Source organism: Rousettus aegyptiacus, unplaced genomic scaffold (genome assembly GCF_014176215.1).
Source record: "Rousettus aegyptiacus isolate mRouAeg1 unplaced genomic scaffold, mRouAeg1.p scaffold_m13_p_8, whole genome shotgun sequence".
Classification (NCBI taxonomy): domain Eukaryota; kingdom Metazoa; phylum Chordata; class Mammalia; order Chiroptera; family Pteropodidae; genus Rousettus; species Rousettus aegyptiacus.
Window position 1 is genome coordinate 58,201,731 of NW_023416311.1, and position 1,153,433 is coordinate 59,355,163.

A 1,153,433-nucleotide genomic window follows, 5' to 3' on the forward strand; every position below is an offset into this window, starting at 1 on the left:
GCCCACAATGAAGAGAAGTCAGGTTTAGCCTCCCAGCAGCCCGTGCCCTCTTCCCGAAGCTGTACACCTACTGTACCCGAGAGCGAGCGAAGGAGGGAGCGAGCCCAGTGCGGGAGGGGCGCGCAAGGAGGGAGGGCGGGCAGCAGCAGCGGCGACGTGCGCATGCGCACTGGGGTTGTTTTTCACAAAGCTTTTAAAGTGAGCTGGCAGCTCCAGCCGCCCGTCTTTGTAAGGAGACCACTGAGAGTAGCTGGAGAGGGAAGCAGCAGCCTCTCTGCTGCCCTGACTTTTTAAGAAATCTCAATGAACTATTTGTAAAGAATCACTGATCTTGCCTGCAAGTTTTTGCACGGCAAAGACACGATCAGTGTTAAGTAAAGGTCACATTTTATATGTGATCTTGACTTTTTTGTCTTACATTATTTTTTTATAGATTTGTTATAAACATGGTGCTGGGAAAGGTGAAGAGTTTGACAATAAGCTTTGACTGTCTTAATGACAGCAATGTCCCTGTGTATTCTAGTGGGGATACAGTCTCAGGAAGGGTGAATTTAGAAGTTACTGGGGAAATCAGAGTAAAATCTCTTAAAATTCATGCAAGAGGACATGCGAAAGTACGCTGGACCGAATCTAGAAATGCCGGCTCCAATACTGCCTATACACAGAATTACACTGAAGAAGTAGAATATTTCAACCATAAAGACATCTTAATTGGACACGAAAGAGGTAAGTTTTTATATTACTCAGAAATCATTAAACCTGTTTTCTTTGGGACAATACCTTTTCAGCTTTTCCGAATTAATGTGATTCTACTAGCATAACGCATAGCAGTTCGATAAAGATTAGCAAAGTTGGAAGATTTGGATTCTCCTTGACAGTCATCGTGTGTTAAGTCGTAATGCATGCAGGCATCTGCAAAGTATCTGCAAACTGCACTTATTCAACTACCTCTGTACCCGGCTTGGTCTGTGCCATACGCACTTGGAATCCATATGCACCTTGTAAATTCTGGTTAAATCCAACTCAGTAATTTTACTGTGTTTTCAACTCAATTGCTAATGAAATCCAGTGAGATATTTCTTCGTTATACTCTTGCAGCCTTAGATCTTAAAAACTAAGCTTCAGTGAAGAAACAGGATAACATTTTTAAGTGGGTTAATAGGTGTATTTCGTTTTTAATATTGACATGCAAAAGACTTTAAAGAATCGATCATTGTTCTTTGATAAAGGGTTTCTGTGGCTTATTTTGACATATGGTATCATCGCCCCACGTGTTTTCCCTATTCTTTCCAGTTCCTTTAGAAATTTCTATCAAGCATTCTCTATTTTAAAGGACAGTATCTATCATTATGATAGGTTTCGAAACAATTTTAGAAGCCCTTTAGATTCAGTAATTGCCCCCCACCCCCCCAAGCATCATGCCTAACTTTGGAACGTGCATTCAATGAAACCCATGCCAGTCAAATGGAATTGAAAAGTATTCGGCACACTGGATTTGATTTTTGTTTAGAAAAGGGAGATAAAAGGTTCTCAAAGGGAAAACGGTCCTGAGATTTCCAATCGATTGTTTAAATTGTTACATTGTGTTAATATAGGAGACTGTAAGCTTGTTTTTCTAAGTTTCCACCCTTTGTTAGAAGCGGTTCAATCCTGTTTCGGACCAGTTCTGGGGGGTGGTGAGGAGGGGCGCTTATTCAGCTCAGCAGATTGGTTACACGCGTCAGGTGGTGGCGATGACTTAATTCCTAGCCCAAGAAGAATATAATGTTAAAACTGGTTATGTAATTTTGTACTTCTCCTTTTAAATGCAGTATTTAGTTCAAATGTTTACTAATTTTCAAAGTCTAGGGCACATTTTTACCCCTTCATTTTTATTATTAAAAAACACGTCTGAGGAAATGCTAATTGAACTAAGGCAAGTGTAGAAATTAAGGATGCTTTCAGTTACAGCATTAAAGCACTATTTTTTAAAATATTAAGATGAAATCAATTCTTTAGTTAGGTTTTTCAATTACACGTGAGTAATTTGCATCTTAAAATAATTTCTAGTTAATCTAAGCAGTAACGCTGATAAATGTAAATATCTAATGACAGTCTTGGTATATGTTGAAAAGCAGACACATGAGTTTGTGTTTGAACCTTTCTGGAAATTGCAGCTTTTTTTAAATGGGTGAGAAGAAACAAAGGTTTTGAAGGAGTCGAGGTTTGCAGTGGGGTAAAGAATAACGATATACAAGGACAAACACAATTAGTTTGCTCCATGATTTCATTGTAAAGAAAACTACGGCCCTCGACCCCTGCAAAGCGTAGACAAGGTCTTAAGCTGGAATAGTTTCAATGACTTAAAACTGGAACCTCTCAAACTAGCCTGGTACTGAGACCCCGCCCCGGGTGGCCGGCGATAGGCGGAGCCGGGTTTGTTAGCCTGTTGCTAAGGCGATGCCAGGCTCTGATTGGATTGGGCGCAGGCGGGTGGGGAGAGTGGGTCGCGCAGGCTGGGGCGAGGCTTGGAACCGGCGTGCGCCGGTAAAGGTCCCTGCAGAGCTGTCGCCGCCGCCCCTACTTGCGGCCTTCCCCGGGCTTCTGGAGGTGGCCAGACCCTATGTCACGTCACGTTCTGTCGCCTCTCCACCTCTCCCTGTTCCGTGCCCCAGAAAGAAACAACTTTAGGTATCAGCAGAGTAGGTGGGGAGACGGTCGTGCTGGCCTTACAGGTGCCGAAAGACGCTAGGCGCAACTTTAGCTGATAATCCTATTCAAAGGGAACTTGGGTGGGCAGGGTTTGCAGGACCCCATTTTCCTACTTTGAGGGTGGGAGGTGTCAGGCGGCTTCTGTGAACGCTTGTTTTCCTCTTAGCTGAAACAAAGCTTATTTCCTGACCTATACAGTCTCCAGACCGGCTACCTTAGTTTGACTTAAAGGGGAGAGATAGGAAAGGCTGGCCAGGAGGGGAAGAAAAAGTGACAGTAACATCGAAAGCTGGGGAGGAACCTCAGCGAGTATTCCCTGCCCCTCCACCCCCACCTCGTTTCCCGAGGCCTTTCTCCCCTCCCCCATTCCTCCACCGCCCTAGTTTCCCTCACCGCAACTGTAAAGGTGTCAGGGTGGCCAGAGCCAGATCGAACCGGTCACCGGTTGGGGCGTGTAAAGCGGAAGCGCCGCGGCATGGCGGCCCCGCCCCCCGTCCAGCAGGGTAGGCTGCGCGGGCGCGAGCGCCGGCGACGTATGCCGTATGTATAGCGGCGGCGCGCGGGCGGGCCGGCTAGGATCTGCTCGCACCGGTTTAGGCCGGTCCTCTCCTGCTCCGGTCTAGTTCTTGATTGACAGCCCGGCACTTGTTTACCACGGCGCGGCCGCCACCGCTCGCTTCAATAGGACTGCTGAGCTGGCACAAAAAAGGAGCGAGATGGGAAGAAAGGGAGAAGAAAGCAAACTTTGGGCGCTTTCGAGGGCAGCAAATTTAAATGGCCACCACCTCACCAGACAGTTTTTGGTGCTGAAATTCGTTCAGAGGATTTGCAAAGGGAAAAAGGAAAATAGTGCTGAGATAAAAGCGAATCATTGTGGGGTTTTAATAAAAGTATCCATATCAGGCTTTTCTTTTTTCCTTTGATGAAAGGGAAACATCACATTTTTGAGTCTCTTCAGTACTTGGTGAAGGGAAGTTAAATGGTAATAGTTCCTTCTGCTTTCATGGTTAATGATAAAGGTTTCTACGCTAAGAAAGCTGCATATGTGACATTTATGTAATCAGACGTTTAAAAAATCATTTAAAAATCTAGAATCCCTTCCCATGTTTTTGTTATGTATTTTGAAAATACTTAAAATTAATCTATTTGACCGAAAGAAATTGCTTCTAAAATGAAAGGTCATCCCTTTCTTCAAGCAATTATGAACAACCTGGTTAGGCTGCATTTTTCAAGGGTATGGGACAGTGTTTTTGCCTGGTAAGCAGGTACCTTTTTAAATCTGAGGCTTTCCTATATATGCAAATTTTTATCTGTTGCTAGGACAGACTCAGTATTGCCATCTTTTTAGATTCAATAAAGAATTGATATTTTTAGCCATGAAACTGACGTTAAAATCATTCTTCCTTTTTTTTAACTCCCAACATCTATTTGAAAGTTTTCTAATGGTTTTTAATTGTAACATTCACATCTTCTGTATGAACACTGACATTTTTAAAGGTTAACATGAACAGTTTTCATATGTAGTCTTAATACAATAAATTTAAGTAAATCATTGGAGGCAAAAATATAACACCCAAGTATAGGATTTGAAATCTGAATCTGTAGTTGAGCATATTACTGTATTAGATACAGATGCCTTACTGTTCTAGGCCATTTTCCATTAAAAACCACCTATGAGGTATAAGTATTAATTATTTCCATATTACAGATAGGCAATTGAAGACTAGGAATTTTTATTTTACCCAGAAGAAATGAAGAAGTTGGAATTAGAACTCAGATCTCTCTGACTCCAAAGCTTGTGACCTTAATTATTATATGAGCATCTTTAAACTTATGCTACCATAAAGAGTGTGTAAAGGTTTAAAAACAAGTTTGTTGTCTGTTTGTTTTAGATGACGATAATTCTGAGGAAGGTTTCAACACTATTCATTCAGGAAGGCATGAATATGCATTCAGCTTCGAGCTTCCACAAACGTAAGTATTATAAATAACAGGAGGCATTTTTCATAGACATCCATTCTTTAAAATTAAAATTATTCTAAGTTTAAATATTTTTAGTTTAAAAAGAACATTTTCATTACTAGAGAAAAACAATATGCTAAAAAAAGAAGCTATTTTTTAGTGTGACAAAATTAGAGAAAGCAAAGCCTAATTCTTGGTACTCTGTCTCAAGATTTATGAGTTTTAGAAACTTGAATAGTATTTCATTTAATGCATTAAGCACTGTATACTGGTTTATCATCAGTTAGCCTTAACAGAAAAGTTACAACATACTAAGTCTTCATTTTCATAGTTTATAAAAATTCAGTGTTCTTTTTTTGCTAATGTTAACCAACACCAGTAAACTAAGCAAGTAAACATAATTAGAAATATCATAACTTTAAAAGAGATGTTTTTATGATATGAGTTCAGTAGCTTCTGTGCTAACAGCTATGGAGAAGGTCACCACACAAGAGATAATATGACTTAGACTTAAAAGGAAACATCCATCAGAGATAGCTTAATACAAGGCTCGGAATATACATGAAAGGCAGAAGAAGTCATATATTCTTAATGTAAAAAGATTGTTAGAAGAGATTCTAAAGATTTTTTTTTTAATAGTGCCTTTACAAGATGTTAAGACATGCAAAGGGGCACTTGTACTCATTCTAGAGGATAAACTTTATTAGATAGGAATTTATCAAGTGGTAAATGTACATAATTACATATTTTTGTTAGTTCTAGTACTTGAGTAGTTATGTGTGGCTAGAGTTTATGTAAGTGGCATTTTTCAGAGTATTATATTTACCATATTATTTAGGAACATCATTTTGAATATAATGCCCTGATCTACTTTCTGAGAGAAATATTTTAAGTCTGAATACAATAAGGCTAATACTGGGCATGAATATTTTCAAAGGATGGAAGTAATTTAATATATTTATTTAAAATTCTATCTGTAAACCAAAGTTGTTTTAAATAGACTAGAATAGACTAGCATAAATATGCATTTTAGTTCTGTGCTATACATGTTAATGTAAGAATCTAAAATGCAAAAAAAAAACAAAAAAAAATTGTAAAAACAGCACTACTTCTCATACTACGCTAGCACTCCACCTTGTCAATAACTGAACATTGAGCATATTTCTGATGAAATTATGAAAAAGAGACTAAGCTCACTAAAATAAAACCTTCAATAAGTAATAAAATCTGAGAAAGTTGAAAAACAGTCCTGAGTCTATTGATTCCGGTTAACAGAAATGTTTCCTCTCCTTTTAAGCCTATAGAGTAAAGTGAGAAAACATGGCCAAAAAGAGTTAGAGTATGAGTAAATTGGGAAATGCAAAAGCAGTTTTTTAGTGTCGGTGGACTTTATGAAATGTGAAATTTTTGAAATGGTAGTGACGATTCTAGGCCTTTTCTAGGTCTTCTTAATTAGTTGCTATAAAAAGATAATAATTCCTAGCAAATGAATAGTGGAGACTGTAGGGAATTTGGCCTGAGTGTTTAACCACTGTCTAGAATTTTTCAGTAGAAATATTGTTAAATCATTCTTAACTTTTTAAAATTAAATTCTTGACCTTTTCAAGAATTATTCATTTCCAAATTTTCATAATTTTGCCACCAGCATTAAAAGTAGCTTCTTTGTTTAAAGGGATTATATTATGGCTTTTTTAAGCAAAATTTTTATGATATTTAACTGTTGTCTATTATTTGGAAACAGGTTTTTTTCCCCCAGTGACTTATCCCTTTGGAAATTTTTTTAATGACATGTTTGATACTTCATTGATACATAAACAGTGCAATATATTAATACTTCTATGCTGACCTATTGTGTAATTATTAGGAAGAGGTATAAGATTAATATATTGACCTTTATATTCTGCACAGACCACTTGCTACCTCATTCGAAGGCCGACATGGCAGTGTGCGCTATTGGGTGAAAGCCGAATTGCACAGGCCTTGGCTTCTACCAGTAAAATTAAAGAAGGAATTTACAGTCTTTGAGCATATAGATATCAACACTCCTTCATTACTGGTAAGAATTGACTGAATTCTTAAATCTTTGTTTTTGGCATATTAATACTAAAGAATAATCACCTAAACTATAATTTTTAAATAGTGGTTTTGTTTTTAAATTCCACAAATTTTTTTAAAAACTGTGAGGGGCACACAAAATAACAAATATGCTAATATTCTCTGAAATTGTAATAACTTAAGTAAATTTTAAAAGTAAGACTATTATGTGGTGTCTTACTCAAAAGCTAACAGCAGTTAACAAAAATATCTGTTCCTTGGATAATTTTAGTGTAAGAGGAACAGTAGTAGTAATTATTATTATAAGACAACATCACTTACCTTGAAGATATCATAATCTAAAATTTGTACTGTTTTGCATTATTCCAATATAGGGATAATTGTCAACTGATGGGGAGATTGCCACTTTCATGAAAAAACTTAATTGCCTTTTAAAAGAAATCGTTTTTAATTGTAGTTTTTCATGAGATTTAAATGACTTCAAAAACTTTAATTGGTTTAAATAATTGATGACATCTTTAGGCAAATAAGATTTTTTTAAATGAGCAGTTTTCCTTTCTTTACATATTGATTTTTGCGCTCAAAAATGTTAACATTTGGGATTATAACCATGTTGCTTTCCAACCTGCTTTTTTACTTAAGGTAGTTTAAAGGAACATGTAAAGGCTTTTTGGTTGATTGGTTTTTAATTACTGTATATATAAATATTGTGGGCTAAAACTATGTTTATGGAATATGTTATTAACCTCTGTATCCTTTTTTCTTTAATTGAATGGAAACTAATATAAAACCAAAAATAATATAATTCGAAGCCACTGGTTATTAAAAAAAAAAAAAAAACATGTATATTTGGCTACCCCCCCCAAAAAAAAAAAAAAAAAAACTACTGCTTTTAATTTTAAATTTTCCAAGAACTTAGGGTTGTATTTTAAAACATTTTATTACTGTCTCAACTTATACGTTGATCTTTTTCTCTGAATTTATTTCTTACAGTCACCCCAAGCAGGCACAAAAGAAAAGACTCTCTGTTGCTGGTTCTGTACCTCAGGCCCAATATCCTTAAGTGCCAAAATTGAGAGGAAGGGCTATACCCCAGGTACGTATAAAGTGGATCCCCACCAAAAACAATCTTTCTTCACTTAGCTTTTCTGTTTAAATTTACAGTATTTCGCCAAAATGCAAACATAAAACAGCATTCTTTGGTAAAATAGCATAAATTGTACTTACCCAGTTTGCTTTCATAAATTAGAATATAGGTAGTCTCCTTTTTAAATAGCTACTGTAAATGAATAGTTCTCTTTTATAACTCTTAAGTTGCTTGCCACTCTTAAGGACAGCTTTTCATCCATGTAATCCATTGGACTTTCAGAATTTAGCCTAAGAATCTACATTGGTTTGGAGGCATTTGCTTGTTTTGTTTTGTTTTGTTCTAACAGTGAACTTCCCCCCCCCCCCAGGTGAATCAATTCAGATATTTGCTGAGATTGAGAACTGCTCTTCCCGAATGGTAGTGCCAAAGGCAGCCATTTACCAAACACAGGCCTTCTATGCCAAAGGGAAAATGAAGGAAGTTAAACAGCTTGTGGCTAACTTGCGAGGGGAATCATTATCATCTGGAAAGACAGAGACATGGAATGGCAAATTGCTGAAAATTCCACCTGTTTCTCCATCAATCCTTGACTGCAGTATAATCCGTGTGGAATATTCACTAATGGTATGTATAAATTTAAGGGTGTTTTCTTTTTAAGTCTTAAAGTCATCAAGATATTTTGTTTTATAGGGTTTGATTTTTATATTTCATATATGATATATACTTTAGTTTGAATTATAATCACTAATTTTACCTTATTTGTGAATGTGCTGTACTGTAATATACATAATGGTGAAACTTTTCTTATATATCATATGTGTGTGTGTAAAAAATGAAGTAATTGAGGACCTCAAATAACATTAAAATTGAGTCATTTTTAAAAAGGAAATAGTACCTGGCATTCTAAACCTAATATCTCCTTTTACTGTTTTTAGGTATATGTGGATATTCCTGGAGCTGTGGATTTATTTCTTAATTTGCCTCTTGTCATCGGTACCATTCCTCTACATCCATTTGGTAGCAGAACCTCAAGCGTAAGCAGTCAATGTAGCATGAATATGAACTGGCTTGGTTTATCCCTACCTGAAAGACCTGAAGGTAATTTGATAATGTATATCTAAGTTTAGTCTCTTATTATTATTTTTAAGAACATAATTTGCTTCTGATATTTTATGATTAAATAAACTTGGCCATACGTGAAAAGAGTAGATGCGCCCCTAATGTTAAATCTAAAATGTATATCCCCCTAGGTTTGAGTACAAAACAAATTATTTTGCCTTGATATTTCTTTTTAATACCTATTATTCTGTGTATTTTGACATGCATAAGAACATGTTGTTCGAATTGCGTGTATCTTTTTCCTTCAGCACCACCCAGCTATGCAGAAGTGGTAACTGAAGAACAAAGGCGGAACAATCTTGTACCCGCAAGTGCTTGTGATGACTTTGAAAGAGCTCTTCAAGGACCACTGTTTGCATATATCCAGGAATTTCGGTTCTTGCCTCCACCTCTTTATTCAGAGGTAAGCAGCAACTCCTCAAGTATGAAATGGGCTGGCCCTCTTAGAAAGCAGCAGTTAAGACTTTTTGAAAATATAGTTAGGTTTTGAATATGATGATAATAATAGAAAAACAAGTAATTTAAAACCTCAGATTAAAGGTTAGATTAGGGATGTCAGTATTTACTAAGTTTGACCCAGAAATAGAACTGGTAACTTGTATTATTGTATTATTAAAATTATCTACTGAAAGAAAGATAATCTCACTTCATGCCAGTTAAAGGAATAATTTATATTTTAAAGCATCAATAGAACTGGCATCCTGTGCAAGCATTGATTAAATAGCTGAAACTTTTATTTATCGTACTTTTCCAATTTAATTTTTTGCATATTTTTATATTCTCAGCCATACGAGAAAATAACATTTGCAATAACATCTTAAACAACATTCCTACACTGTTAGATTATTTTTATTTCATATTGATGATAACTAAATTCTTACGTGAACAAAACACGGTCTTAGGAAAAGCTTACAGTCTAATGAGAAAAACAAACTTAGAAGCAAAATATTACAGAACAGTGTGAAAGGAATGCACAGTTCATTTGAGGAGCAGCTTATTGGGCTTTGAGAATCATGAGGGGGACTTCCTGAGAGAGGTAATTGTTCAACAGAATCTGGAAAAACAACTACTCCTCAAAAGGTAGGATAGTTCAGGCAGGAAGAACAACATATGCAAAGGCAAGTCGTTGGAGAATCCAGCAATTTCAATTTCAGGATACTTCAAAATATACGTATACATCATGTTTTGAGGGGGGCTCTAAAGTTGGCCTTGATACCAATATAACACCAAATAATTTTGTAAATCACTATCTTTTTCCTTTTTGGATGCTATAGTTTAGACAACGGTTTTACAATGAAATATTACTCCCAAATAAGACATAAAAGGGATTATTTCACTTTTCAGCCAATTGCTCTTCCCAAATAGCACCACCACCATGACTGGAATAATCAATTTTCTTTTGGATGTAGCTTATACGAGATCTACTTCTATAGTATATTCAGAATCTGTTTTTGCAAATTCTTGATTAGACATTTTTCTATCTAACTGTTCCTATTCATTAAATTTTCCATTAGATGCTAAAAATGTTCTCCTACTTGGTACAGATTTTCTTAATACATTTTTACTTAGACATTTCTGTCTTCCTTGTTATGTCAATCATTTTTGATTGGATCGAGGCTTCTTGACTGTCCAATGGGCATTTTAAAAGAATGGCAATCTAAATATCCACTTTTAAGCAATTTTTCATAAAATTCTACCTCCTAAAATGAACTAAAGATATGTAATTAAAAGAGTTAAAAACTTTTAAAACCCTAAATTGGTTCAGGTTGTGATTTAACATTTAGCCACATGGAGGGAAAATCTAGATTCTATTAAAGCTATTTTAAATTTTTACTTTTTTTAATTTTAGTCATTAAAAGAAAGAAAAGTTATTTAGTACCCATTAGTTATTTACCTCACAAAACCCCAAGAACATTGTTTACACAACTGCATTCTTCCTAAAGTCTACAGAAGAGATTTTTATGAAAGGATGACAGGGATACTTTACAAAAGATTATTGTTATAAAATGTTTTTATTGTATATTTGAGTCTTAAGTACTACTGAGTACCAAGTAATACGTCATTCTCTGATAAAATTTAATCATTAGCTTTTGTGAAAGAGAACTATTCCAGCATACCATTATAAACTTATAATTCTTTTTGTTAACGTAGTATATCACGCACTTTATAGATAATACTAATACTCTTTCCTCCCCTTACGAGCTGTGTATGATTAGTTTTCTCAGTATGCAGAATCTTAGTCATTAGCCGCATTTTTTACTAGACCTAATCAAATAACTCTGTAGTTTTTTTTTCTCTTTTCTTTCTAGATTGATCCAAATCCTGATCAGTCAGCAGATGATAGACCAACCTGCCCCTCTCGTTGAAGGAACACTTGGTTGAATCAAGATGTGGATTCCGAACTGTATCTCTTCCCAGCTGAGGACAGAGAAGTATCTTGGAGACGCGTTTTCAGAAGAAGTGAAATCGCTTTTGCCCAGAATAATGGCGAATACGTGAAACAACCAGTGATCGTGCTTTAGAAGCCTACAGCAACATGCTAGGACTGCTCCAACATGCTTGAAGATCTAGGCTTTTCTTCTTTAAAACTGGCACATACCAAGAGCAGTCTTACGGTCATACGTGTCAAGACACCACATTGTAAAGAGGGATGATTTCCTTCTTTTGATTTGAAAATTTGCACATGCTCAATGCTTACATTGTGCGGTTCAATGTCACTACAGCTTTTTTTTTTTCCATTTATGCCAGACTCTTGATACTCTTTTCAAACTTGTTTGTGGTCAGCACAGGAACAAAAGAAAGCTTTGAAAAAAACTTTAACATGAAAAAAACGCACTGACTTTTTTTTTTTTTAATTTAATATAGCCTGGACTTTACCTGCGTATGCACATGCTCAGAATTGTCCTATTAGGCTGACCATGTATCACCTCTTCAGCTTGGATCCTATTGTGGATTTATTTACAAACATCAAATGCCTTCAAGCCAATCCTTCTTGCTGTGTGTTTTGCAGCCTACTGTAGTAGATAAGCAACAGATATGTGGAAAAAAGAGATAAGAGGAGGAAGCTAATAAGAGACTTTGTCAAGATTGTATACCTTCTTGGTTTCTTTTAAGAATTTGTTGCCTTTCTACTATTACAGCAAAGCAGCATTTTGTTACTGACTGCCTAAAATCACTTAATCTCAGGTGAACACATCACTTGCCAAACTGTTGGAATGCTATTTGTGTTTCGTTGCACTGTTATTTTTTTGTTTGGTTGGTTGGCTTTTTGGAGAGGGAAACTTGGAAAAGGGACATACACAAAAGTGATAACCCACCCACATTCCCTTTTTATCATTACATATAAGAAGAAACTAGAAGAGTTGAGAATGGAGTAAAGAAAGGCAGTATGGCAAGCACCAGCAAAGAGTTTAAGGGCTGTTGCTCTTAAAAATTAGTTATTTTTATTATTTTAAAATTGTGGAAGTTTTCCAGTCACTAGAGAGGAAGAGAAAGTACATTTATTTTTATACAGAGTTACTTAATTACCTCCAGAACACATATGTTGGAAATCATTTTTGCTGATGTAGAGTGTTTTAATGAGCAGGAATATATATATACACATTTATGTTCAGGTTATGATTAGAGAACTCAATTTATACATTTCCTAACCTGCTTGAGCTTGACAGAGCTTGAAAACCCAAGTTTATTCTAAAAATGTATAATTTCAAAATTATGAATACTAGAATGTGTGCTGGAATAATAAATGTTTTATATTTTTGTGGGGTTTTTTTAATGAAGGTATTTTTTCCATTATCTAAACATTTTGCTAAATGTGAGAAATCACTTTGAATATATATAGATAAGATAGAAAGTGATCACATCAGTAAATTATAGTTTATAGTAAGGATAATTTGCAGTTGGCTCATAAATATACCAGCATTCATGATGACACTTAAAATGACATTTTCCAAGGTACCAAGAACACTGGTTGTCTTATTTTAGAAGGAATTCAGCTCTGATATTTTTGATAAAAATCAGCATCTCTGATGTAACATACATGTGAACATCTATCCTGCCATTTAACCCCACAGTTAATAAAGTGATTGAAAATAATAGTAACTCTGGCTTGGTGCTTGACCTGGTTAAATACTGTCTTAAAGCTTCATACAAAACAAATAGGCTTTTCCATAAGTGGCCTTTAAGAAAACATGGAGGATAATTCATGTTTGAAAATTGCTGACAGGGTGAAGAAAGCCCAGTGTAAAAATGAATCGCGTTTTAGGTGATTCAGTTAAAGGGTTTGGGCTCCCGTAGCAAACAAATACTAGATAATAAGGAAATGGGGGTGAAATATTTTTTTATTGTTAAATCATTTTGTGAATGTCCCCCTCAAAAAAAGCTAATGGAATATTTGGCATAAAGGGCATTTGGTGGTTTTATTTTTGTTCTGTTTCGTTTTTTTTTGGGGGGGGGGGGGTTGTCTGAAAATCCCTTTTCTTTTCTCTTACATCCAACTAGGGAACAATTGTTGATACGCATAGCATTGGTATCCTTATCATCATATACTCATAAATACCACATGAAGCAAGAATGACCAATATTGTGGTAATTGGCACTGGGTCACAAAATGATAAAATTTTAACTATATAAAACTTTATCAAATAAAGTTTTATTGTCCCCATTAAAGTATTTCTTTATTATCTTATTTAGAGGCATTACTTTGCTCTTTTCTAAATATTGGTCAATTTCTGACTTAAGATGTGAGGTTCACTATTCCAGTATTCAAGATAGACTCCTGATTTTTCAATTAGGAAAAGTAAAAATCTAAAATGTTAGCAAAACAAAGTGCAATATTAAATGTTTGCTTTACAGTTATACTCTATGGCTGTTTGTAATTTCTCTTTTTTTCCCTTTTTTATTTGGTGCTGAATATGTCCTTGTAGGCTATGTTTTAAGAAAACAGTATGTGGGAAATGATTTGATTTTTCCTATTGCTCTTGTGGAAAATAAAGTGTTTTGTTTTTTTTTTCTTTTTTATAAAATCGTTTGGAGATTTACTTGAACCTTGATCATGTTAGTAACTCATACGTGCAAACACTATTAAGGCTACAATTTAACTCTTTTAAGCCACTCTAGATAAGAATTATTTCTAAACTAAAGAAAATTACCAAAGGCTTAAAGAAAATTTTAATAATATTGTTTTACTTAGTTATGAATACTTTCATAAAACTTATTTTAAGTTAGAGATAAATACTTCAGTCATATATGAACCAAACTTAACCAGATAGTTTCACTTAAATATCAATTCCCTCTGAGATATGTCTAAGCTTCTAGTATTTCAAGAGCACATAAATTTAAAAGCTATCTCAATTATACTACTACAATTAGAAAACAATTTTTCTAACTTTATATTAAAGAATCTGAATTTTATAGTGATTTGTAATGAAAGTACTGTAGTCACATTTAAAATTTATCTTATTTCAGCACACATACATCTACATGCATAAGCTATCAAGTTGCATATATGTGCCTTACTGTATGATTCTCCCATATTTTCAAATGTACATACACATGAAAAATGTGTTATAAGGACATTTGGAAAAGTATGTTTATAATCAGTGTCATAGAAGTACACTCATTCTTGTTAACTAAAAGCTGGCCATCTATACAGCATCCTAATACGATATGGAATGGAAAGAGGAATTACAACATCACAAGGGGAGATCTAAGTTCTGGGTTGTGTGACTTCAGAAGTCTTAAGGAAGATGTGTGAATTTTGATTTCATCTACAGAATGCAAAAGTAGCTATCCAAAGTCAACACAAGATAACGAGGTTATGACATCGTTAGGTGAAGAAATGATGCTCTAAGTCAAGCACTATAACATTGAAATTAACCACAATTCTTCTAACACAGATTTAAGTACATTCCTTAAATTTAGAGTGACAGTTATCTGGCCAAGCTTGGCATATTTATTAAGAATTTTGATTGTAACCAAGAAGGAGAAACAGACTAGCTTAAATAAAAACTATTAACTAGTAATTCAGGGATAAACTGTATTAAGCACATTTAGATCCAGAAATCCAAATAATGCTCAGGACACATGCTTTTCTCTCTGTTTACTTATAATATTTCATATTTGCCTTATTTCATGTTAGATGGGCCAGGAAAGATGACCCTTTTATGGCTCACAGAAGAAATGCCAACTGGATCTCCAAATCACTTGTTCGGGTCATTCTGATTGGACAATACTTGGGTCATGTTCCGTGCCACATAGAATGGGGTTCCCAACAGAAAGTTCTATTTCCAGAAAAAGGGGAAAAAAAGATGTCACTACATTCTTGCTATTCTGAGTGTTGTCCAAATCAGCACTAATAACGTCACCTGGGAGCGCATTAGAAAAGCAGAGTATCAAGATCTATCCCAGAGTATCAACCCAAATTACTTGTTTACATGATCCACAGGTGATTTGTACATAAAGTTTGAGAAGCTCTGCAGCATACCAAAGAAAAGTAAGATGAAAACACTGAATAGACAAATTCGTTTTCATGAATCCCAAGCTATAACTGAGTTGAGGATTTGGGACACTTAATAAATAAAAATAATCATGCCATTTTTAATTCCGAAGTATATTTATGGCTCGATATGTTTGAGCTAGAACTTTATAACTACTGAGATGGTACCAATTATATACCCTTGGAATTTGAGTTTCTATCAACAATCAGCATTTCTCAAAACTTCCATGACCAAATAAGGAAATATCTTGTCTTTATTTCAAAATCAATACAGAGGGGAGATTAATTTTTCAATTCATGAGATAAATTTTACTGATACAGCAGATCCTCAAATAACATCATTTAATAATATAATTTCATTAAAATGTTGATGAGAAAAAAATCGATTCCTGGCCTGTGCCACTGTCTATGTGGAGTTTCACGATCATACCATGTCTCTGGATTTTCTCCAGGTCCTAAGGTTTCCTCCCACAACTTAAAGATGTACACATGAGGTGAACTGGCATGTGTACACTGTTCTAGTCTCTGTGTGTGTGTGCATGCACGTGTATATCTTGCGATGGAAAGGCTTCCTGTCCAGGATTGAGTCCTGCCTTTTACCCTGAACTGCTGATAATAGGCTCCAGCCACCTGCCACCCTGAACTGGAATAAATGGGTTGGAATAATTATCTTACTTGTTTTTTATTCGTCTTTCTTAAATGTATGTATAGCTCACATTTATTTCAATATGTAATATTATAATTACTTGGAATCTTTATTTAGAAGTTTGGTGATGTTTTTGTGGCTAGAAATATACCATGGGAACTTAACTCTTGTTTATATCAATTAGCTTATGGTAAAATTGGCTTTATTATATGTCATTTCACCAAAAGTCAGTATCTAAGAACTTATCAATGACATTAAGTGAAGACTTACTGTTACTGTATAAGAAAATTTATTTTGACTTTTGAAAAATGTAGTCTGCCAACTTAAAAAAAAAATTAAAAAAAATAACCAACAGATTTGGCAAATACATGAATATGAAAAGGTCGCTTCAAATCCAAAACAACTAGGAGTTTAAAAATCCAAAACACACCCAATCGAAAATAGAAACAGCATCACTGTGTTTGACTATTGAACAGCACGAGTTAAGCATATAAGGAAAAAATATTGCCTTCAAACTAGTTTCACAGATACCAACTTAGACAAACAATGTTAAGATGATATTTAGAGCCAGAAAACTATAATGTTGCATTATAATAGTTTCTAGCGTTTATGTGTTAAAAGTATATAACTTAATGTGATTCAAGAAAAGGAATGTTTTTAACTTTTATATTAAGAACTTCTGATACATCATAGATAATTCTATTGGAAATGGACTTCTGCTTCTTCTAAATTCAAGATTTACAAACGCGCTCAACTGCATTTTTCAATCCAGTACCTGTGGCACTGGTAGGTCTTAGGGAACATTAACAAAACTAAAATAGGGAGTTAGAACATCAATTGGTATAATTTAGAGTTCTATTTACTAGTTGCACAAAACAGTGTTCCCAGTAAACAGAAGGATGTGAAGATTAAAATATACTTGCCTAATTTTTAACTTTCTAAGATGATAACTTGCTGACTCATGGAACTAACAAGTGATATGACAATGAATGAAAGTCAAAGTATTATGCTGTTGTTATTTTTGATGATATGAATTTTTGAAAAAAGGAAAAGCTATATGATCCTTATTGAATATAGCAATTTGTATTTATTAGGTTATTTTTGTCAAATGAATTCATAGCTGAAATAAAGATAGAAATTTAAAAAAAAAAAACGTTAGAATAAGCAGCCAGTTTTTGCTTTGTTTACTTTTTCTCTTTTAAGGAAATCAACATTTTCATCTTCTGGTGGAAGGCACACTTTTATAATCTAGATCTTGACAAGTCTGAATATCAAAGAGCGGTATTCAAGATGTTAAGAAAAATAGGAAAATCACAGAAAACTAAGATACACATACATCATACAAACAAATAGTATGCTGGCAACCTATAAAAGCATACCCAGAACCAAAACAGCAAAGTCACACACACACTTCCCTCCAAATTATTAGTTCCAAAATTACAAAAGCAGAGGTGAAAATAGTTTCTCCCCTTTACTATTCTTCCTCCAATTTGGAGACCCAACTCTAGGAAACCTTTCTGAGGAAACAGCCATAGGAGTTCATGCTTTGTGGGAAGCAGTGGACAAATGCCTCCATCTGATGAGCTTGAGCAAACTGATGAAGAAAAGCCCAATAAATGCCTTCATTCCATTGTCCCCTGTATTAGTTTCCAATGACTGCTTAAACCACATACCACAAACCAGGAGACTTTAAACAACCAAAATTTATTCTCTCCCAGTTCTGGAGGCTAGAAGTCCAAGATCATGAAGGGCCATGCTCTTTCTAAAGCCTGAAAAGGAAGATCTTTCTTTGCCTCTTGCTTCTGGTAGTGGCTGGCAATCTTTTGGCATTTCTTGGCTTGTAAATGCATCACTGGAATCTCTGCCTTTTTTATCTAATGGTCATCTTCTCCTGGTATAGTTCTGCCTCTTTACATGGCATTCTCTCTGAACCTCTCCTCTTCTTATATAAGAACACAGTTATATTAAGGGCCCATCCTACTCCAGTATGATCTTATATTAAATAGTTACATCCGCAATGACCCTTTTCTAAATAAGGTCACACTCTGAGATATCGAAATTAGAGCTTCAACATATCTTTTGTAAACCTAGAACATCCTGCTTCCCTCTAAAAAAGAATACATGATAACAATATATTGCCTATAAGGAAGAGCTATTTACTTTGAGTAAACACAGTTAGTTATTTCTCACATTTGTAGAGCAGTTTTCAACCTGAACTGTAAAATATAAATCAAAGGAACCCCCCATTTTTTTCCTGATGAAATACCAAGATCACACTCGTCTGGCAGATATGAAACCCAAGTTCTCGTCCACAAACACTAATTGGCTGAATGAACTTGAACAAGTCATTTGAGTTTTCTGGGACCCTAGTTCCTGTTTCCTCATCTAAGAAACAAAAGTCTTTCCGGGCTCTCCAGCATTATCTTTCTATTTAGGGTTCCTGATATACTAGAGTAAAAATACTATAGTTTTCTGTTCATTCTCTGGTCTTCAAGATTTTATGTTATTGTAAATTTTATAATTTCCTAATATTTAAACTAATACTGTACCTTAAAACTTACACAATTAAATTTCACTTTAGGGAATAGTTTGTAGTACTATGTAGGCCACTACTTTATTTCAAAACACTAAAAGCTCACCATGTTTTTTTTAAAAGCTAGCCACAGCAACATTCAGTAACCACAATGTTTTAGAAAGTACACTGTCTGGAATCAAGAAGACTAGATTTCAGTCTTCCTCTAGCTAGCTGATCACAATACACACATCAGTAAACTATGGACCTCAGTTTCTTCATTCTTCATCATTAAAAGTGAAACTTTCCTATGACTTCTGCAATTTCTTTTAGCCAAATAGTTTACCTCTTATTCAATGGGGATAAAATTCAAGTGAGACCTACATTTAGAATGCCACTTAATCAAACTATGCAATTTGGGATTGGTTTGATTTTTTTAGTGATAATTTTATTTCTTACAGTAACTAGAATCTTCCTAATTCTAGTATGAAGTTATGTATTTTTACCTAGCATTGAGCAATTTTAACATGTACTCATAATGCTAAGACATAGATTTTAAAATTTTTAGGGCATGACTAGTAAATAAAGAATATTTGGTTTTATAAAATTTGACAGCAAATGTTAATGCTCAGGAAGAGCAGTTGAGTCTTCGTTGGTATAAAAGTCAGGAGAAAGTAAAACTTCTGGAGAAGATTTGACTAGTACTCAGGAGCACTGCAAAGTCACCTGCCTGCTTATTTATGGTAAAGACACTGATAAGTTGAAACGTTCTTTTGAGGGAAAATTGAATATCTCTCTGTTCACCTTATTGTTTATTTTAAAGATAATATTCAATTTAGTTTTAACACTAGATCCTTTCAAGAAGAAAAAGTGAACCTGGGATATTTCCATTTGGAACAATGCTACTATGATACCACGTAGAAAAACCTGGAGAAAAATGTAGTGTAAAGTTTCGGCTACAATCCTTCCTTATTACACAGTGAAATTTCCTTCCAAAATAACCTTGGCTCAGCCTTAATGGAATACAACATAATAGAGTTTTGTTACCTCAAGGTATTATGTACACTATTCTATGCCTCTTTGACAGTTAGCTTTCTTGATTCAATAAAGAAAATTGCTCCAATTTAAGGAAAATCTATTAACTCGTTTACTTCTTTAAGGTACTATTTTTCAGTACACTGAAGTACTAGCTTACAAATAACATCATAGAAATTGAAACACTCTGACAAGTAGAACTTGGAGTATATATTCCTAAATTAGGGGAAAGATTATGTCTGTCTGCCTTAATCTTCTTTTTCCTAAACCCATGCAGAATGATTTGTGAAGAGGAGAAATGGCACACATATATTTTTCTTTGGCCTTATATAAATACCATCCTATGATGCTCCTACAACAGAAGAGGTATTGTGCAAGGTCTCTTTATGTACATTATCTTATTCATCCCACAGCTTCTTTCAAAGATAATTAATACGTCTACTTTTTTTAGTTGGGAAACTTTTTAGGAAAGCTTGAGCAACTGTCTTAAATCACACACCTGTCAAATTAAAGACTGGTAATTCATATCCAAAAGTGTCTGGATTTAAAGCCCTGGCATTTTAGTATAACTCTATGTATAATATTAATTAACCCCTTGTCTAAACCAAGGCTTTGTCTTCAGAAAGCCCCCAGCATAAAATTCATTCATCTACACTAGGCCTCCACAAAAATTAGACACTGGAGTGGTAGATTTTGCTAGTGGGAGAGAAGAGGTTGGAGGGTGTAATATACTAGATGTGATTGGGAGGAACCCTCAGCTCCTAAGGGAGAAGCAGAAAATCTAAAGCCAGACCACTGCATAGTCTTCCCAGAAGCAACTTAGGCCCAACTATCCGCCATAGCTCCTGGGAGAGAAGTCAGTGAGAACAGAATTACTGAGAGAGGACCTGAATCCAAGGAAAAAACTAGTTTGCAGTGCAGTGCCATGCTCTCCCAGGCTCCTTGCCCACTGGGAATGTCTCAGTGACAGTCAGATGATTCCTCTGCAAATTGAGCTTATTAACTCCTTCATGTGATGGGAGAATCATTTTAACTAATAATCTCTTCCACATATGAGTAATAAATAATGTTCAAAATACTCAACTAAATGGAAGTAAGAAAGCCACTTGACTTCAAAACATCTCTGTTGTACACTAGTAGGCATTTTGGATTTTAAACTTAACATTCATTCATTCAATTATCAAGCCAATCAACAAATGTTCATTCTCCATATCACTAAGTGCTGTGTATAGCCTGAGAAAATCAGAACTAAATCCATTACATTTCCGATTGTCTTATACCATTATGCCATTTGCTATTGCTAGATCCTTCAGGGTGATACCGGCTATCAGCTCATTTCTTGCCATACATTTCTCTATATATTTTCTCGAAGAGATTATTTATTTCCTGAGCTTCAAATATCAATCTAATGATAATCAAATATCCATTATCTCCAATTCTACCTTTTCTCTTCTTGTTGCCCTAATTCTCAGTGACATTACTGACATTTTACTTAGCAAATTCTCCAGTTTCTAAAAACTAATATTTCTAAAATGAACTCCTCATCCTTCCCCTTGTACCTAACCCTACCCGCATACCTTCCCTCCTTCTGAAATTTCTGATCTCTGTTAAAAGAACCACCCTCCTCTGTTTATTTACTCCATGCCTCAGTTTCAAAGTCCCTTCCACACCGGTCAGTCATGAAGCTTTCTCAGTCTTCTTCATAAGAACTCTGTGGTACCTGGCCTTTTCCCTCAGTTCCCATTGCTACCCTCCTAGTCTAGGTTTTTACTCTGTCACACATTTTACTTCCTTTTGCCATTCCAAAATCCCAGCTTAAGCATCAATTCCTCCATAAAGTTTTCTGGACCACTCCAACCCTCATTGATACCTGACACTCTGTAGTTTGTTTCTTCAGCATTTATTCTACTGTGTAGCATTTGTTCTAGTTTATGATCTACTGGGCTTGCTTCCCTTTAATGAGTATTTCATCCCACCCCACCCTGCTCTCAATTATCAGTGCCTGGTCTGGCTTGAGTACAGGAGAGATGCTCAAAAAATACTTGGGCAATGATTAACATTTGGGCACTGCTGTTTACTGAATGTGCCCCTCCTCCAATTCATATGTTGAAGTCTTAATGGCCAATGTAATTATCTGAAGATGGGATCTTCATAAGGGAATTAAGAGTAAACAGATCATAAGGGTGGAGCCCTATATGATAGGGCTATGGCCTTACAATGCCTTATAAGAAGAAGATGATCTCTCTCTCTCTCTTTCTCTCCTTCTCTCCTTCTCTCTCTCTCTGTTTGCCACATAAGGACATAACAAAAAGGCAGCCATCTCTAAGTCAAGAAGAGAGCTCTAACCCAAACCCAACCATACTGACACTCTGATCTTGAACTTCCCAGCCTCCAGAACTGTGAGAAAATAAATTTCGGTTGTTTAAGCCACACAATCATATTTTGATATGGCAGCCTGGGCTGACAGGTACTGAGAAAAGTTGGTGTTACCAGTACTGCTTTCTTTATCATTTTATGATTAAGTTATCTTTGTGAAGAAAAGTTATCTTTGTGAAGAAGGGCTACTATGTAAAGTATTTTTTTATAAGTGAATAGCAACTGAAAGGATGATCATAATTAATGAAGGTTCTTCCTGGCTGTATACATTCTAAAAAAGGTGTCTCAGTCCAGTTTCTACACCTCCTTTATGGTAATCGTTTTCCCTACTCCTAGCTTTTAGCAATGACATATGGATGAGCTAATAAAGAAAGAGCAAACCCTGGTTAGCTTAGTCTTGTTACCTTGGTCACAATGAAGCATTCAAGAATGGGTCCATGACCTAATGCTGACCAAAGGGATATAAGAAGAATTTTGTGAGGATCTCTGTGAAACATCCTTGTTCTCTCCAAAAAGTTGTCAGGACAGATATTCTCTCCTACACAGGAAGTTGTATGTGGAACTACTTCAGCTGTTTTATTTACTGTATAGGAAGCCAAGCTAAAAATAAAGCAGACACAGAAAGACGAACAGAGCTTAGAGACTGTAAGAAGTAGAGCCGAAGCTTTGAGGTGATTATACCTGAAGCCTGAACCCCTCCTGCACTTTCTGGCTCTGTGAGTTCTAAGTACTCAGCCCATTACAATGAGGAAATTATTATTCACAGGAGAAAATTCAGACCTCACTTTTTATGTGTCAGTCCAACCCAATTCATACCCCAAATGCTCTGTAAGGACATTTGCACCTACTCTCCAGTACTGTATCTCTGTGAGTGCTGGTCAATACCACAGCCTGAGGCACTTCACTCTGAATACACTAAACTGACATTACATTAATTTGTCCTCTCAGAACAAAAAACAGTTCTGATACTTACTGTGTGCCATGCATCGTCCTATAGATATACAGCAATCCTCGCAAAAATCACATGAGGCATTTATATTATTATTAAAATTACTGTCATTTCACAAACTCACAACAACCACATTTTGTTTACCAAATCAATATTTGATTCTAAGAAACACACATTTATTTCACATTTTAACATCTTTGAAATTGGATAGTATCACGTGATCTTTGCTGGCCAGGCAGGAATTATGACACAGTTGCCATTGACTGAACATATACAAAAGTCTAGTTATTTCTGGTGGCAAAATTAGAGAACTTTAACCCCATGTCATTTTTAGGACTACCTGAATTGCAGTTGTTATTTAAAACCTTCTGTTGATACCTTTTAGTGGGATGAAAAAAGCCACAGCATCAAAACTTGTAAATAGGTGTCAGAAGCTTGGGGCAAAAATATATAATGACAATAGTAAAGCGGTCTTTCTGAAAATGCTGCATCGACATCCACAGGCATTAATAAATCTGATTTGAAAGTAAATCTGAAAAGCTGGACTCCAAAGAAATTTTAGGAATACCTTAATTAATTATGTGGCTTCCATTTTTTTCTTTTAACTAGAAATAATAAATAATTCTAAGTAATAAAAAGGATTGTATCATAATTGGTCACCATTTTTTTCTTTCTTAATAATACCTAAAATAATGCTGCATCTTCAAGTCAAAGACACGTATGTCCCATCAGAGCCTATCAGCCCCTAGAGAAAGTCCCATGCTTTTGCTAGATCAATGTACAAAACACAATGTAAAATGTTCTGATGATCTCTAGATTATATTTCGGTGTTCAACTTCAGTGATCAATTATATAAACGAGTGACCAAAATCTCCCAAACTTACAAAATCTGGAAGTGCCTAAAAAGAATTCTAGCTTGATCCCACAGTGTCTGTAAACTCAGATTCTTATAAGCCCCTGATGGAAAGTAAGTAAACATTTCTTTGAAAGGGAAAAATGTCCTGGAAGAGAAGTTGGAAATGATATAGGAGCTCCTGGTGTGGGTGATGGTGCTGAAGTGCTCTGGGTTTAAGAAAGAGGTTTATACTTCGTATAAACCACAAAGATTGTACTTTGTAGTCTACTTTCAGAATGCAATGCTTTAAATTAAAAACAATAAATCTTCCTAAACTCTAGTTATCTGCCAATAAAAAGTAGGAAACTGAATCACAAACCATTCAGTTGAACATGTCTGTGGAAGGGAAAGAACAAAATCCAAGAGAATTTTTCCTTCTATAAATCCTTTGAGAGCAGTCTGCCAAAAGGACAGTTCATGGTTGTTGAAACTTGGGGAGTTGGGAACAGGGACAAAGGAAAGTCTTATGTACTATAAAAATACTAACAGATCCGCTCTCAATCAGACTAATGATATGAACATCCTTATACTAATTTAATTTTTCCTTCTTTAAAGCAAGTTATAAACAATTTAAAAAACTACTTTAGGGCTAGATTCCCCCCCCCCATCGCTCCCCTCTCCCCCCCCCCACACACAACATGTAATCTCAATAGGTAGTCAGATTTAGAGATTTTTGATAGTAATTTATTAAACACAGTTTTTTTTGCCAGTCCTAAATTATAAAGTGTTAAGTGGAATCTCTAATGAATTATTTTTCATGCGAATCTAAACTATCCAGGCCCTACGTTCAAGAAGAGGAAAAAATAATCATCTGCCAAAATTTTTCTAAGTTACTGTCTGTCTGTGTTTGCAATGTGCCTGCTTCCTCTAAAGGAAATGTCATGTAAATAATCAGGAGCATATCTCGGTCATTCTGGGAGATTGTGTCAGAGTTAAAAGAAGAAAAACTTTAGAAATGTCTTCTTGAAAGTTTAGGCAAAAAAGGTTTTCTGGTGTATTTTTTTTTTCCTATAGTGATAGAAGGCTTGTATAAAATTTAGTTGGAAATGATGAAACATGAAATATAATAGTGGACAAAACCTCTTTTCCATATCTGTTTTCCTTTTTCCTTATTATCTATACAAACTGAAATTTTATCATAGCAAGTTTCCAAAAGTATTTCATTTTGTCTTGATTTTCATCTCAATTATTTTCAGGAAAGCTAGGCTGGAAATTCTTAACATTTTTCAGATAATTTCAAACAAATGAATATCCATGTCCATATAGACCAGTGGTTCTCAACAGGGGCGATTTTGTGTCTCCCTTACCTTTGCCAAACCCCAGGGGATATTTGCCAATGTCTGAACACATTTTTGGTTGTCATATTTGGTGAGAGGAGGAGGTTGCTACTGGCATCTAAAGAGTAGAAGTGGGAGAAGCTGCTAAACATTTTACAATGCACAGTACAGCTCCCATTAACAAAGAATCGCCCCATCCAAAATGGTCATAGTACCAAGTTTGAGAAACCTTGATATAGTCACATCTTTGTTTCTCTTCATTTTAATTATACAATGTGCCACAAGGCCCTTAGGACATAATTTAGTTCACACAGAGAGAAAACGGTTTAACACAGACCCTTTCTGCCAAGTGCACTGTCAGTTCCCTAGATTATTCACCATAAATCCTTGTTTCTCCAATAGCCTCCACACTTGCCTCCCTGTTTCTACTTCTGCCCCTCTATTCTATTCTCTCCTGAAGCAGCCAGAGTAGCTTCAGCGATGGCTGGTTTCCCTTGCTGCAGAGTGCATTCAGATCAATATCCTATGAGACTCTGCAGGATTTACCTCCTTTCTCTCTTCCTCCTCAAGACACACTTGCCTTTCAGTTACTCACATCACCATGATTTCTTGCACCTCAGGTCCTTCACTTTTGCTGCTTACCCTTCTTCATCCCTTCTTATCTTTCGGATCTAATCTCACTTCCAGAAAGCCTTCTTTAATCCATTTTCACTACATGAAGTAGATCTGCTCTAAACACTCATAGCCCCCTGTACTTTTCTCTTAAAACTCTTTAGAATATATATTATACACTTGTTTAACTTTTTTAAAAAATAATACCTATCTATGCAATTGACCACAAGTTTGTGAGCACAGAGTCACCACCCTAATTTGCTCACTGTTGTCTCTCCAAGGCCTAGCACAGTGCCTGATAAAATAGCTCAATTAATATTATTAAATGGATCAATCCCAGGTGTTGCCTTCTAGGATAGTTAACACAATTGATGGGGCCTGAAATAAATGTCTCTGATGTTTATCAAAATACCTTAATGGATCTCCTTGTTATGGAAGGGGAAACACTGAAAGGCATAGTTTAGATGGGAAAAATTTAGTTCAAGTATTAAACTGCTTTACATAATAAAATAAAATTAGAAAGTTTGAAGATGGGAGGTAACTTAGGAGAGGGAGAAACCTAGGGTCTTAAAAACGTAACTGAAAGTAATACATTCAGGAGACATAGAAAATCTCTATGACAGAGGCTAACCACTAGATTTTAGGAGAGTGATGGTAATGATTTTGAGGTTGTTTCCCATACAGTGCAGCTCTGTAAATCTTTATTGTTAATACAAATTCCAGTATAACCTTTGCAAACTTGACCTTGTGTTAGTGGTGTTTTTTTAAGATGAGAGTAATCCAGGCTGTGTCCAATGTTAGGAACAGGATGGAAAAAAGATATCAGAGAAGGGTGAAGACTGAGATCTCAAAAGATAAAATCAAACTGGAGGAAGATGAAGAGAAATGTAACTCCCTCAAAGATTACTAAAGATATTGAGATAGATGCTATTTCCCACAAAGGGCTTGAGTCAACCTTATGTCAATATTAGGGGTCTAGTTATTCCCAAGCAGGCGACACATGGGCACTGGCATCTGGGTTACATAACAATGTGAATGGCTAAAGGAAAGGTTAAGCTAGATGATATCTAAGGTCTCTTTTTCAAATATTTCCCCTCTTTATTCTTTCTAACATAATTAAAGACTGAGGCATAAATCTGATAACTGTTTTTAATTTTAATATTTGAATGTGTGGACATTTCCTCTGGCATGAACAAGCATTATTTCTTTTGTTCTTTTAACACTCGTCTGACAAATTGGCAAATGGAAATCACACTTACTCTTTATTCTAAAGTTCCCAGAAAGGTTTGCAACTTCCTAATAAAAAGTTACCAAGTGACTCATTGTGGAAAGAAATGAGAAAAACCAACTCTGACAAGTTATGGGAAAAAGAATAGCAACTTTCTCACATGTAGTGTTTAAAGGATTCTCTTAGTTAACATATATGTGCTATGTTCTGTTTTTACTGCTTTCGCATGTCAATTCACTAAATCTTATCAACTCCATGAGATAGGTACTATCAATACGTGCATTTCACAGACGAATTTGAGGCACAGAGAGTTTAAATAACTTGCTCAAGGTTGCACAGTTTGTAAGTGGTGAGTCAAGATTAGAACCTAAACGATCAGCCTCTACAGACTATACATTTAACCAATATGCCTTCATACTTAGATTTGAGTAAGTTCACATTGATCAGTAGGCTTTTGAATATTATGCAGAGATAGGTAAAACATAGGATGATCTCTCATTTAATGTCAGCTCTGTCCTTCATTTTCTCAATCCAGAGATACATCCTTATATTCTCTCTCTCTGACATCCCATGTCAAGTTTGTCAGTAAACTTCTACAGGTCTGCCTTCAAAATATATACCAAGACTTCAACCACCTCTCACCAGCTTCACTGCTACCATCCTGATCTAAGTCACTGTCTCCTCCCCACTGGATTACTGCACTAATCTCTCAAACATTTTCTCTGCCTTCACTGTTGCCCTTTAATAAGCTATTCTCTCTCTTTTCTAATTAAATGTATTGGCGTGATGTTGGTTAATAAAATCATATAGGTTTCACAGGCATGATTCACTAATACATCATATATATATATTGTATTGTGTTCAGCACCCGAAGTTAAATTTCCTTCCACCACCATCTATTTGACTCTCTTTACCCTTATCTAGCCCTGCTTCTCTCTGGTAATCACTAACTTGTTCTGTGTCCATGACTCTTCGTTTGTTTGTCATGTTTGTTTGTTACTTTCAGTTTTATATCCTACATATAAGTGAAATCATATGGTTCTCAACTTTTTCTGTCTGACTTATTTTGCTTAGCATGATAATCTCAAGATCTATCCATGTCACAAGTGACAGTATTTCACCTTTTCTTATAGCTAATATTCCATTGTATATATGCCCCATCTTCTTTATCCTATCATCTATCGAAGGACACTGTTTCCATGTCTTGGCCACCATGAAAAATGCTGCTACGAACATTGGGAAACTATAAGACATTACTAAAAGAAATTGAAGGATACAAAGAAATGGAAAGATATTCTGTTTTCATGGATTAAAAGAATTGACATAGTTAAGATGACCTTATTACCCACGTAATATACTAATTTAATGCAATTCCCATCAAAATCCCAATGACATTTTTTAAAAGAACTAGAACAACAACAAAAAAATTCATCAGATTTGTATGGAATCACAAAGGACTCCAAACAGCCAAAGCAATTCTGAAAAAAAAGAACAAGGCTGGGGATATCACTCTGACTTCAAATTATACTACAAAGCAATGATAATCAAATCAGCATGGTATTGACAGAAAAAAAGAAACACAGACCAATGGAACAGAAATAAACCCACATATATATGGACAAATAATTTTTGACAAAGGAGCCAAAAATATACAATGGAGAAAAAAATATAGCTACCATGTGTTGACAGCTCATGCTGTGCCAAGTACGTTCATTAACTCACTTAATTCTTATAACTACCAAATTTATAGCTGAAGAAAATGAGATTTAGTGAGATAAATTTTCTCAAGATCACAGCACTCGAAATATTAAAGCAGGATTCAAGAATTCAAGATTTATTTTAAGACAACTTAAACATTCTTCCAAGATATGCAAAGGATTTGTTTGGCTTTTTTCTTTTTTTTCACATTTAAAACCTTAATTCAAACATTATTAGATTGAAGTTAATAGAAGACATTTTTCTGACATTATGTCATATCAGTGGGAAAACCAAAACACAAAGATATTAAATTACTAACCAGGCTCACAAATGCAATTTGTAAAAACAGGAGTTTCAACATCTAGTGGCATAGCCCAGGTATAATGACAATCCTACTCTGTGGATACAAACAGAATAGCACTTCTACTAAAGTAAGTGGCATGCCACTTAATTTGAATTTGCTAAACTATTCATAATATCTTATTAAATTAGACTAGTAATGCTTTTCTGAGGATATTTGAAGGATCATTGTAATCATAGTAGAATATAAGCTTCACAATTTAGCACTTCTATATCAAAATACTAGATAACATAATAGAATATTATGTCCCAGCAAGTTGTTGGGACATTGAAGGAACAGGGCAAAGGCCAGTGGGTGGCTGGGACATAGTGAATGAAAAACAGAGTGGTAGGACACGAGGAGCTAGAAGAAATAGCGAATTGTGAGCCAAGCCAAGGGGTATAGATTTTACTCTAAGTAGAATGAGCTGCTTTTATGAGATTTTGAGAGAGGAAGTCAGATTATCTAATTTAAATTTTTATAATATTTCTTTGGCTGCTTTGTGCAGAATAGATAATAGGGAGGCAAGAAAAAAGGTGGGAAGACAGTCAAGGGGTTCTGCACTAGTCCAGGTAAGAGAGGATGGTAACTAGGACTGGTGGAGATTAACGAAGAGAATAAAAGGGAGATCTTTAATGTAGAATAGGCACGACTTAGTGGTAGTCTGGAAGTAAGGACATGGAAAATAGAAAAATCCTTCACTCATAAGCAATGCTGGCCACTTGTTTTTCTTCCTGTCCTTATTTTCATCCCTAAATTTGAGGATGCCAGAATATATGCTATACTATTTTTTTTACTGCAACAGTTTTATGACCTGTGTGAAATAAAGTAGATGAGACATAGTGAAGGTAGTAGCAAACAATTTTAAGTTTGAAAATGAAATAGATGTACTAATCCTGGCCAAGACAATTGTTATATTTAAGAAATAGAGACTATTTTTGAGTTTATGCAATGTATCTTATAATTCAGGGTATACAACAGCAGAATGTGAATTTGTATTAAAAGTTTTCTAGAAGTTATTTTATAACCACCTGATGTGTCCAAATACTAGAATAGCAATTGGATTTTGTAAACTTCTGTATTAATTGTCAATGCCAATCATATGGTACGTTTGCAATTTCATAACTCACTGCAATCATTGGTGGCTTTGTAATTACACTGCAAGAACAATGTCCCTAACCCTATTTTTAGAAATGGTAACTACAGTCTTCTATCCTTCTACATTCTGTATAGAAATATAGAGGTCAATTTACATAACACTTTTTTTAGTGTTCACAGCTTTTAATGAATGAAAATGTAGGTAAAAATGAAATTTAAGCATGGCTCTTCAGATATATTGAGGTTGGCATTTGTGTTAAATTCTAGGCAAGGTTGCATCACAACAGAATGGGCTATTTGTTGTATCAACTACCAATATACGAGACTAGATTGAAGTAGAGCTATGGAAATATCTGTTTATTTTGTTGTGTAGCATGATCAACTGTTTAAAATGCAACAGAAGGTGAGTCACATCTTTCAAGAGGCTGAGCACCAGTGTGAAGCAGCTCGTGGGGTGTCATCACAAAACAAAGTTCACTACAAAAGGTGGCTTGAAAGATTTTATCTATTTTTCCATATTATAAGCAAGGATTCCTCCAGCTTTAGATCTATCTAAAAATACTTTTGTGAAGCAAATTATACATAACAGTCTTATCAGATGTGGAAACCAGTCCAGGAAGAGAGAAAGGGTCCCAGACTGATCTAGAGATCTGCTAACCTGTTTTTTTCATTTGCTTGTGGCAGCCTGGCTGGTTCTTGGAGTGAGTGGGAATTGTTCTGTTTGTGGCACAAGTTATTGTCCTAGTTGCCTGGTTTGTACTGGTGAAACTAGACTTGTTTCAATAACACTGCCTATAGGACAAACTTTTTTTTTTTTTTTAATTTAATATATTGAGGATCTAAGGGGATTTTCCTAGATGAAAGACACAGTGGAAAGATAGAATGACAATACTGAAGAGGGAAGGAAAATTAGGGAAAGGGGACATTCCAAGTTTTGAGGGATTTTTTTATTTTGTTTTGTTTTGGTTTGATCTGGTTTGGTTCTTTTGAGAAATGACTATAACTTTTTGAGATTTGGGATGTGTCTGTCTATAAGGTAAGAAGGAGTTACTGTAAATGCATACATCTATTTATCCTCTTTTTGCTGAGAAAATTACCATGAAACATGCCACTGTTGCTCTCTTATTTTGCACCAAGTAAATGTTTAAATATTTTAAGATAAACATGTTTCAGCTGACTGCTGGGTGAGATTCATTACCGCCAGGAGGAACTCAGTGGAACTGTTCAAGGAGATCTGGTTAATATCCCCTTGATTTATGCTTGCGGTAGAAATTACACTAATATTTACACGAAGGGCATGGTTTGGGGGCAATGGCAAGGCCCGACTGAAGTGGGAATTTGCACAGTCAATGCCCACTAATGAAAATAGCTACAGTTCAGTGCCCTTTCCAAAAGCATAATTAGGCCCTTCAAATGACATGTTATTTTCACATTTTTACTCTTCAGCTGCAAACTTTCTCTTAACAACCACTGTGGGCATTGAAACAATTATTTTGCAAAAATAATTAAGCAAGATAATTCTAGGCTGCTGGATAACTTCTAAAAAATGTGTTTTGGTTTTTCTTTTATAAGCTTTACCAATCATGATTTTTTCGATGGTTATATTCTTAAAAACAAAAGCAAAAACAATGATCTATGAGTTATCTTTATAGTGTCTGAGCAACATTGTAGAACTGCACTTCTTGGCACTCTAAACAATTGAATGAATTTCACATGGGTGGAAAAGGATCTTCAGACCAAAGTTATACTGAAAATATAGTTCTGCTAAAGTCTTCGCAGGTTTCCTCATCAAGTGATTAGTGAGCCAGTGGGAAATCTCTGACACTGGTTTGCCAGGTTTTTATTTTTGCTTCATTCTTGCTTTCCAAGTTCAATGGTTCTCTAATTTGTTCAGAAAGCAGAATATTCTGGAAGTGAAGGAGCTCTTTGTGTCATACAATAAAATATAGATATATTTATTCTAATTCAAAAAATCTAATTTAATATAAGACTTATCTATGTATGTATCTATTATCTAGATATAGATTTATATATAGATATATGAATATTTACACATTAATTTACTTTTCAAGAGTATTCAATGTTGGCATTGTGATCTTATATGTATAAATAAAACAAGGCTGCTTCCTGGGTTCCATGTAGGGCTCTTCCTGTTAGTATTTGTTTACTACTTGTTCACCTGCTCTTGTACCTAGCAGATAAGATGTGATCTGATGTTTTAAGAAAAATTCATGAGAAAAACTCTACAATTTTAAAGATTCCATCCACTTATTTGAGATTTTTCAGAGTTGTGAAAATTCTATTCCTTGATAATTTTTTTAGCATTGAAGACATTAGTCTCACTCAGAGTACAACAGTAATAGATTTGAGCATAGCTTGAAAATGGTTTTTCTAAGTTGAGAACACATTATAATACCTAATTGCTGCTCAGAAGATAGATGGTATTATTATAGACCAAGTTTAACTGAAGGGCAGCTATAAACAGCTTCTTCTTTTTTTTTTTTTGAGCTCTAACTATGTACCAGACACTGAGTTAAGCCCTTGACATGTATTAAAATTTTTAAACTTCAAAACTCTAAGAAGCCATTCATTCATTTATTAATACATAAATACAAAGTGCCAGGCATTATTCTAAGTCCTGGGGGCAGATCATGCTCTGCTACCATATATCATTTCATCTGAGGTACAATTAAATTTCTGTTTCACCCATAACAAGCTCTGTGACCTTGGACAAATTACATAGTCTCTCTGTGCCTTAGCTTCTTAATCTGTGAGAGCAGGTGATAACAGTTCCTACCTTAGACAGTTGATATAAAGTGATGCAATATGATATTAATGAGTTAATAGTTGTAAAGCTCATAGAAAAGGTGCCTGGCAAACAGTAAGCATTATGAAAGTGCATGTTCATTGTCATGATCTCTGATCAACATAAAGTGCTTTTTCCGTGTCAGCCAGTTTTCTCAATATGCGATACATTCATGTGATAATATATGATGGAAGAAAATAAAACTGGGTAAGGGAAAGAGAGGAGGACTAGAAACAGATGTGGGATGTTCATTTTATATAGATGGATGGACAAAGCCTCATGTATAATGACATTTGTAGACAAAAAAGGGTGCCGTAACAAATCATAAATTTCTAACTTGGCAGGTCATCATGGGTAGTAATGCCCCAGGAATACAACTTCTTTAGTGAAAGGCTTATCTTTGCCTTATGCCAGCCCTGTCCATTGTTTCTGTGCATCTAGGTTACAACGCCTTTGAAATGCCACTTTTCAGAGCCCTCCTTCTAAAGCTTGAGAGCACACGCTCTCCTGTAATTCCATCCCCTCCTTCCCTTCTCTTACCTCCATGTAATCTTCCTTAAGTTTACTCCTTAATTTGAAATGCATAAAAGAAACTGCAAAACTGTGATTCTCTGGAGCATTTGAAATCTTTCTCCCTGAAAATTATCATTTTGGCTCAAATAAACTCTTATAAAAGTTTTCTACAGGTTTGGCCGTTTCTTACATTGACACATTTGAAGAGGTACCTGACAAAATTAAGAGAACAGGTCATGTGCCCAACTAGGAGAGGAGTGGTTCAGGTAAAAGGAACAATAAGTACCAAGGAAAGAGAAGTATGTGTGATGTGTTCAAAGAACAGTCAGGAAGCCAACACTCCGTAGAAACAGAGTATGGTCAGAGACGAAGACAGAAGGAGCAGGGATTATATCAGGAAGTGCCTTGTAGGCTATAATGAAGCTTTCTGTTTAGTCAGAACTGTACTCTGAATAAAGCAGAAGGCCTCAGAAGAGATCCCCAATAAATTATGCCCCTTTCCCCAACCCAGGTTTTAAATGATCGATGAAATAAAATGAGAAATTTTTATCTGATTTTCTTTTTATCCTCCTCTCAAATGTATCTTAAGCAGCAGAAATGTATTTGGCAAATAATAGACTCCCAAAAAATAGTTGATGAGTGAATGAAGGAAGAAATTCTGTTTTAAAGTGAAGATGGAAGCTAACACAAAAGCTGTTACTGACAGAGGGGCAGCTGTTAGGTACTGTTAGGTACTGGTTGGAGTCAGCATTTAATTTGAAGGTAAAACCAACAAGACTTGCTAATGTGTTGGGCATGTGGATGGGTACTAAGAGAAAAAAGCATCAGAGAAGACTCCTCATATTACAGATTTGTGAAACAAAAGGATGCTATTTAGAGGCCTTACAGAGAGGTAATTGACTATGATTTTTTTAGAGGTGGAAGGAAAGCCTTCGGGAATCTGTAAGGTTGTTTTAGCAAGGTTTTTCCTATTGGTAATGTTCAGCTCAAAACTTTAATTCCTAGAACTTGTCCTGTGGCCTTCCATGGTTTTTCCAATCACCTCTAGACTGTTTCAATTCAAGGTATTGAATTTTACCCCACTTTAATTAAAAAACAAATTTGGATATATGCCATTTCAGGAGAAAGAGGAAAAGGGAATATTTTAAAACAAATTACCAAGGTCTGTCGTAATTACAAAACACTTAGTAAGTAGTAGCCTGTTTCTGAGTACTGAATCCTCTACTAGACCTACTGGCCATACAAACGTCTGACTACTACTGTCTACATATGCTGAGTGAGTAAGCAGAGTATATTCAATAATACCCTAATGACATATAAGTGTGTACACATTTATATATGTATGTGTGATAAACAAACAAACAAACAAAAAAACACTGTAAAGAATTGCTAAGAGTGTAGGTTAACTTTCTCTTTTCTCTATATACTTCTCCACACTCAAAGTTTTCTGAAATAATCAGGTATTAGTTTTAGAAACAATTTCTATTTTGATATTATACCCTTAAACTGGGCTTACCTAACCATCTACCTAAAATAGTGATAACCCCAACCCACTTTTACACTAATGCATACATATAGTGCTTTACTCTTCTTTGCTACACATATCACAGCTTGAAATTATATTATTCATTAATTGTTCAATTTCATCAATAAGATTTAAGCTGAGACAGGGTCCTTGCCTAGCTTGTTCACTCTTCTAGTGCCTAGAATAGTGCCTGGCACTTAGCAGGAGGCTCAATAAATGTTTTTTTTATTCAATACTATTCAATTCTCTCTCTCCCTCTCTCTCCCTCTCTCTCTCTCTCTCTCTCTCTCTCTCTCTCTCTCTCTCTCTCTCTCTCTCTCTATATATATATATATATATATATATTTGACTGCAGTAATTGTGGTCATTCTAAAAAATCTATACCACTTGTAGGAGTATGAATTGATGCGAATTTTCTATGGAAAAAAATTTATCATTTCTTTTTAAAAAAAGAAAAATTATGACCTGTATTTCAGAAAACCTACTTATAGGAGCAAAATAGGAGATTCAGACATATTTATTTACAAAAGTGTCTATGTAATATTTATATAATAGCAAAAAAATAAGGAGGCTTGGTTAAATATATTTAAAAGCCATAAAATAATAAGTTATCATAGCAATTAAATTGCTGTAATCATGTTATCTTTTATTACATTTTAAAAGTAGGTAACAAAGTAGCTTGCTCAGCATGTAGACAAATTAAAAAAAAGTGTTTCTCTAAAAAGTAACCTGGAAGGGTGATCTGATCATAAATTCTCACCTGGGCAGGTCATGGTGGGGACTCACGCCACAGGCATGTAACTTCTTTAGTAAAAGGTCTATCTTTGCCTTAAGTTAGCCCTGTCCATTGTTTCTGAACATCTAGGTTAACACATCTTTGAAATGCCTTCTTCAGACCCCTCCTTCTAATACACGACCACCTTCAGAAAAGCACACCATTTTAACTATTCTGTAATCTAATCCCCTTCTTGCTCCACCCTTCTCACCTAATCTTCCTTACATGCCCTCCTTAATTTCAAATGAATAAAAGAAACAGCAAAACTGTTACACTCTGGAGCACTTGAGATCTTGCTCCCTGGCATATGTCATCAGCTTAACTCAAATAAACTTTTATAAAAATTCTCTACAGATTTGGATATTCCTTATGTTGACAAGCATAATTCTTTTTATGTGGAAAAAATTGGGGAACTCCAGAACATTAATCATGGTTATTTCTGGATTGAGAGATTATAGCTGTTTCACTTTCTGCTGTGTGCTTATCTAAACATTATAAAATTACAATAAACTCATGAAACAAGGTGTCTTTTTATTTCATTTTATTTCTAAAAAGTGCTAAAAATCATAAGTAATCCAAAATGGGTTCACTAAGGACTCTCAACTATAGTAAGTCTCAAAGCAGAAAAAGTAAAATTTGCAAGTGAATTACAATCACATAAAGATCTGAATATATTCTCTCTTTAATTTGTTACCCAACCTTTATCTCAAGTGGAACAACATTTCTCTCTTGGCTCCAAAAGGGATCTGTAGAATTACTACTATCTGCCAACATAAATTATTATTACAAATAATAATTATGTTAACAATGAAAACCCTGGAAGGTAAATACAAAAGCTACAATTTATGATAATTTTTGAGTGGACTCTGCAGAGGTTGGAGGTACATGGAGAAGTCCTTTTTCAAATTTAAATCAAGTAAATGGTGGTAAGCACCACTACTGAGGTACAGGATCCACTGACCTAAACTCTAAGTAAACATAAAATGTCTGAACAATGTCCTTGCTCACCAGTGACTGTACAGTGGTCCTCACTTATCCAAGGAGGATATAGTCCAAGACCCCCAATGGAAACTGTGGATAGCACTGGACACTATACATACATATCTATGATAAAATTTAACTTATAAGTTAGTCACAGTAAGAGATTAACAATAATAAAGCAGAACAGTTATAACAACTGTAATAAAAGTTATATGAATGTGGTCTCTCCCTCATAATGTCTTACTGTACTGTTGTAGCCGCCAGCCCCCAAAAGACATACGGACCACTGGAACTCAGTGAGTTATAGGAAACACTCTTTATTCAGCCAGCTGGGTCCACCAGGGGTACGCAGACCCCAAATTAAGCAGCCCTGAAATGTAAAGGTACAGGGTTTTTAAGCCCCAAATCCCATTCTTCATTCTGTCTAAACACAAAGATCTATCTTTCTTCTATTCACTACCTGTCAACTCACGGGTCAGGTGGGTAAGTGGGGGTACAGAAGCAGAAAGCTTATTGTTAGAATGTTATGTTCCTATGGGTGACAGCCTATGTTCCCATGGACATAGCCATGTTCCCATGGGCATAACCAAGCAGTAATTTTCCTGCGAGTAATAAATTTCTAACAGTCATTTTTCAGCCATTACAGTACTATACTTGCCCTTCTTCTTGTGATGTGTGAGACGATACGATGTCTACATGAGGAGATAAAGTGAACTGAATAATTTAGGCGTCGTGACATAGCTATAGACTATTATTGACCTTCTGATGAATGAGGGTTACTTAAACTCAAACACTGTGATACACAACAGAGATCTGATAACCTAAGTGACTAACTGGAGGCTATATTATACAGTGTGAAGACTCTAGACAATGGGATGATTTCTGTTCCAGGCTGGACAGAGCTGGAGAGCATAAGATTTCATCATGCTACTCAGATGCTATGAAATTTAAAATTTAGGAATTGTTTATTTCTGGAATTATCCATTTAATATTTTTACACTAAGACTGACTTCAGGTAACTGAAACCACAGAAAGCAAAATCATGGATAAGGAAAGACTACTGTACTGATGCAGTTTAGAAAATTCTCATCAGGAAAGCTGTTTGGAGTGAGTGGGAAAGATAGCATTAGAGGTGGTAAGTGGTTTTATGGGTGGTATGGGTTACTCCCTTAATCTGAAAAACTGTGATCTCAAAGTTAAATCAGACATGCAGGCATTTAAACACGTAGAGTGCTTTAAAATAAAAGTTTGAAATTATATTTAGTTATTTTTAGGTATAGCACCTTGTAGCTAGTTCAATTCACAAATTTAATTGATGGGTTCCTGCAGCTATACTTCTTGATCCTTGTTTCTAAGTGATTCTTGGATCCCTTCTTTAAAGCTGACCAGCATTTGTCAAACAAAAAATCCAGAGAACGCTGCTCTTTGATGATCAATATGAAAGTGTTGTGCTGCTAAATTTTAATAATGGTAACTTCTGCAATTCTCAGGAAATAACAGCTAGATAGTATTTCCTCTCAGGCCTCTTTCTTAAAGCTTTGTCCTGCTGCTGTTTATCTCTCAGGGACAAAAACAAAGGAACAAACAGTAGCAAGCCAACTATAAGGGAAAACGACAAACAAAACAAAGTTAGAGTCTATCATGCTGGGAAAATAGATATAGATCAGTTTCTGCAGAACTTCATTTGCAAGGATGTGGAATTTTGACTTTATCCTTTTCTTTATCAGGAGTCCTTGACAGGAAGATTGAACAGAAATTTAAAAGTAGCCTCTAAATTTCAGAAATGAAACCCATTGATAAGAGGCCATTTGAAAGTAGAACTCCATGCTTTGGGCATGAGATCATGCCTGTCAAACAATTTCTGTCAGTCCCCAAATTTGTAATGGGTGATTTGGCACCCAGGCTGTTGGGGTGGCAAGGAAGGAGTTATCAATATGTCATATCAGAGACTGCCACAGACACCCAGGTCAATGTGGTTTGTCACTTAAAGGAGAAAGCCCAAGAGAATCCCATCCGCCAGCTGCTGAGTCATCTTACTCTTTGCAGATATTTAAACAGAAGTCTCCAGCAGACACACAATCAGCACTGCACTCCGAAAACACCCAGACCTCCAGAAATCATGTGTCTAGCTTGGATGGCTCACACAAATACAATTCTCAAAACAGTTTCCAACTTCTTTTCCCCCATATTATCACACTAGAATTTTGACTTCTGCCTACTTACCTCAAAATGAGCCTATCCAGCCAGTCCTCCTATGAGACATTGGCTGCAGAGACCACCCAGAGACAGTTTCACGTTTTCTCATGGTCTGACTTGACTTTTTGTATTTCTTTCATATCAACGAACATTGGTTGAATACCTACTATGCGTTAGGCACTGAGCTACATGTAAGGGTTGGTTACAAGATTAATAAGATTAAATCTTTGCCTTTAGCAGTTCACAGTCTAAGGGAAGAGGCAGATAACCAGGCAATGACAGTATATGAAGTGATGGCTTTAAGACAGGACAGTACAAGATAATGTTCTGGACATTAATTTTGGGGGGAGGGAGTACTACTACCCTTCTCTAAAAGCCATCATCTTCTGTAAATGGCCATCTTGGAGGGATTGAAGGGATGTGGGAAGCATCAAAGGGATATAGAGGGTGGATATTTTAGAAGTGCTTTTCAAATATAACAGTGTATTAGCATTTCTACCTGTCTGCCAGCTGTCACCCTGTTTGACCTAGGCCCTCATGCCTGCTCTGTCTGGCTATGAGTGCTACTGATGGCTCTTTTCCCTGCCCATCCTCCAGGCACTCTCTTCGGCATGTCAGATGAGGACTTCCTTCACATTTGGCTGTCATCTATCAGCCACAACTGTCCTGTCCAGAAGAGCTGGCTTTGGCTTTAAAGCCTGCTCTTGGCTGGGCTTCTCTACCACTTCATTAAGGATACCATTTGGTATCACGTGTACTGAAGGTGCTGTTGATGAAAGTGCCAAAGGAGCTGGATGTGACTGACGTAGTTGGGAAGGACATTACTTAGTGTGCCCATGGAGTTATTGTGTCCAGTTGCTGTTCTTTTCTCCCAGTGGAAAGGTATTACAAATAAAGAGAAAGGGCACTAGCTGATTTTGAACACCAAATATGAGCTAGGAGTTGTCCTAAGCACTTTATAAAAGCTATATTTAGTTCTCATAGTAATATTGGTTTTTTTGTTAGAATCCCATTTTATAGACTGAGGAAATTATGGCTCAGAGAGGTTAGGACACTTAACCAAGGACACACAGCTCTGCAATATTTTTGTTGAGCTAGAATCTAAACACAGGTCTATGTGACTTTGAATCTTGTACTTTTAAACTATAGGAATAAATCACAGAAGGAGCTGTGGAATATTAACTTGGCAATAAGATCTTTTTTTTCAGAGTTCACCTTTATAATAAATATGTTACAAAAGAGGTTTAGTCAAAAAGACCAAAGCTCTTGTCATCATCAGACTTCTAAGATTCTTCTTTCTTTGCTTCCACTTTCTTCTCTTTAGGTGGGGCAACAGTGGTGGAGGAGGTAGGACCTCCTTCCGGTGAAGCACCAGCTTCTGGGGTGGGTCCAGCAGCCCCTACATTGCGGATGAGGCTCCTGATTTCCGATTCTGGCCTGATTATTAGTCTTCAAGAGTGATATACATACAGGACATACAGCATGAATTTCTGAATCTTTGTTCTGAAACATGAAACCAATCAGTACAAATTGGAGTAAAAGGAAGCAGCAAGCAGAATCCAATTAATTAGATGAAAATATGGATAAATATATTTATATTCCCAGAACTTTTAATATTGAAGAATAAAAGACACACTAGGAAAAGGCTAAGGGGAAAATATGTCTGTTTTTATGACTTGTTGATATCTATGAGGTTTTTCCTTAAGCCTCAGAACAGTTCACAGCATTGCCAGCAGCATTCAGTACATTCAGAACAGAATCATTTCACCCACAGATGAACTAAGGCCATGCTTGGGCCAGCACTTAGTATAGCCTTCCAGCAGACGTGCCCGGTCAGTGAGTGAAGAGGCTAGCAGGGCCATTTAAAGCAACACAATTTATGTAAGTGTGATCTAATTGCTTCCACTGGAAATGGGTCAGACTTGAGTCAAGAGAATCAGGAGCCTTAATGATCACAGTGAAATCAGACTATTGTTTTTCTTTAGTGAATATTGCCCTCTGATGAAACAATGATGCTCAGATTCATGTATTTGCTGTGTTTCCCGCCCCCCTTTCTTTACTCATTATAGGCGATTTGCTATGTTTCTTTTCTGTTTGGTTAAACATGTTAAACCAAATAGGACATATTATATGACAGACTGTAATAAATTTGCTACTGGGAATAGGGAAAAAGTAGGGATAAAGAAATAGGGGTTTTTTTGCCTCTCACAGCCATGATTCAGTTGTGACTCAAAAGGAAGTATGCCACCTACTGAATCATGGAAACCACTTCCTGTAGCTGTTTGGTTTATTCTAAAGGGGCATTAGGCCAAGTACTGCCCTGCCCTGACCATGACTGGCTTTTCAGAGCCAAGGCGTTCACAGCTTGAGGTGGTTTGGCTGTGGACTCTGAGAACATTACATATTAAATTACAAGTGTTTCGTTTCCTAGCAAGGAGTCTTTAGCAACATGAAAACGAACATGTGTTATTTGCAGACCCAGTGTATAATTACTCAATCTGAATATCCTTCCTTTTTCATAAGGTATGTATTCTGGATGATCACTCTCAAGATCTGAATATATATCGGTTTGGTTTTTCTGGAGGCCAGCTTGGGCAGTCTGCAGGGAAGCATTAACCAGATGGGGCTTCGAGAGTACCCTTTCATCAGCGAAGAGACACTAGCCTTGTTTCATTAATTCAATCTATTTTGGAGCACATGCTTATTAACCATGCACTGTGCTGGGTAGGTGTAAAGGATACAGTTGTGAACAGGACCGTGTAGCTCCTGACCTCGTGGAACTTATATTCTACACTCTATGGAAATTACACTCTTCCCTCTAGAGACAGGAGCTGTGTTTTGTACACTACTGAAAGAACCATCAACTAAAACAACACTATTGTTTCCTTTCTATGCACAAAACATTTCTGACGCCAGATGTGTGGGTTTTTCTCAGCAAACACTGACTGCATAGTCTACAATTTAACTCAATTCTGACACTAACTGCCAGGAGTTAGCACAGACCCCTCAGGTTAAGCAGCAATCCCACAAGATTGCCTCCCACATCAGATGCCAATCATGACCCAAGTTGTCACCTATACTTCTGACCAATTGGCTATAAATTGAGCTTTCCCATGATCCCCTCCAAGGGTTTGATAATTTGCCAGAATAGCTCACAGAACTCAGAAAACACTTTACCTACATTTACAGTTCATTATAAAGGATATGACTCAAGAAGAGCTGGATGGAAGAGATGCACAGGGTAAAGTTTGGAGTGAGGGGGAAGGGAGTTTCCATGCCCTTTCTGGTGTACTCTCCCAGCACTGCAGCATGTTCACTGACCTGGAAGCTCTCTCAACTCCACAGTTGAGGGGTTTTATGGAGACTCCATTATGATTAAGTTCATCTCCAGCTCCTCACCTCCCCATGGGTCAAGGGGTGGAGCCGAAAGTTCCAACCCTCTAATCACATTGTTGGACCCTCTGACAACCAGCCTCCATCCTCCAAGGGTCACCTCATTAGTATAAACTCAGGTATGGTTGAAAGGGGTTTATTATGAGTAACAAAAGAAACTACTGCCACTCCTATCACTTGAGAAATTCCAAGGGTTTTAGGAGCTCTGCCAGGAACCAGGTGGGAAGACCAAAATATATATATTTTATTATATCACAATCATACATTCCTAGCATCTAGCATTTGGCCTTGCACAAAGGAGGGCCTCAATACTTAGTTGAATACATACAGGAAGGAAGGAAGGAAGGAAGGAAGGAAGGAAGGAAGGAAGGAAGGAAGGAAGGAAGGAAGGGTGCAGGGACTGGGGAGGGAGGGAGGGTAGTTGGGTGTGTTAGGAGGTGAGAGCGCGGATGCGGAAGCACTCTCCGCTCCTCCCGCTCACTCCCTCCGCCCCCCCCCACCCGCACGCCCCCCATCCCGCCCCACACCTCCCTCCCCCCCGCCCTCCCTCCCAGCCCTCCCTCCCTCCCGCCCTACCCCTCCTCCTGGGGAGAACCGCGAGGTGAGCCTTGCTTTGCTCGCGTGTGGCGGGAGAGGCCGAGAAGAGACAGAAAGGAAGAAATAAGGGAGGGGTGAAATAACCTTACAATCATTTTTTGTTGTACTTGCAAGTGAAGATGAAAGCATCAGTTATTTGTTTTACTGTGTAATGAGAATTTCAAATAGACTAGAAGTTTCTGCTCTTAAGTGGATCCAGAGAGTTTACAGTGCCTCAGGACATATGAGGACTCTTAACCAGGCAAGTTCTGGAACCAAGTAGGCCCATTATGTGATCAGGTCAACACTGTTACATCCTGAGAAGCCCCTATGAGAGTGAAATGTTCTTTGTTCTCATTCTGTAATGGGTCAGAATCCCTAATGATAGAGAATCTATTATTCCTCAGATGATTCATGCTGAACAGATGTGTCAAAGAATGGCTGCAAATTTGTGTAACATTGAGCAACTAATTTACCCACCTCACAGAAGTGCTGTGAGAATTCAGTGAAATGTCTACAGTGGTGCTTGGCACATAGTTGGCTCCTTGTAAATAGAAGCCATCACTACTACGACTTCTCTTATTATCATTACCCATACTAATTCTACTACTGTTATTTAGTTCGCACCTGATAAGGCTAGCAGTTTTTCCAAGGTATGACCAACCTTATGTTTAATGATAGAATTCTATGGATCAATGTGTCTCAGTCTTTCTAAACCCATGCTCTTCTTTTGACAATCATAAAAATCTTAAATTTACCTTCAGTTGAAAATTGCTGCCAAGAAGATATTATCTAGGTTATTTACAGTGTTTAAGTTATGAGGGCAATATTTTTCCCAAACACAAAATTATAATGTTAAATGCTTTTTGTATATAATTATAGGTAACCCAAATATAAAGATAAACTGAGACATTAAATTTTTTTAAGTGTTTATTGAGCAAAAATCTATTCTAATCAGGTCACTCCTAATCTAAAGTAGTTAGGAATGTATCACCTACAGGAGCTAGGGGCAACAAAGCAAGGAAATTACTTGAGTGGCTATAGCATAAGTAGTTGCATTTCTTTTTTTTGGAAAAGCCTAATTAGCTGTGTGTGGTTGGTTGTCCTTAGATTTTGATTTCTTTGAGGCATTTTCAGGCTTAGGTTTTGGTCTGCTTACTAGGCTGCTAAAATATTAAAATCACTTCAGTCTGCTGGCCTCTGGGTTTAATGACTTTAACACTAGGTCATTTTGCCCCTGTCCTATAGCTATTCTCTACACATTTAACATAAAAGAAGAAGAAGGAAAAAAGAAGATAAAGAGGGAAAAGAAGTAGAAAGAGTAACCAAGGGCAAAAAATATCCCACCCAAAATATTGCATAGATGGAGGTTTTATTGAATTTTTCTTAAGTATTGCTGAGGCATTGATGATGCACTTCACACCACAAAGATAACTATACCTTGTTTAAACCTGGACCAATTTCCATCACAATTGCCAGTTCTATAGAAATCCTCAAATCTCCTTTCACATGGATTCTTCCTTAGATGACACTTTTCTCCCTGTTTCCTTTACATTATCTGAGTCAGCTCCTCTGTTTTCACAAAGATAAATTTAACGCCTTTTAGCTTTCCTGGTTCTCCTCACCTATCATATCACTGGGTGTATGAAAGGATAGAAAGTTAGACCCTAACTGAAGTTTTCAAAATCTAGGTTTTATAACAGCTGTTTAGCCAACAATTATGACAGTAATTACGGCAAACAAATAAATTAGTTCACAAAAGAGTCTCAGAAACCCAACAATATTTTAAACCCTCATCTCCATATAGTTTTGTTACCATTTTTGTTTTGTTAACTGATGTGTCCCCAGTGCCTATAGGAGTATCTGGCACAAATATTTATAGAATAAATAAATTAGAATTAGTTTGAGAATTAACACTTCAAGTAAAGCAATATATTGCATAGTTATATTTTCTACTCTTTTTCCTTAAGTAGTCTATGTGAGAAAAAGAGTCATACATCTCTAAGAAAGGATACAATTTTCTGTCATAATTTTTTATTATGTCAGTTTAGGTCAAAAGTCACAGAAAATTGTATTGAACTCTTGACCAATCTATCTATTTTTTCCATTGGAATATTGGCCCAACTAATAAAAAACATCAAGGAAAAATTATTTTTTGGCAGAAAAATATTTTTCCTAAATTCTTGTGTTTTGTTTTGATTTTCCTTAGTGACTGGAGGTCAGTTTCAATCCACTGAAGCAGATTCCAAATTCTCAATCTGGTTTTCTTGAGTACTGACTGAGTGCCAGAAATGAGGCAATGATACAACATCACTACCAAGACAGACACAGACACACACACACACACACACACACACACACACACACACACACACACACACCAGATCTAGAGCATATTCTGGTAATTTGCAAGCCTCTGTCCCCCTAAAATTAATTCTTAAAAATTGTACTTTTTAGTTTCACATGGATCTACTTCCTCTTGCTCTAGCCAATTCTCATGAATTTTTTGTCTAATACACTGGTCAGTATATTCCAAACCCTAAGAGATATAACAGAATCATCTATTGACTAAAGATAATAAGTGTTGTCTATCTATCCCTTATCCGTTTTTGCTTCCTTTTAAAACTTGAATTTTTAAAATGCTTGGGAATAGATCAATGACTATAAATGTAATTATTGAAGAAACTATAATTTCACTTTAGCCTAGCAAAAAAGGAACAAAATATTTGTTGGCAGCCCCCAAAGAATCACATGTTTAATGTAGTGAACAGGCAGTGCTCTAAAGGAAAGGGTGACATGCTGGATAGCCAAAAGAACAGATGTCCACTAGAAGTAATCTGAGCCCCAGGTTTGGATGAGACCCATCATTGCTATGAGACTAGAGACAATTCACTTAATCTCAGACTTAAGTTTCTTTAGTTGTCGCTAGCAGTATCAATACTTGTCTGCTGATTTTCCGAATCTCTTTAAAAGGTAACTATATCTGTTGTTCTATGATTCTATAAATCTCAGAATAATCTTTTCTTATTATAGCCAAGTTCTCTATCATTGACAGAGATATGCACCTGGTTATTTTGGCTTCTCTAATCCTGCTGGGGAGAACACCTCCAAGGGAGCTTTTGATCAGGAGCTGACAATAACATTTAAGGTCACTTGTGCTCTTGGTAGAGGAGAATAATAATTTGAAATCAAACCACCAATAATATATTTTTTTATTTGGACCTAGTAATTTCTTTGATGATGAAATTTAGCTTATATTTAAGTCCTTATTACATGTCAAGCCCTTTTTATGCATTATCTCATTTAACTCTTACAGTAATCCTTTGTAATAGGGTATCAAGGTGTTTACAATTAAATTATAGAAAAAACTAAAGCCTCCAACTAACTAAAACAATAAGGGCATTTGTTGGTTCACATAACTGGTAGTCTAGAGAAAGGGCAGCTTCAAGGCTGGTTGATGAATTAGTGGCTCCATATCATAATCAGGTCCCCAAGTTCTTATCTCTGCCCAGACATCCAGTATTGGATTCCTTCTAACACCAGTTTCCCTCTGTGGGATGGCCATCAGCAGGAAACCTACTGATGAGGGAGTGCCCCCACAAACAACCAATGAAAGTGACAAAAATTGCATTCTCCTTATGGTCAGCCTTACTTTATTTAGTTGTCTGCTTATTTCTGAAACAGTAGCTAGTTGGGGTAGAAGTGAGGAGAGGAGGAATACTATTGTATAATGAACTCACCTTCCTGAATCCAAAGGATTAGGACTATCTTGATTGATTTAGATGAATTAGAATTTACCCTTGGAGCTGGACAATTCCCTGAACCATATTGCTTATTGTACAATGAAAGAGGAATAGATCAAATTGGGGGAAGCCAACTACAGTGTGCACTACAGGGAAAAACTACTAATTACCAATTTACAGATGAAACGATTGAGGCATAGATGGAAGAAATTAAGTAATTTACTCAAGAGCATAAGCAAATCTGGGCAGTCTACCTGCATTCTAACAATTCAGTTATTTCCTATATGCATTTTTTATCAAGCTTACAGTACATAAGATGAATTCCAAAATAAGGAGAGAGTAAGTAGGAAAAGACCATAGCACTAGAGTTAAAATGAGATTCCAACTTTGCCTCTCCTACTTGTTAATTATGTGACTTGTTAATTATGTGACTTCTTTGAAAATACGAATATTTAGTGGAACAATAGCAAATAATCAAATAGAAATGATGAAGAAGAGTGGCATCAGTTGGGAATTTGTTTGACATGCAAATTCTCCATCCCACTCCAAATCCATTTAATCAGAAACTCTGGGGATGGGGCCAGCAATATGTATTTTAACGAGCCCTCCAGATGATTCTGATGCTTGAGAAGCACTAATCTAACACTTTGCCTAAGCTTTTATTTGCTGTTATTTTTCTAAAGACAATAAGCACACTGACTTCTATCTCCAGGAGTTCACAATCTAGGGAGAAAGACAAAGTTCTGTATTAAGGTCTTTAATATAGCATCATACTCATTGATAAGTGCTCTAATACAGGTTCAATGCAATTTGAAAGCGTGTAAGGGGTTCAATTTATTTATAACAAAGTGAATCGCAGAGGTTTTATAGATTAGGTAAGAAATTTCCTATTTTCATAGGAAAATAGCTATGAACTGTAAAGCAGTCTAGATCATTAAAATTCCAATGGTTACTGTAAAGTTGTATCTAGGAATAAAATATACCAATACAAACTAATAGAGACCTCATATGTTATGGGAATGGAATCTCATCGAAAGTTAAGAGATAAGGATTTTAGTATTGGTGTTACTCTTACCAGCTGGCTCTCAATGTCCTATTTCATTTAAAAAAAAAAAAAAAAAAAAGGAGAAGGAGGAGGAGGAGAAGAAGGCGGAGAAGGAGAAGAAAGTTGTTGGTTTGGATCCCTGGTTTTTAAGCAGGGGTAAATAAAGTGAGGCCAGGACATGTTTCAATTTAAGGACTGCACAGGAATGTGAGCACACCCTGGTTAAGAAGCACTGGACTAAGTGGTCTCTAATCTGTGACTGTAAATTACAGGACAATCAAATGTAAAGTCAACACATTAAGGAAGCATGTAAGTAGTATCAAATATCTATAAGCCAATCTCTGGGTTTTGTTTTTGTTTTTGTTTTATTTTGTTTTTGCTTAACATCTCTGAAAGTGATCCAATACCTGAACACCCAATTAATCAAAGGGAAACATCTGTAGTATGTAGTAACTAAAATATCACCTTCTCTGTATAGATCACAAAGTCCTTGGCAATCACTTCCATACCAGACTAGTGAGTATTGTTGTTTTCATTTTCCAGATGGATAACCAGAGGATAAAGGCCTTGTTCAGTGTCACACATTTCAGTCACCGAGTAATACACAATAGATGTCAGTCTTCTCACCCTTTCAACAATAGCTTTCAAGCTCTTGTAATCAACAAGAACTTTTGGAAAGGTTACACTCAATGAAAAGGCATCTATATGGATGACATCCGCAAATAGGAAAATTAACTTGAAGTTGCGTGTCTAAACTTGCTCTCAGAAGTAGAGACAGAAGAAGAGTAAAATTTTAGCAAAAAGGGTCTGAAAGAACAGAAATTAAATATAGCTGATTGTCAAGGGCTGTTTTTACATAGTAAAACAAGGGCAAAATTATTTTCCTCAAGTAGTAATTCTTATCTCTTGAATAATTGAATCATTCATTCATTTAATAAATGCTTATTGGTTGACTTTTACATTCTAAGGTAAAAGTACTTATCTCTATACTGGAAACGTAATAATGACCAAAGCAGATAATGATAATAACAATAGCTAATATAGCAAGTACTATTGAGACATAAATATATTAAAATTGTCGAAAAAAGAGTCAAAACTCAGTGTGAACAAGAGAATTCTTTGGGGCTTCATTCATTGACTAACACAGCTAATCACTTTGAAATTCTCCAGCCTCGGGTCTATCAGAAGGAGTTATTTTTGGGTCTTCCTTTCGTTGGTGATATATCCACTAATGAGAATCAACTTATGCTCACTGTTCAGAAAGGCGACCAAAACTGAGAGCACTGTGACTTTTTTACTGTGATTTTTAAATTACTAGAACTAGCTTGTCTAACTTTACTATTGTTTCCTACTCGACTCAAATACTGGAAGGAATATGTAAAATAAAACAAATGCCATCTTAATGTCTTTTTAACACAAAACAACAGTGTTCTTTCAACTCTGCTTAAGACGAAATAAAATGCAAGCATATTTGAGATTAAATTTCAATGGTAAATTCATTCCATATATAATTTTTAAGAGTAAATCCTCTGGAGGCTTTAAAAAAAAACTCTGCATCTTTTTAAATGTCAGTTTACTCACACTGGTGATGCTCTCAGATGTTAGGAAATGTTTTGAGACATAAAGTGGGAGAAGAGTGCGTGTGGAGAGGTGGGGGCGGGGGACGAGAGTGATGCAATATTTCTGAGTGTCATGTGATTTCACAATTTGTTTTTCAATCTGTTTGGACTTCTAAAAAGGAAGACTCTCATATGGCAACAAGCTCATGAACTGAAGCTTAAAATACTAGAAACAAACCCAGAGAGTTTCAAATATATGCTACATACGTATTCATATTCTCTGTGGGACGCTGGCTGGTATTAATGCTCCATCTCCTGAGAAATGTGCATTTTGCTCTGACAGATTTACTAGCTTGCTTCATCTGAACACAGGAACCACAAACAATGCCTAATAAGAAAATTTGCTGTCTTCTCCAAGGTCAAAGTGGGAACAAGTAGAGGGAATTCAGTTTTCCTTACTAGACAGTGTTCATCAGTCTTTTAGTCAATGTACTTGCGAAGGATGCAAATTTATCAGAGTTATTACAAAGATGCAGCACAATTTTGGAGCTAGAATAAAAACTGATGAAATTGGAAAGATGTAAAAATATCACTCTTAATCTCTTATTATCCCAGATTTACATTTCAAACTCTATGTTCTCATTGTTAAGAAAAAGTCGATATCCTTGAAAACAAGAAAAAAGATTCTTTCTTTCCTGTTCCACTAGTCTGAGCACTTATGAGAATTTCTGCTGGTAGTTACCTGTTAACCTACTCATGCTTTCCAAGGATCTGTGTGTTTTTCCAGCCTCTCTTGAGCATTTCTGGTACAGTATAGATGGCTCAGTAAAAATAGGTAAGTGAGGAGGAAATGGCATTAAGAATAGCAGCAATAAAACATAATTGTCTGGAAATGACAGCCTTAGAGGCAGGTTGGTCAAATAAAATGCACACTTGGTTCTGAGTCAGGAGATGGTTAGAATTTCTCTCTACTGAGCATTTATTAGGTAAACTTTAGCTAGTTAACATTTCTTGATTTTTAAATAAGACTAAAAGAAAACAAAGACATGAAGTATTTTTAAAAGTAAATTTTCCAGTTAAATGTAACTGGCATGAATAGATTATATGGAAATAAAACACAAATTAAGTGTTTTGTTGCTAGATTCGGAAGCAAGGCTTTGAGATGATCTTCATTATAATTGTAGAGTGCTTCACTGTGTATTCCTTTAATAGTCTTAGATTTTTCTCATCTTTACTATGTCACACTGTATTAATGGGTACCACAAACATGTTTATTTACTTCAAGTCATAGTCAACTTTTCCACATAGATAAAAAATTATTCTCCCATGTCACTGTGGCCCTATCACAGCATTTTAAGTCCTGTGTATTTAACATTTATGTGCAGAAAAAGAACATCACCACACTAGAATTGTGATGATATGAGGAACCACTCCAGTAGCAACTTATTATATGAAATTATAAGCTTGTCAGAGCAGATATGGTACTAAAAATAAAATCCCACCTCGCCTAAAATTCTTCTAGTCTCTTAGGCCATGGTTTTTAAAATAAATTTGCATGTAACTTTTCCACATCTTGATAGTGTCAAAGTATGAATACACTTTGCAAAATGTACAACTCATTACCAGGTAGTAACTAAAGCAGAGGAAGAAATCTTACTGGACCAGTGATTTGTCAACGAGGACTGGATCACAGAAGGTTGGTTTCTAGTATATCCTCTTGGTCCAGAAAGTAGGAGGTGGTGGTCCAGTGAGCCAGAAATTGCCTGGCAGCATAGACATCCTGGCTGTTGCTCAAGGTAGGTTGCATTTTTTGGCTTTTGCTCCTGAACCAAAAGTTCAAGTGTGAAAACCAGGACTGAAGCCTCTTCTCAGCTAGAGCCAGGATACCCCCAGTTCAGCCAGAAGTTAGTTTGAGGGTGGAGAGGCCCAGCATTCCAGGAGTGGCACATGTCAGCAAGTGGTATGCCAGGGCTGTGTCCCAACAGCAGAGCTGGGCTTGCCACACATCCTTCACTTCATTAATATACTGGATTTCTGGGCAACTGGGCAGAGGTGCTATTGAGAAAGAATCAAGGTGTTCACGTGTGTGCTCAGCTTTTGGGAGGTACTTGTTGGTGAAGAGTCAGGCTGTGGTCTGTAGATTTCAGAACTCCTTCTGTACAGTGTACCTGAAATCTCCTCACATAGTCCTTTGTTTCTTCTTTCTCCTTTTGCTAATTTTGCATAACCAAATGCTTCTACAATAGTAATCCCAGAGCTGACTCTGCATCAGAAGGAAGTAAATACTTCCCACCTTACCCTTCTTACATGACCTGCCCCTTATAAATGCTGGCATTTGATGTTGTCTTTCATAAAAATAATTTTTAAAAATTACAATGTAGACTATACTTTATAGGGGAAAAAAATCAGAATAGCACAGAGTTGTATAAATTGAAGGCAGAAGTTTACTTCCCCATCTGTCTGCATCCCCACTCTCTGCAGGTAATTACTGGTAACATTTTAGTGTGCTTTTATGGACCTTTTTCTAAACACATGCAAATATGTATGTAGGTATTTCTATGAGTTTGTGCTTTTTTGTTTTTTTTATTACAAAAATGCACTTGTGACGATCTCTTTATCTGCCTAAATGTGTATGTAGATGGCAATGGAGTGGGTGAAGAAGAAATGTGCTTTCCTCCTATCCCTCTCAGGCTTGCCCTATGCGCTGGCTCTCTGTAATCTCATAACGGAGGAGAAGTTTCTGGTGTGGTCTCCAGGACCCGGGCCATGTAGCAGAGGTGCGGCCACTGACACAAAGAACATCTGGTTTTCAAATACAAGTCATGCGGCCAGGACTCAGGCACTTGCGTTTCAGAGTTTAGCACAGTCTAGCATCAGATCAATTTTAACCAGCTCGTAGGGAACATGTGAATGAATTTGTGATACATGATCCAGCTGAAATGTCAATGATTTGAATGTAATGAAATTGGAATGAAACTTTCCAGTGGCCAAAATTTTATGGTTCACCTTCGCACTGCTTTTAGCACAAAAGGCGATTATGATGTATGTGCAAAATTGTATCCTGATTTGTTGTTCACACACACAAAAATATATAGCACTTTTCGCAAACCTTAATTGCTTTTCTGCTAAGGAAAGTGTAACTGCAAGTCATAATAGTACCCTCTTACATGTTAGTTCCATTTCAGTAACAGGTAATATATCCTGAATATTGTTGAAAAGTGACTAAAAGACAAATATTTATAGGGAAAGTTGAGATTAAGATGCTGCTATTGTAGAACAGAATTATAAAGAATTACTGTACATAGAATACACATATCTCTGTACAGAAATATTGTGAGTTACTATTTTGAGATCATGTCTGAGGTTTTTTCTCTTGTTTGCCTACATTAACCAGAAAAGTAGGGGAAAATATTGCCTCAAAGATAGAGGATACAGACTAAGGAAGGAAACTGAAGTACTGAGTAGCTTTTCTGAAGGCTAAGGCCAATATAGAATCATCTTGAAAGCCAACACTTATAAGAAGGAAAAGGGGTGTTTTGAATTTCATAACACTAAGAGTCTGAAGGAGCCAGAGCACTAGAAAGTTGCTATCATAAAACATAGAGTGAGTAAAATTCCACCACTAAGATAGGAGATAAAAATTTCCCCAGCTTGAAGAAGGGACAGATTCAAAGAGAGACCTTCTTAGTGCCTTTCAGAGACACGTTACATCCAGTAAGGCAACAGAGCACAATGGATGAGAGGGGATCTGGGTGTGGGCAGAACTGAAAGGAGCCTCATCCCACCCAGGGCAGAAGAGTACCCACTGATCCCACAGTTATCAAGAGCAGCACGAGGATGGCTGAGAGTAGCTGGGGAAGGACACAGAATGCTTGGGCATGACATCTACATTGTATGGATTGTGAGCATCAGCCACAGAAGCCAGAGGGGCTGAGCACATTGGGTTCTATTTCAACTAAGGCCAGCAGGGATAAAGGATGATGGAAGACTGAGGGCTCCATGCCCACCTGATTTCAGGATAATATATATGCCTCATTTTCCTTCTCCCTTCACCATCTCATCCCCAGAAGAGGGAATGGGAAAAGACAGAAAAAAAGGTAATCCTGTGTTAAGTGAAAATTACACAAAATAAAATAAGTTTTAAATTAGCAAAATGCAGTTTTCCTTGGGTAGTGGAGATAAGGCTCTTGAGCTGGGCTAAGATCAGCGATAGAGAAACAAAGCGACATGCTAGTGTGGGGAAGAACAAATTTTTCTCTATTCTGGTTGGTCCAATAATCAGATTGACATGAAATGGCTTAACAAGAGAAAATAACCAAATTTAACTGTATACATATGTATGAGAACTTCATATTCATGAGAGAGTCAGAAACCTCACATATATGAGAGTTCAGAGACAAAAAAGTTAAAATGAAGGGTATATGGCATTCTGAGCAAGGGTTGAGGTAAGATGCCTTAGGGCTTCAGAGGGAAGGAAGACCGTTTGCAAATCATAAGAAAAGCAGATGCTCAGTTAGAAGTTTGCCCTGTCATATATACAGAGATCATAAAAAGTTATTTTTTGATAGTAACTCTTATTTTAGGCAAGGCCCCAAATTTCAGTTCCATAAGAAAGAAGTAAAAGTTTCCTTGGGCCCAGAGTCTCAATGCCTTCAGCTCAAAATAATTCACACATCAGAGTAGCACATCTTGGGGAGGCCTGTTCTGAACCCCTTCACTAGCCTACCGAAGTCTGTGTCTAAAAATTTCATACCCTCTACAAATGCACACGTACCTACATGCATGACTAAAGAAATATTTATATCTGTGTCTTTTTTCATAATTATCATAGACCTTGTAGGCAGACAGACTTGGATTTGAATCTTGTCTCATCCACTTAACAGCTGAATGACTTTGGGCAAACTTCTTGATCCAAGATCCTGTTTCTGCAGACTGGGAATAATAGTGACTTGTAAACTTGTGAGGATTAAATGAGATACAGAGGTTACCCTGCAACCTGGCATATGGCAAGCCCTTAATAACTGTTATTTACCATGATCATAACAATAATTATCATTCTGCATTTGCTCATTTTGTGAGTCTGAACTTTTGATTGGCAAGATTTGATTATCTGGTGTATACATAGCATGGCACATCCAGCTACCAATATTGTAAATGTTTAGACGCTAAAAGGGCATTTCTGCATAGGTCTTTAATCACAGTATTTAAGGTGCACATCCTTTAACATGTTTATTTATTAGTTTAATTTTGAGAGTTCAGTCTCAGGGAAGGAGATGTACCTCTGCGCTTAGGGAAATCTGAGATAGAATTCCTTTTGAGCCAAGATAGAAATCTAAATTTTAAATGAGCAAAGTCTGTTCCTCAGCTGCACCCCATCTCACGTAGGTGGAATGGTGGTGGGAGGTGAGTGTCCCAAAAGTTCGTCTCGGCCAAGCTCATCGCAGGCACAGAGCCCCTGATCCTCACCATAGGACATGATGCTGAGCCTGTGCATGATGGCATCCTGAAGTCTCTTTTAGGAGATTTATTCAATCATGTAGTCCTTTTATCAAGGCATTGCCCTTATATGATAACTGAGGATTTATTATATTTCAACATTTGTGCTATGGCAGCAATATCTCCAGGGCCTCCTTCTGATCTGAGAGATTTCATGAGACAAAGCATTCAAGATACTTCACCATAACTCCACCCTAAGCTTTCTCTACCTCTTATTCTAGGGTGTGTGGGCAATCCTAGTTCCACCCCCTAAAGCTATCGAAGTGCAAAAACTGCTGAAATCCCCTTTTCCAGTAATAAAACAACACAGCCACAAGGGCTAATAGTCCTTGTTGTACTTGGCAGAAAGGTATAATAAAGTCTGCTTGTTCTCTTGGTGGTCTCAGATAAAAGCGTCTAATTTCTGGGCTCAGTTAATTTATTTTTAAAAGGGGAATAATGATAATGAGTTTGCCTCAAAGGGTATTATGTAATGCTAAACAGTATATAGTTGAAGGACAAAGAACTATGCAAATACTATGATTAACCAGTACTGGTTTTCTTCATATGATAAATCATTTGTTTATTGTTTTCTATAGTCATTCCCCATAGTAATATAAAGTGTGGATGACAGTATTTTTCCTGTGGGCCTCTAGATTATTCAAGATAGACACATAATTCATTTGGATCTCTGAGTGTCTCCTAGATCTTTAAAAAAAACCTTTTCCATTAGTTATGAAGTTCTCATCTTCAAAGTGAGCAATTTAGAGGCAAAGAGTGAGCTAGATGAAAGACAAATGCAGTGGCTGGATGTCAGCTGAATTAGGCCTGCCCTCACGCAAAGATCTATTACTTTATCTGATTATACTGTTGAAAAGTTGTATGTAGATCAACATTTGGGAATTACTTTAGTAAGCAGAACTGCGTTTTCTTACAATTATTGATAAGGTAAATGCTCCTTGGCATATACATGTTATTAGAGAACCCAGAAGTTCCTGTATTCTTCAGAATTCATCTAGAAATGGTGGTGAGTCATTCTCCAGTCACACTTATAAAAACATATGTTGTGTACATTTGTGGAATAAACACATACAAAGTTGCAAACGATCGTTTTTTAACTCTAAAGGCAATTCTCTGACATTTGAAGCCATGGGAAAGAGTCCTTTTCCACTATTACTCAAGTTTCCTCAGGGTCTGTGGAACTGCTAAGATTTGAAACAAGCCCTGGTTTACTGGGACGACTGCCAACTTTGTACTTCAGTCTGGCTGTGGAAAATCCCAGAGTAGATCTAGGAACATCTTGGTTTGGGACAAGAGATTAGATCATCACCATCATCCTTCTAGTGTAGATCCTGTCTCACGATATTGTTTCTTTATCACAGAGGCCCTCATCACCTTAATGTGGCCCTCCCTGGTTTTTCAGGGCACCCATTTCATGGGGCTTATTCAAGGGACAGACCTCATTCAAGGATAGTCACGTTAGACCCTAGAATTCCTCTCTTGACTCTGTTTTCTAAAGCGGATTACACTGCAGGTGGGGTCCATAGCTTTTCTCTTCTGTATTTCATGGACTAGACCCTTAGAAATTCTCTTTCCCTGAGGAAAAGTGAGTTTTGGGAATGATTCAGATCAAAACTTGAACTCAAGGAAAGGAGCCATGTTTATTCTTCATTGGACATAGAGACCACGTGAGCTGCTGTTACTCCTTGTCGATCTGATTAAGAGGGAATATATTTTACATTTTCCTCCTTTTCTCAATAAACGCCTACAAAAGTAGGTTCATATATTATAGTGACTGCCACCCCTCACATCCTGATATGTTCCCATAATTATGTTACTGGAATCAACGAGGCACTTGGAAAACTTCTGGAAAACTCCTAAACTAGAAGATAAATTCATTTATTTATTCACAAATACAATAAACCATAGTCATTGTTAAATAGGCTAAAACAACCCAATTCTGAATACTTTGATAAAATAAGACACCTGAAGCACATTATAAGGGGAAGAGTTGATATTAGAGTTGAGGCCTTTTTCTACCAATTCCAAGACTGGAAGTTCTGGGTAAAATATCTAACTTTTCTCTTCTCTGTGAAAATTAAGAGTATAGAAATGAGACAGAATAGCATTATGATTAAGATCTCAGGCTTTGCAGTTGGATAAGCCTGTATTCTAATCCAATTTGTTTTCTGCTGCTTATTATTAGTTGAGTACCCTTGGGCAAGTTACTTTCTATTTCTTAGTTTCCTTATCTGTGAAGATAGGAATAATACCACCTCACCTCACAAAGTTGTTTTTACAAGAATTAAATAAAAGGATGCCCTCGTTCAGTATCTCACTCAAAACAATATTAAATAAACTTTTAAAAAAAAATCTTTAAAGAACTTTTGGTATTGATGACAAAGTATAAACCCCTTCATTTGTAAAATTAGAAATGGAGACCCAGAAGTTAAGAATCTTGTCCAAATTCACTGAACATACACATTTGTACATTCAATATGTGTTGATGTCTAGTCTCAAAACTGTTATGAGTTCTATGATCTGGAGAGAGTACTCTCTCTTTGTGACCTCATCTCCTATTTACCAAATATATGGACTATTAAACCAGGTAATCATTATGTTTCTGTTCATGTAAAAATGCCAGTGATTGCATTGCTATTTATTGAGCCCTTCTATGTTCAGAGCATGGTGCTAGATATTAGGTGTTACAGTAGGCCTATGAGAATCTGTCTCTGACTCAAGAGGGTTTACAGTTTAGGTGGAGAAACACTTATATAGACATTTATGAGACATACAAACCATAGGTATAGCCACATAATATAGCCAAACTTCAAATGTCAAATGGATTAGACACAGGCAGTGAATGTATATTACAAGGTCCTATAGAGAATGAGATCCATTTAGTTTATGTGTCAGTGATTGCTTCATAAAGAAAATAGGACTTTGCCTGTACATTAAGATTGAACTGGATTTGAATACAGAGAGAGGGGAGAGCCTTGCAACAGCTTCTGTGAAAGTACAGTGGAAGAGATAACACCATTAAGTGTGGGCATTCACTTAAGCATGTGCTTAATCATTTCTATATTGAACTTAGTCCTCTCGGCATAAACTTCTATTTTTACAAGTAACGGTGGGTGTCTTCTCATGTGTGTGTGTGTATGTGTATACATATGTGTATCAAAACTCTTGACTTTAAATATAGGTCAGGGAAACAACACCAAGACCTTATGACTCCCCAAATGCTCAATACCCAGAAAAGCAGAGGTTGTCTTTGAATATTTGTTTTCCCTACCATGACACAGCGTCTATGATCAGGGCCCTGTCTTGTTTGTTGTTCAGTCTCCAGGATCTAATACTGAAAACTACAGAAATTATTGAGTGGATTTATGAAAGAAAATAAATAGAAAATCATTATAGCAAATAATTCTCATAAAATAAAATAGTTTTAGTGACCATGTTCACCTTTTGATTCTGTAAATCTGAGACTATAATCATTTACAAAACATTTGCTTTCTTTTGGGGTAATTCTCAAAGAAATATTTATTTAATTATGAGATCCATTTAGTTTATGTGTCAGTGATTAGTTTATGTGTCAGAATGACCTCTTACGAGGGGACTCAGAGCTGCCTGGAGAGATTGGTCTATATAAGCATGTCATTAGCTTTATACCTGAAAAGAACCAAATTTCTATCTCTACAAAATGTGAATTACTGTATGTTAGGAGAGTTGATTTATAATTTAAAGAGCAAATGTTATATTCTCTGCCTGGTGACTGTTACACTACTCTGTTAAGTGGCAATCTCGGAAAACAGAAGAAAAGGACTCCGGCCTGGCAATTTTGTATCACTTTACCAGTTTTCTGGCCAACTGATGTGTGTAGGCATTCTTTTGATTTAGATTTCCCTTGTCTCTTTCAGCTCTCTGCTCATAAAGAACATTAAACACACTCAAGTGTTTTACATCTTAACCAAGAAAGTTGCCCAAGGTCACTGGACCAACATGTTCGTGATGTATATTTCCAAATCTTTTATTAGTTCTATGGTCTGGACAAAATACTACTTCTTTGTGACTTAATCAATAGTTTAATCAAGTTCAATAATAATGGCAACAGGATACAAACTTTCATTGACTGAGAGATATTTTTAATGTGCTTGGTATTGTGTTAAGTATAGGCATCATCACTTTTAATCCTGTGTATGAACCCATGAAATAGTGATTATAATCTCCATTTCACACAGGAAGAAACTGAAGCTTAGTGAAGCTAAGTAGCCCCAGTTTACATTGTTGTAAAGTAAACTTATATTTCAAATTGAAGTTTGTCTAACTCAATACGTGTCAAGGCAGTATCGATAAGATAAGCTAGCTAATAACAATCAGAATCAGGCCGTCTTTAAAACATCAAATGATGTATATACCTAGTTAAAATTTAAAATATTATACATGAAAATAATTTGACATGTCTTGTTTTCAAGGCTACTACATAAGCATATCTCTGGTTACAAACGGTTCTAGTATATTCGATTCCATTTCTGGTATATACTACTCATGTTGTTTTTCTGGGCTCTCACAACTTCTCACATTTTCATGTTTCCTTATTTTGTTTCAGTTTGGTGGTTTTCCCTCCTTCAAAAAATTGGGTAGTCATGCTGCTGTGTAACCTTTGTGAGTCAGTTCAACCTCTAATTACTTCAGTCTCCTTCTCTGCAAGAAACGCTGTCAAGATACAAGAACCACTCTAATGTTTTGCATCATCTCACATGCACACAGCGATAGGGAGGGATATAATTCTCCCAAAGCAGCAGAAGAACTGGCAGCAGGTGGTACAACTTTTAAAGACCCAGTCTGACTCTATCTTGAAAATCAGCCTCAAACTGGCCCTAAATAATAATTACCCTACCTGTACCAGTACTATTTCACTAGCTACAGTTAATGACATAACACTTGCTATCTGCTTTCAGCATAGGTGTAATCATTGTTAATATGTTATAAGACCAACAGAATATCATTTGTACCTCAGGACAACCAGATATTAATTAAGGTATAGGACACAGAAAGACATGGCTCCCTTGTTCTTTCATAACCCCACATCAAATTATTATCAAATGTGTCTTCAGCCTTTAATTTAGTTATTAGGAAAGGTAATTGAACAAAATAGCAAAGTTTTTTTTTTTTTAAAACTAACAAAAGGCAAGTTAGAACAGTTAATACGTCTTTTCCCCCAGTTACCCAGCATTCAAAGCTGGGAACATTATAATAGTTTTAGATCTCAAGGAAAGCAGTGTGATGATTTGATATATAATTTTCAACACATGTTTTATTAATTAATTCTTCCTGTGCTTCATTTAAAATATTGGAAACTATAAAAAGATCAACTTGTCACTGCCCTGCCAGGAAAAAGGGAGGAAAAAAAGAAATGAAAAACACCAAAAAACCCACAGCCACTGGAATCTCAGTTTTGAGGAAACACATGGGATTGAAGCATCCGCCGAAACTCTGCAACCAACTGTCACGTGTGACTCTTCCCCTCCGTGCCGAATCCTGGATGTCACCAGACTGGGGCCAGGAGGCTGTGCGTGCAGGCCAGTGTGTGACTGCAGGGTCCCTGCTGGGAGTGGAAGAGATGCCGCCCCGGAGCTCGAGCTCGGCCGATTTAGTGGCTGCGGGTTGGGGCCGCGGTTGCTTTGGTAAGCACGTGGCGCCCAGCTTGACTCAGCGCTGACTCACCATGCCGTGGCTGGTGGATTTCCCGGTCAGCAGCTCCGTGCCGCCTTCCTCGCAGACGCCTGCACCCGAATCCTTTCCTGTACGGCAGACTGGTCCCGCCTTTTAAACAGCAGAGCAGATTTTACAGCTTTTAAAACCCTACCAAGCAGGGAACTGATTGGCTTTGTTTTCTTTGACTTTAAGAGCTAAACAGTCCACTAATCAAATTCTTTCATCAAAAGCTTGCTGGAACAAATCCCTAACATCTGCTTCCACAATGACTTATAGATGACCTCCATTTAGATTTTGCTTCTGTTGTACCAAGCTTGCATCTTATTTTTGTCCCACATTTTGTAAGGTTATCTTTTCAATATGTTTGGCACAAACTCACTATCGCGGTGACGCAAATCAGGTTGGAACTTGGCATTATGAGTGGGCCTTGAGTGACTGACTTACTGTAAAAACCAGGGAACACTTCATAACGTCCTATCTGCCATCTCAGTTGCTGATAGATCCCATGCTCATTTTCATTGTCACTAAACTACAAAAGGTCCTGGAGTAGATTTAGATTGTTAAAATCTAGATTATTATTTTTTTAACATTTAAAAATTTTTTCTTTTATTATTAGTTTCAACTGTACAGTACATTGGTTAGACATTTATATAATTATGAAACAATCCCCCTGATTACTCTCTCTTTCCTCTGGTTCCACACATAGCCTTTATATTACTGCTGACTGCATAAATTCAGATTCTTGAGCTGTCATGCTCATTATCTCCAGGGTTCAACAAGAGAGTAACAGTAAGGCAGTATTTCTATAACTGTAGCAATGGACCACCTGCTTGAAGAGTGCTGGGGATAGTTGACAAATATGTACTCCAAACTACAGACTCAGAACATACTGGTCTGCAGACTGGAAATTGATCTTATTAAGCTGCCCATCAGGGATTCCTGTGCACACTTACTTTGAAAACTTCTAGCCAGAGGATAAGAGTATGAGACATTCTGTGAAGATTCTAGGAGAATTCTTACAGTTGAAAACACGTTGTCCTCCCCCTACCCCCTGCTTTTTTTTTTTTTTTTTTTTTGCTTGGCCAACAAGTTTATTATTGTCTTTATGTGAAAAATCTTCATAGAAAATTGTGGCTTGGTTTATTAGCTCCCAGCAGCCTGTGCCTGAGCTCTAAGCAAGCTTGCCTTCTTCTGAGCTATCAGATCTTTCTTCTGGACAAGAGACATTTTGGGACATTTCTACCTTTTCTTTTTAACTTCTTTCTTAGGCTTCTTCTCATAGACTGGATTCTCTTGTATAGCCACACAAGCTTTCTTATATATCTCCTCCATATCTAGAGTTATGTTGTTCTTAATGTATTGAGAGAATTGTTTTATCGAACTGTCTTCATCTTTTTCCATTAGATAACGTATAATCTGCAATGTTCTGATCCATGATGTGCTTCCAATGTACTTCTGCATTGAGTCCGTTCCTTTCTGAATCACAACCAGGGAATCACTTGGTACTTTGAGAAATAGACAAGCTCTGTCCACAGCTCCCTTCAGGGCTCCCAAAACTTTATTTCCAGTAGTACTGACAACCCCTGCATCCAAATAGCAAGTGAAGGCAGCAGGTTGACCATCAATGTTTTCCACATTGTATTCATCTCTGGTCATCTCCACTTGGTCTTCATAGATCTTGTCCATGCCAAACCTATTGAGAAGACTGCAGGCCAGGAGCAGGCCAGTACAATATGCTACAGCAAAATTTGTAAGGCCAATTTTCACATCATACTTTGGGAGTTCATGAGCATAAGCTGCATGAACTATATATTTCTTTCTATAGGGGTATGAGCAATCTAAAAATTGGTATCTCTATTGGTTACGTGAACTGTCATCCTGTATTTGGGTATGTTGTACTTAATTTTAACCTGGATTACTAAGATTTTCTTGGCATAGTAATCAGCTTTACCCTCCTGTTGTCCCCTAAATTTCCCTTGGTATCTTGAAGTACGCCTTATTCTTGACAACTTTAACAAACCTGCAGAACAGAGACCCACATCAGAGGCTCACCAAAGACCTGCAGGCCCAGCACAGCTCTGCGGAGGGGGACAGCGGTTAAAATATTGTCTTCTAAAATTGATTTTGAAGTTCTGATACTAGGCAATCATATTTCTAAAATTGGTTTATATATAATATTGTATTTGCTTAAACTGGATATTAATACAGATTTTTTCTTTTTAATTTTAAATTTGGGTATAAAATAAAATGAAGTACCTGTAAACTTTTTTACTTCAGGCTAGTATTTCTCAAATCTGATTTTGTATCAGAATTACTCACAGACCCTTAAAACACTCCTGGGCCAGATCCCAGACCTAAAGAAATACTATTTCTGATGGTGAAGCCCTAAAATAAGCAGTGAAAAGCTCTGAAAGTAATCTGGACCTTTGCAAACAGCCACTATTCCCAAGTACAATAGAAACTTCATTAACCTCAGAGTAGTTGGCCTATATTGTCCTCTTATGGTGCTCACATGTCTGTCAGTCTTCATTGTCTCCTTTTGAAACCATTTACAAAATAAAATTAAAAGTGACCACATAAAATATTGACTCCCTATTATTTCGATACATGCATTCACATCTTTTGAAAGCAAGTTCGATATCATTGTATTCTAAATCTTTTTTTCGGGAGAGGAAAGTGGGAGTGATTGGAGAATAATATGGGATTGTATTTTGAAATTTTCCTTATTCTTTTCCTCTCAGATATTATATTTGTTTATTCATTTTCTTTTCATGTCAATGGATAATTTTTTCTACTTCACGTTTTGTCAAAAAGCCTAGATCTGACATACACTCGACAGAGAGATTTCCTTGCTGACCCCCTTATTAGCGTTGCTTCTCCAAGTGTGGTCTTTTGGATCACCTGGGAACTTCTAAAACAATGCAGAGTCTTAGGCCCAATCCAGAACTATTGAATCAGAATCAACACTTTGGCAAGATCATCAAGAGATTTGTGTATATATTAAAATTTGTAAAATGCTGTTTTATAATAATGGTAAGAGTTACGATGTGGCGCTGGTAGAGGAAAAGAGAAGAAACAAGAGATGGGGATTCATTAGTTTCCTGTGACTACCATAGCAAAATACAAACTGGGTGGCTTAAAACAGTGAGAATGTATTCTTCCATAGTTCTGGACGCTAAAAGTCCAAAATCAAGCTGTCAGAAGGGCCATGCTTCCTGACACTCTGAGTAAAATCCTTTGTCTCTTTCTAGCTTCTAGTGGTGGTCATGGACCTTGGCATTCCTTGGCTTACAGCTGAATCATTGCAATCCTTTGCCTTTAGCATCACATGACATTCTCCCTGTATGTCTCTGTCCTTACATCTCTAATTGGAAGGCCAGTCATATTGGATAATGAACCCTGATAAGTCAATTACATTGACAAAGAGTATATTTCTAAACAAGGTCACACTCACAGGGACCAGGGGTTAGGACTTCAATATATATATTTTGGTAGACACAATTCAACCCTTAATAGAAAGATTTGGGAATTTTATTTTCAGTAAGTGAGCATGCATTATGTGAAAAATAACATTAAAAATCAGCATTATTTTAAAATAATGACATTTTATAAAATAATTATATATCATTCTCTCCCATTATCTGTTATTTCATACTTTTATCTTGTATTCTCACAGCAAGATAATGAACTCTTCAAGGGCAACTTTCTCTGCAACACTTATAACACAATGCTCAGTCAACAGTAAGAACCCAGTAGTTATTAATTATAACAACCAAGCAATGAAATATTACTGGACAAATATGGAAAATCTCTTATGGGACAGAATAAGACAAAATTCTACCACAAAGATCAGTTTGACTACAAAAATTAATCCCTAAAATAAAGAAAAAAGTTACAACTAAAACTATAAACTGACACTCACAACCAAACTGAAAATATATCAAGGCCAGAGCAAGACAGGCAAGGGAATCCTTATAACCAAAGGGAAGAATAAGAAGAGGTAGGACCAGAAAGGCAGCTCTAAGATATTAAAGTCTTTTTAAAAGCTGTTGACAGTTTGCAGCGGGCATCTGTTCTTGTTTGCTCAGCTTTTATTCTCCCTCTTTCCTTTGAGAAAGATCTTAAACTCTCCACAGTTTCTGTATAGAATGCCAACCATTTTCTGTATGAGAAGTGTTTCCCTCCCCTCTGATTCCCAGGAGTAAAACACATGACTCTCTGTCCTGAGTGTTTAAATGCGTGTGAGTTTCAAAATTATAGGAAGTAGTTGAAGCTGAGTCATTTCAGTGGTAGTGCTCAAAGACACCACCCAGGTGTTTTTGTTTGTTTGTTTTACCATCATAAATAACAGAGTAAATCTAGTTGCTGTCTTCCCATGTCCCAGTTGTTTAACTCTTCTTTTTGTTCTAAGAGCTACCCAGCATCTTTCACAATATTATTTTATTTTTAAATTTGAGGTTTACTTTTAACTTGTTTTTGATTGTTATTTTTTATTTTATTATAATTTATTATTAATTATTTTTTATGGGGCCAAGAGTTAGCCCCAGTTGGTTTCTACTGCTTATAACCAAAGGAACCCAACCAATTACAACTAAAATATTGATGTGGAGAACACACATTGCCTACAGCCACCTCACTAAGACAACTTGAAATAGCAATCTGCATTCATGATACATAAAATACATACTTTTGAAATATAACAAAGGTCTTTTCAGTTTGTTTCAATTATGTTTGCAGTATTAAGGAGATTAAAGAAAAGTACTCTAAAATTTCTAACTTGAGCTATATACCAGGGGGCTAACTGGCAAATAAAATCAGAGTCCCTGTTATGCCAGGCTAAATGTGATCTTTTCTCTGTAAGCAAAGAACAATAGCACGAAGCTGTCATATTGGCCAGCACTAAATGTTGTATCCTTTGAGGTCTACTGATAAAATTTGATTTGATGAAGGTACACCAGCTTCTCACAATCCTTACTCTTTACATTCACCAATCTCCTTCCCTTTACATGCTTCTGCCAATGGTTGCATGGTGGATATGGTTTCATTTGGCTGGAGCAGGGAGCATAAGGGAAGAGAAAGCCCCCACTACACCCCCTGCCCCCCCAAAAACAGCTGTTTTACAATTATAGTGAATCATGGATATCATGGTGAACATCTCAAACTTAAACATAATTTTTTATTTTTTTTAATCAAAATTAAGAAGTGGCATTTATACAGTACATATTATGTGCCTGGAAATTTATTAGCCATTGTTTCCTATTTATGACAGGTGAGAATTTAGCTCACTTATGCCACCAATGCATTAAGTAAAATATTAATATTTTAATCAATAACAGGCAGTATGAGTATAATAGCCCTCCCTTACCTGAAGTTTTGTTTTCTGGAGGGTCAGTTACCCACTGTCAATCATGGTCCAAAAGTATTAAATGAAATATTCCAGAAATAAACAATTCGTAGGTTTTAAATTGCACACTGTTCTGAGTAGCATGATAAAATCTTGCTTGGAATGTAATCGTCCCTTTGTCCAGCGTATCTATGCTGTATATGCCACACACCCCTTAGTCACTTAGTAGCCATCTCAGTTATCGGATGGACTGTGTGGTATCACAGTGCTTGTGTTCAAGTAACCCTTATAGCAGCCGAACACTATATCACAATGCCTATGTCATTCACCTCACTTCATCTCATCTTATAGGCGTTGTAGCATCTTACATCATCACAAGGTGAGTACAGTATAATAAGATATTTGAGAGAGAGCAAAACCACATTCATATAACTTTTATTACAGTATATTGTTATAATTGTTTTATTTCATTACTAATCATTGTTACTCTCTTACTGTGTCTAATTCATAAATTAAAATTTACTGTAGGTATGTATGTATAGGAAACAAGAAAGTATATATAGGGTTCAGTATTATCTGCAGTTTCAGGCATCCACCCACAGGGGGTCTTGAAACCTATCCACAATGGATAAGGTAGAACTTTTGTATCTACTTTGTTAGAAGTGGGTATATGCTGCTCATCTTTCTCTTCACCTTTCTTTTCTCTTTGTGTCTGTTAAATCTCATTTGTAGTTTCTTTTTATCTTCTTGAGATTGATAACATTCACATATCTAACTATTCTGAAGTTTGTCTAAAGGTTTGACATTTTCAAGGTGGATAACTAGTATTTATATACACAAGCTAAACAATATATCCATTTTTAACAATTTATGAAGGTAGCTTAAAAACATTCATGGAGCATTCCAAACTGAATGTAAGTAATTCACTGGTGAAAAATTCCTGCTTTCCTTTCATTTGAGTGTCTTAATTTCTCAAATGTAAAAGAGAAAATTTCAAATATATAATACCTCTTTACTTAACTATAACTAAACACAAATTAAAAAAAAAAAAAAACCACAATAGTATCTACAATGCTTCATAAGGCTTATATCCTTTCTAAAATATTGCTGTTCACACAGTTCAATTTCTATTAATAGAACAGGCAGATGATTCATTTTATAATTTTAGAATGTAATGAGGAATTTTAGATCTGCAATGCCTGTGACAATCATTAATAGTTTTTTTTTTTTACATTAAAACGTGTTTTTCAGGGGGATGGTTGCATGAAAATGTTGATTTTTAAAAATTCAGGTATAATTTATATACAGTGATTTTTAGCCTTCTTACTGCACAGTTTTGTGAGTTTTGACAAATCCATACAGTCATATAACCAGCACCACAATAAAAATACAGAACAAGTTCATCACTCTTCAAAGTCCCCTCATACTCATTTAAAGTCAAATCCTCCCCTACCCTCCACCCCTGACTGATCTGTCTTCTCTATGTATAGTTTTACCTCTTCCTGAATGCCATATAAATGCTACCAGGGAGCATGTAGCTTTTGAATTTGGCACTTAAGATTCATTCAACCATTTTATCAATAACATTATCAGTAACATTATCTTGTAGAAGAGGATGGTTTCAGGACTATGAAATTATGTATTTATCAAGAAACGAAGAATTTCCAGTTAAGATGGAGTATTTAAACTCTGTGCTTGCATCCTATCATGACGACATCAAAATTACAACTAAACTACAGAACAACTGTCATTGAGACTCTTCTGAAGTCTAGCTGAACATATGTCCTACGGTTAAGGACATATAGAAGAAGACATTTCAAGACTGGTAGGAAGGTGGAGAAATGCGACGGGCTGGTCCCACACTTGCGTGTGACAGTTAAACATCGGGAGGGACAACTTAGTCATGAAGTTTCCCCGAGGAACAAGGGCTCCTAGACGCATGCCAAGCTCCCAGCCCAGGGTTCCAGTGCTGAGAAAAGAAGGCCCTACAACTTCTGGTTATGAAAAGCACTGAATATTATGAAAAGTAGCTGAAGGAGACAGAATGCAGCTGAAATTCCTCCTATAGGGCCTGTGCATGAACCACCTGGCTGCCTCCATGAACAACACATCCAAAGGGCAGACTGGGCAGGCACCAAAGTCCCATTAAAGTGAATGCTGTTTTGTATGTTCTGGCCCTGTACAATAGCTCTTCTACTGTAGTGACAGCCAGTCCTCATGACCAATCACCCTGAGGGTTAATCCCTCACAGTGAGTGCAAACAGCAGCCAAGCTCAATACGATAGGAAGGCGCACCACATACAACCTATTCAAGGTACACACCAGGGAAACTGCTCCACTGGACCTCACAAGACACCTGCTACATAAGGCCACTCTACTAAGACAGGGAGACAGAGCAGCTCTACCTAATACATAGAAACAAACATAGAGAGGCAGCCATAATGGGGAGACAAAGATACATGTCCCAAATGAAAGAACAGAACAAAACTCCAGAAAAATAATTAAACAAAATGGAGACAAGCAATCTACCAGATGCAGAGTTTAAAACACTGGTTATAAAGATGCTCAATGATCTCAGTGAGAACTTCGACAAAGAGATAGAAAACATAAAAAAGGACCAGTCATAAATTTAAAAAAAATTAAAAGAAAGAAAAATATAAGGTAAACTCCCTTTATGCTTTGAATTCTTTAGTTACTTTAGATTTATTTGACTATATATTAGTTATAACTATTTCAAATAATTTATTTTTCATGTAACTGATAAAGAGTAGAGTTTTAATTATGGATGTATATTTAAAGTGTGTGTTGTAATTAGAAAGGTTTTCTGTACCTAGAATAAGATTGTTATGCTGATAACACCAGTGCTTAGACTTCTGAAGGTAAGTGCTGTATAAAGACCTGTTCAACCTAGACCTCTGAAATGGCTGACTTCCCACTGAAGTTCTGTTAATCTTTTATTCCATAGAGGCAACAGGTGGGTTAGAAAACAGCCAGTAGAAAGACAATTCTTGTCCTTCAGGATTGGTGCCAATGGAAAAAAGTGACCTGAAACACAGATCTCAGGCATGACATGTTGAAAATCTAATGCCACAGCTGTTGTCTCTTACAACTGTCACTCATCATGTTTTAATTTCACAGTTTTGATTTAATCTTTCTAAATACAGCACTGGATAAATGCAGAACAAGATAACAAGAGTCCCAGCAAAGGAGCCAGCTTAGTATTAGCACCACCCCCCTTTCATTACCTCCTCAGCCCTTTCAGTTTTATTTTTGTGGTGATTGCATCTCCAGGACACTACTTTATGTTCACAAAGCCAGAGCTTCTGTAATAACTCATAAGCTTAACAGGAATCATAGAGTTTTGATTTCATTATGACTTCTTTACCTTTCTTATCATGCCAACCAGGATGCTTTGCCATTTTAAGTTGTAACATGCAATGGAGATGAGTTAAAAAAAAAAAAAAACATAGGATTTTTCAATGGTATACTCTGAGACATCCTATTTTCTAAGATCTATAATTAAAAATACTGTTTTCAGCTATGGATTACATTCATTTTCTTAGGAAGCCATCTTTAAAAAAAAATAAACCCTATCTTGAGTAATAACCCACATACAATAAAGTGCACAGTCTTGAAAAATGTATATAGCCAAGTAAACTACCACTGCAAAATACAGAGCACACCTCCCACCTGCCAAAAGCCTCCCTAACACCCTTTTCAGTCAACCCTCCCTCCACCCCCAACCTCAGTCAACTGATCTACTTTCTATCATGACAGATTCATTTTGCTTTTTCCAGAATTTCTTGTAAATAGTATGTATTTTCTTGGGTCTGTTTTTTTTTTTTTTTAAATCTAGCATAAACTTCTTGAGGTTCATCAATGTTGTTATGTGCATGTATTATAAAACATTTTCCCCCTGAGTAGTATTCCATTTTATGGATGTACCAAAATATGTTTATCCATTTGCCTGTCAAACATTTGGTATGTATCTATTTTGAACTATTTTGAATGAAGCTCCAATGGATATTTGTGTATAAGTCTTTGTATAGTATTCATTTCTCCTGGGCAAATATCTAAGAAATGATTCGGTTGTATAATTAAGTTGATGTTTAAGCTTTTAGAAAACTACAAGCTGTTTTTCAGAGTAATTGTATCATTTAACATTTCCAGTAGTAATATATAAGGATTCAAGTAGTGCCATTTCTCAACATTTGACATTGTCAGCTTTTAAAAATAATTTTAGCCATTCTAATAGGTTTGTAGAGGTATAGCACTGTGATTTTAATTTGCAGTTTTCTGAAAACATCAAACAATTCTTTATGAGCTTATTTGCCCTTTGGATAGTTTCTTTTGTAAAATGATTGTTCAAATCTCTTGCCAATGTTGTTCTGGATTTTTATCTTCTTACTAAGTTGTAAAATTCTTTACATATTTGGAATACCACTCCTTTGTCAGATAAATGTATCCCAAATATTTTTTTGCACCTTTTGGCTTGCCATTTCATTTTTTTTAAGTGTCTGTCAAAAAATATATATTTTTTAATTTTGAGAAAATTCAATATATCAGTTTCATTCTTTTATAATTTATGTGTTTTATTCCGTAAAAAGTCTTTGCCTATCCCTAGGTTGCAATAAATATTTATGCTTTTTCTAGAAATTTTATGATTTAGCTCATATATTTAGGTTTCTGCTCAATATATATATGTGTGTTGCAGGTAGGGGATGACAGGAATGGTTTAGAAATTCACTAAGAACATTTGCAAACACATTTAGACAAAGAAGGTTCAAGAACTGTAGTTTTTACTTCTTTAATGCTGAGCATATAGTATGACAATTATATTTCTCCTAAAATAAAAATAAAAAAGTGGAATTTATCTGTACCAAGGCAATTGGGTTGTATGGATTTTTTATTCCATTGTAAATATTTTGCATTATGCTCAGAGTGAGCACCAATAATTAGGCCATAATGGTAACTCGTCAGTCTTAAACAAAATAGTCGTGTATATGGAAAGATTAATGACAACTAGATTGTTCAGTAATTTTGGGTGCCTTGTTTACCAAGCTAAGATGGCGACCAAGACTCTTATTGTTCATTTGATATGATGTAAGCATATTTTATTAAATATTAAACATTTAAGACTAGTTTAAAATTTTATAAAGAAAGTTATTAATCTAATTTTGAGGAGAATTAAAGAATCATTTTTAAGACTGTAATTTTAACTTTCTTTATAGTACCTAACAATGTGTACATACAATTCGATGCTTAATCTTGTTTTTTTTTAAATTGGTTATGACTCATTATATCCATGAGCACACACATTTTAGTATTAAAATTGATCTCACTGATTATCCCTTGAAACTATTCAGGAGGTGGTGTTTCTGTTTTATAGAAAATCGTATAAATATTTAAATGTGGTATAACAGGCTAAAAATCACATGAGTAGTAGAATGAGTACCAGAACATAATCCATTCATTTTGTATTTACAGATTAGTAAACCCTAAACATCTCTGTTTCTGGGCTGTCCTTTTGTCAAGATGCTTGCTGTGTTTGCTGATGAAGAGACTCCAGAAGTACATTTTAAACTAGGAGAAGTTGAGAATGGGATAAATTGGTGATTTATCAAAAAGTGGGAAGGATCACCTTTTCCAAATAAAATCCAGCCTTCAAAAACAAACATAGTTGGGATTTACATAATTCTGGAACACCAGAATAGGCAGAATCAATAAAGTGATAAGTAGAAAAAAAAGTAGTTTTTTAGTGACTTTTATGACTTTTTTGGCTGATTGCACATCATGTTCATTTTGCTTAAAAAAACTTTGGAAAACTTACTATCCAGCAGAAATGTGAATTATAGATCTTAATGTAGTAATGTAATTAACATTACCAAGGTTGTAAATTTCAATAAAAATCCACATAAAATTGGAAAAGATTAAGCCCGTTTGTAAACTCCTGTCAATTTTCAACCAACAATGGCACTGATCATCTAGTTTACATTCATCAGAGGTCTAGGGTGATGATGATATATGAGAGATAAATAAAATGATCTTTGCCCTTAAAGGATTTGTAATTTAGTTCTTAGTGACAATTTTGTTTTGAATTGGTAGAGAAAAGCCTTGTGTTTCTTGATATTCCTTTTGAGAGATCCAAATTTTGTCAGACTCACAACTTTTTTGGATGATAAGATGGAGTAAATAAATAACCCTGAAAATGTTTACTGCTAACAGGGTCCTTATTTTATCGAGTGAACAAAGATTTGATATACCTATTTGAAATAACTCATTGTGGAAGAAGCCAACATAGTCCAAACTGCGTAGGTTTTTCTAGATGAAAAAGAGTTAATCATTTTTCCAAAGCCAAAGTTTTGATAAAAATTATCTAAAGACTATTATAAATCTATTATATTTCTTATATGTAATCCTGATTTATAATCATTATGTTATATATCAATCACACTTCATTCAATTCAGAAATCATGTATTGTGCAAGTTCAAGGTAAAAATCACTGTGTCAGATCCAGAAACACATAAACATAAATACTAACTTATATTTGATATCTAGATGTTTACCATCTAGCAGTGATAATGCCATAAATTCTATAAAGTTAAATTTATTGTGTTAAGATGTACCTAAAAGTTGCACTTTTGAATAAGTAATTGTCAAAGCAAATATGCTAATATTATTTTAATTTTTATCATTAGAAATAGAATAGGGACTAAAAGAAAAACAGCTTTTAGAACTTGCTCATTGTTTATATATCATAAAAACATATGTAAAACAATCTCCTATTGAATTTAAAATATGAAGAAAATTCTGTATAGAATAATTCAGTTTTGAGAACTAGAAAACGGGAAGAGAGTTTTTTCTGAGACAATTTAAGGAATGTATAAATTACAATAAAAGTTAACAATAGCTGAATTAAAATTTTGAGACCCAAATAGGAGTTTCCATGTTTTGCCTGAGTCTGTTCAATTTAAATCATTTAAAAAGATATCTGTGTATAAATATCTCACATAAACACCTATATCTTTATAGATGCTTGCTGTAATAATTAACGAAAAATGAAGATTAGACTTCTAGGTAAAGACAAAAGGTCAAACATGTGTACTTGTGTTTGCTTCCTTCTGATAATTTTATCAAAGTGATAAGGTTGTTTAAAAAGAAGAGCAAACCCTTAAAGACAAAGAGGATGGAAGAGAAGTCAACACAAGAAAATTTTAGCAAACATAGATGTGGTAACTATCTATTAAAACTTTAGAAGGCACATAGCCATTGCAGTGCTTTGAGCTCCATAGAGACAGTGCTGGGATAGTGTGAGCCGAAGAGGCACTGGGCAACTCTGAGGAAAAATAATGAAAGATGGGCAAAGGGGATCCTAAAAAGCCGTGAGGCAAAATGTCATCATATGTATTCTTTGTGAAACCTCACTAGGAGGAGCAAAAGAAGAAGCAACCACATGCTTCGGTCAACTCCTCAGAGTTTTCTAAGAAGTGCTCAGAGAAGTAGAAGACCAGGTCTGCTAAAGAGAAAGGAAAATTTGAAGCCATGGCAAAGGTGGACGAGGCCCACTATGAAAGAGAAATGAAAACTTATACTCCTCCTAAAGGGGAAGCAAAGAGAATCCCAATGCACCCAAGGGGTCTCCTTCGTTCTTTCTCTTGTTTTGTTCTCAGCATCGCCCAAAAATCAAAGGAGAGCATCCTGGCCTGTCCATTGGTGATGTTGCAAAGAAGCTGGAACAGATGTGAAATAACACTGCTGCAGGTGACAAGCAGCTTTGTGAAAAAGAAGGCTGCTTCTAAGCTGAAAGAAAAACATGAAAAGGATATTGCTGCATAACGAGCTAAAGGAAAGCCTGATGTGGCAAAAAGAAAAAAAAGAAAGAAAGATAAGGAGTTGTTGAAGTCAAGAAACACAAGAAAACGAAAGAGGAGGAGGAAGATGAGGAAGATGATGATGGGTAAGTCAGTTCTAGCACAGTTACTCCCCTATACACAACTCGCTCTTTTCACAGAAAAAAATCGAGGCTGTGTAAGATTTGTTTTTAAACTGTACAGCAGGGGTCCCCGATCCCCAGGCCAGGACAAGTACCAGTTGGTGGCCTGTTAGGAACCAGGTCACACAGCAAAAGGTGAGTGGCAGGCAAGTGAAGCTTCATTCGTATTTGCAGCTGCTCCCCAGCGCTAGCTTCACCGCCTCAGCTTCACCCCAGATCATCAGGCATTAGATTCTTATAGGAGAACGGATCTGTGGTGCCAAAAAGATTGAGGATCGCTGCTGCAGAGTGTCTTTTTTTGTAGTTAACACAGTACCAAGTGTGTCTTTAGTTAGCCTTGTCCTGGTACAGTATGGGGGTTGTAAAATGGCATGGAAACTTAAAACAGGTTCTTGTTGGTGCACATCACAAATTAGTTACATATAGGGATGGTAGTTTTTCATCTTTGGTTGTCTCTGATGCAACTTATATGAAATAACTGTTGTTCTGTTAATAGAATACCACTCTGTAATTGCAAAAAAAAAAAAAAAAAGTGCAGTTGTTTTGTTGACATTCTGAATGCTTCTATGTAAATGCAAATTTTTTTTATTAGGACAAAACTTTAGAAGGCAATTTTGCAGAAAGTCAAGAAACAAATCAATTTACATTTCAGAATTCCTAAAGGCTCGAATCATTGGCTTTTGAATTAGGTACTTTTGAACTATGGTAGATGTGAGGTTATAAACAGGAGAATAAGTTGAAAGTGTTTATAAGGTGTTGGAAACCTCACCATAGAACTCTTCCTCTACTCTGTATAACGGATCAATTGTGCATCTCCAACTAGGGCAGAGTATTGAATGCTTATTCTAGAGAAGATCTTTGGAAAGAACACTAGGCAAAACCAAAGCTAGAGCTACTATGTTAAAAACAATGGAATTAAGTGAATTTTAACAAACAGAATTCTGAGAATAGCCATCCTGTCTTCTCACACTTAGTTCCTAGAATGCTCACTTCTGGCCTGTACTTCCAAGGCCCAGCAATGAAAAAGTCACCTCCGGGGAATCTAATCAGCCAAACAGACCTACAGATCCTGACATCAGGGTTCCTTCAATCAAATGGTCACCCAAATTACCCACCAAGAGCAAGCCCTTCTCAACATATGGCACCCAGAAGTGCTTAGAGCTTCTCATCAGCTTTCTAGTCCCACCACCACTTAGAAAACCAAAGGCTGTTCAATGTCTGCAGAGAGCCTCTGATGTGAAAGACAGAGATGGAAATAAGACATGGAAATAAAAAGCAACATTAAAGAGATGGATGTAGGTGAGGGAAGAAAACGGAAATGCTATCTTTCATATCCCAGATAGACATGAGAGAATACTGTAGCCATAAAATTAGAACAGGGTGATTATCTATCTATCTATCTATCTATCTATCTATCTATCTATCTATCTATCTATCTACCTACCTACCTACCTACCTACCTACCTACCTATCTACCTACCTACCTATCTATCATCTATCATCTATCAATCATCTATCATTTATCTATCATCATCTATCCATCCATCTCTAAAGAAAAAAAACATGCTCCTAAAAATTCAAATTTTGAGAGCAAAAATATTTTTAAAAATTAAAGTATGGAAAGATAGATAAGTTGAGGAAATCTCTCTGAAAGCAGAGCAAAAAGACAATGAGAGAATATAATAGCAAGAGAGAAAAAATTTAGAAATCAGAGGACTAAAGGACTAGTCCAAGAAGTCCAATATCTGAATAACAAGAATTTTAGAAAGTGAAATAAGATAAAATAGAAGAAAATAATCAAATAAGTAAACCAACTGCCTGTGGAACTGAAAGATATAAATCTCCCCATTAACAGGAACTACCAAGTTCCCAGTACAAAGATTTCTAAATCTTTCCATGTGTTTTGTTTTGTTTTGTTTTGTTTTTTGTTTTGTTTTTGTTTTGTTTTTGTTTTTGTTTTTGTTTGGTGGGGGTAGTAATTTCTTCTGGATAAAATGCTTATATTACTGTTTGATTTTGCAGCTTTAGGCATTACCTATTAACTTCCTACTCTAGTGGTTGTGAATTTAGTCGTTTTTTCATTACCATCTTCATTTCCATCTCTCTTCTCATCTTCACATCCACCTCATATAAGTATATTGTAACATTCAATATTTACATTATTATGCCTGTGTAAAAGCTATTCATGAGCATGAGCCATGTGGCATTTTATAATTTCTTTCTTTCCTGCATAACCTTTTGTTTCCTTAGAGCAAATCCTTGTCTTGTTTCTTCATTTGTGAAATTGAAAAGTTCATGATCTGACCTATTTCAGGTAGATTCAAACACTGTCATCAAGAGGGATCTCTCCTCTTTGATCTACTCTGCTTTCTTCCGAGTTACCTTCATTTCTAGGCAGGCCTTCCCAGCAAGCAGGCTCTAGGCAGCTCCAAACTTACACTAGCTGTTTAGAAACCTTAACAGATAAAGGGAGCCCTTTTCTCAACAGCTCCAGAAAGAGAACTAATGTCTTGCCTAAAGGATGTGCTACTCTTTTTTGCTCTCCTGAGTCACCACTTTAGCAGGAAGTGGTGTCAGTTTTATCTCAGTCTCGTGGATTGAGAATGAGAGAAGTCTGGGCAAACAAAATAGGCTTAGAAAATTTTAATGTATTTTACATTCGCATCTATAACTATAGAAAACTTGAAACTCAAAAAAATTCTAGAACTGTACAGGCTAGAAAGGACAAGAATTAATTTAGTCCATTCCTCTGATTTAATCTTGATCATAATCACGTTACTCTAGATCGAACATGAGAATTTGCTAATATTGAGCTATATAAATAATGCAAGCCTTTGGTTAAGGAAGCATGATATAATTCTGGTTTTCAAGTTTAAAATCATCAGGGGATAACAACATTATTATTTTAAAGCTAATTTGGTGATTTTGTACTGATATTCAAAGGGCAGAAATTAATATATAAATCAAAATTAAGATAATATGTATTTACGGCATCTTTTAATATTACAAACATGTTTTTATGCAGTTCAGTTGGTCTTTCAAATGTTGGACTTAATATTACTTTTGATGTGTTTTGTGACCTACACAACCTGTTAAATGAGGTAATCATTGACTGTACAAAATTTAATATTTAGGCTCCTCTACCGCTTGTGAGTCTTTAGTTAAACAATTTTTGTTTGATAGAAATAACTACAATTTTGGTTTCCAAGGGAGCAAGTCCATCTTAATATTTTTCCTTTTTTCTGTAATGTATATTTCTTTTTTCAGCAAACCAAAAGTCCTTAGCTACACTTAAAATACCTTGTACTATAAGAAGGATCAAACATGTTGATTTTAAAAAAATGCTAATATAATTTCAAGACTAGTTTCAAGAATGGACAGTTCTGCAGAGATCCTCTTAGTACTGCCATATGCAGATTTTTAATATTATCATGTTTATATTTGTTTTAGAATTCTTTTGTTATCTCTCTGCAGTGTGACTACATTTATATGTAAACTTACAAGTAAAACTGCTCATTTTACATTTATTTATCAGTATTAGAGGACTATAGATTATGACACTACAACTCTGTCATTTGCAAATAGCGATAATAATAGCTAACATTAATCCTCACAAAACCTCTATAAGTTAGACAGTATTATTATTCTCAGTATACTGATGAGGAAGATGAAAAAAAAACAGATGGAAACTTACCCAGGGAATTACTAAGCTAGTCTGAACCCAAAGTCTATACAAGGTAATAAATTGTAACAGCATTGGGTGGTTTGTGACAGCCTGCCTGTTTCTGGTGTAGAATACCTGAAGAAGAAAGACACCAACAAGCATTTTGAATGGTATATGTAATAAGCCATGAGGTCTATAATTTGACAAAATGTCGCCGTTATGGTTGTTTGTAAGTGGAATGGACTACTCACTGTGTCCATCTGCTTAGGACTATATTTATAAAAATGATCAATTGGTAAGTATCACAGCCTACCATGAAAAAAGTCTTTCTACAATTATGGAGAGAGTATTCTTTTAGTGTGCTGTCATTCATTTTCTCTCTTTTGCCACACCACCTCCCCTTCCGATCTTTATTCTTTTAAAAATTTTAAAAATATTTATCATAAAATATATAAGTATACAAATAGTATGGAGAATAATGTAACATATTTGTACCTATCATTTAACTCCATCAAGTTCTAACACATTGCTATACTTGTTAATTTTTTTTATGACTTGTTTAAATTATGTGATAGATTAGACAGTTTAAATAGGATATAGAGCATACCTGTATGGCTTAAAGAGCAACAAAATGAATACTCATGTGCTCTCTGGCAAACCTATAATAAAGCAATCCTTTATCTTAGGAGTCTTCTGTGTTTCTCTCTTCCATGTTGGTAATTTGACTGAGTATAGAATTCTAGGTTGGAAATAATTTTACCTCAAAATTTTAAAGGCACCAGTCCATTGTTTTCCAACTTTCAGTGTTGCCATTCAGAAACCTGATGCCATTCTGATTCTTTATCCTTTGTGTGTAACCTGCTTTTCACCCTTCATGAAAGCTCTTTGCCCTGCAGTGTTTTGAGACTTTACAACAATTATCTTAGTATGGGTTTATTTTTATCATGTGCTAAGCACTTGGTGAGCACTTACGACCTGGATATTCATGAACTTCTGCCCTATGAAACATTATTACATTATTGTTTTGATGATTGTCTACTTTTATTTGAACTTTGGATATGATGGACTGGCGTCTTCACTTCCTTTTATTTTCTCCCTTATTTTTCATCTCTTTGCCTCTTTGCCTCTTTGCTTTAGTTTCTGAAACATTTTCTTAATTCTATATTTAAGCCCTCCTGGTTTCTTTCATGTTTATAATTTTCAACAGCTCCTGTGCGATAATAGAAAAAGAAATTAGAGAGATATATAGGTCTCTGCCCCTTGTTCCTTGCATGGAACTCTTGAAATCCTTGTAATTTCCTAAGTGATAATAGCACTAGGAGCATCTCTTGTTCTAATATTTGGTCACTGACTGTGTTCCTGAAACAGGGCTCCTAAAACCTTTGTAAATTCCTAAGTGATAAGAGCACTAGGAACATTGTTTGTTCTAGCGGGCTCCTGGATGGGGGCTGGTCACTAGAAAAATCAAGCCATGGTTAGAAGCTTAGAATTTTCAGGGCGTCCCCTACTTCTCTAGAGAGGGGAAAGAGGCTGGAAATGGAGTGAATAATCAATCATACCTACATGAAGAAGCCTCCGTAAAAATCCCAACAGTGTGCTGTTCAGAGAGCTTCCAGGTTGGTGATCACATCCACATCTGGAAGAAAATGTACCTCAACTCCACAGGGACAGAAGCTCCTGAACTCAGGACCCTCCCAGACCTTATCCCATATATCTCTTCATATGGCTGTTCATCTGTATCATTTATTAAATCCTTTAATAAACTGGTAAATGTAAATAAGTGTTTCCTTGAGTTTTGTAAATTGCTCTAGAAAATTAATGGAACATGAGGAGGAAGGTCATGGGAACCTGCGATCTGTAGGCAAATTGGACAGAAGTTGTGTGTAAACTAAGGACCTATTGAGATTGGCATCTAAAGTAGGGTGGAAACAGTCCTATGATTCTGAGAACTTGACCTGTGAGATATGATATTATCTCCAGGTAGATAGTGTCAAAATTGAGTTAAATTTCAGAATACCCAGCTTGTGTCATGGAGAATTGCTTGATGTGGGTAAAAACCTCCACATATTTGGTAACTAGAAGCCTCAGAAGTGTTCTGTGTGGGTAGCAAAGGAAAAAAACACAGGAGGGAAAATCGAGTGGTTTTTCTTATACATCTTCTTCTTCCAATTTGTTCTTTTAATAAAGTATCTTATTCATTTATAGCTGTACTGTTTATTTTATTGATATATAAATGACTTCTAAAAATATTTTTTCTCTTTGTGTGATCTGCTTTCTTGAATATGCTTTTTTCTATTTCTTTGTTTTAGTTTCTTTTTCTTGTCATCTTCAGTATCTCATGGTGATTCTTGGCTACTGGTTTGCATTTAAGAATGAGGCACTAAGAAGTTGCTTGGAGTTCTATATCCATTTGTGGGGCTTACTAACCACAGCTTATCTCAAGGTATTTTGGCTGAACCATTTCATTGGGGAACCCCTGACATCTGTGCCTATGTGTATTTTTATTAGAAAGAGTTCCCAAGAGAGAGTCTTCCTTTCTTCTTTCCTTGTCTATAAATTCTGACTGCTAATGTTTGAGGCTGGTGGAGGAATTGTGGTATCTCAGTAGCCAGTATACAAACATTTTATTTAACACTCTGTTTTCAATGTGGTGGCCACTTCAACTGTGCCCTGAGCCTTCTAGTCCAGAAGTACTCTGCTCCAGAATAGAGAGCCCAGAAATAAACTCATGCTTATAGAGTCAATTAATCTCTGACAAAGGAGGCAAGACTGTACAATGCAGGTAAAGACAGTGTCTTCAATAAATGGTGTTGGGAAAGCTGGAAAGATACATGAAAAAAATGCAGCTACACCATTTATTTTAGAGAGCATATCAAAAAAAAAAAAAAAAAACCTCTCAAAATGTAAATGTAAATGTAAGATGTAAAACCATAAAACTCCTAGAAGAAAGGATAGGTAGTAAATGCTTTAACATTGTTGTTAGCAATATTTTTTTTGGATATGTCTCCTCAGGCAAGAGAAACAAAAGAAAATATAAACAAATGGGACTAAATCAAACTAAAGTGAAGAGTGAAGGAAACCATCAACAAAATGAAAAGACAATCTACTGAATGAGCAAATATATTTACCAACAATATATCTGATAAGGGTTTAATATTAAAAATACATAAGAAACTCATACAACACCAGAAAAAATTCAATTAAAAAATAGGCAGAAGACTTGAATAGATATTGTTCCAAAGAGGACATACAGGTGGGCCAATAGACATATGAAAAGTTGCTCAGTATCACTAATCATCAAGCAAATGCAAATTAAAACCACAATGAGGTATCACCTCACACCAGACAGAATGGCTATCATAAAGAAATCAACAAACAAGTGTTGGTGAAGATGTGGAGAAAAGGGAACACTTGTGTACTATTGGTGGGTTTATAAATTGATGCAGCCACTGTGGAAGATAGTATGGAGGTTTCTCGAAAAATTAAAAATAGAACTACCATATGATCCAACAATTTCTTTCCTGGGTATTTATCCAAAAAAATTCAAAAGACTAATTGAATAGATATATGCACCCCTATGCTTATTGTAACAGTACTTACATTAGCCAAAATACAGTAGCTTCCTAAATGTCCATCAATAGACATATAGATAAAGAAGTAGTACATATATTCAATGGAATGTTATTCAGCTGTAAAAAAGAATAAAATCTTACCATTTGCAAGAACATGGTTGGACCCAGAGAGTATTATGCCAGGTGAAATAAGGCAGGCAGAGAAAGACAAAAAACATAAAATTTTACTTACATGTGGGATCTAAAAAACAAAACAGATGAACAAACAAAACAGAAACAAACTTGTAGATACAGAGAACAAACTGATGGTAACCAGGTGGGAGGGGGGTCAGGGAATGGGTGAAAAGGTGAAGGGATTAAGAGGTACAAATTGCCAATTATAAAAATAGTCATGGGGATGTAAAGTACAGCATAGGTAATATAGTCAGCAATATTGTAATAACTATGTATGGTGCCAGGTGTGTTCTAGGTTTATCAGGGGATCATTTTATAAAGTATGTACATGTCTAGTCATCATGTTGTATACTTGAAATTAAAATAATATACGTCAACTGTAATTTTCCAATTTTAAAACAATTTTGATTTTAGGAAATTTAACTTAAAAAAAAGCAACTGCAGCACTGTATTTTATTCTCTCAGTGCTCTGCTAGAGTAGAAAAATGGGAATTTCCAGGCTACATGGAGTTGCAAGTTTCTGGATATCTATTTCTTAAACATTGAGTCCATCTTCCTTTTTTAGGCCCAACTTTACTTTCGCTTCCAAAATTATCTGATACTACTACTGTTTATGGGTTTTGAGGTATGCATTGGATTGCTTTTATAACTCTCTACTGTCTAAATTCTATTCAGATTTCCTGTTCTTTTCATTCTTGTGAACAACAATTTTTAAATATATTAATCATGCTTATTTCATATATTCTATAGGCTATAATTTCAGTATCTACTGCCTTTGCAGGTTTGATTCTGTTGTTTCTCCTGCTCATAGTGACTAGAAATAGAATTTTTTGAGTAAAAATAGTTTGTTTCATTGCATGCTTAGAGAGTTTTTATTTTGTACTCCTGTTCCTGGGAAATTTATCTGTGAAAACTCTTTTAAGAGCTGGATTTAAAACATCTACATTTTTTTTTTTTCCTATCAATGCTACCTAGGAACATTGCTACCTATGACCACTTTAATGTAAGTTTTTTGGTTGGACATTTTAAGCCATACAGGGAGGATAAATTTTAACCCTAAACTAAGGTCGAGGGCAAGCTTGAAGTTCAATATTATCAAGGAAGACTTCCCACCCTAGTCCAGAGTTAAGGCCAAGGGAAATTTCATTACTATTTCCTTTTTTCTTAGCTGTCCAACAGAGAACAAATTTGTTGTTGTTGTTGGGAGAGGGTCTCAAATTAAGAATTTCTATATACTAAATGGGTCCTCCAGTTTGACTTTTATTACTTTTATTAAGCCATTAAATCAGAAGCTAGTTAAAGGATCACAGTCTGCTAGGTTTCACCCCTGGAATGAACCAACTCCTTATTCTGCATCATAACCCTGTTCCATAGTCCACATTACTATGAATCGGATCACTTGCGTTATAAGGGAAGATGATCTCTAAACTTAACAGTCTTTATCTCAAAAGAGATATAAAAGACATCTAAAAATATACACAGATATACAAAGAAGTTACATTTAAATTTGAATATATGAGTATTTATTAAGCATAAAGGAGAGGAATTATATCTAACTGGGGGAACGGGAAACCTATGACGTGAGGTGAACATACACAGGCAACTGTGGCAGTATACCCAGCCTCGTTGTCCTCATTCACCCCTCAGCTGCGTGCTGACAAAACATTCACTCCCTCTGCTTGGCAGCTGGAACATTTTTAGCAGCGTTGGAGTCCAGATGTACACATTTAGCCCTTGAATACTACTCCTGATTGACAGTCCCTAAAATGGAAATTTCTGGAAATTTGGTCAAATATGAATATAATGTCTATCAGAAAGAATTAAAAAGAAAAGCATATTGGTTCTTTTTCCAGCCAATGTTACTCAACCGCATTCCTCTGCAATACAGCCTTGAAAGTTCATGGGGCTAAGCATGGATTTTTCCACTGAATGAGAAATCTGAACTCTAATGTTAATCTCTTTTTCAATAACATCAAATGGTAGGGAGCAGCATCACCATCTTTGAAGACACAGTGGTAAAGTTAACTACTACAGGGAAATGACTATCTGCAGAGGAGCTGAACTTAGAGAAAAAGAGGGCATCTATTTTTTTGTTTTTCTTCTTTTTGCTTGATACAATTTAACAGAGTAGCATAAGTTTGTAGCTGCAGATCTCTTAACCACTATATTTGACAGTTGCCCCACAAAGTCACCCAATCTTTCTTTCTATTCTCTTTCCCCTGCAGGCTTTTTCTCACACATACCCCCATTCCACTTCTTCTGTGTGTATTTCGATAAGTTGAGTCTATGATTTCTATGAAAATGCAAAAGGACAAGTGCAAGTAAGGCACATGGAGGACAAGGTAAAAATTCTACTAGACATCACACAAGAGAAAATATAATGTAAGAAGGGGGAACCATCAAAACATCAACATTTAAGGAGAAGATAAAATGAGAAAAGCATTCAAAGGAAATTTCATATTGTACCCTTAAAATCCGGGGAAAAGGCTATAGTAATAGAATCTGAAATATATGTTATTTTCCTCTAAATGGTTATTAAATGCTTTGAATTTTTAGTTTTAAAAAAATCTGCATTTCAGTTCTAGTCACACATCACAATCTTTCTTTCTACATGTATAAAATGAAGATAATAATTCTAGAATTACCAGAATAAACATCTTCAAAATGAAAAGTATTATTATTATTAAGCTCAGTCTTCTTTGAGATAAGACTAACAAAAGTTTTAAACTAGTGACTGATGGGAAAATTTGGCTAGTCTGTGATAAAATCATGTTTTAAAAATTTGGGGTGGCAAGCCAATTAAATTAAATTTTTTTTTCCAATTCTCAGATAATTTTATGGGCGCCGTGTAGATGGAAATAATTAAATAAGTTAATGCCTATCTAAAAATGCAATGGAAAATTTATAAAAAATATGTTTTGGTATATCTCCAATTCATAGTTCAAATAATTAATAGTTGAAATAAAAATATCTCATATATTTCTAGTAAGTGTGAAAATAATCTTTTCTGAATAGTTTCCTCATCTCCAGCTCAGCACATGCAATATCCTGTGTGTGTGTGTATGGCTTGTATCTGCGTGCCAGTATCAGTGGTACTGATTCAGAGGCCACTTTCTACTTTCTTCCACACACATACAGGGAGGGACAGCAGTTGGAAGGTCTTGCATATCTGTGCAATGACAAAAAATTGTTTGTGTGAGTTCATGTGTAATTTACAAGCACGAAATCGAACTTAATGTATTGTGCAATATTTTGGAAGTTTAAAATGTTGCTATTTCTAAACTTAGTTTGCCGGGATTGTCAAAACATGTTACTGGGAATTTTGCATAAAATTTTCAAAATAGCTCATTTTGAAAGGAAAACACTTTTCTCCTTCAACAATAAAAATTACCCAACATCATTATAATTAAACATTGTTATGTTTATAATACTTGTCATGTTAATCGTGTGCTGGCTTGCTAATAATGAACTGGCAAGTATTTCTGTATAGGGATGCCAAGAACAAAATTTCATAAGGCCTTTACCGCTGGAAAAATAATAGCTGTTATCAGTTAAGAACATATTTGGGGGGCACCTGAATATCAGGAATTTGTAAAAGTCTTTGGTTCTTTGTTCTGAAGTGTAAACTTATCATTAATAATCTTTATTATCGATACTAAAAAGTGATTGAAACTTGGCAGTTGTCTTGTTTGTAGTCTAGATTCCAGATGCAAATATCTTATGTTCAACTTCAATTACAACCCCAAAAGTTGCCTGAACCAGTTAAAAAAGTTTTCACAGGTCAAATTCTGTGTGCCTTCCAGTGGGATGCGAAGAAGCATGTCATGTCAATGTTGTGTTAGAGCTCACACAAACTGACTCATGAAAACCAACTAGGAGCGTATCTTTCCGGTTCCACTTTCAGTGACATCATATCGATCCTTTGAAATCAGCCATGGCAGGAGTAGTTATACCACAGAAATGCATAAACACTGTAAATTAGATATTCTTACGCTAGAGAACCAGCTGATAGACATTTTCCAGGAAACCACTACTTAGGGGAAGAAGAAAAAACAGAAACATGGATGTGGTTTTTGTTGTAGGAAGGCCATAGAATTTAGAAATAGAGTTCGAAGTGACCAGATTTAATATTGGAAAATATTTAAAATATTATATATTTGAAGACTATCTTCATCTTTTGTGAGGTCAATTAGTTTTAGAAAATTTGGAAGCAGCCCGCTATGAATTTTAAGTTACAGGAAGTCCCGAGGAACCTAGTATGTTTATAAAAGGGATAGGCAATGTGATCAAATGAATATCTAATTAAGTACCTGTGTTCCAGTCTACTCCAGGTTATCCTAACTTGAAACAAAACAGTCTTTCCTAGAATGTTCAGCAAAACCCGACGTGAAAGGCAAAAAACCTTCAAATGTAAGGTGTATTTTGTTGTACTCTGGGAAGTAAAATGCATGCAAATAGGCAGGGACCAGTTTATTACATACTCCTCTTTGTAGAGCCAACAAAAGCTAGTTTTCACTTCTAAGTAATGAAAACAAAGTTTCAAGATGTTAAAACTTGACCCCAGTTGAGTTCCACTGTGGAACTTTACATAGAAAAATTCATTTTTATTGTTACTGTAGCTCATCTTCAATATGTGATTTAATTGATTATATACAAAATATAGAAACAGTTATTTTCAATGTAATATAAACTTGTAGGGCATCCTTACATATAAATATTTACAAGTAATAAACAGGTGTATATCAAATACGTGAAGCCACCATGATATTGAGATAAGTGGGCCTATTCTTGTAATTACAATTTATTATCAACCAATATTCTGTCTTCCCTTCCTTGGATTATTTTTTCTCTATGTACTTATCACCATATGTCACACTACATATTTTCCTGATTGTTCTTATATTGCCTATTTCCATCTACTAGTATGTGCAGACTATTGTAGGCAAGGGGCTATTCTGTTTATTCATTATTTTATCTCCACTGCTATGTCTTTTCACTGGCTAATACATGATAGATAATGAATATTTGCTAAATAAATGAATTAATTAACACCAAGATTGGTGGAGAAATTTCAATGATTGACATTTTCAAAATTCTACTCTACTTGAGACTTCACAATAACCATTAAAATCAGTAACAGAGAAGATACACAAACAACCTGGCATAAAAAAGGTTACTCATTTGTACCTAGTTTACTAAGCATTGTAGTAAGTAAGCATTTTTCAGATATATTTCGGATATGTCTCAACTCAGTACAAAGAAGTAAGATAATATCTTGCTAGCATTTTAGCTAATAAGAAATAACTTTCCAGAGTCAGAGGAGGTTACCATTCACTAACCTGATATTAAGAAATAAGCTCAGTCATTCTTTAAATAGGACATAGGACACTTTTCAACAATTAAATGCAGTAGGATGGGTTTCTTTCCTTATTTTAAAGATCCAAAGAAACTCACTAGGAGTTTCTTTAAAAATATTTAAAGGTCATCTCAGAAAAATTTGTTTCCATATAGATATGATTTCATTTTCAACAACCTTTAATATTTAGTTATGCTTATAGTTCTTATATTATAAAGGAAATATAAGAAATCATTTTAGATCTGTAGAAACAGGTTAAGAGAAAATTGTGACTAATTAGAAGATATGGATTAGATAGTGGAAAGAGAGTTAGTTTAGATGAATTTAGATGCTCTAGGTTTATAATATATGGTAATAAAATCCATAAGAGCTCTAAGGTCATGCCACCCTGAACAACCCTGATCTGTCTGATCTTGGAAGATAAGCAGCATCAGGCCTGGTTAGTGCTTGGATGGGAGACTACCTAGGAAGACCAGGTGCTATAGGCATAAAAAAATAAAAAATAAAGGATTGTAAGCTAGTACAATCCTTGCAATCTGGGAGGTCAGCCTAGGGTTGCCTCACCTAAAAAAATTAATAAATAAAAAATAAAATTAAATTAAATCCACTAGAGAATAGTTTATGTTTTTCATTTGGATTTGATTATATAAAGCTAGTAGTAAATAAAGCTATGGTTCTCTCTTTCTTATATATTTTAAAATTACGTGTGTATGTGTTGGGTTGAAATCACTTAATTATTACCAAAAAGCCTCCATCTGTTAGTCTGATAGTGAGTTCCTTGGAGGGCAGTGGTTTTGTCATCCATAACATTGAACATAAATCAGAAACCATAATCAGTTCTCAATAGATATTTATGGAATGAACATAGCATAACTGGTTTTATAACAAAGTGTCTTTGTAGCTAGGCATATAGCTTTGATTTGAGAGCTAGACCAGTTTGGTCTCTAAAACCTATTTTCCTCACTTATCTCCCTTTATTCTTTGTTTGCTCTAGGAGAGAAATGTAGAATCTAAAGCCAACAAAGGGAATAGAGATGTACAAAATAGTATTTTTAATACAAAAGTCCATGAGATCTTTAAGAAGAGTCCAAGTATGATTTGATTGAAAAGTTTTCTGTGGGCAAAGCATTTTCCCAAGGTCAGGAGAGTTCAAAGAACACAACAAACTTTGAGGAACATGCCAACGAATTTTGTAAAAGTTGTTTTTGTGTGTGTGCGCAAAGACACGGGGCTTAGCCAGTCATTCTGGTCTCCAGATGGTCACAGGATGCAGCCAGTAATGACCATGGAACATCCTGAAACAGATGATTAGTTTAATCTAGTAACACAGTCTTATTTGTTTGCTTGTAAGAGAGAATTTGTCAAAAATGTTGACTCTGTTCTCTATCATTTCTACTACCACCCAGGCTAAGTGACCATTGTTTTTCAGATGGATTATTGTAATGACTTCCGAAGTAGTTGCCTCTTTAACAATCTTGCTTCTCTAAAATTTATTCAGACTGTAGCTGTAGAGATCATTTTAAAATCTAATTTGGGTTTTGTCACTTCCAGCCTTAGAAAAATTCTGGGATTCCCATTGTAATTAGAATAGAATGCAAAAATTTTTACTGTAGCCTAAAACACCTTGTTTGGTTGGGACCCTCCCCCCCCCTTTTTGAATGTTTTTTATGCTATTGTCCCCTGGTTCCCAGTATTCCAGACACACTGAGCTCTTGTGATTCCTTAAAAGCCCCAAACTCCTTCTTATCTTAGGGCCTTCTTATGTGATCTTTCCTCTCTCTGGAACATTATTCTTCACAATTCAGTGTTACACATACTATTCTAGATATCTCTTTAAGGGTGTTAGGAGACAACAGTCAATGGTACTTTTATCTGACCAGGCTGGTAATTGTTCATGACAAAGGCAATTCTCAAACTTGAAAATGAGTCAGCATTCCTAGGCAGACGAAACTGTCATCTCAGCAGAAGAACCAAAAGTGTAATCTCAGTGGAGGGAACAGAATAGATAAAAATACAGAAGACAAAAATCCATTTGGCATAGAAATAGCAGTATCATTTGTTAAAATAATAAGACTAAGAATGAAGTTTTGAGAGAAAGATGCTCTCTGCTTGAACATATTGAATTTGATTTATCTGGGACAGCAAGATAGAGGATGATAGAGAATAGGCACCTGGGTACATGGAGAGGAAAGAATATAGGATGGGTAGATAAAAGGCAGGGAAGGACATAGATCTAGGAGTTATCAGTACACACAATTTCCTAGGAAAATACTGTAGAGTAATAATACCTACATTTAAATAGCAGGTACCAGTAAAGAGACAAAGGAGTAGTCAGAGAAATTGTATCTGGAAACAAGGAAGACAAGAGTTTCAAGACGGAAGTGGTCCACAGCAGAAACACAGTAGATAATTCAATTAAGGTGAGAACTGAAAGGACCATAGGATTTGGAAAAGTCTTTGATGAGTTTCGCCAGGGCAACGTGAACAACTGAGATATAAAGAACGTAGCTAGAGATTGAGAAGAAATCGGGATGTAAAGAATTGTAGCCAGAGATTGAAGATGACGCTTTTGTGGAGCTTGGCTGTGAAAAAAGGGAGAGGGATAGAGGAATAGGGCGGCCAGTTGTGAAATGGGTGTGGAGTTAAGAAAGAGCGTTTTGCTTATATTTCTTTTATAGTAGTGAGACTAAATATGATTTACATACAAGGGAAGGAGGGTGATACTGAAATATGTTTTTTTGATGAAACAATTTATTAAACAAAATATTGCAAGAGACTGTAGGGGACCCCCCTTTTGAATCAAGAATTAACTTTTAACCTACTCAGAAGGAGCAAACTCTTGAGATGGGAGGAAAAGAGAAATGAGTCATGGGCTGGTTATACATTTGTTCACTGCAATTCTCCTCTGTGAGGTAGGAGATGTGGCCATGGCTGTGAAAAACAACTACTTGATCTTATTAACTTTACTGACATATCTGACGGTGCAAGACCATAGTGGTTTTATATGTCAAGGGTTCATGGTTATGAGGACTGACCTACATATGAAATAAAATATTCAGAGCTGTGACATTTTTACAGATGTTTGCACATGGCCTGGTCTAGTCTCTCCCAGACCAGAAATAGGGATGCAAGGCCAGAGGAGGAAGTTTGAAGGTCAAGGATGTAAAAGTAGCAGGGACATCAAATGAGATCCCCTCTAAGTCTACACATCGCACTGTCGGGTGATTGATTCTTCTTTAATGTAGGCCTTGACACTGTTTTCTTTTCGTCCTTAAGAGCATATTTAGGAATCACCACAATTCTAGGCATCATCTGATAATGCTTTACTGTACCTCATATTTGAGCTTTTAAACATTTTCAAATCACCATTTAATTTTGAGAGGAATGAGAACTTTTGGAGGAGGGATGGTATACAGAATTTTCTATTGTAAAAATAAACAGCCATGCTGCCCTTAAAGTTCTCACTAGTAAATAATTATTATAACATTTTAAAAAATACATTTATTCAATGTATTTACTATATGTTTGATAGGTACTTTCAGTTTAAATCAACAGATTATAGCTATGAACATACATGTGAACATATATGTGAACATATTATTATCTCCTACTTTTAGGGTACTAAAACTTCTTTCAGTGAAGCATGATTTTTTAATCTTAGTTTTTGTTATTTTGTATTTTTCTTCTCCTTGCCTCTAAATTCTTGCCTTTGCCTGTGTTATCCTGCTGAGTTAGCAGCATTCTGGACACAGAGCAAGCATTGGTAAATACTTGCTGATTGACTGACCCAAATCCCATAGCAGGATGCTCCAGTCACAGGGTCAAATCAGGAAAATGACATTACCAATTTAAACTCGTTTTCCTGGTTGCTTCAAGCCACCCATTCTTAGCTAAGCAGTGTGTGTGAGCAAACTGCCCTGCAGCAGAGCTCACAGTGGCTGTGCTTTCAGTCTTAGGAGTGTAGGAAGAAGTATTTACTAAAGTATAGAAATCTCTAGCTGGAGTTTTCTTTTGTCTCCAGCTGCTAATCTTAATTGCACTGTCAGTTTAAACGCATTAGAAGTACACACTTTTTCTCTTCCTTCTGCTCATCCCGCCCCCACCTCCTCCTTCTTTACTATAGATAGCTTCATTATCAGAAACAAAAATTCTTGGGATGAGGCCAATGAGTGAAAAGCTATAACATAGAATGAAAAATTGTTCAAGGCAACTATATTTGAACACCTATATTTTTATAGTTCATTAAAAGTAATTTTTAGGTGTTTCTATCATAAAAAGTAAGCTGAGGGTTTTCCCTTTCTGTATATTCTGGCAAAACCATACTATGTTTTCTCTGTAGTGTTGTATTTTTAGCCATTTGGTTTAAAATGTTTTTAATTTTTCTTAGAATATTTTTAAAAATATTCTTTTCGATATGTAGTTTTAAAAACTTTGTTTCACATACAGATTTGTTTTGAACCAGGAACAGCTTTTAAAAAACAATGTCCCATAGGCTAGAATTTTCACAAGAATGTTTCTAGACTACAATGGTATATAAGATAGACTAAATTCTTACCCTCATGGGGTTTATCGTCCAATGGGGGAAGATATTTTGGAAAAACAAGTAAAATGATAAACATATAATTTTATATGGGGATAAATATCACATAGAACGAAGCAGAAAAGAGGATGGAATAATGAGGCATGAGTGGCAGTGAGAGTTGCTATTTTAGACAAGATGATCAAAGAAAACCTTTGGGAAGAGAGGATTTTACAGAGAGATCAAAACGAAGTGAGGGACTGAGACGTGAGAGGACTGGATAAGCCGACTCAAGCAGAGGAAAAGCAAGTGTACAGCCTTTGAGATGAGAATGAACTGGGCACAGTGTACTTAAAGAACATTAAGAAGTCCAGTGTGCCTGGTGTTAAGTGGATGTAGAAAAGGTTGATTTTTTTAAAGATAATGTTGAACCCTTTTGGTAATAGTGAAAATCATGGATTTTATTTTACATATGAAAGTGGGAAGCTGTATTAGCTTGGTTGCCATAATAAAATACTACAGACTTTGTGGCTTAAACAACAGAAAATTTCTCACAATACTGGAGGTTAAGGCTCATTTCACCTACTGTTCGTGAGTGGTGTCCAGTGGGGTCCAATTTCATTATTCTGAATGTGATTACCTGGTTTTGGCAACAGCATTTATTGAAGAGATTATCTCTTCCTCATTGAGTATTCTTGGCTCCCTTGTCAAATATCAGTTGACTATATATGTGAGGTTTTATTTTTGGGCTCTTGATTCTATTGCATTGGTCTGTGTGTCTATTTTTATGTCAGTACCATACTGTTTGATTACTATAGCTTTGTAATGTTGTTTGAAATTAGTAAGTGTGATGCCTCCAGCTTTTTCAGTTCCTTGTCAGGATTGCTTTGGCTATTCAGGGCCTTTTGTAGTCCTATGCAAATTTTAGTTTTATTTCTTCCATTTACATAAAATATACCATTGGAATTTTGATAGGGATGGCACTAAATCTATAGATGGCTTTGCATAATATGATTTTAACAATACTAATTCTTCCAATTCATAAACACAGGATATCTTTTTCATTTGTTTGTATTTTCTTCAATTTCTTTCATCAAAGTCTGATGATTTTCAGTGTATAGATCTTTCACCTTCTTTGTTAAACTTATTCCTGATTATTTTATTGTTTTTGATGCCATTGTAAATTATTTTCTTTATTCCTTTTTCAGACATTTTGTTGTTAGCAGTATCTCTTCTTATAAAGATACCAGTCACCTAAGATCAGAGTCCCATACTTATGACTTAAGTTGTGTTTTGGCCATCTAAAAATTAAGATGCCTATTTGATAGTTATTTGGTGATTTGGAATAAGCAGTTAGATGAATATTCAGTTTGTGGTATATTGATTCACAACTAACTTTCATAAAAGCATTTATTTTAGGAGAGTTACTTATTACTTAGTTTTTACTTGAAATTATTAGGAGGACCGAAGAACCAGAATTTAGCCTAAGTAATTAAGAAAATCTCCCATGAACACTCCAAATCAGAACTGGCTCTGAGAAAAAAACTGCTAAATACATTTCAGAATGATATTACCGCCCGCTGTTCTTGAATTACCAATATTTCAGTTTCTATACTGTCAGAAGACCAGCAGCCTCCTGGTGACCTGTTGATTATATTGGACACTTAACTTTAACATTAATGACAGAATAGATTGTCAAGTGAGAAAGAAAATATATCAATACAATCAGTGTCCAAGTCAAAGCTCGTTGATGATCAATGGTGTTGTAAGGGAGCTTGATGCTCTAGGTGGTGCTGGGCGTTTAAGCTTCTCTAGTGAAATGGCTGTTATTTCTGTCTTCCCAGCATCCTATTCCTCCTTCTTTTAGTAATAGCATCTCAGTGTTTTTTGTTGAAATGTCTCTCCTCCACTTCTATGGTGTTTGAGGTTTGACAGAGCTGAAGTCATCTCGGGTTACAGCCCTGGGAATGTGATGCTGATATAGACATACAATGTCTTCCATCTTTTTGGCCAAGAATGGCAAATGGGTCATACTGAGGAAATCTGAGTCAGTCCTAAGACATTAGAAAACGTTGGGGGAAAAGTGGTTTATTTTATTTATTTATTTATTTACTTATTTATTTACAGGATTACCAAAAGAATAAGATGTCGTTCCAGAACTTTTGGCAGCCATCTTGCTAGTAATAGAGGAGGGATGGCCCGAGAATGGAATCAACACAGAAGAAAGCACAGTCAAGCAATAGAGAGAGGAAGACTGAGTCCTGGTGCATTTTTTTTTTAGCCCCCGTATCCAGCAATCTGTGAAGCCAGACTAACACTGGATTTTTAAATTCTATATACCAATGCTTCTCCCCTTTTAAATTTAAGCCAGGCAAGTGAGTTTCTATTTTTTGAAACAGATCCTGAATGATACAGGTCCTTTCCAATAAAACAAAACTTGATTATACAATCATGTAGTCTATAAATCTAGCTTGGCATATTTCTAGTAACTTCTAGTAAATTTCTAGCATTTCCAGTAATACTTTGTTGGTATTTAGATGCAGTTATTGTTATAAATTATAAAATTTCGTTTCCTTAAGAAATGGTATTTCATAATGACATAGACAGGTCTTTCTCTTGTTTCATTTGAATTAATGAGGTTTTATTGCATAATATGCACTTTATCTCAACCTGGCGATCCTCAATCAGGAGCTCCTAAAAGTAGCAATGAAGGCAATATGTGTTATTTTTAATATTTTTAAATTGATGACTATTATGATTTACCTGAGCTAAAGTTACACAGACTTAATAAATGCATTTTGCTTAATATTAAAATATTTTAAAATATTAAGTCCATGACTAACTTAGAAAAATAGATTTTTTAAAAAGCAATTGTTTGAAAGGTATTTTTTAAAGAAATTCAAAACAGTGGCAAATATTGAGGACTTAATAGATGCTATATTAATTGAAATTTTTAATTTCTAACAACTCTGACCAGAGCTAAGCAGAAAATAAGTTGATTAAAAGGATATTGAGTAGTTTACAGATACGTTGGGAGAGTTAGCCCAATATCAGGCTAAGAACAAAAGAAAAAACTCTTAACTAAGCCTTGGCCTTGTTTTTCATGAGGAAATAATTGTTGTCATTGCAACAGTCACACACACACACACACACACACACACACACACACAGGTTCCCATTCTTGGTTTCTTGCATCACTAACTTCTTGGTCAAAGTTGAGCTCTGAACTGAAGCCTCATGAGAGTGCTCTGTCTTCAAGGGAAGCTCCTGAGTATCTAGCATTCTCTATTTCTGTAGCAGTAGACTCTCTTTGCCCCACACCAACGCTCCCACTCCTAAGTGGAGAATTCCCCAAATATAGAAAGGGGCTTGGTTGCTATATAGCCAAAATGAATCACAAATGTCCACTATCGGCCAAACCTTTGGCAGCTCAACATCAACTTACAAGTTTCTCCCCACACTTAAAGTTCCATAAAAAAATGCTCCCACTTAACCTAAAGTAACTGTTCTTCCTCATATAAAGGGAACGAGCTGACGTCTCATTCAAATTGAATTGCAGGCTTTCTGGAAGATGTCCAATTCTCTTGGAGTTGTGCCACGATCTTATCTCAATATTCTGTAAACTATGTACTAATATGTAAGTTAACCAGCACTGAAATACACTATATAAATTATAGGAGAAATGGAGGAAAAGTGTAGGAAAATCTGATAAAATATATAAACATAAGCATGAAAAAAAATATGAGTAGATACTACAGTCCTTTTTACTGCACGTCATCATTGGTGCTGTATTAGTGGTGTTGACTTGCCTCCTCTACTGAAAATTTCATGTTTATTTAGCCAAGGGTTTGCCTATATCTTTAACCCTGAGAAAGCTGACCTTTGGCCATCTTTTCCTGTCTTGGGTTTTGTTATGGTAGTTGTGGGGAGAATGCAGATTGAGTGAGCTATATGTCGGGTGGCTAAATAACTTGTGACCCAAACTGAAATATTTTTGAGAGTGACAGAGGGTGCTATTAATAATTATGCTGGAAGAACAGGTGAAAACGAGGACCATCCTAAGAAAAACAGATATATTGTTACCCTAGACAAATGTGTACCTGTTTTGTGGTTCATTGTTTTCCATTGGAAAGCTGTGGGCAAGAATTCTGATAATGGAAGTTGGGAGTAGGAGCTTTGTTGCATTTGCTGTGTTGTTAAGTATGTGCTTTAAATAATAAACAAACTTCAGGATTCAGATTTAATTCAAGCCAAATACACATCTGTAATCTAAACATCTACGAATTATACATTAGCTAATCATTTGGGAGCATCAGGGTTAGACTATAACATTAATCAGGTCTCAAATAGGCTACAAAAAGTACAAGTTGTTTTGAGATACTTCAACCTCTCTCTAATCCCAATGCTAATCATGAACGCAATGCAAATGTTTTTGTTTTCTTCTTGACTTGGGTTACATTCCATTGTGGGATGATGTAAGAGTTTTAACCAAGCAGTAGAATAGTAATGAGCAATTTGGAAGATTTAGTTCTAAAACCGTGTGTTTGGTCTCACACAACTAGCACTTGGAATTTAAGAACGTGGAACTATTTGATTTGCAAGGTTAATTGTACACCTGTTTATTTTTGGCATATTTTCTAAGCAGTTAAACTGGAAAAGCAAAGAGTGGGTTATAGTCCAGTTGTCCAAAAAAAAAAAAAAAAAAAAAAAAAAGCCCTTGAGTCTTCTAGTATTTTTCCTACCACACTGAAATATATAAGTTTGGCCACCGAAGTGCCTTGCTCCACAGACAACTGAGAACTCTTGACTTTTGCTTATAGCTCATAGTTTCCAGTTGCACATTAGAATTACCTGGAAGGGTTTTTTTTTAAAAACCTAATGCACAGGCCACACCTCAGATCAATTAAATTACTATCTCTGGTGCTAGAACCCAAGTATCAGTATTTTTAAAGTACTACAGATAATTTCAGTGTGCAGGCAAATTCAAGACCCACTACTACAGAGTCAGCTCCATTTCCACCTCTGGAATCATTTAAGGGCTGATTTGAAGAGTTCTAGCCTAGTTCTCCGAGGAGTCTGGAGGTATCAAAATCAAGTTGTAAAGCCAGCGTGACCTACTAGTTTCAGTAACTAATCTGCTAGCATTGCAGGCTGAAGTAAGAAAAAAGAAGGATAATTAGCTTTGGACTTCAGTAGGCTTTACTTTTAAACCTGGACCTGGTACTTAAATTAGCTGTATAGTCTTTCGTTACTTATTCTCACTGTGTCTGAGCTTCCTTATCTGTAAAATAGACCAATAACACCAGTTGCTGAGTTGCTACTGTTGCTTGCCTTGTTAATAAAGCCAAACCTGCCCCATTACCCTAGGTTTGGAAACTTCCATTCCTAGATACATCTAGAGTCCTGTCTTGATAACCTTGTATTTCAGGACTTGGCCTCTGCCACGTTCGTGTAGATGTCTCTCCTTGACTTCAGTCTGTTACCTGCTGACAGATTGTCCTGATCTTATTTTCCTATGCACTATATATCTGTGTGCTGCCCTCCTAGATTTGTTTCATGGTTCCTGCCACCTGATCATTGGCACATTCCAGAACTTCTTTGTGGATATCACTGAAACCTATTGCCTCTAAGTTCACATACTGGGCACCAAGTTCCATCGGCTTGACTAGAAATCCTCTTAGTATTTCAAATTGAGCTATCGCCCCAAATTCTGCCCCAACCCTAGAGAATGTATTGGGTTTACTCATAAATCAGTATTTGCAGAACATTCACTGATATTCAAGTACTCTGGCTCTGCACTCAGACAATTAATAGTAGGGGAAGATGAACAATGAAAAGTACAATAAGTACAGCGACGGAAACAGTTCTAGGCCTTGCTCATTCCCATGTCTTCTTTTCTCATCAGAGCTTAATGCTTTTAGATTCATTTACGTCACAAAATAAAATCCCCGTTTAAAATATATTTTAATTTTTTTGGTGGGAGCGCGGTGGAGTGGCAAGGTAAATGGTTACTGGCTATATTAAGTTTTCCTTTACATGATTAGAAAGGTTTGGATTACTAATTCTGTTTTGATAATTTTTCAAATTTAATTTTGTACTCCTTGGCATTGTACAAGCATGCCCTCAATCTTATTTTGGGTTCAACTTTGTGAATCTAAAGTCAACTCCATGCTTTTCCTTAGGAACCATTTTGTATGACATGTGGATAAAGTAAGCCTCTAGCTCTCTAAAAACTAATTTCTCTCTATCTGTCAATATCTATAAAGACCTTACAGGTGTGTGAACAAAAAGTCTCAAAAAGAATTTTGTGACCTTTCCAAGAGTCAATATTATGGAGCAATGTGAGGATGTTAACCAAGCTGCCTTTTACTATCTTTCCTTGACGCTGCATATTCATCCTGACTCCCCTCTGTGTCTTTCTAATTATCTTTGTGCTTTCTGTGCCTGCCAGCTCCTTTATCAGAGGAATGAAAAGGACTTCACCAGGGGCAACTGAGAAGTTATATATGGCTCATAGGGGTGATAATGATGATATTGTTATTATTTTAGCATTTTACAGAATTCAGAAGTAATTAGCTGCTCCTGGCCACTCTATTCATGACCAGTTAACCTCGAAGTTGTCCAATTTGCTTTGTGGTGATCAGGGCTGGCTTAGCAAAAATTATAGAGGAGGAAAAGGTTAGGTTTAATAAATTTGTCTTCACTATTATGTATCTAGTCTCCTTGTGCTGGTTTCCTAGGGTGCCCTCTGCTGGGCTCCAACTAGGTCTTCTGATTCTGGGCAATAGCCCATGAAACCTATGCTTCTCCTCTCATTAAAAATTTACCATGTCACATGTCATCGGAATTCTATTATTTGTTTTCCAAGTTGAGAATCCAGGTCAACTACTCCATATAAATGAGTTAATGTATTTTATTGTGGAAATGGAAAAAAAGAAAAAAGAATGCCTTTCCTAGATCACTTAAGTATGTATTTCTACAGTGATTTTATGGAGATAACAGTTCTACTTAGTGTCTAATCTCTTGGTGACTAATGGTAAGAATGGAGTCCAGGCATATGCGGAAGGCAATGTTCTGAGAAGTCAAAGGAAAAAAATATTTTCCAAAAGGCAGGACCTTCTGGCTCCCGCCAAATTAAGCTGTGTGGGTGGCTATCTACTCTACTCCCATGGAGGTAATTTTCACTCTGCCAGCAGGTAAAGAATGAACAACACTGTTTAAGGTTTTGTTTTGTTTTGTTTTTGTTTTTTCCCATAAAGAATGCCTTGAGCTCTTTGGATTGTACTATCAAAATCCTAAAAACAAGTAAGTATGTGGCATTGTTTGTCAGATTCGTTTGTCCATAAAAATGTACGTAGGGTATACATGCATTGGCATGACCTCTGCTGCCCTATGTACTTTCTTGTCTCCTGAAATCAGTTGGGCAATCCCTGTCTGTAAGCTCATTTCCTAAGAACTGGTTAGAGCCAGTCTTCCTAAGAGGAACCTATTATAAAACCGGCTCCGGAGGATATTTACTTTGTTGAAGATCTACTGAAAGATATACTTACTTGAAAATGAAATTGTTTGCTTTTGCCTCCCACCTGATACTTTAAACTCAGAGGTTCTTGGGGCTCAGCTAGAGTTAGAGAGGGGAGATGACATTAATAGGTAGAATTTTCTTCTTTGTCATACCATTTACTTTGTGCATCCCCAATTACTATGGGTCTATAAGGAACCCAGGAGATCTACACTGGTTTGATCACATTTCTGCCTTTCTACATCCATCCCGGCAACTCTGTATTTTGAGTTTATTTTCTGTCCAACTCCAGTGCTATCTAGATACTGCTAATATCCCTATTTCATTACAGCTCTGCATTAAATCTTATCATCAAATGCCATTGTTACCCTGGGACGGTCACCCAAGAACTTTCTGGATGGGCCTGATCTGTATTTTTTTGTAAGCTTTCTTGTTTTTTAAGTTAGTGTTTTCATAATAGTTGAATGCATGTATTTTAAGATCAGCTAAATTCATAATATATCATCAAGTTAATAATGTGCCCAAGATTGAGAACTGGAGAACATAGCTCAAATTTTTTGAGGGCTCATCTTTTTTCTTAAAATTTAAGTAAATTTTGTGTCCTTCTCTTTAACATATCCATGTTTGATGGAAGAAAAAAATAACATTTGAAGTTGCTTTCCAGTTATTAAATTTTCAGTTAAATAAATATTCTAATAAGAAACAGCACTTTTATCTTATGGGCCTTAATCTAAAATTGTGTATCTCCAGGAATACATGTATCCAAATTTGAGAAGCACAAGCTCAGAAAAACAGTGAGAGAGGATCTAGTCAGAGAAAAAGAATGTGTATTAATGGTCAATTGGTAGGTGAGGAGGATTAGCCTGAGTTTCTTCCTGGATGACTGTCACAGGAAATGGCATTTGATGATAAGATTCAACGCATAGTGGCAATGAGACAGGAATATTAGCAGTATCTAGATAGCGCTGGAGTTGGAGAGAAAATAAACTCAAAATACAGAGTTGTCAAGATGGATATGGAGAAGGCAGAAATGTGATCAAACCAATGCAGATCTCCTGGTTTCCTGATGGACCCATAGTAATTGTGGATGCATGAAATAAATGACATGACAAATAAAGGGAAAATTCTGCATATTAATTTTTGTATGACAACATCTTCTCTTTCCTTTCTGAAAATTTAAATTGAATATCTTTTTAATCTTTAAATTTTTATATATTTTTTATCACTAGTGTTTTATATTTGTATCTGGAATACATTTATTCCAAAAGTTAATTCGTCTATAGGTTATTTGAAACTCAGAGCATGAAAGAATTGTACTAGCAGTGAATTTGTTACGCTAGTTCCAAAAAAATGTGTTTAGCACATAAGCTACTTGGAATAGGTAAGGGACACAGGCCTGAATATCTGCATTTTTTTATAAACACACTTTGACGCAAGTGATCTGAATGATAGATACTGTGAAAAATACTATCATAAAAGGTTGCAGACTTGTGAGAAGGACAGGAGATTGAGAACACTGGCTGGGAGTTCAGGACAGAGTTACAAGGGGGTTAGAAATATATTAAGTTGACTGTCCAACCCACAACTCCCCTTTCTGCTACCTGGTACCTCTCCACACATTCAACAAGGGTAGTTACGTTGGCAATTAGGATAAAATTGATGAAATTATGGGTGGACACCTGACCTAAGCTAAGCCAACTAGATATTCTAACTTGAGAGTCTGCAACTGAGGACACACGAACCAGTTAATATTAACCAGGACACATTAACCCTTGCTAATTATTTGAAATGAAGAGACTTCCAGGGGCTACAAAGAGCTAGGCTTGTCAAGGGACTGCACAGAGGGCCAGGACACATAAGAAAAGAATAAGGAACACGGAGAGAAGAGATGAGAAACCACATGTTGGGGGTCAAGAGATAAAGCAGGAGAGAGAGGGAAAAATAGTGAGGGGAAAAAAAAAAAAAACTCAGAAAACCAGAGGGAGAAGATTTTCTTTGGAGCCTGTCAATTTGCTGCTGTTCATGTCAGTTCCAACTGTGGTCTGTTTTCTATAACATATTTTTTGTGTCTTTCCAAAAAACTTCCCTTTTTCACTTAAGCTAATTTGAATGTGTGCTTGAGTGAGAGGAAAACCAAGAGTTTCAGAGACAAAAAGACATGAGACGTATCTTATTTTCTCTGCTGCCTCCTCCTTTCCTTTTTCTTCATTCTCTCTTCTCTCTTTCCTCTTTCTCCAACACTTTGATACCTTTGATACTCTTACTTTTCCATCTGTAACATGTTTCTCTCCTCCCTTCCAAAGAGGATGAGGACCTCCTTTCCTTTTCCCACTTCTGTGCTTGCCAAGTCTTGACAATTCTGCCCTAGAGATAAATGGCCAGCATGGAGAGGGTAGGAGCAAAGGGACAATCGCAAGACCTCATGGGCATGGAGAACAGCATGACTATTACACGACAATATAATATGTTGGTTATATTTATTTAAAACATCCTATTTGTTAAGCACACTGAATTTTAAGCAGCAGTTCAGGCACACTTGATAGTTTATATGTAACAAATAAAAGCACTTATTACTCCCTTTGAAGTTTAACCTGATGCAATGTTCCCTGGTTCAATCAGCTTCAGTTGCACTAAATGCCCTTGAAAAATTAGATGATCATCATTAAACTGAGAGAGACAGAAGAGGAATAAAGGCCTAGATATGTTATTAACTTGAAATATAATAGGTCATACATTAAGAGTTATGACTATATCACTAAAATCTTCACTACGCTGCAAGGACTGCGCTAAAAATGTTTCAATTTAGTCTTGGGCTATTTTTATGAGGCTGTGGGCTTACTCATTGCAAACTCACCTGATCAAGACAGACAACATATCTGCCTTAAAAGGACCTTTGGCTGGTTTCCCTCCGGCTTTTGTATGACAACCAGAAAAAATGTAGCTTCAAATAAACTAACAGAAAAGACAACTTTGATTCTCCCTCAGTTCTGCTGCTGATTGGTTAGTGGGAAGAGTTTGAATAAGTCACAATTTCTCTGGGTCTAAATTTTCTCACTTTTATAAAATGCGAAACTCTTCAAACAAAGCCACAATATGTACTTTTGTGTATAAAAGTAGACTGCCCCAGGTTGGGCTGGGCTGGACTTGGGCTGACATCTCTTGCCTTCCCTGCCCCACCATTCAACCCAACCCCACCCACCTGCCTCCACTCCTCCAGACTTCCATGAACTCTCAGGGTTTTGCTGAGCACACCTGGAAATCCCCAGACTACATAATCTCCACAATTGCATCAAGCTCATTAAATCTATCATTCTGTGAGATCTTCAATGAAAACTTCAAAGAAAATATGTCAGTTGTCTCCATTTAGTGTTTGTCAAGGCTCTCTGATAACTATATGACTAAAAGGATTAGATGATGTAACTAATCAAATTTGTATTGAAGCTGCCAATTTAATAGCTAGATATCACTTTGCATATGTGTTTGTTGAAAGGAGAAGGTCTCTCATATATTTGCATTTACATGGAATAAGAAGGTACTCATAAGAAACAGTTGAAGCTGACTTTCCAGTCAAAGCAAAGCATTCTAACTTCATTTACAAATATGCCTCTTCTAAGAACTCTGTAGCAGTTGTTAGGAAGGTAAATTCTTTATATTACTGTTGTGGCAAGTGGGGCCTGTGCACTCGGTGCCAGGGCCGCCTTCCATCACATCATTCTCTTCAGCCAATAAGGTCTTTTGGAGTCTGATTCTGCTCTTTAACAGAGAGGGTCTAACCTGGACGAAGAGATTCTTTTAAAGCTTTACCTCAAAGCAAGGACAGATTGGGAAGTTAACACATCTGAGCTTCACCTATAGTACTGCAATAGGTCAAACTGTGCTCCTCAAAAATCTATGTGCTGAAGTCCTAACTCTCAGGACCTCAGAATGTGGCCATATTTGGAAATAGCGTCATTGGATGTAGATGCAATTATTTAAGATGAGGTCATACTGGAGTAGGGTGGGCCCTGCTCCAGTATGATGGGTGTCCTTATAAAGAGGGGAAATCTGGACACAGACAGACATACAGGGAAAATGCCATGTTAAGGTAAAGGCAGAGATCAGGGTGATGCAGCAGAAGACAAGGAATGTCAAAGGTTGCCAGCAAACCACCAGAGCTAGAGAAGAAGCATGGCACAGATTCTCCCTCACAGTTCTCTGAAGGAACCAACCCTGCCAACGTCTTGATCCCAGACCTTCAAAACTGTGAGACAATATCTTTCTTTTGTTTAAGCTACTCTGTGATATACTGCTACAGCAGTGCCAGCAAATTCATATAGCTACCATCACTGTTTATTTTCTAGAGGGGTGGTTCTTAAATGTCAGTCATTTGAGTAACATTTTCATGATTTTTGCTATGGTAGCACATGCTGCCTGTATTATTATTTTATATTTTTCTTAAAAAGATATGTTTTAGCTAATTGGATATATAAAAAGAAAAAAATTTAGGAGAACTCATGATCACAGTGTTCTAAAAAATTAGAAGTACTGGGTTAAAATATAATAAATATCCTTTAAGATGAATGACTGATTTCATAGGACAATAAGAGAATTTTCCAGGGTTCAGAAACAACTTGCAAATCCATCCACTGTTGTTTTTCTGCCCTGCATGCTCCTGTCGAGCCACCACTAAATTTTTACTCTGGACCGATGCAAAAGGTCTCATCTCCCTCAACATCTCTTGCCTCTTCCAAACCATTCTAGTTGCAGCTGGAGTGGGCTAACTTTTAAATTACAAACAAAATCAATTATTTTTCTGCTAATATCCCTTCTATGACCTGTCATTGCTATTAGGATAAATTTAGACCAGCATTTTATCACAGCTCCCGCCTACCTCCTTAGTGTAGCCAGATTCCAGCTATACTGTTTTTCTCTGGGTCTCTAAGCAAAGAGATTCCTCTGCCTGAAATGTATCCCACTCTGCTCCCTCATGCCCAGCTTTCTCTTAGTTAATTGCAACTCGTCCTTCAGAGAGCTGCTCGATAACACTCACTTAGAGTCTCTTCCTAATCCCCTCCAAACCAAACCCTTGATTATGTATAGATCGGTTTTCTGTACTTCTTTCTAGCGTTTGTTACAATTCCAATTAGAGATGAATTCAGTTGTTTCATATGTTTCTCCTGCTAAAATTTAAACTCAACAAAGAGAGGGACTGTGTCTATCTTGTTCTCTGTAACATTCCCTGTACCAAGCATGATATCCTCTAAGGTAATTAAAAATATGTTGAATGAATGATTTATGTGTACATGAAGCTAGAATTGATATTAATTTCTTTCCACCTCACCCTTGATATCCCACTCATTACTCTATTATAAGGTAACAATCTCTTTAAACAGAGTAAAACATCTTAAGAGTAATTTTAGCCTGTTATGAATTTTCTTTTAGCTTATCTTATAATGCATATATAAAAATGTTTTCCATATTCTCTGACAAACTTTTATCACTCTTCTGCAATTTGAAAGAAATATCAGGAGCAAGATACTTCATATTTCTAATTGTTGGAAGGAACCTATTATTTTTAGCTCTTATTTAAAATTATTATAAATGAATATCAGTTGAAATATATAAGTAAATTTAATTATTTAGGTTTTTCCCTGGTCAGTGGTTGTGAATGATATAGCTTTACTTTATACCTGAAACAGGTGTGTGATTGTAATTGAACTAATTTAATTTTTGCATTAAAAGCAAATTGTATGTGTGTATGTGTGTGTGTGATCAGCTGTCCAATTTAGTTTATCCTAATTTACTAAAAATTTCTCTTTGCTATAGTCCTCTTATTTTATCAATTCAGACATAAGATTTGAGATATTTAAAATTGGAGACAATGAAAAAAACAATTGTATAGAAACAAGGAATTTCTGAATGTGTCAAGTTAGCTTTGGAATGAAATAAGCCTTTCTCATGTTCAACAATTCTAATTAATGCAAAAGATATTCTTTAGCACACACATAACCCATTTTCTCAATGTAATTCTTTGTCTTTGTGAAAATGAGAATCAAGTAACCACTGTAATGTAAAGAATACTATGTAATGTTCTTGAGTTGTTTGCAAGTTCAGCATTCATAGGGACTATTTGTTTCATGCTAAATTATTTGCCCACGAATTAGCATTGGCAACCAGATGAGTGCAGAATTTTTAAATGCGTATGTTAGTAATCTTAATGCATAAGACAACAAGGGGCCAGGCTGAGTACTAAAATCTTTATATCAATTATTTCATCTTACTCTCTTAAACCAACTGTTTGCAGTGCAGTGGGTCATTTTATTATACCTTCATTAACCTCATTTTCTGAAACTTAGAGAGATTAAGTAACTTTCCCAAAGCCATACATTTAGTATATGTCAGGGTCAGGATGCAAACTCAAATTTATCTGATTCCAAAGCTACATTTTTAGTCAATATGCTCTAGTGCTCATATATAAAATCTCTGTATTGCCTAGTACTCAGATACATAGGATTTATAATCATGATACTTTTAGATGAATTCGATTTTATATGTGTTAGGGTTACATTGCTGTGCCAGAAGTGGGAGAAGAAACCTAGGTTTCCTGATTCCCCTCTTAATGTTTTCCCCTTATACTATAATACTTCCAATCATAGAGCTTATTGACATACATTTTACTTGTAACATAAGCTAAAGCAATGTTACTGGGCTCTGTGTTTATAGAGAGTACATATACTAGAAATTTCAAAAAAATAATTTGAGTTAAAGTTTGACATCTTTCTCTTATATGTTTTATTGTTATTAAAATGGTTAACATGAGGCTTATTTTTAAAAGTGACCCTGATCATAATCTTGGAAAAAGACATCTGGGACTAAGATCTCAACCTCAGAACTTTAGATCAACCAAGTAATTAAGCACTTACTTTAAGCTCACAATCTCTTTTGCTCTCTTTTTGTTTCTCTACATCTCTCATACCAGATGGAGAACTGCCGGAGAGAAGAGAATCACACAGAAATTCTACCGTAGTTCATTATGCCTAACTTTTCTGCTCTTTATTGCACATGGTAGAAGTAAGTAGAAAAAAGAATCATTATGTAGCTTCAAGTGAATCAGATTTTATGTTTTAACCTGAAATGTGAACTTTTATTTTCTACAATTAAAAAAAAAAAGATGAATATTCCCCTGCCTGGCATTTCCAAAGATACATAGATAAGGCGCTATTTGAGATATACATATCAGGACCTCTTTAGTAAATCTCATATTACCTACACATTTTAAAAAATTACCAGAGGTACTGTTTTTATTAGAAATTCTTTTTATACCAAAACAAATGAACACCCTTCAACAACCAACAAACAAAGCTAGTATGGTAGAATGTGTAAGTATAATATTCGAAGTATTTTTATTAGACTTTGATAACTTTTAAAAGCATGATAAATATTTTTCTCAGGCTATTTTATTTCCTGAAGAACAATCCAGAACTTTTAATTGTTCCAGAGACCTAATTTCCAATTCCTTAGTAATCTTTTCTGGTTCTTCTCTTAATTTCTCTAGGTTTTTCGTGGGTTTCTATTTTATAGGTCATTGTACTAGTCTGCTCAGTGCTGAGAATTGTGAAATCTATTACCTTTCATTCACTCGTTCATTCAACAACTCTGGGTCAGGCATATGATAGCATTGGTAATAGATTAAAAAAAAAAAAATTCCTAGCTCTAGCAGAGATTGAATGATTGTTCAGCAAGCCATTTGCTTTTCCTCCAAGGAGTACAGCTTGACTACTTTGCCCAGCCCTCTGATTAGGTGTGGCCATGTGTCTGAGCTCAACGGCTTGTGGGCACAAGTCGTGTGTGACATTAGCAGGCCTGACCCATAACACTTCCTTCCACTTTTCAAGGTAAACATATATTGAAACTGGCTGAGTCACGAGGTAGAACTTGAGACCCTAACTTGTGTTTATAGTAGAGCCCTCTGATAGTTAGGGGCATCTGTTTCGGACTTCCGATGAGCAAAAATTAAACCTCTACTGCATTAAGATACTTAGATGTAGGAGTTTAACTCCTACAGTTGCTAGCAGTGCCTGAGTTAATGCACTGCTCTTGAAATAAAATAGGAAAATAGATTTTACCACCATACAGTACAGTGCTTTTGTTAGTGGTAAAACATGCTCTGATCCAAATACAGAGGATGGCCTGGGGAGTTAGAGATAGAGGAGGTAACATCTGAACTGAATTCTGAAGGGTAGGCAAATGTCAGGAAAGCTAAGCAGTAAAAGAGTGGTCAAGGCAGAATTGTACATACAGGGCCCTCAGTCAAGAAAGAGCAATTTTAAAGGATTAAAAAAAGTTTAGGAAGGGGTAAATACCAACTTACCCAATGCTGAGACTTGAGTCAAGAGAGTTAAAGAGGAGCTAGATAATGAAGCCTCAAGGAATGGATATCTGATAGGTAAAGAATGAGTGAGAAGAGGGCATTCTGGGCAAAACGAAACATCAAAACAACACAAAACCAGAATGCTTGGAGTCCGGAGTTAAAGAGCATAGTGATTTCTGAAAATTGAAGACAAATTAGCTAAGTTGAAATGAGAGGTAAGAGTAAAAAATAAGATGCGAAGGAAGATGAGACTGGTGTGGAAGGTAAGACCCTTGTTCTCTCTACCTTGATTCTGAAGACAATAAAGCACTACTGAGTTTTAAGCAGGGATGGGATGGAACATATTTTCACTTTAGAAATACTCCTCTGAAGAGGAAGTCATGTGGAAGACAGATTATTAGGGTTTATGTAGTCTCTTAACAAAGTAGATTTTTTTTTCTTTACCAAAATGTTATCGTGATGAGTTTTGCCATTGAATTCCACTTTATTATGTGATAAGAGATAATTTCAATGCTTATGGATTATTATCTGGATATACTGAATTAGGAAAGATTGGAAGCAGGGGGACAAATTAGGAGGCTGTCATTGTTGCCCAGAAGATTGATGGTGAGAGGCTGAGCTAGTATGGAGTCAGGGGAAAGAAGGGAATACTTCAGAAAACAAATTAAATAATTTAAAGAGGGGCATTAGGTAGGAGCAAATACCAGAGATGTCTTAAGTTCTTTATCTTGGATAAATAGGAAGATGGTAATGCTATTCACCCAACAAGGGCCCAAGCCAAATGAAGAAGGAAAATGGGTGTGGGGTGGGGGGTGAAGAAAAGTTTGTTTTTTGGAATTCTGATTCTGAGGTTGTTAGGTAGCTAGTCAGACATGAGTGACAGGGGAAACAATGGAATAGGGGCCCAGCCTAGAGACTACTCAACTCCCGAATGATAGTAGAATTCTGGGTATGCACATGCTCACTGGGCAGAGTTATATAGCAGCCAGGTGTCAATCAAAATGACCTGACTTGCCAATTATCTAGGAATGCCTTTGGAACCAATCAGTCATTCCCATTTCTGGGTCATTTTGTTGCCTTTTTGTGGCCCTTTTTGTGTTGGTTATTGTGGTTGCTGTTAACAGCATTCTGTTACAGCTCTTCACTGAGACCATGTGCCTCCTTGGGGGCATGCTTTATCTTTCTAAAATATACTTTTAATAAATCTTTTCTAAATCTCACTGATCTGTGATTTTTCACTGTGTCCATGAGGAAGAACCAAGGAACAATGCTATCATTTTAAAAAATACAGATTTAGACTTGCAAAGATCAGGAAACGGCGAGCATAAATTGTGGAGGGACATCAGTGTATAGAGGTCATAGTAGAAGGCTGAATGAAAGCAAGAGAAATTGTCCAGGGTGAATAGAAAAAAAGGGAGTCAAGTATACAACCTTAGGGGTCACTTTCATTTCAGCACCCCACTAAGTGAAAGGAAGGAGACTAAACATGTAGAAGGAAAATAACTCTGAAACAAGGCTCAGTGTCCAAAACAGAACAGCCATAACAAGCAATCAATCTAAACCAAACTTTATTATTATTTTTTTAATTAATTAATTTTTTTATGGTGACATTGGTTAACAAAATCCAATAAGTTTTAGCTGTACATTTTAACAGTAAGACATATATATTTACACTGTGTGCTCACCTCCTATAATTAGACTTCTTTCTGTCACCACATATTTGACCCCCTTTCCCTATCTACCTCCGCTCTCCTCCCTCCCTTAAACCAAACTTTAAACACTGCAACACTGAAGACCAAACAAGGCTTTATATTTGCTAATACAGAAATCCTTGGAAACATTTTAAGGAAAAGATTAGTAGAATGGAGAAATGGAAAGCCAGATGATGTGAATGAGAAGACATCAAATAGATGTGGAAGCATCAAATGTCACTATTCTTTCTAGAAATTTTGCAGACTGGCTGGAGATTGAAAGAAATGTAGGAGATGGGAATGATTATCTTAGGAAGAAGAAACATCTGAAAATGTTTATAAGATTGGGGATGGTTGTAATGAAGGAGAAAACACTGAAGATGAAAAAGCCTGGGGATAAGAGAAAAACTCCTAAATGAGCCATGAAGTACATATTAGGCCTCTTTTTCCATTGCTCAGAATCACTTTGGCAGCTTCCAGTACTTTGGCTCTGAAATACAACAATTTCTAACCAATAGCTCTACAGAGAAAGTTCCTTCTGCCCTAACCATCCTGTGATCTTTAGAACCCATAGGACCACTAGACTAAAATTGAAAGCAGAGAAACACACACCAGAAAGAAAGGTGTAGGCTTAAAATATGCATTAACAATTTGAAGTTAAATGAGCATAATGTGGAGAAATTAATGTTTTGAAGGCCAAATATCAGTGTTTTTTTTTTTCCTGTTTTAATTCCAATTCCAAAGGATTTGTATTTGAGGTATCAATAAGTGTGTTTGTTTGTTGTTGTTGTTTTGTGAAGAATATAAGCAATTTCTCATGGGAAGGATACTTTTTCAACTATCTGTTGCTTCATTCTTATTTTTCAAATGATTCTTCAAGAATCTTGTTATTATAATTCATAATTTTTAAAAATATTTGTTTTTTAATACTACTAACTTTCTGTATCATTTCAGTCAAGTCAATAAAAAACCTTTTTCTATTTTGTCTCCACTTTTCTATGTTTAAAATAGGTTGCCTGCTACTTACCTGTTTTGCTAAAGCACTTAATAAGATGGTTTAATTTTAGTTTTGAATTCTTCATAGAAAAAGAGGTGACAAAGGGATCTAGAGTCAGAGAATTCAAGTTTGAGTCCAAACTCTATCCTACACTAAATGTAAACAGAATTCTATTTGTATCATAAGAATAATAAACTTCCTTACTGAACTATTGTGAGACAATATCTATGAAAAAAGGTGTATAAAAATATGTTAATTTACACTTCTACAGCTCTAAAAAAAAAGTAATGTGACAATACCCTCAATAGACATGCAATAGCCTCCTTTCTACAGATAATCTACATTTTATTAGAAAAATGACAAAAATCAACCAGCAAAGTTGAGTTTCAAAAAAGTTCTTTTGAAGTTCTCCATGGAGAATTGCCAATATCTGAGCACAGATAAGCAAATTATGATTTGGACAAATAGCCTCCATCCTTCGGAGTGAAATATTTACACTAGTGATGTTTTAAAGCATAAATATAAAAATTGGAAACAATGATCCAAAGAAACCATCTTTGTGACTTGGCTTTTTATACTTTTATATATTTTTTACATAAAAATATGTAACTTTTGGATTGCCTATATTCCTTATTTTTGCCTGTATAAACTCAACAGCTGACTCTATTATACCTGCGGCCCTAGAGTTGATTTAAACTTTGATCTTTAAACAATGTATATATATTTAGTCTCATCTATTTGTTTTCTACTTATTATCTATTTTTTCTTTTACTGCCTAGACTGTGTGTTTTTATTTTCTCAGAGGGCAAGCAACATCCATATCATAAGCAGTTTGATACGTATTATAGGGCCTTACTAAATATCTTTTGATCAAATTCATTTATTGTTAGAAATGTTCACATGACTCAGCTAAATAATGATTCTGATTATTATAAATTTTGACAGTGCATAGGACATCTCTACAGGTTTAAATGTTTAGGGACAATTCATTCTTGGACTAAAATGAGCTCTTACTGATACTCCCAATATTAGGCTTTACTATACTTACTGTATGATGTACTTTTTAAAAAACAATACAAAACAACAACAACGAAAACCTCATAGATTTTTACATATTCCAAAGCTTGCTCAATTTTCCCAGGAAAAGAACTGTTGGATTTTTATTGGAGCCATAATTAGTGTACTTCATTCATCTTTTCCAATCCATAATGCACATTATAGTCATGTTCACCTTCCTGACTTGGTATACTTGCTATCTCTTCCAAAGGGGTCTTTCACACCATGTCTGTGTTTAATTCACCATTAATATTTTGCTATTTTTGAGTGGCCCTTGTTATGTGTTGTGTGCTGTTTAAATGTTATCTTTGAGAAGCTGTGATATGAAGTAAGGATATTTTTCTTTTTGAAGTAAGGATTTTTGATTGGAGGGTAAGTTCTTGATTTTTAAAAGAACTGTAAGCCCTTCTAAGGTCTAAAGGGCATAAATGAAGACAGTGGGCTCTATTTATCAGCTTTGAAAGTGCTAGCATCCAAACATGACTGAATCCTAACAGGAATGGTTTCTTAGAATCACTTAGCTATTTACTGTTTATGGGTTTTGTTGTTGTTGTTGTTGTTATACTTGGCCTATGCCTTTGACCACGCTTGAAGATTCTTCAGGTAGGTCCCGCCCACACTGGTCTTCCCCTATTTTGAATTTCTTTATAAGAAATTTTTTTTATAAGAACCACTATTATTTAACGGTTTTCCCTGTTAACTATTTTATTCTTGTCTGTTACATGTTCTCCTTGAATGTAGCTTATACTTTTTGGTGTTTCCCACAATTTTCAGCTTGCTGCCTTGTACATATACTCACTAATACATAATACATTTAACTGTAAGCATTTAACTGAGTTTTCCTGCCAAAGCCTTAAGATTACTACTACTTGAGTGTGTTAAGATTACGACTACTTGATTAGACTGGCCAAACTACAAGGTACAGTACCTGAATACAAAATTTAGAGAGGCAGTCAGAAGACAGTCTATATTAGTCAGGATTACCAATGCTAGTAGGTATACAGGCAGACTCCTAAAATCTCAGTGGTTTAACACAACAAAGAAAAAATATATTTCTCCCTAACTTTCTGATCCGATATAGTTCTGGTGACTCCTTTTATCATATAGTCACAATTGTATCAGTGCCTCCAAGGGGCACTATGGTCTCTGATCCTCTATGCCTAACCTTGAGAAAAACTTTAGCAACCTTCCCATTTTAGCTCCTTTAAGATTGAGCAACATTTGGAGATGTCATTGGTCATTCTCCATCTCAGTGAATTCCCTGAGCAAAAGGTTAGGGAGACAACAGAGACACAGTGGAGTGGAGGTACAGTCATGGTTTCACAACTCATATCTGGGGCTCTCCATTTTAGAGATCCTTCAGGTTTTGTGGAGATCGTGCCAAGAGAGCAAAGGCTGGAGTAGCACTGTAGATTTGGGGCTATTCGTTGGCTTCTCAATTACTCCAGACCTAGGATCAGGTGGCCAATGAATCTGGGCTGCATGTGGGATCTCACTCTTGAGGTCAAGGGGGCCACTTTGCCTCAGCCCTGGGAAATGGATTAGAAATTGGTTATGATTTCACTTAATATGGCAGGGGAAGATGCTTTCCTTCAGTGATCTGGATTGAGAAATGAGACTGGACAGGTTCAAACATCCAATAAAAGATGAGATGTTTTTCAGGCTTCTGCACTCATAAGGAAAAATAGATACTGAATGCACTGCTGTGAAACAGGTATCCTAGGAATTGTCTAGAATAGTAACATATCTATGCCTCACTGTAGCTTCATTGCAGCCTGTTCCCCAAAGTACCATCACAAAATTAGACAGGATAAGTCAGCACACATGTAATTTTGCTTTATTAAGAAATTTAAATAATTTAACGTTAACTTATTTGATTTTCAGTTTGATTTAGACCCCTTCTGTTACATAGTCCAGCATAGGGATAGGCAGCTGGCACATGTCTATGCAATCGCTCTCCAGGCAGCAATTATCATCAGAATACTACCTTCCACTCACAGCAGGCATCTCTGAGGAGCTCCAGCACCAGAATTCTGTTTGGCGGTAGAAATACAGTCTCTTAATGCTCTCAGTGCATTGAGAAACAATTGAAACATAACCATAATGATGGGTAACCATTTTATGACATGGCTATTGCATTATCTCTATTGTAATGGCATATCATTGTCTACCATCATCAATAGACTTTTATGGTTTGGAGTGATCTAATAAATAGCCGCAGATGGAATTTTGAGACTCCTTGGAGAACTGACTAATCATACAACCTGTGGAACTGCTCTCTTTACATTTATGATTTGGCCTTTTTCAGAGGCAGAAAATGTGTATGACAGGGAGACTGACAGAAGGAAAACTAGCTGCCAGAGCTTAGAAGCTGTTCTTTTGTCTGTCCCTTTCAGAAGCTGAATCTTATTCAAAACCGTAGTCATTTCACTTTCCTATGCCAAGCAAACTCACTACTTCTGCTCACATTGAAAAGTAGAACTCTGTGCAGTGCCCAGATTAGCTAACTCAGCAAGGGGATATTTCTGGCCTCTATCTCCCACCACAGATCATTTTTTTGCTTTCTGACTATATCAGTCTGCTCAGCCTGCCATGACAAACACCATAGAGTCATTGGCTTAAACAACAGAAATTTATTTTCTCACATTTTTGGAGGCTGGTAGTCTGAGATCAGAGTTCCAGCGCAATCAGGTTGATGGTGAGGACTCTCTATTCCTGCCTTACAGATGGTTGCCATGGCTGTGTCCATGGTAGAAAGAGAGGGGGAGGGGATGGGAGGAGACAGAGAGAGACAGAGAGAGACAGAGAGAGACAGAGAGAGACAGAGAGAGACAGAGAGAGACAGAGAGAGCTCTCTCTGGTGTCTACTCTTATGTCTTTAATTTCTAAATCTCAATTCTTATAAGGGCCCTACCCTTCTGACCTCATCTAAACCTAATTACCTCCCAAAAGGCCATCTCCAAATACCATCACAATGGAGATTAGGGCTTTGACATATACATTTTGGGTAAGACACAACTCAGCTCATTGCACTGACATACTAATAGCAGTACTCTAGTAGTTTCTTGGTGTATCTCGTGTTCCTCAGTAGACCCTACAATCTATTCCCAACAGAGACAGATTTTTGAAAAATGTAAATCATATAACATCATTCCTCTACTCAAAATCCTCCAATCACTTCGCATCACACTTAGAAAAAGTATTTTATGAACTACAATATCCCATATTACTCAGACCCCTCTTCCTTCTTCCAGTACCTTCTCTATCCACTTAGCTCTTGCCATACCATGACTCTGCTGCTCCTCAGTGACATCATGCTCAAGTCTCCTTCAGGAACTTTGCAATGGCTATCTCCTTGTCTGGAGCACACTTTTCCAGATTTTTGTTTGACTTGTTTTCTGTCTTCATTTTCACCTTGATTGTCACCTTCTTGAGGCGCTCCTCTTTCTCCAGTTCTAACTGTCTATTCTGATTAATATAATACTGAATCTTCAAAGGACTTCATATATGAAAGTTCATTTTTTTCCTCTTTATATTCTCAGTGACTAGAAGAGTGTCTGATATACAGTAGGTAGTAATTAGTGTTTATCAATGACTCCTACATTTATATTATCATCCTCGTTCTCTCTTCTGATTTTTAGGCTTCTATCTATCACCAACTGCTTATTTGATGTTCTCAGTTGACTATTTCATAGACATCTCAAATTAAAGTTTTCAAAATTGATTAATCCATCCCATGAAACTTGTATCTCCTCCCGTGTCCCCTTCATATAGTGGTATGAGCAAACTCTGGGAGTTACCTTTAATTTTTCCTTTTTTCCTCACCTCTTTCCATCTAGTCAACAAGTCCTATTGTTCTATCTCTGAAACACATCATAACTCTGTTCTCTTTGCTTCATTTCTACCACAGTCACCCTTATCCAAAACACCATGTATCTCTAGCCTGGAGCACAGCATCTTCTAACAGGTTTTCCCACTTTTATTCTGGGCACATATCTCCCATCTATTTTCTAAGCAGTAGTCAGAGTGATGTTGAGTATTTTAATAGTAATAGTGAATGTATATTGAGTTCTACTATGTGCTAATCTGTTGACACTTGAAGATGAACAAATCAAACATGAGTTTTGATCCCCTTGGAGATTAAAAATTCAGATCTGTTCATGTAACTACCCAATATAAAATCTTTAAAAATTAATTCTCATGGCCCTTAGAATAAAAGTTGACATCCTCACTTGGCCACCAGGCCCTGTGTGGTCTGGTGCTGACGATCTGCTCTCAGCTCATGTGGCTCTGCTCCCACTTTTCTGATCCTGGTAGCAATGACCTCACAGTCCTTTGAAACCACTACCTGCTTTATCTCTTCAGAGTTTTCATACAAGACCTTTCTTGTCTGGGAATGTATTTCCTCTATTCTTGTCTAAGTAATCCCTGCTTCTTTTAGGCCTTGACTAAAATCTCACTCCTCAAAGATGCCTCCCTTGAAATACCTAAGTAAAACCAAGTCCCTCCAATACATCCTCTTCAGAGCAATTACATTTGGCTTTATCATGGTTGGTAATTACAGATTTATCTGTAACTGCCCAAGAGCTGCCTCTGCCATTAGATTGTAAGCTACATGAGTTCAGAAATCGTGGTTTCTTTTTTTAACTGCCATATCTTCAAGGGCTGAGCTGAGTATCAAGTACACATTGGGCATTCAATAAACAGTTATTATCGTAGCAAAAATCAGTGGAACACCCCTCAAAGTACTAATTCTGGTCCCTCGAATATTCTAAATTGAAATTCACCAACAGGTTACTGCGAAATGTACGATATGGCAAGTAACTGAGAAAAGGGAGGGAGTGTTTTAACCATGGCTTTCATCAAAACTATTTCGTTTTCTGTTTAAGAACAAAAGCTTTCTGTAAATAGTATACAAGAATTATGTTTTCTGGTAAGGAACTTACTTCTATTTAATAATCACTTGTTTTTCAATTGTGCCTTTTAAACCTAATTCTTATGATAAACTGCCAATTTATCAATGGAAGTGTTGAGATTTCACTATCCAAGTGAAGTGCTGCTACACAAAGAAGTGTTAAGACACATGTGTTCTGTTCAGTGATTCAGTTATTTTTAGCCAGAACTACTTTGCTATATTTAACGATGATTTGACATAGATTTAAAAACATTTTTAAATTACAGTTGACATACAATATTATATTAATTTCAGGTGTATAATATAGTGATTAGATATTTATAATTTATGAAGTGAATACCCTAATAAGTTCAGTATCCATCTGATACCATACATAGTTATTACAGTATTATTGACTATATTTCTTCTGCTGTAGTTTATATCACTATGATTATTTTTATAACTGGCAATTCGTACTTCTTAATTCCTTTCACCTTTTTCACCTTTTTTACTGATCCCTAACTCCCCTCCCATCTGGGGACCATAAATTTGTTCTCTGTATTATGAGATTGCTTCTGCTTTGTTTTTTATTTGATTTTGATTTTGTTTTTTTAAATTCTACCTATAAGTGAAATCATATGGTATTTGTCTTTCTCTGTCTGACTTATTTTACTAAGCATAATACCCTTGAGGTTCATCCATGTCGTCTCATTGACATAGATTTTTAAAGCCCAAAATACTACTTTGTTTTAACAACAACTATTATTATTATTATTAACAAACACAAAAAGCTGCACTTCTAAATTCTAGTGTTTTTAATCAAAATACAAAGGATAAAGTAGCCAATCATAATAGAAGACTGGGACCAAACCTGAGGCAATTAGTTATAACTGATCAAGTTGAGGGTCAAAACCAAGAAGACATCCCAACCTAGCTCAAATGCTACAGAGGGTCCATGGGCTAAGAGTGATTTTGTATACTTAAAGGGTTGAAGAGCAATCAGTAGAAAATATTCCATGATGTGTAAATATTGTATGAAATTCATATTTTAGATCATGTCTACTTATGTACATATTGTCTATTTTCACGCTATAACAGCAGAGGTAAGTAGTTGCAACTGCTATTTTCAAACATATTACTAATCCTTAGTAATATATTTTACATTGAGAACTGTATATCCACAGATACATAGCTGAAAAGTTTCACAAAACAATATTTATACTATTATTGTGTGTTCTGCATTGTTATGCTCAATTCTACTTCATTTAAACAATATTTGTAATGTTATTTCTGATTGTGACCCATTAATGATTGCTACCCATAGTTTGAAAAATATTTCATTTGGGTTTGTTTTTTCAGTCCTGGTTGCATAATAAAGCAATCACCTAGGAAGTTCTTGATAAAATACTAGGCCCCACTCTAAACCAGTCAAATCCAAATTACTGGGCACTTAGGTATAGATGTTAAAAATATAGCAAACAGCCTCTCAGGTTGATCTTACTGAGGAGCCTGGGTTGAGAGCAGATCCCTGTGCTACTCAAGGCCAGGTCTTCTGACCAGTGGCATCGACATTGGGAGTTTGTTAGAAATGCAGAAATCTCAGGACTGATCAAGACCTACTGACTCTGATTATCTTATTAACAAGATCTCCAGGCAATTTGCATGCACATTAAAGTGTGAGAAGCACTCGTCTAAACCAAGAAAAGTTTTGATTAAGCACTGCAGCATTAGGTTACACTCTCCTCTGTCAAGGAAAGGAAAATGAACATATTTGCCTATGGTTAGTATTGCAAAAGCAAAATGTAAAATGGCAAATAAAATATATCTAGAGTGGAAAGCTTTTTCATGTGTGGGAGTTTCTACCTGTAGGAGGCCATCCAGCTCCAAAAAAGAGGAGTCTGAGCTGGATTCCAAGAACATAACTGGAATGAATTTGTTGTGCCAAACCTAACCAGACATTTAAGCTGGGTCCAAGCGCACTCTAGTCCTGTACTCCCTCGTTCCTCCTTCTGCTGCTGCTGCTGCTGCTGCAGTGGGACCCACTACACAGCTTTCCCTAATCTCAATCTTTGCACCTGGGCCAGAAGCAGATTGACTTCTAGGAATCAAAGTATAGGCTCTGCTACTATTTGATCAGAAGCATCCGGGCTTTAGAAACCAAAGCTTGCTGGTGCATTTCACCCCAGTGAGATCAAAGGCAGTTTGAGTTTTCTCTGGGTTGCTGAATCTGAGGCTTCTCAGGGACACAGTGAGTCACAGAGGAGCCACGGAGGGGCGAGGTCTCCAGCAACCTACACAAACTCCTTGGCAACTGGAACCTTGGACGGAAAGTTTTCCCTCTGTAATTTCCTCAGGCCTCTTCCACAGTTTAAACTATTTGTGTTCTCACATCATTTCCAAATGCTGGTTTTACCCTCTACTGACCTGAGCAATTCTATTTGGTGCTTTTGTTAACTTTTTAAGTGCTGGTAAGAGACCACAACATTTAGATTTTTGATTTTTGTTTCATTTTTGTTAGGGGGAAAGGTTGTGAGTAGAGGCATTGGCTTTAGAAGTAGACATTGATAGAAATTTAATCAAACAACACTAGCTCTAGACATGAAAATAAGAAGACATCTCATCTTTTCTTTACAGCTCTCTTCAAAAACAAATAAACAATAAGAAAACAAACATTAAAAAAACAAACTACATCTTAATTTTCTGAGAGAAGTTTTCACAACTTCTGTAACTAGATGTCATTGCTCTCATTCCCACTGGTGAATCCGCTTCACCTGGGAACTTCGTAGAAATACACATTCTTGGGCTTCACCCCAGACCTACTGAATCAAACTCTGGGGCTGGGGTCCAGCCCTCCAGGTTATTCTGAAACATGCTCAAATTTGAGGAGTTCTGTTCTGGGAAATAACCAAATTCACACCAGCTCTAATTTATACTGATCTCAAAGACATATTGACCTGTTTCAAAAACCAGCTAGTTACTTAACCCGCACTATCTTTGAAAAACAGTCGAATTTAAGAAAGAGGATTCTTATTCTGAGCATAAATAAAAATTGACTTTTTGGGGCACCACAACACTTTTCCAGTAAGAGTTTAAAAAATTGTATAAACATGACCAAGCCTTGTTAAGCCTCACTTACCTAGTAGGTCGGTCCTCTCTTGTTGAAGATGATGTACTCCAACAAGCATGAATCTGTCAGAAGGAAGAGAACACATTGTTCTCATTTTACAGTTGAATTATATCTTTGTCAATAAAATAAATTCATGTCTATCTGGAAAGAATTAAAATGCCTCCAAATAAGGCAAGTTTACCTGTGAAGATTCGATGAGCAAAAAGAAACTGCTATTCTCATAACTGGTGCTTTAAAAAGACTGAAAGATAAGCTAACAAGCATACAAATACAAAGACACATGCAGGGGTTCTAGAAGTTCCTTACAGCACCCTTACCTCATGCAGCCATGTCAATGACACAGAAAGGAAAGCTAGTATTTGGATGCTAATACAGGGGAGACAAGTAGGTAAATCAAGACCTCATAATTCAACCTGGAGGATCCAGGTGCAACACATCCTCTCTATTCCTTACAGGTGCTGTCTTATTCCCCCCAGTTGACCATTGGTCTAAACTCAGAATTTTCCAATTTTAAAACTCCAGTTTTTTTTTCCCCCTTCACAACCTTGTATTGGTCATTTATTTCTACTTCACATAGGTCCAAAGAATCTGAGAAAGCTTAAAAAATGTGTACAGCAGGAGAAAAAATACACAACACCTTATTAAATAAAATTAAAATTAAAAGTATAGCCAAATGAACCCTCTTAAAAATCCAGAGTTTTCAAACTATTTTTCAAACTATTTCAAACTAATTTTTTCCCATGAGTGTATTCCCAAGAAAATTTTATTCCCAATAAAATTATGCATCTGCCTGTCTATTTATCTTCTACCTATCTACATATCTATATAAAAATTAGACAGGCAAAAGATCCATGGGGTCTGGGTTGGATTATAATTTAGTTTATGTCATCTGATAACCAACAGTAAATTGCTGATATATTCAGGTATTTAAAGTTCTTCTAAAAGGTGAATCCATAGCTCTGCAAAAAAATTAGAGAATTTTCAGGAAAACTAACACTATATATCCCAAAAGTTTGAAATTGTTCAAAATAAAAGTAAATGTCTTTGAATAAATGTTGAAAGAGTGGGAAGGGCTACAGGTATTTTTAAATAATCTCCTGGAGGGTTCACAGAAATTTAAATATGTGGAAAAACCTGAATCTCAGTTTCACAGAAGTAAAATATATGATGAGGTTCAAAACCGATTAGCTGAGAATTAGAATGTAGGATTATTTTTCAAGTGGAACAAATTTACTTCACAATAAAGAAAGTGAACAATATCCTTGCCACACTTCGATGTAAAATATAAGGAACAAAGAAAAACTGTTTCAAATACTCACTTATGAGTTGGACACATGTCCTGTTTTGCCCTGGCAAGTCCATGTTTATATCTATTACCCCAGTATGATTGTTAGTAATGTCCCCTTTCGCTCTTAAAGGTGTCTTGGCTTAAATAATAGTTTATGTTTATCCTACATGTGTAAAATTAGATGAACAACATCTTGTATATAAATCGCTTATATATTAAGATGCTCATTTGTCTGATTTGCAAAAGCAGAGCTCTAACTGAAACTCTGCTTCAGTTGGAAACAAACCAATTTACCTTTCTAAATAGGTGTTACTTCTAGGTGTGAAGGTGTTCCAACTTTGTTTTGTAGATAATAACAATTCTATGTGGATTTTGGAATTGCAGTGTCTGGTAGGAATCATCATTCTGTTCTTTGTATTTAATCACCTCTAAAAGACCTCTGGGAAGGGCTGGGATGGCTAGTAGGAGCACAGGGCTGCTAGGAATGTGGGTCCAAACAAAAGTCCCCTTGAGGTAGGGATGAAGGGGACTGTATTGATTTCATACAAATTCCTTTCACAAATTCTAGAGATCAATATATTCGGAAGTCATGAGCCAACTGTGAAGACTGATTAAACCCTTAGGTTAATTCTTCTGATCCAACTTCCAATATTCCCTATAAAAAATAAGTCTTTCCAAGTCCTTGTAATTTTAAGATCTTTATCATTCACAAGCTGTCTAGAAAAGCAGTAGAGACTTCTGAGAGGTTATATATATATAGAGAGAGGTCTTACAGGCAGCCAATAGAGCCCAATGCTTCAGAGGGATACTGCTGACTTGCACGTAATAGAGGAAACTACCCATGGCTCTTGAGACAGATGTCTCCATTGAGGCTCTGATTTATGCCACCAGTGCTTTCTGTGTTTCATAAAATTGCATCAGAAAACTATTAAAATGAAAAAGATAGATTTTTTTTTTTTTACCAAGTTCTCAAGCTAATTTAGGGGAATACCATCCTCACTTTTATCTCAAACTTCACAAGCACTCTAATGAATAAGATGATGGAAGTGATTATATGAGATAACATATGAGAATATTTTTGTAAAGAGATGATACAAATAGAAGGTATTATTATGGTTAAAATTTCACATGTCTGAATCCTCCAGATTCTTGGGGTGCTTGACCGCAGAGTAGTAGTGTTGAAAGCTGAATTGCAACTAGACAAGTAAAGGTGATGTTTACTATCCTCCTCTCCGGTAAGTGGGTGGGAAGTGAAGCAGGTGTTGCAATGCTAATGTGTTCACTTCTCCCTTCTTCTCAAACTAGTTTTGGCAGTCAGTTGAGCTAGTCAACTTCTAAAGGCTGTAAGGGGGGAGAGTTTGGGTTAGGAGTAAAACTTTGTCTTGTTGACCTGGCTTTTTTCTTTTTTTACATAGTAATTTCACATTGTACTTGTCTTATGTGAGTTCAACATTTATGCTTCTTAGACTCTGAACTTCTTGTTCTTAAAGCCCAAAGTGGCAAATGAAAAGGGGGAAAATAAGAAAAAAAAAAAGAAAAATGAAAGTAGTACAAAAAGAAAGCTAGAAAAAAAGCAAGAGGATAGAAAGAAAAAAGTTGAGGTAGAAATTACTATAGGATAAATATCTTAATTGCCCTGGGTTCAGTTTCCATTTCTATAACACAAGGATAATCAAGTAAACAGTTTTTAGGAGTACTCTATAAGAAAAAGTACATAAAGGACATGAAGCAATGCCTGGAATGATACTGGTGATCAAGAATTATTATTATGCTATTATAATAAGAAACTTGGAGTATAAGGAATAATTTTAAAAAGTCACATTTGCATCAATCTTTGACCAAAGAGAGTTTTTTTTTTTTGAAAAACAAACCAAAATCCCTACCCTTGCTGAAATGTGTGGTAGAGGTGATCCGATCCTTTCCTTTTAGTCCCATCCTTGGTGCCCATGACCCAAATATGCAGTGAACATGCACAGATTTGCTTCCTATGCACCCCAATTGTGAATCTATGATGTGTGTGTGTGTGTGTGTGTGTGTGGCCCTAGGTCTTTTATCAACCTTGGTTTACTTTTCAATAAAAATGACAAGATTCAAATAACTTAGGGTCTTTTGCAATGGAAATAGTCAGAAAGTGGCCAGAGATGCCTCCTGGTTTATGGCTGATCTCACTGAACAGTCACGCCCTGCGTCCTAAGGGTTGTTCAGTGCCAAGCCTGAACAGCTGCCACCTGGGTTCTGAATTCAGCTGTTCTGATTTTGGATGGTCTAAGAGGCAACAGAAAAAGATAGATTATAAAAGGCCTTAAGAAATCCTTTTCAATTAGAGGTGTGGTGTTTTCAAAATTACCCTGTTTTCTGAGTGAGCTCAGCTCCACCCAAAGGAGAAAGAGATCTGTAACCAGCCAAAGAGAAATGACTTTGTTAAAGTTCTGCATATAAAAATACAGAAGAAGGAAGCTGGGGAAGGAAGCCAATGCTTCTATCTTTACCCTTGGGTAGTGTTTATATGAAGCGGGCAATATCCAGTTATAAGCTCAGTCAGCAAACTCCTAGAACGTACCTAAGGTATACCAGGTCATCCTTTATGATGAATCTCTGAGGGGTCTTCTCTCATCTGTTGAATTCTTGTTCCTACCCCAGCTGAGAGAAAATGTGTGGCTCATTTAGTTATAATCTTAGTCACAATTAGCAACAGAAGTAAATACAAATGTTATCTATTTGGCATTCTCTGCTAAGCAGAAAAAAGAGTTAGCATCTGGGCATATAATTTTGATATACCCAAATATCCAAAAAGACCTAATGGGCCAGGAGATGAAGAAATACTCATTATCTTTTCCTGAACTGTCTCCTGGACCTCCTTAGGTACTAGATAAACTGATAATTGTATAGGTATTTCATGAGTTGCTGTAATGCCAGAAGACGATTATGGAAGAGAATAAATCATGAAAAGTTGGAGCTGAAAAAAATATTTAAAATTATCTCATTCAGTAGTTCTTGTTGATAGGTGGATATTAGAATCATCTGAGGAGTTATACAAAATACTAATACCAAGCTCTACTCTATAAGAGATTCTAATTTGATTGTTGGTAGTTGAAGGAAAGGATAAATATGTGATTAATTAATCAATGCAAAAATGCATTAATAAGTGATAAATGTGTAAATTAAACACTTCTTGAAAGTTGGAATCAAAAAGCAAATATTTTGAGGTATGATCTTAATTTGTTCCTCCTTTTTTTGGTGTCCTGAGCATCTGATTTCCAATGTGGGGTTGGGGTTTCCCATATCACCAGCATTCTCTGTGGATATCTACTGAGTGTCCTACCTTTCAACTTAATTCTGATACTTCACCTGGAGATAGCATCAGATTCAGCAGATTAAAGGTTCAGTCCCACAAGAATGCCCCCTCTCCCATCCCTCTTCAGACAACAGTTGCAATTTCAGGTTGTTACCAATGCTTCTGACCTACCAGCTATAAAGCTTATGTTTCTATGACCTCCTCCTTCCTTGAGTTCATTTGCTAGAGCAGCTCAGAGAACTCAGAAAAATATTTTACTGACTGGATCACAGGTTTATTATATAAGGATATAACTCAGGAAGAGCTAAATTGGAGAGATGCATAGGGTAAGGTATGAGGAAAGGGAGTGTAGTTTCCATGCCTTCTCCACTCCCCTCAAATCTCCCCTTGTTGACCAACCGGAAGCTCTCTGAACCTAGTCCTTTCATGTTTTTATACAGGCTTCGTTACATAGCATGATTGATTAAATCATTGGCTATTGGCAACTGATTCAACTCTCAGGCCTTCTCCCCTCCCTGGAAGTCTACGGATAGAACTGAAAGTTCCAAACCTCTAATCACATGGTTGGTTCTCCTGGCAACTGGCTTCCATCCTTAAGGGGGGTCAAAAAGTCACTCATTAATATAAGAAACACCTTTGTTGCTCTCATCACTTAGGAAATTTCCAGGGTTTTAAGAACTGTGCCAGAAAAGGGATGAAGACCAAATATATATTTTTAATTATAAAACACAATATCATACTCTTATACCCTACTTTGTGGATTATACATTGCAATTAATCAAACAAATAAATATTAAGTAGTAGCTCAAAGGTAAGCTCTGAAGATACCATTAAAAAATTAATGGTGGTTTTAAAAATATGTGCATCGATTCTTTGATATTCCTGGGGTAGAGTCTAATTTCCCTTCCTTTGAATGTGGGTTGGATTTAGTAAGTTGTTTCTAACCAATAGAATAAAGTTGAAGTTGTGTGTGACTTTCGAGACTAAGTCATAAAAAGGCATTATGGTGCTCTCTCTCTCTCTTATCATTTGCTCTAGGGAAAAATGCTGACATACCATGAGAATACTCAGGCAGCCCTGGTAAGCCCATCTTGTGATAAACTGAGGCCTACCAACAGCCACCTGAGCAAGCCATCTCGGAGGTGGATCCTCTAGGTCTGGTCAAGCCATCAGATGACTTCTCATAAGGTTGCAGCCCTGGCTGACAGCCTGACAGCAACCTCATGAAATCCCTTGCACCAGAAGATCCTAGTGCAACCATTCCCAGATTCCTGACCCTCAGAAATTGTATGAGAGAATAAATGAGTGTTGTTTCAAGGTGCTAATCTTTTGTGTAATTTGTTATGCAACAATAGATAACCACTACAGTGCTACATGATCTCCGGCCTCCACAAATTTGCAATGCAGTTGGAGAAGTAGGTTATAGCATATGCACGCGTGCGCGCGCACACACACACACACACACACACACAAACACACAACGTAATAAACTATGAAAGGCTCTAAATGTTCTATCATATGAAGAGGACTGCTGTGTAGAACTCCAGAGGCTGATATCCACATTATGGCCTTTGTGATTGGGTGCCCTGAAGCTAGCAGTTCAGAGAGTGTGTGGCAGAACAGAATAGTGAATTAGATGATGTAGGTAATGATAGATAGATGACAGATAGATAGATGATAGATGATAGATATAATATGATATGGTAGAGGGATAGGGAGTGAGAGATTAATAGATGGATAGATGAGCTACGTCCTTGGGAAATTTCCTCATAGTTGAGAGATGTCTGAAGAAACCAGTGATGGATCTAGAACATTAACTTGGATCTTTAAGTAGCTTATTGAGACCGAATGTAACATGCTACTAAAGTAAACACTTACTCAGTCCAATTCATAAAAATTCTAGTTAGGGTAATTGATCAATCATTATGCAAAGTTCCTTTTCCAGAATTTAATGCTAAGATTGTTCTTGTTATTGTATTGCTTTATATTGTGTTTTTCTTGAACTATACCAGTGATAGGTCATTACTCTTCGTTTTTATGAACTGATCCAGCCCCGGTCAAAGTTGTTTGCAATGGATGTTAAAAACCTGATTCGAACTCAAAAAACCTGATATCCATATGCAGGAATTAAAAACTGGGATTTGGCCGAGGTCCTCTCTCAAATGAAGAATATATTATCAGCCACATTTTCTTTCATATCAGCCTGGGAAGCATAGAAATTTAATCTGGAGACAGAGCAGGTAGGAGGGTGAGGAGGACAGAAAGAGAGAGACAAGAAGAGATAACTCTAGTATGACCTGTAATTTTATAACAGTAAATTTCCCCTTATCCCCGAAGCTGATTACAGGTGGATCTTTTCTGCAACCAAAAGAATCCAAGTATCACACTATTCATAACTTTACAGGTTAGACTGTTAACATTAAAAATAATTGGAAAGTTGTCTGTTGCATGTTATAATAAGGTTCCAATGGCAAAGCATCTATTCTTTTGCACTTGAAATAATTTTCTTTTTCCTAAATTGAGTAACTTCTCAGAGAAATAGTACAAAAGAATTTATAAACATCTGTCTAGCTCATGTTATTGATTTGCGTAAAATTTTATTTTATTATTCACACAAGATTTTTTTCTTATCCTGTGGAAAAAAATAGTCTATGATTTCCTGTAAGTAAAAGAGCCAAGGAAAATATTTTATTCTTATTTAAGTTGTTTCTTCACTTTTAATTATAACACCTACTATTACCCCATCCAGCCAAGAAAAATCCGATTTCATGTAAGGCTTTAGAATAATTTTGATTTAAAAAGTTTCAACAGACAGTCATACTGCCATTAGTCATTGAAGATATTTAAAGAAATTATTAAGATAAACCTAAAAAAAGTTTTCAAAAATACAAAATGCCCTATAAAAAATGTATTATTATTATAATTAAGTCAAATAGAAACATTATTATTTTACTGTATATGATTGATTGGATGGATATAAGCAATGACTAAGAGATCCAGCAATATCTCCCTCTATTGCTCTAGCAATGTTTGAATGAGGTCTTTTCATCATGGGTTTTTTGTTTGTTGTTTCTGGAGAAGGAAAATATCTGGTTTAGTAGTGATGTCTAGTATAAGAGATTGCTTTTCAGAATATTTCAGCTCATCTTTGGGTCATTGACCTCAAGTCTGAGAACTGCAAGATGTTTCCTCATGCAGTTTGTTCTTTAGAGTAGTTCTCTGTCATAACTCCAGTTTCTATCCTTAGGCTATCTGCTCTGGGGCCGAGAATTTGTCTTTTCATCTCAGAGAATTTTGAAGGACTGTAAACATGTATCAGAGTACCAAAAATTATTGTGTTAGTCTTTTATGAAACACGTAAGTTCTTACTTCAGCTTCTATTTTCTCTAGAATTTTTATTGTTGCCATGTTTTTACATATTCGCAATCAAAACTGTTTTCTTATCTTCCTCACTTACTAATGGCTTCATCATTTCCTAGAAAACCTATTTTTGAAACTTCAGCAATTACCGGTGACTCTCCTTCTTGCCTTTGTTGCTCACATTTAGATTTTCTGCACATGAAAAAATTTTTAAATCAGTCTCCTACTTTTCATTCCTATTTGCTATGAGTTTAATCTTTCTTTTCTGCTTGTTCAAACATTCCATTAACCTGCTAACCAGTTCTCCACAGCTTTTGACTATGTACCATTGCCACATTAAATTATTTTTTTCATTTATTATTTATTTTTTTTATTAAATTTATCAGGGTGACAATGGTCAATAAAGTTATGTAGGTTAAGTGTACAATTCAATAACATGTTATATATACATTGCATTGTGTGTTCACCACCCAAATTTAAATCTCCTTTCATCACCATATATTTGACCCCCTTTACCCTTCTCTACCTCCCCACCCTCCTCCCCCATCTCTGGTAAGCACTAAATTCCTGTTTGTGTCCATGAGTCTCTTTGTCTTGTTTGTTTGTTGCTTTCAGTTTCATATCCCACATATGAGCGAAGTCATATGGTTTTCAACTTTTTGTCTGATTTATCTTGCTTAGCATGATAATCTCAAGATCCATCCATGTTGTCACAAGTGACAGCATTTCATCTTTTCTTATGGCTGAGTAATATTCCATTGTATATCTGTACCACATCTTTATCCAATCATCTATTGAAGGGCACTGTAGTTGTTTCCATGTCTTTACTGTTACCATTTTTATTGTTTCTTATACTTAGTATAAATGGTTTCTTATGATAGCTGGTGATGATTGTATTGGCTTATTTCTCCCTTATTTTTTATTCCTTACAAACATTATAGGATCAATACAATCGAGGCAAATATATTATCTTTGAAAGCATTTGATTCCTACTGGAATGTGAGGTAAAGGAAGTTGGCAGGAAGTAATTTACTGAAATTGTGGGAAGAATAGCTCTGGGTGAGTTAAAATGATAGTGCCAGAGAGGTAAGACAGAGAAGACTATAGGGTGGCCAGGATGGTAAGAGTATGTGCATAAAAATATGCCCTAGATATGGGCTGGTCATCTGAAATGATGTGATTGTGGAGAGAACTAAGGGTCTTTAATGTGGTTGAGGCTGTCGATGTTCAACTACATCCTCTCCTCCATGACACACAACTCAACACATTTCCCAGCATCTCTTGCATCTAGACAGAGCTAAGTGACTGAGTCCTGACCAAGGAATTTCTAGTTCTGATCACAACATATTCCATGAAAGCTTCTACTCTTTCTTTCCCAGGCCATCCTGCTAAAAATAAAAGATTCTGAGGGTCTAAAAGATGATGTTACCACAGAATAGAAGGAGATGGGTCTCCTAAGTCATTGCTTAAAGAAAAAGTATATTGGACTTTGCATTATAAGAAGTAAACTTGAATTATGTTAAGCCACTAAAAATTGATGTTTGTTTATTATAATGCTAGTATTTATTATTCTAATATCCTTGGTTTTGATGTCTTCAATATTGTCACAGTAAGAGAATACAGAAAGTAATAAAGAAGCAGGAAAATATTATTCAGAGAAGATATTCTGGCAGGGTGGGGGTGGGGAGGAACAGAAGAAAACAGATGGCATTGGGTACGGAGAGCCTCCTGAGATAGACAACATTTTTTGGATGTACTGATCTAATTTTAGAACTAAGCAGGATACCTCTAAATGGACCTCGATTTGTATAAAAGTAGACCGAAATATTTTCGATAGCTATAACTAATGAATATGTTTTATACAAATGTAAATGAAGCACAATAAATTAAGTGTATTTGAAAATAGAAAATAGAAAAAACCAGAGATCAAACATCAAGTTCCTAAATATCTGAAAAAAGATTTTTTAAAAAAATACTTAAGTATGGTACACGTATTTCAAAATACCATGGGGAGAAACAGGAGAGGCCAGAAGCCCTGTGCTTGCTGAGTGGAGGGTGCTGTGAGGTTGGGCAGTGTATGTGGAGAATGTTTGGATTGCATGCAGTTAAATATGAAGCATGCTGGGCCTGGGAGTCCAGACAAAGTGGCGAGAGAAGACTGGTTTTTCTCTTTGCTTTTTAGTACTTAAAAATTAAAGGATCAGTTTCTATGCAACAGAAGAAACATTTAGTGATTAGATTTGGAAGTTATCTGAAATCACCAACTACCTTAAGGGGAAAAATTTAAAGCTAAAATTTCCTTTGAAATACAGCACAGGTTTTTTTTTTTTCTTTCTGAAATATGAAATCCAAAATTCTGAAATACTCCAAATTTTCACTCTTCAGTGAATGAGTCATTTATGACTATCAAATCATGTCATTGTCTTTAAAATATACTAACATTGTGGCATCCATTGATTGGGACAAAAGTGTTCCTTTGTTCCTTCTATAAACTACCAGTGACAGATCTTTCCTGTGGCTTGGGACTTTTTTTCCTTTTCCCCCTTCTTTTCTGTGTCAAGATTAGAGATTTCTTCAGGCTGAGAGGGAAATCTAAGAGTTTACAAATAGAGATTCCTCAGGCTCTAACACCCACAGCTACAGTGGTCTTGAGGCTCAGATAAGTCACTGCAAGTCAATCACTATGTTCACCTAATATCTATGAAACAAATTATAAAAATGGGTCATTTCCACCAAGAACAGGATGCCAAAACTCTTCAGGCTCTAAAAATCTCACAAGCCAGGTGTGGGAGTGGGTGGAGGAGAGACAAATAGGTAGAGCACAGAGGATTTCTGTGGGATTTTACAATGATGGATTATGTTATTATATATTTGTCCAAACTTATAGAATTACAATACCGAGTGAACCCTAATGTAAACATTTGGTGATTTTAATATGTCAATGTAGGTGTATCAGTCATAAGTAATGCCTCACTCTGGTAAGCTATGGTAATATACAGAGAAGGCTATGCATGTCTGAGGGCAGGGAGTATATGGGAAATCCCTGTACCTCCTCTCAATTTTGTTGTCAATTTAATTAAAAGTGCTCCAAAAATTTATCTGAAAAAATTTTTATTAGTTATGATTGTTTCATTGGAAGTTGACTGAACATAAAAAAAGGGTGTCTTAAACACCATCTGTTTTAAATTCAGGGCTCAAATAATTTCCAACAAACTATAAATTTTTTTCTGATTTCAAAGATAACACATGTTCTTTGTGAGAAGCTTGAAAACACAGAAAAGCCAAAGAAGAAATGATAAATCTCTGAACACTATTATCTTGTCATATACACGTATTATATATTTGTGTGTGAAGGTATGTGTAAATATATATGTATATTATCAACATAATATATAAATATATGTTATATATTTATACACATGTAATATATATACATATTTTTGTATTTATATTATAAATTTATGTGTAAATATGTAGAATTTTATTATACATATTTTTGTTAGCTATAAACTTTGGTTGAATTATAAGTTATCTTATTTGTTCATTAATATTTTTAAGATACTCTAAAAATATTCTCTTTCAAGTGACTTCAGAAGAGCTTTTTTCCCCACATTTACTTCATTCTCCAAAGAATTCGTACCACAGAAGAGCATGTATACTTTGTAAACTTCTAATGTTACCACTGTTATATTTTTCCTTAAAATGAATGATATTTTCTTCTTTGAAATGAAGCTTTAAAGTTATTAGGGAGAACTGTAAACTATAACCCATCAACATCATCAAAAGAGGCTTATTAAATCTTTTATTACTTGTACTTCTTTGCATGCCATGAGTCTATGTACTGCCATTGCAGGTCACTGTAGAAGCTGTATTTTAAAAAGTCTACCTACTTGGTAACAAATTTAATAGTTTGGGCCATTGTCTGTGATTCTTTTACAGTCCTTGAAGGGTCAGTTATTGCCTAAGGAGAATCAATGGTCTCTGTTTTTCCTATAATGAAAATGATAAATGATAAACTATTTTAATGATTTCTTTTCATTGGAAATCTTGGCACTCTAAAAATCTAGTTATAAATAAGGCTCACATAAGTCACTCGTAAGTACGTGATGACATGCTGAGCTTAATTTTTACTTTGCCTTGAAGCAGACAGAGTGTGAGCAGTTCCTTTCTCTGCTTCACGTTACACAGTTTAGTTCTACACAAAAAGCAACTATTTATTGTTCATTCCAAAAGCCATACAGGCAGGGCCTTGGGCTCTACAGATTAGACCACACTACAACCAGTATCAAGCTGAAGAAATGCATGAAATTTATTATATTTCCAATTGGCATTTTTTTATTCTGAAGGTCTAAGTATTCAGCAACCATGCTTAGAAGAAGGCGTGGATGCTAAGAGAAGTACAAATCACTAAAGCTAAAAAGCTTGTCATCTTTAAAGACTCTCTAATTCGTGGTCACGATCTAAATCTTGTGAAGAATGGTTGTTCTCCGAGAATAACAAAGCTGGTCAAATAGTTTAAATGCTGGAAAATGAAGGAAACTTGTAATTACAAATGGGCACATTTGTACTCCAGAGAGAACAAAAAATAAAATCTACTGAACTTTTTCTATAGACTTCCATGGTTGGATGAGATGGGAGCATATAATCTCAAGTATAGTACTGAGAAACAAAGGTATATGTTTCGTTAGTAGAAAATTTAAGCTACTCTCTTTATAACAATGAAGCAGCATCTAAAATTTTTTACATGGAATCATGGCATGCTAAACCTCATGAAGTTTTAAAAAAATGTTGGGTGTTTGCAAAGGAAGCTTTCCAGGGTAATCATTCAGTGATAATGCTGTTTCTTAGTAAGATCGCCTGTAAGTAAAATAGGCAGACATTAATGTAGAGTGGTACTGTTTTCCAATCTCTTAGTAGTTTGTATTCCAAATTTGATAGGTATTTTAAAGTGCTTATTTCTTTTACTCCTTGACTTAAATATGTGTATTGAAAAAGAAACCCAATTTATCTCATCTTTAAGGCATGTTCAAGTCCCACTTGATTTCTCCTAACTGTATCTACTTGTGACCCTTCAAAAACAATTTCTCCCTCTGAATAAAACTTATTCCTTTTATTATTTATTCTTAATATTAAGCCTTTATGAACATCTAGTATATGTCTTATACATTTTTCTTGAGTTGCAGAGGCCAGAATTGGTCATATTTATTTGTATAAGTTCCTCTGTTTCATACCTAGGAAAGTAATTGCCTTTTTAGGAGTTCCTAGTTATCATGCGGCAGAGTCTACTAGTCTAAATTTCAAAGGAAACTGAGCACTGTGTAGAAGAAATATATTTTTGATGAATAACTAGTCTTGTTAACTTCTTAACCCCTAACCAGAACTTTAGATTACTTATGGTTTTTAGGTTTTGTATTTATGAGAATGAGAGAGGAAGGTAACAAAATCCTCCTGAGCTGCAGGGAGGGGAAAAAGGTTCATGCCATCCTGCCTCTTGCCTCAGTCTTATATCAATAATTCACCCACATGTAGAAAGAACTTTCTACCACCTTAGCCACAAATACCAATTGCATTGAGAACACTTATAGTTGAGTGTCTTTCTACCTCATCCATGTTCAAAATACATTTACTTTGCTAGTAAAAATCCTAGAAGGCAGAAAATGTCAACAGCTCTCTGCTTCTTTTATGGCAGAAATAGAGCTGGTATTTTAAAAATGATTTTCTAGAAGTTCAGTATTGAATATATAACCTATATTTTAACACTTGATGAGGGAGAACATAGGTGGGAATTGTGTGAAGAAAATAATAATCTGGTATTTCCAGATACAAAGTGGAAGAGATGTATATAAAAACTACTTCTGTGAGGTGTGAAGAACATGATGATCATTTTGATTCTTTTCTAAAGTTCTGATGAGGATCAGCACCCAGAAGTGGGGCTTGCCCTGCTCTTGAATGTCTTCCAGCACCTGATGCCCAAAGGAGGTGTCGGTAAGGGGGCAGGGTTGAGGTGGGGAGGGGAGAAATTCTGCTGTGCTACCCATCTCCAAACTCTACCTGTTCTCTGAGGAGAGAGGACCTTACTCTCCATGAATAATTTAGTGTGACTGAATACTCTAACAGCACCTCTACTCCAGGGGCTATTCCAATCTCGGTGTCAAAGAAGTGTGTATTTGTCATTTCACGGTTAATTCATTATGCCTGTGCTAAATAAATTTGAAATAACAGTCTGCATTGTAACACTTGAACCTCGATAACGTGTAATTTCTATTCTTAGCGAACCAAAGGAATGAGACTAATTTTACTCTGAAAGTAAGAAATAAGTATCTAGTTTACGGCCATGTACTCTGAAAGTAAGAAATAAATATCTAGTTTACGGCCATCTTGTTTATGAGCCCAATCCCATCTGATCTCAGAAGCTAAGCAGGGTTGGGGCTGGTTAGTACTTGAATAGGAGACCACCTAGGAAGATCAGGTACTGTAGAAGTAAAAAATAAAAAAAATGAGGGATTGTAAGCTGACAAGGTCCTTGCAATCTGTAAGGTCAACCAAGGGTTGCCTTACCTAAAAAATAAAAAAAAAATAAAAAATAAAAAATAAATAAAAATCTATAAGATTCATTGTTAGTGTCCAAGTTTCATAAGAACACACCATCATCTTCATAACTGAGCATCATCTATTTCATGCTATTAGGAACTAATTATTGACGAGAGTCAAGACCTTCCTATATCTATCCACACTGTGAATTCTCAAGACAACTCAAAGGATTATGAGTCAAAAGTCATTGCTTCTTGCCAATCTCTAAGATAAGGACTAAACTGTGGAAAGTAAACTTTCTTCCTAGCAAAGGACAAAAATATAATTTGCTAACAAGGTTGATCACTAGTCTTCACTTGCAAATGCTGGTGTGTATGAAGAAGGAAGTTCCAAGAATTCAAAAAATGTTTTTCAATCTTTCCTGGAACCCCTAATAATAACCTTTCACAGAACCCCTAATACCGTCTTTCTATTGAACCCACACTAGACTGTAAGCTTGTGAAGAGTGGGAACTACATTTTGTTTTGGCATCCTAAGTACCTAGAACAATACTTGGAATAAAATGCCCAATAAATTATTTGTTGAACCGAAAAAAAAAAATTCTTTATCCTGAAACCTATCCACTAGACCACCAGATTGCTAAAAAAAAAAAAAATCTTTATCCTACTAGCTAAATTAGTGCATAATTTTTCTTGATCTTTCATAGATTTAGTTACAGACATCTTAGAAATGATTGAATAAATCAGATGCTATGTCATCTCCATGTTACCAAACAGCTTTCATTTTCAAAGCTATAATTTGTTTAATTATGTCTGTAAGCCATTCTCTTCCTAGTTATTCAAAGAGTCTTGAAAACCACTGAAGACCTCTGAAAAGCTTGTCTTCATTTTGGCAGCAGTCTATACAACAAGTTTCAAAGTAGGATAGTATGCTAAGGATTACTGACCAAGGAGGGAGAACAAACACACAGAGTAAACAGACGACAAAAGAAGATATTTACTCCATATATTTCATTGTTATCCACAACCTGTTAGAGACAAGGGCTTTGTTTTGAAAATTACATATGCATGAGAATTTTGTAAGCAAAGGGTTATAATCGACAATCTCTCATACTTATTCGGATAAAAAGCTTTTCATAGGCTTCAGGAGCAAGAAGTTCCTTCTCCATGCAAACCCAGAACTTATAGTGAAGAATAGTGATCAAGCAGTCCTGTCAGTAAACTAATTTTTTAAAATTTTATTGTGGTAAGAAAACTTAACATGAGATCTACCCTGCTAACAAAATTTTAAGTTTACAATACAGTATCGTTGACTATAGGTACAATGTTGCACAACATATCCCTGGGACTTAGTTATCTTGCTTAAATAAAACTTTATGCTCATTGATTAGTAACTCCTCATTTCTCCCTTTCATCAGTCCCAGGTAACCATCATTCCACTCTCTGTATAAATATGACTATTCTAGATACCTCATATAAGTGGAATCATGTAGTATTTGTCTTTCTGTCACTGGCTTATTTCACTTATCAATAGAATAAAAAGGTGACCTATGGAATGAAATGGGAGAAAGTAATTGCAAACATCTATCTGATAAGAAGTTAATCTCTAAAATATATGGAACTCCAACAACTCAATAGCAAAAAACCCTAATAACCTGATTAAAAAATAGGCTAAGGACTTGAATAGACACTTCTCCAAACAAGATATACAACAGGTATATAAAAAATGCTCATTGTCTGTGGTCACCAGAAAATGCAAATCAAAATTAGGAGATATCATCTCAAACCTGTCAGGATGGCTATTATCAAAACCCAAAAGATAGTTAAGTGTTGGTGAGGATGTGGAGAAACTGGGAACCCTTGTACACTTCGGCTGGAATGTAAAACTGCAACAAAAGACATTACGGAGGTTCTTCAAAAAGATAAAAATAAAAAATATGATCCAACATTCTCACTTATTGGTATTTATCCAAAACAATTGAAATCAGGAGCTAAAAGAGGTATCAGCACTTCCATGTTCTTTGCAGCATTATTCACAATAGCCAAGACAGGGAAACAATCTAAATGCCCATCAACAGATAAATGGCTAAAGAAAATGTGGTATATACATATAATGGAATGCTATTCGGCTTTTAAAAAAATAAGGAAATTATGCAATATGACCACATGAATGAGTCTTGAGGATAAAGATGATATTTAAAAAGATATTTAATGCCCCTGATGGTTCTTGAGCATCCTTCTAATTTGTTTTATGGTTCTCTACTACTCTTCTTTCAAGTCTTTTAGTAAATGATTATACTTTCCTCCCGTAATATGGCAAAGGTCTTAAAAATGATTTTGATTGATGTACAGAGTAAACATGTATACTGAGACAAGATGATGATCAGTTTCATACCTTTCATTAATCAGCTTTTCAAAATATCTTTTAATCATTCATTGTAAACTGTAATAGAAATTATTATCATGATGTTTTATCTCTCTCTCTCTCTTATACACACACCCCCTAACCTTTGAAATGTAATCATAATCCAAACCCAAAATAAGTGATGCTCACATGATTTGCATTCTTTCTTTCCTTCATCAGTGTTACAAAACAAATGCTACCAGTACATGCCTAATTTTTAAAAAAAATAAAGTTGGTGATTTTACTCATAAACCCTTAAAAGATTATCATAGGCAAAAAATACAGTTTATCCTGCTTAAATTTGAATGGTTTTACTTATTAGGAAAGTGATTACTTATATTTTCTCACAGGATTAAAATGCTATTTTATGTACTGAAAGTGCTAACAATTTCCTCGAGCTGAGTTATTCGTAGGAACTTCAGCTCTTGAAGCACAATTAAAACTGTGAGACTCAGCTGCTGAGTCCCTGTCAGGGACTGGGCTGGAAACTAAACCGAGTTTCCTGTAGTTCTCCCAGGGTCATGGAACAGTATTAGATAACTGCATCCCATTGTTATATATGATGGAAAACAGAGTTATTCTTCATTTGCTGCTTCTCCTGAAGCCATGTAATTTACTTAAAAGATGTTTATTAATCATACATTAAACATTAGTGAATATCTGAGTTGTTTCTGATATGTTCCTTGTTAAACTTATACTTTATTGATTTAAACCAGTCAGTCAAAAAGACTAGTTTAGACTAGCCTTAGTCACTTTGTCTATTCTTTAAATGCTAGTTATGGACAATGTGGCCCTTCTGTGTGCATCCTGCTAGAGAAGCACTAGGGAGACTGAGTTCATGCCATTAACAATTAAAGGGACATAGGACACATGGAAATGCCCTTGGTGCCTTCTCTGTTCTCACCCAGGTCAGGCTACTTAGAGGAGATCCACTCTGGCATCTAGCTGCTTGGAAAAGGTCAGCACCATTTACTTATCTGATTGAGATCTACCCTCAAAGAGATCTACCTATTCAGAGGCCTTCAGGCTAAACTCAAGGAGAATCTTAAGTGCAGAAAAAAAAAAGTGAAATTGTTCCATAGATGTGTTCCTAAATAGCATTTTCTTTTTCCATTAATAACCTCCATTACATGTTCAAACTTCTCTGATCAGATTTAGGAGACATGGAAAATATTGATTAAACCAGCAAACACCTCAAGAGATTGAAAGCCAACTCAAAGCTGAATTTCCCAGGTGAAATTTTTTCTGCGTTTTGCTTGCTCAGATTTTCATTTGCCTGGTGTCTGATCTTATTAGTAGGAATTCCATGAGCTCCACTGCTAACTCATGGCCCATTCGCATTCCCGCTGCACTTGCATCCAAATTTGGAAAATCCTTTTTTAACATCCTATAAAATAAAAGTTGAAAAAACTAAAACAAAAAGAAATTAAAAATCACAAAAATACAGAAGTAGAGGCATTGCCCGAAGAAATGTTAGGTATCTATTGATGGAGAAAAGAAAATGTTATAGAGATGGGGAATACAGAGTTTCTGTTTGGGGTGATGAAATGTTTTGGAAAAAGAGGCAATGGTTGCACAACATTGTGAACGTAATTTATGCCACTGACTTTAAAAATCACATTTAAAAATAATTAAAATAGCAAATTTTGTGTTACATATATTTTACCACAGTTCAAGAACCCAATACTGTAATACACCAAACATTTTTGAATTACACGCTTTAAATGGGTGGTCGTATGGGGTGTGATTTATATCTTAATAAAACTCTAAAAATATAATGGAGAAAAAGAGAAGCAAATCTCCTGAAAGAGAAAGATCATAGATGAAGTGTTATAGCCCTAGACTTCGAGTTTTCATTTTTAAGCATTTGATTTGATTTGCTTTTCCTCCAAAGTACTGTGCTTCCCTGGCAGATGTCCCATTTTAATCTATATTGGGAGGAAACAGGATGGCAAAATATTGCTATTGTTGGAATATGAAGCTTATTTGGTTTAGCGCTGTGCCTTTTAGATATCTTGTTTTTTTTCCTTCTAATATTTAAAAAAATCATGCTGAACAGTGGCAGGAGGTCCTTTTGATTTCTTACCTAGATGGCCTTTTGAAAACCCAGTAGCCTGAAATAAGAAAGGTGCTCTGGACTGGTCATGTTTTTGGCGAGATTTTTCCAAATTTTGCCAACATGTAGAAATGAAAATAGCTATTGAAAATTGCCTTTGTTAGAGAATTAGACACCTAGTTATCTGCAAAAAAATGTTACAGTGACTATGACTCATGAATTCCACACGATGAAATCTCACATTTCTGTAATCACTATCTAAGCCCTAAATTCATTAAAACCTACTAACAGTTTTAGAATGCTTACCAATTTCTAAATTTTCATCTTAAATTTTATTAGAACTAACTTTATCAGTTGCTCCTATCCTCACATGAAACAGACTATGGTATAATGCTGTAGGTGGAAAGAGACAACTACCTTGTCACTTAAGGTAAATTTGATCTTATTATCACCATTTGTAAAGCTCCTAAAAGACTGTAATGCTACCAATGATACAGGCTTTATTTTTTATGCTGTTTGATTCTGTGCAGCTTTTCTTTTCTACCTACAATGACAAGCCACTGATCAAAACTCAGTATAAGACAGAGAAGATGGGAGTAAGGAAGGACCAACAGGAAGATGAGAGAGCCATTTTATAATTTATCAGGATGAATAATGCTACCTCAGGTTTTATAAAAAATAACGTCATGCTTAACAGCAACAATAAAGCACTTAGATGTTTTCATTACGGCTTCATTAAGGGAAATAATTAATGGATCAAAAATTTTCTCTTAGATAAATTTTAATTTTTTCTTGAGATGATAGTGCTTTTCTCAAAAATACTTAATAATTCCCAAATAAAAGGTCAAGAAGGCGTCCTTAGGACAAACTTGTTCTGTTCCTAATGATTCTTCTGGAACCTTAGTCAATGAAATCATCATGAACACAATAGTGTTTGTTCTGGGACAGACTTTCTGATTTCTCATTCCAAGACAAAGACAGACTGAAAAATCCAAACCAAGAAGTATTTCTCCCAAACAAACTGTACTGTTTGAATGATCTTCTTCTTAGCTGTGCTAAAATGTTTGCTGGAGTTATTTTTAACTGGGAACAGAACATTCATTTTGGAAAATGTTCAGTTCTCTAATTTTATAATGAGCAGAAATACATACTTTCGATGAAAGACTATGCAAGTTGCAGTACTCCCGTCAACAGGCAATAAATATCCTGGCTTTTAGGAACGAAAGTCTTCCAGATGCTGTGAAGTCTTGAATCTGGATCACCTGTATCAGTATTGGAAGAAACAGGTTTTTTGATGTCATCAAGACAAGGAGTTTCTTTCTTTGCTCATGCACAACATTTCCTCATAAATCAAGAGTCCAAGTGATGCTAGATGGATTCTATTGTTTTTATTATTATTACTTCTATTAAACAATGTTAGCCATGTAGAGTGATTAAAAAACAACTAATATCCTTAGAATATGTACATCCTATTAACTAATATAAACTGATCCAGTCTTTTAATATAGCAGTGAATTTTCAGGGTACACAAAGGCAAGTAGTTTATATTCCAACACAACAATCATTATTTGGGGGTTAATCATCCAGTACAATTCTCAGATTCCTTTTATATGGCTGCATGTACTTATAAAGTTTTAGCACAAAGCCAATACAAATGTAAAAGTATCTTCATTCTAATGGTTACTGAGGCGCTAGAGATGAGTATCAGCGATGGGTATCCTCCTGAGCTCTACGATCTGGGAGTCAGTCAGGATGCCTCCCTCCTGGCTGCCTTGACCAGACTCATTATCACTGACACTGAGACCAGCACCTATAAGAAAAGAAGAATAAACACAAAAACATGCAACTATTAGTGCGGTGAATTAAGGGTCAAGTTATAGTAAGTCAACACATGTTTATTTCTATTATATTAGTAAAAAAATATTTAGAATAAATATCATTACTACCTTAGAATTATAAAACTATAATTTCCATTTAGTAGTTTTTATAAGTAAAAATTAATTTGTAAAGACACAAGTTTGGTTTCTCAATCTTTTTTTTTCTGTTTCCACATGGCTGACAGGTATAACTTACTCTTAAGAATAGCATTTCTCAATTTGGGGCTTATTAAAATTAAAAAATTCAGGCGGATTATTCAGATTTTCAGCGTTGGGGTGGGTAGGATTTGCTGTTAGAAAACACATAACCTCCAACCGCACTCAGTGTGGGCAGTAATCCAAGAAGAAAGACATGCACTGGCAACACCTGGTGTCACATCAGCGCCTGGAAGACTCTGACTCTGAATGACTCAGATCTGATCCCAAGATAAAAATAATTATGCAACACAGTGCCAGAACAGATCCACACAAGAATCCCAAAAAGCTAGCTGTTAATTACAGACAGCACCCAGAATCTCTGTTTTGAGGAAGCTCTACTATTTCAATAATTCAAAAAATTTAACACTATGCTAGACTAATGCCTTATTATTTTCTTCTCTAATGTGTATAGGAACACAAACTCTCATGCACTTGCATGCACTTGCTTTGCCTCTCCCTCCCTCCCACTCCCCCGTCTCTCTCTCTCTCTCTCTCTCTTACACACACACACACACACACACACACACACACACACACACACACAATATGGAGATGTGGTCACAGGGCATTTTGCTAGTTTGAATTTGCTGGGTACTAGACTAAACAAGAAGGAAAGTGAAAAACCAGTTGCTGGGGAACTAAGACTTTCCTTTCTGTCTGAGATATAGGAAAGGCTATTTGCAGAGTTGGTAATTATGAGAAGACTGTGAATTAGCTTTGTCTTAATCTATTTGGGATGGAAACAGGAGCCCATTAATAATCTTTTAGTCAAACCTTCCCTCTTCTGGGTCTCTGTCTTTCCCACCCTCTCTCTGTTAAAGGCTGCTGTTGAAACCCCACTTCCTCCCTTTGCTTCTGTAACACTGTACAGAATCAGCGGATCAGAGGGTGGCTCGTCCCACTCTCTGATCCACTCTTCGAAGGCAGTTTTCTCTAGCATCTCCTTCTGTTGTCTGATCACTGGAGGCCTTGCCTTCGGCGCTGTTTCAAGGCCTACAAGAGCCACCTGACCTGCTGCCTGCTCTCTAGCCTAATGTCTCACTAGAGTTGCTGATCACTCCTTTTCACACCATGTCATTACGCTGGCACTGCCTGGGATTCTCTTTTTATTCTCTAACTCCTTAATCTGTTTGCCTCCACTCTTCCTATAACTATCAGTCCAGCTATCACCTCTGCTGCCCATGAAAACATGATGATTTTTCTAAAATTTCTGACTTCCCTACTGGATTATATCTTTTGTATATTTATATTGCTAACCTCATAAGACAGTGCCCAGCACACTGTGGATGTTCAGTAAATGTTTGTCATATGTATAAACAAACTACGCTCTGTATCCTGGCTCTTGAAAATGCCTCTTGCATCGTTATTGATCTGTTCCTCTGATCTATTCTGCATTCCACTGCTCCTTCCTGTTCAAGAACAAACATTAGTCCCTATGGCCAACTGCATCAAGTCTGGAACCCTCTGCATTGGCTTTTAAGACACTCTCTAATCTGGCCCTACCCTACCAAATAGACATATTTCAACCTTTGCCCATAGGAGAGCTTTCTCAAAGTGATCAGGTATCTTGACTGGCCTGATCAAGGCCATGTCCAGGGAGTTGGAGGATGAAATATTTGAAAAGTCCTACTTTATACCAGAAAAAAAAAATTATTAATCACATCTCTTTTACTCTCTCAAATTGCCCTGGTTTAGATGATAAGTTATATGGTATTTCTAAATACAATGTATATGTAAGTCATTGAGTAAAATGTGTTAACATACACCCATGAACTCTTTCCTCACATTAAAAACTAGAATATTGCCAATGCAATGTATTTTTAAAAATTTAGTTAGTTGTTATAATTTAAAAATTACTACATTTAACATAAAAAAAATTGGATGTTTGGTTTCTTTTACCCTAACCCTAACCCTAAGATAAGGCAACAATGGGTTTGCATTTCTGGATCTCACACACACACACACACACACACACACACAAGCAAAAGTATGCATCAGATACTACCCTCTGGTTTGCCACTGATTTTATCTAGCCTTCTTGAATCATTTACGGTATTTGTCTGGCTCCTGAAAGTCACATTTAAGTCTGCCGCTATGTCTTAGAAGAACAAAGGGCCCATGCTTCTCTGCCAGGAAAGCAGGGGAACTGTTCCACTTTGGAAGAACTCAGTGGATTAGTAAGACATTGGCCACTCCATAAGGAGAAGGTGACTGAGCGGGCCCTGAGGCCTGTAGCATCTTGATCTGGGTGAGCAGGAGCTAAAGGCTAAGTAACAGTACTGCCCAATATGTGATTAACTATGGAGAAACAAAGGAGACCCCACGACTAGTATCGGGGAAGATAAAGCTTAATGAATGAATCAGTACCAACTCTCTCTGATTTCAGTGTTGGCCCACTCTAAATCTGACTAGGAAATATAAACATTTTGCTGACCATGGGGACAAAGCACACAAGAAGGAAGTTTTGTATTGAAAGCCTGCTGAGCAGACTGCGAGAGAAAGAGCAAACTGGGCTGGGAGGTTAACATGGGGAGCAGGTTCACAAGTGAATGGGTATCACCACCTTGTTTAGCAGCCTAGACTCTTGGGAGATGTCAGCAAGTTCTAGATATGACCTCCCCCACTTAAGTTACTACATCTACATGACCCACCTCATCCTCCTTTTCAACTTTTTTCCAGTTGAAATAAATGCATAATCCCCACATCCCAAACCCCAGTGAGACTCAGAAAGGACACTTTTATACACAAATACAACATGGCCGGATTGGGAGCCCAGGTCTCTTGTCCCTTTGTAATTCATTACATGATCTAAGAGAGTATTTTGCATAAGTATTCTAAGTTTCTGATAGGTATTTTTGTGCTTAAGTTTTAAGTAAAAAATCTGAGAAAAATGCAGTAACCGTAATAATAGTCACTCTCCTCTTTGGTAGATGGAACAGGCAATGTCAAAGGAACTTCAGGTAATAATTTACATTCATCTAGCATCTCTCTTTTCTTAAACATTTCAACACGTTTTAGTTAGAAAAGGGGGAGTTATTAGTCTCATTTTATGGATGCAGGTACTGAGTGGGGATCAGGGGTGTTTGTTGAGTTGCCCACGTCACACAGAAGGGAAATCACAAAATGAAGATATGCACTGGCCTTTGACCCCCCAAACAGGATGTTTTCTTCTACACCATACTGCCTCTGTGGTAGAAGCTCTAATTGTGTCACCTCCTTGTCCTTCAGGTTTCAGTGTTTAATCCTATCTATAGGGTAAGTTTCAAGCCCCTTGGCATATATTCAAGCTTCTATCCCATCCTTCCTCACTCAATAATCATGGTTCTGTGAATACTCAGGTGTTACAGAATACATTATGAACATTTAAAATTGTTATTAAGCATTACAATAAATTGAACCCTCTGTATTTGTGGGTCTGTTTTTGATTATTGTTTTTTGTTCCTTAGATTCCACATATAAGTGAAATAATATGATATTTATCTTTTTCTGACTTATTTCACTTAGCATAATAACCTCTAGATCCATCTATTTTATTGTAAATGATAGGATTTCATTTTTTTTATGGCTGAATAATATCCCATTGATTATACCAAAATATTTTAATATATTTGCCTTTTTGTTATTTTGCAATATGCAAAAAATGCTCATTAGCATATTGGCCTCAAAAACATTGCCTTGATCATTCTGGAATTCAATTGTAACTGTTAAACAGGAACTTTGAGTCTGCTGACACATTTGTAAAGAAGTGATGATATTTTCCAATTCAGAAACTGGCTCCCTAGGTTTTCCCTTGATCTTAGTGTAATTAGAAAGAGAATATTTTAGCTAAAGAGTGTCAGGTCTCCTGCTAGCCCCCTGGGAAAATGACATTCTGACATTAAATTCCCTTTACTGTAGTCAAGTAAAAGTATTCTTCCTACTGAGTTACTATAAGTATTTTAGTATGTATTTGAATATATAAAACAATTTTCTTATTGAAGATGAGGAGTTCAGAGAGTGATTAAAAGGGCACTGGAAATGGTATCGATGGCTATTTAAAGGTTGAGTCAGTCCCCCATCCTAAAATTTGTGCATCCATCTACCCATCCATCCATCTATCCATCTTATACATATTCACAGTTATTGAGATGTATACTAGTCTTGGGAAACATAAGCCTTGGCCGAGGGCTAGCTCTGATTCTTGTGTTGACATGTCCATCTGGCCAACTTTTCCTGCTTCTATATGGAATTTGTGCTTAGGTGGATTGTGCATCCAACATTTGTGACTGATCTGCTTAATTGTGCTTATTAACTTCTGTCTCAGCTGTTATATACTCTCTGACACATATTTTAGAGCAAGACTTAGAGAAAAGGAGTACATAGGACAAAACTGATGCAGGTGGTGTAATTCGAAGAGGACAAACAAATCTCTTCTCACCTTGTCCTAACCCAGTGCCTAAAGTCCCACAATTAAGATTTTTTTCCACTTTAAAGGTGCTTTAATAATGAAAAATTTTAACAATTTTCTATTGAAATATATAAAAAAACAAATTCTTTTACCTTTTACGTGTGTTTATAGGGTGCTTTAATAATGAATTATTCTAAAGCTAAGAAAAGTGTTAAAAAGAAGGGCTACTGAATGCCAAAGATCCATTTTCTTTTAAATTTCAAGTGTTCTCTAAGGCCAGTTATAGATCTAAGAAGTGGTGGGAGGCTTGCCAGATAGCCTGGAACACAAGGAGAAATCTGTGGCTGGCTGTTATATATACTCTCAAGGGGAAAATTCTCAGGTGCACTGTAGCAATTATTGAGAGAAAAAAAATCTTTTTGATCTAGAATTTTTGAGGTAGAAAGGAAAATAGGAGTTTGCTAGCCCAGTTATTACAGATGAGAAGGTTTGGTTAAGTGACTTAGCTAAAGTCAGTGGTAAATCTGGGAGCTGGCTGCCCACCTCATAATCTAACGCTACACAATGCTTCAGGTCAGTGTCTCTGGAGTCTTATATAAAGTGTCTGATGCAGGAACTTCAAATTAGGATTCAAACTGATGTGTGGTACATGAAGCCTTTCAAAAGGATATATGGTGATGTGGGAAGGATAGCTTTAAGGAAATAGAGTATATTCCAAGAGCTTAATTTCCATATGTACTATTTTGCTGAGATTTATTTTTTAACTTTTGATAATTATTTATCAAAACATTTAATAGTTTGTCATCAATGACTATTTATTTAACTGTGGACTAATAATAATTGTAGTGATAATACAAAATAAATTTTTACACTACAGTCTTATGGTCTCAAAAATATTTATGTTTCAATTGATATACACATTTTGTTGGAGAAAAGTACGAGTGGATGAAGATTTAATGAATTTTAAACATAAAATATATTACATTAGGATAAAGTTCTGTAGTGGGAATGACACAGAAATACAAGTTCAAGAAGAAAAGAGAGTGATGTAAATTTTCTAACTGTAAAAGAAAAGACTGCTCATATACTTTTAAAATGAAATGAATAACAGTGGTATCAAATTGCTATAGAATTTAGACTCCTTTGAATTAGTTTAAAATAATATGTAAAATGTTTACTTTAAAACACTAAAATTTTTAAGATAGCAAGATTACATTATGTGAAACTATTTAAACTTAGGATGAAAATCTTTAGATATTTACCGAAATATATGCAAAGGGTTATATAGCTTTTCAAAGTTGTTTAGGGGTTCAAATGAAAAAGACAGATCCACTTGACTTGGAATGGCCCATAATTAAGTCGGACCTAAGAAAGAGCAAGATTTGCAAATTCAGATGTCACAGAGGACAGGGAAGCCAGCATTAACCAGTAACGCAGGTCTGGTGAGCACTGGACAAAGTGGACAGCTGATATTCTGTCCAAAGAGGCAGGCTCCAATCAGTGTTGTGCTAGATTTTAAGCACTCCATTGCTAGATTTTTTTTTGAAAAAGAAATTCTGGATTTTCACAGGATATCTCTAAATATTTGGTTCAAAAAAAAAAAAAAAACCCTAAAATGTTGTGAGGGTCAAACAAAACACCCTGTTGGGCTAAAACTGGCCTGTGTGTCAATTGTAAATTCTGCTGTAGATAGGATGGCATGAGGACTGCTCCTTTGATTTGACCATATGCTAATGATGGAAAGTGTCTAGGGAGTGGTTCTTGATTATTTTAGTATCTTTTCTAAAAATGGAGGGAACCAATGTTAGAGACTATTATTTTAGTCTTAAGTATTTATTTCCTAATGGATTTAGGAAACTCTAAGAATACTAAATTTAATCTATAAGTAAGAATGCCATTCCATACATTCCTGAACTACATGCATTTAGTACTTGTTACACACACACACACACACGCACAAACACACACACACACCCCACCCACATCTCATTTATGCGGCAAGAATTCATTTTGTTTTCTGTGTCATAACCAACAACAGACCACTTTGTAGTGCTGGGGAAATAATTTTCCCAGAGAATTATTTGTAATCTGAATGCCCCTGTTTTAGTCCTAATGCTAATGAACATTTTATGCAGTTGTACATTCCCTCCTTTGTGAAGGCTCTTCTTTCTTTAGTTCTCTTTCTCACCATGCTATAGTTTACTCCTTGAGACCCTCTTCTATTTACTTTTTAAATGTAGATATTATCTAGAATATTCTTGCTTCCTTTCCTTTCTCGTTTTCTCTTCTTCCCTTACCCCTCCCTTTTTTCTTGCTCATCTCTTTCTTTCCACTCCCCCAGATCAAATTTATCTGGTTCAAATATAATCTCTGCATTGATGCATTTATTTATTTATTTACTTACTTATTTCTCCTCTTTGATCCCTCACTTCTACCCTTGACCTACGGATGTTGCCATTTTCCCTTTAAGAACTGGATCTTTGAAGGTGGGGAGTCTCCTCCCACATGCTCATGGCATGTACCTGGGGCCTGGCACCCCTGGCGCACTCAGGGGCCTGGTACACCCAGTGCCTGGTCCGTGGCGCCACCTGGGGCGCAACCTAGGACCTTCTTCGTGTAAAGCAGATGTACTAATCAACTACATTATGGAGACACTCCTCGCACTGATGCATTTAAATCAATATCTGTAACTCTGATCCCTTACCCAAGATCCTTCAAACCTGAATATCTAAGAGCTGCCAGACCTAACGATCAATATGTCCAAATCTGAACTCACGTTTCCCCCTGCAAATGAATAAACAAACAAATGCTCTATACATCTCCTGAGTCACTTGGTGAGAAGTATGAGCCCTTGCCAACTGTCCTCTTCACTGTTCCTTCTGTGTTCATCTCTTTTTATTTCCATTTCCCAAATCTGAGGGCTGAACCTTGTTCCCTTAGACAACTGTAATAACCTCTCGGCCTTTCTGATTTTGCCTCTAAATTTATTCTTCATACTTTTGTAAGTTATTTTGCCTCAAAAAACCAGTAGGAACATGCCATTCCTCTCCTCCGAAACTTCCAAGGCAGTGTCACTAGGTTCTATAAAAATCCTACTCCTTAGTGTGGAAACTGCATAGCATTTAATATTAAGCAAAATGTCAGTAAGTATTCTACTTCCCCAAATGAATCTATCACTAACTGTGTTCTGGAAACACCAAGTTAAACTGAGTAAAGTGGGTTGCTTTAAGCCAGGCATTTTTTGAGGGGCTAAAAAATTAACGTGAATTGCGAATCTTTGCCTAAGATCCTTGAAACCTAAATATTTAAGAGCCACAAGGCCTACTGATTAATATGTCCAAATCTGAACATAGTTTCCCAAATATACTGAGTCAGGGGATCCTCCTATTTACTCTTCCTTATGTCAGGGTTGTGTGAATGCCTATTTTTCCAAGCAAAATCTAAGTTTTTGATTAATTAATTAATTAATTCTCCAACAATGTCTACAAAAGGTTTACCAAAGGACAGGCACTATTCTCAATATAGGAATACACACACACACACACACACACACACACACACACAAACACACAGTAAAATGTACTTTTGAACAATTATTTCAACAGGTTCATTGGACCATAGACATATCTTTTTGCTTGACTGTACATCTAGAAATGAAAAGTTCACTGAAATTTTCATAACAGTAACAGTTCAACATTATTCTGAGGAAAAAAAGTAAAAGGAAAAACTACGTATTTGATTGGAAAACAACTATCCATTGGGGTTGAACTTATAGGAAGAGTCAATGAAATACAATATGTGATGGCATTTTGAAAACTGTAGTACACGAGGCCTCTTATGTTGCCTTTGAAATGTCTGCTTTAAAGATACTCCATAAGAAGGTCTCTTTGGCAGATCAGAGGCAAAACTCTCTTAACGAAATCCCTACCAGGTTGACTTACAACATTGAACATTTCTAAGTAGTATCCTGATATTCTAGAAAGATTCCAGGACAGATTTATTTACATTTTGTTAAGAATATGCTTTTTCTTTTTTTCTTAAAAGCAAATTATAAATTATTTTTAGTTTGTGTTACATTTGGTGCCAAGAACAAAATATCCTAGAGTTGGGCTGGGATTAGAAATAGGTCATGAGAATCAGGATGTACTAAGGGTGACTGATTATACTTCTGCACTTTCATGCGAAGATATAAACTGTAGCACAGCAAGAGTGCCTACTTCTAATGTAGTTTGTGGGTTCATACATACCAGTTTTTAATGCAAATATCAAGTCATCAAACTCCTGCGACTCTTCATCAGCTATTAGTGACCCCTGGCCATATCCTCCGGAGGAAGGGAATGTGGCGCCATTTTGTGGACTTGGCTTTAAGTCAGGAGTGGTCTGACTGGCTTGTTGGAAGGATCCTCTCTCCCAGTCAGGTGGCACCTTTTTGGATTGGGGTGGGGAGAAAAGGAAACCATAAAATGAATATATATATATTTACTCTGGAACCTACAGAAAAAAATCATATCTGCATTTCATTACACAGAACAAGTGAAAAGGATTTGTTTAGAATTAAGACTCTTAATTGTACTTTTGTTCCTTAAAAAAGTATGTTTCTCCCTGAGACAATCTAATGTGGTGATTCTAAATGATTTCTCTATTAAAATTAGTTGTAGATTTCTAAACTGTCATGTGTGAGAAAAAATTATTTTTAACCCAATCAATATATATTTTGAAGAATATGTGCAAAGAAAACTGTTAAAAAATATAAGCACTGGGGAAGAACCCTCTTAATCTTTAATCTAAGATACAACATAGAATTTTAAATATAGTAGCTACATAGGAAGACACAATGAATTGAAAAAAAAAAAAAAGATTCTCTGATAGCTCTAAACTCCTTTTTAAAAAACTAAATGATAAAAAAGATAGGCCTATCCTGAAATAATTCAATATATTTACTTCCCTCTTGGTTACTGGTTAAACATCCCCTTAATCTCTTCTTTCCTAAAGCTTTCCTTTCTCTGAATGGCTTTCTAGAATGTCTCTGACAGTCACTCACTGACTGCTGGATCAAGGCCAATTCCAAGCCTCTGAGGAATGCAGAGCACACTTCAGGGTATGCCACTGTGCAACACCCAAAATGAACATTCAAGTAGTGGCCCGAGCCCAGGAACTGAACTATCACAGCTGCTGCCTCTCAGTATAAGGTTTTCTGAGCCACTGAAGGGATGCCTCAGCTGAGAAGAGTGGCCTAACTATAGAAATAAATTTGTGAGAAGACAAACCTTAAAAAATTTTACTAAGAATTTGAACATCTAGACCAGCACTGTTCAACAGAACTTTCTGTGATGATACAAATGTTTGACATCTGCATTCGCCATTATGGTAGCTTCCAAACACATGCGGCTTTTGAGCACTTGAACGTGTCCAGGGTGATTGATGAATGTAATTTATAAGGTTATTTAATTTTAGTTAGTTTAAATTTAAATTGACACATATTGCTAATGGCTATTGCACTGAATAGTTTAGGTTTAGGCAAATACTGGACTGTGTAACCGATGAAAACACACAAAAGCAATGTTTTTAAAGATTCACTCCTGAATTGCGGATCCTAAAAATATCTATTTCAATTGTTTTCAACTTTGATGTAAAAATAACTCAGTTTTAAGATCTTTTGGGATAGGGAAATAGTATCAGATCTCTTAATATTTACGGGTACTAAAGTCATATTCCAACTTTTAAATATTGCACTTAATTTTGATCATTACCTTAATTTTAACCTATGAATAAAATTACTTTTTACATTAATATGGAAGAGAAAAAATATCACTAGGCAGGTAGATTATCTGCCTGCCTGCCTGCCTGCCTGCTTACCTATCTATAAACTGCTTCCTTTTCAGACTGATGCGCTTTGATTTCCTGACATTTTTTCAGGATGCAAAGACAAGTACTGTTCCCCTTGGCTCTTTAATACAGAGAGGACAGAATGAGCTTAGTAAGGAATGGCAGACAAGCACATCTTAGGCATTGCAGAAATTGTCAGGGACCTGCATACTATCTCTTTCTGGACAAATGTCTTCAGGTATATTTTAAAATCTGGGCAACGGTCCTAGTGCTATGGTGGCGTTACTGACAGGTTGGTGGTAATATGATTTAGACACAGGAAACCAATATGATGTGGAAAGAATGCATGGGAGCTAAGGGAGGTAGATTTCACAGAGGACATCCTGGATAGATTTTCTAGTAGTGCTGCTGAAGCACCCTTCCAAGCTTTTGATATAAAATATTTTCTGGTATTTAAACTAAAAAGAGTTTTGGCCTATTTTCTTTTCACTGAGTGTTTGTTGGGATTGAAGTAGTAAGTCGAGATGCGTGAAGGAAGAGAGCTGTGTCAGTATTTTTAGGAAGAACAGTATTTTAAAAAAACATTTCTGAAGCAGATTCAGTCACTGGCATGTCAAATTCGGAAGATTTGAAGAAAGAGATGACTGATTTCCTAGTACAAACTGCTGGTTAGTATAGGTCATAGAGTGGGGAAGAAAATGAATTCAATAATAGGCTTGATACCACAGTAGGCAAATCAAATACGATAGATCAAAGGATGTCAGCAGGAAAAAGATTTAAAAGTCACATAGCACCCTCTAACTTGTACTCTTTATGAGACAGATGGAAAGGCCTTCTATGGGAGAGAGACAGAGAGAGCGAAAGGGCAAGGACAAGGGCAAGGGCAAGGGCAAGGCAGGCACCTCCTCCATAGCACCGATAAGGTTCTGGGTGGACTTGCTGATTTCCCCTCCAGCAGGAGGCATTCCACTCCCAGGGGTGAAGAAAGCTGTACTGGGTCCTGGGTGTCCATTCACTTCCACCGTGTAACTGGCCTTCATGGGACAACACGTCTGGTTGTGTAGAATGAAGTAAACCACAAAAACATAAAGTCCCTGTCAAAGAAAAAGAACAGTAGCATGTAAAGGAAGTCTGCTACCATAGCTGAAGAATAAACACAGTTCTAAGCAGAGTGATTTTCTACAAGTGTTCTCCAAATTCTACCCAAAGTTGTAAATTAGAGAACATGTTAGAAGACTAGCAAGAGGGAACTGTAAATTTCTGAATGTCATGAAAAAGTTATTCTATGTCATTTGGGAAAACTGCCCTCTTGCTAAGAAATCATTTTTTCTTGGTTAACTGAAATGGAGCCCTACTAATACACAGACACACAGACACACACACACACACACACACACACAGACACACAGACACACACACACACACACACACACACACACACACACACACCAGAATTGCAGAAGTATATCCAATTAGCTGTGTACATTTTGTTTTAGAAAGTAACTCTTTTGCCTCCAGAAATTACTATCTTTTCCCAGATTTCACTTATTCTCATTTTCTTCCTAGCAAAATGACTGAAGTGAGGAACTAAAGCTCCAACCACCTCGCAGGCTTCTGGAAGGGCAGCACTAATGAATTTTTCTGAGTTTATTTATCTATTTCACCCACTATCTCATTCAGAAATACAATCACTAGGTAGGGATGCAGAGGAATTCTGTGGATTGCTTAATATTCAGCATGCCTTGCCTCTCAGTAAATGTTACATAAGAACAATAAAGTGATCTTGTGCATTCTTAAAGATATGCTGGCCCTTTAAATTCTTTTGCAATCTAGTCAAATTCTTGACAATTGCTCAGCTTACATCACAGATAGCAACTCAAATTTTGTATTTCTGTTCCCAACAGGGCCCACACTGCTTTCCTTCATGATTTCTACAAGGGACCTTCTGTACATGTCTAATGGTGCTTCTATAAAGCTTGTTAATTTTGACCTTTAAACTCAGACAATAAAACATGTTAAATTGTGCCTCTTGTGTCTTAATCCTGGTGTTTAAATTTGGTAAGCAAATAAGAATCTCCTGAGTTACTAAAATTCTTAAATTAATTCACAAAAATGAAAGCAATCCACTCAACTTATTAAAGAAAAGGAATTAATGTCAAGATTTTTCATAAAATGCAAATAAGTATCTTCATACTGTGGAGTTTGCATTCTCCCATAGTTCCCAACATTTCTGGGAGTATAGAAGCAATAAAGTAAATAATATACTTAGCTTGAAATTTATGTCTGCTGGTATAAACAAGAAAAAAATCTATTAGGAAATACACAAGGCATAAGAATTACAACCAACTTTTAATATAAAATGAAATCAGAGGACAGTCTGCAAGGTAGGTCGCTAGTATTTGGTTTCTGTTGCCTTTTCTGGAATACTGTTACAAATAAGGCCTTTCTCCCCTTTCTGTTAGAATAACCCCCTCCCAAATTGGCATCTAGTCCACAAAATTAACACATGTTTTAAAATCAGTGGTTTATCTGCTAAAAATATTTTAAATGTAATTACTTTAATCATGATAAAAAATTAGTAACAGAAACATTTATTTCCTTTTGAATTAGGACTGTTTTGTTTTTCTGGAATTATGTTCACGTGCAAATCACATGAACATTAGCTGAAACAAATCTTCCTGGAAACACACATACACATCCAAAATTTTTCTTGTACAAGTAATTTTTCACATGAGTATGACCTAATTACGTTGGCCACAGCGATAGACAAAACAGGAAAAAAATTAAACTGTCAGCTTTAAAAACTGTGAGAATGTCACTGATTTATTTCAGGATTTCTCTAAGTGTTACGAAGTGATAGGGTAAAAGCTAGATCAGGAAACAAAAAACATGCTTTAAAATCCATCTCTAAGGACTCATTTGTTAAAACAGCACATTCTTGTTTGTTTTTATATCTAGCCTTTTGTGCTTCAGGAAAGGAACTGGCTGCTGAAAATAACTTGCCTGTGAACACTGCACGTATTTTTTTTTTTTCTTAAAAGACTATTTACATATACAGTAAATACTTTGAATCTTTTAGATGTGCCCTAGGAAATATAAACACTGTTAAAATGGAAAGAAAAGAATGTTTAAATGCAGATAGTATGACATTTGCCTGTGTTCAGCCCAGACGGGGCAAATTTAGAAAAGGAACCTTCATTATCCGAAGTACTCAGCTGTGGAGGTTTCTGACCTCAGAGTAAAAACAAGTCCCTGTTCCAAACACTGTGTTTAATCTCAGGCTCTCTTTTGTATGAGGGTCTGTAAAAGAATTTTAAGAGAGAATCTAGAATCTCAGTTATTCAGTCCAATATGCTGACTACCCACTATGTGCACTGCCAGGCACTGAGATGCAAAAATATTTGGCTTCTTCTCTCAGGTTGCTCACAAAGACAATAATATCCTACAAAATAGTAGGTTAACTTTAAAGCAGGGCATACATCATCCGTCTGTTCTTCCTATTCTTTACCTAGTAAAGGCTTACAGAGAAGGGGCTTCTTTCTGAGCACTGCTGTTTTGATTATTTAGTTGGATCTCCTAATACAATGATAAAAAAAATGCTTTCTAAAGTCTCAAGTTACACTGGATCTGGATTGACCATACTCGCTATGGCTAACTCTATATTTCTTTTAATTCAGGAATTTAAACTCATTAAAAAAACATTCAGTGAGATACGATTGAGACCATAATGGTCTAAAGGAGTTAATAAATATTTTTAACTTCATACAGGAGCAAAATAAGTACAGGAGATTTTGGCTGATTATCTCAATACTTTCCATCAGTTCCATATGAAGTGAGAAAGAATCGACATTGGCATTTGACAATTTTAACCAAGGAGTGGTGGCAGATGAGAAACTGATTAAGCCCTGTCTCTGAAGGAAGTGAAGTTGTTGGGCTTTATACTGATTTGGAGAACTCATCTGAGAGTGTCCCCTGTGAGGGCTAAAAAACAGCCCTCAACTAGGAGCAGTAAAACTTTGCAGGACCTGTAAAAAGATCTCAGAAGAGGGTAAAACTCAGGTATTCAAACCATCATTGCACACGAGCTGTTTAAGTCAGCAATCCTCTTTGTCCCTGCCTCTCCTACCCCACAATTCCTTCAAGTTACAGGAAAGTGGCTCAAGTATCAAATGCATTAAATAAACCCATTTAACAGCTGCATAGGCACATTTCTTTAACGTTATTTGTCTCCAAATAAAGTGAATCATTAATTAGATCATGATTTATTTCTCCTGTACTCTGTTATCTTTCACTCACAGCCAGTTTTCTAGTGTGACAGACTTCACATTTGTCCTTCACCAACAAGCATTCACACACCATACAGCAAGAACTCACAGCAACCCTGAACTAAATGTGTTGAACAATCTGACATATTGACTCCATATGGCCTCTGTTTCTAGTATTTATTTCAGATTCTCACAGTTTTGACCAATGATATATGATAAAAATATGCAGGTAACAGTGCCTAGCCTACCATTAAAACCCAAAGAATTGAATCCGTCTAGATATTAAATTTAATGTGGTGCCAGAACTTAATACATGAATAAAAGAAGAATAAAAAGCTGGAGACCTACAGACAATGAGGGATCGGTTTTACAAACGCCAATATATTTCACTCCATGCAAAGACAACTGATGAATAACAGTACTATCAGGAGCTGAAACTGATTGTAAGTGAGACATATCATGACTCAGAATTTGAAAATAAAGGAAGATATTTTGCTAATATAAATCCAGTAATTCAAGATGAAAATGACAGATGAAGGGAATTAAAGAAGCTAATAGGTTAAGAAAAATACTTATGGATTGGTAATTGCTATCTTTGAAATAGAAGTTATGATTGTAACTAAAGATGAATAAAAAGATATAATATTAATATAAAAAAATTTCCTAAAAAATACAAGAAGAACTGAATCTAGAGATTAAAAGTGTAATACCATGGACCAGGGAAATTTTGGTATAGGTTCCTTAATTTCCAAATCTCTTAATAAAGGTAAATTTTAGGATGATTTCAGACTTCTATACCTCAACTCTTAGTGTTAAAAAATAATAGAGCAATATCTCTTAAGTTCTGAGAAAAAAGTGGTCTAAGAATATTGTACTCAGGCAACACAGCATTTGAAACTATCAAACATCAAAAAAAAAAATGCTGGGAATTCGGCACCCACAAATATTCTTGGGGGGGAACTCTCAAACTATAAGATAATAAAATATAACCAATAAAAACATGAAGTGCCCGTAGAGAGCAAAAAACATAATTCAGTAATGTAGATAGCAAAGACATCATGTAAAAGACCTATATGCGTTTAGATATAGAACCAATACTGAAAAAAATTATGAGAATTATATTTACACACTCAAGTGTAAATGTTAAGTATCTAGACAATGTAAAAGCATAATAACTAAAAATAAATGCCTAAAGTTGGGAACAGTGGAGATGGGAAAAGATCTGAGTATTGATGAATTATCATCTTTTTTAGTATCAAGTAACTGATACTACGAAACTGAAATACTTAGGTGATAAAAACCAGTGATTCCATTACTTTATGTATAATTTCTTTTCTTAATTTAAGAGAAACTTTTGCCTCTCCTGTGGTAATTAGGATATTTTTTGTGGTGTAGAAGTATTTTTTTGAAATTTGATAATTATTTCTCTTCTACTTTAGTTTTTCTTGTGGCATATTCAAGGAGACTGAAATTAAATATTGCATATTACAGCAACTATAACATGGTTATATTTAAAAACTTATTTATATTTAGGCAACCAATAATATTTAGTATGCCTAGAAAGATGTCTGGAATGAGGTTCACATAATATTATTTTTACTTTAAAAACAGTTAATAGCCTTTAAGGAGACCTAATGACATGGAAATGTGTAAAGTAGGAATAATTTTTTAAATGATCTTTTACATTTAATGAATTATTGGCTCTTCCTCATGTTTTTCATTCCTTTCTGTAGAATTGGACTTCTCGCATATCATTTCCCCTTTCCTTCAGCCTGCAGAACTTTTTGGTGTTTCCTGTAGTTCAGATTTGTTAGAAATACATTTGCTCAGTTTTTATCTGCATGAAAATGCCTTTATTCCACCTTCATTTTAGAAAAAATATTTTTTAAATCATTCTTTTATTTTTCATTATAGTTGGCACATAATATGTTTCAGGTGTACAACAGAGTGATTTTACATTGATATAACTTATGAAATGATAACCCCAATAAATCTAGTACCCGTAGGACACAGTACATAGTTATTACAATATTATTGACTATATTCCTAATGCTATACTTTACATTTCCATGACTATTTTGTAACTACTAATTTGTACTTCTTAACCCCATCCCCTTTTCTACTATGCCCTGCCCCAACCACCCTATCTGGCAATCTTCAAAATGTTCTCTGTATCTGTCAGTTTGTTTCTGTTCTGTTTATTTTCTTCCCTATATTCTACATATAAGTGAAATAATATGGCATTTGTCTTTCTCTGTCTGACTTACTCCACTCAGCACAATACCCTCTAGGTCTATCCATGTTGTTCATTTTTTTTTTTTTTGGCTGAGTAATATTCTATTATGTGTATGTATGTATATGTATGTGTGTATGTATACACACATACATATACATACATACATACACATAATAGAATACGATATACATATATCACGTTTTCTTTACCTATTGATCCACTGTTGGACACCCGGGTTAACTCCATATCTCAGGGGCTATTGTAAATAAGGCTTCAATGAACATATAAATTTACATGTCCCTTCAAAGCAGAGTTTTGAGTTTCTTCTAATAAATCCAGAAATGAGATTACTGGGTTCATCTTTGGCTCCTGTTCTAGTCATTGTTCTAAAGTCTATTTTGTCTGGTATAAGTATTGCTACCCCAGGTTTATTTATTTATTTTTCGTTTCCATTTTCATGAAATATCTTTTTCCATTTGTTTACCTTCGGTCTGTGTGTGTCTTTCAATCTGAAGTGAGTCTCTTGAAGGCAGTACAGGTAAGGATTTTGTTTTCTTATTCATTCAGCCACCCTATCTTTTGATTGGAAGATTTAATCCACTTACATTTAAAGTAATTGTTGATAAATATGTAGTTATTTTTATTATTCATATTTTTAACCCTTTTTCTTTCTTCTTCTTTTTCTTTCCTCCTCCTCCTCCTCCTCCTCCTCCTCCTCCTCCTCCTCCTCCTCCTCCTCCTCCTCCTCCTCGAAGTCCCTCTAACATTTCCTGTAATACTGGTTTGGTGGTGGTGAACTCCTTCAGCGTCTTTTAGTCTGGGAAGCTCTTTATCTGTTCTCTGATTCTAAATGATAGCTTTGCTGGATAGAATAATCTTGGTTGCAGATCCTTGCTTTTCATCACTTTGACTATTTCGTGCCAACCCCTTCTGGCCTGCAAAGTTTCTGTTAAGAAATCACCTGATGGGAGCTCCCTTATAGGTAACTAATTGCTTTTAGAGAAATATTTTCAGTGGATATAGAATCCTAGGTTAACAGGTTCTGTCCTTTGTTTGTTAGGGGACTTTATAGATATCATTCCATTGTCTTGGTTTCCAGAGTTTCTGATGAGAATAGTGTTAATTTTTATCATTATTTTCTTGTATACAATGTTCCCTTTACTTCCCCAAGCATCCCTCATGATTCCCTATTTAGAATTTTCAAGATTCTGACTATGACATGCCTAGGTATATTTTTCTTTTCTTTTCTTGGGGTTCTCTAAGCTTTTTGGATCTGTGGTTTGTGCAATTTAATTTAGAAAATTCCTAGTCATCATTGTTTCCATTATGGTCACCTAATGTTGATGAGGATTACTTATGAATGAAGTGTGAAATGATTTTAAGTTTTTAATCTTTGTACTTTTATTGTTTTAATTCTTTATAATAAATATTTATCCCTTCCTTCCCCTCAAAATTAGTGATTTGACAAAACAAAAAACTCTAAGCAAACTTGTCAGTATATTAGTAATGATCAATTCTATATAATGGGAATATGGATACATGGGCCATTTATTATTGTTTTTCTTTATTTTTAAAACTTAGGAACAAAGATTATCAAATAATAGGCATGCTTTTTTTTTGACATAAAGAAAATGTGCAATTTCAAAATCTCCAAATATATATTAATTCTGTTATGAAAAATAGTTAAGGAATAGGCAGTGGAATCATACAAGTGGCCTAATCAACACCACCTATCTTTTAGATAGTCTGAGAAAGTGCACAAAACAATGCAGCATAAGGGAGTTAGAGGAATGAAATCTTCACTAAAATTTGGCTATCTGTAGCTTACAAATTACAAATTTGGGATTAAAAAAAGAATATCTTACATTAAATTGTAACCTCCCGGAAAGCAAGAAACTATGTCCAGTTCACTGTTGTATTTTTAGTTTATAGCACGGTCCCTGGCACACAGGAGGCGCTTAAGAAATAATTGTTAAATGAGAGATTACGGTTTTTAAATTTCATCAGTGGGATGGTGTGGGGACGGACTTGGGTCTGAGGCATATGTTGGTTCAAGTCCTGTGATTTTCTCACTATAGTTAGGTAACTCAGTAGTTCAATAAAATTTTGTTTCAGCTTAGTATTTCTGTTTCACATGTTACATGTGCCAATACTCTCTCATGGGAGAATGAAGTGTTCACACCCGGCTGAGTCTCCGCTCTTCTGGGTCGGTATAACCTCTGGTGGGGGATGTATATAGCACGGAATACCCAGGTGATTTCTGGCTGTGTCTGGCTTCTCTGCTGGGGCTAGGTTTATATATTCCTGCTGGTCCTTCTTGTGGCTTCTTCTCTTTACGGGCTTCACAGCTTTCTGCTTTTGCTCTCCACTTGGAAGACATCCCTGCAAAGTCTCCATGACCTCTGTTTCTGGCTTTGCACTGCTCTTAGGTTGCTGACCTACTGCTATTTTGCTTCATCAGTGACTGTGCAGCAACGATAAAAGATTTCATACCAATGACAGAATTGAAAAGACAAATATAATATTTCTGCATTTGTAGACTTTTTTCAGGCATGAGAAAAGTAGAAATTTCACCTTTCATAACAATGAAATCTTGTTAAACTGTTCTTATTTTTCATACTTTAAGTTGCTTTTGTTAATGTTCTTTTTTATAAGAATCACAATCTAACATGCGCATTAAATATACAGAGAAAGGAAACGAGTGAGTTCATCTTGACAGCCATTGGTTAGTCAGCATAACCGAAATCCTTAGAAATCTGAGGAAACAATTATTACTCAAATTCTTTTAAAATTATTTGGACGGGATAGGTAATTCCCTAGTGTTCACCATAGGTTATATCAAATTCTTCTAAAATTTCTTACTAATCTAAGGGACACTATCTATTTAGAGCTAGTAGAATCAATAATAGTTCAGTTGCTTTAGTCTACTGGCTTCAGAATTGTCTATGACTAAAATATGTGGGTAATAGGCCTTCAGTTTCAAGGTCTGGGCTTAGACAAAATGTTTATCTTAACTCTGTAATCCCTAGAAACAACAATTCTATAGGTTTTTATCATAAATATCCAGAGTATAGACAAGATATTTTTCCTCTTATATAATCAGGGTTTCTTTCTGCAATTTAAGAACATATTTCCCTGCATGTCACTTACAGACACGAGAAACGTTTGTTCAGTCTTTATGACAAATGCTCATGAACCAAAAGACAATTATTAGGTCACTCCTCAGCAATCTCATCTCCAGATGATATGATCCCTCTTCCCTCAGCCTCTCCTCTTGAACATTGTTCTACAGAGCTTCATCTCTGAGAGTCTCAATGTTCTTCATGCTTCCAAATTTCAAAGCGTGGGGAATGAATTAGTCATGATACTACTTATGAGAAGCCAGGCTGTTCCTGACAAGATCGAAGGAATGAAAAATTAAGCTTTTTTATTTTTTCTTAAGTTACAAGAACACAAATTCCTGACCCCACCAAATGCCTGAGAGTTCCTAGATTAGAGACTTTTCAGAAGTACAAATCAAGTTGGGTATTAGGATTGAGGGATAGAGAAGGCTGGAGGTGGTCACAATAGTACTGAGATGAACTAAAAAATGTAGAAGAGGCTTGAAATCTGAGAATAATTTTTTTAAGGTTTTAATAAAAAGTGAGAAATGAACAGAGTTGGAAAAAGCTTTGAATATAAAAAATATTTTATATAAATAATGTAGATATCAACTGTACCATGCTTATTTAAATCTTGTTAAAAGTATTTTTTAAAAATAATATTTTGAAAGCATTTTTTATTTATTCTGAGAAATCTGTCACAGGCAACTAAAAATAGCCAAAGTCTATACAATGAAATAATATTAATAACTACAATACCAATAAGAAAATAAAATGAGTTGTTTTCATGTCCTCTGGTGTGGTTCTTCTATGCAGAAGACTGTGCAAAAGTTCACTTTTAGTTTTGTCTAATAGTAAAAACACGTGCAGGGTGTCCAGCAAACTGTGGTCATGGGTCAAGTAAGCCCACTGCCGATCTGCATATGTATATCAAGCCACCATGATGTGTACTCTAAATACCTTATACTTTTATTTGTCAATTATACCTCATAGAACCGAACAAAAACAAACACACATAACAATAAAAAGGACAAACTACTGATACATACAACAGCATGAATGAATGCCAAAAATTGGTATTCTGAGTTAAAAAAGCCAGAGACACAAAAGAATACTTACTGCACAATTCCATTGATACAAAATTCTAGAAAATACAAATTAATATAGTGATAAAAGGCAGATCAGTGGTTTCCTGGCTCTAGGAGCAGAGGGAGGTATGTTCTATGTGGGGAGCAAATCTTTGGGGGCTGATAGAAACGTTCTATATTTTGATTGTGGTGGTGGTGGTTTCACTGGTGTGTAACCGCCTGTGTTTCTGAAAGCTTAAGGACAAACTAGGGTTTGAATTTGTTGTTTTAATAAATTGAACACTAATCTTTAAGCCATGGGTCAGCACACTTCTTTTGAAAAGAGTTACACAGTAAATATTTTAGATTTAGCAGGACATATGGTCTCTTGTCGAAACCATGCTGAAATTTGAATTTCATACAATTTTCACATCACAAAATATATTTTCCTGTTTATAATTTATCAATGTAAAAACCATTCTTAACTCTATAAGCACTTTTAAATATAGTTTTTGTTAGTATCCTTTATATTGCCTTTTTGAAAACAAGTCTTTAAAAATTTAGCATTCAGTATCTATTAACCACTCTATTCATTAAGCTTAATTTTTTGGACAGTAATAGGTGACCAAAGAATAGTGTTGATGATGAAAAGGAAAAACTGGATGACCCAATAAAAATAAGAAAGGAGAAGGAATCACTTTGCTGTGGAAATTAAATTTCATACATGTTGAAGTGAAAACACATAAGATTATTTTAAGTATTAGACTGCGGTCATGAGAGAAGGCAAGGTTAGAGACCTAAATGTGGAAATAGCTGTGCAGTGGTAAAAACTGAAGCCATTGGGTGTATGCTTTTATTTTTCAGGGGAGACACTATGTAGAGAAAATAGCTGAATGCTCAAGATTAAACACAGCTGGAGGATATACAGGAAGAGGAACCAGTGAAGTAAACAGAAATGACCCACTGGTCAAGCAGGTCAGCTAAGAGGACAGCCGCAACTCACTGTCTCAGGAAGGCCAAAACAAAATTCTGTTCCAGAGGAATGAAGTGGTCCACATCATCAAACACAGACATCGCGAAGAAGGAAAAAAAGGCATTTATTCATTTCAGAGTAACTGATGTCTTACGGAAAAACACAGTTATGATAGAGAGAGTGGTGAGAATAGATTGACATAGGTAAGATACATAGTTCTGTCAAGAAAAAGGTACCCTTTGGTTAGGGAATAATCTGACTCATGATATGAGATCAGTAAGTTTGATAACTACATGTTAACATTTGATGGGAGTATTTTCTTCCTTTCTCCCCACCTACTTCATTCATCACTATTCTTTTTTTCCTAATTAAATTTATTGAGGTGACATTGGTCAATAACATTATATAAGTTTCAAGTGTATAATTTTATAATACATCATCTGCATATTACATTGTATTTTCACCACTCAAGGTTTTTATTCTTATTTTGAGCAAAGACTGAGTTCAATTTCTTTAGATTACAAACTAAATGAGTCCCATGTGAAGTTACTGAATGAACATTGCACACGTCACATTTTCTACAATGCTAGGTTAACATGGGTGTGCCTTCCTGCCAATTTTACATCTTCACTGACACCAAGGTCCCTTCTGGAGATGTCCATTTTTTATATTCCTGACTTATTCCTGTCCCACAAATTGCTGAAGGCAGTCAGCCAGCCAGATACATAACCACTGATCTTCTAAATCTTTTATATTGCTTTTAAAAGGAAAAAAAAAAACAGTAAAGTTTTAAGAAATGGCTCATTTTATCATAATGTAGTTAATTAAATATCAAAAACGATCTAAATGGTCTTGTTTTAGAAACATTCTCAGATGAGTCAATTTTAAAATAATGACATAGTCTCTACAGTGTTTATAGAAATGTAGAACTCAACTTTCTGTGCTTTGCTGTACTGGAACACACAGGTATAAATCATGCACGGGAGAGATTGGAAGAAGTTTCTCATGATGGGTACAACTGGCAAATTCTGGAACGTCTCAGCAGCAGGCAAAAACTTCTTGAGGTATCACATTTCTGGGAATCTTTGCATTTATAGATTTGAAATAACATAGCATCTACACAGAAATCAATAATAATTTCAGATATTAACAAAAGAATATATAGTCAAATATTATTTGTTATTATTTTTAAGTACTTTTTCTGATGATTAACAAGCTACTTAGCAGGAACAAATCACTTAATATCTTTTTTGTTGTAATTTCCTAATCTGTGAAACAAGGACACTAGATTTCTCGAGGGATGCTCTGTGGAACAACTGAGTAACAAAATTCTAAAAAAAAATGTATAGATAATTTAATGTTAAAAATCAAAAATTTAAAGCAGTCCAAGTTCATACTTAATATTTACTACAGAAGAGGAAAAGAAAGAAAAAACAAACACAGAGAAGCCCCCTCCCCCCCAAAAAAAAAGAAAGAAAAGAAAAAACCAAATCTTAAAATTTATCCCAAATCTTTACACTCAAAAATAACCACTTTATCTTGGATATAAACTTTCTTAAAACTACAATTCTAGACAGGGTTTATTTTTCTCAACCTGTTAATTATATAAGGACATGTTTTCATATGTAAGCATTTTTTTTTTTTTTGAATAAGAACAGGAATTTGGATTTATAGTTGGCCAATAGTTGGATAACCTTGGGTCCTGGTTTACCTGGGACAGTCCTAGTTTGCTTGGGATTTTGGTGGTAGACTGTTGTCTCAGCATTTTTATTAACATCACCCCCTTTCCCTTAAGTATCAATGACAATGACTTATGTGGCAATTTAGGAGAGATAGATAGAGCTCTGCATGGACCTAGCATTGTGGAAGCTATTCTATTTGATATAGTGGAATTATCAAGTGTATCCCAATAAAAACACAAGTCTAAATCAGCCCTCTTTAGATGAGGATAGTCTGCAATTTAAAGTCTTTCCTATCTTTGATTCATTCATTGCATTAATACATAATAGCTGAGTTTCCACCTAGTATTGCACTATAGGTTGCATGCAGGCAGCAAACAGATAGGTTCAGTCCTTTTTCCAGAGTATTTCGTGTCCAGTTATATGGTTCAATACTTAAAGCTCTACCAGGAGTCCCTTTGCTCCCTGAACCTAAGGGTCACTGCTGGAGGGGAACTCAGGAAAGTAGAAGGCGGGTCCACAAGGTGGCCTTACCTAAATTTGGTAATGTTCTGAATATTTTCTCTTTCTTTAACAAAATAATTCTGTGTATTATTATTTTAAAAGTTTTTGAGTGTTTACTATATGGAAAGTTCTGTGATTCATAAAATAATGTAAAAGATGTAGTACCTGCTTCACAGACTTATACTAGAGTTAAAAATATGAGCATACAAGTAAAATTAAGTCCTGTGACCTAGAATACACGCTATGATGTAGTTCCAAACTCTCAAACTTGTTTTGCAAAAGAAAATTCAACTTTGCAACTGTAGGTAAGTTTCATATGTATTACCTCTATTGTGATGAAAATCAAAGGGAAAACAAGATTTAGTTTTACGTATTTATTCTGCAGGCAATTTTTCAAAGCTCAATTTACATATATATTATACTGGTAGGAAAAGATAAAGTTTTTAGTACTGTCTTTTTTAATTACCATGACCTCAAGTTAATCAATTATTTTCTTTTTTTAAAAAAGAATATTCTTTTTCTTAGATCAAAATAAATATAAAAATCAGTAAATGGGTATTATAAAGTTTTATATCTGGAGTCCAAGGATATTATTCATTATCTTCTACTATTTAAGAAAGTGTTCAATTTTCGTGATTGATAACATAACAAAAAATCTAAATAAGTGTTTTAGTCTAGCCCTAAACTTAAGTTTCTTTATGGTTTATAAGAATACTCATAAAAAAAATGGAATTTAAAGTCAAATATATTGAGATTGAATCTCTAATAAGTACTAGTATAACAAGTAAATTTTATCCTAATTAGTATAATAAGTAGCTCTACCACTTGTTAAATACTGTTATGTTGGGCTATACTTTGTTTATATGAACCTCAGTTTTTTCATCTGTACAATAGGAATATCAATATCAGTTACCTCAATGGATTACTTTGAGACTGACTCAAATAAAATCATCGTAAGATATATAGTTGTAAGCTGTAAATTTGCTTTAAAAATATAAGGTGATACTGTTTTCATTGATAAAAAGATTTGCACAAAGTTAGTCTCATCCTTAACTGGGCTGATTTCTTTCTTTATACAGCGAGGTTATGTTTTGAGAAATAATGTAACATTATAAGGCCAAGAAGGATCTTCATGGTTGAATATTTTACCTGGTTCAAAACAACTTCTTTTCCAGAACTGTTAGAGAATAAAAACCGAGGTGCTGTTTTGCCTTAAGTGTGATTATAAATATAATTCTTGCTATCTTTCTTAAGGCACGGGCATCAGTTTCCTCATTGATAGGGCTTATTCTTTATTGAATCATGTCACAAAACATGGAGGGAGAGGGGAAGTGTTGATACTTCAGTGGTTTCCAATAACTTCTGAGTAGAGAATACAATTTCATAAGTTGGCTGATAAAAGCCTCTGCAGTTTGGTCCTTGTCTGTCCCCAGTCTCTGCCTCAGAGTCCATACTCCAGGCATACTGAACCACCAGGCACACTTGCAGTTCCTCCAAATGTGCTGGGCTTTCTCTCAGGTTTGCCTTGTGAACTTGCTGTTCCCTCTGCTCCCTGAACTCCCCTAGCCTGGCTGGTCCTAATGATTAGGTAAGGATTGTCCTCCTCCACGATGTTGAGATGCTTCTTTGGCTATCTCACCACCCCATACTGTGTTATGTACCCCAACACTCTGCACCCCACATCCTAAGCATCCCCTTTTACGACAATCATGATGTTCTATCCTAACTGCCAGTTTTCTAGTTGGTCTCCTATATCAAACCACAGCCTGTAAATTTAAAACAAAACAATGGTATTTCTTCACTGCCATAAGCCCAATACGGTGCCATGCAAATGGCAAGTTCTTAATAAATATTTGTGGAGTGGATGAGTGACATAAAGTCCACAAAAATCTGTTTTGCCTGGGCCTTAGAAAATAAGGGCAATAAAAACCAGAATCCTTCTATGAACAGCCTTAATGACTTACTCTTTGACTAAGAAATGGGTCCAGTTGTACCATCTGTGTCATTTCCTTAATATATGTTCACAGAAATTCTGGAGGGTTTAAATTGAGGTGCTCTCTAGCAGCTGCTCCCATGACTCAGATCCCAAGTAAATGAAGGTATGAGGGTATGTAACCACAAACTTTTATAGGCTGCTAAGTTGGAACAAAACCACCTATCGTGGGAGGGGATCAAAGTCATGTTATGGGAAAGGCAATAAAAGCTGAACTCTGTGTGTGTGTGTGTGTGTGTGTAAAGCCTTTGGAAGTATAAGCATGACACATTTTACTATTTTATTGGTTTAAAAATAATCTTAATTTAAGTATATTAGACACTAGTTACATCTAAGAAGAAAACTTGCTAAAATGAAAGAACTAAGCCCCAAACCCCAAATTTTGGTTTCCCTTATCTAGTTTTGCAAATCTTTCATGAAAATAGTAGTTTGTACTTTAAGTTTTACCACCCTTATAAAAGAATTAATATTTTACAAAATTATTCTAATCTATATTGTAACTTATAGAATAAAAGTGTGGGATTTATAAGATAAAAAAAATCCCATATTCTCTGAAAAAACAATCTTGAGAATGTAAGGAAACATTCTAGATTTGTGTGAAGAAAATTTTGCACAGTCAATAAAAACTACCTGGTAATATTTATTTACATGTTATTGATGAAAAATAGTGAATATTTTTATTCTATCACACAATAAAAGATGATTGTGATCCTTTGTATGATTTGTCAATGACAAAAAAGTCTGGACACTGGAAGAGCAGGTCATTCTTTTAAGACATGTTACACAGGATAATATTCTCTGTGCTTGCCCATCTTTTCCCCAAGGAATCACGGACACTTATCTCTATAGTTTACACACTGTTTCCTTTTCCTTACATATTTTACACATATGTGTGAAATTAATAGACTTGAGATACTAGTAATTGAGTCTTTTTCATTTTATTAAATCTTTAATATAGGAAGCTGAAGTCAGTGGTATACTGTGCATTTTTTAAGGGTAGCTATACTTTAGAAGAGGCGCTGATCGTCTTGGAGTTACAAGTCGAGTTACTGCCTAATTGACAGTAGGTACACATCTTTAATAAGCTATGTGATGGGGTTAACGTCTGTATAAACATCTGTTAAAATAAATGCTCTTAAAAACATGCTCATTTATTGTAGTAGCAAATCAAACAAAGTTAGTGGGATTCCCAGAAGTATAAGATTCAAGATCCAGCAGACAAAAGAAGAAAGGTAATTTCTATCTCGTGGCACATCTCTGTGTGCACTTCTCATGCACTGTATTAGGTGCTTTGTAAAAATTGTTATTCAAATCCTCCAATGATCCTATGAAGTAGGGGTTATCATCCTGCCTCCTAAGAGCCTTCCTTCAAAGAGGTTCAGTAATTTCCTTGAGTAGAGTTATCCTGAGCAGGCCCGGAAACCTGGGTGTGAAGTGGCTGGTAGCGCAGGTGTTTGGGTTTCCCTCATATCAGAGGAGTGAAGTGGTTCAGGGTAGTGGCAAAATCCAGACCGGACCAGGTGGCATTAGTAGAGCTGGAGGGCACCGGCAGCTGTGTAGGCTGGATCACTGACACACACCAAAGTCAAGAGAATGGCCCAGGATATCTGGGATGACCTCGTCTCTCTCCTCCTTCCCACCCAATCCAATCCATCATCGAGTCCAGTCAATTTCACCTCTAAAATGTCTCTTAAACCTTGAACTTCTCTCCAAATCCACTGTTAATATGCTAGTCAGAGTCTCACATCTTCACCAAGAGATTCCTGTCTTGGTATCTCTGTATCAACTTACTCCTACTCTCTTCCTCTCTTCTCCTCACTAATTCTCCATGACAGAAAATGTCACTTCACTGCTTATAACTCTTTAATGCCACTACTTTTAAGATAAAGGCCCCTATCCTAACATGTCTTATAAGCCTCTGCACAAACTGGAGTCTATTACTTTTTCAAGCTCATTGTCGCCAACCTGCCTACACTTACTGTATCTAGTTACACTAGTCTAATTTCAAGTCTCTCACTTCAAGGCCTTTGCGTATCAATTTTTTAAATCATTTCACTAATGTATATTACACAGGTAGGATGGCCAGACATGGTTCTCAGTGCTGTTCCCTCAAATACTGCTCTGACTAGAGAAACACATAATCCCCCTTGGGCCTGGCACCATTTAGCCTTCTGATCTCACTTCCTCAAGTGAGAGGACTTTCTTCTGTTTATGCTTTCATAGTACCCCGTACTACCCTCTCACAGAATTTATTACAATTTTAAACAATATGCGATTACTTTATTAATATTTGCCTCCCACAGTAGGAGTAGCCTCTTTGATTTTCCACATTCTGTTTGGGACCATTATTGCTTAGTTCTCAAATGTACCCTCAGAACCTGATGTGACAACTGACTTAACAAATATCTTTGAATGAATACATGATGAGAGAAGCTCTCTGTTGAAATCTTTTCAGCAATAATCTAGAATATGGCTTGTAAATGTATTACTAATGAAGATAATAGCAAAACTCAAATTTATCAGAAACTCCTAAGGGACTTCTAATTAAAGACACCGTGCTCTACAATGTAAATAGTTAAAATAAATTTAACAATTTGTTCTTTAAAGATAAACCATTTAGGAAACCAATGACAAGTGATCATTTAGGTTGCCAGTGTGAGTTAAGACTGTCAGAGATTCTTAGTGACTAAGCAATGACCCAGATGCTTTATTTCTTGATGTTCTCTTTCATTTTTAAATTTAGAAATTTACCAGTCCCCTCCACACAAAGGCATAGATGCTTTATCAGATGAATTCGGCTTAATGGAAACATGCTTTTCCAGCACATATTTTTTTCCTATTTAATTTTATAGTCACTAATAATTTGGACAATCTCTAGGTCCACCTGCTGACTATTCATCCCACTTCAAAATCAAGGAGGTGTCAGGCATTGTGAAAAATACACAGATCTATACTCAGGACACCTGGATTTTAGTCTCAGCTGTCACTAAATAGTGCTGAAAGTCGAGGGTCCACAGAATCAAGGTGTGATGTAGAGTGGATTATATAAGTCTTTCTAGAATTAAAATTTCAATTTTTTTTTTTTTTTAGTTGCAAATATTTTGTTTCCTCTTGGGGCTTGTCACAAAGGTTAAATCTAGGAATTTACTTTCTGTTGATAACTGGTCCATTTCCCCAGCCACACACAAATCTCACTGTAAATTAATACATCATGAATATTTAAGTAGTGAATCAGCTTTCTGGAGTTTTTGTCAAATTTGAGACTTTGAACCTGCAAAGTTAAGAATCAAACTTTGATCTATGGTGTCTCCAAAGATAAAGGCAGCTTCTAAAATATACTTGCGAAAAAATAAATGATACCACATTATATACATCATTAAAATATTTCTGAATCCAATCACGGCAAATGATTACAGAACTCAAAGGAAGGAGAGAATTCTACCTTCTTTCTAAAATGTTTTCAAATTTAGCCTGGCCTCATGGCCTGTGTCACTGAGAACTGTAGTGGAGGAAAACTAAGAAATAGATCTTTAATAGTCATTTTTACTGTTCTTGCTATGTACATTACACTTACATATGTTAGAGAAGAAAGAACGTCTCTAATAAATGTCAACCATATTTGTTTACAACTAAAGGAAAAGGATTTCAGATTCAGTTCTAACCTATAAATGCAACAACAAAACATTCTCTCTCTACATATCTGTCTAAATAATTTTGATCTTAAAACACCCACAACACTCTGCATCAATTTCTTAGTCCAGAAAATTACATATTTTAAACCCAGGCTTTTCCTATTTTAGGTTGATTACTATTTTTCCTCATCTCATACTAGAGCTTTTGGTTTTAATTACAGAAGTCTTGTTTTGTTTTTCCAACATTAAATCCTCCCCCTCACTGTCTTTATAATAATCCTCTAGGAACTTAAAGGGAAAATTTATTTTCCAGTGAATTCTGTCCTTTCAGATTTGCCTAAGACCAATGGTGATAATTCAAGTGCTAAGTTTAGTGTGGTTATTAACAGTTTACTGCAAAAAGAGAATGGGCTTTCATGTCTTTACAACTTTTTTGCCTGTGTTTGCGGGGGGTGGTGGAGAGTCATTTAAATTTACAATACACCAATGTAAGTTAATGTGTTGAAAAGGTATAATGAATCTTTCATTATTCTTAGCATTCACTCAAGTATTTATTCATTTATGGATGTGTTCATTCGTTCAACATTTACTGAGCACAGGCATTGTTAGGGTTTGAAACAAAGAGATACAACATAAATGCGTGTCTTCAAGTGACTATGAAAGTCAGGTCAGTGAGAGAAAAACAAAAGTAATGATATTATAGCATATAAATGTTGTGATAAAGGGAAAAAAAAATCACATTGCAGGAGCTCAGAGAAAATAAACTGTAAAGGGGCTGGGACCAAACAGAGAGAATCCCTTGTAAGATTTGCTTTTAAGAGAGTTTAAAAAAATATAGATAGGAAGCCAGACGGCAGGTAAGAGGAAGGAGGAAAGGCAGTAGAAGGTTCTTAAGAAGACGAGACAACACTTCCATACAAAGGTAACCAGTGGAGACCAGTGAAGCTTCTGCTATCAGACTGAATACAATCATGAAGCGCTTTATTTGCAGTAGAAAGGGATCACAGATGTTTACTTAAACAGGTCATATGATTCCTAACAAGTACATTACAAATCCAAAATGAATCCTGTTGACTGTTCAAAATTATGATACTAAGAAGTGTGATTAGATTTTAAGCTACACTGTAGGGTGTTGCTTTGAGGGGGCATTAGGAACTCTGAAGACCAGGAAAGCCAGTATACTTCTAGTGAGTTCAAGAATCACAGTGACTTTATTGAAGAAAGGGTTAACAAAGTTGTTTAGGTGGCAGATCTACAGTATGACAGTCTGTTGGTTTTGAAAGTAATCCAAATTTGTATTATGAAAACAAAAGACTTAAAATGGTTCAGGCCAAGTAATGGTGTCACCTATGAAGTTAACTCCTTAACTTCTTACCCAGGCTTTAAGTTGTCAGTAAGATCTTGATTTTGCTTTGTCTACGATGTGACTACCTAGACTATTTGTCCAGCTGAAGAGATATTTTTCCAAGACATAAACCCTTTAGTAGTTTCTTTTGTAATAACTCAAATCTCTAATAAGATTATTATTACTTAACCAACAAAATGCTCTGTAGGATGCCTACAGAGTCAATTCAAGACATAATAACAAATAGCCCTGACCAGTAATGGGCTTCCCTACTGGTAATGACTAGCTCATCTCTTACCTGAGGGAGTTTATAAAAGGAGTCAAACCACAGCACTTACAGGAAGGCACAAAGGTATTCTTTTTCCAAGTTATTGGGAAGTCCAATGAGGTGAACCCACTTATTTTCGGGTTACTGTAATTCTGGAAACAAGCGACTACAACCAACAAGATGGACACTTGGCTGTTCTGCAAGGTTGGATGGCTACCTGAAGATGTTAGAAAATTACAAACTTTATAATATGCGTATGCTGTTTGTTGCCTCTGTAGGAGGCAGAACCACTCAAACACCAGGCATTTCTCCGGTTGCTTCCACACACCCTCCGAAAGAAGTGGTCCATAAATGACAGAGCCAAGTCACAGAACAAATCCCGTTTCCAGTTTAATGCTACAAACATAGATTAAGTCATATCTTGGAATTCTTCCACCGAGAAAACTTACAAGAAGCAAAGCAACTTTTCAAAGCATAGCAAAATAAACATTTGCTCCATGACTTACTGAATTTGGCATTGAATGGAAAATATGCACTTCCAGTAAACTTAGTGACTTAACGGAGGCACTGACTTCACCTTCCTGGTTGTGTAAGGCCACCAGACTGCTCTAGGAGGCTGACGTCTCCTCAGCTCCTAACCCCACTACTAAGTCTATTATTCACGGCAAAGCATGTAACCTTTAGCTATGTAGCTCTTAAGTGAGTCAATGCTACTGGCTATCATGATAGCTCTTAGAGCAAATGTTCAATAATCAAAAATGTTTTAATATAAATACTATTTTGGTAGTATGTTCTGGAAAACTATAAAGCATGTAAATAATTTGAATATATCGGTTTGGGATGAGGTGTTCAAACACGTGCATCATTTTAAGAGAGTTCTCTAAATTGAGAAGATTTGTAGGAGGGGAGTGGAGGCACTGGAAATTTCAAGTAAAGGATTTAATTCAACAAGAATTTACTGGGGACCTCGTGCCAGCCCTGTAATTAAGTTTTCCCGGCAGGACAAAAGAAGTGGGAGAGTGGGTCTTCAGGGAACTGGTTGGGGAACAGCCCCAGGCAATGTAGATGTGCCAACTCAGTGTAAATATGAAATACGGTGTGGGGGCTGGCATCAGAAGAGATTACAGTAAAACCATTGCGGCACAAAAGGTTTTAAGGAAGTGGTACACTTAAACTGGATCCTTAGGAAAAGTAAGATTTGCAAAAAATTTAAAAGGGGAAGAGAATTACACATGAACATAATGGCATGGAAATGGGAATGAAATAAAACCCCTCTATATCAGATATAACCATAATCACTGTATTTGTTCATTCCAGCCAATATGCCCTAGCATTAATGCTTCCCACGCTTCGTTGATCTGGTTACCTTGAAAAACTCCAGGACAAAATGTATTTGCTGAAAATAAATTTGGAGAATTATTTAAGGTCATGCAACTCCTTTCCTCCTTCTCCTCTTTTTTAAAATAGTAAAACTACCCTTTATTGAGCATTTACATATATGCCAAGCACTGGGCTAAGCACTTCATGTGTGTTATTTCCTTTATGAGACTTAGGAATGGCACTGTACCTGGAATTCAAACTCAGGCCTGTCTGATACCAAGTCCTTAACTCTGCCTTGTAATTTACCAAGACTGGTGTTGCCTGGGCTCTCTCTGGGTGATAGAGATTTCCAAAGCATTCTCACGGATCAGGGTATTCATGCTAACTCTGTGATGTTGTGCTCCAGATTACAGTTTTCACTGTATCTTTGAACGGCACTCCTGATCCTTTCAGAGAAGTATATAAAGTCCTCACTTAATGTCATCAATAGGTTCTGTGACTTTAAGCAAAACAACATATGATAAAATCAGTTTTACCATAGGCTAATACACAAGAGTTGACTTGCTAGGCATCTCATCTATGTTATACCAAAACGAGGTTGAACAAAATGAAGTCATTTGAGGACCTGCTACATGCCTACTTTTTGGGCACATGGTACGATATTACATGACCCATTTAAAGTGAATGATATGCACTTTTAAAGATCAGTGTTTATATATCATGTCAGCAGCCCATAGTTTAAAAGACTGTCTTGACAAGTCTAGGGAGCGTTAATGGTGGTGCTTTTCTACGCCCATAAATTCAGGGGAGGCGTGTCTTGAGAGCTGAGAACACCTGCAGCAGGAGGTAGAGTGAAAAGCAGCGTGTATCTTCCCCTCTGTCCACTCTGCTGGTTTTATTTTAGATAGTCTTGTTGATTCTTGACTGAGACTGGCCACTCTGAGGTCTGTACTGCCCAGGAGCCAAGCTGCTGAAATGCCCCAGCTCTCTGGTCTCTTCTCTGTTTCTCACAAACATAGACAATATAGCACTAGAGACTTTTAAACCCCACATTTGAAGTGACAATTTTAATATTAAATAATTAAAATATATCTTTAGAAATGGATTATAAAAACTGATACAAATTCCGATATGAAAGCATATGGACAAGTTAGAGTTACATATTTTTATGTAATTTCTCTAAACCCATCAATCTAAACTTTTTCTTTCTGACCCTGTAACAAAAATGCCAAAGTATGCCATGAACAGCTTTTTGAGGAAAACTCCATTTTACCATAAAGTTTGTTTTTGTCCCATCTGCCAACTTTTCTATTCATCATTGTGTTAACTTCAGGTGTCTGCACTAGAAGGCTAAAGTTTTTTCCACAGCCATGTTAAAGTCACCATTTGTACTCTTTAATCTCCAGATCAAAGAATTTTTGTCTTAGTTTTGTTCACATTAAGCTTATGTTAAGCAAGTATATTTTACTTGCTTTTGATGCAATAATGCCAGAATGGCCAATTAACTGTCAGAGGAAAACAGAACAAACATTTTTTAAAAATTAAATTTTTGTGCTTTTGGATAGATGAACTCAAAATATACCAGAAAATAAATGTAATAGAAAACTTTAGGATAAAGGCCAAAAAACAGACCAAAAGAGCTAGTCTAAGACACATTGACTTTGTGATACTAATGATGTAATAGAACTCACTAAAGCCTACTCAGAAATAATGCAAACAAAAAATTCTATTCAGGAAAAAAAATTAAAAACAAATGCATGAATCAGACAAGGAAGTAAAAGCAACTGAAGGTGGACTCAGACCTTCCCGATGCCCTCTGGATGTAGTCATCACTTACCCTCTCAACAAGCTTCTCAGATTACCTATTTAAAATTGCAACTCACCTGCCTGCTCCTCACTCTCCTGAACTTGACATTTATCACCTTCAAATACACTACATAATTTCCTGATTCTGTTTATTTGCATTACCTGCCTATCCTCCACCCACTACCCCCAACTAGAATGTAAGTTTTTCAAGAGCAGGCACTTTTGGCTGTTTTGTTAACTGATTTATCCAAAGCACATAAAAACAGCTCTTAGAACACAGTTAATGTTTAGTTAGTTAATTAAAATTAAGCATCTTCTAGTGCTAACTACAGTTCTCATAACCCAAGAACAAAGAAGTAATGACAAGTCAATTCAACGAAAGAGATTTCTAAAACAGGAGTGGCAACACTGAGAATAATAGTAATGACATAAAAATACTGAATACTTATTGAGTGCTTACTATGCATCGCCACTCTTAAATGCTTTAGATATATTGTCTTATTTGATCCTCATAATGCTGTGAGACAAGTATTCATTATCATCTTCACTTTACAGATGAGGAAACCAAGGCATAATGATGTTAAGTAACTCATTTAAGATCACAGAACTATCAAGTGGCAGAGCCAGGATTTGAACCTGGGAAGTGTGACAAGAGAGCTTGTGTTTGCTATTCTAGAAGGTGAATGACTGAAGTAAATGGGTTTTACCATATTCACTTTCTCTCTGGAGAAATGGGAGGAGGTCTGGAAGTCCTTTTTTGAAAGGCTAATATTCTGGGCAAGAGGCACTCCTGAAGCCAGCACGGTGAGATCTTCGGTGGGGTTAACTGACAGGGAGCCATGCTCAGTGAAAGAACACAAATTAAGGGGAAGTGGGCAGGGGACAGGAAAAGAAAAAGATTTGCGAAGCTGGGTGGAAACTACTAAAGGGAAACTTTTGCATATTCTGTTTTTAAAATGTCGCTCGTGTGTGTTCTGTCAGTGACAGTAATAATCATTTCCTGACCTGCATTTTGCCAGACTACTCTTGACCTTTGCAATAAAAGATGCAATTCAGTAGAAATTTATGGCTTTGTACTGTTAAATAATGCTATTTTATTATTTTCACTTTTCTTTTCTCCGAAGGGAGGTCTGAGGGAGTAGTGCACCATGAGACATCAAACAGTGCTAATAAAAACAATGGTTATTTGGAAATAACCTAGGACAAATAGTGCTTTCTCTTTTTGTAGCTGTTGCGTGCACGCATGCTCAGTCATTTATCATCAGTTATGAAAAAGAGATGACTTTTCTGCTTGAGGAGCAAGTCCTTGGTTACCATTTGGTAATTGCCATTATAAAATGTATTCATTAAATAAAAGAATTTTATTTCCACAACCATATTCTATTCACAAATATCAAAGGGCAGAAATCATAAGGGAAAAATTATGACGCCCCATCCATGTAACATGAAAATACATATCCCACATATATGTATACACAGAGTAATCATAAATAACGTTTGTGGTCAAACTGTTTTCTCCTTGTTGTTTTTCACTGAAAGGTCCAGAAAGAGGAGAAAGATTAACACTGAGTCATTAACTGTATTGCAATAATCTCTCTTATTTCAGAGCCACCAAAAAATTGTGAGATTTAATTTTACGGGTAAATAAAACATTTCTAAAGTTCAATAAAAAGTGAATGGTTCAAGTTTTTTTTTTTTTTTCCTCTTTAAGTTATACTGACCTTTATGGAAGCAAAAAAAATGACATTTGACATTTTGTGGAAAATAAAGAAACATAATTTAGCAATATTTAACCAATTGCCACACGCTACAGCTTTAGAGTTGCTCAACTCTTTCCAGACACAAATGTCTCACAAGCATGTTTTGTATTCTTCTTAAAATCACAAGTAAATAAACAAAAATTTAATTAGATGAGTCTGCATCACATATTTGGCTGATATCATACTCTCCTCCCTGGAGGAAAAAAAAAATCAATTTAAGAAAAGGAAGGAAGGAAGGAAGGAAGGAAGGAAGGAAGGAAGGAAGGAAGGAAGGAAGGAAGGAAAGGAGAAAAAGGGAAAGGGAGAAATGAAGAAAGGAAAAAAAAGAAGAAAGGAAGAAAGGAAGCAGGAAACACAAGACACAGATGACACTGGGCATGCGGGATTTGCTTTTCTCTCAAATGTTGTGCTGCATTTCTGAACTGGAGATCAAAAAAGCCAAAAGTGCAGGTTCCAACTCAGTTATCTGGACTTCTGGTCCATCTCTCACACCACAAAAAAGAAACACACTCAGGAGTTCTGGGGCTGACAGCTCTTTTGACCTGCTCCATGTTTTTATCTGCTGACATGGCCTACTCCTAGACTTGGAACGAAAATATTCTGTGGTCTTTATCTCAGCCACTGGGCCATGGACACTGCTTCTATTTTTGGGTGAAGATTTCTAAGAGCCTGGTGGATAGATTGGCACATTCAATGAAAAAGTTAGGAGGGAGCACTAAGCATTTCCCATGGTCTGGTTATTCAGCATCTCTGCTTTGATTTTGATGACTGGTTCTTACTTACAGTTGAGGAATAGGTACTGTTCCCCTACACCCCCTGCTCTATGCCTTCTTTATCTCTTCTGTCTCCTGTAGCATCTCATTCTCTTCTGTACAGACATACTGCAGGTTGCCAAGCACAGCTGAGGAGATTCTGGACTGACCGATGTCCAGCATATGCCTTTCAAGGATAACGGGATTTGTGCCTGCTCTGGGGCTACAGACGGAAGCAAGGTTGTGCCTGGTGTTTTGTAATTATCTCAAAGAAGCCCAGAATGGTCAGCCTCTTCCTCTTCCCCTCTCAGGTCAGACATGGACTGGAGGTCACTTAAGGGGATGGGTCATTCTGAGGTCACTCTGGAAGTTGGGGTTGGTTCCAGATGATGTTCAGAAAGGGATCTAAGAATTCTTAAAACAATTCTGATTTTTCAAAATGTTTGGTATAAGAAATTTTCCAGACAAAGCTAGAAAAGTTTATTTTCCCTGATTCACATAGATGACAAGAGAAGCCTATAGTTCATAATGAAACTTTCAGTGAGTGCCTACTAGGTAAGCCAGAAGTCCAAAACTGGCAGCTTGAATGCTGCCTGCCAAAAGGCTTTGATTGGCCTTCACAGTATTTAAAGGTTGCCTTTAAATAGTTGCCAACATTAACAAATTAGAAGCTTTCACATAAAAATGCAGTTTCTGGCTTCTCTAGAAAAATCAGAAGATCTGGCTAACACTGGATCTGCTTCCTGTCTAGCAAACACCTAACTGAAGCCAAGGAGCTGCTGCCCCTTTAGACAAGGCCCACTGGCTCTTGATCACACGTTCCAGCCAGGTTGGCTTGCAGCCTCTGCGGACAGAGGAGTGTGCAACTTCTGGTATAAGCATCCTGAGTACCTATATGAGAACCTGGTATAGGTACTAGGTTCTTGTCAGTAGCTGTCTGGCAGGGTTTGGCTCAAGGTATTCTCTCACCTTTTCCATCCCCTTTCTACTTGCCTCTGAGCTGCCCTGAGACTGCGGAGGCTCTTACTAGTAAGAACATTTTCTTTTGCCAAAGGGTCAGAAGGCCAAGAAAAGCCAAAACACCACCGTTCCCTTAAGTCCTTGTGTCTGTGAATCCTATTGCTGCTTTGGTTGGAAAAGACTTAATACTGAGGAAGATATATAGCTCATGTAATTGAGCCAACTATTTGCCCAAAAAAAAAAAAAAAAAAAGGATATAAAGCCACGTCAAGGGGGAGAGCTCTAAAGGCCAAAGGAAAAGTGAATATGTGTGGCTTTACTTTATTTCTTAATGCAGGGCACAGCTGAGCTGCAAAGTTGATCAATATAAAGTATAATGTCTGAAGTCAAGATAACAAGAGCGCTACAACATTTTCTCTGCTTCGACCTGAAACTATGGAGATTATATTAGACTCTAGATTCAGGACAGTTGCCAGGTCTCTATAAAATAGGAGCGGCTAGCTTTTGCTGACATGCAGCTTGAAAATCACTGTAGGGCTAGGTGATAAGTTGGTAACACAGAGGCAAAAGACAATTAGGGGTGATTTTCAAAGTGCTCCAGGGCCTGCAGCTGTAAGACGCCTGTTGCCTGCACAGCAGTAGTGTAGCTACATTTCTCCCTTTCACACAGCTCTCAAAACATAAGCAATCAACTCTTGGCTGACTTCAGGAATCCAGCTGTCTCTGATTCCTCACGACACCTGCCATTATTAACCACTACTAGGAATGTGCACTGGCTTTCTGAAATGGCACATATCTGGATATTTTATTATTTCTTTTCTCTCTTTCTGAACTGGGAAATTCACCAAATCTCCTAAAATTAAAAAAAAAAAAAAAAAAAAAAAGCCCTGCTGAACACTGGTGGATTTTTGTTTTTTTGGTTTTTTGCTTTTTCAACGTAGAGATGGGGCCTTGTGTGTGGAAGGCTTGCTCTCTCAGAGGATAAGCCATACATAGTTATCTTTAGGATTACTGACAGAGACCAGAATATGTGAAAATGATCAAGACACATTTAAAAAATATGAGAATAGCAGGATGCAATAGGAAGCATATTGAAAGGGAAAGAAATGATAAGAAATTTCAGCTGATGAAACAGAGATGGAGATAGGAAGAAAAAAGACACCTGTCAGAAGTTTTAGATGGATGCAGTGGGAAGGTCAGAGGGCGCCTCATTGGTACCACCCTCTATGCCTTAAGGATCAGACAGGCTCTTGCAATGCAGTGTCTATTTGTACAGTGTCCTGAATGGCAGGTGCTCCCAGAATTCAACTCAGGAAGTTTTCAGCACTGTAGGACAGGCTAGGATTGTGAGAGACATAGAAGATTTATAAATCATGGCCCCTGATCTCAAGAAGATCACACTCTAGATTATAATTTTCTTTCATGCATTTATGTGTAATTTATTTATGGCCAGTTTCTTTCATGCTTCTCTGAGCTCACTCTCTCAGAGTCATTGACAGTGGGAGGAGCAAGAGCATCTGTGATTATGGTTCTGTGTTTCTGCAAAATAAACTCCCTGGTGGCTGTCTTTGAACTTGTTTCTACAGATGGAATGCAAGAAGTCAGAATTAAATATTTGTAGTGGTTAAGGTATTTACAAAAAATTATTTTTAAAGAAGTTAAAAAAAAAAAAAAGATCTTTAAACTGCTCATGTCACCATACCCTCCTCCTCCGACCCCAGGGCCTTTCAATGCTATTTCATTTTATTATCTTACATTAACTTCATTCCAGCTAGACAGGAGAAAAGGATGGCAAAGACACAGGCTGGAGGATGGAAGAGAGCATGGTTATCTGAGGAGACTTTCCTCAGCTCCAAACTCATCCAAATTTGGTATCCTTTGCAGCTCAGCTCTAGGACTGCATCTTTTATGAAGCCATCTTTGGCTTTTTTACACCTCTCTACTCTAATTTTTATTATTAAAACTTCTCTAATTTTTATTATTATTGCGAAGAATAATTACAAATGATATTAGATAACAACCACTGCTACCACAATAAGAGTAACTAATATTTTCTGAGGATTGTTTCAGCTCTATATACTTAGCTATGCTTCACCTAAATTATATAATTTGTATTACTCGATCCTCTCAATAATCCTAAGGTAGGTACTATTATCATCCCTATTTTTTCAGAGACAGAAAAACTGAGACTGAGAGATATTAAGTAAATTTCCCAATGATACCTAGTAAGTGATAGAGAATTCTTGTCGGTGTTATCAACTTAGTATTTAATTATGAAGTAATAATTACGTCTCTTTAGTTGCTATTTATTGCTAAGTTATCCAAATATTTTAAATGTACTGTTTTGGTGTGGGGTTTTAGTAAAAAGCAAAATTTGGGCTTCAAGTACAAAATGTACTCTTGTTAACCTTGTGACTCACATTTTAAGATTCTGGGAGACTTATGAGATATCTGAGATTGAGCAAGGAGAAGATGAGAGAGTACCTTCGAATGAAGGAAGAAAACAGTGACGTCCCAGAAGACCACCGAGATGTCATCTGAGGCCAGCAGTTGTTTGCTGGAAATCCAGACCAAGCCTCCAAGAGTTTGCTTACATTACTCTCTCAGGTCTCAGTTTTCCAACAAAGCAATACCGGAAAACACGTATACTTGAAAAATTACAAAAGAATGTATGGCAAAAGCAATGTCTCCAAATTTTTTTTGGTTCCTCACACAGAGCATTACTCATTTTTATAAAGTTCTGCAATAGAATCATACAGTTCAAGAGTTAGGCAAGATATTGTCTGACTCCACTTATTTTATAGATGAAGAAATTTCAGCCTCATGACTTGTTCAAAGTCATATAGTTAGCAGTGATATGTCTGTGTTTCTCATTCTTAATTCAAAGCTTTGTTCATGGGTCACCATAACCCTTAAGTCCAACTCATTTCACAGGTCAGTCCATACATGTCTATTTATACTTGGGCTATAGAGTAATAAACTTGCAATTGATTTATTTTTTAAAATGGGGTTCTTCAAAAACTATTTTGGCCCCAAATAAAAATAGGAAAAGTAGAAATTTTAAAAAGAAAAATGAATGACTTAAAAAGTCAACCTGTCCAGCCCTGGTTCCTTCATCCATAAGATGAAGTAGTTGATTTAAGATCACTAAGTCAGTGAAAATCCGATAGAATGATAAAAATACTTTTGGTGCCCAAGAATTACCCGAGTTGTTTAGGGAAAGGGGCAAAATGACAATATATGTCATGGGAGACAATAATACAGAGAAGCAGAAAACAAACAAGGAGGTTAGTGAGGGGCTGGTGATTGCTATAAATGGAAGAAGGGAATGATAAGTGTGGGGACCAATAAAGAGAAGAGCAGGATCTCTCACAATTCTGGTGTAGAAAATGAGAGGGAGAATTCTTCAGAAGAAGAGGAAGGTGTAGAAGAAAGCATGGGGCTGGAATGAAGCCTACAGATGTGAGGGGTAGTGGTGGCAATCAGGGAAGATTCTTGGAAAATTCACAATGGCCAGAAAGAGGAGCATGTAAGTATAGCATGAGGAACTCTTGCCTCAGGTCAGTAAGGTGAGGCAGGAGCCTGGAACAGTGCTGTGAGCATCAAGATCAGGGGTGAATATGATTTGCTAATTCACACTAATTAATGAACCCATTTGGTGATTCAAACAGAGTCAGATTTCAACCAGATTTTATACTTGGCTTCTATTCACTTATGCATTAAAAATGCGCATTCCATGCTTGAGAGAGAGAAGAGCACACGATGAAATTAAGTATCAAGGACTGTTGAAATGTGGCTTTGTTTTGGTAGAGATGACCTTTCTGTTTCTCTGACTCTACTTTTCCTAATAAAATATTTGATTTATATGATGTAGGGGCATAAAAAAAACAAACATTGTGAACTCTATCCAAAGACTAAAGAACTAAATTATAGTGTACTAAGAGAAACCTTCCAGTTGCAAAACACTGTGGCTTTTATCATTTATACGTAAATAACAACACACTGAAGCATAGAAAAAGAGGACAACATAAGAATTTCACAAGCATATCTTATTAAAAACTATAAAATTGTGGGTGATAAATACATCAAGTCCAAAAAACCAGAAATGAGAGGGGGTTGTGGTACAGAACCTATATTTAGTCAACTATTATATTTAACAGAAAATTGTCAATCTTCATTTACTTGTAGCATATTATTTAATTTTACTGAAGACAGTACACACATAAAGTCCTATTGGTACTGATGAAAGATATTCAAACACTTTATTTTAGGCCCGTATGTATTTGAAATAAACTGGATTTTCTTGGATCTTTCCTTAAAATATTGAGACTGGTTAAAAAAGTAACCAAATGTGCAAATGGACAATATTGAGCAGATATTAAAAAAATCTGCATTTTTTTTTTCTGTAATGACTACTTAAATGGCTTCTTATGAAGAAGAAAGCAAACCTTTAAAATACAATAAATGGGATTTTATGGATAAAAGAAGCAAAGGCTATGACAGAATGATTTCTCAAAAGTATCTCATATGACTATAATATGATACTGAAAAGCCTCTACAAAGATGACTACTTTTCTTAAATTTGTTTCAAGCACATATTTTGTAAAAGACCCTGAGAAATGTAAATGAATCAGTAATAATATGAAAATTATTATGAATAAACTTATCACTAATAGTGTATTATTATAATAAAATAACAAAGCAGATTCCTCAGACTCAGAAACACTTGACTAAATTTTCATATTTGGGATGAACAGTGAAAGGGGAGACATTCCTGTATAACCTCCCTTTTATTTTTATAGCGATTCTTCATAACTTAAAAGCACATCATCACAGTCATTCAATAACATTTACAGCTGTCATAAAATTCACTTTTTAAGAGTATACCCCTCCAACTTTTGTAATAGTTGTGGTTACTCTATAAACTGTTATTTTGCCAGACTTTTAAGGTGAAAAGCATTCAGGGGCGGCGGTTAAGAGCATGGGCTTTAGTGAGTGGAGGGAGAGATGAGCAGAGAGAGGTATGTAATACAGCCAGAGACACGCCATCAATGGTGCACTTTTAAAAAAGCTTTTCCAGCCTTTGGGGGCAGGAGTCACATTTTTCAATTTCTATTTCAGCTTTCTCAGGGCTTGCAAATGTCCTACACAAACAACAGGAGTTTGACTTGCTAACTTGACCTGATGCTCAAGGTCACTTGTACTAGGACTGGTTAAATTAGAGAACTAGGGAAATAAAGGACTGAAGATAACTTGTGGGGAGCATGTTTATGGTGGACTCCTCTCTCTAATCTGAAGCCTGCTGTATGATATGGCTACCCATCACCTCCCCCAATAAAGGTCTTCGACTAAGCCAAAAAGAGGCTGTTCTTTGGGGGAATGCGACTTTACATTATGGACATCAATATCGAAATAGATGAACATTTGTTGAATTGCATTAATTTTGATAAGTGAAACACAAAACAATAAGTCCTATGCTAATTATATTTATTTATTAGTGTCAGTTCACTTTGTTTTATGCATTTTAATTTAGTAAAAATTTTAATTCAATGAAGCATTTGTTGAATAGCTACTAAAAGCACAGCCTTCTGCTAAGGTGCTGTAGAATAAGTAAAAACAGGTTCTATGATCTTCCAGCATTGCATAGCTTAGCAGGGGAATTGACATTAGTTTATTAATCCCAGCTCACGAGTTACTGGGTGCGTGACTTTGCCTAAGTCACTTAACTTCTCTAGATGTAAAATGGCAAGACTAATAGTTCCTATCTTGCATGGTTGTGTAAGGTTTAAATGAAGTTACTATAATTCCACATAATAAGCATTTAATAAATATTAATTATTATTGTAATTTTTATTATAATATATATTGAGCAGAGAGGCATGAGGATGTGTGATCTAACGTATACATGCATGAAAACATACTAGACAGATTAATGTTTTTGAAGGAATGAACATAAGATTTCCAGTGTTAGGATACTGGCTTAAACAATGAGGTAAAAGGCATATAATCTACCGTATCACCACTTTATAATTAGAGTTTCCAAGATTAACAAAGAATCTGAAGCGTTGTCCCCAAATGTTCCAAAATGTTAGTTATGAGACAAGGAACAAAATAAAACTAATAGATTTTATGTCTACTAAACACTTATATAGTATCTATCCACTGAAATCTTGTAGCCAAATTGGATTATTGATATGGTAGTTAGGTGAATGTGGCCTGTGATATCATTGGGGTTTGGAATAAATTGAATAATTAGCAAGTAGAGAAACACTGCTAATTGATTTTAGTGATGTGCTATGAAGATCTGAAACTCAAGGGTGTGTGAAAATAATCTTAAATTGAATGTATACGCAATTGTGGTGTCACATTAGAGACAAGAGAAAGGCAGTTAATGTTACTATATATCTATTGTGTGCTAGACATTTAAAAATATTTTTTGGTTGATTTCCACAGATGCCTTATAAAGTACACAGTATCTCTGTTTTAAAGAAATTAAACAACTTGCTTAAGATCACAAAGCTAAAAATTAGCAGGATGGTATCTGTATTTCCAAATATTTTTAACTTGCTATGTCACACTATTTCTCAAGCTAGAGAGAATATTATTTTAAACATTTGCAGGAGAAAACAGTGATATGGACTTGATTTATTTTGAAGAACAAACACAGAACTTCCTGGATCCATCTATCTAAGAAGTTTTTCTTTTTTTAAAGTTCACTTTATATTTGATTTCATGCCATTAAAATTTTTTTCAGTAGGATTTAGTTGGTATGTTTTATCTACGTTCTGAGAAGGCAGACCTGTTTCCTAGAGCAGCAAGCTTTTGGAACATATATCTTTAGTTATTCTTTTGTTCTGTTTTTCCTATTGGTTTATTTCGGTTTTGTGAAATAGGTATAAGGTTATACTGTATTCACAGTATCATTTCTGAATCTCAATCTTTAATTGATGAGGTTATAAATTATAAGATCTTTCTCTCTCTCTCTCCACCCCCTTCCCTCCTTCCCTTCTTTCCTCCCTCCCTCTTTCTCTCTCTCTCTTTGGTGATATATGACATAGAGTGCACCTCATCAGTTAACCTTAAGAAGTTGCATGCATAGGCTTTGCCATCAGTGTTCCCAGAAGCAACAGCACAGTGAATATTTCAGACATGGTATCCACTAGATATTTGATGAATTGCAGTGGCTCTAAATATCTTTATTAACATGTATTCTGCTTATATTAAAAATTTATTAAATGTTTGTTGAAATAATTTATTGAGACTTTTGCTCCTGGCTTTGATGAAGTCCATCCATACAAGATTAATCCTCACTTGTACAATTCTACAAGCTGGAGAAAATACTTTCAGGTACATAAAAACAGTAACAAAACAACATAAAAAAAACGGTAACAAAATAGCAGATGAAACGCATTGAAACAGTACTCGTGGGGCCAAGATCCTGTAAAGAAACAAAACCCATTGAGCCAAGAACCCTATATGTACTATTTTTTTTTTTCTTTAGGGAATATTCCAATTCAAAATGAGACTGAACGAAAAGTTGCAACCTGGGCCTTGCAGCAATCTGCCAAGGTTGGGGAGACAGAAAAAAATAGAGTTTGTAAATCAAAATTAATTTTAGACCATAATAAAGAATAAAAAGTATTTATTTGAATAGAAAGAGCTGCAACTCGGGAGACACAGATTTCAGGTGGCGACCTAAACTGTGCTCCACTGAGACAAAGGGGAGGCCATTTATTATAGAAAGATTTCCCACTCAAATTTCCAATTTTATGTAAATGAGGTTTCCAAATTGTACAGTCCAAATCATGCAATTCTTACTGGTCAGTACAGGTAGATGCAAATGAGGATACAATTTGTAGTTCTGACTGGATGGGGTAGGTCTCAGACTGTTGGTAGAAAGGTGAAACCAGGGTTTCCCTGAGGTGGTCGACTCAGAAGGTGTGAATAAGTGGGAAATAGTGCACCAAGAATTCAGTCTGAGGTTCTGCCCAATATACAGAGTATGTGAGGAGCCCCTGTGTCTGCAGTAACTGCTAGACTCTTATTATTTATAAAATTTGGCCCTTGGTTGACCATCGGGAGTCCATCTTGGCAGATAATTTCCTTCTTAAGGTTCATACCAAGTGAATCTTTCTTCTAGGAATTCACAGGTTCTAATCCCCTAAGGCAACCAGGACTTGAGATCAAGATTCCAAAGAAAAAGGGAACTGTACAAGCATTTGCCACTTTTGAAGCTGCATATTCAAGGAATGAAAAGCTAAGAAACTAAGCAGAAAGTAGCTGCTCAGGGTCTAAAAAGCTAAGGAAAGTATTCAGTAGTCTCATAGTGCTGGGCAATGAAAAAATGGAGTCCAGAGACTGCCAAGGATGAGAAGTCTAGATAACATGATAGGCTTTCAATGGAGTCACCTGAACAAATTTTTAGTTTACCCAAAGGGAGGAGGCAAACCATAAATAGAATAACCATCGCAAAGTCCAAAACCCAGTTTCTACTGAACCAAGGTGATCAGCCCATATCCTATTTAATTTCCAAAAGAAAATTAAATCCCTAAAGGGAGAAATTTAAACTTATTTTTACCTAAGGGTTGTATACTGACTGCTAGCTATGGGAATTTACCCTGCAAAAGCTTTTGTTAGGCACACACACAGTTTGCTTTTTTTTTTTTTTTTTTCATTTACATGCTTCTAGGAGGCGCCCGTACTCTCCAGTTCTATAGGTCCCACCTATCCCTTAGTCTCACGAGAAGCTTTTTTTCATCCACATAAATTACTTCCTTAAACCTAAATGCATTTTCTACACATTTAAAAGTAGATGAGTGACCTCTATGGATCTATGTTGTAAACTAAGCTCTCTGATGGTAGGCATAAGGGAGCTATAGCATCTGCATGCCGGAAATGCCTATGAGTGGATGAGATCATCTGTGGAGAGGACCAGTGGCTTAGGGGGTTTAAAAGACTAAGCTTACAAATCTCTTTGGCTTCTACATTTGTCTTTATAGAGCTCCTGAGATAAATGTTTCTTTTTGTCCATTTATTCATTTACAGTATTTTGTATTTGTAAAACATTATATAGTTTACAAATTATATTTTTATACATATATTTTTACATGATCTTTCCGACAAAGCTTAGGGCAAGAATTGGACCTCTGTTAGGAAAGTAGATAACTAAAGCTCAGAGATGTCAAGTCACTTGGTTGACTAGAGGTTGCACGACACTTAATTGCACGCTCATTTACTGTTTCTGACAGTTCGACACTAAAGAATGCTGCCATAAAATATGCATGTAAAAGTATTTACAAAAAGTTTTCTCTCCACTCCAATATTTGAGTAATGCAAGAGATAAGAATAAGATTTTAGACCCTGGAAAAAATTATAAAATAACACTAAGGCAAAGAATCTAACTGACCAGGTGAAAACAGGCCCCAAATCTTGTTTCCTTTGTTCTCCCAAAACTGTTTTAACAAAAGGAAGTATGCCTCTTGCTTACCCTAACCCTTGCAGGCTCTTTCAAGAATCAGAATATGCTAGATCTTTTCACAGGTTAAGGCCCACAGAGTCCAGGAAGGCATACTGCATGATTAAAATGCAAAAATATATGGTCACGGAGGGCACAGAATAAAACCTCTGAAATGGAAAAGACCATGGGGTAAAACACTAAAACAGGAGTAGGGCACAAGACATGGAGGCGCCTGTTTTGCAAGGATGAAGCCAGATGTCAAAAGATAGTCCATATAATCTCTTCACTACTAAAACCATATTTGTGGAAAATAGTCACTGGCAGATCAGATCTTGACATTTTATTATTTAGAGAACCTGGCATAAACAAAAGTAAAAATCCTGTAGTTTGTCTGAAGTGTCCTGCCTGGCCAATCAACAGGCTAATGAGAGGTCAACATGAGATGCTGTCATTCATGGTTAAATGGAGTTAAGAAGTTTGTTTCAGGAAAACACAAATTTATTTCACCAGTCCAGGTGCTACTGAACATTAGACAGAGTGGCATGACCCAATCAAGACAATTTAAATATTCTTCCTTTGCCTTAGCTTCTGTATATTTATTGTAAAGTTACAGAAATGATCTGGGATGTTTTGAGAAGCACACAAGATATTCATTAGTCTCTGAATCTTACTCTACAAAAAAATAGTGATTTTTTTCCACTAAACTTGACATGGCTCTGGGACAAATCAATGATAGAGTCCCAATTTCCCCTGGCTTCTACATGTTTATTCCAGGGTTTTCTAGAAGATTGCTTTTCCACTCTTCATGAATAGTTCATGTGCTAGTCTTCAATAGAAACAAAATGACACTTCTTATTACTGTTGGCTGTTGGAAAGCAATTGCAAAGGGAGTGCTATGAAACAATTAGTCCTCTGTAACTGATTATTTAACAATATGCATTTCCTAAGAGCTATTTATCCTCAAATGGAGGTAGCTAAGACTAAATATGAACTGTATCTGTGCAGACACCTGCACTGAACATCTATGGATGCTAACTGAAAATTCTCACAGAAGATAATTAAAGAAGGGTTGTAAATTTTCTTCTCTATTCCATTTGCAATGAAATCTGTATGTTTTTATGAGCATAGAAACATGGTCCATTTCTTATGATACCTCAAGGACTATTTTCATTTGGGAAAATCTCTGTGTAAAAGATTGCTTTATCTTTAAAGCTGAAATTCAACCTATAACAACAAAGATAAATGGAAAGCAAGGACCAAATAGAGGGGAAAAAGAAGAGTGGGAAAGGAAGGAAGGAAGGAAGGAAGGAAGGAAGGAAGGAAGGAAGGAAGGAAGGAAGGAAGGAAGGGGGAGGGAGAGAGGAAGGGAGGAGGAGGAGGAGGAGGAGGAGGAGGAGGAGGAGGGGGTGGGGAGAGAGAGAGAGAGAGAGAGAGAGAAGAGGTAGAATAATCACGAAAAATTATTTTTTTCTGTATAAGAAAAATGCTTTATGTGTTCAAGGCACTCTAGCGGCGACCAAAGAACAACAACTAAAAAGTAAAGGAAACTGTTCCCAACTTGAAATCACTTATTTCCAAGGCCTTTAGCCATCTAAGACATGGGGTTAGGAATGAAAATGATTTCAACCGATTGATATTAAATTTTAATATAGGCTATATATTTTTAGCTACAGATTCCATGTTATAACTCCCTTCTCTGGGATAGCAAATGGTTCAAAAACCACCAGGGCACATCTCGAGACCAGATGCTTGTACAAAGGAACACATTTAAGTCAGTTATAGAGAGAGAGTCAAGCAAGACTCAAGAATGTGATCTCATAAGTCACATACTGAGAAGTGTCACATCCCAATACTGTGTAAGTTCTGCTCTCTTTCCAGCTTTTGCATTCCAAGAAGAATATATATCAGCTTTTGGAAAGGTTCTTCTATGTACATGAATCTTTCTCCAAAAACTTATTTTTCAATATCTAAAAGAAGCTCATGCCTGATGCTGCTGGTTCCCCTTGTATTTTATATAAGAGTCTTTCTTTACATGTAAGAGGAGTGTTAGTCAGTAAAAAATTTGACATAGTAAATGTAAGAAAGCCCTAGAAGAAAATCCAACCTGAAATAAATGTTGCATATCAGTCTGACTCTGACCGGTTTGGGTTTAAAGTGGAAAAATACTTTATAACATAATAAAGCTAGGAGTGATATGCAAAATGTTCATTGAGTGGGCTATAGGCACTGACCAATCAGAATGGCTAGCACTGGAATGGAGGTTCCCTGTCTGGCCAAGCATTAGCCTTTTAGTTCCTGGAAGTCTGAGGATGCTTCTAGACTATATGGGACACATGCAGGGTTTAAACAGTAGCTATTTCAATATTTTAACAACTGATAAGTTGTTTTGTTTGTTTTTTGTTTTTTAATGCTTACAGCACCTAGTCTTCTTAGATGGTCTCCCATTCAAGTACTAACCAGGCTCGACCCTGCTTAGCTTCTGAAATCAGATGAGAGAGGGCACATTCAGGGTGACATGGCCGTAGACAACTGATGGGGTTTTACCGGCTGAATATCAGGCCTGGGGATAACTCCCATTAACTGTTACACAAATTTGGAGATATGGACTAAACAGTTTAACAGTTTAAGAAAGTTGTGATCTATAAGCATTAGCATAAATCTACTTGGAAATGACAAACAACTCTTTTTTTTTTTTAAAGTAAAGGTTTGGATTAATAGTTCAGGGAATTAAGAAAAACATTAAATGTACTCCTTCATGATTTTTTTTTGTGGACCATATAGACATTTAGTTATACGATGGATCCCAAGGATATTCATAATAAACTGATGTTACACTGAAAAAATTTCCAAGTGATCTGACGATAGCTGATCTTGACCTTGTCCAAACTTGTATCAATGAACAAGAAAATTGAGAGATTATATATAGTAGACCTCTGTTATTCTGGATTGCCTAGTACTGTTGATCCCTTTTATTGGTAAAGTATTCTTTCCTCTGGTGGGAATTCCATTCCATGTGGGCTTTTCGAGACAAATCATCTCCTTCCACCAATGGAGCCTGCTCATGACCTAGGCCTGGCCAGAATACCTGTCACTGTGATTGCTTTCTGGATAGGCGGTGATCCAGGACAAGGGTGATTTAAGTTCTTCGTAGAGTTTTCCTGTTGGGGAATAAGATCTCTCTCTGCTGGGGCAAGAAAGCTGATAGGAGGTGAGCCTTGCACTGGTGGTGGCTGCAATGCTCAAGAAAATTATTAAGTAATAACATTAATAGCAAACATATTTAAAATTATGATTTGTTTACCTCACTTTTGCATTTGTGTCCATCCTGCTTTATAAAGTACTTAATATACTTTTTCTTAAATGCTCAAATGTATTACAAGTTTGGTAGCTTAACCTGAGTCTTCAAAAAGTGATCAAGAACTTCCTGATAGTATTTCAAGTGATCAAGATTACCTTTTAAAAATTGTATCAAGTAATAAATGTAAAAATTCAGACTATTATAGAAATATACCTTTCCTCCATCAGTCATAGAGCACCTGTGACAACAATAATCCAGATAAAAAAATAAGGTAGTAATCCTCTCTGAGCAAAATGTTGTAGCCAAGCCTAAGATACGTAATATACTTTGTGGTCGGAGGTATTGATAAAAGCCAGTAAAAAAAAATACAAAGGCCAGTAAAACAAACAAGAAAACTGTTAGGTCTTCATGGTACATCCTTTGAAGAACTTATTACTATATAGCCGTATTCCACAGAAATGCCCCAGTTGAAGAGATGAGGTAGTCTTGTTTTAAATGAACCCAATAAACCCTAGAGGAATGATATTTTCCAAGTGTTTCTAAATAGACATTCTTTTAAGGACTGATTCACTGAGCAATGGTACCAGAAACGTGCCAGTGTGCCAGATCCCAGGCAAGAAATATACAAATAGTCATTGCTTGAATAGGGCCACCAGGATAGAATTGAGCTTATTAAACAAAAGTTTGAAATACTTCTAGTTTTTACTTATACTTAGCTTGTATTAAGTTCCTCAAAGAAACTGTAACAATTTCTTTTATATCTCCCAACAAAATATATTTAATGCTCAACAGTTCTCTTTTATTAACTTCTATAAGACCTCAACAGACTTTTTCCTGTGTATATGGTTTGATAGGTTACATTTTAATTTTAAGGTTTAAATTTATTTGATTACTGCTGACTGGTTCAGTTACAGATTTCCGGTTTCCAACCTCCATTGAATCCCACCGATGTCTCTCTAAGCAGTCCACTTCTTAACCATCTTCCATCACTTACATTCACTTTCTGCTTAGAAATTATTCTATATCTTTTACTATTTGTATCTCAAGCTTTCAACTCATTCGTCTCAACAGAGCGCTCGCTTGCTGACTTTCAGAGAAAAAACAGGGCATTAGATGTAAATTCCAACTTTCCACACTTTCAGCTCCAAAATAGTTGTTTCATGTTCACTCATGCTTCCTTTTTTCCCTAACCCTAGAGAAAGAAACATCTCTGCTCCTCCCTCAGGTAAGTCCTCTATAACTTCTGTTCTTCCTGCTCTATCCATGATCTTGCCATGGCAATGAGTCTTTTCTCCAGTCGTCAGTTTCTCCTTCTTTGTTGGTTCTTTTCACAACAAGCAAAAGAAAACAAAAAAAAAAATCTCCTTTCAACCAACCAACCAGCCTTCCTTCCTAAGCTATTATTTTCTCTCTCTTTGGATTCTCCATTAGACTTCTTGTGTATGAGGTACTGTATAATTGCTTTACATGCTTTATGCCATTTAATTAAATCACACTATAATCCTAAATAGTATGTTATTCCCTTTTCACAGACAAAGAAAGTCAAATTGAGTAAGTATCCATGACTCAGCTGAAGTCAACCAGATAGTAGGCTCATGGAGTTAGGATCATGCTCTACTATACCAGTGGGTCTCCAACCGTGGTCCCTAGACCAGCTGTGTCAGCATCATCTAGGAACTTGTTAGATATGCAGATTTTCAGATCCCACCCAATTTACTATATCAGAAACTGGGTGTGGGGCCTAACACTGTTTCAACAAGCCCTTCATGTGATTCCGATGCACACTACAGTTGGGGAACCACACTGCTTCTCAGTTCTCAGCCTATGTATCTTCTCTGCTACGCTTGATAGAATTAAGTACTGTTTTTTTTTTGTCGTTGTTGTTGTTGTTGTTGTTGTTTCCCTACCAGCAACTCCAAACTGCCTTACCCAGGTTCTCTTTCATTTACTGGTCTTTCCCTTCCTATACCTTGTTACTAAAACATTGGTAGCTTTGTCCCCTAAATTTCATCAACTCTCCAACCTCACTGCATATTCCCTAGGATCCTGCTTTTGACATGATCTCCATGTTGACTAAAGGTGTCAGTGTGTGCCCAGCCGTTCACATGAGGCAGGCATTTTTAAGTGATGTTGCTCTCTCACAATTTATATGCCTATATTTAATTAGCTAACCAAATTTCATTAATATTTATCTCAAACCTGTTAGCTACTCTCTATTCCCAGGTGCACTGCCAGAATATTACAGACCAGACTATGACAATAGCTTACCTGCCTGGACCTGCTCCTCTTTTTAACACCCTCCTAAACATTTCCAGTTATCCTTCTAAAAAACTCTCAACTTCAATGGCTTCCCATTGCTTAGCAGCTGAAGTTTATCATCCTATTGTGGAAATACGGCACCAAAGTCTACTCACCCTCTGTCTCATCTCTCACCACTACCTTTTACTGCAAAACCTTTCTTGCTCTCCTCCACCCCTTTGCTTAATCTGGGCAAGATTCATCACTTGCTCTTTTTGTAGCCCAGGCTAATACTGCTTTCCCTGCCTGGAATACCCACCTCTAACCATGCACTCATTACTTTATTTAATAAACATTAGAGGTGTCACAAACTCATGGGCAGGCAGAACGAGGTCACACATCTCATCTAAAGGGGACCATGTCTACTCAGGACTTGAAAATTGCTGCCAAGCTAGTACTGCTCTTAAAGAAGTGTCAGACATTCAGTGTTTCTTAATGTTAAAAGTTTACAGGAAATATTAAAAAATCTAAAACTGGTCTGTGTATCATTGTGGTTCTACCAAATAAAATACATCCGCAAGCCATCAATGTGGACCTTGGTGTTAGCTAAACTAGGCCCTAGGGCTTCAAAGGTGAGTTGGACAGGGCTTCTGATTTGAGTGGCTTACCTTCAGGGATCAGCTCAAATGCTAGAACATGCAGGAGTAAACAGGCTATTTACTCCGTCTCATAACACCTTGTTTACACAGTGCCTGCCTTAGTTTATGCTTATAGCTACTTATTTATTCCCTTGAATCACCAGATCCTAGAGGAGCAGGGCTGGTATGTTCATTCTGATATGGCAGCATTAGCACACTGTGCTAGCAGTAGATGCTTAATTACAACCATATCTATAGAGAGATATCTACATTATCGACTTGTAGCAATTTGATTCCAAACTTTAAAATTACTTTGTATTTTTCCCTTCCTAAATTGGTATAATGCTTTGATTAGGTACCCTGCTGTAAGATATGCTCTCACTAAAAATTTTGTCTCCTAAACACAAACCTAAATATGCTTTGAGTCATATTTTGCTTGCATGATTTAATCCTAGTATGTTTTCTATGCATGTTTCTTGCAAGATGGTGATCAAAATAAAAACTGTTGAGAAATATCTTTGATAAATTCAAGAAATTATTTTAGTATAGAATAGAACTTTTCACTTTGGAAAATAAGGAAAATGAATTCATTTGTTTCATTGTTAATTTCAGGATGCAACTTTTTTTCCATTTAACAAAAACACTAAAAAAGTCATCTTAAATTTTTGCTATAGTTATTTAATTTCTAGTTATGCTATGAAGCATGCTCAGAAAACTAATTTAAGCTAGGCACTTCCAGACTTAGAGGATGTCAATCATTTTTTAGTGAACCAAAACACTCATTTCACTAAGCACTAGACTTAAGAGGGGACTGCCGGAACATTGCTATTTATTTCACTCCTCAGTTGAGCTAATTTCTAGACACAGCCATAATCCAAATATGAGCACAGGTCCTCCATGGCTGCCACCTGCAAAGTTTATAAACATCAATCCTGCTTAACAAAAAATTGTTTTGGCTATTACTTAGAAGTTCTCAAAATAAAGGAGGGTAAATATTTTATGTCTCTCTATCTGTATAATCAGCAAGTTAGAAGCCCAGCCATATTTCAGGTGTTAAAGATTTAATCTCTGTCATTTTATTTTACAACTCTGCGTGATGTTATTATGCACACAAATTCGCCTATGTGTGGACACTTGATTCCTTTACATTGAAATTCCATGCCATGTGTTTATTCATGAGCGTACATGTGTGCTGTCAGTAAACAAACAGTAAGGCTTACCTGCAGACTGTTAAAAATCACAAAGAGGACTAACATCCAGAAGTGTCTGTAAGCCATGTGTAGGCCTCCCCAAAGCCATGTCACAGAAATCAGGGCAAAGAGATATAAAACCAGTGGAATTTCTAGAAATCACAAAAGAAAAAAAAGAAAAAATGAGCTTCAGAATACTGCATAGTCACAAATATAAAATATACACACAAAAATTATTTTTGGCTTCTACCTTATGATAGTCTCTATGCCTAAGTACCTATTTTGAAAAAACCACCTTGGAAATCCCATTCTTAGGCCAGAGAAGAACAGGCACATTGCTGAGTCCACATTCTGTTTTTGCTGGTAGGCAGGGGGATGGGGAAGAATGAGAACTGTTCCTCTCCTACACTACCACCTGCTGGACTGTTCTGGAAGTGCCACGAACAACTGCGGAGATGCAATCACTTTTGAAGCACAGGTAAATCTTAAAAGACTGCTCCAGTAGAAAATTCCAGGTAGGTATCAGTGTGCTCCCCAAATTAGTGTAGCCCAATTCAACATTTTAATGTGGAAGCGATATAAAAATCTGTTTGTATGTGATGTAAAAGCGTGTATTCATCTCTCTTTTTCTGACTGAGAAGACCCCAAACTTTATAGCTAGGGTTAAGAGCAGAGATGAAGTGATAGATTCACTACTGTCAACACTAAGTTTATTCTACCCATCATTTTTTCATGTAATTTGTTTCAACAGTTTTCAGAACAGATTTCTTTAGGGCCAAGGGACTTTATTACCCTTCGTACCTGTTTTTGATATTGGGGTTTTAGAATAATAACCTTAAATATGGGGATTTTAATATTTGGATGACAAATTATATAAGATTTGGAAAGTGAGTCAGATTTTAACAACTGCAAATAAACACATTTTCAAGCTGTCAACAGACCTGAAAGTCCATATGTACCCACCAATATCAATTAACACCTAAACTCTCCATGTACTGGGGAGATTTGAACAATTAAATACAACTGTAGCAATTTAAAAATTTTATTTTGAAACAATCTCAAATTTATAGAAGAGTTGCAAGTACAGTATGACAACAAAGTTTTTTTTCCCTGAACCATTTCAAAATTGCTGACTTGATTCATCATCACCTTCTGTAATTCTTTAAAGTGTATTTTCTACAAAGACATTAACACTAAGATGTTACTACCATCCTCAGATCCCATTCAATATCTGTCAATTATTCAAGCTTCCTTTGTAGCAGAAGGATCTGGCTGACATGTTTCTGTAGTCTCCTTTAATCCCAAACAGTTCTCCTGTGTGTCCTTGGCTTCGATGACCCTGACACTTTCAAATTACCAGTCAGTTTTGCATGTAGAGTGTCCTTAAATTTGCATTTGTCTCATATTTTCTTATGATTCAGATTATAAACTTTGGCAGAAATCACAGAAGTGATGCTGGGTTCGTTTTACAGCATTCTATTGGGTGGCACAGGAACTCAATTTGTCCCATTACTTAGGATGCTCATTTGGGTCACTTGATTAAAGTAGGGGCTGAGTAGATTCTCCATTGTAAAATTAGTCTATTTTTCTTTGTAATTAATAAATATCTGTGTTGTGTCACTTTTGTGAATGGAAATGGGGCTATGTAATAAACCTGGCAAACTTGGGGGGAAACACACGGCAGGCCATGGCAGGGAGTCATGTCCCAGACCTACAGTTTCCTTAGCAAAGGTCAATCTTTACCTTAAGGGTGCTCTGTCCATGTTCTTATGCACCGAAGATAACATGCTCCTGAAATGTCAGTTATTTCTTCTCTAGGCCTCTCAAAGGCACAACCAACAGGCACGAGAGCACAAGACCACCAGAGCATGGGACCGCAGAGCCCCTATTATCTTGTCTATATACCATCTCTGTGTGCTGTAAATGCTAGATGTTAACAAATCTGTACCCACAAATGAAGTATGTGTTTTCCTATTGTGTTTTTTTATCCAATCCTAGAGATTTCCCCACTTTGCTTTACATACCTCCTTAATCTACTACCAATGAATTTCGTGTACCTTCCTTACGTTTTTTCCTTTGATTCTAAATGCATAAAAGGAGTGCAAAACTGCCATTTGCAGAAGCATTTTCTCAGGCCCTTAAGGTTTTGTCAAAATTTGACTCAAATAAATTCTTATAAAACCTTTCTATAGGCTGGACATTCTTTCACGGATACTTTGAGACTAGGTAAATATCCTTTCCCTTATTAAAAGTTTCACTTATTTATTTAATCACAGACTCACTGATTCTAAATTTATTAAATGGGTTATGACTCACTACTACCATTTACTTTGATGCTCAAATTGTTCAAAGTCTGTTTAGTGAGAGAGAGCCCCTTGAAGATGGTGCCTTTTGTTATATCCTCATCATTCTGTGAGCACTTCCTTGGTTTTGGCGCCAAAGGATGTTTTAAGCTCATCTTGTACTTTCCCTCCAGCCCCAGTCCTAGTTTCTTCCAGGGAGAATGGCATTTAGAAACTGAGATCTGGGACTACTTGTGCTCACTGCTATTGCAGTACTGCTGCTCCTAAGCCCCCTTCCATTGACAAAGCTCAAGAACATGGGAGGAAGCACAGCGGGCCGTGACAGAGGTTTATAGATGAATACTTCCTTTCTCATTAATACCTTAGCATAGGACAGGAAAGAATATATTAAAATTTAATTTTGAAATAAAAATTCAAGGTTTCATGAAATCATATAATTTGATAAGGGGTCAGAGACTCATTTTTACTTTTGACAAGATGCCTTAGTATTTAGAAAGCTGCCTAAGCTATGCTCAAGTGTGGGAACTGTATTCTTTGCTCTCACTGTGTAAGTACGCAAATCTACTTATGGCTCTGTGCAGAGTACAAAAGGATGTGCATATTTTGCATGAACAACTAGGCACCAAATTTTCAAAACTTGGCCTGCATGCTCCTCTAAGTGTCTAGAGCCAAACAAGTACTGTGTGCTGACAAGGCTTAGCAGAGAAGCCAAGAAAGCACAACCAGGGCCGACTAGAAACACCCATGGCCCATGTTTTTCTGGAACTCTGTAGAGAAGTGTGGCACTTTGGCACCCCAGATCGGAAACTCTGCAAAGAAGAAAGCCGGTCAGAAATAGCTCAGTATACTGGACAACAGATCCCAGCCTGGTTTTCTACTTCAGCAATGATTAAGATGCAATTTCAGATAGAAGAAGCATACCCAGAGGCACAGCTGGATTTTGTGGGCCTGAAGTTTATAAAACTTGGGGAGGTTTCTTTGAAAAATAAAAACCAAAAAAGCATAATTAGGTATAAGATCTTGAAATGGGCCCATGCAAGTAAGAGGTCCTGAAACTTCAGCTTCATCAGGTTTATGGTTAATCTACCCGAGGCAGCTCCTTTCAGCCTCTTTGGGGCCTAAAGTGACAATAACCAAAAGGGGGAGGGGTGTTGGGAGTGAATGGTAATGATGAAAGTGGGAAGGGACATGTTGTTTAACAGCTACTGTGAGTTACATTTGGCAACTTGGAAATGAATGCTCCATTTAATATAAATCATTTTAGTTTCCTATTTCCTAAACTGACATTTCACATATAGTGAACTACTAGTAACTTTTCTGTTGTCTAAATAAGTCAAGCAGGCATTTATAACTGATAATGTTAGAAGCTTATGTTTAAGGGTGAATTAGTTAACAGAAAACAAAATCATTTCAATGTTCTCAATAAAAGAAAGCCCCCAAAAACACATTATTTGGCCCAAGGAATACAGGTTTCTATAAAAAAGACTATGCTATCCAGAACAAATAAAGAACTCCTACAATTTGACAACAAAAACCAAACAATCCAATTAAAAAATGGGCAAAGAATCTGAATAGACATTTCTCCAAAGAAGACATACAAATGACCAATAAGCACATCAACATCTTTAGTCATTAGGGAAATGCAAGTCAAAACCACGATGAGATTTCACTTTACACCCACTATGGTAACTACTGTTAAAAAACTAGAGAAAATTACAAATGTTGGCAAAGATGTGGAGAAATTAGAATGCTTGTGTATTGCCTGTGGGGATGTAAAATGGTACAGTGGAAAACAGTTTGGTGATACTAGAAATTTAAACATAAAATTACCATGTAATCTGGCAATTCCACTTCTAGATGTATACTCAAAACAACAGGAAGCAGGGATTCAAATGGAGACTTGTACACACTCCAATGTTCGTGGCAACATTACTCATAGTTGCCAAAAGGTGAAAACAATCTAATGTCCATCACGGGATGTGGGATATTTATGGAACAGTGGAAATTAGCCTCAAAAAGGAATGAAATTCTGACACATGTTGAACGTGGATGAATCCTTAAGACACATTAAGTAAAATAAACCAGACACGAAAGGACAAACTTTGTATGATTCCACTTATATGAGATGCTTCGAGTAGTCAAATTAATAGAGACAGTAGAACAGAGGTCAGCAGGAGTTGTGAGGAGGAAGGAATAAAGAGTTATTGTTTAATGGGTAAAGAGTGCATGCTTGGGATGATAAAAAAAAAGTTCTGAAAATGAATAGAGGTGATGGTTGCACAACATTATAACTGTATTAAATGCCAGTAAATTGTACACTTAAAAATAAAATGGTAAATTGTATGTTATATATGTTTTACTACAATTAAGAAAAAAAGACTATGCTGAGAAAGGCAGGCTTGTGTCAAGATGAAGTTGTACTACAGGGAAAAAGAAAATCAAATCCTCAAAATACTTAATTTAGCAAAGAATCACTAAAGTGAAATTACTTAAATTAGCAAGGAGTTACCAATGTGAAAAACAAAGTAGACTGAAAAGGTTTTAGTGAATTACTTGTGGAAAGGTAAAGAAAAAACAGTATGTGAACGTGTCATTTAATACTACTATCATTAAGAAAATTTACTTGTGGGAATTAGGAAATTCCACTGAGAATACATAAAATATACTTTTTTAGTAGAAAATATGATTTCAAGATCTTAATTGTCATTTTTTAAGAAAGTATGGTGCTATGTTATTTCTCTTCTTTGTAATTGCAGACTCTGCGGGTATTGCTATGTGCCAGCAACAACAATAATAGCTTTGTTATGGAAATCACACCTCATTTACATGAGGCTGAAATTTATTCTGTGTTTACAATCTTTTAAAGCACTTGTTTTAATTTTACCTCACTGACCTTATGATTCTAACAATTTCAATGTGCTACTAAAACAAACTCATCAACATAAAACAAGGAACGCTACTGAGAAATAACGTGAATTAAAGATATTTATGGGTCTATTTCCAATAATAGGTGTGCATTATTTTAAATTAGAAAAAGGGTAATTGAAAAAAGACCTTGTTTCTAAAATATGGCTCTTTTTCTGAAATTAATAGATACTTGGAGGCAAAGAAGTTTCAGTGATTTGACCTATTTCTTGGTGAGAAAATATTGTATTCTTGAGCTTTCTTAAAAATGGTTAACACTAATCCCACAATGCAGAGTTACCCACCAATGTTCTCAGCAAAAAAACCCTCTAAAGTCACAGAGGACTACAAGGGGGCACATATTTTACAGAAGTGCTAAATCAGCATTAGGATACCGTGGATGGAACAGATAACAAATGTATGGAAGGGATCTGCAAATTGTAAAGAATACTCCATGCATGGGTAGCTTTCATCCCTAATCTTTGGTTACTAGTCCTATGTTTGGGTCCCATTTTAAAATTACTTTTTGGTTCAGTAGTTCAAGCATATCCCCCAAAAGAGCTCTCAAAAACCCATTTGGATAAAAGAACCCACTATAAGTCCTGTGGCTCCTGTCTCTAGATACAGTTGCAAATGTTTGCTGTAGGGGGCTAGACTTTGTAGATCTTAGCTCTCTGTTAATGTGCCAGATTCTTCACTTGATTTAGGCATTCTTACTAAATTCATAATCTCTAGAGTCACCTTCTTTCAATGAGCACTTTAGGGCCAACTGTTTCTAAATATTCATCTCCATCTCTCCTGAGCTCCAGACCTCCAGGCCTGGAGATCCCTAAAAGCATCTCAAACTCGGTTAATCCAAAGCTGAATTTAGTATCTTTCTTCTCAAGCTTTCTCTCCTTTCTGAGTACTAGCACCATCATCCACATAGGTCTGCCTCATGGTTGATTTTTTGTCATACACTGCACCAAATGAGGTGGGGCTGGGGGCGGGGGCGGGAACCACGTACATAAAGCAGTCAGCACAGCCTGGAACAAAGCAGATGCTCTCACTAAGGCCTACCTGCTATCATCCTAATCCTCATCATTTTGGTCAAGCTAGGGAAATTGCTCATGGCTTTGGATAGCTGTCTCTTGCATAGTCGAAGTGCTAAAATATCACATAACAAAGAAACATGTTTGGCTTTTTTTGCACCTAAATTTCTTTGGCTACAGAACCCTTCTGTTTACCTGATGTAATCTGAAGATCTCACTTGGTGTAGGGTTGCTTTCAGTGTACAGACTCTAAGTTCCATCACATTCAAAGTGTCACTGAAAACCGCCCGACAAACCTATTTTAAATGGACTTCTTAGTGTCTTCTATTCCTCTCCTCCTTTTCATATTTTCTATTCTATTCTATTCTATTCTATTCTATTCTATTCTATTCTATTCTAGTCTAGTCTATTCATTTATTCTTCTAGTCTATTCTCTTTTCTATCCCATTATATTGTGGTCTATAATTTGTAAACCTCTTCTCCAGAAGGTAGTTTAAATAGGATATTGTAGGCTAACTTAATTGTATCTACACTGTAAAGTAGGTACAGTAAACATACCCATAGTAGAGACCTAAATCTACTTTCTTAAATGGATTTACCCTGACCCTTAACTGATATATGAAGGAGGTAAGCCTAATTTGGAAGGATCTGTACAGCTGAGATATTGGCTCTGGAGGCAGAGAAGAGTCAATACTGGCCTAGAGTATATTTTATAAGGCACAAGAGGAAGAACGAGCAAATTCTCAGAGGAGACTCAAAGTCTGCTGAGAACCTAAATAGCAATACTTTGTCAACAGCTGACTTAAGGCTTTCCTGGATGCTAAAGGACAGTCCAGTGTCAGGCCTACTTTGAGTGTGATTTATTGGGATTGAAAAAAACGGTACAAGGCTAGAATTATGGTCTTGCCTTGCAAAAGCTATATATAATTTTCAATTTGCAGGCTATAATTTTGAATCTAAAGAGAATAATCAAGTTAGATGAGACATACCCACATGGATCTTGCACGAACTGTTATTAGAGTAATTCCATTTGAACCATGTACTTCAAAGTTGCCAGATGCTATCCTACTGGGGGGAGGGGGTCACATAGGTCTGTGATTGTTAAGGAAAAGGTTAAAAGGTCCATTTTCTTTTTGTGAGGAAAAAGTTTCCTGGAACTATGGGAAGGAAAATTATCATTTGTGTTCACAGTCAACATAGTAATTTTCTACACATTTCATAAATGTTTTATAAAATGACATTATGACAAAAGTTTTTAGAAGATCAGAGTTCTAAAACAAACATGAAGTCAACCAACTGAAGGCTGGCTTAACCTAGTTTTCTAACTATATTACCAGTTACTCAGCCATTAAAGAGTTGAAAACACTCATCTCCAGGCGTGCTCAGGCACCTAACAGCAGCTCCTAATACACTTAGTTTTTATTATACAATGAAAATGTACAATTCATCTTTCAACCTGCCTACATTTATATTTTGAATCTTACTATATGGCCTCATAATTTTTGGAAATTAGGTTAGTATGTATTTTACCATGAATAGCCAGGTATGTTTCACATATAGTTTCGCAGGACATCACAGTACACTCATGAAGGTTTAATAGGCTCAACAGTGAAGTCTTGAGTCAATTCTGACACAAGCCCCAGAAAAATTAACACTAAAGATAACTCTATGTGTACAAGGAAATATTTTTATAGTGTGTTAAATATGTCAGTTCTCAGAACTGCTTTCTGGTAGACCCTCAATCCTCAATCTGGATAAATGCCAGCTGACCTGAATGCTTACTTCCTTTCTTGTCTGGTTCTCTAGCTTTCACATTGCAAAACTGTAACACCAATTTAAAATTTTATTTTATTTTGTTTTTGTTTTCTTTGCCATGTCACTATTCTAAAAAAATCTACTTGAGTTAAATTGTTTGGTTCCTCTATCAATGTGATTAATTGCATTTCTTCTCCCAACAGCTATCAGATTATCAGGACATTGTCTGGTCTTAAAAAATAATACTATGTATATATTTTCCAAAAGCTTTGGGTATATTATTTACTCAATGTAATTAAAGAACTATATTTATAAATTTAGAAAATTAATATCAAACCTACCTGTAGAGCTGTTTTTAGGCATATACAACAATAGCAGACCACAAAGTGGTCTCTGTGCTAAGAAAGAAAGGCAAACCCCAGACTGAATACTATGTGAATGATCTAAGGAGAAAAAGGCTGTCCAAAAAAAACCCAGTAACATCCACATGGACAATATTTGTATATTAGTGAGTAAAGTAATTTGATTAAAGTGACTTATACCCAATGATACACCTTTAAAATTTCATTTCTGTATTTTTCACTTCAAATGTAGACCTTAATATTTGTGAGATTTTAATTTCAACTTTTTTTCTTCTCTTTCATGTGGGGTTAAAATTGTTTATGGTTAGACTTTCACAGGTGTCCAATAATAGCGAAAGTAAGGTAGATACTGCAGCTGATTTTGGCCCCAGGTTCAAAACTCTTTTCCTACCCTTCCTTTCTTCCTTTCCTTCCTTTCTTCTTTCCTTCTTAGTGAGAATATTGGAATTTTATTTAACTCTAGGTACTATGGATTTGGCACTAATAGGTAAGACTAATAAATGAGCAGCCATACAGATTTTTGGTCACTGTGCTTTCCAAGCCGTAAATGAAGCTACTTTTTACTATTCGATTCCATCTTTAATAGACTCTGTTGATTTCCTTCTATATTTTTAACTATGTGAAGTTGACTCTGTTACAAAGTTTATGAAACACATTTGTAAAAAAAAAAAAAAAGAAAGAAAAAGAAAAAAAAGAAAAAGAAAAACAAAGAAAATTTCTTTTTTATGGTGGCAAAGCCATAGATTATCATAACCATAACAGTTATCATAACCATAGATTAAATATTTATTCACAAATACTCTGGCATTGTGTGTGTGTGGTGGTGGTGGGTATGATGGAGAAAAGGAAATCACCACACTTCTTGGAAACTGTATAATTAAATAAGTGTAAGGATCAAATATTGTTCATTTCAATTACTTGTCAGTTTACAACCACACCGATTTACACTGTCTTTACAATACTGTACAAACAGAAATTTAAATTGCTCTTCAACACTTTTAGTCTTTCCTATGACTCAATTCCTACTTTTTCTTGAAGCTAATACATATTAATTATAAATCACATAATTTGCTTTCCTGAAGGTTATTTATACTAAATTTTATAATTTGCTTCTGTCAAATTCAATGAAAAGAAAAAGGTCTATTTTGAATATGGGCCTTCAGCCACTTACATCTTTTTTTTTTAAAGCATGCATTGGGGTTGCCTGAGTGGGATTCAGTTATCAAAAAGGCAGAACAGTAGAGTGGTTATGAGCATGGACTTGAGCCAGATTACTTGAGGGCCATTTATTAGCTGTGTGACCTTGGTGAGTTACTTAACTGCTCTGAGACCCAATTTCCTCATCTATGCAATGAGAATAACATTAGCACCACCCAAAAATAAGGTTTTACAGATTGAGAGGATTCAGTGGTTGAAGTGCAGAATACTCAGGACAGTTTTATATAAACTTTGGCTATGGTTTGATATTCTAGAACATATTTCATCAGCAAGCATAAAAATGTATTAGCTGAAAATATGATAGGTAAAAGAATTGCACATGGATTTTCTTTCAAATATACATGTATACATACATATATGCATATATACATAATATATGTAAATACATACATACATGCATTATAATAAAAGGTAGATCAATATTAGAAGAGAGCTATCAAGTTTTATAAAAATTCAGGGAAAACAATAGTTAGTTCCTATCAATGATATCAGAGAGGCCTTTGTGAAAAAGAAGGAATTTCATCTGGGCCTTAAATTAACTTCATATGGGCCTTGAATATCTGAACATGTAAATTTTGAATTTAAGGTAGTGGGGACAGCATAAAGAGAGGCAAAAAGGCAAATGCATAAATCAGTGTAAATGATTCCTTTTGACTGAAGTTAAAGGTTCACGAAGGTAAATAGTGAGATGAATATTTGTAGCACTAGGTCATGAAGGGATCTTGAGGGACAGGGCAAGCAAAATCATTCTAAAGGAAATGGAGAGCCATTTCTGAGAATAGGTATGGCCTAATCGAAACAGAGCTTAATCTCACAGAATAGTGAACAGATTGGTGAAGAGAATGCTAGAGCCAGGGATACCAGTTAGGTAACTACTGCAGTGATCAAAGAGAAAGGTAACGAAGGTTTGAGGCAAGGGAATGGCAGAGGACTGGTTCCCACGACAGGAAGAAGGGAATGGACCAAAAAAAAAAAAAAAAATACTACAGAGGTAGAACCTACAGTAGTACCTCTAAATCAAAAACAATGAGAAACTTGAAAACTACACAGATATTGGGACTTCATCACTGGAGATTCTAAATCAGTGTCTGTAGAGGGACTCATCAAATTGTAATTTCTGAAGGTGTGATTTTGATGTTCAGTGAGTTCTAACAACTATTGAAGTCTATGACTGTGTAGTAAGAGAAATTACACTGGCTTCCAGGTTAGGAAAATAAGAAAAGGGTTAAGAGGAAGAAGAGAAGAAAGTCGAAGAAGAGTAACAGAAATTGAAGCAAGTGGGACAGGCAGAAGGGCAAGGTCGATAACAATTTTTGTACTTTTGCAGGATAAGGTCTCATTTTCAGGAAGAGGATAAAGAAGTTGAGGGGAGAAGTTGGGCTCTAGATGATAGATTTGAAAATTACCACTATGATTTGAAAAAGGCATATACGCAACCCCTGAAAAACACATATATCCAGAGTTATGAGTCATAAGAATAATGAGATATGGCCTGGATTGAGAAGAAAAATTAAAAGAAGAGAGTATCATGAAAACCAAGTGAAACAAACTATTTGAGGAAGGGTACTGATTGAGTTTAAGTATAAGGACATGAGGGAAGAGGTCACGAGATTTGGTGTCCAAAGTTATAGGTAATGAATGAAAGTGAATAAACAAGGTACTCTTAAGGTTTAGCAATGAACAAAAGGTGATGGGTGTCAGTAGCTCATATGGCCTACTATTCAAGAAGTTTGCTGGTATAGGAGAGAGGCGGTGAGAAGGCAGATGCAGTATGGCTAAGTTCTTTAAGGCAGTAAAGTGGTACATGTTTTTAGATGGAGGGGAAAGACACAGAGGAGACAAGAGATATTTAAGATATACAGAAATTGTGGAAAATTGAATGAAATAAGTTCCAAGAGAAGGAAAAATTGATGAAGGGCATAACTGTGAGGGTTGGCTCTGTTGAGAATGAGTTATTCACCTCCTTATGTAAAATGAGAGAAAAAGTGGTAAAGAATGGAGGCAACAAAGAGAAATGATCATATACAAATAAGGAAAGTCAAGTGAGGTAACATCATGTTGTTTCATAATTGTATGGAATGAGAATAAAAGGTATTACACACAAGACTTAAAGGCAGTGGAATCTGTTTCAAAGATTATTTAATCAATTACAGATAATCCAAAGGATTTCTGAGAACCAGAGATGGCCCAGTTTAAGGTTACTTAGAATAAATAGGCTGGCAAAAAGAAAGTACGTGGCATAGGTAGGACTGATGATTGGCAAAATTACTTAAGGAGAAAGCTAAATTGGTGAGGAAATCAAGGGAGCTAGTGAAAACATCCTTAGAACATCCAATCACAGGGTGGAGGGAAGGGAGGTCACAATGAGAATAAAGAACAAGTAGGAGTAAGGAGCAGAGAGAGGATGACAGGAAGAGGTTGTGCTCAGAAAGAGATGTGCAGAGAGGGAAAAGGTGACCCACGGAAGGGAGGGTATCATGAAATGATGATTACAGTAACATGAATAAGAAAAGAGTGGTGCAAGCAAAAGGTGCAGATTTAAAAAGGGAAAAAATTATTAATCAGGGACATAGTGACCTTGAAGTACAGGAAAGAACAAAAATATTTTTGACATCTTATTAGTTGGAAGGAGTGGCCTTTTGCAACTGGTTATAAGGAAAATGATCTTTTATGATGAGACAGGCCATTTCAGTTACGATAAGGCAAAGGAAAGAGTACTTTTGTGAAAAGATCTTCACCTTCGACATGGTGTACTTTTCTTCAGAAAGGAAACGACATAAAAATGTCATTTCCTTTCACTCAACTTTCTGAGTTTTATAATATGTAAAATATTAAATATGGCATTACGATCATAGTATACCAAGTACACATTTTTAAAGAAATTTATGATACAACTGCAAATTTCCCAGGTTACCTGTCCCCACTTCTTATTTTCCTAGTCCTAGCAACCCTATTTTCCTTTCTTTTTGGATCTTCTCTTTAACTTTGTACCAGTTGATTAATTAAAATGTGATCAACTATTATTTTATAGCTACTTTTTTTTAAAAAAAGAACTGCGTAGGCACTGAAACATAAATTGAAAAGTATCTAGAAATACGAATGGCAATAATTAACACGTGGAAAAAGTTGCAAATCAAGAGTGGAATTTATACCCAAGAACTTGGGATTTGGCTGATTTGAGAGAGCTGTGGTATATTTACAGGATCACTATTTTGACAGCAACAACAGTGGCTCACAGATGATATCAAAGGGGAAATATAGTGTATTCAACATCACAAATATTGTAAGACAGCCTTAAAAAGCTGAGTTTTCCACTTTCTAATCATGTTTTATACACATTCTTCAGAAACTGTTTGAATACAAATATTTAGAGAGACACATTAAAATCAGAAATTGTATTTTCATCAGCCAAGAGTTAAATGGAAGACTTCAGATATCCATTAAAAAAAAGAATGTGCTCTTAGTTCAAAGGAATAAACATGAATGACTTTTGTGTAGCTTTCAAAGGAGTAGAAAGTAATGCTTTATCAGTAATTTTTCTAGGATAAATAAAGAGTTGGAGAAGGGGAAAGTCTTTTAAGAGTGGAGTATATGTCAGGAAAATTAAAACTTTTTATTAATTTGAAGAAAAACTGCCAAGGAAATATATGGGAAAGTCACTTTGCCTATGTACAAAAATTATAAACAACTGGGAAATTTTCATTGATTCTCTGGGTCAAACTGAGGTGAGGCAATGGCATGCATACATTAATAAGAGATGCCAACTGCACTGAAGGTCAAAGAGTTTGCAGCGTACCTGGGCAACAATGCTACTATGATGCTCTCAGTTACTCGCTTTAAATGTACACCATACTGACCATATCTTCTAACACCCAACGGAAGCTTATTCATGGTGGGTATCAAGATGGAAATTACTTTCAATCCCATTTCCTCTCCTCCCTGATCATAAAGTGTTGATTAACTCAGCAAGTAAGAGTGAATTCAGTTGTTATTTAGGTCACCAGAAATCATGTCACTTTTGGGCAACAGCATTAGATTTGTATGGCTGAAGAAAGAAAGAGGATACTTGGAGATGGGGATTTTGGAAACTGATTATGTCACAAGGGTGGAGCCCTCATGATGGAATGAGTACCTTTATAAGGCATGAGAGAACTAACACTCCCCATCCCCTGCCCTTTCTCTCTACCATGTGAGGGCACAGCAAGAAAATAGCCATCTACAAGCCAGGAAGAGGGCCCTCACTGGAAACTGAATTGGCTGGCAACCAGATTGTGGGAATTCTCTGCCTCCAGAACTGTGAGGAATAAATTTCAGTTTAAGACACCCACTTTATAGTATTTTGTTGTGGCAGCTCAAGCTGGTCAATACAGCAGGCATGATTATGAATAAAGAAAGAGGGAGACATATCTGAGAGACATTTAAGGAGTATAAAGGACAAAAGGAGTTTTATATCTGACTGTATTCTGAACTAATTACATATTAAAGAGTTATGCTAATAGAAATTCCAACACATACTGAGTACTTATATGTTCCAGAGAGTATACTAAAGATTTTACATGAATTAATATTTAATCTTTCAAACAACTCTATAAAGTATATTTTATGCCTGCACTACAAATGGGAATAATGAGAAAAACTAGGGATGTTTCAGTAGCATAATGAGAGGGGGCGGTCTTTCTTGAAAATCAGATGATGAAGGAATAATGTGCCAGCCCAGACCGCTTCAAATTCCTTCTGAGAAAAGGGGTCTAATAACTACTTTTATGGAATTAGAGTTCTCTAGGTTTAACATTTACACGTTACTTTTCTTGAAGAAAGTTTTGATAACAAAACAGCACTGGTGCCAGCAATGATGGCAGCTCTGGAGAGCTCGAAAGTCACCTGTGGTTCTAATCCCTACTACAAACTTGGCTACTTTTCTATGCTGCTGATTTCTTCGATTTTCTTATCCTAGCAAAGGAATAATAATTCCTGCTTCATAGGATTCTTATAAAAACAGAGACAGTACATACAAAATGGTTAGCACAGGGTCAGGCATATGGCAAGTTTTAATTGGCAGTGGTGCTGATGACAATCATAGCTACCAGGGCCCAGTTATATACACAGCTGCTACTATGTGCATTCTAGCCCTTTATTCTTTCTTCCAACCCTACCATATGCACGTTCTATGCCCTAGAAAACAAACATAAGTTGAATTTAACAGTTTAGTACTGAAACAGACTAAGCAGAGAACTATCCTTGCTCTCATCAGAGACTAGGTGAAAGCTAGTTCACGGGGATAAAGATATTCAGGAAACTTGAGTTCTAAAATGACCCAACTCTGCCACAAATCATCAGTCCATTTTCTTCTTTGGTTACATGTGTAAATCAGGAATTAAAACAAATTTAAACTTTCTCTCAACTCTATGATTTTATTTTTATAGAAAGTACTTTTAATAAATATATTTTTATAATACTTTTTATCTGGATGTTCTATACTTTAGGAAACTAACTCCTGATGTTAGTTTTTAATATGCATTATCAGATCCCAAATGTTTTTGAAAACAACAATGAAGAAAACAAACACTGAATGACTGACTACACATCATCTTTCACGCTCAAAGATTTCTGATTTGAATTTCTGAAGATTGAGATCATAGGTATGAATCTAAGCAGAGGATAAGCATCCATAATGTTTCTTTAAATATTTTGAATTTCTCTCACCATTGTTGTCGAAATGTGGGAAGACTGAACGGTGTTCACCAAGATTTTTCAAGCTCAAGTGGAAGAGATTGTTCATTGTCTAATGAGACACTCTGGGTTTTTCCTTAGATCTCTAGGCATTGTTTTTTTGTTGTTTAATTAAAAAAATTTTTTTTTTCAGCAGTGGAACTAATAGTCGACTGCAAACAAGCAGCTTACTGCCAAGGACTTATAAAACCTGTTATATTGGTCATTCTGGATCCAATTCAAGTGCATACGATTACTAGGTAAGATTACTTTTACTTTGCTTTAGCGGAAGCCTCAATTTTGCTTTAGGAAAAAAAATCATGTCGTGTTTTTCCATCTTTACTTACAAACCACACATGTTTCTGCAAACAATTATATTTAAAATGACAATGACATACTTATAATTTTGATGTGAGAATAATAAGAATACTAGAACCAGAGTGTTTCAGCTATTGATTGCTACATAGTAAACAACCACAAACACTTAGTGGCTTAAAATAATTTATTATTTCTCACAATCCTATAATCTGGGCTGGGCAGATTTTCTGCTCTGTGTGGTATCTACTTAGGCTAGAATCTATAAGCCTTCTTCACTCACATGTCTGGGATCAGAACTGGAGTGCCTGAAACAACTGAAAGATGGCCAACCATGTCACCCCCCGGCCACGCCACATGACTAGCTTGGGTTTCAAACATCATGGTGGTCTCGGGGTAACTGGCTTCCAAGAGAAAAGAAGCTGAAACTTCTAGTTCTCTTAAAGGCTATCCTCATTATAGAACAGCATCACTTCTATCTTATTATATTGGTCTAAGTAAGTCCAAAGCCAGTCCAGATTTAAAGGGAGAGGAAACAGACTCCACCATGTTATATGAGAAGTAGCACACACACAATCACAACATGAGGGAAGTAACTGATGGTGGAGAATACAACACAGAATCTATGTCATTTGCCAGGAGCTCTTCTCTTTCCTCTTTTTCCTTTGGATTTCATTGAGCTTCTTTGAACTCCATTTGAAATATTTTAAATGTCAGGAGAAACAAAGTCACTCAACTTTAGGATGTAAGACATGATACTTTGTAATATTCATTATAACAAGTTCTCAGTGACTTTCATAATAGCAGTGGAATCTTGATTCATATTACTTTTATTTCCACTGTGGAGAGATAGGACCTCAGAATAATGGAAGCACTCATTCTCAAATATGTTCCCAAGCAGAGAAGTAGCCATTAAGTAAATTCTAAATACCTCAGATTCGTGTTGAACATGGCCAGTTGAATCAAGCCTCCTTTACATTTTTATCTATCATACTGAAACATACGTGTGGGGTTTTTATAAGCAAGGGATTTGTAACCACCTATATCCACTTTTTATTCAAATTAATTTTCCTTCCTTGACCCATGAATTATTCCTCACACAAAAATTGGCTGATGAATCAGAAAGGAGCCAGTAAATTCTAATGAGCCTCCAAGGAGTGACAAGCTTATCATTGCCAGAGATCAAAACCAAACCCTAAAATTACAGGCTTTGTTTAAAATGCTGTTTGAGACATTGAAATTTAGTTCAGGAAACCTATCTTTATCTTGACTCATCTTCAATGCACATTCGTTCACCGCACTGAAAGAGGAGGAGGCCAGTGATTCTTATTAAGAAAAACTGACCTTCAAAAAGTTGGTTGATAGTAGTCAGGCAGCAAAAAAGGCACAGAGGCCAAGCTGTCATGGCTACCCCAGGCCAAGCTCAGAAAGGGAAGGGACTGACAGTGACCATCATTGGAAAACTACAGCACAGAGTGTATTTAATTTATTAGCAGCTTTTTTTCTGTTCATCCATTTTTTTTTGTTTTGTTTTTGTTTTTCTTTTTTTTTCAGATTTCACCGAGTTTATTTAAACTTTGAAATTAAGGGATTTCAGGAGCAAAAAGTCACTCAAAATATAGAGTCATAAAGGGATTGATGATTAGCAGTCATAACCAATACGCAAGTGTGATTTAAGATTGCTCCTATTGTCAGCTACAATAGTGATTAGTTTAGAGAACAGCCCTGCAGATATATGAAAGATTCCAGGCCTAATGAAAAATTGATGCAAACTCTTCAGTTATTCAAACAGGTGATGCTGGTGTTAACTAATCACATCCGTTTACCAAATCTAAAACTCTAAGGTAAATATATAATCATACCATTCATTCTAGTTACTAAAAACAAACAGCTTGGTTCTAAGGAAACTACAGACTAAACTTTCCTTCTCATAATGCATCATACTCATAAACAAACAAAAACCCTTGACAATGACCAACAACACTCAAAATTTAGCATAATTTAAAAAACTAGGAAATTGTGCTTTTGTAAGAAAAGGGTTTATTTTCTACTCTTGATTTATTACTTAAGAATTCATTTCTTATAATATATCTAAAAATGCTAATCTAATTTAAAAATGCAAGGCAAAATACAAGTAGGCTACAAAGCATCTCAGGTGCCTTAGAAAGAATGGTTGCTTTTGCATGCTTGGAACTGCAGAGAACTAGGCTGGGTCAGCTTGAGACAAACTAGAACTGCCCTCCTTCTCAGTTATTAAAAGTACGTAGGGTGTAAAAGGTGCTGGTTTCTTATAAGAAAGTGAAGAGACTGGGTACCAGTCTGTGTGGTGCCTTTGCGAAAGGTTTTCAGAGAACTTCGTTATGTCTGCTTGCACCATGGAATCTGAACTCCTAAGCAGACTGTGTGCCACTTTTAATAACAATGTAGAATATTAGAAGCAAAGAAAAGCTGTTCACTATCCAAGTTTTCAAGAATACAGACATGTAAACTTTCGAAATGTACTTTAGATTTTGCTAATATACTAGAGTTTTCAGCATTCTTCCACTGCCTCCCATGTTTTTCACAATGCAGACACCTATTTTATGTATAGTTATGTTCAATGTTTTTAATTCTAGAAAATTCTCAACCATCATCTCTTCGAATCTTGCTTTTTCTCCATTTCCTATATTCTTTTTTCCCTGACAATCTGTTCTCATGTCTCTTAGTTCTGTTTTCCTATTTTTCCTTTTTTTTTTTTTTTGGTTTCCTTGGTGAATTCCTCAATCCTAGCTTTACATTCTAATTCATTAACTCCCTTTTCTATGTGTCTCATCTAGAGTTTATCTTAAGGATTAAGATATTTAAATTTTTAATTAGTATATTTTTCATTGACAAGATTTCATTTTCAATTTGTCTTTTTACATTTTATTTGTTTACATCTGTTTTTGTTTTTTATGTTTAAATTATTTTAGTGGCTATGTCTTCTTTTATACCAAGGGTTGGTCATCAAACTTTTTCTATAAAAGGTCAGATATTAACTATGCTAGGTTTTGCAGGCTATGTGGTCTCATACTTATTTCTGTATTATAAAAGCAGACGTAGAATACGTACACACAAATGCATGTGGCTGGGTTCCAAAAAAACCTTTACTCGCAAAAACAATCACTAAAGGAACCAGTTTGGCAGTTACTCCAAATGCTAAACATATAGCTACCACATGACCCAGTAATTCCACCACTAGGTAAAAATTCAAGAGAAAGAAAAACATATGTTTTATTAATTAATTAATTAATGTTACTACAAAAACTTGTATCTGAATGTCCATAGTAGCATTCTTCATAATAGCCAAAAGGTGAAAACAATCCAAATGTCTATCAACTGATGAATGGATAAGAAAAAGTAGTGTACCTGTACAGTGAGATATTATTTGACAATAACATCACCCCAGTTAATATGATTTAAAAAAAAAAGAAATTATGCACTAATACAGGCTATACTATGGGATGAACACTGAAAACATACTAAGTGAAAAAGTCAGACACCAAAGACTATATATGCTATGATCTCATTATATGAAATGTCCAGAATAGACAAATCTATAGCAAAAAGTTGGTTAGTGGCTACCTAGAGATCAGAGAAGTAAAGAATGGGGAATGACTGCTAATGGGTATGGGGTTCTTTTTGGGATGATGAAAATGTTCTAAAATTAGATTATGGTGATAGTTACATAATTATATAAATATGAAAGGCCACCGAACTATACTATTTAAACAGGTTAACTTCATAGCATGTAAATTATATCTCAATAAAGTTATTAAAAAAATAAATAGATGAAATGGAGAAACAGGTGAGTGGTTAGTTGGGACATAGTTTGATAATTTCTGCTTTATATTTTTGAGTATCTTAACATACTTGTTCAAAGTTATTTATAATTTATTCTATTTTTAAATTTTTCTCTAGATTAAATTCATCTTTTTGATTATTGACTTTAAGGGCTGTCTTTGTTAGTTTTCTCTCCAATGTTTGGAATTTTTATATTGCAGCTAATCTTGAATAGAACACATCTGTTTCTTTGCTTGTTCTCTGTCTCTCTTTTTGTCTGTCTCTGTCTCTGGCTACCTTTTCTTGTCTAATGGTTTTGTGGTTACCTCCACTTATCTGTGCTGTCTAATAAGGACTAGTGTGACGTTTTGGGCCTCCTGACCCCACGGCAACAACAGATATAGTCTGAAAAGTCTGGAGAGCTTGGCTCAGATACGTAATAAGATGCATTGCCTGCTTTCTCCTTGGGCTCCCAGATTTCTATAATCTAAAGCCCAAGCTACTGTGGTAGCACTTTTACAGACTCCTTTAATGCTGATGCTATTGCTCCAGTCTACTTGTCTTGGGTAGGACCTGTTAGTTCCCAGTTTACCACAGTAATAGTTGAGAGACTCCTGCACCCACCATCTTGTAACCAAGAAAACATCAGGCTCATGACTTTGGCTCAGCTTACCACTTTGTGTTCCTGCTCTAGTTATTGCTGATACACAGAGATGTTCATCTTTCAAATTTTTTCTTGTTATAGATTGTCTTTAACTGCTATGCATATGGAGCAGGGTAGTGGGCAAAATATGAATTTACAGTGCCAACTTGACTAGATATTTTTTAGGTCAATGCAATGGAATTTTTGCAGAAAGATTCAAAGAGAGTATCAAATACTATTTGGTAGATTACACAATATTCTTTTTCCCCCAGAATTTCTAATTTCAAGGTAAGTGGAGGTAAGTTATAGTAGGTTTCAAATAAAATATGAAAGATTGGTCAGAAGTCAAAGTGAACACATAGTATTAGAAATCATAGAAGTCATGGAAAAATTCAATCTTAATAATAATAACCTACAAAAGGATACCTAACACACAGATCAATAACTCCTTTAATTTCTACTTTTGATGATATAACAGATTTATCTTCTTTTAATGCTATAGTTAGCTTAAGTATTCATTTCAATAAGATTTTGTAGTACATTGATGATTACTAATTTGTTTATTTATCCAACAAATATTAATAATGTTCTTGCCTGCCCACTGAGCACTCCATATGACCCCGGTGATAGGGAGATGAATAATAAATGGTGCTTGCCCTCAAGGAATTCATTATTTATTAAAGAAATCAGCCACATACACCAAAAAAAGTCATCATTCCATTCCACGATAAGTGCTCTAATGGCTGTGAGGAAAAAGTGCTTTAAAGGCACAGATGAGGAAATGAGCATTGGTGTGGTTCTGTAAAGAGGCAATTCCAAAGGCTTCGTAGAAGAGGAAGCATACAGACAGTTTCCAGCATTTCTATAAAAGAATTAGTAGTAATGTGTTGGAAGTGGGATCTAGGGAAACTATTTTTATCTAGCACACAATTTTTACTTAGATTATGGGTTTATATTGAACAGCTTTGGGGAGCTAATGGAGATTATGGGATGGTGATAAACCCTTTCTACCTCTCTCTTATCTACATTTTCCCACATCACTTACTAGTAAACACATGGGTTTTATCAATTCATGGGGGGAGTTCAAAGTAGAGTGTTCTTTACATGAATAAAGATGACTGTACCATGCAAATTTAGGAAAGAATAAATACATTGGCACAGGATACAGGATAAATAGTAACTAGCTTGGGCCCAGTGGTGGACTATGGAGACCCTTACATCATGGACTAAAAAGCCTGAATGACTGTAATGCTGGAGAGTGAGGTGATGCATTTTATATTTTTTAAATAAAGACACCTGAGAAAATGAAATGGAGAAGAAAAAGACTCTAACTAGTGATCAATGAGGAAAATATTATAAGTCCAGGTATGAGGTAATAACTATTAGATTGATTTGTCATGGGAATAGGAGAATTAGAAATACCATAAATATTATTTGAAAAGCTACAATAGAGCATAATTTCTATTAATCTTTCAATGCAAGAGAGATTTCCCTAGATGACATACAAGAGTGTGGGGACATTGAGAATTTTGTTTAATGTCTAAGGGTTATGTTTTTCAGATAATCAAAGTATTGTTTATCTACTTTATCCATGTTGGATCATATCTGAAATGTATAGGAGTGATTTAGGCATGAAAAGAATTAATTCATTATGCTACGTTCTTATGGTACCACTACCAAAAACATGCAAACATTGACACTTCTATATTATATAGAAAGCAAAATATATCTTGTCATTTGGGGAGAGAAGCTAACAACTCTTTCCTTAAGGATATCAATTATAATAAAATGAATTACAAGTTAAATAAAAGCACAGCTTATGGAAAAATTCTATGTCCCATGGAAAAGTATAATTTACACATTAATTTTTTTAATTGACGAATTGAAGATTAATCAAGCTTAAACAATATTTCCACCTACACAATGATTGCACTCTAAATGAAAGAGAATACAGAAAAGGTATCTAGATATAGCTATCTTATAAATGACCCCACGAAAAAATATAAAACATTCCCTTCTCTTTACACCACGGGGAAAATCTTTTTACATCTTCCCTGATCCAGCTCAGGAGCCAGAAAGCTTTTCTTATAACATTAGAGTGACTCCTTTAATTATCTTGTAAGTGACAATATCAACTGAGCCCCTAAGAATGTATTAGACACTATTCTAGGGACTTTCTACATGGATAAATAGTAACTTGCTTAAACTTTGAGAAGCAATTAATTGTGAAGAATTCCTCTCATTCATTTCATTTGGCTTTAGATTTGTCAAAGCTTAGGAAAAAAAGAGACTCCTCTACTTCACTGGCCGAAGAGGGATCTCACACGCCTTGCTCGTAAGATTCTCCCTGATACCTCAGTCACTCACACCATATCAGAGTGAATTTTCTATTTGTAGGTGTGTGGTTATTATTCCTAGTTAAGAAAATTCCCAAGAGACTCTAATCTAACCACAAAAAAAGAATCAGATCGTAAAAACCTGTGCTAAGTATGATTCAAAGGGAAAAAATGAGTTGCAGTGAAAGCCAATTTAAGCTGGAAAGACTTGCACGCTTAAATAACCAGACATGTGTAGCCACTTATGAAGCTGTCTGATCGCATATGTTTTTAAACATCTGTCAGCACAATCAGAACTCCACATGCAAAATACAGCACCCCCGAGCATTACAGAGGTTTGTTTGTGATGAATTCTTAGATTCTGAAAGAGATGAATATATTTCACAGGTTGAATACTGGTTATTACTGCTTTAGTTGAAGGAAGCTTTGGGAAGCAGCTCTTAAAGACTATGGTGCATTTACTTGGACATTACTATCTTGTGGACAAAACTGGAACCAGCAATAAAACCTGGGGAGCCCTAAAGAAGGAGAGATGTCAAGAAGTAACAAGAAGCAGGAACAATTGGAAAGCTATAGCTTCACTTATGGCTCAGGGTTAAAAGCTGAGTCTAACTTCACTCTTTTTTTTTTTCTTTCATACAAAATATTCAGTGACATTTTCCCATAATTAAAAAGCTCCCATCGCCAAAGTATAAATACAGTTTCTTCCTAACCTGAAGCATTTGTTCTTCCTCTGAAGATGTCATCATATGCTTTCCACTGTGGCTTCACCTGGTAGGCATGGATGAATACCACAAATACCACCACAAGGCACATTAAAGGAACAAGAGCTGCAGTGAACAGAGCTGCGTAGATGTTTGGGATGAAACACCTGAAAGAGAGAAGAGGTAACTCAGACAACTTTGATAGGAACATTTGTAAAACCCAGAGTGTATTACATCATTACTTTATGTTAGCCCTTTGTATCTAAATGTTGGCAAAAGCAAATTTTTGGTTTTCCAAATTGAAACTTCGAATAGAGGCTACATGATTAAATCTAACCCACTGCTTTACAAAGTAGGATCTATGGATCATGCATATGTTGAGATGCTCAGAAAAGTTCAAAGAAGGTTCTGACCAAAGAAATTCAAGAAATGTGACACTTGCTTTTTAGATCTATATTCCTGGCCTAGTGAAAATTAGGGACGGCATGAGAGAAGGTACTGTTTAAGGACAAATTTGAGTATTCCTAGGACTTAATTCTGTCATTTCCATGATCTTATTTTTTGAGTGAATGAGTTTCGCCATTCCTAATATGTACATTTTCTCTGAAGCCATTAATTCTCTTGCAAATGATGACATGACTTTCCATTTAGAAGCTATGCTGCTCAACTGCATCTATTATTACTAGACTTTATTTAGAACAATGAGGTCCAAGGTAAACTTACACTACTGACTTATTTGGTAACAGTGAAATTCTATAAGAAGAAAAGATTTTAGAGATATAACTGGAAATTTTTACTTGTGGGTCATACAATCCTTTTGTTCATTACATAAAATCTTTCACAAAAGAATCTCAAAATGGAGTACTAAATAAGTTCTCAATATCTAAAACTGTGCTTTTGAGGTATTCTTATAAAGGACACACTTCCTATAACTGTAACCCTAGAATATAACATAGCAAAAAATAATGAATTCTGAAAAAAACACAAGGAAAAATATATAACCTGTTTAAGAGAAAACTTCAAAATCCAAAATATAGGTAATAAGGGAAATAGACATTCTTGCAACTTGGGAAAACAGTGCCTTGATTTTATGTTTAAAAAGAGACACATTATTAAAGACCTTACATAGGTATCATCTCTAGTTAACATGATCTGCTAAATGTATTCCTCTTGTAAACAAGACACATTTCGAGATAATTCAACCCATATTCTGCATCTGCAAAGAGATGTCAGAATGATGAATTTCCTGGCTTTTAGAATTTAATTTGGACAGCACACAGTCTGAATTCTTCCCTGTACACTTATGTTAAGATCCATGTCTTCCAGGTAAAAGGCATATGATTAAACAGGCAAACATTAATGGCCCTGATTTTGAATATATTTTTACACTAAAAATGGTGGTCATGTTGGCTGCTCATGTTGGCTACGTTTCTATGTACATTGGCTTTAAAAGATTTGTTTCATCAGAATTATGAATTTACTGCCATGGACTAGCCTAACAGTGCTTAGACAAATATGAATACTTATGAAGACACTCACACATGTTTTCACTGCTCGAGGTTTTCATTTTCCTTGAAAAATGTCATCACGATTCAATTGCAGTATGTAAAATGGGGATAATTACTGACTCTATTGCGTCCCGCTCTAGGAGTGATACAGACACAGAGTGCTAGGGTATAAGTGTGATACTCCAACATCTACACTTGCCAGTGACCGACCATGTTTGGTTTTCACTTCTCTGTTTGAAGTGCCTTCATAAAAAATTTGCTTTGTTTTAGAGGACAACCTTTGAAAGCAGAACACCAACTAATGGCGCACCATCCTGGTTAAAAAATAAAATAGGCAAAATGGACCTCCAGGAGGTTATAACTAGGCATGTTTGTACTGGCTCTCAGGAAGAGAAGGAAATTCCCTAAGTGCCACAGTTCTTAAAAATCTTTGCAACTCTCTCTGCTTGTATGATTTGGCCATCATGGCCCATTGTTTCTTTAGAGCCCCACAATTCAGTGTCCCCCATAAGTCCTGGACCGCTGAGAGCATCTTAAGTTGTCTGTCTGCACAGTCAACATGGGGCCACGTCATTAACAAGGAGGGTTTTGGCCCCTCAGCATGGCTGTTCCTGTTGGCAGTACCACTGCCTTCCTCCCTACCTCAGGCACTGCAGTACTACAGGGTCCTCTCCTTGCCCACTCCTGTCTAGCTGTGACTCCATCCCAGTTTCCCACCAGTGACAACTACCTGCGTTGTGTACTACGTCTCCTAGGGATTAAGGCATCACACAACTACCCTTAATAGAAAAAAATCCCCTCAACCAGTCTAACTGAAGCAGAGGTATAGTACATCCAGGTAGTTTGAGGATTAGATCACATGAAAGTCATGTGGGAATTAGGAAACTATGAATATCATGTTAGGAAAAGTTTCTGAAATAAAGCTGGGAACAAATTCTTGGAAAAACTTAATGTAATGTAAAAAATGAACAGTCTGAATGCTAGGCACATACGAGGGCTGTGGAAGCTGTTGATTATTGCGCTGCAGCTATTGCTTTAAGGACGGATCTGACAGTAACCAGAAAAATGAGACAAAGAATATGTGAATTTGCTTTCTTAAAAAGGGTGAAGAAAGTGTGTTCCTTATAATTTCCAGCTCATCCAGCTTTAAACTACTACTCTGGTGACCCTTCTCTCTTTTGGTGATGAACACTCTTGGGGTTCTTTAATCACATGACTAACTTTTGCTGTTCCCTTTTAAAGTTTCATGGTAAATTTTCTTTCCTTTTATATCCCATAGACAATCATAATTTATTTCAAAATCTTGTCAGGACTTCATCCTTTTCTCTATTCTTAGCGGGATGAAACAAGTAGATACTGTTTTGTTACCTTCAGCTTTTCCCTCTTCCAAGGACAGCTTGGAGCACTTACAATTCCTGATGTTACTTTCTGATTTGGTAAGATTATTACTTCTCCTAAGTAGCACTTTATACTTATTGAAGTGTTTTCACTTGAATTACTTAACTTGATTTAAAAAATGTATGTTGGTGGCATGGGGTATTTGTTTCTTTATTCCTGTATGAAATGAGTAAGAAGGAGCTCAGAGGCAAAGGAGTCTAGGAGAGACATAAGCTCTACTTATAACTTCAGAAAATATGGGAGGGACGCTGGGAACTCCCTGTACATGAGACTGTTATTTGAGTCCATTTAAATAATATTTTAAATAACAAGCTAACCCTGGCAAACTGGAGAACTTGAAGAAACACAGGCAGCTGACAACTGGGTTACATCTGGGCTACATAGGGAATAAAAAAGGATCTAGGTAACGAAAGGTCTTTCTTTATAACTGAATTCCAAGGTCTTCTTTAGAACTAAATTCTTCTCTTCAATAACACAATGATAATAGTTATGATTAACAGACTCATGTGTCCACTTCCGCAGGTAGGTCTCCTTAAGATTTCTTTAACGATGGCATCTACATCAAAAGCTACATTTGGTGCTTCAACCAACTTTTTCTTCCCCACATGGAAAAAGAAACAAACTTATAAATATGCAAGCGTGAAAAAAAAAATCACAGTTTGGGTTTAACCAGCTGCAAGGTAGGAAAATATATTTTTCTTTTTGTCATTCTATTGTGGTATATACAGCAGTTTTCATAGCAAGGGCAATTAACTAAATTCTAAAATCATTTTAAGTTTAAACTTTAAACAAAAATAAAGTTAAGATTAAATTGCAGATAAGCTGCACAAAGTGAAATTGGGCATTAGGATAATAGATGGACTGAGAGAGGAAGGAGAGGAACAAGCTATTTTCCTAGACTGAATTAGCTGGATAATGGAGACTATTTTAAATATTACTACTACTATACGTACAACCACCACCACGACAAATGATACTCTCATGGATCATTTACTATGTGGTAGACATGAAATTCAATCCTTACATGCATTATCATGCATAAGCATCACAACAATCTCATTAGTCTCACTGTACGCATGGAAAAATGACACCTATATTACATAAGGTGAAACTGCTAGTCGCATAAATAGGCTCATTTGCCTTCACTGTTACATCAGAAATTCTTAAATAATTTCCAAAATTCTAGGAAAGAAATATTAGAGTTAGTGGTAAACGTGCCAGTGTTCTCCCTGAGGACAGGGACTATAATTTTTTTTTATATACTTCTCCTAGTGCTATGCATAATCAGACCCTTAACAAATGCTTATTGATTCAACTGACTTTTATCATTTTTTAATCAGGCTTTGAAAACCACTTAAAAAAAAAAAGATAGGCACAGAAAATCCTGTATATCAGCTGTGCTCCGTTCTATCAAAATCCAAGCAACATTTGAATATCTGTTGCATACCAGGTATTGTAGTGAACATGGAAGGGTATATAAAGACATCTACAACATGGTTCCTCCTATCAAGCAGATTACATTTACGATAAATGCACAGCATGTCAGAATCTAGTCAATAACACTCAAAGTGTTATTCCTCCACCAGTACCATCAGTACTACCTGAGAGCCTGTGAAAAATACAGAAACTCGTAGTGCACACAAGAGCTTCTGAAACCAAATTTTAAGAAGATCCCCAGTTGTTTCATGTGCACATTGTAAGTTTGAGAAATACTATTTTACCACACTTGCAGGATATGATGTAGCTGAATGTAACTTAAAAATTAACTAATCTTTACATCTCTTTAGCAGTGAAGCTAAGACACCATGTACCTCCCAAGAAGAATCAGATCCAGAGATTTCATAGTACATGGTGGTCATGGCAGCCTGAAGAACCAAAGAGAAAGAAAAGTAGCAGGGAGCAAAAGAGATAAAGAAGCAGAACTCTGTCATATTTAGAAGCCTGGGACTAGCCACTTGAACATTCTGATCACAGAAAATGAGAGAGCTAGCAAGTACAGTTGGAGGCACTAATGCTGATCTAAATTCAGGGCAAACAGCCATATTGGAGTAAATACACAATGAATATACACAAGAGATGGACAGAGAGAATGGGGAGAGAAGGGGAGGGTTGGGAGGAGCATTTAGATGCTCACAACAACAAAAAGTGAGAGACTCTGTGGTCCCTGAAAGATGGAGTGTGGCCTTGGTTTTTGGCATTCTAATTCTGGTCCTCTGAGGTCCAACTATATCTCATTTTCATCTTTTGAATGTGCATGAGAATGCCTGTGGGGTACACATATTCCATAACCCATCCCCTTTATTTGAAGTAGCTTTAGTGGGTTTTTACATGCAACTATAGTGGCCATAGTTTAAACAGCACTAGTGAATGAGTGAGAAAGAGGACGTGAACACACAACTGTTCTTTAAGAGAATGTTGATTTTGAAGATGTAAGAATATCACTGCCATGTCTACCAGTTTCAGAGCTCATTCTATACCATGGCTAGCATTGATATCTAACTCTATGTATTGACAACTGCCTCAGAAAAAGGAAAAAAAATATGAGTCTCACCTTTTAGTACTTAAACTATATCTACATGCTTACATTACTTGAAAAGACTGAGCATAAAAAAGTATGAAAATTTTAGAGCAATACTGTTTTACCTACTCAAAAAGAACAGATATTTTAATCATTAAATATTGAACTGTCTAAAATGTTAAAGCAGTCAGATATACTATATACATGAAAAATACATTGTGTTGTATATAATTGGCTCCTGGTGAATGAGACGTAGCCTACATCTCTGGCTCGTTAAAAAGGTAAAACATATTTACACATAATTCCAAAGATGAATACGGATTTATAGTATTAACAGGTTAGATAGAGTTGATGAAAATCAGTCTGAAAATCATGATACCCCACATGACTTTTTTTTTTCTTTTTCCGGGAAACTCAAGTGTGAGCAATATGCTCCTTGAACAACTTGATGGCACTATTAAAATCAGTCTACCAACTTTGCTCCAGGTAGGTTCCAGTGAATCGAACCTCTTCAGAGTTTAATCATACCAAGGTCAAGCTGACTTGTTATTTTTTTTTTATACACTAATGCTCATGTTCTCATAAAACAAAATTGTTTAGTACTGGAAAATGTCATTGTCCTAGAGTACTCAGAGGTGTCCTGCTCTTACCTTCTGCTCACCAAAGCTCTGAATGAATGGCTACAAGTTTTTTTCCTGAAGAATCATACCCCTTCCTGTATCTGAAGATAGTAAAATGATAGGATTTTATAATTTTATTAAAAAAATAGACTTTCAGAGGTGGGCACAAGAGTGGGTATAAAATTAACATCCAAAAAAAATTTCTTGTTGTGCACCCTCTCCACCCTGCATCTGACTTCATGATTTCACCATGGATAACTATCCTCAGAGTATCAGCAGGAAAGAAGCTTCAGGTCAGGCTAACCCCTGGATGTAGTACTTTCTGATCTTGGATTAATGTTGGAGATGTAATTTGTGTGTGTGTGTGTGTGTGTGTGTGTGTGTGTGTGTGTGTGATGTCAATCTGAGTTTATTTCAATAAACTCAAAGCATTTAGAAATAGCTTAGAAGAAATTGGGGGCCATGTGTCCTGTTAACATGTTATTTCCTTTTCCTAATGAAGACTCTGTAGGCTTTGAAGTGCTCTCTCTCCTCAATTACTCTTACGATATATTTGTGCTTCATGTATAGCCCATGAAAAAATGTGTGAAAGGTAGAAGTGTTGGTCTATGCTGACTTGAGTGTCACTGTGGGCCACTCTATCAAGAATGTAGATGTTTTAAGTAGCAAAAAGTCCTGACAGCAATGGTGATGATTTCTGGAAGGAGCAAAAATCCCTTCGCAGGATACCTATCTTATAATTATCAACTACTTATTACTTAACAGTAGCCATATTACATTGTCCTGGAGATTAGACACACAGATTCCTCTGGCTTTATGTGAAAGTTGCAAATGCTCCAAGAAAATACTCTAGAGTATTCTCTGCAAGAGTGAATGCTCAGTCATACCCACATCTTGTATCACCTACAGTTGCATTAATATTTACAGGATACTGTAATGACTGACATTCCTAAATGGCTTGAAATCATTAAGACGTTGTTAACTGAAGTCAGTCATACTGTTTAAAATACACTAAATACTTCCTTGTCCTGTCAGTAAAATTTTAAACTTAAAATCCTATAAAGAATAGGGTTAACTTTTTACTACTGAGAAAACAAGGATAATGTGAGTAGATGAGGTTATATGTCAATCATTTTAAGGTCATTATCTCAAATTGTAGATAACATAGTTATGTCTCAACAACGATAGTCAACTTTGTTGCTAAATCCATCTTAATCCTGATATATTGAATTATTTATTGAACAAATATTTCAAGATGTTAGTCTTCCCTGAGTAATGAGTTAGCACATCAAAGATGTGTTTTCAGATATCTAAACACGCTTTATATGTTCATACAAGGTATTTGCTAGGGTTGGTCTATGACACTATTATTGATTAGTATTTATTGAGTATTTTTATATGCCCTGCAATGTTGTAGTTATAGCTGGAAACTTAAGAAATGTAAAAGGCATAACTTCTTCCCTGAAGGATCTTAGAGCAAGAAAAATACAATGTAGCAATCTGAAAATATTATAAAATCCTATTACACTGTCAATACCTGAGGAGTATCTAATAAAAGTTTAAAAGGTTAAGTTATATTGGGCAAAATACCTGGGGAAAATGAGATGGAGGTCATGGATTATTTCAGGAAAGGAAAGTAAAACCAAGAAAAGGATTTGGAGACCAAAATTTTCTCCTCTTGATGGGGGAATCCCCAGTTTTGATAGGGAAATGACACAATTCATTTTCCTTGAAGTTTTGAAATCTTAAGGATTGGAACATGTTGTAGAAACATTTTAAAAGTCCCAAGTTGGCCACCCCGAAATTAGAGACCAGGTCAACAGATATAAAGTGATCTCCTTTATGATTCATGTATAGAAGGTTCCCCAAAGCAAAGGATGCTGCCGTTGAGTCTTTGTGTGGCAGAAGGGGAGGGTGGCTAGAAGAAGCCTCCTGCTGGATTACAGTGATACTGCCTACAGAAAAAGAAGTGTACTGCTAGGAGTCAAGGCTCTGGAACCAGGTTATTTGGGTCAACCACAGGTACGCTTCCTGTTGATTCTGAGACTTGGGCCAGTATTGAACTTGTCCACAGCTCAGTTTCCTAAAAATAAAATGGAAAGAACAATAGCAACTAATCTGCCTTCTCAGAGTGCAGTGAGAACAGAATGAGTCAGTACATGTAAGGCTCCTGGGTCAGAGCCTGGCATGCAGTAGGTACTCAATAAAAGATAGCTATGATTATTATTATCACCTATTACTAAGCCCTAAATCCTCTTATGCATATACAAGACGTGACCTGTGTTAAAAAAAAAAAAAAAAAGAAAGAAAAAAGAGAAAAAGTGCTGAACAGTACGAATTCAATGAAAGAAAAATCTGTCAACTGAGTTAGGCAGGGAAGACTTCGTGAAAGGGGTGGGGTTGGATACCAGCTTTGTCTCCCTTGAATTCCTTATCGATCGGCAGATGTTTAATGTGATTCAACCATGCAAATAAGATGATCTACCTGTGTGCACAGTGGCTCTGCATGAGGGGAAGGAGGAAAACTTTCCCTTTGCTGTTTTTCCGCATGACTCATGTGTGTTTCTGCAAAACCAATTGTTGAAACTTGGTTCTAATTTGAAAAGTGAAGGTAATTAAGAGCCATTCAAAAAGAGGCAGGTAATATTCAAGGAAGTCCAAGATAACACGATGGCACCAACAAAGGCTGACAAGCTGATTGCGCTCAGAAGTGACAGGAGTGGCCGACTGCGCTGTTGGTCCAGTGGCTTCTTTAGAGATCTGAACTGATTTCTTATCCGCTATACTCCTGTTCCCCTCCTTCTCTTTCTACCTCCAAAGCAATCAAGGAGAGGGGTAATGGAGGGAAAAGGCCAATTAGCTGATGGTTTTCTAGAAGATACAGTTTCTATTCTCTCAGAAGCTGCATTCTGGATGGGATGACAGCTAGAGGATCCCCACTGCTGACTGTTGGAAAGGAAGGCATTGTGAATGTCCCCATCAACCCGAGGTGCCTGTAAGAAAAATAACTGTACTTCTGTCTTTCATTAATCATTTTGTTTCTTCATAGAATCTTAGAACTAGAAGGGACAGTAGCAGTCATCCCAACCTGCCTCTAGCTTTATGGGTGAAGAATCCAAAACACAAGGGTTTGCTTATAACCTGCCTATCTGAACTCCTAGGTCAGTCCACTTGATGAGACTCTGAAGCAAAAGTTGGGCTCGATAAAAAAATAACCTGGAATAGTTTCAGGGGCTGTATACTGCTAATAATCTAAAAATCTCCATTTTAGGAAGTGTCCCCAGAGTTTTATTTTACTTTGTATATGAACCCCCTGGGGCTAGGGCACTACTGAATAAATCATAGAATGAAACACTAAACATGCATATTTCTGAATGTAATACTTGACGTCAATCACCCAGGAAGCTTAGACAGTAATTATTCCTCCATGAAACAGTATTTAATGAGGTCACATATTAAAAATTTTTTAAAATATAAAAATTTAAACAAAAGAATTAATTTCATTCACTTAGAGTTATAACAAAGATATCAGGAAAAGGCAATGAATCCAAAATGGCAATCTATCATTTATAAGTCCCCCTCCCACTGAGGCCCTTTCCCCTCTCTGAAAAAATTTGGCTTCAGTTGAATCAATAGTTTATCATAAGGAATTTATTTTTGACAACAGGATGTTCCTGTTATTTTCAGGTCCTGTTGTTTCAACAACAGGACTCCAGGGGACTGAAATGAAATAGGAACGGCAGGGTAATATAACTTCTGAGGAAAATCATAAATGTGTGAGAAAAATCCAAATAGTAAGACTATCTTCTTCAAGAACTTTCTAAATTTCTTCTCATTAAAAAAAAAAGAAAGAAAGAAAGAAAGAAAGAAAGAAAGAAAGAAAGAAAGAAAGAAAGAAAGAAAAGAAAAGAAAAGATGCCATGATCTAATATGCAGTAAAGATTTCTGGCTGAGGTTCTTATTTGTAGCCAAACTTCTTAATTGTAAAGCTGGGCTAATGTCTTTAAAAAACTTCCCTTTAATATGGTACACTAGTTTCTTCTCTTTTTCCTTTCCTCTCTTCGAATACAAGTTTAGTGTGCCATAAAATAGAAATAATTTTTAAAACATGCTGAAAATTCGAGAGTGCGTTTGTGATATTCATGCCATCAGGGAAGGTATTATATACTTTTAAATAATAAAACCTTACCAAATGTCAGTACTGTTCTTCATACCCCACTTGGAGGCCTACTGCTCAGGTGTGTAGCAGGGAGTCGGGAGAAATCATCTTAAATTAAATGCTTGCTTGACGAGTCTGCAGCCTGCCATCACTGAGTACAGAGACTAATTTAACTGGTTTTCATTATGAGTGGAAATGCATCAGAACCCACTACTGCCTGGGACATTCTGAACTGAAGACAGAAAGAATATGATGATTTCACAAAACAGGGAGTGAGAAAGCGAAGTGCTCACGGATGTGGCCTCCCAATCAGATAGGCCTGGCTTTGAACCTTGGCAGTGCTGTTTAACAGCCATGTGACTATGGATGAGTGAAGTTAACTCTCTGAAACTCAGTATCCTCACCTGTAAAATATGAATAAAATATTTTTTTCATGAATGTGTTGTGAGAATTAAATGAGGTTAATTTGATTAAAGTGCTTAGCAATGTCCTAAACACGTGGTAAGATCTCAAAAAGGATAACCATTATCATTCATTTAACATTTGAATTGGTTTAATTACATTTCTGAGACACTGTAATGCTTACTCAGGTATAGAAATTCTATGTGCCATTTAACTGTATTCATAGTCCACTTAATAGGATACACAAATATTTTGTTAATGTCACTGATGTTTTTCAACAGAAAGCTTATCCGTGAAGTTGTCATCGCCTCTAACCAAGTGTCTAACACCATTTCTCAGAAAAGCAAGCACTTCATTGAACATCCACAATAGTGCCTTAAACATGTAGGCTCTGGGTCAATGTTCAGTCTTTTGAAAGAAAGAAAGATACAATCTTTTAAATATATATGTTTAAATCTCCATTTGGTTTTGCCAAGATGACACAAAATTGTCTACGCTAAATCTTAGATTTAAAATCACAGAACTGTGAAGTGTGATTAAATCTTTAAGTGGGGATGCAGATTACTTAACTACTCAGGAATGTATTTCTCAAAGGTTGTGGTTTTGGATGGTAAGAAAGCACACACCATCTTGGTGGCCTCTTCTATTATGACTAAGCTGTCGTTTTTCACAGCTATGTCACTGTACTTGGAATTCTGAAGACATTTTCCTTGGCAGTTGAGGCAACTTAGTTAAAGGTTCCTATCACGTTACTTTATTATCTGGGTGGCAGTAAATAGCATCCTCATGATGGTTTTTTTCCCTACTTTCCTCTTCAGCAAAAAGAAATGCTCCTTAATTTCTATAAAATCCTACACTTTAACTGATGTTCTGACAAGGTTTTTAAGTAGCTTGTAAAGATATACTCTACATAAGATAAAATAAATTAAAAATAAACTAAGATCGAACTTGGAGCATGGTACCAAAATACAGTTTGCTAAAAATGAGCTATACGTTCATCTCAGTTACACATACACATACACACAGACACAGTGATTGAAAAGGGGGCTATGTAATAAACCTGGCAAGCTCAAGGGGGCCACATGCCAGGTCTAACAAGCTCAGTGACCAAAAGTAACCAGATAGGATGGTCTGATCATAAATTCCTAACTGAACAGGCCATGGCAGGTAGTCACATCACAGGCCTATAGCTTCCTTAGCAAAGGTTAATCTTTACCTTAAGTGAGCTCTGTCCATTGTCCTTATGAGTCTAGGACAACATACCTTTGAAATGTCAGAGTAATTTTCTTTTCTAGACCCCTTGAAGGCACAACCACAGGCATGAGAACACATGACCAGCAGAACACAAGACCACAGAACCCTCATTGTTATCTTGTTGCCCGCATACCATCTCTATGTGCTGTAAATGTTAGAAGTTAACTATTCTGTACCCACCAATGCAAAAGAAGTATGTGTTTCTCTGTTTTGCTTATTGTCCAATTCTAGAATTTCCCACTTTGCCTTCTTCCACCTCCTTAATCTACCACCATTGGATTTCATATTCCTTCCTTATGTTTTCTACTTTGATTCTAAATGCATAAAAACAAATGCAAAACTGCCAGTCTCAGGAGTATTCGTCTCAATCTGTTGAGATTTTGCTTCCAGGCATGTCCTCAAATTTGGGCTCAAATAAATTCTTATAAAACTTTTCTATAGGCTGCACATTCTTTCGTCAACACACACACACACACACACACACACACACACACACACACCACTTTCACAGTAGTTTTGGAGAAGCCCAATTCTTTCCAATATAAGAGCAGCATAGTTACTGTGTCATATAATAGACTATGTCCTTAATCTTATATTCATGGGATATTCAGTACTGACTTTCAGATGACCTCTGTTCATTCATTTAACATCCATTTATTAAGCAACAATGTGTATGCTACTTGCTATGCTCTGGACATATGTGATGAATAAGACATGCCTCCTGACCTGGAGAACATCAGAGCCTAGTGTGGAGCAGAGGCTCCTGCCAAATCTTAATGTAATGTGCTAAGTGTGATAGCACTACCAGCTGGAGCATGGTGGGAACTCAAAGGAAGGCGTGAGTTACTGCGTACAAGATGGGGTTGGATAGTGAATCATTTTTGCCAATAAATGAGATGAGCATTGAAAAGGACACTTGGTATTTAAGTAACCTGATAGAAAAATGATTTGGACCATCTTGGAGAGCCACACTACCTTTCTCAGACAATGACCGAAAAAAGCAAGGCTCAGAAATACTCAGGTTTGTTTCCTGTTGGTTCAGGAATCATCTGTGTTCTTAAAAGGGGAAGCACGGCTTGAGATTTTCAGGAAGATAACATAATTATGATTAATCTTTGTTCTTCCTCTGGGGCTATAAAACTTTCAAGGGCAAGGATTTGTGTATATGCTCTGATTTGGCGGGGTAGGATGAGAATTAACAGCCACATTGGATTACAATACAGGCTTGATTAATCCAATAATACGTGGCCTGTGTATTTTACTAATTTTAGAGAAAAGGCCCAGATAAAAAGAAGTACACATCATTTCACAATCCCCCCCAATACCGTCTGTGAGAAGGATAATCATGGAAGAAAGCTCAGGATAGCTGCCATATAAGAATTTAAAAAGAACTGCGGACAATCCAGAAATCACAGCTGCATCAGGAAGGAAGCAGTTATTGAACCAATGCTCTCTTCACTGGATCCTTCGACCCAATGAAAATGACAAGATATGACCTATAAGATCAAAACTGAGGGGAGCGGGCTTGGGAAGCGGAACAGAGGAAAAATAATTCACCACTCCTCAAAAAATTCCACTTTCCTTTATTTGCCTGAAGCTAATGAAAACTTAATAAATGAAGAAAGCACTAATATTGGATAAAAGCAGCAAACCAAAGAACACTGAACAGCAATATTTCTAGAGGAAATAGAGGCCTTTGATACTGTTTTTCCCTTATCTTTACAATGTAAATGTGTCCTTTATTAATTTATAAAATTCTTCCCAAACTATAACTGGACTCTGACACAGATATCTTTAACAAGATACAAAACATTGAAAATGCTAAGTTTAAGAGCTAGACTCTCCTGATAGCCCAACAGCAGCACAGCCATTACTATGTGAAAATCTTGCAAAGAATATGGCAGAGCATCTCCTGTATTTCAGTGCTATAAACAAAAATAGAGCGTAAAACACTACAATCATTAAATGCTACTATGGAATTTTGGGCAGTTAGATTCTAAGACGCATCTTTTTCAGAAGAAAGGTTCAAGAAACTATAAAGGCTATCAGGCTATCACACACACTAAAATCAGGCATCTTATTCTTTGTAATTACTTTCTTTAATCCTCATAAAAACTCACTGCAGAGACCCTGATGTCAACATCTGCATTTGCTTAAAGTTCCAAGGGGAGCACTATCTCTGGCCTTCCTTGAAATTAATTTTTTTAAAAGCAAAGCTAAGCCAAAAATTTCATTCTATAGTTTAGGTGTAATCATTATCAAATAAACGGTGCCACGATACTGGTCAAATAAAGTCACTAGTAGTTTTAAGTCTATGTTTAGGTAAAATGTTTAGGATATTCTTCCGTCTTTTATATGAAAGTTTTTATAAGCCAAATGTAAGGCCAATTGCTAGTGAAATCATAATGAGGTTCTCATTATTGTTAAAAATTCACTCATTAAAAACTATGATGCTAAATATAATTTTTAGAAGTCAAATACATTTAAAATGTACATTTAATCAGTATCTCTCAGTTTATGGGTTAAAGTTCATGTATTTAAAAGTCAGGTTTGACATTTCTGGGTGCCATATGAGAGCTTTTTGGGTTCTGAGATTCCATGTCTCATGATAGGTGGTGTGTTAGGTACTTTTGCATGCAATTATTAGTTTAATCCTCATAACAAATCCATAGGCAAGCATTATTATTGCCATTCTTTCACTTAATGAATATTTATAGAGCATCCATTAAATTCCAGAGACTATTCAAGGCTCCAGTGTTAGAGTAGTAAACAACCACCCCAAGTCTTTGCCCTCCTGCAGCTTACATTCTACTGGACACTGTTTTTTTCTTTTTTTTAAATTCTTTTTAATCTAACCTGGTCCTGAGCTAAGTTATTAGAAAGAAATTAAAAAAAATAAAACTTAGTCTTAAACTATATCTGGAATCTGACATTGAACTTGATAGACTTAAAATATGAAAAAAAAATACACCCACATATACACACACACACTACATCTGACTGTAATAATGCCATGACAGGAGATAAAACAGGATAAGATCACAATAAAATGCTGGGAATTGCTAATTTTTTTGTGAAAGGGTCAGAGAGGTCCCCTACAAGAAGCAAAACTGAGACACGAGACTTTCTGTGACCAAATGAGTAAATTAGACCACACATAACTCTTTCAGAACAATAAAAAAATACTAACATCCCAGTGTTATTATTAACATGCTGTTCCCCCAAAATTAAGGCTGGTCTTGAAATGGCAGGATACCACCCAATGGAATACCTCATTCAACTGGGAGAAAAAAATCTTATTACTTTATTTCTAAAACATAATGTTCCTCACTGTCCCTTAAATGCCTAAATAAGTATGATTAATTATTTTTCTAATTAATTCTCTTTCGGCAGAATCTAGATGAGTACATATGGTATTCTCTCTGGCGGGTTAGCACATGACTCATGTCAGCCAAAGAGCTGTACTGGGTATCTGATAAGTTAGTAGATTTTTATGAGGTATTTCTAGACTTCATATACTGTATTCTTTTTTTCACATCCAGTTTATTTCTTTTCCCTGAGGCGGCAGGGCTGGCAGCATTGTCTAAGAGAGACCCTAGGCGGAGAGAGTTGTTTGTGAGCTAGGACAAGAAATAGTTGGGCCTCTTGCCATGAGGCTGGGAGGCCAAGTGTGGCTGTGGAAACTTACAGCCTGCGGCCACTGAGTACCTCCCACCGCTGCCCCCTACCCGCGCCCAGGCCTGGCGGATAAGGGAGAGTTGACTGTCTGAACCCTTGCTGCCTCCTTTTTGTCGTTTGGATGTTCTCATAGATCTCACTTACACCAAAGGGAAAAAATCTTCATTAAAGTCCATATTTCTTCTAAAAAAAAAAAAAAAAGCATTCTCTTTTCAAAAATAAATAAAGACACCAGTGATTCAAACTTTAAATTTGCTTGATTTTTTCCCCTATCTCATTAGAATCCATTTCATTGGATTATCATCAATTCTTCACTACAAGTCTGAATTAAAATATGGGGCAACTAGTATCCACATGTGGCCATTTTGTGTAGTATGCATGCATTCACTTGTTTATTTATTCCAAATGGGCTGCCTCATTTAAAGTGGATCATCATAAGAAAATATAAAAATAAGACTTTAAAAAGTACTTGAATAATTTGCTGTACTCCTAAATGTGAAAAGTCCACTCAGCCTAGATTTCATAATTTCTCCAAAAGAAAGAAGGAAGCATCCTAGATCATCAAATGTTACATTTAAATAGAGAGTAGGCCTGACAGATCAATTATCAAACACACAAATTTTGATAGGCACACTCAGAAAACACTGAGTGTACGGAAATACATTGGTTGGGAAAAAATTAAAAGTCCTAAGCACTCCACTTCCAATAAAACTCTAACTTCTACCTCCACTGTCATTGCAAGGGATATATCATCATCTCAAAACATCATCTTGATATAGAAATTAATTACATATATCCATTATTACTAATTTTCAACATACAATAAATCAGTAAAGTTTCCTTTATTTAGGTTGCCATCTCAATTATTTTATAAATATTAAAAAAAAAAAAACTTCGAAGTTCTTTTAAAGATGTTTATCATTTCCTCCAAGGCAATTGGCCCACTACATTCTTCAGTGTTTCACTACCAATCACTTCAAGAGTGTAGGAAAGGAGATTGCAGTATTATTATATACTTTAGAATAGATAATAAGTGAAGAATACTTTAATTATTATTTGCTAGTAAGGTTTATGGGGATAAACCAGGGTTCTGTTATGTTAACTCTACGGTAAGTGAAAAAGGTTTAATAGTTTACCTAGAAATTATTTTTAACTCTTGAAACCATAATTATTCTTTAAAATATATTTTGCAAACATAAATAGTTAGTGATTAATTCAGATGAGTGGTCTTAATCTAGTATTAACTATTTTTTTTTAGTGGAAAAGCAAAATGTGCACCAATAAGGCTGGATTTTTTAAATAAGGTGGTTATAATCCAGTAACCATCATCTACCTGTAAGTGGTTTACTGGAACAGCAGGAAAGTAACTGAAGTAAAATAAATTTCTGTTAGTGTTGGTTTAATATCGAAGATGCAAATAAGTTGTGAAATTTTTGTCATTTTCATTATTTTAAGTGTTTTTAAAAGTATATATATCATGTTGTTAAAATGGAGATTTTTATGAAACCATAAGGTATTAGACATCAAAGTAAGTTGATAGAGAACACTGTAGAACTTGTGAAACTATGTGGCTAAGAACAGGCTCTTATCTTTTGAAATCATTATATGTCAAGGGTATTAAATAGGGAAAAAGGGAAAAGAAATAGTTTTAAAAAGGGAAGATTGCTTTTTATTTATTTATTTATTTGTTTGTTTGTTTGATTTTTTTTTTTTTGAGATAGAGAGAGATAGAGAATGCATAAAAGAGCTATAGTTGTGCGGTATAGAGCTAGATGTGTGCCCCTTGGAGTTGGGAGTTGTGAGGAAGGATGAAGAATTCTGGTGCTGACTCCCATTTAAAAAATTTAAAAGGTGAGAGACAGGCTGGCTTGCTACTGCACTGTCAGGCTAGAAGAATTAGTGGTTGGGTTTGGCTGGGTAAACCAGAACTTCAAAAGCTTGCTGGGTCAAAGTGTGCACTGATCTTTTTGGTGCATTATGCATGAGAGAACTGGAATGAGATGATTCTAGCTCTTGTCCAAAGAACCTCTTAGAAGAACCAAGGGGCCTCAGTAGAGAGGAGCTCAAGGTACTGTAGAGTTCTTGGATAATGGGTGAATAATAAGCAAAGGTCCAGAGGAGAGCAGCCAACTTATGCAGTACCAATTAAATAAATATGCCAGTACTGTCCAGCATCTCTTCCCTTTTCTCCCTCACCGTGTTCTAACCCTAAAGAACCAGAAACAAAGGTTAGCTAATAGAGGTGAAAGAGGATGGCAGGAGGAAGGTTACGGAAAGGTGGGGAGAAGCTAACTACTCTCTCTTCCCTGTCTTTAAGCTTCATGCCTTAGCCCATCCTTGCTGTTGGAAGGGCAGTAGTTCTAACTGAATAAAATTAGCAACTCTGGCAATTCCAGGGGACTCGGATTTATATATAATTGACTCAACGCCATCTTTGTGCTTTAAAGTAGCCATAGAACATTTTTTTTAATCCAATGGCAAAATATTATTGCTTTATGATTAGATTTCATTAATCCTAACATATTGTTACATGTAATGGGAAAAAAAAGGTATTGACAGCTGTGGCTGCTGGTCAAAATAAATTGCCTTATTTATCAGATCAGTGTACATCAGAGACTCCATCATTTGGTTATATGTAAGGCTCTTAGTAAGGGACTAAATTGTTTTGCGTGATATTATCATAGAACCTATTCTTGCAGAGTACTTCGTGGTTTACAAAGCACTTTCACACACCATATCTCCCTTTCAGATAGTCAGGACAGATATCATCATCCTTCTTACAATGACAAAGAATTTTATCTGGCTAAAAATGTGCCAACAGTTATTGGGTGTAGAAACTAGAACTCAGAGTCAGATCTTTGAGGTCCCAGATCAGTGCTATTTTTACTATACTATAATGACCATATTTTGATTGATGAGGTCTAAAACGAGTCTTCTCATATTGAATAGTTGCTTACATTTGATTTCATGACTTCTTGGTTGTACTCTTATAAGAGCGTTTCTCTTTACAAGATTTACCTTAAATAGATTTCTTTTATTTCTCACCAAAAGATCCAATCAAATATGAGTAGAAACATACTGTATTTTTTAGAAAATTAAATACTTAACTCACTAAAGTGTATACTTAGTATTCATTGGAAAACTTGAATAGAGAGGTGTAGGGAGCCAGTTAGGAAAATGTGATATTTACATTTATAAGGTATCAATAAATTAGTAAAATCTGTTCTGACCATTGGGCGATCCTTGGTTCAAACCATCTGCTCTGGTCTTTCAGCCAGGTCAATTTGCCCATTTTTATTTTTGCTCAGGCTATGTTTCATGCATGGATGTCCTTCCTTCCTACACTACCTAGTAAAATGTTTTACATCCTTTAATGTCTGGCTAAAGCACCTCTCCTCAAGTCCTTCTCTGATCATGTCTACTCACAACGGTTTTTCCTTCATCTGAATTTTTGTATCGTTAATGATTTACTGGTATCTTATTTTTTTTGTGTCTTACTACTCCAAATAAACTATAAGCTTTTAAAAAACAGAGCTTCAGTTTACATATTGGCAAATGATGAAGGTTTAAGAAACAAGAAATATTTGTTCTTTTATCTCTATGTATGCCAGTCGGTACTTAAATGAGATTTCAAAAGGCAAAGTCAATTTATTTTCATTTGAAAATACTGAAATAACAAAATCAAAGCAAGTATAATTCTGGTGTGGTTTAGGAGACCTTCAATTTTTCTGACATCTCCATTGTTTTTTAATCTAACCTGCTTAAAAAGCCTTTGGCAATTTTACCCTGAGGTATATTCCAAAACAAAGCAAAAGCTTTAACAATTCTTTGTTGAATTATTCAAAATTGAAAATGAGAAATTACTTTCAACAGTAATACTAAAAGTAAAATGCATACTAAGTGATTACTACTCTAAAAACTCTTTACCACTGATAGAAAGCATTGCCATCCTTGTGTGTGAAAAGTCTTAAATCTTTAAACTTGTACTGTTTTCTTTCCTTGTTTAAAGTGTATGTTTAACGTCACATATTTAAAAACAAAATTAACTTTGAGAAGTCAAACTAAAGGTCAGGGTTATGTTCTACATCACTATAGAAACTCTTAAGTGTTGGGTATAAGCATAGTGTTCTTCAATTCATCGCGAACATAACCCGAAACTAGGATTTAGTTCACTTTGGAGTAATTGTAATTACTTTGTGCTCTAGGGAGTTCTGATATAAAAATTCATGTATCTCTACAAGTGCATTTTAATGAAAATATACTTTTATAAATATTTCTTCATATATTCAGTCTCCAAAGATTTGTTGAGCACCTGCACCTACTATGTGGGTACTGGACACTGCTCTAGACTTGAGGCTTACAGTGCTACACAAAAGACCTTACTGAGATGACATGATGACATATTTTTAAAGAAACAGAAAGATAAAATAATTATAAAATATAATACTGGGTGGCAATCAGGGTTATAAGAATATAAAGTGAGTGAATAGGGATAGAGAGTGAAAAAGATAGTCAGAAAAGACCTCTCTGAGGAGTGACATTAGAAGTGAGGAAACATGTTAAGCACATATCTGAAAGAACATTCCAGATAGAAGGTACAGCAAGTGAAAGGCTTTGAGATAGGAACAGCTGTAAAAATATCTAACACATAAGTGTTATTTACTTATTAAGCATATTTCTCAGTAGCAGAAGAGTAGAATGAGTAAAATAACTCATTTAATCTTCACAGCAATCTTTAAAAGACATGGAGAGGTTGAACCAACTCATTCAAGGTTAACTCTAGGAAAAGGCAGAACCAGAGTTGGTCTGGCTCCAAAGTCCCCTTCTTTAACCACTGTTCCACACCACCTCTCTAAACAAGGGGGCTGCTACAGCTGGGCACTGAGTGATGTCTCCTTACAAAAGTTGTAGCAAGAACTTCTAGGGCTTCAAGGAGTATCATCACCAGGAGATAAGGATATTAACTTTGATTAAAAAAATAATAATAAGATTTATCCTCATGAGCCAATATAGTACTGAACAGAACTACGTCTGGAATTGAGATTCCTCTGGAAGAACAATAAACACAGATTAATTTGTGTCCAGGGTATGGACAACTTTAAAATAGCCAAAAACACACCATAGGTTTATTTCTTTGGTCGCATCTGAAATAATGAAGCAGAGATGGAACTTTGTTGCTTCTCCTAAGTGTTACATCTGGTTCTCCAGAAGGTGAACAGAAAATTACAGATACACACTGAACTGTGGATAAAACCACCATACAAGGCTTAGACTGTGGCTGAGCACACATTAATAAAAATGCTTGGGGTTACTACTGACTCAAACTATAACTTGTTTGTTCTCTTGGGAAGGAAAAAAAAAGCCAGTAATCAAGTTTTAAGGATCTCAATAAAGAATTAGAGCAAAAACAGTGAACCCTTTCAGCACTCAGAATCACATGTAAAACCATCATGGAAGCTGCTTTCTAGGGTGCCTCCCATTTATGCATCTACAAGTACAAGTTTGTGAAAGCCCTGACATTCATAACTTTAGAACGCATAAAAGAAACAGGACAGAGATTGTTTGCTAATGTGTAGGGCATTATTTTTTAAAGATCGTTTTATTTTCTAATACTGAAATTTTATTCAGATTAAATGATCCTGATTTAATATTTAAAGATAGCTCTCTTCAAATGATTGGCTAAAAACCAAAATGTATCAGGCTTAAGCAATGGAACATTTGTTTCGACATTCAAGACAGTAGACATGTCTTGCAATGCTGATGGATAACTCTGGCCCAACTGTGAATGAAATAAACTGGTTTACTTCGTGGCCTTAAAAAGTGTTATTTTTTTTATATACCAACTGTACTGATACTTATTAATTCATTGTCATTAATGGTGACTCTCAAATATATGACTTCCAGATTCTTTTATTATTTAAAATAAAAGAGGTTGTCTGTAGCAAAGCACAAACCTTTCATACTACATTAACAACTCAACTGATTTCAGAGATGTTTAGGCAGAGACTGGTGAGATCAACTCTGAACTGAAAGAGCATATCTTCCTGCGCCAAGGATGTATGGATTCCAGTGTTAAGATCACAGGTAAATTGGTAAAACTAAGAGCCTCAAGCTTAAAACCTCTGTGAAGCAGTTAAATAACTTCCAAATTTCTTCATCCTTAAAACTATTTCCTAATGGAGAGCTAATTTTAATCACATCACCTAAGTTCTCAAATGTAAAGTGTTCCTTATACGTAAAAGGAAAACAAATACAGTAACCATATGTTTATCTGCATGTATTGAATTTGTTTTCAGAGCATCATTAAAAAATTACAAATCAATGAAGTTTTGTGATTATATTCGGGTAGAAATATCAATCAATTGAAATTAATAAAGATATGGCCTCTAAAAACTCCTCTGATTTCAGGAAATTTTCCTGTTTCAAGCAGGTTCTAGACCTGGTTGTACCACAAAGAAGTTATTTCACATTGAACAAGTCGTGTAGGTAGGCCTCACCCCCATTATCACTTAAATAATGAGGCAACTTGAGCAGGAGGGGGTAGGTAAAAGATGGGCCTTCAGTTTCTTTGCTGAACCCAAATTCTATTGCTTAATTCCATTTTGACCTGGATTCGACATTGAGTCTATTCATAAAGGTGCTATTACCATGTGATTTTAGTATCATTTAGGATATTAATAAACATCTTTCATAATCACTACAAAAATGAACTCTTAATTCATAATGATAATAAGTGGAGACAATGAACCAGATGAGACCAAACTGCAGATAATTGGAAATTATATTAGTATCACACTGTCATTAATCTTTTACTTGGATTAGTAGTATATCTAGCTTCTATTCACTGAAAACACAGCGGCTGGAAAGCTGGAAAGTTTAGGAGTCTGCTATGCATCATGAAAACACCAGCACAAATATATTGATCCACAGAACAAATTCCACTCACAGAAGATTAAGAATTGAGTGTATATACAAATTAGCACTAGCACACATGTATTCAGCAAACATTTTAGAGTCTAATATACTCCAGTCTCTATGACACAAATTTGCATAGCATGTGAGTCCTGCCTCTGTGAAGTCTATATTCATCTAACTGGTCATTCGGACTCTGAGCAGCATAGGGTCCCCACCAGTCATACATATGAGAAGAAATTCTATTTTAAAAGGTTCCACCGAAGGCTCCCATTTCATTCCAATACTTATTTACTCACAGTTAACAATTTCCCTATATCTCATCCAACTATTTTATGATTCTACTCAGACTTCTTTTATTTTATTTTATAATGAGTATAGATGCAAAAAAAAAAAAAATAGCCAGTTTTTCCTAAATTAGAATTGTATGTATGTATGTATGTACGTATGTATGTATTGTTTCTCTTTTACTATGATAATAATTTTATATCTCTTATCCTCCAAAAATGCTTGAGGTTACTACTGACTCAAACTATAACTATAGCCCCAAGTATTTTTATGCTTTATTTTGCATACACAAAGCACTGCATACATATTTATTGATTTTTAAATTTTATTTTCTACACATTACTCATCTTCATAGAATTCCACTGAATCCTTTCCAATTGGCCAGTCACTGATTCATCCTCTGGCCATCCCAAATGGTTCTGAGATGGGTAACAACTCAGAATCTTCCCTGTGTTCATGGTGGGAAAACAACACACTGTTCCACTGGGAAACCAGAAGGACCGTGTAGGCTATGAGCTGCGAGGGGCTTCCTGTCCTACCTCATGGAGAATGCCTGCCCAATTATGAAAGTCACAAAAGAATCCAGAGGTGAGTTATGGAGTTAGACAGAATCCTGACGACATTTTTGTATTCAGAGCTGCCTGAATCCTACTCTGCTCTGAAGGTTTATATATATATACACACACATATATGTATATATATATGTGTGTGTACACACACACACACACACACACATATGAGCCATATGATTTCTTATGTTAGTTTGAGTTGGATTTTTGTGAATCATATTTTAACACGCCAAAAAGATGCTTTTAGTTGTTCCTTAATTCTAAATAACTTACAAATGGCAAACATCAGGTTCAATACATATTTGATATTGTTGTAATTACTATATATATTATTTGGAATGTCTGTGGGCACTAAGGCAACATGAGGAAAGAACATAAACCCCAGGATTAACACATTGGGAAATTAGGGAATGCTAATGATGGTATTATATCATAATTTAAATCTTATAGTTTGGAAGGTATCATATGGGTAGGAAAATGTGAGGTGAAATTTTTTACCTACTGATAGCATAAGGGGATTCTTTCTTCAATGAATTCAAGCAAAAAATAGCAATCTGTTGAGGTTAGGAGGTATGTGTGACATCTCAATTCCCTCATCTTTCATCTGCACCAAAGTTATTTCTTAGAGCTCTGGAGAGAATCAGATTCCTCATGTGTATATGTCTAAAATGCTCGCTGTCACTGAAATAGAAGTGAATTTATGAGAGAAATTCCCAAGAGGCTAATTAATTCCTTCTAGGCATTCTGCCTGTGCAGTTGCCAATGCCAGAAATCTGAGAATCATCCATGACTTTTCCTCCCTATAAATCAAATCAATCACCCAGGCTGGACAACTATGCTTTATAAATATTTTTTTGGATCCATTCATTTCTCTTCATCTACACTGCCACTGTCTATAGAGCAGATCACTATCACCTCTTGCCTGGCTTATGGCAATAAGCTTTCAACTCCGTTATCTACATTTACCTAGTCCTCTACAACCTGGTTCTTATAAGACAGCATGTAGGGGAGACGCTTTTTAAAAATGCAAATAAGGGGACCATTTTTCAATTTTATTATTAAAAGTATTTTTATTTTCAAATTATAGTTGACATTATCATACTAGTTTTAGGTGTACAGTATAGTGATTAGACATTTATATATCACATGAAGTGATTCTCTGGTAAGTCTTGTACCCCCCCCCCCCCGACACCATACACAGTTATAATAGTATTGACTGTATTCTCTATGCTGTACTTGACATTCCTGTGACTATTTTGTAAATGTTAATTTGTATCTATTAATTCCTTCACCTTTTTCACCCATCCCCTCAACATCCCTCCCATCTGGCAACCATCATTTTGTACTCTGTATCTATGAGTCTATTTTTATTTTGTTAGTTTGTTGTTGTTATTGTTTTTAGAGTCCACATACAAGTGGAATCATGGTATTTCTCTTTCTCTGTCTGACTTACTTCATTAGCATAATACTCTCTAGGTCCATCCATGTTGCTGCAGATGGCAAGATTTCAGTCACTTTTCTGGATGAGTAATGTTCCACTGTAAATATGTACCACTTCTTTAACCAGGCCTCTAATGATGGCCACTTAGGTTGCTTCCATATCTTGGTTAGTGTAAATAATGCTGCAATGAACACAAAGATGTACATGTCCTTTCAAATTAGTGTTCTGCGTTTCTTCAGATAAATACCCAGAAATTACGGGGTCCTTCTTTGTCTCTTATTATAGCCTTTGTTTTCAAGTCTATTTTATCTGGTATAAGTATTGCTACCCCAGGTTTTTTTTCTTTTCCATTTCCATGAAATGTCTTTTCCAGCCCTTTACTTTCAGTCTCTGTGTGTCTTTCAATCTGATATGTCTCTTGTAGGCAGAATATTTAAGGGTTATGTTTGCTTATCCATTCAGCTACCCCATCCATGTCTTTTGACTGGAGCATTTAATTCATTTACATTTAAAATGATTGTTGATATATGCACATATTTCCATTATATTATTCATATTTTTTGACCCTTTCTTTTTCTTCCTTTTCTTCTTAAGGAAGTCTCTTTAACATTTCTTGTAAATACTGGTTTGGTGGTGATGAAGTTCTTTATTTTTGGGAAGTTCTTTATTTTTCTTTCTATTCTAAATGATAACATTGCTGGGTAAAGTCATCTAGGTTGTAGGTCCTTGCTTTTCACCACTGAATATTTCATGCCAATCTCTTCTGACTTGCAAAGTTTCTGCTGAGAAATCAGCTGTCTTTTGGGAGCTCCCTTGTAGGTAACTAACTGCTTTTAAGATTTTTTCTTTGTCTTTAACCTCTGATGTTTAAACTGTGATGTTTTGGTGTGGATTTCTTTGGGTTCATCTTATTTTGGACTCTTTGTACTTCTAAACTTCTATGTCTATTTCCTTTGCCAAGATAGGAAAGTTTTCTGTCATTTCTTTAAATAGGTTTCAAATCCCTTGCTTTCTCTTTTCTCTTTCTAGTACCCTTGTGATGTAAATGTTGTTATTCTTAATGTTGTCACAGAAATCCCTTAATCTTTCCTATTTTTTTTCTTCTGTCTGCTGTTCTGTTTTCTTTTCTGCTACCCTGTCTTCCGAATCACTGATTTCATCCTTTGTTTCACCTAACCTGATGTTGACTCCATCTAATTTATTCTTCATTTTGGTTGTGGTAGTCTTTATTTCTGATTGGTTCTTTTTATGGTTTCTGTGTCCTTTTTTATATTTACTATTTCTCTGTTGAAGTTTTAACTGAGTTCATCCACTCCTCCCCTAAGTTCATTGAGCGTCCTTATAATCAGTGTTTTGAACTCTGCATCTGATAGATTGCTTGCCTCCACTTTGTTTATCTCTTTTTCTGCAGTTTTGTCTTATTCTTATTTGGAACATGTTTCTTTATCTCCTCATTTTGGTTGCTTCCCTGTGTTTGTTTCTGCATATTAGGTAGATCTGTTAAGTCTCCTGGTCTTGGCAGGGTGGCCTTATGTAGTAGGTGTCCTATAGGGCTCAGAGGCACAGTCTGCCTGGTCACCTGAGCGAAGTGATCCAGGAGTGTCCCTCGTATGGGTTGTGTGTGCTCTTCTGTTGTAGTTTAGTCATGATTGCTGTTGGAACATTAGTAGGTGGAAGTGACTTGCAGGTTGACTGGTTGTGGGAACTGGCCATAATTACAGCAGATGAGCTATTGTGTGGAGGCTGATCCAATGGAGTGGAATTCACTGAAGTGGGGCTCTGGTGCTTGCTGAGTCCGCTTGTCGGATGTATCACTTGTGGAGCTTATTGGGTGGTGCTCTGGTGTTATCTGAAGCTGGTCACTGGGTGTGTTAATTCTGGGAGGGGCTCCTGTACAGGCCTAGATCAGCTGCTGCCTGTGCCTAGACCTGGGCCACCTGGTAGGAGCTACAGTGATCTGTAGTTGGTAGATGCCTGCGTGGGGCTTGGGGAAGCCTGGGAGAGGCTATGCTGCTAACTGAAGCTGGCAGTCACTAGTGCCAGGCTAGAGGCCACTTAGCAAGAGGTACGGGGCATGCCAAGACAGACTGCTGCTTGTTTGGGGTTTGTAGGCCTTTCAGAGATTTTAGGGAAGTCTGCGTCACCAGCCAAGTCCAGGTGCCTATGAGTATCAGCTGCTGAAAGAGGTCTGAGCATGAGTTGGGTGAGGCAGGTTCTCGACATAACACTAGGGTGGGGCAAGTTTGTTAGATTCTCCATCAGATTTGGTGCCTGCCTGCGCTTGCAGGTTGAACTGGAGAAGGGCTTAGCGAGGGCTTAGCCCCTCCAGCCCTCACCCTGAAGCCAAATAGTTCAGTCCTTCCCTGTAAGTTCCTGGTACTTTTTGAGCTGCTGCTCAGCTCTGGAGTGCAGAGTGAGTGAATCTGACAGAGTGAATTTGTGTGTGGGCCTTTTAAGAAGATACCAGGCCCTCATCTCACCCAGATGGAATCGCTGAAGATTTTCACAGCCAGATGTGGGAATACCGCTTCCTGGCACTGATGGTCTGGGCAGGGGAGCCCAGTGTGGGGCTGGAACTCCTCATTCCTTAGTGGGGACCTCCATGGCCAAGAAATCCCTCCTGATTTTTAACCACATGTGGGTGTGGGACCAGCCTGTTTCACATCTCCACCCCCTCCTACCAGTCTTGAAGTGACTGCTTTTTTATATCCTTAGTTATGAGTTCTGTTCGGCTAGTCCTGAGGTGGTTCTCAAGGGTGGTTGTTCTATAATTTAGCTGTAAATTTTGATGTGGTCATGGAAGGAGGTGAGCACAGCATTTATTTATTCTGCCATCTTGACTGGGAAAAAAACACACTCTCCCTTAACCTTTTAGTGACTATGCATTGAAATCAGGATCAAGTCCAAAATCCAATCTGGTCCCTGCTTTTCTTACTCTAATCTAGTAATGCTGGCCTTCTTATTCCTTCAAAAATGAAGGTTTTCTTCATCCAGTAGAATTATCCTTCTACATAGAACATTATATTTCCTACTCTAACCTGATAATTCCTACTACACTGTTAGGCCTTGTTTTCAAATGTTACTTTCTCAAGGACACCTTCTTCAACATCATGAACTAAGTCAAGTTCTTCCAATACATACTTTCTTAAATCCATTTGATTTCCTCTGGTGCAATTTATCTAAATTATAATTAATCATTTTAAGGCTTATCTGTTTAAAGTCTGTAAGCTTCCTGAAGGCAATTCCTATATTTATCTTATTTCTTTTTTATTCTTCCTATTAAAAAGGAGATTACTTATCTATCTTTCCATATAAATAACATTATCCTCCCTCCTCCAACTAACATATGACAATATCCTTTTCTCCTGACTTGGTGAAACACATGTTGTGAGATAGCTCTCCATGGGTCTCTCTGTGTCTGCATGGTTTGCAAGCAAGGCACTGACAACTTTTGTTCTGGATTATCTTTTCAAGAATGTGTGGATGGCTTCCTTCTGGAGCAGAGAATAGATTTTTTTTTTTTTTTTTTTTTCTTTTTACTGTTTAATGTAATAAAGACGTGTCCTACAATCCTACAATTTTTACAGAGACAGGAAAAAAAAATAGCCAGAGTCATCTTGAGGATGAAAAATGAAGATGGAGGCATCATGCACCCTGATTTCAAACTATATTAGCAAAGGTATAGTAATCAAGACAGTATGGTATTTGTATAAAAACAGACATATAAACCAATGAAACAGAATAGAGAACCCAGAGATAAACCCACACATATACAGTCAATTAACTTATAATAAAGGAGTCAAGTATATACAATGGAGAAAGGATAGTCTCTTCAATAAGTTGGGAAATTATAGACAACCACAAGCAAAAGAATGAAACTGGACCACTACCTTACACCAAACAAAAAAATTAACTAAAAATGGATTAAAGACTTGAATGTAAGACCTGAAACCATAAAACTCCTAGAAAAAAACATAGGCAGTAAGCTCCCTGACTTAGGTCTTGGTGGCGATTTATATGTATTTAATACCAAGAGCAAAAGCAACAAAAGCAAAAATTGACAGGTAGGACAACATTAAACTGAAAAGCTCTGCACAGCAAATGAAAGCATTAGCAGAATGAAAAATACAGCCTACTGAATAAGAGAAAATATTTGCAAATCGTATATGTGATGAGGAATTACTACCCAAAATATATAAAACTCACAAAACTCAAGAACAAAAATAAACAAACAATCCAATTGAAAAATGGGCAGAGGATCTGAATAGACATTTTTCCAAAAAGGACATATAGATAGCCAACTTGTACATGAAAAGGTACTCAACATCACTAATCTGGAAGGAAACACCAATTAAAACCACAATAAGATAACACCTCACAGACGTTAGAATGGCTATTATCATAAAGGCAAAAAATAGCAAGTGTTGGCAAGGATGTGGAGAAAAGAGAATCATTGTGCACTGTTGGTGGGGGCATAAACTGGTGCAGCCACAATGGAAAACAGTATGCAGTTTCCTCAAAAAATAACAAATAGAACTACCATATAATCCAGTGTTTCCACTTCTGGGTATTTATCTGAAGAAAATGAAAATATTAACTTAAATAGATATATGCACCCCCATGTTCACTGCACAATTATTCACAATAGCTAACATATGGAAACAACCTAAGTGTCAATCATGGATGCATAAAGAAAATGTGATATGTATATACAATGGAGTATTATTCATCTATAAAAAAATGAAATGTTGCCACTTGCAACAACATGGATAGACCTTGAGAGAATTATGCTAAGTGAAATAAGTCAGACAGAGAAAGACAAATACCATATGCTCTCACTTATATGGAGACTTAAAAAAAAAATACCACCACCACCAACACAAAAAACCAAGCTCATAGATGCAGAGAACAGATTAATAGGCATGGGTAAAATGGGTAAAGGTAGTCAAAAGGTACAAACTTTTAGTTTCAAAATAAATAAGTCATGGGGATGTAACATATAACATAGTGATTCTAGTTAATACTTTATTGTGTATTTGAAAGTTGCTAAAGCAGTAAATCTGTGAAGTTCTTATAAGAAAAAAAATTCTATAGCTATGTTTGGTGATGAATGTTAACTAGACTTATGTGGTGATTATTTCATAATATATACAAATATTGAGAAATTATTGTACACCTGAAACTAACATAATATTGTACATCAATTATATCATAAAATAATAGTAATAATAATAATAATAACAATAATAATAAAAAGACGTTTCTTCCAGTGCAAAGATCACACAGGTTAGCTTGAAGCTCATTTGAAAAGCTCCAGGTTTCCTAAGCTTGAGGATCCTCAGCTGTGATGCAAATCCACTATGTGCACAGTATCCACTTAGGCTGCTTTGCATCGTTCTCATGGGTCTTGAGGGGCAAGGGAACTGATGCGAACATGAACTGTGCTGCTTGCTGTGTCCTGAGTATTAAAGCTACTTTGTCTCCGACCCAGAATTCTCCCATCTGCTACTATCCATGAAACTGTGGCAGGCTAATTTGTTAACTAGCAAGTAGGGTAAAATTTCAGATCCATTAGAGTTCCTGCCAAAAAGATGGTCAACTATGTTTTGTAAACCTTAACATTAAAAATATATATATATATAAATTTTTTATATATATATATATATATTTTTTTTGTATCTGATTTCCTACCAGAAATTCTTAAACCATGAATTCTTTACCCGAGGTACAAGGATGGGTTTTATGGGCATTGTGAATCCAATATGCAATGCTTATTTTAGCACAGTTCTTAAAATGTGTAAATAGCTTTTATAAGATTTTCTAAGGGGCCAGACAAAAATAATAAGAACAATTTAAGGGTGTATGACTTCCCTCTTTATAAAATTCTATATTTTGTGTATATTAGAAAAAGTTGAAAGATAGTGATTTCTCCGTTAAGTATATTTTAAATGTCAGCTCTCTGTGATACTAGTTCTCAAATCCTAGTCTGTCAGCTTCCTTCTTTAACTCATATTTTGTTTTCCAGTCTTTGACATAATGTGTGTGGTGTGAGTATGTGAATCTTAGCTAATATGTATATGTGGTACTTACTAGTGCCAGGCATTTTTCTAAGAGCTTTACATGTATTAACTCATTTATTACTTACAACATCCATGTGAGGTAGGCACTTGTTATTATTATTATTAATGGATGAGGTATTATTATATAATGGATGAGGTTACAGATAAGGTAACTAAAGAGCAGAGAGGTTAAACAACTTGTCCAAGGTCACAAAGCTAGTAAGTGATGGAGAAAGATTTGAAACTTGGCAGGTAGGTATATGAATTTATCTATGATCTTGATGTCTAAGATATACTGGCTTTTCAATTTGATTAAAAATGTAAAATCTTTTGGGATTCTTTTTTGCTATTACATATTGACCTCAGTGTGCTACTTATTTAATCTAACTGAATAGGACTAGTTAATACTATAAATACAAAATAAAAATAACTTATCAATTACATTCTCAAAATTTAATTAGTTAACAAAACCAGAGTTAGTCAAAGCATTTCCTAAAGTTGTGGTCAAGTGAAAAGTTGTAAAATGGCTCCCAAACATATGTTGGGAAAGAAAAAAATTATTTTATTTCAAAATCTGATAACCAGAATTCTTTTTAAGGATACGATTTGTTTAGCAAAATTTCACAATAGGCCACTGGGAGCTAAATGCATGGGCCACAAGAGAAAGAAAAGGTGAGAACAGGGGAAAGTTGATTTGTTCTTTAAAAGAAAGTGAGAAAAAAAATGGTTCCTTTCCAGGGGTAGCTTGAGATGGTGGCAGTGAGAGCCAAAGACATAAAAGAATGTGGAAGACAAAACATATTGTAGGCTGGGGTGACAGAAGAGGAAAAGGCTGGAAGAGGAAATAGAGCCCCTCAGAAAGTCTGCATGGTACAGATGACAGGGAAAGTGTAAAAAAAAAAGATGTCAAGCAAAATGCTTACAAAACTATTTTGTCTGCTCTTTACCTTGCTTTGTGCTTGTAGAATTTGGCAGGACACAAAAAAGCAAAAGGAGTCTAAGTTTCATGTCTGTGTTGATAAGAGACAGAGAGAAGAAAATATGTGACAGAAGCTAGATGCAGAGTTGGGAGAAGGAATAGGAGGAAAGTAGGAATCCAAGGTACAAGTTTCTATGGAAATTCTGGTGAGGACACTGATGGGGAATCATGCCAACCTCTCAAATCCATTATGTGGAAGGCTAACCCTGGGGAGACAGAGTACTTGACAAATAAAAGTTCTAGAGGGCATCTTTTCCTAAAGCAAAACAGAGTAATTGATTTTAATAGCCTACTAAGACACATCAGCCTTTTTGAATCTCTCTTCAAATGTTCAGGAAATCTTGTTCTAGTGTCGTCGTCTATTGAGGCAGATTCTCCCACAAGGTTTGCATATTTCAGATTTTAACTGGCTTAAAGTTTGTAATCCAGATTGTCTTGTACCAAAATGTAAAGTGTTTGTATTCAGATTGACCTTGACTGGATTTCAGAAAAATGCTTGGGTAACCTGCTGGCTTACCCTGTCTTGGTATTCTGGCTACACTTTGGAAGATTTACAGAATAAAAAATAATCATCAAAAGTTAAATAAAAATTTAGGAGCACTCAACCAAAGTTAAATAAAAATGTAAAATAAAAGCCAAAGAATTTAAAAATTTTTCATATTTGTATGTGAAATCAAGTTATTATAAAACTGGACTTGTTTAAGAATTTCTACACACTAAATTTATTATAATTAATAGATCAAAACAGGTAAGAAAAGGTGGTTAATTACTCAACTGAAGAAAGTGGAAAGAAGACAGTAATAAAGATATGTCAACATTGGTGAAATCGAAACAAATAAACAAAAATGGCAGCAAGAGGATTTCAAATTCACCTCTGCATTCCCACTGCTACCACCTTAGGCCAAATAACCATTGTCTCTTGCTTCTATTACTGCAATAGGCTTCTAACTTTTTCACCCTGCTTCTATTTATATTTGAAACTGTAAATCAGATCATCCCATTCCTCCCACAGGCCTTCTCAGTGCAAACCCAGAGTTATTACACTTACTTCCCTTTTCCTTTCTCTCACATACTCTATTTGGACCACACTGGCATCTTCGCAATCCTCAGCAATACCAGGCATGTTTGTGCCTTAGGACTTTGCATAGGCCGTTCCCTCTGCCAAGAATATTCCTTCCTAAATACCCACATGGCTAACTTCCTTGCCTCCTTTAAATCTTTGCTCAAACCTCATCTTCTCAATTACACCTCTCCTGCCCACCTTCTTTGAAATTGCAACCCATATGTCCCCTTCACACCCTACTGCACTTGTGGATCCAGCTCACACTGCTTCATTTTTTTCGTAGCATTTCTTTTCTTATAATATCTCATATAATTAATTACATTTTTTTTTGTCTCTAGCTCATAAGTTCCACAAGAACAGGAATCGAAGATCTATTTATTTTTCACTATTTTGTTTTGTATTGTCATTCCACTGAAATAACTTAGAACAGAGTGTGGCATGCAGTAGTTACTCAATGAAATTTGTTCATTCCATAAATAAAATGTATTTGTTTAAAAAGATAACTGCTTTGAAAAGACACTAACAATCATTGGCGTTATTGTTCATTAAATAGAAAGAAAGCACAAAAACATTCAGAATAAAAACAGGGATATAACTTTAGATATAACAAAATAATATAAAGCATTTTATGCCAACAAATCCAAATACTTAGATGAAATAAACAATTTTCTAGGAAAAAAAATCAAAAGTGATTTGTTAAAAATAGGAAACATGAATAGATAAAAAACTATTAAAGAAATTTGAGTTAAAACTCACCTCATATCTTTTAGGTCAACAAGGGTTACAGGCAAGTATTCAACGAACCTTTATAGAGTAGATAACTCCCTCTTAATACGAACTGTATCATAAAACAGAAAGTTATCCCCCTAATTTTTTGATGCTACCATAACTTAGATACTAAAGGACCAGAAATATATGAGAATCATTTTAAACCAATGTTGCCTATGAATATACATGGAAAAAATCTAAATTAAATATTGGCATCTGAATTCAAGAGTGGACCAAAACGAAGTAAGGTTTATCTGAAGATTTCAAAGGGGGCTTAACACAAGGAAATCTATCAACATAATGTCATCATTACCAGATTACGGGAGAAATATATAGCTTAAAAGAGTATAGTGTTGGTATAGGAATACAGAAATGGAAGAGAAGAGCCTATCCACATGTGAATGGGAACTTTAATATAACAAATAAATGGGGGAAGAATAAATTACCCAATAAATGTTACTGAGACAATTAGCTATCATTTTTTAAAAAATAGATCCCTACTTCCTTTATATCACTCACAAAAATATATTCCACATGCAAAAATATCTAAATGTGAAAAGTAAAACTTCAAATATCTTATAAGATAATATAAGAGATTATGCTATTGGGAAAGATTATTTTTTAAGCAAGGTGTAAAAACACAAGTGTTAAAGGAAAATAATGGTTAACATGGCATCAAACTGAATATTTTATTTGACATGCACAAAAAGACAAAGGACAGACTAGAAATGATATTTGCAAAGTATTTCATTGATAAATGATTATTCTCATGAAAAAAGTTATGTAAAATCCCTACATATCAGTAAGAAAAAGATACTCTATTAGAAAAATGGGCAATTATTTGAAAGGACAAGGTACCAAGCAAGTGCTGGTGAAGCTGTGGAAATATGCTTCTACATGGCTGGTAGGTATGAATTGTTGCAACTATTTTCAAGAGCAATTTGTCAACATCTACTAAAGTTTAAGATGTGCCTATATCAACTCCAGCAATTTCATTTCTAGTTATATGTTCCAGAGGAAATTTGTACACATGCATATGCAAATGTGCTCACTGAACCATTGTTTATAACAACAAAAAATTTGGGAAAATCTACATGTCTATCCACGGATAGCTAATAGGTGGAGAAATAATTATATTCATACCTTGGCATAGAGAAAAATAGTTTAAATGAGTGGACTAAAGGTATGTGTTGAAATAACCACTAAAATATTGATTAAACACACAAATTACAAAAGGATAGTTACATCTATGTAAATTAATACTCTGTATAGTTTATTAAGAGTATAAAATCATGAGAAGATACACACTAACTTTTATAATATGAAGGAGTAGAAAGGGGAGTTTGAACTATGTGCCTATGGTGTATTTCTTTAAAAAACAAAAACAATAAAAAAAATCTAATGTTTTCACTTGGACTTTGGCTTAGTCATGTTTGGTGATGCAGTAAATCTGGAACAAGTTGTGTTTAAATAAGCTGGTCCTTGATTGTAAAGATGTCTTAACACTGGGGTAGAGCAAGGCATCACCGACGATTAGGACAGATCTGGTGTGGCAGATAGTATGGTCATGGATAAATGAGTGTTACTGGGTGATAAATCTTAGGGGTAAGACATGGTTTGGGTGAGACAAAGTGTAAAATGAAAGGACACCAAAACCGACTTTAAAGATATCAAAGTCAGTTTAAAGTCTTTTGGAAATAGAGCCACAAGTAAATAAGCAAGGAATGGTGAACAGCTTATCTCGATAAATATAATCTTCTTACACAAACCAGGACTGTAATACAGGCCGACCTTGGTTCCGTTTGAAACTCTAGGTTCTGTGAGGTCATGTCCTCTATCTAGGGTTCTGTAGATGGCTGGGGAAGAGGAAAGGGAGGAACAGCGGAATTGTTCATAGCCTTGTGGACTTTGATAGGAAGCTTTCCCTACACCACAATCCAGATAGTCTCAAAATGGATTCAGAAGCAGAAATAAAGTATAACTCTACTGTTTACTCATAAGTCTCTTTGTATGTCTTTTTATGAGAAATGAGAGAAAAGTTGAAATTCAACCATTCACTGGGGTAGAGAATTAAAAACAAAACAAAACAAAAAACAGGACCTGAGTAGCAAGTGGGTCTCTTGTGTTTTCTAGCATACAAAGCCTGTTATTTAAGAAATCTTGATTTAGAAAACAAATTCCATTAACAACAAGAGAAAGCCTGCTAGTCTGGTAAAGCTTAAAAACCAGCAGGTTCTTTAAAAAGTTCATTGTAAGATTAAGTATTTACACCACCAACAATATTGTCAATAGATTAGACTTACTATTATACAAGACAGGAAAAAGCAATGTTCCTGGTTTATCTTTGGCTGCTGTTTACTTTTAGCTCTGCTGTGGGAAAGGGAACTCAAACAATGCTAAGCTTTTCCTTAAAGAGATCTTGATTAGACAGTCTGGACCAATGTATGAAGCCTAGTATATACTAAAGCAGGAGGGCAATATTAAAATCTTTGTCACCCACCTCCCCTCCCTGCCCCACAAGAAACAGTATCAAATAACTCCATTTGTCCTCAGGACAAAGAGCTTCTCACTTCAGTGACCTCGCTCTTTCTACCGAGTACCTACTCCATCTAGCCCAGACACCTCCTCAGAACCCTATTCCTCATGCTGTTCCCACATATTTCCATATCCTGGACTGGCCTTGTCTTGCTCCCAAATAAGGAAAAGCACCCACTGAATCCCAACTTCTCAGCATTACAAATTAACAGAATCACCAACGTAGGTGCTGTAAATTAAAAGAATGTCAGAGGTTTAATCAAGTTTGTAACCTAGGTTCTATGATGAGGTTTAGGGGCCCAAGAACTTCATTAAATTTATGTCCACACATTTCTTGAGAAGGAGTTCTAATCTTTTATTAGCTTATCATAGAGGTTAGTAACCATTATTTAGTCCATTGATTGTTTTAAGGATTGGAAAATGAAGAATAGGATTTTTTTTTTTTTTTCCTTTCAGTTAGACAGCTCATTAATGACAGTAAGAGGACTAGTGGCTAGTCCTGCGGACTTTTGGTCCTATCCTCATCACATTGTAAGAGCTGAGGTTAACTTGTCTTTATGAAAATATTCATTCTTATTGATAACTGGCATTTTACTTCGGTGTTCTCCTCTCATCTGCCAGGTCTTTTTGGCATGCCTCTAAAATCCATTCAGCACAGATGGCCGTGTCGCCTATGAGTTCAGGAATGTTCATGTTCAATGTGCTATTAAACTTCCCTAACAGCTTGCTTCAACATCAAACACGTTCCCTCCATTAACTGAAAACCAAGGCGGCACCAATCCAAAGTCATCCCTCGTTAACAGTGTATACTTTTTTCCTTCTACTACTCAGTATCAAACACAGAGGTTTAAACTTGAAATTTTCCTTTTTATAGGAGTTGTGTTGGAATATAGGGAATTGTACCGAGAGAGAGGAGAAAAAAACTATTTAATAATCAAATAATTAAATGGCAGGATTTTAAAATAGTACTTTGGTTAATATTTGGTTAATAATTACTTGACAAAGTGGTCAAATAATCTGTCACTGCTTCACTTTTTCAAAGGTATTGTTCTATGCCCCGCTCCAATGAAATATTTTGCATTTCATTTGCTGAAATTACACCTATTCTGCTTTTAATCATTTGCAAACATTTAATCTTAGATTATTTGTAAGGCACAGAAGTGTCCTAAAGGTTAAGAGAATTGCAGGCTGGTGGCTTAAAGCATTGACCTTAGAACAGATGAACATCCTAGATAAGCTACTTACTAGCTGTGTGACTTGTACAAGTTTTATATAATTGCTTGGTGCCTTGGTTTTCTCACTTCTAAAATGGAGATGATAATAATCATAGGTACAGCATAGCAGCACTTTGTAGTAAGCACTCGAGTACTATTATTATTATTTGATAGCGTTTTCTTGGTTATTAACTCACCAATATAACATGCCAAATCCTTCAAATTTGTCACTCCTGCCTTGTTGAGAACTGAGGTGCTTTTATATGTTGAAGCTAATCTGCTGAGCTTTTCTTATTTTTAACAGTATATCCAACCAGAGTCCCTGGACCAATCACAGTGGAATAACAAAACTAAAAATTTGTTTCAATTCCCTGTTTGGGCTATCAGTGGAGGTAACTCGAATAAATGCAATGGACCAACCTGGAAACAAAAATTTGTGATTTGCATGGTCTCATTTCATTGCTGCTGAATGGTGACAGTCCTAGTTCACAGATGGCAGTCCACTGAGATCAGTTGCAACAAGCCATCTTATCTGAGAGCTTGTTTTTCCTCAATGTTTCTCACAACAACAAAAAAAGAGCCTGCATATTCAAAAGTAATTACATATCTATTGTTCCAACTATTTGTCTATACAGATCATTCATTTTTATACTAAATCCCAAGGTATTTTAGGTCTTTATGCATCCATTTTTGATAATTTATATTAAAATGCTTAACGATCCTCCCTAGGGAACACTATTGTTTTTTGCAATAGGCTAGCGCTGACTTTGTCCCTAATTGTATGCTTTTCATGAAAATTAGTTGAGGTCTACATGGGGAGAGGAGGTGGGGAACTGTGACCAGGAGAAGAAAAACAGAAAAGCAAGGGACTGCTAGCGAGAAGAGAGGGGGAATTATGCCAGATAGGAGTGACACTACTATTTAATGTGTAGTAGTAGTAAGGTCCTTCTACTTTGATGGTTCAGAAATGTTCTCAAGGTTGCCTGGGTTGGTCAGAGAAGCTTGCTATAGCCAATCAATTTTCCTAGTCTATGAAGAGTTCAAAAAGCTGCAGTTTATAGTCCAGAAGTAGCAATGGAAACTTTAAAGCCTTTTATCTTGGCACAATTCCCAGAGAAGTAGATGTGGGGACCCACTGGCTATGAACACCATCCCGTGCAATTTGACACTTTTCATTTGGGAGAATTTTGTTGCCAAGGCTCTTGCATAAGTTACTGAAATCTTAGTGGATGCAAATTGTCTCATCTGTCACTTATCCTGGCAAGAGTTTTAAAGGGCATGCTCTCTACTGAAAGGAAAGATTTAACCTTTTTTGCCCATTATGCAATAAGTGGCATTCTAAACCCTATGGAAAAGCTCCTGCTGTAGTTTGTATCCAGGAGAACTAACTGATATTGTTTAAAACCGAAAAGGAAAAGTGTGAGTGGAACCTAGTTCCCCTCATTATGAAATATGCATTTTCCAGGGATTAGCAATTTAATATTTTTTAACCATTCTGTATGGCTCTTCAGTTTTGTTTTGTTTTTAATGTGTGTGTAACTTATCACTGCTTTTAGTTAAATCCCAGGAGAGAAACAAATCAGTGCTGATTGATTGAGAAGATGGTATAAAATAAAAGTTTAATATTTTCAAATCCTATATGTTGGCAGAGTCAGAAGAGTAGTAGTTAATAGAGTATTATCTTAGGATTCATTAATCTACTAAAATAATTCAGGGAATATAGAAATTACCTCCTTTACTAAAACAGGTTATTATTAACATGAACTTCCTCTCTTCCTCTGGATTGAAAATGCCCAAACCTTCAATTTTGTTGCATTTTTCTGTGTCTCAAAATCAGTATACACTAGACAAGACTAGTAACATAATGAAGGAAATGTTTAAGACCACAAAGAGAATAAACAGCTGAGATAAAGAGATGCTACAGGACTGAGTGTCTACAGAGGAGGAATTCAACCCTGACTGCACATTAGAATCAGCGAGGGAGTTTTGGGAACACACCAAGCCTGGGCCCTAGGCCCTAGCTGTACAAATTGGTTTAGGATTGGGCCTGTGCCATCAGTACTAGTTGCAAAAAGCTTTCCAAGTGATTCTAATGTGTAGGCAAAGCTGAGAACCACTGCTCTAGAAGATGAAAAATGTGAAGGGATAACCTTTAAGTTGTGGAGTTCTGTTATGGGTAGTTACTAGTTACTATATATTATTACATTTTGGTTCTAAAACTAAACAAAAATATTTAAAAAGCATTTTAGCAACATTCCCTGGCTTTCATTCTATCCCTGTCAGGATAAACACTTGTATTTTTGAAAAGGGAAATATTGTACTATCAGCCTTGCTCATTGCTCTAGGAGAAGCAGCTCTGCTAGGACTCTGAGTCTCCTGTCCACTAAACCACCCTAGAGCTTGGGGGTGGCCTAAGTTCCTTTGGGGATTATGAGATAGAACCACGGGTGGAGATACGATTTATATTTCTAAACCAGATACCAGAACGCATTTTCAAATATCTTTCACCCATTATTCTGCCAATCCAACTTGAAAGGTTCAGGAAAACTAAGCCTAATTCAAAAACCAAACAAAAGATAGAGAAAGGAAACACACCTTTTGAAAATATAACAATTGTATATCTCTGGTATCAGTTCCAGGGTTTCCATTCCATTCCCACTGCCTCTCTGCCTAAGGTCTCTATCACTGCTTTAAGGCTATCACTCTTTTCTCCTGGGCTCTGATGTCCCACCCCTAATTCAGCCTGTGAACAGAGGCAGGTTAATCATCTTGTTCACAGTATGCAGCATTTGTATTAAATTCATAGTTTAGTCACACATTACATTGGTTTTTATCACAAGAACAATTTTAACATTTGAACACTGGCTTTATTAATTGTAAAACTGTAACATATAAATTTGCTTAAAAAGATGAGTTTGTTTAAGCATCATCCTCCTTTAAAACCATTAGGTCTTAAATTTATCTGCAGGATCTTCAGTGTAGAAAAACAAATTATTTCTACTTTAACTCACACAAAAAGAAAGTAAGACTTTATACAACAGGTAGCTTAAACATAGAAATCTCCATAGGGTCCCAAATTTCCTTTCAAAGGTCCTAGTATCTCACACCTAAACTTAGTTATTTTTAGCTCCCTGTTTCCTTTAAATGTAACATCTTAAAATAGTAACACAAAGACCTGCAGGCTAAAACTATAACTTGTAAACCTGTTGAAACTAATTCAGCCCTCACATTAAGGGAAACAAAATTACCGTATTCATCTCTCAAAAAAATTTTCCCAAGTAATCGAGCTTATCTCTGACCCAGTTCCAGTAGCTGGTAAGTAGAGGTGGGGTTCCACACACCCACACAGTGGAAACCCTTGATGGATTTATTACCCTATAAGTGGATGTTAGCCATTTGAAGAAAACATAGCCCAAGCCAAACTCTTAGCTGTTTGTAGTTATCCTTGATTACAGGGGTTATACAAACAAAAACCTAAATTCATTCAGGACTTAGAAAATTGCTTAGACGGGTTCTTTTCCACACATTTTAAAGTTCGGGAGGTATTCTATAATGAGTTTCTGAATCAAATCTTTCAGTTGATTTTTTTCTCTCCATTTTTATGGCAGAAACAAACAAACAAAAATATTCTGAGGAGCCACAGAAAATTTTTGTAGCTCAACTACCCAGTTCTCTCTGATAGTAAATTTAGTTGTTCTTGGCCCCTGGGTTCCATGGACACTCTACAGCAGTTGGATGTAGCTAAGTGAAGTCTAGCTAAATTTAGCAGCGCTATTATGTTTTCTTGTTTATAAATTCTACTTATAAAGATCTGTTATCATAGAGCCTAGATTGTATTGGTATGTACTGTGAATAGCAATGACTATGATTGAGTCAGGCAAATATGGCTAGAAGAAAGATAATGATTATGCTATTTTAACTACAGTGTGCACTGGTTAATGACTAGGATATCTTCTGAGAAATGTGTTGTTAGGCAATTTCATTGTGTGAATGTCACAGAGTGCACTCACACAGGCCTAGATGGTATAGCCTACTACACACATAGGCTATATGGTATAGCCTGTTGTTTTTAGGCTACTGATCTGTACAGTGTGTTACTGTACTGAATACTGTAGGTGACTGTGACAAAATGCTAAGTATTTGTCTATCTAAACAGAGAATAGGTACAGTAAAAATATGGTATAAAAGATGAAAAATGGTACATGAGATATGGTACTTACTATGAACGAAGCTTGCAGCACTGGAATTTACTCTCGGTGTCAATGAGTGCGGGTTAAGAAAATGTGAAGGCCTGGGACATTACTGTACACTACTGTAGACTTTATAAACACTGTACACTTAGGCTACACCAAATTTCTAAAACAACCCTAGATTAAATTGAGCACAGGAGAAAATGATGAAATCAAGAGATGCGGTAAATAAACATTAGATGTATGAGGCTGCTGCTGGCGTAACACAACATGCTGTTTTACAGCAAACTTTTTTTTTTAATGAGTAGTAGTACACTTTAAAATAATGATATAGTACAATAAATACATAAACCAGTAATATAATCACTTATTATCATTATCAAATATTATGTATTATATATAATTGTATGTGCTATACTTTTATACGACTGTCAATGCAGTAGTATCTGTTTACAATCAAAACAGAGGATCTGTTTACGACGGCATCACCACAAACATGTGAATTATGTGTTGCGTTATGACGTTAAGACAGCTATGATGTCACTAAACGAGAGGAAGTTTTGGCACCATTGTAATCTTATGGGACCAGCACCATTTTATTACACAGTCCATTGACCAAAATGTCGGTATGTGGCCCATAACTATAGTTTAAAATGGAATTGTTCTAAGGGTGGTGATTACTGTATCAACTATTCCACTGTTTCTTCCCCTTTCAGCTTCAAAATGTCTTGAATTGCATGCTATTCCAACTGCTTGAATGATTTTAAACTCCTTGTCACTATATTCATATCCCAATTGCGAATTTTGATGACTGAATACTATTCTAATATTGGGGCTAACTCTTCCGTAAAAGTACCATGTCTTTGCTCACATGAAACATCTGGATCTGAATTCCAACTGTTTCAGCTGTCTCAGTAATATATTTTTTGCCTTCTACTTAGACACTATCCTTCTTTTAAAATAAAATTCAGAACTGCCAAAAAGCCAAGACAAGGATCACCACAGATCTGTGCCATATAAGATGCAAAGATTTTGGGGTGCAACCACATTATATCTACCTGCTGTTATCCTTTGAGGAGAGCCAGTGTGATTTATGCTTACCTTTATTTTGCACTTCTTTGGTAAAGAGTCACATGAAATCTGATGAGATGAAACAAGACTATTTCATACAGGAAATATGGAAAATAAGTAGACTCTAACTTGGCTCTCTGTGTGGGCTTAATTAGGTCTCTGATTCTTTCATGGGCATAGAAATTATTAGTCTCAGCTTTGATTTCCCTACCTAATATAAATAAAGCCGAGTTCATTAAACCATTTGATCCGTTTCCAGTTGCTCAAATTGGATTTCATGTATTTAACTTTGCAAATACAACATTGTGAAGAAATTGAGAGAAATATAACATCACCAAGGGAAAGACAAGATGCCTGGGTTAGAATTCAAGTCATATTTTACTTACTGATGAGTGAAAATAACAACCGTATGCTATTTTTCATTATAGCCTTTCAAAATTATCAGTAGTTACAGTTGTATCAACATTCTTAAAATATAAAGAAATGAGGTTAGATAAAATATTTTTCTTTTGCAATTTGCAGACCCAATAATAAATTAACTGACTTAAGATAATTGCTCTTAGAAATCCAATGGCAATGACATTCAGTGGATTTAGTGTCCTTTAAAATGTGTCCTACTAGTTCATTGCTCTTCCTGGTGTCTCAATTTCCGTCAAGCCTCTCCTTTCCAACTGAAATGCCTGGACATTTATCAGCCTTGTAGCCTTCCTGATGGACGTGCACAGTGGCAATGGGTCTTTTCACACATGCTTAGCTCTGTCTCACAGTCTGCAAATACCAGAATGGATTCCAGGCAATGGCGTGATGGAAAGAACACAGACTCGGTCCAGAGTCAAAGCCCTGACTCTGTCATTTCCTTGTTATATAACTTGGCACAAGCCACTAAAGGTCCTCAAGCCCTAGTCTTTATCTGAAAAGTTAGAAAATGATATCTCATCTATCATGAAAATCAAGTGGGATAATGTACACAAAAGTAGTTTCTAAAAGGGAAAGTCATATACAAAAAGAAGCTGTCAGGAAAATTTTGTTTTGTTTTGTTTTGTTTTGTGTGTGATCAGCTGATTAGGTAATGCAGGCCAGTGGATATGTGAGTACTTAGTCAGTCTCAAAGCTTAGAAGGCTGAGAATGGAATTGGACATATGTTGGTGTCCTAGTCTCACTATTTGGGATCAAGGCCAGCTTAGAAAAGCACACACTTGTTGTAGCCTGACAAGCACAATTACTGGGACCTGCCCAGAAATAACATAAACTAGCAAACAAAACACAGCTAATAGCATCATATGCGATCTACGGGGAAGAAATCATAGCCATCTTGCCAATACTGTAAGCCATAAGAGAAATTATAATTAGAAATATTATCATATTTTCTTTAAATTTTTCTTAAACATAACTTACTTTTGTAAGCGAATTCTAGATAGGTCCAATCGTTTAATGAGAATTTAAAGTTCTAGCTTTTCAAATGGTAATCATAGGAGGAGAAAGCACTGGAGACCTGGGGCTGGGAGAGGAGCAGAGAGTAGGAAATAGCTAGATGAATGAATAAGGAAATTCTCTGAGAGAGAAGAATTAGATTTCTCTCCATATACATTTCAGTAGCTATGTGAATCTGCAGAGTTAAAATGTGAAAAACTAAAAATATTTATTTTTAAGGCCATGTGTTTGTATGACGGCATTTTATTTGGATGACACCTACCATTGGGAATCCTAAGAATTTTAATAGTGAAAGATAATAGTAAAGCAGTTTCCTAATCATTAGACTCCTATGAAAAAAGTGAGGATCTAGTTATACCACATACATTTTTTTTTCTCAGACAAAGAGGAATAACCTAAGTAAATTAATGGCATATTGATGCTCAAGCTACTACATCTATTACTGTTATCCAAGGGTACAAAAAACAATCTTAATGTTGACCTCACTTTGCACTAAAATGTTACATACTGTTTAAAGAGTTCAAGGCAAGAAGATTAAAAGTATTCTAGCTAAGAATGGCCACCTATACCAGATCATAGAAGACAACAATCAGAAGAGTGGATGTCAAAAAGCCTACTGCTACTTCTCTACCTTTTCTAATCCCTAGGGTTGCATTCATGTAGATTTCTATATACTACTGAGTAATTATGAAATGTCAATGTAATAGACATAGGTGCTAGTTTCCTGCTCGGCATTTATTACTTCTTCTTCCTGTGGTACTTCAGAATTTCCTTTAAGATCCCTGTGATTTAGCTGTAGCTGACATCGCTTTTCCTTTTCCTAAGGATGGACCTATGGCCTGGACAACCAGTGTTACTGGCTCCCCTACTCACAGGGATAAGGCTCAGGGATGGGCACTGACGCCATGAGACTTCTAGTTAGGATTTTTTGTTGGAACTCCTGAGAAGAGAAAATGTGTTTCATCTGGATTGGTAGGCTGAAGGGATGAGAGTGAAGCCAGCCACCCTGAGGGAATCATCTTGGCGTGATGAAATGACTGTAGGACTGATTGCCATGACATGGGCTCAACCCCTAGATGGAGAAAGTGAGAACACTGTGACTTCTTGAACCCCTGAATTTAGCAATCTCTGAAGCCAGTCATTCACAGACAATTAATTTACATTATCTTTAAGGCTTATGCTATGCCAGTGTGCACTGGATTTCTGTCATTTGCATTAGTACGAATTCTGAGTAACAATTTTGCTTTACAAAATGTGGGGGTTTTATTGAATTGATAAGAATATACAACTATTTTGTAAAATGATTTAAAACCAACTTAATTTATTTGTATGAATGTACACTTGCGCTTCTCCTTTAACTAATTTGCAGCAAATATAATGTTCAAGATTTAGCATGTCTGCTACTTTACAGAAGGGCAAAAGTTGCCTTTCACACCTAAGAACCCAAAGCAAACACTATTTGATGCCAAGATATTGAGTAACATAAATCTCAGCTTTTCTTTCAACACCTCTCCTGAAGAGGCTCTGCCAAAAGCTTGGTCCTGCTACACAGCTATGTAAATCTCTCATATCCACTTTACTGGTGGCATCTCCTACGGAATCTCTGTCCAAGTCCTGGGACAGCAGAAGGAACTGTTCTAGAAACTCAGCTGGGTACCAGAGCTGTCTGAAGCTTTTATTAACTAAGTATTTAAGGTCAGGGAGAGCTAGCAGATATGAAACTGCATTCCAGGAAGCCCACCTGGGACTTCTTGCAGGGACATCTGGCTCTCAAAACAGACAAGGTCAGAAGAAGACGACTCTCAGAGACTTGCCGAAAAGATTTTCCTTTCCCTTTCAGGACTAGGTTCTTTATTAGGTCGATGTTGCTTTCTTTTTCTAAGCAAATCTAGAAAGCCCAGTATGTACTTGGGAAAAACCGGGTAGGACAGATTATGAACACTCTCAGTAAAATAATTTACTTGTCTTTCAGGATATCATGTGTATCCTTTTTTTGTAAACATTCAATAATTATAGTTTTATTTCTATTAATGATTTAGTTATATTGACTGATAGAGATTCTTTTCCTTGTAGGTTCACAGCTTTCAAACTTCAATTTGTATTAGAATCTTCTGAGGACTTGTTCAAAGTGTGACCCCGCCAGGGCCTACCCCAAGCTTAAAGAACCAGAATCTTTGTAGGCAGAGCCTAATAATCAAAATTTTCAGGTGATGAAAATCGCCTGAAAACCATACACTGAGAAATGGTATCCTGAGGTAAATTCATATCAAAGGGCATATATATATTTGTATTTTGTAAATCTAATTAACAGTAATCCACATCACTGGTGTCATGCCTACAACTTTATGCCTTTATCATAAAAATTTATCAAGAGCCACAGAGTTAAAAAGGGCATGTAATATTGCTCTGATAGTTGTTTTGTCTGCAATCACCCCAGCATTCATGACATAAGAGGATACAGTTCTTCTGACTTACTGCTGAAGAGGAAACACAACATGAATAAACGGCCTCAGCTCTCTTTCAGGTGGCAAAGCAAGACATTCCATAGACCCCCATGGATGAAATGGATACTTTATAACATGAAAAGTTAAAATTTGGGGGGGGGGGGGTATGTGCTTATTTTCTATTCTAATTTTAACACAGATACAGGAAAGTACCTAATGTATTACACTTTACACTAGAATACATTCTACCAATTGTGATCTAAATGTATTTTACATGGCTTGGTAGCTGGTCAATCAATACTGTAAGAACATGTCTTAATGAAAAAAATACATATGTGTTGAAATGGAAACTTTAGCAACAGCACATACAACAGGCTCTTCATGAGTCACACATATTCATTTTGAAAGCTATACTTATAATAAGTAATGTATGAAATATGTATCAATTCTGAGGACTGTGAGGTACCACTAAATGTGATGAGATAATAGTTTCATAAATGGTTCTCCTGCTGGAACTCCTCAAGCTATATCCTGAACAATTCTCAGTTTTCCAACCATATGTTAGTCTTAACTAACGTCAAAGTCCTCTTCTCTTTTCTTCTCTCTTTAACTTTCCCCTTTTTCTATGTTCCTTCTCTCTTTTTATTATTGTCAGGGACTACTTATTAATGTCAAGGACTAATTTTATTACTGTACCTCCAACATCTATTAGGGTGTTTGGCCTATAAACACTTAATAAACACTGATGGTCTTGGAAGACGGAATGGTTTTTATGGAATATTGGCCAAAAGTCTCAAGGGTTTCTCTTTTTTAATCAATAATCTGCTTAAGGAAAGTGAGATAGAAAAAGAGGCCAAGAAAGAGACTTGGGTCACGAGTCTGGATTCATGTATGAATTTGTGTGTGTGCATGTGGAGCTTGCGGGGGCTGGGAGCTGAGGTGGTTAAGAGCGAGAACCCTCCAGGGTCTGGGGTCTGGTATTTATGAACAACTTTCCACCACACAGTGCCTAGACCAGAGAGATGATCGATACATCTTTGTTAAAGGAATAAAATTTTATACATACATACATATATATATATATATATATATATACATATATATATATATATATATATATATATATAGTAAAAGCCAGGTATGGCCCAAATCAGCCTATTAAATGCTGTTTAACAATTACAGATGAATTATTTATATTTGAGCCATTTCAATTATAAACTTCTATGAATATACTTTACCCCCAACCCTGTCTTAGGCAGGAAGCAATTGCTTCTTGTTTTCCATTTTCCCCTCGGCATCAGCACACTACCTGACACACAATCAGTGAATAAAATAATGAGAGAAAAAGTGGCATAAATGATACAAGAAAATATGTGGTACGTGCCATAAGAGTGTTTAAATAAATAGTTATTCACAAGAGAGAGAGCCTTCCTATGATAAAAATGAAGCGAGACTTCTAGGAGGTCATAGAATTTAACCCCAAAGTATATATAAGATTTTAAAAGACACAGAAGTAGGAAAGAAAGACTGAAGGCGATTTACTAAAACAAAAAGTATGAGCAAAGTTGTAGAGGAAGGAAGGAGAAAGTTGTTTGAAGGGGAATAATAACAAGTATACCACCTACACTGGAACAAATGGAATGTCTAACAGTTCTAGACCAGCTGAAAAGGTATCCAGGGACACTGAAAGTTAGGCTAAGTGAAATCAAATTTTATTTAGGAATAAGTAGGAAACTGGCCATCAGGAGAATGGTAGCAGGGAAAGGTAGAACAACCTGGCCCCAATGTAAAGAAAAATTGAAGGCAGCCAGTGAGTCTTGAAAATTATTTATGTTTCAATATTTCAGGTCATGGATTTAAGTGGAAGTAGTGGGAATGGAAAGAAAAGGCCAAATGTGAGATATACTGCGAAGGAAAAATCAAAAAGAGGGGGAATTTCATTAGATGTGAAGAGTAAAAGGGGAAGAATGGAGTCAAGGTGAGCTCAAATATCTGGGATAATTCTCAGAATTGAAGGAGATTATGTCTCATTTCTCCAAGAGGAAAGTGTTTTAGTTTAAAATGGACAAATCAGCTAATTGCTACCACTATCGATGTAATGCAATTCAAGCTAATAAAGTAGCTTTATTAGGTACAAAACCAAGTATGTTAGCACCAATTTTTTCCCTTGCCATACCAAATCTAAACAGAAAACACCTTTGTGAAGAAAAAGCATAAGCCATATCATAAACAGATAAATTGATAATAAGATGGTAGTGAGTGGAATAGAGAAATTTAAAATTAGTAATTTTCTAGTTTTATAGATGATGAATGTTGTATATATACACAATACACTAATATGTTAAGACAAATAAAAGGGCTATAAAAATAAATATTCTGAACATAACAGTGTTCTAAATCTGGAGTCCCTACCTCCTGGGCCTCAGACTGGTACTGGTTTGTGGCCTGTGAGGAACAGGGCCCCATAGCAGGAGGTGAGCAGAGTCAAGCAAATGAAGCTTCATCTGTATTTGCAGCTGCTCCCCAGCACTAGCATCACCACTTTAGATTATCAGGTATTAGATTCTCATAAGAGCACCAGTCTCTGGTCCCAAAAAAGGTTTGGGACCATTGTTCTAAATGAATGAGGAAATAGGTGAAGAGAAATCTGCTACAATCTATGTAGTATTTTGTTTTGCTTTGTTTTTTGGCCACATATTAAGGGTGATGATAACTAAATGAGGAACCTGGAAGAAATGGACCCAGATCAAGAGAAGCTGAAACTAAGAAATCAGAAAAGAACTAGAAATGACATGTTAATTAGAAAATTGTTCAAATTAAATTTCTCTTTTTCAGCAAATGAAATAAGTGGTAACAATTGAGTGAAGATGCCAACATAAATATAACAGTTATGTATCTGCCAAGTTTTCCTGTCTATAAAGTTTGAAGGTGCCACATTTTGGGGGCTTAAACATTTTTATTATGAAAGTAGTAAAGCAAGTTTATGATAAACATAATCAGAAGAATCCAAAGCAGAGAGTAAAGGCCTCCTGAAACCCCTTCTCCATCTAATTCCCTACAGAAAACTACCATTAGTGGTTTGCTGCATATAGTTACAGATTTGTTCTATTATATTAACATTTGTAATATAATTTGAATTCAATAAAACATGTTTCCATCTCTTTCTAAGAAATCATTCATTCATCAAATAGGAGTAACTGTGTACTATGTTGAGAATCCAAAGTCATATAATGTCGGGATTTTATTTTCAAGGAATTTACAATCTGGTGGGAAAGAGAAAGAAGTAAACCATTTATCACAATACAGAACTTAGTACTATGAAAATCATTACTTTGTGTAATGCTTATTTAATATTTTTAAAGTTTCAGAAAATTTTCAGAAGTTAAGATTTAATATATTTCAGTTGAATAAAAGTTGTTTTCTAGAATGCAAATCCAGATTGACCTATAGAGAAGATTTATAGACGGTTCCTAATGCAAGTAGTACAAGAGCTAGTCAGGCATCTTCAGATAAGTCAGGCATAGTTTCTTTATATTAGAGAGTAAATAACACTTAAAGAGTTCATTTTCCAGTGGTTTTAATATCTGACAGTATCTTTACCCTAAAATCTTTTTTACTTTTGGCCCATGAAAAATCCATTTGGACAAAGTGAACACTAATTTTCCTATTTCCAAATATTTTGGGACTCAGAAAGAAATATAACTATGTCTCTACAGGGCAAACAAGAATCAATGGAAAGTGCCTCAAAGATCATCTGATTTCTGAGAACAAGACTAATGTTTTAATCAGGCTTTGTGTTCAGTGAAGCATTTCCCCTTCATTTAGGAGATGGACAAAAGTGTGCTCATATTTACGTGGTTCTTTTGATCTGCCCTAGGAACTGCTGTATGAAACCACTGCTTCTCAGAAATGCTGAATGAGATCACTCACTATTCATTACTTAGGAAGACTGTGTGTCATGTTGTGTTTAGCTCATATATCTCCCCATTCATTTTGTTTCCTTATTAACATCTTCTTCCTAACCCAGTCAGTTTTCAGTAACTCACATTAAGAACTATTTGATTGTGATCTACCACAAATTTTTATAAGTAAGATGCTATGTCAGTATTACTAGGGAGACCCTGATCTCATCAACATTTCTGTTTCTTAATGGAATTCAGAAATTAAAGCAATTTGCAGTGTTTTAGATACATGAAATATGCATTTATAATTCATATAACTACCCTTAATTTATTGAAAGATATTTAAATGTATGACCTTAATTTTCTGATGTTTTTAGTCTCTCTTTCTCTTGACTTTAAATATCTACAGGGCTGTGGTACAGTGTTTTGAAATCCACCCAATTTAGAGTCATAGGTACTTTAGCACAACTTAGTAAACACATATAACTTTATTTTAGTTCATGACATGACTAATTTGCCTCTCTTTTGCTATTACGAAATAGAAAAAGAAAACTTAAATTACATTTTTACGTTATAATTATACTAAAAATTATAGCTTTAGCAAAAGAAAATTTCCAACTATTTATTATTTGGCTCTGTCACAGATAGATATTTATTATATGATAAGGCAAAGAGAGGTGTGAACATTTAAAATAAAAGATAAAATCTGTTAGGAAATCTCCCAGGAACACTTTACTCATGTCAAGAGAAATCAGCAGTAAATAATTCTTGGGACATGCTAGAACTGTATGATTTGCTTTGTCTCATGTTAGTTCTTTCCAACAGGACCAGTAAGTACTATCTGAGGATTTGTGGCCTGATCGCAAGGCTGGACTAGTAAAACCCTGGCTGGAGGAAATTCCGACAGTTTTGTATACCACACCTATTCTCTTCATTATTTCCCTGATGAAAGATCATTTTGCAGAGATTCTGAGAGTGGAAGGTCACAGTTGTTTCCTTTCACTTATCTAGATAAAGGAAAAGGTCACACTGAGAGGACACTTAGGAAATGATCTATGTCTTTGCAATACTCTGTGATTTGCCCCTAGGAAATATACATTTTGAGGATTTTATATGAATTGAAAAGCTAGCAAGTCACATACAAATACAATAGTTTATCTGAGGGAATTATCAGTTACTTGAGGGCAGTATTAGTCTCCTTACTCCATTACCAAAACCAATTTTTTCTAGAATCCTCTAAATACAATTGCTATGATTTGTTGACATTTACTTCTAAGGAGCCAAAAACAGAACTGTGGTTAGTCTGGCTTGTACAAGCTTATAACAACAGATTGTTAAATTTTCAAGAATTTTGTGAATCAGCTGTTATATGCAGCCATTATTAAAAATGGAATTATATAGAGTTATAACTATTTTAAAAGCAAAGGCAATAAATACTCAAAACACTTTCTAATTATTTTACCACATTTTATTATTACCTGTGCATATATTGCAACTGCGTGGTAGAAAGGCCATATAACGATGTGCTATTATGCATCTCTTCCCACCTCTGTGTTCAGCGATGTCACATTGGTAGTTTGAAACTAGCCATAGGGGGAGCTTTGCAACGTGGAAATTTACTAATGCTACAAATCAGTTGTCCCTTGTCCCAGTGAGCCAAATGTTAAACATTTACAACACAACACTGGCAGGGCAGTTTCCAGGAGTACAAAAAAGAATAAGACCTTGCCTTCATAGAAATTACGACTTATTTGATAGGTTAGTAAATACTTAACTATGACATCTTATAAATGATATATAATGGGGGTTAAAGGTGTTACAGGAAAAGAAAGAGATGCATTTAATTTCGCTTGAGGTTGTTCTGAGAGGGTTTCATAAAATAAACAACATTTGACTCGACCTTTTAAATTGAGTAAAGATTTATTTGGCAGAAAAGGAGGGAAATGCTCTTCCAAAAAAAGGACAAAGGGTAAAGCATGAAATACCTTGGCAAGTTCTGGAAAAGGCTAATAATTAATATGTCTAGAGCAGTTTCTCAGACTTTCCCACTCAGAGCCATTCATGGCAAAGAATGAATGGTTAATTCTGGTGATCTGAAGTTGCAGCTTGAAAAGGTTTACTGCTAAGAGGAATTTCTTTATCTATTTCACCTGAAAAGTTCATCATAATTTTCCATTATCCTTCTTATGCACTGTCGTGTGGGATAGGGTTCTTGTATATATTCTGCTCTGAGGCTATAAGATCCTCCAATAACCTGCCAGGATGGGGAGGACAATGGGCAAAGATGCAGTAGCAGGATGGAGCACGGCCAAGGGGACAGGAAAGGAAGTAGATAGATTGAGGGAGGAAAAACCTTTTGGAATGATACTAAGCACTGAAACATATACTGTAGGGGTATGTTTTCTACCATTCCCTAGACTCCAAATATATTCATGATCGGGTATGAGTATAGTGTGGTCTTTCATCTAGTGTATGCACCATGAAACCAGTGAAGTTTAAGCGTTAGGGCCATTCATTTGCATAGTCCCTTTTCAAGGTGCTGGAGTGGGCCCAGCAATATGTTCACCTAGTTATGAGCTTTTATAAAATTTGCAAACCTAAGATATTTTAATTGCAATTAGTTAAGGCTGCTGTCTTCTCTCCCCTTCTGTTGCACTGCCTCTTGCATAAGGTGTACTGGAATGACTGGTATTCTGGATGTGGCTTAGGGGAATTTCAGATGGGCATCAATTTTGCTGGAGTGGATATATTCATGAGGCTTAGAGTCACTTCTATTTATCATGAAGTTATTGTTCACCATCATCTACTGTACCACCTCCCTTGGCATCTGTGACAAGGAAATGCAGGGTCAGAAGTTATATAGAAAAATGAAACTGTCCAGTTGAGTCCTGCTACAGAAGAACATGGAGGAAAAACAAAGATTTAGAATGCACGGAGCCAAAGCTGGTCTGTGGAAAATGTTTCTAACTATCATTAGATCCCTATTTCTGTTCTGTCAGAAATAAGTCCAATGTATAAAATTATAAATGCTCTATGTATTTATTTATTTTTACTAAGACTTTATTTTTTTAGAAGAGTTTTAGGTACACAGCGAAATTGAGAAGGTACAGAGATCTTCCTTATACACCCTGCCCTACACATGCATAGCTTCCCCCACCAGAGTGGCACATGTGTTATAACTGACGAACCTGCACTGACACATCATAATCACCCCAAGTCCGTAGTGTACATTACAGTTTATTTTTGGCGTTATACATTCCATGGATTTGATGACATGGGTCTGTCATCATAGTATCATTCATGGTATTTTCACTGCCCTAAAAATCATCTGTGCTCTAATTCTTCATCCCTCCTTCCTCTTCCAATCCATCATCTTTTTACTATCTCGATAGTTTGCCTGGAACCTGGATCTGCTCCTGTAATGCCCTGAGCATGTATTCCCATTAAAATGTTATAGGATATAATATGGGTCTAGTATAAAAATATTTTGACTTATTTACCAGGTAAACTACTTTTTTAACCTTATTTAAATAAAATTAAACTTTAGAAAGATGAGTTATATCTATCTTAAGGTTTTAAAACTCTGGGCCACTCTCTAAGTACCCCATTTTGGAACGTTTAAATCCAGGGCTTAGCATGCATGAGTGGCTAAAAAGGGCAGGAAAAATATAGGTTGGGGCCAATGCATTAAGGGCACTGCCTGTTGTGAATAGGAGTTTGGGTTTTTCCCAAAAAAGTTGTTGAAAGGTTTTAAGCAGATCTTATTTTAGAATGAATAACCAAATAGGGAGTAAATAACCAAATAGGGAGTAAATAATGTAATAACCGACTTTGGAGCTGTTGCCATAGACTTGGTTCAAGATCATGAGGACCTGAATTAGGCCTATGAAATAGAAAAAGACAGGGGGAAACAGGTTTTAAATGTTATCAAAAGGATCGATAGCCCTGTGAATTACAGGATGTGGAAAGTGGGTCAGATCTCTCCCTGCCAAAGATGACTCCAAATTTTCTAGCTTGAGCCATAGAGGAATAGTGCTGATGATAATAAAATTGGAGAATGCAGAAGAAGTAGATTTTTCACAGCATCGATAGTAACAGGTAACAAATTAGAACTGTTCCCTTAAAAAAGTTTTGACACACTTTTAAAAATGCATTTTAAAAAGTGTTAAATTTCTTTTGATATGACTATTTTGGGCTATTTTTGTTTCCTTTAGAAGTCAATTTTTGAATTATCAGTTATATCCTAGGCGACATTTTAGCAACAACTGGAATCCTAAAGCAAATCGGTCAACTATAACTTTTATTTATTGTCTATAGAGAAAAACTCTGAAGTTTAAAATGAATTTTGAAAAAAATATATCAAGTATGTATCTTTAGTGTAGGATTGTATGTCGTAAGTTATATTTAAGAGAAAAAAAAATAAAAGCATATATCATTGTTTCAGGCTTGTAAAAGAGAAATAAATTGGAAACCACTGAGGGGAGGGGAACTTTAGAGGTCATTTAATTAACTTTTCTAATCAATGCTTGACTCTCCCAGTCTCCCATTTTTATGTCAGTTCTTCACAGGTTTGAAGAAAGCCGTGTGTCTCTTTTACAGACAAGGCCCTGCTTCTTACCATGACCCTCGCGATGTCATCTGACATCCTCCTTGCCATCATGGCCATTCTCCTCCAGATATGCCACTGTTTTCCAGCATTTCTTTTTATCCTTAGATTTCAAAAAGCTATTAAAACAATACTCTTTGGATATATTTATTTTAAAAAAGCATAAAACAACTCAACAATATCTTGTCCCTATTTCACCATTTTGTCTTTAAGAAAATCAAAGGAAAATATGTCACCAATTATAATGTCTATAGCATCCTGATTATATTAGTATACCCCTTACAATGGAAATTGGTCTAATAGTATGTGTTATCATTTGGTTTATCACCACTTTCTTTTTCTAAGGGCTCCTAAGAAATCAGTATAAAAGATATTTTAGGAATTTTTTTCAGGACTTGAAAGAGTGAGAATCCAAATTATTAAACAGGACAGTTTCCTAATTTTCCATTTGTTTTCTATTACCAAAGCATCCTGCATTCCATGTTCCTCAATGTCAATGCATCGGATTCTTTCATATTTGAATATTGCCCTTAATGCAGGGAAAGAAATGTGCAGTTATTCAGAACACCTAAATGCTCTCAAGATCAGCTCACTTTTTAAAGATTTTAAGTCTTTTTCTGGTAGTCTTCTGACAGCCATGTAAAGATTCATTCTATTTGAGAGAAAAATGAAATCAAAATAGAAATTAATCAGATTTTCTTCCTCTAACGTAAATGTCTTCCGTAATAGAAGTATTCTCCACTGTTTAGTGTTTTTTAAATATGAACATAAACTTAAACGGCCCCTCTCTTCCTCCAGTTGTTATTTTATCATTTTTAGCAACTCTCACTTCATGTTAGGTTTCAGCCTCCTTTTTTATTCTATTAGTCATTCTTTCCTATTAATGATATGTTCCTGCTTTCTTTCATTATGATTGTCCTTGTGTCTGAGCCCACCAGAGAGAATACCTACACTCATATTGATTTTGATGACTATCTTCCCTTTATATTCCTTTTTAAAAACATTTTCAACCAATCCATTTGAATTTTTTAAAAAATATACTTTTCTCTAGTACCGTCTTTCCTTTCAGAGTCTCTGGTCATGAAATATTACTCAATTTTTATCTAAGTATTTCAAAATTGATCTACCTAAATTTTAGTGTACACACATATCAGGATTCCCTGTTTATCAAGGCTCCATTTGATGAAGGTTGTTTTCTGTTGGATCTCATCATTTCTGTTTCTAGAACTGAACAGAATTATGTCAAGCATAATTTTGCCTCTTGCTTCTACCTTCTGAGAAAGTGTCGGATATTCAAATAAAATATCATCAGTTACTTTTTTAAAGCAGAATAAAATTCTAGTGTTTACGCGCGTGACAGAGCAGCTATGAATCTGTGGATAAATAAGTAAGGCACACTTTTTAGCCAAAAGGGCCAGGACCTCTATCAACTAGACAGCTGGGCAGCTCACGGGATTTCTTTGTTGAGAGGTCTTTTGCTTCTGCCAGCAGGCCATCCCTCCCATTGGTACTAATTAGTTTATCCATTGTTTCCAAGCCTGCAGTTCACCAAGTCCATAGAAGCACCGAGAGTAAAGTGGACTGTGTTAGGGCACGGTACACTGGGAGGTATAGTTCCTAGGAAAGATATACACAGGGAGAGATGGGAAAAATTCTTGTAGCAGTGTCTATTGGGGGCTGACATTTTTCATGTATCCCATTAATTTAAAGCATCAGAAAAGCAAACTATATACTTAGACAAAAATGCCACTTCCATCCCACAGACCTGCACTAGATGTATGCTATTACTCATCGGGGCTATTACTATATAGACCTTAAATCAAGTTTCATAATTGAAAAGGAAATTCTGGCTGAGAACAAAGAGAGCAAAGCCCCAAATCGCAACTTCATATATTGGACAACACAAGGTTTCATGGAAATCTCATTCTAAAAGGAGTAAATAATTAAAAAAACTAAAAAAACATATCAAAAGAAGACCCAAGAGGAAAAAAAAAAAAACCCATGGGATACATGAGGAGAAAACTGAAACCCCTCAAAGCCAAAGCAAAAGACGATGATTTTGAAAACTATTACAGAGGCTGGAAAAAAATGTAGAAAACTTTAGAAGCCTAAAATAGGATCCAAGAAGACAAAGCCTAAGAACAAGAAGTAAAATAAGGACCAGACAAAAGGTGTCTGAGGGAGCTAACAAAAGCTCAAAAGGAATGGGAAAAAATGCAATAACAATGGCAATCTGCGCTGGAAGCAATGATGAGCAGATCAGCAATGAAGAAACCATGACTGAATGACAGGGACGATAAACTGGAGAAGCTGTGACAGGGTGTATGAAAAGAAGACAAAGACTTGAAAAATTATTTTAAAAGTGTGATTATTATAATTATAAAATACAAAGTACTATAGTGACAAGTACTCAAAATACTTTGGTATCTCTGATTCTAGAACAATGGGAAAATAGCGAATAAAACAGATAAGACTGGAAACCTCAACTGAGCAGAACACGCCATGTCTGTGGGCACATCGCAGACCAGACAAATTTAAAGAAAAAAAAGTTATAACTGTATACATTCGGCCTAAACTTTTACATTATAGAAATAAAATTTTAAAGATTTATAAGCATCCAGGTAAAGGACAAATTTACCTAAATAAAAAAAATATCAGGCTAACCTCTGTAACACAAACTTTCAGATAATAATAATACAGTTCCTGAGTTCTGGTATAAAAAAAATTAAGCACAAATAATAAATTATTTAATAGCACAAGAAATCAAATAAATACAGCTTTCAATGGAATTAGCAAAATGTAGGAAGTGTTTGATAGAAATAAACACAGAGAAAATAAATTAGGAAAAATATAATGCATATGTAAGAAGATCTAAAAACTAGTATTGGTATTTGGGAAATAAAGAACCTTTCCAAATGGATAGGAATAAAGAAGCATTTAAAGATGTGGCTAAAGAAAAATTTTCTGAAATTAAGAAAAAAATAAATCTTCATCCTAAAAGAACACAATTTTCTAAGCATACAAATAATATACAAGAAAAAATATAGGAAAAAATGGGTAGATTTACTGTCATTTAAAAATGTAAATGATAAGTTGTGACAAATATTTCAACAGATACTAAAAGAGGTAATATATTTAATAGAAACAAAGCTCTCACAAATCATAAACAAAAACAGAAAAACCAATGAAGACTGAACAATTTATGAGAGAAGTAAAAAGAGCCAATAAACATATAAAAGTGTATTCAAACTTTCTGATCTCATAAAAGAGCAATAAAAATAACAATTTATCACTGCATGTGATAGTTATTTTATGTGTTAATTTGAGTGGGCCATGGGGTACACAAATATTTACATTATTCTCGGCGTTTCTGTGAGCATTTTTCAGATGAGATTAACAATTTACATTGGTAGACTGAGTAAAGCATATTGCTTTCCTCAATGTTGGTGAGCCTCATCCAATCAATAGAAGGCTTAAATAGAGTAAAAATGTTGACTCTTTCCCAAACAAGAGAGAATTCTTCCTGCTGGTCTTTGAACTGAAACATTGGCTTTTTTCCTGCCTTCAGATTTGAACTGAAACACTGGCTCTTATTTGGTCTCAGGCCTGCTAGCCTTTGGACTGAAACTTCACCATTAAATCTCTTGGTTCTCAGGCCTTCAGACTCAAATTGGAAGTATATTTTCAGTTCACCTGAGTCTCCAGCTTTCTCACTTTCCCTGCAGATCTTGAGAATCTATGGCCTTCATAATTTCATAAGCCACTTCCTTATAATAAATTTATGTCTGTCTGTCTATCTATCTATCTATCTATCTATCTATCTCCTACCTATCTATCTATGTATCTATGTATCTATCTATCTGTCTATTACCTACCTACCCATCTGTCTGTCCGTCCGTCCGTCTGTCCATCCATCCATCCATCCATCCATCCTTCCATCCATCCACATCCTATTGGTTCTGTTTCTCTGGAGAACCCTGACTATTGCACTGTATTTACCTATCAACATCATAAAGCTAATAAAACTCACCATCAAGACTGGCTTTGGCATTGCAAGACTGGTACTCTCAAGAAATATTGTTAAGAATGTAAATTTTCAATCTTTTTGGAAGATATTTTGGCAATGTCAATATTTCTAAAAATGTCATATCTTTAATTCAGTAATTTCATTTTAAGGAATCTGTGATGTGGAAATATGACAAGCTCATTAACTGCAGACTTTATAAATATTTAAAAAAGGGAGGGAGAACCTAAATGTCTAATGCTAGGGAATGGTAAACATGTTATAAAAAATTCTGTCATGAGACAGATATTGTGACTCCATTAAAAATTGCTGAGGTATAGTTAATGGCTTGAGAAATTCTAAATATATAACATTATATGAAATAAGGAAGAGATAAAATTGTGTGATTCCAATTTTGTATGATAAAAAAATATATGGATCTAGACATAAACAGAAACACATCAATTAGAAGTACTTATATTTGACTGATGGGGATATATCAGATTTTTATTTTTAATATTATATTTAATATGCTTTCCATAGCATCTAAAACACTGATTTCCTAACATAAAAGAACGTTACCTTAAGAAAAAGAAATAGCATGCAGATCCCCTGCTCCTGAAAATCTACAAAGTAGAAAATACAACCACAAAATCAACTGTCAGAAAATTCTTCTAGACTAGGAATGGTTTTCTTAAGTTGTACTAAGTACTCTGTTAGACAAACTATTTATATTTGTAGGCATGTCCTTTTTCATTAAAGATGTCTTCAACAGAACTTCTTCTATGAATAACTTATTTGTTTCCTGAACTAATATAGACTTGACTGTTTGTGGTTGTACGAGTTTTTTTTTCAGTATTCCAAATGAAAGTTTTTGAGAGATTGCAGAATATCTTATTATATAGAACATCTGAAAAAAATGCTGACCAACTTTTTCATTTTATTCCTAAACTGTTTCAAGAAAATAAGTGAGATGAAGTGCAAATTCATAAACATCTCTGTCATTGCAACTCTACCGCCTGCAGTTTTACAATGACCTTTTCCCTAATGCTTTATTCAGTGATATTTCAAATGCCTAACTCCTTATTACTTGGCATGAAAATTAATCATTAGTCTTCCTGATTCTGCCTCTAGTTAATAAATTAGGATGGAACACAGATTGAGGTTCTTGTGGCAATACATTTTCAGCATTTTGACTCTGAGTAAATCACTTCAAATGTTCTCAACATGTTAACTGCTATTATCATACTTGGAAAATTTAATTAGCACACAAAATACTTAAAGTAATTCTCTGAAATAATCTAATGTCACAAGAAGGCTTATCTCATACATTAAAATGTAATTTTTTTCTTGGATAGGATAAAGATATGTTAATAGAGAAGTAAAAATTCAAGATAGACAAAAACTAACAGCCTTAATATAGCCCACCTCACTTTCAAAAAAAAGGGGAATGAACAAACAATCAGAAAAATTAATGCAGGAAAATGAATAAGCAATTCACAAAAGAAAGAAAAATACTAAATAAACTTATGCAAAGATATTAAAACTCATAGGGCTGCATAAGGATAAATAAGACCATATACTTAGTATAACGTCTGACACATAATAAATGAAGCTATTGCATCATAACTAATAATTAAAGAAATGAAAATTAAAGTAACTACATATATGTGTGTATATCTGTCTATCTACCTATCTATCCATCTATATCTATATAGCTCACATTGGCAAACACTGAAAAACACTTATGATGCCCAGAGATGGTAAGAATGTAGGCAGCAACTCTGTCATAATTTGTGATTTGAGTATAATTAGGTGCATTCATTTTGGAAAGCACTTTGGTAGTATATTTTAAAGTAAAAAATTACATATGTATCCTTTGAATGAGTCATTTCACTGCTCAAAATTCATCCAAGGAAAATATTAACACAAGCATAAAAAGATACCTATATAGGGATATTCATTACCACAACGTTATAAAGAAAAACTGGAAACAGTCCAGAAGTACATCGAAAGAGTGCCGATTAAATAAATATAATAGTTCATTATAGTACTAAATGTAGTTGATATATATTGATAGAGAAAACTGTCCAATAAACAAGGAGTAAATGGCAAAATGGTACATATGGTATCTCATTTTTGTTGTATGTGTGAGTCTATGTGTGTGTGAGTATATGTGTACACATGTATTAGAATATACATAGAAAAAAGATAAGAAAAAACATATGTTAAATATCTTTGGGATAAGGTTACAGGTTAGGTTTTATATTACTATAATACATATAAAGACTTAGAAAAAGCTATTGCTGGTACTAACAGAGTTATTCTAAATATACCTATGTAACACTAATCTCTGGGAATAATGTTAAAATAAATGTTTCTGGAGACGGAAGGATATAGGCCCTACTCTTTCAACATAAATAAAGTTAAAGTTCTATTTTTTACAACTCATGGCCTTACCAACAATGACTCCCTGGAACTAAATGAATAATTAATCTTTTACTTCATAATATATTCAAAATTAATTTAATTTTTTAATTTTAAACTTTTAAAATGCCTGTTATGGACCGAATGTTTGTGTTCCCGCCCCCATCCACGAAGTTCTGTTGAAACCCTAACCCCCATTGTGATGTATTTGGAGGTGGGGACTGTGGTAGGTAATCGTTGTTATATTAGGTCATGAGATTTAGGCTTTGTGATGGGATTTATTCCCATATAAAAATAGGAGGAGACTCAGGCTCTCTCTTTATCTGTGTACATACCAAAAGAAGGCCATCCGAGGGCTTCTCTCTTAAGTGATGTTTGTGCGAGAGGCTCCTGTTTAGATATGGCTGCTGGGCTCTGCTTTTAAATTCAAACCCAGTTAGCTACCAGGAGTCCTTCTTCGTAGGTATCTTCTTTCTCTGGGTCCAAAATGTTTATTGTTTAAGTCATCCAGTCTATGGCATTCTGTTATATCAGCTCATATTAAATAAGACAGTATCCAGGAGAAAAGACAGCAAGCTTTAGAGGTATTTTCCCCTTACTTATAAGAAAAACAAAACGAAACGAATTCCTAACTTAGGTTGATAAAAGCTTTTGATTTTCAGAAATATTAAAGTGTTTGCAATCCTAATGTCAAAGACACAAAAGAAAAGGATAGAAATAATTTAAATGATAGTTTCATATCGCAAAATGGTAGGCTACCTTTCAGTAATTTACAGGGTCAATAATATTTAGCCAGGCTTGTCTGATAGGTTATGTGTAATTACCACTTCATATGAGACACACATTCACAGACCCATACATGAGGCTCTCACAATTGACTCCTCCTCTTGCCAGGTACTGCACATGCATTTTCTTCAGATGCATCATCTCACTCAATCCACATCACAATCCTTATACCTGTTCCACAGATGGCTCTCAGAAGGTAACTGAGATGGCTGCTCAGAGTCACAGAGCTAGAACATGTCAGCAGTATCTGCCCCTGATCATTCTACTGTACTCCGATCAAAGAAAATTTCTAGACATATTTAGTACAATAAGTTTGCAAAAGTACGCTTTTTTTTAAGGTCCCTACACTTCAGTACCTGGGTGTTCTAGATATGAGCGCATTTACTTAAGAGTTGGATGCTTGTACACTAGAAATGAGTCCGAGTTACATCTGGCCATTGGTGTTTATTTACATGTGTCAACTGGCTAGAACAACTAAATAAGTATTATTTTTACTAAATGATGCTACTTGCTAATGCTCTCTTTTACACAGAAGGATACTTCAGGAGCTTGAATGAGTGGTAAATAATATATAATTTAATTCAAATATCAGACATGGTGGGATTGGTTCCTCTGACATCTTAAATAGTGTTCAATGAATTCTTTGTGGAGATAGATGAGGAAGGTAATATATCTATGAATTTCTTCAGTAATTATGACAGGTAAAATGACTGTAGGGATTCTTTAACTTAGATTGTTTAATTGATATTAGGAAATTCTCATCTTTGACTTCTATTGCTAACTTTTGTTACTTAAATGTTTTGAGACTATGTTTTAAGTATTACACTATCAAGAGGACACAGCTACAAAATACAAAAACTCTTGTAATTATTATTCAAATTAAACCGAATACTGATAAATGTATGCTAGAGAGGTTATTATGTGTCTTTCCTTCATTATCCACAGCTACCAGCAGCTAACAAGAAACTTTGTCATGCTGTTTTGACGTCAGCCATACCAGGTCACTATGGTGAGATCACTTGTGGAGAAAAGAATTTCATGTTTGTGGGCATATCATAAAGACATGATAAAGATCTGCATTCCTTGATGCAAATTAATTTGACAATCTTCACGAAATGACTAATTCCTAGGCAAATATAGGCCACCAAAATTGTTCCCATTTGATTTAGAAACCTTAAACAGATCAATTTCTTTAGAAGATTTTTATAATCTACAAAAAGGAAGAAAAAATTTTAAAGTCCTTCTTTAAAGCAAGTAAAATGCTACTACCTAAATCAAATAAAGACAATACAAAGAAAAATATAGATAAACATCACTCATGAATAGTGATACAGTAATACGAAATGAAAGATAAAAAAAAAGAGAATTCAACTCAATATTAAGAAATTAATACAATGACCGAGAAATATTTCTTCCAGGAATGCTAGGTATATTCTAATGATATCATACATCATATTAATGTATTGAGATACATTAATAAAATCTTTTGATTGCCTCCAAAGAAGCTGAAAAGGCTTTGACAAAATTCAACAACCATTTACAATAAATAAATAGGAATTAAGTGATACTTTTTAAATTTGAAATTATATATATATTATTTCTAATGCCAAAATCTTATTTAATGGGGAAGATACAAATAGGTAAATATCTTATTTAATGAAGAAACACCAGAGGTATACCCACTAAGATCAGGAAAAAGACAAGGATTCCCACTATCTACTCAGACACCATTCAACATCGTACCACAGGTATTAGCCAATGAAACTACACAAGAGAAATCAAGTAATGGCATAATGGCTTAAAAAAATAGAAAAAGTAAAGTTATCTCTGTTTGAAGTTGATATAACTGTATCTGTATCACTGGAAATATCCAGAAAATCAATGATAAAGTCAAACAGCAAAGTAATTCAGTAAATTAAATTAAATTATTTTGTGTAAACAGAATAGTCAAAAAAATCATTTACAATAACAAAAAAGACTAAACATGTAGAGATAAATTTAACAAGAAATATTCAAAGTCTATGCTAACAAAGTTGTAAAACCCTTCAAAAGACACAAAACTAGACTTGAACAAATGAAAACGTAACCTTTGTTCTTGTATAGAATGACTCAGCGTTTACAAAGATAGCAGTTTTCTCTAAGTTAATGCAATGCAATCCCAATAAAACTACTAAGAAACAATTTATGAAGTTAGACAATTTAGACATAAGTTTACATTAAAAAGTCAACATTCAAAAAAAAAAAAAACCACCAGGAAAACGATGAAAAGGAAAAAAATACTGGGAGTATGGAGAACCAGATTTACCACGGCATTAAAACATACTAAAAAGCCTCGATAATTAAAACTGTGAGACTAACACAGACAAAAAGATGTGTGGAATACAATAGAAAGTCTAGATATAGACCCAAGTATGTATGGAAATGCAGTATATGATAAAGGTGGCATCTAAAAGCACGGGTGTAAACATGGGCTGTTAAATAAATAATAATGGGTCAACTAGGTAGACATTTTTTAAAAGATACAATATCCACATATACAAAAAAGAACGAGATACAAATATATTAGAAATTTAAACATAAAAAAATAATTACACCATAGAAGTACCAGATGAAAGTACAGGAGAATTCCTCTTTAATTTTAGTTTCAGGAAAGGCTTTCTAATAATGAGCAAAAATGCACAGACAATAAAAGAAAAAAATGATAAATTGGACTAATTTAAGAAAGTTGCATGGCATGAAATAACATAAATGAAATATGATAAGAATATTTTCCACATAAGTAAAACGTGATAAACATATTTTCCACAATTACCACAGATAAAGGATGATATTTATAATATATAAAAATAACTCTAGAAATGAAGGACAGGAATAACAGATGAAAATGGCAGAATGAGGACCTCTGAAAATCCTCTGCTTAATAAAGATAATGAGAAAGCTAACAAAAATTTTCAGAATCGACTTTCTCAGCACTCTGGAAATAAACCAGAGACTTGCAGCAACCCAGGAAACATATATTTTAAAACACAAACAAAAACCTTCAAAAGCTGAATCTTGGTAAGAATAGCAAGCTTTACAGCAGTTTAACTTGCTCGAGTTGCATACTCAGCTCTAGTTTCATGTGTATTTCATGAAAAATAACAGCTCATATTCCTGGGAGAGTCTGGCAGCCACTAGGAAAGGGGGCTGTGTGGCAAGCAAAACGCAGCTGTAGTTCTTTCATTTCCAAAGAAAGCCCAACTTGCAAGGCTCTCTGTATTTGACCTGTCTCAGAGTCCAGCCAGTGCAAAATTTGTTCTTTGGGTAGGAGATGAGAAATAGGAGGTACGAGGAGGGTTTTTTTTTTTTTTTTTTTTTTTTTTTTTTTTTTAATTATAAACATTAAGGCAAGTAATTTAACTCCATGGCTATCTGAGCCAGTGTATAACAACAGGGGCAAACAGACAAGCCAAAAAAAACTTAAAAGAAAAGCTGGAGCATGAAATGGCCACAGAGACTTTAAAAGTCTCCAATATACTCCTGAGAATTTAGAAAGCCACATGGATAGCCAGAGTTGTGTTCATGCTCAAAAAGAGCTGGCAAGGCCCCAGGCTCTCTCACCCCTGGTTGGCCTTGAGGGTATACATGAGCAGGAAATGAAGTGCCATCTCCAAGGCAAGTTGTCAGCTGTCTGGTGGAATGCTGAAGTCATGTTTCAACATGCAAACATGGAAGGATTTCTTGGTTCCAGGTATTTAAGGAAATATCTCTCAATCATTAGCTGACCACTCACTAAGTTAATAGAACAATGACTTCAGTGGCCACATATGATAAATAATACAGATCTTCAGAATTAGTTCATGAAAGTCAATAAACAAACAACTACTATAATAAACAGAAACAACAACAAATCCTGAGGAGGAGAGAGAATATATGATTTTCAGATTTTCCATGTTACATTACTTAGAAAATCCAGTTTTTGACAAAAATTACAAGAAATGCAAATAAACAAGAAAGTATGGTTTGTATACTAGGAAAAAAGCAATAAAAAAAAAAAAAACCTATGCCTGAAGAAAACCAGATCTTAAACTTATTTGACAAAAACTTTAAATCAGCTATTTATAATGTTAAAATTAATTTTTAAAAAGTATAAAAAACTAAATGACTATATAAGAATGATGTCTCATGAAATAGAGAACACCAATAAAAAGAGAGAAATTACAGAAAAAAGAACCAAATAGAAATTCTAGAGTTAAAAAGTATGATAGCTAAAATAGAAGTTGTACCAGAAGAGCTCGACAGTAGTTTGAGCAGGTAGAAAAAAGCATAAGTAAATAAAATAAGTCAGTCAAGATGATCAGGTCTGAGTTAAAAAAAAAAAAAAAATGAGCAGAACCTTAGAGCTCTGTGGGGCACCAACGAACGTATCAACACACACATGAAGGAAGAGATAGCCCAGGAGAGAAGAGAAAGAGACAGAAAGAATATGTGAAGAAATAATGCTGAAAACTTTCCAAATTTGATGAAAAACATTGAACTACACATCTCACAAGCTCAATAAATTATAAGTAGGATAAAACAGAGAGAACCATACTCAGACAGACCACAATTAAACTCTTAAAAAACAAGGACAATGACAGAATTTTGAAAATAGCCAATTAAATTATATGACCCAACAAGTCCACTTGTAGGTATATACCTAAGAGAACTGAAAACATGTACATACGAAACATGTACTTTAATATTCTGTGATATTCTTGGAAAATATGCATAATATCCATCTAATCATGATAAGACATTAAATAAATCCAAGTTTGGAGACGTTCTATAGAATAACTGACCAGTACTCATCAAAAGTAAAAAACAAGATAATGCAATTGTCAGATGTGAGGAGACTAAAGGGAAACAACTAATGAATGTGATGTGGAATCCTGAACTGGATTTTGGAACAGAAAAGAAATTTGGGATAAAAGTGGTGGGGAAAAAAAGGTCTTTTATTTAGTTAATAGTATTTTATCATAGTTAATTTCCTGGTTTTGATCATTGTACTATTATTGTGTATGTACGCTGGCTAAAGGGTATATATGAACTCTGACAATTGTTGCAACTTTTCTCTTTAAAATTCTTTCAAAAATAAAAGGTAAAAAAAAAAAGAAGACTGATATAGATAAATAGAACGAGTTTAAATAAGAGCTACTAAGATGCAAAAGCATGTTATATGAGGACGTACGTGAACAAATCAGAAGTGTTTAGCTTGGAACAAAAACTGTGACAATCTGAAAGATTATCGAGTTAAAAATATAAGGTTATCTTTTGTTTCTTGCTTGTTTTTGGTATAAATACAGCAATTAGATAATGAGCCAGTGTCTTAAAGATTTCTACTTTATGGAAAAAGTCCTGGGAGGAAACGCATTCTTTCTCACAGAGGAGTTCAAATATAAAGTGAATAAACATTTGTCAGCAAAGGTGTAGGGATTAAAATCAAGGATTGTACAGGAGCTGAATTTAATGCTTTATAAAGTTCTCTTTTTGTCTAGGTTCTACCTTAAGTGTGAAGAGAAGGATCCAGGAATAAGAGAAGCCATTGGAGACATAAAATAAATCAAAGCATCAGCTGGATTTATTCTGGGAAAGAGAAAGCAGTAGACAGAAAAGCTGAGGTTGTTGCTAGAAAAGAGAAAGCTAACAAAAGATTAGAAAATGAGGTGAATATTAGTATAATGAGTTGTATAATCAGTCGCCATAAAAGGTAGAAAAAACTGAGTATGTTCAGAATAAAAAGTTCAATAAGCTAACAAGTCTTTAAACAGGGGTTTGAATCATGATATACTTTTGAAGACATGCCTAGAACTTTATTAAGCCAAGCAAGATATTTTCCAGCTTTTTGTTGCTATGATTCTAAAACCTTTTGGGGAAGCACACCTTCAATATCTCTATTTTGGAGCTCTGAATGAATGGAAAATGCTAGTCTAAAGTTGGTATTTGTAAGTGTCTATATGTGCATATATACACATCGTATGTATGTATGTATGTATGTATGTATGTATGTATGTATCTATCTATCTATCTATCTATCTATCTATCATCTATCATGAGTGTGTGTACCCACGTACAATAACACACTCCTCACCTGAGCAAATCCATGAAGAGGTCCTGAATACTTTCTTCTTCCATAGATTTACAGTAATTTTCTCCAATCCTCAGACAACAGGTAAATAGCCTCCTTATATTAATAAACATTTTTTTCATGATTCTCTTTGTAAGTAATTTAACAAAAATATCATATAATATCATCTTTCATACAGTTCTATTACTTCTAGTTAGTTCTAATTTACAAGCATAGATTTGTCCTTTATATTAACAACATTTCTCCTAATATAGCTAGCAAAATTAGATTGTTTACAGAGAATTGAGTAATTTATAAAATGACTAATTCAGCTCAGGAGCGGGATAATCAGAAGGTCATAATTAAGATTTGTTAAGAATATATAAAATAAAACATAATGCTGAAATATTAAGAAATTGAAAAAGTAAGACTGTAATCAAAAATTAAGTTATGTATTTTTTCATTGTGAGCAAAGAAAATCTTAGCTTAAATAAAACTCACTTAGGTCTTTGCACATAATAGTTACTGAATAAGTATTTCCTGATTTTTAAGTTTAAATTCATATAAATTAGCAAGAAAGAGAAAAAGAGCAAGTATTTTGGAAGTACAAAACAACCTATCATCATTATTATGTAATTTTTACTGTTATTGACATTTATTAATGTATCAAGGTATTGTAGCTCAAAGGTAGAATATTGAGATAAGTAATGTCTTCACTAGCCTCCCTTCTGGATGGCAGGACTCTGAAATTCATTCTAAATCACTCTATCCCTTCACGGTTACATAACGGTGACCTCGGATTAATGGCATATTATCTATTTAGGGACAATTCTCAGGGCCAAATTACCTTTGCTTCCTTCCTTGTTCTTGATTCAGTCTTATAGTCTCTTTCCTTTGCATTTTGGATGATAAGGCTAGGGATTTTCCTTCAGCTTGTTTCTTTTACCTAAAGCAGCCAAGAGGCCAATTCAAGAAAAATAGGTGACTACTTCCAAAGACACTTAATAGAGACTACCTCTGGGTACTCTCAATAGCATTATTTCTAGTAAAAAAAAAAAAAAAAAAAAAAAGGTAAATTGTGACATAAGAGGAAGAGTAAAGGGGTAGAGTTCTTATATGTGATTGAAGTTAAGTTGGCAGCATAAAATAGACTGTTATATCTAGATGATGTTTTATATAAGCCTCATGGTAATCACAAGGCAAAACCTGCAGGAGATATACCAAAAATAAAGAGAAGGAGAGCAAAGCATACCACTAAGGAAAACCTCCAATTCACAAAGACAGCAAGAGAAGAAGAAAGGACCCTGGGAACTACAAAACAGCCAGGAAACAATTGGTAAGATGACATTAGTATAAATACTCTGAATTAAAATTGACTCAATTCTCCAATCAAAAGGCACAGACTGGCTAAATGGATAAAACAACAATAACAACAACAACAACAAAAACAAGACCCAACTATACTCTGCTTCCAAGAGAGCCACTATGAGTAGCTTCAAGGAAACACACGGGCAAAAAATATATTCCACTGAGTGCAAGACAAAATTGAGGAGGGGTAGCTATACTTATATTAGATAAAATAGACTTTAACGCAAAAGGTAATGAGATAGAGAAGGCCATTACATAATGATAAAAGATCAATTCATCAAGAAGATATAATACAACGTAACATGTACATGTAGAACCTAAACAACGAAAATGAAAACAAACTTATAAATACAGAGAATATTTTGAGGTTTCTAGTTTGGAGAGGGTTGAGGAGGTCGGTAAAAAAGGCCAAAGGGTTTAAGAAGTACAAATGGATACTTACAAAACAGTCATGGAGATATAAAGTATAGGATAAAGGATATAGTCAATAATATTGTAATAAATATATAAGGAGGCAGAGGAATACACAATTTATTGAGGGGGAATCACTTTGTGAATTACATCGATCTCTAATCACTGTGCTGTATAATTTAAACTAATGTATTATTATATACTGATTATAATTGAAAAAAAATCTCATCGAATTGTACACTGTAAATATGAGCAACTAATTGTCTATTACATTTCAATAATAATAATAAAAAAAAACACCAAAAAAATCACACAATAAAAAAGAGAACAATAATAAATATTGATGCATCCACACTGGAGCGCTCAAATATATTAAACAAATAATAATGTGAAAGCTCAAACAGGAAAAGATACAATAATAGTCTGGGACTTCAACTAAATCATCCAGTTGAAAATCAATAAGGAAATTCTGGACTTGAACTATACTTTAGACCAAATGGACCTAACAGACATATAGAGAGCAAATCACCCAACAGCTGCAGAATGCACATTGTTTTCAAGTACATGCAGAACACTTTCCAGGATAGGTCACAAAACAAGTCTTAACAAATTTAAGAAGACTGAAACCATATCAAGTTGCAATAACAGGAAGAAAACTAGAAAATTCAAATATTATTCACAATAGCCAAGACATGGAAACAACCTAAGTGTCTGTTTATGAATGAATGAATAAAGGTACACTAGAATATATTCAGCCATGAAAAAGAAGGAGAGCCTGCCATTTGCAACAACATAGACAAAGGGCATTAAGCTGAGTGAAATAAGTGAGACAAGAGAATGACAAATACAGTCATATATTGCTTAACAAAGGGAATATGTTCTGAGAAATGTGTCGTTAGGCTATCCCATCATTGTACAAACATCATAGAATGAATGCATTTACACAGACCTAAATAGTGTAGTCTACTACACACTTAGGCTATATGATATAGCATATCACTCCTATGCTGCAAATCTGTACAGCATGTTTGTACTGAATACTGCAGGCAGTTGTAGAACATGGTAAGGATTTGTATATCTAAACATAGAAAAGTTACAGTAAAAATATGATATAAAATATAAAAAATTATGCCTTTTACTGGGCACTTACTGTGGGCTTGTAGGACTGGAAGTTGCTCTGGGTGAGTCAATGAGAGAGTGGTGAGTGACTGTGAAGACCTAGGACATTACTGTACACTACTGTATACTTTTATAAACACTGTCTCACAAGCTCTACCCCTGCTTCCTTCTGACAGTGTCAGAAATAGAACAGTGAAGTTGTCAATGCTGCTCCATAAACAGGGATGTGGGCTGGATTATTTGGAAATATTGAGGAAAAACAGGCTGGGTAAGGCACAGATCACCAAAATCATGACTGTCAGGAGGGAATGAAAGGTGGACTATAGGAATGAGAAATTAAGATGCAGGGATTATCATGGTAATTTGGTTCTGGCTATTGCATGTTGGAGCGGTGGTCAGATTAAGGAACTTTTGCAATATTCATACACAAAAAAGAGGATGTTTAACAGAGAGAAGGTTTGAGGACTCAATATTTTGACTTAGCAAATTTGTTTTTGGCTCCACTGACCCTAACAGGCACAAAGAGCTCTCTCTGGCACTGAATTGATAGAAGAAATAAAACTTAGATTTATGCTTTACATCAATACGATCTGAAGATATTTCCTAAGTAGAGGGACAGTCTCCACACTACCACAGAAAGCTTCTATTAAAGTGGCAGTGGCACCTAATACTTGTTAAGACAGCTCCTGTGAACCTGTATCCTGTACAGGATCTTAGGTCCACAATAAAGAATTTATAGCAATGCACTCTGAAGACTGTCGTTCTAGATTTGGGAGGGCTGTTGTACTCTCTGAATACGTAGTACTGGGAGGAGAGGCTCCACTGTGCTGAAAGAGGTCAGTGGCTGACTGATTGGGATGTAATCTGTGCACTCAAAGTTGAAGTGCTGTGAGTGAGAAGGAATCTACTGCCAAGCCCCACAAATATTGTTCTTGCCAAAGGAAAAAAAGTTCCTCTTTAACCACATTTACTTTCATTTCTTATAGGAAATTCAGTTCTATTATAATCTTCTGTATCTGTGGTTCGTCATTCACCAAAACATCATTATACACTGCATGACTATACTGTATGATCTCACTTACATGAGGAATCTAAAAAGTCGAACTCATAGAAACAAAGGTTAGAATGGTGGCTGGCAGGGGCTGGGAGTGGGGGAAATACTGGCCAAAGAGTACAAATATTGAGTTATAATATGAATAAATTTTGGGAATTCAATGTACAACATGGAGACTTTAGTTAGCAATAGTTGCTAAGAGAGTAAATCTTAAATATTCTTACCATACACACAAAAACAGTTATAGGAGATGGTGGACATGTTAGCTAACCCCATTGTGGTAATTCCTGATACATGTATCAAATAATCACAGTGTACACTTTAAACTTACACAATGATATATGTTAATTATATCTCGATAAGCTGGGGAAAATTTTTTTAAATAAATAAAATAAATGTATAGCGCTTTGCACAAATGAAGAAAAAAGATAAAACCCAGACAGCAAAAATTATAAAATTTTAAAAGATGAGCATAGAAATTGTAGAAATTGAAGCAAATTTTAAAAACAAATGTGCAACAGAGAATATCAAGAAGTCTAAGTTTAATTTGGGAAGGAACAGTAATATCGATAAACCTCCAGCGGGATTAATCAAGAGAGAAAAATAGTGAAAGACAGAAATTATTACTATCAAGAATGAAAAAAAAATGAATCTTTACAAATCTTAAAAACATTAAAAATTTGAATAGAGGAAATGGAAACATTCATAGAAAAAAACAGTTTATCGAATAGGCTCAGAGAGAACTAGATATAGAAAATATGAATAATTTTATATGTTTTAAATAATGTGCATCTGTAATTAAAAGTCTTCTTGTAAAGAAAACCTGCAGCCTACCTGGCTTTACATATGAAGTCTTTCATAATATCAAGAAAGAACACCAATATTGCAAACTTTCAGTTAATTAAATAAGAGATCACTTCCTAAGTGTTTTTATGAAATTAATATAATCTCAGTTGCCAAATTTTACAAAAATGTTTAAAAAATAACATCTTGTATATATTAATGCATTTAAGATCTATTTAGAGAAAATTCTTCATTACAAAGAAACTCTTTAGTATTATGAAGTAACTAACTGAACAACAGATGAGCTGTTACTTCACAGCCACAAATCCTATCATTACCTCTAGAGAAAAGGCATGTTTTTAAATGACATAGGCATCGAATATTTTACATAAGTACTTTATATAAGTAAGGTAGTAATTTATATTCCTACATTGAGATTAAAGTGATACAGAAAAATATAGAATTCTTGAAAAACTGTAAGAAATTCACATAGGGACGACTTAGGAATAATATTCTATGTTTATGAAGGAGAAAAATGATCTATAATGCTTAAAATGTTAGTCACTTTTGATCTAATAATCCTATAATATTAAAAACAGATAGAGGTTAATGTATTTTACATTCCACTTACTACAACTGAGCTGGTCATAAAGAACTTTTTGCAAAAAGTCTCGGAAGGCAAATAACTTAAGAGTCAGTTGATTTAGACATTCTTGCATAATAGTTTATTTCTCTTTAAAAATCCTTTTATAAATATTGAGAGTTTCTTCAAATTAACCCCACGTTCATCAGGTCCCATTTATCAAGCCTGGGTGGATACACATGCAATGCTAAAATTGCCGCCAAGTCAGTACTGTCTTTCCAAGGAGCTCATGAAAGGAATGGCCTGGGGGCCACCAGGGCTTGCTTATGGTTACTTCGTATTTGACAAAGAATGATGCAGAATTTTCTGAAATTAATACTGGCAATCCAAGGTTTAAATTAATGCCAGGGGTAGTAAAAGGTCATAATTTTTAATAGACATGATCATTCCTTTCTGGACAATAAAGGCTTTTAAAATTTTATGTGGACAAAATAGGTTACAATACTATAAAGCAATCAGTATGAGATAAACTCACCAAATCTCAATAAAAACACAAAATTACTATATATGGTATCTCAGTGGGTCTATGTATATTATAAAGTTTCCTTTGGTTGAATGTGGTGTCTGATATATGTCTGTGATTGCCCATGTGTGAAATATACCTGCATACATTAATAACAAGTCCTTATTAAGTATATAACGGACAATCATATAGATCAGAGGCAATTGTAACATTAAAATGACTTCTGCTTAGATAGTGTTGTTTACTTTCAAAGATTTTTCACATCTATTAAGTAATTTTTATCTCCACAATAAACTGTGAGATAATTAATGTTGTCCTTATAAGATTGTGAATAGGCTATTTTCTCTTATTTAGAAATGTTACTTTTTCTTCTAATCCTTAACCAGGGAAGCTGATTAACCTTTATTATTACAAATATTTTTTCTTTTATTTTTTCCGGCATGTGAAGTTAATAAAAGAGGCTGAGTGGTCCTCAAAGCTGTAAGATCCCAGACTTAGGATAAAGGCATGCATACATGTACACATGTGCATGTAAAGATGTGTTAGATTTTAAGACTACTAGTGTACTTTAATATGAATATATAAGAAAGGCCCAGTTGACTTTGTCTTCTTCTCATGTACTTTTGCAGACACTCTCAATTTCCTCTAATATAGTCTTTTGGTATTAGGGATCTTATGAATAATGGTGCTTACCACCCCTATTCCCACTCCCGGAAAAAAAAATCATATCTCTTATATGATGTGCCACACTCTAAATTTTTCACTTATTGTTTATCAAAATTTTCAAAGTTCCCTGATTTCTCTAGATATTTTTAGCTGTCTCAATCTGATAAACTAAATTATGCTAAAGTACAAATTACTGCAAACTGTTCGATATGGCAACTCACCTGAGAAACCAAAATCTCTCAAAGGAAATGGAGAGACTGTAGTGTCCTATTTAAAGGGATAGAGGAAGTAGAACTTCAAACAGTGTGGAAGTAAAGCAAAGATCTTCCCTGCACTCTTTCAATCATACTCTTAGTCAACTGCTTCCACCATTAGTCATAAAGTTGTCTGAGTACGTGAAGGCTAAGTGTTGTGCCTAGATGTACTTACAGGTCACCGTGGATGAGTCCATAGATCTGTGGCATGCTCTGATGATAGATTCCTCTCAAAATCACTATGAGTAGAATCACCACAAAAGCTGGAAGTCCCCAACTCAGAAGGAAAAATAGCAGATATCGCCTCTCTGTATGTTCATCATTCATCACCAGTACATACCAGAAATTCACAGACTAAGAAAGGAAACAGAACATAAAATGAGCATGCTCTGGTCTAATGACCCAGGACACAAACTCACCTGGTTTAGGCATAATTATCAGTCAGGAAAAGGCTAGGATCTACTTACTAATAATAGTTTTGAATTGATTTTTTTTAGTTAGTTCATACATTTATACTTTCATATACCCAAGACATTTAGGATGTCTCAAAAGTCTGAAAACACTGGGAAAAATCATTAATTTATTGTATTTTTTATTTTCTTAATTCGCTTTGATTTGATCTGTTATAATGTGTGATTGTTCTGTAAATGTGTCTCTGAAGAAACATACAATATTCAAACCTACTTCCCAGGTGAACAATTTCATGATGATAATGAAGTAAATAGCTCTATATTTCCAGAGTTTTAGATAATTTTTGTCTATTGAGGGCTTATCATATGGCAGAGCCAGGCACTGTTCTAGGCCTCTGAGCAGGAGATACAGACAAGTAAACAGAAAATAACTGTACAGTAAGAAAAGTACTGTGATGGGTAGGTTTTGCAGCTGCTTTTTCCTTCTCAGTTTATCACCTCTTCTTTTTGCTCAAGTACTTGACAAATATATGAGTATTCACTAAATTTAGGGGACCAGTCTAGATACTGGAGATACAGCAGTGAAAGAGATGGGGGGAGGTATTTACTTTCTCAAATCTTAGTTTCCAAAAAAGTGGAAAAAATAATTAAATGGAATATTTATTTTATATGTTATTTCTTATCTTATTAAGGTAAAAATATAAAAGGAGCAAGTGTATAGAGAGTGGAGGGGGTGAGGGGACACATTAGATAGAATAAGGAAGCTGAGGCCTGGAAACATTATTGACCCCAAATCCCATACCAACCTTATATCTAAGCCAAATCCAGAATGTTTATACTCTGCTTTCTAGTGTTCTCTTTCCATAAGGAGCACTTATGTTCAATTATAATTTAGTATAAGAACAACACTGAATGTAATATCATACATACTTCACACAATAGTATTATTCACTGGATAAATCCCCCTTCTCAATTTCACATGGTGTAAAGAGTATGAGTACAGATGAATTACACACACAGACACACACACACACACACACACACACACACACACACACGGAATAGTCTTGGAAAGTACCAACAATCTCAGAGCCTCAATTTCTTCCTGTGTACAATGAGAATATTTAAAGATTAAATGAGATATTATATATAAAGTGCTGAGCACCAAAAAAGTGATACCACTTCCCTTAAATCTTTATTAAGATGACAGATAATATAAAAGACAAGATAAATAGTTTAAGAGCAAAAGTAAGCAGTAATACAACGAAAACTCAACGTGAAAATAAGCGCAGCTGCTGTGTGTGGAAAAGCTTTCACGTGATTTTTGCTGAGATTTCCAAGTAAGATTCCACCTGGACCAAATTAGCCTTGAGGAATTAGTATTGATTTGGCTAAACGAGGAAAGGATAAATATGTTTGGTTACTTGGAGATTTTGTTTCTGAATTTTATTTCCTGGCAGCACTCCTTGTATTTATGTATAAATACTTACATCTGTAATTATGAAGCATGTTATGAGTTGTAGCTTACATAACTTTGTTCTAACTTATTTTTTTTAGAATTTTTAAAAATTAGTTTCAAGTATACAGTACATTGATTAGACATCTACATAGTTTGGAAAATGGTCCCCTCCAATTGCTCCCTCCCTCCCCCGACCCTCCGCCTCACCAACGTATTCATTCTAATTGCTTTCCCTATGCCGTGTTCCTCATCCCCACATCTATCCATCAGCTACTAATTTGTACTTCTTTAAACCTTCACCCCATTCTCCCAGACTCCCAAACTCCCTTTCCCTCTGCCCATCACTAAACTGTCCACTATATTTGTGAGTCTGTTTTTGATTAGTTTGTTCTTTTTATTTCTTAGATTCTGCATATAAGTGAAATCATATAGTGTTTATTTTTCTCTGCCTGACTTAAATACCTTCTAGGTCCATCCAAGCGATATGTTTTCCCATACCCTTTCTTTTAGTCTGTCTTTTAACCTGAAGTGAGTCTCTTATAGGCAACATGTAGGGGTCTTGTTTTCCTTTCCATTCATCCACTCTTTTAGTTGGAGCACTTAATTCTTTTCCATTTAAAGTACTTATTGCTAGGAATGTAGTTGTTACCATTTTTATTCTTGCTTTTGATACATGCTTTTTCTTCTTAAAGAAGTCCCTCCAACATTTCCTGTAATACTGGCTTGGTGGTGATAAATTCCTTCAGCTTATTTTTGTCTGGGAAGCTCTTTATCTGTCCTTCAACTTTAAATGATAGCTTTGCTGGGTAAATTATTCTTGGTTGAAGATCCTGGGTCTTCATCCTGTTGAATATTTTTTCGCCAAGCCCTTCTGTCCTACATAGTATCTTTTGAGAAATCAGCTGCCAGTCTTATGGGTTTTCCCTTATAAGTAACTATCTGTTTTTCTCTTGCTGCTTTTAATATTCTTTCTTTTAATTTAACCTTTGGAATTTTAATAATGATGTGTCTTGGAGTGGGCCTCTTTGGATCTTTGATTTTTGGAATTCTCTGAGATTCTTGGGGGTTTATGTCCATTTCCTTCACCAGGTTGGGGAAGTTTTCCATCATTATTTCTTCAGCCGTTCAACACCTTGATCTTCTTCAGTTATGCTGATTAGAGGGATATTTGGACCCTTAATAGTGTCCCATATGCTCCTTAAATTATTTTTATAGTCTTGGCATTTTATCTCTTGCTATTCTGATTGAGTGTTCTTGGCTTTCCTATCCTTTAGATAGGGCATTTGACCCTTTCTTTTTTTTTTTTTTTTAATTCATCCTGTTTCTTCTTTTGTTTATCTATTAATATGTTTCTCATCTCTGATAATGTGTTCTTCATTTCGGACTGGTTCCCTTTTATAACTTCCATTTCCATTTTTATGTTTTTATCTCTCTGTTGAAGTTTTCACTGAATTTAACCAAAAGTTCATTGAGCATCTTTATAAGCAGTGTTTTGAACTCTGCATCTGTTAGATTACTTGACTCCATTATTTCTGGATCTCTGTTCTCTTCTCTCATATGGTTTCTGTTTCTTTGTCTTCCCATTTTGGCTGTTTTTCCATCTGTTTCTATGTACTAAGCAAAGCTCCTAAGTCTCCCAGTCTCATTAGCATGGATTTGTGAAGTAGGTGTTCAGCGGCACAGTCCTGAGAAGGGCTCAGCTCCAGTCCAAATTTAGCTCAAGCCTCTGTCCCTCCATAGCCACCTGTTAAAATTCAGCAAGCAATCCACATATGCTGAGCTTATAGTTGCCTCAAAAGGCCATGCCAGAAACCGAGGCCAACCGCCTCCAGAGTGAGTCTAGGCGCTGCTCAGGAGCACTGACTCGCTGAGGATACACCTGGATGTGACTTGGGTGGGGTCACAAGTTAGGGTAGGTTGGGTTTCAGGGAATCCTCTGGGTAGAGCAACCTCCATTATCCAGTGTGATGACATCAAGGCTATGGTGACACTGTGTCCACGAGCTGGGAGTGGGGAGGGCTCAACAAGGAACAATGGATACCACTGACACTTCTGTACAGAATGAGTCTCACCTCGGCCCTCACTCTGACAATGTCTCCCTGTAAGGCCCTCGTGCCCCTATGCGCAGCTGAATTGGCACTGGTGCTCAGAGCTAGCAAGTCTGTCACTGCAAAAATTCACTCGTGGGCACAGCTCCTTTAAGAAGCTTCTGCTGCTGCCACAGCCTCAGTCTCAGCTGCTGGAGACCAGGCAGGCCCGTGTCCTACATTCTGCCGTTGCAGAGTGTTTTCTTGGATTTCTCTCTAGTTGTATGGCTTGTTCATCAAGATCCCAGGCAAATTTTCCTTGCTGCTGCTCCCTGTTTCTGTCACAATTTTGATTTGGTTGCCAGAGAGATGAACAGAGCCTCTATTGTCTACGCCATTTTGGTTCCAATCTGTCCTAACTTCTTTTTAAAACTTATTAGATCCAGTGGTGCTCCCTCCCCTTTCTATAAATACCATAGGGACATAAACACAAATAAGTGGGGTTGTGTCAAGTGTCTGATGCCGAGGTAACCCATACTGCCTATTAGAGAGTGAAAATTCACGCAGAGTAAGGATGATTCGCCCATCTCCAAAATAAAAGTACTAATTATTTATTTTAAATAGATGTTTGTGTATATCCATATAATACGATAATTCGGTGGTGGAAGAATCAGGAAGGTACAGATTGGTAAATGACTTCAAAGTTGATTCATCATGATCAAGATCGAGACGCCTCCAAAATGCCTGCTCTTATAAAGATGGGTATTAGTTTCACCAGTTAGAATCACTGAACCTTTCAGCAGTTGTCTGACCTTTACACAGGCTCAGATAAGAGTGAGACAAGTGTAATTGTTTGTTAGGTTTATACATGCAGTGTTTCTGCTCCAAAGAGCTCAGGGCACAGTGTTGCCGAATTCTTGAATACTCAGTCAAGCAAAATAAGCTCAAAAAGTCATAAGCTTTTGTCAACTAAAAAAAAAAAAAAAAAAAAATCTATTTTTTTATCAAATGAATCCAATCATTGAGATATAAAGACAGTATTCCCCTTCTCTCTCTCTTTTTTTTTTCCTATAAAATAGAGGTACTATGTAACAAAACATTTAATTATTCTGGAAAATACTATGTGGCTCAATCATAAGATTTGTTTTGACTAACTCACTTTGAGTTTTAATAAAATTTAAAAATATTTTAATATACTATGGTAGGTACTTTTTGGGATATGCCTATGTCATGAACTCTGCTTTAAACCCTGTGTCCCCACGTTTTTCTCCTCCCTCCCCACCAACTTATGACCCTGCTCCTCCATCCACAGATGCTTTGATCCAGGGGAGAAGCCTGACCCCAGGCTGGACCAATCATCTATCACTAGATCCCTTAAAATTTGGTGATAGTCTAAGCTGGTCAACAGAGAAAAGAGAACATAGGAACTTCAGTGGTGGGGGCAGCCAAAATGCAGTGAAGCGAGACAGTGTGTTTACAGACAAGAACAGACAAAGCCTTCTATTCATGCTCACAGTCCCTTGTGAGGTCCAATTGTATTTATAGTTCTTGGCTAAGTTCAATGAGTTATCTTATATGTTTATTATTCCTTTTATGATTTGAATGTTTACTTAAATTAATTCAACTTAGTTCTTCATTGGTCAAAAAAAAAAAACTTAACTGAGATATACATATATTGCTATTTTAAAGTAGTTGAATTAAAACTTCCAGTTACTGCCATTCTGTAAACAAAAAGACAGTGGAGCATTTGACTATATTCTTTTACCTGTAATTATGGCTCCAACCTTTCAAATGTTAGGTAAGAGACCATTATGTTTGCATAATAAACAGATACACAGCATGTGTGATTTGTGAGCTTTAGTGTCTGTGTGTTTATCTAATTTTGGAACAGAATTATCAATGAGTTAAAGGGTGTCACTCTCACCAAACATGCTTCACATGGATTGATCATGGCTTACCATTCAATGCCTGTTTTTACATTTCTTCTTCCAAAGGCTAAATGTGAACTGACAATCTCAGTATCTAGGTTTTTATTTACATTCCTATCTCTAAGCTTTAAAAATATTGTTAGAATCATATTATGGACCACCTCAAAACATCACTTATAGTCAAAATGTTATCCCCAACTTTAGCCAATTATATTAATCCAACTTGACTATAATTCATACAATAGAGAATACAAGGTTTTCTAGCATTAATGTGATGTAGGCTCTGAGGTAAGTTCGAAAAGATTTTAAAATATTTTCACCATTAGAAACCATCAGATTAGCCAACTGGAAAGGGGTAACTGAAGAAAATGTTTTGCAATGTGTTTAAAAATCAGAGATGTTACCACAGAGACACAGCTTTAATGCCAACCCTAAAAACTGGTATATTTGAATTACTACCCTCTTATTTTTGTCATTATAATGAAGGATGATGTACTTGAATTTGTACTTATTACAATTACCACCATTTCAAGATTACCTGAGTGACAGTAACTTTAGAGACTTAAAAATCCATTTTAATAAAATTAAAGAAAACTAATGATATTTTAAAGATTTTCCTGTCAATACACTCTATATAAATACAGGAAGCAAGGATTTCAAAAGGCATACACATTCAAAAGGTGAATGTATTTTTTTCAATTTTTAAAAATTTGAAAAGACATTGTGATTAGTGACTTGAGTTTTTGATATAGTTCTTCATTGATAAGCTGTATGGTTTTGGCCAATATCATTTGTATTGTGTGAATTTCTATTTTCTCCTCTGGTAAAAGGAGAGGTTAAATTATAAGCTATTAACAATTTCTTGATTCCCACTTTATGACTGTCCTATTACAGAAATTATGATTCATCACATAAAAAACTAATGGCATGGGATACACAGACTATGAATTTTAGCAGTAATAACAGACTTCACAGATTATGTGATTTTACCCTCTTATTCAGAAAAGAGAAAACTGAGGCAGTGAGGAAAAAAAGTATAGTTTTTTCGTATTCTGATTATTTATAGAACTGGGAGTGGAACATGAGTTCAAAGCACCTTGTAAGGATTTAAGATTTCATAGAAATTCATAAAACATTGGCAATATTAATATTTGCTTATATTTGGTCTTCACTTCTCCCTACTCACTTTACACACTGGTGGAGATGCATTTCCCTGGTACAAGTGTGGACATAACCCTTTCTCTCTCCCTTCTACTTTTTGCTAACAAAAATAAAAATGTATAAAAGTTTATAAAAATATAAATGGCTGAAACATAATTGTCAGATATGGTAAGTTAATATTTGTATACCTTATTGTACCCAGTAAAATGCTTTGCATATAATCTTTACTGAAAAATAGCAAATAAATGAAGATTTTTACAATTTAAGTTTTTCTTAAATTTAACAACAATTTCATAATTTGGTTTAGTTATTGAGTTTATTCATTTATTTACTACCTTGCCAGAAAGAATTTTAAGAAGCTTGATACTTTTAATTGATTTGATTAAACTAATGAAAAGGGTAAAAGTTAACTGGTGGAAACTTTAAAATGTTAAATTCAATAGCTTGAGAGGAAGAATGGAACTAATATTTACTAACTGGATAATAAATGCAGACCTTATATTAAGCTATATTCCATTAATTAGGATAATATTTCTCCTAAATTTTATTATGATTTTCATCTTTTACACAGGAATAAGTTGAGAATGGGAGAAGTATATTTCTCAGAATTAGTAAGTAAGGCTGTCAGAATTTAAACTGATTGTGATTAATGTAATTCAACCAACTAAAACACCCCCAGATATAATTTAGGTCAAATATAGATATGAATAAACTAAAAGATTGTGTGTCAGTAAGCACATTCACTTACATTCCTATATAGAAATGTCCATTTATTTTTATAGTAACATTTTTCAATGAATACTATTACTATTTTCCAAGTGACCACATAGGAAAATCTGTTTCATTACCATTGGTCATAATTATGCTTTTAGATACTCCATAAACACAAATTCATTAGTTTACTCACGTAATATGTATTAGTATAATGCATCTAGGTATATTTGTTAAATATATGGGAGAAATGTCTTTTCTTATTATTTTTAAGTTAAAAACAGGCTGCTTGAATCCCATAAATTTTCATGGTATGTGAGATAAGATTGGTATCTAGTCTGCCATTTAATATCTGGTTATTAATTGTGTCACTAGAAACCTTGGACTGATTTAGTGCATCAAGTTTAGTCAGAGGTCATGGATGCTATTAATTCTGTCATTAGCATACATTCTTAGTCATTCATTTCAGAGGGAAGTCCAACAAACATTACCACATGTACTTGCTCCAGCTATCCTCTCTCTTTCTTAACAGTTTCTGCAAGAAATAAATTGCAAGGCTTTTCGAGGATTGGAGAATCCAGTGTTTCCTGGCTATGTCATTTTTATCTTGGTAATTACCAATCTGTTGTCTTTAATACCTTTGATGTCCCCCCAAATTAAATCACTAATGAAAGAAAACATGGCTAATTGTATCATTTCCCTTTCTGTTGCTATGCTTGGGCACTAAGTATCCTTTCTGCCAAGGTATAAATTACATGTATGTTTACTTCTTCATAGCCTTATTATATGGAGCTATTAAGGCACAAGATGTAAACGCTCAAGTACAATTGTAAAATGACTTCTAACTTTATTTTACCACTTAGAAAGTAAATTCTTCAAGTAAGCTTTAGTTTCAAAATAAAATATTATACTTCCAAGTAGGCTGTGTCTCTAGGGATGAGATGAATAGACTGCAAGAACAATTCAAGGTTTGGATAGTTTTCTTAATTGTAGCAGATTGCTACATGATTTAACTTGGTGACAGGAAATGATCATAAAACTCAGCCAAGTGAATACAGAGACAAAATTGTTTTCTATTTACTTATATACTAATATCCCAAATAATTTACTTGTGATTTATTTCTTTCATGGATTAACTCATGGTCTGGCAATCTATCTGGTAGCATATATTACATAGTTGTTAATAGTAGAGACATAAATTCTAGGAATTTATTCTATGGATAGTCCATACGTAAACAAATATTCTGAGTGCAAGAATGTTCAAGGAAACAGTTTATAACAGCAAAATAGCTGGATATAATGAGCATTTCATTAATAAGAGACTAGAAAAATAAATCATGGAAAAACCACATTATAAAATATGAAAAAAGTATCTGTATGTGGCAAATTTATATATACACACTAAAATATATATACACTATATATAAATATATGTACACTATATATAAATATATATACTATATGTACATAGAAGAACATACAAATATGTTCTTGTTTAGTATTTATAAATATTTATATGTTTGTGGAATATTTCTAGAGGTATACACAAGAAATCATTAACAGTGTCTACCGTTGAGAGTAGGGTTTAGAGTAGAGGGTAGAGAATGTATGAAACAGGGAAAAATGTGAACTTTTCTTTTATGATTCTCTGTAATGTTTATGTTTTGTTCTATTAGTATATGCTATTTCTAAAATCAAAACAGAAAAAGGAAATGAAAATAAAACAGTAACAACTAGGAAAATAGAGTAAAAATATTACGAGAGCTTAAATTCTTGCAGTCAATCTTTCTTAAAGTAGACATAAACTTGCTGTTGTAAGGAAGTGGGAAATTATTTCACTAATTTCACAGAGTGATCCTACATGAAGAACAAACAAAGGGAGAACTCAATTTCCACGGCCAAAAAAGGAAGATGCGTGTTGTTTGCTTTAAAAAAAAAAAAAAAAAAAAAAAAGCAAAATTGCTACTATATTCCCATCATGCACAATATGACTTCCCTGTCAAAGAAAGGGGAAGTGTAAAGAAACAGAGTCAAGGCCACCAGTTATGGAGCCTGCTATGAGCCATGCATGTACTTATTTAGTAAAGAGGTTAAAGGTTATCCAGCTTGTTAAGGCTTTGCAGTTAGTTAGTGCTTGCTTCACCATAAGTCTTTCTACTACATCAGGCTAATTCCCTTTCATAAAAATAAGTGGAAACTATAATTGAAAAGGAGAGCATTCAAAATATTTATTTCTAAATTTATGAACTATTAGCCACATATATTTGTTTAGTCACTACTATGGGTAAATATATAGAGCCTGTACAGGCACCATTTCACGCTCTTTCCATGTATTAATTCATTTTACCTTTTGACAATTTTCAAAGAGAGGTACTGTTTTTACAAATCTTGATTATTCAGATAAGAAAATCTAGGCTAACAAAAGTTATATAAATTGTTTACCAATAAAATTTTTTTAGTTACTCTAAAATAATCAAATTTTACTGTAATATATTAAAATTATATGATATAAAAGCAAAATAACTTTTCAAGATAGTTATTTAAGTGCATTTATCCTAAGATTGAATATCTAAGGCAGTTGAAAACATACAATTCTGACATGTCTAGCCCAATGATTAAAAGTTAATGATTAACTTTTTGTATCATAAGCTATAACATACATACCTATATCAAATTCTCTCCTATACCGCTAAAAATATGAAGAACTATTACAATGTTAATATTCTTTAAATTTTTCAATCCTATTGACTAACATGACTGGATTAACAGCAGTCTAATATTTTACATAGCATTTAAAAAATGGATTCTAGTTTTAAAAATATATCTTAGCAGACTATTTTATAAATGGGAAAACACAGGTTGGTAAAGTGACAACTTCTGACCACAAAGTATCTCATTAGAAATAATCTACCTAGAATCGGAAGTTATTGAATTTTCCCCTTGTGGTCACACCACAAACCATGAAAAATATGTGGTGTACCGTCTGAAATACATTAAACTTCACTGGTACTTTAAATAGTTTTCCTAAACCATTAGCCATACAGAATCCAATTAGTTTACCAAACGTGCATAAGCCACAATCAAATTTACTTAAGACCTGATGAAGAGATATAGAATACACAAATCTCTATTGAGTTGGGTGAAATCTCATGCTATCCTAACTCTTCCCCAAATGAAGAAATGCATCTAAACATGTTGAAGAATCAGTCATTTCCCCTTGTTTGAATATATGTCAGTGACTGGATGCTCTTTAGTTTCAGAAACAGCCTCTTCAACTTTGACAGTTTTATTGACCACAAAAGTTCTTAATGTGAATCAAATTTGCTTCCCTAATTTTAGACTCATTTGCTCTGGTTCTTCCAAATGGAGTTATATAGTTCACTCTTTCTTGTAGTAGCTCTTCTAGTATTTGTAGACAGCCATCATATCTCCCTAAGTTCTTCTCAGGTTAGTTATTTCCAGCTGCCTCAAAGTTTCTTACAGGGCTGTTTTCTGACTTCCCATTGGCTAACTAACGTTCCTGTTGAAACATGATTCATGAAAGTGGTCAGGGGTCCCAACATTCTATGAACAACATAGATTACAATGTGACCACAGCTCCCCAGCTGCCTCCATGCTGTCATCAATATAACCCAGGTTTGTGTTGTTTTTGTATGTAAGGGTAGTTGCTATGTTTTAAGCAATCTGGTCACACATTTGATTGCTGAGATGGTGTTAAATTAAAATTTCAAGTGGTTTACATTAACCTCCATCAGATTATGCCTCTTCCACTCTAGTTTTCAACTTTTCATTATAGTTTCTCTAGATTAGTTCTACCTGTACTCTTAATGCAGGCAGCCTGCTGTTTTAACGATTTTTTTTTTTTCAGCTCTGTATCATCTGCATACCTGATAAAACAGTTTCCTGTGTTTTCATCCAAGTCACTCATCAAAAACTGAATAGGTCAGGGACATGGACAAAGACCTTCAGAGGACCTCAGTCCAGGCAGATAAATAACAACATACCCTGGGCTTGCATAGAAAAGTTCAGCTTTAACTCCTACAGAATTTTGCAATTAGAGAACCTAGCAAAGGCTATTTTAATTTTAGCAGATATTTAAGTTTTATGTGACATGGTTTAGATTTATTTTTACTTTTTAATTATTTGGGGAGATTTAGAGAATACCATAAACATCCATAATTGGAGCTGCTCAAAAAGCTATAAAGCAGTTCTGTGGGGTAGGAATTATTATCCCTATATGCAGATTTGAAAACAAAAGTTGGAGAGAGTCAATAACTTCATTAAGGTTACAAAGATAGAATTCGAACCGAGAAGCAGGGCTCCAGTTGTTCCGACTAGCTCTATTACCTAAATAGTTTGGTGGCCCACATCACAAGCCTCACCTCCTATCATTCCCTTATTTCCAACCACACTAGATTTCTTTTCATTCCCTCAAATTCACTATGCTCTCAAATGTTATACAGCTTAGGTGTTTCTTACATTGATCTCCTAGAAAGCAGTAATGAAATTACGTCCATTTCAGTATAAAGAATATCTGATAAGAAGGCCACTCCACCCAGATTCATTGGAAAGTTAAAGAGGATGTGGGGGATGAGGTACCAACCTGAATGAGCATCCAGCTAAACTGGCAAAGATACAGGTAATGTGTGACAGCAGCCATGGCCGAACAGCTCTCATCTGTGAGTTGGGGACTTGCATATGCAGATGCCAGAAACAGAATCTATAAGAAACAAATACTTTTATTTTTAAATGCTAAAATCAATCAAGATTATTAATAAAATAAACTGTTTTCTTTTCAGAATCTATGATTCAGTGACTCAAAGGGACAATAACTTGATCTGTTGCCCAAAGTGAGATGACGAAGAGTCTTCTAAAAATGGCAACACAAGAATTTTTAATATTTCTAAGAAACAATGAATTATGTGAAATTATGCTACATGCTGCTTTGGGCTATGAAGAAGAAATTCTCAAAGTAAACTTTGTTCTTATCATTGTTGGACAAAAATCCCATGAAATACATGTATTTTTGCTAAATAGAAAAGAGAAAATAGAGTGGAAATACCATTCCTTGTTTAAGTCAAAGCTAATGGGAGAGAAAAGAAGCAAAAGCTCTGACTTTACCCTCATGTACATCTTCTCGTTGAGAACTAATTTAGGTAATAAAATAGACAAATTAAATTTCAAATTTCCAATCCTATGATTATTCTAATACTTATGTTTTTATTTCAACTGCCCTCAAGCCTTTGTTCACAAGTAACCTTCACAATGAAGCTTCTCTCTCCTGACCAAATTATTTAATATTATACCATCTTTCCTTCTCTTCTTCCCACCCACACAATTCCCCCTACCACTATTTTTCTTTCTTTTTTTAAATAGAACTTATCGCCTTCTAACGTGTGTCATAATTTGCTATTTATGTTGCACAAATGAGTTCCCCCTCCAAAGTAAAGTCAACGATTTTGCTTTCCAGGACATATCACAAATAGCTTTTGAATGATTAGAGCTTATTTTAAAAACATTCTTAGGTTTTCAAAGATTTTAGCTTCTAACTTCTAAGTTGTAAATTTTAGGTCATAAATTTAACCTTCCAAAATTCCACAAATATTCATTGAACACTTTCAGCAAAACACTAACCTTGAACACTAAGCACCACTACCATGCCTTAAAAGAACTTAGAAGTGCAGAACCGTGAGATTCAGCCCCAAAAAAGACAGGGAGTAGGGGGAGAAATAATTTTTACATTAGTTCTTTGTTTTTACAAAGTGGGATCTATTTCTACAAAGTCTACAATAAATTTGAATCTCTCTATTTCAGCTTCTATAATATATATTGTGGTTGAAGTTATACTTGGTAGTTTTGTTCTAATCAACCTGAAAGTTTGATATGTAAAATAACTGTGTAATCCAATTGAATATCCCTAGTTTTAAGCATTCTTAAATATGAAACTATTTATAAACAGTATGCTAATTTAAATTATCATTGTTTTCAATATTTTTTCTTTGAATCAAATTAGTACAAGTTATTTTTTTAACTGCATTTACTTTCAGAATATAATGTTAACACCCCAAGTTACATTTTTAAAGCATGATTTCTTTATATTTTATTAGGTTTTAATGCCTTTTTCTGTATTATAAAAAGATGTTACAATTTTTTTAATATGTCTGTAAACTATGAATATTCTTCCAGAATGTTCTCTGAATTATGAGAAATCCTTCTGTCTATATGAAAGGTTAGTTAGCAAGAGAAGGCTGAGTGGTCACAACACACATTACTGCAAAATGGATGAACTAAAAATACCTAGAGAATAAGCTATTACATGTAACCAGCTCAAGCTAAAATTACATTAAATTGAATGAAAGTAGTAATTAAATGATTAAAATAAAATAAAATGAAGTATCTTAGCACATTTAGCTCACATATCAGGCATACGACCTAAGAAAAGATGAAGTTTTACCATTGTTCTTTTACTCAAACACATAGAGATGACCAGAGAAAAGATAATTTTCACAACAAGTTTTCTGGATGCACTAAGTTGAACTAATCCACAGTCCACCATAGGTTCATAATGCCAATAAAATATAATGCCAATAGCAAATATAATACCATTCTTAATTCTATATTTATATACATCTCAACTAAAGAGAAAAGAGTTTCTGATATATTTTGTTAATAGCTTAGAAAATTCTTTGCTTCTTCTGGTTGATTAGAGCTCTACTATAACAGCCAAGAGAGAAAACGTAGAAGAAATTTTTTTTTTTTTTTTTGGCACTTTAAATACATAGCATGTGTATCTGCTTGGTTGGGCTAAACAGTAACTAATAAAAAAGCCTCAATTCTCAGTACTCCTTATATATGGCACTCCTCTCACTTCACTATGGACTTCTCATTCTTCTATCTATGAAATGCCTCCTCTCTACTCTTCATCTTATCTAAAACCTTCATTTTTAATGGGATCAGTTCAAATTCCACCTGCCTACTCTGATCATGACAGACTCCTAGACTTCTATTTTTTCAAGTGGCAGAGCACTTGTTAGTGACGATTTATAATGTGCCAAATGTTGTCCTTTCTAGTAGAAGAGTGCCTGAGGTGAAGACACAAGATGCAATACAATATGACAGATAAGAAATAAATTACCAGGGGAATGCAGAGTCAAACTTGATTAGTTCTGCTTGTGAGAGTCAAAGAAATATTCAAGGAGGAAACAGAATTGTTTTGGCTTGGCCTATAAGTCCCATCTGTTCCACCTTTTCTTCTGAAGCTTATTTTCCACAAGACCCTTCCTACTCCAAAAGTTCTACTCTCACTACATCCCTAAAACATGTTCCGTCATCTCTCAGCTCTTTGCCTTTGTTCTCCTTCATCCTTCTAGCTAGAATTTCTGTTTCTTGTCTTCCTCTGTTAAAACCATGCCCATTTTTCAAGGCATGGTTGAAATGTCAACTCTATCAAAATTATATGGCTATTTCTTTCAACCATAACCAAACTTTCCCTCCTGTGATTTTTTTGTTAACCCCCTGTGAATTTTTAAAACTTAAGGATTAGTTTTCTTATAAACCCCAAATTTCCCAATCATTAGAAAAAATAAGCCTTAATCTCTTCGAGAACTCCAAAAAGGTGACAATTTGATCTTATCATCTATTGTAATGGTTTCAAACATATCTTTAAACAAACAAACAAAAAAACATAGCAAGTATTTGCTATCCCATACAGACCCTACAATGGATTTAAGCATTGTGTTTTCTAAAACAGCATTACTGAAGTATGACTGATAATAAATGACACAGAGTGTACGATCTAATAAGCTTTGACACACATATACACTTGTGAAACCATCATCACAAACACACATATGCACCTGTGAAACCACCATCACAACCAAAATAATTAACATATACACATCATCTCAAGGTTTCTTCACGACCTTCATGGCACCTCCCTACACCACTGCTTCTCACATTTCCCAAGCAATCTGTTTTCTATCATTACACATAAGTTTGCATTTACTAGAATTTTATGTAATTGGAATCATATGTACTCTTTTTTACCTAGTGTATTTCACTAAGCATGATTATTTTCAGAGTCATCTAAAATAATACATCGATAATGCATTCTCTTTGTTGTTGAGTAGTATTCCCATTATGTATCCTTTCACCTGTTGATAGATATTTGGGTTGTTTTCAGTTTTTTACTTTTACAAATAAAGCTGTCATGGATGGACAAGTCTTTGTATGGACATATGCTTTTATTTATCTTAAGTAAATATCTAAGAAAGGAATAGCTGGATCCTATGCTAAGTGTATATTTCTTTTAAAAATTGATATATTATTTTCCAAAGTGGTTATAACATTTTATAGTCTCACTAGCAATGTCTGAGTGTCCAGTTGCTGCTCCACATTCTTACTAAAACTTGGTACAGTGAGTTAGTTTTTATGACATTAGCCTTTCTAATAGGTACACAGTACTTCATTGTGGTTACAATTTGCATTTTGCTAATCAGTAATGATGATCATTTTTTCATGTGCTTATCTGCAATCTATCTCTCTTCTTTGAAGAACTGCCTATTTAACTCTTTTGCCCACTCTTAAAACTTGGTTGTTTTTGTACTATTGAGTTTTATGAGTTCTTTCTATATTCATGATATAAGTCTTTCATCAGATATTTGATTTGCAAATACTTTCTCCCAGTCTGTGGTTTGTCTTCTAATTCTCTTAACAGTGTCTTTCAAAGAAGCAGTTTTTAACATTGATGAGACCCACCCAATTATAGACTGGATCATATTTTTCTGACCTTTTATAGATCATACTTTTTGTGTCTTATCTACAAAAACTTTGCCTAGCACCATTCACAAAGGTTTTCTCATGTTTTTTTTTTTTTTTTTCTAGAAGCTTTATAGTTTTGGGCTTTAAAATTAGGTCTTTGATTGACTTTGAATTACTTTGAGTATGATGCAGAAAATGGTCTAAAGCTTTTTGTTTGTTTTACATGTGGATATCCAACTTTTTGAGTATCTTTTTTTTTTTTTTTTTTTTTGGAAAGACTACTTTTCTCTATTGTATTACCTACAACTACATATAATTGCCTAGATACGTGGGGGTTTATTTCTGGCACTCTAATCAGTTTCATTGATCAATTTGTCTATGTTTACATCAAAACCACATTATCTTAATTATTGTAGCTGTAATTCTTAAAAATAGGTACTATTAGACTACAATTTGTTCTTTTTCAAAGTTGTTTTGGTTATTTCAAGTCATTTGCATTCCCTTATGAATTTTAGAACCAGACAGACTTCTACACTCAAAAAAAAAAAAAAAAAGTCCGCTCGGGTTTACTGGGATTGTGTTGAATCCTCGTCTAAGGAGAATTGACTTATTAACAATATTGACTCATATGTCATGAACAGAGTTTATCTTTCCATTTATTTAGTGTTTTTCTCATTTCTCTCAGGTATGTTTTATAATTGTTCACATATAGGTCCTTCATATATTTTAAAGAATATTTATCCCTAAATATTTTATATTTTCAGTGTTATTATAATTGATATTTCATTAAATTTTAATTTCTGATTGTTCATTACTAGTATATAGAAATAGAACTGATTTTTCTATATTGCTCTTGTATCCTGAAAACTTACAGAACATATCTACCAGTTTGAGTAGCTCTTCTGTAGAAAATGTTATGTTTTCTACATGAAGGATTACATCATCTCTGAATAAAGGAAATTTTAATTACTTTCTAATCAAGATGACAAATTTCTTTTACTTGCCTTACTGTGCTTGTTGAGATAGAAAAATACTGTGCATATACATACAATATTGGGAAAAAGTGGTAAAAATGAACACCCTTGTTTTGTTTCTGATCCTAAGGAAAAAATTTTTTTCTCCCTTAAGTATTTTTATGGACTAAACTGTCTATCCTCAAAATTCATATGTTGAAGCCCTTAACTCCAGTACTTCAGATGTAACTGTATTTGAACATGATATCATTAGAGGATAATTAAGTTAAAGTGAGGTCTTTAGGGTAGATCCTAATCTAATATGACTAGTGTCCTTATAAGAAGAAGAAATTTTGAATACAAATATGCACACATACAAAGACCATGTGAAGACAAAGGGAGAGGACAGACATCAACCCTGGCAACACTTTACTCTCAGACTTCTAGCCTCCACAACTGGCAGAAAATAAATTTCTGTTATGTAAGCCAACCAGTCGGGTATTTTGTTATGGTAGCCATACCAAATTAATACTAGTTATATGTTCTTTATTGCTCCCCTCTGTTTCTGCTCTGTAGAGAATTTTTATCAGGAATGGATATTGAATTTTGGCAAATGCTATTTTCTTATAAATATTATAAAAATGATTCAGTTTTTGATAAATTTCACTGATTGATATTTGAATATCAAACCAACTCTGAATTACTGGGAATAATGATCACTTTGCTGTGATATGTCATCCTTTTAATTTGCTAAACTTATATTAAGAATGCCTTCATCAATATTCATGAGGAACACTTGTTAGAGTTTTCTTTCTTGTAATGTCTTTGTCTCATTTTGTTATCTGGATAATGCTGGTTTCAGTGAATGAGATGGGAAGTTTTTCCTTTTTCAATTTTCTGGAAGAATTTGTATAAAATAGTTACTTTTTTTTTCTTAAATATTTGGTAAAATTCATCAGTAAAACCGTATAAAGAGTACAATTTTTTAGTGACAAGATTTTTAAATATAATTTCTTCAGTAGATATAGAGCTATTCAGGTAATCTATTTCCTACTAAATGAGTTTTGGTAATTTGTATCTTTTAAAGAATTTTCCCATTTCACAGAAATTAGCAACTGATTGGTAAAAAGTTATGTATAATATTTCCTTGTTATCTTTTTAAGACCTTTAGAATCTGTGGTGATGCCACATCTCTCTTTCTTCATATTGGTAATTTAAATCTACTCTCTTTTTCACTTGATCATTCTGACTAAATAATTTAGTTAATAATTTTATTAATCTCTAAAAGAACTGGTTCTTGGTTTCACTGATTTTCTTTATTGTTTTGCTGCTTTCTATTTCAATGATTTGTTCTGCTTCCTTATTTATTTCTTCTATGTATTCTGAGTTTAAAAAATTGTTTTTCTTTTTATGTGGTCATATTTTTGAAACTATTTCTTTTTCTAATATAAACATTTAGTTATATAAATTTCCTCCCAAAACTGCTTTAGCAGGATCACGTGAATTTCAATATATTGTTTTCATTTTCATTCTATTCAAAATACTTTGACATTTTTCTAATTTCTTTTTTGACCTAAAGATTACTTCTATGTATAGTAATTAGTTTCCAAATATTTGATGATATTCTAACTATCTTTCTGTTGTTGATTTCTAACTTTACTGTGGTCAGAGGGCATGTTCTACATAACCTTAATTATTTTGAATTTACTAGCCTATGTTCCATGTGCACTTGATAAATATGTGTATTCTACTGTTGGCTGGAGTATCCCATAAATCTCAATTAGGTCAAGTTGGATGATAATGTTTAAAAACTATTCTATGTTATTACTGATTTTCTGTTCTTTTTCTTTCTATCAATTATTGAAAGAGAAGTCTTTAAATTCTCAACTATCACTGTGTATCTATCAATTTTTCCTTTTGTATGATATATTTGGAAGCTCTGTTATTAAGTGCATGAATATTAATATTATTATATCCTCTCAATAAAATGACCCTATAATCTTTGTGGAAAGACTTCCTTTCTCTCTGGTATTATTTTCTCTGAAATATACTTTAATGCTAATATAGTTAATCCAACTTTTTTCCATCTTTTTACTTTCAACCTATATCTTTATATTTGAAATGTGTTTCTCGTAGTCAGCACATTGTTGTGTCTTCCTCTTTTGTTCTATTTGGAAATCTTTTAAATGGTACATTTAAGACCTTTGCATTTAATTTGATTTTGTGTGTTGAAATTTAACTCTACCATTTTGCTATTTGATTTTTATTTGCGACATATGTGAAAATTAGCTGGTGATAATTTCCTTCAGCTTTTGTATATTTGAAACTATCTTTATCTAACCTTTATTTGAAAGATATTTTGGTTGACAGGTTTTTTTCCTCCTTCAGTACTTAAACATATTGCTCCAATGTCTCCTCACTTAGATTATTTCTGAGAATAAATCTGCTATAATTCTTATGTTTCTTCCTCATATGATTTTTTTTTTGTTTTGTTTTAATTTTTGTTGCTTTTAACGCTTTATCACTGGTTTTGAGCAATTGTATTATGATGTACCTTGGTGTAGTTTTTTTCATGTTTCTTCCGTTTGGGGTTTATTAGGGGTTCATGGAGCTTCTTGAATCCTATAGGTTCAGTTTCAAAATTTGAAAAATTTTAAATCATTATTTTTCCAAATGTTCTTTTCAAACCATATTCTCTTTTACCTCTCTTTCCCCTCTCACTTCTCCTTTAACATTTTCCCCACAGCTCACTGGTATTTGTTGATTTATTTTGATCCTCTCCTTTTATTTTCATTTAAATAATCCATATTGATGTTTTCCAATTTTCTTATTTTTTCTTCTATTATTTTTAATCTGCTATTAATCCTATCCAAAGTATTTTTCATCTCATGCATTGCAGTTTTCATTTCTAAAGGTTTGATTTAATTCATTTTAATATCTTCAATGTTTCTACTTAACTTTTTGAACATATGGAAGTCAGCTATAATAATAAATGTATTACTGTCCTAGTTTGTCAATGCTAACATCTGTAGAAGTTCAGAAGTAGTTGATTTTATTGATTTAATTTTATATTTGTCATATTTTCTTGCTTTCTGTCATGTCTTCTAATTTTTTTTTATTAAATATCAGACATTGTAATTTTACTTTTTTGGGAGTTGGATATTTGTATCCCAATTAATATTTTTGAGTGTTGTCCTAAATGTGCTTGGAAGCAGTTTGATCTTTTCAATTCTTGCTGTTAAAATTTGTTAGGCAGAACTATAATGCCGAGGCCATTATTCCCCAGGGCTGAGGCATAACCCTTCTATGTGCTCTACCTACTCAAGTGCTTGTGAATCTTGACGTTTTTCAGTCTAACGTGAGAACAAACACAATTCTTGGCCTTCTGAAAGCACCTGGCATTGTTTCTTTTTATCCTTTCAGGCAACACTTTCTCTGGTCTTGGGTACCTTCTTCCCCCACACACGGGCTGATCAGTTCTCAGCTGAATACTAAGAATCCTCTGCATTACTCCAGAGTTTTTCTCTATGCAGTTTCTTTCACAGTCTTGCAAACTCTACCCAGCCCAGTCTCCCTAGACTCTCACCTTATTTCCTCAATTCTGTTACTCTGGTGAACTCCACCTGGGTTCTTCCTCCTTGTGCCACCACCTGATAAGGCAGTATCCCAAGACACTGGTAAGCTCACTTTATTTGTTTCCTATACCACAGGGATCCTTATTCTTAACTGCCTAATGCCCAGTCTTTTGAAAATTGTTTCATACTTTTTCTCATTTTTTATTTGTTTCAGATTTGAGGGTAAATCCAGTCCTGGTTATATCATCTTGGCTTGAAGCAGAACCTAGTAGGTATCTAATATTTTTTAGATCTTGTTATTATAAGTGTAATTTGTCTTTAATTAAAATATTTACCTTTACTATGGTGCTCTGTCTTGAGCTTAAGTAAAAAGCATTTGAACCTTAATTATCTATATACTTTATTTTGTGAATGTTTATAGCTCACATTTTCTAATCCACTTAGTTTCCTTGACCACAAAAAGTTTTATACTCTCATCTTTCAAAGTTAGCTAATGAGAAAGCTATTTTAAATATTAGTTTCAATGATAAAAGCAAGATACTTTAGGTTATTTTAAATATGCTGAGCTTCAAATTATCTCTGCTACTTATAAATCATTTATGTCTGTAAAAATCTCTCTTAGTAGAAAATTGTGAATAACTTTAATCTGATGCTAAAGACAAAGACACCTTTGCATGCTGCTGACGCACTGGCCACTGTGGAATTGCCAATGATCATGGTATTCACAAGTGTAATGACATTTTAATGACACTAATGTATTCTATAGTGACAGAGTCCCTTTTACTTAACCTTTATCAGCATTATCTGTGCAACTTTTAAAATCATTTGAAGAAACATTTTAAACTATCTGAAGACCTTTAATAAAGCATTAAACACAAAACATCAGTAGAACTTAATGATAATCTTTAATTCGTTGTGCAAAAAAGTAGAAGCCAGAAGTGAAAAAGTAACTCTAAGGCAAGGCTATCAATTTTTTCCTGCTTAACTATGCTCACTAGAGATTGCTTGGAGTGTATTCCTATAAATAAAACACTTGAAATAATACTAAACTTAACTTCTTTTATCCTTTCTTTATTACCCTGTGATCACATAGTATGTTTACTACTTTCTTTTTCTGGACTAGCATCTTTTTCATTGGTATTTCTACATTATCCCTTAAGAGAATGTTTAAGTGTCAGGTATACTCTGTCAATACAAATGTTAGTTTTCACTATTATTAAAAACATCTTAGTTAACATTATAACTATTTTCACTGATTTCACACAGCTATTCCTTTTTTTCCCACACTGGCTAGAAGACTTTAAACATCCTTGGATAGCCCTCCTATGGTCTTCAAGTCAAGGAATGTAAAATTGTTATGTTCACTTCTCCCTCCCTTCCTTTCCTTTATTCCATCTCAAACAAATCCCAACTCTTTACATTTTATGTTTACTTCAGCTGTTACATAATGTATGAAATTGAAGACTCCTAAATGCTAAACTAAATATGCCTCTGAAGGTCTTAGGTGGGTCAGAAAGGTGTTTTATGGAATGCAATAGTTTTTGGCAACTACTGAATGTCAGAAACCAGTCTGCGCAGGTTTTTTCATTATTACTTTTTTATAGTTGCCATAGTGAAAATCAGTACAAAAATTAACCAACATATTTACAGTTATCAAATGGCACATACTGTATCTTTAGTGTATCCTTGTCCCTGCTGTTGCTGGGCAAGGATCTACTCATGCTGTGTGTTACAGTCGGGACATTAAGCAATCACTTTCTCATCACGTCTAACAATTAAAATGTACAAACACAAAGCATTAAGTAAATCAGTAGCTATTACTCAGAGTCAGACACAAATGGAGATTGGGAGCACCCATTTAGTTCATATATGCACACAATCAGATTAAGTTATTTGTTTTAGCACATCACTTAAAAAAGGCCAGTCAATGAAATGTCAGTTATCATTAAAACAAAACAAAACAAAACAAAAACAATAAAAACCCCCACATGTCTATACACATCTCAATTTTTGTTACAGCTCATCTTTGGTAAACTAGACTGTTGAGATATTTTCCACTCACAGATAAGAGACATTTTAAAATGGCATTCTGTAAAAGACGATAATAGAATTTACCCCCCTAAAAATCTCTTAGCCCCTATTTTAGAATTTTTTGAGGTATTTTCCTGAGTTATATCTTTTTTTCTTTAAAAAGTATTTTTCTCTCTGAAAAATTTATTTATGAGTCATTTATTAATATTAAGACTAGTCTTTTTTATCTGGTACATAGCCAAATAAGTGTTAACTTATTTTTATCAGTAATAATAATGATATTAATAATCACCATTTAATGAATGGTTATTATATGTCAGGTATTGTGCTAAATGTCCTACAAGACACTACTTCATCTTATCCCTGTATAACCCATAACACTTAGAGATCACTGCTTTTATTTTACAGAGTAGGAGGAGGCTTAATAAAACTTTAAGTCAAAAAAAAAAGCTTTGAAAGAAAACCCTATCTTTTTATATAATATGTGGATAGCTGATATATCTCATTATTAAAAATCAACTTCGGCTTAGCACTTAGTTGCCGCAATATTTTTTTAAATACCAAAAATATTTTTAATTACTAATGATAATTATTTGATTGGTCTATTTGCATAGTTAAAATTAAAAGCATAGTTGAAACTTTATTTACAGTTAGAAAAACTAAACACATTTCTCTAAGCCTTTAAAAAAAAAGCTTTTATCTTTTATCTAGATTTTTAACAAATAAAAAAGGTAATATATTTCCTATAAGCATTATCATACTTTTTCTCTCATTTTATTCTTTGCACCATTTCCCCCATTTAGAATTATGCAAAGAAAATTATGTTATAACAATTGTTAAATGGAAAGGCACACATTATTTCCATGGTTAGTTTCAATTTATATTTTTCTTCAAATTATATCAAATAGCTAAATTTTTATAAACAACTTTTTTAACTTTTCACTTGAATTGTTATTCTTTAAGATCTGAGCAGGTTACATTGACTTTATCTATAATTTCAGAGGTTATTACAGAGGTAGCAAAACAGATGCATGGGCAAAGTTGAGAACAGCAGCAACACATCTGGAAGGTGACATGATTGAATAAATTCTGGTGCAGGATATGTAATATTTAGGAAAGACATGTAATATTTAGAAAAGACAGCTCAAATAAATGAAGTATGCTCTACATACAGAGCACATGGCCTTCCGGAAGAAACTGAGAACCCATGATCCAGGGTGGAGGTACTATAGCAGTTTATATAATCTAATAAGGCCACCTACAAACATTAAAGGACCTGATCACTTGCCTATAATGAACTTAAGAAGCTTAGTATAATATGAACCAGCTGAGTTCTTTTACCATACATTGTAAATCTATGATGGAAATAAAAACTAAGATTAGACACTTGATTCAAAATAAAAGAGCACGTGGGTGTGCCTAGATTTCCTCAGTGCACCACTCATACAAGGAGGCTGTGCTCTGGACCCTGCAAGCAAAGCTCATTCATTGCATGATGGAATGAAAGAAAAGGCCAGAACTGTAGAATTTACACTAGCATATTTTACCACTTTATAAGATCTTTGGAAGAAACCGAAGCCACAAATGCAGATTTCATCTCAGTGTTGTCATAAGAATCTGCCAAAGACATTTAATATTTGAAATTAAAGAGCTCTGAGAGGCTCAACTTTTCAAGTCTTCCAGTCAATTCATGAAAAAACAAAAATAATATGGTATAGTGATTAAGATCACGAGCTCTGAGTGAGAATGTTAATTTAAGTCTTGGCTCTATACCTTATTAGTTGTACGAACTATGGAAAATCACCTCTCTGCACCTCTCTTTCATCATGTGTCTAATAAAGGTAAATATAGTATCTACCTCATAGGGTTGCTGTGAAGATTAAAAGTATTAATAAGTGTACATTTTTTTATGTCAATGTCTGTCATAAAGTAAGCATGGGCAATTTGTTCAAATAGGTACAATTTACATGAAATTGCACAAGTCGATGAACAGCTGGCAACTGAAGACTACATTTATTTTCAACTGATAAATAACTTGGAAGCCAATAAAATAATAATTTAAAGAAATAGAGGATTCTATGGTATAAATAAAGTCAGCTTCCTATGTTTCTCAGATTTTGACCAGTTTGAACTGTGTTTTAACTGTTGAAGTGAAACCATCAGGATGTTTATGAATTGTCAAGAGTCTTCATCATCTGAGTAGGTCAATGAAAACAAAACCCAAACCACAAACTGATTGTGTCAAAAATAAACTAGGTCCTCCAAGAAGATCCAGTATTCCTGGAATTATAGAAGTGAGCATATGAGTCCTAAAATAGTTCTAAAATATTGAGTGTTGTGGATATGATGGGCAATGTTTTGACTCAAATAAATGGGGAGGGAAGTAATCAACATTTATTGAGTTCTAAAGGTGTGGTAGGCATTCTGTGGTTTTCTGTAGACAGGTTATTTCAAGTTTCATAAGTCCTAGAAGATTATTATCCCTGTATGATAGCTAAGAAAACAGAAACTCAAAAGGTCTTACAGGAAACCAATTACAGAGCTTAGACTGGGCTTATCTGACCCCTAATTTGATTCTCGTTTTGCTATTACCTGATGTTTTTATGCTGTTTCATGAAAACTGCTGCAATTCAGGCAAGGGCTGCCATTAGTTCTTTGAATGTGGAGACAGAATCGAGATTTACTACATGATTTTCAAGAATATTTCTGTTAATACCTGTGTTCCCACGTACGTGGTCAAAGCTGGCAATTCTCACAAGTGGTTCCCCAACTGTTCTTTCCATGGATAAATTTTATTAAACTGCTTTTAAATATATTTTATGTTAATACTAAAAATTATATTCTTGAACTGATAAAATAGGTGACAACAATTATCAACAGAAAATCCAAGTGTTTCTCTTTAAAAATTTTTTAATGAAAAATTCCTACTATAGACAGTTTAGCAGCATATAGGAAATAAAAGAGGGCTATGCACAAGAAAACAGAGCAAATCAACACAAACACGTTAAGATTTACATAAAAGTTCACTTCTGTATATAATAGTAGAAATTTGAGGAAATGGTTTGGTACTTTCCTCTTATTGGCTAAGATCTAGTGAGAATAAATATTTTTTAACATTTATTATTTAAAGATATATTTTATTATTTAATAATTTATCACTTGTTATAAATAAATATTAATTTAAATAAGTATGTATTGAATGTATTGTGTGCAGGATATAAACTCATTTGGAAATGTTTACAAACCTGTGATTTAAAAATTAAATTCAAATGGAAGATATATTTATCTGATTGCCCACACTATTAAAAGTTATTTTTAAAAAAATATTAACTATGTATCAATTACAGGCCTGGCTTCTAATAAAACAGAAACTGCATTAAGTAAAATGCTAATTTTTATGAGTAAACAGTGAGAAAAGTAAAATTTTAGTTACCATGTGTACTTGAGATAAGTACTGATCAAAAGGTACTAAATTTAAAACAAACAAGATTTCAAGGACATGTTTAAAATCATATTGTCTGTTTGCAAAGACCCATGGTAATGAAAAAAATTTTACTCATTCTTTCCTCAATAAAGCAAGAAGAATGGGCATCTTCAAAACTTTGTGTCACCTAAAAAATAATTCTGCCTTGTCTCTCATTCAGTGTTGGAAAACAAGCAATCTCATTACCTCTCTAGAACCCAATTCAACTAGTTCTTACCTAAGAGGCAGAGAATACCTAGCACTGAGGTGGACTCTAGGAAAAACATTAAGGAGCAAAAGAAATGTTTCCTACTAGGGAACATGGACAACCTAGATGCGAAGATGAGCATGCTGTATCAAAGCTAGGTCACCCACCAGCTTCCCTCTCTCCTACTCTTTTTATGTTTTAACCACAAACTATAAAAAGTGATTATTGTTCATTCTGCAAAGTGAATGAAGATATAAAAGAAGATTGAAGCTTATTTCTGTTGATGGCAGTAAAATGAAATATTCAGTATTAATTGTTTTATCAATTAGCCATAGCATTCCTAGGAAGAAAGATATAGATAACAGAGGAATATTTATGATCATGTAAATTAATCAGAGATAAATACTCAGACATAACTACTCCCTCCCTACAAGGCTCCACACTGAAATTTTGGCACTCCCAGTACCCCAGTGTTCTATATCCCAGTAGTGGCTTCACCATTTTTCTAGTTACTCAAGCCCTTTAATCTTTTTTTTCCATCTTGAGTAATTAGTTCCCAAATTCTATCAGCTATAGTTTTTAAATGCCTCTTAAATATGTCAGTCCCTCTCCCCTTCCACTATTAGCCCTCATCTGTACTATTGTGCCTCAGTATGGTATAATTACCTTAATACACGGCAACATATACTATAAATGATACATATACAAAGATATATACTCTAATATATCTTAAAACCCAGAATAATTTTGATCCAAGAGATCAACACAGTTTACAATATGCATGATTAATAACAGCCAAGATACGGAAGAAACCTAAATGCTCATCAACAGATAGTTAGATGAAGAAGTTATGGTTCATATAGATAATGGAATATCACTCAGGCATTAAAAAAAATGAAATCCTACCATTTGCAACAACATGGATGGACATAGAGATTATTAATGCTGAGTGAAATAAGTCAGAAAGAGAAAGATAAATACCATATGATTTCATTTATATGTGGAATCGGAGGAACAAAAAGAACAAACTAATCAAAAACAGACTCATAAACATAGAGGGCAATATGGGAGAGTTGGGGGCCTGGAAGAATGAGGTGAAGAGCTAATGATGTACAAATTAGTAATTGATAGATAGTCATGGGGATGGGAAGGACGACATAGGGAATGCAGTTAACATTAATGTAATGGTTAGGTGCAGAGCCAGAGAGAAAGAGCAATTAGGGGAATCGTTTTATAAACTATATAATTGTCTTACCAATGTACTTTATACTTGAAACTAATAAAATAAAGTTTAAAAAAATTCATGAAACTTTTTAATATATTCATTACTACATTTTTCATTGAAATGACTTCCACACTTGAATGAATATATTGTCCGTTCTCCTACATTCAGAAACATTCAATTGTTAAGGTGCTGATAGGAACTGTGGACCAAGCATTGTACAAAGCTCATGTTTAACAATGTATTACTCTGGAAAGGGTTAACCAAACACAAGTAAAAGCATCTCTCCTTTATCAAAGAAACTCCGTATCAGAGCACTGTGTATTGTACTGAGCCACTGTCCGTCAATGGAACACATCCATTTTAAAATCAAGGACTGGGTTGAATGAAAGCTAATGTCCCTTACTTACCATACCACTCTATAATACCAAGATTTTTCTGCTTTTTTCTGACTTTTCACTCAAAAGCATCTCAGAATGTGTGGGTCAGGCTCTGAACTAAATTCAGCCTATTATGCAGACAGCCCCTAGATTTTCCCTAAACAGGGAAAACCATGTCCTCTCTCTTTTCTTCACCTGTGTTCAGACCAAATCCCTCTCCCGGTAACCAGTTCTGGGTTTATTTATTACCTCCCATTATTATCCCCAATATTTACACTCGATGATCCTTTTTACTAATTTCCCATTCATTTTAAATTTCATTAAAAAGAATACACGTACATGGTTTTTAAGATCAAGCTGTTCTGTAAGGTCTGCTGTGTAGCTGTCATCCTGGGATTTTCCTTTACCATCCCCTTAAGGATTTCGTCTGAGTCTCTCTCATGCTGTCCCTGCCCACGCGTTTCCTGGATTCTACATTTCCCTCCATTTCCCTCCCCCTTCTTTTAGTGAAGCACATCTCTATCAGTGATGTGAGACAGAGTTCATAGAAGTCATCTTCTTAGTCTTGTAGGACTGAAAACTTTTACCTTTTTTGGTCAATTGAATGGTAGTTTAGCTGGGAAAATAATTATGGGATAGAAATAATTTATAGTGAGAAGTCTGAGGTTATTAATTTTTTGTCCTTTGGTATTACTGTTAAGAAGTCGGACACCATTCTGACTCCTGACATGTGAGACTTCTTTAGGGAGAGAGTTCTCTGGAAACTCTTAGGCCCTTGTTTTGTTGATAGTATTCTAAAATGTTACGATGATGACGTGTCTTGTTTTGTTTGCTAAGCATTTGAAGGGCTTTTATGAGTCATATCCTTCAATTCTGGAAATTTTTACTGTATTATTTCTTTGTTAATTTCCTCCCCTCTATTTTTTCTTACTTTCCATATGTTAGACCTCCTTGCCTGATTCATTCTTTATTTAACAAATATATTCTCTTTATTTACTATCTTCTTGTTCCACTTACCATACTAAGGTTCCTGAAAGAAAAATATTCATTTAAAATTTTTAAAATTAAAGTCTATCTAGTAGGGTTCATAAATTTTCAATTACCATTAGACAAAATTTTACATCTGTATATCCCCGTAAAACCACCAAGAAGATTAAGATATAGAACATTTCTAACGCCATATAAGGTTTACTTTTGATGCTCTCCAGTAAATACCCTGCAGCCTAAAGTAACCACCACATATACTTATATCACCGTGAGTAGTTTTGCCTATTCTTAACATCACGTAAATGGAACCATACAGTATGTAGTATTTCATGTTTCTTTTATTTCTCTCACTAAATGTCTGTGACATAGTCCCATGTTCTTGTATGTAATATTTCACTGTTTTTCAAATTTATCGTAAACACTTAAGAATGAAATTGATAGGCTATAGGACAGGCATGTGTTTATAAGTTTAGAAGAAATTCCCACTAGCAAAACTTGGTACTTTTTGTTTGTATTTTTCCCTTAATTTTAGTCATTCTGGTTAGTGAACAGTTGTATATCATTCTGCTTCATATTCGTTTTTTAATGTTTAACCTAGGTTCTACGGTCACCAAGGGTCAACTGCTAAGACTACTTTCCAGTCATCATCCAACTTGATCTCTTTGAATTTTGTTATTGGACATGTCTTCCTCCTTCCCACTGACTTGCTCCTACCTCTTTTTCTTATATAATATAAAGATTTCAGTCTTTGGAACCAAAGTCTCCTGGATTCAAGTTCTAATATCATCAGTGACTAGCAGAGTAATGTCGGGGAAGTTACTTAACTTTCTCAGGATCTATATCTTTAAAATCAAGTTAATTATATTTACTTTGTGAGGTAGTTGTCTAGAATAAGTTATAATACATTTAGTATATCTCTAACTTTTCTACTCAAGTACCTTTATGGGAGAAGAATATGAGTGTCTGACTCCTTTGGAGAAATTTGGGACTATACCCTTGACAAATACTTTTTTTGTGTATGTCATTCTTAACCTATGTGAATTTTACGTGTTGCTTAAAATCGCTATGCTTATTTAAACTGCATATTAATTTTATTATGCTACAAAATAATATTGATGACTGACAACATAGGAAGATAGGACATGTGGGTTCTCATTCACCCTGGAACACTGTCCTCCTTGCCTAGGGGATAAATGTACTTTTGACAAGAACAGACATAAACTTGTAGGCAGACTAGCTATACTCATGACCTTTTCCACATTGTTGTAGAACCTGCCTTCTCTTTCTCCTACCTCTATTAAATATTGGGGTTCTGGGCCTCCTTCCACGTGTGTGTGTGTGTGTGTGTGTGTGTTTAATATATCCTCATTTTATCCACCAACGCTCTGATGCTTTCTAAATCTGTATTTCAGTTCCAACTTCTGACTATCAACATTCTTAATAATCCACTCAATAAATATAAGCATACAGATACTACAAAATGATTATGTCCATGTCTCAATTTATTATCTTCTCTCCTAGCAAAACTCTACTTCTCCATTTCTGCTAATACAGTGACTCATAATATAATCCAAAATCCTTATCATGGTCTTTAATACCCTGTATTATCTGCCCTATCTATTCTGCAAACTCACTGTCTATACTACTCAGCCCATTACTCTTTTAAGTTCCTTGAACAAACCAAGCTCTTTCGTGTTTTAGGTTCTTTCCACATATTATTCCCTTTTTCTGGAACATTCTTCTTGAAGTTAGCTCTTATTCCCCTTAAATGTCTCAGTTCAAATATCATCTCAGAGAGACCATCCTTGACCACACTCATAATATTTATTTTTATTATATTACTCTACTAATTTCCTTCTTGGCCTTTTCTATAATCTGAAATTATCATACTTGCTTATGGTAATCTTAGCACCTAATACAGTGTCTGAATCCAGTAGGTGCTCATTAAATATCTGTAGAGTGAAGGCATTTAAGTATCATCACTACTTCCCTTTTCATCTAGTACCCTTCCTCGGAGGGTGTTAATTTTAGCCTTTTGGCCCCAAGCCTACTATCTGCTACATAGGGTGAGCTACAGGTACCCCTTTTCCCTCCCAGTGAAATCTCTCATGAATGTAATATATCTACAAGTCAGTTAATTATGAGAAGTCTATCATAAATGCATCTGTGTTTCTCAAGTCTATGTGACTAAGCATTCCTCACAGACACAGGGCTCCTGCTAGCTCCGAAGCCCAGCCTTGAACCAAACTCTACCTGGTTGGAAAGGTGAGAAATAAGTGGGCGTGGCTGACAGCTGGCTCTAGTCCTACCAGCTTTCTACTCATTGGGGACTCAGTTTTCTCTTCCTACTGGATGATTAGTTTAGAATACTAAAGGAAAAAAAATGGAAGAAAAATCTGTTTTTAGAATAAGAAGAAATTCAGTCCATTGGCCAGGAAGTGCCTAGTATTTTTTTGTATGTTATTTTCAGCATTTAAACAGGTCCTGGATTAAAATATATATACTGAATTCACTGAAGGCATCTGATTTTCAATCAACATCAAAACCATGACTATTTCCAGCAATATTGAACAAGATTTTATACTAAGCAATAGCAACAGCCTGAAAATATTAATAGTTACTCACCATATTTAATCAGTCACCTTTCCTTTTCAATTATAAGTACTTAGAAATTTTGAAATTGTACTTTAAAAATAAATGTTCTTAAATTTAATGTAGACAAATTTGTGTTTTAATCAAAAGGACTGCTCATTTTCCTAGTTTTAGAAGTAAACAGATTTTTTTTTCCTGATAGCATTTAAGGTCCCAAAGAGTATATTTTAGCAACATTATAGTATTAAGGTCAAAACTGATGACACATTTCCCAAAATTTTCCAGTTAAAAATTATCTTCAATGAGAAATAATTGTCTCATTATCTTCTTAAATTAAAAAAAAATGAGTTCTATTACACTCCTATGAAATAAAATTGTTTGTTTGAAGTAAAAAAGTATTTTGGGACATCAAACACTTGGAAAGTAAAAGTGAAAAACTTCATGAAGTACATTTAAATTTTGAGTCTGATTTTCATAATCTCTAGTGTATTTCCTATAAAACCCAAAATGAATCATGTTTACTACACTTAAAATACAATCAGCATATTGATTGGGTTGTCTCTTTTATAATTCTCTCTTCAATATCAGGCAAACTGATTATTATTTCAGTGTCACATATTTTTTTCTTTTATTTAATTATTTTTCTTTCAAGTAGAACCTAAATGAAAAATACAGTATATTCATGATTTAAAAAAAAAAAAATCTTTTGTATCCAAATGCCAGCTGCATTGATTTACAGATTAGCTTGTGGTCACCAAGCATCTAGAGAAAAGACAGAATTATGCATTATTGGAACTGAAATACCTTAAAGATCAACAACTCCAATTCTATCATTTCGCCAATGAAGAAACTCAGTCCAAAGGAAAAAGATTATTTAATTCACTAAATAAATATTTTTGATTAGCCTATATGTATCAAAAATTACCCACTATGTATATAGAAATAAATTAAAAAGATTTGAAGTTTGCCCTTATAGAATTTTCATGTCAGGAAGATTAACAAATGAATATATAACTTCGAAGATGGTCAGTACAATGAAGGGGAGAATTCAACAAGGGTTTGTACTGGTTTGAATAACGTCACCCTAGAATTCACATCCACCAGGAATCTCAGAAGTTGCTTCTATTTGGAAATCGGGTTTTTGCAAATATCATTAGTTTAGATAAGGTCATATAAGAATAGAGTGGGCCCTAAATCGAATGACTGGTAACCTTATAAGAAAGACATGTGAAGAGACATAGACATATACCAAGGCAGAGGCCACGTGACGATGGAGGAGGCAGAGATTGGAGTAATGCATCTGCAAGTAAAGGAATGCCAAGGATTGCTGGCAACCACCAAAAACTATGAAGAGGCAAAGAAGGAGTCTTCTTAGAGCTTTTAGACAGAATGTGACCTTGCTGACACCTTAGATTCAGACATCTAGCCTCTGGAACTGTGACAGAATACATTTTACATTTTTAAGCTGACTACTTTGTGGCAACCCTGGGAAATAAGTACAGGCTCAACATTAAATGGGAAGGCATGGGAGGACTCTGAAAAAGTGACATTTTAACTGTCATCTTAAGGACAAGGAAATGACAAATAAATGTGAGAAGAGAGGTTTTATAGACCAAAGAAATAGTCACAGCATGTGCAACCATCACAGGATGGAAAAGCATTTGTCAGATTCAATAAGCTGTGTGATTTGTCTAAGGTCATAAGGCCAGGAAGTAGCAGAATTAGTACTTGGTTACAAGTCTTCTTATTCAAAGACCAGGGGTTAAAGCTTTCATAATACATCCCAGATTTTAGAAGATCCTCGAAGTTAGCAACTGACTAATCAACCAACCAATCCACCAACCCCACACTGTTCAATTTTCTTGTCAGTTAAAAGTGAAGCATGGCTAGAAGCAGGCAGTGTAGATATTGCTGACAAAGGAGATTTTTATGAGAGACAAGGGAAGGCGAGTGTTGAAGAACTATTCAATGATCTTCCCTCATTGCCAAAATATCCTAAAGAAATGTGTGAGGACCATTTTAACCAATCTCCAAGTCTTGGTGATTATTTATAGCTCCTCCTTAGAAAAGGAGCCAAAAAGGCTTCCTGGAGGCTGTAGCTCTTTACCATTCAAAATCACTTATAGGCAACCATTGTGACAACCTTCCTAAAATATTCATCATATCTCTGGCCTGATGAAAAAGCTGCAAGCCTCTTTTTTTCCTACACAAGTTGTACTGTACTAGCATAAGATGAAATCAGCCTCTAGATAAGTTTTGTTTGATCTGCATAGTTTTAAAACTCCAGACATTTGACACAACAGTTCAGATACTCAATTTTTCTTGAAAGTAAGAAGCCCTTGACATAGAGAATGATTAGACTTGGATAGTGGCATCCACTTAAAAAGGATACACGCTTACCAGTTATCATCACTCCTGCCAGTCCCTAGAGCCTCACTTAAATAGCTTGTCAAGTCTCTTGTAGGCATTTGGTTTGTGAGCTAACTTCATGGTCTTCAATCTGACCCCATTTTATCTATACACTGAAACTTCTCACCAGTATCAAACTCAAAATCTACCGTTAACTCTGAGAAACTCCTCGACCTTCTTTAAATATTTCATATCCATTTCTCCTTCTCCTCTCTCTCTCTTTTGACTAAAAATTCTACCCCTCTTCCAGGGAACAACTCACTCCAGTTATGGTCCTTTCTCCAAATGTAGACTGGTCCATTATTTCTCTAGAACTAATTCTTTATTGTATCTGCTACTTAGAGTTTTCTTAATTACAGCTTGGCATTGTGTTAATGTTCAAGTATATAGGTTTGGCCAAAGATTATAGGATCATCATGAACTCCTTTCTTATTATCTTAGCAATCAGTGCCCACAACATACTTGATTAGCATTCATAAAGTGGTTGGGAGTAAATGGTGTCAGTGAGTCATCACCAAAGAAAGGTTGGTTAGTTAACAATTCTCATTATTCACTTTTGGAGTATATTAACTAGGCTTTTTGCTTCACCCTCTAATATTTAGACAATTCCTTACTTGATGGGTATCTATCAAGAGTGGGGAAAATAAAGAAGGGTATGGTTTCCCTATGAATTGCTTTGATATAAGGTTTTGCGAGAAGACTGCAGTCAAGAACTAAAATAAGATTATTCGATTACCTAGGCTTTCTGTGATCACAATTACCATAGAAAATTTAAAATCAATTGTAACATTTAGCTTTGACTTCCAAAATCATTATACTATCTATTAGTTAATCCTAGATGGATTCTACTAAATGAAATGTCTCATATGCAATGTTAAGTTAGCTTTGGGTTTTATTTCCCATGGACCTGAATTTAGGTTATTCCAGTTTTGCATGAGAGTCTCCCCTGGAGTTGAATCTTTAAATTCCTGAGGATATCTGTATGGCTGAGAATTTGGGTTAAACAGTTCTCCCAGTGCTGTATCCAAGCCTGTATTTTCAGTGAGGAACCAGGTTGGCAGTGACTCTTAGAGTGGAAACCATCTAGCAGGTTTTAAATGGTTTTGGAATGCTGCCTGATAGTAGTAAAACCCAAAATTAATGAGACAGAACCCACTGAGAATGAGGAGTTTGAAACATACCAGAAGCCTCATATCCACCCTCTTGCCCAGTCAATTTAACTCATTCCTGAAGGTCACTCTCATTTTTTAAAATGGCTATTTGTGTTAAAAATTTTCACAAGGCTGATCATTTAATATCAATCAATTACACTTCCTTAAGAAAATTTTCTGTGACTTTAGTACTCACTGAGGGTTATAAGTGATTTCCTGTCTCTGTTGATTTGGAGCAAATGAATGTCTCCCTATTGTACATTTTACAACATTGTAAGTAGACATCATTTTGATGTAAAGTTTTATTTGCCTTTGATGCTGCTATTTGCTTACAATATGTAATAGAAGTACTTTTACTTGGCACAGTCTTATTAAGAATTCTCCAGAAGCAGGTTTTGTTTACATTTTGGTCTTATTTTTATTTTAGGAAATGTTCAAAACTAAGGATGCTATTTTACCAGTATATTCTACTCTAAAGGGGAGAGGGAAAATAGCAAATCCCGGGGTGGGGGGAGGGAAGTGTGGCGATGCAGAAAGCTCTGCTGTAGCACGAACAGCTATTTCTGTGTTTCTTTCACCGACAATTAAGAAGTATGTAAGGACATTACGCCCTTGACCATGCATTCAAAGGAAAGTCTCTCAATGGCCTTTACAGTGAACCTCTGAAAAGAGGCACTGGCTGAAGGTAATTCCCCTTCTGAGTGCTCCTTCTCTCTGCTGGTCACACTTCTTCTCTCCCTGTCTTTACTAGCTAGTGCCGGTTCAAACTGGCTGGCTCTAGTCTTTGCAGCATCTTTTCTCTCTTTTTCCAGGCTTTTGTTTGAGTTAGAACAGAGCATAGCTTTTTGCTTCCGTGCAGCTTGTGCAATTAACCCACAAACTGAAAAACATTATGGCTTATTATTCACTAACCAATCAATGACCTAATTATCTGAAAAGACAATATTAATCTAAAGCAAATATGACTGCATGTTTAGTATTTATTATCATATGTATCTGTATTTAATCTATTCTACTGATTCTGGCAATTTAATAGCTTTTATCCCTTGGCTGATCATAAGTCTCTTTTAATATAATTCTTATGTTAGCTATTTATGAAATCCTGCAGAAATATCTGTATAAAGAATTTGAAAAGAATCCAAGGAAAGTTCATCCAAATATCGTAACTTTTTCTGTTTTTCCACTGGACAGACAGGAAGAGTAAACAGAATAGTCCTGACTCATTCAACAAAGAGAAAACTGAAAAATGTCACTGATATGGTCACATTATGTTAAGCAATGCACTGGTTTTAAAAGCAGTTATTTTAAGCACTGAATATTTCCCTTCTGTAACAATACCTGTGGGAAGGAACACTATTCTAAAGCAATTTTTGTTTTCGGAATAAATATATGTCATTACCAAAGTTCAAAGGAAATAAAAGCAACCTAAAGCACAGAAATTTTATATTCTGATGAAATAAAAATTAACATTACTTAGTCACACCAAACAGCTGCCACCCCATATTAACTGGTTTCCCTTCTATTTAAGGACTAAAACACCAAAGTTTTGGCCTCAGGCTTCTGCATTTCTAGACCTGCACATGACAGTGCATGAAGTGCGTGTGTGTGTGCGTGAGTGCATGCATGTGTGTGTTCTAGGGGGAAGAAGAAAAACAGAGAAAAGATGAAAGCAATGTGATAGGGTGGGGGACTTTCAGTCAAGGCTTTAGAACCTGCTCGGATGCTAACATATAGTTGACAAATCTAATGGGATCTACCAAACTAAACCAGCCAAGAGAACTGAACTTGCCGAATAGCAGGCGTCACTCACAGAAAAGTGAACAATTAGCATGTACGTGTGTTTCATTTGGCAATTACAGTGTTTTTAACAATGTGAATACGAATGCCCTTAGGCAGGGTACAGTCTCCTTGAGTCCTCACTGTCACCACTTCCCAATGTCTTACACTTGTCTTCATTTATATGTGTATGGCATGACTGTCCCCTGAAGTGCTTAGAGTCTGTGACCCCACTTCAGACGCTGAGTTTTATAACCTGACGTCTCCACTGGCCACATCCTAAAGCTTGCCTCTAACCTCTTGACATGTTTCCCTCTCTAATTTTGGAATTTTTTCTCAAAAGCAAATTCACTGTGGCCTGGGCATGGCAGTGTATATAAAACACCAGCCTGTCCATCCTCAGTGTATATATGCTTACAATGAAGTAGAGTCTTGTACTGAAACTCAGCCACCTCACCTGTGTACTGTCTCTTTGCCAGTAATGGATAAACTTGGAATAAGAAGTAATATCATCAAAATCATAGATGACTCATATTCAGAGTAAATGTCAACCACACTTTGCCTTTTGAATTATCTTGGGATTCTTAGAGAAAACCAGAAAACAACCCAAATAATGTATTTTCCCTCTGTGGAACAGTCTGAACATTGAGTATGCTCCTATGGCCACAAAATAAAAGTAACTCATTTTGGATATGACAGAATCGGATTTATACCCAAGTCCTTAAAAGACTGGTGGGGGAGACTGGTAGATTCCCTGCCTCTTTACATTCCTTTCCTGAAACAACTGCAGATCCTCTGCTCTTCTGTTAGTCTGCAATAAATGCTAGGAGGTATTTACAGGACCGGCTCCAGAGGAGAAAAACAAAGTCCGCAATGTCATTTTGAGGCTCTAAGGAAAATAAGAAAAACGAGCTGTATGTGAGGGAAATGTTATTCCTGAACCACATGAAGAGGTGAGGTCGGGTGAAAACGGCAGCATCTTCCACCTGCTTGGGGATAAGACAATGGCATCTGAGCTAAGGGATAAGACACACGTGTCCAACCTCTCATAAGCGCTCCAAGAAAAAATTATTGCCCGCTCCTCATGAAGCCACGTAGAAACGGTGTAATTAATTTATGGGGCTTTTGTAAGGATCACATGAGATTAGAATGAGAAAGTACTTAAAAACCTGGAAATCACTACCCAAATGTTAGATTTCATAATGATTGTAAAACCAAGTGAAAGGAAATGCTGTTCTTCTACTTATAGAGCACAGTATTTAACCTTCCATTGAAAAGTTTTTTTTTAATCAATTCTAAATATTATTACCAGAACATGAGAGATTTTTTCTCTAAATTATTATTTTCCCTCATATACTTTTATAGTACTTTAAATCCTTGTGGTTTAGAATATTCCATTCACAATACAATAACATTAAAGTACAATATCTCTACAAGGCAGGAAGAAGTTCAAATTGGGTAGAAAGTAAGCAGTGAGCCTAGAAAGGAATCCACATTTCCTGACTTTCAGTTCGGTGGTCCTTCTGTTAGGCCCTGATATTTGAATAATGAACTCGAATTAACCTAATTGTCATTGCTCCAAAATTCATTGATCAGCAGAAAAGCAGAATAAAATGAATGTCAATGAAAATTAATAACTAAAACTGCTTTTAAGTGTCATTTCTCACACAGCTACCTAATTAATGAGAGAAACGCGAACTCATGTCTTGAACCTCATTAAAAACAAGCGTCTTCTTTCACTACTATGTTTTAAAACATAATTCCAATGCTTACACTGATAGTATGTTTTTCTTTCATTGCCTTGGTTTAATTTTATTTTCCAAGCTGGAGGATTTGAATATAGTTTTCTAAAGCTAGAACATTTGATTTATAGATATATTATCAATCTTCTCCTGGATTAATTTTAAGTCCATAACCATAGCATTAAAATAATGCACAGTCTTGAACAGGGGTAGGTTCATGATAGAAAGATACACAACATGTAAAGACAGAGGTAGTATGTCTTATGTGAGTGTCCTGGGCATGTGGCAAGGAGGATAAAAGTGAGTTCCTCTGGATATAGTTCCTGTGTTGAAAGGTAATAAAAGAGAATTTTAAAATCGCCAACTGTACTTCTCCTACCAACACTGTACATAATAACCAATCCCAGAATTGTTAGTTTCTTCTGTGTTTAGTGATTAAAACCCTGCCTGATCAAAGCTATCACTGGAATGTAGGCTCCATGAAGGTAGAAATTTTTATATGATTTGCCTGCTGTCATATACTCATATGTTGTACACAGAACAGTGCCTGGTATATAATAGACTTGCAATAAAATATTTGTTGAGTGAAGGGGAGTGGGGAATTAAGCAGAGGCCATGGCTGAGGGATCAGCATCATATTATTCAGAGTAGATCACCAGAGGCTTTAATAGAAAGTGTCCAGTGAGGAAGCCTTTAATAAACTAATATTTCTTTTGACGCTGAACCAGCTTCACTGTTATTCTTTCTCTTCAAAAAGCATACTCTTCAGCACTTACAGTAGCGTACTGCATCTAGAAATATATTACAAGTCAAAGCTAAACAGTTCTAACTAAGACTGAGATGATCTAAATAGGAATAGCTTCAAGTTCATCAAAGTGGATTTTTCAGAGCAATAAGTACCACAACTGGAATGACAGTCAGCAAATAAAAAGTTGCTTTGATCCTAATTTACATTAAAAATTAGTGAATGACAAATTCAGTAAAATTATTATTTTTTTTTTATTTTTCCCTCCTGCTCAAACAGGTTATTTGGGAATTCTAGTTTAAGATGCACAATGGCTTCACACAGGAACGTCCACTCTAAATACAGACCAATGATGGAATAAAAAAAAAAAAAAAAAAAAAAAGCAAAGAAAGTGTGGGAGGATTAAAAGTTACATCTAGGGTCAAATGTAGTCAAATATGTTTATGAATCAGAAATAGAACAAAAATCAAGACACTGGGCAGGTACTTAAACAATGACCGTATTGGGCTATGAGTCTGAAAGTATACCGAGATACCAGAAATTTTGTCTCCTGTATGGTAAAGAGAAATCAAAACATTTCTCAGCAATGGGAGACTGCAGGTGGCAAGTGTTGATGCCTCCCCATCTCAACTTCCTACAAAATGATTGATACAGTTTCTGCCAACGACTGATTGCCTGTGTTAGGATCTGGTGGAATTGTCGGTCTCGTCACGAGAAAAACAAATAAAGCCTCCTAAGCAGGAACTGAGCTAAGTCACCATTTGGCTCCAAGACTAGATTGACCATATCCCCAACAGTACTGTGTTATTATAAGTCTGAGTTCCAAAATGGGGGTGCTAAGTTCTGGGTGGAAGTTACTGCAATATTATTAGATAAGGAGAGGTATATGGAAGAAGGAGAAGAGAGGGAAGGGAGAAAACAAAACGAAAAAACCGCCATTCAAAATGAATCAGCCAACTATTATTTCAAGACACAAGAATAAATCTAATGCAAATAAAAGGCAATCATCTTATAAAATCAACAATTTGAACAGAAACATACTCCCAATGAAACTACTTTTATGAAACAAACTGACAAAGATCTGAAAAGACTATGTTAATGGCTAGAGATTAATGAAGACAAAATTATCAATAAAAGGAACAAGTCTATAAAATATACATCATTAGAAATGAAATAAGAATAGGTAAATATGAAAAAATACAAACTTTTAAATTTAAAAACATAGTTATTGAAATTAAAAGATGCAATAAAAGGGATAAATTTAGACTGGGACCATAGAGTAAATTAATGAAAGAGTAGTAAATAATGAGGAACTCATCCACAATGTAGTACAGAAAGACAAGGCTAAAAATGATGAACGTATTTAACCCAATATCATTAATTTCTAATCACAACAATAAAAAAGTAGTAAAAAACAAAACATATTTATAAATTTTTAAAAATGTACTCCTAAATTAATACAATAAATTAAAATGGAAATCACTAAATGTTTAGAACTATATGACAAAATTCTAAATTTATTGGAAAGCAGCTAGTTAAAGGTAAATTTATAGACTTAATTGTACTTATAAAACTAAAAATAAAAGAGGAGTTTAATTTAAAAGATAAGTAAAGATAAAAACAAACAAATTAGGTAGAGGGGAAATAATAAAGAAAGGATAAAATATTTACTACACAAAGAGATAGTAAACAAAACCACAGGCTTTTTCTTTAAAAATGTCAATAAAATGAGTAACCCCTGAGAAAGGTTGACCAAAAAAAGAGGCATAAATAAACAACGCTGGGTACAAAAAGACTTTTATAGGTACAATTGATGTAATTTTAAGAACCACAAAGATAAACCAAAAAAATTCACAGTAACAAATATAAAAATTTTAGATGGGTAGATTTTTATACAGATAGAGTGTGTGTGTGTGTGTGTGTGTGTGTGTGTGTGTGTGTGTGAGAGAGAGAGAGAGAGAGAGAGAGAGAGAGAGAGAGAGAGAGAGAACACAACTGACTGACACTAGAAATAGAGAGAAAATTTAATAATTCGGTAATAATTAACTAAATTAGATTCCTAATCCAAAATATCTTGGCCCAGAAAAAAAATCAGAAAAGTTGGAAGAACACTGCAGAACAAGACCACTGTCTTTCTCCACCACTTAGAGCAATCATTCACAAAATCTAGAGTACATAAGAATCATCTCAGAAATTTATTACAAAGGCAGACTATCCGATTTCATCAAGGGAGATTCTAATTCAAAATTCTGAAAGAACTGCATTTTAACAAGCATACCAGTTAACCATGATAGAGATGGTCCTCAAACCCCATTCTGAGAAACACTGCTTCAAGATATAAGACCTTTGGACATTTAAATAATAGTTTAATTCTGTGACACCAATTTAGAATAACTAAATGGCAAAAACAAAAGAACTATTATAAAAGCACATGCCCATGTTTTCCAGATTTTTTTTCTATTGAACATGTAGAGCATCAATTTCCATAAGTTTCAGGAGCATATCCAAATTTCCTCTCTAAAGCAGAGAGCGTAACTTGCCCAAATAGGTTTCAGCTACTCCCCTTAGCCCACAACTATCCTCAGGACCCACAGGATACAGAAATTGGGACTGAGTATCATAGGGACATGTAAAGCCCCAGAACTACTCACCCAGAGGATCAGTGAGTAAAACTATTTACTCTGAGGGAGAAGTGAAGACCATAGACCCCAATTCTGGAGCAGCTGAATGGCAGACATCTCACAGACACCAGCTATCATGGAATTGCCATTGGTTGACCACAGAAGACTGGACAGAGGATACCCTTGCCTCCCTCCCCCAGGTAACTTACGATTACAAGAGTCCTCGAGAACCTAAATACAGTCAAAGGAAAAGGCCACAGGAGTCCAGAATTGACAGATTAAGGTTCTACCACCCAAAAGAATGGGCCTCAATTCAGCATTGGTCAAATAGAATTATATTCCTCACATGTCTGTGAGTGGACAGAGATTCACACCCTCTACAAGTAAGGGGACATTCCAAACTGAAGGAATCTACATAAATCATAAAAAGATTGGAGGGCATTGTATTTACAGAAAATAACAAGAAGTCTGGCATTGCTTAAATTGTGGGTAAATGAAGCTGAAAACTGAAGGATTTCAAGTACTGAATTCAAAAGTTCTGACTTTCAGTTAAAGGTACAGGGGACCATCACAGGTTTGCAAATTGGGGGAAGGGTGTGCAGGCAAAGTAACATATAAAGAACTGTACTGAGAAAAACAATGCTGAAAATGTATTTGACAGAGAAGATGGGAGACAGGGAGAAAAGACTCTCACAATAATCAAAGATATGATTTTGACTGGATGAAAGTACATAGGTGTGTGTGTGTGTGTAACTCTTAAGATGAATCAGCCCCACAAAGACTTGGCCAAGTGGACGAAGAATGTTCTGTCATTTAATCCTCAAAACAAGTTGATACACAGCTCTTATCTCCACATTAACATGAAGAAACAGCCTCAACAAAGTTAAGGAACTTCCTCAAGCTCATGCAGAACCATCACTTCTTGCTTAAACAACCGCAAAACTAGTTAAACTAGTCTTTCTACTTTCATCCCAGCCCCATGGAATCTAGATTCATCTCAGAAATTAGTGACCCTCTGAAAAGTTAACTCAGATCAGCCACTCTTCTGCACAAATCCTGCCTATGACTCCCCATCTCGTCTGGAGGAGAATCCTACTAGGCTGTCTCGCATCTCTCTGACTTCCTCTGCTACCACTCTTTCCACATTCCAGACCCAGGCTCTCTCACTGTTTCCAGGTTAAACCTCAGGACTGTGCTTGCTTTTCTTTTCATCTGGAATGTTTTCCCCAGTTATATGCATTTCTTTCTTTTTGCCTTTAGATCTCTGCTCAAATGCTACCTTCTCAGAGACCTTCCTTGGCCTCCCTATATAAAATAGCTCGGCTTCTACCACTCTCAATGCTTTTACAGCTTTCTCATTGCGCTCAATCCCAACCTACTGTGTACACCCTTGCCACGACCCTCTCCAATATAAACACTATAAATAAAGGGATGTGGTCTGTAAATTCACTGCTCTAAACAAAGTTGAGGGAACAGGGTCTAGCACATAATATGCATTCAAAAAATGAATAAATTGATGGAGCCGGCTCTCTAACTCTGCTGTAACAAATTTGAAAAATAATGCTTTTTAGGTATACTAACCGATTTCATTTTGAAGTACATTTTAAATATTCAGTTAATCTATGATAACAGAAATTTGAAACTACCTAAAAATTTGATAGCTATATTAATTACTAGCTTTAAAACACAGAATGTGATTATTTCTGACATCACTAATAACTCTAGTTTAATTTTATATATACCATTAATACAAGATGCCTGCTTATCAGTATGTGATCAGCAATGATGATACTGCTTTTCACGTACCACTAAGGAAATGCTCTCTACAGTCTGGTCATTTTCAGTTTTATGTATGTATTTACATAGGGGTGTGTGTGTGTGTGTACCACACACTGATCCTACAGCCTCTAATGACTTTTTGAATCTGAAAGCTCTAACACAAACCATTGCTTATATTTTTGTAATGTTTTTTAATTCTATTGTGACTTAATATGCTCAATAGTTAATAACCGAGATATACTTAGGGATCTATATATTTTTATGTAGGAGAAAAGATTTTAGAGAATCATAATTTTAGAGATATTAGCAGAATTTTCAGTGAACATTGATATCAAATAGATTGTTTTTCTAACAAGTTAAGTATCTCCATAAAACAGTCCCTCGAAAAACTAGGTACCAAACAAAAAAACATTTGAAAATGTTTTCTTTTTCATTTTTTAACAACAAAAAAGCCCATCTCAACTAGAAAATAGAGACTTAGTGCAAAAACCCTTAGCTTAGAAACAAAAACAGAAAGGAATAAATATCCACAGGGTTTGCTGGGGAAGTCTTCTGGGCACTTTGAGAAAGAGAATTTGGAACGAGTGCCTCCTAGTGGGTAGATTTGATCAATGTAGAAGTGACGAGATGGAAAAGTACCTGCTACATGAAAATGAAACCAGATATTTGGGAAATCATCCACTGAAAAAAAAATTCACAGCCTTGCAAACTCATTTCCTAGCAAGTCACCATTTCCTTGAATTCTCTCACCTGCTAAAATGATTATATACAGATTTATCTACGAGGAAAATAATCTAAACTGTCTAGCAATGCTTGAGAAATCCTTTCTAGCAAGTGGAAAATTTATAACAATTTATGTGGGGAAGAAAAATAAAACAAAGTAAGTAAAGCTTGAGTTCTTCATTATTCTCCTTGATATTCCAACTTTATACCTCTACCTCTATGGATCACTTATTTTACAACCACAAAATATTCAATTAATTTTTAAGATTTCAGGTACCCAGATCCAGATTATCGACAAATGCCCAATGATTTTTTTTTTGAGTGAGTGAGTATTAAGCAAGAATTTTCAAGCACACGCCTGTCCAGCAATGGTTATTTCATATCTGTCCATCAGCTAGGAAACATACCTAATTGTGGACTAATCAAAAAGTAGGAATGGACAATTATCAAAATATTTCTCTTAAGATACTGCATTGTCAATTTCATTGCATGTTTGTTGAACTATGCACTACTACATTCCATACTTTAATCATTTATATAAAATTTAGCACAAAAGCATTGATAACAGTAAAAAGTGTTTCTTTTTTTTTACAATTTGTGATCCTGAGAGATTTACTAATTTCTAAATAAAATCGTCTTACTCCTAGGAAAGCAAACATTTTTGCCTATTGAAATGTATGAATTTGAGCAGCAATACAAGTACTGAACTAAGAAATTTGGTTCATAGAAACTCTGTTAACTGAGTTAGATAATATTCTTAGATAAACCACTAAGGGATAATCAGATAAAGGGATAATCAATTCCTTTCATTTTACCACTCTACTTTAAATCTTCATCATTCCCCCATCAATGGTAAAACTGCAAGCTTCTTTGATACCTGGCCATTGATGACTAGCTCTTGCTTACTAGCCCAGTCTCATCTCCCACTTCTGCCCAATTTTGTTCTGCATGCCAGACATCTTACACTGCTGTTCGATTCTCTTTCTCCATCACACATCCTGTCAAAGCTACCTGCTTTTACAAAGGCTACTTGCTCAACCTGGACACATTCCAATATATATATCCTCTCCCTGTCCTCCTTCACATTGCCTATTAAAAGTCAACTCAATCCTTCAGTATTCAGCACAGATGTCATCTATTCCAGGTCATGTTGGAATGAATGAAGTGGCCTCTTCTCTGAGATTTCATGGCACATGCTCATAAGTCTTATCTTAGCACTGTCATCCTATACTAAAATGATCTGTTTAGGTTTCTCCTTCTCAAAGTCAGGCACTGTTCATCCCTAGCACCCCAGCTGCATGTATCACCTAGAGTGAACACTCACAGCAAGTGTGTTTTGAGCTGAATAGTCTACACTATATAGGTTCTCACACTGGAGGAGATATATCTTTAAAACCCAGGTGAAATTATTATTAGACTTAAAACCATACTATTTCCTTATTTGCATTAAATGGAATCATTTATAAAAGTGCAAGGCCAAGTTGATTAGGGCAATAAAAAATTATCATGTAATAAACAAAAGAGAATTATAGTTCTCACTCAGAAATTTAGACTCATATAAATCTAGAAATAATTCTCTGATATTTAACTAAAATTAAAAGTTTGCCTGTCACCAACATTTTGCCACTATTTAATTGGGTAAAAACAACTTAAACACACAGAACAATACTTCTGCATTTACATGAATTCATATATTAAATACTGAGTCATAAAAATTTATGTCAAAACCATCAGAACAATGAAAAGGCATTACTATTTGGTCATCATGAATTTAGAAGATTGTGTAGGAATGTTCCTGGACAATTAAACCATAATAAAAACATTATTTAGAAGCTGGCACTCTCACTCACTCTACCTGTTTTTTATTCATAGTTTGCCAAAAGAACTTATTACATGCCTCTAGCAACATATTCATTTTGTTGGACCAACACCGAAAGTCAATACTGGCATCATTGTTTTTAATGAGAAAATAGTACATCTGACCATATGGTTTGGGAAGCTGTTGAATCAAGAATAACACCATGATCTGTCCTTAAAATAGCACTGTTAACAAACTGGTTTTTTTTTTTTTTTTTTTTTTGCCAAAGATTTTTTTGGCAAACCATATTTAAAAAAAAAAAAAGGAAACAACAAAAGTCATCTAAACAGGTCAGTGCATTCAATTGGAAAGCCAATGCATGGCTGAATTTAATGCATATTTAAATACAGATTGGCCACCTTAAATTCATCTGTAATAAAGTAGAATACAGATGAATAAATACTAAAATATCAAATCCTCTTTTAAAATGATTTCTTAGTATTTTTGTAGTCCAGTCATCAACCTACTTTTCTTAACATTGTGCAGAAAAACATACACACACACACACACACAAATTAGCCAACGACTTAAAGATTCTCAATGCGGTACAGTCCATATTGGACCAATTGATGACAAAAAGCTATTTAGAGAAGAGTTACCGAATCAAAAATAGCAAAATATAAAGACCAATACTGACATTACCTTTCAACTTCCAACTTGAGCTATATATCTAGCATATATTTAAATTTTAGATTACACTTTCTTTTACATACTTTTTTTAAAAATGCCCTTTAAATGTAATTTATGGGAAATTTGAAATCTGTGATGAATTTTTATAGTACATTTAAAAATTAGAGGCAATTTCTGTCATTAAAAAGACAAATTAACTTTTATATACATTATATCTTACTCTAACATTTATAAAAATATACATTTAGCTAATGGTCCCTTTATAGGCAAAACAACAAAATATGAACAACAACTGCAATTTATTCTATCCACTTTATATGACAGAAAAGAGGACAAATGCTCAACAGTTTAAAAGGTCATGGTCTAGAAGGGGCAAAAATGTTTCTATTTCTTATGGAGATAATTTTGTTGGTTTATTGCTGAAAACTCTCAAATTCCAAACATTTTTTTTATAAGACGATATATCTTCAGAGAAGACAAGATAAATTCGAATCCAGTTACTCGGTATAAATTTACTGAGAGCCGCTATGTAGTAGATCCTCTGTAGCAGGCTTTAAGGACTCCACACAGAACAAGATGCAGTTCTTGCATATGGAATTTAAGGTCTACAAGAGACAATGCATCAAGAACCATATACATGTATACTATTTCTAAAGCCTGAGCACCAGCAGTATCAGATCACATGGAAGATGGTTATAAATGCTGAAGCTGATTGGATAGGTCAGAGGGCTCAATATTCTGTATTTCTAACAAGTTTCCAACTGATACCAGTGCTGCTGGTCTGCAGATGACATTCTGAGTAGTGAAGATTTAAATACTTGGAAACACATGTAAAGCAGCAATGAACTCTGCTTCAAAGGAAGATTATTGAGGAAAGCCACCATATTTTAGAGAGTGACGATTGTACAGTATAAAGGGAGAAAGAGCTCTAGTCACAGGAAACTTAAAAAATAAACACATATGGGTAGAAAATCACATAACATGGTTAAGTGATAGTGACAGTGAGCTTACAAAAGTGTAGTATAGAATATGGAGAAAGAGTGTTAAGAGACAAGGTCAAAGAAGTAACCAGAGGCCAGATTGTGATTGTTCTATACACTGTGGAGCTTACCCCATAAGTACTATAGAGACCTAAGAGGGATACTGGACTTTATTTTCACTGAATATATTTGACATATAACATTGTGTAAATTTAAACTGTACGATGTGTTAATTGGATACATTTATATAATGATTCTCTCCTACTGGCTAGAATGGTGATCCTGGAAGTCATATGTTGAAGATGGAAGAGCTGTTGTAGTCTGAGTCTCTTATGGGCTGAATAGCATAGAGTTGCCCATTGACCTGGGCACCTACCTCAGACTTGTATGAAAACAAACAAACAAAAAACAAATAATGCAAAACTTCACTGGCTTAAGGCTTACTTATTATGGATATTTATTTTTATGTGTCCTGTTCCTAAAGCTTGGTTTTTACTTTCACCCCCTACAGGACTTTGTGATTTAAGTAGCTGTAAGGAGTAAAGAACATTAGGGTTTCAGAATGACTAACTTTAATACCACAGATCACAGAGTTGATGGTGCATCCTTATTCAAATTAAAGAACAACAGAAAAACTGCAGGTCTAGGAAAAAGATAAGAACTCACTTTTTGAGGGATACAGTGCCACAGCACTTGAAGACACCCTGTTGCAGATATACACCAGGCTTTTAGACAAATAGGCTTAGATCTCAGAAGAATACGAGAGCATAGTAGAAGCTAAGTAAGGTATGGAATGCATCAGGAAGTAAGTAGCGAAAGTAATGTTGAGAGAAAAATAGAAAAGTGTCACGGGATGTTAAAAAAGAGAAAGAAAAGAAGATGAATCTCATAAAACAATGACAAGTGAAATATACGAAAGCAGGTGGTAAGGCACAAACGCATTATATTCTTTATATAAAGGTTGAACACATATAAAAATATAACATGATATACTGACTAGGAGTACAGTTAAAGTATAAAAGTATGAAAAATAAACAGTAAAAGTATAAAAAATGATCAATATTATTTTCATTAATAGTTACACTTTTTTTGGGGCAGGGAGGCAATCACAATCAGGGAGGAACACACAGAGAACTTGAACTCGATGTTTTATTTATTAAACTGGGAAGGGGAACATAAGTGCTCACAGTTTTAAGAGTTTACATGCTTCATAATAAAATTTTTAAACTAATTAAATTGCTAAAAAAGAGCTTCACAAAGTAGAACGTGGGAAACAATATCAAAGGAAGATGAGAATGAGAAGACAACAATTGGACTTGGCAGGGAGCAGTGTGTTAATGACATTTATAAGAACAACTTTTATAAGTACAGGAGAATTTGGGTTAGATCTTTTTTTTAATTACAGGAGTAAAATTCCATGTTTACATTTTAAACACTAACAACACTATCTCTGCTGAGTTATTCACTTTATAGAAAAGTGTATAATTGTTTTGTAAGGAGAAAAAATGAATTCTGTTTTCTGCAATAATTAGAGGAAAAGATACTAATGAGATTACTACTTCTCCAGTTCATCTAATAAAACATAAATTTCTTGATTAGCTTAGCTAATTATAGAAATAAACTATAAAATGTTAAGCATTCCTCATTAGCATATTGAAAATGTCTTATACCTGATAAAATTATATAACTACTAGGTAGGGGGTAGTTGTATTTAGAATAATGGAAAGTAAAAACAGACTATGAAGGGGGAAGAAAGATCTTTTTTATTCAAGAACCCAATAAACTATTTTCAAAAGAGTACTGCAAAATAATCTTCTTTCAAAATATGTTTTCTATTTATTTTAGTAGTGTTGAAATTTCAAGCTATTGTCTACATTTCCTTTAATGGAACTAAATTCAAAGCTTAAGCAAACCTCACCTGAATCACAGATTGCTATTATGGCTGGGCAAGACTTCCTATTTCACGTATTGTTTGGTAATACAGAGACAGTGCTGAGAAGGATATACAAGATGAAACAGGAACAAGGGTGCAGACTTGAGTAAGAAGAAAATAATTAAACCAGATGAGTTTTTTGGTCCTTTTTGATTGTTTGGTTCTAAATATGGGTGAAAGAAAGAATGCTATTGATATCTGGAAAATATTTAAAAACTAGAAATAGGGGTTTAGATTTGACATCTGGGGTAGTGAGTAGTTTACAATGCTTCATGTATAGCCAGAAAAACAAGAGATGATCTTTATCAGGAAAAACAAAAAAAGCTTTTAGAGAAACTTAACCCAAACTCTATGCCTGAAACATGAGCTTTCTGCCAGCTTTAAAAGATACATATAAAATTTTGTGGTCCTTGAAGGTTGGTTCCTCAAAGTCTTATGCTGCTACAGCCAAAATGCCCAAGCAAAGACCTAAGCACTAGAATGCGCCTAGAAAGAAAAAGTTCTTATGCTGTACAAAAAGTCAATGTATAAATCACCTGGAATTAATCAGCTGCCTGACAAAGTCAGTCTTGAAGACTCAAAAGAAGGCTGACAGGAGATGGGATCGACGTCTATACAATCATAAATATGAATAGAATAAGCACAAACAGAAACCGAGAACTAGAGGGCATCATAAAATCGTAAGGATCCACTTTAAAAGAAATACATTTACTTATTTTTTAATCAAAGGAGGTAAACTTTTAAAGAAGCTTATGTTATGGTACAAAAAAGTGGTTATGGAAAAAAGCATATCTATAGAAATCAATGAATAAATAATAAATACAATAAATACAACCTGTTTCCTAAGGCTGACAAAATGAGTTGGGATGAGTACTTTATACAAAATGTGTATCCTGAAATCCCTATCAGAAAAAGATACACTAGATAGGGCAGTCTAGTGGTGACCGAGGGGCAGATTATTTAGGTTCCTGGATGATGAATATTGAATTCCTAAATTGAGGGAAGATATAATTAAAGAACCCTTTGAGAAGATCCTAATGGCTGGTATAAATATATTCCATCAATTAAAAAGTGAAGGGAGAGAAGCTTTGGCTGTAGTAATATTAGAAGTGGAAATGTAAAAGAATCATTTAAATAATCATTGTGGTGAAAAGTTAAAGGATTTTCAAAAATTAGAGGATTTCCAAAGTCCATATGCCCAACTCTTCAAAAGGTCGAAACTCAAAATGTCAGAGTCTGGAGTTAAGAAAAGGTTTGTTGATCAAGAAGTTACCAACTGAGAGGAGACCTAATCCTCAAATCCGTCTTAGAAAGTACAGAGCTCAGGCTCCTTTCAGGTCATGGGAAAGAGGAATGGGAGGGGCAAGAGGTGATTGACAAGAGACATCTGGGCACCAGCAGGGGTCTGAAGAAGACCCCCAGGGCTTAGTCCTGTTGACACTAGTTGATGTGGGTCTGGACACAAGGTTCCTGCAAATCTTTGATAAATCATACTTCCCTATCTCCTTGGGAAGATCACTTTGTAGTAAGGTGCTATTTTTGAAAAACTGAAGCCAAAAGCAGAATTCCTTTAATGATTAGCATGTCTATATGCAAGAAGCTGTTAACCTAAAGGCCATGGAAGCAAAGCAAGCTTGAATAAGATGGAGTCAGAGAGGCCCAGGATTTTACTGTTACACATGTGCCAGACACTGTATCAAATATTTATATACGGATATTTTGTTTAATCTCTGTAACAACCCTGAAAACTTGTTATTGTTATATATATTTAAAGACCAAAACCCAAGGCACACAGAAATTAAGTAATTTAGCTGTCTACAGCTACAAAAATAATAAGCAGTGGGCTAGATTTCAGACTCAGATATAGCCACATTCTAAATCTACAGCCTTTCCACTAATCTTCGTACCTCTCTCTCATTCTGAGCTTGGTCACTCATGGAAATACATGAGAGATAAAATCACTTTTCAGCCTGAAGATTAAAACCTAGTGATGTGGATGTTAATAAAAGAGAACTGGGCTCTGGAAAAAAGATGTTTAGATCACTTCTGTTTGGATCTGGGCCTTCCTTCAGTCTTAGGAGATATGGCCTGTCATAAAACCACTGCGGGCTTCCTGGAAGTCAAGGAAGACTTTTGGAGAACAATTAGACACAGAACTGGTCCAAAACTCTGAAACTACTTTCTATAAAAATAGGCACCTTTTCAGGCCATGAGATTGGGCTGTTTCACCACTCAAACCACAGCCTTAGAAAGTCTACTTAGATGTTCAAATGAAGGTCTGGAAAGATAGACTATGGACCTGACCTGACTCAGTCAAATTCCAGGCTCTGTTCTGACTGGCTGTATAATCTTGAATTAGGTGTTTATTCCCTCCATGATCAGTTTTCACATATGAAAAATGGAATAGTGAAATGCATCTCCCTAAGAGCTATGTATGATAAAGATTAAAAACAAAAAACAAAAAACAAAAAAAACAAAACAAAAAACAAGGCAGAGAAAGTATTCAGCATAGTGAGTACTTTTCAAATGCTTCATTTATAGAAATGATAATGATGATGATAAAAATGAGAGAGAAGGAGGAGGAGAAAGATGAAGAGTCCAATTCAAAAGTTCAGAGGTATTCTCTGAACATCTGCATTTCTAGGTGTTTGTTAGCCAACAGCCTACTTTCTGCTTGGAAGCCTGCTTTCTATAGTCAAGGGGTAATAAGAAACATAAGATGAGACTCCCTAGCTGGATTATTCTTTTAAGGAAAGAAATCTGTTGTCTCAATTACAGAAATAATCAGGTTTCAAACTTAATTCTGAAGTAGTTTGTCAGATTCAGAGCTTGATATAAATCTTAAGCAACAAAGCAGGTTGCGCCTGTTCAATTTGTTTTCGATCCACCACAGTCTTGTTATTTTGAGTATTCCAACAGCTAACACATGGTTGGCATAAGTCATGGTAGTTAATTTTTATCCATTCTTGGTTGCTACAGGTAATTTACATTTTAAAAATTTTGCTGGTAATGACTTAGTCACTTTTAAATGAGAATAATCTATTTGTACCTATCTGATTATAGACAGCACTATTCATATCTCCCTACTTTCAGGGAATTGCCTATGGCTCTGTTTATAAATATAACTATTTACAGTATTTTCCCCCTTTTTCTCTTTTTTGAAGTCTTGAAAATAAGATTAAAAATGTGTTTAGTAGGATTCTGGAAAATATGGCAAAGTGAGAGACATCCTCAGATCTTTCCCCTTGAAACGACAATAAGCTGAACATATAAAACTGAACAAAAAACACCCAAACTGCACACCAGCAAGTCCGAGCATGGGATCTACACATAAGAACTACCACAGGTCAGAACCCTGGGTGTCAGGCGGTGGACTGGGAGAAACAAAGCTGCCTCTCACAGCCCCTGGAGCTACTTGCAGGAGGAGGGGGAGGGATGAAGGTGCGACGAGAATATCTAAACTATTAAGTGAAAGGAACTACCAGCCTGGAATACTGTATCCAGCTAACCTCTTCAGATGGGAAAGAGAAATTAAGACCTTTCCAGACATATAAAAATTGAGGGAATTCTCCACTACAAGGCACTACAGGAAATACTGAAAGGAGTCAGCTCACCTAAAACAAAATAACAAAAACAACAAAAAATACATAATTAGGAGTAAAGTGACTATCAGGCAAATAGAAGCAGAAGAGTTCAATCCTTACTAAGAATAGAGCATTAAAAGCTTAAATAACAAGAAGAGAATAGCTATAGCAAGATAGTAGTGAATGTTCAGCGTACATAGGGACAAACTGAAATAACAATGATTGAAAAGGGGAGGATTCAAAGATCTAAATTCGCAAAGGGGAATGGAGATAAAGCACATGCAAAAGAAACTGGATGACTGTGTGTGTGTGTGTGTGTGTGTGTGTGTGTGTGTATAACTATCCTTTACATATTCGTAATGGTAACTACACACAGAAGATTCAGAAATAAAGTATATCACATAAAACAAGAAGAACCAGAGGCAAAAACCATGAAAGCAAACCAAAATAAAGAAAACAGAAACACAAAGACAAGGAAGCAATGAAAACATCGAGGTACCAGAAAGCAAAACATAAAATGTCTATAAGAAGAACTCGTATTTCAATAATCACCCTAAATGTATATGGACTGAACTCACCAATAAAAAGGCACAGAGCTGGAGAATGGATCAAAAAACAAAACCCAACCACGTGCTGCCTCCAGGAGACACATCTCAGCTCCAAAGACAAATATAGACTCAAAGTGAAAGGGTATAAAATGATATTTCAAACAAATGGTATTCAAAGAAAAGCAGGAGTAGCAGTACTAATATCAGATGATATAGACTTCCAAAATAAAAAAGGTAAAGAAAGATACTGAGGACTTCATAATGATAAAGGGAATCATGCACCAAGAAGATATAACACATATTAATATCTATGCTCCTAATCAGGGAGCCCTGAAATAGGTAAAGCAATTACCAACAGAACTAAAGGAAGAAACAGATCAAAACACTACCTCAGTAGGGGACCTAAATACCCCACTGTCAGATATGGACAGATCATCCGAACAGAAAATCAATAAGGAAATAACATCCTTAAATGACACATTAGACCAGCTGAACATAATTGACATTTACAGAGCCTTCCATCCTCAAACAGCTCCTTATACATTCTTCTCTAGTGTACATGGAACATTCTCAAGAATCAACCACTTACAGGGACACAGATATAGCCTCAATAAATATAAGAGGGTTGAAATCATACCTCCATATTCTCTGACCATAATGCTTTGAAACTAGAGATCAACTGCAAAAAGAAATCAGGAAGAAGCACAAATACATGGAGATTAAACACCATGCTACTGAAGAATAACTGGGTCAGGTAAGAAATAAAAAGAGATCAAGAGATACATGGAAACGAATTATAATGATACTACAACATATCAAAACCTCTGAGACATGGCAAAAGTGGCCATAAGAGGAAAGCTCATATCATTACAGGCCTATCTCCAAAAACAAGAATGAGCCCTAATAAACAACCTAATGCTTCATCTCAAAAACTAGAAAAGGAAGAATAAATGAGGCCTAAAGTCAGCAGAAAGAAAGAAATCATCAAAATTAGAGCAGAAATAAAAAAAATTGAAAACAAAAACACGATGGAAAAAAATAAATACAACAAAGAGCTGGTTCTTTGAGAAAGTTAATAAAAACTGAAAAACTCCTATCTAGGCTCACCAAAGAAAAAAGAGAAAGTAAACAAATAAACAAAATCAGGGATAAAAGGGGAAATTGCGACTGATACCGCAGAAATACAAGGGATCATACAAGAATACTATGAAAAAGTATATAATACCAAATTTAATAACCTAGAAGAAATGGACCAGTACATAGAAAAATACAACCTTCCTATACTGACTCAAGAAGATCTGCAAAATCTAAATAGACCAATCAGCAGTATGGAAATTGAAGCAATCATCAAAAACCTACCAAAAAGTATAAGTCCAGGACCAGATGGCTTCGCCAGTAAATTCTACCAACATTCAAAGAAGAATTAATACCTATTCTTCTCAAACTCTTCCAAAAAAAAACAGAAGAGAAGGCAATATTTCCCAACTCATTTTATGAGGCCAATATTACCCTGATACCAAAACTTGGTAAAGATAACACACACACACAAAAACTACAAACCAATATCTCTCATGAACACAGATGCAGAAATCCTAAATAAGATATTAGCAAACTGAATACAACAACATATGAAAAAGATTATACACTATGATCAAGTGGGTTTCATCCCAGGGGCACAGGGATGGTTCAACATAGGCAATTCAATTAATGTGATACGCCATATAAACAAATTAAAAAATAATCATATGGTCATGTCAATATGCAGAAAAATCCTTCCACAAGATATAGCATCCATTTGTGATCAAAACCCTTAACACAATTGATACAGAAGGAAAGTACGTTAACATAATAAAGGCCACATATGACAAACCCTCAGCCAACATTATACTTAATGGTGAAAAACTAAATGTCTTCCCTCTAAGATCAGGAACAAGGCAAGGCTGTCCACTATCGCCACTGTTATTCAATATAACATTGGAGGTCCTAGCAAGTGCAATCAGGCAAGAAAAAGAAATAAAAGGCATCCAAATAGGAAACAAAGAACTTAAACTTGTCACTATTTGCAGATGACATGATTCTCTACATAGAAAACCCTAAAAACTCCACAAGAACACTCCTAGAAACAATAAGCAACTACAGTAAAGTCTCTGGATACAAAATCAACATTCAAAAATCCATAGCGTTCCTATACTCCAATAATGAAGAGTTAGAAAAAGAAGTGGAAAAAATAATACCTTTTGAAATTGCAACAAAAAGAATAAAATATCTAGGAATAAATCTAACGAAACATGTGAAGGACCTATATAATGAAAACTATTAGACTCTGTTAAAAGAAATCAAAGAAGATACAAAGAAATGGGAAGATATTCCGTGTTCTTGGATAGGAAGAACCAACACAGTTAAAATGACTTTATCATCTAAACCATTATATAGATTTAATGCAATCTTCGTCAAAATCCTATCAGCATTTTTAAATAAAAAATAGAACAAAAAATCATCAGATTTGTTTGGAAGCACAAAAGACTCCGAATTGCCAAAGCTATCCTGAGAAAAAAAAATGAGGCCAGGGCATCACTCTGCCTGACTTCAAATTATATTATAAAGCAACAGTAATCAAAACAGTATGGTACTGGCAGCAAAACAGACACATGGACCAGTGGAACAAAATCTAGAGTCCAGAAGTAAACCCATACTTATATGGGCAAATAATTTTTGACAAAGAAGCCAAAAAAATACAGTGGAGAAAGGAAAGCCCTTTAATAAATGGGGTTGGAGAAACTGGAAAACCACCTGCAAAAGAATGAAACTAGACTGTCATCTATCACCACACACCAAAATTAACTTGAAATGGATTAAGAACCTGAATATAAGACCTGAAACAATAAAATGCATAGAGGAAAACATAGGAACTAAACTTGAGGACCTTGGACTTAAAGAGGATTTTATGAATTTGACCTCAAAGGTAAGGGAAGTAAAAGCTAAAATAAATGAATGGGACGACATCAAACCAAAAAGCTCTGCTTATCAAAAGAAACTGTCAACAAGGTAAAGAGACAACCATCTGAATGTGAAAATATATTTGCAAGTGATGCCTTGATAAGGGCCTAATATCTAAAATATACAAAGAACTCATACAACTCAGTAACAACAACAAAAAAACAAACGATCCAATCAAAAAGTGGGCAGAGAACCTGAACAGACACTTCTCCCTAGATGACATACAAATGGCCAACAAATATATGAAAAGATGCTCAACAACGCTAACTATTAGGGAAATGCAAATCAAGACCACAATGAGATACCATCTCACACCTGTTAGAATAGCTATAATCAACAGGACAAGTAATAACAAATGTTGGAGAGGATGTGGAGAAATAGGAACCCTCCTCATACACTGCTGGTGGGACTGCAAATTGGTACAGTCACTATGGAAAACAGTATGAAGGTTCGTCAAAAAACTAAGAATTGACCTACCATGTGATCCAGCAATCTATCTACTGGGTATTTACCCCAAAGACTTGAAAACCCATATCTGAAAGGATATTTGCACACGGTTGTCCATAGCAGGATTTTTCGCAGTGGCCAGGACATGGAAGCAACCAAAGTGCCCTACGATAGATGATTAGCTAAAGCAGCTGTGGTACATATATACAATGGAATATTAGTCATAATAAGGGATGAAAGACTGCCATTTGTGACAACATGGATGGACCTTGAGATAATCATACTAAGCGAAATAAGCCAGACAGAAAAAGTTGAAAGTCACATGATATCACTTATATGTGGGATATAAACCTAAAAGCAACAAATGAACAGGACAAACAAACAAAGACTCAGGGACATGGACAATAGACTAGTGGTCACCAGAGGGTAGGGGATGGGGGAGGATGGGAGAGGTAGATGGGGTAAAGGGAGTCTAATATAGTGGGTTAGGAGTAGGGTGAAGTGGGTAAAGGGATCAAATATTTGGCAGCTGAAGGGGACTGAACTTTGGGTGGTAATCACACAATATAATATGTAGATGTTGAATTATAATGTACATTTGAAAATTATATAATTGTATTAACCAATGTTACCCTATAAAACTTAATTTAAAAATGTGTTTAGTAAATGATAATTCCCAATTCTAGGGAAGTTGTGGTGAACAGGCACTTGCTGCTGATAGGATTGTGATTGCCAAGTCTGTTAAGAAAGCAATGTGGCAACTATAAACAGTAGGGTTTGTTCATTCTCTTTGATTTGCTCTGGAAATGATCACAAACAAAATGATACTGCACCACTGTTTTCTACCCTCTTACAAAGGAAACATTCGCCATTATAAGAATGATTTAATAAGGTATGACACACAAATATATGAACATTCTAATGAAAAATTTGAAGACTATAAAGGAGCACTGAAAATATTTGCTATAAAATTAAGTAAAGCAGAATATTTAAATAGAATATAAAATAACACGTGCATGTGGTTGAAACTATATAAAACACTGGTTCTTCATTCGGTGCACACACGATACCATCCACAGAGCTTCCTAAAAGTTTAAATGTCTAGGCTCTGCCACGAAAAAGTCTTTACCAATTGATTTATTATTGATGGTGGGATTGCTGAAAATTTACATTCCTTTACATTTTAATGTAATGATGTTATCAATTTCAAAATACCTGCATATTTTAAGCATTATTAAATCAAAGTTATTAAGATGTCACTTCAAATGAAAAATCGTCAATTTAAGTCTGTTTAAAACAAAAAACATCATTGCCTTATTAAATAAATAAAATTCTTACTTTCAATTAATTCCCTAAAATGGGTTTCTAAAAGCAATCCCAATATAATAAAGTGGCTACACTGAATACTCAGTGAGAAGCTAAAGGCATCTTGCATCCAAATATACCCTCCACATCTCTCCAACTCTCCATGCCCTAGTGTTAGTCTATGCCCAAAGAAAACCTCCTGGAAACATTACAGAGGTCACGATTCCCTGCCCCTATCCATTTAAACTATAGCCTATCACTCCACATATAAGAGAATCAAAAACATTCAAAGGCTTGAGAGTATGAACAAATGATGCTGTCAAGTATGGCCAGAAGCCCTATCATTAGAGTCTAAATGTTTACACAAATGAATTATGAAATGCTGAACTATTAATTATGTGCATATTTATGAATAAAATCAGCCAATCTGTTCTTTTGAAGTTACATTTTTTACATTTTAATGTAATGATGTTATCAATTTCAAAATACCTGCATATTTTAAGCATTATTAAATCAAAGTTATTAAGTTATTCTATTTAAGTATTTTGTAAGTTTGTCTGTCTAAGGATGACTCATGCCCACACGGTACACTGTAGAAGGGCAAAACTTGTGATCAGGAGGCTGGCTCCTCCTCCCCTGAGCACCCCAGTGGGGTCGGGGAGGGGCCTCCCAACCACAGGCCAGCCAACAATCCCCCATGGGCAGTGCATTGATAACAGTGGTTAATTTTAGAATGCCATGTGTATTTTTTACTTTGTTCCCAGCCCCTTTTCTACCAATCTCACTGCCAATGTTCATTTTACAGCGCTTTTACATTCCTAAAAGAGTTTTGCTTTCAGACACAATAGAAAAACAAACCAACAAGGTCATGGACCTCATCATGCTCAGTTCATGTGGCTCTTCCTCAGATTTCTGACCAAAGGCCACAGAGATTAATAAGTAATACTAAATAAAGTCAGGGAAATTAAACAACCACTGAATTCTTAAGTCAAACTCCATAGTCATGCAATACAACAAATTTCAAAATAATTATCTATAACATCAATGTTCTTTTAAACTAGAATATTAATTTTAATTTTTAATTTGTTTTAAAATGACAAATACCCTATAACAAAAAACTAAAATTAATTATCTGAAACTTCTTCTGCATATACTATCTTTCGTCAATTACTTTAAGAATGCTGCTTTGATAAGTTAGTGTTTTCTAGCTAATAATTCCCACAAATTAATAATAATGAATATGAAAAAGAAAGTTTAACTACAAGCAAGAAATGAACAGAACAAACAGAGACTCAGGGACATGGACAATGGACTAATGGTTACCAAAGGGGAGGGACGTGAAGGGAGGGGGAAAAAGAAATGTTAAAAAAATAAAATAAAATGTTAAAAAAAAGAAAAAATCTTTAAAATTCATATTGTGATGAAAAAACACTATGCATGATATTCACTTGCATAGATTTCTGATGCTGAGGCAGGACAAAAGTATCATGTATCTATGAACAACTAACTCTAAATTAATTTTCAAATAAAATGAACACATGAATCTTGAAATTGCCTTTTGGTTCACTTGGTTTTCCCAGGAGAGATTCACCTGGAAGTCATTTCAGAATGAGGTTTGTAAGAAAGGAAGCTCGCCCTTTGTGATTCCATTTAGAAATGACTCTACAATGGGAAGAGATGCGTGAATTGTGATAAATGGGGCTTATAAGGCACACAGTTGGGGAAAAATCTGAATGGAGGATACTTAGGATTCATCAAATCAAAACTTCCTGGAACTGAGAAAAAAATAAAACTTGAAGATAATTCCATATGTATATCAATCACTAAATCCAAAACTGTTTTTATGCTACCACATTTAGAAGTAAAACTTCTATTTGAACTAATTGGTTAGATAACGTCTACCAAATCATAAAAATAAGAATTCTAATAAAATGGTAAATATTGAGAGAACAGGATAATTGCAGTAAAATGGCTACAAATTTAGGCTTACGCTTTGGGCTAGGAATGAGATTCATGAACGTGCTGATTCTGTGACTACTAGTGTAACTGCTGCTACTGTGAGAGACGGGTGACACCCTGTTCTAAATGCGGATCCAGATCAATGCAGAGCAGTGCTTCTACCCTGCCCTCAGTACTTGATTACTGAGAAGGCACTGGTCATCCATTTCTGTAGTCTAGAACACACCTAATTTACCTGGGGTCCAAATTACCCAGGTAAAAACACAAACTCTTGCTTAAGTGTGGCATATTATTTTTATAGTGAGTCTTTTAGTGATCAGAAATACATGTATATGTAATAAACACAGAATGGAGTTAAGAGAGCTGATAGCACACAGAGGTTCTGGCATTGGCTCTGAAGCAGAACCATCTGCCAAGTGGTTTAATAGATGTTTGACCTCAGGAAAGTTAAATTGTACCTTGATGTTTTCATCTGTAAAATGTCAATAAGTACCTACTTATAGGGTAATGGTGAGGATTACATAAATGTAAAAAATGTGTATATGTAAAGTGCTTTGAACAGTGCCTAATTAATAACCATTATTATGCATTTCCAGCAATACATTTGTGAATATTCCAATTCTTTTCATCAAATGTAGGAATGGTCCTCCTTCAATTTTAGAGTTTGCGTCTGAACAATTTTTCTCATTCAGTTCAACCTAGAAAAGTTTTTTAATACCTACTATGTTTGTCTAGTCTTGTTTTACATACAGTATAAACCTAGAGCATTGAGACCAAAAATGTTTCACATTGAAACATCAAAGTCCCAAATTTCTACTATACATAAATAAGTGTGGACAATACAGGTGTGAGAACTGGACTTAATTAACTTTGAGCAAAAGATGATTCCAGCAGAGGGTCAACAGAAATGCTTGGCATTGTCATTTAAAATCATGAAAGCCACTAGGGTTTCAAGTGGACACAGGTCTTATCGCATATCAGGCACCTTATGGGGCATTTGCATGTCTTTTTACATTTTATGCTCATCACAACCGTGAGATTGGCTTATTAATTCATTGGCCACAGCACAGCACCTAAGAATTGGTGGAGCCAAGATTTGAATCCAGGTAGTTGCTCTGCAGACTCAGCACTCTGATCAATATGAGGCTGCTTCACAGGAGACTCTACAACTGTTCACTTATGTTTAGCGTGTTCCGGACATGAGCTACTGGAAGACACTTTTTGTGGGGCTTGGGACAGTTCCCATTTTAATTAACTTCCTGGGAGGGCAAGGGGGGAAAAGTTTATGATATGCTTTTGATTCCAAAAAGTTTATACTCTTTTGGAGACAAAAAAAAAAGCTACGAAGGGAGAGGCCAAAGTAAATACATAAATGAAGGGGGTTATATTAAATATTACATATTTAACATTTCATATTTCCTTTTATTTTATTTTATTTTTTAGGTGAGGCAACCCTTGGTTGACCCCACAGATTGCAAGGATCTTGTCAGCTTATAATCCCGTATTTTATTTTATTTTATTTTATTTTATTTTACTTTTTACTTTACTTTACTATTTTATTATTTTATTTTATTATTTATTTATTTATTTATTTATTTTTATTTTATTATTTTATTTTATTTTTTTCTATAGCACGCGGCCTTCCTAGGTGGTCTCCCATCCAAATAATAACCAGGCCCAACCCTGCTTAGTTTCCGACTAACATTTAATATTTCTTATTGAAATTCAGCTGCAATGATATTAAAATCACTAATGTAACAAACATGAAGTTTCATGGTCACCTTTTGTGTAATTCACTTTATATGTTTTATATTAACAAAAATTACCATCAGCTAAAATAAACTTTATTCTCCTTGTAGGTAAATCAGTATATAAAACAAAAATGTAGACCAATTTTTTAGTTTCTATGGTATTCAGGGAATGAATCCAAATCACATCTTTTTATATGGATTTTGAATAAACAAAGGTAACTGATCATGAACTTAGCACACGAGGCCTGGATGGGAATGTTTGGGTCAAGACAAACTGGTGCTTCCTAATGTTTGCAGAATACAAAAGAGATCAAATGCTAAACGCCTAGTTGTCTGTCTGAAGGGTCATATGTTGTCAATACATGAAAGAACTAACCTGCTAAAAACAGAATTCTTATTATGCTGCCTAAGCCCCTTTTCCTGAAGAACTGCACTTAAAAATAGAGTCAACTTGATTTTACTGTCATAATTACTTTTCTTGACAAACCCATCAAATGTGTTTAAGATGTTATCTATTAAAACTCCTTTACTAGGTTTATTTGTAAAACAGACAGGAAACATATTAATTGGAACTCTATTTTTTAACATTAAATAAGATATGTCCACTACTTAAGTTAACACAAGGACCATCTTAGACTAGGTTATTCTTCTTTCTCTTGTGAGTTGCAGAGTTCAAATATCTGACCAAAATCGTAATAGGAACAGACAGGAACACTGACAAAAAAACTCGTCGTCACCCTGGTCAAAAAAAAAAAAAAAAAAAGAATTCTCATAAAAAATTAGATGTTTAGTAGTCAGTTTATTGCTATTAAAGATAAAAATAAAATCGTGAAAGTATATATATACACATACATCTTTAAAAAGATTTTTGCAAGAACCTGTGGATTGAAGCTACTATTCATGATTCAATCACATGTTGGAGCAGATACTTATCCTCCTAATACAAGTCTTCCTTAACTATATTTAAAGTAAAAAATCAATGGTGTGTGTGTGTGTGCATGTGTGTGTATGTGTATATATGTATATGTATATATGTAAAATATATAAAAGTATATATAAGAATATGAAAGTATATACACATACACAAACACTACATCCTCTTCTTAAAAAATAATTAATTCACATAAACCTATGCTGAGTATTCATGAAAATGGTGCATAATTTAATAGAACTAAATTCTTTCCTAAAAAATTCTTTCGGGTTATAATGTCAAATGAGAGCCTAATGATTCAAAAACCAGCATTCCCTATTTACCCTCTTCAGAATAAACTTCAGGAAAGCCTAAATTCATCTTGTCATTCCCAGATTAAAGTCACAGCCCCCAACCTGGGAGTGCCTGTGGTCTCCAAACATTTTTTTTTTAAATTTTAATTTATTATTATTATTATTTTTAATGGTGACATTGGTTAATGAAATCCAGTTTCAGCTGTACATTTTAACAGTAAGGCATATATATTTACATTGTGTGTTCATCCAAACATTTTCAATCATGACCACAGAGTAACCCTAATTGCTAAAAAATTTGTGATCATGTACTCAAAATGTGATTATTATTATGTACAAATATATAATCTATTCTTAAAATTAAATACATATGTCACTAAACATGGACAAAAGTTGAAATTTTTAAAATGGAGTATAGAAGTAAAATAAACTCTCTTTTAAAATGATAATACTATACTCAGTGCTTATTATTTCAAAGTAGAATATACATTTAGGGTATACATGTGTGTATATGTGTGTGTATCTGCCTTTCTAATAATCTTTTGGAAATTATCAATTTTTGTTTATACGATTTCTGTTGTATCTGACTAGAATGCCATTGACTTTTCCTCTACCCATAGTTATGCAAGAGTTTGTATTAGGGATATAACTATCAGGCTTTGACATGTGATTGTACCATCAGTAGTAGCATCAATCTGCAGGTTCTCAGCAAGAATCTTTTTAAGACACTTGCTGGATCATTTTGTGACTCCTATGTAGGTTAAAGCTAGAAACACAAACTATAAATCTAGGCACACATGAACTGCGATACCTCAAATATGCCGAAAGTAAATAAACAAGTTGGGTCCCCAGAGTTGATCTTTCCATGTTGTGGCATTTAAACTCCTTCCTGAAATCTGTTACAACTGCTATGTGACCAGCCGGCATACAGAGTAAGCTGGGTCAATCTATAATTTAAATATTTGTATTTTTCATTTATTTTGTATTTTAAATAATTCTATTTCTTTAACAAAATTTTTTAAGGATAAAAACAGATTGAACTAAAAATTATTGTGATTTACTTCCACACTCCCAATGGATCATCCTGTGTATTTCTGAGGTGCAAACTTCTCACTTTGAAGACCACTGGCACAGAGAATGAAATATAAACTTCAACCTGTCTTGAAAATTCCTTCACAGTCCAGCTTCGTCCTATTTTTTTTCCAGTATTTCCACTTTTTATTTTCAGTATTCCTATAAATGAATCTTTCATGGCAAGCAAGCTAGTGGTTATGACAAAATAGGAAGCTGGGCAGCAAACTGAGACTATTCTATTCCCTGGTTGAAAATGTAGCTTATTCAGGTCAGCAACTAGATAGATAGTAAGCCAGCAGCTAGACAGACAGTAAGTCAACTACACTAACAAGCCACAGGCCTGAGTGAGAACAGCAAGTCAGTAACCTCGGCCAGACAGAAATTGGAACATATAGGTCATAGGAGCTCAGACACCAAAGGTAAAAAAGAAATCAGGCAGATGAGAACCCCAAGGCACAATGGCAAGGCTTCAGGAAAGGTCACAAGGTCAAGGAGTCAGGAATCAGGAGATCACTTTAACTAGCACAGGGGTTGGCGAAAGCACAAGGAAACAGATGTGAGGCCCAAGCAACAAAGCAATTTGATACTGAAGCAATTTTCTGTTATGGCAAGGAAGTTTCTTACACATTTCCTACCGGATCCTTTCCCAGAACTTGGCTAGTGTGACCCTGTGCACAGCACTGAGCAAAGGTGAGTGTCTTGAGAAAACGTGCGGTAAGGAGGAGGGATCAAGGAAATATTCTCCAGAGTCTGTACCTCTGCTAGGATGCTCCCAATATCCTGGAATATTCTCTCCTCTCTGTTTCACCCTTTAAATCACACTCAAATCCTAAATCCTCTTCTTAACAATCTCATCCCACCACTCTAAATTCGTAGAGCAAGTATTTTATCCTCAGAGTATTTTAACACAACTGTGTCCAGCCCTTACCTTTTTTTTCTTGTTTCATGTGTCGGCTTCCCCAAAGGAATTCTAAACACCTGGAGAGCTATGAATTCATGTTATACTTTGATTTTTAGTAGTCAGTACTTTCTTTTGTTTCTGAGAGTTCCGTGAATGCTGTATAGTACCATTCTTTACCCAGATAAATGTATAGAAGGGCATGCACACAATATTTAATACAGAATTATATGAGATCAGGTAGTTTATATGAGATAATTATAATAAAATTATACCACTGAATTCAAAGTAAAGGAGAAAGGAAAAAAAGTTTTCTGTATCAAAATACAAAATGTATAGATTTCTTCACTTTTGTAAAATATGAAGAATCAGAATAGAAAATATTGGACATTAGTCTTTAAAGTATTGATTAGTCTCTATCCACAGATGGGTTGCCATAACAATCTTTTATTAATTTATTGACAAATTCCATCAATACCTACAATATCCCTATTGGGGTGGCAAATGCTGGGATAGTAGCTAGATAAAGAGAGGGATGCAGAGATGAATAAAGCATCATCTCAGCTTTAGAAAAACCCAGAGAATGTAAAATATTCCAGGGCCACCTAATCAAGCCCAGAAAGGCTGCCTACTCATTTGATATCGGGCATGAAGAATAGTAGTAATTCACCAAAGAAAAGGGGGAAATTGCAGGTGGTAGCAGAATCCATAGGGGTAAAGATATGAGACCACTGGACTATGGGTATGGGACAGGAGGGAGGTGTGAGGAAGAGAAAGGATTGAAGGTGAGACTGAATCATGGCTTGTTGTTGAAGCATGTGCTATGTTAAGAAGTTTACTTCTTGGAGGCACTGATGAGCCACCCATGAACAACGTCAAAGCAGTAAATTAGTATGTTTTATTTAGATTGGTAGATAAAAATTATATTTATTAATTTAAGTGATTATTTGTAGACTGTTACTAAGATAATATGTGAATCCGGTCAAAGTGATACATAACATTCTTTTGGTTCCCAAGTTTTTTAAGGCCAGCTGATTTCCAAACTATCTTTGAGAATAATTCAAAACACAGACACCATGAGGTTGAAGGAGAAATGTCTACAGTGGCACCATTTAATGTATTAGTAATGACACGTGTAATGACTAATTTGCTGATTAATTTAACTTAGATGATTTTTTAGTTATATTTTCTAGCTAGTTATATTTTCTAGCTAGTTATATTTTCTAGCTGTATGTGAATTTGAAAAAAGTAAGTCCTAGCTGGAAATCATGGACCACAGCAGAAGTCACTGGCTGAGAGGTTTGGCAGGTTCACATGTGTATCTCTACAGTATTTGAGAATACCAATTACTATTTTATTATTCAGTTATTCATGTCCCAATGGATCACTAACCTATCAATTCTGCCTTTTTTTATATTAAAAAAAAAAAAAGAAAACCAAAAAAGAAAACAAATCCTAATCACTTTGCCTCTCAGTTTAGGGCGCATTTTAAGTTCTCTGTAAAGTACATCTGACAAAGAACAAGGATTTCATCTATAGTTCATAGAATGTTCCAAACAAAACATCACTATTCCAAAATAATAATGTAAGTTACTCAAGTAAAAAAAAAATGCTATTATTTAAACTTGTAGAGAGCTAGTATAATTGTCCCATTAAAAAAAAACATTGCTCAATTTAAAAAAATTTTGTTATATATTATAATACATAAGGAATTTATCTCCATCTGAAATCATGCACAATATTATAATTTAATGGAAATATTTTGGAGTAATGACTTTGAAATGAATACAGGAAGAATGTTATTAAAAAGAACAAAGATTAGGAAATATACTGTAGCACATAATCCTGCAGTGGGGAAGGGAACACTCTCTTATGATCTAATAGGATTTTTCCATTCTTAACTTGGTTAATCTTAGACACAAAGCAAATAAATCATTCTTGGTTTCTAAAAGTCCATGGTGATACTCAAAGGAAATTAATTCCCCTTGCTAAACATGGTTCATAAAAACATATTATAGTCAACTCGATGAAAATTCTGGATTTGTTATTAAAAGAGGATTTTTTTTTTTCATAAAATAAGGGATTTTTCCATCCCTTTCCAAACGGCACCTAACACAATAGTGGCTTTCCAGTCTTGGGATATATGTTGTGCATGTGGTAGAATGGCAAAAGTATATGATGCTGGCACAATGGAGCTCTTGGTAAACTCAGTATGGTAAAGAGGCCACCCCCTGAAAGGCAGAAGACAGAGTGCTGCCCTCTGAAAACCCAGGTATATCATCACTTTAAAATGTGTGTGTGGTGGGGGGGGGAGCCTGATTATTGGTAAAAGTACAAATAACATTCTTATCAAACACAGCCACTATGTTGGAATCAAAATGTTATCATCATTTAAAAAATATTTATTTAGAACTAAATTGTCACAGCATAAGGCAGGAATTGCCCTCTGGGTGTTAAAAATCAAAGATAGGATTCACGTATAGTAAAATATGGAATTAAACTGGCAGAGCAAATACATAGATGAGAAATGAGATATTAGTATTTCAGTATTTCCCAGATAAAAAGTAGGGCACTGTCACCAGGAAGCAACATATGGAGTTTGGGTTGAGGACAGAATGACTATAGAAACTCTTCTTCCCAGCTGAATAAACTATGTGGAAATGCTTTGGCCTTTGGTCAATCAGTAGAGTCTGGTGAAAGAACAAGGGTTTCAAAATCTGTTATAAAGTTCACAGAACAGGTATAATCTGTAAGCTTCCAGAGGTGGGTGGTGACTGGAGTGATGAGAAGCAATTGAATAAAGGAGTACATGGTTCAAAGCTGATTTCTCAAAGGAAGGAGGAACTCGGATAACTAGTGTGTTGAAGGAAAAGATTCAATAAAGACTGAATGACTCAAACAAGGGGTCCTCCTGGATTCCTCTCTTTGTCTTACATACAACATCCAATCTAGCAGCAAATCGCATGGACTTTACCTTCAAAACACAGCGCAGAGATGAAACCTGTTCTTCCCATTACTAGGCCCCTCGTTCAAGCCATTACTATCGTTCACCTGGACTCCTTTCAACTGTTCTCTTTGTTTTCACTGTTCCCCATCATCCACTATTCACCACGGTCTCTCTCCACCCAGCAGGCAAAACTTTATAATGACTTCTCATCACACTCAGTATAAAACACACACTGTTTATCACGAGTGACCGGACCTTACTTTATTTGACCCCTACTCCTCCTTCTAAACTCATCCCCCTCCATTTTCTGCCTTGCTTTTTCCAGTCTACCTGTCCTGGACATCCTGTTGGTTCACAACGCAAAATCCCAGTTAACTGCTATTTTATGCACTGCTATTTTATGCACTAAAATTTGGCCATGTATAGACACTGTTTAACCATGTGTCCTTCCTTAGCTGGGGGGATTTGGTGCTGAACTGAATTATAGAAATTCATATTTGGAATAAAACAGAGATTTACTTGATATCAGAACAAACAAAGCGGTGCGATTTAGGCATTTTCAAATTCATCTTTAAGCTAACAGTAAGTATTTGCTGCTCTATAGAAAGACACATGTAAATGGCCAATGCTCCTTCTGAAACATGAGATATGTTCACCAACACTGCCTGCATGACAACAAGAAATGAATGGTAAGAAAAGAGAAACAGGGAGAGAGATGTGTTATAGGTGAGAAATACTGCCAAACATACCATGTGGAGCGGGGAAGACTAGAGGAGAAAGGGCTCTTGTTTGAATCCCGAAGTATGAGCAACAAAGACCCCAGAGCCATCAGGTATCCTATCGACACAGATGATTGTCACATACACTTAACCAACAGGCCCAATGGTTCTGGCTGAGTAAGAAAGACAGATTCTTAGCATCTCTGCATCCTTTTCCAACATGTATATCACAGAATGCACTTTCCTATAAAAATCATGCTATGTCATGGTGAAGATTCCTGAATCGACCACAGAATCCTACCTAATGCACTATATTGCTAGGATAATGAGTATTTTTGGTAAGGAAGAAACTGATATCAACTGAATGCCAGTTAAATACCAAAGTGTTGAGCTTTATATTTCATAACACTAAAAAATCAAATTTATAACCTCTACATATATTTATTTATATATCACAGCCATACTATGGATTAAATTATCTTTTGGGAGCAAGCAAAGGAATCGAAATACTCATTTAAAAATTATTTGCATCCAAAACACCTGTGTATGGTTGAATTGCTAGAAAAAATGCACAACAATTCTAAATCAGAGGTTAATGATTGTGTAAATAGTCTAAGCAAAAGTCAAATGGGTTCATGCTCATTCCCAAGGGGAGGACTCTTGGGTGCAAAGGTTTGGAGGCAGTGGAGGTGGGGCTGTTGATATCATATCACATGAGAAGGGCAGCTGAATTTCCCAACTTTGATCCGGATGAATATTTCACTGTATTCACTTCTTACTTCCATTGGCCCAAAGCTGGCCAGGATCTGAAGAAAAATACACTCCTCTGACCACGTAAGGTCAGGACTAGGATGAATCTAACCACCTGTTCCATGGTTATGAACCCTCACAAATCAACCTGTTAACAAAGATTTAGAGATGTGCCTTTGTCCTATTTAAACCACTATGAAATCAACTGATAACTATGTTTTCTACTTGGGCCTCGTAGGAGAGACAATCCTGACTAGGAATCACTGGGGTCCCTGATTTGGAGAAAGTGTAATGTGTAACACCCCAGGCACAGGGTGACTGAACTTTGCAAATCTGAGATTATTACATCTCTTGAGGAAAAAGGGAGCAACAGCATTGAGAAGAGGAGGAAGTCTCACTGAGGAAGAAATTAACCCTGCACATTGTAAATAAGATTCTGCAAGATAAAAAATAAATGGTGCTGAATGGGGGGTGAAGGGGAACTTGAAAGCAAATTTGCCAAAAAATTAACAGTAATTTATTCTGGGTGGTGTTAATATAAAAGACTATCATTTTATTCTTTGTATTTTGTTTTTGTATGTTTTAATTCTTTTTTTAAAAAGTGCTGCTGAGCGGAAATCTATGCCTTTATCTCCTTGGTTCCAACCATGCTTCTCCTTTTAAGACAAGGATAACAAACTCAGGTGCCTTTGCACCAGCACACTGCTGCAAAGAAATGCAGGTAGCAATGTTGTCAAATTTCAAATTTTTTCAACATTGGCAATCTGAATTTTTGTTGAAATTTCCTGATTTTTAACCTTGGCAAGTAACTAAATTTATATATACAAAACAAAACAAACAAAACAAGTGATTTTCCAGAGTGATTTTGCCCATAAAGCATAAGGCACATATTTGTTTGTTTTGTGTACACCCATATTCCTATTAAAGTCTGAGAAGCACAGCTCTAGGTCAAAGAAAAGATTAATAGTCTGTATACAGAAGTCTGAACATCCAAACAATGCTTTTACGAGAACTATTAAGGTCCTATATAAATGGAGACATTCCTATCTAATGGTAGACATTTCTAAAGTACTATTTTCTGCTGGTAAAATTTATTCCATCCTATTTATCATTAAGTCTCTATTACATGTTAACATATTTAAATAAGGTTAGTGGAGTGACATTTAAAATAGGAGCTGGGTGGTATAATGTTACTAAAATAGTAAATGAAAGATGTATGTCTTCCTTATATTGTATACCCAACATAAAATTCGTGGTGAGAAAAAGTGCAAGGACTAGGTGATTAAAGAAATGCAACCAGAGGGATCAATCAGAACAAGTCCCTACTAAGAATCCTCTTTCCTAAAGAACCGGTGGCAAGGGGCACTACCGCAGGTGGACAGACGACAGGTTGATGAGGCCCATTACGTGGCAGGAGAATGTTAGCTGGCCAAAACTCCATCAGGCTAAGATGGAAGAAGCTCACTACTGACACCAGGTGAGGTAGAAGAGATGGGGGAAGGAGAGAGGAGGAGTGGGGAGAAAGAGTGAAAGTCTGGAAGGGACGGCAGGTTGGCGTTCCAGGCCCAGAGAAACCTGAATGTATTTCTCTCCCCAGACTCCTTTTTTTTTTTTTTTCTGATTGCTAACTGCAATAAAACTTATTGCTAATTGATAAAAACTTATTTTCTATTTGACTTAGTCCTGATATGATATTAAAGTGGTAACCACCTTTCGGGGGCACAAAAAGGGGAAAATCTTGCTAGTAATGATATAGAGTGATGTTTTGCTAGGCACTGTGCTAAGCTTTGCAGTACTTAATGGACTCCTCATATAATAAATTTAATTCTAGAAACTGTATGTATTATATATATGTATATATTTATATCCATACTTTACTATTCCAGACACTTAACAATACATTATTCAAATTTTATAGCTGATGAAACAGACACGGAATTAACAAGTGGCAAATAAAGGTATAAAATCCAGATCCTGAATTCCATATCAATATTGACAATGAATCACGTTTGTATCCTGCCTTTCCTTCCATAAGTTAAAAGTCCAAGAAATACAAGAGATAAACTTCTTAGACTTTGAAATATCTAAAAGAAATATTAGCTCTACTGCATTTAAATTAATTTATACCAGTTTTTTTTTTTTTTTAGGTAAACAGTCCAAAAGTCTACATTTTCAATTGCAGTAAAACCAACTTAGCTTAACCATTTAATAGTCAACCGCCTCTGAAGCTGGGGTTAAAGGATTCACATGCCTCCCTATAAGCACCCTTAAGCCTAGACAGATCAGAGCATATCTCATTCTAATGAATGTCACAGATCTGTAGACAAAACAACTTTCAGTTCAACTGTGTGTACAAAATTAATAAATGCATGCAGTTTTCAATTAAAGTCAAGTTGTGGATATCACACTTCCTTTCAATATGCTACTTCTGACTGCTTGCTTACAAAAATGTCCTGTACAACTTTGACTGTAAGCACCTGTTATAGTATACCTCCCAAATTGGAGACATCAGCAAATGAAGTAATTTCAACTCTAAATAGCCAAAATAATGATATTCTCTTCAATTAGAACCTCTATCCTGAAGTTTACTCTGCTGAAAAAGAGGCATATATATATAGTCTATATTCTTACTACACTGAGAAAAAGAGGGGAAAAAAATGTTAATGTTTAAAGACATGCTATCCCAAGGCCCTGTCTACCTCTGGGCCACATTTTCTAAGAGTTCCCACCTTGTTCAGTAAGCTCTGGCTACACTGCCCCTTCTGCTGTCCAGGCACGCCACGCCTGCTCAGAACTCCGGCCGGGCCTTTGCACTTGTTTTCCTTGCCTAGAGTGTTCTGGCCCCTGCTCGCTGCATTTTCTCTCAGTTCACAGGTCAACTCCAGAGTGATACTTTCTCTGACCCCACATCCCTCCTTGAAATCCCTGATTTTCATAGTAACAGTTACCATCTAAAGTGCATTTATTTATACCTTTATGCAGTATTCAAATGCTAAGGTATTTACGCCCTGAGAGTAGATACCCTGCCCTTTCTCATGTACCACAGTGAACACGGTTGTCTGGACCTTATTAGAAACATAACATTGATTAATATGATAAATAATTAAAACTGATCTAATAAAAGCATTTTAAGGACCAAATTTAGGAAATAAACATTGTTCCTTAATATTGACATTCCTCATTTAATCAAAATTTTCCTTGAAAAAAATCAAGGTAAAGAATCAATTACTTCCACATTCATTCTTAGGAACAGATACGCCTGTACTCTGCCATGTGCTGTGCTCATGCTTAGGTTAATCTATGCAAGTTACACTCAAGGAGCCTGCTGGAGTCTGTGGAGCCCACATGCCTTGCAGAGTCAGTGACTTGCTGTGCTCTTAACAAAGTCATTAAATACAAGTGAAATAAAGAATTATCTTGAGAATAAAAAAGTCAAAACTTAGTCTGCTCAGTTTTGTCATCTAGCTGACAGATATAGGTTTCCCCATCCTTACCTTACAACAGGTGAGTCTTCAACTCACTAAGCAAAGGCAAGCTATTGTACCTACTCATTTTATATACTGCTTTGTTTTGGGATACAGTTAAAATTACATCAAATTGTGCAACTATTCTGATGTTTTATACAGTGATCGGTAAGAGCAGATGATGGGGAGGTGGGAAAGGGTATGAAAAGAATAATGTAATTGAATCTGGGACATTGAAGAAGGTCTGAGAATGATGAAAACCTTTGCCAAAACTTACGCCTTGGAACTTGCTGCTGCTTCCTTGGGAACAGCATGTGCTATAGGGTGGGGCAAATGATTTTACTTCCAGATTCTCTGATGCTGTGCTCAATTTAGTTTTCATTGTTTGCCTTTGAGGCTTATTTTGAGTCACATACTCTATTACTGTTAATATGTGAGAACATCTATTACTATTTTGATTCTTTATTAGAGTTTAACTATAAGCTATTAATTTAGCTTTCGACGATCTTTTAAAAGTATGTTGAATTTCTAGGTGCGATTTGTTTTTACACTCAAATCCTCCTTTTTATACCAACTTTCAAAGCAACATTAAGGATTTTTTAAAGGTATCTATGCCTAGAATATTGGAACTCCATTGGAAAGCGTGAACAATACAATAACAATCTTCAAAATAAACTTTCTTCTACAATAGGGCTTGGGAAAAATAAACATTGAATTAGCTATTCTTTCTTAAGTTAAATGTTTATTATTAATCCTGAATAAAACTATAAATAATGTATTAAAATTCTTTTATAATATGTTAAAGGTTTAACCAATACAGATGGTTCTTTTTTGTTCTGAAAGTCTCATAAGTACTTAAATATAGACTAAAAGGAAAACAGAGATGAAATCTACCAGATTTAACAAAAAATTCTTAAAATCTAGAGGACATTTAAAGGAAATACAGCATTTTTTTTTCAACTGTTGGTAGTAAAGTGTTAAATAAACATGTGCTTTTAAAATTATTATTCAATAAGCTGTATAACTGTCATGTAATCAGACCTTAAATTATAGACATACGGATACTGCTAAAGTAGATTTTATGGGCTGATTACATAAGTGTTAAAAATTGTTAAATAGTTTGATATTAAAAAGTCCAAACTGTAGGAGCCAGCCTTCAAGTTGTTCCCAATGAGACTCACCTCCTGCTACACTTTTGTGTAGTCATGAACCAGAGTTGTTCTGTGTGATCAGTAGAATATGGGAGAAGAGACAGTATGTGACTTCTAAGACAATTCAGCTTTCATCTTAGTCATGCTCAGTTTCACTCTTGTAACATTCACTTTGCAGGAAGCCCAATACTATGTTGAACAATTCTATAAAAAGGCCAAAGCATGAGGATCTGATGCCTTCTGACAGTAGTGCCAGTGAGAAAATAGGGCCTTTGGCCAATGATCACATGAATAACCATCTTGGAAACAATTTCTAGTTCAAGTCAAGTACCCAGATAACTATAGCCCTCTCTGGTAGTGGGACTACATCCTCATGAGACAGCCTGGGCCAAAACCACCCAGCTAAGCTACTTCCGGGTTCCTGACATTCAGAAATTAAAGTTTGTTGTTTATGCTGGTAAGTTTTGGTCTAGTTTGTTATGCAGCAATAGATAACTAATACACACATCCTCTCGCAACCCTCTTACCCCATCTTGGACAGAAGCCAAAGTCAATCAGATGAATTTTGATTAAAGATTATGGTTAGAAATAACCTATGTTTTGGACATTTCTCAAAGACTGAAAAAGTATATAAGAATGATTTAACATTTAGTATATAACTCTTTTATATTCGGAGTTTAAATTTACCTGTACAATAATGATCAATGTAGTTGGTAAGCAAAAAATATATGTAAAAGTCTAGATAATGCAAACTTATCTTTTGTGACAAAAAACAGTGGCTGACTAAATATGAGGGAGTGGGGCTGAAGGGTTACGAAGACGTCAGAGGAAATTGGGGGGCACGTAATGGGTATGCTCACTATCTTGACTATGCTGATGGTTTTTACATGTGTGTATTGTGTCAAAAACGTATCAAATTGTACACTTTTAATGTGTATACTTTGCTTTCAATTATACATCAATAAAGCAGTTCTTAAATATCTGATTATTACATCCACATTGACCTAATTTTCAAATTGCGAAGATTTTCAAGTTGTCAAGTCTGAAATATATTAGACTTTCCTATATTGGGATCTTGGAATTTAAGAGATCAGTATTTTCATTACATATTTTGCTATCCTTATATCACTAAAACAGTTTCATAAGCTATTATAACCTGTGTTGGAAAATCTGAATCAGAGTCCTAATACAATCAAAGAGAAAAATCTCAAAATAATAAAAATTCATATACAAAAAATATTGAGAAACATGAAGGAAAGGTGATTTCATATTCACATGCAATTTTGTAGTATTGAGAAAAGTAGGTACTTTAAAGCAAAGCAACTGGACAAATCTAATTTTTTATTTTAATAATAATTTTTTTTAATCCACAAATGATTACATGGTACTCTCCCCTGAAACCCAGAGTTCTAGTTAATTTTTTCAGGAAAATTCACCTTTTAGCCTTTAAATCCTAGCAGATAAAATTTAAGTTACATTTTTCATTCTGAACTCATAACTTTTCAACACAGACAGACAGGAAAACTACCTAGATGATATAATCACATATAACTTGCCCATGTTAAAATAAAAGCTTCCAAATTAATTGTTACAAATATGTTACTGCTTACCCCTATTAAATATTAGCTATACACATAGATAAGCAATGAGAGCAGATGGCAATAACATTTTACATATTTTATATATAACCCATTTTAATAGTATTCAAAATAGGCATATTCTAAAATTAAGAAGAAAGGTACTTTTATACTATGTCCAAGTATGTTTTTTACTGATATTATAAATTTTGGTTACACATTCAGTAAAACTTTTAAAACGCACTACTCTATAGGCTATTTTATTATATTATCACATCATAAACATCCTCTATTATCAGGAAGCTGAAGAATTTTCTCTTTTTCTTGTTCCTATTACTTCCAAATATATTTTTAACATTTTAAAAAATGAATTGAATCTTATTATTTTAATTTGGTTATTTATACTTTTAAAATGAAGAATGTAAATAATTGGTTTTCTTATAGTAACATGTAACATAATAATTTTCTTAATCAATGATACTTAGAATATTACTAACACTTATGTATCAGTTATCTATAAGTAGGTGCTTTTATGTAAAGGCTATTTTAAGATAGTATCTTTCAGTTTATGTACATGACAGGCCATGACTACCATTGGACACATATCTGTCGCTAACTACCTACTCTGGTGATACTAAGAAAAACAATGCCAAAAAAAAAAAAGTGAAAAAGGTACAAAAGTATGTCCAATCAAAAAGTCATGTGAATCCCAAATATGTTTATCTGTCTTGATAATAAAACCTAAATTATTTTTTTAATTATGAAGCACCAAAGTTATGAAAATAACAAATAATATAAAATATAACCAGCTACTCATCATCCAGATATAACAAATAAACATTTTCCAAGTTTCCTTCAAATTTTTTTGTTTAAAGAAATGCAATGATACAGATAAAACTAAGCACTATTCTCCTAATCCAGTTCTAATAGATAAAAAGTGATTTTGCTCATATTTTAATTTCATATGCTTGTATCCAGTATATTTTGTTTTGAGCACAGAATATTAATGGCGATTCCCAGAAAGGCCAATTACAAAAGATTTTCAACTTCACTCTTTATCGGGAAATGCAAATTAAGATAAAAGAAAGCTACTTTGCCACCCATGAGATTGAAAAAAAATTTAAAAGTCTAATAACACAAAATGTCGGTGAACATCAGGGTAAACAGGAACTTCCATACAACAGCTTGAAGTGTAAGTTGTATAATGTCTTCAGAGAATAATTTAACTTTTTTTTTTTTTTTTAGTAAAACTAAAGCTATTGCTATGCTTTGGCCCTGAAATTACCCTTTTAAGTTTTTATGCATGGGAAAACGTCACATATAGACCTCAGGAGGCATGTAAAAGAAATGTGTTATTAAACATAATAGCTAACACTTGTGTAGTGCCTGTAATATGCCAGGTTCTAAGACCTTCCTATGTTTTTAGTCTATCATCCTCATAACCTACTTAGCCTACCTAATAAACACATACTACATTTTACAGAAGAGTAAACTGAGGCATAGAGGTTTATGACTTGCCAAAGTCACATTATTAGTAGTGGTGGAACCACAAACCCAAGCAATCCAGTTCCGGAGTCCATTACCACGCGGTATGGGGTCACTGAAGCACTGTACAGAAGAGGAAAAGGGCAGAAGTCATCCAGGAGTTCACCAAGAGAGAAAGAAATAAGCACTCAACAGTATATTCACACAAAGCAGAAGAGCACAGCTAGTAAGAGGCAGAAGCCAGACCTGTACATAGCAACTTGTATACATTTCAAAAAACCTGACATGGAGTGAAAAAAAGATTCAAAATGATTTGTACTAAATGATACCTAAATTTACCTTTATGATTTATTTCAAAGAGCTAAAATAACTAAAGCAATCTTAGTTTATAATAAAAATATAAATCAGGAGCAAAGAAAAAAAAAAGAGAGATCCATTCTCTCCATCGAGGTTAGAGACTGATAAGACCTAGAATAATGTATCAGTTCTGGGAACTGCAAAGACACCAATTAGACTAGACTTTGAAGCGAGCAGCTGGAGTAGAGAGGATTTTGTAGATGTTTGTTGAGCTTGCATACAAAATCTCTCAAATAAGGAAATAGATATGCTTATGTTCAAGAAAAGAAAATGTTCTGTTCTCCATCATCCCTCTCTTTCTCCACAGGCTTATCATGTGGTTCAAACTTATAATATTTATCTTTTTGACATAATAATTATGTTCATCCCAAACATTAACAAACAGTATAACAACTATATTTAACTTTATATACTAGAAATGATGTTCTCAAATACATAGAAGTGTTTTAAATACGAAATTGCATACAAAAAATATTCACAGAAAACTATACAATGGTAAAACAAAAACAAAAACAAAAAAAAACAGCAATTTTTGTATGACCAAAATGGTGAACAAATGATGAAAAAAATGAAATGTAATATTTTTCACATTGTATTATGGATAGATCTACTAAGGAATTACTCTCCTACTGATTAGAATGTCAACAAAAACGTATTCTTTTTAAGAATATATACTTAAGGAGAGATTCCAGTACTGAAAACAATTATCTGTATAAGTTATAAAACTGAGCTCTTCATCCTCACTCCCCAAACGAGCCTTCCCTGTGTAGTAAACAAGGGAGGCCTACAGAGACCACACAATGTTGGTATCAGTTCACCTAGATAATCAGTTTCCACAGAGCAGAACTACTCTTTATGGAAAAGCAGTTAATATAAAAAAGAATCTGTTGAGGAAGAAAAAAAAAAAACAATATAATAAAGACAAATCTTTAAAAGATTAGGAAGTTAAAGTGAACACTGACACACATGGCTAAAATGCTGGTTTTCATAGAAACTTAATGGACAAAATAAGTGGGGGTATATTAAATGTTAATTACTCTTAATCTTAGCTGTTGAAAAAAATGCTTAAGGTTTGGGCGTGGCAACTCCTTTTGAAAAACTTGTTGGCACTCCAGTGTGTAGACCTTGCTTTCCAACATTGGACACACCTTGTTCAAAAGACAAATGACTCATAAGAGGCCACAATCCGAGATGTGATATTCAGCATTTAACTTGCTAATGATACCCCAGATGTAACTACAGCTTCTACTATGAGAAAAATAGATGATGGATTAAAACTATGGCTTCTCTATTTCACTAAAATCGGTTGTGCAAGAACAGTAAAAATACAGTTTAAAGAGTGTCAGATAAGGTAATGAGGAGAAAAGCCACAGGGGATTGTGAAAGTATGCCAACATCAATAAATGTTACTCAATATTTATACCACTTAACAAAAATAAGCATAGAAGGTGAAAATGTCTAGATAAGAAAAGAGAAAACAAAGGCAACCATGTAAGAATTGACTAAGCAAATCTGTACTACAATGATTAAAAACACCAAGTGACTAATAAATTCATGCTTCAATGGTCAATTAATCTATGACAAACAAGGCAAGAACATACAATGGGGTAAAGAGTCTTCCAATAAATGGTGCTGGGAAAACTGGACATATACATTAAAAATATGAAACGACCATTTTCTTACATCAGATACAAAAATAAACTCAAAACAGATTAAAGACTTAAATGTAAGATCTGAAACTATATAACTTCTAGAAAAATAACATAGGCAGCAAACTCTTTGACATTGGTCTTAGCAATATTGTTTTGAACATGTCTCCTTGGGAAAAGGCATTAAAAGCAAAAATAAACAAATGGGATTACATTAAACTAAAAAGATTTTACAAAGCAAAGGAAACCATCAACAAAACAAAAAGGAATCTTACTGCATGGAAGAAGATATTTGCAAATGATATAGTCAATAATGGATTAATATTTAAACTGTATAATGAACTCATACAACTCAACATAAAAAAAAAAAAAAAACAATCCAATTAAAAAGTGGGCAGAGGACCTGAAGAGACATTTCTCCAAAGAAGACATACAGATGGCCAAAAGACACATGAAAAGACACTCAATATCGCCAATCATCCGGAAAATGCAAATCAAAATCACAATGAGTTATCACAATTGCCAGAATGGGTATTATCAAAAAACAGCAAATAAATGTTGGTGAGGATGTGGAGAAAAGGGGACACTTGTGCGCCAGTGGGTGGGATTGTAAATTAGTACAGCCACAATGGAAAAAGGTATGGAGATTCTTCAAAAAATTATAAATAGAATTCTTATATGGTTGGTTCAGCAATTCCACTTCTGAGTATTTTTCTGAAGAAAATGAAAACAACTTGAAAAGACACATGGACCCTTATGTTCGATGAATCAATGTTTACAATAGCCAAGATATAGAAGCAACCTAGGCGTCCATCAATAGACGAATAGGTAAAAAAGATGCAGCACATACATACAATAGAATTTCACTCAGCCATTAAAAAAATAAAATAAAATTTTGCCCTTTTAGATGACATGGATGAACCTAGTGGGTATTAATGCTAAATGAAATAAATCAGGCGAAGAAAGACATACACCACATAATTTCCCCTACATGTGGAATTTAAAAACAAAATGAACAAACAAAACAAAACAGAAACAAACTCATAGTTACAGACACTAATTGATGGTTATGGGGGGAAGGATGAAGAAGTACAAACTTCCAGTTATAAAATAAGTCATGGAAATGAAATGTACAGCATAGAAAATAAAGTCAGCAACATAATAATTATGTATGGTGAGAGTTACTGGACTTATTACTGTAACCACTTTGTAAGGTATATAAATGTTGAATCACTATGTTGTACACCTGAAACTAATATAATAATGTATATTAATCATAATTAAAAATAAATTTCAAAACTCCAAGTTGTGAAACATGATAGCCAGCATCAAACACCTTATTTATTACCATTGAGAAAGAGGCCAATTGGAGTCATTTCTTCCTCCAAAGTCCAAATGCATATTTACGCATGTTTTAATATATCATTCCAATTGTTGTCAAGAATTTTTTAAAACACTTTCACCCGCGACAAGAAGTTGGTATTACTATTTGATTTGTTTATTCTTTCAATACAATATAATGAATTCTATGATGTCATGTTCTAATGAAGAAAATGTAAGAAACACTAATGTTTTGTTCTTATGAACTCACAGTGCAGGAATGGGGCAGAAATATACATAAATATTTATGTTTAACAATGAAATTATCATATTGTTATATGGGATTTATTGTTTTTTCCCTTGAAGTTCCTTCTTTCTTCTAGAGGACAAAAAATGATTTTAATACTATCCAATTCCACTAGTCAAAATAAAACTGATCTCTTCGAACTTTGGTAATAAAATGATCTAATCATGTATATATAATTGTAACAGAACCCCGGAGAGAAGACAATAATCAAAACAAGGCACAAAAATTAAATTAATCGAATTAAAGACTACTTTTTAGTTGTTTTTACCTTTATTACTTCCCTCAAGTCAGAGCTGGTAGGCAAGTGGGCAACACTTTGTCTAAGTTCATTTTTCCTTTCTTCGATAATACTTGGCAAGTTGTGGCTACATATTTATTCATTTTTATTTCCCTCTTGAGACTATATACTCCATAAGGGCAAGAACCATGGCCGTTTTCATCATTACTATGTACTCGTTAGGCAGACAGTAGCTGGCCAATGATAAGTTCTCAATGCGTATTTATTAAATGAATTAATTTAGGTTTAGAGTTTATCTTGAATGTATGGCCAAGAAATGCTAGATGGGGAATAGAATTTGGGTGAGATTTTAAGAAATAACTTATTTCATATTGAAAGTGGATTCCTATAAATTAAAACCAAACATGAATTTGCAATAATTTAACTCTATTCTATCTTTCATCTATTATGTTTTTATATGGTTTATACATAAATATTTAACAACATTAACTAGAGAACACTTTCCTTTACTTGTTTAGTTCACAGTAAGATTCTTATACCACAATATTTTTAAATTCAGCAAGCCATCATTTAAAAAGACTGCCAAGAGATTATAAACTGCTTCGGAAAGCTGATTTCATGTTATGTGATAGCTGAAAAAAATCCTGACAACAAATATATCTATGAGCCTGCCTTGCAAAAAATCTACACAGACCCAAAGATTTTCTTTACCAAAAATAAAGCTGAAGCAGTCCTTAAATGAAGGGTTGCAAGTCACAAACCCAGGTACAAGGCAATTTAAAAAACAAAGTGGGGTGGGGAGGTCCATGACAAATACTCAAACTCAAGTTTTGGAAAACACTGTGAGACCACACGTACCACAACTGCGGGCCAACCTCAACCCCCAGGACCTCAGAGCCTCTGCACTAAATTTCCTCTGCCACTGTAGAACAGAAATTAGAGTAAGACTACATTGCTATGATTGCCAAGAAAACAAAACGAAATATCAAGTAGGGTTTTCAACTGTCCTGTATTTCTCAGAAATGAAAGGTTTAGCGGGATGCAGAACTTTCAGTGCTAAGACTAGGACAATGCTGGGCAAATAGGGACAGCTGTTCACCCTAAATCAAGACAGTTATTGCTCTGTGCTCTGGAGCTGGGGGAACAAAACATAAAAACAATGTGAGGAACAGTTGTCACAAAAAGTTGTAACTGGTAACTTTGTTTGAAAAAGTTGTCAGGCAGCATATAAGGAAGAAGACAGGGTCATCACCAAGATATTTCCCAAACAGCACGTAGAGTGATAAGCCAATCAAATATCATTGGCATTTGGTATATGTTACTGACATTATTTTTTCTATAATGCACACAAAAACAACACTGTTGAAAGGTATTAGCAGCTCTTGAAAAAAGCACGATGTGATAAAAACAAATGAAATCAGAGGCATTTTAATAATCCAGCAGTATTGAAACTAACACTTTTAGATATCACAGTTGGGAGGAAGGGTGCTACTGGCATTTAGTGGGTAGGGGCCAGGAATGATGCTCATCATCCCGTAATGCACAGGACAGTTCCTCATGACAAGTTTTACGGCCCCAAATGTCAACAGTGCTGAGGATAAAAAATCTACTTCGGGGCCCTAAGAATTTTACAAAAATCACTTGGTCAATGCTAGTGAGGTTAAAGTGATAAAATTTACTTTAACTCTGTGAGTGTGATTCTTAGATTCATGAAGGGAGACAAAGAGGGGAGTAATGTGGAATAAAGAATGCTAAGGATAATGCATGAAATAAGGTCTACATACAAGGAGGAGAAAAGGACTCTTATCTTTCACACCATAACATTTACACTCACTACAACCCCCGCCCCTCAAATCAACACCCACAGACACCTGTAACTCTTTCCACTGAAGAATGTGGAGTTCTAGTTACTGCAACTCACTTCTCCATGTCGCAGCTCCATGAGTGGAAGTTTGAAGTGCATATGGATGCATCTTACAGTCACCAAATACACAATAAGAATGATGGCCTTGAAGTGGGGAGTTGGGGAGAGGGGTGTGAGGAGGTGAAATGCTGAGGAAGTGAAAATCGGAGAAATGGCAGTTAGAAGGAGGTAGAATCTACACTTATGCCAATAAATTTGAGGGTGGGGGGAAGGAAGCTGGCATTGCATCAGTACTGCTTCCAGTTAAATCTAGAAGCTGTGAAAAGATACTATATATATATATATATATATATATATATATATAATCACAAGAATGAGCAGTTCATAAGAGGATCATTATTCAAAATGAAAATGTTCAAGGTACTAACTAGGGGACTGAAGACCAGCATTTTCTGCACACCTCAATACTGGATTGAAATAATATGAAAATAATATGAAAAAAGGTAAAAAACTGACAGCTACATAAGAATCGATAGACGTTTGTTGTCTTTCTGGCACAGAATCGTCTTCAAAGCCTGAAACAGCTATTCTAGAAGACAGAAGCAAGACATGGCCTTGAGGTTCCCACAGATGAGCATGTTCTATTTAGTATAATGTCTCTATTACTAAAGATCTGTTAAGGTTCACCTTAAAATATTTTAAGAATCGTGAGTTTTCACAATTATGTCTTTGGACAAATAAAATCAATTTGGATAATTGAGGCTAACAGTAGTTTTAGAGACATACCCACTAAGATTATATTCAGAGCCTGAACTTTCTTATTGAACTGCTGTTTTCATGGAAATATTACTACCAAAAAGCACTGTAGTTACTAATAGCATAATACAGAATTTAACTGAAGATTGTTAATTCAATATGACTTTAAATATATGGATACACTTTGATTCATGCAAAAGTCACTTATTTAATAATGATGCTCTTATTGATTATAAAAATATATTTTGGTTATTGCCACTCATCTTCCATGAACTTAATTGATATATGCCTAAGTTCCTTTAGAAAAAGAAAAAAAAATTATTTTATAGGTGTGAAATGCAAATACAACGAGCAATTTATCATGTCTAAGCAGGTAAGTAGTGAGTACATCCAAGCACCTGTCTGGGCACAGGTGGTGTTTACCTACCAAAAACAATAGCTTTCTTGAAAATTTTAAATAGGAAATATCATAGAGATGAGTTTTTAAAGTCTATCATGAAAAAAAAAATACATAGGTATATGTGTAGTGAAAAAAAGTATTTCGACATGCGCCAGATGTAGGTTATTTTTACAGTTTCATCAGTTACTAAGCAGGAGACAGAGGTCCGTTTGTCTCCACTTCTGAGGATTAAATAGGTAAACTACTTGATTTTCAACAGACTACTCAGTAATGTTATTTCCTTCCCTTCCCTCCAAAGTGAGTGAGAAAGACATATTAAAAAGCACTGAAGAACTTTGTAAAACTGCCTTCAGAAATGAGGAAAACCTTTCTTTTATAATAATTATTTTAAATTAAAATATCAAAATATCAAATTCAATGTCAAAATCTAGAAATAGCTTTCTGTTTGGAGGTGAACATATTAATGGAAAAAGTAATTCTTTACACTTATGAGAAAATCTTTCATTTTCTCCCACATGTGAATTTTCCAAGTTCTTCCTTTGGCATAATCCTCAGTAAAAGAAGTTAGTTTATATTCAAAAGTTAAAGATGAAATTTCCCCATATTTTATTCTTGGTGTCTGTTTGTTTCAACCTCTAATCATTTTCCATATATGTTTTCCACAATTTACATTAATCCTGCAAGAACAGCTAGGAAATATTACAAATCCTGAGCATCCCTCATACACAGTCCCAAATTCTCATCCTTTACTGTAACCCCTAGGCCAAAGTTTGCCTTTCCCGAGTTATCCAATAACATGAATTTTATGGAAAAATACAAGATTAAAAAAAAAAAAACCTTTCTAAGACTTTTAATGAAGGTTTGTGATCAGACAAGTCTATTAAATGGTAGCACATTTAATGAATACTTAAATAACTTTATTAACAGCCCAATAATTAGATCCCTTTGTCACACGCACAGATAACAAAGTAACAGGGTCATAATTTCCGGCAACACTGGTTACAGGTGTTCTGGTCATAACGTTTTTTTTATTCTTTCCCCTTAATTTGATTAAGCCAGAAATAATGAGCAAATGTGACCTCTTCCTCAAATGCATGACTTAATTTCTTTTCAAAAATTGAACAGGTGGAATCCAGGAGCTTATTGGCAATGTACTGAGTTAGGATCCAAGAAATACAAAGTATTCCATCAATTATCAACTAAGGATGAGATGCACGACAAAGCTCCTCACATTAGTATTCACCTTCAGAGTGTGATTTTGTTAAAAAGCAGCCCAAAACACTGGACAGCTATGAAGAAAAGGATACATCGATGAGCAGAGAAACTTTTAAGAGGGAAAGACGTAGATGCCAGAACTCTAAATCAGCCAGACAGAACCATGAGGTCTGAAGGGCAGTCATTGATCAGAAAAGGTCACTGATACAATCTGCCCACTTTACAATGCAAGTTTATTTATAAGGGTAGGAGACTAATAAGGAATGGGGAATTTAAGATTATTATCACATCTTAACACATTAACAATATTTTCCAGAAAACTGACATATTGTTGCTGTTATAAATTACCAAATCGTGTGAATTAGTAATTTCATAATGTTGAGAGAAGCTAAGCTGAGAGACGGCTCTAGGATAGACCTTCCAATTATATCACTTCTCCGATAAAAACCTTCTAATGTCTAAAAAGTAAAGCCTCAACTTCTAAGTCAAGCTTTCAAGGTCTCCCATAACCTAATCAGAAGCTGCCTTACCAAGATTTTCCCAGAATACCATCATTGATGCATGTCAATCACAATGTCTTTCTCTGGGGTTTTAAAAAATGTGTCCTGTATTTTCCTAAACCCAAGGTATCACTGATATTGTTTCCTTTGCTCAAAATGACTGAAAGGCACCCTCTAACTCTGGTTGTTCAAATTTCACATATCTGGCTAAAGCCTTCAGTAATTTCCAGGAAAAGGAAAAAGTATTGCTATGTATAACACAAGTTCATGTACGTGTGATATCCATGTGCATATACATGTTTGTGGGTAGTTTAATGGATAAAAGAAAATCAAAGACACATGGACTCAGACCTGAGTCCTGTTTCACAGTTATGGTTTCTTGGGCAGATTTAATTATATTCTGTGAGACTCAGTTTACTCAGGTAAAAAATGAAGACAACAATGCATCCTGACAGCAATACTGTAAGAATAAAAGTACTATCCTTAAAGTCTCTGGATTATAACAAGGCCTCAAAAAGAATGTCATTAACAATATCATTATTTTTCTAAAAATTATATAAATAAAATGAAAAAAACAAAATGGCTTCTGAAATGAATTATTTTAATTGAATTAAAAATTTAAATATGTGCCACTTACAATTTGGAAAAATGAAGGGATACAATCAAATTAAAGCAGCACAATAAGAAAGAAAATTAAAATTTTAAGAAACAAGTATAAACTTGTGAAGGAGGCTGGGAAAGGCCATTCTTTGTTTCCTCCTTTGATGAGGGGAATCAATGATTCCATAGTCAAAATAACTATCACACATTTTAAAAGTAAAAAAAAAAAAGTTTAAAAACCTAAGTAAACAAAATACTTTAAGTGTTTTACTCCCATAGTCATTCCTAATTTGCTTCTCGGAAAGAAAACTGCTTGTTCTTTTTAAATCTCCATTCAAATTTATACTCATTTTGTTTACTGGCACTCTCGTTTTCAAAGATGTGCACGAGAATCGTTTTTCAAATGTATGTGCTAAGTGGGTTTACTTGTGAGTATAAGGGAATAGCTTTCCTGAGAATCACAATAACAATTTCTGGAAAGATGGTGGAAGGGAGAAATCTTGGGTTTCACGCTTGTGTAGGAAACCATGAGTGTGAAGCTGAGTTCCTCATCCTACTTTTGCTGGCTCCTTTCCCTTCCTCCTGCTTAGACTGGGAGAACAGGAACCAAAAGCCCTGTTTCAAATATGTCTTAATCTGTGACCTTATTTCTACACCTTCCCACGTCACTTGAGAGCTGCAGTAGGCTTGTACTAGGGAAAGAATTACACGCAGCTGGTCAAAGGTTTCTTATCCCATTTGTTCCCATCTGTTCACAGATGAAGATTTAACAAACAAATGTGGTTAGAGTCCTTACCCTCAAGTAAATTAAAATCTGTAAGTGGGAAAAAGCGTAAATGTGCAACAACAAAGAATGTGTGACAACTACACCACATTTATGTAGCTGATTTCATACTCCCCTTGTTTTCTCCTGTTTCATATCTGAAACAAAGATCCTCAGCACTCCTTAGAATTATAACCTTCTTGATGGCGTGATTGTGACTACTTTGGGGTTTGTTAGTCAGTTTGACTATTTGTTGAATCTAACAAAGAATTTATAAATGATTGTAAAGAAAAGAGGTATTTATTAAAAGTGTCCCTGACTTTTCATACTATCCCCCACAGAAGTGGTAATAAGGTACCGAACCTTCGGAATGAGGTCCTAATGAACACTTAGGCATAGATGCTAAGTAACTCTTGAAAATCACAATCTGTTTTAAATTTAAACGAAAACAGCATTCCAGTGGAGTTCTAAACCACTTGCGTTAGCCCTCTAATTCCACGATAAACCAAAGCGGTAAACAATCTTTCCTTCAAGTTGCTTCCTCTCACAAGGCAACACTGACGCAGACATCAGCTGTAAGAGAGGCCTCCAAGGATTAGGTGGTGTGCATTACACGTAATTTGGAAACTCCAAAAAGAGTAAACTCCAATCTCAGGGACCGATTGTGCAGCTGAATTGCTTCCTCTTTGTAATTTTCTCACAAAACTGTTTGAATTCAGTTTCCCTTCTCCCTAACAGCAGCCACTTCTGACGGAAGTCTGTTCTTTTCAGACTTGCTTTCTATTTAGGAAAAACTGCTTATATTGTTGTTCTCAAGCCTATTAATAACTTAGAAAAGAGTTACACATGCTGGATTTTAAACAACACACATACTTTCCTGTGGTATTTTTGCTATTATTTCTCTATGCTCTGAATCTATCTTATTTCAAGAATATGAATTCAACAGTAAATTCACAAAGGGTAATATTGTAGAAAACATACAGGATATATTTCCTACAGTTATACAGTTTGTTATTATAATTTCATTTTTTTTCTGAATTTTGTCCCTAAGGCTTACATAATGGGCATATAAAAATGGAGTGTTGTACTAATATTTTTATAAAAGTTTAAATATTGCAATATATAAAGCTATACTGATGTATGTTTTTATGGGTCTTTAACATATAATTTCAGTGGAATGTATCTGAAGTAACATTGAATAATACAGTTCCTACCTGATTAGCTTTATCCTATTTTTTCATTTGAACAACAAAAAGTTCACTGGAATTATCTGGAGGAATTATTCTTTACAATATGAAATAGATTTATCTTAATGCAAAATGAATGCCTCAGTTTCTAAGAGGTATTATCATCTCATGCATCAATAAGACCAAAAAAAAAAAAAAAATCTGATACTCTACTGACATCTTACAGAATAGAAACTTCTGACTTTTTATGAGCAGTAGTATAGAATTAGATACATTGGCTTTTTGAGATTAGATTATTTAACACATTTCTAAGAAAAAATTCTCATGAGACATAAAAATGTATCTTTGGCATCCAAATTCTTATCCTAGAAAAACCTACAAGAAATTCTGATTTCCTGTTACTTCCTTAAACATCAGTCTGCTCAGGTCTGGTGACTATGCTCTCTCTCTTCCAGGTCTGTGGCCGAAGTAATTCTTTCCTCATCATCAACCCTTAACCAGCTGAACCAACCCCGAAGCCTTGCAAAATAAATAGACTATAGTCCAATGCAGAGCAAGCTTTTTTCATCACTAATTCTGCCAGACACAGCCCATTCCTCTGCCTTTACTAATGTCTGTGTTTTAATTATATGTAGATTCTAGCTGGTAAAGACTTCCTTTCTTTCAAGACAGCTTAAACATCCTCATCTATATAAAGATTTTCCTGACCCCACCCCTCACCCTAGATATAATTAATATCTCCTTTATTTTGTTCCCACTGTGCTATTATATGCCTATAATGCTCTATTGCATTCATTTATTTACATGTTTATCTCCTTCCTAGTAAACGCTACATTACTAGAGGATTTAAACAGTGTCTATTTATCTTTTTCCACAGTTCCTAGCAAAAAGCCTGACATATTACATATGACAGTAAACATCTGCAGAATGGGAACAAGAAGGAGATAAATTTAAATTGGGCTTCCGCAAAAATTTTTGGAAAAGTCCTTTTTTTTTTTTTGTTACCTGGAGAATTAAACAGATTTTTCTGCTGTTCTGATTAAGACTGAAAACAGGAGGTAGAAAACAGACTCGCTTGTCCTCATCTCACTTTTCTATATTCACACACGAGTCTTCAATAATTAACTCTGACAAACATTTTTAAAAGAGCAATCTCTAATCCACAGAGTTGAAGGTTGTTCAACTGTGTATTGTTTATGTAATATAAGCTCATTTTTTATGGGGTCTCATAAGTACCGACTGAGTTAACAGTAACGATGACCATGACCTGAATTAAAACAGTGGCAATCTAGCTACTCTCACTTCCTGGGGTTAATTAATCTCTTATACTTCTTTGGCCTTTGTACCTCTGTGGAGTGAAGAAACTGTGTAAGCAATACCTACACACCTCTATTTATATAGTTTAACATGCTTATATCACCCATCTAAAACAAATATTTATTGAATACTTCTCTAGGTAGATTCGAAGAAGCAAAAAAACTTAACCAACACTCTCACTTTTTATCTAAAGATTTTCAAGTTACAAAAATATACTCCTTAAATGTGAATATCTTAATTAAAAAAAAAAAACGGAGGGGGAATAGGGTTTTGTGATTGTTGTATTCCGTTAACTCACTTGTTTTCAAAACAGCAGGCATCGTAATGAGTGCTTTTAGCTATTCAGAGGTTAAAAGGTGTGGTAATGGATATAACAAACCCAGAAACTAACAATGCTTTAATCATAAGTATAAACATGACCTACATAGGACAGAATTGTTCATTATATGTAGATATATTGCAATACGTTGGGGTATTTCATCACTGCCCTAATGCTAACATACTATCAATATGACAACCTTGTTACTTAAATCCTTATTTTAATGGCCATATTAATTACTTAGGCACTATAGACATTTAATAGTTAACTATTAGAATTAGCTGTTAAAATTAGTCATCTATCTTAAGTGTCTACTCTCAGTCTTAGCACAAAATGTTATTCCTATGGAATACAGAAAGGCCTAACTTAAGAAAACTCTTTTTGTATACTCCAAAGATTATTCTCTCATCTCTACCCTTGCTTCTCAATAAAAACTTAATAAAGCTGCTTTAAGAGGCAAATCTCGATCCCCAGACTACACATATAAGCTTCAGAAACCTTCACACTTGCTATCCAATTCACTTGTAAAGCACTGACCCAAGCTCAGGGAGCTGGTTGCGAGAAGTAAGCCTCTCCCCTCCTCTTCCATCTCACCTCTTCCCACCCAACCACCATCCTTGAGCTCTTGTCTGTTTCTGTGGCCCTTTGGAGAAGGACAGCCAGGTAACAGAGGCTGAGGGAACAGCAAAGGTTCTTTTGAAATTCTCAATCAGAAGTCAGAATGGGTTTTAACATGAAGGAAAATTACACAGTACAATTAGGACCCAAATAACCAGATTAGGCAAAAAATGGGCTTTTATGGCCGGCTTGAATTCTTAACTTCTCTTTGTAACTATTTTTCTGGAAAAACAAATTCTGAACCGAACATATTTAAATTATAAAACAAGATTTATAATTTGTTTATAAGTTGCAGACCACTATAACATTACAATTTTTAATATGAATAATATATTTTTTAATTCTGATTTTTCTTTAAGGAGTTGAGGATAGAGGAAGAATAGAATAGCGTGTTTTCATGAGAAAATGATGACAGGTTAGTTTTAAATTGCTGAAGAATGTTCTTTAGGAGCCTACAATTTCCTTTCACCTCCTTGTTTTTCTCATTATTTTAACCAGTCTATATTAAAAATCTAGTATGTGCCAAAAAGCTTTAATGGATGCTGGAAAACATAGCAATAAACAAGATTCCTGATCTTACGGAGTTTACATTCTAAGAGATGAGAAGTAAAGACTGAGGAAAGGGAAAAAATAATATACGAACAAGAGAATTCAGACATCAATTATGTTATGAAGTAAACATAACAGTGATGTGATATTATAGGATGGAGGTGCTATTCATAGTGGCCATTCTGAGGTGAGAAAGTGAGCTGAGTGTGAATGAAGGATGGATGGATGAATACATGAATGAGCAAAACATTGTGCAAAACTTCCCAGGCTTAGGGATTAACTAGAACTCAGGACCCAGGACAAGAAGGAGGTGGGTTGGTTTAAGGAACTGAAAAGTGTCCACTGTGGCTGGTGCTGGGTGAATGGGTGGAGAGGGCAGGCAGTGAGATGAGAGAAGGCAGGGATGATCCTCCAGGTTTGTTGGATGGAGCTTGGAAGTTCCTCTTTTATCTACAACAGGAAGTCACTGAAGGGTTTTAGGTGGAAGAATGACTTGATTTAGTCTGTAAAAGGTCTGTTCTGACTACTGAGATGAAAACAGATTCTAAAGAAAGAGGCCAGAGTAAAACCATGCAGACTTGTTTGGAGGCTAGTATAGAAGGCAGCTGGATGGCTTAAACAAGCGTAAGAACAGTAAAGATTGAGAGAATGGGACCCAACTGGGATATATTCCAGAAGAAGAGAGATAAAATGCATTTAATTCCCCAAAATGGTTAACTCTATCCATATTTTTAAAAAGAAATCTATACTAAAGAGTTTTAAAATATGCAAAAACTGAGAGTATGAACTCAGAGGCTGATCAATTTTGCTTTGATTTCTGTATTCCAGAAGAGGTGAAGGCATTAATTGAGATAGGGTGGGGCTTAGAGAGGAGATCTAGGGTTGCTATGGAATTTCAGTTTCCGCATCAAATCCCATAAGCTGATTTGCACATGCCGTCTTCTGCAGATAAAATCTGACCACAAAATACAATTGGTTGTTGATATGTGACATGTAAATATTTCAATTGGGCAATAACATTCACCCCTATAAGCAAAACAGAGTGCCTGAAACCATGTTCCTCCCCATCCCTGGCAGAACACAGAGTATATGTTCCTGGAAGCTGACATCCAGATGAGGCTCTGCCAGAAAGGTGGTTCTAGACTGCACACAACTAACAAGCTATAAGAGAGGCTGCTCTAACTGTGTTATTTTGGCCCTCATATGCCTGTGGATTAGTATCTGAGTCTCTTTGCTCAGGAACTTAAAGCTCAGCTAGGCAGATAGGCAACTAAATATTTTGTTGGTAGAGCAAGCATCTGAAACTCAAGGACACAACTTCTTAGGACTTACATACTGAAATGTAAAAACCAATTCTGTAAGGGCCATTCATTACAAAGATTCACAAAAGGAAGCATGATGTCAGAGAGCTGAAAAGAAGTTGGCAGAGAGGCCTGATAACATGATTAGTACAGTAGTAAAATTTAACTATACCTCAATAAAGCTAGAAAAAATAAAGTTGATTGTGGGGATTGGTACAAAACTCTGTGTATATCCTAAAAGACACTGAATTATACACTTTATATGCATGAAAAGTATGTTGTGTGAATTACATCTCAACCAAGTTGTTTAAAAAAATGTCTGCAAGAGACCATGCTGTTTGCTCCATGAAGGCGGAAGAACAGAAACTCAGGCTTGGTTCTCCAGAAAGTTTTAGGAGAGCATTTGTCTCAGAACAGAACCCAAAGGGCCCCTGCGATGCATGTGGCAGCAAGAATGACCCTTGCCTCCTCCTTTGTCTCATTTCCCAGGCCTGTGCTTAGAGATTTTTGAACATGATCTATTACTTGCTTAATAAACTTGCAAGGCAGGATTTCTTATTATTTTTCCAATGATTTTTCCGATGCGGCTTAGGGATATTAGCACATTTGTCCTTCTAATTCCAAAACTGGGACTCTTTCCCCTTACAGTCCACATTTGTTATGTAAAGTTCTTTAGAACTATCATTAAACATGCAAAAAACAATGTTTCTCAGATGCTGATTTTCCCTAGTTAGAAACATCAAAAGAAGTCTTTAAAAAGTCAAGGATAGTTTATGTTTCTGAGGCTGTAATAAAAGATTCCAAACTGGTATTTTCTGGTAAAGTCTGGATTTGCCTCACAAATTTTCCTAGTAACAAAGCCATGTTGCAAACATGATAATGTCACTGCAGCCTCATTCAGAATATTACTCACTCTTTCTGTTGCTTTGCTACTTCAGCACTTGGGAAAGTTTGAATTTCCCAGTAGTGTGACCATGATACTATTTTTGTATCTTCAGAGTCCACTTATTTTCAGCTTAGTAAGAACAGTCTATGGTTGAGCTAAATTTTGAATGCCTGGTTAAAAAAAAAAAATAATAAGGAGCTAGATTTTATTACTAAAAGATTTTAAGAATAAAACATTTGCTATGTAAAGAATATGTATACTTGAGAAAGCAAAAATAAAATACATTATTTCTTCTGAAATTTAATATTCACATTTCACTCCATTTTGAATACCATTATTGCCTTTATTCCTCAAAGCACATACTTGTAAATAGCATAATGCTGATATTCTTAGTTGCAAAGGGGATAAAATTATTTGATAAGCACTAGTTATGAATTTATTTCATGATTGATTACAAGTTCATATGAAATTCAAAAATAACAATAATGTCAAAAATGTAAAGTCATCAGAGAAACTCAGATTCACGAAATGGGGGGAAAAGCTCAAACTAGAGCTCTAATTTTCTATATGCAACATGATCAAGTTAGACGCACTAGCAGAGTGTCACTTGCCTCAGGCACAAAAATTTTCAAAGCAATCAAAAAATATAAATAAATAAATGGACCAAGGAGAAATTCACCAATTCCTATTCATCAAACATCTGTAGAAGGTTCTCTTTCGAGAACAGAAAAATACCAATGGATGGTGGTGTGGTGAGAGATGAGGAGACCTGACCTTCTGGGCAGTGGTAGCTGGTAGCTCCAGGGTCCAGCTTCCCTTCAGCAAGCTTTTTTGACCAGCAGCCCCAGAGTTCTGCCCTCTCCCCACACTCCCTCTTCCCCCTTCTCAGGGGTGGCATGAAACAGCCCTTCCATTTCCTCCCTACCCATTTATTCCTTAACCTTTGACGTCTAAGTTTCATCATCTCTCTCCAAGGTTTCCAGAGTCCCTGTTCTTGCCAAATAGGACGACGAATCTCTTCACTGACGCTAAATCCTTCCATTTGAAAGCCTTGGTCTCAGAAACTTTAACCATGTTTTAATTATTTGCTTCTAATGATTCTTCTCATTCCACACAGCACAGTGTTTTAAACACAGGTTTTGGAGCCAGCCAGACTTGGGTTTGAATCCTTCTTCTGGCTGCCACATTCTTTCTGTGAAGGTTAGTGCAGGTAACTGGACTTAGTCCCATTTTTTTTTTCCGTCTGTAAAATAGGAATGGTAATGGTATCTACCTCATGTAGTTGTTAAAAGGAGTAAATAAGGCAATACACATAAATCACTTAGTTTAGTGACACAAAGCAAGACCCTAATGATCTCAGCTTTGAGTATTCTATAATCACAGGTTCTCTAGACAACCTGTCTCAAAGAACCTTTTTTACAGTGTCAAGACCTTTACGATTGTGTAGCTGACATCTAAATCACGAGTCGAAATGTGCTATAGAAACTTTAAACCCCTGAAGACCAAAATTCATGTCTCCCTCTCCATCTATTTAAATTTCGGCCTTTTCTATTTAAGTCAAATGAAACCACAGGTTTCAAAGTCACCTTAAAATTGTCCACCTCCTTTGGTGACAGAGGAAATCTCATTAGTTCCTGATTTATGTACCACTATGGCACTGCAGTTAAAGACAAGAATCAGGACCTGGTTGCTCGCCTTTAAAACCAGTTCTGTCACTTACCACTATGTGACCTAGGGCAAGTACACTCTTTGCGCTTTGATTTCCTCACCTGTAAAATAGAAATAATAGTAACACCTACCTCATATAATGCTTAGTAACTATTAATGGTTGTTAAATAAAATGTTATTTGTAATGTGGTCTTTTAAAGAGAGAAGTGCAACTGCAAAACTTTCATAAAATAAAACAAGGTGTTTTTATCAGGTGCTTACTCCTTCATTTGAATTCCCATTGCCACTCCCACTGTCCAAGGTCACAACTCACCATAACCAGGTAATAAAAGCTGCCCACCTGCCTCTCTAAACTGATCTTGCTAATTTCAGCCTCTCATCTACTTTAACCCATTTTTCGTTTAATCCCTCATTGCCAGATTAATCCTTAAAAACACTCCTTTCATGTCATGCCTTTTTGGGCTCACGCCATCGCCATCGGTGACGCCCCAAGGTTCTCAGACAATATGCAACAGCCTCACCTGCAGTTGGCTGATCTATTTCTCGATGCGCATGTGCGGGCCTTACCTAAGTGGAACTCCCCAGGTCCACTATGCTCGCCTTGCTTTTATTCTTGCTCTTGACCCTGTCCAGAATGTGCCACATTCTAAGTTTTCAAATCTTACACACCCTCCGACAACCAGTTCAGAGTAGTTTCTTGGAGCCTTTACAAGCTAGAGCCCCCATCCGCGGCCTCACAGCGCTATGCCGTGTGCTGCAGAAACAGAGAGCTTCTGGTAACAGAACAGTTGATTCTTACCCCCACAGTTTAGACTGTAATTTACACACTTCATCCATGCAGATCTCAAAATTGTGCATATGGTAGATGAGGTGGGAAGTAGCTGAGTTCATAGATGAGTGCTGGCCCTCACCTGGGGTAAATAGGGTTCCCTTAGTGTTTTTTGTTGTTGTTGTTGTTTTAATTTCACTACTGGATGACTAAAGGGGGCATTCATAGTGATGGATGTGGAGCTATTTGGCCACATTGATGAGCATACCCAAATTAAGAGTCGAACAATTTAATAAGTTCAACTTAAATGTATATTCATATGTGTGCAGAATGCTCTTTATTCATGTTTATTCACCAAATTAATCTGTACATAAAAAAAGGTACAATTAAATACCTCAGAATTTTGTATGTGAAAAATAAATAAAAGCCTTACATACTTAATACCATTAAAGTGGGGGCACTCACAACTCTGTATAAGAAAGAAAAAATTAGGGGTTTGGGGCCTAGTTATACTCTTTCTAGTGGTCTATGTCCAAAACAACACAGAAGTTCTGCAGAGTGTGAAATGCTGTAAGACCAAAATAAAAGCCTGGAGTCTATTCTGGGTTGTACATTAATTCACTTGTCTAAGGCTCTTTCCTTTTCTTATTAACCCAGAGTCAGGGGTGGGGGGACAGGGGGCCAGAAGGAAGCCATCTCAAAGGCAGTGACACTTTAAACGAAAGTAAAAATTTAATCGATGTAATTTCTTAAGTCTTTGTAGTAAGGAAAACAGATTGACAGTGTGGGTTTAGTAATAACAACAGCAGGCAGTGACAGCAGAGATGTGCTTGCGTCACAATGCAGTGAACCCGCTCTCTGAACAAGCAGTGTGGGGAAACCCACCCCAGATGTACTGATTCTGTATCTGAATCTCAACAAGAGGCCTACATCAAAGTTTAGGAAACACTTTCCTAATCTACTTACATCTGCACTAACACATAATCATAAAAGTTCTACTGAATAAATGACCCTTTGTGCTGTTCAATCTCCTAATCCTCAAAGCAAGATCCAATTTTGAGCCCTGTACTTAAACTCTTAATTGCTTTTAAAGTAACAAAAGCAGAAATAATAAAGGATACTCTGGTTAAAAAGTGATTAACAAAAACTTCCAACTAATGACAAGTTCTGATTAATTAACATTTTACAATTTTGGTCTTACTCTGCTTCAATCCATGAGAACACGCTTATTAGATACATTTTTCTGACCCTTCACACACCCTGACTGTCTTGAGTTGGCAGTCTCAACAAAAAAGTGCAAGCTGCAGGGAGAGAAACCAGGCCTCGCAGCAGCCAGGAGGAGCCAGTATTTGGGAGGTCACACGTGCTTTCTGGCTTCAATCACATGCTGTCAATGATTCTCAAAGTCTCCAAGATGCCAGACAGTCACAGCTAGAATGATATAATCTGCATTTTAAAGCAGAGGTTATTGGCAGGAGTATCTGAGCAGAATCCCACCTGGGAAACAAGACGACATTGCAAAATGAAATCCCAAAATACTGCAGAATATGGAAACTGGACAATATACCAACAGCCCAAATTTTGCTAAATTCTAGAAAACAGCTCTCTGAATTTTAAGGCAATTCCCTGTCCTTTCTTGAAGAGAAAGTCTGTGTAGATAAAACTCCTGCACATCCCGTGGCTACTAAAACTGTATGTTTAATTATTAGAGATTCTCAGATCTTCTCAGTGTCATCTGAATTTGGATAATTTATAGACTGACTGTTAAATTTAATCATTTTACATATACTTTTTTCCTATTCAAATTTACTTTTCAGTTTCAGAAAATGTGCTTAAGTCACACAAAGAACAGTGAAAACAAAACAAAACAAATATTTCCCTCTGGTTTAGTTTATTAATCAAAGTAAATACGGTTCTACCTTAGCATGTTTTCTATGAGGAAACTTGTTCTTTTTTTAGAGTTGGAGAATTGCTTTTCCTGACAGAACCCCTAGAACTGAGAACCCTGAACTGCAAACTTGTCCTTTGTCCTAGTTGTTTACCAGTCTTATCAGGCACACATGGATTGGCAATGTGATTCTAAGATAAAAATTCCAAAGATATAATTAGATATTTTTCCGAGAAACATCACCCAATGCCATAAAATTTTGTTTGCTGTTTTTCACTTCATATTTGAAGTGAATGGCCTCACAATTTCTTGCTTTTTAAGCATTTTCTTTCAGATAAATGAAAAACGTTAACAGCGCTAAAGGACTATATACTTCTAAAATAAATAATACTGAAAATATATATTTAATATCAAACTTCTGTGACACTTCAATAAATCCACTATTCTATAAAAACACATTACTTACAGATTGTAATAGCATAAATGTAATGAGAATAATTTTATGCACCTGAATTTAACTATAAATGATGATCATAGATCTATCCCAAGCCAGTGACGTACAGGTTTCTTATTGTGCCTTACCAATTCATTAGTTCAATTTTAAACAAAGGGGATAAAAAGAGAAAGGTAGGAACTCTCAGATGTGTAGTCTCTGCAGAAGAATATTTTCTAGCCCAGTGAAAGTACTGTGAAAACATCTTAAATTTTCTACTAAGTTCATCTTTGCTAGAGCCTGAAACCAGTTTTGCAAAAAGAAAATCTTCTACTGCCACCTGCTGGTAGTTTATGATCAGTGATTCTCAAAGATGCTGGAATAACCAGAGTAAAGTGGAATTTTTGACTTTTAAAGCAGGAATAATTTTTGGATTCTTATTTACCTTCCTCCACTTGTAGAGATATGTATAATAAGTTTTGTGATAAATTACAACATATATAACATATACACATCTCTAGAAACAGAGAAATAGAGCCAGAGGAACATATTTTCCCGACTTCTGACTGCCTCTGCCTTGCTACTGTTTCAAAAGGAAGTCAGAACTATTCCATTTTCATTCTTCCCTTTCCCACAAAAGCCATTCAATTTAGTCCTAGGTCAGCAATAAAGGTTTGAACCGAATGGTCTTGGCAGATCTGCCTGCAGAGTATTCACAACTCAAACACCCTAAGGTCAGCTAGAGAAGTTTCACTCTCTTGGCCGAAGAACCACAAACCAAACCTGTATTTTTGAAGACGTCTCCAGAGGAAACTTAAAATCTAAGGATGTCAACATAACATCGATAAATGATCCCAAATGAGAGATTCGCAACTGGAACTGGAATACCCCTTTTGGCAAGATTCTATAACTGGAGATATAAACACAATTTTAAAATTCAGAAAGGGTGGGCCCAAGTTCCAGTAGTCAGCTTCATTTCGTTTTTGGTGAGTCTAAGAATTCTAAAAGATTTTAAGCGAGGTGATTATTCTCTTTAATTTGGAGGGTATTTTAAAAATCAAAGTAGATAGGTAAACCGTTTTGAGGAAATAGTAGTTTCTAGCAACAATAATACATCAATTCCCCCTGCCAAAAATAAACCATGGGGATTATTTTCACTTCACTGCATGTTGCAAGTCATACATACATTAGAGGACTTTTTATGCTACTTGCTTCATCTATTTTAAAAATATACTTAAAAACCTGGGTTTGACTAACCATTTTCTCTAAAATTAAAGTACAATGTGAATCAGAAGGCAACGCCCCAACATATAAATCCTGAGTCTTTCTTTAACATCCCTAGACATGAGCAAATTTGTCTGCTAGGACACTGAAGAGTTGTCTGTAATTCTATGGTTCTATAATTAAGACTTGTACAAATTCAGCTGCCAAAAAATCACCAGAGTGGGTGGTGAAAACAGCCAAGTAAACTCTAATTATGGAAGGCGGGTTTTCTAAGATCTTACATACAAGAAGCAAAGGCAAGATCAGACAGCTAAGATAGTTACCACGGCAATATAAATAGCCTTGTCAAATTCAATGTAAACCCTCCCCCCTTCCTCCACCACCGCCTTTGGTAATAGCTGTTATCTCTCACAGTTCATAGGTACTTTTAAAAAGCAATCTGGAATCCTCTGCTTGGAATCCAGCACTTAATTATTCCCAAAAAATACAGTTATGAAATTTATACATGTCATTTTCACTCCTAGCACAAGATAAGGCAATGGAAGTCCAATGCTCCAAACAATTTTCCATTTTATCTTTCGGCTCCTCTACTAGCATTATTTTTCAAAGTTCTGTTTGGAGTTTAATAAAATGCCACTTCCATTCTAAAAGGCAATGTGCAAATCATAAGTGTGTATAGCACAATAAATTTACCTTAATTGAACACATGCATGTAACCAACACCCAATCACTCCGAAAGTGCCCCCTCCACCCAGAAAAGAGGTAATTTTATTTTATACAGTAATATTATACAGTTCTCGCAATAAGAACATTGTATAGTATATTCTTCCTGTCTGGATCTATAATTACAGCCTTAAAGTAGAAGTGATTATGTATTTTCCCTTTTGTTTTTACAAACATTTATGCCCATTATTCCTCTTATCAACAAACTGTGTGAACTTCATTCTAGTACAAGATCAGATATCACCTCCTCTAGGAAGACTTTCTTGACCTTCGTGGAAAAATGAATTAAGTTCTCATCTATATTCACAGCGCAGTTTGCAAATAGTCAGTCTTTACACTTATCACAGTGAATTACAGTTATTCGTATGGACATCTACTACTGTTCTTGACTGTGAGGACCTCATGGACAGAAAAGGCATTTAATCCTTTCATCTGCAGTCTGTGCTTTAAACTGCACGCTTTAAGCTGCATGCCAATGAATGACTCAATGTTTTTCACACTATTTCTTCTGCCATTGACACTGGAACAATTTTTCAAAGAAGAATGTTCTACCAAACTGTATTCTAACAGTAAATGAAGCAAAATATATTATCTAGATGTTTTATCCTAATGCCCTCCATATGAGAATATTTTATTTAAAAAATTAAATAAAATGTGCTAATTTAAATACATATACACATTAATATTATATTTAGCATCCATAAGTTGACTATATAATGCTTTGTGATAAGCAGCAGCTATTTTCTTGTAAGCAATGATATTAAAGTATTTCTCTGTAGAAAGTTCACCAAAATATACTTTTTAGGCCTGATAACTCTCATTTCCTTTTACCACTCTCCTTTCCCCATCTTCCTCCATACAAAACTAAACAAGTCTATTTCAACTCATTCAAATTTAAATATTACTTACACATTCAGTTCAAGGATCATAGAAGAAACATGAACATTTCATGAAAGTCAGAAATCCCAGGGCTCTCCTACCTGTGTACCTAAGCTGGCTGCCATCATGTGAGTCAGAAGTTTAGCTGCAAACATGGAATACCTGGCACAGAAGATATGGGAAAGAACAGCCAGGCAGAGACCTGTAAGAACACAAAAGTCCTCATGTGGTTTTACCATCCATGAACAAACAGCAGCATCGTGAAAACCTTTGATACAGTTAAGCACATAAGGCCTGCAGCCTGCCTATGCTGCATAGCACGGTATCACTGGGAATGATTACACTGCAATTTTAATTTACTCCATTTTGCATGACATATAAAATCTTTACACTTATCACTCAAGCCCAAAGGGTAACTGCAATTTTCAAATAAATACATATTCATTTCTCTACTTAAAAAGTCACAAATTAAGCATATTACTACTGCCATTAATTTCATTAATAATTTCATTCAGTGTTCTATGTTTCCATTAGACTAGTTTTACTGTTTAAGAAAAGAACCATATTCCAATCTATTTTTTTAAGACAAGGCGGCTTGGCTAAACAGATATATTTAGGGAGATGAATAGGATTTTTCAGGCATAAAATTGTGAATGGTACTACCAAAACTCAGGTTCAGTAATTACTCCCTTTTACCAACTAAGAATAGTTCTGTAATTACAACAGGGGTGGTATGAATTTTAAAAGCAACCTTATGCTACTGGGTGCTAAAACCAGGAACAAAATATGTTCTTTCCCACCGAGATAACTTTTAACTTAAACATTTACATTTCTAAGTGGGGTGAGGAAAATTCTTCTTATTTCCTTTAAATCTAATTGAATTTATCTATTTATACTACATCAAGGTGATGATTAAACCTCAGCCCACATGGAGTCTACTTTTTTGCACAGAAATGTCTCTCATAACTCCTTTCAGGAAAAGCATTCAATATATTTAGGTTTTAACAGAGGGGGGAAAAAGCATCTATATAGGAAGTAAAACTCTGTATTAGTTAAGGCTTTTGACCTAGAAATTTGGCAAGATATCTGGAGTAATCATTTTTAGGAAGGCTGCCACGGGATGTTCTGGGTCAGGTGTGCAGATCCTGGGGCTGCCTCCAAAATCCACCCACACAGGTACACAGGGTGTCCAGAAACTAGAGTCATGCCTGATTTTGCACCTTTACTTAGGTGATTTACAAAATTGAAGCTGATGCTCTGAACCCACTCATGTAACACTGAATTTCCTATGATGATCAAAGCTAGCTTACCCTCAAGGTTTAAGTGATGTGTGTGTGTGTGTGTGTGTGTGTGTGTGTGTGTGTGTGTGTGTAATACACTGACTTAAAAGCAGGGCCTTGCAAGTTTTTTTCTTCATTATAGGCTACATTGTCACAAGTATCTGCTCTGCTGTAAGTTTATTATGGTGGAAGGTAACAACGTCAGGCCAGGGGATTTAGTGCTGGACAGACGAGAAATTATGAGTCAACTGTTTCAGTCACAGCCTTTTCCTTTAACTTGGTAATATTCCAACATACTCCCATTTCATATATAAATTTTTAGTACAGTTAAACTTGACCAGCTCAGGAATATTTAATTACATATATTAAGCATCAGTTAAAATGCTAGTGTGACACCTGGTGGCAGTCCAGGATTCAAAGGAAAGTGGTCTAGAGTCTATAGCCTATAATAGCCATTTAAAATTTAAATTCTATTTTAAATTTCTGTTTATCATCCCTATTGGTTTATATATTGAATAGGTTTAAAGAAATAAATACTTCAGTTATCAAGTTTCTAAAGCCTGGTACTTAAAGAAGTAAATTTAAAGAAATGAATACTTGAGTTTCCAAGTTTTTAAAGCACTACATGCTAAGTATTTATCTTTTATTTTCTTTCTCTGATATTGAATAGCTGTATTTAGCATACATGATTTAAATTTAAAAGTCAGGTTTTTAAATTGTAACAATGTTTTGGTTTAAATTTCCTTAATATAAATATGCAAACACAGGGTATGAAATATTATTATTATAAATAAATTTTTAAAAAAGGAAGAATTCTATGTATTACCTAAAGGTGCACTCTAAACAGTTTTTTAAAAATTGATTTTATGGCCACTTGAATCATTTTCCTATTTTTTTCTAAAAAAGAGCAAATAGATTGGAATATGATTCATTTCTTAAAGTTCACTAACACAAATGATTTTTCTATATGATTTGAAAGTGAAAGGGAAGATAAATTACCATTAACAAAATGATAGCCATCAATAATCTTTAATTTAGACATGAAAAACTTTAAAGAACAGATTATTTTGTTATTATCAAACTAGACCAAAGAGCCTCTTATCTATATTTGTAATATTTGAATGTCGGCATGTGTATAAACATATGTAATGTTTGCATATGAATATGCATATCCAATAAACATCTCTATTATTTAGCATCCCTTAAGAATGGAATCTACTTTCCAAATTACTTAAGTTTATCCCTCCATGAGCCAAATATTAAACTTTTCTGATGAAAATGTCTTCAAAATATTCATAAATTTTATGTCTGTCTATATCTGTCTTCTCTACGAATAAATCTAAACAAAACCAAATGATCACTGCTTTATTAAATCATTGTTAACTTGTTAGCTTAGTTGTTTTCTATTTCCCCACCTAATGCTGGCTGTAACTGTCACTTTTTCTACTTTCTGTTTCTCATCCCTATTGATTCCCCTGTTCCTGCAACTCTTCCCTCAGCATGATGTCTCCTGGTTACTGCTACTAAAAGTTATCCAGGTTGAACAAAAGTCAGTATGAAATCCCTGAGAGTACACAGGTTCTGTGCAGTAGGGGAAGGGATTTATTCCAGAATGATGAAGTTGCCAGACCTGCTTCTAGATGATCAGTGTGTGAAACCTGTGAGGTTCAACAAAGTAACCACTTGAAATTTACATTCTATTTTAAATTTAAACTAAATTAACTTTAAACAGAATTAAAAACTCAGTTTTTCACTCATCCCAGCCACATTTCACAGGCTCAATAACCAGATGTGGCTGGTGGCACCATACTGGACAGCACAGAACACTACCATCACCATAGAAAAATCACTGAGAGTCAGACAAGAAAGCAAGAGAGATTGTTATAGTTTAGAAGAATTTTTATTAAAAATGGCTAAAATGAGATGGTTTAGGACTTGAAGGTGTGAACTTAACTTATATAGCCACAGTGTATGTTTATATTGGAGGATGTCAGATCGACACTGTGTATTCATTTATTTATTAATTTAATAGCTATTGAAAATCTACTCTCTATCAGGGCTGTGTTGGACAATGGAGACACAATACTCAAAAAGCTAATTATTTGCTGCTCTCCCACTGCTCATCTCTATATTTCTATCTGTATCTCCTCCCAGACAGAGGCTGGTTTATGGAAGGTCACAGGACAAAATTCTGGACAGAGAACTATGCAGGAAAATATTCTGGAAGATTTTCAGGAAAGTTTTCACTGTTCTTAAAACAGGAAGCAAATAAGTGCTTAGAGCTGCTGCAGCCAGCTCAAGGTGACATAGGGGCAAGGCTAAGAAAACAAATTCTTTGAGGAGAGCAAAACAGAAAAATGAGAAGAGGCTGGGCTCCTGATGATGCCATTGAGGTGCTGAATTAATCGGCCCCGGCACTAAATCTGCTTATTTAAGATATTTGAGTTGTCATACATTACTCATAGCCCACTTCATCCTATATTATATACCTATATGTACAAGAGAAATCCAACATTTTTTATGCCATATCAGAATTAAAACTAAGCTCTCTGACTTATCACCTACAGTTATCCTTCAAACTGCTTTTTCTTAAGGTTCTTAAACATTCTTTTCCTATTCTTGTGAATAACTCCCCCTGTGACAGTCACAATGAGGCTGTTCTGATATACCCTCCCCATAATTATAATGACTATCTTAGGGCAGTGATTACAGTGAATGTGAACTTGATATTTTTGAAGATTCTGACACAAAATTTTAGAAAATATTTCTTATTTTAAAAAAATTATTTGAAAAGAGTGGCATCTGATAAACTTATAAAGTTTTTCTGAAAAAAAACAATCAAAATCTCAGCTTGTAAAATATAAAAGGTGCAACTGAAATGTTCTTGCAGCTTAATAAACCTTGAACAAAATAATAAGTACGCTTCGAAGGACTTTGAATTGTATTTATTTACTTGCCCTGTAAGTCTTATTATTTAGCAATTTATAGACAATTGGTTCCTATTACTTACTGTAAATTTGACATTGTGTTGGCATTTATATTTATCCCTTAGTAATCTGTGAAGCAAATAAACCATCAGCCATTTAAAAAGAAAAGCATTTGACTACTGTGTTAAAGTACTTCTCCACCATAAGAAAACAAAATTAAAAAAAAAAAAAAAGAAACAAATGTGAGGTTATGTCCATCCCTAATCTCAGCTTAAAAACATTCCAAACATAGGAGACACCTACAAGAGCATCAAACATAACCTAGTTCATGTATTGATAGTAAACTGAAATGGGTTATGGAATGTTCCAGGGCTTGTTAAGATCACAAGGCCATCTGTGAACTGTATTCAGAGCCAAAATCAGGATGATTCCAATCCAACAGTCTATCTTTGACAGTACAACATCAATAGAGTTATGAGACTCGGAGTAAACTTCTTTGACATTATCCTCCAAATAGTAACAGGTACTTCGAACTATGCTTAGGTTCCTTAATAATTATATTATAAAAAACTGTTGCATTATCATCTAAAGTTATTCTAAGTTGTACTTCTCCCAAATCACCTTTGACGTGAGTTCCATAACGTTACACTAATGTGCACGGTTGTGTTTCACTTTTCTTTCTATCTTTTTAGCTTCCTGGGATACCCTTAGTTTAGTTTCTTAGAATTTGATAAGCTGGTTTATAATTTTAAAAGTCAAAGTACATGCCCTGATCTTTCTTTCACCTTTTCAAGCAGGGGATTACTAAAGTTTGTGGCCTGTAAGCCCATTTCACATACTGATTATTTTAGCTGTTCTGCTCTAGTACAGTAACCAGAACTGTGAACTAGAATTGGAATAGACATTATGATGTATCCTGAGGTAAATAAAAGGGCTTAATTTCTGCCTAATTGTATGTTATCACTTTTCATGAAAAGAGCTAGTCAGATTATTTACAAATTCAGAGGGCTATTCAGTGTAGCCTGACCTATATTATAGAATATGTATGTAAGATTCATAAAATTATCTTCTCTAGTTCCTGAGAGCCCATCGGAGATGGACATTCATCCGCACTGAAACAAGTCCAGACTTTATGTCTCTTCTTCTAAAGAACAGGCAATGTATGTTCTAATAAGTCATGAGCAGAGGGAAAAAAAAAAAAAAAACCAACAGAGTTGACCCCTTGAACAGCACATATTTGAACTGCATGGGTCCACTTACATGCAGACTTTTTCAACTGACGATTTGAAAAAACTCGCAGAAGAACTGCAGAGCCTAAACAGACAACACAAGCTTATGGTATTGATAAATACAGTACAGTACTGTAAGTGTATTTTCTCTTCCCCATGATTTTCTTAATAACATTATCTTTTCTCCAGCTTACTTTACTGTAAGAATATGGTATATAATACTTACAAGATACATTGTTTACATTATTAGTCAAAGCTTCCTGTCAACGGCAGGCTATTTTAGTTAAGTTTTTAGACAGTCAAAAGTTATACATAGATTTCTAAGTGTGTGTGGTGGGGTCAATGCCGTTAATCCCCACATTGTTTTGGGTCAAATATAATTTCAAATATGACTCAAAGTAAAATGTTACAAAAGTAGACATTGATATTTAGGTGTTGATTCTAGAATACATGAACAAATCTATGTAGCCTTTGCTAGAGTGAGTTGCAAAAGTATATATTTATTAACAATTCTTTTAAGAAATACTGTACAGTCCTGCTAGTCTTCTATAAAATCAAGATAACAGTCTGTCTTCAGTTTTTAAAACTCTCTGTTTTGATGTTCACTATTTAGAACAAGTGATATATTTTTGTGGATCACAGCAGCACTTGGATTTATGTCTCCATGGAAATATATAAAACAACATCTAGATTTATTTCAGCTTTTTCCTTCTTGTCTTAATTTCACCAGTCTATGAAATTTCTGTAAATATATTAACATTAAAGTCATATTTGATGTCTTCTGGTTTTGGAACTAGAAGAATTTATTAAGCAAGAAATGTCATCCTTATGAAAAATGTTATTAAGAATAAGAAATTATTAAGCCTTCCAACCATATTATCAATACAGCAAATGAAAATAATTCTATAGTTACTCAAACTGAAATTGTAGGTAAAGAGTTTGACAGACATTAATACAATTCGAATTTCTATTCCTGCCAGAAATGAAGCCTAGATGTGGAAAAAGAAGACTATTTTTTAACACAGTGTTTGGGCACATTTAGAGCTCCTAGGTTGTAGAATACAAGTAAACCAAAGAGGTATTTTTTGTGATTTTTCTTTTAATAAAAATAAAACTGCTTTGTATATCTTATTTCACACAATCCTGACAATCTACTTCAGAAGCTGCCCCCTAAAAGACTATGAACTTTGCATATCCTTTCCTATTATCCAGCTTCTATCCCATACTGCGTTTTATATCCCTTATGAGTTAGAACCGTGTCATGTTCTTTCCTATACCCTCAGTATAAAGTCGGCCCACCATAAATATCTGCTGAATAAATTAAGGAAAGCTTATTTTCTCCTAGTGCGGATGAATTATAGCATATTTGCACCTTGCATGTATAAAATGACTATGGGAAAACAGACTTTCATTCTCATAAATATTTAAAATTATTGACTCAAAAATATTGCAACTGACCTGAGATACATATAAATCCAGAAGAGAAAAAAGCTTCATTGTATGCAGACAAGTTGTCGGTCTGGGCGTAGACAGCATACACGGACATGTATGAACAGGCACATTCCACGTAGTCTGAAGTGTCCTCAACCACTTTGCAAAACTGACTGTCAGACAACCAGCTAGGGCAAAAACATAATTGTCACTACTCCTTTTTCATCGATACTTAAGGTGTTGAGATGGCTTTAAAAAAAAATAGCTTACTGAACTCAAGAATACTTAAGCAGACCACAATTTCAAGAAGAAACATGTTGTCCAAGAAATGATACAACAGATCCCACAAGGCACCTTAAGAGTCAGCCTAAGTACTTTCCAAACCTGCAAAAGCACACCGAAGAGGCTGCTCCTCTCAACAGAGAAGTACCGGTCACCACCTAATCTGAAGTAAACAAAGCCAACGTTTTCAACCAAAGGCACTCTTCTCTATCTCTGAAATATTCCAAAAGAATGGCACAGCCAAGATCACGTGTAGTAGTCACCCTTCCCCATTTTTCATAATTCCTTGTATTTTGAGCCATGTAAATCAATACTTATATGCTTTTCTAAAATTCCTCCCTCAGTTTTTCTGGATTTTGGAGCCAGGTATAGTATATAAATGTTTCCCTAGGTTCTTTCAAGTATTCCATTCTATGAGGTCTAACTAATTTAAGACAAAAACGTTGTCATGATTATAGCAAATACAGCGCCACACGTCAAGCCTTCTGAGCATTCCTCAGTGACTACTTGTTGAGTCTCTTCCCTTTTAGTGTCTCTTGATTCCTTTACTTCTCTAAGAACATACAACTTCTTAACCCCAACTGCAGGTTCAAGCTTGAAACATTTATTATTAATTATATATTGAGGATTACAGAGAGTATCTATGTATTAGGTTTAAGATCTGTCATTAGGCATTAGGAATTTCAACTGATAATTATTTTTTCCAAAGAAAGAAAGAGACTAACCAGAATTTTGGTAATTGGAAGTTGGCTGGTTACCCAACTAAGCTGTTAAACCTATTTAGAATTTTAGTTTACATGACTGAAAGTCATAAAATCTGGCGACTGACCTGGACCCTAGACCCTCTGGGACAGCACTTCCTGGCTCTACAGCATTGTCTAAGCTTTGAGTGATAGAACTGCTCAGTAACTTGAGGCCTTAGGCCAAGGAGATTCCGAGAAAGAATCACTCTCATCCTCCCGTTTCTGTGCGTGGCTTTAATCTCCAAATATACTCCAAACCATATGTGGACTGGAATTATAAATCCCTGCTAATTCCTCTAAACATAGAGCATCAGCTCCAGAACCACCAGCCCAAACGGAAGAGGTAAAAAGAATTTCCTTTCCTGCTCATAAATTAACCAATAACCATGGGAAGGTTATCCAATTTGAGCAGAATTCATGCTAAGTCTCATGAAAGTACTAATAATCAAGAAGTAAATATCATGTTAAACATGTATTTAAAATTGTTTGGCTACATTTGCCACCCGCACAAAGCTAGACCACTTCCTATGCTGCTTTGTCTTATTTACTGCAGGGGTTATTCTCCAGTCTAAAGTCCACTGATGTTCAGTAGAAAAAATCAGGCTCAATGGTACTGGAACAGGGAAGGACCAAATTCTTATTTTAAACAATTATTAGTAAGTACCTTGCAGCAGCTTGATTCCAAAGGAGACACAGAGATGTCTTGGGAACAACTCTAGGCTCAGCAGCATAAATCCTGTAGAAAACCTCATTGCTGCCAGTCAGGGGTTGTGAACTATGACCTTTCACACTCAAAGATAATGCCTGAAACAAAAAAGAAAAAACGGAAAACAGAAAATTTAATAATGTTTTCAAATTAATGTCATGACTGAATCTCCCATTCTGACCTTCATTTTTCTAGTCACTTTAGTTACTATTTACTGCCACTATTAATAGGTAGCTTCCTTATGAATGCCAGGCACCTCTTTGGTTTTCCTTTGCAAACATTCTACCTCCACTTCAGTTACTGAGCAGTCTTTAGCTGCCAACACTTACTTGACTATAATTGTCAGACTTCATCACAAGGCAGATACATAATTTAACATATTAGTGAAAGCTATATTTTTTCACTTTCCTTACTTTTACATATAATTTACACAATAAAAATGAAGGAAATATTTTCAACTGTTTTTGAGGTAAAACTTTCTGCAAATAGTTCATAAAGATGGGACGTTTCATAATTAGCTCACCACGTGTAGCACTTCCCACAACTCTGTTCAAGCAAATGCATTCTGAGGAGTGTGGCTGCTACAGAAAAATCAGATTCCAACCATAAATCTTTATAATAATAGATTACCTTATTTTTCAGGGCAGGAAGATTGTTTTCATTTATAAACCATTGCTGGCTGCTATACTCTATAAACTGGACTAATTCACATGTACTCTTCCCAGATATTATTTCTGCATCTGGGACGTCCAATAGCCTCTCTGGAACTCGAATATAATCTCCTTCCTTTCCTTCAAACCTGTGCCCATTGATTTGGTGAGGATACCAGTGAAGAGCCAGAATAGACAAATATGGGCAACTGTCAAGGATGGTTTTGCTTCTACAACAGAAAAGCAGAAGATATGTTAAAATGGCATGCATTTTATACATTTTTGTGTTTGTTCTATAAATCCACTTATATTTGTTCAAATACATTATACTGGGGCTCTGTTCTTTGTGGATAACCATGACACTTCCAACCCAGAAGCAGAACAGAGAATGTGCTTTTTAGTTATTTTATGGTTGTCACGATTTTTTGTAGACCTTTCTGCATCCTCTTGGCTGACCCTCCTTATAACTTAAAACATGGGTTTTTGAAAGCTGTTTCACGGATATCAGATAAAATATATGGCTATAAAATGGACTTTTCTGTGTTAGTCATCTCAGCATTGGTGGACTAGGATGAAGAAAAGGCACACCACTAAAGTGAAACTCTCTGCTTTATCTAAGAATATCATTAACCTTATATATCTGGAGCCATATTTTCATCAAGAGTTTACCTCACCCCTTTCTAAGCCATCAGAACATTGCTAACTTAACCATGTGACTAGTTGGAGAAATAGCCCTGAACAGTGATCTTTATCTATTCAACAATTCTGTTTAGAACACCCACTAGGCCTAAGATTCTGTGTTCGGTGAAATTGCTTCCATACCTTAGTGTGTTATAAAATCAATTGGAAGCTTGTTTAAAAATATAGATTTCTAGATCACACCCCAGACTCACTAAATCAGAATTCCTGCCTAGGGAGGGTGCTGCAGGATCTAGGAATTTGTGTTTTTTAACCAGTCCTCCAGAAAATCTGAAACATCTTGTTGTAGAACCATCATGTGTGCAAACAATGAAGAAATACAAAGATAAAGAAGATCTGAAACTTGCCTGAAAAAATTTAGAAACTATTAAGATAAAAATTATGCATTACATGTTAAAAAGTTATATAGGCCACAACAGATGTAGAGTATGTATTATTATACCATGGATCTAAATTACATCTTGTCAAGAACCCTAACCAGAAAAATGGAGCTAAAAATTTTCCATGGAAGATTTGAGAAACAAAGGAAAGGGTAAGGCATAATTTTTTCCTCTAGCTATATGTCCTTTCCAAAAAATAAAGATAAAAAGTCTGCCCTCTCAGTTTTAACTACCACATTTGAATCAATGCCTTCAAATAACTATCTTTAATCCAGCCATTCCTCCAGAGCTCTAGACCCTTTGTCCAAGACTCCTTCTGCAGCACCTAAATCTGTACAGCCCACATACACCTCCAAAACAGCCTAAAATTCATCTCTTAGTCTCCCCATCCAGCTTCCCACATTTTCACTGGTGACTCTCAGCTAAAAGCCACCACTGCAGAAACCCCCAGCCATGTACAGTGTAGCTGAGGCCAATGACCCTCAGCCATATGGCTGCAGATAGCATCCTGTCCCATCCCATGGGACTCTGCTGAGACTTAGCCCAGTCAGTGCCACTGTGGACACCACTACCTTTGCATACATGCACAGAGACTGTACTCAACCTTGACACAACTATGACAAATTCCTGGCCCCTCTCACTTGCTGATGACTACACTCTCCCTGACTCTTTAACCTCCTATGTCCATGACCTTCCACTACACTTTGATCAATCTCACAATCTGGTTTACACACAGGCAGAACTGAGGAGGGGAAAATCCAGTGGGGCGAACCCACATGATCATGTATATTGGCACCACCTCAAGTCCACAGTGATCAACCTCAGTCGACCCTTATTGCCACTTGACATTGTTTTTACTTGGCTCCCAAGTGATTATTCTGGACTCTATCATTCTCAATACCCCTACATGATTCCTAAACATTTTGCTCTCATTAGATGCCCTTGAATACTGCTCAGGACAAAGCATAGATAATGTGTATCAGAATGCTCAACATCTTCAGTTTTCTGAGTCAAATACTAGTCTTGACCTGATCTCTCTTTTATTTTCTATGCTCAGTATGTCACCTATATGTTAGTTCTATAACCTAATTATTTTCAAGGTACCATACTTCCCTCACTCAATTTTAGCCCCTCTTTCTTTATGCAGTCTCCCTGTTCCTCAATTTACCTAAGTCTTCAACATTGTCCTCAAATAATAGATCTACAATCCTAAGGCTGATTTTCTTCTCTTCTCTCCTTTCTCTTCTCTCCTCTCCCCTCCCCTTCCCTTCCCTCCCCTCCTCTCCCCTCCGTTCCCCTTCCCTTCTCTCTCTCTCTCTCTCTCTCTCTCTCTCTCTCTGTCTTTCTCTGTCTCTCACGCACACACACACACTGGCCTCCGTGCTAACTGACCTGCAGTAAAGAAGTGATCCATTTCAGAGGGTTCTGAAGACATTAGAGATATTTATAAATAGTACTGAGGAGCTGAACTGCTAATCATTAAGAAAACCTCAATCCCCAGGACTCACTCATCAGGGTTAAAAAAAAAAGAATACAGGGTAAAGGGATGCTGGTTTTGTACCTGAACCTCAAGTTACACAATGGCGCGGACCTGGGATGAAAGTCTGAAAAGTTTGTTACAAATCTATCATTTGCATCTCTTCTGACCACATGGCATGGCAGCCAGCAGGGGCTGTAGAGTCAAAGAGGCCTGGGATTGAGGCTAGGCATCACCATGCACTAACCAAGTGACCACTGGCAGGCTGTATAAGGTTCCCAGCCTCAGCTCCTACATCTGTAAACAGGAATAATAAAAGCCCTAACCATACCCTTGAACACTTACTTTCAATGACCTTTTGTAGGGGTAAAATAATATATGTACAACTTTTTAGTAAGGACTAGTTCAAACCATAAAAAGTTTTTAATATGATATACTATTTTTACCTAGAAAAAAAAAGATAATTTCACATTGCTCATTCTAATACAATATCAAGACTAGTTAATATCAGTTATTATTATTATTTTATTCTTTGATTTCTCTTGTAATCCTTTTATATACAGATTGACTATCTCTTTGAACATCATGTGTCCAGTTATCTAAGAACTTAAGTTAAAGTTTTAATATCCAACCCATATTTTAATTAACCTGTCAGTTAATGAAAGGCCCTATAAAGAGATGATTTAAATTATTATACAAAATTATTTAAATGTAGTCTTCAAAATATCTCTGAATTTCAATGTGACTTAATACCAATAAGAACATTCATTAGAAAATATACTTTACAGAGATTAAAAACACTTTTAATCAGAATGTCCCATTAAATAATAGTCATGGCTTTTTAAATAAAATATATTACTCAGAGAACTGGGGGCAAACCTTGATTTCCAAACATGTTCTACTATCAGTCATTTTTTATGTTAAATCAAATGGAAATAAATATTTTTAGACCTTTGTACTAAACTGATCCAACGTACCTTATGAATGCAATTTAGAACACCATGACTTCTAAATAATATTAATATAGCTACCAAATTAATTATTTAGTTAATAATGAACATGAGCCACATTCCATTTTTTTTCTTCCTTCTTGCTTACTTTCTGCCATGAAACTCCGGCCATGAAACAACAGTCTGAAGTTCAACAACATTCTGAGAGGCGACTCCAAATGGATGAAACCGAACCAGAACTCGGGGAAGCACAACTAACAGCACATCGAAATGCGTCTAAAGGTTGGAATCATTTTCCTTTTTTTATTCTATTCAGAATGTATCTTCTACTCATTATATAAATAAGAGTAAGCAATAAGACTTTGTTTAAATAAAGAACTTTAGAAACAAGAGGGATATATTGTGGACAGTATAAATTTGTTTCCTTAATGTATTTGCTATGTTTTCTTTAAATAATTAACTTCATTTGCCCATTAGGTATAGTGTACTGATTGCATAATCATTACTTACATTGCATTTTATTTTATCAACTGTAGAGTAATATATATATAAGCTATAGCTAGTATATTAAAAAATACTTACTTTTCACCAGGAGAGCCACAGGTAACATCGGTCAGCAGAGAAAAGGCAAAATTCTCAGTCACTTCAGTAAAGTGACTAAATCCCCTAGTGTCCTTACGCTTTGGGTTAATAAGAGAACAAAGAATCTCATAGAAAAGATTTCGGCTTTCGATACTGAATGCTTGATTTTTCCCTTCAACAGTTATCTGGAAAAAAAATCCAAATATGAAAATTCATCTTTGAAAATAAACTGCTTAAATGATAAATATGGTATAATACAGCATGTTTCTTATTATTACCATTAACAAAATAAGAATGAATCTATAAATTAATATTTCAAATACATCCATTTGTACTTTAAAATGCATAATAATTTATAAAAAAGGCATAATCACCAAAATATGTTCTATTTAATAACTAGATAAGCTGTATAGATAAAGCCCAAAATTGTTGCATGACTCACTTATTTTTAACTATAATAATTAACATCATGACACAAAACTAATCTTACTTTTACATCTACCCTCAAGGCTTCTTATTCTGACCAACAACTTAGAAAATAAATACAAGAATATTTGTGCTTAATAGAAGCAAGATTATTCTTGATTACCTGTGTTTCAATAAACAGAAGTCACCACAATAAGTCACTAAATTTCTAAAACAGCAAATGAGAAAATCCTTTACCAAATGTGAGTAGTCAAGAGCTCCTGGCACTCTTGCCTTTACCCGTAAGTATCAGCCTTCCTACCTTAAAGAATTGGGTTTATCTGTTGTTTGAGGAACAAGAAAAGTAAGAGAAAAAATAGCTTTCGTGACTTATTTTTTTTTCCTTTCCAGAATGATGGAGACCATATCTTTATTGTCTGACAGGCACTGTTGTGAAGCCACTTCCTTGTTATTCACGCTACTCCTATATACCTGAGAAGTCCCTATTAATTCTTCAAAATCCAAATTAGCCATCACTTTCTCTGTGAATTCTATACTATGCCCTCTTGCCTTATCTTATACATAATTGCTCTCTTTTTAACTTGCGCATACCTTTATTAATGAATTTATGGCAATGCTGAATGATTTGTTTGTTACTCCTATTAGTTGAGCACATTGAGGAAGTGGCTCATGTTCCCCATATTTTTTTAAGTATATCATCCATATTAGTGCTAAGATGATACTGAACTGACGATCTAAGTTTATAAGAATAGCCATCTCAAAGACAGCTGGTAAGGAAGAATGGAGACTAATCCACAAGGAAAAGATGATAAAGGGTACGGAATAAAAATTTAACAGAGGAAAAATTATAATGGAGACAATGAATCACCCTATTGGAAACCGAAACAAACTGAACATGTTAAATGGAAAAGAACCTTAAAGAAATGCTCCCAAGACTGAGAGAAAATATATCGGACAAATAGGACAAATTCATAAGATACAACAAGCACACAAAAAGAGCTGGTAGAAAAAAAAAAATCCTTGTTAAGGTAAAGAAATAATCCTGTTTGAAAATGCAGAGCTTACATTATACCAAAGAAAATTAGGAAAAGAAACAACACCAGATGTATCTGGGTGATTTTTAAATATTATTCAAAGAGTTTTAAAAATCCTACTGGAAACCAGACGGGGGGGGGAGGGGGGCAGGGGGGTTGGAATTACTAACAGAGAAAGGAACATTTGTTTGACATCAGACTTTTTTGCAAATGAAATGCCTGAAGCCCCAAGAGCAACATATGGAGTTTAAGGATTAAAGGCTGTGACCCAAGAATTCTAGAGCCACTCAACCTTTCATTTACATCTAAGGGCAAAAGAAAGTTTATTTTAGTAGAACATACACACATACACAAAAAGTCCCAGAGAGTCATTTATTAACAGGTCTGTATGAGTTCTGTTCTCAGAGTGTTATGTTAACTTCTATAATTCTCACAATGATCTCATGAGGGAGGTACTAGTGTTATTTTGTTTTGTTTTGTTTCCAGATAAGGAAACTGAGGCAGAAAGAGAATATCTCACTTGTCTAAGAGCACAGAGATGGTGAAAGGCCCACGAGGCCCTCGTGACAGCCACCCTGCTGTGACAAAACATCTCCCTACTTGCGTGCCCTAAAAAAACAACACTGATTGACTCGGCTTGCAAAAAAGTCAGTCAAAATTATTGCAAGCACGAAATACAAAACTGGGCAGTAAACTATAGAGCTAAGTCTGCAGCACTGTTAGTGTGATTATAAAATAAATCAAATGTAAGAAATAATTCTTAAAATATAAGATACATAAACATAAAAAAGTATATGGTAACAAGAAATATTCTGGCTCTACAAGGGCATTTTACATAAACAATAAAAAGAACCTCTAAAATTATCGAAATTGGTTTAGAGAAAAGAAGAAAACCTGAATCAACCATGGAAAAAATTTTAAAACTGTCAGAAGAGAAAACAAAAAAAGGAGACCTTTGTAGGGAGAGGAGAGTCTATCGAATTTTCACAGAACGTATTATTTCTGTGCTCTTTCAAGTGTTCCAGAACACAAAATTAGAGGCAACGCCTCCTGACTCATGGTTTACCAAGCTTCAATAACCTGGAAACCAAAACATTAAAAATTTAAAAATGTGCACATCATATCCAGCAGTCTTAAAAGACTGATATTATTAAGCAACCGACAGCATTTTAAATAATTTTCTTTACACCGTACCTAGGAAAATCAAGATAGAATATATTATGTCATAGCAAAAATTTGCCCAATAGCTGAATTTTATCCAAAAACTCTTTACAGTGAGTCATTTAAGGTTCTTGCTCTTTTTTAGCACAATATTTGTTTCTTTTGAACATAAATAAGTAATCACTTCTAGTGAGTATAATACCAATATGTAAGATTTACTGAGCTCTTTAAATATATATATATACACACATGCATATACACACATACAGTGTAGAGCAGATTCTGTTTCAAAGAAGTAAGACAAAAATTAAAATTTAAAACACTTTCACTTAAAATACAAGACCTTATAGAATAAAGTTCTACCCAGTACTGCAAAGTTCTATTCCTGAGTTTGAGGATTTTTTGGCTTAGAGCATATATTAAGCACATTTAAACATATGAATGGTTGCTAGATAAAGTATAAGTGACCCTATTTGAATTTCAGATAAGCAACCAATAATTGTTTGATATAAGAATGCCTCAATTAGTGCATGCAAATAAAAATATCAATTTTTAAATTTGCAATATACTAAAAAAATGTATTCACTGTTTATCTAAATTTCAAAGTTAACTGGGCAGCCTGTATTTTATTTGCTAAAATTGCAACCCTACCATGTGTGACTACCTACATTTTCAGTGCATATTTTATTGCTGTCTCATTCTCATCATGAAACATATTTAAAACATAAATTTGTTTTGTATTTTATACATATGCCAGGCCTTCTACATGGCTATTATTTTTTCCAATTTTTGTTATTATAGGTAATGCTGAAACAAACATTCTTGTTATATATGTGTTTGCAAACATTCACCACACATATTAGTTGTCTTATTTTTCTTACTCCCCCCAACCAAGTTTAATTGAGATATAATTGACATATAACCAAGTTGTCTTTTGCCTTAGCTTGTGGTATATCCAAAGAGATGTTCTGTTTAAACTTTACGTGGTCAAGTTTATCAATCATTTCTTTTATGACTTCTGAGTTTTGTTTTATGCTTTCAAAAGATCTTTCCCACTTCAAACTTATATATTAAAAATGATTTGTCCATGTGTTTTGCTTTCGTAATTTGTCTCACAGTTAAATCTCTGATCTGTCTGGTATTTATTTGGGAGTACGTTTAGGATAGAGATCCGGCTCTATTTTTCTTTCGAATAGTTAAATCAGCTGTCTCAACATCACTTACAGAATAATAATTTTTGACCCATTTATTTGAAATGTCAACCAGTATAAGAGATTCCACATACGCTTGCGTTTACTTCTGCACTTTCTCTTCTATTCCGGTGATGTGAATGTCTATGCCTGCACCAGTGCCACCATTTTCATCTGTAACTTCATAATGTATTTTCACATATGGTGGGGTGAGGTCCCTCTCATTTTTCTTCTTTTTCAGAAAATTTCCACCCATTCTCACATGTATATTCTCCCAGGTGAACTACAGTATCATTTTGTTTAGGTTAAAAAAAAATTAAAAATAAATTACTGATTTTGATAGGGATTATACTGCATTTATAGGTTAATTTAAAGAAAACTGTTATCTCCATGGTATTGAGTCTTCCTATCACCACATAAGGTACAGATTTCTGTTTCTTCAAGTATTTTGTGTTACTCAGTAAAATTTTTCAGTTTTCTTTATATAATACACATATTCTCTATATAATACATATATGTAGGTAAATGTATCTACATATATTTTATATAACTTCTGAATAAATCAGTTATTCAAATCACCAGATTTCAGTACTGACATATATATAAATAGTATTTCAAAAGACAATATATCATAACGTTAAAAAAATTTAGTAACAATAACAAGAGCAAAAGCTGCTTCATTCAGTTGGAATACAATAAGTATCTGAATAATGTTTTCTAGTTGATTTTATATTTTATAACACTTAAAGCATATTTTACTGCTCTAAAAATTCCCAATTACTTAGTTCATATTAATTATTTTAACATATGACAAAAAAATTTGTACTGTTTGCTAACGGTTACTTTAAAAAAATTAATTATTTTTTCTAAAAGAGCTTCTTTCATAATTTTGTTTCATTATTCACAACAGAATTGATAAAAAAGTCAAGATGTACTATTTGATAACTCCAGTTAAATAAGTGTTGATTCTCAACCAATAATACGCAGCTCTCTTACATAACTGAGAAAAAAAAAAAAGTAGCGGAATGTCCTTGTATCTTCTCTAAATCATATAAAATGAAGTTCTGTTTTTTTAAAATGTAGTTAACTGTACATCCTTTACCTCTCCTTGGCCAAAAACAACATGTTATGGTCCTATGCTCTTTCATCATTAAAAAATTTAAGTAACTATTTCCTGGAGTAAATTCTTATCTTTAGAACTTTGTGTGAAATAGCAGTCACTTCTCTCTACTGCCAAGCTATTTGGCAAGGCCCCCTCTTCTCACCAGTGTGTTTTATAGTTTACTTTTCTACCCTTTGGGCATTGTATTTTAAGAGATACCATAAGAAGTAAAATAGGGATAATAATCTAAAACTCCACTTTGAACATGTGAAGTATTTAAAGGTCACTATGTAAGAAATACAGTATTTAGAAATTTAACTTTTTACTTATAAATATGTTAATAAGAAATACCTTGATAAGAAAGACCCCAAAAACATTCCACAAGAGTCTTTTCTGTTAGTAATAATTCTTTTTGTTTATCTTCTTTCATTTACATTCTTATGGTCTAACATCACCATTTAATACCATCATTTGCAGAAATGTAAATAATAAGTAGGTTTAAAATAAAACCTGGTTGATCTAAGTCCACACTAATTTGAATGCCTGAAGTTGTTGGTCATTACTGAGTTCTCCTTTTCTGTGCAAGTTTTCAGTGCCCAGGAGGAGCAAAGAACAAGCAGAGGGCAAACAGCTCCTGTTCTGTGGCATTTAAACTGGAAGAACCATATAGTTTGCCATTTTTTACGGACTCAAAAAACTGAGATGCAGTTTCAAAAGCTATTCATCCAGTTTCTGAAGACTCAGACAGAGCCTGTAGCTTCTGACATGTAGAACCTCTTTTTGGACACTGGGCGGTCCTTCCTGCTGCAGTAGATTACTCATCACTCTCTGAGTTTAGGACTGAGGTTTCCAAGTAGGCATAAGTCACATACAAGCAAAAGTATTGTGTCAGATATGACGAATTCCACTCTTATGTTCAGAAATTTAATTCTACTTTAATTCCATGATAACTGACATTAAAACTATGTGTTGTTGTTTTTTAAACATATGAAACCTTACTAAACCAACTGCTGACACTTGCAAGGCCTTCTTACCTTGTCTATTAAATGCATCACGACACTGAGCAGTTCATCTGTGCTCTCCAAGACCACCTTCATGCTAAGGCTGTGGAGCACTCTACTGAGAACGTCACCATCCAAGGGCTGCTGCAGCTGATCCGCAAGTGCCCAAATGGCCTGCGAATCCACATCAGAGACAAGAGTGATGTTAGCAGTTCCATACGTTTTGTCAATTCTGGCACCACCTTTTGGGCCAAAAAGCACAATCTGGAAGCGTTTAGGAAATGCATTTAAAGACCCTGTTTCTGGGGTAAGGATGACATCCAATACGGTGTTTCTCTGGCCAGGTTCAAAGACCAACGTGCCTTCGGTTCTCACAAAATCCTTCCCAGAAATAGCTGGAGATATGACAGTACGACCAATTGTTTCAGTACTTCTCAACTCCTAAAAATTAAACAACACCACTTCAGTTAAACTATAATACCTCCGACCTTATCCTAAATAAATCCTTATTCCTTTAACAAATTCTATTTCTCTTAAACTAATCCGCCATATTGACATTACTACTAAAATGTGGGGTTTTACACTTTTTCTAATCTCCTAAAATAAATTAGAGAGATAAATAAACATCACAACAATGAGGTTAGGAAAGATAGATGCCTTAAAATAGATTAAGAAAGAGAATTAGGGAAAAAAAGATTACTATTGTCTCACAGAATGTCTTCAATTGTGAACACACTAAAAACTGTGCTTTAAATAATACATGTTGCAAAATATAAGTACGGAGAAAAAGAGAGAATATTTACATTTTCATTCTCACTTAGAAATTCTGGGAAGATGGAGTTTAGGAGAGTAAAGAGAAGGCAGAGGGGAGAAAGAAGAAAGCAAAAGAAATTGGTCTCTTGTTGCTCACACTTAGATATGAAAATACCCCAAGGAATAATGATGTTGGGCATATATACCTCAGAATTTCTGCAAAGGGTGGTTATTAACCTCTTTTTGTAAAGTGAAGCATAAGAACTTAGTCAAGGAAGTACCAAAGTAATGTGCATTTAGTTATTACTGAGTCACCGAGTATTAAACTCCTAGCACGTGACCAGGTGGCATACTGTGGATACAGATGTGAACAATAGAATCCCTGCACTCACTGAACTTATTCTAGCAGAGGATATAGATAATACAAAGGTTATAGTATTAACAATATATGTTTATATAAATATGGATTCTATAAAGAAAAATAAGACTAGGTAAGGGAATGTAGGGTGATGGTAAGATACTACTTTAGATAAGGTTGCTCAGGGAAGCTCTTAATGTGATATTTGAGCAGATACCTCAGTGATGTAAAGAAACGGGTCACATAGGGACGTGGAGGAAAATAGTCTAGGCAGAGGGAACAGCAATTACAAAGGCCCTGAGGTGGAAACCATCTCAAAATGTTAGAGGAAGAGCCAGACAACCAATGTGATGAGAAGAAAGACAAAAGTACAAGAGGCCAGCATCAGAGGTGGGCTGGGGTCAGATCATGTATGTCCATTACACAAAGTTTGACAGGAAGACACTGGAGGATTCCATCAGGAGAGGGACACATTTTATTCATATTTTCATGAGTATTCGGGCTCTTGTGCATAATTTGGCTGTAGCAGGGGATGACCATGGAGGCAAAGAGGAGAGATAAGAGGTTTCTGCATTAGTTTATATTAAAAAAAATGGTAGCTTAAAATAGGATTGTATGAGTATGAAGAGGAAGAAGTGCTCAGATTAAGAGTCTGTTAGTTCAATGTTGAGTGGAGAGGAAGAAAACTGAGGATAACTCCTAGCTGTTTCCCTGGATGAATGGTGGAAAACTGGAGGAAATATTCTTAAAGAGTCATTACACATCTTAAGCCTTAGATGCCTTTTAGACATTCAAATGAAGACGTCAAGTAGGAGCAATCAGACACATAAATCTGTATGAGGGTAGTGAAGAGACTGCTGAAAAAAATTCAGTTCTCATTTTACAGATGATATTTAAAGAAAACGATAGATCTGGATAGTTTAGTCTAGAGAGTGAGTCTAGGTGAACCATTTTACTTACTGGTCAGGAAGACCAACATAGGCAACAGGAAGGAGCTGCCAGTGAGGTAAGGGCTAAGAGTGGGAAAGTGTGATGTTTCAGAAGCCTGAAGAAGAACATGCTTCCAGAAGGAGGAAGTGACCCATTGTGTTAAAAAGGGAAGAATCAATGAAGATAGAGTTTTTAAGAACACCTGCATCACAATGGTAGGAAAAAAGCCTCACTGAAGGTAACAACAAAATAGTCTATTGATTTCAGAATAGGTAAATTAAACTATCTATTGGAATATATTGTCACAGTGAAATTGAAAGAACTACACACATCAACATGGGTATTTTTCAGAAACATGTTGAGAGAAAGAAGCACACCATAAAACAATACACTTGGCAGATCTCATCTGCATAATTTCCAAAACAGGTAAACTTAAACAGCACATGATAGGTGATAAAACTATTAATAAAAAGGGAATAATGTAACATGAGATTCAGGGTAGAGGTTATCTGCAAAAGGAGAGGTTATTCTACAAGGAAAAAGCAGGATGGCATCAGAGAAGGGTTCATGGTGGCTAGTTCTATGATCCTGTCAAAGCTGAATTTCTTAAGCTAAGGGGTGGTGACTTTATTATTACAAATTGTGTATATATACATTCTATCCACTGTACGATTTACTTCCAGTACGATTTATTTCACAAATCGGACATTTAAAAAAGATGAAGCAATCAAAATGTTTTTGTATTTATAAAATACATATAAAAACAAGTCGCACTATGCAATTTAAAAGCAACAGAAATCATTATAGAAACAGCCTTTGAATAGAATAGGCAATGTGAGAATAAAGGGGAAAGGCATGTTCTTTCTTGAGCTTGTGTGCTTTGGGCTATAAATGAAATAATTTGAAATTGGTTTTCAAATTTGGCTTAGCCATAGGCCTATTTAATTTAATGATAACTGGAATGAGTGATATTTTCATCCTCTCAAATCTTTATATCCTTAACTTTATATTACAAACATGTAGATATGAGAGAACTCATGCTAAGACTATAGTATTTACAAACTGGGAATGCTGACCTACCACAGTGTATGTACACCGCAGCTGATGTTTTAACTACATTATGAAAATCTATTTAAAGTAAAATGAAGACAGATATCACTACAGCTTGATCCCCAATTATTTTCTTATTTTTGCCAGCTACTGGAAAATAGAATTATATGTCTTTGTCTTCTGGTAGCTGCCTAGCATCCGGAGAGAAAAAAATGCAGAGATAATGAAGCAATAAGAAAATAAAATAATAGTGGAGAAGTAAAATGTTTATTTCTAATTTTTAAAATTAAACTTTTTATTTTGAGATAACTGTAGATTCATATGCAGTTATGAATATGAATAATAAAGAGTGATCTCTTGCATCTTTTACCCAATAGCCCTTGTTGGTAACTATAATAGGTCACAAACAGGACACCGACTTTGATATAGTTGAGACACAGAACGTTTCCATCACCACGGGGATCCTTCACGCTGATTTTTATAGTGTTATAAAAATGCTATATGAGTTATAGATGCTAGTGACAGCATGTGTTTTTGAAAAGCATCATTTATGAAGAATCTAGAAAGAATATTAATAACTATGATTGAGATATTGGCATTCAGAGTCTTATACTGGAGACTTGAATTCCCTTCTCCTCTGAATGTATGAACTAGCTTAAAATGTGCCTCAAACCTCTTTATCATCTGTTCTTCATACCCAGTCCCCTACTCCACAAAGTAGTGAGCCTATGATGCTATATATTTCATGGGAGAAGAAGAATAAAGCACATTTTTTTTCTCATTTCTTTTCCTATCTTAAATGCTTGAAAGAAAAAATACTAAAATCTTCCCACTATGAATAATTCTCTTCGTGTTCATATCACTTCAGAGCTATGTATAATGGAGTTTATTTCCATTCTCAAAGACAAGCTTTTCTGCCGGGGAAGCTTCCAGGACAGCCTACAACCCAGAGCTCTAGTCCTCACCTCCCATCCCTGACTCACGTAGCTGCACGTGTTGTACGTTATACATGGTACATTCTATGCGTTTGAGTCACCTGACAGCGACACAACTAAGCATATACTAAACAGCACTTTATAAAAACAAACAAACACCTTTAAAACTCTGAGGCTTAAAGAGTCACCAGGTTTTGAATTTTGAAAAAGAATAAATGGTGACACTGTCCAGAAAGGAAGTTTTCAAATTGTGGGTTTCTTGGAGTTACATGTGTAAAGAATTAAAGACGAGAGCTAAGGTAGGCAAGTTCCAACTTGTGCTTCAAACAGAGTAGATAACCTTTTTGCTTTAATATAGTAGAGTTTTGCTGTGAAAACAACATTTAAAAAACAATGCTAGATAGATGTACAGTGTTGTTTGGACCAACCCCAGGATCTGGTCACATAGTATCACATAAAATTGCTTTTGTGAATCCCTAGATATCCACCTGCTCCCTCCCTCTCTTTATACTGATGTCAGCTAACAGGATGGATGTGAAAAGGTAGGTAAGGCCACATGAATTCATGCATTTAAAAAAAGATAAAGACCAATTAGTATTTGAAGTTCTGGAGAAGGTTTCCAACTAGTCCAGATATAAGCAGTAACGAAGCCTTATTTTTTATTCTTATTTAGTTTTATAGTGAAGAAATTCTAGCTTTCTAGAGATCTTATAGAAAGATTCACATAAGATAGTCTCCATTATACAATCAATCAGGTTTTCCAAAAGAAAAAACAATACAAAAGACAACCAATAAAACATGATCTAAGTGAAAAATTGAACTATTTCAAGGATAAAGCTTAATGTTATAAACAATGTGAATTATGATGGCATCATAAGAAAATAATGTATTGATTATTCTCCATTTCATTACAAATGCTAAAAGAAGAAAACCTTAATGTGTGTTAATATATATCCCATTGTTACCTGGGTACTGAAGTTAACAGACATCATCAGTCCTGTCCCAGAATCTCTGGACACCTGCAAACTGATTAAAGTGGCCTTTTTATGAGCCACTGGCAGCCGAGAACCCACAGAAAAATACACAAAGCTTTGGGGTTCATCACTCTGTAAGAATTTAATCTGTGCAAATCTGGCACTATTGTTTATTGCTGCTCCAGCAGTTACTTCATATAGTTCCACAAAAAAATGCATTTCAACTTGAGGTATCTAATGATGAAAGAAACAAAAAGAGGATGATTACTAATATATTTCTATTTTAAGATAATTCTTATGTTAAGAATTAGCATTATTCACATACATAATTACAGAAATAAATATATAGAGAGAGATACATTCTGTATAATTACAGAATTAAATTCTTAATTTTTTTTTTTTGGTCTTTCTTTAAGAAACATTGTTACTCTCTCTGGGTGAGCTTCTTAACAGAAAATCAATGCCAGGAGACAATCTTCAATAAGTGTGTATTTCAGTAAATAAAAGTATAAATAAAATATATTCATGCAATGAAATGTTATTTAGTAGTTAAGAGGAATGAACTATTTCTATACTTTCCAACGTGAATGGGTCTGAACACATGATATCGAATGAAAAAAATCAAGTTGCATAATAATATGCATAGCATGATAAAATGATGTGAAGTTAAAAATTACATAAAGCTTACTACATATCATTAATGAATACATATCTATTTAAATATTTAAAAACAAAAAAATGCTTGGGTGGAGGGGCTGGTTGGGTTGGGCAGGGCATGGAGTTTGAGACATTCACTGTAGATAGAGGAAAAAAAGAGAACTTCAGCTTTGTCCATAAAATTTTATTTTATTTCAAAAAGGTTTTACATAAATATAACCAAATATTGATAATAGTCAATTCAGTAATTTTATGTATTTTTCAAAATTCCCCAAAATTCAGTATCAAGAGGTATAAATTTAGTCTGCTGGTTATAGTTTGCTCATGTTTCACTTTGATTCTTTCTCTATAATCTCAAATAATTTATTTTCTAAAGCCTGAGTTCAATTTTATAACATACTGTCAATCACCTATTTATACTTATTCACTCTTACACAATAATCTAAACATCTTAGCAGCATTGCTAGCTTCCTGACATAATTCAAAGCTAAAATGATGCATTTTCATCTGTATTTGCCATTGTATAATCTGACATAATGCATCATTTTTATTCATCAGCAAGGGCCTCACTCATCATTTGTTTTGTGATCATTTTAATGAGACTTATTATACCATGAAACAATACCACAAATTCTAGTATTATCCAAGAATAAGTTGTATGTTAGTCACACACAGTAAATGAACTTCTACCGTCTAAAGAAATATGTTTAGCTTCCCTATAGCACATATCATTCTTTACAATTTTTGATCAATTGTCGGTAAGTATTTAAATATGGTAAAAACTGTACTCTTCCCAATTTTGAAAAACTAAATTTGAGAAATACAAGAAACTAAAACATTAGGAAAGTATGAATAATTATTTTTAAGAATTCTTATTCCCTAATGTCCAAGAGAGCTTTAATTCACAATAGTTTCATTTAACTAAGGTTTTCAGCATATTAAATTATTTTATATTTCAGAATATTATATTATAGCACAGATTTTTCTCTTTATTTTCTGGTAAAATATTTCTTCTCATTGTGACAATGATTAGAACATTGCTTATAATCACTTAGTCAAAAGAATATGTTATAATCTAAGTACGAAACTGTCTAAAACTGAACCATGTAAAGATGGGTGCCAAACATAATTAGACAAGAGACAGAAGGAATCTTGCAGTTTTACAAAGAAATACTCTATTCAAACAATGCCAGAAGTACATTGAGAAACCAAAACTCACAGATTATATCTGAATCTCTCTAGACTTAAATATGACTGGAGACCTCACAAAAACTTATTTCATTGTAACTGCCAGCAAGTTGCCTTCCCAGTTAGAGCGGAAGCATTTCAGGATGATCTTTTGGCCTAATAGTATAAAATGGTTTTTCCTGGGCTCATACTTGCCCAGAAGCAGACTAGGTAATAATGAAACAATATCTTACTTACTTAAATTTTTTTTAAAATATTTGCAACAAACGTTTAAATATCTGTTTAGTAACCAGATTTGTGGGTTAAGGGTATGCTTCCTAAATTAACTTTTACCTTCAAACATTTTGCTATTATAGAATCATTAGATAAAGCATTAGAGAAAGAAGGAATTCAAAAGATGAGTTCTAATCTTGGACTAGGGAAAGTTACTTAAATTCTTTATAACAAAAATAAAGTATTAAATAACTGTAGAGATGATAATTAGAGATATGATAGAGTAAAAAAACTTTGAGTTGAGGGTCAGGAGATTGGATTGAGTTTACAAGAAACCATCATTAATCGCTAGTATAATTCTATGAATGAATGTGCTGTGTTGGCTGTGACTGGTTATAACTCCTCTACCACTAGTACTGATGTACCTTCTTCTCAATCACTAAATGCCATGGACCTCATTCCCACCCATTGTGAATAATAGTTATAACAACACTTTCTTATGAAGGGCCAAGTCCTTGCCAAGAACCCCGCAGAGGACATCTCCATGATCTCATTTAATCTAAGCCCTATTATCAAACCCATCAAACCAGAAGGGCTCAGGAGGGCTAAGTAACTTGTCTAATGCCACCCAGCTCATTAGTGGAAGAGCTAAGATATGAACCTAGGTCTTCTATCATCAGAGCCCAAATTCCTAACCACCACATTACCTCCCAGAATATGTTCAGTATCCTTGAAGTCCTTCTTTGATAAAAAAATAAAGAGATAGTTCTTAGATCAAAAGTTAAGGGATAGTTAGTTGTGCTGCTCTGCTGGGACCTCCAAATAATTTCTCAAAGCCCACTACAGAAGAATTTGTCTGCAGAACCAGTTTTATTTATATGTCTAGGTATCAGTTTATCAGACATAAAAAGAAGAATCTGAACTGGACGAGTAATACGTTTCCTTCTAGTCATAAAATTTAATTTGATAAAATAAATGTTAGAAACTTTTTTAAAAATATATTTTTTCCACTCTTCTAATAATATAATCTTCCTTCTTCCTTCTTTTAAAAAACTTTCTCTTACTGAAACTGGAACGTCTTTACTCTTGCCTATACCTTGCCAAAGAAGACAATGAGAGCGAAATGCCTTGAATATTAGCCGCAGGAGAAAAATAAACTCTATGATTTGAACATTACATTAGAAAAAGAAATAAGAGGTGAGGCCAAATTCTTTCTCTTGCCTAACTGAAACTACTTGGATATGGGCTCAGTAGCATTTCATGAGTTAGGAAGAAGGATATACACAGCTTTCATCCTATTTATTGCCTCTCCCATTTTCTTACCCTTTAATTATAGTATCTTTCGTGTGTAAGAATCCCCTTAGTATTCTCCTGCAAGGAGGGCAAGCTCAGAGGAGTAGTCTCTTCTTCTTACACTCTAATTTTCCTATTTTCCTTCCTCTCAGCTTCTCTAAGACCACCCCAATTTGGCTCTTCTCCTTTCTAACCTCTCTCCTGCAATAGAGACTCCTTCAAGCAGTATTAAAGCACAATTCTCTATTTTTTAGAATGTTTTCCTATATCTGGCTGCTGTCACCAATAAGGTATTTCCATTCTGTGAAAATTGTTTTCATCTCTAAATACATGCAAGCCTCACTTTAAAAGAACCAAGTCGGCCAAAGACTGATAAACACATTTAGCCAAACAGTAGTGAAGGATTAAAATGATTTTTAACTCAAAGACTTTTCTTACAATTCTGAGGTGAACACCTATTGTATGATAGATGTCTTAAGTCTAGTGAGAACTGTCCAAGATGCTAATTCACCAAAATTCTTATTGGAGATAAAATGTACAATAGAATTTTCAGTAACTCATGTATGCCATACATATTTATGAAGTGATGGGAGAAATGCAAAGATTAATAAAAACCATGTTCTAATTTCTAAGCAGCTGAGACTCCAACAGTCAAGATGAAATAAGTATGTTTTGACCCTGCATGTAAATGATAACTTCCATAAGAAAGGCACAGATGAAGTGTTTGTGAATTTAGAGAATTAAGAATTCTAATTGGAGATATCATGGGAGGAATCATGGAGGAAGTCTTGAGGACTATTCGGATTAGTCTTCAGGAAAGAGTTAGGAAAGTAGGGCTCTGGGGGTTGCCGAAGGCATAAAACTATTTAGACAAATGCACAGAAGGGGATTTAGATGTTTTCAAGTAGAATAACATTATCAAATGTTTTAAATACTGAATTTTAGGTTCCTCCTTTTTAATGAGATAGTAAGAATGAGAAGCTGATGAAACTCACAGTAATATGCAATAATATGATATGTAAAATTTTTAAAAAATTAGTGGGAATTCAATATTTTAAAAACTTATTTCTTAGCTCTATCACTGCCAATGTAGCCACAAGCAGCAGAACCCTTGCCAACCAACAGCTCTCATGAATATCTCTAGTATAGAGATTTAGACCGCTCTAAAACTCTTTCTGATGAAAGAAATCAAGTCCTTGGACAGTAGCTGATTGGATGGTTTAAGATTAGGAGAACTCAAGATGAGTCTGGGAATATGCTAATATACTTCTAGAGATTTCTAAAGCAAAATAGAAAGATAAAAAAAAAAAAAGCAACTTAATAGGACTTTCAGTGAAGTAACATGACTTTTGGAGCAGCAAAAAGAAAATAATTTAGTAAGTAATTAAAATTAGTTAAATTTGAGTCTTTTAAAAAAATCTGTGTATGAGCAGACTCACACGGTTCAAACTTATGTTGTTCAAGGATCAACTGTATTTTCGATCCGCGATTGAGAATCCACGTATGTGGATGGCCAACTTAATTTATAAATAGGTTTTCAACTTTGAGGGTTATTGGCAACCCTAACTCCTGCACTTTTCAGGGTCAACTGTTAATTGCATTTGTGCATGCTTCTCTGCTATTTTGTTTGGCATGTACAAAGAAACCATGACACTTCTGAATATTCATAATATTATGTCTAGTTTTTATATTAATTAATTGAGTTTAATAAATTAAGTAGTGGACAAAGAGAAAATACTGAGTGCTCCTTAGGTTTTACAGTATCACAGAACAGCCTTAAAAAAAAAAACAAAAAAAAAACACGTGATTACTAAATGTTATCATTAACTAATACCATCCAAATAATTCAGATTCCCTTGGAAAGAGGGGAGAATGTCTGTCTCCTGGGTGCTATGTACAACATGAACCAATAGGAATTCATCCAAAGGCTCACCAAGCATGACCTCTGTGCCTCTTCAATACATCAAAATTGAACTTTCTAACTACCTATGAAGAGAGAATGAGAGAACTTTCATTCTATGATGAAATCTATGGATATCGTATAATGTGATCGAATCTACAGATATAAGAAAAGCAAAATACTAAACATTCAGAGTAATCAGAGACACTAATCTGACTAAAAATGACTCAAGGGATCATTCATTCACACGAATAGGTCAGCCCAGAAGAATCTTAGAAATGACAAAAAATAAAAATGGTGTAAACTGATGAGCATTTTTTTTAATTGAGATATAATCTACATATAACATGTATTAGTTTTAGGTTTATAATAATGAGCTTATTTATAAAAATTCTCTTATGTAATAAATTTTAAGTCTGAAGTCCGCTGCCCAGCAAAGAGATAAAGACTTATGGCTAGGCAAAACACAAAGGATCTCCACATAACTGACCTGTAAATTGCAATAAAGTGGCTTTAAAATTACTTATTCTAAAGAAATACAACTGAAAGTTGACAACATGTGCCTTTTCATTTCTTACCTTCCCTGGTTTTAGCTCAGTGGTGATAAAGCACTTTGTTTGACCTGCGGTACAGGTGGTAGTCCCTGACACAGAGAGAAGTGTATCTATCAGGTTCACACCATCCTTCTGGAGCACGGCGGCTGTTTTGTTAAATGTGACTCGCCAGGAGACCATCACATCTTCAAAGGCCCTAGGAACAAAGTAAAACTTATGCAAATGCAGTAAGAGAGTACATTAGCCCCGTGTCTGACGCAGAATGTGTTATCACTGTGCCTAAGTGTACCTCTTCATCTAAAGCATAACATTTAGTTTACATGGCATTCTTTGACCATACTCTATTCAATACTGAAAAAGTATTTATTGAAATACTACATATCAGGAATGTGAAAACAAATAATATTTTTCTGCCTACTATGCCCATTATGTACCAAAAATATGAAAATAAAAACTATAGAGAACCCCCATCTTCAAACAAACATTCTTTATTTTCTTTTTCAATTAAATGTATTGCGATGCCATTGGTTAATAAAATTACACAGGTTTCAAGTATACAAATCTATAATGTATCATCTGTGTACTGCATTGCATGTTCACCACCCAAAGTTACTCATTTGTCTTCTAACAAGAATTCTTCTCAAGGAAGAACACAATTGCTAAAAATGGTTGCTATAAAAATAAAGAGCAAGAGATTAATCTACATTTTACAGACACTACTTAGGCCCAAAATGGAAAAAGCAATATACATACACATACATTTTTGCATACCAAGTGTATGTACGTGAAGAGCATTCAGAAGATGTGTACAACGCTAAGTTGCAAGCAAATGTTAGTACTCCAAGTCTTCCTAACAAGACATGGTTGCGTATGGGAATGATTGAAGAAAAGAGTAAATATAACAAAGTGATGACTAACATCTGCATGGTGCTTTATGAACTACAAAATGATCAAAGTAGCCCTAAATCATGCTCATACACCAAGTGTGTTAAATTACAGATTAAGAACTAGAACAGCATATGAGGATGAGACATTCAGAGCTGTGGCAGCCATTTGGAGACCATGAGGAGAGAGATCACTAACACACGGAAGAGGCAAAATGGAAAAGATAAGAACCCAGCCCAGGTGTTTAATGACACTGGTGAGCCACTGAAACAACTCTGGAACTGCCAACTTTTAAGCTTTGTATTACGTAGATTAATTAAATGTCTTTGTTGTTCAAGTAAAAAAAAAAAAAAAAGAAGAAGTAGAACATCTGAAAACTGACAAAGCAAATTCCATACTATGTGCTTTTATCAATATTTCATCATGCCTTGACCATTTAATCAATTCAAATTAGATACTGTATAGACACACAGGCTGTTACATCTTCCACATATATAAAAAACATACCTGTTTGGCTGCCTTGTGACAATCAGTTGCAGTCTATTCCTATCAGCTCCTTCACCCAGCTCAAGTCCACTCTGAGACTCCTCACTAAATCCTATGATGCCATTTTGAAGATCACTTCCTGAAAAGAAAATTGGACAATTATAATACATCTCAATCTTTAAAAAATTTCTAACGCTTCACTAATCTTTCCAGTTCAGATGGTATAAAAGTGAGAAATTCACAGGTGAGTTGGGGGGAGCTATAATTTTTAAAGATCTTTCCTAAAAATAGACTAGAATTAAAATGGTAATATCAAGATAGCTAACACTTTGAAAACAGAAGACCAGAAGAAAAAGAACATCAAATCCTATGCCCACAGTGACATACATATTTATGTCTCTCTGATGAGACCCTACATTTGACAGTTCCAGACTTTTTATGTCTGTTCACAGTTGAAAGTCAATATATCGTCATAGAATGTAAGTCTTACCAGAGAGCAGCAATTGTTTTATTTACTGCCATATTCTTAGTATCAAAAAGAGTGGCCAGCATATTGTAAGTGTTCAATAAAAAATTATTAAATAAATGAACTCCATAGAACTGATTTACCATCCAATAAGAGAGTTGACCCAAAGACCATATATGATATGCATTCAGTTATTTGCCCCAGAGAAAAACAGATTAAGGAACTCTTGAGTATCTCTGAGTAAAAGAAAATGCTCCGAGCAACAATTGAGATTGTAGGCACCATCATACCACAAAATTGTGTTTAGACTTGAAAATACCTCAGGCCTACACTGTACTGAAATAGCCTACTGTTTTATCATAGTGTCATCTGAAACTCGAAATACAGTATAAAACTATAAAAGAGCTGAGTAGGCAAGAATCATGAGATGGCCTTGTCAAGGCTCTAATATTGTAAGGTATTGACAAGCCAAGCTAATCCACTTAAATACAGTATAAATTTCAGAGGAAAATTACAAATTATCACCAAAAGATTTTATAAAATACATAAGTAACTCTTTAAAAAACCTGCATTTTTAAGCTATCATAATATATATACTCAACAGTACAAAAACTATATAAACTGTATTGGTTCAAAAGCAGAACAACAGAAAATAGTTTTGATCTATTCCCCAACAGATACAAAGAATTTCCTGACAAAGAGGTCTTAGACTTTGGGGTGGATGATTTAAAGTGGTTGGAAAATTCAGAATAAGGTCTTAAAACAGGATAGGCAATCATGTATTTGGATGACTAAACTATTTTCCAGAAGAAGAATACAAACTTAACTAAGTTTAAGATTTTTTCTATATTGTAAAAGTATAGATTTATAGATTGTTTAATTGGTTCCAAGCTAAGTGACATTTATAGTCCATTAAATTTTAGCCTGGCACCTCAGAACAATATGTGTTCAATATGTTATGAGTCCATGACATAGGAAAACAATGTTTTAATGAATTACGATGTGTGATTCAAGAAATTCACCCTCTTAAATTTTAGAATGATCTTACTGCAAATTTGGTACCACAAAAGTACGTTTTTATCTCCATCATTCCAAAGACACACCTGTAATAATGATCATGGCAAAAGCTGCGAATCCAGTGTCATCCTTTCCCTTCACAATCTGTGCTCCCCCTTCAGGGTCTGTGAGAAACACATAAAAGAATTCCTGCCCCTCGGGCTCATCATCATCCAAAATTTGAACCAATATTTTCCGTTCTCTTTCTCCATCTATAAACAAAAGGAGAAGAGTTTGTTCTTCAAAGTCTTCTTCTTCAATTGCCCATGTTAGGTTGGAGATTCCATAGATATCATGAAAGGGCAATGCATTTGGTTCCTTCTGAGTGGATCTTTCACCGAAGGTTTTAACTATGACACTGACGTTGCCAGTAGACCCACCAGTTCTTCGGATAAGAACTTCTGCGGCATTAAATGTACCATTCACCATCTCCTCTTCAACATAAACAATGGGTGGACCAAGACTAAATGTTCCATGAATGGAAACATCTGCATTTACAGTGGCCACATCAGGCTTCTCAGACATGGCAGGTGTACCAAGAAGGGCAACTTGTTCCTCAGGAACGGCAGATATACCAGTTGCCTCAGTAACAGTGGCAACCACTTCAGTCGTTTGTGGAATGGCTGTTATTTTGGCTGTGCCAAGGTGTGTGGTGGAGGAGTCAATTTCTACAGGAATGAGAGCTGTGTCAACTGCTATAGCTACAGTTGTCTTGGGGAAATAAACATCCATTCCTGCCAGGTCATCATTATCCAATATTGTGATTACTGCCACACTAAAGTCTAGATTAAGGCGTGGTCTCCAATTAGCTTTTGTAAATGTTTGTAATTCTTTAATTTCTACTGAAGTGAGATTAATGTAAAAAAATTCTTCTATTTCAGGAAGCTGATCATTAATAATTATTATTTCAAAATTAACCTCAGCTTGGAATTTTTTAAAAAGCAGTTCCCCGTTCTGAACAGGCTCAAAATCTTCCAGTGGATTTGCACTTCCTGCAGTTGTCTGATAGGAAACTTTAATAAGATTGCCATGGAACCCAAAGAGTCTTTGTACATGTAATCTGATCATCTGTGTATCCTCTGACACTATGATGTTTCTTGAACTAGGAGAAAATTGAAAGATTCCCATTGGTTCAATTTCAGCAACAGTGAAACCTGATCTGGAAAAAAAAAAATAAATCATAAAAGAAATAATGAAATATAGGAATACCAACCACTGTAGAGATTGATCTTTCACAAATTGATATGCCCTTTCAAATTCCATAAAATCTTACTTACTTATTGATGAATATATCAGAGCGCAAGAAATGTAAGAACAGGAGTTAACATTGTGGGCGATAGGACCTAACAGGTTTTAGCCAAGTGAAGAGTTCACAGGTTTCTGCTGTTTCTCCAGTCATCCCAGAGCAGTTATCTGAAGGGTCTGAAACATCAGGCTATCTTTTATGATCAGTACACAGGGAACCAAAATCTCTTAGGATGCTCTGGCTGTCAGCCATGTTTCTTACCTACCAAATAGAAACACTTGCCCCTGCTAGATGCAAAATTCTTGCTTCTTCCAACAGGCCTGTAATGGGACTATTCTCTCACACAAATGTTGCTAAAATTTTACACGTGAATTGGAAGAAATGTCCATGACTGAGTGGTTAAACCTTAGCTTTATCTTATTTTGTTGTGCGTTAATAGTTATGTCAGAAGTAACACTGGTAGCACATCAGCGTAATCCAGATCACAAACATATTTTCTTTGGCTAACAGTTTTTTTTTTTTAATCGAAATTTGAATGTCTCTAGGAAGGACACCCCAGAGCCCATTCCTCTCTATTATCGAGCACTGATAGCTCGATACATAGCACAGTGGTTGAGAGCTAAGACGAGGCCAGAGAGCCTGGATTTAAATCATGACCCCAACACTTAGTAGCTGTGTGACACTAGGTCCATTACATCATCTGTCTGTGACTCACTTTCTTCATCTATAAAATGGGACTAATAATAGTATCTACGTCATATGGTAGAAGAGTAAAAAAGTAAACATATCTCTCTTAAAGCGATGGCTGACCAAATGTAAGCACTATAAAACTGTTAGCTATTATTGGTGTTGTTAAAGGCATTTGAATTTGTTATCTTGAAATATATTTGGTGGCCACTTTTTAAATATTTTTCATCTGCTTCTTAGAAAACAGCCCCCTTTAAAAACAGGTGACTTTACCACATGGTTCTTTTCGGAGACGGTACCCTAGGCCAGCGTTCTCACATCGGAGGTCATGACAAGCTCTCTCCAAGGCAAGCAGTGGGTGGTGACTCGGAAAGCCAGCCACCCTCCATGCCACGGGGTCTGGGCATGCAGGCAACACGTTACTCTATACCAAAAATGTTTTTGCATCTGCTTCAAGGAAAGTGATCCTTGTCTTTTTCTGTTTCAACTAATAAATTCCAGATTACTCTTCAGAGACTTTCTTGGTTGAGAATTGAACTGGTCTTACCGAAGCTGAGCCCCACCAGGGGCACTGCTCTGCACTCCCGAGAGGTGAACAACAAAGGCCTCTGGCCGACCAGGGCTAGGAAATGTCCACAGGGACACTCTTTTACTTTGTTCTCCATGGGAGAATGACAGGCTCCCTGAAAACAAACATGAAAAGAGAATTAGGGTGTCAGTTCCGAGTTCTTAAACTGGGATTCAACTTTTAAAAAGGTAGTGAAAGTAAAACATTTAAAAAGTGAGAGAGGGGGATAAATGAACTTATAGGGAGATTCCTAGATCATACGAACCCTGTCTTCAACTCGTCTGCACAACCCATCGTGGTAGAGATCAAACCATCTAACATTTGCACCTCACTGACCCTCATAGAGCTAATGGTATATCATTAGAAATAGATGAAGTAACAGTTGTTCTACTGTAAGAAATAGTCAGGTAAACATGTTATGGACGCAAAGATGTGCCTTTTTTCTTATTATTGTATGGTCCAAATTGTTTTTAGAACTACTTTTAACAAATCCTAATGTATAAATGGCACAGTCTGCTTAATGACCATTATTTCCCAGGAGGGGTATGAAGTTTTTAATTTGACGGAATAAACTTTGTCTCATTCTCATCCAGTAGCTTTTGCAACTCTGATCACTCTAACATGAGAGAACTATATTAGAAAACAAATGGTTCACTGTCCAGAGTTAGAATGATCCAAGAAAATTTGTGGCCGATTATATACCTCCATGTTCTACAGGGCAGATCTTAGAAAAACTATGATTTACCGAGTTTTGGGGTCATGTTGCCAACAACAGTGAATTCAGGGATTTCTAACCCAGGAGCATATCCAGCCACCCAGGCAACCACGAGAGCGCCGTACGTGCCTCTTCTAGAAATCACGACTTGGCTTGTTCCAGCAGTGATATCCGTGAGTGAAAAAGCAGTAGATTCAAATCCAACCTGGGGGGAAAACATGCTGAGAATATTTTATTTTGCTCTAAAGGTTCCTGTTTTCTGAAAAGTGGGTTAAAAGTCAACTTTCTCTTTGTATACACAATATATATTTCCCTGTGTTAATTCAATTAAATTCAAATACGACCTCTGAGCCTTGAAAATTTATTCTATTTTATAATTCTTATTATAGTTTATAGCTTTATAATTTTTTATCAAAATGAAATCCTTCAAATTAATAATATTCAAAAAAGACAAACATTTTTATAGCTAAAAGAGAGCAAAAGATTAAAATGGCATTTTAGTATGATTTGTTCATGGGTCTTTATAGAATCTGATCTGTTTAGAATTTAAATTTGACTTTTAAGACATAATAACAAATTCTTTGCTTATAAAGTAAGCACCATGAACTAAATTATCTATTAAGGTTTTTTTAGAGCATTGATTCAGTTATACACACACACACATACATACATAGATGAAAAAGGTGAAAAAGATGATTATTTTAATATTCTAAAAAAATCATCTTTTTCATCCACATTAAGTAAGATCTTGTTTTAAGGGCAACCTTCCCTGGCTCCTCTGGGATTTATAGATGAATTAAGTTCTAGTCAATGAGTAAGAATAAAACCAAATTATTGGCTTCACTTTGACAACTCAGTTTACTTCTTTTGGTCCTAATATCTATAAGTGTGAGATACTATATGATTACCAGTTCTATATTGAAACTCATTCTCTCCATTTTAAATTGAAATGGACAGTAGCAGGGAAGTATAAGAGGGGTGCCACACAATAGCTTCTGTAGCTACAGGGAAAAAAAGGGGGAGGAACCCTTCAATTTGACACCAGCCTAGATTCCACATTACAGTAAGGCTTCTGCTTAGCAACTGTCAAAAACTTTGGTATATCTCAGGACATGCTTGTACAGGGCTAGAGGCTGTTAGAAAGCATCCTAGTCACAAAGTCTGTCTCTCTCTCCCCCTCTCTTCCTTTCTCCCCATGCCTTTCACACACACACACACACACACACACACACACACACACACACACACAGCATATTAATAAATCCCGGTTAGACATACAGAGGATACACTGAGGACAGGAGTATGCCATGACTGGCCCTGATCTTTGAAGTGATACAATGATACGATGTTATGTCAATGTGCATGGACTAGAAGGAAATATTTTATTATGGCAAATAAATGATTCAGGTTGAAAAGAATCATTTTTATAACTACTTGTGAACAAAAAGAGGACAACAAAACTTCAAAGCATTATTAAATTCTACACCCTATTTCCTCTTGGACAGAAGAGGTGCAGAAAGAAACCTATTACTCCCAGTTATTTTTAATGCTAATGGAGTCTGCTTTAAGGGACAAAGCAAATTCATTCCCTGTGGAGAAGCAGTTCATAAGGAATAACTGAGGAGCATCCCCTTAATGGCCAGAGACCCTGTTACATACACAGGCCGCCTGCCAGATCTGCCTGTGTTCCTGCCCCTTCACTGCACAGATTCCATTTCCACATCTTGGATCAGGCCTGCCTCGGACGAGCTGAAGGAGCTCCCCGCTGGAGGAGGAGGACGCCATGATACCTTGTCATGGTGTCAAAAATACACACATTGCCATAGCCAGGGACGACAGCCCTATCTTGTTCCTACATCAACAGAATCACCCTGTGCAGGAATTAAGGCCCTCGAGTTGTTCTTTATTCTCATGTGACTTTATGAAGTGATGAAGAAGTCATCTTTCCTATAGTTTAGAAGATTCAAATGCTTAAGTGCAACTGTGTCGCAGGATCTCACCACTCACGTTTATCTATAACAGCACAAACTTGCCACAGGATGAAAAGCCCCCAAATTAAAGATGAACATCCACAATAAGTAAATGAAAAAGTCTGAAATATTAACTGATGTTTCATGCTAATTTTAATTATTTAGCATACAATATCTCCATATTAAATATTCAATAGCAAGAAAAAAATCTGGAAATATTGACTCTGAGAGACATTTTAAAAATTCTATATCTTACATTCAAATTCTACAAGATACAAACTTTCTAAATTCTATAAAGGAAATATATTTTTCTACCTAATGTCAAAAATTGACAAATTATTTTCATGTAATGTATCCATAATTTCTATTTTGATATTCATAGGATTACTTAGGTTTCAGAAAATAGTGAATCTTAAGAATTTCTAAGAATCTTAGTCCACCCTGTAAAAGCTTCCCTCTAGTGGTTACCAGAGAGCACTACGCCCAGGGCAAATTACCTGAGAATTGGCAGCTTTCTCAGGGACAGGAAGGACAGCAGATTTTGCTTCCTGAAGAATTTTTGGCATGCCATAGAAATGTCCACCGACAACCATCACAGTCACCAGGTGCAAAGTCAAATTAGAGCCCAGTGATAGGAAGACCTATAAACAAACATAATCAATGATTTTTTTTAGTAAAAATTTTTAGAAAAATAATGACAGTTGTCACTGCCCCGGGTTCCTTTGTATCAGTTTCATCGATCTATGCCCTCTCTCTTATGTTACGAAACAAATCGATAGTATGAAGACTGTGGGGGTGAAGAGCGACAGTTACAGAATATAAAAACACAAATTTTCAATTTCTTCATGTGTAAAATGGCCTCAAGAATGATGAGAATCACCTTAGTAGTATTAGTGGTAGAAGTATGAGCCCAGGAATGAAGAGTCAGCTCCTAAAACCAGCAAAACCATCTTCCTCTTCATTGAGTAGTAACTAATAATTCTAATGATACTTACTCAAAATGGATAATGTCTTAGGTTATTTGATTATTGGAATATTTGACAAAAAATTATGACATCATGTATTAAGTCACCCATTTTAAAAGTTTTAGAACCTAACAAAGTAGGAGAAATCCCTGATTTAAAATATGGTGTTAATCCAAAAGTTTTTTTTCCTACAATATTTTCCCATGAAAGCATTATTATTGTTAATGGATAAGCCTTCAAGTTATCCTATAACCAGGAATATTACTAAAAATTCTGTATGTCTTTATTGAATGCAAAAATAACCATTTCTGTGGAGTCTGTTTTTTTAAATAGAATGTACTTTTAAATATAATGTGATGTATAAATACACATCACATGCCCCAAATGTGCAAAATATGTACTATAGGGGTTTCGGATGTTGTGCAACATGAGGCTAACATATGTCTCATTCATTTATCAGTCTTCATTTGTTTCAGAATGGCATTCGCTGAACATGAATCACAGGCCCAGTACTAAGGAAACAGAAATAAATCAGTGTCCTTATTTCAAACATGTGTCTCCCACCTCTCCTCTAAGAGTGCACCCCTTGCTCCCCCATGCTGTTCACCGGCTTGGCAGCTAAGGATTTTTCATACTTATTTCCTAAAGAATGAAGGGCTGGGCACCCTGTCATTTGTGTCTTCCCACCCAGCTTCTCTGTTCATTCATCACACACAGATCCCCAGGGTGCAGTAACTAAACATTCAAGTTGAACAGGAGTAACAGTGGGGTTCAGGAAAAGCTGTTTTGCCTGCAGAAGAAAATCGGGTGGATTAATTTGAAAAGGTGCTTGAAGGTGTTGAGGAGTGGCCGTGTTCTCCAAGATGCCCTTCCACTTCCCTGCTCCAGGACAGCATTTTCAATACTGTCCTACAAACTTCCCATTATTCTTGATGCCATTTGGGCACAGATAGAATTTACAGCCCCTGTGCACCCCTCAAACACCACTTATCCATATGGTTTTATAACTGGCTGTTAAAGGGTCTTCTCCTGCATTGGACAGGGGGTAATGTGACACCAGGGAGTGTGTGCCTTTGTCATCTTTGTATCTGCTGTGCTGCTTGCAATGACAGGCACATAGTAAGTGCTCAATAAATGTTTGAATCGATGACTCAACCATAAATATAAAATTTTTCTTGCATTCTAACTTATTTTAAACTTAGACTTGTTTCTTTAGTGTGCCAGGGATTTAGTACACACCTCTATAAGAAGTTGTTAACCGGGCAAAGTAACATTGACACTCTTAGCTTCTGATGTTAAACCAATGTCAAGAGTCTTCTAGTTTTCAGAGACTAATAGAAACTTCTCTGTGGCTGACCTGTCCAAAGTCCTAACTTTTACCATAAGGGTGGAGCAGGAGAACTGTTATGTAACTCTTGTAACTAACGTCCCTCAGACCTCAAATTGCAATGCATTAAGTCCACAGGAAGTTTTCATGTATGCATAACTTAGTAAACTTTTGTTTACTCTTTACTGAAAATAGATAGAAATCACAAAAATAATTGAAATAGGTTCAAAGAGGGTATTAAAAATTCATAGATGATAATTCAAAAAGGTATGAGAAAGCTAAGTATTTTTATAAGCCATGCCATTAAGCTTTCACAATGAAGTGAAAGAGGACTACATCCTCCAAAATGTTCCGAGTAGCTCTCACTGTAACGGGCAATCTCAAAGTTAGATCAATGATTTTAGTCCACGTCATTCATATCACATAATTTGGTTTTCTTATTCATGGTCTGAGAATAAATTTTGTACTGTCCACATTGCTTAGTAAAATAATAGAATAACTGAATCTTCAATGTGGCATGTTTATTGCCCTTCCACTTCCCTGCTCCAGGACAGCATTTTCAATACTGTCCTACAAACTTCCCATTATTCTTGATGCCATTTGGGCACAGATAGAATTTACAGCCCCCGTGCACCCCTCAAACACCACTTATCCATATGGTTTTATAACCATATGGTTATATAATACAAAGCTATTCCTAGAAAAGTTAAAGGAAATGTCCCCTCAAATTCATTAGCAGAATCTGTGTTGAGAGGGTGATATTACATATGCATGGGAAAATGTTTCAAGTCACATAATTTAAGTACACTGTATTTAAAAAAGAACACTCTTCTAATTTGTAAATGAGACTTAAAATGATTTCTGGTTCAGTTAATCCACCTCTTATTTCCTCAGCTTTGCACCCTTTATCGCAGTCTTGAGAATTGTGGGATAAAGAAAATAGAGGTTAGAAATGGACACGACAGGAGTAACTACGGAACCTATGTCTCACTAAGAAGCCTCATTTTTTCCTTTTAAGCCTCATTTTTTCATTTTAAGACTATCAATTACTGTGTGCCTAAACTTAGTGGAATACAAATAAGACACTGCTTAATTTTCCTCCTGTTAACTGCTTTGTAGGGATTCTTTCCATTACTCATTGACGGTGTTCTGGGCAGATTTCGAAGCTTTCTGTTCCTTTCAGGAAAGTAAAGGCCAGACCAACATCAATCAAAACTTCCATCTCACATTCAGTTAAAGCTCCCCTCTTTATCCCAATTCTTGCTGGATTCATGGCTCAAGGTCTACAGTGGGAAAGTGGTCATGGTACAATGCTTCAATATTTCTTCAGTACCCCCTTAGACCTTTCCACAAATCTTCTGGCACCTTCAGGTTTGGGACAAGGGAGGGTTGCTTTGAGACAGAATGACAAAAATCTTTCCTCATTGCTGTAGTCCTTTCTTGGCTAATCCTGGCTGACCACTATCCCACCATGAAGGCAGGCACCCCAATGCTCAACCTTTCATGCAATTGCTGTGGGTATTCCTCAAAGACTTCAGAATTCCACTCTTCACCATTCCTCCACAGAGATGATGACCTTTTGGACCCTCTCCCAGCTTCACAATCCACCTTGCAGATATTTTTCAAGATGACTTTAATCTGGTTTCCCTGTGGGGTAGCCCTGCTCAACCATGAGATAATTAATCCCCAGTGTCATGCATTCCATGTGTGAGATAAATTAACTTCTCTTCTATGCATCTAGACTGATACTAGTTATGTACCATCCTTGGGAGGAGTAACACGGAGTCACTCAAATCACTTTGTGATTCAGACTGAGAAAGCTTGCTGGGGCATCTACTTGACCCACAGGAAATCCAGGCATCCTTATTACCTGCACCCCAAATTTTGCCAGAGTCATCGGCTATCCTCTCTTCATTACCATCACAGAAAAACAGAGCCAACTTCCTATGTTCCAGATTTGCAAGGAGAGAAGCAGGTACCAGTCTCTGTGTTTGTGTAGCCCTTCCAAACTCCATGTCAGTCTCTCTCATTACACTGCCCTTTATAAGGGCATAAGGAAGCCTACAAACTTCTTCCTTTCAACAAGCATCTTGTGTGTATGTTTGTTCACGAATCTATGTGTGTGCACATGTGTTTGTGTCAGGGTATGTATGTATAGTACTTACAACTATTTCAGAAACTTTGTAAGTACTAAATAAATGCCCGATACTATCTAGACAAAAATATTTTATCTCTAAGTTGGAATACAGTTATTCAATTATAATCTGCATACAAATATTTGATGCTATGTATTATCCAATAATTACTATGCATTTCCAAGGCATTTTTCATGGTGACATTTAAACAATGAATAAGATTTAAATTGATCATGAGGTAGGTAAGGGCTCTCCTGAAGGAGTTTGATTGGAATGATCAGAAAACTAAAGAAATTGACAAACCTGACTCTTTACTGGCACAGTGTCCACTTTATATCTGGCACCATCTTTGACCACCAGCTGCCTCTCTGCATTTTCAATAACAATCGGCTGCTCCTTAGGATCAGATGATATTTGATATCCAACAGCCACGTCTCCGAATGTGCCAGCAAGCCGGGTTACATTAATCTGGATGAATCTACTAAGGTTCTTCCCAATAAGTACTGACTGACGATCAGCATACAGAGCAAACACTCCATGCGGGTCATCATTTGCAGAAACAGAGAACTGTGTGATGCATTTCTCCAGATCCAGTTCTGCTCCTCCCTCTATAGAAACAAGCTGGATCACAAAATCTTCCTCTACCTCAGGTATATCATCTGGTAGCAAATGAACATCAAAGCTCACTTCACTTTCTCCATCAGCAATGGTGAAAAATCCTTTTGTAGAGAGAAAGTCTCCACTCATGTCAAACTCACTACTTATTTCCCAGTAAACCTTAAATAAAAAGAAAAAAACCAACAACATTATATTATTCAACAATTTAAACCAAAATCCTTTAAATTACTTTTCCTCCATAATATACAAAAAATAAATTTAATTGAGACTCATTATTCAAAGCCAAACTCTCCAAGCAGTTAGTTAGTTGAGAAAGTATGGGGAGTAACATCAGTATCATGAAAGTATATCATTAATTCTTTCAGGCTGCCATCTGCAATTTTGCAGGACAAGATTATAAAAACCTCATTTTGCCTACTTCTAAAATAATAACAATTTGAAGAGATAAAGAAGAGCAAGCTAATATTAAAATGCCAGGACCACAAATTTCAATAATGAACCACAGACAATATTTAAAGGTAAAAAGTGAATAATCTGATGCTTCACATCAAAATTTGTTTCTGTTTTTTCAACCAAAATAAAATACCTATAAGATTTCAAGAATTAAGTTATTTCCCAAAATTTTTTGGCCTCTAAACCATAAAGCTTCAACTGAACAAGTACCAGTTACAGAAAGAGAGGTAACTTTATAGAAAAATTTCACAAAATGTTTTTCTACAAAACGAGTAACCATGACCCATTAAACAAATATCCTGATTATTTATAAGGGCATGTTCTCTCTTAGAAATCAGTTGCTAAATGAAAAAATGACACTGAGAAATAAAGCCCTAAAGAATCTATTAAGTAATTTACAAAAATCATTGAGAGATTTAAGTAGGAAAACCTCCATGTTATAGCAAACAAGAAAATACAAAATAGTTAAGTCATGCTCTTCATAATTAACTGTGATTAAGATCTTCTAAATCTATTTGTAATACAATTTAGAGATTGCTAGAGGTTGATGCTGACTGGAGAGCCCAAAGATACTTAAATGAACCTTCTCAGCTTCCCTGAAAACTCATGTCACTTCAGTTTATGAAAAATTTTAACCAGAACAAGGCAGTTTTTCTGTTTCTCTCAACCATGTTTGTTGGGCAAACTGTTGCTCAAAAATCAAATGAAAAATGGTACCGTAATCTTTCCAAAAGTGCCCTTGATTCTTTTGACAAAGAAAGTAATAACCAGGGGCTCTTCCAGAGCTAATGGCTCCAAATAAGTCTTCACAGATAAAGATTCTGGAGCAAACTGTATCACTCCGTTGGGATCACCAAACTTCTGTATCTAAAAATAGAAAGAATGCAAAGTGGATGACAGATATCACTGTAGATGAAAATATAATATCCAACATGTCAATACATAGATAGCTGAAGAAGTGAAGGAAACATAGAAATAATACTTGAATATAATCTACCTAGCTACCTGATTGTTATCTAAAACAAGTAGGTTTTAATCTCCAAGAATAATGGGGTAAGTGTCCAAAAAACTACAATTTGCAGAATTTCAAAGGCATAGTACTTTGATGCCTGAATTTATCTTTGTTTGCCTTATGCTTGTTTTATTTAACTGGTTAACTTTAGCTAACTTCTTTCAACTGGTTATAATACCACATGGAGAAAGGTCGAGAGGTCAAAAGGCCAAAAGGCCAAAAAGTCTTAGGATGCTTAGTTCTATGTGTTAAGTTGGCTGGAATATGGTGCCCAATTTTTTGGTCAAACTCTCATCTCAGTGTTGCTGTGAAGGTATTTTGTAGATGTGATTCATATTTATAATCAGTTGACTTTAAGTAGATTATTCTGGTTAATGTGTGTGGGCCTCACCCAATCAGTTGAAGGTCTTAGAAGCAAAATCTGAGGTTTCCAGAAGGCATTCTGCCTCAAGACTGAAACTTAGAAATCTTTATTGTTTCCAGCCTGCTGGCCTGCCCCACAAAAGTCAAACTCAAGACTTAACTCTTTCTTGGATTTCCTGCGTTTTCGACTGCTCTATGGACTTTGGACTTCTTTGTCCCCACAAGCCATCAAAACCCACCCACTCCACCCTTACTCTTTTTCTCTGGAGAAATCTGACTGATACTGACCCCAGATAAGAGTATTTCCCAAACTTAAAAGAAGATACTCAGTTCTCTGCATTATTTTCAGTAGTCCTGGTCCACGTACTTTCTCCCCCCAATAGTCTGGGTGGTTCATACCAAATATATTAAATTCAGATCTAATTCAACACATTGTGCTAAGTAAGAAACTACCATTCTTCCTTCAAACAATCTGACTTGTAACTAGTTAATTCTTTTTATGTATGTTGATGGCAAAGACATCCAGTGTTTAGGATTATATAACAAATACCTCCTCCCTGTAAGTGCCAAATATTTCCAAAACACCAAATTTCCATATAGAGTGTAAAAAAAGTTATTTCTCACTATATAAAGCCTTTAAAAAAAATAATACCCATAATCAGACTATGTAAGAAACTAGTATAACAACCATAGGAATTATTGACTTTATTGGTTTTGTAACTTTCAATTCATCGTAAGCCTGTAGAGTTTCAATAAATGTAAATTCATTTTCTCATAACTCTATTAAATTCAAAAATTTGTGGAAAATAAAGTCAAACTTACTGTTAATGTAACATCTTTAGCTCTGGAGTCCAATTTTGCTTCTCCTTTCACAAGTTTAAGTTTAATAGTGAAAGTCTCTTCAACTTCAAGTTCTTCATGAGGATAGATTTTCAGAATTATGGTTCTCACTCCACCTTCTCCTTCTCCAAAGTAGAAAGACCCGCTCACTGGGTCTGCAATGTCTTTGTTCTGTGCTGGTAATGCTTCCTGAGAATTAGGTCCTAATATCTCCCAGTCCACCTATAGGGTGTTTGTTTTTCCAACAGAGATGATCAGTTTTAAACTAAGAAGTACTTTGTAGGATGTGGAGTGTTAGAAAAAAACATATACATATATATGAAAATTACTCCAGAATATCTCCAACAAATTCCTATGTATCAGCTTCATGTTTTTTTAAAACTGTGATATTTGCAAATATAAACTGCATACCTACAGAATATCAGTCTTCATAAATATAAATGTCTAACAAGAAAAGAAAATTCTGAATTTCTGGCCATTTTTAATCATCATAGGATAGCAAAAATATAAAAGTACATATTTAAACACATACATATTGGAAAAATAGAAATATTTTCTAAATAAATGAGTATAACACTGTCTTCTTATGTGCACAGTTTCTGCAGCCAAAACCTATTTGAATAAGACAATAAAACCATGTGAAAAGTCTACTGTGTGTGCAATCTCTTCTAAATATACTTAAATAAATTCCTAGTGTAAAATGATCTAAGAAACAAAAAGAACAAGCTAATCAAAAACAGACACAAATATAGTGAACAATTTCATGATGGACAGAGGGGAGGGGGGTTGGGAGGCTGCTAAAATGGAGTGAAGTGTTAAAGAAGCACAAATTAGTAGTTGATGGCGGGGCTCAGGGATGAGGAGCATGGCAGAGGGAATGTAGGTAGCATTACTATGATGGTTAAGTGGTGGGTCAGGCGAGGGATGGAGCAACTGAGAGGATCATTTTATGAACTATATACATGTCTAACCAATGTACTGTATACTTGAAATTAATGTAAATAAATAAATGTTTAAAGAAATGAACAGAAATTTTTGTAAATTATTATTAAAAACAAATTTTTATAATGAATGTATTTTTAAAATTGTACCCTTTTCATGTCCATGAAGAATGACAGCTGGGCACTTCTCTTTGCTTCTTTTATCTTTCATCGGCATTGGACATAACTGATCACCTCCTTTTTCTTAAAATGCTGCATCCTGTCTCTCTTGGCTTATGTAATACTTACATGATACATACCTTTCTAGTCTTCCTCTTCCTTTACTTTTCAATCTTCTTTGCTGGCTCTCCTTCTTCAGACTCCTAAATGCTGGGAGCCTGGGGCTCAGGTCTGTTATCCTTCACATATCTTTCTACTCTGCTTAGGCCACACAGTTTCAAATGCCTCCATATGTGTCCACATCTTCTGGGTCTGTAGCCCTGAACTCTATAACCCATGCTTGCACATCCGTCTGCCTACCTGGTCCCTTCGATGGAATGTCTAGTAGCTATCTCAAATTAACATGGCCAAAAGAGAACTTTTGATCCCACACACTCCTAACCCCTGCATCAAGCTCCTGCATAACAAACAGCACTGTAATTTAACCAGTTGCTAAAACATTATCCTCAATTCCTTTCTTTTCCCTAGCTTCCAAGAGTTCTATGAGCTTTTCTTCCAAAACATAGTGTCTATTCATTTACCATCTCCATCTCCACGCTTGTCTGAGCTCCTAGCTTTGTCCTGGACAAGAGCGGGCAAGAGCCTCCTAACTAATAGCCCTTCCTGCTTCTAATCTGGCTTATTGACAGTCCATTTTCCTCACAGCTGTCATAAATGAGCTGCTTAAAATAACCACCCAGTGATACAGACATTAGTCCCCTGCTTAAAATTTTCTAACAGCATTCTACCTGCACTTAGCATTAAATCATTAACCTCTTTAAGACAGTCCCTGTGGTCAAATGCCTACTAACCCCACTAATCTATCCTGTGCTGTTATCCCAGCACCTCCAGGCCCCCCATCACATGGACCTCTCTGGACCTCAAACAAGCCAGGCTTGTAGATCTGCACTGGCTATTCCCTCTGCCCAAATGTTTTTGTCCTTAACAATGACATGACCACTTATTTCAAATCATCCAGCTTTCTGCTTGAATATCACACTTTAATCATCCTAACTAGAGTAGCCAGCAGGTCATTCGCAATTGTCTCTCAATTTTGCATTCCTGCAGAGCACTTAGTGTTATCAAATAATTTTATTTTTATTTATTTGTCTATTGTTCTGAAAACCCTACTAGAACACAGATGAGTTCCGTCTTATTCACCTGTGTGTTCTCAGTACCCATAACATGAAAAGCATTTAACAAATACTTGCTGAATTAATGCATTTTATCAGAATCTATCATTTAATTTCTCAAGTGTTCCCTGAGGACAGCTGTATGCCTCATATTTTCATGTACCTCACAGGGCTTGGAAGCTATTTTATACCTACTAAGTAATTAAGAAACATTATTGCTTGCAAACAAATAAATGAACATATTTGATGAATAAGAAAATCTAATTTGGGAATTCAACTATCAGAAATTATTTTTAAAACTATGAAAACAGTAACTCTACCTGAATCTCTCCCAAGAGTCCTCCAGTCCGCTCCAGTACCAAGGATAAAATCAGTATGGAATTCGGATTAGGAAGAGAAATTTCGCTTTGATTGAGAAATCTCACAACACCAAAAGGAGAGTCATTCTTGGTAATTGTTATTCTGCTCACTAGGTGGCGCCCAAGCACCGCTCCACCAGTAGCTCCAACAAGCAGAATTTCAATAGTCTCCGCAAATTCACTGCATAGCAAGAAGCAATTCTGTTAGTCTAAACATATTAAAATGCTTCTAAAATCCAAATAACTACTCATTTTCCAAATTGGTCATACATATTCAAGGCACAATAGTCACACACCAAGTGAGAAGAAGAGGTTGCTCAGCTAGAAGCATGATTGATCAACTTCAATATTATATAATCTGGCTGTTATTAGACCCTATTTGTAACTGCTTAATGCATTAAAAAATTACACAATGATTCCACATTGATTCGATTTTTAAAATCTAACCGGAACAAAAATTATTTCCTCTATCTGAAAAAAGTGACATATACTATCGCAATGGTCTCCCAATCCTTTTTTCCCTACCCTAGCACCCCTAAAAGTCCTCACTTGTTTCTCAATGAGCATATGTATAATCTAAAATTCTATTATCAGTGCAAAACATAGGTAAAGATTAGAACGCAATATTCATACTCTATGTATGCCTATATTACAGATTATGCTTTACAAGGTTTCAGTTACACGTGGTCGAACACAGTCCAAAAATATTATATGGGAAATTTCAGAAATAAACAATTAATAAGTTTTAAATTGCATGCTGTTCTGAGCAGCATGATGAAATCTCCCACTGACCTGCTCCATCCCACCGGAGACATGAATCATCCCTTTGTCTAGCATATGTATACACTACACACCTGCTAGGCATATAGTAGCTATCTTGGTTATCAGATCAATTGTCCCAGTATCACAGTGCTTCTGTTTAAGTAATTTTATAGTAGCTTAACACTATGTCACAATGCCTATGTCATTTACCTCACTTCATCTCATCATGTAGGCATGGTATTGTCTCACATCATCGCAAGAAGGATGAATAGAGGGCAATAAGATATTTTGAGAGAGAGATTGCATTCACATACTCATATTACAATATATTATTAAAATTGTTCTATTTTATCATTAGTTATTGTTGATAACTATTACTGTGTCTAATTTATAAATTAAACTTTATCATAAGTATGTATGTTGTAGGGAAAAGCATAGTATATTATCGAGTTTGGTGCCATCTGCAGTTTTAGGCATCCACTGGAGGTCTGTATCCCCCATGGATAAGGGGGAACTACTATATTTCTGATATCATTAAATAGTATTACCTTTCATTGTCATCAATGATGGAGACATTTATAAAACTTAAGTTCTGCCCATGCTGAAACATGACTGAACTATCATGCAATATATAATCGACACTGCTGGGAGCTGCAGAGGAGTTCTGAGAGATGAAATCAGCTGTCACATGACCGTACGTTCCATGCAACCTCAGCACTGGAATCAGGATCATCCCGACATCTTCATCCACTGTAGCAGGAATTTGTAATTAACTGGTATGACAGATGAAGCAGCCAACTTTTATAAAATTCAGTCAAATTAAATGTGGCAATTAAATATAATGGTACAATGCACGCATTCAATTTGTCCATCGTTTATTTATCACTTTAAAAAATGATTAGTGAAATTTTTGTGACTTATTTTTTTAAAAAGAGTATAGTTTATCACAAGTTGAAAGTTACAGTGAACAGTAAAAGTTACAATTTAAATAACCTATTTAATCATTAGCATAGGCATTCTTCCTCTATGTGCCCCATACAAATAAATGACCCTTCATTAGAAAGTGGATATTCCTTTATTTTTCTAATTAAAAAAAGAAAATTAAGAATTAGATAAGATAAAAATATATTCATAAAAATGCTTAAAATACAAACATTTCAATAATCCAAAGGTTAAACATAATTTTTCTAAGTTGCTTCATTCCTAACCATTCAGCTTTGGCATATATAAGCAAAATTCAAGATTGTCCAAAAGTAATTCAAAATATATTTTTAAAATAAATGTATAAATATACAAATGCATATATAAATACATATAAAGGTATATACATATGTATGTATATACACACACATGCACACATATCGGAGAAAATTTACGTATGGGAATTCAAACTGAAAATGTCATGTCCAGGTACACTGTAATTCAGAAAGTGGTGGTAAATTTACAAATAAGGTTACTGAACCTACCTTCGAAGGCAGTATACCTTGGGTCAAATTCAATGATGCCCTCTGCGTTATCGTTTTTCATTATTGTGATTCGGACAATGGAGATGTTTCCTATTTCAGGAGGCTGATCTACTTGAAGTCCATTTTCTTGGATGGTAAAATCATACCCTCTTGAAAGTCATAAAAAATAAAATAAAATGAGTACATAACTGCCTAGCATGAAGTGAAGGGTCCTCTTAGCTCCTATAACATAGTCCTATGAAGCATTTTAATACTTTTAAAAATCCCCAACACTAAAATATTTTTTCTTTTCCTGAAATGATGTTTGAAACAGAAATCTGTGCTGCTCGCAATTATCACTGCCTGCATGAAACCAAAACTAATATAAAGCTATTAAATTTAGGCAATGGAAAGATAATAAAACTATAAAGAAATTGGAAAGAAGTTGTAAAATGAACCTCTGGGGCCAGGAATGCACTGCTGATCACATACTACAGTAATGGACCAAAATAAGAACGTACATTAAACTGCAGTGCATTCAGAGACGGAAACCAGTAGGGCTCAACATTTACAGCGTTAGGCTGAAAGAGTTACTTTACAGAAATAATGAGTGGCATGCCACTAAAGAAATTTCAAACTAAACCTTCAAGATTTGAAAAAATAATTTAATGTCTGTGGAAACCAATTACAATCAATTCTTTAATATAAATGATAGTTTACCTATCTGATCACGTTTTTTTTTTAATTGTTATTATTCCCATCAAAGAAAGTTCTGACTTCCATAGTTTTATATCATTTTAATTCCTGAAGCTAAAAAATGACACTAAACCACTATACTCAATTCCTAACTTCTGGCATGTTTTACCCTACCTAGTTTTGAAAGGCTGAAAGCTAGTTAATATGATTACATGTAAGGCAAAATTAGAAAACTGGGAATTAAAATACTAAATGACAAGAGTAACTGCTAGCAGTAGTCCGAGATACACTATAGGTAAACTGATCGTCATCATTTAATAACAAAGCAGTAAATTTTCCAGCAACTAGGTAAAATAGATTTATAATACCTTCCTTCGTGGAACAAAGGAAGTCTAGAAATTCATCTGGAAGGAAAAACTTATTTCCTTAGAATTAACCTTAAGTATGAGCTGCTTTTTTTACAAAGATGGCACAGAGGGCAAATGCTACCAGTCCTACTTTGTCAATAACACAGATACCAAATTTCATCTATTTAATTAAAATAGTCAGTGCCAGCTCAAATTTTAACACATTTGTTATAAGTACAAATTCATCCTCATCACCAGAAACAATCATTTTGGGGGAAATTTAAGATTCGAAGTATATGCAAGCCCACAATATTTTTTTCCCAGGAGGAATGATATATACTCTGCCTAAGTCATTCCAGGAAATATTATAGTTTAAAAGAGCTTTAAAAGCATGACATTTACATAACAAATGCAAAAACATTTTCATGCACAAGAAAAATCTCTTTAGAACTTATATAAATGCAAATGTTTTTCTAGTTGAAGGTTTTGTAGAAGCTGTCAGTGCAGAGGTTCTCCTGGGCTGCTCAATATGTAGGCACTCGATAAAGGTGCTTCCCAACCTTGTCAATCAAGTCACTTTCACTAAATCAGAGAATGAGAGGGCCTCCATATATATGGTCAATTCTAGATCTTCAGTGAAAACATGGGGCACATTAATGACTGAGATCCTCTGATTCAATTTTTTTTACCCATTTTAAAACAGCTATTATGCAAACATTAACCTCATTCACCCAGAGAGAAGATAATACAGTCTTCAGAGATTCCAAAAAGAAATCTCTCACTCCAGCCTATTCACAGGTATAATGATGGAGACAGGGTGGAAGCAAATTCCCCAAAGCCAGCTGACCTCGGACCTAGAGAACAATTACCCTATTTCCTTACCAGATTACTCCACACCCATAGCAAGTTCAATTCTCAGGGCTGTCCAGAGTGATTTCTCACAACAAAAACACAGCTTTCAACTTTCAAGGAAAAAAATTATATTTTAGGATAACGCAGACTTACTAGTTTTTGTCATAATTTCCTACCTTGTTCAAATGTCACATAAAATTATGAACAAGTAAGGAAAGAACTATTTTACAGATCAGTATTAATCCCTACACAACCTAGCATTTACTCTTTCTCTCTTTCTGTTTTGTTTTCTTTTCCTATTTTTCTTTTCTACTTTACCTTCCAAGGAGTTCCACTTTAGCAATCACTACAGAGAATTCCTCTGGGCCTTCGGGAAGGCCATCATCAAGTATTTCAATCTGCACGCTTTTCACCATCTCCTGCGATTCGAAGAGGAGCTCCCCTGGTGCAGGGATGAAGTCCCAACCCGCCTCCGCTGTCCCACTCACTGTCTCATACCAGAGTCTCACGCGGCCGAAAGATCCACCCGATCGGACGACTGTGATGTTCACCTAGGTGAGAAGAGGTGTTTTGTTTTTTGTTTTTTGTTTTTTGTTTAACTTGGATGATTAATCTACTGGACAGTACTTCATTTGGCCTCTAATTCTATTTACCAGGATTATGTTTAAATTATATATAAATTTATAAAAGTATTTAAATTGCATGTTAAAATGTTAGAAGCTAATTAATCGGTTTGTGAAAACTTTGGAATAGGAACAAGGAAACACATTTTAAAGATCACTCACAATATTAAAAAAAAAAAAAAAAACACCACAAAAAAAAAGCTTCAGAGTTGAAGTATTTCACACTCTACCCTTTGTGCTTCTTCTGCCACTTGAAGTTGCTCATGTGAAAAGGCGAATTGGCCATAAGGAAAGTCACTGGCCACCACTGTGATATTGGCAGTGCTGCTGGATTCACTCAGTAGCCCCTCCTCACTGATTCCAGTGAGCTGAAACTCACAGAAACGCTTTTCCTCAGGAATGTCATCATCCAAAGCCTACGGAAAGACAAAGAGAGTCATTAGCAGGCAGAATCTATAATATTTAAAGAAAAAAACCTATCACATAAGCAACAACAAACCCTGGATATTAACCACCTCCTACCACCCCACGTGCCACACGCACCCCCAAAAGGGTGTAACAGAAACCAGTAATATTAATACCTGTATCACTACAATTGCCTCAGACTGTCCATCTCGCATTGTCAGTTTTCCCGATGTTTCGGCAAATTCCCCTGTGGATGCAGGGGATATTCTCCAGTACACTGTGACCTCCCCCCACATCGCTGGGCCACGAACAAGGCTATAACAATACACACATGTATATTTAATATGCTTTTTACTAAAGAAACTTTCCCCAGATATTTCCCATGTATTTCAACAATAAACAATTTTCATGTATTTCAGAAGCATTACACATTTAAATAATCTGATCTAGCATCTAGAAACTATAAACCAAAAGAAAGTCTTCTAATTCCAACATAATAACAACACTCAAAGTACTGAACTCATGTAAATCTGCTGGAGGATAATACTGGCAAAAGCTGAACACTAAAATTGGAAGGTTTAAAGGAATTTAAAAAAAATTATAGACTTGCGCTTAATACACAAGGTACTGGATGTGAATAGCCTAACAAAGCTCTCCAAAGAATAGGAAACACTTCACACATGCAATGCTAATGGGAAAACTAACAAAAAAGTAAAATTTTAACTCAAATGCAGCTACTTCATTAATAATACTTGATGTTCCAGTCCTCATGAGAAAATCTGTAATAAAGTTGCCTACGATCATCCTATAGTTATACAATAGGCCCTAATTTTAGGACACTTAGGATCATAACATGCTTGCTCCGGGTGACTTTCTAAGGAATAACTTTATAGCTAAGACATATAAGCTTACAGAGATGAAGTAACTCTCTTATTTCAGATGGTTAGGGCTGAAACATAGATGTCCTTGGCATGGGTTGTTCAAATCACCCAAGAAACAGACATCTCCTCATGATCTAACTTTAAGATAGGTCAGGATACGTCTTCAACTTTTACCAGAAATGTGTTCTACTCTTCACAGGCTGTTACCAACATATCAAATAACAATGCTTAAAGAACACGTATGTATTAAGAATGGTGTATTTAAGGCATAAAAACACTAATTATTTATATAAAACCCTAACCTAGGCAAAGAAAAATTATGAAGTCCTTACCTGATGACAGCAGTGCCATTATATTTTGCTGAGGGTTCCCCAATGAGGACATGCCTAGAGGATGGCGCTATCCCAACTTCCTGTGAAGCTCCCTTACCTCCCCGAATGATTATTGATGCGCTACCTAATATGAAGATAATACATATACAGCTTATGTAGCAAATGCATGTATTCACTTAATATATGTCTGGCAATGTTCTAAGTGCTTTACATATACTAATCTTATGAGTTAATCCTCATGGCTATCATACAAGTTAGGTACCAAAATTATCCTCATTTTACTGATAAAGACCTTTAAGCATACTGAGGCATTCAAGACACTGAGACAAATAATTTGTCCAAGATCAAATTTTAGTGAAAGGGGCAGGAGAAAGTAGGTAATAAATCAGTATCACTCCCATGATAAGCACGTGCTCTTCTCCCATTGGCATTAATACACTTCTACAGTAACCATTTTGCAGCTCACTATCATTGGCTATCTGGCTATGTCTATTAGTTATGTGGCAAAAGCAAGAATTCTTTAGGGTACTTTTTACTTTTAATTTTCTGACTTATTTGCTTATAAGCATTTCTAAGAATATGTCAAAATTCCTACTAAAATGGAAATAAAAACCATATCGAGTAATTTAATAGTCATATTATAATTTGGCAGTAGCTTCAAAATTGTTTCCAGAAGCACACATTAGAATTTTGTGAAATAAAGGATTGGATTATTGTACTCTCACTTTCTGTGACAATGGATTAATGAAACCAAGAGTGGTTTGCCACGTGCAAATATGTCACAGTTAGAAGTATATAATGAACTTTTTCATATTAATAAATGATTTACCATGATCCACTGGTATATACTTGTTCTTGTATCTACTTATCCTATATGACATTAACCCTCACATTTATTTTGACATGATGCAGACAACTGAGCTAACTTCTGGCTTACGGAAGAATAATGTGCAATGACATGATTCTCTCACAGGCTTGTTGGAAAGCACTCCAAGATTATCTATCCTAGGTATATACAGTGATACTCTACACTTTTGAGAATTTCTTTGACCACAGAATTCTGCTTTTCTGGCCACAGACCCTAGTATAGATAGGATGGCACTGTTGATGGCAAAAAAGGACATGCAGTAGTAACTAAGTTTTCATATTAAAATTGTTGTGCCATTTTTTATGGTTATTATTGTTTGTACCACAATGAAATCATCTAGAACCATAATCCTTTCTCTCCATTTCTAAGAAACAAATTTTCATATGGACCATAGGCAAATGAAAATTATGTCTGTTTCTGAAATGTCAAAATATCTAAGTAATTACTTTCTGATGAAAATAGGTATAGATAGGCTGGAATAGGCATAATAATATGCTTTATAAAAATAACATTTTATTACAAAAGTAATATGAAATCATTGCAAATATGTGTAAAAAATATAGGGATTCAAAAACCACTATCAACATTGCAAGTAAATAATTCCAAACATATTTATGACATGCACATGACAAAAATGGGATTACATGAACATGTAGTTATTAAGCCTGCTTTATTAACATAATAATTATCCATGTAATTGTGTTCTGAATTTTTAATGTAATTAAGGCTTTTTCTGCCATATCCTTTTGAATAGTATTTTGTTATATTTAACTAGTCCCCTTCCTAGATCTTTTAGCAAGCTTACAGATTTTATTTGACAAACATTGCTAAAATAAACACTATTATTTTTTTTTAAGTCACGCAGTTAAGTTGTACAAAATCTTTGTTTGATGTATGGCCTTGCTAAGATCAGGCATTGTGATTTCAGTTTTAAAAATTCTTTAGCTGTGATACAGGTGGAAAAAGAAAACTTTAGGTTTTTGCAAACATTTTAGGAATCATAAAACCATTTTTCTGAGAATCTACTTTTTATTTTTAAAAATGTGAATCTCTCTTACCTTTTACTGGAGATATTTCGACCTCATCTATTGATATCAGCTGAATGGTGAAACGCCTGTCCTTCTCCAACAAAGCATCCTGAAGTGTGTGCAATACAATGCTCTTCTGAGATTCAGTCTACATTGAACAAAAGTGAACAAAAGGAATAATACATTTTCCAGATTGACCAAAGGCAAATTTTGTCTGTTTTTATTAGTAGGACGATGTTTATGTCCATAAGCATTTTTTAAAGTGTATCCTTTCTGTCCCCAAGAATTTCAAGTTGCTTCTAAAGAGAATTACTATAAAAAATTAGCTCTGACTATAAATCCTATTCAGGTTCTTATTAACAGGAAAAAGGGGAGAAAAATAACACAGTCTCTGAATTTACCGAAATTTTCAATCATTAATACCTACTCTCTTAAAGAGAGCGAAATAGTCGCAGCATGATGTAAAAGTCAAGGTCATAGCTTTACTACTTATGAAGGTTAAGGTTATCTTCCTATTACCCATTCTGACTCTGCCCTCCACTCATTCCTACTTCCTTCCAATTCCTTCCACAGGTTTTGATCTCCAGAATGCTCACTATGATTCCTTCCCTCTCTTATCTTACACTTGACTCACTAATTTCCTGGAATATCTATTAAGTTTTCATTATTGGCTGGAAGAGAAAGAATAGAAGAAAGCAAATATAGAGAGGACAACTAGATTAATATTTCAAAGCCATAATCATGACAGATATAATTTTTATCTTTACCCTTTCTTCTGTATGCTGATAAAACAACTCCAATTTGTCCTATGCATCACTGATTAATTTTCTACAGTTTAAATTCTTCTGTTTATTCCTTTTCACATACATCTTAGTTCTGCAACTGCATTTTTTCTTTGAGATTTTTAATATTAAAAAAACATTATTTTAATTGGTTCACCCAAGCTGTTTTCTCTTTCATAGCTCCTGATTCCTATTTTACAATATCTGTACTTTTAAAAGAATTTTGTAAGAGCTTCTAAGAAAATGTATACTCCTGTCTCAGACCTTATTAAATGTATTCATGGAAAATCTATAATTCATGAGATGCAATGAATCACTGCTATCCATTTTACTTTCTGCATATTTTGAATTAGAGACTCTGATTGTGTGTCTGAGCTACAAAACATTAGGATGGAGACGTTGTATGTCAGAGCTGGATGTACCGGAACAGTGAGGCTGGTATGCAGTTGTACATGAAGTGTACCAGGTTGCTGACCAGAAAACTAGATGGAGAAAATCAATTTCAGACTGACCTAAAACCCATCAGTCCCGCACACAACTCTGAGAGAGGATGGCCTTATTTACTGGGGGAAAATATCAGACTATGAACCATTTTGGTCTGGATGTCCTGCTCAAAACAAGAAAACCTTTCTAATTTTCTGAAAAGTAGGTCTAGCACTTAGAATCTGGTAATTGGGAAATTACTGCTCATTATTATTGAGGAAAATCTTTACGGAAATTTGAAAGTAATTTCTAAATTCCTCTCAGGCCAGATGAGAAGTTTTCAGATCATGGCTAGATATGAAACCTAGGTATTTCATGAGTCACCATCTATCAGAATCTGAGAAATGAGTGGATGAAATCTCTGCAACATCTAGCTTGACATCATTAATGCCATTAGAGCGACCAATACCTCAAGAATGGTGGCAGAATGTCTAAGTGACAAATGGATGGCCAGAGGGCACTGCTGATTAATTCTTTAATCACTTATCAGAAAACTGAAAGAAAAAAAAAAGATTTGTTTCTGTGTTGTTTGGTGTTGAAAGCTCTTTTCTCTTGGTGTGTGTGTGTGTGTGTGTGTGTGTGTGTGTGAGAGAGAGAGAGAGAGAGAGAGAGAGCGATTTCCCCCTCCCCCCTTCCACAGTGTATATAATTTCAAAAAAAGTCCAGACAGTGAATACTATCATAGGCATTCATAAGTAAGGCTATGGAAAAGAAAAGAAAATCAAACAAAGAGAAAAGCTCTCAGAGTCCTGATGATGATGATAGATACCTCATCAAAATGAAGTGTCCCACTCAGAGGACTGAGATCACCTTTAGCCGTCTCATCTATGGTCCACTGAAGCTGGACTGCTCCTTTTCCTTCTGGGGACCGGACAACTGTCAATGTCACATATGAATCAGGGTCATCTGACAAAAGGGATTCATCAACCATGATCTGAAAGAAAGAAAATCCAGTAAAGTTAAAAAAAAAAAGGAGCAGGAAAAACAAACAGAATCTTATTTTCATTTGCGATTTTTGAATTTAGAATTCATCCACGGCTTGTTATACTCATGTGTCAGAAAAAAATGTTTTACCAAACCGCATTTCCTTTTTGTCCAAGACAGTCAGCTACTTGGCATTTCCTAGTCACTCCTGCAATTAGGTAAAGCACGTGACTGAATTCTGGCCAAAAGAATACAGGCAGAAGTGATTTATGCTAACAGTATAGCCATCAACTTCCCACACAATCTTCTACACTCCTTCTTCCTCCATTTGCAGGTGACTAGAAGGGACTCCCAGGACCCAGAGGAGGAAAGAGCCACACAATGGAACAACTCTGGTACCCAAGATGCCACGTGGAAAATAGGTGTCCGTAAGACCCAAACTAGGAACACTAATATAGGATTCTTGCATGAAGAAGAAATAAACTCTATGTTAAGAAAGTGAGATTTGGGGGTTCTTTTTATGACAGTCAGGCACCCCACAGACCTAAACTGCCCTCTGAATTATCTGCAGTGTGCCAACTTTAATAAGTCCAAATTTAAAAGAGAATTTATTACTAATGTGACAAAGAGAAAAAAATTCAGTATGTGAATGTACCTATACTATTTATCTTCTACATAATATTCATATTAAGAGAACTGTTTCAACTGAATTACATATATTGACTCTGTGAAGCAAAGTCCAAATTGAGCATTTACCATCTACCTGCTATATAAATACAAAATATAACACAATGTTTTCATTTTCAAGACAGACACCAACAAACATATAAGTTAATCTTGTTTTGGTTCTTCCAGGAGATTCTATGTTGGTGTCAAGAGTAGGGATCTGGAGTCAACTGATATTTATTGAGTTTCTATTATATGTCAATTCTTACACATTCTTTATCTTATTTAAGCCTCACAGAAATCTAAGGGCCAGATATATATTCATACATTCAGAGAAGAGGAGCCTGGAATCTAGTTCAGATGTTTTAACTCCACACCCAGTGCTATTTATACCACTCCTCAGAAGCCGTAAATATTAAATAAGAAACAAAGTGAGAAGGAAAAAAATCCATTATAAACCAACTGCATACATAAGTCCTTTTTGTTTCCATAGCTAAGAACAGTTTAGGTTTCACAAGTAGCTTTCCATGAGCCTCTGCTATTCCTAGTGCTTTGGTATACTTAGCACATTGCCCTTGTGAGCGGCTTCTTAATTTTGACAGATTTATAGTAACAACCTCCTCTCAAAGCTGAACCTAATCTGTTTCATCAAATAATGCTAGCAGAATGTTCACTGTGTGCACAATATTTTATATCTTAGATATATATTAAAAGATAAACTCCATGTTATCAAGAGCTGTTGGCAGTAAGAAAGGATATAAGTAGCCACAGAAAGCTGATAACAAGCTGATAACTACTAGTACTAGCTACAATAAAAATATCAATTGACACCTATTAAGTATAAGGCCCAGTTATAAGGACTTCATGTATATCAACTCATTTACTCCTCACGACAAAGGTTATGAGGGATAACACAGCAGAGTTTGGGTGACCTAATTCCTACTCTTAGACTGTAAGACAAATTGGAAGTTTGAGGCTATTACAATAAGATATGAGTTCTCAGACCAAGGGAGCACTAAAGTTTATGCACTAAAAGTAGTTGAGATAAAATGAATAAACAAAAATTATTTATGAACAGTAGTATCCTCTTCCTTTCCCCTAACACTGCCCAGTGCCTAAGTCCAACAGCATGACAAACTAAAATGAAAAACATTATAAGGTTTCATCAATATGAAGTTTTACTACTAAACCCTGAACCTTTTATTTAACCTCAGAAGAAAATTTAAATTACATATGCATATGTATTAAAATATTTCCTTGCATATATGCACAAAAAGAAAGCTTCAACGGAAATACAAATGTTAATGATGTCTACCTCAGGGCAGTAATATTATAAATACTTTGACTCTCTTCTTTATACATTTTTGTGTTTCCCAGACTTTTTACATTGCCTAGGAAACAGTCACAGCCACTCTCTTGTGAATTTACCACTCCTTACACTCACTCTGGACGAAAAAGAATCATTAGGCTCCAGCAGAAGCTTTTTCTATCCCTCCTATGGTTTCTACTTTCTTACGAAGTTAAAATTTAAGTGATAAAATCATTAGGCAATTATTAGGGTATATTTAAATTCTGGAGCATCTGGGAAACCCAGCTGTGACAGGCAAGTTGTAGGCCTAGCCTTGCATACATAGAAGGGCAAAGGCATTCAATTGACATTTAGAGCAATTTGTTATTATTTAGAATGATCTATGGTGAGTTATTGACTACCTATAAGTGAATAAATAAAGGGAATAGTGACATATGGAGCCAAAAAACTGTATCAGAATTATCTAAATATTTTTATGATTATTTCATCTTAGATTTTCCTTTGAAATGTAAAGTCATAATTACGACATCATATAATAATAATTATGATATAGTTTATAGTACTTTATTTTATATTTGAAATGTAGAGGTAATTTAGCACTGGTCACGAAACCTGGCTACACAGATGGCTGATTCAGCTTTTTTTCTCTTTCAGTGGTTGAACCAATAACTACTGGGCTCCCTCTTCCAGGTTCTGAAAGCGGACGGCCAATGAGAAGTAAGAGGGAAGAAAGAAAAAATACAGAGAAACACATGAGCCGGGTGACTGTGGTGTTTTGCTCAATATAAGTCAAGACAGCGTACCAGAAACGAAGGTAATATAAACTCTTCCGTAGCTAAATCCTGGGATGTGACACCAGGTCTATGACAGAATCTTGCCTTATGACCAGGAAACTGGTCTGGCAGCTGGGAAGGCAGAGAACAGATGTATGGACAAAAAGTACATCTTAGTCTATTATACCCAATAAATAAGAATCTGTTCCCCTTTGTAACTGCCTGATGTAAGATCACTATCAAACTACATAGGTTGGAGGACTGTCCCCTAATTCAACAGCAAACTCAAGACTCTTGATAAACGAATCACAAGTGAAGCATAAGAAAGTTATTTTTAAAAATAAAAGACACCTTTTTGCTAAAAATTACATAAAAAATTAGCTTAGGAGAAGGCACCACATCATCACCCTGAAAATATTTAACTTACAGTCTTTTCTTCAAATCCGAATACTCCAAATGGAGAATCATTTTGTGGAATAACAACAGCTACCACAACATCATCACCGAGTCTGCCACCTCCAGTCACCCCAATTAAGGAAATATTAAATGTCTCCATGAGTTCAAATTCAGTATCATCAATTATGGTGATTTTTATCATTGCAGTAACCTACAAAAGAAGAGATAAGAAGGAAAAGAGGGAGAAAGAGAAAGAATAAAGGAGGGAGACAGGATATAATGTAATATTTGATCACATATAGTTTATATTTTTAGTTGAAACTTAGAAACTCAGTACAGAAGAAAAATAAAGAATTTTTTCCCCATTATGTTCATAATACCATTTTAAAGTCACATATATTTATAGTAATTCAAAGTCAGAAATTCGCAGTCTATTATTTTGAAGACAAAGGAAATTATAAATGTAATAAAATATAGTGTTATTCATCGATCCAAAAACCAATGAAGCCTTATTCTTGAATGAAAATTTTTAAAACCTCATGTAGGCTCCAATAACTGTTGTAAAAACAAATTTTATTATACTTAGTATCATTATTATATGAAATAAAAATTATCATTGTCTTCTACAATTAAAATAAATCCCTTTTGGGTTTCAAATTGTTTTTGTAATGCAGGAGAAAAGAAAGGCAGGAAGAAAACCCAAATTTGTTGTTCTTAAACGTTGATCAGAATTTTGTTCATTTGTCTGAGTCTATTTTAAAAGTTTTTATAATTTGTAAGTAAAACTTGCTCTCGCTGGTAATTTCACATTTGGTGATAAAAATACCCCAGCTATATCCCCATATTTAAAGTCTTTTTCTGTATCCCAATGGGAAATTTTAATACTTTGACACAGACATTTACGAGAAAATGAAGTTTTTCTACTTAAATCTACCTAAAACCTTTAATTTAATAACAGAGAAAAGTGAGAAATCTGGAATGTTACACTTGGAGAGGCAGAAACCTGAACAAAATCAAATGCTAAAATGGAAGCTTATAAAAACGTCTGCACCTCAAGTTCCAGGGTAAAGAGCAAATGTGTGATCAGACTGAGGATGAAGCAGAGTAGTGAGGAGTCAAGTATTGGGTGAAACATCAGTGGCAAAGCATCTTGCCAAATAATCTCATCACCTCTGAGAATATGTATGCTTTCCTTACTTCCAAAAGTCACTAGTGGGGGAAATACAGATTATATTTCAATATGAACTAAATAAAATGAAAAAATAAAATAAATAAATAAAATAAAATGTCTGCACCTCAAATCTTAACTGTAGAATACAGAACATCTTCCCCATAAAATGGTAAATATAGTAATATTATTTATCTTAAGGATGCTGCTAATTAAAAGAACTTCAGCCCCATGCATGGAATAAAGTGTTGATAATATAACTAAAGTTCAGAGGCTACTTCAATGAGAAATCAATTTGTTTCTGCATTTACTGTAAAAATATGCATTTGCCTTCCTTTTAGAAGAAAATTTTTTTAAGTTCTAAAGTTGTTAAAAACTCGTGATTTCAAATATTAACAATAATAAGCCTTTATGTATAGGAAAATTTAGATTTGCATGCCTTTTTTTTATCTCTAATTACTGCCCCCCTAGGGACAATTCATAAATTAATGAACAGGATGCAAATCATTCTAGGCAAAATCAGACTTCATGTAGATTGATACTATTATTCTAAGTTACTAACATTTTCATAGCTGTTCACAGGCTTTTCCCACTTACTGACTTAAATATTTATCACATCACATTCTTACATATCACAAAATGCCCTTTTGTTTGCCAAGCTTATAATTCTTGTAATTGTTAAGACTGATTGGCCCAAATTTAGAATATAGTCTTTTAATTTTTTCAAGTTTTAACTATTTTGTTACTTTCCTATCATTTTAGTCTTTCAATTGTAAAAGAGGTTTGGGATATTAAATAATAAATGTGCATACTTTTAGTGCAAATCCTAAATAAATATGTTTGCAAACATTAAAAAATAAAAGAACCAAAAATTCATATGAATAATCTAGTTCATCAGTTTTTTTTATGTGCTCTCAGGTACCTCTAAGCCAGTTATTATCCTTTAATAACCCCTATTTAAAATAGAATCAGGTGGGGAAATTTGGAGAACATTGATATTCCTTCTTCTTCATAAGTCCACTAAATAATTATACATTAAATAGCAATATTTCTTTTTAGCTTAACAGAGAAATTTAGTAAAATCCATTTAGCAATCACTGTTGCATAATCATTTGGTGGATGCCTATAAAAAGTATGAAGTACGAACAAAAATGCTAATATGTTAACAACCGGCATACTTGTCTATCTGCAAATTCAAGAATTCCATGAGACGGCTCAAAGTCTTCCAGGCCAGCGCTGGCCAGTGTTGCTTCCCAGTAAACATTTACTGTCCCAAAGCTTCCAGCCAGCCGGATGACAGGAACTTGAAGGACATTCAGGGGTGGAGGCACCTCATAGGCAGTAATGACACCCTCAGCATCCTATAAGTAAACAACATAAGTTAAAATGCAAGACAAAAGTAATTCCTATAAGTCATCACTTTCTAAATTTATTATTTCTACTTATCAGTCTTATAACTTCCCCCTTCAAAGTAGAAATCTATACACAGATATAAATGTACATAATAGATCTTCAGAACACTTACATTTAATGTAAGACTAAACGAACTTAATCCTTTGGTCTAGCTCAAAGAGAATTAAGATTTAGTCTATAAGACAAATTTTAAGACAGATATTTATAAATATCTGTCTTTATAAGCAATATCACTTTTTGATGAAAATATACTACCTGGCTAAATCAATAGGCACAAGCTTCTGTATTACTATAAATGTATAAAAGCTCATCTCACTCTGATAACATGAAACTTAAAAATTCCTCTGGAGTCGTCATTTTCTTCAATCATTATCTCAACTATTTCCATCCCAGGCCTCCGCACACTTGGCCGTCCTGCAGAGAAGTCGGAATTCACCAGGTATACCTCCGTGATGTTGACAATAAATCCTTCCTCCAACTCAGGAGCATCATCCTGGGGGTGGGGTGGCAGGGAGGGGAGAGAAATGGTGTTTTAATTTTTTTTTTTAAATATATTGAATTTGCATTTGAAATCTGATATTTTTCAGTAAGAAGCAAATGATTCTCCACAGGAATGGACAGCTCTATCACACATACAAAAAAATTCCTTTCTCTATTTTAATATACTCCCACTGACAACTTCAGAATCTTCAAGGATATTCAAGCTTAATGGTGATGTTTCAATGGAAGCCTCACACTCATTAACAAGTAAATAATTTTAAAAATTCTATCCCACATTTGACCATATCCTGTTGAGTATGTTTTATATATATATAACCCCCACCAAAAAAAAAAAAAAAAAAAAAAGTAGGAGAAACTGGTAAATGCAACATGTTTTACAAGTGAAAGCTCTAGACTCGTAAATCTAGACATAATCTAATATTTTAACTTTTAAAATATTGTTACCTTATTTTAGAATAACTAGTAAAAAATTTCAAGATTTTTTTTAAAAGTGAAAAGGAAACTTTCGCTCTGCCCCATGCTTCATATGTGTCTCCAAGAAGGTCTTCTCCAGAAGCCACTATTATCTAATACCACTATAAGTAACACTAGTACTATTATATAATATACTTATTTAACAATATAAAATATAAATAATATAGTTATTATTTATAATATAACATAAATATAATATTTAATTTTATAATATCATTGATAACATTAACCACTTTCGGTTTCTTATGCATCATTACAGATATTATGAGAAAGAGACAGGGAGTGCTAAAATCTCAGACCTAAACCACCTGAAGACTAATCTTGATTAAAGTAATCGTATCATTAAATGAAAATAGTGCCCTACCAAACCAACAATAAAAATAACCGGATTGATTTGGGCATTTTATTCATTCATTTATTCATTAAAACTATCCGACTAATAAAATTATAGATCCACTCAGACATATAATCATATTCATTGAAGCCTAGACTCACTGGTAAAATGGCAACTTTGACAATAGTTTCTTTGATGTTTTCTTTCATTATTATTATTGTTTCTTGCAGCACATAATCTTCATTTTCAGTAGCCTGATTATTGACGTGCAATAAGAAATTGGGTTTAGCTACCACGTGAATGGCAATGTCTCCAAGTCGTCCTTTATCTCGAACAACTGGTAACTGAAGAATGGTGATGTTATCTGTAAGACAGACATACCTTGAGTAAATAAGCTTTTCTATTTTCTGTCAATGCTGTTCCAAGCACTTGGAGTGAAATGTTCTACACTATCTCTTTTAGACAGTGAAGAAAAGAGAGGTAAAACAAAGACAATGTAAACCACCCAAGGAGTATCTTGTGCTTTGTATCCCTCATCCTCAAAGTTGTACTGAGAATCACCACACACTGCCAGTGTTATACCACTGGTTCTCTAAAGCACTATCTTACATTGTACACGTCATGTACTTCAACAGAAATTGTTAAAAATCTTAGGCAAGTGCGTATGTGCAGGTTTAGTAACTATCATTAGAAGAACAATTTTGTTCTTATAGTGAGATGTCTATCGTACAGCTCAAAGTATTTCACAGCACCTATTTTTTATTTCATTTCTTAGATTTTTTAAAATTCAATCTGCCATCTATGAAGAAAAAAATACTTGTCAATCTTCCTCACTGTCTGTTAGTTTCAGTGACCAAATACTGTGTCTTTGTTTACAGAACACATAGCACAATTTTTGGTACTTATTTACTAGGTGCTTCAAAAATATGTTAAATCAATAAACAGATCGTTTTAAGTCTACTGCTTGTGTGCCCATATATACAGAAATATAAAGACCCAGGTCCATAACTACATGTCATTTTTTTCCATCAACTATTTAAATGAAAGGTCCTTGACAGATGTTCATGTTCCTACCTGAATATTTTAGAACCTATACATAGTATATTTTAAAAAGATATGTTTTAAAAATGTATGTTTAACCTTTTATTCAAATAAGTCAAATGACCATTATCTACAAAAATCCGTTTATCCTACAGTCGATAACAATAGTTATTTAGGCAAAGATTTCAGCATTACGCTCAAAGGAAACAGGGACTGATCATACTTCAGAGGAAAAATATTATTCTAATTACTGCTTTAGGTTTAACAATTAACACCAGGAGTACCGTATGCATTTCTCTGTGTTGTTTCCTCTAACTATAGAAAATCTACAAAGAGAAAATTGAGTAAGGAAAGAGAACAGATAAAGGATGAAAAAGAGAAAGTTAAAAAAAAAAATAATCCCCTCTACTGCAATGATTTACTAAAATAATAATATTTCTATCATGATAGCAATGTCTCAAAAAGTATAAGTATTTTCTATACCATATTACTGAATGCTTAATGATCACAAAATTCAATAAATATAAAAAAGTTAAAAAATTATGTCAAACTGAAAAATATCATGAGAAATTACATCCTTAGTACATATTAAACTATCCAATAAAACTTACTAGAATCTGAAAAATATTTAAGAAGCTTTACCTTTAGGCTCTGCTACTCTAATGAAGAGAGACTCAGCATGCCAGCCCACCAAGCCATAGGGTGAATCATTAGGCAGAGTGGTTATCACAGACTTGTTTCTTTTCTGATCAATAATAGCACCCTTTGATGGGTCTTCAATCCCATCTGTAGTAATATGGATGAGTGTTACAATCACAGTCTCTGATAACTCTGGTACATCATCAGCAAGAACAGTCAGAGTGATTGTAGACAGTGCCTGGCCTTCAGAAAACAAAATCTAAAATTTTAAAGAAAGAAATTTTTTTTTTAATTATCGCTGTGCAGTAATAATATTGGAAGGTTAGATTTTATTTTAATATTGGCTGCAACTTAAATAACAAGATATTTAAACAACATAATATTTACAAATCAATCAAGTACCTTTCATGTTAAATGTGGAAGAGTGTTAAGAAAAAAAAGTAAACTATTACTAAAACTGAAGATAATAAACCATATAGCCAAACTGACATATCCTGAAGTCTACATTCTATTGAAATATAAAGTACATAGACTCTCTCTGGGAATCTAAGTCCTAGATACCATATATAAAAATCTATAAACATTAAGAAGGTGTCACATAGTTGAAACATTTTTCTCTACAAAGTTTTGCTAGGATTGCTATTTCCCTTGGCTAAACTCTGAATAGATATGTCATTTAACAATGAATCAGTCAAAATGGAGGTAGAGAAAGATAGCCAGCGATACAAACTGGAGCATCTCTCTTCACCTTTAGTGTCTCCATTGTCTGAGGAGTCAAATCGAATTTGCTAAAAGGCATCTGAAGTTCTTTCTGATAGGGCTTCTGTCTGTTTTTTGAATGTCATTTACAATTGTTCCCCATCTTTGGCTTTATTCCCCAGCAATATGGCTACAAGCTATTTATAATTATTCAAATCAGCATTACAGGTTTATTTTGCTAACATTCATCTCTTCACCTTGAGAAGGCACTTGAGAATACAAACTTAAGGCCCTCATTAAAATCAAGAGCCAGAAAATCACTGCCCATTGGCCAAATCCATTGAAACACAGCAAAGTTCATTCAATTACATACTGTCTATTGCTACTACTGTGCTACAAAGGCAAAGCTGAGAAAGAGAGCGTATATTCTACAATGTCTAAAATATTTACTATCTGGACTTTTACAGAGTTTACTGACCTCTATATAAAATAATTAACTCTTCTGAAATACAGTCTACACTTAAGATACCATTATGCATTGAAATTAAAATAATTTTAATCATATTTATATGATAATTATTAATTGGGGAACTGCATTATAATTCAGAACATATAAAACCTGAGAGAGACAACTTATAGTTTTTGTAGTTTGTATAAATATTCAATGCAATAAAATGGGCCATGTAATTCTTAAGACATTGAAGGTCCAATCATCTTTCAAATGATACAGAAACCTGGAAATGATGGACCATAACATATACTTTTTTGACCCATTCTGATTTTTTTTCTGGAACTTGTGCCCCAATTTCACGCTATTCTCCAATAGTAGATAATGTGATCGCTGACTCAAATATTTTCTTGGAGCTGATGCACCCGTCCCCAGCTGCGGGAAATAACAGCTTCTCTGTTTCTCACTGGGAACTGCCCTCAGCTGCAGCAACTGTTTCACCCAAGGTTGTGCCCCATCCAGACGGTGACCGAAGGTCGAGGATGGCTAAAGCAGGGGTGTAACATCTCATTCCCTTGCCTCAAATGGAAACAACTCCCAAAAACCAGCTCAGTGCCATAACTCCCTCACAGGCTGAAGCTCAGGTGCAACTGTCTGCAGGTCGACTTCTCCCCCTGCAAGTTCTCATCTTCCTCACTTCCTTACAGGTCTACCTTCCCTATAAACTTAAACCTTCCAATTTAGAGTCTATTGAATTTAACCTGTATCACTCGACAACGCTGGTCTACGTTTTTATAAATCTGGAATTTTACGCAAATTTGTTCCCTATTTACTGCTTCTATGTTACTCAAATCTCGAAATCATGTTTCCATCCCCAGTTTGACTGGTTTTATCTTTCTGAAAATGTAATAAATCCACAATTTGGCCAAATGATACTGAACCTCAAAAGGGACTACTTTTTTACAGATAATTTTGGTTTAACAGAAAAAAAGAATAATCATAATGATAAACTAACCTTAAACTGTATCCCTCTCTACAGTGATTACTAGGTACCCAGTGTTGACATGGGCAAACTCAAACACTTCATCCATAAGGCAGGAATTGGTGCCATGAATCCTATAAGTTTGTAAGTAACGTACCACTCCTGAGGTAGGAAATATATCACTAACGCTTCCATCAGCCTCCCATGCTACAGTTATACGACCATATGTTCCTTTTAAGCGCTCAACACTCAAGGTTACTAGGCCATCTTGCTCCATTTCTTCCACTTGCTTATATAATGAATTCTGAAAAATACACAGGAAGTCGCAAGTGATTATTTGAAATGACCTTAGCAGACTTTTTTTATTTCATACTATACACTTACGAACTTCACGGTACTAAGTAGCATGCTATATTAAGTGAAAAACAATTCTTAAAAATAGTAATATAGGATGAACATGATTTTAGTTTAAACATGCATGCTTGAATAAGTGAAAGTCTAAAGTAAATGAAAACGTAAAATTTTAGAGGATTATTTTTAGTTTTTGTCTTCTTGGTTCTATAGTTCTCAAGTTTTCCTCAATGAACATGTATTATTTTTGTACTCAGAAAGCATATACTCTTCTGCAAGTACTACGTATAGCATGTAAAGTTTGTAGAACAGAAAGAACAGAGTCAAGAGAAGAGGGTGACCTGTATAACTTCTGTATGTAACCTCTGGAAATCTTTCTAGGTTTTTTGTTTTCTTCTTGTAAAAATAAGTGTTCAATCTACATCGTCTCAAAGTCCCACCCAAATATAATGATGGCGTGAGAATTAGGGATCTGTTTCTGATGATTTACAAATGTCTCATCCTTAAGTTTGTATCTGTAATGCTTCTACAGGCTGTCCTGGTTCTATCGACGGTGTTTCATCCTTAGTTCATGGTCTCTATGACTATTTTTCCTGCCAGAAAAATCTGTTTCCCATGTATTAGAATTCCTCATTCTCTTCCTCTTCCCATCTATACTTCCTAGTCTTTCCCTTTGTTCCAAACTGATTTCTACCTCTGTGTGACTATAACATTCCTCGTCTGACACTTGCAACAAACATCTCTTGCGAGGCATTTAATGAACTTTTCCTCAAAATTAATACTCCAAAGAATCTCTTCTTATAATATTCCTGGTTTCCCCACAGGCAATCAAGCAAAAATGTGGAGTATAAAGATTTTTAAAAACCTTTCCAAGAAGATTTTTCTTGTCTTTTGCTTTATTTTTTTCTTTTTACTGGTAATCTGCAAAGAGACACCCCCATTAATTTCTTAAAATTTATATTTAGAATGCTAATTTGAATATTCCATACTATAGCAATATTTTACACAGCATTTTAACACACTGTTACAGATGTTACATAGTAATAAAATCATACTCAAGGCAATCAACACTCCTGCAGAAAATGCCTTGATTTTAAAATATGCATATAATTTGTTCACAAAAGACAATGCCTGTTAAAAGAGAAGCCTCTTTCTGGCTCCATGCCCTCTATTAACGAGGGTTAGTAAAATGAAGATTTAATACAGCTCAAAAATATTCAAGAAACTCTCATTATCTACTAGGTAGGTCTCATCTTGAAACGAGGCCATCCAGCACGAAAGGCCTGTATTGAGGAATCCTACTGAACATATTGAAGGAACGCAGAACACTGTCTATTGATAAGATTTAAACCATAGTGAATTTATATCTCTAGGGCAGTTGTGGAGCGAGCTTCATAAAGTAAAATCAATCATGCTTAGATAGTTGAGGAACAGAATGTACTCTCAAGGTGACCAGCAGGGGCTGTGGTCCTTGCCACAGGAACTCCGGCTAGGCCCCATAAACTGGTATGAGATCTTAAGAAAGCATGTGAGTGTTGATGTCTCCCCAGGATAATGATAGGTGTACTGTGTACCAAGCACTTTTCTGGTCAGTGATAAAGCTCTGAACAAAGCAGTAGCCCAGCACTCACACTCTTCAAATTGAGTAAAAAAGAAACTGACTTAGACAAATCAGGCCATCATGAGGAAGACTAAGGCAGAATGAAAAAGTACTGAATAATGATGGGAGTTGCAATTTTCACTCAGGGTAGGCCTTTCTGGTAAGGTGGCATTTCAGCAGAGCTCTGAAGAAAGTGAGGAAACGAGTCTTATATAAAAGCTGTCTTCCTTATCTCTAAGCCCCACGTGGCTCCCACAGCTCATGCCTTAGAGCTACACTGTCCTACAAAGTGGTCACTGGCCACACGTGGCTACTGAGCACTTGAAATGTGACTAGCCTATAAGTGTACAATGTACACCGAATTTCAAGATAAAGTATAAAAAAAAGGATGTAAAATATATCATCAACTTAACATTGATTACACATTGAAAATATAGTATTTCAAATATATTGGGTTAGATAAAATATAAAATTAAAACTAATTTCACCTATTTCTTTTTACTTTTTTTTTTTATATGGCTACTAGAATACTTAAAATTACATATCTGGGTCACATTGTATTTCTATTGGGTAGAGGTAGCTAAGAGGAGGCCAGGGTGGGTGACAGGGTGTCCTACAACCCTTGCAAACAACTGACTCAGAACATTAGTATGTCAAAAATTCCTCATCTTACCCCCTAAACCTGCTCTTTCTACAGTGGTCCAAATCTTGGTAAAAGGCAAACTCCTACTTCCTGTAGCTCTATCGTTTGTTGATGGATTACTACAACAGTCTCCTAACTGGTGTATTTCTGTCCTTGTCCACTTACAATTTAGTCTCAATTCTAAGGCCAGAGTGTCCTTTTAAAATGTAAGTCAGCTCCTGTTGCTCTTCTACCCATGTCCCTCAGAGGCCAAATTCCTTATGACACTAAGGGGCCTGTGCGGGAGACAGGTAACATAGCAGGCCTTATTGCTATCCTTCAAAAGTCCTGCTCACAAGATTGGCCCTTGGCTGATGTCTGGGAACTTGAATTTCGGGAGGGAACTTGAATTTTCAAACTAACAACTGGCTCTTTGTCCCTGAATTCTTTGTACACATAATGTGGTTTATACTGAACACTTGTTTTTTTCCTAGGAGTCTGGAATTTTGGCCAGGTAGAGGGGGCCTAAGTGATCAGTCTCCAATTAAAACTGTAGTGAGTCTCTAATGAACTTTCCTGGTTGGCAACACTTCCCATGTGTTACCACAACTCAGCTCCATGCCAGGAGAATTAAGGGTGTCCTGCGTGCCTCCGCGGGGAGAGAACTCTTGGAAACCAGCATCTGGTTTCCTCTGGACTTCATCCCATGGGGCTTTCCCCTTACCTGATTTTGTTTAGTATTCTTTCACTGTAATAAATCATAGCCATGAAAATGACTAAATGCTGAGTCCTGTGAGTCTGCCCAGCAAGTCACAGCATCTGCGAGTGCTGGAGGGGACCCCACGCGAGGCCTGGCCCTTCATCTCTGGCTTCATCACTACTAGCATAGTGACTTCAGCCACAGCGGCCTCCTTGCTGTTCCAGATGGGCAAGGCCTCATTTCAGGGCCTCTGACCTTGCTGCTAGTTGCCCCTGCCTGGAATGCTCTTTCTCCAGCTATGTGTATAACTCACTTCCTCATTTCCTCCAAGCCTCTGTCCTTATGTCACTTCCTCAGAGCAGCCTTCTCTGATACTCTAATTTTCCACCACCCCCCCCGCCCCACCCGCATATAACTTCCACTCCCTCCCTCACACTTTTTATCTGCCTTCTCTGCCTAATGTTTCTCCATGGTGCTTATTACTATCAAATATGATTACAAATGATGGTCACTCTGGAGGAGAAGAGGAAGGAGAAGGCCAAGATCCATTACCGGAAGAAAAAGCAACTCATGAGGCTACAGAAACAGGCTGAAAAGACCGTGGAGAAGAAAACTGACAGATACACAGAGATCCTCAAGACCCATGGACTCCTGGTCTGAGCCCAATAAAACTGACACTTAATTTCTCATGAAAAAAAATATATATATATGGTTACAGATATTTCTTATGTCTTTGTGTCTTTTCCCCTTTGCCCCTTCTCTCTACAATTTAAGGACCAGGAAGATAGAGATTTTTATTGTTTCATTTTCTGATGTAACTCCAGCACCTGAAACAATATCTGGTACACAATAGTTGTTCGTTAAATATCTACTACATAAATGAATCAATGAATGAATGAGCATATTAGAATTTCTAAAGGTTTTTGAGAAGTTTATTTCTTGAACTGAGAGACACATAAAACATCTCATTCTCCGTAGCTGGACCCAAACAAGAAAGTAGTAGCCCTAACAATAGCATCAGCTTTCAAACAACCAGATGAAGAATCAGATCAGTTTTGTGTTGGCAAAGTAGAGATATGAAAAGAATCTGAGCCATGGTGACACAGTGTTCAACCGCCTTCTCTATGAACATGTTCTTGAGCCAGAGTGAGTTAGGTTTTCCTTCTTTGCAGAACATTTTGGTAAAAGACACATAATGGCTGCAGCTATGACTCTAGTTCAGGATCTACCTTGCAAACAGGTCTAAATGATGCAATATGAATGGGTGTTCTTTTGCTGTTTGGTAAAGGAATATGAAGCCTGGGCATAGAAGTTCAACCTGGGAATATCTTCATAATTCCCTTTCCTTAGGAGAAAGCATCTCCATGTGCACAGTGCATGTACAGTTACAACCTTCCTGTCCCTTCTCTCTCTCCCTCTCTCCCCGCCCCCACACAGAAATAACAAAGAAATAAGAAGACAGTAATGTATTTATAGATGATGTATGGCAAGATACAATGTACAGTGCAATCTGCTTAATCATTGCCCTCTAGAAACAGGGCCAATCGCAGATTCAAACTCCTGGGCCAAGACCAATTGGTAACATTTAAAATTCAATCTTATAAAAAGAATCAGTATGCAAATAAAGCTTAGGATATGTTGACCCAAAGGGTCCAGGGTATATAAGACTATAAATTGTAAGATATCAGTAGAATTCACCTTAGAATGCAAAGTAGGGGGTTAAGCAGGCAAAGGGAAGGAAGAGAGAGAGGCTTAAGATATTCAAAGTGTGACTCACTGAGTGCTGATAACAACTCGTATGTAAATATAGTAAATAAATCATTTTGACTTCTAAGTGTGAGATCTTTGGTATCATTACCTGAGCAAATCCAACAACTCCATAGGCATCATCATTAGACAGAATCGTTATTTTTACATAACCATTAATACCAATCTCTGCTCCTCCTTTGGGATTTTTAAGCTGAACTCTGAAGGATTCTTCCTCCTCTGGAACTGTATCATCAAGGATATTCACTGCAATTACAGCTTCTCTGTCACCAGGTTCAAATATCAGTTCACCTGAACTAGCATAAGAAGTACGTATAAAATAAGTCAACTACAACAAATTAAAGACATATACATATTAAATAGCTTATTCATAAAACTCTTATAACATTGATTGATATTAAAGTTTAAAAAAATCACATTTCATAAATAAAATTTTAATATAAAATGTTCATATAATACTGATTAACTTGGTAGTATAAATATTAGAAATATGGATAATAACTAAGTTTCCGGCTTATTAAAAAAAAAAAGCTCTTATGTTTTGCACATTTTTCAGTCACTAAATAAAGGCTTAAAAATTAGGTGGCATGTAAAATTATAGTGAGCACAAAGACAGCATAAAATGCTGAACCTACCTAGGAATAAAGTCAGACTGGCTTGAGACGTAGGCCAGCTCATATATGTGTGAGTGGGTAGCTCCGACCAGAGCAATTAAATTCTTGCTTGAATTAAGGGACTTTACAGTAACAGAAGCTGCATCGTAAGCAGAAGGTGCTTCCATAATAAAAGAGAACTGATTCAGCTCTGAATTCCAGCAGTAAAGAGCAGACACAGCTTGGCCAATAAGAAGTATGTGGACTGTAGGAAGGAAAGAAAAGGCAACTAGAGTGAAATATAAATTGTCACCTCACGTGCTTCCTATATTGGTACCACTGCAAAATCTCTCCAACTCTCAAAGTTCCATTTTGATTTCTGAAATGACTATGATTCAATTTCTGAAATAATGGAATGTAAATAATAATTTTTAAATGCTGTGAAACAATCACACTTGCTTGACAATATACCCATAATCCATTTAAAAAAGAAATCACTAGATGGTAAAACCAAATGGATTTTGGACTCTTTTGAATTCATCTTGATATTTATTTATTGAATAAGATGGTAGGATATTTCTGAAAGTGAAAAACACCCATTAATGCCATCACTATATATTTCATTTTTTTATTTTCTATTCCAGTCACCCTCCTTATGAGTTCATAATTGACTTAACTATAAACAGTCTAAATACAAAAAAAGTAATTAAAAAGCTTAATACACTATCGATAGTAGACCAATGTATACTATATATAGTTTTTTATGTTTCTATATATCATTAAAATTTATAATTTTAATACATAGATAACCTGTAGAGTTGATTTTAAAATATACTTAATAATTTTCCTACATTGGATGTTTATTATTGTTTTTCATTTATTTTTTCAATATTAATTAGAGACAGAGTTCTTCATTTTAATTATTTTCATTTAATAAATTCTTCAAGGTGATTAATTAGGCTGAAGGATATGAAAAAATTTATGATGTTGGAATATATTCTGCCAATCCTTTCTGAAATGTCATTAGGAAACAATGCTCTTAATAGTTCAAAGCAGTCTACGGTCATGCTACCCTAAACAAGTCCAATCTCCTCTGATCTGAGAAGCTAAGCAGGGTTGGGCATGGTTAGTACTTAGATGGGAGACCACCTACGAAGACCACGTGCTGTAGTCATAAAAAAATAAAAAAAATAAGGATTGTAAATTGACAAGATCCTTGCAATCTGCGAGGTCAACCAAGGGTTGCCTCGCCTAAAAAAATATAGTTCAAAGCACTGGCGCATATTTATATCTACATAAGCTCAGAGGGGAAGGCGCTTACTACGTTATGTATATCACTAAACAATCTTCAAGGTTAAAGACCTGGGTAGAAAAGTGAGAAACCATGGAGAAACACACACAAATTCCAGTACTTAGAGAAACACTCTAGAACATAAAGATATTAAATAAGACTGATTGAGTATTAAAAATAGCACAGAGAACCAGAAACCATGAGTCTCTTCTAAAATTTTAGTCCACAGGTTAAAATAGAAAATCCCATATCCTTACTTTTAAGTATCAAGGATTACTGATTAAGTTTATTTATGGTAATTAATTTAACTGCTATTGCAGTTTAGTAAATGTTGGATAAAAGATAAAGGTCAAAAAAAGTGTTGTTACTAACAAATCTGGATTTTCAAAATAATCATATATTTTTCATAAAGCTTTGTAAAACCGGACATTCAGTCAAGAACAAACTCCTCAGACAGATCTCTACAGCTCTCAAGTTTAACTGATTCTAGAGTCTCAAGCAAAATCATAAAGTGCAGCGGTCTGAAGAGATTATGTATCTTCAGCCTCAGAGATACACCCTATTCATATCCTTGCAATCTGATTAGTATGACAAGGCAGCAAGTAGATAATTATACATTCAGAGTAAGAAATGTAAGAGGCTCAAATCTGCATAGATGTATGCAGAAAGCTTTTTCTTTCCTCCCAGAAAATAGATATTTGTACTATTCAAGATCATGACATTAGGCCAGAAAATGTGTAAGAAGGAAAAAACCAAAAAAACAAAACAACAAAAAAACACACCTAAATCTCTACTCTGGGAACTAGTACTAATTATAAAATTCTCTTCCATTTATCAAAACCTTAAAAAAAAAAAAAAGGAACCCCAAAAGAAGGCAACTAGATGAAATTATTTAAGGTATAAGTGTAAATAAAATGAAGTTCCAGGACTAAGCACCAGAACAAGCATTCCTAATGTTTAGGAACCTGGGAATATAAAAGAGAATCAATACGAGGCAGAGCGGCCAGGGAGGACTATGTGGGAAGCAGTGGCCTCAGAAGAGAGCTGAGTTCCAGAGCAAGAATATAAAGGGAACATTCTGAGAAAAGTTTGAAGTACAGTATATCTTTTCCACAGGGCGTTATGGAAAGGTTCGGGGAATTGGAGGAGTCAGCGTAGAGCATCTGGTCTGGACATTAGGGTTCCTATGATCTAGAGCATGAGTAGACCACGTGGAGACAAAAGTCCCTTCATCCCCAGGGAGACTGAGCTTCTTATGCTGACTGAACAGGGATGAAGAGAGTAATGAGCTTAATCCAATGATTTCCAAAGGTGATAATTTCCAAAGGTAACAGTTTTGGTGAAGCTGAAAGTATTGGGGGCCTAGGGATGAACGGTAGGTGTCTTTCCAGCAGCATACAGAGCTCTGAGGATTAAATGAGGTAATAAAGTGAAGGACCAGAACAGGACCGAGGGCATAATAAACATCCAGTAAGTATTAGCTATAAATTTCCATATTTCCTGACTCTTTTGTCCATATATTCTCCTCCACTGGCCCTTTAAAAAGTGAAATTTAGCAAGGCTTGGTTCGAGGACCCCTCCTCTCATTTTACATCATCTCTTTCTAAACAATTCCATCCTTGCACATAAAACATCCGATACATATCTGCAATCTAGGACTCTCTTCTAAGCTCCAACCAGGAACATTTATTCAATATCTACATGGATGACTCAAAGTCATCTCAAATTATTCCAACCAAACTCATTTTCTCTGCCCATAAGTTGTTCTCCCAGCATTCACCATAATGATTATGGAACTACCATCTACATAGAAACTAGGGCTCATTCCTGACATCCTCTCTCTCACCTATCCTCATATCTAATCTATCATTGACTCCTGTGGATTTTACTTGACATTTTCTAAATTAATCTAGTCTCTACCTCTTGGATTTTCCACCTGCATTATCTACCATTTTCCAAACCTCAGCATCCAGTCTGAAATATGTCATGGGCCTCCAGCTTGTTTTCAGACATTTCTTACCAGCCATAGCAGTCAAAGCTCCCTTTTTAAAACACACACACACTCACTCACAGAGACACAGTCTCTGTCTCCCTCTCTCAACCTGCTCCCTTCTCTTTTTCTGTCTCCTCATCACCTTTCAAAACAAATGCACCCCAATACTTTTAGATAAAGATAACAATCCTTGAAGTCTGTATCTGGCCAATCTGATTCCATCTTCAGTTATACCCTGTACCACTCTCCCCTCACTGCCACCATCTGACCTCTTTGCGCATGATGTTCCCTCAACATAGAGCCATCTCTGTACTCGACTGTTTGCCTCATTGACTCCTACTCACCTATAGCTCACAGTTAAATGATTCCTCCATAAAGAAGTTTTCTGGGCATCCCCTAGACCAAGTCAAGCCCTTTCCGTTTTGTGTTATGGGAGTACTTTATTCTTTCATAGCAGTTATTTGTTTATCACTAGAAACTTATTCCCTGTTACGTGTGAAACTTCTTCAGGGCAGAGATAATATCTGATTTTGCCGCCCTTGTTTCCTCAGCATCTACCACTGTGCTTACTTAGCATATAACTGGCACTAAACATATCTATCAAATAATAAAGAAGAGAAGGGAGAAGGGGGAAAATAAGTTTATATGTCCTAGCAGTCTTTGTTTTATTCATTTTTCCTCATCCATTAAAGAATTCACTACCCAATAATCAATGTCAATTCACCAACCAGGATAAATATGTAATCCTTATAGTCGTGGCTCCAATCTAATGCTTTTAATAAAATGCATGACACATTCAAAATAAGAAAATCCTTGAATATTACTTAATCCATAATTTCGGGGGATCTATAATAAGCCATTCTAAATAATTACCTATAATCTTTTCATACTTCTACAACCTCAAGTCACAGAAACAAAAGAATAAAGAGACCTCACAATGGATCCCTTAACAAGCCTCTGGAAGAATTTTTCACAAATTCTTTTAGAAAGCATGCCCATTCTCTTTTTAAAAAGTCTTGAAAGGGAATTCTATAATTTCGATTAATGGCTCATTCAGGCAGCACTCTCATCCTTAAAAACATTCATTAGGCAACTTGAATTATAATAAGTGACTCAAGTAGATACAGTTAGTCCGCTTGAAAACTTGAAGTGTAAAAGAAGCAAAAATGATAAAGACACAAAATTAAAAGACAAGCAGAAAAAAACTAAAGAAACACATAATGAAAGCTACATCATTTATTTAGTAAATCAATTGTCGTTTATCGGCATAACATCACAGATTTAAGGCCTGTCAGAGGCTGACAATGTAAAGAGGTTATTTAAATAGAGGATGAAAGCAGAGCGAACCGGGCCTGGAGGCCAGAAAACAATGTAACAGTCCAGATGGGAGGTAGCCAGGGTCTGGGAGAACCTGGTATGGACACAGAGCTGAGAAGGACAGGGTAGGACACAGGGAAACAAAGCACAATAGGATGATCTATAAAAAGAGAGGTAAATGACCTTTGATTCCTGGTCAGTTGTTGAGGTGACTGAAGGAGACAGTGCATAAAGGTTACAATGCCTGGCAGAGAAAGTAGAAGTCAGGCAAGAAAAACTTGTAATAGACTCCTGTGCTAAATGCTCTGCTCTTTTTAGTACCATTTACTTTGTAGATGTTCACAGACACGAGAATCCAGATATTGTCTATTAAACCAAACGTTAAAAGGATTTGCAAAAATAAAAAAAAGTCATACCACTCTTCTAACAGAAGTTTTTGTTTTGGCAAATATAGTTTTTGTTAAAATAAAACATGTTATTTATGTTCACATGTAATGTGTTTATTGCTATCATTTTTAAATAAATTAATAAATATCTTTAAAATTTCTCCATTTTAATTACTAATATAATAAATATCATTAGATCCAATACACACAAACAAAAAGCTCTTTGAGGTCCTCAAATTTTTCAGAGGATTAAAAGTTCCTAAGACCAAAATGTCTGGGAACCAGTGGACTATCTGAAGCACAGTTCAAACCCAGGGTCCGACATTCCAGGCCCACCTGTGCAGACTCTGGTGTGTTTCAGACCTTACCACAACTACGTCCTGAATCAAATCCTCTGTCCCCACCACTTTACTCTGCCCATTGTGCCCTCAATGCCACAGTCACTCCTGCCCTCCACCTTCGCTCATACCTTTCCTCCGCCCACAGGATTTCCTACAGATCCACTCAGGCAGAGCTCACGCTGCCCATGAAACCCCTTAACCTCTGCAATTCTACCACTCTCAGAGAAAATGGGATTGGGACTCTACCTTGAATTATTATTATTTTTTTTTTTTGCTTCTACAACTAGACATTAAACCTACAAAGGCAAGAAATTCTTCATAACTTTAAATAATGCCTTACATGTAATATCTAATTAATAAATGTGCACTGCTTAATTCATACCAAATTGCCATATCTCAATTTAAAAGTGGGACTTTGATTCATCCAGACTTCCCCGCTGAGCCACTCAGGTTTGACTTCCAATATCCTCTAGGCACCTTGACAGGAGGCATACTGGCCTGTGCACACACCTGTTCTGGGAGGCAGCCCCACAAGCTCGCCATGCCAATGCCCTTGGCTTCTTTGTCTTATTGCCACTGGCTCATTACCAACCGTGAAATGATCCTACAGCCTCCAGACAGCATTAACCGCCTCAGTTCTCACTAACAGACTCCTTTTCAGAACTATGGAGATTAAAAATACTGCTTATTATTTTTGATATGTAGATTCACATACGGAGGATCAAGAAAGGATTTCAGACTGTGGAGGAAAGCTGGAAAAGTGAACAAGGACGGCAAAGTTCTCACAATCATTTTCTGGGTTTTTTTTTTTTAAATAAATCAATATACATACTTGCTATCCCCTTATAAGTATTTTCATCGTTAAATGTCATTCTTCATTTTTACCTAGACAAAAGTAATATATTATCTTTCCTTATCCTTCACTAACATTTCCCCCCATATTTTAGTCATTCTAATTCTTCTCCAGCATAATCCTTACCAGTCCTTTTGAACTTCTAGGATTTCTGGAAATAATACTGTCAAGGTCTTTATCTTGATTTTACATCCTTACTAAAATACCTAGTGTCTGGGACTGTGAGACTGCCTCTAATTCAGTGAGATCAGAATCATTCTACCTTTCCACGTAGCCTTTAGGATTAGTTAGCAATGGAAAAGCCCATACCTATTCCTGAGGCTGGTGTGAAGGGATGGATCTTATTAACAGCAGCAAAATCCAGGGACTGAAAATATCTAAAAGAAGATTGTCCCGGCTCCCAGATGAAAATATCAACTGCATTCTGATCTCCTGCAATAATGGAATAAAAGTCAAAATCTAAAGGCACAAGTTAAAGGAAAAAAAATGATAAAATTACATAGTAAAACTATAATAAAATATTAAATTAAATTTTAAAAATGTAGGAGAACATTCTTCAATTCATTTAAACAGAAATACAATTTGCAAACCCCTCAAAATTTTTTTTGCATTTACCACACAAAGTGTATACAATGTTAGCCACTCATCATGATCTGATATCAAAAAAGAATAGTAACAAATATTTTACTTTGGAAAAATGTTGATATTTTATTTATGAAAATTCTACTAAGCAGAAGAAAGCATATTTGTATTTTATGAATATTTTTCAACAGTCTTATCAAAAGTTGCTAAGTATTATTTATTACTACTACAAATTATCCATGGCACCCCAATTGAGTCACATAAAAAGTTGCCTGTTTATGCTTTGGGTGTAAGATCTTCACAGAGTTTTTCATAGAGATTTCCACTTTACCTACCCAGCCCCAATTTTATTTTAGTATCTTTAAAGTAGAGGTTCAGAACACCTAAAGATTATGGATGTAACATTTAAATTTTTTCCCCCAAAAATCCATTTGTCATTGACAGTCAATATTTGTCCATCAAGAAACATGCTACAGATTAGCTAAAAAATTATTACAGGAGCATTTTCATATGAACACACTATTTGACTGCTAGATAATTTTGATAACTGTGCAAGCATTACAAACACTGTATCTTCTTACCTAGAAAGGCAGTTTTGGCAAAAATTAAGTAAATATCGTCGCCTGAAGTCAAGGCCTTGACTTGTATTGCTCCAGTAATTGGCACTTCTTGGAAGTTAATGAACTCACTGCCAGACCATCTGAGTAAAATGGAACTGGGCCTGGCATTAGCCTGGGAAATGGCTAAGAACACAGAGCCTCCTTTGGTGAACAAGGCCATACTCAGCACACCTCGGACAGGGAGTGTCTGATGCAACACGAAGCTTCCTCCATTCCATCTGAAGACCTGTAGGGAATGTTCAAATACAAAACCCACATGCCTAGAAATTTAGCACTTAAGAATATTCAACTAATATCATATGCTTTTTCTTCCGGACACTTTTATTTAGTTAGAAAGATACTTTCATAAATGAGAAAATAGCAAAACCGATATGCTCTCTCTTTCTATCTCTTCTTCTATGTGTGTGTGTGTAAGCACATACATGCAGAATGAGTTTTAAAGATAAATTATTTGAAAATAAGTCAGTTTCAAATATACCTCTGGGAGGGGGTCAGTGAGAGCAAGAGACAGGGAAAGCCGAAAATAGGAGAGAATTAATTTAAATATGAAAAATCTAAAAGTGAGTAAGAACTTTCCGATGCTATAATATCATTCACTGCCACTGCTTAAACAATAGAATATAAAGAGAAACACCTGAACTTTTCAGGCTTAAAGATGGCAATGCATACAAGGTTTTAGGATGAGTGTTCATATGTTTCAAATTAAAAGAAAATCCCAAATCTACTTGTTTTTTTTTTTTTACATGATCTGGTCAGTTTCATAAAAATATTATATTTATGCAGTCAACGACTAGAAACCTTATATGAGCCAGGCATTATGCTAGGAGTTATGGAGAGAGTAGCAACTGCTATTATGGATATTAAGTATTAGAAAAAGCAAACAATAAACACCTAAATAATTAAATAAATGTATGATTATTAAATTGATACAAGTGCTGAAGATCCAATTGGCATGGTGTAATAGAGAATTATGAGTGTACTAGAGAAATAAAAGTAGGAAGAATGACAAGACAAAATTTCCAAGGCAGAAAAAGTCTGTCATAATTTGAATGAAGACTGGTCCAACTGGAAGGGAGTTGACAGTCCTGGAGGAATAAAGACCAGTGAGACCAGAGAGGAAAGATCATGAGGTATCTTTTGTTAGGGTGACTATATAATTTATCACAGGGATCCTTAAAGCAAAAGAGATAATAGTAATAATTATATCAAGCCAACAGGCATAAATAATCCAGTACCATGCTGAGCAAATAAGGAGATATGGTTATCCTACTTATAGTCTGTATTAAATAACTTTGGATTTATCTATCCTAAGTACAATTGGAAATCATTGAATAGTTTTAAAATGAGGAATAATATGAGTTAATTCATATTTTCAAGAGATTACTCTGGCTACTTGATAGAGAATAGATCTGAAGAGGTCTGAGAAGTTTGAAGACCCACTAGAGGCTACTCCAATAGTGTGAGAGAGAAATGATGAGGAGCTGGATTAAAGAGGGAAAAGCAGAGATGAAAAAAATGCCTGTACTCAACATATTATTGGGGGATATAATAAAAAACACAATAATAAATTAGATGCCAATGAATAAAAAGGAGTAAACAATAAAGATATATCCCAGCATTCTATCTTGATCAATAGCATTTATGAGGCTGCTATTCCCTGAGAAGAAAAGCAAGCACTGAATGAGTTTCACAGAGAAAATCAAAAGTTCAGTGGGTATATGTTCAATCTTCGACATCTAAAATACATTTAAGTAGGGGTATAAATTGGTAGATATATAAGTCTAGAATATAGAGGAACAGCTACTGATAAATTTGAAAGATATTAGCCTATAGCTGATATTAAAAGCCACAGGATTGATAAAAGTTCCCAGAGCAAGGGAAGAGAAAGAAATAAAGAAATCTGAACTAAAACTGAACCTGAAATACTCCAAGATATCCTAGTTCAGGAAAGGGAGGAGGAACGGGCAATGGACACTGAGAAGAATGACAGAGAGACAAAGGGAAAATCTTTGCAGTACCTTGATTTCTCTTAGAAATCAAAAGAAGGGATGGTTTAAATCTGAGGTTAAGGTGGCTGTGTCACATGCAGATGGGAAGTAACATAAGATAGTGATAGAAAAACATCCACCAAATTTGCAACTCTCTCTCTTCTCATCAGTGACCACGAGGAAGTAAAAAAACAAGTAGATAATTCTTTCAAGGCATCTTACCATAGAAGGGAGAAAAGAAACAGAAAGATGAAGGAGATGAGATCAGGAGAGAAATTTCTTTTAAACGTGGAGATCCAGCATTTATGCTGATTGTAATAATTCTATAAATAGAGATGCTGGTGATGACAGACATAGAGGAAATAACTAAACCTTATGAAAGCAAGAGGGGCACCTATGCGAGAAGCCTGTCTTTATGGAAGGAATCCTCCTTCCATTGCAACAGAAGGGAGGAATAAGATAGTTTTAAGAGAATTTCTAGATTTGGCATTGGGAAGATGAGCAACCTTTCTGTAACATTTCAGCAAGGTCATGAGCCAAAAGCGGAGAGGTGAGAAGCAGATATTGGAATGTGAGGAGTGGCAAAAATTATCAAATAAGTATTATTAGAATTATAAAATGTTGTTTACTAGAGATGTGAGATTTTGAGGGAGATGTTAAATGCCCATTTGGCAATGTCAGTCATAGATTTTTAGTGTTATCTTCTGTCTAGTTATATAATTTCTCTTTATAATGTCTACAAACTCAATTCAATTCTAATTAAATGTCATGTTTATTATTACACATGCTCTGGCTCTTGAAGACAGTGTAATATACATAACTCTATTGTTTAAAAATCAACTGTGATTAATCAGTATCTTACTCTATTTCACTCCAAGCAAATTATAGTTTTCTTTTATACTAAACCTACAGACTATGTCTGTGAGGAGTTTCAACTATATTATTAAAAAGAAAAAAAAATTCATTTTAAAAGAATCAAACCTGAGTTGATTCAGAATCATCTCTTTGACTTCCAACAATTAAATAATCTTGACTATCTGACGTAAAATATCTTACTTGAGAACTTTCCGAAATAATGATTGTTTGTACCTGCAAGGAAGATAGAATAGCAAGAATGAAAATTTAAAGGAGAATTTAACTAAAAAGGCTCTCAATAGTGTGAGTTAATATATGAAGTTCAAAACTTAAAAAATCATTCTGATCCCTAGATAAGCCTCTCTAGGTGTTATTTCAAGAAAGATAAAAATATCCTTGGGTTAAGGCAATTTGCTCAAATGTGTATCAACTTGCCAAATGCCCTTTTTAACATTAACATAGAACATACATTATCTTACATTTAGATACAACTTGTAAATTTAATTTTATTTTAAATAAAGCAATCTACAAAAAGGTGAAGTTTGTTTGTTTGTTTTACCAGCAATAATTTGAGTCCAGATGTGAATGTATACACACTGTTAACAGAAGGCTTTTCTTCATTTCTTTCTTCATGAGTAATCACAAAGTAGGGAGAAAGACCAATATTAAAGGCCTCACAGGTTTTAGGATTTTCTATGTTTAAGTCCTAGGAAACAATAATAATAACAGTAATTTGTGAGGCATCCAAAATTTAAATGAACAATTTATTTTGCATACTGCAAAATTGATGATGCTTACCTCAAGTGGAATAAAAACCCCTTGCCATCGGTAAACTGTAGAAGACAATTTTCTTAACATTAGACCATATACTGAATCTTCCAAAGTAAAGAAACACCAGCCAGAAGCTGATGCATCAAAAAAACTTTGAAATATGGAAAATACAACCTCCATTCCTCCTGAAAAACATAAATCATGATTCGCTAATGTATAATCCCTTTCAAACTTTACCTAAGCTTATTATTCAAATAGTGAGACCAGTGGGTCTGTTACTAGAAATGAAGATCCTTCCATTGTGTGTGCATGCATGCATGTGTATGAGAAAGAGAAGAGACAAGCTAGAAAATGTAAAAATAGCAACTAAAAATAAATAACTTAAAAGACAAGAAAATTTAATTTTCTATGCTATATTTGCATACACTTTCCCAAAGTGTATTTATAAATAAATACTAGTACGTGTCCTAAAACCCTGTACTATATAATAAAGACGGAAACAAACAAAAAACCATATCTAACGAAGAATAACTTTCGAAAAGCTTCTGTGTTCTATTATCATGACAATTTCCCACAGAAAGTAAGTTCTTAACCTCTAACTAATGGAATGAACAAGATGCAGCAAGAACAAAGGTCAAGGTCAAAATCTAGGCTCTGTGTAAATTACTGATACTGTTTAGATTAGTAATTCAAGAAGTCATAATGTCTATGCCTTATGTGTACTATCCATTAGTGATTTTCTTTCCAAAAAATCCAGTATTTTAAAATCAATTTTGCCACCTTTTAAAGGTATGTCACAGCTTTTGCATTAATAGTCTGAATGGCCCTGACCATATGAACGAATCCTTCCCTAGTATAATTCAAGATGGTGAACAAAAAAGAAATAATGACTGCTGATATTTAAGAATTTCTGACATATACTCTCACAAGTACTTCCAAAAAATAGAGTCAGAGCCCAAACAATGAGATAACTGAATTAGAAACCAGAATCTTTCTTGTTTTGATCCCATCTCCTCCTGCCTTCTAGGCAATCATAACGATGTTCATTATTTCTTTTGTCTTCTAAATATTCAGTCTTTCTCTACCCACTAGGCTTTTTTCATCAATTTTAAACAAGCTTAGGTCTGCGAACTGAACAAATAAACAAAAATCCCTCTGACTCCTATACTACATCACTACCTTCACCAGTTCCTACCTTCTCAGTGAAACCTCTTGAAAGAGTTACATATATCTGAAGTCGCCATTACCTCATTTCCCTTCAAAGCATCCAGTGACTAACCCTCTGTACAAATAGCTCTTGTTAATTTATGTCTTCTATACTGCTACTCTCAATGAGTATTTTTTTCAGTTCTTATTTTGGTCTTCTCACTAGTAATTGGCAGTTTACCACTCCTTCCTTTTTAAAACCCTCTCCTGCTGCAATCTTGTATTCTCCTAGGTTTTTTCACCCAGTCTTCTAAGTCTCCTTTGCTATGACATTCTCCTCTCCCCCGCTATTCAATTTAAGCCTTGTCAGAGCTCATTCTGGGTCAGTTTCCCTCCTTTGTTTAAAATTCTTTTTCAGGTTTTTACATCAACTTGCATAACTTTAAATGCAATATGCATGCTAAAGATTCCAAAATTTCTCTCTCCAGCAGAGATATTTCTTTGAGTCTAGAGAATGTCTTCTCAAAAGTAATTCAAATTCTAAATGTGTTAGATCCCATATATTTTTACTCCTCTCACCAAAATAACACCCAGTCATCATACAGTACTCCCTTTCTTGCTGAATGACATGACTCTCCATCCAGCTGCACAAGCCAGAAACCTCTGAGTCATCTCTGGTACCTCTCTCATATCCAATCCATCACCTAGTCCAAGCTACTATCATCTGTTACCTTTATGTTCATCTCCCTGCATTCTCTCTTCTATGTCAACCCATTCTTTACATGGGATCAAGAATATCTTCAAAATGTAAATGTGATCATAACACCTTATACATACATATATGTGTGTGTATGTGTGTACACACACACACACACACACACACACACACACATCTGTTACCTTCATGTTCATCTCCCTGCATTCTCTCTTCTATGTCAACCCATTCTTTACATGGCATCAAGAGTATCTTCAAAATGTAAATGTGATCATAACACCTTATACATATATATGTGTGTGTGTGTGTGTACACACACACACACACACACACACACACACACTTTCCCAAGCCTAAACCACTCAAAGGCTTTCCATTAACCCTAGAATAAAGACAAATGTCTATAACATATTCTTCAACCTCTTGAATGATCTAATCATAAATAGCTCTTCAAATTTAACAGTCCCTTATTTCTAAACCCAATGTCTGCTCTAAAATTTTTCACTTAGATGCTTTTTTAATGCCTCTGGACTTATGCTTCATTGGTTCCCTACTTTCTCCTCCATGTTCCTCCAATCCAGGTCTTTGCATAATCAACCCCTACTTAGCATTTGGTCTTAGTTCAAATTCTGAACTAAGCATTCTTTCAAGTTCTCACAATACTAAGAACTTCCCCTTAACACTGATTTTTTTTTTGTTATTTGATTTCGTTCTTTCCCTAAACTTTGAGCTCTGTGAGTTCAATACCATGCCTGACACATAATAGACACTCAATAACTATTTTTGGCTGCAATAGAAGAATTAAATATCTGTTCTGCATTTTCAACAGATCCATAAGATATAATTCATGAGGGAATATGTAAATCTTATACATGCGACCTTTCTTGGTTATAGAATTTTGTTCTCATAAGAAGTAAAACGTACTTATGCCGAAGGCTGTTTCAGATATTGTCTCCCATTCCACACTCACGGCTAAATCAATGCCATTAGTACGAGTCATATTTAAATATACAGTCCTGTTGGCTTCTTCAATGTCTACAGAGGTGGCTCTAAATGAAACGAAAAGATTATGGAAAACAAAAAGAACATAATTTCTACACATATATAATTTCTTCAAATACATGTCACATTGTTAGCATACATTAACACTTTTAAATTAACACAAGCCAATTGAGATCCATCCGCAAATCTTACACACCAGGAAGACCAGACACTACAGCTCAAAAATATTCATTTATGAAGATTTTTTTAAAAACACAAATGTAACATTCTGAAATTAAGACAACAAAATACTGAGAGTAACTTCAGTAACTTCACACTGCATATTCTAAAAAATTATAAATAAAGCTTTGTCAGTCTTAATTTTCTTCCCACATAAAGTAAAATCATGTTACAGAGAAAAAAATAACTTGCGAAATTCTTAGCATATTAGTAAAACTAGATTTATTGAAATATTTTTAAGACATAAAAAAAACATATTTTCAGCTTCCAAAGGGAATTTTAAACTATAATTATGTTAATATGTTTAGAGTCATTCATTTAGTTTGAGTATTTCTTATTTTTTATTATTATTGAAAACAAATAACAGCACAAGCCATTATCTGAAAGTATGGACTCTGAGAAAATAAGAATTCTAATAACACCATTATACAGGACATGATCAGGTTTTTTGATGCTTTGTTATGAGAGGGGATATGGCCTCTCTGAATCTGTCTGCTAGAGCTCATTTTAAAAGTCTCCTTTAAAATAGTCAGAGATCAATTTTCTTCTGCATTTTCTTTATGTCAAAAAATATTTCCTACTTAGCTTCAGAAGTTACAATTTCCTTATGAATAAATTATACCTATTTGCAACTGCAGAAATACTGAATAGCCCCAGAGGGGCCTGGTTTTGCACAACTGTTATCAGGGTTTGAACACGCATGCCTAGTCTAGCACCTCCAGTTGGATTAAACAAGGTACAAACGAAATGCTCATCCATTTCTGGTTCCGTATCTAATATGGCAGAAATGTGTAGGGCCTGAAAACAAAAATCAAAAGACAGAGAAATCTGCTAAACATTTTTTTTTAAATTTTATTATTAGTTTTAATTATACAGTACATTGGTTAGACGTTTATATAGCTTATTAAACGATCCTAATTGCTCTAATTGCTCTTTCTCTCCTCTGGCTCTCCACCTAGCCATTACAGTAATGCTGACTGCATTGCATTCCCTATGCCATGCTCCCCACCCATGACCATCGATCAACTAATTTGTACTTCTTTAAACCTTTACCCCTTTTTCCCAGTCCCCCAAACCCCTTCGCCCTGGCCATCGCCAGATTGTCCTCTATATGTGTAAGTCTGTTTTTGATTAGTTTCACCAACAAAATAAGTTATCACTTTTTTAAAATTTTTAATACTAACCCCCATAACGTGATAGTTATAACTCTTTCCAGTTACTACTTTCAAGGTTTTCAATACTGTAATATATTGCACTGAAGTGCCTAAAAAAAAAAAATATTTATGGCATTCAAAATAACATTAAGTTAAAAAATTAAATATATTTATTAATTTTTGCTATTTATCATGCTCTAGCTACTCAACTGCATTAGTCTCATTCTAGTCCAGGATTCACTGTTAAAAAGCAGTTCATGACATTGCAGGCCCAAATTAGAAATCACCCAATGTTCATCAACAGGAGAATATATAAGTAGCATTCAGTGAAATGCTACTCAGCAATTTAAAAAATTTTTTTTGATTATACAAGCATATGAATCTCAAAAATTGTGTTGCGCAAGATGCCAGACACAAAAGATTATGCACTCTATGATTCTACTTACTAGAAGTTCAAAAACAAGTAAAATGAGTCTTCAATGATAGAAATTAGAAGCAGTTTCCTCTGGAAAAGGCAAGAATTCTTTGGGTGATGGTATCTTTAATATTGTAATCTGAGTGGTGGTTACATGGGTATATACATATTTGTAAAGTCATTGAGTCAGACACTTAAGATTTGTGTATTTTATTGTTCATATCTCAAAATCAAAATGTGGGAGAAAAAAGGAGCTATGTTGTGAAGGAAAAATTTATTTGATCCAGTTTTATCTATCATTTAATTTACCTAATGAACAAAAAAGTCTTTTAAAAAGAGTCCTTAAGAACCACAATAAAATAATTAAAAACATTTTAAAAAGCAAAAGCATGTGAATGTAAAGCAATGGCAAACTCATAAAATAAAACATTCTAAATTTCTAATATGGAAAAAATTAAACATGCATTAAAAATGTGTTGAAGTTTACACAAAGTGATCATAAATAAAATTATTTAATTATTGGCTGGACGGTTTGTAGATAAAATAGATTTAAATATGTTATTTTAGAATTATTACAGTTTATATACAGCTGGCTTGAAAAAAAAAGTCTTAAGCTAATGCAATTAGCTATTTTAAATTTAAACTATGTTTTAAAAATAAAAAGTTAGTAGCAGAAACAGAAAATTATTAATATATAGGAAAAGAAGTTTCTGAAGATAAACTTCTTCTAGTATAGATTGCATTTATAATTAATCCAAATCAAGCATTTTCCTCCACTCAGCTATTCCTATTCACATAGGGAGAAGCAGTCTGAAGTCAGCATTTCTATTTTGCTTAACAAAAATGTGGCAAGAAGAAAGGACTGGGCCGAGGCTTAATGACTACAAAGAACGGCTTCGTTTCTTTTAGTTTATGGTTTATAGACATATAAAGAGAAGTATTCCATTTTAATATGCTTAAAATTTAAAAGAGCAATACATATATTTTCTTTTTCACTTGCACACTCCACTACTTGATTAATGAATTCTTTCAGCTGCATTCTATATAGACTATATATGGTACTGTGGTACTACTGTCACACAGTAATCTAATCATGTCTTTATCAAATACCAAAGCTGGAAATTTTTTCCTATCCACATGGAGTGCTCTTCTAAGAGAAAATTATTTTGTAAATATTAATCATTCATTGTTGCTGAAGGGTCATACTATACCTTGAATCGAACACCTTCTTCTAAAACAATATAGCCTTTGGAAGGAGTCAGATCTTTAGACTCTATTGAAGTATTCACTTCTGTCACGATGAACTGAACTGTCACAGTTCCAAATAGTCCTTGTGCAGGTTCCCGAACAATGTACAGCACTGCAACGCTCTCCTGTACGTAAAGAGCTGTAGGTTCTCTTAGTACAAAGTGCTCACTGTTGTTAAACGATAGAACTCCAGGGCCATCATCATTAGCAAGTACAGTAATTAAGGCTGTCGAAATATAAATATGAAAGTAATAAATGAAAATGGAATGGGTTCTGAGTGCTGAGATGTGTGGGGATGTGTCACAGTAAACTAGGCCAACTGGTCTATGGATTGTCTTAAAAACAAGGGAAATTTTAAAAAGCATTGAATAAAATTCATATTCACATAAAAATATTTAATAACCTTGCAATAAATAGCAGCTTCCTCAACTTGATGAAGCGATCTCTCTCAAAAGCCAATAGCAAATATCAAACTTAATATTGAAAGATTAGAAGCACTACTGCTAAAAACAGAAATTAAAACAATGATGCCTAATCACTGTCCTGGAGCTATCAGTCAGGTTACAGGTATAAAAGCTATGGAAATAAAGAGTCAGAACTATCCCTGTATTCTACACAACATAATTGTATTTTTAGAAAATATAAGAGAAAAAAATTATTAGACTGATTATGAGTTCAAAATATAAGCTGAGTAACCTTCAAAAACCAAGAGGTTTTATTTTTACTACCACTAATAATGATGAACTGATGATTGAAGTACAGACAGATAATCTGTGGAAGATCACAAGCTACGAAGTAGCAGGACCGCTGCTCAGAGCTAGGAAGTCTGCTTCAAAGCAACAATCTAAGAGATTGTTTTAATAGCTCTATACATCAGCTATAACTATTTTTAAATTTTAACAGAAAAAGGATCCCAATCATAATAACAAGAATACCTAGGAATCAAAGTAAAAAGTATAAGACCTTTATGAAAAAATTATAAAATGTTAATCTGTGATTGTGGCAGATGCTGCCAAGTGTCTCACCCATACCCCCATGGCCCACTCTTGAGTGATCATCAGCAGTTCCTTTTGCCCACTGGTCTCTAAGTAAGGACATTATCAGCTCATGCACGAATCATGCCAGACTGCTAGGGACTTCACACTCAAGAGCAACCCTCAAACAATTTCTAAATGACAGAAACTGGTGAATGAATATCTCAACTTTCTTACCTCTCAGTAAGACAGCTCTGAGCTTTGTCCAACTCAGTGCCTAAGAATGACCCCCACAGGACCAAGTCCCTGTTGCCCATAGCACTACCATTCACTAGTACATTTTCTATCTGCTTTCCTCTTTCAAACTTCACTATGCCTCCAGAGATCATCTTCCAAATAAACTACTTCCATACAAATCTTTCCCTCAGGATTTGCTTTTGAGGAAACACAAACTAAGCAATGATACAAAAGATCTAAATTAATTAAGAGCATAGTATATTTCTATATGGAAAAATAATATTATATAATAATGTAGAGTCTATCCAAATTAATCTAAAATTTCAATTCAACTCCAATTGAAAGTTGTTTTTTTAATAAAACTCAGTTTGTAGATTCTCGATTTCACATAAAAGAGATCATTTGAAAAAAATAGATGAGATGATTTAGAGAAAGAAAAATTTTAAGCAATTGGCCTAGAAAAAATAACAAAATGTACTTTAAAGCAATGATAAATGGAATACTATGTTATTAGCACATAAATAGGCAATTGTAACAGAATACAGTTCAGGAAAATGAGATGATTGATTAATTGATAGGTAGGTGGGTAGTAGATAGATAAATATATAGATAAAAATAAATTTCACATTGAAAATCAATGGTTAAGGACTGTCCCATTCTCCATATGATGTTAGGATACTGATTATACATTTTAGGAGAAAAACTCCCTATCTCACACGATGCCAATAAATAAATTCATAGTATGTTAAATAATTAAATGTAAATCAAAACTACAAAAAGATTTTTAAAATATAATAAAAGTATGGTTTTTGAGTGAAAAAGACCTAAATAAATGGAATTTAAAGCATATCAGAAAATGATTGCTTTAATTTTTAAATTACATAATAAAAGACAACATAATAAACTTAAAGAATAAATGACAGACTAGGAGAAACTATCTACAATATATTTAACAAGCGAAGGCTTGACTTCGGAATATATGATTTATTCCTTCAAACCACAGAAGAGCATATAAGATATTCAAAAACCTAATCACACAAAAAGAAATAACTAGGGTCAAACTCACTAATGAACAGAGAAGTAAGAAAAAAATACACAATACAACTAAATATTTTTCTTTCATTAGAATCAGTATAAAAAAGTTAAAGACCAAAGAAATCCTTGGTAGGATGTGAAAAAACAACAATTTTATGTACACTCTTTGGATGTAGGTGATATGAAGGCAATTGATGTTCTTTCCACTCAAAATCCATTGTACTCTCTCACACCTGTTAGAATCGCTATAAACAACAGGACAAGTAATAACAAATGTTGGAGAGGATGCAGAGAAAAAGGAACCCTCATAAACTGCTGGTGGGACTGCGAATTGGTACAGCCACTATGGAAAACAGTATGAAGGTTCCTCAAAAAACTAAGAATTGATCTACCATATGATCCAGCAATCCCTCTACTTGTTATCTGGGTAGATATGAAAATTCATATCTATAAAGACATTTGCACGCCAATGTTCATATTAGCATTATTCACAGTGGCCAGGACATGGAAGCAACTGAAGTGTCCTAAGATAGATGACTGGCTAAAGAAGCTGTGGTACATATATACAATGGAATATTACTCAGCCATAAGAAGAGATGACATACTGCCATTTGTGACAACATGAATGGAACTCAAGATAATAATGCTAAGCAAAATAAGCCAGACAGAAAGAGTTGAAAATCACATGATATCACTTATATGTGCAATATAAACCTAAAAGCAACAAAGGAACAGGACAAACAAACAGACACTCATGGACATGGACTATAGACTAGTGGTTACCAGAGGGTAATGGAGAGGAGAGAAGGGGAAGGTGGGCAGGGTAAAGGGGTCAAATATGTGGTGACAGAAAGAACTCTTAACTATGGGAGGCGAACACACAGTGTAAATATATAAATGCCTTACTGTTAAAGTGTACAGCTGAAACGTATTGGATTTCATTAACCAATGTCACCATAAAAAAAAATTAATTAATTTTAAAAAATCCATTGTACTCAACAAATACTCTTAATTGCCAACATATACAAAGATTTATATACAAGGGTTTTTATTGAAACTTTATGAAAGTTTGAAAATAAAACCTAAAGGTTGATTTATGGGACACAGATAAAGAAATTACCCATTTCAAAGTACTTTGTGTTCTGAGAAATTTTTTACTGTTTAACAATAGAAAAACACAAGCATGAGGTAAATTTGACAGAGCCCAATAACACATTCCTTCCTATTACTCATAGTGGTGGGCATGTAATTTATGTAATTCCAATCCAAATTACACCAGGACTTTTTAAGGAATACTTGACTTTGAATATCCCTGCTTTACTATTACACAGAATGTAGAAAAATAACGCTGATGACCATCTTGTGACAAGTAACGTTAGCCTTGGGATGAAGGCAATATTCCAAAGGCAAGGAGAAAGAGAAAACAACAGTCTTTGGACAGTTTGAATTGGATTTTCTATTGGTCATATACAAAGGATTTTTAATCAACACATAATGTCCATTCTTACAACCCTTCATATATAACCCACTATGCTCTACAACAAAATAATTTCATCCCAGGAAAATGAAATGATAGATAAGAAAATGAAAAGAATTTGAAACAATGGCTACAGCCTCAAGAGAAAAGGTTCTGCAGAACTTAGAAATATTTTATTATTATGGCAATAAAAGTAAAAAACAGTTTTGGTTTACTCAAAATTCTTTCACGTTTTTCACTACAAATCAGATTTTTTCACATAATGGTCAATAATTTAGGAATACAAAGGTTAATTAAATTAAGGGAATCCCAAAGAACCCTTAGCCATTGGCTAAGTCAGGTTGAGGAGTCAGTCAACACTCAGTCTTCTGAATCCATTTGCCTTATCTATCACAATGAACTGAATTGAAGGACCTTTTAGAGACCTTTTGATCCTAAAGTTTTGTGTGTCTGAGGTTTCCTCACTTTCTCTTTTTTACTTTCTCTAAAGTCAGCATGATCTCTAACAATCGGTGAACTAGGAGGTCTTTTAATAACACCAACTGTTCAAACCAAAGAATTAAGACTCAGGTTTCAATACCAATACACTTCAACTCTATGTGGAAATACTACAGCAATCAGATGACACTAAAACAGCTACACTGTCATTTCTTCTATTGGTAAATAGAAAACCAAAGGAAAGATTTTATAAATTAAATAAAACTTATAATAACTGCAGAAAAGATATAATGTTATTTTCACTACCAACCTAGTTTTTTTTGTTTACACACACACACACACAGCTAGAAGCCTGCTACACTGACACACAGGAATTTCAAAATGATTAACTTAAAATATTTGTCATTCCACACATAGAAAACCATCAGGACTCTCTAATCCCTTTACATCTCTCTCCATATAAAAAAAACATAAGTGAAAGGGAGCTGTGTATAAGAAATTGTCAATTACCTGTTGTATTTTCCCCCAGCTCTAATCCAGGAGAAGGATTTGTTAAAATCAGCTGAAACCTTTCATCTCCTTCCGGAATATCATCATCAAGAATCATGATGTCTACATTTTTATACCTGTCTCCATCAACAAAATGAAGAATCTGGTCAAAAGAGTAAAAGTAGAACAGTATTGTATTTAAATACACTCTGCGTTTTTATAGAAGAGAAAAAACAAAATAGTTGTGAAAGTGAAATAAGCTATTTTACAGAGATTTTTTCCAACTTATGGAGGAAGAAAAGGAAGTAAATAGCTAAGAAATAAAATGCATAAAAAGACAAAGTAAAAAGTTTTTTAAAACACTCAAGACGTTTTAGCAAATTAAAGAAATAAAAGAGTTGATTTTTCAAGAAGCATAAGAAACACTCTGAGGTCATCTAGTGATACAAATTCTTTAACATGATAACTCTCCAGTATTAAATATTGCAATAAAATAATAAATGAATAAAATAAAATAAGAACAATCTTTACAATACTGAAAATCCAATTTATATATTTTACTAAAATAGTGAAGGGAGGTATTCCACCATATGGAAGTCCTCTGCCCTAATTTACTATGCAATATATAATAAATTATTTTAAGATTAATTTATTTATACAGGACCCTATATCACTATAATTCTCAAGGAATTCACCATTGGGGTAAAGCTGTAATCCAGCCCCAGCTGTGCTTCCAAGTTCTGGGCATACACAAACAAGGAAACTTGGCCAAGAGCACCTTTGCTCCTCTGGGCTACCAATGTTAAACTTCCTTGGGTTTCATTTACTTCAAACCTATAATAAAGAGAATAGATTCATTTTTTTTTCCTTATAAGCCTCTGTTTTGCAAAAAGTAAAAAATTTGAAACTCAGAAAAAGTCTCTCATGCAACTTTAGGCTTACCTGTTATATTGCCATTCAATTATGCCTCGAGCACCATCATTGGCATCAATAATAACTTGTGCAGTCAAGCCTTCTGAATCTTAAAAAAACATAGAAATATATTTTAACATAAATATACATTATTTTTAAAAAGAACTATTTGATATACAATTCAAAAATGTTTTTTTTGAGACTATATAATTCCTAAATAGATGTATTGGCAACATTACTCAAAAGATACTTAAGAAAATAAAGACACAAATGTTTATAACATCTAAATAAGAAAACTTTTTGCTAACAAGATCCACTGACCTATATAAATTTAGTCAACTGAGAACAGTAGGAAATAAGCAGCTGAGGTTATAGTTTTATTTATATTATTTTAATCCATTTCAAGAAGAAAGAAAAATGACAGAAAGAGTAGAAAGAGAAAGAAACAAGGAGAGGCAGGCAATGCAGAGAAAAATACAGGTGTGCCAGAGAGACATGAAGAAAGGCAGGAATATAAACAGAAAATGAGACAGATGGGAAAGATAGGGAAAGGGTTAGGGGAAATAAAGAGATACTAACATCAAAGTAAAATTTTTATTCCTTTTTATTTTGAATTCTGTCCACCAAAAGTTCAGTATGTTACAATATCCACTATTCAGTCTTGAAATAGCAACTTATCTTGTAACTGAATAGTAACTAACCCTGTTACCATTTTGCTTTTTAATATTTTTGTCCTTTACCTTTTACATTCCAGAGATACTACCTTAATCTAGGCTACTTAAAACAAGCTGCCTGAGTGGGGAAGGGATAAGGTTAAAGAGAATACATTGTTGAGGAAAGAATCTGGATATGTGTCCATCAGACTAGAGGCTGCAAAGCAGAAGCCCAGCTCCACTATTTCCCAGCTGTGTGACTGGGCATTTTACTTAGCTTCTCTTAGCCTCATCTGTAAAATGGGGAGATACAAAAACTGAGTCTTAACATACAAAACGCCTAAATTAGGAGCATTAGAGAGCACTCCACAAAAGTTAAACTATTCAAATTACCTCTAAATATGAGGATGAAAGACATATAAAATATTTTGTTAGTTTTTTTAGTGTGAACAATAATTATCTTGTAATAATTACTTAATGTAAATAGTCTAGTCATGAGTCATACATTTCTTTTGCAGAAGAATGGAAATTTTTCAAACAATAATATGTTAAAAACTGATTATTTCCTCTTAATATTTTCAAAGTTGTCATATTGAGCCTCAGAAGTGACTTAAGAACCTGTCTCCCCGAGGCCACTGATCTTTAACCAGGCTTCTCCTCCTTTAACCCAAGCAAATTTCCCCTCTGCCCAGAGCACCTTCTAACCAAAGGATGGGGGAGGGGCTGGCTACTCTGATGCTATTCACTACCACTTCCTACTGGGTCATCACATCTACAAGTTTCACACAAAATTTCTCAATATTAAATGTCCAAACTGCAAACAGGAGTTTGTGTTTTTAAGAAAGAATATATCTTTTTAAGGTAATCTACATAAATTTGTACTGTGGTTCAAGTTTTACCTTTCAGTCTGTAATGAATTAACTGAGTCTTTTCTAAAGCATGAAAAGAAAGAGATAAAAGGTCAAAAAAAGAAGCAGAGAACACAACAAACAAACAAAAGCTTTCCTTAACTTAAAAAAAATAAAATCATTTGACGATATGGAGATCTAATGAAAATAGCAAATAAATTATAAAAGGAAAATGTCTTCTAAGAATTAATTCTATTTTGAAGATTCTAAATTTTGTTATATAATAGATGTAAAATATAAAAAGCATCACACAATAAATCTTAAATGTGTTTACACTAATGGTCAAAGCTGCAATATATGATAGTCTTTAAATTAAAATAAATCTAAAAGACTATTTTCACACATAGATGAGATTAACAAACATCACAATGACCACTTCTGATTAAAAACTAAAATAACTTTACTTTGTAATGAGTAAACAGAAACAAATAAAAACCCATCATACCTAATCTAGGAGGAAATGAAGTTAAAGGAGCCATGATAAGTTCGACGTAAGTTAAGTTCACGAGGAAATATTCTTCTAGTTCTGGTATATCATCCTGCAAAAATTACATCTGTTAAATCCTCTAAAACTATGCTCTCACAGTAAAAAAAAAATGTGCAAAGAAAATGAACTGATATTTTTCCAAGGAAGGTATGCAAATGGCCAACAGATACATGAAAAGCTTCTCAACATTACTAATTATCGTTCAAATGCAAATGAAAAACCACAATGAGTTTTACCTTACATCTGATAAAATGGCTATTATCAAAAAGATGAGGTAAGTGTTGTCAAGGATATGGAGAAAGTGGAACCCTTGTGTGCTATTGGCAGAAATGTAAATTGGTGCCACCCCTGTGCAAAACTATATGGAGGTTCCTCAAAAATTAAAAATAGAACTACCATATAATCCAGCAATCACACATTTGGGCATATATCCAAAGGAAATGAAAACCGAATATCAAAGAGATGGCTGCACGTCTATGCAGCAATATTTCACAATAGCCAAGATAGGAAAACAACCTAAGTGTCTGTCAATGAATGGACGGATGATGAAAATGCATTACACACACACAGAGGAATATTATTCCACTATGTAGAAACTTAGCAGGGAAAAAAAGCCACACTCATAGAAACATTAGAAACATGTTGCTGGGGGAGGTGGCAGCACAGGAAAGCTGCAAGATGGATAAGGTGTGAGCAGCGAACATAGACCATGGTGACCACAGTTGACAGCACTGTATTGCATAACTGAAATTTGCTAAGAGAGTGAAACTTAAAATGTTTTCACACACAGAAAAACATGAATATGTGAGGTAATGGATATGTTAACTAGATGGGGGGACTTCTTTCACAATGTAGTCATACAACAAATCACCCAAATATACACTTTAAATATTGTACAATTTTATGTTTTTTAGATTCCATACATAAGTGATACCATGCAGTATTTCATTATACTTCTATAAATGTGCAATTTTTTAAAAAAAGTATAAAAATATTAATATTATACCTGGTAGTATGATATCTTATTAGGTCACACCTCAAGAAATGGTTAATATTATACTTTTTAAAAATCTACACTAATATAAGTAAACCAATTATACAAATATACAAACTTAAAATATTTTAAATAGAAAAAAAGATTTAAAATTACCTTAATATTCAATGATTAGAATAAGATTGTAATATTATGAAAAAGAAATACAGGCTTTGGAGTCAAGGAGACCCAGTATCAAATTCTTAAAGTCTAAGCTGGAATGCCTAAATTTTAAGGGGTCAATTCTGCCATCTTTATAATGGGGCAATAATAGCTTTGGGGATTGTAGTAATAATTAAAAATAATGTGTACGGAGTACCTGGCCTAGAGAGAGTTCTTAAAAAGTGATAGCTATTTGTGATGATTAATTTTAATACACTATTGCTATTACTATCAATCAATGAAAAGTGCTTAAAACATGAGGACTAGCAAAGTCCATGTCAGCAGTGACCAAACAGCTAACTATGTGTAAGTAGCAACTCAATACACATATAATATCAGTAATATACACCAACATGCACTTCTCTCTTCATTTTAATTAACAGAGATATGTTTCCACGTGAAAAAAAAAATAAGAAAATTCAGATCACAAGCTCTGAACTATCTTATGTATTTATATGGATCAATGTGAGTTACAGAATCGGTGATGTAAATAAAAGGGACTGTCCCCCAACTACCTCCACAATTCCCATGCCACAACTCTCCCCTCATCCCCTCGGCCTAGCTTATTTCTGCACATCCAGGCCAGCAATCACTTTATCTTGTGCTACTCAGGGAACAAAATGGGCTACAGAGACTTAGGGAGGAAAAAAAGGAACTGGAAAACCTGTGCTCATAACACTAAACTCTGTAAAGAAAAGAAAGGTGGCTACATATTTTCTGCTTTAAAAACTAATATACCTGAGGAACAATCCATTTACTTATACTCAGTTACATTAATAGATCACATATTTCAAAGAATACTTACCTCAAAATTTTATCAAATCTTGTATGTCACATCCTGACATGTATTACCTTTTATCTTATGGCTTTAGAGTTCTCACACTATTATACTGTGTCACAGTGCCATGGCAATCACGAGATTGCCAGTGGATGTTTATACTTCTTATAATTTTGTAAATGTAAAAAGCCTCTGAGAAAATAAAATCTTTTAAAAATAGAACCCTCAAAATACACTGTTATTGAAAAATATTTTTCTAAGGCGACATTCCATTCTCTCCCCCTCCCTCACCCCACCTTCTCCATATGTCTTTTCATAAACCTCTTATCAATGTATTTAGGTAGCTGAAACGCTAAGTTCCAAAATAGCATTAGATTTCACAATATAGAAAATCGCTTAAAACACAATTTAGTCAGCAATGACTAAGTTTGACCTTAACAACAATTTATGCCATCAGCCTCTAATGAGTCCATAAGTATCTCCACTTAAACCAGTCCTAACAACTGAGATGCTGACTCACATGGATTTGCTGGTACAATGAATCTTTTGGAGTATCCAAAAATGTTCCTTTAGAATCTTTTGGGGCAATGCCATCTTAAAGGGGCCTGCTCTAAAGAAATTCTCTCTATAACAAGATGTTTCTATAATACACAACAGCAGACCACCAGCCTATCTAGATGAGAACAGAAACTCTTGTGTACTTAAAAAAAAAAAAAATCACAAAAATAAGCTTATTTAAAGGTACCAGAATATTTCATCGATTTCTACTTTCTACGTGGTTATTCAGCTTTAAAACAGTAATAGCAAAATAAGAGTTTTACCTCAAGTATGGTTATGTTGATGGCTGCTGCTGTTTCCCCTTCTTCTAAAATCAGAAAGCCAACTACCGGAACAAAGTCAACATCTGGCTCAGCTAGGTTTCCTTCTGTTTGGTTCCTTAGACTTAACATTCCAGGAATTGTGGTGTATGTGACATTAATAGCTCCTAATTGAATTGGATGGGGAAAGACTTTATAATTATTTAAACTTTTAAAATAATATCTCATTAGTAACTCTCTGACTTCTCTAAAAGCTCATGCTGTAAGCTTATATTACTAGCCCTAATTCCGTGCCTGTTCCCACATCCTTGATCTTTGCAGTGTAATGGCTCAGCGATGCCTCATTGAGGGCAGGCATACTGTCCTGCTTCTAAACTTCGAGTCTGGCTGTGTGACTTGTTTTGGCTGATAGCTCAAGGTAAAAGTGATGATGTGCCAGTTCTGAGCCTAGACATCAGGGGTCTTGGCATGGTTTTGGTTTTTTTTTTTTTTTTTTTTTTTTGTACCTCTACTGATCCCAGAAGAATGAGAGACATATAGAGCCATCCCAAGCCCATTTTAGATAGGCGAACCCATGACCAGCCTAATATTATACAATGCTGAGATTTTATCACTTGTTAGCATTTTTATGACAATAGAAAAATCCCCTTAATCTTTCAAAAAGTAAAAAAGTTACAAAGTCCTGTCTTGAATTAATACATATTAAAGTTTTTCCTGTCCCTGAGCTATTTCAGCAATAGCTTTCATCCACACAAGTACGATATTAAAAAAGCACCCGCCTAGAAACCCAATTCGTGCTAGGGCAACACAAACCTAGAGATCCGAATTCTCTGTTGACAAAAAGCTGAATTGTTATGTTAGCCTCTTGTAGCAAAACAAATCTTGATGAAGGAGCAAAGTTTAAAACTCCATGTGGCTCATCACTGGCTTCTACAGTCAGGACAGCGGCATATCCTTGAGCATCAAGCAGAGCGATTCCTGCTTGTGGAACTCCTAAAAATGTCAGGGAACACAAGAAATTTAATAATGATTTGGCATTAACTTCTAAATATGTATACTATAACCCCACTCTCTGAAACATATTAAAGGAGCCAGAAGGTGTTCTATTTTGTTCACATTTCTAACATATCTTCAGGTTGACAAAGAGAACTTACGTTTTAGTTTTCTTTTCATAGACAGCAAATCATGAGTTGTTTTTCACTTGACATATGATTGTCATTATTTGCTATAACTATTTGCCAGAATTACAGAAATTAAGTAGAAACCAAAGAAAATACCCAGATAATTTGCTCAAAATGATTAAACTTGAAATAATCAAATAATTAGTCTAAATTAGAACTGGTCCACTACTATAAAATTAGTTACAGAAAAATTCTTCCTTTGAACATGTATTTTATTCCATAAGGAAATGTTCAGCTACGTTTTTAGAGATTTTAGAGATTTCCTGAGTCCATAAACATAAGTAGTCCCATCTTGAGCTGATGTTTTTTGGATCTAGCATTTTTATGGAACAGATGATATTTAAAGTAATGTTTTAAATTGGTGTGTATCTAACTGCTACATATAGAGATAGCAATTATTATTTTTCTGAAAAGAATAATATACCAGCAAAAAATTTAAAATTGAATTATAAATTACCTTGTGTCCTGACATTATAAAGAATGACTTGGTATACTTCTTTCTCCTCAGGAATGTTGTCATCCAACAAGTACACAAATATGGTTTTATTCAATGACCCCTATGTCAAAGAGAAAGAAATTCATCCCTCTATTGTCCCTGAATAACAAAATATCTCCTTCTTGGATTGGTCTTAAAATTTGTGCATCCAATCATATTTTTATTTAAACAAGGTGTTCTGTGGCTTGAAAAAAAATTACATTAAAATCATTCACTCATGGGAAATCAAGCTTAAAGCAGATAGGAACTACTGGTGGAGGATCTTGAATGCTGAGCTAATGAATGTAATTTATTCGATGAGCAATGTAGCACTACTGACAATTTCAGACAAAGCAATTAGTTGGAGAGAGTGTATAGCAGTAGTAAATAGGAAAAACTAGAGCATAGAAAAGCAGACCAGGGCTGCAGGGAGACCAGTTATTACAAGTCTAACACAATACTCAAAACCAAAGGTTATAGGGTCTTGGCTTAATAAGGAGGCAGTGGAAATAAAAAGATTTAAACCTGTCACCAAACGAGAATTCATACAAAGTGAGTGTGGAGAAGAGAGGAAGAGGACAGAGTTACAAAAAGGCGGCGTCAACTAAGTACTTTTATACAGGTATTTCCCACCAATCGTCTTCTTTCAAACTATCAGGAAGAGGCTCTAAAAGAAACCTCAAAAATGTATATTTTTAGCACTATCCTCATGTAATAGTTTGTCCAGGATGCAAAAATACATTTGTTTTTTGAGCTATATTTGCTGTTGTCAGTCATTTAAAGTTCCAAGACAGTGAGGAGTAAAACAAGAGGGACAAACACTATCCGAGAACTTCGGAATGACATAGCTGGCATCAATAGGCCAGGAGTGGCAGGCCAGGGGAGTAGCAAGAGACCTTGGCTCAAATACAAAGTTAATGTTTTCTGTTTCAATAAAGGAGATCTACTGAATACATATAGAAAAAAAAAAAAAAACACCAATTCGTTAAGTCTTAGAAATTCTTTGAGCAATGTTCTTGCATTAAGTTTCAAAGAAAGTAGCTCTTCTGTCAATCTCCACTAATCCTATATACTACCTAGTCAGAGTTTTCTCATTTTTTTCTCAAATTACATTATTTACTCTAGATATTTTTGGTAAAGCTCTTGGTGGTATTACCTCAGGAAAGAAGAGTTGTCCCGTAAAGTTTGCAAAATTGAGCTCTAGATTTTGCCCAATAATTTTCCAGTTAACAGTAACATTTCCTCGACCAGGGGATGTCCTTACCACATGAAACTGCAAAATTTCTCCTGGAAGTCAAATGTACAGATTGATAAAAGTTTAATGGAAAATGAATTTAACATTTGAACTCAACAAAAACCAAATCCCAAACATGCAACTATTATAGCCCCTTTTCCAAAACATTACAAAACACTTCTGTTCTGAATTTTCTAGAAGCTTTATACATGCTTATTGTTTATTAACACAGGAATCTGGCTTCCAAATGCCTCTTATAGCAGAACTTCAAGAAGTTCAATATGTAAAAGTTACAAAAGCACATGCTAAAATGGGAAGCACCAAATTTTATATACACTCCAAAACATGCACTAGAACATAAATGTTCTGTAAATTAAAAAATAATAATAAAGTTCTCATGGTCAAAAGTGGGAATACCACAAGTAAATTCTTCCCTCACTTTTCAAAAGGACACAAATGCCTTACACTGATATGTAATGTGATTTTACACATGCATGCATAAAAATGCTTGCAAATACCTGAAAATCACATTTCTTTAAATTGTAACTTACATATACCATCAATGATTTTGTTTTATAAAAAGAAATACAAAGGAAAGGTGTCAAATCTGTACATCAACCTCTGTAACTTCATCAAAGTTACAGTTATCCTTCCTGGATAATTGAGGTTATTTTAGATACTTCCATTCCTGTATTTTATCCTCATGTAATACTTTGTAAGACTGAAGAAAATCATGATAGTAATTTCTTTTAAAATGCTGAAAGTGAAATGTTAGTTCCTAGGAAATACTGCTGATGGCCAAGTAGCTTGCTGCAAATATACTCAATTCAAAAGTCTTGTAAGATAATGAAAACAAGTTAAGGTATACTAATGAACTATGTCACTAAAAAATAATTATTATGAAAAGAAAAATGGAATGATGTTTAAAAAGCTTTAAAAGAACACATCCTTATTCAAATTGTATAACAGAAATATAGTTAATATCCATGCATATTCATTCATATCACTTTTACTTAGTTATCAAAATAAGTAAACACATCAGACATTTTTTAAATGAGCAGAGTAGAAATAAAACAATAAATATAAATATCCTTTTCAAATATTTTTAAAACTACCACAATTTTTAAATTTTTCATTATAATAAAACTATCAAATGTTACTAATAGAAAGATTTCTTAAAATATCATGGACTAATTAATTTAGAGGTTATTTTCATTTCAATTACTTAAAAAAAAACAAATTAAATTTTAATGCTAAGCACACATAACTTTAGAATAATGAATTATTTGGACACAGTAGAGAATATAAGGCAAAAGTATCAGAAACGGTTCTATATAAGATGTCCTCAAACACTTCAATGTTCAATGAATACATTTTTTAAGTGTTTCAATACAAAAATGTTTTAGTCACCATTATATTAGTAGACTGCATTTTGGATTTTTTGTAAAACATATAGGACTGCTAGATCAGAATCAGCCTCTCCAAAGTTTAGGATGTAACTGATCGGCTATAATTGCCAGCATGCGATTTAAAATTTTTGTACTTGTATAATTCATATGAACAAAATATAGGCACTACTGTTAAACCTGGGAGTCTCTATTCGTATACTATGCAGAATTTCTCATAGAGTAAGTTTGTACTGAACAAAAATGTGTTAATTATTGAAAGACACAGAGAGAGCCCCAGAGTTATTAAACTGTTTCACCTACAGTGTGGACTGGTGACACAAATAGAATGGTTTATAGTCATGGTTTTTTAACATTTTTAAATTACAAAACCTAGTAATAAAATCTAGTACTACTTCAAAAAGAAAATGATGGAAGCTTGATCAGTGTTAAAAATACAATATGATACAAGTTGCAAGAAAACAAAATGTAGGTCGACAAAGAAAGACCCATGTTGAAAGGGACACTGTAATCATAATTTAAAAATTATGGTTGCAAGATTATATACTGAGATTTGAGAATACATATACTATTACAAAGTAAAAATAATGAAATGCTAGGAGAAAAAAAAAGTAAAATCCTACAAACTTATAAAATATCACCTTTGAAAATTCCACAAGTTACCATACAAGTAACTTGCAAGAAACACAATTTGAACATGATACATACACAAATAAAATATTAATAAAATATTACTTAACCACAAACTTATAAGCCTATTGCAAATTGTGTCAACTCATGAATAGTGTAAAATGTTTTCTATTAAATAATCAAAATGAAAGTATTGACTCTGCCTCTTTAAGGCAGACTCCTAGGAACCAGGTCCTTTTAAAATGCCTCCTGGGAAAATTACCAGAAAGTTACCTTCTACCTAAATGAGGAGTCAAAGAATAGTCTTCTGAAAAGGAAAAACTAGGAGATAGTGCTTAGTCTTCCAAAAAATAAGGAAAAGGATAAAAGGTGAATCAGAGAGAGGGAAGGTAAATTTTTTAGATAACATTTTACTACATGCTAAACTGCCTTCTAGTTTTTGCCTGGGGTGAAGGCCTAAGGAGGACCCTCACCTTAGAGAATCTGACTGTGTATGTGTATATATATATATATATATATATATATATATATATATATATATATATATATATATAGAAGAGCAGACTGATACGAAATCTACCAAAATTTGGTGATACATTTTAACTCTAAACAGAAGATCTATCATATATAGGTCTAGTCTAGCCTAATACAGATTAAAACTATGAATATAAAAAGCACATTAATAACCCTGAATATGTTGCATACTTATTACCAAAACGGATTCTTTTTACAAAGGCAAATATCAACTACAATGTGTGTAAAAGTAATAGAAACCTAAAATACAGCAAATATATTTTAATAGATACATATATCCTGTATACATGTACCATCTAAAGTGATCGGCCTTTACAATCAATAGAAAGGTATTTAAAACTATAGGTATATGAATAATGTGAGATACAAACTATGAATATGAAGTTAAAAAAAGTTTCATTTATAATGGAGTCAGCCCTCCTTATCCACAGGTTCTACATCTGCATATTTGACCAACTGCAGATCAAAAACATTCAAAAAATAAAAATGTTATGTTGTTGTTGATGTGTACTATGTAGTTAGGCCTCCAATGGTTACATCTGTACTAACATGTACTGACTCTTTTTTTTGTCATTATTTCCTAAATAATACAGTACAACAACTATTCATGTTGTACTAGGAATTATAAGTAATCTAAAGATGAATTAAAGTATAAGGAAAGACATGGTAGGCTATATGCAAGTACTATGCCATTTTATATAAGGGACTTGGGCATTATTCACAGATTTGGGTATTTGGGGGGTCCTGGAACCAATCCCCACAGATACTGAGAGATAACTATATAGCTGTTCTATATAGATTATTTTTAAGAATTACATTTCTTGTTCAAATTTTTGCCTAAAACAGATTCATGTTGTCTCTAAGAAAAGGAAAAAAGTTTAAATTAATCGAACATGACATGATGATTATGATGCTGCTGAGTTGGGTAACTGAGCAAAATATCTTACAAAGATTTATAAAGAGCACATTTATACACAATTTGCAACCACGGTAAAAATCTATTGTCCCATATTTCTAAATACTGCCCATTACAATTGAAAGAAAGTAATATTTACCACTGGGCACCTGTTTAGTTGCTTTTGGATAAAAATGTAGAGATAGGATTCTACAGAATTTAAAAGATTTTTAAACACTAAGGCAATTCCTCCCTATGAATCACATTCTACAGTCAGAAGTTCAGCATCGTCCATATTTTAAATCTAAACATATTAATGAAACTTCAATGCTAGGCCCAAACCATTGTTAGCAGTGTTAAAAACTTACATGGCATGATTTTTTTTTAAATTTCATTTCTTTAGCACTTATCTTTGAAGAATCACATAAAGTTTTTATTAATTCACTTTGGTAAATTTTATGGATTTCAAACATTTCTCTATGCAATTTCATGGTAATATAAAGAAAACACACAAAATACTGAATTCTTGAGGTTAAATATAATGTTCTGGATAAATTAACTTAGATTCTAGGAAAGATTTAGTAATAAAGGAAAAGGAAAATAACTAAAAAGTAGAAATTCATCTCAATTTTATTTAGAAAATGTAAAAAAATAAAATCTAGGGAGCACTCATGTAAGCAATAAAAGCAATTCAGGTGTTTTATTTCCTGCATCATATTCACACTCACAGATTGTTATAGCAGATTTTTAACCAAACACATATTCGGACCATTTGTTTTAGTCACTAATCCCCTTTTCCTCTTTGCATCTCTTGCAGATATTTATAGCTGTTGGAAACAACAACAAAAAAAAAAAAACACACAATCTGATTTTCAGGTTAAGTTCGCCCAGGTGAAAGACGGCATAGGTGCCAGTGCCTGCAAGATGATGTGATGCCCAAGAGGAGAACTGATGTCCAGCAGGAAAACTCAGGTTTCTTCAGTGCCCTCCAATCCACTACCACCACCACCACCCAGACTCTCACTGGATGCACTTTCACAACGCTAGCTGTTTTACAGGTAAAATCCCTTTGAGGTGATACTTTTTTTTTTTTTTTTTTTAAAGCTATCTATTGTTGAAAATCACATATCTAGTCTAGTTCTAAGTCTTTCCTCAAATATAATCCTTCCTGGTCCCCGATCTTATTTATACCCTCTGTACCACTAACACTTTTATTGTCTTCTAGATTATTTTCTTTCCGATATTTCTCCAACAAACAAAAACAAATCCAAAATACTCCTCTTTTATACATTTTCTCCATTTTTCTCTTCTCCTTGCTTTGAGAGTCAATAAACAGACTACGGATTTCCTAGGGCAGTGCTTCTCAAACTTAATGTGGTGAAGAACAAGAGGTTTTTGTTTGTTTCTTGTTCTGTTTGCCCACTCTATCATAGACTAACATTCTTGTAAAATACAATGAATGACTAGATAAGTTAAATGAAAAAACACATATACAAAATACAAGCTCACTGATATCATTTTTGGATATCACAGGAAAATAAAATTGTTATAAAAGTTTCTAGAAGAGGTTATTTCAATTTCTGAACGTATAGTCACAAACCAGTAGAAACACTCTCTGGCTGACATCGGCTTGAGGACCATGCTCTGAGGAGCACTGCCTAAAGGCCTCTATGTCTTTTCATCCTCCTTATGCATCTGCTTCTCATCTCAAATTCTCATTTAAAATTCCTCCAGTTACTACTATTTCCTCAAACCCACTTTGGAATCTAATCTCTTGTTGCCCATGTCGGTATGAGACATACTGATTACCTCTTCTTCTGAAGACTAATGAAAACACACTCTTATCTTGGTCTCTTCCAGCCTCTTAGGTCCTTTTACCCCTCCCAGGCCTGGTGGTCTACACGGCTCCACCCTTGACAACTTGCATTTCTGTCTCTATCCACAAATATCTTATTAAATTTTCTGATTTCTACTATTACTTCCAAAAATCCAATTTCCACTTCTAACCTAGATAGAAATCAAGTCAGATTCTATCGCCAATTTCCTTATCTCACACAGACAGTGTTACTCAAATTCATTTATTCTTCCAACTCAAACGGCTTGAAATATTTTACCCAAAGTTCCTGCATTGTCAAGTTCTGAAGCAGATACACATTCATGCAAAACAAAGTCTATTCTCACCACCTGCCCTATAGCATGGCCTCTCGATTCAGACAGCACTGGGTTTAAGCTCTACTGTGAATAACAGTGTGCCACTTAGTCTTTCTAAAGTTCAGTTTCTTTATGTGAAAAGCTGGTGTATACCATTCTACCTACTTCATAGGACGGTTGTTAAAATTAAGTGAAATAGTGGACGGAAAATGTCTGGTAGACAGAAAACAGTCAATGATCTTGTTATCATTATCATCAAGATTAACTTCTAAAGTTTGTTTTTACTTTTATTATGTTACATATAATTTTTTGAGAGTTGATGATGCCTTTGATTGAACTTATGAAAAATTTTAGTCACTTTTTCTCACTGTTGCTTTGACAATATAAGATTCTAAACCATTAATAAAAGGAAAGAATGATGGGAAATGGCTCAGACATTTGCATTGATAAGTTACATCTGCAAGTTCAAAGGAAGTAAAAGGTAATACACATTAAAGGTCATTAATTTCCAGCATAGCACTAACTAGCTGTGTGGTCTTGTTGTCAAGTTACTTAATCTGTCTCAGTTTTCTCATCTGTAAAACAGACATCCAAATGCAGGAATGGTAGCCTTTCCATTTCTTATCTTTTTGAGGTACAGGGTTTTTTAAAATTCTATATATGAACTACAGTGAAAACAGGCAATAAATACCAGTTTTATCTTAAACAGGCTTATTCAAAGACAAAAAACACTGCTATAATGTTTTAAATGAAAAAAAGCCTATGTATGTAAAACCCTACATATAATGTAAAATATTAAGGATTTGATAAAATTATTGTTTTTTAAAGAAAAAAGGGCATTTTCTAATTTTTTATTTGGCACTTTGTTTATAAAATATATAAACATAATACAAAATCCAAGCTAAAATACTCATTACTATTTGTTTTGAACAGGGAGTCAATGTTTCACTGTTTAGTATCGACAGCTACCACTAAGCACATATATACTTGCCAGGAACTATGCTAACCATTTTACATTTATTATTTCACTTAATCTTCACAAAGAAACCTACGAAGTAATATTTCCTGTTATTTAACAGATGAGAAAGCTGAGCATCCTAGGTTTGAGTAACTTCCTTTAAATCACACCAGCAGGCTAAACACAGTATCAATCCACAAGGCTCCTAAATGTAGTTCAACATTTCACTATACAGCCCTCACCCAAAGAAGTTCATGCACTTTAGCTTACACAGCCCTACAAAGTAATGAAAGGATAAAAAACATCAGAAACTTTAAAAGACTAAACAAAAAATGACATGTATGGAAAAGAGAATAAATATGCTCATCCAAAAAAGGAACCCACCTTCGTGACCTATGACAGATCTGGAAGCTGTCTGAAAGCTAACAATTCCCGCCACATTGTCATTAGCCAAAATGTTCACTCTAACGGTGTCGGAGCTGGGCAAAATTCTACTTCCACCTTCAGTGTACACCAAACTAACTATGATGCTTTCATTATCTTCAGGTTCAGAATCATCCAAAATGGTTAAAATGGCTATCTTTTTCGTTTCACCTATAAAAAATTAACGGAATAAAAATCAAAGTAACAAAATCATCAACATTCATAAAAAATTCAAAGGCCCAAAATTACCTCAACTGTAAGAAGTAAAAATATGTAAGTGAATTATAATAGTTCAATATCATGAGCAATATCAGTGCCACTATAAACAAATGTATGTTCATCTGTAGATCCTTCCATATATAAGACACTGTAAAATTTTATTAGTACAGATTGTGGAGGACACTTTGAATTATGAAAAATTAATGAGAATAATTATTTAAAAGAATCATGATTTTATCCCTGGTCTTTAGCCTGGACCTGGCTAGGAGTTTCCAAAGCATCTTCTGTCTAGACGTAGTTCCCTCTAGGAGAGTGGAATCTCATTCTCTTTTTGACATTACTATGAATAATTATTACCAGGTACTCAAGCCAATACCTCCTTGAGAGTAAGACTTAGGGAAAGTGGTCAAAATGGGAAACAGAAAAGAGATAGCAAATTCTGAGTGAAAGAACCAGCCTGAATGAGATGAGTCTTTGGGTAATTAGATAAGATGACAGCATCAAATACCAGTTTCCGGGATGTGGGGCAATGAAGCAAAGACAAGGAAGCAGAAAAGGAATTTAATGAACGGGTAACAGCAACAAGGGTCAAGCAGTTTACTTTCCAATTTGGTCTAGGACCCCCTCAAAGAACATCTCTAAACCCAACACAGAACATCCATAAACCCCACATTATTTCTGCTCTTTAGCCTATGGTGTCTCTCACCTAATTCTTACCCACTTTCTGGAAAGAGGATGAAAGGGTAAGAAAAAGCAAGAGAAAGGGGATATGGATGCATGTTCTTGCTCTCATGACCCTGGTATATTTCATGAATTCAGAGCATCAAGACTGCCTCAAAGACTACAGATTATCTAAGTATCTAAGTCAGCTATAAAATACAGTCCTTTTTATGTGATGCTAAAGTTACCATTCAAGGGAATACTAATTTGTATAATGCTATTACTTTATAACTTTCTTTGCTGTTACTAATGCTACTGGAAAATCTAACTTCAAATTTTCATCTCCACTCCCTCCTCATTAAATTTTCATTATTTCTTTTGAAATAGGGAGAAAAGTTACCAATTACTAACCTGTGCGCTCCAAACATATCATATCCCGTTATTCCCAAAATAATTTACTAGGAAATAACTACTATAGAAATGTTTATACTACTTTAAAAATTATAGCTTTTTAGATATTTCAAAAAGTATACTACTCATGCATCATGACTCCAAGTTTCCAAAAAAAGTATACGCAAAAAGTTAAATAATAAAGGATACAATGAATTGCTCTGATAAAATTATGAATAACATTTATTTCCTTCATTTTTCAGTATATAGTAATGTTTTTATGAGTACACATTACTTTCTCAAACAGAAAAACACTATGTTACAATGCTATATGGAATCTATAAATGCCCAAATCAGGATTTAAATAATGATCTAAGTAAAAATACTCTTTATCCCATGCAAAGACTATTTTAAACCTATGTACTTTCCAAATTTTTAAATATTAAATTATCGACCAGCCTTGAAAAAGAATCAGTGACTCTGACCCTAATTTTAATTTGTTGGCCAAGTTATATATTATTGTTCATGAAAATTTACAATAGTGATCCCATCGAAGAACAGTATCAAGCTGATCTATCACTTGACATAATTTAATATGAAATACCAAAGTTCATAGTATTTACACTTATAAATTATTTTCATTGAAGATTTCTCCTGATCTGTCTGATGCATACTCCCCAGTTAATACACATTTTTCGAGCAACCAACACTTCTTAGCCACATGTTTCATTGTTGATACATGACTCATTCTTGCAATTTCCCCTACAAAATTAGAGCTTTCCTTAGATTTGCCTCTCTTTACTTAAAGGTACTGCTATCACATATAAAGGGATAAAATTCACATATCCACTAAAGAATTTGTTTAATAAACTAAAAGGATACATATGTAGGGCCATGTCAGCCTATATATGTCATGTCACCTATTAACAAGCCAACTTCTATTTTTACAAAACCATACTGTACTTTTATGTATTAGCAAAAATGTACACAGTAAATAAGAACTTTCATGAACATTATCATAAAATTTGAATATGATGACTTTACCAGGACAAACTAAAATTCAGAACCATCACTCACCTTCAGCAAAAGTCAGAATGTCTCCAGCACCTATGAAATCTAAACCTTCAGTAGCGGTTCCACCAACAACACGCCATTCGACTGTCACCTGACCTAAGCTGCCCCCGGTCCTGTGGATCATCAATTCCACTAGGGTCTGGGGTTGCTCCTGAACTTCAACATAAAAGCCATCTTCCGAGGTATTGGGACTAATACTGTAGATCACAAATACTCCAAAGGCATCACCATTTAATGCTATGACAACAGTAGACGTATTTGGCTGTCCTATGGTTGGCTGGTTTTCAAAACTGGCTGTGATGTTCATAAGGTGAACTTCAAGGAGAGAAATTAGAAAACTCTCATCCATTTCTGGGAAATCATCAGGAAGAATAGAAACTGTGAGATTTGCAAATTCATCACCTTCCAGCATTATGGCCCATTGCCTTGTCACAGGCTCATAGTCACTACCAGCCATAGCCTGACCACTAAAAAGAGATGTCACCCTGGTCATGTTTTTCCTGTAGGTCCAGAAGTCTGAGTGGTTAACAGCTGGACTGATCCACGATGTCATCCAAAAACACTGCGGGCCCTCAGAAGCACTGAAAAATGAAAATGCTGAGCACGCATGTTCTTTGAGGCACGAAGTGGCACAAGTATACTGGGCTTCCCCCATTGCAGAGACATTCACCCAAGTTCTCCAAAGTGGGTCAGGCACCCCTTGAATTGGCGATTCATAGTAGGACAGTAAGTCTTGACCTTCCTCAACTGCAAGAGCCACTACATCAATATCAGAAGTACTGTAGAACAACAACAGCTGACCAAAGTGCCCTCCGCTAAAATGTGGAGTGACAATTAAAAGACAGGTTAAGCACTCAAAGCAATCTGTGGACTACATATAGAGAAGATAAATACTAATTGCACATTTCACCTTTTTTTAATTGTATAACATACTTGTACAAACACAATCATGTTTCTTAATTACATTTGTCTTTCAATATTGTTTTATCGTGAAGGAAATATTGCTAGTTTTCAATCTAACAATACTTTTTTTTAACCAAACATCTTATAAGATATGCAAATCATATTCATTTTAAAATTATCAAACGAAATTAGAAAATTAACTTCCATTACTAGATTTCACTGAAACAACGTAATGATGATAATAGCACAAGTATACCTTAAGGAAATATAATTACTTGACACGAGGTCCCAAGACCCCTTATTTTCTATTTCTGAAGGAGCTCAGTGAACTCTATTCTGCCTCACAGAAGAAATGCAGAGAAATAGAACCTGAAAATTAGCCACTTCAGCATCTGAATGTTCTTTAATTTAGAAGTTAGTTGTATATAAGTTCTAACTCAGTCACAGATGAAAGAAACAAATTTTTGTAGTTAGAAAGCTCAATGATATATAATCCATTTCACTAATAATAGGTAGGATAAATATAATGAACTCTTTATATTAACAGGCATAATCCATTTAACAAATTATAATAATTTACATTATATAAAAACCACCAAACCTAAATTATTTAATTGTGCAAGAGATCCTTTCACACAACCCCACAATTCCCATCAACCCCACAGACGCAAGTAGCCATCTCATATACCTTCTCCTGACAGTTATGTTAGCACAGGAACTTCTCTCCAGAGGCTCTTGAACACGATAAACCGACTGAACAAAGGCTACTGTACCATAAGGATTATCATTGGCGGGAATAATAATATTTGCCACTCGATCTAACCCAATAGTACCTCCACCAGAGGCATCAGTCAGTTGCACTTGGATAACCTAAAAATACAGTGAAAATTTCTTTAACAGAATCCCAGTTCTGAAATTAGAAGAATGATGCAGGGGAAAAAAATCAAATATATCCATGTAAATACAAGAATAAAATGGCATGTAATATAAACAGATTCAAAGAAACTCCTCCCATTACATTAACAAACAACATGTAACAAAATAATCTATAATTAACTTTTAATATTAGTGCATGATTATACATAAGAAACACAGGCTGTTTAGGTTCCTTAATATTCAGTTATATAATCCTGTGAATCAATTTTAAGATCCTTGTTTATGTTTTCAATAATATACTCAATAATGTCCTATACCTTTTTATAAAGAATATACTGCATATATGTTTTATGAATAGTTAATCTATTATGCTTTATTTCCCACATTCTCTTAAATGGAAATTCTCTGACAAACTTAAAAAACATCATATTATAGTGTCACCTAAATTTAGGGAGAAGGAAAGAGAAATGTTATAGGTATTAACAAATATCTAACATTTTAGGAATGAATAATGACATAATTAGCATTCAAATGAAATTTTATACACTTCCCTTCTATGAAAATTTGATACCATTACAAAATAAATGCTATTAAATATAATTTTATGAGATGCAGGTTTTAATAATACTTGAATGTCATAAAATAAAATTATCTTTAGGCAATATGTGTTAGTGATGAATCAACACTCCCACTGAGACTCTATTTTTATTTTCCACCTTACTTCTTCATCATGAAAAATTAGTATCAGGCTGATATATCTAGCATGGTATTTGTCACACACTAAATCTTAAAAACTGTTAAAGAATAAATGAATAAATTAGTGAAAAATCAAAATCTAAATTAAGATTGGCCCATCTTTAAGCCAAAAGGGAGATTGAAAACAAATTACGAGTTGATACGAAAAAATTCAGAAAAATTATGACGGATGTATATGAATTTAATCATTTAATCAAAATGTTGAAAAATACAATGTAATCGTACAAAAAAATCTTCCACTAGTAAACTCATAGGTGTATAAGACCTACTTCTAAAAAGTCATGTTTTTATGAAAGGATCACTTTCACACGTCCATATTTTGAACATTCTTGCAAAAATAATTTGACATCCTCTATAAATATCACGATAATAGCCATTTGTTCTAGCCGCTATAAAACAAGGTATGATTTACAGTGTCATTCTATACTAGCCATTCCTCTCACCTCTTCAATCTCCGGAACGTCGTCAGCCAGGACCTCTAACAACAAGGTTTGAATGGTTTCCCCAGGGGCAAAGGTCACATTACCTGAGACAACTCGCAGGTCGCCAGTAGCAAGCTGTCCATTAATGGTGGCAACCCACTGAACAGTAACATTGCCGAGTGTCCCAGAATTTCGAATTACTGGCAGGTTTACCTTCACTGAGTTAAACTCAGGTTCCTCTACAATAAGTTTAGTAATCTGAAAACCTAAAGGACAGAGTAGAGTTCATTTAAAATACAAAATGAAACTGAGTCAATACAAAGCTAACCAACTGACATCCTACAGCTGCTTTTATCCCCTTAAGCAATATAAGTATTTAAACCCCATAAAATCAGAGTAACATGCTGTGATACAAATTGGTCAGGTCTGCCAACATTTCCAAATTATTTTTCATTATGACAGAAGCAGAAATCACCAACTCAGATGCCCACGGGGGTCAGGCATAAACTAGTTGTGAGTGAAGTGGGTCTAGAGAGCTCTTTGGCTAACTGCACAGTACAAGCCTGGTCCTAAGGTTGCTATTTTGCTCCCACAATGGAAGCTATGCAGGAAAGAGGGCTCAGTGTTGTAAGATTTTCCTACTTATTGAAAAAGCCCAGAAATCCATATTTTTGGTGTAAATTTCTGTAAATTAAATTACTTTTTTAAATAATTGAGATTCACAAAACATACCTAGGGGCCAGATCTGACCTAAAAGTCTAAAAGTTTGTGACTTCCATATTTATGCTAATAGGTTGATTTCCTTTTTCAAAAATAGCCACTAACCACTGCCAATGAGTATAGATAGATGTATTTATCAGTAATAGCAAGTTAAAAAGAAAGCATAATCAAATTGATTCTGTATCTCTAAAAATAAAGAACTATATGATCTATACAAACAAGTAAAGAAGAGACATAAACTAGTCTGGTTACCAAATAATCCATAGGGGTCATCAGAGGCCTCAATAATAATGATCGCCTCTGTTAACACCCCTAGTTTAGCTCCTCCTGTTGTTTCATTCAGCAGTTGCACAAGAAAAGATTCTTCCAGCTCAGGGTAAACATCATTAATGATATATATTGGCACAGCTTTACTGGTTTCTCCTTCTAGCAAGACAACATCTGATGAAGCTATACTATAATCTTCACCTACAAAGAGAAAAAGCAAAATACTAAGACTTATTCCAAAATACAATACACATTCCATATATTAGAGAAATAATGATGTATCAAATTTTATAGATATACTTCAAAATACTTTTTTTGAGAACACTTACTATATATATATATATATATATATATTCTAAACAAGATTTTATCTCTTTTGCTGGGAAAAACAAAAATGAGTCTGATATCACAAAACAATGAAAAAGATTTCCTAAGGTGTTCAAGTTCATTTCTTCATTTTTAGAAAGTTGTATACATAATTTGTTCTATTTGCCATATACATACTGATATAGAGACAGAGATTAGAGATAGAGACAGTCATTCATTACCACAAGATAGCCCCGTATCTACAAAAGAAAAAAATGTGTACGATACTTTTAAGACAAAGAACAGGAACTAGAATTCTGATCTCTCTGGGGAGATAAATTATAATGTTGTGCGATATGGGCATGTCAGCATCATCAATATTATAGTGAGAAACTGTGAACTTTCCTACCAACCTAGATTAAAAGCTTCTACTGCAAAATGCTCAGGGTGGCTTTGTTTATGGTCAAACAGTGGTTGGGGAAAGGAGACAGCCTTCCAGTGAGGCCTGAGAGCTAATTTTCTAGAACAAGCTTTACCATCTGTCAATGTGTAAGTCCCTCTATAGACAGGCATTCCTCTGGGCTACCCACCTCAAATATGTATGTGTGCACGTGCACAAACACACCACTTAGGTGAGCATGGTTCATTATCTTTTCAAGCAAGTACCATATCCAGATGATTTACTTTTTCAAAAACCAATCCTGTTATCCCATCCATTCACACTCATGTTCCTTAGAGTGCATACTAGAAAGATTCTAACTGAGTTGCTCTTAGGCAAATCTCTCTCTAGATGCTATAACCACACCACCAAAGAAGGCAGTCTCCTAATGTTTGCACTTGGCAGTGAAATATTTTTGCTTATACATAAAATAATGCTAACAATTGCCTCTTCCACGTTATCCATAAATAAACAAGCAAGACAAATGGGTCTAGAGACAAAACTGTTGCCAAGTACTGCAATCATATGGCTGTACATTTTATCCTGCATTTCTCAGTTCATTTACACATGAATCCCTTTCAAAAAAGTAAAAGGTACACACAGAGAAAGCCTAACAATATTTTCTGTAGTTTACTTTTCACTGGTTTGTGCATATTTTGGTCACCATAGCTTTTAAATTCATATATGATTCTGCCAAGTTTTCATAAATTCTACAGAAATCAGAGTCATGACTGTATGACAAAAGCTCTAGATCTGTGCCTTTAAAAAGATGCAGGAGTAATATTGTTTTCTGGCTAATTTTTCTAAATACATCTTTAAGTAGCTTTGTGAATCAAGCATAAAATTTTCTTCTAAAACACTTCACAGTTTTAGATTTCTTTACTCACCAGCTATTGCAGTTATTGGCACAGCTTTAAACTTCACAGAAACATCTGCAAATGCCCCTCCTGTTCTAGTTACGTTGATAATAGGTCCAACATGGTTTTCTGCCACTCGAACAACTGCTGTCGAGAGCTGAAGAGTTCCAAATGCATCATCATTGGCAATGATAATTAGATGAGCAATGGTTTCTACCTTAGGCCCAAGGCATGGAGAATTTGGAACTAAAAGATGGAAGAAAATCGAATATATCAAAATTCTAAGAACTGGCCAAAAGACATTAAAAAGCCTCATCAAGAGTCCTTTAGCCATATGGGATCATCGTTTGGTGTTTTCTCTCTATTCTTTATATCAAATAATGTTTGTTGATTACCATGCACCAGCACTAATATAGACTGGGGATATGAAAGTAAATTAAACACAAAGTCTCCATTCTTGTAGTTTTACATTCTAGAGGGATATTTATTATAGAATCCTTAGCCAAGAAATGGTTAAGCTACAGGGTTATTTTGATAAGTATTGGAAATTTGTCAAAAGGCAAAACATGATTAGAGTATAATAAATCACCACTTCACATAACATTATAAGCGATAATGATGAAACCTACAGAATTATGATCTTCTAATTAGCTACCAGCTAATTAGAAGCAACTTTCAAAAAACAGCATTTCAGTTACAAAACTGAGTAATTTAGTGCCATGCCCTCGAAGATAAGCTGCAAATCATCATACTCTCAGTGAAATTACTGCCTCTCTGACCGATTCACTGTCCTCCACAAACCTGTTCCTCCCTGCGCCTTCTTAGTTAACACTCAACTGCCTCATTTGGAAAAGAGCTTCAATGTTACCTCGACACTGCTGTAACACGGTGTGCACAGCACTTTTAAGGCTCTCTTCCCACTGATTTTCGAGAGAGCAAAGCTTATTTTGAAGTCATTCGGGACCTTTCAATAACTCTCATTTATTTTCTAGGTTCAAGTTGAACCAGCACCCTTGCAAAAACAATTTAAAAAGCGAACTTTTAACACAAATGAAGTAATAACATCATTTAATTTCAATAATATAGGCCCAGACCATGCTAAATTATATCATAAAGTCACAAACTATAAATCAATATAACACAATTAAATTTAACTAAATTAGAAAAGAATGGCAGTGACATAGAGTTACAGAAACAGATGACATTTTCTGAATGTGCCATATTTGCCTCACATTGTTCTAAGCACTTTTCTTATATCATGTCATTTAATTACCACACCACTTCTATATGGTAGGTAACATGTCAGAACTTAGCAGATGAGGAATCGGAGACATAAATATGTGTGGGAGTCACCTAAAGTATTATACCAGTACCTGGTGGACACAGTCAAGAGGCATACTATAATAGTTTGTCTAATCCCTTGCTCCCTATCTACAATTTCTCATCGAACCAGGTATAACACCTTTATCTCTCTGCGATTGCTCATCCTGCCATATGTTTTTCCCCAGGTGATCACCAGTCTTTTCAAATTGCTCTCCCGAAAGTTGATGATGACACTCAGAATACAGGAACAGAGACTCTACCAGGTCCTACCTTTATTTTGTCTATTAAAATTTTAGTCAATATCACACAGATTTGCAATTAATTGTTCTTTAATTATTGTACATTATAGCTTACGCCTATTCAGAACTGCCCCAAGTATGCTGCATGGTTCCAGGAACGTTTCAAGCATAAAACACATGCCATTGCTTCTCCCACTCCACAGCACATTGATATTCTGCATATACCATCTTATTAATAACTGTTCACATTACTGAATGCTTATCATGTACCAGACACTGTATTAATTTTCACATATATTATATTAAGTCCCATAATATTTTTGTATTACACATAGGAAATGGGGCAAAAATTGATTATGTCCAAGTTTATTATTATACACTGGAACATGTTACCTGACAGCAGCATCCACAGCTCCTAGCCACTGCTATATGTGATCCTCCTTCCTGGTTTTATTTCTATTTCACTCTAAAAACTGTGAGTTCCTTAAAATAATTCTTAATTAATAAGACTATTTGCTATTTTAACTGACTCTAAATCTTGCTAAGAAAAAAAAGAGGTAAAGTATTGTGTGAAAATTTTACCTCTGACTGGTATCTGAAATTTTAATGTTAGTAGTTGTCCTATAAATTTCCTTCTATAACCCTGGACTACAATTGCCTACACTGTGGACAAGAATGTTGCTTACTATAGAGTATATCTATCCAGATGTTACAGTAAGGTAAAGAAATTTACCTGTAAGAAACATTAATTGATATGGCAGAACACAGTCAACATGCACATCTTTGAATCTTACTCTTTAGATTATGTAATTCCAGTTACCTTAAAAAGGTTTCATTTGCTTTCATGTAAATATTGTCCTAAAACTGATATTAAATTGATCTTAAATTAATATCACCAATCTTTCTTCCTTTACTTGTTCCCTTATTCCAGGAAATCTAGATTCTGCTCACCTTTCTAAAGTAATATGTCCACTTAGAAAGATGTGACTAATGAACAAGCTACATAACACAATAATTGCTTTCAGCTCCACAAGCTTAAGGCTCACTCTCTACCCTACTCTCTACAATGCCATGGAGCCACAACCCCAGGGAGTAGAGCTGCTACTTTCCAATAGAAGCTGCTATACCAGATCATCTGCCCAAAGTGGGTCACTCCTCATTCCTCATTCTTATCCCCAACTAGTCCCTTCTTCTCTACTCTCACAGTGACCCACGAATTCACAGGATTTCTTATTGCCACACAGCCCTCTACCCTGCCCTCATGCAGTTGCCAGATCCATATGCTTCTAACCAATACAAAGAGCTCTGTTGGTTAAGGAATCTTCCGGATTAAATCAAGGTGAGACAGGTTCAGGCTCTTGCTCCCAGGGCTGTCCTTGGACTCCCCAGATTGATTTCAGAATGTTTTGGAAGCTAAAATATATGGTACAATTGTCCTAGAGGTCAGTTACATTGGATTACATAGACACTTCTAAAAATCTAGTCTAGAAATGTAATAGATTTTTCAAACATGATTTAAGGTTGTCAAGTGCCGCACTTCCATTTACATCTTACAAACTTTTGTAAGATGATCCTTTCAAATTTAGAGCTTACTATTTTTATAGATTTTTCTATTATACCAAATTCTTAATTTATTGTTTCAGGATTCTTACTTAGAACAACAATATCAACAAAAACAACAACACACTAATGGATGGCTACTTACTTGGGCGATTCTGTACTTTCTCTATTAAAGTCGAGTTGAGTAGTTCAACAAACACAGACTCTGACCTTTCTGGTTCATCATCATCCAAAATTGAAATAGTAATCATTGCCTCACTCTGATTGACTTTGAAAAGAGCAAATCCAGAAGTTGGTATGTAGTCCGTTCCTTGAGTTGCCCTGGCTAAATTAGGTGGAAAATAAGGCATTTTCTCCGTATCATCCAATGTTGCATATGTGACCATGACTTTTCCCATGAGGCCTTTTAACCTTATTATTGATAATGTGATATTCTGAGTTGCTTCCTCAACTTCAACAAGTCTGTTTCTCTCAGAAAAGATGAAGACCCCAAAAGGATCATCATTAGCCAAAATTATTAATGTGGCATTAGTATTAACTCCCAAAGAGCCACTGGAGACACTGAGGATTAACACAGAGAATGTCTTATCCAGTTCTGGATCTTCATCTGGCAATATTTCCACTGTGATGTTGGCGCTTGTTTGCCCAGTTTCAAATGTGATGTTGCCAGAGGTGAAGGCAAGATCGCCATCGGGATCAGAGTCTATGCTCCAAAGCAAAGTTACTTGAGACAGAGCTCCATGACTTCTCATAATCTATAAAATATTGATTAAAATGTATAATAAGAAGTATTAAAACCACTGACTTAGATGTTTGTAAATACAGAATGATAGGAGGATATTAAATTTTTATTTTATTTTATATAAGCTGTACTCAAATATATAAGATTCTTGAAGGCAGGGACCACATAGTACCCATTTTACAAGACCCTCAGAGTGCCCTACTTAAAAATAACTGTTACATTGAAACAAGAGGTCTATTAAGCATTTTTAGCTTGTAACTAAACTACAGTTCTATCTTTTCTATAATTAAGATATATATAATAAAGCAAATGTAACTAAAGATTTGTTACATTTAAGCATACATGAAAATTTTTACATTTACTACAAAGATGGTATACACTGCACTGTAAGAAATATATGAGTAATATTTTTCTGAAAAGTTAAGCATAAAACTCATTTTTAAAAACAAATTAGATTTCCTTTTATCTTTAATATAAAAAACAAACTCACCAAAAGACCTCTTCAACAGAGGACTTTATAAAATACATCGAAGAAGGAAAAAACAGTTTTTTGTCAATATGTTAAGAAGAATAAAAAGCTTTAAAAAATGCTCCAAATAAGTCCCAACTAAAGTAATTTTTATTTATTCTTAAAATATAAATGTCTACTCAAAATAAAATTTGACACAGGAATTTTATAAAACTTTATCCTTTCCTGTAATTCTTTTACATTTTCTTTTTTTAATAATTAGTCATCTATGCTAAAGTTGTTCAATTTACTCCACAACAGTTTACTGAAGATCTGCCAGAAGAGTACAGAAGAGACATGTTTTGAGTGATCTTTCTTCATTTGTATACAGTCAGAAGCTGAGCAAGCTTCTAGCTCCTCTGCGTTATTTAATGATAGAATCCTAGTAGAACAATGCAGAGTAGACACACGGATGTGTGCGCATGCACACACACATACTATATACAGTTGTTAATATTGCTGTTCACAAACATTTTGGATTTTGTTTCCTTCTGGAAGTTAAATAAAACAGGACTGCAATTCTTTACCAGTTAATATTAGCATGGTCATGCGACTTGCTTTGGCCAAGGACGTGTCAGTGGAAATGCTATAAATCGCTTCCAGAGAGAAACTGAATCAGTATGCAGTTCTCCACATCCACGCCTCCCGCCTCCATGGAAACAGAAGCACCTATGGAGATGTGGTCTCTATAATCCTCCACCCCTAAGTGATGACTGCCAACTTCAGTTGGGCACATATCATGAGTGACAAACAATTCTCTGTTGTATTAAACCACTGAGATTTTGGAGACACTGTTACCACAGCCTATCTATATTAATATAAAAATCTATGTGGAACGGCTCCATTACATTCCTTAACCTTACCGAGCCAGGAATCCTCAGAAACATAAGATGAATTTGCATGCAAAACTAAATATAAAGACGAATGCAAAATCACTATTCAATTATCAATTTGCATTGTTTATGCCACTAGGCTCATTCCCCTCTACTTAATAGAAAAAAATTAACAAAAAGAACACCTTCATAATACAATAAAACAGTTTTAAAAGAACAATAGTATCTAGGACTGAAGGGGGAAATGTACTCACATTTAATTTAACAGTGCTGTATCCATCTTCTGGTTCAGTTCCGCTGACAAAGAGTGACTCAGGGCTAAATTCAAACACACCATGAGCATGGTCAGAGGCGGCAATTGTCACTAGAATTTGCGAAGCCACTCCTAGACTGGCTGCATGAACGTTTCAACAAATAGTAAAAAAATGTTAATCAGTAATTTACAAACCAAAGAAAAAGGCAAGGAACAATGTTTTGAAAGAGTTGTGCCATTCATTGAGTACTTCTAATTTGTTTCAGAAAGAAAGGCAGACACAAATGGTTGCCACACATATTCATGCTTTTTAGGACCTTTCTCTACTTTGGCACAAACATGATATACAAGTGCTGCATAAGCATAAGCATTTGCAGATGAATAAGGAAAACTTGTTTTTCTTTTTCTTCTCTATGAAAGAGAACATTCTTCCACACAGAGCATATAAGGAAAGTCTCCCACGATCTTTGCTGACCTTAGAAGAACATGAGCCAAATGACTCTTACCTTTATGAAACAGTAGCTTCCCTATGACTTTTGTCCATCTGACTGAACAGATTTTTGCTTTCCAAATGTGCATTAATTCTAGGCCTAATTTTCATTATATTATAATATTATAGATCTATCCTTCCTGGTCCCAAACCGTCCAATCCTATAACTAAAAAGATATAAAGATCTAAAGAAGTATTTTTTACCCTGAAAAGTCTAAGACTAAAATACAAAACCTGAGATTGTGAAAAAGGAGCATGTGAGGTTTAGAAAGAGTTCTCCCTTAAGAAACAAGTATACTACATATTCTCTCCTAATAAGAAAAAATATTTGAGGTAAAAAGCTGAATCATATTTGTACATGAATCTACTTCCTCTTTTCAATATTCCCGCCCATTAACTGGCAACTTATTCTCCCAGTTTATTTTCTTAATTACTTTTTCTCATTTGTTTTGATTAAATGCTACATATAAAGACTCATGGCTCTTCTTGTAAAGAAAATCACATGCATGCATGTAACATGAAAATATAAATGTTCTATTTATCTCTTTTTAGGTATTCAAAGCTATATAAAATGTTTTTCAATAATCACTGTCTTAAATGATATGCAAACAAAATTCCTATTACAGTCAGAGTCAGGAAACCGCAGTAGGCTCCTACAGACAGGAGACAGAGCACTGAAAGCAGCCAAAGCCTTGATTCTGACTTGATCACTTCCTATCTGGGTGAGTATAACATGGAGCAAATAATACTTCATAAAGTTGCTGTTATTATAAATGAGATTAAATACATAAAGGACCTGGACATAGTAGGATCAATAACGTCAGTATTGTTGTCTCTTAAAAAAAATTAAATGTAAAACAGTAAAGGCTTTGGAATCGCTGCTTACCGCGTTTGTGAATAGTTGGAAGGAAGAATTCCATGTCCCCATCACCACTACCACTGCCATCAACCCTAAAGAGTCCAGTCACTTTACAAGGATAGACAGAGACACAACCCACACAACACACATTGACACAATGAGAAAAGTGAGAGCTCTTAAAACACATTCGGTAAAGAGGAAAATGCAGTACTATTCACCCAATGATATGTATTCTTCCACAAAAAAAAAAAAAAAATAGGTTAAATCCTATAAGTATAACATTATTTAAGCTACCAATTACAAAAATTTCATTCATAACTTCAGGAAATACTCCATGTAAGCTGTAATTGGTATTTTCCGTTTCTGCCAATTTCATTTTAAATTTTCACTTAAACAGCAATGTAAACTGCTTTTAACATTTTAAATATTTAAAAAATATAATTGCTTGTGTATGTAAACATACACTTAATTCAAAATTAGGGAAATGCATCTAACATTTCCCTCCGGCCACACAAATTTCCACCATATTTATCATTCTTGGACTTGATTACCCTTTTGCAACTGACATTATGGAAAGAACCCTGGGCAAGCAGTCTCAAAATCTCTGCTTCAGCCTAGGCTGTGAGAGATGACAAGCTATAAAACCTTCAGCAAGTCACTAAGCCTCTTGGTACCTCACTTTTCTCACCTATAATAAGTGCTGCTTTTTACAGAACTGCTATAAAGATCAAATAAACAATGTAAAAAATAAAGCATTTTGGCAAGATATAATGACTATACTAAAAAGAAGTGGTTTTACCTTCACTTCCAATATATCTTATCCCCCGATCAGTATTTTGCCAAATGCTTGCAAACAAAGAAGATAGAAAAGGCAATGGAAAAGAAGAGGAGTAGGATAAACAAGGCCACAATCACATGAATGTGTTTCTGCTGGTACCACTGACTGGCATGCTAGTTTAAGACATGCTCTGCTCTTCTGTTCCTTTCAACAGGACTGGGATATTCCAGGCATGAAAAACTGATGGCACGCAAAACGTCAAATCATCTTAGAAACTTAAGAGGCAAATGGATTTCAGGCAATATCCAGTGCATGGCTTTGTCTCCATGTTATCCACAAGTTGTAAGAAAGAGGGATGAAGTTCAACAGTAATGTACTCTAGCTAACATAAAGCATCTATTCAGGTGGCTATGTAATGTAGAATCAATTTTATAGACAGAAGAGTATGGAATAAGTGTTGCTCCCTTGACCCTCAGAAGAATTTAGCTCTACAAACTATTCCCCTTCTTAGGCAGTCCAAGGCCATGACTCAAGGAATGGAGACCAGTGTCTGAATCTCTTTACGTTCAATCTCAACTCACTTGGAGAGGGGGGAGGGGAATCAGATTCTCAGCCACTATCACTTACTAAGAAACTGCAAGATTGGTTTTTAAATCAGTACTCATGCCCAATTAATACATGGCAATGCATATTGTAGAGATACAGGAAGATATTTTTACATAAAATCATAAGTATCACTATGATCACAAATATTTCTGAAGAATATTTTATGATCCTTATTAATCAATAGTAGGTGATGATCACTAACATTTTCTTAGTTACTTAAGTATTTTTAGCTATAAATGATAGAAATAACTTTTAAAATAATTTATAGTGAACTTGGATTAACAAAGTCCTGTCATAAAAATAATGATTTTGGGATCTGAAGACATCTCCAAATGACAAGCAAAGCTGGCATTATTACATGCCACTGCCAAACAGGTCATCCAGCATATTTTTACTGTTATGCAGTTAACGAAACTGGTGTTGTTTAATACTTTCCTTGGCTTGTCCTCCTTTGCTTTCGCCTGGGCTTTGGGAATGCAGGGAAAAATATTGGGGGGGAATTTGAAATACTTACCCCAAAGTCTCACTACATCCTAAAACACAATATTTTTGTCCTACTCAATCTCTTTCTGTGCATGGCTTATATAGTACTATGACTTTCTTTACCAAAACATAAAGATCACATGACAATGGTTTTGTAATGGAAGAAAGTGTCCTGATGAATGTCATAGCAACTCTCAACTTCTTTCATGCATAAAGGTGATACAGTACATAGCATGTGTTCTATAATACCTCGGTAGCACCTGTACAGGAAGAGGTGATTTTAGGGGCACTGACTATGAATGACAACTTTAATTTGGTGATTCAGTATACCACTTCATCCTAAAAGTACACCTACTTTAGGAAAAGATCAATGGGTAATAAAAGGGGCAAAAAACACTGCAGTAGGTGATGTCCTTAAATAAACATTAGAGATATTGGCTCAGAATTCATCAAACCTCACAGGAAAAAGAATTTGTAAATAAAACTGGGTTGAATATTAATTTCTAAAACTAATATCTAAACTTATGCTGAGAGATAGAAATTTTCTTTTTACCAAAAAAGGGATGATCCATGAGAAATTGTCCACCACATACCTTAAGCAATTATTAACATTCAGGCTGTTCTTTCCCAAAACTCTTAATTTGCTCACTTAAAAAAAAATAGTACCATTAATTCAAAGGAACACATTTCTTTAATAGAATCTACAATCATCATACTGTGTGGACAAGCAAATGTTTGATATTTTTGAGTCACCAATCTTACCTCCTCCCTCCAAGTTTAATAATTCAACTTTAAAAGACTTTTCCAATTCAGGGATAGAATTATCAGTGATGTTAACTGAAATATATTTATATCTTTCTCCTGGTTGAAATTCTAAGGTACCAGCAACACTCTGAAATGCAAATAAAAGATTTAGCCATTAGATTATAATTATTCCATATATAAATGTGCAAAATGTGTTTACTATGTCCCAATTTATTATAAGTATTGAAACAAAAGAACATAAATATAAAATTGAAAAAACTTAAGTACATATGTATAGTGCTCAATATAAATTCCAAATAAATATTCTCCAACTAGTAATGCAGATAACATTTTTATTTCTCTTATTTGCCTACTGAGTAAAACATGTAGCCCAAGTAAATGAAAAATGTGAATAGGCGACATCCACAAATTCTTAAAGAATTAATTCAAGGAGATGCACCGAATTCTCTTGAACAAGTATATTTTGAACTAATCAAATTATATCATTGAGCAATTTAAATACTCAGCACATAATAATAGCATTTTGATTCTGAGAATTTTTCCAAGCAATAATAAATACCAGTCCATTGGGCATTAATCTTTCCTTGATTATACTTGAAACTGCAATTTAAAATACAGAGTTTTCATCAGAAAAGTTTGAATACTATAAGAAAAACAGTTATTTAAATTCAAAGTCTTAAAGCCCTTTTTGCTCCTGTTATCTCTTATATAAGCATTTTCTCTTCAACTTATGAGCATAAATTTAAAAGTTGTTTAAATTTTTATAGTGTTAGCTTATGTGGACAACTATGTACCATCTTGTTGAGCTATTAATGATCTTAAAACTAAACTGAACAACCCAAATACCAATTCACTTAATCACTTATTTATTAACCTTTTTCAATATTTATCAAACATATAGCATGGGCATGGCACCATTTTAGATACTTCAGATTCAAAAGCAGCCAAAATAAATCTCTAGCTCTAGAATCAAGAACATTCCAGAAGAAGTCTTAAGTTTGTAATAAAATAATTAAATCAGAATAACAATTGTTGTAAAAGATATATAGTTAGCTCATAATGGAAGTAATTAACTTCACCTGGAGTAATTCTACAAGTCTTAACAGACATAGGAAACTGTCTTAGGAAACCATCTTACTTGACTTTAGCAAAATCTTACATAACTGGCCATTTCTTCTGGAAACATGTTCTTCTCTGGTATTCCATAATATCACACACTCCTGTCTTTTCTACCTTTCCAGTTCATCCTTTTTAGTGTTCTTTGCCAATTTTTACATTCTCCTGTGACCTCTATAACTTACTGTTCATCAGACTCTCTGTAGAGTCTCTCCCTCTCCCCCCTCCCCTCTCCCTCTCTTCAAGGCTATCATACTCTAAGCTTTTAATACCATTCATATATTCTCAACTCCTAAATTTCTATTTCTAACCTCTGATATCGACTTAAATATTAATACCTATTTCAAATTTTTCTTATAATTTCTGTCAGAATTTTGAATTCATGATGTTCCATTAAAATCTATGCCTTATCTACAATCCTCTTCACAGCACTAAACTATAAACAAGTTGCTTATGTCAGGAAGTAGGGAGTTACTTTTGACACTCTCTTTACTTTATCCTTCACAATAAATAATCCTCAAATCCTGCCATTTTAACTATTAGTATTTCTTGTGCTCAACTATTTCTATTACCAAGATACTATATACTCTCTTGCCTTGCTCCACAAAATTGGCTCTTTAATAGTCTTTCTGCATCCAGAGTCTGTACCTTCTAAGTCATTCTCCAAGGTTCAGTCTAATGACCTTTTATAAATACACAACTTCAATTACTTCACATTGTTTTTAAAATAAAAGCTACATAAGCATCTGTAAGGCCTAGAATGAGCCAGCCCCTGCATATCTTCTCTTTTATCACCAGACCTAGCTCTTCACATCCCAGAAATATTGGTCTTCTTACTATTCCTCTAATAGCAGGTGCTTTTTCCTACATTTGGGCCCTTTTACCATATAATTTATGCCATTTTACTAGTCCGAAGTAATTCTTCTCCCTTCATATAGTTTGCTGGGTTTTCCCTACTTATACTTCACAGCTCTCAGCATAGATATCATTTTCCCATAGACATCACAGACTAACCAGACTATGTCAACACCCATCTCTCTCCCAGAGTTCCAACTTTGAACATTTCTCACAACTATGATTCAGTCTTTAATTAGTTGTTTCATATCACTCAAGAACTGCAAGCAAACACCACCTGGATGGTGGGAATCACCTGACCTTGGTATGTGAGAATAAAGAACAGTGATATCTGATATTCAATTATCTCCTCTTCCATACATGATCCTTCCTAGCATCTCCCCTCCCTCCTCCTAACATACTCATATACACATACTCACATATACAATCTAAGAATTCTTAACTTGTGTCCTAACACAGACCAGAGATAGCTGAAGCATAGAGAAGTGGTGAAGGCAAAAGTTACCAGGTTTTCAGGGATAAGTAAAGGCAATGATTCGAAGTGGTAACAAGTGACAAATAGGACATTTCTGCCCCCATGAAAATCCTCAGAAACATTTCCAAGGGTATTAGCTTTCCAACAGTCACGTAGGATGCGAACACAGTTATATTTGTATTGTTTTGTTCTAGTTATTGAAGAAAATGCTAATCCAACTTGAGAGTGGGAATGTCCAGACTATCTAGAAATTGAAGATATCAACATAAGGACTTAGGTATTTCTTTAAGAGAATGCACAGAAGACACTATTAAGCCAAGCTGAGATGTCCTGTGGAATATGTTACATACCGAACTAGGTCAAGATACAATAAATGTCTAGAAAAGAAATAAGGAGTTTGAGAAAGAAGAAATCCAAGGAAACTTTGCTAACTGGAGTACAGCCAAAATTAACTGAATTCAATTAGTCAAGGTTTCTGGGGCTTGAGAGGAAAAGGGTATACAAATTACTGAACACTGTACCATGGTATGGACCTTATTAAAAAAAAGATTCTTTGAGAAAACAAAACTATGAAAGGATATAAAATACTTCTTGAGAAGTATAGCCAAGAAGAAATTATGACCATTTCCTTAACATGAGTATTGGTGATAAGAATGGAATAGGTAGTGGTTACAGAGCATTGTTAAATATTTGCCACATATAGTATGTGACACTTACAGTGCTGCTGTCAACTCTCAGAGTGATTCCACCCAGCAGGTATTATCTCTCTTACAGATAAGGAAACTGAGGTTAGGAAAGATTGAGTTTCCCAAGGCCACACATTTAGACGACCAGTTTAAATCAGTTTTGAATCCTAGGATTTTTTTATTTTTTTGGTGGAGGTAGACAAGAGGATTTAAAATATATAAGAAACATAATTTTAAACATATCTGATCAAAACCTATAACATTAAAATAAATAATATAAATGAAGCCTATGACAAATATAAGGTACAAGAAACCAGTATTACAGCTATTTAAGTGTCAGGCTTCCAGGAACTGAAGTACTTTAATTTACATAAATTTAAAAAGTCATCAGTGCTTATTTTCCTTGTTCAGTGCATCCCAGGTACAGTGCCAAGTCTCTTCCAAGAGAAAGACTATGTCTGTTTTACAAGGGCAAATACCACTTCAGAAAGATTAAGTGATTTACCTGGTAGTCTTCAGGGCTGAATGCTGTCAATGACACTGTTCTAAATTCCACCATAACCCTCCCCAGGAGTCCTTGTGCGCGGACGACCAATAACCTAACTTCTCCATCTTCCTCCTGCACAGTGACCTGAGGAACACTGCTTGCGGGCAGAGTCATTGCGTCCTCAGGCTGAGGGGGCAGCCCTGTGGAGAACTGTAGCAAGCCTGGTGGATGCAAAGAGAAGCAGGGCATCATTCTTGCCCTAATTATCTGTGGAAGAATTTCTTACTCATTTGAAACAATCTTGCACAATTATTCTAATCAACAGGATAATATTCTGGGGGCTTTCATTTAGAAAAGACTTTAGTGAATATCTAATTAACATGCTTTTGACCAAGAACATGTTTACTTTTTAGAATGCTAAAAATTAAAGTGATAAATTTCCTTGTCTCTACCCTAAGAAAGATTTTTTAACAGGAGTATCAATAAAAAGAATAGTGATGGGGTTTCAAAGTATATATTATCAAACTTTTACTCATGTTTGACTCTCCAGAATTCATTCTTGAATTAAAGATTTGCAACATACTTTTTAAAATTTAACTATGAGTAAAAGATCCCCCTAAGTTTCCTTCACAGAACTTTTAATGGATGTTCTTGCTTTATTCCTACAAAAGAACTATTATTTTTCAATGCAGAAAACAGTTTTAGCTTTTAGGACAGATATCTGTAATAGTTCCCCAATTAAGAAAATTATCACTTTTCAGCATAAGACAAAAAGGAATCAATATAAACATATAATAATGATGCCACTTCTTGAAGCTTAATAAATATAAATTATAAAGTACTTTAATTAGGTGTTAACATATGACACTAGGATAATTTTTAAAATACAAAAAAAACTGATAGCCACAAATAGAAACACTTTTATTCATTTTAAATATTACTACATATATTTTCAAAGTATATTATTAAACTTCAGAAACTGATCTTTACATTTTCCTTCATAAGCAATGCTTCTCAAAATGGCAGCTTAAAAGTTCAAGAGCTTAGAAGTGAGAGGGTCTAAAGTTCTACTTCAATCATTTGCAAAAAGTCCCCTAAGAATTTCTTAACCAGGGCTGGGTTACCATATGGATGATCACTCGCTTTGATGGTGATATCTGTCGTTTCCTTTTCAGGATCTATGCTTGCACCACTGGTGGGAGTTGAACCTAGTTTCCCATCTCCAGGAATTGCAGAAACCAGTGTCACACGGAAGTACTCATTAAGCTCAGGAATATCATCATCAAGCACATACATATTTAGGACCTATACATATAAAAATCCAGAGTCATTAAGCAAGAGGCATACATAAATTATCACTTACCAAGAAAAAAAAAAAATTAAATAACAATTATATTATACTTAATTGAAGTTACTATTTAACATGACTGATTTCTATACCAACTTAAAACACTAAAATGGAGAGAGATCTCAGAAACTAATTCTTTAAACAATAATGGGTGCTAAGTAGTAACATTTTGTCTAAAATCATCCCATTTGTATATTAATATACTATATATGATATTATACTGATATGATACATCATATATTCTTTGTATCAAACACCACACAGTACAGAGTTCCGAAATAAGGAACTACATGTTATCAGAGGATGTGGTAGGGTAGTAAGAAAGGGCAATATTCAAGTGTCTAGTTCCTCACTAAAGCCTGACAAACTTAATAACAGTATTTTAAAAAATAGATTCACAATGGGCCTTAGAAGTGTGGCATAAGCAATATGTCCAAAAATCTGAAAGGAAGTAGCAGTAACTCAGCCATGCTCTACAAAATTTAACTCAAAATTTAAAGTGAAAATTATTTTTTCCTTCCCTCATTAATTGAACAAGCATGTTTTAGCTTCTACAATGTGACAGGGTTGGAAAGGGCCCCAGTCCCTAAGAGGCTGACAGTCTAATGTAGGAGAGAAATCTATAAAAAAAAAAAAAAAAAAAAATTCAAAATGTAAACATGTCTTAATATAGTTATGTACAAAATAAACTGAGAAAGGAACAACTCTACCTGGTAAAGGTTTTACAACAGACATGTTTGAAGCAAATCTTAAAGAATTAGTTTCAGTTGTAAGTGACAGTGGCAAAGGACATTCCAAATAAAGGAAAACACTGGTAAAGGCATAAGGGCATGAAAGAACTGCAATTAGACCACTAAGGCTGGAGTGAAAAATACGGGTGGATAATCAGGAGTCAGATCATAAGGACTTTTTATGCTATCATTAAAAAATAGACTTCATTCCATAGGGAATGGAATGAAATTAAAGAACCATAAACAAGAGATTGACAAAATAAGTAACATGAGTAAGTAACATGGCAGAATGTAAATGAGTGAACAGAACAAGAAAGGATACAAGGGGTTGAGTTAGGAAGTGACGGATTAGAAATCAGATTCTGAACTAGTGCAGTGCCAACGAAGATAAAGAAAAATAGATGGATTTGAGGTTTGTCCCAGAGATAGAAGACCAAGGTCTTGATGACTCTACTTAATATAGAAAGTGAGGCTAGGAAGGAATGAAGGATAACTTCCTGGTTTTTCCTGGAAAGGGAGATAAGAACAGTCGGAAAAAAAGCTCTAACTTTAAGGCAATCTCCAAGGCATTAATCAATGGGCCTGAAAACATTTGGAGGAATTTTTCTTAAATGTAGATTTCTAGAGATTTTGATCTAGTAGGTCCGAGGTAGAATCTGAATTTGGTTTTAATGTTAATTTTTAATTAAGAAAATAATATATGGCATGGTCAACGTTCTCAGAGAAGTGACACCTACTACCCAAATCATGTCACTGCTCTTGAACTAAAGGGAACAATAAATAATATGAAGATTTCAGATGTCTCACCTCTAGAAAGCTGACAAATGTTGCTGTGAAAAGCAACTCCAAAACATCGATATACATTAAAATTGAAGCAATAAATATTTTTAAAGTGTTGAAGCATATCAAAGTAATCATTTATTTTAGTGAATAGAAGAGTTTGAAACTCTATCAAGATAAAAATAAATGTAGTTTACATGACAAGTTAGTACATGAAACAATATTTACCTTTACTATATGTTATATATTCTGCTATTTTCTATTCTCTTTTTAAAATCTTGGTCATAACTCACTAAATTGACTTAACTAATGGCCATTTAAAAAAACTTGAAAAATACATTTCCATTTTACTTTCCTGTATTGCAGAGAAACACACACATACACACACACACACACACACACACACACACACACACACACTTTGCAGACTACCTTACAATTAAGTTTCTCAGTGTGATTTAAGTATATTCAGTTAGTTAGACTCTCGAGTTATCTGGAAGGGAGTAACGAAGTGGAGGCCACATTAGTGCTGTTTGTGCTAGAAAGCACAGGCATGGAGCATTAATGGATATCTCTGTATTCAGTTACTGGCTTTGTTAGATGAAGAGGCTAATGTAGATCTAGCAGGAATTGCGCTATAAACTAACCTCACTATTCAATCTTAATATTGATGCTTTAAAGGTCAATTATTTTCCTAATTAAAAAACTTATAAAAGAAAGTATTAATTTTAATAAGATTCATTTAATATTAAATACATCTTTACAGGAGCATATACAACCATTTTCTTGGCCAAAATTTTATTAATTCTTATCTTTTCCAAAATGTATATGAACCCACTTATAAAACAATGGCTTCTGGTTATATATTTATTTCATAGTTGCTAAATCTTCTAAGGGAAAAATTGAGGGATTGACTCTACTTTCCAAGTAGGAACATTAAAAAATTTCCACATGCTATCCTTACTATTTGATAAGAGAAAGACAACTTTAAATCCAAAAAAAGGAGTAAAAAACATCAGAATAAAGTAGTCTTTTAAATAGCCTTACGAAAACTTACTTGTCCTAATTTTCCTCATTTTACTGAAGACAAGTAAAACAGTTATCATGGATTTATCTACCAACTGCTGCTGGGGAACTTTTATTCTAAACTATGTAATTTGTTCCCTTCTTCCCCCAAATTATCAATATTTGATCACCCTTTTTTAGCTTTAACTCTTTATATTTTAAGAACATTTCAAAATCTTCCCTCAATTTTGTCTTTTTCAACCAATGGATTCCTAAATCCCTGAGAAATTTCCTCAAAGATTATATGTGCAAGCCTGAAGTTATTTTACTATTTATCCCTGATGACCTATTAGCTATTTCCTTTTTTAATAAAATATATATATACAATATATATTAAGATGAATAGTCCAACATGATAGACAAAAAGAATAGACAAAAAGAATGTAAAACATTCTGATGTAGGAGGAGGTCTCACCCCAATTTCACTTACAAAGATTCATTTATTTCTCGAGCATCTATTTAGAAATGAGATCACAGTTCATGAAAAATTTTTAATAAAACAGGAGATCATTTGTACTTTCAAAACAAAAAAAAATTACCTAATTTTTCCAAATTTTAAAATGAGATTATAGTTATAAGAATGTCTCATTGGCTAACTGAAAGAGCACCCCTAAGAACTCTGCAGTTTCCCACTGTATCAATAAAACAAAAAAACCCACAGTAATAAGTCTCCAAGCTATGTCATTTTTATTACACTGGTAATAAAGAACAAGTAAGACTATAACACACATCATTGAAAATCCTGGTTTTTGTACTATAAATACAAAAATATTTTATAACGTGTTATATATTTAATCACGTAAATTTTTTAAATTGCTTAAATAGCGAGAAGCTGCATGTAAATTACAGAACAAACAGATCAGAGAAAGCTTTCCAGGAGGCTTTCAAAGAAACAAAGAAGGTAGGGTTTACCTCTGATCTCTGCCAAGGAAGGAATGTGATAGTTCCACTGGCATTAGCAAAATCATCAACAAGGTAATTAATGCCATCAGATTCGATCTGTGAAATGGTGTAAAAAACCTGCACATAATCCAGAGCTCCTCTGGTTCGCTCCACCACACATGAAATGGTAGATCCCTCCTCTGCAATCTGAAATTAAATATAAATTATTTACAAGTATATTCTAATTCAAATCAGTGATAAAATTACAATGCTATCATGAAATCCTTTTACAAACCCTTAATTCTATAGATTTTGACCACTCTAAAGAGGCTTTATATTCCTCTAGATATATTTTTGACTGCCAAACAATATTTATAACTATTCATTTTTCTCTAATTCTTTTTACAGAGATAAATAAAGCAAAAAGAATGAAAAGTGACCAAGTAGTTGTTCAGTGGAGATCTCACTTTCTCTGCTGGTGGACACCACCAGACCCAGCCAGAACCAAAACTTCTAATCCAGTGCAGCCTAAAGCATGGGAGTGGCAAATACAAATTCTGGCAGTGAGCCAATAAAAGTAATGAAGATAGAGCCAGTTTAAGTTTTATCTCTTGCTTCCTGAGCCCATAAAGTCTAGTTATTGGGAACACAGAACCAGATATCTGCCACTGGATACACATACTAGGTCCTGGAGTACAACACCCCAACCCTACGAGCTGGCACCTCAGCTAAGTCTTTATCAGCCATTCCATTGTTGTACCAGGCCAGCTGTTACAGATGATGTGATATATGGTAAGTGGAATATGTGCCCATTGTTATACATCCTTCACATAAAACGAGTCCCTTTGGAGTACTGTGATGCAGGTTCTCCGTAGATACAACAGGCATTCTTCAGTCTTCAGATGATGGTTTGGCAGGTAGATAAACTCATTAGCTAAACTATTAATTCCCATAATAATGAGTTGCTCTCCCCCTCTGAAGTAAAAGGGCCTGACTGGGATCAATCTACCACCTAATAACTCATTGAAAATTGCTTAGTCTTTGTTACTTGCTATTGACATCAGCAGCAACAGTTGCTAGATTAGTCTTGATAAGAGGAAGCTCATGTCCTCAGGCCCATACCTCGCCTCAGTCCCTGCCATCACTCTTTTAATGGCATTGTGGTGGTGGAGTAGAGTCTGCTGACAGCCAATCAATGCATCATCCTAACTTCCTGGTTGTGGAGAGCCTTTTGGGAAATGCCCCTCATACTTAGTGCCTACTCTCAATGGTCTATTCATATTATACTTTCTTGTCTCTAGTCTTGATTCTCCCAAGACCCCCTGACCAATCCACTACGTCATTAGTACTGCTCAAAGATATGGGTATCTTCATACTTCAGACCGTTTCTCTCTTCACACATGGTGTACAGCTAAGTGGTCTGTTCATAATTCTGCCCTTGCCCTTCAGAGCCACTCCTGAATAAAGCAGTAGAGTGATGGTGGCCCATGTTCAGCAAGCACCAACAGATAATCTGAGTCACGTGTGATAGGCAGCAGGCTTTGAAGGAGGCTTGATTTTTGCTCCTCCATCAGTTAGTAACAAGTTTTCTGTTAAAGGCCAAAAAGCTTAGTTTTAAACATGTCTAGTTTGAAATATCTATTAAATATCCAAGATATGTGCCAAGTATGCAGCTGGAGAAATTAGTCTGGAAGTTTAGAGAGGCCAAGATTGACATAAATTTGAGAGGCATCAATATATAAATGGTATTTAAGCACATATACAAATAGCATGTAAATATAGAATTATATAAATCATTTTTAAAGACTAGATGCGATGACAAGGGAAATAAGTATAGATGAAGAGAAGAGGATCAAATACAATCAGCTCTGCTCTAACACTGGTTTTGAAATTATAAAATTGTTCCAACACAACTGAACTGATACATCAGAGAGCATTTTTAACACAACATGGATTTCACATTTGCTTATTTGTGATTTCATCCACAAGAAACATGGTAAACAGGAGAAAACTGTACCCGCTTGAAACAAGCCATGTAGAAATACATAAACACACACACTCCTCAAACATCTACCAAGTGCCTCAGCTCAACACATGTGTTACCATCCACTCTTATCTGTATCTAATGTGACAACTTTCCTTTTGATTTCAGATAACCCTCCTTCTATCACTTCACATTAACTCAAAAACTGTGATTCCTCTGATATCCAGTTCTACAAGCAAACTTAAGGATTTTTTCAAAGTATATGACGAGGTATATTGTAGTATTCAAGTACTGAACATTATTGTATAAGACTTTTTTGTTAGGTTTCTATCTCACTTTTTACATGTCACTGACCAAGTTTTTGAGTAGCGTTATTCTAATCCAAATTTCCCATAAATAGTTTGCTTTTAATTATGTAATTTGGCAAAATATAGGATTTTTAGAAACCTATTTATCACATCGTGATTGAATTGACTGTTTTTATAGGTGGGGCCCTCCAACTATAAGAGGCTGAAGAAGAAGCAAAGAGAACTAGGTGCTCAATACAGCATCTCATTTAATTTCCACCTAGGCATCTATATCATCACTTTCATCATAGCCATTTGGTAGACAGACAAATGTGGGAGGGAAAAGAGTATGGCTTTAAGGTCAAATGGTCCTGAGCTTCTTCATTTTGAATAAGTTAAATTTAAAAAAAAACTAATCTCAACTTGTAGATATTTGACTTTCCTCTTTAGCAAGATGCATAGATTAAATAGATCCAAAAGTATACCCAAGAATCCAAGATGTTTTCTTACAGCTTTTTACCAAGTCAATAAGCATTACCATAAAAGACTTTTTCTGCATTACCATGCAGAAGCCTTTTGCTTAAAGGAATCATAAGGGGGAAAGTTATGTAACCGCACTTTCAATTAGAAAAGCCTTCATCAAAATCTGTTGCCTACTAGTTTCAGTTTTACAAAGAAAAAAAAAAAGACTATATTTAATACAACTTGTGCTAATATGTGATATACATCAAAATTTCATTAAAAATTTAATGAATCAATAATTTATACATAAACTCTGTGAAGTTCCATTTAGGGAAGAAGCTTCAAACGTCGAGGGTCCAGGTAAGGATGCTTGGAAAAAAATCTACGTTTCATACTTATGAATCTATGGAGAAATGACCTAATGCCTGAGATTTGCTTTAATAATTACTTCAGCCAAAAAAGATCAAACGACATTGGCAAAAGGCTGATAAACTTTGAAGCTAGGTGATGAGTCACTAGGGTTCATTACTCTATTTTCTCTATTTTATGTATGTATGAAATTTTTCATTTTAAAATAGTTTAAAAATTCAGCTTTTTGTTTCCCATCCCATCTTCCTGCCAGAGATTGTTTCAAAAATGAAATCCTGAATGAAGAATAGCATCCAGAAATATGAATATTTCTGACCAAGCCTATCCAATTTAGGAAATATAGGACCAGAGGATGAAATTAATTCCAGAAGATGATCAAAATGTAGAGAACATATCATTAACAGACTTTTTTTTTTTTTTTACTATTAAGATATTTATCTAATTGACTTTAGAATCGTGATACAAGCAAATGTTTAGGCCAGTAATATGAAAGGGCATAACATGAAATAATCATCACCGAAAGCATCATCACTATCTTTTCACAAGAAATAGTAGCCACTACTGTTTTCTTTTTTGAGTCAGAAATTTGCTAAATCTTCAGATCAACTGAAGAGTAATTACAAAGGTTAATAATGAGAAGAGTTCTTGAAATAGATTTTCCAAGGAAAAAAAGATGTATGGTTCTGAATCATAAATGGGCTTTCTCTATTAAAATAGAAGATTAAAGCTAAATACTTACACATCCAATTAATTTTTTATTTTGTTTCATGCTTGGGTAATGATCTGTGATATCAGATTATATCAATATCACTTATATCTAAAGGAATCTATTCACATAACATATGGCAGGCACTTAAAACCAAATACAGTCCAAACTAAATAATATCCTCATTTTTACAAAAATACTCTCGAAATATGTCTAAATTTATTCTTAGGCTGTGAGTTTATAAATATAAAACATATTCCAAGTATTAGTTATAAAAGTAAAATAATGAGAATAGCAAGTTTTATCAATTATTTTAAAAAGCAATGTCATTACATAATTACATTTATATATGATTGCAGGACATACAGAAACAGAGCTAAAACAAGGTGGAGAGAAAATAACTTAAAAAGTGCATGGAATGACAAAATATAGGAAGACAACAAGAGAGTGTAGTTTCTGAGCTATCGATCCAATAAAAATCAGTCACTTTTTCTATATAGATCCTAGCTGAGATCCAAAGAACTACCTGGGGACCCCATCAGGGCTCTAAACTGCATACAGGTCTAGTCGTTCTTTCAATTGCCATTTATTAAGCATCTCCTATTTTCCAGGGCATGGTGTCCCTTGTTAGGGAGGGCAAATCAAAAAATAATTACCTCTTTCAATATGCTAAGTAGTATGTCATATTCTCCATATTTTCAATATTTATTTAACATGTGATTATGCTTCCATTTTAATCTTAATATTACTTTGTCACATAAATCTATAAAAAATGTAAAATCATAACATAACTCAGAAGTCTTTAAAGAATTTCTACTGCCTCTAGTATTTTTTGAAGGGATAAGAAAAAAGTCAACTTTCCAATGTCACTGCAACACAATGGAGAATAATCTACAGAAGTGACAGTGTTTTTTATTTCTGAAAATGAAGCAAATAACCATAAAATTTAAACTCTGAAGACGAATTCTAGGCATAGACTGAACAAGCAGTTCTCAAATATTTTAGTTTCAGGACCACACTCCTAAAAATTAAGAACCCCAGGGAGTTTTTTGCTCATGTTGGTGAAATTTGCTGATACCATTTTACAAATGAAAATTGAAAAAATTAAATATTGATATATTACCTCATTTTAATACATCAGTAATAAATTCAATACATGCTAACATAAGCAATATATTTTGAGAAATAACTATATTTTGTAAAAGACAGGGATTCAAGGTTCGAGATTTTATCAAACTAATATTCTGCACTTCTTCGTCAAAGATATTCTTAAGTGAGATTTGCACCTTTTAAACTACAGGCATGTGGGGAAGAGACAATAACTGCTACAGTTCGGTGCCACCACCCTGATTCACACAAAGGCACTAGCAGCCAGCAGTTTTGACAACCATGGTTTTTGCATGTGACTGTCAATAAAATAAAAAAGACATCTTAGTATTTTATAAAATTAGGGCTGAGCTTTGTAGAACTCCTGAAACATCTCAAGAGCCCTCAGAGGTCCCTGGGCTACACTTTGAGAACTTCAGTAATCAACAAATAATATTATTTATGATGATAAAAATATTTCATATTACTGGCTTCAAATGACACCAAGATGATAGTTAAGAGTTCTGTACCTCTATTCTTAACAGTTTCAAAAATGAAAATTTGGTATTATTCCTGACAATCAAATTCTAATGTTTGATCTTTCAGACTCAACAACACTTTTGCTATATTGACCATCTAAACTTTACTCTTTTCAATACAAATATACTCTATTTCTTTCATGTGAGCTTGGAGAATAACCAACCATGTTTTCTTTTTCTTTCTAGCAGTTGTAAGAGCATAGGTGTCGTGGCCTACTTAGGGGAAGTTCTCTCTTTTGCAATCAAAGGCTTGACTGGCCCCATTCAAGTTCTGAGATTTTTGAGAACAGGCAAAGTTACATACCTAGGTGAAAATGAACCACCACCAAAACAATTTAGCAATGGAACTTGTGAGACAAGCCAGCATCAAAAACTTACTATAATGGCCCAGAAAGCCAGAGAAATACTCAAAAACTATTCCTCATTTTAGGCAGGTTTTTAAAACCTATGTTTTGTTGTTTTTTTTTTTTTTTCCAGTTTGGTTGTTCATGCAGTTTAACTAAATCTAAACATGCTTGAAATTTAAACTACGAGTTTTTTCATGTTAATATTAAAATACACTCATAACTTCAACAAAGATTTATTGAGTACCTATTATATTCCATTCTAGGTGTGAGAGATATGATAATGAACTATAAGATCTTATTATACTTAGAGCTCTTTAATCTTTGTGGTGAAAAGGGGTAACCAGTAAATAAGTAGGTATAAATAACAAAGGTAATTTAAGAGTGGGATCAATGCTACAAAAAAAAAGTAAAACTTGGTGAAGGAATGGAAAGTGATCAGCTGGGGGAAGGCAGGGATCACTTTAAGTAAGAAAGTCTTCACTGAGGAGATGCATTTGGAGCTGAGACTTAAACAACTAATTTTGAAGATCTGGAATAAGAGTGCTCAAGATAGAAAGGCTAGGGAGTACTGATGCCCTGAGATAAGAACTGAAACAAGGCAAGTCTGACTGAAACACACAAGAGAAGAGCTACACAAGAAGTCCAAGTCATAAGCAGGTGCTTCAAAGGAACTGAAGGAAAGCTGATTTTACATAGCAATATAACGGCCCTCACAATCTCATGGAAGCCACCTGTCTTTTTAAAAATAGAGGTGGTGATATTAAAGATATAGGGGTAGAGACAATAGAAGTCACAAAACATAGGTTCAAATTCTAACTCTTCCCTTTGTATCTTAGGAGCAAATTTAAAAAAAAAAAAGAGGGGGGGGAATATTTCTAAAGTACTATTAATTGCCAAGCTGTGAACCAGGTATTTGATCCTGTCTCATTTAATTCAACTTAGGTTATTTTCTCAGGTTCCTTAGTCTCAGTTGCTAACCTTATAAAATGGAGAGAATAATATTATTTTTGCAGTTATGTTATGGACTGTCAGAAAGGTATATAAAAAATATTAACATGTAAAGTTCTTTGATGACCGAATATTTAAAGGTACTATCATTATAAATAAACATATTTATTTTTTAAGTTACAGATCTGCATGACATTTGTCCCCCTACTCTAGGATATTTTATTTCTAGTATAGAAAAAGACAACTACTGAAAGATCTCTCAAGATTGTCACCGAACCAAAAAGCTAAGAGGTGCAATAAGATACTCCACAGAGTGAGGCAAGCCTACGACCCATATATATTTCCAAGCCTTAACCATTCATGTTTTTTCTTAACCATTACAATTTACACATATGCTCTGCAAGAATCAACTTGCAAAGGGAAAGGCTCTCTTGTTCTTTGGCATCTTTTCATTGATACTGAGCTGTTGTTGTTGCTGTCACACAAGACACCTGTGAAGTAGTTTCATGAGATCTCACATTGCTGATCAGGAAACCAAGATGATTACGAATCTTTAAACACTTGGAAAGAACTGATAAGGATAGTAAAACAGCCTAATGAATTGAGCTGGCCAAGAAGGTTGATAAGAAAGGCATTTATACCCAACAGGGAAGAATGTTGTAACTAACTACTTAAGTATATTTCACATGTGAGGGGATAAAAACCCTAAAAAATATATTTTAATAAAGTTTCAACTGCAATTATTCATAGAGCTTTCAATTTGTATTATTTATTAATGTGGTATCCAAATAGTAGCTGAAAAGTAAATTACGTGAAGAGTATAATTATACATTCTGTGAACTGCATTAATTTTAAAGATAACTGCTAAAGTTTCATTTGTTAACTTATTACTTCTATCAACTCATTAAGCTTTTGGTTCAAATCGTGAACTTATAAAAGCAAAGACCTTATAATTTACATTTGTAACCACTGGCTCTAGCATACTTCTGGACTTCGAGTAGACAGATATTCAATCAATCTTACCAAATAAAAGAAACAAACCCACCTACAATGAATTTTCTAACTCCAAAATTCTCCAAGGTCATTACTTACCTCTGGTATACAAGTTCCTGTGAAACCAAACAAGCCATTGGCATTGTCACTTTTTTGTACTATTAATCTCGCTGTAGTATTCTCTTCAGAAATACGAGCTCCTCCACAGACAGAGACTAGTTTAAGGATGAATAACTCCTCTCCTTCTTCTTCATTGTCATCTCTTGCAGAAATAATGAATGATTTGTTAGTTTCTCCCTGTCTGAACTCCAGATATCCAGAAACCGGGTGTATGTCACTCTTTGCTGGCATAGCATGAAGTTCATAAATTTCTTCAAGGGTCAGTTTCTGCTCATAGAATCTCACGTCCTGCATCAGACCTGTAAATCTGTCATTGCCATTAATTCCTGCCCCGATTCTCAGTGTTCCAGGACCTGAAATTAGAGATGGGTTTAAATGCTGGAATATCTACAACTATCTTGTCCTAAATTATCAGTGTGATTCAGGAAGGACTAGAATAATTTTTTAAAAGGCTATTTCTGTTGTGATGAAAAATGAAGTCAGTACAGTAATCACTAAGATTTAACATATTTTGTACTAAGGGATATTATATACATGTGTATGTATGTGTGTATATGTATATATGTGTGCATGTATATATGCATTTATATTTGGACAGACATTTCTTTTAGGAAATATTAAAATTTCCTTTTACATCTAAGAACAGAACGATTCGACGCAGTCACAATTTTAAAACTTTAGTATTACTATTCTTTGAAAACCTCAAAGCTTCAACTACTAGAATTTTATCTTGATTTAAATAAAGTCATAAAAATAAATAAACAAACAAAGAGGTGAGAATTCAGGAAAAAAAGTTTTGTGGATTAAATATAACTCTTTATCCAAAAAAAATAATGTAATGAATTCTAAAGAAATATTCTTTTTCTCCCCAGGAATAACATTATATGTGAAGTTTTAGGGACTTTTTCATGGTGATAACAATATGCAGCCCAGTTATCAATAACAACTCTTTCTGGGAATTGACCAATTCTTATTTCTTCTTTATTTCCTCTCCAGTAACTCAACTAAGATAGTTTTGTAAGATGAGAGCTCGGTGGTGATTTGGGGAAAATGTACAAGTAATATTTCTTATAAATATCATCAACCAAAGCAGTTTTACAAGTCATTACCTAGACAGTGCTCTGGGGTTGTTGCAAGTATCTGGTACTGCCCCATGCCTTCTCCAGCGGTTCTGAACTGACTACATAGTAATGAGAGTAAAATATCTACAATAGGCAAAAATATGGATGAACCTCATACACAAGAGTGAGCAAAAGAAGCCAGACACTCAAGTGTAAACACTGTTCAATTCTATTTATATAAATTAAAAAACAGGAAAAACTACTCTTACGCTCTTAGAAATGGCAATAGTAGGTGGGGATGGTGAGTTAATGACTGGAAAATAGTCAAAAGAAGTTTCTGGAACAATGCTTCTTGATCTGGGGGCTGATTACATGTGTGCTAAAACTGACGAATTTGAAGTTTTAAAAAAATTCATCTACCTGTACACTTACGTACACACTTTTATGTAGTTTGTTATCTATAACATATACTATATTTCATTAATAACTTGAAAATATATATATATACATTTTCAAATTTCTTTCCCAGTTACAAATTACAAAAACAATATAAATTACTTGCAATAAGCTAAACAGAGAAAAGAAACACAAGGTCTTAGGTCTCCCAGGCTTTCCCATTCTCTTTCTACCATCATGCTATTACCAAAAGAATCAATGTTAACAGATATGTATATAACACAATCAAAAGGCGAATAACTTAATGCCACACAGTGCTGTAAGCACAAGTGTTGGGGCTGAAATCTGTAGTGTGTGCATGTTTTTTCTTTTACCCATTTGTTTTTCCCACTAGGAAAAAAGACAACTAGATATCTAATGTAGGAAGTTCAAAACAAAAATATCCCATTAAGCTGTAACCATATAAGTTCTGTTCTACTTTCTTACTAAATAAAAATAAAAATAAAAAATAAAAAAACAATCAAATCACAGGATAAAGGGGCTGGAAGGGAAGTGGTGATTATAATGAAGATAACCAATATTGGTGTGTAAACATGCAAATGTGTTTCTCAAGGAAACATAGATACAGCTTAAAAACAAAGATTATCTCTTCAAAGCACTCCATAGAATTCACCGGTTTACTCCTGATACTATTAACCCCTGTAACTGCTGGCTTTTTTTAATGTAATATTTCTCTTTCGATTCCTCTTCAACCTTATCCTCACTACCCTTCATTCCCAGCAACACTGAGCTAGCAGCAGCTCCCCAGATACAATATGCTGTTTCGCATTTCTACACACCTTTGCCCTTTTCTCTATCTGAAACATCATGCCCCATCCCTCCTGCTGCAAGAGGAATAAATGTTCCTCCGTAATTTTTTCCTTTCCTCCTACAGTGTATTAAAGTGTTCTGTTTGCACTTCTCTCGCCCAGAGCATATTCCAGATACCTCAAGGACAAAGACTTTACTTGACACTCTTCTGCTACACACAACACAGAATTTATGGTCTTGGTAGGCACACAGTTTTATTTAAAAAAATTAAACCAACACACAAGCAGATTTTTAAATATCTGTTGGCCTTTTTAAGAAACCAATTTTTAAAAAAATTCCAAATTCAGTGTCTTGGTTGTAAAGATAACACTCACCATCAGCAATGGCTTCTCCTTTCAGACTCTTGATTCCTCTGGGCATTGCATTTCCATCAAGGTAGAATTCAATTATACCATCATCCAAGATAATCAGGAAATGAACCCAAATATTTTCTTCTAAATATTTCATGATCGTTGTCCTGGCAATATATGTAGCATTGGAACCCAAAGTTTTATAATGAAGGGAAAGAGTCACATGAGATTCATTTCTTTGAATTTTTACCCCATAGTAGATGCTTCCGTTACCATCATCCTTTGCTATAACAAATCCATTTGTATTGGCATTGGGCATTACCCAAGCTGAAAATGTAAAGTTGGCAATTGAGTTGTTCCTAGAGGGATGGTATTTTGGATTAACAGTTCCAAATGCATCCTCTAGTCCAGTGAAGTACAAAGCATCTGTTCCACTATGGTGACGCCGCATGTGCGGTTGCAAATGCACAGTGCTGGGGAAAATTCCAACCAGCAAAAAATCTATCATTGGAGGCAAACCAGCAGTGAACTCACTGGACAGTATTTCCCAGCCAACACGTACATCACCAAAGACACCCTGCTGCCTCAGCACAGTAAAGCTGGTGATATAAGACATGTCATCTTCTGAGAGAACATCTTCTGCCACCTCTCTCTCTAAGCACTCTGGATCCAAGATAAAAACTCCAAAGGGATCATCATTGAATGGAATCATTACTGTCACCTGGAGGTTGGTTCCTGCTAGTTGGCCCCCAGGGCCTGGGGACCCACCTATAATAAGAAAATTTATAATGAATGAGAAACCCGAATTTGAAGTACTTTCTAGTTTAAGGTGAAAACTAAAGAAATTTGTTTAGCGAACTTCTGGTTAAATAATTTACCCATTCATCAGTGAACAATAGTGTCAGCATATGGTTTATACCACATTTTCAGGGGTATTCTGGTTCGGCATAATTTTATGAATAACCAGTCAAACCTGAAAAAAGGATATTAACTAGAAAGGCTGAATTCCTGTGCTTAAAATTAAAAGTGATGGGACAATTGATTGTTTAAATTATGGCACAAAGACTAAGCTTTAAGTTCCTAACTTCCATTAATGTTTTGTTGGAGATACTATATTTGGGTGGGAAAAAAATCTACGTACAAGTTTGAAGATGAATACAAGTCTCCATCCATAAAATTTAACTGAGCTAGGACCACAAAATGTTAAAAATAACACTTCTGTTAAAGAGGACATTCTGACATTTAAAGTCAGAAAATCAAGATTCACTTACTTCTTCACTTGTTTTCTCTACAGCTCTATTTAAATATAAAATATTAAATTTTAGTAGTAAAAATAAAAGAAAACACAGCACCTGAAATATTAACAAGCTTTAAAATATAAAACTCATTAAATTCAGGAATTTTATCTGGAAAAGCATGGAGAATTATTGGTTTGGCTCCTTCTCCGTCCATAAAGTTAACAGTCCCTGAAGTTTCATAGAATTCTTGTCCAGGTTGCAAAGCAGAATCATTCTGAAACAACTGCCAAGCCACAGAAACACTGCCAAAATGTCCTCGGTGCCTCAAAATCCTACATAATAAATTAAAGAAAATTAATTTTTATGAAAAATTTATTAGTAGTGAATCTAAATCTAATGAGAGCTTTCTGTGTCATATCAGAAATGTACTTTTTCTATTTACAATCTTTAATATAAACCAGCCAGCCAATCCTTACTGAGCAACCATGAAGAAAGTGAAGAATGAAGTAGAACTTTAAATAAATATCAAGAGAAGCATCCTTAAAAGTCAAAGTCTTTAAAATTCGAAGTGAAAGTTAAGCTCTAAGCCCAACTGAAAAATATTTAGGTGAGAACTGGCAAATGTTCTTCAAAAGCAAAAGACAGGTTGAGGCTAGTTTAAGAGAGGAATTCCAGAAGATCTTGACTATTGAAGACACTAGGTCCTGACAAATGATGGAACCTGGGGTAAGGAAGGTGAGGAGAATAAGTCCTGCTTATCGGCTAAAGTGTTTGTTTGTTGGTTTGTTTGTTTGAACAAAGGGCAACTAAATAAAAAAAGTTTACAATTCAGACTACTGACTATGAAGTTATTCAATTCTTAACCAATTTTTTCATTTTGAAATTTTTTCATAAAATTTTTATTTTATTTTATCCAATTTGAAATTTTTTTAATCCAAACATGCTTACCAAAATGCATTAGTCTTTCCTTCTTCTACTGCTTTGTCTATGGGCTCCAAAGAAAAAATACCATTTGGGTCATCATTAGCTTCGATTATCACCGTCGCTATTCCATGTTGATATACTACTGTATCACCTAAATTAAAAATGGAAAAGTCAAAATAACAAAAAGTAGTTAACTTCCTGTTAAATTAGTATTTTTAAATTAAGAAATGGTTTATAATTAAGTGCAAATTTCAGCAAGAATTCCTCAGTGATGGTCATAAAGAGAGATACCTAAATAAATTTAATGTGACTTGTCTTTGAGGAAATGTTTAATTACAAAAGAATTATTTTATTGAAAAACATACTACTTTTCTTCACAACAGGAATATTGCTTCAATAGTTTAATTAGAGATAAACAGTAATTACCTAATAAATTTACCTAATTTCAACTTTTTGACCAAGGATGAAAAACCTGAATCTAATGAGGAAACATTAAACGAACCCCAAATAAGGGACATTCTACTAAATAACTAGCCTATGATCTTCTATGTTACAAAGATCATGAAAATCAAGGAAAAACTGAGGAATCAGTCCAGATTGAAGAGATTAAAGAGACATGGCAATTAAATGTATTGCATGATTTGAGAAAGATTCATTGTGCTAGGAAGGACAACTGGGACAATTTGAATGAGATCTGAGGCAATGATTTTATTAGGTTAACTTCCTGATTTGAATGGTTATACTGTAGTTATATAAGAGAATGTCCTTATTTGTAGGAAAAGCATCATGTCTTCAACTTACTCTCAAATGGTTCAGGGGAAAAATAGCTATCCCTACTCCTAAAGAATAAAATAAATATAAAAAGAAGTTATAGCCCCTCTAATTTACTAAAGGTAAGGTCAAAACGTTCTCAGGGCCCAAATATTTGGGTCAAAAATCCTGCTACACTTACAGTACGTTAAAGAAGAGCAAGTCCACCCTTCCCCTTACAAATTATCATTCATCATGACTAACAGCTTTAGAGAATTATCAAACAGCTAGTTGGGCTGAGTCACCTACAGAATGCAGTTTCCCAACCAGTATGCCTAACACCATGCTAGGAGGTAAAGGAGTTACAGAATCCTTGATGGCCTAAGCCCTTGGATGACTAGATAAGGTTTAGTACAGCTTTGGCTAGAACGTTTTTAGTCCTTATATAATTTTCTATGTGTGCTATATTGTGAAAAAAAGGTTAAAAATAATGCCATAGAGTAGACCAGGTAAATGAAGGTTCAACCAATATTCTTCGCCGCATCCCCCAAGAAACCAATGAAACAAATTTGCTCTTGAACATTCACAGATAATGGTTAAGGACTATCTGATACCACTACTGGACAGTGCACTTAATGTCATGTTAATAAAAGCACTGAAACAACAGATCTGCTGTAAAAATACAGTTTATTTACCTGTTGAATTAAAGAGGATTATATAAAAGGGCTCATCTGTTTCTGGGATACCATCTTCATTAATGAATACCGATACTCTCTGCTCTCTACTTCCGACTGCAAAAACAAGTGTTTCTCCTTTTTCAACGGGAACAAAGTCTCCCTCTCTTGCAGTAGCCTTCCCATCTACAGTAGCATACTGGACAGTGCAGGCGGTATCAACAGATCCATTTCTGAGAACTGTAAAGTCAGCAGTCTCACCTTCCTGAACCCTTACTTCACGAGGTTCTGAAAAAGTCATAAAGAGTTATACACACACACACACACACACACACACACACACACACACAAAAGCTTTTCTGATTCCAGCTACGTATTTTCAGACCACTTTGTTTCTCCCTGCCACCACAAAAAAAAATGCCCTCCACTCTGTCTTAAAGATTTGGCTCTGGTCCCAACTCCTACATGAGGCCATCTTCTGATTAATTCTAGTCAATGGCTTTCCTCTTGCCCTAATTTCTACAAAATCCATTGTCTTCTAACACTCAATTTGTCAGTAAATTATACACGATATGAAGTCCTCTTCCTACTGTTAATACACCTCATTTCCAAATTAAGACTGAAAGTTCCTTGAGAAAAGGCCCAGCTATCGTATGTTTTATTTTTGTCGCGGCAGTCAGCACAAGGCTGAACACAGGACTAATTAATTAAGTACATGTTAACTGACGGCAAATATGAATCAGTAAAATTCAAGAGGTTTAAAAGATTCCTGCAATTATAAGTTGAACAGCTTGCAAAAAGGGTTTAAGAAAGAATTAGACGTCAACTAAGTCTCACAAACAAAACTAAAGGATGTCTCAGGTGCCAAAGACAGCTTGAAAGAAACCATTAGAGTGGCAAAAATGGAGAAAACTTGATTTCTATGTCCATTCAATATTAGTAATTATAGTAAGTGACCATCCATTAGGTAGAACACCCATACCCTAAACTGGCTACATCGCGTATTGGAAGAGTGTTCTTTTTTGCATAAAGCAAAGAAAATACTTTGGAATTTGGGTAGGGGGAGAACAAAGATAACAAAACAGTATCTTTTTTTTCCTTCGAAAGATCTTTAAAAATATTTGTTGAAACATCAAAATAAAATCAAATGGTCAAATCACGAAATCATATTTAATCAAGCATCAATTGTGCTTCATCAAAATTATTCAGTTAAAATCATTGAAAAAATACATATATATGTTCTGTTTAAGAAAGATGTAAATGCAAAATAGCTATACCACCTGCAAAATAAATAGGGTCATCATTTCTTCTAATCCTCAGAGTTGCAGTAGTCTTATTTCCTATTTTAGCTTCTCCAGTGGCATTAAGTAGAGTAATGATAAATTCTTCCATCTCCTCTGGAATCTTTTGGAAAATGTTACATATGTTTTAAGTCAAGTTATTTATACAAATAATTCCATTTTATATTCCTAAATTTTTATCTTTTAAAAAAATAGTTCTTGTAATAAAAGTACTAATGTTAACCCTAAATTATTCAAGTAGGACTTAAGACACACACCCCCAAATTTTAATGTGCATTTATCCAAACAGCCATTTTATTTTGATTTATTATAAAATTTATACTTTGCCTTATGTAAACTAAAAATAGAAATATTGCAATCATTGTTTCTTTACAAATATGGGATTTTTGTTGTTTTCAATAAAAAAATAGAACAGAAAAACATATTTAGAACTGAGTCCATAGTAGTACCAAAAGCTCAGCCAGCTCTCAAAGGCCACTTGCAAACATTACTGAAGTTTCACCCCAGCGTGTTATAAAGACCTCATTCCCATGTCCTAACAAGATGAGATTCCCCACATCTCTGAGCCTAAATGAATCTCCAGGTGGACACTGTTTATTTTTCACTGCATCCCTGTGTGGCAGTCTTCTCCGAATCCTAAAACAAAAGTGTGTTGGAATTTTGTCTCTTGAGGGACAAATGACACAGGATCCCATAGCTGTTTGAAGCACAGTTCCCCTCAGAAAGGTCCACTCCCACTGAGTTCTTTCTCCTCATTATCAAAACACACGCTGCTGGGTCCATGACCCATCTGGTCCACAGTCCCGCCTCTGAGAATGCACCGTAGGGTCCTTGGCAGAGGGCAGGCACCCTGTTGTCAAAGGGCTTAAGCACAAGGCAAGCACTTCACCTCTCCCACAACTGAATCCCTGATATTTGACACCTATGCAGTGCCACAGGCCTCTATCAGTTCTAAGATTTGAAAACACCTTCGGAAAAAAAAAATAATATTACTCTTTTGACTTATAGTCAGACATTATCATACCTGAGTTCTTTATCAATATATTCATAACAAAATGTTTTACCATATATTTAATAAAAAATAATTATTAAGCAACAAGTAGAGAATTATATATGCAACATTTACCTCATCTGGAAGGGAGTAAATGGTGATATTTTTTGAAAATTCCTGATCTCCAAAGAAAATAGTCCCTCGGACGGGAAACACATCCTGCGTAAACTCTGGACTAACCACCCACGATACACTAACATCACCAAAGTTGCCACGATTTCTTATTATACCATAAACAGCTGTGAAATACAAATGGCAGAATATATATGAATATGCATATTAAACAATCTTAAAATGATGAGTAAAGAAATAGTTCAAATAAACAAGAGCAAAAAATAAGACCTCTTTTACATAAAAGCTAAGTATTTGCTTAGCATAGCCTCCAAAGTACAAATAAAAATACATTAGCCTAGTCCTCCTTCTGTTGGCATACAATTGACAAAATAAATGGACTTAATCTTTTTCATCACAGTTTGGGATTTTAAAAGTCATTCAGTATACAGAACAGCCTGGGATTAATTAGGTACACCTATCACAAAGTCCTATAAAGATATTTGCTAAAGACAGCTAGAGGAAGCTGCACACTCAAAAGCAATTTTCTTACCCAGAAAGAAATTGCTCTAAAAATAAACTATTTCTCATTCCAGGCCACTGCAATAATTCCCTAGCAGTAACTCTTTAGTTTTTCCTATTTGATTTGACTCATTCTTGAGTGAATTACACAGCATATGCTTAATTGAAATCAAAATATAACTGAACTCATCGTATCATCACAATGCTATGTAAAAATAAAAATAGCAATCCTAAATGTGATTTTTAAAGCACCAATTTCTGCACTACATGTAATTTCTAAGACAGATGGACAACTATAAATAACTATTAGATAAATAAATTTTTAAATTATTAATTTCAACTTTAGTAAACACTAATAGAATATAAGAAGCAAAATAAGTTACCACTATAGGTAAGGTCTCCTTTACTTTCATTTATCATAACAATTAGATCATCAGAAACAAATTCTATAATCCCATGAGGATCATCATTTTTCAGAATCGTTATATTGACAACGGTAGCACTCCCCAACTTGCTTTCCCGTTCACCATGGCTTCTGAGGACTACCCAATAGTGTTCATCCAACTAAAATAAACATGTCAAATCAAGAAAAATACGAAGTTGAAGTTTTCAGAACAAGTGAAAAAACATATATATTCAAGAATATAAATACAGTCAATATTTCAGAAACACATAACTCACTCAAAGGACAAAAGGCTGATATTATTAGTCCTTAAAAAGATTTTTTAACATTCTTCCATCAGTTAGGAGAGACACCAGATATGTGTATACGTTATCCAAAAAGGGAAAAGATAAACAATGACACTATTCTAAAATAGTTAGAAGACTGAACCTTATCACTGATAATCTAGTCACAAACTAATGAGAATAAATAAAACGAAATGAATTTAAAAGCTACTTATATACTGGTGTGTAAACATAATGGACTATGCCTGGTCCCATTAATATAAAACTTAAATTTATTGTCTTTAAAAAAGTAATTGTAACAAAAACTTCTTCAGTTCAAAACCATACCATTAAATGTTCAGTCAATGCAGATTACATGAAATAAAACAACACAGCTAAAAGGAGATGAAAACTGATCACACACTCAAAGTTTCAAATTGTTTGGTATTTCTTTATGTAGAGCAAACATATACCATTCAAATTTGAATGTCTTACTTTGTTTTCTAAGCTTGTTTTTTTAACTTTTCCAACAAGGATTTCTCAATCCATTCTTGCCCACTTCCTTTCCTGTCTCTGTCAACTTTCAAAATATTTATACTTATAATAGATACTATCAACTTTCTATAAAAGCACGAAGGAAAAATTAAATCTGGTACCTCTGGTATCCCATCCAATCTTGAAAGCAGGGTGATTACGATCTCTCTTTCCCCAGGTTTAAACTCTAGGACCCCTGTGTTTCCATAGAATTCATTGCTATCCCTAGGCTCTACCTGGTAGTGCAAAAACTGCTTAACCAGAGCTCCCTGGGATCGAATGATATGGAGCTCTACAGATTCACCTTCCTAAAAAAAAAAAAAAAGAAAAGAAAAATCCACAAACGTTCACATCCTTTAGGATTTTTCTGAAGTTGTGAGTACAAAATAGACTAAAGTTTCTTTCAACTTACTTTTATAATATAGGGTCCTCTCGAAGCAGGAGAAAATTCAAAAATTCCCCCAGGATCATCATTTTCCAAAATAATTAGATCACGGCTAGTATATCCGGATTTCAGCACTTGATTTTCCACATTAACCCTGGAGAAATCAGAGGGGAAAAAAGTGCCCACTACTTATAGTTTTACTTCTGAATTTTGCAGGCTTCTAAGGCAGTATTTACATCTTTTGGATAATGAATAAGAAGGTTATTTGAAGGTAAACTTTAAATTAAATTTAAGCATATTAAAATCACTTAAGATCAAAACAGTTTTACTCATAACATTTATGGAAGAATTTCTATTTCTGAGTTAATTATACCCTTTACATTTGACTGAAACCAAACACTGCATATGTATAGAATACAAGAATATAGTAACCAAAGGTTGTAAACATAGTTTATTTTTATAAAGTACCAAATTCCAGATTTGTTACCAGTTTTAGAAAAACCTAATTTATAATGTATTTAGAAAATATATTTAACTAAAACTGTTTTAACTTTACATACACTTGAATTTCTTTTAAAAAAAATAAACTCATTACATAAGATTATACTAACTGAATGAAAGTTGGATAACTACATGGACTAAAACTACTTTGATATTAGGAGTTGATAGGTGGTCACGGGGATGGGGAGCATGGCGGAGAGAATGCAGTTAGCATTAATATGTTGGCCAGGTGGAAGGCCAGGGAGGTAAGGAACAATAGGGGGATCGTTTTATGAACTATATAGATGTCTAACCAATGTACTGTATACTTGAAACTAATTAAAATAAATTATTTAAAAAAAAAACCTACTTGAATGAAAAATAAACAAATTGATAGATTTTAGAAATATTTTGTGAACTTTCATGTTTCTATTCACCTCGATTTTAATCTCATGCATTTTTTTTCTTTAAAGAAAATGTAGGACATATAAAAAATGGAACAAAATGGATCTCATATGCATGACATGTTATAACAATTCCCATACATATCTTCAAAGAACATATTAAAACAAGATGGTTTTTTTTTCTTTTTTTTTTTTGTTTTTTTTTTTATTTCTGGTTTTTATGTTCAGTGTATAATTAGAGTGATCAAAGGGAATAGGACTACAGGCTCCGAGGGTTTAAAAGCCTGCATGTTCTTTGAGAATTCTTAATCCTGCAAGCTGCTCTAAACCTTTCCAAATGTCACTTTCTATTGAACCAAAAAGTACTCATGATCAGACCTCAAAATCACAATGAAGCCACAATTAATATGTAGAAAGAACAGCTTACTTCCTGTGTAATAAAGATTCTGAATTAACATTGTTCCTTAGCTTTTGGAAACCTGGCAACCAATACCTAGCACACCAGAAGGATTAGTCCAAATAAAAGGACGGCTATTTGTTATATTTTTAACGCAGTCATATGATTCTCAGAGCAAATTTACATCAATATTTTTAATAATTAAACATTATTGTGTCCATATAAACTAAGAGAAAAGAAAACTGGATCAGAATATAAAATATAAGAATCCACTCTGAGCATTAAACAAATACATTTATTTTTAGACTTTCTGAAAATATACTATCCTTGTGTAAAAAACACAAATTTTTTAAAGGTTCTTTATACAACTCAAAAATGTAGGCAGAAATTGCTTGGATACAAACCAATGAGAGAGATGAGTCTTGATTACAAATTCTCTGTTAAACTACAAGTTCACAGAGATATTAGGTAAGAATTTCACAAGCAAAGCACAATAATTGCTCCCTGTATTATGTGTAAACTATAAGGAAAGTTAAAATTTTAAATAATTTAAAACACATACACTAATTCTCAAACTTTTTTATCAGCTATCTTACATGCATTCATAATTTAAAACTTAGGGAAAAAAACTTCATATACATTCCTCTTATCATTAAAAAATGAAACCACACAAATCATGCACAGGCAGGTGAACAAGCAAAATTTCTCAAGACCTACAGTCATGCAGAATGGCAGCTTTATCCAAAAAAAAAAAAAAAAAAAAAAAAAAAAATGGCTTGCAAAGTGAAATGCTGAATCACCAAAAACCAGGCATTATCTGATACACTTACCCAAAATACACAATAAACCTTTCTGTTTCTACTCTGTCAATACACAAAGAAGCATGGGAGGCGGGGAAAAGAAGACAGAGACACAATTTGCCAAAATCTCAGTAATACTGCTAGAAACTTAGCACAGTAGGATAAAATAAAGCTAAAGAAAGCCTTTTTTCCCCCTCCACAAGTTAGTTATGTCTACTTTATGGGAACTCTACATACTGGGTTCTTTGCAACTGACAAATGTTAGCAAGAGGTTCCACAATTCCCACTTAGGAAGATGACCCCATGGCCAGCCAGCATGCAAGATCCATTGAAGATATTCCTTTCTAGGCCTGCTCCAGGGCACTGGGGCCTGCCAAGCACTGTGCATGCTCACAAAACCACAGCAGCTGAGCAAATTTCATTCAGCCTGACATAATTACTTAGGAGCTTTAATTAGGTTTAAAAAAATAAAATAAAAACATCCATCCTCAGATCAAAAGCCAGTGTGCTTTGAAAAAAAAGTATATAAGCAGAGAAATATATACCTTTCGATGTTTGCATAGAAATATACTCAAGAAGCCATATCATTATACCTTTGAATTATGACAAATATAACTTTTTATCAGGAAATACAAACACTTTCCAGTGTAGTACATTTTCAAACAGCATTGAAAAACCCATGTCAAAATGTACAGACTTATTGCTTCATTTTTAAAATCAAATGACACTCTCTTATAGATAAGGGGTTATATACTATATATATCAAATATATTTTTTTCTGAAATAAACTAGAATAATGAAATTGTTGATTTGGGGAAAACCAAACAATAAAATATTTTTAACTGGTACACTATTAAAAGCATTATAAACTTTCAAAACCAGGGCAACCTTTATCTATATTTAGTTGAAATACAGAGAATTTGCATTTAAATTTGACAATAAGAAAAAACTATAAACTGCATCACAATAGAGTATTATTTTTGTTCCAATATTATATTGTAACTCATTTTAATCACACTTAAGAGCATTCATTCATTCTTTCACTTTACTTATGTTAAAAATTTACAAACTTGAGATGGAGGTTCCAAAAAATATGTTAAAAATGTTATTTCAAATCATTAATCTTATTCTCATATTTAACTAAATATTAATATATTTATATATATTAGAATATTCAAATGCAATTTGCTCATTCTCATCCATGCACAATTGAGGTAATACAAGTATGCACTAGCTACCAAGTGAATTAAAACATTTTAGTATAAATTTAACTAATATCCTCTTTTGAAAAGAGAAGAACTTATGATTTCTGAAATTCTCTACTCCACGATTTGTACTTTGCCGTGTACTGTTTTTACTCATGGAACAGAGAACAGGGAAAACAAACACATAAAATTATTATTTTAATTAATTTCAAAGGTTTACATAAGGTTAAATGACTATTTTAATAGAATATGAAATATAGTCACTATGAACTTGCACAGGTATAACTTAAATCATTCCTCAAACAGTTCAGAGGAGAAATTCTCATCTGAGCTAACGAAGTTTCTATGGATTGCTACATTTTTGGTTTATATTTGCTGTTCATTTTTCTTTAGATTTTTTTAAGATTGTGTAATAATTTAATAAGTACTCAAACCTAACTTAAAGCAGAAAGCACATAAGTGAAAAAAATCATAATTTTCAGTTCACATTTCATTATATTTCAATGATTTTTTTCATCATATGAAATACCTTTCCTTAAGATTTAATGTAAAATATGTATTAAAACCATAAGCCATTTAGACAGTGTGTGCTATACTTGTGTTTTGCTTTTTTGTTTGCTTGTTTTGTTGATGTTTTGTTTTACTTTTTATATTAAAAAGGAAGTAAGCATAATGAAAGAAAAGAAAATGAACAGTGGAAATTCAATAGATATGTTCCCTACATTCTGTATTTTTCTTTCACATAAAAATAAAAAACAATTACTCTTCAGGTTTATGAAATGTGTCTACACAAAACATCTACAAAGAAAAACCTATAAGAGGCTAAGAGTAAAACACAGAGTGGACCAGGGGTTACATAAAATCATTACTACTTTAGTCCTGATTAATATAGTACAAAAAATGTCTATTAAATTTATCTGTGAATTTTACTGTTTCTAAAATATGAATTTTGCAAAGTCTGCAGGTCACCAACATGTTATTAATTTTAATATAAAGAGATTTGTAGTAAATAAGCTTCATTTTGACTTTTTAAAAAATAATTAACATCAATTAAACCCAGTATTTTTTTCATTTTTGGAAAGGATTTTACAAATTACTTAAAAAAAAAAAAAACCTCTCTGATGGATTGTGATATTTTCTTAATATAAACTATTGAGAAATGTTAAGTAAATCCTTATTACCAATGAAAAAATATCCTTTATATTTGTATTACTTTTGACTCTCTGGAAAATAAGCATTATTTAATGTTTAAATTCCATGAAGAGAGAATTTTATCATATGTATGACAAGACTTTTTTACTTGCTCAAAAATGATCTAATCTTCTCTGTTGAAAAGCAAGCCAGCAGACTTGTTTGCTTAACCTAACATTTTTATTTATTGCTGCCTTTTTTTTAAATATAGTAACATATTAGCTATGTAATTTAAGATTTATGTGAAACCTTCCATAAATCCTATATGAAATCTTTCCACACAGTGAAGAGCGGGGTAAAAGTTCATGATGCCATTACATTCAGTCTAACCAGAAGCCACCAACAAACAGAAAAGTCAGAAGACCAGCATAACATTATCTACTTAGTTTTTTTTTTACTTCATAGAAATAAAACAAAAACAAAATTATTTTAGACAATTCAAACATATAAATATTACTAAACATTAACTAAATGGGTTATTACCTATCTAGAGAAAGTGTTACCGTCTCATTCATTTCTGGTATGTCATCAGCTTTGACAGTAATGTTGATTGTTATGTCACTTTGCCCAGATAAAAACACAACAGAGCCATTAAAGGGACCTATATCATTCAGGGTCACTGCTTTTGAATTAAAGCCAGAGGGCTTCAAACTCCAATAGACAGTAGCCTGGCCATCAGTTCCATCTCGATGTAGGGGAATGTATACCTTATAAGAAAGAAACAGAACAATTTCTTCTGAAATATATACTCACAAATTATATGTTTTTCAGTGATTGCGTTCACGTTATTATATGAATATATATGTATTCTGCATAGAAAAGTAAACCATTAAATGCCATTAAAAACACATTTAAACCTTCTCTTTAAGCTTAAATGTAATTTTAGATAGAACTATTTTTTATTAGTTTTTGCTAATCAAATTTATCTGCAAAATTGCCTCCACCCAAAAATATGCCTAACCAGGGCTTTGTCTTCATAAAAAGACTTAAATATTTTAAAAGTCAAAGAGTCATGTAAAACATCAATTTGGCTAAATTTCCATGAGAGGTTCTCTGAAAAAAAGAATCTAATGTTACAATATAAACAAAAATAACTTGTGTGATTAAAACTAGAAAATTATAAGTTATGTAAAATTCATCCTAAAGTGATAGGAGGCAATATAAGAAAATAATAATAATAAGTAACAATAAGAAATGCTACTAACTAATACACTATATGCACTACAAATAAAATCAGATACTAAAATCATGGCTCTGGGTTACCTTGGGCAAATTACCTAGCCTCTCTGACCTCAATTTCCACATATGAAGTGAAGTCTGTGGTTCCCTGTTTTGCAAGTCTGTGGTGAGGATTAGAATACCTCTCCATAGAATGAGCTAAAAAAATGGAGGCTATTATAATAATTCTGAAATGAATTGTATTTGGTAGTTTTATTTAAATGCAAAACTATATATACATACATATATATATGTAAGTGCAATAGTATACATACATACATATACATATAAAATAAAAGAATACTGTAGATCATGATGAAGTTTTTTACACAAAGAATTGAACGAATACTTAATTGTAGATATGTAATTCTTTTTAAGCTCCTAAAAAAGGTATCCTCATTGTTCTTTGCCCTTTAACACAGCCCATCTTGAAAAAAATAAAAAAAAAAAAAAGGAAGATATTTTCCTCACGAACCATTCTGCTAATTTGGCTAACAAAGGTCAGGGCTGGAGACGAGAGAGCAAAGTCAGATTCTTAGGGAAGACAGAAAAACTAACAGAGGGCTGGACCCTGAAATCACTGGAGGACGTGGATGTGGCCCGGGCTGCAGAATGGACAGAGAGAACAAAGGGAAAACTCCAACCCTTTCTGCTGTCTTCGGGAGGGAAATGAATGCAAGTTCAAGGAGCCCAAAACTTTCCCCAAAAGCTAATTTCCCTCAAGAGAAAAATATGAATTGGTAAACTGACAGCTTTATATGATAAATCAATAAAAACAATCCACTCTTTAAGAAAAGTTAAATGCTTTTTAGGTGTTTTTTTTTTTTTTTTTTTACTTTTTAGAAGGAAATAGTATATTAAGAAAAATATAAAATATCAAAACTATATTGAAAAATGGAGTTTCTCTTCCAATTTACAGAATCAAACATACAAAGGAAGTTGTGTTCACCATATTTTGACATGAGGCTTTGATATCAAAAATAGCTCTCCTCGGCAGAAAAGGGTAAAGGGTCAAATATACAGTGATGGAAGGAGATTTGACTTGGGGTGGTGAGCACACAATGCAATATACAGATGATGTATTATAGAACTGTACACTTGAAACTTATATAATTTTTAACTAGTCACTCCAATAAAATTATTAATGAAATTTTTAAAATAAAATGATAATAAAAAGAAAAAAATACAGCTCTCCTCATTCCTGAACTGAACCCCAAACCGATTTAAATCAAATATAAGTGTGAGAGACTTGGAGAAGGTCTTAAAGACAGACTGTGGCTTAGGGAATGAAAAGGCTGAAGGTCAGATAGATAAATGGCAGGAAAGTTCAACCACGGTGAAGAGCAGGAGGAGTGAGATACATGTGAGCACGTTTTTGCATTGTATGTGCATGTGTATGTGTGTGTATATATATGTAATAATTTACCCACATATATAATATAAAATTTCTAGAATTAGGAATTCCACAACTTAACCACCATCACCTCTACCACCAAAAATGGTGAAGACAGCCACCAGAGTCCTGCTCAAGGCAAGTGTGAAGCATGCTCAGAAATGAAATAACTCAAAGCTACCTGTGGGACATAGGATTTGGCCAATAAAAGAAAAAAATTATTTGCCTATCACTCTATCGAATGTCATAGCATTATTCAAAAGCAAATATATCAAAATATAATACTTTTACTGTGAGCAAATACAATTCTAATTTTATTTTACTGAACATGGCAAAAGATGATAGAAATCACACACTCATCAGTTACTTATGTCAAATTACATATTGAAGATTTGCTATAAATGGTGAAACTTTTCATGATCTGTTTACTCTGTATGCTAACCTTATGAAAACGTCTGTACATTATCTCACATCCATTACGCACCACTAACAAAAAAAAAGCCTCCTTACCACTTCAGCAGTGGAATCTTCTGGTTCATGCAAAATGATTGGAAGATTGCTAATAAAGCCAATTTCTCCATTTGCAATGTCTGGAGTAACCACCAAAGAAATATTTCTAATTTTCTCAAATCTGGGACTTATAGGTGGGATTGGGGGAATTATGTTCGCCAACTCCACAGTTTCCAACTACAATAAACAAACAAAAAAATTAAAAGTGAAAAAAAAAACAGAAATTTTAAAATTAAAAAACGTCTTAATTGCAGGGCACAACAAAGTAAACATGATAAAGGCCACCAATAAATTAGCAAATTCACTTTCCTTCATTGTCGATCCTATTTCAATCTCCTACACTGGCTTCTTGAGCTCCTTCTGCTCCTCAGTTATTATTATCCTCCAGGGTTCTTTCTAAGTCCTTTATACTAAAATTTTATACCTTATCCCTAATAATCTGTGGATCTCTCCTTCAAGTTCTAAAACTTTATAACTAGTTGCCATTAGATTTGACATGTGATACAGACACTTTACAGATAAAATGTCTGTAAAACTGTCTGTTTTATGTCCTCTTACCACTACCATCACCAGCACTGCCAGCTGCTTTTCCTTCATGTCACCTATACTGAACTACTTTGACCTTAAATCAAGTACCAGAGAGTAGTCCTCATCTTCTTCCTCTCTTCCACTGACCCACAGCTCCAATCACTCATTCCTCTCCATTGCCAGAGAAAATTCACTATCAGAAGACCATTCAAATTCCAAAGGTGACACATCTTTATGTTTAAAGAAATGCAATTTCCCTATAATTAATGAACATTACCACCAGAGTAACTTTCATGGTGTTCTCCTCATTTAGAATGGCCTCCCTTCCTCAACTCGCAAGTCCGAAATATATTGGTCTTAAGGATAGTTAAATTTTCCTCTCTCCCATGAAGATTTCCTTGGATTCTCCAGACCTCTTTATTCTCTCTCATTCTAGTCTTCTACTGTTACCTTTGCTAAATTTAGACTTAATTATAAATTTCATATATTGCTTGCTTATCATCATTGTGTATTCCTAACTTTCTCTTTATAACAGGGTTATAGAGCTCTATAGAGTCTCTGTCCTTCTCAGCATTTTCCCAGTACATGACATAAATCTGAAACTGTAACAGCTACACAATAAATATTTGCTGATTCATCCCTCAAACACAAACTGAGCTCTGTAGGAATCCTGATATATCACAAACCTTCATCATTTTAATATTCTAACTTGTCAAAATGTGATTTATCAATCCTCACAATGTTTTATTGAGTGTAGGGATAGATGATCATTACAGGACTGCAAAAAGCAGAGATTTTAAGTTAAAACACAATTTTGAACTTAATGAGACTCTATGGATCTCCCACTCTTTAGAGCCCTCTGTTAGGCTTTGTAATGTGGAAACAATGTCACTAAATAACCACCAGCAGAGACTTATGATTGAAGTTGATTTTCCACAAGTGGACAAAACTGGTACTGATCCTGCATACACTCACATTTTTTTTGATGAACAATATACATTTTAAAGGGCAAAAATAAATGTTTTTTTCTTTTTTCAAATGCCATACACTTCTCTTTGAAAATCATATATAGGGGAAAGATATAAAAATTCCATATTCATTTAGGTCAAAGAAAAAAATTAGGCTGGGCAATTTTACCAAATATTGGTATACAGACTAAGTAAAACTGACAATGTGATTCTTTAGTATACTGACTTTATCAAATAAAATATAAAGATAGTTAAAAACACAGAAGTATAACTGTGATTCTTTCTAGAGAAAAAGTATACACACACACACACACACACACTATACACACACATATAGCCCATATACATATGTATTTATCTTTAAAAATAGTACAAAGAATAGTATGTGTGTGTGTCTGTACACATACTTGAATGGCACATGAATATAAAGTGTGCATTATTTGGAGGCAAAGATGTTTTTAAAATATACTGGTTGTGTATAAGCACATGTGTGTAAATAAACGCTTTCATTCCTGTATATTCACAAAGCACTAAACTGACAATATTGTTTAAAACATCGAGGGAAAAAACTCAATATATTTTTACTTCAAAACTTTCTTAAAAGAAAGAAAAGTTATATCTCACATTTATCAAAAAGTTACAGAATTCTAAATACCATATTTTTGAAAAATATAAAGATACAGAAGGCTATGAAATGAATTGATCAAAAGGAAAATGCTAATTTTACATGGCTTATTTCTTGCTCTCTAAGCCTTTCTGTCTGGGTTCCTTAAGCATCTGCTAAAGCAAACTGCTCCATTCATAGAGTCATTCTTGGCTTTCAGACAGTTTGCAACTGGGACAGCACATTAGTAATCCCATGGCTGCCAAAAGTTGTATCTCAGACCGACGTATTCAGCTGAGAAGGTTGCTTAACAATAAGGAGCTCATGTCTCAGATTCTCCTTTCTTCAGTTTCATTCAACTTTCCATGCAGAGTCTGATGCCTCTGATTCTTTGAGTTGCTCATCCATTATGTACTACACAAACTACACAACCTTCCAATTCCAACCAGCCTTCCAGAGCCTACTGCTGCTTGGAATTTCAAGAAACTATGTCACTGACAAATAATGACTTTTTTCCTAAAGTGTTAAATTAACTGTCTACACAATAAGACCTTTGTTTTTTAACTGAATACAGAGGCAGATAAAGAATTGAATCTGGAATTAGTGGCACAAACAGATTTCTAACTCAGGATCACCAAAATTCAGATATTGCAAGGCTTCTTCAAGTCTTCCCTTACTTTTCAAGTGTCATCAAAAATAAATTATGTCATGTTCATACAGAATGCCTAAATAATATTGCTGGGATAATATCTGACTCATAGAAGGTTCTTAATAAGGTTTTGTTTACATAGAAATTCTCCGTAGGTACTTAGATATAGATATTATATATTTCAAAAAGACTAAAAGTTTAATATAAAGGTTACTAATACTGGCACAGATAATGGGGGTATCTATCCACAATCAAAAAGTATTTTAAGGTACCGTAAAAAATCAAAAAGCTGGCAGCATGAGAAATCAGAAAGCTAAAAATGGAAAAATAAAATTTCTCTACAACTCAAAATCAACATTTCTTCATCATCAATTCTCAAATCTATATTACATTACTGCATCTACTATAGGAATGCCAGGATGCCCAGGCTTCCAAGAAAGCAAAAGCAACTCTAAAATCGTTGCTTGGTTTAATGCTTTGGTTCTCATATGAGTGTTTTACTAATTTCGTTTTCATACAAGTTTTGACCTATGCAAAACTGGAGACAGAAAGAAGGGAGAACTGAATACTAAGATACTAAAAACACAAAAACCTTAAACGTATGCTATGAATTGAATGTTTATGTCCCCCTCAGAATTCATAGGTTGAAACCCTAATCCCCAAAAGTGATGGTATTTGTATGGTATGGTAACTAACCTTTGTTAGTTAATTAGGTCATAAGGATAGAGACCCCCATGATGGGATTAGCGCCCTTAGAAGAAGAGATACCAGAGAGCTTGCTTCCTCTCTCTCTCTACAATATGAGGACATAGTAAGAAAGCTGTTGGTCTACAATCAGGAAGAGGGTTCTCACTAAAACCTCACCATGATGACACCATGATCTCAGACTTCCTAACCTCCAAAACTGTGAGAAATAAATGCCTATTGTTGAAGCCACCCAGTCTATGATGGTATTCTTTACAGCAGTCCAAATGGACTGAGACAATGTACACAAATGAGAATGCTCTGAATCCGGAGGACATCAACAGCAGAGGAAATGAAAGAAAGCATCAACACAAAAAATAAAAACGAAGCTAAAAACCTCCATTAAATTCTGAAACTCTACTTGACAAGTTATTATCTCCTGGCACCCTTGAAAACTTGGAAGTTTGGAAATGCTATCCTAAGTGAAAACTGGTGAGATTAGTATGCATTTTATTCATAGAATCGACTTTAAAAAGTAAGGTATGGCATGTTTTGTATCAGACCAAACTTGCAGCTGTTTTTAAAATTTCTATTCATATCTCTAAATGTGTTCTGGTGACAGCATTCTAGTTGTTTTAACTTCCTGCTCAACAGGGCCAGTGGCTTGACCACTTGTTCAATTCCATGGCACAGATCTAGACCACCCACCACCCAGCCCATCATGTCACAAGGGCATTGCATAGGCTTCAGGGGAAATGAGCACAACGGTGTGAATAACACCATTTTCTGTTCAACCATCACTCCTAGAAGACACATTCAAGGGTCCTCCAAAGCATGGGTTATCCTCAGAGACAGAACTATGCATCATACCATAATTTCCCCATTTTGAGGAGACACGATAGAAAATAATAGCAGCAGCAGTAGTAAAGATGAAGAGCAGTATCTCCTACCACTAATAACAAAACCTTTGGGGACATTGGCAAAAGGTCTCCTTTTGGGTAGACATTTACAAAAAGGCATCCCCTACATAATGACAAATTATGAATCTCTATAACAAATCACCCACTAGACCCCTTCACCAGGAATGCTTAAGAAATGCACAAACAATACAAGCATGAGTGGTGGCCCAGCTTTGAAAGAAAAAAAGGCAAGAGTCTTCAGAATGAAAGGTTCACCCAACCAAGTGCTGAGCAAGGTGAGACACAGCCCTGGGGAATTTAGACAACCAAGAAGATTTGAAAAGAAAAAAAAAAAGGCTTTCAGAGATAAAGATCAGGTTACCTACAGAGGTAAATAATTTCTTTCTCCTCGAATTTCTTATCAGCAACTCTGGAAGTTAAAAGACAATACCTTCCAACTTCTTAAGTGGAAATTATTTTAATCTCAAAATTTCTACCAAGCCAAAATATCAATGTGAGTATGAAATTTCATTTTCAGCTGCTCAAATTCAAAAAGTTTACTTTATACATACCTTTTCTGCACATGTATTTGAGAGCACATATACTACAACACAACTAAAACAATTTAAGAAGGAAAGGACAAAAGATAAAGAAAATTCAAAAGTTTCGTTACAATGGTACTAATAGGTGTGAAGCAAGTGCAGGAAGTAGTCAGTACAGGTAAACTCGGTGTTCATTATATGTTACAAAGCTGGAAAGTCTACATGCAATGATGGTATATGGAAAGGAGGCAATTAGAAACCTAGGAAAGAGCTATAACAAACTATAAAACAAAGTATAGTCAAAAATACAAAACAAATGTGGCATGATTTAAAAAATTAATGAAATAATGAGATTTCATTTGATATATAGTTCAGCAAAATGTACGGTGACATAAGATTGTACATTTTTTACCGATCCCTTCATACTACCTTCATCTATATTAAATTTATTAAATTTATTTACATTACCAAAATTTGATAGGTACTCTTTATAGCATTCTAATTTTCAGAATCAACCAATACCAAATACATAGAAAACTTAACCACAGTATCAAATGTGGGTACAGATGTTTTAAACTTTGACAGTAAAAATAATGTTAGTACAAGTTAAGAAATAAAAGAGATAAGATGGAAGAATATGTTATGGGGCCCTTAATTCTTCCTAAATAGATGAAAATGCAGAGATGCTGTCTATAGTTAATAGACAAAGAAACAGACTGTTAGTATATTATTTAAAAGTACAGACAGTACACAATTTTTCTCGTATTGCTTTTTGTTTCTAAAATGCCTTGCAGGCAGTATTGTTCATGAAAAACATGTTTCTCCTACAAACCCCATTTCTACGTCACATTTTCCCAAATCAATTCAAAAGAATGACAACTCTCTCTCCTCTCTCTCACAGCCTCTCCCATTAACAGTTTGTGAGTTACTTCATTTTGTTACCAATTATATTCTGATCTGATTAAAATATTATTTAGTAGAACTCTTGCTTCATTCATCCTTATATGTCTTAGGAGCAGAATCTTTCTTTGAACTCCCTAAGTAACTTATAGTAACCAACAGTAGAAACTAAACTTTCAATGAGGGCAAAATAATGGTTAGCTAACTTTCTCATGTAGATAAGTACACTTGCAGTTTAAACAAAGCTGATATTGTTTTAATCATTAAAGTACCTGTACTACGAAGTGGGCCCCATTTTGAAGGAATGCATCATTTCTTATTGGTAATTTTGTAGTGACTTTGTTTTTTTTTTCTGGAAAAAGGAGGGTATTTCTCCCGGATATGTTTAAGATGCCGTCTTTTGCTCGCGAAGGGTCCACGGCTCCAGCAGGAATATAAAGTGCAGAATAAAACATCCTCACATTTCCTTTAGTTCCTCCTAGTCTTGCAAAACTCAAGGATAAATATCGTTCACCTGGGCTGCTTTCAATCTTCTGGTTTTCCATAGGAAAAAATGTTATTAGGCCATAAACATCGTCACTATCCTGAATGTAGAACAAAAGCTGTAGATAAAGAATAAAATATTGAAATGCAGAATTCTCCCATCTGAGATTACCAAACTGTTTATTTTCTAGTCTATTCTTATTTTTAATGTTTATTTATATATCATGCCTAAAAAAGATCAGAGTTTTAATATTTACTTATACATCGTGTCTAAAAACAATCACTTCTTATATGTGCTACAGTAATAGATGAGTCAAAAACAAATTTGAAAACCTTCCTAATTTATATTTTGTAGAATTTTTTTAAGAGTAAACTTTTTATTTACAGAAGAGACAACCTTGAACATGTGAAGCAACCATTATTTCTGAAACCAGTGTTCTTCCTGTCACATCAAACTAAGCATTAGTGTGATCTGTGTAATCATTCTTTGGCTCTTCTATAACAGAAATTTTAACATGAGTAAAGCATAACAAGAGATCTACCTCTGCTGGTTCGCTCACTTCCGCACCTCCTTGTACTGTATGTGGCAGAATCTTAAGCAGATAAGCTTCTGCCTCTTCTGGAAGATCATCATTAACAACAGTAAGAGGAACTGATGCCAGCATCTGCCCTTGAGCAAAATGGAGCACTCCAGAACTTGGTCTGATATCTGCTGTTACTGGTGAGGGATCACTGCGATTCCTTGTCAGAATCCAGTTCACAGAAACATTCCCATGGGTGCCACCATTTCTAACCACTGTAATTTCCTCAAATCTAGAATTTTGTAAAAAGAAATATATATAGTCATACAATACTCTCTATTTCCCTTGAACAGACTTTTCTATGTCAAGTTGGCCATCAGGCACTGGTAAAAGCAGAATCCATACCATAAAGAATGATTGTTTTTAATCTGAAGGAGTTGATACATAAATGTATCCTAGGAAACTACCATAATATAAATCTACTTGCATATTTAAAGAAAATTCAAAATAAGAAAAATCCAAAATAAGAAAGGAAACAGTGTGACCGTGGTAGAAGAAATGACATACTCTTAAGAGTTCAGCACTGTATCCAATGCCACAAACACAACTCTTAGAATAATATTAAAATAATTGTAGCAACAGGTTTAAAATGAACCTTACCTCAATGTTGTATCTTCATCAATTATAACTGTCTTTTCAAACAAGACGCTGTTGAATGAGAGGACTCCATAAGGTTTGTCATTTGGCTTAATTGTGACTTGTACAACAGAAGGGCTTAACAGCACAGCATCTCCCTGTAACGTATCTTTTAGTAACACAATATGAAATGATTCTGCAATCTCTGGTATGGTGTCATCGACTATTTGAAATTTCAGGTGTGATTCATGAATAAAAGGTGGAAAAACAACAGATGTGTTTAGCTGAAGATCAATGAAGTCTAAATTTTGCTGGGCGTGCGCTGTTGAATTCCCAGTTATAATAACATAACTTATCGAAACTTCGTATTCATCCGATCCAATCAAATTTCCATTATCATCTTTTCCACGAACCACTGGAATGATGAGGATGTGGTCTTCTTCAGGTATCAAATAAATACTCTGTATGAATCTTACAGGACTGTCATTTTTCTTAATGGTGATCTCAACTGAGCTCCTAGAGGTGTTAATCTCAGCTCCTCCTTCCACACGTTTCAGATAAATCAAAAATATTTCATCATTTTCTGGTACCTGTCAAAAAAATATAAACAGTGGCAAAACATCAATAGCCAAAACACTTGCAAAAATACCAAAATGTAAAAAGTCACTATGTTTCAATACAATTATATAAAAATAAAAAATCTTTAACCAAAAAGAGCAGGTAGAGGCTTGTTTAGTGTCTGTTTACTAAAATATTTTCTAAAGGTAAGTAATATATTTTAGATAGGGAAGGGAAACTTCATAAGGCAATGATATGAACAAGTAATGAAATATAGGAATAATGTCTTTTGATCTTGATCAACCTTTAGATAACTTTAAAGATAATGACAGTAAAATTAACATATATTCTTTATTGCTTTATCAGGTGGGTAGTGTTAGAAGCACCATTCGAAGTCAACTGACATCTAAGAATCTGGAAAACTACATTAAACATCACATACAAATTGTTAATTTTCCACCGTGACTTACTCTTGTTTCTCTCTAAATGGTTTCTAATTCAAGAATTAAACATATGAAACTAATCTTGTGTTTTCCATATACATATCATGCCTCTCTGGAGAATAAGCTCTAAGAGTCACTATTAGGGAAAATGCTGCTATTGTTAAAATGAAACTTTTTTTTTTTTTTGGTAACTGCACAGAAATCTTAGGGATAACCTCTACTGGCTGTTTGAGCTTTCCTTCACTATAAATTCTATTTTATGAGTAAAAGTGAAAAAATACATCTTTGTACCTCACTGTACTCACTGTAAAAGGTAAAGCTATATATCTCAAAATATAAAATATTATGACTTAATTAATAATCTTTTTTCCCCAACTTTATTGAGGAATAATTGACAAATATAATATATTTAAAGTATACAATGTGATTTGATATATATGCTATCAAATGATTACCAAGATCAAGATAATACATCCATCAGCTCACATAATTAACTCATTGTGTATGTGTAGAACGTTAAGATCTACTCTTAGCAACTTTCAAGTATACAATACCATAATTAACGACAGGCACCATGCTGTACATTAGATCCTCAGAAGATGATCTTTTAAGTTCATAGCTAAAATGTATAAATTATCACTGCCCCAAATTATAAGCTTTTCAATATTCCAGGATCTAAAAACAAATGGTTTTCGTTAGCTTCTAGAACCTAATGAACTAGAGTTATCACTACTACCTAATATTTCATTTTTTCAACAGCACCGCTCTTTTCTAATAATGTCTTCTCTTAGAACCTGTGATTTGGTTTCATGATTTTTTTGTAGGAAGGTAGAGCAATGGTTATAAATTCTCAGCTTCTCCCTTTATTTTCCTAGCAATATTAAGATTTTTTTTTATTAAGGTATGTCTTCTTCTGTTTAGCTCAAGGGGAATATAGTTGCACATTACCACTCAAATTCATTCTTTTCTGAGCAATTAAACGAACTGTGTCATATATCTCAAACCCTGGTAACCTTCAATGTGAAATTAATGAAAGCCTTCCTGTGTCTGTGATCATTTAAAATATTCAAACAAAGAATATCAATTACACAGAATTTTTTTGTTTTTATAGTATTTATGCTGGGTAAGTACTACTGTACCTGCTCAAAACTATAACTTTTAACAAAAATTAGTTATCAGGATCTATAAAATGCTTAAATTTCTGTATTATGTATAGTTGCTAGTTATATCCAGGTTCATCAACTTTTAGAGATATGATTTAATGTTAATTCAATAATGTAAATATATTTTAAAAGATATATTGCAAAATATATTCCAAAATAGTTATTTATTGTTAGTTAAAGTATGACTGGCCATAACATACTAACTTTACATAGGACTTTTCTTGAATAATTTCAAATACTGAACACATTTAATACTTTACATGATGTTCTCTAACATGATGTTCTCTAACATGTCTGTAATAGAGTCCCTGTCCCATTTAAGCACTGAACACTGTCCGACCTCATCATCAAGCACCGTCAAGTTATAAACCACTGTTGCTCTGCCAGGGAGAAAGGTGATATTTCCTTTAACTGGACTCAAATCTTCTTCTGGTGGATTAGGGCCACCCTCTACCTGCAAAGAAGCACACAGTGCCGTCAATACATACAAAATATTTCATAAGAGTAAAAAAGCATTATTGTGATGTCAGCTGACAAAAATATGAGGTTTACTTAAAAATGTTCTACAAGAATTATACTAACCCGTATGTGAGTCTTCCCTTCTAATTAATAGTCAAGATGTATAATTATAGATTTTGACTATAATTACATCAAACAACATGGTTTCTAAGAGCTTTCTCTTTTTTCTCAACCATTTTATTAAACTTGAGAAAAAAAAAACATTTTTTTCTTGAGAGGAAGGTATTCAAAATTAGTAAATTCTCTTAGGTAATGGAATCAAATACCAGTTCCATCATGAACTGTATAACCTTGGGCATGATAGTTACCCACTCTGTGCAGCATTTTTGTCATCTTTAAAATGAGCATAATAATGTCCACTTTACATGTGAAGATTTAACAAAATCGTTTCTTTTGAAAAGTATTTATTAAGTACTTTGTGCCTGAGCTCTTTTAGGTACTAAGGCTAGAGCAGTGAACAAGGCAACCTCCCTAAGGACCAGGACCTTACATTTGATGAAAGAGAACAAATGATAAGTAAATACATGTGTATGTGGCAGATGATGATAAGTAAGTATTATGGAAAAAAAATTAAGAGGGCATGAAGAAGACCGAGTGATGGGAAGAGCTGCTGTTTATATGCAGTGAAAACAGCATCGGTGTCCAGCAGAACAGTTTATGGCAATGTTAAGTGCTCCACAAATATTAGTTGTAATTACTTCAATAAAACAAAAGGCTCAACACCCAGTAAAATAACTTCAGACATCCAAAGTTGAAAACACTGTAACTGGTGATACCTTATCCTTTCTACAAGCAATTTTTTTCTAATTTTCCCACATTATTTTCAAAAATGTATTATCTAAGTGCATATTCTTAAGTACATGAAATATGGATTAAAGCTTCCTGTGCAGAACTTGCAAGACTACTACATAATTAGTGTTTACTATGCTTTTCATGCATTGCTGCCTTTTGCCATTTTATTTTCTTATGTAATTAACATAACCATCATATGATGTCGGCCCCCATAAGCACAAGAAAAACTCTTCTATGCTTCTGTAGAATTATATTACATAAATCCAATTATCCATTTTATTGATATTATAATAATTAAGATAGAATCTGGTATCAGAACTTTCTAATGTTTTAATGTTTGAAAATAGCATATGATTATGTTCTGGATCTTATAAAACACAAAAATTAGTTGAAGATTTAAATATTTACCTCATAGAACAGCTAACTACGGTAAGCATGTGCTAAGTAAGCAATAAAATGAAATGGTTACAGGTAGCACCCTAAGAAATGCATCTCACCCACATCCTATCTTATTCATGTCAAATGCTATAACATCTATGGTCCTCAATGGTGGAGTTCAACCTCTGTTGACACCATCTATTAAGTGTATTTTTTAAAATGGGTAATGCAAATGGGGGAATACTACATAATAAATAATTTTATATAAGCCTAAGTAACCATTGCATTTTTTAAAATTTTTATATTCGTAAAAAGGTTTATCAAACAGGCTCTATGAATTTTTATGAAATTAACATTATTATTCTATTTTGTGGTTTATTATTAATCTATATCTAAAATGAGATGTTATGATCCACAGTATATTCAAAAAGCAAGGAAAGCATTTTTAACTTAACCATGAACTATATCAGATAATAAAAGTATTCACTTTTATTTCATTTTGGTTAAAGGCCATATTTATTTGTAAAATTGTGGCCACCTGGTATGAACTCTAAAGTGTTACCATTTGAAATGATTTCAGAGTAAACTTACCTCAAAAGTTACAGTGACCATTCCATAGGTTCCTTTTTCTCTGACCAGACTAAGAGGCACAGACTCGTTTCTGCCCGTAGGCTCACTCGCTGTGATTGAGAAAGGCTATTGGGAAGAGCGAAGACAATCGGGCACTGATCAGCCAGAGGCAGGAGGTGATACAAAATGTTACCTTAGAAATACATTTCCACAGGCAAATCAATCCACATTGTTCTCTTAGGAAAGAGCTATTTCCTAGCATTAATTAACAGCAAATAATAAAAGCACTTATAAAGTTAAAAACAATAGTGTTAAAGGAACATAAAACTAGTCAAACAAAAGATGTAGATTCTTGTCTTGGTTCTACCATCAAACTGTTTTGCTGAGGAATCTTAAAGGTTATTCAGTTGAAAAATGACAAACTCAAATGCTCACAGGGACCCAGGTCACAGAAATAAGTTGCACCTTCAGACCAAGGCAGCTCATTGGAACCAACACTCAGCCTTGCTCCCAAGCACTATTCCTTCTTCATCGGTCAACTCACCATTGAAAAGCAGACAACTGCTAATGACGTTTTCAGATTACAATCACTGAGGGGAAGAAAAAGCCAGGACTTCAAACGTTGAAATGTGCATTGGCTGGTTGAAAGTTGGTGTAGAAGAGGAGGAAGAGGGAAGTAGCCAGGTACACACTACCTAGGGCAGTGGTGCCCATTTCTCCGGTATCATTTATAAATGGTGATAGGAATGCCTGTCTCAAGAGTTGTGATGAGGTTTCAACAAGATAATTCATATCAAGTGCTTAGCCTAGTACCTGACACATAGGGAGGGTTCAGGAAATGTTGGCTATTATTATCATGAACAATGTTATCTTCATCATCAATATATTCATTATCTAGATCAGGAAATAATGCCAGCCTATTTAACATCTATTGTGAGCTCAATGGTTACTTAGTTTAATTTTAATCATTCAGGACAGCTTCCCAGTCAAAAGCTGCTTGGCAGCAGTGAGACAATAGTCAGGAACTTGGAACCAAAGCTAGAGACTACAGAATTCATTCCCAGAGGCTAAGATGTATAATACTGAAACCAAAAAAAAAAAAACAAACAAACAACTTCTGGTCAAGATGGTGGTTTTCGGTTCTCCTGAGTACCATGTTCTACTGGATCAGAACTGAATATTAAGAATACAGTGTTGCCAGGGTGCCACTCTCTCCCAGGGACTCTGGATTTAGTGCTGGAACCACTCCCTCCTAATACTCCACATGGATGCCCTCACTCAAGTTGCCAAGTCAGCTGGTATGGAGTTCCTTCGGGCTTTCAGGCTCCTGAAATTCTCCACTAGTGTTTTGACCGTGGCCTATGATTCTACAACATTCTTATAAACAATAGGAGGAGGAGAATTTGGAAAGTAATAATAACTACTCCCAACCCTGTTTCTTTTCATTTTGGAGGCAATAAGAACATTGACAGGAACCTGTGTTATCACAGCAAGCCAAGTTGATTTGGACAGCAAATCTACCTGTATCTCTTACTAATTACTAAGACACCTTCAAAGGCTTTCATTCATCTCGGTATTGGCGAGGTGAGAGAACTAAGGAAAAGTTTACTGAAATACATTTTTTGCCTTTTGTTCTATAGTGACTTCCATTTACAGAAATTCAGGCGATTCTCCTTATGCCACCTTGGGATCTTTTTATTCTCTGAGGAAAATGCTCCATCCTGAGTTAACGATGGCTGAAATATCCTCTCAGACATTGTAGAGTGTTTGTGTTTAGTTGCGTTAAGGAAAAATATGTGGACTTTTGGGGACAAATTTGGGGACTGTTATATATTTACTAGTCTCAACTGGAAATCCCTTTTGAACAGGGGAGAAGCAAGCTGGCTATTGGACAGTGATTTATTGTGATTTTTGTTTACTGTAAAAATATTTCTCTTCTGAACTATATTTCCATTTGTGGTCCTGAAGGAAGTTCTTATAACTCAAAATTTGTCTAGTCTTATATAAAGGACTTTAAAAAATGTTTACTTTCAAAAACTGAAAGAATCCTTTAAACAAATCACTATGAGGTTGGGGATGAGTGCAGAGAAAAGGCAATAGGGAAGAAATAAAGCAAGTAAGCCTGCTTTATAATTAACTAATAATTCCCTAGCATTCAAATAGAAATAATTTAATTAATTTCTGCAAATGACAATAGAGATTACAAAATGTCTACTATATTTATATTATTAACATATCTTGTTTAATAAAGATACTACAGTTATAAAGATCATATTTATTTATAGCCCACCTTGTTCAGAAGATAATTTAAGGTAGTAAAAAAATGACATACAATCCACCAATTGTAGTTAGCATTCTAAATTGGAAAAAAAGCTGGGGAGCATCACATCATTTTTTAGTAGTGATAATTAGTAACATCATTCAAAAGTTTCCATATCAGGAAAGTGATTATAGTCTAATACTTAGTGGCAAAATCCAATGGTATTAGAAAAAATAATTTGTTTTATTTTAAGGGCTCGATGGCAGATATGCTCACCACTACACCACCGATGCCAAGTGAATTTAGCAAGGGGTGGACTCAAGTTCATAAAGATATATGCACCCTGATGTTCACTGCAGCATTATTCACAGTGGCCAAGACATGAAAACAACTGAAGTGTCCTTAGGTAGATGACTGGATAAAGATGTGGTACATATATACCATGTAAGATTACTCAGCTGTAAGAAAAGCTGAAATATGCCATTTGAGACAACATGGATGGACCTTGAGATTATCATGTTAAGGGAAATAAGTCAGAGAGAAAAGGTTGAGAATCGTATGGTTTCACTCATACATGGGATATAAAACTGAAAGCAATAAACAAACAAAAACTCATAGACACAGACAACAGTTCAGTAGTTGCCAGAGGGAAAGGGGGGAGGAGAGGTAGATAAGAGTAAAGGGGGTTAAATATATGGTGATGGAAGGAAATTTAACCTTGAGTGGTTAAATTTATTTACACAATGCAATATACATACATATGACATATTATTAAATTGTACACTTGAAACCTATATAATTTTACTAACCAATATCATCCCAATCAATCTAATTGGAAAATGAATATGATGACAAAAAAAAAGAGCTGCTTACAATTTCTCTCAAGAGGGGACTTGTCTTGTGTGTTTGTGTTTAAAGATAAACCCTCTGAACATAGGATTGGCCAGGGACATAGGAATCTGGTGATAAGGGAGAAAAAATTGAACTGCTGAGAAAAACGGAAGGGGACAACATGGAGTTTTAACCTTTAGGAAATATTAATTAATGGAAAATCTCAGGGTAGGGATTCACTAGAGATATTTTAAGCACTGTAATGCCTGCTTAATTCAATGTTAAGGTTACTATAGATTTTTCCAGTATTCTTTCAATACATTTTTCTCATTTCCAAGTCACTCCAAATTTTCAGAGGAGGCTGACAGGCAACACTTTCTTTAAGTGGCAGTTGGGGAAATCAAGCATAAGGAAATAGTTTATGACATCTGCTATAGACTGAATGTTTTTGCACCCCTACCCCCAATTTACACGTTGAAATCCGAACCTGTAATGTGATAGTATTAGGAGATGGGGCCATTGAGAGCTAATTAGGTCATGAGGGCAAAGCCCTCATGAATGGGATTAGTGCCCTATAAGAGACTCCAGAGAGTTCCCTTGCACCTTCTGCCATGGGAGAACACAGCAAAAAGGCAGCCGTCTATGAAACAGAAAGTGAGCCTTCACCAGACACTTCAGAACTGTGAGGAATAAATTTCTGTTGCTTTTAAGCCACCCAGTTGATGGTATTCTGTTATAACAGACTGAACCGACAAACACAACATCTGAGTTAGAGACCACCAAAGGAGATGACAGTGACGCAGGCGGAATGATCCGCAGAAAGAGTTTAGGGCAAGTAACAACAGTATAGTCCTTATCAATTCGAAAAAATCTTAGGTAGAACAAATGGACAGTCTATAGAATGTAGAATATGGATAAAGTCAGAGCAAGTTTTATTTAATATCAAAAGACAATGATACTAGGTCATAACATTATAATAATTTAAAAAACAAGCTATTATCTAGCAACCACGAGATTAATCAAACTATAAACATACCATATTAAATGAAATAATTCCAAATGCATTGTCATTTGATAATATTGTCACAGTAACAGTCCTTGGCCATCCAAGCTTCACATTTCCTGAAGGTTTCTAAAATAAAAGCCCAAATGTATATTAACAAATTAAAGATAAGAAGAAATAATAATCGTTTTAACAGAATTTCTATCTTTAAATAATTATTCCGAGTATGAATAAAAATATAAGAATATTTTCAATGCACAGATTAAGAAAATATTTTCAAACTAAGTCAATATGGTAAAAGCATCCCAACAAGAATTCTTCAAAAAGTTTTGAAATCATTAATCACTAACTACTAAAATATAAATTGTTATAATTATAAGTAATCACTGGGGCCAGTAATACTATAAATATTACGATTACTCTAATCTCATTACTAATAGGAAAGAGAATTAAGCAAGCAGTATGAAAGTCCATTCGAATATGATTCTTTCCTTATACTATAGAAGGTGTTAAAACTTAATAATTGTCTATTCCATAATCACAGAGCCAAGCTAAAGATAAAACAAATAGTTAAAGCATTTTTCTAATAAATGTGAGAAGAGTTGTCTACATTTCTATTGCTATTGAAAAGCAGCAAAAAGGAATATAAAAAAAGATAGCGAGCAAAACATGACTGTTTTAAGTATCATTTTCTTAAAAATTTTAATCATACCAATATAATTATTCTAAAAAAAATTCTCAATGCCCTTCAGCGAAATTAACTAGAGCAGCATTGGCAGTTGTTGACTCACCTAAGAGATAAACCCATAAAGGAACAATTAAACCTTAAGCTAGTCAAGCATTTTTCCCAGGGGTACTCTGAATTTATTCTAAAGCACAGGGACCTCCCACTTCCATGCATGCTTTCTGTGCTCCTCTCCTTTGAACTCAAAAGTCACGGTCATTCTTTGTGCATCTGGTAGCAGGGGAAGGATAAAAGAGAAAAGGGCCAAAGGGAAGAATGGGTTTTCTTGAGCATCTGTCATAGCAGTTGCTAAGTAAGCTGAATGGATCCAAAAACTAGCTGTAGGATCTTCTAAACAAGATTGTCTGAGAAATAACTAGACCGTGGAACTGCCAGAGAGGTTTTCAGTTCTGGCTTCTGTGAAAACAACCACCGGTCAACTAAATCGGCTTATCTCTACAGAAACAGATTTTTAAGGGTTTCAAGATTTTTATGAATTTAAGGTTAAGGGAGGGTGGGGGAGAAGGATTTACCTGTAATGTTAAATGAAAAATAAAAGTTTCATCAGGCTCTGGTAAGTCATCATCACATACTGCTATATACACTGTCCTGTTTGTTTCTCCAACAGGTATAAAAGCTGCAGCATATGTGTCAAAAAAGTCACTGGTGTCTTCTCCGTAAAGCTATCAAATGCAAAATACATAGATAGTTCTTAAATAACAGTGAGGACAAACAAGACTGATCCTAATTGGAGCAATCAACAGGAAAAAAAATAAACATGAATCATCAAGTGACACTGATGTTTATAGATAAGATGTACAAAAAACAAATATTTAACGACTCATAAAAATCACCATCAAAAAGCATTACAAAAAGAAATGATTCTACACAAAAAATTATTTGCTTATCCTCTGGAAGATAAAGGAATCATCACATAGAAAGGTGATAATTATAAAGGAAAGTAATGATGTATTTTTTTCTCTACCTCTTGATTGACCTGAAGTGGATTACAGCAAACCTAACGAGAAGACAGTTGTAGCTAAAACTCTCCCAAAGAAGGGTTAACAGTAGCCTGCCAAAATATATCAGGAAAATCAATTATTTTCCTTATCGGTTTCAAAGAGATGGCTCTTTCCGAAACTTCCAACGTGAAGTTTATTTATATTTTCCCACAACTCCAATAAAGATCCAATAAACTTATTAGTCATTATAAACTTTTCCTTAACTTTTAAGACCTAATTCTGTAATAACAGCATTGCTAATAAGTTTTTCAAGAGAAAAATAATTATGAAATTATAATGGGGCAACTTCTTGTGCAAAATCTAAATGAGACTTATTTTGCTAAAGAACTCAAAATTAATAACTCAGTTACTAGAATGAAACTATTATTTAGTACAAACAAAAATTAAAGATGCATATAGTTAATTTTTAGTCTTCATTTATATAAATCAATTGTTTTAAATACTTGAGAAATCCAAGTAAGTTGTCAAGGATGTTGGAAAACTTGCAATCATACTTTAATATAAAAAATGGCAGTCTTTCAGAAAGCATTACATATCAAAAGCCACTGAAACAAAAGGAAAAACACAGTAATCAACCCCCAAAAAATCATTTAACAATCTAAAATATCGAAAAATCAACACATGCAAATAGTTTCATTTATAACAGCAAAACTTGGAAGCAACTTCAATGAAAATCAGTTGAGGAATAATTGGGAAATCATGACACCACCATCAAGAAATGTAAAAATAATAGAGCAATCTGAAAAAATCATTAGGAGACAAGCAAAATTATATGTAAAAGGTTATCAAATATTATACTCAAACTAAAACTGAATTCAATATATATGTCATAAAATAAGAATGAAAAGCAATGCATGAAATTATAATATTGGGTTTGTTTCATAGGTAGTTTTTTCTTCTTTGTCTCTTTTCATAATGTTTCATAATGTGATCATTTACCCTATTGCTTAAAAACCTATTTATGAAAACAAAAATTTTAAGTACACTGGACCTCAAATATACCAATATCCTTAGTGGCATATGACATTATTTTCTGATTAAACATAAACACATGCACACAGAATCCATCCAATAATTACACCGTGTGTGAGAGCAATAGTTTAACAAATTCTACCTAACGTCTACATAACATACCTGATATCTCCTAAAAGAGCTCTCTGACATAACTAAGGTTTTTTTTTTTTAATTATAGCCATGTTTCTACTTTTAAATATTCCATGTATTTTCTTAAAGCTACCCTGACAATAGATAATATATCCAAGCAGAGAACTAGAATTCAAATTACCCAAAATAAAATGTTCTTTTACTTAGAAATACTTATTGATATTTTTGTTTTGTTTTAAAATAGATGAACATTTAAAATTAATCAGTCTATACCTTAAATATACTATTCTTGTCAAATGCACATGCTACTTTATCATGATGAAACTATTCAGAATCTCAAACTGAAACTAAGAAATTTTCATATCTATTTCAATAATAATAGAAGTACAATCGCTTCTTACCGATACAATTGCAGTGACATTTGCTGGCTCTCCTATCCTTTCGATGACAAGACGAATAACTGTTGTACTTGTTTCATTAACTATAAATTCTGTTTGTCCAGCAAACCTTATTTCTGTTTCTCCAAACACAAAAGGGATGAATAAAGCTGAAAAAAGATTTACTAATAAAGATGAAGAGGGCATCCCTACAAGAGAAAAAAAAAGACTTTGTTCACAAAAACATATCTAATGTTATCTTCATAAAATTATGTTGTCTACAGATACAGAGGGTGAAGACTCAGACAGTAAGCAACTAAGACATAAATACATCAAATACTAAGTTACCCAATTCAAATGTGTTATCATAGAAATAAATTAAAAATCCCAAACTCTTCTATGGTTCTCTTTCATTATTCAGAACTACTTTTGTTAACTTATATATCAAGATAATAGGTTTATATTAACTAGCTTTAAACTTATTTACTAAATTTAGTTTGTTTAAAAAAAAAATTACCCTTTAATTATTCTAAGAAAAACCTAAGCAGCAACATAAAAATTAATTGAAGTCCATCTTCCCCCAAATGAAACTATAAAATACGAGCAAAAACTTTAAAAATTATCAAATGGATCAAAAAATCTTAATGGAACTTATTCATCTATTTGGTGATCATTCAAATATGAGAACTCTTGAAATTAGTATATAAAGCATTTAACCTAAACCTTTATAAATTGATTTCATAGTTGTGTCTACTTTTTCCTTAAATTGGTCTTATCTGAGCATGCTTTTTAAAAGTTTTTGGTTATTCCAAAAAAATAATCTTTTTAAAGAACACGAAAATTCCAAGAACTTAAATTTCTCCCATTTTACTAGCTAAAATACTAACACGACTTCTTAGAAAATGTCCACGTTGCTTTAAAAAAAAGCAAATTTGGCAAAGCATGTTATTTCCATAACTTCTATTGTTTTCATCTTACTACAACCTGCATGTTTGAGTCATTGATATTGTTCCTACATTCAGCACTGTGTGATTCAAGTGCTTTCAAAAGCACAACAGTGCAGTGGCCTCTTGAAAGCACTGCTGTTTTGTAATGTAGATGTACCTTAAAAAATGTGAACAATTTTTCTCACGGATCATTAAGATTCCAATGGATTATGTGATCAGTCACACGAACATAACAAGTTCATGCGTTTTTAAAAGAGAGTTGCATTACAAACTCTATGAGCCAAAATGCTTCCTATTAATCTTTACCTTGATCGAGAAGTAATAAAATTTTCACATTTGTGGTATTTCCACACGGCTGCGCATGCCTTTATAGTTAAGAACTACAAAATACATAAGTTCTTGATATATTTAGGGTTTAAATGTAATTTTTGCAGTCAAGTATATTCAAACAATGCAGTCTGAGACTGCTTAACATCTCACATGCCTAGAGCACCAAAATCTATAGAGAGATGCAGAGTTCAGATGGAGTCTAGGAAAGACACATAGGCCAATAGAGAAAAAGATTCTGGGAAACCAAGGAACTTCTTACACCAGTGCCTTCTCTCTAAAGAGAACCTGCCATGGGGCTCAGGGACTTGGTAAAGAACTAAAAAGAATTCTCCCTCACCAGCTTCGAACACTTGACTTCTAAGCCAGGAACATTTATCGAAAGAAAGGAAATGAAAAATATGAGAGAGAAGGAAAAAGGCAATACCTAGGCGAGGCAGGAAATTGGGAGCAGTTCTGGGCTAAACCAAAGGCAAATGAAGAACTTTTGTGGAATTCTAAAGTCAGAATGATTTCACACCTCACTTATGACAGTGAGAAAGAAATGAACTAGGGATGAGAATACAGAATAGAGGGATGAGGAAGTAGCAACTGGGGCCTTGGGTGTATAAGTAAACGATCAACTTTGAGCTATTGTGACTTTGAAAGAAAAATCTCAATTCCTTGAACATGAAATGTGATAGTACCCTGAGCTGAGAAATAAGAAGACACCTAAAAAAGTTCTAAGTGAGAAAGAGTGAAAGCGAGTTACAGTATGAGGAGAAATCATGAGTGACTGGGAACATAAGTTCTCAAAATTTTTCCTGCACAAGAATCCACTCAAACCTTTGTTAAAATTCTCATTCTCACATGCGGAAACTCAGATCCAATAAGTTTGGGGTAGGGTCCAGGAATCTGCATTTAACAGGCAGCCTGACTGATTCTTATGTAACTGATCCTTGGGATACACTTTGAAATACACTGTGTACAGTGAGAGTAAGAGTGTGAGGAGTGTGTGCTGGAATGGACATACAATAGACCACATTTGTAGCTTTAAGTTAATTACTAAATTTTTCAGTGCAGTATGAACCTACTGCAGACTTCCTCACATATTTTTCTACATATTACCATACTGCATTTTAAGATGCCATACATCCTAAAGAAAAACTATAATGACCTACAGAAAGTAATCAGAACAGCAAATGCTTCTATTGTGTTGTTCTAGCTACTTTATATATAATAACTCATTAATACCATTTTATAGTTGAAGAAACTAACAAACAGACAGATTAGTTAACACATGCAATGTTATTTAGGCTAAGTAAGTAGCTAGGCAGAATTTGAATCCAGGAGTCCACCTTCAGATGCTCCATGCCATGACCAAACTATATTGCCTCTTACATTTTAGTCCTATTCACCACCATCACAAATAACATGGTAGACTGTTTATGCGACATGCTTCCAAGCATTAGACTATTTTAAATTTATGTATGATAACCAAAACTACTACGAAGCTGCATAATTATGACTCCCTTAAAAATATGCACTTTATTCTGATAAACATTACACTTATTTAACTGAAATTATAGTTCTCTTGACTACTTTAAATATAACAGCATCTCTGAATGTCAGAAACAATGAGTTCAAATGCTATATTCTTGCAGTTTCCCATGCAATTAGAGCTCTGAGGACTTGTGGGTAAGTCGGTAAATTCATTTTAAATTGGTGAACATCAGTGAGTTTGGGGATTATGCAAAATGAACAAACAGGCATGATTGGAAATGCCTCAAATTCTGTGACATCAACGATAATTGAACCTCTTTTGCTTTCATCCTTTCAACTTGTAAGAAAAGTTGTTGAGGCAAAGCTAGCATTCAATAGAAATTAAAAGATGAAGAAAAAGTTGTGAAAGTGAAGTTCCCATTAGAAGACTGGCATAATTACACAAATGCTGAAGTTTCTTTTTCAGAGTAACTAGGTACATTTTCCTTTATCATTCTAAAAATCTAGGCTTTAGAACGCTGTTTATTAACTCAGAAGACAAGGCATTAGTAACTGACACAACATTTAAGTCATATCTATTTCGGGTCACTTGTTCTCTCATTGGATTTAATAAGTTTTATATGACCCATGACACCACCTATTTTAAAACTCTATAAAATGAATTCCAAACAACATATATTTAAAGGTCGTAATGTGCTTAACTCGTAGTCTGTCAATTATGAAAGAATAAGTTTGGCATTACTGAGTCATTTATCTGCTCTGTAATGGCATGATATGCCCATATTCGAATCCTCTCACTTCTATCACCTATGTTCTCTTTACACCTCCCACTCTTGCTCAGTAAACTGTTCCTGCTAATAGATATATCTTTTAACAGATCTCTTATTGTTAAAACAATATAAGATCTGGATTATTTTCTTGCTTATTATTTCTTGAATTACACTATTTTTTAATAATTTTTTTGTTTTCCAATTACAGTTGACATACAATATTATTTTGTTTCAGGTGTACAACATGCCAATTAGTATATATAACTTACAATGTGATTGCCCCAATAAATCTAGTACTCATCTGACACAATACATTGTAATTAAAATATTGACTATATTCCATTTGCTGTACTTTTCATGCCCATGACTATTTATTTCATAACTACCAATTTGTACCTCTTAATCCCTTCCCCCTCTTTACCCATAGCCCCAAACCTTCTACTATCTAGCAACCACCCAAATGTTCTCTGTACTATGAGTTTCTGTTTTATTAATTTTGTTTTTTTAGATTCCATAGGTAAGTGGAATCATATGGTATTTGTCTTTCCCTATCTGACTTATTTCACTCGCATACTACTCTCTAGGTCCATCCATGTTTTGCAGATGGCAAGATTTCATTCTTTATTATGGCTGAGTAATATTCCGCTATATATATGCACCACTTCTTCTTTAGCCATGCATCTATTGATGAACCTTTAGGTTGCTTGCATATCTTGGCTATTGTAAATAATGCTGCAATGAACATATAAATACACGTCTTTTTGAATTAGCGGTTTTTTGAATTTGAGTTTCTTCGAATAAATCCCAGATGTGAAATTACTGAGTCCTTTCTTTGTCTCTTGTCATAGACTTTACTTTAAAGTCTATTTTGTCTGGTGTAAGTACTGCTGCCCCAGTTTTTTCTTTCTTTTCCATTTTCATGAAGTATCTTTCTCCATCCTTTTACTTTCAGTCTATGTGCGTCTTTCGATCTGAAGTGAGCCTCTGGCAGGCAGCATACGTAAGGGTCTTGTTTTCTTACCCATTCAGCCATCCTATGTCTTTTGACTGGAGTATTTAATCCACTAACATTTAAAGCAATTGTCAGATGTAGTTATTGCCTTTTTATTATTCATATTTTTTGTTTTTCCTTAAAGAAGTCCCTTTAACATTTCTTGTAATACTGATTCACTGGTGATAAACTCCTTTTGCTTTTACTTGCCTGGGATATCATATGAAGTTCTGACAGAGTCCTGATAGCACACAGGCACAAAGTCTTAGGGTCTTGGATTCTACTAATCATGTCTAGCCTACTCAACAAGTCATCGAATTCTGCAAACAATATTTCAAAATTAAAATCAGAAATATAGTAGAGTAGCTCCTACAGTGCAAACTGGTTGCTTTCAGAAGAGAACTTAAATTTTAGTATAACATTTGTATACAGAGCATTTATTCTACATTGTGCAACACGCTGTGCTAATCAATGAGGACACAAGGACCCATAAGATATCATCCTTGGCTCCATGATAATCACAGGGATGGGTGTATGATTCAGGTCACACCCAAAAAATCCAATGAGACAAAATTCTGAGACCTTTGCTTAAACATAAAGATGCAGATACTCTCTACCATTAGATTCAGCATCATATTGGCTGGGGCCAGTTTCCTCCAAAGCCTGAAAATGAATCCAACACAGCCAGACAGAGCCAAGAGATGGAAAGGAGCCAAGTCTTGATAATCAAGCTTAGGTTCATAAATCAAGCTTTACTGAGGCAATAAATTAAATTTTTTTATAAAGCCAGCTTGGGTTGGATTTTCTGTAATTTTCAACATCAATATTTATCCACTAATCTCCAACCTGTGACATTATGAATGCATATTAGAATATACCGAGTGGAAGATCCCTCCTCCTCCACACTGACATTTGACGGTCTTAATCTTTACTAAAAAGATTAAGTTTGTGAAAGGACCACACTAGCTATCTTTCCTGTTCTCATGCAATTATTACCACCATCTGTAATATTTTCCTCTCTACCTTGAAACTGACAGTCACTAGTAAGGAAAGTTTGGATATGTAGACAAATCAAAGACATCTCCACGACAGAACAAAGCAGGACAGGAGTATATCGCATTGGCTCAATGTCCTGAAAAAGCCAATGCCCTTCTGAGTGTCATGAAGAACCCTAACATCAGGATTCTTTAAATTCTGGCATTAATTCCTTTCTCTTGCTTTTGTCCTGGATGCCTAGGTTTTTTTTCCCCTCTTGAAAACCTACTGATAATTGCTAACTTTCTTCTCCACTTGGATTACTTAGCACATAAACATATTGAATGCCATTTATAAAACATTGCCAACATAATATACTATAATAACCATGGAATTCTAAATCCTATTTATCTAGGACATTATCTTCCTCTCATCTTGCCACTTATTAATGAGTACCTTAGAAAAGTCTGCAAATATATTCTAAGTAAAATAGTCTTATATTTTAAGTTGCAATAAGTCTGTAGGCACAATAGAATAAGGAATAGAGTAAATTAGAATCAGCACCCAATAGATAATGATGTAAAGAAAATCATAAGAATTCAATTTATTTTACTGATTTTGCAGTAATCAACTTTCATATAAAATCTTTCATCAATTTGAAAGTTAATTTTGTCTAAGTTTCAGAATAAACAATTTTAAGAATATCTGTGAGGGATAAGGTAAAAAGACAAATATTATTAGTTCACAATTAAAGGGAATATATTGACCTTTTAGCTTCAGCTGTTGCCTTGTCAATGCTGTAGCAAGCATCTTCCCACGGTGTGACCACCAGGTAATTAATACTGAAAATCTGATCCTAATGGAGCAAGGCTTTCAAGTTTAGAATTACTTGAATTCTATTACATTTACTAAAGGGCACTCTAAAACTATAGAATTACTCCTGCGGAATAAGAGAAGTTTCATCATTCATATCATCAATTATTCAGCCTCAAAGAATTCTTAATCTATTATTTGTACTACAAAAAATTGACCTCTTCCTTCCTTTATACCAAACATAATTTAAATTTGTAATTTTCAAAAAAAATCTGTTACAAATGGAGAAAATACTAAATATTTTTAAATGATAAAGGGGATAGTCCCTTACTGTTATTCAAACTATATGTAATGTTTATTACCTTTATTTTTTATTTATTTAAAAATTTTAAGGAATAAATTTTTATTTTATTCATCTTTAAATAACACATATACACGTCATATTATATTAAAAAAACATAAAGGTAAACAATGAAAAGTAAGTCTCCTTCACGCCACTCCTCACCATCCTTATGCCTCTCCTACTCATGGTCAATTTGTTATCAACTTATTATCTGTCTGTCTCAAGAAAGAATCTATGCATATATTAAGATGAATGTCCAGAAGAGAAAAGTCCTGTGCCAGATTTCGTTTCCTTCTGCAAACAGGCTACAGAAATGAACACATTTTTCTCAAGATGGTGGTTAATAGATACTAAGCTTCAATGTAGACAATCATAATGGGTAGACATTTGTTGTCTTAAATACACACCATCATTATTGTAGATTTCATCAGTAAAATGGTGGCTTCCATTGACTTTCAGTATACCTATCAATTCAATCTCCTGGGAAAGGTAGACAAAATCTAGCAACCTGCACTTTCCAAGACCACACACTGTCAAACCTACATTAATCATGACTAACTTGACCTCTACACCTAGAACACAAGAGTCATCCTGCCTCCTCCCCGCTTACATCATTCTGTGATTCCCCTTTGATTCTCTCCTGTGTGTTATCTCCTCTTTGTTGATTCCATGTTTTCCTCTTTCTTGGTTTACTTGATTTCCCTGTTCTGATGGCGAACATTCTCCAGTAACCTCCTAAGAAAGGGTATGTAAAGATAAATGTTTTAGGTTTTGTATGTTAGAAATTATTGTGATATTAATCTTCCACTTAACTAATACTTTCATTGGGTATTGAATTTTAGGTGAAAGTAATTTTCTTTCATTATTTTGAAAGTTTTGTTCCATTATTTTCAAACTCCCAGCATTGCTGTTAGGAAACCCAAAATCATTTTGATTCTAAAGTGTGGTATGTGTTGGCTTATTTGTGTTGTCCTCAATCTATAAAGTTTCTTTTGTCCACAAGTGTTATAAAATTTCACAGGATTTTTCTTGGAATTTGGTTTATTTTTATTTGGCTGAGGACTCAATTGATCCCCTTCAATCTGACACTCCTACAGACCTGGAAAATTTCATTCTATTTCACCATGTTTGTGCCCCTTCCATTTTCATTGTTCTTTCATCCTAAAATTCCTATTATTTAATATTGATAGTCTAGTACTGACTCTTATTTCCTTATCTTTTATTTTCTCTAATTTCCAATTATTTGATTTTATACTACTTTCTGAGAACTTAATTCATTTTCAAATTTCAATTCTAATTTTTTATTTATGCTATTGTTTTCAGTTTCTACAATTTAATGGTATCCCATTCTTTTACCTCTCAACAATAGTTTTTCAAATTTTTCCGTTCTCTTTTTGTCTCTGTTACCTCTAAGTTGCTTTGTCATTTATTCTGAAATTTAATTTCTATATAAGGGGATTTCTTCAAATGTCTGGTAATTCTTGGTTAACTACAAAAAGTAGGTTAACTACAAAAAGTAGGTTAACTACAAAAAGTCACGACCCTTTCCCATGATCTTTTATGATTGAATGGCCTGAATATACGAATCTGTATATCTGCATCTGATTAAGAACAAGAGACCGAAATAACAATTTGAAATTCTGAGCATGTGTGGGAGAGTGTAGCTCGTCAACACTGAGTGAAATGGATAAACCTTATATTAGAATGTCTCGATTTTAGTATCTTTAGAAAAGACCACCCTCAGGTTGAACAGGTTCCCCAAAGAAGATATAGAAATAATTACAAAGACTTCTGGGACTAAGGGTGGGAAAGGGACTGGAGTCTGGGAAGTCAGTAATTATCTAATGATCATCTGTTTGCTCTAAGGATCCACACCCTTAAACATGTCTTGCATCTCCAGTCAAGACACCAATTTTACCATTTCCGGAGAATAAATAGCACAGTTACAGGAATGGGGCATAGTCAGCAGCAGTGTGAAATGGAATAGATAATGATTCTAGGAATCCAAATACTCCTGGAGCAGCTGTCACCTCACCTGTTTGCTCACCTACCACCCACAGTTACAGAGGTACCTGATGCTACCATTTCCTATACCTTTTGAGTATTCTTTGCAAACATGCCAATTCCGTGGTCTACTAGTTTAGAATTAAGCTGCTGTGGGTCTGCTGAGCCACTCACTACTCATTTCATCTACCTTCTGGCTCAAAAAGTGCATTGCTATTCTCACCACTCCTCTTCTATCCTTGTGAGTTTATCTAATCATTAAAAAAATAAACGAACAAACAACAACTCTTACTATAAAGTTTTAGGTGGTTTAGGTAGATCCAATATAAAAAAAAATACATATGAAAAGGTTCATATTTTCCCAAGTATTCAAAATCACTTTAAATCTTGTCTTTCATGGTTCTATAAAACATTTTATAGTCTCCCATTAAGTGCTACAAACAGTTTATATTCATCATCTTCATATTTTCAGCTAGCTAATTTTTATTCATTCACCTACTTTTGTATTAAACATGCATTAGGAGTCAAAATATATGAGATCTAGTCCCAAACTGAGTGATAGGTTCCTAGGGACCCACCATATTATGACTTCTACTTTTGTGTATGTTTAAATTTTCCTCTAATAAAAAGCATTTAAAAAAAAAAAAGTCTTTAAAGTCTCCTAATTCCCCTTAAATAAAATGCAAACTCCTTACCATGGACCACAAGATCCGATATAAACAGATGCTATCATTTCTATCAAATACTACTCTCCTCCTCACTAAGCCATACTGGTGTTTCAGATCCTTGAAAGAGTCAAGCCCTTTCTCACCTTTGTACCACGGCTGGCTGCTCCCAAGGCCTAAGCTTCTCTTCTTTCCCACTTTTCACATGACCCTTTCCCATGATCTTTTATGGTTTTGCTTAAATGTCACCTTCTCAGAAGGACCTTTCTAGTTTCTATAGGTAAAAAGACTTGTCTTATGATATCTTTCTCTCAGCCTTTTCTTTCACTGCACTTATCATAATTTCCATTTATTACATCTCTCTCCTTAGAACAAACACACCTTCAGGAATGACTCTGCCCACCTTTGATACCTTTACATTCACCTAACACAGTCCCTGGTATATAATGGGTCCTCAAGATATGTTTATTTAATGAAAAAATAAGTGAATGAATAAATTAACTCACCTTCTTAAAGCAATGGGAAAATATCGTGTCATAAAAGAAAGAGACAATCTCTTCAAACTCCCTTGCCTTATTTAATTTTGTCTGGGCCAAAAAATAGTAATCTATTTGGATTTTGATTCCCATAGCATGGTATAGACATTAGGTACCTCGACATTAACCATTTAAAAAAAAAAAAAAAAAAGTACCCAAAACTTGGATAGAAGGCAAAAAAAAAAAAAAAAAAAAATGTGTGTGGCATATACTTACAATATACAGGGCACAGATCCACCCAAGACTTAAAAAAAATGTATTTTGTTCAACTCAACAACTGTTTACTAATGATTAAAGGTTTCGGACTTAGTGAAGTTACCATATAAATTTGGAAATTTTTATCCAGTAAAGGTACACATTATTTTTGTCCAGTGAAAACGGTAATCTAAAAGTCACGGTTTTATTGCCCAGAAGGAAACTAATCAGTTTTATAACCGACCTAAAACTCTTAATATTCCTTTATTAATTTTCTTTAAATCCTTAGCTCTTCCAAAGCTCTTAGAACTAGTATTAACACCCTACTGGTTCCCTTATTAATGGACTGAATAAAATCTGTGACGTGCTCATTTAACATTTGTATAAGAGTATGTTTAGAAATCTTTGTGAAGCATGCTTTAACGCAATGATCTTTTTTTTTCCCCCTGAAGAGTAATGATGATAAAACAAATCATCTGGCACATACATAGGACTTTGAATCCACAGTAGCCATTTTGGTGAACAGTTGTACAGTTTGAACCAGTACTTCCAGGAAAAGCAACATGTCACTTAACACAAATCAGGTAAGTAAATACTTGATACAATTCATAAAATTTTGTAAACAATCTGTCTGGACTTCTGATTTCTATCGTATTTCCAAATATTTAAGCTTGATATTTTCCATGAGACCATGTACACCCATGAGTCAGCAAACGAACATGACGAAAGTCATTCAAGTTGTTCATATTTGGATTACAAATGCCACCAAGGAAACAGTAAGAACAGCGTACAGCAGCTTCAATGCCAGAGCTATGAGGGGCTCAAGAAGAATATGGATTTCATTTATGCTCTCTCTACCCCACTTTGACAAAGCACAAAATGAAAGATTTACTATACTAAATCCTCTGAGGCAAACCGAGATGCAAGAAAGTCAGTCAAGATTTTTTCACACAGCTGCCAAATCCAAGCGTGGGAAGCATATCTCTGTCAAGGAGAAGTAAAACACTTGCCTTTTTTCTCCTTTGAAATATAAAAGAGCATGTGTATAAAGATTTCTTGAACCACCATTAGATGGCACCCCTCCATCTTCAAAACAATCAATAAATAATTTCTCAAATTATGAAAAGAGGTTGTAGGACTTTAAAGTCAGATTTTTGCCACCTATAACTCTTCACAAACATAATTTGAAATTCCTCCTAGAACTCAAAGTCACAAAAGGTCTTGAAATTAAGGTCTTACAGAAAACAGCTCCTATTAGTTCTAGTTTTTTCTTTCCTGAGATTCAGTATTACCCAGATAGATAGATGATAGATGATTGATAGATAGATAGATAGATAGATAGATAGATAGATAGATAGATAGATAGATATAGAGATATATTATATATAGGTTCTCTCAGTAACTATGTTTCTTTCTACTTTATACATACTTATTGAATATCATCTACTCTTACTGAAGAATCTAGGCACTTGAATTTTCTGTATGAATTATTTTCACTCACAACAGTTAAGGGAGAGAGCAAAGGGAAAGAGCTTCATGTTACCAATCCAGGTTTCAACCTAGAAGAGACCTACAGACGTATTTTTTAGTCCAAACTGTATCTATAAAATAATACTAAAAAAAATTTGCCAAGATTTAAAATTTGAAGATCTTTTGTTTTAAAAACAGGTTTATAAATTTTGAAAAATCCTCAACTAGCAAATCCAAGTCCACATTTCTGACATCAATTGGCTAAGCGGCAGCTGTTATTTAGACAGAGAAATTGCATTCCTATATCCTGCCAATGTCTCCTCAGATTAGGGTCAAAAAGGGAAGAAAAATATTTCTTCTATTCATGTCATTCAAAGGTGGAAAAATAGGCAAAAATGTGTGCCAACATATATACACACACACACACGCAGGCACACACTCCTTGTCTCCTTGCGGTGTCCCAGGAATCTGATTTACTAGGACAATGGTGGAGCATTCCTGGCAGTGCCTACCTGGGGATGCTTCCATAGATGCCATAGATGCCATGAATCCTCTAGCTGGACACCGCCATTGCCCCCAGTTACCTCTAAAGGAAGAGGCAAGTATTGGCCTTAGCATCATGGGCCCCACTTTCCTCTCTGTCAACTTCCCAACTTTGAATAAATCAATTCATTTCTCTGGGCCTCAAATTCCCTCAACTGTTAAAAGGGAGCCAAAAAGAAGAGCTACAGCATTAGAGTGGTTGTGAGGCACAGGGAAGGAATTCATCCCAGTACACCATAAGGTGCCAGATTCCTAGCGTTGGACCTTCTGTGTCAACACGGTCAAGAGAACAAAGGAAACAGGACTGGGCATCCTGGACTATCCCATGTGAGGACCTTTCTTCAACTGACAGCTGATTTTTATTATATTTCCTCAACTAGTTAATTGTAACATCTCCAACCATGTCACTTTCAAGCCACTGTCTAGCTATTGAGGGTCTAAACTGTTCACCAGAATTCAGACTGATAGACTGGTCTTAAGATTGGCATTGGTTAGTGCTGAAAAATGCAGCAGGGCCTATCAGCTGAGCCCTGAGAGTACTCTGCCACATACTAGCTGGGCAACTTCAGGCAATCATCTAACTTTGTGAGTCTACCTTCTCTTCTGTAAAATGAAGAAGACTACTGACATAATCTTGCTATTTTGACCTTGCCTTTATTTAACAAGCCCACAAATTTTCTGTTTTCTAATTCACCTATTTTTTTCTTTAATCCTTATCAATTTCTCAATCCAGATAGTATTATTAAAATATTTTTAATTCATAAATAGACACATTAATTTAATTTTCATTATTGCTTAGTCTCTAAAGCTATGGTTTTGCTCCAAGTATAGCTTTAGCTGTATCTCACAGGTTTTGATAAGCTAAGTTCTTGCTGTTGTGATATTCTAAAGTTTGTTACTGCAAATATTAGTTCCTCTGTAAAACATGATTTATTTAGAAAAGCTGAGTTTTCTCTTGTTTCCAAGTAGAAGGAAGTTTTTTTAAAAGCATTTTATTTTATAGAAGTTTGTTAATAAAAATAGGCTTCTTTTTAATTTTGTTCATAACACTCTATTTTCTGATGATCATGTATGTTCACTTATTAACTTTGACACAAAACAATTGTGTGAGCTTAGCAATGATAAATGAAAAAATAATAAAACTTTTGTTCTTCGGTTTTGCCTGAATTTTGTTACGATAAAGTAGTCTCCTTAAATTGACCACATCTGCTAAATACATGATGTTCATATGAATTAGGTAAAATATTAGATCACTTATGACCCAGCTAAGTAATTTATCTTTCACACTGGGAAGGTATTTATGTGCCATGTGATCTACTGTCACTGCCAGGAGCCATTTTCCTAATTTAAAACAAATTACTTTTTAGGTACTTGATCCCTTCAATTAACGATTTCAAATTTTCCACAGGGCCTCAAGAACTGTACAGAACTCTAATGTTAAAATAAAAGCCTTGACATGAAAGCAAAATATGTGCACACCCTCTACTCTTCCCCCAACTTTTACAATCCCCTACGACACTGACGCTCTAAAACCTAAGACTGGATTACAAACATTTCCACCCCAAGAAGCTCAAAGCCAATGACCTTACAATATTAATTTATTTCTCCATCTGTCTCACATGCATTAAATTTATAAGAAACAGATTTTATGTCATCTCAGTGTGCTACAATGTTTTATCAATATACTCGTATCTCTAAGGAAAATCAATGAGACTGAGCTTTTCTCACTGTCCAATTACATATTAGTTTACAAATCAAAAGTAGCATGATAAAATCTAAAATTCATTTTTGTTAATTCTCTTTAATGCTTGGTAAAATTACAAAAGTATCTCTATTAAGCAGGTCAAAATTTCCAAATGCTAAATACTCTTCCTGAATCCATTAAACACTGTTAAGCGCCCTCTGGAAGTGACACTAACTCCAGAGAAAACTCAGTTCAGGCTGTTTTTCACTAATAAAAATGTTAATAATATGTATCAGAACATTTAAAAATTCTATGTCAAAGTGTGAAAATTTTCTAGTTCAGGGAAAGCCTAGGAGTTTATCAACAACAGATCAATGAGATGAGTCTGAGCTAAATAAAACATTTTGCAAGATATGATTTTTAATTTTATGTAAGGTATGAGTTACATTTAATTTATCTTTACAGAGAAGCAAATGCCTAATATACTTTTTCTTGCTTTCATGATTATGCTTTATAACTATAGCTCTGCTTTTCTCAAAGCATTCACTCTAACCACCGATTTCTAAACTAATTTTTTTCTTATCTTACCTTAAATTTCCACTCATTTGGGTCTTTCATGGTCATGATCTACAGCCTACATGTATTCCAAAATTAAATGTTTCTCTTCTTTTCTTCTTCTTAAATAATATAGTGTTTTTGTTGTTTTAAATGCAGCCCAAATTCTGTTTCAGTACTATGCTCGGGGGTTGGGGAATGACAGGGTTAGGTTTTATTAAAATTTCCTTATGGTTGATTGTAATAAAAATATTAATTCATTGGAATCTTCAGTATGTAGCAAGTGTGGACTAGTCCACAACACCCATGGTGCAAATATGTCACCGTGTTATTACTTCTCCAAATTAAATTAAATCCTGCTCAAGATGCCATACACCATGCTGGAAGGAAAAACCGTTTTACCTCTTGGAGGTCCCCTACTTGTATGCTCCAAGGATACAAGAGGCTTGCGCATTCCTAAAGGTGTCTCCCAGACTACGGTGCTCCAGCTGCCACTGAGCCTCAGGACCTGGTGCCCTGTTTGAACCTGGTCCTCCTCCATCTGCCCAGACCTGCTGCTTCAAGCCATGGCCCTCATGCCACACTGGCCACAGCTCCTGACACAGGTCAGCACTATCTTTCAGAGGAAGGCCGCTCCACTGCCCATGTCACTTCTTTAGCAATATCTTCAACCAGCGGCGTCCCTATACAGAGTTTACTGCTAGGTCCTTTCAAGAGCTTAGTCTTTTTGTTCGTCCACACAAGTTTAGAAGAGCTTAATGGAAACCCATGCGTGGCGCGTGAATCCTACTGATGACCTATGGCTGTGTCTATCATTCATTCATCATTCAACGATGTTCAAAAAATACTTACTGACTCTCTATTATGTGCCAGGCATTGTCTAAATTCTGGGCACAGAGCAATAAATATGACTAGAATCAAGACATTAAAATAGAATTTTATTTTGAGTAGGTAAATTTTACCTAAAGAAAAGGTAAATCCTCTTTAGATAAATTTTTACCTCTCACCTATGCCCTCAACACTGATATATGAACAGCACTGGGAAATAAATTTCACGTATTGGTACATTCAAAATTAGAATAATGTTTATTCTTCTTTGCTTTCACTACCGCATCAGAATTCCCATCAATAATTGCCCACCTTTAAAACTGTATAGTATTTCAAACACTTAAGGGATTTTATTTCACTTCCCTCAAAATTTTCTCTGCCTCCATTTCCATAGACTGTCTCCAAATATGAAACATTCATACCATATCTCTTCTCTTCTCCTCTCTTTCCCTCACTCCAGCTCTCCCAGTCCCTCAAGTGCAGTTTTCTTACCTACAAACAATTCACCATCCTCTGCCTTGTTTCTTCTTCAAGCTTCAACCTCAACTCTATCCCTCCCCTCAATATCAAATTGAACTTTCCCTTGGCGCAATCTCAGGTTTTCCTCATCCCTGTAAAATACTCCCATTTCCAACTCTTAAATTTTTACATAAGCTACAATCAATATTCCCTAAAGTGTGTTCTATGCAATGCTATGCTCACATTTTGACCAGACTAAAGAATTCTGTTGTGAACTAGGAAATAAATTTGTATGGATACTCTAGATATCTTCTTAGTCAAAATACTTAAACATAAAATAAACACCAAAAAGGCCTAAACACAGAGTTAACTTTATTTAACCTATTATTTTCCAAACCTATAATGACCACAGAACAATTTTCTCTAATTGACACTTCCATCTAGCTACCCCACAGTTTCTAGCAAACTATTTTTACTGTAGTAGGCAACAACCCTTGTTAAATGAAGCCCCAATATTGAGCTCAAGATGCTTTCAACTGACTGCTGAGCATCTCCATACAGAAATCCAACCAGTCCTTCCAACATGTCTCAAACCAAAACTAACCACTACACATCCCAAAATCCCCTCTTCCTGAACCCTGCCTCTGCATTCCATAGCAGAGATGAGCTGAGCACCCCTCTCTTACAAATCACTTATAATATTATTCCTTGACATCCATCATCCACTACATTTTGGTCTCCTTAAAAAGGGGTGTCATGTTTTATTTATCTTTCCATCCTCCTCTGCACTAAAGCTAGTCTTATTCCAAATTGTGATCAATACTTTTTTATTATTTTAAATAAGAAACTATATTAGACAAACTTATATACACTTGTTTTGCAGTCACACTACCTCAGTTAAATGTAGGCTCATACTTGCCATCTGTGTTAGCTTGGAGAGTGGCTTAGAGTCTCTAAAACTCAGTTTTGTCTCTAAACCTCAGTTTTCTCATGAAAACGTGGGATTAAATCATCTACCTTAAAGGGTGGTCATGAGTATTAGAAGAAGAATATAACACTCTTAGCATATTGCCTAACTTAGAGTAACTGCACAAGAATTGTACATTACTGTTATTAATTTACGCAATTTACAATAACAAAACCATAGCTTCCACAAGGAGATAGATGATAGATAGATAGATAGATATTCATTCAAGAAATAGGGCTCTAGGCTGAAATTATTTTTAGCAACTAAAACAGCAATTCACATTAGGAGTCCCTGATTAGTTGACTTTTTAAATCATTTACAATTCCCTAATGGCTACTTAATAATGAGCCATTAGCAGTTATGCCTTAGCAGATCTCTCTCGCTATTTTAGCCCTTTATATTGGTTTGCTTAACCCCTCTGCAATTTAAGGTGAGCAATTTAAATTATTTTGTCATTACTATAGTAACACCAGTAAATAGTCTTTGTTTAAAACCTTTTTCAAAAAAAATGTACATATATCAGAGCAATAAGAAATCACTGAAAATCTTCTATAAAAATATTTATAGGCATGAGAAAATGTCTCAGGGTAAAAAGAAAAATACAATACTATATTATAACATTTTTATTTTTTAAAAGTAAAAATAAACAGAAGTATCCATTTTTCAAGTAACAGTAGTTAAATGAATATAAATCATGGCTGATATTAGCCTTCTATTATAGCAAGGTGGAATTAAAGTGCATTATTCCACACTAAAATTGGATGAAGCCACTTGTAACAGATTCTAGATAGCTGCAAATTTTTGCTATTCTATCTTGAGGGTGGAATCTAATTCCTCTCCCCTTGAATCTGGGCTTTGTCAATAAAATGCAGCAGAAATATGACCTTCTGGGTCTTCTGAGGCTAGGTTGTAAGAAGTTTTGAAGCTTCTGTTCAATCCTCTAGGAATGCTTGCCCCAGTAGAAGTCAATCACAATGCAGGGCATTCTGGCTACCTTGAGACCACCATGCTTTGAGGAAGCCCAAGCTAGCCACACAAAGAGGATGCATGGAAAGAGACATACCTGGACAGCTTCCGGCTGTGCACACATGTCATGTCCAGACATCACAACCCAGACACCAGACACGTAAGTGATTAAGCATCAGACAATTTTATCCTCAGCTGCTATCTAGCTGCAATTCTATGGTAGGCTCCAAGCAAGGAGAACCCAGATAAGCCCCTCAGACCCCAGAACTGTGAGAGATCATCATAAACTAATTTTGGCCACTAAATTTTGGTGTGGTTTATTTACGCAGCAACAATAATTTGAACATCTCTCTTCATGATCCTGCCATTTTAATACACACTAATTCCCCAAATCAGATATATCATTTTAATTATTACATAATTATTTAAAATAATAAAGAACATCATATTATGAAATATCAGCGTATATTTTAAATAAATTTTATGATGCAATATATTAATCTAAAATAAAATTACACAAAAAATAAATACTGAACATACACATACATTTACATGTAAGTATACATATAAAAATGAACTTAAAGAACAGTGATCAACCCTAGGTAGTAAGTTTCAGGTGATTTTCCTTCTTATTTATACTTTTCTATATTCCCCATAGTTTCTGCATTGGATATGTTTTACTTTGGTTATTTCTGATGCTGTTTTTGTAAAGCAAAATATTAAGGATTTGAACTCTGAAACTAAACCCTAAAACTAAGATCATTTAACACTCAGTTCTAACACCTGAATTGTGGCTATAATACCCTAGGGCTTAATTACAACCTAAGAATTACAACCTTAAAATAAGAATTATATGAATATATTCTCAACCTACTATCAAAACAGGGAATTTATGAATATGTTCAGTACCCATGTTTTATAAAATAAAAAAGTAGAAATATCATTTAATTGAAACAAGAATATAGACAAACAAACCTCTGATCACTTTTGTACATGTCCTAAGCTATTTCCTTATCTTTCATTCTCCATTTTCTTAAGCTACAATACTTAACTTGAGAGAACAGACCGCCCCCCCCACCCCAACTCCAACACATGTATTTTATAGGTCCTTCTATGAAATCCTTTATACCTAAAATTCACCTTTAAAGAAAATTTTGGAGAAAATTCACAAGTGAGAAAAAAGCCTTTAATAGAATTCACTGTGTGCTCCAACTACAATATCTTTCATCTCTTGACTTTGCCTTAGGAGATTTGGTGTCATAAACTGAAATACAGAGAGTCTTTTTCTAATAATGCAATGACTCCCTCAGACTTGCTTCTTTTATTATTTTGCCTTTGATCAATGTGTCCAGGGTATAGAATACTTTGAAGTTATACAACCCACTCTGCCCTCACTTTCTATCATGGTAATTGTGCCTTCCTTCGATATAAAATTTAGACTAATCGATTGGCTTAAAAAAAAAAAAAGATATCTATACTGTTTTTATCTTTGTATTTTTTTTCAATTCATGGAAAACAATATTTTTGTTTATTCTCTTTCTTCCAACTTTAAATTTTAACTTGATCCTATTTTAAATCCAGCGTTTCTTTTAAGTTTAGCAAAATCAACTGAGAAATTTGAGGTTATTATAAGGTAGTCTAAGAGTGAAAGTTTGACAAAAACTGGCTTACTTGAATTTCTCTTCTAAATTGGACTTGCTTTCCCATTATTAAAGCACATGCCCTCCCCCTCTAAGTATCTCCCATTTTCCTAACTTCAGCTCCCTCCTATAATTCTTTAAAAAGTCACCTGCGGTTAAGCATACTAGAAGGATAGCAATGCAAAGAGTGAAAGAGCAGGTGGTCCCATTCTTCTTCTGGAATCTCTTTCCCACACAGCTTCCTGATGCCACATCCATCTGGTTTTCCTTCTCACTCACTAAGTAGCCTTCAGCCTCCTTTGCTGGATCCTTGTCTTCTTTCTGACCACTACATAATAGAATATTCCAGTTCCCAGTCCCAAATCTCTTTTCCATCTATCTACACCCCATTCTCACTGTAATCACATTCACTTCACTGCTTTAAAAAGTTGTCCAAATTTATACCTCCAGCCAAACTTTCCCCAAAAAACCAGATTCATATCCATGAGACTATCTGATATCTCCAGGTGTAGATAATTTTTTAACCTAGTTAAAAAATTTATTTTCATAATATATAACACTTACATGAATACAAGCTTAAACCTATATAACAAGGTATATTTAGAGATTTCTCACTTCCACCCACCTATTCCCTTCCTCCCCCTATAGATAACTATTTTTACTAGGCCTTGAGTTATGTTATCAATGTTTCTTTTGCAAATATAACTATTTTCAGGTAAACAAACTGAAACAAATAACTGTATATCAAGTGATGATATAATTGCACAGATAAAATAATTCTTTTTTTTTTCAAAGCCTACAGTACTTGGTATTCTTAGGTGGTCTCCCATCCAAGTACTAACCAGGCCCGATCCTGCTTAGCTTCCGAGATCAGATGAAATGGGGCATGTACAGGGTAGCAAGGCCTTGGACAGATGAATTGGAGCACATACAGGGTAGCAAAGCCTTGGACAAAAATATTTATTTCTAGAGGCTTTAGAACATAGTATTTTGACTGCTCTTAATAGAACAAATCCTAAGGACAAATATAGCTACAAAGAAAGCATATACTTCATTAAGCATTCTTATTGTCAGTGGTAATATCAGCATTGATATGTATGTTTAAATTAAAGTTTTATATGGTAGAATATATATTTTGGAACTATATTTCTTATGTTGTAGAATATATATTTTGAAAGTACACACGTAGCAGAATAGAGCAAATAATAATTACATAAAACAGAAATGACAATGAAATCAAAGAAAATATGTAAAGTCTCTATAAGGTTAAACTTAAATTGGAAATATCAGTATTACCTCATGACTTTTTTCTTTGTGAAAATATGTATTTCCTGACTGTCCATTAAAAAGGTAGTAACAATAAGCGTCACTAGACCCCAGATTTTTGTCTCTAAATACCATTCCCCACTAAAAAGAACCAGGGTTCCTTAGAGGAATTACTGATGTCTGGAGAGAGAAATATATAAAATGAACCCGAACATCTTGAACCAGCAAAAAGGCTATCAAAGATTAATGGGGTCATGTTAATGAGACACAAAAGGAACGCGAAAGGGTTCCCATTGGTCAAAGATTTAAATTTGTGCACATCTAAAAGGGTAATGACTGCAAACTGAACACATTGACTATATAAATCCTCATATCATAAGGATATTAAAAAGAAGGAAGGGAGGGAGGGAGGAGGGGAGGAAGGAAATCTCATTGGTCACCACTGAAAGTAACTAGGGCATCAACTCCTTCCCATAAAATTAACATTTAAAGGGGAATAATTAAATATTTATCTCTTCTATCCCTGGTAAACTTTTTTCAAGGTAACCAAATAGCTTAATTGTTAAGGGAAAAGTTCTTCCTTAAAGAATTCCAGCTAATGTGGCAAGAATGACAGAAAAGCATCGGTTTGCAACTCCTAATAAAATTAAGAAAATGATCATTCATGGATGAAACAATTACATAAAAATCAACTCAAAATGGATTAAAGACTTGAATGTAAGACCTGAAACCATTAAAATCCTGGATGAAAATAGAGGGTAAGCAACTTGACACTGGTCTTAGCAACGATTTTTTGGATTTGACACCAAAAACAAAGGGAACAAAAGCAAAAATAAGCAAGTGGGACTACAACGACCTAAAAAGCTCCTGCACAGCATAGGAAACTATCAACAAAATAAAAGGCAAGTTGTGAAATGGGAGAAGGTATTTGTAAATCATATATCTAATAAGGTGATAATATTCAAAAATATATAAATAACCCAATTCAACTCAATACCAAAAAACAATCTGATTAAAATATGAACGGAGGAATTGAATAGACATTTCCCACAGGAAGCATACATATGGCCAACAGTTACATCAGAGAGTGCTCAACATTATTAATCAACAAAAAAATGCAAATCAAAACAACCATGAAATATCACCTCAGATCCATTAGAATGGTTGCAATCAAAAAGAGAACAAGTGCTCACAAAAAAGTGGATAAAAGTACTTATACATTGTTACTGAGAATGTAAATTGGGGCAGCCACTAAAGAAAACATTATGGAGGTTCCTCAAAAATTTACACACAGAATTACCCATTCCACTTTTGAGTATATATCAGCAGGAAACAAAATCACTGAGATATCTTCACCTTCATGTTCATTACAACATTATTCACAATACACACACGCACGTGCAGACACACACAGGAATATTATTCAGCCATAAAAAAAAAAATCTTGTGATTTTGACAACATAGATGCACCTTGAGGGCCCTATACTAAGTGATAAGTCAGACCGAAAAAAAAAAAATACTGTATGATGTCGCTTATATGTGGAGTTCTAAAAAACTGAACTCAGAGAGAACAGACTGGTGGTTGCCAAAGGTGAAGTTTAGGGGGTTGGGTGAAGGTGGTCAAAAGGTATAAGCTCCTAGTTATACAATAAATAGTCTTGGAGCTGTAATGTACAGTATGCTAACTATAGTTAACGATACTGTATTATATATTTGAAAGTTGCTGAGAGGACATCTTAAAAGTTCTCATCATAAGAAAAAAATATTTGTAACTATGTGAGGTGATAAATATTATCTAAACTTATTGTGGTAATGGTTTTGCAATATATACATATATCATTATGTTGTACTCCTTAAATTAGTACAATGTTATATGTCAGATATCTCAATAAAACTAAATCGAGGGGGAAGTTAACGGGAAATCTATGAGTGGAGGGATTGGACTTTCACCACCTAAACCCATTGCTGACTCTTAGTGTCACTGAAGTGACAGAACCAGACATGAAATGATACAACATAAAGTTTATAGCACCACCTATGTATGTAGTAGCATTCTTGCCCAAAGAACATAACCTGAATCCAAGAGACTTTAGAGCTTAATCCCAATTTACTAAAAATAAAAAAGTGGGGGAGGACATAGAAACATATTAAGTATTCCAAAAGAAACAATCAAATCCAGAACATGGACATTCTATGGGGCAAACTGCCACATTTCTTCAACAAATCAATGTTATTAGGGGGAAAAGGAGATTCAAGGAGACTTTGAGAGAGTCACATGGAATACCTAAAAATCATTATTTCCTAACTAGAAGAATCCAACTCTAAAAAGACATTTTTGAGATAATCAAAGAAATTTGAATATGGATTCAGTATTGAATAGTATTATGGAATTGTTAATTTTGTTAGGTAGCACAACAGCATTGTGGTTATGTAAGATTTATAGCTGCATACTGTGCTATGTAGAGACACATGAAACAAGTATAGCAAAATCCTGACAACTGCCCATTCTGGGTCATGGGTGTAGAGGGGTTCATTTTACTACTAAACTTTGTGTATATTTGAAAGCTTTCATAACAAAATATATTTAGTGGCAAACTCACACAATAATCAAAGCTCTAATTTTAATATTAACTTTTACCCCAACTAGAGCCTGCTACAAGCTGGTAGCTTGCAGCTGGAGAATGGGATATCGTCCTTCTTTTCTTTTTGTCCATCTACAGTTTTCTTCCTCCCTAAGCTGGCCAACTGCCCATCCCCACTAAGGGCAGAGCAAGGTGAGAGGAGTGAGGAGAGGTAAAGGAGTCAGAAATGTTCTTACTTAGCTGGACTGTCATGTGATGACTTTGCTCTCTACAGCCTGGCTGTCATTCTTGTGGATACTTTTGCAGGTTCCACAGAGGTTCCACCACTGCGCGCTACCAACATCAATCCCAAAGATGCAAGCTGTGCTTCTTTTCCAGCTGGCTAATCCAGATCCATCCCCCCCCCCACCCCCATTCCCCTCAGCTTCTGCTCTTGGAAATATACTCATAGCAAATTACTTACTCAGCTACCCTTGCCTCCCCTACAGGCTGCCCTCTTTAACAAGATCCCTTAAAAAATGACCTCAGGCTAACATCCCTAAAAAGAGTTTCATAGCTGGCCTTTAGGGCTCACTTCCTTTTGCCTTGCTGTGGGAGGTGATATAGTTCAATTCAGACGCAACCCCCCATCCTGCTGGCAAGGGCCACCTTGGCTCTCTCAGAAATTGCTCAGGAACTTTTTTTGCTGTGATCCTCAGCTACAAAACAAACTCTCCAGAAAAGTTTTGTTAAAGCCCTCCTCACCACGCTCTAGACAGGCACAGAGAGACACATGAGACAGGGGCACTTACAGCGCTTCCACAGTCCTTCCACTATAAACTTTCCTCAGAAAATCTCAGACTTCATTCACTTGACTTTTTTATGTACTCGTTATGAAGGAATTCAAGGTTATGCAATTAGTTTTCTGTTATCCTCTTTGAAATTCCGAATCTTGATGATGTCTCACAACTCACTTTGCCATTTGAGATATATCTATTTTTTGGTGTCTCAGTTGAAAATTCCAATTTTAAAAATGCATAAATACACTGTCATCAGGAAGTCAAAGTGGCTTTTTTTCCTTTTTAAGAAACCCAGAAACCATACTCTCTGCCAAATTTCTACCACTTAACAAAGTAGTCCACAATGCTACTTTTCTTATAGTTTTTATTATTTTTATTAAAAAACAACAGCAGTGTAGTGATTTTAAAATATGGCCTCCCATTTTTTGACCCTTCTCTACTGAGAGGTGGGCTATATGTCGCCTCTCATCTCTTAGCTCTATGGCCACTTTACCACAGAATTCATTGGAAGTGAATATTGTACCAGCTTACAGGTCCAAATCGTAAAAATTGGCAGCTTCCACTTCCTGTTTCTTACTATGCTTGTCCTACCAAGCAATACCCACATTGCAGATTCATGAGCGTAGTGGTTATTTTAAACCACTAAATTTTAGAGTGGTTGGTAATGACCAAAGCATATATAATTTGGGGAACCTCTTTAAGTAATAGACTACAAATTAAATATAAAATCTTAGGGGCTGTTATCTCTTTTTATATTCTCTGTATTTCAATCTTTCTATGTCCTTATGTTTAATGTGTGCCTTGTAAAGAACATGTAATTGATTCCATATTTTTGGTCTTCTCTGATAAAATCTATTTTCTTACTACTGAAGAGTTCAATTTATATTCACTTACTATACTTATTTCACATTTAATTTTTTCCCATCTTATTTTGTGTTTTTACCCAGCGCTTTTGTGGGGTTTTTTTTAATTCTCATGCTTCCCTTTGCTGTGCTTGTGGGTTTGCTTGTACTTTCTTAGAGATTCCATTTAAATTTTTAAAAGTTTCAAATTAATATCTTCACTTCACTGTTGAACAATAAAAAGATCTTAGACTATTTAAATCAAATCATTTATCATACAAACCTCATTATCATGTTATATTCTGCATGATGTAATCTATATCTTGCTTTAAGTTTCAATATTTAACATTTAAAATAATCAAAGAATTCAATCATTAATATTTTGTTCATTTATTCTAATGTTTACTCTCTACTTTAGTCAAATTCGTTATATCTTAAACCTTTCTGGCATTATTTTCTTCTTTCTGAAGTTCATGAGACAACAGGCAAATATTACTGACGTGTTACTGGTATCTATTACCAAAAGACAAAATAAACTTTAAGGCAAAAAAACATTACTGCAGATAAATACAGTCATTATATAATAAAAATATAAATTGACCAGGTGATAATGTAAGTTAAAAGTTTTAAAATATATAAAGCAAAAATTGATAGAACTCCAAAGAGAAGTAAAGGATTTTAATTCATTTTCATTCCCTCTCTCCCTCTCTCTAGCAGATATATCAAGTAAACAAAAATTAAGAAGGATATGGAGGATTTGAACTACAGTTACTAAGACTGATTTAATAGGCATACAGAATATATCCCCAATATTCAGAGAATACAATGTTCTTTTGAGCACATAGAAAATTTATAAAAATTGACAACAAATTCCAAAAAGTAGATATCATACAGATCTTGTGTTTTGAAAAAAGCTAATTTAAAAATCAACGATACAAAAAATAAAAACAAAGAAACATCCATTAAAAATTTAAAAACACAAGCCTTCGAAAGACTCATGGGTCAAAGCAGCAAACATTATGGAAACAGGAACCTGAAAGATGCAAAACCCAATTAGAGGGTTCAGGGAAGACTTCCTCAAGGAGATGCTTATATTAGGGGAAAAAAAAAAAAAAAAGGCTAAAGATTAGTGTGCTAAAATCCAAAATAAGCATACAAAAGTTAAAAAAAAAAAAATAGGGCTAAAGCTTGAGCTCTAGTAGCTTTAAGGTTACTTTAAATTCTCTTCAGGAAACTAGAGTAGGAGAAAGGAGCTAAGAAAGTATCCTAAGCAACCTAATCATCAATAATTTGGATTTCACGTATGCCAATAGCAACTAATAGCAGCTCACTTTACTAAGTGCCAGGTGTTCTCATTGCTTTACATATGTTAACTCACTTAATCCTCATAATAATCATTCGAAATATAAGACAGGCACTATTATTATACTCATTTCAGATGAGGAACCTGAGGTACAAAACGATTAAATATATTTGTCAAGATTATACCTCGGAAATGCAAAGCCAAAATATAAACCCAAGCTCTCAAGTTCCAGACCCCATGCTCTTAAGTACTACATTAATATTTTCTATTAACAAAAGAATCTTGCTAATAGTCATATAGGGAAGATAATTTTAAAAGTCATTATATCTATAAATTCTATCACATAAAAATGTCATAAATGAAAGAGCATGTCTATTCTCTTCTCTCTATAATAAAATTCAGCCTCTTACTGGCAGTATAGCCTACTCAATAGCATTGCCTAGTGAACAGAACAGCCCTACACCTAATGCTTAATGATGTAATAAGAATGGTCATATTATGTACAATTTCACACCCACAGTGATTTTCAATTTGCAAGGTAATTTGTTGTCAGTACAGATTTTATTTGTGGCTCACATGATACTTTAATAAAAGCAGAAGCCATGAAAAATATGCAGCCCTAATTCTATCCATGGTTACATTCATCTCCTGCATTGAAGGAAGTGAGCCTTGGGAGGGAGGAAAAAGGTGTTGGCTGCCTAAAGAGTAGAGTTAGGACTTCTACACATATGGTGCCATGACATCATTGGGATTTTAAAATATCATTAAAAATCACTACAAAAGCTAAATAAATTTTTGGTCAGTAGCTGTAATAAAATATAGAAGTAGAAATCACCAGCTCAGTGTTGTTCAAGTCCGTGATACAGTGGGTCAGTAAAAAATGATCAAATTGCTTTATACTGTTACTCAAAGATTATCTCCAATTAGTTAAAACTTCAGTAAAAAATTTTCAGAAGTGAAGTCCTAGTTGAGGTTTGAAAATATTTTTATTATAATAGTTTTCAGAGTAATGCTATCAGATGAAACAGATTTATCTATATTAGGCTCTTTAAGAAGCCAATTTATTTTAAAATTAGAAATATTTTGTGAGACATCAAAATAATGAAATATTACATTATAATCATTATTGTATTAATAAATGGACAACTTTTGGACATTAAATTGAAGACCTGGGTTTGTTGCTGTTTTTAATTAATTTTGTTAACTTTCATGAACCTTCATTTTATCTATAAAATACAGTTAACTTACAACCAAGTGTTTATTAAGGTAACATGAATTAATTTATATGAAGATATGTTGCAAGTTATAAGGCACTAAGCAATATATTTTTAAGGTCTGTTTTTTAAAAAAAGCTTTAACTATTTTGCCTCCAATGAATTTAGACAAATTTGTTTAAATGTCAATTTATCTTATAAAGTACATCAGATTCTTTCAGGAAGTTAGTTAAGGTAACAGATAAGTACATAAGTGCACACGCATGCACACCTGAATTAGTGATATCTGACAAATTATACATCAGTGAATTGGACTTTTTACTTAAAGCCCAATTCTCAAATGATTTACTAAATTGCCCTGATTAACAAAATAATATTTTAAAGCTTCCAAAATTTGTCACCGAAGATAAAATAAATTTTACTCATTTTGGTAGTTCAACCAATATCATTTAGATGAGCACCTACTGAAAAGGCAAAAATCATCAGAAAACTAAATTCAGTGTACCTCAAATAACATACAATCACACTTATGATTTTAGCATATTCTAGATAAGGTCAATCATTATGCTGGCCCCTACCATCCTTCCCTTAGGAAAACCTATAGTCAATGGTGAGGAAGAAGTCATTGGCTACAAATTGTTCCTTTGTTTTCTCACAATTTGGTGGCCTTAAATGTCTTAATTGACACAGATCTATGCAAAGAAAGTTCTAAGTAATAAATCTTCAAGCCATAACTGATGCATTTGCCCCATAATGTGACCCTGAGTATAATGGAATGTACATAAGGGATAAATTTCTTAATGCATCCTGGCTACTTTATCTACCCTCTCTATTGATCCAACAATTTCACTCCTAGATATATAACCAAGAGAAATGAAAACGTATGTCCACACGAAAATTTGCATACAGATGTCCATAATATAATAATCCCAAAGTAGAAACAACCCAAATATCCATCTGATGAATGGATAAACAAAAGGTAGTACAGTCATACAATGGAATATTATTCGACTATAAAAAATGAATGAGTAGTGATACATGCTCCACTCTGATGATCCTTGAAAACATTATGGAAAGTAAAAGAAGGCAGACACAAAAGGCCATTTATTATATGATTATATTTATATGAAATATCCAGACATTTGTAGAGACAGAAAGTAGACTGGTTGCCAGGGACTTGAGGATGGGGAGAGGATGGGGAGTGAAAGCTGATTGCTACATGATTTCTTTTTGAGGTGATAAAAATATTCTGGAACAGATGGTGGTGACAGTTACACAATTCTGTAAATATATTAAATACCACTGAAAATCACTTTAAAGGGTGATTTTTTTTCTTTGGCAAGTGAATATGCCTCCATTAAAAAAATAAATTAATTAAAATCCACCCTGTACTTTTCAGCCGTCTCCTTTTCTTAAACAGTTCCACTGAAGCTGATCTAATTTATATCTGGGACAGTTCACCTGGATCATCCTTATCTCTGCTCCTTTGATCCATTCTACTCCCCAGGGCCTTCTCTCTACCTCTCCCTATTTCCTCTCCTCCACTGTTCTTCAAAGTCCAGATCAAGTCCCACTTTTTCCAGAACGCGTTCCATGCTTAGCTTACTAGTCTGCCAGAGGACTGGTAAGCCTTCTTTGTTTCATTCCTGTTCATCAAAGCTATTGACCTTAGCTGAATAATATACAAATGACTCTAACTGTGGCTGCAGAGAGGGCATTCTCTTTATATTACAGATTGGAAACACAGAAGATAATGCAATCCTTTGATATATATTCTCAAAATTATATTGATAACTTACAAGGCTTGTATCTGAAGCACTTCTATTATGCCTTCTATCAGTTAAAAATGAGAACTGTATTATCTAACTTCCAACTAATTACATAAGTACAACTTTACAAAAACAGTGTTGCATTAAAAGATGAGCTAAATTGAATTACTGCCCCATGACATGGATTAAAGGATAATAACATTCCAATTACCCTAATAAGGATTATCATAGTATACAGTGGTTCTTTCAGAGGAATATGAGTATATACATGGAGCGTATTAATATTACCTAATTATCAGAATTCATGACTAAAGAAGCTAACAAAATCTCATTTTCAATTAGCACACAAATACAAACCCTGAATCATTTCCACAATATGCCTCAGAGCACTTGTTCCTTTGTTTTAACATTTAAGAAAAATATTATTTTCTCTTTTACACATATTTGCCACAGAATTCTTTCCTGCAGCAAGAGAGCAAAATCAATATAATTAAGAATTGCTTCTCCTTTGTTAATTTTGAGTCATCTTAGTCAATTCCTAAACAAAATATATGTGCATACACACACACACACCCTGTTTACTGTGCATACCACATGCAGAAATAAACTAAGGAGTGCCACATAATACCTTTCTGAAGCTACATTTTATTTGAAAGTATTTATATCTTCCAACCTGTGCCACATTTCAATAATCACTATTTAATAATTACAATCATCTCCTTATTAGCTTGGCATTTCATTTTCCTTGCCCTATGGCACCCTAGTAGGCAGTTGAAGGCAGGGAAAACTCTCTGCTGATTAGTTATGTAAGACCAGCAACAATAACTGTGCTGTAGTGAAGACTACTTGGAGAGGATTGCACAAGAGCTAAAGCTCAACAGCCTCAGACAGAGAGCAGCAAATTATAAACCCAAGTACTTCATTGCCTGTGACCAAATTGGCTAGTTGAAATGCTAATTGCCTTTCAGCAAAACTAAAGACAGACAGGGGACCTTGTGCTTCAGAGAATGAAATGCATTTTTACTCCACTTCTGCACTATTGTCTTGCTGAGAATCATTTGAAATCTATTCATAAAGGTACCTCTTTCCCTAACCTTTAAAATGTGGGAAATTTATTTAGCCCCTACCAGCTCCTCCAATGTGCTGATGTGCCAAGATGTGAACAGATGGTTGGATTTAAGCCCTGTTAAGCCCCTAATAAAGCATGAAAGAATTCTACACTCAAATATATAGTACAAATAAAGAAAATGTGCCCAGGGAAAAGGAATTTTGAATAACAAATTTATGAAATTAATCAAATAATATAATCTTTAAAACATATTTTCAGTGTAATTACCTTCAAATGCATATGGAAAGAGCTATCATTGTCTCTCTCAAAGAGACCTCCCCCCAGCCTCCCTTTATACCTAATAACTTTATATTAGTTCGGAACTCATTTAGAGACAACTATTCCAACAGCCAGTTTGGAATATGGAAGAGGGTTCATTCTGGGTTTTAGAATCCTGAATAAATGAAAGAGAAATGCCCAATCAGCATCCTGCTCTCATTTTGAAGTATATAGTCAGACTTATGCCTGACTGCACCAGAAAGGGCCCATGACCACCTGCCCAGCAGCTGAGGCAGGGACTTGATCTGGTACATTTTAAAGTGTATAGTGTGTCACAGTGGAATCAGAAAACACAGCCTTTGTCCTCCCACAGCCTTCTGTACCCCAGCTCCACCCTTCTCCTTCTCTACTACACCTCTATCAGGGCAACAGAGCACCAGGGTGATTGATGGCTTCTTGTGTGGCCTAACATCCTAGCATACTAGGGAACCCTCCATACATGCAAATATGCCTCCTGTCCCCGCAATCCTGCCTTGTAAAGGGAGAAAAATAGGCATGCATGCATGGGAAAATCAAGTTTTTATACTACTTCACTATACCTGAGACAAAAAGAGTCCAGTTTGTTAGTAGTACGTTTATCTTCATTTTTCAACAACTATCCTTATTTATATAAAGTTTGGGCTGCCTAAAAGTGATAGAATACTAAAACTAAATAGAGCTTTAAACTGTAAACGGTTTCAATAAACAATTCGGCTCCCACCCTGACTAACCAAGAGTTAAGGGAAGAAAGACATCTCTCTGGCTGGATGTTTACCAAAACCTTTGGACAGTGAAATTCCTGGTGACTTTTCTTTTTTTCCGTACTGTCTGAATTTCCTACGTGGCTTTGTGCTATTTTTACAATCAGAAAAAAAAGTTATTTTTAAGTCAAAAAGAGCAAAATATACTCAATTATGTATAATACCTCACTGGGTGGTCCCCCCCCCCCCCGACCCCGGCCCGACCCCCAAATTAAGGAAATACCCATCCAAATCTTTCTATGGTAATACAATATTTTATAATCAAATTAAACAATCATCATCTAATGAGCCCAATATAAAAATCTGTAAATTATCTGGATGCCTTCTAGGTGCAGTAAACCTGGTGATGGCACAGTACTTCCACTGTGCAGATTTTGAACCCAGTGCATAAAATGACTTGTCACAGGTAACAGATAATGAAGACATTCATTCAATATATTAACCTCTTTGCTAAACCTTAGAGCTACTAGAGAAACATATAATACAGTCACTGTCCTCAAAAATTTTGTATCTTACTTAGGGTAACCTTGAAATTTTCAATAACAGGAGAGCAATATAACATAAAAAAGGGCAGGAGGCAGCATTTGGTTGAGTGGAAATCAATCATACACTTAATAATCAAGTTAACCTGTTAACATACTTTTCCCTTATTGGTTTATAAGAACATACAGATAACTAAAGTCATAAATGGGAAAACAGAATATATGACTATAGTAAGTCTCAACAACTTTTTTCGTTTCAGTTTCCCCAAATATGAAATAAAGGGGTTGATATAGTTTGGCTCCAAGTCTCCTCCCAGTGTTTAAGGATTTCAATGTCGTGTTCATGATCTATTCATTTCTGAACAAAGAAAGGTCACACAGTTAATCTAAGGTAAAATGCATTCTCTTTGTGGTCCTCCCAGAGCACCAATATTTCTGCCTCTGTTTCATCTACAAATCAAGATAACAGCATATGATGATTAAATATAGTCTATGTAAAGGGCCTAGAAGAATTCCTGGCATAGAATGGCCACTCAATAAATGTGGCATACTATTATCGTTCATTATGGGAATATAAACAAACAGGTTTAGTCACAGCTAACTCTGGTATGACAACTTTTTTTCTTTGGGTATAGCTTGGGCAAGGATGCCTCCAAGTAGAAAGAAATCTGAAATACTTTTGCTTAACACTAGCTTCTGCCTTCTCATGTTATTTCTAAGTATTCTTTTTATTACCAGAAAAGCTTTTTTTTATTATTATTATTTATGCCTACAGCACCTGGTCTTCCTAAGTGGTCTCCCATACAAGTACTAATCAGGCCTGACCCTGCTTATTCTGAGATCAGACATCAGGCTTGTTGAGGGTGGTATGACTATAGACCATGGATGATGACTCCACTGGGGCACAAATCCAAGACCTTCTGCGTGGAAAGCAGACGTGCTAACTGCTACACAATGGAACCATGTCCAAGTATTTGTGTTTTAAATATATCTCGTGTTACCATTTTCTGACAATGAATGCAACTAGCATTCGATATCTGATAAATATATATACAGAACAAAACTATAATTGTTGTTAAAATGTAATAAATATTCATTAATATAGTATTTCTATATCTGATGATATTAGTACTCAATGTCATTGCATAATTTATCTTCACGCTATTACAAACTTTTATTTTAGTCTAAGATTATTTCTTAGCTGTTTACAGGCAGTTTCAGCTTTTAATCATCACATTCAGTATGGTACACCTGCTCAGAGAACTCAAGAAAAAAATCCATAATCCAGCTCTTACGAACTGGGAACTTTAGACAAGGGGCTTAACTTGCCACACTTCAATTTCATCATCTGTAAACTGGAATAATACTGTTTAATTTATGGCATTGTTGTGAGCGCTAAATAAAATAAATCTATGTAAAGAGCTTCTCAGAATCCATTACACAACAGGATGACTACTAATGTGAGCATCATAGAAATAAGAACATGGAGATAGGATTCAGTCATACTTTTTTTAGTGTATACATTTTGGCTACTTCTTTTAAAAAGTTATAATCTTGAAACATATCATTTCTAGCTGAAATAAGTCTTTTCAATCACCTAGTCCAATCTCTTTACTTTATAAATGAAGAAGCTAAGGTCCAGAAGGATGGGTGTATGTCCACAGTCACTGAAGGTTAATGGCAGATGCAGGATGTTATACCTAATCTCATATAGTTATCTTATTATAACACAGGTCAGAGTGTATTTGGCATTCCCGTGGCCCAGAAAATTACTCCAAAATAAATTGTTGGTGTCCATTTGTATCCTAACTAGAACATAAATACATTTTTTCCTTTGGTGCCTGCTTTGTTATTCTATCAAGTTCTTTTGATAAATGACAAAGAGAAAGAAAACGCACTTGTCATTTAAGGTAATTACTTCAGCAAAATTTTTAAATGATTCGGTATTAGTTAAGGCACATTATTAAGCTTTATCCTAATTGTCAGGATTATGGATCCATAAGATTTGATATCAGTAATTTCTTTAAAAAGTGTGCAAGTTATATATAAACACATTACACACATTTTTAGAAGTTGTGGATTTTGTGAAATGTAAAGTTAGTTTAAAACAAAAATTACACAGAATAAGTTAATATTGCACTTTAAAATCAGCTTTTCCCCTAATGAACAATGCCATTTCTTAGTTTTAGTTTTAAGAAAAAATAAATTTTAAAATAGTCCAAGACAGTAAGAATGTGTAAGCTTTTTTAAAGAAAAAAAAGAAAGAAAGAAATTATCCTACAGCTCCAGGTTAATTCCAAACCCCTTGAAATCAATATTTCACACGAAAGTACTTCGACGCAGCGGTCAATTTGTAACATAATACCCCTTAAGTTTATTTCGACCTTCCAAATATTGTTACCTATGGCGTGCTATTTTGGGTCAGTTATTTTCCAAGCAGACATTTTAAAATTAACGCTAGGGTTCGAGTTTCAAACCGGCAGAAAGGGAAGGAAAACTTTTCCCTTTGCTTATTCACTTCTCACCTTCTTCGGGATCAGGCAGCTTTGGAAAGGGAGGGTGGCAGGAATGCCATTCTCACCATGCAGCCGCAGCGGTGGGCAGGCGGACGCGGGCAGCCGTGTCCCATTAGCCGCAGCCCGCCGCGCCCGCTGTGCATCTGCCTCCCAGTGCCCTCGCCTCCCACCTCCAGCAACAGGTGCGGAGCAGCGATCCTGCGCCGCCACGGATGCTATGGTGCTCCCTTGGGGCATAGGGATGTTCGCAGCACCATCCCCCGCGTCAAAGCCTACCTAGCCCCGCCGACACCGACATCCGCACGCGCCCTGTGGTCCCCGACGGTCTTCCCTTCGCACACGCTCGCTCTGCCCCTCGCTCGCGACCCCACGCTGATCCAGGGCTGCTTATTCTTTCTCCCGCTCTCGGGTCAGGAAGGTGGCTCCATCCTCCTCCCCTAATTCTACCCCCACACTCCTCCTCCTTCGTGCTCCGTCTACTCCAATAGGACACGCGTCTCCCCGGGATGCGCTCACCTGACCAGCAGAGAGGGGGTGGCCGCCCAAGGCAGTGCGCCCTCGTCTGCGCAGCGGGCAGCCAGGTTCGCTCTCCGTCGTCGGGAACACCCTGCCTTGACCATCTCTAATGGACTCTTCCAGCAGCGAGAGCCTAAACTGACCTGCGTGCGCGCAGAAATGCATGAATTTTGCTTCGGCCAGCGCATCGCAGGCGAACTGTGCGATGAACACTTTATAGTCTTCAGCTTCAATTAAACTTTATAGTGTGTCCTCCGGAAGCACAAGGGACCCCCTCACCTGGAGAAAGGGGCATCCCGCTTTGGGTACTGTGGTGTAACCAATTCCAGGTTTTCTTTCCAGGGAGAAAACCCATTTATTGAATCTTGTTCGTTCTTAAGCACATTTATTTTAACGTTCACTGAAACACTCTGAAATTTTCACCTCATGAAAATTTGTGCATAAATTGATGAAAAAGTAGAAATGAGTAATCTACTTTTAAATACACTTAAAACAGAGACGGAGATCAACATCCGGGTAAATTAGCTGTCCCATTTACAAAATAGGATTTGTTCATTCCTGCCTCATACGGCTGTTAAAAGGATTAAATGAATGAGAGATATGTGATATGCAACCCTGTATAGTACACCTGGCACGCAGTAAGCCCTCAACAAATGTTGACAGTCATACCCAGGGTTTAACAGCAAAGCCCCCAAGGTTAGGCTATATCATCAGCAACGTGCAAATCTCCATTTGCACCATAGATCTTTAAAAACACACGCAGCATCCTTAGAAGTTTCGAACCAGAAGAAAGGTTAAAGATTAGCAATTAGTCCAATAACACCTCACCACTGATTATATGTAGAAAAAAAAATTAAGTAAGGGCTGACTGGTTCAGTTAAAGTCAGAAGCAGGACTAAGTCTTAGGTCTACTAAACTACAAACACAGTGCATGTGGCACCCTTCCTAAGAGCAGAAACTACTATAATTGCAAACTGCTATCCAGGTGTACTAATTTAGCTTTATTTTGAGCAGTTGCTGAATGGCTCATCTTAAAGCTGCAACAGTAAACAGCTGGGCATTAAAGGCAAAGGTTTCCAGGCCAAAGGGTTTTCCTACAGAAACTGGAAATGCAAATGCTGCACTTCAAGGCAAAAGAATAGGTAGCGAGAAGATCAACCTAAATGATCAAGGAGACTGAACAGCTTTCCCATGAGGCTCAGCTACAAAAGTGGACCTGGGGCTAGCAGCTGTACGTTCACAGAGAGTACTGAAAGAGTAAACAGACATGCTTACTATATCCTGTAGTAAAAAACTGAAACTTGAGACAATTTAAAGTCGAAACAGTGAATCGGTTATCCATGTAAGTGATTATGTGAAAATAGAAAACGATATTATTAGAAAAATGTTTTCTTACATTATTTATTATAAACACACATTTACTCCGTTAATATACACCTCATGGATTTATAGCTTCTAGATTATTATTTAAAATGTCTTACTAAAATATGTATTCAACTTGCAGCTTAAAGGTTTTATTTATGGCTGTTACTTTAATTTATTAAGACTCTGACAAAGTCTGTGTCTATCAATAAATTATTTCCTTAATCACTGTTCCACCAACTCCATGATTAAACACTTTCTCTACAACTGGGTCAAATAGAAAACTTACACCCACTGTCCTTGCCTAAGCTACCTAAAGGAACTAAGTCATTCATTAACAATTATTACCAAGTGTTTGGGAAGCAGAAGACACTGGAAGTCACTGTGGGAAAAACAATGATCTCTAAAGCATGACCCTGAGTTCACTGGGCTTGCAACTCTCTCTGGGGTGAAAGTTTAATGAACCAAAAAGCAGAATATGTCAAGTCAAAACATGAGCATCCCAGAGTGCTAGAGGTGCTCCGAGAGAAAGAGATTATGTGGAATGGTGAAGGCTTCTCCAGGGAGCTGATGATCTTTACCTTGAAGAATAAAACCACAGCAAGCAGTATAGGTGGTATTTTAAGCATAAGTATTTGACAAAGTAATATAGAAACTATCAAATGCCAAAAGTATTCAATGAATGCCAGTCACACTTAAATCCAAAGTCCTCACACAGACTAAAAGAACCACATGATTCTGTTCCTCTTTTCTTCTTCAGCCTTACTTTGTTCTATTCCCCCTCTTCTCACTGTATTCCTATCATAATGACCTTCTCTCTTTGCCTAAAACACAGCCAAACCATTCCTGCCTCAGAACTTTTGCACAAGCTTTCCCCTCTGTCTGGCACAATGTTCCAGAGACCTTCATATGCCCAGCCCTTCTACCATTTCCTTCATTTGAGAAGTAGCTCAACCATCCCTTCCTCGGAGGCATCTGCCCTGATAACTTCCACATTATGGGCACTCTTACCCATTACCCTGTTTTATTTTCTTTACATCATTTATCCCTAATAAATACCTTACTTGCTTATTTAGATGTTTTTGTCTGTCCATAAGAACAAAAGCTCCATGAGGATAGTTTCCACGTCTCTCTCATTCACTGTTCTATACCCAGTAGCTAGAATAGGCTCTTGGATATAGTAGAAACTCAATACATATGGAAGGAAGAAGGGAGGGAGGGGGAGAAGGAGAGCTATGTAATAGAGTTCTGTGAGGAATCTAGAAGGCTATCATATCAAAAAGATTCCCAGAGCCTATTTCCTTGAACTTAACAATCCTATCTTATGAAACATGATTTGATCCCATGTTGAAATACAAATATGCCTGAGTCAGAGATGTTTTAAATTTCTTCCATCATTTACAACTTAGACTTTGTTCTTGAAGTCAGGCTTTGATAAGGAAAACATGAAGGAAGAGGATTACTAGGCATCTGGAGGTGGGAGGTGACAGGTGCCACTGAGAAAGAAGGGTGTTGAAAGGAAAGCTGAAAGTTCTGAAAGCAAAGTTGACCTACTTCCCAATTCTGCCTAAATGTAACACTGATGGAGTGTAAGCCTTTCCCCTATAGTAATCTTCATCGAATCAATTCAATAACCTCAAATTTCACACAGTACAGGTTAGTGTTCTTAAACCCTATAAGAAAAGTGCAGATGTCATATAATTATTTTTCCTTCTCCAATTTAGTCTTGCATACTAAATAAGGCTTGTAAATCTTCTGCAAGGATCTTTGTAGTTCCTTGAAAAAAAGTATTTCTCATACTTGACATCCTGAGTTCCATCTAAATGTAGGCATATATAAGGGAATCTTATCAAAGGAACAAAACCAAGCTTAGGCAATAACTATTTTCTCCCCTTTAAAAGAGTAAAAGTAAGATGTTACTTCAAGACTGCCCAAATCTGTCTGCTAGAGGCTTCTGTTAGGGACCTAGGTCCCAGATGGGAAAAAAAATTAAGGCTTCTCAGGAGCTTGCCACAGACCTGGACTTCTCTTTCTCTCCCCACACCTAAGTTTAGACCTACCTAGGCTACTAGTCACCCAGCACACCTATATGTAGCAGAATTCTTTCTTACACACCTATATGTAGCAGAATTCTCAAGAAAATTTAGTGTTTATCATCTTAGCACTCCATAATGGAAAAATAGAACTTAAATCTAAGTGTTCAAAGAGCCTGGCACATAGTAGTAGCTCATCAAACATTTGTTGATAAGTAATGTGATTAGAGGTGACAAAAAGGCCGCACTCTCAGACCCAGAATTAGAATCTGTGAGCCAAAGGACATAATTTCCTGCTGCAGAGGGATCAGAGAATTCATTAAGTAACAGAGAATACTTTACGCTTGAGATTCTGCTCCTGAGTCAGAAAAAGAGAAACCTTCTTGGGCCTTTGGGAAATAAAAAGTCTCAGAAAATCTCAGTACTAATTCCCTGAACAGTCACTTAAACAGAGCTATCCCTTGGTGTTACCACTTCCTTGAATACTCTACTCCAAACTGATTTTTATTACCTGATCCCTCACTTACTAATACTTCAAAGCCTACTGCCTCTGAGTTGGCAGGCCTTGCTTTTCCTCTTTTTCAGACAATAATATAATCCTGCTAGCTGCTGTGGATATTTTAAATGAGTATCTACTTAAGCAGAAGCATCGCTATACACTCAGAATATGAACGTGAACAAAATCTGGTCTCTGTATTCATATAGGGGAATGAAGATATAAATCATGATAATCCAAAGTATAATGTGACTAGTGCTGTCAGAGAGATATGAAGATGGTTGAGAGAAGGGAGAAAAGGTTACTAGACTGCATCAAGACGGCTTCCTCTTCGGCTCTGATGGATCTCTCACACCCACCCTGTTTGGTTCCCAGGACTTGCTCTTATCCTGTCTGACAGAACAGCCATGAGCTCCCAATTACCTCCAGACCTGTACTAGCTATGCTGTGATTGAGTCACACCCAACATAAAACATGTATAACAGCAGTTTTAAAGCTCAAGGGTTAGAAAACTTTCTTTAAGTGGACAGACAGTAAATATTTTAGACTTGCAGGCCATGCAGTCCCTGTCACAGCTATTCATCTCTGCATTTGTAATATGAAAGCACTCAAAGACAATATGCAAATAGATGAGCATGGCTGTGTTCCAATAAAACCTGTTTACAAAGTAGGCAGTGGTCAGAAATGGCCTAAAGACTGTAGTTTGCTGACCCTGCTTTAGGCAGAAGCTAAAGTTACTTTAGTTATCAGGTTCTTTTTTGTTGCTGGTATCCTAAATTTATTAATCTACTCAACAAACATTTATCGAGTGCCAATGATATATGATGCTTCAGAGATACACAGATTAATAAAGATATGGTCTCAGTCCTTAGGAAGCTTTCTGTAGCAGAATGTGCTGTCCTGTTGCACAAGGTCCCTCTATGTGTTACATGTTATATATATACATATATATATGTATGTATGTATGTGTGTGTGTGTATACACACATGCATACATGCGTACGCACGCACGCGCGCACACACAAACACACACACACACACACACACACACACATTGTAGCCCTGGTTGTTTGCAAGAAATCTGTAATATTCCCTGTCCTAGGTCCTCATTTTTGTAATTAGCTATTTCTTTTGTTCTCTGCCTAGTTTCTGATCAATATTTTCATGTGCCCCCTCATAACACTTATATGTTCAGATTGTAATTTCTTGTTTGCTCTGACCTAAAATTCTGACCCTTAACAGACTTGTCTTGAGTTCCTCAATCTTACTCTCTTTAAAAACAAAAACAAAAAAAGCAGCTAATGACTATTATCAAAATGTGCACCAGCTGGGGTTTCTCATGCACTGCCTATATACATTGTGCAATATTAAAAATCAATGTATTGAATGGGCCATTTTCTGCTCCCCTAGAACTGCATGATTTGGCCCAAGCTAGGACCAAAGAGACAACAAGTACCTAATTTCTAAAGAAAGCTCACAACCATTGAGACCAGATTGTGCCTCTGGGGCTTTTTAAGAGGTGGAAAGACAATGTAGGACGATCACCTGCCTCTATATTCTCATCCCGAAAGAAATAAGAATCAGCCATCAGTAGCTGGCCTAGGAAGGAGGTTCCGGCTTTTCTCTCTCCTCAAGGAGAATTGTGGTAGAGATTGGAGATAAGAGTAGAGAAGGAGGAATAGCAACTCATTCTGCCGTTGGATATCTGCTCAGCCCAATAGCTTTGTTGATCTGCCCTGACCCACTACAATGAAAGAGAATTGGGAAAAAAGATGGCAGGACAGAAAGAAAGAGTGCAAGAAAGCAACCTCACTTTCACCTTTGTACAAAGATGCGCAGATCTCCTGTAGATTATGATACTGTAGAAGTTGTACTTCAGCAAAATCTTACCTTACCTGACTTGAAAGAATAGCTTCTTCAGGGCAAAGATCCCAAGAACAAGAGGTTGTGTACTTCCTGGCAGTAGCTGAAGGAAGGGGTTAAGGAAATGCCCACTTTAAGGAACAGTGCAATGAGGAGGGCTCACAGAACCCACCAGAAATTATCCATGTGCCTTTGAAAAAGTCAGCACACCAGTCAACGGAGGATAGCGAGTCTGTTGTCTAAAGAAGCAGCCACAACCATAAAAATGAGTATTATGCCAATAAGCAAAGAGACGTTTGTCCTCCTATTCTACCCCTCAGCTCTCACCATTAGGAAAGTTAGACCTTGAAATGAAGCAGGTAGAAAAGAGACATATTCTAAAACCAGAATCACCACATGCATGCATACACACACATTCTACACACTTCAACAACTAATCACGTCTCCTCCCCATTTCAGGCCCCTGGAGCCATTAGTCTAACCAATAACGAGGAAGAGAAAGCTCTGAATATGATCTTAGATTGGCATGTACTGAAGTTATGAAATCTTCCCATGATTTTGCAACCCAGCGACTGATTTAACATAGAATACATAGGGAAGAGACTTGATTCTTGTTCGTGTTTGGAGTTCATGTTTGAACCCCACTGAATAAAAACCCCTCAGTAAGCTAATTAGTTCGGCATTTCTGAAAGTGTGTGTACTGTGGATTTCAGTTGGCCAAGCTTGCAAAGGGCTAAAGGCTCAGTAATCAAACCATTAAGTGTGGGAAATATTCTTAGAAAATCACTAAGCACAATAAAATACTAAAAGATCTGAGTACTACCATAAATAAACCAGTTTAAATTTAACTCATTGTTTCGTAAATTTATTTGATCACAGAAACTTTTTTCTATGTGATTTCCATTAATATTCTTCAAAATACACGTTTAGAAATTCTGTTCTAAAGGAGGATAAAAGCCTGGCTATTCTAAATCAAAGTTAGATGAAGGCCAATTGAGTAGTTAATGGAAAGAAACTTGTTTCTTTTAGGTTTGGGATTCTTATGGTTTGGGGTCATGCCTATCTGTGTCATTCCCTCCAGGGCTGCAGGAATTGTACAACTCTTTGCAGTGCCATTTACATAGTAATGCTTGTAAAGAATGCCCCCTGGAGTTGTTCTCACCAATGAGGACCACGTGAAAATTGAGAGAAGTGCTTCTGGGGGTTATAAGGCTTATATCGGAAAGTAATTTAAAGTTGGAAGTCTGGAAGAACTAGAAAGTTATCGGTACCCTGGCTCCTGAGAGGCATTTTTCATGTCTTTCCTACCCTACACAAGACTTCCATGATCAAACTTTTGCAGCTGAAATACAAAACAAAACTGATACCAATGCCCTAGGACAACTGACATATGTATAATTGTGTAAAGGAAGAGCCAGGACACAGGAGAATGGCAGAACAGCTCCAACTGGAGATGGCTTCACACTTTCCCGAAGACAGAGTTATGTAGAGCTTTGCAAGCTCTCTACCTTAGATCTTATCTCGACTCTCTATGGGTTATCTAGAGGTGACCAATTTATCATGATTTATCACAATTGTTTCAAAATCTCTTATCTGCCATGGCAGAACCTTTACTGTAAATGATTTGGTCCCTATATAGATGAAGTGTAGAATGAGTAGTTCCTCCTTAATTTAAGACTGAGATGTTTGACAAGGTAGCAGTCAATCCAGAGGCTGAGGGTATTTTAGAATTTTAAACCAGAAAGATGATGACAAACAAACAAAAACCCTACTAACATCAAATTTTTTTCTCTCTTGTGTTTTTTAATGTAAAATCAATATTTCACTTTTTTTGTACTTGGTTATGTCTCCCTTTTAAAAATTTCTATACTTTCAATATTCAATTTTTCTAAAATTAATAAGTAAAAACAGGGTGAATTAGGTATGATGTTTATGTTCTACTGCAAATATTTTATTTTTTCATTCAACTTCAAATATTTTTAAATTTTTATTTTCTTAAGCTGAATGTTTTTCTTCAGGAAATATATTTATAGAACATATCTGAAACTTTGTAAGATAAGTAGCACTGTTTCTATTTTTAAAGGCACAGAAGAGCAAAAATAAAAGCATTTCCCATAGTTAGGTCCAGATGATGCCAAGCGATCATATATGTAGACAGATTAAGCAAACCTAGATAAACTTATTAATCTTTCATGTTAGTTTCCTTATCTGCAAAATGAAAATTTTAGTAATAACTATTGCACAGGATTATGTATAGTTTGAATGAGATACTGAAATCTGGTATATAGTAAAATTTTGATAATTCGGAGAAAAACAATGAAATAAATAAAAAACATCAACTTCCTACTCTAGCTATATTTTAGATGCAATGGAGAAAGATTTTCTTCTGAGTTAACTAATCAAATATTGAAAACACTACAGTGGTAATTATACATAAATAAATTTACAAATCCATAATTATCTATTTAAAAGCATTTTCTCATTAAAATGTTTAAATAATTTATTTTCATTGCTGTGATGTGACTATACCTATCTTTAATATACCTGGATTTTTTTATATAAATAATGAAAAGAACATATATGCAATTGTTAAAAACTCCATCAAATGAATATTAAAATCAAGTAATAGCCAAGTGTACATACTTCTTTCTAACAGTCTCATCTCCTTACAATATTATAGCAATAGTATTCGATTACATATATATTTTATTTTTATTATGACCATATGCATTATTTTATTACATTATTTAGCAAAGAATGAATTATATACAATTTTATGTTCTGTGAAAAATATTTTAAATTTTTATCTTCTCGAGTTGAAAAATTTTTTCCTAAGAAATCTATTTACAAAACATTTACAAAAAATACTGAGACATTTTTTAGATTAATAAGTTTCTATTTCTTAACAAGAAAGATGTCTCAGAGCAGGTTTCCTCATATTTTAAAAGGAATTTACCCATAAATCAGATATAAATGTATATGGAATTTATAATCTAAATCTTTTTTCACCCTAATTGCCTCTAGTTTAGGCACGCTGTGTGTGGTACTTCCCACGGTTTGTCATTTTGCTTTAATGGCAGGGCGAGGAAAACAGCAAGGCTCAGTAACCATACTGCATATCAAAATGTCACCATGGCAGCATTTGTCCACTTGTCGGGGTCTTTCTGAAATGACTCAGCCATTCATTTTGTTGAATCAACATTGAAGCTTTTGAGATTTATTGCTTGAGGTTTGGGAGCAGGAGAGGCAAACAAATCCTTCATTCCTAACATCGAGTTCTAATTGGGCCAAGATTATGATTTCTGTCTACACTTTTTTTTTATGAGAATAGACTATAAGGTTTCCGCTCCTTGCATAGTTAACTTATAATAAACTTGCATTTACATGCCTGCTAATACCGTGAAAAAGAATTTAAGATTTCTAAAAACATTCTGTGGCCTGTGGTAAACTTCTCAAAGGTCAAATTCAAATAGCTAATTTTCTGAAATATGTGGGGCAGAAGGACAGGAAGGAGAAATGTAAAGCTTTTGATGCAATATCCTTAAACCTTTGATATAAGGTTCTTTAAATTTCATTTATACACATCCCATTTCGAAGTATAATTAATAAGAACCAGGAGAAGCATGTTATCTACTAAATCTTTCTATTTAATAATGTCCATTTATTAATAACTTTCCTCACTCAACACATATAAAACGTATCTTTTCTATTTTAAGATACTAAGATTTCTTTAAAGACTTTTTTTTATAATCACATAAGTTTCTAGTGGATTGGGTCACAAAAAGAGTCTGATTTCTTAATTCAAGCACTTACTGTGGATCACTGAGCTAAACTCAATTCAGAGCTCATTGCTGCTGTCTGAAGATGAAATTATGAGAAATTTTCCTAAGTATAGATCTGCCTGAGGAGACCCTGAAGTGTCTTTGAAGCTTCACTGATATATCCAGCCAGGCTAAAGTGAGAAAGGGTAAGCTTCTCTTCAGCGTTCCTCCTTCGGCACTCTTTCCAGGGCGGGGAAGTCCCCCCACTTAACATCCTATGATCTGGACCAATCCTATTGAGATCTGCACTGGAGGCTGCAATGCAATTATCCTCAATGGGGTGAGTCTACACATGATGAAGTCATCACTTTTGGGTTATATAGAATCTGCTCTCCCAGGATCCCCAAACTCTACCAAAGACTTCTCCAATCTGAGGTAATGTTTGTTTTACCATGGCCACAAGCAAACAAAGACCCTGCAAACAAAGCTCACACTGTTTATTTCGCACATGGTGGGAAAATCAAGCCTAGGTAAAGAGAAGTTTGACTGATAGTATGTTTGGGGACAATGCCGGGCCTTGCAAAGCTGGTATGTGTGGGTGCCTGGTCCTCTTAGCACAGACACCTCTGCCAGCAGGTTAGACTTAAGTGTGGAGTGTCATAACCTTCTAATGTCCAGTGAGATTTCTTAACTTCATACAGCATTAAATTTCAAATCATACTGAAAGGCATTTAAAAGCACTCTTTGTAGTTTCTGCTTAAGGTGATGAAAAGTTATGGAAGTAGATAACAGTGACAGTTACACAACATTGTAAGTGTAATCAATGCTACTGAATCGTACACATAAAAAGGGTTAAAATGGCAAATTATATGTTCTATTTATTTTACGACATTTAAAAAAATAATATTATATATCAAAAATCATAGCACATTTTAAACAGATGAATTGTATGGTATGTGAATTATGTCTCAAGAAAGTGGTCTAAAAAAAAAAGGAAAAAAGAGTGTTCCGCGGAAAGCTTTACTGCTTTGTCTACAGCTTGTATGTAAGTCAGATCATATCAGAAAAGTTACACAGGAATAGTCTCACTTTTCAGAAATCCAAAATTCTTTTGAATTTTCTTCTTTTTATAGGGTTCTAAGAAAGTAAAAAGATTTTTCAAATTGTGCTTGAAAGGGTACCAGACAAATACAGCTTTAGCATTGTGTTAGAGGAAGCCCACAGGGAGCACTCCCAGGCAAAATGAAGTTCTCTAATAGTCTCTAGTTTTCCTTTTCTTTTTTTCTAAAAGCAAGGAAGTGAATTCTGAATATTTCCTACAAGAAACGCTAAGCTGGTTAATTTCTAATGATTATAAAATCATGGATGGTGACCAGTTCAAAAAAAATCTTTCCCAAATAAAACCAATAATGAGCAGAGACTTTAACTGTGTCCCTTTATCCACTGCCAAATGCAGTATCAATAGAACAGAATGTGAATGCTGAAGCTTTGATATGAAAGGTACTGAAAGTATTCATCTTTTGGTAGTTGTTCTGCCACCATATGGAATGGAATAAAAGGAAAAAGAATTATGTGGCAACTTAAATTATGCAACTGGAAAAAGGCAAGGCAAATCATAACCAGATGCATCTATGCATACATTTTATTATAAGCATTGTCTTTGATATCACCAGGCACCCAATGCACTCTACTGGCAGGGTAAAGTAATTGAAAATAATATAAAAGAAAAATTTAGACTAACATATATTATCATTCATTTACAGCAACAAAAAAAAAAATACTATCAGAAACATCTTCAAAACATCAATATTAGGTTGAACCACATGAGATTGATATTTTCATAGGTTAAAATGCTTAAACATTAACAAATAGTTAAATAACTGCAATTTCATATGTTTAACCTAATACATAATTTTCCTCCTAATTTAAAATGGCAGTCTGTTCTGTTCTTTATCATCACCATTCAGGAGAATAAAAGACATTTATTTAATTTAATGTAATTTATTTATTCTTAAGCTACTTAACATTATATGAATGACATAAAATCATATGAAATGATTACATAAATACATGAATCAATTAATGTTCCTTTTATCTCCTTTAATTACAAAAATTTTTTTTAAGTTGGATATATCGAAATTTCCCAATGGTCTGTTGAGGCCTTTTCTCAGCTGCACATGAGGCACTTCAAGGGAAGCCTTCTCTATTGGAGGTGATGATAGAAGGAGGATATTCTTCCCCAGATAGACTCTGCTCCTATAACCTTTCTACAAAATGGTGATGTAAACTAAGTGCCAGTTTTCCTCTCTTTGCTACCTTGAGGGGCCCTGGGGCAGGTACAGTGGGTATGCTGAGTGATTAGAGGATTTGAGAGGGAGGGCTAGGGCTCCTGGATTAGGACTAAGTGAAGCTTGATACTAATGGAACTAGAGGGCACAAACAAATCCTGTTATGGATGAACATCCTCCCTCCGATAGGAAACACCACATCTCCTCTAGGGTCTACAGAAAAAACCTAGTGCTGGAAATAGAAGGTAAAGCCAAAGCTTAGAAGCTAGATTGTTTTAGGAATAATGTTGAAAAGAGAGAAGAAAGGAAGTTGAAAAGAGAGGCAGGATGGGACTGAGTTCAAAGAGAAAAAGAATTTTGCCACTGAGTGCTTCCTATACAACCTAGTTTAAAGATGTAACACTGGGGATGGGATGGGGAAGTGAACAGGCACTATCCATATTCCAGAGCTCAGCATCCAGAGCAAAATCAATATCCAAACAAATGCTTGGCCTATGCTCAGATGACTGTAGTGGGCTCCCATTGTAGAAGCAGAATTTGGATGGCATTACTGAAAAAAATATCATATTGTCAGTGATAATCTACTTCATCCAACAACTGAAAAAGATGTTTGCAGTTAACACAAAGGCAACATAGCACACAATTTTCTAGAATAACAACCATTATATAAATCCTCCTGAATTAGAGTCAAAGGTCAGAGGCAGTCTGGCAGTGACAAGGAAAAAGTTCTTCTCCAGAGTTTAGCATGAAATAACCTGAGGAGGAAATAATAGAAAGGGGCTCAATACCTAAATAGCCAGTTCACTGAATTCAGTTTACTGAATTAAACCTGAACTGTTAATCATTCTTTGCTGTCCTCAGGATGAAACCTTGGGTAGATCCCCTGTTTCACATTCATTTTCAATTATTAACAAATAATTTCATTCTCAGATAGTATAATGCAAAGCTTACCCTCCCATTTATGCTAGTTCTGTGCCTTGCTAGAGCCTGATCCAGTTTATAAAGCCTACAGTGGGGAGGAAGGGCATGGTCATTCTTTTCCTTGATTGCTCCCAACTCATATTTATCCCTTTCGCTATACTCTTTTATGGCTCCTTCAGCGTTGAAAAGCAAGGTAATAGCTATACAGAGGTAAAGAAAGATTCTTTCCTAACTGAGTTCTTTGAAGACTTTCACCTATAAGGATACCTGACACAAGCTGTGTTTCCCCGGGCGGGCCACTTCCAATTAACCTTCCAGCCAGTCTCTAGCTTCTGGCAGCCCATTACAGATCCTCTTGGTTGTGATCACTTTATTCTTCCAGATATGTTTCTTGTATGCTGTCTTTAGACATTTAAGACTTTTTATTCTGCCCACCACTGGCTCTCGTAACATCACACTTTACCCCTGACATTACGTGGATTGCAACGCAAGGTCAAACTCAGCTTTTGACTTTTTCTGGATGGATTAGGTACCAGTCCCTCTGACCTTTAAACTCCATGTCAGGTTCTCCAAGTGATTCTCTGATTCAATACCACTTTTGCCTGGGGAATTCCAAAGGGATTCTCACTGCAGGCCTCAAGACCAATCTCCTGGTCTTCACTTATATGCCTTGAAGATAGGTGATGACTTAAGAATCACACAGTCAGTCTCTTCACAGTGTAGTTGAGGGCTAATCTTATAGATTTTGGAACTGAGTTCAGAACTCTACTATATACTTGCTGTGTAACCCTAGACAAGATACTTAATTTCTCAGTGTCCTTATGTACAAAGTACTGAAATCTGCAACCAAAAAAAAAAAAAAAAAAAAAGGCGATAACTACAACATGCGTTGTTTTAAAATCAAACTCATTAAGTTCTTAGAAGTGTGCCCAGTCACCACTGATGAAACAAACTGACATCACGTGCCTTCTGATATGATGCGCTGAGAAGTATTCAATATCACCAGTGTGGAATTCTTGTACAAAGTATGTAAACTGAATCTTATCATGAAAAAACAATCAAACAATCCAAATTGAGGTACAGTCTGCAAAACAACTGTAGTCTAGATTTTTAAAAAATATCAAAATCATGTGAGACCAAAACATCTAGATGGGGGAAGGGAACTCAGGAACTCCTCTATATTAAAAGAAACTAAAGAGGCATTACAGCTAAATGCAATGCATGAACCTTAATTAAATCCTTGCTCTCATCTTGAAGTAAATACATACAAAAAGAAAACCAGATAAAGGCCACAACCAGAGTAATCTTGGATATTTCAATATAAACTAAATATTAGAGAATAAGATTGTATCAGTATTATATTTCTTGAGGGATAGTTATGCTGTGCTGTGGTTATGTAAAGAACGTTCTTATTCTTAGGAGACATGCTGAGGTATTTAGCATGAAGTGTCATGATAGCTATAACTTGTTCCCCCCATTTGGTCCCTCCCTCTTCTGACCCTCCACCTAGCCAACATATTAATGCTGACTGCATTCCTTATGCCATGCTCCCTATGACCATCCATCAGCTACTAATTTGTATTTCTTTAACCCTTCACTCCATTCTTCCAACCCTCCAAACCTCCCTCCCTCTGTCTGTCACGAAATTGTCCACGATATTTGTGAGTCTGTTTTTGATTAGTTTGTTCTTTTTATTCCTTAGATTCTGCATATAAGTGAAATCATATAGTGTTTTTCTCTGTCTGACTTATATACCTTCTAGATCCATCAAAGCAAAATGTTTTTCCATCGCCTTCCTTTAAGTCTGTGTATATCTTTTAATCTGAAGTGAGTCTCTTGTAGGCAACATGTAGGGGTCTTATTTTCCTATCCATTCATCTACTTTATCTTTTAGTTGGAGCACTTCATTTTTTCCATTTGAGATACTTATTGATAGGAATGTAGTTGTTACCATTCTTTATTCCTGTTTTTGATATATGTTTTTTCTTCTTAAAGAAGTTCTCCAACATTTCCTGTAATACTGGCTTGGCGGTGATAAATTCCTTTAGCTTATTTTTGTCTGGGAAGCTCTTTACCTGCCCTTCAACTATAAATGATAGCTTAGCTGGATAAAGTGTTCTTGGTTGTAGATCCTGAGTCTTCATTATCTTGAATATTTTGTGACAAGCCCTTCTGTCCTGCATAGTTTCTTTTGAGAAATCAGCTGCCAGTCTTATGAGTCTTCCATTATAAGTTACTAACTGCTTTTCTCTTGGTGCTTTTAAGAGTCTCTCTTTGTATTTAATCTTTGGCATTTTAATTATGATGTGTCTTCATGTGAGCCTCTTTGAATCCCTGGTTTTTAGGATTCTCTGAGCTTCCTGGGGTTTTATGTCCATTTCCTTCACCAGGTTGTAAAAGTTTTCCATAAATTTTTCTTCAAACAGCTGTTCAACATCTTGTTTTCCTTCAGATACGCTGATCAGATGAATATTTTGACCTTTAATAGTGTCTCATATGCTCCTTAAATTATATTTATAGTCTTGGCATCTTTTTTCTTGCCATTCTGATTGAGTGTCCTTGGCTTTCCTGTCCTCTAGATAGGGTATTTGATCCTCTTCTTTATTCATTTTGTTTATTCCATTTAATATACTTCTCATCTAAGATAATGTGTTCTTCATTTCAGACTGGTTCCATTTTGTAATTTCCATTTCCATTTTTATATTTCTATCTCTTTGTTGAAGTTCTCACTGAATTTATCTACACAGCTCAGAAGTTCATTGAGCATCTTTATAACCAGTGTTTTGAACTCCGCATCTGTTAGATTGCTTGACTCCATTATTTCTGGATCTCTGTTCTCTTCTCTCATATGGTTTCTGCTTTTTGTCCCATTTTGGCTGCCTTTCTGTGTCTGTTTCTATGAACTAAGCAAAACTCCTAAGACTCCAGGTCTTATTAGTGTGGATTTATGAAGTAGGTGTCCAGTGGCACAGTTCTGAGAGAGGTTCAGCTTCAGGCCAAATTTAGCCCAAGCCTCTGCTTCTCTGGGGCCCACCTGTTAAGATTCAGCAATTAATCCACAGATGCTGTGCTTATAGTTGCCTCAAAAGGCCACACCAGAAACCGAGGCAAGCTGCTTCCAGTATAAATCTAGGTGCTGCTCAGCAAGGGGCACTTGACTCTGTGAGGCTACACCTGGATGTGGCTTGGGTAGAGCCACGAGTCGGGAGAGGTGGGGTTTCAGGAAATCCTCTGGGCAGAATGACTTCTGTTATCCAGTGTGATGATGTCTCAGCTATGGTGGTGCTGTGTCTGCGCACTGGGAGTGGGGAGGGCTCAACAGGGAACAATGGATACCGCTGGCACTTCTGTACAAAGTGAGTCTCGCCTCAGCCCTCACTCCAACAACATCTCCTTGTAAGTCCCTGGTGTACACTGTGCTTAGCCGAATGGCCACTGGTGCTCAGAGCTAGCAGGTCTGTCACCACAAAAGTCCGCTGGAGGACGAAGCCCTTTTAAGAGGTGTCTGCACTGCCTCTGCCACAGCCTCCGTCTGACTCAGCTGCTCGAAATCCGGCAGCTCCATGTCCTCACCCTGTCCTACCTTCTGCTGTTGCAGGGTGATTTCTTGGATTTCTCCCTGGATGTATGCTTGTTCATCTTGATCCCAGGTGATTTTTCCTTGCTACTTGCTCCTTGTTTCCATCACAACTTTGATTTGGTCACCAGAGGGATGAACAAAGCCTCTATCATCTACACCATTTTTTCCCTCCCTTTTTTCAGTAATATTTTATTTTCTATCAGTGTTAGCATCATTGGTGGTTAAAAATATTCTTGTTTCTTTGCTTTTACTTCTTTCTTCTTTCCAATGTATGGAAAACAAGAAGACGGCAGTCTGCAACCAGGAAGAGGGCTCTCACCATGATGCAACAATGGCATACCTTCAGTACCACGCTGTTTTGATAGTGTAGCTTTGTAGTAAGTTTTAAAATAGTAAAGTGTGAGTTCTCTAACTTTGCTCTTCTCTTTCAAGGTTATTTTGACTATTTGGAATCCCTTGTCATTTGGTATGATTTTAGGATCAGCTTTTCCATTTCTACAAAAAGTCTTTTGGGATTTTGATAGGGATTGCAATGAAACTATCACTTGGGGAGTATTGCCATCTTAATAATATTAAGTTTTTCAATTAATGAACACAGGATGTCATTCCATTTACTGACATTCCTTCATTTCCTTCAGCCTTGTTTTGTGTTTTTCTGCATACAAGCCTTGCACTTTCTTGGTTAAATATATTTCTAAGTATTAATTCTTCTTGGTGCTATTGTGAATTGAATTATTTTCTAAATTTCTTTTTCAGATTGCTCATTGCTAATGTATAGAAATACCAGTGACTTTTATATGTTGATTTTGTATCATGTGACTTCACTAAACGCATTTATTAGCACTAATTGTAGGTGGATTATCTTATTTGCTCCACATTCTGTCTGTTGCTATATATATTGTTTTGGTGGAAACATATGAAGAAAATTATTCCTCTCATAAATATATAGTTAACAAAGGAAGAAGAGTTTTAACAGTTTTTTCAGATATTTGTGGATATTTGTCTTTGATACTATACCAAGATTCAGTAAGTGATAGTTTCTTAAAAGTTATTCACAATTGGCATCTGAAATCATAGCAAAAGCACGTTTTACTAAGTCATATTAAAACTCTTGGCCTTATAATTTGAATGGGTCTTATATTCATGCATGATTTTGTTACACTGTACCTTTGGAAATATCGATTCATTGACTTATGCAAATTTTCTAAGTGTTGATACTTTTCATCGCATGATATTTGAAAAAACCCGTTATTAATATCACCACCAATTTTCTCACAAAGTCTTTGTTTTGAGAAGCTACCAAGCTCATTAGGGCAATACAAGTTTTTTAAAACCTACTTTTTGCTTGAGATAAAACTTAAGTTTCATAAATGATAGCAAATACTGTCTTGTTTTTCTTGAAGTAATTGGCTTACTTTGTTCATTTTCAAAAAAAAAAAAAAAGTCCACCAAATATCCAAGTCTTATTGACCATAATTTTTCTGTCATTCTATTAAAATTCGTACCCTATGATTAAAATGGCTTCTTGAGCTCCCATCTCAAAGAAGGACACAAAAGCTTTTTCTCTAATCATTGTACATTTACATGTAGTAAAAGAGCTGTATTCATATTTCCAATTTTATCAGAAAAAATAAAAACCTGTAGTTCAATGCTGAGATTTAATAAAATGAATACTTTTTTACTCCTTAAACAAAGAGTAAAAAAAAAAAAACACTAAACTTTTTTTTTTTAATGAATATGCAGTAGTGAACAATACAATGAAAACTAATAGTTTGATGCCATTGCCTTGATTCATGCAAGGATCACGATGAGTAACAATTACAACACAATGAACAAGGCAAATAACTTCTTAGAATTATTGCAAAAATACTTTTGACCTTGAGGACTTTATGAAGGAATCTTAGGGATGAGTAAGGGTCTGCAGACCATGTTTTGACAACAGTTGAGATAGCTGTTGAAACGTCAGTTTTGTACAAACTGCATTAACCTCATAAATGTTGAAAGTGGTGGATGTTACCATTCTTATCATAATCTCCTTGTTGAAGTTTTCCAGACACTTAGAAATGCATTTGGGTGCTCTCAGTACACACATCCAACCAGCAACAGCCATCCCTACTTCCAGCTCTTACGAAACTAGAATTTTAATGGGGAAAGGGCAGATATTTAGAGAAAATTGAATATGGCTCATGGAAAGTAGGACAAAGGCAGGATAAAAAAAAGAATTCACTATAAGTTGTTTTGAATATTCACATCACATTCACCTCCAAACTCTATCTCAACTAGCTGGTAAAAACCAAATAATATAGATGGGCTAGCAGATTTATTTTACTAGACTAGATTAAGTAATTGTTTTATGGCTTTGCCTTATGAACAACTATAAGATGTTTACATAAAGAATCATTCTTAAGCTAGTGATGTCTTCTTTTGTGTCAGCATTGATTATAATGCCTACATAAGAAATTTTCTTTTGAGGACTGGTGTAGTAAAATATTTATCTTTCAATGAAATGACTCAAACAATAAGATATAGAAATCTTTACAAACAAAATATTCTTTTATGTTATCCTATAGATAACCAAATATATAGTATGTCCTTAAGGATAGGGTAATGAAAGGGAAGTTTCCCTATACTAGCAATACGAATCAATTCTCCCATAAAATAACAGATTAGATATAGTATTAAAAAGTACTCCAAAGGAAAATAAGTCCTTTTCAAAACAACAAATCAAAGCAAGTTTCAGTGTGTTTCTTCTTTGAACAGAGTGCTTACTGGTCAGCATATATCATTGCCAAACACAGTATTCTACATGGAAAAGAAAGAAGGTTTCACTACTCTTTGAAGTCAGCAAGCAGTCTTTACTTCAAATAATTCTGAAGAGATTTAGAAGCCAGATAGGATTAAAGCTTAAAAAAAAAAAAAAAAGCAGGGAGGGGTGGAATCGGCTCAACCTTAACTGTAAATAAAAGAAAACTTGGTGAGAAGGGAAGAGAAACTTTACTTAGATCCAACAATTGCTACAGTGGTAAGGGTGGTTTATTTAGAATAGGGAAAAGGGACCCTAAATACAGACTCACTAATCAGAGTATGCAAGAAAGAACCAGTGAAAAATATCTTTAAAACCAAAACTGAATAACCTCATGAATTTAGGTGCTTTGAAAAAATATTTTTAAACCAAGTATTTGTAATCCCAATCAATCTGACATTTGATCTTCTTTCCAATTCAAGCCAACCTCCCTCTTGCCCTAGTTACTGCAATGGCCTCCTAAATAATCTCCCTGGTTCTACTCTAGCCCTCCTAAGTGATTCTTTTAAAAGGTAGGTAATGTCCTCCTCTGCTCCAAACCCTCCCATGGTGTCCTATCTTGTTCTGTGTAAAAGCCCAAGTCCTGGCAATGGCCTACAAAGTCCTATATAATTTGACTCTAACTTCATCTTCTACTCTTCTGCCCCCTTGTGCAATCCATTCCAGCAATGCTAACCTTCTGGCTGTTCCTATAGTACACTAGGCACAGTCCTTCTCGGGGACCTAGCTGGCACTTAGTTGTTCCTTCTGCCTGTCAAGTTCTCCCAGGTACCAGCATGGCTCACATACTTACTTTCTTCAGGATTGCGTTAGGTAGGCCTTTCCTTACCTACACTATTACAAATGTGAACTCCCTCAACTCCAAATACTCCAACCTCCTTCTCTACTTACTTTTCCTCCATAATTAATTACCATCTAACATATTAATATTTATTTTTAATCTTTCTTCTATCATAAGAACATAAGCTCCTTAAGAGCAAAGAATCGAGACTGTTCACTATATATCCCCAGTATTAAAACAGGGTGTGAAACACAGTCGGTACTTAGTTAATATTTGTGGAATGAACAGATGTAATTTATGTCTATATTTTGTCAGATAAGTACTACCCTCACTTTAAGTATATACATGTTCTATGATTCTTTATAGGGGCATGGAATCTTTTCTTTTGAACTTCTTGGTTTACTGTTGATTAAATCGAAGACTGCCACAGACATGGTCTCTAAGCATTTGGAAAGACTTCCCCAAGACTTTCAGAGAAAAGACACAGTAATTTTCTCTATGAATAGATTGTTTGAAGATCAGCAATGAAGGGAATTTTTTTAGGTTTCACCCCCTAATCCAGTTTTAAATTCAGTTGTGTTTATTTTAAATATTTTCTTAATGTACAACTGTGTTTTCCCGTTTTGCTTCTAAAAACTAGAATTAGAAAGGCTGATAAAATGATATAGGGAGCAGCAGAGAGTAAAAGAGGAGGAATGAAAGAAATCTGGCATTGGGAAATCAAGAAAGAATGAAAAAGAATTTAATATTCTGCTACTGTTTCAATTTTGATTTCTAGGTGACTTTACCTGGTTCTTTTCTCCAGGCACTCTGTACTTGAATATAAACAGATTTAGGAATGATTAGTAGATGGATGGTTGACTATCAGTTAACTGTACATAAAACAAGTACAGCTTTTTAACAATAAAATGTGTTCAGTCTTAGTATTTTTTGAATAATAATAAAAGCATGTGGTAATAAAAATTCAATTTATATAGGGAGGTCTAAGAAGAAAAGGAGAAGTCCCCTGCCTGTTCTCCTGCCACATCTAGTCCTTTTCAACCACTGTTTAAAAAATCCTTTAGTAATTTTCCAGAAAGAAAAATTAAATGTATCTCCCTGTGCAGATAGATGAATGTGTGGGGGTGGGATGAGAGTGGGAGGGAATACATTTAAAATTTTATTCTAAAGGAATACCATCATACCTTCTACATGACAACTTACTTTTTTTATTTTTAAAATACATTTGAGAGATCTTTCCAAGTGCCTATGTGGAAGCTCCACGAGTAAGTAAACTTTCTCTTTTAAATCAATCTATGTTCAGCAGTTAAAGGCCTCACATACCCTTTTCCACCAACAAAAAACTGTTAGGTAAATGAATGAATAAACCAGAAAATACAGATTAACTTCAGTATTTTGAACAAAGGCATGATATTACATTATTGAAGGGCACCAGAAATATCCAGTCTACTACTGAAGCTCGTTTAAGAATATTTGAAGATTTTCTCCTATCACTGTAGTAAACATTCCTGAACATATTTGTTAAAACTTATCCATATGTATCTGTAAGTGAATCCAAGGCAATTACTTAGTAAAGTAATAGTTCAGTCCATTGCATTTTTAACTCTTACATATATTGCCAAGTAACACTCCTACCCAGTTGGATGAATTTGCACACTCATTACAATTTTTATTCTGGAGCAAATCACAAAACCTAAAGGTTAGCGACAGAAACACATATTCCTAAAACCTACATATTCTTTCATCTACAGCCATTTAATGAAAACTGTGTCAGATGAGATCTCAAAAAACTGAAAATCCTTTTGGCTTTGCTGAGCACTGGAGACATCCTTTTTCTCAAAGATAAAAGTATTTGTTTGTACTGGTCGACTTTTTGGAACTTGGCCAAAATTCATGGCTAACTGTTTCCTTTGTATATTCTAATAAAATATAATTCTATTATTGTAATTTTGTAAAAGTTCCATAACTACATCTTCGTTACATATACATGACAATTCAAGAGCATGCAGATATCTTTGAGAAAGTATTTATACAAAGTAAACAGGTGGCAGTCCCCTACAAGGGCTTGAAATTCTATCGCTCAGGCTCTCACATGGATTCCACTGCACACTGACATTAAAATAAGAAAAGTAACCTATATGCAGAATGAAAGTTGTATTCACATTAACATTCATGAAGGCTGAGCAGCTGAAGCCCTACACATCAAGTAGGGAATACATCCTTTGTTTACTGATGAGAAAATGTCGCAGTGATAAATGGTTACAGACAGGGGTGTCACAAGGGCAAGAGCACACAGAACAGCTCCCACAACCTTAAAAAAAAAACTGTGTTCCTCTCCTAAAATTCCTTTTGTAGCATTGTGAAGCACAATGCCTATCCCCTCAAAAAAAAAAAAAATTAAAAAAAGAATAGAAAAAGAAAAAAGGAATAATATTGCAATATAGAATTTCTAACTTTTACTGAGACATACTCTTTTTTAATAATTTAAAACAAATTTTCAAAGGCTTCATTCAGATATCACGAAAAGAAGTGCTATGCACCCTGCACCATGCCTGTTTCTAAAATATAAACTGCCATAAGACAGAAGTGCAAAGTCCGTAACGTGAACACTGGGAGACATTAGACACATTATTAAAATGCTTACTTACATAAATTCAAACACATTATTGTACTTATTTAGTAAATCTGTGAGAAAAATCATATATGGAGTTATGAGTTTGTTGTTTAAAAAACGAATATTTCATAGATCCCAAGAGTAACTACCAATGACTTTCAATTATTTTTCAAAGCAAAATTTGTTGCAATTTGTAGACAGCTTTGTCTCGAGAATGAAAAGTCGGAGAACCAGGGCTCGAGGGCAAACATTTCCCAGGGTCTGACTCTAGGTGGCCCACTTTCCTTATCTATAAACACAAAAGCTGAATAACTAACTGTCCTCTGCAGCGAAAGGGTTTTTCTCCAGTGTTTTGGCTCTTCTGCATGTCTAGAGGCTTCTGTATGAAGAGTAGCAAGCCTTGTACAATATTCTAAAACATAGATGTCAACACTATTCTTTCGGGGACATTCCCCATCCTACAGAAACCTCCAAATGCAGTACAAAAAGAAATGCACGACAGCCCCGACAAATCCTCAGCGCCTCTCCCACTCAATGCTTTCTAGATAGTTTTGCTAGCACTGCTTGGACAAAGGACAAAGGCGCAGACAGCAGGTCGCCCTTGGTCGCTGGGTTAGCCCGAGGACTTCGACCGAGGGACTCTTCTACTGGAAAGACAAAGCCCGGCCAAAGGGGAGGAGGCAGAGGCGGGCTGGAGCTCGGGCCCCGCCCCCGGGCCCCGGCGACGTGCCTGAGCATGCGCGCCGGGCCCAGGCCCGCGGTTGGCGAGCCCCGGTTCTGGGCGCTTCCTCACGCCCCCGCCGCCCCCGTCCCCGCCCCCGCCGCCCCCGTCCCCGCCCCCGCCACCCCTGTCCCTTCCCATCTCCGCCCACTTGACGCGATGACGCACGACAGGTTTGCGGACGTGGCGGCGGCGCAAGGCCCGGAAGGCGCAGACGCTGACCGCCGCGGGAGCTCCTGCGGAGGCGGCGGCGGGGAAGGAGGAGGACGGGGACAGCCAGAAACGGAGGCTCTGCCATGAACTTACCCGGGACGGCCGCGCCGGCGGACCTGGCAGCCGCTTCTTCGTTGTGTCCCCATTGCTAACGGGACAGGTAAAGATGGCGGCGAGAGGTGGGGAGTGGCTCCGTCCGGCACGGCGGGGCTGGGCTGGGCCCCAGCAGTTCTCTCGCTGGAGGCGACGCGAGGCCTTTGGCCGCAGGTGTGGCGAGGGCTGCTGGAAGAGTCCCCGAGGTAGAGGGACCCCGAGGCTTACCCTAGCAGAGTCCCTCGATATACTGTAGGGAAACAGGTTTAGAGGACGTAGTCTTGCGTGCCCGATTCCCGGAGCAGCGCGTTTTCTGCTCAAACACTATTTCTCCCACAATTTCGTGTTTGTTATTGAGTATTCGCTGACGGCATCTTGCGCACGTCGTCCAAGTGTGATGGTGTGACATAAAAGTTGAGGTTTAGTCATCGCAGGGGATAACAGGAAAAGGAAAAATTAGACGTGTGCGATGTGAGAGGGAGGGAAGTTAAGTTTATATAAACTGAATTGGCTCTGGAGGATATGGTCCCTGTGATACTGCCCCTGTGCTAAACTACCTTGTACCTATTGCTCCCTATTTAAGGACTGTCAAAGCGAAACCCGCAGCAGCGGTTTATTATACAGAACGAAGGTGTTTGGGAAACCATTTTCATTTACAGCCTGAGCTGATGAATGCTTAAACACCGTATCCATTGGTAACTACTTTTCGTGAGTGCTTGTGATATACATAGTATGCAGGCTTATTTCAGTTTTCTGAGGCTGGGATTCGTGCTTTTTTCCTGCCCAAAGAAAATTAAAAGAGGTGAAGATAATGACTTGAATATTGTGTACTTTGTTTCTAATCTTTATATAGTTGGCTCGCGTAATTATATGCGTGGGCCAAAGTCTAGCTTTTCAATTCTATTAGATACACAACCGATTCTTGATTATTCAGAAACAATACCGGTTTGTGGTATTCTGCCTGCATTTCATTGCAATGGGGAGTGAAGAGAGAGATGTTAAGTTCAGTCTTCGAATATTACTTAGCAACATATCGCAGAAAGAGGTCGATATAAATATCTTAAAATGGCTTTTGGACGTTGCTCATTGCCTTTCATCTGTACTAAGCAAGTTTGGGTTTCTAGAAACATTATAAGGGAGAAAAACTCTAAAGGCAGCATAACTGGGGCAGTATAGTAATATGTAAATTGCTGTATATTAAGTAGGTCTTAACTTTTTAAAAGCATGGACACCTTTTGAGACTATGAAAACAATATTCTCCCCAGAAAAATGTACATATTTATAAAATGTGCCTATGAATCTATGGGATTCACAGGCATTCCCTAAATTAAAGACACAAGATAGAAAATACTTGAATGAATAAGGGGAAATAAAACTATTATCTGTTTTAGTTGAAGGTGAGATACTCTTTCAACTTTTTTGAAAAATAAAAATAAATCATCCTTAATTTATTATGGTATTAAAACAAGTGTAATCATTTTGTCACTTAGTAGAATTCCTTAAAAGAATAGGTGTGATCATACCTTCCAAACTGATTTTGAGATGTGGGTAGCTTTCTTTAGTTTGGTGGTTGTCAAGTTAGGAATCCCATTCATGATATTAAATAATGTAGCACCTTGAGGAAACAGTTGAATAACGTACTGAATATATAGCTATTACTTATGTTATCTGACTTAAAACTCTTGAGTTTTTAAAGCATTATAAATTTGCCATAGAGCAAAGTCAGAAAATGATTTTCAAGGGTTGAGTTCAATTGTATGAAAGAGTTCCAAAAGTTTTGTAAGTATATGCCTACATAGAAAGTGTAGCCTATTGTCATTCATATTACAAGTTCAGACTTGTAATATGAATTGGAGTTGGTCCTTTCTGATTTTTTTTTCTCTTTTTCACTTGGTACTTCTTCATAATATTCACAAATGAACTAAGTTCTTCTTTGAGACATCATTTTGCTATGGCTTCCATGACACACTATGGTTTCCTCATTCTCTGAACACTCCTTTTCCTTCTTTACATGATTATCTTTCACCCAGGTACTAACTATAGCAGTTCTTCAAGGCTGTCTTCAACCCTCTTTTTCTTATTGTTTACTTTCTCTAGGTGATCTCATCTACACCCACACCTTTAAATTTCTACCTCTGTGCAAAATGAGTCATGAAATTATATCTCTAACCCAGACCTTTTTGAATATCACCATATAGCCCACGGGGCTACTTGATAGTTATCTGGGGTATCTTGAAGGAATTTATAATCATAGTTGCTGCTCCCTTCCCACAAGCTCTTCTTCTGTTCCATCCCTTAAAGAATGGCACTACCATTTATTTTGAGTGTTCCAAACCAGAAATCTTGGCAGGATCCCTTATCTTCTTTCACTCTTCATATCAGAGCCAATTACTAAGTTCTAAGTATTTTTTCTCCAAAACATCTCTTATTACCTGTCCTCTTCATCTTTCACAGTAACCGAAAGTGATCTAGTCTTTTATATGTGAACAATTAATGCAAAGCTAAAACTGTGAGTGTGGAATTAGTTTGTTCTCGTATTTGTTTTTAATGAGAATAGACCAACTTGAAGGTGAGGTGAGAGTCAGTATACAATTAAACAAAAGTATTCATTGATAAATGTTTTTAACTTAGATCAGCTCTCAGTCAGTCTTATAGTGACTTTTCTGAAGTAAAAATGCAGTGGCCTAAAATCTGTTCACAGACTTTTATGGACTATAAATTGAGTTTGATGAGGACTTTGGTAAGTTAAAGTTTAATGAAAAGCTTCCAGAGAAGAAAAATCCCTGGTCAGGAGCAAAGTTATGACCTGTGTACAAGATATAAATAGTGATGTCAGCATGACCCAGGAAGGTAGGGAGGTAGTACAAAAGATACTTCAACCCCACATGAACTTAAAATTTGAAACAAGCCAACAAGTTTTGGGTTCATAAAAGTAGTGAGTGTGTACCTAAAAAACTTTTGATTCCACGAGAATTATAAATTATATATATAGAAAGGGTCACAAGTTTTTAAGACATAATAGAAAATTATCTAATATTCTTCGCATACATAAAGGGAACTTAATTTTTTGACCTAAAAAAAAAAATTATAGCAGTTTGCCTTTGTTAAAATGTAATTACACTCACATGTTTTGTGATATATGGTCTATAAAAATGGATTATCTCTTTGTCCTGTCCTATTGTCTTCACTGTCAAATATGTTCACTACTTAAATGACTATAAAACTTGAACCTAAATTTTTAAATAACTAAAATCATTCTTAAAAAAAAAAAAAATAAGATAAAGTGTCCTGAATGTTAAGATTCTTGTGAATCAGCCAGATGAATCAACTATATTTCAAAGTTTTTTCTGCCTTCTTTCCCCCCCAGATTTTGACATTATGGCAGGGAGGCATCAGAATCGTAGTTTTCCTCTTCCAGGAGTTCATTCAAGTGGTCAAGTACATGCATTTGGAAATTGTACAGAGAGTGATGTGTTGGAGGAGGATGTTGAAGTGTATGAACTTCGATCCAGAGGAAAGGAAAAAATCCGAAGAAGTACATCAAGAGATAGACTTGATGACATTATAGTATTAACAAAAGATATACAGGAAGGAGATACTTTAAATGCCATAGCCCTTCAGTACTGTTGTACGGTAAGTTTTAATTCAATATTGTATAATGCAGTCCAAAATAATTTGTTCATAGCACAAATTGAAATAAATGCTATGCCTTTTCATTGTGTCCCGTGCCCCACCCTTTTTTCTTCTTTCCATAGAAATCTGTATCATGTAGATGGATGTTAACTTTTTAAATTAAGTGAAAACTTGAATTTCTTGTCATTTCTAAATCCATGATTATATTTTCAGTATTGAAAAACACCTAAGTGTGTTATCTTTTTCTCCTTATCCAAGTTGTAAGAAAATATGGAAATACTTAAGGAAGTTTTTCTTGCCCCAGTTTCCTGAGATAACACACTTGTGTTTCTTTCCATACCTTTTTAGTCCTTTTAAGAATATAAAATACTCAGGAGATTGGTGATTATTGTGGTTTTTAAAGTGGTTTATACTGTGCTTATTACTCTATAAATTGCCTTGGTGTTTTTTCATTTCCTAGTGTATTATGGATATCCCTCATAGCCTTATAGATCTAACTCATTATTGTATGTAGCTATATGATGTTCCATAGTATTAATATGCCATAATTAAGCCATTCTCCTACTCATGGATTGTTAGGATTTCTCCCGTGTTTTGCATTGTGCTGTGAATGTCATCACAACTTACCCTTAAATAGAGGTACTTCTATTTCCGTAGGATAGATTCTCAAAAGTGGGATTGACAGATCAAAGAAAAGATATATTTTTTTTATTTTAGTTCATCTTAAACTGTTTAAAACCCAAGTGTGTCATTGTGTCTATCTTGCAACCTTAGCATGGAATCTGTTTTCATATAAACACGTTGATATGAAAACTGTTTAGAACATTGATTTTCAAACTGTTTGTTCATGTACTCGCAATAGAATTTTGCAATGTATGTACTGTGTACCACAGACATTTTTAAGTGAACTTCTTAAATATGTCCTAATGACTTAAAATAGTTACAAAGGATATATCTAGAATGTTGTTAATACTATTATTTAAAAATAAAACTGTTAGAATACTCTTTAAATGTATGCATGGAATTATAAATATTACCAGGATTTGCTACCTAAAATCATTCATTTAAATATATATATGCTCTTTTTTTAATTGCATGAAATTTTATATCACTTTCTCTCCTTGGGTAATATTTTCATCCCCCCTCCCCCAATCTTTCATAATATAGTCTTATACTTGAAAACCTTTAACAATTACATATTATTATCTGCAATAGAAACACACATAGATTTATAAACATATATAAATATACATAAATTTAAATTGAGTTAAGGAAATGTTTTATGACCATGAGGTACTATATGTTTTTCTGAAGTAATTATTCATAACTGATCAAAACATTTTGATTTAAAAAGTTAATACAATATTTTATTGAAAATGTATTTCTTGATAAGAAGCCAGAAGAGCTGGGTTTTGGGTTTGTTTTTTTGTGTTTGGTTTGTTTTTTTACAGTTCATGTATGACAGTACATACCACTTATTGTTAAATCAGAAAAATGCCCGATCTCATTTTTTAATGCAAATAAATGCGAATGTGTGGTTTCTAGAAAAATAAGACCACTGAGAAATAAATTACAGAATGTGCCTTAAAAGATTGATCAGAGAAATTGAAAATTGAAAATGAGGTAAAAATATCAAGTGGAGATCCAGGAGATGAGTGTGGTCCAGTAGCTTCATTAGAGAAAGACATTAGTTTTCCTTTCATAAATCTGGAAAATTTTCTTAGAAGGAGCTAAGTTTGAAATGCCATATAGATGATTAAAAATAGGTCATATTTCCAATGAGATAGGTGAAAAGGAGAAACTATTTCAGGCATATAATAGTGATATGGAGATTTCAAGGAAGAAATAAGGTGAATAATAGAGAAGTGTAATGGGCGGTTCAGAAATGAGCATCATAGACTGGGATGAAGCATTTTGAGATAACTGAAGAGAAGTTTGACCCATATGGTAAGAGAACACCGTCATACAATTTTAACAAGAACGCTGCAAAATGGTGGGGGAGCCTGCTGGTGAATTGGAGGGGATTCATTAAAGAGTGTATTGGAATAATTCAGAGGAAGATGATCAGGGCTTAAAACTGTTAGTAAGAATAGAGAAGAAGCTGATAGAAAATGTTTTTAGTAGAAATCACATGACGTATCAGCTGATTCCTTTTGTAGAATGAGAATGATGAAAGGCAATTAGCTTAACATTTGAGGAAGGATGACATTGGCCATAGTAGTGGGAAAATTGATACAATGGAGTTAGAAAGTTAAGCAATGCTCAAGTAGGAAAAAGGAAAAAAAAAAGATTAACCTTACCAAAGGACTTTTCATTTAAAAAATAAACATTATTTAGTGTTGTGTGCCACTTACAGATAGTCATAGGAATGACTGAAAATACGCCAGTTATAAAACAGTAATAAGAAACCAAAAAGCCCAAGGTTAGAATCCTAAATTAACCAAGCAAGGTAACATAACAGCAAAACTATAGGACTATTCAGAGATAACCAAAGTAGATATTAAAGCTTGGAAGCTTAGTTCAGAAAGAGTATTGAGCAATTTTTAGTTAGAATATAACCAAGCAAAAAAAATTTAAAGAGAAGAGGGTCAGGTTTGGGCTTTGTCAAGAATTTTTGCCTTAAGTAAAAACAGTCTCAAGGTAGTAAAATGACAGAGCACCCTTCATCTTTCCTGTCTTATCTCCTAGTTACTCTTCAGTTCTCTCTCCCTCCTCCTCTCATACATACACTTCAAAAGAACAAATTTTTCCAACCAAAAACTCTTACCAGTCTTCTTAGGACTTGATCAGTAATCTGCCATTGACTAGTTTACTCCCTCCTTAAAACCCTGTTTGTTTGACCTCCTTGATTCTGCAGGTTTCTGATTTTCCTACTGTTAATATTTAATAACAGTTAACATCTGCATAAAATTTGCATCACTATTCTAAATGTCCTTCATACATTTTAATTTTAATTAAGTTTTACAACCCTATATGGTAAGTGACATTATTACTGTCATTTTACATAGGTGGAGACTGAATTTCAGAGGTTAAACAACTTGTCCCAAATCATACAGCTAGAAAGTGTCATAGCCATACTTCAAATCCAAGTAGTCCATGCTTTTAACCACCATCATATATTGCTTTCTTGATCACTCTTAATCTTTGTGGATTTCTCTTACTTAGCATACTTTTCAAATGTTGGTGTTCTTCAGATGTCTTTCCTATGTTACCTTTTACTCTCTGTCTTTTTCTAATGACTCTACTCTTGTGACTTCAGTTACCATTTTTGCTGTAATCTACAAATATATATTTCTAGACAAGAATCATTCTTCTGAATTTCAGACATCTATAACTGCTTGTTGGACATCTTCCACTTGTATATTTCAAGCACCTCAAAGGCACCATGTATAAAATCTGCGTTCATTCTTTTTTCTCCCTGCAAGTGTTCCATGTCTCAGTAAATAGCATCATCCATTGAGTTGACCAAACCAGAAATCTAAGTTTATCGTAGACTCACTTTACCTCTCTGACATCAATCAAGTGATAAATGTTCAAGGTTTAGTTTAAAACATTGATAGAAATGAAGAATAAGACGAACAGCTTAAAGGTAGTAGGAGAGCTTGGCATGGTAATTGCTAATCTGAGAATCACTCCCCTATGTCTTCTCACAATGGCAGGTGAATAGAATATACAGGCAGGTGGAAGACTACATAATACATAGGGAAAGCTTATAAAAATGATTGCTCTTGGGGATAGTTGAATACTGCATTTACACTGAGAAGTTTGGAAAAATTTGAGAAGTTAAAAGTTATATTTTATCAATTCTATGGTATATTTTTTCACATTTTAACATTTTTGACATTGGAATGGTGGCATCTTCAGTATTAGGTGGGTTTTTTACTTAATGATAAAGTAATGGCGTGTCTTGGTTTGATAGCATCTTAATCTTGACAAAATATGGTAGTTTTAGTTGGGTAAGTTGACATTTGCCTGTATTCTTAATTGCCACATTGGAAGAACATAAGTATCTAATCGTTTCACAAATTGTTCACAAGCTGCAGAAGTGTGATATTTGTGCATGGTACAGAAAGAGAAATAGGTTCCTAGAATCTACATAAATAGCTAGCACTGGTGTTATTAACTTTGGGTAACAGTAAAAAGTCAATTGGTGACTTCCTAAGACCAGTAGATGAAAAATATTACAGAACTGTTATCCACAAGTAAAATCTCTTTGGATGTGATAACTTAATACTAATAATTAATCTCAGCATTTTTTTTTCCCTCCAAAAATAAGTGGGATGAATGAGTATTGCTACATCTATTTTGAATTAGAATTCAGTTGAATGTTGCATTTTTTTTTTTTTTTTTACAGGTAGCAGATATCAAGAGGGTTAACAATCTCATCAGCGATCAAGACTTTTTTGCCCTTAGGTCTATCAAAATTCCAGTAAAAAAGTTTAGTTCATTGACTGAAACACTTTATCCTCCAAAAGGAAGACAGGCTTCACGTCCTTTATCTGTTCAATTCGTTCCAGAACAACAGGAAATTTTGTCACCTAACGATTCTCTTTCTTCCAGTGAGTCAGCTGGTAGCTTTTTAAAAGAAGTGGACCGAGACATAGAACAAATAGTAAAATGTACAGACACCAAAAGAGAAAACCTTAACGAGGTGGTGTCTGCCTTAACAGCACAACAAATACGTTTTGAACCCGATAACAAAAACATTCAACGTAAGGATCCTTATTATGGAGCAGACTGGGGAATAGGGTGGTGGACAGCTGTGGTGATAATGTTGATAGTAGGTATAATAACACCAGTATTTTATTTGCTGTATTATGAAATTTTAGCTAAAGTGGATGTTAGTCACCATTCAACAGTGGATTCTTCACATTTGCATTCAGGAGTCACACCCACATCACAGCAGAGAGAAGTGGAAAATGGAATTGCTCCAACTAAAAGAATACCTTTTGACCAACAAGATGAACATAAACTATATAATCATGATTCTCAGTCACCTGCTGCTCAACACAAAACATAGCATTAGCTCATAATTACAATGTTAGTGATTACATCTACATCTGGAATGTGGTGAATCAGTTATATTCAGTAACCACTTCAAAGGCAGGATTTAGGGAGATTGAAGATGCTTTTGTTTTTCACCTTTTTTGAGCCATTTACAAATGGATTGAGTATAAAATCCCTGCAGTTGCTAGTTGATATTGAGAGCAGTAAATCCATGTATCTGTTGTATTAGTGCTTAAAGCAGAAATGAATTTAAATGTCTAGGAAGTTCTTAAGAAAACCTGTCTTTCTTAAGACTGGATATCTTTAAATTTTACTTTTTAATTATTTTTTGGTTTAAGGTTATTGATGTTACAAAGCAGAATAATGCTCAGATATCTGCAACTGAATAAAATTTACTATAAACCATCAAAATATTTAGTTGCAAACAAGTGATTCTAAAATTATGAGCACGCATACTTAATACTCCATTTTTTAAGTTTTTGAAAACAAGTTTAGCACATCTGCCATGAAAACAAGTAGAAACAGAAGTGGGAAAATAATGTATAATGTCTATAATAGAGGCTAAGATATAGATTAAATGTTACTTTTAAGCCCCCAAAATAATGTGTTAATGGTTGGGAAGTTGCTGTTTGGTCACTAGAACACTGGATTAGGTCAAGACCTAAAAGTAATCTTTGTCTCTTAAAGAATGCTGCCTTTGCTTCTGTTTTTTAAATGATTATATTTGCCTCACATTTGAAAGCACTTTTGTAATTCTTTTATGAAAAGTGTTATACATGTATAGATTAGCAATAGTTAGAAAACATACTGTGATAAGTTATTGCTGTGTTACACATGGTAACATGCCTTAATTACATTTAATGCCTTATAATACATGTGATACAGTTTTTAGAATTAAAATTAGGCATTATTTCAGATGGTCCAATCAGATTCATAACAGGCTGTATAAATTCATCTCCACCTTCATTTCACTATCAAGCACAAGTTAATGGTGTCAAAACAAATTTTCATTGTCTGCCTTTGAGGTCTGTTACATAAAATGGTTCACAAGGTAAAAGCAGGAGTAGAGACCTTTTGTATTAGCAAGAACAAAATGTTTATTGAACCCTTGTTTTTCAAAGAAAAAATGTCCAACTTAAACTTATTTTCCCCTGTACTATATAGCATAAAATTGGGAACAGAGGCCAAAGGTGTATAAATTGGTTGAAAGGGCTTGATAGTGCCACTTTTTAAGATCTGTGGATCTGCTAGATAAGCATTTTGCATACTGATTCCATCATTTAGTTTTTAAAAGTGTGTTTTTTAAAATGTAACCAAAAAGATTAATTCGAAGCAAGATTTGGTAGAGTCTGGATTGCCTGTTTTATGTATAATAAAGTATGTACCTTAACATCTATAATACCACCTCATTTTCTGGGCATTATTTCCTAATTTTAATCTTTCAAATTTTTGACCAGTCATTTGATATTTCAAACTCCAATCCTGTCACAAAGTAGGGTGAATAAATGTAAATGAGATTTTATGTATCTTTAGTAGCAAAGTTTCATAAAAAAGCTAGGAAAAAGAAGTCAAACATTAATACTTTTGCATATATTCGAGGACCTTAAACAATTACCAAAATGTGTTAATGTGAAAGTTGGAGCAAATTGATTTTTTGGGTAACATTTAAAAAATTTAAAATTTTTGTGCCTTGGACATCTTGAAGTGATGAGTATGATCTTTCTAATTTATGCTCAGTGTTAACTTGGTCAGTTTACATTGTATTTATTAAGCCTGCTGAAAAATCAAGTTTTAGGGAAGAAAATACAGACTATTTTAGGGTAGAATGGGTTAGATGTCTTTTGGAAAACTGTTTACATTAAATTGATGAAAAATACAGTCAGTGATTCCTTTATGCTAGTGGTACTTTGATTTCCAGGGTAAGTAATTTATTTTTAAAGTAGTGAGATGTACTATGTACTTGATTAAAAAACATTTGTCTTGTAGAATATCCTCTTTGAAGGAAATATAACATCCTTTTGACACAATCAGGCAGTTTCCTTTTTCTGTATATTTGAATTACATATTTTTAATTGAATATAATTTGAATTATATATAATTCTGTCATCTACAGAATTATAGATTGTAATCATGTTTTTTAAAGAAAAAAATTCTAAGCATTTAATACAGAATTTTAGCCTTTAAAAAGTACTAATATACATAAAAATTTATAGCAAATAGATTACTTTGTCAAACTTAATAAGAAAAGTTATTTTTTGACACTTAATTGTGTTAAAACCCTTACCTGAACTTCCGCTGAGGCTTCACATTAAAGATATGTATCTGTAAATGTAAAGGTAAGCGAACTATATGTGAATCATTGCATTTGGTTCACTTTAAAAATTGGAATTGCAAGTGAAGAAAAAACTATTTTTAGGGTAGATTTTTTTTTTAAGTCTGGTACAGATGGTTAAGGTTGTTTTGAACTAATGGATGCCATTTAAGATACATGATTACAGAGTCTGCTGGCCACGATAAGAATTAGATTAATGTTAAATAACTTCTGTAGAAGACTTTGTTTTTTAAAGCTTTTTCTGGACTCTACTTGCTATTCAATGGCCTGAAGAGTTCTTTAAATGAACCACTAAGTAATTAGTTCTTTGAAAAGGTATCTACTTCTAAAATTACCTACTTTGGAATATGAAGGATACAGTTAAAAGAGTTTTAGAAATGTGAAGCAAGGATACAAAGTTCTAGGGTAAAGGAGTTTTTAGAAGTATTTACTTAAATGGTGCATTATGATGGGAGTCATTTCGAATTACAACAATGTTGCTCAGGAAGTTAGTATATTTCTTCCATGTATGTGCATATTGCACTATTAGATCATAGAAATGTCTGAATGCATTATTTCTTTTTATATATGCAAATACTATCAATCTTGTATAATGTGTTATACAAATGCAAAGTGGAATTGTAGAACATTATGTTAGCATGTACATCTGTAAGACTGGTTTTTAAAACACTCCATATTTTTCATATTTTAAAAGATCTTCAAAATATAATAAAGTTTCTATTTTATTATTCAATCTAAAATGGAAGCTGGTGAATTTAATTGAATAAAGCAAACCTTTCAAACTGTTTGATATATACTGTGTAAGATAGATCAAATTGCCAAAGGTTTACCAATTCAAATTTCCCCCGTTATGCTGAAACAAAAAATCCACTGGATTATTTATAGGATATAAGTGAAATGAAAAAAAATTTTCAGGTGAAGATTCTTTGGGGGATCTTAGATCTTAGGGAAGAAGACCATAAAGGCAAGGTTCTCGACTTCTTAGTGAATTGTGGAATCATTAATTTAAAATATGCTTTATCTATGGTTAATTTGATTATGAAACCTTTCTACAAGAATGTTAATTTTTAAAAATTACAGTAGCAAAACAATGAGTTCTTTGGAGCTGTTATTTAATGGAAGAGTTTATGGTGTAATCCTTTTTCCATTTTAAAAATCTTGATCTTTAAATACATTTTTAAAAAATAAGATGAATGTTTTTAATTCCATATTAAGGCAAAGCCAGTGACACTGCACATTTAAGGTAGTGGGGAAGGACAGGTTAACATCCTCTGAATATATTTGTTAGCACTCTTCTCAGATCCAGTGTCAGTCCAATGACCACGTATTACACTGACAAATCTCTTAGTCCATTATCACGACATTAATCACCCAGAGTTTTCTGTGTTGTTGTTAGTGGTGGTTTGTTCAATAATACTTGATAAGAATATTTGATATTGGCATGCCTGCTTCATATAGTTATTTTACTAGGTAAAATCTGTATTAACGAATTAGTTTTTTCTATCAAATATGTTTAGGTTCATAATAAAACCGGACCCAATTTTGTAAGAATTTTATGTGTGTATACAAAAAAGCATTATAGCAACAAAAGTTTGGCTTCTTTTATAGCAATTTTAAAACTTCAGATACTTATTTTATGTATGAGTCATCTGCATTAAAGTTTTCCAATGGAGCAACTTCACAGTCTCTGAGATTTTAAGCCACAAAAACAAGATTCGTGCTGGCAAAGCAACCTGCAGATACTTTGCCTGTTCTTACCAATAGTCTACTATGAACCTGTAGATAATTTCCAAAGGGGAAAGACAAAGCATTTAAGAGAGATGGCTAGGGTTTCCAGGGTAAATACCTGCTCAAAGGGCTTTCTGCAGGACAAAATTGTAGAGAGAGATTGAAAGCGAGGGGAAAAAATACCTGTATTTTGGCATATTTCCCCTTTCAAGTGTTTATCTGCAGATTTACAATAAAGCAAGTAAACAACTACAGAGATGAGACATTTAGCTAAGATACTATGGAGGTGAGAGAATAAAACACCTATTAATAATCCTAAATAACTTTATTTGCCCATTACAAACAACTTTAAGTGAGGTTTCTATTCTAAGTACAGTAGGTTGCTGCTTTAAAGTAGATATTCATGTTTACCATTTAGTATCTTTAAAAATTTTACAAGCTCCTTTAAACAAAAAATAATTCACATACTGTCAACATAGCACTGAACTGATAGTCCTCACACCTCTTGAATTATCTGAGAAAGTATTACAATTGAAACTGATCTTTTTCCTGAGAAAGCCATGTTACAAAATGGCACTAGAGAATATAAATGTTCCCCAATTTTCCCCACCAGGATACAAAATGGGAAAACCAGATTACAATGTTTTGTGAGGAAAACATGTTTGTTTCTCAAAACTGTTTTCATTTTCTAAGATGCAGTTTTTTAGAGGCCGAGACCAAATTTAAGAGGTGATCATTTCTGTATGTTAAGAGAATGAATACAGTAAATTTCAGTCAATGTTGAAGCAATATATATAGGAAATTGTTTACAAGTGAAGAAACCAAGATACAAAAACTTAAGCTCAATTTCAAGATTTAACAGTCAAGGGAGAAATAGAATCTAAGGTTCTGATTCTCAGAGGGCAAGAGTGCTATCTTTCCAAAGGGAAAAATAAGTTTCATTTGGTGGATAATATTCGTAAATCTTTTTTGAAATATATAATATGAATGCCTGTCAAAATCTTTGGCATTTTAAGTCTTTAGAGGCTTAGGTTTTTAGGCATTCCCCAAATACAAAAAGTCAAGGAAGCTAGTTTTTAATTAAAATAAAAATCTTAATTTCAAAATGACCTGAGTTTTATTCTGCACTGTTATATAAATCAACTAGATAACGAGCCTTTTGAAATACAACAGACCATTACACCTCACAGATTTCACAGATGCATTCTGCAGTGAGATTTATATGACTAGAATTTACTCTACCTATTGTAAAGTAAAAATTTAAATAAGATGTCTTAGTCTAATATTTCATAAGCCCAACTATTCAAAGATACCAAACTTATTACAGTGGGATGATGATTGATTCATATATAGTATGAAGTCAACCTCAAATTCAAGTATTTTTACTAATCCTCTCAGGTAATGGCTGAGATGTGAGCTATGAAATTTACATAGCTACAATTGGCATTTTTCCCTGTGTTCACACTTTCAATCACAAATCTAACCTCATATGCACTTGTAAGAGCTCAAATAAGTTTATGTAGTAGCACAAAACATGCCATGTAAAAACTAAAAGCAAATTCAAGTTTTTCTTTTTAAAGTGCTCCATGTGCAATATTAAATCAACTCAACAGAAATCCACTAGGATGACTACTAATAGTTTTACAAAAGATCAGCAGTTAAACGATAATTTGTTCAAGTATGAATACATAGATTAAAAGATACAAAATCTCTTTAGGCACATTCTAATCCAAATAATACTAAAAAAAAATTGCTTGAATACTTAAGAGGGATAACAGGTGTTGAGAAGGAATGTCAATGTCAGAGACTAACTGGTAAGGTAACTGATATGTAAACTCAAAGTGACAACAAATATTTGTCCAACAAAACATGAACAAAAATACTCATTCCTTATCAGAAATAAGTCTGTCCAAATAAATGTTCAGAAGCTGTATCATAAAGATATTTTTTGAGAAATTTCATAGCTAATAGGTTGCTTCATCCATGTTGTCATCACTGTCTGCGCCAAAATCATCTCCATCTTCAAAGTATGAATTAATGTAGTCATTTTCCTAAATGAAATGATATATTCTTCAGTAAACATTAAAATGAATGAGCAGTAACATTGTTAAGACCAATATAGGCTGTCCTTTTAAGTTTGTAAATACTAAATATAGGTAATAAAATATACCAGGCTTAAAAGTCCCTGCTGTGTCATCCACTTACAAAACACATTAGCTTTCACTCACACCTACCTGTGCTGCTTTCTTCCTACTATTCTCAGGCACCAAGTAGCTAAGAGAACACAAAGGGATGCCTACATACCTTAGTAGGATGATACATCTAACTCATCACACCTTAGTGGGATGATACATGGTTTAGCTAAACCACTAAACACTTATTTTAAACAATGAACAGACACTCGCGAGACAAAAGCCAATTTACATTAACATTAGACTACACCAGAACTAAAGGGTTTGATTACAATACACAATGAGCATAAATAGAGGACTGTATAATTCCTATAAAAATAAGGTCTCAATACCAAAGCAAACCTAGAAGACATCATATTACATTGCATTCAGGGGCTCTCAATTTCCTTCAGGTTAAGAGGGATTAAGCCTTTAGGAATATTCTAATTCTATGGCTAAGTAAGGTTATTATCCACATAAATGACTCAAGATATCTGTGATATCAAAAATTCAAATATCTATTTTAGATATTAAAAGAAATTTAAGAGTGTTATTAGCCAACTGCAGTGTATGGGCTGTCTTTGGATTCTGACTAGAACAAATTTTTTGTGACAACTAAAAAAATTGGAACATTGACTTAATATTTGATGATATTAAGGAATTACATTTCATTGTGTTAACTGTAATAGTCATATTGTGGTTATTAAAGAGCCCTTATTTTTGAGTACCTACTCAAGTATTTATGGATGAAATGATACAATACCTAGGGTTTGCTTTATAATGATCCAAGGTGTATGGGGTTGGAAATGGCGGGACGGAATGGATTGGGTGGATGAGTGAGTGAGTGAAAGATCAACTAACGTTATTAAAGGTGGGTGATAAGTTCATGAATGTTAATAGTCACTAGATTTTTGTTCATAATTGAAATTAGACATAATATAAAATTAATCTCTACATCTCTACTGTCTACAGCAGGAAATATGATAGAGTAAGAAATAGAGACTATTTCCAAAAGAAAGTCTCTTGGGTATCAACTTATTTAATGCACGGTGGGATTATCTATATAATTTATATAAATAATGTAAGAAAGATAACTAATATTATTATTGAGATGAATATTTCATTACTTTGTCTTCCCTAAACACTATGTTTCTGTATATGGCTAAGACCTTTACCATTTCCAGGAAGTTGGCCTGGCTCCACTGGTGCCAAGAAATACAACAATTTTGGAAACCTGCTGAAGCCTGAGGCCGATGTATGGGGGAGGAATGGCATAGCTGACAGTTCAATTGAGGCCGCGTTGGAAATGACATATTGACAAGGACACTTGTGTGGAAGTATAAGCTAGACACTTTTTACATTAAAGTGGAAATGAGTAAGGAAGGGACGCTCTACTCTGTCAAAGTGAGGATATGCCACTTGTCTTTTCGACGTGAGTACCTCCGAGTATGTTTCGTGATTCACATTAGATAATTTTATGTTAGTAATCTTGAAACAGGTATAACGTGGGAACTTGCTGAAACTGATGACTTAAATGGTTCTTGGGTTTCATTTGAGCCCTTGCTTGTTTCAATTACAATATTCAGAAGATTGAAGCACAAAGAAAAGTCTATATTTCCTCAGTTTTAAATATAGATGTTACATAGATAATTTGCTCCATTTTATTCTTCAATACAAAATGCTTATCAAATCCTTAATACACTGGGTAAATTAATTAGCATGAATCTTTCATGCATTAATTAATTTCTAAGAACAACAAAAAATATATATATAACTTTAAATCTAGAAAGGCTTTAACCGAGATCCTGTTTCCATCCCTCATGTAGCCTCACACTCAGAACATGTCATTTCTTTATTAAAGTGGAAAGTTGTTTGTTTCCTAATGTTAGCTGTTCTTGTAAGGAGAGATCTTAAATTCAACACAGCTCAAATCAAGCAGACTATAAACAGCATTCCAAAAGCCAGTCTTGTTTAGAAAACTGGCTCATACCCGCTTGAAGCTAATAGTACTCCACCATCCCCAAGACCAATTGTGACAACCAAAAATGGCTCCAGACATTACCAAATATTCTTTAGAGGACAAAATTACCACCAATTGAGAACCACTGGGTTATAGCAACAAGCTTTCAAACGTGATCCAACCTTGGTTCCTTCTAATCCAAGCAACTGATCTTTCTAAAATACAGATATGATCATACTATTCTGCTGCTTAAAATCCTTCAATGACTCCTGATGTTTCTCAGCCTGGCATTCAAGACCCTTCATTTACCTCTTCAGTTTCATTTCTCCACATACCTGCAACTTGTACTCTCTAGTCCAGACATAATGACTTACCTGGCCAAATATACTATTATGCCACACTCTCATCACCTGCAAGCCTTCTCCATGTTTTTTCCTCTATCTGCAAGTCTCCACTCCATTTTTCATCTTGATCTTATTTGATTAATTCTTCAGATCTTATAAATTGTCTTCTTTGAGATATTTCCTTTGCCATCCCTAAAATGGAGTTTGGTGCCCCTCTTACATGCTCCTAGAGCATCTTGTACTATGACATCATTGCACTATTCACTGTGTTATACCTGTCTCCATTCTCATCTGTCTCCCACTAGATCAAAGTCCTTGAGGGGAACTGTATCTAGATATTCTCCTTGCCTAGTATAATTCCAAGCATATACTCAGTGTACGATCACTAAAGGGTGAATGAAAAAGAATTTATTATTAGTCGTAAGTATTATAAGGTAATTAAAACTTTGGATATTGGATTCAGTCAATCAGGGAGATTGTAGAGACAAAAAGAAGTCCAAGGAAAGGATTCTGAAGGATACTGACATTTAAAAATTAGAAGTAAGAACTCAAAAGAGATCATTAAAGGCACTAGTAGTAGGGAAAAAAACAAGAAGTGTGTCAAAAAACAAGAGAAGCAACCATGTTTATCTACGTATTGGCACCCAGTATAATGCCTGAAATATAGCAGATGCCTATAATTGCCTTAAATTGTTAACTTAAATAAAAGAAATATTTTGTGAGCAGTGCTAAATTGCCGAAAAGCCAAGTGAAACAAACACTAGAATCTACTAGTGAACTTGGCAATAATTTCAATAACATATAGTAGGAAATCAGACTAAAAAGAGCTAAAGTGGGGGAGGGGAGAAGTGAGCAACTGATGACAGCTAATGAGGTCTTAAAGAAATAGTACAGAGTTGGAGAAAGAATGTAGGGAACATATTTTACAATGGGAGATGAATATGTTTTAATGTGTGAATGGAAAAGATAAGTAGAAAAAGAGGTTGAAAATGTGGGAAGGGAAATAACATGAGGATTATGGTCCCCAAAAAGGGAAGGACAATAAGTCCCAAATAGGATGAAGGACATTTCTTCCATTGATAAAAAATGAGGAGAAGGAGGGAAGACATTTAGTCTACAAACAAAGGACATAAAATTAAGGGAGTTTTCAGGGCTTTATTTTCTGGAAGAAGGTGCTATTATTATCTGCTAAAAATGAAAAAGGTACTCAAAGAGAGGGTTTAAAAAGAAAGAAGAACTAAAATATGGAGAGCTGACTTAACAAGAGAAACAGAAAATGTGTTAGCCAGCAAAATGGGGCTAGTGCTTTTTTAGTGGCATCAGTTATTGTGATTCCTCAGAAAAGGTTGATAGGCAAGTTTGGAAAGGAAAAGGAGACAATGGAATTGATCAAAGGTTGATTTGGTCTAGAGTATACTCTGGGAAACTGAGAGACAAGAGCAATGGCAAGAAAGAAGTTGAAGGGTAAGCAAGGGTCAAGGCTCCCTAGGGAAAGAAATTAAGAGAGGAAATAATAGAGTGGAAATAAAGGATCAGAGGGTCCATCAGTCTCAATCACATCAAAGTACATAAATAAAAAAAGTAAATGATTTGGAAAGAAAATTGGAGACAAATGTGATGTTTACTTTAAAAATGTTTAGAATTAAAATTTATTTGTAAGAATAAACAAAGAATAATTAGGAAAATTCTAAAAAAGAAGGGTAACATGCCCTAAAAATATTAACAAGTAATCAGAAGCTTCTGTTCATTGGAGCAGCTTAGTGATGGTTCAGATATAGATCAATGGAACAAATTCCAGAAATACATCTAAATAGATGCAGGAATCTAATAGTTGATAGAGGAGAATTTCAAATTTATGCAGAAGCAAATTACTTAATAAATGAGGTTAGCAGCTGGCTAGCCATTTGGAAGTAGATAAAAATTCCTTTACAGCAATATGAATTTCAAAAGAATCTAAATTTAATGCAAAATAATTAAAGCATATAACCAAGATTTCATAGTTGGAATGGTTTCTGGTAAAGAAAGATTCCGAGTGTGTTGTGAGAAGCTGAAATGGAGTGAAGACAAAGGGCACTGGAATGGAGAAGAAACTCTCAGTGTCAGGCTACTGCATGAGGTGTTTACAAAGTCCCAAAGAGGATGTGACCAACAGTTGCTCTGCTCAAAAATACCCTGACTGACTCCAGCTTACTTTGAAATGTACCATGTTTCTAAAAGCTAGAAATCTAAAAGACTGAGTTTTGAGCCACTCAGATGCCTGAGGTTGGATTATAACTGTTCTGTTACTGTCACATGCTCTTTAGGATTGGAAACACGATGCGCTGCAGGAATTCCCCCTCAGACCTACAGGACTAAGGCCTTCACTGTGACTTAAAATTTTATGTCCATAAATCTCAATTAATCTGATCAATTTCCTTAACCTGTGGACTTCCACTACCAAAGTTGCCTATCAGGTCATTTTTACTTCCTATAGTCAATTTGGCATCATTATAATTTCAGTGCTATAATAATTCTCTTGATACAAAAGAATTGACGCCAGTAATAATAATATGCCCCTGGTTCCCATCAAATTGGTTTTTGTTTGTTTATTCATTTTAATCTATACCATATATCTGATTCCTCATTAGATAACCCTTAAGCTTGTTAACTGGTACCCTTCCAAAATAGACCATTACCTCTTCTTGCTCTTCTTCATCATATTCCTCTTGTTCTGCAGCTTCATCTTCATCATCATCATCACCTTCTTTACTTTTCTCTTTGCTTCCTTCTTTCTCATCATTTTCCTCATCTGATTTCTCACCATCACCTTTCTTTTCCAATTCCTGGTACAAATAAGCTTCATTAACTTATATGGAAATCACTATGAAAACCTCCCTGCTCAACCTACTACCTTATTCTAATCCTCCCTTACCAACACCTCCAGACCATCGCATGGAAAATTGTGAGTTAACTCAAGAAAGGAGGAAATCACTGTCCTATTATGACACCAGTATTTTCTTTGATTTTGTTACTTCATAATTTGGTCTCAGGTAATTCTGGAATATCAGAATTATGATTTCTATCCTATCTCCCTCTAAAATATTGAATTGACTCAGTTTATGGTGAAGAACTTTTAGAATGTTATTTTGTTTTCCTTCTAACATAAAGGAGAAAAGAGGATGCAATAGTACTATTTCAAAATGTCTATGTCTTAGTTTATAAGTGGAATTACTTTAAAAAATATCAATTCGTATTGGGCTGGATTATCCTATTTCCAGATCATCCATGTCATTATTTCTCCCTCTTTATTTACTTCCCATTTCTAGGAATTTTGCTTGTTAATATATCTGGCAGGTTGAGAAAAAAAATAAGATTAAAACTCAAATTACAGTCAACATTAGCACTTATTAACAACTCTATGAGAGGAAGAAAGGAGATGCAGAATTAGAAAAGCTTTGACTGCCTAAGTCTACTGATCCACCTTGTTAAAATCACTATGCTATGCTACACAAATTTAACTTTACTACACCTTTATATTCCTATTACAACTACCAATAATCTTATCCATGTGATAAAAAGTGACCTGTTTCAATTTGTCTCCATTGCTTACTAAATTGTTCTATTATTAATTTGTATAAGTGATAGAATTTCGCAAGTTTTCTAGGAGGCGGGTACAGAAATAATTTCATATATTAAAATTTGTAATTAAGGCATGTGATCTTGTTAGCTAAGATGTGATTATCTTTAAATAGTAATCAAAACATTAATTCATAAATTTGCGAATACTCCATCCTATTATATTTGCTTAAAACACACTTTCTATTTGGAGTGACTAGAATTTAGCTCTTCCTATATTGGTTCTTAAATATGTATTTTTAAAAATTCCTTTAATTACATTCAAATTTAAATTTAAGGAAATCAAGAGCAATAGAAAGACTACATCAGATAAACTCAGTTTTTAATGAAAATTAAAACTCCATCTTTTCTGTCACCTCACCCACTCCGGAAGAACAAATAAAAAACAAGATAATTATGTTCATACTGACCGTGAGTTACCTTTTTTGTTTTCTATTTTAATCAAACCATGTTTGAGCAGTTTAAAGGGAATTATAGTGCTATATTTACTTAACTCTGTGCAAGGTATACACTGTATCTAAAAATTCATGCCATTTGCTATTATTTCACAAATAACAATAGTTATTTAAACCAGTTATGTAAACATATTTTTTAAATATAAAATCCATTCCATGGTACATAGGACTAGGAGTCTTCACTTCCATTACTGCCACCTAAAATAAATAACCTCAACTTTATTTCTACCACATATGCCTAAAACCCATAAAATACGAAATAAGTTAACAAATAGCAGATTTATACAATTTTAAAAAATGATCTCAGAGCCGCACACATTGTCTCATTACTTCATTCCCTTTGTGTTAAGCTACTAGTTCTGGTTCATCTCTTTAGTAGTCCCCGTTTTCTCTTCTGTGAGATTTACATATTTAATTTAAAAACAATGTAAATAATATAATGAGAAAACACTTGAAAACAGTTAATTTATGGACAGGGAACAGTTCTTTTAGTTTAAATTCTTGTTGGCCATTCCATTATAGAGCGAGTCTTCTGTATGTCATGCAGAAATAGGAAACTCAAATAATAATATACTGCTGTCTGGTTATTCACACATTAATCATGAAGTTTGAGTATATGTCACTCCCTCTCCATCCACATTAGTTTTATTACAATAAAATTTACAAGTGCTTTTGCTGAAGAAATGAACAGTAACTGTCATCTGCAAGCTAATTTTGCTCTACTAAAACTACTACCTCATTGATTTCTAGATTTAATACTCCAGTTTTAACAATATTTATACTGAAAAAGGTGTTTAAATGTAGGAAATAAGGAAACGCAATCTGTCCTGATGAGAAACTACAATTACAGGTCCAGAGCAATCTTCCTTATAGCACGTGTCATCTTAGCAACTTCATTCCAGGAAGCAAGAAGAGTTAGAATCTGTGTTTAATCAATACAGACTGGCTAGGTCTTCAAGCCTATATCCATCATCCTACCACAGTTAACCCTGACAGTTAACACTGTTTTTCAACAATTTAATTGGCTTTATTTTCAGTTCAAGTACTGGTAAAGGAATAAAATAGAAAAAAATATGAGTTTCTGTTTGTTACCAGGTAACTGCAAACTTGGCCAGGCAAATAAGAGTTTTAAAGCCTTGACTTCCTCATCTGTGAGTAAAGAATAACTTATATCCATCTCTCTTTGTTGTAATAAAGTCTTAAGGACAGAATGAATATATATAGTTCATCAAAGAACCTGGTAAATAATAAGTTCTCAATAAGTGTTAGCTGCTATCAATATCATCATCATCACCATCAATACATTGACAGTGGGAATAAATTCGTATACCCTCCCCAGAGAGAGTGATATGTTAATATTTATATATAAGACAATACACATAACAACTGTCCCTACAAATCCACTTATAGAAATATAACTTATACATATGAAAATGACATACTTAACATGAAGTCACTACAGCATTGCTTATAATAGTGAAACACCAGATGAGACATAATGTCCATAGGTAGTATATTGATTAAATAAATTCTGGTTCATTGTTATAGTGCAGCCAAAAAAAAAAAAAAAAGAATGAGGTAACTCTAATAGACATGGCACCATCTCCAAGATACTTTAATTAATAAAATAAAAATGTGAAAGAATGTATATGACCTTTTGTCATTTAAAAAAAAGAAAACACCTGTATCGGTTATACCTACAATATTTCTGGAAGGATACATAAAAAGCTGGTAATTCTGGTTGTCTACAGGATGGGAATTGGGATAATACAGACCCGGATTGGATGGCAAATTTTCAATTTATTAACCTTTTAAATTTGATATTTTTGTTTCTGAAACATTAAAAATAAGAAGATACAAAAATGTTTCCTAAGATATGGTTTGCCCTCAAGAGAATCTTCTACACTTAAGATGAGACAGAAAAAAAAAAAAATTAAAAAAAGTACATATACAATAAGAGAAAAACTGAGAGGTTTTTAAAAGAAATACATTTTAAGTATATAACTTTTTAATGTTTCTTTCCCATGCATAATTCAAATGCAAGGGGAAACAGAGACAGTGGTAAAGGAAGCAGGTGATAAAAGGTGAGGTAAGTTAACAGGTGAGGGGTAGAAAAAGGGCACGATAGAGCTCCCATATTTCCCAGCCAACAATGTTCAAACCTTTCCAGCTACCTGTGTGCTGGGCTTGGTTCTGCCAAATTCACATTATTAAAAAGTGAAAGAAGGTGGAAAGGTTGAAGAAGGCAAAAGGAGGTATGACATATTTTCAGTTCATTCTTACAGTAAGAAGGAAAAAAAACTTACTTCGATTTTTTTCAATACATCTTCAGTATTAGTGAGTGAAGTATCTTTGCCGGTATCTTTTGTCTTTTTGGAGTTTGGGCCTGCTGAAGTAAAACCACTGATAACACATTTTTCTCTAACAGCAACTGTGTATTGTATTTCTTTGCCTTTTAATATGCTCTCTAGAATAATGATATGTCATACCAGGCAGTCACATCATTTGCACATTGAATTAATTTTCTTAAAGAATGAACAAAATAAATCAGCGCACCTCAACAATTTTCCATGAGACGTAAATAATAATCACTTAATAAGATATTTTCTGAGAATGCAAACAGATATCTTTATACAAGTACTAAAAATCTGTACTGGCGATTAATGTCATTCAGGCCAAAATTGTTACCTCCAGTAGAATCACTACAGGACCAGTGAAAAGCTCTCACAAATGACTATCAGTCAGTCAACAAGCTCAGAATTCCCGAACACATATGGTAGTGAGGTTTTGCTCAAACAAAAGTAATGGTTAGATTTAATGATGGGTAACTTTCTCTGTCCCCCTTGAGGGCAGAGACTATTTAATTTGAAATGTAGTACATAAAGCGTAGTATCATAAATGAATACAATCTGAAAATATAATATTGATGCCAGATAACATTAGCTAAGAAGGTAATTTACTCATAACATTATCTCTTCTAAGTATCTTTTATCAAATTATTTAATTTTTATAACACATAGGTCTATTAAATGGATATTTTAGAACATGGTCAGGTAAATGAACTCATCAAAAATTACTAATCTCTTAAAATAGAAAAGTAAGTTGCATATTCAAGTCCACTCAGCATCTTTTGCTATTTATCATTCTGATTTTATACAATGCCTAATCCTTATATGTGTATCTAGGGAAGAAGCATCAAATTACCAAAATTCGTTAAAAGACTGTTTTAACCCTAAAACATTAACATGAACTATTTTTCCATCTTTGGTCAAATATGTGCATACATTCAAATTTTTTGTAATTTTTTTGTTTCTTTCAACACCTGCCAGTAGGCGGTTCTTCAAGAAAAAAAGAATTTCAGCCTTTGGCCCTTTTGGTATTATTTATTTTCATGTAAATCAATGGAGCTAATTTTAATAAAAAGGATAATAAAAGCTTATCAGGAATAAAACACAAAAATTATACAATATGCAATAAAAATATCAGCTCAGAATAGAAAAATAAAAGTTTTATTGTTTTGTTTTTTAACAAATCGACATCCTGGCACACTGGAAGCTTTTACTAATGATTATTATATACATGAAGTTCCAGGGATGAGCAGTCAGTGGGATGTATTTGAAAACATCAATTTTTCCAAATCAGATACATTCTTTTCAGCTCTTTAAAGTCAGCTACAAATTGGTATATACTAGGACATGACCAGTACATGTTATTATATTGAGAAAATAATATATTTGCCCACTAAAAGCCAAGGGTATAAAAGATAACTGATAAACTATCATATCTCAACATATCCTGCACTCAATCAAGCTAAGTATTCTTGTATATTGGTGCTTTGAAATAAAATATACTTCCATTTTTATATACATGTCAAAACTTATCAAATTGTGTATTTCAAATATGTGCATTTTACTGTTTGTCAACTATACTTCAATAAAGCTGTTAAAAAGAAAAGGGGGATCTCTTTCAGAAGACAGAAGCAGAAAGAATATTTCCTAACTCATTCTATGAGACCAGCATTACCCTAATACCAAAATCAAAGAAATATTAATAGAAAGAAAACTAAAGACTGATATATCTCATGAATATAGATGTAAAAATCCTCAACAAAATATTTTCAAATCCAATTCAACATACAGAAAAAATTATATACCACAACCAAATGGGATTGATCCCAGACATGCAAGGCTGGTTCGACATTCCAAAATCAATTAATGTAATCAATCACATTAAAAGGTTAAAAAAGAAAACACATGATCAATAAGATGCAGAAAAAGCATTTGTCAAAATCAAACTCTAACAAAGACAGAGTGAACTTCCTCAACTTGATAAAGAATATCTATAAAAAGACCTACAGCTACATCATACTAAATGGTGAAAAACAACAGTATCACACTTAATGGTGAAATATCTGACACTTTCCCACTAAGATCAGGAACAAGGCAAGAGAGTTCCCTCTCATCACAACCCTTCGACATTGTACTAGAAGTACTAACTAATGCAACCAGATAAGAAAGGGATATAAAAGGTATACGGACTAAGAAGGAAGAAATAAAACTGTTGTTCGCAGATGACATGATCATCTATGTAGAAAATTCTTTAAAAAAATCAGCCAAAAAACTCCTGGAAATAACTTTTTACAGCAGGGTTATAGGATACAAGGTTAACACACAAAAGTCAATCGCTTCCCTCCATACCAACAATGAACAATTGGAATTTGAAATTAAAAACACTAATAACGTTGACATTAGCACCCCTATAAATGAAATACCTAGATACAAATCTAACAAAATGTGTATATATCTATATGAGGAAAACAACAAAACTCTGATGAATGATATCAAAGAACTAAATCAATGAAGAGATATTCTAGGGGCATAGATAGATTCAGTATTGTCCAGATGTCAGTTCTTCCTAACTTGATCTAAAGATAAAATGTAGTCTCAATCAAAATCTTAGGAAGTTATTTTGCAGATATTGACAACCTCATTCTAATGTTTATATGGAGAGGCAAAAAGACCCAAAATAATCAACTCAGTATCAAAGGAAAAAATAACGTTGAAAGACTGGCATTATCTGACTTCAAAATATGCTATAAAGATACAGTGATTAAGACAATATGGTACAGGAAAGAATAAACACATACATCAATACTCTTACCATGCAATCCAGCAATCATTCTCCTTGATATTTACTCAAAGGAGTTGAAAACTTATGTCTGTGCAAAACTAGATGATTATAGTAGCTTTATTCATAATTTGGAAGCAACCAAGATATCCTTCAGTAGATAAATAAACTGTAGTACATCTAGACAATGGAATATTATTCAACACTAAAAAGAAATTATCAAGTCGTGAAAAGTCATGGAGGAAACTGAAATACACATTACTAAGTGAAAGAAGCCGATCTGAAAGGCTACATACTGTATAATTCCAATTATATGACATTCTGAAAAAGGCAAAACTATTGAGTCAGCAAAAAGATCAGTGGTTTCCAGGGATGGAGAGAAGGGTAGGATAAATAGACAGAACATAGGATTTTTAGGACAGTGAAACTATTCTGTATGATAATATAATGGTGGATACATATCATTATACATTCATCCAAAGCCAGAGAATGTACAACACTAAGACAGAACTCTAAGGTAAACTATGGACTTTGAATAATTATGATGTATCAATGTAGGTTCACTGTTTGTAACAAATGTACCACTCTGGTAGGAGATGCTGATAATGGGGGAAGCTATGCATGTGTGTAGGATAGGGAATACATGAGAAATCTGTACTTTCTGCTCAATTTTGCTGTGAATCTAAAACTGCTCTAAAAAATAAAGTCTATTAAAAAACAAAAACAGGGCCTGAAAAAATACGAGGGGATATGGGGCAAGCGTCTTCTCTTAGTTATTAATCCCATTGTTCTTAACCTCTCTGGCCACTTCCCATTTTCTTTCTTTATTCTTTGTAGCAAAATTCTCCAAAGATTCACCTAGGCTAACTGTCTCTATTTCCTAAACTCTCACTTGCTGTTTAACCCATTCCAATCTGGACACTACCTAGTAAGAATCTTTTAAAAAAGTTCTCAGTGAGGTCAGCAATGATCACCATGGCAGAAATAAATTTACACTTTCCAATCTTTACCTTATGGATCTCTCAGCAGCACTATTTAAGCTCCTTTAACATTCTCGACCACCTTCTGAGATATTCTTCACGTCTGTATACTTTTGCTTCTGCAACTCAACCCTCTTGTTTCTCCCTCTCCTCTGTCTCTCTCTGCATCACCTTCCTTTGCTGATTCGATTTCCTCTATCAGCCCTTAAGTTTTGGTATTCCTCCAAGCTCAGGCTTAGGCTCTCGTTTCTTCAAATTCTTTAACTTGACTCGATATCTATCGCATCCTTTCTCATAGTCTCCATCATATCTATTCTGAGGACTAACTACCAGCTTCATTTTGAGGTCTAACCTCATGTATCCAGCAACATATTCAATAATGGTACCTGTATATTTCAAAAAAACCCTTAAATATCACTCATGAACTAAACTCACCAACCTGGTTTTTCTCCAGTATCCCTCCCCCAACTTCGTGTTAGTAAACTACCCATCCTTCCATCTGGAGTCTAATTCAATCTCCTTGAAGAACTCTGCCCTAATCTCCCAATGAGGACAGCGTGTATCTGTTTAATGTTTTTACTCCGTTTGACTATAAGCCCTATAGGAGCAAAGATTGTCCCCACTGTGCTCACTCATTCCTTTCAACACAGTGTCTGGCAATATTTACTCAGGAGAATTATGAAAGCACAACACAATGGAAACTTTCACTTTGTTATGTTACATACAATATAAAGTTCTATTCTACCAGTGTCCAAATTTTACCAGTTCTAAATGTTTTAGTTAAAAACTTAAAATATAGCCATGGAACCATTAAAACATTTCAAATATGCAAATAAAATTATCTACATAATTGAAAAGTCTTTCTTACCACGTGAAAATTCCATAATTAAAGAAAAAGCTTGAACAAAATAATCAAAATGCCAAACATATTTTAAGAGAAAGCATTCAGAACATCTGAGTATAACTTCAGTTGACAATTCCATATTAGAATTTAAGCAATAATCTTTTCCTACCTGGATTATTCTATTAGTCAATGTACCTTTTTTGCATTTTTTCCTTGGCATCATCTCTCTTGGGAGTCTTCTCCAATCTATGTGTACAAAAGAAGAAATATAAAAATTGCAGTTTCTTCTAGAAATTAATGGCACTGAACATAACTATTTAAAGAACTTAGCAGTTGCTCAAGCAATGAAAATAAAATTTCTTAATATCTAACTATATAGATTTAGCGTGGGAATCAAAATATAATAATAATACTTTCTCTTATGAAGAAAACGTATTCATTAAAATAGCTTTGAAACAGTAGTATAAATTTCTACAACATTCTTTAACAGTTATACATTATTTATATGATCAATTTTAAAGACAAATTTCAGAATAAGAAAAATGTAGAAAAATATTTTTTACATAAAAAGTTTGGGGTGTCAATGAATATTTATGATATAATGTTGAATTTCAAAAGGTTCTAAAACAATATGTATAGAATCCCATTAAACAAACAACATATAAATATTTATATCTATATAATATTTGTGCAGGAAAAGCTCTAGGTTGGGAACAAAACATTACAGTAGTTTTTCGTGGATGTTAGAATAAAAGATGTTTTTCTTAAGTATTGTCTATTTATTTGACTACCCTGTATTTTGTAACCTTTTTGTAGTTGATATGTATTTCGTATGTAAAAAATTTTTCAAAAGTTAAAATACATGACCAGAATCCCAACATATGCAAAATTAAATAATTCTATTATCTAAAAACTTTAAAATTAAAAACAATTAGCTGTGTAAAAGTAAATTCCCTCCAACAAATAATTTTGCCCATGTTAACTTGAACAAGTCCTCCAATTTGTCACTTATAATTTTTAAGTAGTTAATTAGAAAAATGAAGCAATATAAAAATGGATTAAAAATACTGTCTGCTAATAAAAAACCTCAGTACATTTTATAGAAAACATTTATATCTCAAGCTATTTTATCAGAATTTTGCTTTGAAGTATATTTCTGTTTTTATAAACAACCCATAATCACAAGAAAGCATATAAAAATAATCATTTAGGAGATGAATATTTATGAAGGGGAAAAATGAAAGATCTAAGAGAGTGTTTCCACAGGGCCCCAACCTTATCAACAATCAACATTGAAAACAGCACTGTAACCCATGAAAGCAACAATGCTGTAAATGGCACTTATGCTTTTATATAAAGGCAGTTTCTAAAAAACACCAAGGACAGAGATGTCAAAGGAAAGTGAGTGAAAAATGAGTAAACCTAGATCCTAGTATTATTACCCAAGTTATCCTGACAGGTCACTTCATTTCAATAGCAACTGTTTTTTATCTGCAAAATAAATGTGCTGGATGAGATCTCCACCCCTTCTACCTTGTCCATATCCAAGGCAACAATGTGAATGTTGAGAAACTCTCTTAGGTATGGTTCTGTTGAAAAGGCATCTGAACAACTAAAATTAGTTTATGTTTGCTTGAAAGAAAGGATGATCCATGAATTTGGCTTAAAACTCCTTAAAATTAGATTTATTTTTTCTTCGAAAGCTATAAAATCACTCAGGAGCAGGGAAATGAGTACTATTGATTCCACAGATTGAAACTGTGATTGTGGCAAATTAAAATGGAAAACTCATATGGGTTTGGCAAGTCTTAGTTTATAAAAAACAGTATTTAAAAACTTCCACAAAAACACATCAACTTTTCCATGTTACAGTCTAAGAATCTTTTCATCTTACTTTTCAAAAGATATTTACTACTAATTACAGGAAAAGACCCAGCCTCTATTTTGCTATGGAGAAACAGAAAATTTGTACTAAAAAAATATATATATATGGGATAAGAAGATTGCTTTTAAAAATTATTTTCACATTTTCAGTTTTATAATTACCCGGTATCCATTCTTCTTTGTACACCTTTATATATCTTTTATTATATCTTTCAATATCTAGCAAAAAAAGGAAAACATATTCATTAAAAAAACTAAGAATAAACATGAATTTAAATCATTCCTTTAAAATGACTGAAAACACCAGATAATACCTTTTATTTCACATTCGCAGAGTTTCTTACACTTATACATAATGTTTTCCTGAATATATACTGAAAAGTTCAATTGCATATTTAAGAAAGTGGCAAAAAGCAGCTCGGTATGAATGACTGGGGTTTGAGAGGAGACATAAACCCTAATTATGGTTCTTAGAATCAGATGAGCTGACTAAACTCTGAGAATATTCACAAAAGCCCAAAGCCATATCAAGAAGCCACTTACATATACAGACAAGGGCAAGGAAGTCTACTCAGCATCTATGGTTTTCTTCTTGTGACACTGGCCTCCAGCTCCCAATCTTCAAATCTTGTGTAACTGTGACTTACTAAATACCTAAGTGGGAAGGGAGGGCTATTTGCTTACCTCCAGCACTTATTATACACATTTAGTTAGGCTTCTCAATGAGCTACATTTCACAACCCACTGGGGAGGATGGGAGAAAGGATACAAGTAGGAGAGACTAGACTAGGAAGATGCCATGAATGAGCAAGTCACAAGCCATCCAAGCCACCTACTGAGAACGCTTCAGGGACCTTCTGAGCTTGCCCCAAATTAAAGAGCCACAATTATAGCTCTTGCTTCTGCTTTGCCCATTTTTTCCACAGGAACTCACTCAATGAGGGCCCAAACCCTTTCCCAGCAGCACAAGCTGGCAATCACCACCATCATGCAATAGCTTGAATCAATGTTTCATCATAAAAAGTGGTTTAGGGGAAGTAATACAAAAGATTAAAATATAAAAATCAAGACCAAAATAGGTACTGATTTTTTCCACATTAAGAAAATGCTTCCAAATAATACTAAATTATGGTGTTAGACAAAGATAACTGAAGAGGATCAGAGACCATGAGAACAGGCTTTTCTGGGTATTTAACTGTTTGATTTCACGCTTGCTCTCAAGTTTTTCATCTGTAAAGTCAGTATAAATGAGAGATTCTCAGCATTTGCATTTAAAAATTTTCTCCAAAACAGATTCTATATTTTGAAAAAAATCAACATAAGTATACCAAAAAGCAGTTATTACCATTTATTATCTGGATCCGATGAATCATTTTTTATATGTTTAGGTTATTTTCAAATAATTTACAGAAGAATAAGAAATAGCGAAAATCAACTACTGGAATTCAATTAAAAAGAAGCAAATGATTTGAATAGACATTTCTCGAAAAAAAAACAAAAGATATACATGGACAAAAAGTACATGATAAGATGTTATACATCATTAGTCATTAGGGACATCAACATCACAATGAGATACCAATTTATATCTAGCAGGATGGCTAAAGCCAAAAAGATAATAACAAGTGTTAGCAAGGATATGGAGAAATTGGAATCTTTATACGTTGTTGGTAATATAAATGGTGCAACCACTCTGAAAAACAGTTTGGCGGTTCCTCAAAATGTTACAGAGTTATCATATGACCCTAGATATATACCCAATAGACATGACGTATGTCTATACAAAAACATGTACACGAACATTCACAGCAGCATAACTCATGATAGTCCCGAAGTGGAACTGACCACAACGTTCATCAACTGATGAATGGGTAAACCAAACATGGTATATACAGATAATGATATACTATTCAATCATAAAAAAGAAATGAAGTATTGATACATGCTATACCATGGACAAACCCTAAAAATATTATGCTAATTTAAAGAAGCCAGACACAAAAGGGCCCATATTATGATTCCATTTATATGAAATATCCAGAACAGACAAATCACAAGAGACAAAACGAATTAGTGACTGCCATGCACTGGGAGAACGGGAAGTTGTACTCATTGGTATCAGGTTTCTTAAAATCTGTAGTATTGGTTCCACAATTCTGTGAATACATTAAAAGGTACTGAAGTCTATACTTTAAAAAGTGAATAATACGTATGTGAATTTTATCTCAGCAAAGCTATAATTTAAAAAGAAAATTATTAAAAATTTTAATAAGAAATTAAATATAATAAACCCAAATTGATATTCCATCATTTTTCTGGATTTGAAGGTATATTTACTCCAAATGGGCAACATCTTTTGAATGCAGCTAACTAGGTTTATCATACACAAACCCTGAATGTATGCAATTCATATACCCTGATTCCAGATTTCAAATACATCTTTAGTAAGTTCTAATTTATTACTTCTAGTTCTTCTGACACCTGCAGCATCCAAATATAATACTTTTAAAAACTTTGATGGCTCACACGTTTGTGGAAGAAAGAATGGCCCAGCCATCTTCTTTGGTCTAAAATTGCAAAAACATTTTCATTATTAAATTTATAATTACTGATTAACATGATCAATCCACTTAAATGTTTCATTTCTACATAATCTATTTCCTTTTAATCATTTTTGCCTTTGCTATCAGCATTCGTCCAATTATAAATGACATCAAATAAATTTTGGTACATTAGTATCATAAAAAGAAAAAATAAGGTCACATATGATTTTAGCAAACAGTATGTTCCAGATTGTTATCACAAAATATTATGTAACGATGTACTTTTCAGAGATTAACTATGTGAGAATACCACATTTCCCCTTTATCCTTAGAGATTTATCATTTACTCACTGATTCTTGAGTTTGAGAAAATTCATCCACAATATTGTCATCTGAAGACTTGGTCTGAGATTTGGTTTACACAATCAATTTCACCATCATTAGCATACAGAGACCTGCTGTCTCTTAGTGCTCATCTCCCGTTTGTCTAGTAATTGTGAAACATCGTCCTCTGTCAATTTTCTTCTTTTTGCCATTATAAACAGAATATTAAAAAACCTAAACTCTAAATTGTATTCTATAAAAGCTAATTCAAAAACAAAACAACTACAAAGACAAGAATCTCCAGACCGCTTTTATATCCTCTTAAAAATTAATGTAATACTTTGGGCAACACGATAGGGAAACTTAAGGATACAAAAGGGATGATTTACTTCAATATCGCATCATCCTTCTATATAATTTTATTGTTCTTCCTTTTTTTATATTTTTAGTCTTTTTTTCCAGTATAGTAGAAAATAATGAATGAATAATAAAATAAAATCTACGATAATAAAACAGCAAGATGTTTCAAAAAGAAGGAAAAATAAGATTACTAAGATTCTCAAATGCATTTTAGATTTATAAAAGGGTTAAATGGGCTGATACAGAAATTCTAAGATAAAATAATTTTCTTCTTTCAAAAAATTCTGTTTGTTCTTTGGAAGATCTCCATGAAAACATAAAAGTTATGAATATCAATTGTTATATATAGTAAGAACTGTTCAAAAAGAAACCCAAAAATTAAAATAGGGTCACATGGACCCTGACAGTATATAGTGAGTTAATAAACCAAACAAACTCCATTTATTCGATAATAGAGCCTGTGGCCATATTGCAGGTAAATGTATAATTTCCATTAAGCTTTAGGTTCTCAAAATGGCTTACAGAGATATTGCCACTGTTACTCCCGTTTCTACCTCAGAGGACCAAAGTGGTTCAAGAACCTGAGCTGAGAACCATGGAACCAGATGCTCTCCATGTACCCTTGAAGCTAAAATTCACTAAAATAACAATATTCATTTGTTTCGCCTTCATTATAAAAATAATATAAAATTCCATTGCAAAGAAAATACCAACCACTTCTATAATTCTAACCAAAAACATTATAAACAAACTTTGAAGACAACATAAAATCAGTTTACTCTGTGCCCTCCATTCTTTGTCAATGCCCAGAGCCACCAGACTCTTGATTATAGAAAGGCTTGAGATCTCATACCCTACTTGTTCGTCCTAGTCTCCAGTAATTTAGTTTTTACATTAGTTCATAAGTCTCTCTTTCCTACAGTACATAGCTGGTGAGTGATGGGAGAAGGCTGATAAAGGTGTAATGATGTAACACAGAACATGTCTCCCTCTGACAGTTGCTTACTTCTGTTCCTTCTTACCAATTTTTCATTCATGGTGTGTATATTACATAAACACTATATATACATATGTATGTGTGTGTGTGTGTGTGTATTACATTTACCTATATACCCGCATATGTGTATCTATTATGTTTTTTTAAAAACCCTTTATTCTCAACCATAGTTTTTTAAAAAACACATTATATCAGGAAAGAGAAGTAAACAGTAAAAGGAGTAAAAGGAGAATGTACTTGTACTAATTTGGAAAATTCTAGTGAGTTCTCTCCCAAATGAAACAGAAATAAAAGATTTCTCATATTTTCAATTACTGTATCATGCAGTTATCAAAGACAAAGGGCCTTTTGATCCAGGTACAAGCCAACCATGCCCAGAAACCAACAATGAAATTATATTCTTAATGTCTCTGTCTAAAAGACTCACATCAATGCTTCGATGATATTATACACTTTAAAATTAGACATGTGCTTTAATTAACAACCACATTTAGTTAAGTACATCTGTTCTATAGTCTAGAGAAAAAGACTAATTTAAAAGATTCTGAAGTATACCCTATACAATTATTTTTTCTAATAAGAATGAATACTTACTAGTTCATTTAGTATTACTTTTTAAATCTTTAAAACGAGAGCTTTAATTTCAGTTTGAATTCAAATAGATAGAAGCATGTGACATAATCATGAAAGAAAAAAATTCAGTATTTTTTAAGTAAAACTATCTCTTATCAAACCATTATACAACTTCAAGCAGTTATGTTTTAAAAAATTAAATAAACTTATCTAAAAAGCTTCTTATAATTACAAGCACATGTAATATTATTATATAAGACTTCCTTTTGACTCTTAGCCAATTCTGTCTTTTAGGGAGAGGAAAAATGGAATGCATTTCCAATACTAATGGAATGAAATGATACTAAATGAATTTCTCATGTTTTAGTGATGTTGTTTTGAGAACTCAAGAATGATATCGATTTCCTTAATTTCAACATTCAAGGACAGAAACTGAAAATCAATACAGTTCTGTTGTGCTAAATAACTACTCAGGAATGGATGCTCTTCCTCTACAACCACTTCCCACTTCTAGAGTGAGACTGTCAAGCCTTCTTCAAGTGAAATTCTATTATATCTGATATATAAATAAGCCAAAATATAGTCAAAGCATTTAAAATTTTTAACCAAAATATGAAATCATCAGAGACCTGCATAAAGATTTATGTATAAGAATTGTAATCATGGCATTATATACACATATGAGGAAAAAAAATTAGAAACAACCTTAAATTTAACAGCAGGGAACTAATTACAATCAATGTTGTTTCCACACAATGGAATACCACATAGTCATTTTTAAAAATCTAATTTTTTAAAAACAACACATATAGAAGAAAAAATCTGGATATAAGGTAAAATATTAATAGTATTTTAATCTAGACATAAACATTATGTGATTTTTATTTTTAGTATTTTGTTTTTCATAATTTTCACTGAACATATAATACCCCATTATTATTTCTTAAATTACCAAAACTGTAAATATATTAATTTTAAAAACTTTTTAAAATATCAAAAAGTTTAATATATATTTTGTTAAATCAATATAAATACTTTTTCTGACTGACTCGAGTCAATCAGCATTAAAAGACTATATATCTTGTGCATCTTGTGTTGAAACCTTGTTTCATCTGTATACACTGAACCACAAAATCAGAGTCCAAATACGCACCTTGTTTTTCTTCTGGTGTTTCTATAAAATAAGGCATTCTTCTCATGGTTTCTCTCAACTCCTGTTTCAAGGCGAGCATATAATCCTCACCCTCTCCTGTTTTCAGTGGCACTGGTTTATAATCTGTATCCTGTTTAAGTTAAAAGACAATGGAGTTTTTAAATAAATTAAATATTTTAATCTCCCTTTTGCCTGTATTCTAGGAAATGTCAGTTTATTGAAAAGCTACATTTTACAGGTACTAAGTTATACAATCAAGTTAAAGATGTTGAGCTTCCATAATCCAACCTTTTAGCCCATTTCCTACTTTGCTCTTATTTTAGAGGTAGGAAAGATGTTTAATTTTTCTAATGGCCCTAATTTTCCTATTGACCACAAAACTTATCATCATTTTTCATATAGTCTGATTTTGTATTTTAAAAATCAAGGCACCCAAATGAGAGTAACTGCTTTAGTCTCCAATTAATATCAGCGGCAGTGGTATTGGTGGGGGTGTTAGCGCGCGCGCGCGCACACACACACACACACACACACACAAAATAGTAGTGGCTATCATTTAGCAAGTGGATACTATGGCCAGGATGGACTCTATTAGTTTTTGGCTTCCATGATCTCATTTAAAGTATCATCGATACTTCCCCTTTTACAGTGAAGAAATTGAGAGGTGAACAATCTGTAAGCCCATATAACACATAAACGCAAAGCAGGAGTATGAATCTACAGCTTCAATTTAAAAAACTTATATGCACAAACACATATGTATGTATGTGTGAATATATATTCATAAAAAAGTGGGTCCCTAGGGTACAGACAGTTCTGGATTCAGAGGCTAAGTTTAGGATACATTTTCAAAACTTCATTTTGAATTTATTCATTAATTCTATGACTACCTATTGAGTACCTACTATAAGTTAGACATGGTCAGGCAAAGGCAATACCATGATGAACTAGTCAAAGCTCCCTTCACATGGAGCTAACATCCCAGGGCAGAGAAATAACAACAAATAAGTAATCAAATGAGGTAATACATAATTTCCTAACATATAGAGACAGTGTTATGAAAAAAATAAGGTTGGGTATAGGAAAAAGTGACTGACATGGAGGCTAGAGCTGGCTGGCCCGAACTCCGGGGTAACTCATGTTAGTGCAGAGATCTGAATAAAATTGGGAAGCCATCCATGCAAAGACTTGGGGAACAGATCCAGCCAGGGTAATCAGCAAAGGAAAATGCCTGAGGGAACAGAAGGCCAGAATGGCTAGAGAGAGAGAACGGTAGTAGGAAAAGAGTCAGAGATACATCAGGAAAGCCAGATCAGACAAGAACCTGTTAGCCAGTAGTAAGGAATTTCAATTTTATTCCATGAATAAAACAGTATGTCCTAATATTCATAGTGTTTAGAAGTAATCTCACAGATGAACAATAGCTTGTTTTAAAAGAAAGCAATGTAAGGTAACATTATACCTATACCTGAGATATTTATCTTTGTTTTCACGCTGTAGTGAATATCAGAAAGGCAAAATATGAAAAGCAAAAGTTGAGACTCCTTACATGAGACATCTAGATCCCCAGATACATTTGTCCAGGGTCCTTGACTCACATAAATCTTTCAACAAAGGCCTTTTCCTTTTGAAACAAGGAAGAGATTCCTGAGGGAGTATCCGGTTATTTATAAATTTTTCATTGTTATACTTCGGCACATGAACATCTGGAAATGTAAGCTTACATTTTAAATTAAATACAAAGCAAAAACATTAGATTAAACATACCAATTAAGACTGCAGCATATTCATTAAATTTAAAAACAACATTAACTATAGTAAAAGCACTTATACTTTCAGAAACAGCAAAATTTAAATTGACTTTAATAAAATATGGAAATAATAATTTTTAAAAAGTTCAGTGGGAAATAGGCCAAGTGGTATCTAGGGAGGGAAATTAAATTCTATAGATGCAAGATGAAAAGAAAATCATTAAGTGAAAGTCTGGTACAGTGGGAACTGAGGACCACTGTAAAACTAACTTCGCTTTTAAAATATTATTTTAACAAAGGGCTATAGCAATAACAGCAATACACAAAGCATGAATTGAAAAAGAAAATTTAGTTAACACAGTATTGAATATATTCATGGAAAGATATGTACAGTTTTGTTTTCTGTATTTTAAGAAAGCATTCTGAATAATAAGAAAAGGTTCAGGGAAGAACAGTAGAAATATTCAAATTAAAGGTAAGTGAAACACATTCTCTTTTACTTTCTTACACTTTAGTATATTATAACAATATCATATATTCAAATCCAACATAGAATTTTAATTTTCTCTGAAATATGAAAAAATTCACTGTGAGAATTTGCTGTCAATGTACTTACAGGAAATAGTGGGGGTGGTTTCAGTACTACATCAGGTAACTTTTCACCTCTGCTAAAACCAACTGCTTCAATATTGAAGGTATAAGCAGCACGTCCTCTTCCTTTATTCCCAGCCATTGGAACAAGTTATACCAGAAAAGTGGGCAAATTCTGAAAGACACTATTAATGAATAAGATTTACTGGATCATATGAAAAAAATGAAACTGACATTTTAAAGCCAAATATACCCGACCCCTTAAGTAGCATAGCTGATTTAAAACAATTCTGGAAAGCAAAACTTGTAAAGAGATAAGCATGCGATAAACTGATTCTTGAACTTCTCACATCTAGTCATGTTTAGCGGGTGAGGTGATGATGGCTTCAACTATCTCACCCAGGTCCTGGGTGGAGGCTGACCTTGGGTCTGCTTTAAGATGCTGTTCCAACCACTATTCGGCCAGTTGACGCAATTTTCTCCACTCCTCTGTGGTTTAGCAACAAGATCTCAGATATACATAAAAATGTCAACAAGGAAGGTCAGGCTGATGAAGAGAGGACACAGTGCTTTTTTTATTCAACTCGATGACTATCAGCAGTCACACATACTTTTAAACTTTTAAATGTTTTGTTTTTTTTTTTTTATCCTAGAATTTGAAAGTTAGAAAGGATATTTGAGATCAAGTCCAGTGTCTTCCTTTGAGAAATGGCAATGGACTCAGTAAGACCCTGAAGAGGTCTGTCCAAGCAAAAAAAAAGAAAAAGAAAAAACAATTAAGTTCAGAGGAAAACATCTTAAATAGTTAAAAGTTAAAACAAATCTGTACTCTCTTCAACTTTGGAGACAGACAGTAGATATGTCACATACTCAAGTCCTGTACTGAACTTCTGGATTGTCTGAAACATGATCACACTATAACATGAGAACTGAGCCAAGCAGTGCATTCATTAACAGGGATTCTGACACTAAGGCTCTTTCACTACAACTCTGCATCCATAGTGAAGGTTATAATGCCTGCTCTTTAAATCTCTTTTCCCACTGATAAGATTGAATATCATTCAATCCTGTGAGCCCAAGAAAGCAGTAATATGCTCTCCTTTATCACCGTTAACAATTTCTTCCCTTTTTAAATCAATTCCTCTCATCCACTGTTTAGTTATTATAAAATACAATTCATATAGGAAAGCTACTTATTTTAATAACCAAACTCATTCCAGCTGTTCACTCTAAAAGAGAAGGAAAATATCCAAATGGGCTTGTTTTAACTGCTGAGTTACTAACGCACACAATGAACCTACAGAAAGCTCATCTCCCACGTATGAAAATTGCTTAGCAAAATGGCTCACACCTATTACACCTTAATTAAAGATTAAGAACAATTCTAGGTTATGTCTTCCAAGCTTGCTTGATCAGGAGAATTACCTGGAGGACCTATTGAACAGAGTCTCAAGTGATTCTCAAGCCCTCAAACCTATTACACCAGAATCTTTGGAGGTGGGCCCTGGGAAGCAGTTTAGAAAACTCACTCTAAAAAGAGAGTATATTAACTACTATTGCTTGATGGAATAGCTCTTGAGAAATAGCAAACTCTGCTGCTTCTAAAAGTGTATATTTATCAAGCAAACTTTGGCTATATAATTGATATCACTAGTGAATGTACCACTCTCAGTAGAAAAATCAATCCTAGTTTTTAAGACACCCTTAATAATTGCATAGCCTTCTGGCCTACGAATCCATCTCTTTTTAGTTAGGTCATCATGAGTCAGTTCTCTTGTACCTGGAGAAGCTGCTAAATTCATTTTTTTCTCTTACAGAGCTGAGAGGCTGTCCCTTGACTCTGGTAACTGTCTCATGGGAAAAATGGCTCACAGGCCAAAGCACCACTCTTTGAAATCCTTTAAGTTGATTCAATAACTAACTGCCTTGTTTCTTTTCACACTGCCAAACTTCTTGAAGGTTTTTTTTTTTAACCAGCTTTCTCTATTTTCTCATTAACTAAATCTTCCTCTACATCTTATGAGCCAATTTCATTGTTATTCATTCAACCAATCTAAAGCATTCCAGGCACTGTGGTAAGACCCGGACAGCATTGAACGAAATGGGTTGCTGCCCTCAGGTCTTAAGTGGATGAAAGAACACAAAAAAGTAAACAAATAAGTATATAACATAATATTATGTGCTCTTGTTGTGACTTGAACTGTGTCCCCTCAAAAAATATGTTGAAGTCCTAACTGCTAATAGCTGTGAATGTGACCTTCCTTGTTTGGAAATAAAGTCTGAAGATGTAATCGAATTAACCTGCGTTCATACTAGATTAGTGTGAGCCCTTTTCCAAAGACTGGTATCTTTATAAGAGGGAAATCTGGACAGAAAGAGAGAGAGACACAGGAAAAATACCATGTAAAGATGGAGGCAGAGACTGGAGTGCTGCTGCTGCAAGCCAAGAACACCAAAGAATGCCAGGAACCACCAGAAGCTAAAAGAGAGGTATGGCACAGATTTTCCCTCTGAGCTCCCAAAAGGAACAAAGTCTATTAACACCTTGATTTCAGACCTCTAGCCTCCAGAACTATGAGAATAAATTTCTGTCACTTTAAGCCACCCAATTTGTGATCATATGTTATGGTAGCTCAAGTAAATCAAGACGACTCCGAAAAAAAAAGTTATGGTAAAGGGATAGAGAATAACAAAGGAGTGTGGTAGTGGCTTATTTCATACGAGGAAGGTCTTTCTGCGGGGATAAATCTGAGCACAGTGCTAGAGAAGGCCTGAGCCACAGATGGAGGGATGGAGATGATTGGAGAGAGGATTAACAACAGCAAGGGTAGAGGAGGAAGCCACAGCTGAAAGTGTCCAAAGAACAAGAAGCCCATGTAGTTGGTGAGAAGGAGAGGCTGGTGGAGGCCAGATCTTGTGGGGTCCTGTGGGAGCGGTGGTAAAGGGTTTGGCTTTTATCTTACTTGGGATAGGAACTACACTCACAAATATGCTGAAATACAAAGGTCCCAATGGTCCTCTGTGGCAAAATCATGTCATGTTTGTGGACTTCTGAAATATACAGGTCATTGCTGCCTCTATTTTGAAAGTCTCTTTCCTGGGCTTTAATAAAACTCCAGGTTCTTCTACTACAATGACCTTTTTTTTTTTTTTTTTGTCCAGTTCTCTTTTTAAAACCCCTAAATATAGATTTCCTTAAGGTTCAATCCTTGGTCTTCCAGTCTTTTTTTGTCCTCAGAAAATACACTCACTCTCAAATATGATAATCTTTCCTACAATATTACCTCCAGCACTGACCTTTGCCCTGAGTTTCAGCCCATGTTCTTACTTACTATCAAAAGAATTTTTGGACAGCACCTTAAACTTACATCTAAGGTCCCTATTTCTATCCATGGTTTGTTATCTTTCCAGTCACCAACATTTGAAGATTTGGACTCAGTACTGACTTCTCATTCTGTCCTATTCCTCCTATCAAAGTAATCATCTAATTTTTCCTTTAAAATGTCCCTTCCTTTCCATTTCTTCTACAATCCTTTTCCACCTCACGTTTGATTAACTGAAAATTTTGTGGTATTCCTTATTCTTCCTATTTATTTTAATTTATTCTTCCACATTGTTCATCCTAACATAGTTCTGATTATGCTACTTTTCCTATCTTCCCTCTTGGCTAAAAAATTAAATCCAAACTACCTATCCAAGTATTCAGAGCCCTTTTAAGAGGGCTGCACCTATCCTCCCGACTTATTCTTTTGTAATCATGTCTTGATTACCATTCTCTCCACTGCAACCTATTCCCCTTCCTCCCTGCCTGGCTGCATCCCTTTTAACCTTAACAATCAGTTTAAGTTCCTCAACATCCACAACAGTCATTTCATCCCACTTTGCTCTTGATAAGATCCTATTAAAATAAATCATCTAGCCCATGGACTTGCACATAAGGATATCCCTGAAAAGAGTGACTGGAAAAATTCTAAATAGGTTAGGAAAATATTCAGAAAGACTGCATCTGCACCAAAAGCTTTAGGCGTATAGAGGAGAGTACATCTCTCCTTGTGTGAAGGCTTACCAGAATCTGCTACAATAAGGGTTTTCATAATTATTTTTCATAATGCTGTCTCATGGGTCTCTATATATTTTCACGGCTGACTAGGGAGATTAGTCACGTTCTCAACGGGATTTTTGAAGCCTAAATGGATGTTTCAGTAGTTGGGAGGTGCAAGGTGGGGAAATGGACCTGGCATTAATAGTGGAGGTGATTTATGTGGCTGGCAGGGTCACACCCAGTTATTATCCACTTTTTCTGTTCTCACAAGGTGTGGCTGCCTCCACTTTCCTTAGTTGAGCCTTGCTAGCAACTTTCTTTGCTCTCTTCCAAGAGCGGATACACTAACCAAGAAAAAAAAAAAAAGAGGGTGGAGGAAGAATATAGAATTTAATTTTTAGAAGAGAAGAAATTAACAACCCCTCTCCACATTAAACAGGAAAAAATGACAACAGTTAAGAAACATTCTGAATAGTCTGTCCTTAGCAGCAAGTCTGCAGCAATGATCCGTGCCTGAACCAGTCACATAGTCACCGGATTTGAAAATCTACCATTAGTAAGAGAATAAATTCCTTTCTAACTCACTGCAGTCCCAGGAAGTGGCAACTAGGTAAGACCTGGAAATTCCGATTTTAAAAGATTTTGATGGGATTAAGAGAGGTAAAGCTATCTCTCAACGCCCCTCAACCTAGAGGCGCTTCACCGAATCTCCGCCCCTGATTTCCCCCATCTTCTCCATGTGGCCCTTTAACTCCCCTCTACCTTCCAAATCTCCTCCCAAGCTCTCAGTTGCTTCCTGTTACCTGCTAAGTCTCGCTCGAGGCTTGGGCAAAACTGCAGCAGAAGCGCCGCCCGGCAAGGAAGGGGTGCGGACACAAGGCGCCGGCGCAGAGGTGCTGTTTCCACCTCTGGAGAAGCGCACTCCGCCTTCCACGCGGCCTCAGAGCTTAGTTCAGAACCCCACCAGTAGCCCCGCCCACTCCTCGGCTAGGCCCCGCCCGCTGAGCAAGAGCTTTTTAGCCCTTGGCAGGCGCCGTAGTCGTCCAACACTGGCTTGGCCTGACTGTGCGCGGGCTGAAAGTGCGCATCGCGGCGCGCTGTGGGTGGGCGGATCTGGTGCCTTCTACGTCTCGCTCAAGGCCTCTGCAGTCAGACCCCCAAGGTGGGCAAGCGTCGCCTTCCAGGTCTCTAGTAGGCTGCAGTGGCCCTTGTCTTAACGCTACCTTAGCTGCAGCTTCTGAGGCTGCGATTGCTCCAGCGCCCCAGGGCGAGCTGAGCAGCCTCTGCTCTGTGCAGACCTGGCGGCAGAGTGCGGGCGGACACTGCATGCAGTCTCTGCGCAGCCTTCTCCGCCCGAGTCTCCCCCCCACCCCCGCAGCAGCCGCATCCTCCGCCCCCTCCTTACTCTGCATCTCCTTCCTGGCTGCGGGCAGACCGCTCCACACCGCCGCAGCGCCTGGAGTCTGAACAGTCTTCGGGAGGCACACACGCCCACACTCACTCCGCCCAGCCGCAACCCTGCCCAGCATGTCTGCGCTCGAGTGGTACGCCCACAAGTCCCTGGGCGACGGCATCTTTTGGATTCAGGAGCGCTTCTACGAGTCGGGCAACCGAGCCAACATCTGGCTGGTGCGCGGCTCCGAGCAGGACGTGGTGATAGACACCGGCCTGGGACTGCGCAGTCTTCCGGAGTACCTGTACTCCTCCGGCCTCTTGCAGGACGCCGGGGCCAAAGAGGACGCAGCGTGTCGGCCGCTGCTGGCGGTGGCCACTCACGTGCACTTCGACCACTCCGGCGGTCTCTACCAGTTCGACCGAGTGGCCGTGCACCACGCCGAAGCGGAGGCACTGGCTCGCGGAGACAACTTTGAGACCGTGACCTGGCTGTCCGACAGTGAGGTGGTGCGGGCGCCCAGCCCGGGTTGGAGGGCCAGGCAGTTCCGAGTGCAGGCTGTGCAGCCCACCCTCATCCTGCAGGATGGTAATGAGCCCTCGCGCGCGCGCTCTGCCATTAAGGGAGGCGGTTGGGAAGACACTAGCCAGGGGATACATGTTGCAGATGTGTGTGGCTGTTAAGGGGCTTGATTCGTCGCGTCGCAGAAACACCACTTCTGTTTCTCCCTCCTCCGAGTGAAAGCTCACTCGACCAGAGCGAGGGCCATCGCAGCCTTCCCTGCCAGGGAGACTAGTTCTGGCACCGTGTAGCAATGCTCAGTACTCGAAAGAAAGATGGCCCCACCCCCCTAGTCAGTTTCTTGTGTAATGCTGCAGAGACTTGTGGCTAGCAATTTCCCATTCTTTTCCCGAACACCTGTCTGACATTTCTAGGCATCTTTCTAGCGAGACTTTTAAAGAATGATGTCTCACAGAGGAGAGTGCATGTCATGCGACCTCATCTACTAGGTGATCGCCAGCTATGAGCAATTCCCACCTGTAGGCTCAGAAAGCCATTAGAGAACAGTGGTTCCAATCTGCTTGTGTATCCTTATTTTCCAGATAGATTTCTGTTCTTGATGTTCCTCACGAGAGAAAAAGCTGGATAGGATACATAAAAAGTAGAATATGTCTTCGTCTTACATTATGACAGATGTCTGGTCAGGTTGAAAGCAAGGCCTGAGAAGGATTAATAAGGAGGATATTTCCGGCGATAAAGTATGTGGACTAATGTATAGGTAGCCCTGGAGGCTTTTGGGCTCTGCGAAAGATAGGATGGGTTTCAGAGAGAAACTAATGGAATAAAATATGAATAGGGCCCCAGTGCTTCCAACTCTATGCAAGCACTTAAATAATTGAGCTAATTAGACACAGCAGCAATATTTGTATATTTCCATTTTTATAATACTTTTGTTAATTTTATTTTATCCTCACAACAGGTGTGATGGAGAGGCGGCTGATCCCCAATTAACTGGCACGCCTAAAGTGCACGGAGTAAGATAGTCACAAAAGCTAGGATTTGAACTAAGGCACAAGAGATCAAAGCATGCAAATCATACACAAATCCTACTGCATAAATATATTACAGTAATTTTGAGTAGACTATGAATCCCCTTTATTTCCATTATATCTTTAAACCATTTTAATTGCCAATTTCATTTATTAAAATGTACCTCAAAGAGGTAGAAAAATCCAGTTACTGCAGTACAGTAGGGTCACTTTATGACTGACCAATATGACAAATAATGAAATATTTTAGAAAAATTAGTTTTACGATAAGATCCTGATCACTTGAGATATAAAAAATAGAAAGTAAGATTCTATACCTCACCCCCTACCAAAAAGTCTTTTCCTTAAAAATTTAAATTTAAAGATTAAAAAAGAACTGATTTAGAAAGGAGTCTTATATTACCTAACAATCTGAGGTGAAAGAATAGTACGTTTACATTAAACGTAGTTTAATTACTGCAGATCTTGATAAAGTCGATACTTTGAGTTGAGATTGCCATGTAGTTGATGGGTATTCAGGCTAAATTTTTTCTGGCATCCAGACTAAAAATCGTTTACATTACTATTTAAAACATATTTAAATTGTCTAAATGAATAAATTACTTTCAATTTGTTTACTTTTGCTCTCTGCCAGCAATAGGAAAGCAATGGTGAAAGAGTAATAAAAATTACTGTTTCATAGATTAATAGTCCGAGCAGGCCTGAATATCATGCCCGAGGTCACATAGCCACTTTGGGAAAGAGATGGGACTAGAGTCCAGCTTTCCTAAATCCCAGTTGATGGTAGAATTATAGCCTTATAATTATAACTAATGAATTTTGAAGCTTCAAGGGGCCTGCAGTCTATCTGTGTGGTGTGTTAAGCATGAAGGTATGAAAGGAAAGCTTAATATTTACCACTTTGAAGGTGATAATACTATGTTAAATCAAAAATTGTTTTTTCATTGGAAGCTGGATGCCTCATCCTCTCAAGTAGTATATAATTTCTTCTTTTCTCAGGAATATTAATTTCCTGTCTCCTGAATGGTGTGTGTGGTCTGCTAATTTACTGTTATAATCTAGATGCCTGGAAGGAGATATTAAATATTTATATTAAAAATTCATACACAGTTACATACACACATCAACAGCAGATACCAAGCAGTGTAGTCTTCATTGTTTTGGTTATAACATGAGGAGGCTGAAGTCTTCTTTTATATTACATTTCATTTAAGTGAATTGATGATCACCTGTCTTGGAGAAACATAAATCTGTGTACTGTACCACTAATGCAAAAGCTGACTTGTAAATGAGGGACAAGAAGGAAAAGGAGAGAGCATCATCCACTGCATCATCCTTGATGGAAAAACAACTCGCCATACTCTTAGTGAAATATTATCTTCCTGTAAGAAGATAGTGATAAACCTTGGAATGATGTAGCACATTCTTCTTGAATAGGCACACATTTTGCCTATATTTCACAACATTCAAGTGATATGAAGTGCTTCTACTATGCATGTTTAAACAATTTGCCTACTGTCACCAAAATATTAGAGCAGTTGTTTCAAAACATTTTAAAGGGACTGTGCTTTGTTCATTTTAAGTATAAATCCACATTGAGGAACTCAGTGTTTTGGATACTGGAAAGTAGTAAATGATGCCTGAGTTAGCAGTTTTATCCTATTCTAGTAATGGGAAATCAAGAGCAAATCCCAGTATACACTGCAGGAGCCTTGAAAGAAATTAGTAGCTGGTACTGTAGTGGGGGCAAAGGAAAGAATACCACTAAAATAAGTAGAATTGGTTAAAAGCCATTTAAGAAGCTGTTAAGATTCTAGGACCTTTCTTCCTAAGTGAAAGCCCATCCAGTCAATTTATTCTATGGAGAGAGTAAAACCTGTTTCTTGATTGAGAGATGTCAAATACTATTGAGCTCAGGGGTTCAGAGTGCAAATAGGAGGAATAAGGGGTGTGTGTGTGTGTGTGTGTGTGTGTGTGTGTGTGTGTGTGTGTGTGTTTTCAGAATGGAAAACAGGAATAAATAGGGAATATATATATATTCACTGCTAGTTTTCCAGATGACTAGAGCGCCACCCCTCCACCCCGCCCCCGGTAGTAAATTGGAAGAATCTCACCTGGGATATCCAGCCAGCCATAGAAGACAAAGATGCTGATCCCTAAGTAATTCTTGGCTTAATATCTCTGCAGTGAAGGCTAAGTCACTAGGTCCCATGCATGTGTTTCAAGCAGTTTTTTCATCCTGACATTTAAACAGGCAGCCAAGCATTATGAAAAATCTGGGAAAATCTTCTAACAAGAGATTAAATGCTAAAATAAACCACATTAAGCAACTTGAGAGAGGAGACTACTATTAATATCATCAGGAGATAAAAGAAGCTGTTGTATTCAAGATATCCAAAAGATAATACAATGCTTTAAAAATAAGCAACAGACATCACACACACACACACATGAACTCTTGGAATTTCAGATGTCAGAAATTACTTAGTGGAAGATCCAAAAGATAAAGTTGAAAACTTACAAAAAAGAGCAGATAGGCAAAATGAAAACTAGGAGAGAATCAGCAGAGAACCAGTTTGGAAAATCCAACATTGGAATAATAGCACAGATAGAATAAAGAAAGTGGAGAATAATAAAAGTATAGTAGAGATAATTCAAGGGAAAAAATCCCACGTGTTAGGGATGTAAATTTTTAGGTGGAACAAGCCTCAGAGTTCCCAGCACAGTGAGGAAAGCACATCCAACCCAATGCACATTATTGTACAATTTCAAAATACTGGGAATCAAGCTTCTAGAAACTTAAAAAAGGTTATCTATACTTGAAGCTAGAAAAGAAGAGCTATGTCACAAAGACCGATTTCCAACTTAGAATTCTACATCCATTCCACTAACGATCAACGTCTCCAAAAATTATTTTCCACATGCTGTTACTTAGGAATGTACAGAGGTCTACCTTTATCCTATTCATTCCCTTCAAAACAATGGAGTAAACCAAGATGAAGACATGGAATACAGGAAATAGAGCTAATGCAAGAGAAAGTTGAAAGGAAGCATGATAGTACTCCAGGTACAGAGGGCTCTAGATTGGAGCAGTTCAATCATTACTCTCTCTAGGAGGGTGAGAGGATGAGAAATGTATACATGTGTGGTGATAGTAGGTGGAGAGTGAGGACTAAGGAGCTAAAAATTCTTATATTTCACAGTGGAAGTCAACAGATAATACCTAAATTTAAAAAGCAAGAAATGGTAATACATGAGTGAAATCAGAACAGTTTATCTAATTGGTAAATCAGGAAATGAAATATAAAATTATTTAGAGATAACTACTTTGAGTAGAGGCAACGACCAGAAAAAAAAAAAAATAGCTAAAACTGTTAAAAGTGGTTACCGCTTGTGAGCAGAATTGGAAAAAGAGCCAGAATGGCATAAAGAACTTTTTCTTACATCTAAGACCTTCTAGAATATTTTATTTGAAATATGTACATATATTTCTTTGATTAAAAATGAAATAAAAAGATCGGGGGTGCCAAGATGAAAAAGTGTATTTGAGAGGCCAGGAGAACTCTAGTATGGCTGGAATCTGGTAAGTGGGTCAGGGTGAGGGTTTGGGAGGATAATTGTGTGTGTGTGTGTGCGCGTGTGTGTGTGTGTGCGCGCGCGCGCATACGTGTATGTCACATAAGGAGATTTCATGGGCAGTTCTGGTTCTTGTAAGAAAGGTTTTGATGAAATGATAGATGTGAACATTATAAGCATATGGAAGGCATTTATAAAGCCACAGGGTAATGGCAGATCTACTAATATTCAGCCACTATGGCCTTACAGTTTGGGCATTTATGTCTTTTCTGTTGCTAAATATTTTGAATATCAGCTGGATATAACCAAAGATCAATGAGACTACATTGGTAATTCTCTAAAGCTTCTTTGTTAGGATCAAATTTCCCTCGCTCCCCTCCTTTCTGTACACTTATCAAATAGTTGGTCATTAACAGCTCTATTATTAAGTCAACTTAACTACAATTTCTTTACCTTGCCTGCCAACCATACAATAAGTGGCAGTGGTTTGTGATCCCTAGAGGCACGTTAAATCTAGAACAATTATCTTGTAAAGGAACCTGGCCCCTTATGACTGGAATGTTGGGAAATTAGGGAGTCTCTGATCCCATCTCATTGTAATTACTGAGATTCAAGACAAGACCAGGACAATCCCTGCTCCCACCCCTGCCCCACTCACTGATCTGTTTTGTGTCATTATAGTTTCTTTTTCTGAAAATATTCTACAAATGCAATTATATGATATATAGTTTTTTATCTCTTCTTTCATTTAACATGATGTTTTGGAAATTAATCGTGTTACTGTGTCAGTAATTCCTTTCTGTTGCCTAGAAATAATCCATTCATGGATATAATATCTATTCACCTGTTGAAGGAAATTTGGATCTTTCTAGTTTGGGGCTGTTATGAATAATACTGCCATGAACATTCACATATAAGTATTTGTGTGGATACATGTTTTCATTTCCCTTGTTAGACACCTAAGAATGGAATTCTTGGGTCTTACAGAAAGTATATGTTGATTTTCAAAGAAATTACTAAACTGTTTTTCTAAATTAATTATACCATTTTACATTTTCAACTGCAGTGCATAAGGGTTCCAGTTTCTCCACATCTTTGTTAATACTTGATTTTCTCAGTCCTTTTGATTTTAGCCATTCTAATGAGTATGTAGTGGTATTTCATTTTGGTTTCATTTGCATTTCCCTAATGGCTAATCATGTTAAGTATCTTTTCAGGAACTTATTTGCTCTTCAGATATCTTTTTTGGTAAAGAGTTTATTAAAATCATCTTTTTAAAATTTGAATGTTTGTTTTCTTATTGCAATCTAAGAGTTCTTTATGTATTCTCAATTCAAGTCCTTTATCAGATATACAATTTGCAAATATTTTCTCCTACTGTATGGCTTGCCTTTTCATTTTCTGAATGGTGTCCTTTTAAGTAAGAAACTTTATAACTTGGATTAAGTCTAATTACTTACTTTCTTTATGTTTTATGCTTTTTGTGTCATATATAAGAGTTCTGTGTTTAGCCTAATATTGCGGGGATTTTCTGTTTTTTCTAAGAGCTTTCACATTTAGGTTTATGAATTAATTTTTGTTAAAATTATGAAGTAAGAGCTGGGAGCTTATTTTTTGTTTGTTTTCTCTGCATATGGATGTCCAAAATGCCCCAAATCCAATTTATTGAGAAGATTATCCTTTTACCCACTAAATTATTTTGGTGACAACTTTGTCAAAAATCCATTGAGCGTATATAAGTATTTCTTTTGGGGTTCTATTCTCTTTCTTTAATTATGTATATCTTTTAGCCAGTACCACACTGTCTTGATTATTGTAACTTTATTATAATTCTTAAAATTAGAAGTATAAGTCTTCCAATTTTGTACCTCTTTTTCAAAATTGTTTTGGCTATCCTAGGTCATCTGTATTTCTATATAAATTTTAGAGGTATATTTTAAAGTACTACAAAAAAAAGGCATGTCAAGATTTTGATTGAGATGTGGTTGTATCTATAGATCTATACTGACCATGACAGTAGCTACCAGCCACATTTGACTGTACAAATACAAATTTAAATTAATTAATATTGATTAAAATTTAAATTTTAGTTCCTTAGTTGCATTAGCGTTATTTCAGGTACATATCCAATATGGTAGCCACGTAAAGCTAATGGCTACCATATTGGATAGTGTTGATACAGGATATTTTGATAATCTCAGAAAGTTCTATTAGACATTCCAGCTGTAAGAAAAAATTGAATTTAATTGCCATCTTAACAATTTTCAGTCTTCTAATCAATGGACATGTAATACCTCTCCTTTTGTTTAGATTTTCTTTAATTTCTCTTCATAGTGTTTTTATAGTTTTCAGTGTACAGATATAATAAAATATCCTTTAGTCTCTATTTCAGGTGCATATACATTTAAAATTTTTATTTTTAACATATTGACCTAATGTATTTCTTCATATACTGTACATCTTTTCTCTAGTAATATTGCTTATTTTGTCTGGTATTAATATAGCCACTCTAGTTCTCTGTTTATATAGTGTATACAACTTTTTCAACCTATTTTTGTCCTTGGCCTTATAGTTCCTTTCCTGTAAACTGACATATATCTTCTCTTTTAAAATCTAATCTGACAATCTCTGCCTTTGATTAGAGTGTTTATCCCACTCATTTAATGTAATTAATGATATAGTTGTATTTAGGTCTGCCATTTTATTATTTGTTTTCTGTCTCTCATTTCTAGTTTATCCTTCTGTTTCTTCTTTATTGTATTCTTTTATGCTTAACAAATCCTGATTATTACATCATTTTAATTCCTCTATTAACTTTTTAACTATATTTCTCTCATTTTTTTCTGTGTGTTTACACTAGAAATAACAGTATGAAACTTTTAATTTATGATGATTTACTTAAGTTAATACTTATTTAAATCCAATAAAATAGCAGTTTTGTACTTACAGGGCTCTGTTTCCTCCCACTGTCAAATAACTGGGAAGAGTATGAGATCTTACCCTATGTGCAAGTTAGTCTGCCACAATTTAATGGATTCAGACAGAAGACATGAAGTTTCTGGGCTAGACACTAAGGACAGTTTATTACAACAATAGCAGCAGTATTTGTACCAATTCCTTAAGCCTAAATTTCCACAGGGTGACAAAACAAGGGGCAAAAACATACTACTAGAGCAGCATTCATGATTTGTGTCACCAGGATACTGGTACCATGTGTATTCTGAAAAATAAAAGTTTTGTGGTCAAATAAGTTTGAGAAACTGTACAACCATATCTCCTTCATATATATCCACAGTATGCATTTGCATATTAAAAGCTCTAAGAAGCCTTGCAGAAAAGAAAGCTGCTATTTTCTTTGGAGAAAAATTTCCAGAATTATTTGACCACAGAATCTTTTTTTCTCCTTCATGCATCATAACAACTTGCAGAACTAGTATTCCACTTTGGCAAACACTGGTCTAGAAAACAATAGAAATAAAATACAACTTATTTTTTAATCATCATTAAGAAACATGGCATTTTAAAAATAAAAGTATATTGTGTCATCCTTCCCAATCTCTTTCAAACCCTTTAATGTTCTTCAGTTCTTTAAGGTATTGAAGTCATGTATGCAACATGTTTATCTGTAAATTCTGTTTCCATTTATAGGGGATGTGATCAACCTTGGTGACAGACAGCTCACTGTCATGCATATGCCTGGTCACTCCAGGGGCAGTATTTGCTTACATGACAAAGACCGAAAGATTCTCTTCAGTGGAGACGTGGTATATGATGGATCACTGATTGACTGGCTCCCGTACAGCAGGATAAGTGACTATGTTGGAACCTGTGAACGTCTGATAGAATTAGTTGACAGAGGTTTGGTGGAGAAGGTACTTCCTGGGCACTTCAATACCTTTGGTGCTGAAAGGCTTTTTCGATTGGCTTCTAACTACATTTCAAAAGCCGGGATATGTCACAAAGTTTCTACTTTTGCCATGCGATCTCTTGCAAGTTTAGCCCTACGTGTAACAAATTCTAGGACCTCACCCTGATAATCTATTTCGATTAATTCTATAAATTAACCCAATTTATTTTGTGCTGTTTAAAATGATTAATGGTGAGCATTTCAAAAAGTGCTATTATGCTACTATTGTATATTAGAGAAAAAGGTTAAGAATGAATAAGCCAAAAAAGAAAGTTCTTAGTTTCATTTTTTTCTTTTTCCAAATTAGAAGCCATTTAAATAAGATCATAATTTGCCTAAGCTGTCATCTTGTATTATTTGCTCTAGAAATGACATAAAAGTATATGGGGAAGCAGAGAGGCATTTTTGTAATAAGGGAAAGAACTGTCCTTGCCTCCCATTTGTCTTTATTTCCTAGATGATCTAGAAAAAAAGGCATAGTGTTATGTTTATACTACAAACTTGATATTTTTAATACATTATTTAAAGACAAAGGTTCTTGTGTTTAAATACATTAGAACTCAATACAAACATATAAACTAAGATTTAGAATGACAGCTAAAACAATCTATTGTTATGGGACAGAATTTTTATGCTTCATTTTATTTATTCTTAATGTAATTATAGCGTATGTGTTATTTTACTTACAAAAAGTACAATGAATTTTGTTTTATTACAAAGCTTTAAATGTAAATTGCAGAGTGCTTCAGTAAAAAGCTCTTACATATTGTTGTTTGTTATTATGTATGTGTAATATCTTCAGTCATAAAAGTGAAATTCAAATATCTGTAATCTAACTGCAAATTGTCAGATTTCACAAGAGGACACTGTCAGGAAAATCTGAAAATATACACATTGAGAATAATTTTTTATTATACCCTATTTTAATATTAACAGCTACTATAAACAAAATTTTTCTTGTGAAATAGCAGCTTCAGTGTATGTGTCATATTTTATAGTATCAAAACAACTAACTATAGAGATCTACAACATCCTGATATAAACTATTCTTTTACTTAACATAACATACATATGTATCATAAGAAGGCTTTTCAAATTAATTGCAAAACGTGCATTAGATATTGACTTAGAGTGAATTGCCTTTTTAATCCTGATTCACAACACCTATTCCTGTTCAGTATTCTTTGTCTTTAATGAAGTCTACATTTATAAAGTTGTAGGAAAGATTATACCACTATTTAGTAAAATGTTTTGATTTGGTGCTCTTAATAATTTATTAAAAAACCTTTCAGAATATTTCATAAAGTTTTTTAAAAAGTTTTTTCACTGCCTTTTTATTATTGACATGCCCAAAACCAAGCCGAGATAGTTTTGGAAATCAGACTTTTAATTTTAGGAAGGTCTAGCAATTTATTCCTGAAAAATTATGAAACTTCCCACCCTACACCTACCCATCTTCTTTAGTCTTTTATTCATTCAACGCACATGTGCATATGCATGCACACGTGCGCACATACACACACATACATATATGCATAGCATTGTGCTAAAACACTGTGGAAACTTAAAAAGTCAAAGAGACTACATCCTAGCTAGAAGTAGAAGGTAAACAAAATATGAATAACATTATATGCAGGTTGAAGTGTCAGGGACATAAGTGATGGGATGTGAAGTTAGGTTAGGGAAAGGTTCTCCGAGGAGGTTTTTAAGTCAGATTTGAAAGGATAATTTGTTAGGTGGGTAGTGTAGGAAACAAAAAGATCCGAGAATAGGGATGGAAGCATTATGTTCTACAGTAGGCTATTCCCCATGACAGTTTAAATTTAATTTTCAGGAATCTTAGATCTTCCAAATACCAAGTGTTTAGTATGAGAAAGATGGATTTGTGGTTGTGTATACAAGAATCATCCTTAATGACAAAGAAGCTGTACTGTCACATTCCACCAAATGAACCTTTACATAAAATCAGTAAGAAGGCCATGATTGTTCAAATGTAGAATATCATGGAGGTTTCTCTATAATAATCCTTCAAGGCAGGAGGTTGTTTGAGTTGATAGCGCAACATCAAGACTTTAAATTTGGTTCAGGGCAACTACAAACAATCATTTAAAAAGCCTTAAATATAGCCATTATTTTTATATCAGTAGCACAAAAGAAAACCAAAAGTCCTTAACCATTGACCATTTTATCATACTTTAGGACTTTTCTTTTTAATCAGGGCATAGTAGGCACTAATTCATTTAAACCTGGTGAAGGCTTTCCTTATTTCCTAAAAGTACAATTTTTCAAAACACATTGATATTATTTTTAAATTTCTCAATTTTTTTTTTCAGGTTTTCAAATTGTACCAAAACATAAGACTGATGTTTTACTATTGCTTCAATATGAATAAGTTGGTGAAATGATCTCTCATTCAGTTAGTGCCCACGTTTTGAATTTTTAATGTGCATTATTTAATTTAATCCTGGCCCCAGTGCCAAGAAGTAATCGACCAGCCTTACACAACACAATTGTGGACAAAGCTGGTAATTGAATACAGGTCTGCCTGCCTCCCAAACTGTGCTTTTTCTCTTGTACCTGCACAATAACATAAAATTGGCAAAGTGTATTTTTACTTTCCAAGATGCCACATGTGCCAAGATTATCCAGTGATGTTAAAGCATAATAGCATATTTAAAAAAAAGCTTTAAAAAATATATATTTTCACCCTGACAGTGACCCTTGTTGTAATTTATGTTTTTTAGAAATAATAGTATGTAAGTATAATTCAAAGTTAACAAAATGTAAGACATTTAGAAGTAATTTTTATTATTTATATTGTTAACAACTTAATCTTTGGAAATTCATTTTCCTTATATGGTGTTTCCTTTTAACTGAGAAGTCTTAAACAAACAAAAACCTTGTATGTTACCCTGATATAGTTGAATAAATGGTTATGTGTAGTTGTTCTTACATGGATAGTAATATGAATGTGACATGTACAAGTTGTCCTCTTATAATTTTCAGATAAGTGTAAGTAAACATGTGTGTGATAAATATTAAAGTGGACATTTTATTTCAATCTGTAATTGTTTTTTTTATGATATTAACAAATTTCCATGTAATTTCTTATAAGGATGTTTACTATATAAAGTAGTTTTGAAAAGCTTATAATAAATAAGATGTCAAATCCAAAGGCAAGAATAGGAAATCCAAAAACAAAAAAAATACCCATGTAAGCCTTTAATAGTTAAATTTGACATTCAAATCAATGGGTAAAGATGGGCTATTCAATACATATCCCAAATGTTGATGTGGGAAATAAGGCCCCTGCCATCATAAATTCCAATGAATTAAAGACTTAAATGTAAAAAACAGAACCACGTGTGTATTAAAATAGAATTTAAATTATTTTTAAGACTTAGGATAGGGAAGACCTTTATATAGAAACAAAAAGCAAAATTACATCAAAATTTAAAATGTCTTAGAATTTAGATGCAATAAAGTTAAAAAGATAAATTAGAAAAAAAAATGTTCACAACTTGTGTAACAGAAAACATTTTTTAAACAAATATAAAAAATGCTTACAAATCAGTAAGAGGCAAACTGCTGTAGGGGAGGAAATACCTGTACTCTACCCTTAGGCTCTGTGGGTAGGCCTCCTGAGAATTAAACTTACAAAAGACATTAACAGAAACAAAGCATACAAAATTTTTTTTTGATGAAAGTATTTTTACATGTACATGGAGGCCTTCATATGTAAGAAATGAAAACCCAAAGATGAAGATAGGCCTGAGAGCTTATATACCATTTTAACAAAGAACAATAAATTATAAAGACTGACACAACAGGAAAAGAGGTTTCGGCTAGAGTTGGTAAACTGTGAAAAAGTGACTAGGAAATACACAGGAGAAACTAAAAACAAGGATTATTTAAGTAGGTTTGTTTATGCAGATTAAGCTTGGTGTCAACTCCCCATTCCCAGTGATAAAAATGTTCCTCTTTCTGGTACAGGGAGGGCACCTTTATCACAGGAAATTTTATGCCCTGAATTAGGTAGAAAACAAGAAGTCAGAGAGCCCTTCCTATATTTGCTTTTTCTCAATTGCCTTCAGCTCAATCAATATGCTAAAATGGGATGTTTTGGAGTGTTCTGATCTTCTTCACTACATATTAGAAAAATGGGTAAATTATATAAACAGGTTACTCACAGAAGAGAAAACAAAAAGGGCTAATAAACATAAAATTATGCTGAACCTTAGTAGTACTCAGGGAAATGAAAATTTAAATAATGAGATTGATTACTTTGACCACATTGGAAAATTTAGAAAATGTGGAATGTTGGCAAGGGTATGGGTAAGTGGATAATTTCATGCCGTGCTGCTAGGACTATAAAGTGCTCCAGCCATTTTGGGGGCAATTTTGGAGTATGATTTAGCACATTATGATTTGGGGCTAAGAATGGAGGTTGGGCACACACCTTAACTTCTGCTCTTTTCTGAAACTCAATAAAATAACAGAAAAGGCATTTCTTTAACGGTATAAATTCACAAGAATAGTAAAAGGAGACAAGAGCATCAATATTTGGACACTGGAAAATTGACAGAAGAATAAAAACTGATTTGATAAACCCAAGAAAGCTGAAAACAGGAATGAGGAAAGTAAAGAAGCACTTATTACCATACAATCTCCCCTCTAGGAGTAAAAGTCTTTTGATTTGAATTCTATTTATGATTTAGACTCTAATTTTATACTACTAAGCAATTTCCTGTCCCCACCTCAGGGAAGAGGGGACGCTAACTTAGATTTATCATGAAATGGAGTAATCTAACTTTCAGGGCCTACCACTCTCAGAGATCCCTTCCAAGGCACTGGAAGAGGCCCAAGAAAACAGTTACTTTTTAGTCTTCTTTTCAAAGCCCCTATATTGCATAAGTTTCAGGCCCCCACAAAATGGAAACTAGTCCAAACTAAAGGATTATTATGTAGAGAGGGTAAGCAGGATCTCTACTCAGAGGAAACGAGACCTTGTTAATAAGCTTGGGTCCTATATTGAAAAAAGGATTTAGCAAAGGTTTATTGTACAGTGTAAGATTGTATACTAAATGTTCACACTCCCATATGTATCCAACCTAGCTCAAAGAATGCTAGCAGCTAGTATTATACCCTCAGGCAGGAGAATGAAAAATCCTTTTCTTAGAAATTTGACTCCCTAATGATAATGAATCTGGAGTGCCCAGGAAAAGGTGCAGTGGGATCACTGTACAATGCAGCATACAATTGCTTAGCCTCCCTTCCTTGCCACTTTCACATATGGAACTCTAAAACCTTCCATTCTTAAGTTTAAATATATATATAAAACACCAGCATCTTCTGAGGAAAAAACAAAATAATAATTGGAAATAACTAGAAAAACCACCGAAAGCAGTAAGAAAATTAAACAAAGTAGCAGGATATAAAATTAACATTAAAAATCTAGTGTTCACCAAAGAAGATATACAGATGCCAAATAATCATATGAAAAGATGCTCTACATAATATGTCAACAAGGAAATACAAATTAAAACAATAATGAGATAACACTACAGGCCTGTTAGAATAGCCAAAATCCAGAACACTGATAACACCAAATGCTGTCAAGGATGTGGAACTCTCAGTCGTTGCTGGAATTATTTAATGTGGTAAGCCTGATTATTTCAAATGATTATATTCTTATGTGTACTATTGCTAACAATTGTTTATGGTGCCAATATGGTAGAGAAATAATGATAAAAGCAATCACTGATAATGAAGAGTTGTTGCATCATCATCTCACCTTAAATAATCTTGCCACAAAACCAATTCTCTTGATTTACTCATTTCTTTCACAGGTATTCAGAATCAAACACTCAGTTATCTAGACCCTTTTCTGTTAAAAATGGCATCATCTTCATGACGTCTCTCAAGCTTGTCTCTTACTTTTCATCCCTTCTACCTTTCATCTACTTTGGGGTTCTATCATTTAACACACGGATTACTGCAAGAACCTCCTACTGTGCTTCCTATCTCTTTCTCTAAGCATTACCATTAGAAAAATTTCCATAAAACACTAATTTTAATAAATTCTCTCCAATTCAATATTATTTAATATTTATACACTTACTTAATGATAGTAAAAACTAATGTGCAAGAAGCTTGTTACTAGAGGTGGAGAAACTGAGTCTATGCTGTACTGTAAGTTCATAGCAAAATAATAATAATAATGAAATTTAATTATTTGTAACATAATTGTCCAAATAGTTGGCATAATTAGATATAATCACAAAGCTACTTGCCAATAAAAAATGTGTTTTTTAAGAAAAGGTATTTTTAAAAAACTATTTCATGTTTATATATGCATCCTTTATCATTCAAATTTTATTTATTTAACACAAGATACATAGTACTGAATTAAACACTGTGGGAATAAAACAAATGAATATACAAATAGAAAGTATTAAAAGAATGTTCTATATTATCAAGTCAGATAGAGATTCTGATAAGCTATGGAGAAAAATGAGACACAATGGAAAAATAAAAAAAAAATTAATTGAATCATTGATCAAAATATCAAGAAGAAATGCATGTGCATTGAGGTGATCTGTTTCCATTGAGCTATTTATGTTATTCTAAGCTTTTAAAAATACTTGAGTATTAAATAGGTAATAAAATGGACTAATTTTTAAATATTTAAATGAAATTTCTTATGACAAAAAAACTGCAGAAATTACAACCTCTTTAATGTAGACCTAGCAGTTACCAAGTGGTCGTCATGATATTTTTAATAGAAATATACAATGTTGAGAATTATACAGGAAGACTCAGTTTGACCCTGAGATTCTATTTCATTCCTTTTTAGCAACACTTTAACTTTCAGTCATAACAATAAAAAGCACTTGAGAATCAGCTGTAAGAATCACCATGGAGACCACACTACCTTCTCAGGTCACATTAATGCAGTCTCTCCATTCTGCCAAGGATGAGCTTCCTGCATCTGGCAGTATTGTAACTAGTAGACAAAGAACTGTGTGGTTGCAGTAATAAATACATACTCAAATTAGCATCAATTAAGAGGGAGTTTATCAAGAGGATAAAACTGGCCCTTTCAAAAATATTTGAATAAAGTAACATTAGGTCTCCAGGAAAATGGAAAAAGAATGTTAGAAACCCAACATTCCTTTCATCACCTTCAGAGTGGAATAGCCTCTGTTTGTCTCTGTGTGTCTGGGCATCTCTGCTCCCCCATAAATTTCCTTATACTTGACTTTGATTTATTGTTCTTTGTCACATCTTGCCCTGACCTTTTCGTTCAAGTGTTTAGCATTTTCTGACTCATTGGCTCAGTATCTGTATTCAAAAATTCCAAGAAAAAGAATCTGATTTGTTCTATTTACATCAGGTGTCTCCAGGCAGATCCATAGGCTGTGGTGGTAGTAGAGGCCTTACTATATGTCCTTCCAGCAGCTAAGGCCAGTTAAAATACTTATCATCTAGAGTTTTGTGAAATCCTTAAAGAGGTAAAGCGAGCTTCGGTGATAATATAGTCCCAGTTCTATTCTGGAATGTTACTGTTAATTAATTCACATCTTTTCCCCACCGATTTTTAAGAAATTAAGACAACATACACACACACACAGCATCTGAGTTATAAAACAGTTGATAAAAAAATGTGTTATATAGACTCTTCCATTTGACTTGTTATCTAAATGACAACTCAATGAGCAAATATGTATTGCTTTGAACTTCGGTGAACTTAGCACTGGACATATTTGGGTGGGGGGTAAGGAGTACAATAAACTATAATACTAGTTTTTGATGTTCATTTTTTTCTAAGTTATGAGAAGTCCAACCTCCCCCCACCCCCTAAACCCTCCATTTCTGGTGATTCCCAATTGACTCATAGCTACACAGTTCACATGTTTTTATTGTTTATCTGCTCATCCCTGCTGCTCAATTCTTGTCACTACTTTTACAATCACACTCTTACTTCTCAGAACTTGCCCCTTCCACAATGGGGGAGAGACTCTAGAAAATTCTCTTAGGCAAATTTTTTGGGAGAGGAAGGGAAGATGCATTATGTTTATTTATTTATTTATTTGGTTAAGTGGCCAGCATCTAAAAAAAAAATAATAAACAGGAGAACTCATATAATAATTTAGTTTTCTAATTTCTTAGAAAATCTTAAAATTTAGCATTTTGGAATCTGTATTTTCATATAGTTGGACCAGAACAGTAGTCTCTTCAGATAGGGCATGAGCTTCCCACTTCATTATAGCACCCCTACTGTATGCTACATTATATCCAGTCTGCTTTACTTATTCATCTTACTTATCTGCCTTGCCCTTGTAGGCATTTGTTTTTGCAAACTTTGATTTTTCTTAGTTCATGAGATGTATTCTGTTTCCTTATTTTTTTCCCCTAAATCTAATTATCTGGAGAAATCGGGACACATCTCCAGATTTCAGAATATTTTGTGGTACCACATCATAGTCAAAATAGTGAGCTGAGTCAGAGACAAGTAATTTCTATTCTCTTTTAATTTCAAGACAATTCTTTGCTCATCTCCTCTGACATCTACTCCTAAAGCTAAGAAAACCCATGGTCTGCTTAATTTATTCCAAAACTTAATGATAGTGTCCCTCACTTAATTATTGGAACTGGCCACCATCTATGTAGGAAATCTAGTGCAAAAATGCCTCCTTGTGGTTTGCCCTAATATTAAAGCATATGGGATAAGGCTCTTTCTGCAATTATACTACTCTTCTTACTAACATAATTATGTTACAAAATAGTAATGTTGGGAAAAATTGTCCATTACTTGAAAATGAAAAAAGAGATTACCGAGTTTAGCAGGCCTTCTGGAAATTATCTGATTATAGGAGGTTATGTATCTTTGTCTATTTAAGAGGCTATTTTACAGCTCAGTGTAGTAGAAATTAACTTGTTCACAACTAATAGTAATGCAAATAATTCTTGTATATAACAATTTAACTAATTTTGTCTTGTAAATACAAAGTTGATTTCTGCCTTGTAGAAAACATTACCACAAACATTAAATGTTATTGACCTTATAGGTTAATCACTTTTGCATCTATTAACAAATTTGTTTTAGCATTCCTTTTTATGTGTGTAAGTATGTATGTTTTTGAAATTTTCCTTTAAACTGATTCCCTCATTATTGAGTTGAAAATCTTTTATATGTGTTCGTTTTATATTTACATGAGAGTAAAAAATATTTTCTTCTTTTGAACATCATACTTTTACTTTTTCTTTCTTTTCTTTCCCTTCCTTTCCTTCCTTCCTTTCTTCCTTTCCTTCTTTCTTTCCTTCTTTCCTTCCTTCCTTCCTTCCTTCCTTCCTTCCTTCCTTCCTTCCTTCCTTCCTTTTTAAATGCCAGTTTATTATTTTTATACTATGTATACATAATTTTTTAACATTTTATTTTTTATTATTTTATTTTCCCCCACCTTCCTCTGAACATCATACTTAGGAACTAGTTACATACCTGATTATCATATTTTAATAGCTCCAATTAAAAAAGAAATTCAGAGTACTACACAAGTAAACCTAAGTCACCCCAAAATTAGTGATGTAAAAAGAATATTTCGGATATAGTAATTATAGTTTTTACATGTGGTATGTAAACTTTTCTGTGGTAAAGGAATCTCCTCCACAAGGGTGATCTGCTCTCAAACTCTTTCTTCCACCCCTTGTCTATGTTTTTTAATCCATAAAAGGAAAAAAGAAAATTTAGAGATCATGAAATTAGAAGAGATAGGGAAAAAAAATAGTGGAAAGAAATAAAAACAGATTCAAGAGCACTGTTTTAGCTGTGTCTTTCTGTATAGTCTCCTTACAGGCCTAAAATCTTGGAAGTCTGTGTGCTCCGAGGTGAAGCCATCCCTTTTTGACCTTAGTGACCCAGTGACTTCTCTGGCTGTCAGAGAAAGACATTAATTTACTACAACCCAAACACAATAGAGTACTCTTTAACTGGACTGGAGTTTTCTCCTCCATAGTTTACTTTTTTAAGATTTGAAGAATAGCTATTCGGTACCTGAGGTCAAAGCTTTAAAAAATATAATTGAGAGTTTTCTTCAGGAGCCCTTTGTCTAGTGGATTCACAAAGAAACAAAGAGATTGCCATCTAGTGGTCTAATTGAAGAAATTCAGTAAAACATTTTTCTCACAAAGTTTCACAATGATATTCGTTTTATATGACCCTAAAAAAACACATTTGTTTTGAAAAAACAATTATTAATAGATTTTTTTTTAATTAAAATTTCAGGTTTTGCCACTTTTCTCATTCTTTTCAGGTTAATTCCTTAAGTATTAAGCTCAGTAGGAAATGACAAAATAGGCAAAGAAATATGTAAAAGAAACTCACTCTGTTATACTATAGAATTATTTCACTTCTAATAACAGCATGGGAGACAATAGGTCCCATAAATGTTTTGACTCCATCTGGTCATGATAGGGATTTTCCCAGGTTCTCCTTAGATTTTCAGATCATGTACCCAGGTATCACCAAAAGGAAACTTATTTTTTCAATTGCTTAGTATTCTGATTCTACTTTTAAAGCAAATTTTACACTTTGGGGACCATAATGCTTACGCTAAATTTAGTAGAGTTTCCTTTTCATCCTTGGCCAGGAATGTGCCAACCTGGGATAATCAAGATAATAAATGTCTTTTTATATCCAAGGTAGACATAAATTCTAGAGGGGAGATACAGAAACTAGACAGAGGGACAGATAGGCTCAGTTTACAGTCTCTGTATAAATGATGAAAACTTCTACTCTCTGAAAATGGTTCAGAGGCACAGATTGCTATTCCACCCCAGGGTAGTGTTCCAGAGGTAAAGAGAAGGAAAGAGTATTCCTGTAAATACTCTTCCTCATCCTGCGGCCTCACCCCTAATTGTTGTCAGGGTTTAGGTAACTGCAGATATTGCTGTGATGGTTATAGAAAATAAGCACAGATTCAAAGTTTGGGGTTAGAGTAAGATTTGATTTTCTCATCAAATAAGAAGACTGAATCCAGAAAGAGAGCCGTGTGGGCACACATAAGCCAAAGTTGAATGGCCATACTACCAAATCCTTGGTCACATTCCCAATTTTGCTGTAACAGAACAATTTAATAAAAGCAAAGATTCTGGTAGATTGATAAGTATACAATCTACCTTTCTGTCTGCTAAGAGTAAAGGATAAAATTAGACAATGGATTTTCTTTAGGTACATTATGTTATTAAGCGGGTCAATCAAGGCAAAACATTATAGCACTGCTAAACATCAAGAGATATTTGTAAAGTATATTGATAACCTTTTGTGAAACAGGTCACAGTGTTTGTCTAGAGGAAATAAAATATGTATCTATCGGTTTATAGAAATGTTAACCTTTTGTCTATTTACATAATATATAGATCTATTTATAAAAAGGATGATTTTTCCTTCAAAATCTTATTAAAAATACAGTCTTACCTCTCTTCTCTTAAATATTGAATTACAATCTATGATATTGGGACTCAGCTATCTCTATTTTTAACAAGCTTTCTCGGTCTTTCTAATATACATTTTTTTGAGAATGACTCTTCTAGACTTTGTTAACAAAAACAGTAAGTAAGATTCAATATTTTTCTTGAAAAAAGGTTTAAAGGCAGTCAAGGGTGAAAAAGTGGAACAACAGGTCAAAATTAATAGCCATTTAGCTGGAAGACTGGGCAATGAGATACCCAATTTACAATACTCATGGTACAAAAAATAGTTGTTACTGAGTCTTATTACCCTAGGTGGCAACCCGATAAAATCTCTGAGTGAAAATACTCAAAACTTAAACAATTGTAATTATTAATTCAAGAGTTACTTATTGAGTACCAGCTATATGTTAGAATTACAGGTTTTCCCCCTTAGGTTTTTCCTCTTAGAACAATAAGATGATTCTTAGACTTCATTGGGAATAAAAATCACCTTGGGTACTCCTTAAGAATGCAGACATTCAGTATCTGATTATGAAGAATACTGATCTAATTAGTAAGACAGAAAGTAAATAGACATTTATAATACAAGTGGTCAATTTTAAGAGACATACGGGAACGTTCTTTGATCACTGATCCAGAGGGAAGAGTAAATATCTGGGATAGCTTTTCACAAAGGGTGATACCAAATTGAATTTCTGAATAAAACTCAGTAGTTTTCCAGAAGAAAAAAGGTGAGGAAGAACATGGAAAATAACACTGAATTATGAGAAAGCGTGGCATATATGAGGCACCAAAGAAGCTGTCTTATGTCTGGAATTTAGGAGTTGAAAGTGAGGCACGAGAGAAATGGGACTGGAGAAGCAAGCAGGACTAGATGAGGAGTCTTGCAGCCTAAGCTAAAGAGTGTTAATTTCACTCAGAAATAAGTGGAGAATCATTGAAGTATTCGAGTTGTGAAGAAGAGGATAACTGCCAGAGTTAGGTTTTAGAAAAAGCATTCTGATAATAATGAATGGGTTGAGTGGGGTTCAGGGCGATGCAAGAAAGAGGCTGGCAGGAAGGCCAATTAGAAGGTTGATAGGATAATTCAAGCAAGAAATGTGAAATGCTTGCTTTAAAGAGTGTTGCTGGGATGGAGAAGAGAGAAGGGAGAGGTGTTCAGGTGATTAAATTGATGGAATGGGAGGAAGAAGGTCGGAAACCAATGTAAAAGATGGCTTTCAGGTTTCTGGTTTGACTCCATTTCATCTCCTTGGTAATACTATCTCTTCCTTCCAACTGGGAAAACTTTCCTTTTGCCATCTTAGCACTTAGTATTAAAAAAATTTAAGTATTTATATCATTTGTTAGTGTTGATTATGTTCCATATGCTACTATGATCAATGCATTATCTCACTATAGAAGATGCTCTCTATGCCTTGCCCATACCCACTCGGCCCCCTCCAGAGGTCACCTGTAGCCTTGGTGGACAGTTCCTGGAAAAACAAAAGGCTTACTTCATGCCCTGGAACTTTGTGTGTAAGGGCTTTCTCTGATCCTGGAGTGTGCTTGACCTGTGCCCAAGGTAGGCAAGAGTGTCTGACAGTTAATGCTCAAAGTGCAACCCCAAACCCAGGAGGAATGCAAGTAAGGGAAAACTACCCTTCTTGCTTCCCAGCCCTTTCGTGGAGGATCCACAGCAGGACTCCTTTCCTGGGATCTTCTCCCAAATAAATTACTTCAACCCAAATCCATATTTCAGAGTTAGCTCTGGAGGAAACCAAAACTGAGGTACTCGGTTCTCACAACAACCCAATGAGGATGGTAGGAACTATCCCTGTCACCATTTTATTTATGTGGAAACTGATGCTTCTGGAAGTTAAATAAGTTGTCCATATCATTAGCTGGCAAGTGCTAGAGCCTGGATGCAAATGCAAACTCTATGATCTCGACGTTTCTCGTTCTATCTGGAATGCTTTAATTTCTTTTATAAAATTTCAACTCAACTGTAAAAATTATTTGTTTTAATTATTGCAGAAATAATTGCGAACCTCTGAATCCTCAAGCATTTATTATCACACCACTCATTCACATGGCACTTAGCATTTATAGCACAAGAAAACTCTGCCAGAGATATCGCAATAGGCATAAAGTATGAGATTTATTGCTGAAGAAGTGGTTTGGACTGTAGTTCTCAACATGTGGTGGACAAATCACATTGAGTTTCTATGACTCTATTCCTTTCTTTCTCACTGATCAGATACACACTAGTATGTCATAACACTCCAGGTTGAATATAATCAGTATAAAAATGAATTTAAATACTTATATAGGGCATAATGCACAAAGTAAAGCAGTACATTTGCAATAAAAATAATGAATGAAGGCTACTCTGGCAAAAAAGGAAAGTTCAAGTCCCACAGAAAGGGGGCAGCAGTGCCTTGGCTATAAGGGGGTACAGTTAACTGTGCTGTTAAATCTTTTGTTAAGAAAAGCTATAAATCAAGTCTTCATTCTTTCTTCCTGATTTTTAAATGTTAGCAATGAAATCAAACATTTTAAACATATTTCTGTAGGTCTTATTTAGCTGGTATGTAGTCTCTGGTTTCTGGTCATCTCCTCCTCTGCCCATTGTAATCACAGCTTTTCCAGTGAGATTACTTTCCCAAAAGGTAACAGTTACTTGCTTTGTGACCCAAACAAATAACTAGTCCCAGCATCACATTTTTTGCCTATGATATTGACCTCTCAGGATCTATGAGCGGTAAATGAGAAAATACCTACAAGACAGTACTCAGAAATAAGCACTTTGTGAATGTTTACTCCTAGCATGCTCGAACCATGCTGCAGTCTGGCTTCCTCCATCAACGTGGTTTAGCCTTAAACATCCATGTGCCATCTTGCCCTTTGCAAAGGACCACTTCTCTCTCCTCACCCTTTTTAGTTTTAACTCCTTGAATATGGTGCCTTCTCAAATTATGTATGTTTCATGATAGTAAAAATGAAAATCGAAAGTAAAAATGAATATTTTTACTTTCATGAAAGTCAAAATAGTTCCTTCCCCACGTTTAAAACATCTATTTATTCTGGAAAAGTTCAATCATATACAAATGTAGAAAGAACAGTATAATCAACACCTGAGTATCCATCCATCCATCCCCAACTATTTTCAACATATGGCCAATTTTATTTCTTCTATACCCTCCCAAAATCCCTACCCTCCCGCCCTACCCACATACTGGATTATTTTGAAGCCAATTGTTTTCAAAAACATCACATCATCTCATTTGTAAATATTTCGATATTTATACAGCTTTAAGAAATACATAAAAAAGAGAATGGTCTTGTAGAAAGATTCTTACTAATGATGGGAAGAGGAAGGGCAAGCAGGATGGGACAGACTTGTAATATGTATCCCTAAGATTTAAAGTTTTAGAAATTTTGTGTGAGCCAACACTCTGCAGTTGAACAAAATATATCTATGTGCAAAATCTGGTCATAAGGTCGTAAGTTTGCAAACTTTGCTATAAATAATAAATAGGAAGAGGGACAAGCATAAGGATGGACTCATAAGATAGTCAGGTTAAAAAAAAGAAATTCTAGGCCATATATGACAAACCCTCAGCCAACGTTATACTTGATGATAAAAAACTAAAAACATTCCCTCTAAGATCAGGTACAAGGTAAGGCTGTCCACTATCACCACTGTTATTCAATATAACATTAGAGATCCTAGCAAGTGCAATCAGACAAGAGAAAGATATAAAAGGCATCCACATAGGAAACAAGGAAGTCAAACTGTCACTATTTGTGGATGGCATGATTCTCTGTATAGAAAACCCTAAAGACTTCACAAGAACACTACTAGAAACAATAAGCAAATACAGAAAAATTTCTGGATACAAAATCAATGTTCAAAAATCCATAGTATTCCTAAACTCTAATAATGAAGTGTCAGAAAAAGAAGTGGAAAAAATAATTCCTTCTGCAATTGCAAAAAAAAGAATAAAATACCTAGGAATAAACTTAACGAAACATGTGATCTATATAATTAAAACTACAAGACTCTATTAAAAGAAATCAAAGAAGATACAAAGAAATGGAAAAATATTCCATGTCCTTGGATTGGAAGAATCAACATAGTTAAAATGGCCATATTACCTAAAGCATTATACAATTCCCAGATTAAACGCAATCCCCCATCACAATGCCATAGGCTTAAAAAAAAAAAAATAGAACACAAAAACATCAGATTTGTATCAAAGCACAAAAGACCCAAATTCCCAAAGCCATCCTGAGAAAAAAGAATGAGGCTGGAGGTATCACTCTGCCCAACTTCAAATTATACTACCAAGTGACAGTAATCAAAACAGCATCGTATTGTCAGAAAAACAGACACATGGACCAGTGGAACAGAATTGAGAGTCCAGAAGTAAGCCATTATTTATATGGGCAAATAATTTTCAATAAAAAAGCCAAAAACATACAGTGGAAAAAGGAAAGCCTCTTTAATAAATGGTGCTGGGAAAACTGGAAAGCCACCTGCAAATGAAACTAAACTGTTGTCTATCACCACACACCAAAATTAACTCAAAATGGATTAACGACCTAAATATAAGACCTGAAGCAATAAAATGCATAGAAGAAAACATAGAAATGAAACTCAAGAACCTTGGACTTAAAGAGGATTTTATGAATTTGACCTCAAAAGGAAGGGAAGTAAAAGCTAAAATAAATGAATGGGACTACATCAAACTATAAAGCTTCTGCTCAGCAAAAGAAACCACCAACAAGGTAAAGAGACAGCCATCCAAATGGGAAAATATATTTGCAAGCAATGCCTCTGATAAGGGCCTAATATCCAAAATATACAAAGAACTCATACAACTCAGTAACAACAAAAAAGCAAATGATTGAATCAAAAAATGGGCAGAGGACCTGAACAGACACTTCTCCCTAGAGGACATACAAATAAATGGCTAACATATATTTGAAAAGATGCTCAACATCACTAGCTATTAGGGAAATGCAAATCAAAACCACAATGAGATACCATCTCATACCTGTTAGAATAGCTATAATCAACAGGCTAGGCAATAACAAATGTTGGAGAAGATGCGGAGAAAAAGGAACCCTCATACACTGCTCGTGGGACTGCAAATTGGTACAACCACTACGGAAAACAGTATGGAGGTTCCTCGAAAAACTAAGAATTGATCTACCATATGATCTACCAATCCTTCTACTAGGTATTTACTCCAAAGACTTGAAAACCCATATCTGGAAAGATATATGCACACTGATGTTCATTGCAGCATTATTCACAGTGGCCAGGACATGGAAGCAACCAAAGTGACCTACAATAGATGATTGGCTGAAGAAGAGGTGGTACATATATAGAGTGGAATATTACTCAGCCATAGAAGAGATGAAACACGGCCATTTGCAACAAAATGGATGGACCTTGAGATAATTATGCTAAGTGAAATAAGCTAGACAGAAAAAGTTGAAAATCACATGATATCAGTTATATATGGGATATAAACCTAAAAGCAACAAAGGAACAGGACAAACAGAGACTCATGAACATGGACTATAGACTAGTGGTTACCAGAGAGTAGAGGGTGGGAAAGCAGGGGAGGAGAGGAGAGGTAGACAGGATAAAGGGGGTCTAATATACAGGGGTAGGGAGAGGGTGAAGTGGGTAAAGGGGGTCAAATATATAGAAGCTGAAGGAAACTGGAGTTTGGGCAGTAAACACACAATACAACATACAGATGTGAAATTATAAATGTATACTTGAAAATTGTACAATTATATTAACCAATGTTACTCCAATAAACTTAATTAAAAAAAAAAAGAAAAATTCTTTTTCCAATTATCAGGTCAACCTATGAGTTTAAGTGATTTTCCATGTTATGGTTCTCATAATTAGAAGAAAATTTCAAAATACGTTTTGCATAAATCTTGATTGACAATATGACTATTTTAAATGAATACAACCTGGCTTCTAACACCAACATTGCACCACTAAATGTGTTCTCGTTGAGGTGACCAATTTTGTGAAGTCCAACTGAGTTGACTACTTCTTCCTATTTGGTTTCCAGAGCATTTTTTCCTGGTTTTCATTTTTTTACTACATTGGTCATTCCATTTCACATGGAATGATCTTGAACTTCATTAATTTTTTTTTTAACACATATGTACTTTTTCTAGCTACTTTATCTAGTTACATGGCTTTAACTACTTTTTCACTACTGATGACTCTTAAATGTATTCCTAGCCTTCACTTTTCTCTCAAGTACCATATATCCACACACATTTATACATACATACATACATTTTAGAATAAATTTTACTAATATAAAGAACATGTTGCTGAAGCATGTAAATAATCACAAAATATATAATATTCTTTATTGTAAATTCCATATAACATATTAATTCTTGCAAAATTCTTTCTAATTTTGGTATTCAACCTATGGCTGCAAATGATAAACAAGCGTAGTTCCAATATGAATGTTCACTAAATTCTTTTTATGATGTCTGTAAGTAAAATGACACTAGCCAGCCCCAATATTCCACTGATACTAGAATTCTGTCTGTTCTTGGATTATGATAAGCTTGTTCCTACTTCGGGACATTTGAATTTATTCTTCCTCTGCTCTTCTTCAATTCTGCACTAGACTGGCTTCTGATCCCAGCTCAAGAGTCATATGAAGGCCTTTCTGACCTCGCTAACCAAGCAGCTTTACTTACTTCTGCTACTCTATATTCTGTTCTTTTTTTTCATAGAGATTAAGCAATTGTCAGTTCTAAAAAAGCAAGGTATGCATCTATGTCTGTATTTACTTATTTGAATGAATGATTCATGCTTACGGCAAAAAATTCAAACTGCAAAAATATATCCAGATGACTTCCATTTCCAGGAAGCTGGAGTAGATATACTTTTCCAAATACAACTAAAAACCTTGGGCATAATACATAAAACAAACATGAAGATTCTGATAGGTGAAGAGAAAGCAAAACAGCTAGGGACTTCCGGATCCAAAGAACGATGACATGGTGATGAGTTCTCTGGGTTTTCATTTCATTGCACATAATCCAGAATGAATGCTGGAATAGCTGACAACCTGGAAATGTCAACAGGCACTGACAGAAAAAGGTCCAGCAAAAGTCTACTCCCTTGAGTAAAAGGACCAGGAAAGGTGCAGCTTAGTAAAAGAGAAAACTTTTGGAAAATAACCAATTTCCTAAACAAGAAACTATCACCTCACCCCCATCCATGCCAGCAAAGGCCATGTGGGAGCTTAGATTTCATCCAATTATAGCTTTATTCTCCTATAGGCTGCTCCCTCTATAGGTAAAATTTGTTAAGAGATCCAATCATATAGTTGCCCCTGCTTCCTTGGACCCCCTCAAAATCATCCAACCACAGCCAAGTCCTTTCTTACACTGTCTTTCTGAGACACCTCACAGTTCCCTGTGTTTGAAGCAAAAAAATAAATTCAACTTGTTCAACTATAGGTATTTTTGGTAGTTTCTGGGTGAAGAGCATTGACATTGTGAAGTGCCCATGATCTCTTCTCATTGTCGTCGTCATCGTTGTCGTCGTCGTCATCATCATCATCATCATATCACCACCACCCCTACCACCATTATCATTATAACTCAAATGGTAGTACACTGATCTGTTCTTCCTTTTATTTCAAATAATAATATAGTTCAAATATATTCTTTTTAACAGGTGAATAATAATTCCATGCTATGGGTGTAAATTAATATACTTAATCCTCCTGTTCATGGACATTTAGCATTTTTCCAATTTTTCTTTTAAGAGATATAATGAATAGCTTTGCACACACAGATGTACAAGTAGATGTATAGGATAATTTCCAGGAAGTATAAATTCTGGTTCAAAAGGTATGTACATTTTAAATTTTGATACAAATGATCTCCAAGGCTCTTCAAAGAGGTTGACCCAAAATTACATAACCATCAACAATGTTTTATGAAGACTTTTCCTGCTAAGTTTCTATGGCAAATTTGTAATTCCAAACTTAGAGCTTTGCAAATCTAGTAGGTGAATATTTATATCTCAATGTAATTTATTTGAGCATTTACCTTATTTTTTAGAAAATCTGAGCAAGTCTTGTGAAAGCAAATTGTAGATTTGTAGATTTTTTAATGAGAACTGTCATGTATTTTAGATTGTTATAATATAGAAACATTATGTGTTATATATAAAAATATATAAAGTATACATTATATAACATATATAATCTTTGGTCTTATTTCACATAGTATTTTATATTCTATTTACTTGCATGATTAATTGCATGACTTAGAAATATGTATATATTTCCTCACCCTATCCTATGGAAGATACTTTTGTGATTTTTGGCTTTTTATCTACATTCCCAGTTTCCTTTACTTTACCATTCAGATAGTGACTAGTTTAAGTCCTAAACATAATTTTCTTTCAGTGTTTCCTTTCTATTCTAGTAACCAGTCCCACATTTTACTCATCAGTCAAAATACTTTTAAATTATTATTTTTTTTGTTAATGGCCTAGTTCTCCCACCCTCTTTTTTCCTCTCTGTCCTCCCCCTCATCTCTCTCTCCTTCTCTTTCTCTCTCTCCCTTCCTCCCTCCCTCCCCATCTCCCTCTTCATATCTAAGCTGTTGCTACAGTAATCACCTTATATAATTAGATGCCCCAATTTAAGGAGAAAAAAGAAAAATTTTTTCAGGAACATTTTGATTTATTAAACTAAAAGAACCATTATTTCTCTCATGCTCTTGATGTTTTCTGACTATAGTATGTAGGTGGTAGCTAAAAATAATCCTACTAATCTTCTCCTTTATATTGTATTCAGTATCATGTTTAGTGCTTCATTAATAATGAGAATTCATTAAAACAGTAAAATCCTTTGTTTTTGTTGTAATAAGAACTCCATTCGGGTTCAAAGACATGCTATGAATCTATAAACATGAATGTCTAAAAAAAATTGTTTGGGTTTAAAAAATATAAAGCCAAATAAAGAGGTTATGAAATTTCTTCTTCCTTACCCAAAGCTAACAAAAGCTGGTTATCAGACCACTGCTGGCTACTAAATATTCTGATTTGAGGAGGAGACGTGAGATTAATAAATCATTTTCAGTTTTATGCAATGCTTCATCGAGAAACTTTCAATCCATCAAAATAACTCAAAAGGTTAGATGACTTACTTTTTAAGTGGAAAGCAGCCTCTCAGTAAGGATTTATAGGTTCTACTTCATTTTCGTTATAGTTTTCAGCATATTTCATCTTGAATCTTTTGCTCTTTCTAGTCAACAGCATTAAAGAGTCTACTGTGTTCACTACTCGAAGCAGAAAGTATGAATAATCCTAGACCTAAATGTAGCTAGCGATATACTGTCCTTAGCTCTGGGCACAGAGGAGGCTCCAGCAGAATTCCATGCTTTGAAACCCATTCTGGTCCTTCTTTAGCTATACTCCATATGAGGAGTTTTAGGCCCCTAAGGAGTTATAACCACCTGAAGGGTAGCAAAATATACCACCTCAAAATATGCCTCTTTGACATAAAAAGTATTTTGAGCTGAAGGCTATTAGGAAGCAGTAAATGCAGGTAAAGCTCTCTCCACCCTTCTTTCCTTCTGCCCAAAGGCAGAATATAATTTTTCCTTTTACTGAAGACTGACTCTTATTAGCTTAGAGATGGCAACCAGAGGAATCTAACAATAAACCTTATTTCATTAGTTTCCTCCCACATATTCACCTTCCCACCATTTGCCACCCTTGGAAACTTAAACATTGCTTTCCAATATCCTGCTATTTCTCTAAAAATGTATTGTTCTTTGTTGAGGATGCTATATAAACTGAAGTTCTAAGCCATTCCTTTGAGTTACTCATTTTCCCTGGGCATCTCTCATGTATACATAAGGTAAACATGTTAACATACTTGTTCGTTTTTCTCGTTTGTCTGTCTTTTATTATAGGGATCTTACACAAGAACTCAAAACGGTAGAGGGAAAATTATTTTTCCTCTATGCAGCCAAAGCTCTGTACCAAGCTCCAGATACCTGGGACCCCAGGATTCCCTGCCCAAATGAATTTGAGGCTTTCTTAGGGCTTTTGCATGGCAAGGACAATGCCATTAGAATGTATAACCCTAAGCCCAAGGGCGGCAAAGTCCCTGCTATTTGCCCAGGGTGAGATGGAGCTTGAATTTGCAGGCTGGAGTATCTGCACATGTACAGTGGAGGTCCCTTGTAGTGTGGCCAGAGTTGGAAGAAGGAAAAAAAGGCAGAGTTGGTTTGGTTCTTCCTACATTACTAGGATTCAATGTGGAACATCAAGGAATCAGAATTCTAACTTCAAACCTGGACTTTAGGTCATTACAAAGCTATATTTGTCCAAGTATGAGGATAGGATCTATATTTCATTTAACAGTTTACCATACATAAGCTGTACGGGGCCTCAACTGTATTAGCCCCCACAAATGTTAAGAAAGTGCCTAGTGACTAGGTTCCTTATCATCCACTGGGTCTTTTATCCTGACTCCAGATTAATTAATTTGTTTTTTAAGCTATTCATGGAGGGTAATTTCCAGCAACTCTGGTCCTTTTAAAGGAGAACTAGCATTTACTGATTGCTTTATATGGATACTTTATATATATATTAGCTTGTTTAATCTTCATAGCAATTCTGTGAGGTGAGTGGAATCCCCGTCATAGACATGAGGAAACTCAATGACATAGACATGAGGATTTCACAGCTAATGAAATAGCTAATGGGCTTCATCTAGACCTTCACTCTACTTCCAGTCATCTTTCCCCTCACCTTCTGACTTTTAATGGATGCTTTTACTTCCTATTTTGCTAAGAAGGTCAAGACCAGGTAGAGTAAAAGTCCCAAATTATTTCTATCTCACATTTCCTTACTTTCTTTACCCTACCTCTATTTCTTTGCTTTATCCTCCTCCTCTTTATTTAGATTATTCTCCATATTTAACTTCAAGAAATTGAGTCTTATCAACTTTCTCTTCTCCTCCCTCACTCCCAACTTCAATCTGTACGTCTCCGCTGGCTTCTTCTCCCCTGATATAGCATTTCCTATTTTAAAGGACTTGTAAAAACTTTCTTTGACTCGCTGATATCTTTATTAATTCCTTAATTTTCTCCTCCTCTGTACAGTCAAATTTCTTCAAAATAAAGTTAATTGTCACTGCTCCATTATTCCTTAATCCTTCACAATCTAGATAAGTTTCCTCAACTCTACAAAAATTGTAACCAGAGGCCCTGTAAGAAACTAATATTTTTTGATGGATAACATACTTAATATAATACACAATGTGCACTAATATTAAGTGTGCACTTAGATGATTTGTACATGTGTGTACACCCTTGTGACCACCATGCAGATCAAGACATAGAATATTTCCAACACTCCATAATGTTCTTTTGTGCCCTTTTCAGTACATACCACCACTACTGCCTCATCCCTCTCTGCCCAGAGGTAACCACTGTTCTGATTTCTAGGTACATTGATTAGTTCTGCCTGTTGTTCACCACTATATAAATGGAATCATGTACAACATACTCATTTGCACATATGCTTTTGTATCTGACTTATTGCACTCAAAACAACATCCATGAATGTCCGTTTTGTTGATTCTACCAATACTTTTCCCCCTTTATTACTGGTAGTATTCCATTGTATGAATATACCTCAATTTGTCTGTCCTTTTATCTATTAATGGAAATTTGAGTTGTTTCCATTTGGGGGTTGTTATGAATAAAACTGCAATGAACATTCTTGTAAAAGTTTTTCTGGAGGGTGGATGTATCACTACTCTTAGATGCATAACTAGGCGTGAAATTGTTGTGTCATAAGGTAAGTAAGTGAATGTTTAACGTTAATAGAGACAGACAATTTTACAAAGTGATTGCATCATTTTTATACTCATATCAGCAATGTTTGAGAGTTAGTCCACATCCACACCATTTGATATTGTTAGTCTTTTAAAATATATTTTTATTTACTTTTAGCTGTTTTGGTGCATGTATAATAATATTCATTGTGGTTTTAACTTGTATTTTCCTGATAACCAATGATGTTGAACACCTTTTCATATGTTTCTTGGTCATTTAGGCATCCACTTTTGTAAAGTGCCTATTCAAATCCTTTATACAATGTTCTTATTGGGTTTTCAGAATTTTTTTTATAATTGATTTTAATACTTTGTCAAAAATATGTATTATACATGTTCTCTCCCAACCAGTCTGTGGCTAGCCTGTCCACTTTTCTAATGGTGTCTTTGGTGGGCAGATATTTTTAATTTTAATGATGTTTATCAGTTTTTAATTTTATGATTAATATTTTTAAAGTCCTGTTTAAGAAATTTTTGCTTTCTCAAAGTCATGGAGATATTCTCCTATGTATTCTTTTGCAAACTTTATAATTTTTTATTTCACGTTTAAGTCTACGATCCATCTCAAGTTAATTTTTGTGTATGGTGAGAGGCAGGAATCAGGTTTATTTATTTTTTGTGTGATATCTGATTGCTTCAGCAGCATTTACAGCAAGGTCTTCTATTTCCCATTGAATTGTACTAATGCCTTTTGTAGTGAAGCAACCGAATTTATGAGTAGATCTACTCTCGATATATTTTTCTGTCTTTTTTCCAATATTATACTCTCTTAATTACTGTGGTTTACTAATTTTGAAAAAAAAAGCCTTTTGTCAATTTTTATTTCTGCTTATCTTCTGTACACTACTTGAATTTGCTGACCACTCACATTTCTCCTGAGGAAAAACATAGGCATTGGAGTCAGGCAGATTTATCTTAAAAATATAGCTCTATCACCACATGATGGTGATGTGGTATCAAGGAAAAGTGTAAGAAAAAAATATCCAAAACTTGGAAATAAAGCCAAAAGATGGCTGCGTGTCATTATGAAACATTGTTTAATAGATCTACCCAATGATTATTCACTTCTCTAGAAAGTGTACCTTTGTTTGATTTGTTATTTGCCATTAATGAAGGCTAAGACTGTACAAAATATTAACTTGTAGATTTTTGCCCTATAGAAATGAAGTGATTTTAGTCTGGTAGAGAATGTAACTCCAAACCTGCAGGACATTGTAACTTAGCAAACTTCTCTTAGTATGCCTTTTGTGACCACCTACATATACTCAGTTTCTTTAATTTTTCTGTGAATTAGCTTTATCATCTTGCTGGTTTCCTAACTAAAGAGTAAGATAGATCTTGGAGACATATTCATTCTATATTTGAACAACAGTCATATCTTTAAATTTGAAAATTATACTTTGACAGTAGTAAGGAGTTAAATGTTATTACAAGGAATTATATGAACTGGGTGACTGGGCATGCCATTATCCAAGATAGAGAATACATAAGAAGTCTTTTAAACAAAGATAATGACTTGGTTTTGGTATGTTATTTTCTATTAAGACACAAATACATAACACACAAATGGAAATCTAGGTGTAAACATAAAGTAGAGGGCTAGTGGAAAAAATGAGAAATTCTGGAATCATCAGCATGTTAGGTGATTGTTTAAAATTATACATCTTTTTTTTAAAGGAAAGAAAATTAGGAGGTGAGAGGGCCTAGGGAAGTATGAAAAGATTTAAGGACATAATTCTAAAACAAAACAAAATAAAACAAACAAAAACATTTAGAGAATGGATGAAGAATAGCCATTAAAGGAAACAAGGAAGGAATAGTAAAAAGCAGCCATGAGGAGTTTTAAGAAGTGAGTGTTCAACAGGCAGATGTGACCCAAGGAACAATTAGAATGGGAATTGCCAAGAAGCAATTGAATTTAGCAATTAAGAAGTCTTTGATGACCTAGTAAAAGCATTTCCATTAGAGGATGTAAGTCAGATTTGCTGTGGGTTGGGAAAAAATGAGATATTAGGAAACGGATGCTGTAAATATGTTTCAGAAAGTTTGGCTCTAAAACCTAAATCAAATCATAATAATTCATTGCTTAAAACCTACTGATATATTTCTATTACACTTGAAATAAAATTCATTCCCTTATTATTGTCTATTAGGTTCTATATGATTAGGACTCTGCTTATCAGTCTGACTTGTACAACTTTGCCACTTTTTTTTAATGCTTCAAACGTATTGAATTCTTTCTTTTCCTTGAATATACCAACTTTGTTCATATCTCAGGGCCTTTGCCTTTGCCATTTCCTTCTTTTGATATCCTCTCTCTTCAGACCCTTGCAAGGCTTGTGCAACAGTAATGAAGGCATACTTGTCAGATCTCCATTTAAGAGAACCAGATATGAGGAGCATAGTTAACCTTCCAACTGCCGTACCTTTCAGATTCACTCACGCTGAGGCCACATTTACCCTGGGCTGTGCCTAGCCAATGACTGAGTACAGTATGGATGCTAGAGCTCAGCTATTTCTGTCTAACACAGGACTCCTCTACAGAGAAACTTTTCTGCATATCTTCCTTGGCCTAATATTTTCTCACAAATACATTTCACTCTGAAACTTTTCCAACCTAATCCTTTTTCCTTCCTCCTCTCCTATCCCAGGTATCAGAACTGTATTGTAGTTTAAAGACTCTCCTGCCTTCTGCTTGCCACACCTTTATCCTTCATAGATGTTCCCTAGTCTCTTTCATGACTAATCCTATCTTGTCATCTGGACTTCAAAGGACCCAAACTAACACAGCTGGCAATCATTTAATAGCTCAGCTCAAAAGTCACCTTCTCACAGAACTTCTCGATTCTGTAGTATTCAGTCCCTAGTCAGCGCCTATCTCATTCCTGTCCTATTTTTTTTCATAGAATTTATCGTTGTACCTTTTAATTTTTTAAACTGTTTTTGTATGCTAGTAAATAACAGATATTTGAACATTTCACCTCTAAATGCTGTAGTTTGCATTTCTAAAAAAGAGAATATTTTCATAGATGGACAAAAGGTTATTAGAATGCCTGACAAAATTAATCGTAATTTCTTTGTCATCTAATTCCTTGAGCACATTCAAATTTCAATTGTCTCCGTAATGCCTTTTACAGCTGCTTTGTCCAAACTAGTATCTAATCCAGAACAAGGCATTCTATCTGGTTGTAATATCTTTTAAGTCTCCTTTAATCTAGGTTCCCCTTTTTTAAAGTCCCTTTCTCATGCACTGACTTATTGAAGAGGATAGACACTTGTCCTATAGAATGTGTTAGCTCTGAATTTGTCTGATTGTTTCCTTATGGTGCCTTTTTTTTTTTTTTTGACGGTTTTCTTTTTATCTCCTGTATTTCCTATAAATGGGCAAGTATATGTTAAGGTTTAATTAAAGTTAAACATTCTTGACTAAAAGATGTAAGAGGCTAGGTATTTCACATTGAATTATCTGGTAATACTCCAACTGGTAATACTAATTTAGACCATTAGATTAGGCTGGTGACTACCTGTAGTAAAATAACATTTTCTCTCTTGGAACCAGAAAGTCATCTCTGTGGTGTTACTTTGGAAATATATGAAAATACAGTTCTCCATTACGAATTGATGATCCTACCATTTTTATGCAGTTATCTTACCTCCAACCCCATGTTTTTGTGTGCTTATTTGCTTAATTTAGTATTCGCCATAAAGAAATATTTCATTTTCGTATAGTAAAATCTGTCAATATTTTCTTCTTGTTTCAGCCTTCTAGGGCTGCCATAACAAAAGACCACAGAATGGGTGGCTTAAACAATAGGAATTTATTAGTTATGGAGATTAGAAGTTGAAGATCAAGGTGCCAGCAAGGTTGGTTTCTCTGGAAGCCTCCCTCCTTTGCTTGCAGATGGCTACCTTCTTGCTACATCCTCACATGACCTTTCTTCTGCGTGAACACATCCCTTGATATTTCTACCCCTTCTTTTATGTACACAGGTCCCATTGGATTAGGGCCCCACCCTTATGACCTCATTAAACTTAATTCCTTCATTAAAGGCCCTATCTCCAAGGCAGTCACATTGGGGGTTAGGGCTTCCACGTATGAATTTTGGGGAGACATAATTCAGTTCATAACACTTATATAGCATCTTGCTTTTTGTGTTATATTTAGATAAGACTTTACGATTCTAATATTATAAACTCTCAAATTGTCCTCAAACTCTCTTGTACTACATTTTAGACTTCATTTTTTTATTTGAATCATCCACCTACTTGAAATGTATTCTGGTGTCAAGTATGTGGTATGGACCCACCTTTATCTTTTATCTGCATGTTTACACAATATGACTTATCTCTTAGGGGAGAAACAATGAACTAGATGTAGTTTTGCCACAGACTAGATTAAACCTTTTAATATCAGAAAGGGAATCATAATAACAGAAATGTAACTTATAATAAACACTGAAAAGAAAGCTACAGAATAGAATATGTCCCAGGCATAAAGCAATAGGAAAAACAAATTCAATAAGATACATGTAAAAGCAGTGGTTGGAGAAAAAGAAAACAAATTTCTGGTTTGGAATAGGTCAAGGTCACAGTGCACAGTGTACCTTGAGTTTTAGCACAGGAATTAGCTCTTCAAAAATTTTTAAAACTCACCCATACATCTGAATGGGCCGGATGCCTTTTTATTTTGTGGTACAAAACTTTGGCATCATTTTTCAGTTCTATCTATAGTTATTGACTTACTTCAGTTTTCTGGTCTTTTTTGACTCCTTATCTTTGTTTTCTTGAAGAGAGACTACTTCGTTCTTATATTTATATTTATTGGCAGTATTTTAATAATTTTAAAGTATTATAATAATGTTAAAACCTCCCTTTTAAATTACCGATCTTATTAATGGCAATATTCCCCTTCTTGTTACACGCCCATAAATGTCAGTTTTATTGGTACTGCCAAGAAGCAGCTTATTACATTAAGGGACTATCTTACCAATTTATTATTTTAACAGTTTAGAATTTGTGTTCTAATTCTTTTGTTATCCTTCTCTTTAGTAATTCTTCTAATTTCAATTAGTTTATTTTATTCTTCATTTCTAACTACTTCAAATAAATGCTTGGCTTTTTTCATTCTTATTTAATAATTAAAAAATCTATAACTTGCTCTACGCTTTACAATTTTGTTTTGTCATTATATTCTAGAGTGTACAGATGGTTCCTAAAATGTTTCAATTTAGAATTTTCAGATTTTATGGTGTGAAAATGATATGCATTCAGTAGAAACTGTACTTCACATTTTTAACCTTTTCCAGTGCAGAAATAAGCAGTATTATACTGCAGGCCGGTGGTAGTAGAAAGCTGAAGGTCCCAGTCAACTACACAATCATGAAGGTAACCAACCATACTCTACGGACTACTTTGTTGCCAGTGTTCTTTGGATATTGTGTTCCAAGCACACTTAAGGTAGGGTAGGCTAAGTTGTGGTGATTGATAGGTTACAAGTATTAAATATATTTTCGACTGAACATTTTCAACTTACCATGGGTTTACTCGGATGCAACCCCATCATAAGTTGAGAATTATCGGTAATTGCAATTTTACTTTACTTTTAAACTCAAAGATAAATTAAAAAGTTACTTTAAAATGTAGTTTTCTACTATATTTTAGTTATTAGTTTTTAGCTTTATTTGATTATACTATCTTTACTTGTCCAAATTTAGCTTTTTCTAGGCCTAACATTTAGGTAATCTTCAAGAAGACTTTCCTCTACCCTGCTTGTTCACTCCTTTCTCTAAACCTTTATGTATGTCACTTTATACATACGCCACAGTTTTTATATATCTTTCCCCTTTGCCTGCTAGACCTTCACCCTCAAGCTATTTTATTTCTTTAAGATTTGCTGCTTAGTTCAGTACTTTGCGAGTTTTCATAGCAGGATTCCATCCAATGAGAAAATATTTATTGAGCACCTAATACACTAGACATTGTAGGAAGAGCATTAAATGAAAGATATAATTCTGGCCTTCAAGAAATTCAGCCTAGTACAAGATGAATGAGTAAACATTAAATACCAAGTGGGCTTCAAGAGACTTGGTTTGGTAACGGAGATAACATCATGTGTATACGCAGCTTATAAAACCAGAAAATAAAGGACAAAACCGAACAAATCCGTTTAAAGGAGGAAGAGGGATGAGGGGCGGTTTAGGTACAACTACGCCTTAAATAGGCTCAAATCCAATGCAGTTATTATTCAAGCATCTATAATTCATAGCACCTGCCTCAGCATCACTAGGAGAGTTTGTAAGAAGGAAAATATAAATTCATATCTACTAACATCAGAATGGGGGGGGGGGAGAGGACATTGAAATCTGCGTTTTAAACAAACATCTAATGTATTTAGGCTACCCAAGTTTTTAGAATACTGAGGAACTAAATTTCGCAGACCTCCTCCCTCAGCTACTCCCTCATTCTAGCCAAAGAGAGCCTGTGGCGTCTCTTTTCTTCCCTCTTTTCCCTTCTCCCAGCGCTGCCCATCTTGTTTTAGGGCCCTAGCCAATAGCCCATAGGCCTTGCCACCGCAAGTGAGGTCCACCAACTCGGTTTCCCAACAGCCGCGCAGGTACTCAGAGCTTCGCTTCGCAAAGGATTCGGGGGAAAAGCAACGGGCCAATCGAAAGCACGAGTAGGGCAGCAGGAGAGGCCGGCAAAAAGGTTTCTTTGATTGACGCGAAATATGCCCAATAAGAGCAGAGGACTAGGGATACTTCCGCCTCAATGGGCAGGACACTAGCAATTTCTACCAATCAAGCCCAGAACCATCTACCTTGTGGGAGGTCCTTGAAGCCGCTGAGGTCGTTGGTCTGTTGAACGGCTTGTGCAAGTGTTGCTGCCTTGTGTAGGGGTTAAAGTCGTTCTTGAGAGGAACGTCTCTGTCCGAAGAGAAAATGAGTTTAGCTCTGAGGTCGGTAATGAGGTGGCAATGCTGTCCACACCCTCAGCGGTCCCCAGGGCGGGTATGAGTGGAAGGGAGGCAGTTTGGCGCCGAGGCGAGGAAGGGGATGCAATTTGGGACGAGGGAAAGGAACTTCGGACAACCTCCCCGGGCCCGGAGCCCAAGCCTGCGGGCCCAAGTGTGCCGCAGGTGATGAGTCCCGTGCATTTCTGCTGAGGTAATCATACCCGTCAGCGCGTTGGGCTGTGGACCGCCAAAAAGATGGGCTGTTTTAGTTGCAAGGAGGTGGTGAAATATCGCGAGGTTTCTCGCGGTGTTACCGCAAGAAATCAGGCCATGGAGCATCCCTTGGTTCAGTTCATCCTTCCCGTTCTGCGGCCTCCCCTCAGCAGCACTGCTCCTGACATACTATAAATTTTGGAAATAACACGAGCGCCATGCTCTCCCGGGGCCCTGCTTTACGGTATACCTAGAGACCCAAATTACCTAATTTCTTGAGCTTCTTTGTCTTTAATTCAGTTCCAACCTCTAATCCTTGGTCTATTGCCCATCCGCCCCCCCACCCCCATCCCCGTCCCTGTCTCAGCTAGATGATTTACTTTAAAAATAACTATGTAGTTACACCACTGTAAAAAAAAAAAAAAAAAAAAGAGCCATATTCTGCTACGGGATAATCGTGGTATCTTTGAATGGGGTCAATTGTTGGTTGGTTGTTGACTTGGCCATTCGGAATTGTGGGAAGACTGACCCTGGGAATGTCCAAGCCTGTGTGAAGTGAAAGCTCTTTCTCAGCTTTCTCATATCTCTCCTGGTCACTTTCTAGCTATCTCTTGCCTTTTGTTGTTGTTTGTAGAGTTAAGAGAACAGAACTTCAACTGCAAAGAGACAACGTGTTCTAGGAAAATCAGTTGGGTTTTACATTTTAAAGTTTTATAGAATTTTCTGTTTCAAACATACAAGTGTTGCAGCCCCATTTGAAAATTTGGAACACAGATCGATTGGCCTCTCTTAAGAAAGGCATTTCTGGCTTTTAAAATACATGTCCTTAAAAAAAATTTTTTCTGGAGTTGATGAGAAATTAAATCTAAACTTACACGTTAAGTAAGATTTACATGGCCGTTGACTCGTCATATTATTATATAGAATCAGCACAAATCTGTACTTTTTTGGTGTTTAATAGTCATGATTTGTTTAGACTCAGTATTTTGGCTGATTAATATCAGTGGAAGAAATTATAAAGTGCCAAACTTAGAAATGAATAAAAACATTTTTAGCCTACAATTCCAAAATACTTTGTAAGTAAATTAATAAATGATGGTTGTTTTTTTGGTAGTAATTTTTATAAGCAATGTCAAAAGTATGCCTAATGTAGTCATTGTCAATTATGAATTTTAAAAAAGCCTTCATGTAGTAGAATTGTGTGAATAATAAATATGGATGCTTTGTTTGTTGTTGGCGTTTCTGATGTAATGTTTCATATTAACAGTTCTTCCACAGTAATATTAGTGGGAATAAATGCAAAACTAGCTGGAAGGAAAATTAGGTCCTCATTTTTTTTTAACATCCTGTAAGACTGTTCAGTTTGGGGAAGTACAAATTTATAGTAGCTTAAAATGCAATAAGCAGAGCTTTAGCTCATATAAGGAAAATTTCTTTATCTTTTTCAAAATACTTAAAGAAATTTAGAAAATTATTCATTGGCTAAGTTTTTTGACTGCATTTTTGAAATCTTAGTTTAATCATCTAGAGGCATAGAAGAATAGGATTTCAGTGGACTAAATAGACTTTTCTTCATTTTATAGAAATGAACTTGTAGTAGACAAAACAAAGAGGAAAAAAAGAAGAGAACTCTCTGAAGAACAGAAACAAGAAATTAAAGATGCCTTTGAACTATTTGACACAGACAAAGATGAAGCAATAGATTATCATGAGTTAAAGGTAATAGTATACTTTATAGTATTTTTTGTTAAAATGATTTGCATTTTTGATAGTTGGTTAAAAATACATTTCTAAATAAGTATTTTAACTAAACTGATTTTGAAAATATGAAACCATTTTAAACATTCACAGTTAAGTGCTATAATAAAATCGAATAGTACTCCTAACTTATCTTTTTAGGAACTCCTTTTCCCATAGTACAACGAATAGTATTTTTAATGTAAAAATACATTCCTATGAATGGGCTTATTTTTCATTCACAGAATTGAATTTTTCAAACTATGAGATTTAAACATTCTTCCTATAGTCTTCCCACTTTTCTGTTTGTTTTGAGACACTCTTTTTTCCAATTGGGGAGTGTAATTTGTCATTTAATTTGACCATTTTGGTAACAGTCTCAACCTGCTTTCTCTGGTACAAAAAACAGAAGTGATGTCTGATGTTGACACAATGTTAATGAGGAAAAATGTCAACTTCAAGGCCTAGAATTATTTATAAAGATACAAAGGAAAGTTGGTGTTTAGGGTAATATGGTTCTGATACTCAGCACGGTGAGAAAGGTAGCTTTTTGTAGTTCTTTAGCTCTCTTTTTCCACTTTTTTTTTTTTTTTAGTTGCCTAGCTTTTATCAGTTTTTCTTTTATAATGTCTCTTTCATTTGTTGCCATCATTATTATCTTGGTTTGGGATCTTATTTCATGTTTAGAGCTTCCTAAATGGCTTCTCTATTTTTAGTTCACCCTGTATGCTACCATTAGATTCATCTTTCTAAAATTCTTTCACCCTGTTGTTCATTGCTTATAAACTTTTAGTGGCTGTTCATTGTACACTGCATAAAGTTCAGATTCTTTCAGTTGTTATGGAATATTTTTCACATTTTCCATCTACTTTCATCATTTTCAGAGCTTCCCTCTGAGCTCTTCCCATTTAGATAAGGTAAGCTGCTCTGTTCACTGTCCTCAAGCTTATTTTTTATTTTGGTATCTGTTTTAATACCACTCAGCCTTTCTGAAATACCCTTCTATTCCACTTTATCCATACATATATCAAGGGAGAATTCGAATCTCTTCAAGTAAGACTTCTTTAACCATTAACATGTCCCTCCTTCCTTTTTGCTAGTAACAAATGTCATATACTACTCAATAACTAATCATGTAGGGTTTGATAATAATTCTTATTTTAATGTCGTTTTTTTAAATCTGATGTATAACTTTTTAATTATTCTATGTGTTTTTTCCCTTTTTTTCTATTTTGGTGGTTAATCCTTTGAGAACAAATAACTTGTTATGTCTGTGCACTAAGTAAGTGCATCGTACAGTGTATTCCATAAACACTCGTTGTTTGGTTTGTCAGATAAAAAGAGGGATATATAAATTTAAACTGCAATTTAATTTTAATACTGAAGAAAACTACCTTTGCTATTTAGATACATAAAACATACAAAAGAATTAGGTTTTATTAATGCATCGTCATCTCTTAAGTTGTAAAAATTTATTTAAGAATTTGAAATCACTTATTTTGAAAGAATACTTTATAATTTGCTTTTCCCTTTTAATCCAAAAGGTGGCAATGAGAGCCTTGGGGTTTGATGTAAAGAAAGCTGACGTACTGAAGATTCTTAAAGATTATGACAGAGAAGCCACAGGGAAAATCACCTTTGAAGATTTTAATGAAGTTGGTGTGTATTTTAATAGTCTTTGTAATTAGCAGTTGTTAGGAAATCATCTGGTTAATATAAGTTTTAAAAATTCTCTGGGTTATGGAATTTTGTTATCGAACATTGCTGTATATGTGGATCTTACTGGTTTTTTGGGGGTACCCTTTTTGCTGATTTTCAAAGAAAAGATTTACTGCCTTACTATAGGACAGATTTATTATTTTGTCTTTTTTGTTTTGTTCTGAAGATTCTAACCAAGGAACTTTAATGGAAAAATATCTTTTCAAGTTTATATAATATGACAAAACAAATGATAATCAAAAAATTATTTTTTCACAGTAAATCAGAAAATTTGGTATTCTTTTGTTTGGAAAAATATTTCTCAAGACCATTCTGGTATGTGATTTTTGTTGGTAATGTGGGAGAAGAGGAAACCTGTAGCAGTTGGCATCTTTGGCTGTAGATAAAGTGCATACCAACGTTGACAAAACTTATGATGGGCTACATACTCTAGATGACCTTGATCTTGGTGAATAAAGTCATCTGTTTAAGGTTGCCAGTGGAGACAGGATTATAGTAAGGGAAGCAATTGGCAGATTGGAAGCAGGAGAAAACATAACAACCAACTGAAGATAATATGTCATGGGCTTAATATGGTTGAATTTTTGTATAGTTGATTTTAGTGAATTATTATATATATGTGTGTATACACAGACACATGTATCAAGCTTTTTAAGAATAGGGGATTCTGGAAGACAAGGACTTTGTTATTATAACTTATATTACCTAGAATTTTATTCTTAGAATGTACATATTATCAGGTTTGTTTTTATTCAATTAATTTTCTACACCAATGATATAACTTTATATGGGTTATGATATAAGCATACTGTATATTTATTTTTAGATATTTTTGAAATTTAGGAACAAATTCAGTTATGCTCACACACAAACTCTTTAATTTAAATATTCAGCAAGAAGCAATATGAGGATCAAAAAGAAATGGCAATTAGTACATACAGAAAAAATAGATTTATATTATTATATAATTTTTTTTGTAAACCTGAAAACTCAAACCAAAAGTGAGGAAGAAAGAAGTTTAATGATAAACCTGAAAGAGAAAGCAAGCACAGCACAAACGGTCCACAACTTATGAAATAACAGATGACTATTTAGAGAGGCAGCTTATTCCTTTGGGGAGCATATTTCTTTTTTTCCTCTATTTTATAGAATTATTCACTTGAGAAGAGGGAGAGAGCCATCTCTATCCTCCCAATGTTGAAGCTCTTCTTTAGTTTATGATCTTGGACTACATTTCAACTGAGATTGCTTATTTATAGAAACAAGGTATTAGAATATAGTAGAAATGGTACTATTAGGAAAGAGCTATAATTCAGGTACATTTGGTACAGTGTATAGTGGTTTAGCATGGACTTTTTGGAACCAGATTACTTGGGTTCAGATCTTGGTTTGCCACTTACTGTGTAACTTGGTCATTTTACTTCTCTGTGCCTCATTTTCAACTATAAAATGGGAGTAGTTGTATTACCTCATAGAGTTCTTGTGAAGAGTAAGTAAGTTAATATTTAAAGTCCTTAGGAAGGGCCTAGGATTTAGTAAGGCCTAGGATTTAGTAAGTGGTAATTAAGTATTTGTTGTTATTAGTACTTTAAAAATAGTTTTTGTTTCATTTGTTTCATGGTTGGAAATAATCATATGCATCACTGGAACAAAAAAAGTATTCTCCATATATTTCTATTTTTCAGCTTACCCTTTTTTCATAGTTCTAGGCTATTTTAAGTACTATGTCATTGTCATTAATAATTTTATTAAACATTTCCTGTTAAGTGAATATAGTTTTTAAATTGTGGTTTTATTAGCAGTTGAAACCAGAGCCACATGCTATCTCCACCTTTTCCTGACCCTCCATCTTTTCTGTGTTACTAACAGAGCAGAAATACTGGATTCATTCTAGAATAAAGGGCCATAGCTAAACTTTAGCCTTGACTTTCAAAGATCAACTTTTTGACAGGCTCAGCACATACTTTAGCTATTCTAAGGCTACCTATTGGTAATACCAGTTTGTCAAATAAAATGTATTACTGTTTGGAAATCAAACAGTCAAGAACTATGTATTATTCCCATTTGTCGATTATTTTTTAATAATAACTGACAACAGATTAACATTTTATACTTTGGGACAAGTAGCTCCAAATCAGAATGTTTAAGTCTTAATTTTAAGTACCATCTATTACTGTCTAAGTACATATTCTTCGTTTATTCTATATGAAGGCTGACATTTAACTATATTCTTCCTAATGCTAGGAAAAAAGTATTAAAATATATTTGATGTAAGTTTAGAATCTAGACAACCTGAGGCTAGTGAGTAACATAGGTATTTTAGAAATTAATGCTTTAAGGTAAGACCAAGATAAGTCAGATATTTGTACTCCATCTATTTTTGGCACATACTGCTTATTTCATTGTCTATATAGAATAGAATATTGTACTACTGGGTTTTGGGGAGTGGTTTTTGCTTATTTAACAAACATTTGCTAAATTTTTGGCATTAGGTACTGTGCTAGGGTGAGAGAGGGGAATTAAAAGTTATTAAGAGGTTCTTCTTCTGAGGAGCTTACAATTTAAATGTAGGTGACCAGAAAGCATGTGCTATGTGGTAAATTATAATTTTGTCTAGGGCAGAAGTTGGCAGACTATAGCCCTTGGGTCAGCTACTGCCTGTACACTGCCACATCCATTCTTTTGTGCTACTTTTGTGCCACAATGGCACAGTGAGTAATTTAGACAGACCAGACCTCCCAACCCCCAAAGCCAAAAATATTTACTATCTGGACTTTTAACAGAAAAGATTTGTCAGTTTCTGATATAGAGCAATTAAAGACTTTGCAGAGGGGATTTTTAAATTTAGGCTTTGGGAATGTGAATATATAGGCTATCATCTCAAGTTGAAGATTGTGGGTGGAGTAGAGAAAGAGTGGTATCGGAAGTATAGCATGTTTGGGAAACTTTAGGTGGTCCCTTGCTCTAGAGGATAGGGAAATGATTGAAAAGGTAAGATTGGGCCAGATATCATGTAAAGTTTGGACTTTATTCAGCAGAAGATCATTGTCAATTTTTAAAGAGTAGATGATATATTTTAGAAAAATAACTTCCGAGAGTATTAAAGATGGATTGGTGGGAAGAGAAATGGCAGGTAGAAAATAATAGATGTTTTATGCTAAAGGTGATGAGAATGAAAAGGAATACATTTAAAAGTAAAAAGGTGGCATTCTCAGAACTCTAGGATCTAATCACTGATTAGATTGATGGGCTTAGAGATGTTAAGACTTTTCAAATACGAGGAACTATCTGTTAATGGTCATATCGTTTTTGGTGGGGCAGTGACAGCTGTCTTGGTTATGGTAGGAGGAGTTTGGACTCCAAAATATTGAGTTTAAAGTAACTGCTATGTTTGGATAGAAACTTCCAAAAGGCTGTGAGAAATATAATTGAAGCTATATTTCTAGCATTACCTTTAATGATTTTTGATAAACTTTTAATGTGATTTTTTAAAAATTTGCTGTATTAAGTGGTTTTTGTAGAGTGTAAGGACTATTTTGAGAAAATACATTTCTGATAGTATAATTAAATTATATGAAAGTAGTTAGACGGACAGAAATTTGTAAACTAAATTCAACCCACTTTAACTGCCTGCATATTAATTGACTTATTTTCATTGGAAAAAAAAATGTTTTTCTTATAATGAAATTCTACTTTGTAGGTCAGGAATAGAACATGGAGACAAGGAGGAGAGTCACCATAAAGCTTAATGTTTGACTGTTCAGAAGGACAGTTACAGTTCTCAAGAAAAGTTGCATTCTAAGGCAAAGTATTGATAAAAGATTATCATAAGCCCAAAGCACCAGTGGGATAAGAATTTATACATCTTGGAGCCCCATCTGTTCCCCAGATCACCCTGTTGCTTCTTTAAGTACATTAATACTTTGAGCAAGCTGCTTTTTTGGTTCACCTGTCAAGGAAATTATTTAATTGGTGAAGGAAATTTCTTAACACTTTTTTTTTTTCCTTGTCCTGCTTTTTTGTTGGGACTAAATTCAAAATAAGTTGAGTATGAGCCATGGAGTTAAGTGTGGTATTTTATTTTGGTGTTATGGCTGTATATATGCCAACTCCTTTTTGACTGAATATTTATGAGCTTTGATGATTTGCATATTTATAGTAATATACTTCAATTAGTTACTTGGAAGACTTTTTGGATAAAATTAATGGATAAAATAAAACTACCCAGTATATATGTAGATGATTTAACATTAGCTTGAATAGGTGCTTATTTTAAAGCTTATTCAACTAAATACGATGAAACAGGAGTAAAACAACAATAATTTATTGGGAACTTGAACTGTATTTTTCCTTTTAGGTGCATTAAACATTCTAGTATTTTTCTTCTACCAGTATTTGCAAGTTTTTAATGATTCTGTAAACCTCTGTAGGATTGAAATATATTTTATGGTACAGTGAAAGTCATAAATACCTTTTTTGTTGTAGTGATAGACTAGCATGTAGAATTACTTCAGAGATGTTTACATAGATATTTTCAGAATTTTATACACTCACTTAAAAAAATTTTATACCACAGGTTTATATTTCAATTTTTGTTATCGTGGCTATTGATAAAAGACTGGTAATATTGAATTTATTATTATATATTGTTACATTTAATATAGTAAAATACATTAATATTTTCAGCTATCGAGGTCTGAAATTACTCACACTTAATTTTAGTTAGTTTTTGAAGTTATTATCTTGCTGAACAAATGGATATGACTTTAGAGAGATCCCCTTCTTTTTTCCCCCCTGACTCTTACTACAGTCAGATTCAATTCTTTTAATAGCTAATTTTCATATTTTAGAAAACCAAAAGATTCTTCTAATTATGAAGATATCAATGGAATTATCATCCATCTGAGATTGTACCTATATTAGTGATGGGAGTGCATTTTATTATGTCAGTTTTTGTTTTTAAGTTGAATTAAATTCAAAGAACAATTAGTGTTACTATTAAGTTTAGCCAGTAAACAGCTTTTATCTAGTTAGTTTTAATTATTAAATTGATAGAACATGTCTACAACTAGGTTACAAACTCCTAGACACATGTGTTTGATGTCAGAGGAGCATAGTACAATTCTCGAAAATATTAGACCTCAAATAAATGATGGTGTGTGTGTGTGTGTGTGTAGTCCTTTTTATTTTGCCTCTGTGCAATATAGTTTTGCTTACTCTTAAAATAGGATGAATTGTTGATATAAAGGCTAAATTTTAAAATATGGATTTGTTTTTTTTTAATTTCAGACTTATCTCTTTGAGTTTTGGAGCTTTGATTTGGCATTTTATTGTCAAAGTAAATGTTGACAGTTTCACAACTTTACTTCTCATGTAATACTTATTTGATATCACAAATGGATGCCTTCGTGATTATAAAGGTTTATTTTTATCTTCTATTTTTTTTTTTAAACCCTAGTGACAGACTGGATATTGGAAAGAGATCCACATGAAGAAATATTGAAGGCATTTAAACTATTTGATGATGATGATTCAGGTAAAATAAGCTTGAGGAATTTGCGACGTGTCGCCAGAGAATTGGGTGAAAACATGAGTGATGAAGAACTTCGGGCTATGATTGAAGAATTTGATAAAGATGGTGATGGAGAAAGTAAGTTTTGAATAAAAGGTATTTCAAGTATTCGTAATATACAGATACAGTAAAGTTTTCTAAAACCAAATGTTTTTTGAGACCCTTTGCAAACTGTCTCTCTTAATTTAGTGTAATTGTTATTTACCATGTAATGGGCTTTTTATATAAATATTTTACGTATTCGATTTAGAATGGAGCAGACCTTTAAAACCAACTATACAGATTGTAATATGAGTTTCCATACTTCAAGAATGTATTTTCTTTGTGGATAAAACAATCACCAAAATTTCAGCCACTCAGTAAAATTTCAGCCTTTAATGCCTTCTTCAACCTGCATGTACTCTAAACTGTTAATTTAATTTTTATTGATTCTATCCTTCAAGAATTTTCAATCTGTTCTATATCCTTGTTTACTGCTGCTGTCCTGGTTCATGCCCTAATTTCTTATAGGAATGTTATCATAGCCTCATTCATTATTTTCTTGGATGCCTGCTGGGTCTAGTGTTGAATGTACCAAGGTGCTACAAAATGAAAAGGGCAGATGTGGTCCCTGCCTTCACTGACTTGTATGGTAGCCTCCCAATTGCCCTCCATGCCTATAAGCCTCTACTCTCTTCCTAATTCAGTCTATTGATAGCATTCTTTTCTTAAAGTATAGCTTTGATAATATCATTTTCCTGTTCAAACACTTAGAGTGATTCCTCAGTGCCTGTAAATAAAATTAAAAGCCTTCCTTCTATGATTTATCTTACCTTAAGTATCTGGTTTTGTTTTCCACTGTAGTCTTCCACTTATACTTTAACCCTTATCTCCCATGAGGATTAAAGTAGACAAAATACATTCATCTTGAAAACACTTTTTTATGCTGCGCCTTTCATCATACCATTCCTTAATCCCAGAATTCTGTAGTTGCTAATTTCTGTCTGCTAAAATGTTGGTCATTCTCTCAAAAACATTTTGAATTCCATCTTTTTCTCAAAAGCCTTCCTCAGTGGTCTTATTTATATGAATTATGAAAATTCCATTGAAGGCCTATAGCATTTAGGGGAACAAACTATTTTGACACTTTCATACACTGCCTTCTGTTAGTTTTATATATATATATATATACATACATACCCCTTAACAGCAGTATGGAATCATAGAGTGTGAAAGGTCTGAGGTTTTGGAATCATACAGACCTGGATTCAGATTGAATCCCTACCATTTACTTAGTTGCTATGCAATTTTGTGCAAGTTTTCAACATTTTCCAAGTCTCACTTTCCCTATTTATAAAAATGAGAATGATAATACTGTACAGGGTTCTTGTGAGTATTAAACGAAGATAGTTGAAGGTGCCCAGCATTAAATGTAAGCATGTTTTCCGTATTCTTTTTTTTTTTGTCTTTACTCATCTTTATGTTGCTCTGCATTTTCTTGAACGTTATGAGTGCTCTAATGTTTGTTGACTTGAAGCCCTGAGGGGTGTGTTATAGCAGACATATGTTGATATAGTACCAACTATACATATATACATAAATATTTACATGTATTACCTTGGAAATACCAGCATGCTTTAATAAGGAAGTATGACATTAGCTATCAGTTTAGGTTTATAGATTGTCCTTTAGAATTGTACATTATTGCATATTGTCATATTTATGTGAATTTTGAGAAGTATAAAACTTATGTTTTTTAATATTAGTTTTTTTTCAAGGGTGTTGATATAGTTATTTATATTTGAAAAAATGATTAAAACTTGAGGAACTTTGAATGATTTCTTAAGCTGTCACTCTAATATTTGAACCTAGAATCCGCTGCCTTAGTATTCTCAGCCTTTATTACCCTAAATTAGCTTTAACAGAACTCTGTTCTGGAAAGGTACTATCTTCAGTGACATAGAGAATCTTGGCATGTCTGTTTCATAAATCTTTAATAATGGCTACTACATGTGTCAGAAGATCAGAGTTATGAAATTTTTTTTCTTGTACTAGGCACATGGAATTAGATTTTGGTTATTAGCTTCATTTGACATTAGAAGGAAATAACAATTAGGAAGCTGCCTCTTAAATACAAACTTGATTTGAAACTTCGCTTGGAAAATGTGTTCATTTCTTCATCCCTTGTGAGATTGCCCTATCTGCTGCTTTTGAAACTTATAGTTCACACCTGTGTTTTATTGCTTGAAGATTTATTTTAGTGCATCCTTAAGACATTTCTTCAGTCCTCACTGCTTGCATTACTCCACTTTAAGTCATGTACAACTGTTGCTTGGGTATCTTGCTGTCATTCATTCAAGTGACTTAATAGGCAAATAATGTTTTTTTCTCTTTTCCCAAGTGATTGATTACAAATAAAATAAAACTGACATATAGTCTTTTATTATTAAGATTTGTTTTGTTTCTGGGGAAGGAGGGTGGATACCGTATGAAAGGAGCCTAATCTTGTAGTTTCCAATCAGAGTACAGGTATCCAGGGGTATCTGAGCTATCGCATGAGGTATTGGAATTCATGTATACATTACATATTATCTGTAGACCATATGAATAATAATATTGCACATGGATATATATACTGCTGTTTTTCACCTATATCTGAAATGCTATTGTGAATGATAAATATACTTTGCAGAATGTCATTCATAGTAGCTACTTGATATTTTTCAAAAGAGACATACTACGTTTAGTTGTTATTGTAACAAGTTCATAAAATTATTGTTGAAAATTGTTGCAGAAACAGTGAGAACTACAACTCTAGTCCTTTTTTTCTGTCTTTGGGATACTGCTTTAATTTATATGGGTCTCTGCAGCTATGTGAAAATCTGCCCATTTTTGCAAAAGTAGAAAGTTAAACATTTTATGATAACTTGTTAATCTGATCAAAAATTTTAGCTTTTGGCTGCAGTTTTTCTTAGATATAATCTACTTTCTTTGTATATGTTAAACTGGTAAAGATAATACTTTGCCGCCTTTTTTGTGTGGACTTTAGTAATTCTTTTGTCTCAGAATTTTCTATACTTTTCTGTATTTAAGAGCAATGAAGTTTTTTTTTGTGTATATTAAAATAATAAACATGGAGAATGAAGAGTTAAAGGAAGATACAATCTGAAATATAAAGCTGTGGTAATAATGTAGAAAGAATCCCTTCACCATCCATCCCAACATATATAAAATAAAACAAAACACAGTAAATCTTTTTGGATGAATGGAAGCAACATTTAAAAAGCCAAAGTGGACCATCTTGTAAATAATTATGATGAGTGTTGACATTTATTTAGTAGTTAATGTATGTTAAGATTCTGTGCTGAGCCTGTTACATTGTGGATTATGTTAATTTTCATAATGACTTTTCCGAAATAAATACAGTATTATACCTATTCGTGCTTAGGGTAGATACATGTATAGATAAGGAAACTAAAGCTCTGAGAGATTAGTAATAGCCTGTCCAAAGTTATCACAAAGCTATACATGGTAGAGCTAGAACTCAAATTCAGATTTTTTAATGTCAAAGAACATGCTTTTATCTAAAATACTGTGTTGCATCTTATGCTATAAAGTTAAATATTAATTAGATATCTATGTTTATTGAGTTTAAAAATTGCATACTATTATAGGAAGCAATGGATAGTAAAATATTCAATTGGCACTTCAGATGCTAAAATTTGTTTTTTTCTCTTATGAAGCCAGATGGTCTCTAAGGTACTTAGTCTACTTAATTTCTTTATTTTAATGACATGTAATGTGATTTACCCTATGAAATGATAGATTTCTGAAAAATTTGTTGAAAATGAAGTGTCATATTGTTTGATTCAGTAAATATTTTTATCAAATGCCTCTTTTAAGGTAGGTACTATGCTAGATTTATTAGATATAGGACCTTGATGTAAGATAGTGCTCAGGTCTTGAAGGTTATGAAACTACACGTTCAAAGGGATCACAGATTCTCTTAATCATCTGAAAAAGCTCACCGGTTATAAAGGAGCTTTCTTCCCTTCAGCCTTCCCCTTTTTTGTTTTTAAGTATTCTGTTTTTAGGTATGAAATTATAGAATAGTTTAAAGTGCTTTTGACATGCTGTAATACTTTAAGATGTTTAAATATAAATAATTTAAAAATTAAGTGTTTTGTGTTTTTAGAACAATATAAAGCTTAATTTGAAATTCAAGTATTGAAATTTTACATTTGAGAGAAAAAAATTCTAGATCTTTAAGTAAAAAACTTAAATACTTTTTGAGTATTTTAATCATGGCTCTGTTATACTGTTAAAACAATTTATAATCAAAGTATTGTAAGACTGCTTTCATTATGTTGTTTTTCTTAAATATATACTCTTATTTCCTGTTTTGGAATAGATGCTTCAGTGTAGTTTACTAAATCAGGGATTCTTAAATGAAGGTGCATAACAATGAAATTATTTTTTTTATTTTTGGATTTTTAGGAGTTTATTTGAACCAATCTGACAACATGCTAGAAAGCAAAATCTCAAATGCTCTCAACAATGAAATTGTTTCAAATTTTTATACACTTTAATATTCTTAACTGAGGAGAGAGAAGGGTCACAGCCTTCATAAAATATTGAAAAAAACATTTCTACAAAGGTTAAAGACTGCTACTATAATTTGTAAGATTATTGAAAGTATTTTGAGTATTATAGGTTTTGTGTTCTGTGTCTGTCATAGTGTCTTGTTGATGTTTAATGTTGAATGCGTGGATTCATGGTTCTTTATCAGCTTCTGGACAGTTCATTCTTCTTAATTCCTTATAGCTTATTTTTGCATTATTTTCTGTCTTCAGCCTTTCCTGAGGTGTTCTCCTACCTTAGCTTTGTTTCTATCTCCTGTCAAAACAAATACTTTATTTTTATTTTAGAACCCAAGTCAAGATTTACTTTTTTCTAAATTTTTCTCATCAGTTATGATTTTTTTCCCATTATATTGGATTTTTTTTTCATCACTGTTATGTAGTTTTTACTTTAATAATCATACTTTGTGGTTTACAGCAGTTCTCTGCTCCAGGTATAAAGTCTGACTAACATGATTATTGAAATTGGTTTTCTCTGTGGTTTCTGAAACGAGTACACTTTTTTTCCCTGATGTACATTTTTTCCCCTCAACATATTTAATTGGTTCATTTTTTTTCTAACTCTTCATTATGAATCCTTTTAAACAGAAAAAAATGTTAGACTTGTACAGCAAGCACCTTTATAACTTCTACCTAGATTCAATAAGTAATAATTTACTGTATTTTATCTTTAGTGTGTGTATTTTTTCTGAGTCATTTGAAAAATATATCTTGAATCTGACCCCCACTCCTAATATTTTAGCATGCATCTCTTAAGAAGGAAGATGTTATCCAAAAAAAAAAAAAAAAAAAAGGGTATTATCTTTTCCATGATACCATTGTAATGCCTAAGAAAATCAATGGCGCTTTTATAACATCACCTAATATCTTCCTCACTTCAACTTCAAGATAGTCTAGAATATGAACCCTGGTTTGTTTTGTAACACAACCCCTAGCATAGTCTTGGCATTCACTAGGCACTTAAAAATATTTAATTCGGTGATATGTTTTCCCATATTACCATCTAGAATATTTAAGACTTAGAAATAACCCAAAGATTATCTCTGTGGTTCAGTATTTTCAGATGAAAAAATTGAGATGCAGAACTGTTCTGTGTCAGAGCTGTGATTGCAGTCCAGGGCTCTTCTTTCTTATTATTGTGGTATTGTTATCATTATCAAAATTATCATTTATAACTTGTGCCTTGTTAAGGTATGTGTTAAGTCTTGGGACCCATGAACTCACCTGTTTTATAAAGATGAAGCATTCTTTTTTGAACATTTCTATTAATAATTCATGTATATGTATATGTATTGTTTTTTAAAATTTATATTTCATAATATCACATTATTACCTATTGTCACCTAAACATTATGCTTTATAAACTGGAGGTTCTTACAGAATTTTATTTATAATTTTGGTAAACAATTAGTCTGTATCAAGATTATTTCCTGCATTTACACCTGTATTTTGTAGTTGCTATATTAACTTTGTAATTAAGCTTAAATATGTATCTCTTAAATTACAATTTCTCTAGATACTTTTGAGGTATGGTGACTTGGTTTCAATTAGATTTTCTTTTAAAAAGGCTTTTAGATATATGTTTAAAAAAACGATGACTTTTCAAAAAATTCTTATCTATTTTTATCTTTTATAATTTTAGTTTACATGCATGAGATATTTAAACTTATTTATGAAGGGAGGTTTGCTAAATGAACTAGTGGAATAAAGATTATAAAGATAGTTTAACCATTTAAGAAATTAAAAATTTTAAGCTTTAAAAACTGTTTTTGCAAATGCATACAAGTATTATTATAGCAGATGTTTTTGTAACATATAATATTATGTCATTTTTCTAGTTAATATTATAGGATACTAATTTATATTGTGTATCACATTTAGTATGTTTTTACATCCATGAAATTCTATTTAATAAACATTGTTCAACTTCCTAGCAAAGAAGTAAATAAAAGCTATATCTTGGTTTATTAAAAATTTGTATAGTATAAATTTTAGAGATACTTAGTGTAAAATAGAAGTATTGTTCTCTAAAAAACAATTTGTATTTCTGACTTACATTTTCTTTCTTACCACAGTAAATCAAGAGGAGTTCATTGCTATTATGACTGGTGACATTTAAAGAATTACAAGGATAAACACTAAGAATGTTGCAGTTATCATCTTACATTCTATTTTTGTGCTTGGAGGCATGTTAAAAAAAAAAAACCAACTTTTTCCAAAAGGACCAAAAATAAGCATCTTATGTATTCATATTTTACTACTGTTAAGTTTCTTTGTATGAACAGTATTGTTAGCACTCTAATAGTTCATAGCTTTGTATTTATAATATAGCTTTTATATATATAAAGTTTAAAAATTGAATTATGTGGTACACATTCTTTGAAGGTTTTTAGTTCAGCATTAGTAGTCACTTTTGTTTGGTGCACATGTTTTTCAGACTTTAATAAAATGTTTATTTTATTAGTATTTTAAATTTTCTGTTTTATTTTAATTTCCTAAAATCTATTAATCCTCAAAAGTAGCTTTCTTAAATCTTTTCTCTTTACATTACTGGTTTCAGAAGCAAAATTAAACTACAAATAACAATAGAATAGCACATTTTTTCATTACAAGTTTGACATTTGAAGTTTCCATACAAGGTGATGACTCAATATAAGCATAATTGAGTCATGTCTGTCAGTTTGGAGGAAAAAAGTGTTGTGCATATAGATCCATTTATCCTCATGTGTTATATTCTATGAACTTTTGGTGTCTTAACGTAAGTTATGACAGTTAAATGTGGTTATTTCCTTCAATTAGTTGAATACAGTTTGAATCATGTAACTTCTTGACAAAGAAAAAGATTTAAATTTTGGAATTTTGATCTGTTAAGATAATTGTCATTCAGTTAGAAGTCACAGTGATGAAAGTCCAAAACTGTAAGCCACAGAAATTTTAAGGCTGTGTTTTACTTTTATAAAAGAACTTATATTCTGTAATTCACCAGGAAATAGTAGAGACAGACTTTGCAGGTATGGGTGGGTATTTGTAAAGTTTACGTTAGGAGAAAACAAGTGGTTATGGGAAACAGGTGATAGGGAAATGGTATCTATACTGATCTTTCACTAATAATCGGGTCACTGGTAGTATGGGCTCTCTAGGAAGAAAATTGAATTGTCTTTTCTGTCATCTTTCCTTAGATTTTTTTTGTTTTAAGTCTAAAGTACAGTAATAATATGAGGCACTTTAAATGTTATGAGCCTCCTAGAGTATTACATGAAGAGTTATCCACTGGACATTTAACAAAAAAAAAAAAAAAAACTCAGTAGAGAATAATATAACAGTGGTGGCATTTCAGTTATCTAGAGAGCAAATTAATTGTTCCCCACATTAATATTTAATTTTGAATATGAAATCAATGTTTACAGTAGTGATAATTTCAAGGCAACACATAGACTTAGAAATTTAAACATTTTTATCAACCTTACCAATGAATTGTTTTGATCACAAAATATATTGATTTCCAGGAAACTGAAGAATAAAACACAGATAAAAATCTAGGCTTGATCATCTGCTTTGTTAGGACAAATAAAATAACCCAAGCTACTTTTTGTCACAGAGATAACTTCTTTATTCTTTTTTTTTTAAATTAGTTTCAGATATACAGTACATTTGATAGACATCTATATAGTTCGTTAAACGATCCCCCCAATTGCTCCCTCCCTTCCCTCACCCTCCAGCTAGCCAATGTATTCATTCTAATTGCGTTCCCTATACTGTGCTCCCCATACCTGTGTCCGTCCATCAGCTACTAATTTGTATTTGTTTAAACCTTCACCCCATTCTCCCTACCCTCTGAACTCCCCTCCCCTCTGTCCATCACCAAATTGTCCACAATATTTGTGAGTCTGTTTTTGATTAGTTCGTTCTTTTTATTTCTTAGATTCCGCATATAAGTGAAATCATATAGTGTTTATCTTTCTCTATCTGACTTAAATACCTTCTAGGGCCATCAAAACAATGTTTTTCCATCCCCTTCTTTTTAGTCAATGTGTTTTAATCTGAAGTGAGTCTCTTATAGGCAGCATGTAGGTCTCTTATAGGTCTTGTTTTCCTTTCCATTCATCTACTCTTTTAGTTGAAGCACTTAATTCTTTTCCACTTGAGGTACTAGGAATGTAGTTGTTACCATTCTTTATTTCTGTTTTTGATGCATGTTTTTTCTTCTTAAAGAAGTCCCTCCAACATTTCCTTTATTACAAGCTTGGTGGTGATAAATTCCTTCAGCTTATTTTTGTCTGGGAAGCTCTTTATCTGTCCTTCAACTCTAAATGATAGCTTTGCTGGATAAATTATTCTTGATTGTAGATCCTGGGTCTTCATCCTGTTCAATACTCTTTTTGCCAAGCCCTTCTGTCCTGCATAATTTCTTTTGAGAAATCAGCTGCCAGTCTTATGGGTGTTCCCTTATAAGTAACTATCTTTTTTTCTCTTGCCACTTTTAATATTCTTTTTTTGTATTTAAACTTTGGCCTTTTAATTATGATGTGTCTTGGTGTGGACCTCTTTGGAAACCTGATTTTTGGAATTCTCTGAGCTTCCCGGGGTTTTATGTCCATTTCCTTCACCAGGTTAGGGAAGTTTTCCATTGTTATTTCTTCAAACAGGTGTTCATCATCTTGATTTTCTCCAGTTAGGCCAATTGGACAGATATTTGGACCCTTAATAGTGTTCCATATGCTCCTTAAATTATTTTTATAGTCTTGGCATCTTATCTCTTGCCATTCTGATTGAGTGTCCTGATTGGCTTTCTCATTCTCTAGATAGGGCATTTGATCCTTTTCTTTATTCACTTGGTTTCTTCGTTTATTCCATTTAATATACTTCTCATCTCAGATAATGTGTTCTTCATTTCAGACTGGTTCTCTTTTATAATTTCCATTTCCGTTTTTATGTTTTTTTTAATTTAATCTCTTTGTTGAAGTTCTTATTGAATTTAACCAAAAGTTTATTGAGCATCTTTATAACCAGTGTTTTGAACTCTGCATCCGTTAGATTACTTGATTCCATTATATCTGGATTTCTCTTTTGTTCTCTCATATGGTTTCTGTTTCTTTGTCTTTCCATTTTGGCTGCCTTTCAATGTCTGTTTTTATGTACTAAGCAAAGCTCCTAAGTTTCCTGGTCTCATTAGTGTGGATTCGTGAAGTAGGTATCCAGTGGCACTGTCCTAAGGGGCTCAGCTACAGGCCAAATTTATCTCAAGCCTCTGCCCTTCCAGGACCACCTGTTAAGATTCAGCAGTTAATCCACAGATGCTGCACTTATAGTTGTCTCAAAAGGCCATGCCAGAAACCAAGGCCAGCTGCTTAGCACCTAGACTTGCTAAGGATATACCTGGATGTGGCTTGGGTAAGGCCGTGAGTTGGGGGAGGTAGGGTCTCAGAGAATCCTCTGGCTGCAGAGATGATGTCACAGCTATGGCTGCGCTGTGTCTGTGCTTTGGTAGCGGGGAGGACTCAATGGGACAATGGATATCGCACCCCCCCCCCCGCACTTCTGTATCTGGCGAGTCTTGCTTTGGCCCTCACCCCAACAGTGTTTCCCTGTAAGTCACTGGTGTCCCCTGCACGCAGCTGAATCAGCACTAGTAATCAAAGCAAGGAGATCCGTCACCGTGAAAATCTGCTTGGGGACGCAGTCCCTTTAAGAGGCTTCTGCCCCTGCCGCTGCCGCAGTCTCCATCTCATTCAGCCGCTCTAGGCCTGCCAGCCCCATGTCCTCGCCCCGTCCTACCTTCTGCCGTTGCAGGGTGATTTCATGGATTTCTCCTTAGTTATATGGCTTGTTCATCAAGATCCCAGGGTGATTTTTCCTTGCTGCTGCTCCTTGTTTCCGTCACAATTTTGATTCGGTCACCAGAAGGGACGAACAGAGCCTTTATCATCTATGCCACTTTGGTTGTCCTCTCAGATAACTTCTTTATTCTTAAAATAAATACTTATTCCTTGAGATACTAGCAGTTTTGTTTCTTCTTATAGAGAGTTGAGGGAAGCGTGCTCACCTGAGTTCATGTTTATGGACAGTTTCTCCTATAGAAGGATATGAATTATGCTGATTTTTTTTTCAGGATTAATAACTTTAGAGTCTAAAGACCAATAAAATTGGTTTAGTAGGGGTGGCAATAAGAAGAAAGGAATGAATTTGCTTTAAAAAAGAGGAAAGTGAAGGTGGGTATTATATTTATCATAATAGTTGTATTTATCATGTAGTGGCATTTCATGATGTAAGAAAATGTCTGTTTCTTGCTAAACTTGCCTAGGGCATTTCTGTTTGATGTTCTGGTAAGCTTTGGTAGTTTGGGATTTGCCAGATGAGATATTTACTTTCACCTTTGTTATAAACCAACAGAGCATACTTTCTAAAGAAGCTATATCCTTATTAGCAGCTCTTTGAGTCTGGAAGTAGGTAGTTGGGTAGAGAGGAAATCAAAAACATATTTGTTACTCAATATGTGGTAGGTACTTTACTAGGCTTATTTAATCTTTTATTGCAGGAAATTCATGCATCACTTCTAATGGCAGACTTTCACATTTTGTTGATATGCCATGTAAATGGCCTTAAATTAGCAAACCCCATGATGAGTAGACTAGTTGAGTGACTAATGGCCTCAACTCCATTAGCCATCTAGCTCGTGCTAGTCTCTGGAAGTAAATTCTCTCATTTTACTAGTGATGTGTTCTTTAAAAAGATTTACCATTGTCTGAAGACAAACATGAGGAAGGCAAAATAAAAAAATCACTTGAAATATGTAATTAAATTTAAATTATATAAGTAATACATAAAGACATATAAAGACAAAAAAAAATTTTTTTTAGCACCCTCCCCCCCTTCCCATTCATATTCCTCTCTAAATAGTATTATTGTCAGTTCGGCTTCAGATAGGAAGAGAAGGAAAGCACAGCTATATAGTTTTACACAGTATAAATTGAGGAATAGGTTAAATTGGTTCCCAAGAACCAAATAATCAGAAAGGAAGCACTAAGATAGTTATTTACAGGAAGCAGCTACCACCCATAGAGCGGAGGGAACAGAAACTAGAAGCGTAGCCGGAAGGTTTTGTGGAGAAGGTACTCTGGGGCACTGATGCTAGTATTGACAGGGAATGATGAGGCTGGTTTGGAGGAATGCTGAGAAAAAACTGGACACTTGAACCAAGAGCTGTTGCTGGAATGAAGAACAGTTGTTCTGGGGATGCTGACAGGAACAGTAAGCAAATAGTGAACAGCAACATTCCAACCCTTCCCGCCTTCCTGTTTCATTCTTTTGGTCCTATTAGTGGAGCCTAACATTAATTCAGCTGGCAAAGGATAAATGTAGTTAACACAGTCCCAACCCCAGTGTTACACAATTGAGTATAGAATAGTGCTTTATAGCTTTGGGCAAAAATTAGCTTAATAACCAGCATAATTGACCATATATTTTATCATTTGATCCCAGGTTGAGACTGAAGAGGCTTATGGGAAATTTATGTTGGGGCAGCAGATGTAATTCAGAACTATCCAGGCAAACTAGGAGTTATGGTTACCTGATCTTTGGGAATAGTAACCATTGTTATTTTAGAGATTATTTCAACCTGTTCTCTTTGTGCTTATATGAAAGTATAGAAATAATTTTTTTTTTGCATGAATATTGTATTCGTTCTGCAGCCAAGTTTTATACAGGAAATGTCTTTAAAAATTTAGTAGCATTAAGTGCTGCTGTATTCCAGGCACACATAGGTGTTTATATACATTATATATTTTAATCGTAATACCCTGGAGTAGATACTCTTGGATTGTCTTTATTTTACACACGAGAAAATGAACACTTAGAGGCTTTAGTAACTTGTTCAAGTTAACAGGAATTGGAATTTGATCCTAAGCTTTCTGACTCAAAGCCCACTCATAATCACTAGATTTTACTGTCTCCTTACAAGGACTTTTATAGGCTATTTCAAGGTGTAAAGGATCAGACCTCTAAAACTACAAAACCAATTCAGAAGTTGAGCAGCACAGCATTTATTAAATACTTAAACTTAATCTAGCATGGCATTCATTGTATTGTGTTATTCCATGTGAGTTAGTGTTGGTGCTGGACCTCTGCAAGGTAATAATCTTATATAGTCTTTATTTTTATAGTCATGGAGGCAACACATTGGAAAGGGTGTTTGGAAAAGAAATATGTTAACTATAAATACAATATTAAGCAAATCTTGAGAAAGTACATATTGAGTAGTAAGAAAGAATTCTTAAATTCTGAATAGGAAATGGAAGGAATTGGGTTTAGGAATATGGTTGGCAAGAGGATTTGTAGGAGGATATTTGAAGCATCAAGTGAAAGAGAAAGTTTTATGGACCTGGATCTACTACTCTAAAGCAAAGCTCTTGTAGTTCTCAGTGGAGATGTATTGGTTAGAGAGGGAGTCAGTTTAATAGTAGAATGTTGAATTGTTTAGGATTTGGGTTGCAAGCAGGAATTCTTGGGACGAAATATGTCAGTCATCTGGGTTTTAGTTTAGTTGGGTCTTGGAGATCTTGGTTAAGCAGGCTAGGTTCACCCATTTGATTGAAATAGGTGAACTGTCTACATTTCCTGATTCTGAGTTAAGTCATCTGTCATCCTACATACCGTTAAAGCATTCATTGGAAAATTGGAAACTTCACCCCAAAACACTATGGAAGATTGCCAAGTTATGTCTAAAACTTGTGAAACCAAATCTCTAATTTATCTGAGATAATTTATTTACATAAGAATTATCTCCGTGTACTCTAAATATTAAGTCTAATTATTAATATTATCTAATTATTTACAAAAATCTGAATTACCCTTTCCTTTAGAACTCTAAGTCTGTGTCATGTGCCATTGTGAGAATATGTAAAATATTTTTTTATTATATAACTTCAGGAAGATTATATATTTTATAGAATCAAATATCAGGAGGGTTACCCTCATTTTATACTTAATTACAATATTTTTAAATGGGTTTTCTTTATCACATAATAAAAGAAATCAGGGATACTTAATAGAATCCCAGGAGTCTGACATTTCTAATTTTAATATGCCTATAACATTTGTCCAGCATACCACTGTGTTTCCTGAAAAGAGCAATCATTTTCCCTCTATGGCATTATCATAGATTGTCTATCCCCAAGGTCTTCCTAAAGGTCCCTGAAAACCTGACAGCTAGGAAATGTGTACTGTTGTAGAACATAAATTCTGGCAATTTATTGATTCAAGTCTGCTCCTGATGGATGGCTCTTTAGAGTAAAAATCACTCCACATACATCAGCTAAATGCTAAATGATAAAAATATTTCTAAATCATATTCCTTCCCATTGAAGACCTTCTTAAATTTAACAGCAGGTTAAAGATACGCGGTGGGCTTACTGAGGAGCAATCTTTCATTAGAAAATAAATATTTTGCTTGTTTTAAACTTCATGTATTTAAAGTCTCTGCCAAGCAGGTAGACTTTAATCTTACTTTAAGCAAGATCTTTGTTTTCTTTTTTCATTTTATATCAAGATAAAATGTTTAATTAAATTTGAGCTAGCTGGCCAAAACTGAATTTCCAGCAGACTTTTTCTATACCTGTTTTGCTGGGAGATAATTGTTACTAATGTAAGTCCTAAGGGGATGGTGAGATGTTGCTCAACATTGGCAATAAAAACAAAACTCCCTCAAAGGAAAAAAAGTGGCAGCAAGATTTGGATTCTAACAATTTTCTTCATGAAAGAAAACTGGTAAAATCTACTTGGTTGGTTTCATGGCTATAGCAAAGATTAAAAGAAAAAAAAACTGGGAAAGATTTTTTAAAACTTAGGACATTTAATATCTCTTCTAATTCATTTGATTTTGGGAAAAAATCAGGTTATACTTATAAAATGTTTTGTGAATTGCAAAATTATATTAAAATAAAAATTGTTACAATTGGGCCTGTCACGTAGTTGGAATTATTGGTCTATGGGCCCAAGTAACTTACAGTTCTACAATCCTGGAAATTCTGGGATTTTCAAGGCCTCAAGCGACTCTAGGGTGTGTACCCAGATCCAGGTGGCTATGATATTGCTTGGGGGTAAATTCAAAACACATTAGTTTCTTCTTTGGAGTATTCATAAGGAGGTAAGCAAGCTAAGTGTTTAGTTCATTTAGGGAAAATATATTCTTAGGGAACTTGAGGTATCTTGAAGTAGAGAATTTATATATCATACACTGTTATATTTGGTCAAAATAATACTGTTAACTACATCCATTTGGTCAAAATAAGCTTAAAATCATAATGATTTATATTTTTACATAAGTTATTTGCTCAAAAGATTTTTCAAAGAAATTAAAACTAATCTTGATTCCTAGCAGTTATCAGTCTTCACTTCTAAAGTGATAATTCATTGGAAAGAGAAAGGCTCATCTTTTTTAGAGTTCTTAGTTTCTATGTTATTTATATCTCGCCTTTTTCAAAAGAAGAATTTATAGCAAATTTCTCCAGCACAAACACAGTAAGATCATTAAATTAAAAACAATGGATCACAAACCAGATGAGAAGAAGAGACAAATCAGAGTCAACTTCAGTTTTTTGGGGTTAATTTGAACTGTAGCTAAGACAAAGCTAAGCCCTGGGACAAGCCTTCTCTCCCCATCACGAATTGCTGCCTTTTAACCACTTTTGCTCTTCCTTTCTTCTTGTCTCCCTGGGATTAGAGAAGTGCTCTATTAACTGAGAAGCATCTCTGGTTGAGGTGGGGGTAAGAACCTGCAGCAGCCCTCATTCTTTAGCACCCTCGCCCCAACTCCCAGCACTACAGGTGAGGGAAAGTACTAGACTCCTGCTTTGCCTTAGTGTTGTTAGTCTATTGACTAAACCTGTTGCTATAATCAAGAAACTTGTTTCACGAATCTAGACTGAGGTAAAAGATGAGTGAGGGTGAGAGGTAAAAGTCTGATTTAGAATATGACTTAACAGTGTTGATATAGATGTTTTTGAAGTACAAATTAATTCACATACTCATTTGCTGATGATATATCCTATATACTACTTTCTAAAAATCTAGAAACATGAAATTAAAGGAAATTAGTATTGCTATAATATATGGCCCAGTATCTTAAAACACGGGTCAGGATTCTGAAAAGTTAATTATTAAGGAACACACTAATCATATCAATAGCAACTCAGGGGTTCCTAAGCCTCAAGAAAGCTGGAGATTTAGGGTTAGTGTGGAAGAAGTTGGCAGGAGTTATAGGGAAATGAGGGAGACACTGATGGAAAAGGACTGCTGAACAGTTATTGGCTGTGCTTTCTTTCAAGTGACGTATAGGCTTACACAATCTGATCTAGTGTATCCTGGGATCTCCAGGACCCCTGAGTTGTGGGGAACAGGTAAAGACAGACAGTCTTATCTAAATGTCAGTTTTCACCCTGGGACTGATACTGCTTGGCCTCAGTTTTCAAAAGGGCACAGAATGAAATATGATTGAGTTTCATACTTATTAAGGTGATTGTGGGTGGGCATCCACTGATGGAATTGAATGAGAATACCTGGTTCTGGTTTCATGTCAAGATCTTTTTCATTCATGCTTGGAAGAAGTTGGCACACTCATTTCTTCTATTATATATCACTTGTTAGGGTATCATCCCATATAATCTAAAATGAAAGCCTACTTCTTGGTACTTCAATTTGGTAATGTTCTTGTGAGTTTTCAATGAACACTGATTGTGCTTTCATGTCTAAGGACCCATTTGTCTTGTACTCATTAGGGTATAGACCAATAAGAAGAATCATTAGCTAGATTCTTATAATCTATGAATCTTGTTTTTTAAAGCCTGTGTTACATACTCAATTTGTTAATCTATTAAGTAAATCTCTATGTTTTGAGGATATTCTTTGTAGGGGGAGAGGTTTTGATTCTTGTAATTATGAATGCGGAACAAATTTACATGTAGAGCAGATGACAGCCAATCCATAGAGCTTCTAATCTTCCCTATTCAGACAATTCTCTTAAACCTTTCCCTATGCATTTCTTCAAGGAACAATATATTTGATCTAACAGTTCAAAATTAGAGTAGTGATTTAGAGCAAGGAAAATAGTACAAAATATATTTTCAGCCTCCACCAGGGGGACCTATTGTTGCAACTAAAAAAAATGAATCTGAGGAAGAACATACATTTCACATGAGTTATATATTAGTTTTTACTTTTTTAAGTATATATACATTTGAAAAATGCCTTTGTATTCCACATAATGGTTTTCACATGTTATAATTTTATTTTTACATTACAAAAATTAAAATAGAAAAAGAAGTAAGATAGGTTCTCTTGATTCATTGACCTTTTTAGCAGAATGCTAGATGAAAACAGAAATTCAGTATTTGAGAATAATTTTTATTTAAAATAGCTGTAGGATGATCTACAGAGCAGAAAAAATCTTTCACAAAACACACATTTCAAAATTTTGCCAATTCAACATATTTTAAACCCTACTCCACTGGACTTTGTAGTTTAAAGGCTTACAGTTTTTATGAAACTTTTTTTCATACTATAATATGTATAATTATAAAATGGGTAAGTTGTGTAATCACACAATTGGTAAATTTGTCTTTTTGCTTCATGTCTAGTTCTGAGGACATTCCGTTTTGTGCTTTCAGATTATACATACTTTCTTGGCATCAGGTTCTAGCCTATTCCTACTCATATCTTAATATTTCTTAATTTTGTTTTATGGTTTAACAATTCTATTTCTACATTCTAGGTGTTTTTATCTGACTTGTATCACTACCTTCCTGATTTTATTTTGATTGGAAGTAATTCACATTAATGATTCTCAGTAGTGAGCAGTGCTGAGAAATTCTGTGTGGCAAATGTTACTTGCCTCAAATATTACTTACAGATCAGGAAATTGAGGCTGAGATTCTAAGCCCAATATTTTCTCCACATACCACAGCTGATCGTAACATAACCCAGATATGGACTAACCATTGTTCCAGGCGTATTTTTTCAAAATAGACTAAGTGAACTCATAATTTAAGTTAGTGTGCCTTCTGACCAGACATGTTCTTCTATTGTCTTTAATAAATACCAACACATGGTATTTTAGATGTAGCAAGAGATATTTTTTGTATATAGCCTAGTAATACATTTGGCTCAACAATGTTGTGATGATGCCTTTGAATTTCTGCTTACACACACACACACACACACACACACACACACACACTACTTTTCTCCCAAAAGAAATGTTTTAACTCTGCATTATGAATAACGGAGCGCAACTAAAACAATATGAAATGACAGTGTGTATTAGACATATGGAAAGTTTTACTTGTACTAATGGCAATGTGAAGTTAAAGTACACTGAGGTAGCACTTTAACCTATTCGGTTATTTTTGTTATACACTCTGTTAAATGCTAGGAAATAAATAAAGCAGACATCCTACCATTGGGAGTAATAATTGGCACAACCACCATAGAAGACAATTGATAATATCTGTCAACATGGATTTATTATAGTAAAAAATGAAAATGTCTTTTGATAGGAGATTGATTAAATGGAATACTACATAGCTGTTAAAAAGAATGATATTGCTCTAACTGATAGGCAAAGAGTTTTAAGCAATATTAAATAACAACTATATGTGCAGAACTGTCTTAAGCTATGTTTCATGTAAAAAGGAAGAATAAGAATACATATTCATATTTATTTTTACATATATAAAGAAACTCTTGAAAGATACACAAAACTCTAATAAAAATGATTACCTGCTTGGGACTGTAAGCAAAAGAGGCAACTGGGTAGCTAAGAAATGGGTAGAAGAAACAGTTATTTTCCTTTGAATCATGAGAATATTCTACATATTTTTAAAATGTATATGTGAGAAAAAGAGAATATGTAAGTCAAAGATTAAGAAGCTGCATATACTTTTGATTCTTAAAATGAAGTTGAAGGAATATTTTTTTAAAGGCATACACCCACAGGACAGAGAGAATGCGAGAGGAAGAAAGCAAATTTTTGGAAGCTGGAAAGCAGATGAATGAATGGTACTGACTCAGCAGACCTAGAAAGCTAAATTGTTTGCTGACAGTGGAAAAAGCTGAGACGCTTTTATACTATAGAATATCCAAAAGGTTCAGGAATTGGCTTCTCCAGGTACCTCTGGAAATGAGATTAAAGGTGGGGCTAAAAATAGGAGGATTGGTTGAAAGCTTCTATAAGAAGCAGTTAAATCCCCAATTGCACAGCCAGGCAAATTCCCTTTTCTAGTCTTCAGGTTTAGTCTCTGGAGTAGGAGAAACACACACACACACACACACACACACACACACACACACACACACACACATCTCTGCATTGAGATGTACCAAGAATAAGTGGGGAGGAGATAGTAACTTGCTGAAAGCAAAGTAATTGCATATTTACATAATACCAAGAGCCCCTCCCTCATCTCTTTTTTCCCACTTGGTGCCAAGAATGTCGACAATCCAGTCTAGGTGGAAGGTGCTTCATTATGAAATCTCACCAGTTAAGAGAAAAGACATCTGGGGAACCCAATGACATGACCAGCCAGAACACCTTACAGTAAAGCTTATGGTTGACAAGTGTTAGTATGAACTTAGAACTTTCAAACAACTTTTTAGTATGTCACTCTTAAATATGAAAAACAAAGATCACTAAGTATCAGATAAGGAAAGTAGTGGTTGCTCTGTTGCACTGCTCAGATTTTCCTTTCAAAGACTGAGACATTCTTCCAGCTGTTGTTAATATTGACTACTGAGGACTATAGCTGAATGGTTGAAAGGTGTCACTTTGCCCAGGATTATATCCCCTTTACAGAGGTCAACATCCAGTCTGGTTGAGATGTGGGGTGTGAGTTGGAGGCACAAAGATGGTTGGGAAGAGAAATGGGGAACAACTCTAAAGGGCTATCCCAGCTCTAGAGCTCCCTTTGGGATTGGCTGTTGCAACTATTTTACAGTTCAGCTTCCCAGACAGTCCAGTGCTCCCTCCCTCACTCCCTTAAAGGTATTGTTCCTGAAGCTACTACCCAATTAACCACCTGACCCTAAGTCTCAGTCGCAGAAAACCCTACCTACAACAGAATCCATAACAATATGAAAAAAGTGGGAAGAAAAAGATTCATAACCTCAGTTAAATATTACATTCATGATACAAAAGCAAAACATCCTAGAAGAAACATTGAAAGATCATAAAAGAGCCTCTGGAAATTAAAAAAAGTATATATGATGGCAGAAATAAAAAACAATACATAAGTTGAAGGATATATTTGAGGAAATCTCAGAAAGTAGAACAAAAAGAAAAGGTGTTTTGAAAGTCTAAATGTCTGGCATCTGAATAAAAGAAAATTCAGAAAAAGAACAGAGCAAATGAGTGTCATGGGAGAGAATAACAGGAAAGCAATCATCAGTAAAATAGTTTAATATTTATTAGAACTTAAGGATATGAGCTCCCAGGTTGAGTGGCCCAATTATGAATACAGGGTACCTCAGAGCAAAATTTCAGAATACTGAGGGCTGAGGGTGGAGCTGGGAAAAGAAGATTCTGTAAGCTTTCAGAGAAAGTAGATGTCACATACGAAGTAGTGGGAATTAGTATGACTTCTTAACAACACACTGGAATCTTGAAGACGAGATCAATAGGTTTGAAATGGTGAAGAAAAATGACTTCCAAGCCAATACTGTATACCTAGCTAAACTATTGTTTGTGAGCTAGAAAAAAGACATTTGCAGACTTATCGCAAAAAAGTTGCCTCACCATTTGTCTCTTCTGGAGCTCCTGGACAATATAATCCCCTAAAAAGAGGGAGTATAATGAGAAACTTAAAGGTGTGGTGTCCATGAAAAAAGAATCTAACACAAAAGCAAAGCAAAAGCTCTGTGATATGGATTAAGGGCAATACTGAGATTTTGACTCTGCTGTAGGTTTAGAGAATGACCCTTCCAGATTGGAGCAGATCCAAAGGCTCTGGCAGAAATTATTCAAGAAGATGAAATCACTAGAACACCTAATGTGAATAAAAATTGAGAAGAGATTTAACAATTTTCAAAGTTTGGAGTTAAATTGGTGATAACTACACAGAAAACTAAGCAATAGTAAAAAAACTTCTTAACTCCAGGGAAATGGAAATTTATGTAAGAAAGAAAAAATAATAATGTTCTTTATTGCTTAGTTGTAAAAAATACATGGTCAGAAAAGGTAAGTGTTGAATGTCGATCTGACTAAAATTTGTGAAATAAAATTGGGAAGATGGATATGTGTGTGTGTGTGTGTGTGTGTGTGTGTGTGTGTGTGTGTGTGCTGGGCTTAGAAAGAGAACTAAATGCTCATCTTCCATAGAGAGAAGCAGCAATATAACAATGGAGCATACTTTAGTATTAAGAACATGAACTTTAGGTTCAGACTGCCTACGTTGAATCTGTTACTTTCCAGCAGTATGACCTTGGGCAAGTTATTTGACTTCTTGTACATCAGTAAAAAAAATGGGGATAATACACACATCACACAGCTCTAGAGGCTGTGATGGAAATATTTATGTGCAGTTAGAACACCACCACACTGCTATATAGTAACTGCTATATAAATATTTTCCATTTATATTATCTGTTATAGACTGAAGTGTGTCTTCCATCAAATTCATATGTTCAAGTCCTAACCCACAGTACCTTAGAATGTGACTGTGTTTGCAGATAGGGCCTTTAAAGAGGTAATTAAGTTAAAATGAGGGCTGTAGGGTAGGCTCCAATCTAATCGTTATAAGAAGAGCTTAGGACATACAGAGACACAAAGAATGCAAGAACACAGAGAAAAGACCATGCCAGGACATAGCATGTTTTTCTTACAGATGATATACAGAGAAGATGATGTCTTCAAGACAAGGAAAGAAGCCTCAGGAGAAACCAAACTTGAGACACTTTGATCTTGAACTTCTAGCCTCTATAGCAGTGAGAAAATAATTTATGTTATTTAAGACCCCAGTCTGTGGTATTTTGTTAGGGCAGCCCTGTCAAACAACTAATATATTATCATCTTTTTGAAAAATTTGAACATGAATACCAAAAGAGTAAATTTAAACAGCTGAGAGTGGTTTGCCTCTGGGAAGCTAGATATGATGGTAGGAAATAGAGATTTTTTTTTTTTTTAATGAAAACTTTTTTTTTTTTAATGAAAACTTTGTAGAGTCCATTGATTTCTTAAACTATGTATATTTACAACTGATAAAAGCACAAGCAAAAAAAATGAAGTCTGATAAATCAGAGTTATCTCTTGTCTTTTTTTCATCTGAATGATTAAAAGTTCTCTGGAGTTCCATGTGTTTTCCTTTGGCCTCTGTTTTTTCTTTCTGTGGCTCTTCTGACAATTTCACCCCAGGGAAGAATGATCAGTTAGTGTGCTTTTGGTTGAAAGTAATAGAAGGACAACCAAAAGTGTTTAACTATAGGAAATATTTTTCTCACATAAAGATTTGTTCTACGTAGGGTGTATAGATCTATGGCTCAATGACATTATTAAGAAACAGGTTTTTTATCTTTATTCTTGCTGCTATTATTAGCATGTTGGCTACTTTCCTCATAGGTGCAAGATAACCGACTGCAGCAGTTTCAGGAATCATGTTCTTGTTAACAATATTCAAAGACTACATGGGAGAAGAGGGCATCCATATAAATGTTTCTTTTTAAGAAACTTTCCCAGAAGCCTCCTGCACGTTTCTCCTAACATTTCAGTGACCATAATTGCTTCACATGTTTTTCCTAAACTAAGTAGCCAGAGTAATGGAATTACCAGGCTTGGCTTAATCCAAATAATATTCTGACTCATACTCAGGATTATGTTAGCAAGGAATAAGGGAAGAGAATGGCAAATGCCATGGAATAGGGAAGAAGAAATTAACATTTTAGTGACAGTTATGTGAGATAGGAAGGGAAAGTAAGAAATTCTTCCATTGAAAAGAGGAGAGAGAGAAAGGGAGCAAAAGGTCAGAGATAAATGTCCTGGCGCCCCACCTTCAGGTTTAAAGTTAAGTAAGAGTATTGTAGGCAGAAGTTAAAGGTGATAAAAACACCCAGTTTTCTAGTGAAGGCACGCTTAGTCCTGGCTTCTCAAGATGTAGCCTAGGAAATTAACTGCATATCTTTTAGAGAAGTCTTGAAATCGGAATGAAGCTTCAGTCAATATGTCACTATGTAAGACACTAGATGGCTGAAGAATGGGGCTAGATGAAGAATCTGGTATCCTGTGTGAGTTCCATATAATCTGAAGTTCTCTCAGAAAGTGGATTTTATAACCAGAAACTGTGGTTGAGGCCAGGGACTTTCTGAGAGGCATCCAAAAGAACTGACAAAACCTGCTGTGCTTTAAGGGAGTTTTTGTAAGTGAGAATATGAAAACTTCACTCTGCCTCTACTCTCTCCAGAGGGTGAAAGGGGAAGGAAGGAGAAAGGAGAAAAGAAGGTGAAAAACAGTCCTGACAGAGACTTTGAGATTTCCATAGACCGAATATTCATAGCTTAAAATACAAATAAACTGAATTATATTTAATAGGCAAATTTCTCTCATCTACAGGAATGGGGCTTTAGAATAAAAGAGATCAGTTATAGAGAAAAATTATTAATGCTGATTTTCCTCACCTCAACGTATGGGAGTTTTGGCTTTGCTATATTTTACATATTTCAGGATTATCTTCCTTTTTTCACCTTTTGGGAGACTAATGTGGGAATATGGAAAAGGAAAGGAAAAATGTGAAGATGTAGATGGTTAGGGTCTCCAGGAGAAATGGGTAATGTTAGATTTATATGGTTTTAGAGAACATTGATTAGGATTATGTAAAAATGATTCACAATTACTTAACTAACCACTTTACTCTAACATGTTAATTTGGTTAATAAAATATTTTTAGTATAAGTAAACCAAATGTCATTTAACTGGGTTTTTTAAAAGCACACGTTAAAATGTTTTTTATTATGTAAAGATAACCATAATTCAGTATAGAAACAAGCATCCAGGTTACTTATATTTATTTTGTTTGCATGATGTTTTCTCTTTACTACATATGTTTAACCAGGTGGAAAACAACAGAAAATTTCCATTTTGAAAACAAATATAGCCTGGTCAGGAATCGAATTTACATTCTAATTGCATTATAATAAACAAGAATGTTTACGGTTGAATTTAGCACCCAGTTAAAACTCAACACATGTATAACAATAAGAAAATTTGTTGGCCAAAATGTGGTAATAGCTACTAAAAATACATGAATATATTTTAATATCTAGACAGGAAATAACAGACATACAGTGTGTATTTGAGCACATGTATCATTTGAACAGGTGCCAGAGTTATGTAGCTAAAGATTAAAGTGTGATTTAGAGATATATTTCACTCTGTATGCAAGGCCATTGCCTCAATTAGCATTAATAGTATTTACATGCATGCAGTTAGAGAAGAGAACTGAAATTTGTTGAAAAGCAAAGGAGGAACGATTTTTAACTTTGCCTGTAATTCTAGGAGCGTGAGCCTATATTATTAAAAGCTCTGTGAAAGGTCTTAATTTAGGAACTGGGATATAGAAGCTGTACATCAAACTACAGTACTACATGTGTACTTTGTATCGTTAGAGAAAAGTGAGTCAGATAAGCTAAAGGATTTGTCAAAGGCTGTTCTGGGATCATGCTACTGTATAGAAATGTGAAATCATATATAAATTTTGGATGTGGATTAATTTGAGGAATATGAACAATTTTTAATTTGGGACAAAATGTATTTGATGCTATTGTGTCCATTAGTGGGTTCACACACACACACACACCAGTTACTTATTACCTGTGTTCACCTAAAAGCATCTATTTCTTACCTAGATTTTAGGAAAATAAAAGTATTTTCAGAATATTGAGTGTATTTCTTTTTCTTATCGCAAGATTATCAAATGAATTGTTGAATCCTACAGTCTCAGTGAAATTTGGGGGTGAATTAGAGGGAAAAGTAAATTTGTTTCCTTCCCCCATCTTTTACTTCCCAGGAAATGGCTCTCATTAAATATACCTATTCCTTTAGTGAGTATCAGGAAGAAATAAATTAGCTAAATAATAAATTAGACCAAGATGGCGACAAGTGATAGATTTAACTTTCTGTGGGAATAATTATATTTGAAAGTGCAGTTTATTTTGGAAAGCCCCTGGGCAATATATTCATTCATTCATTTGGCACATTCTTAGTGAATGTCTACTATGTGCCAGTCACTTTTCTGGCTCTGCTGACCCAGAGGCGAATAAGATAAAGTTCCTGATCTCATAGATTTTATAAGTGAGCAATATGCATTACATACTTTAAAAAATGTCTATACTTTTTGATTTAGTTATTATATTTTTATTACTCTAACCTGATAAATATTTAGAGATTGGCACAAAGATTGTGCATACGAATTCCCATTGCATCATTATTAAATGCCTAGATACTTTTGCATATGTTTTTAAATTCTCTATGATAAGAAATGGATATCCCTGGCTAGTGAATAAGAGTACTTGTAATTGTCCTGATGTTGTCCTGTATCAACATCAAGAGGTGAGAAGTTTCTGAGTATACATTACCTTTTTAAAATTAAAAAAAAAAATGCTTTTAAGATCATTTTAATATAAAGATGCAAAACTGATGGACTATAGGATAGAAGATATTTGTGAAAAGCAAGGCCTCACTATTTCTCTTGCTTACCAAATCCTCTTCCCTTGATTCTGAAAGTTTGCTAGCGCCTATCCCAGAACCCCTTATTGTATTCTATATCATAAGACACTAGCTCAGAAGTGTTTGAGGTACTGGGATGAGTAGAAATGTGTGGGCCAGACTTGAGCCTTAAGTGAGAAGAGACTGTAGAGGAAGCCCGAGTGTCTTCCTACTTCTTACCAAGAAATGTGATTTATCAGGTGCTCAAATGCAAAATATGTCACAATGTATTCACAAGTATTTCATTCTACTTTTAGGCCTGTGGAAGGATTGAATTCTCACCCCTTCTGAATTTAGATGGACTGTATTACAGATTTTGGCTAATGAAATATGAGCAGAAGTGAAAGTGTATCAACATCAAGAGGTGAGAGTGGTAAGAGCCTGTGTTCAGGCTATGGTGGTCCCTTGCTGTAATGATCATGAAGTTATGTATTAAGATGGAGGTTCCACCACTTGGGTTTCTTAGTGATTTAGTGACGGGATTGAATTATCTGTGATTGTTCTTTAATATTTATCAAGGAGAGAATTAAACTGGTTGTATTAAGCTGCTATATTCTGAAGGTTGTTTATTATCACATCATAGTCCTGTCTCATTGAACCAATAGAAAAAGTAAACAAAAATTATGTTTGGATATCTTAACATGATTTCTATCCACAGATCATTCATTGGATAGTTGAGTTGGTCTTTCAAATGCGTAGTTTGATTTTTTTTTAAACTCAAATGGTTACTGTACACTATTGAAAAATCTCAGACATCGAATAGTTTATACTTACTATTTCCACCCTTTCTAAGGCAAGGAGTGTCTGTAGATTTCAACTTTAGCTTTTTCCATGGGTCACGTCAGTCACAGGAAGTTCACAAGATGATGGAAGTTATTCTAGCAGGTCTGTGAAATAAAGAATATATATAAATTAGTCTTTGTCCCTCTCCCTCCTATTACAGAGCTAAAATCCTTATAAATGGTGGCACTAGGAGAATCATTTGTTATAATATTTATCTTTAACCCCAGTTTTCTAACACCTTTATAATTTCTTAAGTGATAGGCGTGTCTGACACTGAGCTCCTAAATCCTGTGGAATTTCCTGGTTGACAGGAATGTCTTTCATTCTAATGAGGTGACTTTAAGTGGGCCTCTGGATAGGGGCTGGTTACCAGAAAGACGAAGATATGATTAGAAGATCGAAACTTTCAATCCCACCCTCCATTCTCTGGAGATAGGAATAGGGCTGGAAATAGAGTTTATATTCCATCATGCCTATGTGATGAAGCCTCATAAAAATTTCCATAGTATAGGCAGGGTTCAGGCAGCTTCTCCATTAGTTAACACATCACTACCTGGAAGGTGGTGCATTGCAACTCCAGATCTTCCCTTATGTATCCCTTCATCTGTATGCTTTCTCATATCCTTTATTATATAATAAACTGGTAGACATAAGTGAGTGTTTCTCTGAGTTCTCTGAGCTGTTCTATCAAATGAATTTTAGGAAGGAGGGTTGTGGGAACTCCAATTTGTAGCCAACTTGGACAAAGTTGTGGATAACCTGTGGACCTACCACTCATAATTGACATCTACAGTTCGGGGTAATATTATAAGACTGACCCCTTTACCTGTGGGGTCCGCACTAACTCTGGTTAGTATCAGAATTGAATTGAATTGCAGGACATTGAGCTGGTGTCATAGAAAATGGCTTGATGTGAGAAAAAACCTACACATCTGGTATCAGAAATATCGTGAGTGTGGAAGAGTGTGGGAGTAAAGGAGAAACATGCAAAATTAAGTTTTTTTCTTACAAAGAGTCTATTACCTATAATCAAATCTTCTGATAGAGGAGCAGAGAGCATTTGGGGATGCAGCATGGTTTATTCATCACCATTCTATTTATGGACTTTTTTTGTAGGCTGTTTCTAACATTTTTCAATTATAAACAATGCTGCAATGAATAACCTTGTGCATATGTGTTTTCTATGGTTGTAAATATATCTTCAGAGTAAATTTGTAGAAGTGGAATAGCTAGGTTAAAAGGTAAATGCATATGTAGTTTTGTTGTTACATGCAGTTGAGTCGGCTCTGACTCTGACTATTCTATGAATGCGTGATGTCCAAAATATCCTGTCTTCAACAGCCCTGCTTAGCTCCTGTAGACTCAAGTCTATGGCTTCTTTTATGGAGTCGATCCATCTCATATTTGGTCTTCCTCTTTTCCTGTTGCCTTCCATTTTTCTCAGCATTATTGTTTTTTGCAAAGAACCCTGCTTTCTCTTGATGTGCCCAAAGTAGGACAGCTTCAGTTTTGTCATTTTTGCCTCCAGCAATGTTTCAAGCTTAATTTGCTCTACGATCTACTTGTTCAGCGTATCTGGGAGTTCAGGGTATCTTTAGAGCTCTCCTCCAACACCAAAAAAAGTTTTTTCCTATCAGCCTTCTTCACCTTCCAACTTTAACACCTATATATAGTAGTTTGATTAGGTATTGTCCAATTCCCCTCTGAAATGGTTGTACCATTAGTGTATGAAAGTGCCTGCCTTCTCCACAGTCTCACTAACAGAATGTGTTCTTATACTTTAAAATTTTTATTAATATGGATTGTGCAATTTTTAATTTAATTCTTTTAGAGTTTATTGTTAATCTGAAACTAACACTTTGAGAATTTCTCTTTATTTTTTAGCATCTATTGGATGTTTTCTTGAGATCCTGTCAAATTTTGTAATATTTTGGTTACAATCATAAAATTTTATCTATCCGTTTACTCACTACCAATAAAAAAAATATCTCGAGTGACCTTTATTTCCCAGAACATATTCTAAGACAGAGTACTTGTCCTCAATTGGCTTACTGATGGGGAAGATGAGGTAAGCAAATGAATAGACAATTACAATACAATGTAATAAGTACCTTATTATTGGGGATAGGGTGAGATGATGGAAATAAGTATAAAGTATTAATGGAGCACTAAAAGGGGAACATTTCCTTCATATGTGCAAGGGGCTTCCTGAAGGAAGTGATTCCTCAACTGACTGGATCTTTAACATGAATAGGAATTAACCAGTGAACAGGAGAAGGAAGGGAAGTTGGTGAGCTTCCCAGATAGACACAGCTCTGCACGGACACGACCTTCTGGTGTGGAAGAGTGGGCCAAATATAGTCTAGAATCACAAGCAGTTTAATGTGATTGGCATATAGAATTTATGTATGCACTTGTTTATGTGGTGAAGTGAGAGGAGGAGAGAGAAGTACAATTCAAGAAGCACATTGAGAAGTTCAGACTTCATTCACATGACAAAGGAGATTTACTGAAGTTTTAAGCAGAATAGAGATATGATCAGCATTTTTATTATGGGAATGATAATGGAATGTTTCCAAAGAATTTGAGGTTTATTCTCAGTGTTAAACTGTGTTGTTTACACAGAGATAAGTTAAGTGATATAAAAGAAAGGAGTGATCCTATTCCTTAGGCCAAGAATTGACAGTGATCTTAGAAGGTAGTAACTTCTTTAAGAAAAGAATGGACCAATTTGAATGTAGTCAGCACTGAAACAAGGTAAAAGGAAGTGGTATCTGAGAGGAAGCCTTTGTCTGCTTTGGTGGCTTAGTGTGAGACCTTTCCTCAGAAAAGTTGCTGCTCTTGATGTCTGGGTTTTTCCAGTAGAATTTGAATAACTCTAGTAACTATGTGTGTTGAGATCCGAAACCATCTATACCCATAACAGCTTATGGTTTGCATTAACATGGCTTCATTAAAGTAACTTTATTATTTCACCGTCTTCATCAGCCTTATTTGACTGTTTCAGATAATTCTTGCCCAGAAAGATAAAGTTGCTAATAACTTTATTTTTCATTTCAGAAAGTTTCCAAAAATGCATTTAAACCAATGTTATTCTATTCAAATTAAAGCGGCATCAAACCACTGTTTACTCTTCAAGAGCTGCTTTGAAACCCTTTATTCAAACCTTCCCTCCTCTGTGTCTACCAATCCTAAACTGTTAGATCATAAATTTGCTGAGTCATAATCAAGCCCCTTTTCTCACACCAAAAGATCCACCTTAAACCAGACTCCTCCCGCCCCGCCCCCCCCCCCAAATCTTAAACATATCCTATCTTTTTTTTTCCTTTCTAGTTCTGAAACACCACCAAGATTCTTATCGAGGTAGTGGCCTCTCTCACTGTGGTAAACAATAAAATCGAGTTTGCTTTATCAAGGTGGTGTTTTCAGGGAGTAAAGTACATATAAGATTCATTTCTTATTCCATCTACAAATGATGCCTTTTGCATAAATAGTGACCCATAGTTTGGAAGCTTAGGCCTAAATTTACAATTCAAAAAATCTTGGTTAACCTAATTTTTCCTTTTTCTTTCAACTTGGCACATGATATTTGCAGTCAGAAAGACCTCAAGGAATGTCATTGTGGCTCAGTCATAATTATTGTTTTTGTTTTTTAAATTAGTAAATTTGGAAATATATGATGGCTTCAGAAATAAATAAGTAGACCATATATCCCAGCCAATCAGCCTACATCAACTAAGAAATACTTTTGAAAAAAAAAAAAAGCTATATAGATTTTATGTAAATTTGGTATTTATGAGCACCAAACTTTTAGCACTGACATCTGCCTGAGAAGAAACTTCATTTACAGCAGTGGCAGAAATGAAGTTCACTGTGAACTAGTTTTAGATACCATATGCTTTAACATTCTGAAGAGGAGAGGAAAAGAGGCATTTTTAAAAACAGATTTTTCTTGCTCTCACTGTGGATGATGTTGCATGACAACATTGTGACATCATAACTTACGCTATTTTATTTGCTGTTGCACCAATATAGCATCAAGGCATGTAACAGCACCTTGGATGTATATAGTGCTTTCCTTCCATGAAACTTAAGGCACTTCACAGGCATTTTCTTTCGAAACCTCACAACATCTCTCTAAGGTATTGCCAAACTGGAGACAAATTTCACAGTTTAATCATGTGGAACACATTGGTAAATATAGATGTGCCTTTTAGAAAGTTGCTTCAAAGTGTATTTTGCAGCTCACACGACGTTTCTCAGGGTGTAAACCAGTGGTGTAATGTAAAGCTTTTGGCCCTCCCCCATGGAAGCTGGGAGGATAGATGTGTTTGGCAGCACACAGTGGCGCAGGAGGAAAGGAGGGTCGGGCAGAAAAGGCAGGCTGACTATTTTGCTACGTGTCCTCCCCTTTTCTTCATAGCTCCACACAGGGGTGCCTCCTTTTCCTCCATCTTATTTTTCCTTTTCAGCATCAAAAAAATAAACCAAATTATAAAATTTAATTTGTAATTAAGAGTTTGGTTAGATTTTCAGAGCAGAACACACAAGTCCATTTAACTCACAAGTCCTGTTGATTATAATCCTGGCAATCTAACCGGTGCTTACAGTTTTAATGGAAAATGAGTCTTATGAAATGAGAATGTGACAGCGTCGCAGACATGTCCGTTTCTTGCTCTGATCTCTCCAAATCTACTGTGAAAGGGAATGGGCTTTTTCTAAGAATACTTCTGCCTCTCAAACCTCACCCTTTTCTTTCCCAGGTTCCTGCACCTCCCAGTTTCCTATAAAAGATCTCCTGGTATGGAGCAGAGATCTGATGTGAGTCCTACTTATGTGAACCCTGAGTGGCTGAACTTCCCCAAGCCTGTTTCTCCTTTTGTAATTTATACAGACTACTAACTCACAGGGTTATTGTGAAGATAAAATTAATGTGTGTGGAAGTGCCGAACTGTTGCCTAGCAGAGAAAAATAAGGCCAATCAGAAATATTTTGACTATCCAGTTTTCTGGGGTGATTCACTTTACCTTTTTGAGTATCATCCAAACCAGCTCATTTTCGAGAGTGAGAGAGGGAGCTCCGGGACAACAGCAGATATAAACTGGGACTATCCCAAGCAAACCAGGATATATGATTCTATTTAGGGAACTTTCAGATGTGCTTGTGCCTAATAATATGTTTTATTGTGGATAGGAATGCCTACATTTAATGAATAAGAATATTATTTATTGCCCATGTACAAGTTGAAGCTGTATCACAACCTTTCTATAGCTTGTAGTGTTTTTAAAAATGTGCTACATGGACAACAGGTGGCACATGAGACCATTTCAAGTGGTGTACAGCAAACATTAATTTTTTAGAACTATCATGTCCAACCTATAATTTTGGAAGTAAAAATGATTATTTTAAAATTTGTTTAGACCAAATTATGAATAGATTTAGAGAAAACAAATCATACTACAGTTGGATTACAGCTATAGGAAGGTTGACTTGGAATGACCGATATGTGGGAAGCCCTGCTTGATAGGATACAACCAGTAGAATGAAAGAATAAGCTACTCAGTATTCGAACAAACAGTGTTATAATGTATTACCTTTTATTCCAGGAAACAGTTCTGCAAGAGTTGGAGAACAGATCAATATCCAATTGTGGCCCAGGGGAGGGGAATAGAAATGCAGTAATTGCAGTTGAAAATTAGCCTTGCCTACAATTCCTGGTAAGTCCCAGTCCTCACCACCATTTTTGTATATTATTAATGTAAATAATGTGTGAAGAATTGTTAAAATTTGGTAAAATTTAATACATACAAAATTTAATAAAACTTCGTGGGTGCATTTTATTCATGTTTATTCTTTGAGAGACATGATTTAGGTTGGAGACTTAGTTGGTCTTGTTTGCAGAATTTCAAGAATAAAGATTCCTCAAACTCTTTGAGTAGGTCATTAAATTCTTTGGTGAAGGTCTTCCTAATATCTGTTCCCAACCTTTCTAATTTAAGTGAAGTCTCCCAGGAAAACAGAAAAAGTAGGATGGTGCCTCTCAATACTTGTTACAAAGTAGACTTCCCAGTCCTCACTTTATTTTATTTACATTCAGTTTTCTTTTTGTTTGTGACTTCTGTCCATGAATGCTTCTTATTGTTTTTGTTTGTTTGCTTAAAATGGAAACAATTTAGATAATGTATCAGGACACCAGGGTAGGAATGATTAGAGGTCAGCCATTAGCAATTATACTCTTTTCCTAAAACACATCAAAATATTTGAGAGACGGTCATTCACAGATTCTGTGTGCACTTGAGCTCAGGGTCTGTAAAAGTTTACAAGTATTTATGTATGATTTTATGTGTATTTTCAGAGTTTTTTTTTTTTTCTTGTGGAACTTTGAAAAATGAAGAGAATTAAGTTGTTTCTAAAAAGCCAAAGCAGCCTGCCATCTCTTTTTCTTTTCTGGGCTACGGTCCAATTTGCACAGCAGTTGCAAAGAAAAAGCAAACGCATCACTAGATTCAGCGAGAAATATTGTAACAGTATGTAATCTCTGTCAAGATAAAATTGCTTTGTGATTTACATTACAATAAATCCTGACCTTTAAGTGCTGCAGACTAAGCTAATCTGCGAAGTACTTTATTCCAACACTGAATCAGCGAGAGAAGCTCAACCAAATTGACTGTATTAGTCCCACCATGGTGTGGTTAAAGAGCCTATATATATCGAAGCAGATTACAGAGCATTGTTCTATGTGTACTATAATAAGTAGAATAATTGAAATATCCAATCTGTTTCATCATTGTGAAATAATAGAATTATTTTAACCTCCCTTCTGTTTGCCTATTATGGGAATTACAAGTAGCCTCATTAAATATCATTAGGCCTGATTTAGATAGATAAGAACAAGGAAATTCAGAGTTAAGGCTAAAATACCACATGACATTTCAACTTTAATTCACTTCTATGGCTGTTATTTATTTTCATGTTCTTTCTCTTTTTTTGGTAAAATAGTTACAGTGTTATGTTGAAAATCTCAGTACCAGCTTTAAATTTTTGGCTATTTGTCTGCCCAAGTCAAGTGTTTGGCTATTTGTCTATCCAAGTCAATCATTGGAGAATGGAATTTTCTGAGGTATAAATTTAAAAAATAACTAGAGATTTTTGAGAGATTTTTGGTCATTTTTCTTCAAATAGTTTTTTTGCTCCCCTCTGTTGTCTTTCCTCAGGATTTTGATTACACACATATTAGATGACTTTATATTATACTGGAGTTCACCAATACTTTTTTTTCAGTCTTTCTTTTCTCTATGCTTCATTTCAGATAACTTCTTTTACATGTCTTCAAGTCTACTTTTTTCTTTCTGCAGTACTTAACCTGCTATTAATCATATCCAGTATATATATGTACATATATAAAATATATGTAATTATACATATAATTATAATAAATTTTTCATCTCTAAAGATTCTATTTAAAAATGTCTTCCATTTATTTCCTCATCACATTCATGTTTGCTAATTCTATCATCTCTCTCAAATATGCCTCTTTTCCTATGTGGTGAATGTTGACTAGATACTGGGTATTGTGTATTTGTTTCTGGGTGCTGAATTTTTTTGGTATTCCTTTAAATAGTGTTGCATTTTGTCCTGCCGTACAATTAAGTTCTTAGGAATCAGATTTCCTTGAGGCTGTGTTCTAAACTCGTTTGTAAGATCAAGAAGCCTTTAGTCTAGGGCTAATTTGGCCCTGCGGCTAAGGCAAGTACCCTCTGAGGACTCGTCCTTATGCTTCGTGTATTACAAGGTCTTCCCACTCTGGCTGGTGGGAACATAGACTATTTCTATCTCTGTAGCAGCTGTGAGAATTGACTGGCTTACTGCTTTCTGTTGCTTCTTTATTTAGTCAGAGGTACTTTCTTTTCTTGTGTGTACAGATCTGTACTCATCCAAAGATCTGCAGTAAATCTTCTACAGAGCTCTGAAAACCTCTACCTGTGTAGCATCATCCTCTCTGATATTTTACCCCCAGAAATTCTGTCTTGGCCCCCTGTATTCCAACTTCTGTCTCTTCAGCTCAGGGAGACCACAGGGCTCAGTTGGGGGGATCCCTTCCCTTCTCTGAGAACTGGAAGGTGTCTTCAGGTAGTCAGCTGGAGCTATGGTATTGCTCAAGTTGTTTCTTTTGTCTTAGGAACCACGCTCCTGTGCCATTTATTGGTCAATATCTGAAGCAATTCTTTCTATAATTTTGTCAAGTTTCTCATTGTTTAAGGTGAAAGGCTCTCTCTTACTCTATCATGGCCAGAAGCAGATGTTTCAACTAACCGGACTTTAAAAGGTAGTTTAAGATTTTTACTTTTGTTCAGCAGTTCTTGCCAGGACACATTTCTGGAGACATCAAAGTTAGTGATAAGAAGGTATTAAAACAAATTCTGGACACAATAAACTATAACAATTGTTAATTTTTATTGTCCAACTTCAACAATTTAAAATCAGGGTTTTTGTTTGTTTGTTTGTTTGTTTGTTTTTTTACTTGTTTCAGAGTTATGCAAAGAAAGTTTGGAGTGCCAGAGGTCTCTTCCATTGTGTCTTATAACTGTTGCTCTGCTTTGTTTTAAAGTTAAGTTGCATTCAGGGAAATAGTTTTCATTTTAGTAAAGTGAACTTTTTTGTTATTTTGTAATTTTAGATTTTTTATAATAAATTTATAGGGTGTCTTGAGGGCAGCATAATTTGCATCATAGGAGACCACCTAAGAAACTCACCTGGGACAGACCACTCTGTTCTGCCTTGGAGCACTATTGCCTAGAACCAGAATTGTTCATGAGATACCCCACATTATAAATAGAGACATCCTCGGGGCACCATATCAATGTATACTGGAGGGTCTTCTCATACATTTTTGAGGGGAAAATAGCAGTTTTGATATCCCCAAGATGAAATCAAGGACTCCTGATGCTAAACTGAATACTTAGCTGAAACATAAATATTTTTAAAGGTCAATTTCATAGTTCCAAGCAATTTTAAAAATTAAAATAGAGCAATTTTTCTAGATTCATTTACTTCAGTGCTGAAGAATAGAAAAAAATTAATAGTTTGAAGGAAAGATTATATAAAAATATTAATAGCTCGATATAGATAAGGTTATACACACACATGAACAGTCTTTTAGGCTACTAGTTATTTTCTTAACAATTAAAAAAACTGCCAACTAACAGACTGTTGTAACCTGATGACTTACCAATATTTAAATTTTTTGTGACTTAATGTGCAGTCTAGAGCATAAGGATAGCTCACCGATCTTTTGTAACATCAACTAAATCAACATACGCCTCTAAAACAATGATTTCATTTTTTATTAGGAAGAAGCCTGTTTTGGCCTGTTCCATTTTCCAATGACTTGGGAGGTTTTGCTGTCTTCAGGTGTGTCAGACGCTTCTCCACCTCCTTGCACACAAATGCTGACTCCGCACAGGTTTTCTTGTCTCTATCTGTTTGATTTTGGGGTACAGTAGGATATCTTATTGACTATTTTGTTTTAGGTGTTTCTCTGTGGGTTTTTGGTTTTGCTGTCATCACTGTTTTCTGTTTTTATGACAGAATTCGAGGTGATTCAAAACTACCCTATTACCACCACCATCTTCCCAGAATTTCCCTCTACCTTGACTTCTTAAAGCTTTTGTTTCTTCATTTGGTAAAATAAAGAGAACTAACCAATCTCCTAATATCCCTTTCAACTCTAAGATCTGCGACTGTATAAATTACCTATTTGGACCCAAAATTGTGAAGAAAGGCATACATGAGGTATTGCCTCACTCTCAAGTTTTTAGACCCTGGGTGTCTAAGATTAAGTTGCTATGTGCTATGATTATATTTTGTCCCCTGAGTCAATACTCATCCTTATATCCATCCATCCTAATAACGGACACTGAACTTCTGCTATATACTAGCTTTGTTTCTCCAGGTACTTATCAGGTTTGCTGTGCTATTTGAAGCTATAAATAGCCACACTATAAATGTCATTCCTCAGATATATGATCACCTAAGCAGACCTGATTGTACTTAGAGGCGAAACGTGAGTGTTATGGGTTTTGGGGGGGATGAGGTGAGGGTGAGGGAATAAACTATTCCAGCTCTTTGACGTAGAGGATTTCATGCCTGCCACCACAAACTTGACCACTTAGCACAATCAAACCAGGGCTTGAAGTTTCTCTAGGATTTAATAATCAGCTATAGAAAGCCAGCTGACCTCACCATTGGGTTAGTAGTCAGACTCTATGAGTTTGGAAGAATTTAATAAATCTAGGTCCATGGCAGGTCACTGGGGAATATTACCTATAGACACGTGACAATTTAGTGTTATTAAATAGCCTTGTGTAGGCAGGTTCTGTGAGGAGGGACAGTTTTGCAGAATAGTTGTCAGGAAAGACTTCAGGAAATGTGGGCAGAAGACACATTCAGGGAATATCAAGGGCACAATTTTAGGCATTGCTTTATTCCTCTAAAAGAATCCTGAGCTCAACAAATGCAGATTACTTACCTTTCACCATATTCCCTGAAGTTATGCAATTTATGTAATAAACATTTATGGAATACTTAACCATGCACTAGTTATTTTGTTAGGTACTTTCCTTATCTTCTTATTTTAATGTAATTTTTTTCTTATTAAAGTCATATTTGCACATGCTTAAGAAATCAAACAATACTTCAAGACTCATAAAAAATAGTTGGCTCCTATTCAATTTTTCTCTTCTCTTCAAATTCTGTCTCTCCAGAGGCAACTACTTAAATTATTTTTAGCTGTTAATTTTAATATTTGCTTCCATATGTACACAACAGCTTTTATTGCTATTTCTTGATTTGTCCATTTTAAATATGATTTTTTGACTTCCTGCTCTAGAAGAATATTCTTTAGCTCTCTTATTTCTCCATCCCTTCAACACAGAAATATTCCTTGTTTTTCATCCTTACAGTATAATTACATAATCATGTCTAAGTCAAAATTTATTTACATTGTTATGATCATACAAATATTATGCACAGGTAGTGAACCATATACTACATGTCATTTCCTTTCTAATATAACTTATGTTTTCTCTGAAATAAAAAAAGTCTCTGTTTTTCTGGTTTTATTTTTCAATGTCAATATCACTAATTCATTCTCGATTCTCTAATATAACTGTAACTCTAATACTTTGGGTAACTGTCACATTCATTATGTGCTCGAGATATCTTTTCTCCAGGCCTCTGTTCTCCTGCTCTGATCTGCACTGGTTGCTCTGTAGTCTGCCACGTAGCTGTCATCCTGAGATTTCCATCTACATGTCTGTTGCACCTTTTTACCGTGCCCCATTTGGCTCTAGTACTTTCTCTGACTTTTGCTTTCTTTGATTTGCTTTATGTTTCAGTTTGGATTTTTTTTTCTAATAAACTATTTTTCAATTCATTAATTCTTTCTCTTTTGTGTGTCTAATCTGTTGTTATATCCATCTATTATTTTCTTAACCTGACACATTTTCCTTTTAGGTTCTACAATTTCATTGGATTCTTTTAAACATAGACTACAGTTCTAAGGAATTCTGCATATCGCCATTTATTTTCTTGAATATATTATTATAGCCCTTATACAGTCCTTATTGATAGCCTTATACTTGGACTACCTGTGGGTCTGTTTTTATTTTCTGTTATACTTTCTCTTTATTTTTAGTTATTTTTGTCTTCCTTGCATGGCTGACGACTTTTTGACTTAATGCTGGACATGGTAAATTAAAAATTATGGAGGCTCTGGAAGATTCTATTTTTGCTTCTAACTGTAGATTTCTGCCTAGTTTCCTGGGTTCTAATCTGGCGTAATTTAAGAATCTGCAAATGCCTTAATGAGAAACGTTCCAAGGAATGTCTGATTTACTTATCTTTGTGATCCTTTTTTCTTTAGGATATTTGATCCTCGAATTTTGGAAGCCTAGGTATCTCTCAACTTGAATTTGGGTCTCTCCAGACACTGGTCTCACTAGGCCAACACTTTTTGTTCAGCTTCAGTGTCGCATGATGCAAATTAACAAATGCTCTGAGGGGAAGCAGCATCAGTGAATGTAAGGCTCACCTCAACATGCTTCCCTTTTCTCTGTGATCTTGGCTCTTCATATTCTACCTGTCTTAGTTGTTTCCAATGCCTTAAAAGAGCTGTTTCTATCCAGCTTTTAGTTTGAAAACTCATGACTTTAAAGATTTGAAACTTTTTTTTTTAGTATTCTTTCTGTAATCATTTATGTCCTGCCATTTCTCTCTCCCTCTCTCTTTGTTTCCCCTTTCTGCAATTCCTGATATTTTGATTTTGGACCTCTTTGATGGATCCCTTAAATTTTAATGTCTTTCTATCTCATTTCCATTTCTATGTCTTTTGCTCTGGACCAGTTTATCCAGAGAAGAGTCTTTGATTACGTCTTGGGGTATGGAGCAAGTATCGTTGCTGGTATTTGAGAGCCAGGTAGAGGATGGAGCTGATTAGAAAGCTCGTTCCAAATGTAAACTTTCACTTAATGCCCCTGTTTTCAACTTGTTATCTCCGCCATGCCTTTCAGCTGACTTCTGTCTCTGCATCCAGAACTTCCCTGATTCATCCTTCCCAGAAAGTGAACTTCAAATGGTGAAGAGATATTTGTCTATAATTTTATTTTCAGTCACAGCTCCACATCTAGCTTTAGAAGTTTTTGACTTAATACTGCCAGTTTCTGAGGCTTTCCAGGCTCTCTGGCACATGTAGATTGTGGACTTGGGTTTCAACTCTCTCTGAAATGTTAAGTCACTTACCTTTCACCCATTTGCTTTGCAACTTCTAAAATTATCTTGTCATCTCTTGTCTCATACATTCTTTTCTTCTATTTTTGTTGTCCTTGTGGATTTATACGTAAAAGTTTTTTTTCTTTTTTCTCTTTGTTTTTTGGTTCTATTTTAAATCTGGAGCTTTGGGGAAGGACCAGAGAACAGGTGTGTTTAATCCACCATATTCAACAGGAAGTTTTAGGTGCGTTATATAAATCACAACAAATTTCCACAGCAGGTGTGTGTGTGTGTGTGTGTGTGTGTGTGTGTGTGTGTGTGCTGAAGGAACATAGTAAATGACAAGGTTAGAATTAAAACCCAATCTGCCATCAAAGCCTTGATTTTGGAGTGAGTTAGTTTTTTGGTTCTTTTTTTAGCTTTGAAGTTTCAAGTTTTTCTCACAAGTTTGAAGGAATCCAATCTTTTTCAAAACCAAGTGATTTATAAAATAAGAATTTTTGCAATGCGCCTTCACCTTCTCTATTCAGCGGTAAATTCTTATATTATCATGAAATAATAAATTATAAATTTTAAAAATGTAATATAATTTTACTAATAAATTTCTCATGGTAGTTTGTATTTTGTGCTTGAAATTACTGAAACTAAACTCTGAATGAATTATTTTCTAATTGGGACTTTTCTCTAAGTCAAGATTATTCTCCCCAGTAGACTATGTCTATTTTCTTTCAAATAGAATAAAGTTTCTTGTTTAACCCTTCTGTTATGTTTTGCTTAAAACCTGAAATTTCTAGGAAGTTTCTTATTCTGTTTTTTTTTTGGGGGGGGGGGCTATTCCACAATTCCCTTTTGCTTTCTCTAAGCATATCTTTAACCCTGGAGACCCGTGGTAAAAATATTCTCATATACTCACCACACAATTAATGATTTATTGTTTCTTACAGGAAACAAGTAAGATTTCTGTGAAACAAGTAAAATCTTCTACAAAAGACAAACTACACATTTTGTAATGAATGAAGCATAAAACACTTGGAAAGTTTCTGTAAACAATCTCCAACTAAAAATAGTACCAGCTTTACTTTTATATTTCTAATAAAGAACAGAGAGGGCCCTGCATATGGGTCAGTTTCATATGAGAAAATGGAATTATGATGGGCTGTTGTCACTTCCAGAACATATTTTCCATTTGAAGTTGTCACCTACTTTCAGGCAAAACCTCTTTGCCTACACTTTCTTTCCTCTTTTCAAGAAGTAGGGTAGTTATATCATCGGCTAAACATTCACAGGAACAATATCCAGATAATCAGAGAACTGAAACCAATGTGGAAGCATCTGACGTTGTGTAATATTGTTTGAACTGAGACTAAATTGGGTCTCAAACTGTTTCATTGGTCTCTAAGTTTCTTGGCTCTCCAAAACTTCCATATTATTGCCTGTTTTGAAAGAATCAAAATTGCTTTTGTTAAATACCTAACAGAATTTTTCATTTAACTTTAAGAATTTCTACTCTCTAGGAAGTCTCTTTCACCCTATTAGATCAGAAACACTCACTTGTTTTGTATCCTCTTTGAGTAATTTCATATTGTTTATTCTACTTGTCCTTTAAATTTGTGCTTCATTTTTTTGTGATGACCCCTGAACCATTCCATGGTATTCTGTCTCTCTTAACTAGATTACAAGCTGTTATAGCTAACAAATGAATGCCATGCTGACATTACATAAAGATATGCTCAATAAATGTTGTTTCCCTAAATACAGAAAATGTATGTTTGGTTTTAACTCTGTAGTGTGTGTTCTTTAGTGAAGGAGCTGATGAAAGATCTCCATTTCCACATGGGATCCTGAGTGGTCTGCCATGAGTTCTTAAGAAGAAGAAGCTCTCATACTGGAGTCTTTTTAACTGATACCCCAATATCCTACTGGCATATATGGAACAGGGGAAGAAAAAACTTAAATAAATAAAAGGAAACAATAAAGTAGTGAAATCTGAGCTAAGCGATCGATTAGTAGATAGAGGCGAGTTGAGGAATTTTCCAAAACAAGTAAGCAAAGAGAAATCTAGAAACCACAAAAGAATACATATCTAGATCTATTATAAATCATGGTGACCTCCTCTATAACAAGGGCAGTTTCCGACAGGCAACTCTGGGTAAGAATTTAAAAACTAGTGTCAAAGACAACTAGAGGAAAATAAAAGCGTAAGCAAGAATAGCTTCAAAACAATCCCTGAAGGAAGAAAAGTACGAGTAAGGTTTAAAATTACAAATGTTAGGAAAAGAGAATCACAAATTAATGATGCAATATTCCCGCGAATGTAGAAAAAAAATATATTTAAATCATTTTGAGGAATTGACTCTTTTTGATGTAGAAATTACTATTCTCTTTTAATACATAAGTTCTTCACAAATATAAGTTCTTGGTTCAAACTTGCCTGGCCTCATGTCTGTCTTCCTCATGTTCTTCTATTTGGTCGATTAAGAAGAAAGCTTCTATGACTGTGCTCACATGCATATGAGGACTTGCTGATATTTTAACCCAGACTGGAGTGTGAGACATCAAAGACTGCAGGGAACATAGAAAATTGAGAAATAACAGATAGTAACTCAGATGATTAGAATAAGAGATAGAATACAAGAATAAAAGAAGCAGATGGTTACCAGTACCCCACATAGCAGGGTCTGAAAAATATTTGATGTAAAAATGAAAAAAATTAAAGACAGTTAAGAACATTAGAAAAAATTGTACCACAGCACAACAAATAATAAAAAATACCTGCAAATTTTCAAGTGTTTTTCACATGTCAAGCACTATTCTAAATATGTTTGTATGTTATTTAATTTCTAAAACACCTTTAGAAAGTAAATATTATCCTCAATTTACTGGAGAGAAAACCAAAGCTCTGAATTGTTAAGTATCTAGCCCGAACTCTCTCAGCCAGTAGCCACTGGAGCCAAGACAGAAATTCGTCTAACTATAGAGCTTGAGGTCTCAGATCCTATGAAGTTACTTCTTCTTAAATGAACTGAGTGCAGTCAGGATGTCCCTCCTATTGCTTAGAGGATGAACTAGGTTCCAACATAGCATAGTATAAGGGTATAGAGGGCTTTGGGGTTTTTTGTTTGTTTGTTTGTTTGTTTGTTTGTTTGGACAACTTCGTAAAGGTGCCTTGTGGACACTTTATCTGGATGTTCCAAAGACAAGAGTCAACGATTAAAGGGCCTGAAACTGAACACAATGTCTTGAGGCAAAACTCTTTGTCCTTATATTTTTCCCCCCCTTCATTATAGTTATTGACACCATGATCTATCCGAGAACCAGTAAATAATTGTTTTCACAGCCTCTACAACTAATTCAGTCACTAATTCCTGAGCTTTCACCTCTACAACATCTGTGAGATCTCAGCCCTCTTTCTATTCCACTGCTCGTACCTTTGCCATCCTCATTTTTCTTTCTTGTACTACTTCAAAAAGCTTTTGATTTGTGTTGCTGTCTCCCATCATGTCCATCTCTAACACAACCTCGCAACGCAGCTGGAGTCATTGCTTCTGGTTAAAAGTGCTGCCCTCAGGGAAAAAGAAATCTCTTTTGCTTCCACAACTTCATTTACCACCTATGAGCTGATAAATCACAAATTTATATCTTTGGCTCAGATTTCTCTTCAAAGTTTCCATACTAATGTTGTCAGTTCAGTAAACAATACCACCATCCACCCCATGCCTCTGACTTCCTCACTGTAATACTCATCAATTACAAGTTCTTAGAGTTCTACTTCTGAATAGCTTTCTTTTCTATTCACTTTTCTCCATCTGACTGCCACTATTATGGTCCAATCTTACACTTCTGTAATAGCCTGAGCCACTGAAGCAGGCATGATAATACCCTTCTAACTGGTTGCTCTGTACTTATGGTTTCCCACCTTTAATTCATTCTTCATACATATTACATTTCATTAATTGTAACATATACTTCTTTTTATATTTTTTAATTTTGCTAAAATCAGGATATGTCTTATAATTGTATATATAAATGTATATATAGGTTAATTAGCAGTGTTTGTTTTTTATGTCATATATAAAATGATGGCTCATTTTATATTCAGTGACACCATAGAGTTGATGAAATAGGATAATAAGAAAACTATACTATACTGCATAGAAACTTCAAGGATGTACCATTGTCCTTAGCATAAAATTCAATATTCTTAACATGCCTATGAGGCCCTGCATGTCTGGCCCTTGCTAATCTCTGTAGAATCAGTTGGTGCTAAACTCTCAGTTATCTATCCTTCAACCATGTTCAACCAACGGATATTTATTAGGTGACTACTGTGTGCTAGGCACTACAATAATGTATCAGTGAACCAAAAAAATAAACATGGCTACTGCCCTTCATGGTGCTGAGTGTGCATTTGAAGCCTCCTGGCCTAACTTGAATTTATCATGTTATATCTTGCCTCAGATCCCTCAAATATGCTAGTCTCTCAGCCATTCCTATACTCTCCACTGCCTGCTCTATCCTAATCTTTGTCCTTCTCTCTAGCTAAGTCCTACTCCCTACTCACCCTTCAGGGCTTATTTTACACAGAACTCCTACACAGACTTCCTGCTCAATACTCTCATGGTTCTGCACTTCTTTTCCAGGCATTCACAGTACATTTTCTTAGCTCTTTCCCTCTGGATTGTCAGATCTATGAAAGCAGGGGCTGCATCTGTCCAACTCATGCCTTTCTCCCCAGCCCTTAGTCCAGAGCCTGGGTCATGTTAGGGCCTTTTAAACTATTTATTGAATGAATAAGTAATAGAATTGGAAACATGAATTCAATTTTGAACCACAGTGACACTCTGAATTTTCTACCACTTGAATGTATTATTAAAGCAAACAAAACCACAACCAAAATAGAACCATTAACACATGATGTTAATAAGTTTTAGAATGACAGGTAAGAAGAGGAGAAAATGCATTATCAAGAACTGGCTGAGCATCATAAAAGTTGATATTAAATATCATAAATATTTTTTCCTTAAAATAAATGCTATAATATTTTAGCATTATGATTTTCATTATAAATCAATATAATGACCAAAATGTGTACAATAGTTTGTGTGTCTTGACAGATTAGATCATATTCTTTCACTGCTGGTTTTAAAGGCTTCTTTGTCTTTGGTCTACCCTTTGTATTGAAGATGGGCTGCCTTTGTGTGTCGTGGATTAGCTTGGTATATTATACTTATGAACTAGTTGTAGATTCAATTCCAAGTGGTGAATTAGCCTAGCACTCTAGACATATTCTACTGTTCCACAAACACGGGTCCAGTTATATTCCTGAGAAAGCAACTCAAACAGAAGCTTATTAGTGTCATCTTATTTTTAGATATAGAATGTTTTCATTAGAGTTCAAAGCAATCTTTAACTGCTTGTCTTTTCTTTGCTCTCGATATATTTTCTTCAATATATATACCCTTTAGTTCATTAGGCAATTGTATGTTTCTTGTAATTGCCTCTACATTTATATTAGCATAATCTTCCTCTGTGTTACTAGAGAAAAATTTGAGACTAGCCAAAAAAATAATAATAATCTCACCTTTACATGCTCCACAATTAGCAGAGAAGGAAGCACAACTTTAGGTATTCTAGTTATTGAATATTATCTCTCCTATTTTTAGTAACATATCCCCAAATCCTTGGATAAAAAGGCTATAAAATGTGAAGTATTATTACCACAACCTATAGCAATAAACTACTTCAACATAGGTATAATTGAAAGAAAAATTCTTATAACTCCATTCATATTCATCTTGTGATACAAACCAACCCCTGTCGGGGTATTATTTTCAAACATAACTGGTTGACATTATATAATTACACACTGCCGGATATTGAAATAGCAAAAAAGGAAAAAGTGCTTATAGTAGTACTCACAGCACACAATGACGAGTATTCACATTTATACACACATCTTTAGAGAATTATTTCTAGTTACATATAATATTACAGATCTTATCAAAGATTTAGTGATTTATTTAATATCAATATTAGGCGTTGACATTGATGTCTTAGCCAGCATAGGGAGGCGTGGTCCTAAGACTCACCTTTGCTCAGTAAAGGGCCCTAACATGAACCTCTTTTCCGTTGTTCTGTAGTCAGTCTGTTAAACAGAAATTTCATATATGTATGTGTATGCAAATATTTAAAAATCTCATTTAATTCTTATAAATTTGTGTTCCCAATCTACATAACTTTTTTCTTTATTGTTTTTTCCACTTTTGATAAGGACACTATTCTTTTCTAAGATAAATTCCTCATTCTTTTGTTTTATTTTACGGTCCACTTCTGCTTTATGCATCTTCTGTAGAAGTGATGAGAATTTGTCAGAATTTCTGATTTCCCAGATTCCTTTTTTACTATTCTAAATGCTACCTTCCTCCCATTTAATCTCTGGATTACAACCAACTTTTACCTTTTTCCCTCTCAAATGTCACCTTTCTAATCTTTTCATTATCTTCACTTAACATGCGCTTTTTGGTCTGTTTGTGAAGTGTAGTTTCACAAATTTTTAGCCCCTAAATGCCATTATTCTTGATACCTTACCTTGTCTCTTTCTCAAGTTGATCAGTTTGATAATCTTACATCCATTCTTCCTACTCTGTAATGTAAGTACATTCTATTGGCTACTTTTGAATTTCTCTCCTGTCCAGACTTCTTTTCTAAAATTGGATGCATATGATTATAGGGTATATCATTTCGTATTTAATATTCTTAGCAATTTTTTTTTACAGTGACATACCTATGGGGAAGTAGGGTTGGAGGGGAGAGGAGAGATGGAGAGCTAGAGCTTAGACAAAAATATATTTTGTGAGGAGCATTAAGGTGGTATATAAAAACAGTCACTATCGAAGAGTAAATACTAGTAAAGCAACAAACTAGTAGTAAGTGTACATGTCTAAGGAATAGTATTCTAGGGAACTGCTCCCTCCCTCATCAACAAAAATCAAACTATTAACCAACCAACCAATCATGTGTTAAGAGATTAGGCTCTTCCAATAACAAGAGGTCAGATTTAAGTGGGTATGTGTTCAACAAAGGTGAACCAAGACTCTTCGTGGTGGTTATAAGAAGCTAAAAGAGGCCTTAGAATTGACTAGCTTTGGTCACGAACTTCGTCATCTCTCCTTAAATCTCTTGCACTTTCTTTGTGTTGGCACAAGCCAAGGATTCAGATGCATGGATGAAAATAAAAGTCTTTACCACTTCAGCTCCCTACTTCTATCTCATACAAGGGCTGAGTCATCACAACTATAGGTTTCCAATAAATATTTATGGACAGGAATGATAACTTGCAAAAGAAATTCAGGTACCTTTTTATCTTTTTTTTTTAAATAAATTATATATGAAGAATCCTTATTAGGGGAATCATTGCTGGCCTTAAAAAACTTTAGTAGGTGTCATCTTGAGGTATGCAGCTAAAATTGTTATCTTTCAACAGAAACAAAATTGGAAAATCCTATTATCATGCAAAAACTAGAAATAAGTGAAAATAGGCATCAAATACAAACTAATGCAAATACTCTGGAGATATAGTGTGACTATTCTGCTTTATTGCCCATGAAATCTATTTTTCACACCTTTAATGGCCTCTTTAGGGTGTTGGTGTTCATGAGTAAAAATATTACTTTGAAAAAACAAAATAAATTTCTTTGTTCTAATTAGGCAAAATGAAAGCTTTCTGTTATAATTTATATCATTAAAATTTTGACATTTTCTAATGACATAAAACAAGTTCTATTTTTAACAAAGGCCTATGTTAGCACAGTGCTTTGAAGAGATTTCTGGGTTCTAGTAAAACTCAAATTTTTATAATTATTTGATTCTAAAAATTGTGGCATAATAAAATAATTTTGGTAATCCCTGGTTCCATTTTAAATAGTAATTGCCCTCTAGAATTATATGCACCCAGAATAATGTGACGAGCAATTAAAAATTTTGAAGATAATAATTATTAAAAGCTTCATACATGACAGAAATCATCATTTCTGGGCAAGAGAATCTTTAGGGTAAAATACTCAAGTAGAATTTACTAACATCGAAACTACTTGAAATGAGTCTTTAACCTGTACCATTACGAATCTTACAAAACTGTTGAGAATGACTGAACTAAAACTACATTTAAGAACAAAAACCATAAAGGACATAGAATAAATTCGGATCTTCATATTCAGTTGTTTCTCATTAAGGAACCGGTGATGACTCGACAATGTGGCTAAATGCTCTGTTTCTGCTCTAAGCCCAGGTTCTTTTTTTCCTCCATAATTTTTAAAACTATATATCTTATAGTATGAGATATAACTTATAGTATGAAATAAAACTCCTTACATCAGGAGATTTATTAAAATTTCGAAATATGCAACTACATATGCTCCAAATTCACCTCAAAGAAAATCTTTTTTTTTTGGAATTTCACTTTTTCCAAAATATTTTCTATTTAGTTTTCTAAAAGGAGTCACTATTTTATGCTGCAACTCTTTGTCTTGTTTTATTTAAAACATTCTTGGTTGTGTTCATCCTCCAAATATTTGTTGAGCACCTATTATTAACAGACATTGTGCCAGATACTATACGTGCAGTAGAGAATTAGATTTTGTCCCAGCTCCAGAGGAACTTACATGCTGGTGGGGTGTACAAACAAACAAAAAAATGATTGACATATAGTAGAGAGCTGGGACTGGGGTAAAATGAGAATGCTATGGAAACATATAAAGATAGTATCTAGTCTAGTCTTCATGAGTCAAAAAGGCTTCCCAGAAGAAGAGGCAGTGAAATTGAACTCTGAAGATAGAGTAGGAGGACTCAGCTTTCTCAGGTGGAGAGGAAGAGTGGAAAGACTCTTCCAAGAGGATGAAATATCATGTAGACTTGTAAACTTACTAGGTATTCTTTTCATAAATATGTTTTGTACACTGCGATGATGGGGATGTTTTTTAAACTACTCCTAGCAGGGAATGTCACTGCTTGATTTGGGTCAGTGCTAAAACTGACAGCTTTGTCTAGAGACACATGAAACTATTTCATTGTTGACTACCCCTAGCTGGACTATGTTAACTAGCCAGACTAGTCACTTGCATACAATATAATGAATGCAGACCTATATGTATGAACTGCATAAAATAAAAAGAAAAATGATTGGAAGGAATATAGCTTTTAATCATTAGAAATGTGTTTGGTTGCAAGTAAAAACAACAACAAAAATCCAACCTAAATTGGTTAAAAAATTATGAAATTTATTTTATATAATTGGCAGGTTTCTTGTCATACAATTGCTGGTACAAAGTTACTGAATATCCAGGTTCGCACTGCCTCTGTGCTCTAGCACACACTGCGTCAGCTTCAGCCTGCTCCTGTTTCTTCCTTGTGGTTACCATCAGGGCCATCAGGGCTGTATAAATTCTCATTCACATCCAGCAGGAGAGAGTGAGATCCTCTTCCTCAAGTATAAGATTAAGTTATTCCCTTCATTCCAACTGGGCATGTTCTATCCTGGATGGAAAGCCGTTGCAAGAGTTACTCAGTATTCTCTTTGCTCAGTGGAGAGGTACGCTCAGACAGGGAGAGGAGTCACGATGGCCTCTCCTGAGTTTGGAGATGAGGCATGGATACCTAGGATTTTAAAATCATCCTTCTGTTTGGAAAGAGGAAGGATGAATGAATGTGAGATAGACAAACAACAGTGCGTCCGACCCAGTTTGCTGCTTCTTCACATTTGTAATTCAAATTCAGTCTCCTGACCAGAGAAAGAGTACTTTCTTATCATTGGGGGGAAAGGCATGATTCTAATGGATTCTAACGCTTTGAACCTTGTGTGAATTGGTAATGAAGGAGAGATGAAGCAAATGCTGAGTCGTGGAGACTGCTGTTTTCTCTTTCCTTTCCTTCGCTTCCTGAGCTGTACTTCTGAATTTCTACATTGGTTTTTGTGGTCCACATTTACCATAGCGTAGAAAGAAATTGCAGGCATTTATTTTGCAGTAAAAGTATTTTTAGGTGTTTTGTGGGCTGTGTATCAATTACTGTATAACATAGAGTTAGAAAGGAATGTGCAAAGTATATTTAGCAACCTTTGATAATATTTTAAGAGCATTTGATTCTGACACATGCTATGTAATTTATAGTGATGCAGGTTACATCATTATAAGGTTACATATTGGGAAATCTACAAAAAAAAAAAAAAAAAAAAAAAAGCCTTGACAAAAATACCTTCTTGAACACAGACTGAGGAATAGTCCCTTAAAGGATAAATATGCGATGATTACACAGGGTTTTCTTGTTCCTCTTTATTTTATTTTTGTACTTCATATGCAAGTATAGTTTTGTGACTTCTCATCATGACAAATGGATGACCAAATCAGAAGTTTATGTCAATTGAATGATCGACCCTTATATTTTATTCAGGACTAGTCTTTCCCTCTGGCTACACAGGGTTGGCGTGGTGTACTTGCCAGAGGCTGGACAAAGATAAACATGATAAACATATTCTCCCATGAAAGTGGCACAGTGCAACTATATGAACAAATGAAAAGGTGTTTTTTTTGTTTGTTTGTTTTTTGGTTTTTGATTTTTTTTGCTAGTTTATTCAGGGCAACCTTTGATGGACAGAAGAGCGAATTAAATTAATATAGTAAATAATAGAAAAATAATGATCTCTATCTGATATTTGCATAGTGACACATTTTTCATAACTCTTTTGTGTACATTATCTCACATGATGGAGTAACCCCTCAATAAGGGAAGGATGATAATATTACAATCTTTTTAGAGATTTGGGAATCAACATATATGAAGGTTAAATGAATCGGCCACAATTTCAAGTGGAAGAATGAGGTTTAAGAATTCAAACTTTTTGTTTCCTTTCTGCGCGTGCACATGTATATGCTTTCTAGTAAAATATTTTACCTACTATTTAAAAACACACACACACACACACACAAAATAGAAAGAAAAGAAAAGAAAAGAAAACAAACTTCCTAAACCTCCTTCTATGTCAAACACACATAATGATGAATTGCTAAAGAATATACATTTGCTAGATTATGAGATTTTGCAAGGTAGTAATTGTGAATTTGAAAAAAATTGAATGACTTAAATACTTTTAAAAATACCCTCTTAAATATAGTATTTTCATTCTTGTTCTTAATTTTTCTATCAGGCAGGGATCTCATATATCCAGTTCAATCTCCCTCAAATACATTTCTGATGCTTTCGTTTTTATCTTCTTAATCTCCCCTTGCCCCAAACCTAAACTCACCCTCTCATGTTGGTGTTCGGGCCTCATATAACTTGGGAAGTCTTCTTTCAAGGGCTGGAGACCATTAATGGGCCCTTGCACATTATTTAGAGGGCATCTATTTAGGAAAATACATTAAGGGGAAGAGTTATTGCTGAGTGTCTTTGAAATTATACATGTCACATGGTGGTTACCCACTCCTGGAAATGCCCTCAGATATGATCTTAAGAATTTGAGAATTGACACATAGTTGGCCTCAGTAAACAGCAATAGATAGCTATTGAGTTTGCTGCTAGAGAGACTGTATTGCATGCTTTTGTGCTTTCTGAATACAAAATAGATCTTTGACTAAGATATGCTTTTTGACAGCTGCTGATAACATCTGAGCGACAATTTAATTTGTCTGCAACTACAGCAGCAAAAAATAATAATAATAAAAAAAGCAAACAGGCTACATCACCGCTCCTGCTTATTTGATGACTATCAATAAATATGGATGAAACACCTGAAGAAGCACACGAATACCTAGTTAGCAGATTTGCCAAGTATGCAGACAATGGGTATCTCCATGATTATGTTTGTTGAAAATAAAAAAAAAGACACATAAATAGGGCTAGTGAGAATGAAGATTCAGTGACAGCATCACATAATACTCATAAAGTGTCTTTTATCTTAGGTAGTTGAAAGCATTTTAAAAGTGTCCTTATGACACCCTGCTGGTGCTAATAGATGGTAAAGAAGTATCAACTCCACTTAAAAAGAATGCTGAAACAGGAGCTGAAAAGTTAAGCGGCTGCTTAGTGTCTTGGTCTCAGAAACGGAGGCTGTGTCTATCTGTGGCAACTGTATTGTTGCATTTGCCCCCAAGCAATCTTTTTCTAGCTCTGTATAAATTATCTACCTGGCAAAAAGCAGACTGAGGCTGGGAGCAAAAATATACTTCTGTGGGTGTAATTGTATTCGTGGCCAAACAGAATTTGGACTTCTTCCATTAGCTGGAATGCCTGGTGGTTGTACTAACTTTAAAACCCTGAGTTGTCAACAAACAGAAGGAGCCTAGTTGAACAGGATTAGAGAAGAAGAAATGGAGAAATGGGATAAATATGCAGACACATCCAGGGACTTAACCTGAAACTTCCTAGAGGGATCCTTTTGTGTGAAGGATCCTTTCCTCAGGCCTGGGCCCATTTCTTTCTCTTCCTTTCTCTAGCTTCTGCTTTTGTCTCCTTTTGCTCCTTGGTTTCCTCAGAAATACCAGAAGTCAGAACTGGGAACAGCCAGTATTTAGGGCAGGTTTCTTCTGGGTAAGGAGTGGAAGCAGTACTGATGCTGTTCCTTCCTCCTGCTGAGGACACTGAGCATTTCCCTGAAGCACCTTCCTGGCTCATACTTTCATTTTTTACTTGTCTTACATCTTGCTCATACCAGCTGCAACCACACTTGTCCTTGCTCTTGCTCAAATACTCATGGCATGTTCCTGATTCAATCATTGTATTTCCTGTTTCCTCTACCTGGGATGTTCTTTTTACTCAAATAGGATCTTCAAAGTATGCCTTCTTTAGTTAGTCGATCTCAATTTAGATGGTTTTGCCTGGGACTGAGGATTCCTCGGACATGGGACTTCTAGTTTTAAAACTCAGTCAGTCCCAGGCAAACTAGGATGCCTTGGTTACTCTATTTAAATGGCAGCTTCTTCAATGTGGCTTCCCCTTTTTACTGTTTTTCTTTAGCCTCTATCATTATCTAATATATTATACATTTGCCTTTTGTTTGTTTGTTTTATTCACTCTTTGATCTCCAGTGTTCGGATTGGCACAGAGTAGGTGTTCAGTAATTTTTTTTTGAATGGATAAAAAAGTGAATGAGTGAGAAATTTAAAAAGTGTTAATTATATACAAAGAAACTAATGGGTCTATATTTCCTGAAGTGAATTATTGAGTCCATAAAATCTTGGTCAAATGTAATTTGAGTCTCAATATAAATGCATTATTTACTCACAAGTGATAATTTTTGGGGAGGGAGGTGGTAAAATTTAAACTTTTTTTTTTGTTTATAATTTAAAATCAAAGAATTATTTAGTTAATTTTTAAAATAAGTTTTTATACAAGTAGACTATTAATAGAATGAAGTATTATACTTTAGATATCATGTTATAGGATCGATCATTTGTGTGAGTTTAGGCCAACTGATTTTAATCTATTTTAATCTACTTGTAATGGAAAGTCAGTTAGTTGTAACACGTGTAAGTCTCTCATTTGCCCCTGTGAAAACTTATGCCATGTATTTGATTAACACACATAACACTTTCTTAATATTCAGTTATTATTGACTGGAAGAATGAATGGATGACTTCAAAGGGCAAATATACAGAAAATCAAATCTCTCTAGTGAATAAGAAGTCAGAAGTCATGAGCTGCAATATACTTAAGGTGACCTTTCTGAGTATCTGACTTTTAGTGATCTTAGACCTGACCTGGAAAGCCTGGCCAAGTTGTCCCTTGCTCTATTATTTGCAAACACTTGGGCTGTCTCTCCCTTGTCTATGTTGGTGAGGTGCTTTGGGAAAACAGCAGATCTGGGGGTAGAGGTCCTCTTATCACCATTTTCCACGTGACTTTGCATGATTACTTAATCTCTTAGAATCTGCATTTCATAATTTCCGAAATGAGAATGATAAAGGCCCAACTACCTTACTAGGTTGTCCAGAATAGGAGTGGAGCACTTTGGAAATTATAAGGTACTGCATAACAATGTAAGGTGAGGTAAGATGAGAAGAAGTGAGGCATTCTGCTGAGTGCATGTGTTTTAGGTGACTGAGTAGTCACTGCTGGATGGTTCTGAGCTTGATTCTTGGTTCATATCCATTCTCTACTTTGCTAGTGAAGTTTCTCCTCGTCATCAATGATATCCACAGAAGATATCATTGAAATGGAGCCTGTAATTTCCCCTTAGATCTAGAGAGTCACTTTGATTCTGTCCTCAAAGCGAATGACTAGGGAGATATTCTCCTAGCAGCTTCTTACTAGTTTTAATCAAGCCACCTTAGTAGAAGCAGATCACCCACTGGCAGTAGACCTTTAAAGTAGGTATAGACTTTCCATTTTAAAACTAAATTTTATCCTGGTGAACTGATGAATAGTTACGCAGAGGCCAAATAATGTAGTGGTTAAAACAGACTCTGGAGGTAGGCTGCTAATGCTCAAATCCCTTCCCTAGCACTTACCAGGTATTTGGCAACAAGAAGTGACATACCATATGTTTCATGGTCTTCCCTATCTCAAGTGTGTATGAGAGTTAAAAGAGTTAATAATGCAAAGTTCCTAAAACAGTTCCTGGTGTGTAGGAAGTGCCATACAATTCTTATTATGTTACTATTATTGTATTAATATAACTGATCCCTCACTCGAATAGGGTGATTTAGTCCTTACTCCAGTACTGGTTTTTTGTATTTTTATTGTAGAACCCACCAAGAGCACACTGATTATGCTTAATTTCACTTCCAGGAGCGTTAGGGCACTTAATGCAAGTTAAATATAATCTCCAGTAGATTGTATCCTCTTGCCAGCCTCTTCCCCACCCCACCCAAGAAATCTTCCATGGACATCAGGAATATTTTTTGATTATTTAGGAGTAACAATGTGCAAGGCAGGCCAATCGCAGTTCTTACCAATTATTGTATCACTTAAGGGAGATTGCTCTACTTATAGGCAGTCCCTGTTGAGGGAAAAGCCACATAATTTCTTTCTCATACATAGCTTGCTATGTTGGCATCACATATCTCGTCTTTATGTCAAAGCAGGTTGAACAGCCTGTGAGCTCACTTTGCATGAAAGTTCTATCAAAACATGGATAATGTTGATTATTTAGGCCAACTCAGATGTTCTATTTGGGCCATCTTGTTGAAGATATATGGAGAAAGCAAGATTTATTTTATTAGCCTCAGTAGGGCTGAGTGTGCTGAAGTGACTAGTAGGCCATCGTCACTTACACAGGAAGCTATGAGCAAGCAGAAATCACGGATAAGTAGACGGCAAAAGATATACAGCACAGAATGAGTTAGATGGCTTCGTAGTGGCTAGAGCAGAAGCAGCAGCAGAAGAGTTGGTAACATAGGGAGATCGACAAAATCTTTCTGTTGGAGGGGTAACAGTCTAACTAGCTCTCATACCTGCTTTGAGATATTCAATTTTTGATCTGTTCCAAATTCTAAAGGTCTAACCCATGCCATTTCTGGTTTTTCTTTAGACTATGTCAGTGTGCAAGCTCATAATATATACCTATTATTTGAAGTAATTTGAATGAGACTCTTTCTTATCAGGCAAAGAGCTTAAGGATTATTCCAGATGCCATAGTCTTTTCTATTTTTCATAGAAAGAAAAAAATGAGCTTAAAGATTCTTGATGGCAAGAAATATATTGCATTTATAATTACAAGTCCAAAACTTTATGTCAAACATGTAATTATACTAACTTTATTCAAGAAATGTTTTTAAATAGATAAATGAAAAATGACCATTGCTAATTATTTTCCTTTCTTGAGGTATATTTATCATACAATAAAATGTACATATTTTAAAAATTCAGTTTGATAAATTTGATCATTGGGTTCACATGTATAAGCACCTCCTCAATTAAGATAAAAAAAATTCCATCATTCTCAAAAGATCCTTATTCCCCTTTCTAGTCACCCTCCAAACTCTCAAGAGATGATCATTTTCTGATGTCAGTCACCACAGATCACCTATTATTGGACTTCACATAAAAGGAATCATACGATAAATATTCTTATGCATTTGTTTCATTTGATCAGAATAATGTTTTTGAGATTCATCCATGATGTGTATGTTTCAGAAGTAATTTCTTTTTATTGCCGTATAGTATTTTATTATATGAATACAACATAATTTGTTTATTTTTTCTCTTGTTGATGGATATTTGGATTGTTTCTCAGTTTTTGCCTATGAATATTCCTGTATAAGTCTTTTTTTAAACATATGTTTTAACTTCTCTTGAGTAAATGCCTAGGAATGAAATCACTGAATGACAGCATAAGTATATGTTTACCTTCAAAAGAAACTGTCAACCCATCTCCCAGTGTAGTATTTACATCCTTACATTCTTATGATGAGAGTATGAGAGTTCCGGTTGTTCTTCGTCCTTGCCAACATTTGCATTGTTATTTTTTTTTCACTTTGATCATTTTGTTGTGTTTAAAATATCTTATTGTGTTTTAATTTTCATTTCCCTAAATATTAATAATGTTGAACACTTAAAAAAACTTTTTTTTTAATCAGCCACTTCCTAATCTATGAATTAAGTCTTTTGCCTATTTTTTATTAGGTTACTTGTCTTTTTATTGTTTATTTACAAGAGTTTTTATATATCCTGGCTCTTTTTTCAGATATATTTATAATAAATATTTTTCTCTAGACATTGGTTTGCTTATTAATTTTCTTAATGGTGTTTTTTTGATGAGCAGAAATTTTAAAATTTGAAACTCTGAACATTCCTTAAAAAAAATTTATTATATGAACCAGAGTAACCATTTTTAGGCATCTCTGAGTGAAATATTTCAGGGAAATCAGTTTTCTTGACAATACCTTTTCCCCTCCAAGAGAGATAGACTGTAGTTTGAGATCAAGCACATGAATTGTCTTTGTGGTGTCTATAGTCTCCAATAATTGGGACACTAATTAGTCAGTGGTGATTGTTACATACTGGTGGTTGTTAAAAATTATGGTCAGTCATGGGACCATTTTCAACGAAGCAAGATTTTATGCCTTACATGGAAAATAAATGAAAATTTTCATGTTAGCAAACAGAGCAGGTGTGGCTTTCAGTATATAGAAATTTTATTTTTTTAATATTAATTTGATTTTAAAATGAAACAAAATGAATTGAACTTTCTATTTAAAATGTGGAGCACATCAAATCATTGCCATCTTGAAGTAGATCATTCACTTTCTCATTTAAATAACTATTTTACGGATTTGATTTTTTTTACTCATTGGGTTCTAAATACCACAGTACTGTAGTATTTGTTTTAAATATATATGTGCAAAGCAAAACCTATTGGCTTGTGGCTCACATGCAATCAAATTAACACTGTTACTCAGATTATGGTGGCTTTGGGCACACATCCCAAGAAGCTGGTGGAAATGAAGTTCTACACTTAGAATACCTTATAATCAGTTTTTCTGAAGACTTTATTTTTTTTTTCAAAAAAAATTGACAGATATGGATCACATATTGTTGAGAAGCATGGAGCAAATGGATTTGAATTCCAGCTGTGTTTCACTAGCTGTGCTTCAGTTTTCTCATCTGTAAAATAGGCATAAAAGGAGCAACCATCTAATAGTATTTTTGTGAGAGATAAATGGGTCGCTATATGTAAAGCACTGAGAACAGTGCCTGGCACATTAGGGGTACTCTATGTTAGCTGTTATTACTGTTATTATTATTATCCTCCTCCACAAGAACATGTGAGGGGTACCTGAGTGTGCTCACTATTTTCATAAATAACACATCGTGTATTATTTTGGCTCTTTCCAAATGCAGATATATTGCCTGACGCTAGCCTTCTTCCACTCAGAACAGTTTCTCTAGTCTCAGATGGCTGACCATCTGCAGGCTACTAAGAGCTCCTCTACACCTTCTATTTTATCCCATACATGAGCGCAGATGCTTTTCTTAGTTTTCTACAATCTTCCAGAGATCTGGCTATTAGTTTTATCAAAGTTTACTAAAGGTTTCCAGAATAACAGAGATAATAATTTGAAACTTGTACTAGAGGAATTCTAGGTTTTGGTAAAAACAACAAAAAGCCACAACAAAAATACAACTTTCCACACCTTACTCCTTCAATAAAACTAGGAGAGTAAGGAAAATATACAAACTCTAAATAAAATATAAGTTAAGGGAAGAGTATATGAAACCTGAACAACATGGGATGCCAAATAGTGCCGAAGGGTGGCAGGTACTGTGGGAAAGAACTGGGAGTCAGATTATCCAGCAGAAGCAGAACACAATAAATATTGGCAAATATTTCCCTCCCAAAGGTGAGGTCCAACCTGAGTGAGAACTGCTGTGGGTATGACAGAATGAGTAAGACAGGAAATAAGGGTTTGGGGAAGCAGGGAGAGCAATTGTGGGAAGTCACAGTGGAAGATATTAAAGAGAACACCTGTTAAAATAGCAACAGAAGGCAGATAGATTCCTGGAGCTAAGAAGGTAGGAAAACAACCATTACCTCGCTTCTCCCATTCACCAGGTTTTCTTAATAATGGGTAAGCCGGGAAAAATAATGTCATTCAATTAAGAATAGAAGAAGTAAAATTGGTACATCCACACAAAGACGTCATTAAAAAAAGACATAAAAATCAAAGCTTGGCAAAGGCAAAAAAAAAAAAACAAAAAAAAAACTCACCAGAGAAACGCCACCACAATTAGAAGAAAATTGTTGCAAACAATATTCTTATGAAGTCCCACTCATATGTATATGTATGTGTGTGTGTGTGTGTGTGTGTTTAGTAGTCACACCTATTAAAAAATCCATGAAACAGAAATAAAGAAACTCAGAGAAAAGATGGCCAGACAATAGGAGGATGAAAATGGGCATTGACAGAATTCAGGAAAGAAATTAAAGAAAAAGATACAATTATTTCAGAAATGCAGACTAAATTACACAAAGCACAAGAGACACTAAATATCATGAAAACACGATAATGGCATGGGGAAGAATATGAGAAAAAAAGAAAAATAAAGGACAAACTAGAATGAAAGGTTACAAAGGACAAGGGAGATCCACAAACATATAATCGTAGTAGTTCCCCCTTATCCTTTTGCTTTCCGGGGTTTCAGTTACCTGTGGTCAATTGTGGTCCAAAAATATTAAATGGACTGTTTCAGGAATAAACAATCTATAAGTTTTAAATCTCACACGTTTCTGAGTAGAGAGATGAAATCTTGCGCTTTCCCACCCAGAATGTGAATCATCCATTTGTCCAGTGTATTTACGCTGTGCATGCCTCTACTGGTCATTTAGCAGCCATCTTGGTTATCAGATCGACTGTGGAGGTATTGCAGTGCTTGTGTTTAAGTAATTCTTATTTTACTTAAAAATGTCTCATTCACCTCACTGCATCTCATTATGTAGGCATTTTATCATCTCACATCATCACTGGAAGGGTGAGTTCAGTACAGTAAGATATTGTGAGTGTGTATATGTGTGTGTGTTTGAGAGAGACCACATTCACATACCATTTTTATAGTACCGTGTTATAATTGTTCTATTCTTTTTCGTTATTGTCATTAATCTCTTACTCTTCCCAATTTACAAGTTAAACTTTATCATAGATATGTATACATAGGAAAAAACATAGAATATGTAGGGTTCAGTAATATCTGTGCTTTTAGGCATACACTGGGGGATCTTGGAACGTATCTCCCATGGATCAGGGGACTACTGTATACCTCTTGAGGAAGTAATGTAACATAAAATAATGTAGCATAATAAATATTTAAAATTATAATTTGTGGGAGCATCCCTAATATCACATAAGATTTGAATCTACATATTGAAAGAGCATATTATATACCTAAGAAAATTAAGAATAATTAATATTAAGGCTTAAGAAAATAAACTAATAAATTATTGAACTTCAAGGAATAAAAAAGAATCCTCTGGATAGCTAGGCAAGAAGTCCAAATCAGTTGTGAGGGAAAAAAAAAAATTGCATTAGGTTCCTCAACAGCAATATTCAATGCGTATAAAACATTGTAGAGCTTGGTATTAAAGAAAGAACGTGGAGCCAAAGAATATACATCTAGCAAAACTCTTCACATGTAAAAGTTTCAGATAAAAAGCATAGAAAAAGAGTTTTAAGATGTACTTTTTCAACCAGAAAGCAGTAGCAAAAGGAACACTGGTAAGCAATAAATATGTATAAATACAGGAGCAAGAATAAAACAAACAAAGAAGTATAAAGGCGATATAATAATGTTCAAATGTTATAAATCTTGACAACGTAAGAATTGAACACCTGAGAAAAAAATGAGAGGAGGACAAATGATAGAAAGTATAATAAGCTCAATAGTGCTGTATAAGTAATAACTGGAAGTAAAGTAATATGATTTAAAGGTGACGAATGAAGTAGTAGAAATGTAAGCATATATAAGATTCTGAAAACAAGCACTATGAAAAATAATTATTGACTAAAATAGGATGAAAGTAGTTAAGAGGGATGGGGGAAAGAAGGGTTTAGAAAAAATAGAAAAATTGGTCAAAGTATTATTCCTTAAAGTATCACTATAGTCAGGTGTTTCATATGCTATTTAAATCATTCCAATTTAATAAAGAAAACAAAAACTTTGTCCAAATTCATTTATGAAGTAAGTATCACACTGATACCAGAACTATTAAAGATGTACAAGACAGAAAAACTACAGATCGATATCACTTCGAAATATCAATGCAATATCATATCAAATAAAATATAATCAAACAGTATTCAACAGTATGTTAAAAAAAATAACACTCATGACCAAGTAGGTTTTATTCCACAAAATTAAGAATGGTTTGATATTAATAATATTTAGAGATTTGAGGAAAAATCATATGATCATGTCTATAGATGTTAAAAGGCATTTAACAAAATTGTCTTCATTTCAGATTTATTAAAAAATCAATCAAATGGCAATTGATTAACTATATATAACTACATATAAATGTAGAAATATATATATGTATAGAGATATACACATATATACACATTTGTGTGTGTCATCGTCCCCAAGACAACGTCTTATATAATAAAAAAGCCTTGGAGGCATTTTTGGTAAAGTCAGGAATAAGACAGTGACATTGTTTTCAGCACTACTATTTAAAATTGTACTGGCAGTGTTAGCTAGCACATTCAGATAAGTGAAAAAAATTAAAATGATAAGAATAGGAAAAGAAAAGTCAATCTATGAATGAATAAGTGGAATGTTCCAAGATACTCTATTAAAAAACAATTACAAACAGCTCAGATAGGTAACAGGATATGAAATTAACATACACAAATAACCTTCATAGACAAAAAACAAGTTAGAAGATATAATTGAGGATAAGACCACATCGACAATAGCAGCAAAAAAAAGATAAAATACAGTACCTAGATAAACTAACAAGAAATATGCAAATCATATAAGCTGTTCCATATATTTAAAGCAAACCTAAGTTGTTTCTCAAGTTTAGAGAGAAAAATAAACAAGTAAGAAGTGTCCAAAAATCCAGCACTTCTTGTCTATTTCAGAAAAAAAAAACACAAAACTATTGGCATCTTTACTGGACTTGAATTAAATTCATAAGCTAATTTAGAGAGAGTATACAGATCTTACAAATTGAGAAGAAAAAGACCAGCAACCCAATAGAAAAATGAGTAAAGGATATGAACAGACACAACACACACACAAAAAAATGCACGTGATCCCTAGACACAGGAGAAGATGGTCAATCTCACTCATAACCAGGTAGGTTAAAATGACACCAAGTGCATTTCTCATCTACCAGATTGTCTGCACCCAGAAGTTTGGGGATACACTCTGTTGGTAAGCTTGTGGAAATAGGCACTTTCTTATACTGCTGGGGGAAGTGGTTATAAAACGTAGTAACTTCTCTGGAAGGAATTTGGCAATATCTGACAAAATAACAGGTGATTTTTTCTTTTTTTACTCAGCAATAGGAATCTTATGAACAAATCTGTACAAATTGTTGGAGCCTTCCTGTAGCCATGGGTAAATCCACTGTGTCACAACATTCAGTCGTGCACTCTGCTAGCAAAAAAAAAATAAATAAATAAATAAAAAATTGTGAATTCTGTATGTTTCTTTGTAACACATTAGTTTTCCGTGCCCTATTGCTGATATTATGGTGATAAACCTTTTACTTAGATGAAATATAGTCCATCACTGAATGCTAGACATCCTTCAAAGCTAACTTCATTGTCTATGTGAATCTGAACAAGGTAACAGCAATTGTTGCAGCATATTTGCCTGTGTCAAGGCCTAGAGCATGTGCAAGCTTTTAGGTTTCATCTTGAGCTGCTGATGGAGGTGTCAAATGCCAGGAGATACCAGATAAAACTTTTCTGCCCCATTTATTTGTATCAGCTGGCAAAGGATATTTTGACTTAGTGAAGATTCTTATTATCTTAAACAAAATAATCCTTGTACTTCAGTGCAGGATCAAATTTAGCAAACTCCAAAGCAAAGGAAAGAAAGAAAGAAAGAAAGAGAGAGAGAGAGAGAGAGAGAGAGAGAGAGAGAGAGAGAGAGAGAGAGAAAGAAAGAAAGAAAAAGAAAGGAGAAAGAAAAAGAAATAGAAGGATAACGCGATAATTTTGTGCATACATCATGCACATGTAACCTGAGTGTAGGTGAAGTTTTCAGTGTCCTGTCCACATTCCCTTGGCCACTCACCATTCCCATGTACTTTCTAGTCCAGCTCCTGGTCTGCTTCCACAAATGAAGTTCAGCTTATCCCATAGCCAGAAGCAATTGCTAGTGTCTCTTGATGCTCCAAGGTCCTGTATTCTGAACTATAAATCCCCATGTGAGCAGAGAATTTTTCACTTTTCTAGTCTCACATATGCTGTCTCAGTCGGCCTCTTTTGTCCCTGCATCTTCCCAGTTTTACTTCTTTCTAGGAAAACCTCAGTCTTAGAACATTCCTGGTGTGTCTTTGCCCCAAATAATCACACGAGAACATAATATCCCAGCATCAAATTATTTTCCCAGGCTGGTTATTTAATCTTAAATTAGACCAGGAGGGAGTTTCCTATAACCCACTGTAGTAGAAGGCTTTGCAAACCTGGCTGGGCTTCAGAAGCATACATGGAGCTTTCTAAAAATACAGGTGTGTAGGCTCCATCCCCAGAAATTCTGACTCCAGTTCACTTTTATATCCCTGAAAGCAGCATAATATCAGATATCATTTTGTTAGTTCTAAGTCTTAGTTCCTGCTATTTTGTGAGCAAGAATGAGACTTATCACATTTCTTCATCCACAAGGAAAGCAATAGTTTGCTGCAATGAAAATGCAGATTTGCAAAATAATATTTTTTTTTTTTTTAAAGAAAAGAGGTTGGACTCTGTCTTTTCTAGGATTTCAGTAAATAGATTAGCTCCCTGAACCACCGCTTCCCAAACATTGCTACTTTATATTCATATAACCAAGGGACACATTGCTGTATTTTTTCTGCAGTGGAAAAGTAAAAAGTGGTATATGATTTTCATATCTTGGAGGACATAAAGTTGTTGACAGATTTGAAATGGCAGTTTTTCCAGCTTCAAGTATCCAGAGCTTAGAGCCAGTGCGGCTCTAGGTGCCCATGCACTGATCCTCTTTCTAGCATCCCTGGACCAAGAAAATATCACACTGAGATGACATCAGGGGGAGTGTTAAACCAAGAAGAAACACCCTTCTCTGTCACATAGTAACATCTTAACTAACTTTGTCCAAAGTGACACAGAACAAAAATAGGAATAAAAATTTTTAATCCTAACAATCTTTAATAAGAGGAAAAGGAGCAAATAATATTGCCATTCAACTTTATTGTTGGCAGAACAGCGCAAGTTAAAAAAAAATCAAATGACTTTCTTAATGTCGAGGGATAAGATCCAAGAAAGAATGCACATTAATGAGAAATCTTATAGAATAAACTACTTCTCAAAAATTGAGAATATTTAGAATTTTCGTATTGCCCCATAACCTGAAATAGTAGCATTTTAACTACAACTGTAGTCGCTTTCTGAAACCAAGTTCATCTTCACCTATTCAGTGTCATGCTAAGCATTTTAGACCAATCAATCTTTGCATGGTCTGCTTGTAACATAACTGATGTCTTCTTGTACAATTAATTCTATTGACTCAATTTTCCTAGAAATCTATTCATCTAGAGCTTATTTGATCCCTTGGAAAAATGTATTTTTTGGGCTTTGCTCAGTTTGTTATCTGACCACAGTCTACTTGAAGGATGGCACAGGTCCTGACATGGAAGAACTTTTTTATTAAGTCATTACAATTCTTTGTTTTTCAACATAGGTGATGGAAACAAACACTGCTTTCTAATAAAATTACATTACACTGCAAATACAAAAAAAAAGCATTTTACAATAGAATCATGTTTTACGAAAATAATACTTTTTTAAATAATTAAAGAAATAATTTATATCATTCTTACAGTTTTAATTAAGCCTTCTAAGATATTGTGTATAAACAGGCCACCATCTCTTAATCGGCTTGTTATGTTGCTGTTAGTTCCCAGACTAGGCTTGGAGGGGTTTATCTCTCCCTAATGAAAATTAAAAATTCTTTGGGAATATCTTCATCAAGTCTATCCCAGAACTCGTGTGAAAGATTTGGATGTTATTGTCTCAAGTCATTAGTGTACTTCTTTCCCACTGCCTCCCTGGCTCTCTCCTCAGTTAATATGCTTTGCCACTATCAACCATTTAAAGAAAGCATTTATACCCTATAAAGAAACTATCTGACTCATTTGTTATACAAAGTGCACACTCCTATCTCTTCTCCCCACCCCGTCTTTTTTTTATTTATTAGTTCATTTATTTGCTTACCATAGATACTATCACAACTAAGAAAGAATACTTTGCTATTTGTCAGGAAGGTACCAAATGTTGACAGAAAGAAAAGCCATTTAAAAACAAATACACATACAACTTTGTGTAACATTAATAATATACATGTTTAAAGTAAACCTGTCTTCTCCAGAATATCTTACGTTATTACTACACTGGAGATAGAACTTGATAGAACTTGTCTTTCTAAGAAGACATCTTGATTCTACTGGAACCGAGTAATCATGTGAGATTTCTGTTTCTTCCTTTAACCAATCTTAGTAATTTATTATTTAAGCTTTTAAAAATGTTATACTTCATAACAGTTGAATTCCAAATTTTAATATTATATCCATGGATATGTAATTGTGTGTGTATGTAAATAAATTGGCACATAGCACATAGAAATGTGAGATATCATCTCTGGGTGGCAGCATATATTCACCAGCAAACATTTTTTCTTGAGTAATTCCATTTCCATTCATTTTGTGGATTGCTAAATAGATGGGTTAGTGATATTCTATGGTATAGAGTGGCTTGGTCATTCGACAACCCCTCTTCAAGTACCTTTTGAAGAGGTGATCAAATGTAAACTTGGTGATAAAACAGTTAGCTGGAATTGTACATCATTGTAAAGCTAGATGCAGAGAAATTTGGTTAATTAATGCACCAGTGTCATTTTTTAAGACTTTCTCCAGCGAAGTTTCATGATGCTCTAGTCTCCCTATTAAATATTCTTTTTACTACCTTAGAAATAGTACCCAAGCTTATAAAAATTATAATTAACAAAAACTTTGAGGATTAATAAATATAATAGGATAATAGGATCAATACTTATTGAAAAGATGGACTAAAACCAAGCAGATACAGTTTTGTAGGTATTAATATAAAATTCTATGGTTGTTAAAGTAATACAAAAATCAGAAAGTATAATATTGAAAAGACCTTAGAATTATGGTTAATCCTAAATGCAATGTGAGACAAAAACATGTGATGCGACTGTTAAGGCATACAATTACAGGCCACATTAGTTGAAGAATGGTGTTATCCATGTCAAGAGAAACACTTTTCCTGGGGCAGTGTCTGCTGGTAAAACCACATTTATACTCAGTTCTAGGTGTCACAATCTGAGAGGGGCATTGATACACGAGAGGATTGAAGAGAAACAGGGAAAGTAGAAGGTGGACAGTCTGGAAAGTATAAGAAAATAGTCGAATGATGTGGGGATATTTGGTTTGGAACCAAAAAGAACAGGGCAGCACTGTTTAAATAATTGAAAGGCTACCATGTTGGGGAAAGAGACTTTTTGTTTTTGTTTGTTTGACTTGGAATAATTGGTATAAGGTATGGGGGCTAGTCACTGGAATAAGGAAAACCTTTTCAGAAAGAATTAGAACTATCCAATGAAGAACTGTTGGTTATTAGTTCCCCATCACTGAGCATGCATGCCCAAATATCCAGTGTGAATGATCATTTGTCAAGGATTGTTGAAGAAATCTCCTCTATTACTAAAAGCTTCTATGAACCTTCCAGTCCTTAAGACTTTTTACTTCTTTCAGATAGTGACATACAGGCAAAATATCAAGATGAGTGATTGCACTTCTGCTTTTGCACTTGGATTTAAAAACATTTTAAAAATTATTTTTGGTCACAGTTTTGGCATAGCCAGATTGTTAAACAGGATCTTTTATAATTTTTTTTTTTAAGTTGCAACTACTGATAGTCACTTGGGTGTAAATTTTAATAATGTTAGACAAATAAAACAATGTCATCTATGATCTACTGTGGTCTGAATTTTAGGAACAATCTCTGATGGAAAACCAACCCAAAAATCAAGTGTAGAAAGGAAACATCTTAAAATGATAATTTGCTGAGACAAATTATCATTTGTTATTCACCATTGTTTTTCATACATCTGATACTTCACAAACACTGAGTTGAAATGACACTCAGATTATTAACTCATGTTTATGCTTCTGTAGGGTATTTGGAAAGGTTCCAATCTTCCCAAGTATATTTTCCCTGATTTTAAAAAGTGACTTCAAATTCAAATGAAGATTTTTATATGTATTACAATATGGAATTATCACTGTAAGAAAACATGATGTCTACATTATATTGATTTGTTTATAATTAAAGTCCATAAACTAAATAGCAAATAAAAAATAAAATAATGTTAGCTGGTTTATTACTTATTTCTTTAATTTTTTTTTAATAAGGTAAGAAAGTAAAATGAAAGTGATCATAGTACTTGATTTTTTGTTTTGTTCTGTTTTATGTTAGTACTAAAGGAGAAGGACCCATATTCCCTGGACAGAGAACCCAATACAGCTTTTATTTCTCCTACTATATAGGTGCTTATTTTCAAAACAATCGAGAAATAACAGAAAATAAAGATACAACAAAAGCTTTCAGGAATTAGGTTAAAACTTTAACAGTAGCCTTTAGGCATTCAGTCTTTGACTGGTTATATCCTCAACAATTTATTTTCCCCAGGGGCAATAGGCAGAGTTGCCCTTTATCCCATATTTTTATTTTCTATAGTAACAGGGCCTTTAAGTGAGGTCATCTATATATCCCATAAATATAACTTATTGACATAAATGGAGTGGAACATATAAACTAACATTCATTGTTGAAGATCTTAGAATGTTTGTCATTCACCTAGACTTCTTGTTTACAGTCTATGTGGACACAATTGAGGTTTTAGTATTAGTTTGACTATATGTAACCTTCTTCCTCTAAATTGTAGTCATTCCCTTGTGAATTCAGTTCTACCCCTGAGGTTATATCTTTCATTTTATATTAGCAACTCACCATTTCAAATATTTATATATTCAGGTTATCAGCTGTCTGGGGGAAAACAGTGTATTGTACACTTACATCCTTTTTACCTGCTCCAATTTTTAATCTATTTTTTATTTTTTGAGGCACCCAGGGCAGGCAGCATGGCCTTTCTCTTACAAGACTTGGAAGAATGCATCTAAAAAAACCATCCTAGATGAAATTTGGTCTGTTTAATTGATTTTAAATTTTAATAAAAGGTTAAAAGGAACACAGTTAAAAATATTTTTTATAATCACATGAGTCAAATGAGAAACTGTGAAAAACTACACAATAAAAAGTAGTCCTCCAATTTTTATCTCACACATGCTCAGTTCCTACTCTTCCCACGTGGCTACTGTGAAATGTTCCCTTACAGAGTTTTGTTCATGCATATACTTGCTACAAACATAGGTATTTATCTTTTCTTTATTATAAAACTGGCATACTTTTATACTCTCTATTATGTATTTTTTTAAACTTAGCAATGCATCACTGAGATTTTTCCATAACTGTGTAGAGTACTTCTTCATTCTTTTTCACAGTTACATGCTATTCTACTGCATTGATATGCTATAAATGATTCAACTGGTCCCCTATTAGTGGATATTTATATTGTTTCCAATCTTTCATAATTACAGTGCACAGTGATTCACTTCACTTTTACACACATCACACTTGTGCAATGATATCTGCAGGATAAATTCCAAATAGCATTTAAAATTTTTAATTTTCTTTTTGAGAAACAGGTTACTATTACTTCTTAAAGATTTTATAAGATTAAACAACATAGACAGACCTAGAGGGTATTGTGTGAGTGGAATTGGTCAGAGAAAGACAAATGCCATATGATTTCACTTATATATGGAATCGAAAGAACAAAATAGAAACAAAACAGAAACAAACAGATACAGAGAACTTTTTAATGGTTGCCAGGTGAGAGGAAATTTGAGGGAGGGTGGATGAAAAAGGGGAAGGAATTAAGAAGTACAAATCGGTAGTTACAAAATAATCAAGGTGAAATAAAGTATAGTGTAAATAATATAGTCACATTATAATAACTATGTATAGCGTCAGATGGGTACTAGATTTATCTACTGATCACTTAAGTTACATAAATGTTTAATCACTATGTTGTACACCTAAAGCTAATATAATAGTGTATGTCAACTGTAATTGAAAAGTAAAACAAGTACTAAAAGAAAAGATTCTGTAAGATTGACACCCCTTCCCCCATTTAAAACATAAGCATGTGGCATCAAAAAGTTTTCTGTCCTTTTTATAAGTGCCTGGCCTAATCTTGCACATTTTTCTTCTTTATCTGCTCTAGAGACTGTGGGCCTCCAAAAGCAGAACCCCTGGTTGAGTCCAAATGAGCTTCTATATTCCAAAACAATCTTTCTTGTTCAGAGAAGTACTTTTACAAACTGGTTGTCTGCTGCTACATGTCTCCTTGAATTACCATTCCATTGTTTAAGAACAGGTCTCTTTTAAGCCTGAGAGGAGGAGTTCTTTATTCTTTTACTAAATTGGTCAGCCAAAGAACAGCTTTTGGTGAATAAAAGATATTCTCATTTTAGCAAACGAAGGGGAAGTTCTATTCTCTCCAGTCCAATGCAAAATGTTGTTATTCCTTAAAAATGTTCTAAGTGCTCAAAGTGCTGGAAACTGTTCAGAACATACCACAGAACCCCGTTCCTCCCTACATTCAAAATGTTTACATTCTAAAAATGACAAGAGAGGGAAGGTTGGGAAGGTAGCTAGATCCGGAACAGATGGGCACATATGCCCTCTCTCCTTACCAAATGCAGTCCTATGGATGGCTCAACAGTTAATGTAGATTTCTCTTTACTAAGTTTTATAAGTAACTCTGCTGTGTACAGCCAAATGACTTGAAATGTGAAGATGTAATGCCTCTTTGCTGTGCCCTGCTGTTCAAATGTTCTCAGCTTTGACAATTTATCTTGCTGGAAAATGTCTTTAGAATGTCAGTCACTTCAGTTTCCATGCTTGCCATTTGCATGTAGCACACCTGCTGGTATCTTTGGTTGTAATCTATTGTTATTTTTCTGTGGGGGTAGGGAAGGTGCAATATTGCATTTTCAGACTTGGAGTTTAGTTTGTGTGCAGTCTGGAAACAATCCTTGTGAGCCTAGCTGTTCTTCTTAACATCAATTTCACCTACAAACAAATGTTTACTGAGTGCCTGGTGAAATTTTAGTGCTACATGAGCCATTTGTAGAGATAATTATAGGTAAATGAAAACACGAGTTCTTTGTCTCAAAAAGATTAGGTCCCACACGAGGAAACACATGAATACATGGGCACATAGACTCACAAAAAAGTACTCACGAATAATGTCATCTGGGCAAACATAGATGCAGATATTCCAATAACATTGAAATCAAACTGTTAAATCAAGTAGTGGCTGCATCTAAAAAGGAGTGGGGGGATGGGGAACATGAAAGGGAGTAATAACTCTGTCTTATGTTCTTCTCTACTATTTTTTAAATCAACATTTAATTACTTGTTTAATTAAAAATAAATAATTTTAAAAAATAGCAATCCTTTAACATTGTGTCAACTAGGATTTTTGGCTGCAAGTGGTATGAAATCCATCTTAAAATTAGCTGAAATAATAAAGCATTTGACATAGTAAAATCACAGAGTAGAATGACTTCAGGGCAGGTTAATCCAGTGGCTTAATGATGTCAGCAAAACTAAATTTCCTTCCCTTCCCCTGCTCTCTCATGAGAAGAGTTGCCGTGTTAGGGTTATGGTAATGTATAGAAACTGGAAATGGAAAAAGGGTGCACCAATTCTTATGTCGGATTATTCTCATGTCTCTAAAATCTTTTAATCTCAGAAAATTTCAAGCATATACCCTTCACCCAGCTTCAACAGTTATCGACATTCGCCAATCTGTTTCATTTATTCCTTTTCTCTACTTTTTTTGTTTGAGTATATTGATGCAAACATCACATATTTTACCCATAAATATATTTCAGCATGTCTTTAGCAAATATGAGCCTTTTTACCTAACCACAATACCTTTATCACATATTAAAATAATAATTCCTTAAAATAATTTACATGCTAATCTACATTCAATTTTCCCAACTATTTAATAAAAAAAAATCCAAATAAAAGCCACATATTATATTTGGTCGTTATATTTCTCTAAGTCTTTTTTAATCTATACCAATTCCTCTCCATTTATTTTGTTGGAGAAATTGGGTCATTTATCCTGTAGACTATTCACATTCTGTATATGGCAGATTGCCTCCTTGTGATTTAACTTGATCTTTTTCCTCACATTTCTAAACTAGTGATTTAAATATAGACTTGAATTGATTCAGATTCACTTTTGTTTTATTTTGTAAGGATACTTCACAAGTGATACTGTGTACTTCTTAAGTATTCAAATCAGAGGACAGGTAATGTCTGGTTGTTCTGCTTTTAGTGATATTAAGATTTATCAGTGGATTCAAAAGTTGTCAATAGAAGGGTGGAACCAAAATGGCGTAGATGATAGAGGCTCTGTTCATCCCTCTGGCGACCAAATCAAAGTTGTGACAGAAACAAGAAGCAGCAGCAAGGAAAAACCACCTGGGATATAGATGAACAAGTCATATAACTAGGGAGAAATACAAGAAATCACCTTGTAAGTGCAGAAGATAGGATGGGGTGAGGATGTGGGGCCACCTGGTCTTGAGTGGCTGAGTGAGACGGAGTCTGCGGCAGAAGCCTCTTAAAAGGGCTATGTCCACGAGTGGATTTTCATGGTGAGGGACCTGCTCACTCTGAGCTGCTGAATCAGCTGCCCACAGGGGGTGCCAGGTACTTACAGGGAGACATTGTTGGAGTGAGGGCTGGGGCGAGACTTGCTCTGTACAGAAGAGCTGGGGGTATCCACTGTGCTCTGTTGAGCCCTCCCCACTCTCAGTGCATGCACACAGCACCTCCATTGTCGTGAAGTCATCAAACTGAATAGCAGAGGTTGCCCTGCCCAGAGGATTCCCTGAAACACCATCTCTCCCAACTCGCGGCCCCACCCAAGCCACATCCAGGTATATCCTCAATGAGTCAGGTGCCACTTGCTGAGCAGTGCCTAGACTTACACTGGAGGCAGTTGGCCTCAGTTTCTGGTGTGGCCTTTTGAGGCAATTATAAGCACAGCATCTATGGATTGCTTGTTGAATCTTAACAGGTGGCCCCAAAGGGGTAGAGGCTTGAGCTAAGTTTGGCCTGCAGCTGAACCCCTCTCAGGACTGTACCACTGGACACTTACTTCACAAATCCATACTATTAAGACAGGGAGACTTAGGAGCTTTGCTTAGTTCAAAGAAACAGACACAGAAAGGCAGCCGAAATGGGAAGACAAAGATATAGAAACCACATGAGAAACAGAACAGAGGTCCATATATAATGGAGTCAAGTAATCTAACAAATGCAGAGTTCAAAACACTGGTTATAAAGATGCTCAATGAACTTTTGGGAGGTGTAGAAAACTTCAACAAAGAGATAAAAAACATAAAAATGGAAATGGAAATTATAAAAGGGAACCAGTCTGAAAGGAAGAACATGTTATCTGAGATGAGTATAGTAAATGGAATAAACAAAAGAATAAACAGAATGAGTAAAGAAAAGGATCAAATGCCCTATCTAGAGGATGCGAAAGTCAAGGACATGTAATCAGAATGGCAAGAGATAAGATGCCAAGACTATAAAAATAATTTAAAGAGCATATGGGACACTATTAAGGGCCCAAATATCCGTTTGATCAATGTAACTGAAGAAAATCAAGATGTTGAACAGCTGTTTGAAGAAATAATGATAGAAAACTTCCCCAACCTAGTGAAGGAAATGGACATAAAACCCCAGGAAGCTCAGAGAATTCCAAAAGTCAGAGATCCAAAGAAGCCCACACCAAGACAACATCATAATTAAAAGGCCAAAGGTTAAATACAAAGAAAGAATATTAAAAGCAGCAAGATAAAAACAGATAGTTACTTATAAGGGAACACCCATAAGATTGGCAGCTGATTTCTCAAAAGAAATTATGCAGGACAGAAGGGCTTGGCAAAACAAGTATTCAACAGGATGAAGACAGAGAGAGGATTTACGATCAAGAATAATTTATCCAGCAAAGCTATCATTTAGAGTTGAAGGAGAGATAAAGAGCTACCTAAACAAAAATAAGCTGAAGGAATTTATCACCACTGGGCCTGTAATAAAGGAAATGTTGGAGGGAATTTTTAAGAAGAAAAAAACATGTATCAAAAACAGGAATAACGAATGGTAACAACTACATTCCTAGCAATAAGTACCTCAAGTGGAAAAGAATTAAGTGCTCCAATTAAAAGAGTGGATGAATGGAAAGGAAAACAAGACCCCTACATGTTGCCTATAAGAGACTCACTTCAAGTTAAAAGACAGACTAAAAGGAAGGGATGGAAAAACATATCGCTTGGATGGACCTAGAAGGTATTTAAGTCAGGCAGAGAAAGATAAACATTGTATGATTTCACTTATATGTGGAATCTAAGAAATAAAAAGAACAAACTAATCAAAAACAGACTCACAAATATAGTGGACAATTTGGTGATAGACAGAGGGAAAGGGGGTTTGAGGGGCTGGGAGAATGAGGTGAAGGGTTAAAGAAGTACAAACTAGTAGCTGATGGATGGACACGGGTATGGGGAGCACAGCATAAGGAATGCAATTAGAATGAATATGTTAGCTAAATGGAGGGTCAGGGAAGGGAGGGAACAATTGGTGTGTCATTTTACAAACTGTATAGATGTCTAACCAATGTATTGTATACTTGAAACTAATTAAAATAAATTTTTTAAAAATAAAGACAAATATCAAAAAAAAATGTTGTCAATAAGATTCATTCTTTATAAAGTTCCACATAAACTTTTGCATAATACTTTGCATATATGCATATATTGATGCTTGTTGCCTAAATTCATTATTTTCTTAAGGGTTGCATTTATTAGTTGGAATTCGTGAATAAAGAAGAATTTTTCCTCATCAACTATTTGGCTACTCAAAATGCAGGAAAGAGAATAAATGCTTGATTCTTCCTTTCCTTTTTTTTTTTTTAAACTTTCTCCTGGTCTTTTTTTAAGAATGATAAAATTTGCCCATCCACTATTCTTCAGAAGTTTCCTTTTTCTTCCTATTTGCCACTTTGCAGCACATGTTCATTTCTAAAGTAATCATTTGTAAGGGAAATGAAATTACCATAATTGATTTGGGCCAAATAGGCTCAACTTCTTGGGGTTGAATAGAAGTCCAGCTTTTTTTGAAGAACATGGCTGACATAACTGAATAAATTAGATGCTCTTAGTAATGAAAAGGCAGAGAAATTTCTAGTGGGTAGGCAACCATAATACATGGTAAAATATTACTGTCTATATGCACGTATTTGTTACCTCCTTGTTTTGTGATCCCTAAAAAGTTAACTGAATTTACTAAAATAAATCTTACCCTTTATCTCTGTTTTCTGAGTACCCTTTAGTTTATTTGATTCTTTACTTTTACATCTTAACCAAATCCATTGCAACTTTAATGGTAAATCCACCTCAGTGTGTTACTTCCCTCTCCTTAAATAGCTTGCAGTTGATTTATGATCCCATGGCCTGACTCCTTCCCTGGGACCAGTCTTACTACCACTGAGCTCCTGCTACCCAAGCTATCTTTTTAGTATTTGAAAACTCTGTGTGATGTATAGCATAGAAGAACACTAGAAAGATAATTTTTTTTTTTTACCATAAATGAATCAAATTTTCAGAATGTAGGATTTTATCTAAACTTGGCTATATTCTAGTCCCAAGGGACTAATGGTTTCACTACCAAGTTGATGCCCTCTTAATTACTGGGATCTACTTTTCTATACCACATAAGGGTAATGTCTTGAGTACCTAGGGTCAGATTCTTCCTTGATTAGCTTTCCTATTTGAAGTTATAAGAGATCAGACTAAGAGATTGATTATGGGGGCAATATGCAGGCAGGAAGAAAATTAGGTATAACCAAAAGGTGTGCTCTATTTTGATTTTCTGAGCGATAAGACAAAAATATAGTTTGGAGGAAAGCCAAGAGCATAGTCTGAAGAGACCAATAAACACAAGCTGAAAGGGTGAAGAGTGACGGTAATGGTAGAAGTAGTAACAGTTGCATGCCAGGAGAATTGGGAGAATGATAGCCAGTTAATTTTTTTTGAGCACTGTGATGTCCGAAGCCATGTTCTAAAATGCTCTGCATATATTAACTTATGTAATCATACACAACCCTGTGAGGTAGAACTATTATTTTCTTTTTTGTTCAGATAAGTTTTAGGACAAATACTGTAGATTTCAACTGTATGATCTTCTGAAAAGGCAAAACTTTGGAGACAGCAAAAAGATCAGTGATTGCTGGGGGAGTGATTATGGGGATGAATAGGTGGAACACAGGATTTAGGACAGTGACACTACTCTGTATGATACCCTATTTGTGGATACATGTCATTATACATTTGTCAAGACCCATAGAATGCGCAAAACCAAGAAGGAGCTCTAATGTAAACTGTAGGCTTTGGGTGATGATGTGTTGGTGTAGGTTCATCAATTCTAACAAATGCACCACTCCGATGGAAGGCATAGATAAAGTGAGAGGCGATGTAGGGTTAGGATACAAGGAAAATCTCTGTATCTTTTTCTTAATTTTGCCATGAACTTAAAACTTCTCTAAAAATAAAGTCTATTAATTTAAAAAGAATGGATCTTTGTCTTCGTTAGAAACTTCCTAAGGGTTGTACACATTTATTCTTGTTCTTGAGATCTCGTGGTTGGCTTTCTTCTATTTTTCAAATCATTATAAGTTGGCATATAACACTATATTAGTGTCAGGTATACGGCATAGTGATTAGACATCTATATAATTCATAAAATCATCACCTCAATAAATCTAGTGCTCCTCTGGCACTGTAGTTATTACAATATTATTGGCAATACTCCTTATGCTATAGTCCTTATCTCCATGACTATCCTGTAACTACCAATTTGTACTTCTTAATCTCTTCTCCTTTTTCACTGGCCCCCCAACCTCCCTCCCATCTGGTAACTCTCAAAATATTCTCTGTATCTATAAGTTTGTTTCTATTTTTTTGTTGTTATTTTTGTTTACTTTTTCTTTAGATTCCACATATACACGTAATCATATGGCATTTGTCTCCCCCTATCTGACTTACTCCACTCAGTACAATATTCTCTAGATCCACCATGATTTTTCTTTTTCTATCCCTTTACTTTTACTCTGTCTGTGTCCTTTGATCTGAAGCAAGTCTCTTGTAGGCAGCATATGTAAGGATCTTGTTTTTTAAATCCATTTGACCACTCTTATCTTTTCATTGGAGCATTTAATTCTCTTTCATTTGAGTATTCATTGATAGATATGTAGTTATTGCCATTCTTTCTTCAGACTTTTGATACATATTTTTTTTTCTTCTTAAAAAATGTCCCTCCAACATTTCCTGTAATATTGGCCTAGTGGTGATGAACCCTTTAGCTTCATCTTGTCTGGGAAGCTTTTTATCTGTCTTTTGATTCAAAATGATAATTTTGCTGGGTAAAGTAATCTTGGTTGTAGATCCTGAATTTTCATCACTTTGATTTTGTGCCAAGCCCTTCTGTCCTGCAAAATTTTGAGAAATCAGCTGCCAGTCTTATGGGAACTCCCTCGTAGGTAATTAACTACTTGTCTCTTGCTGCTTTTAAGATTCTCTCTTTGAATTTAACCCTTAGCCTTTTAATTTTGATATGTCTTGGTGTGGGCCTCTTTGAGTTCATCTTGTTTGGGACTCCCTGAACTTCCTGGGGTTGTATGTCTATTTCCCTCACCAGGTTAGGGAAGTTTTCCATCATTATTTCTTCAAATAGGTTTTTAATTCCTTGCTCTCTCTCTTCTCCTTCTGGTACTCCTATGATGAGAATGTTGTTATGCTTGATGTTGTTCCAGAGGCTTCTTGAACCAACTTCTTTTTTTTTTTTTCTTTCTTTCTTGCTTTTCTGATTGGGTATCCTCTGCTACCCCATCCTCTATGTCACTGACTCGATCCTCCATTTTATCCAGTCTTTTCATTCCCTCTAATGTACTCTTCATCTCAAATATTTTATTCTTCATTTCTGACTCGCTCCCTATTTTGTTTTCCATCTCCATTTTTATGTTTTTTATCTCTTTGTTAAAGTTCTCACTGAGTTCATCTCTCTTCTTCTAAGTTTTTTGAGCATCCTTAAAACTAGTGTTTTAAACTCTGCATCTGGTATGTTGCTTGTCTCCATTTTGGTGAATACTTTTTCTGGAGCTTTGTTCTGTTCTTTCATGTGGGACATGCTTCTTTGTCTCTCCATTTTAGCTGCCTCCTTGTGTCCATTTCTCTGTATTAGGTAGGGCTCCTAAATCTCCCGGTCTTAGAGTGGCTTTATGTAGTAGGTGTGCTGTGAGGGCCCTTGGCACAGACCTGGGAGGGGTCTAGCTGCAGGCCAAGTTCAGCTGCAGCCTGTGTACCTCCAGGGCCACCTGGTAAGAGTCACCAAACAATCCACATGTGACTGCTCCCCGTGCTGGGCTTATAGGCACCTTGAGGGGCCAAGTCAGAAAACAAGGTTGGCTACCACTGATGTGGGCTTAGGGCTGCTCAGCAAGAGGTATAAGGCATGCCAAGGCCAGGTGTTGCTTCTTTGGGTTTTGTGTACCTTCGAGAGATTTTATGAAAGTTTGCAGTGGGAGTCAAGAAAGCCCTAATGTATGGAATAAACCACTGGGAGAGACTTGAGTGAGCCCACAAGTTGGGAGAGGTGGAGTCTTAGGGAATCTCCAGGGTGGAGCGGCCTGTGTTATCGAGGTCGATGGCGACTCTGGTACTGTGGTGTCTGTGTATGCAGGCAGGGAGGGGATGTGGTCTCAACGAGAGAACAATGGCTTCTGCCTGTACCTCTGTCCGGGAGCAAGTCACAGCTCCAGCCCTTGCCCTGAAGTCTGATAGCTCAGCACCTCCCACTATGTCCCTGGTGCCCCTGGAGCAGTTGCTCCAGCGCTAGAGCTCAGACCGAGTGAGTTCGTCAGCAGATAAGTCTGGGCGCAGGCCCTTCCCGCAGCCTTGCATCTCGCTGAGCCCCAAACTGCTGGTTTTCCGAGCATTGAAACCTTGGACTACGGAGCTCAGTGAGTGGCCAGGACCCCTCAGTCCTCAGGTGGGGGAGGTGTCTCTGCAGCCAATATAGCCCTCCTGATTCTCCATCACCACACAGGATTGTGAGATGGGGCAGCTTTGTATCTCTGCCCCTCCTACCATTTTGAAGTGACCTTTTATTTGAGGTGACCTAGTTATAGGGTTTCTGTTCGGCCAACCTCTGGTGACTTTGTGCACTGGTTTTTCTGTAGTTTTGTTATAATTTTAGTGTGGTCTCTAGAGGAAGCATGTATAGCCTCTACCTTCTACACCATCTTGAATCTCAAACGGCTTTTTCCTATTTCTCCCAAGACCCAATTATTCAGATTTTAAAAAATTCTATGAACTATTCTTTATCTTTCATTAAATTATTTTTTATGCTTAAGTGAGCCAGAGTTGGCTTCTATTTCTTGCAGTGAAACAACCCTAACTGAAACCCACACGTTTATTCATGTTTCATGTCTCATTTTTTTTTTTTTTTAAAGCATTTGGTTTCAAATTGTAGTCACATCACGGCCCAGTGCGAGAAAGCTTCAAAGTTATTCAAAACCAGTTTCAGCACACTTTGAACATGAGTTTTCAATGGTACCAAAGTGAAGTTACCTTCATTTTTCATAAACTCTGAACAATAAGAGCTTTGCATGATATTTATATTATTTGGAGGTAGACACACTGTATATTTTTGGGTATAAATTTACCTATAAAACAACAATTTCATGTGATGCAACTAATTACACAAATGAAAGAGAATCAATACTTTTCTTATTTTTATTTTTCCATTTCTGTGTTCCCAGGAGCAGTACGTATAGGCAATAAAATGAGTGAAAGGGAATTTATGAAAATATAGGTAAGGGGGAAAGGACGAGGGTAGGATTTAGGTAGAAAAAGGTCAAGAACACTCAAAGAAAGAGCTAGAAGAAAGGGAAGGGAAAAAGGGGAAGGAGATGAGGAAAGTTCAGTATCTACCAGGCTCCCCTGCACCACCAGCTTCTCCCTGCACCGTCAGAACATTGGATAAATCTCTTGTGTAGTGACCCACTCTAATAGCATCCGGTTCTTAAAACTTGCCGATGGATATACTAATTTCTAAGAGAAAACATTTTCAAGTAGAAATAAACTACACTTTTTCTTCTAAATAATTATAAGTCAAAATTTAAAAGCCTGTCATTGATAATGACATGGTTACGGTTATTCCATTTACTGAGAGTCAATGATTAGCTAAAAAGTCAATCCTTCCAACAACCCAGTGTGCTAGGTTTTAATACATTGATTTTAGAGATATGAAATCTGTAATTTAAAGAGTTTAGATAGCTTTTCCAAATCTTCCTGCTGATTAGTAGCTGAGTAGAACTAGAAATCCAGTCTCTGTTTCCTCCCTCTCTCACCAACAGTTGCCTCAACAGCTTTTCTTTCCCTGAACGACTTCCTAATGCCTGACATGTACAGATTCTTTGCTTCTGCTTCTGTATCCTATGGCCTCATGATCTACTGAGTAAATATTAACTTTTCCATTGTAAGGGAGGGGCTTCCTAGGAAGCAATGCTAGAATATTTGGAGTAAGGCAAAGAGGGTAAGAATTCTCTCAAACATTTATCTTTGTTCCTGTTATGTTTGCTCATGGATTTTTTTAATGATTCTAAATACTTTATTGTTTTAAAATAATGTTCCAATTAAACATTTACCACTTTATTTGTACCTCAGTGTCATTGTTTTCTATATATTTTAACTCTTCATTTTTTACTTTACAGTGGTGAATAAATACATTCTTTAATTCTGTATTTCACAACTTTTTTTATAACCACATGAAGCTCTTTTGGTAGCAGGTCATCCTAGAAAAATTAAATTGTCAGGTATTTATTAAATGCAAATAATATTGAGCTCACTCCTCTAATAAATGTTGTGCAGAGGTAGAAATTATAAAAGACTTGTTTCTTATCCTCAGGAAGCTTGCAAGATAGCTAGGATTATAAAATTAACCAAGAAGAAACAATAGCAAGCAGAATAGGACAGTATTTGCTGAAGTATGAGGTGAATATTAGAAAAGCTATAAGAGTTTACAGACATGAGAGGTCACTGGGGTTTGGAGTTGCTGTGGGGGAATTGGGATTTCTGTTGGATCTTTAAGGAGAGCATCTCTTTGATGGATGGAGAGGAGACAAAACAGCGAGCATAAGTAAAGGCAAAGAAGCAGGAAATGCGTAATACCAGGGAATAAAACCTAAGTGATAAATAGAAATCTTTTTGCTGCTATGCTTGTTGATTTAACATTTGATGTGTGCCAACAATTGTCTTTTGATGTCACGCACACTTTGGTATCTGTCAGCTATAGTCTTGTTGCTTTTCAATATGAGTCTTAGTATTTCTAACTGGTTTTGTTGTTGTATGGGCTGCATACTTTGAACCTGATTATTTTATTTTATGGTAATGAAATAATAAATAATATTTTTTGGTTCATAAATTGTTTCACGTGATTTTCCAGCATTTAGCACAATACCAGGCATAGGATTGGTGCCCAGTTAAGGTTATTAGTGGGATGATTGCTTGCATATGGTATATGAGACAATAAGATTAAAAATAAATATTCTCTAAAGTCACCTCTTTTTTATAATTAGAGTGGTGTAAGAAGGGACAGACTTAGGTATATGTCACCATCCCAGCGATTGTTAAGAGTGGGTTGAAATGTTTTCATTTCTACTGTGTCTGTGAAGAAGAGAGAAGGTGAGGGCAAGAAAATATTCTGTCACTTTAGAGAAAACACTGGTAAGACTAAGTGTGAGAAGCTTTCCCGTGATAGGAAGGTGCTGGGCTTTGGCTTCCCGTTTGCTAACACTGCAGTGTTGTGACAAGATCCTAGATACCATGGCAGACCTGTGGGTGGCCTCACTTGCAAGCACCACAGAGATGTGCTCTCCTTGCAACCAAGCCATGAAATCAAATTTTGTTTGGAAACTAACTGGCTTATATGTCTCTTGGACAGTAAGCATGTCACAGGTATTTATTCCCAGCAAAACAGCTTCATTGGCCATAACTAATAAGTTCTTTACACTCAGACCAACTTTACTAAGTACTGACATTGGCAGGAAGTATTCCTGGAGTGAAGACATTTCAAAGACATTTTAATACAGGGGCCCCGTGCGGAGGGCATTAATCTTTCTTGTGATTTTCTCTTATTGTAATGATAGAAAAAGCTTCTAATGTGCAAACCTTGTTGAATCAATCATCTTGGGAATTTAGATGCACAGTATGATAAAGGCAACAACTTCTATCTTAAGGCAATATTCTGTATGTTCTGGAAGTTGAGATTTGAGGAAAATAAGCTCTTTGATGGATTTATGATTCAGCTTCAAATGTAATATTTGAATTATTCACTTTATTAGCCAAAAGAAATATGAAGTCCTAAATAGCTAATAAAGTGTTTGTTTTTAAGATAATATTTATTGTTTCCATGGCCACTTTGGACACTCCTTTTATATCTTTTAAGTTGTAATTACACAGATAGAATGTAATAAGAAATGTATTAGTTTGGAGCAAGGAGCCATTTACATGGTTCCTTATTTATTTACGATCTGCTATTTTTGTTTAAGAATTTAACTGCTTATTTGACAAAGCAGTTTTGTGAAGAAGGTTAAAAAGTGTGAGAATGTTTAAGACAAAATGTCCTAAGAGAGACAGATTTTGCCTAGACTTAACTTCTTCCTGTTTGTATTTAGAAAAGTACACTGGAAAGGAACATTAACTTTCAGAATACTTTAAATTTGGGCCTAAATGCACATGGGTTATGCCTACACAACTACAACATTAGTACTGGCAGGTGGGAGTGACAAAGTTGTAGGAGGCACTGTTTTAGTGCTAGAATGAGATCGGCCAGAGGAAATGCACAATTAAAGCCTTTGCTTTAAATCTCTGCTGCTATATTAGGGAAAGAAATCGATTCAAAATGTTAACTTTGATTCGCTTTTATTAAATGCCATCCATTATTTACCTAACTGCTGGAGTAGATCTGGGCTTTTCACAGCAAGATGGATAGTGTGGGACGGTCTAAGGGTTCATAGGAGAACATTGGCACCATTATTTGTGGACTTGTATCTAAATCATCTTGGTGTTAATTTGGTCAAAGGTTATGTTGCTAGATCTCTAGTGAGCTCTGCCTGAACTATGGATATTGGTTCCAGGAATACCTAGATTGGATCTATAGTCTACTCTTGCTCTGAACTCGAGAATTACACAAATCAATATCATATTGAACTGGTCTTCTCACTGCTTTCCCATAATTCCTGGTTTTGTATTTTTGGAAGTTATATTAACTCTTTCAGAGACATTGATGCTATATCTATATGAGACAAGTGTTTTTTAATTATATCATATCATACTATCTGGCTATATTTCAGTTTGAATTGTGCTTATTATGTAGCACTAAGATGTTAAAAAGATACAAAGGAATTTGCTAAAAAAAGAACTTTATTATTTAAAGTTAACCCAATTTAAATAAGAAATTTAAAATATCAAGAAATTATGTATTATATATATTTAAAAAGTTATATATATTTATATACATACATACACTATGAACATTTTGTAGAACTGAGTTCATATTCTGTAGTCTCAGAAAAAGAAGTGTAGAGCCATTTAAAAAATTATAATTGATTACTTTGCAACCTGAAGGATCATTGACTCTGTAATCTTTAAACGTTTGTTAAGCACTGGTTTTCCTCAGAAAACCAAGGTTTGATTAAGCACTATAGCTTTGAAAAAGAAGTAGAACATGATATTTCTACATGACTGAATGATTACATGATATCTAGGTAAACTTACACTATCTGGTAATTGACGACTTAGATCTCCATTGCTCAGAGGAAAGTGACAACTGTGGGAATGAAGTAAGCCATTAAGATAAGTTGTTATCTAGGGTCTAACTGAGCAGTGGTGATTTTCCAAATATACTTATTTTGTAAAGGTAGTTTACATACAGGTGGCATCATTCATATTTTCAAATATGAATATCATTTTCTTCTTCCTTCTACTTTTTGTCCCTTCCTGTCCCTTACCACCTCCTCCATCTTCACACTTATCTGCCTTTCACAGGGTTTGAACCTAAAGGTATCCCTAGTAAGCTATTTTATGTCCTTTGCTTGCCATGAACCTATAAGAAATTTCCCTCTGTGATGATCTATTTAGGTACTTAATTGAAGTTGGTTATAATTTAGCCTGTCTTTTTGTTGTTGTTGTTATAACTCTCTGGGGGAACTAGAATTAGTAGGTACCTATTCTCTGTTTACTTGGTCTTTGCATAATTTTTAATATTATGAAATATGAACTGATGCTTACTGGTCACATTCAGGAATTTCTCCAACAGAAGCTTTGATTCTATTAGAAAGCTTTGAGAGATGATGAGATAAATGAGCAGAGTATGTCCCTGAACACCAATGCTTGGATAGTAATGAGGCTCAGAGAAGCAAAAGGCAGTAGTACTCATAATGGCTACAGAGGGAGTTTCTTTTCTTGGTAGTGCAACAAGCAGCCACAGAATCAGAGCTCCACTGGGTTGAAGAGAAAGTGCTCTAATGATCCAACCACAGATGAGGAGGAGTGTGAGCAACTTAAGAACTTGCCAGAAGTGGAGGGAAGAAGGTAAGGTGCTTTAGTGGAAGGTTGGGAGACAAATATCATTTTTATAGTATTGATTATTATATTGTATTATGGTATACTACATATTATATAGTCTTTGTTATTGTATTATATAATAATAAAATACTAAACATTATATGCTATTCATTATTATAAAATTAAGTATTATATCAAAAAACATTATAATAAAATACTATATAGATATAACGGTGGTGTTATTATTATACTCTTATACCTTCCCCCTGCTGCCATATATGCCCAGGAATCTTTTTTTCCTTTTTGTTTTTTAAATTTATTTTATTATTAGTTTCAAGTATACATTGGTTAGACATTTATATAGTTTATAAAACAATCCCCCAATTGCTCTTTCTATATAATATAGAACATATTTGCTCCATGCACGTAACTTTGATTTAAAATAGGATAAGAAAAAATTGTGTAAAAATATATGCCAATCTTTAACAATCTAATTCTAGGTTTATTTTAAAAGAGGAGCATAACATTTTAATAATGTGATCTTGCTTCCTCTCTTCCCTTCTGCTGTGAGGGCAGAGGCCTTAGCACTTGGTTCTGGGTTTAGTCAATCCTATCCATTCTACCCTTGTCATCACACTGCTATGCTGTTGCCCACAGCTCAACTCCATTTATGGAAAGGCATGACTTTACTCCCACCCTGCTCTATTTGCCAGGCCATCCTGGTATACACATTCTGCTCACTGCTGCTTGTTTAATCTGATGCTTTTCCTAGTGACTGAGGCTGGCTTTCACACTTTCTTTGATGAGTATTTAAAATGTTTTCTAGAATCCTCATGAGCTCACTTTAATATCAGTAACCTTTTTTTTTTTCCTTTATGGTTTCGATATTTCATACCCTTTTCATTATCAAGTCTTTTCATTTATTTTAAAATAAAACTAACTTAGACAGCAGATGGGCCTTAGGTTTGGAGATCACCTTGTTTCTGCCAAACCTTCAGGATCCTGTGAGTGGCCTCAGGTGTTAGAGATACAGATGGCCATTCCAAACTCAGGGCGTTTCCACACTCAGCTCTTGAGGAAGTGGCGCTTGCCCCTGGGATGTTAAGAAAGAGCCTTAATATTGTTGAAAGAGTTGGGCTGATTGATAGAGTAGGATGTCTACTGCAAATGAGGCGTGGAGTGTTTGGCAGCTTTCTGGAGGGTGATAGAAGCTGGGAAGAACACAGAAGGAAACATGATAAAATTAAACCAGGAATTGGAGAAAGAATTATCAAACAGTGTTGAGGCCTGAATAAAGTTGAAAAACATTCAGAATTGGAAGGAGCCAAGAAGTCAGAGCACCTGGTTAGTTATTAACTTTTGGGTAGGAGATGGGAACAGGCAAAGGTGACTAAGACCTGTCTTCAAAGAGTAAATAATGTATTTCGTACTGAAGGAGCATCATCAAAAAGCAAAGCCAAGAACAAATAACTACAGTTCAAAACAGAGTTCAAATCCAAGTGGGCAGGCAAGAGAAGAAATCTACATAAGGAGCCAAGGTTATTAACGAACACGAATCATCATGAAGAAGGCTGGAGGAAGGGTTATAAAAAGATGGGGTAGGAAGGACTCCAGAGCTGAAAAGTAGACAGCTGCTGCTGTTTATTCCTTGACACATTGACAGCAGTCCTTGGAAGTAAAAGCAATTGGGGGGAAAGAACACGTGGTAGGAGTTTGTTGAAGCCAGTCCACATGGCTATCTGACTTCTTTTAGAAATGGTCTACAGTCTCAGGGGAGAAGAAACAGAACAGTTAAAATTTTTAAGCTTTGGAATCGGCCTGGCAGATAATTGGAAGGGTGTTTGAGATGGAATGATTAAAGAGATTCATGGACTAGAAAGACCATGGTTGATAAAATAAGGTTCTGACTTTCTAGGAAAATCTAATTGCTAGGAAATAATTGTCACGAGGTAGGTAAATAATGTAGGCTGTCATGGTATAAATTTTTAAATGAATTTTAATGAGATACTACCTTCCTCTTATTTGAAATCAGCTTTCCAAAAATCATATTCAAAATAATTTGACCCTTCTCTCTGCTTCAAACTTTCATTTCTTCCTTTATACTGTATGCCTTTGTGAGTAGTACGTGTGAGAAATATACCCTCTTACATTATTTATGTAACAATCATGAGCTAGAAGAAATCTTACATTCTTGAGACACAGAGAACTGTCGGACTACCACAAAAATGACTGGTCAGTCCAATTTGATGCCTGCTCAGAGACATCCCTGGCATGAGTGAGAACCTGGAGCCCTAAATTTATCACTGTTGTGATATTAAGATTAACCATAGCAAATCATATCTTATCATTTCATGTCCAGTTCAACCACAGCAGATAGTCTTGTATTACTTTAACTATAAATAAAGAAAATATGTGAAAAATTTCTAGTCTGTGTGCTTATTGTAACTAGCCCGTCTATATAATCCAGAAATAAAGTTTTAGACTGAACTTGCTGGAAGTTGGCTTGTATCACCTGAGTCAATTTCTGATCCCTTCTCTACTTATTCCTCATAATCTAAACTACCAGTCTACACATGTGGCGTAATTACATTTGGAACAGAAAGCGCGGTACTTTTATTTTGTCACGAACTTTTATGGTGAAATTTGGGCCTATAAAACAGTCTTCTTTTTGTCGTCAAAACAAGTGTGAGCCATAGATAGATGGACAAACTGCATATCCGAAATGCCATTTTATAGATAAGTTTTAAAATTTTACCACCTACAGCCTATAAGAAAGGCAAATATTGCTTTTGAAAAATAATCACTGATCTTTAGAGGTCATTTTCAGTCTCTACACATAGTAGATAGAGTAATATTCCTTAGGTTAGAAAGTGGTAAAGATGTTAACAATTTAATGTGGTTTCAAGTGGCAAAGGACAAATTTGGACTAATGTCTATTTGTGATTATTAATGAATCATGAGTTTTACCCATCACTCACACAGGCACACAATTAGTTAGGGCTTCCCAGCTAAGAAATACTCCTCTTGTGTAACCAGCTAAATTTCTCTGGCTACCAAGCCTATATTTTCTGCCTGATGCAGATACCTGGTAATTCTTTCCCAGGTGCCTGCTCTTTGTGTTTCCCACAGACTTTTCATCCTCAGTGGCCACCTGGTTTATAGTCCTTTTGTTTGATTCTAGCTCCCATCTCCCTCAGTTTTGAATAGTTTTGCAGAGATCAGCATATTCTATTTCTTGCTGAATGCCTCCCTTTCTCTGAGTTACATTTTGTTGTTTTTGTACTCTCATTTAATCTTTTTCTTGCCTCTTTTCTAATTAACTCCATCGTTGCCTCCTTCATTATGTTTGTAATGAGGTCAGGGAGGTGTTCTGAAATTTTTGCTTTTCCCATCTGCTTCAGGGTTCCAATTAGTTTTCTTTGGAATTCTAAATGTTTTTTTTTTTTTTTTTGGCCTGGTAGAAGCTTCCAATAAGGCTAACTCTACGATGGCCTCTTTTCCTTCCTCAGTTCACATGGAAACTTTCAAGATATTCAGGCTCTCAGTGGTGTAAAAGGCATCATTTTCTCTAGCATAGAAATGGAGTTAGAGACAACAACAGTTGAGCTACACAGAAATTTAAATATCTTTTGAAAGAGTGTGAAGTCTGTTCTTCCAGATTGCAAGTAGATGCAGGTGAGAAATTTCAGAAAGACACTTTTATCCACACTTGGACGTGAAGGGTATGTAGCTAACACAACAAAATGAATTTTAAAGGAAATTTGCAAATAATATATTTTAAGGAAAAAGTTTCTTAACTTTAGTATCTTGCTCCTGGAGCATTATTTGCAAATAGAATTTTTCAGTTGACTATTGTTTAGCCATTGCCATGGACTGAATTGCATAACCCCTCCCCATTCATAAGATGAAGTTCTATCCCCCAATGTGACTATATTTGGAAAAAGTGCCTATAAAGAATTAGTAAAGGTTAAATGAGGTCATAAGAGCAGGGCCCTAATCTGATAGTATGTGTATATTTATAAGAAGAGGAAGAGAGACCAGAGCTCTCTTTCCTCACATGTGGTCTGAGGAAAGGTCATGTGAGGACATAGCGAAAAGGTGGCCATCTGCAAGGCAGGGAAAAATTCTTACTAGAAACTGAACCCTACTGGAACCTTGATCCTAGGCTTTTCAGCCTCTAGAACTGTGAGAAAATAAATTTCTGTTGTTTAGGCCACTCAGTCTATGGTATTTTGCTGTGGGGATGGTTGCACTACCTGTAAACATACTAAAAAACATGAGCTGTACATTTTAAATGGGTGAATTCTGTGGTGTGTAAATTATATCTCAATAAAGCTGTTAAAAAAGTATACGTACCCATACATAAACACATATGCAGAAGCACACAGCAAAGAAATATGCCTAAATATTACTAAAAGTTTCATATGTGTTCTTAGCTCATTTTCTACTTACTTCTTTTAAATATATTTTTTCAAATTTCTATACTGCATATACTTTTCAATAACCAGAAAATAATTATAAATAAAGTAAAAGTTCTCAACTCTCACACCCCAGGCAAGGTTGTTCTTAGAGGTTACCCAATCAATAACAATGACAAGAACAACTGCTATCCACCTAAACTGTCCTCTCTACTCATTTACTAAGTACTTACTATGTTCTATGTTCTCTGCTGCATGCTGGAAAAACAAGCTAAATAAAACATACAAGCTCTTGAGGATAGGGATTTTATTCACTACTGTAAAGAAAGCCCTAAATTTTGTGTATGAATAAAAAAATAAATGAATGAAGTTTTGTTTCTTCTTTCATGGGTGCCACAATCTAGTTGGGGAAGCAAAAATTAAACAGGCAATGAGTACAGCATGATAAACATAGAAAAAGGATGCTATGGAACATGTAAGTAGAACACAAAACTCAGGATAAGGCATTTAGGACAGGCTTCTTGTGGAAGGTGATTTTTAATCTGAGTCCTGAAGAATATATTATAGGAGGGAGAGAATAAATTCTAGTCAAAGAGAGTAGTATGTATGTACCAAGAACAAAAGTGAGATGGAGTATTGCCCATTTAGCAAACTTCAAAAGCTGTAGCTTAGCGTGTTTAGAGTGTTGAGTGAGTGGGAGTTGTAATGAGAGGTGAAGCTGGAAGCATGAACGGTACCAATCGTGAAAGGCCCTATATGGAGGGAATGCTGAGAAGTTTTGCTTTTATCTTGAGGCGACTGTGAAGGGTTTTAGATTGGGAGAGTGACTCCATTATATTTCTATTTCTCTTGGCTTTGAAGACTTCTCTGTTTAGGTTTCATTGTTATAGTAAGTATTTACCCAGAGGCTACCCAGGAGTAAATTGAAAATAAAAGATGGATGAGGTTTAGAGTCTTTAAGCTGTAATTTTATTGCTTCTCTGTTTCTTCTCAATCACCCCTCTTACCCTGTTGAATAGGGAGTTTGAGTCCTGGGTCAGAAGAAAGGGAGACAGTTGGGCTAGGGTTCTGGACTTGGTTGGCAGGAGCAGAGAGCTGTGGCTCTCATGGACCTTCACTCTGGTGAGGTTTTTACTGAGGGCAAGCCTTGCTTTGAAGTAATCAGAGGCTCCAGCTAGGGTTTCCAGTCCTCTCTAGATTTTACACCCAGCATGTGTGGTCTTATCTTCTCTACCAGATAGATACAGCCACCCTATCTGAACTTTTGATGTTTTGGAGTGCCTACCTGACAGCTGACATTTAGTTAAATGACATAATTAATTACTCTGGATGATATTTTAATTCCACCTTGTATTTTAAATTTATAATATTTAAACCCTTTTTATGACATTTTTTCCTTTTTATAATATTTAAAAATTAATAATATTTAAAATATATTTTGACCAGTATAAATAACTTCTGGATTTTAATCTTATATGCTTCACATGCAATCTATTGTATCCCAAACCAACATTATAAACATCTAAGCAGAGATAGAGCCTGTAAATGCATTCATGTGGGAAGGGGAAGATTCCATGTGGAGAATGGCTTTGAAAAAAGATATTGCAACGATCTGTGTGAGAGACAATAATGGCCTGACCTGACCTGGCCTGACATAGTGGCAGAAAAGAGGGAAATATTTAATGAATAGGCAGTAGACATGATAATACCAAATGATGATAATAGTAATAGAAAATGCAAGGTGCCTTACTGTGTGCTTTACCAAGATTATCTCATTTAATTTTTTTAAGCCTCACAACAGACTTTATGAGTTAGAACTCCATCACTGATTCAAATCAGTGATGACCTTGACTTACAGAGTACTTCAGCTTACCTTCTGAGCAGTTTTGGTCATCACATTGGTTTTCTATCAGTTCTCTCAACATGACTTGTTCCTCCTGATTCAGAACCTTTGTTGTGCTGTTCTCTCTGTCTGGAATATTCCATACACCCATTTCTCCTACCTCCACTAAAAAGCAATTACCTAGTTAACTACTATTAGATCTCAGTTCAAATACCACCTTCTCAGAGAGGACTTCCTTGATCCCCAAATCCAAGTGAGATCCAATTATTTCATGATCTTATAACACTATTTACCTTTCTTTCTAACAATTCTCGATTATAAATTAATGTGTATTTGGGTTTATTTGGCTCATTGTTATTTCCTATACTAGTTTATAAATTTATGGGGATAGGAACCATGACTAGGTTTCAGTTTCATATATTTATTTATTTTTGATCATCATTGTCTGTTCACTTTTGAGAATCCATCAGTTTACAATGCTTCTTTCACAACACCTATGTCATCCCTTCCCAGTACTTAGAGTGACCACGAGCCCTCCATTAACTTATGGTACTCAGGGTTTCTCCTGAACAGTAATAGTTATCATGCTACTGTGACTTCCAACTTCCATCTGCCTTTAGGATTCACTCCTTTCCCTGTTGTTAGCATTGCTCAAACAAGAATGAAGTCTTGTAATTTTGTAGATTCATGATCAGATACAGAGATGTGTGCCTTTGAGTTGACCACTATTCAATTCAAAACCTGGAACAGTTATTTTTGAGACAAATGTATGGGAAATGATCAAAGGCTGGGGATTTTTAGTGCAAATGAGAATTGGTTCATGTGTTTTAAAGACATGACATTCATAGTATCAGAGTGCAGGATGAAATTGCTAATGTAGAGCTTGCAGTTCAAGGAGGTAGTAAAACTTTCAGCTTCAAAGGCAGGGAAGACTAGCAACCTGATTGCTTCTTTCTGTCTGAAATCTAAAAAGGAGACATTTTTGAATTGGGTTTTCAAAAAGTCAAGAAATTATAAAATCAAATGTACTTTAGAATTTTCATTATGTAAACATGTTCTATGTGTATAAAAAAGAGAAATGACAAGATGAAACTTTTTTTAGTTTAACAAGATTATAGGTGAGTTTTTTTCTTTATTTCATTTTGATTTACATTTATATTGTTATATGCAATATATAACATATTTTTCAAGGAACTTCAAATTTTTTGTAAAGTTCCAAGTTATAATTACTGTGTATTTACTATGTGCTGAGTTCCCTATTACATCATTTTAGTTATTCCTAATGACAACCCTGAAAGGGAAATGTTGAATAGGTTAATAAAAAACAAACAAATAAACAAAAACAAACAAAAAAACCAGACATTTGCTCCAGATCTCGTACCTTGTGAGAAGTAGAGCTGTGATTTGAGCCATGCTAGATCTGTCTCCAAGCTTAGTTTTGATCCATTGTCCTACTCAACCTCCTTTTAGAGTCATTTGACATAATCTCCTCAAAGGCTTTCTGAATTCCCTGACACTGTTGAAAATATTTATTTTTCCAGTGCTTTGTTACAATTAACTACTTATTTCAATAAATATCAAACACTTACTATATGCCATGGACTGTTCTTGTTTCTGGATGGACAAAGGTGGACACAGTGGGCAAGGTCCTTACTTTCTACCTATTCTACTAGAAATAAGATAATAACCTCTCAAAATAGCAAATAAGAAAGCTATGAGATCACAGTAAGTGATACATAGAGAGTGATAGTAACTAATTATTGGACCACAGAAGCTGTTTTTTAAATAATATAATGTGAAGACCTCTCAGGAGGAAACACTGAAGCTGAGAACCAAATGGCAAGAATGATTTCAGCAGAGGAGTAAGCTTTTACGAAAGTCCTGTGCTCCTGTGCCAGAAACCATCATGGCATGTTCCAGTCATAGAAAGAGAAGACCAGTGTCACTAGAATATAAAGAATGGAGAGAAGTATGGTTGGTGTAAGATGTAGCTGAGTCATGTATGGATTTGTAAGCCAGAGTAAGGAAAACGAATTTTAGTTTAATGGACATAGGAAGTCATTGGAAGATTTCAAGTCAAAAAATATTCCCGAAACTATGTGGAAAATGTATGGTAGAAGAGCAGTAGTAGAATCAAGGAGATGAGTTAGAAGGCTGTTGTGACACAGGTTTCTCCTGCTATCCAAAAGTAGAGCTTTCCTATGAAATATTTCATAAACTGAAATGGCATAAAGGGAAGAAGCAATTACCGTTAATTTTTATGGAAAAATTTCAAGCATTCCTAGACCTACCAAATCATACCAAATACTCTTAATTATGTCCAGTTTTATGCTAAGCTTAACACTCGTAAGCTCTCTTAGCTTTTCCAATACCTTGGGACAGATCTTGCTAGTGGACGCACAAAATGAATCAAGATAAAACACAGATGCTTATAGACACAATTCAAACCTATGGCATCTTGATGCTGAAATGCTGAGTGTAGTTCTTCAGGTAGGGGCTTGGCGGGGCCACTCTCAGATGTTCGGGGTACACATTGCCTCTATAAGGGCTCCCTGAAAAACAAACACTGAAGACTGCTTTCACTTTTTGCCTTTTTTTTGCATAAAAAAAATAAAGATTCTCCTTGCTTATCTTTCAGCTAGTGGAAACAGGTATAATGTAGATCTTTTATAAAAATAGCATAATGCGAACTTTTGAAAACTGGAGACTATGTTCCCATACACTGCTACTGAGAGAAGACAGTGATTTTGACTGGAGCATTGGTTCTCAGACTGAAGTGCTCATCAGGAATCACCTAGAGGGCTTGTTAAAACGCAGACAGATGGCCCTCCTTCCATCAGGTGTCTGATAGAGTATGGGTTAGATAGGTCGTGATACCTGCCCAACAAGTTTCCAGGCGATGCTGATGCTGACCGTCCAACGAAAAAAGGTATTAATAATGCAAATACAAGGGGGGATGATTCAGAATGCATTTAATGTTGAAGTGAGAGAACTTGATGATGGGTTGAAAGAGAATAATCAACACTTAAGGAAATTTTGGGAAAGTGAGGTAGGGCCTATCACTGAGATGAGGAGGTCTCAGGAAAGAACAGTTTTGGGTGGGATAGGAGTAAGGGAAAAATCAAGATTCAATTAAATTAAGAAAAGCTATGAGGATATTATATTTTATACATTTATACTGGATTGTATTAAGTATATTTTTATATGATTAATTATGGTGATCTAAATCCTTTCACTGAGGTGGAGCTTGGAATGGGGGGTGTGTTGGTGTAGGGAACATAGCTAGCTTGGCCAGGTCTCAACTAAATTTTGGGGGCTAGAATAGGGGCTAAAGAGGGTACAGAAAGGCTGTTGGAGCCATAGGTATGATTCAAGCCAGCTGAAGTGACTGAACCAAAACTATGTCAGAAATAAGCATGGAAGAGTCTACATGACAGGATCAGCTGGTGTTTTTGTCAAAGGTAGCGGTCCCCAACCTTTTTGGCACGAGGAACCAATATTCCTGTGAGAATCTTATGCCCAGTGATCTGAGATGGAGCTGAGGCATTGATGCTAGTGCTGGGGAGCGACTGCAAATACAGGTGAAGCTTCGTTAGCTCACCTGCTGCTCACCTCCTGCTGTGTGGCCTGGTTCCTAACAGGCCACAGAACAGTACCGGTATGTGGCCATGGTGTTGGGGGCCCCTCGTCTAGGGCATATGGGCTGCAAAGTGCTATGATGAACCTGGCCAATTTACAGGATGAGTGGCAAGACAAGAACTTGTTTACTAATAAATATAGGTGATAATAACAACTAACCCTTACTGAGTGAAATATGAATGTTTCATAGGCGTTGCTGCATGCTTTTTCTAGATTATCTAATTTAACTCTTACAATATCCTAAACAAGAAAGACTCCTTGTTTCCTATACTCTTACAAAACTTCAGACACCAAATGAGCGTGTTTTTCCTCACCAAGCAATTCTCCATTTCTTGGAAGACACCAATGGGGTATCCTCTGATTAACCCTTACTGGAGTTAGTATAGACCTCACAGGTTAAGGGCTCAGTCCCATAGGTACAGAACCCACTTCAGATACCAATCTCAAGTTCCACATTATCATCTGTAATTCTGACTGACCCGATATAATTCGGGGGGTTCCTACAACCTCTGGAAGCTCTCTGAACTCCTTTGGTATGGCTTTTATGGATGTTTCATTATGTAGGTATGACTGGTTAAATTGCTGACCATTATTGATTAACTAAACTTCCATCCCCCTCTCCTCGACAGTAATGTTGAGTGAGTGAGGGTGAGCTAAAAGTTCCAACCTTTTAATCACATTGTTGGTTCTGGCAACAAGCCCTTCCATCCTTAAGAGCTTTCCAAAAGTCACCTCATTAACACAACTCAGGTGTGCTTGAAAGAAGCTTGTTAGGAATATCAAAAGACACTCCTTTAACCTTTACCACTCTTGAGCTATTTGAGGAACTAGGGTCAAAGACCGAATATTATAATAAAAGATGCTTTTACTTTATTCACATAGGAAATTACTAGGATTTTAGGAGCTGGGGAAGACAATCAAAATGTATGTTGCTTGTAATATCACAATTTCATACCTTATGAGATAGGTATCATTATTATCCCAATTTTATGGATAAGGAAACTGAGTTTGAGAGGATAACTTACCTGAAGTCGTAGATCTAGATATGGTAGAGTAGGGTTTCATACTTAAGTACTATTGAATTTCAATATAACTTAGAAGGTTTTAATCTGTACAAGTTTAAAACAAACATTTTATTGGGGCGATTAAATAGCATTTGCTCCCTAGTCTATAAAATGCTTAATGTCAGGCTTTAGTCAGGGACTTACTTTCCCTGACCCTCTTGTGGCATTACTTCTGCTGAAAAATCTAAATTCAGTTATATCATTTTGATTGATAGCTCCTCTTCCGGGAATGTAATTTATTATAAGCTTGAGGACTATTTGCATGACCTGTACCTGAAAACAGTATCTTCAGCACAGAATTAGCCAGATATTATCACTATGTTTTGTGTGTGTGTGTGTGTGTGTGTGTGTGTGTTAATACATTAATCATATGTCTAAAAGTGTTAATTTTTTTTTGAGAAGATTTTATTTATTTATTTTTTTGCTTCACAGAAAAGAGAAAATTCTCACATTCTGAGATGCCAGGCTGTTTATCTACTTCCTTTTCCTTTCCCCTGTCTGATATCATTCATCTCTCCTGTTTCTCACACCCTCACCTTCCAAACTGGTGTTTTCTGGGAACACAGGAAGAGAACAAAAAGATGGCCTGAATATGTGACCCCTTAAAGATAGTTACGCCTTTATCTTCTGCATTTGCTCTAGATGCTTCCCTCTGCTTATTATATATCGCTCTCCTGCACCTCGGCTGCCGACACAGTCCCTGATTGTCCCTTACACAGACAAGTAGGAGAATTTGACAGGCTTGCTTGGGGGACCAGAGAGATAAGAAAGATATTTTCTTAACACATTAAATTTCATAGGATTTTTTTTCTTCCCTGAGAAGCTTTCCAGGGCTGTTCACTTGCTATTTTCCCCCAAGTCTCTGAATGAGTTATTCATTTGAAAACTCTACAAACTGAGCAAAGATGGGAATACCGAGAAACCCAGGAAGCTCTTTGAGGGCAGGGAGATAGCTTTTATTAAAGAAATAGATTATTTTGCAGTACAATATTATGCTAGATAGACATTTAGTCAATATTTAGTGTTGTTTTTTTTCCTTTAAATTTCACAGAAACTGCTTTACAGACTGTGTAGCAAAGACTGCAGCTCTACAATATGTTTTATTCCCTGTTAGTTGGTCTGTGTTTTCTGCAGAAAGGACTTTCAAATATACCTTATGTTTATAATTTAAAAAAATACTCTCAAATTTAGACTTTATTATATGAATTATGTACTCGGAAATAATGTTATGGAAATATAAACACAAAGTGAAACATATTTTCATTGTGTATTGATTTGAATTAAATGGAGAAGTAAGAAAATCCTGAGCTGGTCAAGTAAATAGGCCAGAAATATGATATGATTGGTGGCCAGAGAGGGGCTTAGCAGCCCCTAATTTCTCTAACATACGTTCTCAATATGTCACCATTAGCTGTTGAGAAGTCATTGTTATTAAGTGTAATCTCCTGGGAGCAGCATCAAGTCATCATTAACAATTGATGCTGGAAATATTTGATATCTAATTAAGAGTCAGTGTTCATGAGAATGGGGTCCAGGGTAAGCTGAAGCAGGAAGAGAGGTAAAACATTTTGCCGAGCTAGCTTTTTGTGGCGATTGACTGAAGGAGTGAGAGAAAAATACAAAAGAAAAAGTGCCCCAGCCAGGTATACTGAATCTACCTGTTGTCAGGGAGGTGGTGGGGATTTTAACGACAGTAAATGGACTTCTTTGGCCAAAACAGTTTATTTTATTTGGCGGGAGTGGTAGTGGTGGGGGGGAGTTGGGAGGGTTGGGGGTTTGGAGGAGCTGGTAAGGGGGGCAGGCTAGTAAGGGGGTGGAGAATCGGAAACAGGGCAGCTGTTCCATAGAGGATCCAATGACCCACGACATTGCCTAATACAACAAGATCAGTTGCACCAATTAGACTCTCTCTTTTGTTTATTTGAAGTACATTAATGGAGAGTACAGGCTGAAAGGATGCTATGGTGTGAAGTTGGCACCAAGGAGGGCCATAAGGAAACCAAAGTTCTTAGGAAGCTTACATTTTGAATAAGTAAAGGAAAACAGTGATTAAGAGCACCTAGCCCAGGGAAAGCTGATGCTGAGAGTAACTAGTTCTTTAAGCTTATGGATAATTTCGCAATAAACTTCCCTTCTCTTCAGATGGCCTGTGTGAGACTCCGTTGTAGTCAGAGGAGCTCGACTAAAACACTGCCTGATAAATTTTTGCTTAGGTTGATCCTGACAGCAAATAATGAAGTATGTGACCATTATACCACTAAATTTCTAGGAGTAAGAAATTTCTAGATATAACAAGCAGACAGTGCTATTTAAGAGGAATGCATTAAATTTGATATGCTCATTGGCAATCTAATTTGAAGACCTCTCAGACCATTTTATTCTTCTCAGCACACTTCCTTCTCTGAGCTAATCTTGTATGAAGATAGGTTCTGAGACTATGCACAGATTTAAAAAAAGAATGACTGCTTTTTTTTTAGAGGGAAATTAGTAAGCATAGGGAGACAACTATCAAATTACCTATAGGGCTTGATCCCATCAAAGAGATGTGAGTGAAATTTCATACAGATTTAGCTTAACACTTCAATTCAGTAATACTGGAGTCTACCTAAATTGAATTTATTAAGACATTTTCTTTTTGGATTATTCTATTTTTAAAATATATCCTATAGAAAAGTCTGCTGTGGCATCATTCCTAACATTTTGGTTTCCACAAATGATTAGCTCTACCATAGGCTATGAAGAATAAATGGGATCAAAAGATCATAAAATGAGACCATATTATCCAAACATGCTATGTATGCCTTGGCAAAGAAAATGAATATACTAGGACAAATCATATCTAACTTGCCACAGAACGAGATCAAAGCTAGCACACACACAAAAAATTCCTGTTGGACAGATCAGGCAAGGAAGCTTAACAGTGGTCCCTTGAAGTTAGAAACCATATAATTTATTGTCCAGACTGGGAAACTTTTAAGAGTGGTACAGACACTGCTAATAATTACACTAGGCCAGTAGATGTAAACTAGAAGTCTTCCAGGAAACTGAATGTATGGTTGCCCTATAAGAAAGCCAACTCATCATTTCCTCTATAAAATTTCTTTTATCTAGTGGCCAAAGAGCTAAAAGATGAAAAGGCTTGAACTTAAAAAGAAAAATGTTCTAAAATCCAGGTCTCTTAAAAATGCATACTGTTAAAATGACTAATTAAAGTCAACATATCAGGGGATGTATCTTTAAGGCCACAGCTGCCACATTTTAAGATAATTATCTTAGGCACTGAGGTGCTTCCTGGGAACTTCACCCAACTTTAAAACACTGCACCGCCAATATTACTGGGAGGAGTCTTGGCTGCCAAGGTCTGCTGAAGGGTGTTTGGGCCGGGTTACGTGCACTGGAATGAATTTTTTATTTCATTTTTTTTAAGTGAGGTAAAATTCACCATTTACAATTTAGTGGCTTTTAGTACACAATGTTGTGCAACTGTCACCATTATCTAGTTACAGAACATTTTCATCACCTCGAAAGGAAGCCTCAGACCCATTAAGGAATCAATTGACCTTCCTTACTCCCCTTTGTCCCTGACAACCACTAAAGTGCTTTCTCTATATATACATTTACCTTTTCTAGATATTTCATAAAAATGAAATCATACAATATATGGCTTTCTCTGTCTGACTTCTTTTACTCAGTATAATGTTTTAAAGGTTCATCCACATAGTAGCATGTATCAATTACTTTTCATAAGCGAGTAATATTTCATTATATGGATGTACCATATTCGATTATGGATTCATCTGTTGATGACAATTTGAGTTGTTTCTACTGTTTGGCTATTTTGAATAGTGCTGTTATGAATATTCATATACAAGTTTTTGTTCAAACACCCATTTTTATTTTGGGGGGTATGTTATATATTTAGGAATGGAATTTCTGGATTATATGGTCATTTTATATTAAACTTTTTTTGAAAAAATCATGGAATTAGTTTTATAGTCAGGACAGCTACAAGAGTATTCTCAAGGAGGTCGTCCAGGAGAGGGATTTGGGAGTGGCCATCTATGTATGGGACTGTTTCCTCAAAAGAATGAGCCCCAAAGATAGATTTCATTCTTTAACAGTGGGAATGCATTTGTCTGGTTATTCCTAAGCTACTCAGACTTAAGAAGGAAGACTTAAAAACAAAACCTTAACTGTACCAATAGATTTATTTATTCAATAAAATTAAGTAGGAAATTTAACAGGAATTTTTGATTAAGAATTTTTTCTGGGCCCTATACATTTTTTGGTGACACAGAGTTCCTCACATTTCTGAGGTTTAGTTTGAGTTTACTAGCCTTCGAAATTTATAAAAGGAGACATCACTATGATTTTTATTTGGTATTTGTCAAGCACCACTGTCCTTTAGAAGCTGAACTTTCAATATCTCAACGGGTTACTTCCTTGTTGTGATAATAAACTGCTAATATAAAAAAGAAACTATCTTAAAAATATAATACAAGAACAATAATTTTCTTAGAAGTATTATTCTTATCTTTATGAAATAATTTTATTTTTTTCCACATGAAATGGTTCATTTACTAGAAATAAAACCCTTCTTTGCATAGGAATAGAAGCAACACATGTTTTTGGAAAGCTGACACATAGGAGTCTGTGATTTTGACAATTTTACCAATATTATTTCAGAAATTTAAACAGAGGGTTGGCTAGCTTCCAAAATTAAATTGGGAATACTGTAATTTGGTTCCTATTAGATTCAGGGTCCAAAAACCAAATTTTATCATAGGTCTTGTCTTTTCCTTTCTTTTCTCTTTTTATCTTCTTTTCTTTTCTTTAAACTAATGAACAGGCATGGAATACCTAGAGGTGTTAGCCATGTAGTCACAACTCACTTTTAGATAGTGATTTTGAATTATTTCCTATCTTCACAAAAGCTCTAACTCTCTGCCTTTCATAATGTTCACGTGATAGATTTATTTATTAACAGAAAAGATACTCTGTAGATGTGAATGCTTTTGAGCTCAAATCTAATAATATCTTTGCTTTTAAAATAGCATTTTAGAAGGGGATATATATGAAATATTTATAATCGTGATTATACAATGGTCAATTGATAATATTTTTATACTTCTTTATTCCAAGATATCCAAGATAGCAGATGAAAATATTCTCTACTCTGTCCTTTATTAAGAGAATTTTGAATATTTTTGACTTTCCATTATTGTGGCATTTATTTTGCAAAACAAATTAATTTTCCATTTATGCTCTCAAGCAACACACCTTTGTTGATTAAATAAGACAATTACAATTTCGCTTTATTAAATTCCTGTGTTATAAAACTAGCAAGTCTAGAAATAATAAAAAAATTAAAAATTATGATAAAATTATCAGAGGTGATGACAATGAGGACCAAAATAATGAGCAAGACTAGCATAGGTAATGTTTCATAGAGACAGAAAATGTGTACCACATCCTGGAAAGATGTTGGAGGTCAGCACTTTGGTCTGATAATTAATTTTTATCATTTCTGAGATCTAGGCTACTCATATTGTATGTGTATGTATGCATGTATTTATATATACACATATATGTGTGTATATATATATATATATATTTTTTTCTACAGGGTCAACAATAGAATGCAATTATAATTTGTTCAAATTTTTTTCCTCCAGTTTTGTTCAACGCTGTCATTGTAAACATTGAGGTCTGAACATAATACTGTGGTATTCAGTGTTGGAAAGAGGATGGTTAGCAAAGGAAAATCATCCGTAAGTACCAGATTTTTTTTTGACTGGGAAAGAAATAAAAATAACCAAGAAGAGAGAACAGCAGCAGAGGGGCAGCATCTGTTTTACTTTTTTAGTAACTACATCTGATGGGCCCATTCATTAATATTCTAATACGCCTATGCTTGATTTCTGTGAAGCTGCATTTAACTCTATTAGATTTGGAGCAGATAAGAACAGAAAGAGGGAGAATGAGAGAAGGAGATTGAGGGAGAGTGTCCCATTAAAAGTGCTTCACATTTACTACATTAGGTAATATCTACTATGGGGATTGTAAACTTTCAGGCACAGTGATATATTTTTGAACATCTGAGATACTATACACTGAAAACACCATGAAATAAAAATAATCTTTTCACACTTCCCAACTGGCTGTTTATCAACTTTTTCCTTTCCCACATCTATGCATGAAGTGTCCCTTTGCAGCCAGAAACCCTGTGGTGTTTTGGCTTTGATTTGGACAGTAAATTGCTTATTTCAGAGTTGATGGCAAAAAGCAAAGAAAAATGTAGTCCATTAGTGTGATACATTATGTAAAGAAAACAAGATTGCTAAATACTGTCCTCCAGTATTCTTTCCAAGCATTTATTTAAACATTTTCCTTTCAAATCAAACATCAAATCGAACAGCCCCCAATAAAAAAGAGTTAAAAATAAGTTAAGCCTCTTATATCTTAGGGAGACTGACCCTCTTATTCAAACTTTTTGTAAGCCCATCCTCTACCTAGCAACTTCCAAGGGGAAACACATGCGTGCACACACACACACACACACACACACACACACACATGCACATGCACACTTGAATAGCTACAGAAAATATTTAATATTGACTTTCCTGTTTTTTTTCGCTTTTTCCTTTCCAAGGGAAAAACATTCTCTTTATGGCTGTGCGTATGAGTGTGTGAGTGTATGTGTATACACACATGTGTCTGTGTGCGCGTGTGTGTGTTGCAAAATTAACAAGCATTGACGATGAGAGATGAACAAAATGGGCCTCTGGACCAAAAGGGTGTGTATTCCAGAAACTTACTTTGAAGTTCAGCAGGTACAAGTTTTATAATGGATACTGAGTGTGAAAAACATTGCAAGTTTATAGATAAGTCTGAAGTTAGATATATCCTGTCTGCCAGAGAGCTGGCTGTAAAGGACATGATAGGGCTACCAAAGCAGATTTTTCTTCCTTAGGTAGGGGATGCTCCTACTATATTTGCTTCTAAATATTCTATTTTAGATGTAAAATTTAAATAGTTCCAAAAAACAGTTTTATTTTGCTCAGAACAATTAATCAAATTATGCCATCCTAGAATTAAAAGGTATTTCTCTCTGTTTATGTAAAACCAAACAAATAATATATTCTGATGCACCATATGTATATATATTCTGTGTGCGTGTATATATATATATATGTATATAGAGACAGTTATGCATTTATTTTATATATCTTTATAAATGCATAGGAAATAGTCTAGAAGAATACTCCTGTAACTGGTAACATTGCTTACTTACCTCTTGGGATTTGGTTTGGGGTGATGATTAACTGGGGCTGCAGAGTTCTTTGTAATGCTTGCAGTTTAATGCAAATGCATAAATACGTCACTTGAGAAATTAAAAATTAAAAAAAGTAGCAAGTTATTTTTCTAGGTTCTTTTCCTTCAACAGAATGTCTAAGCTATTCAAGAGAACCTGTTATTTTTCCACTCAAAAGTTTTTGTTAGTATAGAGCCTCATTTCCAGTCATGCCAGTATTTTCTAAACCCTAAGGTGGAAATTTTTTCCTTTATCTCTAAGCTAGAATTAAGAGAATGTAAATATCTCTCAGCATTTACTTTAGTTCTGTTTTCTTTGTAAAAAGTAAATGTAAGTAAAGAGTGCTGGGCAACATATCATGAAACAACAGGGAATTGCTGAAAATTTCTAAGAAATAATGGTAACATTCAGGACAATTTGACCATCAGCATCTCTAGTAACATAGATTTATTTATGGAATAAAGTATAAGAGCAAGAGTATGAACAATACTGGATTTTGTGTATAACGCCATTAGTTGTAAATCTCGTAATCGAAAAACTAGGTTTGAAGGTAAAAAATGCAAAATAGAGAGTTGTGCAGTGGGGTTTTCACTTTCTTCTGCACAGGTAGCAGTTACCTTCGGTAGTGCTATTTTTTAAATAGAAGAGACAGTAAGACAATGCAGTACTTATGTAATTGGAATAACTTAATCCCCAGGCTCTTCATGCAAGAGCCATCACATAGTTTTTGTTCCTGTAGGTTAAATTAAGACTGGCTCAAGTCTCTATGATTCAGATTAGCTAGAAGTATAGTATTGCATACTTAGGGGGCCACCCAGCTTCTAGGATAACCCAAGTATTTCAAGGATTATGCAAACCAAAAGGAAGTTCTTCCCCAACAGCACTCTCAGGTACAGATGAACCCTGAATCAGCTTTGTTGCCCTTGACTAAAATCAGTTTGCTTTTTCACTGACATGTTCTGCTGCTGTTGAACTCTGGTCTTCCTCCATCTGCTAGTCTGTGCAGCAGCAAACTTTGCTGGGGCTCACCCATGTGGTCTTTCCAAGGAGGATAACTCTGGACCTTCAGGGGCACATAGCCCTGGGTCTTCTCAGTGGGGTCTCAACTGCCTAGTCTTTTGAATCACACACAGTTCTTCTCATTGAGCATCCCTTGCTGAGCCCAGAGTTGTTTCAGTGTCCGCCCATTGAGAATCCCACAATTCACTTGTCCACCATTCCTTCCCATTAGGAGGATGTTAACTTCTTCTGCCCCTAGAGTTTACTTTCTAGGTCAGGCTTTTCAATCTCTGAAAGAGTGCTTTTGTGTATTAGGCTCTATCTGCTTCTGGTCTCTTGACTTTGTATTTTGCTTTTCCTCATGTTTACTGACAACTCTTATTGTACCCCCTGATTCTCGTTTACTTGCTTGCTTGCTTTACTTACTGTCCAGGCTTCCTGACTAACACTACCCTTTATCCAAAATGACACACAAAGATCTTTCTACCATATTAGCAAACCGTTTAACAAGTGGAGCATCTTAAATTTCTAGCAATTGAGAATTCTGGGGATTGGGTCTCATGAAACAAATAATCACTAAGAAGAATGAGATTATGTATTATTTAAGTTCATAACCAAATAGATGAAGAGTTGATTCATATTGAAAAGGGTTGTATAAAAGCTCAATTTAATTTTTAGTTTTAAATTTCTGACCATATTAGTAGGAAGAAATCCCATTCATTACAAGCCTGACTTATACTATAATCATCGCTAGTTGGGATATTAATGTGACCTCATCATAGTATGAACAGGCCACCACTTCCTTCTTTAGAAAAAAGTACAATTAAAATTATGCTGAAAAACAAAAGGCCGTATTTTTGGTTTGCACACCCTAACAATTTAACACTGATGTTCATATTGTCGCAGAAACTTTAATATAACTTCACAATAATTTAAAAAATGTATATATAGATTTGTAAGTGACTTCATTCAAGATATTCCAGTATATTCTTAGTGAGAACATATTAGCATCAACGTATACTTGATAATTCTGCTTCCCTTTTACCTTCAGCTCTGTTTAGCTGGCTGGGGTAGCAACTAAAACTCTCAGTTCAGAAAGCCTGATAAGGTTGCCACCATTGTATTGTTTGGGGCATTATTTTTACCTATAAGTAGTAATCCTTGTGTAAGGCTTAAATGTTAATCTAGTTTTCATTTTATGTATGGTCTAGGTCATCTTAGCTTGACTCTATATCCATAATGCTTTATTCATGTCACAATATCCTGTGACCCAAATCTCTCTTGGAAAAGCTGCTAAGACCAAGAAATAAGGGGAAATGGCAATTATTAGTTTGCCATGGCACATATTTTCTTTTTCAGATTTTTGAATTATGCTTTTTTAGCAGATCTGTGATAATACAGGGCAGTGAGGCTTGCACAGCTGTGGTTTAAACTCTAGTACTTTTGTCAAATTTTATTTCTTTGTGAAATGTATTTCACTCTGACATTTAAAAGATTGCAGCTCTGAAGAATTCACATGGACCGTCTGCAATCATATTTTGCTAATGGACTAAAATTGATCTCTGTAATTAAAAGATAATGATACTATTTGACTGTGGTAACTAAATACCAAGTGGAATTCTGCACATGTAAAATTCTATGTAATCCTGGATATATATGACTGCTTTATCTTAATTGTGAAATCACATTGTATACTTTCTTGAAATTGTTTAATTATCAAAGAAAATAATCAGATGAAACGAGAAGTGGGAAGGATACTGGACTAAGCATCTGAAGACCTGAGTTTTAAGCTGGACTCTGCAAAACCTTGGGCAAATCACTTAATTTCCTTGGGACTATATCTCACATTATAGACCTGGTAGAACAAGGTTATTTAAGGTCTCTTCCAGTTCTTCCATCTCTAGAATCTGAATCCCACCAAACTGATTTTTCATAGTCAGTAAAACATCTGAACAAAGCTGAACTGTGAAATGTTTGACAAGTATTAACAGGATTGAACATGTTTTAGACATTTGCTGTTCTGTAGAAGAAAAGAACAGTTAAGAACTATCCCCACCCTTACCCTACCCCCCACCTAACTTGTAGTTCTTTAAATTCAAAGGTTGTACAATTGCTAGTTACTCTAGACTGGTTTTCTACTTCTTGAGGTAAGAGAGAGAATGCTCTAAACCTATAATTTCAGAGGGCATTTTGGGCTTTATAACCTCAGTAATGAACAGTGGGTTGGTTTGGAGATCTGCATCAGCTTAGGCGGTATATAGTCCATACTACACTAGATTTACCCTTGATAAACAAGATTATGAATCTTATTAAGGGTTTTTTTTTTTTTTTTTAATCCCCTTGGGGTTAGGAAAAAAAAGAGAGAGAAAAGCAAAACTGCCTGCAATACCAGAGCACCTGCTTTATTAAATCTTCCCCAGGGAGGTTCATTATTAAACTCTGAAATACAAGATCTTGCTATTAATGGCATATTGAAACCTGTACCCTCTTCATTTTTAATTTGCTTATTTTACTGATTTATTATTAAAATCAAATTTATCAATCAGCTCACACACAAAAATATATTTTGTAGAATTTTATGGGTGGATAAAGAATATTAAATTGGAGAGAATGTTCACATGTTCATTAGTAAAGTTTCCGCCAAGAGACAAAATATATTCATTTTTGTTTCCTTTATATTCCTAGAGTCTGTGTAAGATAACTGCCTTGAAAATATCAGAGAGAAGATTTTAGAAACAGGTAAAATAGACTTGCTCAATACACCAGAAAATATCTACTAGCTTTATTTTTACTGAGGTATAAAAATAGTATATGCACATATATTTTGAAATGAAAAGGTATAAATAAAAATTCAGTTGTAGAACAGATAAACTGAATTAGTAGACTGCTATTTATCTGCCTTAGTATTTACTTGAGGCTAGCTTTTACCCATCACATTAATAAATTTTTTGCCAAATGACCTCTGGGTTATAGTACTTGATCTTAATAAATTTTTTAAAGGACAGAATTCTTTTTTTTTTAAGGAATAAGTATTCTATTGTTTCATAAAGAAGAATCGCGTTCTCATTGCCTTTCATTTTGAGTAAATAAATTTTGTTTGCCACTCACGATGTTTTTTAAACGATGATTGAAAATAATTCAGTTTAGACAGAGGAAAATAAAAATTTTGCTACAATTCGGAAATTTCAAGCATTCAAGGAGTGTGGTAGATAGAAAGTCAATTTTATCTAAATCTGAAGAAGAAATGAGAAAGAAAGCAGCTAGAGTGGGAAAGATTTTGGGATTAGAAGTCTGTTAATGAAAGGCCTTGGTGAAATGTGAACATAAAGCATTGACTTAGGCATGTAGAAAGCCTAGTAACACCCTGAATGTGTTACATGACAATCTATATTAATTTTTCTGTGTTTGGTTGACTTATCTGAAAAATGGAAACAATGGTAGAAAAGTAAATACGAGGCAAAAACAAGTGAAATCTGCTTGGAAACCATTTATATTTGAAAACCATTTTGAAATGAAATTTATTTTCTGTAGAAGTCAAGTAATATACTAAAGCAGTTTTTTAATGTAATAACTTGCTAAAGAACCCCAGGAACAGAAATGTTATTTTGGGAGGGGAGAACTCTTAATGTTTAGAACAATGCTATTCTATTTATAGTAAGAATTGGAATCAAACACATTCCATGAAATCAAAATTTTCTAGAAATCTGATAAAAGAAAATCTACTTAAAAATTTTATAAAAAATGGTAATTATACCCCAACAAAAACTAGACAAAGGACACAAAGATATCAAGGTTTATGTATATATATGTATATACATATATATAATATGTATATAATTAAAATATTTTTCCACCACCAGTCACTTTCATTTTTCAAGTGACACTATTTTGAAAACAATAAAAATAACTTAAAAATTTTGGTGATTACTTTTATCACAGGTCAAAAGGCAATAACATTACAACTGTACAGGTTTGTTGAATTCTATATAGTAGGTTAAGGAACCAGCAAATGTCTGGGTGAAGTTCCTCTTGAATATGCTCCTGTTCTTTTGAACTGGTTCTTCAAGCACAGGCAAATTGAAGTTCACTTACATGGGAACTCTTTCTTTCTGGTTCTTGTGATCTAAATTTGCTGATGCTATATAGGCAATGAGGAGTTTCACTTTGATTCATTAGGTTTGTGGATACTATTTTCTTTTAGAGACCGAAAAGAAGGTAAACTTCTTTGTTGGTCTAAATATTGTTAGCTAGTGGGGGAAGGCAGCAGAGTATAAGGCCATCTTCCCTATATTTGGTTGCTAACTAGATTCTGTTATAATTCAAGAAAACAGCAGCTCAGAGATCATTTTACATTCACAGAATAGGCACATGATTATGGTAAGAGATAACGAAAATGGGCAGCTTTGAAATGATAGAGGTCGAGCTGTTTTTAATAGACTTGATAGATACATTAGGAAATATTAGGGTATAAGTGAAGTAGAGGCTTCTGAGGATGGAAGGAGAATGGGAGAGGAAAGGGGAAAGGGAAGGAGGAGAGGGGAAGGGAGAGAGAAGAGGAAGAGGAAGGGGAGGAAGGGAGAGAGAGAGAAAAGGAGGAGAAAGAGAAACGAACACATCTAAGGCTTTATTTGATTCTTACGTTGGGAATGGTTTGATATTGCTGGTAGATTGGGTTGGGATAGTGATTCACTTCAGCGGCCATAATCTTTTCAATGTTTAGTGCCCTAAATGGTTAATCTGGCTCTAAATACATTCCTTTTTTTTTTTCTTTTACTTTCTGTGCCCTTACAGACTTTTCATACTGTAGGTATTATCCCATCTCTCTATTAGACAGATGACAGCAAAGTAATGTGTATTAACTTGAGTTTGCTTTGCTCATTATGATGAGAAAAATGATTAGCATTAAGATAACAGCAGTTTACAAAAATTCTTTAGAGACTAGTAGGTTCTCAAAGTGTGGTTCCTTGGACCAGCAAGAGCAGTATCACCTGGAACTTGCAAAAAGTGAGAATCTGCTACCCACCCTGGTACTCTGGGAGCGGGCCTAGCAGTCTGTTTTAACAAGCCCTCCAAGTGATTCTGCTGTATACTAAAGTTTGAGATGGATCAGTTTAGGGATCAGAGTTCTTTTCTTAATTCTACCTCTTTGTAGTCATTAGATCTTGGTAAATTTGCTGAACTTTTCCAAGTAAATAAGTAAATAAATTTTTTTTTTGCCACTCATGATGTTTTTTTAAACCATGATTGAAAATAATTCAGTTTAGACAGAGGAAAATAAAAATTTTGCTACGATTCGGAATTGTAGCAAGATTTTAGCAAAATTTCAGAATTCTGGTTCTTGTGTCCGTAAAATGAAAGATGATCAACAATGGCTTATCCAGCTCTAACATCCTCTGAATCTAGGATTCTAATTACTTGGTGAAAGGGAATGTATTAGGGAAAAGCAAGGCCTAGACATCCAGCTGCAGAGATAAATCTCATATATTGCTCAGTTACATGTTCCTTCCATATGTTTAATGTACAGCAATCCTTCTTGATCCTCATTAGTTCTGTATCTTTCTTGCAGCAGTTACTATAAAATAAAATGAGCCTGCTAAATAACTCAAGACCAATTCCACTGCAAGTAAGTGGAATACATTACAGTGATCTTACTCTTAATTGTTAAAGATGACATAAAGCTTCAATGATTTTATAAAATGTAATTAAAAGTATACAGCTTTTAGTGGGATGGCTTTATCCAAATTCACCATAAACCGAGCATTCATAAAGTACATAATTAAGTGTAGAAGCAATAATAGGGTAGCATAATCCCCTTTTACATTATATAATTTATTCAAAGTTTAGAGAGTGATAAACATAATTTTTCATCAGGATTTGCTAAAGCACGCTCTGGTAGCTAGCTGATGGACATTAGTTAGTTCAAATGGCCAAAGGGCAAATCTTTTACTCATGGGTTTTCTATTCTTCTAAAAGTAATTTTCAAATAATAACCTGCTTTTCAATTTATTTGGAAGCATGTTACATGGCATGGAAAGTTATAGCTTTTACTGAAAAATGCTAAATGTATGTATTTATAAGTATTTGATATAAGTGGGAGTATTTATTTCATGTAAATAAAAACTGGGATCTGGGTCTGCTCTGAGACCCTGGATACTGAGAAATGCAGGCATTGACATTTTGCATATTTGGGTTATGTCAGTACTGCAAAGTTAACCTCCTTTATCCCATTATTGTATTGATCTTAGTCACCTATATGCATAATATATATGTATACATTATGCCAATTTTTAAAAGACGCACCAGTGATAAATCTCCTTTGACTAATTTGAAGTAATTGGGCAGAGGATTCCTTATGTTACAAAGAAAAATTAGCCCATCAGACACATGTGGCATAGGTATGATCTGACTTTCCTTGTCTCTGTCTGGTCATAATCTCGTTCAGCTGAGTTGAATACAATATACACTTGGTTGCTTTGTTTAAAAGGCTCTGCCTTATGTATATGCATGCTTTTTTCTTTATACAATTGAATTCTAGTGTTGTAAGCTAGTTTATAATGGAAGCAATATGGATATGACAGTGTTTTATTGTTGTTTTTGCTGATATACTTGGTATGTATAAATCAGGAAATTATTTTTAAATAGATACTTTTAAGTGAGGTCTTAGAGTGGCTTCCTATAAAATTATGTTAAGACCCACTTCAATTGAGGGTAATTCTTCGGCATTTTGTAGAAAGTTATCATATAATGTAATTTCCAATAAATAATACCAAATTATTTTCTTTTAGCTTTTGGTGGACACTGAAGTTCTTTGAATCAAAACCAGTCGTTAAGAATATAAAAAGGAGACAATAAATTGTCGCGTTTTCTTTTAGCACGGGTCTGTCGTTTGTCCAGGAGGGGGAGCTCTCAGTCTGCAAGCAGCGCTGCAAAGCAGACAGTCTAGTATCTTATCTGCTACTTGGAAATTGTCTGACAGGAAAATATCAACACAAACCATGCAATTTGCCGCTGGAGCACGCTGGACCTCATCTGCTTAAAAAGATGCACGGATATAGTCATCACAGTTCATAATTTAATAAACTGCTAAAAACCCCACACATTTTCATTTTAGCGACTTTGGTCTCACAACTAAATTCACATTGCTACAAAGACATTTGAATTTTGCACTAATATGTCATGAGCACTGCACCCATTGCAAATTAATGAGTCTCTGAATAGCACTGTGTATTTGTCATTTGAATTTATGCTAATGCAATGAGGTCTCCTGGTGATGCTGATAGTCCGTAGCAGCTGCTCGAACCGCAGAATACACTGGCACTTCCCTTCTACTTCATACTGCTAACTCTTTTCTTGTTTTTTTCTGGCCTGTCAATTTAGGCAGCAATCCTGTAGTTGGTTATTGATAGGGCTGCTAATTATCTTTGACTTTACACTATTGGCCTGACCCCCAACACTGAGCAGAAGTAATGTATCAGTGTTGAGAGAATTATGTACATCACATGGTGACAGCGTCAGACCAGGAGGTCAGAGGAGTTCATTGAGAACCAGTGGCATTTACAGAGGATGTTGGTATGGAAATTGGTAATATTTTTCAGTGATATTGTGTAATTCATATCAATAGGTCAATCTAAGAAAGTGAATAATTTTTGTGATTATAATGAACAGCATTTGTATGTGTGTGCAAAAACAGAGGGTAGTGCTTCTAGCTTTTTCCTTTTCTATTCAATCTGTTCAATTGCAGTCTAAAAAAATGGTCATGGCAAAACTTCTGGGTTATCAGGGCATCTGAGTCTTATTCATGGTTGTAAATTGCCTGTTGGTCAAAGAGATGTGGTGACACAATTGGATCTAGTGGAAGAATTGTTGACATAGTGGGCATGTGTTTAAGAGGGAGATGCACAAATAACCATTTTCATAGGACACAAGTCAGTGACGAAAGGTTCCCAAGTGTCTCTTGTTATTTTCTTTCCCCAAGTCTCAATTATGAAATTACAAATTTTTCTTAGATTAGTGTTTCCATTTGATCTGCTTCTAGAAGGAAGAATGAAAGTATGTGGAGTTTATTCTAATAAATTCTGGAAATTAGATTTAGTGTTTAGAAATGTCATGGAAGAATTAAGCAGAAAATTAAAAGCTAAAAGCAAAGTATGCATTAGATTATACACCTTTTGAAAATTGTTACTGAATTTAAGATATATTCCTTTTTTTTTTTTCTTTCAGGGCCGAATAAAAGCATGCAAACTTTTTCTTTCAAATTAAAAACAAACAAACAAACATTTTTTTTAAAAGGACAAACAAACAAATGCACACCCTGATTAAAATGTAGCATTGTTAGTATTCATTTCCTAGACTGTAAAAGAAGCCTACGTAAGTAAGAGTCAATCCCCAAATTATGTCTAAGGGAAAAATGCATTCTAAGGCAGATAGGTATGATTATTTGTTAAGTAATGTCAGAAAGCATGGAGTATAGAAGAGTAACTTATTAATCTCAAACAGTGCCCAAGAGCAAAAAGGCTCTTTTCTTATGAAACTCATAAAAGGAAGAGGATTTTTATCCTGACTGTACAGTTTTGTAAGCTGCTTGGAGCACAAGCCCCAGGAGATAAACACCTCTGTTTTCCTCTACCTGTTGGCACCAACCCAAGGGTTAAAGGGCCTCTCTAGAGAAAGAAACTTGACTGAGAAAGCAGCACATAGGCTCTTTACTACAGCGCCTCCGTTTTCCATCAAGGCTAGGAGACGTTTTTTCACTCTTCTTGGAAAAACTTTGAAATGTAAACTGTTTCGATTGATGGCTCCTTCTGGCCCTGGCAACTCTTTTTGGTAGCTGGTGCTCTTTCTGTAATACTTGTTAAAAACGTCTCCGTAGCAAAGATGTTGTTTTTTATGGTTTTTTTTTTTTTTTTTTTTTTTTTTTTTTTTTAAGTCAGCGCATGTGTGAGTACAGACAGGCTCTCATCTTGCGCTGCGGAGACTGGCAGGTGAACACCTACTCCTGTTGCCCTTATTCATTTGCAATACTTTATAAGATTAGTCTCTTTGAAAGCTGTTTTCAGTCTAAACTGTCAATCCTCTTCGAATGTGGTCCCTCTCACTGGGAATGACTTCTTAGAACTCGTGAGAAATGCTGTGGCCTGAAAGTCCCTTTCTTAGCCTAGAGAAGCTTCCAGGAGTCTCTGATAACCTGCCCCTAAATCTTCTATAACAAGGCCGTCTGGGGCAGCTTTCTAAAACTGAACACACATCTAAGGTATTGTATGGTTTAGAGCAGACTTTAACCTACACAAACAACTTCCATTATTATTCATAATCTTGTGTGGTAAATTTTATTTTTGATCAATCATCTGTGAAATGACTGCATCTGTGATTTTTTTATACTCTTGTAATGTTCTTAACCTAAATTCATGTGGAGAGAATTTGGGTGATAAAATTGACCCATCTGCTTAAACCGACTGATTTATGTAGTGAAACAGATCAAACTGCATAAACCAGTGTCAAAATACCCATTTTTGTCTAAATGTTGACTGCTGGTTATGTTGCTTTGCTGGTTAAATTGTTATTTTATCCTATGCTCTATAGAATTAGGTTCATGAATTACACATTTCTATTTGTTGTGGACTTATATTTCTTTGATCATATTGTATGTATTATACTATTCTTCTGTTTTGCTGCTTTTGCTTTTCTGAAAGATTATAGTCCCTTGCATGTACCATGATGGAGAAAGCTCTGTGACCTGTTACTGAGTGGAGCCATGCTTCGCCCAGCGTTTTGTACTGAGTTCTCCCATTTGTCAGACATTTCCCCTCATCAACAGCACATTCTCAGGCGGCAAGGCTTCAGATCAGTAGAAATTTGACTTGCAAATGTTAAGGTATGCACTGATTAAGTATATGATCTTGAGGGCAAGAAGACATGCTGGCCGTAGTTCTCTTCAGCCAAGTGGTTGCTCAAGTGCTCAGAGATGCTTCTTTCCCTTCATTATCTTCTTTCTCTCCTCTCCTCTCGTAGGAAAACAAGATTAGAAACAACATAAGCAGTATAATATAAATAAATATAACATATGTAAACAATACAAAATTATTCTTTTGTATTAAAGTGCTAGGTACTATTTACTTTGCAGAACAATGTTCTTGATTTCTTACATATAATTCTTATATTCTTTGTTTTTTGAAATATGTGGGAGAAAAAAAAGCAAATCAGAAACCAAATGACGGAATGGTTTGCAAGGTCAGTACTTAGCTCTCTTCTCTTTATCCCATCCCCTCTTATTTCTTCCCCTTGGTCCTATTAGGAATGTCAGTGCTACACTGAGACTATCCTCATCACCATAGACAGTGTCTGAGCCAAGCAGAAACTAAACAAAGAGTGAGATCTTTCTGTAGACTCGAGTGGAAGGCCAGGAATCACTGGCCTTTTTCAAAAAGGATACAGTTTTCAGTGAATTCCTACCCTTACAAAGCTTTCTTTCTTAATTATGATGGTTTTTAAATTTGTCGATTCATTTTCAAGGAGGCCTTAATATTCTCATTTGTAAAGTGAAGAAAACCTTGTAAAAAATTATAAACAATTAAATGATATCTAAAACTATCTAAAGAAAAAATTCTTTTTTCCAAGCTTTCAAATGATAGCATCATGGAGTTCCAGTTGATTACTTTGGGGTCCCAGAGACTAATACATAGTATTAAAACAAACAAACAAACAAACAAACAAAAAACTCTAGAAATATTTAAATCAAAATATGTTTTGAGTTTGATTAAAAAATAGTGTAAAGAAAATAATTCAACCTGGTAATGCTTCATTTTAGGAACTGAATATAGAGGTGAGAAAAAAATGTAAGAGAAGGGGGAGTGGGAGATATGGAGGGGAGAGAAGGGAGTGACAAATTAAAAAAATATTATTATTCTGGTAAGAACACTTAACATGAGATCTACCCACTTAACAAATTTTTAAGTGTATGTTAATTAACTGTAGGCAATGCATTGTACACCAGATCTCTAGAACTTATTCATCTTATATAACTAAAACTACATACCAGTTGAACTCCTCATTTCCCCTTACCCCCGGCCTCTGGCAAATACCATCCCACTCTCTGCTTTTATTATTCAGCCTTTAAAAAAGAAGGAAGTCTTGCCATAAGTGACAACATGGATGATCCTGGAAAACATTATGCTAAGTGAAATAAGCCAGTCATAGAAGGACAAGTACTGCATGGTTTCTCTAATCTGAGGTGTGCAAAATAGTCATACTCATAGAAGCAGAGACAGAAATGTTTCAGGGAGTGGAGGAGAATAGAAGTGGAAAGAGAAATTGTGTATAAATCACTTCTTTTAAGTACCTTAGTGAATCTCCGGTATCATTTTCCAAGTTCTTCAGCTAGGTTTTCTTTTACTGAATTACTCACCTTTCTGCTTCTTTCTGCTACAGACACTGGGTGTGTAAAAGTAAAGACTCTCGAACTCCAAAGGTACAGAATAAGTATGCATCATCCCAATTGTGTATACTACATAAGGGGAGGGGTAAAGATATTTTAAAACTTACAAGTACACTGATAAGAGAAATTATTGAAGTGAGGAAATGTGAGACTATCATTCAGCATTTATTTAAGGTCGATTGAGAGAGCTTTTTAAATTATAAATGAGAAAGAGAAATTAAAATGTTGAGAATATTATTTGAACAATATCTGCCTAATATAATGATAGAGTATTTGTGCGGCCTGGTCACATTCATGTGGGGACATTAGAGTAAATTTTGACACCCTTTTTAAAAACCTACGTAGAACGTTACAAGTGAACTTAGGCCCTATAAAGGGATGCAGCTAATCCTAAAAATATGATCTATGGCCCTTAATTTTCAGTCAGGTGACTAACATACTTCAACTTCGCAAGCCTGCGAACCCCATGTCTCATCCTGTGGTCTCTTTGTGTTCCCTGGAGGGCCTAATTTAAGAATATGGCCTCCACAGTCCAGGCATGTAGGAAGTGCTTGCCAATGTAATCGGCTTAGTAGGACCTGGTAGCTTAAAAAATCATAAATGGTATAAATGGTATCTTCATTTTCCAAAAACAGAGCCTTCAGAAATCTTATCAGGCACTATGAAAATAGACTCCACAGAAGGTTCTTCCCCTTCTTCCTCCCACTCCCCAATTTAAATCAACTAATTAAGAAAGACTGTAACTAGAAGGGAATGATTAACTCATTAATTTAATCATTGTCATACTTGTGAATATGGACTTGTACTAAGGTTAAGAGGTTAATGAATTCAAATATATTGTCAAAACTGCCTATGTTTTTCAAAAAGAAGGATTTTATGTTCTGTAGTTTATATGCATAGAAGTTCAAACTCAGCTGTGATAAAGTTTGACATCAAAGTAAGTTACTGAAATTGTGCAGAAAGTGGTGAGTAAGAAAAAATATGAATTTCTCTTTTCACTGTTGCCAACATCACTGCTATTGTTAACACCACTGCCACCAACACTACCATGATATTCTCATAGATTTTTCATCTACAGTTGGGTATCGACTTGCTCGGACATAAGACTGTCCACATGAAAGGATGTTCGAGATTCCTAGAATTTAGTGTTTGGCCATCTTTTCCTATTGGGAATGTTTGTAACAATTTAATGTCTAATATATGCTAAAATTTTTAAAAAATTTGTCTCCAGCCCAGCTCTCTCTCTACCCACTACCCACCTTCTTATCCATCAAATATAGCAGGCACTGAGCTAAGTGCAGTGGATCCAGTGGTTAACGGAATGGACACAGCTCCTGTCCTGGCAATGCTTACAACTTGGGGTGATGCAATTAATAAAATCGTACGAATAAATATCTAATTATAAATTGTAATTAGTATTCAGTAAAGCACAGGGGATGAGGAGAGGGTATCACTTCTCTTGAAGAGAACCGATTTAGCTTAGGAAGCTTCTCTAAGGAAGTAGCAATTATGTTGGAATCTGAAGAATGAGAAGGAGTGGCCAAATGAAATGTTGGGAGGAAGAGAATTCCAGGCAGAGATAACAGCACATGCAAATACCCTGAGGCAAAAAAGATCTTGGCACTCTGTAAACTGAAAGAAAGCACATGTGCCTGCAGGGTTATAAGAGAGAGAGGATGATGTAAGATGAGACTGAAGAGAAAGACAGGGGAAGACCATGCAGAGACTATTTCTATTTTAAAAAATAGAAAATCATTGACAAGTTTTAGGAGAGCTGACATGATCAGAGTTTTGTTTAAAGAAAACCACTGTGGTTATTTGTGAAAAATACACTGGAAGAGAGAACATAGTGGAAATATGAGAACAGCAGTCTAGCTGAGAGAGGATGGTGTCTCTGAAAAGAATGCAGAGATGGAAAGAATGTAGACGTAGAGAGTAGCAACCACTTTCCATTATGTGTCCCACACATTCTCTTCAAACCGTACAAGATGACAGTAGACAGGACATTAGCAAAAATGTTTATAAATTGAGGATGACATCAGAGAAAAATTACCTGTAGTACGAAGAAGAAGCCATTTGTCAAAGTAGGAGATTTGGAGTCCAAAGCTTCCGGATATCTTTTTCATATCTTAGTCACACTCACTAGTGTACGTAAGACACCCTTTTAAGCAAGACACCCTTATATCATCATGGACTGCTTTCACCTTGTCATTCTGGGTCAAGCGTGCCTAATGTTCACTCGCATGTTCACAAGTGCAGATCATTCTTATTACTTATAAGAGACTTGTTCCTTTGCTAATAGGAAATAAGCCAATAGAGAGAATAAACTCAGAGTATTGTTCCTCTCCTTCTCCTTTCCTTAAGTTCTCCATGTCTAAAAGGGGCACAAATTCAGAAATTCAAAGTCTATTGTTTTTACTCTTAATTTCTGAGTTTAATAGGCCTCTGAATAAAAAGCTAAGAAATCTTGATTAGGTCTTTAAAATTTACATCTTTAACTTTAGGTCCCAATAATCCAAAGCAGAACAAAACTTCTATTGTACCACATAGTTAGTTGCTCCATCAACTGTCTTCATTAATGGAGACACTATCAACCCATTGACTAATCCAGAACCTGGACATTTTTTATAGTTCCTCTTTCTTTTCTCTTTTCACCATCATCTGGTCCCAAAGACCTGTCTCTTGAATCCATCTTTTTTCCTTCATATCCGTTGCCCAATTACGACAGTTAAAACAATTTTTATGAAATGCATATTTGATCATTTTATTCCCTTGTTTAAAATTCTTCAATGACTTTTTCTTATCTTCAAATGAAATTTAAGTTTATTGGCAAGTCAATTAGTCTTTGATAACAATGGATGCCTCTTAACTACCTAACTACCTGTTTGTCTCTTTCCATCACCTGCCATTCCTAGTTCAGCGACACTGAAATGTAGATTCTCACATACATTTGCTCTTTCATAACTCTGTGCCCTTTCAAATACTCTTCCTGGTTCTCCCTGTCATCCTCAATCTTCTGGCTAACTCCAAATCACTTCTTGAAACTCAGAGCAAATATTACCTGTGATAAGCGCTCAAATAGTCTTTGTCCCTGACTCTGGCACCCCCTTCCTAGGTAGAGTCAGGGACTTTTTCTTGCATTCTGTGCTTGACTCTACTATATGACTATTGTCTTATCTCTGTTGGTTCACATTGTGTGTGTGCGTGCGTGTGTGTGTGTGTGTGTGTGTGTGTGTGTTTAGCTCATGTATGCGTAATAGTGACTAGGAATGTGGGCTTTGGACCTATTTGGGCTTCTGCAGACCTAACTAATGAAATGTATGACCAGGAAGCTTTGGTTTCTACATCTTTTATGATGGATTACTGATTTTAAAAGATAATGCAAGTAAAATGCATAACATTTTATGGTGTGTACTATATTGGTAATAAATGTCATTTGTTGCTATTATCTGTATCAGCAGGAGTAGTTCCTTAGTTTCTAATATGGTTTGTATTACTTAGTAGATAATCAGTAAATGTTGGTTGATTGAATAAATAAGTCTATACCAAGGAAAGTTGGCTTATAAAATCTTGAGGATAACTTAAATTTCTCATAAGAAAACTGTCTGTAGTTCAAAGTAGTTTGGATACCTAACCATTTTCACATTGTATTGTCAGCAATATGATAATGGAGTATTCTAGATTTCATAACTGCTATGATCTACAGGGTTAGGTAGCAAAATTGTGATTATTTAATTGAAATTGTTGGAAACACCTGGCAGAATTCTAATACATCAAATAATTATGCTAATATAAAAAAGACTTCTGGGAAACATTTTTTGAGGTGCATGGTTAAGGATATTTCTACTTGATTGAAGATTCCATACCCCAAATTGCTAAATATCCAATTTCTATACAGAACTTGTTATTCATTTTCCTGTGTGAATCAGCTGACACATGGATGTTCGAAGCCTGTCTTTCTTTTGTCTTTAACTCTATGTGTAATTAATGATCATTAGCATGCCTAACTAGATGAGATTATATTTAGAACAAAATTATTTCTTATCTCTAAGTATTATCATAATAAGCAATATTACTAAGTCTTGGTTATATACACCAATAAAGCAGATTAGAAGTGTTAACAACTCTCTAAATATTTCTATTATTGAAAATTGTAAAATGCTTTAATATAATTTGAATATTAAATATAAATATTTGGACATAGAAAAGAGTTTGAGCCAAACAATAAAGATACACTGTGAACCACAGGCAGGACTGCAAATGTGCAGAGACTTGTGCCATGATTGACAATGAAATTTGGCATCTCGACTCTGAAGATTGGTGGGACCTAAGAGACTATTGAGTCCAACTTTCACATAAGTTGTTACATGGTATCTTTTTGACCATTTCCAGTTTGGACACCTCTAGTTCATGAGACTTTAAATAGCTCTAGTGATGTTTTTAATTTCTTTTGAGTGAAACACTATTTTTTTGTAACTTCCATCTATTTGTCTTAATTGTTCTCTGTGAATGTTTTGTGAGTATTAATTTTACTTGATGAAAAGTTACTTAGAACAATACTTTATATCAAAGATGGTTACTTTATAGGGTAGAATAAAACATTTCTGCTGGAAATTCTGTAATTTCTAAGATAAAAATCAGTATTTCTGTGATTGGATAAAAATTGTTATTCTAAACATTTTAATTACACTCTTTTGGGGAAAGATTTTTTTTTTTTCTCTTAGCGAAGCAAATAATTGAGCCATTTGAGTGTGAAAAGATAGGCCACAGGAAGTGGTCTGGAAGGTGAGGGCTCACTGGCTTTGCATGAGAAAATGTGTGTTCAAGGGCTTTGGAAGAGAGAGCGGGTAATGGATAAGGGATGGGGCAGAGGTGATGAGATTGCCAGAGGCCAGGGCTTGAAGAGGAAATATGACCTGTGGGAAAATACTGGGATAATGGAGATAGCAAAAGCACTTAAGTAGTAGGGATGTCTGGAATATATTTTTAAATTTTTAGTTTGCATGGTACTTTCTTGTATTGCTTTCTATCTTCAGATACATTATACTTAACCTGTAGTTCAAATCTATTTCATGCACTGACATTTATTCACTAATGACTTTTATTATTGATACACAGGGAAGAATTGATGGAATAAAGGGCCATGCAGTTGGCTCTTCATATCCATGGCTTCTGCATCCACAGATTCAACCAACTGTGGATGCAGAGGACCAACTGTATGCAATATACTATGCCATTTTATATAAGGAATTTGAACATTCACGGGTTTCGTTATCTGTAGGGAATTCCTACAACCAATCTTCCATGGATAACTAAGGACAACTGCATTTCATAGTTAGTTCAGTTGGGTAAGCAGGAAAATACTTACGCAGTAGAGATTGTTGAGAATATTTGGGCAGTGGAGTTGACACTGGATTTTCTATTTTCTATTATGGGTTGAGATTTAAAAATAAATTAAATGTGGGCAAAATTGACCCAAGAAATTTGGAAGAGTTGAGGATACCCAGGCTATTAACACAGGGTCTCACTTCAAAAAACTGAAATCTTATGGTTGCAGTGGGTTATTAAAATGTGTTTGACTATGTTTGGGTATGAAGTAGAGGAATTATCTGACCCTCTTTTGCTATTAATGGTTTTCTGTATCATTTGAGTAGAAGCACTGTTTTCATTCTGTCAATATAACTCTTGCAATTTGGTCTTTAGAACTGAACCATGATTTTTTTTTTTTTTAAATGACAAAGTAGAGTGAATGATTACATTCCTATTTTGGATTTTCTTATTTTTACATAATATGAAAGCGTATTATTTGAAGATAAGACCTAAGTGTTGCACTTTCTCTTTACTCATGGCTCATCTCTTATTTAGTTACAAAACCATTTGACCAAATTGTGATCCCCTTGTTTAATGGTTCTAACTGAAGAAATTCCATGGTATAGGGGAAATACACTAAACTTGGAATTGGAAGATCCTGCCTTGAATACTTTTTTTGCCAATAAAACCTAGATAAATGCTAGGAATGTTACATATTCAGAGTCTGAATTCCTTTATCTATAAGATTGGAATTAAACAATGTCTGTTCTATCTCCCTTACAGAATTGCGGTGAAGGTCAAATGCCATGATATAAAAAATCTTATAAATCCAAATACTCCATACAAATATAGAATGATATAATTTAGTTTTAATAAATATCGTTTAAACAAATAATAGAAGCACACTAGAGATGAATTTAAAATACCTTTTTTTAAAAAAAAAACTAATTGAGAGAAACAGAGACCATCTTTTTGACTTGTCAATGAAATTATTATTTTGCCTTTATCACTTTGTAACTCTCTCTGAGTGAACCATCCAAATGACAAATTTTCTGTTTGTTAAGACACACCTTCAATCAAATAATTTCTTCAGATAAGTTGCATGTCCTTTTAAAAAATTGGCAAATATAATATATAATTTATGGCTTTAGCAAAGTATCCACTTAAAGTAGCAGATAAATTTTTTTCTATGGAGGGCCAATAATCATTAGCCAGAAAAAGTAAAAATAAAAATAAATAAAAGAAAGAAAACCCCAAACTCTTAAATCCAAGCGGTTTAATCTATTTCCTAGTTAGAGACATAAATATAAATTTTACAAGTCATACAAAAATATGGTTTTATAGTATGACCAGTTAAGGAATGAGAGACACTGAGTGGAAAGAGAAAAGGGATGAGTATAAGGACAGAACCTTTTATTCATCATATTTTGAATACTTATATTTCTTTGTTTTACTGTGTAAGCCCCAAATTTCCATTCAAAAGGCTTGGGAAAACATCTTTCTCTTACTCAACAGCTATTGAAATCCATGACTGTTGTCTGACCTCCAACAGTTCTCTCTCGGCCACTTTACTATTGTTACAGCCCATTCCTCTGCCTCTTTCCAAAGCCTACCTTCATGTGAAAGCCAAGATTCTTCTAGTGTCTGTGGTAGAAACATGACCATCCTTAAACCATCTCACTCCTGATGATTTAAGTCTTGTTGCTTTGCAATGTTCATGTTTCCTTCTCATGCTCAGTCTTTACTACTGAAATCAACTACTTGGGACATCCCTGCCCCTCTTCTGAGAATCTCAGAATGAAGTATTATACATGCTGTAGGGACGTCTGTAGAATTTTGCTTTGGACATTTGCACAACTGGATGAGTTTATCAGTCAAGAAAGGGATGTTGGGTAGGCAATTAATAAGGAAGCTTGCCAGGGGCTTAATGAAATGAGGTTCATGAGTGGTTTCAGTTTATTGTCTGGTTCCCCCTCACCAGGCTAATTAAAGCACAGATTGGAGAGCTAGCAGGGAGAGTTGAACATTGTCTGAATTAATTTTCATGCTGATAAGACAAACTTATTTTTTAACTTCTCTGGGCTTTAAAGTTCATAGGAAATTGGCATGCACAGAACTACTGCCTAAATGGTGAGCCATTTTCTCAAGAAAACAACAGCTTCTAGGAAGCCAACGTGATGGCTTTTCACATTTTGAAACCTGGAGTGAACTTTAGATGATGGCATTAAATTGGAGAGCTTACCTGTGCCTTGGATGCCAAGGGCCAGCGCAATGTCTACTTAGTGACTATTGCTGACTGCCTCACTCAGGCTCTTCATGTTGAAGCAAATTCCATTGGAAATAGGCCAGTTTCTTCTGTGTCTCCTGGGGAATTCTAGAATTTTATAAATTTTATAGTGTATGTTTATATTTGTATAATCAGCAAATTTTCTAATTAAGTGGAAGTTAGTATGTTTTACTAAGTATAGTTGAAATTATTGTCTTTAAACACCAAACTAGACTGTAAAATATAACTTCCAAAATTGTGTGTGAGAATAATGTATTATATAGTACTCACTATGTGTACACAGTGTTTTAATTGCTTAACCTATATTTGTTCATTTAATCTTCACAACTCTATGAGATTAATTTTCTCTTATTAACCTCAATTTACATATCAAGATATTAAGGCAAAAAGAGGTTAAGTGATTGCCTAAATTACATAAAAACTTAAGGTTGTACAAAACCTCTCCCACTCACCTACCCACGGAAAAGTCTGGCATAAAAAAATTCAACAGAACTCTTTGTGGGCTGATTTTACATGTGTTTGTTAGAAGAGACAGAAACATCAGAAGATGGGTGCCTGATTTAGAAACTCATTGAGTTGAGATTTAGTGACCAGGGCAGACAATTGGAAGACTCAAGTAGCAGTGTAGAAGGCAGTACAGAAAGTGCAGGAGTGTTGGAAAATTCAAGATACGGGGAATTAATCTTTTGAAATTTTGTGGGGATAATTAAGAAGGTAAATAGAGTAAATAGATCATTAATAGAGGAGTGAGCAAAGATGGGAAATGAGATCACTTAAGGAAAAGCAAGAAAGGTTAATTCAGGGAGCTTGTTTAGACAGAGTACAATCCTGATACTGATCCACACTTAATTTGTTCAAAGAAGACAATTTTGATGTTTGATAGAAGTATCTGTTGACACCATGAATGAAAAAGTACATATCGCACTAGTAATTAAAGAGATCCTATACAAGTGATTCTGTCCTTGGGTTTTAGGGAGGGTCAAGAATAGGGATAAACTGTTGAGGAATTCACCCAAGCTATTAGACATGTATAGCAGTCAATAACTGTATGCATTAAGACTGGCTACAAACATTGCACATAATAACTCATACGTCAATCCAAAGGAATTTTCTAAAAATGAGGAAGTGATCAATCAAATGCAAAGATAATATCTTCTTTTAAATTGCCAACATTTAAAATGCTTACAAGAATTTGATGGGCTATGGTGGATACATTTTTCCTAGAGTACAATCCTATCTGAGCTAAAGGTCTCTTTTTACAATATATATTTGGTAATGTTATCTCTACTTCCCTGAAATAAACTCCACAGATAATATAAAATCAATAATACTATAACTTTTATATAAAGGAAAAATAAATGAAAATATTAATATTAAAATTGTATGTATTTCCATATGGTAATGTTCTGGCAAAGCAATGCTAGAAAGCATAATGAGGTAGTTAGAAGTGTGCAGCTATCTGAAAAATTCCTGTGGATCTGAGAGACAAATTCAAACTGACATAGTTGTGTTATGCCAATAGATCAAATATCGTGAGTGGTGTTGCTCTCAGTAATGTGATTTTCCAAAATGATAAACACCTAAAAGTACACTTTTGAACAAAATAAAATAGAATCTCCTTCCATTTTCCATAGTAGTTACATTTCTTGAATATTGTGGATATCAAAACTGCATAAAGCATATGTACTCTGTGTTTATATGTAAAAGGAACTTAAGTTGTAAGCTTGGGTTTTTTGCCTATTTGAATGTCTGGTGTGATATTTTAAGTAAAAAGAGAGGCCGAATAATTTTTTATGGTCCAAGGTATCTAGCATGCCTGGACCCCATCTACTAAATGCTAATAGCACCCTCCATCTTTGTGGCAACAAAATAATTAAATGTTTGATTAAATCTTGGGATTTTCATAATTTTTAGTCCTCAAAAGCATCAAAAATCAGATTCTGATGCCACCAGTGTCTCGGGATGATCAGAAAACCATTTTTTAGCTATTAGGACTTTGCCTAGGCCATGTGAAAGCAAAACAACAAACTACCCCAAAACCAAATAGCTCAAAACAACAATGATAATGTCATTTCTCACAATTTGGTTAGTTGATTGATCAGTTAATTCCTATGAATGCCAGTTGAGCCTCTCCAGTCATGGTGATAGTCTAAAACACCCCCATACATTTTCAGATTTCTACCTGGAAAACTTCTATTTACTCTCCAAATCTCAATTTAGATATCACTTTGTCAGTGAAACATTTTCTGATTCCACATACCAGATTGAACTCCCCTTGTAGTACTTCCATAAGCATTCATTTTCTAACACTCACCACATTTTTCATTGCTTAGGTATTTTCATTGTTATACTAAGAATTCTATGTGAGTGAGTCCTATGTTTTGTTCCTCATTGTATCCTGGTTACCTTGTCCCAGATGGTTAAAAAATTTTATTGTATTATATTCATTGAGTTGATTTGAAATTCAATTTGTGGGTCAATTGCCCACTCCCCTCCTCTCCCAATGTGACCTAATAGTTTTAGGAAATGTTGATGGCTTATCTAAAGTGTCATTTTATCAACTAAATTTTAAAAAATTACACTTGGAGAGTAACCAAAATGAAATTTTTGATCAATAGAAAAACATACAACATAATGTACACTCATCCTTCCATGAAGCATCATCACATCATTATATTCTCTATTATTCTGCTGATAGGTGCTTAGAATCTTCTTTGGCATGCATCCTTACTCATCTGGATTTCTAACTACTTCCTATCCTATATTTATTGGGTACACACTCTGAATCTTGAACTTGGTTTGCATCTTTAGCTATTTTTACTGAAACTCAGGATGCCTTTCCCTCCTAGGGATTTATCCTCAGTTTTTTCAGTCTCTTTAGGGCATGCTTATTCCTTAATGGTTGATCCTTGGCCTTACGCTCATTTTATCACTCAAAGTCTATGCCTGATATGCACGAATGTTTTTTCCTGAGTCCTGGGGTGACCTGTGGCACCCACAAAATTGGTCGAAGGAATGAATCTAGAACACGACTTAATGGTTCCACTTTCCCAGTGCGGGTTGTCCTAGCATATGATATTGGTTTATTCACACTAATGATCCTTTAAAATACCTTCTTATCATCAATTTCTGAGCCTCTCATGGTTCTAGAATTACAACTTTGAGGAAAAAAACATGACTCTAGTTAATATAAAACCTATGTCCTCTCAGTTTCTTAGGATTCAGACCAAAGAGGCTTATTGTACTGTTAATGTTAGCTTAACCAGTATAATGTACTTAAAGTAAGAGTAGAGGTCCCCCTTGAAAAACAGGGGCTGCATTAGATTAATTCTAGAGCCCCTCACAAATGCAATTTCAGAAATTCTGAAATTCCTCTCACATTACTTCTTTGTGTGTACCCCGTTAAAATTCCCTGAATTTCTAGTTTCTCTCTGTCTGTACTTGGTGCAATATCAATTCTTAGGTAAGAAACTGGAACCTGGGAGAATAAGGTGGGATGAGAGTTGGTAATTTTTTTGTTTGCATGCCTGCCTTACACACATGCTTCATCAGCCTTGTAGTTTGAATAAGTAGTAGAAGCAACACTATGTATTTGAGCTATTTTGAGACACTGAAAACATTGTGTCTCTTTCAAAATTGGCCACGTCTTTTTTGATTTTCTTCCCACTCTGAACATAAAACAGGTGCACCAGCAATAGTTGGCACAAAGTGAAAAAGTTTTTGCATTGAAGACTGATCATTTCTTGTAGTTCACTTTATCTTAGTCATCAGTGTTGATTCAGAGATATTAAGTATGGTAATAACTTGAAGCCAAATTAGTCAAGATTTGGCCAGCACTAACCAGGGTTTGCTTTAACTGTGGGAGGAACTTGCAAAAGGCAATATTGATTATGTCTGGGATATGCCAATTATAATTTGACATTCTGATTTCTGCTTTTTGTTTAACTTAGAAGCAGATTCTGCTTTGCTCTATTTGTGAAAGACAACTGGATGAGTGAAGATTACTACTTGCAGTAAGACTAGCAATTTATCTGAAATTAGAGCCAGAGAAAACAATATCTACTTTTTGCTCATTCTGACTCAGAATAGAAAGAGGTGAAGAAAATTACTGAACAATATTATCTAGATAAAAAGAGAAAGATAGAAAGAGTAGGAAAGCCAGGGGTGACACTTGAGATGAAAATTCAAACAAAATATAATTATGTACTTGGAAGATTTTTAATATGATACATAAAGTGGTATAAAAAAAAGTAAAGAAATTATGTCACTATGAAAAAATAATTGGGTACTGAAAAGATGCAAAGTGAATCGATATACAAAAAATGGACATTTTAGAGAAATAAGTTGCTACTTTGCGATCAATTTCATCTATACCCCGTGACAAAGAGGGCTAATGTCTGATTTATACCAAAGTAAGTTAAACCATCCTTTAAGGAAAAAGGACTCCATCTGGAAAGTTTCTGCATGTGCTTTTGTTGGGGGCCAGAGGTGTATAAATCATAGCCGTGGGGAAAATTCAGTAAGAACATTAGCCTGAAGTCATTTAAACATAGGACTGTGCAAAAGAAGTCAGTGCAGGTAAGGAGATCCACTCAGGGCTATGCTAGTGAGATCAGAATCCAAAGAAGGATTAGGAAGAGCTAGCCTGAGATGAGGCACTACCTTGGACAAGGGAATCATATTTGCAAGTACCCAGCATGAGAGTTCTCCAAAGAATCTGCAAAAGCACCCATGAGAGAATTTGTCTGCTAGGCCCAGAGAACACAGTGCCTTTTCATGACAGTCAAGAACTTTCCTACCTCTCTTACCTCTTCCCCCTCCTACACACGTTTATCCCGGAAGGTCAAGAAATAGCAGCTACTAAGTAAGGGAGAAAGAAAAAAAAGTGAGGGAAAGAGAGAAAAAATAGACCATATTTCATTCCCAAAGGCAGATGGCTCTTCTTCTGCCAGCCTTTGTTGGAGAGCAGTGGGGGTGAGTCTTACTTATGAATGAACTTTGAAGGGTTAATTAATATATTAGATTAAAATTATAATTTTTGAATGAAGGATTAAAGTGACCATATGAATTTCTATTACCAACAAGAGACTAGAAAATCGTGAAGACTGCCTGCCTTTAAATCTAATGACAAAGGTAAAAATTCCCCCAGTGATCACATTTAATAGGACAGAGGAAGACAGAAATCATAGAGATAATTTTGCTTATGTGTCACGAGTACTTTTTCAAAGTAGTGCTTCTGGAGGAAAAACCATAGATTCTTTCTTGAAGGAGGTATGTCTTTGAGCTATGAAATCATGAGCTCTAGAATTTGTTTTGTTTGTTTGTTTTTAAATCTGTTTTGCCATTTCTTAGCTTATAACCTAGAATAATTTATGTAATTTCTCTGAACCTCATCTATAAAATGGAACTAATAGTATTTAACCCTGAAGGGTTGTGAAAATACACAGTTATACTCAAGAAATATTGTTATTTTTCACCTTTTTATTCTCTTTTCAAGATAAAATCTAAATCTATTATTTTTAAAAATATGCTTCATGGAAGATGTATTGTAAATGTTGTAGGATATATAAAAAACACTTGCAGGCCTTGCCTACTGTTTATGGATATATAATCCTCTATAGAAAACAGATTGTAAATTTCTTGACTGTGAGAAGCAGCAGTTACAATGATCATCATAAAATATAATAGCCAGTGGGGACTATTGGAGAGATCATTTACATGGGTTATTAAAGACAGTTGTAGTCTGAGGTGGTCAAGTTCAGCTGTGTGGATAAAATCAGACTTAAACTGGATTTGATAGGATTATGGGATAACAGTCAAGTATAGTATTTCCTCCTTATCCATAGTCTCAGTTACCAGCAGTCAACCTTTGTCTGAAAATATTAAATTCTCCTAATCATTGACATCTTCTGCTTCTGACATCCAGCCATCAACATCATCATGGCTCCGTGATCTAGGATTATTTGAAGCAGATGATTCTCTTTCCAACGTATCACCAGAGATCAATAATGCTATGTCACAATGCTTACATCATTTACCTCACTTCATCTCATCATGTAGGCATTTTATCATTTCACATGATAAGAAGGATTAGTATAGTACAGTAAGATATTTTGAGAGGGAGATCACATTCAAATAAATTATTATAGTATTTTGTTCTAATTGTCCTATTTTATTATTGTTAATCTTTTACTGTGCCTAATTTATAGATTAAACTTTATCATAGGTATGTATGTATAGGAAAAAAACATAGTATATATAGGATTTGGTACTATCTGTGGTTTCAGGCACACTCTAGGGGTCTTGGAACATATGCCCTTTAGATAAGGGAGGACTACTGCATGGGGAATAAAATCTATAAGTATTTCCAGACATAAAAAATGCCTTGAGTAAAAGTGGAAATTGGCAAAGCATAACTAGGGGACAATATACTGATATTGGTGATGGAGCATAGGTGTGCGAATGTTTTTTTTAGAAGGAAAGGAGCCAATCGATGGAAGATACTTATGAACTAAACATTTTTGCTCAGTATATATACTATAGTCAAGGTGAAGACTTAAAGTTTTGGTGGGGAAAAAGGCATTGCTTGAAAAAATCAAGTTTGGTTTATAGGACGGATTAGCTGGAGAAGTGACTAGAAATAGTGAGACTATTAACGCGTTATTGTAATAGCTAAATCATGAGGATGCTGAACTCAAAAGGTAATAGCTATCAGAATGAAAAGAAAGGGAAGAAATATATAGAGTGAAGAAATGACAGGATTCAGAAAGTATTTGCATTTTTAAACAGTACACTGGAAAAGTCTCTAGACCAGCTCTATCCAAGTGATTTTCTGTGATGTTGAAAATGTTCTTTACACTGTTTAATATGGTAATCATCAGCCACATGTGGCTCCTGAAATTTTATTTGATATTAATTATTTAAAATTTAAATTTAAATAGCCGAATGTGTCTTATGGTTACCATATTAGACAATGCAGCATCTCTTCCACAGTAAATTGTAACATCCACACCTAAGTTAATAACTAGATATTTTGAGTATTACAATGGCAATGTTGCCTCCTAGCCGATGATTTGAGTTTGGCACTATTGCTGTCTTTGGCAATTAGTGCAACAATTTGAATATTTTATTACATTTTTCTCTGACTGCTTTATGGAAATCAGAAAATGAAAATGTTAGTATTAGTCTTAATACATGTGGATATCATGAATTAGGTACAATTAAGGCACATATGGAAATCATTAAGTGTCCTGAAAGAGGTAAAATTCTATCTCAACTTAGCCTGTGTAGTCAATTGAGGAGAAAATAAAGATGAAGACCATATATCAAGATGAGAAATGTATAGCAAAGCATAATTCTGGACTTTAATAATAATTATTATTATCACCATCACCATTATTATTTAGCAACAACGCTCGTAGATGCAATGTACATAGAACATTATTATATATTTTTCTTATGTTCCATTTCTGTTTACAATTTTAACTGTATTGTATAATATGAGAGCAGGCATTTCTTCTATATTTTGCTGTTCACAGCGTTGAAAGTTAATACTATTTTATTAGTGAATAAAATGTGACTAATTTTTCTACAGTTATGTATCTAGTAAATGTCAGAATTAGATTTTGAACAGATGAAGCTTATTTCAATTTTTGGAAATAGATAAGCCGGGGACAAAATATCCTCAAACTTTCACATGCAATAGTCCTATTTTAACATTTTTAATTTCAGTTGTTCAGATCAGGCTATTTTCTCATCATTCAAGCTAAACTTAACCACATATTTGGATCATTAGAGACTTGATTCATTACAAAAACACAATGCATTGTTATTGTATTAATAAATAACATTTAGTGTTTATCAACGATGTAAAATTAATTTCTTGAGACAACATATATATTTTTTCATAACAATAGTGATAGTGAAGTATCAGCTATAAAAAATTCTACACTTGACAGTAACAATCACCGTTCCTAAGAATAAAATGTTCTTATTCTTTAAATTCATGGAAGGAAGCACAAGAATGATTGTTCTTTGGTTCTTTGGTTCTAGTTCCAAGTTATTGACAAGAAACTACAAAACTGGTTGTAAACTCTTTCCAAATAGTGAGCAGCTGTCCTGGTTACCCATGCTTCTGAAAGTCAGTCAATACCTGTATACACCCGTATCTAAAATCAGCCAATCTCTGAGCCCCACATTTCCCCCAATCCCAGTACAATATTTGATTTCTGCTTTGTTCGAGAAACTGTTTTGCTGTCTTAGCCTGCAATAAGTTCATTTCTGTTTCAGATATAGTTGAATGGTGGTTTCTTCCTTCAATGTTGCTTTCTTATTTTATTGTTAGTAATGTCCTTCTACATCTATTACTAGATATATTTGGATGGGGACAAATGACCAAGAGGTTATCTAAAACCCTGATGAAAACATCTGTCTCACTTTGCCTCTCAGTTCTTATCCCTCTTCTGGAGAGACTCTAAAAGACATGTTGAAAGATGTATAGAGTGACTAATTGCAACTAAATGTCATAAACTTATAAATATTAAATATTTTTCTTTCTCTGTCTCTTTTGTCTCTTGGGGTTCCTCCAGTACCCACTAAGAATGGGCTGAACTTACATAAGATCCAAGAGAATGGGAGTTCTTCCCTGACCTCAAAAGAGAATTTGTTAATAATATTTTCTTTTATTATGTAAAATTGATAAAATTTGTATCAACAAACCTTTGGTTAGTGATTTAACACTAATTTTCACAGGGTCATAAAATCTATTGCTGCTGTAATTTATGTTACAGAATCCTTTCTGCCATTTGTAATTCTTAATGAGAGATTCTGGAATGTTATTCAGACACTTTCCCATGAAGCACTACCCTGCCTGATGGAGAAAACCTCTTTCATTAACAGTGGTCTATAAATGAATACATGGGCATCATGGCTGTTCCCTCAGGGATACCGAATTCCTGGACCTGCAGAGCTAGGACTAGCAATCTGACATTTGGTAGAATATAATATGCCCAGATTAATCCACCAGTTAAAATTGGTCTTAAGGATAAGCATATAAGATTGCTAATGTGATTCCTCTGAGGAACTAGAAATGGAGCTAGTGTCATAAAATAAAGAGTGTAAATCTCGATTGTGGAGTTTCTCCTTCAAGTCATGTCTCCAGTGTAAGTAATCTCAATGTATTTTAGCAGTTATACAAGATGACTAAATACTAGAGATCTGTTGTTCAACATAGTACCTATAATTAATGATACAACATTGTACACTTAAAAATTTTGTTAGGTGTTTTCACTATAGAAAACAAACACTTGCTTCCCCTGTCCCTCCCCCTCCTCCCCCCAAAAAACTAAAGAGACACAAGAAAATTTTTGGAATTGATGGGTAGATTTATTAGCTTGATTATAGTGATGGTATCATGGGTATATACATGTCACAGGTGTCCAAACTCATCAAATTGTCTTACATCAAATATGTATTTTGTTTTATACATCAATTAAACCTCGCTAAGGCTGTGAAAAAAAAGTGAAAGTCTAATGGCTACCTCTTGATCAACTCATTCTTTCCCTGCCTATCCTATAATTTTGGGAACTTACACATTACCTCAAGTAGCTGCAGAGCACTTAAATTTTCAGCAGAGATGGCCTTCTCCTTTTGTAGGTGAATTTTCTAGGAAGGGCTTCTAGCGCTATACCAGCATCATCATCGTAAACAAGCATGTGATGATTGTCTCTTTTGTGTCTTTTATGATCTCTGGGAAATTTGCAACTAGATTCAGTCAAGCTAGAACAGCAATGAATGAGAGAAAAATGTTCCTTTGTACTCTGTGGAGAGGGTTTATGAAATAGAGGTGAGGCCAAAAGGTGTTGGGAAGGGATGGGCAGCACTTTGGAAGATTCACCTCTACAGAAACATGATTGGTGGCTGATCAGTGTTAAAGTTAAATGACCATTTGGATGAACAGGGTTAGATTTTTAAGGCTCTTTTTTGCCTTTCCTTTTTGGTTTGTGGCTCTATTCCAAGAAATTATTTGGAGTTAGATTTCATTTCTCCTTTTGTTTTTCTCGTTAATATACAACATCAATTCCCATCTCTGGATGCACATTAGAATTGCCTATGGCCCTTAAAACAAACAAACAAACAAACAAACAAACAAACAAACAAATGCCTGGACTCTGTCCTAGAACAACTAGATTCGAGAGCAGTTGAGAACCACTGCTTTGGGATGTAAACTTTTAATGGAGTCAAAATAACTGATTTTGTTTCATCATGTAAGGAGTTAATTTCCGAATTGATTTTTTTTTTTTTTTTTTTTTTAGCTATCACATTTTCATTTGGTTCTCTTAACTGTTTTTTTGTGTATATAAAATATTTTTGATCAGATGACACCTACTGGATAAGCTACTGTTTTGTCCAGGACATCAGTTTTACAAGCTGTAAATCTGATAAACAGTTGTACATGCTTTGTTTTCCTTGATGTAAAAAAAGAACATATTGTATATCAGTACATCTGGGGAAAACATGCTTTTTTAATATTTAAGTGGTTGTTATTCACTTTGAATACAAAGCTATCAAACTTGACATATATCTTTAAAAAATAGAAATGAAACCTTGTGGGTAATAATGAATCTGATTTTCAGACGAAAGCCAACTAGGCAAAGAGCTGTAGGGAGTTTCCCTCTTTGCCATTTTATAACAAGGAGAGAACTTTGAGGACTTTAAAATTTGACTTTGGTCTGTTGACTTCATAAGAGACACAACTCTTGTTAAACATGGTTACTCTGTTGTTGTTTTTCTTTTGTTCTGCTGGCTTATGCAGCAGTTTGTTGATTAAAAAAAATCCTCAAGACATGAAGTGAAATGAATGCCATGTTCTGGTGACTGGTATATACTAAACTAGAGGCAAATTCACGTGAGAAAAGTGCTCGACAAAAATATTTCATCTAAGATATTTTCCAGCTGAGTTGCCTTGCATTCTGTTCCCACCACATTCTCTGAATTGCGTGGTGGAAAAGCTGAGACTTTTAACTTCTGCTTCTCAAAGTACTGGGAACTTGGGCACATAAACCCAGGTCTTTTTTTTTTTTTTTTTTTTATTGCTGTCTTTCTGCAGGAGTTTACTTCTTTTTTTATATTGCTTATGTAAGGGAAGAATGAAATTAATCAAAATTTGCCCTCTTTAGGAACTTTCAACTATCCCAGTTATATATTCTCAGGCTTTTATTATTGACAAATTATAAAGATCAAATGCTAATCACCTTTGTATCTCTAATTTGGTTTTACATATGTTGCAAATATAACAACATAGGAAACAACATAGTATGTAAGAAAACTTTAATAGCATATGTGCCAATCAACAGAGACCAATATATTTTATTGAGAGCACATTGCTTAAATTTTGGCCGTTATCAGTATTGATTATTTCTTGCCAACAATATGTTTGGATCTCTACAGTAAACATAAAGTTTGTTTCTTAAGTGCTTACCATCAAAATTACATATTATTCAGCAGGACTATCCAGGCATGAAATGAGCATGTTACTCGATTTCTCTGTGTCTATATTCCATTTTCCTTTCTAATTTAGATCATAAATCGTTTGGAAAAAACTATGCTTAATCCTATTAGCACTTATAGAATAGAAAGTGAAGTAGATCTCTGCATATTTATTGAAGAATTCCAGTAGGAGGGACAAAACAATTTCACCAGAGATTATAGAAGACTTGAAAAAATCTGGGTTGTTTGGAAGATGACTGATGTAGGAGAGTAGTTGTTCATTCACCAAGTATTTATTGACCACATGATTCATAAAAGGCACCATACTGGATTTCCTTTTTACATCTTTTCTTTCTTTCTTTTTTTTTCTCCTAAGGAAATCAGAGTCTAGTTGAGGGGATGAAATGAATGCAAATAATCATAAGGTAAGATAGTTTATGGAAAGAGTCAGACTAAGAATTACTTCTGATTCTACTTTATTTATTTATTATTTATTTATATTTAAATTTTTTTCCAATTACAATTGACATATAATATTATGTTAATTTCAGGTGTATAACACAGTGATTAGACATTTATATATCTTATACCAATAAATCTAGTACCCATATGACACCATACATTGTTATTACAATTTATTGACTATACTCCTTATGCTATACTTTACATCCTAACTATTCTGTAACTACCAATTTGTACTTCTTAATTCCTTCTCCTTTTTCACCCCTTAACCCCCTCCCATCTGGCAGCCATCAAAATGTTCTCTGTATCTATGAGCTTCTTCCTTTTTGTTTGTTTGTTTATTTTGTTTTTGAGATTCTACATGTAAATGTAATCGTATGGCAGTTGTTTTTCTCTCTGTCTTATTCCACTCAGCACAATACCCTCTAGCCCCATCCATATTGTTTCAGATGGCAAAATTGCATTCTTTTATGGCTGAGTAATATTTCATTGTATATATGTACCACCTTTTCTTTATCCATTCATCTATTGATGAATGCCCAAGTTGCCTTCATATCTTGACTATTGTAAATAATGCTGCAATGAACATATAGATTCACATGTTCCTTCAAAATTGTGTTTTGAGTTTCTTTGGATAAATACCCAGAAGCGGGATTACTGGATCCTTCTTTGTCCATTGTGATAGCCTTTGTTTTAAAGTTTATTTTATCTAATGTAAATATTGCTACCTCAAATGTTTTGTTTGTTTGTTTCTATTTTTATGAAACATCTTTTCTCACCCATTTACTTTCAGTCTGTGTGTGTCTTTTGATTAGACGTGAGTCCCTTGTAGGGCTCATATGTAAGGGTTTTGTTTTCTAATCCATTCAGCTACTGTATCTTTTCTTGGTGCATTAAACTATTTACATTTAAATTAATTGTTGATATATATGTAGTTATTGCCATTTTATTATTCATAGTTTTGATTTTTTTTTCTTTTTTTCTTCGTCTTCGTAAAGAAGTCCCTCCAACATTTCCTGTAACACTGGTTTGGCAATGGTGATGAACTCTTTTAGCTTTTTCTTGTATGGGAAGCTCTTTATCTGTCCTTCAATTCTAAATTCCAATTTCTGGGTAGAGTAATCTTGGTTTTAGCTCATTTCTTTTCATCACTTTGACTATTTTGTGCCAATCCCTCTGGCTTGCAAGTTTCTGTTGAGAAATCAGCTGCCAGTCTTATGGGAACTCCCTATAGGGAGTTCCTTGCTGCTTTTAGGTTTTCTCTTTGTCTTTAACCTTTGACATGCCTTGGTGTGGATTCATCTTGTTTGGGACTCTCTGTGCTTCCTGATTTTGTATGTCTATTTCCTTTGCCAGGTTAGGGAAGTTTTCCATCATTATTTCTTCAAATAGGTTTTTAATTCTTTGCTCTCTCTCTTCTCTTTTTGGTATCCTTATGATGCAAATGTTGGTATGCTAGATGCTCCTTAATCTATCCTCATTTTTTTTTTTTTTGGATTCTTTTTTCTTGTTGCTGTTCTCTTTGGGTGTTCCTGCTACCTTCTAAATAACTGATTTGATCCTCTGCTTCATCTAATCTACTATTGATTCCTTCTTATTTCAGTTACTGTCGTCTTCATTTCTGACTGGTTCTTTTTTATGTTTTCTGTCTCCATTTTTATGTTTTCTAGTTCTTTGTTAAAGTTCTCACTGAGTTCCTCTACTCTTCTCCTAAATTCATTGAGCATCTTTATAACTAGTGTTTTGAATTTTGCATCTGGTAGATTGCTTTTCTCCATTTTGGTGAATTCTTTTTCTGGAGCTTTGTTCTGTTCTTTTATTTGGGACATATTTCTTCATCTCCTCATTTTGGCTGCTTCCTTGTGTTTGTTTCTATGTATTAGGTAGAGCTGCTGGGTCACCCAATCTTAGTCGAGTGGCTTCATGTAGTAGGTGTTCTGTGGGGCCCAGTGGCTCTGTCTCCCTGGTCCCCTGAGCTGGGTACTCCAGGTGTGTCCCTTATATGGGTTGTGTGTACCCTCCTGTTTTAGTTGAGTCTTGGTTGCTGTTTGCATGTCAATGGGAGGGATTGACACTTGGGCCGATTGGTTGTGAGAACTGGCTGGTGACAGTGGAGAAGATGTTGTGCAGGGGCTGGCCCTATTGAGCAGAATTCATTTTAGCAGGGCTCTGGTGCCTTCTCAGTCTTCTTTTTTGACTGTGTCATTCTTAGATGTGGCCCAGGTGGTGCTCCGGCTCAGATGAAAGCCAGGAACAAGGCTGGTGCCTTCTGGAGGGACCCTGTCACAGGCCAAGTTCAGCTACAGCCTGTACCCTGCCAGGGGCCATTTTGTATGAACCACCAAGCAATCCACAGATGGCTGTCACCCACATTGGGCTTGAATTTGCCTTGAGAGGCCAAGCCATAAACTGCGGTCAGCTGCTTCTAGTGCTGGGCTTGGGGTTTGCCAAGGTAAGCTGCTGCTTGTTTGGGTTTTGAAAACCTTTAAGAGATTTTGGAAAATCTGCAGCATGAACCAAGACAAGACATTTGTATGGAAAATCCATTGGAAGTGGCTTGGTTGGGCCCACAAGTTGGGTGGGGCAGGGTCTCAGGAATCACCAGGGTGGTGCAACCAGTGTTAGCCAAGTTGATGAAAACTCAGATATGGCAGCCATCTGAGTCTGCATGCTGGGTGAGAGGAGGGCTCAACAAAGGAACGGTGGCTCCACCAGCACTTCTGTCTGAGAGAAAACTGCCTGTCCAGCCTTCACTCTGAAGTCAATCAACTCAGTTTCTCCCCAAATGTGCCTTTAGAGCTGCTGTCCCAGTGTCAGAGCTCAGAGTGAGTTCATCAGTTGGTAGGTCCATGCACTGGCCCTTTATGGGGAACAACTGCTACTCCCGCAGTCCTCTGTCTAATTCAGTAACAATCTCTGTTGATATCTCATACAGATTTTGTGGGGTCTTCTCTTCTTGGATCTGAAACTCTGGGCTGGGGAGTCTGGTGAGGGGCTGAGACATTTCCCTTTTCCTGGGGCACCTGCATAGCTGAGGTTCCCCTCTCAATTTTTAACCACCACACACAGTATGGAACAAGTGTCTCCACCCCTCCTACAATCTGGAAGTGGCTTTTTTTTGGTATGTTCTTAGTTGTAGGAATTCTGTTCAGCTAGACTTCAGGTGATTTTCAATGATGGTTATTCTGTAGTTTAGTCATAATTTTGATGTGGCTGTGACAGGAGGCAAGCATCTACCTACTTCCACCATCCAGACCGGAATCCTCCCAGTTCTACTTTTAACTAGTGACAGCATGCAGAACATGTAGCCTTTCTAGGACTTAGTTTCTACATTTGTACAATGAGAATATGAACTACTTTGTCTTCAAAATCATTTCCAGACTTAAAAAAAATATTATTGAAAAGAAGACACATTCATATGATATAGATTTTAATGCACTGAAAACATAGTCATGCCTTTGTAAAAAAATACCATCAAAAAGCTGATCAAAATTGAGTGCCTCAGTAATAGTTAGAGGAGGCTGGCCCATGAACCAGAAGATGAGTAATCAGGAGAAAATTCTTACCTTGGTTCTCTTCATTTCCCCTCCTGGAATGATCAATATATTCACGAAAGTCACCCACATCTCTCTATCCCATACCTTGCTTATTTTTTCTCATAGCTCTTAATACTACCTATGATTGCAGTATATATTGTTTTATATTGTTAATTACCTGCCTCTTCCACTGGGATATAAGCTCTACAAGAGAAATTTTATTTATGTGGTTCATTGCTGTTTCACTAGCATCCAGAATAGTGTCAGGCACATTGAAGCCACTTTATAAATATTACTGACTGAAAAGCAAATTTTCTTATAATGGCTCCAATTTTTGAGCAATAGCTGATTTTTTTTTACAATATCTATTTACTTTAAGAAGTATTGCACTAAGTAGTTTACTAATTTGTGCTAGCCTTTGTAGATGAGATTCCTCCCTCCATCCCTCCCTCCCTCCTTTCCTTCCTTCCTACCTGCCTTCCTTCCTTCTTTCCTTTTCTCTTTTCCTTCTGTTGAAATAGGCAAAGGAATTTTGAGTTAAGTAGTAAAAAATGTGGAGCCCTTACTTACTTTTTGTCTAAATTTCAAACTAAAAACCTTATGAGATTGGACTTTCTCATGCATTTCCTGTTTCCAAGCTTTATCAAAACAGATATAAGAAACAGTTCTTACAGATTGTTTCCATCCTATTTTTAGGACAACCTGAATATGTATATTTATATTTATTTTTAATATTGAAATTAGCTTTTTGAATTTTGTAGATTGTTTGTGTCTGCTCAGGTCAGAACAACAGATTGTACTTTTATTTTTGATTAATTCAAAATAAAGTGTCAGTACAGTGAAAAGCTGAACTGTAGCTAAATTTGGTTCCCATCATGAATCATTAGGATACTTAGACAGTCATATTGTCACTGGCTACAAAGTCGATGGGAACAGTCACATAGGATGAGTTAACTCTATAAGGACAATCTTCCTGGAATTCTGTATTTGAAAAATGATTTGTTTTGTTATTTTGGGGAATAATGGAGTTAACTTGCTTACATCAAACTTCTCTTTCCTATAAACAAACTCTGTAGAAGTCCAAACAAAATAAAAGAAGTTGTTTGGTTGTTTATATGGATCTAAATAATAAATTTATAGTAAGAGCTTAAAGTTTTGAATGAAATAGGAAAAAAAGAAGCAATTATAGTTATTTCATGAGCCTGTGTTTTTGGTATAACTGATGTCGATATATAGTTTATATTTTTTTATTACATCCAATCATATTTATGAGTTCTTGCTTTTTATCAATTATCACTAGTATACCAAAATTTACTTTCACTTTTATAAGTAATTTTAAAATTTACTTTTACTTTTATATATATATATAAATTTGGGTGTTTGCATTTTGATTTCATGAATTAATATAATCATAAAAGAAAATAGCTAAACAAATTAGAATATCAGTTTTCATCTTTGGATATAGGCTTATTCTAACCTCTGATATCCTACTATCTATTGCTGGTTTCTGCTCAAAAAAGAAGTCATGGACAGAAGCACTTTGTGTAATTTGGTGCTATTTGTTACTTGATCTACTATTGTTTTAATGTGACTCCTGGCAACAGAAAACTTTTATGGACTGTGTTTGTGCTACAACTGTTTGCTATTAACATGAGAGAAAATGAATAACTCCAGTTTTAAATAATATGGGCTTCTTAATCTTCACAGACACAGCTAAGTCAATCAAAATATAATACTTGTTCCCCATCAGTATTAAGCTTGTATTTCTGTCTTTTCTGAAGCTGAGAAAATTGGATACAAATCTGGATAGTTAAGGTTTATACAACCAAAACAATTGTGTTTGTGCCGGGCGGTGATTGCATTTGTAGCTCTGTTCATTTAAAAACTGACTCACGGCTGAATTATGAATGGGACATTGGCCTAGAATTTACAAAAGAAAAATTTTGGACCAGTGCCTCCTGGTTGTAGCAAAGGCAGAGTTTATCAGTTTTTGGACTGTTGGGAAGTGTGGTAAGACAAAAATATTAAATAACCGTTCATTTTGCTAGTTAACAACATTGAAAATTTGTACTTGATGTGACTGAGACCAGCACAGCTAGACTTCGTTGGATATAGGCTGAGCCTTGGTTACCATCTGGCTACAGATTCCTACATCTGGGCTAGATTCATAAATATCCCTTCTCAAGTCATTTTGATAGCTGCTGCTAAACTCACCTTCTTGAGTTCCAAAACATCATACTTTTCAAAAGTAAAGTGCGTGGTAGTAATTTGCAAATTATGCAAATTCATGCTTGAGGGTCTATGAGAATATATCTGGTTTATTTGAAGAATTTAAACTAAGTGAATTATTAACATTTTAAGATCTGCCTTCAAGCATATTGTTAAGAATCTTTTTTGTCTGTGTTGCGGAGCCCATAGACACATCCCAGGTAAGTTTCTTAACTTTCTGGGCTGACTCTGTCTAGTTCAGTTAAAATCTTCGATTCATTGACTGATTTGAATCGTATCACTCCCTCCTTCCAGAGCAGGGTTAGTCAGAAGGGAGGAAGGGAATGACGTCTGTTCTTTCATTCTTACTCCAGCATTTTGGAAGGCTGCAAAGGTCGCACACTGTGTGTCTTGAATGTCTTGTCTTTCTTCTTATGCTGGATCTAGCTCTTCTGACATTGTGGGAGTGAAAGTAGGGATAAGCAAAAAGGGAAAGTGTCCCTTAAGTGGTTTTCGCTTAGCTATTACTGCTTCTTTGGCTTACATTTTACTGGCCCTGGCATGGCAGTTAGTTATCTGAAAGCTGGCTCCTCTGAGGGCATGTGTGTAGCTTTTTTAAAGATCCCTGGGGGAATGGGGCTGCCTTACCCTGTGTTTGGCGCTGCGTAGGTCCAGGTTTGGATGGTAGTCTTCTTCTTGGTCAGAATTCAGGTATTCTCTGCTGTGTTCACCCGAATTACTGAAAACTGGCGTGAACCTGACAGCTGTTTTCACCCTACTAGCCACCTCTCCAGTTCTTTTTTTTTTTTTTCTCTTGAAATAGGCACTGAGGCAGGTGAGCAAGTCTGCTGTCTTAGAAACTATCATACTGAGGAGTGATATACCTGTCTTCTTCAGGTAGCCTCCTCTGAACTTCCCAAGTGATTCTCTTGGATTTCTTCTCATTTATCAGATAAGGGGAAGGCGCCCCTTTCTCTTCTCCATGAGGAGGCAAGAGAATCTTTTCTCACCAGGAACTCCAAATTTTCCATAAGGCTGGTGATCCTAATGACTTTCTTTTTTCTTTTTCCCACCCTCTACTAATATAAATGGCAGAGGTAGTGGGAGGATGGTAATAATTAATTGGGTAGAATCCTCTCAGCTGACTCTTAGTAAGCCTTGGGGACAATGTTTGTCTCCGATCTTTGGTAAATCTCTTCAATATTTGGAGGTATTAAGCTCCTGCTTTTCCTTAGCTTTGAGCCCTAGTTGCATATTTTGGGATTATAGAAAAACCCACTATCTGTTAAAAATATCAACAAAGTCTCACTTTATGTTCAAAATTTGAAGTAACAACACTTCTTGAATTAAACAAAATTATGCTAACAATTCTACAGTTCAAACTCGATGGGTCAAGGAGACCAAATATTGAATATGTATTTTCCTTATATACAGCTAGAGGTGACATTTAAGCTGTAAACAGTAATACCTCTATTCTTTGTAATATCGAGTGTTGAATTAAGCAGAGTTTTCATTTATCCTGCACGTAAAATGTGACCAATGTATATTTCTTGGGCATCATAAAAATTAGGGTATAATAGAAAGAAGTTCTCTGCAATATTTTATGTAACTAGATTCCAATGAAATAAGCATTTCAAATAGAGTAATTCCCAATTTATATGGCCCTAATGATTCTCTGGCTCTAGCTTCAAAATTAATGCTGTTACTGGTATGAATGGCAATTATTATCTACATACTGATCCAGATATTAATTTAGAAGAGAATTTATTAGTTATACTTGCTTACATTTAATCTTTGTTCATGTCATTCTAGGGCTCTGAATAAAAACAGAGAAGTAATTTGACAAGGAAAATTCGATGTACTTGTGTGAGATTTATAAGGGTAGAATTATATGGGAATTATTTCTTGCTCATGGGTAGAATATTTAAAGAAAGTAGTAAAATGTTGGTGAGTAAGGAGGATAGGAAGCTGGTTTGAGGTGAAAGGCAAATCTGTGATACATTGGCCAGCTAAGGAAGCAAGAGGGTAGAACACACCAGACAGTTGAGACCTATAATCTGGCAGTGGGGGGCAGGTAGGAAGGGAACAGAAGCCATGTAAATTATGAGAGCTGTCAGAGAATTTACAGAGGGGGTATATGTGTTGTTGAGAGGTGGAAAACGTAAGTATGTCTTTACTGAGGTTCCAGTGGGTACTGTGACAAATCTAATATATCGCTGTAATATATATATAATATTATGTATCATATATACATACATGTTTGCATATATACATACATAAGTGTGCTTCTATATTTTATACTCTTGATCATATTATTATTACATAAAATAACAGAATAACAAATGTGTATAGTTTAAAAACGGTGTGTAGATTATATTCTCTTGTTCTGTTGCTATGGGAATGTGGCTCCTTATTTTACACTCTATGTGAGAGAGAGGGGACTTGGAGTCTCACTTGTTACCTGTTTACCAGGCCCTTACCTGTTTCTGTCACTCAAGCAGTTTTCATTCCTCCAAATTAGCTCTCTGTGATGCTGACATGGAGTTGATTTGGTGAGCAGTAAAGTATCACCGGCTACCTTATCATAATCCCCTCTCTGTTATAAAGAGGCTATTCTGGTTACAATTTCAATTTCCCCCACCTCGCATCTATTCTGAACCCCAGAGATTCCTGGAGACTTTTGTTCCTCTATAGGATTATCTCTGACTTTTGAACCACTTGAACCCCTGAGACTAACTCAGAGGCATGTGACATCTCTGGAGGGTGGGTGGCGGGAGATGGTTGGGTTGGACTGGGATTTCATTTGAAACTGGCTGTAGGGCCAACCTAAAGGAACGTATGCAGGAGCCTAATCAGTGTTCCAGGGACAGTGACCACTGGCTCTGATCTGGGTTGGCACTGCTGTTTCAAAGTGCTCACAATAATCTTTATCACTGAGTGGGGGTGCTCTGCTTCCAAGGAGGTCTGACGAGATTAAAGCAGGAGCAGGTGTTCAGGAAAGGAGACTGATAAGAGGTATACTGCAATCAGGGTCCTAATTCGGTAGAATCAAAATGGCCCTAGGAAGTGGGAAATGAAGGATGGCCCTAACCATGAGAAAGAAGGGGGGAAATATGGCCAGTGTTTGGGCACTGTAGTTCAAAGAAAACACAAATGATTGGGATTTCTCTCACACCCAGTTTAAGTCAGAAGGACTAGTGTTTCTAGACTTGACCTCTTGGCTGAGGAAATGACACCCCAAACACTGCTACGCTTTGCTGAAATGGTCAAAGGACTTGTGGGGGTTGAAGGTCATCAGCACCTTATTGGGCAAGGCTATGGAAGGCAGAAACCAACTTTGCCATTTGTTTTTGTTCATATTCAAGCCAGAGACATCTTTAGAGGGTGTAGTCTAGTTGTATGTGCATGTATTCTCATTTTTTACATCTGACTGAAAAGCAAAGTTTTTAAGCTTTGTGTGTGGGTTTTCTAACAACACACACAGTGTTTCCAAGAATGAGGTTGGGATGTGTGGGGAGGATCAATGGCACAGAATCTAGCAAATATGAGATTTCAATCTTTTAATATTGAGACTCAGTGTCTTTAAACAGAAATGGAGAGTAGATTCAGAAGCATCCTCCGGTGGTGTCTTTTTTCTTTTTTTGAAGGATCGTTTATTTTTGCCTGAGAAATTAAAAAAGTTCCAGAGGTTAGGATCTATATTTTATCTATAGTCAATGTCTACACTTTTGCTCTGAAATGCTCTGGCTCAGAGCTTAGGAGGAGGAGGATTTGCAATAAAAAATGTACAGAAGTTAAAGCTATACAGAAAACACATGACAAGGGCACAAGCATTTGCCTTTCATGTTTGTAAATGACTCATAAAGTAATGAAACCCTATGGTATTTCCCTATATGAAACTGAAGTTAAAACTTCTAATCAGGTCTGCCCTTCACTGCATCCTCCAAAAATTTCCTAAAGAATTTTTGGTTTTCCCTAAATGGGAGATGGAAATATCTACTTCGATAGATTGTAATGGGAGGGAAAAATTAGTTAATTCTCTCTATAGTGGGTGAAAATTGGAGGTTGCTGTAAGGACAAATGCGTAAGAGTGGCATGCCAGAACTGCTAGCAGAGAAACTCATATGCTTGGGTTCAGTGTTTGGCCTCAGGCCAAAGGCTGCAACTAACAGGAAAGTGTCAGCATCTCAATATAATTGCATGTCCCGGAGCCTATTATTGCACTAATAAAAATGCTTTTCAATAAATCTGAGAAAGGAAGAGGAAAAAAACACCAGGAAGAAAAGAATTGCCTGAAATATTTTATTATATTTAATAAAATTCTCATTAATGGAAAGAGTAGCTTTCTGCTAAATAAATGTGCTTTAATTTTATTTTCTGATTAATTTGATTTGGGAGAAAGTGCAAGAAATACTTACTTTTTCCAGTGTACTTTCTTAAGAGAAGAGTAAAAGTCAAGTAGCCATCACTATAGGCAAAACCTTTCTCAAGGAAAGGGAAGAGGCAGGAGGACGGGGACACTGGAAGCCTAACTAGTAATTATGTCACTGATGTACTGAGTGACCTTGGGCAAACGACTTAACCTCTCTGTCCCTATATGTAAAATGTTAATGTTTCATGCTTACATAAATCTTTGAAATAATAAGAATGTCAAAGGCATTTGACATGTATACTATTATTTATAATGGATGCAGTAGAGAGCATATACGCCTACTAACAATGATCTTAATCACACACAGCAGCATATCTGAGATACTTTTCTCTTTTGGCATATTTCATATAAATAATTAATATTTGAAATGCTCTTATGAATACAGCCACCTGGGTATTCTTATAGGGACAAACCCTATAAGGCTAATATATGAATGTAATCTATAAAGATTTTTCTTTTGTGCTTCCTATAAAACAAAGAACCAAATTAGAGGAATAATGAGAACTAAATTGTGTTGCTCATTTACTATGGACAATGTTCACAATCACAAAGGGAAGGAAAAGGGAAGAACATTTTTTTATTAAGATTCTACCATGAATCAGATGTTTATATACATTACTTTTTCTTTTGGCATTTAGCAAAATTTCTGGCACATAGTATAGGTGCTCAAAAACATTTATTGAGTAAATAAATGCTTCTCAAAATAACCTTATGAAACAAAAATTATCTCCATTTTACAGAATAGAGTAAGGTTGAACAGTCTAAATATTTGATTAGGAGCATACAGGTGGGAGAGCCAGAAATTGAACACTAGCTTGTTTGACTTCAACATGAATGTTTTTAGTCACAGGACTTTGGCAGCATTTTTATTAATAGAAGTGACAATTCCAAAGTTTATCAATTATTATGATGGATTTATTGAGTGAGAAAGAAGTTAACATGATGTTAGAAGACCCACTCACTTTGGATTCAAAGGGTCTGGTTAGCACCTTACATGAGCTATTACTCTTATATCTTACAAGATCTCTATCTGAATAAAGTGTGAAAGAAAGGGAAATGCCGAATGCCTGCCCCTGGTGGAGAAGCTCATTAGTTGGCATGGCCTGTGTGGGATCTTTTGGGCCAAACTGAGATACGAGAGCATTTCTCACACATAAATATGAGGAGCTAAAGAGTGGAAAATGTAAGTCATGAAAGCGAAGAAGGCTCAGGTACTATTGTGAACTGGGAACCAGGGAGGGTAACCAGCGTGGGATATGGTTTGGGCAGATACTAGAAAGAAGCTGCTGCTCCTGGCTAAGATTTTCGTCCTGACTATTTTGGTAAATAGCCAGGGGGAAAGGACATGTTTTACCCATTAGGTAAGATACTGTTTTTTTTTTCTTTTTCATTGTTACGCTATTTGTCACTGATTTGCCTTGATGGTCCCAATTCACTCTTTGCCTGGCTTGGTAATGGAGTTGGAACCTTTACACATTTTTTTTTTCCTTAGCCAGCTGGTACAATGTTAAGCTTTGTTGCAGAAAAGAGCTGGAAGGACACTACAGGAAGGAATTCCTCTTCCATTTTCAATATATTTGTTTTTGCCTATTCTCAGTTATGATCAATATTCCGCTCGTTTTGCTAACACCCCAGGAGGTGGTTTTTGAGTGAGTTTTAGGGGGTGGCTTCCTGGCCAGTGTTGTCAGAAGCTCTCTGGAAGGTCTCACCAGAACCCCATGGAGTTGCTTCCTGAAGAGTCTTCCTGGCCTCCCAGAGGATGGCTTCCTCTTTGGCATCTCAAAAGGCAGTTTCCTGCTGGCCATCCCTGGACAGTGGCAGTCTAGCTAATTCAGCCATTCAAGGCTACAGCCACACCTTTTCTACTGAGTTTTGATTTTCAGCCTTAGGGAGAACCCTCTTCCAAATTTATTTCTTCTTTGAATATTTTGTCTTAGCCCTAGAAGTAGTGGCTGCTTCCTTTACATGCTCTTCTCATGCTCTTTGCTATTCTCTTATGCCTTTGTAGTTAATACTCTGTTACGAGTTAATAAATCTTTATAATACATTTTCTCTATTCAAATTTCTGGAGCCATTTCTATTTTCTAACTAGACTCTCATCAAATTATACCAGCTTGCCCTCAAAAGCAGAGCCTGAGGCAGAGACCCATGTGAGGATATGTTTATTTTGTAATGTAATCTTAGGGGTCCGAAGACAAGGACAGAGGAGTCAAACAGGAAGAGGGAAGAGCCAATGCAACAATGTGTTATCAAGCTGGTCACACCAATGGGCAACTGGTTCTTCGGTCCTGTGGGGCCTTCTGAGAAGGGATCTCAGAAGGGATGAGGGGAAGAAGGGAGGAAGCATTTATCCATTGACTCTCCTCTCCCATTGTTCATAGGGAAGTCCTGTCAGATTGTATCAATTTGAAAGTGGTTGAAATCTGCAAGGAACTAGTTGCTGCAGCAACCGTTAGAATAAGGGTTGAAGCCAACAGAATGTATAAACTGGTGCATAAGAGGTGTGTGGTGTAATTACCAAAATAAGAAAAGGTTATTTAACAATCTTTCCTCAAATGTCTTATAAAAATTTAGGTAAAATTTCAAGGTGAGAAAATTAAGGTAACAATTAAGAAATGTATAAGCGGCAACTTGGTTCCTTCATTTAAGGTGACTAGGTCTAGTAGGGGTGAGGGTGGGTGGTAATCAGCCCTGTATAAAATAAACACTGAGTAGGGCAGTGTGCAGCTGACGTTCAATTATGGCACGTTACTCTAGGAATTTACTAGGAGATATTGCCTCTTACTGGGGCAAGAGGCCCACCAGCCCAGGAAAAGGCATCATCTCTGTCAAAGCCAAGATGTCATACATAACTACAGTAAGGAAGAGGAGACATTGTCAGAAATTCAGGAAGTATCAAGAGAGGTCAAGTTGCTAACAATTTAGGAAAAACTTAAAGCAAAGGCTGGAAACCAAATGTCCCAGGAGTTTGGTATTCCTGGGGTTGTAAAAAGTGATTAGGGAGATAAGATTGACTACAGGTGAATTCTGATATTGAAGGGGGGAAGTTATGGAGGAATACTAATACCCTGTAATCTGTTGCCCTTTCCAACAGACATCTCCTGGTCTCCTCCCTTTCTTTCCACCTTCCATCTCATCTCAGCGCGGGAGGGGAGAAGCCATTGTCTTTCTTATTGTCCCTTCAGGCCACTTCTTGGCCCTATTCCCATAATGTTCTCCTATCCTCATTATCTGAAGCTCATGATATTTTTTTCTGTGACTGGTTTTAACTTGTTTCCATTTTATAATCTTTGAGTAGAAATTACAAGACTTAACAGTTATTTTGAAATATTTATGCTTTTTGATTTAGAAATATTCAAAAATGTTTTTGAATTTTTATTTTCAAGAAATATTTTGAAAAGATTTAGCATTTTTGAATTCCAGGAAGTTAGCAGTTTATGTGAGCCATGGAGAAAGGATATATCATTTTTCTGGAAAATGGTTTTTTTTTTTTTTTTCAAATAATATAAAGGCTAAGGGTGGAAGGAAATTGGAAATAAATTTTGGAGATGGCAGTAAGAACCAACATTGATTGATTCATCAGGCTTTGTGTTAATGCCTTCATTTGATGTGCTTAGAAATGCTACCAGAAAGGCAGTATCTTAGATTTGTAGTTGAAAAAACTAAGTGTGGAGGGACATGAGTAACATGCTCTGAGTCATATCGATTAGCCTTTTCTGGACTCCTATGTCCACAATTGTTTCTTTTTTCTCCGAAATCCTGTTGTACCTTTAAGGTATAGTGTGATTTCTGCCCTTCTGATATCCAGACACATACTATCAAATATATTTAAGTTCAGCTTCTTCAGTTAAAGACAAGGAATATTTCTTTAAGATCACTGGTGCCTAGTGATGCTAAAAGGATGATGAGCTCTGTGTGGTATAGGGAGCAGAGGATAGATTTGGTAGATTGATGCCAATTCTATCACTTATCAGCTGGTGACTATAGGAAAGTCACTTAAACTTGGAATAAACTATTAGTAATAGTTTCCTCTCTGATGGTGCCTGTGGTGGAGGGGAGTCATATATATATATACACATACTTACCTTTTTGTACCATTATAAGTTTTTATTATAAGCAAGTTTTACTTGGCTAAAAAAAATATTTCAATATAATAAAGAGGACAGACTAAAAATAAACCACATTTTTGATGATTTTTAATAGATTAAAAGTTTAAGAAAGGTTTCATAGTATTAAATCATTTGTTAATAATTATTTTTATAAAAGTGAATTTTATGATCAGCAGGCCAGTTTCCAAATTTGTTATGGGAGCTTGCCAGTTTGGTAATGTAAGTGTATAATAGTTTTTTACCTAGTTATGTGCAAGTCAAGAAAAATTCTAATCTCCCAATTTGAAAGCCTACTCCCAGATCTTCTACACTACAGAAACCAATACTAGACATCCTTAGTGATATTGTTTTGTAGAATTAAGTTTCCAATTGATTCTTTAATCCAGATTTAACTTACTCTAATGCTATCTCTGAAAATTTCAAAATAAGTTTTGAAAATTTTAGTAGTTATAAGAGATTTTGTATTTCCTGGTTTAAGAAGTTGAAACTACACGTAAGCTAATAGACTTGTTCAGAAAGGTCATGTTGTGCTGTGTGACATCTTATGGTTTCAAATCCAAAAGGTACAAGTGTTATAAAGTACATCCTATACATCAATTTCTTACAAGGCAGAAGAGGTGGATTTGAATATGTAGTGATCGATAATATAAACAGGAAAGAAAGAAAAAAGCTTCTGTTCCGATTCACAACATAAAGAAGGTAATTTGCAGTGTATTTCCAGTACATGAGGTACTTAAAGCACATTTGGCAACACTTAGCAATAAGTGGCAAATCATTGTTATGTCTCTCAGTACCCTGCACAGCCTCCTCCATCCGGTTTTGGGGCATTAGAACAGTTCTGTGGCTATATCCACTCAGTAGGTCTTGCCAGTCTTTTGAATTTTGAATTTTGCCTTAAATCAACTGGTCTGTTATTTAAAAGTTATTTCTTAAGCATAAATGGAAGCCACTGGTTTCATCCTCAATAGGGGAAAAAGGAATAGAGATAGCCTCTTGTTTTACCAGTATCCCTCTTTTTTTCTTTCTGCCCAGCCCCTGGTCTAGTCTCCATCACTGATTTCCCAATGGGCTCCACCCTCCAATCTCTAGCTAGAAAATACACCATTTCTTGGTGGAGTGGAATTTCCTGTTTGATATCTATCTATAAATAAAGTCAGAGGGAAAGAAAGGAGAGGAAGTTAAGAAAGGTCAAAAGGAATGCTCTGGGGGACATTTCTTTTTCTCAGAAGTGGCAGATTAACATTTAAACCAATAAACCAATAAAGGAGAAAGCAGAATAGCAATTTCTTCAGGTACCTTTTTACTCTTCTTTCTTATTCCTTTCCCAGCGCCCACAGTTTGAGAATTGGGGGCAACAGGGAATGTTTTTACCAATCCCACACATCCTACCCAAGAACAATGCACTGAAAGTATCAGCGAGGATCTCGGTGATCTGTTAGAGGGAGTTTATAGTGTTGGGAACAATCTGCTCCTAGGCCCCTACATTTGTGAACATTTGTTGAACAATTATACATCTCTACCAACATTAGGATGGCTCTTGATTGGTATTTAAACATTTTAGAAAATTGTAAAGCAGAGATATGATAAAGAAAGCTTTTGTTAATTTGTTTTACTATATAGTAGGCACTATCTAAGGTACTTTACATGTAATACTCATTTAACGATCATGTCAACCCAATAGAGATAGGTACTATGAATATTATTTCCAATTTAGATGAAAACGAGGCATAGAAAGGTTCAATAACTTGCCCAGTCTCACAACTAATGAGTGATCAGGGTTGGGTCCCAGGCAGTCTAGTTCTAGAGCTAGTGCTCTTAACCATTACGTAATACAACACAATCTCTTGATGGATATAAAGAATTACAGTTGTACAGAAATATGATTTTACATAATATGTGCATATTTCACTTGCTAGTTTTATGTATTACATCACAGAAACTTAGAGAAGGGAGAATTTAACAGGAGAGTATTACTGTGAACTAATTTAATTGAGTAGCTACTATGTGCCAGGCCATTTACATGCATGAAGAGGTAGATGCTTCTGTTGCCTAGAGGTCAGCAGATATTTGCAAAAAGAGCTATATAGTAAATATTTTAAGTTTTTTGGGCCACATATGTCTCTATTTCTCCTTCTCCTTATCCCCTACTCCTCCCCCTCTTCTTCTTCCTTCTTCTTCTTACCCTACACCTTTTTAAGATATAAAGATCATTCTTAGTTTGGAGGAGTACAAACTAGATTTGTTTTTTAGGTCATGGTTTCCTCCAGCCTCAAAAGTTTAGCTGAATTTACTTGCTTATGTGTTAAAAAGGTAGGATGAGCTTCAGAGGGCAGTTCATCAGAATTCTGGTTCCACTCCACTGAGATTCCCTGAGATTCTCTTTGGATTTGTCTTCAAACATTTTCCTTAATTGTTACAAGATGGCTGTGCAGAATAACCAGAGTTCCTGTTTCCTTAGTCATATTTGGGGGAATGGTGTGGTGGGGAAGAGAGGGCCCCTATTAATACACACAAAGCACAAATCTTGAGCGCCATTCTGTTTGGACAATCTTACAATCTTAGTGTTATCTGCATCCTAAATTAATTCTTGAGACCAAGAATTTATGGCACTGATTCATTTAGATGGGATTTGCATGAACTCTCAAGGATTGTGAGGTAAGAGAGATGGGGTTATCTGTGGCTCTAACTCATTAGTCTAAAATAGGTCTTGAGATTTTGCATTTTTAATGACTTTTCAAGTTATGTTGACAGTGTCTGGTCCATGGACCAGACTTTGAATAATAATATTTATCTAAATCTATACAGCATAACTATGAAATAATGAGAGATTGATAGAATAAATGTTGGGGAGACAATTATAATGCCTAGACATTTTTAGAATTATATTTTCTATAACTATTGAAGATAATGCATGTATAGTGCGTGAGTTAGAAACAGGCTATGAATAATAGCTATTGCCAAGATTTTAGAGTAAGCAATATGTTTATCATACTTGAGAGAGAAGAAACTTAGAACCCTCAGAGCAATCCTTGGGAGGCTTAGAAAGATGGAGATAGATGTGGGAGAGGAAGCCAGGAAGAGAGAGAGATGTCTGAACCACCTTGTGTGCTCACACTTTTACTTGTGGATACTTGTGAAAACTGAAATGAAGAAACTAATTTTCATGCAGAGTGTGAGGTGAAAGTAAGGACACCAGAGTATGAAAGGCAAAGAACACTAATGTGTGTAATGTCTCAGCGCTTATCAGACGTCTTAGAAGTAACAGCTTGAAGGACTGGGGAGTTCTCACAGCCCAGGTAAAGCCACCCAATTTTTTTAACATCCCAGTTATATGCAGTATTTTGTTAATTGCCCCAGCAACTTTGTGGATTGGGTATTATTAACCTCAGTTTTAAAATGAGGAAAACTGAGGCTCTGAGATGTTAAAGAACCTGCCCACGGAAAGAAGATCAGAAATTTGATTCCCAACTGACCCCACTATAAAACCCATACTTATTTGATTATGCTAATCATTTGCAAAAAAAAAAAAAAAAAAAAAAAAAGAGAGAGAGAGAGAGAGAGAAAACCTCAAAATAATGTTCTGAAAAATGAAATAGTAAGCGTGGGTTCAGTGGTGGCTTGAAATTTTCTATATGAAAGAGGTTTGGGGGCAACAGTCTGTTTGCAGGTATGTTGTGGCCAGAGGGTTGTCTTGAGGCTCTGTTTCCATAGCCAGCACACTATTTTTACTTAGGTCATATGTTTATTTGAGGTTGTGTTTTTGCAAGTCAGCTAAATAAATCTCCTCCAACCTAGTTTTTTATGGTCTCCCTCCATACATAATAGAGACAAAATTGAGCTTCTCTCTTGCTGTCTTCGAAGCATCTCTAAGGAACCTTAACGTGAGAACCACCGAAGTATAAACTTCTTGTTTCTCTTAATTTTATAAATGAGGAGACCAAAATCTAGAGATTTAAAGTGAATTATCTAGGATAACACAGCAAGTTAGCAACAGAGTAACTCTAAGGACTATTAAACCCAAGTATTTAGAAAGAGATCAGTTTCTTCAATTTGTGTTTAAAGCACAAACAGAAATTAAGATAGTTGTCTCAAGCATCGAAGTATTTGGAGGTTTGTGGAAAGTAGAACATTTTAGATTTAGAATTTTCTTTCTCCATAGAAGCAGATGCAGATGAGGCATAATGGATTTCAGAGTTTCTCTTAGTATAATATAGTATAGTTTTATTATTTTTGTTTTATAATGTTTTCGTTATATTATTAAAATTTTGAAGATTTGTTTAATAATTTATCAGAACAATGTTACTTTTATTTAAAATATTTGATTTTATATGAGTAACCACATTCTTAGTTATAACTAATACTACATACAGAGGCCAAGTTTCTGCCAGCAGTATGTGTATCTGAGTTTAGGTTAAAATCAATAACAGGTTAAAAGAAATTCGCTGTACATAAGAATTTTATTCTTTTAATGCATTAGTTAAATTAAATGACACATGTGTCTATATTATTGTGATTTTATAACTGTCAATTATATTGCTTTTAATTGCCAGTAGGGCCTTGTTATAAAAGAGTCTTTTAAAAAATATTGAAGAATAAATTCATCTGAATTCTGTATTGACTCTGCCTTCTATTAGGCTTTTAGCCAAAATGTGACTCAATAGAGTGAATACAGTAGCTGGAGCAATATAATAGCTTCACCCTTGGAAATCCTTGGGAATAAAATGGTAACCACAAGGGCAAAGGGGCATGTCTTCACAACAGTGCCTTTCATTGGTCCAGACGGTCAACTAAAGGACAACACACAATGTTACAGGCTAGATCTATAATTCTAATGGCTCAGCTATTTGGCAGGAAGTATCATATACAAAAAAAGTCTTGAGACTGAAATAAAAAATATTCATGTTACCGAAATCTTAGTTCCCTAGATAGAAAAAAAAGACTAAAAAGACATTTCAATAAGAGAGAGAAAGGAGGTGAAGAAAGGGGAGGGGAGGGGAGGAGGCTGGAGGTTGTTTTGTAGTTGATTTGGACTTCTGTAAGGTTGTTTAAAATTATCTTCCTCATAGTTGAATTTGTGCCCTTGGGTTCGGTTGCTCTTTACTTCTACTCCACATTCATCACTAGATTAAGCACAGTACTGATTACTACTGGCTTGAAAGGAAAAATCACTTAAGCTGTCCTCTAATACATTCTCTGAAATACATGCTTTTTTTTTTCATTCTTGTAGTTAGGAAAAAATTATTCATTTATTTTTTTTTTTACCAGGTATATTAGAAGCTATAATACATGAGAGGACTAGCTTGTCAGCAAGAGGGTATTTACTTGTAGATCAAAAGTGCTTTTTATTTCAACTTTTTAGGTCCCAAATATTCATTTGTACAACTTCCTAGTAATGTAGGAAGACAAATATAGTAAATTGGTCAGATAGACAGTTTAGGAATTATTCATGTTTTTTAATCTCTTAATTTATAATTTCAAGTCTTCTTACTTTCTATAGAATCAAATATGATTCGTACGATATGAATCAAACATCAGTTCACACAAAATGAAGATATAAAGAGCTATCACTTTAAGAGACTTTTTCCTTAGATCCGAGTCTGGATGTTTTTCTAACCCTACAGTTCCCAATGCACACAGCCTTTCTCATTATCCCATTTTATGCTGAAGGGGGTCAAAATATGCCACCTCAAAATGTGCCACTTTTGCATAAGGGTTATATTAAGTTCAAGGCGATTAAGAAACAAGAGGAAATCTCTGCACTCCCCTTTTTCTCCCTAAAAGCAGGACACAATTTCCCTTTCCCATTGTGAAATTATGCTTTCCTTCCCTCTCCTATACTAGACAGGAAAAAACGGCCCGTATCGCAGGAGGCAGAAAGTGAGCACTGAGATGAGTCTCTATAAACAAACCTTACTAACATAATTCTTATCTTTCATTAGTTTCCCCCCATATATTTACCTTCCAACAATTTGCTTCCCCTAAAAACCCAAATCCCTTTTCCTTTGTCTTGTTACTTCTCCACAATTTATCGCCCTTTGTTAAGATGGTATATAAGGCTCCAATTCTAACTCCTCATCACTGAGTTTACCTGTGTATATGCTCATTATACTTATAAATAAACTCCGTTTTTTTTCTCCTGTTAATCTGCCCCTTTTTTTTCTTCTTCTACAATGCTTATCGCGAAAACTCAGATTTCTATTGAACAAGAAAGTTTGTTGCTTATTTAGACTGGATAGCTCTATGTGATCAGCCTGGCCAATGTAAAACTCAAGTTATAATATATTTGTCACTAATTATATAGTTTTTAATTAAAAATTAAAAAGCTTAGTACTTTATTTGGTTAATTCAAGGATCATATATAGGGAAATAATTGTTTTTTTTTTTTGCTACGTTAAACTCTTTCCACGTCCCTCTTTCCTGTTGCCCAAGCTGGAAACTTAACCATCATCTTGATTATCCTTTCAATAAGATAAATAAGAGAATTTACTGAAGAGACAGTAAGTCAGTGAATCTAATATGAAGAATGATGTGTGGATTAGTAGTTTGGAGATCTATATTCTTTTTGATACCTTTTGATGAAACTGGGCAACATGTGGATCTGGAGGATGGGGACAGGATTTGTATCTAAGAATAGGGTGATGGTGGGAGATGCCGAAGTTCAAAGGGAAGAAGCAGCCCATGACCAGGGCATCTATTCAAGCAAGCGAGGTAAGTAGGGGAAGAGGGAGTGGATTGAAAAATTAGAAGTTTTGAGAGTGCAGAATAATGGAATAGATAAGTGGGAGGCAGGCTTGGAGAATGATGGAAAGAAAAAGTAGGACTGTGGCTTGGACCACTGTGATAAGTTAATATAATAGGTTAAAAGCAGGGATGATAGATGTTAGTATTGGTCTTATGTCCTGTGTAATTTTGCCCATATTTCCCTTTTCATGAACATTTATCATTCCAATGAAGTTTTCATCTCTGTAAAAACCAGATTACTAGACCTCTTTACAATTTCATTTAATGACTCTAGTTGATTTTTTAAAAAATATTTATTTATTCTTCAAATACAATTGACATTCAGTTTTATTTTATATTAGTTTCAGGTGTATAATGTAGTGGTTAGACATTATACAATTTATGCAGCGATCCCTGATTAGCCTAGTACACACCTGACACTATACATAGTGTTGCAGTATTATTCGCATTCTCTATGCTGTACTTTACATCTCCATGACTATTTTGTAACTACCAATTTGTATTTAATTCTTTCACCTTTCTCATTCAGCCTCCACCAATTCCTCTCCCCTCTGGCAACCATTAGTTTGTTTGCTGTGTCCATGAGTCTTTTTCTGTTTTGTTTGTTTAATTGTTTTGTTCTTTAGATTCCACATATAAGTGATATCATATGGTACTTATCTTTTTCAGTCTGGCTTATTTCACTTAGCATAATACCCTTTAGGTCCATCCATGTTGTTGCAAATGGTAAAATTTCATTCTTTTTTTCTGGCTGAGTAATATTCCATTGTATATATGTACCACATTTTCTTCATCTAATTGTCTATTGATGGTCATTTAGGTTGCTTCCATATCTTGGCTATTGAAAATAGTGCTGCAGTGAACATAGGAATGCATATATTGTTTCAAATTAGTGTTTTGGATTTTTGATAGAAGAATGACTCCATTTTCTTTTTAAATTCAACATGAATCATTAAGATACACTAGAAATATATAGGAAACTCTAAGTGGACAGAAATCTAGCAGACAAACACCAGGTTTAGTATTGCTTAAAGAAAGATTCAGGTCAATTTTAACTGTTTAGGGCAGCGTTTCCCAAAGTGTCTCCAGAAGAACGCTTGTGTATGATAAACAGTACTCACTGAGGATATAGAGTTTTTAACTCAGGACCCCTCAGAACCATTATTGTGCTAAGTAACATTGTATTCAGTATTGAAAAATTTGTATTTTGAAGTCATTCTCATCTTGAAGTCTAAAAGAGCTACTAGAACCATGTTAACTCATTATGAGATCAAGAGAACATAAGAAATTATTTACCAGATAATTTTCATTCCCATTTCCCAGATAATTATTTCTAGGAGAAAGCATTAGAAGGATAATACCAAGAGTTCAATGGTAAATTATATTGGCTTCTCTTGAGGAAATAGTCATCTCAGATCGCTGTATAGAGGAACGATTATTCCATTCTGATTGGACATCCTTAGTGCTTCAAAGGCTGTCGCAGCCAGAAAGCTCTTGGGAATTCTGACTCCATTCTCAGGTCCCATTCCTTGGGCCAGATTATTTTCTTTCATTTTAGTTCAGTCACTGGAGATGTTAGAAATTATCACCTTTCCTCAGTTGCAGATTTCCTTTCCCATTCTGTTCCAGAAAGGGTCTTTGATTTTTATCCTGATGGGTGAAATGATTTTCTAACCTGGTAAGAGGTTAACAGTAAAGCAATAATGTAAAAGGAATCACTTTCTGTCCAAACTCACACTGCTAATTGACTGACAAATAATGTTGTGCTTAGGCATTTTCTCTGCAAGGACCAAACCACTGTGAATGACAAATTTTGCTCTGTGGAGTGACACTATTAGCAAGAAGCTCTTGAGAGACTTGGCTTTTCTTCTTTGCCCATGATAATAGCAAAGACTTTTTGTATAATAACTCACAAGAGTTATGATATTCTGAGGACTAATGATCCTTGGAATTTTAAGAGTCTGATTGTCTTATAGTTTTTGATTCTAAATCATCTACTGACTGAATACAGTTGGACAGTTTTGTATTTAAAATATGATAAAATAAATTCTGTTTTATGTGTAATTTAATGGAGGTCTAAAGATTGTTTGTTGGTAAAGATTCAATCTATAAATTATAAATGTGTGTTTATTGACATGTCCAAGAAAACATGATCACATACCACTTAAAAAAAATCACACTTCTAGTGGTAAAAAAGGGAACCTTCCACTTTCTCTTATTCTTTTAAAAAGTAAAGAATACCTTTAAAATCCTCTTACAGCTTCTCTTTTATTAGTAGCAGGAAAAAAATCTCAAGGAGAGGTGGATACTTTAAAAATAAAAGGAGCAATGTGGAAAGGTGCTCATCTTTCTGAAACCTCTATTGTTCAGTAATGCCTAATGTTAGACATTAAATAGGTTTGCGTGTTCATCATCATATTTTATTGAAGTTGGTAATAATTTACTTATTATCTGCAATGGGTTTCTGAAAAATATTTCTCTTTCCATTAAGGATTTCATTTTCAGCATTTGCTTGTCAGTTAAATCCTCACATCATTAATGTAACTTCTCATCATAGGGAAAATTGAATATTCATGCCTAGCTCAAATCACTGTTATTTTGGCCTCTTACTTTTTTTTTCCCCCTTGAAAGTGTAGATTGTTAACCCATCCCTTTACAGCTAAGACTGTAAAATTTCCTGAGACTCCTTTTGTTTGTCAGTGTAACTTGAAGTTTACATTTGGTAATTTTTCCCATGCGTAGTAATTTCTGCTCTTAACTTTGATCAGGTTTAGGCATGTCATTTAGCCTTTTGCTCTCTGTCAGCTACTTCAGGAACATTTTTGTAATGATTCAGGTCCCAGAGCCATACCATTTTAACCCTTCGTACTGTGCCTTGCCTGCTTGACTGCATGGCAAATAAAACCCTTTAATGATGACCATCCTCTCAAATGTCCAACCTTCACCAAGGAATTAATCTCCTCATCTGAAAGACACTTGAAGGGTATTTTTAGGCAGTTAACCTTACATTAGATGATCTTTCAAGCCCCTTCCAACCATAAGATTCTATGATTCTGTGTGTTGATTTATCTTACTTTAGGTGAATCAATATTGATTCACCTAAATTTTTTGAGGTCAAGAACTATATTTTAAAAAATCTGGATATGGCAGAATAAAATTTGTGTCCTCCCATCGCACCAGTACTGGTTCATACCCATTTGTCTTTCAAGGTTCAAATTGAGCTGAGATAATGGTAAGAGGCCTTTGGTAATGCACTAGAAGGGCAAAGAAGAGACAAAGACTTTTTGTATAATAACTCACAAGAGTTATGATATTCTGAAGACTAATGATCCTTGGAATTTTAAGAGTCTGATTGTCTTGTAGTTTTTTGATTCTAAATCATAATCATTGAATGAAGCTTTCCTCTATCTCCTTCCGAAGAAAAGACCCAACCCTAAGAGACAAATAAGCAAAACTTTCTTAAACTGGATGAAACATTGGCTACTAGTACAAGTTGAATAGGAGGAGATATGAATGTTTTAAGGAACTACAGGAATTTAAATGTCATGGAGGAGAGAGAGAAATAAAAGAGAGGGTGCAAGCCTTCTGTAGAGCAGATGCTGTGTAGATTGCAGTATATGACTTGAACCTGAATATGCTTAGGAATTTTATATTCATTATTGCTTATTTAACAATAAGGCATTATTTTGATAATAGATTGTAGAATTTTGGCTTTCTATGAGTGCATAATAAGAGGGTTGCATTGTTAATATACAACTTATAGTCATTTAGGAGGTGTTTGTGCTAAAAACATACATAGTGTTGATGATGAATGTCAGGCTTCGGAATGTAAAGTCCTGAAAAGTAAACATCCTACAGAATATGCTATTTATGAGATTCAGTTAATCCAATTCTCCCTTTGCATGAGTTCCTGATGGCACACATGTTGTTTCAGGTCATACTTAGCCTTTTAATGACTTACTATCAGAGAGTTATTTGGGGAAGCCACAGGGCAAGAGAGAACCTAATTAATATTAAACATCAACAATAATTTGGGTTTGTTTTCATAAGTTGCCTGGTAAGGGAACATGCCAGCCGTGGGTTATCAGTATGAATTAATGGTGGCTTCTTGTGCTGCTGGCCAGAATCATTATACACTGTTTAGCATACAAATTATTATGGATAATATTTTTGATAAAGTAGAACTTGACTCATTTATTTCACTAATCTGCAGATCCAATAATTCTCAAACCAGCCTCAGCCGTGTCTCTCTCCTCTCAGTAAAGTTTATTAATAGCAGAGAGCTGTCATGAAACCTCATATTACAAAGAATTCATTACTTCTACAAAAGATGCTCGAGTACATTTATTGGCCTATTACTAAATAATCTAATAAAAAATTAAAATACAAGTCTATTTATCAGGTAGAAAGAACAGTACACTTTTTTTTTTGCAATATGACATCATAGCAGTTCATCCTGTCTGTTTGCATAGAAAGTGCTTACACTGGTTAATTTGCTTTGGTCTGTAATAAGGTTCTTCATTAGTATGATAGTAAAACTTTAGAAGAACATTTAAGTAGTAGAAGAATTCTGTTACATTACTGGGAACATTCAGCAACAGTCAGAAGAATAGTAGTTGTTTCAATGGGTGGAACAAACATACAATTATTACTTATGTGTCTAATTTTTATGTCTCCACCCTTCATAACAATCCGATATAATTTCTTACCATATTTATAGTTCAAAAACGGAACCGTCTAAAAGAGAGTCTATAAATGGCAAACTGGAATAAATTTTCTATACAAATGATGGGTTAACTATCTGGAAAAAAAGAAAAAGCAACAGGCCAGAATAACAGTGATTTGAGCTAGGCATGAATATTCAATTCTTCCTGTGATGAGAAGTAACATTAGTGATGTGAGGATTTTACTGACAAGCAAATGCTGAAAATGAAATCCTAATGGAAAAAGAAATATTTTTTAAAACCTATTGCAGATAAGTAAATTATCACCAATTTCAATAATACACGATTACCTCATGCCAGCTAACTCATTATATGCTACTTGAACTTGGTTGAACAATAGTATTTCTATGCAATCAAATTAAACAATTCACAGTTTGAGTGCCTACTATGTGTATCCTGTGTAAAGATATCTTAGTTAAGATTGAGAAGGAATTTAATTCCTTTCTAAAAGACCTCTAATTTTGTCTTAATCAATTGAGGAATGTGCTAAATAAATGCAGCAATACCACATTCATTCAGCAAATATTTGTGGAGCACCTGATGAATTTATCCTAATTGTAACTGTGTAACAAGATGTTAAATTGGAAAAGTTGACTCAGATACCATATGATATGATGCTATCATAAACCAGGAATAGATACCACATAATTAAGCATATCTGCAGCAGAAATGATAGAGAACTGGCTTTAGGACTCATAAGCCATTTGTTTATTTTGAGCATATGAAAAAGGTGGAATGTTGGACATTCAAGATGACTAAGTCAGTAGGACTTCTTTGGAAAAAACTGAATTGTGATTCTTTTCTTCTTTTCTCCTCCCCTTAACCTCAGAGAGGGTTGGGGGGAGTGCCTTATGTTTCCAAAAGTCAAAGGGACATAGCCGATTAGCTTTACTCACACCTGAGAAAAAATTTAAAAGTCTTTGACAGCTAAATGGAAGCCACATCTAGACATCTTGGCACAATACTTCTCTTCCTTCCCACTTTATTCTTCTTCAGAATTGTTTTAGGTCTAAGAGTACAGAAATGAGTTAAATTTTAAAGAATAGATGTGAAACTCTAGGTAGGAATGTTTGCTAGAGACTTTTAAATAGGGACCTTGCCAAAGAAGAGCTCCTACAGCAAGAGGCTGTGGACTATGTTACCTGGGATATACATTTGAGGTGTGATCCTCAGTTCCTGGCCAAAGAGGACCTACTCTCTGTGACAGGAGAGTGGTATTCAGAGGAGTTTGGATGGAGAGATTCTGGAGAACCTGTGAAAGTACTCATAAGAGAAAGAGTCAACTTTAAATATTTACTTGTTCTAGAGAGCATAATGCCATTTTATCTTTCTTTCCTCCAATGGCTTCAAATACAAAAGGGCTAGAGACTGTGGTTATCTAGCTGGTGGAAGTATAGAAACACCAAGATGAATAAAGATAGAGAGATGGAGATAGAGAAATAGAGAAAGAGATAGAGAGACAGACGTACATACAGACAGACAGATAGACAGAGATAGACAGACAGACAGATAGATAAAGACAACCATTCTTTACTCAGTTAGATGTCTCAGCTGGGACATGAAAAATTAAATAATTTAATTGAGATATAATAGTGTTTGTGATTTGGAGGACTTCTTTTTCCAGAAGGATGGAGTAGATATTATTTTTCATATTTCTATCATTAAAGGCTGACTAGCTACAAAATTTAGGACCTGAGGGATGACATGGTAGTGAGTTCCCTGAGTTTTCATTTTCTCTCAGGGATCTCAGACTGGATACTGGAGAAGTTGATAATCCAGAAATGCAATGTGTGCAGACAAAAAAAAAAAAAAAAGCAAAACTAAATATACACACACACACACATACAGGCACATACACACGCACAAGAAATCCTTGTTCTTTTTAACCAAAGGATCAGTCTCAAAAAACAGAAAAATTTAAGACAATACCTGTTTTATGCAGCCAAACATGACAGAAAGAGCTGTTGCCCCTCTACCACCTAAAAAGATGGAGTCGAAAATCCCAAGGAACTTAAAAAACCAAACAAACAGACAAATAGAGACTCCTGGAACTAATAAGTGTGTTTCAGTCAGCAAGGTCACAGGATACAAAATCACAGAAATAAATTGTGTCTCCACTATAAATGAACATGTACAAACTAAAATAAAAAATACAATGCCATTTAAAATCATTTAAAAAGAGGGGCATACTCTGTTGTAAATTTAACAAAACATGTTCAGGACTTTTATGTTACAAACTACAAATTACTAATGAAAGAAGTCAAAGAAAATCTAAATAAGTGAATGGATTTTCTGTGTTTATGGACTGGAAAACTAAATATAGTAGATTAGTAGATGTCAATTCTTTCCAAATTGATATATTAGTTTAATGCAATTCTTATGAAAAATACTAGCAAGATTTTTTTATAGCTATAGACAAGTTGTTGTTTTTTTTTTTCCTGAAACTTATATGGAAAAACAAGGTACTCTTACTCTTAAAAGAATTCTAAAGAAGAATAATGTGGGAGGAATTATTTTATCCAATATCAAGAATTATTATATCACTACAGTATTAAAAGCTGTATGATATAGGCAGAGGTAGGCTTCTGAATCAATAGAACAAAACACAGCTCATAAATAACCTCACGAAAACCTTAAGGTCAAATGATTTTTGACAAAGGTGCAAAAGCTGTTCAGGGGAGAAAGGATAGTCTTCAAGAAATGATGTTGAGCTATTGGATAACCATTGCTGAAAATATGAACTTTGACCCAGACTTCACACCTACAAAAATTAAGACAAAATGGATCATAGATTTAAATGTATAGTATAAAAGTATAAAACTTTGAGATGATAAAATAGAAGAAAACATTTTGAGACCTAAGGCTTCCTAGATGTGACACCACAAAACCATTTTATAAAAGAAAAGAATAATAAATGGAACTTTATCAAATTTTAAAATGTTTGCTTTGTGAGAGACTGTTAAGAAGATGAAAAGAGAAGGTACAGTCTAGGAGAAAATATTTATAAACCATACATCTGACAAAGGATTCATATCTGGAATATGTAAAAAACTCAACAACTAAAGGTAAAAAAATTCAATCAATGAAATTGGAAAATGGATAATAGACACCAATAGACATTTCACTGAAGTGAAAAAGTGGATTACAATTAAGTACATGAAAATTTATTGAACCTCACTAGGCATTAGGGAAATGCAAAGACCATGGTGAAATAGTACTACACGTCTAATAGAACAGTGAAAAGAAAACAGTGATAATACCAAAAGCTGTCTAGGATAAAAAGAAACTGGATCTCTCAGACATTTCTGTTTGAATTTTAAAATGGTACAACCATTTTGAAAAATAATTTTGCAGTTTTTTAAAAAAGAGTTGTACATTCACTGTATGACCTAGAAAGCCCAGAGAAATAAAAACATCTATACAAAAGGTTGTACATGCCCATTTATAGCAGCTTTATTCATCATAGTAAAAACAACCAGAAGGGCTCTAAATAGGTGAATGATTAACAAATATCTATACTGTGGAATATTGCTCAGCAATAAATAAGAATAAACTATTGATACATCATCTACTTCAAGGACATTATGCTGAGTGAAAAAAGTCAATCTCAAAAGGTTACATTAAACATATGCTTGAATGTACAAAATAATAGAAACGGAAAGCAGACTAAGTGGTTGCCAGAGGTTGGAGGGGGTTGAAGGGCATAGGTGTGCAAATTAAAGGGTAGCTTAAGAGAGATCTTTGTGATAATAGAATACTTTGACATAGTGATTGCAGTGGTGGTAACACATGTGATTAAATGATGTAGTACTAAACACACAGGTTGTACCAATGTTAGTTTCCTGGTTTTTATACCTACTATAGTTACATAATAAACATTCAGGGGAACTAGGTGGAGGGTACATGGGACCTCGTGGCAACTTCCTCTGAATATATAATTATTTCGAAATAAGCCAAAAAAAATGCGTTTGTGATTTAAAGTGTGTATGACTTTGAGTGACTGTTATAGTTTCTATTAATTGAAAATAAACAGAAAAGTCATAGGCATTCCAAATTTTTATCTAGGGGGAAGAATTACTATGTTCATTGAGAAAAGGGGACAATCAGAGACAAAATCAAGTTGCTTGTATTATTGCACTTCATGATGACTGTTTGCTCAATGTACCTCATAATTCTCTCTCTCTTTTTTTCTTAAAATGCTTTATTCTCTTGGTTTTGGTGATATGACACTGTCCTCATTTTATCCATGTTTCTTCTTACAAAATCTATTCTCTTTTTAGTATTCTTTCAATTGGTGGAGATACTAGCCAGCTAGTCACTCAGGTCTTAAACTTTTGACACATTAATTTTTATTTCTTTCCTATCTTCACTTATTTCCCCTCTTTTCCATATAATCACTCACCAAGCCCTATTGATTTTACTTTCTAGCATTTTCCTTGCTACCATTTTCCTTGTTTTGATCTTAATTTTCACATACCTGAATTACTGTAACATCTTCAACATTCACTTACATACCTGCTCTCTTATTCTTCTTAATCCCATCTTCCAGCAACCAGACAGAGTGGTCTGTTTAAAAGGCATTTAACCCTGTCATCTCTAGCTTAAAGCCTTAAAATGGTTATCTATTGCTTATGGGAAAATTTGAAGCCCCTTAACTTGCTAACCAAAGTTCCTGATGGTCTGAGTTCTGCCAACCTCTGCAGTTTAACTCTTCTTCATAACTTGACTATGTTTGTTACACAGATTTATATCTCTAGCTTGAATATTATCTTTCCCGGAGTTCTTATACGCGCATATACATACCCCCTTATAATTTTAAAAGTCAGTTCAAGACTTGAGCCTTCCAAGAAACCTTCTTTGACCCTCTTAGCCTAGGTCAGCTTTCCATCTCTGTGCTCCCCAAATTTCTTTATCACTTAGATTGTGCCTATGGTGTAAGTGTAGTCTTTCTTTATAAGTAGAGAACTAGATTAACTTATCTCGAGGTCTTTCAAGGTTTATTTTTCTTATTTTTTATTTTTATAAGGTATCTTGTGTCATCTGGTGTCTCTCATTCATCATTTATTCAAATTCAATAAACATTAGTTAATTGCATCTATATAGAAATTATATCAGAGACAGGAGATGCAAAAATGAGTGAGATATGGATGTCGCCCTTACTTATATTCTGTATTTGTGGTCAGATGAGGAAAACAGGACAAGACTCTCTTGAGTAAATTAGCAACTTGATCTGTTTTTGATAGCATCCAGATGAGCCCTAGAGAAGTGCTGTGTTGCTGATTCATGCTGTGGGAAGACTCACATGCTGGTGAAGAGGTTTTCTGTGGTCAGCACCTCATTCCACTTGCATCTTTCAGAATGTATGGAGCCACAGACTGTAAGAGTCAGTTTGTGCCAGTTAATTCATATTGGCATTTCAGCAGTAAAATTGGCTACAGGCTGAGGCATTTGGAAATCTGAACTTCCTCAGTGTCACTGTTCATAGCATAATAAAAGACCTTTTGGCAGTAGTCAGTTGGCAAAGTCAGAACTTAAAATTTTTCTATCATCAGAGTCACACTGCCAGCTTTCTACCATCATTTCCCCTTCCCCCATCTTGATTCTAAGCATTACCCTGTTTTTATTATTATTTTGGTTTTAAAGAGTTAGGAAATATTATAGTAAAATGTTGTAGGAACTATAGAAGACTAAAAGTGCTTGGTATAATGCCTGGTCCTTTGCAATATTAAACAATCAGTATATAGAAACAAAAAAGGGCATCTTTGCAATTTTGTCAGATATCAAAAGAACTCTTAGAAGAAAACTCGGAGAAGCAATGCTGCCTCTCTTTAAAATATGACAAAGAGCTAATTCAGCTTCTTTAACAGAAACTCAAATAAGCCCAACTCTTTTAAAAAGCCTTTATATTGAATGTAAAGGAAAATGTGTCTTCAAATCCTGAGTTCATCTTCCACTGGTTTCAATGGGAGCTGTACATTCAGAGCCAACGGCTAATTTTGGTCTATGTGTTTCCCCAGTAAGTTCTCTTGGGTGATCATTTTAGCTTTAGCAAAGTGTTTCCTCTGGCTATAAGAGCCAGTGTTTAAAAGTTTAAAGCAATGTGGATAGGCCAAAATCTAAATCAATATTTTGTAGGACAAATAAAGAGAAAAAAGATTTTAGGCGACAGGCACATGGTATGTGCTTCAATTCCCTGGTAGGCAGATCAAGGAGGTTTCAACAAAAACTTAAAAATAAAAGAGCCTAAAAAACAGATGTTAACAAAACTATTCTCTCCCCCTCAGTGAGAAATGACTGCTTAGGTTTTCAGATCAAGACACTGGGGTCACGAAGGGAAATTCCATTGTGTAGTGTCAAGTGAGATTTAAAGGGCAAAAGGATTCAGATCAATAGGCAGTAGCTTATTTATCTTCCTCAATGCCAATTATTTTAACATAGTTTGTACCGACTGTTTAGCTTTTAGGTATATTATTTTGGTTCACATAGTAGTTTATATGGAAATTACACAGTATGAATACAGTGTTTTCTCCTCTTATCCACCTCTCCTGTTTCCTTTCAACTCTCTCTTAGAAGTTCCCTTACCGATAGCGTTTGTGGGGAGGACAGATTGCCCAGAGATCTCAAGGGCTCTGAAGATTAGTTATTATCTTTTGCCTTCTGAGAACCTTGAATGATTCTAGCTTCAAACTGATGACTGGAAAGAAATTCTACATTGAAAGAACATCCAAAAGCAAGTTCATCACAGGCCCAGTTTGTCATAATATTTGACTTCAATATAATAGCAATTCGAGATGTCATGGTAGGAAAAACAAACCACAAGATTGCATAGAAACTTCAATATTATTTAAAAGAAGGTTTTGTATAAAATGGTTTAATTGCTGAGATAGATAACAAGTACATTTTATTATGAGGAAAATTTACCTTTTAAGAATATTTCATAATAACTGTAGTCATAATAAAAATAAGTGGATTTTGTAGAGCGACTCATGTTTCCAGAGCATGTTTTTACATATATGATTTCATGAACCTCTAAAACAGTTTAAAAGGGATTCCCCTGTTTTTTTCCAAGATATGTTCCTAATAGGTAAATACAATAGTCCAAATAATGAATTATTTTAAAAATTGAAAAAGGAATATCCAGTGAGGAAAAACTATGGAGGTCTGAATTACAAAATAACCACTTAAAAATGCAGTAATTTATATTTATACATATATATATGCTATATATATAAGTAATGTAATAATTTATATATATAGCCACATTTTAAAAAATGAAAGAAAAGTGTAGTGACTTCAAGTTACAGAAAATATACCATAGCAATATCTAGTGATGGATTTTCCTTGAATAAGTAAGGGTCACTGACTCCCTGAAAAGGCGTCATAGGTACCCTATATTCTGAATCCACTGTCCTTTCTATTTTCTTCTTCTGTAGAAACAGAGTCTCCTGAATTTCTTGGTTCTAGTTTTGAGATACTAATACATTACTCAATAAGAAAACGCATGTGAAAATACTTAAAATATGAGTTATTTTTTATTCTAGATGATATCTCATACCATTTCAAGGTACATTTCTAGTAATTTTTGAAGCTTCTTACTTTCTTCCCTTTCTTCACCTCTTGATTTATATTCTGTGCTTGGAATTATGGAGGCTATGCAAAAATGTGTTCCATTGCTATTCTAGAAGAGTTCATTGCCACATTAAGAAGAAGGAACACATACACACGAAAAGCGACATTATAAATTAGTATGTGAATGGAACAGTAGAAACTTAGTAAGCAAATCAGAGGGATTCTTCATGCGGGGCTGGAAGAACTACTGTGGACTATACAGAGGTTTCTAAAAGGTTTTGATCAAGGGAATGGTGAAAGCACTGATGCAGGAGTGAGTGAGGGGTAGAAGTGATAACAGAGAAAGGAGGAGGCAAACAAACACTACTACTTAAGACATGGAGGCAATAAAATGAACATGTGCATGAGAGACAGAGGTTGATTAACCTGCTGGTTAGCTGGCCAGGAGAGGAAGGTTTATGTTAAATGGCTAGTGAGAACTGGTCGAAAAGAAGGTTGGGGCCCATCTCTGGAAAACAAAACATTAAGCTGTAGAGTTGAAAAATTCTTTGGCAAGATGGGGAACTTAGGTTTCTGAGAAGGGACATGACTCAGTGAAGTTTTTTAGACAAATAAAATCTCACAGGAATGTTCAGAAAGTATTTAGAGAGAGCAATTAGGAGGTAGCCTCAAGAAGTCAGGAATCAGGTGATAAAGATCTAGACTTATTCCAGCTATGTACAAAACCCACATATTTCTGTGTTTTGGAAACACAAAATTCCCTGATATTCCCCAAGTGTTCATCAATCTTAGTAGCTTTAAACTGAATAAGACCCTTTAAATTTTGCTGTAGGGATTATGGATGTATCTACATCATTAACTAAATAAATATAACTGGTATGCAGGCCAATTTAGTTAAATGTGGGATTGCACAGACTAGGATTAGCAGACACTCAATTTATATGATTCTTAAAGACTGTAGGTAAAAATTACTACCTTATCTAGGAGAAAAAGGAATTTTGGAGACTGACCAACTTGTCTCTGTTGGGTCCTCTGTACTTTCCCTCAGGCCTTGGTTTTCCGCAGATTAGTACAGAGTTTGTATTCCCTACCCCCGGAATTCCTTCATTGGACTGCTTGTCAATGAATGAAGACTTCATGTTGCCTTTCTTGAGAAAATAGAGGGGCAGCCAATCAGCCAGCTTGCTTACAATTTGATTAACTGGCAGCACATGGCTTCTCGTTTACTTTTCTGGGGCTGGTTTTTTCAAGGAATTATTACAGTGGAGTTTAACTAAATAGGAGCGATGGCTTTTCTATATATTGGTGAAGTTAACATCTACAGAACTATGGGATTAGTAGTGATCTGGGTGTATTTTCCTTTTGATAGTTATTGTACTCCCTGCAGTTCTATTTTTTGTGGTCCTTATTGTTCTTGAATGTCTCCTTAAGTTAAGATGTTGTTTAGGAGTCGGTAGAGCTGGCAGACTCTGACATTACATGCTGTATTATTCATTGTTTGGTGACTAGACTTCATATCTGTGGTAAAAATAAACATGATGCCTCTCAGCTTACTTCAATCCATTCAGAACTCTCGTGAATGGCTTCCTGTAACTGTGACTCCCTTTAAAGAATGTATGAAGAAGGAGGAGGAGGAAGAGGGGGAAGATCAGTCTCAGCCATGAACCACATGACATAATTGTTAGAAGCAGACTGAACAGCAGTTTTAATTTTCAGAGGGGTATAGCCATTGCCTTAGCAGCACTCTAAACATAGTTATTTTTTCTTTGACGTCAAAAGTTTTCCTTCACATTCTCTCATTTGGAAACAGTCATTTTTATGTGTAGACATCACAGGTAAAAAACCAGGTTGTAATTTTTCTCATCAAGATGGAAGAACTGATTTCTGGCCATGTTGGTGACAACTTTACTTCATAAACATACCAGTAGGTGTTGCTATACTAGCACTAATGTGGGTTCGATAAAACTAACTGGTCACTTTGTAGTGAGTGGGTCCCCAAATAATTTTAATGTGTCTATTCCTTCTCTAAGATCAAAACACTGCCATCAAGTGATGAAGGCCTGATGGCGTTATTTTGATTGTTAAATAAGTTTTTAAATAAAGAAAATCTTCTATTCTGCCCTGACAGTTCACAAGACTGGAACAGGATTTCGTAGACCTTATAGTAGTTAAGGTATTTTGGCCTTTGGGGGAACAGCAATAACAAATTTGTGTAATCGGAGAAAAGAAAGTTTTTCTCTTTCTAATTTCTGAACTTCATTTATAATACATGTTATCATACCCCAGTATCCCAAACCCACACACAAAAAAATAGGGCAGGAGTGTCTCTGCCTGGTGTAAGCTTCCAGGCATAACCTTTAAAACATGCTCTTTTTTGTCAGACAAACAAGTGAATTTACATAAGACCCACAGTTTAACTCTTCACAATATACCTCAGGATCTCAAGATGTTTACATTGAAAGTATTTTCATATTCCTATGTGTAGGCAGAAACAAATGATTTCCTTGTGTTAACCTCTGTAACCCTGCTGCCTGTACTAATTATTAGGCAGAAACAACAGACGCTACTACTTCTGTTTTTGACTTAAATTTGCTAAGCAAAAACTAAGAATTTAGAAGAGAAAAGTATTCGCAATTTTTAAGTTCAAAGATGAAGTTCTTAAAATTAAAAAAAAAAAAAAATCCTGGCAATTGATTCTTAGGCAATAAGCCAACCATTTCAATGTGTACTTTGATGGAAAAAGGAAGAGTTTGTGTACATTATACTGCTTTTGCATCTAAAGTTTCAGCAGTTGTACAAAGTACATGAAATGGAACAGTGAAAATCTGAACCTGTCAGAAGAGCTTTTTAAAAATTGTTAAACACAGTAGAAACCTATATACTTTTGATGAAAACTTGTGCTTTGATCTGAAAACTGTTTAAAGAACGTGAATGTGTATTCTGATAAACAGTGAAGGAAAAAAAATAAAGCTCTAGAAAGAGATAAGAGAGAAGTCTGGGGGAAATGTGAAGCTGTTATATTTTTGTTTTCACAGTTGCAACTGTTCAATAATATGAAGCAATAACAGTTTATTGAGCTTTTAACAGATACGGCTGAATCATATGAACCAAAGAGAACATGGATTTTTCTATATATTGTTCAGTACTCATTTAAAAATAATCTTTAATAAAACTGAAATACTTCTGTTGCAGAACTTCCTTTGCACTTTCTAAACAGCAAAACATTAAAGCGTCTTGAAGAATATGCTTCAGAGCAAAATAAATATTTCTGTATTATTTTATAGTAAATTTTTGTTGATTTTTAGAGTCTCATGATTTGTGATTTGTGATCTTTTTCTTCTGCCTCCTTCCCTCTCTCACTCCTTTGCTTCATGCTGTCTTTTTTTCTGTCTTTCTCAGTGGTATCATTTGGCAGCAACTTTAATATATGTTAGATAGTTTAGTGTGATTACACAAAGTAAAGGAAAAACACTCAAACAGTTTTTCTCCCTGTAGAGTTTCATTATAGAAATACTCTGAAGTCATGGGTGGTGAGGGTGAAAATGTAGAGATGTAGATTGGTTGGTAATCAACTCAATGTTTGTAGTAACCGGAGATGTAGCATTCTAATCATTCGCTATACCATCCCATGGAAGCTGAGTTTAATTCAGCTAAATGGTCCATGTTACTGACTTCACTCCCCTTCAATTCAGTTTCTCCCCTCTGGCGACTTCTTAATCAGAATTCCCTACTATTTAGTAACTAAATTAAAATCTGTAAATTGTAGGCAACTGCACATAATACAATGATATAGCCATAAGCATTGAAATTACTCAGAGCATGCTATGTAATGAACATTCTAACATAATAATAACAATGTTAAGCTTTGGTATGGGAAAATAATCTGGTTAGATATGGCAAGAAAACATAAGATCACTTGTCTTTATTTCTGAAGAAAAGATTTAAAATGTAGATGCTTTGCTTAAAAAGTGCTGATTTAAAAGGAAATAGGTATGAAATTTTTACTCAAAAAATAATTAATTATATTTATAAACTGATTGCCTAATATATGCTGAGCATTTTACATATATTTTTTAAATTTATTTTTTATTTTTATTTTTTATTGATATCTTATTTCATTTAATCTTCACAATAGTTTAATGAAGTATGTACTGCTATTACTCACTTTTTACATTTTGGAAAACTGAGACTCAGATAGGTGAGATAATCTGCCCACAGGTCACACAACTACCCAGTGGAGGAGCTAAGATTCAAATCTGGGTATGCCTGGCTGGAGTTTGGGCTCTTAGCATTATGTTATGTAAATATAATCAGAATATACTTACACATTTAGTTTTTATTATTTTTATTTATTTTGTATGAAGTGTTTATCATAAAATATTATCAAATCAAAGAGATAATCAAAAGTGTGGTATATTTGTCAGACTTTCTGTTCTGCAGGTGTTTGTAATGGAAAGTCAAGCACTAACACATAAAACTGAAATGGTCAATAAAATGAAAGACTATAAAAAATTAGAGTAGGTAAGGATAGTGCCGGAAGACTTCCTAAAGGAGGCAAGACTTTTACCTGAATCCTGTACAAATACAGAGGTATCTGAAAGTTACCAAGATAGATTGGTAGAACATGAAAATATTACTAAAGGTGAATGAATTGCTATCAAGAAAACGTGAGGCAATATACTAGCACAACATTTCTCCACCATGGTTACACGTTTAGGGTGCTTATTAAAAATACAGATGCCTCGGCCTGACTCTTGACTAATTTTAGAAATCTCTGATGGAGAATCTTTGGCCATGGTATTTCTTAAAAGCTCTCTAGGGGATTCTAATGTACAGTTGGTGCTGAGAATCACCAATAAAGCTGTATTGGTGTATTTGTGTTGGGAACAAGTAGGAAATAAAATTGAGTGGGCACTGTGAAGCCACAAAGATGGCAGGATTCTGATGTTCGACTTGATGGCATAGACACGAGTATAAATGAAAATTTCTGAGCACGAGAAGTCAATTAATTACATTAACAAGAACAAAAGCTTATGTGTGAGGTACTGTAGAGGGACATGACCAAATGAACAAAATCTGTTATCTGCTCTTTAAAGTTTCATAAATATGGTAGAAGGTATACTATGAGCTGCATTAAAACATCCACAGATTAAAGACTAAAATAGAAATACCGAAGTCTTCTGAGATTACTTAGGAATACTCTATTTTTGGTTGCGACTATCAGAAGATTTAAAAAAGGAGATAACTATCATTCGAATTTTGACCCAAAAGTGAAATGAGACTTTTGAGAGATGTGAGGAGAAGGGCATTTTTGGTATAAAAAGGAACAGAGCTCAGAGGCCTGGAGTTTACATGGGTGAGGACAGAATGGTGGAAGTTGCAAGGAGCTGAATGAAGAAAGAACACAAAGAGAAAGGAAAGCTGTGAAGCCACAGTGCTGGAATGTCCACCTGAACGTACAAGTGTGGCCCCTGACACTCTAAGTAATGAACTCCACGTTCGTCCTCAAAAAGATGGCCTTTGCAGCTCATGATGGAAGTGAAGTATAGCTTAAGATAGGGTGGTGGAGAAAATAGTAAGAGAAGGAGCCTGCCTTCGCAGGATGTTAAATGTGCTGAAAGGGATTATGTTTAACATGTCATGCATTCTTATGACTAAGTAAATTGCTGAAGGTCATGTAGTAAGTTGCCTGTCTCCAAATCCTCTACTAGAGCCAGTATACCATAGTTCTTAGTCTTGCCAAGCATCAGAATCACCCCGAGGGCCTAGACTCATTTAGTATTATTAAGTGGGACCCAAGAATATACTTTTAAACAAGTTCTCAGGTGACCATGATGCTGCTAATCTGGGGACCACATTTTCAGAAATATTACCCAGAAAGTTGGGTTTGAGATATTACCCAGAAATATATATGTTTTTTTAAAGTTACCCTTAGATGATATTTTCACCAGCCTAAGACAAACATTGTGCTTTTGCTTCTTCAGTTCCCCTAGATGATTTTGATGTGCTCTCTTATGCCCTCGGTTCTGCCAAATCCTGTTCATCCCCCTAAGCCCTCAATTGAAAACAAAAACAAAAACTTAAAATACAAAATGAAGACTCACTTGTTATAAAAGCAAATAGAAAGACTAATAAAAAAAACTTAACTCCATTTCTTGCTAAACCCCTAGTCTATTCCCTAGAGGAAAAAATCCTTAACCCTTTTAGCTATTTAACTTCCTGTGCTGCTATTTTGTGATGAGCAATGTTAGAAACTACTTCCTGCCCTGAACATAGGATATAGGCCCCTAACACTCATTTCCCTTGTCTTCTCTATATAGTAATATATTTAATCTGATTTGATTAAATAGTTTTCATTAGATTATTTAATTAGTTTACATCTTTCATTATTATGAATATTTGAATATTGTTCTCTACAGATCTAAGTAAGTCACCTTTCCCATATTTTCTACATATTTTTGTCTTTTTTTTTTCACCATGGTTTCCTTATTTTTCAAAACTTTTACCATATCAGGCATTTTTTTCAAGTTGTTAAAATATTTTAAAAATTTCTTCATTATTCAATCTTCATCTTTTTGTTCCTACGTGGGATGGTAATCGCAAAGCCTGCTGTAAAGTAGTAACCTTAGAACTTCCTCTAATACCTTCCTGCTTTGAATCAACTTTTTTTTTCTGGGTTTACTTTTTGACTCCTATATTTTGGTTTACTCCTTTCTTTTACTGGAGCACATTCTTAAATAATTTCCCAAGAACAGATGTGTGAGAGGACGATTGTATGTTCTTGCATGTCTGATAATGTCTTTATACTTAGATATTATATTGATAGTTTGGCTAGATTCTACAAAATAAATGTTAAAAATTATTTCCCATCAGAAAAATGAAAGCCCTGCTTCTTTCCTTCCCCCAATATTTGGTGTTGTTGAGAAGTAGCATTCTATCTTTTTTTTTTTTTAGGCAAGGCAACCCTTGGTTGACCTCACAGATTGCAAGGACCTTGACATCTTACAATCCCTTATTTTTTTGTTTGTTATGTCTACAACACCTGGTCTTCCTAGGTGGTCTCCCATCTAAGTACTAACCAGGCCCGACCCTGCTTAGCTTCTGAGATCAGACAGGATCAGGCTTTTTCAGGGTAGCATGGCTGTAGACAAGAAGTCGCATTCTAAATTCAAATTTCTCTATAAGAGAACTGGATATTTCCTCTTGCAGGAAAATTTCAGAATCTCCACTTTTCTTACATTATTCTGAAATCACTAGGACATCTTCTGGTATGACTATTTTCATTTATTTATAAAATTTCTGTTCTTTCAGTAGGGTGTTTGAAGTTGGAAACCAATTTCATAAACTTTGTAGATTGATTAGATTCAGGAAATGAAGGGGAAAAAAGATTCATACACGTGACTGATAGTAGAAGCCTTGCTTATTTGGTAAAATAATAGCAGTACTGGCAAAGATAGTGAAATTGGGAAGGGGAAGGCAGTGAGTGAATGTAGTGAATATTTGTCAGGCCTTTTTGTTTGCACAGAATCCTTGAATATCCTTTTTAGTTTGAGAATGTTACCTATATTTATCTTATTAGTCTCTCTCCAAAATAATTTAGACCTGTTCTACTTCAAGTCATAGTACAGTATAGAATAGAATGTTAGATCATTGAATTTGAAACTACAACAACCTTCATCCTCCTCATTTTACAGGACATCTCAGAGCTAAGTTTGACTATAAAGACTGGCACAGATTCAAGAATTGACAAGAATGAGGATTAACCTAAGGTTACTTTCTCTTTGGTTTATTAATAAACTCAACAAATCAAAAGATGTACACAAAATCAAGGCACGATGAGTATATGCAACTTCTCAATGCTCACATCGTATCAGTTGAGGTGCAGGCTAAGCTGCTATAACAAAGTGGACCTAATCTATAGTGTTTTAAGAGTGATAGAAGTTTATTTTTCTCTCATGGAAAAGTATATAGATGAAAGGTACAGGGCTGTCAGTGTAGCTATGTCACCCAAGGTTACTCTAGTTGTCACCATTTCAAAGCCAGTGATGGGGGACGAAGAGAATTCAAGGCAAATTGTCTATGCAAAAGTTATTCAGAAAAAATCCTTCCCATTCACCTTTGATAGGCCTACATTTAGTCATATGACAACACTTAGCTCCTGGAGAGGCTGGGAAACATAGTTGGTAGCTGGGTATCCATTGCTGTTAGTTCATTTTAAATTCTTCAGAGTCTTGGATAAGGAGTTTCCTCATAGCATTAGTTAGGTATTTCAAATGGGAGAACTGAGGCAATAAAACAGACAAGCAAAATGAATACTTAATGAAACATCACAACATATTGAATAAATATGAGAGAGATTAAATATGAATTTACAGAGGCATCTTTTTAAAATGACAATTCTATTTGGGTGCCTGTTTGAGTTTCTACCATTTGGCAGTTTCAGCCAGTCTGTGTCTGTTGTCTCTGGGCAATTAAAATTATTCAGCATCAAAATCTTAGCTCTGAGACCAGAAAAAAAGAATCTAAGAAGCGTTCACTGATAGTCTGATTCAGAACAACTGCTTTTCCCTTTGGTCTATTCATGCATATTTCAATGGACATTAATGTAAAGTACCTCGTGAGCTCTCTTCTACATGAAATCCTTGTTCTCCGCTTGGCAGCAATCATGCCACTGAGTTCTAAATGGTCATTCTGGGGTGGTAAATCAGCTATCCTCCGCCGATGAGTCTAACAATGAAGAGATTGCTGGAGGCAGGTGGTGGTGTGAGGCCTAATTCTGTTGGCATTAAGTGACAATTCGTATTTGCTACAGGAGCAGTAAATTGCACTGTTTTAAAACAGGAAGTCTGAGTTAAAAGCTGTGTAAAACCATTATACTGTAGCCAGCACTCCAGGCTTTTCTAATTAGGTCATTTGGAAAAAGATGACCTTTTAGTTACTGTGCCTTTTTTGCTGGGGACACATGTTTCTAATTATCATTTGTATTTTACTTTGCCAAAGCTGTCGACAAGTTGAGTTTGTGTGTGTGTGTCCACGCGAGAGTACACACACACACACACACACTATGAAGTTAATAACATTTCTGTGTTCTACATTGGGCAAACAGAAGAAGCTGGGAACAATGTGTACAGTAATTTTAATGTCAAAGCAACCAAAAGTCATATGGATTTGAGTGAAGAATATACTAAGGGACATTTCTGATATCCCCAGTGTTTTAGGACAACTTGACTAATTTTGTCTGAAGTCACTGTGTCAATATTTCTTCTCCTTTGGGCTGACAGGTGTGAATTCACTGCATAAGATACAGGGGAAAATGAACTTTGGTCCACACTGTTACTGGAAACATAATTGCTGGTCATGCTTGAAATTCTCAATGCAAAAATCTCATCATACTCTTTTATGACTCATTTGTCTTTCTGTATTCTGTTTTTGGAGTGTCTAGAAATGCAAACAAATACTGTCTTCTAATGACCATATTCCAAAAGAAGTTCTGAATAAAAGGACAACATGATTCTCCGTAGTTCAAAAATATATTTTATATTTTAGGATATTGCCCAAGAAGCAAGGCATTCCCAATGGCTGCTTTTCCACTGATTTCCTTTCCTGTTGGGAAAGTTTCTCAATATGCTATTAGTTTCTTCACCTGAAATCGTAGAATCACAGTGCTGGCAGGCCTTTGAGAAGTCTTCTAGCTTGTGGTCTGCCTGGAGGCCTTTCTTAACTTAAACTTTCTTGGGATATAATGGTCTTCTCTTTGTTTAATTTCTCACGATAGAAACTTGACAAGGAAGGATGGTACTATCTAAATGTTTAATATATAAATTACACTGGCAGTTTGAGGAAAATGTATGGAAGATGATTTGAAGTTTATTATGAAACTGCTATTAATTTATTCAATTCAATTTTCTCTTAAAAATTCTAGAGAGGGTAATGATGTGTCTCTAATGGAGCCATTTCAAGTTTGGAAAGGGAACTGGCAATGTAAACTGGGTAATCTTTATGCCCTAAACACAACAGATACTAGGATGGGGTGCTTTACTAAAGTTTTTTTTTTGAAGACTTGAGGCTATTAAAAGACAAGGACAATGTGAAAAAGGAATACTTAACACTGGTTCAAATCTCACCAATTCTAGATGCCATCTGCCTGCACACTATTGGGAACATCCTTCTGACTGGGTCTTCTTAGCCTAGTGACATTACCTACTGTGACATTGTTGGGGCTCATTTTATTTCCTTTACAAAGGAATCCCCTTCAAATCATTCTTGGAAATCTGGGCCATTTGTTCTTGCCTCCATACTCATTGCTCACCCTAGTCAATGAATTTAAATGGGAGTTAACACCATACTGGTTTCCACAGTGATGCTGTTGCAAAGCCATCATTTGGTCTTAGAGTCAGAAATTCCCAAGTTCAGAATACGATTTTGGCTTTTCTTTTGCATAAAACAAAAGACTATTAAAGTAATTTCCCCCAAACATGAAGCACTCTTTCCCTAAAATTATGTTTGCTTTTGCCCCTAGAACAGGGTTTCTTATAGTTGACACTATTGACATATTGAATTTCATAATTCTTTGTTGTGGGAGATTGTGCATTGTAGGACATCTAGCAATATGCCAGTAGCACCACCACCCCTGTCATAATAACCCCAAATGTCTCCAGACATTGCCAAATGTTCCCTGGGAGGCAGAATCATGCCTGTTGAGAATTGCTGCCCTAAAACAACAGGCACAAACTGAAGGAAACTTTTACAATAGCATTTTTGCTTCAATCCAGATAACTACCTGTTCTACACATTAACTATAATGTTAATCAAAAAAGTAAACTCCGAGGAAGAATTGTGTGTGTGTGCGCGCGCGCGCGCACGTGCATGTGCACATGTATGTGTAGCAGTTTACCTCTATTATGCTGAGAAAAAAACGAACTGATCTAACATCTGTACGGTAATATCGACTAATACAGTAAAAACTCTGAGAATTCCTCACACTCTACTAAACTCACTAGACAGCCAAACCATTAAGATATGTATAGAATTATACATTATCTTTCAAAAGTAATAGAAATCTACTTTTATTTTTACTTTTATTTATACTGAGAACCTTGCTTATATGACATTAGGTACATGTCTTTTCACTATCGTATCTGGTGGATATGTCAAGGATGCCTATTCTCTAAGGCCATTTTTGTGATATATGCTATTTTTGGAGGCAGATTATACCTGGAGGGAATGAGGGCAGAGTCTGCAGCTGAAAGTGGCTGGGCGTTGATTTCCTCTGATTATGACACATTACTACTGTCTGCTGCTTTGTAAAATTCCCACCACTTGGACTTGGCTGATGTTTCAGCTTTGCTGGTGAAGCAGTTCATTTGCTAGAGTGGCTCACTGGGGTTATCTGCATTTTGGCCTTTATTTTAGTTTGACTCTAAAGAGCAAACAGTTTTTAGGGTAACTTGTGGTAATTGGGTAGAAGTGATGCTTTGTCTGCCTCCTTTGAGTCTTTGTAGATTAGACCTGGAACATTTCTGAAAGTGGATGATCTAAGAATTGGGCAAGATATAAAGATCTTATTTGCTATGTAGGCTTTTCCTGATGTATTTCATTTATGGTTTTACATCAAATATTGTCTCCTCTCCATGATCTTTTTATCAAATGAAGGAACCAAGACATATACAATGAAGCAATTACATGATGCTGCAAAGCAAAATGAGACTAAACATCCAAATAAATGGCAAGCATAGTAACTGCTATCAGAATTTGAAGAATTGGATTATTGTTGAGGGTAAATTTAATGTGGAAAGTGCTCCAGGAGACTTTGGAACTTGAATTAGGCTTTGAAGGTTGAGCAGGATGTAGATGGGCAGAGAGAAGAATTTTTACAACACAGGTATTAGGTATGTGCATGTGTTAAAATAGTATGAATGACAACTTGAAAATGGCATTAGCGTGGGAAGCTGCTAGGGAGGTGGCCTTGACAGAGAAGATTTTGGTAAATAGGAGTCAGGTGCAAATTTGGACAAGTAAGATAGGGATATTCCTGTGGTATTTAGCTTGGGAGCTTTTGGAAATTTCTTACAAACTTTCCTTCTGCAGCTACGATGACAATAGAATAACTAAAATCTAACTTGGAGTGGTACTCACTGTTTTAAAAACAAGTTTTATCTAAACAGCATAACAGGAAAATTTTGTTATACTGAGAAGACAACAGGGAAAGAAAAATTGATTTGTTAAGGCTTTGCTCTCTAAAAGTGAACAGGCACTTGGGCAAAAGCAAAGTAAATACCTCATTTGTGAGTGATGTGCTTAAAAAAAATAAGTGAGCAATTCAAGTTAATGTTTGTAGACATTGTGGATCATGGCTCAGATCATTTCACAATGCCAAGTGCTCAATAATGTCTGTGGTAAAAATTGGCCCCACTTACAAGGGATAGAACTTGAATATTGACTTTTATAAGCTCTTGACCTTAAATTGTCATATGCTGATTTTATAGATAAAATGAATGTCGGCTGGGTTGCTTCTAGAGTTTTAGATCAAGCTATCTTAAATATGTATTATTAACTCTGAAAGGCTGGGAGTAATGGTGGGTTATGATTTTCAATCTTTTATTTCCTTTTTAAAAAAATCTGGTTTGCTTTTTATGTGCTTTGAATTCTTCTACTTGAAAATTTGGGTTCATAAAATTCCAAAAAGGTCTGAAAAAATAAAACAAATAAATTACAACTTAAAAAAGAAAACGTAAATGTCACTTCCAATCTTTACCTAAAATAATGCTTTAAAAATGATCTGTCACTAAACTGACTACAGGAGGTATTTATTCAAACCCTGCCTTGTTGCAAAAGAGGTTGTTTATCATTTGGGAGCCTTCTTTCAATAGCTAATTATTTACTGATCCCACAGTGGAGATAATTGATTAGATTACAAAGGCCAAAAGCTGGAAAATTTTGGAGGCATATAGAGGGTAGGGTAGGCAAATTTTTGTCTATTTTTTAAAATCTTTCCACATAGGCAAGATAAAGGGTTGGCAAGGAAGAAGAAATAGAATATAGATATCTTTATGAACAAGGTTTGATAGTAGAGTCAGTCACCTCACTGCCACCAAACTGAGGAATCACCTGCAAGTGAACTGTAGAGACAGCTTCCTTCTTATGTGAGGATTTCTTTTCTTCCTTGTGTTGTTGAGAAACCTAGGAAAATTATTATCCTGCACATCAAGGTGTGGCAGAAAGAGTATTGGAATTAGAATCAACCAACCTGGATTGCATTCAGGAGCTGGGGACACGGGATAGGCCCTGTAGATTCTATGTACCATACGTTCCTCTTCTGTTCATTGTGGCTGTTCCTCAAGAAGGTCCCTTTTCTGCTCTAATTCCTTATTTCATCCTCTAAACTTATGCTTCCAAATTTCTTAGATGATTTCTATTTTATCTTAAAAATTTATGACATTGTACACTCACCTGTGTATGTTTGTCTTTATAAAAATATTTTACTTTTTCATTCAAGAGACTCACTTTATTTTTTTCCAGCATTATTGAATGTTTTTAAGTTTAAGGTATACAATGTATTGATTTGATACACTTATATTTTGCAAAATACCATAGTATTAGTTAACAAATCCATCAAGTCATATAGTTACCATTTCTTTTTTGTGGTGACAACATTTAAGATTTACTCTCTTGGCAACTTTCAAGTATAAAAATAACATTTGAAATTAACCAGTCCAGTGGCTGCTATGATAAATGGGCCTCTCTTATCCTGTGGCTTCTACAGTCCCTTGGCATGTAACAGTGTAAACCCAAAAGTACTTTAGAGTGGGGGACAGGGGTTTAAACATTGTGAGTCCTTTTCTACTCCTATCAATTAGAACAGGCTAGGTTATACTGTAGTAAGAAACAATGCCAAGATTTAGGTGGCTTAAAATAATAAAGGCTTATTCTATCCCCATTGGTCAGCTGGGGAGCTCTGCTAATTCTCACATAGGCCTGAGGCAGAGGGAGGTTCTATCTCTGGACTCTCATGACCTGTAATGGGAAAGGCAAGACAGTGGAGATGTTGTGAATTGTTCACTGGCTCTTATATCACTCATATTTCATTGGCCAAAACAAGTTATAAGACCATGCCTGCCTGCTAAGAAGAATGAGAGAATGCCATTCTACAAAGTTCTGGAAGGCAGAGAGCTAGAAAAATTTGGTGAACAGGACTAATGTTTAACACATCATCTAAATACAAGAATGGGTCAGAAAGAGGTGCATGGGAGACAAGGACAGTTTGGAGGTGTCACAAGGTTACCTGCTGCCCTTGAGTCTTCACAAAATAAATATACACAATGAACTCAACTAGTTTTTGTTTTCCTTTTATATTCACATATTTTGATTCACACTATTTTCTCCAAAGAGTGTATGAGATTTTGAAGACTTCAATCACATTCTCATCCTGCTTTCCTGAGGTGACTTCTATAGACTCCCTTGATTGGATTTCTGGGGTTTTTAGATCCCTTCAGCCATGTGTGACAGTTTCCTGAATGCTTTATCTCACAGATGGTTAAACATAACCACTGTCTCTAGTTTGAGTCTAAAAGAATTCCATTAGCTTCAAATTCTTAGAGGTTACCTCATTATTAAAAGAAGAAGGCATCCCCTTTCTTTGATACAAATGTTTTGCTCCCCAAAGAAGGAGGGAGGTCCCTGAAAACACAATCGCTTTGGAAGTGGGCTCTAGCCAGTCTACCTAGAGTCTTTTTAGTTGCCTGGGGTCTCTGACTTCTGGTTGGGTCATATCCAAGTGCCATGCCAGTTTCAGATTTCTTTCTCCTACCTACAGAAGGTCTGTTGACCATTGGAGACTATTTTCTGAGCAGGCACTACAGAAAATCTGAGGTAAACTGAGCCACTTTTCTTTTTGAGGCTCCAAGGATATTAAACAAATAAAGTAATGCCAAAAAAGGATGACAAACTTAAAGTTATTGGGTAAAATGCTTCTTTTTAAAACTCTTGCCAGTATATCTATGAAAATCTAGGTATAATCTCATTGGAGATAGATATCATCAAAAATGTAAATTGGAGTCTTATTTTCTATGAGGCTTATGCCAAATGGTTCTCTTGGATCCCCCCTTCCCGTTATCCCCGTGATAGGTTCTGAGAGTAAGTGTAAGACATTCTGTCTGCCCTTGAGACATTCAAAATCAATTTGGAAAGTCAGTATTAAAAATATAATACAGAGACTAGTACAGGTAGGTATATAATAAAGTGCTTAGTTGGCAGCAGATACTATGTATTTTTGAGTTTAGAGAACAGAGTGATCATCCTATGTATCTAGAGTAATCAGGAGTGAGTTCACGGAAGAGATGGGATTAAAAGATAAAAGGATTTTAGGAAGAACAACACAACAACAACGACAATAAAAATATTGACTTTTCCTTATAAATTTACATTCAAATAAAACTGGCTGTGCTTTACCACTTTGATTTGATGGTTCATCCTCATCCCCAAAAGCTCTGGGTCCGAATTCTTCTGAAACCCTGTATAATTTAAGCCCTGTGTTGCTGTCCCTTTGAAACAGGATAATATGTGAACCGACAGCCACCAGGGATGCAGATTTGAGAGCAAACAATAGACTCTGCTCACTCTTGTCTTTGAGTACAGGAGAGAGCTAATAACTTTCTTTCCTGGGCATACAAAACCTAGCAGGGGATGTGTAGTGTGGATGGCAGAGTTGATGCAGGCAAGCCTTCTGGAGGGGCTTCTGAAGCTATCCTGTCTTTGAAGTGAGTCAGGATACCTCATGTGGAGCTATTCTGAGCATGGTGGGACCAGACCCACAAAACATTCTCGCTGTTGCTGGGTTGTGAGCATCCCCTACGGCTTCCCTTTTGGACAGCAGGAGCCTGGAGAGCACACCCCATGGAGTCACCAAGTCTGCAAAAGCAAGAGAGAACAGTTACCACCCATTGAATCCTCCCCACTGAGGTGCCGACTGGAGGGGGGCTCATCAGACTATATTTTCTTCCCTTCTAAGAGGATATATTTTTTTCCCCTCGTAAAAACAAAGTTAGAATTTTTGTTTGAAAATGAATTCTTATGCTCTGGTTTTAGTTAGACATTTCCATAGGGAACAATAGAACTACAGTACATTTCTAATTTAAAACTTTGCATTGTTGATGAAATCTTGAAAATAACAAGACTAGGGAACCCAAACATCTGTTACTTTCAATATTTTCTCCCTCAACTTGCAGCAAACTTGTGGCACTAGTCTTGGAATGTGGGCACTGTCTCTGATCAGTATTTTGGGGGCTTTTGGAATGCACAAGAAAATATAGATAAGATTCCCTGCTCAGAATTTATAATGCATTGCAGATTGCACTGTGGGTTTCTGAAATAATGAAAAATTATGGTGTATTTTAAAGTAGCTCTGAGGAACAGCCCAGCTCTTCGATGTACGGTATTTAATGTTAGTCACAACATAAAGCTTAAGCTCAAAATTTGTGCCTCCCTCCGATTACCACACATCAAACTAGTTGAAATGGAGACAAAATTGCATTTCTCCAGGGGGAAATGTGATACTATTTTGATGGTCAAATGTATTAGAAACAAAGGTCCTTGTTAGGCATGTTGGGTGTGGTGCCAGGAAGTTTCAGCGGAGTTGGCTGTGGACCAGGGATGGTGACTGAGCAGGGTCGCTGTTGTTATTAGGACTGGACTTGGTGGAGGTGAGGGCCAAACTCCCAGCACTTACTGAGCCCGACAGCAGGTTCTAGGCAGCACATCACATGGAGTCACCAAGTCTGCAAGAGCAGGGACGAACAACATCTCTACAAATTTCTAACTGTTTAGTTGCTTACTTTATCAGTACATTTGAAACATTTCTGAAATCTACATGTATCTTAGGCACAACGGAAATGTTCTTTTTCTTTTTGAATCTCTAGAAAATCCCTCCCCCCCCCCACTTTTTTTTTTGTAGCACTAGAAAAAAAATTATTTTATTTTTTATTAAGCAGAGCATGGAATGTCACAGGTGCCTGGGCTATGGTGACTGAGTCATGGAGAACTGGAAGCTCAATCTGTGTAGACCCAGGAGAGCTGTAGATACAGGTATCTTTGTTGTTGGTAAAAGATTCACATCCTGGAACAAATCTCTACATGCCATTATTATTATTTTCTGGCAAAATATTCTTAAAATTAATATGATATCGAGATACTTACTATTTAATAAATGTATGCTTCCAGTATAACAAATCAAGAAGTTATCATCCCATTCAAAATATTAAAGGCCATTTTCTTACTCTTTTGAAATTTCCTTCTGACACAGCTATGTTGGGCAGCCTGCAGCCTGGTGAAACGAGGTGGTACTGGGAGGAGACTGTAGGGGAGGAAAGTCTTACCCTCTGCTCTCCTGAGTTTGATAGTTGGGTCTGCAAAATAAACAGACAATAGGCAGATTAATAAGAGAAAATCTCTACAAATTCATTAACTTTTAATATTATGTGCAAGGGGTATCGCAGGAAAACAAAAAAAGTAAATTAACTCCCTCTCCCCAAATTATGAGATTTGAGAGTTTATATACTATCTTCATAGTGGAAAGGGAGGTGAGATGCACACTATATAGGAGGAAATAAACGATTTTTTGAAAAAGATGAATGGACTGTTGGAAAAATAGATGGGAGGTATGATAATTTGTGATGGTTCGTCTGGGTGTTGTTTGGACTTCTGGTCTTTCCTCCTATGATGAGTCAATCTTCCCGGGTTGATGAAATTCCCTGTGAGGGGATTTATGACAATTGAATTCCTTTTGAAGGATATGTCTCTAAGTAGATAAAGGATGTTCAGAGACAGGCTCTCTTGGTTTTTATTGTTTTTCAGGTGCTTTAGCTCAAAATAATCAACAGAGACATATTTTGGGGTGGCATGCCCTGAACAAATTTAGCACCCAAAGGCTAGTCTTATCTGGCCATCTGCAATGAGGTTCTGGGCTGATTTAGGTGGGAATGATGCGCAGGCACTATTTCTAAAGGACAGGATATAGGGATCCTGATGTTTGAAGTCAGATGCTCCAGGGAAGCTTGGAGCTAAGGGTGATAAAGCAGTTGCTTCAAGCCTGTGTGCTCTGCTGGATGCTCTTCTAGACTGACCAGATTCCCTTCTTTTCAGTGCTCTGTCTCTCAGGAAACCTTTGGCTCTTAAGTAGTCAGATCTGCTTGGTCCTTCAGCTTTACAGTGCCCCCCCTCCCTTTTTTTTTTTTTTTTTTTACAGAGAGCCATTTCCTCTCATCAAGGGGAATATTGGTCTCCCCGGAGGGAGCAATGAAGGAAATGTTCTGGTTTTCTTTTTATTCCTTGCTTTCTATCATGTGTCATTCTTGTCACTGTAAAAAATAAACTCTTTCATCTTGATTCCTAGGGCAAAGAGTTTTTTCCTACTTCTCTTATGAAACAATATACTTCTGATATATGTATGTCATATTTCTAAATCAGAATTAAAAACTGGAAATCTAGAGTCTGACTTTTGTAATGACTAAGTTGTTTTCATCCCTGCAGAAATTATTTCTTAGTATTCTACCATGTTGGATTTTCCTCAGTTGTATTCTTATGGTGGTTGTAGCCACCTAATAATTCAAACAACATGTAATGGCCTGTGAAATTTGAGGATGACTGTGCCAAGTATGACAAGATCATTCCTTATTTCTAGCATAGATGTGAATTGTTTCCCACACGAGCAGAATCTCATGTCTAGTGCACTGTTTTGGTGCCTTGTTTCATAAATATAAAAAAATAGTTGAAATATCAGTTTGTCAGAGATTAAGGAGAAAAGTGAATGGGTAGCCCCAACTTTCTCTTACTTCAGAAATGCAAACAGTAGTTTGGTTGCATTGCTAAGTACAATCCAAACAACCACAAATTTCAGCAGACTTCCATGCAACTTTGGAAGTATTTTAGAATAATTAATTTCACTTTGAAATGTTGAATTGAAAGGTATAGAGAAGAAGTCCTCATTTTAGTCATTACTCTCAATCAGAGATGTAACGGTTTATCTTTTCTCTCATTACCTCCATGTCCTCTCTTAAGAGCATATGTCTCTCCATCTTTGCCCACCAATGCCATTTTCTACCCTCTAGAAGGATACCTTTGAGATCATTCTGTTCTTACCTCCATGACCATTGTAATCTTTAACATCAAGATTTGTGGCATTTATATGTAAAACTTGCTCCAGAGGATAATTTCTGGTCCCCTTAGAGAGTTGGATGTCATCTTACGTGTATATGTCCTTTTTGCCCTTAGCCCTTTCTCTTGACATTGCTCTCACAGATATAGTCATACACACAAAATCATCTTCACATAATACATTGACCCTTAAACAACGTGAAGATTAGGAGTGCAATCCATAATCTCCATATAACTTTTGACTCCCCCAAAACTTAATTGTCTCTCAGTATTTATGGGAGGTTGGTTCCAGGACCCTGACAAATACTAATATCCATGGATGCTCAAGTCCCTGTGTAAAATGGCCTAGGTCAATTTATACAGTTAGCCCTCTGCATCTGTGGACTCCCAAACGCCGATCAAAAATAGTACAGGTATTAATTGAAAAAGATTTGCATATAGGTGGACCTGCACAGTTCAAAGCCATGTTGTTCAAGGGTCAACTGTATATATGTGTTCATACATGTACATCATGTACAAATTAATGTACATAGCACTGAAAAATTTTGTTGAATAAGTTAATAAACATACACTGTAGAGTGTGTGCGTGTGTGTGCGCACGCGCACGCACGTGCACACGCATGGACGAGTATGGTTTGTTTTGCCTCTGCTCTATAGATGCAGGAACTGAGAAGGGTTTCGCTGAAGTTTTTATTATGTAACTTCAGAGATTTTCCTTTCTGGAAAATTCCTTTTCAAAAACTTTGAAGAAAATTTGCACAGCAATTTTGACTTACCTTTAGATGGAAAAATAAAGATAAGTTTTACGCTTTACAGTAATTTTGAATTTTTTACATGTGGATAACTTTCAAAGCTTTCAAAGCAAATCCTTCAAAATTTTCTATTCTTTAGATTGAAATTGTTCTAAGAAATAGTATAATGTTTGTATTTTGCTTTTTATAATTACTATGTATTCACACATTTCTATATTTATATAATCAACATTTCTATATATTTCTAATTATTAGTCACTTACTTTATCAGTGCATTTTTAAAATTTCTGAAATCTACATATATCTTAAGCACAAAGGAAATACTCTTTTTTTTTTTATTTTGAAACTCTGGAAAATCTGCTTATTTGCTTGTAGCACTGGAAAAAACTTTATTTTATTTTTTGTTAAGGAGATATTTATTTTAAGTTGAAAAATAAAGCATACTTTGTTTCCAAAAGTCTACTTTTTAATATCACTTTCAACTATGTGCAGTAGGGAGAGAGTCACTGTCTCCCTCGCCCTATCCACTTTACCCCTGAGTGCTTAGCATTTAGGTGGTGTTGGTCCTTTATATAGGTGACAGCATGTCCAGGAAATTGATGATAGTGTAAAGCCCTATAGAGGAGATTAGAAATCCTCTCTCTTTGAAAGTGGAATGTCCTCATTAACTGATAAAAATAAGACTTTCTTTTTTCTTTTTTCTTTTCTTTCTTTCTTTTTTTTTTTTTGATATTAGGAGAACTTCAGGGAATGTGAAAACTAGGAGGGAAAAAATCTCACACAGTCTGAGAATACTGTGTTAGGAAAGTTTGACAACAGAATAAAAAACGACACTGTTTTATGATTCTATAGCTGGGAGGTAGCTTTTGGTGGGGCTATTGAAATCTAGAACAGCCTCCTTTTATTTCATGGAGAAATAAATCAACTGTAAAAAGGTAAGACTTTCAAAGTTTAATAATAATGACTGAATTTTAACTATGAGGTCTTTCAGTAATACTAATTCAACTCTCATTCAGTATTATTCTTAACCTGGATATTAAGTATTATTTTAGAGTATAGAGAAAAAATATGTAGTATACAGGCAAAATATTGTTATTACATAAACCTCATGTTTGGCATTCCCCTATTTTCTGTGTAGAATTTGTAACTTTAATCTTACTATATGCAGCAGCATACATTCCTACACGTGAGTGTGTCTCCAAATCATCATCTGAGAAAAGGGTCTGGCACACTAGGACCACAGACTGACTCTGGTCCACAACTTGTTTTTGTGAATAAAATCTTGTTGGACACTGCCAAGCCCATTTATTTATGCCATGTCTATGTCTGCTTTTGGGTTAAACAGCAGGGCTGAATAGTTGTGACACGCGTTGTATGATTTGCAAAGTGAAAAATATTTTAGCCCTAGAGAAAAAGTTTGCCAACCCCTAATCTAAGATATCAATGGTCTTCTCTTTTCCTTTACTGGTGATATTGCAGAAAAATAAATAATATATGTTTGCCCTTCTGTGACTAAAACCCTTCTTTTTGAAAGCAAAAATAAAAGCAAAACAAAAAATGAACAACTGTCTCTGCCCAAAAAATCCAAAAAGTAAATAATCCTTATAAAATTTAAGAAGTAATGATGTAAATTAAACATATAATTATGAAATAGGCTCATTAAAATATGCATATGTTAATGAAAAGTTCTATTCTTGTCAGGCAACACACGAAAAAAGAATACTTATATATGAATCAGAAGACTTATATTCCCGTTTCAATTTTGCCATTCACTAACTCAGAAATTGGCAGACTTTTTTTAGTAAAGGGCAAGATAGTAAATACTTTAGATGTTGTGAGCCATTTGTATTTTATTTTTATATGAAATAGGTGGCAGGCCGGATTCGCGGTGTGACCACCCCTGTTCTTACAGAACTTCTGGTGAGCCACGGCCTCTGTGGGCTGTGTTTCCAGGAGACCGAGGTCAACAATACCTCCCATTTTAATTCTTTTTCTATCCTGTTATGTAAATCAAAGCCAGTGTTTACATTCGATCACATTTTAGATGCATCATTCTCTTACCACGTGGAAAGTAGAGTCAAAACAATCCAGGTGAAGTGGCATGAGATAAGAAATTCAAGTTTTATGTTTCCTAGTGTATGAATTTCTATCGCTTTGTAATAAATTGACTTCAAACTTAGACACAACAATTATTTGATCTTACTCTTACTTTTGTGAGTCAGAAATTCAGGATGCACTTAACTGGACAGTTTTCACTTGGGATTTCTCCTGCAGTTATAGTTAGATGCCAGCCAGAGTTCTGGCCATCTAAAGGCTTTTCTCGACTGGACATCGAAGATGGCTGGCAGTCAGTGTTGGTCAACAGATGCAAGCTTACCAGGGACTTCTGATTAGAGCACCTTCACATGTCCTTTTCACTGTGGAGGTCTTGGTGTGGTCAAACTTTTTATATTGTGCTTGACTTACTCCAGAGTGAGCCTCCCCAGAGAATGAAATGGAAGGGGCATGACCTATTCTAACCTCAGATGGGAAGCCTGTACTCTGTTAGTTAAAGCAGTCACAAGCTTGCCCGGATTCAAGTGGAAGAGAGGTAGACACCCTGTTTCCAATGTGAGGAATGTTAAAGAATTTGAGGCCATATTTTAAAAGCATTAAACGTAGCTTTAGTGATTTTTAAGTTTATAACTAACACTTAATTAGTAGAATTTTCTACCAGCTATTGTATAATTAACAATAGTTATTAAGAGCAAGATATCATAATTAGGGTCTTCTCAGATCTCAAATGAACCTGACATGTATGCATGTGTGTATGTATGTATGCGTATGTATGTATGTATGTGTGTGTATATATATGTGTAAGTTTATATGTGTGTGTGTGTGTGTGTGTGTATGTCTCATTTTCTCTATCCGTTCATCATCTGTCAGTGGACATTTATGATACACACACACACCCATACATACATACAGGAGTATTATTCATCCTTAATAAAGAAGGAAATCCTGCCATTTGCGACAATATGAATGAACCTGGAGAACATTAATCTAAGTGAAATAAGACAGAAACAGAACGACAGATACTGCATGATCTCACATATTTTAAAGTACTACAGCAAGAATAGAAATGATGAGTTTCCCTTTCACCCCTTGCCCAAAGGAAAATCTAATCAAGGGAGCCTCTCTAGGATCCTTAAGGTACCACGGTAAACAGTTTTAGTAATGTCTATCTTTCAATGACATGGAATGGAATCTCTTTTGTATTTTCTTCACTATGTTTACTTCCTCTGTAATCACTCTGAGTTACTGACAAAATGATTTATTTGTGGCTCTAAAACCTCTCTCTTTGTCAATTTATAGGTTGTTACATTGTGCTTCTTCTCTTCCACATGATCAAGATCTTCAAAGTAAGCATCTTTCAAAGGAGCGACAAGCAAAATACAGCTGCAGGATCAGTAACTCCCTGTTAAGCAGCTTTGCCTGCTGTCATAGTTGACTGCAGGAGGTGGTGATTCATGTCAGTCACTAAAACAACACCTTGACAAGAATGCAGTCTGCTCGCGGAGTTTTTATGTATGAGAACACTTTTAGATAAAGAGACTTTCACGTATTCTTAGCACTTCATCCAGTGCCTGGAACATAGTAGGTGCCCAATAAATATTATTAATTATAAAGTTATATTTTGGAAGCTTTGCTAGCACATGGTAGGTAGATTTATTGCAGAATAGAGCAATGCAAGAATTTCCTCATCAATCCTGGATAAAGTTTATTAATACTAGAATAAATAACTCTCCAAACAGGCTCAGACTTTTAGCATGACTCAATTGGTTGATATAAACTTATGTTTTTAAGCTATCAAACTAAGAAGAGGTTAAGACTAACGTTTACTTATTAAGATAATTTCCTAATCATTCTTATAAGAACTTAATGAGTGACAAACTGACGCTGGATATAAATTTATGATTTCCCAAAATAACATTTGATTGGTTTGAGTGATGTCTTACATCAAGTAATCATAGTTAATTTTTGCTTCTGGAGAGATTTGACTTTACCAGTCTATCATATCATCAGATGCATTTCAAGAATGATTTCTTTGTCTGTTGATACAGAGTTAAAGAATTCCTATGGAGAGTCTTGAATCTATAACTTGTATTTTTATCAGGGCAGATGGGACAAGTTCAGCACAGTGGCAAAAAGACCACATCTTCATCTGAAATATCCTGCAAACGTAAAGAATGATTTCCTTTGAGAAATATATTTAGGCACGTAAATCAATAGCAAAGTTAGAATTTTTCTCATATGTGAGTTTATTTTCTCATATGTGAGTTTATTTTTCTTGTTATATTTAACATTCGATATCTATAATTAAGACTAATGTTTGATTTGAACTCACAAACAATCTAGGTCTAAAAGGAATTTCAGAGAGTAGAAAAAGGATAAAAAATGTAGGGATGAAATTGTTAGGTTATATATTCCCAGAATCTTTTCTGAAGGATGAATTATGAATGATTTCCTTTTTTTTTCTTTCTGGTGGTGAAACTAGTCCACCCAACAAACCCTAAAATTAACAACATTTACACATAATCACAGAAAGTACAATAAAAACTGGGAATAGGGTAATCTTTATTGTCTAGAAACACCTCAGGCCACATAAAGGAATGGAGAGCTTAACCTGGGTGACACAGGAGTTTCCTGTATTATTCTAGCACTTGTTGCCAGAGGTGATGGGAGGAATCTGAATCTGGTTATCTCTTGACCCTGATTCCAGTTTTTCCACTGGACCAGACAGTTTCACCCTTCTCCTTGCCTTTGAGATGTGGTGGTTGCTCCAGTGTGCTGGTTCTGAAATTCTAACTGCACACCGAAAGAACCTGTAAGCTTTTATAAACTAGGACTCATATTCTGGCCTCTCTTCCAGAGATTCTGATTTAATTGGCCTATGTGGGACTCAGGTTTGGGGATGTTTGGAAATCTCAAGTATTTCAAGAATGCAAATAGAGTTGGGACCCATTGGTCTAAGCATAGGAGAAGGAGGAGAGCACAATCTGTGAAATTCTGTCTTAGTTCTCATCCTTGATTTTATGTTTTCTCACAGGTCCCTAAGCACCTCAGAAAACCCAGTGATGCCAGTCGTAGGTGAGCCCAGTGATGGTGATTCATGGTTACTGACTCTTTCCCAAACTGCTTTCTGGATTCTCTTTGTCCATAATTTTTCCCAGGTGGAAACTCAAAAGAGGTCAGAGAAGGATAAGGAATCCTTATGATACTTGGCATCATATTGTGACACATGGTAGGATAAATTCTTTTTAAATGTTTAGTAAGTTAATTGAGCAGAATTGGAGGGTAATGGATTGGCCTACCAAAATTCATACATAGCAGAATTAATCGAAGCAAATAATTTTAACCAACAGTATCACAGTAAACAAGCCTTGGTATGTGATTTGAAGTCTTAGATTGAAATGCTGGTTTCACTATTATCAGCTGTGTGACTTGTACAATTTACCTACTCTTTCTGAGCTTTAGTTTCCTTATCCATAACAGAGAAACAATGTCAAGTAGACTTTCCGTACATGGTTGTTGTAAGGATTAAATTAAGTTACAAATGTGAAATAGTATTTTATATTATTAGATGATATGCACACATTATTACTATGGATTGAGCTGCTTTAATATATATTTATGTGAGTATATTTGTGATTCACTTTTTCAATAAGGGAATAGTTCTAGGGCACAATGATTATAAAACTAATTAAATCAGTATGGCATAGTCTTCAACTAATCTGCTTAGGAGGCAAGTTTGTATAAAATGAAGAATGAATCTTTTTGTAAATCTGATGTTTCAACCTTATATAGTATGTAATTGGTTGTTAGTTTTGAAAAACAAAGTTCCATTTATCTTCTCACAGTTTAAGGATTTTTAAGTCCAATAGCTAATGATCCCATAGAAATCATTAAAAGGAAAACAAGAACTATAGGGATAGAAATAGTCATGATTCTGTTAGGTGTGGAAGAAATCTTAGTTTTGTCTTAACTAACTATAGTGTCTCAGTCAACTTGGGTTTTTATAACAAATTACCACAGACTGGGTGGCTTAAACAATACACATTTTTTTCTCATAGTTCTAGAGACTGGGAAGTTCAAGACTGGAGTGTCAGTATGGTTGAGTTCTAACAAGAACCTTCTTCCAGGTTGCAGACTGCTGACTTGTAGTGGAAAGAGAGCAAGCTAGCTTTCTGGCTTCTTATAAGGGCACTAATTTAATTCATGAGGGCGCCACCCTCGTGACCTGATTATCTTCCAAAGGCCCCACTTCTAAATATCAGCACATTAGATTTCAAATGTTAATTTTGGAGGGATACAAACATGCAGTCCATAACATGTGGCTACCAGAAATGGAGTAATAGTTAATGTCCATTACCACCGTTTAATGAGCCAATGCTGTGTGCTGGGAACCATACTAAGTGTTTCAAATTTTTCATCTCATCCAGTCTCCCAAAATTTCTCTGTGAATTAGGTTTTATTATTATATCAGTTTTATTGCTAAAAAAAAAAGCAAAACAAAACAAAACAAAAAACAAAAAACAACTGAGGCACAGAGCCACTGTTATTTCCCCCTTAAACTGAAGTCGTCTGACTCAGATCTCTTGCTTTCAACCACTGAACTATACTGTCTTCCACTAATCACTGTTAGAAGGGTTTATTGCATGTTGATTTGAGAGGAGTTGGTGAAAAGAGCTTGGAAGGAGAATGGGGATGAAGGACAGTCTACAGTTTCTTTCAGATATAGTTTTCTTGGCTCAGCACATGTACCCCTTTTTGAACTGTATGGAAAGTGGAGCTCCACAAACTAACCAAACAAATTGTTTTCATAAGAAAGTATGAATGGCTGGTACCCAGTCACCCTACTCCAGGTGATGGAGTGTGACATCATTTGGACTTCAGCGCATTGGGTTTTTGAGAATATCAGAAGGCAAAACTGTAGGCTCAAACATGAGCATTCTTACCAGTGGTCTCTGCAAGCCACGGACCTTGGACATAACTTAAGACACTGAGCAAGAGAGGAAGAACATGATGAAAGCCACACTGCTTGCACTTGATGATGAATAAATGTATCATTCCCTTTGGAGTTCCTAGTGGAAACCTGTGAGGCACTTTGCATTATCAAGGGGAGACATATTTCAATAAAACACAAGTGATTGTTGTGGTTGATACCTGTAGGCTGGGGTGGCTTATATAACAATAGCAACAAGAATGATAACCATTAATTCACCATATTCTCTTCTCAGTGTTTTTCGTACAATGATCTCATCTCTAAAGCAGTTCTATGAGCTAAAGAGCTAGGTAATATTAATACCACCATTTTATGGATAAGGATCTGGGTGATAAATAACTTGTCCAGATTCACTCAAGTTAATGCAAGGTGAGATTAAATCAGATCTTCCTGATTCCAGATCCCATATGATATATTACCCTTTGTTTTCTGATTTATAAAAGCTACTTGAAGACATTTTGTACACATTTTGATTAGAACTCCATGAGTATTGAAAGTGGCTGAATATCAACCAGTCTAGAGTGACAAAAGCATGAACACCAGGTTGGATTCATTAACATAACAGTACACAGCAGGGCTTTTGCTTGGTATTGCTCATAGTTTCTTTAACTGATTTATGACCTGCAGAAGCTGCTAATCATTTAGGAACAACAAGTGAAATTAATTACCCTCTAAATGAAGATTAAGTCAGAAAAATGCTTTGATTAAAGGATCTGATTATTTTGCACTAGAAGGGCCAGCACTGATCAGTGATTTCAAATTACAATCACAAGCTTATGTTGATCTCAAATATCAAAGAGGTGAGTCTCTAATCCTGCTGGAGAACACCTCAATTTGAGATTTAGGTCTGGTTGGGAATATGAACAGATTCTACTTAATTACAAAGGAAATAAATATTGAAATATTGAGAGCTATATATTTACAAGCACTGAAAATGATAATAGGGCAAAAGGGATTCACTGACTTTATTAGAATACTAAGTTATAACATAACCTAACATATCACATCATATCTATTCCCAGGATGTATGGGCCTGCCTAATTTATCAGTCTCAGAAACTGTTTTATTTCATCATCAGAATCCAACCAACTCATAATACAGACCTGGACCAACATTCTGGCTCTCAGCATGAGGTCACCTATGCTGCCAGTTTATCTCTGACCTTAAGGTCTAGTTATCATTTATTTTTTTTATAATTCTTGTAGCTTGGTCCTGCTCTGTCTTTCAGCTCTGGTACCCAAATGCTGATATTTTTTTCTAAGGTAGAATCCTGACTTGGTAATTTGTCTAGGATCACAATTTCTTTTCTTGCATAACTCAAATCTGTTTCAAAATGCTAACCTGGTGACTGGAAACCCACTCAAGTCTTTCTATTGCTGACTGTCTTGCTGTACAGACTTGTTATCATCTTCAGCTCCTGAATGTTGGCAGCCACCTGCATGAAGGAGTTGCTAGCTATTCCAGAGGTTCTCAATCCTCGAATTTTATCAAAATCACTTGAACTTTTATATTTTGGAACTCTGGACCACATTCCCAAGAAATTCATATTCAGTCAGGCTGGGTTGGATTCTAGAAATCTGCATATTTAGCAGCTCCTCCAGGTGGGACTCTGTAGGTGGATGGACAACCACACCTAGATATAGAAACACTGCTGCTTTGTCTGTTGCCACACCAACACTGGCCAACATTGAACTTTCTGTTCTACCATATGGGTCACTCTTCCCTAAAGTCTTATCACTTTATCCTATTCCAGTTATTTTTCAGGTCTGATCTTAGGTGTTGCCTCTTTTTGCCTTTGAAGACTGTTAGACACCTCTCATATATACATCTTATTGTTGTGTTTCTCTATTCATTTCTCTGTATGAACTGATAAACTATGAACTTTGAAGGGAGGGTTATGTCGTGTTTTGCTTTGAATCCTTACTGCCTAGCATAGTACCAAGGCACAAAGGAGGAGGACAAGAAATTGTTATTGAATGGCTCTAAATGGTTCTAGAGGTGGCTAGTCCCAGTCAATCTTGTTCAGCTGAGCAAACTGGACTACTTGAAGGTCTCAGTTTGGATTGCTTTAGTGATGCTGGGCCGGACATGTCTCTTGGATGTGAGAGAACTGAGATTAAAGAAACAATCTAGCCCAGTCTATCCTGTTGATGTAAGGATCCACCTCAAGTAAAGATATGAAACCAAGCCCATGTAATGTCTTAAAATTAAACATATTTTAATTTCAGTGAAAAATAACATTTTCTGGACATTTAAACATTAGAGAAAGTGAGAAGTCTTCATTTGGATTCTGAGTTTAGAGATGATTGGCGATAAATTTCAGAAAACAGCAGTTTCTTCCTATCCCCCTCCCCCCCCCCCCCACTAATTAGTCTCTGATTCTATGCCAGTGAAACCTAAAATCTTAGAATCGCTGCATGTTAGGCCTGGAAGAAACTTTCGAGATGATCATTTTTACAGATGAGGAAAGTTGGGTAAAATCTTTATTCAGTGCCTACAAGTGTGCAAGAAAAGAAACCAAAACAAAGTTCAGTATGGAGCCTATCACATGCACAGGCTCCCATAGCTACTTAGTTTTACATTTCAGTTGGATCCCAAATCTCCTGATTGCCATGAAAATCTCTGCTTTGTCCAGAAATTTCCATGCTGAAGTAGGATCATGGAGACCATAGTTCAAACTTTTCTGATTCAGTTTTGCCCTCTAGCCAGCTTATTTCACTCTCCATTGGGTTTTCATAATATTTTTTACAATGCATTATTTTTTTCCCAAGGTCTTGAATTATTTTAATAGTTGGCCTGTTGAGTGTATATATTTCAAGGCTAATTATCTTATTACTTATTTAAGACATATATCTGAAACTGGCAATAAGGGAACATTTAAGTAGCGCTTAAGAAGGAAATGGAGGGCAGTTGAAAATGGCCATACTTAGGCAGTTAGATGTTTTTTGGCTCATGTTTTGTGAACATAGATTTTATGTTTTTGTATCTCTCCTAAAATATAATTAAACTAGTGCCAACTGCTGATGACTTCCTCTAATGGAAGAAAGCTGAGGTTGGGGTAATATAAAATGGAGAATAATCTCAAACATTTGACATTAGGTTGTTTCTCTACTTATTTTTTTCCAGAAAAACTTTATTGATCAACTGTGTGTGTCAGGCACTGTGCTGGGTGATGGAGACACATTTATGTTCTTGTGAATATAGACATGGAAGCCAGTTTATAGTCTTATCTTAGGTAAAATGTTAGAGGTACGATTATAAATAGATGCTATTGAAGCTATTTTTTATCCTGTATTTCACTCCTCCCAGAAATCCACTCTTGGTGGAGACTTGATTTTTTTCTTAGGTTAATGTAAGGTTTGCTTTCTCCCAAACTGTCCCTGGAGGAATCCTCCTGGATTAGCTGATATCTTTGTATGCAACTTGAATAGAGAGACTTGGAATGTTAACAGAGCTGCCATTATATAGATTAAATATTAGCTGATAATGTAATTCCTGAGCTACAATCTAAGCAAGAATTTAAATAGAACAAGTATTTTCAATATACTAAGAGGCAAGATCTACTTTTCAAAAACCATTTTGTATGGTCAGGTAATTAAAATTGCTTGCAACATTAAGGAGAAATCTCAAAAAGTATGAAAAAGTTTTAATGATACTGACTTAGTGCTCTTTTAGAATAACAATAAAAGCCATTGAGTAACTCTCTTTTGCCTCTTGAAGCTAATAGTTCTAAATTGTTACAGTAAATATATAACAACATTTCTTATGCATTTAACCATTTCAGAACTGCTATGGATTAGTCAGTTTTCTTTTTCCTTTTTCTTTTTTTAAATTAAGTTTATTGGGGAACATTGGTTAATACAATTATATAATTTTCAGGTGTACATTATAATTTGACATCTGTATATTCTATTGTGTGTTTACCACCCAAACTCAAGTTTCCTTCCGCTACCATATATTTGGTCCCCTTTACCCACTTCACCCTCTCCCTACCCCCTTTACCCCAGCTACCTGCACCCTCCTCCCCCATCCCCTACCCTCCGGTAACCACTAGTCTATAGTCCATGTCCATGAGTCTCTATTTGTTCTGTTCATTTGTTGCTTTTAGGTTTATATGACACACATAACTGATATCATGTGATTTTCAACTTTTCTGTCTGGCTTATTTGGCTTAGCATGATTATCTCAAGGTCCCTCCATGTTGTCGCAAATGGCAGTATTTCATCTCTTCTATGGCTGGGTAATATTCCATTGTATATATGTACCACAGCTTTTTTAGTCAATCATCTATCGTAGGACACTTCAGTTGCTTCCATGTCCTGGCCACTGAGGATAATACTGCTATGAACATCAGTGTGCAAATATCTTTATGGATATGAGTTTTCAAGTTTCTAGGGTAAATACCCAGTAAAGAGATTGCTAGATCAAATAGTAGATCAATTCTTAGTTTTGAGGAACCTCCGTACTGTTTTTCATAGTGGCTGTAACAATTTGCAGTCACACCAGCAGCACAGCACATGAGGATTCCTATTTCTCTACATTCTTTCCAGCATTTATTACTTGTCCTGTTAATTATAGCTATTCTAACAGGTGTGAGATGGTATCACATTGTGGTTTTGATTTGCATTTCCCTAATACCTAGCAATGTTGAGCATCTTTTCATATATTTGTTGGTCATTTGTATGTCCTCTAGGGAGAAGTGTCTGTTCAGATTCTCTGACCATTTTTTGATTGGATCATTTGCTTTTTTGTTGTTATTGAGTCATATGAGTTCTTTGGATATTTTGGATATTAGACCCTTATTGGAGGCGTTGCTTACAAATATATTTTCCCATTCGATGGTTGTCTCTTTACCTTGTTGATGGTTTCTTTTGCTGAGCAGAAGCTTTTTAGTTTGATGTAGTCCCATTCATTTATTTTTGCTTTCACTTCCCTTGCCTTTGAGCTCAACTTCATAAAATCCTCTCTAGATCCAAGGTCCATGGGTTTAAGTACCTATGTTTTCTTCTATGCATTTAATTGTTTCAGGTCTTATATTCAGGTCCTTAATCTATTTTGAGTTAATTTTGGTATGTGGTGATAGACAACAGTCTAGTTTCATTCTTTTGCAGGTGGCTTTCCAGTTTTCACAGCACCTTTTATTGAAGAGGCTTTCCTTTCTCCACTATGTTTTTGGATTTTTTTGTTGAAAATTATTTGCCCATGTAAATAGGGTTTTCTCTGGACTCTTGATTCTGTTCCACTGGTTCATGTGTCTGTTTTTCTGCCAATACCATGCTGTTTTGATTACTGTTGCTTTGTAGTATAATTTGAAGTCGGGCAGAGTGATGCCTCCGGCATTAGTCGGTTTTCTTAAATATGGTAGCACAGAGCATTAGATATCTCTCCAAAAAGTCATAAATAGAACATCTAAAATGCATACTAATACCTGAAATCTAAAGATAATAGAAAACACAGAGTACCTATATATTGAAGTTTAGGGTGGAGAAGTAGAGACCTTAAATTAAAGAGATACACACAAACATTGTTTTAGATGATAAAGAAGAGTGAGAGGTGGTTAAGCTTCATTCCAATCTACCCAGTTTACCTTTTCACTGGACAGACCCAATGATTAGCTAAAGCCTACAGTAGTCTGATATTGTTTAAAGGACTTTCGCTAGGTCCTTATACTTAAAGTATCACTCCTTTTGTTTTATTTGTATTAAGACATCATCTTCATAAGGTCTCTGTCAAAATATAAATAAAAGGGTAACATGTAGGGCATAACAACTTGATAACACACAGAAATTTCTTGAATTAACTCAGTCTTGCTCGTCCTATAGGCAAAGACATAGGATTCTAGAAAGATGAGCAACTTTGATAGGGACTGAGAGGTGAGGGATGATGAGGAAGCTCCTATAGATGGGTTGCAGTTCTAAAAGAGATAACTAAGGATTATGTCTTAACCCTTAGAGAAGATAGGAAAGGATAGAAAATCTTGGGCACGGGAAGTTCATGGAAAGGCTCCTCATGTCTGGATGGTGGCCTGTGTCAGGAGCCAGGCTTGGTAGTGCTGTCACTGCATGCTGTCCTGCTCATATTAGGTGGGACATTTAAAATTTCAGAAGAAATAATTCTACTTGCCTTATGTAGCTGCTTTGAAGATTAATGAGGCAATGCTTAAAAGTGCTCGGGATGAAAGGTTCGAAATAAATGTTTATGTACTCTGCCAAGGAAAGCTCTCTTTCAAAGCTGGTGTTTTTAAAATAAATATAAACACCTAGTGTTCCTGGTGTCTTCATCCCATTTTTAAGGAGCTACCACATTTGTAGCTGGGAAAAACATTGGTATTTGATCCTCTATGATGTTTTTCTCACAGTTTCCCTAGGACATTCTCCACAGGGATGAGTCATGTCAGGTTGGGTCAGTCATACCATATAGAAGTAAAGTCAGGAAGACAAGCATCTAATCCAGGAGCCACAGGCAGGGCTAGATTGCACATTGATGCTCATGACTCCAGTACTTAAGAGTCCAGCAAAGCCAACACAGATACATCACATCCATGCACATATTAGCAGATCTAAACAGAACCTAATTTCACTTTTGCATATATATGAATTTGGTATAATTTTGAAAAATATAAAACAATTATTCATGGCTCAATATTGCTTTCGTGTCTAAGGATGTATTAAGGTTAGGAGTAAGGGACTTGTAGAGTGCATTTAAGGGCCACAATCCTGCCCTGCCCAGTGGAAACAGCAGCAGAGAGCCATGAGTAGCTCCTTAGTGATTCTAAGTGGGCAAGATTTCCTGAGTGTTATCTGTAATTTTGTTCCTTTTTTTTTCTGTGTCAGAGACCTATGCCTGATCTATAATTGAGTGCTCAAAGAGTGAAACCTGGATCAAATCACCAACTTACACCTTATTCTGCAGCATGGCCTGATGGAACAGCACTGGTTTGATTGGGGAACTGCACAGGGAATAGCAACTTACCAAGAAGAATGTAACATATGAGAGACCTGGGCCATCTTCTTATTTTATTGGGCTACATTTAGTAGATAAAAAGAGATTGAAGGGAAGAGTGGAGGTCTTTATTTCTATAACACTGGGAAATAAAGGTACAAATCTTGTATAAGGGAAAGAAACATGGCTTCTAGATAGAATAGTAAAAGTTAGGAAATCTGTTTTTTCTTTTTGCCTCAGGATAGGATCTATTTTCTTTGCCCTTTGCATTTTTCCTCCCAAATACTGGAATTTGCATTTTAAAATAGAACACCTAGAAATGATATATGAGAAAATTCTCTAGAAGGAAATTTCCATACCTGTCTTGCTTGTGCAGAATCCTACATAATAAGTATGTTTAAATATATTACTGACAATATACTGTAAGTCCAAGCACTTGGGTTTCAGAATGGAATAAAGATTTTTCAGAGGATGAAAGAACATAGAGAGGTTAAACATGGTAAAGGTTTTTTAATACTGAGGTTGTTTGGAGGATGGAAAGTGGGTCTCTAACTTGTCCAGGAAATAAAACCAGAAGGCCGGAACCACCTTTTCTTTTGTTCTTGCCAGTCTGCAAGAACCTCTGCTTGCCCACAGAAAGAAATTTGACAACACTTTGGCCTATAAACACCAGCACACCAACTGTACTAAATCTCTGCCCAGCTATTTTGGGTAAGCTAGAGGAAAAATAGCAGACTGCATAGGAGGAAGCTTGGGGACCCGCCAAGGCCATGACGTACAGGTTTCCAAGCAAAGCCATGGATGAATCAGAAAAAGCGTGTCTGAGTCAGGCTCAGAAACAAGGCTTCCTTTTCTTGAATTTCTCGAGTTATCTCACAGGAAGAAGAGGTAGGGATTCACAGTTACTCCCCACCTCTCAAAGTCATCCAACAGGCCAAAAACCATTATTTGGCTGAAGTTTCATGAACCCTAGAAGGGGATGTTGGTGGAAGTGTTCTCCGTATTCTTTTTACTTTGCCATTTGGCCATCAAACAACTCATATACCTTTTTCGATGAAGCTGAAGATTCCCAATGAAGAAATAATTAAAACCACTATTATTTTTCTAGAGCTGTCTCATGTTTCAACAGCTCTAGTGAGTGGCTGCACAGTGGTAGCATTAACACTGCTTTTAGCTTGGAAAATAATAAGACTTTGAAAAAAGAATATATTTTCTTGTGTTTGTTCCCAGTTTCAACCTGATAGCTGGATGAGTAGTTTATTTTTTCTATTATCAGATGTGGATGGAATCAGTAGCAGGGTCATCTACTGGATATTGAATAAAATAACTCAGAAAAAAAATCACTAAATTTCAAACCCACATGTAAACAAAGCTAGGGGCCTCTCTCTCCTTTTTTTTTTTGTTTTTCATAGGAAAGATTCAAGTTACATCTGTCAAAATCTCTTAGCTTTTAAGAAAAATGGTTTTCTGTCCTAAATGGCCAGGTAAATTTTGGACATGACTTACACAATGGGTGTTTTAAATGTAAGCATTTTAGAAATATGCTTCTTCTTTGTCCAGGGAACATCTAAACAAAGGCTCAGTAGGTTCAAAACTCTTTTGTAGTGATGTGGTTGCTCATCTTTAAGTTCTTGAAGAGAAAAAAAATTTCTTCTTCTACCCTTCTAAGTTCTTTGGACTGTCTAATAATCAAGTTAACAGAAGACCGATTAGTAGGAAACAAAACCAAATTTAATTTATTATGTATGGAGGCTCCATTAGAATATGAGGGCCCACAGGTAGTCAGGCAGTTGAAGCTTATATGCCATTCTGCATTAAAGAGGGGGAATAAAAGGCCGGCACTTCATAGTGGAAGAAGGCAATTCACATGGAGATGGAAAAAAACAATGTCTGTTATACCATGTAGAGGCAATGGGACACGGAGAGGTCTTTGGTTTCCAAGCCCTGCCCAGTTCCTTCTACCATACCTAGCTCATATTCTTTGTAGTTTTCTCTAGTGCTCTTCCTGGACCTGACCCTTATTTAAAATATTTTAGGCACTTAAGGGGAGGTGAAAAGCTCTTCCTGAGCATTTTGGGTCTTAATTGTTTTCAAAAGGTGACACATTTTGGGAAAACTTGTTCTGAACCCCCATGAAATCATACTGCTAACGTTTTAAAGTATGACATTTTTATGCAAAGAAAAGCCGTATTTTTAAGATCAATTATATTAGTCAGCTGTTTTAACAAATACCATAGAATTGGTGGCTTAAATAACAGAAATTTATTTCTCACAGTTCTAGAGTCTGAGAAGTCCAAGATCAAGGGCCAACTGATTCATTTACTAGTGAGAGCTTGCAGACAGGAAGACCCTGTGTCCTCATGTGATGGAGAGAAAGAAAGAAAGAGATTTTTGGCATATCTTCTTCTTTCGTAAAGACACCAGTTCTATGGGATCAGAACTCCATCTTTATGACCTCCTTTAACCTTAATCACCCCTCGAAAGGCCCTATCTACAAAACAGTCACATGGGATTTAGTGCTTCAACATATGCATTTTGGAAAGGAACCAGTTTAGGCCACAGCACCTGTTGTGGGCAGTGTGAAACCTTGTGATAAGAGTATGCCATACTTTAAGCAACAGATCACTCAAGGACCACACAGAAGTAAAAAGCTACTTAATTCTGATGTTTTCTTTTTTGGGGGAAGAGAAAGATATTTAAAAGTGTACCTTCTTCTCTCATATTTCCAATGTACTTTAAATTAGAAACAGAAAGTATAAAACAGTCATCCTTTTAAGAATGTGTATCAAATTTTAGTTTGATTTAGGGGGAGAAAGAAAAGGAGAAGAAGAAGAAGAGGAGAAGGATGATGACGAGGAGGAGGACGAGGAGGAAGGGGAGAAGGAGGACGAAGACGAGGACAAGGACGAGGACGAGGAGGGTGGGGGGAGGAGGAGGAGAGGAGGAAATGGAAATGTTAAAAAGGAGGGAAAAATAAATGGAGAAAAAAATGATCTCAGAGAAGGAAAGACACTCAGCAGAGAAAATGAGAGACCTATGTAGAAAAGCAGATGATGAAGGTTCATAGAAGGATAGATTAATGAGTGAGGTAGTTGAACAATGAGCCTGTGGCTGTCCAGCACAGGGGTTTGTAGAAGCCCTGGTGTCAAGTACCTGGATTTAAAACTTGCCTGATCAAATCAGTTATTTAATGTGTGGCCTTGAGCAAATTGCTTTATCTCTCTAAACTCCATTTTCCAATTACAATACTTATCTCATGATATTGATGTAAGGATTAAATGAGAAAATACTTAGTATCTGACAAACAATAAAAACTAAATAAATGTCAGCTATTCTAACCATTGTCCCCTCTTGACATACTGTAGTTATTGTTGATAGCTTCTTACACAGGGATCACGCTCAGGTTATTTTTGTTCTGTGACCTGGAGTCTGTTCCCCATGCTGGTTATAGACTCTGAGTTATCTTATATATTATCATTACATTACATTACATTACATTACATTACATTACATTACATTACATTACATTACATTACACTACATTACATTACATTACATTACATTACATTACATTATATTACATTACGACAGGCACTTTGATTTAATGTGGACTTCCCTTCAAACTCCCCCCACCCTACTGATTCTAGTTTTTAAAGTTGATATCCTTGATGTCAAGTTTGACTTATTCAGGCTACTTGTAGTTGAGTTGAGGTTCAATGAAGATCTCTTAATGTATAAATATCACTTGATATATTCATTCATGCATTCAAGAGAGTGACTTAGCTGTTGGATTTGAAGTTCTTTGAATCTATTTGTGTAAAACATGACTTAGGAAAATTATAAATTTTCTTAATTGTTGTTGTCCCTTTTTTTAAGGGATATTCAGAATGTTTGGGAAATCTGATTTACCAAGTGAGTGGAAGCTTTAAAATATATCTTTGTTTATTTTCCTTTCCTGTTTTTGTTTGTTTGTTTGTTTGTTTGTTTTAATCCCAAATTCCTATGTTCACAGAAAGGCAGTTCCTTTTGAGTCTTCAACTTGTGACCAGAAGCAGAAAGGATCAGTGACTTGCTTTTGGAGAAATTTGCAATTCAATTTAACACATAATATTTCTGGGAAGAGGGTCAGCTGAGATACTTGAGAGATACCTGTTACTCAGCCTGGTGTTCTCTGGGCTGCGGTCCCGATTAATGTGTCCCTGCACGTGTTTTAGAATTTGTGAAAGGTGTATAGGTGACTGGAGGTGACAAAGAAGTTCTGAGTCTTTCATTCACCGTCATTCTTCCTTATTTCCTGTTCTCAGTTTTATTTTCTCATATATTTTTCTTTCTCTTGGCCTTGTCTTCTGCTTACTGCTACATTTCAAAAAACATGGCCTTTTTGAATTATAATATTAGTTCTAAGAAGAGACTCATAATAGGCAGTAGAGAGAAGGTATGCATAGGAGCAGAGCAGTAAAAAGAAGGCAATTTGAGTGCACATGAAATTAAAATTTTGCTTCTGGTTATTTTATGTCTCTATCGAGGTCTCATAGCAGATACGCTGTAGTTTATTTTACATGATGGTCTCCTTTCTCTTTGACTTTTAAATTCTCTCCCTCTCTGTTATTAGCCACACTCATATTGCATATTTCCACACTATTACCACGTTTGTGTGAATAAATGTGTTCCAAACCTTTGTCGTCTGATATATTATACCAGTTAATCTTATCATCTGAATCTTATTTTGTGACGCAGGATGGGAGACTTGGGACATATACTTTGCAAAAGTTATGGGAGGACAGGGAGAAGAGTTTGGATTACAGAGCACTATAGTTCCCATAAGAACTATTTACCCCATTATGACTATTTGTGTTCCCTAAAAAGCTTCCGTTTCTCCCTTTTTCTCTTTCTCATTTTCTCAGCCACTGCTCTGCTAGGATTGGCTTGGCTGTAGATTTCTGGCTCATAGTTCTGTGCCCGTGTTCTTCTTGCAAGGGGCAGCTCCCTAGACTGACTTGGTGACTTTGCACTCAAGGATGTGGCTGGCACACTTTTCCTATTATTAGTATACTGTTCAATTAGTGTTGCATGACAGGCCAAGGGAGTGTCTACGGCTTTGCTAGGGAATGACAGCAGAAACCTGCTTTTGTCTGGTGACCCTACAGGAACTTCTCCATCAGGATTTGAATCTATGGTGCACAACTTGCTGCATCTCATTCTCTGCTAATTTGCATCTTATGCAGAGCATCTTACTTTCTAGTCATCCATATTTATGATCTATCATAGCACGTGGGTTACTCCTTTCAGTGCAATTTTCCAGTGCCATTAGTCTCTGTATTCTGAATTAGGGCCACCCTGATAAATAGGCAAATAGTTTAGCAGATTTCAAAGAGGGATTAGATAAACAAGGGTAAATAAGAATAAAATAATGCTTGTAGCAAAGCCAGCTTAGAGAAAAAAGGCAGATTTTATGTTAACATCTGGTCACCTTAAATGATATATTAATAGTAGTAAAAAGTGCCTTACTATTTGTATTGTATTTTAAAATATACCAAGCACTTTCACATGCATTTTTTCATGTGTTCCTCTTTAAACAACCGTGAAGCTTGGCAGAATGGAAATGCAGATGAGAGAAGTATTAGAGAGGTAAATGACTTAGCAAAAAGTTCCAGAGCAGACCTGAAACCCTAACCTTCTGTGTCTTAGTCTTGTCCTCTTGTCAGTACGACATGTTGTTTGATATTATAATTTTATTTATTAATTTTTATTAAAAATTATGGGAGTGACATTGGTCAACAAAATTCAATAAGTTTCAAGTGTACAGTGCAACAGTATGGCATATATACATTGCCTTGTGTGTTCATCACCCAGAGTTAGATTTCCTTCTGTCACCAAATATTTCACCTCCTTACCCCTAACTGCCTCCCCATCCCCCGCTTTCCTCTGAACCGCTAATCCACTGTCCATGTCCATGAGTCTCTGTTTGTCATGTTTATTTGTTGCTTTTAGATTTATATCCCACATATGAGTGATATCATGTGGTTTTCAACTTTTCTGTCTGACTTATTTTGCTTAGCATGATTATCTCATTTCCATCCATGAAGCAAATGGCAGTGTTTCATCTCTTCTTATAGCTGACTAATAACACATAGTATAGATCTGCCACATCTTCTTCATCCAGTGTATCATAGGATACTTTCGTTGCTTTCATGTTCTGGCCACTGTAATGCTGCTATGAACATCGGGGTGCATATATCCTTGCAGATAAATGTTTTCAGGGTTTTGGGGGGGGGGTAAATACCCAGTAATTTTAGATGGGATAAATGCTTAGAAAATTCTGTTCAGTCTAACAAACAATAATCGAAGCTTCATGCTAGGTATTGGGTTAGGTTCCAGGTACACAAAGTTAAATAGGAACTGAAACTTCATGTTTCTCCTGCTTACTAGTTTTGCCACTAATATTTATGTTTGGAGATTAGCCTGGGTATAGTCTAGATACATAATTGAGCATCACCTGTCTTTGACAGCTTTCCAAGATGGAACTAGCTCCCTGGTTAGAACTGGGGTTTTTGTTTTCTATTAAACCCAGAAGAACCTGAGTCCTAGTACACACTTTCTGTTCTTAGATTAACAGGGACAGCGCTTTTCATATGTTCATGAAGGTGAATCCTAAGGAAGCCTGGAGGACAGTTTGGCCATCTTGATGTTCTGTGTCAGGGTACATTTAACCTGGTAAACTTCCTCTTGCCTCCACTAGAAAAGTATGGTTCTAGTGGGGCTGAGAATGTATGTGAGAGAGAGTTTAAAAGGGAAGAAAGAGGTTGAAGAAATCTATGGTTTAGACTGGTCTTAAAAGATAATGTATGATTCTTGGTCATCTCTTGTTGGAAGGTTCTCCTCTGTCTTGAAAAATAGATTTATTACCTTGTCGTAGTGACCATCTGATTTCTCTCCTTTCTTATTTGGATTATTGGTCTATAGTTCTAACTCCATTTTATAATTCTCAATTATTTCTTGTAAGCATGAAATGACTCCTCCCCGCTCCTTTTTTACCTTCTCAAAGGCAAGTGACCTAATTACTAAAATAAATGCCAATATTTTTTCTGTCACCTTCACCTCAACATAATAGCAGACAGAAATTGCTAAGCCTTCTTTCTTAAAATTATTCTTTTGACTCACAAGTTTCCAATCCCACAAGTTTTTCTTTTCTCCCTCACCATTCTTATTCCTATTGTAAGCTCCTAAATATGGACACCAATAGATTCAATTCTCTCTCTATGCTGTCTATACTGTCATTGGACATTTCATTTATGTCCACTAGTTGTATAATCATCCATATGACAATGATTTACAGATCTGTAGAGCCTGCTATACCACTTTAGATAGATGATCTGCAACTTCCTCCAAATACCAATATTTATAAAGTCCCCAAACCCCCATATTTAAAAAAAAAAAAAACAAAAACAACGAAGTAAAAAAAATCTTATCTTTCCCAAGCTATTATCTTCATGAGTCCAAAACATTCATATTTTCCTTCAAGTGTTTGAAAAAATTGTTCCTTTCTTAGCTGAGAAACAGATGACAAGCTGACTTTTGTTTATAGGACACACTAAACTGAAAATGTATACTATTCAACCTCAGACTCATACTCAGCATGACTGGCTGCTCAGATGCTGAGAGGCAGACATGAACTGTGACAACAGAGGAAACTTGGGCTGAATCTCCTATTTCTGGGATTCTAGTCTACCTTATCTGCTCCTTGAGTGAAAAAGTAAGGAAAACCACCTGCTCTCTTTATTTTTTAAATTGTTGAATGCATATAATTAATTTTTGATAATTTAAATGAGTTGGGCTATGACTCCATGAAGCATACAATCATTTAAGTGTAAAATAGATTTTGGACATCCTGATAATTTTTAAATAAAGTAATTAAATGCTATTCACTGGTTGATTTGTGTTCAGAACACTTCTAACACTTGAAACAACTTTTAACTTTTTATTATTAGCAGAGAGTCCTAAAGATGAAACATAAAATTTAGATTCTCCTAGAAATTAAAGATCACATGACCTTTATTATTATTATTATTATTATTATTATTATTAATAAAGAGGAATGTGTCATATTACCCCATTAGGACTCTGGCCACATTGACAGAGGCATATGATATTTTACTCTAAAATACTTCAACTTCATAAATTATACCTTTGAAAGGTACAACTATTGAATTTACTTTTATCATGTAGCTCAATTTCTTCTGGAATGTTGAATTTACTGTTAAATAATGGTTATAATTTACTTCAAATTTCTGAATATATTTAAGTAAGTTTGTGGGACTCCTATGGCTACAATATTTTTTACTAAGGAAATGCTAATACAAAATGAATTGCATTATCTAAGTAACTTTTAAACTTGGTCAAAGTTTTAAAAAATAAGTGGGTGTGAGGGTCAGCAGGATCAAAGGTAATTAATGTTTTTCAGCAGTAAGTGTGGTAGATACTTGCTTGTTAAGTCAATTACATCAAGGAAAAACTTGAATGTGAAGTAATGGTGTACTATAAGTAAATTGCAAATAGTATTCATGTGACAGATCTACTAATTTGCCACTTGTTATTCCAGCAAGATTTGAAAAATTAGATAGCTGAAGTTGCTGTAAGGAACACAATTTACTGCAGAGATGCCCCAAGAGAAAACTTTAAACCTCAGCTTCTCCTGTTGATTTTTCCCAAGCAGTCACTGGAGTCTGTTTTGAAACAATCTGTGATCATTCACACTAAAGCAGTAATTGTATAGAAAAATTAGAAACAATTAAACACTGTGCTTCTTGGTAATATAAGCTATTTGCTTAAGATCTGCAAATACTTGCTGCAAAGTATCAGTGATATTGGCCTAAAATATACGTATAATAGGAAAATCTGTGGAAGAAATGACAGCATTCCCCATTAAACTAAAATTTAATGAGGACGGTGGAGAGATGTAATTGTGTGTTCATGACTCAACTTCTAATTTAGCTAAAATCTGTAGTGTGTGTTCTAAAGTTTTAGTACTTCATAAAATAAGTTACAATTTTTGCTTCTTCCCATTTATGTCCAGTTAAAAATAATTGAACCAAAGTTGGAAAAATAAAAACTTTACTACAGGGTCCATACTTTTGCATTCATGTTGATAGGAATTTTTACAATGAGGAATTCAGTTTATTTAAAAATTAGTTGTTGTTGATTTAATAATACCCCAAAATAAATATTCACATGATTTATTATTTCATTGGTTGTGGGTCCACTTGACAGTGTAAAATATTCTTGTTTAGCATTCAGATACCAGGATTTTCTCAGATATGGGTGTTTTCCACCTTTGACATTTATTGATGAAGAAATTGAAAATGTCTGTGGAAGATGAGAAAGTATTTCATGATTATAAACAGTTAAGTTTTTTTTAAAGTTTGATTTTCTGCCCCAAATAATTATTCATATATGTATATATAAATACATACATACATACATACATACATACATACGCTTTCTTACTATCTTATTAATTTACTTGCTTTTGATGGCTAGGCTTAATTTCCAAAATTAGCTAAAATTCCCTTTTTACCTGGGACTATTTAGAGTAGGCTCTGTGAAAGACCATAGTAGATTCCCAGTATTAGTAGAATAATTTTCAACACTGAGCTTCCCAGAAAAACATTCTAAAACAGTTCATAGTATTAATGATAAAAATTGAACACGTTCTAGAGGAATGGGTCTCTCTGTAAAGGGAAAATGCTGGGACAGTTCTGGCTTTTAAGTTAAAAACACCGTCTCACAAACACCTTTCTCTTTTATTTCCTAATCTTTCTCTCAAGCTCCTCTTTCACAGTGTCCACTGTCGCATTGTAGGTAAGAACCTGAACTAGCAGCAGGTAGACCTAGCTTCAGGTCCTGACTCTGCCCCCACTAATCATGAAACTCTAATCCAGATGCTCTGCCTCTCTAGTTAAAATATACCTTGATAATACAAGAGTGATGACAGTAGCTCCTATTTTACAGGGTGGTTTTAGGAATTACAAGAGCTAATGTTTGTAAAACACTTAGCTTGGTGCACATAGGGAAATCATACTAGTAATTCATTCTAGGTTCTACAGCAAGGCTCCTGCTTGTCTCAGTTTCATTAATTACCTAGCCTTCATCTGTATCCCAGTAAGAACCAATTCCACATTTTTCAGTTTGCAATGTAGGCAGAGAAAAATATATCCTATACACATCTTCCTTTAGTTTCCCTCCTCACTATCATGTCCTTTATCTGTATCCCAATTTTTTATTGCCTAATTGATAATGATAATGTTAAATAACTGAAATGATGATGAAAATATTAACAATGCAGTTTTGAGCATTTACTATGTGCCAGGAACTAAGTTAATCGCTTTACCTGATACTATTTAATCCTCAAAGATTTTTTATCTAAAATATTAATATACTTATTTTATAAGTGAATCATATATTTAGAGGGGTAAATAAGCAATCATTTTCTATGTTTTATGAATAAACTACCAATATCAGGTGCTACCTGGAAATGAAGTTTTGAAATAAAATTGGAGTTCACATTTTTCCAAGACTGAACCTGGAAATTCATTTCTAAATTATAGTGACAACATCAACAATTAAATTTACTTGGTTCTTGTTGCACATTTTGTATTAGAAAATTCACATGTTTTATCTCTTAAGTTTTATGTTAACACCATGCAGTAGGTACTACTATTATTCCAACTTTACATAGGAAGAAGCTGAGGGTAAAAACTTTGCCAAAGGTTGTGGAGCTGGTGTGTAGGGGGATTGGGTTTTAACCCCCTGGATAATCACATTCCACCTTGACCACTATGCTGCCCTGCTGCTCAGTACATGTGATGGTATGGATATGTAATAGATTGCAAATGGGTTGTATATCTTTTTAGCACTAAGCAAAATTTCAACAAGTGTCAGAAAAATCTTTTCCTTCCTTCTGTACTTTTGCAATCATTCTCTTCTACAATTAATATAATTCTGTACTCTTCTCTGCCAAACCACACCTCTTTCATTCTTTCCTATACAATTTGAATTGACTCCAGATAGTCTTTCTGGGCAGACCAGAAAAAGAATAATATGGCTCTTAACTCTCATTACCAAATCTTGCCCAAATTCACGAACTTAGCCTGTATGTTTGTGATTTTTGCTTATTTTCTATGCAATGTCAGGCGCATAATTGCTTCTTTGTCTGCATTACGATTTTTGTAAATCTTAAGTCCAACAAGGGGTAGAAAGCAGATTACCTCTTGGTGTCTCCCTGAAGTATGCATGCAGCAGGACTCAGTAAATAGGTTTTGGTGATTATATAACCCTAAGAGAAGCATAAACAGAAATGAAAAGTGCCTTGATAATTTAAACCTGCATGGACCATTTACATATTGTCTGTGTACAATTCCGCATACTAAGTGTTAATTTTGAGATTTCTTTTTACTCGGGAGGCATAGAAATGATTAGGTTGAGAATCACAACCCTGATAATTAGCTTAGAGATTCTGAATCAGGATGTGTGCTGCAAAAAAAGTGATTTTTTTGGAGCATTTGGCCCTAAGGGGTTGGATAACCAGCTGTCTCAGATTTTATACCTGCTAACATCTGTTTCGGTCAATAGGTACTAGGAAATGTAACAGAGCAGGAGGGAGTTCATTTCCTAACTCTGTCTTGACCTCTGGAGAGTAGGACAAGGCCCTGATTCTCTTTGGGGAACAGTTGAAAAAAATATAGAATTATTTATATTGTATAACATTTGCAAAGTGCTTTGCAAGCATTTTTTTAAGTTCTTGCTCTCAACTCTATTTTGAAGTGAGTTTGTATGCTATCCCCATTTTATAGAGCTTAATAAGGTACAGAAAGATGTAATTTCTTTGCTGTGGTACCCAAGTGAGTTAACAGTAGGCCAGAACAAATACTCATATACTTTCGAGGGCTATTCTGTTTTTCAGTTTCCATGTTATCTTATTTCAAAGGCAAATAAAACCAAGAGGGGAGGATGATGGAAAAGAAAAATTGTAGAGTGACCAAGGAGGAAAGGTTAAAAAAGGAGAGGATTATTTATGTACTTCTCATCTTTTGAAATCTCAAATGCGTGTTGGCTCTGTGGTGGTTTTAAAATGTATTCATATTCTATGAGACATCCAAAGATAATATTACTTCTTTAATGTACAACTCAGTATAATTTCGCTTACTGGTATCTCCTTCATCTGACCCCCGCATGTGCTATGTGGTGGAGGGAAAAACAAAAAACAAAAAAAGCAAAACAAAAGAAAAAAAAACCCTAACCTATAACTTTAAACTTGTAGCGTTTGTGGTACTTCAGACTTTTTGAGTTTAACTTATCTTTTGGTTAGTCCACAGGCCTAGTCCCTTTTCTAAGATAGCACTAGGATTCAAAAGAAATTTTGGTGATCTCAGGGCATTGGGGTGTGAGAGGGAGGCCCCTTGATCTGGTGCTGGACTTGGCTGTAGGGTAGCTATGTTGCTCCTGGGAGAGGATTGGCTGGTCTCTGCTGAGGTGTGGTTGATTGATAGTATTCTGAGTGTCCTGGTCTCCTGCTGCTGTAGTTCACAGCTGGTATTCTTCCTGTTTTTTTTTTTTTTTTTTTTCATGACCTAGTTTTCATACCCTGGGTGGCTCTCGCCCCTTTCTCGTGGGTCCTTTCTTGGCTCCTACTAACTCAGGAGAATGCGTAGGAAGGGGCAGGTTATCTACCTTTCTCATACTATCAGCTTTTCCCCAACAGACTCTCAGTTATCTTTTATTTCCACTTTAGGACACAAGGGAACTTCTAAGTCCCTCCTGTACTACGTAGAAGAGAAGGACAGCTTGAGGATTCCTTCGCTGCCCATTGCCATTATTTGCTTTGTTAAGTTGATGATAGTGGTGGAATTGTTGCAAAACTATCTCTTCCTAGATTCCCAAATGATAACTGAGACAAAGTGTTTTTGCTTCTAGCATTTCTCCCAAATATCTGACACATGTCCCTTCTTCTGGCCTTGTACCTAGAGTGCTAAACTCAGGAAGTAAGAGTCTCATTCTGTTCTTTTATCTAATTCTTTTTCTTTACACAATTTAACATCCAAATACCCAGTTCACTTGCTATTTGTGTTGTATTTGAGAGGATAAAAACTTTGTTTTATTGAGGGATCCACACATTGTTGGAAACATTTGTCCTCAGTATACCCATAGACATAGTACAGATTTATAGTTGGACCCATGGATTCTAGTCTTGATTCTATGACTTTAGCAATTTAACCTGACATAATCATGTTTTCTTCATCTCTAAAATGGAATAATAATTATTCTTTGTACATTTTACAATTGCTGTGAAAATTAAAATGCACCAACATATAAAAATGCTCTGGGAGGAAACAGTTCATGTGGTGGTAATGTGATCACTTACTAGCACTTGCGTAAGCTCAGGGAGTAAAACTTGAGGGATTAACCTTAATGACAAGATTCTCTTTCTTCATCTCTTCATGAATTCGTATTTGTATTTGTCCAAGATTGTTCCTTCATGATTTCTTCATTTATTTGGATCTGTAATTAATTTGTGTTTCCGAATAGGAGGATAGTGATTTAAAATAATTTTTAATTAAAAAAATTTAACCCTATATATTCCCTAATGGACATCAGAATACATTGCAGAATTCTAGAACACCCATCTGATAATTATAACACATAAATAGGTCATAAATGAGGTAATGGGTAAAATGCCGTAAAAACTTTGATGAGTTCCAATGTGTGCTTTAATGATATATATTATATATATATATATATATCCATAATGTATAGTTATTAACACCATAACTATATTTATATATGTATGCATATAATTAATGAAATATATATATACATTTAAATATATAGCAAACAAAAACACATATGTACATATGATTTAGAAAAGGTGGTACAATATGAAAATTTAAGCTCATATGTGCCCTAGTTTGTGGGTTACCTTTTCTAAATAAATAAAGTTAATAAGATTACACACACACACACACACACATATATGTGTGCATATATACGTGTGTGTGTGTGTGTGTGTGTGTGTGCATACATATATATACATATATATATATTTCTCTTTGGCAAGACCTTATTTTTTCTATGTAATTAAGGGCTCTTCTTCATACTTTCTAAGTTCTGATTTGGAGGTTGGCCAAAATAAAGTCCCACTAGCCACAAAGAAACATTATACTTAGCTGATCTCTGTAATACTAGCTTTTAGAGACTCTTAATTTCCAAGCTCAAAGATTTTGCCTGACCTTTTACAGATAGAATCAGTTTAGTTTGTGTAATGGAGAAGGAGAAATCAAAGAGAAAGATAGTTACAGCTAGATTGCTATGATGATCTATGTGATATGATGCATAAACATTTTTTTCTTTTTTAATGTTAATATCTGTTTTCACAAATTCCTGAAGATTATATCTTGACTAAAAGTAGTGATCAAGAAGACATAGTTTTTAAAATATCCATTATAAAACCCACAGTATACTTCTGAGTAGACTTATTTTCAATGAATAAAAATGGTGTTAAAAATAAAAATTTTCTAAGATACATACATACTCATTCATATGCCTTTGAAATGAAGCTTTTAATCTGCACATTAATTTTAGAATTATATCTAATGATGTAAAAGATAAAAACAATAAAAAACAATCACGATGCACTTTGCAAATATTAAGCAAATTATACATATATTCTGTTAAGAAAATGAAAGTAGTCACAAGCATGGACATCAGACTTGGGATTTTGCATATCTTTTGAATTCGTAGCAATTTTGCATTATATTGTAATGTAAGGGATTTGGTGTCAAATGGCCTGAAGACCTCTTTTATATTAGTCTTTCAAAGATGGGTGTTTCTGAGCAGTAAAAGAGATTCACCTAATTTTGGAAGCATCATGGAAGATGCAAAGACAGCATGTTACTCAAAATGAATCACCAGGCTTCAAACCCAAAGTTTCTTTTTGAAATTGAATCCAAAAGGAAGTTATATGTTGGCTGCATAATTTTTACCTTGAGAATGCCTTTAAAATTTGTTCCATTCCTGAACAAGTATAATTCTAAAATCTAATGAGATTAATAGCAAAAATAAATATTTACTGAATGTCAGCAATGAGAGAGATGTTGAAATCTAGAATGCCTTTAAAAAGGGAATTCCTTTTCCTTATGGTAAGTTAGGCCTATTTCCTAATACTGAGTGAGAAATACAGCAGCCTCATGGGTTGAACTGGAAAAAATGTCAGTTATACATACATGTACAACCAGCCTTTGAGGCATCTAACACATAGTGCAATCCTTCTTGGTTTCTTTTGGGCAGTTTCTTTAGTTACTCAACTTCTTCCTTGATAATTTCTAACTTAAAAGATGTGGATTTCTTATGCCTGTTATTCTAAAACATTGACTTAATTTTGAAGCTATGTGAAGTACTTAGCTTTATAATGGGACAGCTCCGTTAACAAAGATTACTTTATTCTTTTCTTCCCTTCCACCTTCCCTCCCTCTCATACTCCATTTTTTCTTTTTTTCTATTTCCTCATTTATTGCTCTTTTTGACCCCTCATCTGGAACCCCCTCCTCATATTCAAGGTAGTAAAATTTATGTTTTATTATTTAAACATTTGCGAGTTCTGCAATTCAAAATTTGTCAAAACATTTGAGAGTTTTTTTTCTATTAATAAATGGAAAATCAAATATTAAAAGCATATTGTCTAAAGCATATTGTCTAAGTAGAATACATTAAAAAATAACTTTAAACATGCTTTTGTATACTTTCTAGAGCACTGTCAAATCATGTCCAAATATTGTTGTGCTCTGGGGCAGAGGTGGATATTGTTTCCATCAGATGCCTAAGACTTGTCAGCTCAGAAAGCAGTTAGGTCAAACTGACATACTGTGAATTTCTATAGTTTATTCATAGAAAAACTCTAAGTCTTTTACTTTGATGATTTATGAAAGAAATTGAGAATAAAAATTGATTCAGTACATTAAAAAAATTACTTTATAGCTTAGTACAGTTGTATAAATAGCTTCTACATTGGTCATTCCAGTCAACTTTCCCCTACACTTCCACATACTTGCTCGGCCTCTTCATCTTTAATTTTAATAATACAGATAATTACATTGAAGAATTGCTGGCCTAGGAAAATTATGAAATCAGTAAAGATTCTCTTGTCTTCTACCTTCTATCGGACTTCTGAGAAAATGTAGTTTCTAAGGAAATTTGTTTTCATTTTTAAAACAGTGATAAAGATTCAAACTAGAAGTATGACAGAACACAGGACATTTTGGAACTATCTACTAGTGTGTTTTAGCTGAAGTGTAGGTGCAGGTGAGGAAAGAGAAGTTATAGAGTCTGCAAACAATGTTATCATAAAATCCCATTTTGTGCCTTGTGTAGGTGTTCAGACTAACTTCTGAAGGCAATGGAGACTTACTGGAGGATTTTAAGTGAGGTGGAGATGGGTATCATGACAAAATCGAACTTGTATTTTAGGGAGGTCCTTCTGGCTGCAGTCATGAATATGGCAGTGAGATTGCATAGGACGCTTTGGTAGTGTAGGTAGGTTAGAGGAAGTGATGACCTGTCCAAGTTGTGGTTGTGGGGAGGGAGAAGCGGGAAGCCACAGTAAAGAGGCCAAGTCTCCAGGGCTTGGAGTGTGGTCTAATTCTTGGGGATTGAGAGTCAAGTCACTTTTGCTCTACTTTGAATGTAAATTCATTCTCCAATCTAACATCTGGGTTTCTAACTTGTTTCGAGAACTTTCTCTCTATCTTGTGCTCCAGCTCTGGTATTCTAATATTATTATAAATTCATTTATATGCGACATTGCCTCAATTAGGGTATAATATTAAAGAAATAAGGAGGAAAACTTACTCTTTACAAGGATGAGCTAGATTTATACATACTTAAACAGTTTCGTAGCCATAAACTAGGCTTCTAATTCTTAGAAGACATCTTACAAAAACAAACAAACAAATGAACAAACAAACAAACAAACTAGCACTCTGTGGGCTATTGATCAGGCTGGGCAACAGATTTGCTGAGGGCTTGGTATTCACACCATTATGCAAACAAATGAATGAAACTAAACTAAACTATTTTCAAAGTATTGGGGGCTGCTGAGAAGTCAGTAGTAGCATGTTCATTTACAAAAATTGAACTTTGATAAATACTCTCTGTATTTATCTACTTGTACTAGATTTCTATATAAATTAAACTCAATTGGAAAAGGGCAGATAATCAAAGTACCTTTAATTTTTTAGACTTCCTCTAATTTCTTGAATTATGTGGTAGCTTAAGGTTGTTCAGGCCATGAGGAAGTCAGAGACATTGTAAGATCTGTGGACTTCAGCCAGGATTTACTAGGGAAGAAATTCTTGACTATCTTGCTTACTATTGAAAAGGGTCTGGAGAAGAACTGTCCTAGCTGCCTAGTTATTGACTTGGTCCCTCTGCTTGAGCAGATAATGTCCCTAGGACAGGACTTTAACTTACTCAGTTAAGCTTTTCTCTTAGCAGTCTTCTCATCATGTCACAGATACTGTAGCGTCTTTCTAATAGGGGATAAAAAAGTTTAGATCTTGTTTGCCTGGGTTCTAAAAATACATGATGAGAACACAGGTGGCAAAAATGACATATATTGGTTGACAAAGATAGGAATGTTGTTTTTGAATGCAGAGAATTAAACAATGTGATGTCAGTGGAGTAGAATTAGTGAAAGAGAAAATGGTTGTATTGACAGAAACAGCAAAATAACTTTGGAGGAGCCTGAGTTCAAGAAAGTTTGTCTATAGTGTTGTCTATATAGTGAATGTTTGTGTCCCCCTGGAATTCATGTGCTGAAACATAACCTCTGATGTGATATTTGAAGATTGAGCCTTTGGAAAATGATTTGGCCATGAGGGTGAAGACCTCATGAATAGGATTAGTTCCCTTATAAAAGAGACTTCGGAGAGCTCTCTTGCTTCTTCTGCCAGGTGAGGGCACAGTGAGAAGAGCACAGGTTATGAACCAGGAAATGGGCTTTTGCCATACAATGAATATACCAGCACCTTGATCTTGGATTTTCCAGCCTTTGGAACTGTGAGAAACGAATTTACATTATTTACAAGCCACTAGGCTTGTAACAATATATTCTGTTATAGCAGCCAGTGTAGGGAGCAGCATCTGAAATCGTGAGCCAGCGGGGCGTGGTAGGCGGCTGGAGTACCTTCCAATGGAACATTAAGGTGTTCTCTTCCTTGAGCAGTTGCAGGCTATTGAGCATCAGAAGAGACCATGAGAGCAGAGAAGGGAGGTAATTATGTGAATTAGCTCTAATTGCTCCAAGTTTTTATTTTTACTTTCTTTTTACTATCATAATTTGTGCTATACCTTTAAATCTAAGTGTAAGCATTATGGCTGTGTTCATTGTTATGGCTTTGTTATTTATGAAGTATCCATAAAGTGCTTAAATCTAAGCTGGATTTACTTTATGTGCATAGTAGTAGGGAAAAGTAGGTTTTAAGCAAATCATAGGAAATTGCAGAAAATATTGTAATATGTTAAGTGATTTAAGTTGGCAGGAAAGATCAGAGATTAGTTCATTTACTGAATTTTATGTTTAGTTTTCTTTTTTTTTTTTGCCACATAATATTGGAAAACAGAGTTTAGCTATTACTGTTACTTTAATACTTCTCTTCTTGATTGAAATTGACATTTTTATGTGGACCACAAAGCATACAAAATACAACCATATTCTTCTTTGTCTAAAAATGAATTACATCAAATAAAATTCAGACTGTACACCTGTTCCTTTTTTTTAAGCAATGAAAGATCTGTACTGATTTCTTATAGAAGATAGTTTTAATAATGACTCTTCATGATGCTAGAATACATTCATTTAATAATTATTTTTGAAAGATCTACTACATGTCAGGTACTATCTTGGAGGTTGAGATTCATTATTGAATAAAAAGTCAAGGACCTTTGCCCTAGAATTTACATTTTTAGTAGGGGAAGGCAGACAATAAATAGTAAAATTATAAGTAAGTAAATTATAGTATTTTAAATGTGATAAGTGCTATGGATGGAATAAAATGTGGAGCAGGGTCAGAAGGATGGGGTTATAATTTGAAACTCAGGTTAGTTCTCATTGTAATGATATTGGAATAAAAACTTGAAAGAAGTAAGGAGTATAGCTATGAAGACATCTGGGGTAAGAATGTCTCAGAGAGAGACAGTAGCCCATGCAAATGTATAGTGGCGGATCAGCAGGGATCAAATTATTTCACCATGTCCAGTATGCCTTGTCAGGCATCTGACAGGATGGGTACTCAGAGCTCTTTCCTTCACTCAGTAAATGCATAGTAAATGCCTGTTCAGCACCAAGCACTCCACCAGGCTTTTGGGAAGATTAACCTATTTTGGACTCTCAGAGCTTACAATTAGAGAAAGTATACATTAAACATATAAAATCTTAATAGTAACTGTGAAAAGTTTTCCAAAGTATTAGGATGCCACAGAGAACTTTAACAGGAGAATTTAACTTAACTTGGAACTCAGTGCTGATTTTCTTGAGGACACAACTTTCTGGTGAGGCATGAAGAACAAGGAAGAGTCAGCGGAGCCAAGGAGTGAGTATCATTTTCTTCTAGCTAGAAGAGTTAGTATGCACAGCAGGGAATAAGGCAGGAAGGAGGCCAGCAAATTTATGGAATTAGAAAAAGCCCAGTGTGACTTGAGCATGGAGAATAGGAAAGGTGGCTTGAGTCCAGGTGGTGGCCAGAGGATACAGATCCTTAGACTATATTAAAGAGTTGGATTATATCCACAAGGCCAAATGAAGCCATTAAATAAGTCACATGGGGTGTGGTAATAAAGAAAGGGCAGCTAACTGGGAATCAGCAGACTTGGGTTCTAGTGCTGGCTGTGGTAGTAACTACCTGTGTGACTTAAGTACATGCAAAAAAAAGCTCTGGGTCTCAATTACTTTATTTCTCTATTATATATATATATACACACACACACACACACACACACACACACATATACACATATACCTATATATATATACCTATATATACATATACATATATATATATATATACCTATATATACATTTGTTTTCTGAATTACTTTGTCTCCAGGATAATGTAATAAATTGAATTGTATCCTCTCCAAAGATATGTTAAAGTTACAACTCCCAGTACCTCACGATGTGACTTTGTTTGCAATTAAGGACATTGAAGGTGTAATTAATTAAGATTAGGTCATAATAGAGTAGGCTGGCCCTTTGTCCAATATGATCAAAGTTTTTATAAGGAAGGGGGTGGGGATCTGGAAGCACATAGAGAGGAGACGGCCATGTAAAAAAAGGAGGCAGAGAATGGATTGATGTAGCTACAGGCCACAAAGTGTCAAGGCTTGCCAGCTTAGCCAATTATATCTGCAAAGATCCCATTTCCAAATAAAGTCATGTGAACATCCACCAGGACTAGGACTTGAACATATCTTTTTAGGGAAACAATTAGACTCACACCGCCTGCTGTTCCTAGTCTCTAAAGAATTATCTATACTCATGGTTTTGAATTTTCTTACCATCCTGTCTAATCCTCGATGATTTGGTTTCTATTTTACCATTATAAACTAGCTGCCATGGCAAAAGTCACCAATGATTCCCTAATTGCCAAATTCTTTACATAATTTTTAATTCTCATCATGCTTGACCTCTAATGGCCATTTCGATGTGTTGACCACTTCTATCTTCTTAAAGCTAATTCATCCCTTAGTTTCATACCCACATTTATGATTTTCTTATACTTCTTTAAATTTTTTATTTTTGGCGGGGGGAGGTTATTCTTTTCCTCCACCTGCCCTCTGGTTTCCCTAGAGTCCTATGTACTTTCTCTGGTATATTTATTTATCTTTATCTATGTCTTCTCTCACTGAGTACAAGTTGATGACTCTCAAATTTCCATATTTAGCTAAGCCCAACTTGAGCTACAGATTATAATATTGGAATGAATATTGGATCTCTGCATAACATATTCCAAACTGAACTTATTGTCTTTGATTTCCTAACCTATTCTTCTTACTCTATTTTTGATCTAATAAATAGCATCACCTTCTACCCATTTATCTGAATCAGATACTTGGAAGTTTAGATCCCTCTGCCACTCTCTTTTCTCACATTTAGCCATCAGTCCTTTTTATTCCTTTTCATCTCCACTGCAGTGGCACTCATTCTTGGAACATGGGTGGTTACCCCATTCTCAGCCTTGCACATTTCAGTCTTCTCTCTACTTCACCATAAAAGGGAACTTTTTAAACAAGAATCTTAAGATGTAAATCTGCTCGACCTCTTGAATTACTTTTTTTTTAAATTAAAAATTATTGGGGTGACATTGATTAATAAAATCAAATACGTTTCTACTGTAAAATTCAACAGTATGTTGTATAGATATTGCATTGTATGTTCACTTCCTAAAGTTAGATTTCCTTCTGTCACCATATTTTTGACCCCATTTTATTCCTATATACTTCTTCCTTTCCCACTTCCCTCTGATAACCATTAATCCACTGCCTGTGTTCATGAATCTTTATTTGTCATGTTTGTTTTTTGCTTTCAGTTTTATATTCCACATGAGTGAAATCATATGGTTTTCAACTTTTTCTGTCTGACTTATTTTGCTTAGCATGGTTATCTTAAGATCTATCCATGTTGTCACAAATGACAGTATTTCATCTTTTCTTACGGCTGAGTTATATTCCAATACACACACACACACACACACGCACACACACACACACACCCCACAACTTCTTCATCCAATTGTCTATCGTAAGACACTTCAGTTGCTTCCATGTCCTGGCCACCATGAATAATGTTACAATGAACATAGGGGTGCATATATCTTAGCGAATAAATGTTTTCAGGATTTTTGAGTAAATACCTAGAAGAGAGGTTGCTGGATCATATGGTAATTCAATTCTTACTTTTTGGGGGGAAATTCTATAATGTTTTTCAGAGTGGTGGTACCAATTTGCATTCTCACCAGCAGTGTATTAGGGTTCCTTTTTGCCCAGAACCACTTATTACTTGTCCTGTTGTGAGAAGGTATCTCATTGTAATTTTGATTTGCATTTTCTAATAGCTAGTGAGGTTCAGCATCTTTTCATATGCCTGTTGGCCATTTGTATGTCTTCTTGGGAGATGTGTCTGTTCAGGTCCTCTGCCCATTTTTTAAATTAGATCATTTTGTTTGTTGTTGAGTGGTATGAGTTTAATATATTTTGGATATTAGACCCTTATCAGAGGTATAGTTTGCAAATATATTCTCCTATTTGGACAGTTCTCTCTTTGCTTTGTTGATGGTTTCTTTTGCTGTGAGAGTTTTTTAGTTTGATATAGTCCTATTCATCTATTTTTGCTTTTAATTTCCTTTCCTTTGAGGTTAAATTCCTAAAATCCTCTCTAGAAGTTAAATTCATAAAATCCTCTCTAGATCCAAGGTCCACGAATTTAGTACCTATGTTTTCTTCTGTGCAGTTTATTGTTTCAGATTATTTATTTATTTATTTATTTATTTATTTATTTGCTTCTAATTAAGTTTATTGGGGTAACATTGGTTAATGCAATTATATAATTTTCAGGTGTACATTATAATTTCACATCTGTATACTCTATTGCGTGTTTACCACCTATAGTCCAGGTTTCTTCAGCTATCATGTATTTGATCCCCTTTACCCACTTCACCTTCCCCCTACCCCCTTGTATTCAACCTCCCTTATCCTGTCTTCCTCTCCGCTCCTCCCCAACCCCCTACTCTCTGGTAACCACTAGTCTATACTCCATGTCCATGAATCTCTGTTTGTCCTGCTCATTTGTTGCTTTTAGGTTTATATCCCACATATAATCAGTATAATGTGATTTTCAACTTTTTCTGTCTGGCTTATTTTGTTTAGTATGATTCTTTCAAGGTCCATCCATGTTGTCGTAAATGACAGTATTTCATCTCTTCTTATGACTAACATTCCATTGTGTGTGTGTGTGTGTGTGTGTGTGTGTGTGTACACATACATACATACATACATACATACCACAGTTTCTTTAGCCAATCATCTATCATAGGACCCTTCGTTTGCTTCCATGTCCTGGACACTGTGAATAATGCTGCTATGAACGTCAGTGTGTAAATGTCTTTTTGAATATGGATTTTCAAGTCTTTGGGGTAAATACCCAGTAGAGGGATTGCTGGATCATATGGTAGATCAATTCTTAGTTTTTTGAGAAACTGCCATACTGTTTTTCATAGTGGCTGTAACAATTTGCAGTCCTATCAGAAGTGTATGAGGGTTCCTGTTTCTCTGCATCCTCTCCAACATTTGTTATTACTTGTCCTGTTGATTATAGCCATTCTAACAGGTGTGACATGCTATCTCATTGTGGTTTTGATTTGCGTTTCCCTAATACCTAGCGATGTTGAGCATCTTTTCATATATTTGTTGGCCATTTGCACGTCCTCTAGGTAGAAGTGTCTATTCAGGTCCTCTGACCATTTTTTGATTGGATTGTTTGTTTTTTTGTTGTTATTGAGTCGTATAAGTTCTTTATATATTTTGGATATTAGGCCCTTATCGCAGATGTTGCTTGAAAATATATTTTCCTATTCGGATGGTTGTCTCTTTACTTTGCTGATGGTTTCTTTTGCTGAGCAGAAGCTTTTTAGTTTGATGTAGTCCCACTCATATTTTTACTTTTATTTCCCTTGCCTTTGAGGTCTAATTTATAAAATCCTCTTTAAGTACAAGGTCCTTGAGTTTAGTTTCTTCTATGTTTTCTTCTGTGCATTTTATTGTTCCAGGTCTTATATTCAGGTCCTTAATCTATTTTGAGTTAATTTTGGTGTGTGGTGATAGATGACAGTCATTACATTCTTTTGCAGATGGCTTTCCAGTTTTCCCAGCACGTTTTATTGAAGCGGCTTTTCTTTTTCTACTGTATGTTTTTGGCTTTTTTTTGTTTGTTTTTGAAAATTATTTGCCCACACAAATAAGGGTTTCCTTCTGGACTCTTGATTCTGTTCCACTGGTCCATGTATCTGTTTTTCTGCCAATACCATGCCATTTTATTGCTCTGTTGTATAGTTTGAAGTCAGGCAGAGTGATGCCTCCAGCTTTGTTCTTTTTTCTCAGCATGGCTTTGGCTATTCGGGGTCTTTAGTGCTTCTATACAAATCTGATGTTTTGTACTATTTCTTTAAAAAATGCTGATGGGATTTTGATGGGGATTGTATTAAATCTGGATCATGCCTTAGATAACATGGTCATTTTAACTATGTTGATCCTTCCAATTCAAGAACACAGAATATCTTTCCATTTTCTTGTATCTTCTTTGATTTCTTATAATAGGGTCTTATAATTTTCATTATATAGGTCTTTCACATGTTTTGCTAAATTTATTCCTAGGTACTTTTTGTTGTTGTTGCAATTGCAAAAGGAGTTATTTTTTCCAATTTTTTTTTTTTTGCTGACACTTCATTCTTAGAGTATAGAAACACTACGGATTTTTGAATATTGATTTTGTATCCAGAAATTTACTGTATTTGCTTATTGTTTCTAGTAGTGTTCTTGTGGACTCCTTAGGGTTTCCTATATAGAGAATAATGTCATCTACAAATAGTGACAGTTTGACTTCTTCGTTTCCTATTTGGATGCCTTTTATATCTTTCTCTTGTCTGATTGCACTTGCTAGGATCTCCAATGTTATATTGAATAGCAGTGGTGATAGTGGACAGCCTTGCCTTATTCCTGATCTGAGAGGGAAGGTTTTGAGTTTTTCACCATTAAGTAAAATGTTTGCTGAGGGTCTGTCATATATGACTTTATTATATTAAGATACTTTACTTCTTTATCAATTTCGTTAAGTGTTTTGATCATAAATGAATGCTGTATCTTGTCAAAGGCTTTTTGTGCATCTATTGATATGATCGTATGATTCTTTTTTTAAAATTGCTTATGTGGTGTATCACATTAATTGATTTGCATCTGTTAAACCATCCCTGTACCCCTGGGATAAAGCTCACTTGATTGTGGTGTATAATCCTTTTAATATATTGCTGTATTTGGTTTGCTAGTATCTTATTTAGGATTTTTGCATCTGTGTTCATGAGAGATATTGGTCTGTAGTTTTCTTTTGTTGTGTTATCTTTACCGGGTTTTGGTATCAGAGAAATATCGACTTCATAAAATGAGTCGAAAAGTATTGCCTCCTCTTCATATTTTTGGAAGAGTTTGAGGAGAATAGGTATTAAATTTTCTTTGAATGTTTGGTAGAATTCACTGGTGAAGCCATCTGGTCCTGGACTTTTACTTTTTGGTAGGTGTTTGACAATTATTTCAATTTCCATACTGCTGATGGGTCTATTTAGATTTTCCAGCTCTTCTTGATTCAGTCTAGGAAGATTGTATTTTTCTAGGTAGTGGTCCATTTCCTCTAGGCTATTAAATTTGGTGTTACATACTTTTTTATAGTATTCTTGTATGATCCTTTGTATTTCTGTGACATCAATCATGATTCCCCCTCTTTCAACCCTGATTTTGTTTATTTGTGTCCTTTCTCTTTTTTCTTTAGTGAGTCTAGTCAAGGGTTTCCCAATTTTATTAACCTTTCCAAAGAACCAGCTCTATGTTGCATTAATTTTTCTATTTTTTTTTTGGTTTGTTTGTTTTCAATTTCATTTATATCTGCTCTAATTTTGATTATTTCTTTCCTTCCATAGATTTTAGGCTTCATTTGTGCTTCTTTTTCTAATTTTTAAAGATGCAGCGTTAGGTCGTTTATTTGGGCTCGTTCTTATTCTTGGAGATAGGCTTGTAATGATATAAACTTTCCTCTTATGACCGCTTTTGCCGTATCCCAAAAGTTTGATATGTTGTACTATCATTATCATTTGTTTATATATATATATGTTTTTATCTCTTTTTATCTCTTCTGTGACCCAGTTATTCTTCAGTAGCATGTTGTTTAATCTCCATGTATTTGTAGTTCTTCCTGATTTCTTTTTGCAGTTGATCTTTAGTTTCAAAGCATTATGGTCAGAGAATATGGTTGGCATGATTCGAACCCTCATATTTGTTGAGGCTATCTCTGTGTCCCAGTATGTGGTTGACTCTTGAGAATGTTCCATGTGCACTAGAGAAGAATGTATAAGCAGCTGTTTTGGGATTGAAGGCTCTGTAAATGTCAATTGTGTCCAATTGGTCTAATGTGTCATTTAAGGATGTTATTTTCTTATTGATTTTCTGTTTGGATGATCCGTCCATATCTGATAGTGGGGTATTTAGGTCCCCTACTATGATGGTGTTTTGGTCTGTTTCTCCCTTTAGTTCTGTTAGCAATTGCTTTACATATTTCAGGGCTCCCTGATTGGGAGCATAGATATTAGTAAGTGTTCTGTCTTCTTGGTGCATGATTCCCTTTATCATTATGAAGTGTCCCTCAGTATCTTTCTTTACCTTTTTTATTTTGAAGTCTATTTCGTCTGATGTCTACTCCTGCTTTTTTCTGAATGCTATTTGTGTGAAATATTGTTTTCCATCTTTCACTTTGAGTCTATATTTGTCTTTGAAGCTGAGATGTGTCTCATGGAGGCAGCATATGGTTGGGTTTAGTTTTTTGATCCATTCTGCAACTCTGTGCCTTTTTACTGGTGAATTCAGTCCATTTACATTTAGGGTGATTATGGAAATATGAGGTCTTATTATAGCCATTTTATCTTTTGCTTTCTGGTAGCTCGGTGTTACCGTTGCTTCCTTGTCCTTGTGTTTCTGTTTTCTTTATTTTGGTTGGCTTTTGTGGGGTTTGCCTCTGGTTCTTCTTGTTTTACTTTATATACTTCAGTTCTGAATCTTTGATGTGTGTTTACCATAATGAATATGAAAAAGATATATATATATATAGTCCATTTTCTTTTGCATGTGCTTTATCTTTATTCCCCTTTGGGAATGTGAATCTTTGAATCCTCCCCTTTTTAGTCACTGTTATCTCAATTTTTCCTTATATACTGAATGTTCATTATTATCTTGCTATAACAATTCTCTTATTATTATTTAAGCTTATAATGCCCCCTGTTCTCAGTAAAGATTGCATTCCTCTGCTTCTATTTGCCTGATAGTCACTTAACTCCTAATTATGTAAATTTTTTTGTTTGGTCATTTTGTTTTAGGTGAGCTAACTCCTTTCAGTATTTTCTGTAGTGCAGGCCTCGTAGTGGAGAATTCCCTCAATTTTTGTATGTCTGGAAAGGTCTTAATTTCTCCTTCATTCTAAAGGAGAGCTTAGCTGGATACATTATTCTAGGCTGGTAGTTCCTTTAACCTAATTGTTTAAATAGTTGATTTTATTCCTTTCTGGCTTATAATGTTTGTGCTGAGAAATCCGATGATAATCTAATGAGTTTTCCTTTATAAGTTACTCTTTTCTTCTCCCTGGCTGCCCTGAGAATTTATTCTTTGTTGTTGATTTTTGATAACTTTAATACGATGTGTCTTGGTGAAGGCCTTTTTGGGTTGAGATAATTGGGTGTTCTGTTGACTTCTTGAATTCCAAGCTCCAGCTCATTCCTTAGATTTGGGGAAATCTTTGTCTGAAAATGCTTTCTAGTCCCTGCTCCTTTTCCTCACTTTTGATCATGTCCATTATTCTTATGTTTCCTCTCCTGATGGTTTCAGCTAGTACTTGTTTTTCTCTTTCATTATTTTTCATTCTTTGGTTTCTCTCTTCTTCCTTCTGATTTATTTTAGATTTCTGTCTTTGATATCATTGATGCTTTCCTCCATTTGGTTGACTCTATTTCCCCAGCTTGCTATTTCATTTTTCAACACTTGCAGTGGGTTTTTATCTCCAGAAGTTCTATTCTGTTCTTTTTGAGGGTTTCGACCTCCTTGCTCTGCTCAAATAGTTGTTTTTTCAATTTCTGAAATTGTTGATATAACTCCTTTTGGAAATCACTGAGTTTTTTCATAAGTACCGTCCTGAATTCTCTGTCATTTAAGTTGTATATGTCTATATCTGTAAGTATATTTTCTGGAAATTTTTCTCTTTCTTTCTGAGATACCTTGTCATCTTGGTTGTTCATGGTGTTTAATGGACTATTTCTGTGCCTGGGCATTAATGGAAGTATATTCTGCTATTTTTCAAGAAAGAAGATTTATTATATAAAGGTCTCTCTTTAGCCTGTTGCGAAGAAGGTGCTTTTCCTTTGGTTTACAGTAGATGGTGTCTAAGCCTCTTGGATCCCTGTGGTAGCTCTTATGTGCAGATCCCATGCTCAGAGGTGATGGTGTGTAGTTCGAGTGTTTTCTGTTGAGTTTCAGATGTTCAGCTTATTTTTATTTCAAGGGAAGAGATCTGAGGATGTCTCTCACTTTGCCATGTTTTTCTGACTCTCCTCAATAACTCTTCTGGAGGAGTCAAACTAAGGAGGCTGATAATTCAGCTCTTTGTGCTGCTACTTCTCCGCAGGAAAGACGTGTCCAAGGCCTGTCTTTAAGTGTCCACTCTCAGGAGGCTGCACATTCTAGTCCCCTGAGAAACTGTGGTTGTAGGAGACAAGAAAGACCCTACCAGTGTCCTGGCTTCCATAGACGGAAGTTTCAGTGTCCCCGCCAGATCTTATATTAGGTCCTTAATCGATTTTGAGTTAATTTTGTTGTGTGGTGATAGACAACAGTCTAGTTTCATTCTTTTGCAGGTGGCTTTCCAGTTTTCACAGCACCTTTTATTGAAGAGGCTTTCCTTTTTCTATTGAATGCCTTTGGCTACTTTGTCAAAATTATTTGCCCATATATGTGGAGGATTACTTCTGGGCTCTCAATTCTGTTGCATTGGTCTGTGTGTCTGTTTTTCTGCAAATACTATGTTGTTTTGATTATTGTCACTTTGTGGTATAATTTGAAGTCAGGCAGAGTGACCCCTCTGGCCTTGTTCTTTTTTCTCAGCATTGCCTTGGCTTTTGGGGTCTTAACAATGCCTGCTTTTTACCTGCCAGGCTTAAGATGATGTTTCACTCACATTCAGATGGCTGCAGTTCTCCAAATATGCCAGGTAGTTTTCACAGCACTGTTTTCCTCAACATCATGCCTATTAATAAAGCTCCCTCCTCAATCTGCTGTGATGAACATCCTTCATCTTTCTTCAACTCTAACCTCTAGCATTATATTTTCTATGGGCTTTTTCTGATTGTTCCCATTGCCCACATAAATAAATTCCTTTCTCCTTTGAGATGTTCTATCATATCATATATGTCACTTTATGGATTTAATGTGTATGCATTTGTTTCCCTTTCTACACTGCAAATAATTTGAGGGCCGGAACTATCTTTATTGATCTTTCTATTTCCAGGACCTAAAAGAGTGCCTTCCAATAAATAGTGCTTGATGAATGCTTTTTGAAGGCATCGCATACACAATTTCCAGGTACATCATTTTTAAAAGCAGCATAGTGGTTTTAGGATTTTGGTTTCTCTATATAGTAAGTTATTTTTCTGATTTATCGAAAAAAAAGAAAAGAAAAGAAAGGAAGGAAGGAAGGAAGGAAGGAAGGAAGGAAGAAAAAGGCAAATCTTGAAGAGCATTCAGGAAAGAAAAAAAAAATCCAGCTGAATATAAAATTACTTCATAGAATAACAGATAATGAAGTATTATATATTGAGATGTTGCCATGATCTACATTGCAATAGGCTCAGTGGTAAATCACTTTTGATTTAAAAATTCTAAATTGATCAAAAGGTCATCACTCAACTCTCAGTAGTCACCTTTAGAGGGAAAGTATTTCTTTGTCAGTAGTAGCTAGTGAACTAGTATTTATTGTCTCCAGTTAAAAGGAGTTAGCCCACTTTTCCATGTTATCTTGGAGGACAGAGAGAGGCAGTGACTAGAAGCAGTCAGCCGTAGTCCTGCTTGAAGAGGGCATGCCAATAAAGGTTTTCCCACAGTGAGGAAGCTGATCCCAGCTCATTTTAAATGCTTAGTGCTTGATGATGTTGTTTCTGGATGACTTTCCTTCTTTCTTTTCTCACTACCTGGGCCCCTCCCTTTGGGTTCGGTAACACAGTTAGAGATGCTTTTTGACAGACAAGAGATAATCTTACACTTGACTTCCAATATCAAGGCATTTTAACTGGCACACTTTATATTGAATAATTCATGGGTATTCAAGCTTTACTTCACAAAGAAAGTGCTTTCTCTTAGCAGCCACAGCAGATATGAGCAGCTAATTCATTATTTAAAGAGATTAAGTATTAGCAACTGGTATTGGCTCTTCAGAGCTCTCTTTATTCCCTTTGCTCATGTTATCCCCAGCCTCTCAGCTGCCTAGAACAGTTTTTAGATTGATTTTTACCATATTTAAGTCTTTTAAAAAACATATCTACCCCAAAACCTCACTATTTTCAGACTGCTTTGTCCTATTTTAAAAACGTAAAGCAATGTCTGTTAGAACTCTGTGAATCTCTGCAGGCTCATGGGAATACATACAATTCCAACACTTTCTGCTTTCAGTTAAGAAAATGTGGCAGGTGGGAGGAATGTAAGAAATTCAAGTTTCCTCAGATTTACAGACCACTTGCTGCAATAGGCCAAGGAAGGCTTGGGTGTTTTAAACAGGTAGAGAAAGGGGATGAATCCTTAACTTTCAAGTATTGTTACTCTGAAAGGAAAAGTCCCTATGGAGAACTGTCCTCTTTATATTTTCTGAGAAAAAGAGAGGAGGAAGGGTTTGAAATATCTGTTTCTCTTTTGTAGACAGATTCTCAGGCTGGATCTCATTCAACACAAATTTTCAACTCTTTCATTTCCAGTTAAGAAGAGAGAAGAAAACTTGTCAAGAGGTTATGAGGTTTCACTTTCTGTAGACCTTGACAGAGGGTAATATAACAACGTAATCTTGTCTGGAATGGTGAAATAGTGACAGAAAAAAAGAAAAAATGTATATATGAAGTTTCTTTTAAAAAGCGACTGATTCTAAGAAAAGCTGTTTCTAGGATATACAATAAAGCATTTGGACATTATGTTGCTTAAAGCAGTAATAAATGCTTTTCTTAATTTTACAGTTTAGATTAGGGTTAGCCCTTTCTGGAAGTGCTTTAGTTTAGATATCACTAATGTGATAAAATAAGTTGAAGGTTTTATTTCTACTCTATATAGCCTGAAAAACTGAATGCCTCTAAAACTAAGGGCTATTAACTTGTATAGCTTTCTTTTTCAATTTAAATTATTACTGGGTATGGGTTATAAATGAACTCCCTATACCTCTAGTATGCTTTTGTATTTTGGGTATCTTTTACTTACTACACAGGGAATATTTTATGTGAATACTTCATTCATTCAAAATTTTCCCGAATGAGAAAAAATTAAAAACCTATAGTAGATGATCAATAAAAATGTATTTTTTGAATGACTAAACCTTAAATAAGCCAAGATATGAACCATACTTTCAAAGCATTACTTTGAAAGGTAGAAAAATGACTCTGCATCAAAGACGAATTGCTTTTTTTATTGCGTTAAAGGCAAGTTCTTGTATGCTGACAAATAACAGAAGTAAGATACTGTCTTCACCTCATAATATTTAGTGTCTACACTAGCCTTAGAGCCATGAGAGAATAGAGAGGAAACTCATAAGAGATTAAAGGACCACCAAAGTTGTTCCTGAAGCTGAGATTCTGCAAGGTCTTTCTTGTCTAATATGCAACAAAGTGCCCAAATTGAAGATTTTTTTCATGCAGAATAATGTACAAAGGTACATAGCTCGAGTTTTGAAGTTAAAATGGCCTGTGTCTAAAACATACTGCTACCATGTAATAACTGTCACTACCTTGGACAAATGGCGTAATCTCCCCAAGTCTCCTTTTCTCATCTGGAAAACGAGGGTTTTAAAGGTCTACTTATAGGTATGAGAATTAATGAGATAATGCCTGAATATTGTTCAGCATAGTGCTGAGACTGTAAGAAACTTTCAATAAACTTCTTTTCAAAAAATGTGGTTTGGAATTAGCCTGGCACTGGCATAGAAATTGAATTTTCAGTTGAGATTGTGGAAGTTTAAGAAATTGCTGCATTGTAGAAAGTTGAAAGTTTTATGAAATGTTACTGTATTTTGTCCTAATTTAAGTAAGCATTCCAGATCAGTTGTGCCAAAAAGAAGGGAAAACATTTTATTACTATTCTTGGACATAATTATTTATAGATATTGTAGATATCGAAAGAGACCTACTGAATACAATTAGTAGCTCTTGCTTCCATTGGGGTGCTTTTACATATCTTTATTGAGGTAAAATATGTTTTTAAAAGAAAAAAATGTAGTTTTGTAAACATTTTTAAGTTTTTGTAAAAATTTGATATTATATATTACATTATATATTGATTATTTTAAGAACTCCATGGAGATAGAGATGGAAATTGAAAATTTTGTTTCTTAAATGAGAAAAGGATTTAAATTAGGACACATCTATTATCATTCCCTAGTTTTAGAAACTTATTTTGAAATGTGAATTATGATTAGTTGAGACAACCTGATTGGAAATAAAATCTTTTCTCTAAGACTCAGACTTTCAATTGTGAATTCTAGGTTTTAAGACTTAACCTATCCTGTCATCCATCAAATAGTATCAACATCTTTTTTCTACTAGATTTCTTCCAGAGACATTTTTGGATAATATTATCTTACTCTAACACACATATATACATACACACACTTTTATAAACACGGAAATTTCAAATGTAGGTAGCCATCCTCACTTCCTCTGTGTTGATGAAGTCTCAATAAAGAGGAGACAAAGTAGGAAAGACTAAAATATACATTTATAAAAAATTATAAATTATCTCAAAACATTACAAAAGTAAGCTATTTTTTTACCCATTTCTAGCATGGTTACTTTAATATGGAGTAGTATTGCTGACAGTCAGTCTGTAGGAACAAATTATGTTTGGCAGTTCTCATTTACAATTAGCAAAGGGAGACCATTCCTCAATGGTAGAGTCACCTAATAGATGCAGAATGTTGACAGTGTGCCCTCCTTGTGCCTCATGCTGAGGACTTAAATAGTAACCAATGTAGGACACTCAAGGAGCTAACAATCCCATAAGGATGTTTTCAGTTGAGAGTAGATACTAGAATGTTTTTATTATTTTGAGGTGTGTAGCAAGCAAGTATTCTATTGCTAATATAGTCAAAGATTAAAAGTTTGGGAATGATATTAATTTTTCATCTGTCAGAAAGGATTTCAGATTATTCCTGTAATGATTTTGCTTGTATTCATATATATTCATATATGATTTTGAGGAGGGTGAGAGAAATCACAGGTAGAGCTAAATCTACACAGATTCAGCAGCCTCTAGTGACTAGCCATTACTGCTCTACAGCTCACAATTGTGTTAGAGCATTTTGTAGAATTTGTGAATTGTGATATTACAGTTCTAAAGTCTTTTTTACTTTACCAATGAATACAATTTTAATAAAAAGAAGGTACGATTAGATAAAACAAGGGTGCTTAGAGTTTTACACTTATGTCTTATTGAGAATGATGCTCTCTACATAAAAATATGTTACAGCTTGTAAATTCTATATATTGTGCTAAAAGTGAATTATATTTATTTATAAATATCCCTTAGCATTACATAATTGTTTAATTTATATTATTTGTTGAGTAGAATTCTAGAAAGTTCAAATTCATATTTAAGAAGTGCAATTTAATATCAAAGAAAATATTAGTCATATTTTCTCCTATAAATACCATTTTTTGAGATCTTTAAGAATATGATTTAATTCTCATACTTTAAAAATACTTTTTTGAATATTATGCTATTGAAAATAAGGCATTAGTACTATTTGTTTTTCTGATTTTCTTTTCCTTTTTTTTTACTGTTTAAAAAAATAAATCTAGTTTTGACAATGAATTGTGTGGCCATTGTAGCATTATCAGACATATGGAATGCAGTAGAAAAAGAAAGAGCCTAGCGAATTTCAACTGTAACTTTTCTCCATATGTGTGATTGTCCTATAAACACTATTTCAACAATACCTGAGATTTATTCGACTTTCAGTATTTAGAAAGTTACAGATTTTACCTCTAATACGGTCAACTTATCTATTTTCCAAATCTTGAATTACCTGATTTTTGTCATTTTGGGGGGTAGGGTGGTAAAATTGTCCACTTCTCTGAGGTACTAATATCAGGATTGATATTAGTACCTCTTTCCAATTATTGACAAGTTCTGTCCAAACAGGGTAAATGAGGACCCTTTCCAAATGCCCTTTGAAGAGAAAGAGTTCTATTTAATGCTAAGATTTGATTTATCAATCTTATTTCAACTAACTGCCTTACTGTCTAAATTCCACATTTACAAGAAACTGAATTAGCATATATGTCATGATTCAAGAGTAGTAAGATATTCTAAAAGTTTTACAAAAAGCAAATATGTTTTGAAATAATGTGAGCCTAACAGGACTGAGAAAGCTGAATGTATCTAGAACTAAACTGAGCCATACAAAAATAAAGATATATTATTCCCCAACTTTGATGATGAGACAGTGAGTTTTACAAGTTATATTTCAAGATAAATATGATAAAACCTTAGAAATTATGTTATCAAAAGAGGAAAAGTGAGAGAAATAAAACACTTAAATTCTTTTGGTAATTTTTAATGTATCACCTTAATTCCCTCTCTAAAGACAAAAATAATGACTTAACGAATAACAACTTGTTACAGGATTCTAACGTCTTTAGGGTGACTCATCTCTATCATTATTGGTATTCTAGCATTGGCACAATAGTATTTAGATGATATGGGTTTGAAAAATATTTCTTTCCCTTTAACAACTGACAAATTTTTGCCACCTCAATGGTAGACAATTTTCGGAATATGTGGAAATAAACCTTTTTTTTGTTTATTGTTCCCAGGGAATCATCTTTTAAATAAAAGATGAAACTATGGATTTTAGAATACATGGATCAAAACAGCAGATTTGTTATACTTAACTTTCGTCTCCAAAGACTATGCTATTACCCATGAGCTAAAGGTAATGTAGGTAAGTTTTGGGCATTTTATCACTGATAAACATTACTTAACATAGTTAAAAAGTACAAGAAAGCTGGATTAAAATTACTTCATAATTTTATAATTTTGATAGTTGTTTTTGTGTTAGTCAGCTATATTTTTTAAAAGTTAAATTAATTATTATCAATATTCTTGTCAGTAACAAGTAAGACAGATAATGTAGAATATAAGTATGCAAAATATAATTACAGTATACTTTGGGAAACACATGAATTTCTGTTATCTATCATTTATCGATCTATCTATCTATATATCATCTATCATCTATTTATGTTCTATCTATCATCTATCTATCTATTTATAAAATTTCCTTTACATATGATCACAAGGTAAAAAGCAGTAAAAGGACAAAATTAAAATTTGGCCATGTAGGAGCCACAGATAAATCATTTTGCATATAGGAAATCCATAAGAAAGTGATTTCTTGTATGAGAATTTGTCAGACCCTATGCATTCTACCAGAGTCCCATAACTCAGCTTTAAGAGAAAAAACACTGTGCCTTCCAAAAACATTTATATATAGGGAATACAGCAAATAAAAGCAGATGTAAAGTTAGAAACTGAAGTTTTTAACACTTGAATTTCTTCTCTTTAGTTTTTTCCAGTTTCTGAGAATGATTGAATAAATCTTGAAATTTGCACACTCAGAAAAGCCTATCCTCATCGTCTATCATCTACCTGTATATCTACCGCAGAAATTTTAAGTGTATATAGGTACAAATACAAGTTAATTGGTATTGTCAGGACATACGTCATTTTGTATAAAAACATAAATGACTTTTCCTCATAACTGAGGCATAATTCTATGAGAACGACACTTTAAAAACTAACAGTTGAAGAAAGAACATCTTCACGGTAACAAATGCTTCTGGAGCTTTTTAAAAAGAACAAACAGGCCATAATCATTTCCCACTAACTCAGGGTTAGAAAAATGCTTTGGCTCCTAATATATGGAAGATTTCAAAATCTCCAGAAGTGTTTTGCATCTTCTCTGAGGAGTTCATAGGACTATGCTCTGGAGCATTGGTATGTTTACTGTATACTTCATTCTGTGTCAGCCACATTCAATGTTCATTGCTGTCCGTGAGTCTGCTTTTCAAATGGTTCTTCTATTGACTTCCTCACTTCTCTCTACCATAATTTGCATATTCTATACTACTTTAGCCTGAGAGTCTTTACTTAATAGAATTTTCTCTAAATATTGGTTTAACTAGGCTCCAAGGAAACTCTTGGGGGAGATATTGCATGACTATAATAAAAGGAATTGTATTGAGAGAATTGTTGGAGTAATTGTATTTGTACTTCTATATCCTATGGGAGAAGGAGTAAACATAATTGATTAAAATACAAACCATTTATTGGGTCACATTTATAAGTAGGCAGTGTTACTATACCTCTAATGCCATGACCCATCCTTTTCTATATCCTGTCTCTAGTGCTTTTGACTTGTGTTAAACTGATCAAACAGGGTTTATTTCCTAGAGACAGATGTAACTAACTCTTGCTACCTGATGTGCATTTCTTCTTTCTGTTTTAGCCCTTCTCTCTCTATGACCGGCTAAGTAAACTATGTTTGGTCTTTTCTGAGGGTCCCCAAATCTTAGTTTTTTGGGGAAGAAAAGAAAAACCCTCACATAGACCTCATGTCTAAACTTTGTTAATGAGAGAAGTTGTATAGGTAGGTGCTGGTTGGGGTAATTAAGAGAGAATGGGAAACCTCATTAGTAAAGTATTCATTTTCTACTCAGCTATTGTTCCTTTCATTCAGTTCCTCGGCTAGAGAAAACAGAGGGAAAGGGTACAAATCATTCCCTGACCCCTGATCTATTAAACATATTTTGGTTGCCAGTTCATAACATCTATCTGGCTACTTGGAGACTTTTGGGACTCTTGTTTATATTCCTGATAGGTGAGGCTTCTCTGTAGTTGAGTTCTAGATATCTGATGTGTTACTCTAATTATTTTAAGAGAACAAATGACACTTTAAAATTTAGAGACTTGAGTTTTATTTAAGTTAAGTCTGTGGAAGGTAATTAACTTTGTTAAAGAGCTTTACCTTCCCAAGTAAAATTTTTATTTAGAGAATCGGTTGCAGACTTTCTAGGAAAGCTTAAAACAAATAATTTTCATTGAAATTTCAGGCAAATAACTATTAGTTCTTAGATCTGTAAAAAGGAAAATACCTGAGATCAAAGCTAAAACCTAATTTAGATCACTCGTATTAAGATCCATTTAAGAGGTTCATATTTGTATTAAAGGAAAACTTTTTTTTTTTTTATTTTATTCTACAAAATACTCTCCTTGTTATGGAGATTTTGATCTTTTGTCTAATTTGTCTAATAGGAGACAAATTGAATTGCCATTTTTGAGCCAAATTTGTGAATGACTGAATTGGACCATTATTACTGAAAAGAGCAAAGAACGCTTAGCTGAGGCCCTTGAGGTGTTTAAGACATAATGCAGACAAAAAAATCAAAACTATTTTTATGTATAACAATATGACTGGACACTAACTGAAACTGTTTTGATTAAAGACCAAAGAAATAAACACATGTAAGTGAGATTTGAGCTCTTCCATGATAAAATAGGCAAATAGCTCACATTTTGCATTGTTAATGTTGTTGAAGAAACATTGCTTAGGACCAAAGCAAGCTGGGCAGGATTTGAGCTGCTAAAACTATAGAGATCTTCTACTTAGCCTAACATACCCTTATGAGAGACACTGAAGTTCTGTTTTGAATTCCTAAGCTATTACTTTTGGATTTTGTATAGTCAGATATCCCCGGGTTTCCATTTAGCATTTACTAAACCACTTATAAGATTTCCTTCTGGTACTAGCAGAACTCAGCTCTGGCAGGGACCTGATAAAGTTCTAGCTCTGGATGAAAATAAGAAATAAAATCTCTTTGCAATCCTGTTTTCAAGGGAGGATAGATAAATAAGTCTCATAAAAAAATGGATGTCTATTGTATTGCTCTTTTTAGAGGTTGGTTGTTCCCCCCACTCCCACTGCAATGCATTTTGAGAACCTTATACCAGCTACTAAAAAGTTATGCTGTACTAAAAATAGAAGACATTTAAAAAACTCAAGTGATAGCTAGCATTCAAACATTCAAAATGTTAGATTAATTTTAAATTACTTTCTTCACATAAGTATCTAAAGAACTCTTAAACAATTGGGTCGTATTATTTCCATTAGACAATGCTCAAGGTGTAGGAAGGCAAACACACAGCTATGTGCAGTCATCTCTAAAATACCTTTGGCTTGAAATTATTAGCCTATATAGCTGATTTTTATAGCTGGTTGGCAGACTCAAGATGTCAAGAGATCCCTCTTGTTGCAGCATTTATTTTGTTTTCACTTCATAGGATACAATTATTAATATTAGAAATATTCAGAGCTAATGTACAAGTGATTTCTATCATACACTTATTTGGCTTTTAACAAACATATCATAGACTTACAGAATTTTAGATTGGCAAAGAATTTCACAATTTACTTATTAAAGTTGTCTCTCTGCTTTTAAATAAGAACCATTTCAGTCATTTCGGAAAACTATTTACCTTTTCCTAAAATTCTGAGAAGTGAACTTTATTTCAGTAGTTTCTAGCCAATATGTTAAGTTGTACTGGTAGTAGTTTCCACACATGCAATGGCTTATTGCCATTACAGTTCTTTAAATTATAAGCACAAGTTTGGGAGGGAAACTGGAGGTATATTTAGGAGGAATGATCTTTATCTTGCTTTTAGCTTTGCTAGCTAGCCAGTTAGTTAGTTAGTTAGTTAGTTAGTTAGTTAGTTAGTTAGTTAGTTTATTGGCAGTACTTTTCCCAGCCTAACCTGATAAAACTTTAGGGAACTAAAAAATTTTCCTTTTCTTAAAAAAAAAAAAAATTAGGAAGACCCCTGCTTTACATTACTACTGGGTGATTCATTTTCTCACAACTTTTACACACTATATACTTATACAGATCCATTCTAAATTCTTTGTGCTCTAACTGAGTCTTGTCTGGTCCTCAGAAGAAACAGAGAAAAGCTCCTCTTGATCACTGATAGCACAGCTCTTTCTGTATTTGATGACTTTTGGCTCCTGGCTGATGTGTTGTGACAGAAGCAATGTGTGACTCATCAGGGAGCTGCTCTTGAGTCAGCGAGTGATAAGACAACCAACTGTATCTCTAAAAGACTCCTCAAGTCTGACACTCACACTCACTGGCTTAAGAGTGGAAGAATGAACAACAGAGGATGATTTCATGAGAGGCTTTTTGTACTCATCTGAGTTTTCAGATTACTTTATTTTTAATTAGACACCCAAACCTCAAGTTTCTAAAAGTTTGACTCACTTGCTTCCTAATATATGAAAGTGACTTTAAATAGTACTACATTTACTATAGAGGGAGAGGCAGTACTACATGAAGAAGGATATAAGGGACACCGGGAAGGTCCTCCCATCAATATTGAGTCATCAGAGCCAGAAATTCCTTGGGGAAGAGAAGAGATTAGTAAAAAGAGCTTTGGAGACAGACAGCCCTGGACTCGAATTTCTGCCCTTCCACTTAATAGCTGATGGGAAAGTAGAAAGGAAAATGTTTGGAGATAACGAAGGTGAGGTGCTAAGGAATGAGTGGGGACACCATGTGTGTATTGGGGCAAGTTAAAGTAACATGAGAAAAATCATAGAAAAGGTGAAGTGAGATAGAAAAATACTAACTACTTTCATAATAACAATAAAATAGGAAACTAGAACAAAGGATAGCTAAATCTGTTGAAGCTCAAATGCAGTGAGTAGATTCATTCATTCATGTTTTCTCTTTCTCTCTCTCTATGTGTGTACATATGTATGTATATATGTATATATCTATAACCTGCTGTATACCAGGTATTGTGTTAGCCATTGGGAAAACAAAGAAAAATAAGTCATAGTCTTAGTACCCTAAATTTGCACACCCTTTTGTATCTTTCAGAGTAGTTTTGCATAGATTATTTCTTCTATGTCCTCAGTAAGTTCTGACAGAGATTTTTTGTCTTGTCAGGGTACTCAGGGTCATAAGAATATGCAGGGGAATGTTGTAAGGAGTGATATCTTATATCTTCATCTGGCAACTTTCCATGTGATTTTGGAAAGAACATAGAACCATAAAGTCTAGAAAAATTATGACTACCTCAGCTGAGGATTATTAGGTATTAGAACATATAAATTATGCAGCCGCATGAGTGTTGAAGAAGGTGTCTCCCTCTATCCCTTTTCTGAAACGTCCTGTTCCCTGGAAAAGGAATCTTGCTCCCTTGAGGAAGTGCCAGGATATCTATGACCCCATTTGCAGAATCACATTAGTTGCATGTGTCCCTAGTTCGGTATTATATAGAGAACTTTCCTGAACAATTGTGAGGCCCACTCTCCTTCTAAATGGTAAAATCAGGAACTCTTAAAGCACTTCTGTACACTGGTTATAATATAAGAGTTACAGGGTGAATGAGCATTTACATTCTTAAAACAAGCAATGTAGACAGACACTTAGGAAGGCATTTTTCCAAATGAACGGGAAATGGAGAAACAAATTTTGAAAAAATGTCATCAGAGATATTATCCATTATCATTAAATATAGATACACAATATAGAATGCAATTAATGTTATTTTTGATTCCTGGCAAACTTGAGATGGTGGTTTGTCTGACTGCTATAGGACATCAGTGAGTGGGACTAGGTCTCATTAGGGAGGTGAAAGGAAGAACAAAAAATGCCAACACAACAAATAGAGCCCTTGATGCAGACGGTTAATGCACTTTGTCATATTACAGTGGGAACTGTAGATCTCTGTGGTCATGAAGAGGAGAGAGGCAAAACAGGGCTCCCAGCTAGGATGTTTAAGGATGTAAGTGGTTGTGAGTTATGTGAGAGTTCAGTAAGGAGTGAGCTTTGGAAGACAGCCATTAAAACTGAGTTTCACTTTAGCATTAACAGGTTCAAACAATAAAGATTGGTAAAACCCTTATTTTAAATGCATTATGGAAAAATTCAGAGCAAGTAAATTTAAATTAGCAGTATTTATTTAATTTAGCTTAAGAACGAAGAAAAATATACATAACTAGGCCATATAAATTCTCTCTCTAACCCCCTTCAATGGCTTCTTAATGCTCTCGGGAAAAAATGTACCTCTTTATCGTGGCCTCTTTTCTAGGTCTCAGCCATTCTGCTTCAAAGGATCATCTTTCTCAATCTTTTAGAAATCTAAGGATTACTTTATTCCTCAAATTTTAGCTTAAATGTCACCTCTTTGGGAGTCTTTCATGATTAAATCAGACCCCAGTTCACCTGCCCTGCTCCTTCTGTTATTCTTATTTCAGTCCCACATTTTACCTTCAGTACTTTTTATGATTTTCTTCATTTTGTTAATTTTGTTGCATTTTCTGTTTGTTTTCTTCACCACTTGTCTAGTAGAGTAACTGTTAAGAGTAGATACTCAATACATGTTTCATAAAGAAAAGAATAAAAATTCTCAGTTATTCATATTTAAATTTGTAACATTCCAAGAATATAGAGGACCTAGATTTCGACATTTCTTGCATTGGATATGTTCAGAGCAGACATAAGTTTTGATGAGGAAGGGTAGGCCAAAAATAATGCTCTGGGTACACAGTGATTAATATGGTGCTGGTGTGCTTGTTGAAATGTCTAATAAAGCTATTGTCACAAAAACTCTGGGGAAGTTTTGTGAGTTGATTTTAAAAAGTTAAACAACGATGTGTAAAATGCTACTTTAGATTCATAGGATCTGTTACAATAAATTACTTTTGGCCCAGAAAGGACTGTATTTACTGTGTTTCTCATCGTAACACTAAGGAAAGGAGTAGAGTAATAGTGTGCAGAAGGTACAGCTCCAGGTCCCAGTTTTGCCTCATACAGTCTTGCTCCTTGTGACAGGCATTGTCAGTTCATCGATAAAGAGAGACAGAATTTTTGGCCTCACAGAGTGTATGGTCTTAATTTTTATTGGGCCTTTTATTTTTAAGCGTTTACCATTTGCTCAAGGGCATGTACTTGAGTTGTAAAATGCTCCGTGAGTGGCTGTGGTCATTTCCCAATGAATGTCTGTAACGATTTCTAGTCTATGTCTCTAGATTTTTCTTCAGTGTTTACTTTTGTCATCTTGTTTCAATGCTAAATGTTTAGTAAAGTTTTAATGTCAGGTTAGCATTTAGGGAAAAACAGACTTTGAAATAATAGAATTCTCACTGCCAGCACTTTTAAAAATTACATTTTATTTTTAAACAGAGAACTAGAATAACCAGTTCTGTGACATTATATTTTGATAAAAAATAAATCTGGTACAATTTTTTTGCATTACTATGTGCCCCTCATAACCTCTATATTGGTGTAAAGCACCCAAATTTTAAGCAACATCAAAAATAAAACAAAACCCACTTTATTTTTGCATTCTAAAATGCAGTATATAGCCTATAAATTAAAACTGTCAATTACCAGAACATAGAAATCACTAAGTATGAATTTATTTTCATCCCTTATATTTAAAAATGTAATACACTGAACATATTGCATTATAAGCACAGGTTCTCATAATGATTTTTCAATTCATAATAGCCTCAAAGACTTTCAAGATATGAATTACATTTCTATATCCCTTAACAATACTAGTTTTTAATTTATAACATTATTGTGTCTGATTTTCATGGTTTTCCTGCATCTATAACTTCTCGTTTTCAGTAAATTGCCAATATTGCCTACAAGCATTTCTATTTTTACTTCATATTTGCTATTTTAGTTGACGGCGATTTTTAAATATCTGGTAGCCAAGTATGTTACATTGCTCTTAAAGTAAGACTGAACAATCGAAGAAAGGCATGTGATTCTTTTGTACCTGAAATAAATAAAATTTAAGACAGATTTTGTGACACTAATTTTGTTTCCTCAGAGACCTTTGCTTACTTTTTCTGGAAAAGCTGTATTCAAGACAGTTGAGTTCATTAGATAGACAAGTTCTATACAGGAGGCACATACTATGTTTTTTATTTTATTTTATTTTATTTTATTTTATTTTATTTTATTTTATTATATTATATTATTTTATTTTGTGGAGCTGGCACACTAAGTATGCATAGGGAAGAAAATAATCACACAATGCACACAAACTGTATTTTAGCTCTTTACTTTTTGCTTGTTTTTTATTGCTAATCATTTGAGCTCAAAATTGCCTTTAACACTTTTATTCATATCTTGAATAAATCTTTTCAAATAATGTCTGAAAAAATGGCACATGAAACCAGAAATACACTCTTTTTAATAGTCCTTCAGAGCTAAGCAAATCATCTTTACTTTGCATCTTATTTTGAATGTGTGAATAAAAGCAAAAAGAAAAAAAAAATCAATCCCAGAATTTTTTCAACCATGTGAACATACTTAATACTACTGAACTGTTTATTTTAAAAGGGTGAAGATGATGAATTTATATTTATGTGTCTTTTACCACAATTAAGAATTTAAAAGAAATAGGAAAAGGAAAAGAAAAATAAAGGCAAAGGGAGAAAAGTAAATCACGTGAAAGTTACAATGACTCCACTCTAGGAAACAAACAAACGAAAAAACCAAAACACCCAGCACATTCCGGAGATGTGGCAGTATTGCCTCAAGAAAAAAAAAAAAAAGAACAACAGAATTCATAATAAAAGTAGCATACAAGCAAGACAACTCTAATTATTTAATTATAGAATTTAGAATAATGCTTTATCTATTTATTCTTAGTAGCTATCAAGACAGTAGCAATTATTTAACTACAAGGTCCAGAATCACATTATTATACTATTTCAGTGGTGTTGGAAGTTTATACGATACTGTAAAATATATAAAACATTAGAAAAATAAATAAGGACTTATTTCTCCTACAGGTTTATGAGAGAATAATATAATTCAAGTTTAAAAGGAAAGAAGAAAGTTATTGAAAGAAGAAGTGGTGAGACTTTATTGAATAACATTTAATTCTTGATTCTTCTTTCTGCTAATAAGGGCATTAATGTTATAATAAGGAAGGTCTTTAAAAAGATAAAATAACAATGAAATATAGATTTAGGAACAACTTCCGGAAGAGAGTTTGGATGATATCAAAATAAAATTGTCATGTCCTACATTAAATCCTCTTAAAAAAATTTTTTCAATTTTCAAGTATTTCTGGACTTACGAAAATGGTATGAAGTGTTCCTTTTTCCATCTTCACTGTATATTAACATCTTATACAATCATAGTACAAAGATCGAATCCTGGGAATTAACATTGATTTGTATAGGCCTTATACAAATTTCTTCAATTTTCCTACTAGTGTCCTTTATCTGGTCTAAGAGCTGATCCCGAATCCCCAAATTGCATTTAGTTTTCACGTCTCCTTCATTTCTTCTAATTGTGGCACTTCCTCAGTCTTAAGTTTTAATTTTGTGATCTTGACATCTTGGAAGAGTATTAGCTAGTGTTTTGTAGAATATATCTATCTCAATTTGAGTATGTCTGATGTTCTCTCATGGTCGAGTTTATGTTATGTGTTTTTTGCAAAAAATAGAGAAGTGATTTTATATTATTCTCAGGTCTTCATATGAGAAGGTACTCTAACTTCTGACAGCATAAAGTCTTCCTGGTTTATATTGTATTTTCTCTAGCCCAGCTCTGGTTGCTTTTCTTGGAGAACGGAATTTAGAAATCTGTGTGTTTAGTGTGTTCATCACTACTGAGTAAATTCTTTTCTAGACATTCTTTGTGGACATAACTAGGGAAGATATTTCTATATCTGTATTTAAAACAACAATCACAGAGTTTATACTGGTACATCCAATTCTCATTCAAACCCACCAGGTCCATTCTCTCGTATCTTATTTATAAATCCTTTCTCTGATAATGGGATAGATAGCTAGCTCTCATACCCATACTATACTTAATTATTTGCTGAATCCTAGACTGCACAATTGTTAATATACCCTATGAACAAATGTATTACTTATAGTACAATATTTGTGTCTTTGCTCTAACAGTAAATAGTAAAAGTATTGTTTTCTATGGATACTTAAGTTAGTTATCCCAACTCCAACAAGGTTAACACTTTATATCAGAAAAAAATGCACTTTAAGAAAGAAAAATACAATATGACTAATGATTATTTATATGTAAAATCACAGTAAATGTGCCTGAGTGGTTGGGGCTGTAACAACACCCAATACTTCTTTTATTTTTTATTTAGTTTTTGATTTTTCACCTAATATAGTATCTTTTTGACGAAAACCCCCTAGTACTCAATGTAAACTCTAGTGGCAAAGAAATTTGTTATTTTTTATTTTGATTAATGTAATTTACAAAAGGTGTTTTAAAGATTAGTTTGGAGAACTATGTGAGAAAGCAGAATGCAATTTATGTATTTATTTTTAACATGTACTTTTTTTCTGACTGTAACAGTGATAAATACTCATTGTATAAGATTGGTAAAGAAAAACACTATAGAATTTAGTAAAAATCATTTATGTCACTATAGATAACCACTGTTAAAATCTTAATGCATGTTCTTTATTGTTATATAGTGTATGAATAGCTATACATATAGTTTTCAATTCTGTTCTTTTCATTTTTTATTACATTGTAAGCATTTTCTTTGTCACTAAATATTATTCAAACACCATGATTTTCAGTGGCTGAATATTATTACATCAAATTTCATAATTTATCTAGTTGTTCTGCTGATGTTGGAGATTTAGTCAGGTCCTAATTTTTGTGCTCTTACAAAAAGAATTTCATTGAATGTCTTGCCCGTGTTATAAAACTTTATACGTAGTTGATGGTGAATGAAAAGTTAGTAAAATTAAAATGTAGTAAATGGAACTAAAAAGATGATTAGAACCCTTCAGGATAAAAAAAAAAATAAGACTTTTGTGAATGAATGGAAGAAAATGAGGAAAGTGGAGAGAACAAATCCATGCCAAATGTAATACATAGTAAGATTGTTCCACACAGAGAAGATGAGTGGCAGGATGTTTTGACCCTTACTATCAAGTTTCTATAAAATGAATTTTACTGGGTCTATCAATTTTTGCTGAGTAACAAAACACTTCAAAATTTAATAGCTTAAAACATTATAAAAATTTTCCTTATTTCTGTGCACTGGTGGGGCTGTTCTCATCTGGGCCAGTTTAGGCTTGGACTGGATGGGCTAGCATGGCCTCCATCACATATCCGGTGCTTTAGAAGGGAAGCTGGAGTCTCTCCCCATATAGTTTATCATCCCTTAGTGAGGCTATCTTGGGCTTATATACGTGATATTAGAGGATTCCCTGCCTGTTAATTACATTCCTGTTGTAGTTCTCCCATAGTGCCTATCAAACAGTAGACAAAAATAAGTACTTAAATTGGTTGGTGGTCATTCTGTTCATGCAGTTGTTCCATGTCAGTTGTTTAAAGACTTGGGCGTGTATAAGAACCACCTTTAGAGCTTAGGAAAAATTCTGATATGTGAGCTTCAGTTCCTGAGGTTCTGATTCAGTAGATTGCAGTGGGGTCTAAGAATTCTATTCAGTGTAAGTACCATTAGGTTATATTGATGCAGATTGGCCAGATTTTGACAAAACTATTTTAAGTTATGACTCTGTGTATTGCAAAGCATAAGGGAAATTCATGAAATACATATGGATGATAGATGCTAAGATTTAAAAATTAATATCCTGACTTGAAATTAGTAGGGTGTGGTCATTAATTGCTTTTATTTAAAAAAAAATTCTATTCTCTTTTCTCTTGTGATTGGCACTTCCATAACCGTGAGATAGGCTAGACTGGAAAGTCTTGGATCTAGAGAGTAAAAGCGGTTCAGGATTGAGTGAAGACCTGGAGTTAAAACTCAAGAGCAAGACCAGAGGTCTATTTGTTAATTTGAGGAAATGTATATGGATTATAAAACCTGGAAATTATTCCAAAATCAAAATACAAAGAAACAAACAAACAATCATATGGTTAAAGGTACTATTAACTAAGGACTGAACAGAATTCCAGATGTGGCATACAGAAACAAGAGGAAAAGAATGTATGGTAATGGCGATCTGAGCATTAAAAAGGCCAGGTTAAGAAGGGTTACAGGTAGATATTCGCAGTGCAATTAGTGGAATATTAAGATTTAGTTCAGAAAATCCAGTAATTTATGGAATGTGGTACAGGTTGGAAAGAGCCATTCAGTTTGGGAATACCAAGATTAGAGTAGAATTAGAAGTAAAAATGGTTCTCAGTTCTGATCCAGCAAATTACTGCCGTAAGCTATTAATATCCTCCTCTCTCAGGACCAAAGGCTGACTTCCATGATTAAAGAGGCACAAGAAAGAAATTTGTCAACAAATGTATTCCCTTGGGATACTTGTCTAAGTTTTGTTTCAGGAATATAACACAAATCCTATGAAATATTAAATCAATCGCATATCACCTTTTCTTCTTTAACCACTTTCCTTCACCCTTCCCACTATGTCAAGTAGGAAAAGTCAATTATTTTATTTCTGTTGTGGCCAGTATTGCTATTTATACTGAAGTATGGTTATTTTTCTGCATGACTTATTTCAACTACCAGACTCTATTCCTTCAGGCCAGGAACTTTATTTATTTTACTTTCCCCATTTTATGACACAGTGCCTTGAATGTAAGAGATATTTAACAAATGTTTTATTAATTTGTGAAAGAAGAGATTAATTTAAATATGGGAACTTTAAGCTTTTGAGACTGAGATCTCAGAAGATTCAGGACTTAAAAGGAAGATACTCAAAAAGTACAAAATAGCATTTGGTTATTCTCTTTAGTAATGTATCCGTTCAAGACTTTTGCTCATTTTTAAATTGGATTGTCTATTTTTTTTTTTATTGATTTGTATTTATATATCCTGGTATAAGTCTCTGGTCAGAAATATGTTTTGCCAATTTACTCTCTTGCCTTTATCTTGGTTTATTTTGTTGTCTTTGTTTTTGATCTCCAGACATAAAGGAATATATATTGTATGATTCTGTTTTATGAAGTTCAAAAAGCAGGCAAAACTTATCTGCTGTAATAGAAGTCAGACCAGTGCTAACCTATTGTGGGTTGGGGGAGTTCTAATGACTGGGAAGATGCAGTAAAAGGCGTCTGTGGTGCCAATAATATTCTATATTAGTTTATATAGGCATGTACTTTTCAAAAGCTAATTAATCTACATTTAAGATTTATGTTATACGTCATTAAAAAGTCAAAAAAAAAAGAAAAGAAATTAAATGCATGAAAGATTCTTTTAAAACGATGTCTGCTTTAGTCATTGTCAAGGAAGGAAGCCCAAGTCTCTTAAATGAGAAAAAAAAATGCAGAATTCTGCCTTCATCAGTGTGATCTAGACCAGCCCATGCACACTTGGATTATTCACAAGTACTCTCTATACAGTACTCTGACATAATTGTGGCCCCAAATTGACCAGCCATTTTGGATAATTTAGGTGTATTAACCATCATCATCTCTCAACTGTTCAGATTTACCACATGGGGATATCTAAATGATCTGTTGCGGGGATAACATCAGCCAAAAGGACTTTGCTTGTTGGATTCTGGTTCATTTGGCCTCTTAAAGCAAATCATAAATCATGTGGTATAAAATAAATTTTCAGTCATTAAAGTACTTCCAGTTACCACTCTGCAGGGAAATCTTTTTTATTTTCCTCTTACTTAGGATTGAGTTTAAAGCTCTCTAGTATTTATTACATCCAACTTGTGGTCCCTAATGGAAATGTTCTTTAGCTTTTATTGCAACAATCTGTACAACTTTTTGCCTAAATGGAGGATCTAGTTAGATTATTTTTTTTTTCTGAATGACTGCCCTTCTGTTTATTTAAAGGGAGAAAGATGCACAAAGTTGTGAAGTGATAATCATTTTTTTCTTGTGTGTTCTCTGTATATACTCTCATACAATATTAAACTGCTGTCCAAAATTTTTTATTTTAATTTTAAAGAGTTGCAAAGGATACAGTTTCCAGTTTATTGAAAATATTAACATCGTAAACCCAAACTATAGCATCAGTCTTTTAAAATTATCCAGTGGAATCCAAATACTATGATGATATCAAACCAACATCATCCATTTAAAAAAGTGAACAAAAAGCCTTATTAGTTGAAGATTTTTCTTTTTGAACTCATAGTGTCATTTCATTTTACCCAAAGGATATAACCTAATAATACATTTTTATGCTTGAAAATCTTTTATCGTATACTTTATCTTTAATCTAAGCAACAAAAATATTTATATTAATTGAAATTAAAATCTTTATTTCTTCTGACCATTAAGGTATAAATGTTAAATTTTTCTTCAGAATTGAATTATCATTACTGCTATTAGTGCACAATTGATCAAATCAATATGCAAATTTATGAATCTTGAAAAATTAATTATTCAAAATTAAAAGGTTTTGTTTTTGGCTTAAAATGTATCATTTATAGATGTATATTACTTATTACCAGAGTGACACAAGTTTTATATTCATTCTATTCCTATTATTTGTTTTTGTAGTTGAAAACATTGATAAATATTTTCACATAAATAAGTGGAAATAAATTTTACTTCCATAGGGATGTCACTAATATTAGTTCTTTATCATTTATATCAAAAGTCATATAGTGATGTATTATTAAAATTATATTTTAATTCTCAACATGATCAGGATCTCCTTCCATTTTAATGTAACCAAAGACTTAGAAGTCATTTGACTTACACTTTTGCAACATAAAGTCTTCCCTAAAGTTTTTCAAGTGACTTTTTCCTGTTACATTTCATGTAAAGGCACCTTGTTTAACTCAATATACTCAGAAAGGATTGGTGAAATAAATATTATCTATTTCAATACCTCTATGCCAATACACATTTTTTGATGAAGCATTTATTTCTTATAAAGTATTTTATACATATTTCCATCAAAACTTTGACCTGTAGACATAACTGTTAATTCTTAGAAAATGTTCACCTTATAATCTTAATTGAAAAGGTCAGTTTTCATTGTCAAATAAATCAGTGATGGTAGACTTACCTTCTGTGACAAAACATATGTCTTTGCTTTTCAGTAATAACAAAAATTGATATATATTTTTTGTGGTAACCATATAGCGTCTGATTTCCAGAAGCAGTTCTGATGGATAAGTCACAAATTGAGTCTTAAAATGAATTTATCACTTGCATTCAGTTAGGTGGCTGTTCCTTTAATATTTTGTGGGTAAATGCTCACAGGACTCATTCTCAGGAGCAATGTCAATAGGCAGGGGTGAGACAAGATGGAGTAGGAAATAAAAAACTGTCTTTTTTTCTGCTACCCTACTCACAGTATATCTAAATTCAAATTATTCCAATGTGGCCAAATTTTCCAGTCTTTAATTTCACTCTTAGCTATTAATGGAAATAGAGATAATAAGTATAAGGAAAGACACAAAGTTAAATCACATATTTCTTTTGCCTTTATTTAAGAAGTCTTCACAAATATCAATATTTCAAAGTGTTTCTTTGCTGGGAACCAGGGAAATTTATACCTTAAGGCAATATACTATGATGGGATTCTGGATAAATAAAGACAAGTTGCTTTTTCTTTTCTAAGTGGGAGAAGTATGATCCTCAAGGGCAATTGGGAAAGGAGACTATGTCTGATTCCTGTACTGATTTCTCTAATAATAGATTAATAAAATGTTTTTTGTTCAAAAAGAATGTATATATCCACAAATGTACATAACATGTATGAAAACAATTTAGCTGAAATCATTTTGAATGTTGGCCTTTATTTTTAGTATGCAGATTTGGCAGATGAAAGACAAAGCATTATTGTTTTATTATTTTTTAATGGACATGAAGGCATGAATTTACTTATATTTCCCTTTTTGCTTTTATCCCACTTTTTATTTTATATTTAAATTTTTTTTTCAATTAGAGTTGACATTCAATATTTATATTAGTTTCAGGTATACAGAATAGTGGTTAGACCTTTATATAATTATGAATGATCCCCTCAATATAGTACTCACCTGATACTATGCATAGTTATTACGATATTATTGGCTGCACTCTCTATGCTGTACTTCACATCCTCATGACTATTTTGTAACTACCAATTTGTACTTCTTAATCTTTTTACTTTTTTCACCCAGCCTCCCAATCTCCTTCTCATTTGGCAATCACCAGTTTGTTTTCTTTATCTATGAGTCTGTTTCCATTTTATTTGTTTATTTTTTCTTTAGATTCCACGTATAACTGAAATCATATGGCATCTGTCTTTCTGTCTGACTTATTTCACTTAGCATAATAATCTCTAGGGCCATCATATCATGTCAAATGATAAGATTTTATTTCTTTTATAGCTGAGCAATAGTCCATTGCATATATGTATGTACCACATCTTATCAAATCGTCTATTGATGGGCACTTAGTTTGCTTCCATATCTTGGCTATTGTAAATAGTGCTGCAGTGAACAAAGGGGTGCATAGATCTTTATGAATTCATGTTTTGGTTCACTTTGGATAAACACTTTAAAGTGCAATTGCTGGGTCATAAGGTAGTTTTATTTTTAATTTTTGAGGAACTTCCAAACTGTTTTCCACAGTGGGTATATCAATTTGCAATTCTAGCAAGAGTGCACGAGGGTTCCCTTTTCTCCACATCCTCACAAACAATTGTTGTTTATTGATTTTTTTGTTGTTGTTGGTAGCCATTCTAACATGCGTGAGGTGATAGCTCATTATGATTTTAATTTGCATTACTCTGATGATTAGTGACGTTGAGCATTATTTCTTATGTCTATTGGCCATCTGTATGTCCTTTAGAAAAATATATATTCACATTCTTTGCCCATTTTTTAACTGGATTATTTGTTTTTCTGGTGTTGAGTTGTATAGGTTCTTTATAAATGTTGATATTAACCCCTTATCACATGTATCATTGGCAAATACCTTCTCCCGTTCAGTAGGTTGTCTTTTCATTTTGTCGATGGTATTCTTTGATGTCCTAAACTTTTTAGTTTGATGTAGCCTCATTTGTTTGTTTATTTATTTTTGTATCCCTTGACTGAGAAGATATATCATAAAAAATATTACTAAGAGCAGTGTCAGAGAGTTTACTGCCTACGTTTTCTTCTAGGCGTTTTATGTGTGTGTGCCCTCCTGTTGTATATGATACTTGATTGCTGTTGGTACATCACTGTGTTGGATGGACTCTTGGGTTGAATGGCTATGAGAATTGCCCATGGCCACTGTGTATGTGCTGCATGTGTGTGGGCTGACCCAGGGAGCTGAATTTGCCCTAGAAGGCATGAGTACCTCTTGAGATCACCCTTTTGGTAAGCCACTGGTGGAGCTAAGCAGGTGGTTCTCTGTCATGGTCTTATACTGGCCTCCAGGTGTGTTGGTTCTGGGACCCTCGGGAGGGCCCTTATTCAAGCCAAGGTCAGCTGCTGCTTACTACTTCCTCAGGCTAATTGGTAGGCGCTACAAAGCAATTGATTAGTTGCTACCTATGCTAGAACTAGAGGCATGTGGGAGAGGCCACACTGCAAACTGAGTCTGGCTGCCACCAGTAGTAGGCCTGGGGCAGCTCAGCAAAAGGCCCATGATACCCCAAAACCTGAGAGTGACTACCAGTTACTCATAAGGCTCAGCAGCTCAAAGAGCCTTAGGTGGTTCATAAGTTGCATGAGGCAGAGTCCCAGGGAATCACCAGAGTGGGCAAGTCGTGTTCCCCAGATTAGTGCAGATTGAGATTTGGTGCCAGTGCTGAGCTGTGGCTATGTGCAAAAATCTCAGATCACAATGAAGCCAGCCACAACCCACCTTGGGCCAGTAGATCCCCACAATTTGTTCTAGAAACACTGCAGCTTAGGCCCATCGCCGAAAGTGATTCTGGTGGTGTGCAAGCCGAGGCCTATGGATTGCTGCTGAAGGAACCTCCTGCCACATGGTGAGGCTGGTTGTCTAGTCACAAAAATGTCTCTAGTAATACTCGAGTTTGGTGGGAACAGGTCTCAGAATCACTAGGGTGGAGTGAGCAGAGTTCAGGAGGCCAATGCAGATTCAGATTTGGCTGTGTGGGGAGAGGACTCAACATAGGCAAGATGACACCTGCCTGTAGGCTGCACAGGAGGAGGGCTCAATGAAGGGACAAGGGCCACTGTTTCTCTAGCACTCATCCCAAAGCCACACAACTCTGTCTTTCCCTATATGTTTGTGGTACCTCTTGAGCTGCTGCCTTCCACTGGAGCCCAGGGTAATTGATTGCCTGAGAATGAATGAATCTGTGCATGCACTCTTTAAGAGGATATCTAGATTTGCTACAGCCTTCCATCTCACCAAGATGGTCAGAATCCCCACTGATTTTCATAGCCAGATTTTGTGGGGATTCCTCTTCCTGGCACTGAAGCCATAGGATAGGGAGCCCTGGTGTGGGGATGGGGCCCGTCACTCCTTCAGGGGGACCTCTGCAGCCAAGATATTTCTTCTGATTCTCAGCTGCCACATGAGTAGGTGCTGGGCTAGCCCATTTCATGTTCTCTCCCCTCTTAACAGTCTCGATGTAGCCTCTTCTTTATATCCTCTTATTTCGCTAGTCTTCAGATGGTTATCCAGGTTGATTGTCTTGTAATGTATTGTAATTTTAATACTGTAATTGGAGTAGGCAGGCACAGCATTTTCTTATTTTGCCATCTTGACTGAAACTCTTACTTCTTTTAATTGTTAAAAAGACTGTATATTTTTAGAGCAGTTTTAGGTTCACATTAAAATTCAGAGATTTCACATACATCCCTGTCTCAATATATGCATAGCTTCCCGCATTACCAACAACTTCCACTAGAATGGTACATTTGGTAAACTTGATGAACCTACAAACACATTGTTATCATTTTAAGTCCACTGTTAACATAGTAGTCCACTGAGCGTTGTATGCTCTATGGGTATAGACAAATGTAAAATGACATATATCCACCATTATCATATCATATAGAGTATTTTCATTTTCCTAAAAATCCTCTGTGCTTCATCTATTCATCTCTCCTCCCACCCTCACCCACTTATCTTTTTACCATCTCCATAGTTTTGCCCTTCTTTTAACTTTGTATAGGATACTATAGTTCAACCAATTTGAAAGTTAGGAGAATGATTTGCAGAGTTAAATTGAAAATCCTGTCTCTTCTGAAAAAGGTTATTTAATGTCTAGGCTAGAGAATAAGGCAGAAGAATTTATGGCAAATAGAATTTGGATTTAGTACTTTGAAAATTTAGGTTATGAATGGAAAAGAAAATGCAACTTATGCCCATTTTTATTTAAATGTTTTGATTTATAAAACAAAATCTTAACTCTAAGTGTTTACCTCTGCCTATGTGGGAGAGAAGGAGGAGAGGAAAGTATCAGAAGGAGATAATATTTGTATTAAAACACGGCTTATTCAAAAGCACATAAAAAAATATGCTTTTTAAAAAGTTAAATTTACAGAAGACAATTTAAAAATTAAGAAATGAGCATAAAGAAGAAATAGATATCAGTTATAACTACAACACTTAAAAAGAGTCACAGAATATTTTCTTCCATTTATTTCTCCATACATGTGTACTTTCATACAGTTTAAATCATATTGCACAAAAATGTGGCTTGTAACATCTTTCACTTAACATATTTTGCCATAAAACTAAAAATTTTAGAAACTCAGTTTTCATGATTATATAGTATTCTACCATATAGATGCATCACAATATGTCGTTTCCAGTTTTCACTCTTATAACTTCTGCTGTGATGAATATCTTTTTGTATAAATCCTTTTCTATATTTCTGTTTTCTTCTTAGGATAAAATTTTAGAAGTGGGGTTTTTAGAGCAAAAGAACAGGAGTTTTTAAAAGCTTATATTGCTAAAATTGTTTTACAGAAAGGTTTCTCAGATTGACAGTTCCACTACCACTATGAGAGACAGCAATCACTTCTTTGTGTCATCTCGAGCACTGAGTATTAGCTTTGAAAATTCTTTGTTAACTGTGTAGGTGAAAAAAGGCATCTCATATTAAAATGCATATTATTCCTAACCCATCCACTAATTTCTTTCTCTCTCTTAATTAGTTAGGTTTTATAAATATTGATGGATATTACCTACAAAAGTATGAAGATCAAATAAGCAGAACAGCATACTTAAAACATCCCAGATATTCAGTACAGATTTAACAATTTTAAAATTTAACAATTTAAAAATGTTCTTTTTTAAAGTTTTATTAATTTTAATAAGCTTTGATGTTGAATTTTTTTATAGTTTTTTAATTTTTAATTGTAATTTGTCCTTCAATATTTCTCTAAATGTCTTTTCAATGATATACTTGTTTAATACTGTGGTGGGCAGAATAATGCCCCACAAAGGTGTCCATCCTTGGGATTGCTGCTTAAATGTCATTGTATTATTAATGGTTTCTAGAATCATCCTATTTAACTGTAATTATCATACTGGTCAGGATTCCTAGCTCCCCCTAGCTTGCTTTATTTTTTTTCATTTTACTTTTACTTATGTGCTTTAATATCGCCTGTGACATATTATGTGTTTGATCTATTCTCTTTCTCCCTCCATTAGGAGGTAAGCTCTAGGAGTGATTTTAGTTAAATAGATCACTAAGGTATTTCCATGTATAGAATAGTACTTGGCATGTAGTATGGGCTCAAAAATGTGTTGAATTAATGATTGAAAGGAATCTGATTCAATCTCAGGATGTCAAAAGGATATTCCTGGGAAGTTACCTGTGAAATTAGGTTTGGAAAATGACTAACGACTAAGAGTGACTCTGAAGGGAGAGGAAAAGGTATTCCAAACAGAAGAAAAAGCAGGCAGCAAGGCAGGAGACCAACAGACTTTCACTCTCACAGGTATAATTATCTTCCAAAGTGATTAGATTCTAAATAGATTAAAGTTTTATCAAGAATATTGAGCTTACCCTCCAAGAGAACTTGTAAATCTTATCAGGTCCATGTCTTATCTTCCCAAGTCATAAAGGAAAATTCTTTCCATTACCAGATAAAGAAGATGAACATTGAAGATGGGTAGACAACTACCCATCTAAAACAATAGTATTTTATAGAATGAATGAAAACACTAACCAGGGCCATGCATGTTCCCAGTATTATAGTTTTGGTATATAAGGACTCTAGAGGGGTGGATACTCTATCTTGGGAAAATGTTTCCTATTATTTGGACAAAATATTTATTCTGCTTCTGGCTCTGTTTTCAAATTTCAAAGGAAACTTAGTGCCAGTTATACTTTAGGCTGACTTTACTTATGTTTCATTGCCATTCAAATCTAGGGAATGGTAGAATATGTCAGTAACTCATGTAGAAAATAAGGAGAGAGACTATTTGAAAAGCAGTCAGTCAAGGCTGGGAGTGATTGGTGCAGTGTTAGATGGCATATAGACTTACAAAAACACAGTATGATATAATCATTACCATAAAGATACTTATAATTTAATGTAAAGAGTAAAATGAACAATAAAGTTTCTATTGTCAAAGCCAGAATTTATTAAGGGCACAATGATAAGTGACTTCATAGGGTAATTATTTAGTGTTCATAGCAAACTTATGGGACAATTATTAATTATTATGTTTATTTTATAGATGAAGAAGGTGAGGCCTGGAGAGACTAAGTAACTTGCTGAAAGTCACAGAACTAGAAAGCAGTAGAGCCAGTAGTTGAACCCAGATCTGCTGACCCCTAAGCTCATACTCATACTATTTTTTACCTAAAAACACAAAATTACATTTTTAAAAGAAATATATAAATAGAGTTTCATATTGGAATACATATATGCAAGCAATAATACAAAGAATATAATAATAATGTATATATGTGTGTGTGTGTGTGTATACATATATATACTCAGTTGCTTGTGTTATTGGAGCAATGAAAAGCAATTAAGTTAGTCTTTGCTCTTGTGCACTTGGCTAAATTCAAATACCAAAATGCAGAATCTACTAACATTCCTCTATATTTAATTATATTCGAAGGAGTTAGTGGAAAGTTATAATGGTTTTATTAGACTTTTATTTTTTTCTGAGAAGTCAGAAAAATCAAAACTTTTTTCCAAAGTGTGTTTTCTTTCCTTTGTTACTTTTATATTGTTAATAGTATCTGTTATTAAGGAATCTAACATGTATAATACCCCTGGTTGACATCTATCTTTTTAAATAAGCTACTTTGTAAAACTTTGGCATTTAGAGAGGTGCATTAACTTTTTCAGGCCCTGGTTTAGTGCTCTGCTGGAATCATTCATTGGTCTGTTATACATCCTGGAGTACTTTGTTGGCAAAGTGAAGAATGTCATCTGTTAAGGCTCCAGAGAATATGCTAGCTCTTGTAGAAGCATAATGAATTATTTTTAAAAATACCATTCTGGAGATTCTGTTGAAGTTTTTGCAAATAACCCTCAATGCCTTTGTAAAAATCTCCATGTTTCTGAAATTCCTAAATATTTAGTAAAATCTCATTAACTTGATGTTGGTATTTTAAAACAGTTCTAATTTGAAGAATAATTCCCAAGTCACCTAAATTACATTATCTATACAAATACAAAAGTTGAAAATTTGGCTCTAGTACAATGTGCCTCTAGAAACAGTTAATATCAAGAAACTATTTATAAAACTCTGAAAATAAAATTTACTCGCAATTTGTAAAGCACCTAGCAAAAAACAAGAGGAAGACTAAAGCACTGTTTTCATTTAATTTTTTCTTTTAAACTCTTTTTTTCTAATCCATTGTCAAATATTAATTTACGTCAATAGCAAGCGGTTTGCCTGAAGGAACAATCTCTTTATGTGCTTGCTCGGCTCACTTAAAATCAAATAATATTGAATTTATATATCTTTAATTCAAAGGTGTTTTTCTCCTTGGGCTTTGTTATTTTAAACTATTAGAACTTTACTTTTCTAAGGTGGAAATAGCAGAAACATTTATATAGATGGAAAACAAACTGCAGTTTTATTTTATAAAATCAAACTCTTTATCTTTTTTTTTTTAAACCGTGATCTTCTCTTCCTACTACTTTCTTTTGATAGCACCTGAATGAGCCAATGAATTCAGACTCAAAGAACCTCAGTCTTCTTTGAATCTTATCTGTCTTCCCTTTTTTTTTCTATCTAATGAATGGCCAGATTTGACTTTTGGGGGGCATTTTCATTGTTCTCTATTTTTGCATGGCTATTGATGTAAACCAAGTTCAGTTCCGTACTATCTTATACCTGGAAATATTATAAAGGTGTTCTCTTTCATAACCCCAATTTCAATCTCTTCTGCACATCCCATCCAGGACACTCTGATTAATTTTACCTCCTACTTAAGAACCAATGATGATTTTCATTTTAAAAATCATGTTTGAGTTCTTGGAACTCAATCAAGAGTCTTTTCAAACTGACCCCAAACATACTTTTCTAGAAGTATTTCTACTTCAACTTACTATGTATGCGCTTGGAAAACTGCACAATAATGTTCTTAGTATATGATCTGATTTTCTAAAATGGTCAGCTCTGCTCATAATATCTTGAAAATGGTCTTCAGAATTTCATATAGACAACCGATATACCTTGCCCTAAGTTTATGAAGATCTACTATACAAGCCTAAGATAAGAGATCTTGCTTTTTAACCACTAAGATATTATGGATCTATGTTTGTTTAATGCTCAGATGAATGAATTATATCATTTTTTTCCTAATAAATGATAGCACTGTAGAATTCTGAGAATAAATATTTAGGTTAAATATATTAGAGGAAAAAAACCTGATATCTGCCTAATAAACTTTTGAAGTAGTATATAGAGTGAATAGGAGCATGGACTCTGGCTCCAGACCACCAAGATACAAATCCTGATTGTTACTTGCTAGCTCTCTAACTTTAAGCATGTTATTGAAACTCTCTGTAACTGTCTCTTCATTTGTAGATCATATCTATTGCATTTGTTTATAAGGAGGCTTAAATGAGTTAATATATATAAGCACTTAGAACAGAATCTGAAACTGCAAACAAATAGAAAGAAAAATCTAGTTATGAAAAACAGTATAAAACAAACATATTTCAGAATGTCAAAATTTAGAAACCTAAAGTGCAGTATTCTCTTTTGCCTATTTAACTTGATTTGTATTCAGATTTCTTAATGGGACACATTTCCTTCAATGAAGCTCAAATTTGGATATTATCATATAAAACCTTTTCTCACTGTAGCCCCACAAAGAAAGAGCTGTAGATATATGGTTGGGAGTAAGCTGTCCCTTATAATAATTTCACAGCTAAAATTGCTTCTGCTGACCCAGAGACAATCTCCACAATGGTCTTTCAATATGCTGAGAGTCAGAATGACAGAGAACCCTTGCAAGTAATTATAATAGCTAATTAAAATAATAAAGATCATTAATCAATACTGCATACTAGTCACTGTTCTAGTTTTAATCGTTTTATCTCATTTAAAACTAAGAACAACCTAATGAAGTAAGGTTGTTCATTATAATACATTTTTTTTTTTTAATGAGAAAACTGAGATATAGAGAGAGTAAATAACTTGCTTAAGGTCATACAATCAGTAAGTAGTGAAATCAAATTTGAACTGGAAAGTCAAACTCAATCAGTCTGATTCCAGGCAATGCCTTTATCCTACCATTTTAACCACTAAACATATTGTCCCTTTATAGCTAATATAAATACTTCCCTCTTGTATTAGTTTATTTGGGCTGCCAGAGAACACCACACTGGGTGATTCAACAACAAAAATAAATTTTCTTACAATAGTGGAGGCTAAGAGTTCAAGATCGAGGTGTCAGCAGTTTTGGTTTCTTTGGCTTACAATTGGCCACCTTCCTGCTGTGTTCTCATATGGCCTTTCCTCTGTTGGTGCATCTCTGGTGTGTTCTGTGTGTTTAGATTTCCTCTCCTTGTGAGGACACCAGTCAGACTGAATTAGGATCCACCCTAATCACTATTTTAACGCAATCACCTGTTTAAAGGCCCTATTTCCAAATACAGTAACATTCTTTGGTACTGGGGATTAGGGTTTCCACATATGAATTTTGGAAAGACACAATTTAACCCATAATACCTTTGTAATCTGTGACCCCAGAAATCCGTTCCTGGAATATGTTGCATTAAAAAAAAAATACTTCAGCAAAAATTTCAATATTTATTCATACTTCTCTCAATTAATGTGCATCTGATGATTTTGTCAACAATCACATTTACTCTCCTGTCATTTCCTATATCCAAATATTCCCAGCTCTTGGGAATCTCTCACACTTTTATCCCACCGTATTGCCCTCCTATATGTCCGCTAATCTCTGCTATTTTGCTCCCTAGATCCTGTCTTCTCTCAAAGAGTGGAGGCCCTGGGGGGAGAAATTCTTTGTCTGATTTCATGGTTTTCTCATGAGATTTGCATATACTAACTTAGTTTTTGTTTCCCATGGAGTTCCCCACATGACTGGCAAAGAGAGAGAGGGAGGGGTGTGGACTTTTTCACATGCATAGCCTCTATCTTGCCACATTAACTTTTTCTGATCAGCTACTCTGAATTAAACGCTGTGAAAAAGCATTTTGCATTCATTATTTTCTTTTCATCTTCACCTTATTTTTATGTTAGCTAAAATTATTATCCCTATTTACAGATGAGAAAACTGGTGTTTAAATAGATTGTTATTTGCTAAGTATCACAGAACTAGGAAATAGAAGAGCTTCAATTCACACGTCAGAACTTGGATTCGTATCCCTGGTGATATATAGTGGCCTGGCTTTGATTACGGAGAAACTTTTATCTTTGTATATGACATTGCTGAACAATTTCTTCCTATTTCTGGTGAGCAATTTGTAGAAAATCACTTAAAAGGGATTACTATAATTATATAAATGTAACACTTTGATCCTTATTTTGCCAGATATTAAAGTGTATAGAGACTATCAAAATAAATTACTTAAGTCGCAAAGCGACTGAATTCTTAAGCAATTTATATCCATATATAAAAAGTCCTTCTCAGAGCCCCTGGGCTACTTGCAGGTGCTAAACATAAATGGAATCCTGATAGGATCTGAGAAAAAGAATCCCATAGTCCAAGTGTAAGTAGGAAAGCCAAATATTGCACTGATTCTGGCTCTGGGAAAATTATGTTCTGTTATTCCAGCACATCAGAATTTTCCAGGGATGTGCCTGGTGTCTTGGAGTAAAGCCAATGTGATTTTTTTTCTTTTTTTGTCGTCTAAGTCCTACTACTTTATAGCTCTTTTTGCCATGTTCATTATGTAAATCATAGCTTTCTGTCCCTGAGACTTTTATCTTTCTCTGTACAAATGGAAACACCCTCATCATTTTCCAGAATCTTGCTGATATAATTATCATTTGTTCCTTTATAGCTAAAGGCTTGACTTTATACAAGTGTATGAATGACAGAGCTGGTGAAGGGAAGTCAGTCATATGTACCCATACCATTCAATAATTACTATTACTCTTATTTATTAACATTAATATTTAAATAAAAACCTTTGGTTTTTTATTTTTGGTGGAGAGAGGAAGATATTACTTTTCTGTTGTTCTTCTCATACTTGAAAACTTAGATCCAGGCTTTAAAAAACCTGTGGCGTTATGATATTCAGTTTCAAATATGTTTTATTGGTCTTCAATTTTAGTTTGGCTTGACAAATCCTTTTAGGATCTTTGGAGAGATACTGTATATTTTCAAACAGTTTAGAAAAATCAACAACGCCAACACCAAGAACTCAATAAAAAGAGAAATCAATACCATTTAGATTAACTGAAGGCTACATACTTATGATTTTAAAAACAACATTTAGTTAGAATAAATAATCAGTCTTGGTTTATTTTCAGTGAGACTTGAGGGTCAGCTCTTAGTGCAAAGGATTCATTTAATTGAGTCTAGATGCAATAATACATGAATTCCTAAGATGTATTAATAAGATTAAAAGAACAAATGGATTATATAGGTTCTAAGAAGCATATACTCAATTGAAATAGTCATTTAGGAAATTCCCAATATTGCCTAAATAGCATAATGAAGTTATGGCTGACTCAGTTTCTGAGAGAGAGAAGAATTTTTTTAGGTTAATGATAAGGGGCAAATTATTTGACTCCAACTATAATGAAGATTTTGGGTGAGATTTATATATCTTGAAACTACCAAAGTCTATTCCCTTTAAGTTTATATTATCTCATTTTTAATTACTCCTGAATCACTTTCTGAAGACACAAATTTATTCCTGTCGTTTTAATGATAGACTATCCCTTATACCAGCAAGTTTAGTAATCCAGTTACACCGCGAAGTGTACACTAGGGTAGAAAGGGGAATGCGGCCACATTGACAGGCTTGGAGAGCATTCAGAGAAGCTCAAAAAGTAGCTGGGTGGTCTCTAAATACTGACTGGAATCCCAGTGCAGATTAACGAGCACCTGAATGAAATCAATACACTTATTTCTTTCTAAAACTAGCAGTAGATTTTGTGTCGAGGGTCCCCAAGACCACTCTCACACTTGAGGATTGAAGGACTCACAGAAGCTGTTATATTCATGGTTATGGTTTATTACAGTGAAAGGATACAGATTAAAAACAGCAAGATTGGAAAAGCTTGTGGGGCAAAGTCCGGGGGAAACCACTGGCAAGCTTCTAGGTGTTCTCTCCCAGTGGAGTCGCCTGGAGAAGGGCTTAATTCTCCTGAAATACTGTGTGATAAAATATGTGAAGTGTTGCCAACCGGGGAAGCTCGCCTAAGCCTTAAGGACCAGGGTTTTCATCTATTTTTATTTTTATTTTATTTATTTTTATTTTTCAATTAGAGTTGATATTCAATATTATTTTATATTTGTTTCAGGTGTACAGCATAGTGGTTAGACATAATGATGACTAGGGTTTTTAATGGGGATATGCCATGTAGGCATCTGCTTGACTGACCTCAGCTACTCAGATTCCAACACCCGCTACTCCCCCAGGACAAACTGATAATAGAGTGATTCAAGGCTTCAGGCATTCAAAAATATTCTTATCAGGCAGAATATTTCAGAATCAGGCTTAGAGGTCATCTCCTGGGAGACAGGCCAAGGGCCAGTCTTAAAGACTGGCCTTTCTTTGGAATGTGCAGGGTTTGAAAAGCCCAAGTCTAATAAGTTAACCCTTTCCTGAACAAGTTTATAGCACATAATGATAGATGAATAATTTATTTTATTACAATTGTATTCAAGTATATTTTTTCAAATAATGAAAGAAGTCTCCTGTCAATGAAAATTATACCTGTGGAAGAAACTATTATTCTGAATCTTTTACTAGTGGAGAGTTTAGTAAATAATCTAGAGTTCTAGAAGAAAACCCATGTAACTCAGTAGTCTTTAATAAAGGAAAGAGTACCTTTTGCCTTAAATCAAATATTTGTATCTTTACCCTCATGGAAATTAGTAGTTCTTTGGAGGAGTCAGAAGAATAAGAATAAGATATAGAACCCCAATAATTTCAAATAAGAGTGTAATATTTTTACAGGAAGCACTGATTTATAAATCCAACCCCTAGAGGTGCAGACAGGTTTATCATCCAGCTATAAATGGATAAATGTCTAAATGCATAATGGAATACAAAGTCTAATTTTTAAAATGTATTTGGATGATGCATTACTCATTGATAAATGCAGCAGATGTCAAAGAAAAGAGTTCAACTGTTTTATTTAAAGGTTGATCATACAATGCATTATTAAAGCTTTTAGATAAAAGGCAAAAATGTTATCTAATCTTGTACTATGGGAAAAGATGGAGGAATGTTTGACAATTTTAACTTGTTTGTTTGCTTTCTTGGTTTTTAAAACTAATAATCCCTTTCAATTTTGGAGTAAACACATATCTAGTGGTGAGAGAGGACCATTGGTTAATACTTATCATGAGAAATGTATATTATAGTCATGATACCTTTTGTTAACAGCTCATGCTGGCACTAAATAGCTTTAATATAAAAATAATGGAAGCCATGCATACTTCTTAATTTTATATATACTTTGAAGGTTCTAGTCTCCTATGACAATGATTTCTTCAGTTAAATCTCAATAATGATGGGCCTTCCATTATAAATTCAGAAACGTGTGTGTGAGTGTATATTGTGTGTGTGTAGACACACATATATATATATATAATTTTTAAAAATAGCCAAATTGGTCATGCTGTTTCAAAAAATGGTAAAACTTGTTTTAATTAAATCATAGCTGGAAAAGAAAGTATGATACAGATTTTGACAAAGAGCAGAGCAGTTGCATGCAAGGATAGTACTAGATTTCATTCTTCATATAGGCTGTAATGATGGGTATGAGATTGCTACATCTATCATATTTCTCTAAATAAATCTTTTATAAGAAAAGACCAAGGCTTGAGCCCAAGAAGTCCTGAGCTCCGATTCAAGAGAAAAATTTTTAAATTTTAGTTTCAGGTAAGAAAGTATAGATAGGTATCAGAAATGCCCTATAGAGCATTTTTTTTTTAAGGACTCCATTTTCAATAGGTCAATTTAATAGCTATACCCATGGTTTTTATTAATTCTCCTTCTTTTATCAGTTGTTTTCCTAATAAAACTTGACAGTTCTAGATAGGTAAATGACACCTTGATTGGCAGCTTGACATTGCTAGATAAACTAATTCATTTTTGGAATTAATTCAGTGTCCAGAGGCTGAGAGGGCTGCACATTAAATATGTCAGAAACTTGTTCTTATTTTCAATAAGTGCTTCTAATTGTTTCATTAATAATAGTCTAAAGAGCTAAAATTGGTGAGAAGAATTTTATGACAACTAATTTTTTATGACTGTTTCTTAATATGAGGTATTTTTAAAACCCAAGGTCAGTGCCTTCTGAAGTGATTTTCACTGAAAGGTATCTCAGTTTACTATGTAAGGAGTCCAGATTTTCAAAAATATAAATGAACAATGATTTTCTTTTTGAAAATTGAATACAACATATAGGTCAGTTTACCTTCAAATAAAGACTTGCCTTCCCACTGGAGAAGGTAAACCAATAAAATTTATCAATTTATTGTTAGCATTTCTCAGAGTAAAGTATAACTCAGATACATGACATAAGATTTTGCTAAAACAATACGATCATAAAATTGCAATATCTGCCTTCTAATGCTCATAAATATATAGAAAATTAGCAATATAACAATAACAAAAATTTAGTTGAATTCAAGATACACTTATTGAGGTCTTACACAGTGGAAAACATTATGTCATGTCCTTTAAGAGATATCAGAAAAACTAAAACCATTTTTTCAATACAAAGGCATTAATGATTTTATTGTAGCAGATAAATATGTGATATTTAGCTGTTAGCCATTATAAGCAGAAGCTAGGAGGAGCTCCCGAATTGCTTATAAAACAGAGGAAACCAGTGTGAGTTCAAAGTTTGGAGACAATTCCACAAAGGAGGTGAGAAAAGCTGGTCTTTAAAAGAGGGATACGGTTTGAACAAATGAAGGGAAGAAAATAGGAAGGCTTTGGAAAAAAATGTAAATAGAACAGGAAGATTGGAATAGCAAGGACCATAAGAATGTCTGTAGCATTAGACATCAAAATTTTGCAGGCTTAGACTTTTCTGTAATAGATTATTGATAAGGAGTTCCATAAAGTGCAGTAATTTTGTACTTACAACTTTCAAATAAAATATGGATATTGTGTTGGCGTTCCTCTGACATTTATGCTCTCCTGTCTCTCCTTTTAAATGTATTTTGACCCTAAGTATTTGGATGACTAATAATAACTCTTCAGGATTTAAGAGAACAAATCTGAAAGGGCATTTGAAAGAATTTCAAATATCTATTTTTTTTTTGACATTGACATCCTAAAAGGTCTAGAAAAATTACAAACTTGAACATTTGGAAGAAATGTAACAAGAGTTCCTATTGAAGGTCTCTTTTTCATATTCTTTTTAGGAGACTTTTAGGTGATTTCCTATTCTTTTAGGAGACTTTTTGGGAGACTTTCAGGAGACTTTTAGCTTTCATTCCTAATGCCCCAACACAGTTCTCAGTATCTGTGCGCAGATATATCTTCATGTCCATGTGACATTTCTTATGAGGAACCAAAAGAAATGTTCCCAAGTGTTCACAAATTTGATGCATTATATCCCTGCTGGTGAGTCATTTCCAGAGCACTAGTAGCTGGGATTTGAGATCAAGGTCTGGAAGTACATTATAGGATATGAATGTTTTAGGTAAATGGAATATTCATTCCTATGAGGTATAGGAAAGAGTGTTTTAGGTAAATGGCTTGTTTCTTTTGCTATTTCTTCAATCCTGAAGGCCTAGTGGCTCCAACAAGATATGGTGGAAAGAAGTGGAGAAGTAGATTCTGGAAGACATTAAGCTTGGACAGATGGGTTGAGAGGGGAGGAGAGAAGGAAATAAATCAAACCATAGATTTGATATAGTAAATCAAAACATAAGCAATACTCCCACATCTTCCCTGTGATTGCAAGCTGCCACTTTGTCTATACTGTATGTAGTGGATAAAAATCCCTGGAATAAAGTGTCTGGACTTGAACTCTTGACTTGACTATTACCTAACTATAGCTGTAGGACAAATTATATAACCTTTTTATCTATAAAACTGGAGAATCTTAGTACTTTCTCAGAGTTGTATGGATTAGTAATTCTGAGGAATGTACTAGTAGGTAATTGGTAGGTACTTATATAGTGCCTAGCTTCTAGTAGATGTTCAATAAATTCTATGAATTAATTCTTAATGGAGACAAATTATTTCTAATGTAGCTCAGTGGACTTTATAATTCTAAAATATTTTCGGAATTAGAATCATTACCTACACGGATATTTTACAGAGTGCCATATTGGAGACATCTGAACTATGCTTGCATACCTAAGTACTTTGCAGTTTACTACATAATAAATTAAAGAAGTCAGAATCTAACCCATACTGCAGTCGATGGCAGCAGTTCAGCATCCCAGTAATGTTCATCGGCATTCAATTTGGCAACTAAAATATTATGAAAATTCACCTTTAAGGTAAATGTCTTATCTCCTTCTTCCGAGAACTTGCTATTTCTTATGCAGAAATCCTAGAGCCATTGTAAATCACAAATACCATATTTTGTGCTGATAGCAGACATCTAATAACCCTTTCACTCTTTGCTTTTTTGGTATGCATAAAGGAGAATTCTACGGCACCCAGTGTAGGGAGTGTGGATCTTAGGAAGAGTCATACCATTAGATTTTCCAATGTGTGTATCTGGGAGACTATCCATGAATTTATTTAAGTGTTTTCTTATCTAGTTGGATTAGGAACTGAAATAAATTATATGGACAACACTATGAGTTATCAATATCTGATTCTTCTTTTCTTCTTCAGGAAAAGCTATTCTTCTCAATTACCTTACAGACAGAAGAGAACAGTTTTTAATTCTAACCAATGCAATGTAACAAAAGTCATATGTGACACTTCTAGTCAGAAGTGATGAAAGCTTCCTCTACTGCATTCTTTAGACTCTCTTTGGCCTGAAGGATTGTGGAGGCAATCCCTTGGATCTTGAGGGATTGAGATGGTAAACCACAAAATCAAATCAGCCTAAATTTCCAGGTCTTCGATTGGAGGATAACTGTGTCAAGAGTTGCCTGGGTTTGTAACTGGCTTAGCATAACAGAAAAATAAACTTTGGTTGTATTACGCCATTGAGATTGTGAAATCGTTTGTTATTGTAGCATAGCCTTTCATGTCCTTACTAATGAAGAAAGTTAAATAGTACTTACTATAGAAAAAAGTGACTTATGTGTAAATATATCTCTAGTTTTTGGAAGATTAAATTACTCAAATTCAGAGAAAAAAATTACAAAAGAGCAAAAACTTAGAATCATAGTATCACTTTATCTATCTATGTATCTATAATCTATCGTTATCCTCCCATTACTTTCAAATTATTATTGTACCTATGGGTGAAGTATACTTCAGGGAAGCAGAATTTAGGCTGATAAGTACAGATGAGTTTCTGTTTACTGATTCTTTCTATTCTTTCTTTCTTGGGATGTGGGAGTGCTCAAATTTTCCTTATAATCCACATTTCAGAAATCCTTTCCACCTTGCCAAAGATTACTTTGTGTTTCCATAATTTGTAAAAGAAAACTGCTCCAAACCTAGCACATTGAAACATAATGACTTAAGTTAAAGAGGCAAAAGGAAACCAAGGCCAGGAATCATTGAACATTTTTTCTCTTGACAAAAAATTTTAGATAGTAGTGCAAAGGGAGTGATGTGTGGTGGGATGCTGAAAGAGAGAAGCAGGAAGTCTCTTATTAGCATCACCAAAAATAGGTTCAAAGTAGCCAATATTTCATTTAATCTTTTCTGCCCAATTGATGTCTTATATGTCAATATTATGAAATGCTCTCCCTAGCAGATGAGCATATATTAATATAGTAGATTTAGATTTCTTAATAATGACCAGTGAGCAAGGTGTGGCAGATTTTATTTTCCAAAGGTAGTTGTGTCAGTGTGTATCCCAGACCACATACTCTTCATAAGTGTAACACTGATACTCTTCTAATGAGAGGTGGTTTCTATGTTCCCTCCCCTTGAATTTGGGCCAACCAATATAAAAACTACTTCCATCAAGACAATGTGGCAAAAGTAAGGCAGTGTGATTGGAGGCTAAGTCATAAAAGTTTTTATGGCTTCTGTCTGTTCCTCTCTTTTGGGATATATGACAAAGGAACCCGGAGTTGCCATGTAGTGAAGCCACCACAGAGACAGAGGATCTTCAACTGCTCTAGGCCTTGCTTTTTAAGTGTCAGCCCAGGCACCAGACATTCCAGATCTCAGACTTTGGGCAGCACTAGCCAACCTTGATTTCACACAAAGATCTGACAAGAATGAGGATTCATGAGAAAAATAATATAGTGAAAGACAAATTTTTAAAAATCATTTTATTGGTATATTTTCATTTGATTATATTAATTAAATCATTTGAGATATAGTTCACATGCCATAAATTTCATTATTTTGAGGTATATAATTCAGTGGTTTTTATTGTATTCACAAGGAGTATTTCAATTAACTCCTTGTGGCTCTTAGAGTATGTGTGGTTCCATTCAGTTCTGGGTTAGCTGAGTTACCTGCAGCCAGAGCATTGGCTTTGTTTGTTTGTTTATTGCTTATTTGTTTGTTTGTCCAGGGTTGCTCAGGTAACATGGTGTGTTACATTGTACTTCAAAGTATTAAGGAAGATGTAAAACTAACCATTAAGAATTTATCTTCTTTCAACTTCAGAGAGATCCAAAATAGAATACACCTGCAGGGGACTGTAACTGAATTCTATTAAGCAATCACCTGCCAATACTTGAATTTTGAGAGGATGGTATTAAATATCTTGTTAATTTAACTATGCTTATAATGCCAAGTTCTTAAATTCTGTTGAAATAATATTAAAATATGAAATAAATCAAACTAGCATCAGAGACACATTGAAACTTAAATGAAAAACAGCACATGAATCTATGTAGCCTGTTTATATCACCCTGGAGATTTAGATAAAGAAAAACAAACATAACCTTTTCAGTTGTTTCTCACATGGGAAAAAAAGAAATGAAACATTTGATTATAATTGTTTTAATGAGCTGTGATTCAAAATGATGAAGTTGTAATGGTTTGGGTAAAAAAAATTCCGTTAATGAGCTTTTATTTCTATCAAAACCTACAAGACATAAAACTCTCTGAGGATAAAGTTTAGTGGCAAAGCAGTGTTTACTTTATGAAAATTAAAATCCCAAATATTTGTATCCTTTATTTTCAACAAACACGCTTATTAATGATTGGTATTACCATAGAAAAGACTACTAACAAAACTGTATAGTAGACATAAGATATATTTATGTCATTGGTTTGAACATTGAACTTTGGCTGTAAGGTAAATTTCTTTGCCTGATTTTTAAAAATAATTTATACGTTATACTCTAATTACAGGTACAGAGAGTCAAAAAAGTTGTTGCACAAGAAATAGTAAAAACACATGTCCATTTAAAGTAGGACATTATAAACTGATACTTGCTTTGGATAGTTGCTATCATTTCCTCACTACTGTAATGCATATTTCCAAAACAAACACTCTATCTGAAGGAAAATGGATGAACAGATTACCTACCATTGATTGCAACTGTTAAAAAACATGACTCAAGATAAAACAAAGCATTGTGGGAATTAACATTCAATCTTATTAATACAAATGACAAAAGATTAAATATGGCCAATTTAATTTATCTGCATATTAGAATTATAAGTAGTTGTTAATGAGAAATAGAAAGGAAAGCTATAATCGTGAAGGGTTAATAAAAGAGACTATTTAGGTGATCAGAAAGTTTGGTAAGACTGCCATCTTAGGGGCATCAATTTGTTAAGGTGTCACTCTAACAACACGATGACAAACTAAAGTACATTCTTACCAGTGGAGAAAATAGCTTTGAATTTTTAATTTCTACACATAGTCAATTCAATTTAACCTCTAAATTTCAGCTGGCTAATGGTTATATTTTATTTGTTATAACACGCATACAAAATCATATTTTTTATCCAGCTTTGTAGTGTGAAATAGAACAGTCTGAGACACTGTTAAGAAGAAAGAGAATTTAATACCTCGCAACTCTCCTTCACTAAGTTTCATTTCCCTGTGTATCAGTTTCACACGTTTAGGATACGATTAGACTACTCGTTATTATAAATGTTTAGATATTGAAACAGTTTACTTAAAAACCTAATATATGACCCAGAAACTGGAGAATATAAGAGGACATTTTATTTTTTAATTTCTGTAAGTATGCACATCATGATTCACATGCAAAAATTTAGAAAATAGACTTATCTATTCTTTAAAGTCCAGATAAGGAATAACGTAGTAATAATAATAATAATAATAGTTAGAAGTTGTTGATTGCTTACTTTTTGCTATACCCTTTTCTGAGCACTGTATTATCCAATTTCATCATTATAAAAGTTTTATGAAGCAAATACTGTTTTAATCCTCATGTTACCAGTGAGGAGACTGTGACACTGAAGAATTAAGTAGCTTGCCTAATGTCAACAGTAAATGCCAAACTGGAATGTCCTAATAGAGGGAAAGATTAATTTAGGAGTTACAAGGCAATTAAATTAATCTTATGGTTATTTTACTGAGCTGAAAATGAGTTAACAAACTGATGTTCCAGAAATATTATTAAACTGTTTACTACATGTATGAATTATTAATTATTAATATATTAATAAAATTTTAATATATTAATACATTTTCCAAAATAATATTTATTTATTCATTTAACAAATATTTATTGAGTCATTATTATTACCTACCAGGATGTTCTAAGCACTGGAAATAAGATAGTGAGTGAATTTTCTGCCATAATTGAGTTTATATTCTAGAATTATCATATCATACATATCAGCAACCTGCTTCTGTCATAATTGTGTTTTGGGGATTAATCCATACACACTATAATTAAGTTTTTTTAATGTTTTCAGTTAGTATACTATAATATAAATATGTCACAATTGATCGATCTCATTTTCATAAATATTGAGATATTTATCAATTTCATATTATTGCAAAGAATGCATCCGTGAACATGTCTCCTTGTGTATATGAATGAGAATTTATGTCTGAGGTATATTTTTATGTATTATTAGAATAAGCTATTTGTGCTGCCATATGAAGCTATCTCCAAATCTCAGTGGCTTAATACAAAAAAAAGTTTATGCCTTGCTCACTTAAAATCTCTTGTAGATTCAGGGGATTCTCCAGAGCAGTTCTCCTCCCTGTGTTTTGCTCAGCATTCCCTAGGCTGCCTTGATCTTATTTCCTACATATTAGCACATGCTTCCAAGACCATCTTGGCAAGGCAAATAGGAGCTCGAGGGTCTTACACTGGCGATTATATATTCAGCAAGAAGTGACATCATCATTTCTGTCTCCCAAACATTGGCCAGAACTAGCCTCGCCCAAAGACAAGGGGATTAAGGAGTAATTCTTCTATATGCCCAGAAAGAGGAAAGAATCGTATTTTCCCTCACCCCAACCTAGCCATGGAATTGCCCTGTCATGGGATAAATACATTTTACATTTATAATATATTGGTAAATTCCTCCCCTAAGTGACCACTTCGGGTTTACATTCCCATTCAATATATGTGAATCCCTGTTTCTCCGAAGACTCACCAGGGCTATATTTCGTCAGACTTTGTAATTTCTGGCCAATCTGATATATGCAAAATGTTATTTTATGATTTTAATTTCCACTTTCCTGGTTACTAGTGAGGCTGAGTGAGTACTTACTAAAGATTTCTGAAATAGAAAATCCATCTATAGCATTTGCCTTTAGGGAGAGAAAGTGTGACGCGGAAGTAGGAGTGGATACAGAGGACTTTAAATTTATCCACGTTGCTTTATTTCTTAAAAATATGACTTGAAAAATAGAGAAAATGTGGGCAATTGTTATATTCAAATAAAAATATATTAATAGAAGCCTTACTTTTTTTTGGTTTTCATATTAAAGCAAGTTTAACATTTTTTTTTTTTATTTACTGTCTCTTATTTCTGAGGATGGTGCTAGTGTTTTACTGTAACCCTGGTGACAAGACATACCCAGATTCCAATAAGTGCTCTTGAGACTTGGTATCTCTGTCCAGCATCAATTTAACTACGCCTCTTGAGATTTGGCCATTAGGAGAAGAAATATATTTGCTTTAATTTGAATGAAAGTGAAGTCATATTTGAGAACCCATAAATGTGAGGTTCTATGAGAATGAATATAATAGATCTTTCTAATATTATGGCCAACGAAGGAACATTTATAGAGAAAGCAGGTCACTGTATTTGTCATCTGAAAAAATAAATAAATATAAAAGGATTTAAAATTTAGATAGTTTATCTAGGTAATTATTTTTAATGGCCTTTTGATTTACATGTGCGATTTTAGAAGGAAAAACATAACCACTTCAATTTCAACATTACAAGTTAGTTCAGCTAACTGGGCCACTTCCCAGAGAAATATATTCTTTAATCTTAATCTCTTGGTTATTGAGTTTAAAATCAAAATATATCTGCTTCTTGTTTTCTCTGGAGAATTTTTGTTTCAGTAATAGATTTCTTGTGAAACATATAATCATACTGGGTTGATTTTGAGAGTTTTATTCTTGTTTTTCAATAAGGAATACACTCTGAATTCTGATTTTAAAGGGGTTTTTTTTTTTGGTGTTGTTCTCCTGTTGTTGTTGTTGTTGTTGTTGTTGTTGTTTTTTCTTTCTAGGTGTGTTTCTTTCAATGTGTGTTGTTCATATCTGTCCTGAAGAGCAAATTTAGCTGTACATCTCAGAGTTTTAAATAGTTAGAGGCCCTGTGTGTTGCAATTCTTCTTTCTTTTTTTCTTATCTGCGAACCTTTCCAAAGTTTAATTCTTGGCCATTTCTTTTTCCTTTTTGTATGTTTTCTCTCAATCAACTATGACTCATGGTTTTGACTTTCACTTCCATGTTGATGGCCCTCCTCTTTACAGAACTTCTTCTATTTATAATTTGGTTAGGTTCCAAAAGGTTGATTTAAGTCTCTGTGCAAAGCAACACTTTAAATGAGTAACTGCTAACACCTTCTGATGGTACTAGGCAGTTGATCATGTTTTCTTCTCTGGCTCAGAGCTTTGTTTGAGTCATAAGAGAAACTTATGTTTAATTCACCCTAGCTTCATAGGTCTGTATCTCAACTGCTTTTGGGACTGGCTCCCTTTGTGGACAGTTAATCTAGTTCCTCAAACTAAACATTAAATTTCAGGTCATTTTTTTTCCCAAATAAGCTATGTTCTTCTCCCCAAAAAAGAAAATTATACCATGAAAGTCACCAAAACTGAGTCTCTGAAACATCTATATTCTCTCATCAATTTTATTTCATACATTCATTTTCATCAAATTCTGTTTATTCTTCCTCTAAGCTTTCTGAGGTCTGTACGTTCCTTGCCATTGCCACTATGAATAAACTAGTTACAAAATTAATCATCATGTCTTTTGGAGATTATAGCAGAACTTCCTGCTTTCAGTGTTGCAGAGCTCCTGTCTCATCCACATACCGCCATTCCACTCAGCTTCCTCTAGGGCCAGTTTTACCCACCAGTCCTTGGCTCAATAGCCTACATTGATCAACAATTTATTACTAGATAATATTCATCCTCCTTATGGTGACATCAAATTGCACAATAACCTCGTTTCACACTAATAGCCAAACTTTTTTTTTCTATTTTTCCAAAGGGAATCCTGCATTCCATCAAATTAAGAGATTTCCTTATAAATGCAGCTTGCACATTCTCTAATCCAAACTTTTACTTCTTCTGGTACTGGCCTTGAATTGTCTTTTCCTCATTCCTCATATAAATTTCATTGATATTTCAAGATACAAGTTAAGTGTCATTGGTTCTTGAAATCCTTCAACATCTTCAGTTTTCTATGATGCCCCCCATTTAAAAAATCTTTTTATTATAAACATGAAGTAAAAACTTAAAATAGACTTCAAAAGTCCACCAAAGCTCCAAGAAGTTGAAAAAAATAATATACCACAATCTCATTTAATACTGTCTTGTTTACTTTGATTTTGATCATTATTTTGATGATTCTCCTTTGGAGCTTGAGGTATGTTTTATCACTCAGTTTCATCTCATACTTTTAACTTCGTATAGAACATGACCACCTGAATGGCCATAATATCAAACAACTAGTATAAACTGACATATTTCTTTCAGTTTTTTTAAATGTAGTTTTATGTGTTTAATGCTTTTATATCATAATGTAATGTAAAATTATAAATAAAACTTAATGATTGTATATTATGCGAACATAATTTGCCTCATATTCCACTATAATTATATATCTCTGATTTAAATATTTTTTATTTCTTATTAGAAATGATACCGAAAAGAACACTTTTAGGTATGTTTTTGTCCAATTTCAGATGATTTATTTAGATCAATCTAGAAATGGAATTATTGGGTTAAAGGTATGAAAGTTTTATAGTTAAAAAATTTCATATTGTCAAATTGTTTTCAAGGAAGGTTCTACTAATTTATAATCCCAAAGCAAGTTTCTGTAAGAGTGCCTATATTTATTGTGAGAAAATAAATTAAATCTGTTTTTTTCTAATGAGATTTTAAATGGTTACAAGTGGTATAACTCTAGGGAAGTTATTTAATCTCTCTAGTCCCCAGGAACCTCTGTAAAATAAAGATAATAATAATATCTACCTAACAGGTTTGTTATGAGGATTTAATGTACATAATTTTTTTTTGCATACTACCCAACGCAAAATGCAATAGTCAACAAATGGTGGTTATTAGAATTATAACTGCCTATGTATTACACAAATTATATATTATTTCATTTATATGCTTTTACTTTAGACTTGATACATTTGCTAGCAAAAATGAATCTCCCAAATGGTTTCTTTAACTGAATGCTAAGAATGTTCACACATTAAAACAGTTTTAAATACAGATTCCCCAAACAGGAAAGTAGCGACCCCTTTAAATTATTACAGGTTTCATTGCTATATTGCCCAGGTCATATTTCTTCTTTCCCTGGAAGTCTCCAAACCTCTAACAGTTCCTCACCACTCACAAGACTTAAGATGCTTCCATTAAGCTTCAGTGCAAGGTGATAGAGAGGCACATTTTGCTTTTGTGGAGCTTAAATCATACACTTTTAGAAAAACGTTAAATAAATATTAACAATTATGAATTCAAATATTGCAGCATCCCTGTCAGGCTCTTGCAAGGGGATGGTAGAAACCCTAAAGTTATATTAGCTCCATGGAAAATCAACTATTACTCCTTTGCATGCCCCAACCACATACCTTGAAAAGCATCTTTCACACAAAAGGTGTTCAATACACATTTGTTGGCTTGAATGAGAATTGGAACTTGAAAAAGAATCATAGAATTATCATAGGTATTTCAATATTATATGTAGATAACAATGTTGGCCTCACTTGTAGCAGTGATTTAGAAGTATAAAACTGCTGATAACATGTTAAATATAAAGGACAAAATCCACCCTTGATTTTTCTTCTGATACCCATTATAGTCCCTTGATGTAGAGACTACAAAGAGAATATACTGAGCTCTAACAAAACTTTATTCCTTCTAGCTTCAGAACTGAGATATTCACTTACTAGTTTCCCTTTTTATATTCTTACTCTCTAAAATTATTCTAATGAAAATAGAGAAGTTGGCTATTAGTTTTATAGGTAGAATTAAAAGTGATTACAGATTTTAATCATGACTGAAGGAATTTTAATGGTTAAAGAATAGAGACTTGGTCTGTGTAATACGAAACCACTTTTCAAACTCTTTTACCGATTTTGGACAACTGATGATTAAGAGCCTACGAGATCATTCCCAGCAAACTGAAGCCCTGTCAGTAAAAATTAAAAAAAAAAAAAAAAAAAAAGAATTGTTTCCATGTATTATGAAATCCAGAGAGGTAAAGCACTGTTTTAAGTTTCAATTGCCAAAGGATAACAACCGAAAAAGTGAGGTGAATAGTCCTTACTGGTATATGCTAAATGTGACTGTGGTAAAAATCAAACTCCTTTAAATTGAGGAGGACCTGTTTCTGCATCAGGCCGCTGCTGCTTTCGAACCATAAAAGCTTCTTGCTTTGGAAACTAAGATTTCAACAAACTCTGCTGCTACTGTCATAGTGGTTCTAATTATTGCTCTTTTATAAAGTCCACTTCTTGTTTATTCCTTAACAGAAAGCAGCTATTTAGGTTAGAGTATGTAGATGCATTTTCATAGCTACTGAACCTCTTTTTCACCTGAACATCTCGTTGAGAACTGTTTAGAAGCCTGGCTTCATACTTCCTTTACAATAAAGAACAAAATGCTCCCAGCACGATGATTCCACTTAGGAATTTATAGATTCTCACATACTTAAATTCTGAAAGGTACACGAGATGGTCTGCTCTAAATGACAGGTTGCCATGGTTACATTCTTCTGTGGCTCAGATGGGGATAGGGGCCAATTATCAAGTTTTGTTTGGTTGATTTTAAGTAGTTTGTTACCTGGATACTCAACAAATAAGAAAATGGAAGAAAAAAGTCTTGTTTTCTTCTTCCCTAGAAAGGAAACAGTCATCGTGGAAAAAAACAAAAACAAAAAACAAAAAACAAAAAACAAAAAACGAAAAACCCTCAAATTCCAAACAATATGGTAAATTATTTAGTTCAGAGAGTTTCTAAACTATTAACTTTATTTAGAGACTAGCACAAGGCCTATGAACCAAGATAGCTTTAATGCAACAAATTGGATTTTTTGTTAACTCTGTTGATCCTGTAACACCAGCTTTAAGTAATTCTCCTTTCCAAATTCAAGTGCTTTTCATATTTGTATGTGTGTGTGTTTGAATAGTCACTCTTTTTGTCAGTTTTGCTGCTTGGCTTTCCCCCTCCCTCCCATAGTTGATGTGGGATTGTTAATTAATGATATTCCAGAGGCAATTTCTGGAGTGACTATTGGAAAACCCTTCTTAATTAACTTAATGATAAATTCCCCACTGTAGCAGTGCTGCAGTGACGTTCATCTCTGTCATTCAAAATCCATGATTCTAAAACATCCTCCAACATTTTTGTGAGGATGTTGGGTGCTTAAAGTCTGGATCTTCTATCAAAGTTTCCACAGCAAGCCAGAGAAGGAGAAATGAAGAGTGAAAAGGAGAAAGAAGAACTGGACAAAATTAAAATGCTATTCTGTCATTGTAATAGTTCATATGGGCACTGTCAGGGGAGCATTTTAATTTTGCCAAGTATGTCTGCTACTCATTTATTCCATCTCCTGCTTGTTATCGAAGTTTCAGATTAAATGTAAAGATATGAATGTATTGCCATAATAAATTTATAAGTGGATATTTAAAGAGCAAAGATTTGAATGACACAAATGAACCTTGGTGCAGCAGTAAAGTGGATAGGATTTGCAGAAAGATGCCACAGAAGTCAGAAATGACTGCTGGAATCGCCTTAATTAAAAAAAAAAAAAGAGAAAGAAAAAGAAAAAGAAAAACTTGAGCTGCATGAGCCGCCACAGAAGGTGTCTAATATGAAATTAGGCTTACTTTACATTATTTATGCCACTTTAAAATAATCTAATAAAAGCTTTAGAAAATCTGATTAAACTGTATTATTCAAATGTAAGGCAAATACTTAGACAATGGAAAGCTAAGCTGTTAAATTTGGGGACAAGAGGTAAGATTCCAGACAAAATTAAAGCAGCATGTTATTAAAAAATATGAATTTATTTGGAAGATATCTATAAAATGTAATTTATTTTTTGAATTATACTTTGTTAAGTGAACAGTAATCCCAATGTAATTAACTATAGAGATAACTTTCTGTGGGGGCTCGGTATTTGTTTAGATGTCATGGCGAAACCGCATAATTTGAGATGCTCGTGGAGTCGGCATTACATTGGTATTCTTAATAGGAGGGAAAGTGATGCAAGGTGGCACCCAGCTACTGTTACATGATGTATGGTTAGGACTCAGAGCACAGGGCAGGGAAGAAGCAATAGGGAGTTAGAATAAGGACACAGGGATAAATTGACATAATCCTGAGCAGACCTTACTTTTGTAATGACAATCAAACAGCAGATAACCCCGAAGGCAATCTGAAAAAGAAGAATAAGGTGGTCAAACTAGCAGGTATAAAAGGAGATGAGTAAGCTTTTCTGAAATGTCTGAACTGCTATTGAAAAGCATGTCCTTCAATTGTGACCAACACTTCTTTTTTCTTCTCATGCCTGCTGCCTTCCGGCTAATCTAAAGATTCACTTTTGCTTATCTGCTTTAACACAGAAGAACCCCAGTGAGGATAAAGTTATAAGGACAGTTAGGAAGAGAGAAAAAATGCATACAAAGATAGCAATGGAAGTTTCATAATAATAGCACGAGAAGGACCTTGTTTAGGTCAGTTTTCTTTCTAATTTTATCCAAATAAATATCACTTTCAAAATAATATCAGATTTGGGCTTAAATGGAGAGGGAAAAAATGAAAAAGTTTCCTAATTAGCCTCAGTTCCAGTATTTTGTTTTCGGTTGAGAATAGATAGTGAATCTTAGGAGCAATTCATTCAGTTTAATGCTTAAAAAATTACTTGCAGGAATAATAAAGCTCATGCTTTTGGTAGACCCATTCAGTAAGGTGGAGTAAAGGGAGAATGTTAGGTACTTTACCAACAGCAACAGATTTTGCCTAATAATTAGGTTGTATGTGGTAATCACCCTTTCACACTTTCAAACAATTAAAATAGATTTTATTATAAAGTCAAATTAATATTAAATATGGTTATTTTTAAAACTAGACATTAACTATCATACAAAGCAGGAAAACTTATTTTAATGTATGGCATGCATCTTTGATAAATGATATATGATACTGCATTTCTAAAAGGTGGATGTGTAGCAGGGATGCAATTTACTAATCACAACTGAAATGTGCAGTCTATAAGTAACTAATCTTTCTCATGACCTCCCCATCAGTGAGTACTGTGCAGAAAGGTGTGGTGGAAAGAAGCCTCAATGATAATGGTCTCTCAGCCTCTTCATATTTAAGACAGTCTCTTTTGGAAAAAAATGCTAGTCCTTTGGATTTTCTCCTCTAGCCCCAGATAGCATCTGGGTAGATTGGTGGCAGTAAGGGTAATGTGATTGTGACTAGTCCATCTGGGCTCTATGGTTGTCATGAAGGCAAACACTACTAAAGTCCATAGTCCCAGTTATTTGCATGCAAGCACACTAAAAGCACACTAAAATATCTTAACTTTGATCTTGGGCGTCTACTATTTCACCAGTACCCTCAGAACCTCCATACCCCTTACTGAGGCATGCATAAACTTCTAAGCCCCTATACACAGATCATGGCTAACTAGGAGAACTGTCTCAGGCTCATGTCTTTAGCAGCCTCCCTGGACCCATGCTGTACTACTTCTCTTCTCCACTTCCTCTTCCCCTCCCTAGGACTATTCCTAGAACCTGGCAACTTCTCTCAGTCTTTGAAGGAAGAGGCTCTTTGCTGTAATGTTCCCAAATTTCTTCATAAATATTTAGTTTATACAGGTTTCTCCTCATTTGGCCCCTTTTTGTTTTTACAAACCCATCGATCCCATGCAAACTCATACCTGTCTGGCCTTATCTCCTGATGATTTTCCTCTTCCTAATTCTGCTTCAAGTATATGGACTTCTCCATTGTTCCTTGAAAATATAAAGGAGATCTATCTCAGGGCCTTTCACTTACCGTTCTCTGTGTGTGAAAATTCATACATACCAAATATCAGCATTGCTTGAACCCTCATATTTACTTAGGGCTCTACCCAAATATCACATTGTTATAGACACCATTCTTTTCCACTAGGTCATATGGGAGCCCTCCTTCAACATGTTAAAGTCTCTGTGCCTTTTATCTTTCTTTATTCTTTCTTCATAGTACCAGCCATTTGAATAGTATGTTTTGCTATAATACACATTTCTGTTATCAGTCTCTCCCTACTAGAATGTAAACTATATGACAGTAGAGATATTTTTTTAAATTGATAGCTACATCCCCAATAGTAGTGTTCTGGCACACATTCATATGAATTCAACATTATACACACACACACACATATGTGTATATATATGTATATTTTTCAGATGAGTAGATAATAATGGATGATATGCAGGAAGATAAGCTGGTTTACTAAAAGGAAATATGCATGAGGAGATATTTCCAAAAATACTGTTTCCAACACAGAGGTTATTTACATTTCATAAGATGTTAGCATTTTACATTCTAAATTTTTTTCAAAATAATGATTTAAAAATTATTTTGAAATTTAGTTAATGTACCAATTAATGCGGCAGGAAAATACCAGAAAAGTCCATTGTGCATATAAACATGTTAGTTCATTAAGTTTTTTTTTTTTAATCAGTTATTTTAAAGGAAAGTTCTGAGGAAAAATGTATGCGAAGTAAACTAGGCCCATTTCAGAAGTGTTTTAAATTCTAAACATAGTTCAACTCAATTTACCCTAATTATTGGCTAATAATTATATTTTAGGAAATGTCTTAGGCTCTGGCAGTACAAAATTAATAGTCATGTATTCTATGAAGAATGACATAAAAATGGTGGTTTATTTTTATTGAGTTTTATATTTTACAAGCCACTTTTATGTATATTTTTTATTTGAGTTTCACTGATATATCTGGGGTAGGTTGTTACCACCACTTTTCAGAGATTTTGGAAGTGAAGAAACGTGCCCAAAGCCTCACAGCTAGTAAATAATGAAACTTAAATTTAGACTTTTGCATGTCAAACTTAGGATATTTTCCTTCCTTCTTATTATTTATATATTTAGACAACTTCAGGATTTAAAATGTGGCTTATATATGTTATATAATTTAATATTAAAAATATCACTATAGGCATATTCTGCAGACAAGGAAAGGGTGCTTTATAAAAACCTCGCTGACATGGTCAAAGTTGTATAATTTATTTTTATCAGTCAGTTCTTGAATTCACGATTTTTGAGTCAAAATTCAATGCCTTTTACGTTGTGTATTTGACCAAAGGCAAAAGTTCAGAAGTATAGTTAATGTCAGATTAAGAACAAATCAATAATAAAGGAAAAAACATTGAATTTTAGAATAAAAGTTGAGAAATTTACTTGATGAAGGAAAAAAACCCAACTGTTAATTAATTAGCAAGAAATTCATCTGTAGTTGATAAACCTCCAGTGTATATATTCACCTTCTCTAGGCTATTATTTACTGTTATTTAAGAATTCAGGAAAGTAAATATTTCTTTGATATTTAAAAATATTGTTATTTATTTGTTTATAGTATTTAAGAAATTTCTTCCTATGTTTCTTAATTTCAAGAAATAATGCACCTATCAGGATCATATGAGTAGTCTGGCACATGTGAAGGTATATTTTATTGGGGTTTATATTACACTGCCTATCTATATCTGTGTGTGATATTACAGTGCGCTGATGCTTATAACAGTGTTATGACATATTCAGGGAGAGGGGCAGTTCACATAGATCTGCCTCGGAGAGATGAATTTGCTTATAGACTCTGTAAAGTTAAACGTTTGAGCCTGCAAGTGTAAGGAATAGGGTCTTGATTAAGGAAAATTCTCAAAGATAATATATGTGACCCCAAGGCTTCCTATGACATTCCGACATCACAATATACTTTAAAATGTGACTCTACCTTTTTATCATTTATCTAAGTAGGTGACAGAAAAAATTATAAAACCACCTAATTCTTCTCACTATAGTTTATCTCCCAATACTCTGATTCCAGCACAGCTCTCTGACTTTCTGCTTAATCCAGAGCTAAAGAACTGGTCACATAACTCCCTCATCACTTATGACCACTCCCTGGCTATATTTCTCATTCACAAAGTCTTTGAAATCTTCCTGGTGTACAAGGACTATGGTTGAACTTTTGCCTGCCATTTTTCGCAGGACTATAATTCTACCTAGTAACAGCAGAGGCAACTATTTTTATATAACAGGCTTCTATTCACCTTGCTACAGTTGATTGGTCCAAAGTTAGATATCTTACCCAAATATGTATGTTCTGTATAATTTTCCATATAATTTTTATTTCAAATGACTTAGAAACAGAGAGATTTGGTCTGGACAGAAATCTTGACAAGAATAAACATAGGAGTAAAAAGATTAGGAGAGAAGACTTCCCAAATTACGTATGGCCCTTTAGTCCTTGGTTTCAGCATGTTTCTTCTCAAAGCGCAACTGCACCCCTGTTCTTGAGTTCCTTTATTCTTACACTAAATTTCACTTTCTTTTCATGAAGCTAGTTTGAAAAGGTTTCTGTTAGGACTATACGAGGAATCATATGTTTCATTCTATCCTCTTCCTATTACTTTGTCTTGAATACAAAGCTGTGACCCTGAGTCACAGAATTTTCCTCCAAGATCTACCAAACCACATTCCAAAGAATCAAATTCAGGTTGGTTTATCAAATGAGAACTTGTACTATTTGTGAAGCTATTTAATTCATGAAATGAAAGCTTGATCATTTTCACTGAAAATGAATTTTCACATAAAATATTTTGATATTTAATACTTACAGATTTTAAAGTAAAAACCACATAATTGTAACATAACTTGGAACATTAAATATTTATCTAGACCTATAATATATATGCATATGCACAGCATGCACGCACACACACTCTCACACAGACACATGCACTTTCTTCTCTTAGGCTAAAATTTTAACCAATTTTGTGTGAATTTTAATATTCATAGCAAAAGCTGAAGCTTTTTTCCACTTAAGGAGTTTTACTCTTACTTTTAAAATTTTCCCAGTAGAGTGTCACAGAATAAAAGTGATTCTTTTGTAGAGGGAAAAAAATCTCTTCTTTCATTTTTATCTGTACTATAAATGTCTATTTAGTTCCCATGGACATGTAAACTCCAGTTTAAAACATCTGCGTGCATGTGCTTGTATATGTATACGAGGAAAAACATGCTATGAGTAAAACCCCTAGTCACGCAGGCTAATATTCTGTTTCTGACAATGAGTTCAAAGGAGTTTGGCAAGAAGACACTTTTGCCCTCTCTGGAGGAAGCTTAAGGGGCTAAGGATGTTGGAATGAAGCAGGATAAGGGAAGAATCTCCAGAAAACATGTGTTCTATTTGAATTACTTTAATGTTTTTTCTCAACTTTTCATTCTGTGAAAATTTATATATGATTTCCTTCACTAAATCCCAGAAACAAATACGTAAGTAGAACAAATGCAGAGCCAAGCTGATGCCTGGCATAGGTCTTCAAACAGACTCAAGCCAAGCCATGGACACTGCTCGAATTCCACACCTGTCACATGAGGACGGTGTCCCAACTCAGACTCACTGTAATTGGCTGCAATCTTTAAAAACCTCAGTGATTCCATGGCCATTGAATCCTGTTCTGATTCTTTACTAGAATTTGAATAGCTAAAGAGTCTTCCCAGATAAAGCTCTATTATTATTTTTTACTTCTTTTAGGGATGGGTAGCACAGCTAAATTTAGACATTAAGCCTCCTCTGGGTTCAAAGGACAAATTCATGTTATCAAGAAAAAATGCCGTGTGTATTCATGCAGATGAGGATGCCACTTAATATCTTGTTTTCATATTACTTATGTTCATTACAATTCATAGGCATTAAGTTAATAAAAACTACCAAACAAGATAACATGCCAAGACAAATGTACTTGTTCTCAATACCTTTATTTATATTGGGAGAGCAGATATTGCTGCCTTGAAATTTTTAAAGACCAAAAAGATGATTGCTATAGAAATTTCTTTTGTTTAAACCATGTTTTATAGAAATATAAATTTACATTTTTTAGAGATGGCAGGTCATGTAATTCAAATAACCTTTCTAAAATAGAGATATTTATCAACTTCCTTAATTAACATCAATGAACTTTGGCTTTCCTACCTTTAATATCAGGGGATTTAGCAAGTTAGAATGCAGTCTACTCTATGGATGGTTAACTTTAAAAGAGATTTTCCTCCTTAGAGTGAGCTATTCTTATTTTCTGCATAAACAGATTTGTGTTACTTTCACTTGACTATCATCACAAATTATTACAAGACCATTGATGAACCTAATCATCCCAGGTGTTTAAAGTCATATAGGCACTACATTTTCAAGCAGAGAAATGTAGAAAAATCAGCTTTTTGCTTTTGGTTAAGATCTTTAAAGGTTTATACTTTGAGCACCAGTACACTGAAACGGAAAGCAATGATTGATAAAAATTGCTTAGACAAAGTTGAGAAGACCTTGCCTTTTTCAAAGGTAAGTAAGCATCCCTAGAAGCAATGTGTCAAATGATGTTGAAAGCATGAGCTTATTTGGTTCAGTGCCTCTCCAGACAGATGGGAAGAAACAAACAAAATTAGACTAACTGTGCTTCTGGGCAAAGGAGGAATAGGAGCCAAAGTGACTGGATAAAATTTGAGGCTGGTATGGGCTCTCCTTTCACCTATTCTTCCTTATCACATGAAAGACAAATAAGAAAAAATGAACAAAATTTTCTTTAATATCCATCAAAATTTAATTCTTCTAAGCCTTTTCATATGCCTTTTTTTTTTTTTTTTTTTTTTACTGTATAGAACTTCTCATTCTCTTTTTATGTCCAACCGTATCTGGCATAAATGATAACACAACACCTACAACAGGACTGCATCTGCTAGCCACAGGTTTAGCAGTATCAACCAGGTTATAAGAGCTCCTTAATGGCAGACACATGTGTTATGCAACTCTAGGCAGATGGTAGCCTAGTTTCTGACACTAAGGAGATACTCGATTTATATTTATTGGATGAAAGGAGAGAAGAGAGAGCATTCTCTTATGAAAGACACTGATTCCTCTTTCTGAGTAGCAACTTTCTCTCAGATGTTATTCACTTTGGTTGGTTTTAACTATGCAGTTCTTCCTGCTATTATTGAAATCTGTTATTAAAATCTTGTCTCTAGGAGCCCAAAACACAAGCGTATAAAATGCGAATCAAATGCAGTAAGTAGATGGATTCTAAAAGTAAGGAGATATGCTTTATTATAGCTTGTTTTATGACTCTGCTTTATTGTTCACAGTGGCAAAAAAGTGAAAGAATCATATAACACATGGTATATAACCACTACCACTAAAGAAATTTGAATTGCTTCATGTGAGTACACTGTCACCGATCTAATTTTTACTAAATGTTAAGCAGTTTTTTTGTGTGCTAAAAATATATCAAGCTGAAACAGTGGATTAAGAAAGATGTTGTTCTAAATCCCATCTTGTAATTTTCATTTAATGGGTCTAAATTCCTTGAAGTATCAGACTTTAAAATTGACTTGCAGAGATCTTAAGTTATGGCTCTGAATCCCTTTGGAGGAGGTGCTTATGAATATTAAGTGTACCTTAGGATGCACTATGTTGGTACAAGACTCATTTAAGCACAGAATTAGTGTGAGGTGAATGATGAATAATGGGCTCAGTGTGTGGAGTTTAAATATTCGAAAGAACAGACTGTATGGTATTGTAAAATGTCTTGTAGCTTCATTTCTGATTTCGAAATGTTACAGTGCTTGCTTATTGTCACAGCATGATCTTCAGCACAGTTGGGTAGTGCTTTTTTAAAGTAATGCAAATGCATGAATGTCAGAAATACCTTCAAATATCAGGGACTGCATCTTTAAGGAGTGCATTTGGCATTAAACAGCCTTTTCCAGCTAATGAATTTCTCAAGTTACAAGAATAATGGCCTTTTTAATCTTAGCAAGAGTAATTAAACAGACATTTGTTATTAATGATGTTGTTAATGGCAGAAGATATTGAATTCTCACTTTAGATATTATATTGCTTGAGTTATTATTTTGAATATCAGACATACGAGTGTATGACAGTTTTAAAAGTACATCTTAAAAGCATTCTAAAGTACTAGTTATTTGAAATAGAGAAAACTGCCTTAATTTTCACTAATACTAAGAAAACTAAATATTTACAAACTAAGGCAGAATTAACTCTTAGGGACAAAGAAAAATTGTTTGATCAGCCCTACTCATCAGTTGAAATGGTGTTTTTTTCCTTTTGAGATAGATATGTGTCAGACCACAGCTTGAGAATTATTTAGAAAGATAGATGGTATCGGTTGGTTACTCTGTGTCCATTTCCCTTTCCTAAGAGATTTCTCAATTCTATTCAGAAATCCACTGTATCCTCAGCTTCAGAAAGTCTTCCTAATTAATCAATTTGTTCATTCATTCAACAAATATTTACTGAGTGTGGCCGAGTACTCCTCTGTGCACTGGGAATGTAGCTATAAAACTAGAATAGAACAAAATAAAACTGAGCAGAAATATCACAAATAATCAAAAGAAATAAACAAAAAGATGAAAATCCCTACTTACTATGATTGGGGTTAATGAATTAATCAAGGCAGAGCCAATCAAGCTACAGCATCCCCCAGTGATTCTCATGATCCAGTGCCAGTGGTGGGCATGTGGGTCAAATGGTTCCAATCAGACCGGAGAGCAGGGATTATATCTCTGCTGGTGGGAAAGAAGCTGTTTTTTCCCTCTTTCTTCCACTAGACATAAACAAGGCAATGGCCAGGCCCAATTGCCACTGACAGCCATTTGTGACTGTGAGGGAATCCAAGATTAGGACAAATCAGAACCCAAGGATAACCATAGGGGTTTCCACTGCATGCTCTAAAAGTATCTGAACAAAAATATTTTTTTTAATTAATATTAAATACTTTTGTGGCATAAATGAATGGCTGTGTTCTTTATTATAAACATATGAATGATGGTTTGATTTAATACCATTTAGGGCAAATTAAAGATGATTTGAGGATTTGTGAATTAGGGTAATGGACGGTCATATTGAGAGACCTGGAAGGCTGAGCTAACGTGTACTGATAGGAGCCACGATTGGATTTGAGGGTCCTTAATCAAGGGAACCATGACATAAACAATGTATCTTCCCATGGGATTTAGCACCCTGTCAAGGACCCCAGGGGAAGAGGAAAACCATAGCTAGAGTGTCTCCTTGGAGCTCGGAGGCAGTGATGTCCACACTGAGTAAAGCACAATGCCTGGATTGCTGCGGATGATGATGCAGGAAGGGATTAAAAAGTTCAGGGAATTGGGCATGATGGAATGCATATACTATGTGAGGTTAAAAGATTCACCAGAAGGTTATATAGCAGTGAGGACCTGGGAGACACCCTATTCACCAAGGCTTTCAGAAATTCACTGTTGAAAGAAAGATCAGCATCTCTGAGGAGGTTAGTGGTGACTCTTCTCTGCAGGCCAGAACTGATGACAGGAGTGGCAGTCACAGAGCTAGGATTTTCATGAGCTCATGAGAACAAGGAGGCTCTGAAGCAATGAAGCTGAGGTGGCAGTGCCTAACCACTGAAAGCCAGTAGGTATGGGGGTCACAATTATTTTAAGAATTGGCAAGGTCAGAGGGACAGCCAAGGAGGCTGTCTACAGGGAAGTGTAGCGGTTAATAGAAGATGGCTTTCCTAAGTCAACATATACAGACATTATATGAGCTACTTTATATATACAGTGAAAAGAAGAAAAGAATGGATGAGAGGATGTCTGAGGGTCATTGCCTGAAAAGGAAGCTATAATTTCTTACTACCTGGTTTTGGGATCAGAGTTGGTTTTTAGAACCAGAATTCAGTGACTGATGTGGTGACTGGATCCTCAGAGAACCCTTGGCAATACAATATGTGTCATCTGTTATGATTTCCTTGATCTTTCCCCAAGAGAATTTATGGACATTTATTCGGGTATCCATGCACTGGGGGGAGGGGGATGCCAGACATTTCCAGGGCTATTTTACCAAGGATCTGAATTGACATTGATACCTGGAGGCCTGAAATATTTTCATGTCTCTATTAGAGTGGGAGGAATACATGAGTCAAATAACCAATGCAGTCTTGGCCATAGTTCATCTTAGAGAACATCTGCTAGGTTTTTGGCCCCACACAGTTTTCGTTTGCCCAATCCTCAAATGTAAAATTTAAAATCAAGATACTCAGCGGTTGGAATGACAACAATTAAATCTTCCATCTGTGGAGTAAGAGCTATCAGAGTGGAGAAAGTTAAGTAGAAGCCTTCGAGATTTCTTTCTAGCCCAGCCAAGATAGTGAACCCAAAACAATATTGCCTTGGGGAGGATGGAAGAGATTAGAATCACTCTTAAGGATCTTAGAGATGCAGGGGTGGTGTTCTCTGTCATAGTTCATTTTAATTCCTAAGTCCAGTCCCTCAGAAATCGAGTAGACTTCTGAGAATGACTACAGACTGCTAGAAGCTTGACCAAATAATAACCCTAATTGCAGCTGCTATACTGGATGTGACATCTTTGTTTGAGTAGATTAATAAATTTTGTGGTATATGGCATGAGGCTTTAGGTAACATGCTTATCTTTTTCTATTACCAGAAAAGAGGATCTGAAATAGTTTGCATTTACATATAAAGGATAAGAATATACATTCAAAGTTTTGTTCCAGATATATGTTAGCTCTTTTATTCCTTGCCATAACATAGCCAGAAGATAGCTGGACCATCTAGACATCCCACAGAGCATCACATTGGTTGATGATGTGCTGGAATAAAGAATAAAGAAGAGGTGATTAGCATGCTGGAGATCTGAGTTGGACATATGTATCCTAGAGGGTAGATGATAAACCCATTGAGGATTCAGAGACCCCATAATTTTCAGGGGTACAGTAGTCAAAGCTATTTCATCTAAAAGGAGAGACAATTTGTTGCTTGCATCCACAACCACAAAAAGGCATAATATTTGGTAAGCCTCTTTGTGTTCTGGAGGCAATTCATTTCATACTTAGAAACAGTGTTCTAGCTGATATGCTAAATGATACAAAAGGCTGTTAGCTCATGTCGGGCCTGGACTAGAAAATGTCTTTCCAGTAGATTCAGGCTATAATGCCAACAAACATCTTCTTATGGTGTACTATGTAGCAGGCCCTATGATGCTGGATGTATCAGTGATGGAGAAAGATGTCACGTGCGGTTTATGGCAAGCCCTTTGGGAGAATCAAATTGAAGGGCAACTTTATGCCACGTTCAGTGAGGAAACAGCTCCTGACATGTTACTGGATCCTGGTAAACACCCATAAGAGCTGCGTTCTGTTGGATGCTCCAAGGCATTTAAGTTTGGGGGAACCAGCGGAAGTCCAGTATAATATATGATACATTTTTATTGAGACTAGAAAGCACAATAAAAATATATAAGCAAGGAGCTTGGATATCCCCCTTCTGTGTCAACAACAGTGGTTGCACCAATCCTCTTCTTTAGCTCATGTCTGTGTCTGACTGCTGAAAAAGGAGGAAAAAGCTGAATCTTGGTTTATGTATGGGCCAAATAATCAATAGAGTTCTCACCAAATAATCAAATATACTGGTTCATTATTTGGATCAAACCAAAAATGGATGTGGTTGCATTACAAGCTAAACTCAGACAACTGTCCTAATATCATAGTTTCTAGTGATGCATCTACATTGTATGGAAGAAGTATCCCGAAGTGAGACTATATACAAAGTCATGAGTAATTCAAACGGCTTGAATGGCTTCTTAAAGGCCTGCAAGATTGTCGATGGGACTGAGGTAGAAGTTGTGGATGCATACAAGGAAGGTAGTGGGCACAAAGTGAAAAGACTATTGTATGGCTCGTGAATACTTATAAGAAAGCATTATCGTGGAAGAACCATGGAACTACAAACTAGGTAAGAATGACTCAGTTAGTAGACATTAGTCTGCCTTTGTCATCAGGCACCACAGAACTGCTGTAATGGGCATGTGACTTGAGAGACCTCAGCAGCAGAGACAAAGGCTTCATATGCACAGAACAGAGTAACTTTCACTTGCCAAGGCAAATAATCTAGCTATCACTGAGTCTGAATCTCTGATATGTCTCTATTCCTTAAAGAGACCAATCAACCACTAAAAAGTTGTCCACATTGGGTCTCTTCTGTTCTGGAAGGTCTAGTGGTTTGTTCTCACAGAAATAGATGACTGTTCTGAATATCAGTTTATCTTTATTGCCCTCTAAGCCACAACTATCCAGAGAGTTTCAGAGTGTCTTGTCCACATAATACATAGAATTCTACCAGTTAACCCACTTGACAGTTAAAGAGGTGCAGGAGCAAGACCATGACCATGGGAATTGTGTTGATTCAAATACTACAACATCCAGAAACTACCAGGTGGAGAGAGTCTTAGAATGTCCTGGTGAATGCAGAGCTGAATCACCTGCTCAGAGGCAATGCTCTGGGGGTCTGGAGGTATGTGATGTTATGCACTTAATCATTCAAAGACTCCTATATGGCATTATGTCTGGCGGATAAATTCACAGGGCTGGGAATTTGGTCTCTATCAAGGGTAGGAAGCAGAAATTGTACTTATCATCATTCATGATGATCAACTGGGGGACTTTGTACTTCCTGTTCTTTCAACTCTGAGCTCTCAAAGGAAGAATCCTGGTCCCTAAATGGAACATACTCTTCCCAAGGATGCACTCAAGTTGGAGTAAGAAAAGCCACTCATATTCACATTTTTTTTCTTTTTCTATTTTTCGGAGAATATATATAAATGCAAAACTGCTTGGCTAATCATTCATTCTTAGCAAAAGTTGGATCTTCTCTTGTGACATCCTAAAAGTCTCTTCCATGTATTAATTATTTTACATTAGGAATTATGGGGACCATAGTTATTTTTAAGAAATAAAGGGAGATATTTATTTCATCTTCCTTCTCTGTTCCATGTCATGTCTCTGGATTGTTTCTGTGGCCCCAGAAAGATGCATGTCAGGAAGCTATGGATCTAACACCTCTGCTTGTATATAGAAATGGCCCAATTTTTTGAGCATAAGGCTTGTGGTTTATACTTTTACAGCTGAAAAAACAATGCTGGGCACCATCAAGGGCTTAAGCATATATCTGTTGTATTGATTAAACTAAACTATATAAGGTAGTTTTGCCAGGGAGAGATTGCCTTCAACATTTCAATAAATGACTCTGAGTCATTGTTTAGTTATTCTTGTTACAAATATGAATTAAATCATGGGGTGATTCAGCATTCTCAGTGAGATTTCTTTCAAATCAAGGATTCAATGGGAAATTATTTTTCAGTGGAAAGAAATCACTTTAGTTGAGCTTGAGGGCAGCTCCCAAAGTGACATGTGATAGTATATACTTCCTTTAGTTTTTAAATCTTTATTTCTCTTGAGAAAAAATTATTTGAGCAAAGCTTTAAAAAATCCAGCAAGCTCTAGAGAATAGTTTATAGACAGCTGAATTATGTGCCTCTTTGAATCCATGAGTTCAAGCTCTTCTGCCTCTGTGGCTTCCACTTGACACCTTCCAAGAAGCACTGGTTTGCGCTGCATTTTCTCACCAGGAAACTTAGCCATCTTAGTTTTGGGGTCATTTGAATCATACGATTAATTTGATTTTTTTTTCATTCTCCAAAATATCACAAATAAGTTTTTTTTTTTTTTTCAGAAAGGAAAAAAAAATCTGGCTTCAGTTGTTAATTTCCTCTGTTCTGTCAAGATTAGACTAGTAGTTCTGAATAATTCTGGCTCATTTTCTCAAGGGACGAAGCCTGAAATAATCCAGTGTTTATTTTTATACAAATTCTCACAGTACTACAACATTTCAGTAACTTCCTGGGATGTTTCTAGTTTTTCACAGGCCAAGAGGCCATTCTCAGAGGTAGCTCCTTCATGTAAACCTAAAAATGGCACTTTCCCACATTATAGTTTATCAGGAAGTTTAAAGTTCAATAGTCCTCCTCTCTTTTCTTTCTCGTCACTGAGAAAGGAAAAAATAAGGGGCAGTTCCAGCATTTTAGCTCATTCCAGCATGGTCATTCCATTTCAGTATTTTGGAACCTGGGAAAGAGGCAGGGACATTGTAGTATATCTTGGCTGAGAGATGGCTGGACTGGGAAACAGGACACTCTGTCATTCCCTGTGTCACTCTCTGTGTGACCCTGACCTCTTCCCAGCATTCCTGACCCCACCTCTAAGTTGGGGAAAATGATGCTCATCATGTAACCCTCACAGCATTCTCACAAAATCATGAGATACTGTGATGAAAAAATGGGATTCATGTTTGAAAGGCTGGCCCTGTGTTCTGCACAACTGAGTCTCAACCTGCCTTCCTGGATTTGCCCTCCATTGCTCCTTCTTAAGAATCCTTGATTTCAGCCCTGGTGGCAGACTAGCTGTCTCTCTACATAATGCACAATTCTCTATACCTTTCCTTGATGTCTGCTGCTAATGCTTCTCTGCCTTTTTAAGTTCAAATCCAGTTCTTCAGTTCAGCCTCACTTTTCCTTCCTCTCAAATCATATGGTTATTTTCATTGGCTATTTCACTTGCATACAAATTTCTTGCTGCTGTATCTGTAGAATGTAATGTTTTGGTATCTTCAATCTCTTCTAGTACAGAGTATGTGATAGAAGCACTCAAGTATCTAATTGACCAAATGATCTTTACTTTAGCTCCTTAACATTTCAGGTTGGGTTTTAATGACATCATGACCCTTCATGGACACACACACATGGTTAAAGATGCACACCAAAATGTGGTTATGGTATGTGTATTCATTCATACAAAGTGGAAGGTAGAAAAATCTGTTTGAAATATTTAGCCAAGAGTGTTCAATTTGATCCTAGAAGACAAAAACCACTTAGCTGTGTAAGGCCCAGAGCTATATTTAAGTTTATTGTTTCATAAGTCTGGTCTATTTCAGTGTATTGTTCTCTGTACAAGGTCTCCCTGTAACCATGCATTATAATAGACTGTTGCCAGCATTCTCAAAGTTTCAGAGATGGATTGTTGATTACTTGCTTCCTGCCCCAGGGATTCTTGCTGTTAGGATTGTCATTAAACAAAGCAGCCTCCCTGGCATTGTATTCTGACAAACAATTTGCACCTTTGCAAACTGATTAACGGAATGAGTTTGTTTTGATAATTGATCCTTGACTTGTATTTTAAAGGACAGCAAAATTTTAGAGGACTTCTATATCTGTTACAAATGTTTTTCCTGGAATTTTAAAAATAATTTAGAAACTTTAGTTTAAAAAAAGAGAAGGACATCAAGAAATAATTTAAGACTGGTGACCATTATTTCAATTATTATGGTTGTGAATTTATACAGTGACCCGTCCGCTCCATACTTTATCTTCTTAGAGTATACCCCCACAACCCAGAGTTAATGATGGGATCTTGGGCACACAGGCAATGGCCCATATACAGTACAGCACACAGAGCAAATTTTATAGTCTGAAATATTATTACTATGAACTAGTCTGCATGAAGACCAACATAGGAATCTTCGTTGATTAACTGGGTTACAAAAGTGCTCCATATTGACAACTCTTCTTCATTTCATACTCCAAGTCAATAACTCTGTCAGTCATGCAGCCGTTGGCAAGTAAGAGGGAAAGTATCTCCCAATAAATCTATTGTAATCATGGGATAATTTGACAGCCATTCCCCTGTTTTCTAGTATTTAATAACATGTTGTTTGTTAGTTTTTTTTTTTTTTTTAAGAGCTTAGGGGAGATTCATACAAGTATCAACAGATGTTAAAGAGTTTAAAATAAAAAAGAAGCTAAGATAAGAGGGAGGATTACAGTTAGTAATTTATATACTTTGCCCAGGTAGAGAATTCAAGTCACTGGTCATTTTGGTACTAATGAAATCTAGTGTTTAGTTGTTATTGGTAAAGAATCTTAAATATATATGAGAAGGAGATTTTTTCAAAAGGCACTGAGCATTAACAATGTGGCACTAGCTTTTATATTAAAAAAGACTACTCTTTTCCCTCTAAAATGATTCTGGGGGAAAAACATGACTAAACATTGTTGTCAACAGAGTTAAAATGACAAACACTGTACCACATAAAAATTTTATTTTTAGTATTTCTCGAGGTAAAAAAAAAGAGGAAAAGAAAAGCTTTTTCATCCTGTGCACTGTAACATTTTTATAGGGGCTAGAAAATACACGATTCTGATATCTTGAACTCTTAAAATTCCCCTAGGAAATGGCCAGAGATGGGTTTTGATAGAAATAAATTCCTATTTAAACTCTTTATGGTAAGGATTTTTTCCTTATTATTCAGGTAGTAGCCCTTTAGGCATTGCTGGAGAAAGCAGAGTGAAATAGTGTATGTTCTTAACTGGTTAATGAAAAATTGAGATAAACAGAAGAGTTGCTTAAATATAGATTTTTCTCCTCACATAATTTGTCTCATTAAAATGCTTTTAATATTCTGTATTCTGATTTTCCTTGAAGGAAATATTGTTCTACAAAATTCCAATGAGACATGCTAAAAATAATGTCTGTGACAGAAATGTTAATTTCCTATCTAAATAATTAAATTTAAAACTATTGCATTTTATATTTCAAAAAAGATCATTAGATCCTTTCCCTTAAGGGAAAACTGAGACCCAGAGAACATAAAAAAACTTGCCCAAAGTCACAGAGCTAATGATCAATAATAGTCAGGGTTGGGTTGAATCCACGATATGATACTTATCTCTACTCTTGTTTTCTTTCCACTGTGTTGAGCCATCACTGTTACTGTCGGGATGATGTGAAATCCAGTAGAGGATCGTGGTGTGATGTTGTGTGGTGTCCCTCAGTTCTTCCCTGCTGACAGAGCAAAGAATTACAGGTTGGTTAGATTTAGAAAAAGTAAGATTTATTGAAAGTACATATTAGAAGGAGACAGGCCATGCTAAGGAAGGTTGCAGACCTGTGGAATGTGAAAGGTAAAAAGATAAGACAGAGTAAGCTCTAAGGGAGGAGTGGGTTTTCAGTGAAGAGGGCTGTAACAATGCAGAAGTGGGAAGGTCTATTTATGTTTGGGCCCTGATAGGAGGTCCTAGATGTGAGGTTACCTTGACTGACACAGTTGGCTGCTATTATATAACACTTTTTTTTTTCTTTTTTTTGAATGCCTATAGCACCTGGTCTTCTTAGGTGGTCTCCCAATCGAGTGCTAACCAGGCCCAACCCTGCTTAGCTTCCAAGATCAGACATTGGGCTTGTTCAGGCTGGCATGGCCATAGACCATGGACCACGGCTCCACTGGGGCGCAAACCCAGGACCTTCTATGTGTAAAGCAGACATGCTAACTGCTTCTGCTATATAACACTTTGCCTACTGCATAAGTGCTTATCCAGAATTCAGTCAGTTGTAATTAGATTCATAAACTTCTAGGCATAGTCATGATTATAATGATAGTATAATGAGGCTGAAGCTGTGGGCAGGTTAGGGTAGTATTTTCTGCATATGAGTTTGTGGCTGGTTAGGCAGCAGCTTTTATGGCCTTTATGTTCTAGGATTTAGGGTAATTTATAACCCTAAAAGAGAGGTGTTTCTGGACGGTCCTTAAGGAAGGTTTTCAAGGGAAGTTTCTATGGTTACTGGGCCTTCACTCCTGTGCTCATGCCTAACTAACTACCTAACATCACCACTTACTCAAAAGTCTGTCTTTCTTCTTTCCATTGCAAGAGGGAAGTCTTGCTGAAGTCTGCATACGGAACATGCAGTGCAATAATTTGATGGAATGTTAGCTTCCATGTGAGTATCCAGGAGGTTATATTTAGGTCGTGGCACAATTCTGATTTTTATTTAGCAGATTTTTATTTTATGTGGGATACAATATTAAATATGGAATGGAAAATACATGATTATAATTTTTTTATTGTTCTGGGGAACCCCAAAACATAACTGGCTTTATATAAATTATAAACTAAGCAAAGCTTTTGAAACTTTAATTTTTTCACTTAGTGAAATTCCTTTCACCATCTTTGTAATGTCTTTCATCTGGAATCTACTACCCTATTATTTTCATTTGATCATATCACTCTAAAGCCTAAATAATATCAATCATTTTTAATTTATTGTGAATTTGAATAAATATGCTGCATCTATTTAGAGTATTTGTATTTTGACATTTTCATTATAGAATAAAAGGCCATATTTCTAATTATAAAAATGAATTTAGGTACTGATTATGAGGTTAAAAATAAAGTTTTATTTATGGGTAGAATTTATTCTGTTCCCTTGAAATCATACAACACGTGTAGTTGTTTACTCAATTTTCCTCTCACCTTAAGATTTCTTTTTGGCATTTGCTTCTTAGAACAATAACCATTGGCCCTCTACCTTGTATCAGAATTTGAAAAAGAGTCATTAGCATGATTTTTCATTATATTAAGCTAAATTAATGAACATTTCTTAATCTACTTTGTATAGGTACTGCATTTAATACTATGAGGGAGGGAAAGATGAGTAGGACGTTGGACTATCTTCAAAGATCTGCAATATTTCACAGTGTATTTTTGGGTAAAATTGTGGCTTGAACACCAAATTTTCTAGTTTTTTTTTTGTCTTCATAGCCCAAAGCATAGATTCTAGGTTCTTTTCTACCAGTTCCATGCAGCTATTACCAATTGATCCAAGTTTGTATTGTATTTGAAACCAGTTTGTCATCTCTATTGGACCACATAGTGTAGTGGTTTTCAACTTTTGGGGACTTGGGGCCTTTAATAGTCTTAAAAATTGTTGAGGGCCAAAAGACTTTTTGTTTTTGTGAATAATATATTTCAGCAAATACCATATGAGAAATTAAAAGAGAGTTTAAAACTATTCATTAATTCATTTGAATATGACATCAATGTCATTACTTTATATAAAGTATGTTATGTAAAGTAATAACAATTCTATGAAAAAAATACTTTTTTTCAAAATATGCATATTTAATGAGTATGGCATTATTTTATCTATTTTTAATATCTTTAGTATCTGGCTTAATACAAATATAACTGCTTCTGCATTTGGTCTGTTATTAAATAATATGCTTATATAAATAATGTAAAGAAAATCCAGTTTAATCCACATACATAATTAGAAAAAGGGGGACATTTTAATAGCATTTTCAGATAATTATGACTTTTTATTTGCTACTACATCTAAATTCAGCAAGTGGTAATAATTTTTTAAAGGTTATTTACAATGTATAATCTAAAACCATGCCAAGAACTTTTACACTTACTACTAAAATCCATTGGACTATCTTATAATTTAAATTTATCCTTTACCCATGTATGTTTTTGTAACATTATTGTTGATGATTTAGAAAATAATGGCTTATTATGTTATGCATATCTACCAAAGGTTGACAGATTTATTATACAATATCAATAAAACACACTCATTAATGTTATCATTAATTCATCAGAAAGTCTTTAACTCAGAAAGCTGTCATGATGAGAGAGACAAATTTTCCAAAATTCTAAGCTGTGCTTCAAAGCTTACATTTTACCTGTGGCAAAAAAATATTGTTTAGATAATTTTCCGTAAAGTGACAGTCATTTCTATCGTTTCCAAGACAATGTCTGCAAATAAGCAAATCTGAATAAACAAAGTTAATTCTTTCAAGTAAAAAAAAAAAAAATTGTGTTCCATGAAGAAAAGTGGCTAGTTTAGTAGGAATGTAAACAATTACATAGTGCTTTGTATGGAGACAACCATTATCCTTCAATATGCAGAAGAGCTTAAGGTGTGCTTTCCATTTTGTCACATAGAATATTTTAAAGATGTGTACTCAAGACAAAATTTGATGAAACTGGCTTTTGACTTTTCTTAATGTAGCAGTGACCAATACAACGACTACTAGTACAGATTGGTGCCACTGCCTTGATGCACTCACAGATTTCAGTAGTTTTTTTCTGCCATTTTTGTATTAATAGTACAAATGTTAATAAAGTGAATTTTAAAAAATCTTAAGATTATTAGAAAACTAATAATTAGCTTTTGGAACCAGACAGAAATGGGGATCCCCTGAACTCCTTTGGCAACTGTTGCTAAAGTGAACAGAACTCTATATTAGAATACAATCTAAGAATCTGCTGCTTATTATCTGTTGTAATTATGGAAAAAAATGTTTGCTTTTCTGGGCCTCACTTATTTGCAAAATGAGAGGAAGCAGAAATCTCTAGCTCTTAAATTCTATTGTTTTCTGATTTTCTTTTGTTTGCATCTATAGTGCCATCACATGGCAGGGCAGAGCGATTTTAAGTTCTGGAAACAGTCATTTGTCCACTTACCAAGCTCCAATTTGTGTCAAGTAAAAAAACTAAGAATGTTAAATTTAAATATATATTTTTACTGGTGTGCCATTTGGGGATAGGAAGGCCATTTCTTTATATTTCTTTATAATTATTATTTTTTTAATTTTGAAATAATTCTCAGAATTTTTACTTTTCCGTGATTATAATTTTATACTTTTATATTTTTGTATTAATTATTTGTATAAGAACCTCAGGCTTGCTATCAGTAATCACTGCTTCTGTTTTTTGAGCAATGTCTTAGGTACTATGGTGGCTACTGTGTGGTCATTATTTATTTAATATTATGAAGCAACCAATACAATACTCAATTCTACAAGATTCTCCCTGAAATTAATGAAAGCAAATTACTAATCATGGGATGAAATATAACTTATTTTTTGAAACTGTTAAAACACAAATCTTTTACATGCACAATTCTAACATGCAATAGGTGATATTGAATGATTAATTTTCTTATCTATCTTTCATGACTACAATGTTTAGAAATAGTTGTGATACATTCACAAATGTATACGTGACACATGGAAACATAAATGTGTTTTAAGAAAATGGCATCAAGATTTTTGCAAGATAAACTGTAATAAGGGGATAGTTCAGGTAGATAAAAGCCAAAAGAATCATGAACAAATTTAGGAGTAATTTAAAAAACAGAAGTGTACTGTACTGCTAGTGTATGTAGTTGTGTTTATTGTAGAGCATGATCTTTTTCTTAGTCCCTCAGGAAACTGACATCTGTATTTGATTTAATGAACTTCTGTTCATAACCCATGCAAAAGAAAAGACTGTAGTGCATCTATGAGCATAGCCAGCTTTTCAATTTTGGTTCCCAGAACTCAAAGCAGGCACTCTGGGAAAAAAACTCATAAGTTTCTACATGTTTTGACAGACTGATTTCACTTAAAGTTTGCTCCTCTTTGAATCTACATTTATCTTTAGATTGATGAAAATATGTTTTCATCAAATTTTATTATTATTATTTTAAGCAAAGATCAGAATCAGCATGATCTTGCATTAAAACATGTCATGCAAACCTGTTAAGTCCTGTTCCCCCTCCCCCCTTTTTTATTTTTGGCCTAAATTCTGAATAAAAATTTAGAAAGAACATAATGACTGCAGTAATGTATCAAGGAATCAAATAAAGTGTGATTAGATCAAAATCAATCTCATGCAAATACCTGCTATTGAGTTTTACCCTTCTACCTGTAAGGGATAGCTAATGCACTGTTAAAAAGCTCTTTAACAGGAACATTTGAAAATGTAGTTTTGTGCTGATGCTAAACTTTAATAACTAAGGTTTTTTCCATGTTTTTAAAAAGCCTGACAATAATGGCTCCATAATTACTGAACTAATGTTATCAATTCCAACAGATATCACATTTATTAAACAGAAAATGCTATGTTGCTCTTCATCAGTTAGAAATGTGTGTAATTGAAATATGAAAATGAAGTCTGTTGGAGTATGTGATTCATCATGAATTCTGCAAGCCCTACACTAACTCTCCTTTTCCTAATTAAACTGTCAAATTGAAATCTTATAATTAATGCAACCACATGCCTTACACTGGGTTTTCCACCCTCATGTAAAGCTCAATTCAGCAGAAACTTTGCAAGAGCCTTCTCTAGGAAGAATGCAGTTCTTTGCTCTTCTGATCTTTTGAGCAGAAATCCTGACCCTCCTCTCCCCCCACAGAATATTGTGTAGGACTAGGTTTCTGTTCTCTGCATGGTTACCAGTGGAGTGGGCTGATGGGTATGTCAGGTTGCTGGTAATCCCTGCTCTGAGTTTTTCCTGGTGAGTCAGTAGAGAGGAAATTGAGAGCTGGAACGATTCCTTCCGGCGTTGTGTATTTTTACCATGACTAGGCTTTTATCTTTTGTGGCTAAAATTTAGAGACTGAGGTGAATTCTTTCCTGGTTAGAGCTTTGAGGACATAGAGTTTCACCTTTGTTTTGTAACACCTGATGACGAAAGTGATTGACAGGAAGTTATTTTATACTCAGTGTATAAACATAGACAGGGTAAGTAACTCTTACCCTGGCCAGAGTATCTGTACTGAATTCTGCTCTGGTGAGGAAGTATCTTAGAGATAGCTTACTTAGAACTTCTTTCTACATATCTCTGTTCAGTCCCTTGGGTAGTAAAAATATTTAATTTCTTATGTTAGCTCTGACTCATTGGTAATTGCTGCCTGGGTTATCATTTTAAGAAGAATTGTGTATTTATCTCCAGCTCAGCTGGGCACAGTAGCGCTGGGATCAATTAGCAATGTCTGACATGGTGAGGCAAGGTAAGCGCAGCAAAGTGATGCTTAATTCCATCCCTGGGATTGGCAAGTCCTTATAGATGCCTTTGTCAAACGCGTTTTTATCATCTGTGATGTCTCTAGTCTCTCAGATTTTTTCAGATTTCATATCTGGTCAAACTCAAACTTGTCTTAAATTTTCCTAAGAAACAGATTCTCTATTTAGTTTTCGAATTTAATAGTCACATACTTCTGATCACCTGCACTCTTTTTTTTCCTCATTTTCTATAAAACAATATTTTACTCACTGATCTCAGCTTCTGCAGAGGTACAGTGCTCCTCATTCTTTGGTTCTATTGAATTCATAAGCCTAATTAGATTTTAAAAATATCTAGTTCTTAAATTTATAATTATACTCATTTTACCAATCTAAATAAGATAGCTAGTATACTACTTGTTGGTATATTCAAAACAGGCAGAAAAGGTGGGGCATTTCTGGAGAGTCGAAAAGTATATATGTCACAATTCGCCTCAGTCTCTATCAGTGATCATGTGAATGTCTAGAACTATGCAATATGCTAGTGAGTGGGACTGACTAGAGGCAATCCAGTGAAAAGAGGCTTTCTCTTTTTATTCTATAAATGTTTTACACCAGCCCATATTCCTTTTGTAATTTTTTTGACAATGAATTTTGTAAATATCATATCATTATATGTACAAATGTATATATCCTGCATGTCAGCTAGGATGTCTGTACTCCTTATGATCGAGACAAGATATTCTTGAAGCCCTGTTATTTGGCTTATAGAAAGGGCATGCCACCTCTAAAATTTCTGAGAATTACTGATAGGTGTACATTTTCCGGGCTCTGGATCCCTTGCTCCTTTTGCTTTTTTCCTCATTTCTTTCTATCTTCTTAGCTGTTTCTTTCTTATCTCTGCCCTGGCTCTAATCCTAGCATGAAGCTCGGACCATTTCCTTAATTTGCACATGCATACACACACACGTGCAATGCACACACACACACACACACACACACACACACACAAGGTTTTTGTGTAGAGATGTTAAGTTTGAGAAGGTGGAGTATTTGACACCACAGCTGCATAAGCAATTTAAAATGAAATTGCTATATTTCTTAGGAGTCCATTGGCCATATTGGCCAATGCTGCTCTGCCTTTCTATTTTTTCTCTTCCAGTAGTAAATGTTTTACTCCCAGAGGGAAAATAAATTCTGTGATTTTATTATATAGAAACTGAAACTGAGAGTTGAGGTTTTGTTTGCCTGTGAAAAGCTATAGTAACGTACTTTGTTGCTAGGCTTCTGCTGAACAATAGGTTTCATTTCCTACTACGGGTTTCATCCTTTCTTTCCTTCACACAGTATAGAAATTATACTTAGCTAGACCTAGGCTTCGGTTTGGGGTTTTATATTTGTATTTATTAATGTACACATATGTGTATTTGTAAAACATATACAAATAAATACAGGCTTTTTGTGTGTATGTGGGAATATATTTTCTTTAGTCGTTCACATTCACATTCACATAGTTTCACTACTAGCAACAATAATGTATACACATCTTACTGTGAGATTTTCATGGTGGATAGATGCCTACAAGTACAATTAAATTTTCGATAGATAATATTATTCAGATTTCCAAAAGAGATGTTTCAAATAATAATCCAATAATGTAAGGTATGAAAATCTCCAGAAAAATTAGATTAAATTTAGATACAAGGGGAAATAGTCTACCACTAATTTTCTGGCAGATTTCAGATATGACTTCAAAAGCCCTCCTCACTTTCGACTACTTTATTCTTACTATTTTATAAATTGGTTTCATAAGTGTGGATTTTTAATCCTTATCAAATTTACTTGTGTGGATGGTGTGAGGTAGGAATCTAACTTTATTTTTTCTAAATAAATGGTCAGTTATCTGAGAATCATTTATTAAGGAACCATTTATTAAAACTGATTTGAAATGCCACGTTTTCCATATATTGAATAGCCATATATATAAGGATTAATTTCTGTATTCTATTCTGTAGCTCTTAAAATATTTTGATATTTTATGGCTGGTGCCTCTTATTATATTTCTTTTTCAACTAATTTCATGCTGTTTTCCAAATCACTATCATGTATCCAGTGATTTTCTTTTTGGGCACTTTGGCTGTTTTCATCTACCCATTCTCTGCCACACAGGTTTTGCTCAGGCTATGTCAACAAATATCTAATGTTGCATTTTCTCCCAAAATTTCATGGAGAGATGAAAAGAAGAAACTTTCATCATTTTAAACTTGTGGTAAATCTTTTTACTTCTGAGCAAATGCCATTTCCTTTGCATACATTTTCATTAAAAGCGTATTAAACAAATAGTATTCTTGTTAGAAAACAGGAGTTTATATGCTTGTGCAAGGACATAATGGTAGCCTGTTTTTTTTCTTTCTTTCAGTTTTCTTAAAATGAAAGTAATGCATTTCATTTTCAAAAAGCACATGTATGCAAAAAATTAAATTAATATACAAACCCATCACATAACGATAAATATTATCAACTTTTTGATGCATAAATTTTCCTCTTCTATATATGTTTATACACATTTTAATGTTATTTTGCAAAAAATGAGTCGATAATGTACATATTATTTACTACTTTTTCACTTAATATATTGTTAACAGTTTAATGAAATTAACAATTCTTTTCAAAGATTATATTAATGCCCTTGCCCTTGTATTGATGTGTCATTATTGGTTTAACCACTTCACTGTTTGGGGATTTGTAATTTGTTTTCATTTATTTTTAATGCGATAAAATATACTTCAATAAACAAGTTTTTAGCTACACTTTATTTACATTTATGATTGTCCTTTGTGAATTCATTAGCAGAATTGTTAGAGCAAACATATATGTTAAAAAATTGTTATATCTTGCCATATTATCCTCAAGAAACCACAACTAAGGGGACATTTATGTCTCTACACAGAAAAACAATGTTTTTTTAGTCCCTGTGTGTGCATGAGGATAGACTTTATATGGCTATAATCTCAACTAGGCTTCTTAGAGAGAGCACAGAGAAGGTATGCTGAAAATAGAACTAAAAACGGTGGACATTTCTGCAGTTCACATTCTTCGAACTGTTCTATGTCTCAGCATGGTAGTCTGTCCAATATTTAAGTGGAGTGATATAAAAATACTTGTTGGTTGGTGGCCAGTTTTGGATAATGTTAGATGGGAAGTAATTCTCAAAGGAGAGATTACAGGAGGAAAAAAGGAATAATCATTTTCTCATGAGACTTAGGAAAATGCTAATGCTCTCTGATAAATGAAAATGCTATCCATGTGTAATGAATTATTGTCTGTTTCTAGTCTATTTCAACTTATTCCAGCGGAGTGATTCAGAATATAGTCAATATAGTCAGAGAAGGTGCGTTCTAGGCTTGGCTCTGCCATTTACTGTCTGTGTCAACTTGAACAAATGATTTTCACTGTTCTGATCTCAGTTTCTTTAGCTAGTTGTCAGATTTAACCCATTTCCCATTTGCTCTGAAAATACTTGACAGTGACATTTGTGGCTGCAGCATTTATCCCAAGATGACTTGCAGATTACAGTTCTAACCTCACCCCCAAAGTTTGCCACAAAATATCTCACTTTTATTATTATTTTTCACTGCACCGTTACGTAAGCAGAGGAAATGGATGTAACGAAAGGGAATGATGTTTACTCTTCATGGGGGGAGGTCGGTGTGGTCCTTAGACCACACCTTTGGAAACAAATTACCTCATTGTATTTATAGCATTCTGTTCTTAGAAGTGGTATTTCCAGTTACAAAATATAGTAATTCTTGATCACTGAAAATGTTAAATCCTAGAAAACGTAGCATTCCAGTCGTGATATTAACATCATTCTCCAACAAGTTGATAGCAGAAGATTCATTTGACGAATCTGATTTATGTATTCATTTCTATTACATTAGGATTAGAAACAAGTTGTTTAGAAGTAACTCTAAGAACAGGTTTTATATTTTACTTTCACATTGAAAACCAGTCAGATTTGCTTTATCCTTAAGGAGTGTGTTTATGTAAAATTAACAGTGGCAGTGAGCTGCACTTTTTTTCTTTAATGGGAAATGAGTTGAGTGAGGTAATTCATGTAAGCTCTTTGGATAGTGCTTGACAAATAATAAATGTTCAGTAACTGTTAATATTGTTATTAACTAATGATGGAGTGGAAAAACAGATTTTCTGGTGTCACAGAGTAGATAGGAACAATACCTCTTCCACTACTAGTGGTTTTAAGTTTTACTGGACATTTTTCTTATCCTCTTCTTCCTTTGGCATCTGCTGAGTAAACCAAGTAAGAGGATAGGAGGGAAAAAGAGAAATCAGCTATGACAGAATTATGATGTACTCAGTTTTTATTTGGAAGGTAAACTGCTTATATGGACAGACAGGTAGAGAATATTAGCTGGATGCAGAGAAGTAGAAAAGAGTAAAGCATGTATTTATATACACTTGTATTAATTTGAACGATTTTATGTAAATGTATCAATTTGCGTTAATCTTGTATTGCTCACTATTCCTTAGCCAATGGAGACCATCTGAGAAATCCAACTATGTTTACTTCTTATTTGAGTTTTTGTCCATGTATTCAAAATTGATGCCCATATTCCACTAACACTTTTAGTAGCCTGTTCTTTTGAGGCCAAGAGAGTCTTAGGTTCATCCTAATTATTTCCAGCTTTAATTTAAATCTGTTTTCTTTTTTTTCTCTTCATGGTCAGATAAAAGCTTGACATTTTCATGATAAAAATGTATTCACATATGTGAAAACAATAATTAACTAATCTCTCAGGTCTCTATATGGTAGAGTAAAAATCTTGATCCCGTTAACCTTTCCTTTCTGTTCATTTGTGAAAGAATTGTCTTAAAGCGCTTTCAGACTTTGTGTCTTCCTCTTTACTTGAACTTTCACCTCTTGAACTTAGCATTTCAGTCAAAAAGGGTGTAATTTTCTTACTCTAGGCCACAATATGATTTAATTATAATAAAGTTTAACAATAATGTAATGATTACAGACATCAACACAAACTCAAGGATATCTCTTTAACATTAACAACTGGTCATTTATTTAACATACAGTTATTATCTACTATGTGCCAGGCTATGTGCTAGGCAGACAATGTTAACTATGACATAATAGTCTGTACTGCATGTAGTTTACATTCTAGTGGACAAAAGACAATAAACAGAAACAAGTAAGATTCATAATATAACCTGAGGATAAGGATCAGTGACCTAAAAAAATAAAGCAGGCTATGATGTTAAAAATTGGAGGAAGTTTAGGGACTATTTTTACAAGGGTAGTCACATAAGAAATAATATTTTATGGAGAGCAAAATTATGTTAAGGAGCTGGCCATATAAAGATCTAGGGGAGAGCATTTCAGCCGTAAGAAAGGAGTGAAATGCTCAGAGGTGGAAAAGCTTCACATGTTGCAGGCCAATGGGACTCATTCAATGGGAATGAGGTAGACAGTGGCGACTTCCGAGTTCAGATAGGTTACTGGGACCAGGTCAGATGGCATCTGGAAGGAGATAGTACTGAGTTTGGATTTTACTCCAAGGGTGATCAGAAGCCACAGCACATAATTGTTGGGCAGAGTTGTGACATAATGTTCTATGAAATCACCATTGTGTGTGGAAATGATTATTGGAAGAAATAGTGGAAGTAGGAAAGTGTGTTGACAACATAGTTTCTCTTATGCTTCATAAGTAGCTTTTAAGTTAGTATGTCTTTTTTTCCCTCTACCTCAGAACATAAAGAGTCTAAAAGAGGATACCTTTAGAATGCTGTGTTGTTGCAGGTCTTAAATAGTGGCATAAAGTGTCAGCACAGAGCATTCTCATTGGTCGGGTATAAGTTTCAGTGCAAGGTCCAGGGAAGCTTAGCCTCACGGATGAGCTTCTAAGTGGTCATAGAACTCATTTATTTTTTCTGAGAGATAATTTCATTTATCCTGTGCTCAAAGAGTATTGAAAACTAGAGTAGGTATGGAGTGAAATAAAATAATTGAAAGGTGAAGAAAGAAGTCATATGCAAAATAAATAAATGTGTTGATGATGCAGTTTGCAATTTATCAGAATATGATAGGTTTAAGTTTGATATGTTTGTTCTTTGCAAATTTAGGTTATTATATTAAGGTTTCTTCTTATATAGAGGCAATCGTTCTTGGACCTGTACCCAAGTCTAGTATTTGTTAATCTTTTATTTTCACCCTTCCACTGGGGCGGGGGGGAACAAAGTAATGACTTAGATGTTCTAAAGTATTATTATTAGTATTTTAAGAATATTAAATCCATAATTTTTATGACAAATAAGCTCACTATTTTATATACATCAAAGTGAAATTACCTATCCTTGGACAGCTTAGAAATCTAACCTCCTATAATACTTTTCTCCTATGGTCAGATACTGAGCTCAACAACTGATGTACAAAAGTGTTTTTGGATTTCAAGCTACTTGCAAAGATGAAGACTGATCATATCGTGTGCACTACACATAGGAAACTTGAAGTACATATAAAGAATTGAGTGGAGTTGATCAGGAGCAATGAAGTATATAATGGATGTTTTTAGTAAGACATGGTTAATGTTTCCTCTGCTTTCACTTGAAGCTGACTCATCTGCTGCTTGATATTTACTGGGACTAGAGGAGCTCTTTTTTAAACCTTTTGAGCAAGTTGGCTCTGTGTACAATTATGCCCTAAAATGGAGCCCTTAAGCTGTGTTTTGAGGGGTAAAAATAATCACAGCAGAACAAAAGTGATTCACCTCTCACTTTGCCAGAGAAAAGCAGACAAAAAGAACAAGAGAATGAAAACATATTTTGACCATTGAGAGACAGGCTTGCTGGAAGCAGCACATTCAGTCTCAAGATGTTGTGTGCCCCTTTGCTTCTTCACTAAACATCAATCTTATTAGCATGTATCCAGGAACCTGTCTAAGTATTTTTCTTTAATGATTTACTTTCCATCTCTTAAAAAAAGGAAGTCCATATTTTCCTCAGTGCTAGCCATTGGTGGAAGTCACTTCACCATCCTGAGCAATGGAAGTTTCTTCCTTGGCAATGTAGCATCCAGATTCCACAAGGCTTTCGCCTCCCTGGACAGAGGGGCGTCGTTGCTGAGTAGGCCCTACTGTACATATTGCTACAATTACACTGGTTTAGATGGCAGTGTAATCGCATAATAAGTTTCCTTGGCTGAGGAGCAAAATGCAACTTGTAGAAAACTGTGATTTCCCAAAGGCCTAACAAAACAGAGAAAGCATTTGAATAGTGGAAGCAGAAGTGAGGAGTGTTTTATTGCACAATCCTTGGGGTGGTTATAACTCACTGATAAATAAAAGTGTTTTGAATTATACTCTTTATCAGGAAGCTGCTACCCATTCTGAAGTTTGATTTAAGTTATTCTTTCATTTGTTACTAAATGGTAATAGACCAACTTCTTATTTCTATAACTTTTAAAAATAAACATCCTTTTCTATAACTTTTAAAAATAAACATGTCTATTGGTCATCTATATGTCTTCTTTGGAGAAATGTCTATTCAGGTCCTCTGCCTATTTTTTAATTCAATTGTTTATTTTTGGGGTTGAGTTGTATAAGTTCTTTATAAATTTTGGATATTAGCCCCTTATTGGATATACACTGGCAAATATCTTTTTCCATTCAGTTGGTTGTCTTTTCATTTTGTTGATGGTTTCTTTTGCTGTGCAAAAACTTTTTAGTGTGATGTAGTTCCATTTGTTTATTATTTCATTTGTTTCCCTTGCCTGAGGAGATATATCAGAAAAAATATTACTAAGAGTGATATCAGAGAAGTAGTAGTTTTATGATTTTGGGTCTTACATTTAAGTTTTTAATTCATTTTGAGTTTATTCTTATATTTGGTGTAAAAAAGTGGTTGTTTTATTTTTATTTTTTGCATGTATCTGTTCAGTTTTCTTAACACCATTTATTGAACAGACTGTCTTTACCCCATTGTATATTCTTGCTTCCTTTGTCAGAGATTAAATGACCATATAGGCATGAGTTTATTTCTAGGCTATTTTGTTCCATTGATCAATGTGTCTGTTTTTATGCCAGGAGCATGCTCTTTCAATTACTATAGCCTTATAGTTATCAGGTAGCATGATACCTCCAATTTTATTATCTATTATTTCTCAAGACTGCTGTGGTGTTTTGGGGTCTTTTGTGGTTCCATTTAAATTTTAGAATTATTTGCTCAGTGCCCATCAGTAGGCAATTGGATAAAGAAGATGTGGACATGTATGGAATATTACTCAGCCATAAAAAAGAATGAAATCTTACCATTTGTGACAACATGGACCTAGAGAGTATTATGCTAAGTGAAATAAATCAGACGTAGAAAGACAAATATCATACACTTGCACTTATGTGTGGAATCTAAAGAACAAAACAAACAAACAAACAAAACAGAAACATAGTTACAGAGCACAAACTGATAGTTGCCAGATAGGATGGGGGCTGGAAGGCTGGGTGAAAGCAGTGAACATATTAAAAAGTACAAATTGGTAATTACAAAATAGTCATGGGGATGTAAAGTACAGCATAGGGAATGTAGTCAATTATATTGTAATAACTAAGTATGGTGCCAGGTGAGGCTAATTCGGAGATCACTTCATTAATTATATAAATGTCTAACTACTGTGCTGTTCACCCGAAAACACATAAAATAATTTAATATTGACTATAATTGAAAAACAAACAAACACTCCTTTGCAGGCCTCACATTGTTTTCTGCTTTTTTCCCCCCTTATTTATTTATTTATTTATTTATTTGACTGATGAAATGATTTAAATTTTTTTTACAACAATCACAAGGCAGGTACAAATTGAATAACTTTCATAAAATAATGTTAGTTGGACCTCAAAGATACCAACTATAGTTATGTTGCCTTTGGGATATTTTAGAAGCCAGCTGTGTGCGCATACTCTGTCTCTCACCCCTGTGCAGTGGGCAGTAAGCAATGTGCTTAATGCACAAAACTTCTCAATGCCAGTTGCTAATATCAAAGTGTACACCAAAAAATTAAGGGGATAGAATGCAGTATCAAGTAGATACCAAATCCTTATCCAATATGTACTTTACGTAAGTAGATAATTTCTCCCCTATGAATTATTAGGAATAATATTTGAGAGTTGAAGATTATTTTTCATCATTGGGTTCTGATTTAGAAGCTTTGTTGAGGAAACTCTGGAATAGCCAGAGATAAGATTTTTAGCTTTGATTTCTGACAATAGTTAACCATGAAAAAATGTATTTAATTTATGTGGTCTTACCATATATTCTCTTTTCCATGGCTTAGGAGAAATACAGATCTTATTTCTTTAATATTAACTATATTAATTCTGGTTATCATTACCTGAAATCATTGTCTTTTGCTTAAATGAAAATCTGCCGTTTCATAGAGAAATGTTTATTAGAAATTTTACTAATTTTATAAAGAAACTCAAAAAAATTAGCTTGCTAAGGCAGTTTTTTTGACAAATATATTTTTCATAAACCTTTTCCAAATATCTGTTGTAATAGGAAGAAAGATTCTAAGGAAAAGAGTTAATATCTTCTCTTCAAAAGTTTTTCTATGCTTATAAAATAACTTATTTTCTTTGAAAATCCATGCTTTTACACAATTAGCAGTTTCAGAATTAATCTTTGTTTTTCATTTTCTGTAAGTCAAAACACCATATGAGGTGAGCTTTTGCAGGAAAAGAAAATAAAAGGAAGGAAACAAAAAGACAATAATTTCCTCCTTCAGCACATTCTCTTTTTACTTAAACATTTGTGGAAGTGAGAACGTGTCTGTGTTTGGAGCATCGAGCTTCAGTTATTATGGCTTCGTGCTGTAAGAACCTGCTCCAAAACCTGCTCTCTGTGTAGCAGCTCAGATGGAAAGACTAAAAGTGTGTAATTCTGCTGGCTCAGCTGCAGGACAACACCATGGAAGACTTCAGACTAAGAGTTATCATGCCAACCTCAGGGATCACCAGGCTTCCAAAGACCAATTGCTATGACTGTATGTTAGAATTTAAATAACGTTTTGGATGTGTTACAAAATGTCTCCTCTATCTACCTCTTTCCCTCTTCCTTCTTTTTTTCTTATATGCACCCACACACTTTTCACCTTTCTTATGAAGTATTATATTCTAGAAAGAGAGTAGGAAATTGTTCAAGATACATTTTAACATTCTATGAACAGCAAGCAACTTGGGCTTAGAGGATACTCACCTTACTGATTCTGTAATCCATAGGTCAGACCTAGATACGTGATAAAGACATCTCCGGCTATATGCTTATAGAGAAATTTCTATCAACCAGAGTTCTCTTTCCTTGAAATATAAGAGACAAACTTTTTTTATTCTGGTAGATATGTTTGACCCTTTAGTTTAGGATGTTTCATGTAGGAGGAGTTGTTGCTATTACATCAGGTCATTGTATCTCCCCAAGTGTCAGGATGATGACAGCCTTAAGGTCCACATGAGCTCGGCCCTGCCTACATTTGCATGCATGTCTAGTGGTCCTGATAAACATAGTATCTCTTAAAGAGAACCAATTCACCACTCTCTCACCTCAGTTAGTTTTCTTCATTCTGCCTTATCTCAGCAAATAGCACCACTGTTTGCCGTCTTTCATTTTTGCCTTTTCCTCAACACTCATATATGATACATTGGCATGTCTCTTTGATTCTATCTAAAAAGGGAATTTAAATATGAAGATCTTTCTTTATTTCCATTACCATGACCCTGGTCCAAGCCTCTGTTACGTCTCTCCTAGATAAAAAGAGGCTTTTAACAAGTATCCCTATTTTTTTTTTCCTTGCAGTTGCCTTATTTAACTTTCTTCAGAGACAGATCAAGCCATTTTCCATCCAATGACCTCTCATTACTCCTAAGATAAAACCAGCTCCTCCCCGTAGCCTTCCAAGTCCTGCATCATCTAGCTCTTTCCTGTCTTTCCTGCTCATGTTCCTCTAACATACCAAGGTCATGTCTGTGTTTGACAGCATTGTCTTCTCTTCCTGAAATACTCCTTCCCAGCTCTTTGTGTGGCTGGCTCATGTGGCTGGCTCCTTCTTTCATCATTTGTGAATTACTTTAAAAGCTACTCCTTAGAGATCATTTCATGCAACCTATCTAAAACTCCATCCAAAGGGCTCTACATAAAGTTCTTCTCCCCGTGTCAATCTCTATCACTTCACTCTGTTTTCTTTCCTGTATAACCCTTATACAATTTATCGTTATGTGTTACTTATCGTTGACCTCCTCCCAATGAAGTAAGCTTCATAAGAACAAGGACTTTGCCTTTCGCCATTGAATATCCAGTGCTATGAACAGCGTCTGGCACAAAGCAGATGCTCACTAATATTTGTTGAATTAATGCTGCTATAATGAATAAAATTTAATTTTGGGGGATATAGCAATGAAATTTGTAAAAATATTTGTTTTCCTATAGTTTTGAAAAAACTCATACAAAACCAATAACAATTATAATACTTAAAAACAAATACAATAATTCCTCTCTGTATAAGTATAATTATACTTGCTTCTAAATGCAAATAAAATAGCAAAACTCATCAAACTTAATCACTCATTCAATTCTAGAATTTAAGAATGAAAAATTATTTTCCAGTTTTAAAGAACTTAATTAGTATACAAGCGTATTAAGCTTCAAGTATTCAAGAGTAAGCCAATAATTCATCTCAACAAAGATCAAACTAATTATGTGAACCCAAATTCATTATTTATATTTGTAAGAGGTACTATTACTTGAATTATTTCTTTATCAAAAACTTAACATCTATCTTGGTTTGAATTTCGCAACAGTACTGTGAGTTTTGCATTATTATTTCCATTTTGCAGATGAGAAAGCTGAGATAAGGAAATCTATCAAGGTGCCACTGCTCATAAGTAATAGAAGCTTTAAAAAATTGAAACCCAACATTCTTATAAAAAAGTTTGAGCTCTTCATCTGCTCTTTTAACATCTGTTTTTTTTTTTTTCCTACACATCTTTATCACGTGATAAACTTGCTAATAAAATGAACCCTTGACACGGCTTTTTAAAAACAGTATTAAATTGTTCTTAAGTTTGCACTTAAGATGCAGGAAACAAACTTTGGCAGCATATCAGAATACACTCCTACCCCGTTCCTAGCTGTGGCTGGTTCCTCCTATCTTGGAGGTTGGAATTTTGATCAAATTGGATGATAGGAGAAACATATATCCTTCAATAACTGGTCAGAATAATAAATGTCCAGAACTGGCATGGGACACTGTGGAGGAAGTGCCATAAATTTCGTGCCGAATCAGCTAAGAAGGCAAGCTGAGGCCAAAGAATCACAGCTGTCATTTGGCTGTGGGAAAGAGTTCAGAGGTCCCTTCTACTGTTCATTCCCATGAACTTGAGGTTCTCAGAGGGGCACTCTAGGAGGTGACGCTCCATTTCTGTAGTAATGTGACCCAGAATATGACAGATTGCTAGTAGTTCATCAACAGGTTATGATAAAAGTCCAAACCTGATTTATTTCTTTTGCTCAAGATTGGCTGTATTTTTACATATGTACTACCACATGTATGCAGCTTAACAGTTCTAACAGAAGCCAGTCCACGCTATCAAACTGACATTGCCAACTAATATTTCATTCTCTAGAAAAATTTATAGAAATTATGAAACATAATTAAATATGTCAAGTTTCTAAATGGAAGTGACTGCCACTCACGAATGTAATTTTTTATTTATGTGGTGTAAAATTTATGTTCAGTTTCAAAAAATTAATTAAGGAGAAATTTCTTTTGTCATGGAAGAATATGACTTAATCCTAATATGGAATATTAAAGATGATCATGAAAATGGAACTCTGCCATACGCAGGGGTCTAGTATTACTGTCAAGATCTTTTTGGGCTCCATGTTTTTGCAATAGTTGATTAGTTTAGGAATGTCATGATTGACAATTTGTGATAAAATCTTTGTGATGGTGACAAATTTGATAATGATGAAAGTAGTAATGATGATAATAAAAATAAAGCAATAACTAATAATTACCAAGTCTTAATGTATGTCAGATACTGTTCTGAGTGTTTTGTATTTATTAATTAAAAAAGAATTCTTATAACAATCCTACAGTATAGGGACTATTTTTATCTTCATTTCATAGGTGGTAAATTCAAGCACAAGGAGGTTAAGTAATTTGCCCAAGCCAAACAGCTAAGTTGTGATTACAAAAGTTATTTGGTGATAATTGTGATAAAGGAAATGAGTTTTGCTATTATTCCATCAGGAAAATAACTTATGAGAGGACACATTCAACAGAGAAAGAAACTTAAGAATGCTAGTGTTGACACTAGATTTTGTTAAATAGTTGATGTCCTTTAAGCCAGAAGACATAGGTGACAGAAGATAAAGAAAAAGTAAAAAAACATTTTTTTCACATTTGTATTGCATTTTTATTAAGTCCTTTAGGTCTTGATATATTATATCAAATGTAAAAATAAACCCCTTATTTACATCCTGTTTTGTGGCCCATTTTAAAAAAGCCATTGCGTCTAGTAGAACCAAGAACATGTTGATTTGGGGAGAAATAGAAACAAGAAAAATGCCAAATTCTCCATAGCAGTGGTTGACTTATTTTGATGTTGTTTTCCTATTAGCATACTTTGTTGTATTGTCTCAGAATTGAAGCACTGGGAAAATGTTGACTTTTTAATGCTACTCCAATGGAAGAATGCATAACAGCAAAAATATGAGTGTAGTTTCTAGCAAATAGTTTGAAAATCTAATACAGTGTCAAATGAAAACAAACTTCTTGGTCTTTAAGTTAGAACAATAGTGAGAGAATCAGAAACAGCTGTGGCACTTGAGGAACAAAATACTCCGCTGTAGTGTGCAGAGTTGATGTTGAACTGTAAAAAAGTTGTCATTGGGTTTTATTACATGCTAGCTAATTAATGATAATGAATTTTATTTTATTTTTTTTTTACATTCTGAACATATTTCAGGATAAACAGGCAGACTACTTTGGGTGCATACCTGTGGTAACCTTGGCTTCTGAAATAGTTACTCTCTTCTGTAAAACTTGGTATAGGGGAGACTCTCTTCTCTTTAAGCTAATAACTGGCTTGATTTGTATGCTGTCTCATCATTATTTTTTAATTCTTCTATCATATAAAACTTCTCATTTTCCCACTTCACATTAATAATGCCTACATTAACTCAGCATTGTGGGACCAAAAAATTAAGTAAAAAACCTTATATACTCCATGACTAGATAATTATTTTAGAATTTAAATAAATGTTGGCCACATTGTTCCAACCACACATGGTGAACATGATATCTCTCTGTCTCTCCAAAGCTAAGAAGCTCCTTTCTATATTTTATTTGTATATTTACTTGTATATTTTTATATTTATATCTCTCACTAAACAGGCCTTGGAACAGCAAATAGTCAATTGGTATTTTGGGAAAGTGTTTATTGAAGATGTCATGGGGCTGTTTTTGCTTTATTTCTGTATACACATTTGTATATATAGTTGGGAATATATGTGGCTTTCTAATTTCAAAAACCACTTGTGGGGTGTGGGTACCATGGTCAGAGTTTTGGGATCTAGATGAGTAGATAGACACCTCAAAATCATCAATTCTCTACTTTTTCTCTGCTGTCAGGGCTGTACCCATGTTTATGGTAGAGATGACATGGCTACATTTATTAAGATACAGAAAGCTTTTATTTTCCTGGACTTCTCCAGCAAAACCACAATGATACCTTAGAAGGAGACAGCCCCTCTCCCCTCACCTCGGCTGCTCTTTTATTCACCACAGTCTAGGGACACCCTTGATCCCTTCTGCCAATTAAGTAAAAGGTATAATTGTTCTTGTTTACTTATCTTTTGAAAAAAAAAATTAGAGAACTTTTCTAAAATAAACCCAAAAGCTAGTCTATAAACACCTCAAAAACGTTATGGAGCTTCTTGGTAAAAAAGGTTAAATCAGAGCTATATTTGGTGTTGAGACTAATACTGTAACATAGAAAAATTAACATTTCAATATTTTGAAGTTGATATATAATTAAGGGTTGAAGAAAAGAAGGAAAGAGTCACCAGAGTCAGGCAGAAGTCAGAGAAAAACAGTTCAGACAGTAATTGTCGAGCAGTTCTTTTTCCTTTGAACTAGCAGGAGCGTCAAAACATCAAATGAACCAAAAACACTTTCGTATTTTTTCCCTCTTGGTTTCTGAGGCTGAACACTTCTAAATCTTTACAAGTCACAAGGTATATTCAACGCTCTCAGCTGGTCTCTGAAATAAGTTGGTTATTTATTTATTTACTTATTTATTTTATTTATCTATGGCAATTCTACATCTGTGAAAATAAATCTCTATCATCCTCACAACTGGAAAAGATTTTAAAATAGACAGAAGCCAAGATCAATTATTGACAAATATGGCACATTAAAGAGAATAACATATATATGTAGGCTAGAAATAATTTCTACAATATAATTAGAATAGAACTGGGAAATTTAGGACATTGCCAAGAAAAATAAACCAATAGTGATAACTTTGATGGTGTTAGTAGTTAAAACCTACTAATAAGCCCCTGCAAATCAGGACATGTGATTGGTTGGGTGGAGACTAGATGATCTTTACTTTTGCTTAGCAAGAGATAATGGGAGCTAATAATATTTAAAAATTTTGAGGTGGATATAATATTTATATTGATAGAAATAAAGTGTTTTCAAGCATACTTATGCATTTAGTAACATCTTTTAACATAAAAAAGCACTTAATGACATTAATTACAATTGGTCCTATCCATTTATTTAAAAAAATCCACTAAGGAAGCTGAGTAGATATTTGTTTAAATGAAAAATGTGCATTCAGATTTAAATTTTACTTCATAGAGTAATCATTTAGTTGCTAGGGAAAGATTAGATGTTTATTAAAAATAATTTTGATAATTTTGTAGAAAAGGTACTTAACAATCCAAATGCTGTGAATTTTAGATGAAAAGCTATTTGAAACGCAAGTGTTACAACAAATGCAAGGACCTATACTTATGTTATTTTTTACAATGTTCATCTTACTATTTCATATTTAACTAATTCCATTATTGCTTATAAATTGTTTTTATTAAAAAATTCATTTTAGAAAAACTGAAAGATAGAGAGAAAATAATTTTAACATAACTTATTATTCCCTCATAGGAATAATTACCTCACTTGTGAAATTTTTTATATTCTTACTTTCTCCTATGTATATGCATATGTGAATGTCTATTTGTATGTTTTTTAAAAATAGTTCACCTTCTATCATGTATGAAAGCTGTTCTTTTAAATTATAAAACATTCTCAGACATTTCTTACATTTTCTTTCTTAATAAATAAAATCTAGGAAGAATAGATAGAAATAATGTTTTGTACATATAGATTATCTATTATCTTGGGGTGGAATTGTAGGACTTCAGACAAGTTAAGGTAGCTAATCTGAAATTCTTCAATAGTCCAACCATATAAATCAGCACCCAATAACACTGAAGAGTTGAAAAGTTTACATTTTTAGGTCAACTGGCCTAGATTCTAGTTTATTGTGTGGGATTCTTTTGTCATCCTTGGACACAATTAATAAGGTATTTCTTCTTCCTATGGTGTGGTGCCATTTACATATTTGGCTTTCTGACCATAGAAGACTCTTTGGATTATAATGAGAGCAGAGCTAAGAACAAACAAGTGTAAAATTGATTTTACAAAGTAACAAAGGTTCTGCTAATAGTTATAGTCAGTGCAGTACTTATAGCTCTTGTTTTTGATCCAGTTACTGGTTTTCACTTTTTTTTTTGCTTAAATCATTGCCTGTGAAAATGAAGTTTTCTATCATCCAGTACTAGTACTACTTCTTTATAACTTATGACAAAAATGTGCTCAGTGAGTTTCTGGGTAGTAACTGTATATATGTAATAGGGATCTGAAAGAAAGTCAGGAATACATCTATTATTTGGAACAAGAAGGCTACATTCACATAATAAATAAAGTCTGAAAATGAGGTTAAGAAATATGAGATTTAATAGAAGGAAGGTTTGTTTGTCATTCCCACAAAGTCTGATACAGTTTAGATGACTCTGGAATACAGTCTCCTTATGACTGTGGCTTTAACTTTTGGCCTCCAAGGTTGCCACAGAAAAAGCAGAGATACAAGAGATACATCTGCCTTTATTTTAGTTGTCTCAGTCCACCAGTGATACACGTCCATCCTTACCTCACAGTCCATTCACCAAACAAGTCATATAGCTTCAACCTAATGGCAAGGGAGGTTAGGAAAATTTGCAGGGTATATCAGTTAGGATTCAACTAGAGAAGAAGGACCAGCAGTAGATACATATATTAAGAGATTTATTATAAGGAATTGGTTTGCACAATTGTTGGGACTCGATAGGCAAGTCTGATTCCAGAGGAGTCCACAGGATGGGGAAAGCATGAGCAAGCTGGAACTCACAGGCTGAGGCTAAAGCTGTTATCCACAGGAGAGCTCTTTTCTGTCTCAGGGAAGCTTCAGCTCTGCTTTGAAGGCCTTTCAACTGACTGAATCGGGTCCACCCGAATTATTAAGGATAATCTCCATTAGTTAAAATCAACTAATTGTGACCTTTTAATTACATCTTCTAACTCCCTTCACAGCAACACTTAGTTTAGTGTTTGATTGAATTGCTGTAGCTAGCCAAGTTGACGCATAAAAACAAAAGCAAAAACAAAACAGTACAAAACAAAAAACATTGCAAGGGAACATGTAGAATAATAGGTGAGTTCTATAGGTCTCTGCCAGGATATGAAATCATTATACTAGATCTCATGAGGCATTATTCATAAACAACTACAACAACAAAAAGAAGAGATGTGAAAGAAATATTCAGATTAATGGCCCTGTGGATTAATGTGTAAGAAGGAAGAGAACCATTATTTAATCATATAACATTTCCTAATCTAGGCTGAATTAATAGATTATTGAAGATATTAACCTAAAAAATTTTTATCCAATTCTCGGAAACTTGCCAAGAACCAGCAAACACTTCATCACACTAATTTATCCTAACAGAGGTTGTTTTGATATATCAAGTGTGATATTAACTACATTTATATGCACATTGTCCTTGTTTTTTTTTTCATTCCAACCTATTTTGCTATGCTATTGCTGTTATTGCCTAAGCATTTCATGCATATTTGTTAAATTCTTATTATTAGTCAGCCCAAACTGGCCTATGTCCTTAATCTTAATGCTACAGAATTTAGATTTTACTTGAAGTTTAAATGCCGTCTCTTAATTATCTTCCTTCCTCACTATGCCTGTTGGCATTGCCTTTACAATCCTCTTTTGCTTCTCATTAGCAGCACACTGATCTGTATCATCTTCTCACAGCAGCAACAGGCAGCGGAAGGGAGCTTTAGTTTAGTAACTTAGATTACTACCAGTTGGTCCTCCCTTTCGCCCAAGTCACAGCTTCTATCACTGTTGTCAGTGTCACCTGGTAATGGCTGATTGTGTTTCACCTGTCTGCCTGTGCTCTGAAAATAATATTTGCCAAGAGTTGGCCAGATGCTAAAGTGGACAAAATCAAGCAAGTCTTCCATCTGCTGTCTGCATTTGCTGTCTATATTCATCTTGTGTATTACCTGAGCAGAAAAAGAGACTTGCTTCCACAGACATCGGTTCTGCCAGGTGAGAAGCCAAAAGCAAGCCCTTTTTGGCCAAGTCGTGCTAAACCTTTCTCTGTTGGAAGTTGCTCTTTGCCAATTAGGCAATAAGTCAGAACTAAAAGCTGCAGGAGACAGACAAAGTGATGCACAATTAATGAACTTCTTTGTGCCAATGTACAAAAATAATATTTGGGTAGTAAACATTTTAGTTTTAAGGTCAAAGTTATTCCACTTTGGGACCACTATTAGTTTAGCAAGTGATTCATCAGTCACAGACAGAGATGTTTTAGGTGGTCCTGAAGTGAAGTGATTGTGCTAAGCCAAAAGTGTATACTTTTTAAAAAATTGTCTACTGGGTCAAGATCTCATCTTATTGTAATGTACCAGAATATGGATTTTATTTGCAGATTAAGACATGGTCTATTGAGGAAGCAGTATGTGTTTTAAAAATTATCTAAATACCTCTTTATGTGCAACTCTGATGCTGATTACCAAATGTCTATATCAAGAAAAACAGGCAATTCAGAAATATTAATTTGTGCTATTATTTATGATACACATGTACTAGTTTTCCCTAAATATAGACGTTTGCTATTATCACTATTTGTTACAATTCCAAAGTAGATCCCAATGAAATAGAAATTTTTTTTTGATAGAAATGTAAATGCTGAAAAATTCTCATTATCTTTTTGCAGAGTACAGTTCTTAGTTTCCTATTCATATTTCATGTAATAATTTTGGATTAGCCATCTGGTTTGTTGAGGGTTGAAAAATCTGTTTAACACCAACGCAGAATTTTTGTTAAAAAATAAAACAAGTCATGCAGAAATCACAAATGTTTTTCAGGTATTTCACAATGCTAATAACAAATAAATTTTAGAAGATGGCATGTAAATTTGCACTTTTATCTTTAGCATCATCCTTTTTTTTTTTTTTTCTATTTATGCAATTTGAATTCACCTGTGGCATGATTTTAAAATCTATTTATCAGGAATGTGTCAATCTGAATGGTTGAAATGTAATAATTTTGACAAAAAAAATTATGTTGACACATCCACATTATTTTAATACCACTCTTTCCCCTGTCCAAATGGTTAACTTAGTGGATTAGATAGTGCATTTTCTCAATGACTCCAAGTCTATATCCCTGAGTCTGAACTACCTCTTCTCTAACCCATGTCTGCAAATAAACTCCAACCCTCTGTTACTCATCCTGGATGGATCTGGTTAATTCATACCAGGAGACTGGGAAGCAGAATGTGGATTTATCAATACAAATACATTGCTTCATGAGTGTAAAAATGTGTGCTGTGGATATGGTTCCACAGTGTATCGGTTAGCATGTCTGCTTTACCTGCAGAAGGTCCTGGGTTCACTCCCAGTGGAGCCACAATCCATGGTCTTTGGCCATGCCACCCTGAACAAACCCAATGGCTGATCTCAGAACCTAAGCAGGGTGGACCTGGTTAGTACTTGGATAGGAGATCACCTAGGAAGACCAGGTGCTATAGGCATAAAAAAAAAGTGTGTGCTGCATAAAAAGTGAGTCTCTAGTGTTATTCTTATATTCAGTAGCTAACGTTCTCACTATTGAGTCCCCTTACATCTATTGCAGAAAGTAGGCTGCTACCTATGGTTGTCTGTGACTTCATCCCAAATCATTGACCCAGACACAGCAAAAATGTATTCTCATGTATCTTGCTGAATTATTTTTGTAGTTATGGATTGTATCCAAGATGTTAGAACATTTGGAGAAATTATTCTACTCACCCAGGTCTCAACAGGGTGAATGTGGGTTGACATATCTCTGCTATTGGACTTTGAAGGGTAAAGTTTGTCTCCCATGGCTCATCCAAATATGCTGTTAGAAAATATTTTTTTGGAGGGAAAGAATATTCAGCCCCATTTATCACAGATTGGGATTCTGTTAAGTATTCCTTCAAATACCACCTGTTAGAAATGCAGCTTTGAGGGGAAACACTTAATGGAATTGGAGAAGGATCTTTTCTTTATGTGAGGACGAGGTCCAAAGCTGAGTAAGAAAACCACAATAAGCATGTTCTAAATGCCTAGAGAAACAACTTGGAGGGGACAGTAGGTTGGTTTTTTATAAGGTTTTGAAATAATGCTTGATTGCATTTTGATAGAGAGAATGGTCAGTTTTTTTACATGATCTCTCGTTCAATCATCTAACCTCTGACAAGAAGGCCAGAGAACTGCTTCTTCCCTTATAGGAGTAGTCTAAGTTGTAAGGGTGTAAGTTTTTTAAAAAATGTATATATAGATATGTACTACATTCAGAAAAAAGATTTAGAATACAGACTTAGGTACTCGTCAGTCTTCTGAATTCTTTATTTTGTTCCTTTAACATCTTAATCTGAAAGGGAATGAAAAGTGATCCATATATTACTTATAGGACAGCACTTATAATGTGTTCAGCAATAATTCATTTTTGTTGATATTAATGTGGCGAAGTTGGAAAATAGTGAAAAAATTTAAAAGCTAATAAAGGGGTTTATGTGCAGACTAAGCATTCCTATCCAAAGCTATGCACAGGTACTGAAGTGCTGCAGACAACACTGACTGTTTGATGATAACACTGAGCAATTAGCACTAAATTAGTCTCTTGTTGTAGGTAAAGACACATCAGGTTTTATAGGCATATCAAAGTCAGACAGGATAATGTAGCAGAAAAATACCATGGAATAGCTTGGGTCATATCAGATGGAAATATTCTTCTCAAGAGCTATAGAATATTCATGTTCTAATCTCTTTTCACTAGAAAAATGATTCTTGTTTTATTGCTTTTATTGGAGGTAATTCCTATCACTAAATGATTAGGAATATGAGGATAAAAATAGTTATGAATGATATAAGAGGGCTTATAAAATTTCAGGTGTTGCTTAAATATTTGGCCATGGATCTGGAATGAATTCTGCTCTTCATTCTTGTCTATTTTTGCCCCAAGTTTCTACATTTGCTTCTGGAAGATGGCATTCTCCTATCTAAATGATGGAAGAACTATAGTAGAAGGAGATGGAAATGTCTAGGCGGGAAGCAGATAGAGTGAGTACTCTCAGAAAAGATAATTGTAGTTTGGAACAATGTAGCATAATTTTTATGGCCCAATAATTTCTGAATATTAATTTTAATACTAGATTAAAAGATCTGGGTTTAAAGAGAATAATTCAGTGGTTTGTCTTCTGGATGTTCTCTTGCTTATTATGTCTGTTTTCTGCTCTCTTTTTGCTGTTCCTTAAAGTGCAGTGCTTTATATATACACAGTAGATACTTTGTGTCTACATACTGGTTTATACTGATGCACGAAGTAATTAAGACTATTGTTTTCGGGTTTAAACTTTAGGTCACTCTGTTATCATGTCTAGAATGTTTAATTTTGTATAATTCTTCCAGTGTGACTCTATAAGGTGTCAAATTTCTGGTCTGTAATATCTAAATTCAGTTGGTTCTGTGAGGACAGGAGACCCCATCAAAGCTGCCATCTCTCCAGGTTCTGCCATGATAGGTACAGGCAGTCAGCTATTGAGATTCTAGTGGGAGAAAATCCTAGAAGTATCTGTATGCCAAAATACACTTTTAAAACTAATTCTATTTGTAATCTATAATCCTTCATCTCAGGGCTGTCTGACGCTCTGCTTTCAAGTGCTGATGCTAGAACCAAAGTCTCAAAGCATCACAGAAGCCACTCTTCCCTAGCTACAAGCTTTAGGGTTAGTTTTAATAGCATGCCAATTGCAAAGCTGCACTAGCTGTTGCAGCTATGGCTAATTCAAAACACTAAATAGAATTGGGAATCCCATTTGGTGTGATTATACCATTAAGCCACAATTGTCTACCTTCACGCACTTCTTATTGCTGTTGACAATAATAAAAATCATAATACTTTTTTTTTTCACAAGAAATGCAAATTCTTTAAAATGGTCTCATTACACGTCTCTGTGAAGCTTTCCTAGAAAATACTTTTATTTGTGTTTCTCCAGTCGACGACACTGATCCTCACAGAATCAAAACATGAAACAAATTCCAGTGATCAGAATTTTAACTCTGGCCTAAAGGTTCACTCCATTTAGATCAATCGTATAATCCTATTATTCTAATATGATACTTTTATATTTTATTTTCTAAAAAGCAATACCATCTCTTTTTCCTAAATTTATTTGAGGGTTAAAACTGAAATCTGAATGTATTCTTGAAGGAATAGCAAAACCTAACCTAAACTTGAAAAACACCAATGTATTGTTTTAATCAGATATAAATGTTCAACTTTATCCTGCTCATCTCCATTCTAGAGAGGAAGTTCTACCTATGCATAATGGAAATGGCCAACTCTTAGAGCTGCTCAAGCAAGTTATAAAAGAACATAAAGAAGACACCTTTGAGGAGTGGCCACATCGTGACCAAATTATCAGAATGCTCTTTATCTTCGATTGCATCTTTAAATTGAGTGCCACGAATGTCTAGAATTAGGAACCTCAAGAGGCAGCCTGCACTAGATAGGGATTCTGCTCCCAAGGTACTGCATGATTATGTTGTGAGATATTTGCAGAGAGGTTTATTTTGGGCTGGGTGAAATTAGCATCTTTGTTTACAAGAATACCATCTCACTGATCAAGTTAAAGTACATGCCTAATAACCAACATTTCTTAGGCTTTTATGTTGCCCTTAATTAGACTCTTCAAAGTTAATTAGGGGAACAAATGATACTTTTCGTTCTTTTAAATCCCCTTTAACAGCTTTCTCACACTTAAAATATTCCCACATTTATAGGTAGCTTGGCTTGTGCTTTAAACCTGCTGGTTATAACTGCTCATTGGTTAGCTCCTCCTTCATTCACAGAGTGCTATCTACTCTATTTTCTTGAGTGTCTTTGATACTTGTTTTCCCCCAATTTTCAAACATTAATATGGTTTATTTTTAGATACAAATTATTCATTAATTTTTTTTTTCTATTTAGGAACATTGTTTTGCTCAAGGCTTAGAAATTGGCAAAACTAAATTTGTGGAGTTTGATGCCCCATGCAGGGAGACTAGGACAGTTTTACCTTAGAAAATTGCACAGAAAATTTGAATTTCTGTAACCTTACCCCTGGGTGTGGGGTGGTGGTGATGTGAGCCATAATACTGTTTACATTTGAATTAAAATAAAAATGGTTCACCTCATTTTCAGACCTATTATACATTTGGATATTTTTCTTTAAAAAAATTATTTTGCATTTTAATAAAGGGTTTAGTGAATATAGAAAGCTGGCACTCAACATGATAAACTAATCTCAAGAATGTGAGATTTTTTCAGGCATGATGTCTGTCTGCTTTGTGCCACTAATGGTAATATGAGACTATTAGAAGTAAATGAGAAATAGTCTTTGCATTAGAGCAGGAGTCTGTCACTCTTCTGGCAACCCTGCCGAGAGCAACATATCAAAGCCACCACACTGTGCTAATAGTGTCACTTATCCCACAGCCTTTACACTGTCCCATATGCAGCTACTATGCGGGGGGTGTGCACATGAGGGTGAGAGGGGAGTTGACAACGTGCTAGAAGAAACCGTAGGAGATAAACTGAATGTGATTTATCACCTCTAATCTTTGCAATGGAAAACATTTAGGAAGAGCAAATAATTGAGGTCTTTCAGAAATATGTTTTTATTGAAAAAAAAAGAAGCCCTCGAATTAATTAGAAATCTAAAAGTATAGGAATGAAAACAATTTTTTAAAAAGTCATGAGAAAATCCTTAATATTTTTATATAATTGGAAGCAATAAATTATGCTTTAAAACAATCTCTTAAAATTTTTTAGTTTTGATTATATGCCTAAAAGTACATTTTAAAAAGCCTTCGTTATTGTTTTGGTATATGGCAATCACAATCACAGATATTTACATAACTCAAGTTACAGAAACAAAACTATATCTATAAAACTGAAAGCAATCAGTGATATCTATATTTATTTCACTATTGTCATCTTCTTTACTGGGCTAATATTGTTTTTGTTATAATTGATTTTTTTTTTTTTTTTTTTTGGTCAATGTTGTTTGTCTATTTAGTAGTCACCGAATAGGATACCAGATGGACAGGCTGGGTGAGAAGCATGCAGACAGCCCTCCCAGCCAGACTGCAGTAAGCAAAGATGCGCCTCTCGTGCCCCATAGGCAAGCTCTGCAGAACGTAGTCGCTACCTGCTCCAGAATCTCTCCCAGGCCTTGGCTAAGTACACCAGCCTTATTTCTAGGTCAGAGTACTCAACTGTTCTCTTAGGAACAAGCTAGCTATAAATGCTTCTTTGGAGTCCTTAAAGCTATCCAAAGAGTTTGGGAGAAATGGGAGATATTGAGGTGGTTGAGTTGAAGTTTGTCTTTATATTTCAAACATACAGAGAATTGATATAAAAGATTTGCCAACAATGTTTCTGTCATCAGGAAAATAAAATAATAAGCATTTCATGGAAAAGCCAATAGACTTAAGGATTAAAAACGAATACCCCCACTCCTTCAGATTACCTACCCCCAAGGCCTCTTTTGAAGATTTTGGTACTTATACCTTTTATCTGAAGGTCAAATATTATAATTTCAGCTCATTGAGATACAACTTTTAAACCAAGGAAAAAATCATAGCAGAGAGGCCCTGAAATTTCCACATTTTAATCTAGATGAGTTTCTGAGTCCATCTTCAGGTCCTAGTTTAATCTTACAATTATAATATATAGATTGATTTGATTTACAGTCCATTTTGAGGCTTTGAGAAAACAAAGATATAATGAGTGACAATATCTTAATAAGAACTAGGACAGAGAAGCTTTAAAAAGCAGAAAAAGGAAAAAACTGCAAGAATAGTTTCCCTGCAAAAGGGGAATTATCCTTTCAGTGTAAGCTGGGAACCCTGTGCTTCCATGTAGGACAATATAATAGAAAGGAAATAAATTTTGTCAACTTCATAAAAGCAGTTCCCCTTCTCATAGTCTCATCTCAGTTAACAACATCACAGTCTACCAAAAATAGAAACCGCTGAGTCATCTTCAGATCTTCCTTTGGCCTCACCTTTCTCTCTTTACCCAGTTAGCCAAGTCCTACTGATTCTCCCTCTTAAGTATCTCTTCACTTTGGTATCCTGCCCTTGCTGCCACTACATTAGTTTGAGGATGACTATGTGTTTGATACTTTATTTTTCCCTTTTCATGTTCTGTATCCAGTACCATAAGTTAGAGGCAAGAAAGAAGGTTCATGTGTAGGCTCTCCATGCTTGATGACAGGGTTCTCAGGTTTCATTATTTTCTGGGTACAATTGCCTATCAGTTGATCTCCCCTAGTCTGTCCGCACTGCTAGAGGTCCTCTCAGAAATCATAAGACTGGCACTAGAGTGTGCTTTGCTACCATTACGTAATCTCAAATGTCTTTTGAGAGAACAACATTCAACATGATCAAAGCCTCTCCAATCTTTCCCTCCATAAACCCTGCCACCTTTATCTCTTCTCATCTCCCACATGCCCCCTACGCTTCAGCCATAAGGAACTTCTCACCAGTCTCTGAATATGCCACTCTTTCAAACTGTGTGTTTTCCCATATGCTCTTTCTTTTCCTGGAGTGCCCTTCCCTCCTTTCTCTGCATGGTAAACTCCCACTCATGCTGAAAGACCCAGCTCAAATGCCATCTCCTCTCTGATAACTTCTCCAATCCTGCATAGAAGAACTGCCATTCAGGGATCCGCTGGCCTTTTGCGAACACCTCATTTAAGATAAGTGTGGCTAGTGTCACCCCTCTTACTCCCTGCCGCAGACCTGGGCAACAGAAGCCCTAAATCAAAGGTCTCTGACCCTCCACCAGCTGCGAAGAGGTCTACGTGGTCAACGAGACATGCTCTCTGAAGTCCTAGCCTTCCCCTTTCGAAGTTGTACTCAGGATGCCTGATACTATAAGTAAGACTCCTTACCCAAATGGCCCCAGTTGCATCCCAGAAACTGAAGAGGGTCCTTTCAAATCTGAGATTACTCCATGCAGTTGGTGCGAGCACCGCTAGGTATGAGGGGTGGGGGAATGTGGCTAGAGTTTGGACTTGTTGCCTAGGTGTCCACACTCATGTGTTCAAGACCCCTCATGATGAAAGACAGGGCTGAGGATAGGGTCATGAAAGAAGGGAGGAAGGTTATAGGACTGGGTGCAGAGGGCAGCCTCTTTGATAACATTAATTTATAGCCTGGAACTCTAAGGAATCCAAGAATTCTAAACTTGAACGTAGTAGTCCATGTTGTTAAAAAGGTATATTTGTCCAGGTGGGAAAACAAAATATTTTATTCAACTGTTTGTAGCTTCATTTATAATTTTCTAAAATTATTAAGACATCAGGTATGGGGGTCTCCATTTGTACTCTTGTTCAGGTCCAGCAAATTAGGAATGGGCCTGCTTATACTACAATTATTTCTTCACATTCTTATCTTTTTAACTGGATGATGAGTTCAGGGAGGGCAGAACCTCATTTTTTCCCTTAATCTTTTTGTATTGATAGTTCAGCATATTGCTTTATAATGTACTTGTTGATATAAAGAATTACATTCATAATATTTGGTTTATGAAGGCAGGAAAATGTATAACATATTTCAAATAACATTATCTAAATTGGGTAAAGAAAAAAATAAAAGACTTTCAGGGTGAGAAACAGACTCATGAACTTTGGGTAATCATCAGCCCTTAGCAGGATTAAAAGAAGGTGACATAGGAATTCCTGAACTTCCTTCCTCCCACAGATATACTGGATGTGCAGCTACGCACAGAACAATTTCCTCTGGGAGAAATTCAGAAACAAGCTGACTCCTACACACTGAGCAAATGAGCAAATATCCACATTGAAATGGGTATGAAAGACTGAAAACACACTTATGCCATATATCCAAGCCCTGGCACAGGGCCATACAGGAAGGAACCTCTACCTCCCAGCTTCTCCTGGAGGAGTGAAAGGTTTGGACTGCACATATAGTGCTCCAACTTTTAAGCTCTCATCCCAGGTACAGGTCCCCCAAACACCTCTTTCTGAAAGACAATGGGGCTTCCTCTACAAGATCCATAGAAAATAAAGAAGCAGTTCTTAATGGGTATTCAAGCATTCCCCATGACTATCCTCCCAGGTGTTAGGACTAGGATAGCAAGCAACAAGCCCATCTCCCAGTCTTTCCCTGGAAGAGGTCTGAATGCATAGTTTATAAGCTCCTATCTAAGGGTTTGGCTTCCGATCAACCTGTATCTGCATGCCGATTGAGCTCCTCCCCTTTGGGACACTGAAGGGTCTTGGCACACCCTCAACTACTTATCAGCTCAAAATAGACTGATATAACTATAAGATACTTTACATAAGTCTCATGGTAACCACAAAGTAAAAACCTAAAGTAGGTACACAAAAGATAAAGAGACGGAATCTAAGCATATCTCGACATAAAATCACCAAATCATAAAGGAAGAGAACAAGGGAAGGAGAAAGGAACAAAGCAACTACAAAACAGCCTAAAACAATGAACAAAACAATAATGATAAGTGTATACCATCAATCATTACTTGAAATGTAAATTGACTAAATTTTCCAACCAAAAGAGTGAGCAGCTTAATGGATTAAAAAAAAAAAAAAAAGACCCTATATGTGCCACCTACAAGCGACTTGCTTCAGCTTAAAATGAAAGCGAAGGTATAGAAAATGCATTTAAATATAAACTTAAAAAAAGCAGGGGTAGCTATTCTTGTATAAGACAAAATAGACTTTAAGGCAAAGACTGTAACAAGAGACAAAGAACATCATTATGTAATGATAAAGGGGTCAAGTCATCAAGATGTTATAATAATTGTAAATATTTATGCATTCAACTTCAGAGTACCTAAATATATAAAACAAATATTAACAGATCCAAAGTGAGAAAGAGATTAGAAAGACAAGAGAAGGAGCTGGGAAATCAATTAAATTAAGAGCTGTTTTTTGAAATGATAGACAAAATTGACAAAATTTTAGCTAAACTTAACAAGAAAAAAGAAAGAAGAGTCAAATAAAATCAGAAATTAGAGAGGCGGTATTATAGCTGATACCACAGAAATACAAAGAATCATAAGAGACTATTATGAATAATTAAATGCCAACCAAAATGGATAAATTCCTATAAACTTAAAACTACCAAGATTGAATCATGAAGAAACAGACAATTTGAGCGGACCAATTACTAGTAAGGATTTTGAATCAATAATTCAAAATTCCCAACAAACAAAAGTCCAGGGCCAGATAAGTTCACTGGTAAATTCTACCAAACATTTAAGGAAGAAATAATAGTAATTCTTTTCAAGCTCTTTCAAAAAAAAATAAGAGATGAGAGAATACTTCCAAACTCATTTTACAAGACCAGCATTACCTTGAAACCAAAGTCAGATAAAGGCTCTAAAATATCCCTGGTGATCATGGATGCAAAAATCTTCCACAAAATATTAACAAATTGAATTTAACAATACATTAAAAATATCATATATCACGATCAAGTAGCATTTATTCCAGGGATGAAAGGAAGTGCCAACATGTACAAATCAATCAATGTGATATACCACATGAACAAAATGAAAGATAAATCATATAATTACCTTAACGGATGCAGAAAAAACATTTGAAAAAGTCTACATTCTTTTATGACAAAAATTCTTAACAAACTGGGTATAGAAGGAATGTACTTCAACATAATAAAGGCAATAATTGACAAATCCACAACCACCATTATACTCGACATTAAAAACTGAAAGTTTTCCTCTAAAATCAGAAACAACACAAAGATCCCCATTCTTTCTCACCACTTTCATTCAACATAGTACTAGAAGTCCTAGCTAGAGCATTTAGGCAAGGAAAATAAACAAAAAGCATCCAAATTGGAAAGGAAGAAGTGAAATTGTCCTTGTTTGCCAATGACATATTACATATAGAAAACCCTGAAGAATCCACCAAAACAGTTGGAAATAAAAAATGAATTCAGTAAAGTTTCAAGATTGTAAATAAATATGTGTACATCAGTTGTGTGTCTATATATCAACAACAAATTATCAGAAATAGAAATTAAGAAAACAATTTCATTTATATTAGCATCGAAAAGAATAAAATACTTAGGAATAGATTTAACCAAGGAGGTGAAAGACCAGTATACCAACAACTATAAGACATTAATGAAAGAAATTAAAGAAGACATAAATACATGAAAATATATTTCATGATTATGGATTAGAAAAATTAATATTGTTAAACTGTCCATGTTACTCAAAGTAATCTTGAAATAAATGAAGCAATCCAAGCAGATTCAATTCAATCTTCATTAAAATTTCAATGACATTTTTCACAAAAATAGAACAAACAATACTAAAATTTGCATGGAATTACAAAAGACCTCAAATAGCCAAAGCAATCCTAAAATAAACAAACAAAGCTAGAGACATCACACTTCCTCATACCAAACTGTACTACAAACCTATATTAATCAACACAATATGGTATTAGCATAAAAACAGACACATTGAACAAAGGAACAGAATAGAGAGCCCAGAAATAAACCCATGCATATTTAGTCAATTAATTTTTGACAAAGGAGCCTAGAATATACCCTGAAGAAAGGATAGTCTCTTTAATAAATGGTTCAAAAGAATGAAATTGGACCCCTATCTTGTACCATACACAAAAATCAGCTCAAAATGGATCAAAAACTTGACCATAAGACCTGAAACCAAAAAACTCCTAGAAGAAAATATAGAGAGTAAGCTCCTTGACATTGATCTGGCAATGATTTTTTAGAATTGACACCAAAAGCAAAAATACATAAGTGCGGTTACGTTAAATTGAAAAGCTTCCACACAGCAAAGGAAACCATCAACAGAATGAAAAGGCAACCTATAGAATGGGAGAAGATATTTGCAAAGCATTCATTCTATAAGGGGTTAATATCCAACATATATGAGGAAATCATACAACTTAATAGCAAAAAAATAAATATGGCATACAAACGGACAAGAGGTACATGAAAAGGTGCTCTATATCATGAAATATCAGGGAAATGTGAATTAAAGCCACAATAAGATACCTTCTCACACCTGTTAGGATGTCTGTTATCAAAAAGATAAGAGGACAAATGCTGTACGCTGTTGGTGGGAATACAAGCTCATGCAGCCATGATTGAAAACATTGTATAGGTTCCTCGAGAAACTAAAAATAAAATTACTGTATGCTTTAGCAATCACACTTATGGGGATACATCCAAAGGAAATGCAATCATTAGCTCTATATTTCCATGTTCATTGCAACACAACTTACAATATCCAAAAGTATGGAGACAACCTAAGTGTACTTCTTGAGATGATTGGATTAATAAATTCTGGTATATATTGGAGTATTATAAAAGAGAATGCCTTAGTCCCCACAATCAAAGTCAGTTCTCAGAAAATAATTTGAAATTGATATTAATGGCAATTTTATCTTTTCGTTCATTTGTTTATTCACTCATTCTTTTAACTCCATCATACATTTATATTTAAATAAGATTTGTACTAAAGAAATTACATTCCACCAGTTGAATTTCAGATAACATCCAGTGTGGGGTGCAGGAGTTGGAATTATGAGGTAAGCAAGGAGACTAGTTCAACGAATAAGTGAATATACATGTGACATCTTGATATTCCAAGGTATAAATGACTTACTGTTCCCCCAAGGATAAGTTGTGCCAGGCACACTAGATGACATCCTGTTATCTCTAAAATTACATGTTCATAGATAATTAATGAGTCTCAGAAGTATGAAGTTGCAAAATATATTTCTTTAAGAAAAGAGGTTATATTAACAGCAAATTATTATAAATGTCAATAGCCACACCTAGGTATCAAAGCAATTGAAAACAGTCTTATTCTTTCATCTCACAATGTGCAACTCTGTGAGATGACACCAAGAGTAAAGTCTTTTAGGAAATTTTTCAGTAAATTTGAGAGTAAATATTCCTTTTTTTTTTTACTAGATATCTAAAGGATAGAAAAGAAATAAAGGTATGTTTTATTGGGATGCAATTGAAGGAAGAAATAAAAAGCTTTTTTCACTTTGCTATATTTCTATTTATCAAATGTATTTATGAATATGGTTTCCTACCCCTGTAAGTTTAGAGTCAGGATAATTTAGACTTTGATGATTAAGAATATTATGTTGTCCACGATCACCTCTGAGTATATGAAATTTTCCTTATCCAGTAGTGAAGCTATATGCGTGGCAGGGATAAGAGGTTGATCTGATCATTGAGACAAGAATATACTGGAAATTATGTACTGATATCATTTAGTTTTATTATTTGCCCCTTTCTTATAAAAAACAGAATGCTTAAACTTAAAGGTAATTCATAATTACAGGTGCTAATTGAGAAATGGATACACACACAAATATGTGTGTGATGTTTTATTTTTGTGTGTGTATATATGTATATATATGTGTGTGTATATATGTATATATATATGTATATATATACACACAAAAATATAAACATAAATATATATATATATAAAACTCTTCATGGTAGCCAGCCTAGTGTTCAGCATATAATACACATGCAAATTGTTTCCCGAAGGACTGATGCTGTTCCATTAGTGTGGGCCTAATTTTAGTCCCAATGTCACCAAAATCCTCAAATTTTGATGAGTGATAATGTCCAAAGCAAATTTATTCTAATCCATGCTTTTCATAAACTCTGGTTAAAAGAGCATAGCCTCTAGACCTGGGTTCAAATTTTGATTCTACCACTTACTAGTTTTGTGGACTGTGGCAAGTTACTGAACACCACTGAATCTCAATGCTCTCATTGATAAAGTGCGGTGAATAATACACATTTCGTAGTATTGTCCTGAGGATTTATTAAGAAAACAACTGAAATGGTGTCTGTCCTGTAATAGATATTTAAATATTGTTAATCTTTTCCCTTTTTGTCCTTTCACAGAGTTGGCTAAATATGCGTCCTAAGGCATTATGGCCTTTATTTATGATACGCTATTTTAGACTTAGTGTGGTAGGGCATTTGGGGCATAGGATCTGTTTAAAAGCTAATTAATTGCATTTTTTTACTCTCACTTTTAAAATCATGTATTGATACTGCATTGTCAGAGAACAACTACCCCATTCATAAGTTTCCAAATTATTATAAAGTCAATTTTTTCTAATTTTCTTTCCTTTTAGCTTTACTGAGGTATTACTGACAAAGTTGTAATATATTTAAAGTGTACAATGTGATGATTTGATATAAATACACATAATACACATTGTGAAAGGATTCCCACTGTTGAATTAATTAACACATCCATCACCTCACATAATTTACCATTCCCCCACTTTTGTGGTGAGAACAATTAAGTTCTACATATTAGCAAGTTTCAATTACATGATATAATATTAGAAACTAGTCACCATATTATACAGTAGAGTCTAAAACATAATTTATCTTATAACTGGAAGTTGTATCCCTTTACCAGCTTTGCCTTATTTCTTCCACCCCATTCTGGTGAATGCCATTCTACTTTCTGTTTTTGAGTTTTACTTTTTTTTTTTTTTTTAATTCCACATGTAAGTGATGCCATGCAGTATTTGGCTTTTTTTCTGTCTGACTTATTTCAGTTAGCATAATTCCTTTCAGTTTTATCCATATAGTTGCAAATGGAAGAATTTCCCCCCACCCTCTTTTTTTTTAACAAACAGAATTAATCCTGTTTCTTTAAACCAAATAAGTTAGAGAGATTAAGAATACAAAGAATTCTAGGAGACATGGATTCACAGAAAGGGGAGTCTGAAAATTATTTGAGAAACATCTAGTCGATTATTCAGTTTTTCAAAAGCCTTGACCTATGTGACCATTTCTATTCTATATGATTGTAGATTGATCATTAATTCTGGCGGATATAAGCCATTTGTCACTGGAGGTGGGGAAAGGGCATTTTCTGGATGGGGAAAGCTTCATTATCACCTGTTGGATTGCATATTTATGCTTTGCTAAACTGAATGTCTCTATGATTACTTTCTACTCCTCCACTGGAATGATACAAACTCCTTTGATGTTTCTCTGTTGGGTCCAAGAGGGAACATGTTGAAGGGAAAGAGTATAAAATGAAGGAGTCCTTGAGCGTCATCCTCTTGAAATCTCTTTTCAACTTCCTCTTCCTCCCTCTCCATATCTTTTTTAACATGGAATTTGTAAAGAATCTCTTAGTCTCTCTCTCTCTCTCTCTCTCTCTCTCTCTCTCTTTCTCTCTCTCTCTCTCTCTCATGAAAAAAAAAATGGCCTTCATGTTCGAATTAATTTAATAAATGACCTTTCTGATCCAATAGTTCATTGAACAATGTGATAATGAGGATGTCTTAATCAGCTTGGGCTGCTGCAACAATATACCATAGACATTTATCATTTTTTTCTAACAGTTCTGGAGGCTGAGATGGCCAAGGTCAAGGTGGAAAGATTTGGTTCTTGGTAAGGGCCTTCTTCCCGGCTTGTAGAGCTGTACCCTCACATGGCAGAGAGAGGAAGCTCTGATGCCTCTTTCTCTTCTTAAAAGGACACTAAACCCACTATGGAGTCTCTACCCACATAACCTCACCTAAACCCAAGTACCTCCCAAAGGCCCTGTCTCCTAATATCATCACACTAGAGGTTAGATCTTCAACATATTAATTTTGGAGGAACGCAATCATTTAGTTTATGGCAGAGCTCAAGTTCTGAATTCTTTTGCCCATGGAATTAGTAACTTTCTGAAAAATGTGTCTTATTTCATATTACTTTTGCTGTTATTAATAGAACATTTTGTTTCTGAAGTGTTGAACTGTATGGACTTTTTCTTTTCTTGTTCTATTCTCAGCATCCAGTGGGTAGTTTGGGTATCTACAGAATTATATTGTGCTATAGATTTTTTTACTTCATTTTCCCAATACGCTTTATTTCTTCTCTTCAAAGTATCTCCCTACTTTGCTTTTCCTTTTTTTATTTATTCTTACATTAAATCTGATTTCCATATGGAGCACTTGTCAGTTTTGACCAATATTCTGTCTTATACAGTGTCGCCAAAAGATAATAAATCAAGTATATGAATTTATTATCCAAGAATCATTTCATATCTTTGAATCTATTTAAAGTTTAAATATAGAATTCAAAATCTTAAATAGTTTTTAAAAATCATCAATTCAACATACTCTTTTTGTACAGATGGGAATACTAAAACTCAGAGAAATAAAATAACCTTCCAATAATCATGTACCAGGACTAGAATCTAGTTCTTCTGGTTTCAGGGGAATATTCTTTGCATAATCATCATTGTAGTATTTTGTTTATCTAAAACTTTTTTTTCTTTTCCAAAATTGGTTTCCGTTTTCATTAGGAAGCATTGAATTAAGTCTGAGGTTTAGGTGCAATTCTGCCTGGGTAGATCAGGTTGGACTACATTAGTGATGAAAATTAGCACTTGTGTGTGCCACGAGCTTAAAATAAATAATGGCTAATGGAAATCATCTAGTGGACCTAAAAGCAATTTAGTATTTCTTTCTGTTTTTGCTTTGGTTTTAAAAAGAATATGCATATGTAGAGAGTTCTGAGTGGATTTAAAACAGGCAGGTGCTTATATTTTCTGAAGACACATTTTAAGCATCAAATATGGCTGATAAAATGCAATCAGTTTTATTTTTCTTAGGGTAAGGGATATGAGACACACACATATTTCTATTTATGCAGATAGATGAGTGTGTATGCATATCTATAACATATGTAGCGTGTGTGTGTGTGTGTGTGTGTGTGTGTGTGTGTGTGTATGGTATATAATACATAAACATGTATATGTTTAAGGTCCAGGGCTATGTTTGAATCAGTATGACGCTATTCCTATGGGCTACAACAGAAGTAAATGTGGAGGCGATATGTGGTTCTTGCAACTTCACTTAGGTAAATTAAATTTGGGGGGGGGCCAATTATCAGTACATAGGAATTAACAATCTGGACTAGGAGCAGTTCTCAGTCCCATCCTCCCTTGTACCCTCAATTCAAATTAGCTCCTTATCTTTGAATTAGGGCTGCACAATAGATTAGCTTTAATTTTGTGACAATGGAAGTGGGAACTTTGGAGCAGGAATCTCAAACAGCATTACATTTCTGAATTAAATGCTTAGGAAATTTTAATATAGCAATTGTTTAGAATCTGATAGTTTAGGTGACTTATAGAATGCTATACACATAGATAACTCTCTAATGGTAGGAGATGAATGTAAAAATTGTTCAATTATTTTTTTCTTTCATTTATTTCTGGCCTCATTTCTTTCCATGCCCTTTTGCATACTCTACTCCAGATATATTGATGTTCTCACTACTGCATGTTCCCCTGCCTGGGACATTATTCCTCCAAAAGACCATATGACTTACACTCTTACTTTCTCAGGTGTTTGCTCAAGAGTCACTTCCTCAGAGAAGTATTTGCTGACCAAACTCTCTGAAGCAGAGTACCCCAACACTCTAACTCCTTCTCCATGCTTTATGTTTTTTTATAGCACTTTTCACTAACAAGTTTTAATATACTGGTTTGTTCATTTATTTTTGTCTATCTTTTCGGTACGTGTAAGTTCCATGAGAATGAGGAATTTGTTTTGTTCTCTGATTGTCTCAAGGGCCCAGAACAGTAGCTGTCCTAAGTCAGTCCCCCTAAAGCCAGTCTTAATCAGAAGAATGATTTCATGCATTTATATTATCCATTTCACCTTCAGAGAGCACCTGCTACCGATGGGGATATGTGCCTTTGAAGGATTGCTGGTTAAAAACTGAGATATCCATTCTTTTTCCAAAACTTCTTTTTATTTCAAATAAGTTGAATCTGAAGAATTTTATAACTTTGGATTCAATTTTTTTACTATCAAATTAAAGCTAAAAATGCTGCCAGGAAGGAGGGAAAGCCAGATTGGAGGGGGAGGAGGCGAGAGGTAGAAGAAGGGGAAGCAGAGAGTTGGGGGAGGAGATGGCTGAAAGATCCAGGAAACCTGAGGAGAGGCAACAAAACCAATTAAAGTTAATGAACTACAGCTAAGCTTTTTATTTTAGTTTTTTTTTTTTTTTCTCCCTCTCATAGTATACCAGCCTTGACTTGGAACTATTTTTTCTTGGAGAGACACTTTCAAAAAGTAGATTATTTCCTCCCTACCCCCACACTCAGAAAAAAATAATATGACACTTTAATCAACTAAGGCATGAGGGTATATTTCGTGCAGCTATCTAGTGGATTTAGAACTTGGCCTTCAGCCTTGGTCCTACCACCCACTGAATTCTGGCAAAATTCCAGAACATCACAAGTCTCGTTCTCCTCTATCTTCACATAAGCTGAGAGAAAATCAGCCCTACTGAGTAGTTATCTGGAGACAGGAGGCGGAGGTCCAATTGTAGTATCTAATATTAGAAATAGAGACGCCTCCAATGGTTTTTGGCAGACTGAGCCTAGAAAGAGTGGTTCTGGCTCTCCTGCTCAAACGTCTTAAATAGTTTACATATCTGTTCGATTAATTTGGCTGGAAACATGATTGTAGTTAATGTATTAGGTATAAAAGATTAGAGGAAGATTCTTATCTCAGTTATACCCATTCTTTGGAATAACTTATTCTATCAAATGATGAGTGCTAATAATAATAAACCACTGGCATAATTATTGAATATTCTTTATAAACCACACACACATACCCAAATTTAAATATGAATGAAATATACTTCATTAACATTTTATATTCATTCAACATTTTGGCCAAATATTACATTCAAATTTATGATTCTATTTTAAAATGCAAAAAGTAGTATAAACTGATCTAAATTACTTCAAAAGACATTTAAAGTCTGAACAGACACTCAGGTTTCCCATTTGAAGGTGTTTTTAAATATTCTGCTTTTCACAATGATTCCTTTCTCCACCTATTGCCTTTACCTCAGGCTTAAAATTAGAATTTTTGTCTAATTCTTGGCTCTCATTTCATTTCATTCATTCCTTTTGGGATTCCTAAATGATATATAATACTTGTCTTCCTTCATAGAATTTGAGAATCATACGAGTAAAAGTTACCTTACTAAATATTTGGCTGGGTGCTAACTCACCTGTCTGTCACCCCTATTCCTTTTCTACTCTTGAAAATCCTAGGATAATCACTGTTGCTTGAGGTAACTCTTTTTTTTTTTTTTTTTTTTCTGAGAAAACCTAATGATTAGAAAGATTATTCTTATAGTGACTAAAAACATATATGTTGGAACTTTACTCATTGATCTTGGCTCATTTGGTGATTTATCCATTCATTCACACTCACTTATACAGGTGCTCAACAATTATTTACCAAGATTCTACCATGCATAGAGGCTATACTAGCTTAGTGCTCTAGAGCACCACAGAATCAGTCTATTTTTTTATTTACTCTCTCTCCTTTTTACAGTTGGAAAGACAAATTACATTTGTAAATATAAATATTTACTTTTGCTGACACAGTATATTTTTAAACTCTATTCTGTTTCTGGTCACTCTCATCCCAAAAAGTCTTTGTATGTGAATACATCTTTTTAAATGTGCAAACAAATAGGAGGGGGGATTTTTTACATTTTAAAAAAAGTAAAACCATTACCTCCCACATTTGAACATATGCTTTCTCTTAATATTTCTTTTTCTCTTCATATATTTCAGTGTTAGCATTATGTACTTATACTATCTGAAAACTTTAGATTTTGAAGTCAAGATGAAGGACAATTAGGTCAGGATTTCTCCATCTTGTGCTTGTGTGTGTGTGTGTGTGTGTGTGTGTGTGTGTGTATGTGTGTGTGTGTTTGAGAGAGAGAGAGGGAGAGAGAGAGAGAGAGAGGAACTCAACTTTCCTTTTTGTATAGTTTATCTTGCCAAAGAATTATTCTCCCTACCTATATAAAGAATGCAAACAATTAAATTAAAAAGGCATATTTGCCTTTCAAGTGTGTACTTTCTCAACAGGATGGACTCTTTTACAGTATAAGTCACTCTCTCCAATTTAAGCATGCTTCGAAATAATGGTTGAAATGATTTTAAAGCCACCTCCTATCAACTGCAGAAGGATATGAGATCAGCCCATATCCTTCTATTTTATTCATGATTTGTTGTAAAATGTGGCTTTTTGGTAGCAAAGTACAACACAGATTCATCCTGAAGTTAGTTTGGTTGGTTTGTTTCATCCTTGCAGTAATTGTCTCTTTTTCTTGATCTCTTGATCTAATATTTGAAAATCAGTTCCAGAATTGTGTCTGTATAATATCAAACTTAACTTTCTCTTCTCTCTAAGATCTACATATTCGAAGGTGAATAAAACATCTGCTTGTCTCCTGAGTAGCACCTGGGTACCAAGTGCAATTGTTGACTAAGTTGCTTTTCCCAGACAACTTTAGAGATGCCTTCCAGTTTGTCATGAAGTTTTTCAGTTAGATTTAGATGTTTAAATACATTTTACATGGCAAGATGCTTTTTTTCCTACACCATCCCAATTTTCATTTTCTAAATCAGTACTTATTTTGCATTTCCCAGTAAAAAAATGATTCTCCTTCATAGGATTAAGGCACCTTTGTTCTTGCTTCCTGGGGATACTGACAATAACACTATTATCTCCTGAAATTATTTTTTAACTTCCCAGCTGAATTTTCCATACCATATTCTACATTTCCACCAAATTGGAGGAATATATTTTCTTTTAACTTTCTATTTTAAAATGATTTAAGAATTTTAGAGATGTTTTAAAAAATAGTGCAAGTAACTAAACTTCATCTAGATTCCCTGAATGGTCATCCTCTCTTACTCCCACTCCTTTACATCTAAATGTTTCTGTGTATATTCTTTAAAAGAAGGAGGAGGAGGAGGAGGAGGAGGAGGAGGAGGAGGAGGAGGAGGAGGAGGAGGAGGAAGAGGAGGAGGTTTTCTTATATAACCAGAGTATAGTTATAGAAATTGAGAAATTAGCACTGATACTGATGAGGTTCAGGATGCCCTGCCCCTAAATATGGCACCTTGGCAAACTGAATATCTTAAGCTAAAGGAGTCTAAGAAAACTGTAGAGCAGGAAGTTCACTATGACCCCCACTCCCACTCACCTCACCCTTCCTCTCTGAGAGGAGATAAATCTCCCATGTGAAAAGTATCTTTTCTGTACTAGGAGGAAGGGAGACATTCTTATCACCAGAGACAGGGAATTTGGGGTCCCGAAATCTATACTACTAAATATAAGAAAAAACTAACCCTTATCTTTCTACCATTTACTACTCCTAGCCTAAACCCCTTGTCCTTTCAATTCATCACCAATTTATTGTTCCTTTTTCTAAAAGGTATAAAAGCTTTCTGCTCTAGTCATTTCATTTCTTCAGATCTTCATTCGCTTGTGAAGGTTCCCATGGACATGTAAAAATGAAAAAAAATACTGTACGCTTTTCTCTTGTTATTCTGTCTTTGTCAGTTTAATTTTCAGACCCAGCAAGAGACGCTGTGAGGGTCAAAGAAAGCTTTTTTCCTCCCCTAAAATACAATACAATGTTATAGTAAAACTATATAAGTAAAGAACTTATTTAAATGTTATCAGTTATTATAGTAATGTCACTTACAGCAAAGTAATCTTTTCTGGCCTGGCATCGCGTATTGCGCTTAGTTGCCATATCTCTTTAGTCTCCTTTGTTCTGAAAATGGTTTCTAGTCTTTCTTTGTCTTTCATGGCTTTGACATATTTGAGGAGTACAGACTAGTTATTTTGTAGCATGTCTCTCAATTTTGATGTGTCTGCTATTTCTTCATGATTGAATTCAGGTTAGACATTTTTAGCAGGAATACCGCAAAGGTGATGTTGTGTCCTTCTCAACAGGCACATGATATCCATTTGTCTCATTACTGGTGAATTAACTTTGATCATTTGGTTAAGGTGTTGTCTGCCAGGTTTCTCCCATAAACTTACTATTTCCCCCTTCATAATAAATAAGTATGTTGTGGCGATATACTTTGAGACTTTGTAAATATCCTCTCTCATCAAATATTCACCCTCTAGTGTTAGTATCCAAAGATGATTTGTGCCTGAATCAAATATTACAATAATTATTTCCACATATGGAGTTCTAATTTCATAATTATTCTATATTTGTTAGTTTGCATTTTTTTCTGTAAGGATGAGTTTTCCCTTATCCCTATTTTAATTATTTATTTACTTATATTACAATGGCCTTGTGAATTCTTATAGTCATTTAATTCAATGATTTATAAGCTGTTATTATTTATTTTATGCATGATTTTCCCATTTTGGTCAACAGAAGCCCTTTAAAGCTGACTTCAGTTATTTTGACATGTCCTCATTTGAAGTAGGGGGGCAAAAACACTTCGTATTTTTCCAGCCCCAACTTTGGCATCAGCCAATTTTCTAAGATTCTCTGTTTCCCTTCATTATAGAATAATGTTCAGGAACCAAGCTGTGGATGCTATGTGTAGCCATTGCTACTGGAGGATCATTGCTTCTAGGTGTTCAATAAGGTGCACGTGCGCGCGCGCACACACACACACACACTGTGTGTATATATATATATATATACACACAAATATAGTCTATATATTGTGTATTATATAATATATATAAATTTATACTATATAATTGCTATTTCATTTCCTATCATCTATCATCTATCTATCTATTTATCTATCATCTATCAATCATCTGTCTATCTTAGTTCATATTGATATCTCTAGTTGAAATTCAACATCAGAGTTCCTTTTCTTCCATAGTTGTAACTTTCTTCTCAGACAGTGGGAAATTTGGCTGGCTGTCTATATTTTGATGTGTCAGAGAAAGCCTGCTTTTCCCCTTGAAAACCCTGACAGTGTTTTTGGTTACAAATTAAATCATTAAAGGCAAAATAAAGAAATAGTTGTACGTTGTAAACCATTAGGGAGAATAGTGAATTCTCTGAATATTTTTCCTGTATTTTCCCCCAGAAACACCATACTCTTCACCCATGGAATTTTTAAGCAGCCATATACTTGTGTTATCTTAGAGATTATCTTTAGATAGTGGCCTTACTTCACCTCTGAGGGGCTTTGCCCCACTCAATAGTTGGTGTGAGTCTTTTGCATCAAGTATGTCATGAAGTCAGCAGTGACACACCACAGGCAGGCCTGTGGGAGCACTCCAGTCCAGTCACAAGTAATAAGAGACACATGTCTGTAAATAACAAAAACAAAAACAAAAATAAAACCAAATAAAATCAGTCTGATTTATATTATAACCATGCCTCAGTAAATTTAAACATTTTTGATGAGAAAGTCTTCTTCCTTGCTGGGACGAAATGCTCCTATGTTGCTTGCTGGTCTATCACCAAGGTTAGTCAAAACGACTCAACTATCATGGCATGAAAATGCAACTGGACTGTGCCATTGTCACTATGCTCTTGTGTTTTCAACATTATGCTTCATATTTATTTGAATTTCCAGGTGAAGAATTTGTCCGCCCCACCCCCACCCCTCAGATCAACCAGATTTAAGACAGTAAATAAATCACTACAATTATTGTTTCTCAAATGGGAATGATAAACAGGCCCTTTTAAAATGAAAAAGACATTCTTATAACTCATTTGACATATACCTTGAACCCAATTTGAGAAAGAATGACTTAAGAAACACATGTTTAATTTTTGAATAGTTTATTTATTAGATTATGAATTATCACTTCAAAGAAGTTTCTTTATAACTGATAAAGTATTTTTAAGTTTACCATCAAAATGACTAATAATATACAAAAAATATTCGGTAGACCTTCTAATTTTCCAGAGTACATTTTCAAACCCTGGTTTGAGAAATCCTGGGCTAGATTTTGAAATTGTTCTCTTGTGTCATTCAAATAAACATCTAGAGAAGCTATCAGATCTGAGAATATCTACAACAGTCTGAAATATTCTTTTCTCAGCATTTTGCTTTAATCTTTCTCTGGATACCAGACTTTCTCATTCTTACAGATTCTATGATATATTAGTTTTACTGAACAAACACCATTTATGCTTATGTCTTGAGTAGTATCAATTTGAGTTGAAAACATGCCGATTTTGTTAACATCCTTAAATTCTTTCAAAACTATGATGAGCCCTTAAAAAACATTGGGTCATGATAAAGACCATTTTAGAATAAATGACTATAATTATTAAATTTTAGAAGATATACACTCAGCTAATGGCAAGAGGGAGGTCCAAGTTATTCTTTGCTCTCATTTTAGAAAAGCACTATGTAAAGAATATCTAGAATCTATCCTTCAGATAGAAACAAAAATTCTAGGTAGAAGATTTCTTACTTCCTATACTATAAATCTGAGAATTAATATTAAAAAATGATTAACTCAATTCCCTCAAATTTAAACTTTTTTCTTCTTTATGATTTTATAAAAATAGAATTCTCTGAGGCCATCTGGGCCATTTTTTTTTTTTCCAACAATAGCAAAAATGAAGCATTGTTCTATTTATTGATAAAAACTGTATTAACTAGGACTTTAATAGTTTTAGAATTTATTTAATTTGATATTGATTAGAGATAGAGCTTAATTTTAATATCTATTTAAAATGGATGTGTACAGTATAAACTGTAAGATTTTTAACACTTTTGAATGCTACTTAATTAAAAAGTTTTAAAGAGTTTACAACATAGTTTGGATGCCAACGGGTGTTGTTAAACAAACAATCTCTACTGATGCTGATCAACTCTTTCTTTACTTAGTAGCAGCATAAATGTTCTACTTCCTGAAGATTGGATTTCTAACCTAATTCTTTGATTAACTAGCTTTGTGAGGTTGAGGAATTTACTTAACCTCTCTCAAACTCAATTTAATCTTGTAAAATTAAAATGAGAGTACCTCGCCCTGTCCAGCCCACTTCACAATAATATCAAGAGGTCAAATGAGATTATTGCATTTGAAAGTGCTTTGTAATTTGCAAAGCACTATATAAATTTAAACATTTTTATTATTGAATATGCGAAATATTTTGTGGACCTGTCTATATTTGAGTTTACTACATCCTAAAAATGATTATCTAGAACAGTGTTTTTCAAACTTCAGTATGCATTAGAATCACCTGAAGGGGTCATTAAAACAGTTTGCTATGCCTACTCCTAGAGTTTCTGATTTCATTGATCTGGGGTGGGACATGAAAATTTGCATTTACAGCAGTTTCCCAGGAGAGGTTGCAATTGCTAGTCCAGGCACCACAGTTTAAGAATCACGAATCTAGAATTCAGGGCTACATTTTCCCACATGTGACAAATACTTAGCAAATAATATCATTTAAAATATTTCAAATAATGAAATTTACCCCCTTAAGTACTTTCCTTATGCTTTTATCCTCAAGTTTATTTCCATTGCCAGTAAAATAATAGCCTCATTGAATCAGACTCAAGTGTTCATAATGTGTGATAGTCTGCAGCATACTTTATGCTGTAGCTTCTTAGTTCTGATCATGAGACCATTTTCAGCTGAGCAGATTCCACGGTTGAGAATGTTTGTCCCAATAGTCAGGCCATCTGAACAGAGTAGTGAGTCTGTAAATGTGTTCTTTATTTTCTTGGTGTATATGTGAATTTTTAAATTAAAAAGCAAAATTATAAACATTCAGTCTTTTCCTAAAATTCAAATATTCTTTGAAAGAAGTGATTTAAATCATAGTAGAGAAGACTAGAAGAACTGAGCTGCTCAAATATAGTTTCCTACTCATTACAAAGAATACATATGTTCTAAGTTATTTTCAGAATATCTTGCCTTTTCACACTTTGGGGAGGCCATATCACCTTAATAAATCACTGGAAAAATTATGGTAAATGTCTCTGAAAATAACTTACCACTGGAATAGAAATTATTAATGAAGGGAAAAATTTTTTAACACCTACAGCACCTGGTATTCCTAGGTGGTCTCCCATCCAAGTACTAACCAATAAAGGATATTTTTGATAACAAAGGAAAATGAAACATTCCTGAAGCTATGCAAGCTAGAATAGAAACATGTAGAAAAAAATCTACTTAGATTGTATGTTTCAAGTTTCATTGACCTTAAAATTAATTTAAATGAACTGAGTGTATTTTCCATGAAATGATCCTGAATGTACTGAGGTCAAAATGACTTGGATACTAACTTTTGTTTAAGTTTTCTATTTAAAAACTAGATTCCAAGATCAAGGCTCTAAGGAAGTTGGCTAAATTAGATGATTTCTTTTTCCTCTTTGTATGTATTGTTTTACCAGGGACAGATTCCTTCTTAAATTAGACTAGTTCTTTTCATACAGTGTCTTCAGGAAGTATAGTTGGACCAAATAGCAAAAAATACCAGCCAGAGGATTTATGCACATTGAAACGTATGGCAAAAATAAATAAATAAATTTTGGCTCTTTTTCTAACTCTGAAGGAAAATCTTTCTTCTGGTTCTCTACCCTGAACATGAATCATCAAAAGGAACCGAAAAAGTAATTGTTGGAAATATTACAAATGTTCCCAGAATATGTGATTGTCTCTTAAAGGTTATATCAAGGTTGTCTGGCACTTCCAAAGTGCATGGCCATCTCACACAGACATTGTATAAAACATCTGGAACATAAAAACACACTTAAAAACAAAGACTGGAGAAATGTGAACTGATTTTGATCTCCTTTCAGGAATTATATTCCTTAGACAAAAGGCTGACACTATCACAATTTGGCCCATACAGAAACCCAGCTTTGTTTTTGAGAAATCTTGGACTGCAAAGATTAGAATCTTGTAATTCGTCCTTGTTAAACCATTTTTGAAATGACATTAATTAAGTACTGTACCTATACTACTTTAATCCAGGAGCAGTAGCTATACTGTTGTAATACATTACAATTTAAATTGCAAATAATAAAATTCATTCTTGATAGAAGATTCTCTCCCCTCCAATTTATGAAATAGAAACTTTGTTATTATTACTCCAAAACCATAATATCCCTAGATTTCTCTTGTTGATGAAACTACCCTTTATTCCAAGGCATGCAACTTAGTGAAGGTGCAGGTGTAAGTTAAGAAATGATATTGAAACCCAGGAGAATGAGCCATATTTGGAATGCCAAGCAGAATTACACAAAAGGTACAAATCAAAGATCCCTGCAGAGTTACAGAGCAGTGGAAGCTGTCCTGTCACTCAGGTTAAAAAGCAAAAAGTGAAACGGAAAAACTAATATCATCTGCTGTGTGATAATGAAGAAAAAAAGTTATGTAATGGCAGCTGAAGACCGTTGTTATTGTTCTCACTTAATCATTGGGTCCAAGATTCTCAATCTGTTCTTAAATATTTTTCAAAATCAGGTAATTATTAGGACTTGTGACCCCCCATTAACAAAATGGCAAGATCTACCAGATATCAATCTTTCCTGATGGATTCTTGTTTGAATAGAAAAAAACAGACTCAAAGTTGAATTTTTTCAACTTTGCTTAATTTCTTTATGTGACTTTCTAAAATATTTGTAGTACCTCTAGGCACTAATCTGGTGCTAAAATATCTTTGTTTTTCTTTTCCACAAAGAAATGGTTCCTTTCTATATGTGTGATTAGATATTATGTCTTATGACATATCATTTGGAATCTCACAGTTTGAACATATGTCTGCTATTCCTCTTCTTGGAGTCTCTTTCTTTTCCAAGTAATTTCTTTTTTAGTTTGGATTAAATGTACTATTGCCTGGTTGACAAACCAAATGACTTAGAAAGGCATGTTTCTTGATTACTACATGAAGATAGATAACTGATTCATGCATTTGTATTCTGCTTTTGATAATGTCAAAGGCCCATTTTTCTCTTCCCTCTCCCTGCACTAATGATGATGGCCATTTACTTTCTCTACTTAGAATTAACCTTCAAGGCAGTTCATTAGGGGAATCGGAGCTCCCATTACTGAGGCGCTATTGATTAAGTCACAACAAAATTGGTTTAGGGCCTTAAATTCAGTTACTGGATTGGTAAAATTTTGGTTTAAATCCTTTATGGTTACATGGTTACTTGTGTTTATCATTTAGAAGACACCAGCAAAAAACAAAGACAGTTCAAAAGTTGGTATTTAATGCTCTGTCGGTGGACTCAAATTTTGCCATCTATTACATCAAATGTAAATGGTATCATTATGTCTATTCTGAACTCACTCTGTACTTCCTGTTTCTGTCTATTTTTCTGTCTGCACTAAATTGGCTTGATAGATACACCTCTATGCTCTCTCACATTTAAATTAAATCCCTTAATTGCAAAATTTAAAATTAGGCCTGTCTTGTTTTTTACTTTAAATGTCAGATTCTTGGGAAGACACTGGCCTAATGGGCCTGTTAGTAATTACGCACTCAATCAATCAATACAAGTTTCACCATGTTTTTATTGTGTCAGATTAGTTCAGAATATTAGAACTTCTCCCCTTATTTGAAGTCTGATAGCTCTTGCGAGGTGTTTAGTATTGATCTGTGCTTTATTCACCTTCTTGTGGCATTTGGGAGGGACCACCAAGTAGCAATTAGATCACAATTCCTAAATTGTGGTAAGAATGGATTAGGTGTTCACCAATTACTGTTCTGATAACAATTCTCAAAGGGCGGGGCTCATCTTGTGAGGTTTTCTCAGATCCTGCCAATCACTGTCAGGAGCTTTTAAATAGAAACACTTTTCAACACTTTGGAAGCTCCTGAAAAAGACATACATTTTTCTTTTGTTGTCTCTTTAGGTTTCTTTCTGTTAATGACTGCTGCCAAGATATATAAATGGAATGGTTCAGTTAAGAGAAGAATCTATCTGAGGTTTGAAAAGTTTCCTGCCCCATGACAATTTTTCTCTCATTTTGTGATTGAGTTGGGACAGAAAATACAAGATAAGGAAGCAGAGGCTCTTTTTCAGCTATTACAGTTGAACCACCAGAGAGCAGCTGACTCCTTAGACAACTTCCCTGGCTGACTTATGACTCGAGACTCAGAAACTCCAGCACTTTGGAAAAGAGAATTTAGACCTGCTGAGATTAAATATGAATGTCTGGAATTCATAAGGAAAGATCACATTTGGCCCCCATAATTTATCGAAATGGATAATAAAATGAATTCTGGAATAAGTACCTATATTTTGGAATTTGCAAAGAACTGAGGTTATCATATTAATATCTATGAAAGGTAAAGAACTAGTCCTAGACTGGAGGAACTATCCTGGTTTAACACCACAAGAACTCTTCTATGTCCAGGGAAAACCAGAACAGTTAGTTGGTCACCCAAAAAAGGGATATGAGACTAGTAGAGACATTTTTCATTCTCTTTTTTTCATTGAGCTTCCTTTGTATTATGTATTCAGATATGTGCATTAAGGACTTTATTTGTATGTTTATAAGTATAGCCATGCATGTTATATATATTCAGTGATTTTAAAAAATGGTTTGGTAGATGTATCATTGGAGAAGAGCAGAGGTACAGAATATTCAAAACTGTGAATTCCAATAGCCACTTTAATGGGTGAAATGGAGCAGTTCTCACTCATAGGAGATTTTTGAAATGTAAGTCAAGGCATATTTAAACAGAGGTTCACTAATATTACCACATTTATGCTTAGACATATAGTTATTACCTTAAAATCAGTGTTGTATAATCTGACCCGCTAATGGACAAAGGCAGGTGTGACTTTGTCTTGAGAAATCCACAGAGTAAGTTATTCGCCTTGAGAGTTCATTTTATATTTCTATCGACATGAATGATAGGTAGCAATGTTTACAAAAGTTGGCATATACACAGAAACCAAGATGGGAATTTGAATCTCTCTGGAATTTTTCTCAGATCAATTTAATAAAATATTTATGAAGATAGTTTTTCTGTGGAGATCTTGATTGGGCTGAATTGAGTCAATGCACTGTATGGTTATAATACCAGAGGAACTGAGCAATCAATCGTGGGGAAGCATGGGGGCACTGATATGCAGGGTCTAAATAGCTAGGACTCAGAAGTAAAACTTGCTTAAGATAGTATTTTATGTGATACTGTTAGCATAAGCATAGTGGCTGGTAGACCTTCAAATTCATGTGAATTATGATATTCCTAAAAGGAGGAGAATTTTCAAATACCTATTTTTAAAGTGGAGAAGAAAGAAATGGAGAGAATTGAAGCAGAAAGATTCTTTAGTACAGTAGATTGCTTATGCTATTTCCATATACAAATTCATTCCATCTATTTAATTTTGATTTTATATTAGCCTTTGCCATCAAATAACATATTTGTAGTAACTCAAACAATGCAAAAGCATAACAAAAGAAAGATTTAAACTAGTGCCATAACAAAAATAAAACTATTATTAGTGCTGTTAAAAAGGCTCTGATACCAGTTGGTGAGATTAGGAAAGGTTTTACTGAAGACATAACTGATGAGATAAAACTTGAAGGGTGGGTAAACTATTAGTAGAAAAATGAGGAGAATATTTTGGCCAAAGAAAATGGTATTACCAAAATCCCTGGTTTGGCAGACCACAAGGAACAATAAGCAATACAATTTTCTGAAATGTAGGATAAAGGTAAGAGAAAAATGTGATGCAAAATTAGAAAGATAGGATAGATTTACAATAAGATCTTAGGTGACAGAATGAAGAAGTGGTATAGTAGGAAATGGAGGAAATCTGATGGATTTTAAGAAAGAAAGTGGCATAATTGGCATGTTGAAAAAATACAATTCTGGTAGAGGTGTTAAGGCTGCATCGAGTGAGGAAAAACTGTATGTAGAGAGATTAGTTCAGCAGCTCTTATGAGGGTCAAAAAATTAGATATGAAAGGTTGATTGAGAATAGAGAAAAGGATTAGACCGAGGTCAGAGGATCACTGATGACAGTTAGACTCTATAGCACTTGGCACCTTATGGCTCATAGGGTGGAGGAAAAAGAGTTGAAAGATAATTCCGAATTTTGTACATGGGTGAATGGACGATGGACTGCTGGTTCAAATGAATAGAAGTAGAAGTAATAGATTGTTTAGAAGGAGATAGATGTTGAACTAGCTTAATTTGAAAGGACAGTGAGTTGGCCATGGGTAGCTATCCTGAGAGCAGCTGAGGAGTCTACTGTGCAGTCTACTGAGGAGTCTACTATTTTGTCTGAGCAAAGACCAGTTAAGGAAAATCAAAAAAATAATTTTTGTAAGGGAATATATACATACATATAAATATATAAAATATATTTGCAACTAAATTATTTTTAGTTGCAATTTATCTATCATTGCTGGAGGGGTTTTATTTGTTTTTGACAATTTTTTTCATTACATAAACTAGACCACATATTTTGTGGATGATGAAAACTGGTAGTGCAGGGACAGGGATCTGGAAAATCTGGAAGTGTAAAGTTAATTTGGCATGAAAATTTAGCCTCAACCTGACTCCAAGTATCAGCCCATTAGAAGAGACCAGGGTGCTGGTTAAAGTACAGAGGGGGTGGCACCATCAAGGCTGATGACTGAGGGAAGGAGGCTCTTTATTGCTGGCAGAACATGTGACAGCATGGAAGGAGCTTGTGGACTCAAAATACTATATACAAGAATTAGTCCACTTTTCAACTACTAATGAATATATTATCAAGAGGGAACATACATGTTGTATCACTTTTCAGAGAAGGGAACATGTATGAAGTCCTACTGAAATCTTTACTCTAGGGTCTGTTTCTCTTTCATGTCTTTGCAACATACTGTCTAATAACTTCTAAGTGAAACCCTAAATACATCCTCACCAGCAGTCAGCTCTGTTTGTAGCTAAGGTATACAGCAGTGGCATGCTTTCTAGCTCTGCTAGTGGTTGTGGTAAATAGTAGAACTCTTGGCTAGATAACTATATTAGGAAGGATAGGCTAGTACATGCTTCAGTAAAAAATATACCATATAATCTCAATAGTTTAATATGACAAAGTCTGGTGAAGGGCACCAGTGTTTCTTCCTCAAGTAGTGACTCAGAAATCCGGGTTCACTTCATTTTGTGCCTCTACCATCTCAACACATGGCTTCCAAGGGGGGCACCAAAGGAAAAAAGGGATTCAGAGGAGGTACTGTGATCTGAACTGTCACAACCTTGACATGATTTGTGTCACTTCTACACATAGTCCTTTGGGAACCAGAAATAGCCCTCTAATTTTAATCTAACTGTAAGGGAGGCTGGGGAATGTAGAAAATCATATGGATATTTGATAAGTAAGTGTTTCTGCCATGATCCAACCTTCTAGTCACACAAAACATCTCCTTGTTCCTTTCATCCCACTCGCAGAACAAACTCGATCCTTCCTCAAGGAGATGATCTAAAATATGTTCAATTACTGAGTCCAAATCAAAGTACAGGAACTCTGTACTCATGATAGCTTCCAAATTAGGTCTACTTGTGTCTTTACTTTTTCCAGAGTTCCATAAACTTGAAAAACAAATGATATCTGCCCCCAAACACAATCGAATACCTTAATTAGAAAAAGGAAAGCATTAGAAACAGTCTGCAGTCGTTGGCTCATAGCAAATCTGAAATACCACTGCACAGATAAGGTGAAGGCCCCTACCTTGACAGGGTGGGGGTGGGCAGGGAACGGGTGGGAATTTCCTTAATTAGGTTATAATTCTGCTCTATTCATTTGTCTATTGTTCTCAGTGGTCCCAGGTGAAGTGGATGCTGAGGAATGCGCCCTCTTTAACTTTAGCACCTTTTTCTCAGCTGACTTCCTGCTCTTAGAAGGCTGGGAGTTCAAGAAGTTATTTTAGGTCTTGAGCAAACAGATGATTTTTCAACCAGTCCTGTGATTTCTTAAACAATGAAGTCCATTTAAAAACTTAATAGGTTTTAAATTTGTTTGTTTTCAGTAAGTTTCATGTTCCAGATGCCCACTCTCAAGTTTTGTTTAAGATGTCCTTTAATCTTCATTATGTCTTTGCTCCTAACACCTTTCTCTCTCAATGTTATAGTGGCTACTTTGAAGCTATTAGGCTTGAATTAAATGACCACATCCATAATTTGAACTTTGCAATGAATCACTTTATTAACTCAGAATGTTTGCAGTATCACGAATTAGAGGCTATACAGGTTTGGGAAGAGAAAATGTTAAAATCATTCACATCCATGGTTCTCAGTGCCTTCCAGGAGAGATTGTCAATAACTGGATACATGGGTGATGCTAGTGCTCCTGATGTCTAGTATATCTAGTGGGTAGAGGCCAGGGAAGCTGCTAAACATTCCACAATGCACAGGGAAGCCCCCCACAACGAAGGATTATCTGACCCAAGGTGTCGAGAGTGTCAGTGTCAAAGTTGAGAACCCCACCTCCCAATGTGCATCGACATATTCCAGAACTTCCCACTTTTGGTTATTCCAAAAATTTTCAACAGTTTTTAGTTAATTTGAGAGCTAGTCACCTCTGTCAAATTTCTTTAGAATATCTAGGATTGATATTCTGGGATATAAAATCAATATTCAATGATATTTTACCATCTTGGAGAAAACTAGCTATGTTTATTTTACATATTTTGATATAAATATATGATATGTCCTTTACACAATTCTAAGCCCATAGCGTCTACCTAACGATATTTCAGAATAAGCTGTTTCCGGTGTTTCTTGCCATAAAATTCTGGAAATATAATTGACCAAATGCAATAGTGATTATTAGAAAAAGTAAATTAAAAAAATGTCTATAGTTTACATGTGAGGTGATATTAAAATTGGATTACTGGGAAGTTACTGACTGACATTTTTACGTTTCCTGCCCTGCACCTCCCCCCCCACCCCATTCTTTAAATGGTTTAGAGCAACTGATAATTAGTATTTGCTTTAAGAGTTAATATTGTTATGAAAGTTAACTTGATTTTAGAGTTTACTACTTAGTGACAAAGACTGGAAAATGCTACAAAATGAACTTTTTATATACTAAGTTATTGCTCAAAATTACTAGTCTTATCTGCAAAAGAATGTTTTTGAATTAAAGGATTTATGTAATCTTTGTCTTCTCATCCATTATCAATACATTTTTCATTTATATTGTTATGTCTGTTTCCTTCTGGTGCTCATCTTAGCTCTAGAGAAAAGGAACGCTTGAAGGAAATGCCCCTTGGGTATTTCTCTGTTCCCTAAAGCACATGTCTTCATAATAACCACAAACTTACATTGCTCAATAAATATAAGGAGAGTTTATTACAATCTGCTACATTTCTGCACTCCCTAAGCCTTATTTCCATTTTGTCTTCTGTGACAGTTTTAGATTCGAAGCACATGGATCATTTGTTTTAAATGATATACTTATTTTTGCAGAGAAAGAAAAGCAGCCAAAAATTAGAGAAACTGTTCAATTTCTTATAATTAGAATTGTCATAAGTAGAATGCCAGCTTGTTCACCTTGTCCTCTGCCCTAACATAAAACTATTCTATATCTTTTTTGTAGTTATGAGTAATACCCCAAATATTTTACAGCACAGTGATGAGTCACAAAATATAGGACCTATAAATACTTTTGTTCTCGAGAAACAATGAAGCTATCTATTCTTTCACATTCGCCCACCTCATATGCAGTTTTATTTAAGGTTAAACTTTTTTTTTTAATCTTTTTTCCTACTTCAAACATTTAATCTCCCGTACAAGTTATGTTTTCTAGTAAACTGTTTCATTTGATTTGATGCTTCATAAATGTATCTAAATCTAGCCCATCATGCACTGCTAGCTACACCTAATCACAGACACAGGTCTGAATTACTCCATTCCTATTTAAAGAAAAAGAACAAAAAGTAAGAATGGCAGATGTGTTTATAATTAATATCCTACTGGGTTAATCAGCAGGTCCCTGGGAATCCTATGAGACTTTTGATGTATTCAGAAAATCACTGCCTTGATCTCTATACTGCTTTTGAATATACATACAACTGTTAACATTTTTGGAAATGTGATCCTTGCAAATAAGGTAGTAAATAACATTAAGTCACAGACTTGTCTCTTTGAATGACCTAATTCCATGCTTGATTTTGACTATTTCAGTGAGGCATGTTTAAAAAGTATAGCCAATACTATGTTCAAGTGCTGCAGTTTACTAACATTGCATTCAACATTTCTTTTAGGTATTTGGAACTATTTGAAGTACTGCTCTTCTAAAACTAACTACAAGCAAGGTAGGCTTTTTTTGAAATGGATATTTCAGAATTGTTGAATTGTTGAGTACTTGTGAATGTGAGGACTTAAAAGTCATGGTGATTCATTGCAAGGGAAAGCTGGGAGAAGGGGTAATTTATAAGAAAAACTCAGGCTTTAGAGTGAGACAACGCTGAGCTACAGCCTTAGTCTCCAATTGTGCAACTCCCTCAATTACCTAAGAGCACTGCTTTCCAGTTACCTTATCTACAAATGTGGAATGAAAATACCTCTGTCCTAGGGTTTGAGGTGTTAAACACCATGGGGCAGTGCTTGGGACATTAACAAACACTAAATTTAAAAGTTCAGTTTCATAGGAAATATGGAACACTAATTACAAAGACATTGTATTATACAACAAGCTAAGATTTAGTTATATCGTGGTTTGCATTTCAGTTTGGGAGTTAATGTATTCAGGTATGTGCCTGGCACATGGTGGATACTCAATAAATGTTGAATGAGAAAATGCTGGCTTAAACAGAAATCTTAAAATTTGACTAAGAATTTAGTGAAAAAAAAAAAAAACATAGCAAGAGGTTCATCATCTCTTTCCTGACTATCTTTAGATCCAGGATTGATGCAGTATTTCCTGGAAGCAGGATACACTACATGAGCATTTTAGGCTATTGTCTTGATAATTACGTTTCAAGTACTTTCATTTTGTATTTGACTAGTCAGGAATTACCTTCTCCACAACCTAGTTTTCCCTTGAAGATGATAACATTAACAGTTTCTGAGTCAGAAAATGGCATCATCTCCAGCTCTGAGGGGGGATCAGAGGTGTGGGAAGTTGAAAGTTCGGGTGCTCACATCCTGCCATGTTTTGGAATGGGGCATGGCGCTGGGCATCCCTATGTGCTTCCCTAGCAAATATGTCCACCCATGCCAGAGGGATATCAAATACCAAATAAAAAACTATCACTACAGATCGAAAGACTGAGGAAGAAAGCAAAATGAGTTAAAATTTTAGTACTTTAAATTGCATTTCCTTCCAGTTTTCTTAAAGAGGGGCTGCATATTTTTATTTTGTACTGGACCTCAGAAATTATGCAGCTTGGTCAGATACATGTGGCTGAGTCTTCAGATGCTTATTGGTTCAGCATGACCTACCTGCACCTTCCTCTCTGGCTGCATCTGGTAGAATGCGTCTTCTTCACACTGCTTTCCAGTCTTGCTGACCTTCTGTCTGTATCTTTAACATGTTTTTTTTTTTCTGTTTACTACCTCAGGAACATTACACTTTCTGTTGCGGTTGCTTGCTGTATACCCTTCCTCTGTCTTGTCCTTTATTTCTCAGCCAAAGTACCACTCCTTTAGATAATACCCTCTAAGCACTCTAGCTGAAGGAGCCCTCTCCTATAGCAGGTAGTTTCTATTACATCTCCCTTTTATTTCCCTTATAAAACTTAACCCCTGCCTTTTTATTTATTTATTAGCTATATTTGCTCAATCAAATGTAAAATTCTATGAAGAGATAGCATATTTGTATCATTCAAAATGATACTTATATACAAGTGGGTCGGAAAGGTTCTAGTTCATAGTTGGTGCACAATAATTTCTTGCTAAGTAAATACATGCCATTTATTCATCCTACAAAATTATGAAAGATCAGATCTGACAAAATACTAGGATTTAAAAGTGAAGTTAGTATGGCTCTTCTAGAAGCCTTTAATTCAGTTGGGAAGATGGAAGCAGATATACAATTAGAAATAGTGCATAATAACTTGAATGTTCAAAATTAATGCTAATTAATTTAAATTAATGTTACAAAATACCATATATTTGCGTGGGGGGGGCAACGTAATAGAGTGGTTTCAAAAAGTTTAGGACGCACAAAACTACATAAAATACAGTTTCTGTATGGTAGCATTTATAGCAAGGGGGGAAGATACTTAGGGAGGATAACCTGTGAGAGTCTTAACTGAGGGGCGTGAATCACAAGTTTAAATGTAGCAAAATGGTTAAGAAAGCTTAGTTTCCAAAAGTACATTCAGGAAGTCAGAAAAGAACAAGTAAATTGATCTCCAAGAAAGAAGATAGGACTTCCTGGCAGCATGAGAATTAGCTCAGTTGCAAACGGTCCTTACTTGTCCCCAGGCCATAGGTGTATGTTTTCTATGTCAGTGTCTCCTGAAACTGCACCAAGATAAACCTTGAATTCGACCTCCTCAAATTCCACGATCCATCTGTTGATCCTATTGTAAACTCTTTGCATTAGAATTTATTTTTGCCTTTTTTGGAGTTACTTAGTCAGACGTATTATTGTCTCTTTGGTCCTGAGTCTTCTTCCTATCAAAGATGTTCCCTTTAGTTACCTGTAAATCTATAGCATCCATAGGTCCATAAGTCATGAGGCCCTGAATCTCTACCCTAGCAACACCACCGAGTTTCTTTTTATTCCAAGAGAGTAGCAGTTACACCTAAAAGCTTGGACAAGACATGAAGGTGTGGACAGGCAATTTTAGAAGAAACAGTCCATGATCCAGAATTTTGGACTCACACAACCGATAAACTGGGTTATGGCCACTGAGTCCAGGAAAAAAATGAACAAACAAAAAGAAAACACATACTCTGTTTTGGCTGTAGGCATTTCCTTAGATCAATTTCCCTATAAGTAGAGTGTCCCCAACACAATGCTTGAAACTAGGAAAGAGAGTTATTTGTTCAGGAGAAATCTCTACATAAGTGAGAGGGGACAGTAGGAAAAGGGAAAAAACTAGGCAAAACCTTCATTTCAGGTGTTCAACTTTAGCCACATTCCACGGGGAAGCACTGGTGAGTCAGAAAGTCTGTCCTGCCGTGAGGAACGAGGCCTTTTTTACTCCCATTAGTTTCCTATTGACTCAGGGTCAATATGGTGATGTTTCTCTCAAGTACCTAAACTTAGGTAATTCCAAGACAGTGTGGAGTTATCTGTCTAAAGAGGCTGAAGATATGAGCTGTTACCAGGGAGCACTAAAAGCAGTAGGTAAAAAAGGATCTCTTTATATCTGAGAGGGCCACCAATGATATCTGCAAGGGATGTCTTGGTGGTAAAAGTATATATAGATGCAGGTAAGTAATTACAGCCAGAGAGCAGAGTCTTCACAATCTCTGGTAGTTGTCCATTTCAGAAGAGCCAGAGTACAAGATAGAGATAGAGCAGGGACTATGCACATATTAAATTTCATAGAGAATCCTAGGAAAACAAACTAATGGGCTAGGGCAGGTAGATATTTGTAAAACTTGAAGCCCCGCAGATATATATGTAGGCATTAATTGCAATACCTTAAGAAGGAAAAGGGTAGTAAAAAATTGAGGCAAAGGAGTAAGACATTCGCAGGATTAGTCCTCAATTATTCATTAATGTATTTGAGCACAAATTTATAGAATAAAAACATATTTGAAATTGCTGTGATCTCATGGGATCACATGGCATTTTACTATGAGCAGGACATTTAGGTTTGATTTTCATCTTATTGCATACACTATTCATCACTTTCATGTGTATCATGACATTTCAAAATCTCTTTGAATGTAAGAACTGTGAGAAGATGCACACAAAAAAAGTTCACTCCTGAGAACAACAAAGGAGTTCATTTCAGAAAATTTTGCCTGTATGTGAGCTGTGTAAAATATTTAATATTAAGACAAAATCACCACTCATTGGATGAGGAACAAGATGTTCCTTTTTAGCAGCTATTCAAATCAACCATGTGAGAAATGGCTTTATTAGAACTTTTGGAAAAAGAAGGTTAAATCATCATAGAGAGGCAAATTTAAAGAATGGAGCAGGAGAACATGTATCTTTTGATTGTTTGATAGTAGTCTTGACAGGTATTTGTAATACTAAAGGCATTGTGATTTTAAAACAGGATACACACTTTGGATTCAGGCTGAGTTGATTTTAAATTGTAGCTTGGCTACTTGTGTGATTTATGATCTTGAGTTCATAAATCTCTCTGAGTTCATTTTCATCATCTTCTCAGTGACCCTTGACAAAATTTTATGAGGATAAACAGCGATATATATATAGTAACTGATATACAGTTAGAAATTGTTAGAACTCTTTCTCCCACTCCCCAATACTTGAGGTTTTTCTCTTTGGTTCGCACAGTGTATGCCTTTTTTTTTTTTTTTTTTTTTTTGCTCTAAATTCCATCTTTCTTGTGTCAGAAGGTGTACTGAAGTCTCCACCGTGGAACTTGTGGCTATCAAGTAGTGGATGAGCGAGGCTAGGTTCCACAGCAATCTTGGATGGCATGTGAGTGAGTGAGCAAATGAGGGAGAAAGTGGATCAAGAACACCCACAGTTTAAAGATATAATAAAAAGCATTATGATTCCCAGTGAAAGAGCCCATCGAATATCCATAGATTCTTACATAATAGGTTTCTTAAACACATAATAGAGTCATAATGTAAAAGTAAAAAAAAAAATAGATTTATATGTTATATAGAGTTTTCTTTTTCCCTTGAGATCTAAAGTATATGATATAATTTCTAATTATATCTTGCCATTTACAACAATCTTCAACAATTTATTTCCAGTATTTTATACAGAGTCCTTAATCTTATATTTTTTTCTTCATAATTGAACCACTGGGCTTAAATCTAATAAGAGCCTGATTGGGGTTAAGAAGTGCCATAATGGGAATGCTTAATGATTTCATCTTTGTTTCAACTGTGTTAAGCTTATGAGACCTATGATTTTTATCACTATTATCAGCATTTTCAATGTTCATTTTCCATTCATTTTGGCAAAATAATAAGGGCAAAGAGCAAAAAATATTCAAATAATTACATAAAGCCTGCTCTGACAGACAAAGATGGCATGACTGCCCAAACAGAACTCTTGGCTGTCAGGCGGTGCCACCACACATTAGTGCAAAATGTTCGTTGATCTGCTGATATACGAAAGTCTGGATTTGGCATACAAAAGGCACTTTGGAATGTCGATGTATAATGCATGAAAGTGTTGGCTGTTCAGAAGCTGAAAATATGAAAGTCAGGGACAGCCTGTATGTATATGAACAAAGAAAAGAAGAGATATGGTAAACCATGTCTGACTTTGTCCTGTAGCTGTTAAGGAAGACTTCCAAATGGAGGTGGCTTTGAGTGCAGTCCTTAGGGGTGAGTGGATTTGGATCAGGGATTGACCCACAGTATAAATGTCCGCCCATCTTGGAACTGTCAAAGAACATGGCGTGTACAGGAAGGAAGACTGCAGAACATAGAATGTGGGAAGAAACATGAGGAAGTTAGAATTTGAAGAGCCCTGCATACTATGTCAGGGAGTTTGTACTTTATTTTGTAGGTCGGAAGGTCTTTAATGGTTTTGAAAATGAATCAAAAAGTTAGGAGATTTCACTTTTAGAAAATCGAGATTTTATTCTTTTCTTAAGAGAGAACAACACTGAGCCTCTGTTCCTATGAGGCAATACTTGGCTGGAACAGATTTGCTGCTGCCTTTTTTTATATATAGGGCTTCTGCTCTCTCTCTTTTTTCTTCCCCTGGGCAGGCTTCACTCATCTAAATGACCTGCCTGGATCTGGTAGGCATTTAAATGTATATGATGGGGGACCATTAGAGGCTTGCAAAGAAAAGAATGATCAGAGAAATCCTTTTGAAAATTTTATCATAAATTGGATACTGCGTTAGGCTCTGTACAATAAAAATATGGGTCTGGGAGCCACAAGGAAGATAGAGTTGGTTTGCTTGAGAGAGAGGGAGTTAAAAGAGGCAGAGACAGAGACAGAGATGGACAGGCAGACAGACAGAGACAGAGAAACACTAGGAGATTATTTAGAAATTCTAAGTGAGAGGAGATTTGAATATCTTCATATTTTTGTGAATTCCACGGCACCAGACTTATTGCCTTGCATGTAATAGGTAATCAATAAATGTTTGTTGAATTAACATATATGCTGATAAACATTTATTCACTTTTTGAACTTTTTCATGCAGTCTTTGGGTCTTAGTTTATCACTTACTAAGTGCGAGTAACGAAATAGAATTCAGGGACAGCTCCAAGTAAAGACTGACACTAGATTTTGTTTAAATAGTTTTCAACATTTGATGTGGTACAGATTGATGCATTATTGAATCTTCTCTAATTTCAAATTCTGTGTTATTTTTGCAGAACATTGCTTTCAAAGTCGATTGTATTGAATATGTGAGTATTAATGAAAGCATTTATTTTATGTTACTACTTTTAATTGTTTTATAAATTTTGAGTAGATTCCAAGAAATATTTATAAAATATACAAAATATACAAAGAATCATCATTTAAAGAATTATTATGTTCAGATCACAAATTTGCAAAATGAAACATTATCATTCCTTTGCAATCTCCTGTGTTCCTTTTTATGATTCTATTCCATTCCCAAGTAACTCAGAGAAAATTACTACTCTGAATCTATGTTTATAATTTTCTTGCCTTTCTTTATATTTTAGCCATATTATTATAATATTAAATTATATATTGCTTACTTTTGCATGTTGACTTTAATTTCTATAAATGGAATAATACTGTATTTATTCAACGACTTGCTTTATTCACTCAGTATTAGGTTTCGGAGGTTTAGACATTGATGCAGGTAAATGTAATTAATTAACTTTCAATTGCTCTCTGGCATTCCATTGTATGATCACACCTGATTTATTTAGCTATTACTTTTTCAGTGGACATTTTGCTATTATAAAAGTACTATTATGAATGTTCTCCTGGTGTGTATATATAAGTATTTCTTTAGGGTTTAAATCTAGATAATCTAGATAACCACAAAGTTTTTCGCAAGTAGTTCACTAATTTCTACATTGACCAGTAGTGTATACATACACATGTAAATATTTATTTGCATTGCATGCTTGTCAGCACTTGGTGTTGTCAGAGTAAATTTTTTGCCAGTCTAATGGGTATGTAATGCTATCTTACTGTAGTTTTAATTTATATTTCTCTAAAAATAATGCAGTTTATTGCTTTTTCATTTATTTATTACCTGTTTGGATTTTCTCTTTTGTGAAGTGTCTGTTCAATTCTTTGCTCATTTTTTTCTGTTCTATTATTTATTAGCAGAAATTCTTTGGAAATTCTGGATCCTAGAATCTTGTTATATATGTTGAAAATATTTTCTTTTTCCTCTGGATGGTGTCTTTCGTTTAACAGAAATGCTTAATTGTTTTTATTTATTTATTTATTTTCCATATAGATAATCAATTGCCCCAGAATGATTTATTGTGAATTCTGTATTTTTATCAATGGTTGAAAGGTCACTTTTGTCAGAAATCAACTTTCCATGAATGCGTGGATCCTTTTCTGGGGTATTTTGTTTGTGGACTATTTTTCAGTCTCTATGGCAATACCAAAAATGTCTTAATTTCAATAATTTAAAAATAATTCTTAATCTCTAGTAAGAGATATATTCCAATTTGTTATTCACAAAAGTCTTAACAATTTTTAGCCCTTTGCTCTTCCATTTTTAACAGCTTATCAAGTTCTGCTTAAAATTTTGATTAAGATATTGTTTAGAATTTTATTGATAAATGGAAAGATTTGACTTTATGATATTAAATCCTCCAATTTCTGAAAAATCTCTCTATATGTTTTCTTTAATTTTTAATAAATTTTATAATGTTATCTGTAAAATTTTTAAAGATTTTTATCATTCCTCATTCTTCAGATTGTTTATTCTTCAGACCATATATTTTTATAAAGCATTAAATAATATTTAAAGATATTGCACATTCTAAATCTGTGGATGGAGTATAAAAAGTATAATTTATTTTAGTGTGCTATTTTGTATCTTGCAAACTTGCTAAACTTGCTTTCTAATCAATTCTAATTACATATCTGTTGATTTTCTTAGGCTCTGTTGTATATAGATAATATATCTGTAATTAATGAAACTTTTATTTTTTAATTTTCAATGCAAATACTTTGATTTATTTTTCTTGCCTTACTGTGCTGGCCATGATAACTAGTACAATTATGAGTAGAAATGATAACTAGTACTATTATGAGTAGAAACAATATTATCTTGTTCCATTTACTTTTCAAAAACTGTAGGGACAGTTTTTGTTTTACTATTAAGAATTATGTTTACTATAGGTTTTTCCCAAACTTTATCTAGTCAAGGAGTTCCTTTCTTCTTTTTGTGTGCTAAGAGGTTTTATTTTGTTTTGCTTTTTATTTTAAACATGTATAATTTCTGAATTATTAAATAACTTTTCTAAATTTTAGAAACCAGTGGACATGATTATAAGATTTTTCCCTTTATTAATGTAATGAATTACAGTAATTTATTTTCAAATACAAAGACAGCAATATATTCCTGGGATAACCTAACTCAGTCATAATTTTTCATGCATTGCTAGGTTTAATTTCCTTATATGTTTAGAATTATGTATCTGTGATTATGAGATTTCCTTTCTCATGTTGTTCATATTATTCTCATATTGTCAGGATCCAAATTCAAAGTAGTCTATTCTCATAATATAAAATGAGGAGTTTTCTTGTTTTTTACAATACCCTATAGTAGATATTTAGTATTTTAATTTTTGGTTCTTAACTGCTATGTGGAACCCACTGCTAAAACTATCCAGACATGGAGTTTTCAGGATAGGATTTTTTTACAAATTTTATTTTTTTTACAGGCTATAGAACTCTTAAGATATTCTATTTCATCTTTAGACAGTTTCATTAAGTTATATATTTCTAGGAATTTTCCCATTTAATCAATTAAATTTTATTCATATAAAAATTATAATCTTTGTACAGTCTATACTAATGTAGCTCTGCCTCATATTTTATTCCTATTTTTTGGTGTATCTACTTAAAAAAAATTTTTTTTGTGCCAGATGATTGACATTTTTATTATTGTTTTGACAAGTAAGACATATTGATTTATTCTACAGAATATATATTTTCTTTCACTAACTGCTATGTTTTATCTTTATAATAACTTTTCTTATTTTCTTAAAATTTATTATTTTTATCTTTATTTGGTAATATGACTTCTTTATTAAAATAGACATATAATTATGTTATTTTCTAAATACTGTTTTAATTGCACCCCACAATAATGATACATAATATTCCACTAAGATTTGAATTTGAATATGTTATTATTTTGTTTCCTTTTTGAATCATGATTATTTAAAAGCATGCTTTTAAAAATTTTTAACATTCTAGTTATCTAGTTATCTTTTTCTTAATTATTTCTAATTTAATTACATTTGATCAACAATATGGTTTTGTGCTTCCAATCACTATATTTTTAATGAATAACCTAGATATTTTAACATCACTATTTAACATATAACCATCTAATATTAAGCAATATCTTAACACTTCCAATAATATGAAAACTTTAGTATTGCTTAATTCTAGTATCTTGTATTCCATAGTATTTGATTTTGGTATCAGGTTTTTTGTTGTTGTTGTTGTTGTTTTTTTTTGGTCTATAGTTTCTAACTCCACAATAAATTATTACTATTATTATTATAAAAATTATAACATCGAATTCATAGAATTAATTTTTCACAGTTATTTTCCCCATACATTGAATATATAATTCCACTGAAGTCTGGATTCGATTAACTTACATATCAAACAAATCTCCACTCCTTGGAAAATAAATTGACTTTATAATTCTCATATATATTTTCCCTTTATCATTGGCATTCCGTGGTTTCACTGTGCTGAGCCTAGGTGAGTTTTCATTTTTCTAATGGGAATTTGGGGAATGTTGAATATGTGCATTGATCTCTTTCATTCCTATTAGATAATCCTCAGAAAATTTCTTTTTAAATAGTACCTATACCATAGTTTTTCTTCTCTCTTTTTAGCATATATTTCTATAAACTTAAATTTTAGCTTGAATTTTTCAGAACACTCAAGTTATGAAAATTAAGGCTGGCTGTAAAATCATGTGAAAGCTGTTTTTGTTGTTGTTGTTTACTTATGTTTTTAACTTTGCTTTTACTACGAAGGTTGGACTTTTGTGGGGATCACAGATTTTTAGGAATTTCCTCTTAGACTCTTCATTGTTTTACTGATGTATCCCTGATCTATTATTAATCTATCTTCTGAGATTAAAATTTTAACTGTTTTTATTTTAACACTCTGTTGATTTTTCTACTCATATTTTAATATTTAATTTAAAAATATACCAAGTGTGTTTAAATATATTATATTCATAAATCCAATTCTGCTATTTTTATTCATGTTTTCTCTTTTGATGTTTTTTTTGGGGGGGGGGGTTGAGTGGGTTATGTAGTTTTAACCTTATGTTTTTTAGAACCTCATTTGTGGGGAATATTTTATTCCAGGAAGAAGGTAAGTGCTCAAGGGAAAATTTCTATTTGCCTCTGTGGCATCTGTGTGTATTACCTAGATTGGAACCAATGTAAATCCGATTTTTGACTTGAGATTTTTAGAGTACCTACCTATGCAAAGTCTTGTGTAAACTATTTATTTCTTATTAAATCTTAGGGAAATACTTTTAACCTCATGTCTGCTGTGATGTCTGGACCTCTTGGGCCACAGCTATTTAAGAATTTTCTCTTTGACTCCTTAATTTGAGCAGTTCTTGGACTTTGTCTCTTGTGCCTTGAGGCCCCGAAGGCCATTAAAAGGAAACTTTAAGTTTACTGTGTTAAATAAACCTTTCGAGATGAAACATAGTTTCACTCATCCTCTTAACACTATTTTCCACCTTCACTTAGATTTTAGTTTGAATATTTGTTATTTTCTTGTGAATTAAAGCATTTAAGAGTATATTAACATTTTTACGAATTCTTCAGTGGTAGAGTGGGTGTGCCATTTTGCCAGAAATGGAAGACTATCTACTTTTCAACTGGAAGATATTGTTGTAATTTTCTTATTATGAGGGTGGTCTCAGCACAAGCAAGCCAGATAGGAGAGTGACTCCTGACTTTGCAGAGTAATATAGGAAAGAGGCAGAAGAGAGCTGTTCCTGTGGAAGAAGTCTCAGGGCTGGGTGGAGGGGAGTTTCATTGTGCCAAATGGGAGAGACAGATTAAATACAGGACATCTAGTTAAATTTGATTTTAAGATTTACAACAACTATTTTTCTAGCCTATGTCCCAAATATTCTTTCATCCAGTCATCCAGTCACCCCAAATATCTATGATGGTCTTGGATATGGTGGAGTATATGATTTACAAGCACTCTGTTGTGACTAATAGCCTTAGGAAAGGACTTCACAACCTTTAGTGTTCAATTCACATACTAGGAGGATCTTGTCAAACTGTAGAATCTAATATAGTAGGTCTGACATGGGGCATGAGATTCTGCATTTCTAACATGGAGGGTTTCTGCTTTAAGTGTGAACATGGAACCTTCCCTTCAAGAAAGAGAAATTTTAATCAATAGTATGTTCTTAAGAACTTCCTGCTGCTACCTCCTGGGACCTTCAAGGCAGAAATATTTTCCTTAGTTTTTGTACTTTGTTGTTAAGTTTGCTTGTAAGTATCACTGATAAAATGTGGCTATGTGTTTAGTAAGCTCAATTCTTGTAGCTAGCCCTTTCTAAAACATATTTGCAAAATGTCACTTCACTCTTAAAATGCTGAGATATTGGAACCTGATGATGTTGCTTGTCTACTTTATATAGATATATAGATATATGTAGTTTTGGATGCTTCACAGACACCCAACTAAATATCAGTTTGCCATAGGTGACAATCCCTGAAACAAGTCAGTAGAAACCCAAGGAGAGGAGTTATTTTGGATAAACAATTTCCAAATCGGTCACAACCTTGCCCTTTATGTCCCTTAAATTTGAGGCAAAATCTTGACTAGTGTTAGGAAATGTAATAGTTTCTGTTATACCAGTTATATTGAGGGGAATTTTTGTATGAACTGCATGTAGCTCTAAATGGGAAAACAATAGAGTAACAGAGATAGAATGACAGAGACATGCTATAATATTTTTCATATATACTCCCTTTATCCCCTGACTTCTGGCCAGTTCCAGACTATATTTATAAAAACAGATGAGAATGCCTGGAATAAGTGAAGTAACTCTCTGGAGTTTGATTTTCCAACATTTAGTTAGAGGCTAGAAGTGTTCTCTTTCTCCTTTGGAAACCCTGTTTTCAGTTTTTCCATGAGATGAGTGAATCATTAAATTCATGAGAAGTTCAGAATGTTCAAAATAGCACAATATAACATTACTAATGAGTGTGAGCTCCATAACACCTTATCATCATGGCTCTTTTTATCTGTATGTAAATTTTTACATTTGCTTCTATTCCCATGGTAGTTCAATATTGGTCATTGTTTGCCATTATTCTGACATTCTTTCCATTTATTTTTTTCTAGAATTGCCATAAAAATAAATACAAATCATGATATATTTAAAAAAAACAACAAATTATAAAACTTAATGTTTTCTCCTAATTCATCAAATGTCATTGTTTTTGCATGTGAATGGTTATATCTCATTAATGGCTTCTGTGGTGCAAATCTGTAATTAATATTTATGTATTAGCTACAGTATCTGTTCTTATGGAAAAAAGAATTATATAGTACAAAATTAAATGTTTTAAAGCATTCAACTAAACCAAAAATATTTCCTCAAAAATGTGTTGAAAGGATGTAACAATCCAGCATGTGATTTTAATTAATGTCCAAGTAACTAAAAATGTATTTAGTTCATAAAGAAAACATATTGACATCTAATTATGGATCATAGAATTTGGTGCAGTGAAACCGTAGTGCATCTGTTCAGTGAAAACATAATCATGGAGAACACTAAATGGCACAATATATAATGAAAAATTAAAATAATGCACAAATAAGACCATTAAAAAATCACAGTGTGAAATCAAATAGAGTTGGAATTTAGCAAGAGAGATCTGATAGTTCTAGATTACTGATAGCAGGGATTGTCAATTCACACAAAAGTTACTGTGCTAATTTAAATGGCTTTGCAGCAGCATAGTCTCCTTTTTCTCCTTTAATGGAATTAAAATTTTTAAAGTAGAGGGGGAAAGTGCCATTAGCCCACTTTCACATTTTCAGACTTATAATATGTATAGATTGAACTAGGGGTTATCTTTTGACAAATCTTTTTTTAAAATTAATGATAGCAAAGGTTAACAAATGCAAGAATGTTGACTTTATTTTATAATATAATCGGATCAACCCCTTTTTCTCTTATTTCCACTGATTTAGTTCAGGCCCTTACTCTCTCACACATGGGATTTCAATAGCCTCCTCAATAGTCTGCTAGCTGGTTCACTTGGTTCACGGTGGACCCCAGACTTCCTGATCTTTTTCCCTTCCAACCTATGCTATACCTTACAGCAGTGGTTCTCAGATTTGAGCTTGTATCTGAATCATTGGGAGAACTTGTTAAAACAAAGAACTGTTGGGCTGCATCCCCAGAGATTCCAATTCAGTTGGTCTAGGAAGAGGCCCCTGAATTTATATTTCTAATGATTTGGTGGTGGCTCAAACTTAGTAAGGTATTAGGGATCTCTACTGTGTAACCCCTCCAATTTACTTTTTCTGCTCATTTCCAAGTTGTTGCTCCCTGGGTACTAGATGTTTTAGCACACAGAATAATTCACTATTAGAGAACATGCCTGAATACTTTTCTACCTTCTTGCTTTTGTTATGCAATTTCAGTGTGCCTGGAAAGCCCTTTATTTTATTTCTGTATTTCAGCCATTCATGTCTCAGCACAAATGCTTCTTCCACCATAAAGCATCTCTAATTTTCTATCATTTACATAGGTCACAAATAATCTCACACTTCTCTTTCTATATTTATTTCTTTTACATTTACTTCTACTTTCTCTACCTTTTATTATATTTACCTAGGTACATCCTAAAATTCTTTTATAAGCTTATTATGTATTTTGGAGCAAATCTTGAGTTTTATCCTCTTTTCTAGCATAATGTCTTATAAATAAAAGTTACCAATAAGTATTTGTGGATTTTGTTATTTATATAATGATTTAAAAAATAACAATGATAAAGGCGATAACAGTAATAAAACTAAATAATATCTATTAGACTCAATACATACCTGAGTAGGATTCTTGCTTCACACTTATTATTTTATTTAACCTCCTCATTATCCTTATGAGATATCGCCATTCCCATTTTATAGTTGAAGAAACTGAGACTCCAAGAAGTTAAGTATTTCTATATAGTCATATAGCTGGTAAGTGGAATAACTGGGATATTATCCCAAGCAGTAAATCTCAAGAGCTCAGTCTTTTAACTCCTTATATAGTGAAGCTTCTTGTATCATAAAAATGTAGACAATTAGCATTTGGGCACAAAATAGGTATGTCTGTAAAACCTTATCTTGTGGTTAAAAAACTGACTGAACAATAATGACCACTAACTCATGTTCAATAGTAGAGTGGTCCTGAATATTCTTCCAGTTGTAATTTTCCATCTGTTCTACTTAACCACTCCTTTATGTTTATGACACAATCACTAGGAACCCAGTGTATCCTTTTTCTTGTTTCCATGTTAGCACAGTCTAGCATGTTTCTCTAAGAGCACACCTGAGACACCCCTACATCAGTACTACCTTAGGTACCTGGGGAAAATACAGAGTCTCAGAATTAACCAACATTGGCCAAATTAGAATCTCTGGGAAAATCACCTGATAATCTGCACTTTCCTCAAGCATCCTGGTTGTTCTTATGTACATTAAAATTTCAGAAATACATCTCTCTCTGGATCACCAATGAACATAACTTAACAACATTCTTTTAGTGTGTGTGGAATGGGGGCATGGAGAAACAGGTTCTAGTTGGTGATTGCCCTAACCTAGGTTTCACGTAGGGTCCTGTGGAGGTATAAAACACTAAGTAAAGATTTGTTCGTATTACCAGGGCTTTTTAAAAAATGGTGGTAATTCTTCGAATTAGTGTAGGTTATTTTAATCAATTAATCAAGTCACTTTTCTTTCACACATATAGGACTCCATTATTCTAACGTTTCATAATCTTGGATAATTTACCACCACCTATTCAATTTAAAGTTGATTAAATATTGTACAAATATAAAACAAAAAATACATTTTATAAAACTATAAAAATAAACATAACATATAAACTAAGTTCAGACAAATCTATAAAAATATAAAATTCAAGTTACGAACATTAAAAATGAGGAAGGATATTTCTTGAAACTATTTCTCACGTTATATTTTAAAATAATAAAAGTACCATGTTTACTGTGTCACTTGTCAACATAATTTTTTTATGCTTTTGAACACAAGGGACTATAATTTGATTTATTATCATTATAATTATTTCTACTTTTTAAATAATTTTAATGACTACTCCATTATATTCATTGGCCAATCAATTTAAGAATATCTGCAAAATATAAAATATCATAATAAAAATGATAATTAGATAAAAAAAATTCTCCAGAGCATATTTGTTATTATGTGCACTGATAATGAATTTACAAGATGCCCTGCAGTCTGACTAGCCTCCATTGTCTGTTAGGTAGATTTTTTTTCTTGTCAGTATACTTCCACAACTAGGAACTTTTTAAATGACAACTACTGTGTCAGATTCATTCAGAAATCATGCTGGACATCATTTGGCCCTCAATCACTTAGAATGTGATCAGATGTAAACTAAGTGCCTTATGTAAGGGGTCATGTAGGTGGGGTGGAATATGCTAATATCAGTACTCTAAAATTCCTTTTAGAAAAAAAAAAAACCATTAAAAACAACAACAAAATTTCCAGAACTCCAAAACCAAAATGAGTATACCCTTGTTCTGGGAATCTTTGAAAATCTGGAACCATTCTTGGGAAAATTGGTTGGACTGAGAATATAGAATACACAGGGATTTAGTGGAACAGAAGAAAAATTTTACATCATGGACATGAGTGTCAATGGGTTAGGGGTTTGTCAGATATTCAAATAAAAGAGGGTTTGAAGGAAAAAAAAGAATATTGCATGGAGAAAATTGGAGAATTAAAAGATATACCATTGGCACTATTCTCGCTTATTCTGTGCCTCTTCTGGCACTCTCCTTGCAGAGCACTCAGGCAACTCTATGTCATACAAGAGGTAACTTCTGACACAAGAAAATTGAATACAAAAGCTTCATGTGCTCGGGTTGCGTTTTGGTCTCTTGCTGCAGCATGTAACGACAGCTCTACAGGTATGACATCTGTCATTATATAATCTTCACTGTGGATTTCTAATTGTTTAAGGTCTTTTAACTATCTTTGTTTAATCTATCAAATGATATCACTCACAAGGACAAAAGAATAAAGTCCACTTTCCTGACTTTAGACATAATTTCTTCTTGAACATCTTTTGCTGATACAAATTTGAATTAGTTCTCAAGAATTCCATATTAAGAGAATTTAAAATTGTTTTCTTGCAGAAACTTATTCCATTGTATAACACCTCATATTTCTGTGTAGGCTTCCTTTCCTATATCTAATCTAAACCCTCTGTATTGCATTTTATTCTTTTTCCCTTTGCTTGGCTTTAGTATCAGAAGAACAGATGGTCATCCTTTGTCCGCACGTGAAGATTGTTTCTAAGAAACATTAAGTCTGCATCATTCCTTACTTGTTAGACAAAGCTCCTATTAAGGACAGAAGCTGGGACAATCTTTGAATTTATCAAGTGTGTTGTAGCCCCAGTTCCCCTTTTCTTCACTTTCATTTACTTAGTAGTTTCATTTTTTTTTTTTCTTTACTTTTCTCATCCCTGTCCTAAAGTTATTCACATTAAGGTGTAAATGACTACTGAAGCTTAAAATATAAGCCCTTGGGGGAGGATGTTTTACCATTAACATAGGGCGTTTCTTTTTAGATTGAGGTTTTAATCCCAGGTTTACAATATCTATAAATTGGATTCAGGAGGGTGTGAGGAGGGTGGAAGATTCCTCTCAGCATCACTAAAATCATTGTGTGCAGGCTAGGGGTAATTGTTCCACATGCAAGCAGTAGTACTCTTCATTCAATGTTTTTCAACAAATATTCACTAAGCTTCTAGTGTCTGAGGCATGAATTAAACAATGTCTTAGAATTTACATCTTTTGGGGGTAGAAAAACAATAAACGAACCAACAAAAACAAGAAAGTTGCAGGTATGAGAAATGTTAAGCAGAAGAGTAGAACAGGGCAAAGTGAATAGAGAGTCACTGACTGGCTACTATAAATTTGGGAATTAGAAAAGGCATTTCTTGGGAGAGGCGACATCTAAATTGAGATCTGAATGTAAGACAGGACCAGCCCTAGGCAAAGAGGGAGAGTAGCTTCAGAGAGCGGTAAGAGCAAATGCAAGGACTGTGCAGATGGGGATAAACTTGCATCTTATATCTGGCTCTCACTGGAAAAGCAGTCTAGACAATGGGGCTGGGGAGAGAGGGAGAGACCAGGTCATGTAGGGCTTTGATATACTAGCACAGAAACTTAAGATTTTATTCTAAGCAGAGTGGGAAACCTTTAGAGCTGACTCTAATTTACAATTTTAAATTTGCTGTGCATTATAGCAGGAATGTAAACTGGAAGACCAGTTAGAAGACTGAGTATTCTAGGTGAGAGAAAATGGTGATTCAGGATATAATAGTGGAGGTGGAAACACAGAGAAAGGTTTCTGTAGCAGGTTGACGGGACTCGCCGATGGCTTGAATGCGGAATGTGCATAAAAAAAGAGGGTCAAGAGTAATGCCTAGGTTTGACTAATTAAGGGGTAATGGTTTCTTCATATTTATGGGGAAAATTTAGGGAGAAATATGTTTAGAGGTAAAACCAAGATTTCATAGTGTAATGTGTTTTAGTAGTTAGAGTCACACTTTGAGGTTAGACATAAATCCTAGGTTAGATACTTTCCAGCTCTATAATGTTGAGCAAAAGTAGAGATCAATATTAGCATAGGATTGTGAACATTTAAAAAAAAAAAGACAATCCATAGAGAGTACTTACAGCAGCATTACTACTAAATTTGAGATTAGAATTTGAAATACATTTTTTCTATTGTCTAAGTTTTAATGTTTTTGGTTAAAATTTTATGCCATGACTTTAAGCTATCACTCCAAATTGTAGAATTTAAAAATTAGAAGCAGTATTTTATTGTCTGATCAAGATCTTTAGCTAAAAAGTTTACGTTTCTTTAAATATGCTGCAGTGTCATTTTAACCATAATATGTTGCTTCCTAATCATCAATTTGTCTACTAAGCCTGGTAGATATTTACATCATTGACCAGTACAAATATTGGTCATTTTACAGCTTTTATTATTCTATGTAGCTTTCTTGATGAAGACTAGGAAACAATAATTATCACTTTATCCATATACTTTTAACCCTTTATTTTAAAATGTTGTACTACATTCTGGCCTTCGACGAACACTCGTCCTCTTTTTAATGTCTTTATCAAACATAATTCATGAGTATTTTTTGCATGTTTCCATGTTTCTAATCAAAACGGAAGCCTGGATTCCGGACTTACTGTCATAGTCAATTTTTTGAGGGGAAGATAGTAGGAGAGATTAGAAAGAGTAATTTTTTTCTAATTGTGAAGGACCTACCATACCTCTCTTTTTTAGGCCATCTCTAATGAGAAGTAACTGTAAGCCGTTGAGAGGAACAGAACTTGGGAGAGCACTAAGGTCATTTTCAAATCATCACTGGGCCAAAATTTTTGTATAGAAGAAATCTATTTAAGTTTTGAAAACCTAGAATTAGTAAGTGCTGTTGATTGCTCATTGTCCTGTGGTCTCGCATTCACTACCTTGGACTTTCTAGATGAAGAGGATCATTTTCACTGATAGGAGGATGCAAGCCTCTGAAAACAAATAGATGATGATCTAGTATTTTGTGTACCAAAGTAATCTTTCTAAAAATGTTTATTAATGAAAATGCTGATGAGAGAATAGTTAAGAAAGGAAGATAAATTGCATGTATCCCTTTCAAATAATAATGCTTTTAGACATGGCCCATTAATTTCTAGCTGGGCAGCAGTATTGATGATGTAATACTTCTATGAAAATAGCCTTTACATTCAACATATTTTACTTATTCATGTTTAACTCATTCAATGTGATAAATTTATCAATATGAATGGGACTATCAGAGAGCCTATTATGAAAATATGTATTCTTTGATACCTAATGCCTCTTTTTTTTTTTTTTTTTTGAGGTAGAAAATGATTTCGATGGGCGCACTTGAGAAATGTTGAATGAAAATTTTCCAAATAGCTAGAGGTACTTGTGTCTAAAAGCATTATAGGGTCCAAAATTCTGAGGAAAGAATTTTATATTTGCTTCAGAGAGACACTATTTATCTCTGTTGGCTAACATATTTTAAAACAACTATTTGGTTTTAATGGATATATATCTTGCCACTCTGCCATCAGTAATTTGAACAGCTTGAAATACTGTATGTCATCTTGCACTGCTTTCCCTTTGAAGCAAACAGAATCACTGGATTGTTTTTCATCGATTTAAAAACATCGACTTGCTGAAGTATGAGCCTGTGTGCAGTCATAATTCTTGTCTTTTCTTCCTCAGCAAAGCCTGTGATAATTCTTTGAGTTTCAAGCAGGTGTCATGCATCAGATCCAAGTACTTAATAAATGCACTAGAAGTATATTTTCTTTAGGGCCTTGTGTTTATCCCATTTCCATTTATCTTGTAAAATAGCTTCAAATGCTTTTCTAAAATCCTGAGGAGCAGGTTAGCATTTCCACTTGTAAGTGTAAGTCTCTCTTGCTTGTTTTGACCTTAATCAACATTGGTGATTCCCAGCCTGTGTGCCCATGGACCATGAAGAGTGACAGAGTTATTGGATGGGGCCCACCAATCCACATGTACACCAAGCTTTTATTTTTTTTTTTGGTAATTTTAATGAACATCTTTAACATGAAAATGTACTTCTTTTTTCCAAATGCATGTAAATGCTGTAGTGATCAATAAAATACGAATACATTTAAAAGTGATCCTGAATTCATGGTGGCTTTTTGGCACTTTATATCTTCTCAATTAATGGATAAGATGGAGTTACTTATACTTTTTAAAACATAATTTACAGTGAACGATGCATTAAATTTTAAGAAAAGATGACATTATTGACTGTAGGTATCACACTGATACCAAATTGAAATGAGTTTTTTTTTTTTTTATCATATCAATACTGTGAGCTGGTCATCAACAATTTCACATTCATCTCAATCAACAGCATACTAATAAATTAATAATAATATAACAACAACTATAATAAGATTATATTGGGTGCAGGTAGTCATTTAGTTTTTACAATGATCCTGTGAAGTAATTATTATTTCCATTTTCCTAGGAGGAAATCAAAACTCAGAGAACTCAAGGATATTGCCTTAAGACCCATAGCAAACTAGCAAGTAATGTGGGCTTTAAATTCTAATGTGAGCATCTGACTCTAAACTCCTCGCTCTCTTGACTTCATCATATTGCAGAACAGTATGACATGTGAGACATAGATATCAAAGTTGTACTTGATTCTAGAAGCCACAGACTCATGGAAGGGACATGACTAGAGACTCATGGAAGGGATATGACTGGAACTGCCCTAAATTATGTTGAATGTAATCAATTATGATTTTTCAAGAATACTTAATCTAAAAAGCTTTGTTTGTGAAATCCATGAAGTCATATGAATGCTATTAAAACCAAACAATTACAGCAACTAATTCTTACTAAAAAACCAGCAACCCACCTACTAGATGTGTCTAATTTTGACTCACTATTTCAATTACCAAGAGAGATGAAGATCAAAAAAAGAGAAAAACCAAGTAATGATATGGAAATTTAAAAGTGTAGGGAAGAAAAGAAGAAAAAAGCTGCATGTAGTTTATGGACTTTAAAAACTAAAAAATCTGGGGCCTTCGCAGTAGCCCCTGAAGATTTCCAGTTCATTCTTTTAATTTCTAATTCCTTTGGTGAGCTAAGTGTTCGCTTCACCTACCCTCTTCTCTTCTCATCCTTTGTCTCAGTCTCCCTTCCACCATGGAAAATCCTACTGTTTGTTTACAATCCAGAGTTTTAAAGAGGCTGAACTAAAATTGGCAGCTTCTGGGACATCCCTGCCAATGGACGAGATCCAAATTGGCTCTGCCATGAAAAGGCAGCTATGCCCACATAAGGATATTTTGGCTTAGTGTTTCTGCCGTCGTGTTGCCAGGCAGACAATCATCCAGGAGTGGGAAAATACAGCCAGGGCAAATATTTATAGCTAGAGTGGTCAGCTGGTTGGAGCACTAGTCTGAAGGAAAGGCTCTCAGATGTCATGTTTGACTCTTCATGGGAAGCACTTAATAATGTTGGACAAATCACTTAGCCTCTTAGTCCTCAATCTGATGGACAAGGACCGCAGTATGTATACCTACTATCTGCCAAGAGATATTTTTAAAAAGTACTCAGTTTATTTCTTCTAGTCTTGACTATACAGGATCTAACTTTCTTTTCCGATATGAGATCAGGGAAATAACTCTTTCTCTGCTGCTCTTCTAGCATTATAGTCAAGTTTAGGAGAAGAAACAATTTTCCCAGCCCCGGAAAAAAGTCTTCTCTTTAAGTGTTTCTCATGGGCTAATATATTACCTGAAGATAGGAACACAGGGTGTGTGTACAAAAATTACATGTAAGAAACATATGCGTGAAACATAGATGTATATACAGTATTTATGTAAAGATGTCTTTATCTAGACATTAAGCTACAACTTTTATAATGGGAAAGCAGATCAGATTTGACTACATTGGCTGTTTAACTGAAGGAGGCACACAGATGGGAAAGAAGCACAGACAAATTGCTTTTGGCTCTGCTTTCCTTTATAACAACATCAGATATTTTTAGTTTCTTTTTCTCTACGCGTTGCGCATGTTTCTGCCTCAGATAGAAAGTCACTGCACATTGTCTTCATCAGTTTTGTCATTCTCTACCAATAGGCCCATTTAGCATTTCATTAACTTTTAAATTTCTGAGATCTGAAGATACCATGGGAAGGTGCATTTTTCAGGTGAAGATAATGGGCAGGTAGAAATAATTTAATGTTATGGAGAAAATTCTTATTAATAGAAAAGAGACTCTTATATTTTTGATCTCATGGTGGATACATATTTCTGGTTAGTGCAAAGTACATTTCCAAGTTGGATACACGTATACACATCTTAGTTCCAATAACTAGAATAATTTTTTTTTTCTATGACAGACCCTGTATTTATGTGATGAACTGTAAAAATCATTGCAAATTGATAATGTTCACATGAACCTTCCATTGGCCACTTTGTTCTCACTCTTTTGAACTTCCTCTTCTGTAAATGGCAGTAGTTGCTATTTTCATATCCAGGTTCCTTATTATGTTACGGTGTCAGGTTGGAAAGAGGTGAATATGGTACAGGTTTCATCAAGTATTCCAGTAGGCTCTCTCATAATTGTTATGATCTTACAAAACTGGTCTATGAGCAAGAAATTAAAAACATGGCTCAACGTAATAACTCCTGAAATGTTAATCATAGCATTACCATATAGCCAAGCAATTTTACTCCTATGTACCCCAAGCTTGTGTTCATATAAAGACTTATCCACTAATCTTTATAATAGCATTATACGTGATAACCTCAAATTAAATATAATCCAAATGTCTATCAACTGAATTAAAGAAAATGTGGTATATCCATACAATGAAATGCAATTCAGACACAAAGTAACAAACTACTACTAACACATGGAATGACAGAGGAAACTCAAATACATTATGCTAAGAAGCCAGATACAAAGACTATATGATTACTTAGTATGTTTAATATGTATGTTATGATATGTAGTATGATTAAATTTATATAAAATTACCAGAAAAAGAAAACCTATGAAGGAAAAAACACTGATCAATAGTTGCTTGGCACTGGAGATAGAAGTGGAGATTAAGTACTAAAGACATGAAACAACTTTTTGAGGTGATGAAAGTTTCAAACTGGTTGGTGGTGATAATTGCACAATTGCACATGTTAAAAATCATTGACCTGACACTCATAATAGGTGAATTTTATGGTATTCAAATTAACCTCAGTAAAGCTGTGATTCTGAATACTTATTTGTTTCTATAGCGCTATATTTACCTCATTCCAATTTCGCATGTTGTGTATTTCAAAGAAGTTGGGGTGTGTGTGTGTGTGTGTGTGTGTGTGCGCGCGCGCGTGTGTGTGTGTGAGGGAGAGGGGGAGAAAGAGAGAGAGAGATACTCCCCTGCCCAATATACTTCAGCTATCATAAAATTACGTTTCTTGTATCTGCCAAATTTTACTCCGCTGCAGCAAATCTTTCTGCACGTGCTATAACAAGCTTTCCCTGGAATGTTCTTTCCCACCATGCTTTTTAAGGCTGGATTCTCTTCTTTCGGGTTATTGTTAATGTAACCTCCTCAGAGAGTGCTTCCTTGACTTTCTGAGGAAAATTCCCAGCTCCAGTAATAGATTTTGTCCCCATACGAATTTCTTTCGTAGCATTTTACCTAACCTCGAGTTTGTTTGATTTAAGAATGTATGCATGCATATTTATTTGTGTATATATAGCCCCTTTATTTGTAGATATTATATTAATATCTATACATATATGGTATATGTGTGTGTGCGTGTGCGTGTGTGTGTGTGTATGTGTGTGTGTATTTCTTCTATCACGACATGAAAGATTAGAAAACTCCTGAATAATTTAGGTGGGTCTACATTCCAATTTTCCTCAAAGATTTCCATAGCTAGGAATGGACTTAGTTCATCTAGAAAATACTGTATTCCTGGAACTATTCTGAAATTAACCTGATATTCTGAGGATCTCAGAGTATGGGTGTAAGTCTTGACTGGCAGGGATATCCTAATTTTTTCAGAACTATCTTCTAAAAATCTCACATGGCGTGGGAGGCATAGAAGCTCCAGATTAATTCAGTACCCTGAAGTTATCAGTTGCTAGATATTGCTTTTTTGACACCTCATCAAGCTCTTTTAAAAACCTAGTTTTACAACTGAACCAGACCTCCCAGTGTGCAAACTATAATACAAAACTAATGTACGGTTAACTGTGCCCTAAATAATAAGGCGTCCCAAAAACCTAATCTTCCTCTAAGGAGATAGCTTATACTCTGAAAAAAATCTCACTCATTACATAATCTGACAAATATAATATAATATAGTTTTAATAGCTACAGTTAATACATTAAACATATGGTTTCTTCAATAATTACTATTTTTTTTCTCACTACTAATTACGGTATTAAATTGTTCACTCCTTAATTTGTTCTGTCAAAGTTTTTATTTATTCCAAACTGAATGGTGATAGAGTTGAGGCTTATGCACTTCTCCCATTAACTGAACATCATTGATATAAAGCTGCTGTATGTTGTAATGGTTTGTTAAATTGTTATTTTTGGTGATTTAATTTTCCTGTGATGATCATCTCAATTGAGCCATTCCAGATGTGAAATAGTTTCCAAAGGATATTTCAAAAACTTATCAATACTGTTGTTATTTGTAGTTTAATAGAATTTCAATGCCGTTTTGATAAATGCCAGTTTTAATTGTCCACCCTCTCCAGCTGCCTGTTTACTACAGGATAACTTACTGCTGTAGTATTGTGCAGGCAAACTGAGCAGTTGGTTTGAGAAGAGTCAAAGATCCCCAGGGAATTATTTATGGACTGAAATAATTTAAAATGAGTAAACTCCCTGTTACTTTAAAGTGTGTATATGAGTATTAGATGTCTGTTTCTGTGTAAAGTGAGATAGGCTTTGCGAGGGGTATGGGAATAGACATATAGTAATGATTCACTTTCAGAGGCGTTTGACAGACTAAGACTAGGGTGAGGTGAGCGATGTACTTGCTTCAGGCATAAAATTTAAGGGGATGTCAAAAACTCAGTAATCAAGTTAAATTGTATTTTAATGCAATAGTTTAGAAAATCAAATTGGCAAACTGTGGCCTATGCAGCAGTGTCTGTTTATGTAGATAAAGTTTTATTGAAACCAGGGCTGGGAAGGTGAGATGAAAGAGGCAGGTCATTCATGTGGAGGGTTATGTCTTGTCTTTATTTAAAATGGTGATACTTTGTTTGTAGTGAATTTTTTTGCCTCAATTCTAATATTTTAAAATTATTATTAATTATTTATTAGTTTATCTGAGATCGTCTCAAGAAATAGTGGCTATAGATATGCTTAATAAACTACTCTAATTTGGGGAGAGATGTGGAATTAGCGTATTTGGGGTATATATTGGATCTCTAAAATTCCAATTTTATTTAAAATGCCTGTATTAAAGAGGTTGATTGTAAAGACCAAAGCAGTAACTATATATTCTAAATGTTTTACTTTACCTAGAGCTGCAAATACTTAGAATATGGTAAAATTTAATTTGTTTTAAATTCCGACCACAATGTACAGAGATCAACTGTATCTCAGGGCAGTTGTCTCTATGTAAAAATTAATGCTCTGTCCTTTAAATCGTGTTCAAATATTTATCTTCCTTCTTGATTTCTATAGATTTCTTGCATTCAAAAATAAGATATTAAGGGAATATATATTCTTATAATATACATTCCATATATATGTACACACAAATAACAGAGAAAATAAAATCTGTCTTATCTTGAATCATTCCTATTTCAATATAAAAGAGTAAACGGATCAAAAAAATATAAAGCTATATTTAAAAGCAAATAATGATTCATATTTTTCTCACCATTGATGCTTACTGTTTAGATGCTTACTTAGTTAGCTACACTGAATATTTTTCTGAGGCTGACCTTATTGCTATATCTGTACTTTTTTAGGACCCCATTATTACATGTGTTGATATTTTATTTGCTACATACTCTTCTAAGGGTGCAATGTAATATAGGAGCAGATGATGATATAGTATGCTTTCTTATAGAGTATAGCGGAGTTGAGTGACTAGTTTCTGACTTTGGAATATGACTTTTGAGTCTTAGGAAAGTAGATAGTTCATATGTGCTCTGCACTCAGGGCAGTTTTTTCTCCCACACCTCTTGTACTACTAGTCTTCCAAGTAAGGTAGTATGTACCTTGTTTACTAAATTCCTCATTCCGCCTTAACCCTTCCCTCCCTTTGAGATCTTGTCATGAGGCTATCCACACTTCCCTCTTGGTTGCAGTCATTTATAGAATCCTCTAATTTCTGAGTATTTTAGCTTCTGCTTCATTGTCATTTTTATCAAACATTACTCCCCATTGTAATTCTTAGTGATTTAAATATCCACAGAGATGATCTGGAGGCTTTCAGCTTCTTGAGATCTTCTTCATTAATCTAGTCCTCTACATTACATTAGGCATCTACTTCCAAGATCATATTAGTCACTGTAGTCTTACCATAATATCAGTTTTAGGCATTCTACTTTCTCACCACTTCTAATTTTTTCATCAGATTTCCTGATTACAAAACAAAACCTTTGAAAATTGATCAAATTATGCTTTCATTGTTCTTCTTTATCTCATTTCATGTTCTCACTTTCCTCCTTACCAGCTTAATTCCTTTTATTTATTTATTTATTTTTGTAATTATAAACATTACTCTCCATATATTCTCATTTCCCTTGTCCCTCTCACCTTTACCAACACAGAAGTCAGGATTTAAACTCATCAGATTAATTCCAGTGTTTGAGCTCTCTTAATCACTACAGTATACATATATTATCTCAGTTGATTCTTACAACACACCTGTAAAAATAAATCAGAAAATAGAAACTTGGAGAAGCTAAGCCTTGCGGGATCACACAACTTCTAAAGTGGCAGGTAGTATTTAAACTCTGCTACTTTGCGCCTAAGCAGCTGAACTTGTCTAGGTAAAAATTTATGCTGACTCATTTAACTAAACTCACAACAATTTCAACAGGACTTTTAGTCCTGTCAGACAGACCTACATTTCCTTAGTTTGTCTTATTTTTTCTAGTACCTCTACCCTCTTCTCAAGCCTCAACTTTTTTTCTGATTCTCACTCTCTCCAGTAATCTTGACTTGTATTATACTCAGATGATAGAAACGATCTCAAGAGACAGTCCCAGAGTGCTACAGCCACATCTAGTATCCCAGATACATGAGCAGCCATATATTTGACATTCCTCTCCTTAACGTGGACTGGCTGACTGTGCTCCTCTGCTATCCAGCCTCTCCAATGTTCACTAGACCCAAGTTCCTCATTTAAGCAATTAATCCTTGTCTCTTAATTATTATATCATTAGGTTTTCCCTCCCCTCTGGGTCATCTCCAGTGCTATAATTTCTCTTATTAAATAAAATGATGGAAAAATAGACAAATACATCAGTGGAACAGAATAGAGAGCCCAGAAACAGATCCACATAAGTATAGTCAACTGATCTTTGATAAAGGAGCAAAGGCAATTGAGAAAAAATAATCTTTTCAACAAATGATGCTGGAACAACTGGACATCCACATGCAAAAAAGAAAGAAAGAAAGAAAGAAAGAAAGAAAGAAAGAAAGAAAGAAAGAAAGAAAGGAAGGAAGGAAGGAAGGAAGGAAGGAAGGAAGGAAGGAAGGAAGGAAGGAAAAATAATCTAGACACAGACATTACACCTTTTACAAAATTAAAATAGAACATAACCTAAGTGTAAAACAGAAACTATCAAACTCCTATTGAATAACATAGGAGAAAATCCAGATGATCTTGGGTTTGGTGATGACTTTTTAGATGCAACATCAAAGGCATAATCCATGAAAAAAAAAGAATTGGTAATCTGTACTTCACTAAGATTTACAACTACTGTTCTGAGAAGGACAGTGTCAAAAGGATGAGAAAAGAAGCCATAGACTAAGAGGAAATATCTGCTGAAGACACATCTGATAAAGAATTGCTGTTCAAAGTATACAAAGAACTTTTAAAACTAAACAATGAGAAAACAAGCAATCTGATTTTTAAAATGTGCCAAAGACCTCAATAGTTACCTCACCAAGGAAGATATAGAAATGGCAAATAAGTATATGAAAAGATATTTTATGTTGTATGTCATCAGGGAGATGGAAATTAAAATAATAATATGATACCACTACACACCTATTAGAATGGTAAAAATCTAAATCACGGACACCAGTAAATGCTGGTGAGGATATGAAACAGCAGGAACTCTCATTCACTGCTGATGGGAATTCTAAATGGTATAGCCACTTTGGAAGATGGCTTGGTGGTTTCTTATAAAACTAAACATATGCTTCATATATGATCCAGCAATCACACTCCTTGATGTTTATCCAAAAGAGTCAGAAACTTATGCCCATACAAAAACCTGCACATGAATGTTAATAGCAGCTTTATTCATGATTGACAAAACTTGTAAGCAACCAAGATGTCCTTCAGTAGGTGCATGGATAAATAGATTGTGATATATTCAGACAATGAAATATTATTTATTCAGTGCCAAAAAGGAATGAGCTATTCAGTCATAAAAATACAGGGAAGAAACTTAAAAAAAAAAAAAAAGCATGTTACTAAGTAAAAGATGTCATTCCGAAAAGGCAATATACTGTATGATTCCAACTATGTGATCTTCTAGAAAAGGCAAAAAAGATCAGTGCTTGTGAGAGGTTAAGGAGAAGAGAGAGATAAATAGGCAGAGCACAGAGGGGTGAAACGACTCTATATGACACTGTAATGATGGATTCATGTCATTATACATTTGTCCCAATCCACAGACTGTATAACAAACACCATGAGAGAACTCTAATGTAAACTATGGACAATGTGTCAATGTAGGTTTATCAACTGTGACAAAGACACCTTTCTGATGATAATGAAAGAGGATATTTATATGTGGGGGTTGGAGAATAAGGGAAATCTCTGTACCTTCTACTTAATTTTATTCCGAACTTAAAACTGCTTTAAAAAAGTCTATTAAAAATAAAAGTCCTTTTGTAATTTCATGTCCCTCTCTAGTTTCTTCTCTATTTCTCTGCTTTCCTTTTATAAAGCATAATCCTTCAAAAGAGTTGTCAAACCCACCTCATCTAGGTCTATTTTATTTTGTTCTCACAGCAACAGGCTTTTAATCCCATTTCTCCGCCACATGTAGCTCTTAAGTTTACCAATATTTGTCATTTTGCTGAATTGGTGGATTCTTAATCATTATCTCATGTGACACATATTTTTTTAAGTGGATCACTGAGGCCTTTCTTCTCTTTCCTTCTTAAAATAATCTCTTCGCATGATTTTAAGAACATCATTCTCCATTGGTCCTATTTCTACCTTTCTGGCCAACTCCTAAATATCAGAGTGCTCGATATACCTTTTTGCTTCTTTACACTCCCTCCGTCAGCAATATGACTTAGTCTGAAACCTTGAACTTCATTCTTCTTACTGCTTTAGCCAAAAACTTTGATTTTATATTTGATTGCTTTCCTACACATATGGAAACCAGTATATATGGAGTGCTATTGACTCTACTTTATACATATTGTAAAAATCTAGAATTTGACAACTTCTCACATCTTTCACTGGTACCACTCTTAACGAAGCCAACATAATCTCTTGCCTGGATTATTACTATAACCTCCTATCTGGTCTCCTTGTTTTTGCCTTTGTCCCCCTACAAATTCTTCTCAACACAGCAGCCATGTTAATCCTACATGCAAAATCTTCCACTGGTTGTCCATGAGATTCAGAGTAAAAGCCAAAGTGCTGTGAAGCCTCATATGAACAAGTGCATTCTAGCAACAGTTTGGTCACTATCTGTCTCTGCCTTACTAGTCATTCATTAAATACTCATTGTGACCACTCCTCAGGTTAAGAAACTCTTACTCTTTATTTTTTTAGGTTCTACTTTTTGATTTTAAGCTTCCACTTTTATTAAATAGACATGTTATGAGCACCTATTATAAAAGCATAAAAATGAATAAAACATTTCCTGCCCTCGAAGAGTTTTTACATTTGGAGAAAAGACAAAAATGCAAAGAATAATTACATGAGCATTAACTATTATAGTACTAAATGTGTGCACAAAACACTGGTGTAAAAAGAAATCAATTAAAATTACCTGATGTGGACACAGAAGATCTCAGAGAAGCAGCATTTATTCTGGCTGATGGAAGGTGAGCCCTGTCTTTTGAATTGTTTCCAGTTTTCCATACTACTTTAGTTATACTAATGGACCTGACTAAAGGCAATAGGCAGGCATTTATATACAAAGATGATTATCTTTTTGTCTCTTTTGCAGTAATAGCCCCAGATCTTTTTCAGCTCCAGATGTTCACTGGTCTCATTTATGATAGCATGGCACACATTTGCATGTGTCTGATGCTGCTTGTGGTCAGTAAAAAAATGAAAATAGTTTATAACCCCAGATTCCTTATTTTGACCCAGAGTTTCTCACATGACACGTACAAAAATGCTGTCACCCTTTTGAGGCGACCTCTCATAGATGGAGGCAAGGTTTTGTGCAAATGCTGACCTCATAGTGATAGCTGTTACTGCATGACTTTGTGTCCACCCAAAAAAATGTATTAGAATGCAATCGAGTGAGTGACTGCTACAGGTATATCAGCTCTAAATCATAGAAAAAGTAGCCATTCATGAAATTTAGCACATTATTATTAATAATAAATTACTTGTAACATCTCTCAAGTGATCAAGATAAATTACTAGGCTATAATACCATGGTTTTAAACAGCCATTATATTCAGTAGATCTGCTGACCTTCCAGAAGCTGCAAGGCTCTTTTATGATTTCAGAATTCACGTTAATCTTTTTAAAAAGTAGCATGATGTATTGACAAGAACATAACATTTTAGACTCAGAGGACTTCAGTCTGGTTCTATACTCTGAGGTGTATCAGTTACATAACATTGAACAACTCACTTAAGAATACTGAGCTTCAGTTTAATTATGTGTACCATGGGATTTTGTAAACTGCAAAATACTCAACAATTTTGAGTTGCTATTATTATAATGGTGCTATCATTGCACAGTGCTTGTCTTTTTTTCTATTTTGCCCTCATCTCTTTCATTTTTTTTTTTTTTTTCTGAATAGAGGTAGCTCCACAGTACTCTAACTTGTTTTTTCTAGTTCAACATGAGCTTCTCTGGTGAATTGAGAATTTTATAAGTGGATAGTTAGAATACAGTGTATGATCAGGGGACTTCTGAATTACCTAGAGAATTTTGCAGTGTTGAGTTACTCATTATTTCAAGAGGATTTTCTATTTTTAAAAATTTTATGGGTGTGGTAAGTGAGTAAGAAGGACCAGGCTGATTATTATTTCTAAAGAAGACTGGAAGAAATAGGGGGAAGAAGGCAGCAGGGAAACAAACAAATGAACAAAAAAACAAACAAACATCTTTAGGCAATGAAAGAAAATGTTCCTGGGGAAAAACTGAACCAATGGTGTAATTTATGATTAGATGGGTCTACTCTGCTTTTACAGGGAAGGGGGCCCACCTGTAGCTTTGCTACTGAGGACCAACCTGGAGGCCAACCTCAAGGACTGAGGCTCTTACATACTGCTGCCTCTAGTTCCAGGGAGTGCTGCTCCAAGAGCAGTCAGTATAAAAACAGGGCTCGAAGGGTTTGAGCTTTAGGTAGAAACTGGTCGTACGAGACTAATGTGTTCATTAATTCCACAAATATTTATTTAGTGCCTAATACGCGACAGCAATAGCAGTAGACAAAACACAAAACAATCCTGTCCTCAGGGAGCATATGTTGCAGAAAAGTATAAACCTTTATTGTAGGTAAAAATCTTGAATGCTTCACTGGATTTTCACTCCTCCCTCCCCAGCCCTCAAACAACTGGATTGTTTGGATTATCAATATAATAACCTGAGCATTCTCATTGTATATTTATTGATTCAGATTATCACGTTGGAGGCACTTTGGTGTAATGGAAAAAGTACCAAACTGGGAGTTTCTCTACATAGATGCCGTCCCGTCTGCCACTAATCAGGTTTGTGATCTTCAGCTTATCACAGACTCAGAGTCCAAAGAAAGAGGTGGACTCTTTGATAATTCATGTTCCCTTTCTTGTTCTAAGTCTGTGTGGTGTATGCTCTATCAGGCAAAGGAGAAGTTCTCTTCTCCTGAATTATCTTCAGCATAAAATCTTACCTCCTTTTGGAGCTTGCTCTCATTTCTCTACAGCATGAATGTGGGGTACAGATAACATTCATGCTCCATGGCATCTGGATTACTTTCAGTCAGAACTTCTTGGATGTGCCACTCTGAGAACAGTCTGTCAGAAAATTAAAATAAAAGCCTGTTTAACATCTCCCAGGGTGGGCTGCTCTGCCATGTTTGAGATCAGATGTTTTGGCTAATGAAATACAAAATGTTTTCTGCTTCTGACAGTAACAGCAGGACTGAACTTGGTTTAAAAACTAAAAATATTTTAAAGTCTAGCAGAGCCTTGTAGATGTCCCAATACCTATTTCTCATTTTTCTTTAGTAATAGAAACTTCGAATTATAGACTACCATGTGACTACTCAAAATCAAAGCAACATTTTCCAGTCTCTCTTGTAGTTTAGAGTGGCTAGGTGACCAAGGGCTGGCTAAAGGGGTGTGATGCGAATAACTTCTTAAATAGTGTCTTTAAAGAAAGGGCATGCTAACCACATCCCTTCCCCCACCCACCGCAACTTTCCCATGCTGAAATGAGGACATGGTAGACGTGATGATGAGCTATCTTCAATTGAAAACAGGCAATGCTGTAGTGGGTGGTGAAATGACATTATAGAAGGATTTAGGGGTCTTTAGCTCAATGGAACTGTCACATTAACTTTGAACTAAACTTCAGACTTTGATGTCTTTTTTAAACCATTGAGCCTAATAGCCAACAGCCTAATGTATATCCCAATTAATACAGAGATAAATAATTCAGGTAATAAATAGACATAAAAATAATACATTATCAGTAATTTTCTTTGACCTGTCCTAAAAATGTGACTAAGGCAGTTCAGCAATATTTTATGTGAAAAGCACCTCTCTCTCTCTCTCTCTCTCTCTCTCTCTCTCTCTCTGTCTCTCTCTCTCTCTCCCTCTTTCTCTCTCAGGATAATAGGGAACATTGCATTTTAGAAATGATCTAGAAAAATATTTATTTCTTTTCTTTATTACTCTTCTTTGGAGTAAAAGTTTTAAAAAATGAGAAAAAAATAAACGGTTGATTGAATGTGAAATTCGCATAATTTTATAAATTCTAAATCGTGATTCTGTCATCAATAAAAACTTTTTTATAATTCATGATTATTGAAAGTCAAACTAAAATAGAAGAGGCCTGAAAAGTACAGATAGAAGGTGAAAATTGTGTTGTGCATATTCCACTATTGAATTTTCTGATTTTAGAAAATTTATTTTTTCAGCATTAATAATATATCCATGCTTGCATTGGGTTGCCAAATTCGCTTGTAAAAAGGTTGCTTGTTAACAAACAAGAATAATTAAACCACTCAATATTAACGAAATAATATCTTGATGAAGATTTTTAAACTGGTTAGTGTTTTTTCTGCTTTAGTAGTGATTTTGCTGTGAAATGTGAGGATAACACTTCATGTGTTACTATTTGTTGTGAAGTGATTTAATAAATGTTTAAACAAGTCGTTACCACGATGACAGCATTTCTTATCATAGAGCTTCAATTTTGATATTGATTGTCATGCTAGGCTTCCTACCCCCTTCCTCTGTCCAGAAAATGTGAGGACACATAAGCATGATCCTCAGATAGTGCTAACAGACTGCATTAGTTAGTTATGTATGTCTGTTCTTGAGTCTTCCTCTCTTCTATGTCGAAGAAGGAAAGACAGTGGCCCTCCTTTCCACACCTAGGTAGTAGCATATGTAGAAGGGACAAATCCTGTTTAGGGCATACTCATTCCTTAAGGGAACACCAAGCTAGCAACTTTGTAAGAAAAAAGTAACCTCAAGAGAACCAGGAACCAGGAAGCCCCTTCTCAACTTGTCTGATAGATTTCAAACTTGCAACTGAGTAATAAATATAGTTTAGCCTCCCAGATCCTCCAAGAGAAGACCACTGTCTTACCTTCACAAATAAGTAGAGCTAAATTAGGTCTGTGATATTCATTCCTTCAGCAATAAGTATTGCACTACTATGTGCCAGATAAATAATGAGCAAAACAGGTGTTTTGCTCATGAATCTCTGTCCTCTTGAACTCTCAGTCAAGTAGTAGATCTGCATCCTTGCTTTTAGCTTCCTGTGGTATATGCTTTTCCTGAGTCTGGTTCCCTTTCTCTGTGATCCTCAGGCTACTCTACCAAGAACTCTTCCCCACGAGTTTCATCAGTAAGAAAAAAAGGCGTGACTTGAGTACAGTATAGTGCTCAGTTATACAATCTTAGAGATGGAAGATTTCTTAATTTATCTGCTGCATGTCACAGATGTTATTCTTTCCATTAGAGTAACAAGTAAATATATGGGTTTTGTTTGTTTTTTTTTGTATAGTCTAAGAACAATAGATTCATTTTAAAATAGTTGTGATTTTATTCCCCTGGGGATCATTTGACAGTGTCCAGAGACATTTTTGGTTGTCACAACTTTGAGGGAAGAGACATGACTGATATCTAAGGAGCAGAGGCCCAAAACACTTACTAAATACCTTACAATGCACATATTAGCCCCCTCAACAAAGAATTACTACCCCAAAACGTCAAAAGTATTGACAAATACTTAATACAAATATTTATTTGTTTTTATTAAGATTGTTTTTTTAACAATATGTTTTTCTATGTCCTCTCTTATACCCAGTTAGAGAAGCTACTGGTTATTGAAGTATTTTAGTATGCTTTCTTTCCTCACTGATCCATTTTTCTACAAACATTGGAATATTTACCTGTACTAAACACTCTAGATAATATAAAGGTAAATAAGTCTTTGTCTCTGGCTTTATAGTAAAAAAATCAGTATCTGTGAATTAAGAGAATTATACTTAAAGATAAAACTGATTAATCATATCAGAGCAGACATAAAGTACCAGAGGAAATTGGAAAGATGGGTTGTTTGTGGTTGGAGGACTATAAAAGATATAATGGGACTTACCCATTATATCTTTAAGACCCAGTGGAGCTGGGTCTTAAAGGATAATCATAATTCAACCATGCTAAGGTGAGGGAACAGTCAGGAAGCGAGAAGGGAAGAAAGTACATGGAACCAGGACAGGTTCAAGACACTATTGGTGGTGGCCAAGCTTGGCTTGAGGCAGAGGGCATGGAGAGATGTGGTTAGAAAGTTCTTCCTTTCCTTACCTAGATGTTAACGGTATAGGCCAAATCGTTTTCGAAAAAGTGTACATCAGGATCATTACAAGAGTTTTTAACTTTTCTGAGTTAAAAAATATGTCAAATTTTTATATTGTGTATTAAACAAATTAGAATTTTCAGTTGTAAATGAGCTTGTTTGGCATTGTCCTGAGCATGGGTATTTTTACTGCTTTTACATCAGCTAATGTTTTCCATAATCAGCAAGCAGAAAGTTTTTTCTTTTATTTTTGAGTCTGAAAATTCCCCTTGAATATGTACATTCTCACAGCTTCAGGGGTCAAAATAACCTGAAAATGCATAATTTAGAAGAGGGTTCAGCGATTCATTCCTTCAGTTTGGAGTGAAAATAAATTCTAGCCTGAGATAATAAGATCTGATATAGAACATCTTCGGAAATTTTCATAAAAATGTGGCATTACAATAGAGGGACGATATAAAACTATCTTCCCGTGGCCCTGGAGAGTCATCAGATTCCCCAGGAGAATGGGAGGAGGCTAGGGGCTTGATTTAATCAGCTAATTTCAGGTCATCTCTCTATAATGACTGTATTGAATCAGAATTGGGAAGGATACAAAAGGAAATTTTCTTTTTTCCATTTTTCTTCTTACATGTGCTTCAGGTGATACTTACAAAACTAAAGTTTAAAAACTACTATTCTAGAAAATGGAAGAATCAGAGGACTCAAACTGTGGTTAAACGTGCTGTGGATTTGATAGTCAAAAAGTGTAAGTAGTGCACAGTATTCCAGAAATGTTGTGACTTTGTGGGAATAAATGCAGCCTACAAGAATAGGTTGAATTATGTACGTAAAAAGAGTGGAGATGGAAGAAACTATAGAGAATAAAAGCAAAAATATTCTTTTCTGTGATTAGCATTACTGAAGGAGAATTCTTATAGTGTAAGAAAATAATAAATGTATTTATTCTTCTGTAAAGGGAGGAACTTACATGCCTAATCATTAATTACTAAATCTGTTTTGGGGATACACCTGCACATTATTATAAAAATACGTTGTTTTTGAATTCTCAGAACAAGCAAAGTTAGGTTCATAAATTCCACTCCTTTCCCTTTTGTAGAGCTAGTAAAAATACAAAATCATTAGTTTTCATAGACATTCCACCTACCTTTGTCCTCTAATGGTATAGAACTTTAAGGTGATGGCAACCTGAATGATTTTTTCTATGTTTCTTATTCTTATTCTCTAATCATAAATTTCATAAATGCTTAACTTGTTCTATGTAGTATAAACATTTTACCATTGGCTCAAGTATTGTTTTCATGTTTTATTCTGTTATCTTTAAAGTATGTATGTACTAAGTGTGTCTCTAAGATTGTCAGCTCTAAAAGGGCTATGTCTGCGTGGTTCCTATTACATAAAGATGAATTCTTAATAATTTTTTTTTATGATTAGGTTGGCTTTCTAAATACTTTGATTAAATGAGTGAATTCATCTGCAATTTGGTATGGTATTAACATTATTACTTCTTAATACGGTTATTTTTTCTTCTATAAAATCAGGCTCCTGTGCCATCCCACCCTGTATCGAGGTGATTCTCTGTAATAATTATGAACAGCACTTACCCTGGGAGGTGTTTTCACTCTTTCCTCTATTAGCCATGTAATAAATTGACTAAAACAATTCCTGGCCTCCCTCTACTACTTGCAATTAAGAGTGAAGATTACTTTGATTTAACGTAGAAGATTGGAACACATTTCACTATGTTCAATGCTTCTCCCTGTGGACTTGCTGCCTATAGGAGGCAGGCCTACACAGCCCTGCACTGTACAACGTAGGCATTTCCCTATGACCAGCATTAGCCAATGAAATGTGAGTAGAAGGAATGACTCACTTCCTAGAAAAAGTTTCAGAGCCAGTGAATGTTCTTTTTTCCCTCTGCCACAAGGACAGGCAATACTTCCTGCAGATGCTGCTCCATCAGACTGAGTCCAGGGAGAATGCTCTCTGAACCAGGGGTAGAGATATAGCCGAGCCACAGTGAATACAAGTCATGAATGAGAAATATCTGTTGTTAAAAATCTGAGACTTTGTGATCATTTTATGTCACATCAATAACCCCCACAAGAATTTTGTGAGGAATAAATTGCAAGAAATACTTGATCGGAGCCTGTTTGAAGAGTTGCCTTTCATCTTAAGCCTTCCTCAGCTGTGGATATAGGTTATAGGAGTCACTTTTGCCCTCAATTCTTCTCTGGTCTCCTCACTTGGTATCCTGTTTAACCAGCTTTAAGATATTATAAATTGTTCAAGGGTGTGTGTGCTTGTTGCAACCTCCACAGAGAGTTATAGGAACCTAACTATAGAATGTTGGGTAGACGTATTTTACATTTGAATGTAAAGGAAGTTTTAGTAGGTCAGTTTACCATTATCAAATGGATCTGGCTGGTAGTCAATATGAATAAGAAATGAGAAGTTTTTCGTAAGTTAGAGGCCTAAAAGTTTTTTGGAGTAGGCTGTTGAACCCAGAGTCCAGGAGAAAGCACCCTGCTTGAGTATGATTCTATCAATGAAACTTTTTTATACGGGAAGATGTTTTTGTAATTTTAGCACTTTCTGAATCATTCTCTCAGTAAGTCACACTGTTTGACATAGTCCATAGAACTCTCCTGAGAATTCCAAGAAAATGTAAATGGATTTTGAGCCCACATTTTTATAAATAAGATGTCCCATTCTATTTTAATTGGGAATATCAGTTTGTTTCAAAGAGGATCATTGATAAGTATTAGTTTGTTAAGCTGAGCTGCTTTTGTTATTTCTAGAAGTGTCATAAAAATAGTCAAAATTTTATGGAATTTTACTAACCATCCAGTACAAGGGATTAGAACATACCTTTCTTTTCCTAAAACAAGGTTTTCCTCTAGGTACCAATACAGCTGAAATATTTCTCCATATCATTAAGTGTGGATAAGCATAAGGGTACTCAGATATTTATGTTGGATTATTGTGAGGAAATACCTGGCTAAATGTATATATCTTACACTCGTGTCACAGAGACTTATGAATACTATGCTAATATATTCTTGAAGATTTGTCTTTCACTGTTTATTTATTCAGAAATAAAGATTGAATCCTGTCTCTGTGTCATATGCCGTGTACACTGTGTGTCACCATAGTGAAAGAGCAGCTTGTACTGAGGTATAAACTCAGTTTTTGTTACCTGTGATAAAATATCTTGAAAATTTTTTCAGCTTGGAAAGCTTATTTTAAAGTGGTAACCTAGCAAAATAATAGTACAAAAAATTACAATATACAGTATATTTTACATTAGGCAGATGAGAAAGATGCATAAAGATGTTATTGATCTAAATTATTAAACTAAAGTCAGCTATATTAGGTGATGGATATTGAAACCCTAAGCAAACTGAATCCTAAAATAGCAGTAATATGAACAAGAAAAACTAGAATAAATTTTTGGATGTGTTCTAAGAGGGAAATTCTCAAATGAAAGAGATGAGTTTGGTCTGCATTAATCTTGGATTTGCTGGTGGTGACATTTTATGATATTGTGAATTCTCTCCTGTAAGAATTTATTTTTGTAAGAATGTTTACCCTACTTAGTAAATCTTAATTCTCCTAGAGTTTGGGTTGTCAAGCTTAGGTTTATGTGCCAATAATTGCTAAAGTCTGAATCTTAGTATTGAGAAAAACTCAGCAGGAAAAAAACAGACAGTCCTGATAAATGAGTGATATTTACCATGTTTGGGGTAAGGAGGATGGCTGTGCCATATTGAGAGATTATGATCAGTTTAATAAATGTCATAAGTATCAGGTACTTGCCATCTTTACCTTAGAACAGTTTATAATTGGGGAGTCATTATATAAAATTAGAATGTTTTACTTTCTATGTTCTCTGGAAAAGATTACTCAGTGATTTTTTCATTGATTCATTACTATGGTCATATTTAATATTGCTAAAATCTCATTTAGTTTTTACGATGTTGATGCACCCCCATCTTGGGAGGATCTCAAGTGGTGGTTTACTAGGGAGACATATGAGACTATATCAAGATCTAAGAACACAGTGGAAAGAAATCCTGAAATAAAAAATACCAAAACTCATTCCTTGATATTATTGTTCAGTTCTTACTATGGACGTAAGTTTTTATAATGATGAGAGTTGGGGAAGATTCGAAATAAAAAAATTTTAGATAATATAAAGGTGAAAGAATTTTAGATGATATAAATTTATATAAAAACTCACTCTTGAAAAAGATATTAAAATATTATATTTCTACACTAACAGTGTCAGTGTGCTTCATGAAGTCAATAAGGGCTAATAAAGTCCAAAAGCAGATTTGTATTCCATGACTCTCGTGACCCCAAAAATCAGGTCTTTATAGAAGGAGCCCAAGTACTGATAACTCTGTTGATGTTTCACTGTTGCTGCATGTTTTTTGTTTGTTTGTTTGTTTTGGCTCATTTTGTTTGTTTGTTTTTGCTACTTCATAATTTCCACTTTCCTTGAAGGAAGATTAAATTATGCTAGGGATAATTTAGTCAATATTCCAGTTTTAAGATAATTCACTTAAATTTCACATGCACATTTACATTTAATAAACTTTTTAATTAAAGTATAACTTATAGCAAAGTGCAGAAATCAAAAGTACACAAATTGATAAATTTTCATTACGTGGATACACCCATGGAACCACCACACAGGCCAAGAAAATAAAATATTACCAGCATCATAGATTCCTCTTAAGCTGTAGTCCTTTTTTGTCTCAGAGGTAATGAACTGCCTGACTTTAAAATTATAGATTTGTCAGTTTCGAACTTATATGTCTGGCAACTTTTGAACAATATTGTGTTTATGAAACCCATTAATGTTGTAGTGTATAGTACTAGTTTATTCTTTTCATTGCTCTATAAATTTCCATTTATGAATATTCTAGATTATCCATTTTACTATTAATGAATATTTAGGTTGTTTCCACTTTTGGCTCTTGTTAATAATGCTGATGTAAACATTCTTAAACATGCCTTTCAGTGCACAAAGGTATTCATTTAGTTAGAATAGACTAAGAGTGAAATTGGTGTGTCATAGAGTATGCATATGTTTAATATTAGTAAAAACTGCTGAATAGTTCTTTAAAATGATTGAACAAACTTACACTTCCAGGAAGAATATATAAGAGTTCCAGTTGCTCCACAACCTTACTAACAATGACAATTGTCATTCCTTTTAATTTTAGCTTTCTGTGGTTTAAATTTACATTTTTCCCAGGATCGATAAGGATGAGCACCCTTTCCTATTCTGTTATCCTCTTTCGTAAAGTGTATACTTCCCATTTTAAAATTATTAATTTTTTTTATTAATTTATAGAAAATTTTATGTATTCTGTATTCAGGTTCTTTGTCATTTGTATGCATTGCAAATATTTTCACCTGCTTTGTGACTTGCCTTTTCACTTTCAATGGTGTATTCTTAATTTCGACATAGTCCAATTTCTATAATAGTTCTTAATTTTAATGTAGTTTGATTTCTATATTACTTTTTTTATGGTTAAGGTTTTTTGAGCCCTTTACAAGCAATCTTTGTCTCTTCAAATAAGATGAAGGTATTCTATTTTATTTTCTAGATTTTTTTATTGTTTATTGCCTTTCATATATAAAGCTATGCTTTAGAAGTTATTTTTGTTCATGAAATAACATACAGATCAAGAACTGCTTTTTTGTTATATATTCAATTGGAATAGTAGTATTTATTGATAACACTATTCTTTCCCATTGTTGTAGTGTCATCTTTGTCATGAGTGTGCTTATATTCGTAAGTTTATTTTAGACTCTAATTTCTTCCAGTGGTCTTATTGTCTATCCTTGCATCGACACCACACTATCTTAATTATTGTATTTCAGTAAGTCTTGAGATCTGCTCATAAGTCACACTGGTATACTTGACAATCATATAATTTCAGGGATCCTGGTGAAATTTTATAAGAACTTTATAAAATGCTATCTTCATCTTCAAATTTTCACTATGACATTATTTTTCTTACCCCGTAACAATAGATTTCTGAGTTATAACTTATTTCATAAGTTTCGATGTTTATTATCATAAACAGTACCTAAATATTAGTGGTACTGCTACAGCTACTACTACTACAACTGTTACTAATGTCATGATGAAATTGGGTTTTATGAACACTTAAAAAAATAATTCAAGGAATTTAGCCAAGTTTCTAAATGTGCCAATAATATTTTTCATTCAAATAAGACCTGAAAATATCTACTGCACAGGAGTCCACATGAATTTTTTATTCCTATTTAATGTATATTCTATAAAAGTACTGAAAAGCCATAAATAATATGCAGGACTTGTCATTTTTAATAGGTATATTATAACAGCATCTCAAGTTTGTGACCAAAATCTCAACTAGCTATTTTTGTTTAATCAAAATGTTGCAAAAAAGAAAATAACAATTCATTATGTTCCTATGAGCTGTTTGAAAAAGTTCAGCCTTCTCCGTGTTCGGTTTCTCTGTATAACACTTGGTGGAATTGTAATGCTTTTACTGTCACCTCTAAATATCATTACACCTTAGAGAATCTGCAGAGTTATATAACACTGTGATTAAAAAGAGTCACACACTTTCATAGCAGACTCCAACTTTTGCTGATGTAGAAAATGCAGAATCCCAACATATCCAACTGTCTTATCTAAAGTTTGTAGAAAGGAAGAAAAATGAGCCAATGACTGAAAAGAAATTAAGAAAAAACCCTCTTTCAGTACAAATGAGAGAGAATGGACAAAAATAAATCAGCCTTCCCTAGCTTCACTTATCGTTCTTTTTAACCAATAATATATATTGTTCTTGGCTTACTGCCATGAAGAAATTCAGAATTTTAATGCAAATGGATGATTAAAAAGATAGAGGTTTAATTTGGAAATGAACAAGGTAATTAAGAAAGAGTAAGAATATTTTTAATTCTTGAGATTTCAGGAGTGAACTAAACCCAATATGTAGATCATACAGTTGTGGATCATATGTGGCACAGTGAGAAAAAAAATACGGAGCTGGAAATTTATTTGTTTCAGGGCTAAAAGTGTTATGTTTTTCATAGTTGACTTTTCTGTCACTTGAATTACTGAAGCAAACACCCCTTTTTCATTAACAATGAAAGGAGTAGCATCAGAGTTCAGTTATTTAAACAATGCAACAGACATCGCTTATACAGGTCAATTACAATTTCTAATAATTAAAAACAAGGAGGAAAAATGTTCATAGTCTCACATGTTTCTGTCTAATTTGGTGATTTTCACACATTTCAAAACTGATACTTGAGGTTGAATGCAAAGAGCACGCAGGCCTGGCTGACACATGCCGAGTTCCTGTGAATGCTGCTGGAGAAGTCACTAACCTTCATCCTGGAGCTGACATCCCACCTCCTCTGGAGAGCAGACTTACCTTCTACCTGCATCTCAGAAACTTGTCTGTCATGATTATGTCTCTGTTCTTCAATGCCTGGTCTTATTTCACACTGAAGAATCAAGGAGTATTTGATGAATTATTATTTGCCTACTATTTTTTTAACTTCATTTGCAAGTTTCTATTTTTACTTCCTAAGCCAGGATTTACTTTCATAGTGCTCTGCTAATTATGTAGGTCATCAGATGCTCTAACAAGGCAGGCAATGACAGGTCTGCTCCTAGTTTAGGTGAACGCCTCAAAAATATCCTTCAAGTACGTGGAACTACAGCAACTCAGTGTTTCAATCTGAAGAGTATTTTTGGATTTATAGAGAAATGTCATCAATCAATATTTCTATTTAGAGTTGCCCTTCATTATTTTATTTTATTTATTTCCCTGAATGTGTGTGTATATTTTTTTCATGTATGTATTTTATGGCACAAAAAGCATGCAGTTTGTTCATCCATCCTCTGTACCCAGCAGAGATAGAGTAGGAAATAGCAATGTCTGGATAAGCCAAAGTTTTATTTTCTCAGTTGGACAGATTACAAAAGCTTGATTGAAAAGTCGCCCTGTATTTTTTTTTTTTCTTATTCACTTGCAAGAATTATTCCTGTTACGTACTTTTTACCCTTCAGCCTGACCCTGCTATTTTGGAAAGGTCAGTTTAACTTCTCATGTACTAGATTTCTTTGATAATGCTGTTTTTACCTTCTGTCACTGGTGGTCTGTGATTGCTGATAATTATCTCGGAAGTTATGAAAATATACTCCACCAGTGGGAATCAATTTTCTATCATGTGCTTCCCATGCTTATGTGGAACCTCCCACAAAAGCACTTAACTTTAACTCTTTATTCCCATAATGGAGAAAATCATGATTTCCTTATATCCGTGATTTAAGAAAAATCAAAGACAGCAAACTAAGATGTAAGTGACTACTGTGTACTAGGCATTTTCACATATGATATCTGATGTACATAGGAACTAGAGATGTAAATTTACATCTTTAAATAGATCATTTTAGTATATCATTGAGTAGCTTAGAAAACTGAAGCTCAAAAAGGGAAAATTATTTTTCTAAAGTCACACATTGAGTACCTATTTAGTACAGAATTCTACCACACCACAGCCTGCATTTGTACCAGTTTTTCCTTTATCACCACAGATAGCTATCATTTAAGTGCCTACTATGTGTCAAGCCCTGTGTTAAGGGCTTTATCTACTTCATTTCAATCAATCCTTACAGCAGTGTGAGGGTGTAATCCTCATTGTATACATTAAAAACAAACAAAAACAAAACAACTTCATGTTCAAGAGCTTGAGAGACTTGTGTAAACTTAACTAGTAAGAGACATTGCAAAGTTCACCTTGAGTCCTCATGAGACCACAGCCCAGGTTCTCTCTTTCTGTGCTAGAGGACTCCACATTAGTGAGCATGAAGTGATTAATTCTCATAACTGTTTTGTGATTCTTGGCCATGGTTCCCAGATCTGGCCTCAGAATTATCTGAAGTGTGTGCTCCATATCAGATCAATTAGATTAGAATCTTTTAGCAAAGGGGCTGGATGTATTTTTTACTCAGTAGGTGAATATAACAATGTGCAGCCAGGCTGAGAACCATTGCTTTGGTTGTATTTAAGACCTGCCTCATTTTTCTTCTTTGCCATCAACTAGTGAGTTCTGTCTGCAGACACATGCCTGCTCCAGTTTTGTGACAACCACGACAGAGTCAACTGCCTCAACCTCAGTGCTCAAAAGGTAATTTAGGTGCATTTACAGATTAAGTTATAAGTGATAGGACATCTGGCCCTTACTGGCTTAAGCAAAATTGTATCTATTGGCCCTTGAAAGCTTTCTAGTATCAAATATAGTTTAAATTGTGATTCACACCATGTCACACAGGTTCATCTCTGGGCTTCACTTCTTCTAGAGTGGCACATAGTTAAGAGTATTATCAATGCTCTAGTCCAATAAAAGAGACACTCCTAGTAGCTGAAATCTAAGTCCTAGATTTGAATCTCCTAGACTCTGATTGGCCTCACTAGAGTTGCGGCCATCTGTGCAGACTCCTTTGTAGACAAGGAGTTGTCTGCACAGGGGTTGACTTATCCTAGGACACCTGCTCTATCTTTGCAACTTGAGAGGAGAATCGGCTTTAACCTTAGCAGGGAGGTGGGGGTAGGGAGAAGCGGTTCTTACAAAATAAAATTAACATATAATTGCCTTAAGAAAGGTAAAAGAATCCCTTCAAGCTGCTCATCAGTATGCTCATTATATTCACCTGAGTACATTAAAAACTACCCAGACTCCTCTGGAGAGATTCTTACTGAGCCCTAGGTGTCTAATTGAACCCCTACTTGATTGACACCTTCTCCTTTCTATGTTTCTCCTCCCAGTTATTCATTCTTTTTCTGGGTCTGATCTCCAGCAATAAAATCCAGGCTGTTTACCTGGAAATTTAGTTCCTTGCTTAGACTTTGTCAACTTTTTCTTATGAAAAGCAAAACAAAACAAAATATTGTACTGAATTATCTTTTAAAGATAATTTGTGACAGAAGTACCAAACCAAGTTACTCTGGCCCTACCAGGTTTAGAAATTGATTTCTCATTAAGAATTTGGTTAAATCCTTTGTTCTCTGGGCCTCAAATTACCTTTCTGTGAAATAGCGAAGTGAGGCTATATGATTCTAAAGTCTCTTCTAGCTATAAAGTTCTATAAATTTATCCTAAATTCATTCTACTAAGTTTATTTTTTTCTTGAATAATTAAAACATATACCTAATGAAATTTAAGTGCCAAGGAAAGTGATTATATATACCTATTTTCCTAAAACTGTCTGGGTTTTCACCTTTGTTCCCATAAAATTAGTAAATGTGCCATGGTTAGTCTCAGAAGTTTCCTGGTTTGAATGATAAATTATATGGTCACTGTAGGGAACACATTATAAGAGAAGACACAACATCTCGTTTATACTGCTACCAATTAATACTTATCAAGCAGATACCATGTGCCACACCCTACTGTGAGTGCTTTAAATATTTTAATTTACTTAATCTTCGTAACAATCCTATGAGTCAGAAACTATTCTTCACCTCATTTTATAGATGAGAAGAATGAATTTCAGAGACATTAAGAAGCTTGCCAAAGATCACAGAGCAAACAAGTGAATAGAACACTATATTCTCTTTCCCTTCATTTGTTTGAATTAATAATTAAAATGAACAAAGTAACATAAATGAAACACTAAATAAAAATATTTATCAAAGTTTTGGAACTTAAATAATACCTATAAGTACCAATTGTAACCAAAACTGCAAACGAAGATGTCAATTATGGAAACTCAATGTAGGTAAAATGCTACAAAAGAAAAAAAATAGTACAAGGAAATTTACTATATTACATATGCAATATGTTTCCTGGAAGATACTGTTTTAATATTGGCTTTCCCACCCCAAATCATACAGTGTTAGTGATAATTTGATTTAAAATAAATATACATATAATACACATACTTTATTAATAAATACCAATTTAATTTTATCACTAAAACTGTATATTAGTATATATAAATAAATTATTGTAGTAATTTTGGTACAAGATGTGCCATCTATATGGTAATTTACATATATGAAAATTTACTTAATAAAGCATATATGTGCTTTATAAATAAAGCATGTATGTGTTTTTTATGAAGCCCATCTCCCCACCTCTTTCTGCCATTTTTGACTTAATTTCCCAATTCCCTGTTTTAAAAAAACATTTCTTGCTTAAATAGGTATGGCATGCAGATAAATGTCTTAGAAAAATGTTTTCTCAATTTTATTTTGAGCACTGTGGGACAAACGTGTCTGATTCTAATTATTACCTGGGAGCCTCAATCTAAATCTGCTACTTTGGCTTTTTAGGGAGAGGCCTAGATTGCTATTTTTGATAAGTATCACAGGTGAATTTTACATTAAGATCTTAAGAACATGAATATCTGGGAAGCACTGTTTTAGACTAGGAGTGACTTTTGTAATATTGAATACAACACAAAGTATGAAAGAAATCTAGTTTATAAAAATTGGATAAAATCTTAAATTCCTCAGTAAAATAATTTTTGTATTGGCAAATATCTACCTTTGAACTATGAGAGTAAATTTATATTTTGGAGGACTGAGTTTACTAAAATATAAAATTAAAAATCAAGAACATAGTTAACTCATTGAATTTCCCTGAATTCGTTAGATTTTATTTTTTGATAATTTACATTTATTGGCATTATTCTTCATGGTAAGACATAGTGCCAGATATGTATGTTTTGCTCTAACGATTTACATGAAAATGATTAGAACTATATTTATTTACCTACTTTTTCAGTTTTTCTAATATTAAATATGCAAATATACATACATTTTCATTAAACTTGTTAGAAAACAATTTGGAGCATCTTTGTATATTTTAACAACACAAATTATTTTGTTATTGATGTGATTCTCTCAAACTGTAAATTTTGTCACTTTTGCCACAAAGCCACAAGTCTGTCACATTTCTCTGTGATTGACAGAGAGCCCTTGATTTAGGCCAGCTGTTGGAGTGCTGTGCACTTACTGCTAAAGCTTTCTGGAGGCCTTGGCTATCACATTTTCATCGAATGTGAATTCTTTTTTGTACGTGTACATATTGTACAGAGAACAGAAGAGCTCACAGCAGCCCCTAAACGGCATCTGTTCTTTATAGTGAGATGAAGAAGCTGCAGAAGGTTTGTGGAAACTTGCTGAAGCTTGTTGTCACTTAGCAGGAAGTGTTTAGAAGTTTGCGAAGAACAGAATTACAATTTGTCAAATGTTGCAAACTTCGCAGTGAGCACAATGTTTGATTTCACCGTTGCTCTAAATAAGATTGCATTTTATATACTTTCAAAATGACCAACTTTCTTTTTTAGTAAAATACTAAAAATTCCAGCACAGGAATTCACAGTCACTCAGGTGAGACTTACTTTTACTTTTACTTTTTTGACTGGTACTTGTTAGGGGTGGTGGAAGGTGGAGGGAATGGGGCGATGAGGGAGGGAGAGAGTGGGGCAGTATTTAGCAGTCACAGTCCAAAAGTCCTGGCGTGTGCCTTAATAACAGGGCTAAAGAAGTTTGTTGTTTGTTTTAATTATAAACTTTACTTTCAGGCTTACAAGAAATTCTTGAAGAAGCCAGTGAAATGCTGGAGTCAATCTTTATCAATCTGCACATAAAGCTCATTATTTAAAACTCTCCACACCTACTCAGAATTCATCCTTTGATCATTATACATGCTGAACTAGCTAGAGTCTGTGAAGAATACATTGATTTCCAAAACATTTAGCATTTTTATTATGGTAATGCTTTCTTTTTTCCCCTATCCGTGTGTGTGTGTGTGTGTGTGTGTGTGTGTGTGTGTAATTTCTAAGTTCTTTATCATTTCTTTCTTTTACTCTATCCAATTTTTTTTTTTTTTTAATCTTTGATGGGGGGAAAGTTTTCTCTTTCTGTGATTTGGTTGATTTGGTTTGGTTAGAGAAGGATTGTGTTGCTTTGGTTAAAGAAAAATTTAATAAGTGTTTGGAGTTTACCAGAAATAAGTTATTACCATAAAACACTTTACCTCAACCAAATGAATTAAGACTATACAGTATATGAAAATCGAATAGCAAGCACCTTTTAATTTTTTCGAAAAAAAAAAAAAACTTTTAATTCTATGTTGGAAGTATACATTAGACATAAACATATACTATTAAGATGAAGTTGGTGAAAATGAAATTTTAGTGTAAACATATCTAGGTACCATAATGAACTATGTAAGTAAGCCCTGAGTCCTTCTTTACTTTTAGGGCTAAGAGTAAAGGCACAAGGAATTTAGCAGCAACAATTGGAAAGTCATATGCTGACTAAATAGGTCTCTGGGATTTGGAAGGACTTCTCATCTTTATTTTTTTCCTGTTGGTACAGGTTGGGTCTTTCAAGAGACCCTGGATGATCTAATAAATTCTGAGTTTTCTAATTATCTTAATTTTTTTGATTTCCTATTCAAAATAACTGAGGCTTTCTCCTGAGGTGAGAAAATAATATTTTCTATTGTCTTCATCTCTCCTCAAAGCAGGGGCTCATGATTTAGCTGTTCTTACTCTTGGATTCATTCTCAAATGTATGTCTCTAAAAGTCCAGGCTATCAGATGTGTAGAGAGATTCTCTTGTCTTTCAGGAATGGAGTTTGAACAACCAGAATAGGATGTACCGGAATGTGCTGGAGCTGGTCTTTGCAGCACTGTCCGGCCACCTTGGGCTTATTTCCATAGTAGAGTCCGTCCTCTGAAGTAGCACTGGGATTCTGCAAGGCTCAAGAACAAACTGGGAGCTTTATCATTCATCTAAAGTTACTTACCATGTTAAGAGAAGTCCTTTCTAGCAGCGTTCTTAAGATGCAATGCTAAATTTTTAAAAAAATATCTTTTCCCAAAGCGACGTTTTCTGATTATTCTTAAGAATCTTAATTTCGAAACAGCTGAAAATCTGAATCCATTCAGGATTAAACTGAGCCTGCTCTGATGTGTTCCCTGGGCAAACTGGAAAGAAAGAAAGGATCATCTCTGCAGGTCTCGAATATACTTGCTCTAGAGAGTGTATGAATAACCATGTGTTGAGTTTTTTCAAGGAAATTTTATCAGTACCCAAGAAACTCATTATTTCCCCCAGGAACATTACCTCCCTTAATGAAAGGAAAAAAGCCTATTGGTTCTTTAAAAGTAGTCAAGTGAAATACAAATACTTCTAAGCTTTTATTTTCGATCATCATTTATAGGAGGCCTCACTTTTTATCATTCAGTCTGACCAGAAACTATCAAAAAGCAGTTTAATTGTAATGTGGATCCTCTTTTCCCATAAAGATTACATTCTAACTTGAAATTACATTATCAAATAATTATGACATTTTACCAATAGTCTCTTATAAAAATAAACTTTCAAGCTCCCAACTTGATGTCACTGAATAAGGAATTGGGAATAGTACATAACTGTCATTTGAACCATACACATATAATAGACGTAAATAACCCCAAGAGCATAGATAATAGGAAAATGTAAAAAAAATTAGAAAGTGATACATTTTGAGTTTTGTTACCTTTGTTTATAATTCATTTAACTATAAGTTAATGTATTTTAACTTTCATAATGGCTGTTTAACAACTGGCTGGAAATTTTCTGAAAATTTAACAATGCTCTCATAAGTCTGTACAAGCCAGCTCTAGTCGGATCTACCACTGCCTAATCTTTTTAAAGCTGCCACTCTCAACTTCAAGTATTTCTTTCATGATGAGATCATTGTATCCATGAATGGCCTTGTTCACTGAATAAATCTCCATTGTCTTCTGCATATTCCTCTTAAAATTACAAAATCTCGGGGAATTTATTATACTTCTGTTACAACTAATGTGTCAAAAATAAGATCAGATCACCTTCCTTTATTCTCTTATCCACCCAATGATAGTTCTCTTCATTCTTCTCCATTTATGTTAAACAGTATCATCTTTCTTTCCATTCCAAAATTCTTAGCTTTGCAAAATAGAATCATATTAAAATTACAACTTGCTTACCTTACTCTCCCAAAAAAACACAACCTGGCAGTCACTTTAAAATAGACACCAGACTTCTCATAAAACCTTAGAGTTATGTATATTTTTAACATAAATGTTCTTAACTTGAAATATACCAGGAGTGAATAGTCATCATAATTTACCATCTGTGTCCAATTGATCCTTTTTATTTACTTGTTATGTCATTATATGAAAAATTTAGTGAAATAAAAATAGAAGAATAGCGAAAAACAAGTTTATTAGAAATTTTAATAAGAATTTTAATAAAACAAGCTTCTTGTGTCATATAAATTTTGCCATTCAAACATCAGAACTGATGAAAGCATACTGTCTTCTTAGCTAAGTCACTTAATCCAGATTTTTGTTGCAAGTGTTTCATGATGAAGTTCTTTCTGTTGAATAACTAATTGCGTAAGAATACCATATTTCCTTTTTGTCTTTAGAAATATATTTTTCATTGAGGATATTATTTAAAGTCTCATATTTTGAAACCTCACTTATATGATTTCACCATCGCAATTATAGTCCAGAGTGCTATTTGTCTCAGATTCATCTAATAACTATTATTTGTCTTCCTCTGTAAGCATCTTCTCTTTACCATGGACAGAAAATGAAAAATTCTGAATTTTTAACTCTGTTCAAGTAATGCTAAAAACATACCGCAAAGTGAGGTGGGTGTCTCTGGTTTTCTTCATACCTTTTTGAAAGATAATGACATATTTTGGGTAATGCAGAAAGAAAACCGAGATGATGATTAATTTCTCTGTTGCATCATGTTTCTAGTTGTTTCTGTCATTCTTCTGTTTTTTTTTTTTTTGAGTCTTTTCTGAAGCATAGTTGAGAATAACTGATGAGTAACAATGAAATAATTACAAGATACTAAGCTAGCAAAAGTTTTACGGTATAGGAAAATAAAACCCACTAAGATCCCATAATACAGCCCCTAAAAGGGTCCTATTGTCCAATAGGTTTTATTCTACCTAATTTTTTAAATAAGTAAAGTTTGCCTTTGTTCTTTGGAAGAATGAATGAGTCACGTAATATTGATCTTGTTCAAAAAAGAAACTCAAAAACTAAGTTGGGTCTATTGGACCCTATGGCATGATAGAGGTAAAGGTTTTGTTAAAGTATAGCAAATCTCCTTTACAGGAGTTTTATTTAAACAGTTTCTCTGAAACCTCATTTGGACAATTATCTACTCAGTCTTCAGAGTTGCTCCTAAAATTTCTTTTCTCTCTTTAATCATACGGCAGCCCTACTCAATCCTTCTTACCTTAAATCTATTTTATAGCATATTTTAAACCTACTACCCTCCATTCTGAGTGAACTTTGAGCAAGCAATGCTCATTTTTGTATCTTTTGCTTTTCTTTGGGAAATCGTAACTCGCCATGTCCTGCCTTTCTAAATACACACACAGCCACACACATACAATTCTGGCCAATAAATTATTTAACTCATAATATCTGTTTCGTCAACCTTATATTTAATCCATTCACCATTCCTCCAAATCACCTCTTACTTTCTATTCTCACAACTGCCTCCTTCAGGGGTGTGTCCCTGGAACAGTTACCTGCTCTTTTCCATCTCCTCAGCCTTACCTTTCCCAGACCTATTTTATGATATACACACTATTGTGGATTTATTTTATTTGGACATCACTTTTACCAAGTTACTCTACCATGTGAATATGTGCAGAGGTTTCCATGTGACCCACAAGCTTAGCACCAGGGTGTCTATGTGGCTCATGCAGGCACACAGGACCAGCCCTAAGTAGGACCCCATACATGGTTTAATGCTCTGCTGTCACCGTCTAGAAATTCTTAGTAATTTTGAAGAAGGGACCTCACATTTTCATTTCGTACTGGGTCCCACAAATTATGTAGCCAGTCCTTCTTAGCATTGGAGACCTTCCTGGATTTACCTCATCTTAAGTAAGTTCCTTACTAGTCTCATTTTTTCTCATTCTCACATCGGTTTTGTTTATAATACTCTTTTTTTACTAATAAAAAGAGTATGATAAATATTTATTAAATGAATTAAATATCATTTGGACAATTTTCTATATACTTTTTAAAGATCAATTGTAAGAATTTTCTCTTCCACCACCATCTTTTCTGAAAACCTGCATTTTGAAATTTTTCTTTTTCTTTAAACATCCTCCATACCTTTTTCTTATCAGTCATCCTACCCACAATAGATTTAGAGGAGTGTTTTGGGTTTCACACTTACATGTCAAAGTTCTCTTCAGGCACTAGAGCTGAATTTCTTATCAATTACTAAGTGATCCTATGATAACATCCTGTTTATTATCTAAGAAAGCTTGTTGCTTTTCCTTAGTTGTTAGTCGGGCAGAATATGATTTAAAATTCAGTAGGCCGTTTTTGAAGAAATCAAGAATCTAAGGTTAGTTGGGAAAGAACTGGATGTCAGTACTCATGGGTAGATTATTAACAGATATAGAAAGGTCAGTAGAAGAACATATAAGCTACTCTCAGGATAAAGGCAGTTGGCCGAAGTGACAGAGTTACCCTGCTTTGCTTCACTTCCCCTACTTCTTGGTCATGGAGTGTGAGCATTCACAAAGTCCTGTCTCAAAAGGGCTGAGATTTAGAGTGGGACATGCAAAAGTAGCCTGAAGAAAAGATTTTTTTTTTTTGAAGCACGTATTTGGGTAGATATTACTTTTACTCATGCCACCTTTTATAGAAAGATCTATTTCTCATTTTACTGCCAACTATATTAGCCTTTAACTTTTTAAATGATATTTATAGTATAACATATAATATGCTATAGTATAACATATATGCAGGTTTTATAGTATAAAATATACATGATTAATTAATGCACAGATTATATGATTGAATTTTCTGGAAGTTCTGAATGATGAATTTTTACAAATTGAGTATATCTTTGTAGCCCAGATCCTGAGTATCACTGACTAGCTTCCTAAATTCCTCCTTCACATGTTCTTGCAATCACAGTACCCTCAGAGTTAATTAGTATTCTGATTGCTAACATCTTAAATTGGTTTTGCCTGGGTTTGAACTTTAGAGAAATAGAGGGGATATTTCATATAGACCTAATATGAATATTCTTATACATGTCTTTATGTCTTTGGTGAACGTATATAGACTTTTTTAAGGGTACATGTCTAGAGATAGAATTGCTGGATCCTGGCCATTGAGTATAAATATGTCTTATTTTAGAAAACATTAACAATTAGTGGTCACACCACTTTGACTCTCATCAATAATGTATGAGAATGGTCTTTACCTTTTCACAAGTTATCACTGGGTCTCAGAGAACTACAACTGCTAAAGTAAAAGTCTGGCACCAGAAACAATAGTTATCTATTGCTTTTGTTTTGTCCCTTAATAGTTTTATTTTTATCTGCCTTGTCTTCCCAATCACATTTTGAGATATTAAAGAAAATTAAAATAACTTTTCTTTCTTAATATATTCCACAATGGTAGGTATTTACTAAATCTGAACTGTAAACATATAAGCAAAAACAAACAAAACAAAACAAAACAAAAGAACACATAGCCTTTTTTCCTCATGAGGGAAACTAAAGCTTTAAAAACATTTTCCATTTGCCAACATGTAAGTATTATACTGAGTTTTATTGCTCTATTTCTTTTTAAATGGTTGTCTAAAACTTAGTCTTCTAATTTTTCATCTTTCAACTGACAAGGATACATTTTCTTAAAAACCATAATTACCAATTATTCTGCCAACTGTAGATATTACTATCTAGTACTGTAGACAGTCCATATGTAGGCGATTGCTTTCGAGTTCTCAGGTCATCTACCTGCTATTAAAATGGCTCCATAATTCATTTTAAACCTGGTATATTAGGTTAGAGAAAATTTTAAGTTATTGTCAAAAATGTTTCTGACTTTCAGGCAGACCTATGCCATGAGTTTTGAAAAACACAATGAATGGAAAATGATAAATGGTGCCTGCAATTAAGTTATATCAACAAAACATCTTTTTAAAGCTCTACTGTGACACAGGCAATCTTGTTTGAAGTCAGTGCAAACCACTGTAAAGTTGTGGGAAACCTTTGCTTGGCCATCAGTGAAACCAGCACAGGGCATTTATATCAGAAAAGCAAAGATTTTACAAGGAATTGAGAACCAAGACTGGGCAAGACTGCATGCTTGGGAGTTCTATAATTCATGTCTCATTCCCTCTCAAGCATAGGCATGATAACATTTCTTTAAAACTTTAGAGTACTTACTCATAGTTTTCCATTCAGATAACACAAGGTGCAGACAAAGGGTCTTATGATTTGCACAGGCACAAGATGCACAGCGTTTTGAAAATCTCAGGATGTTTATGCACTTTTTTTTTTCTTCACAGTAAAAGTAGAACTGGAAGTTCTGAATCAGGAGTGTAAATGCATTGCAGTGTAACAAAAAATTTAAGAAATAGTAAAAGACATACAGATTAACTACCTAGAATTTTAATATCACATCTCACTCAAGTTACCATTAACTATAATACTGTAAGTGGTTCAGAGTCTGGATGCCTGCTGGTAGAAAACTGAAAAAGATAAAAACCATCTACAATGTTAGAATGAAAGGTATAATGAATTCCAACTTTTATTGAATTATTCTCAAACCTGAATCAAATGTATGCAACCACATCAGATCCTCCAGTAGTAGCATAAGCCTTTTTATTCTACAATTCTGGAATCAGAGGTCCAGATACACTGATTTGATCCTTTATTTATTCATTTTTTCAACAAACAAGTATTTAAAAATTTGCTATCACACTTCAATGTTATAATAGTAACAATAGGTGCATTTGCATGGTTGTCCTGCTAAAGAGGAGAGATTGTCTGGGGTAGTGTCAGATGTAAATGCTTACCAACCTCTTCCGGCAATAACTCATGACTCCAAATTCCTTGTTATATTTCTTTTCTAGTCTGCCACATAGCTTACCTTTTTAGATTAGAATATGTAAGTTGTATTCTATTACTTTAAATGATATTCTTTACTATGAAAAAGCATGTCCTTTAAGGAGCACTAGCTTAACCTTGCTGTCATTACTGAATTGGGCTATTCTTCATAATGAATACTCCTTGAAGAACATTCTTGAAATTCTGTTGTTCAATACAAATAAATAAACAATGGTCCAATAGCATTATATGATGTCTACTGTAATGAATTCATAGAAAACAAAAGGAAAATATGTCTATTCTTTTTGTTGTCTTTTGAAACTGTGTGTGGATTATATATTACATATTTTTCAATGTATTTTCCATATGAAAGAGATAAAGTTGGTAAAATGCATTTAACTTACAAAACCATGTATATCAATTTACACTTATTTTAAAATACTATCTAGTTTTTATTTTTCATTTATAGATTCCCCTTTTACTTTTTAGACCATCAAACAGAATTGTTTTAGCTTATTTTTCTATTGACATGGTGCTCATAAAATAAAGTTGAAACAGCATTTTTTCTGTTTAGTATAGCCCTCAGACCTGGGCAAGTGGGGCCTGAGTCCTATATTTTAGAATACACACACATACGCAATTTATTAAGGAACACAGGAACATCAGCTACTAGGGGTTGGGTGCTTAGTATTGGCACAGATGTTCAGATGTCCCTAAACATCTACTCTTCCAGTGAGGGTAATTCAGGCTCCAAGGAAATGCTATTCCACATTTTTTTCTTTAGTTTTGGAAAGAAAGGTAAATGTGTTTAAATGATATGAAGGATTATTTGTGGTATCACTGCCCAAGAGACAGAATGTAAAAGGATTTGACTGGGGGTTTTCTAAGATAAAAAAAAAAAAAAAAAAAAAAAATTCTTACATAACGAAGTACTGTTTCCCAGTTGTGTCAAGCATTCATTTTCTTGCTATTTTATTTCAATTTGTAATTCTGGAGAAACCATGTATTAGCAAATGTGGACAACTTTGAAATATCGATCAACTACTGAAAAGATAGAATAGTAAGTATACTACATTTAAAAGGTTCTAGTTTCATTTATGGTCTTATACTCTTTCCTTGAACCCCGCAAATATTAGAGGCATGCCTACTTCTGTTAGGAATTTAACCCGCCCAAAACAACAATGTCTAAACTATGCCAGATATCTAGAAGAAAATAAGAAATTTCAATTAAAAAAAACTTAGTCTGGCATTCAGGACACTCCATGGTATGAACCCGGATATCTTTTCAGTCTTTTTCCCAGAACTGCCTGAGACAAGGATTTGTATGGATAGAATGTATTAAGGAAGAACTTCCAAGAAAATCCAATAAGGGAGAAGGAGAGCAAGACAGAGATGGGGAGCAAGACAAGAATCAAAACGAGGGTATAACATCAGGCAGGCAGAGCCTCAACCTGATTCCACGGGGGAGCTCCAGAGTATAAATTATACATTGCCTTTGGTGCTACTATCAGCAAGGTAGCTGGGTTCTCATACTCTGGCACCAGTCAGTCATTGTGGGGGTGAGGGATGGGAGTGGCATGGAGGACTGGGAAGGGCTGCGAACAGACACTCTAGAACTTATCTATCTTTTTTGGCAAAGGAGCTCTACAAACTTGAGGTGAATTCTTCGAAGGTAAATGTGGAATCTGGTTGGATAATCAACAGTGTTCGCTACATCCCATCCTTTCCCTGATGCCATTGTGAGAAAGGTTGTGTCCTCTTTCTCTGTTTTAGTGATTTTGCTACACAGTAGCATATTAAAACCTCTAAGAAGGCCACTGGGGGGGGGGGGGGAAACGCTTAAATCAAGAGTTACATAAGCTAATGTGCCTAGGAAAACTTGTCATGTGCCTATCTGCATCCAGGGGAATATGTTTTGAGAAATACTTCAGTAGGAATTTTATGATTTCTTGTTTCTCCAACAAACTATGATCTGTCTCTTACTATGTCTCTTACGACTTAATTTATGCTAGTCTCTTATTCTGGAATACAATTTTCTCATTAGAAGAAAGGCTTTAGGGAGCTTTTCTATCTCTTATAACACATAAACCAGAGAGGTTTCTGCATATTGTTTTCAGTTTTCTATGCATGCATCACCTCCTTGCTTTCCTACTCAACCATGTCACCCACAAAGGTAAGATGCTATTTAGCCTTCTAAATACAATGTTTAGAACTACTGCAAGGAATAGCTAGAGATGAGTAACTAATAATTATATATTCATTATATTAAATTGACAAATATTGGTTAATTTTTATACTGATTTTTTTCATCTGCACACCTAGAAAAGGAAATTCTGAAGTTAATATCTATGCTGACTATTTTTTAAACCAAGAAGGATAATCAAACACTGTAGAGCTTCTTCAGTAGGTAATGTACTAACCAAAGTGGTAATCGAATTCTGAAAAAGCTATCAACAGAGAACACAGGAAAATGTTACCAAAGAGTTAAGTATGTAGACAGATTTTCACCAGCTTTGAGGACTGTTTATAGTACATATTGAGGTAAGAATGATTTAAGTAAATATTAGCCTTAAAATATTATCTGTTAAAAAGTTATGAAATGCTTTTATTTATTAGCAATAAAAATATTATATATAATTGAATGATCAAAGTTTATAAAAGACAAAGATTTTGCATGCTTAATTCAATGAAAACACTCAGAGCATATATAAATATAATTTTCAGGGATAAATAAAATTGAACCAAATTGCTAAGGGGGGATGTTCTACCTTCTATTTTTATTCTCTGTTTATTGATGTGAACTTCAGTGGGACCTGATGTTTTGACTGAAGACTGCATGTCACAAAATCTGCAGGGATTTGCCTGAGAAATGGAATGAGAAGTCAGCAATGGCCCGAGGAGAGAGAGCATGCCAAGGCCTCTTAGGGAGTATTGACCTGATACAGTGATTAGGAACCAGCCACTTCTCAGCCTAGCTCCTATAGGTGTTGACTTATTCCACCTCTCCTCATGAGGACCTCATCCACCCCCACGCCTTCATTATCACTTTGATTCATGACCCTGAAATCTAAATCTTCAACTCTGAACTCACTCACAGGGACAAAACAATGTGTAGTTAAAATTGTCACAAGTTTTCTGCCTCAGGTCTCTCAAAGTCAACATATCCCAAACCAAAAACATTAACTTCTCTGAATGCTGTTTCTACATTAACTTTTTTGGTTAACTTTCCTGCTACCTATAGTTGCCTGTGTTATAAATCTTTTGAAAAATATCTGATACTTCTCTCTCAAATTTCACATCTAATCAGTTCTAAGTTTCTCTATTTTACATGCTTATCTTCTCTTTCTATTTACACAGCTCCTCTAGTCCAGGCCCTATCACTTCTAGAATATTGTAAAAAATCCTTTTAACTGGTCATTTCAACCCAATGTCCTTCTCTCAAATTTATCTTTTTTCAGTACTATCAAGATTATTTTTCTAATACCAAGATGAGTTAGCTCATATAACACTTTTTCTTAAAACGAACAAACCCATGCATATACAGCAAACACCTTTGATAGCTCCTTCTTCTTATAGAATGAAATCAGAATTCTTTACAAATTGCTCAGCTAATTTTCTGTCTTCTGATTTGCATCATATCTCTTATATCATATTAGAAATCACTTGCGTTTTCCAAAGATTTTCAAATAATGCCATATACTTTCACTTTATGCTCTTCCCACTACCTCCACATTGCCTTTACCTGGTGGTGAAGCCACATTCACTTTTCAAAATCCAGCTAAAATTTGATTTTTTTTTATGTCAAAATTTTTCCAATCATTCCATTATCTCTGATCCTAAAACATTTTGCTTATATCCTAGATTTGCCTCAGTGAATTTCAACATATAATTCAGGGGGGAAAAGCCAAGAAAGTACACAAAAAAATAGCAACCACAACTAGAAAATAATGCCTCATCTCATACATACCTCTCTTTTTTGAATCATGCAAATATCAGAAGAAAATTAACTTATATGTTTCCTAATATTTCAGATATGGTCACATTCTCTACATTACTCTTAATTGTGAGTAGTGCATCTTTAAATGAAATAGATCAGGATCAAGCCTTTTGCCTTATTTAAAAGACTGATATTGCTCTCTTCCGTGTGTGTTTTGATCACATTGTAAAATCTCCCTACAGTGTGAGAATTGACATTCTTCATCACAGAAGAAGCCATTATCATCTGTCATGTGACTGCTCTGAGGATAACAAGAATGCTTGGGACATGTGGGTTGAAAAGAAATGACTTTATTCCAAGTAAAATAAATCTAAATAATACGAATGCAGTGGGAGTGTTGCTAAATATTTCTGGAGACTCTTGAGGCACTTTGGGAGAAAATGAATTCTGTCAGTAATAATGTTTGCTTCTTTTTCTCCTAACTCTGCCAATTTAAAAATATCACACAGACAGGACCTGTGTTTGAAATTCTACCTGTACTTCCAGCAGGGTGTCCTCAGGGCTTTGCCTGCAGGGAGGTCACCAGGAGTCAATGCAAATCAGGCCAGTTGCCTCACCCACAGTAGGTTACCTCCAGGACCCTCACGGCACCAGTAGGTTTCAGAACAGCAGAAACACTACCAACGTGCTGAAACAAAACAACGTTGTTTATGATTCAGTTTAAAAGGAGGGCAAGGTTTTTCTCCAAGTCCTTTACCCTCTGCTGCTGCTCAACAAACGATGCAATCGCAGAACTAGTAGGCTGTGTCTATGCCGGCTTCAACGCAGGGAGTGTAATGGGCTGAGTTAAAGGGACGACAAAGTCTTCACTCTGAAGTTGTGCCTCTGTCAGACCTTTTAATGTAATCTTAACATCCACTCTGTTTAATAATCTTTTGTCCAATAGACATAAATAAAGCATAAATATGTGTTTGATTGCACTGAGTTAGTTTCCTAACAGAAGGAATCCTTGCCAAGATTCTTTAGCGATCTGGTCAATATAGATAATGTGATACATTAGAGCAGAAGCTGGCAGTTCATTATTCTAAGAGTAGATATAGATTGGGCATTTATGGGAGCTTTTGAATAGGATGGAACAAAGCAATGAGTAGCCAACAAAAAGTAATATATACTTCTTTGCAAGTGCACTTTTGCCTAAAATATTAATACTATATGTAAATAATGTAAAAATAATTAAAAGCCCTATTTTTACCTGTTCATTAATTTAATTTTTTCTTGAGTGAAGAAAACTGTGTGTGTGTGTGTGTGTTCCCTAGGAAAGTTCAATCAACTGAGGTTATTGAAAAGGTATTGACATTGAGACTGGGAGTCTTAATTGGGTCTTGTTGTGGCCATTAGCTTCCTATTGAGTTTGGACAAGTCATTTATTCTCAGGTTTACAGTTCTACCCTCTATATTTTAGGATTTGGAATTTGTTGATCACTAAAGTTTCTTTTAGCTTTACAATTTAATGAATAAACATCAAGATAATGATCCTGTATTTCACCATCCTGAGCTGGTTATGCAAGGCATACGATTCTTTTAAATAATATTGTGGCTTGCATTTATTAGTGATTCTTTTATGGTACTTGATTTTAATCATGTTTTCAAATTTATTTTGATTAAAGTTTATTTGTGTTTTCTTGTTAGAATTCACTAGCTGATTTGAATTGTCAAGATCTCCTAAATGATTGCTCACTTTCCTCTTTTGTCTAGGTCTTGTTCAAGGTCAAAGCTTGAATATGAGCATCACAAATGTCTCTGAACAGCTCCTAAAGTAATTAGGGACAGTCTCTATAGCTACTTGAACTCCTTACTTTTCCTTCTGCCTACTATCTTTCTGCTTTACTGTTTCCTCATTTTTTTTTTCAAATTAATTTTTGGCACCGTACTCTATAGTCCAAAGCTTTTCTGATTCCCAGAACCTTTGAGAGCTCGGCTCAGCGTTTAACAGGAGAAGGGGTACTCTGGAGCTGGAGTGTGCTGTTGCCTGTCTTAAAGTTAACATATGAAAAGTGTGAATGATGGGCTACTCAACCCAGTATTTGTCACAGAGCTGGCAGTTAATAAATAGAGATCTTTTTCACCTAAATATAAATATTCTCTATTCCATTGTTTTAAACCTCAGTCACTGATATGGCTTTTCCTTGATTTTCAATAAGATTGTTTAGTTAAGATTGAGGACTAAAAAAATGTGGTTGTACCAGACACATTTGAGATCTGTAGTCATTATCTGTCTTCATTTTTTTGGCCACTTGTCCTGTCTCAGTAATTGCTGCAGTGACCAGTTCTATTGGGGCTCTGACAGATTGCATGCAGGCTTCACTTGACCATGTGTCCTTTTAAGATCATATTGAGGATTTTGCCTTCTGCCCTGGTGCTTCCTCTTTAATATAAAGCATAAGACCTAATGGAACAGTATGGCATTTACACAAGTACAATCCAGAAGTACAAGGAGAAGAGGGGAGGAACAGAGGGTAAGGGGCTGGAAATTTCCATTCTGTAGAACAAATCTCTGACAAATGGAGAATGGAACTAGTAGATTAATTCTTCCCCTTTCTCTGACCTAGAGAGACTTTTAATTTCAATAGTGAACATGTGGGATCTTTCAGGATTCATCAGCCAATCACACCTAATATCACCTTGACAAAACATCCGATTATTAATTTGCTTATTTTACTCTGTCTCATTCTCCTCTCTTTCACTCATGTTTCCCTGGGTTTGCATTCACTAATAAAATAGTAGTACATGAGCTTTTCTTCACCCTCTGCTTTCTGGGGAACTCTGACTAAGACATTGGTCAATTTAGACAATATTTACGAACACATAGAATTATTCATGGTCTGATGAATTATGACAGAGTGGAATGTAGGATAGTGGAAGTTTATGAAGGCCACATGCATTAACTAATTACCTATACCTCCTATAGTTTCTCCTTGACTTTCTTAAATTTAATGCTCTATGGAAGGGTAGAAATGTATGGAAGTGTAAAAATAAGCACATGCAAGTTCATAATGATTCTTTCTTTTCTATTTTGTAGATGATATCTTTCCTAAATGTAAATGGCAAAAATGCTGTTGAAACCAATCTAATTTCCAGACTGATTTTTAAAGATATGCTCACTTTAAAATGCTTCTTGTTCTTTTGAAAGAGATGGGTAGTATTAAAAGATTTGGGGAATACAATGTTGATTATGAAAAATGTTATAAAATTAATGTTGGAAGAAATATCATATCTATCATATCTCTTGTCTCCTTACACAATAGTTTCAATTTCATATTTACGATCTTCATCTAAACAGATTTTTAGAGAAAACAATAAGGTAGATATTCATATATCCAACAAATACTTATTTAGTGTCTATTCTGTATTAAGTACTTACTGGTTTAGATGCTTATTTATTCAGCAGTAAATAAGATAAACCAGAACCCAGCTTTCATGGAGCTTATGTTCTACAGGAATGGAATAGACAGAAAAATTAGCAAGGTAGTTGATGTGGTATATAAAGATTGAGGTCATAGGAGCACTGAATTTTTCCTAGAAGCTGGCTATAGGAATCCCTAAGCTAGAGATTTCCAAACCAAGAGAAAATCAAGTGCAAAGAACCAACGTAGGATATGAGTTAGTACAGATCGGGGCAGGGGGTGGGGGGTGGGGGTGGGGGGGGGGAGAAGCTAGTATGGCTGGAAGGTAGTGCCAAAAACTTTAGTGGTATGAAATGAGATAGAAGTTAGAAAAGTCCAACATTTCATTTTAGCTACATTAATGAATTTGAGTTTATTCTAACTGGTAGTGGAAATCCATTGAAGGGTTTTAATAACATATAAAGAATCATATGAAATAATCCATCTTATGACATTTGTAAAAGTTGAATACCGATATATATATATATGATTTTTTAAAAAATATGACTTTTTTTTAGACCAGTTTTAGATTTACAGTTAAATTGAGCAGCAAGTACAGGGATTTCCTGTATACTCCTGCCTTCTTACATGCATAGCCTCCTCTATTATCTACATCTCCCACCAGAGTGTTACATTTGTTGTAATTGATAAATCTACATTGACACATCATAATCACCCAGTGTTCATAGTTTATACTGGATGAGTGTTGTATATTATGTGGGTTTGGACAAATGTATAATGACATGTATCCATCTTTTGTGGTACTGTAGAGCGTATTTTCACTGCCCTAAGAATGCTCTGTGCCCTGCCTCTCTATCCTTTCCACCCCTTAACCTCTAGGAACCACTGATACTTTTACTGTCTCCATATTTTGCCTTTTCCAGAAGGTCATATAGTTGGAATCATACAGGCAATAGCTTTTTCAGAATGGCTTTCTTCACTCAGTACTATGCACTAAAGTTTCCTTCATAGTTTTTCATAACATGATAGTTCATGTCTTTTTAGTGCTGAAAAATATTCCATTGTCTGAATGTACCACAGTTTATCCATTCACCTATCAAAGGGCACCTTAGTTGCTTACAAGTTTTGGTAATTATAAATAAAGCTACTATTAACATTCATGTACAGGTTTTTGTGTAGACATAGGTTTTCGATTTCGACTCCTTTGGGTAAATTCCAAGGAGCATGATTGCTGGATCATATGTTGATAATATGTTTAGTTTTGTAAGAAACCACTGAGCTGTCTTCCAAAGTGGCTATACCATTTGGAATTTCCAACAGCAGTGAATGAGAGTTCCTGCTGTTCCATATTCTTACCAACATTTGCTAGTGTCAGCGCTTTGGATTTTGACAATTCTCATAGGTATGTAGTGGTATCTCATTGTTTTAATTTCCGTTTTCCTGATAACATATGATGTGAAATATCTTTTCATATGCTTATTTTCCATTTGTATATCTTCTTTGATGAGGTGACCGTTAAGGTCTTTGGCTCATTTTTTAAATCAGATGGCTTTTTTCTTATTGTTTAGTCTTAAAAGTTCTTTGTAAATTTTGAATAACAGTTTTTTATCAGATCTGTCTTCTGCAGATATTTTCTCCCAGTGTATGGCTTCTCTTTTGATCCTCTTCATACTGTCTTTGTGTAGTAGTACACTCTGGAAGTAGTTTTAAATTTTAGTGAAGTCCAGATCATTAATTCTTTCTTTCATGGATTGTGCCTTTAATGCTGCATCTAAGAAGTCATCACCAAACCCAAGATCATCTGGATTTTCTCCTATATTATCTTCTAGGAGTTTGATAGTTTTCTGTTTTACACTTAGGTTGTGATCTATTTTGAGTTAACTTTTGTAAAGTGTGTAAAGTCTGTGTCTAGATTTCTTTTCTTTTCTTTTTTTTTTTTCATGTGGATGTCCAGTTGTTCCAGTGTCATTTGTTAAAAAGACTATGTTTTCTCCATTGTATTGCTTTTGCATCTTTGTAAAAGATCAGTTGACTATATTTTTGTTAGTTTATTTCTGGGCTCTTTATTCTGTTCTATTGATCTATTTGCCCATTCTTTTATAAATATCACACTGTCCTGATTACTGTAGTTTCATAGTAAGTCTTGCTATTAAATAGTGTCTATCCTCAAATTTTATTCTTCTCCAATAATGTTTTACTTTTCTGGGTCTTTTGCCTCTTCATGTAAATTTTAGAATCAGTTCATCGATGTCCACAAAATAACTTGCTGAGATTTTGATTGGAATTATATTAAATCTATATATCAAATTGGAAAGAAGTGACATCTTGACAATATTGAGTCTTCCTATCCACGGACATGGAATATCTCTCCATTTATTTGGTTTTCTTTGGTTTTGTCCATCAGAGTTTTGTAGTTTTCCTCATGTAAATTTTGTACATACTTTGTTAAATGCATATTCAATTCATTTTGAGTAGTACAGATAAAAATGATATTGTGTTTTTAATTTCAAATTCTACTTGTTCATCGTTAGTATATAGGAAAATAATTGACTTTTGTATATTAATCTCATATCTTACAATCTTTTCATAATCCTTCATTCCTGGAGTTTTTCATTGATTCTTTTGGATATTTTTACATAGATGATCATGTCATCTGTCAACAAAAACAGTTTTATGTCTTTCTTTCCCAATCTGCATACTTTTTATTTCCATTTCTTGTCTTACTGCATTCACTAGAACTCCTAGTACAATATTAAAAAGGAGGGGTGAGAGGGGGCATCCTTGCCTTGTATCTGATTTTAGTCATCTCCCAATCAACCTTGACACTGTTATATCTATGTTTCCTGAATTTGTTAATAAACTTATTGTTTAAGCCAGTTGAGTCAGGATTCCCTGTTGTTTGCAGCCAGAGTTAAATTAAGAAAGCCCACACATCCAAAAGGAACTTACAAGCTAGAGATGGAGTACAAGTGAGGTAAAAATAAAATTCTAGAGTGCACTACTACACAAAGTACATCAAGGGACAATGAATTCAAGAAATACTTTAGGTATTACTAAAATACTTTAGGTATTGCTAAAATTATATCTATTACTTTCGTCTAAATGCAGTTTTCTTCTCTGATGTTTCATAGCACCCTGTTTATATTTTACCTGTGCCATTTATGTTCCGATTTGTAGTTCTATATGAAATTGTCTTATGTGTCTAGCTTGTAACCTTAGAGGTCTATATAACTGTGTACTTTTGTACAAGTAGGAAATGAATTAAAATTTTTCAAATAAATAAATAAGTAGTATACAGGGTTTTAGGGTATCAAAAGAAGGAAAAATCACTGAAGAGAGGCTTATTCTACTTCCTAGATATAGTTAAGTAGGAAAGGCATCAAAGGAGAATTTGAACCTAAATCTTGAAAGATAAGTGAAGTTTGAATAAGGATAGAAGCCACCAGAGGTTATTCTAGAGACAGGATGTAGAGACAAAGGGACATTTATGGGAAGGTTTAGAACTATCTAGCTATCATGATGAGTAAAGATAAAACTAGAAAACTAGTTTAGAGTCAAACTGGGGAGGATCTAAAATGCTAATGTGAAGAGTTTACCATTGCCCTCTAAGAATTAAAGAAGAACTAACATTTGAAATAGATTTTAAGTTATATGAAAGTGGCATGTTATAAAAATATTAATCTAAATTTCCTCTTCTCTTGTCTTTTGCCACATGAATATAAAGACCTTTTTTTTTTTTTTTACAGCTTTCCATTATGACCAGTTGTTCTAATTGCATGCCCCAAACCATACTATGACTGAGGAAACCTATTTTGACCTAGATATTTTCTAAATATGTTAACTTATCTGATTATCATACATAGTCATAATATTCAATATAACAGAATTCAAATAATTATGTTCTTTCTTGACCCTCCTTCTGCCCTTCACCTATATCTTTTCTTCTGAAACCCCCTCCTCATTCCAGGCCGCTACTTTATTGTATTTCCTTCTGCATTGTTATCAGATACCTGTGGGTGTACACAGAGCAACGAGAGATTTAATATCAATGGAGTGCTCATGGAAAAAAAAAAAGAAAAAGAGCATCACTTCAGCAAACTAAAATGAGCAGCAATGTTATAGAAATATGGGCAGCGAACATTTTTAACATTGCTACAAAGTTTAGGGACTTTTGGAAAAAAACTAGGGCTATATAGATAGTGTGTCAAGTGTGGACTTTCCCACAGTGTAGGTCTTGTGGAGTGAAGCGATATTAAAGTGTGCTCAGTGATGGTTGGTAGGCGAAGCAATGTAGTCTGGTCACAAGCCCAAGAATACCTAGGCATAGCCCCAAGAGAAGTTTGTAATCAAATGCAGCTTGCAGAGAGAGTTTCAAATCTTACATGATTTTCATAATGAATGTTTTGGATTTTCACAGTATGTTTTCCTATGCTCATTTTCATCTAGATGGAGAGGGGATTTCAAGAATCCATGCCTTATACTTTTTATTTCGGTTCCTTAAGGTACCCAGAATTTCCTTGCCAGAAGGATCTATGTAAAAATTAGAATCCATCTTGAAATTCAACTAAAGATTGCATTCCTTAGTTGTTTCAAAAAATTGAGAGCTGAGCATATTGTAATCCTCAGAGCTGTCCCTAGACAGACAATATTGCAAAAGTTTTGCCCATGTGTCTTTGTTTTGCAAATGAATATGCAACATTACATTCAAGCAACAAAAAAAAAATTAATCTTGGAATTGAAGAGCCTAACAAATGCTGAATTGAAAAATGTTAACTTCAAAAAAAGAGAAAGGAAGCATCTAGTAAATTTATTAATTCCTCAAATTTTACAGTGATGTTTTCATTGATGGTCAAGGGAAAGGGGAAGGAAATAGAGATTGCATGCATTATCAATACTGTTTTAAATTAATATTATTATTGTTCCAGTAAAAACCATATAATAAAACTAAATTATTCAAATAATACTTAGAAATGTATTTTTATAAAAGGAACCAGGCACATAGCCAATATCATTGCAAAACAAATAGGCAATGATAATAAAAATTGTGCCATTTACAGAAACCATGGCTTAGAATACCTCTCATGACTAGAATTGTGAGAATTCTGGTGTAAAAACTGGTGGAATTATTCTTTGTATTCTTATGTAGCTATTACAATGAAAATACCTTATCGTTTAATATAGTGTTATGGATAATATGTGAAAAAGTTTATTGTATATCTTTCAGTAAATCTATTTCTGTCTCTTTCAAAGTTACATTTTTAATAGCTTCTTGTCTTCTGCCTGATTAATGAAAATACATTGGGCATCCTCAATTTAAATAATAAAAATTCATGACTGAATTTTCTACAAAGTTTAAGACCGAGAGTGTCTGCAAAGAGACTTGAAAAATCATAGTAAACATAGTTTTTCCTTCATAATTTAATTGTAATGTTACTACTAATTTAATTGTAATGTTACTCCTAATTGTAATGTTATTACTAATGTTAATAATGCCTCATGGGGCATTACTCCAGGTAGTTTGAGAAATAAATCTTTTAATAAATGAATTATATTTATGTAGATGTCTAAATCAAAGAGGGTTGATTAATCGATAGCTTCACCTTAATAGTCTTGGGAAAGAAAACCATAACATTCTGCTTAGTAGTGTCAGATGGCTGATGGTACAATGGTTGGGTTAAGAAATAATCTCTACCTTTTCCACACTCTATAAATGAGGTCAATTTTAGCTGTGAAGTATATCTCCTGACCCTCTTTCTTTATTCCCATTCCTTCATCTAATTTTTTCTTTGCTATGTTTTAGTATTACTACCTCTGGTAATTACACTTTGGACAATAAAATGTGCTACTGAAATTTATTATTGTTTAATAGTGGTTTCTTTTATAATCCATTCAACTTTGCAATGTGATTTTACTACATAACATAACCCATTACAATGTGAAAACTGACACACAGATAGCTTTAATGTTTTAGTTCTTAAATTATTGACCAAGATATGACCAGAATTCAGTACTCTTATTTTCTAACATGGTCTTCTTTCCATGGTTCTGCATAGCCTTCAATCAAATGAAGTAAATATATTTTATTGAAAACAAGTCATTTTCCAGGTGGGGCCTTAGATTCAACTCTACCTGCTTTCCAGCAAGGCCACTCTTTTCATCTAATTCCCAGTTCTCTTTGAGGCATTGATTATTGCATTAAAGATACAGCCTGATTGATTGTGAATTTGAGACTACTCCTCCCAGGCCTGAGAAAACCTCCTTACCCCAGACCTAAATTTTGCTGGTATCCTTTGTCCTTCTAGCAATGACTTTTTTCTGAGTCATAAAGTTCTGAGTTCAAATTGGTTGAGAAATTTAAAGAGAAGAGAATTGGCAGGTTATATATTTTAAAATAGTGTACTTACATACCTAATATATGTATAGATAAGATTAAGAATTGTATATCTCAAAACCATGTATACTATTATTGTTTGTTACAGTATTTAATGTGAATGCATTTAGTAAAACTTTTTGTATTTATTCAAATTGGAGATATTAAATGGCTTTAGAATATTTTCATTTTCATCAATTTTGTTGAACATTTTGGAAATGAATCCAAGTTAAACTGAATTAACCCAAGATATAGTATTTAATTCCTGTTATAAACATTGAAAATTATCCAACTAATACCTGTAAACTCTTTGAGATTTACTGAAGTGTATTTGTCAGCCTTTTCAAATCTACTGTGATTATGCCTCAAAGAGAAATCAAATAAGGAGCAAACTCTAAGAATAACTTTGTGTTAGTGAATAAGATATCATTCTAACTTTGTTTCTTCTGAATGATTTGAGGTTTTTTTTTTTTTCTGGCATTGTTTTGTAATTTTCTTGATTTTTGATAACTCAGTTTAGTTTTGAATTGTGTTGTTATGGTTTCTTGTACAGTTGAAAATGATTTTTAACTCTAACTCTCAAAATGCTTTTTAAATACAGTTGTTCTCAAATTTTATTAGAGATATATCTATCATTTTTACTTACATGAATTTACTTAAACAATTTTATTAAAATAATTATTTTTTAGCAGTTTAAACTTTGTTATATTTGAGAACTTCCTCTTTATGTGAAGGTCATTTGAAAACAATTATCTCTGGTGGTTATATGACTAATTCTTAATTCTGCTAGATACCACTGATAAATTGCCTTTAGAAATAAAATTGTGGATCAATCTATCTATCATCTCTCTCTCTCTCTCTCTCTCTCTCTCTCTCTCTCTCTCTCTCTCTCTCCTAAAGAATATGCAAATGTTAGCTGTTAATAGACTCTTTAGAAATTAGTCAATTATGAATGAGGTTTTCATCTTTCTAACTTTGATCTAAATTTCTACAGAACATTTTGGCGAGAATTACAAATCTCATTTGGTCCGAAAACACTCTACGGGCTAAATTTTTTGACTCTATCTGGAAAACTATTTGGCAGCT

General features: G+C 34.8%; 6 protein-coding genes, 2 long non-coding RNA genes, 1 other non-coding gene and 4 pseudogenes across 22 annotated transcripts; 8 read left to right on the forward strand and 5 right to left on the reverse strand.

The window, feature by feature from the left end:
* The first annotated feature begins 211 nt into the window (after positions 1–211).
* On the forward strand, positions 212–13,936 carry ARRDC3 (arrestin domain containing 3). 3 transcript variants are annotated; one of them, XR_001596966.2, is made up of 8 exons: positions 212–726; positions 4,584–4,665; positions 6,562–6,709; positions 7,702–7,804; positions 8,166–8,422; positions 8,734–8,896; positions 9,128–9,320; positions 11,227–13,936. XR_001596966.2 is itself a non-coding variant. In XM_016145028.2 (8 exons), exons 1-8 carry the CDS (start codon positions 447–449, stop codon positions 11,281–11,283), a joined length of 1,245 nt encoding a protein of 414 aa, XP_016000514.1. In that variant the 5' UTR covers positions 213–446; the 3' UTR covers positions 11,284–13,936. The 3 variants fall into 3 exon arrangements, 2 of the variants coding, with proteins under 2 accessions (XP_016000514.1, XP_036081506.1); XM_016145028.2 differs by having other exon boundaries at positions 213–726; positions 9,166–9,320; XM_036225613.1 differs by lacking the exon at positions 6,562–6,709 and having other exon boundaries at positions 707–726; positions 9,166–9,320.
* A 47,588-nt stretch (positions 13,937–61,524) lies between these two features.
* On the reverse strand, positions 61,525–62,273 carry LOC107510983 (annotated as a pseudogene).
* Positions 62,274–73,082: 10,809 nt separating this feature from the next.
* Positions 73,083–73,799, forward strand: LOC107510984 (annotated as a pseudogene).
* A 28,934-nt stretch (positions 73,800–102,733) lies between these two features.
* Positions 102,734–124,534, forward strand: LOC118606843. The gene is made up of 3 exons (XR_004952659.1): positions 102,734–102,765; positions 105,482–105,573; positions 124,260–124,534. It is a non-coding gene; the product is annotated as an uncharacterized LOC118606843 (long non-coding RNA).
* Positions 124,535–138,944: 14,410 nt separating this feature from the next.
* ADGRV1 (adhesion G protein-coupled receptor V1) lies at positions 138,945–612,542 on the reverse strand. Of its 3 annotated transcripts, XM_036225347.1 has the most exons (91): positions 612,264–612,436; positions 577,972–578,156; positions 575,978–576,127; positions 574,754–574,849; positions 570,648–570,752; positions 568,708–568,821; positions 566,228–566,793; positions 565,589–565,859; positions 564,836–565,165; positions 558,790–558,966; positions 556,152–556,375; positions 553,303–553,335; positions 551,219–551,345; positions 550,929–551,114; positions 549,990–550,170; positions 549,109–549,272; positions 547,962–548,085; positions 546,703–546,969; positions 545,282–545,408; positions 544,448–544,665; positions 543,120–543,863; positions 540,458–540,831; positions 532,668–532,844; positions 528,956–529,136; positions 527,850–528,052; positions 524,210–524,339; positions 521,608–521,688; positions 520,233–520,372; positions 518,041–518,650; positions 514,804–515,019; positions 513,157–513,372; positions 512,206–512,450; positions 510,819–511,000; positions 509,231–510,042; positions 506,846–507,055; positions 499,810–499,940; positions 498,636–498,735; positions 497,811–497,990; positions 497,001–497,164; positions 494,165–494,258; positions 492,189–492,267; positions 491,942–492,080; positions 491,268–491,409; positions 486,560–486,822; positions 484,402–484,577; positions 483,483–483,607; positions 480,725–480,882; positions 480,486–480,632; positions 480,053–480,160; positions 477,045–477,309; positions 476,191–476,313; positions 469,743–469,965; positions 469,199–469,403; positions 464,225–464,371; positions 461,942–462,197; positions 460,420–460,622; positions 459,266–459,442; positions 458,715–458,897; positions 456,400–456,579; positions 453,070–453,234; positions 451,066–451,183; positions 449,140–449,263; positions 448,103–448,241; positions 447,752–447,937; positions 447,217–447,449; positions 445,025–445,173; positions 444,107–444,308; positions 442,758–442,977; positions 440,148–440,387; positions 438,668–438,817; positions 437,183–437,656; positions 432,950–433,093; positions 430,513–430,687; positions 429,747–429,882; positions 427,314–428,425; positions 425,766–425,883; positions 424,398–424,569; positions 418,560–418,802; positions 413,602–414,009; positions 407,655–407,839; positions 403,547–403,796; positions 402,875–403,014; positions 401,213–401,373; positions 394,420–394,520; positions 304,794–304,910; positions 292,670–292,848; positions 217,432–217,589; positions 194,372–194,493; positions 150,762–150,953; positions 148,281–148,458; positions 138,945–139,381 (listed from the first exon to the last, which is right to left on the reverse strand). In XM_036225347.1, the coding sequence occupies exons 1-91, from the start codon at positions 612,283–612,285 to the stop codon at positions 139,263–139,265; spliced, it is 18,966 nt and encodes a 6,321-aa protein (XP_036081240.1). In that variant the 5' UTR covers positions 612,286–612,436; the 3' UTR covers positions 138,945–139,262. The 3 variants fall into 3 exon arrangements, with proteins under 3 accessions (XP_036081240.1, XP_036081241.1, XP_036081242.1); XM_036225348.1 differs by lacking the exon at positions 553,303–553,335 and having other exon boundaries at positions 612,264–612,542; XM_036225349.1 differs by lacking the exons at positions 553,303–553,335; positions 556,152–556,375; positions 564,836–565,165; ... (6 more) ...; positions 577,972–578,156; positions 612,264–612,436 and having other exon boundaries at positions 558,790–558,962.
* Positions 189,386–189,504, reverse strand: LOC118607613 (annotated as a pseudogene).
* LOC118607067 lies at positions 470,756–470,874 on the forward strand (annotated as a pseudogene).
* Positions 612,543–635,891: 23,349 nt separating the features above from the next.
* Positions 635,892–647,790, forward strand: LYSMD3 (LysM domain containing 3). 2 transcript variants are annotated; one of them, XM_016145030.2, is made up of 3 exons: positions 635,892–636,098; positions 639,399–639,664; positions 644,019–647,790. In XM_016145030.2, the coding sequence occupies exons 2-3, from the start codon at positions 639,410–639,412 to the stop codon at positions 644,682–644,684; spliced, it is 921 nt and encodes a 306-aa protein (XP_016000516.2). In that variant the 5' UTR covers positions 635,892–636,098; positions 639,399–639,409; the 3' UTR covers positions 644,685–647,790. The 2 variants fall into 2 exon arrangements, with proteins under 2 accessions (XP_016000516.2, XP_036081962.1); XM_036226069.1 differs by lacking the exon at positions 635,892–636,098 and adding an exon at positions 636,157–636,726.
* A 1,247-nt stretch (positions 647,791–649,037) lies between these two features.
* POLR3G (RNA polymerase III subunit G) lies at positions 649,038–719,182 on the reverse strand. 8 transcript variants are annotated; one of them, XM_016145036.2, is made up of 8 exons: positions 719,076–719,182; positions 674,429–674,588; positions 672,062–672,191; positions 666,274–666,330; positions 664,423–664,473; positions 659,583–659,665; positions 655,882–656,028; positions 649,038–650,782 (listed from the first exon to the last, which is right to left on the reverse strand). In XM_016145036.2, the coding sequence occupies exons 2-8, from the start codon at positions 674,543–674,545 to the stop codon at positions 650,696–650,698; spliced, it is 672 nt and encodes a 223-aa protein (XP_016000522.2). In that variant the 5' UTR covers positions 674,546–674,588; positions 719,076–719,182; the 3' UTR covers positions 649,038–650,695. The 8 variants fall into 8 exon arrangements, with proteins under 8 accessions (XP_016000522.2, XP_016000520.2, XP_016000526.2 ...); XM_016145034.2 differs by lacking the exon at positions 719,076–719,182 and adding an exon at positions 679,851–679,972; XM_016145040.2 differs by lacking the exon at positions 719,076–719,182 and adding an exon at positions 679,851–679,932 and having other exon boundaries at positions 674,429–674,578.
* On the forward strand, positions 679,543–691,932 carry MBLAC2 (metallo-beta-lactamase domain containing 2). The gene is made up of 2 exons (XM_016145032.2): positions 679,543–680,426; positions 688,613–691,932. The coding sequence occupies exons 1-2, from the start codon at positions 679,973–679,975 to the stop codon at positions 688,996–688,998; spliced, it is 840 nt and encodes a 279-aa protein (XP_016000518.1). The 5' UTR covers positions 679,543–679,972; the 3' UTR covers positions 688,999–691,932.
* Positions 719,089–735,533, forward strand: CETN3 (centrin 3). 2 transcript variants are annotated; one of them, XM_016145043.2, is made up of 5 exons: positions 719,089–719,213; positions 721,007–721,142; positions 722,705–722,819; positions 728,338–728,529; positions 735,146–735,533. In XM_016145043.2, the coding sequence occupies exons 1-5, from the start codon at positions 719,197–719,199 to the stop codon at positions 735,187–735,189; spliced, it is 504 nt and encodes a 167-aa protein (XP_016000529.1). In that variant the 5' UTR covers positions 719,089–719,196; the 3' UTR covers positions 735,190–735,533. The 2 variants fall into 2 exon arrangements, with proteins under 2 accessions (XP_016000529.1, XP_036081964.1); XM_036226071.1 differs by lacking the exon at positions 719,089–719,213 and adding an exon at positions 719,627–719,667.
* A 125,186-nt stretch (positions 735,534–860,719) lies between these two features.
* LOC107497181 lies at positions 860,720–1,103,149 on the forward strand. The gene is made up of 9 exons (XR_004952608.1): positions 860,720–861,113; positions 917,722–917,768; positions 919,457–919,497; positions 1,051,239–1,051,336; positions 1,052,581–1,052,804; positions 1,054,336–1,054,408; positions 1,083,379–1,083,429; positions 1,089,568–1,089,600; positions 1,099,481–1,103,149. It is a non-coding gene; the product is annotated as an uncharacterized LOC107497181 (long non-coding RNA).
* On the reverse strand, positions 901,500–901,618 carry LOC118607300. The gene has a single exon (XR_004952749.1). It is a non-coding gene; the product is annotated as a 5S ribosomal RNA (ribosomal RNA).
* Positions 1,103,150–1,153,433: the final 50,284 nt, after the last annotated feature.

Coding starts and splice junctions, on each gene's coding strand:
- ARRDC3 (XM_016145028.2), top strand. CDS start 447: ATGGTGCTGGGAAAGGTGAAGAGTTTGACAATAAGCTTTGACTGTCTT. Junction 8,897..9,165: donor CCTACCTGAAAGACCTGAAG/GTAATTTGATAA, acceptor TTTTTCCTTCAG/CACCACCCAGCTATGCAGAA. Junction 9,321..11,226: donor CTCCACCTCTTTATTCAGAG/GTAAGCAGCAAC, acceptor TTTTCTTTCTAG/ATTGATCCAAATCCTGATCA.
- ADGRV1 (XM_036225347.1), bottom strand. CDS start 612,285: ATGTCGGTGTCGGCGGGGCTAG. Junction 512,451..513,156: donor TGACCCCTATGGATTATTTG/GTAACCAGACTA, acceptor TCTGTCCTTTAG/GTTTTCAGATTACTAAACTT. Junction 477,310..480,052: donor ATGATTCTGAATCAACTCAG/GTTTGATTCTTT, acceptor CATTCCCTACAG/GTCTTCAGATGGAATGGAGG.
- LYSMD3 (XM_016145030.2), top strand. CDS start 639,410: ATGGCAGGGAGGCATCAGAATCGTAGTTTTCCTCTTCCAGGAGTTCAT. Junction 639,665..644,018: donor CCCTTCAGTACTGTTGTACG/GTAAGTTTTAAT, acceptor TTTTTTTTACAG/GTAGCAGATATCAAGAGGGT.
- POLR3G (XM_016145036.2), bottom strand. CDS start 674,545: ATGGCTGGGAATAAAGGAAGAGGACGTGCTGCTTATACCTTCAATATT. Junction 664,474..666,273: donor CAAAGAAGAATGGATACCGG/GTAATTATAAAA, acceptor TTGTACACATAG/ATTGGAGAAGACTCCCAAGA. Junction 650,783..655,881: donor ATGAAGAAGAGCAAGAAGAG/GTAATGGTCTAT, acceptor CATTTCATTTAG/GAAAATGACTACATTAATTC.
- MBLAC2 (XM_016145032.2), top strand. CDS start 679,973: ATGTCTGCGCTCGAGTGGTACGCCCACAAGTCCCTGGGCGACGGCATC. Junction 680,427..688,612: donor CACCCTCATCCTGCAGGATG/GTAATGAGCCCT, acceptor TTCCATTTATAG/GGGATGTGATCAACCTTGGT.
- CETN3 (XM_036226071.1), top strand. CDS start 719,642: ATGCTCTCCCGGGGCCCTGCTTTACG. Junction 719,668..721,006: donor TCCCGGGGCCCTGCTTTACG/GTATACCTAGAG, acceptor TTCATTTTATAG/AAATGAACTTGTAGTAGACA. Junction 728,530..735,145: donor TAAAGATGGTGATGGAGAAA/GTAAGTTTTGAA, acceptor TTCTTACCACAG/TAAATCAAGAGGAGTTCATT.